Consider the following 859,378-nt stretch of genomic DNA (forward strand, 5'->3'; position numbering starts at 1 on the left):
AAACAGATATATTTTGCATTTATTTTTAGTGGTTTTGGTTGATATGGTTTGAGCCTTGCTACAATGACCTTGTGTTCACTAATCCCTGTATCTGTCATGACAATCTTTATTAGATCAGGATTATTTGTGGCTAAAAGGTCAAGTGTGTTTACGCAACCATTTACAATTTGTGTGCTCTCATGAACTAATTGGTCAAAATAATTCTCAGAGAAAGCATTTAGTACAATTTTGGAAGGTGTTTTCTGTTACAATACCGAATGTTGCTTGGTCAATTCTTGTTGTTTCTTTGCCCTGTACCCTTTGAGACTGGAGCCCTTTTTGATCTTTCCCGAGACTGTCTAACCTAAGAAACCGCCCAGCCCATGCCACACAGTCCGTGATACCCATGTAGCTGCCTCCTTTGTGTAGTGAACACCTGACCTATTTAACAGAACCTGAAACCCCAGCACCCTGTAGAGCAAGTCAAGGAATCTGCAGCCTACACGATTGCAGAACCGTCTGAGCCTCTGATTCAGACCCTCCACTCGGCTCTGTACCAAAGGTCCTCAGTCAGTCCTTTTGACGATGCTGCAGATGTTGAGCTCTGCCTTCATCTCACTAGCAAGACTGGCAGTCCTCACCAACTCAGATAGCCACCAGAAACCAGAGAGAATATCTTTCGATTCATAGTGACACACGTCATTAGTGCTGACATGAGCCACTAGCTGCAATTGGCTGCACCCTGTACCCTTCATGGCATCCGGAAGGACCCTTTCCACATCTTGGATGACTTCCCCCGGTATGCACATGGAGAGCACATTGGCTTTCTTCCCGTCCTTACCTGCCATATCCTTAAGGGGCCCCATCAGGTGCCTAACATTGGCACTCCCAATGACAAGCAATCCCACCCTCTACACTTGTCCGGATCTCTCAGGAAGACCGGCCACTGCCGCAACAGGCGAGGCTGCCCTTGCTGGCTCAGAAGTACTTTTAGCAGTGGGCAGTACCTCATACCTGCTATGCAGGGTACCAGTAAGGGTACAGCCTTGTGGCCAGCACCAACTTTCGGCTTCCGCCTAGGGATTCACAGCCCCGTCACGGATCGCCAATCACCGTCAGGAAAGTGTCGACCAGCAGGGGCATCCGAGTCTGAGGGTGCAGTGGCATCAGAGATCCCAGGCGATGCTACAGGTTCCAGAGGTGCCAAAGTGCTCACTTCGGGTGTCCCAATGTCACTATGGCCCAGGGCAACAGCCTGGAGCCTGTTGACCAAGGCCAACACAGCTTCCAGCTGTTTACGGACGGTGGCCAATTCCCACTGGATCCATACACAACAGGCGCAGTCCATATACATCCCTAACAATTTTTTTCCTCTCTTTTATCTCATCATCATCATCATCATCATTAATGCCAGCGCACTGTTCATGAGCCCATTCACTACACTTATAACACTTCACCCAGCCTTCTTCAGACTTAGAATTGGAGAAAAGTTCATTCCAAAAAATGCAAGCTGTATTATCATCTTCTCCTTCCTCTTCTGACGATGTGCTGTACTCCTGTACTTTTCCAATTTTCTTTGCTTTCTTCTGTCCAACATTTCTGACTTAAGTAGGCCTAGAACTGTCAGAATGTGGTCCCATTTGAAGTTTCCTTTTGGGAGTCTTCCCCTTTTTCATAGCTACCTTATAAGGTGAACTTGTAAGGCCAGCTGTCTATGCTCTTCTTGTATCAGATTTTTGTTACTTTCTTTCAGCTATCAGCACTGCTTTTATGTCTTTCCGAGAGACGTGGAAAGCTGAAGTTGAATGCTTAGGCCTAGCCTACTGGGAAGACCGTGTGGTTGGAAAAGCTGTTTCTCTGTTTAATGACTCTGAAGTAGGCTCCAAAGGTGGGGCATCACCATTCTTCAACGGTGGGTCAGTGTCTGTTGTTTCAACAGGCTATTACATCCACTCAGGGAAAATATCTGCATCCAGTGGGAAAAGCCAGTTTTACGGAATGCATTTACAGCAGTCTCCATAGAAGCAGCTTTCATGAATGCTGTCCCATACACCCCTGCAACCTGATTGATGGTTATCACTCATCCAGGATGACACTGAAGCCACCTTTGAAGCTCTTGAGAGTAATAATTAGTCAATGGGCCTGTGAATGCAACATCCAGTGGCTGCATTCGGTGGGTGCAGTGTGGGGGGAAGCTTAAGAGGTGAATAATGTTTTCTGTAGCCATAGCAATAAGTTCAATAATCTTTGTGTGTGTTGAGTGACCATCCAAGAGCAGAAGAACAGGTTTCTCTGTAGTTCAGAAAATTCAACAAATTGCTGAAACCATTTCAGGAAAATTTCTTTGTGCATCCATCTGCTAGGGTGATACTCCACAGTAGATCCTGGCAGAGCATTATCCAACAGCTCAGGCTTGGCTCTTTATCTTGGGAACACAAACACTGTGGGCATATAAAATCCAGAAGTGCTCATACAGGCTACAGCAGTCTCTAAGATGTCTCTCTCTGTAGAAACCAAACCACCAACTTGACTTTTCCCCTCAAGGCAAGCACCTTTGATTGCTTATTACAGACTGTTGTTATTCCTGCTTCATCCACATTATAGACTCTATCAGCTGTGAAGTTGTATGTATTATAAAGAACTGCTTCACCCCTGCATGGTTAAAGCCCACTGCTCTGGCAGGAGATGTTGGCTCAGCAGAACGCAGGCTTATTTCCAGATTCCTATTCAAAAACGAGTAGAACCAGCATTTACCTGCCATCTTCTCAGTCTTGCTGAAGTTATGCGACAAGTTATTTTTCTCTGCCACTTCAAAAGCAAGACTCCGCACCTCCTTGATGGTCAATCCAAACAATCTACTTTCCATTGACAGGATATGTACAGCAGTTCATTTTCCTGCTCCTGATTAAATACAGGTTTGTAGCAGCCCAGACCTTAAACAGCAACAGCAGCAGCAGCAGCAGCAGCAGCAGCAGCAACAACAACAACAACAACAACTGCAAAAGCTTAATTAATTTCTTCTATAATAGTAAATAGGCCTACCTATCTTTGTAGCATCCGAGCCTTTATTGCAAGTGCTTCCTGAGTACTCTGAGCAACCCCGAAGAACTTTGATGCTTTCAAATAGCCCATTGTTTGGACCAAAACTGCTGTTATAGCTTCTTTCATACTCTCTTGAATCCATGAGTGTCTGTCAGTTTTCATTTTATAAGGCACCATAATTATGGCATAATTTAAGTTAGATCTTGTGAATAATAGTAATAATAATAATAATAATAAATTTTAATAAACAATTTGAAAATCTCAAATGGCAATTTTAAAATCAGTTCGATAAAACGGGGGACTATCCTGTTTTATCAAACTTAGTGGCACCCTGTTTTATCTGACAATGCCATGTTAAGAACAAGTTGATTTCAACAGCCCTTAAGTGGGACAAACATTTTGATACACTCAACAATGAACCATGGACCTTGCCGTTGGTGGGGAGGCTTGCGTGCCTCAGCAATACAGATGGCTGAAATGGAGGGGTATCTATTGAGAGGCCAGACAAATGTGTGGCCCCTGAAGAGAGGAAACAACTTTTTCAGTAGTTGCAGGGGCAACAGTCTGGATGATTGACTGATCTGTAACACTAACCAAAACGGACTTGCTGTGCTGGTACTGTGAACGGCTGAAAGCAAGGGAAAACTACAGCCGTAATTTTTTCCGAGGGCATGCAGCTCTACTGTATGGTTAAATGATGATGGCATCCTGTTGGGTAAAATATTCTGGAGGTAAAATAGACCACCATTCAGATCCCTGGTTGGGGACTACTCAAGAGGACGTCATTATCAGGAAAAAGAAAACTGGCATTCTACGGATCGGAGAGTGGAATGTCAGATCCCTTAATCGGGCAGGTAGGTTAGAAAATTTAAAAAGGGAAATAGATAGGCTAAAGTTAGATATAGTGGGAATTAGTGAAGTGTGGTGGCAGCAGGAACAAGACTTTTGGTCAGATGAATACAGGGTTATAAATACAAAAGCAAATAGGGGTAATGCAGAAGGAGGTTTAATAGTGAATAAAAAAAAATAGGAGTACGGGTAAGCTACTACAAACAGCATAGTGAACGCATTATTATGGCCAAGATAGACACAAAGCCCGTGCCTACTACTGTAGTACAAGTTTATATGACAACTAGCTCTGCAGGTGATGAAGAAATTGATGAAATGTGTGATGAGATAAAAGAAATTGTTCAGGTAGTGAAGGGAGACGAAAATATAATAGTCATGGGTGGCTGGAATTCTAGAGTAGGAAAAGGGAGAGAAAGAAACATAGCAGGTGAATATGGATTGGGGGTAAGAAATGAAAGAGGAAGCCGTCTGGTTGAATTTTGCACAGAGCATAATGATAGCTAACACTTGGTTCAAGAATCACGAAAGAAGGTTGTATACTTGGAAGAATCCTGGAGATACCAGAAGGTATCAGACAAATTATAAAATGGTAAGACAGAGATTGAGGATCTAGGTCTTAAATTGTAAGACATTTCCAGGGGCAGATGTGAACTCTGACCACAATCTATTGCTTATGAACTGTAGATTAAAACTGAAGAAACTGCAAAAAGGTGGGAATTTAAGGAGATGTGACCAGAATAAACTGACTAAACCAGAGGTTGTATAGAGTTCCATGGAGAGCATAAGGGAACAACTGACAGGAATGGGGGAAAGAAATACAGTAGAAGCAGAATGAGTAGCTCTGAGGGAAAAAATAGTGAAGGCAGCAGAGGATGAAGTAGGTAAAAAGACGAGGCCTAGTAGAAATCCTTGGGTAACAGAAGAAATATTGAATTTAATTGATGAAAGGAGAAAATATAAAAATGCAGTAAATGAACCAGACAAAAAGGAGTACAAACGTCTCAAAAACGAGATCTACAGGAAGTGCAAAATGGCGAAGCAGGGAAGGCTAGAGGACAAATGTAAGGATGTAGAGGCTTATCTCACTAGGGGTAAGATAGATACTGCCTACAGGAAAATTAAAGAGACCTTTGGAGAAAAGAGAAAAACTTGTATGAATATCAAGAGCTCAGATGGAAACCCATTTCTAGGTGAAGAAGGGAAAGCAGAAAGGTCGAAGGAGTATATAGAGGGGCTATACAAGGGCAATGTACTTGAGGACAATATTATGGAAATGGAAGAGGTTGTAAATGAAGATGAAATGGGAGATACAATACTGCATGAACAGTTTGACAGAGCACTAAAAGACCTGAGCCAAAACAAGGGCCTGGGAGTAGACAACATTTCATTAGAACTACTGACAGCCTTGGGAGAGCCAGTCCTGACAAAACTCTATGATGTATGAGACAGGTGAAATACCCTCACACTTCAAAAAGAATATAATAATTCCAATCCCAAAGAAAGCAGGTGTTGACAGATGTGAAAATTACCAGACTATCAGTTTAATAAGTCACAGCTGCAAAATACTAATGTGAATTCTTTACAGATGAATGGAAAAACTGGTAGAAGCCAACCTCGGGGAAGATCAATTTGGATTCCGTAGAAATGTTGGAACACGTGAAGCAATCGTGACCTTACGACTTATCTTAGAAGAAAGGTTAAGGAAAGGCAAACCTACATTTCTAACATTTATAGATTTAGAGAAAGCTTTTGACAATGTTGACTGGAATACTCTCTTTCAAATTCTAAAGGTGGCAGGGGTAAAATACAGGGAGTGAAAGGCTATTTACAATTTGTACAGAAACCAGATGGCAGTTATAGGAGTCGAGGGGCATGAAAGGGAAGCAGTGGATGGAAAGGGAGTGAGGCAGGGTTGTAGCCTCTCCATGATGTTATTCAATCTGTATATTGAGCAAGCAGTAAAGGAAACAAAAGAAAAATTCGGAATAGGTATTAAAATCTGGGGAGAAAAAATAACATTGAGATGACATTGTGATTCTGTCAGAAACTGCAAAGGACTTGGAAGAGCAGTTGAATGGAATGGATAGTGTCTTGAAAGGAGGATATAAAATGAACATCAACAAAAGCAAAACGAGGATAATGGAATGTAGTTGAATTAAGTCGGGTGATGCTGAGGGAATTAGATTAGGAAATAAGACACTTAAAGTAGTAAAGGAGTTTTGCTATTTGGGGAGCAAACTAACTGATGATGGTGGAAGTAGAGAGGATATAAAATATAGACTGGCAATGGCAAGGAAAGCGTTTCTGAAGTAGTGAAATTTGTTAACATCGAGTATAGATTTAAGTGTCAGGAAGTTATTTCTGAAAGTATTTGTAGAGAGTGGAGCCATGTATGGAAGTGAAACATGGACAATAAATAGTTTAGACAAGAAGAGTATAGAAGCTTTTGAAATGTGGTGCTGCAGAAGAATGCTGAAGATTAGATGGATAGATCACACAACTAATGGGGACGTATTGAATAGAATTAGGGAGAAGTGGAGTTTGTGGCACAACTTGACGAGAAGAAGGAACCGGTTGGTAGAACATGTTCTGAGACATCAGGGGATCACCAATTTAGCATTGGAGGGCAGTGTGGACAGTAAAAAATGTAGAGTGAGACCAATAGATGAATACGCTAAGCAGGTTCAGAAGGATGTAGGATGCAGTAAGTACTGGGAGATGAAGAAGCTTGCACAGGGTAGAGTAGTATGGAGAGCTGCATCAAACCAGTCTCAGGACTGAAGACCACAACAACGACAACAACAACAATGATCTGTAGTGCAGACAATGTTTAAGTTATATCTTACGTAATTTACAGTCTTTAAAATAGTGGCTTGCTAATATAAATGCACAATTCACAGTCAAAAATTACAACACAACGCTGTAAAAATATATTTTTCCACCAAGAGAACTCATGGTCACTTTCAATGGACTGCAGCTATTCTAAGAATGAAAGTCATCAAGAGGGAAAGAGGTTACTCTGTTTACCTAGAGATGGCAGCACATATCAGATGAGAAAAGTATGATACCCGGTTTCATCAGACTATCTACCCTGTTTTATCAGACTCTACCCTGCTGTCATTTGACCATCAAAGAGTCCCATATGGATGCTGTGGTAATAAGCATTCCTGGCATAGAGAAACAACTGAAAGAATTAAAAACAAATAAGTTACCAGATGAAGATGGAATCCCAATTTGGTTTTACAAAGAGTACTCCATGTCACTGGCCTCTTACTTAGCTTACATTTATCATGAATCTCTTGACCAGCCTGAGTTCAAATATAATATGTTTCCTAGAGACCAAAGGCCACATGTCCACAAATCATTATGGCTATAGAAAGCATTGCTCATGTCAGACCCAGCTTGCTCTTTTCTCACATGATATGCTGTGAATTACAGATGAAGGCAACAGGCAGATTCAATATTTCTAGATTTATGAAGAGCATTTGACATGGTACCCCATTGCAGACCATTAACGAAGGTACATACATATGGAATAGGCTCCCAGATATGTGACTGGCTCAAAGATTTCTTCAGTAATAGCACCCAGTATGTTGTCCTCATTGGTGAGTGTTCATCAGATACAGGGGTAACATCAAGAGTGCCCCAGGGAAGCGTCATAGGATTGTTGTTATTTTCTTTGTACATAAATGATCTGGTGAACAGGGTGGACAACAATCTGTGGTTGTTCACTGATGATGCTGTGGTGCACAGGAAAGAGTGAAAGATAAGTGATTGTATGTTGATACAAGATGACTTAGACAAAATTTCTGGTTGATATATGAATGTAAAATATGTTAAAACAAGTTAATGGAGATGAGTAGGAAAAAGAAACTCATAATGTTCAGATACAGCATTAGTAGAGTCCTTCTTAACACAGTCACATTGTTTAAATATCTGGGCATAACATAAAGGAGATCACATATAGGACGCTAATATGACCTATTCTTGAGTACTGCTCAAGTGTTTGGGATCCACACCAGGTCAGATTGATAGAAGCTGTTGAAGCAATTCGAAGGCAAGCTGCTAGAGAAAGTTTAGAGAACTGGAATTTGAAGCTGACTGTAGAATAATTCTACTGCTGCCAACATACATTTTACTTATGGGCCACAAAGATAAGAGAAATTAGGTCTCATACAGAGGCATATAGACAGTCATTTTTCCCTCGCTGTATCTGTGATTGGAACAGGAAATGAAACAATTAGTTGTGGTACAGGGTACCCTCCGCCATGCTCCATTTGGTGACTTGCGTAGTATGTATGTGGATGTAGATGTAGATGTAGAAACTGAACTAACAGTTGAAACTAACGGAAAGTGTGTAATGAAACATTTTATTCCAAGTAAATTGACTGCCTCTGAGAAAACAATTTAGAAAAGCCAAATTTCTGTAGCAAAATAACATAATGTGGAAATGTCGAAATAAAATAAAATGAGAAACTGAAAATAAAAATGTATTTTTGTCTTCCATGACTATGTGAACGTATTCTAATTCAATTGATAGCTCCGAGCCACGAAAATTCGTTTTGTTTTCATTTGATATGAGAAAAGTAAATGAAGAGAAAACAGTAAAATCATGAAATGTAAAGACAGGCCATGTGGAGACTATCCTCCACTACCTCTCAGACTGCTCTGCACATGCACAAATCTGACCGCTTGGGTGCGTGAGAAAAATTCTTCTGGATAGTATCTGGTTGGTTGCTGCTACTGATCATACATGACTTCAGCTATGTGCATGTATGTGAGCCCACTGGCAACAGCTCAAATGAACCTTCGGTTTCCCATTGCAGATGTATGACGTCAACCATTTCTGAGAATTTCCAATGACAGAATTATATTCTAGTTTAATTGGAAGGATGTATTGATTTATGTCATCAAATGCCTTGAACAGATCAGAATATAGTGATAGTAATTTAATATCTAATGAATGTAGTGGCCCTACCTGTGGTTCCTCCATCACTGTATTCCACATTGTCTTTATTTAATTGCCTGATTTGACTACCCACATCTCATAATTCACGAGTTCTCATTTATGAATTACCTTCTTTGGTATTTTGCCATATGCCATGTAATCGCATAAGAAACTGCTGTTTCCATTAAAATGTTATTTTCAGAAGGTAGTAGCACAACCCAAAAATGAGTCTACCTTGCTTATTTTCATTTTCCTGTGATACACAGCATTACATTTTTGGGTTAACTCATGCCACTGACTAAGGGTAATTTTGAATGAAATATTCTCGGATTTATTGCCATGTCAATTTTGGTATTACCTCGAGAGTGTTTTAACAGTGCCATCGCAAAGACTTCATTCTCGTAATGGGTTCTTTTGGCTCAGAAATGGACAATTCAAGCAATATGTGGTTTTAAGTTCACAAAACTGATGCCAACCCCCAGTCTGGAGTTGGGGAATTCTGACATTGTCTCCTAAATATATATTTCCTTCAATTTGATTTGTTGTTGACAATATGAGCTTATTCCCAAGAATTAGCAGCCTTTACTTAGTTAATACAAGGCAGTCTGCATCCATTTCCAATAAGCTGTCATAAGAATTAAAAAGTCTTAGCAGTAAACTCGCATTTACAAGGTTAAATTGAAGAATTTACTCATCATTCACTCTTATTCTATTGGATAGTTCATGGAATATAATTAAACAAAACTTCCCCATTATATTGTTGATTATACTAATATACACTCAGCGTCTTGTTGTCATAAAATTGGTAAAAAATTTATTTTATCTATTATGGAATTTTCTGGTGTTTATTTCATGTACTGACTCATTTCTTGGCCACAGAGATTTGCTCCTCAGTTGAGTCCTATGGGGGAGGGGAGGGGGGGGGGAGGAGGAGGAGGGGCTATAGCTTTAATGCCAGAGCCATCTCTGACTGCCAAGTGTCAGATATAGTTTCATTTTTGTCCTAGAAGATACCATTATTCTTTGAGTAGCTTTTTTTGTGCACTTGGCCAAATGAGTTACTTTTGACAGAAAGCAGTTTTCAGATAAGGTGAAGATTTTATTGATAAAAATTCTATTTTACTTTTCATTCATGTTCTGAGCACTGTGTACATTGCTCCATGCCATATATTTCAGTAATTTCCTAAATTAATCAGTTTTTTGCTTATTGACTATCCTCTTGAACATTTAGTCACTAGATTTTATTTCCTAATCAGAATCTGCTTGAGACTGATTGGTAACCCATTGACTGTTGGTTCTGTAGTGTGAATCCATTCAGTAGACCTGACGGTAAAGAGATTATCAATGGCTGGTTTTGATCCAGTAGGTACTGTAAACAGGAAGTTTACTGTATGAATTAATTTGAATGATGCAAGAAATTCTTATGAAAGGGCTTTTTTAAAAATCTATACTGAAATCTTCAGAAAATACTATTTCATTGTATTTTACTGTTAAAACAGGTCAGTACCATTTCAGGTCGATTTACAAATGGGTTAAAATGTCTTGCAAGTTCTCTATAAACAATTATTATTATAGAGGATTTGCTTTGAAATCCTTCTTTTATTGCCCATTTATTGATATTATTGTTCTAAGTGAAGCAATTATTGATGATAAAGAATAAAGGAAAAGAAGGTTGCTACTCACTGTAAATATGACAGTTAAGTTGCAGACAGGCACAACTAAAAGACACTAACACATTAGGTTTTGGCCAAAGCCTCCATCAGAAAAGAAACCCACTCACATTCATTCACACAAGCAAGCATACCTCATGCACACATGATCACCAACTCCAATGGATCAGACCAGAATGTAACTGTCACATAGAACAGAAGCAGCAATCTGCAGCGCGTGGGGAAGAGGAAGGTATAGCAGAATGCGGTTGTGTGTGTGTGTGTGTGTGTGTGTGTGTGTGTGTGTGTGTATGTGTGGGGGGGGGGGGGGGAGAAGAGTGCTGTTGATGGAATGTGCAGGGACTACACTGCTGACAGGTGCAATGTCAGGAGGCTATGGGGTGAGGAGGGAGCAAGGGGAAAGATGGGTAGGTGACATGTCCGAGGGTGGCACTCAGAGAGTGGGACACGAGAACAGAGAGAAGGTGATAGGCAAGAGTGGTGGAGGGTGTGGGGGTTATCGTAGATTGAGGCTGGGACAATTTTGGGAGTAAAGAATGCATTATAAAGATAACTATCAGCTGTGCAATTCAGAAAAGCTGGTGGTGAAGGGGAGGATCCAGATGAGTCAGGTAGTGAAGCAGTCAATGAAATCTAGTGTGTTATGTTCAGCTGCATGTTGTGCTACAGGGTGGTGGTCTCTGTACTTGGCCACAGGTTGGTGATGGCTATTCACCCTGATGGATTGCTGGTTGGTACTCATACCAACATAAAAAGCTATGCAATGATTACAGCAGAGCTGATATGTGACGTGGCTGCTTTCACAGGTGGCACACCTCTCTGATGATGTAGGATAAGAGGTGATAGGACTGGAATAGGAAGTGCTGCATGGGTGGATTGGGCAGGTCTTGCACCTGCGTCTTCCAATGGGGTATGATCCTTGTGGCAAGGGGTTGGGTTTGGGCGTGGCATAGGGATGGACTAGGACATTGCGGAGATTGGATGGACAATGGAACACTACGTTGAAGGGATGGGAAGGATCTTGGTTAGTTGATTAACTTTTTATACCTGGGACTCACAGTCATGTAGAACTTTATAAAAAATACCATATTTACGCCAGTGACTGTAACACTTTCTTTATTTCACGATTGCCGTTTCGACCTTAGGCCATTATCAAGTGCAGATTTTATTGGCTTTATGCCATGTCAACTCATTTTATGTTCACATAGTGTAAAGCCAAAAAAAAAAAAAAAAAAAATCTGCACTTGATAATGGCATAAGGCCGAAATTGCAATTGTGAAATAAAGGAAGTGTTACAGTCACTGGTGTAAATATGATGTCTTTTGTAAAGATCTTGGGTAGGATGTCCATCATTTTATGGCATGATGAAAGACAGATAAAGCACTGATCAAGGATGTGGTTCAGTTATTCCAGTCCTGGGTGGTACTGGGTGACAAAGGCAGCACTCCTTTCTAGCTGCTTCTTGGTTGTGGTTGATGGATTGTTTGAGAACAAGGTCTGGGGGATAGTGCATGTCTGTGAAGGTCTTGGTAAAACCCTCAGCATACTAGGCAAGGAATTGCTGTCACTGCAGATGCACTACCTCTGGGTGAGCAGGCTGCATGAAAGGGATTTTTTGCTGTGGAAGAAATGACAGCTGTCGAAATGCATACTGTTGGTGGTTGATGGGTTTAATGTGGACAGAGATGTGAATAGAGTCATCAGGGAAGAGTAGTTCAATTTGCAGGAAGGCGGCAAACTTGTCTGATAAACAGCTAAATCTGAAGATGTAAGGCTGTGAAGGAATGAAGATAGGGTGTCCTGGCCCTGAGTCAGCATCATGAAGATATCACCAATGAACCTAAACCAGACTAGGGGTTTGATGCTTTGAGGGGATAGGAAGGGGCTAGATGGCTCATAAACAGTTTGACATAATGCCATGTGGGTGTCCATGGCTGTGCCGCATATTTTTGCTTGTACATCTTCCCTCCAAAGAAGCAGTAATTGTGAATTAGGACAGAGTTAATAAAATGTATGATGAATAAAATAGTGTGTTTGGAGTCTGAAAAACAGTGGGAAACATAATGTTAGGAAATGGTAAGTTCATGGGCACGAGGGCTGTTAGTATATAGGGAAGACAAAGGGGTGGTGGTAGTGGTGGTGGAGAGTCAGTGAAGATAGTGGTTGGTATTTTTGATGTGAGAGGCTACATTGCAGGCAGTAGGTTGGAGGTGTTGATCAGTGAACACTGAAATATTTTCAGTGGGGCACAATAATTAGCTACAATCGGGCATCCAGAATTTTTGGGGAGGATGTAGAATATCAGTGTGTAGGGTGTCATAGGGGTGAGGACAGACATGGATTCAAGGGAGAGGTTCTGGGGTGGGCCTAAGGCCACTGTGATTTGAGGTTAAGTTGGACTTCTGGGATAGGATCACTCTGGCTGAGTTTATAGGTGGATGACTGCAATAACTGCCAGAAGCCTTCAGCCAGTTAGGCACTATGATTCATAACAACAGTGGTGAAAACTTTGTCTTCAGGTAGGATGATTAGGAAAGGATTCATTTTTAGTTTCTCTATGACAGTTCTTTCTTGTGCTGAAAGGTTGGTGTTCTGAGAGAGAGACCTGGGGAAGGCCAGTGAGGGCAAGATGTAGTTAAGGATTTCCTGGATGGTGACCAGGGGGTGTTAGGTGGAAGAGGTTAGTATCATAGTTGGATTCTGGTGAACTGGGAGAGGCAGGGTTCAAGGTTGGGATTAGGTTGGCTTCAGTTGGAGGACTTGGTGGCAAAGTAATATTTTCATTGCATGGATCAGGAGAAGGAGAATGGGTCTCCAACAAGTTCAACAAGGTTAAATTTGGTTGCAGGTGAAGTCTTTGAATTGACTGCAATTTCTGTTGGGCTGAAGGTTTTGGTGGAAGGTAAATAACAGTGTGCAGGAATGTTTTAACTCTGTATTTGGTGGAGTGTTGATAAGATGATTTGGGGGATGTGGCAAGCTGAAAAGGTCAGTTAGGAAGGGTCTGGGAGCTATGAGGGGTTGATGAGGAGGAATACTGTGCTTAGGACAGGGGTTAAGTAGTATTCCCTGAGGTGGAAGTGAGATAACAGCATTGAATAACTTATGGAGGTGGTGTCTTGAGTGCCCCTCCAGGTGCTGGAGAGTAAGGGGTTCAGTTTCAGTGATGTGTTGTATGGAGTAGAGATTGTACAGTAGTAATATCTTGTGGAGGGAGCAGTCATGGTTCTGAGATGCCTGAGTCATAGAGATGTGTTTTTGCAGTTCTAGGTTTGTGAGGGCCAGGGACTGGCTGAATCTGAAAAGGTGAAGGTCACTGTGTGGAAAGAGCGATGGGATCCATGAAAGAAATATTTATGGTTAGGCCATTGTGGGGGATTTCATGGTCTAGGCAGCATTCAAGAGACAGGCTGAGGGGCTGGGTTTTAGCCAGGGAAAGAAAGATGGACCAGGGGTCCATTGTGGAAGGGATGGCATAGGGGAAATGAGAATGTCAAGGAAATGGGCAAACAAAGGTGCTAGATGGTTGTGAGGTGAGGTGAATAACAGAAAAGATGTATGCAAAATACGCAACGAAAAGCAAAAACTTGCAAACATACACAATAATATGTATAAATACATATAATACACCATTCTGTCACCCAAACAAGCTCCACAACATTCTCCTCCATCCCCATGCCACTCCTAATCCCATCCCCTTGCCACAGGGGTCATATCCCTGTGAAAGATCCAGGTGCAAGACATACCCAACCCATCCACCCAACACTTCCTATTCCCATACTGACATGCCTTATCCTAACCACTCAGAGGTTGGACCACCTGTGAAGGCAGCCATGTCATATATCAACTCTACTGCAATCATCACACACATCTCTATATTGTTCACCAGAGTGAAGGCTGACCACCAAACTGTGGCCAAGAGCAAAGTAGACAGCCCTATGATACAACAAGTGGCTGAACATAACATGCTTGGTTTCAATGGTTGCTTCACTACCTAAGCCATCTGGATCCACCTCTTCACCACCAACTTTTCTGAACTGCATAGATGGCAGTTATACTCACAGCACATTCTTCACTCCAGAAATTATCCCAGCCTTAACCTACGATAACTGGTTGGGCCAACCTCCCACCCGACAATTTCCACCCTGTCTGTCCTATCACCTTATCTCCATTCTCTTCTCCAACCCTCTTTGTGTGCTACACTCATCATATTTCCCCTTCCTTGCTCCTCTGCTTTTTTGCTCACCATTCCCTTCCCCTTGTCCTCCTCCTCCCTGCCACACAGCCTTCCAACATTGTGCCTGTTGACAGTCTAGTCACTATATGCTACTCCAGACTGTCCTCTTCTCTACTCCTGCCCATACTGTGCTGTCCTTTCCCCTTCCCCACTACCTAGACTGCTGCTTTCACTCTACTTGTCAGTTGCAGATTGCTCTGATCTTCCAGAGACAGTTATCATGTGTGCTTGAGGCGTGCTTGCTTGTGTGAATGAATGTGTGTGTGTGTGTGTGTGTGTGTGTGTGTGTGTGTGTGTGTGTGTGTGTGTGTGTGTATTTTCTTTTCCGACAAAGGCTTCGGCTAAAATCTAATGTGTAATTGTCTTTTTGTTGTGCCTGTCTGCAGTTCAACATATCACCTTTATGGTGAGTAGCAATCTAATTTTTCGTTAACAGTTGATATTACAACCTGTAGTTTCCACTACCTGATTGCCTAGCAGTTACGTGTCATCCCATAACCCTGTGATGTTTTCCTTTGTTACTATTCTCTGTAGCATTACTCTTCCCACTGTCCATTCTTTCTCTTCTTTCCTGTGTTCATTCACCATCTTCCAAACTACACACACTTCTGTCCCACACTGTATCAAAGATCTCATCCATGCAGAACACATGGCTATATGAACAACTGTGGAGACTGTTGATACAACATCTGATGCACTGAATTCTTCACATAGATAATTTTATTTATTCCTATTGGTCTCACGTCCTCTCTCTTTCTCATGTATTGGTGGCATATTTTGCATTTTGTTTTCTACACCCACCTGTGCCACACAAACTTGTAATCCTCAACTTAACTGATCCACTTATCCCCTCTCTTACCTTATCCCAGCACCTACATACTCTTATACCTTATCCATTCCTTTTCTCCTAAGTTTCTGTATGTTTTTAATGTATTTGGGCATATTGTTATGTGATTTCACTTGGTTTCACACTTTTTGCATATTTTTGTGTATTTATTCATATTTTTATATATTAAAAACAAAGATTCCAAGACTTACCAAGCGGGAAAGTGCCAGTAGACAGGCACAATAAATAAAACACACAAACACACATACAAAATTTCTAGCTTTCGTCACCGACGGTTGCTTCTTCAGTAAAGAGGTAAGGAGGGGGAAAGACGAAAGGATGTGGGTTTTAAGGGAGAGGGTAAGGAGTCATTCCAATCCCGGGAGCAGAAAGACTTACCTTAGGGGCAAAAAAGGACAGATGTACACTCGCACACACACACACATATCCATCCGCACATACACGGACACAAGCAGGCACAAGGAATGTCTGCTTGTGTCTGTGTATGTGCGGATGGATATGTGTGTGTGTGTGTGTGCGCGAGTGTACACCTGTCCTTTTTTCCCCCTAAGGTAAGTCTTTCCGCTCCCGGGATTGGAATGACTCCTTAACCTCTCCCTTAAAACCCACATCATTTCGTCTTTCTCCTCTCCTTCCCTCTTTCCTGAAGAAGCAACCGTCGGTTACGAAAGCTAGAAATTTTGTGTGTGTGTTTTATTTATTGTGCCTGTCTACCGGTGCTTTCCCGCTTGTTAAGTCTTGGTATCTTTTTTTTTAATATATTTTTCCCATGTGGAAGTTTCTTTCATTTTATTTTATTTTATATTCATATTTTAATGTATTTATACATATTTTAGTGCTTCTATGAGGGTTTTTAAATGTCATTATCAATTTTTTTACACACAAATATATCTGCAGTTGTGGCTTTGGACAACTATCAGCTATGTTATGGAATTGTGACAATGAAAATCTGCGGACTTGAACATGGATTTTCTGCTTATCGTGAGTGGTTGCCTCATCGGTTAGCTATCTGAGCACAAGTCATGGCCAGACCCAAACTTCCATATGCCATCAAGCATGTGTCTACAATCTGTACTCATGCATCCATTATGTATATTCCCATATGGGGAGAAATTTTACTTGAAAGTCACTTGCTGGGTGTTGGTGGATAAATATGATATAGTGCCTGTGTTATTACGAAGTACGATGCAACCTACCTGATTGGGCACTATGACAACTATAACCATTATAAAGTATATGAAATGTGTTTGCAATTGTGAATGTGGACAATCATCAGCTATATGCTGTAAATGTTATGTGACCAGAGCCTCCTGTCGGGCAGACCATTTGCTGGGTGCAAGTCTTTTGATTTGACGCATTTCGGCGAGTTGCGCGTCGATGGGTATGAAATGATGATGAGAAAGACAACACAACACGCAGTCCCTGAGTGGAGAAAATCTCTGACCGCAGGCGGGAACTGAACCCAGGCCCTTACGATTGACATTCTGTCTTTCTGACCACTCAGCTACCTGGGGCGGACAGCTCTATAATGGAAGGATGACAATGAAAATCTGTCCCAGACTGGGACTCAAACTCAGATTTCCTGAATATCAAGAAGGGTTTCCTTACCATTTTGCTATCTGAGCACTACTCAAGGCCAGACCAAGCTTCCTTATGTCATCAACAATGTGTCTTGCACAAACATTACGCATATCTGAAGCTACATTATGTCATAATTTGGAGTAACACAGGCATGGCAGTATTGTATTTATCCACCGACATGGGACAAGTGACTTTCAACTAAAATGGCACCCCTGTATGGGAATATATGTACTGGATGTATGAGTACACATGGTTGATGACATTGGAAGTTTTACTCTGGCCATGAGTCATGTTCAGGTAGCCAACTAGTAAGGTGACCATTTGTGATAAGTGAGAAATCCGAGTTCAAGTCCTGGTCAGGCACAGATTTACATTGTCATCATTCCATTATACAGCTGATGGTCATTTATCTTCGCATTGTGAATATATTTCATAGTGGCTGTGTAATTCAGAATAACACAGGCACTGCAATATCATATTTATCCTCCAACAACGGGCTAGGTGATTTCCAGGTAAAATGCCTCCCCTCTATGGGAATATACATATGGATGTACAAGTACAGGTTGTAGACAAATGGTTGACAACATATGGAAGTTTGGGTCTGGCCTTGAATTGTGCCCGGATAGCCAATGGGTAAGGGAACCACACATGATATGAGGGAAATACGGGTTCGAGTCCCAGTTTTCTAGCACAGATTTTCATTGTCATCATTCCATTATACAGCTGACAGGTGTCTATATTTACAACTGTGAATATATTTCATAATCACTGAACTGATGGATATTCATATTTGCAACTGCGAATACATTTAATGTATTTCATAATGGCTGTAGTCCTGCAGTGCCCGTTCCTTCAGAATGTATGCAGTATCATATTTATCCACCAACACCATGAGTGACTTTCCAGTAAAATGTCTCCAATGTATGGGAATATACATAATGGATGTCTGAGTACAAATTTTAGGCATGTGGTTGAGGGCATAATGGAAGTTTGAGTCTAGCTGTGAGTCATGCTTGGATAGGCAAACAGTAAGGCGACCACTTGTGACAAGCATGAAATCCAAGTTCAAGTCCATGTTCAGCACAGATTTTCATTGTTGTCATTCCTTTATACAGCTGATGCATGCATTTCAGAAGGTATGATGCATAGTAATTTTTAATAACACAGGAACTGCAATATTGAATTTTTTATACATCTTTTCTGCTATCCGTCTTCCCTCACTACCATCTAACACCTTCATTTGCCAATATCTGCATCATTCCATTTGTGCCACAAATTCCTCTTCTCCACAATTCTGCTCAGTACCTCCTCACTCGTTATATGATCTACCCATATCATTTTCAGCATTCTTCTGTAGCACCACATTTCAAAAGCTTCTATTCTATTCTTGTCTAAACTGTTTATCATCCATGTTTCACTGCCAAACATGGCTACAATTCATACAGATACTTTCAGAAAAGACTTCCTGACACTTACATCTATACTCCCCGTTAACAAATTTTTCTTCTTCAGAAATCATTTCCTTGCCATCACCAGTTAACATTTTATATCCTCTCTACTTTGACCATCATCAGCTATTTTGCTGCCCAAATAGCAAAACCTGTCTACTGCTTTAAGTGTCTCATTTCCTAATCTAATTCCCTTAGCATCACCTGATTTAATTCAATTACATTCCATTGTCCTCATTTTGTTTTTGTTGATGTTCATTTATGTGGTCCTTTCAAGACACTGTCCATTCCATTGAACTGTTCTGTCAAGTCCATTGCTGTCTCTGACAGAATTACAATGTCATCAGCAAACCTCAAGGTTTTTTGTTTTTTCTCCCTGGATTTTAATTCCTAATTCAGTTTTTTTGTTCCCTTTACTGCTTGTTCAATGTACAGATTGAATAACATTGGGAATAAGCTACAACCATGTCTCACTCCCCTCTCAGTCACTGTTTACCTTTCATGCCCTTCAGTTCCTGTAACTGCCATGTGATTTATGTATAGATTGTAAATAGCCTTTCACCCACTGTAGTTTACCCCTGTCATCTTCAGAATTTGAAAGAGAGTATTCCAGTCAACACAATCAAAAGCATTCTTTAAGTCTACAAATGCTATGAACATAGGTTTACTTTTCCTTAATGTAGCGTCTAAGATAAGGAGGATGTCGTTATCAGGAGAAAGAAAACTGGTGTTCTACGGATCGGAACGTGGAATGTCAGATCCCTTAATCGGGCAGGTGGGTTAGAAAATTAAAAAAGGGAAATGGATAGGTTAAAGTTAGATATAGTGGGAGTTAATGAAATTCAGTGGCAGGAGGAACTAGACTTTTGATCAGGTGAATACAGGGCTATAAATACAAAATCAAATAGGGGTAATGCAGGAGTAGGTTTAATAATGAATAAAAAAATAGGAGTATGGGTAAGCTACTACAAACAGCTTAGTGAACGCATTATTGTGGCCAAGATGGACACAAAGCCCATGCCTACTACTGTAGTACATGTTTATATGACAACTAGCTCTGCAGATGATGAAGAAATTGATTAAATGTATGATGAGATAAAAAAAATTATTCAGGTAGTGAAGGGGGATGAAAATTTAATAGTCATGGGTGACTGGAATTCTAGAGTAGGAAAAGGGAGAGAAGGAAACATAGTAGGTGAATATGGATTGGGGGTAAGAAATGAAAGAGGAAGCTGCCTGGTAGGATTTTGCACAGAGCATAACTTAATCATAGCTAACACTTGGTTCAAGAATCATGAAAGAAGGTTGTATACAGGGAAGAACCCTGGAGATACTGACAGATTTCAGATAGATTATATAATGGTAAGACAGAGATTTAGGAACCAGGTATTAAATTGTAAGACATTTCCAGGGGCGGATGTGGGCTCTGACCACAATCTATTGGTTATGAACTGTAGATTAAAACTGAAGAAACTGCAAAAAGGTGGGAATTTAAGGAGATGGGGCCTGGATAAACTGAAAGAACCAGAGGTTGTACAGAGTTTCAGGGAGAGCATAAGGGAACAATTGACAGGAATGGGGGAAAGAAATACAGTAGAAGAAGAATGGATAGCTTTGATGGATGAAATATTGAAGGCAGCAGAGGATCAAATAGGTAAAAAGGTGAGGGTTGGTAGAAACCCTTGGGTAAGAGAAGAAATATTGAATTTAAATGATGAAAGGCGAAAATATAAAAATGCAGTAAATGAACCAGGCAAAATGAAATACAAACATCTCAAAAACGAGATCAATAGTAAGTGCAAAATGGCTAGGCAGGGATGGCTAGAGGAAAAATGTAAGGATGTAGAGGCTTATCTCACTAGGGGTAAGATAGATACTGCCTACAGGAAAATTAAAGAGACCTTTGGAGAAAAGAGAACCACTTGTACGAATATCAAGAGCTCAGATGGAAACCCAGTTCTAGGCAAAGAAGGGAAGGCAGAAAGGTGGAAGGAGTATATGGTGGGTCTATGCAAGGGTGATGTACTTGACAATATTATGGAGCTGGAAGAGGATGTAGACAAGGAAGAAATGGGAGATGTGATACTGTGTGAGGAGTTTGACAGAGCACTGAGAGACCTGAGTCGAGACAAGGCCCCCGGAGTGGACAACATTCCATTAGAACTACTGACAACCTTGGGAGAGCCAGTCCTGACAAAACTCTACCATCTGGTGAGCAAGATGTATGAGACAGGCGAAATACTCTCAGACTTCAAGAAGAATATAATAATTCCAATCCCAAAGAAAGCAGGTGTTGACAGATGTGAAAATTACCAAACTATCAGTTTAATAAGTCACAGCTGCGAAATACTAATGCGAATTCTTTACAGACGAATGGAAAGACTGATAGAAGGCAACCTCGGGGAAGATCAATTTGGATCCCGTAGAAATCAGTGAAGATCAATTTGGATTCCGTAGAAATGTTGGAACACGTGAGAGAATACTGACCCTACAGCTTATCTTAGAAGAAAGATTAAGGAAAGGCAAACAAACATTTCTAGCATTTGCAGACTTAGAGAAAGCTTTTCACAATGTTGACTGGAATACTCTCTTTCAAATTCTAAAGGTGGCAGGGGTAAAATACAGGGAGCGAAAGGCTATTTACAATTAGTACAGGAAGCCGAGGGCAGTTATAAGAGCATAAGGGAAGCAGCAGTTGGGAAGGGAGTGAGACAGGGTTGTAGCCTCTTGCCGATATTATTCAATCTGTATATTGAACAAGCAATAAAGGAAACAAAAGGAAAGTTCGGAGTAGGTATTACAATCCATGGAGAAGAAATAAAAATTTTGAGGTGCGACGATGACATTGTAATTCTGTCAGAGACGGCAAAGGACTTGGAAGAGCAGCTGAACAGAATGGACAGTGTCTTGAAAAAAGGGTGTAAGATGAACATAAACAAAATCAAAACAAGGATAAAGGAATGTAGTTGAATGAAGTCAGGTGATGCTAAGGGAATTAGATTAGGAAATGAGGTATTTAAAGTAGTAAAGGAGTTTTGCTATTTGGGGAGAAAAATTACTAATGATGATCAAAGTAGTGAGGATATAAAATGCAGACTGGCAATGGCAAGGAAAGCGTTTCTGAAGAAGAGAAATTTGTTAACATTGCGTATAGATTTAAGTGTCAGGAAGTCGTTTATGAAAGTGTTTATATGGAGTGTGGCCATGTATGGAAGTGAAACGTGGACGATAAATAGTTTAGACAAGAAGAGAATAGAAGCTTTCGAAATGTGGTTTTACAGAAGAATGCTGAAGATTAGATGGGTAGATAACATAAATAATGAGGAGGTATTGAATAGGATTGGGGAGAAGAGGAGCCTGTGGCACAACTTGACTAGAAGAGGGGATCAGAGACATCAAGGGATCACCACTTCAGTATTGGAGGGCAGTGTGGAGGGTAAAATTTGTAGAGGGAGCTCAAGAGATGAATACAGTCAGCAGATTCAGAAGGATGTAGGCTGCAATAGGTACTGGGAGATGAAGAAGCTTGCACAGGATAGAGTAGCATGGAGAGCTGCATGAAACCAGTCTCAGGACTGAAGACCACAACAACAACAACAACAACAACAACAACAACAAGATAAGTTGTAGGGTCAGTTCCTATGTTTCTAAGGAATCCAAACTTATCCTCCCCAATGTCGGCTTCTATCAATTTTTCCATTTGTCTGTAAAGAATTCGAGTTAGTATTTGGCAGCCGTGACTTATTAAACTGATAGTTTGGTAATTTTCTCACCTGTCAGCACCTACTTTCTTTGGAACTAGAAATTATTATATTCTTCTTGAAGTCTGAGGGTATTTTACCTGTCTCAAACATATTGCTCACCAGAGGAAAGAGTTTGTCATTGCTGGCTCTCCCAAGGCTATGAGTAGTTCTAAGGGAATGTTGTCTAATTCTTGAACCTCATTGCTACTTAGGTTTTTCAGTGCTCTGTCAAATTGTTCATGCAGTATCATATCTCCCATCTCATCTTCATCTTTATCCTCTTCCATTTCCATAATGCTGCCCTCAAGTACATCATCCTTGTGTAGGCCCTCTACATACTACTACCAAATTTCTGCTTTCCCTTATTTGATTGGGACTGGTTTACCATATGAGCTGTTGATATTCATACAGGTAGTTCTTTTTTCTCTAAAGGGCTCTAATTTTTCTGTAGGTGGCATCTATCTTACCCTTAGTGATCTATGCTTCTACATCCTTATGTTTGTCCTCTAGTCATTCTGCTTAGCCATTTTGCGCTTCCTGTTGATCTCATTTTTGAGACAATTGTATTCCTTTCGGCCTGCTTCATTTACTGAATTTTATATTTTATCCTTCCATCAATTAAATTCGATATCTGTTGTATTACCCAGGGATTTCTACTAGCCCTCATCTTTTTACCTACTTGATCCTACAGTTCTTTCACTATTTCATCTCTCAAAGCTACACATTTTTCTTTCCCGTGTTCTTGTCAATCGTTCCCTAATGCACTCTCTGAACCTCTCTACAACCTCTGGTTCTTTCAGTTTATCCAGGTCTTATCTTCTTAATTTCCTACCTTTTTGCACTTTATTCAGTTTTACTCTACAGTTCATAACTAATACATTGTGGTGAGAATCCACACCTGCCCCTGGAAACATCTTGCAATATAAAACCTGGCTCCTAAATCTTTGTCTTACCATTATATAACATTCCAGTGTATACAGGCCTCTTCCATGTATACAACCTTCTTTCATAATTCTTAGACCAAGTGTTAGCTGTGATTAAGTTGTGCTCCGTGTAAAATTCTACCAGGTAGCTTTCTCTTTCATTCCTTATCCCCAGTCCATATCCATCTACTACTTTTCCTTCTCTTCCTTTTCTTACTGTCAAATCCAGTCTCACATGACTATTAAATTTTCGTCTCCCTTAACTATTTGAATAATTTCTTTTATCTTATCATACATTTCTTCAATCTCTTCGTCATCTGTGGAGTTAGTTAGCATATAAACTTGTACTAGTGTGGTTGGTGGGAGGGGGGTTGTGTCTATCTTGGCTACAATAATGCATTCACTATGCTGTTCATAGTAGGTTATCCACATTCCTATTTTCTTATTCATTATTAAACCTACTCCTCCATTGCACCTATTTTATTTTGTATTTATAGCTCTGTATTAACCTGACCAGAAGTGCTGTTCATTCTGATTCTGAACTTCACTAATTCCCACTATATCTAGTTTTAACTTATCCATTTCCCTTTTCAAATTTTCTAACCTATCTGCCCAATTAAGGAATCTGACATTCCGCACTCTGGTCTGTAGAATGCCAGTTATGTTTCTTCTGACAACGGTGTCCTCCTGAGTAGTCCCCACTCGGATATCCAAATGGGGGACTATTTTACCTGCAGAATATTTTACCCAAGAGGGCAACCATACAGTACAGCTGCATGCCCTTGGGAAAAATTAGGGCTGTATTTTCCCATTGCTTTCAGTCATTCACAGTATGAGCATAGCAATGCTGTTTTGGTTTATGTTACAAGGCCAGTTCAGTCAATCATCCAGACTGTTGCCCCTGCAACTACTGAAAAGGCTGCTGCCCCTCTTCAGGAACCACACTTTCGTCTGGACTCTGAAGAGATAACCCTACATTGGGGTTGCTGTTACAGTTCGGCTATCTGCATCGCTGAGGCACACAAGCCACCCTACCAATGGCGAGGTCCACACTTTGGGCGGGGTGTGGGAGGTGGAGGGGGGGGGGGGGGGGGAGGGGGCAAGGGCAAACTATCTATATAAATTTTCTTTAGTCACATGGTAATACACCAACAATTAAGATTGTCTTATCTGCAAGGGGTCAGCATTGTTATTCCTGGCCTTCCTAACTTTTCCTACCTTAGTATGAATAATGATTTACTTCTTTACAAAACACAGTTGACTACATTATCATAAAGTTACACAAATACTCATGTTACCATTTATTGCCGAACTATTTATACTATCTTGAGATGAAGTGTATAAATCTGCAGATGAATAACTAACACATCATTGTGTGTTAAGGATTTTGTGAAGGCTTTTCTCTTATTAGTTCTTGTTGAAATTCACTAATTCCTCCATCAAACAAATTAAGGAAATTTGAAGTACTTTAGAAATGGATTATTTATTACACTTGTGAAGGTATACAGGGGAGAGGAAGGAATGTTTGATATGACAAATGAACTACATCTTTGTGAATGAAGAACTAACATAAGTTTATACATGATGAAATATGTTTGAATTTTGCTATGACTTACATGCATACATCTTTTACTGTATGTATAAAAATGCTATGTATCTTACCTGTATATGATAAATTAAACACCCTACTAATGATGATTATGCCACAAGACTATTCTGAGTGGCCTATTAAACTTATAGAGACACTTGTTTGTACGAAATGCCATTTTCGAAAATACTGCCTAACACTGAAGCTGACTACATATTATAAAAAGTAAATAAAATTCTCACAACTTCTCAAGATGATGAAATGGTTATGAGTAGATGATTTCCTGATAATGGTTTTGATGTGGAAGATGTTACAATGTCACAGATTTGAAAATTAGTTGACGCAGAAAATACTGGTATAAGCTTACCCATCATAACATAATGTACTTACTATTGGTTAAGTTTATAAAACACCAGAATTGGATTTACTATTACATTTCACGATTACCTAATTTTTTAATCTTTGGCTTCACATTCCTAGAACAAAATATTATAGTTGTTAAAAATGTATGTATGTTACCATTTTGCTTAATGCCTGAATTAGTAGATTAAACAATGGAAGATCTGGGATGGAATTTAGCAATATTATGAAAAGGGTTGTTGCTACTCACCATATAGTGGAGATGCTGCATCTCAAATAGGCACAACAAAGAGACTGTCACACAATAAGCTTTTGACCAACAAGGCTTTTGCCAAAAAATATACAATGCACATACACACACCCTGAGGGAAGCTCTGATTCCATGGATCAGCATTTTCAGCTTATTACTCTTAAGATACCCTCCCATATAAAAGAGACTAACCATTTCCTCCATCAATCTCTGCAGTTCCTGTTCACACCGTGCTAATTGCAGTTGATTCTACCTGTCTCTACAATAACACCACAACGTCCATGACCTTGCCACTATTGATCACTACATTTCATAACACCAACTGACTCCAAACCTACAACTTCATTCCTGCCTACCAGGACCAACTATGTCCTCACCCACAACTATTTTTCCTTTGAAGCCATCACCCACAAACAAATCCATGATACAGCAATGGGCATCCACGTAGCACCATTCTTTGTTAAACTGCTCTTAGGCCACCTGCCCATCTGCAGGTGATCGCTCATGTTGGCACCAATGATGTGTGTCGCTATGGATTGGAGGAAATCCTCTTCCGGCGGCTATCTCATTTGGTGAAGACTGCCAGTCTCGCTAGTGGGATGAAAGCAGAGCTCACCATCTGCAGCATCATCGACAGGACTGACTGCCGACCTTTGGTACAGAGCCGAGTGGAGGGTCTGAATCAGAGGCTGAGATGGTTCTGCGACCGTGCGGGCTGCAGATTCCATAGGGTGGTGGGGTTTCAAGTTCCGCTGGATAGGTCAGGAGTCCACTACACACAACAAGCGGCTACATGGGTAGCAGGGGTTGTGTGGCGTGGGCTGGGTGGTTTTTTAGGTTAGATGGCCTCGGGCAAGTACAGAAAGGGGGCAACAGCCTCAACTGATGCGGGGCAAAGTCAGGACATGCGGGGACCAAGCATCATTCAGTATTGTAATTGTAAACTGTCAAAGCTGCATTGGTAAAGTACCGGAACTTCAAGTGCTGATAGAAAGCACTGAAGCTGAAATTGTTATAGGTACAGAAAGCTGGCTGAAGCCAGAGATAAATTCTGCCAAAATTTTTACAAAGGTACAGATGGTGTTTAGAAAGGATAGATTGCATGCAACTGGTGGTGGAGTGTTCGTCGCTGTTAGTAGTAGTTTATCCTGTAGTGAAGTAGAAGTGGATAGTTCCTGTGAATTATTATGGGTGAAGGTTACACTCAACAACAGAGCTAGGTTAATAATTGGCTCCTTTTACCAACCTCCCAACTCAGCAGCATTAGTGGCAGAACAACTGAGAGAAAATTTGGAATACATTTCACATAAATTTTCTCTTAGGTGCAGATTTCAATTTACCAGATATAGACTGGGACACTCAGATGTTTAGGACGGTGGTAGGGACAGAGCATCGAGTGACATTATACTGAGTGCACTATCCGAAAATTACCTCGAGCAATTAAACAGAGAACTGACTTGTGGAGATAACATCTTGGACCTACTGATAACAAACAGACCCGAACTTTTCGACTCTGTATGTGCAGAACAGGGAATCAGTGATCATAAGGCCATTGCCGCATCCCTGAATATTGAAATTAATAGGAATATAAAAAAAGGGAGGAAGGTTTATCTGTTTAGCAAGAGTAATAGAAGGCAGTTTTCAGACTACCTAACAGATCAAAACGAAAATTTCTGTTCTCACACTGACAATGTTGAGTGTTAATCGAAAAAGTTCAAGGCAATCATAAAATGCGTTTTAGACAGGTACGTGCCAAGTAAAACTGTGAGGGATGGGAAAAACCCACCCTGGTACAAAAAGTTAGGAAACTACTGCGAAAGCAAAGAGAACTTCACTCCAAGTTTAAACGCAGCCAAAACCTCTCAATCAGAAGCTAAACGATGTCAAAGTTAGCGTAAGGAGGGCCATGCATGAAGCATTCAGTGAATTCGAAAGTAAAATTCTATGTACCGACTTGACAGAAAATCTTAGGAAGTTCTGGTCTTACGTTAAATCAGTATGTGGCTCGAAACAGCATATCCAGACATTCCGGGATGATGATGGCATTGAAACAGAGGATGACACGTGTAAAGCGGAAATACTAAACACCTTTTTCCAAAGCTGTTTCACAGAGGAAGACCGCACTGCAGTTCCTTCTCTAAATACTCGCACAAACGAAAAAATGGCTGACATTGAAATAGGTGTCCAAGGAATAGAAAAGCAACTGGAATCACTCAACAGAGGAAAGTCCACTGGACCTGACGGGATACCAATTTGATTCTACACAGAGTACGTGAAAGAACTTGCCCCCCTTCTAACAGCCATGTACCGCAAGTCTCTAGAGGAATGGAAGGTTCCAAATGATTGGAAAAGAGCACAGGTAGTCCAAGTATTCAAGAAGGGTCCCCGAGCAGATGCGCAAAACTATAGACCTATATCTCTGATATCAATCTGTTGCAGAATTTTAGAACATGTTTTTGGTCGAGTATCATGTCGTTTTTGGAAATCCAGAATCTACTCTGTAGGAATCAACATGGATTCCGGAAACAGCGATCGTGTGAGACCCAACTTGCTTTATTTGTTCATGAGACCCAGAAAATATTAGATACAGGCTCCCAGGTAGATGCTATTTTTCTTGACTTCTGGAAGGCGTTCGATACAGTTCCGCACTGTCGCCTGATAAACAAAGTAATAGCCTATGGAATATTAGACCAGCTGTGTGGCTGGATTGAAGAGTTTTTAGCAAACAGAACACAGCATGTTGTTATCAATGGAGAGACGTCTACAGACGTTATAGTAACCTCTGGCGTGCCACAGGGGAGTGTTATGGGACCATTGTTTTTCACAAGATATATAAATGACCTAGTAGATCGTGTCGGAAGTTCCATGCGGCTTTTAGTGGATGATGCCGTAGTATACAGAGAAGTTGCAGCATTAGAAAATTGTAGCAAAATGCAGGAAGATCTGCAGCAGATAGGCACTTGGTGCAGGGAGTAGCAACTGACCCTTAACATAGACAAATGTAATGTATTGCGAATACATAGAAAGAAGGATCCTTTATTGTATGATTATATGATAGCGGAACAAACACTGGTAGCAGTTACTTCTGTAAAATATCTGGGAGTATGCGTGCGGAACGATTTGAAGTGGAATGATCATATAAAATTAATTGTTGGTAAGGTGGGTACCAGGTTGAGGTTCATTGGGAGAGTCCTTAGAAAATGTAGTCCACCAACAAAGGAGGTGGCTTACAAAACACTCGTTCGACCTATACTTGAGTATTGCTCATCAGTCTGGGATCCGTACCAGATCAGGTTGACGAAGGAGATAGAGAAGATCCAAAGAAGAGCGGCGCATTTCATCACAGGGATATTTGGAAACTGATAGCGTTATGGAGATGTTTAACAAACTCAAGTGGCAGACTCTGCAAGAGAGGCGCTCTGCATCGCGGTGTAGCTTGCTCGCCAGGTTTCGAGAGGGTGCGTTTCTGGATGAGGTATCGAATATATTGCTTCCCCCTACTTATACCTCCCGAGGAGATCACAAATGTAAAATTAGAGAGATTAGAGCACGCACGGAGGCTTTCAGACAGTCGTTCTTCCCGCGAACCATATGCAACTGGAACAGGAAAGGGAGGTAGTGACAGTGGCACATAAAGTGTCCACCGCCACACACCGTTGGGTGGCTTGCGGAGTATAAATGTAGATGTAGATAAGAATCTTTCTCAACAACCCAGAATCCTAAACCCCTCACCCAGTTCAGATTCATTGATGACAACTTCATGATCCCAACCAAGGGTGAGGACAGACTATCCATACTCCTCCAGAACCTCAACACCTGCTCAGCCATTTGCTTCACCTGGTTCTCCTCAACCCAACACGCCATCTTCCTCAACGTTGGCCTCCATCTGTATTAAACCTACCAACTGCCAGCAATATGTCCACTTCAACAGCTGCCAGCCACACCACCCAATCTTCTTCAGAAACAGAACTCCCTTCCATATCCTTACTCCAGTCACCTGCACCTTCCACATGTGCACCAGTAGGTCAAAAATGAGCTCTCCCTTCATGTCTGAGCACTACCCAGGAGTGAAGAAACTGAATCACATTCTCCAATAGAATCTCTCATTGTACCCTGAACCAAAGAATATCTACATCTACCTCTACATCTACACAGATACTCCTCAAGCCACCATATGGTTCCTTTCCTGTTCCTCTGGTAAATAGACGACGGAGAAATGATTATCTATGTGCCTCTGTATGAGCCCTAATTTCTTGTATCTTATCTTTAGGGTCCTAATGCACACTGTATATTGGTGCAAGTAGAATTGTTTGGCAGTCAGCTTCAAATGCCAGTACTCAAAATTTTTTCAGTAGAGTTTCTCAAAAAGAAAGTCACCTCCCCTCTGGGAATTCCCATTTGAGATCCTGAAGCATCTCCTTAACACTTATGTGTTGTTCGAACCTACCGGTAGTAAATCTAGCTGACCCATGCTGTGGCTCACTTTGGTGCTGTTTGTAGGTTTCCGCCCTCTGCTGGAAGTCAGATGTTATAGTTTAGTTGGCATGGTTGCAGTTGTATCTCTTCTCATGTTGACTGGCACTACTCAGTTTTGCAAGCATTGCCTGTCCACTAGTGGCAGCAGTGGCAGTTATCAATATGTAGTAACTGTTGCTCTATCTTTGGAGCAATGTTGTTGTCTTTCCGGGTCATGTGAGTGGGCCAGTATGGTTGGGGTCTCAGGAGGAGCCAGGTCCGGGAAGTGCCAGAACATGCCAGGACCACTGGCAGCATGCATGAACTGCTGGATGGAAGGGCTGTGGTCATGAGGGTGCGTGGCCTTGTCATTAACCAGATCCAGCAAGCTTTAAGATGAGTGCATTTCATCCCAAGTAGAGAAACCTCCACCATTGTGATATCTCACGATTCTCCAGTGATATGGGTTTGTGTTCGTGCTCGTAGTCGTAGTGTCGCCAAGGTGAAGAGCAGGGAGTGGAGTGCTTGGGGAAGGCAGATCTGATTAGCTTTCCTCAACTTCTTATTACTATTTACTGCCTTCAACTTGTTACAACTTGTTCAGTTCAACCTGCAGTTATTTTTCGTGCCTGGTGGCCACTAACACCCCATTTACCTGTCCTAGGGGTTAGTCTATGTAACGTATGTGTACGTTTCCTCACCTTGCCACTGCTGTCTGGTAAGGCATGTAGTTTTGACAGCTTTCTTCATTGTAGGCCTGTTGGCGATTCTTCTACTCTGGTGATAGTGATTCCTTTCTTGTTCCGGGTGCTCTAAACACAGTATTCTGGGGACATAGTACAGACTGCTGGTTCCGGCTTTGGTGTATTTTTCCATTGTTGCATTTGGTTTACCAGACATCAGGTAGCTTCGGCAAGATGATAATTAGACATTTGTTAGACTGCCACTAGTCTGAGCTACCATCTTGTGAAATTAATTCAACTCTTGGCTGCCTATCTCAATGCTCAAGAAAGTGTTTGTTGCCGGATCTTCTCAGAGGTCAATTTCTGGAGCACCGTGTGCAGCACCTTAGTTCTTGTAAGACAGTGTGTTCTAAAAGGAGGTCAGTGTGACTCCTTCAGCTCACACTTTCTGCAGGTATAATCTGCCTCAATACCCTTTAAGGAACTTATGTACTGGTCCTTATGTTTTATTATTGTATTTTTTATTACAATACCTTGTAATGCCTACATTAAAGGTTATATATGCCTAGTTAATAGTTCTGGTCACCTTCTGGAATACATCTAGCAGGTCAGTGTTCAGTGAATGTTCAGGGTTGTGTTACAAAGTTTACCATCATCTTATTTCACCCATTTGGTGATCAGTTGCTTGTTTTTTCAGTTAACCTTTGCTATCGAATTGCTGTTCCTGGTGTGTAAGGATTTCAGCTGTGATTGTGGTGATTTGCCTTAAAATTCTAATTTGGTATTTGTATTTTAGCAGTAAGCAGTAACCTTATTTCCTGCCATTCCTGTCATCTGATGCCTTCTGTTGTTTGTGGCCACTTGCCTTTAATATTTCAATACCTGTAATTTGTAAGTTGTGGCAAGTTTTAAACAATTCTTGGTTTATTGCCATTCTTGGCGTGCAAGGCCTTCTGCCCAGATTACAGTGACTTGCTTTTAAAACATTATTTGCTGTATCTGTATTTAATAGTAATTTTTTAAATTGTAACTCACTGAAAACAGTAGTATTTACACAGTTGTTTATTCCTTCATTAATAACATGTGGTATTTTTATTTATTGCTGAGTCTGTAATACTGGGTTAAAATAAATTGTGTGTAACTGTAGAAGGCAACCAATTGTAACTGATTACGGCCCCATCCACAGTTGTCACCGAATCCTTCCTTCCCTTGACTACCAGGTATCAAAAGGCAACCAATAGAAACTGATTACGGCCCCATCCACAATTGTAAGCAAATCCTGCCTTCCCTTGACTACCAGGATTCAACTGGTAGCAGAGTGTGGTTACAATTGTAATATCGTATTTCAGTTACTGTTGGTTTGATTTGTTAAACTCCGTTAGTGTTGTATGATTTCTGCCTTTGGTATTGTGTTCTGTTTTATGTGATCAACTCTGTAATGGTGATATGGCAGTGCCCCAGGATCAGCCTATTGAGGAACGACCACCTCACTTATGAGGTGGTGATAAGATGCCAGTCTATTGAGGGTAGCCTGTTGCCGCCATGCCAGATGTTGTGCGTGAGACAAAGGCAGCTCTTGAGGTTTTGTTTAAAGCTGTTAGGAGTCTTGAGGACAACATTGGCTTTTTAGATGGCACTCAACCTAGTGGCAGTCAGACAGGGTGTGGATACAGTTGATACAGTTAACCAACCGGATATCTGATTTAAGAGCATTAAAGTTAGAGGATCATGATAAGGAATCAAACACTGAATTGGGGTCCTTGGTTAATAAATTGCAGTTTAAGTTCACATGTTTAGAGCTTGATGGGAAGAGGACGGGGGAGCAGGATTTGTTATCTTCTGGTTGGTGTGCTGGCGAGCCTGAGAATAACGCTCTTATGTCCTCCGAGGGGTTAGCCGGGGCATTTTCTAAACTGCCTATTCCCCTGGTGCAACTGATTTGAGACATTACAGAATTAGCTATAGACCAACTCAAGCAAATGGAAAGGGTGTTATGGTTGTTGGTTTGCTTTGAGCAATACACTGGTGCATTTGGTGTTTCGCATCAGGTAATTTTGTCTCTATTGTGTCTTTTAATTAAAGGCGAATTGAGGACTCTGGTATCCAGGCCCATGTCAGAAGGGTTTTCATTGCAGCATTTGAGGGAGCTCATGATCAGCAAAAGATGGACTATGGGAGTTTGTAAACAGCTCGAGTGTCATTATATTTGGCAGAAGCAGCAAGATAGGGAGCAGTTGGATCAATATGTGGAAAGAGTTATGACAGCCTGTTTGGCCTTGTTAGTTGATTTGTCAGAACAGGAGATAGTTTCAATTGTCCTGATGGGAATGTGAGCAGCAGATAAGTCACATTTTGTTGTTCATGGTTGTACCTCCACTTGGGAAGAACTTCGTGCTGCCGTTGTAGCGATATCTGCGTTGCCGCTCTCGGATGATAGACACTGTGAAGTTAAAGTTCTGCCTGTGGGTGTCACCGAGGGGAACTCCGGATTACCAACCTCAGCTGAGTCTGCTAAAGGTGAATCACGGCATTGTTTTAGGTGTGGTTGTAAAGGGCATTTAGCTTGTACTTGCATTCAGCCGTGGACAATGTCTAGCTGGACAGCAACCCTGGGGTCAAGCCTTTAAACCCTGGTGTGCCCGTGTTGCTACTCGATCATCACCCCCACAGTCTTATATTTGTTCTTGAGTAGGTGGCAAACATATTTGTGCCCTTTTGGATTCTGGTAGTTCCTCTTCATTGTTGAGCTTGGAATGGTTTCTTGTATTTGGTCATCTTGCGCGACTTAGGCCGGTCCCTTCTTCGGTGCAGAGATGTTGAGTTGCCAACGGGTGGGTGTTGCCTCTGCGTGATTGGGTCCAAGGGAGTATCTCAGCTGGGGATTTCTCATGGCCCTTGTCTTTGGCCTTGGTTAAGGAGCTGCTGGTTCATTTGATTTTGGGATGTGATTTTATTAGTAAAACTGACCTTATCTTGGATTATTCAGAGTACACTTTTTTCTTTAAGTTCGCTTCTGGTCAGAAATTTGGGTTCTTTGAGTATACTAAACATAAGATACATTGAGATGCAGGAAGTGGTTCCTTTACCTGATCTTCATAACTCTTCTACTTGGTTTGCCAGGGCTAATTGGTTTACTGTGCTTGACCTGAATCAAGCCTATTATAAGATTTCCTTAGCCGAAGAATGTAAACACGTTATGGCATTTTGTACTGATTGGAATCTGTTTGAGTTTAATACGGTCTCCTTTGGTTTGGCTACTGGTGCAGCCATCCTTATTCGTTTGCTGGATAATATTCTTGGAGACTTGAAATTAGTCTGTGTTTAGAATTACCTGCATGATTTGGTAATTTATAGTTGTTCGTTTCAAGAGCATTTGGAACATGTCCAGCAAGTTTTTGCTACGTTGCAGGATGCCGGTTTGATTGTTAAACGCAATGAGGTGACATTAGCCAGGCAGTAGGTATCCTTTTTACGTCACCTAGTGTCAGGTGAAAGTATTCACATTGATCAGGAGCGGACTAAGGCCTCGAGAGCCCTTCCACCGCCCACTGATAAGTGGGGGATTGCCAAGTTCATAGGGATGGCGAATTATTTTAGGCATTTTGTTCCTAATTTTGCTCAGTTGGCGGCTCCTTTAAATGAACTGTGCTGAAAAGAGATGCATTTTGAGTGGGGATCTGCTCAAGAGGTCGCATTTGAGAACATTAAGGCAGCTATAGCCAATCCTCCAGTTCTTGGAGTGCCTGATTTTAATAAGAAAGTTAATGTCCAAACTGATGGATCTAATGCAGGAATTTTAGCAGTCCTCCTCCAAGAGTTTGAGGGTAAAAGGCAGCAATTAGCACATGCGTCTCGTCGGTTACCCAGCGCCAAGCTTAAATGTTCTGTTTACAAATGTGAGGCATTGACCATCTTGTTCGCACTGGATAAGTAACAGTTTTATCTCAAACAGAGTATTTCAGCTAGAGACTGACAATCAAGCCTTAAGCTGGATGCTAGCCAGGCCACGTAAGACTAGCCATATCACGAGTTGGGCGGTATGCATTTTGGTGTTTCAATTTGAGGTTAAGCTCATTAGAGGCACTGAGAATGTGCTCATAGACATCCTCAGCCATATGTTTACTGAACAACCATCTAGTGAGGGCGCCCAAGAAGCTTGGGAAGGCAATCTTAGTTGTGTCGTGTTAGGCGGTATTCCTCATTTTTTTAGTGACATAAAAGGGTGGGGCGTACCAAGGAGATTAAGATCCATCTACCAGGCACCCTAGTATGCCTAGTTTTCCATTATTTTCACAACTCATTGATTCGTGGTCATTTAGGAACCTATAAGACCTTGCAGGAGATTAAGGAGCATCTGACTTGGCCATCTATTGACCAAGACGAGAAATGGTTTCTCGGTGTCGGTTGTGTCGTGTGGCCAAACCGAAAAACGCTCTTCAACAGGGGTTCCTTAGTTCTGAACGTGAATCTTGCCCCATGGACAAACTCTATATCAATTATGTGGGGCCCTTACCTTGCACCAAGGGAGGCCATTGGTATGTATTACTTATTATTGACACGTTTTTGTGGTTTACCTGTATTCTTTCGAGTTGTAATGTGACTGCTGCCACCAGCATTGTGCATTTAACTAACGTATTTAGTGTTTCTGCTGTGTTTGTGGTCACTTGCCTTTAATATTTCAATACCTGTAATTTGTAAGTTGCAGTGAGTTTTAAACAATTCTTGATTTATTGCCATTCTTGGCGTGCAAGGCCTTCTGCCCAGATCACAGTGACTTGCTTTTAAAACATTATTTGCTGTATCTGTATTTAATAGTGATTTTTTAAATTGTAACTCACTGAAAACAGTAGTATTTACACAGTTGTTTATTCCTTCATTAATAACATGTGGTATTTTTATTTATTGTTGAGTCTGTAATACTGGTTTAAAATAAGTTGTGTGTAACTGTAAAAGACAACCAATAGTAACTGATTACGGAGCCTCCGACAATTGTAACCGAATCCTTCCTTCCCTTGACTACCAGGTATCACTAGCAACCCACCTATGAATTGCTTTGAGTCTTCCTTCAATCCAAACTGTTATGGATTGCAAACACTTTAACAGTACTCAAGAATAGGTCATGCCAGCATCCTATATGTGGTCTCCTTTACAGGTGAACCAGTCTTCCCTAAAATTCTCGCAATAAACTGAAATTGAACATTCGCTTTCCGTACCACAGTTCTCATATGCTCATTTAATCTCATATTGCTTTTGCGACATAATGCCCTGTTATTTAAATGACTTGACTGTGTCAAACAGGGCACTGGTAATACTGTATCCAAACTTTAGAGGTTTGATCTTCCTACTCATCTGCATTAACCTAAATTTTTCCACATTTAGGGCTAGCTGCCATTCATCACATCAACTGGAAATTCTGTCTAAGTCATCCTGTATCCTCCTACAGTCACTCAGCTTCAACACCTTACCATACGCTATGGCACCACCAGCAAACAACTGCAGATTGCTCCGTCTGCCAAATCATTTATGTGTATAGAGAATGATGTGGTCTTATTGCACTTCCCTGGGGCTTTCCTGATAACATCCTTTACTCTGATGAACACTCGCTGTCAAAGACAATGTACTGAGTTCTATTATTTAAGAAGTCTTTGAGCTACTCACATATCTGTGAACTTATGCCATATGTTCGTACCTCCATTAACAGCCTGCAATGGAGCACCCCGTCAAATGCTTTCTGGAAATCTAGAAATGTGGACTCTGCTTGTTGCCCTTCATCCATAGTCATAGTATATCATGTGACAAAAGGGCAAGCTGAGTTTTGCATGAGTGGTGTTTTCTAAAACCATGCTGATTTGTGGACAGAAGCTTCTCAGGCTCAAGAAAATTTATTATATAAGGGTTCAAACTTAAATGGTGGCAACTATTTATTCACAACCGATACGAAATATCACAGGCACTTACTCCATGGGGCCTGAGGGGGCACAAGCCCACTCAAAAATTCGTTTGTTTTTAAGAAAATTATTGGTAATATTATGCTTTGTAAAATCACAAAATTATGTTGGAATTTTTTATTTTCATTGGTTGGCAGCAGTTACCTTTTAAAATATATTCAGAAATGAGTTAAAACAAATAAATATGATGGTAGTAAGCAGGTGAACTGAAAAAGAGTGGTGTGAATCATGATAGTGTTACGGAACTGCAGGCACACTTAGAATTTGTCCCAGTGCGCGAACCTTTGGGTAAAGTCTGGCACCAGTGGGCCAGCACTGCAGCCACAGTGACACCAAAAGGACTGGAGCAGAAGTGCCTGGAACCCTCCGCCTCATGTCACCTTGACACTTTGAGACATTACGGCGCCACGGCTATATGAAGTCCACCCTGCTGTCACAGTCATTCAGTGTGGATGGTTTCGTTCAGTGCATGGCAGATGGGTTTAGTGTGCTGACTTTAGGGTCTAGTGAACTATTTTATATGACTATATTTTATTCATTTAATTTAGTCTCTTAGTGTATTGTGAATTAAATTTGCAATGGATAAATTTGTTAGCAAAGAGGTGTGCTTGGAAGTTGTTGATACTGCAAGTCAACCTCTAACAGTTATTGTGTCATTAATTGCTCCATCGTCTTCAGGCAAGAACTGTTCACAGCCAAAACCTGGACAATGTGGTAAAGGAAGATCATTTCAGAAGTCTTGGTTGATCACATATACATGGCTAGAATATGAAGCATCTACCGAAAAGGTTTTTGCAAAACCTGCAAAGAGGCAGATGCTAAAAATCTATTACAATTTTCTTCAATAAAAAACAAGATGCATTTACTTCTGTAGGATTTTCTAACTGAAAAAAGGCTTTGGAAAAAATTTTCTTCATGAAAATATGTTTACGCATAAAGGAGGTGTCCTGAAACTAAATTCTATCACTAACCGAAGTGTGGCCTCCCAACTGAATAAACAGATAGTGATATGAAGAAAGGCCATTTAGCTCTTGAGACAATTTTTACTACCGTGCAATTTCTATACCAACAAGGACTAGCAATTAGAGGGCATGAAGATGTAAACTCAAATTTATTTCAATTGTTGGAAAGAATGATGTACCGGAGTTTAAAGATTGGTTAGGACATTCGAGGTATAAGTGGACATCTCACAATATTCCAAATGAGATCATTGATCTACTAGGAAAGTCTGTGTTGAGAAAGGTATTGGATTCAATCAAGAAGACTGAACATTTTTCTGTTATGGTTGATGAAACAAGTGATTCTTCAATTCACAAACAAGTGTCATTTTGTATTTGTACTGTTGATGATTCCTTAATCATCAATGAAGCCTTTATTGATGATTCCTTAATCATCAATGAAGCCTTTACTGACTTATACGAGACCCCCAACACTGAATCACAAACTCTTAAGTATTTTAAAAGACATTTTTTGCTCATCTTGATTTGTCAATGGATAATTTAAGAGGACAGTGCTATGATGATGCCTCAAATATGAGAGGTAAGTTCAGAGGAGTAAAAAAAAGTTAGTTTTGGATATACAACCAAAAGCTCATTATGTGCACTGCACTGCTCACAGTTTAGACTTGGCAGTTGTAGACAGTCTCTACCATCTTACATCTATGAGGGATATTATCACTTTAGCCAAAGACTTAATAAACACTGTAAGGAAATCCAACAAAAGGATGGGACTTTCCAGAAGCTTACACTGTGAGAGTGCCAACAACCAAGCTGGTCTATGACCACTTTGCCCAACTTGATGGACTATGTGAGCTTCTAATATCTTGATAATATTGAAAAGCTTCAAAGAATGTCTAGAGGTTTTTGAAACATTTTCTGAAGAGGACAAAACAGATGCAGGTTACAAATGTGAAGGCTATCTTGAGTCAATGTTACAATTCCAGACGTATTTCTTTTTACGTCTTTATTGCCATGCGAAGAACCCAGTAGAGGATGTCAATGAAAAAATTCAGTGCCCTCATTTAAGTGTTGCTGATCTGGAAAAAATATATGAGGGCTTCATTTGCATATTGAATGGAAGGTATGATAGTTTTGAATGCTTTGAGATTGTGTTTAAAAGAAAACCTCCACAAGTTGATGATCCTTCGCTTCCTCAGAATCAAAGTATGTCAAAGAAGTATGAAAACAATGAAGCCAGCTCACCACACACTTACGAAACCCCAAAGGAATACTGCAAAGCTATTTACATTGAAATTTGTGGAATGGTGCAATCTTGCATTACTGAGCAGTTTGCTTCAACTGGACTCACACAGGTCATTTTAGTTGAACAAGAGTGTTTGCTTTTAGTAAAAAGAGGTGAAACAAATTTGGAAAAATCAATTGAGTTTTTCAAAAATGACCTAGACTTTGAGAGACTGTGCTTACACTTGAATATGTTAGCCGATATTGCTAATAAAAAACAACTGGTCTTAAAAACATGCATGATGTAAGAAAGTACATTACACAACAGCCTGCAGCTGGAGAAATGTTATGTGAAGTAGTGAAGTGCATTAAGTGTCTCCAAGTAGTTCAAATCACGACAGCAATGGTAGAACGGTCATTTAGTGCCCTTAGACTTCTGAAGTCATATCTCTGATCAACAATGGGACAGAAGTGATTGAACAGCTTGGCTGTTCCTCATGCCCACTGAGGTGTTTTGGATGAATTGGATATCTGACCAGTCATCAACAACTTCTTTTCAGTAATCGTGTCAGACGGTCGACATTTGCACCTTTCTAAAGACTCTTTCCGTAATAATGGCATTTAGAGCAATATTAAAAACCTCTATAAATAAAAACATAATGTTAAATTTTTAGTTTTGAAATGTTAGTACTAGTTTAGTACTGTATTACTATATTACATACATTACTATATATATATATATATATATATATATATATATATATATATATATATATATATATATATATATTAAAAACAAAGATTCCAAGACTTACCAAGCGGGAAAGCGCCGGCAGACAGGCACATGAACAAAAAAAACACACACACACACACACACACACACACACACACACACACACACACACACTTCCTAAAATTCACAAACCCAAACATCCTGGCCGCCCCATTGTAGCTGGTTACCAAGCCCCCACAGAAACTGTGTGTGTGTGTGTGTGTGTGTGTGTGTTTGTGTGTTTTGTTCATGTGCCTGTCTGCCGGCGCTTTCCCGCTTGGTAAGTCTTGGAATCTTTGTTTTTAATATATTTTTCCCATGTGGAAGTTTGTTTATATATATATATATATATATATATATATATATATATATATATATATATATATATACCAGGACAATTAAATGTTCCAAATGGTATTCTCAGGACAATGGGACATTTATGTGGAAACCAGGACAGTCCCAACAAAACTGCAACATCTGGTCAGCCCATCATAACCAAATATACCACTTCCAGAATGAGATTTTCACTCTGCAGCGGAGTGTGCGCTGATATGAAACTTCCTGGCACTCAGGAACTTTGCCTTTCGCCGGCAAGTGCTTTACCATCTGAGCCACTGAAGCACGACTCAGGGCCGGTCCTCACAACTTCACTCAGAGCTTCTGTAAAGTTAGGAAGGTAGGAGATGAGATACTGGCAGAACTGAAGCTGTGAGGACTGGCCGTGAGTCGTGCTTCGGTGGCTCAGATAGTAGAGCACTTGCCCGCGAAAGGCAAAGGTCCCGAGTTCGAGTCTCGGTTGGGCACACAGATTTAATCTGCTAGGAAGTTTCGTTAAATATACCACTTATTTATAACCAAATAATGGAAAATACAGGGTGGAATGTGACAATACTATGAAAAGGGTAGTTGCTGTTCAACATGCAGCGGAGATGTTGAGCTGCAGAAAGGCACAAAAAATGATGGTCGGAAAGTTATCTTTCATCCACCAAGGCCTTTAAGGTCTTTGTCAAAAATAGACAACACACACACACACACACACACACACACACACTCTCACAAACACATGACCACAGTCTCTGACAGCTGAAGGCAGATTGCAAGCAACAGTACATTAGGGGAGACACAGCCAGTTGGGGGTAAGGAGGAGGCTGGGGCAGGGAGAGGGAGGGATAGCTGGGCAGGGCTGGGAGAGGGTAAAGTGCTGCTGAGAGCATGTAGGAACCCTTAACCTGCTTTCCCTTCCCCTCCCCACCCCAGCTTCCTCTTTGCCCCCACCCAGTTGCCTCTCCCTTAATGTGTTGTTGCTTGCAGTCTGGCTCCAGCTGCCAGAGATAGTGGGCATATGTGTGTGAGTTGCGTTTACATGAGTGTGTGTGTATGTTGACAAAGGCCTTGTTGGCTAAAAGCTAACTTTTTGACAATCTTTTTGTTGTGCCTTTCTGCAACTCAGCATATCCGCTATATGATGAGTAGCAACTATCCTTTTCATAATATTGTTAATTATTTCTAACCTTAAAAATTGTATATAATTTTAAGATTATTTTTGCTAGAGATCTGCAAAGAACATCTCACAACTAAATTGACAGTGACACACACATTTTCATGACAACATTAGTATGAGAACAAAATATACAAGTATTAGTGCTTTAATAATGGCAACTATTTATTTACAACCAATAAAAATATTTATATGTTTTAAAGTTACGTTCTGAGGCATCGTGGGATCACCAATTTAGTATTGGAGGGCAGTGTGGAGAGAGAGAATCATAAGGAGAGACCAAGAGATGAATGCACTAAGCAGATTCAGTAGGCTGTAAGTTGCAGTAGTTACTTGGAGATGAAGATGCTTGCACAGGATAGAGTCGCATGGAGAGCTGCATTAAACCAGTCTCTAGACTGAAGACCCTGCCAACAAACAAAGAATAGTCACTGGCCTTGTGTACAACCTGTTGCAAGTGATGTGGTGTTGTAGGATACCTTTAGCAGTGACAGTTGTATTGACAGTATGAAATGAGTGTTTGATTGACTGACAAATCTCCATAAGTCATGAATCAAATGTCATAAAGTGCTTCTTTCATCTTAGAAATCAAGTCACAGTCATAAGGGCCTAAGTTAGGCGAGTGTGGTGGGTCGTACAGCACTTCCCAGCCCCACTGATCAGATAAAGTCAGTCACTCATGGTGCTGTATGCAACTGAACTTCATCCTGCATAGTAATGGGTGGGTTCTGCAGAAAGTGTTAGCACTTCTTTCTCCTAGCTGGTCACAGGTTCTGTTCCAAAAATGAACAGTAATACAGTACATAGGCAGTTATCACTGTAGAACAGTACTCATTAGGATATCACGAATACAATTGTAAATGAGAATCATATATACTGTAACTTGAATTGCCCCTTCTGTTTATTGATTGGATAGCCACTGAATTGCTATTTATTTATTTAATGGGATAATAATAATTATAAAAAGGTGGCAATTTTATTTAATCATTGATTTTACTCTTTTGATTGTTGCAAGTTAGCGATAATGCAATGCTGCTCGCTTTGGAGAATACACATTTTATAAGAATTATTTGGTCCAGGAAACACTTTTGCGATCACAGTTGCGATTTACATGGTATTCACATAATTGTACTGATTAAAAGCTATCATTTCCAAAAGATGCAGGTTCGATTAAAGCTGTATGCACTTATGTGCGTATAATGAAAATATTCCAAACACGTCGCGCAACAAAAGAAACATGCGAATCACAACCGTGATCAAACGAAGAAAATATATGATAACATAAATGTTCTTTGCTGTTATTCAGGACAGGCTCAGATTAGACCTTGCAATTTTTAGTTATAGGAAATCACAAAGGGTTACACCTTCAAGATATTTGTTTTGAATAAATTGTATTTACCTTCTCTCTCTGCTTTTTACAGCCGTTATACCTTCACATCGATTAAGGAACTTTTCCTTCTCTACTGACCAGTACGAGAAAAAAATTCAGACTCAACAAAATGTCTTACATCGAATTATTACATGCTTAACCCTTAACAATCATATATAGTTTTGTAGTACAAACAATGCTAATGTCTTCTGTGCAATGGAAAGTCTTTGATACACTGCGCATAAAAATGAAAATAATAAAATTATAATTACATTTTTAATATCTTGAATACTCCTTTAAATCATGAAAATAAGGTCTGATATCATCGTAATATTAATTTTCATCATTGTAGCACTACAAACTTACATATTGAGGGGTTCTAATGAACTTTTAGTTTTTGTGGTGATGCACAGTTATACCATTCATTTGAGTAGCAATTCAGACATGATCCTTGTCTCATTCAGCACAATGGTGTGGTGTAATACAGCCTATTCTTTGCATTCATAGCATTCCAAGTAAGTGTGAGCAGTGTTATACTGAAGCTGTTTCAGCATTTCTATCAAATCATACAAAACCCATTGTAAAGCAGTTTTTAACATGCCTCAGCATTCCTTGAGAATTTGAATCACAGTCATGTGCACTAATCCTGTCTCTCATACCAACTTACAAATTGCTTGCATCGATCACTATGGACTAAAAGTAAACATTTCTACTCCATTGACACAGTGAAAACCTGGCCAATAACTGACTGGCACATTCTGGTGTCCTTCATTGCATGCATTCACCCACACTGTCAATGTTCTGTAAGGCAGTGCAGATTGTCTACAAGCCTCCTGAGGACTTCGAATTTTCTTGTTCCAAAAACACCATGGTATCACTACACTGGAATCCACTATATAAGACTCTTGTTCTTCTTGGAACTGTGCATATATATATATTGGGGCTAGGGTGATTCTACTTGCACTGAGGTAACATAGGTGCATGAAACTAATGTTGTAACATCAAGTTGAACAAATATATTTCAAGGGCGACACAATACATGTAAGTCACAGATCAAGTAAACAAAGTAAGACGTGTGCACACTTGTTGTTTGACTGACCATAAAGTCTCGATAAGGAGGCTTCCCATACAGACAGAAGCGTCCCCGATAACGGGTCGAGATGACAGGAGATGTGGGGTTCACATCTGCTGGGGCCCCATGCACCAGTCTGCCCATTGTGGCAAGTCTGGTTACTATAACAGGAGACATGGGCGATGTGTCTGCGTCCATAGGAGAAGAAGGAGAGTAGAGTCGTTCCGACAGATGGTGGTCGTCTGGTTCCTGCATGGACAGGTCTCCTGTTGGTGTCAGTTCTTGTGCTGGCACCAAGATGATGGTGAGAGGACTGTGTTGTGACTAGTGAGAGATTCCAGGATGCTGAGCGTCAGCTAGAGCTGAAGGTGGGGTAGCGGCATCCGGAACAGGCGTTGCCGGCACACGAGGCTGAAGCTGGTCCGAATGACGCACTGCAACACCCGTGTCCATCTGGATTTCATACAGGTGTCGGCCACAATGTCATAAGATGCAGCCAAGACTCCAGTTTGGCTGCCTGCCATATCCCCATACCCATACATGGTCGTCGGAGGTGAACCGGCCAAGCGAAGGCACCTGCGGCCGTGAGGTGGAAGGCCGCAGAAGATGAAGTAGCATGCGGGGCTGTTGGCCTTGTAAGAGCTACGCCGGGATGTGGTCACCCATGGGGGTGAAATGGTAAGAAGCCAGAAATTGGAGAAGCGCATCATCATTGCAGAAGAATTCAGGAGTTTCCTCATCTGAGCCTTAAATGTGCCGACCAGACGTTCAGCTTCACCATTTGACTGTGGATGGAACGGAGGGGCCGTGACATGCATGACACCATGACGGACACAAAAATTTGCAAAATCGAAAGAGGCAAATTGCAGACCATTATCAGTAACAAGAGTAGAGGGAAGGCCTTCCAAAGAGAAAATGCGAGCTAGAGCATTGGTGGTTGTCGCAGTGGTAGGCGACGTGCAATGGACAATGAAAGGAAAGTTAGAGTAGGTGCCAATAACAAGAAGCCAATAAGTACCTAAAAAGATCCCGTGAAGTCAGCATGAATATGCTCCCAGGGCTTCTCAGGCAAAGGCCACGGTGACAAAGATGACTTTGCGGCAGCAGCCTGTGACGCACAAGGGCCGCAGGCAGCGACCATGTGTGTGATTTTAGAGTCGATGCCGGGCCAGTACCCATGACGGCGCACCAGAGATTTTGTGCGAGAGACACCCCAGTGCCCTTGGTGAAGGAGGCACAAGACCGAAGCATGCAAAGACGCAGGTACCACAACATGTGGCAAAGCGTTTTTGGTGGAAAGAAGAATGACACCATCCCTAGCCGTGAGGCGCTAACGCAAATCATAGTAGTTCCATAATGGATAAGAAGTCTTAGCGGATGGACAATCTGGCCAACCCTTCTGAATACAGCATAAAACCTGGGAGAGGGTAGGATCAGAACCCGTAGCAGCTGCCAACCAGTCCATGGTGATGTGGAACCCGTCTACAACCCGCTGCTTGGCAACATCCAGGTAGAAACAAAAAAGTTCGTCCCTATCGAATGCCAGATCGGGACCCATGGGAAGGCAAGACAGTGCATCAGCACTCGCATGTTGAGCTGTCAGCCGGAAATGAATCTCATAATTGAAACGAGACAAGTAAAGAGTCCAACGCTGGAGGCAGTGTGCAGCCTTGTCAGGAAGTGACGTTGATGGATGAAACAAGGAAACAAGTGGTTTGTCATCCATAACAAGATGAAATTTGGATCTATAGAGAAAAACACCAAACTTATGAAGAGCATAAATAATGGCCAAAGCTTCTTTTTCAATTTGAGAATACTTTTGTTGGGCATCCGTGAGTATTTTGGAGGCATAAGCAATGGGTTGTTCAGAACTGTCAGAAAAACGGTGCGCAAGGACTGCACCGACCCTGTATTGAGAGGCGTCTGTGGCAAGAACAAGATGTTGGCCAGCTCGATAAGTATCCAAGCATGGGGCCTGTTTTAGCATAGCCTTCAATTTCTGGAGAGCTGCATTGTATGACGCGGACCAGTGAAAAGGCACGTTTTTACGCAACAGGCGATGCAATGGCTGAGCCACCGAAGCAGCAGATGGTAAAAACCTGTGATAGTATGCTATTTTCCCCAAGAATGCCTGCAGTTCCTTAACAGATGTAGGGCGAGGAAGGGCATCAATTGCAGCAACAGTTTGCTGAAGCGGACGAATACCATCCTGAGAGAGTTGAAACCCCAAGTACATGATAGATGCCTGAAAAAATTTTGATTTCTGAAGATTACACTTAAGACCGGCAGTCTGTAAGTCATGAAAAAGTGTGCAGAGATTCTGAAGATGTTCTTCAGTGGTGGAGCCAGTGACAACAATGCCGTCCATGTAATTTATACACCCAGGGACAGTGAGCAATAATTGTTCCAAGAATTGCTGAAAGAAAGCAGGGGCGCTGGCAACCCCAAATGGCAATCGTTGGTATTGATAGAGGCCAAAATGTGCATTAAGGACCAGAAACTGCCGGGAAGCAGCGTCAAGAGGCAGTTGATGATAAGCTTCTGACAGGTCAAGTTTAGAAAAATACTGGCCTCCAGCAAGTTTAGTAAACAGTTCTTTAGGTCGAGGCATACGGGTAAGTGTCGATGAGGCATTGAGCATGTACAGTGGCTTTGAAATCGCCACAGAGATGATCATCATCATTGGGCTTAGCAACAGCTATGACAGGAGAGGAACACTCACTGGAAGTGACAGGAAGCAAGACCCCTGAAGCAGTGAGATGATCCAGCTCCCATTTGACCTGATCACGAAGGGCCACAGTAATGGGATGAGCCCAAAAAAACTTATGCCGTGCAGTGGGTTTGAGCGTGATATGAGCTTCAAAGTCGTTTGCACGGCCTAACCCAGGAGAAAAAAGGGACAAAAATGTTGTCAACAAGGAATCCAATTGAGCATAAGGAATAGCATCAGAGACAATATTGACAGAGTTATCTATGGAGAACCCAAAAACGCGAAAGGCTTTGAAACCAAAAAGATTCTCTGCGTTACTATGGTTGACCACAAATATGGGAACAGTGTGAATGACAGATTTGTAAGATACCTCAGCATCAAATTGTCCCAAGACAGAAATCTTCTGTTTATTGTAAGTCCACAATTGCCTAGTGACAGGTGACAGGATTGGAGAACCCAACTGAAGATATGTCTGAGAATTGATGATAGTGGCAGCAGAACCAGTATCCACTTGCATGCGAACATCATGACCAAGTATTTGGACAGTGAAGAATAACTTCCCTGAAAGGGAAGAAGTACAATTGACAGACAACACAAAAGCAGAATCAGCGTCATGTGCATGAACATCAGGTATGCAGTTGGGTTTGCAAACGGATGACACATGACCCTTCTTTTTGCATTTGTGACACACGGCCCAACGTTGGGGACAATCCTCTCGTGAATTCTTTGTAAAACACCACGGACATGAAGGAAGTTACCGTGGGGTTTGCTGCAGTTTCTTAGAGGTTTGTTTACGGTTAGGCTGAGGCTGCGCTTGGGAATGTACTGCGGCCACATCGGCCGGCGGGGACACGCCGCACGCTTTGTCAACAGCGCACAAAGGTTGTTCGTCCCCAACGTCACCCCCTGCCTCTATTTGCGCTCCAACAGCATGAGAAATTTCAAAAGACTGAGCAATCGATAGGGCTTCATCTAGAGTCAGATTTGCCAACTGAAGGGCACGTTGCCCAACTTCTTTGTCGGGCGCTGATCGGATAATAGCATCCCGTACCATGGAATCAGCATAGGATTCTTTGTGAACTTCAGTAACAAAGTGACACTTTCTACTGAGGACGTGAAGTTCAGCAGTGCAAGCCTGATAGGATTGATTTGGTTGTTTTTGACAACGATAAAAGGCAACACGAGAGGCTACCACATGCATATGCTTTTGAAAATATACAGACAGAAGTGAGCACATTTCAGCAAAGGACAAAGATGCAGGATCTTTCAAAGGAGCCCATTGCAACAACAACCAATACATTTGAGGTGAAATCCATGAAAGGAACAGAGACTTACATGTTTGGTAGTCCGCGACATGAAATGCCAAGAAGTGCTGTTGAAGACGTTTTTCGTAATCAGACCAGTCTTTCGCCATCTTGTTGTAAGGAGGAATAGGAGGGATAGAGACAATGATGAGAGATGGCCCGCATTTGATGTCGTGACAAAATCACTGATTGCATTTTTGAGAAGCGTTTGCTGCTCAATGAGACCTTGCAATAGTTGCTCTGAAGTAGCCATGGAAACCTGTGGGTCAACAATGAAAAAGAAAAGTTCACTACCTCATCGCCAATTTGTTGTAACGTCAAGCTGAACAAATATATTTCAAGGATGACAATATACATGTAAGTCACAGATCAAGTAATCAAAGTTAGACGTGTGTACATTTTGACAGTCAAATCAGGACTGAGTCCGAGTCTAGCGGCCGCTGGCTGGCTGGTCGCTTAGGTGGCACTGTTGCTGCATGGCTGGCAAACAGTGCCACATGTAGAGGATGTGCGTAACTGCGCGGCAGCGCTTTGAAAGATCAGCGAGTCACAACAACTAATGTGTGATATAAGCAGCATTATTTGATTCTGTTGCATTATGTCTGTCAAGCTATGTTTCCAATGATAAAGTTTCAACCTTTGTATTTGGTTGTCTTTGTGAAATTATGTATCATATTAGGCCAATTAAGTAAGTCATTATGTGCCCTCTACTATCAAGGTGGTGCTTGGTGCGACTGCTGCGAAATTCGAGTTTGTGCGGCTGGTAGCTGCAGAACAGTGCCGTGTCAATTGTGGAACATTGTTCCACCACCAAAACATCTTCATGGGGTAGCAGCTTCCTGGTTAAGGGACTCAGAAGGACAATATTAGAGCTGTCACTCCACTGCTGGTTATAGTCAAATTGCTTAGGGTCCTCCTTTCTTATATTCTCCAATAGAGAATTAAACTGAAAATGATCTGTGTAGAAATCTTCCTCAAAAGTGCAAAATTTAATGTACATATGTAGACAAACATGCATTGACCATAACTGTACCCTAATTTTTAACAATAAGTTACCAACATTTCACCACCCCCATTGTTTCACAGGGTTAAAGGAACATAATTAATTGATTAATTAATTAATTAAAATTTTATCACTAATATAATTTTCACTTGAGATAAATGCATATGAAACATTCTTTTACATCATGTTTTTTTTGCCATCAGGGTGACTGGAGTCACAAGCCATAGGATTTGTACCAGCCCCATGAACTTGGGCAGCAGCTTCCACATTAATTTATCTTTAACTTCCCTGGCTGACTGAAAGTTTTGCGCCCTGACCCTGTCACTCATTTTGAGGCGAGTAGGAGGTCTAGTCTTGATACCCCTCTGGGCTTCTCTGCCATGAGCATATTTCATATTGGCTCTTGCAGTCTTTCAGTTGTCTTGGGTCTACATTGCATCAGTTTTCTCTGGTAATAGTTGGTTGATTGACCACAGTTCACTATTGGCAGGTTGGGCTTATGTGCAAACATGAGGCTAGTGGGGATCTGTTCGTGAGATTCATGTACCACCATATTGAAGGCAAAAGCTGACCAATGAAGTGAATGGTCACACACAGAATCATCTTCAAGATAGCATGCAATGAGGGCAGAACACAAATTGCAATTGACCCATTCGACAAATAAAGAGTTAGTATAGCAGGGCACTGTGATAGAAGACTATCTCCCTCTCAAATCAGAAATCCCAAAACTATCTCAATGTGAATGCTGCAGCAATAACAGAGACTAAATAATGACAGTGCCTGAAGGTACCAGACAAGGACTGTAAATAATGTATAGTGCCTTTTCATATCATTGGTTGGAAACAAGCAGCAAAAGTGAGTAAAGGCATCCACACAAACTTGAATGAACCTGTTGCCGGCTTGCAAGTATGGAAGATGGCCTAAATAATCCATGTATTACCTCTCCACGACAATATTATGAAAACCAAAGATTGCTACTCACCATATAGTGGAGTAGCAATCTTTGCTTTTCATAATATAATCTTTGTTCCATTTTGGTTTTTCCACTGTTTGATAGAATCTCTCCATAGCCGTAATCATTGTTCCAGTAGCCGAAAATCTCTGCTGTGTACTTGTAATTGGCTTACTCATTGAACAGACGTTGTAAGACTGTACCCACTCCTTAATTTCTTTGTCCATGGCATGCCAAATAAAATTTTCATGAAATTTCAGAATATCAAAAGCTCAGATGGAAACCCAGTTCTAAGCAAAGAAGGGAAAGCAGAAAGGTGGAGGGAGTATATAGAGGGGCTATACAAGGGCAATGTACTTGAGAACAATATTATGGAAATGGAAGGGGATGTAGATGAAGATGAAATGGGAGATACGATACTGTGTGAAGAGCTTGACAGAGCACAGAAAGGCTTGAGCCAAAACAAGGCCCCAGGAATAGACAACATTCCATTAGAACTACTGATGGCCTTGGGAGAGCCAGTCCTGACAAAACTCTACCATCTGGTGAGCAAGATGTATGACATAGGCAAATACCTCAGACTTCAAGAATAATATAATAATTCCAATCCCAAAGGAAGCAGGTGTTGACATATGTGAAAATTACTGAACAATCAGTTTAATAAGTCACGGATGCAAAATACTAATGTGAATTCTTGACAGACGAATGGAAAAACTGGTAGAGGCTGACCTCTGGGAAGATCAGTTTGGATTCCATAGAAATATTGGAACACATGGGGCAATACTGACCCTACGACTTATCTTAGGAGCTAGATTAAGGAAGGGCAAACCTACATTTCTAGCATTTGTAGACTTAGAGAAAGCTTTTGACAATGTTGACTGGAATACTCTCTTTCACATTCTGAAGGTGACAGGGGTAAAATATAGGGAGCGAAAGGCTATTTCCAATTTGTACAGAAACAAGATGGCAGTTATAAGAGTCGAGGGGCATGAAAGGGAAGCAGTGGTTGGGAAGGGAGTGAGACAGGGTTGTAGCCTCTCCCTGATGTTATTCAATCTGTATATTGAGCAAGCATTAAAGGAAACAAAAGAAAAATTTGGAGTAGGTATTAAAATCCAGGGAGAAGAAACAACACTGAGATGACATTGTGATTCTGTCAGAGACAGCAAAGGACTTGGAAGAGCAGTTGAACGGAATGGACAGTGTCATGAAAGGAGGGTACAAGGTGAACATCAACAAAAGCAAAACGAGGATAACGGAATGTAGTTGAATTAAATCAGGTGATGCTGAGGGAATTAGATTAGGAAATGAGACACTTAAAGTAGTAAAGGAGTTTTGCTATTTGGGGAGCAAAATAACTGATGATGGTCGAAGTAGAGAGGATATAAAATGTAGACTGGTAATGGCAAGGAAGGCGTTTCTGAAGAAGAGAAATTTGTTAACATCGAGTATTGATTTAAGTGTCAGGAAGTTGTTTTTGAAAGTATTTGTATGGAGCGTAGCCATGCATGGAAGTGAAACATGGACAATAACTAGTTTGGACAAGACGACAATAGAACCTTTCGAAATGTGGTGCTACAGAAGAATGCTGAAGATTAGATGGGTAGATCATATAACTAAGGAGGAGGTATTGAAGAGGATTGGGGAGAAGAGAACTTTGTGGCACAACTTAGCTAGTAGAAGGGATCAGTTGGTAGGACATGTTCTGAGGCATCAAGGGATCACCAATTTAGTATTGGAGGGCAGGGCGGAGGGTAAAAAATCATAGAGGGAGACCAAGAGACGAATTCACTAAACAGATTCAGAAGGATGTAGGTTGCAGTAGGTACTGAGAGATGAAGCTTGCACGGGACAGAGTAGCATGGAGAGCTGCATCCAACCACTGAAGATCACAACAACATCTTCTCCTTCATTTCTTTTCATCTAACATCAACAAGATCTCACTGACATTAATTAAGCATTGTAATGAAATATATTACAATTTAATTTTTATGGCAGTATGTTAAGGGGTGATTTTTCCAATATTTTTCAAATGATGGTAAGTGCTTATAACTACTGCTGGTATCATGTATGTCCTCCATAAAAAAAATTTATGTGCTGTAGTGTTTATTTTATGCCTACAGTGTTGTGAAATGTGTATTTTTGTATACATAAAGCAATTTTAATTTAAAGTTTTTGATTTTGTTGAGAATAAAAACTATAATAACAGGAATACACTGGCATAATACAATAATGGCAATGATAACTATTTTACCATAATAGTTTAGCTTAATTCATTATTGTCGGTACTACATAAAATACAAAATGAATAACACAAAAAGTATTTCATGTTACAATCACATTGTTATTGCCATGTTTTCACTCTTACATCTATACATTATTCATCTGGGTCATCTATGTAAAACTCCTTTGCATCATCTGGGATTTCAAAATACTTAAGCAAGGCAGACAAATCATTGTTCTTTTCTTTGGTTACCATATTTTGTTTTGGTAAAAGGGTTGATGTTAGTAATGTTGGAAGGCATAATTTCTTTCATCTCAGGATGTCAACTTGTTCTAGATGTCCAGAATATATATCACTTACTTACACACTTACAGTTTTCTTTGCTTTCTTGTATGAGCTGACACATTAGCTGTTCATTTTGAATGGTTGCTTGGGTTTTAGTACTTTTTCTGCACTATCTTGACAGTTCAGTCTGTGTTTAGAACTCTGAGAGTACCATGCCCTTGTAAAAAATTGTAATACTCTTTAGGAGAAAAGATGCTTTCTTTTTTTCTGTAAGACATCTCAGTTCTACGAAACACTTGGCCTGGAGGCTAATAGTTGTGGCTACAAGAAGGGAAGAAGTGATGAATATTATTTAATTTTGTGTTCTTTTACAAGAACATTATAAGCCTTGCCATCATACAACTGTTTTTCATTTTGCTACAAGAATCTGAGAGTAGATGTGCTGTATTGGTGCCATCATTTGACCTTTTTTTATTTGTTTTTATATAAATGTAAGTCAGAAAGAAAGTCTAGCAAAGCTGAAGCAACTTGATTGTGTCCTCTTGAAGATTCTGTCTCCAACCAGGTGTGGAAAATGATGATTTCCCTATTTTGCTCCTTAGTACTGGTAATAATAAACATACTTATGTAGCTTAGGAAATCTCACTGACTGATGGTTTTGGAATAGGCTGATTCTTCCACACGTCAAATCCAATTCAGGATTATCTTCCTCCATTATATCATAAAATTGCTTTGAACAAATGTTATGTAATCTCTGTGTAGTTCATAGTCCATTCTCCTGCTGACATGTTTCTGCATTTATTTCCATTAATCCAACCTTACAAGTGGAGCATATATTGGTATGAGGTGTCCTGAATGATAGATTGAAATGTCTGAAAAATATATGCTTGTATTTTGCTAAGGGGCATAGCTTCAGTCCTAAATTTTTTCTTTCTCCACAGAATCTCTTTAATATTTTATTGCATGTGAAACCTGAAGGCAAGTGTGTGTGTGTGTGTGTGTGTGTGTGTGTGTGTGTGTGTATACTTGTCCTTTTTTCCCCCTAAGGTAAGTCTTTCCGCTCCCGGAATTGGAATGACTCTTTACCCACTCCCTTAAAACCCACATCCTTTCATCCTTTCATCTTTTCCTCTCCTTCCCTTTTTCCTGACGAAGCAACCATGGGTTGTGAAAGCTTGAATTTTGTGTGTACGTTTGTGTGTCTATGGACATGATAGCGCTTTTGTTGGGTAAATCACATCATCTTTGTTATTAGATATATTTTTCCCACGTGGAATCTTGCCCTCTGTGTGTGTCTAATGAAAGAAACTACCACATGGGAAAAATAAATATATTAAAAACAAAGATTCCAAGAATTACCAAGTGGGAAAGCGCCGGTAGACAGGCACAATAAATAAAACACACCAACACACACACAGAATTTCTAGCTTTCGCAACCAATGGTTGCTTCTTCAGGAAAGAGGGAAGGAGAGGGAAAGACGAAAGGATGTGGGTTTTAAGGGAGAGGGTAAGGAGTCATTCCAATCCCGGGAGTGCAAAGATTTACCTTAGAGGGAGAAAAGGACAGGTGTACACTCGCACACACGCACATATTCATCCACACATGTACAAGGAGATTGGATAGTTTTTTGAGGTGGAGGGTGCCATGCTGTTCTAATTTGCAGTTGGCCTGTAGGAGGATGCTCTGAACAGCTGGTGTGGATGTGGGAGAGGAAAGATTGAGGACTTTTATTAAGGATAGGAGTTGACGGGTGTGTTCATTGGCCAAGTTGATGTGTAGGCCAAGGATTAGGTGGGTGAGGGCAATGGATTGTTCAGTTTGGAACTAGTATATGGACTGATGGAAAGAAGGGTTGCAGCCAGAGATGGGAACTTTAAGTGTGAGGCCTTTGGGGGTAATGCCAAATGTCAGACAAGCCTGAGAAAATAAAATATGGGAGCGTAATCTGGCTAGGGCGAAAGCATGTTTGCGGAGGGAATGTAAATAAAACTTAATGGGGTCATTATGGGGGTGTTGTGAGGGTGACATGGTATTAGAAGGTGGAAAGTGTAACATGAGGCTGAAATGAAATTAAATATATATGGGGGGAGATAAAAGTGAACTAGAAAGCAACTGGAGATTTGGTGTGAAAAAAAGGCGAAAAAGTGTTGGCTAAAGCTGGGTTATGTTGATCCTGTGGTGAACTTGGGTTGGTAGACAATGATGTGCATAAAGGTTAGGTGGTTGTGTTACCTCCAGAACACGTTAAAGGGTGGAGAAATATGGGAAAATTTCGAAAAAACTACTTGTAAATGTATTAAAAGGAGTGGTTTTGTGGTGGCAGATTATGAAAATGAGGTTAACAATTGTCTGACGAAGAAATAATGTCATGAAACCTGTGGGAAGCGGCTAAAAATGATCAGTGATGTGGGAGAAACGGAAATGGAAATAAAGCGAAAGTTATTACAACTAGCCAAAATGGTTGTTTAATAGGTAAAGAGAACTGTTTGTGAACTAGAAAAGTGGATTTTATAACAGCAGTAGTGTTGAAAGCAGGGGGAAAAAAACCAACTTAATTCGGCTATGGTTTGGAAGGGGGTTACGTATTATTGAGTATATATAGGCAGGATAAAATTGTATAGTAGATTACAGTAAAAAGGAGAAGGTGAATACAAAGTGTAGTGTTGAAAGCAGGGGAAAAAAAACCAACTTAATTCGGCTATGGTTTGGAAGTGGGTTACGTATTATTGAGTATATATAGGCAGGATAAAATTGTATAGTAGATTACAGTAAAAAGGAGAAGGTGAATACAAAGTGAAACTACTGGCAAAAACAGAAAGAGAAAATAAGACGACAGAAAAGATTTCGAAATGCAACAGTGACACTAACAAACGTAATTGTTGGGTTCAAATTATTGATAAGAATATAATAGAGGGAAACATTCCACGTGGGAAAAATATATCTAAAAACAAAGATGATGTGACAAGCCCAACAAAAGCGCTGGCAGGTCGATAGACACACAAACACACACACAAAATTCAAGCTTTCGCAACCCATGGTTGCTTCGTCAGGAAAGAGGGAAGGAGAGGGAATGATGAAAGGATGTGGGTTTTAAGGGAGAGTGTGCCACCCATCCCACATCAAATGGTCCCTCCCCTACAGCCTAGGTGTTTGTGGCAAACGAATCTGCTCCAGTCTGGAATCCCTGAACCATTACACCAACAACCTGCAAACAGCTTTTGCATACCGCAACTACCCTCCCGACCTGGTGCACAAGAAAATAACCAGAGCCACTTCCTCATCCGCTCAAACCCAGAACCTCCCACAGAAGAACCACAGAAGTGACCCACTTGTGACAGGATACTTTCCGGGACTGGATCAGACTCTGAATGTGGCTCTCCAGCAGGAATACGACTTCCTCAAATCCTGCCCTGAAATGAGATCCATCCTTCACGTAATCCTCCCCATTCCACCAAGAGTGTCTTTCTGCCACCCACGTAACCTTCGTAACCTCGAAGTTCATCTCTATGAAATCCCCAAACCACCTTCCCTACTCTCTGGCTCCTACCCTTGTAACCACCCCCCGGTGCAAAACCTGTCCCATGCACCCTCCCACCACCACCTTCTCCAGTCCTGTAACCTGAAAGGTGTACACAATCAAAGGCAGAGACACGTTTGAAAGCACCCACATCATCCATGCTGCTTCCGCTTGCAACACTTCTTTTTAGTTGTACACGTTAGCACCAAGTGCATACTTGTAAAAAGTAAGCTGCGGGAGTTTCAACAACAATGAAGCTAGTCCCACCAGTAAATATTGTTACAACAATGAGTAACATCACTTAAAGCAACCAGTATACTTAATTGCTGTTAACTGCTTGCTGCGGGAAAGAGAGATGAGACATAAGACAGTTGTTATATTGCATTTGTTGGTTTTTGCCGTGACTGTAAGAATGCTTAGGATGAATATATCATTTTGCTAAAATCTAGTAATTGGTGTGTTCATACACACAGCAGTACTTGGCTTTGGTAAAATAGATTCATGGGTTGATGTAAAAGGCCAACATTATGCCATTGCCACAACTAACTCAATTTAGAAATGTTTTGCATATATTGAATTTTGAAAAAAATGCTCCTCAATTTTCACCTTGTTCCTGCAACTCAATCACAATAGGTAATTAATCTGGGCTGAGATGTTGACTGACAATTTTCCATTCTCTTAACAACCCAAGTAAAGGATTAGAAAACAATTCACAGCAGTCTTGATCTGTTGTGGCTTCTTGCTGTCTGTCAACAACTCTTCTATTAATCTGGCTACCATACTCAACTTCCTCTGCAGTAGCTTCCATCTGCTTCACTTCTAATTTCTCTCCTAGATTTGGAGCAGAAAATTCCTCAATACATTCTGTGAGGGCAGAAGCTTGTTACTGTGACTGGTCTATCTGTTTACCCAACTGTTTGCTCCGTTCAATGCAATGTAAATCATGTGATGTACTCCAATAATGCATTATTCAGGCCTTAAAACATCTTAATTGCATGTAGGAAGGCTCACGTACTTCAAAAAATGATACAACTGATGCTATTTCAGCTAAAGTGGGCTGCACAGAGCCTCACTCAACACTTTTGGTTGCATCGATGTTATGACAATAGGGCAGTGCAGCATTCCTTTCAGCATTTGTATTTGGTCAGTTAGCCTCACAGGAGGTATACAGGTCCTCACTCTATGTTCTTTTTGTAATTCTTCTTTCCTCAGCTCACCAACTCTAGGCACCTCTCTATCACCCATTCTGAAATAAACAAATTTGTAAAAGTGAGAGAGGTAAGCTGTCTGGGCGAGGGCTGTGTTCTCTGTCAAAGATGGGGGATGTGAACAGCAGCAGAGGCAGGTCCTGGTGAAAATACAACTCTTTATTAGTTCTTTACTAATTCGTACAGTGCAGACACATTCATCTGATTGTGCTCCATTCTCTGGTGCGGTCTGAATTTCTCTTATAATATTCCGTTGTCATAGCTGGAGAACTTGACGTACAGCAGATGTCATGTACACACTGTTCAGGAGACAGAGTGCTTGCTGTGTTGGCATCCCCAGTATGCAAGGCGAGCTGTGACAGTAGGATGCTGACATGCTATGGTCACCGACTGCCACCAGGTCATCTCTAATATGGCAGGTTGTGGTGCTCCAGTGGTACAACAATAGTGTTGCCAGGAGTTGAATTCTGGATCAATGGTGAAGCAGGGGCAGGCAGAAGGCATGGTATTGCCTGCCTGGATTGGGCAGAAAGGCAGAGGTCCCTCCTTTACCATTTGGTGCAGCAGAATTCAAAGTGAGCATTCCTGGCTGACACTCACCAGGTGCCAGACACGGCCATGCCATGCCTGAACATCAGGCACTTGGCTGTGACAGCATTTAAATGCTGGTTCCCGGTGCTGAATTTATGGAAGGGCTGCATTTGTGAGCCACTCCAAACCATATGGAACACAGCAGTGAACAGAGTCTGGCATAATCGATGACAAGGAAGTCAATTGAGATGAAGTGGCTTCTCAAAGGCTGGACCCAGAACATTGACACCTGGGACAGTGTCAGAGACGTCTTGCTGCTGCTGAGGGATGCTGATCAAGCAGGTGTGATGGCTGGCTGTGGCTGATGTCTGTGGCTTGTGGCCCAATTTAGGCTCTTGTGGTCTGACAATGTGGCAGTCAATAGTGCAATGACTAGAATGTGCTACCTGGCTGGGGTCTCGTTGCAGTTATGGACTCTGATTTCTGTTCTAAATTCTCCTATAATTGTGTGCCATTACAAATCTCTAACACTACATGTGTTAAAATATTATCAAAAGAAAATAATCTGCTAATTAACAATACCCCACGTAATCAAGGTGACTAGCTCCACTACCACTGTGTAACAGAATGACAGGCTAGTGGAAGGGCTGGTTAATCAAATGGGGTATTCTTAACATCTTTTATTAAAGCAAAAATTAGAATCACACTTAATGACCCCTGATGGGCTCAGTTGTAAGGCTTCGAGAATTTTGGGGTAAATTCTAGAAACATTTGGCTCTCCTCCATCTCAAACACTGACATTTTAATGAAAAGGGTGAGAGAGCTTTTTTACTGTGCCACATATGTCTGTGTGTGCAGGAAGAACAGAAGGACAGCTGTCATACGGAGCCAGGAACTGTGTCAGACGAGCGACCTCGACAAGTGGTTACAAAGCAGCGCCACAGAAGTTATATCAAAAAGTCAAAGAATATTTGGATAATGTTTCATGGTGTGTGGTGTCATAAGGGTTGTTACAGAGACAGATGAAGCGTGTGTTACATAGAGACTTTTACTTCATGTCTTGGCTCTGCATGAGCAGAACATATGTAACTGTATGAATGTTTAGTAGAGTCTGACATTTATCTTGGAACCAGTTGGCTTGCTGGAGTTTGTACAGAATAATTGTTGACATCTTGGGTTGTTGGGTGTTCTGCCGGATATCAGCGTCATACTTGCACGATATTTCGGTCACGTAGCTCGTAACCTTCATCACGTGCGACCTGAGACTGCTCCGAGTGGACCTGGTCCAGTATTTATGCCTATGGCCTTCCCCCTCCACCAACGGCTGCAGGCGCTTCCTCCGTGGTCCGCGCCCATTCCCTGAAACCTGCTGGAGCGTTGCTGCTCCGTTTTCCATCCGCTGCGGTTCTAGGTGTTCCCTCTGAGGCCCGCGCCCACAAAACCTGCTCCTGGGGGTTTCATCTGCGGTCTGGCGTACCAAGCATTCCCCCTGCGGTCTGTGCCTGTTCACCACTACCTGTTGCCACTCCGTTTTTTGTCCGCTGTGGCTCTGGATGTTCCCTCTGCGGTCCGCGCCCACCAGTCCCACTTCTGGGTGTTCCATCTTCGGTCTGGTGCGCCTGGCAGTCCGTCAGGGGCTCGTTTTTCATCTCCATGTCTCTGGTTCTTCTGTTAGTGTAGTGTTGCAGCTGGCCCCATTGCTCCTTTAACAATTCCAGAGCCGGATCCCAGGCTCTGCTTAGCTGGTACCCTGTGTCACGGTTCATAAGATCGTCAGCCATTTTTATTTCTATCGATTCTCTTATAACACTGTCCCAAAATCTGGGTGTTTGTGCTAGAATCTTGGTATCCTCATACTTCATGGCATGATCTAGTTCTAGACAGTGTTAAGCAATTGCTGACTTAGTCACCTGTCTTAATCTAGTGTGCCTCTGATGTTCTTTGCACCTGATCTCCACAGTTCTTGTCATCTGGCCAATGTAGGACATGTCACATTGACAATGTATATTGTAAATCCCTGGTTTTAGTAACCCCAGGTCATCTTTGACACTCCCCAGCAGTCCCCCGATCTTGTTGGATGGACAGAAGACACACTTGATACTGTGTTTACGGAGGATCCTACTGATTTTGGCAGAAATAGAGCCAGCATAGGGCAGATATACCACCTTCTTTGCTCCATCTGGGTCTTCTTCAGGAACCTGTGGTATAGTGGCTGGTTGGAGTGCCCTCTCAATTTGTCTGTCCGTGTATCCATTCTTGGAGAAAACTGTTTTGAGACATTCTATCTCTTTAGGTAGATTCTCTTGGTCTGACAGGGCACGTGCTCTGTGGACCAAAGTCTTCAGAACCCCATTCTTCTGTGCAGGGTGGTGACAGCTGCTGGCCTGCAGATATAAATCAGTGTGTGTTTGTTTTCAGTACACACTGTGGCCAATTGATCCATCTGCTTTCCTCTGGACTAGAACATCCAGAAATGGCAGCTGGCCATTCTTCTCCAGTTCCATGGTGAACTTGATATTAGGGTGGCATGAGTTAAGATGTTCAAGAAACTCATTGAGCCTGTCCATCCCGTGTGACCAGATCACGAAGGTGTCATCTACATACCTAAAGAAGCATGTGGATTTAAATGTGGCTGTCTCCAATGCCCTCTCCTCAAAACTCTCCATAAACATGTTGGCAACCAAAGGGGACAGTGGGCTGCCCATAGCTATGCCTTCAGTTTGTTCGTAATATTGGTTTCTCTACAGGAAATACATGGATGTCACTGTATGACTGAACAGGTCCAACAGAGCACCGTCAAATTTCTCTGCAATCAGTTCTAGTGAGTCCTTCAGTGGGACCCTGGTGAACAGCGATACCACATCAAAACTAACCATGATGTCCGAATCTGTGATGTGCAGTTGCTTGAGGCGTTGCAGGAAATCTTCCTATTTCCCCACATACGGAGACAGGAGACCTTTCAAGTACTTGGCTGTTGTGTACGTAAGTGCCCCAATATTACTGACAATTGAACTTAGGGGCACGCCCTCCTTGTGTATTTTGGGCAGACCATACAGTCTAGGTGGCACTGGCGCTTTTTCCCGTAGTTGTCTGATGATATTATCGGGCATCCCTGTTTCCTTCAAGAGAGCTCTAGTCTTCTTGGCCACCTTGTTTATGGAGTCACACTCCAGAATTCTGTATGCAGGGTCCTCCAGAAGTTGGCGTACTTTCTCATCATAATCCACCTGCTGCAAGATGACAGTGGAGTTCCTTTTGTCTGCTGGCAATACCACAATGCTGTTGTCTTCGCGGAGTTTCTTGAGTGCAAGCCTCTCCTCGGTTGTGATGTTCGATTTTGGTGGCCTGGCCTTGGTAAGAGCCCTGCAGGTCTCTCGGCGGACTTCCTCTGCCACATTAGGTGGAAGTGTGGCTGCAGCTTGCTCTACTGCACTGACGAAACCTGAAATGGGTACGTTTCTAGGGGTCGTAGCAATGTTGAGACCCTTGCTGAGTAACTTTAAGGTTGTATCATCTAACTGTATGCCACTCAGATTCGTCACAATGTGTGTCTCTTCCATCTGCTGTGCTTTCTTACTCATGCGGTCAAACTTTGCAGATTGGCAAGATGAGGCATTCCTTCTAGTACACTTGTTACTTTGGGAAGAGAGTCGAAAATATATTGTTTTTTAACAGACAAGAGCCTGTGAGTATATAATTTATTTTAAGAATATAGAGCTGGTTAATAATATTTCCCTTAACCCGATACAGTCTTTGGAGATGAATTAAACAGTGAGAGCAACGTAGCTGATAACCCAAAGAAGAGGATCAGCTGCACGCCCAATGTGTAAGTCAACTAGAAGAGAAATTGGCAACCCAAGTATCAGGACCTGAATAAAGTGGGAATTTTATGACATAAATCGAGATCAGAAGATATTGAGTTGCCAAAGCAACTGAGAGTAACAAGACAAGGAAACTGTTACACAGAACTGGATTCTGCCTAAAAGAAAAAAAAGGGTGAAAAAGTTAACAAGCACTGAACAAAGGAAGACGCAGAGGATAGTTTGACTAAGAAGATTTGGTGCGGGCAAGTAAGCAGTCCTCACTCATATGTTGACCCAGAAGACATATAAGCAGTAACCAGATGACGCCGACGTAGTATCAGCTGACGCCGATGCAGTAACCATCCCCGTCTGCAACTTCCGTTCACCATTGCTGACTTCACATCCACTCACTGACGCTGACACCGCAACCACCGTTTGACACTGCCGGCGCCTGTGCTGTTCACCGGTGCTGATTCTACACCTGCTCACTGACACAGCTTAGACCTCTACAACAGGTGAGCGAAAACCAATAACTGTTTGTTAAAGGTGAAAGAACTGCAGGACAATAAACCGTGGGTGTAATTATTGTACCCAATATTGTAGTTTAGTTAGATGATTACTAGGTCGAAGAAAAATAGAGAAATATATAATATTCAGAAAGTTGGGGGAACTTCAGAGCCAGCCATGACAATGACTATAACAAAGGAAATGCCAGACTGGACTGAGTTAGCAAATCTAATTAAAGCACTAAGCTTTAACTTAGATAACCAGAGACAAGAAGAGAGAGCACATTTAGCTTCTTTAAGACAAGAACTACATGTTAGATTAGATGACCAAAGTGCTAAATTGGATGCTCAAAGCGAGATTTTGAAAAAACCTAGACTTACTAAATTCAATGAATTGTAAATTAAAGGCCCAAAATAAAACTTTAAATTGTCAGAAGACAAGTATAGGTTTGTTATACATCAAAATAGATGCTCAAAGCAAAGCATCTAATAATCAGTGCGAAGACATAGTTACTTTGGGGACTGAATGTGACGTCAAAAATAATAGTAATAAAATAGAATCAAAACCTATTGAAAACTTAGAATCTCTAAAAGACATCCAGAATAATAAATACAATAATGTAAGACAAGGTTTAAGTACTTTGAAAAAGAGTGTAAACCAGCCTAAGGAATTAATGTCAAATATTCAATTGAAAATTTCTGTGTTAGTACACGGTTGATTATTCATTTCCAAATGCCAGAGGTTAATACACGAGTTGTTAATGCAGAAACTGTCACTTTGTGAGTAAATAATGTGAAGCAAAGTTTCAAAGAAAAAATAATCAACTTTGACATGATAACTGTTAGTAGTCTGGTGGAACCTTTTGAGCTAATTGTAGGCCGAGAAATTACTGGGTGTATAATCTCCAGAAACGATTTGTCTGTTGCTTTTTCCAAACCTAATGACGCTAACAAGGTTATGGACAAAGAATTCAAACTTGTCCATGACAAAGTAAAAAATAGAAAAACTTTACCTGATGTTGTGTTACCTAGTAAAGTGGTGATTGTTTTGTTGTGGTTAGGCTTCCACACAAAATTGAAGGAGAGGTACTGGTATGCACTTGCACAAGTGAGGTTAATATCAGATCGATGGGATCCTGGTGCAGTCACATCTGTTCCCCAGGGATGTTAACATTCTGTGTTAATAGACGGAGTGACGACGATCGGTTCCTGAGCTGTTTTCAGTGTTAATTCCACATTAGTTTTCCTACACTGAATTCCCTTCAAATCTTCAACTATTCTGTTGTGTGTTCATAACCTCTTATACTATCCTATCATGTTAGTATTTAAGTGACTGAACATGACTACAAGATAATGATTAATTTAAGAGAACCACGAATGAACAATGATCTCTAAAAATGGAATGAAATGAACAGAAAATAGTACTAGTATAAAGGTAATATCATGGTACTATTCAAGCAAAGTAATATCTAGACATCAAAAACTGAATGAAGTGTGTATGAAAAATAGTATAAACTGAATGACTAATCAATTATGTTATCATAGTGTATAATTTTCTATTTTTATAGAATAATTTTATACCTTTTATGAGATTTAAGATATATGGAAGGGTTTGTATAACTTTTGGAAAGGGTGGGTAGTGTAGGTACAAACATGATGAATACTAAACACACACATCTCTCCTTTCAGACAACCCTCACAGACAAGTCTAACTGATTTTTCACCATTTGCAGTTCCATAGGAGTTGCTAAGATCGTCCTTCGGGGACTTCAAAGGTGAAGGTGAGAAGGTCCATTCTGTAGGAGATGTTTAACATCATACCTCCTCTGGCTTCTTACTCAAGTACTGGTGAAGTAGGGATCTTGGGAAAGGGGGGTGGGAAGGGTATCCTGTCTTTGGCACTATCCCCTTTCACTTCTTCGATCTTAGCAAATGTTTCTATTTTTTCCTATCTTACTTCTCATCTGAGTACCGGTCTATATTTCCCTCTTTCCATATGCATACACTTCTGTTGCTTAAGTCCTTCTCATTCACCATGGTTTCCTATAACCTTTAACTTATTTCAAATAAGTAGGCCGAAGAATCCGGCTGCACGAACACACATCAATATACACACAAAATTACACTTAGACACAAACATGAAAATTACATATTAGAAACCTAAAGTGAAGTCAGAACCGCCAAGAGATTAGGGGAATAAAGACCTATGTACATCGGGGTACGAAGGGTTGATATACGACGGTTCTGCATCACCCCCTTTTTTTACTTTTGTCACTTCTTTTATATTTATACGTAGGCATAAGAACAGAGACAGTTCTATATCACGAAAGGAAGTGTGAGAAATGAAGGCCTAAAGAGCATAAGCCAGGGAGGAACTAATGGTGATAATTATGTAGGGATATCAGTCGAATATTTGTTCTGATGATTTGTAGGATAGTGGGACAAGTCTAGAATAAGGAAAGATATGATATAGTGAATTCTATATAAATATGATGTCTTCTGAAAGTGTGGAAGTTGAAAAGTAGTGGAGGACTCTAGCGGATCAAATAAGGTACCAAGGAGTAATAGAGGAGTGTGAAGTGGAATGTTTAGTGACAGTATACATAAAGATATATACTAGGGCAGTGAACTATGAAGCCTACTCAGGAAGGAGAAGGAGGGTGCACCCAGCATTTATTGGATGAAAAGGGCAGATAGGCAGACCCAAGAGAGGCTGGCCTATACTGTGAGGGCAGGCGCAACAAGAAGGGGATTGTCCTGTACCATAATAGATCCGTAAGTTTAAAGGGGCATATCTACCAAAACAGAAGGAGGGAGTGCATTCATAGCATCAACCCGTATGTAATGGTTGTTTGAAGGTTAATTGAAATATAAATTAGTGTTGAGATAGATAGTAATGTACATGATGAATATGTGGAAAATATCGCACACTCAAGCTAAGGGGGAGGGGGGGGGAGATATGTAGTGCTTCGAGAATTTCGGTGTAAATTCTAGAAACACTTGGCTCTCCCCCATCTCGAACACCTGACATTTTAATGAAAAGGGTGAGAGAGCCTTTTTACTGTGCCACACATGTCTGTGTATGCAGGAAGGACAACTGTCATGAGGAGCCAGGAACTGTGCCAGACGAGCGACCTCGACAAGTAGTTACAAGCAGCGCCCTAGAAGATGTATCAAAAAGTCAAAGAGTAGTTGGATAGTGTTCCATGGTGTGTGGCCTCATGTGGATCATTACAGAGACAGATGAAGCATGTGTTACATAGAGACTTTTACTTCATGTCTTGGCTCTGCATGAGGCAGAACATATGTAACTGTATGAATGTTTAGTAGAGTCTGACATTTATCTTGGAACCAGTTGGCTGGCTGGAGTTTGTACAGAATAATTGTTACTTTGGGAAGAGAGTCGAAAATATATTGTTTTTTAACTGCAAGAGCCTGTGAGTATATAATTTATTTCAAGAATATAGAGCTGGTTAATAATATTCCTCTTAACCTAATACAGTCTTTGAAGATGAATTAAACAGTGAGAGAAACATAGCTGATAACCCAAAGAAGAGGATTGGCTGCACGCACAATGTGTAAGTCATCTAAAAGAGACATGCGAATCATGCAACCCAACACTGCACTGTCTCTTGCCATCCAAGAAAGTGTTAGATAGTTAAGAGAAACACATCTGAAACAGGTGGGACAGTTGCCAGCTTACCAAAATATCTTAAAATTTGTATTTAATGATTATGCCAGATGGTCACTAGATCAGTATTTTAAAATTTGAATTTGATTGAGACACAACAGGTCCTATCATAAGAACAACAATTTGGATTCAGTGATTAGGCATGATGGGCACTTCAACAACAACAAAAGAATTTAAAAATTGAAGTTAACTAAGCCAGCACACTAGCTATCCAGAGGCAAGAGATACAACATCTAGTTCCAGTAACATAAATCTTCACAGGCTGAAATTTAATTGATACAATTAGAGTTTTAAAATTATCTGTACGTACATAGAGATTTCCTTCAGCAGCTGTTTGAAGGAAAAATGCAATATTCACGTACATTCAGAGTTACTGAGAGTTGTCTCAGCAGCCCTGTTGACATGCTGTGCTGTAGGACCCTGCCACACTGGTAAGACTTGCAAGTGTTGTCAGAGATGAAGTCGTACTCTCTGCAGCAGCAGTAATAGTGGGCCACCTATGCAACGTTGACCATTTCGCTCAACACTAAGAAACATTACGTCTTGAATGCCTCACTGCTGCACAGTGCACAGTCATCATGCACCCTCTAGTGCCAAGGTTGTGCTTGGTGTGATAGTGCTACAAAATTCAAGTTTGAGCTGCAGGACAATGCCATATTGACAGTTAACATGTTTTTAAAAGATGATAAATGTTGTAGAAATAGTTATAATAACAATTGTAAAAATAATAAGAATGGTAGTAGTAGTAGTAGTAGTAGTAGTAGTAGTAGCAGGAGTAGTAGTAATATCAGTACTATTGTTTCTCGAAATTACAAAAATGTGAGTAGTACATCTTTCAGTATTTATATCTTCAGTCTAAAATATGTTTTCATTACATATTTTTAATTTGAATATGAACATATTATACTTTATTATCATTTTAAATGTAAATGAAAATCAGAATTTTGTTCTAATATTATCCAACTTGAGGATTGTGAAAGCACTTGTGAAGATAATCGTTAATGTTATTTTGCATACAACACACAAATGTGAGGAACATAGTCCCCAGCTAAGCATTTCAGGAGTGTGTTGTAAGTCCTTCATATACACCCACATAAAAAAGCATAAAGTAGTCATAAAATAAAATAAAATAAAATGTAATAAAATATTTAGACATGAAATTCACATCTTAGTTTAAAAATGGTGACAAGTGATTGTCTGCTTAACTTCTCCTGAGTGCTCCTTTCTTGTAATGGAAACAAGCCACATATGCTTCAAGTCACAATAGCAGCCCAACTCATCCTGCAAACAAGTATCGGTATATAGCTCCAACTGACTGCATGGAGCAGTTAACCATTCCAGAGTTGGTCTTTTCCAAAGATGTTACAGGGGACATGAAGAAACAACAGACCTATAGTATGCATGCAAATTTATAATGCATTACTGCTAACTGCAAAATACAAATGGTTCAAATGGCTCTGAACACTATGGGACTTAACATCTGTGGCCATCAGTCCCCTAGAATTTAGAACTACTTAAACCTGACTAACCTAAGGACATCACACACATCCATGTCCGAGGCAGGATTCGAACCTGTGACCGTAGCAGTCGCGCGGTTCCGGACTGAGCGCCTATAACCGCTAGTCCACCACGGCCGGCTGATAACTGCAAAAAGGATGCATAAACTTGGGGAAGAATGTGTTACTGCCCTCTCCCATTTGTTTATTAAGCACATTATCGAATTTGTTTTCGTGAATTGCTATGTTCAGTTATTTAAGAAGATCAAGCTGGCTTCCTTTCTTTAGCATAACCTATAAATCCTCTTCAGTGCCTTTTAGTGAGTGATTTTTTTCTTATATATGCTTGGCTACCATCAGTTTATCATAACTGCCCCATGTAAAAGTGTCTGTGTACTCTTTATAGCTTGTCAAATTTTTCTCGCTGTTTGTCCTACATATTTCGTGTCACGTATTGCACATTGTGTCTTATGCAGTGTGTCCCTGGAGGAATGGTCAATATTCAGGGATATGGCAGGAATGAACATTCAAAACAAAAATGTCCAGTGAATATGGGATCTGAAGTGCATACCGTACAAGCTATGAGCATTCCATCTTTGATACAATGAAACTAATCTTTTCTACTGCATGCTCCTTGCTTTCATATTTTGAGAGGTGGTAGTATGGACCAAAAGAGAAAAAACAGCAGTAAACATGGACTCTGAAGTGCATACCTTAAGAGCTAAGAGCACTTGTTCTTCATCTTTGTTTCACTGAAACACACCTCCTCCTCATAGCTCTTAATGTATTCATTTTAGGACCCTTATTTAGTGCACTTTTTTTCTTGTTTTGGTTCATACTACCTTCTCTCAAAATATGGAAAGCGAAGAGCACACTGTAAAAAAGATTTGTTTTATAGTACTGAAGATGGAGCGTTCATAGCTTGGAAGGTATGGATTTTGGAGCATGTTTACTAGAATTTTTTGCTTTAAATTATTAGTCCTGTCTTACTTACAAATCTTAACCATTCCTCCACTGTCACCCTGTATACAACCATTTGCTTCATTTTATTCATCCTGTTGCCACCCTCATGTTTTAAACTGTATCTCACTTGGTTTTTGCTTTTAATACCTTTTAATGCCAACCTGAAATTTTATGGCCTAAATATATTCAACAGTTGCTCTGATATTTCTCAAAACTATGGTACAGTATCCTTAGCTATGTTCTCTTTCTTTTTCCTTTTCCCCAATGTGGATAAGATGATTCATCATGTGTACTGTTCATTGCAATTCACTTTAGAATGTTTAATTCATTTAAGTCACAGACAAGCATTGTTGTGGTTGGCAGGAGAGCCAACACCGTGTTACTAAAGGAGGCCGAAATGCACACGTTTTAGCTCACGCAGGCTGGCGTGAGGCCTAGAACATGGTAAGGGAATTAGAATTGAAAAAAAACGGACATAGCTGGTGGAATACTTAACTTTAATCCATTAATGACGAACATTGCTCTTGACATTACATGATTCACAGTATCAATAGTAACAGATAATGGCACCTTGCTAGGCTGTAGCAAATCAAGTAGCTGAAGGCTATGTTAACTATCGTCTCGGCAAATGAGAGCGTATTTTGTCAGTGAACCATCGCTAGCAAAGTCTGCTGTACAACTGCGGCGAGTGCTAGGAAGTCTCTCTAGACCTGCCGTATGGTGGCGCTCGGTCTGCAATCACTGATAGTGGCGACACGCGGGTCCGACGTATACTACCGGACTGCTGCCGATTTAAAAGCTACCACCTAGCAAGTGTGGTGTCTGGCGGTGACACCACATTCCTCCCCCACAAATCGGCGTACGGTTGTGGCATAAGGCTTCCGCCCGCCGTGGGGAGGACCACATGTTGACGTATGCGACGAGGTGGGGAGCCTAACAATAGGCGAGGCTGTGCCACTTGCATCCTGCCATTCGGACTGCGGGGAGCTAGGAAACGCCTGAAAACCTGCTCCAGGATGCACGTCAACATGCAGTGTATGCACCCGTAGAGAGACAGGAGGGCAGTGTATGTGCCCGTAGAGAGACAGGAGGGGCCGAAGGGTCGACCTGCATCGGGCCGGGGCACCCGACGGGCGAAGACGACATATGGTCCGGAGTGGGCAAGAGTTCCATGCCGGAGGACAACTGGTCATGGGAAGCGATTGGCGGCACGTGACCCAGGGAGGCACCCGGCGGTTGCAGCGACACGTCCACTGCGGGCGTCGCCGGCAGGAGAACAGGCGGTGGTGGCGGCGGCGGCGTGTCGCCATGGGGTAACATGGAGGGCAGCGTCGGTAACACCTGGGGCTGAGGCGAGCCAGTAGATGGATCCCGGGGCACTGACCGGATGGCACCATCGCTGAAAGCAGACGGCGAGCAGCAGATCCAGTGTGACCACAGAGGCGCAGCTGATTGAGATGCCGACACACCTCAGCAGAGGCCCCCAAAACCAGATACATAGCGAGTCCGAGGCAGCGAAGAATGCGCCCTTCGAGCCAACGCCGTGAATCTCGATAGTGGCTATAGTAGATAACGTCGCCTGGAGCAAAAACAGGTGTCTGCCGCTGCACAGGAACCTGATGCGGCGGATGTAGCAAAGACATCAAGGTTCGATGATGCCGACCGTGGAGCAGCTCAGCCGGCGAGCGACCATCTCGGGGCTGAGAGCGATACGAGGACAAAAAGAGCAATAACGCGTCCTCCCGAGAATGCGACTCTCGCAACTTCAACATCTGTGACTTGAAAGTCCTTACCAATCATTCGGCGGCACCATTTGACTGTGGCGAAAACGGCGCGGACGTCAGATGTTGAATACCATTGGCCTTGCAGAATGACTGAAATTCTGCAGACCTGAATTGTGGGCCATTGTCGGAAACAATAGTCTGTGTAAGACCTTCGATGCAAAAGATGGCGGATAACGCTTGGATGGTGGCAGATGACGTCGTGGAAGACATCCGGACACAAAAGGAAAATTAATGAATGAATCTACCACAACCAACCATTGAGCATTCCAGAATGGACCAGCAAAATCTATGTGTAAGCGTTGCCAAGGGGAAGTGGCTTTTGGCCATGCAAAGAATTTCCGCGGTGGTGCTAATTGTTGTTCGGCACACACCATGCAAGAAGAGCACATATTCGTAATCACGGCATCGATTCCGAACCAAGTACAGTGCTGACGAGCAAGTTGTTTCGTTCTCACTATACCCCAATGGAGAAGCTGTAAGACAGAGGACTGTAACGAACGTGGTACCACGACCCTGGACTGATCATTATCAGAACGCAACAGCAAAACACCACGTCGTACAAAAAGTCTCTCCTTGTGAGCAAAAAATCGGCGAATCAACGAGTCCCCGATCCGTGACTGACAAGGGCCATTGCGTAGCAACAAAACTCAGAACTGGAGCAAGGACAGGGTCGGCAGCTGTGGCTGTAGCTACACGACGAAAATCAATCGGAAAAGATTCGACCACGTCATCAGTTTCTGGATCAATGAACATGCAAGCAAGTTCGGAGGAATCAAATGCCCTATCCTCAGCAACTGCCAAGCGGGACAACGCATCGGCGTTTCCGTGCTTAGCAGATATCGTAGCGGTACTGCGAGAGGAAAATAGACCAGTGAATGAATTTCTACGCTGCACGTGGACGTACAGGCTTGGTCGGATGAAAAAGCGATGTCAAAGGTTTGTGGTCTGCGATTATGGTAAAGTGACGACCATACAAGAAATCATGAAACTTTTTAACACCAAATACGAGAGTCAATGCTTCTTTCTCGATCTGTGAATAATTTCTTTGAGCAGACGAGAGCAATTTGGACGCAAAGGCAATAGGGCGATCGTGCGATCCATCTTTGTGCTCAAGCACAGCACCGATCCCGAAATCCGATTCATCCACCATCAACAAAAGGGGCTTCTGGGGATCGAATGGCGTAAGGCAAGTATTGGAAAGCAACGCCGATTTCAACTGACGAAAGACGCGGTCGCATTCCGTCGTCCAGACGAACGGAACACCTTTACGGCGTAAGCGATGAAGCGGAACTGAAATGGAAGTGGCGTGTGGTATATAACGGCGATAATAATTAATTTTTCCCAGCACACTCGGTAGCTGCTTCAAATTCTGCGGCGACGGCAAGTCTTGTATGGCACGGAGGTGCGTTGAATTGGGATGTATGTCTTGGGCATTGAGTACATGTCCCAAGTATGGCAAGTCCCGAGCAAAAAACACACATTTGTCCTTCCGCAAGCGAAGACCATTTTTTCGCAAGACCTGAAATAATGTTCTGAGATTGGCCAAATGTTCTTCTTCCGTCTTTCCGGAGATCACAATATCGTCCAGATAATTTGCTGCAGTTGGGACCGACGCACAAACAGTTTGTAGATATTGCTGAAACAATGCAGAGGCGGATGCAACACCCGAATGGCAGTCGTTTGCCACCCGAATGGCAGTCGTTAGAATCGATACAAACCAAGATGTGTGTTAACCACCAAAACGCGCTGGGATTCTTCGTCCACCAGTATTTGCAAGTACGCATCTGCGAGGTCCAACTTCGAAAAATATTTACTCGGGCACAGTTTGCCAAAAAGATCTTCCGGTCGGGGTAAAGGAAAAGTTGCAATCACTAGTTGTGGATTCACTGTTGCCTTGAAGTCCACACAAAGTCTCAATTTGCCGGAAGGTTTTGGCAAAATTACTAAGGGTGATGCCCAGAGAGAAGCCTGCACACACTCAATTACACCTTGTGATTCAATATCGTGTAATGTTTTTGCAACCTCATTACGCAATGCGTGGGGAACATTGCGCGCTCTGAAAAATTTCGGCTGCGCGTTTACTTTCAGTTCCAAATGTGCTTTATAGTTCTTATCGCAACCGAGGCCCGGTGTAAAAATGTCTGCAAATTCTTCACATAGACGAGAAACACTGTCTGAAGGCACAGTCTGGTTCACTGATAGGACCTGATTTACTATAGACAAGTTAAACAACTGAAATAAATCGAAACCAAACAAGTTCACAGCAAAAGAAGAACGTAAAATGACAAGTTTTGTTTGTCCTTTGTATGTTGCAAGAAGGCTACACTGTCCTAGCACAGGGATCTCTTGACCCGAATAGCTAGTTAACATTACGGCACGCAACGGAGGTGCGCCCAGCTGTTTGTACGTGTCTTGATTGATCAGTGGAACTGCAGCTCCGGTATCGAGCTGGAATGGTATCACTGTGCCGTTAATGTCCAAGTCTACAAAAAGTTTATTGTCCTGCTGACGACAAGAGCGACTGTCTCGTGCAACGTGAACTGACACTGGTAAATAATCACTTGCGACTTGACGGGAGTCCCGGCGATGTCGACGCACACTTTGTTTGGAACGAACACAGTCACTGTTGGAGAGAGTCTCACTGGGCAGAGTGGAATGAACTACATGAATTTCCATGGGCGAAGTTTCGCGAGCCTGAGTATCCTTGGTTTGATTCCGATTCCGGCGCGAAACAAAGGGCCTGGAACGGTTTTGAGCTTCCGATCTGAGTCGTTTCTGGCAAACACTCTGAACATGTCCTTTTTTATTACAATAAAAGCAAATAGCTGGGCGTGACGGGCAATTCTCACGCGAATGTTTAGTAGCACACCGCGGGCATGATTTGATCACTGCATTTGCTTGCCGGCGCGGCACACGTGGCTGAGAACCTGGCGGCAGCAGCGCGGCCGGGCGCGAGGACTGTTTACTCCTCCGTGCAGCTCGCCCGGCGGGCCGGTTAATCTGACACACTGCTGGCGAAGTTTCAAATGATTCCTGAGCAAAGTCAAGTGTGTCCTGCCGATCCAATATGTCCATCACTTGTTTCAGGGAGGGATTGACTAGTTTCAAAATCTGTTCCCGTATACGAATATCAGAAACGTTCTGTGCAATTGTATCACGTACCATAGTATCTGAATAAGGGAGTCCACATTGACAATTAAAAGCACAATCTCTAGTAAGTCCTTGCAAGGTTGCAACCCACTCCCGATTAGTCTGACCTGCCGTACGTTTTGTACGAAAGAAGGTATACCTTTTCGCAACTACATTGACTGATTCTTTGAAATATGCATCTAATGCAGACAAAATTTCTTCGTAGGACAGAGTTGCTACGTCGCGTCGGGGAAATAATTTGACTGTCACACGGTACCTTTGTACCCCGACGGAGGAAAGGAGAAAAGGCTGCCGCTCGTTACCTTGAATTCTGTAGGCGGCGAGATGGAATCCAAATTTGTGTGACCACTCCGTCCAGCTTTCCATTGCAGCATCAAAGGGTCGAAAAGTTAGTGCAACAGCGTGTTGTGGCTGCGTGAGCGATGAAGCGGCTGCTGCCGCATCGTTTGGCATCGCACGTTGACCCTGGACGAGCTGTCCAAGGGCATCCAGTAAGGCCTGCGTCTGCTGATTCTGTAAGCGATAAAATTCGGACAGTACATCTGGAGATTGTGGCAAAGCCATTACACAAGTAAATCAGGGAAATTTAGATAAGAACACTTTTAGTCTCGTCGCCAATGTTGTGGTTGGCAGGAGAGCCAACACCGTGTTACTAAATGAGGCCGAAATGAATGCTTTTTAGCTCACGCAGGCTGGCGTGAGGCCTGGAACATGGCAAGGGAATTAGAACTGAGAAAAACGGACGTAGCTGGTGGAATACTTAACTTTAATCCATTAATGACGAACGTCGCTCTTGACGGTACATATATATCAATAGTAACTGATAATGGTGCCTTGCTAGGTCGTAGAAAATGACGTAGCTGAAGGCTATGCTAAACTATCGTCTCGGCAAATGAAAGCGTATTTTGTCAGTGAACCATCGCTAGCAAAGTCGGCTGTACAACTGGAGCGAGTGTTAGGAAGTCTCTCTAGACCCGCCGTGTGGCGGCGCTTGGTCTGCTATCACTGATAGTGGCGACACGCGGGTCCGACGTATACTACCAGACCGTGGCCGATTTAAAGGCTACCACCTAGCAAGTGTGGTGTCTGGCGGTGACACCACAAGCATAACAAAATAAATAAGCTTTCAGCCAAATGGATTTTATCTGAATTAGACAACATACACGTACAAATTCATGCAAATGCAACTCACACACATGTGACCACTGTCTCTGGCTGCCTGTCTGTCTGTGGCTCAATATCTCCACTAATGGTGTGTAGTATTCTATCTGGGTCATTATTCCATCCTGGATTTTCCATTGCTAGCAACTGTTGTTCTTCGATTCTTAAAGATCTTAATGCCATGTGAGCTGTCTTGCTCATTACCTGAAGGACCAGAAATGGAATATGATTATCACTTTTGAGCTCTACAGTCAATTCAGTTTTCTTATAGAACCCATTAAATTAAGCAACAGTTTTATTGGCCGTTACAACCGGACAACCCATTGACGTGGTTTACCTTGGCGGACAACATGTTGGACATACACAGTATTGCAGATGACAACACTCGTTTTGTGTGTTTAGTGAACCACCTGCACGACTACCCTGATCTCATCAGTGACTTATTGCTGTATCCACCCAAGAGCAACAAATATGCCTCTGCTTGTGCATTACTTATTGAATGCCTCTCTCGTCCGCCAGCCGATACGATCCACAACATAATTTATGACGAGACTTTAGGTGACAGACCACCCTCACAGCTGTGGCGACGCTTGTGTGGGCAGGTCAGTACCGAGATCTTGCTGAACTTAGCGCTCTGGGCATTGTGGTTGGTGAAGCTGCCACAAGAACAACAGTTACATTTGCTTCCACATACCGCAGCGCCACTCGAGGATAAACTCCAGCTGGCAGACCAGGCATACGCCATTATTCGACACAGCCACCTCCCTCCGTGCAGCACAGTGCCTAATACCATCGAGGTTGGTAATCCTGTAATTATACTTCCACCACTGGGCGGTAGAGGCATATGCTGGTTCCATTACACTTTCAGGGACGTCACTCGCAACTGTCATCTGCCGTGCATGTTCCCAAACGCTGTGCGCGAGCCGCAGTAAGCGCCACGGCCCGCGGATACATGCAGGGGCACCCACAGATGATGCATTCTGTCAGATCCCCCAACTCATGAGGATGCCTGTACGCCTTGGATTTAGGTTCGCGCCGGTATTTTCTCATTGATACCGGAGCAGACGTTAGTGTCATACCTCCCACATTTTCTGTAAAGGACACGACACCAACCAAACTAAACTGTCCCTTTGAGCAGCAAATAAGTAGCCACTTCGTGTCGTTGGTTTGAACTCATAACTGGCAAACAGTTCACTTGGTCCTTCTACGTGTCTTCCCGACGACTTTGACACAGCTCCCATCGAGTGCTCTTCACTGGTGGACAGCCTCACAACTTCCATTGCCCAGCTCCAGCCCGAACGCCCTGTAGTTGATGATCTCCGAGATCACAACCCTGAACTGAACCTTGCCATATCGTCAGCTACCCAAGCCCTCACCGAGGCATGATGCCTCGTACAGTGCCTGTCAACGCCGCCACCATCTGACACTGGAGATGCACCTTGTGGAACGTTGTCACCACCGATGCAGACAGCTTCCCCGGCACATCAGGTTAGTGACTCTTGTGTGCTACTGATTCCCATTCACGACGGCTCCCAAGTGAGTTTGCCAGACAAGCTGAACGCTATCACAAATGGCACGACACACAAAATTGTCATGACAGATGGGCCACCAGTGCGTCATAAAGCGCGCCGACTGCCACCACATAAACTACGCCTTGCTACAGCCGCAGTGGAGGAACTTCTATGGGCAGGTATTGCTCGCCCATCGGACAGTAATTCGTCCTTGCCCATACATTTAGTCCCCAAAAAGGACAGCACAGTGCACCTCTGTGGCGACTATCGTCACCTCACCGTGTGTACGGTATTAGACAATTATCTGATACCTCGCATACAAGACTTTGCACAAGTACTTAGCAGAGCATGCATCTTCAGTGTCTTGGACTGCCGCAAGGCATATATACAGATACCAATGGAACAGAGTGACATACCAAAGACAGCAGTGATCATACCTTTCGGCCTATACGAATTTTGTTACATGTCTCATGGTCTCAACAATGCGGCCCAAACTTGGCGGCGTTTTATAGACTCACTTCTGTTTAACTAAACCTTGACGACATACTAATTTTCTCTCCCTCCGACAGGGAACATGAACTCCATCTGGCCACGATACAGGACTTATTGACACATAACGGAATCAAGATCAATAATGACAAGCCACAACTCCGATGCATCGCTGTCACTTTTCTGGGGTACACCGTCTCCTCGGATGGTATATGCCCCCTGCAGGAGCGGGTTGACTGCATTTGCAATCTACCTCTCCCAGTGTCGTTTTGTGAATTACACTGGTTTTTAGGAACTGTCAATTTCTACCAACGAAACCTGCCGATGGCGGCAGAAATTCAAGCCTCTTTGGCTGATGCATTGGCCAGGAAACAAACCTCTGGCAGTCGCTGAGTACAGTGGTCTGACAACATGGTGAGAGCTTTTTGAAGACCTTAAATCAGCGTTAGCACGTGGTGTCACTCTCGTCACCCTTTGTCAGATGCCTGAATGTCTACTAAAGCAGCTGCAAGTGATTTTGCAATTGGGTGCAGTCCTCCAACAGCATGTCAATGACACGACATAACCACTCTGGTTTTTTTCTAAAAAAATATCTACAGCTCAACGTAAATGGTCAGCATTTGACAGAGAATTGCTTGGAGTTTATGAAGCTGTGAAATATTTCTGCACCGACATTGAAGGAAGGAATATAACAATTTTCACAGACCATCAACTCCTCACGGAGGCTATCCATAACCCCGCTGCTGACCTTCCCCCAAGTAGGTTTCAGCAAATGGACTGAATTTGCCAGTACACAACAGACATCTCTGTGGCAACAGTCGACTGCCAGTAACTTCATCGGTGAAGTGCAGAATAAACAGTCTTTGGAGACTGGAGATTCTTTGGGTAGCCCCATCTACAACTTGACTGAGTGATACGTGTGTCGTGAATTTCTGCATTGTTTTTCTTGTGTTTTTTGTAATTATACAAACCTTAATAAAAGTGTCTTATTGTAGTAAGTTGGAGTTTTCTGTGCATGGTCCGTCACTATAGCCAAAAAACCCACAAACCACTTGAAGCTATGCATGCAGATCTCTGTAGACCAATGGAAGTTAGAACATTCAGTGGTGTGAAGTATTTTCTCATTTTGGAGGATGATTATACTCAAATGGGATTTGTATGTTTTCTAAAAGCAAAGGATGACACTTATGAAAAATTTAATGAATTAAAAAAATCAGCAAGAAATAAAGATCAAAATAGTGAGAATAGGTAATGGCAAAGAATTCTGTTGTGAGAATTTTAACAATGTGTTAAAATATCAAGAGATAAGTTTTAGCGTTTTTCTCCGACAAATTTTGAGACCTCAAGAGTAAGTTACGACATAAGTTGACAATCTGTCTTTGCAGCTATGATACAAGAAACAGTAGTGTAAATGGGAAAATACCTAAAAAACTTGCAAGCAGATAGTGTTTCCTGTTGTAAGCAAAAATCTTAAATACTAACATCAACATCTTTTGTAATGAACTATTTTTAGATGGAGAACACAAGCCAAATGGTATGTAGGTTTCATTAAGACCACTGATGTTATTTTATTTCAATAAAACGAAGCACATTTATGACAAAATACACATTTCCTTGTAGCTGCAAGACAGATTTAAAATACCTTCACTGATTTCAGAAATAACCTAGAAAAATGTAAGCCTCTTGAAAGAAGTGTGTAAGGTGTTGAAGAATTGTGTAAACCAACACTGCATGTGACTGCCAATAAAATGTTGGTTCTACCATGTTCATTATTATTGGATATTACCCCTGTGTTAGATATATTATTTTACAGGTATTGTGTGATTTTTCTTTCAAGAAATATGAGGTTCAACCACAGACTAAGTTCTATTTCTATCCACAGCAGTGCTATGATCGCAGTTCTGAACATGCGCAGCAGTTACTCTGACTCAAGGAGAAGACATGTATGCCATTTTCAGATCACTGTTGCCAATGTCTGCTTTGTAGTGCCTCTTTATGTCAGCCATAATTGAAAATGCCACCGTATGTGAAATCAGATATGTGATTCATTTTCTAAATGTAAAGAAAGATAAACCAAAAGATATTCATTGACAAATCTGCGGGGTTTCTGGACGAAATGCTACAAGTGATTCAATGGTTAGAAGATGAATCAGACTTGTTCAATACAGGACGTGATCAAGTGCATGATGAAGAATGAAGTGGATGCCCGTCTGTGGTTACTGACGAAATGGTTCACACAATTGAAGAGAAGATTAAGCACAATCGTAAGTTTACACTTAGTGCCCCTACTATTGAAGTTGCGCAAATCTCATGATCACTAATTCATGAAATTGTTACAGACAAACTGAAATTTTGAAAACTTTGCTCAAGTTTGGTACTGGTACTGGACAACACATAAAACAACAGATGGGCAGTGCACTTCTGTTTTTGACACACTACAATGAAGAAGACGATGGTTTTCTTTCTCGGATAGTCATGAGGGATGAAACTTGGGTCTCGTATGACACCCCTGAAACAAAATAGCAAACGATTGAATGGAAGCACACTTCATCCCCAATGAAGGCTAAGCCTAAGCAAATCTTGACACCTGCAAAAGTCATGTGCACCGTTTTTTGGGACAGAAAAGCCATTTTGCTGATTGATTTCTTACCACGAGGCCAAACAATCAATGCACATGGTTACTGTGAGACCATTAAGAAATTGTGCCGCACAATATAGAACAAGCACCGAGGATTACTGTCAAACGGTGTTGTTTTTTCCCACGATAATACCCAACCTCATGCGGCGAATGTGACCAAACGACTCTTACGGGAATTTCACTGGGACTCGTTGGATCATGCTCCGTAAAGCTCGGACCTTGCTCCTAGTGACTTTCATCTCTTCTTACACCTTAAATCTGTCCTTGGTAGTCAACACTTCAATGATGATGATAAGCAGAAACAACATGTTACTATATGGTTGAATACACAGGCAGCAACCTTCTATGAAGAAGGCATACAAAAACTTGTGCCACACTATGACAAGTGTCTACAAAATTTCGGAAGCTATGTAGAAAAGTAGTTTAACAGTTGTAGATTTTTGTACAATAAATATTTTTTCTGCATCTGTGCACATTCCTTTTATATAAACAAATGGAACTTACTTTGTAGACATACCTCGTATATGATTACATGGCCCACACACTACCAGCGACTGGCACAGTTTTCTTCTTCTCATTGTCCATACTTTTGAACATATAAACAACTTTTAAAGTGCCAAAATGTACTAGAACAAATAAAATATCTATAAAACCCCACACTGTACAGCGTACTTGTGGTGAGACAGTCGCAGTTCCTGAAATCCATCACCCATGGCCTCTGGCCTGCTGAGCAGCACTGTAATCCTGGGTCCATGGATAAACCATGAAAATCCAATGCATTACACCACACACATACCTGTGGGCAGATTAGATCCAATGGCCAGGGCCTGCACATTAATGGGAACGGAATGGCTTTAGATCAGCAGGCCCGATCTATTACAGATACTCGCAGAGACAGCCTCTGGTTTTGGCCCGTCATGGAAATCCACTCATGTGACCAGCTATTCATGAGCCACAGACAGCTTGTTGATGAAATGAGACCATGCTAATCAATCCATGCAACAGATAACTTGTTCAAATACTCTGAGATCAATAATAATGAGGATAGGTAGCAACTAACCGTAAAGATGATTGCTGAGCACCTGACAGGCAAGTAGAAAAGAAAATCACACTCTCACAACTAAATTTTCAGGCATAGCTTTTGTCAGAAAACAAGAGCACATGCACATTCACACAATCACTCCGACACAACTCGGGCACACATGACCACCATATCTGGCTACTGCATCAACAGTCTCTGAGAATCAAATCCAAACAAACCACTCCTCATGCCTCCCTGCCTCGCGTCAGCAGCTGCTTGGCTAGCGGCAAGAAGTGGTGGCAGCCATGCTGCAAGCTGACAGGAGTGGTAGAAAGAGGACAAGCAGTAGGAATGAGGGAGTAGGGAAGTGGCGCATTTACTCAGGTGCACCCAGCCAGCAATGATGCATGGCACCTCTGTAAACAAGCCATTTCACCAACTGAGACAAGAGAGAGATTTTTCCAGTGCTTCTTTTTCAAATTTCCCTGAAATGCTTGAAATTCCCTGATATTTCCTTATTTCCAGAACCTGTGGCAACCCTGGAACTGTAGTAGAAAAGACGAGATGCATACTATTAGAAGGTAAACTTGATAAGTTGGGCTGATACTGTTAATAGCACAGTATATTTGTGCAATAGATCAGTAAGATAAAGTTTAGGGAATACATTGCCACATGAACCATTAACTGGCAACAAACCAAACATTAATCATCTCAGGATAAGTGGAAGCAAGGTCATGATGCATTTCCCTATATTTAAGAGAGTAAATTGGGATAAAATGGCAAAAGAAGTGATCATAGGGGGTATAGCAATGCCCCAAAAGATTAGAGGCTTGATGATTCTGAAGCAAGTGATGTAGTGGTAAATAGAGATGTGACTAAGATTAAAAATGGTATCCACTTATGTGCCCTGCACAGTTCCACTTTCTGAGGTTTGGCATGAGCCCATTTACTTAAGAAATTTATTGCGTCAGTTGATAAGACTATGGCAAGCCTTTAACTTTATCTAATGATAGTCAGAGAGCATTAACTTTGTCTGTTGATCCTTCAAACCATAAAAGTTCAAAGCATGCTTATGTTAGACATCATTGTATAATGGAAGTTGTGTCTGGCTATGCCAGCAGATACAATGACAGAAGGATTAAGTAAAGAAATACATTGTGAAGTTCTAAATAGTGTGAGTTAAGGCACCGGGTGCTTTGAAGTGGAGGTGTTGAATTTAGTCAAAAGCATTCAAATAAATATCTGTAGACTCATGTGAACCATGGTCTTCGTATTTTGTTGCTTCTATGTACCAGTGTCTTACTTTGCTTTGCCTTGGTACATGTCCATCTGTCTACATGCCAGTGTGTACCTACTATTGTGTCATATCTTCTTGTGCCTCACACTTTGTTTATGTTTTAGTACACCATGCATCACTCAGTGTAGTATAATGTGCAAGCTTCCTTTTAACCTGAAGTGTGACGTATTTACCAGCATTGTCAATAGTAGTAGTTTACAGGCAGTATCCTCATGTGTAGAACTCTCTATAATATATTCTTTATACTTTTTCCAATTTGTTACATTTTTATGAGTCAACCAATGGAAGTTACTTAGTGCACAGATGTACGTGATCACAACAACAGGATGAAATATATCTATTTCCAGACAAGAACAACATTAAAAATGACAGAGTGAAACTCGTGCATCGTTAAATTGCTTCAGTTTAACAAACTACCAAACTCTCTAATGACACATAAGAAGAATCCAGGATGGAACAATGACAATACTATGAGAAAAATGGTTGCTTACTCATCATATAGCAGAGATGCTGAGTCACAGATAGGCACAAAAGAAAGACTGTCAAACAGGCATCAGAATTAGACAAAACACGCACACGCACACACACACACGCACGCACACACACACACACACACACACACACACACACACACACACACACAGAGTCTCTGGCAGCTGAGGCCAGACTGCGAGCAGCAAAACATGATAGGAGAAGCAAACTGGGTGGTGGGGATAAGGAGGTGGCTGGGGCTGGAAGGGGGAGGGATAGCAGGTTATGGGTGGGAGACAGTAAAGCGCTGCTTGTGGGAGCATGCAGGGATGAGGTGGGGAGAGGATAGGGCACCTAGGTACTGTTGGAAGGTTAGATGGAGGGAAGGGAGGAGGGGGAGGGGAAAGGGGTAGCAGAAAAGGAGAAAAGTAAAAAGACTGTGGGTGCACTGATGGAACAGAAGGCAGTGTAGTGCTGGGATGGGAACAGGGAAGGGGATAGGTGGGTTAGTCATTGTCCTTTACCCAGTTATCTCCTTCCCTGTTCCCATTCTAGCACAACTTTGTTCCACCAATGCACCCATTGTCTTTTTACTTCTCTGTTTTCCCCTGTCGCCTCCCTCCCCTCCACTATATGATGAGTAGCAGCCAACCTTTTCATAATATTAGCATATAAAGACAGTGATCTTAACATGAAATTGAAACCTTTTCTGATTGAAAAATGTTAATATTCATTTAATAAATTTTAAGACATTGCTTGTAATATGAACCAGTAGCTTATCATCTGTAAAGAAATGAATAGTAAGTTGCAACAGTTGTAGTTTTGTAAGTGTAATTACAACAATACTATTATCTCAGACCTTTGCAAAAGCCATCATTATGATAGCTCCATGGAAACAAAATGTAAATAAATAAATTTTCTTGGAGATTTAATGTGCATTGTCAAATTTTTCTTCTCTCCATTCATGACTGCTAAACAAGGAATTCTTTTTCTTCTTGCTTGTGAACACCTGAAAACTGGAAATACAGTAGAAAAAAGCAAAAACTATATACTGTTTTGTTTGTTTACTTTGTCACAGCCACAGTCATGAGATTACACTGGGTTCCAAGTAAAGCAAATGTCCAGTGTAGGTATAAAGTGACAAGAAACAATGTATAAAACTCACTTTTTTATTTTAAATGACATTCAAAGAGAGATATACAATGTGTGTTAATGATTCACACAGGTAGTCCACTATCTTTCCATATTTTTACCATAAAGAAACCCAGTGAGCTAAAAATTTAAATGCACTAATAAATATTTGGAAGTTGTTATGAAGTGTTGAAAGCACTTGGTGCTTTACAGCAATTAGTTCTAATGTTTTAAGAACATAAAACAATATCTGCATAGCAGTATGCATTCACAAGAAATTTTACCAACTGAATCGGACATAATGTTGTGCAACACACAGAAAGGAAAAAAAGAACTCTTCTCTGCACATGTGGATTTCCAAAGAACAGTACTAGCATGTATGCTTTACATTCTGACATGATACAGGTAGAGCAGCTGCTCCATTTTACAATATCTGATATCAAAACATGATGTCAACTGCCTAAGAATTACTCTCTATTCTTTATAAAATATGAAATGTACACATATCTGCATTAATTAAATTGTATATACATTGAGATAAATGACCTAGCCGTATGATCCCATTTAATGAGTTATATAAAAATAATTGTATATTCACACTTTTATTAAATTTATTTGTAAACTCTATTGCCACCAGGGGACAATACAGACCAGTAAATAACTTTCTTTCTGTTTAAAAAAAGTCTCAAAAGCACTATGTGTTTTGTAAGTATAAAAGGTGAGCATGATTGAAGCAATGTATATTAAGGCCTTTGTGTTAGCTGAGCTACTTTGCTATTCCTTAGTTTCAAGATTACCTAATATTCTCAACAAAACTGAATCACAAGACATCTTAAAACATATTAAAACTATATGTACTGAATGAAGTGAGTTCACAGCCTCACATACACACTACTAATAAAAATCACTGAACATCAGCACTGACATCATCAATGAACATAACGTACTATGGGTTTTTGTAAACTTTTTAAATTTCTAAATAGCACAGAGTAACAAACTGAAAATCAGTATGTTTCATCATGAATCTTTATTATTTAAATAGTATTTCACTAAATTGCACTGTGATATTCTTCAAATAAACTGTATAGTATAAGAAACTAGTCTCAAGAAAAATTTAAATTTTAAAGAAGGCACAATATTTTATTCGCTAGCTCTGTCCTCCACAATTTTCTGTACACTCACTTCAGTTGTTTTAGAAGACAATATTTGCCCAGATGCTTTTCTCTTATTCAGAATTCATTTCAAAATTGTTCTTAAAAGTATAGCTTATCGAAGAATATTAATGAAAATTGTACATAAAAATATAGTAAAATACTTAATGCTAAGTTTCTAACAGAAATGTTAAATGCCATTATAAAAAGAGCAATAATGGATGTCAACAAGCACTATAATTCTCGCATATCATACAGTAAAATTCACTCCTATTTAAAAAGGTATTAGTTTTAATTCCCACTTTTGGTTTAAAAAAAAAACATGTAGTTTTAGTTACCAATAATTTACCTTTTTACACATGCACACTTAATTTTTCACAATCTAGGCTTGTAACATTTTCCACTGATTGCAATCCCATATTCATATTGTCACTATATTTGTATGTAACCATCAATAACATTGGGGACTCACTCTTCGCGATGTCTGATATATTTGTACAGGCACAACCTTCAATATACAACTCTATTTGTATAGTACAGTCCGATTTGAAATGTCTCTATTTTTTCCAATAACACCACTTGTCATGTGAGATCTCAATTACAGTTACAGATTTACTTTCAGAAACACAATGAATCACAAGATAAACAGGCATCTGTGAATTTGCACCTGCTCCAGTGTCCAATTTTGAAGTTGTCACGCTTCTGATCTGAGCAGGTTTGAGTTTGCAGCAACATGACGTCACTCCTTTTCTTCCTCACGCTTCCTGCACGAAGCAGCAGCAGTGGTAGCTTCAGGGTCCAGGAAGGCAGTTGCATTTGCTCGAGGCACTAACAGTACTGTGCCGTCTGCAGACTGCTGAAGGCTGTATTCACACATTGAATACTGGTTGCCATCAGGATCCCGCAGTTGCTACAATCAGAGCAAGCAGATTTTATTTAGAAACACCTAAAAATATTCAGCTGGGATGAATAATTCAAGCAAAAACTGTATGTATAATGGTTTCAAGATTTTTTTCCATATTAGGCAAAAAGATTTCTTAAGAGTTAGAACTTTTTTCTCATGGGTGCAAGGAAACTAAGTTTATGATATAGCAAGGAGCTGCAAATTAAACAAGGAGAAAAGGGAATTCACAGTTGTATTGTTTTACCTGAAAGATGTGCCTGTACAGTTGGCTGAACTTCTCCTTGACACGCTGACGTTCTGCCAACATGTAATCTCTCTCCTGCATCAGGCGGTTCTTCCGATCACGCATTTCGTTGACCTCATCTTCAAGACTGAGAATCTGGTCTAGCTTCCGTTTACGGCAATTCTGTGCTGCAACCTACAAGAGCAAAACGTACCAAATAAATACTTACTGTAGTAGAAACCCAATTTGTGAACACATGTGTATAGAGAAGGTTTAAATTTCAGTGTTTACTAACATAAATGAAACTAGTACAAATATCACTGAGCAAGACTTCAAATTTGTTTGCAGTTGACAGTGAAATATATTCTCCACAGTAACTGACACTGAACTTCTTTTATTACCTTGTTCTTTCCTCTCCTCCTGATGTCCCTTATGAGTGATAACTGTGCCTCACTAAGGTCGTATTTTGACAATCGCTCATTAAATTCGTCCATTGGCAAATTGATGATGTCACTCACAGGCAATGGAATGTTCATTGCTCGTGCTCGTTTCTCATCTCTGTTCAGATGTTCCTCGTCAGATTTACGACCTGATGGAAAAGACAAATGTTAATAAGATGCTCCTTTCATGTAAGTAGTGCATATGTGTTTTGGAAAGGGAATAGAGAAATACTATTTTGAAGCCAGTTATTGTTCATACCTTTTTGTTTGTCTCTTGAAACAGGTCTTTGCATGGCTCCTGTGCTTTCTGCAGGAAGATGGTATGAATGATTGTGCTGTATGTGGTCAATAGATGGTCTTACATCTGCAACAAAGCCAGCAACTTAGCAGTAAGATACACTAGTTATCACAAGTGGAGATGTGTGAGAGGCAAAAATTTCATGTGTGTGTGCTGTGTAGTGTGCTTTGCTCTACCTGGGTGATGCCTTGCAAATTCAACACTGCAGCTATATTTCATCTCTGGTGCCTTGGCAGCAGCAACTCCAGCTTCCAATGGGGTGCCAAATGCATTTCCACCAGCAGGTACTGCCTCGCTGAACTCATACTTTACAGGCGCTGGTGGCAGACTCGGTGTTGTTCCATGGCTACCCAAGGAAGAAGCTGCTCCTGCAATCCAAGTTTTGTCATTGAGTTTTTTCGTGCTATTTTTCACATTGATCAGTAATGACCAGAAAACAATAAGAAACAATTTGTTTGCAACATTATACAAAGTGTAAGCATTCAGACTTTCAGATTAAGGAAACTAATGGTGCTCACTTTAACAACAGCTTCTGCAAAAAGCCCACTGATTTATCTGGTATATTGAAGGCAGTGGTTTCTCAGACAATGGCAGCATTGACAAATTGTGGAAGAGGGTTTTCATATGAGATGAACAGTGGTTTGAAAATGAATGCAAACAGCAGAGAGCTACTGCAGTGATATTAGTGCCTTAATCTCATGATAACAAGGAAGATAGTGTCCATCTGTCATGCTTTTAAACCTCATATTAAATAATGCAAGAGTGAAAAATATTGTGTTTAAGGTAAACCCATGCCTCTAATAACAGGAAAAATCTAACATAGACCCAAAATGTAACTAAGTGGGACTGAATATTATGCAGAATAATACACATTGCCACAATGTAAATGATGGCCCGATATAAAAACTGAAATAAATAAACTGACTTTTCATGAGCGTAGCAAAGTTTACTCCCTTTATTTTGCATTGAAGGAGGAATGGGGTTAGTCTCGATTAAATTTGTATTCAGGAATAACAGTAGTATCTTGCACTACGACAAATATGAACATAGAACAAATTTTTGGCAAAAGCTTCGAATACATTTGCATTTTTTGTACGTAATGTACCAAAATCAACCTTTGAGTGTATGTAAAATGAGATGTCAAACCATAATGAGAATTCCTTAATGAGCTTTATCTCCCTCCCAAGAGAGGATGCACTGGTCTTGGCAGGTGTACCATTTGGCCTAGCAAAACAATATGGTGTAAGGGAATGTCTATAGGTTTCTAATAAGCATCACATTTTCATATTTATGATGTACATTTGTTTTGAAACCATGAAAGCCAAAACTTTATGAGTGTTTAATTTGTATATTGCATCTTCAGTTGCAGAACCTAAACAAGAACTCACCTGCACCCTGCTCCTGGAAGCATCGCTTTCCAAACATCTGATGTTTCTTTTGAGCCATGGGCGGCACACGGTGCTGTGTCTCGGCAGTGCTGACAGAACTGGAGTGCTGGCGACCAGAGTAGCTGTAGTCGTAAGGTCTGTACTTGCTACAAACAAATGAGATCTGTGTCACCATACTGTTACAGCCTTAAAATGATAAAGACTGTGTCTTCTAATATTGTCCGAGTACTGTGTAGTCTCATTTAATTAATACTGCTCATGTTTTAGTGTGGCTATCAGTTTTTTTATTCTGCTATTACAGAGTAACATCAAATAACTATAGTAATTATGAAGTATGAGTATGTAACAATTAAGTGAAAAATTTGAGCAAGTGTCACAATAGCTAGGCTGCACGGCATGCGACTACTCAGTGAACAACACCTTTCCTCTATAAAACGTTATAAATGAAAATGTGTGTTCTGAAAGAATCACAGGTCCTAAATAAGACAAGAATCACTGGCAAAACAGCTTCTTAGGCATAGCAATCAAACTTTATTACATTAAGACAAAATATTATTTGGCTGCTGTAGCAGCTCTTAGTTGACAGCTGCAAACTGCAAGATAATTACATTTAAAATGACTGAGGGATCTCAATGAGCAGATAGAGATGTTTGGAGATGTCCTACTAAACTGAAATTTCATTGCTGCATTTATACTGTAAGTGATGTTTGAAAGGTAGGAGTGTATTGTTATTGGGGACTAGCAAAATTTCTTCTGTATGGTTTCTTTGTTATGGTGAACCACACATCGTTTAAAAGTCGAGAAAACTAATTTGTTATTATTTCCTGATTCATGTTCCTCTCAGGGATTTCTTATAACTACAGATGAGTTCCACGAGATATAATGCTAACCAGAGCTGATGAAGCCTTTATAGAGTGTTTTCCCACTGTCTCTTTCAGTTCCACTGTGTTGTAATTATTATCTGGTCATTGCAATACTCAAAACTGTACCTAGGACTAAAAAATGATTACCATATCTATTCTACATGATGTTGGACACACTTGATGGAAAAACATTGTGGGACTGTAATCTGCAAGTGGATGGACTCATTCAGTATATGCACAATTTTCTATTGCGGTTTTCTGATGTGTGAATGCAGAACATGGCAAGTTCAAAACACAGAATGAAATTCACAGACAACAGTGAGGTACCTTTGTTTATGTACTTATGCCACCATGAGGAACACAAACCATATTTCTTACTTTTAATTGAACACCTATTCTGATTAAATCCGACACTCAAGTACCTCATGTAAAGTTACTTCTTTCAGGGAAAAAAACAGGATAAGGTCCTATAACGACAAGGTGGGAAATATTTTCTAACTCATTACCTGAGCAACAAATGAAGCACAGCATTTAAGACCAACATTATGGTGGTTACTGTAGTTGACAGAATCTACATCTATATCTACATGGATACCCTGCAAATCATACTTAAATGCCTGGCAGGGCGTTCATTGAACCACCTTCACAATAATTCTCTATTATTCCACTCTCGAATAGCAAGCAGAAAAAACGAACACCTATGATCTTGCTGTGCGAGATCTGATTTATCTTATTTTATTATGATGATCGTTTCTCCCTATGTAGGTGGGCGTGAACAAAATATTTTCGCATTCTGGGGAGAAAGTCGGTGATTGAAAAACCTGAAAGAAAACACGCTATTGGTCCGAAAATTCAGATTTTTGCTGATTGGGGGAGCACAGATCCAATGAATATGAGAGCAAACTACGTGGCATTGTTTCCTGCTAGTTGATGATTGTATTTTCTGTAGAACCATTCTGAGAAAGGTGCTGCGAGAGCGCGCATGTTGAAACTCTTTCTTCTGCAGTACATGCTACGTTTGTTTACTATGCACCTTCTTACACCGTGAGGAGCGCTTATCTCAGACGTCGGGGCGCTTAAAATCAGCACCGCAGCACGTTTGATAAATGTTGCCGGTGGAATAACTGGACCTACGAGCGGGCGCCTGCCTTTTGGGTTACATATCATCGCTCGAAAAAAACACAGTCACGGGAAGCAATTTTAATGAACGTTCATCTGGTGACCCGAGCGCCGGCAATACATATAGTCAGTGTACCACGTAAATTACATCAGAGTAATGCGATGGGGAGAGATGACGGCCTGCCTTATTAGAGAATTTGAATCTGTTGTATTATTTCGTACAGGGAGAACGGAAAGCTTCGTACAGGGAGAACGGAAAGCCGTCATTTATACGAGTATTTCTCATCTTAGATAGTAACACATTGTGAAACAAATGCTTCGCACCAACTGAGCGAAACTATCACAACCGACCATTTCTCAACGTTACTTAAAGTACGTATTTTTATGTTCATTACGTTCTCTAAATGATAAAATTTATCGTGACTCAGTGTCTGCAGTCTCTCTAAGTCAAGTACCTGCCGATAAAAATGAAAGTGATGCTGGTGATTCACGCAATTAATGAAAGGGAACGAGATTACAGAGACGTTCATCTATCCGTAAGTTTCGAACTACGTCTAGATGATTACAACAGTTGATAACTGCAGGCTATCAAAGGCAAGTTATCGTACAACACTCCTGATCGGTCGCATTATTATTAGAATTGGCATACGTCGACTATGAACAGAAATGACTTTCAAGGATGTTAGGGGAGAGAACTACTGGCAGGGCAATGGCTCCATCGACTGCGTCACATTTATAACTTAGAACTAGAACTGACTAAATGACTGATAACGAAGACCTCTGTAATTTGTCGCATACTGTTAAATAATATTACATATTCAATAGCCACTGAAAATTCTGCCAACAAACTTTTGGAAACAGGGTTGTGAAATAATCGGGCACAACACACGCAATTAAGTGTCGCCTGAGGATCGCTGTGGACAGTTCTTCCGCTGTTACGAGGCGAATCGAAAGCAACATGTTAAACCGAGTGGTACTGGCAGACTGGCGTCGCTGTACTAAGTGATACAGTACAAGCTCAACAACAATATCAGCCAACCACATCCAAAATTCGATATATCCATTTCCTGCGAGAAGAGATTCGGATACATCAACCGTATTATTACACGGAATTAACAGCAGGTATTTCGAAACAAATCGTGCGCTCACGCAATTAATGCACGTCCTTTCAGCACGCTATTGTCGGCTCTTCCTGCACTCGGTTAAATGCAGCAGATTGCATGTGTACTGTTCCGGAAAGATCCTCCACATTCCTGCAGGGATGGGCCATTAAAATTCAGCCAACATCATATAAAAATACGATAAAGGTTGTCGCGTCCATAGACTCAAACGCTGGTACATCAAACGACGTACTCATCTGTCAAGAAGTGGAAGCACAATTCTAAAAGTGCCATTAAATGTTGGTGCCTTGCCTGTGATGTACAACACTTTGGGTAGGTGTAGTAGACACCTGTCTGCTTCAGCCTGTATAGTGTGTTATGCAACTCCATATGAATGCTACAGTATTTTGCTTCCCATCTCCGTTTTTTAATACTACACACACACACACTTCAGTGTGTTTGGATATATTCTGATAAAGTTTTTCATTATTTTAACTACGGTAAACAGTACTAGTTTTGCAATATTTCTGAACGGCGTCTCAAGCGTCCCGAAAATACATGAATATATTTTTAGCGTTTGGCAGCAACAAACTGAAAAACAGAAAAGAGTTACTTATATCGTGGCAGCCATGAATGCTTAAAAAGTAGAATGGCTCAAGGATCCTATACTGAGCTATTCCCCTAGCGAGGGCATCGCAACACTTCTGCATCTGTCTGAGGTTTGTTGCATTACACTGGGTTTTGTGCATTTTGATAACTGCATATTACAAGCTTCGAAATTTTTGTGAAGGTATGCGCCACACAATAGCAACATGCTGGCTGCATCTGTTGCAGGCGTTCAGTACTCGCGTCGATAGGAAGACGACCTCTCGGAAACTAAATCATCATAATCTACGTATCTGGTGCACACGATACCCTCACGCGGCTTCTCACAAAAATTCGTGTTTGCTCTGGAATACACGTGTTTCGCATTATGTCCTCTTCCAAAAATATGCGCAGTTTTTCTTTGTTGGGAGAATTGTTCTGTTACTGGTCTCTGAACAAGCTGCAATAGTGACTGATGCACCACTTACGGGAAGACAGTGGTTAACTCTGCTTTGTAACCTGATGACCCACTTGTTTTCCACTCGCGCGTCAATGAGCATTGTAATTTCGAACTTTGGCAACGCTTGACTGGACGAGCTCGTTACATTACGGGATCAAGTACGGAAGAAGACCACACGCAAAACTCTAAACATGTTTACCATAAAGGAAGATATCAAAGAAAATTGGAAGAAATTTACAAATTAAGGATGACCAAAGACATGGAAAGCGTAAGATGACAGATCTGCCATGTATGCTTAGAAAGCAGAGTGGGTCGATGACTCTACGCTGAGTTGTTCCGGTGGCGAGGGCAACCAAATCACAGTATTTTCGCATCTGTCTGAGGCTTGTTGCATTAATCTGTGTTTTGTGCTTTTTGGTGACTGCGTATTACATGACTGCATATTACAGGCTTTGAAATTTTTGTGAAGGTATTTTCACAGAACCAGAGGTAACAAATCGAATAAATAATAATTACATTTTTATCCGTAACGATCTATTGGAGACCGTGTTTCCCTCATATCAAAATACTCAAAAAATATTGCTGAAAAACCTCCCAAATTTTGATGGTGGTGTTCGGGTTCAGTCTGTAGACTGCTCCTGTCGAACGGCAGTCAGGGGGCTATCAAGCTTAAAGCTCCCTATACGAAGAACGGATCACCATGGAGGTGTGCACGCCTTCACTCCATGAGACATTGCGGAGGGGACTGAAATTTAGCCTGGGATATTGATACACAGTCTAGTGATCGAGAACTGTAACCCACCACTCCTGCTCCCCAAGTCGGACAGACATTCACGAAGAAAAGTTGTTTCACCTCCAGTTTTTGAAACGACTTACCTTCGAGTTGACCGTCACCGTAAAAATGGACTTTGCCGCTTCGGATATGGAGGCAGTCATGTTTAAGAATGTTACTGTAAATAAACGGAAGAGTTCGTGCACGTATTTCCTTGAGTTACTCCCTTCAGTACCCACCCCGGCCTAAGTGCCTTGACCATCCAATAGCAGAGTCTTTATGGCACCCACAGAGACCACTACAGATACGTACAATAACCTTCTTCCTCAAGAACGCGCATTATGCTTATACGCAATCCACGAACGAATGGCTCTGTCCTCCATCACGCTCAGTCACAAAACTGGACACTTACTTTTCTCGTGACCAGTCTTTTGACTGGTTTGATATGGCTGCCACGACTTATTCTCCCGTGCTAACTTCTTCACCTCACAGTAGCACTTGCATCCAACGTCCTCGATTGTTTGTTATATCTCTGTCTTTCCCTATATTTTTCACACTCTTCAGCTCCCTCAGCTATCACGCAGTTATTGGTTGATAGCTTAACACGTGTCCTATCACTCCGTCTCTTATTCTTGTCAGTGGTTTCGACATACTTCTTTCCTCGCCGATTCTGCGAAGTACCTTATTTGTTAGCTTAATTGCCCCCCCCCCCCCTCCCTAATTTTCAACATCTTTCCATAGCGCCACATTGCAAACGCTTCGATTCTCTTCTTCTCCAATTTTCCCACAGTCCAATATTCCCTTCCGTAGACTGCCGTGCTCCAGACGAACATTATCACAAATTTCTTCCTCAAATATCATTAAGACCCATGTTTTATATTAGCAGACTTCTGTTGGTCAAGAATGCCCGTTTGGATAATCTCATTTCTCCTACTCGTCATTACTTTCCCCTTCCTTCGGTCTAATCTCGGTACCTGGTGTATGCTCATTGAGCTGTTTATTACATTCTCACTTCGCTGATGACAGTAATGTCAGCATCAGTTAATCGTATCATTGATATCCATTCACTGTGATTTCCTTTCACCCTGGGCTTACTTTGACCCTGAATTTTAGTCTCACGCCTGAATCTTTATTTCACTTCGTTACTGCTTCTTCGATGTAGATAGAAAGACAACATACCTGTCATACACCCTTTCCAAGGCATAGTTGTCATACATATAAATAAGACGACTGTTTTTCACGGTCCGGTCGCTTGGGAAATGGAAAACTCAGTGAAAATTTATTATTTTTTATTTCCAAAATTTAACTACACCTTCCAGCTAATTCTCTACACAGTCGCCGCTCTGACTTAGAAATTTGTTGTGGCGTTGTACCAAATTTCCAATACCCTCGTCGTAGAATGCAGCCGCCTGCGCTTTCCGGCAATTATCTACGCCGGTCTGCAGCTCGCTGTCTGTGCCAAAATGCTGTCCTCATAGGCAACGGTTCATCTAAGCAAAGAAATGAAAATCGGAGGGAGCAAAGTCCGGACTGTATGTGGATGGTCAAACACTTCCTATCGAAAACGCTACAGGGGCGCCTTTGTTGCAGCTGCAGTGTGCGACCGAGCATTGCCATGAAGAAGGATCATGTCTGCACCGGTTGAGACACACTGCCTTTCCTGACCGCCTGCTTCATGAACGTCTGTACGTGCTGCTTCAAAGTTCTTGCACCATTACCGCACTCTGGTGCCATCTGCCTGAAATCTGGCGGAACCTCTCAGCACGAAGAAATAGAACGACAGCACCCATTTCACACTTGATAGGAGAGTTGCTCTAGCCATCTTTACGTGCTCACTGTGCGCTCAGACGCGATCGACAGGCATACTAGAGACACTGGTCAACAAGCCTGCGCAAAGTTTCATGAGATTCCCTCCTACATCGGCTGCGGACACGGATCTGGAGTCAGAGAGAGCAACTGTAGGATGTGGAGAGATTGCCTACCGGCTGGAGGAGAATACGGTGAGCTGAAGCAGCACCCACCTGGCGTGGTAGTCGGCGGCTCCGTAGTGGTCGCCGGCCGTGTGTCCCGAGTCGGAGCCAGTCTCCATCCACTCGCCGTCAGACAGCGAGGGCACCCGCTCGGAGCCCATGGAGCTGACGGCGCTGTCGCTGGACGCGTCCATGCGCTCGTCCGCCGCCGCCGCAGCCGCCGCCGCAGCCGCAGCCGCAGCAGCAGCAGCTGACGCCGCCGTCGCCGCCCCCGGGCCGGAAGCGGCCACAGCCGTCGCTCCGCCAGCCGCCGCCCCTGCGTGGGCGGCGCTCGGCGCAGAAGTCGGGCTGCCCGTCGAGTCCAGCATGCGCATCGTGTACATACCTGCGCAACACAAAACAACTCACTCACTAAGAGCGCGAGGTATACTACAATGGTATCATTTTCTCAAAATCCCCATCATTTCTTGTTATAGGGACACACCTATTCTACATCTCAACTGCCGGTATGATATGCAAACATTTGCTTTCTCAATATGATACGATTTATTGCACCATTAACTATTACTCGAGCCACTACAGGTTCATCGTCAGATGGTGGTGTTACAGGAACATTATTCTCGCGAATATGTGCAACTTGACGCTCGCGAAAAAAAAAGAAAAAAAGAAATTTTAGTCATATGTTAACGGAATGTATAAGAACGAACGTTACGTTTTACGATTTCATTGCATCTTAGTATCCGTGACAAATTCATTCCGAAAATGTACATTTTTCCCTACTAAAGCTGGCTGGACACGTCCGCTCATTGTATCCCAATGACTGTACCTTGCTCTTCACTAACCGACAGACGCACCTATGCTGTAGGTACGAAACAGAGTGCCGTTCGCTAGCAAGTTTTTACTCCAACCAAATACGTACTCTATTTTTGATTAGCAGTATGTGGCGTCTAAAATGTGGCTCTGGTGATATGGATCAGTCGAATAAAAAGAAGAAACCAAAACATTGGATCAATGCATGTTGCTTCAACTCGTGATACAGTAAATAACTGTTCTACATATGCCCGCTGCCCGAAGGGTGTCTGTGTATTGCTAAAGCTGAACCAATAGCTCCAACTCGCACAAAGAGGAAACAGTTAGTGAATAACGGGCCTACATTTAAAACGTTAGTTATAATGCCTTTGTTAGTGACGATGTACCTCCACAGATAACGAACATTATATTCAATACATAAAGGTCAACAGTCATTATTTTTAGCTCAAATTTCGTTAACTATGGAATAACAAGAAGGGAACGAGAACAAGAATTTTATGGAATGGCATTCTTTGGACCATCTCAGATCAGTAAACTCCTTGATGCTATCGCTCTACAGAACATCGGACAGCCAAGCTACCACTACAATACCTGCATGGGGCACAACTGGATAGCAATACTAGAGGTCCATGTAACTAGAATGCCTTTCTTCTGACTCCTGAAGCTGACTACGTAAACAGGTGCTTCTACGTCCCCGTTAGAATCCTCATCAGATTTCGTCGCGACACATTTCTCCAGCCACAGAAAAGTCATTGTGGTATTAGAGATCCAGCATGCATTATTTCCTATGACAGTCAAGTAGAAACCGCTTGGGCTGGACCCGGGTTTACGGAGAGAACAAATTATAAGTAAATAAAAGTAGGCTGGTAGGAACTTGAATAAGTTCGTAAGGAACTATACAAATGATTGCATTATTTACCACTCTAAACCCTCCAGAGCCACACTATCGACCCACAAAGTACAGGGCTTCGACAAAAATATGGAAATGTCGCGAGAAACGGATAACTGAACATAAATGTAGATGCTCGCTAAGCAAACAGGTTGCGCTTTTGTACTAGAGCACGAACGGCTCCTGTGCGATGTCCTCTATACGTTGCAACTGCCAGTCATGGTCAACACAATGTTCTATGTACTTGAGAGACATTATGTCGGTGCTAAGTCAATTCGAAAATGGGCAAATTGTTGAGGCTTGTATGGTGGGTTCTTCCGTAACCAAAGTACCCGAAGTGTTTGGTGTATCAAGAGGCACCGTATCGAAGATTTATACCGCATACGTGGAAAACGGAAAAAAACATGACTGCTCAGTTATAACGCGAGCGAAAATTATGTTGAGTGATCACGAAAATAAGAGGACGACAGCTCCGTATGTCTCTACAGAACAGAATGTCACATTTACGAACCTTGTCAGCACTGTAAAGGAACTGAAAATATTGTGATTTAATCGCAGAGGTGCTGAAAAATTGTTCCAGTGACACACCAGAGAAATATCTGGTAAACTTTTTATCTTTGAGAGACATAGGAACAATTTCGCCCTTCGTTTTTTATTTCTTGTATGAACGACTACTTTTTGTTCTGATGGGCTGGTGGGATGTCGTACTGTCTAATTACTAGTGTGTGTGTGTGTGTGTGTGTGGTAAATGAATGAGTTAAAAGACGCAAGATGTGTTTTATATTATTTTCATCGCACAACAAGCCTTATTCCCATGCCTATGGAGTATTTATGTTAAGCAGAGAAGGCGAGTTTTAGATGGAACCGAAGATCTTCAAAACGGCGCTGCTCAACAATAGAGGTACGTGATTGTGCTCTCTACTTTCCTTTCGTGGCCGCTAAAATTACTTCCGATTCGTTTTGCCGAGACATTCAGAACCTGCAATCTTCTTTTTCTTATAAAAATACTAGTCCGATGCAAAAGATATACTCTTAGATTTAAATAATTGCCATTCTTTTACCCAGGCCACGGGGAATGATAAAACGTACGTGCCTCTACTCTGAATGTACTTTCGCAATCTCCGAGTGTGTTACGACGAAATTATTTCACAATGAAAATTTCTCATCAGACCGCAACCACTCGCACGCGAATGTACGTACCCTCTGAATGTATCTAGTCAGTCACGCGCGTTGTTCAAAAGCTTTACTTTTAATATTCAGTGGATTACATTTCCGAAATTAATTTTTGTTTATGCTGCAAATCGTACTTCACGCGAAGTATTTATTACGTAAGTTTCAGGCTCAATTTAATAATAAAAAAAAAAAGATTCCGAATAATAGAAATAAAGAATAACAATCAAACAAATCAAACCTAAATAAACAGAAAGAGGGAACGTTACAGCACCAAAACACCGCGAAGGGGGCTCCATTAGTAGGGAATAGCAGAACGAGCTGGAATTCCAAAACCGCTCATCCGTGATGCAAATGTCCGTAACAAGAAAACGAAGCCATTTGATCGGACGAGTCTTGATGTACACTGTTTCCAATGTCTGGATGAGTTTACATTTCAAGAACGAAATATGGCGGGGATTCGGTGAAGCTCTGGCTAGCCACATCGTGACATTCCATGTGTGCCATGTTTACTATGCAAGGTCGCGTTACTGTCAAGGATTACCTGACTCTTTCGGCTGTTCAAGTCCATCCCATGGTAGATCTGTTCCCAAATGGAGATGCTCTATTCCAAGAGGTGAAGATCCCTACCCACATAGTTCCCATCGTCCTAGACTGATTTTAAGAGCACGAGGATGAACTGTCGAGTGTCCCCTGGCCGCCACACTCACTGGACTTCAATATTATTGAGCGTTTATGGTCTACTTTGGAGAGAAGGGTGCGTGATCGGTATCGCCCTCCATCTTTGTTATCTTGACTTATCATTATTTTGCACAAAGAAGGGTATAATATTTCCCTAAAAACCATTCACGACCTGTATTTGTCCATTTCGAGACGACTGGAAGCTCTTCTGTGCGCCAAAGGGTTTCCGACATTGTATTACATACGATAATGGTAATGTGTTGTGGTTTTGATGTTTCTGTATTTTTGTCCAGCCCCTGCAGTTACATTCTAGAGAATGCGAACCGCTGACATGCTTTCTCTCTGTGGTGTAGTTCTGCTTAGTGAAATATGAAAGATGCAGGCAATAATTTGTAAAACAGGGTTGGTAAAGCTTGTTAAAAGAAAAGGAGCCAAAAGAAATAGACCATGCACGCGGGAAGCGGAAGAATGTTTCTGCAGAACGAATCCTCCGTTCAGTTTCTTAATACCACTGTTTCTAACGGGGCAAAGTCCGCTGCGTAGTCCTCGCATGATATGGATTTCCCTTCACAAGGTCTATCTGATTGCCTTATCTGCTATAACTCTCATTACGTGAAAGCTGTAGCAGCATCTCCGGTGATACGCTCAGGTAATGATCTTCGCCTTCGCCTTGTCCTCCATCTCTCACAGACGTCAGGTGAGAGAAAACGTATTATTTTAGATGCTGACATAATCAAGGAAGAGTTACATCGTAAGATGCCACCAATGTGCAATGCATAGCTACAACGAAATGGTTGAACATGATCTATACAAACAGCGCCGCTCTGGATGCAGAAGCGCTACTCAGTCGTTGCTGAAATACCGATTATTCTTCGTGTTTTACTGTTTCTGTTTATACATGTCAATAAAAACAATAACACACCAGACTATAATGGGACTGCCTTCTCGAATACGATTTAAAAATAATTTTGTGTGTAAAGGGAAACAAACTGACGCTTTCCGTGGACGATGGGCGTCGTATGTGAGACGTGATGAGCAGTGTGTGTTTAGGCTGACTCCAGCTACACGTTGATAGAAAGGAACCTAAAATTACCTGCTGCAGCCCCAGAGAAAATGCCACTGACTACCATTACGAGAGACACCCAGTATGGTGTACTACACAAGTTTGTCAAGTTGGAATTTTTTTCCCTCTTGTTTTCTCCACACTTTCGGCTACATTTCGTGACGTACTGAGGAATGTATTGCATTGAAACTATCCTCAATAATCAAAACATCGTGTGCTCTAAAATACTTCAAATCCTCACAATTCCTTACCGCTATTTAATGGTTCAGTTACATTTTGCAGCTTAAGCTATTTTGCAGTGCAGGTTACATACAAAGTGTCCTGCAGCATACGACCAGATAAAAATAAGTTTTTTTTTTTTTTGGTCGCAGAAAATTCTTTTTTCAGAAGCTTTTATGTTCGATGCAGCCATCGCATGTTATATGACAACACGGATCCTGATATTTACTTTCCAACTTAACGCAACTCCTACATTGCGATGAAAGACCAACGGATATGTGGACGTTTGTGTACTTATTTTGCGAATCCTCTTTCCTTTTCTGACCAAACGAGATTCTTCCACTGCTATGGTGATGTTGTAAGCTTCACTGTCTTAACTAACTTTTCCCAGAAACACCCAGCTCTATAATGTACTCTGTGGCGCACCACACTATCTAGGTGGAAAAAGAATTTCAGCTCAAGGAGTGTTTTTCCATTCAAAGTCTTCTAATTGTCGATTTGAGCTATTCAGATGCACGCAGAGTTTCGTGTGCCACCTGTTTTTCGGTATCTGCACAAAACGAAGCAACCGCGCCTGCTCAGTGATGGCCTTCTGGTAATAGCCGCGTGTGACACAGCAAGGTTCGCTTAGCGCTATTCAGCCGCGCACCGCCGTTCGCTGTTGGAAACTGGCTTGCGCCAGTCACGTTCAACTGTTTGTTTAGGTAATCTGGAATGAGTGTGCGTACTTCGGCCGAAAGCGCAGCGTCACTGAACGCGGCGGACGCGCCTGCTGCATCACCGTACACAGCTGAAAGCTGTGCCTTGTTAATTACTTCGTCATCTCCCTTCCCCTACTTCATTGCGCTCACGTGTCAGTGAGTGTCCGGTTTTAGACCAGAATCAGAATCATCCATACACAGCGTCTGGCCGCGAATGGATATCGTTGAAGACTTTTGCGTCATTCACAGATAATTCAGAGTTTTCAAATGCTTGTTGCATCGTAGATAGGTAGCTCGCCTTCTTTATCTTTCGTAAGCAGCAATGGCACGAAACGAAACGCGTTGTTCGTCTCGTACATCTTGAACTTAATTTCTGTATTTTGCTGGCAATGACCTTGTTTTCATTACTTACACGTTCTGCAAATGATTCTCCTTCGCACATAGTTAGTGTTTGTGACGCTGTGTTCTGCCAACAGCTGACAAAACCGATGGTGTTAACAAAGGGGGCATCCTATCCGAACGCTGGGTCCAGGAAGCGCAGAGATCGGTCAGTAAAATTGAATGATCAGCTACACCGACGGAAAAGAATTGCAACACCAAGAAGGAGTTGTGCGACATAAACCAAGTTGGTAGGCGTGTTTCTACACCTGAAAGGTGATGTATATTCAAATTTCGCGCCAGTTGCATATGAACATGCAAATCAAGTTTGCTTTAAATACTTACTTAACGGTCGTGAGCGTTAATTACCTTTGAGATTGAACGTGGTGAGCTGATACTAGAAAGAATGCTTTAAGGCAACAAAGACGCCATTATCAAAACCTCACCGAGTTTGAATGAGGTCGTGTAAAAGGGCTACGAGAAAACTAACACGACGAACTGTTACAAATCGGTTACTTCAACGACAACTCCGAGCCAGACGCCCTGTAGCGTGCATTCCACTAACCCCAAACCACCGCCATTTGCAGCTTTAGTGGTGTCAAGACAAAAGCTCACGGGGGGGGGGGGGGGGGGGGGGGAGGAGAGGGGGCAGGGTGAAAGTCACTTGTACTTTCTGAAGAAAGCTGGTTCTGCGTCGGTGGCAGTGACGACCGTGTGTTGGTTAGCAAAAGGCCAGTTGAGGGCTCGCAACCAACCTGTCTGTGGAAGACACGCTGGATCTACACCTGGAAGGAGTTGTGGTTTGGGGTGCTATTTCGAATGACAGCAGGAACACTCTCGTAGTTATTTCGCACACCTAGACGCAAACTCACTCTGGTGATTCGACCTATTGTTATGCGATTCATGATCAGCATTCCAAGGGGGTGCTTTCCAACAGGATAACGCTCGACCACAAACTGCTGTTGTAACCCAACATGCTCTACAGCGTGTCGATATGTTGTGTTGGCCTGCTCGATCATCATATCTGCCTCCAATCAAGCACATATGGGACATCATCGGACGACATCCACAAACAGCATTAACCATCCCTATATTGACCGACCAAGTGCAACAGGCACGGAACTCCATCCCCCAGACTGACATCCGGCACCTGTACAACACAATGCATGCACGTTCGTGTGCTTGCATTAATTCTGGCAGTTATACCGGTTATCAATGTACCAACATTTCACGTTTGCAATGGTTTATCTCCCGCTAATATGTTATCTAGGCAAATGTATTCCCGAATTTCATTACTCTACATTTTTTCGGTGTTGCGATATTTTTCCCGTCAGTTTATATGTTTTAGTGTTGTTTCTATGATAATAAATGAAGATTATACAAACTTTTTGTATAAATTCTAAAACCAGTTTAATAATCCAATAAATTTTTGAATATTAATCGTCGATCGAAGATCTTGAATTTTCCGTGATTAATTCAATGCAGATAGAACGAATGCTGTCACTTTCCTAAACACTTTCTTGTCCATTCACGCTTGCTATTCCATCTCCAATGATCTCAATAACGACGAGACATTAAACAACGGTTACTCTTCCTTAACAAATCAAAGGTACCGTGTTACTTGCATTATCACGTCCACCTTTGGTAGAATCATTATAGTCGCTATCCAGTGACTACTGACTGTATTCGGAGAACATAAAATGGAGGCGACATTCAAAGGTTTCCTTGAAAAATTCGACAAAGAGTCAACGAGTGACTCACATTTAGTATATTAGCGTACGTCAGACTTGTAGGCGATGACCTAATCCGACGCTGCGTTATGAGCGTGCTGTAGCCTCTCAAGCTGAAGGCATCCCACGTGACTTATGATTCATCCCAAGCGCGCTCCGACTTCGAGGAAGTCTTATAACACGCAACGAAATGAAATACGCGCTTAGTGTCACTAACGGTCGAAGACGAGCGAACGAAACATGTCGACTCTCCGGCGCAAAACTGGAGCAAAGACGCAGGACACAGTAAAGAACGACTCACCACCGTATGAGAATGTCAGTTTTAGCATTGGAAACATTTGAGAAGATGTTCTTATCCTGTTTGAGGACGCTGTTTACAATGACAAATTTGGGACATTCCGCAGAAAGCCAGCAGCCATAAGCCTAGTCTCTGCTTACGTCCCGAGTCACTGCACCTCTGCGAGTAATAATTTATTTTCAAATAATCATTTCTGAATATGTTGAAGTGAAATAAGAATGAGAAAACGAGTAACTTTTCCACTGAGCAAAATATTTTTTTCCTTCAGCGATTGAGGTGTCTGTCGTCTCAATAGTTATAAATAGTTCACAAGAATCGTTTTACGAAAATACCTATTTGGTAGTCATCCTCATACTTATCAATTTTTTCCCTGTGAATTACAAAATGGATGCTTTAACAATGACTGCTCTAATCCCGTGTCGTTAGGTCTTCAACTCACTGTTCTTTAAGAGTTTCTCGTTCTTTGCTGATGTCAAACTACAATGCTCAATAAAAACACAATAGCATCACAATGTTAACTAACTTGGAAAACCTGCAAATTTGACGGGAAGAGCGACCTTCTAGCTATCAGTGAGTGATCACGTGTCGTCCGCGAGATAAGCGACAAGGTAGCAGCGACAAAGAATTGGTTTCTGTTGTCGACTAGAGCAAAGATTCATGCGAAACAAGGTGGGAAAAAAAAAACAGCTCAGTGGTAACGATGCAAACAACTATTCCGGTTCCCGTTCATCACACATAATTACTCTCCCTCGCTGTATTGCCCTTTCAGCGCGAAAGATTCTAATGTGTTTAAACACAAGTCGTAACAAATATTCTTAATTCGCGGCAAACTCAAGGATATCGCATCATGACGTGTGGGTTCATTTTAGCGTGTCGCAAAAGGCGAAGTTCGATGCGGAAACCACATTGAGGCTCGCTGAAGACAACGCGGCATAGAATACACAGTGGATGGTGGTTGTTCGAAGACTGAAACACTTCATTAAGTTCTGTGTGACGGTGTATCTGTATTGTTTGTAAAAAATTTGGAAATTTGCGGTAAAGTCTTGCGCGGACCGTGATAAGACGCCTTAGACCGCGTGGCTGTATTGTTTGTAAACAACAGTGAAATGACGAAATGATTAATACTTTAAATTAAGAAGCAGTCATAATGACTTTTTACTTATTTATCGTTTATTTGTCTACATTCGGGTTTGTTTTTCTGCAGTACAGGCAGCATTAGTGTACAGAATTTTAACGATATTGGGAGTTAACGCATAACATGTTACGGCCTCTTTATAAATTTTCGCTGGACACTGCATACGTTGTAGTATACTACGCAATAACGCTCGATACGTTCCATTTATTTAAAAGAAACAAGGAAACAGGAAAGTTGATTACGTCACTGCAGTTACGAAATATGTCTGGATCGTTGTAAAAAAAATTACAGAATGTCTGGATAGTATTTAAAAAAATGTTGCGTTTTGCAGAAGCCGTCCACGACGCTAATATGTTCAGTTAAATTAAAACACCGCGTCGGCTATCAGCTTTGTGTCTGACAGGGTTGGTTACAGTTAAGTAGTACGTTTCAGCAGTTACATATCGCACTGGTTTCTTAGAATACCGGTAGTTGAATGTGGCCAGTGCAGGTAATCAAACCTGTGGTTTTCTATTTCTGTTTTAAGTATTTTCAAGTTTGGTGTTGGAAGCATGTCGGCAACACATTATTTGTCTGTTTACATATTTTATCTACGTTCTATTCCTACAGCTCTTGCAGCACCCCATACTAGCCTCTGTTTGCTTTTGCGCTTTTATGATCTACGAACTGCACTATCTTACTGTTGTGTTTTTCTTTTCTTTTTGTCGATCCTTTGCATTTTTCTCTGGTATTTGATGGTACACTGGGGAAAACTGAATGCGTAAGGAGCGACAATCACTGGGGAAAGCTGAATGTGTAAAGAGTGCAATCCGACAATCTGTCGACGAGTATTTGCTAAGCAATAGCAGGATGGCGATCACAATCTAAATACAGTCGAACTTGCGATAGATGTCTGATGATTACAAACATGCTTTAATTTGGTCACAGCTTTGAGTATACGACGCGTCACTGATTTGATATACCATCAGTTTTGCACTGTCAATTATTTCCATGACGGTCAGGTGCAATTTAAATGTATTTATTAGTATGATGCGTGCATAAAAAACTGGTTTAGTCTACTAGTTAAAAAACATCGCATTAACTAATAATTTAAAACACGATGTTCTTGTGGAATAAAAAGGAAGCGCGTGCGTTGCAAGACGCAGTGTTATTCATACGCTATTACATGAGCTGCACACTGGTTGTCCTTTCGTCTCTGCCGGTTAAATTTTTATAAATTACACAGAGCAGCCTAAAAATATTTTATAATCACGGTTGTTAAGCTGGAAGAATACGTGAACAGATTATAATCGACCGTGTTGCTAAAGCAATATACAAGACCGCTGCTCTGCAGAGTGCAAAATGAGGACACGTGACAAAGAGAATAGTCGGCAGCTTTCATCAAAGAAATATACCCGCCGGAAACAATTGTTTCGTTAAGAAACAGTGCCGAGACCCAGCCTACTCCCGTCGGAACATCCCATCAGACGGCAGATCGTCTCTGGAAGTGTCACAAGCACTCGTGACCTAACAGTGGACATCAGTGGTTATCCTAATGATCAAGAAATATACGCCATTGTCTTCATCCCATTATCGGCCACACTGATCACGTAGAGCAGTCTTCGCCGTCAAATCCCACAGACAAGCCGCTGGAATCATGGAGAAAGAATGAAGTAGGCATGTCATTACTTTAAAATCTTTTGATATCCTCGTACTGTGTGTGTATATTCCAGTTCTCTTTACGTTAGCTGCCCTGGGTGGCCGAGCGGTTATAGGCGCGACAGTCTGGAACCGCGCGACCGCTACGGTCGCAGGTTCGAATCCTGCCTCGGGCATGGACGTGTGTGATGTCCTTAGGTTAGTTAGGCTTAAGTAGTTCTAAGTTCTAGGGTACTGATGACCTCAGAAGTTAAGCCCATAGTGCTCAGAGCCATTTGAACCATTTTTTTACGTTAAATTATTTTCCTAGGATATGCCCACTGCTTTGAGAAAAATGAGTGAGAGCGGCAAATTATTTCCAAAACGCCTTTTGCCGGATGATCAGCCCCACACATACCATGAAACACCGTTCATACATCAGCTCGCACAAGTTTTATTTACAGTGAGAAAGTAGAGCTTCATTTGGCCTGTCACGCGCGCAAAATTAATTTGCGATAAGCCCAAATGACTTCGTAAGCTCACACAATTCGCTGCTTAGTAGCTTTAACAGTGGTTAGCTGGTGGAGCTTGGGTTCCAACTTCCCATTCACAGCAACGCTTTGTCGGATACACAAGTTGTGGCTATAGCTCTAAATTCTGATATATATGGCGACAGGTCCGTCAAGTCCAGCTAGTCATTGCTGGACATTGCTTGTTTTAGAAGGTAATGTACGCAGTTCTATCTAATCCGTTTTGTATCGACTACCATGTCCTTTTAAACTGACATTATCTTATAATAAGCAGTGTGCCTTCGCTTAACATATTCGGCAACCGAAACAAGTTTGTGGATTTGTACGCCATCCAACTGTGTGCATTATCTGAGACATACCACGATTCTTAAGTCTGTCAGCGGAACGTAATCCGTGAACTCTGCCATCTGACTCCTGCCACGATAGCTGGTGCTTGACGCGGGAAGCAATGGAACAAGTTATAAATCAAAGCAAACAAACGCAAGCCCTTTCCTGAGTCTCTCTCCTATACGCTATTAGAGGTGCAGTTTCAGGGCAGTAATTAATTCTGACCTACCACCGCAATCGCCTCTACCGTATGAGTTTAATATGGTGTCAGTGGTGAGGCCTGCAACTTGAAATCGCCTGAAGGCGTCGTTCAGATCATAGCTGCGCGCTCTCCCGTACATGTTATTCACCAACGAGTTCACGGACTGCGAGGTCCCTCCCGCCGGAGGTTCGTGTCCTCCCTCGGGCGTTGGCGTGTGTGTGTGTATTGCTCTTAGCATAAGTTAGTTTACATAGTGTTTAAGTCTAGGGACTGATGACCTACGCTGTTTGGTCCCTTATAAATTCACACACATTTGAACATTTGAACCAACGAGTTGGAGGCGTGGTTACGACATCACTCATCGAGAAAACGTATGGGGTTTTCAGAATTTTTGACAGGTGTTGACGGCTGTAAATTTCAGAGACGCCCTTTCGCGTTTCGCGAGTATACGAAAACATTTTTCCGTACTACACAAATTATCTGCACAGTTCTCCTTTCTGAGAAAATTTTCTATATTAGACAAGGAAACAGCACACTTTACAAACACAAAGTGCTTAATAAGCTCCTTCCCTGGTAAATTTTTCCGTTGTTCATTCGACAATGGCACCAGTGGCCAAACTTTATTGAAAAGGACTCGACAGAGTGCCGATATTATTGTTGGCGAAATTGTCGCCTTCCTAAAGCCAAGGCGACACTATCAAGAGCTGAGAGCATTCTGCCTGAGAACAAGTTTTGATAGCACCAGTAATGGAAATTACGATATCACTGTGAAGAATACAGTCAAGAGATGATTTTCTAGACTGAACATCTGGAACGGTATTAACAGAGCCTACGTACAGTTGGTGGGCAAAAACATGGAAACGCCAACAGCGCAACAGTTGCAAAGCGATTTAGAAAAGATTGCTGTATGGTGTGTCAGGTGGCAGTTGACGCTAAATAACGAAAAGTGTGAGATGATCCACATGAGTTCCAAAAGAAATCCGTTGGAATTCGATTACTCGATAAATAGTACAATTCTCAAGGCTGTCAATTCCACTAAGTACCTAGGTCTTAAAATTACGAACAACTTCAGTTGGAAGGACCACGTGGATAATATTGTCGGGAAGGCGAGCCAAAGGTTGCGTTTCATTGGCAGGACACTTAGAAGATGCAACAAGTCCACTAAAGAGACAGATTACACTACACTCGTTCGTCCTCTGTTAGAATATTGCTGCGCGGTGTAGGATCCGTACCAGGTGGGATTGACGGAGGACATCGAAAGGGTGCAAAAAAGGGCAGCTCGTTTTGTATTATCACGTTATAGGGGAGAGAGTGTGGCAGATATGATACACGAGTTGGGATGGAACTCATTACAGCATAGACGTATTTCGTCGCGGCGAGACCTTTTTACGAAATTTCAGTCACCAACTTTCTCTTCCGAATGCGAAAATATTTTGTTGAGCCCAACCTACATAGGTAGGAATGATCATCAAAATAAAATAAGAGAAATCAGAGCTCGAACAGAAAGGTTTAGGTGTTCGTTTTTCCCGCTCGCTGTTCGGTAGTGGAATAGTAGTTCGATGAACCCTCTGCCAAGCACTTAAATGTGAATTGCAGAGTAGTCATGTAGATGTAGATGTCACCATGCCTAATACTGCGTAAGAAAACCGTTGGCATTCAAAACGCCTTCCAGTCGTCTTTGAATGGATAAATACAGGTCTGTATGGTTTTCAAGGAAATATTATCCATCATCCCTGCAAAATAGTGGTAAGTTCAGTTACCAGTGATGGAGGTGCATAGCAATCGTGCACCCCTCTCTTCAAAGGAGACTACAAAGGCTCAATATTTAGATCCGGTGACTGTGGTGGCCATGGAAGGTCCGACAATTCACGCCTGTGATGGCAGAACCACTTCTGGGCAATGAGAGCTGTCGGAACAAGGGTCCTGTCGTCTTGGAGTACAGCATCACCACTGGGGAATCAACATTGTACCATGGGATGGATCTGATCAGTCAAAATTGCCACATAATCCTTGGCAGTAATATCATATTGCTAAGTAAGAGTGGGGCTCATGGAATACCACGGTATGGCTGCCCAAACCATAACCCGCCATGTTTCACTCTTGGGACGTAAACTCGACCGGAAGTTGGAAACGGTGTGAAACAAGACCCATCCAACCCAATGACTATTTCATTTCCCCACTGTCCAAAGTGTCTCGTTTCGGCACCGCGTTTTCCTGTCTCGGACATTTGTATCAGTGACGAGCGGTTTTTGGAATTCCAGCACGCCCCACAATTCCCCCCTTGTAGCGCTCCCTTCCTACTATTTTGATGCTAACAGGATTCGCGAGTACGACATTCGGTTCTGCAGGGACTCTTGCAGCTGTCACCCTCTTATGTTTCGTTACAATCCTTTTCAATGACCGCCTGTCAATATCACCGACCACACGCTTTCCCGGCATTGTGAGTTGGAGGAGAATGTTTTTTTTCGTTTTTTCCTGTGACTTTTGCGGTAATAAAGCCAAAAGTGAATCTGGATAGAAGAAAGCAGTGCAGTTGTCTGTCTACTCGTACTCACGTTACATGGCGGTCGTCTGCCCCTAGCGACGCCCCAGAGCACTTGCAGAACGCGACAGTGCTTTCTCAATTCCACAGCAGGCGCGCATTGTTGTGAATCCTCTCGTGCCGCACGACCCACTACGACAGAAGCCACAGCGGCCGTGACTCACGCAGCGCAGAGCCCGCCTGGCATGACTGGCGGTGATGCATCCTTTGCCTCCTCACTTCGTCACCAATTACGATGCTGACCTTAGGAGCACGCTTTCTGCCCTGCTCGACAAATACGTAATATCGGCGACACTTTTCCCTTTGACCAACTGCTGAGTCACCGGAGAGGACTCTTCAGTCGAAAAAAAGGATGCAACAGCTACATAGCATATACGGTGCTTCACAAAGAACTCTGTCTTCGTACTGAAAACCGATATACAAGAAAGCAACCTGCCTGAAGGACTGTACGCAGACGATGGCTGTTGGAAGATCTGAAAGCGGAAAATGAAAAAAAGTCACGGTGCCAGCTCGTCAAAGCGATCTTTTCAGACCTGAGAACTGGTGAGAGCAATAACTTGCGACTATGATACGCATTGTCACGTCCTGCGTTGTGTACTGAACGACAATATGTTATATTCTCTCTCTGTCTCTCTTCCCCCCCCCCCCACCCCGCCCCTCCTCCCCACACGGCACACTGTGCGTGTGACGCCTTCTCCTCCTCCTCCTAAGGCCACGTTCTCTGCACCTTCTATCACCGTGTGGCCACTGCTGTGACGTACTCTCGCATATCGGTCAGCGAATGAATCAGCCAAATACCAGAACGGACAGCTGGCGCGAAGGTTGACGTAAGACAAGCAGACCTTTTTCTGCTGACAAGTGCTCTGTTTCGTCAAAAGCTCTACTGGAAAGAGCACTTTATGCACGAACTACAATTGGTCCTCGGCTTAATTTCTCGCGGTTAGCAATTTTTTTCCATGAACTTCAAGTACATTTTTATCAGAAGTTAGTGAAAGGCGCTTTATGCTTTCTCACTAATATATGAAAATAGTTCGTTCGATCAGTTATACTGAACGTTCCATTGATATTGCTCCTTGTGCATGTAGTAGTAACATCTCCCCCTACATCGCGGACGCGGTGGAGGAATATGAAAATACCAGTAAATTTCCCAGTTCACCGCATTTTTGTTGGAAATGCAAGACAGAGGAGGAGGCTCCAATATACTGAATAACAGCGGTGAGAGTACACATACACGCAACGACTGTGCAGATCGCTGCAAATATAACACTTCGTCATAGCAGAAGAAGCGCTGCAAACAGGCAGTTCGCATATCAGATACAAGTGACAGGAAACAAGAAAGCTGAAACAAATGCGTTGTACAGCAGCACGCGCAGGCAGCCACGCAGCTTATATGTAAACATAGAGGGCAAAGCGTGAGAGCCCTTACATGCGCAGCGGCTCTTGAGGTAGCGCAGACACCCCATGATGTGCCGGTAGCTTAATCGCGTGTGAGCAGCTCACTCGTCGCTCGTCCTCTTCTTCACTCTCCCAGAGACCGACTGACTGCTGCAGGCGATAAGAGAGTCCGCAGTACACGCCACCACACACACACACACACACACAGAGAGAGATAAGGGAGCGAACGCGGCAACGCGCAGCCGCACGCGAAACAGAAGAAGCCAGCTCGCTGTAGGAAGAGCTGCAGGTCGAGGAGGGGAGGATGGGTGGGGGGGAGGGGGCAGAACGCCGACTCAGCGTTAACGAGGCGCGCCTCCCAAGGACACCCGACAAACGGCACACATTGCCAATCACTTCCTCCCGCTCTTAACTGGTGCCAGAGCGGATGGATGCGCTCGCTGCTCGTGGAACGGTGGCGTACCTGTGACACGTTTGGGTCACGGTCGACGGCTACTGTGGGGGACCCGGCTGCCGAGCGAGAAGGCAATCTGAGGGGTTCAGCAGCCACTGTATTTCAAGGTCAAACACAGCTTGTAAAGGGTGACAAAATCATGGAATACCTTCTAATTTCGAGTCGGATCTCCTTTTGCGAGGCATAGTGCAGAAACTCGACGCACAATGAACTCAAATAAGTCTTTGGAAGTCACCTGCAGAAATAATGAGCTATGCTACCTCTATAGCCGTCCATGAATGGGAAAGTGTTGCCGGTGCAGGTTTTGGGAACGAACTGACCTGCCGATTATGTTCCATAAATGTTCCAGGGGATTCATAACAGGCGATCTGGGTGGCCAGATCACTCGCTCGAATTCTCCAAAATGTTCATCAAAGCAGTCGCGAACGATTGTGGCTTGGTGACATAGCGCATTGTCATCCATAGAAATTTCTTCGCTGTATGGGAACACGAATTTCATGAATGGCTGCAAATGGTCTCCAAGTAGCCGAACACAGCTGTTTCCAGTCCGTGGTCGGTTCAGTTGGAGCAGAGGACCCAGTCCATTCGAAGTAAACACAGCTCACACCATTATGGAGCCACCACCAGCTTGTATAATACCTTGTTGACAACTTAGGCCCTTAGCTGTGTGGGGTCTGCGCCACACTCTAATCCTGCCATCACGTCTTAACAACTGAAATCGGGACTTATCTGACCAAGCCACGGTTTTCCAATGTTTAGGGTCGAAACGATATGGTCACGAGTCCAGGAGAGCCGCTGTAGGCTATGTCTTGCTGATAGTAAAGGCACTCGAGTCGGTCATCTACTGCCATAGCACGTTAACTACACTTTTCGCCACACTGTCCTAATAGATACGTTCGCCTTACGACCCCCACTGATTTATGCGATTATTCCACACACTGTTGCGAGTCAGTTAGTACCGAAAATTCTACGCAAACGCCTCTACTCTCGATCGTTGAGTGAAGACCATTGGCCACTGCGTTCTCCGTTGTGAGAGGTAATTCTGAAATGTGGTATTTTTGACACACTGTTGATCTCGGAATATTGAATTCACTAACGATTTCCGAAATGTAATGTCCCATGCGTCTAGCTCCCACTACCATTCGGCGTTCAAAGTCTGCTAATTACAGTCGTGCGGCCATTATTACGTCGGAAAACTTTTCACGTGAATCATCCGAGTACAAATGACATCTCCGCCAGCGCACTGCCCCCTTAATACCTTGTGTACGCGATACTACCGACATATACTCGAACATGTGTGCATATCGCTATCCTATGACGTGTACATCTCATTCCTAGCATCAGAGTTTTGGGGGGGGGGGGGGGGCAAATGCTTATACAGCATTTGGTTCGAGATATTTTTGAAACTGAATTGGTGATTGAGTATCAGTCGGTGAATATTGTTACTGGGATTCAGTGGGATGTTACGTATGCGTTGGGCAAGATGGTATGGCGGAAATTCAGTATTGGTGTAAAAGTTATGGGATTGCTGTTCAACGACTTCGGCAATTGTATGGATCTGAAATTCCGTGTTTCAAAATGAATTTGGTAGATAACGGGATAATGTAAGAACGTGTCCTGGATCATCTTGAATTTAGTATCTGCAGCTAATATTAAATTTCGGAACCATATCTGGTCTTTCGAAGATAAAGTACTGAATTTAGTCTTGTTTTAATGCATACTGTTAATCTATAAAGACATTTGATAAAGTAGGGCATTTCTTTTGTTGCGGGCTATTTCAACAGCCTTATGAATGTTAACTTTGAATCTATAAATAAGACTAAATAAATTACGCTGGTTTTCCATGGTAGGGCATTTTAATTTGTAATTATTTCTACAACTTAATTAATTCTTTGATTGTTGAATGGGACAACCAGAGTTTTACCGAAGTTTTTGCTAATATTCCACAACATGGCCAATTTCTCTAAATGCTCAGCATGTTCTTGCGATATGCGAACGATGTACTTTAGATGCGAGTTGCTTCTATAGACATCTGTGTCGCCAGTAAACAACGAGAGGTGATAATTTGTTGTTGTGGAATGTCTATGTAAAGGGATACAGTTGGACCCAACGATCCCGTACCAGCAGGCTTTTATATGGCAAGCCATTCGCAGCAACTCAGTCCACCAGCGCTCCATCACACCACCTCATGTCCAGATGTTTCTCAGCATCATTAACCAAAGCTTGTCGGATCTGGTGCTCTAGCGATAAGATAAGTACCTGGAAGCCGGGAGGTCGTGGGATCGAGCCTGGTCGGACCATGGAAATTGCAGTCTGCCTTTAATCTCGTCTTCCCCTATCAAAACTGTACGGAGTCGCCAGGAAAGACTCGTGTTTCGGATTCCAGTTAAACTCTAGATCCACTTTCCGCTGTTTGATAACGGGGGTGATTCAGGGATGCGCTAGTAACTGAATTGGCGTCCCACAGAGCCAGGCGCAATTATTATATTAGCATGAGAACTGAACTACTATGCAGACCACTAACACTGCATCTCATAAAACATGGGGAAAATGTCGAAAATAATGGAAATGATGTTCTGAATGCAATCGTTGGTTGGTTGGTTTGAGGGAGGGGACAAAACAGCGAGGTCATTGCTCCCATTGGATTAGGGAAGGATGGGGAAGGAAATCGGCCTTGCCCTTTCAAACGAAACATCCCTGCATTTGCCTGATCCTATTTAGGGAAAGTTGTTAAAATGTAATTCAGGACGGCCGGTCGCGGATTTCAACCGTCGACCTCCTTAAACCGTCGTCTTCCCGAATGCGAGTCCAGTGTGCTAGCAACTGCGCCACCTCGCTCGCTGTAAGAATGCAATGAATCCTGGTCAGAGTGTAGATCACATGACGCAGCATAAAAACCATGAGTTAAATGTATCACTTTGGTATAGCACAGAGAAACATTAATGAGGAATCATATTACTCGGGGCTGCAAAAAGCACTTGCACCAGCGTTTAATGATAATAATAAAGATGTGAATGAAGTGAACGTTAAGTGCAAGTCATCATTCTTCCAAAGCTGTTCTCTGTGTGGCGAGTGTTCGCGAAGAAAAACGGAAAAACGGAGAGCAGCAAATCGCCGCACTCTGAAACGTTCCACGTTTGCGCATCGTTTCGGCGGATTTCGCATCCGCGCATACATATAAACTGAATGCTTTAATTTTCGTAATTTATCAGTTCCTTTAAGAAGGAAGATTAATTCAATGAGAAGAAAACGCGGCTTGTTAAAATATTTAATGTGTGTCCATCATAGCACTGCTATGACGGAACAGAACGCGTCCGCAAAGACAATGCAGTTGCTACATCATGGTGCCATCTGGTAGCAACGACGGGAAATAATTGGTCTCTGCTTCTATTCCGAAGTAAAGCGGACAGGCGTTGAAACTGAAAAACACAGTCGATCAAAATCGCGAGCCACCGATGTTTTATAACGAGATTAACCCTCCTGCGTTTATTTACTGCATCGTTCCTACCTAGTTAGACAACAGATGCCAAATTTTTGTTCGCAATAGAGGATAGCATTTCAAACTTGGCAAACCACTACTTCGTCCGGGTAAGCTGTAGAGTACACTAAATGGACAAGTGAAAACGTTATTTATACATGGCGAACAGTTTCGAGTAGGTACAAATTTTCTATGAGATGGGATCTGACTAAATGCTGAGCCTGAAACAGGCAATAGCATTGTTTTTGCATGATAGAGTAGGCGGCATACGCGTGCTGTCTTTTTTTTTCTTTTATTCCCTTTTGCGAGATAGGCCAGAAAGAGAAATAGTTTATTGTACGGCTGAGGTTTCATTGCTAACGCGATATCTGCCACTGTAGTTAAAGGGTAAAATAACTGTTTTATCTAACGTGAAAACTAATTAAAAAACCCATCATGTAGTAGTATTGAGACCACTCATCTATTCATTTAATTTTGAGCGTATTATAAAGAATTGTTAGCACAACATTTGTGTATTATCTCAGGGTTCACAGATTGTTCCGTTTATTTCTAAATCGAAGTAGTAATTATCCGCAGCTGTTACCGAGCATGGCACTAATATTCCGAATATCTATGGAGTGACAACTGCGTACTGCAGATGTCAACAACGTCAAACGGGAATTCTCCCTAATTTTTGTTTAATGCTATTTGTTTACATTTTGCGCCGAGACTGAAACTTTAACATTGCATGTATTAACCGTGATTTTACACATTTATTTACTAGTTTCAGATTCATTATATAATGGTGAGACAGTTTTCGTAATTGGATTTTAAATTGTACGACATTTCCAGGAGCAGATATGCTCTCTGACCACAATTTATTGGTTATGAACTGTAAATTAAAACTGAAGAAATTGCAAAAAAAAAAAAAAAAAAAAATGAAAATTAAGTAGTTGGGTAAGTTGAAAGAACCAAAGGTTCCTGAGAGTTTATGAAGAAGAACTGGGCATCAACTCAGCGAAACAGGGGAAAGGTATACATTATAAGACAAACGGGCTGCCTGAGAGATGAAATATTGAAGGCAGTTGAGGATCAAATAGGTAAAAACACAAGGCCTAGTTGAAATCCTTGGATATCTCAGGAGATACTGAATTTAACTGATGAAAGGATAAATTCTAAAAATTCAGCTAATGAAGTGTCAAAAGGGAATACAAACGCCTAAAAAATTAAGACTCTCAGAAAGTGCAAAATGGCAGAGCAGTAATGGCGGGAGAACAAATGTGAGGATACAGAAGCATATTTCACTTGGTGAAAAATAAGCGACGATGGCCGAAGTAGAGAGAACATAGATTCGTAATGCAAGAAAAGCGTTTCTGATGAACATACATTTGTGAACATCGAACATTAAACGAAAAGAAGTGTTTTCTGAAGGTGTTTGTCAGGAGTGTGGCATTGTATGAAAGTGAAACGTGAATGACAAACATTTCAGACAAGAATAGAATAAAAGCTTTTGAAATGTGATGCTATAGAAGAATGCTGAAGATTACATGGATAGATCGCGTAACTAATGAGCACGTCCTGAATAGAATTGGGGAAAAGAGAATAGAAATCTGTGGCCCAAGTTGACTAAAAGAAGGGATCAGTTGATACGGCTCATTTTGAGACATCAAGGGCTGTCCAGTTCAGTACTGGAGGGAAGCGTGGAGCATAAAAATGGCAAGGGAGACCAAGAGATGAACACAGTAAGCAGGTTCGAAAGGATCTCGGTTGCAGAGCTATCCGGATTCTAAATCCTGTTTTGTACAAAGCTATTATATGTCGTTCTATGCCTTTGTGACGATTCTGAATTCATTAATTAAAGAGGAATTCAAGGAAAAAACGGAGATGCAACGTCTGGCAGAAAGATTATGGGAAGTCTATGAAGTATGTTTAATAAGGAACAAGAATGAAAAAAAATCATTCATTATATGTTTGAAACGGAATAGCAATTTTATACATTTAAAAACCACGGAGATTAACATTTTAGTTGGTAGGGCGAAACAAAGTACCACTTCGTTTTAACAAAAAGTCAAAGTTGACAGGCAAAGACAGCACCCTAATATCAGCATACAGAAGTTTTTGATGTCCTTAAAACAGTACAAGAAAAACAATTACACCCTGCTCGTCACATTTACAGTGTAAACGAAACCGTTGGCAATTCAGTCCAAGAACAGCAGAGTGTTCGCAGTGTTGAAAAAAGACGCCAAGCCGGTGGCGTTAATTCAGCTGAAAGAGGGCTTGCTGTCCACTTTCGGAGTATGTAAATCTCTACTAGCATGTCCCGATAAGCTGTAAAAGTGGTCACTATGTAAGCCTTCAGAAAAATGTAGACATTTCCTATTAATAATACATTTTTATATATATTCCCTTAGATTATGGTACATGCAGAAAAACGCTAGATAAATTATTCAAATGAGTGAACAGTTTCTGCTGCAATTAACAAAACAGTTATATAATTGCAACAGATTGTTCATTCGTTTGAATCACTTTTTTTTTCCTTGGGAAATATTTAGTGTGCTACTTTAAAATGTGTAGATCCAAGCTGCAAGCTTCTCTCATTAACTATGGTTTGATGAAAATTCAGTTTCCCTTTGAATGGCCATTCTACCCCATCTTGCCCTAAACTGTATTTAAAAAATGAGGTCTCGTTACGTACAGGACGCTCGTCCGTTAGCATTGTTCGGTTTTCCTGAGCAGTCATAAGGGAAGCACAGCTACCGAGAAATATAACAATCTTATTCACAGCAACGTGGTCACCATTCAAGAAAATCCCAGGTCAACTGAATATCTGGATGGAGGTCTTACAAGTAGTTTTGACACGCAGGACACTTTTCTGTGCTCTTATGTTAGTGTTAGCATTATACCGTTGACTCCTAAATCGAATGATAAATCATGTAACAACGAAACAAAACTGTGAAACAACGCAACAAACACATCCGTGGAAAATTTGTTTTTGGAAGCCTGGATTCTGACAGAAGTACATAGCGTCGTGTAAGAACATAGCTGGTTTTCATCAGCTTGTTTGTCACTGTAGGAGAACTTTCCTGTATTAACTAGAATGAACGTTAAAAACCTGTACAAGAAGTGTCTGTTAATTAGTCTACGACGCCAGCAGGTATGATACTGTAATACCTTCACAGCGTTTTCTTGTCTCACTGTGTTGGCCACGTTCGTCGTTTTGCGTGACAAGGATGACTTCTGTTAAAGTCGTTTACTTTACAGCAAGACTGAAAAGTGCTGAAGAAAGCAGTGATGGAGCTTTGCAGAATCACGCATACTCCGGTGCATCCTGCTTACGAGCATGATGTTAACGTAGCCGCTTTTAAATTTTGAAAACTCAGCAAAATAAACTGACGTCAAGACGGAAAAAAACTGAAGTGGCGAGGCACTTATCGGCTACTGTGCTGTAGATAACGGGAATACCAGATCGGCGCTCGCCCATGTTATCTTAGGTAAATGCTGTGTCACAAGAAGCCTGCAACAACAGCGTCCGGTGCGAGACGTACGATTTGTTCCGGTCCCCGCGATACGCACTGAAACCCTTTAAGATGGCGCGTCTTGTAAATAACCAACGAAAATTACTGCTTATGGACATAATATCGGATGCCCCGAGTAGGTAAAAGGTCGGAGCCGACATGTGTCGTGCAGGAGGAAAACACATTAACAATTTTCCCGTGCAGACCGCTACCGTCTCGGGATAGCGTTTCTGCCTCATAGAGAAAAGGTTTCAGGTATTTCGTGCAGCCACTAACCTTTTCTTTCGTCTTTGACAACCATTAGTTAAGTGAAAAATGATCCTCATTATACCTGCACTGTGGGTTCTGCTAGAACTGTCTGGGAAAGACAGCTCTAAGGTCGGAAGAAAGGCCACGGCATACTATTTCCAAAAGGACCGATCCTACTACAGCACTGCGGAGTTCAAACCAAACTTCGGTTTGAGGACAGATTGACATTTATTATGAGTGTACTTTGTAACTGTTCTTAATGGCTGTTCAATTTTATTAGTCTAGTTCGCCATTCATGTTCCATTTGTAACATACTTAACAGAATTATTACTAAGGGAAAAATGTCTCCTACATCTTCGAACGTTATGAGAGGATCGGAGAATTACTAAACGTCGTTAAGTCCCTTTAAAACCATAGTCATCAACGCCATCATCATCGTACATATGAGCTGGATGTGTAGAATAGGAGGAGATGATGATACATAGGGTGCCCAAACCCTGTGAGTAAAAATAAAGCAGCCGGCAGGGAATCCTGAACTAAGTGTTCAGAGAACAAATGGTCAGAAAATAAATTATTAATCGACAAGATCGATGATTTTGAACCAAAGGTTCAGTTCTGTCTGCAGTACCGAACTTTCTACACTTCGTATTGTTCACGAATGAAGCCTATTTCAACTATGGTGACGTTTTCCACTGCCACAATATGCATTCTTAGGGACTAAGACCCATATGCTACGCTCGTACCGATCACCAGCAGCGACTGAATTGTGAACGTTACTGGGCGTTCGTTCGAGATGTACTGACACAGTTGTTGGGGACTAATAGTTACTGTCCGTGAGAGGATGTGCTCTCAACACGACAGTGCAGCATCTCACATAGATATTAATGTCCATGAGACATGGGCAACAAAATACTTACTTTGCATTGGAGGAGAAGCATGGACAGCGCAATCGCCGGATCTCATGCACATGGATCTTTTTGCTTGTGGAGTTACATGAAGTCACCGATGTGCGAAACCCCTGTGGAAACTGAAGGGGAACTGTGGTTTGTGTGGTCCGAGCTGCCTGACTCACTATACAGTACACAACACGAATATTTGGTAAAGCGCGGGATAAAATTATGAGCTGTTGATATCCTCCAATGGATATTGTTGGTCGTTATTTTGTAATGTTGCCATGAACTTACATCGTTGTTACAAGATGTTACATGTTCGTGTCAGTAAAAACTAAAATGTGTTCTGATCAATAGTTACTATCTCAAAGTAGGCAGTTTAGAATGATCTACAAGCTTATAATTCTGATTATAACAGGTTTGGTACACGTCGAGTAAATTTATTTTTATTTATTTAACCTGATCACGTTAGGGTCTTCACGCCTTCTCTTACACATAATCGGGGGTTTACATATACAGTACTTGCTACATCACCGCCCCGTAACATCGTAACTGGTTGTTTATCGTCTCATCTGTCAATGACCGAGTCGTTTTTTTCGGATAAATTAGGGTTCGTGCGATGATTACCTGCGAAATATGTACCCGCAAATAGGTTTATGAAACCAGAGCTTAGTCTACGTATTATTCTCTTGCTGCGTTTGAGGCGATCGTCGTCATTTACGAAATGAAGAAAAACGTCTTCCAGATTTATGTTACAGACTTTATAGAAAAAAGGCAAGATGTAAGGAGAACTTAGGTTTCGCATAATAATGCTCACATCTAGCTTTTCTGTGAACTAGCACGATATATAATGGCAAATAAAAAATACCTTTGAGAGGTCTACTAGAATATTCAATTAATAGTCAGCGTGTACGTTTGAGTGATTTGCATATTTACTGCAATACGTGGCACCCTTATGAACTGATTTAAATTCTGACTGTGTGAACGCATTTCTTTAGTTTCCCCAACGTTTTCGCTGTATTGTGCGAACAGCACGAACACGGCTGTCACCGAACTGGTCGTTTCTTGCGATACTGTCAAGCGTAAGGGCACACTTCGAGGCTGAAAAACATTCGGCACCAATACGCCTTAGGTTTCGAAAATATGAGAAGTAATTTGTGTGAAGAAATTATATCAAAAATTACCTTTACACCCGAGAGAGGTCGGCTTTTAATGGACTAAGAGACATGCGCAGCAAAGAGGGAATCCGAACGCGTCTTGAATGAGGACAATGCAAGTCTTGGCGGGACTGAGTACGTGGCCAGAGTCAGAGCAGCGGAACACAGACAGCGCCTAGCGACAGACGTTCCAACGATTGTTTGCGCTGTGTGTGCCTTATCTGGCGGTGGATCTAGATAAAAATTCACAATGAAAAACGGAGGCTGTTATCAGGCACCGTCGCCTCTTGGCACATCGCGACCCCGGATGACGCTGTCCACACTGTAAACCCCCGCCATGTTTTCCTGCGCTGACACTGCAAATGAGCAACCAAAAACGACACGTCACCGTCGCCAACGTGTTGTCTGTTGTCAGTGTTGCTGTGCGAATAAGCGAGCCTGATTAGCAGCGGCGAGATTACATTGCGAAAAGGGGACACCGTAGTCTCAATGAACGAATATTGCTTTGCCCGTTCCTTGTAGCTGCTTTTCTCCGTGGACGACAGCTGCAACGTAACCTGTTTCAGTTATTCATCGGATACCCAGTAGGTGAGTAAGTTACGTGTTCACTCTTTGAAAACATCAGAACTGCTCGTAAAGGAAGTCTCTCTGGTAAACGCAAACGTCACAGTTGTCCGCAAATATGCCGCCATCCTGTAACCCGACGAGTATCTCAGGCCAACAAACACGATTTGTTGGTGCGTTAGTAACGCTGAACCACTGCTGACCACATTTCTCTCTTCTGTACAAGGTTATTAAGGAATGTAACCGGGGCAGTTTAAGATACTGAAGCCCTCTTTGGGCGCTTTGGCATAGGATGTCATATTTCACTACAGCGTTTCAGGGCATAAAGACGTAAGAGCACACAGTTTTAAGACGACAAAAATCTGTATCTGCCGAAGTACGGACTGGTAATAGATGTCCTAGGAACGTGTCCAATCTGTCATACAGTGTAGTTTTTACTGTTCCATAGATGGTCAGCACCCCAATTCTTCAAAGAATGGAACTTCTCATTACTTTACAAATAAGGAGACTGCTCAAGGCGTACTCCTTACGGGAGAATTATTGTGTTTGGTACGCTAATATAAACAACAAGAACAACTTTATTTTTTAAGTTAATGTATAAATGTTTTCTCAAAATGAGTTTTTAATCTTTTTCGAATCTGTATCTTCGGTACGATTAAGGTGCCTTAAGTCCTAATCCATACCTAAGTCTTACGTCCCTAGGGTAAAAAGTCGGTGATGAAATGCTTAATTCTGGAATAAAGTAACAAAACGGCAGAATAACGAATTACAAACTATAAACGTAACATTACTACCACAGGAAACAAAATTTAAATTCTTAACAAATTAAATTGCTTAAATTGGCATAACGAAAATCAGTTGGTTTGGACACACATATCAAAAATATCTTAATTTTTCAGCTGAGCTGCCTTTAAATTTTTGATACATGTGCTATGTCCATCCAGTGAAAGGAAAATTCGTTTCACGTCCCTTTTTTCTACTTCTGTACAATTTATGAAATGTTCTAGCCATCGGACAAACAGTTCCGATGTTATCTATCCACGTGGCGAGCATCCAAATAGTGTATTTGTTGGAGCTTCCCTTTTTAAGACATCTTGCATTCTGCTCCACTTGAATATTGACATCGGAGATATGAATTTGCCTGCTGCATTCATTGCACATACACATGACGTTGTAAGACCTCTTCCTCAGCTTGTGAGTACGCCCACCTAGTATTTGCCTTTTCGGGCAATTCCTTTAGGCGCTTTGTTAACTGTATATTTGGTTAGCAGTAAACTTATGTTCATCTAGTATTTCCTCATATTTATCAGAGAACTCATTAATATACTCTTTATTAAATCCCTTCCTCCTCGATGTTGCTTCGGGAACTCGCAAGGAGTTTTTACGGCTATCTTTTTTCTTTTTTGAAAATAAAGATATTTCTCAGCAAGTTTCCTTACTTTAGCAATAGTTAGTCCGAAAAAATTAGACTCTAGATTAATAATATGCTGTGCTAATTCTTCTGTCATATCATCAGGCCACCCAAATTTTGATGTTTTGTTTGAACCCTTCGAATGACGACGCAGGGTTGGCTTTGGTATATTATATCTTCTACTTGTGTCATTAAATCAAGTTTCACCATTCCGATGTTTCAGTAAAGCTTCGTCCATATCCTCCTCCTTCCACTTCTTGTAAGCTCTGTTCTTCATACTGATCTGCTGAAACAAATAATTTTTAGTTGTATGTAATGGCCATCAACGTCTAAGTCGATCCGGTACGATTAACGAATTCTTCACAAGTACGACTTAGGCAGTAAGACCTCTACCGTTTCAGACCAGATGTGCAGGCATAACCTCAAAGTTCTTTACCGTTTGCTTATGCTTAAATGAATAGAAGAATACCACGAAAAATTGATGTGATACGAAACAGCCACTTTATTATCATTTTTCTCTGAAATCTCTTATAAATGTGCGAGAGAATGTAATAAAAACAGCCAGACAAACTAACTTCTTAATTATTTTTCTGTCGCGGCAGGCAGCGGTCGGTAGACTTTTTTTTCTAACTCGCAAGATTTTTATTTCAATTTTACACCACTTACTGTCGCATTTTGTAAACGTGGGATCAGACATTGAGTAAGAATTAAGCTCTGCTACAACTAACGCACACAACTTTACCCTAAATATTTGACGCTAAGCAAGTTAACTAAAGTAAATAATGAACAAATGAAACATTACCATCATTTAATTAGTGCTAATGAGTGCAGATCAATGCAACTGGATAGTCTACATTTCATGTCTTACAGTATCTTTACTACACCTTAATTCTGTATTGGTGATTCGGTGATGAACCCTAAGTTTGATTATGACGCCTGTCTGTCTGCCCTTTGGCAGCTATCCTCTTCATTTCAGTGTAACAGCTGCAGCCTTATATACTCATATCTACTTGTCCATGCAGTTCTCATTTTCCACAATCCGTTCTACTACAGTTTTCGGCAATGACTCATATCGTAATATTTGCTAAACTATTCTCTCTCTTCAGCATTTTTCTCTTTGCCTCGCTGCAAGATCTCTTCATTCTCTACAATCTATCTCATGATAAAGGGTAGCACCACACTTCAAAAGCATCTCCTCGTTTCATTTCCGTCATCCCTGTTGACACACCCATACATACCTATGTTCCAAACACACTTTTTGTTTCTCATTAGTCTTTTTCTGGTTTCAGGGTTTATAATTATAAACGTCAGTAGCCCACTCGTCTTACTAATAAGCTTCTTGCGTGTTCTTTTGTTATGTATTTTACTTCCGAGTTCTTACAAGCAATCAACCTGTTCAGCAGTCTCTGGTCCAAATTCAACGTGTAGGCATCCAGCGAACACACCTGCTTCGTGTACCTGATTAACTAAGTTTTCTTTTTGATAATATGCTCGTAGGTCTTCAGAAACAAAGAAACTGAGAACGGCGAATCTTTTTTAACCCTGTACTAAATGAACGTAGCTCCGTATTTCAAAAGAGGGTAATCGTCTGTAAACTCATTTGGAGTACAAATGACTTGTGCAGTTGTCATCAGTATTCATTGTTTCTTCTCAGCATTAAGTACTCCGCTTGCATGAATCGTAAATAAGACCTGGACGCTTCTGTTGGCACTGAACAAGGTGTTCATAATCAGTCGGAAAAATAATTAGTTTATTGTATACAGGTGCAAAGGTAACGAGAAAGAGGTGCACCTATTACACAATCATCGTTTTCAAATCAGCCATTTCCGTAGTTTCAGCATAAATTCCGTAGGGAAGATTGTTGTATGTGGATGTGTAAATTATATTAGCGCCACCTTATTCGTTTGTTGTACCTTAAAGTACCGAATATGTCGTGCACTTCAGAGTTGTTATTTGATCTCAGCTACACCGAAAGCCATTCACGTCCCGCGACGACGCGCCTATTTCACGAACTCTTCTGATGTGCTGGTAAATGCACCCAAAAACGCGATTACCTGTATAGGAGACTGTTGTGTGCTGAACACCATATTCCACGACGCGAACTACAGCTACAGCCTGTTGGGCGTAGGAACTAAAGTCCCAGTACTATTTTCAAAAGAGTGTCCTACGGCTCAAGTTTAGCGTATGTCAGGGAATCCTGGGACCAACTTAATTTTACGCAAAAGTAGTTGGCTTTGCGTGTGGCAGATACTAAAATGAATTTTGAAAGAAACTAGATGAATTGCTGTTTTACAGAGATATTTATCCACCTACCAAAGCACAATCTCAAATGCCTCATGTATTGTATAGTCTGATAAAGATGTTTCCTAAACACTTTTTTACTTCAGTCCCAAATTCATGTTTCTTCACTCTTGAGTACGAGGATCCAAATATATGTTCAACGTGCGGAAGGACTAGCCACACCAGTTGCTCCACTATCCTCGTGTCCAGAGTGAGGGCAAATATTATCTTCTTTCTTATGGCGGCTACCGTACAATGGACAATAGGTGCTGTGTAATATTTTGGCACAGCGGTCAATAATACCTTGGTAGCCTTTATCAAACTGAGCCGCAATGATCTGTTATGCATCACGAAAGGCCCTGGTCATACGTTTTCCAGGTAACTCGAGTGTTTGTGTATTAGCTTTTCTTGTCGAAATGAAATGGGAAAGAATGTAGACAAAGATGAAGCAGAGAGTATGTCTTCTTCGAAGATTTTTAATCAGAAAAAAGTACTGCTTTTTGGATTCTATATACACTCTATCTTATCCGAATGGGACGGAAATCGGTGGATGTGATGTAAATGTACAGACAAACAAATGCTTACAATTTCAGGAAAACTGAATAATTTATTCAAGAGAAGAGGCTGCACAAATTTAGCAATCCAATAATGCGTTCCTCCACCTTTGGTCTTTTTGCGAGCAATTATCGGCTTGGCGTTGATTTTTAGAGTTGTTGGATGACCTCCTGAAGGATGGCGTGCCAAATTCTGTACAACTGGCGCGTTAGATCATCAAAATCCCGAGCTGGTTGGAAGACTCTGCCCATCAAGCTCCAAAAATTCTGAATTGGGGAGTGATCCGGCGTCCTTGCTGGCGAAGTTAGGGTTTGGCGAGAACGAAGACAAACAGTAGAAACTCTCGCCTTGTGCGGGAGGTCATTATCTTGTTGAAATGTAAGCTAGGGATGGCTTGCCATGAAGGGAAACTAATCGGAGCGCAGAATATCGCCGAATTACCGCTGTGCTGTAAGGTTGCCACGGATGACAAACAAAGGGCCGTACCGCTCTGGGACACCACAGTAGGTTTGCTGACCACTCAGATGGCAGCGCACAGGTCTATCAATGCGACACCAGCTGAGACGCCAGCGGAACGCCCTCAGTCTGGGCTCGGTAGAAGAGTTAGAAGCTTTGTGCGCAAGTCTGAAGTTCTGGGTACCTACCTTCATTACTGATCGTGACATAGACAGGTTATTTCACACGCTGTTTAATGATTTAAGAAATTAAAGTCCTAAATTTTTCAGTTTCGTGAGAATGTCGGTACAATTTGACAAGTCAGTGAAGTTCTACCGAAATTAACTGACGAAAAAGGGCACTGTTTTAAGTAAAGTAATCTCAGCAGAAGGAAAGATTTTCACAATCTGTCTAAACGGTAGCTAATTATTTGTTGTCTGCAGTTTTAGTTGTAACTGTTACGTACAGATAGAAGTATTGTTTCAGTTTTATTTTGGAAGTATGTTATTACAAACTGAAATTCAATTTACGAATGTTTTAGACGAAACCTGCCTCATTTGTTTACATTCCTTATTTTTAAACTAATTCTAGCGTGTTTGATGTATCGGGCACACAATAGCATCACTTCCTGCAGCAGGAGATGTAGCTGTGCTATTTCGGTCTGGTAGTGGGTTTGCAAAAAATTTCTATATACCGGATACTAAAATGCGCTTTGTCGTGGTGTAAAGTTCTTGTGATTGGAATGAAACACCTGGAACAGGGTATGAGGAAATCGATGATCGTTAATTTCCTTGATCTGCAAGTTAGACTGATTCAAATGGCTCTGAGCACTATGGGACTACTGTGGTCATCAGTCCCCTAGAACTTAGAACTACTTAAACCTAACTAACCTAAAGACATCACACACATCCATACCCGAGGCAGGATTCGAACCTGCGACTGTAGCAGTCGCGCGGTTCCGGACTGCGCGCCTAGAACCGCTAGACCACCGCGGCCGGCTGCAAGTTAGAGTCCAGAAGTGTGTTATTAAAAGTTGTCTGAAAGTGATTGTAATGTGGATGAGCTTATTCTTCGAACTGGGCTTCATTTATGACACTCATAATCCCTAACTTTTCTTCTCCAGTTTGCATTTTGATTAGTCTTGAGTATTCCAAGTAGCTGATCTGACGTAACTCTCCAAGATAAAAGATTCGGTGTCAAAACTATCCGTAGCGCTCACGTGGGCGAGAAGAACTACCTAGGGTGAACGGCAGGTAGCGCTGGGTGGTGGTGCGCGGGCGCCGTAAGCCGCCGTGTGTTTCCCAGCCAGGCCTGATGGCACAACACGAGGCGGCCGCTCTGTCGGCGGGACACCACACACAGGAAGGGATCACGTGCGGGCAGGTTCCATTACGTCCCATGTTTCTGTCTGACGTCTCTGTCAGCAGACCTGCCGTGGCATCTCAGTGCGATAGAGCCTGTTATGAAAAAAAAATGGCACTCCAGAACATCATTCCTGGTTGTCGGGCTACATTCCATCGACAATCAGGTTGCTATCCCACCGCCTCCGGATTCATCTCTAATTGTCATCAGTCAGCACTGAAGATATGTGTACGCCAGACAATGAAATTCCAGGCCCAAGACGTGTCTGGAGACGTCGTGGAAAACAGTGGTATACCAACCTGACTGTCGGCCGACAATCGGAAATGATGGTCTGCGGTGCCATTTATTTCCACATGAGGACCCCTTTGGTTGACGATATTCGATGCCTTGTTTTGTTGTCCTTCGTGGCAAAACATCCTGCGCTTACATTTCAGCAACATAATGCCCGCCCGCCCTAGGCGAGAGTCTCTATTGCTTATCTTCGTGTCTGCTAAACTCATCACGGTCGCTGGATCTCTACCCAATTGAGAACGTTTGGAGCATTATGGAGGGGACCCTCCAACAAGCTAGGGATTTTGACAATCTAAAGCGTCAATTGGACGGAATTTGGCACGATATCCACAAGACCACATAAGTACTGAGTTTGGGTCAAGCTCGGTCAGAGTAGTCCTATGATCACTTCAAAACAAGCCGTATATACTGCACTGAAGCGCGAAAGAAACTGGTATAGCCATGCGTATCCAAATACAGAGATATGTAAACAGGCAGAATACAGCGCTGCGGTCGGAACGCCTACATAAGACAAGTGTCTGGCACAGTTGTTAGATCGGTTACTGCTGCTACAATGGTTACAAGGTTATAAGGTTTAAGTGAGATTGAACGTGGTGTTATAGTCGGCGCACGAGCAATGGGACACAGCATCTCCGAGGTGGCGATGAAGTGGGGTTTGCCAGTACGACCATTTCACGAGTGTGCCGTGAATATCAGTAATCCGGTAAAATATCAAATCTCCGACATCGGTGTGGCCGGAAAAAGATCCTGCAAGAACGGAACCAATGATGAGCGAAGAGAATCATTCAACGTAACAGAAGTGCAGCCCTTCCGCAAATTGCTTCAGATTTCAATTCTTGGCCACCAACAAGTGTCAGCGTGCGAATTATTCAACGAAACGACATCGATATGGGTTTCCGAAGCCGAAGGCTCACTCGGTGTACCCTTGATGACTGCATAACACAAAGCTTTACACCTCTCCTGCTCCGTCAACACCGACATTGGATTATTGATAACTGGAAACATATTGTCTGATCGAACGAGTCTCGTTTCAAATTGTATCGAGCGGATAGACGTGTACGGGCATGGAGACAACCTCATGAATCCATGGACCTTGCATGTCAGCAGGGGACTGTTCAAGCTTGTGGAGGCTCTGTAATGCTATGGGGCGAGTGAAATTGGAGTGATATGGGGCCCCTGATACGTCTAGATACGACTCTGACAGGTGACACTTACGTAAGCATCCTCTCTGATCACCTGCATCCATTCATGTCCGTTGTGCATTCCGGCAGACTTAAGAAATTCCAGCAGGACAATGCGGCACCCCACATGTACAGAATTTCTACAGAACGGCTCCAGTAACACTCTGCCGAGGTTAAACACTTACGCTGGCCACCAGTCTCCCCAGACATAAACATTATGAAGCATATCTGCGATGTCTAGCAACGTGCTGTTCAGAAGTGATCTTAAACCCCCTCGTACTGTTTATGGACAGCCCTGCAGGATTAATGGTGTCAATTCCCTCCAACACCACTTCAGACATTAGTCGAGTCCATGCCACGTCGTGTTGACGCACTTCTGCGTGACCACGGGGACTGTACACAATATTAAGCTGGTTTACCAGTTCTTTGGCTCTTCAGTGTATTATTTGCTGTTTACCGCCTGCTAGGACACTGGCACTCATACCAAGAGAAACCACGCAATTGCTATGAAAAAAAAATGAACCACCTACTAAATTCTCTAACACGCATGCACTAGCAGGAATTACAGAAGCTGCTACGCGCCGTTCTCTAGACACATTCCAAAAACTCGCGCTGCCAGTTGGATACCGGACAGTCTGGTTCAAATTTCTTTCCACTGTTTCGCGATCCCATGACGTCACCCGTCCCAGCACCTCACTCGGCACATATGAGCTGATATTTGGGCATGAAACACGTATTGCGAACCTCGTTCCGAACTCTCACTGAGCTTCGAGTAGCTCCAGTGCGTCTGCAGCCAAAACATGGAAAGGAAATTCTTAAGCGACCTAGGTGAAAATTATTACTTTCAAAGAGAAAATTTTATGACTTTGCACAAAGACGTTAATATCAATGAAATTTTGTTAGTTTATGTTGTCGTATGCTACACAATAACGTACGAAAAGCGTCAACTTAATCTGCATAATAGTTTTGTCTATACAGTGTTTTAAAATTGTCGTATTCTGTGTGTTTCGTTTTTGAAACTAATTTCTTTTTACACAACTGCTAAATTTGACCAGACTTTCTGCAGAATAATGGAGCTTTACTAAACCAAGACTACCGTATATTTGCAAAATATCGTATTAATATGAGATACTATTTTGAAAAGCGGAGCTTTGAAGTTAGCGTCGGTAATAGTGACATCTAATAAGTGACATGTTACGATGGTTCGTCTTGGTATGGATCCAAATTAACTGCTGACATATGTTCTGCCACTTCTACTGATAACTGCCTCAGACTAATACTTACGAAGTCGCAGTACTTCCTTCACAATTGCCACTCCATCCTGCCCGAAATCCATTAGGCGGCCCGAGTGGACACTAGGAATTCACCACTATCTACGAAATTGTCTTCTTCATCGCATAAGAACAACTGATAATTCTCCGACTGGAGGTGGAATAGTTGGTGGGGGGGTATGGAAGCAAGTGTAGGAGAGTGAGGGTGTAAATGGCGTTTACTGTGACACAGCGTGTAGATTCATTTCTGTAGGCAGGCGAGGGGCTCATAGGACGGGCATTAATTCGATAAATTTGTCACCACTCTGCCAAATGGCAACTCATCACCAGGTGTGATAACGATTTGCCGAGTAATGCTGCACATTCAGTTCCGGGAAGATACGGCTTTTGATGAGTCACGGTGTTATGGTCCTTTTTCACTTGCACGAGAGACTGTCGAGTCGCGGCGAATGGGCCTATTTGGCTGAGTCATAGACGTCAGCGAAACTGATGTTTCCGAAAGCAGAGCAACGTACAAATCACTTACGACTGCTGTTCAATCTTCAGCGTCAAGGGCAATTACTTGCAGAAACCGTCAGCAAATACTGGTGCGAATGTGAGTCGAATATAAGTACCAATTACTTGTAAGAAGTCACAGAGGCAAAATCAGGCAGAAAATACGAAGTAAATAAGGTGAAATTTTGTGACTTCCGAAAAGGATATTTGTTTCGACAAGTAGCACCAACATCACAATCAAACATAAAACATCACAGACTAGCACGCCACCCTGCTTATAATTTGCTCTCTCTCTTCTAAGCATGTTTTCAAATTTATATGACTAATGCCATTTTATAATTATGGGAGTAAACAAACAAATTACATACCTATTACGCTTTATTCAATTTAATGTAACCTGTAACAGGAAAACAAACAAATCGAGATGGACAAGACAAGCAGCAAGGTGACGGAGAGAGATTTTTGGGTTTAATGCCTTGATGAGAACGTCATTAGAGACAGACCACACACTCCCACTGGTGCGAGGAATCATTCCAGAAATTGCCTATACCATATTACGAGAAATCATGCAAAACCTTGATCTGAAAGGTCAGACAGGGAATTTAACATTGGGCTTGATGAAGGTGAGATCAGTAGGTTAACCAAAGCGTCACTTGTGAAGCCATACGAAAATATGACAGACTGACGAAGGTAAAGAATGTAGACTAAGATGAAACACAGAGTATGTCTACTTTGGAGATTTTTAATTTGAAAAAAGCGATGTTTTTTGATTCTTTATACAATCAAAGATAAAAAAAATACGCACCACGAAGGAATTATCCGAATGGCATGGAAATCGGTGGATGTGATGTACATGTGCAGACGAACTATTACAATTTCAGATAAACTAGGCGATTCATTCAAGAAAAGAGCTTTACAAACTGAGCAAGTCAGTAACGCGTTGGTCCACCTCTGGCCCTTATGCAAGCAGTTATTCGGCTTGACATGGATTGATACCGAGGGATAACGTGGCAAAGTCTGTCAAATTACGCGTTAGATCGCCAAAATCCCGAGCTGTTTGGAGGGCCCAGCCCATAATTCTCGAAACATTTTCAATTGGGAAGAGATCCGGTGAACTCGCTGACCAAGGTTGGGTTGGTGAGCAGGAATACAAACAGTAGAGGCTCTTGACTTATGCAGGAGGGCATTATCTTGTTGAAACGTAAACCCAGGATGGCTTGTCACAAAGGGCAACAAAACGTAGCGTAGAATATCGTCGATGTACCGCTGTGTTAAGGGTGCCATGCATGACAATCAAAGTGGTCCTGCTATGAAATGATATTGCACCCTGGACCATCACTTCTGGCTGTCGGGCCGTACGACGGACGAAAGTCAGATTGGTAGTCCATTGCTGTCCGGAGAGTCTCCAGACCGTCTTCGCTGGATATAGAAACTCAGTTCGTAGCGGGTCTCTTCACTGAAAACAATTCTACGGCAGTCAATGAGATTTTAGGCCGAAAACGTGTCTAGAGCAATGTGGACGACGGTGTGATACCGACTTTATGGCCCGACAACCAGGTTTGGTGGTCTGCAATGGCATTTCTTTTTATTGTAGGATCCCCTTGGTTGTCATACACGGCACTCTTACAGCACAGCGGCAGGTCGACGATATTCTGCGCTCCGTTTTGTTGCCCTTCGTGATAAGCCATCCATTTCAACACCTTAATGCCCTCCCGCCCTCACAAGCAAAGAGTTTCTACTGCTTGTCTTCGTGCTTGCCAAATCGTACCTTGCCTAGCAAAGTCGCCAAATCTCTCCCCAATCGACAAAGTTTGGAGCATTATGGACAGGGCTCTCCAACCAGCTCGATATTTTCACGATCTAACGCATCAATTGGACAGAATTTGGCACGAGATCCCAAGGGAGGACATCCAACAACTCTATCGGTCAACGTCAAGCCGAATAACTGCTCGCATAAGAGCAAGATGTGGACCAACGTGTTATTGACTTGATCAATTTGCGAAACTCTTTCATTTGAATAAATCATCCAATTTCCCTGAAATAGTAATCACTTGTTTGCCTGTAAATCTATATCATATCTACCAATTTCCATCCCACTAGAATCATTCCTTCGTGGAGTGTCTTTTCTTTGTCGTATGTTGTCTCGTCGCAACAACAGCCAAATCCAAATCCGAAAGTAGGGTCGTCAATGACACAAAACCGAAACTAAAAGCACTTTTATTACAAACATCAACTTACAGCCAGGACGGAACTGTACTCCTGGAGGTGAGTTCAACTATTTACACAAATACTGAATATCCAAGATTGCTAGTAGTTATTCAAATATCGAATATTACAGAATATACAAACGTAAGATGTTTCAAGAAGCTTGTAGAAATCATGAATACTACATATATACGAACAGCAGGTGGTCAGGCGGTTACTGGCGCCCCACGGCACACTACCCAGTGATGCTAATCAGTATGCCATACTGCATACACCAGAGCTCGCATAATATGATCATCAATTTGGTCTTCAATTCTCTTGAACCTCCTATCGTCGATGTGTGCCTGTGGACTGTAGCAGGACTTCATACAAAGGACACGCACGATGTCTCTAGTGACGAAGGATACGATACACCCCAAAGTAGCACTCTAATTAACTTTTCTGATGGTCCCACTTTACGCACAGGTGTAACAATCCATACCCCGTCTCCTGGGCCGTATCTTACTGACCGGTGTTTGGCGTTAGAGCGTTCCCACTCTTTCTCCTAGGCGTCTTGTCTGCATGCGAGCCAGCTGCCTTACGTCTTCAGTCCTAGTGATGATGTGTCTCATGCAGTGATCCTGAGTATAGACCCGTTGAAACGGGAACGGCGAAGCCGTCGTCCTGAGCTTGGAGCAGAAAGAACGCTGTGAAGCATGTAAAGTCTTGCTTCCCTGTGTTGTACGTATATGTCATGATGGACAGTACTGTATCTCCATCTCTCTGTATGACATCATTGTATATCAAGGGCATATCTGCTAACGTATTACTGAAGCGTTCTGTGAGGCCATTCGTCTCTGGATAGCAGGCAGTTGTGATCCTGTAGGTGATATCGTAATGTGAAACTACCTCTGATATCAGTCTCGAATGGAAAATTTTTCCACGATCAGAGATCATCACATGCACTACTCCGTGCTTCAAAATGATGTTTTCTACAATGAACTTTGCAATTTCCGAACCTTCGGCAGTCGTCACAGCTTTAGTGACAGCACAACAGATGAGGTAGTCAGTGCAGACTATTATCCACAGCTTCCCGTTTGTCAACTTTGGGAACTTCCTCATCAGGTCGATTTAAAGTTGGTGGAATAACACTGCTGCAGGTGGAATTGGTACCAACTGTCCTAGAAGTAACTGCGCCACATGTTTCCCTCGATGGCGTTCCTTTCAGCGATTCAAGTGGTGTCTAATGGAGTGGTAAAGACCTGGCCAGTGGTATCTGTGTCCAGAGCATCATGGAACTACTTCAAGATAGCTGGCTGTAAATGAGCTGAAATGGCAAGCAACTATTTCTGCCCCACTGGATGATGTTCCTCTTATACAATTCTCTGTTTATTAACTGCAATTTTCCTTTGGCGGGATCCCCCTCCTTCAACGCTTCTACCGTTCTCAGCAGTGCTACATCTTCCTTTTGTTCAGCAGCAATCTCATTTAATACATCGATTATTGACATTTCTCCCATGGTAACCACCAAACGATTCCTTGAAAGACAGCCGGCGTCCTTATGTTGCGTCCATTTTTGTATACCACTGTGACGTCGTTCTTCGGAAGCCTCAGGGTTCATCTCGCCAGTTGATACGATGAATCCTTCAGGCTAGTCAGCCAGCATAGATAATGGTGGTCCGCCACAACGGTGAATGGTTTACCAAATAAATACGGCTGGAAGCTCTTGATGGTCCAAACAACTGTAAAGTGCTTTTCCTCGGTTGTAGAGTAGTTCATCTTGGACTTGGTAGTACTATGGAAACGTAAGCAATCACCTTTGCAACATGTTCTGAATTTGCACTAGAATTGCACTTATCGCATAACCGCTAATTCTGTCTCATTATTCTCGTCATACAATGATAGAACTGGAGATGATGATAAAGCCACTGTAAGGACACGGAAAGGTCTTTCCTACGCCTCGTTCCAGGGAAATTTGTCGTCTCTTTGCGGTAGTTATTCCAAGAGACGTGCCTTGGTACAGAAGTTCTTTATGAATCATCAGTAGTACGAGCGCATTCTGGGAAAACTTTTCACATAAATAATATGCTGAGGAGTAGGAAAATCTTTGATTGTGCTTGCTTTCTCTAGATTTGGGCGGACTCAACCGCCATTCACTAGATAACCCAAGGTTTTATTTGTTGGACAGAGAACAGGCAATTTTTTGATTCAGGCGGAAGCCTGCAGTCTCAACACACTTCAGCACGGTTACCAGTTATCTTAGATGTTCTTAAAACGTTTTCGAAGAAACGAAAATGTCATCTAAAGAGTAAAGACAAGTCGTCCATTTAAAATGTCGAAGCAGGTGGTCCATCATATGTTCGAAAGTGGCTGGAGCGTTACATAGTCCAAACGGGATAATTTTAAACTCATAAGTGATATCAGGAGTTATGAAGGCAGCCTTGTCAACCTTGATTTGCCAGTACTCAGCCTGCTTCTCCAAGTTTAGAAATATTTGGCTCCTTCAAACCAGTATAAGTTGTCACTAATGCGCGGCAATGAAGACATGCAGACTCTTTCTTCGTCTTATATTCAGTCATCAGTAGTCGATGGAGAAACGCCATGTGCCGTCTTCTTTCACATGGATCACAGAAGAAGACTAAGGGCACTCTGAAGGTTATATGATGTCGTACTGCAGTATCTTCTCCACTTGCTCTTGGATTATCCGTCGATCGCCTGGCGACTTGATCACTGTCTAATGACGAGTGATCCCCAGCGTTGATACGCTGTTCTACATGGGCCACTTGGTCTCTCTTTTCTCCACTTCGGATTGGAAGGCACCAGAACAATGACGCAGAACGGTTATCACTCGGAGATATTGTTCCTCAGTCAGGCCAGATCCTGTTGGCAGTTCGACAGCAGCTTCCTCCACTGCGCTGACTGTAGTAGCAACGGAGCACGATTCTTTGTCGATGACGCTAAGCTGCCCTTCCTTGACTGGTTCAGCTGTCCCTACGCACATCCCTTTAGGACTAAGTTGTGCCTGTTGTGGCTGCTCGTAATGATACTGGCCAACAGAAAAAATATTTTAAAATGTTTACTCCACTTCATAGGACAAATCTCACAAATTTTCGGTTAAAAAAGCCACGGATACAGCAAAGAAAATATTTTATTAACTCTAGATTTTGTGATGCACAATAGGTGGAAATACGATGACAGGAAACAATTGCAACACAAAAAAATTAACCCACAGTAACGATGCGAGATCGAGATCACAGGTTAACGTAAGCGCGATATTAAGCCATTTCAAATGTGGAATGCCGGTACATTAACAACTGATGTAACCGCTAGAATGTTGAACGCATTGTGTTGTACAGGTGCCGAACAGTTTGTAGGATGGATTTCCATGCCTGTTGCACTTGGTCGGTCAATACAGGGACCACTTAAAGCTGTTTGTAGATTACGCTGTAGTTGTCGTCCGATTATGTCCCATATGTGCTCGATTGGAGACAGATCTGGTGATCGAGCAGGCCAAGCCGACATGTCGACACTCTGTAGAGCATGTTGGGTTACAACATCGGTATGTGGACGAGCTTTATCCTGTTCGAAAACACCTCCTGGAATGCTGTTCATGACTGGCAGCACAACAGGTCGAATCACCAGACTAACGAACAATTCTGCATTTATGTGCGAGGGATAACCACAAGAGTGCTCCTGTTGGCATACGAAATTGCACCCTACACTGTAACTCCAGGAGTCGGTCCACTGTGTCTACCATGCGCACAGGTTTGGTGCAGGTCCTCAACTGGCCTTCGCCTAACCAACACACTGCCATCACTGGTACCGAGGCACAACCAGTTTCCATCGGAAAACACAACAGACCTCAACCATCCCTTTCAAGGAGCTCTTGCTGGACACCACTGAAGTCGCAAAAGATAGTGGTTTGGGGTCAATGGAATGCGCGCTGGATCGGAGCTGTCCTTGAAGTAACCGACTTGTAAAAGTTTGTTGCGTCACTGTGGTGCCAACTGCTGCTCAAATTGCTGCTGCAGATGCTGTACGAAGCGACAGAGCCATATGCCGACCACAATACTCTTCCCTCTCGGCAGCGCCACAGTCGTCCGGAGCCCGTTCTTCTTGTGACCGTGTATTGGTGACCGCCGCTGCCAGCAATCACGTACAGCGGTTACATTCCTGCCAAGTCTTTCTGCAATGCCGCAAAATGAACATGCAGCCTCTCGTAGCCCTATTACACGACCTCGTTCAAATTCAGTGAGGTGCTGATCCTGATAATGGCGTCTTTGCAGCCTTAACAATGCCTTGACTAAAGTAAACTCACCATGTTCAGTCTCAAAAAATAACTAATGCTCACAGCCGTTACAACGCATATTTAAAGCAAATCTGATTTGCGTCGGCGTAATGCTGCTACTAGCGACACTTTTATGCGACTGGCGCGGGATCTGAACAGACATCGTGTTTCAGATGTAGAAACACATCTGCGAACTTTCGTTTATGCCACACAACTCCTTCTGGCAGTTCGGTATTTTATTTTAGCGGGTTATGAGAAAGCGATATATTTCAATTAAAACATCAACAACACTGAAAATCTAATTGACTTTTTTTTATTGAGCGTTACATTCAAAGAGTTCTAAACTGATGAAGAACCCCTGGTAGTTGGTTGGGTCTGAAGAATATCATGTGGTGACTTCAGGAGCTCGTTGCCTTTTGGCTTTCTTGTTGTGAGCTCTTAAGCACCCCTATACAGAGACCAGCTGTAATCTGCATGCATTGCTTCATTCCAATGGCTTTACAGTAACTCCCTCATGGAGCCTTTCCCGTGTTCATCACTGACAGCTCCACAACGAGAAAAAGTCTAAGTTGGAGTGGAGAAGACGCACCTCACATGTTGCATCCTAGTTGATGGTATTTTTTTCAGAAGTACTGCCACCAACTGAGAATAGTTATCGCCTCTTTTTGCCTAAAAATTCAGGAATAGTTCCGTTGAAAGCTTCGCAATCTTCGTATGTTTCCCCTCCAAAACTCGATCAAACTCAGGATGCTTCACATGCTGATGAATTTGTAGTCCCAAAAAATATCTTGCTTAATATTTGGATTACTTAATGCAGGACATTTGCCTCTTAAGTACTTAAAGACCTGTCCTCCTTGGTTTATTGCTTTGATAAAATTTTTCATCGACCCCAGCTTTATATGAAGGGGTGGATGAATAAAATCTTGAGGGTCCATGGGAGGCTCAGCAATGTCATTTTTTCGCCAGGGTTTAAATTTCGTGCAGCCAATATGCTTGAATATAATGGGGATCGCCACATTTTCCTTAAGTATTCAACATATTTTGATGTGTCAAGAAGGGCTTTCATGTATGCATAAGCCTCTTTCATGTGAACTCCATGACGAACAGGAATAGAATGAAGGTGGTTCCCTTTGTGAAGTAATACAACTTCCAAACTTAGCCTGGGGAAGTCTCCAATACATAAGCTCGTGATTCAGATTCAAAGCTTTCATCAAAGCATTAATATTGCAGCAATTGACAATATTGTTTTTGTTCTCAAAATATGGAAGCAGATTCCTCTGACATTGTCTATAATGTGAGACACTTACGTCTCGTTGGAGAAGATCCAATTGCTGTAATCTTGGCCCTTAAATTTCTGCTTTTTCTTTTGACAAACCAAGGTCTTGAACAAGACCACTCAATACTGACTGACTCAACTGGTGTGGTTTATTATCTTTTTCCTCAAAATCAGGTTCATGATGCATAAAACTCCTTGGATACTTCTTCCATACTGTCTCCATCTTTATCTTCTACGTTCACTGCAAAGTTTGGGGGTGGAGTAAGAACTGGTAAAATAGGTGGAATAGCAGATGGAAGGTTTCGGTACTGAACTATTGTTCTTTTTTCCATCGACAATTCTGCCTTTGTAGGTGGAGTCAAGCAGAAACAGCAATCATCTATATGGCTTTAGGCTCTTGCCAAAACACAAGTACAGCACCCCCCCCCCCCCCCCCCCCCTCTTCCAGCCATTCTTGTAGTATAACAGAGCAAGAGTTGCTACATGTGTGGAGCACATGATATATCCTGGTCTTCTAAGTCCATACCAAAACAGTGCCAATAGGCAGTCTTCACATGAGGTGTCAATTCCGTTCCTGTGACGCAAAGGTCACGTCACCACAAATATAACAAATGTTATACTCTGAATTTGCACATTTTTTGTGGCATTTTAATAAAGTTTAGACCTTAAAGGACGCAAACACCAGAATTTCTGCACTAATTATAACAAACATCATTAAACTACACTCATGGCAACAATGTGTATGTTTATAAACTACAATCAATTGAAGAACATTGTGTTTTGTCAGTTGACAGGTGCGCCAATTTCAAAAATAAAGTTTTCCCCCAAACAGAAAATGTAGACTCTAAAAAAATGACTTGTTACTTTATCACCAATCAGTCATTTTTATCGTTATTTATGAATTCAACAAGTGGAAATACACAAGACTAGCTATTTCTGAGCTCAAAAAATTTTCTTTGTTGGCCAGTATAATTAGTGGTCCAAAGTTCTCCTTTACCACTCACAATGATTATGAGTGTCGTTAACAGGTAGATTACTTTTTTTGAGCCTGACTAGCTTTTTGCAGTTAACAAAAGCTTTGCAGTTTAAATTAACATCTCGATTGACAACTGGAACTCATCTCATTGTTGATGGAGGAATAATGTCATCTTCAATGGTAAACAATTGCCCAGAGCAATATTTATTATCTGTGCTTGTTGGAATAGCTTTGTCAGTCTGGAGCTCTGATCTTCCACAGTTTATGACTGCTTGCGATGCCAGAAAAAGTTCCAAACGTTCTGTTAAAATGACAAATTCAAAGGGCTGTGTCCTGTCATTGGTAGTTATTCTTACAGCACATGTTCCCATAGGCTGAACATACTTCATATTTGCAACTTCCAGAACAACTGCTTGTGTGTCAAGTCAAGTAACATAGTCTTCTTTAGCTGGCGACAATAAGCATCTGACAGTACAGAAAAGAAAGTCCATTGGTCAACTTGTACCTCAACAGCTTGGCTGTCAATGGTGAGGGCGAGGAGATTTCCTGACATCATTGTCACTGTCACCCATAGAGGATTTGCAGCTGTGATGGCCTTACCTCCACAGAAGTTCACTTCACTTAGTCCTCCTGGAGTCAGTGGCTAGGCGAGCTAGTGGTACCCCTGCATGGTGATGGAAAATGGCTATAGTGTCTTAGGGAGTGACCTCATCCATCATACAGTGACAGGGTTCATCATCTGCAGTTGACTGGTGTGAATAGAGCTTTTTGTGATGGTTGAGATCTGGCAGCACAGTAGTCTTACAAAACCAACCCCCTTTCTCTGCAGTAACATACGTGTCCCGCGGGTGTCCACAGTGGAAACACACCAGTAGGTTGTCCTCTGTCCTCCAAATTTCTTTTCATCTGTGGGATGTCATACTTGGTGGAGGAGAGAGGGATCTATCTGCAGTGGCGAGGTGCTGGTCTGTCATTTGAAAGCTGTGCTACAGGATCAAGTTGGCAGAGTTCAATCTTCCTGGCACATTTGGCGGAGATTTTCCACTACCTCCTGATACATCAGATTGAGGTTCTTGGCTGTTATATCTTGCTTACTCAGTCTGACAGTTCTAGCTGCCATAAAATGCTGTGTCTCTTCCTTCATCATCTGGCATACGAGACGGGTGAAGACACGGTGGTCTTCCAGAACCACCTAAGAAACCAAATTTGGAAGTACAATTCTTTTCTGATACATTTCCTCAGTGTGCTTAGTTGTTACAACATCTTTTACCAGAAGAGCTTGGGACACATCTTTTACAACCTCTTTCATCAACTGTGAGATTTGGCACTTTGTATCATTTTGAATGTTTAACCAACCAATGCAATGATGATTCCAATTCAAGTATCCGTTTCAAGAAATGGTGGGATAGGAGCAGTCTTTTGGTGTTCCCAGCAATTCTAAACTTTTTAGGAAGCAACTACTAGACCTGAGATGCGACACGTATGTGAGGAGTCCCAGATTGCCTTGATCATCTTTTAGTTGTAATATGACTGGAATATTTTTTTCTGCTGGTGACCCAAAAGTTACATGGGTATTTAGAACAACGTCACATGGAAGAGACCCTTGCCCACTTTTGAGTAGAGTGGACGGAGAGGTATCAACAGTAGCTACTGCAGGATTGTAAATGACATTTGATCAGATAAACTGTGCATATACCTTTGTGATAATGATATACAGTGTCATGTTCATCATTTAATCTGCAAGCCTTCTAGCAAGACTGCATGCAAGGACTCGTGTTAACTCCATCTAATAACCATGCTGTCGAAGGATGGGTCTTTTAGTTGATGTGACATAACAGCATGAGTCAGAAAGAATTACTGAACACAATGAACAACAAGGTTTTCCATTTGCTCAAAGCCCATAAACTTGCTAGCTTTGCCTTCCAAGATGACAATTTTGTGACTGGTGGGCTAAAGCATGACTTCATGGCACAAGAAATGTGCAGGAGCATTCACATATCTTGACTAAACTCCGAACTATGCAAACCACTTTGACCATTATGAGGACATCATTGACAGTATCTAGGGAATCTGGCTGAACTTCTTGGAATGCTACGGGAACTGATGAATACTGATATTCCTACATTAATAACTTGCTGCAATTCAAGCTACAATAATTTTCAGCTGTTATCAATGCATGCAGAAATTTCACATGCTATACACAAGAAATTTTGCATGTGTTACACACTATCAGAAGTAAAATTCTTTCTGAATAAAATTACTGAGTTGTCAAAGAAATCTTTGAATAGTAACTCTCAGCTTGTCACAACTACTCTTTGGTGTCTCTCTTGCTGCCATGATGACTCTGCATTTAATGACACTTGTAATCCTGTCAGACATATCAAGTGATCAGTCAATATAATGTCCAGCAATCAGTCAATATGATGTCCAGCAAAGTCACTAGGTGTGATGTTAAAGGTATGTCAGTGCCAAGTCATGTGGCAAAATACCTGTCATAGATTTAAGGGCTGCCACAGACTTCCAAGGTCTCACTTCTCAACCAGGCAAAGCTCTCCAGTGTATGTAATGTTGATGACCCTATACTGTGTGGTTTTTCCAGATTGTTTTTTGGACTTTGTTGTTACCTACCTTTTTTAGTGAATGCACTGGTAGTTTACAGGTGCACCAAGAGTGTGGTTCATATATGAGCGTGCTTCCCATTTGAACCTACAAATAGAATTATTTCTGAGTGAGTTATTCAGCAAACATTCAGAGAACTGTACTGGCCATGAAGTATTTACCTCCAGAAATCTTTTCTTCTGCATGTTTTCAGTTGGATCAGGAACTATTACGTTCTGTGATTTAATTCTATATGAGTTGCACTTAAATATAATCAGTGTTGTTGAAGAATCAGAACAGCAGTGATGAGGACCTTTTTGGAACTGTAACGCACCCTATACCAGAATAGATATTGTCAGGCCATTTTGCCGTGCATTTCAACCATGATGAATCAGCAGTTTCTCGAGCTCACAAATGACAGCCTGAGCATTCACAAGCTATTACGGAAGTCAACAGATCCAGCACAGCTTCTGGTAATCCCATGTTTCCATCCATTCCATGAAGCTCAGAAGAACCGGGAAGTGTATTAAAAGCTTTTAACTCTTAATTTCCAGGCAACTGACATTATGTACACTGAGTAACAGTGAGCCTTCCTATTATCAACAAATGCACAGCTTTATTATCTTGTGCAAAATTTAGTCCCTTTATCACCCATTTTTCAGTGAACATTTTGCTACAAAACTGAATATGGTGCCATTCATTTAGACTTGCTCCAACATCGTTATTTGTCAAGGATTGAAGTCTAAAAGGCCTGACTAGAAAATAATGGTTTGTGTGTTCTTGTGGATTATCATATTCAGATTGGATATTATATGAGATTAGCACCAGACAGTGAAGAGCATGCTGAAGCATTAAGGCAGTCAGATCCATCTTTAGCGGAAATTTTATGGATTACTAGGGCATTCAGATATCTCGTGCATGTATGGCTACCAGCTAGACAGACTGAAGTATCAGAAATTCATCTATGTTGGCAAATGTGTCATGCCTTAGCCTGTCTGATGATTAAATTGTAAAAATTTCACTTAATACAGGTGGCAGGTGAATGGACAAAAATCAAACACAGCACCATACAGTTTTTTTACTCAGCCTCGACAAAATTTTTGCATGGTGCCCTGTTGTCCTGACTGTTATTCTAGGCATGCTAGCTGCAGTTGGCCACATCATAATGATGTCAGCTCACAATGTTTTCGCCACTGTCACATAGCTGATGTTTGTCAGAACTAGCCAAGCTGTCAGCAGTCACGTGCACCAATGCACATAAATGACATCACAGAGACAAGGATGGAGCCATTTCATTTTATGCTGTCAGCAACTGCTCATGGTGCTCCCATTTTATTCCTTTTTGATGCCAGGACTTTGGTCTTGATTATCAATCAGCCATGCCTCTTAAGTGGGGTCTGCACCTTTAAAATCGTTAGCTGCTATGAAGTGGACTTGGGCTCAACATGGTATTCCAATTCTAGACCAGGTAGTTCTGCAATTAATGTATAAGCAAGTAACCAGGCCCCTTCCTTTCTTTATAGCAGCAAGACCCTCAGTGAAAAATATTTTTGGTCTGGATGCATATATAGTCTTTTGGTTATCCATCCAACACTCTGTCGTCCGAGCAGTCCAGGACATTGATCCATGGGGAGAAATGTATTCCGTGTGTCACCAATGTGCCCCACATTATATTAAAAAGAGTCAGCAGTACTGAAATTTTTCAAAGCTTGCCCACTACCTTCATACTTCTAGAATGAAACCGAAGTGGAAATGGATAACCAGTACCCACTGTACGCAAATCATGTGATGTTTTATGCCTTTATGGGGATGTCAGAAGTGTGGTAAACACACAGTTGATTGTGGTCTCACGCTCTGTTCTATATCCTGATGAAGTGTTTTCAAAACTAGCAGGGGTTAGTATTCCCTTAAAATGAATCTTTTCAACTTATTTCCAGCTTCCTTTGAACAGGGTTCCAGAGCCATATTTGTAATAAATACTCCTTCTGGCCTCTTATCAATATAACAAGTCATGCTTGGGGATTGGTAGTGGTTCAGCAGTCTTTCAGAAATTTTTACAACAAACTACTCTCAGTATTTCCTCAATGTGTCATTTAGCTGGACGATGTAGTGATCATAGGATTGGTTCAGGAGGAGCATATGTTGTATCTCTGGGAGTATTTTCCATCCTTTTGCAAGACAGGTTAAAGTGTAATTTGTCAAAGTGCTCCTTTTTCAGCCTTTCATTAAGCATATAGGATATATCCTTAGCTGGGATGACCTTAAAACAACATCAGAAAATTTGACTGCAATTTTCCATATTCCTATACCACAGAATCTGGAGGACCTATAGGTTTTATGGACGAGATTACATATTATGGCTGTTGTATCACCCAAACTGCAGCTATAGCCCAAATGTTGAATCAATTATCGAGAAAAGAGGTCCCTTTCAAGTGCTTCACAGATTGTCACCAAGCATTTTTTAAGCTGAAGAAATGTCTGCAAACTGCTCCATGCCTGACCTTGTATCAGCTTCATTTGTCTCTAGTATTGGTCACAGATGTATCAGTTTATGGCATCAGGGCCCTTCTACATGTAAGTATCCAAATGGTTCAGGATGACCCATCACATTCACACCTCTAAGGTACTAACCAAATTACAAGAAAATTATTCCCTGATAGAGACGAAGATACTGGTAGTCAGAGATTATAAGCTGTTGTCGTCTATGTTTGATGAATGGTCATCCCACAGGTTACTATCCTGGGTTCTTTTCTTTTCAGATTATCAGTATTCCATCCGATACTGTGCATCAGCCCTGCATACAATATTGTCTGCTTCAACATTGGTTAACGATTGGAACAGCCAGTGAAAGCATTTACTGACACTTCCACAGACATAGTAGCAGCCACAAGTAAGGATCCACTTTATTGGCGGGTTTGCCAGTTCATACAAACTGGCTGGCTGGCTGCAGGCCATTCCATTGGTAATTGTCCCAGATCTTTGTTGTTTCTTTTCAGAGTCCTGTATCCTTCATCTGTGTCCTGTTCTTGAATTAAAATGACTGTTAGTATTAAGTGGTGATTCAGGAGCTTTTGCACTCCCGTATATTGTGACTCCTGCATTAGTCCCACTGGGCATTTCCTGAATGAAAAATAAGGCTTGGTGGCCTATGTATTGACCAGATGACATTTATAGCAAGATTCCTGCTGTGCCTATTGACATTGACCCTGCACTGTGATGTTTTCTCCTGGACTGTTTTTTTTTTTAACTTTTTTGTTACTAACTGATGATGGTTGGACAGTGCATGGACTTACCTGGCTGCCAAATGCAGGGCTGTTTTCACTCATGGTTCAAGTGATAGTTAAGCTGACAGGGAATGAAACAACAACCAACAGCCTACAGGTGCACCAAAAGCTATGTTTGTATGCAAGTGTTTCCCAGCTGAACCTACAAACTTTGTTTTCTAGCACTGATGTGTGAGTTATTCAGCAAACTCTAAGACTACAGTTTTGACAATGAAATGTTTACCTCCAGAAGTCTTTTTTTTGTGTGTGTTTCTACAAGTCAGGTACTATTACTATCTGTGATTTAACTGTAAAGAAGTTGTACTTAATAAAATCTGTATTGTTGAAAACACAGAATTACATCAATGACGAGGAAAATTATATCCACTTGTCTGCAATTTGCAGATATCAGATTTAGATAATTATCAATAAGATTTTTATTTTGAGTTCCAGAGTGTACCAAAACTGAGTGCACTATTTTTATGCCCCTCTGCTTAATAAGTATGACTGGATGTTAATTTTTTGGTCATACATACATCTAAAGCCCAAAGAAAGACAATTTACATCCATATATGATCTTCTCCATACTCATATACCCTGCTTTCTTCTTGTGATGTAAGCTCTTTTTGTGACCTGACATACCTTAGTGGTTACCATTTCTTCTTCAAGATGGAATTACATAATTATTATAACAGTATATATCATCAGTTGTTCTCATGTAAGCAAGAGAGGCACTGCACATGTAACCTGAACATAGTACTTGCAAGAGCTAATCAGAAAGCTAAAAAAGTGAAATTTCCACAGCACAACCTTCACACCTTCACATTCAAGCATAATTGCTTGACATACACGTTATATCCATTGCTGAACAAACACACACACACACACACACACACACACACACACACACACACACACACACACACACTCTCTCTCTCTCTCTCTCTCTCTCTCTCTCTCTCTCTGCATAAATCAATACTTTCAAAGCAACAACTGTGATTAGATGTCTTCAATGGCCTGAACAGATAATGACAGACCTTGGCAATAAAGTAGACTGGGCAATTCTTCCATCTAATTTATGGTATCCCAGCAATGATTTGAGCACATGTGTCTGGCTTCTAGGGTATACATATAACTAAATTAATGTCTCTCACCACATTTTTCTGTCTGTATGTGAAAGTCAATCTCAGGAAATACTGCAGGGAATTTGGTACAGTTTTCACCAATATGTAGAGTGATTCATGATGTAGGTTTGTGTTTGTAACTTATTACCGTTACGCCAAGCAAGGCATCCGCCACATGTACATAGTGATACCCATGCAAAGCTGGGATATGTCTTTAGTTTTCATGTCACCTCTGAGGGCTTTTGCTCAAAGACTTTTGTGAAGGATTAGTTTAACTTTCTTCAGGTTGTTGATGTGTTGCATGGAATTGATTTCTGCCCTTTTACAAAAAAGGAAAGAGGCAAAAAAATGTGTACACAGCAGATTTCACAATGTGTGACATCATTCCACTGACAATTTATTTATTTCATGTTCAAAGAAATCAACCTAAGTCTCATTCCCTTCCAAATGTTAGAGAAGAACTCTTTTCTCCATTTTTAACCAGGGCAACAAGTCATCAGTTACTTATATTTTTATTTTTGTCACTCACAATTTGTGTTAGTGTCATGTACAAATGCTTGAGTAACCAAGTTTACCAGTAATAATACATACATCAACAAACATTTTGCATCACCCCAGTTCCCAGAACGCCTGAAGATAGACGTTGACTGTGGATATTGTATCACAGACACAGTCCCTTTGACTGCTCAGAGATGCCACTAAACCTGCCCAAAGATGTAAGCAACCATGCATGAGCAGCATCTATTAGATGGAGGGGGTCCGACAGCCAATTAGTTCCACTCATTCCACCAGGAAGGAGCTACACAGCTCATGTTATCTGTGGTTCAACAATGTCTAGGCAGTCAGTACTGCAGTTCAATCATGTCTACATTGTTTCTTTGTGCCATGAAGGGCTCTCAACAAGGAAATGTCCAGGCATCTCGGAGTCAACTGGAGCAATGTTGTTCGGACATGGATAAGATACAGAGACACAGGAACTATCAATGACATGCCTCACTCAGGCTGCCCAAGGGTTTCTACTGCAGTGAATGACTGCTACCTACAGATTATGGCTCGGAGGAACCCTGACAGCAATGCCACCATGTTGAATACTGCTTTTTGTGCAGCTGCAGGACATCGTGTTATGACTCAAACTGTGTGCAATAGGCTGCATGATGCGCAACTTCACTCCCAACATCCATGGCAAGGTCCATTTTTGCAACCAAGACACCATGCAGCACAATACAGATGGGCCCAACAACATGCTGAATCGACCACTCAGTATTGGAATCATGAGTGTTGCATATGCCTCCAACCAGACAATCGTCGGAATGTGTTTGGAGGCAACCCGGTCAGGCTGAAAGCCTTAGACACACTGTCCAGCAAGTGCAGGAAGGTGGATGTTCCCTGCTGTTTTGGGGTGGCATTATGTGAGGCCAACATATGCTGGTGGTGGTCATGGAAGTCGCTGTGAGAGCTGAACGATACATGAATGCCATTCTTCAACCGTAGTTGTATTTAAACCATAGTTTTATTTCTAGAAAGCAAATGATAATACTTAACTTCGGAGAATTACAAATAGTAGTCACAAACAAGGGGTGTCTTGCAGTATAATTTATTGTCCTTGATATGTGAACTGTTCAGGCAAGTTGACACATGGTACTGATAACTAACGTCCATGGTCCGGTGCCGATCTGCATACCCGAGACTAGCAGGAGCATCGCTTACATTCCCTTCTGACAGGTGTCGCTCATGGCACAGCGCAGTCCAACTCTGTGCACCATTGGCCACCGTTTCCTCATTTCCTTTTCTGCCCTTGGGTTCGGCATATTTGTTCCACCGCCTGGGTTACATCGTAACAGTTTTGCATGGCTCTATCACAGCACAGGCCTACAATGATATTTTATGCATCTTCTTGCTTCCCACTATTGAAGAGCAATATGGAGATGGTGACTCCATCTTTCAACATGATTGAGCACCTGTTCATAATGCACAATGTGTGGCGGAGTGGTTACATGACAATAACATCCCTGTAAAGGATTGGCCTGTGCAGAGTCCTGCCCTGAATACTATAGAACATTTTTGGGATGTTTTGGAATGCTGACTTCATGCCAGGCCTCACCGACCGACATCAATATCTCTCCGCAGAGAGCAAGAATGGGCTGCCATTCCCCAAGAAACCTTCCAGCACTTGATTGAAAATATGCCTGAGAGAGTGGAAACTGTCATCAAGGCTAAGGGTGGGCCAACACCATACTGAATTCCAGAATTACTGATGGAGGGTGCCACGAACTTTTAAGTCATTCTCAGCTAGGTGTCCGGATACTTTTGATCACATAGTGTATGTAGAAGCCATTTACAATGTTGGTATCAAAATGACTTTTGTTAAACTATTACACTATTTTGCCAATTCATACCCTCCCAAATGTAAACTTTCAACACATGCTGCCCTCCATTACAACCACTTACCTGATTGGGACTATGCTGCCAGAATATCAAATTCTTTCTACTGTTCAGCATTACAAGCCACCTGAGAAAGCAGTTAAAAATTTCCTAATGGATGGAAAAACAAGGAAAAAAATACAGTGTTTACTTTCCTTCCCTGCTCTACACACTCCATCACCTGCTCATTTTGTTTTTACACGTGCTGTTTGATTCTCTTCACTTTCCCTTTTTTCATGTTCTTTATTCTCATAATGATGATTTTACCATTTGCTTTAATTATGGGTCTTCAAATGAAAACTACTACCTCAAGCCTGATTAAGTTAGAAACTGGCAAAGAAGTAATGATACCTACAAATATTTCCATACTTATATCCTTAAAATAAAATAAATAATAACGTTACATATAAACATGACCGCCCCTCTGACATTTATTAAGCATGACTGCTATCTTTCGCAGCTGATTTAAGCACCACTATAAAGTTTATCTGTGGCACACCAACAGCTTGGACAGTAAATGATATCTTACCTAAAGACCCTGTTTGTTCCACTGAAAATAAGCTAGCATTTAACATCACAAAACACAATCAATTAAATTCTATAACACAGGACTTGTAAAAAATGCAAGGTAAAAGAGGGAAGTAAATATCTAAAGCATATCTAAATTTTGTCTACATCACTGCTCATATCTTAAACTAAGCACATATATCAAGGAGATCTTTACACAATTAGACAGGCATTGCTTAGTACTTTATGAGGCATATCACTAGGCCAGCAACTCATGCTCAATAACTGGCACTGTACCTTCAACAAAAATGTGTTGATAATCAGGATTCATAACTGATAAGAGTTCAATTGTGTTGATGTTTTACAGTAGTTGTTGTCATCTTTCAGTCTGAAGACTGGTTTGATGCAGCTCTCCATGCTGCTCTATTCTGTGTAAGCTGTTTTAGCTCCAATTAACTACTGTAACCTATGTTTTTCTTATTCTGACAACTTTATTCATGTCTTGGTCTCCCCCTATGATTTTAAACCCCCTCCCCCCTCCACACACACACACACACACACACACACACACACACACACACACACACACACACACACACACACACACACACTCCTTCCAGACTATGCTGTTGATCCCTTCATATCTCAGAATGTGTCTCATCAACCAAACCATTTCCTTAGTCAACTCATGTCACAAATTTCTTGCCTCCCCAATTCCATTCAGTACCACTTTATTAGTCACATGATCTACTGATATAATCTTGAGCAGTCTACTGAAGCACCACATAAAAGCTTCTATTCTCTTCTTGTCTTAACTGTTTATCATTCACATTTCACTTTCATACTAGGGCACATTACAGGCAAATACCTTCAGAAAAAGACATTCTCACATTTAAATTGATGTTCTGTGTTAACAAATGTTCTCCAGAAATGTTTTCCTTACCATTGCTAATCACAATTTATATCCTCTGTATTTCAGTCATCATCAGTTGTTTTGCTGCCCAAATAGCAAAATTCATCTACTTCTTTTATTGTCTCACTTCCTAATGTAATTCCCTCAGCCTCACCTGAATTAATTCAACTATATTACTTAGCCTTGTTTTGCTTTTGATGATGTTCATCTTATATCCTCCTTTTAAGATACTGTCCATTCTGTTTAACTGGTGTTCTAATTACAATGTCATCAACAAACCTCAAAGTTTTTATTTCTTCTTCCTGAACTTTAATTCCTACTCTAAATTTTTCATTGGTTTCCTTTACTGCTTGCTCATTTTTACAAGATTGTAGCATATCTCACTCTCTTCTCAACCAATGATCTCCTTTCATGCCCTTTGACTTGTATTACTTTCATTAACCTAGTTTCTAAGAGAAGTTATAGGGCCAGTACTGCTTTGCCCTTTCCTACATTCCTCCAGAATCCAAACTGGTCTTCCCTGAAGTCAGCTTCTACCAGTTTTTCCATTCTTCTATGCAGAATTCGTGTTAGTATTTTGCAACCACAACTTATTAAACTCATAGTTCAGTAATATACACACCTGTTTTCCTTGTAAGTGGAATTACTACATTCTTCTCGAAGCCTGAGGGTATTTCACTCTCTTGTAGATCTTGCACACCTGATGGAATAGTTTTCTCCTGGCTGGCTCTATCAAGACTGTCAATAGTTCTGCCAAATGTCATCTACTGCAGCTCTTCTCTCTATATGCTACTTCTACCTTTCACCTTTCTCTTCTTTGCTTAGTACTGGTTTTCCATCTGAACTCTTGATATTCATGCAGCTCCTTTTCTTTTCTCCAGAGGCCTCTTTAATTTTCTTATGAGTGGTATCTGTCTCTCCCCTACTAAAATATACTTCTAAATCCTTACACTGGTACTCCAGCCATTCCTGCTTAGTCATTTTGCTCTTATTGTCAGCTTCATTTTCAAGTAATTTTTATGCCCTCCTTTCAAGTGCTATATTTGCTGCATTTTTATATTTTTCCTTTCCTCAATTATATTCAATATATCCTGTGATATCCAAGGATTTCTGCTAGGCTTTGTATTTTTACTTATTTGATCCTCTACTGCCTCCACTATTACAGCACTCAAAGCTGCTCATTTGTGTGCTACTGCAGTCCTTTAAGCTGATGTAGTCAATAACTGCCTAAAGCTCCTTTTGAACTTCTGAAACTCTCAACAATCTCTGGTTGTTTAACTTACTCATGTGCCATCTTTTTAATTTCCTGCCATTTTGCAATTTCTTTAGTGCTACTCAACAGACCAACAAATTGTAGTCACAGCTCACATCTGTCTCTGGAAATTTCTTACAATTTAAAATCTGGTTTCAAAATATATGTCTTACTATTAAATAATCAGTCTCCATCATTTCAGTACCTCCAGGTTTCTTCCATGATTCACGAACCAAGTATTAGCGACGATTAAACTATGTTCTGTACAAAACTCTATCAGGCAGCTCTTGCTTTCATTCTGTTTCCCCAGTCCATATTCACTTACTATTACTCCTTCTCTTCCTTTTCCTACTACTGAATTCCAGCCCCCCATCATAATTAAATTTTTGTCTCCCTTAACTATTTGGATACCTTCTTTTATCTTGTCATACATTTTTTCAATCTTTTCATCATCTGTGGAGCTAGTTGGCACATAAACCAGTACTACTGTAGTGGCTGTGAACTTAGTGTCTATCACTATGATAATACATTCATGATGCTCTTCATAGTACCTTACCCCCATTCTTATCTGCTTATTCACTATTAAACCTACTCCTGCATTACCCTATTTGATTTTGTATTTATATCCCTGTACTCACCTGACCTGAAGTTCTGTTCCTCTTGCCACTAAACTTCACTAATTCCCACTATATCTAACTTCAATCTATCCATTTCACTTTTTAAATTTTGTAACCTACCTGCCTGATTAAGGGATCTAACATTCCCCACTCCAATATGTAGAATGCCAGTTTTGTATCTACTAATGACAACATCCCCATTAGTAATCCCCACTGGACTTCTGAATGGGGGATTATTTTACCTCCAGAATATTTTACCCAAGAGGATGCCATCATCATTTAACCCTATAGTAGAGCTGTATGCCCTTGGGAAAGATTATGGCTGTAGTTCCCCCTCACTTTCAGCCATTTGCAGTACCAGCACAGTGAGACCATTTTGGTTGATGTTATAGGGTAGATCAGTCAATCATCCAGAATGTTACCAGTGCAGCTACTGAAAAGGCTGCTGCTCCTCTTCAGGAATCACACAATTGTCTGGCCTCTCAACAGATACCCCTCCGTTGTGGTTGCATCTATTGCTCAGCTATCTCTATTGCATGCAAGCCACCCCACCAATGGCAAGGTCCACAATTCGCTAGGGGATAGGGGAGGGGAGAGATGGGTGATCTACATTTATACATAATCAAAACAAGTGCTGAGATGATTTTTTCTGTGGTAAACTGATGTCATTCCACAAAATTCGGAATGAGTGAGATGAGCCCAGACTAGACAGTACAGCATTGGCCCATTGTAAAAGTGAAAGGTGGCTAATGAGATCTGCATATGTACTGGAGATTCCACAGACAGGGATTATCTTGCAGTGTGTTGCTGGAAGCAAGTGGATACTGGATCATCTCTCATATAGCCCTCTTGAGACATCAATATATCCAGTCCATGAGATTTATTATTTACATTTATCCACTACTTTACAGAAACAATTTTACAATAATGATACACTGCAGCAAAAATGGATACATGAAGAGTAGAGCATACAACTTACATATTTGGACAATTAAACACTGCTGATAAGGCAAATTTGTAATTTTTCTCTTCCATCACACAGTTATTTTATTCAGTAATCATTGTAATTCACAGACCTTCACTGATGCATCATGCAGCTATGACTTTAATAAAAATTCACATTCAGAGAGCCCTATACATATTCGCCAACCAACCAACCAAACTCATGTTCATGGTCAGTCATTTAATGTGATCAAATTTTAGAGTTTTTAAATGAACAATATTTCACTGATTTTTCTTGGTGGTTACGTCTTACTCAATCTTGACCAGCTACCATGAGTGTCACATACTTCAGTTCACTAACTGCACTGCATTTGAATATCTTTTCCCCACTTTCCAGTTTTGTTTTTCTTACTTCTGAAAGGTAGATGTAAATCACTGACATTTTTATGGTGCTATGAATCTGTTTCCAGTATCTTCATTATTGATGTATCTTACATCTGAGAGAGATTTACTTTCATTTTTAATATTTTTTAAAGGAATGAACCTATGTATTAACAACTCTTTCTTTTTGCATGCTGATTTACAAAATGCTGCAAGCATAATTCCTCTGATGGAAAGTTATTCAAAACATATTTTTTTTTTAATGTACAGACACTAGTGCTGTCTTCATAAGATCAGATGGGAATTAGTAGGACAATAATTAACTGGATCAGTATTTTGAACAAAAGCTTTTTCTTGAGTGAGATAACATTTGGTGTGTACACAATTTTAAGTGTGCGCCTTTTAAACTACAGCTGCATCTTTTTATAACATTAATGCAGTCAGGACATAGGTGTTGATATTTTAGATACAAATGATATACAATGTCATGTTTGAAAAACAACTGTTTTACTTTAATAGCAGTATAGTGGGTTTGTTTTTCACTTCCTATCAGCAGAGCTACTCAATTAAGCTGAACTTTGCCTGTTGAGCTTTATTCATTTCTTACATTCTATAGAAATTATAAATCATAAGCCAAATATGTAATTTAATTGCAGATCTGAAGTATTTCATGTATTTCATGTTATTGTAACAGCTAGTTTTATCCACCAAAAATATAAAGTGGATGATGCACACAGAATAATGACAAATTGCACATTAATAAAAGGACATCAGCTTTGCAGTCAATAGCTAGGACCTCTATTATCTATAAAATGTGCTGAAATGACATTGGCTAATTTCAAAATTGCTTAAGATCCAGCATGACCAACAGAATTTTTATTCTTATTCTTTCTTGTCTTCCCTAAAGATGTGAGTAATACAAATTTTTATATTTGGTGTTCCATTTTTAATTTTCCATGAGTGAATGAAGAGTTGCGCCTGTTTCCCTCAGAAACAAAATGGGGCAGTGCTGCTCTCATTGCCAGGGAATTATATCATTTGATCAACCAATACATGAGATGTTAAATTGTACCACCACTTGGAGCAGAAAAGAATAGGGATTAGGAACTAGTATCAGAGAGGAATGACATATAACTTCATTGAGTTTGAAAATCTTTTCATCACTTTCCAATTTTCTTTTGGAAAACATGAGCAGTGCCAGAATAGAATGAAACTGGTACAATGATTCACATGAGTGAGAAAGAATTAAGACCCATAAAAAGAGAATTGATGACTAGCAAGAAGATATGCTGAAAGACAACAGTAGAGAAAGAACTCCATCACATCCACAAACTGTGGCACGGGCAGAGAAATGAATTGGGAACTGTTCCAAACACACCAGTTACAGTCATGGAATAAATATATGGCAAAATAAAGAAAAATGAAGAATTGATATGAAAATGATCATACAATATTATTTGTTCAGCTGGCTCCAGCAAACCTTTGTATTTGATGCCACTTTGGTGACTTAAACACCTTTGTGACAAAGATGAGATGAAATGAAATTATATCATTAGGTCAACACAAATAACCAGCCCCAAATATAGAAAATCTGACCCAGCCAGGGATCGAACCCCGGAGACCCCAATCTAGAGGAAGTGGCACCAACCACTAGACGATGAGCTACAGACAAGTTAAGAACAAATTCAATGGAAAAGTGCATTAAGTCCACAAGGAAACCTATATTCACGGTAAAAAAAAAAAAAAAAAATGTTTGGGGGGAAACAAAATTCACTGAACAAGCTGAAGAAGACATGGAAGTTAGGAACATTCCAAGGACAAACATAACAGCTGCTCATCCGTTTCATTATTTCTTGTGTCACATGGGGCTTGTAGATAGGGCTTAAAAATTATTCCCTCATCACATCAAAAGATATTAAACCTCCAGTTGGTATACTGCATAGCAAAACCATAACAAAAATTATGAATACCTTTTTTTCCCTTTAGAACAGTGTATGATTCAAAACATAAGTAGTGTTTAACATCCATATGTGCAAAAACATAACAACTGCTATGTTTTTCCTTTCAGGACAGGGTGTGATTCATAATGTAAATAGTGTTTAATATCCAGATGTGTTCTTATTACAGCATAAATCATGCAATACCACATTGCAAGATGGATATGAGAAATAAATTTTAAAAAATAGTCTTTTTCAAGTTGCTAATTTTGGCCTTCAGGTCCAAAGCACACAAAATACATTCCATCCAACTGCTAAGATTTTCATCAAATCATACTGTTAATTAGTTGAGGGACAGAAAGTAATGGAATTAAGTTGTTGACAGGAAAGTGAATCATTTGTTGGGTAATTTTTTTCAACCAAACATTATGGATAGATTTAATTACAAAACAAATTCACCTGGGGAATGAGAAGAGCAACATGAATTATGGCCTTAATAAGTAATCCATTCCACAAATTACTAAAGTGGTGAACGGGTGACACAATAATACTGTGTAGAACTAAGTTTGCTACTAAATTCGACAGTATAAACTTCTTTTAAGCATTATGTGGTTATGTTTTTATAATATAAAGTAACTACATACAACCTGCAAAACAATGCTTTCTGTGTTTCATTCTTATGTAATTAAAGAGTTGGCAGCAACTGCCAGGTCAAATGATTTATTTATTTATTTTATATTATGGTTTCATCCATTTACTCATTAAGAAAGTTCAAACATTCAAAAGAACTGGTTCATATCTTATAAAGAGAAGCTATTGCTTATTTTATGTATGAGGTCTGTTCAAAAACTTCCAGAACATTCATAATTTTGAGCCTATGGTGTGTTGGAGCAAAATGAATTATTCTTTCGAATGGGCCAGTTAAGGACTTCAATATTCTACTTTCAAGCCTGGAGAGGGACTTGATGTTTGCCCAGTTATCCAGCATTCTCTAGCTATGTTTCTCCTTTCTCTCCTTTGTCCAAAGGGCACTTATCTTTCTATGGGGTGATCTGTCCTGAGACTTCTTTTCTTTTAGTATCCTTCTGAGAAGTGCTCAGTTTCTAATGTAACTTTCAGTTATGTTCAGTTCCTGGATGTCTTTCTTGACTTCTATCAGCCATGGTGTCATGGTCTTCCTGCTCTTCCAGTAGTTGAGAAGTCAGTTGGTCAGTCTTGTTTGATCCATCCTTGTGATATGTCCGTAGAAAGCGAGACGCCTCTTCCTGGCTACATCTGTGATTTTCTCAGTATGATTGTATAGCTCCTGCTTTGACTGTCTTCTGTATTCACCATCTGTTTTGATCAGCTTTCATTGTTGTATGTCTGTTAGTTACTGTTCAGTGCTGTATTCAGTAGGATGTTGTGTCGCATAGTTTGCAAAATATTTAGATGGGAGAGTTAGAGGAGCAATGCGTCTGCATTAAATTTTCTGTGAAATTCAAGAAAACCTTTAGAGTTTAAAAAGGGTTGGACAGAAGTAAAAGGTGGCCCTCGTTCAGGATGCTCTATGAGATGTACTGACAACACTCACGTCGGGAACATAAACAAAATTGTGCATGCCAATCAAAGACTGACTGTCTGAGAGATTGCAGAAGAATGTAACATTTCAGGTGGACTATGTCATGAAAACCTGGTGCAGCATCTTGGAATGCATCATGCTTCTTCCAAGTTCATACCATGGATCATGCGTCAAGACCAGAAAGACCTTTGCCTCACAGTCTGTGAAGAGCTTCTGGATCGCTCAAACAAGAACAAGATGTTCCTTAAGTGAACCGTAACTGGTTATGAGATGTGGGTCTGTGGTTATGATGTTGAAACCAAGGTTCAAATTTCACAATGTGTCGGGAAAAATTCTCCAAGACCAAAATAGTTTGTCAGGTCAGGCCAAATGTTGAAGCCATGCTCATAGCTTTCTTTGACTTTGAAGGATTACTTTATCACGAATTCGTGCCACAAGGATAAACTGTTAACTGATGGTAGTATTGGGACATGCTGGGATGCTTGCAAGAAAATGTGAGATGGAAATGACCTGAAATGTAGTGAGACAATTCATGGCAATAAGGCACCCACACCTTCATCCCTGATGGCGCATGACTATTGCACAAAAAATGAAATCACTGTGCTGCCTCATCCTCTGTCCTCTCCAGACCTGGCCCCTCTGGACTTTATTTATTTCCCAAGTTGAAAACCCCATTGAAGGGACAAAGATCTGCAATGTCAAACGAGATTAATAAAAATTTGCAGATGGTGCTTCACATGATCCAACAAAAGGTGTATGAAGATTGCTTCCAGAAGTGGAAACAACATTGGGAGTGGTGCATCAGTTATGGAGGAGAGTATTTCGAAGGAGACCATACTCAATAAGGAAAGGGTAAGCATAGAAAAATGTTGTGGACAAAGTTGAGGAATTTTTTGAACAGACCTCATATTTATTGATCACTGGTGAAAGTAACTAAATTATGGCATGAAATTCAAAAGTTTTATTTAACTGTTAGAATAAAATGGTACTTACTGTCATTCATTGCCATGTCCATCAACTGCAAATCTTCATCATTTAGTATGGATGACAAAAATCCCTCTGTTGTCTGACTTATTTCAGTGGTGGTATTCTGAAATGGATAACAGATATTATTGAAGCACTAACCACTGTCTCAAAAATTACTGATTGCCTTTATATTATTACAAAATTATTTGAGTATTTCTTGGTCTGCAGAACTCGCTGACAATTTTCTGCTCATTAACAGCCACAGGAATCAATTTTACAAATAAAAACAAGTTTGCAGGTACTGAAGTAATTATTATTACTGACACTGAACTATCAAGTATGAATAGGGAACATGTTATATGCACTTTTCCATATACACAGGAAATAGCACATAGTGCTCATGATGGTTTGAAAAAGGGGAATGAAGCAGCGAATGTTGTACTCAGGTTTCTGGTAGAACCACAATCATATAACATCTTGTTAGGATAGTCATCTTTATTTACATTTTCAGAAGAGAGTTGATGGTTCTCAGTTACAACACAATGAGGATATCTCAAGTATATCGTTCCTATTCTACACTATGTAGAAGAGTGTCTCATAGGTTGGTTGGTCGATTGAGGGGTAGGGAACCAGACAGCAAGGTTGTTGGTCCCATCGGTTTAAGGAACAATGGCGAAGGAAGTTGGCCGTGCCGTCTCAGAGGACCATCCCAGCATTCTGGACAAGTCCTGTGTACTAACCACTGCATCACCTCACTCGGTTTTTGTCCCATAGCAGTAAACAGTATACAGTTTGAAAATAATCACAAAAAGTCACTAAAACTGTCTATTAACATATATATTGCTGTAATGCCAGAAGCTACAAACAGCCTGCTAATATATGGGTTGTATCAGGAATAATGTAAATATTTTGATGAACTATAAAAATGTAATGGAACAGGGAACTGTGAACATTATTTCATTTATGATAAATACATGAAATATTCAAGTGCCAATTCTATATGACACACTGTTGAAACAATTCACATAAATTGTCCACGAGTTTCAAATTACTGCATGCAGTATCATTACAACACTTTGTTGGAATGCTTCCCTCAGTAGATCCAAGTGCGTAGGCTTTAAATAACGGAAAGGGTATACTTTAAGTCAGCCAATATCATCACACAAGGAGAAAAATATTTTTTTTTAACAAAATTGTGAGCAAATGAAACTACCCATTCTTCCAGTTCCATCCAATCTGAAATGAAGAAAGTAATGCACAAGGGTCACTCCAAAAGAAATGCACTCTATTTTTGTAAAAATACAGTTTTCATTTTGCTTGTGTGAAAGTTTTACAGTGTGTAGATACATCCTTCTCGCTTGTTTTCAAATTTAGTTCAACCTGTTCCCGTGAGTGGCGCTGTCACAGCTTGTCTTTAAGACGGCTGCTACATTTGACGTTCGTCAGAAGCAAAGCGCTATCATAGAATTCCTGTGCTGTGAAAATGAGACAGTGGGAAACATTCACAAGAGGTTGAAAAAGGTGTATGGAGATGCTACTGTCGATCGCAGTACAGTTAGTTGGTGGGCAAGCAGGTTACGTGATGAAAGCAGGCACAGCAATATTGAGGATTGTCCTCGCAGCAGCAGGCCTCGTACTGCACACATTCCAGACAATGTGCAGAGAGTTAACGAATTGGTGACTGCTGACAGATGCATCACAGTCAATGAATTGTCACGCTATGTTGGGATAGGGGAAGGAAGTGTTTGCAGAATACTGAAAGTGTTGGCGTTAGAAAAGGTTTGTGCCAGGTAGGTTCCCAGGATGTTGACAGTGGCTCACAAAGAAACAAAACTCAGATGAACAACACTGAAACACCCGACATACAGTCCTGACCTGGCTCCATGTGACTATCATCTCTTTGAGAAACTGAAAGACTCTCTTCGTGGAACAAGGTTTGAAGATGATGACTCCCTTGTGCACGCTGCCAAACAGTGGCTCCATCAGGTTGGTCCAGAATTTTACCGTGTGAGTATACAGGTGCTGGTTCCAAGATGGCCTAAGTCAGTTGAGAGAGATGGAAATTATGTGGAGAAATGAAAATGTTGTTCCTAAAGGATGTATTTACACACTGCAATACTTTCATACATGTAGAATAAAAGATAGATTTAAAAAAAAATGTGTGCATTTGTTTTGGAGTGACCCTTGTAGCATGTCGCAATAATGACTAAATCAAAAAACAACTTTTAATGGCGTTTTTTGTTCATAATGTCACTACTTTTTTATGGATTGGTATTAATAACTTTTGGAAGTCACCAAAGCATCAGAATATTCTTTCCTATGAACCACTTAGTAACATATATTGCCTGAAGTATTAAAAATTAATATTCCATGTCATTCTCACTTACAATCCAAGCAGTTAAAGGTGCTTATTTATTTGCAAGAAGTGTCCTGAGGTTTTGGGTATAACTTTTGAACTAGATATTTTTGTAACTCAAGTAACCCTTTACATCTCTACTCCCCAATAATTTGTCTTGCACATAAGTTAACAAAGCCATATTTTTGTGGCTTGGAATTTGTCAACTTTGGCTTCATATGCAAAGCACATTTATTAAAATCCCTCACTTGCAATCATCAAAATACAGTATATTAGTCAATAGCCAAATTTAACAAAAATTCTGTTCCTAGGAAATTTTTATTACATGGGTACTAGGTTGCAGGCTAAGGCATGTTACTGTGCCTAACGCTGGAGACACCATCAGAGGGTATTAAGACTCAGTAGCTTAAAAATTAAAAAAGCTCAGCAAGCAGGTCTGTTTATGCTTATGTTCACAACAGTCAGGTCATGACATCATCAGACCATTTCCTAAGATTTTAGAGTAGCGATGGAGTGTGTTATGGACCTTGTAGTGTGGAAGAGTTGGCACTGTTTCTTCAGTTCTTCCTTTCGGTCAAAGTTGTTTTAGTGCTTTTGAATTTCTATGTGCTCTCTGTACATCACAGCATAGTAATTATTGTAGAACTATATTATCGGTACATCAAATTCAGTGGTTTCCTTCTACAAGTGCATGACCTGCTACTGCCAATTTATCAGTGTGCCTTTGTGTCCTTTAACCTTTGCAAGGTGTCTGGGACATCTTTTAGATCCCAAGGCTCGTTTAGCTACAAAGGAACAGTTTTGATGTGGATGCACACTTCTTGACCTCCAGGTACGCTTTTTAGGATTTTTTATAAAACTGGGTACAATACAATTATAGCGCGATTCATAGTATGATAATTCAAAATTTTTGCAATTGGGTCAGAATATACCCCAAATAAATAATATGTGATTTTCAATGTTATATTTCAGTTTTATCATGAAAAGAAAAACTTGGCAACAATGCATCTTCTGAGCTGATGTTTATATGTCCATTGCTGTCAACAATTTGTAAAAGATACATACATATCAATGGGTATGAGAAATTCACAGTGAGAAATGGCGTTTCCTTTTTTTTTCCTTTTTCTTTTTTTAAAGTAAGACATGATGTTATATTTTATTTGTCATGGATGATGATATACTTTTTGCAAGGGGCTACAGTCTTGAACAGGCTTCAGCAGATTTACAGAAGAGTGACAGCGGTAATGAATCAATATTTGGAAATGAGAATGCAAGTGATGCTATTGTAGATATGATAGAGGAAGATATACAGGTAGAGATGCAGTGGACATGTGTTAATGCAAAAAGATGATGATGATGATCATCATGATGATAATAACATTCATGAAACTAGTGCACGAGCTCTTGTATCTAGAAGTGGGTGGATAATGTATGATGTAGTACCACCTGACGTGTACAAGCAGGTTTCAAGAAATGTAATATGTGAAACTGCAGGTATTCCACTTAACCTTAGATCAAAATTAAAGACAAGGGCAGTCTCAGACTTTTTATTACCAATCAGATGCAGAGTGTAATAGTGCTGCATACCAATGATCATGCAGATGACAGTAAAATTCTACACTCCTATCTTGAGACGTGGACTGCACTTTACTCTACAGAACTGCATGTATTCTTTGGTCTGCTAATAATAGATGGCTTACCTAAGGCACATGGGAAACCGTTAAATGAATTTTGCACAGATGAGTAAGGATTATCTATTTTTCAAGCCATGAAGAGCTTTTCAAGATTAATTAATTACAGTATTGTTACATAGTAAGCACTATATTAATATTTTGCTTTACAGTTTTTTTTTTTTTTTTTGGGGGGGGGGGGGGGGGGGAAACTGAACAATATGTGTTTTCATATTTCGAACAAAGCTAGTACACAATTACAACTTATATACAAATTAGTTATAGCAAGAAACTATAGAGTTATAATGTCAACATTGTGCAAGAGTCTCTCAAATAAATAATAATTATTTTTTAAAAATATTTTACATTTCATTGCACTAAAGGTAATAGAATCACTTTTGGGGTTAAAAAAAGCTCTCAGACATATAATACATTTTTCCAGAGCTGGCACCATGTGAGGTATAAACCAGGTATTATTCCTCCTTTTAGTAGTTCTTATGTACCATTGACTGCACGTTGAAGAGATTTTGTATACAACAAGACTTTTCGGTTTTAGCATTGTGTCAATAATGCATCATCTTAACATTCTGCTGAAGTGATCTTTGACTGTTTTTATCAATGGGATGGAAGCTTTCCTCTAAACTGGTTGTTTTTTGTTAGAAGCTCTAAATCTTTTAGAATATATGCTCTATTTTTCTTTGGTCTTTGTGGTGATAATGTCCAGTAGATGAGACTTTATGTTACTTCAACTTATTAATACAGTTTTTTTACCACTAGATGAATTTTTGGCATCACCTCTCAGAAGCATTTGACTACTTCATACAATGCAAAAACTGCACCACCTATAAGGAGCAACAAGTTATAATTTTCATTTATTTCACTCACTCGTCATTTGTACCCAAATCTAAACAACAATGTGATTTAACACATGTATAGTTCGTAAATGACTTCTTACAGTCAATTTCAGCCAAGGTAAATATTTTAACAAGTGTGTCACTTGATTACTTCAGTATAAAGTCATGGCAGCTGGTTAATTGATGAAAATAAGATGCTCTGAATCACCCACGATATTTGAAACTTGAACAATAAAAATACCAATTGCTGCAATAAGAACATTGGTTTTTTTGAGAGTTTGCCAAATTTTAGAGATGATTTCAAAGAGGACATGATGGCAGAACACCCCAATGGAATATGAATAAAGCATGTAGTTTTTTTTCCTCGTTGAGGAAAATGTTTAGCCTACTTCTGAAAAAACATAAACACATGGTGACTAGCATTTGTCTCATGAGGTAAGGTATCTGTTCAGCAAAAGTCTGTGTATTAAAATAATACCAGATCATTAGTATAAAATTAGTCTCTTAATTACTGCTATAGAAATCTTCCTGTAAAGTAATATCTGAACTAAACAGTGTATAATGTATCTATAACATGTGATACATTCTACATCTGAGAGATATACTCACAACTTGAATGCACAGGACACTGAACCAATAAATTAAAGAAAAGTACAGTCACAAGATAAAGTAGTTTCTGGGTTATATAATAAGAAAAGGTAACTGAAATTAAAGTATGTATCAGAAAACACCCTCAATAAGGACATCTACATACTCCACAAGCCAAAACACAGTACATGGCAGAGGGTACCTTGTCCAGTTGCTAGTCATTCTCTGTCCAGTTCCACTTGCATATTGAATATGGGAAAAACAGCTGTCTAAATACCTCCATATAAGCACTAATTCCTCTTATCTGATCTTCACAGTCCTGGCACAAAATGTGCATTGGTGGCAGTGGAATCATTCTGCAGTCTGTTGCAAATTCTGGTTCTCTGAGCTTTCTCAATACAATATTTTATGGATAGGACATCATCTTACCTTCGAGGATTCCTATTTGAGTTCACTGATCATTTTGATACCACTTTTGATATCTTCCTTTAATCTGACATGGTGGGGACACTCAAGCAGTATTCAACAATGGGTCACACAAGTGTTCTACATGCTGTCTCCTTTATAAATTAGCTACAGTTTCCTATAATTATGTCAATAAACTGACCTTATTTCCATTTATAATTCTTTTCATCAATTTTATGCCTAGATATGTAATTGCTATAACAGTGGCAAGCAGCACACGATTAATACTGTGTTTTATAGCAAGCTTCCATTTAACACAAAATAGAAATTCTGTCTAAGTCATCCCGTATCTTCCTACAGTAACTTGGAAATGGCTTTTAGCAACGTATAGCTTGAAATCCAGCCACAGCACGTGACTGAAGCATGTGCTGATGTTACGGGCCGTAAACATGCTTTATTTGGAGTGGACTTTATTTGAAGTGGACTGAACACCACTTATATTACAACCAGTAGTGAGATTATATATGGAAAAGGGTTTGGTCACAGGCACAAGTTGTTGGCTAGCAACTCATGGAAATATAACCACTAGATGTTGCTGGACACTCATTATTTTGAAATTACTCGTTTGTTCCTTCAGAGATAACAAAAATTATGGAAAGTTGATGATTTCTGAAAGGGACAAATGAAGAGGGGGACGTTTATTCAAAGTTAATAGTTCAGAGAAATTTTCCAACACTAGGGAATTGACCTGTTGTATTAAAGCCATTAACTAAGATTCATTATATTATTATTTTTTGATCCTCCAACATATTTTTCCTGGTTTTTCTCTTGCCATTTTCTAAACTGTCACCTGCCTTTTCTAGATGTTTTCTTATTACTTTTAATTGATTTTATTGTCCTTATGGCATCTGGTTTCTTCTTTCTTCATCAACACTATCTATTTACGTTCTTTCTCTTTAGGTTTGTCACTCCACCTATTTTTCTAACCATCAGTTTGCCTCTACCTGATAATGTATTTTATTCAAATTCATTCCAGCATCAGGATTCACTCCATTCCATAACATTTCTCACACTCAGTTCTTCAGTTTATAACTTGTACTCTTGTCACATTCATGCCTTCTGGCAGTCTCTGTCCTGGACATATTACCCAAACTTTAATATTGTTTACACAGTGAAACAAATAGCTTGTATATAATCACAGTCATTCATTGCACCAATTCTGTCTGTTTGGCATGTGACAACTATTTCTACAGTTTTTAAATATGGAACACATTCATACATGTTTTCTTTGTTGCTTGAAGAACTGAACAGCTTTCTGCCTTTAGTTCAATCAGTATGCAGCAAACAATCTTATGGTATGGACAAAGTGCAGCCACCACTCATATGTGCAAGTGCTCTCTACCTACTCTAAATGAATCTCACTTATATTAGTCCTGTCTTTCAACACAGAATAGAATTCACTCAACTCTGACTAAGATACTTATTGTCTCTTCAATTGTAATTCCACATGGGCTGCAGATTCTATCGGTTTCATTTGCCAGTTACAAACATCATTATTATATCAATAAAAATAAGTAGAAACAATGTTATTGTTTTATCCTGGTGGAATTTTCACTGCTCTACATTCTTACTTGATAATTCCATTTTTAAATGATCTGTATCTTAGATTTCATAAACTAATGCAAGAGGGGATAAATGATCAAACTCTGCAAAAACTGGAACTAAAACCAATTAAACTAACAGCAGTAACGAAGAAAGTTTCTAAATCTTCACTTCCACTTCAATATGTTTCTCTCTTCACATATATTCTGAGTGGCCAATCAGTAGTTTTCCCAGCTCTGTCACTCCACTCCCCTTTTTCTGAGCTACTACTGAAGAAACATTTTAATTCCATTATTAAACATGTCCATTGTTCATGGTTCAGTCAGTATTTGCAATTTCCAGGTTTCTGAATCTTATCTATATTTGTCTACTAGGTAGCCTTTTGATTTTCTTAAGTCAAAATTTAAACTCTGGTATACAAAATCACATTTTGCACACAATCTTCTCCAAGTTTCTTTGAAGTGGACTGTTTACATTATGTTAACTCACAAAAATGTAGATCTGACATTTTTATTGAATTACTCACAAATAATAACACGGTCAAGGCTGAGAGCATAGCTAGCATTGTCATATACAAAGATTTTTAGAATTATCCTCTAAGACTCTTACCTGATAGTACATCATGTCATGTGATGACTCCATTTTGTATGATGCAGTAGAGCCTGTATCTCCCATTGGCTCACTGCTGTTTGTCAGGTTCATTGAAGCAGCCACGGCAGTTCCAAGGTTTGAATTGCTTCCTGTGCATAAAAGAAAACCATTAACGAACATCACATACACTCAGTGACTTGAAGTGTCATAGACATTGCTGTTTGACGTCACAGAAAGAAGGAAGGGTGTCAATCAACTATTTATAGTTCTTATGGCTGCATGAGTATGTGAATCAAGTATTTAACCCTCGAATGGGTGTGACTACATATAAAGTGCACCAACCACAAACAACACTGTCTTGTACCATTCCATTGTTGTTTTACAATTATGAGCCCATATCTAATCCTTCATTACTGCTTCATCTAACACAGTGATAAGTTGTACTGTTGTACATCCAAGTGAGCAGCAGGAACATAAAATAAATAATGAGTCAGGTGAGAAAAAATTTATGATCCTTGCAAGAAAAGAGACCCAGATTACAAGCTGGAAGCAAAATTATGTAATGAAGAAGCTGCCTATGAGATAATTAGTAACTGAATAAGCATTTGACAGAGATCTGATGGAATTATGCTGATTAATACTCTGAGGGAGTCATTACTGTGGAGTAACACTTGTATGTGGCAACAGAACGATACAATGAAAGTTTATCTTATTACTGTTTAGTTAAACAGTGATTTAGCTTGTATAATCTAAGTTTATTTCCCCATTGTTTAATTTAATGAAGATTAAACTGTGATTTTACTTGTACTGGTTTACCCTGGTAACATAAAGACAATTATTCCTTACATGTGTACAAAGTACACCACACACCCACTTGTGTTGCAAGAATCGGCTCACCTGCTCCAGAGAAGTGAAATCCCAATTTAAAGAACATGAATAAATTTCATTACGGCAGACAACAACCACAAAAGCCCTTCTTCATAACAGAAACATGTAATTATTAGATTTTGTTATATAAAAACTGGGTAGTTTCATCATATAGTGAAGGTTTTCAAGGATGGTGTTTACTTTGTTGGTGTCTTAGGCATCATTATATGCCTAAACTTATTTCCTGTCCAGGGAACACTTTCAGAGTCTACCCACATAGGCAATTAAATTCTCTCAGATTTACTGTTTTGAGAATTCAGACCTATACTTCGACTGTGTTGTGGTGTCACTTCCAAAGCACACTTAGTCCAAATTAACAGGTGTGCACAAGGCTGCAATTACACTACTTTACAACTAACACAAAGAGTGTAGCAATATTATCAGGCAACAGAAGCTACCTTTTGTAGCGGAACACTTCTTTGCCAAATTATCAGCTCCAGAGAAAAATATACTGCTTTGCACATATTAAATTATCCATTCATTTATTTATGATATGGTATAAATGTATCATAAAACTCTGGAGCAAGTAAGAAAAATTCCTGCACAGTTAATGATTGTCAGTTGACCGTTTTTCATTATGTTTGCAGCCACTAACACTCAGCGTTTTATGTCTTGTTTCTGGGTAAGTCCAGAATGAAATTTTCACTGAATGAAATTTTCACTTTACAGTAGAGTGTACACTACAGTAAAAATTCTTGATAGTAAAATAAGTAAAACTATGAACCTGGTTGTTTTCTTTCACAGGAGATCTTCATTTGAATCCAAATTTGACACACAAGTTTAACAGCATTTTTATCAAAAACCATCAATCAGTTGGTGTGTATAAAGATAAAACCTTATTGCACACTGTGCTTCATTATTTCTTGTTTCTTTTTAACTACACAGAATTTTTTTTATACCGGTTGCTTAGCACTGTGTGCCAATCCAGGACTTTTTCATGAACAGGTATTTTGAGACAGCAACTGCCAATGATAAGTGACAGTAATATGCACTTTTTTCACTGCAATGTTCTAATCTTAATCACATGTGACATCACATGAGATGTGTGCATGCTGCTTGTGAACACAGGACGAGCTGGCTGCAGTTCACGGAAGAGCTGAATCTGCTTTTGTCTATGGTCAGTCATCTTCAGGCTGCTGCCTCATGGTGTAGCAATGGCAGATCATCTGGCACAGCACAAGGGGCCTTTCAGGTGATGTTTGATTTGCCCATGGGCTCTGCTGCAGAGGCATCTCCTAGTATACATGACACAGAGGACCCACACACTCACACAGCTGCATGATTGGTGGGTGGTAACATTTTTGCACCCATTGAAATGGAAGGCTCATGTGGAGACTGGCCATAAGTCCTTATCTACTTGCCCTGCAAGTGGACAGGTGGCTGTTTGTTCAGCAGGGTCCAAGAAGGCACACAAGGATTGGGGTTTGACAGTTATCAGGAGCTCCAAAGTAAGGAATGTTGTGGATCCCCTAAGGAAATGGCATTCAGGCTAAAAAGGAAGCTAATGTGCATCCATTATGTCTGCTGGTGGGCTTCATCCAAAATGTTGAGAAGGCTTTGCCTGTCATTATCTAGCGTGCAGAGTGCAGTAGTGTACAGGTTATGATTCATGTTGGAACCAACAATGTCTTTCACTTGGATTCTGAGGCAACCTTAGTTCAGTTCACATAGACAGCTGGCAGAAGTGTTGAAGGTGCTGGTCTCACATGCAAGGTTCAAGCACAGCTCAGAATTTGCAGCATGCTTTCCAGAGTTGATTAGGGTCGTTTGGTTTGGAGCCAACTGTACGGTCTCAAGATTTTGCTTTAGAACTTACCACTAAAGACAGACCTGATCTTATCAATGGTGTCAGTAGCGTGACAGGGCTTCATCACAGTGACTATGGTTACTAAAGCTAATAAATCAATCAAGAAGGTTAGGACATTATTTTTGCTAGAAAGAGCAGATAAGTAGTTGTTAGCATGCCATTCAGGCAATGAATTGACATCATTCAGTTCCAGTTTGATGGGCATAGAGGAATTAGGGGCATAATGCTCTGCAGATGTATGTGCCGAGTAAGTGGATTAAGGAAGGGCAGAACCCACTGTGGTTTAACAATAAAATTCAGAACATTCTGAGGAAGCAAAGATTGCTGTACTCTTGGTTCAAACGTGAGTACACAAATGATTTCAGGCAAACGTTGGTAGAAAGTCATGCAACTAAAAAACTGACACAAAAAGCATGCAGCAAGTATCACTATCATACCTTAGCAAAAGATCTTGTCAAGACCCCAAGAAAATTCTGGTCCTATATAAAATTACTACACGGGTCAAAGGCTTCTATCTAGTCACTGGATCAGTCTCACGTGGAAGTCGAAGATTGCAAAAGTAAAGACGAAGTTTTAAACTTCTCATTTAAGAAATCATTCATGCAGGACAAGCCTACTAATGTACTGTTGTTTGAACATAGCACCAATTCCCAAATAGTGGATAAAGTAATAAGCACCCCTGCCATAGAGAAACAACTGGAATAGTTGAAAGCAAACAAGTCATTTTGACTGGATGGAGTTCCAATTGGTTTTACAAAGAGCACTCTATGACAATTGCTCCTTATTTAGCTTGCATTTATTGTGAATCTATCACCCAGTGCAAAGTCCCAAGCAACTGGAAAAAAGCACAAATGACTCCTACATACAAGAAAGGTAAAAAAATGGACATGCAAAAATACAGACCAATATCTTTAACATTGGTTTACAATTCTTCGACTTATTCTCAGTTTAAATATAATAAATTTCCTGAAGACAGAAAAGCTTGACCACAAATAAGCAGGGCTGTATAAAGCATCGCTCATGCGAAACTAGCTTGCCCTTTTCTCGTGTGGTATACTGTGATCCATGGACAAAGGGCAACAGGTAGATTCTATATCCCTAGATTTGCGGAAAGTATTTGACATGGTGCCCCACTGCAGATTGTTATTGAAGGTAAGAGTACACAGAATAGGTTCAATATATGCAAGTGGCTTGAAGGCTTCTTAAATAACACAACCCACTATATTGTTCATGATGACAATCATTCATCACAGACAAGGATACTGTCAGAGTGCCCCAGGGAAGTGTGATAGGACTGCTATTATTTTCTATATACATCAGTGATCTAGCAGACAGGATGCACAACAATCTGTGGTTGTTTGCTGATAACACTGTGGTGTACGGGACGGTGTCATTATTGAGTGACTGTAGGAGGATACAAGGCGACAGACAAAATTTCTAGTTGACAGCTAGCTCTAAATGTGAAAAAATCTAAGCTAATGCAGGTGAGTAGGAAAAACAAATCTGTAGTGCTCAAATACAGCATGGTTTGTCTGCTGCTTTTTTGTTTTTGTTTTAGGGTGCAAAAACAAACTGGGGTCATACGCGCAAATGTCAAAACTGTTTTGAACATTAGTTTGACCCATTCTTGAGTACTGCTCGAGTGTTTGGGAGACACAACAGGTCAGGTTGAAGGAAAACATCAAAACAATTCGGAGTTTGGCTACTAGATTTATTACCAAAAGGTTAGAACAATATGCAAGTATTGTGGAGATTCCTTGGGAATTGAAATGGGAATCCCTGGAGGGAAGGCACCATTCTTTCCAAGAAACATTACTGAGAAAATTTAGAGAACCAGCATTTGAAGCTGGCTGCAGAACAATTCTATTGCTACCAAAATACTTTTTGCCTATGGATTACAAAGGCAAGATAAGAGAAATTAGGGCTCATATTAAGGCATATAAAGTCATTTTGTCTCACTCTACTTGCAAGTAGAACAGGAAAGGAAACAAGCAGTGGTAGTACAGGGTTCCCTCCACCACATACTGTATGGTGGCTTCTGGAGTATGTATTTAGTTGTAGATGTAGGTACATGGCATCTTCCAAAGATATAAAGGTAGTTAAAAACATCATATTAACAATAACATCCAATGAAATATTATTAATACCTATTTAAAATATGTATTTGGCACATAACATTTAGTGGTCAATGATAGATCCCTATGGACATACTAAATAAGGGCAATAGAAATAAATACTGGCTTAAAAGAACTTTGTAAAATGCCTTCAATAGGAAAATATGACATTACTTCTGAAAATTCTAAATGTTTCACAGACAAAAGTTTCCAAAGATTTTATCAGTATCAGATTCTGAAGAATAATATGGGTGTGGTATCAATAAATTAATAAGCATGCTCTATAAAAGTAACTGTATTGTTACAATGTATTTATCAGTACTAAACAGAAAAAGAGAACATAATTAAAACCGTGTGCCGGACTGAGACTGTAACTCAGGACCTTTGCCCTTCATGGGAAGAGCTCTACCAATTGAGCTACCCAAACATGACTCACGACCTGTTCTCTCAGATTTACTTCTACCAGTACCTTGTCTTCTAACTTCCAAACTTCACAGAAGTTCTCCTGCGAACCTTGCAGGACTAAAGTCTGGGAAGAAAGGACATTGTGGAGACATGGCTTGTCCATAGCCAGGGGGATGTTTCCAGAATGAAATTTTGACTCTGCAGCAGATCGTGCACCGATATGAAACTTCCTGGCAGAGTAAAACTGTGTACTGGGCTGGACTTCTCATTCCAGAAACATCTCCCAGATTGTGGCTAAGCAATGTCTCCGCAATGTCCTATCTCTCCAGAAGTGCTAGTCCTGCATGGTTCACAGGAAAACTTCTGTGGTATTTGGAAGGTAGTAGACATGGTATTGGCAGAAGTAAAGCTATGAGGACGGGTCGGAAGTCTTGTTTGGATACCTCTGTTGGTAGCGCACTTGCCCACAAAAGGCAAGGGTCCTGACTTTGAGTCTCAGTCCGGCACACAGTTTTACTATGCCAGAAAGTTCCATATCAGCACACACTCTGCTGAACAGTAAAAATTTCATTCTTTAAACATCACCCAGGCAGTAGCTGAACCATGCCTCTGCAATGTCCTTTCTTCCAGGGGCACTAATCCTGCAAGGCTCACAGGAGAACTTTTGTGGAGTTTGGGAGGTAGGAGATGAGGTACTGGTGAAAGTAAAGCTATGAGGACAGGTTGTGAGTTGTAATTGGGTAGCTCTGTCAGTAGAGCACTTGCCTGCGAAGGGCAATGGTCCTGTGTTCGTATCTTGGTCTGGCACACAGTTTTAATTTGCCAGGAAGTTTCACGTCAGCACAAACTCTGCTGCAGAGTGAAAATTTCATTCTGGAAACATCCTCTGGGCTGTGGTTAAGCCATGTCTCCACAAAATCCTTTCTTCCAGGAGCGCTAGTCCTGCAAGGTTCACAGGAGAATTTCTGTGGAGTTTGGAAGGTAGGAGGTGCGGTACTGGTGGAAGTAATGCTATGAGGATGAGTCTTGAGTCATGCTTGGGTAGCTCTGTCAGTAAAGTACGAGTATTGGTCCAGCAAACAGTTTTAATCTGCCAGGGAGTTTCATATCAGCACACACTCCACTGCAGAGTGTAAAATTTCATTCTAGAGAACATAGTGCTAAGAACTTAGTAATCCATGAGCAAGACATTCATACAAGAAAAATGAATTTGTATGAGTAAATTGTTGTGAGTGCTCACCAACAGAATGACCATGGTATGGACTTGTGGCGTTCATGTCCCCAACAGGTGGAGCAAGCGTGGCATTGTGCAGCAGGACTCCCCTCGCAGTATCTCCATAACCACCAACAGCACCTCCAGCTGTACTGCTGCCATAGCCAATATGTGGATGGTGTGCATGTGGGTGATGAGGATGATGATGCGGGTAGTTTGTGTGACCAGGAACACCTTCTCCAGGTAGGCTCAGCAGGTTTGCCAAGTCTTGCCAGCGCTGTTCAACACTAGCTGTGCGCACTACCGGCACACGACCCTGGAACAAATTGCAAATTTCCATTTATTATAATCTAGTATTATCTGCTGCTCAGGACCACATGGGTCAACATGTGCAAATATTAAATCTAATATAAATTAATATGCTCATTTTCATTTCCAATTTCACATTAACTCAACTTTTTATCTACAAATAGTGCACTGTTTTATTATCACAAATGTTAAAAAGAAAAGACTTGAGGCCCCCAGCCTGGTGCAAATCTTTTGATCATTGGCTGAGAGGATCCCATCCCAGACATTTTCACAATAGAAAAAAACGAGATGGTTGCTATGATTCAACTGCAGGACCATGTTGGGAGCCAACAGGGTCAGATCAATATACTATGGAGGCAGCCAACACAAATATTTACACTCATCATCTTGCATTCATCCAATTTGATTTTACAATTAAATGAATACCCTTAGCTTAGTCAATGAGGACAGTGGAAAATGTATGCCTCAACCAGGACTCAAACACGGCATCTCCTGCTAACATGGCACACACTCTATCCATCTGGGCCAGTGAGAACCACATTCCCAACTTATTGTCCCGCACTATATTTGTAGTGCCCCTGCCCATTATACTCATTACTCATGGCTTTATCGCCGATTACCATAAGAGTTCGGGCACTGTTTGTGCATCTGCATGGAAGATGGTCAAATGGCCGGTGAGCCTTAACTATATATGTATATGAAGATGGTATCTGTTCTTTTGGACATGTCCAAAAGAATAGATACCATCTTCATACAAAATTTGATTTTACCTACTGATTGAACTAAATGTGTAGTCTGCTCATTACAAAATGAGAAAATTTTTGACAGTGTTAAGCAGATGACAGTTATTTTTGAACAGATATAAAATTTTTCAGAATTTATGTACCTAAAACCACTGTTCCACTTGTTTTGTTTCCCAGCAAACAAAATTGACTACTTCCAACTTTCATAGTATTTGCATTATAACACAGAGTACATTATGTCCTATTCAGATTGATGAAGTCTGTCATGATTTACAGAGTTATCTGTTCCAACTTATTCTCAAAATCTAGCACTGTTATACTGGTTTCCGCCTAAATCAAGTAAGAGTAAAATAGATTAACATACCCTTCTAAGAAATCTACTCCAAGGATTGCATTACGTGTAGGAATCATTGTTGCAGCGTTAAGAAAGTGTTGTTGGCTCAGATTCACAATACCATCTGAGCTTTACAAAAAATTAGTGAACTACTCCATGATAATGATTTCATAGAAACACTTATGAATCACTGGAAAAATGTCTCAACACAAATAACTGACTGATACGGGATACTGGGGGTAGAATTATAAACTTATGACAAACAATATAATACAAACAACTGCATCTCCTGCAAAAAAAATATATACCTCCTGCAAAAAATATATACTATCTGCATAAATGAAATTTCTGACAGACATTACCACACTGGACTCGCAATCAGGAAGACGACAGCTCAAACCCGCATCCGTCCATCCTGATTTAGATTTTCCGTGATTTCCCTAAATCACTTCAGGCAAATGCCGGGATGGTTCCTTTGAAAGGGCATGGCTGACTGCCTTCCCCATCCTTCCCTAATCCGATGGGACCGATGACCTTGCTATTTGGTCCCCCTCCCAAATCAACCAACCGATCAACCAACCTGACAGACAAAAGTTAGTACTTGCTCTAACTGCAAGTTAAAGTCATTCCTCCTAAACAATTCCTATTTAAACAACAGAGGCATTCTCAATTAGAAGTGGCCAATCTGTATATTTCTAGAAATGGGCAGCATGTCACTACATTTTTTATACAAGAAAAGCGTATTTGGGAAGGAGCTTCTAATGGTAATCATGCTGTTACTGCTTGATGTCTGTAGACTGGTTTGGGATAGCTCTTTATACTAGTAGATTGTGTACAAGCCTTTTTAATTTTGATTAACTCCTACAACATACATGGTACCCTCTACAATTTTTACCAGACACACATCCCCACCCTCGAGAAGTGTCCTATTAACTTATCCACTCTTTTCATCAAGGTTGCCACAAGAGTCTTCCCCTTAATGTGATCCAATGCCTTTCTTATCTGATCCACTCATCTAATATTCAACTTTTTTCTGTAACATCACATTTCAGAAGTTTCTGTTTCCTTCTTGTCTGCATCATTTGTCACTCACATTTTCATTAATGTCGATTGATACACTTCAGACAAAATGCTCTCAGGAAATACTTCCTAACACTTAAATTTATATTTAATATTACCTCATTTCTCTTTTTCAGATCCTCTGTATTTACAATTACTTTGGTTGTTGACTCTGCCTATGTGTTGCATATTGACAAAATGGTGATTTGTTGCTTTTTCAGCGAGTAATTGTGAGGATTACACCAAGAGATATAATGACATTAGTCCAGAAATCTGTTAAATATTAATTTAAATAACCATCACAGTTTACCACAAAGTATAAGAAATGTTGAGTACACATTAGTCATGAATTTAAGTGAGGACGGTTCCTTGGGAAACAGCTAAAAGCTCTTTGACAAAACTAAAACGATGGATCATAAATAAGTGACGAATTTCACACTAAACATCATTATAAGACAGCTGCCTTTATATCAATCTAAAGATGAATGATACTGTTGTAGACAAAAATGAAACAAATGGCAAACTAATTGTACAGCAGACCCTGCTGGCAAAAAATGTAACATTTACAGAATGTGTCAGGCAGCAGTAATGTGATTAAGTATACAGTTTCATTTGCTTTTTTTAGTCATCAATTATTCATCCCTGGCAATGGAAGATTGCTTGGAGCCATTAATCTACCAGGACAGTTAAGTTAACCAGCTCTGTATTCACTACTGTGATCGAACATAATTTCACACACACACACACACACACACACACACACACCACAACCACCAAACAAAAAAAAAGAACATTTCTGAGTTGTTGAGTAGTTAATGGCTTGATACCTGCCTAAATCTGCAATGCTACTGCAACATTAAACAGCTTTTTTTCTTTTTTATCAGTTGAGAGAAATCAAGTTCCTCTACCTTTATGTGATTTGCGAATGATATAACAAGGGACGCAAGAATGATACTATGTATCCTCTACCAGACATCATATGGTTTCTAATAGTGTACATGTGTCAGTGATGTAGATATAGATGAAATTAAAAGAACAAGCTTTTTATTCTTGATGAATTGCAATTACACAGAACAAAACTCAAATGCTACAATATTTCAGAGCACATTCAGTTTCAGAAGAAATGCCTCTATCTGTATCAGTTTCTTATGTTCAAGTGCAAGGCAAACAGAATAGCTATTGATTCAATGCACAACACCCATGACATAACAATCATAATTCATTGTTTGTGTAGTTTAACTACATGTCTGACAACTCAGTGAAACACTTCGATCATAACCATAAGGAAAATACTGGAAACACTTAACATTAAGCAATATAATGAATCTTCACTGTAGAAGACACTGGTATGTACATCACATTACACACTGTAAGACAGCTACCATTTAATTCCAGACATAAGGATTTCTTCTGCCTGAACAACACTTTGGAGTCCCTTTGAATTTTGAGATATATAAGTAAAACATCCTGACTTTACATGAAGTATTTTTATGTCCTTTCACCCTTATCTTTAACAGACTGTTTTAGCATTAATAAATATCAATTCAGAATTCATGTTAGTTAAATTTCCTATTGATGTTATGCACAGGCTTTCACAGTTAGTGATTGGTGGGCAGAGAAAATGTTTTATCCAGGATAGGTCCACAGCTTTTACATCCTTTTTGAGGATGGTTATTTCCACTTATGGTTGTTAACAAATGTTACTGGTTGCAATTGTAATTTTGAATCACTGGAAGTGTCAAGCATACTTACTGTGTGGCAAAGCACACACTGATAATGCTATAAGTGAACTTCATGGACTGGACTCCAATGATTGGTGAAAAAGATATGAATAACAATGAAGAGAACATAATGCTGGAATACTGACATGCCTACTACCTCTTTAATGAGTGATTACAAATTCTGCATTACAAGTGTGTGTTATAGAACCAATGCTTGATACAGTCAATTAGTCAAAAATGCAATTCCAACCAATACAGTGTTGACAGACATAAGTTGAAATAATCATGTTCGAAAGCAATCAAATTGTTATAGTATCTGACGTGTGTTCAAACTTGGTTGTGACACTGTTACTTATTTTCATTGATCTCATACTGCATATTAGCCATCAGTGAAAGGAAATTTGTCTCTCCTCCTCAAAGGAGTTGGTTCAGCATTTGTGATATTTGATTTATGGAGACCACAGAAAACTTAAATCTGAGTGACTGGATGGGGATTTGAGCACACTCCTCTCAAATGTGAGTGCAGTGTCTTACCTACTGGGCACATCACATAGTCTTTTATATGATCTTTAATTCAGCTATTCCAAATGACACAATGAATCATTTCCCAATTCAAACATGTAAAGTGTACTAACTGTAATTCTGCTCAATTTAATAAATTATTCCCTCTGTTCTAGTGGGATAGAGGAAGAGTGAAGTTGTGTTTCCAAATGGAGATATAAGGCGTGATCAAAAAGTTTCTCTCTGAGAGCACTGTTGCAGTGTGTATGCAACATAGCACGACTGCAATGCAGTTATATTAGCACCGACAAGTAGGCAAGGGATTAGAGTGTCATTTATGTCTTTCCAATGTGCATGGGGTAAATGTAGAATTGTGAACTATGGTGACATTATTACAGTGCATCCAAACAGGAACAACATGCTGGTATTCTTTCTCGGCTGCCCAAGGACAAACACCAACAGACATCAAACAGAGAATGAAAAATGTGTACGGGGCAGCACATCTATCAAAAACCATTATTGTGGAATGTTGAGCAAAGGGGTGCTGCTGCTTCATGGTAATGCATGTTCACATATTGAAAATGTCATAACGTACAAGTTATACGAACTCAAATGGGAGACAGTTGGGCACTTGCCCTATAGTCCTGATTTCTCCCCATGTAGTTACAATGTCTTTCATCCCTTGAAAAGGCCTTGAAGGGTCAATGATCTCTGTCAGATGAAGATATGCAGAGGCAGTTACAGGCTTGTTCATGCAACAGGACATGTTTTACAAAAAGGGTGTCTTCAACCTGGTGCACTGATGAAATGACTGCCTCATTGCTCACAGTGATTCTGACTGATTGGCATACCTATTCTGGACTGTACAGCCTTCAAAAGGTAACTTGTTGACTACCTCATATTTTTACATTTCCCTGGTGAGGCTAGATAAGTAGGTCCAAGTAACAGTCTTATAGAAAGATCTCATCATCTAAGAAGATTAGAGTGTTAGTTAATTTCTCAGGCATACAAGACTTGTGGAGAAATTCAGCTGAATATATCAGGTTCTGTGGTACTTTTTCAGTACAGGCTAGGAAAATAATAGGGTACAATGATAGGGTTTCATTGTCAAGAGTGTGGATGTTGACGTATAATAGTCACAAACCCACCAACACATATGTTTTTTCAGACAGTCACTTGGAATTAGAAATGAGTACTCTAGAAGTCACATGTAGAGCATAGGTTACAATGCCCTCATACACCTATGTATCAGAAACTTAGGAAAAGGTACTGCAAAGAATAGTTTAATCAGAAAGCGAAATGCTGACACATTATCAAAGTTAATTCCATGCCCATCAACAAAGTCCAGGAACATAGCAGAAACCTCTCATTGCCATCCAAAAGGACAAAGTCCTAGTGGGAGGTGGTTCACTGTGGCCTTGCACAAATCTTATGACGCATCATGTGTGTATGTGTATCTTGTGAATGAATTATGATTTTTGTATTGTTGGTGTTAAGTAAGGCTTGGCATGGATCACATGGCACCACAAAAGTGCAATAGTACTAAGTGGTCCACTGAATTAAACGCCCACAGTTAAGACATCAAAAGTTACAATGTCATGTGCCCTCACTCCACAAGATAGTGGAAAGAGATTTTGAGCTTAATCCAGAAGATTGTCTTACAGTCTGGTAATTAGGAAATGTACTCTACTATCTGTTCTCTCTTGCTGATCAGACACTGCTAACAAATAATTAATAGAAAACACACAAGCACAAGCAAACTAGAACAAGAAATAACTGACATGACTCGTGTTAAACAGAGGAGAAGGAAGGTTATGGTTTTACATATCCATTGAATATGGACTCATTAAACACAGGACGAGCTTGGATAGCCTAAGGATGGGGAATGACATTGGCCACATTATTTTCAAAGAAGCCATCTCAGTGTTCACCTTAACTGAATGAGAGGGAACAAGGGATAACCTAAACCTAGGTAATCAGGCATGTTTTAGAATTTCATGTATTCCAACTGCAAGTCCAGTTCCTTAAGCACTGCAATATGTCACTCGGTTACATAAAGTAATAGTAAAGTGTAAGTGAAAGGTTCTAGGTCTTTTCCTTTCAAATTGCCATGGCTTTATTTTGCGTATTTCAGAAATAAAAAGGGTTATACTGGAAACATACGTCTTCTCATACATCCGAGTATCTGGTTCTTAGATCAGCGTGTGGTGAAGGTGAACCATTGCCAATAGGCTTGAGCCTAACAAAAGTAATGTAGTCTTCCAAATAACCATTATGTTGTAGTTTATGTTACATTTCCATTTAACAGTTCTGTACCAACAGGAAGTGGAGGAATTTCAGAACGAGCGAGAGGTTCCTCTGCAACATCTGACTCCATTCATCTGTTGCACAGGTGGACGAACCGGGCTACAAGAAAAGTAAAGCTGTACCTGAGGAAATCATCTATCTCCCATCTTCCGGCTTGTGGCAGAGAAACGTGGGCGCATACAGGACGTCACCGGGAAAGTCCTTCGGATCAATCAAGAGGCTGTCGAGACTGGGCGCCTGTCCTAATATAGCACTGACATCAATTTGCCTTGTGCGGCTGCCGCCGGCGGCGCAATCAAGGTGTCATTAATTACGACTGTCAGCCAGCAAGGCCAGCGCTGGGTAAGCCCGTTTTAATGGCCGCGGGCCGGAGCACTAAATGTGAGGTAATCACGGGACGCCGCACCAAAAACTGCCTAACGCGAGATTCATCGTCGCGAGACAGCGGCCGCGTGAGAATGGCGACGAGCCTCCGGGCACGAGACGTCAGTGCAGCACTCACGAGTTCCGACGGCAACAAACAATACGGCCAATTTACCTCCATAAGAATCCGTTTCCGTCAGGGGAAAAAAGACAGTACGAGACTCAAAGCGCAATTATGCTTTCATGTCTGATTACGGGAGAAAACATCATGCTCAGATTGGCATCAGTGTGTTCAGCGTTAGGGAAAACACGGCAACAGTTACTACTGTCCGCGCAAAAGTTGACAACGCGCGGTGGCTGACGGAAACGAGCGTAAACGGGAAATGACTTTAGGTCGATCCCAGCAACCACCGCGCCGAATGTCAACTTGGTTGGCGCGGACAGTAAGGATATATTGATACAGGAAAATGAGGAGCTAAAGACTGTCGTGGCAGACGCCAACCGGCCACAACTACTTCTAAAAAAGCTTTTACTGACGGTCTGAGAGACACATGTGATGTTTGAGAACCATGCCTGACGCAGAGTACAAGTATGGTGTTAGCGTCTAGGATTTTGCTCTACCTCTCAAAAATTCATATTGACATAGGAGGACTAAACACTGCAGGAGAAGAACATATGTTCCTGAAGACACCGACAAATACTACGAAAGAAGTGTAGCTATCTGAAGAAGCGGGTACTGGAAACAGCAGTGAAATAAAAGTTTTTATTAAAAAGGACGAGTATTTACAGATGGTTGTGGTCTCAGTGTGGTATCTTCAATTGAACAACGTCCACAGAGTTTAGCAAGAGCCATCATGGATAACATAAACGATGAGTTATGCATATCTTCAGTTATCTAACGATAATTATTAACACGTCAATTGGCAATTCGAGCGCTGTAAACTGCGACGGTATCAATCTCAAACAGCAACGCAATTGTCGACAGCTAAGGGAAAATACAACAAAACACAGTCTTAAGAACTTAGAACAAACACAGTGGTGCTCAAACTGAACATAAAACACGACAATGGGGGCCTGCAATTCGAAGCTGGACAGACTATTGCTCAACCGCTTAAATGGAATAAAACTGTGTCAGAGGCTTCAAACGTAAACGTCTTCCCCGGCATTATCACCTCGTTTAACCCAAGTTTCATCTCAGCTGGTGAGGCGAGAGCCAGCAGAATTAGTGGAGAGAATAGCAATTTCGTATCTGCACAAAAAGTAAACTTTGAGTGTGTCTGCCTATCTCCTTGGCGTGTCATGTTATTTATCTACACGGGTTGCGTCGTACATGTCGACTAATTCAGCTTAACGTGGAATTTGAACCATGCTGCGCCTTTTTTTCTGTGCACTCAGCACAGTTATGGTTCACCCTAAATGCAAGGAAGGATTACCTGAGAACTAAATCTAGAACCTACGTCTTTATAGTAGATCAGAGAACTGTCACCGTTCTGAGGATCTGACTGACGTTGACAATTATGGATGTCTGCAACTCACGTATTTGATAACGTGACGTAGTTTTCGGAATGTTCACTGAGCGATACCTTAATAATACATATCCTAATAATGCGATTCTTTTATCTCTGAAAATGGGGCTAAAATGACGATAACAGACAATTAATATGACAGGAATAGAGCGGGAGAAAAGGAAGATATTAAAACAATAATTCCAATTATACAAAAGTGACAGCAGAAAGTGTGACTTGTGAATAAAATAATAACCATGTAGCCAAATATTACTGTGGTGAAGAAACGATTGGAATATGATATGATGCTATCTCTGTTCAAATAAAATTGACACTGACAGATCTCTCAATTAACATATTCAGCTTCCAAGTCTTTACTGACTAACTCAAGTTGTTCGCCACCACTTAATTAACAAAACAAGGACTGCACACCTCTACTACATATACCTCAGCTCTCTGAAGTCAAGGTTATGCAAAGAGTTGTTATACTTCCAAGCACAAAACAAAATATATACCCTCCCCCATATGCAGGAGGGCGATGCTGAACTGTTTGTGATTAGTTAACCATCTTAAGTCTCATACCCTTATGCCCACCAAAAATGTCCTGTCCTACACTAAATTAACACAGCTGTGACTTGCAAGATTTTCTATGACACTGTAATGGCATTCTTACAGATTTTTTTTACAGCAAAATATTACTGAAACAACATAGTTTTGCCTACTTACCTGCAGGAGAGCCTCCTTATCCCACAGGAACCTCCAACATGCAGAGGCCTCAGGAATGTGCTCTACTTTCCCTGTCATCCCTGCTTTTATACCAACAGTTCTTCAAGGCACTACACAGCACCACAACAATGGGAACTCAATACCAGCACCAGAAAATACACTGCTTTTATCAAGGCACTCATTTTCTCAACACAAAAAAATGGAAACCATTTTAGAAGCACATCACTGCACAGCTTTCAGCCCCAGCACACTCAGAACTTCAGACTGCTGATCCAAAATGGACACACAACATCCATATGCCAGAGGAATAATGTAGCATTTTACAATGACAAGTCATACAAAATATAGTGTGTTTCTATCCTTTCAGAAGTGACACTGTTGAACTTCACAGAAGAACTTGGAGGACAGGTTGCCTGTCACATTCAGACTTGTACGCCAACACCAATTAGCACAAATTCACTCATACTGTACTTGACAACAAACAGTAGCAATATTTTCCAGAAGCTGTGATTCCTATAAACATTGTATTTTGTGACTAATGATAGGTTCCAAACAGTATTTAGTTATGACAACAGTTTGATGACATCACTAACAGCACACGTTGCAGGCACTCACATTTGCACACTAATCACTCTCCAAAGCTGTGTAGAAAATGTGGAAGTAACAGACAGCAGTCCCTCTGGGCAGAGAGGTGCCCCGTCCAGCAGATGCTGCTGGAGGCTGCAGGGGCAAGGCCAGCACACACACTACTGTTTACCTTCTGTGCTCACTATTAGCACCTCCAGCCCAGCTCTTCCTCCCCTCCCCTCTGCTCCTCTCCTCTCCTCCCACTGGCTGTGGTCCACCCACTCTCCTCCTCCTCCTGCTCCTCTCCTTCCTCGATACCTACTTCCTTTGCCTTTCGGCTGTCTTTTTACCCCTACACCTCTGCTCGCCTCGTACAATAGTCTATTCAAAGTTGAGGCCCCGGTAAAAAATGGCCACTCCGACATCTGACGGCCGTCGGGTCGTTTCGACACTGCGTCCTTTTTCTGTACGGGACGTGCTCCTCTCCCCCCACCGCGTGGCCGTACTGCCACCTGACGGGGCCTCTGGCCACGGTCACAGTCATTTGTATATTACAAACCCATTTTAGCACTTCTGTTAATTAAACCCCATCAAGAGGAAACTAACAGGCTCACAAGGACAGAGAATGACATTTATCATCTGTCACTCACAAAAAACATGCCACATACTTACAGACCACATTACGCGGAGTGGAAGCTGTGATAATGTACAACCGTAATACATCTTTGTGAGGCTGCAAAACACCCCTTCAAATTAAGGACAGAGATTGCTTCCTGTGCAGATGTGGTCTGAAATTTGCTACACTGCAGAGAGAACTGAGCCACACCACAGGACAGGAGGAGAAGTAGTAAAGATGAATGCAGTAAACATAGGACATTTGAATAGTTGTAACAATGGCTAAAACACAACAACATTGAATTATCTTGTCAGTGTTGTTCTTCAACAGAACATCTAGTGGTGCTTTTTACTGTATTCCTTGAGGATTAAATCAATATGAAGAAAATGCATGACTACATCTGCACAACAGGTTTAAGCTCTTTCAGAGTACACTCAACATTGTATGGGTTGATTATTTGAATATCACTAAGCTAAAAGTACTCTAGAATGATTAGGTTTCATTTATTCAGGTACAGCACCTAAGGCCTTCTCATTTTACATTTGTGTGACAACCGCAATAAACAAACACATCTGCTAGATGATATGCACATAGATTATGTACTGGCAATATGAAAGTACATGAGAACATATTGTAAGATGTATGACTGCGTGGCACTAGAACTGGTTTTTGGACTGATCATGAGGACATTTCTGCTAAGATGATAGTTCTGTTTTGAAATGGGAAGAACTAGTGGTCAGAAGAGGAAGATGAGATGGGTGAAAGTCAGACTGGTCATAACCTTCTGAGGTACAGTCTTGGATTTTTAGCCACAACTGACATATGAGAGTCTATTTGGTCTAGCAGCCCTGAAGAAATATTAACGATTCTGCTGCTGCTGCTGCTGCTAACTGTACCATTAAACTGAAGGAATTTCAATGTGTGATGCAACAACTCAGAAAAGTAAATGTTGGATTTCAAACAGTTTCTATGAAAAAATGTTATTTACAGGCTCCTATAATGAGCTATCCAATGAACTAGCTTTGTAATTTCTTAAAGTTCTCAGAATTGTGGGTGGTAGCACAATAAACAGATAAACAGTGCAGTAAAATCTAAGAAGAGCAAGGAGTTTCTCACGTGCAGTCTGTAAGGACACATTTGTGTGCAAATAAAATGTATATGTGTGGTACAGTCTCTGAAGAGTAGTTGTAAAATTCTGGTGACTCTTGAGTGCCATGTTTTGTTGTGTTTATGATGAGGAAAGAAATGACATGATGCAATTATATGTGGGTATATAAAGTAGTGATTTGAAGTGGAAGGGGAGGGACTAAATTTAATACTTGCACCTAATAGATCAGTGGTGCCACACTACCTACACTCTGAAATACACTGTGGCGAGATACTGAGTATTCAACCAGGGCAATCTGTCGATCAAAAACAGTGCGCCATCGCCACTTCTTTTTTGTTTGCTGGTCAAATACGCGCGATGAAAATTTGTTCTATCACCTGGATTCGAACTGTCTGTCATCAGATCGAGCGCTGTTGCTCTAGGATGAGCTACTGAGATCTTTTACGGAATTGGATGTCTTAAGCAAAATGTTCCCGTATTTTTTCAGTCGCCACTGGCTGGTAGCCTAGGAATATAAAGAGTGGAGTCTCTTTCCAAATGGTTGGTTTTAACGATAGGCGCACTCACGAACAACCAGACGTCAAGAACTCCCCCCCCCTCCTCCCCCCCCCTTCCCCTCCTCGCCATATGAACACCGCGTTTCAGGGGAGGTTGCGCTTCCAAGTGCGTCCTCTTGGTGGGAGGCCAGCAAACACGGGCAGGATTCCTGAAGGATCTGCGGAGAGGAGGTAGGGGCCAGGTACGGAATTACCGGTTGAGTAGTGCGAGGGGCGGCCAGAGTAAATGTTTGCTTTACGGTGCTGGTGCAGCCCTCGGCCGCTGGCCGCAGCAGTCGGCACAGACCCTTTTCCGTGCTGGTCGACTGGACGGCACGGGCATTAGTAATCTGCAAAGGCGACGCGCTTGCTAAAAGAACAGCACCGCTTCGAAACCCGGTAAACAACGGTAGTCTGTGGCACACCTAGGGTTAAATGGACAGCTGCGGCTATGGAAGCGATATCAAAAGAGATATAGTTCGAGTGTGCGGTCTGGAAATCGTCATTCCCAACTATCCTCAAATCACTGAATGATAATGCCAAGCTGGGACGTTAAAAAAAGCCACATTACTTTGCATCCCATAGATAACGTGGAGAGAGAGAGAGTTCTCTGATGCGGAAATAAGTCAAAAATGTACGTTTTATAATCTCCATACTTGCCAAATTTCAAAAACTAAAAGTTGACAGATTCAGTTTTAAAATTCGGGAAGTACAAATGACCAAAAACCGCGGCTCATTTTCAATGGCATCTCGAGACACCTGATGGGAGTCTCTTCCTATGACGTCACAATACTATATAACAGCTATAAAAATCAAATGAAGACACTAGAATTGCCCTAAACGTCGATTCATAAAAATTGATGCCTTTCCTTAAAGGCAACCACTTACATATGGTGGACTGATGCGTGGTGCACAGAAACGCGCAATAAGAAACAGTTGACCTACCGTTTATTTCCGTTATAACACTTCGACCTTAAGTTTTTATCTTCTTATTTTCAACTTTCTTGACACTGAATTTGACTAATAAGAAACAACCGCTTACAAAAGATAACGGGTTACAGGGATCCAGGTAACAAAATAGCGATTTACACTCTAATAATTTATACCGACAATAAAGATGTTGAATAATAGCAACTTCCCATAAGCACAATGACAACACATACATACAAGTTCAAACAGAGCACAACACTGACCAACATGAGTTTACAGTCTACAAAATGCGGGGGAATGAAGAAAAACAACCATCGACGTACAGCTTGCGTGCGACTTCCAGATTCCTATAAACCTCGATAGATTACATCTAATAGTATAGTATATCTACATTCATGCTCTGCAAAACAACGCGAAGTGCATGGCAGAGGGTGCATTCTGTTGTACCGGTTATTAGGGTTTATTCCCGTTCCATTCACGTATGGAGCGCGGACAGAATGATTGTTTGAATGCCTCTGTGCGTAAGTATTTTAATGAAATTAAATTAAAAACGACTGATGAGAAATAGACTTTCTACCACTGTCCCAAAAAATACTGAAATGGCGGCTTTTCGAAACAAATATATTACTGTTGACAATAATAAGTTAAGAACTGGCAGAAATAATCAAATAATCGGGAAGCAGGAGAAAAAGTGAATAATCTGGAATCTCTTGCCAAATCAGGAGAGTGGCAGGTATGAATCTCTTTCATATTTTCGGCATGGCTGATTAACGGTGTACACTTCGATATACTTTTTTTCAGTGCAATACAATGAAATGACTTGTCATTATGAAACACTACTGCAGTGCCAATGTTAATTATAAGAAAAATTAAAAACAAATTAAGAATTTATATGAAGATACCGTTCAATGAGATAGAAGTCGTTGACCAACCATGTTCTTTAAGTTTAATAAACTCGGCCACATTACGAACAAGACATGTTATATGCTCTGTCAGTTTGCTGAGTAAATGTGTACCTTCCTGTGCTGAGGTTAACCACTTTAAGTCTTTGTACATGTCGCTTTTTGACTCTAGTGTTATTTTCACGATTTGCCATATTTTTCTGAGAAAAGAGACGTTGGCAACGACAAAGGATCTATAATGCTTTCGATTACCATGTAACGTGATGAGTCAAAACATTATTGGTTTGCTGGTCCATTTTTGGAACGCAGTAGAGCAGCCATTCTGCGTGGCATGATTCGACAAGTCCTTGCTAGGTATCTGCAGGTGTTTGGCACCAGATGGCTTACACCGACATCACTTGATTCCCGTAAATCGAGGACCGGCGGTTTATGGGAGCGGAGATGGCGCATGGCAGCGTCCCATGTGTGTTCTATCGGGTTCGGAACAGCTGAATTCGGTGTTGGTCATGTGAAACTGACAGTTGTCCTGCTGGAAGATGCCGTCGCCATTCGGGAAGACATTAAGTATGAACGACTACAGGTGGTCTGCAATAATGTTCACCGAGTCTACAGCTGCCACCGTGCCTACGATTATTACGACAGTACAATGGGAGCCTAGGTGAATGTTCGAGATACCCGCTTCCAAGCGCCAAACCATAACAATCTGTCCTTTGCTAAAGTCGCTTATGTAAGCGGATTTTCGCATTTACAGCCCGCATCATCGCTAGAATGATACTCCTTTTGTCTCTGCTCCGCTTATATGCTATCCTTACCGTAACACGGTCCTGCAACGCCATCAGGCGTCATTCAGGCCCACGGTGGGCAATGGTCGTAATGTTTTGGTTAATCACTGTACGTACCCGCCTGGTAACGTGCTTGCCTCTCATGCACTACGCCCGGGTTCGATTCCTGGCCGGGTTGGAGGTTTTCTCCGCTCGGGGACTGGGTGTTGTGTTATCCTCTTGAAATAAGACTTGCACTTGGCGGCCGAACCCGAATGGGACCTCCCGGCCAACAATGCCATACGATCATTTCATTTCATACCGCACGTACGTAAATACGTACTGCGAAACGGTTGTCGCAATACCACGTTTTTTAAAAGGTCCCTGTAGGATGTTTTACAGTCAACACCAAGTATAATTCTTATTTCACGATTCAGTTTTCTGAAAAATTTTGCCCCTCTACCTTAAATTTCCCCCCCTATGAACCATGGACCTTGCCGTTGGTGGGGAGGCTTGCGTGCCTCAGCGATACAGATGGCCGTACCGTAGGTGCAACCACAACGGAGGGGTATCTGTTGAGAGGCCAGACAAACGTGTGGTTCCTGAAGAGGGGCAGCAGCCTTTTCAGTAGTTGCAGGGGCAACAGTCTGGATGATTGACTGATCTGGCCTTGCAACATTAACCAAAACGGCCTTGCTGTGCTGGTACTGCGAACGGCTGAAAGCAAGGGGAAACTACAGCCGTAATTTTTCCCGAGGACATGCAGCTTTACTGTATGATTAAATGATGATGGCATCCTCTTGGGTAAAATATTCCGGAGGTAAAATAGTCCCCCATTCGGATCTCCGGGCGGGGACTACTCAGGAGGATGTCGTTATCAGGAGAAAGAAAACTGGCGTTCTATGGATCGGAGCGTGGAATGTCAGATCCCTTAATCGGGCAGGTAGGTTAGAAAATTTAAAAAGGGAAATGGATAGGTTAAAGTTAGATATAGTGGGAATTAGTGAAGTTCGGTGGCAGGAGGAACAAGACTTCTGGTCAGGTGATTACAGGGTTATAAACACAAAATCAAATAGGGGTAATGCAGGAGTAGGTTTAATAATGAATAGGGAAATAGGAATGCGGGTAAGCTACTACAAACAGCATAGTGAACGCATTATTGTGGCCAAGATAGATACGAAGCCCACACCTACTACAGTAGTACAAGTTTATATGCCAACTAGCTCTGCAGATGACGAAGAAATTGAAGAAATGTACCATGAAATAAAAGAAATTATTCAGATAGTGAAGGGAGACGAAAATTTAATAGTAATGGGTGACTGGAATTCGAGTGAAGGAAAAGGGAGAGAAGGAAACATAGTAGGTGAATATGGATTGGGGCTAAGAAATGAAAGAGGAAGCCGCCTAGTAGAATTTTGTACAGAGCACAACTTAGTCATAGGTAACACTTGGTTTAAGAATCATGAAAGAAGGTTGTATACGTGGAAGAACCCTGGAGATACTAAAAGGTATCAGATAGATTATATAATGGTAAGACAGAGATTTAGGAACCAGGTTTTAAGTTGTAAGACATTTCCAGGGGCAGATGTGGACTCTGACCACAATCTATTGGTTATGACCTGTAGATTAAAACTGAAGAAACTGCAAAAATGTGGGAAATTAAGGAGATGGGACCTGGATAAACTGAAAGAACCAGAGGTTGTACAGAGTTTCAGGGAGAGCATAAGGGAACAATTGACAGGAATAGGGGAAAGAAATACAGTAGAAGAAGAATGGGTAGCTCTGAGGGATGAAGTAGTGAAGGCAGCAGAGGATAAAGTAGGTAAAAAGACGAGGGCTGCTAGAAATCCTTGGGTAACAGAAGAAATATTGAATTTAATTGATGAAAGGAGAAAATATAAAAATGCAGTAAATGAAGCAGGCAAAAAGGAATACAAACGTCTCAAAAATGAGATCGAGGGGAAGTGCAAAATGGCTAAACAGGGATGGCTAGAGGATAAATGTAAGGATGTAGAGGCTTATCTCACTAGGGGTAAGATAGATACTGCCTACAGGAAAATTAAAGAGACCTTTGGAGAGAAGAGAACCACGTGTATGAATATCAAGAGCTCAGATGGCAACCCAGTTCTAAGCAAAGAAGGGAAGGCAGAAAGGTGGAAGGAGTATATAGAAGGTTTATACAAGGGTGATGTACTTGAGGACAATATTATGGAAATGGAAGAGGATGTAGATGAAGACGAAATGGGTGATACGATATTGCGTGAAGAGTTTGACAGAGCACTGAAAGACCTGAGTCGGAACAAGGCCCCCGGAGTAGACAACATTCCATTAGAACTACTGACGGCCTTGGGAGAGCCAGTCATGACAAAACTCTACCAGCTGGTGAGCAAGATGTATGAGACAGGCCAAATACCCTCAGACTTCAAGAAGAATATAATAATTCCAATCCCAAAGAAAGCAGGTGCTGACAGATGTGAAAATTACCGAACTATCAGTTTAATAAGTCACAGCTGCAAAATACTAACGCGAATTCTTTACAGACGAATGGAAAAACTGATATATGCGGACCTCGGGGAGGATCAGTTTGGATTCCGTCGAAATGTTGGAACACGTGAGGCAATACTGACCTTACGACTTATCTTAGAAGAAAGATTAAGAAAAGGCAAACCTACGTTTCTAGCATTTGTAGACTTAGAGAAAGCTTTTGACAATGTTGAGTGGAATACTCTTTTTCATATTCTAAAGGTGGCAGGGGTAAAATACAGGGAGCGAAAGGCTATTTACAATTTGTACAGAAACCAGATGGCAGTCATAAGAGTCGAGGGGCATGAAAGGGAAGCAGTGGTTGGGAAAGGAGTGAGACAGGGTTGTAGCCTCTCCCCGATGTTATTCAATCTGTATATTGAGCAAGCAGTAAAGGAAACAAAAGAAAAATTTGGAGTAGGTATTAAAATTCACGGAGACGAAGTAAAAACTTTGAGGTTCGCCGATGACATTGTAATTCTGTCACAGACGGCAAAGGACTTGGAAGAGCAGTTGAACAGTATGGACAGTGTCTTGAAAGGAGGATATAAGATGAACATCAACAAAAGCAAAACGAGGATAATGGAATGTAGTCCAATTAAATCGGGTGATGCTGAGGGAATTAGATTAGGGAATGAGACACTTAAAGTAGTAAAGGAGTTTTGCTATTTAGGAAGCAAAATAACTGATGATGGTCGAAGTAGAGAGGATATAAAATGTAGACTGGCAATGGCAAGGAAAGCGTTTCTGAAGAAGAGAAATTTGTTAACATCGAATATAGATTTAAGTGTCAGGAAGTCATTTCTGAAAATATTTGTTTGGAGTGTAGCCATGTATGGAAGTGAAACATGGACGATAACTAGTTTGGACAAGAAGAGAATAGAAGCTTTCGAAATGTGGTGCTACAGAAGAATACTGAAGATAAGGTGGATAGATCACGTAACTAATGAGGAGGTATTGAATAGGATTGGGGAGAAGAGAAGTTTGTGGCACAACTTGACTAGAAGAAGGGATCGGTTGGTAGGACATGTTTTGAGGCATCAAGGGATCACAAATTTAGCATTGGAGGCAGTGTGGAGGGTAAAAATCGTAGAGGGAGACCGAGAGATGAGTACACTAAGCAGATTCAGAAGGATGTAGGTTGCAGTAGGTACTGGGAGATGAAGAAGCTTGCACAGGATAGAGTAGCATGGAGAGCTGCATCAAACCAGTCTCAGGACTGAAGACCACAACAACAACAACCACCTTAAATTTCAAATACTAATAATAATAATCATCCGTAACTGACTATAGATTGATCTCGTTCCCTTTGTTTACTCCGAGGAAGTGGTCTGTCCCTAACGACTCTGCTACCGACGGGCAGTTAGTAATTGAAACTTAACATGGCAGCTCACAGTCATCTCCCGGTAATTTGTAAATCGCATCGCAATACACACTGACACAGCTGCTGTCTTGCTGGTTACATATTCAGGATCACGCATAACTTCTGTCGATAAGCATCACAAATTATCAAATAACCAGTAACTCATCATGACGTCTTCGATTACTGTATACTTGTTTGACAGGCATTACTGAAAGGACAGCAGAATTAAAAACTTTTCTATATTAACGAAAAATCTTCAGTGTAGACTGCTACTGATTATGGGTTTAAGGAGAATAAATGTCTTAACACCATCAGTCTCTTAATCACCCCACCCCCCCCCCAAAAAAAATCTGTCTGCGACTAACATAAATTCTACGTGCAAGTGTGAGAAAGTATTCTAAAAGTTTGTGTAGCGTGTATCTGAAGTGGAACGTGGCTAGCAGAGCGGTATTCAGCTAACACCTAAAAATCACATGCACGCTGGCCGACACACCGGCTCTCGTCGTCAATCCGTCGGGCGGATTCGAACCGGGACCTGCGCACCTTCTCGTGCCGAAACCAGGCGCTCAATACCTTGAGGAATATACACAAAATGCGTCACACAGGGCAACAAAAAATACAGGACGCATGCCTCCAGAAGAAGAAGACGAAGAAAAAGATGGCCTCCAGAAGAAGAAGAAGAAGAAGAAGAAGAGGAAGACGTATAAAAAGATGGCTTAAGATAAATGTAAAAGAAAGTCAAGCTTGTGATCAGCATTATGCCTTATTTTAACTGATAGTGTGCATTATATTTGGAAAATAATTGACAGGCTCCATACCAAAACGTGAGATGGCAATTACTGTCCGTGGAACATGCAAAGGCCTAACTAAATTTACGATTCTGAACATGTATCATTCGGAAAGCGAATATAATTAGAAAGTGCTTTACTTTACTGTCAAAAATTAAAACCAGACTACAATTATAGCAAGGATTAGAGGTTCATACCAACACATGATCGAAAATTGCGTATAGATAAAACTGTTGCCCTCATCTAGACATTACGTATTGTGGGACACTAAGGAGAGAGAGAGAGAGAGAGAGAGAGAGAGAGAGAGAGAGAGAGAGAGAGACAGATCCAGAATCATCCCGTGCGAAACTTACGCCTCAAGCAACAACCTTGCATAATGATAAATGACTCTCTTCATCAGAAAATATCGTTTCTTTCACAGTATTCAAGAGGAACATTTTACGATACTTCTTGGATTCGATGCACGTACATAAACTTTACACGAGGCATGGCAAGCTATGGCGAGATACATTGTACCTATATGTTCGATATTTCATCGTTATTGGTTTAATGATGGAATTGCTGGCATGCTTAGTAAGGAGATCTGGACAAAAATTCTGTGTGTAAGTGTGAAACATCATCGCTGAGCTCTTTAAGTATTTTAAACCCTATATTGTCATACAGTTAGCAGATTCAGTAGTTGTCTAGTCATCTTCCGGTGGTGTAACTAAGAAGCCTTGTAACATATTCGCGAGCGTTGTTCTTCCTTATTACTAGAACTGCCTGATATGAAGACAATGTGCTAAACATGCATATCTTTAAACATACATACTTACCATTTTGCAAAATAAATACGCATTTTATGGTAGTTGCAAGGACGGATTTGAATTACCCGTAACACGAGGGTAATCCCAAAAGTAAGGTCTCCTATTTTTTATCAGGAGACCTGTTTATCAAGAAAACGCACAATACCAGTGAAGAGGATAGTATTCGCTACGGGGCCGAAGGTCACAGCAGTTTGGTCCCTTAGGAATTCACACATTTGAACATTTTTGAGAATACGGTAGGTCCTTCTTCTTGCAGCAATTTAAGAGAGCCTTCCTACACAGGTAACGCGAGAACAAGAATTCCGTATGTGATTTCCAATTTCTGGAAAACTGTTTGCACTTCTCATTACGTACACAATAATTATTTTTGCAAACTGCCAAAGCGATATTTATTTTGCTAAATCATCGCAAGCATAATATGTGAAACAATAGCAACGACCAGCACATCAATACTATCTCGTTTGGCCGGCCGGAGTGGCCGAGAGGTTCTAGGCGCTACAGTCTGGAACCGCGCGACCGCTACGGTCGCAGGTTCGAATCCTGCCTCGGACATGGATGTGTGGGATGTCCTCAGGTTAGTTAGGTTTAAGTAGTTCTAAGTTCTAGGGGACTGATGACAACAGAAGTTACGTCCCATAGTGCTCAGAGCCATTTGAACTATTTATCCCGTTTGTTTGGAACAAATAAACAATGTTCATTCACGCATAAGCGATTTCAACAGTTCTCTGCAACTTGAAGAGTACCACTATGCAGATGTCTGCTCTGGAGCGTATCGTCCAGTGGTGTTCCGAAGAAGATACTTTGCGAAATAAAGCGATGTCCTAGACGCTTCAGTTCAAGTTATTAGCTGGAAATCAAATATTGACACACATACAAAATACGATCAAAAGTAACTGGACGCCTATTAGTGGACATTAATGTGGGTTGTGTCAACAGATCGCTTTTATGACGGGTGCAACCTGCTGGGCACTGTTTCAGTTACGTATGTCTGTGGAAGAGAAATTTGTTAACATCGAGTACAGATTTAAGTGTCAGGAAGTCATTTCTGAAAGTATTTGTATGGAGTGTAGCCATGTATGGAAGTGAAACGTGGACGATAAATAGTTTGGACAGGAAGAGAATAGAAGCTTTCGAAATTTGGTGCTACAGAGGAATGCTGACGATTAGGTGGGTAGATCACATAACTAATGAGGAGGTATTGAATAGACTCGGGGAGAAGAGAAATTTGTGGCACAACTTGACTAGAAGAAGGTTTCGGTTGGTAGGACATGTTCTGAGGCATCAAGGGATCACCAATTTAGTATTGGAGGGCAGCGTGGAGGGTAAAAATCGTAGAGGGAGACCAAGAGATGACTACACTAAGCAGATTCAGAAGGATGTAGGTTGCAGTAGGTACTGGGAGATGAAGAAGCTTGCACAAGATACGAGTAGCATGGAGAACTGCATCAAACCAGTCTCAGGACTGAAGACCACAACAACAACAACAATGTCTGTGGAGAAATTGAAGCCCATTCTTTCTCAAAATCCAAAACCAAAGAGGATACTGATGTTGGATGCTAGGGTTGGAACGAAGTCGAAGTTCTAACTCATCCTAAAGATGTTCCACTGTTTTCAAGTCGGGACTCTGTGCACGCCAATCCGTTTCAGGAATGTTATTGTGCGCAGTCCATTGACTCACAGATGCTGGTCCATGACAGGGTGCATTGTCTTGCTGATACAATCTGTCACTGTCTCCGAAATGTTTCAGGTATTGTACTCAGCACACTACGCTGTAAAATGCGTTCACATCCTTTCGCATTTACCGTTCTCTTAAGCGCTATAAGCAGACCACATCCGAACCACGAAAAACACCCCCCTTGTCGAAACACCACCAATTCTGTGCTTGACCATTGTACTGCTCATGATGACGGATGACGTTCTGAAGGCACTCGTCAGACCTAAACCCTTCCATTTGATGGCTGAGCGGTTCTAGGCGCTACAGTCGGGAACCGCGCGACCGCTACGGCCGCAGTTCGAATCCTGCCTCGGGCATGGATGTGTGTGATGTCCTTAGGTTACTTAGGTTTAAGTAGTTCTAAGTTCTAGGGGACTGATGACCTCAGATGTTAAGTCGCATAGTGCTCAGAGCCATTTGAACCCTCCATTGGATTGCCACGGCGTCATTTGTTTCATGTCATTCAGTGTCACTCTTTACGCCGCCTCAAGCGTCGCTTAACACTGACTTCAGAAGTTTATGGCGCATGAGAAGCTGCTCGACCCTTTTTTTAACTCCCTACGAACAGTGACTGCTGGTAGCAGTCTGGAGCTCACGATCGATTTCACGCGCTTTTTTTACGACTACCCTCCGCAATGCTCTACCAGCCCTGTCCGTCAGTACGCTAGGTCTTTCTCGTCTTGCTTTAGCTGCGTGTGTTCCTTCGCGTTTCATCTCATAACCACGTCACCAGGAGCCGCTTTTAGAAGGGTTGAAATGCCGCTGATGGATTCGTTACTCAGGTGGCACCCAATAAACAGTCCACGTTCAGTCACTGGTCTTTATTGGCCGACCCATTCTGTTGTTGCTGCTTCTCTATTGACAATAATATATACCCCGACCTCCTTTTATGCTGACGGGTCTGCTTCTCGTTTGCTAATACCGCATTACGTAGGGGTATCCGAATGCTTTTGATCAGATAGTGTACATCTGTAAAGGTGAAATGCTGTGTCAAAGCGGCTTTTTTAAAATTTTGATTCGTAATATTTTTTGTTTGAATTGTGATTCTTAAATTTTCTTTGTAAAATTTTTTGTCTGCACTTAAGACGGAAGTTTACCATACGACAAATTAATAAATAACCTGATGAAACATCTTGTTTGGAAATGTTGGAGCATTATAGACGGTGTGGCCGCTACCGAAATACAGCAGCGGCAGGAGATACGCGCTCGAGAAAGCTGGGGCCGCTCGTTGTCTGTGCGGAAAAAAAAGACTGCGGAGGGCGCCGGCAGCTGGCGAGGGGCCACGCGCCGCTGTGGCCGCTTCCAGGAGGCTAGAGGCAGCGCGATGGCACACATCGGCCTGGCAGGGCGCGGCGCAGATCAGCCGATGCGGACCTGCCCGCGCTGTCGCACGGAAGGGTGAAAGAAGATAAGGGACTGCCGTCACTGGAGACGGGGCTCCAGATCGGGTGGCGGGCACTTCCGAAGGAAGCAACCAACATTTCCTTAAATGATTTACAGGAACCACGGAAAACCTCAATCTGTATGACCGGACGGGGTATTGAACGGGCGTTTCTCCGGGTGCAATACCAGTGTTTTACCACTGCGTCATCTCGCTCGTTAGTATACCGCACAGGGTCAGCGGATATTGCTAGTCTATAGGAAGGCAGGGTCCACAGCATTCAAACCATTAGAAAAATTCTCCCTCACATGTATATTCTTTCTCCTTATATATAATTTTAAACAAAAATCGTATATAAAACTATGTGCTGTTTTGTTTTCATCCTCGCAGTCCGTTTAAACAGAAAGCGGGAAAGTTGTGCGGCTTATGATTAGAACATTATTACAGACTCTGAATCGTCGAGTCTTATCCTACTCATTTGCGTATTAAAATTACAAAATACTGTCATTGAAGCTACCGTCCTCAAAGGTCTAGCAGCAGGCTAGGTGTCTCATACCCCGAATACCAATGATCCCAACCGATTTACTCATTCATTTTAAACGACTTCAGTCCCCAATCAACGTTTCGTTGACAATAACAATAAACAAGGCTCAAGGTCAGAAAAGGGGGATTGGGAAAAGGAGATTGACAGAGTCAGCGGTGGATATGGATTTAGAGATGGAGGAAGGGCTGATGGACAGAGAGAGATGGAAGGCGGACATGGAGAGAGATAGAGAGAGGGGACGAGATGCACACAGAGGGGGAAAGGAGGTGATGGACAGTGAGAGGGGAAGGAGGAGGAGATGGACAGAGAGAGGGGGGAGAAAAACATGAAGAGAGACGGGGGGGGGGGGGGGGGGGAGATTATGGCGTATTTGCAATTCCCATACATATTTAGCAATTGCCAAGCATTGCTTGGCTCGCTAGTTGTCTCATAACTTACCTTCACTCATGTCAGTTTTCACTCTTAATTATGATACATGCTGTATACGCAGATGTAATACCACCACGATAGCAATAACCACCACAACCACTAGTTGTGTTGTTCGGTGTACTGAAAATAAGAAAGCTAGACGTGGTGCGAGGATGTTCTTTCTAGTTTATGACGATAGACAGGTTAGGCGATAGCGAAATCATTAGACAGGAAACTCTGAGGGCACGGATGGGGCAGAAAGATGGCCAGTGTTCTTCAAGAAACAATCCTAACATTAATAAAAACACGGAAAAACTGAATATAAATGGCCGAACAGAGATTTGAACACTGTTTCTGAATGGAGTTCTGGTTCAACACCAACATAACATCATAGTTGTCTTTCTTTAATTTCCTTAGGGCCCTGGGTGGTGTGAAAAGCAGATTACAGTACTGTTTATTTATTATTCTCTTGTAGTCTACAAACATTTACTGAAGGATGTCGTTTCCTTTAAGAACAAGAAAGTAAATAGCAAAAAGCAGACTACCTGGTCTTTCGCAAAAAATGTCGTTTATCTACCCAACTACGTAAAGTTTTCTTCAGTACACTTCCAGACAAATTAGTGAATGCGGAACGTAGGAAACTCATGAAAGTACCACATTAGCCACTACAGCTGTAGCTGAAGGGAAAACCAAGTACACGAGATAAGAAAACATCAAAAGCAATAAAACTGTTTTCCAAGACAGAACGAACCAGCTTTACAACCGTCACAATATCTGAGCCACAAACGTCAAGAATCCTCACCACATTCGCTTTTGAAGTAAAAGTAATTGCATTTACAGAAATATTCGGTACTGAAAAGCATATTGGAGTGTAAGTATGTGCGAATCCGTAGACTCCATCCAAATTTCTACGAATCAAGGAAAACGTCTATCACAATAAAAACAGAAAACGGAGATATATGCTTCTCATGCATGAAATGTGTGTTCATATTTTATTGCTTTCAGTGGAGCAAGCTGCAGTAGTACATACGTTGGAAAGTATTTCTTCATGAATAAGTTGCAGCTTGTGTCACTGAATCACTAATATTCGGATATTTTTACACTTACTTCACGATCATTCATGTGTCTAAATAATGTAGAATGCTTGGAACTCAAAAGCAGAATAACTATTTCGTTAATTAAGTAGAAAAATAATTAAAAACTATATTACGGCTGGACTTCTCGCTGCTAGGTGCGCTATTGTCGTTCCAACCGCTAGATGGTCATAATTTTCACAACAGCGAGTCTCGCGGCATTATAAGTTAGACTGTGGTTAAACATTAACAGTGATACACGACACTACAGATAGTTGTACTGGTATTCAGTAAATACAATGGAAGACTGGCACAATGGCGCTATGGTGTGCTGTTCCCACAGCGATGCCAATCACATCGCAGTACTATTTTGTCTGTCTGAGGATTGTTGCACTATTCTGTGGTGTGAGTCGTACATTTTGGTGATGATGCGTTCAGAGAAACGAAGGTAACGTACCAAAATACTCTGAAAATATACTTGAACCAAAACTGGAGTTAAAGGAAAAGAGTGGTAACTCATATCACTCTAGCTCGTTTGCCGAAAAATCTCAATGGCGCCTAGAAAAGTGGTTGGCAGAGACAATTTGGAGTCGACTGTTGGTGCTATGCGTTTTTGAAGGTAGTGGGCTATACGAAAGGCGCTTGTCTTACTGTTTTATAGCTCCTCGATCCATGCGCTAAAATCACGAGTGGAGTACAAAAATTGTGATAGGAATGAAGTACATTCAGAATGAAGTAGGCCTACATCTACTTGTCTCTCGTGTATGGTAGTCATCTCACTGTTTCTGTTTCATTCTGTACAAGAGCAAGTCACATCATTTCTCGGTACGTTTGTCGTTTGTTAATGGCACACTTTAACTGCACTCTTTCAAGTCTCGCAGGATGGCAGACCGAAATGTGATATGAATCTCTGCCTCTTACTAAAAAAAAGAATATGCATAATTATACCAGCGTCTGAAATTAACGAGCAAGTAAAGCAAGCGTAGCTGTGAAATAAAAACACATTAAGACGGTTCTTTCCTGTTCAAATACCGTTATACATATTTAGTGGCCTTTAAATTCAGTCAAAAAGATTATCTTTTAAGCAATTACAATTGTGTTGCCCTCCTCACAATTCAAAAGCGTAATGGACGAAAATTAAAGTTTAACGGACAAGGTGATTAGAGACGGACCACGAGCTCAAACTGAGGAAGGGATGTGGCCGTGTCCTTTTCAAAGAACCATAGCGCTACTTGCCGTAAGCGACATACGAAAACTAAGGAAATTGTGAATCTGGCTGGCTGGACGGGGATTGGAATCACTGTGCTAACTTGCTAGGTAGATCGACTGCTTGTGAGACAGGTAAGTGAATTACATAGCGATCGAAATGTGAGTACGTTTGATTAAGCACATTACAGAAGCTACACGACTCTTTTACGTATGTTTCGACTTCTTTTAGGCAAAGGCTGGCCAGGTTCCTCTGTTCTGCCTTATACGTCCAACACGCAGTCCGGGTCATCTGGATGCATAAGTAAAATATCAGATTTCGGATGAGGGAACACTTACAAATTGCGGATCCGCGGATCCTAAAACACGGTCTCAGAGTGAAAAACAACAATTATTCCGGGGGAACAAAATCCTGGGATGAACATTACTACAACGCGTAAATTCTAGTTGCGATAGGCTTAAAAAAAAAAGTTCAAATGGCTCTGAGCCCTATGGGACTTAACATCTATGGTCATCAGTCCCCTAGAGCTTAGAACTACTTAAACCTAACTAATCTAAGGACAGAACACAACACCTAGTCATCACGAGGCAGAGAAAATCCCTGACCCCTCCGGGAATCGAAACCGGGCGTGCGAAGCGAGAACACTACCACACGACCCGAGCTGCGGACAGTTGCGATAGGAGTCTGATTTTAATTGGAGTAGGGAAATGAATACACATAATTTAATTCGTAAAAGCTAAGTAATTGGAATAATGCTCCATATAACAAACACTGAAGTCTTCATTTCGAGGTCTGCCGAAAAGTAAAAACAGAGGGTTTATTATTGGCGATTTACTTAATCAGTACTAATGTGTCTCTCTAGACAGATGAGAAATTGTTTAGAACGGAAACGGAGCAGCGTATCAATCAGCACGGAGGCATTTAAGCAGTCATTCTTTCGGTAAAGTACCCTCTGTCTTGTGCTTCACAGTGGTTTTAAGCGTATGTATGTAGCTGTAGATTTAGTTGCAAATGTAAAAAGTAAGCTTTCTGAATTTGTAATGTGGTGGAAGGATCCTATGTCGCGTTCTGCACGCCGTGTTTAAACGTCGTGTCGTAAAGAGTTACAGCCTGAAACTCCGCTTCCAGTGCTTCTGGTGAGCCAGCTAGCGTTTTTGCAAGCCGAGGTACGGGTACAGACACACAGTCCATCAAAACTAGCGCCTCCTTCGAGCCTTGTGCAATTAGTGTTCGGCGGGCTACTCCACACAGCGCCTGAAGCATTCCTGAGTCCTCAACGCAGTCGTATATTTGTATACGCGTATCTTACATTAGGGGACTTCAAAAAGTAAATTACACATGACGTCCGAAGCTACGACTACTGCGCAGCAAGGGTAGTGCATTGTAAGAAGAGAGTACATGTTCTGGCTTCCTGTAGAGGCAGTCCTGCTGCGGTACGGATAATGGGCCCATTACAGAATGGGACTACAATGGCGCGGCAAATGGAAACGTACTCCAAAGCTGAAATACACAGGACAGTACTATTCTTATAGGTAAAACGTCTAAAATGCTCACAGTTTCTCTGCGAAACTCTGACGGTTACGGACCGATTGCACGTCGCGTCCGACCGTAGAAAATGGTGGCAATAATTTGATCAAGGTCGCACAGGCGGGAGTGATGCTGATCGAGAAGGAAGGCCGTCGACATCAACCACAGACAATGTCAAGGCAACTGAGCAACCGATTCACAAAAAAAAATGGTTCAAATGGCTCTGAGCACTATGGGACTTAACTTCTGAGGTCATCAGTCCCCTAGAACTTAGAACTACTTGAACCTAACTAACCTAAGTACATCACACACATCCATGCGCGAGACAGAATTCGAACCTGCGACCGTAGCGGTCGCGCGGTTCCAGACTGTAGGGCCTAGAACCGCTCGGCCACCTCGGCCGGCAACTGATTCACAGATTTTTCGACTATGAGGACATTCATATAGCGGTGGTCGAATGGCTCGGTGACCAAGGTACGGATTTCTATAGCCAAGGAACTGAAAGATCGGTAGAGCGTTTCGACTGTAATTTACAGACTTGCCGGATACGTTGAAAAATAGTGTAATGTAACTAGGTCACTACGAAGTGTATTACACAAGTAAATAAAAGTCACTTGTCCGGGAGCCACAGTATTTCTCGCTGCGGCCGTTTATGTTACGCTATAACTGCCTAGATCTACAGTTTACTAGCATCATAATCACTTTTAGAAGTGTATGAGTATTTTGTAATGAATAAAAATCTTTTATTCTAGAATTCGAGAAGGGACGGAGACGAGTATCCCTCTTCCTCCGCGTTGTGGACACCCATCTCGCAGGTGTTCTAGAAGCGCACTCCAGGGATGGAATAAACCCTTTGGGGAATGTTGGACAGTGCGCTGATCTAAAAGGGATAAATAAGTATACTTTTACGCAAAAAAGTATTTCTTTGTCAAGTTATGAAATTTTTAGCTCTCCCTCTTACGGTTATGAGCCATGGGCGATCCGTCAACCTGGCCGTGAGGTGTTGCGACGAAGGTGGGAGAAGTCGTATGAGCGTAATTCGTTCCGGGAGGCGCAAATCGGAGGCAGGGAGGGACGTGGAGGCCCGGCGCGGGAACGGACACACTCTTGATAATAATTACAATAACAATGGCGGTAATGGCGGGCAGGCCTTGAGCGCGGCGCGGCGTTACGAAAGCTTCTCGCGCAAACAGCGTGGCCAGCGAGCGCGCCGCGGCGCGGACGCTAATGGCTTTCTGGGAAGCGTCGAGTGGCCGCTGTCCAAACAGTGCGCGACGCCCACGCCATCTAGTCCTGTTCTGCGAAAGGTGCCGTGAGGACGCGACACTGCCTACCGACCATTCCTCTCCTGCTGTTACTTTCGATCCAGGAGTAGATCCATGCGGGTGGCAACGGGGGAGGGGGGTGAAGGGAGATGTAGGTGGACGGTGTTCACTGGGAGTCTGGCTCCGCCACCCCCAAAACGTCTTTGTAAAAACGTTTATACACAGTAGCCCTCGCCAAATAACACACTCATAAAATGCCGACGTTCTCGCGCTATCTACTGTTTCTGATCGAAGCTACATACACTCATGTGACAAAAGTCGCGGGATACCTCCCAATCTCATGTAGGATCTTCAGTTTTCCCAGAGTAGTGCAGAAACTCGACATGGCATGGACTTAATAAGTCATTGGAAATTCGCTGCAGAAATGTTGAGCCATGCTTCCTCTATAGCTGTCCATAAATGCGAAAGGGTTACCAGTGCAGGAAGTTCTGCATGAGCTGACTTCTCGATTATGCACATAAATTTACGTTTGGATTCATGTCGCGCGATCTGGGTGGCTAAATCATTTGCTCGAACTCTCCAGAATGTTCTTGAAATCAATCGCGAAGAATTGTGGCCCGATGACAAGAGGCATTGTCATTCCAAAAATTTCATCGTTGTTTGGGAACATTAAGTCTATGAATGGCTGCAAATGGTCACCAAGTAGCCGACCATAGCCATTTTCACTCAATGATCGGTCCAGTTTGACAAGAGGAGCCAGTCAATTCCATGTAAACACAGCCCACTCTTTATGGAGCCACCACAAACTTGCACAGTGCTTTGTTGACAACTTTGGTCCATTACTTCGTGGGGTCTCCGTCACACTCGAACCCTGCCGTCAGCTCTTACCAACTGAAATCGGGACTCACCTGACCAATCCACGATTTTCCAGTGGCCTAGGGTCCAACCGATATGCACGAGCCTACGAGAGGCACTGCCGGTGATATCGAGCTCTTAGGAAAGGCACTTGCTGCCACATCCCGTTAACGCCACATTTCGTCGTATGTCCTAAAGGATAAGTTCGTCGTACATACTGAGTTCACGTAGGGACTCTGGACAAGCCAACTCATTTCAGGAATGTTATTGTCCACAATCCATTGCCTCACAGATGCTAATTTATGACTGGGTGCATTGCCAGGCTGACACACTCCTCGTCTCCGAATTGCTCCTCTGTTGCATGCAGTACATAATGTTGTAAAATCCTTCTGCATTTAGTGTTTTCTTAAGCGCAATAGGGGTACCACACACTAATCACGCAAATACCCTCCGCCCCACAGCGTAATAACACCGCCTCTGTACTTCACTGTTGGCACTACACGTGATGGCAGGTAACGTTTTCCACGCATTCCCCAAACCTATACCCTTCCACCAAATTGCCACAGCGTACTGCTTGATACATCACTCTAAGTAACACGTTCTCGGTCGTCCACTGTCCCGTGGCTCTTGTTTGCACTACCTCACGCGTCGCTTAGCGCTGACTACAGATACGTGTGGATTATAATGAACTATTCTACCATTGTACTCCATTTTTTAACATCCTATGCACCGTCATTGTGCTAGCCGGACTTCTGGTAGGACTTTGGAACTCACAAGTGATTTCCTTCCACTGATTTCGACCTATTTTTTACAACCATCGTCTGCAATGCTTGACGGTCCCTTTCCGTCAGTACACGAGATCTGCCTTGTGTTGGTTTAACTGGGGGTTTCCCTTCGCCTTTCCGCTTCGCAATCAAATCACCAACAGTCGACTGGGGCAGCTTTAGAAGGGTGAAATGTCCCTGACGTATTCGTTACTCTAGCCTACGTTCGAAGCCATTAACCTCTTCTGGCCGACCTATTCTGCTCTTACTACTTCTCTACTGGCAATACAACACTCGTCACCTTTTATTACACTGGCGGGAGCGCCTGCCGTGACATCTAGTGGCCAGCCACACTACACAGGGTTGTCCGGATACTTTTGATGATATAGTGTAAATATAGACAAACAGGCTTCAGCAAAGCTACGCGCAGCTCTTGGTCCACAATAAGAAGAGTGTCTCGATTAGCCAACGTGAAATAGAAGAATTCAGTCAGGAAAATCTGTATTGACCTCATCACCTTGCAAACAGCATCACCACCAATGGAGTATCGCATACACTGACCCACCCACGTCAGTCTGAAGATCGCGACACATTCGGATATCATGTCGTCCTCTCACATAATTAGTATTTTTTGGCGTTCTCTCTTCTGTCTCAAGGGAGATGCAGAGAAACACTGTCTTAGTGATAACGCCGTCGGAGCACCTGTGAAGCAGAGGTTACATTCGGCTGATACTAATTTTCAGACGTAAGAATAAATTTAAAACAAGAACTCTGTAGCTAACAGTAAGTACTAAGAAACAGCTTCCTATGCCATCTCATACATGCTTTCATACACCTAAAAATATACGGAACACTTCAATTTTCAAAAGACTGCAGTATCTTGAATGACACAATGTTCATTTGCAAGTAGGTCCAGAGCAAACGAGATATGCAAGGCCAACATTTTCACAAGAGGAAAATCTTGTAACCGTGCTTCGTCAGCATAGTAATCTTTTCAAATGATCATTTATTCTATTCTCATATCACAAAAGATGCTGAGGAAAGATGGCCGTGACCTTTCTTGAGGAAAGACGACGACAGGAAGGAAATCCCGCTCCCTTTGTGAACGAAAACGAGTGGCTGTTTGTTCAGAAATATCCTAGCGTTAGATACAAATGAAGTGGCTGGAGTGACGCGCGGCAAATACCGCGAACGATTCTTAACGTCAGACAACTGAAGGGCATGTGGAGAAACTTAATACGTCTGCACCCTCACTCGCAACTAAATGGCAAAGTACCACTATAAGAAAGCCACATGCATATCGACGCTGCGCGCAGTTGTAGCTGAGTTGCCTCGGGTTTAAAATGTTAAAATCACAATGTTTGTAGTTCGAGAAAAGACGGCGCGTAGAGCATAAATGATTACTGGTAAAGGAGGAGAAAAAACACAAGTTCAGCGCTTATAAACGTTCAATGTGTTGGAAGAGAACAAACTACGCAACCAAGATTTTGAAAAAGGAAGAATATACAGTGATGCCTAAACCACGTGCACTGCAGTAACATTATTTTCTGTAATAGCGTCTTGTCGCGTTGCTATCCGTTGAGTGTTGTACGGACATGGCATTTCCGATTACTAAGTCAGTTCGACTTTAACGATTCTGATAGAAACAGGCTGCCATTTCCTCATCCATCCCCAACCCCACAAAAAAGCAAATACGGTCGCATACGCCCCACGTGCGTGCAACAGTTCTGATTTACTTCTTAGTGCCTATAACTTGTTTGCGCTTGGAGACGAGCATCTAGCAGACAGAAGACAAGCAAGTCAGATGGGTACGTCAATATTCTGTGAGTTACTTTAAACTGCGTGTCAAAGGGTACTGCCTTTACCATCTCAGGGATAGATAATGCGGAGACGGACTGCTTCTGCGGCCCTTTGATAACTGTTATTTGCTTAATTTTGTCCGTATGATCTAAACGGAATATACAGGGTGAGTCACCTAACGTTACCGCTGGATATATTTCGTAAACCACATCGAATAATGACGAACCGATTCCACAGACCGAACGTGAGGAGAGGGGCTAGTGTAACTGTTTAATACAAACCATACAAAAATGCACGGAAGTATGTTTTTTTATACAAACCTACTTTTTTTTAAATGGAACCCCGTTAGTTTTGTTACCACATCTGAACATATAAACAAATACGTAACCAGTGCCGTTTGTTGCATTGTAAAATGTTAATTACATTCGGAAATTTGGTAACCTAAATTTGACGCTTGAGTACCACTCCTCCTGTTCGATCGTGTGTATCGGAGAGTACTGCAACATACATCGCGTTTCTACAGAATGATCTGCCAATGTTGCTCGAAAATGTCCCACTGGAAACGCGTCGACGTATTTGGTATCAGCATGATGGTGCACCTGCACATTCCGCAATTAACACTAGGCTGACCCTTGACAGGATGTTCGACGGGCGTTTCATAGGGCGTGCAGGACACATAAATTGGCCAGCCCGTTCTCCTGATCTCACACCTCTGGACTTCTTTCAGTGGGGTACGTTAAAGAAGAATGTGTACCGTGATGTGCTTACAACCTAGAGGATATGAAACAACGTATTGTGGCAGCCTGCGGCGACATTACACCAGGTGTACTGCGGCGTGTACGACATTCATTGAACATCTATTGGCCTGACATGTCGGGACACACTCTATTCCACTCCGTAATTGAAAACGGAAACCACGTGTGTACCTCACCCCTCATGGGAATGTACATGTGCGTCAGTGAAAAAGACCAATAAAAAGGTGTTAGCATGTGGACGTAATGTGCTGTTCCAGTCTCTTCTGTACCTGAGGTCCATCACCGTTCCCTTTGGATCCCTACGTAATTCGGTACTCTCCAATACACACGATCGAATAGAGGAGGAGTGGTACTAAAGCGCCAACTTAAGGTTACAATATCTCCGGATATAATTAACATTTTACAATGCAACAAACGGCACTGATTACGTATTTGTTTATATGTTCAGATGTGCTAATAAAACTAACGGGGTTCCATTTATAAAAACTCAGATTTGTGTTAAAAAAAATACTTCCGTGCATTTTTGTATGGTTTGTATTAAACAATTACACTAGCCCCTCTCCTCACGTTCGGTCTGTGGAATCGGTTCGTCAGTATTTGATGTGGTTTACGAAATATATCCAGCGGTAACGTTAGGTGACTCACCCTGTATACTCGGGTGGCTGAAGAATAATGGAAATTTCTGCCTTGAAAGAAAGTTCTTGAATTTTTCTACGTAGATTCTAGACAGCTGTACTAAGTCTTTCTTCGAGCGTATTTCAGTCAAGATTTCCCACCTTTGCTACACAATCCCTGCCCTCAAACAAGAATGTGACAATTTGTATCGCCCTTATAGCATATGTCCGCTGTTAGTATGACCCGACTTAGTTACCGTATACTTGAGCAATATTCAAGTATGGGCTGTATGTGTATTTTGTACGCGATCTCTTTTGCAGAAAAGTTGCTGTTTCCTAGTACATCGCCAATGAATCGTTGTCCACCATTTATCTACAAATCAGCTCAGTCTAAGTGGTTGCTCCACTCAAAATCACCACACAAAGCTAAACTCTAAAATTTGTAGGGCACCACATTCTTCGAGGTAGTGTAGAAAAGTAGTGATTCCGAATTTTTTATGCGAAAGCACTTAATGCTTTTTTTTGATAAAACAAACGTCACTAACATTCTACATCTTTATTCTTCAAGTCTAAGTATTTATTTTTCAACATAGTCACGCTGGTGACGAATACATTTGTTCCAACGAGTGACCAATTTACTGATTCCGTCACTGTAGAATGTTTGACTTTGGTTACAGAGCGACAACCTCATCTTTGCTTGCACCGTGTCAGTACTCTCAAAGTGACATCCTCGATGATGTTCCTTAAGTTTTGGAAACAGACGAAAATCTTATGAGGTCAAGTCGGGACTGTATGGAAGATGATCGATGACAATGAGTCGAGGCGTCGGACTGTCGCAGATGGCACAGTGCCCATGTGTGGTCCTGCATTGTCACGATGAAGGAGAGGGTGCTCCATGTGTGAACGAACTCTTCGAATCCCAAACTCGATTACAGCACGCTGTTTCTCACACACAGACATAGTTACGTCACCTATCGTCTTGTTACACGCTACAATTCGGAGCCCTCTGACGGCAGCGGGCTGCAGATATGTAGATATGAAGAACAAAATATGTAGAATGTTAATAACGTGAGTTATATTTATAAAGCTTTAAGAGTTTTTACAAAAAATTCCAAGGCATTACTATTTAGCACACTCTCATAGTTATGACTCATTAACACTGTAGTCAAAGAATAACACGCTCTCATATTTTGCGAACTCGACAATTTTGGCTTTTCCTGCATTAACAAATAGCCGACAGTCCTTGCACGAAGCTAACACTTCAGAGGACTTTACTGCTGTTTTTATCGGATAGCATTTATTTGCAGACAACACTTACGGTAACTCTTCTAGATGAACCATTACGACTGTCTCACTCTCTACTGAAAGATTATTATTAAGTTGTTATTATTATTATTATTATTATTATTATTATTATTATTAAGTTCAGGGCGCACGACGACTTTGTTAGTCGGAAAAAACGAGAGGGCATCTAAGACAATATGACATTCTCAACACGAAACTACGAGCACAGTTAAAAAGGAAAATCAAAGACTACAAAATTATGAGAATTAAAAATTGGACGAAGCGACGGGACGCTGTAACAAACTTGAACGGTGTCATAAATCGGATGAAAAACGAAAATCGGGATGTTCGCGCAGAGGTCGAGCTCAAAGGACATTACACGTTCACGACTTGGATGAAGCAAGAGGCGTGAACGCACTCGAGACACGCTACCCCAGTGTGTACCCCAGCGCAGGCAGAGAGCAAATTTGGACAGCAGGAGAGGCCAGGTGTTCTCCAGTGCTTTGCAGAGGCAGACCGTGGGCACAAGAGTGCTTCAGGGCGACCGTATCAAACTAAAGACACGTGCAGGAGAGTAAAGAATACTGCGACAGGCAGCCCTTACAAGAAATGTCTTTTCGGTCCCAGGATTCAGGTGCTTTTCTTTCTTTTTACGTAAATGTGATAGTCAAGCGACAAAAGCAAAGGTACAGTCAGCTTCGCAATTTGTGCTCATTCACATAATAGCAACATGATGTAATCGTCCTCAGGGCGACAAGAGGCTGATTCGCAGAGGCTTCTTTGATCTACGTGTAATTAACGCGACGTAAGTAGCTGGTCGAAATGTACCGCTACTATTCACCGTATATGTACCTCTCACTAGGTACGTAGCGTCGGAAGCTTCATAAGGTGGTTGTACATACCGCGGAAAGAGCCAGTTGTTTAATTATAAAGTTACCGATCAGTTACTGCATGCAGTTAAGTCCATAAAATACCTATGAGCGTGCGTCCGGAGCAATTTAGGTAGAGCAACCGCAAAAATTTAGTAGTAGGTAAGGTCTGTACCAGACCTGATAAAAAGTGCACTAACGAAACGTAATTCATCCACGACGGAAGTAACTTACAAGATCATAGTTTGACCAGTTCTTAAGTGCCGGCCGCGGTGGTCTAGCGGTTCTAGGCCCTCAGTCCGGAACCGCGCGACTGCTACGGTCGCAGGTTCGAATCCTGCCTCGGGTATGGATGTGTGTGATATCCTTAGGTTAGTTAGGTTTAAGTAGTTCTAAGTTCTAGGGGACTGATGACCATAGATGTTAAGTCCCACAGTGCTCAGAGCCATTTGAACCAAGTTCTTAAGTCAGTCATGATGGTTCCCATTCGTGGAATTCGACAGAAGTACCGAACAAAGAGTAGTGGTTAAGGCACTAGATCCACATTCAAGACGAAACTTTGAATCTACTTTCGCCCATCCAGATTAAGGTTTTACGTGAATTTTCCGTAAACTGCTGAAAGCAAGCAGCAGAATTATTCTTCTGGAAAGGGAGTAGCCAATTTCTTTCCCCTTCGTCGTCCACTCTGAGTTTGTACTCTGCCTCTATAGACTCTGTCCTCAATGGGACTTAAAAACATTTCTCCCTTTTTCGAGGTTAACAAAATCTGTGTTGGCACTGTATTTCATTCTTTCCCTTGCTCCTGAGGAACACACACAAACACTGAGGTGATAGAATTCATGGGCTAGCGATATGCACTTATACATATGGCGCCAGTAACGCATACAAAAGGTGTAAAAGGGCAGTGCATTGGGGAAGCTGTCACCTGTAATTAGGTGATTCTTGTGAAACCGTTGTCGACGTCATTATGGCCGAACGACGGGAATTAGCGGACTTTCAACGCGTAATGATACTTGGAGCTAGACGTATAAGAAATCGTTAGGCAATTCATTATTGCGAAATCCACAGTGTGCCGAGAATACGAAATTTCAGACATTACCTCCCTTCATGGACAATACAGTAGCTGACGGCCTACACTCAAAGGCCGACAGCAGCGCCGTTTGCGTGGAGTTGTCAGTGCCAACAGACAAGCAACACTGTATGAAATAACCCCAGAAATCAATGTGTGAAGTTTCCTATTTCAGTAAGTAAAAGTTAATGGTAGGTTTCGAATGTGGCGCAGACCCCAAAGCCATGGACCCAAGCTGTTATCAACAAGGAACTGTGGAGGCTGCAGGTGGCTACGTAATGGTGTGGACTGTTTTTACATGGAATGGACTGGATCCTTTGGTCGAACTGAACCTATCATTTATTGGAAACGACTGTCTTCAGCAACTTAGAGGCTTTTTGCTGGGGGGGGGGGGGGATTACCACGACTTTTGTTAACTCATTGTAAAGTTATACAGAGTACGTAATATGGGAAATGCAAATGTACGCCAAGGGAATTATATGGCTTTCGAGTTAGACTGCTGATTTTACAGCAATTTCAGAACAGGTTAATGTGTTTGTGATATTTTTTACCTTCTTCCGGATCAGTATTCAAAAAGAACTATTTTGCAGTTACCATGGCTTCCTATTATGATCTGTTGTGAGCTGTTATCTATTCTGTGTGTCCTTAAACAAATTTTAATCGTCATATGCACGAAGTATGCAATAATATGCTGACTGCATGCTATGAACGCCAATGAGATCTAACTCCTTGCAGTAACCCAGCCGAAAACGCAACACAATTATTTCTGAAATTCCCAAAAAAGTGTGAAAATGGTACCAATCAACGCTGCCTCGTTGGAAAAACTTCATGTGCTTGCGAATATTTAATTGAAGTCCTTTCCACACAACAGCAATTGTTGCAAAGTTCACTAACAAACTATACATTTCGTTGACAGTAGTATGAGAACCTTCGCAATCGAATCATCCACAGTCAGGCAGCTCATCATTTTTATGTTCCAAAGGTAACTTTTGTAAGCAAAATCAGTGTGTGGTATACCTGATAGTACAGCAGTCGTACGTATAGGTATGTAGGCTCACATGGCCCATATACAGTATAAAGGCCAGCCTCTAACGATCTGGTTCCCATCGGTGGACGCTGAATTCTATTCGTCTTCCACTTTATGGTTTAGAATCAAGTATCAGTGAAAGCCATCCTTAATTAGTTTTTAACATCTCTCTTCTATATGCCACAAATTTCCTATCCGCGCGTACGTTATCTCAGCGAAGTCAATAGTTTAGGAGCGTGTTTATGAATACCACTGTTGTGGATGGGTAGTTGTCTTCCACAGTTTTGCACGGCGCACTGAGTCCACAGACAGGGAAACATAAACATCACGCTTACGCCACAGCGTACTGCTCATCATTTACGGCATTCACAGTCTGCGCATACACAGACGATGGGCAGCAGGTGCTAAACAGACAGCAGCAACGGAATCGAAGAGCAACTCTGTTGTGTGCAGAAACCGCAGTCTGCTGATCATCGAGGGATAAAAAAGGAAAAGGGGGAAAAGAAAACATTATCTTCTTCAACCTGTTGTGTAACTACTGACTTTTCTTACACTGAAGAAGAACACAAAATTTAAGTGATCGACACCACACACTGGAGGATAAGACGACAACTATCCGCAGACAGCGACTACTCAACATTACGCAACAGCGGTGTCCGTTCACAGCTAAACGGCATGACTTGAGCATAAAGGGTGAGAGAAAAGTGACAGGCAGTTGTCACCAACGCGAAACCTACGCGAGATCAAAACAAATCAGCAGCGCCGAGTTCTGTTCTGCTACCGCCTGTCAGATAAGACTGTGCGCCTATACACGTCTATCTCGCAGGTCGGGGATTCCCGATACGAGTCCCCCGTAGGCTGAGGTCGCAAACAGACGCCACACTCCGCGGAGCTGTGAACTTCAGTAACTACGGCCGCAAACAGCGTCCCAGTGTAAGAAAATTCCTGTGAAAAATTTAATTACAGAGAAGCATTCTACGCTCTTAACTCTTTACAAAATCTCGGACGTATCTAAAATAAAGCACACGTTAATAATTTTAAAAAAACTTGTACAGGAACTGGATTTATAATGCACAATATTTAAGGACGCCAAACATTCCGAAACAATATGGAGCATTACGGACATGACAATGCGCCCCTATCAGAACGATTTCGGGTGCCCACTGCCCGCATACAGGAACGAGGTCACCCATTCATTGGTGTTATCTACAACATTGAAATATACCACTGAATAAACCATGCTCTTGCAGTGCAACTAGCGTGGCAATGGTGAAAGGAAATATTTACCAATAACATAAATCCTGACAAGAAAAGTAAAAGACATATCACTGACCGATACATCTGACGCATTTAAGTTTTTCAATTTAGTGTACCTACTCTGCGACACAGAATGAAATTCTTCTGTATTTACCATACTTCAGTTATGAGGTACAAATTTTCTATTGTCATTTTTACAAAGCGTGATTCGTACAGTTGAACTGGAAACATAGCAGAAGATCCCAAAAACTTGCCTCTTTATGAAAATCAACATGAATTTTAAACTGCGTTCCCCAGCTCGCATGAAACGCTGATTAGCAATTTACGCCTTCTTGCGACGGGAAATTTCTCTTAGATTCTGCAAAAATATGGTTGGTTGGTTGATTTGCGGGAGGGCACCAAACAGCGAGGTCATCGGTTCCATCGGATTAGGAAAGTACGGAGAAGGAAATCGGCCGTGTCCTTTCAAAGAAATCATCCCAGCATTTGCCCGAAACGATTTAGGGAAGTACAAAAATGTTTCATCACAGTTGTAACATCATCATTTTGCATTTAAACGTTTCTTCGGAAAATTTGTGAATTTTGTACACTTAAATTTTTCAGAATGAAAAAAGGACAGGGATATGTGCCACAACTGTGGTGACAGATGTCTGTCAGAGAACAACAAGACTCATATTCTTGCAAGATGACGGATTCTGTCCTTCAAACGCAAAGTCATCACGTCTCCGTCCTGGAAAGCCATTTGTTGCTTTCATACCGAATAAACACGCAGCACAGTTTAGTTAATCGATAATAAAACAAGCCAAGCCTTTCATGTTTTCTATTTCTCATGACCCCACAAATGCATATATTAGTGTTAATATGCTTTTTTATTGTTCTATTGATCTTTTTCTTGTAACGCAACGTCTTTTGACATTTCTGGAATGCAAATTACTGCCTGTCTTGCGAACACGCGCCCTTGCCGTTGGATGTTTGTGACTGAAAAATACCGCAACTAAATACAGACTAAAGAACATTAGTGAATGACAGCAGATATTACACTGGCAACACATGTGGCTCATACGTGATAAAAAAAAAGTGTGAAAATACGACTTGGAAGGATCACTGAAAAACTGGTTGGACTTAGATATTCGACGACGGCGATGTCGTTAGAGAGCACTAGCTCAGGACCATGAAGACAGGGAAGAAAATGGACCATAGATTTACTGATTGTGAGATATCCACCACAATATTCGGCTGACGTAATTGAAGGACATCACAGAAAACTTAACGTATTGTATTGCCAGGTCGCTCCTCCCGAAGATAAGCCTAGATTCGTAATCATTGTTCCATTTCACTCGTAACATGGGTACATCGCCGTCGTCGGATATCTAAGTCCAACCAGTTACAGGTACAGAAATTATCGAGTAGGAATTAAGTTTGAATGAAATAGCGTTTTAATACGCATGTTTCTATAGCCATGTTATGCGATAGAACTGACCTAACGAGTGAGCTATATAGTTATGGCTTAACATAAATTCTAATCTCGGTGTAATTGGGTACACGCTTCCCATCCATTTGAATATCTATCACGATGAATGATTGTATGCTCCTGTTCACTCATCAAATCCGTTTTTTGTGAATCCCCTTTTACAGTAACAAGGCTTATATGAAAGTGCTAACACAACGAATATAAATATTTTTAAAGTCAATTTTAGAAGCTAATATTTTTATTTCAAAGGTTTTGGTAACAGGTTAACCCTACAATTCATATAGCTGTTTTCAGATACGAGAAATATTGGGTAATGTGATCTTTACATTACCGCCCGCATCTCGTGGTTGTGCGGTAGCGTTCTCGCTTCCCACGCCCGGGTTCCCGGGTTCGATTCCCGGCGGGGTCATGGATTTTCTCTGCCTCGTGATGGCTGGGTGTTGCGTGATGTCCTTAGGTTAGTTAGATTTAAGTAGTTCTAAGTTCTAGGGGACTGATGACCTAAGATGTTAAGTCCCATAATGTTCATAGCCATTTTCTTTTCATTACCGACATCTGTGTCTGTCTGAAAACAACGAACCACAACCTCTCTTTTCTGATTTTGGTCCGTTTCCTCGGTCGCATCATATCTGGCGGTGTTGGTGACATCAAGTCACCTAATAGCGCAGTTTTGCTACAAGAAATGAAGATTTTAACGAGAAACAATTTCTGATATTTATCAACGAAATTTCATTTTTGCTGGTGCTCTCTTTGCTGATGCTCTTTTTGTTTTCATAGCTGTTTGATAACATGACTGTTAATGACGGCGAATCTTCCCATCCTTCACACCTAACTCAGCATAAGTAAATCTAAACCTTGGTTTTTCAGTTTCAACGTTTTGTTGACTCAGGAGTGGCAACCTTTTCTGTCTTTCATGAAGTGCCTATTAACAATGTCACAATTGCAGTACATATGTTTGGCTACTAGTTTCGAACCAGCTGGTTCCTTCACAAGCCCGGCCAACTGAGGTTGCACTGAAAACGCCTGATCTAAATAGCAAACTTCAAAGTGGCAATAAATGCTTTATAAAATGTTCGCAGATGAATGTCACAATCACAACATATGCCTACTCAGACTTTGACTTGCTAAGAAGGCACATGTTGTCTGTGACAGTCACCTGCGAACATTTTATAACGCACGTATTGACATTTTGATGTTTATTATTAAGATCAGGCACTTTCAGTGCAGTCTCAGTAGGCCAGGCTTGAGAATGAACCAACTGGTTCGAAACTAGTCGCCAAACGTGTACTACATCTATGACAGACTGTTAATAAACGCTTAGTGATATAAACCTTATTGTACAATACTCCTGAATCTTTAACATTGATACCTCACGTTTTCATCCTAAGAGACAAACATGCGATACTGACTACTCGGATAGTCGGCAGTCTGTTTCCTGTCACTCTTGGTAATCAGAAACGTTGTCCTACCTGTCTTATCACTCCTTTTTAACAGTTGTATTCACTGACACTGTAGCGTCCTCTTAGTCACTAATTCTCCCAGCTTCATTCTTCCATCACCTGCCAGTTCACATTTTTTCAGCGCTCTGCTGAGAGGCAAACAACAGGCCTGTGGCTACCCCTGCTGCCCTTCTTTGAACACGCTCGATCTTGGATACTAATAACACAGCCCGTCTTACTGCTGGCGGACACAAATTGGGCTTACTCTACAACATTACCTTCCGTTCTACGGAAATTAAGTGCTCGATGTATGTCAACGGTGCAAAAGACGAGTTAAATAATATGTGTAACTGATGACTGCCTCAGTGGTCTACTACTTGGCATTACCGGGAACAGATGCTGAAGTCCAATGTTCGATTCAAAGTACCATCTTGGATTTTTGCTAGGTGTGGAATTCTGGAACGGCTTTCACTCAGCCTCGTGAAGTCTAATGAAAAGTTACTGGAAGGTACTGGATAAAGCAGTGGTTGGTGGTATCGTGTAGATGTCATGGCCTGACTGTCGTGTTGTTGTTGTTGTTGCTGTTGCTGTTGTTACCAATAGGAAGTTTAAAATAACAACGAAGTAGCGTTGCTTATAATATACGAAAGACATCATAGCGACGTCCAAAGGTATAGTACGTATGAACCAAAGGGTATACTTGGATTCTGGGTAATAAGGAAAGCGATCAATTAGTTCAAATAGCTCTGAGCACTATGGGACTTAACTGCTGCGGTCATCAGTCCCTTAGAACTTAGAACTAATTAAACCTAACTAAGCTAAGGACATCTCACACATCCATGCCCGAGGCAGGATTCGAACCTGCGACCGTAGCGATCGCGCGGTTCCAGACTGTAGCGCCTGGAACGGCTCGGCCACTCCGGCCGGCCGATCAATTGGCAACGAACTCTACCAACCAAGAGGGATGCATTCCAGCGGTTGATCTTATTGCTGTACTCAGAGACAACGGAAAATACGAAAGAAACCAGATGTGGGAGACCGAAGATCTGCTACAGAGCACCTGGTACAAAGAAATCCAACCACATTTATCGAAGGCCCAATGGTACGTGAAAAGTAGGACACGAAAAGTAACTCATCTGGCGTAGGGAACATGAGGCAGTTTGTAAGGAGCATTTCCAGGTTGAAATTCAACCATAGTCGCCACCGAAAATACCTCTATGAAATTCACGTCATCCACACATAATTTGGTTGCCCTAGACACAGAAGACGGCCACATGAATTAAGAACTTCCCGCGAAAGTGTTAATACTCTGGACAACAATCAATGTAGGCATTTATAAACTGTTTGTGGAATCTGTGTTAAAAGTTGGAATTAAATTGTGCTACTAACGACGACGATGAAATTTCTCTGTTTTAAATTCCTCGGGCGAGGTAGTAAAGATAGACTGATACATTCAAAGGATGGGCAGCCCTGTAAGAGTAAACTGGCTGTATAGGTGGTCCAAGGGAGAAATAAAGTCATGGTGTAGAAGGACTCTACGCTTACTTATCACGATCGTCTATACTAAATACAATCCGACGATATAACGGTCCCATGTGGACAAGATAAAGTGTCGATTTCAGATGGCAACTGAGCCCTTTGGGATCTCCCGGCAAACAACAGCACACAATTGTCTTGTCCTTTCTGTAGGAGGGCGGCCCGTGTGCTGGTCCGGAGCTGTGGACACGAAAGGCAGCGGAGGCGGGAAGTGTGCCAGACGCCGTGGCGAATCGGCCCGCTCACGCCACCACGCTACGCTGCGCTGGCCTGGGCCCATTCTTTTAACACGGAGAGGTCACCCTGCGATCGCCACTTCCACGTCAGCACTGTCCTTATAGTGCGATTGCCTCTGCGTCACCAGTGACGTACACGGCTCAAGTACTACAAACGTGACGATATGCTTTATTCTCAGAACGAATTTGACGTTATCGGCATTTTTACCTCCAACGTGTTCAAGGACTACCGACTGTAAGGAGCAAACCATTCTGGTCATGCAGATGCTGTGAGAGCGTCATTGTATGGCAAGTATCAGTAACATGGAAAAAGGACGAGAGAGCTACGCCTAATAATAACTACATAGAAATTTTACATCATTCTGTCACTTGGTGTGCTTTGTGAATCTCGACAAAAATTGTCGGAACGGCGGATTTATATGGTTTTGGGATCAATACGACATATCCCCAGCACAAGACAACGCTTTCCTTCGACCTGTTGGGGGCACAATATTTCATCAACGATATTTGTGTGGAAAGGTGCTGGCGTACAATATCTGATAACCAGACTGTGTCAATGACACGTGCCATATCCCAAACTTCTCTGTACTACCTCGTGGCGTGGAGGCAAGAGACACTTATGTTCAGCCGACTGGGGAAATAAAGCTCGGAGGCTCAGAATTTTCCAATTCAAGAGACTGTGGTTATGTGCCTATGTACCACTCCTCTTCCTATATTTTCGATAATTATGCATCGTAACAGACGCTGAACACTACGCTGACGAAACAGTCACAAGAACACACACGCGCACTTGACAATACACTGAGCAAAAGGTAAAATGTGTTTTATTACCTTGCAAAAGGATTCGTACAGAGCACGCTGGCACACTGTTTAAAGACACTGGGCCCACATTCACGAGAAAGGAATCTAAACCAGCGTCTAGTCGGCCAGACACAAGTTCCTTGTTTCGATTAAAAATTTCAGGCGAATTCTGCGGCTAAATTCCTCCACGATATTTGCCAAAATGGGTTAGTTTTACACCCCTCGTGACGCCGACATAACATGATCATCATCGTCATCACGATCCATTTGACACCCACTGGTGGATAAAGGTTTTCTCCATACTTCTCATGTCTTACAGCCATCAGCTATACGGAGCCATGTCAATCTTGCATCCGTACTGGAATCTAACAAAGCAGTTTCTAAGTCCACTTATCATGTATTCACGCGGATACGAGTCGGAGTCACTGATATTTAATCTTAGTTGTCATAATTATGTCTTCCTCCCGACTTTATTTCCTGTCCCATTCATTAGTTTCCCTGACTTTCTCACGTACATCCTAATATGGTTGGTTGGTTGATTTGGGGAAGGGGACCAAAAGGCGGGGTTATCGGTCCATCGGATTAGGGAAGGACGGGGAAGGAAGTCGGCCGTGCCCTTTCAAAGGAACCATCCCGGCATTTGCCTGCAGCGATTTAGGGAAATCTCGGGAAACCTAAATCAGGACGGCCGGACGCAGATGACACTAACATGCTTCTCTCCACTGCTCGCTGAGGAACCCTAAGTTTCTGAATGATTTTCCGTACTGAAAGTCCATGTCTTACTGCTGTAAATGAAACTGAAAATGCAAAAAACTAAACTTTTATACATTATTATTAGTTTATACTACTTTTAAATTTTCTCTTTTACGCTCTTCCAATAACTGTTGAAGTTCGTCTATACCTTTAAGTCAGTATTTTCTACATGTTATAAGCTAATTTATCAAATTTCTTATCTCCAATCTATAAACACCCATTGCGCACGGACTGGAATGAATGGTTAAGCAGAATTTTTAACGTTTGGTGGGACGTCCCTCTGTACTATGATGGAAGCAACTGTTACGAAAATCTCGTTTATTTATTACAAGAAGAACATTTCAGGCCACACAGGAAACGAAGACTCACAATGTTCCATACAACATTTCTACAGCACTGTTAGTAACATTGCCACCCAGAAGGACAGCCGGGTGGTCGTAATGGTGGCAGCTTCCTGAAGACTCCGCACTCCCGCTGGCCGACACAACCTCCCAGCTAATGACGTCCGGCCAAACTGTCAGGTGCTCCGCTTTCCCGTTCATCGTAATGAGACGGGCGACCTTTCGTCGCAACTAGCGCGCAATACCCCGGAGAAGAATGGTTTGCGGGAGAAAGCCCATAAAGCGGATCCTAATGGTCTTACCACCTGCTGCGTTAGTTGCGTGCGCTGTGGCATAAGCTGTTTGGTCCAGGAAGTGTGAAGGAACGTCCGCTTCGTACATATGGATACCTGGGAGTTCGCTTCGGCGTACAAACGTGGACTCCTGCGCTGATATGAACTTTTTGGCATTCATTATTGTGCATGCCTTTGTATTTTGTTTCAACTAGTCTGTGTATAAGTTGCTGCTGTTGCGGTCTTCACTCGGAAGAATGGTTTGATACGTCTCCACGCTAGTCTATGCTGTGCTAACCCCTTCACCTATGAGTAACTACTGCAATCTACGTCAATTTTAACCTGCTTACTTTATTCGTGCCTACGCCTTCCTCTCCAATTTTTACCCTTTCATACGACCCCCCCCCCCCCCCCCATTAGCAAAGTGATTGTTCCTTGACGCCTCAGGATGTGTACTAACAAGGTGATCTCTTCCTATAGCCACAGTATGCCATAAATTTCTTCCCCCCCCCCCCCCAATCCCATTCAGTGCCCCCCTCCCCCCACCCTATTTGTTAATCGATAAACCTATTTAATGCTCAGTATTATTCTACAGCACACTATTTCAAAGGCTTCTATTCACTTCTTGTCTGAACTGACTATTGTCTACGTTCACTTCCACACAAGCCCACACGCCAGACAAATATCTTCGGAAAAAGGCTCCTAACACTTAAATTGATTCAGATGTTAACAAATTCCTCTTTTTCAGAAATGCTTTTCTTGCTGTCGGCACCCTGCATTTTCTATTATTCCTACTCCGGCCATTACTAGTTATTTTGCTGCCCAAATAGCAAAACTCATCTACTACTTTTAGTGGCTCATTTTCTAATTAAATTTTTTCAACGTCCGCTGATTTAATTCGACTACATCCATTACCCTTATTTTATTTTTATTGATGTTCGAGCTATAATCTATTTTCAAGACACTACCAATTTCGTTCAACTGCTCTTGCAAGTCCTTTGCAGTCTCTTATAGCATTACAATGTCATCGACAAATATCAAAGCTTTTGTTTCTTCTACCTGAAATTTAATTCCTTTTCGAAATTTCTCCTTGGTTTCCTTCGCAGCTTGCTCACTGTACAGACCGAACAACGTCAGGAATAGGCTAGAAACCTATCTAACTCCTTTCTCAACTACAGCTTCCTTTCACGTCCTTTGGATCTTCTAGCCACTATCTTCTATCTAAACAAGTTTCGCTCACTGTATTTTATCTCTGCTATCTTCAAAATTTCTGTGAGGAGCTGTTGTTGTTGTTGTTGTTGTTGTTTTAGTTGTGGTCTTCAGTCCAGAGACTGGTTTGATGCAACTCTCCATGCTACTCTATCCTGTGCAAGCTTCTTCATCTCCCAGTACTTACTGCAACCTACATCCTTCTCAATCTGTTTAGTGTATTCATCTCTTGGTCTCCCTCTACGATTTTTAGCCTCCACGCTGCCCTCCAATGCTAAATTCGTGATCCCTTGAAGCCTCAAAACATGTCCTACTAACCGGTCCCTTCTTTTTTTCACGTTGTGCCACATACTCCTCTTCTCCCGAATTCTATTCAATACTTCATCATTAGTTATGTGATCTACCCATCTAATCTTCAGCATTCTTCTGTGGCACCACATTTCGAAAGCTTCTATTCTCTTCCTGCCCAAACTATTTATCATCCACGTTTCACTTCCATACATGGCTACACTCCATTCCAATACTTTCAGAAACGACTTCCTGACACTTAAATCTATACTCGATGTTAACAAATTTCTCTTCTTCAGAAACGCTTTCCTTGCCATTGCCAGTCTACGTTTTATATCCTCTCTACTTCGACCATCATCAGTTATTTTGCTCCCCAAATAGCAAAACTCCTTTACTACTTCAAGTGTCTCATTTCCTAATCTAATTCCCTCAGCATCACCCGACTTAATTCGACTACATTCCATTATCCTCGTTTTGCTTTTGTTGATGTTCATCTTATATCCTCCTTTCAAGACACTGTCCATTCCGTTCAACTGCTCTTCCAAGTCCTTTGCTGTCTCTGATAGAATTACAATGTCATCGTCGAACCTCAAAGTTTTTATTTCTTCTCCATGGATTTCCTTTACTGCTTGCTCAATATACAGATTGAATAACATCGGGGAGAGGCTATAACCCTGTCTCACTCCCTTCCCAACCATTGCTTCCCTTTCGTGTCACTCGACTCTTATAACTGCCATCTGGTTTCTGTACAAATTGTAAATAGCCTTTCGCTCCCTGTATTTTACCCCTGTCACCTTGAAAATTTGAAGGAGAGTATTCCAGTCAACATTGCCAAAAGCTTTCTCTAAGTCTACAAATGCTAGAAACGTAGGTTTGCCTTTCCTTAATCTTTCTTCTAAGATAAGTCGTAAGGTCAGTATTGCCTCACGTGTTCAAGTATTTATACGGAATCCAAACTGATCTTCCCCGAGGTCGGCTTCTACTAGTTTTTCCATTCGTCTGTAAAGAATTCGTGTTAGTATTTTGCGGCTGTGACTTATTAAACTGATAGTTCACATCTGTCAACACCTGCTTTCTTTGGGATTGGAATTATTATATTCTTCTTGAAGTCTGAGGGTATTTTGCCTGTCTCATACATCTTGCTCACCAGATGGCAGACTTTTGTCAGGACTGGCTCTCCCAAGGCCATCAGTAGTTCTAATGGAATGTTGTCTACTCCCGGGGCCTTGTTTCGACTCAGGTCTTTCAGTGCTCTGTCAAACTCTTCACGCAGTATCGTATCTCCCATTTCATCTTCATCTACATTCTCTTCCATTTCCATAATATTGTCCTCAAGTACATCGCCCTTTTTATAGACCCTCTATATACTCCTTCCACCTTTCTGCTTTCCCTTCTTTGCTTAGAACTGGATTTCCATCTGAGCTCTTGATATTCTTACAAGTGGTTCTCTTTTCTCCAAAGGCCGGCCGCGGTGGTCTCGCGCTTCTAGGCGCGCAGTCCGGAACCGTGCGACTGCTACGGTCGCAGGTTCGAATCCTGCCTCGGGCATGGATGTGTGTGATGTCCTTAGGTTAGTTAGGTTTAAGTAGTTCTAAGTTCTAGGGGACTAATGACCACAGCAGTTGAGTCCCATAGTGCTCAGAGCCATTTGAACCATTTTTTTTCTCCAAAGGTCTCTTTAATTTTCCTGTAGGCAGTACCTATCTTACCCATAGTGAGATAAGCCTCTACATCCTTACATTTATCCTCTAGCCATCCCTGTTTAGCCATTTTGCACTTCCTGTCGATCTCATTTATGAGACGTTTGTATTCCTTTTTGCCTGCTTCATTTACTGCATTTTTATATTTTCTCCTTTCGTCAATTAAGTTCAATATTTCTTCTATTTCCCAAGGAGTTCTAATAGGTCTTGCCTTTTTACCTACTTGATCCCCTGCTGCCTTCACTACTTCATCCCTCAAAGCTACTCGTTCTTCTTCCACCGTATTTCTTTCCCCCATTCCTTATGCTCTCCCTGAAACTCTGTACAACCTCTCGTTCTTTTAGTTTATCCATGTCCCATCTCCATAAATTAGCACCTTTTTGTAGTTTCTTCAGTTTTAATCTATAGGTCATAACCAATAGATTGTGGTCAGAGTCCACATCTGCCCCTGGAAATGTCTTACAATTTAGAATCTGGTTCCTAAATCTCTGTCTTACTATTATATAATCTATCTGAAACCTTCTAGTATCTCCAGGGTTCTTCCATGTATACAACCTTCTTTCATGATTTTTGAACCAAGTGTTAACTATGATGAAGTTACGCTCTGTGTAAAATTCTACCAGGCGGCTTCCTCTTTCATTTCTTAGCCCCAATCCATATTCACCTACTATGTTTCCTCTTCTTCCTTTACCTACTCTCGAATTCCAGTCACCTATGACTATTAAATTTTCGTCTCCCTTCACTACCTGAATAATATCTTTTATCTCATTTCTTTTAGTTGGTACTACTGTGGTTGGTGGTCGTTTCCAGCTATTTGGCATTAAAACTTGTACTAGTGGGGTGGGTGATCGTTTCCTGTGTATCTTGGCCACGGTCTTGCCTTCACTACGCTGTCCAAAGCAATTTACTCACTTACTCCTAAATTACTTCTGCTTGTTCTTTTGTTGATAAGGCTTTCAGAAGTCCTGTTCTTTCTGCCACTGCGCTTCACTAACCCTAAATACATCAAACTTTAACGTATCCATACCCCTTTTTAAGTTTTCTAACCTATCTAACCAATTAAGGTATCTAATAAACATAATAAAAATCTGTGTGCACCGACCTTCAAGATACACCGTGATACGATCTGTAGGGCTCCTTATATCCGGCTTGGTGACCAGGTAAACAGGTTGAAAGAATTCAAGAGTGTAACACGATTAGTAAAGCAATGTGATGTTCTAGGCAAAAGTACTAACTGAAATATTGATATTAGGTAACTAACGAAGTTAGAGAAGAACTTACAGTTTAATGTTAACTCGATTTAGAAAGAACTATGGAACTTTTTCACGAACATAAATCACAGCAGGAAACTACAGCCAGTGAAGAAAAAGATCTCGGCCGGGTATCTTTCTTTGTTAAATTACACAGCCTACAATTTGACGATCTATCTCAATGGAAAAGTTTAAATTTCTAAAAGTTCCGTGTTTTTTGTGGTTAACGACGTGGACGTGCGGAAATACATTTTCAATACGAAAACATAAAGCCCTAACACGTTTCACCTACCACGTAATCATTAGTGATCCGCCGTAAGTGGCTAGATGGACCAAGCGAAATGAGCGTGGCAAAGGCACTCCATATCAAACCAAACTTCGCGGTGACCACCTGTTTTCTTTCCAAAAGCGCTTACCTCACAGTGTTTCTGTTACAAAGACTTTAATTTTTGTGAGATAGATATCTTTACCAATTAGATGTTTGTATGTATCTTCAGTTGCGTCGCATAAATTTAATGACTGCTACACTTTGGATTAGAACAATGTGTACCATGTTCTCCAACTTTATTGTGGGTTGGCTGTTACAGTCGTGGATGCTCTGCTGTCCCACCAATGCGTGTAATATATTTATTTACTCGCCTTAGGACTAACTTCCAACGCGTGCAAACAATTAAATAAGAAATATTTTTCTAAACACATCTCCTCTGACATTCGATGGTCTGTGTGCTCAGTGCCCTCTACCTGGTGTGGTGCTTGTTGAGCTGTCGTCCGTAATTCTGTCCTGAATACGAAAATTATGGGGCACATCTGCCACTGGTAGTGTTGGAATATAGTTCACATTGTCTTTCTTGGAAAGTCTTTAGAGCGATAACTTGCAGCGCCTAGTGCTCAACTATACAGGCTAGTACAAGTGTTCAGTTGGACTGAATTAGTTATACTTTTTGTCCTATAGTTTCACAGTGAGAATATCCTCAAGGATGCAGAACATGCCAGACAGCAAGGAAAAATAAAGTGTGTTACAAAAGATGCTGTATTCATTTCACATATCATAAATTTAATGGCGCTCTTGGATGAAGAGCGAGTCAAAAAATCATTACCTATTTTCATTTAAAAGGTAACAACAAACTTTTCGCAAAACAAGTAAATGTACAATTCACTGAGGTGCATATGACAATTCTTAGGTTACTGTAGCCATCAATCATCGAACACAAACACAGCTTGAGACACTTATTAATATTGATCACTTTACAACAGTGAAGATGTACAGAAATCAGATTTTCCGTAACACTCACGTATTTTGATGTTGTTGATTGTGTAGGAGTCAAGTGGTATTACTGTGAATATTAATAAATGAAATAACGTGATTGTTAAGTAAAACCTGATTTCTGAACATCTTCAAAGCAGGCACTTCTGTGATGAAAGATATGGTCTGCCCTGTGAACAGAGCATCAGAGCAATCAGCAAAATTTTTCCATCATATTGTCACAGCGTTTACGGTTTCTGAGACCACCATTAGATGACACCACAAACGAGGTGACGCAGTGTTAATTTATTGGACTGCTGTTCTGGGGAATGGCGCTTCAAATCTTCGTCGAAATGATTTTTCTAAGTCGCTCAATACAAATGCCGGTATTTTTCTTTTGAAGGGACAGGACTTCCTTGCCTAATTGGATCTCGTGCACAGTCCACAACGATCTCGTACGCAGTGGGATGTTAAACCCTAATCTTTCTTTCTTTTTAATATAATGCCGTTGTGAAACATTTTCGAATTTTATGACAAATATACCCAGTTTACCATAGACAGACAAAAATTTCATTGTTAGTTAGACGTGGGTCTGCACGGATAACTGAATAAATGCATACTGTAATCGATTCAAGGGAAATCTGTAGTCCAGAATGAGATTTTCACTCTGCAGCGGAGTGTGCGCTGATATGAAACTTCCTGGCAGATTAAAACTGTGTGCCGGGTCGAGACTCGAACTCTGGACTTTGCCTTTCGTAGGCAAGTTCTCTACCAACTGAGCTACCCATGCGCGACTCACACCCCTTCCTCACAGCCTTACTTCTGCCAATACCTCGTCTCCTAGCTTCCAAACTTTACAGAAGATCTCCTGCGAGCCTCGCAGAACTAGCACTCCTGAAAGAAAGGATATTGCGGAGACATGGCTTAAACACAACCTGGGGGATGTTTCCAGAATGAGAGCACTTGCCCGCGAAAGGCAAAGGTCTCGAGTTCGAGTCTCGGCCCGACACACAGTTTTAATCTGCCAGGAAGTTTGAAATTTGTAGTAATCGTATATCTCTCATATAATGAATTTGTCCCTAATCAGGAGCTCTTAGAGTGACACGATGAGTCTTGATCACGTATGCTGCGTTCAAACCTCATTCTCGACATCCCGACTGAAGTGAGGCCTATCGATATTCAAAGATGTCGGAGCCGTGTCTCTCTGTAACGCCTTCCACGGCGTCCTGTCAGGCGGCGGCGGGCTCATGCAATGAGGCATTAAAGCGTTCTATGCGTGTCGTGCACGACATAGCCACCTCCAGCAAATGCAAGAGCCAGTAAGTCTTGTCGGATAGCGGGAGGGCCGATGCTACGGGGTTGAACGGAAGTTCGGTGGTAGCATTTATAGTAGATATTCGCTGGGCTATCTGCATGTGAAGTGTAGCTAGGGTTATTCTTCGAGTTCAAATTGAGCCTTGGTAAGAAGGTGTTACACTTGCCGGCCCGGCACATTCACCGTCGGGATTACGAGTGTGTTCGTTCTTGAATGGGCTGCCAGGTTTAGTTAAAGGACAACAGGCGCAACGAATACGGCGCGTGTAATCTGGCAATTTGGCCGAATGTCGCCTTGTTGCCTGTGAATTTTCATCGTGGCATAGGAAGGGCAAAGCAATCCAATAAACAGTGAGTGTTACACTTTGACACGCGAACATTTGTCAGCTTTGATATTAATGCACACCACCGATTAAGATCGTTTAACAGTCTCATGACGTTTGAAGGTATTCTGTTCAAGTCTATACTGTGAGTGGTACATGCTACAACCAGACGATTCTCCGATTTTTTTCTTCTTCTTTTGCATTTTGGTTTCGACAGAGTGCCATAAGGTTCTGTGTACTGATGGTGATGCTTACTGGTCTAGACATGTATGAGCAGGTTCCTTGCTTTCCTGAGAGTTTCTTCTTTCAATTGTTTCAAAGTAAATATACTCTACAGCTCTGCTCTTCGTTACGATTAACGACCTGTTGAGAGAGAATTTGGCTAAACAACGTAATTTATGTCAAGCAAAGTACTTTGAAATCATGCGATACAGTTAGTCTTTTAATGCCCCATGTTTGCCCTAGAATTGATAAAATCGTGCTATTTAAGTCATTGTTAAGAGCAGAATTTTGTTCAGCGCGTCCCCTGAGTTAAGATTGGTGTCAGTCCGTCACTTCGTTTTCAGTTCACACTACGCAAGAGCGTACTTTCCTTCTTTCGTTTTAAGAAATGTGTTGTCATTGTGTGTTTTAGATCACTAAAGACAGTGACTCCCTGTGTATCAAAATTAATCTGTTTGGGACAGCCCAACGCAATTTGGTAGGCCTGACCCGTTGTTATTTGAAGCTGTTATGAGTAGTTGGATTCCACAAAGGATTGCATCTATTCAATGTTTATATTCTACGTCTCTGAAACGAAAATGATTGTTTCCTTTGGTGGGCTTTATTATTTCCCACTTTTTAAAGCGGCATTTTTAATTAGACTTATTCGATAAAATTTTCTAAAAGATGGTACATGTTTGTTTCTCAGTGTATACGTCCAGCTCCTTCCGCTACTGATCAGAATATTCTATCTTGTGGTAATTTTGAGTCTCATTGTTTACAAATATTGGAATCCTTTGTCTCGTCACTCACAACGAACACACAGACCAATACTGTCACCATTGTATGTATTATAAATTTTACTTCTTTTTACAGTATTATTGGAAAAGATATCCGCAAATTTATATAAACTTCAACGTAGCTGCTTGCATATATTATCTTTTACCTGCGGTGGATTCTACTCTCCTGATAGCATTGCGTATGTAAAGACTAAAGTCATCCTCAAGTCGCTCAAGTAGTGCTGCCGACAAGAAATTGCACCTTCCATATTATAGGAATTTTTTTTTAATCCTCAAGCCTCCCTTATTGACCCTCTGCTTCTCCCGTCTATTTCGTCAGTGATCAATGTTATAAATATTAATCCTGCGAAGTACTATAGATAGTTCAAATTCCAGACCGACATATGTCGAAACCTTTTTCTATAATAATAGATACTATTATAGATATATAGTCTTTTTTCCTTCTTGCTTCTACGGAAAGAAGACGGTTTGGCTATAGGGAAAGTGAGGAGTGGAGATAGAATGACATAGCCTACTCGTCTACAGTGGTTGTGGAGGACGTATGTTTAATGGTTCTCGGCCCGTAGTGGCAACCCACGGATGCGCCCACCTTATGTACTTGACATTTATTACGAGTACATCTCCCTTAAACTTCCTTTAAAATGGTGTCACAAATTGTTCATTTGCCTTAAAACCGTCACCAAATGTTGGGCGCCCTATCGGGAAAAGTGGGAGAAAAATAGAAAGAGTGGCTCCTCACTGATCTGATCACGCAGTCCGACTAGTGCCCCATGGCATAAAAATCACGTACTGCCTCTGAGGTCTGAAGGAGTCTTTTAACCGAAGTGTGTGCAAAAGGAACATTTACGAGAGGTAATTGTGAAGAAAGGTGACGCCTGAAAGAAGATACGCCATTACTGGTTGGCTGGCGACCCGAGGGTCAGTATGGGAGAGGCTAACGACTCGGCCGCTGGCGCGGCGCTAATTCAGAGGTAAAGTGAGAGGTGGGAGTAATTTGAGGAGGACGCGGGCCGCTGGAAGACCTAGTTGCGTGCGAGGCGCGTCACTCGGCGTGGGTCGCGCTGATTAATGGCCGCGGGAAGAAATCGCCAGCGCCGGCCGCGCCGCCAGTCACCTCTTTTGAGACGGGAGGCACTGCTTTCTACTGCTGGCGCGCTTTGTCCGGCACTGCTGCTGCTGCCGCCGTCCCGTTACTACGTGCCTTTCATCGGTGCGGTCAGAGTGGCAAGCCTGCGAGAGGGGAAAACCCGGAAACTGCCACTGCCGGTGCGGTTCTTCAGCTAAAGCACTTTTCGCTTTACTGCGATTAACGCACCTGGATTGCTACTGTTTGATTGAATCATCATCATAATTTAAGACTGATTATGCCTTTCAGCGTTCAGTCTGGAGCATAGTCCCCCTTATAAAATTCCTCCATGATCCCCTATTCAGTGCTAACATTGGTGCGTCTTCTGATGTTAAGCCTATTACTTCAAAATCGTTCTTAACCGAATCCAGGTACCTTCTCCTTGGTCTACCCCGACTCCTCCTACCCTCTACTGCTGAGCCCATGAGTCTCTTGGGTAACCTTGCTTCTCCCATGCGTGTAACATGACCCCACCATCTAAGCCTGTTCGCCCTGACTGCTACATCTATACAGTTCATTCCCAGTTTTTCTTTGATTTCCTCTGCCAATGTTCCCATCTACTAGTACCTGCAATCATCCTAGCTACTTTCATATCCGTAACCTCAACCTTACTGATAAGGTAACCTGCATCCACCCAGCTTTCGCTCCCATACAACAAAGTTGGTCGAAAGATTGAACGGTGCACAGATAACTTAGTCTTGGTACTGACTTCCTTCTTGCAGAAGACAGTAGATCGTAGCTGAGCGCTCACTGCATTAGCTTTGCTACACCTCGCTTCCAGTTCTTTCACTATGTTGCCATCCAGTGAGAATATGCATCCAAGTACTTGAAACTGTCCACCTGTTGTAACTTTGTTCCTCCTATTTGGCACTCAATCCGTTTGTATCTCTTTCCCACTGACATTACTTTCGTTTTGGAAATGCTAATCTTCATACCATAGTCCTTACATTTCTGATCTGGCTCTGAAATAGTACTTTGCAAACTTTCAATCTAATCTCCCATCACAACTAAGACATCCGCAGATGCGAGACTGCTTATTTTGTGTTCACGTATCTTAATCTCACCCAGCCAGTCTATTGGTTTCAACATATGATCCGTAAATAATATGAACAACAGTGGAGATAGGTTGCAGCCTTGTCTTACCCCTGATACTACTCTGAACCATGAACTCAATTTACCGTCAACTCTAACTGCTGCCTGACTATCTATGTAAAGACCTTTAATTGGTTGCAAAAGTTTGCCTCCTATTCCATAATCTCGTAGTACAGACAATAACTTCCTCCTAGGAAGCCGGTCATATGCTTTTTCTAGATCTATAAAGCATAGATACAATTCCCCGTTCCACTCTTAACACTTCTCCATTATTTGCCACGAGCTAAAGATCTGGTCCTGACAACCTGTAAGAGGCCTAAACCCACACTGATTTTCATCCAATTGATTGAAGAGGAAAAAAAAAATTAAAAGAAAAAGGGACGTAGTAAAATCGTCCGGAATCGGGATGTGAGCCCGAACGTGGAGATGAACGAGCACTTTGTCTTCAACGATGTTCGAAACCGCTCCGAAACCATCACATGCCACGTACTAGGCTTGTAAAGCCCCAGTCACATGCGACGTGGCCGCCTGATGTGGCCTCCAATTCTCCACCATACTGCTGAACGCTCAGAAACAACCCGCCTTGTTCACGCGACGTAATCACACATCCCACCGCACGTGACGCGTGCAAACAACACACGGGTTCGATAAACGGCGAGCGTAAAATACACTAATGTGTCAAGAGTCCTGGGACAGCGATATACAGATGGCGGTAGTATCGAATACACCAGGGATAAAAGGGCAGTGAATTGGCGAAGCTGTCATTGGTACTGAAGCGATTCGTGTGAAAAGGTGTCCGACGTGATTATGGCCGCACGACGGGAGTTAGCATACGTTGAACGTGGTAGTTTGAGCTAGACGCATGGGACATTACATTTCGGAAATCGTTAGTGAATTCAATATTCCGAGATCCACAGTGTCAAGTGTGTGTCGAAAACACCAAATTTCAGACATTACCTCTCACCACGGACAACGCAGTGCCCGACGGCCTTCACTTAACGACCGAGAGCAGCGCCGTTTGCACCTAGGTGTCAGTGCTAAAAGACAAGCACACGCCTGATCTGCGCAATGATTTAAACTAAGCTATAAATACTATTATAATAACGAGAGCCCAAAATAACGCAAGGGAGCGTTGAAGTAGGACAAAGAAAGCATGTATCTGGAAGAAAGGACATTTTATAGTGGATGTAGCGACAGACTTTTTCATTGAGCACATAAAGTTTCATTGACGCAATCACAGTAAATGTTTTACATCGTTGGTCATTATAAGAAAGGTTGAAAGGAATACCAGAAGTCACCGAATAATGCTCGGTCAAACAACCATTCTGATGGGTGCCAATGGTGGCAGGACTAGTTAACGGTATAAAAAATTTTCTTTGGTTAAGCGCACATATGGAAGAGACGTATGCGAAAATTTTCGATAATAATTGTAAGTAAACGTTTTGGAAATATGTAACACGGTATCTGGCTTTGTGCCTATTCGTAATTTAGCGATGTAACTATTTCGTAGGTCTGGGAAGAAACTGTATTGCAAAAATGTACTTAAAATGAGGATTTCCTAGTGTTCTTGTAGTGTGGTGAATACGCAGCACCATGGATTTTTTGTTTCTCTCATCAGTAAAGTGCTTCGGGGACTGAGGAAGTTCACGATTAATTTTGTGTTACCCTTTTGAAGATTTGCATTAAGTTAGCATCTGTGTAGCTCTGGAATGCTGAGACGTTGGCGAATTATTTTAATTTATGCTGCTCGTAAAATATTTAGTGTCGTATCACTATCTGTACTCCTTTTTAAGTGTACAATATTTTTAGTATTTATGAATTAGCTGAAATAGTACCAACTAGTGTGAATGCATAAACACAGCAGAACTCATCTAGAACTATTCTGAAGAATACATACACAGTTTCATCTGATAAAAAGTATTTGATACATGTATCTCGGTGATTATCGAGGTAACCGTAACTGCCTGCTTGCGGTTTAATGGGCGCATAGTGATTATTGGTCAAAGTGAAAATAGATTACGGATATCTTTAACACGTTGAAGGGTACCTAAAGTGATACGCAAAATAAAGGAAATCACTCACATATAGCTGACTGAAGTTAGTGCGTGCGCGCGCATGCCCCCATGCGTGCATGCATACACTTTTGCTACGGAAAGGCCAAGAGTTAGAACGCTAGTAGCTAGTGTGAATACTGTTTTCTGTTGCGCGTTTCTATGCGCCACACATCAGTCAGCTATAGATGAGTGGTTACGCTTATTTATTTTACGTGTTAGTCCATCCTGGAATTTCCATTCTTAGTATGTGAAGTGAAACTGATGCCGCGCCCTATATTTGGGATTCGACAAAATGAAGCTACTCGAGACAACCGAGATACTCGTTCCCTATTCAAACGGAGCAACTCGGAGGCTTCGATCGAAACGGGGCGAAGTTGTGTATGCGGAAAAACCGCTCCGTAAGCGGCTCTCCGTCGCACAAACATTTTGCTCCCGAAAATTGAAACGCATGGGACAGCTGTGTTAACATCATTAGCATTTCCAAAGACGCGAGGCGAAAATCCCGAAGAACATTGTGGAGTTATCAGTGGATTCAAAGATGCTTAACATTAAAAATGAGAACTTCAAATATTTTCTCTGAGATTAAATATTATTCAAAAGATATTGAAATACAAAAAGAAAGTTTCAATACTTCTGAGGAATTAAAATGTTATGTCTTGGTGGAAACCGAAGATAAATCTCCAACTTCTGGAACAAAATTCTACCTACGGTAAGTGGGCACACAACCTGAATTTCAACCAAGTTTGTTTACCTCCACTTTTGGAGCCCGCTGCAAACATATTTTGCATTTGTGTACTATCAGTGCAAAATTCAAATGGCTCTGAGCACTATGGGACTTAACATCTGAGGTCATCAGTCCCCTAGAACTTAGAACTACTTAAACCTAACCAACCTGAGGACATCACACACAGCCATGCCCGAGGCAGGATTCGAACCTGCGACCGTTGCGGTCGCGCGGTTCCAGACTGTAGCGCCTAGAACCACTCGGCCATTCCGGCCGGCACTATCAGTGCAGATGTACATTATTTGACTAAAACATCTGGAGAGAGTTACATTCCCATCACAGAACTTTACACTTACCGGGATGATGGCACTTTTCTACACCGACGTACCGTTGCCCGACATGTTATTGGTTCAATCGTACCGAAAAGCACATACCTGAAGTGCTGGTACCTTCAAACAGCTTATTTTTCATAGTTCGCTAGGTGTAATAGAAAAACCAACAAATACGGCACTATATCTGTAGTAACTCGTATTTTAATACGGCGTCTGCTCGGTGAAAGCAGTGACGTCGGAAGCTATCTTACATCGTATTAATTTGCTAATAAGGAACCAATGGGACAAATATTTCAGGCGGTATGATGTCTAGAAGAGAAAGGCATGTGAGGAAAGCGTGTCTAAACCACATACTCGTATGTTTTATACTCTACAACTGTTCCCCGCTTGCACCACGACCAGTGGGAGCGCCGAAGCCCACGACTAAGAATGTTTTCGTATTGGGTTACATGAAGTAAGTGATGTATGTAACCCCAGCAGAAACTGAAAGGGAAATGGTTTGTAGAGTCGCTACTGGCTGTCTCGTTTGAAACATACTACAGCAATGTTTGAGGGCACTTTTTTTTTAATGCATTTGTTGAGACTGGTGCGCGTCGTTTTTTAGTGTTGCCAATGAGCTTACGTTCTTCGTGGTGCAAGTTGTTTACGCCAAAAAGTAGATAAATATTTATTTCCGATTGCTAGTTCCTGCTCAGAATAGGATCGTCAACTATACGTATAATTTTGACACCACAAGTTTGGGACAGTATGTGCATTGAAATGATCTGCCGGATAACGGCTGAAGCTCATTGAAGCTGTTCGCAAGTGACGCTGTTGTGTACAGGAAAGTCGAAATGCCAGAAAATTGTAGCGAAATGCAGGAAGAACTGCAGAGGATTAAAACCTGCTGCAGCGACTAGCAGAATGCTCCAAAACGTGTAATGAAAGATACGAGGGCATGTTGAAAAGTAATGCCTCCAAATTAATGTGAAAACTCTTTCACCTTTTGAATTAAAAAAAAGCGTTATAAACATTCTACATCTTTATTCTTCATTCTTAATTATTTACTTCTCAACATAATAACCCTGGCGACGAACACATTTCTCCCAGCAAGAGATCAGTTTGTTGATACCATACTGAAGAATATAACACTTTTTTGACGCTGCCACAATCTCATCATTATCAAAGTGAAGCCCTCGAAGGTGTTCAAGTTTTGGAAGCAGATGAAAATCAGATGGTACCGAGACCGAACTGTATGGACGATGGCCGTTGACAGTAAACCCAAGGTGTCGGATTGTTGCAGATGTCGCACCGCTCGTGTGTTGCCTTGTATTATCATGCTGAAGGAGAGGTGTGGTCGAACTCTTCTGCGGTTAGAAACTCGATTACAGCGCACGGTTTCTCACGCACCGACGTAGTTACGCTACACTCCGCCATGTTACACGCTACAATTCAGAGCCCTGTAGCGGCAGAGGGTATCAAGCTGTGTCAGCGAAGATGGTGGTGTGGTGGTGGTGGTGGTGGTGGTGGTGTGGTGGTGGTTAGTGTTTAACGTCCCGTCGACAACGAGGTCATTAGAGACGGAGCGCAAGCGCGGGTTAGGGAAGGATTGGGAAGGAAATCGGCCGTGCCCTTTCAGAGGAACCATCCCGGCATTTGCCTGAAACGATTTAGGGAAATCACGGAAAACCTAAATCAGGATGGCTGGAGACGGGATGCGAGTCCAGTGTGCTAACCACTGTGCCACCTCGCTCGGTCGTCAGCGAAGAGGGAGCGAAAATCGGCCGAGTAATATGTATGACATGCAATACCTCAAAATGGTTCAAATGGCTCTGAGCACTATGGGACTTAACAGCTGAGGTCATCAGTCCCCTAGACTTAGAACTAATTAAACCTAACTAACCTAAGGACATCACACACATCCATGCCCAAGGCAGGATTCGAACCTGTGACCGTAGAAGCAGCGCGGTTCCGGACTTAAGCGCCTAGAACCACTCGGCCACGACGACCGGCTGTAATACCTCAACCGATATTGACAACAGAATTTAAAAAATCGGAGGCTAACTTTTCAGCATGCCCCGTAATACCACTTTATCTTGCATTTTGTCAACCTAATTCTAAACGCTATAGCTACGCACTGGGGGGTGTACTAAAGTGCAGAAAATAAATCAGTTTCATACAGTTATATATTATGAAGGATAAATAGTACACAGTTCTAATTGATTGGTATGTTTCTACTGCCGGCCGCGGTGGTCTAGCGGTTCTAGGCGCTCAGTCCGGAACCGCGCGACTGCTACGGTCGCAGGTTCGAATCCTGCCTCGAGCATGGATGTGTGTGATGTCCTTAGGTTAGTTAGGTTTAAGTAGTTCTAAGTTCTAGGGGACTGATGACCACAGCTGTTAAGTCCTATAGTGCTCAGAGCCATTTGAACCATTTGTTTCTACTGACACTGATTTGTGCTAGGTATGAAGTGTTATCCACAATACAGTTCAGCAATGAGAGGATTCTCCCGCGGCGCATGTATCATGAACGATAGAGTTTATGGTCTCGAAACGTGAGAACCCGGCGACTAATTTTTCTGGAAGCACATTCATGTAGTTTCTCCGGAGCCAAGGTCGTTGTTTTGAATGAACCTCTGGTTCAATGATGGAGTAATTGAAAAGTTTGCATGCGATATGCTACGTCCTCACTTCTTGCGGGGACATTTCGAAAGTTATTGTTCACGTTGTTTTTGTTCCGTTACTAGCATGGGCGTCCGCAGAAATTTATACAAGAGGGGGCAACATACTAAAATCACTACTTTTATATAAGGGATTCTGGGTGTCTGAAAACGCACTGTGCCGTAAGAACTATTTTTGAGAGAAAGTAAACAAAACTTGTTGTATCTGAAATTTTTGAAGAGTTATCCACTCAGTATGTCATACCTAAAAGGTAAGCGTATTTCATTGATTTATGCGAAGTAATTTTCTTAAATATTGCACTCGTCGAGTTATGAAATAAAGATCGAAAATGATTTTGAAAATATACCTATTTTTATTCGTTCGTAAATGATGTTAGGTTCATACTGAAATTTAAAAATCTAAAATAGAACAGAATAGAAAAATCAGATTCATTGAAGAAAATCTGTTGGATATCAGCAAAAATAACCAGCAAAAAGACCCCCTTTTGTACTCTCCTAAATGGAGAAACAGGAAATGAACTTACAGCAAAATGCTTATTCACTTTGAAACCATCTTCTTTTGCTTACAAATTGCCACATTTGATCATGTGAGCGGATTTATTTCGTTTTTTCATGAATTCTACTTTCTAACGTTGATTTTTATATTAAACGCTCAACAAAGTTTGTTTCTATAGCTTTTTTAAGGGGGGGTGGGGGTGCGGAAGGTGAAACGCAGGGACAGTAATCGGAAAAATCTTCGAAAACTACTCTCAAAGTGATCGGTAGCACCGGCTCTTTAACAACAGAGAAGATAACCAATACAATCGTCGCCTTCGTGTTTGATACGTGTTTGTGCAGTCATGTCAAATGGACTGCACATTTGCTAACACCGTATTGAAAACATTTGGGACTGTATTATGGCAATGCTCTCTACCTCCGGATTGCATTGCCTGGAAAACGGCGTCCGAAACCACTGCTGCACCAAGAAAACGCTGTATTTTAGAACTGGCAAATATGTTTCTTTAATTAAATGTAACGATAACGATTGGTGAAACGATTTATGGCTTTAGTGAGCTTGGAAGTAACATGCACTTGCTTTCTTCCGACTTTTGAACTGCCTACACCCATCCAGTTATACGGAACCCTACAGTTTAATGCAGACATCGAAATAAGAGACAACTTGATATTTTTCGAACATACAAATCACCGCCACATATCGTGTACAGATTGAAGCCCGAACCTATAGAACTGTAGTCCGACATTAACTCACTTAGATCGGAGCCACGCTAATAAAATGGAAATGTCTAGAATCGTGTATGGGCAACTGAAGGAGGCAGCTTGTAGTTGAACGTCTCGTTGACGTCAAGTTAATTACTGACAGGGTGCTGACCCTTCAAAAAATGGTTCAAATGGCTCTAAGCACTATGGGACTCAACATCTGCGGTCATCAGTCCCCTTGAACTTAGAACTACTTAAACCTAACTAACCTAAGGACATCACACACACCCATGCCCGAGGCAGGATTCGAACCTGCGACCGTAGCGGTCACGCGGTTCCAGACTGAAGCGCCTAGAACCACACGCCCAGCCCGGCCGGCCGGCGCTAACCCTTATTAGACAACTACAGAGAGAGGAGACGGCTGTCCTATACTTGAAGAAACTATCATTGCACTCCTCACTCCACTTCAAGTGATTTGAAGAAACCAATTTAGAAATTGAATTAGGGTTGCCGGGAAGAAGCTCGAAGACTTCCTCCAGATGCAAGTGTATTGAAGTTAACCGCTACGCCACCTGGCTCGATATGTCAGTGAAGATGAATACACAAAACATGCTTACCTGCAACACGCTGGTGATGCTAATGCCGACAGAGGATGGCTGCTTAAATGTACGATAAAAGTATTAGAATACTTTTCGTGGTGCTAGAAACTTTAATCTTAATTCGTGTGCCTATTTAAGGGGGAGGAAAATACGAAAACGAAATAAATAAAATTTTCTATAACATTTCTTACAATTTTGCTTTTGTGTCAGACTTATCAGGTGATGCAAAGTGACAATAGAGAAAACAGAAAACAACACGTGGAAAAATATTGGTATTAGAGCGACAGGGTTTTCACAGAAATGCACAGGAAGACATGTATTATTTGTCTGTATTTATAGTTCAAAGAAAAACAGTATTGTAAGATTAATTATATGTTTGGTTGACATGTAGCGCTGTGGCTATCTCAAACTTACAGTCCTTCACTGTTTAAACAGATTTGCTGCCTGATAAGGCTGAAAATAGTGCGCTTGGATGTTAAGCACTCTGTCAACAGCCGAGGCCAATTTTTCAGATAAAAGAAGGAAAAATAAACTCAACTGGGCGTTTTCTACGCCATACTACGAACCAGTCACTCGACTTACGCACCAACTGGAGTTGGAAAATGTAACTACTCTAGATTTAAATTTTCATTATTTAAAAAAAAAATCATATGGGTCTTTTGATTAATGTGAAAAAAGAACCGCGCTGAATGCAATACTGTCAAACTGTAGAGTTGTTTTTGGGTGATGATGTATATTCAAAACATGGCTTCACCATGAACACAATAGCCTATTACTTTTCAATTAATAACTATATTCCGTAGTACACAAGATAAATATTGACAAATACGCATCTGTAGAGCATATTAACTTCCATTGTAATTATCTCACGCACTTAGCTGAAACTTGCTTCGTAGATACACTATCGAATACACTGCGTAAATGCTAACTACAAACACGCGAGAAATTATAATAAGGTGAACTGATAAAGTATTTCCTAACACATTACGAAATACTATAATCATTTCTTCCAACAATCAAACGAGGCTACGGTAAAAACAATGGCTGAAATAAAATCTGCACTTAGACAACCGACAGAATCACGTTTCTCGTTGTTTGCGGTCCCATGGTTACTATCATATATGCAAGGGGTTTTGTGTTCGACTCGCGATGACCACTTCAGTTTTTCTTTGAAGTAGCCTGACAGCAAACAAGCAGGGAAAGTGACACGGAAGCCGCCAGATATGCCAAGTCAAAAGATTTCTCTCCCAATTTCGTCGCCGAAATACAGAGATCGCAGTGTTTTCGGTTGTTCGTAGAGTTATTTCGTTGTAACGTTAACCGATGGAAAGGAGCTGGCGGCGACAACCTGGTAGCTCATTGCGCGCTTCATTGATAGTAATGTCAGTCTGTTTCACAACATATCTAATAGCACCCAGACTCGTGAAAGAGGTTGTGAGCCAGACTGAAGCTGGGGATGTATTCATTTCGCTATTCTGTGTTGGGGAGAATTTCATGAACACGGAACGGTTTTGCGTTAGAGCTGGGACAACGAGTATGAAGGCGTTATCGCTTTTGATAAGAGAAGGGAATAGCGTAACGCTGAATGCCAGCGTCACATCTTACGATCGTCGCATGCTCAGTTCGTCGAATTAGATACGCCTTCACTTCCTCCTTTATCGACTCTGAATTAAATTATATATACATATTTACATAGAACTATCGAAAACGTGAAATGGTGAGTTAAATATGGAGCACGCATAAATCAAAAGCTCTGCTCAACAAGCTGGAAGACGTATTCCTCGGGAGAAAAAAAAGGGAATCGCCATAGTACACGTTATTGTAGGAGAATACCATGTGTGACACATTTTGATGTAAAAGACGAAAGACCACTCAACGTACGCTGCGAATACGAGATGAAGCTCAGTATGACTACATTAATCGTTTTAAATGTGCTGCCTCTATAGTTACTGATGGTAGCAAATACGATTTTTCTTGGGCTAAAGTCTTCAAAGATGCAATTTGTCTTCATTACTGTTGCAGCTATTAGCGGTTTTGTACGATGCAAGCAAAAAGTCGTTAACTTGAAAACTGGTTTAAATACCATTAGATACGTCATATTGGAGCTGGTGTAATTCTGATTTTCTCCGAGCTGTGTACTGGCTCATCTACGTAACTGAAGGAGACATTCAGGTTAATTCGGCAAGCGAGACACAGTCCAGCTTCGCATTTTTCATGTACACACGCCCTTGTCCCCTTAGCAAGAGTAACGTCACAAAAGCCCTACGGGTGAAATCCAGACCTCCGAGTTTATCATCTGAGGGCCACTCTGTCATTAAGACACATTTCGACCGTACTTAAACTTCAAAAATACAAATAAAAACTGTAAAATCAGATTGCAAAGGCATAAACGTTGGCAGTTCAGGATATTACTGCTGATTAGTGTAAGAAGGTGTGTTCTCTCCAAAGGATGGTAGTAAGAGGCGTATGTTTTGTCGAAATTTAAATATTTTTAATTTAAAAATTCACAAATTAGTTTTAGTTGTCAAGCCTGTAGCTGTGTTACGTTTAATGACAAACTATAAAAGCTGCTTACAGTTTCCTTTAGCTTTTATTTGACCCTTTTGTTTCAGACGGAATCTGTGATCGTGTTCTATTTGTTTTTCAAAACTTTAACCACATTACCCTCAGGACTTGACTAAATTGCTACGTAGCCATACTAGCACACATTTAAAAAATCATCATGGGTAAAATAAATAATGCAAGCGAATTTACATGTATCGAGTTGGATGGGGCCTGGGCCTGAATGAAGAGACCATTTGATGCAGTCTAGCAGAGCAGCGGTGACAACCATAGTCGAGCTGATCAAGGCATCAGCGATTTCGTGGCAGCATAAATTGCAATGTAAGGCAAACATGGTTAGTGCAACGCGTCCTGCGACCATGATTCAAATAACCTTCGTCAAGACCCAAACAACATCTCGACGAGTGTGTCACTCACATACACAGACGCTGATGGAAAGTGGGTAATTTTGATCTATTCAGTGCACACAGCGTGTTTATCTGATTCAGACGTAAGCCTCTCTGATGCTACACACAATCTCGGCAGCTGCCCAAAATCGGGAATTCACCCTACAATCGTGATAATACGGCAGGAGTCTGAAAGGCTCGTCAAACGCAAACCGGTAAACACGCTGTAGGTCTGAAAAGGTTAATGAGATAGCTAAGCTTACGGTGTTCACAAGTTCCCAGGCAGGTGAAAGTTGTTGCTAGTATCTACATCTGTACTTCGCGAGTCAACTACTAGGTGGGGCGGAGGATATTTCGGATGCCACGAGCTTGCCACTCCCTCTCCCCTTTTTTTTCTGTTCGAATCATGAATGGTGCTCCGGAAGAAAGACTGCTGTCGATAAGTCTCCAAATGAGTTCAACATTCTCTGATTTATATGTCCACGGTCATTTCGCGAGTACCAGGAGTGGACAAAAATATGGAAACACCACAATAAATGCATGTTTGAACAATGCTAGGCTAAATTACGCTGTTGTATGGGAACACGAACAGCCCCTGTGCAATGTCGTGAATACGTTTCAAGTGTCGCTCGCGGTCGCAACAGTGCTACGCGCATCTGTGCCTGCGTTATCTCAGAGCTGTGTGACTTCGAAGACGGGCAAATTGTTGTTCCTCATATGCTTGATGCTTCTGCAACCAAATAGTTCTGATTACACTAGCAACTACCGAAGTGGGGAAGCGTCTTGTCTATGACACCACAAAATAAGTGTCCCGAATGCAACGCACACACAGCTCAGCTTCCTCGACGCAAGACAAGCCTGACCTCTATTCAGCTGTACGTTTCCAGACGTACTGTCTGTATTCCCTGTAGAGAGCTGTGAGCAAGCAACTTGTACCAGAACGCAAGTACCTCCCATCTCCTCACTTCCTTGAGTTCGAGTCTTACTCGGCGAAACTGTACCCGTCAAGGCTTAGAGATCTCTGTTTGCTAAGCAATCACAAATCTGACTGAAGGTCAAGAACGCATACCTTCACCAAAGTGCGAGTATGCAAGACTCTTTCCTAGAGACTGGTCTCCTGTTGTTAACCTTTATTCCGAATACACCAGCAACATCTGGGAAAACTACGATCAATTTAGTGTACGAGGTGCAATATCTTTCTTTAACATTTAGTTTAGCTCGAAACAAACACATAATGTGTTAAAAGTTACGGCCGTGCGGCATTTCTGACTTCATTCATCACTTGTTCAGCTACCTTTTTTTATTTTTTGGGTGGGAGGTGAAGGGGTGTCTGTTGTATTTTTATCTGTGTCGCTGGCACCGGTCTTATGCAGGATGTGAGTGACGAGTATACAGTGTGTATAAAAAAATCATCAGATTTTTTAAAAAATCGTAACTATTACGTTATTTGAGACATGTGCGTGTAGAACGTACTGTTGGAAAGAGTTAACTCTCGAGTTTTACATCGTACCCGCTGGATAGCAGCAGTGTCGCCCACTTCAATTCTAGTAAAAATGGTGTCGGGACAACAGAAGGCGTTTTGTATTCTACGTTTTGCGCAATGCGGGTCAGTAATAGCTGTTCTGCGTGACTTTCGTACTAGGTATGGAGTAGATTTTAGACGATGGCATGAAAATTCCGAGAAACAGGTTGTTTGTGTGAAGGCAAATCGCCGAGCCGTCCTAGAGTGTCCGACACAGACGTCGAACGCATCCGCCATAGTTTCACAAGGAGTCCGCAGAAATGCTTTCGCCGTGCAGCTTAGCAGCTCAACATACCCCCGATGCTGCGTCCACGTTACACATGAAACCATACAAAATTCAGTTACTGCAAGCTCTTCGTAAACTCGACATACAACAACGTGTGGTGTTCTGTAATTCCGTTCTTGGCAATATGGAGGATATCAGTTTTTTCCACCCTTAGTGTTTAGTAACGAGGCAATATCCCATTTAAAAGGAAAAGTGGGCCCTCACAATATGAGAATATGAGGTACGGAACAACCACATGAAATTGTGCGACAAGAGAGGGATTCTCCGTAAATTAATGCCGCGCGGGATTAGCCGAGCGGTCTCAGGCGCTGCAGTCATGGACTGTGAGGCCGGTCTCGGCGGAAGTTCGAGTCCTCCCTCGGGCATGGGTGTATGTGTTTGTCCTTAGGATAACTTAGGTTAAGTCGTGTGTAAGCTTAGGGACTGATGACCTTAGCAGTTAAGTCCCATAGCATTTCACACACATTTGAACATTTATTAGTGTGTTTTGTCAAGTTTCACGGGAAAAGGTGTATGGTCCATCTTTCTTCGCCGAGAACACTGTTACAGGAAGCACATATGTCGATATGCTTCAGAACTTTCTTTTCCCACAAAATGGTTCAAATGGCTCTGAGCACTATGGGACTCAACTGCTGAGGTCATAAGTCCCCTAGATCTTAGAACTACTTAAACCTAACTAACCTAAGGACACCACACACATCCATGCCCGAGGCAGGATTCGAACCTGCGACCGTAGCAGCAGCGCGGCTCCGGACTGAAGCGCCTAGAACCGCTCGCCCACAGCGGCCGGCCCTTTCCCACAATTGGAAACTGATTCGAACGACTGCATTTACCAACAGGATGGGGCACCGACGTACTGGCATCTGGAAGTGCGGGAATTTTTAAATCGAAGGATTACTGAACGATGGATCGGTCGCACTGGACCATATGATTCAGCCTTGCATTACTGACCTCCAAGGTCACCAGTCCTGACTGTGTGTGTTTATTTCTTGTGGGTGTTTAAACAAGACTGTTTATGCGCCTCCCGTTCCCAACAACAATGAATGAACTGAGACATAGCATAACAGCAGATGTGGAAGCTGTAACTCAAGACGTGCTCGCTGCAGTGAGGGAACAATCTGACGGCATTGACATATGCCGTTCATCTCAAGGGGGCCATACTGAACAACTATGAAAACATATAAAGAAAACTTTTTGAGTTTCCTGTTCATCAAAAAACAAAATTAGTGGTATATGTTCATTAGTTCAGAAATATAAGATATGCCTTATCGGATGATTTTTTTATACACCCTGTATTTATCAGCGTTCATAGTAGAAACCTATGAACCTTCCACCGTACACATCTTACCCTAAGGTCTCAGATCAAAACAAGAAACGCGATCGAATGTTACATTGAGGATAAGGAGACTATAGCAAAGCCCAGACACATTTAATTCAAGCGCGTTGCGATCGGGAATACGGGGCAATTTTAGAAATGTGTCAAACAATGCTTTCCTGTCAGGAAGGTCGCAGTTCGTAGTAATAGACGGCAAATCATCGAGTAAAACTGAAGTGATATCAGGTGTTCCCCAGGGAAGCGTCCTGGGACCTCTACTGTTCCTGATCTATATAAATGACCTGGGTGACAATCTGAGCAGTTCTCTTAGGTTGTTCGCAGATGATGCTGTAATTTACCGTCTAGTAAGGTCATCCGAAGACCAGTATCAGCTGCAAAGCGATTTAGAAAAGATTGCTGTATGGTGTGTCAGGTGGCAGTTGACGCTAAATAACGAAAAGTGTGAGATGATCCACATGAGTTCCAAAAGAAATCCGTTGGAATTCGATTACTCGATAAATAGTACAATTCTCAAGGCTGTCAATTCAACTAAGTACCTGGGTGTTAAAATTACAAACAACTTCAGTTGGAAGGACCACATAGATAATATTGTCGGGAAGGCGAGCCAAAGGTTGCGTTTCATTGGCAGGACACTTAGAAGATGCAACAAGTCCACTAAAGAGACAGCTTACACTACACTCGTTCGTCCTCTGTTAGAATATTGCTGCGCGGTGTGGGATCCTTACCAGGTGGGATTGACGGAGGACATCGAGAGGGTGCAAAGAAGGGCAGCTCGTTTTGTATTATCGCGTTATAGGGGAGAGAGTGTGGCAGATATGATACACGAGTTGGGATGGAAGTCATTACAGCATAGACGTTTTTCGTCGCGGCGAGACCTTTTTACGAAATTTCAGTCACCAACTTTCTCTTCCGAATGCGAAAATATTTTGTTGAGCCCAACCTACATAGGTAGGAATGATCATCAAAATAAAATAAGAGAAATCAGAGCTCGAACAGAAAGGTTTAGGTGTTCGTTTTTCCCGCTCGCTGTTCGGGAGTGGAATAGTAGAGAGATAGTATGATTGTGGTTCGATGAGCCCTCTGCCAAGCACTTAAATGTGAATTGCAGAGTAGTCATGTAGATGTAGATGTAGATGTAGATGTAGATGAACTTTTACGTAAGGGGCAACAAACTGCAGCTTGACAAAATAAAAAATGCATTGCGTCTACAAACTGCGATCCATGTAAAGTCAGCACCTCCGTCTGCTAGTCGAACTTTGAACGTTACTCGCAACATATGCTGTCAGACAAGCATTTAAGATCCAAACAACAGCATATATTAACCAGAGAAAAAAAAATGGTCAAATGTGTGTGAAATCTTATGGGACTTAACTGCTAAGGTCATCAGTCCCTAAGCTTACACACTACTTAACCTAAATTGTCCTAAGGACAAGCACACTCACCCATGCCCGAGGGAGGACTCGAACCTCCGCCGGGACCAGCCGCACAGTTTATGACTGCAGCGCCCTAGACCACTCGGCTAATCCCGCGCGGCTGAACAGAGAATCCGAAATGTTGTATAAAGAGAAGTTTCGTATCGGATGTCACCCGAATAGGAAGGAATTTTTCGCTAATACTAAGAATGTTAAAAAACATCGGACGATAAGTACGCTTGACGGTGAATTGTTCACACAGCAGAGATAGAGGAGAGGGTACAGGATTGTGTGGAACAATCACAACAGGGAAAGCATTTTTTTTATCATTAGCGTAGGAGACACGCTGAGGTGGCTGCAGTATTCTGCCACACTGCTCTAAAATCGACTCCGCTACGTCTGAATCAGATACATCTGTACTTCAGTTCCCTAACTCATAAGTGTTCTGTTAGGTCTGTATGAACTGTCTCGTTCTGGAACAAAATATCAGATGCAGACTATAGTTTGCGCGTGTCTGCTTTATAATGAATGTGGGAGAAGGGGATTATGAAACTAGTCAGTCAGTCACGTAAACACTCGACCCACCACGCTTAAATTTCAATCCTGAATGACGAATTACCCTCAAATGTCTCATTGTACTTGACAAAACACAATGATGATTTCAGTTCCACGTTTTCCTGGAGTACCGTGTAATCTGTTACACTTACGTCGTGCAAACGAATGTATACCAACACTGTTCCCACCCTTTAAAATATATCAGGTCCCCTGAGATCATTGGAGCTGTGAAAATATGGCTGGAGAGCCGTTTTACCAGCAGTGATGAGGGTTTCAGCCTCCATAAATACCTGAACTTGGCCATTTTTCTAATTAGCTAGCAAAAGACGACTTCGTAATTTAGGAATCAATAATATGACGTCTAATTATGCAAAAAGGTAGACTATTTTGTATAACAAAACGCCTACTTTCGATACCATTGAAACTCGTTAGTAACATGAACGAGTTTCATTTTCTGTCGTGGAGGATGACTACTCGCTGAGGGCGAAGACTAAAATGTCAATATACAGGTTAATTATTACGTTACCAAAAACAGCAAACAGCCACTGTAATTAGAAATCTTTATTGACACCAAATACCGCACCGACGCGCTCATCACCAGGCGGCTGTTTGGATTTAAAATTACATATGATATACGATGTACACAGGATAATAATGGCTAATGTACGTCGTGGCAAAAGTTCCTCGAAGTGATGGTAAATTTTAGCAAAAGAACGACGCAAGAAAGAGGACTGTTTTACTGTAGCAGGAATGAATCAAAACAACTTTCGGATATGATACATTCGCGTATGAAATACATATTTCACACTTTTTATTGTAAATTTATATACATATATTTTACTGTAAATTTCTATGTTACTTTTTTCTCACATCATTTCAGAAAATGCTGGACGATGACTAACAGTTCTCATCAGATGTTCGGAACATGGAGCCAAAAATGTTTAAAGTATGTAAACGCGATAGGATTTCACAGCTAAATTGCAAAAGAAACTAGTTCATAAAAAGGATACATGAGCCTTAATATTATTTCCCGAACTACTTCTGGTACTTGCTCTGGCAGCAACAACTCAATGGGAATTTTTTCCTTTTAATTTTGACTGATGACCTCAGGAGTTAAGTCCCGTAGTGTTCAGAGCCATAAACAAATTTTGGGGATTACATCACGAAAATTTGTGAGCTGTTTTGCAGATCTCGTCGTATAAAAGATAAGCTTCAGTCACTGTGAGTGTAGTTGTTGGATAAATTTTTTTTGGGATGTGTACTTTGTTGTAGTGCTCATTCCAAGTTCGCCAGGAACTCTGTTATCGCTTTACAAGGCGATTTGTGAAAAAGTGTCTCCGAATGTGGCACCAGGTAATTTCAACGACTGCCTAACAAGAATGATGGAAATTATGAACGTGCTCGAACTTCATATCGAGCCGGCCTGTGAGAACTTGTGCACAAAAGCGTACGAAAAGCGTCTGGAATTATTGGTGCATAGCCTAGCGATCTCTCAGTAGAGGTATGTTTAACTTAAAAACAAAAAATGTCATCCAAAACTTTAAACGTCTTTTTTCTCAAAACCATATTTTTTTAAATAGGTACATATGATTTTGATCGGAATTAAAAGCCGGCATTCTAAATTTCATTCTCTGTCAGCATACGAAGCTGTTTTGCGGTATCTTCAAAGTGCTATTTTCAATCTACGCCTCTGCCTCGAAGTTTTGGGCGAAATAAATGTTTGGAAATTTGTGGCAAGTTCTATGAGACCAAACTGCTGAGGTCATCGATCCCTACGCTTACATACTCCTTCAAGTTCCGCTAAGGACCACACACACACACACACACACACACACACACACACACACACACACACACACACACACACACGCCCGAGGGAGGACTCGAACCGCCGACGGGGGAAAGACGCGCGAACCGTGACAAGGCGCCTTGACAGTGCGGCTACTACGCTCGGCGCGAAATAAATGTTAACACGTCACGATTTTATTACAATTTAATATTTTTCAATTATCCTATGTATGGTGATAGAAAATACATTGAAAATGACATACACTAAATTATTTTGTTACAGGCCTAATTGCAGGGCTTCAGAATCCCCACCGATGACCAATGCTCCAGGTGGAAGTGGGTCCTTCCACATGGTGCAGCGGTAGTGTAAGAATTAAAAGTATGTCATCAGATTTGACATTACTTTTTATTTTATTTGAAAAAAATCCCGAAAATCACTACTTTTCATGCGTTCAAAGAAGATTACCACCTTCAACGAAGCATTTTCTGTCTTTATTGAAATGTGTGACCACAACGGTGAACAGTGTGGTTAACCGTAAATTTATGAAGAAGAATGACTAACACAACAGTATATTTCCCCTTTCCCTGAAAAATAACGCGGATACATAAACATACGATCAGAGAGACACGATAAATTCAACGAACGTACCAGTTGATCCGTTTTTTAAGTTTATACAAGCGACATATAGACAGTGCATTTGGGAGTTGACATAATGACATTAATATTGCGTTAAAATTTGTTGTAGTTGTTGAGACAATGGAGCTAAGGATTTGTTGGATGCGTTTTTACGATTTTTGTTGAGCTCTGACTCAACATCAATGGCTCGAATCGCTTCATCCAACTTTTTGTTAACTAATCACCTCCAGCAAAAGACTTTACAATTGATTTGGAGGGTTTCGTTGTGGTCGTGTTTCCGTCAGCGACGAATTTCGTGTACGTTGATCAAAATCAGTTGTTCAAAAAACATGGAAGCAGTATGCAACATAACTGAAGAGAGTCGGCAGTGTGACTTTATCTTGAGATATAGGCATCGAAAATGTAAACACAACTCAGAGATTTTTTACTCACGAATATTTTATTGTTTCTCCTTCCATGAAAACAAAATCTTCATACAATTTTTCTTGAAATAAAACGAAAATAATAAATTATTCTTTGTTTCTGTCCATAACTATTGTAGATTTTTCTCATAATAAATTTAGTTCAGTTAATTTCTTTTTTTCCAAGAAGTTTTCAGTTACCCATTTGTTTGTTACGTGATCGTAAGTTTTAAGAAGTTTGCAAACTTTTTCATAAATTATTTTGGTTTAAGTTATGTGCTGTGTTGTGACATACACCAAAAGTCTTTCTTGCTTTTATTTTCCTCTGTCACTATATAGCTAGTCTAACGTCTACAGTCGGGACACACAGCTGTGGAAATTGAACCTTCTTAAGTGGCGAAATAGTTATTATATTTTTGCGTTCCAAGAATAATTAAATATTGAAGAGATATTGCACGATCTTGAAAAAAAATGTAAAAGCACGATTCTCAGCGATTCAGAGACAATAAGCTAGAACTCATTATGAAGAAATACTTTCGAATTTGTGTATAATTGCAGCTTACTCTGCTGAAAGCAAGAGAATATTGATACACATTTCATGCACGAGAGTCAAATATTTCTGTTGCCCATTCTTATTATGATAAATATTATCCTTGACTCGTAACAGTTTTGCATGCAATCTAAATATTCGCACGTTCTTACACTTCACTCGACTTTATAATACTCTAATATTTTTGTAAATGTAATTACTTTTACTCAAATAGCGATTGTGTTTAAGATTCTTGCCGTTTGTGGCTCAGATGTAGAGACAGTTGTATCATTGGTTCCTTCTGTGTTGGGAAACATTTTATTGCTTTTGACGTTTTATTATCATGTCTCCTTGGTTTTCCCTTCAGCTACAGCTGTGGTTGCTTATTTGGGACGTTAATAGTGTAGATATTGCGTTCCACACGAGTCTCCCATGTTCCACATTCACTAATTTCACTGCCAAGTGTATTGAAGAAAGTTTCACGTTGTTGAGTAGATGTACGACGTCTTTCCGCAGAAGAGCAAGACGTTCGCTGTTTACTAGCCACTTTTGTTCTTAAAATAAAACGACATTCTTCACTAAATATCTGTACGTAAATAAACTGCCCTCTAATATACCTCTCACGGACCTTACGAAACTAAAGAAAGATAAATGCAGTGTAAATTTAAGTTATTGCCAATTTTTGTGGCACTGCATGCGTTTCCTATTGTAAAAAGTATATTGCATATATACTTGATACTATTCCCACTCATTCGAAATAATATTCAGAAGTGTAGTGTAGATTTCTGTCCGCTTGGAGAGCTGCTCTCATTGTGTTTACGAGCAGGAATGTCGTGACGCTGTGGTACTCGTGTGCTGTCTGTGCGTTAATCCGGTTGACAGCACTGCATTTTTTATACTCGCAGTCTTCCCCCTGACGCTTTGCCAAATTTCAGTTATGTTTATACACAAAACTAAGTTCATCGTTGTTGATTAAGTTACAAGTTAGACATATGGGTTAATGTGCTAGGTGGATATCACTTCAGTTGTCAAGAATTTTCATGTTCACTGCTCGTCCCAGGTCGCGGATTCCGGCAACATATTTTTCCACATCGTAAGTTGGGAAATTTAGTTCGGTCTCATTTGTACTTTTATTTTCCACCAGTTTAAGATATCTGGTACTGAGGCGGTCGAGATACAGGAATCCTCACAAATATCGACGATTGCAGTACATTTTATTCTGCGTGAACATTTAGCTGTGAGAAAAATATTTTTCCGATGGACTGTGCATAATACGACCGAACCTCAAAAGGAGGCTTGTTTCAATCTGTGTAAGGAAATAACTCATAAAATTCGACCGTAAAAGTGCAAAATCCATACACAACATCGTGACAGGAGACTACTAGCTGGAAACTTGGCAGTAATCAACCGTATGGATGTTCCAAAATGAACCAGAACCAACAAAAGTGATTGTTCACGAAGTACTTTCATGGAAACGACCACTTGTTACATGAAATTTGAAGCGAACGGTCGGATATTCGCCGCAGACTCTTCTGGCCATCTTCTGGTGTATACTGGCGGAAGTACACTGAACTCCCCAGTTTAAAACCGCACCGGTGCATTGCGAGGTGTACCCAGTTCTTAATGCGCATGCGTCGCTTTAACGCATGCGCGACTGTTGCAAGTTTGTGCGCTGCTGTGAGAGCCCTCTCGTGATGATAGCTCGCCTCATCGATCGTCTTCAGCCGATAAAATCACCGAACGACGCCGGTTACACATTGAACGAAGTTTTTCTATAACATAACTCCGTACAAAGGACCACTTTTTCCTCTGGGTTACATTAGACATGACGGGGTCATTCCTTTACGGGATCGAAGAACAGGTAATTCTGAATGGCATTCAACAATTAGCTGGACGTAAGCCATCGATGAAATCACGAAAAAACAACCGGAAACCTTTCATCGGGCTTCACGATGACAATGCTAGCTTCACAAAGCACGTCAAACTATTGATTAGCTTAGGGCCTACGTAATGCGCGTTTACAGGTAGACTTTTCTCAGGAGTCGTGGCCGAAGAGAAAACAGCGTGCGGTTTTGCGCGAGGTCGCCCGCTCCCTGCAGAAAGGCGGCGTGCTCGGGAATGCAGTACAGGAGCCAACTGTTACTTTGCTGGCGACGTCTTCATCGCGTGAGCCCCTGGGTAGGGCTGCCGAGAACTAGTCAAGGGCCCTTGAGCTCTCGTCCCCGTCTTCAACATAGCACGTCTCCGGCGTCGGGAAAAAAAAAAGAAGAAACAAATTGTGCAGCCGTCGCAGAGATGTCCGGGGGAACTCCGCGGCGCGAGACGGCAGAAATGACAACTAAAATTCGGGAAACGACGCGACCTTGTACCCATCACCGAAAATATAGCTGTATGGTACTTGTGAATGTCTGTCAAGCACATGCCGAAATCTAGGGTCCAAGTTCCAGTAACACGTTGTTGATGGTTCGTGAGCAAGCTGTTCATCAACAATACCGAGTGCAAGCTTTACTCGTTCTGTGTTAGTCTGCTTTATTATTTATATTATTTTTAAACATGCTTTGGACCTGCATGTTAATACTTTCTCACATTGTGTATATTCCACTTACTTCAGAACTTTGACACATTATTCCAGGAAAATGTTGATTAATCATTAGCCATAGTTTTAAAATAGTGGGTTTCTCTCACCTAAAGCTTACCTGTTCCCTTTCATACTTAACTGTGAATGCCTGTGTGTCTACCATCATAATGAGCAAAATAATTGTAGTCTGATACAGATCCCCACAACTGTGTCACATGACTGCATAAGTGCAAAAAATGTCATGTTTCAGACAGCATAATAATCCTTGTGAGGATGTGCACAGTGTCACAAACAGTTGTTATACGTAACACATTTGCATACTGCATGGGGCATGAAAGAAGTGTTTCCCTGTCAATTTCTGAGCATAAACGAAATCAATACAAAGAAAAATGTGAAGTACACTGTCATCAACCCAATGGTATATTGTGCACCACAGTGGTTTGCTACACATGGTGCTATTAGAGGTGTATGCCTTGCTTTCATACAGCCTTTGGCTAACTTAGCACGTCAGTTTTGGGTGGACCTATAGTTCAAGCCAACACCCACCATAGTAGTAACGTTTGCATTGCAAATAGCTCTGTGATGATGAAAAAACTGAAAGAATGTGTGATGAGACAAAAGAAATTATTCAGAGATAAAGACAGATGAAAATTCAATTGTGATGGATGATGGAATTCAGTAGTAGGAAAAGGAAGAGAAGGAAAAGCAGTAGGTAAACATGGGTAAGGAGGAAGGAATGGAAAAGGAGGTTTCCTGGTAGACTTTCAAACACAGCATAATTTAATTATTGCTAGCACGTGGTTTAAGAATCACGTTAGAAGGTTGTACCCTTGGAGGAGACCTGGGGACGCTAGAAAGTTTCAGATAGATTTCAATAATAGCACGAAAGAGATTTTTAACTACCAAGCATTTCCTTGTATAGATGTGTATTCTGATGGTAATTTATTGGTTATGAGCAGCAGATTAAAATTGAAGAAATTGCAAAAAGGAAGGAAATTCGGGTGATTTGTCCTGGATAAAGTGAAGGAACTAGAGTTGGTTGTGAGTTTCAGGAGGAGAATTAAACAACTATAGAAGACAAATGAGTAGCTATTAGAGATGAAATAGGGAAGGCAGCAGATGATCACATAAGCAGAAAGACAAGGTCATGTAGAAATCGATGGGTAATACAGGAGATGATGAATTTAATTGATGAAAAGAGGAAATATAAAAATGCAACAATGCACTCAGCAGAAGGAATACAGATGTCTAAAAAAATGAGGTTGACAGAAGTGCAAAATGGATAAGTAGGAATGGTTAGAGGACAAACGCAAGTCTCTAAATGAATAGATGCAATCTATAAAAAAAAATTAAAGAGACCTTTGGAGAAAAGAGAGGCAGCAGTGTGAATATCAGGAGCTCAATAGCCAGTACTAAGTAAAGAAGGAAAATCTGGAAGGTGGAAGGAATATTTAAAAGGTCTATATAGGGGTAATGAACTTGACAATATCATAGAAACAGAGAAGGAAGTACGTGAAGATGAGATAAGAGTTGTGATACTGCGCGAAGAATTTGTCAGAGCACTGAAGGACCTAAGTGGAAACAAGGACCCTGCAGTACATTACATTCCCTCAGAATAAAATTAATGAGATCCTTGGGAGAGCCAGCCATGACAAAATTATTACACCTGGAGTGCAAGATATATGAGACAGGAGGAATATCCTCTGACTTCAGGAAGAAATTAATAATTCCAGTTCCGAAGAAGACATGTGCTGATAGGTGTGAATATTAACAAACTATCAGCTTAGTAAGTCATTGTTGCAAAATACTGACACTAACTATATACAGAACAATGGAAAACCTGGTGGAAGCCTGCCTCAGGGAAGATCAGTTCGGGTCCTAGAGGAATGTAGGAACATGAGAGGCAACAGTGACCTCACAACTTATTCTTGAAGATAGATTGAAGAAAGGCAAATCTATGTTTACAGCTTTTGCTCATGCAAAGAAAGCTTTCAACGATGCTGATTGTCCAAACCCTTGGGCAAGATGCACTGAACTGAAAGTTTTTACAACTTGAACAGAAACCAGACTCCAACTGTAAGAGTCGAAAGACACGAAAGAGAAACTGTAGTTGCAAATATAGTGAGACAGAGTTGTAGCTCATTCCTGCTGTTATCCAATCTGTACATTGAGCATGATGTGAATGAAACAGAGGAGAAATTTGAACTGAGAATTGAAGTTAAGGGAGAAGAAATTGAAAGGTTTGCTGGTGACATTTTATCAGAGATCACAAATGGCTAGAAAGATCAGTTGAATGGAATGTATAATGTCTTGCAAAGAGATTATAAAATGAACATCAACGAAATTAAAACAAGGCTAATGGAAGGCAGTGAAATTAAATCAGACAATACTGAGGGCATGAGACATTAAAAGTTGTAGTTTAGCTCTTTGGGCAGCAAAATAACTAATGATGGCTAAGGCAAAGAGGGTATAAAATGCAGACTGATTACAGCAAAGAAAGCATTGCTGAAAAAGAGTAATTCTGTTAACATGTAATATAAATTTATTTGTTAGAAGCCTTTTCTGAAAGTATGTGTTTGGAGTGTAGCCTAAGTATGGAAATGAAATGTCTACAATAAGAAATCCAGACAACACGAGGACAGAAGCTTTGAAACTGTTGTGTTCTTAACTGCCAAAAACCAAAAATTAGGAGAGCCAGTTTTAAAAAACAGAAGGTACAAATAATGAAAACTGTGGCTTGTTTTCAGTACGGTCCCAGGACAACTGATGCATGTAATTCCCTATGGTGTCACAAAGCTATATAACCACAAACGAAAACACTAGAACTAATTGATTTGAACCCCTTATCTGCAACGTAGGTCAAATAATCAGCACTAGATTGGGCTGCTTTTTCGTTTTAAATTTAAAAAAAGTAGGATTGCTGTCCAACAGTGTCTGCCATATTGCTTTGTGACACATACATGAAAACCATAGACACAGACCCACCAACTGGCTCTCATGTGTATCCTCAAATTCTACCAAAATCGATTATTTCTCAAGTGTCAGGGATAGTGTCTATCACATATTATATATGTACCTATCACACATTATATGTCAGCATGTTCAAAGTTAGCTGTTACACGTACTGTTAGGGAAACTATGCCTTTAAAGAAATCTGTAAAATTCTCATAATGTTTTCCTGAACAGGTGACTCACCTGGTTAGCACAATTGATTGGCATTTTGCATTCTAAAATAAATGATGTAAATAGATCATTCAGAATTATCACTCTGTCACTTCCAGTTTTAACGCCGAATTCCAGTCTTTGACTGTTATTCACACACTTAACATTTTCTCAGCCCTTTTTTGCTAACACATGTTTTGAAACACAGCTTCGTCCACCATATAATATACAAATGTCACAACAGCAAAGAGTACAAAATGCTAACAATGGTCTTTTCCTAGACCTGACAATGAATGGAAACTATTCCACATATTGCTTGAAGAAGATAGAGTTATTTGTTTCTGGCATAATGGAAAAAAAAACACTAAATCAAAATACTATGAACATGACAAAAGAAGATATACATAAATATGCAGATCTAAAATAAGCACTTACACAGAAGTAAAGCCTTTTAGGGAATCACATAACATAATAACCCACTCTAAAGACTTAGACTGATTGACAAAAAAAACAATGAATAGTAAGTGCCTTCTCTTACGCACAGTGACAACACACAAACCCAAGTCCAAATAGAGCACATTACTGAGCAGTATGAATATAGAGCCTACAAAATGTCTGAGAAAGAGGAAAACCAACAACTGATGCATAGGCTGTGTGCGGCTTCCTGATTTTTGTGAACTTCAATATGCACACATCTAAAGTGAATGACTTCCAAGCATTTGCAATAAACACTAAAATGGTGATTATTCAAAACAAATGTCTGTCATTTGACAATAATTAGCAAAACATTGGGAGAAATAATGGAATAATCGGGAACCAGGAGGAAAGGTGGAAAATCAGTAGGCTACCACCTAAATCAGGAGACTCTGTACGTCCATCTTTTCAAAGGTGGTTTGGGACCTTGACTGTTCAGTACAGAATTTAAAATCAAATACCTATCAGTTGTCTAAATTTCCAAATTGTTATTTTATTGGGATACCAGTTTTGGCAATATATTACATTATCTTCAGGCCTCCTGACCAACATGTATGAAGCTTACAAACTTGGTTCTGGTCAGAATAGAGGCCAGCGTTCAAAGACTGGTATCTGTAGATATTTGAGACAGCGTTGTTTGAAGTAATTGCTGTCTTAAAAATCTCAAGATACCAGTCTTTAAATGCTGGCCCCAATTCTGAATTGGGAATTTCCCTACACGTTGATCAAGGGGCCTGAAGGTGGCATAATATATCGCCGAAACTGGTAGCCCAATAAATTAACAATTTGAATATATAGATGGCTGAAAGGTGTTTGGTTTGACATTCTAAATCAAGAGATCTGGCAGGTATGTGTATCATAGACCAATGTTGATGATTAGATGGTTAGATAAAATAACAAATGAAGAGGTACTGAACCAGATTGGAGAGAAAAGAAATTTACGGCACAACCTGACTAGAAGAAGGGATCAATTCATATGACACATCCTGAAACATTGAGGTCTCACCAATTTAGTACTGTAGGGAAGTGTGGACGGGTAAAAATTTCAGAGGGAGACCTAACCATGAATACAATACACAGGTTCAGATGGATGCAGACTGCAGTAGTATTCAGAGACGAAGAATCTTGTGCAGGATAGACTACTACAGAGTTGTGTCAAACCACTATTTGGACTGAAGAGCACAACAACAGCAACACAGTGTAATGCGGATTACAAACAATGGTGCAACATGGCTTTTGTACGTTATATGAGCCACTACCAATAGAAAGAACTTTTAATTTTCAGAGCATTAAAACAGGTTCCAGCATTATGACGAAGGGGGAACCTGGAAATATGGAGAAATGAATTCAGTTCAAGGGTAATGAGAGATATAAGAAGAAAAGTATTACACACAATACATGCTTGCACAGTTTGGATTTTAGCCCCATCATTCTGGAGATTCTAGGCGAGTCTTTTGCACTGCAGATACAGATTTGTGTCTTAGGAAGAACTGCTTTAAAAGAAATAAAGGAAGTGAAATAATATCAATTTTGAGATTGAGTACCCAGTAAATGGTAATCTATCTTCATCATTTTTGTTTTCTCGAAACCAAACAGTTAATGATGTACCTCAAAGAATTATGCTTTTAATGAGATGGAAAGTATTGCCTCATTAGTTACCTATTCTTGCAAGGAAAAAAACCGCTGTTTAGTAGTGAAATATACCTGTCCTCACCCTAATGTTCACATTACACGGCACACAGAGTAATTCTCAACCTATTCATTTTCAGCTTGCAGTTAACAAGAGTGACAGTACAAAACTAATCTCCTTACAGGGTTACAATAGTAATACAGTAAATGTATCAGGGTGTGTTACTTCTAATTTGGTACTGTATTTCATGTCTCTACTTGGCTGATATGAACAATTTTGTTGTTTTGACTATTGTATCTTGGGAGTAGTGTTTGCACATGGGATGTGCCTGTATTCCTAGATATTGTACTTTTACTGATAAGATTAAGTTGCACATAGTTCTCAGAGTGGGATGCATAAATTTTAATTTTGTTGTTGTTTTACAGCATAAAATTAAAATATCTGCTAAGATAATGTGTTAAATAAGAATTCTTTGTTTGCTGCATTACTCATGTAGTGGCATTACACAAACAATTAAATATTTCTGTGACATTCTGTTCCATTTTAAACACTACAATAACAAAAATAATCAATGTTTGACAATAGAATGCAGTAGGTTAGATAAAAAGATCTACTCACCAAGTGGCAACAGGAGAAAACACATATAAAAAAGGTTTCACCTAATCAAGCTTTTTTTTACATGTGTGTTCTCCTACCATGGCTTGGTCAGTAGATTTCTTATCTATAGAACTGGTGTGAAAGTAATTTCACATAACAAAAATAATGGAACAAATATGCACTTGTTGTCAGAAATAGGAGTAGTCTCTAAGAATTAATTAGTTTAAGTTCTGAGAGAACTTAGTACGTTAATAGGAAAATGGAAGATAATTTAATGGCATTTTGATGAGGGAGGAAAATCTGACTGAGCCCAAACATGTCTAAGTGGCATGAATGATAGTTTTATTTTTAGATCTACAGCTACAGATTTATGTCAAAATGCAGCAGTGCTGTACAAATATCACTACATTGAGAGGAATTCAAATGAGGCTGTGTGTACACTCATAACAGAACATGGCTCTTTTGCACCTTCAGTGTTTGTGTTAAACAACATTGGTCGCAGAAAAGAGAGGTATTCGAGAAGATTGCAAATATAAATTATAGTGTACAGTAAAACACAAAAGCTAATTATAGCCTATAGTACTGTCCCCAGTGGACTGATGTGGAGTAAAACAATAGCTAGCAAGAAAGGTACCAGTGCATCATCTCACCACAATGTCAGTAAAGATGATTTGCTCGACACTAGGTGTTATACTTCATGATAACAACACTAACAAAATGAGGAAGCATGTAAGTGGTACGTACTTATGGAAAGCCATAGGAAATGACAAACACCAATGAAAAAGTGGAATACAAGGAAAGTAGAGGTAGGAGGAGTTTTACACGAATTAAGCATGCATGCTGAGAAGAAAGAGTTGGCAGTTTCAGATTCCAAAACATCATCCTCATTTTTCACTACAAATCCATCACAAGAATAAATTTAGGCTATGGGAGCAGATTTCCAGATATGTACAGCAATTTTTGTCATTTGTCAAACATCTTGCTTTAAAGAAAATGACTACAGAAACCTGCTTTAATACCCAAACATGAATAGGCTAGGATGGAGTTTGCTGAAAACCGTATGTCGTGGACTTGAGAATGGGATTAAGTGGTTTAATGTGATGAGAAGAAGTTTAATTCAATTGGGCCAGATGGACTATGGGCATGACCGGAGAAAAGAGCAGCAGGTAAGAATGCGTAGAAATTTTGTTGGTGGAAATGTTACGATTTGAGCAGCCTTCTGCACTAAAGGTAAATCACGCATTGTTCTGCTGAACAGTACAATGAACTCTAACATGTACACTGAGATGCCGAAGACAGAATTGATCAAAGTGTATGAGGGGCTAGGGAACATAAATCTAATGTTTCAACAAGATAAAGCATCTGTGCATCTTTCTGCTACAACCAAAAGTGGCTTGAATATGAAGTTATCAATGTCTTGCCCCGGTGTGCACGCAGCCAAGATACGCACCCCATGAAAAATCACTGGGGAATACTTGCAAGGCATTTTTATCACAATGGAAGGCTATCTGAGACCACATGTGAGCTGGAAAATGTGATACAAGAAGAATAGGTGCACAATTTCACTGCAAGAACTACAAACACTAACAAAGTCAATGCTGAAGAGAATTTCTGAGATCATTATGAAGAACGGAGGTTGGACAAAGTAGTAACAACACAATAATACAACAGGACAATGAGTGACATGTTTTTTACTCAGATTATGAAAAAAGCTATGTAATCCTGTCATGATTGTTTATGTCTCATATGTATCTACTACTTTCATAATAAATTTGATACAGTATCCGACAGATATTGTTCTATTATTTTCGAAGGAATCCTTCCTTTATACTGACTTCCACTACTGTATATTACTGAGGACAGTAGGAGACATATTGAAAACATAAGATTCTACCTACTGGGTACACATCAATAAAAAGCAGCTTGATGAGAAAAAGAGTGAAAGGAGAAGCTCAAATGAATTTAGAAAAGGAAACTTAAATTTCACTCATCAAGAACTAGTTATTTTGGGAGAATTAACAAAAACCTGGCTCCTACTGTTCGAGTCTTCCATTCAGATGTGTAAATTTACGTAAGAAAAAATTATTTTACAGCAAACTAATGATACAATTAATACTGTTTACTACCAACTAAATCTTTTTTGATGATCGAAAATAATGCACACTAATTACATAAGAGTTAATGACAGACTGTCAGTACTGAAATTAGAATATTACTGCCACAACATAATGAAATGTACACTATGTGTGTACTTGCAACATACATAGTTGCTGGCCATATGACCTTTCTGGTAAGTAGGTCTTTACAAGTAGGGAACAAAACTAGCAAAATGGTAGAAACACAAATAAATTTATTAAATAGATGAGATTGTTGACAGTGAACGAAACACAAAATGTAAAAAATAAGAAGCAGAACTTTTCTTCTACCTTATGAGTGAATTTGATCATGAAATCTTCTTCATGATATCTTCCTTGCTGTTCGGGTCAATCAGTACAAAATACATCAGTCACCTAGGAGACAAACAATAATAGTTGATTTACTATGTGTTAACATATACCTGGAAGGATCGTGGATGGGGGTGTGGGTGATGGAACTGCGCTGTTTGTATCATGTCGCCCAACTCCTCGTCTGATGTTGAGGGTGTTGAGGCGGTTTCCAATGGATCTTTCTCAGCAGCGTCCTTCTTCACATCTCCATCAGTGCCAGTCTTTGCAGGTGGCGCTGGTATTACTGGCTCTGAGAGTGGACTTTCCTCCTTTGTCGGCTGTTTGATGAAAAGATATAAAAGTTCCATTTCAAGCAGTTTTTTTTTTCTTTTTAAATAACTGTGTGGGTGAAATTTATTCACTAAGACAGCTATGCCTTGCTAAAAGTGAGGAATCAAACAAAGTACTTTTTGAACCTTTGAGCTGTTGCGCACTACATGAACTGGAACTGAAGATTGCAGACACAAATGAAACAACCATAAATAGGAAGATATTAAGGTAAATGGTTTTGGTGAAAACTGCAGTTTTGTTGATCAAATGATAGTCTTAATTATATATGAAAAAATTACTTGGGTACTGTTATAATAACATAAAATCATCCAAGAACAATTCAAAGATAACTCAGACATCTAAGGACGTAAGATTTAAAAAAAAAAAAAAAAAAAAAAAAAAAAAAAAAAAAAAAAAAAAAAAAAACATAAGTTACGTAAAATAGGTTTCCTGGTTACGTCCTTGGTATATTTTAAGTTCAGATTCAATAAACAAGGTATTGCACATGAAAATGCCTCTTCTTTTAGTCAACACACAGTAATTATAAGCAGATATAGGCCACTGCTGCCATGAAGTACACAATTGTCGGATGGCTGTTGCCAATTTATCAAAATTCAGGTAACTGTATGAATGATTCTGGCAGAAAACTACATCAAAATGAAACATAAACACACAGAGAGGAATTATTAGGTGTTGTGGGGCAACAAAGTACAAGAAGAAAAGATGAAACTGTCACAGGTGTGAGGGCAAAAATAGTGGGAGAAAGGAGTCAGAAGAGGAAAGGAACAGCAAGGAATTGTCCATATAGATGGTTTGCTTATGAGCATTTTATTTGACATTTAAGCACTTCCTTTAAAATGTGAATCTCGTGATGCATAATGTCTGAGTCAGCTAGTACTGATTATACAATTTCTTAATGTGAGATTTGTAACAAGAAACAACATTGAGAAAGTAAATGAAACTGTAAAACAGCAATATGGTGAGCTGACAGCCCAAAGGAGACAATATTCAAATCAACAATATGCAGATATCATAAATTAATTACTCTGTTGTTATTATTTAACAGCTTACTTTTATGAAATAATAATCAGTGTCATCAATCACAACCTCGACACTGCGCACATGCACATGCGAAACTCAGTCTGATATTTGTGGGTTTGTAAAAATTAACAAATATGTAGGGTTCTTAGACATTAACTATTTAACAAAACAAGTATGCTGATTGACAATATATATATTCTCCCGTGACCACAGAACATATACAGGATGGTCCATCTGAAGTTTCGGATGAGATTATCTAGAAAACTATACATCGGGTACAAAAAGTGGGTAAGTCAAGATCATAAGCTCAAAGGGGGACATCAAATGCTACTACACATGACCCCCAGCACCTGCCCTCTTGGGTGGGGCGGGGTGGGTGGGAACTTTTAAATCTTAAATGGAAACCCCTATTTTTTTATTGCAGAGTCGGATTCTCCATAAAAAAGGAATCATGTTTGGTCTGAAACATTTTTTAAAACCATTGACAGGTGGCGCTGAAATCGAGAAAAAAGTAAAATTGGGGAAGAACTTTGATTTATTTATAATGATCCGAGAAGGACGCATCAAACTGATACAAAATGTGCACCAATTCTTTCATTACACCAAATTGAGCTATTTGTTTACAAAATGTATCCTACCTGCCAGTTTTTGATGGAGGGAGGTGGAATGGTATTAAAATCTCGTTAGGGAACTCTTCACAAATGATTTACTCCTTCGACTGTGGTGCTACAATGACCAAACTGCAAACTATGGCTCAGTATAAAGGTCGGTGCATGTGATCAGATGTCACTTCACTTTCAGATTGTGAACCGTAAACATCAACTGACGAAAATAAATTATTCTTTAGCGAAACATGGCTCACTATCCGCCTACAGAGACTGTTGATATGATGTTAATTTTAGATGACTGCCATAACAATTTGCTGCAGCTGTGTAATTGTATGCGGATCATTTCCCAAGCAAACGACATCCAAGCAAAAACATTATTCAAAATCGCACTCAATGAGCTCAAAATGAATACATGCACTGTCCACGTCGCAATTGTGAATACAGTGAAAATGACACTCGTACCCTTACTGTTCTCGATTGTGTTCAACTGGATCCCGAAATTAGTAGTTGTGCGATTCAGAGACAAACTGGAATACTGAAATCAACTGTTTTGAGGATTCTGACGTAAATATAATGCATATCATATCATACTGACACAGGCATTAACGCCAAAAGATATGCAAATACACGTGCATTTACACCAATGGGTCTTGGAAATGATAAAGAGGTGACAATGATTTTTTTGATACGTTATGTTCACCGATGAAGCCACATTCAAAAACAATGGCGAATTAAATAGTCAGGATTGTCATTATTAGTCCCCTGTCAATCCACATTGGCACAAACCTGTCAACAATCAACACAAATGGTCGTTAATGGCCTGGTGTGAAATTTTAAATGGTTATTTGATAGGACCAAATTTTTTTGACCGAAATGATACTGGGGAATCTTATTTACAACTTCTCCACGATGATTTGTCGGAGCTAATGGAAGATGTTGATTTAGATACTAGGCAACAAATGTGTTTCCAACAGGGTGGAGTAGCTCCCCATTATGGTAAAAATGTGTGGAATGTTTTAAATTTATGGTACTCTGGTCAGTGGATAGGACGCGGCAGACACATTCAGTAGTCTCCACATTCACCAGACCTAATATCTCCTGATTTTTTTCTTGTGTCGTTATTTAAAACATATTGTTAATGAAAGACAGCTCATAACCAGAAATGATATGGAGCAGCACATTCAAAGAGCATGTGCAGCCATACCATGGGTTGAGCTGCTCAAAAATGTGGACAACTTTTGCAGACGATTGACTTTATGTGTCGAAGCAAATGGGGATAATTCTAAACAATTTCTTCATGGCCAATTTAATTAATTAAGCACCTCACATTGTGAGAGGTGAGGGGACTCACATTAATGATGCACCCCAACATGTGAGAGGCAAGGGGACTCTCACTAACGAAGCACTCTAAAGAACATCATTCTACTACGTCCATGTCGTTGTTCTGGGTAATGCATAAAAAGTAGGATACAGTACATTTTGTACAAAAATAGCTTAATTTGGTGTAATGAAAGAATTGGTGCACATTTTTTATCAGTTTGATGTGCCTTTCTCAGATAATTCTAAATAAATCAAAGTTCTTCCCCAATTTTACTTTTTTCTTGATTTCAGCGCCATCTGTCAATGGTTTAAAAAAATGTTTTGGACAAAACTTGATTACTTTTTTATGGAGAATCTGAATCTGCAATAAAAAATGGGTGTTTCCCACTCAAGGGGGCTGGAGGTCACACATAGTATCATTTGCTGTCTCCCTTTGAGCTTATGAACTTGTATTACCCACTATTTTTACCTGATTTATAATTTTTGAGATACTCTAATCCGAAACTTCAGATGGACCACCCTGTATATGCTCAAGACTGCTGGTACCACATACATTCTCATTAACTGGAATATCTCTGCCAAAAAAGAAGTCCTCTTAAATTACAGTGGCAAATGAAAATATGCCAACTACCACAGTGTACTTCTCATTAAAAGTAACATAATGATCACCATGTGTATATTTATTTGTGCTATCTTCTAGATAACTGAAGCATTATGGAAGATAAGCAGTTAAGATATGTAACACTACATCCACAGGCTCTGACACAGCACACTCTAACAGTGTTTGCAGGACAGTTATCCCCAGATAATAAATGCAATTAAAAAAAGGTTTAATGGTAAATTAATATTTGAAAAAACATGTGACTCTCTTTAGATATATGTGACAGTTAAAATTACAGTTTAACTGGTAATTAGGATGTAGAGGAATCATATGTGTAATAAATCAAGAGCAGAATGGAAGCTTCACCAGAATCTTACAGCAACCAATAAGCAGTAGAATATTACACTTTCATTGCTTAGCTAAACAGATTAGATGCATAATTCACCATTTTAATAGCAAAAAATAACACGAGGAAAAAAAAAGAAGAGAAAAAAACCGCTTAAATGATTTTTAAACAGTTAGCAGTGAAATACTACTACACCTCAAACAACAAATATTTTAAAAAGAAAAAAGTTGTTATCTGGTTAATTTTTTCATTAAAACTTCAAAATTGTCTTTTGTGCAACAGTATACATTACAGTAGATAATGTTTTATCATTAGTGTAACACTACACATGAATATGGGGAGTAGAATATGTAAATATCCCTAAAAAAAAGTACATATTTAACACATTGGAAAAACAGACTCGTAGCAGGGCAATAAGCATAAAACTTATGGCTGTGTTCTGTCTCAGTCATGATACATTACCTCTGTGGAACTTTCATTCAGTCCCACGAGCTGTAATGCCTCTTCAAGTGAGAATTCCTGAAGATCAAGCAGTGAAGATGGTGCTTCATCAACTAAGATGGTTGCGGGTGTGTTACTGAGTTCTTCACATAGACTATCCTTAAGCACATACTCTCCTGTGGAAACAAGAAAACAATGCTGGTTAAAAAAAATTAAAAAATAAATAAAAAAGGGCGACAATTATTTCAGAAAATTATCATCCTAACTGCAATGCTTTGCAATGACACACTTACAAAATTATCGTTTTCTTGTATACCAGACAACCATTACTTGAGGAGAACCATTTTAGCCCAACATACCACATGAGAAACAAAAGAGAATTTTGTGCTTCACACATCAACTGAAATTATATACATAGTGTTAATAATATAAAGGGGTGAAGACATACACTATTAATAGGCAAAAATATACTTCATATGCAGCAAGACCCTCTAAAAATAAATCTGTGGAAGGGAGGGGGGGGGGGGGATTCTTTATGAGAAATGCTACTATTCGGTAGAAAAATTCATGGAAGACGAACTGATAATTTGAGCAACATGTTACTTAACATTAATTTTTTGGTATAATAAATATAATAATCTTATTATTAGGACACTGATATTGATGCCAGTTATGTTATGTTTGCTGTGAATTTGTTCTAAATGTCTGATACATCTCCTGCATCCAAATTAATCACAATTAACAATCCAATTAGTACTAATTTAGTAAATATTGTTGAAACTTATGGCAACAAAAATTAATTCTGTTCGTACACATACTCTTGTACTTCAAACACTTTTAGGATAGTGGATATAAAAACATGACTGTTTTCATTACCTGCTATTCACTGATTAAAATCGTAAGTTTGTTGCATAAATTATGTAAAAATAGCAGCCATACTCGTACCCACATCCTCATTAAGTGAGCTTTAAAGAAACAGAAAGGAACCTTTACTCCAAACTTTTAACTGAAGTAACATTGCTATATAATTTGAATAATGAAATGAAGAAAGTTTTTAGAACAGGAAAGCAATGTGTACAATGTAGAGGAGTACAATAGTTTGATTGAAAACAGCAGCAAAATATAAAATAATTCATATCTGCAAAAGGAAGCTGGATTAGTGAACTTCATGTTCCAGTACAACTAAAAGGAAAAAAAGTATGTAGATTTATGGATGCATAACATTAAAATTAAAGCAAATACTTTGTCACATGAGAAAGTGCAACCTGACACTCTGACTACAAGGAAAAGGTCAATAACATGAAGTAGTGAGAAATGTATTTACCTGCATATGTAACTTTAAAAAATATGACAGGATAACTATGGTAGAAAATATGCAAAACAGTTAAGTTCTTATGTCTTGTGACACAGACACTCAAGCACCTTTGTTGAATGCAGGTAGTAGCTCTTAACATTCAAAACCACTGCTGTCTATTAAGTGTGATATGGACATGCTGACGAAATTTTTGTTCATAGCCTCTGACAGCATTGTTCTCCCTTCGCTGCCTGTTGAGGCCTCCACAAAAGCAGTCCAATTCACAAGACTGTCATTTCTTATTGGAGGTGGGGATGACACATTCCTGTTATTGTGAGGTAACACCCTAGAGTTAGCACAAAAAAAGAGAAGGAATGGGGAAGAAGGATAAGGGCATCCTTTTGTGTGTAGGTGCCAGACAAAAACTTCCAAAAATGAAGAAAGAACCCTGCTGCATAGCTTTTAAGTTTCTGTGGTTTACAAGTAAAAATTAATGAGGGACACCATACAAAGTAGTTAAGCAACAGATTTTCTATCTCAAAGTCACAGAAAAGATCTATAAATGACAAACAGCCCAAAATACACACCATATTATTCTCATGAGCCGAAGTTAATTTTTGGGCACAAATAAATTGCTTAAGCCCAATTTAACAGCCAGTTTATGTGAACTCATTATAGACATTACTCAAATTTATGTAAAGAATTTATTTTTAAATATCCATTTCCAATTTAAATTGTAATTTCTATGTAAGCTAACCATGCAATAATGTAAAAAAAAAAACTGTTTAAGCTGTTATTTTTCTGCATGAATGCTGAAGACCAGTTCTTCACATTAATTGGCATGTACTATCTTACTTAAGCCTGTCATTAAACAACAGAAAATCCAGGATGGATTTGTCATTATGCCTATCATTAATAGAAATGATGTACATGATAAAACTAGAAACAGGAACAAAATATCTCCAAAACATGAGTACAGTTCCTGGTGATATGGCTTGCCTTAAGTATAAATTGAGATATCATGAAGTTCATATTTTCCCATACTGTAGTTTAAGTAAATGCAGTGTAGAATGTAATGGGGTAACACAGCTACACATAGAGTGTCTTATGAAGATTATTAGAAAAAATGGTTGCTAACAAATAACTGTCTTGCACAAATACTTCATTTATACTCTTACATGGATGAACACAACAGGCAAGACTTTCCTATTTCATTTGCTCTCAATGAAAATATATACTCTACATACAGAAATCATAAAGATGAAACTATGTAACACACTAGAAATTGCAATTCACTGTGGAACATTTATTAATAAATCAAATTGCATTTCACATCCATAAATGATGATCAGAAGACAAAAATGTGAAGACTTTTCATAGAAGAAAAGCTGTATATTTTCACTACGGATAAGTACAGTTATGCTTCTTACCTGTTATATGAAGCCCTTCTTTCAGAATAATTCAGCTTGGTGTTATATGCTGATCAGAGTCGGTGCTACCAGTGCAACACACAGAAATTTCCAATGCAAACTGCTGTACACTTTTCAATTACTCACTGCCTCACACAATACACAAAATTCACATAATATTTTCAAAACTGGAAGCACTAAACATATAATATGGCACACTACCCTACATCAAGATACACAGCGAGGAACATATAAACACTACCACACATGTACTGCCAGCCAATGGTAGGCCACCGTACTAGTCTCGATCTACAGTCGAGAATATGGCTGCCAGCCTGCCACGACGCCACAGACAATGGCCGAGGGTAGCAGCGAGGCAATCCCCACTGCGTGAATGCAACGGGCAGACAGCCTGCCCAAGGACTTCCCCCAACCGGCACCATGAGAGTAGCGATGTTGCCAGATACTGCCCTAGCCTGCCTCCCCCCACTTCACAGCCCCCCCTCGGTGCCAGCACCAAGCGGTAAGCAATCAACGTGAAGTCCCAACTAGACATGGCAACTGTGGCCGCAGGAGAGTGGCCTCCGGATTCCGACTACACCACCTCCTCCTCCTCCTCCTCCTCCTCCACCTCCTCTTCCTCCTCCTCCACCACCACTACTACCACCTCCACCACCACCTCCTGCTGCTGCTGCTGCTGGGAGCCGTCCCTGCAACCAATACCTGAAACTCCTGACAGCTACAATAAATGGTGCCAATTTTAATGGCACGGCTGCATCTGTAAGCTCCAGAAGATGCAGGCAGATTTTACCTGAGCTCCCACTCAGGAGAAATCCATTAGTTGCTATTACTATAATTTGGTCTCCGGTTTCAAGACTGTTGCAGGGAACTATGGAATATCTCAAAATAAAGTGAAGAATGTGTGGGTAAAGTAACTTGCTGCAGCCAATAATTGTCTCAAAGAAAAAAAAGACAGATATTGTTTTGAGTAAAAACAAAAAAGAAAAATGAAGGTCAGATCAATCAGCAATACTAATGTTGCCAGCAAAGTATGGTTAAATAATTTTTGTTCACACAGTGATGAATCAGCTGAGTACAGGAATTTTCATAGAAGAAAACCTCCTTAGCAGCTTTCAGCAGCAGAAAATTGGTACAGGTGAGTATCCTTCAAGTAAAAACATAACCACAATATTCCTGCCAAAACTTGCTCCTTTCATTGGTGAATCTGAGATAATGAAGTTAATTTCAACATATACAAGACTGGTATAACATTAAAAAAGAAAAATAATATTTTGCCTCTGATGAAAAACAGAAAGAAAGCACACAACAACATAATAAGAGAATACATAACAGAAATGCTGCTATTAAACAAGAATGCCATAGGAGTTTACAAAGATCTTATTGATGGGTATGAGAATAAATACAGAAATGTAGGTCAGAGTTGGTGCATGATGTGGCTAAATAGCTTCAGCATGGCTGCCAAGGTCGTAGGAGTCCAGTGTACTACAGATTTATTTAGTGGATGAATGAGAAACTGTGGTGTCATGGTGGCTGCTACCCAGAAGCGTAGTAGTGCCAGGGTGGGCCAAGTCATGACAACTTGCAGGCGCCTTCCTCCGATCGGCAGCTCGCGACCCTCCGAGTCATTCTGACAACTGCACCGTAAGCAACCAAACAGACACACTCACCTTCAGGCCACGCCTCTGAGCTGACTACAAGCCTGTGACTGACCTACTCAATGTGAAGCATTTCTTGATTGATCAAGTGGAACAAAGCAACAGGAAGCCTTACAATGATGAAACAAATGTGAATGGCAGCCTAAACTAAGTATTTTTCATTGTATTGTGACAAAATATTTCATAGGAAGTTATAAAGCATCCAGTTATGAATTTTGTTAGAAAGTCTGTGAGAATAACTGAAACAGTTTTCACCCCTGGAAGGGTCAATAGGCAGGCAGGTCCAGGTAGCTGGATTCACCCATAAGCCACTTGAAAATGCCTGTGTGAGAGGCACTCAAGAGTGTCGGTGACAAAGCTATTGTCCCTCCTCCAGAATCCCAAGCATCTGTTATTTTAGGTAGAAGCTACTGTGACAATCAAAAAGGACAGCTGACAGGAAGTCTGGTAAAAATTTTTCAGCCTCTTTTTTATATCTGCTAGGAGTGTACAAGTACATACCATTTCCCCAGCACTAAATCACTTTGCCAATTAATCAGTATAATGTTTGTGGGCATTACTGAAACACTATACTTTAACTTACAGGTATTAAGAAAATAACACTCAGACAAATGTTCTTCATACAAGAAAAATAAGTTTAAGAAACTCCTAACATGAGAGGAATAAGAAATATTTTATAAAATTCACAGAATTTATGCATGCTACATACATGTGCAATGTAAATGGTCTTAATCAGACATACATCTGTGACTGCATGTGTATATCAGTGCCTGTATCACTGTACACCAGGGAGCAGGTAAAATGTTTACAAGAAGCCCCAGACAGCAGGTCGGGAGGTCTGCTGTGGCCTATTGCATTCCATCTGTCATATCTTGACAGCTCTGCCATTAGTCAACTGACCCGAGGGACCTGGGGATACTTTACTTGGCTGGATTCTGCCTTCTGCTCTATGCACACTGTTTCTTCCAGGTAGCAAGAGCTCCCCAAGGAGATATTTTCTGTAACACAGAGCTACAGAAATAGATTTTTCAGACTTTAGTGAAAAATTATATGAAAACAGTCACTACAGTCACACCTTTTGTGCCTTCTCCTTTGCTCATTCAGTAGTAGTATTTTAGTGAAGCTACCCCTCTGTTCTTTGATAGATTCCTTTTAGCATTTCTGCAGCTTGAAATAATTCTTGCCAACATTGTTCACCAATGCAACTTTTTGATAAAGTCATCTCTAGCTAAGAGTAGTTCTTTCCTACTTATAAAATATGTATACTTCATACTTTCAAATCCTTATAAATTTTACAAACAGAGAACAGTTTATCTCTAATTAAGAATAGTTTTCCTACTCAAGAAATATATATATTTCAGACTTTTACTTCTTTATAAGTTTTACAAATAGAGAACAGTAAGTGTAGTTCACAAAGCTATTTCACATATAAAAACTGTGTATAATCTCCATTGAGAGATTGATGGTTCCTCCGAGGGTTTTACTTAATAAGAACACAGCAGGAAAATGGATTCTCCAGTTTATGACTAATGGTACTTCGCTGTCAGGAAGCGAGGAGAGGACAGGGCTTGTGAAGGTACACACAGGCAGGGTGTAGAGCAGCTGGGGAAGCCGACCACCACACACAAAAGATACGCAGTATTGCCAACGCTGCAGCTGCAAACTCACTCCAGCAGGCATATAATCATACTGTACCCTCTCATACGCTTGAAATTGATTAACATGAAGCACCAGTAGAAAATGCCATGAATGAACCAGACAATGCTGCCTTTCTAACAGAACATTAACAGCTTCATGTGAGCTGTTATTCTTCTTGCATCTTATTTCTGCAGAATGGTTCTTTAATTTTACAAGTCTATATTTTTTTTCTAATATTACTTGTGTCAGGTGACAGACTTTGTTGACAAAGCAAGTAGTGTTCTTACAGACTGGCAAAATGTGGGGAATTAAATGAAAATAAATCATATATTACCAGAAACTAAACATTTAAAAAAAAAGTTATCCATAATGTAGTGCTCTAGGAAATCATCTTACTTTTTTTTAAATAATTGACTCAAAATGTGCTCTTTAGGATCATTATGAGCTTTTCAGAGTGTAAATGTAGATGCAGTTGACCGATATTTGCCTGAAACTGGTCATGACGTGACCTAAACATTTTATAGAATTTGCTTAAGATTTGTTGAATTTAGGTTCTCATGAATACTTTTGTCAAAATCTCTTGCAGGATTCACTGATATCCAAGAAGTAGGAGAATAATATTTATCTACACTACTGTTCTTCATAACTATTAAGATGATAAATCCAGGACCGTATGTAACAATATTACGAGAAGGGAAGTTGCTACTCATAATACTATTAAGATGACAGGTATGTTAAAGAACTAAACAGATCTTGAAAATTAAAGCAGAATGTTTTTAGGGTTCGTGTGAAGCACAAGGTTTTGGGAAATACCCCACATAGGTAGATTCCAGAATAGAGTATTTAACTGACAAATAAATTCTGTAATCCGTACTGGTCATATGGTAGTCTTCATCCAATAATCCTGCCTATGTATTCCAGACTGGCTAGTAAGGGCACATAAACTGGTGAACTCTTAGCTTAAGATGCTTCATTTAGAACATATTCTGCTCTTTTATAGCTTTCGTAAAGTAACATACAATTTCCAATTCCTTGTGTAACATTATTTATTCATTCATTCATGTCTTTGAAGTTCCTTTTTTTTTACAACTAAACAGCAACATTAACAATTTAGCACAATTTAGACTCCCATAGTTCAAATGGTGGGACAAGTGAAAAGTGAAGGTGAAAGCCAAAGTTATTACACAGTGGCATAAGTACAACAGATGATAAAGATGAAAAGAACAGTGAATGAGCAATAATGAAGGGAGGTGGTCCGAACTGGTTTACAGTGTTTCATAGAGCAGATACAGACCTGTCTCCAAGTCGATTGTGTATGATAGGCCAGCCCATGGGTCATCCGGGTTAGAAGTTCGTTCATCCTCACTGTCGTCATCTTTCTGCAAACAAAGAGAACTTTGTTATTTCCTTTTGTAATCGAAATATAATTTGAAAAAAAAAATCCGAATAAAAATTACATTACTGAGGCACACTGTGGGTGTAGACCACAAAAGTTGTATGAATACAAAATCTTACTTTATAGTAACTTATTATTTTAGTTGAACAGAGTCACATTGTTTGGAAGAATTAATTTCATGTCCACACATTTTCTCACCCATAATTTTGAACTTCTGTTTGTTGACTGGCTGGTTTTACCAAGGAATTGTATACAATTTTATCTGTCCATGTAGGTTTAGCCATTCATCTGTTATAGAACAACTTTCTTTTTCTGCCTCCTAACTTCTCTTTTTCTGTTATTCTGCTACAAACATAATACTACTGAGAATTTTTTTCTCTCTCTTCATCTCTGAAAGACACCTCTTAATTGTTACTCTTATGACTCCACCTAGTTGAGTGTACATTCTTTGTAGCATCTAAAGAAAGTATATTCCCACACAATTAAGTATCTAGCTCAGTTGAAAAACAAACTTCAGATTGCCACCCAACACACACACACACACACACACACACACACACACACACACACACACACACACACACACATTTTGTTGTACTTAATGGTTTCTCTTAGCTGTTGTTTTAAGGGTTTCGGATCTAGAAACTTGTGAACCCATTTCACTGTCTTCAGAATGTACATAAGACATGAAAGCTTCTGTTCTTACACTGATGATGTACAACAAACAGTGTTCTCTACTAGATCTTTAGTTCTTATCGCAATTAATATCAAATGTATCTTTGTAACTCTACCAATTTACCTGAGCAGTAATACTTTTCAGATTTCGGAAAACGGTTAAAGGTAAAGAATTATCTGTGCTTTCGAGCTGTGAAATTAGTTTCTTTAAATGTCTGTGTTGTGCCTATAAAAATATACTAGAGCTTCAAACTTTCGTTTGCAACTTCAACATAAATGCCAGAAACAAGACGACATTAAATAACATTTTTAAACGTGCGATTATGCATTTCCCCTTTTCTGTTTTACATGCGACTGAAAAATGATTATCGCTTTAGGAGTAATCACTGCAAAACACGCTAAAAAGGTATAACATCTCCCCTTTTCCGCTATTAAAATACTGAAATGAGAACATATGTTCGATTTCCTGCATTGTTACAACACTGCACCAGCAACTCTGTCACTAATTACATAGTGAATTGTTCAAAAATTTTTGCTCTGGTTTCAAGCTGAAGCACTGTCTGCGGTACCCTTTCTCCCTTTTTTTGTCTTTTTTACTATTATTAGCCGATCTGGCTGCAATGTAATCAACGATTTTTGGAAATAGTTGCGACACGTTCAACAGGTGCGATCCCAAAGGATCAAAAGAATATGCACAGGTGGGTCGATACAAGATACATTTTTGATTCTGAACCGATTAACCACCATAGAAGTAAGTAAGGTTTCGTGTAATGGTAGCTCATCACTTAGAGACCCCTAATAAACGATAGCTCGTTGTAGAAACAATACATTTTTTATACGAATGTGATCAAAAACTTAATTTTTTGGCGATTCTTTCTGTTTAGAATGCAACCAGAAAAGCATTCTAGAGGGTTTGCATTCCGAGCATGCACGCACGTTGAAGTTGTGCTGCACGAATCACTGGAGGCTGCACCAGGCAAACTCTTGTTTTTTCACAGTTGCCATATGACATACATAAAAAATTTTCTATTGACGTCACAGAAGCACCGACGAACAGAAAGAACGGACCGGTGTTGGACGGTTCTAACTCCCACTACACTCCGATGGCAGAAAGAGATGTCGCACACCTGTTGGCTGGCACCGTTAGTGGCGACTGCTTAAGGAGCCAACGCTTCATGTGCGCATGAAGGACGGCTTCGTGGTTTGTCAACGGCGTGCAACGTAAAAGATTCGAATGATTCGTGACGTTCTGTGGTACTTATCACCCGTAAACTTGCCGGGTAGCACTGCCGTAAATACTGGTCAACTGCTTGTCTGGTTCAAATGGCTCTGAGCACTATAGGACTTAACATCTATGGTCATCAGTCCCCTAGAACTTAGACTACTTAAACCTAACTAACCTAAGGACATCACACGCATCCATGCCCGATGCAGGATTCGAACCTGCGTCCGTAGCGGTCACGCGGTTCCAGACTGAAGCGCCTCGAACCGCACAGCCACACAGGCCGGCCCTGTTTTTATGACTCTACTACTATTTTATTTCCGATATGTCGGTTACATATTATTTTACTCTTTCTATAGTTGATTTCAAAGGTTCGAACTTTGTTATTAATTTGTTCCAGTCATCGGCATTAGTGACAAACAGTACAAAATCTTCAGAAAACCAAGGTAGTTCAGTTACTTCCTCGTTTTCCCAATTTATGAACCTGGATACATCCTCTAAGACGGCCGAAAATAGTTTTGGTGACATGGAAACTCCTAGCCCCAGTCCTCTTCCATGGGTATTTACATACACTTATAAGTCTTTAGCAACTCTTTGTAAATGTTTGAAGTCTCATGGAGGTATAATTACAAAGTAATCGCATTAGCTCACATTAACTTGCAATAATACAAATAAATGGTGAAACGTACAAAGCGATAAAACAATATTACAACTCCAACATTAGAACTGATGAAATCGCTACGTTTTGCAGTAACAGCCTCCACACGTCGTGATATAAAGCAAAACATATTTCGACTGTGTTACTGAAAAACGAGATTTCAGACAGCTTTGACATAAAACCATTGTTTATTAGTTAAGGCTGCCGGTCAAGCCTTACAACCATATTGCCGCTCGATATAATTCTACAATTATTTAGTTGTAGACCATGGAATACGAGGTATGTGTTCCGTACATTATGTCATCGACGGTCCTGGCAACATCTGAACGAGAACCGTTCTTTTGTGTAAGGATTCACGATTGCCTTGAAGGATGTATATCACTTCTAGACGTATAGTAAGCGTTCCGTACCTCAATCGGTAAAAACGGAACCCTTATATAACCACTTTTTTGTCCGTCTGTCTGTCTGTCTATCTGTACGACTGTTAAAAACCCTTTTTCTCAGGAACGGGTAGACGTATAAAGTTGAAATTTGTATCACGTATTGCAGTCTACGGCCCCTTGGCAACGTAAAACAGTGAAGCTTCTAATCCAATGCAATGAAAAGAAACGACCATTTATATCACATATTTTGATACTCACTCATCAAAACCTATAGGGTACACCCCCTCGCCGTAGAATCATGAATTTTGCAATAAGAAAGGTTTCACAGTACAAATAAAGGAAAAGTATAAGAAAATTGTGAATATGTAATTATACCTCATGAAAAAAATATTTCTTTTGTCATTTGTTATCCGACATTAAACTTGAAATTAAAACATGTTCGAAATCCGTGGAATCCCTCGGACAGACATCTTACCAGTATGAATGTTGACAACAGGCGAGTCAAGTGATTTAAGCCCCGTTCGGTTTGAAAATCGTACGGTATTAGAGGCTTAAATATGTTGGAAGGATTCTGAGACTGTGCACTGCATCTGTAAACCAAGAAAGTAACAGGAATTTTTGTTTTCCTGAAGGAATCTATATTTATTGATCAATATCAACTTTGTCCCCTTCAAAATAATCCCCCCTCAGATAGAATAGACTTATACCAGTGCTTTTTCCAATCTTGAAAGCACTTCTGGAATTCACTATTTCTTTATGGCGTTGAGATCCTTCAACGATTCTGTTTTTTACATTTTTTATCTAATCATTAGTGACAAAATGACGTTCTTTCATGGTTCTCTTCAGCCTCAGGAATAGAAAGAAGTCGCAGAAGGCAATATCAGGCGAACAGGGTGGATGAGGAAAAACACCGGTTTTGTTTTTTTTTGCAAAAAAAAAAATCTTGAACGATCATCGAGGTGTGATTGGGAGTATTATCGTCATGCAATTTCCACGAGTGATTTTGCCATCATTCTGGGCGTTTTCTTCGAATTTCTTCAAGCAAATGGTGCGTAACTTACAGTCACATTCCTTATTCACCGTGCGATCATGTTGCATTAACCCACTGTAATGGAAGAAAACAATGAGAAGAACCTTAACATGTGATCGAACTATCGTTTTTTTTTTCGGTCTTGGCTCGTCAGGCAATTTTCACTGAGCCGAGTGGGCGTTGGTTTCGACATCATAACCATACACCCATGTTTCGTCACCTGTTATAACCTAAAACCAGAAGTTATGGATCGTCGTCAACTTCATTCAGCAATTCCTGGGCGATATCTACGCGACGTCGTTTTTGGTCGAAATTCAACAATTTTAGAACAAACTTTGTTGCTACATTTCTCATGACCAAAACATCCGAAATAATTGCTTGGCACGAGCCAAAGTATATGCCGACATCATCAGCAACCTATCTGATAGTTATCCGGCGATTTTCCAGAGTAATTTTCTTTAATTCCTCCGCATTGTCGTCATTAATTCATGTTCTAGAGCGTCCAAGGCGGTCGTCGTCTTCAACGTCTTCTCAACCCTCCTAGAAAAGTTTATACAACTCGTGAACTCATAGTAGGTTCGCCAAAAGCCAGAGTCAACATTTCGAATGCGGTGCCGCACTTTATTCCATTTTTCAAGCAAAATTTAATGTAAATTCTTTGATCCATCGTTTTTGCAAAAGTTCACCGAGCACTCGAAAACACGTATAATCTTTTCGACTGCCAACAGTAAACTAAATACTCAAAACAGTTGAATACACAAACATAGATCAGGTACATATATACCAATATGAACGAAAAAATTGAAAATCGGGTATAAAACTCGCAAAATTAAAAAAAATATCCGTTCATTTTTTATCACGCCCCGTATATACACCTCGTGCCAACTTGATCTGCGCAAGTTCTTGGGTCGGTTTATGGTGGGGCCCGAGGTGGTGCAACGCTACCGCTATGGTGTCATATGCCAGTGCGATAAAAAGTCTAGAGTATTGCTCCAGCGTTAGAATTCATCGACTAGTCATGACAGGGCAAATCAAACGAATTTAGAGACGCTTTGCTAGGACCATAACATGCAATAGAGATGCTTGGAGGACTTTTAAGGAGACAAAGTTGTTTTCGTATATCTTTTGCGTACATTTAGAGGGTATGAATTCGTGGAAGACTGTCACTTTTGCATTGCTTCCCACGCTGACGGAATAGGGCACAAAATCGCTAATATTGTTACGAAGAAACAGCCGTCATACACTTACAGTTCCTTGAGCAGTATGTATAGATTTCGACGTAGATGTTATTCTGCTGGTTATAAACAAGTGAGCTAGCAAAGCACGATGTCTGTGTTTTTACTGGTCGCGGACTGCTACTGAGGACTTTAATTCCAGTTACAGCGTTCCGAAAGTATTCCTTTTTAATTGCGTGTTCGCTATGACGTTGCCATGCCGATTTGTGGATCACATTACCGCAGTCGTGCTTCCACTGGGCAAGGCTCAGAAAGACTCACCCGAAATGTACCAGAGGTAAATGCTGACGGGCTCTGTGAATAGTCAAGCTTCCGGTCTGGTGCGTCGTATGCAGGTAGCGGCAAAGGGAAACCCGCCATCGTTCAGTTCTGCTCAAAAGGTTTCTCACATTCCTAAGAAACGCTCGCTACGCTTGACAGTGTCATTACACCTTGCTTTCTCAGGCGATCACCAGAATTCAGATCCTTTGACGCTGTTGCCTCTTCACTGAAGGTCTCCGAGTATGTCATCTAGTTTCCTTCTTAGCCCTCAGGTACAACAACGTACGTAGGATCACAGCAATAGACCATTTACGAATGCGATTTACTACAAGCAATAGTGTCAAACGCTGGAATAATCCACAAAAGCAAACAGGGAGTAACACATCTAACTACTTTTGTGTAGGAAACAAATCCAGATAAATCTTCAAGTACGTCTTCTTTTTAAAAAAAAAATAAGAGAAAAACGAAGAAAGCAAGACTCATATTTTTCGTATTGAAAACAAAGTACATAACTGACATTTTGAATATTCTCTAACCACTAAAAACTGATTTCATAAAAATCATTTTCAGACTAACTTCTAACATTTTGGATAAACCATTGTGAGCATCGTTAAAAAAACTGAAACGAGAGACAAAGAATGTGAGGGATGCCGACTTTCCACGGATACCAACAATAAATAATCGATTTCTATAAAGTTAAAAATGGACCACTAAAATTCTGTAACGCAACCACAAGCAGGCTATTATATTCCACAAATCTGAGACAGAAAGAGTGGTAAAAGAAGACAGCAAAAACCTACCAAAATTTCTAGGCCCAAAAACAGAAGAAAAGATAAACTCTGTTTTACACTTTCTTGAAGCTATTTATAGACGTGCGCCAGAATTATCGAATGCAATTCGAAAAGGACTTACCATGTTCTTTTGGTGTGTTAAGAGGTTCTGAGAAAGCAGAGTAACTAACTAAATCTTTCAATATATCGGCGACAGAAGATCCACAGTTTATCTGGGAAAAATAAGACCATCGTGTACTGAAATAGGCGTTTATCTTCTAATAATTCCAGGACAATACATTCAACTATTCTCGCAACGGAAACCAAACCATGATGTCTATTTACAGGAATGATGAATATCACAGAATAACATCGAAGAGACAGCATCGTCCGCAAGGATACCGAGGCAATGGAGACTTAAGGACGAGTCTTCTGGTAAAAGAATCAGGTACCTCCTGTATGCAGGATAGAGAACAACGCCGCAAACGAATGTGCTGCTGTGTGTCGGACTGATGAATTAGAAGAAGAATAAAGGATCACTGAAACTCTGTAAGGTTTAAATGGACTGAGCATACATGAAGATATTCATAAGAGAAACAATATAACATAAAGATTTCCCATATTTTCAATGTAGAAGAATATTCAGCAAGGAACAGGTAAAATTACGGAGTGAGATACTGAAAAGATACGAGTAAGAAAAAAAGGAATAACATCCTCGGGTGTCCTCACGCAGGTGAGTGGACACCATTCCCTTTATACGCACTTAGGGCTCCGCAGCCAATGCCAATTTCATTAAAATCCTTTCGGGTGTACTGTCGTGGATTCCCACTCAATTACAGTTTCCAAATAAAATAAGACAATAAGAAATAAAATAAAATAAAAATAAATAAGGATAATTTTGAGGGATATTTCAGTCAGGAATAGACAGTAAAATTTTTTAAAAATATAGAGTGAATCGGAGGGGAGATGCCGATAGGGGCGAGATGCAGAAAGCTGCCATCAACGACAGCTGGTGACAGATGTTAACACCATCATGTAGGAAGTCGCTAACTGTAATGTGACGAGAAAGCAGTTGCGTATGTCGCTGTATTTATTGTTTCTCCGCCTTTCAACAAACAAAGACAAGGTAAGAGCTAAAGCGCACGTTCTTCATGGTGCACAGATATTTTCAAGTACTTAAGAGCGTATGAATAAAGTGGAAGAGGCAAATGTTAGACATGTAGAACATTATGGCTACTTTGTAGTGTGCGGTATCATCCCCAATTTCCATGCGGCGGGCATATTGCGCTAGTCACGGAACGTGGCTTCTCACCCTGATCTTCGGGAAAGACGCCGCTGTTTTGTTGGTGTAAGACAATGAATTTTATTCCTCAGTTATACAGATGATGTTTTCATAGGAAATGCTTCGAACGTACGTAAGAACTTCAAACAAGGGCCAGCGGTCTGAAGAATCCTTACAAATGGCTTTGGAGCACGTAAGGACTGGCGGGATGAATTGTTTTACAGCTTCTCTACATTATAACGTCTCTTACAGAATTCTGGAACGACGTCTGGTGAAGAACGATGAAAAGAAGCATGCTATGGGCCCACAAGTAAGTTGTATTATAATAATTATAATGTTTTCCTTGATTAGGGGGCAAAATGGGTACATATTTTAACCGTAATATTTTATAAAATTAAAAATTAATGGTTCAAAGGCAAAGTTGTTCGACGTTAACTATGGTGCTCGACCTGCACATTTCCAATTTCTGCAAATATTTCTTAGTGTCGAACAAATATCACGTTGAAGAGAACGAGAAGCTGTTGGTCACTACATAAAGAAGCTGCAGATGTGTGGGTTTACACCAAACTGATAAACTCCGAGGAGGCTGGTATTACAGTTTGCGGAAAGAAATGGAATTGGTCATAGATTTTTTTAACGAAAATTAAATCGCCCGTTTGGATTGGTCACAGTCGTTTCTGAAACTTGCCCACATGAGAAAGTCGCAAGGTTTCTTTATTGACAGGGCTATAGCAATGATCAGGGGAGCAATTGCAGCTTTTTTTCTTTAGTTGGGGCGGTTGGTTGGGTTGTTTGGAGGAAGAGACCAAACAGCGAGGTCATCGGTCTCATCGGATTAGGGAAGGATTGGGAAGGAAGTCGGCATGCCCTTTCAAAGGAACCATCCCGGCATTTACCTGGAGCGATCTAGGGAAATCACGGAAAATCTAAATCAGGATGGCTGGATGCAGGATTGAACCGTCGTCCTCCCGAATACGAGTATCTTTAGTTTTGGATGTACTTACTAAATACGTCTGGGCACCTATAAAATTTATACGCCTGGCACCTGAATCCTAGGCCAGACAAAGTCATAGCATTAAGACATTTTCAATAGTGTGTCAAGTAACTTCTGGAGAAAAAGGAGGAGCCATATCAGTTATCACCTGTTCATTCCAACTGCGTGCGTTTTTAATGGTAAAAGAAAGAAGCCTGAATTGAAGGACAAGGAAAAGTGGTTCTGGTTTTCGATTGCCATACCTCAACGCTTCTATCCTGATGTACTACAGCTTGCTAGGATATTGGTGTGATTTTGAAACGTTTACCTCCTCATTCAACGCACTATTTTCAGCCTCTCGTTAGATGTTTTTTCAGGTCAGTGAAACACGCTTTTTACAGGACAATGCGCAGCTGGACAATGTCTAACTCCACATGTATAGTCTCAAGAGCACCGCTCTTCCTCATTGAAGTGTGGAAGAAAGCTGCAGTTCCATCCAATGCTCAGTCTCGGTTTGAAACTTGTGACTTGTATCCTTTCAACACACAAAGGATTCCAGAGGAGGCATTTCAAATTTCTGACACGGTTGTTACTGTTGCGGCTGGCAGTAATGATGGAGGTAAGCTCGACAGCAGAGGATGTGCTCGAGCTCTTCCCCCATTAGTCAGATAGCAGCACACTTGAAGTACAGATTGAGAATGACCCGATGTCAGGTACATTCTTTGAAGGCATTACTCTTTTGCCTATCTTGGATCCGTTATCATCCAAGTGCAGAAAGAAAATAGCGAAAGTTCTCACAGGACACAGTCGAATTAAAGTGGCAGTAACGAGTTCACAGCGAATTACGTGTCTAAAACTAAAAAATCCACTGCAGGACAGTCTAGAATTAAGCGAACCAGGTGGGTCACAAAATGACATTGATTATTACGCTTGACAGCGATTATTGTGCTCAGTGTGCCACGAAAAATGAATAAAAATGGATCATAGGTAGACTGGATTTTTTCTCTCGTGTGCAAAAACTGGTTGCATGGAACCTTTACAGAAAAAGAAAACGTGTGCAATAATTGTGTTTCAAGTAGAAGTAATCACGTTATTTGTCGTCTTTGTAATCTATTAGACTTTCTTCCCGAATTATGAATTTTGCTACACTGCACCATAAATTCACAAAACTAGGTCTGGAGTCTGGTTCCGATATAATTACACTACTCTTAAAAAACACTGAAATCGCATACAACCAGTAACGGTAGCATAATACCAACTGACCTGTACGCACAGCTGGCTCCTCAGTGAACACTAATTTAGTGTCGAATCTAAACTCCCAATTCTAACCAACGTTTTGATTCTTCAAACCTTAACCGATCTACTCTACAATTCTTTTATACGACGTATTGTTTTGTACCCTGTAGACCACGTGATTAGCCGGCCGGAGTGGCCGTGCGGTTCTAGGCGCTACAGTCTGGAGCCGAGGGACCGCTACGGTTGCAGGTTCGAATCCTGCCTCGGGCATGGATGTGTGTGATGTCCTTAGGTTAGTTAGGTTTAATTAGTTCTAAGTTCTAGGCGACTGATGACCTCAGAAGTTAAGTGCCATTGGAACCATTTGAAACACGTGATTACCGAGTACAAGCCAAACCTACTTTAGGTATGTGCAGAATTGTGTCTTAAGTACTGCAGTTGAATGTGTGAATGGATGATGCGAAATAGTGGTTAAAATGTTGGACCCACATTCAGGAGAGGAAGTCAGATGCTTGGCCATTGTATTTGCAACTTTTGACACGGATTCACTTAAGGCTAGGATGTAATCAAGTTAAAGAATACAGGGGAGCCTTTGATACCAGTGTGTGTCTATAACTTCATTTATAAATTGATTCCTACGTAAGCAGTATCCTTCGTTAACCGATTTAACTACTGCTTACATCTGATATGAATTGAATTTCGTAGGAAATTAACAAAAACATAAATGTGTTAATTTTAGAGTTATTTACAATGACGTTTCCACTACATTTTATAATATTTACGCAAAAACTAGTGTGAAGTAAATATGAATACTTTTGTCACCAGATACAGGGTGAGTCAGGGGGAAAGATACATGCTACATGCTTTGAAGGGTGATAGTATTAGTGACTCTGTACAAAAACATATGTCCTATTCTGAATACTTTCCGAGGCAGAACACATTTAATGTACATTTGTATATTTTCTGTATTATTCAAACATTGATATTGTTTACAGCGTCTCCCTGTAGCGTAGAATAAATTGAGGCGAACAGTTTGATACAAGAAACTACTTCAAACTAGCCTAAAAAAAATACCTAAGCTACAGCGCATGTGGATCGCGCGATATTTTCAATATAGTGCGCGCACTCATCGCACAAACTATTAATTCTAGATAAAAAACGGTTAAGACTTTTTTTTAGGAAATTTGATGCAGTTTAATTTTGTATTGCGACACGTTTTCGCTGGAGGATGCAGTTTTCGAGATATTCAAGAAAAACGTACAAACGCGACATTAAACGTATTTATGTAGCAAACCAGTCGTAATAGGGCACATGTCCGTATCAGAATCACAAATACTATCACCCCTCAAAACATGTACCTTTCCTCCTGACTCTACCTGTATGTACATGCTTAGACTCTTTGCTTACAATTGTAGTATCTCTGTTCTCCCACCTCGTGCTTGGAGGGAAGAGAGATTAGTTGTGGGAGCCATGAGGAATCTGTTGTAGTAGAAAAGACTGCTTGTGCAGTCATAAGAATTGTGTTTCTGTGAAATAAGAAAAGTTTGCTTGTTTGCTATAAAAATACAGAAAACTAAACTTATTGGAACTCTTTACTTTCTGGGTAATTATTCGAACAGAAAAAAACTGGAGGAAACAGTTGTAATCTGAAGTAGACAACGAAGCCAACAACAAACTAGCTAAGTAACCGATTTATAATTTATCAGTTTTGCGAAATTGACAAATACGTGTAAAAATTGATATCTCACTGGAAATACAGTTCTTAATAAAAAAAAAAAGTACGTCACAGAGCCACGATGGCTCACTGAGTAGGCCACAATCGATTCATTCCTTTATTCATGTGTAGTTAAATCTCCAGATTCCTCTATATCGATGGGGAGTTCTTGAGTATAGAATGAAAGGAAACAAAAAGGCAACACACGGCTACGATTCGTATACCCTATTCTTCTGGAAACACGCGGCCTGAGAGCCGAAGTCAACGCCCCCCATTGGAGGGACGGATCTTGGAGGGACGGATCACCAAAAATTAGATCGACTAACCCCCCTCCCCCTCAAAGAAGTTGGCATTTAAATCAGGAAACCGATCGATTTCCGTCGGCCTAATTTCAATTGCATCGCTAGAATTCGAAGAGCCTAATGGGTAAAGTGCGAACAAAGTTATCGCTGGAATTATTTTGTTTGGAGCCCTTCTAATGCCTACTCAAGAGCAGCAGCAAATGGTGGGGGCATTAGGTATAAACGCATCCGTGCCAATCAAGACCGAGGACGTGTTTTCCCCTTAAGCCTCGGTTCTTACAAGCCCAGTAATCTTCCAAAACGTTCGCCGGATACCGTCACGACAGAGACATTTCTATCCTTCCGCCTCACGCCTACGTTCGCATCTTTATTCTTTATTTGTTAGCAGACACAAGAAATGAAATTCCAGTCCGATGAGACGGGGCAAAAGTGACGGGTCGAAAGGGCCGAGAGCGGCTTGTCCGAGAGGGGCACAATGCGTGTTAACGAGGCGGGCGCTGAATGTGAATGCGCGCTGATCAGCCCCTGGCTCGGCCAGGCGTCACGTCTTCATCGCGCCGGTACACCACGGGCGCACACGACCCCAGCGGTGAAGTCCACAACTTCACTTAGGGCGGGCGCAGGCAGAAACGCTGCAGCAAGTCCACCCGGAACACGCCCAGCGGAAGGAAGATCAGGGTTCAGCGTCCCGTCGACGACATGGTTATTAGAGACGACGTACAAGCCCGGATTGGGAAAGCAAACCGACAGTCTCCTTTTCATAATTTGAGTGGCCATGTAGAGACTTAAATCAATAACCTTCCGAATGAGAGTCCAGTGTCTTAACCACGCGCCGCTTTGCTAACTGCTTAGAACGCCGGAAATGCCATATTCGTGTGCGGCGAAATTCGATAAACGTGATACAAAAGGTGTTGATATTATTTACTTTTCAGTGTCCTTCCCGCTACATCTCAGCCTGTAAGTAAGTAAACAGTGACGAATCACGCCAAACAGTAGCTCATATTGGCAGTGAAGCCCTTTTCTACGCGACGAAGTCCTTTTCTGTACTGCGTTTTCCTAAACCACGTCTTCTCACTGGTGAAAGACGAACTGGGGAAAACCTTGAGATCAGAGTGGACGAGGTGATAATTCGTATCCCACTGGTACAGTTTCGTGACTGCTACATTGTGTGAGCAGCTGCTTCGTTATAGTCAAACGTCACTTTCTGCTATAAACTTTGACATTTTCTACTCGTTTCAGTATATTTTGGATGTAAAAATTTGTTTTATGTCGTAATCTGTCCTTTGTCAAGCCTCTGTATCTCCGTACCAGGGTGCGACCTAAATAATGTGTGCTCTGCATTGTCAAGGCAAACTGTAGAATTATGTTACCTGTGTTGAGATGGCTATATTGGCACGTACCGAAAGCCAAAATAACTCTGACGTTTCGAATGTTATTCTTCATCTAGTTCGTATATAGAGGTTAATAATAATCTGTTTATTCCATTGCTTTTCAGACTTGCATCAGGGTCGTCATTGTTCCCTACTACATATTTCGATTGGGAGCCCTTCAAGGCGTGTCGGTAGCTGACTGAGTAGAGGAAGAGTGTCTGTTTATACGCTGAGCCGCTCGAGAAGCTGCGAATCCATAATGAATGTGAGTCAGGTGGTTCATATTATAGTTCACGGCAGATGTTAGGATACTGGCAGAGTAGGCCCAAACATAAGTTTTTTCTCTCATAACAGTAAAATTCTATTTGTGGCTGGCGCTGCATATGAGTTGCATGCATGAGCTTCGAGTCACAAGGTTTTGGTATCTCAACGAATAGACATGCACGTTTTCATTCTCGGACTCCAGTCACCGACTCTCCTTGACAATGGCTGGAAGATTCTCACCCGAAATATCAGAAGAGAAAGTAATGATGTCCCATATTCACGCCAGAAAAATATGGAATACTCTGTGTGTCGAGAAAATTGCAAGAATGTATTCCCTTGTTTCTCTAAGAGGTTAATGGAAGTAATTCCTTGACCATTCCAAAATACACAGACTTAACCGTCACGACAGACAGAACAGATCCAATATACTAGTCACACTGTTCGGACTGAAGACAAAAATATTGCATCATTGTTTTATCTACGATTACGGTTAGAAGACACACACTCATGAGATTTCGAGGTATACAAAGGAGGTCGCTTAATGCGAGTTACAAATGCATAAAAGATCATCGTTCGGTACGAAGACTGGAATCTGAATGTCAAGTGTCATGCTCAAATTCAGACACAGAGTCGGATGTTACTATAGTAGGGACAGCTCTTTACAGCTTCTTCAGCATATGGAGACCACCAGTATCAGAGTCGTAAAAATATTCAGTTATTGCACCATCAGCGTAATATCCCAGAGCCAGTTGAGCCATTATTATGGCGGGAAAACCACAAACTTATACAAATATAATTTAATGTGGGTAAAAAAGGAAAGATAACGAAGTGCCCAGTAGTGCTACAAGGTACCCTCCGCCACGTACCATACGATGGCATGCGGTGTCTGTGCATGTACAACAGACTGATTACACTAATAACGAGCGGTCACTGGAACAGCCAGGTATCTAGAGGCTATAATGAAGCATTTAAGGCAGAAAGGCCACATAAATCAAGATGGCGAAGTATGCAACTTACTGAATCCAATCGGAGTATAATCCAACCAAGAGGGATACCGCTTACAAAACTCTTCTACGATTGATTTGTGAGTATTGTTCTTGAGTTAAAAAAAACTTAAAAAATTTAGTTTTAAAGGAAGAGTGGGAGGGGGGGGGGGGGGGGGAGAGTGAGTAAGAGAAACGAAGAAGGAAGGAGCGAGGGGAGGGTTGTGAAGCACAGGGATAGGGAGGGGGTGGGGGGAAGGGCAGATTCCGAGAGTAAACGCTATAATGGAAGCATAGCTGATGACTGAATACGTAGTTCTTAAAATTCGGAGAGTTTGTATTTCAAGAAGAGTTAAGCAGTATATTATTTCCTCTCATGTGTATCCTGAGTACTGATCGTCATAGTAATATCAGACAAATTCGAAGTTGGGGAGATCTGTGGAAGGCATTTCTTCCCACGCACCATCAGGGAAAAAGGAATAGGAGTGCCAGGGGCGTTAAGCACGACCAAGTGGCCGCCTAGGGCGGCCAAATTTAAGGAGCGAAAAAGGGTGGAAAAATTAATTTCAAATCAGCGAAAAAACTGGGCAATGAGGAGAAAAATGAAAATAAGGAAAAATTAAGGCATCGAATTGTTTTAAAAAGCATACGGAACATTTACTTAAGAAGTCTTTACATACTTTGACTAAAGTAAGAATGAGAGATTTACTAATCACTCACAAAATATTTCAATTACAACAGAAACTAAACACCACCACGATTATTCAGATGCCCTTGTTCATTCTTCACACGCCTCTCAGTAATATAGCATAATTTTTAAATTCAAGAAAAAATTAATTCGTAAATAGTTCTACACCTTAAGTAGCCCATTTTTTGCAATTAAATAAAATAAGTAATTGGTGCCAAATTTGGTTGCATAAGTATATTTAGCTGAGTTCTAGAATGTTCAGAACATTCTTCCTATTTCAATTATTTTGCGAAATATCAAAAATTAAGGACAAAAAATAAGAAATCCGGCATATCTGTTGTCCTCAACAAGTTTACGAGCAATTGAGGACAAAGCGTGAAAACTGAGGACTGTCCCCGTCTGCTCACCTTAGTTCAGTGACTAAAAGGATAACAAGAGATTTTCATTTTCGTGCCGTTGGACGGGGTTGAGGTGGTGGAGCGGGCGGGGGATATCGGGAGACTGATGATGGTAAACAAAAGAGTGTCTCATTCTTCAATTCTCGCCTAGAGCGGTCAAACAGCTACGAACGGGCCTGAAGAAGAGGGTGACTTGCTGAGTACACACGTGGTAAAAGAGCGACGTACCTTTTCGTAATGAGATGTTGCGAGCGTACCGCACAGATAAGAGACGCAGATTTGCTCGCTCATAAACTTATGTGATGTCTTGCATACAGCTATGCGCCACGGTTCTAATCTGAACAAGTTCGACAAACATACCAGGCGTAGTCATACAGTTATAATTGCGACGTAGAGAATAAAGTTACGTAATTATCTGTCAGTTTGTTTCATAGGTGCATGGCTGCAATTCTGATACACTCTGAAACAGCCACTCCAAAGTATCGTAGCACGCCACCCACACTTTATGAATGAGGAGAACCACTTCGTTTTGGTTCCTCTAGCAGCGTGCTACGGTCTTTGGCGTGGAGATTTTCTTGCGTATCAGGACTGCAGGCACGTACCAGTTCAATAAACAAAAAAATATTACGAAACTTTATTTTTCTGGGATGGTAATTAAAACTAACCCTCACATCAACATCAAAATCTGACAGCAACCGCGTAGAGTACAGCAGAAAGTACATTCAACCAGTTTTAACCCTCGCCTCCTTTTTATCCATTCACAGTATGCGGAACAGTCTGCCTGTTCGCTTCTGATCGTATCCAAATACACTTAGTTCTGTCACTGTGGTTTCAAGAATGCAGTAGCACGTGCTTGAACTACTCTGTGCCTGTGCACGTTCTGCGATTCTTAAAAACATCATTCCGGTTACGTAGGGCGTCTCCTCAACAACTCGCGAATTATATGCTCTACTGTGAGTCGAATAAACACTTCACAAATAGCGCAACTCTTCTCAGAAATCTGAGCAAGGGAGCTGACAGCGTGCCGGTTAGTCATCTAGACTGAAAGGAGCTCGGCCACTATACCTTACTATCGAATCTGATGTTTACCGTCTCCCCTGTGTATACAGTCGTATCCTGTCAAGCGTTAAACGCACTACCTCTCATATTTTGTGTATGTGATCTCTGGGGTCTTACTGACGAATCATGAGATTCACGTGGAGTCATCTTTCGTTCAATTTTTTCTGCAAATGGAAATCAATTGCGTACTTTTCAGTCTGTACTGTAAGCAAAACACTGAAACTGGTATCAGTTGTCAGCCAAACACTGCATGAAAAGGCAGTTTTGCCTAGTCCCTGGCTGAACCGTATCTTCCACATTTCATTCTCGTTCAGGACGACGGACGCCATTCTGAGAACCGTGGCTTTCTTCGAGTCCTTCGGTCGTTCAGAACTATTTGCTTTGGTAAAACCAGACCTATGTTTAAAATTAAATTTGTTGAAATATGGCGAAAACTTCAACCATTATGGAAGAAGGTAGCAGAGCAAGCTCGTCAGTAGACCTGAAAATCAATTTTAATAAGACTGAAGTAAAATATGACCCGAAAGAAAATTGTACAAATTAACAATGACGCTATAGAACTATAATATGAGATTTTGTAATTAGCGCAGTTGATCAGAAAGACGACTGAATAGATCGGAAATGAAATAAACCAAAAGAGATAAAATGTCCGGCAGTGGCTTTGGTATCCTGGAGTGCTTTTGGCAAACCAAATAGTTTTCATAATGGAGCTTCGTATGTGCCTGAAACGGAGAGTTTACTACCCGTTCCGAATTATAGTAGCAAGAGGTGGACAGTCAAAGCGAAAACCATTTAAAAACTGAGAATTTTTCAAATTACTAGGAGATACAAGGAGGCCAGAAAATAGATCAGGGAACAGAATGGAGAGGAAGACGTAATTTGGAACGAAAAAAATTACATTAATAAGTGGAATGGTGGTGGGCATTACATGTAGGGACATGACTGGATGATAGAGGGACCAAAAAAGTTCTTAACTTCAGTACAGCAAATAAGGAAAGACTGAGAAGGCTATCCAATGACAGGTTGTAGACGGCATACGAGAACGTACAGTATCAACAAGAATGCGTATAACAGAAGAGCAGTGTAGGGAAAAGTCTGCGTAAAGTGTGCTTCTGGCCGTTCAAGTAATTTGGAGTTACTTCTTTTGTATGATACGCAACTGGTTTCACTAACACAATTCCGGCTACAATACAATCGCCATTATCATGTTATGCTACAGACCTATGACGAACTGCTCCCACGTGGAAAACATTCTCATAGAAGGTCAGTGCCGGTGACGCTGTATTCCGTTCTAATTCTCATATCTGACTAACAGCCATCAAATTTTCGATTACCTACAAGCAGCCTTAGCGATGAAAATGAGTGACCGCACAGTTCGTTCGGCGGGAGAGGCCGGCTGGCGAAGTTTCCTCAGACAGCCTTGACCGGAACAAATGATTTCAATTTCCTGCAAGGGCAACCGCCACGTCAGTGAACATCAGTTCCGTGCCTTCACCTCGCGCCCTCTCAATTTCCGGTTTTGCCCCACAGCTAAGTGCTGTTACTTCCACTAAGTACACACGTCCTCTCTGACTATCTTTATGGTTTGCTGCCTTCTACCTCTTTCTGCAGTTACCTTGATTTTTTTCCCCCCGTCGGAGGTTCGAGTCCTCCCTCGGGCATGGGTGTGTATGTTGTGCTTAGCTCAACTTAGTTTAAGTTAGATTAAGTAGTGCGGAAGCTTAGGGACCGGTAACCTCAGCAGTTTGGTTCCATAAGACCTTGCCATAAATTTCCATTCCCTGGTTTTTATTGCAAGGCCTGCAACTGATATAAAACTTCCCTAACTGCGGGTTTCGCGCCTGTTTCTGTAAACGGATCATCATCACACGTGAATGTCACCATCATGTAAACAGGCAAAAAGTATGTACCTATTTGTATAGATCACTCAAACTGTACAGTCGTTTCCGTATTCTGAATGAGTGTAGTGTTTCTCGTTTAACTTCTCATATTGCAAGACAAAGCTACAAGTGTTGTGGACTACCAGCATATACCTCTTGTATTTTTTAATATAGTAATCTGGTATACCATGAAAAAGTCAGACCAGCTGAACAATACCAACAAAGGATTTTAAACGAGTGTAATCGTTTTGAATTTAAACTAGTAAATCCTATCGAATTATCCTTGCTTACGAGAGTTATTCTGAAAGTAAAGACACGAATTATAGATACAAATTATAGATATCTCGTTGGTATCTAATATTTCTGTATTATCTAGATGTATTTTTAATACATATTAGTTACGTAATTCCAACACTGTGCTGGTATCAGGATCAGCAACTCAATATACCTGTAATTTATTAATTAAGATATTTATTAGTGACTAGTTTCGAACATGTAGATGCGTTCTCAAACCATTATCTACATTACCCAGACAACAGCAGTGCAATAAATGTATTATAAATGCAGGTATGCCACAACACATACACTGCACTGACGTTATCTGTGCACACAAAATGTTTTGTTAATAACATACTTTCCAATGCACGTAATGGTTTGAGAATAATGAAAATGTGCGAAACTAGTCACTAATAAAAATTTTATTTGCAACTCTGACGGTTACCTTCATCAATAAATTACATACGTTTAGTTACGCTTTTCTCTATGAACTTCATCGATGTCCATATATTTTTATTCCATCTATGTGAAAATGTTTCCGTGTTCTACGAAACACTTTATGATAGCTTCTTCAATCTCATCGTCGTCTGAAAAACTTTTCCAGCCAGTCAGCCTTTGAACTTTAGAAACAAGACAGGAATTTGATAAGGAGATATGCACTAAATAGCCTTCATAGATCGCATATTTGTTTGAAAATTATATTTTGTAGCTATATTTGGGATATTTACAAATCATGAAAACTTATACCTTGCAGTAGCGTACTACTTCTTGAATCAAAAAGAAAAATGCGCAAATTCGAAACGTAGAATTTAATAAATAACAGTAATAATTTTAAACGAGTAATAGAATCCTAACTGCGACGCTACTGCAATGACAAACCATTGGTGGGCATACACAAAACTGGTTTTTGCACAGCGCAAAAACAACATCAACAATATTCTTACATTCAAATTTTTGTATCAGCTGAATACGACTGGACTATATCGATGCGCTGGCATATTTTGTGTATTCCCACTTCTTAATGTCTTACAGCTTAACATTCCGAGAACACCCAGCTACAAGACTGAATCTTTACCGTATAAAAACGAATACAACGTGTAATCGTGCAATGTTCATCCTGTAAGGTGGACGGTACCTTTTACAACATACTAATTTAACAGCACCTTAACACCCGTTTTTGAAATACAAACAACCACATAGAATAATTACAATGAATTAATGTCCAAAGATACGTCGAACTGCGAAATAACCACAAAGAATAATGGGAATGAATAGAATATCATGTCGAACTGCGTACCAGTAAAATGTGATCAAGACTGCAGTGCAAGACGTAATAGGAGACCAATCGACCTCCTCTCATGTGCAACAGGAAATGTAAATACGGATCCGTATGATTCTCAAGGGAATCTTATGCCATTCTCTTTGCAGAAGAGTGACAAGGTGAGATAGCGATTATAGAGACGGATAGCGATCGCTCACTCTTTTCTCCAAAGTAGGCCACAAAGGCTGAATAATACTGGGATATTGTGATATCGGTGTCTAGGGGAGATGTGACAATTCATCCTCATGCTCACAAAACCAGTCCTAGACCATTGGGGGACACACACTTTACTATGGGATGGACCCGATCAGCCAAAACGGTCACATAATCCTTGGTAGTAAGGCGACCTTGCACAGCAACCATGGGGCCTATGGAACACCACAACATGGCTGCCCGAATAATGAAGATCCCTGCCATGTTTCGCTCTCCAAACGTACGGCTAGAAGTGCGAAACAGGTTTTAAAGTTTCGGCACCATGTGTTACCGTTAGGCTTCCCGGGTTCGATTCCCGGCGGCGTCAGGGATTTTCTCTGCCTCGTGATGGCTAGGTGTTGTGTGATGTCCTTAGGTTAGTTAGGTTTAAGCAGTTCTAAGTTCTAGGGGACTGATGACCTCAGAAGTTACGTCCCATAGTGCTCAGAGCCATGTGGACCATTTTTGTTCCCGTTAGGCATTTGTATCAATGATTTGTGGTTTTGGAATTCCAGCTCGGACTGCAATTCTCTGCTTATGGAGCACTCCTCGTGTTGTTTTGGTGCTGACAAGGTTCGGCCGGCCGGAGTGGCCGAGCGGTTCTAGGCGCTACAGTCTGGAACCGCGCGACCGCTACGGTCGCAGGTTCGAATCCTGCCTCGAGAATGGATGTGTGTGATGTCCATAGGTTAGTTAGGTTTAAGAAGTTCTAAGTTCTAGGGGACTGATGACCTCAGAAGTAAAGTCCCATAGTGCTCAGAGCCATTTGAATCATTTGACTAGGTTCGCGATGCGACATCCACCGTTGCAGTGACTTTTGCAGCTGTCGTCCTCTTTATTTGCTGTCCAATCATCTTGAATGATCGTTCGTCACGATCACTCGACATATAATTTCGTTCGTGTTGTCACTTAGTTGATGATGATGATGCTGCTTTCCCTGGATGTACACTACTGGCCATTACAGTTGCTACACCAAGAAGAAATGCAGATGATAAACGGGCATTCATTGGACAAATATAACATACTGGAACTGACATGTGATTACATTTTCACGCAATTTGGGTGCATAGATCCTGAGAAATCAGTACCCAGGATAACCACCTCTGGCCGTAATAACGGCCTTGATACGCCTGGGCATTGAGTCAAACAGAGCTTGGGCAGCGTGTACAGGAACAGCTGACAATGCAACTTCAACACGATACCACAGTTCATCAAGAGTAGAGACTGGCGTATTGTGACGAGCCAGTTGCTCGGCCACCATTGACCAGACGTTTTCAATTGGCGAGAGATCTGGAGAATGTGCTGGTTAGGGCAGCAGTCGAACATATTCTGTATCCACAAAGGCCCGTACAGGACCTGCAACATGCGGTCGTGCATTATCCTGTTGAAATGTAGGGTTACGCAGGGATCGAATGAAGGGTAGAGCCACGAGTCGTAACACATCTGAAATGTAACATCCACTGTTCAAAGTCCGTCAATGCGAACAAGAGGTGACCGAGACGTGTAACAAATGGCACCCCATACCATCACGCCTGGTGATACGCCAGTATGGCGATGACGAATACACGCTTCCAATGTGCGTTCACCGCGATGTCGCCAAACACGGATGCGACCATCATGATGCTGTAAACAGAACCTGGATCCATCCGAAAAAATAACGTTTTGCCATTCGTGCACCCAGGTTCGTCGCTGAGTACACCATCTCAGGCGCTCCTATCTGTGATGCAGCGTCAAGGGTAACCGCAGCCATGGTCTCCGAGCTGATAGTCGCTGCTGATGCAAACGTCGTCGAACTGTTCGTGGAGATTGTTGTTGTTTTGCAAACGTCCCCATCTGTTGACTCAGGGGTCGAGACGTGGCTGCACGATCCGTTACAGCCATGCGGATAAGACGCCTGTTATCTCGACTGCTAGTGATACGAGGCCGTTGGGATCCAGCACGGCGTCCTGAACCCACCGATTCCATATTCTGCTAACAGTCATTGGATCTCGACCAATGCGAGCAGCAATGTCGCGATACGATAAACCGTAATCGCGATAGGCTACAATCCGACCTTTATCAAAGTCGGAAACGTGATGGTACGCATTTCTCCTCCTTACACGAGGCATCACAACAACGTTTCACCAGGCAACGCCGGTCAACTGCTGTTTGTGTAAGAGAAATAGGTTGGAAACTTTCCTCATGTCAGTACATTGTAGGTGTCGCCACCGGCACCAACGTTGTTTGAATGCTCTGAAAAGCTAATCATTTGCATATCACAGCATCTACTCCCTGTCGGTTAAATTTCGCATCTGTAGCACGTCATCTTCGTGGTGTAGCGATTTTAATGGCCAGTAGTGTACTATAAATCTTCGATACGGTACCTCTTGAAACACTAAAAATTTCTTCTCTCTTCGTTCCGGAAGCAACCACCTTACGAGCACCTATAATTTGCTCATGTTCGAATCCACTTAGCTCCGACATAAAGCACAGAGAGATACACAGGTCATAGTTCTGACCACGACTGACACTTGGAACGTATTGTCGACATTGCAATGGTTCCGTTCGTGGTCATACACAACAACTCAACTTGAAGGCTTAACTAGTATCTACTTTTACTTCCAAGTTCTATTTGATCGCATTGAGCGAGGGAAAATGACTGTCTCAGCGTCTCCTTACGCCCCCTAACCTACCTTATATTAAGTGTCGTGATCCATATCTGAGATATACGATTATGTAAGCATAATTGTCGCTGTATCCCACAAGAAAGCGCTTCTGTAAATTTACCCAACAGGTTTTGGGAGAACAAAGTTGCCTTTCTTCCAATGGTTCCCATTTAGGTGCCCCGAGAATCTGTGTTTTACTTTCGACCTGTTACGATCCTAGCCGTCGCTAAATCGTGCCGTCGCACCTTCTTGATGACGGCGGCAAATGCTGTAGCACTACTCTAAAGCAATGCGTTTTCCGGCTACTTAAATTTTTAATCATTTGTCCGATAAGAGAAAATGTCGTAAAGATAGCAAACGCTGATTGAGGAAGTTAACTGAAAGCGTTTTTTGTGGATTGCTTCTATTTCGAAAACTCATTTTTATCACCAACTAGTAGCATGTGTAGTGAATAAAACCACGTTTACTGTAATTGTTAACTTTGAATGTATAGTGTTCAACTGTTTACTTTTATAGTTACATTTATGTATACAATGGTATTTGGTAATGTGGGAATGGTAATAATATGAGTACAGCCACTTCCAGCAAATACATGCCGAATACGTAGCCCAGCTTTAGATCCTACCGTACAGAACGTACACGGCGAGCCATACTGCACGCGAGCACAATGTGCTGCACGTGTGCCGGCCGAGGCTTAACTTGTCTCGGCTTTCTTGGATGCTTCTCGGAAGTACATTTCACGTAGCACCGCGGAGCGTTATTTTTCCGCCGGCACATTCTTCACTCCAGCAGTGGCGTCAGTGCTGTTTACCCTTCGCTATTTCTTCACGGTACAAATACAAAGGGAGTTTAGAGGTACAGTGGCTGTCTACACAAAAAGAGGCAATCTAGCTATCTAGCGTCACAAACCTTTAAAAATGAATTGGAATGACAAACGATAAGGATTCTCAATATCTATCATGCAGCCGCATAAGTGGGGTGGGTACTGTAAATTTGCTACGAAGTGGTGTTACATTACCATGCAGAAAGAATTTAAAGATTTAGTTGACACTGAAAGAGTAAAAAATTACAACTATCGACAGACTGAATTCATTGCTCCGTACATTAAGAAGCACTTTGTGCTAAACTTGCAGGCATGGAGCTAGATGAAATTCGTGGTAAGAATACAGTACTAAATTTTCTTACGTTGTGCTCATTGTTACACTGTTGGCTGCAACAGTTTTCGATGGATTGACTGAAGAGACTATAGAAACCTTATAAACTCGTACAGTTATTACTCAAAAGTACCTTGGTTACCTCAACGGGCATGCGTGGAACAATTTTTTTATTTGAAGCCCGCTATTGTTGAATTTGTGAAGGAAAAAGGAGAGCACGAAAGGAAATCAGAACATCCGGGAGGGATTGCACACCTTTCACTTTAAATGGACTTCACTCCACACTGTCCACAGTAAGACGCTGCAAAGTGAGAAAAAACTTTCTGATTTGCTTGGGATGCATTGAAAAAAAAAAAAAAAAAAAAAAACGTACTGTGGAAGGGACAAACTCTGACAAAAAAAACATCGCCCATTTCCCCAGCTCACAAGCCTAAAACAACAAAACGCGAGTTTTGAAGAATTCATTGTGGCCTCGAAAGAATTACAAACACAGTTTTCTAAACCTTTTCAGGACACTGTCAGTTTTACATCGAACTATTTTCGAGATTGTTACTATTTCATCTGAAAGTGCTCGTGTGCATGACCAGATGGAACTGACTGATCTCCAGGGCAATTCCCGTTTAAAACACAAATTCTTTTACGTTAAAACTGACCATGAGATCTACGTTGTTTTTCTTGGGAAGAGTTTCCACATCTCCATAATGAGGTTGCAAACGTGATAAAATTTTTCGATCCACATATGTGTGTGAAACTCCGCTAGGACCCCGCCGTGAGCGGAGATGCAGGATTCCTGCATCTGCTCTCCTACGTTCATTCCTTGACTAATAATCTGTTTATTAATTTAGCATGTGTGTGAAAGGCTTGTATCGATTATGAAACTAAACGAATCACGATTACGTAGCAACCAGAGTGTGAAAATACGCGTAATACCCTGCATCTGTGCGTACGTCGACAATTTGTACCGGATAAAAATATTGTCTTCCGTGCACCAAAAATAATTAAAAAATACTGAAAATTTGTGTTGAGAAATAAGAAATATTGAACCAAGTTGTATGAAGTGCGAGTGCACTGCCATCACAATGCACTGTCTTCACCCCCCAACCCCCCACCCCCTTCCCCTCCTCACACTCAGTGTGGTGTGGTGTGGTGATGGTGGAAGTGTGCCGCCAGATCATTGCAAGGGCAGTGTTCGCGTGCCGAATTTTCAGCTGTCCCTGATCTACGTAATGAGGAACTAACAAATTTTGACCTAAATTTTTAAATGCTCTCTTGTGTTGTGCCTCGTGCACAACAGAAGAGAGCAGAGCACAGAGAGAGACGAGATGTGGGTGGTACTGACCTTAGAGCGCGGTTTGGGGTCGCTAGCGGCGATGGCCTTCAGGGTGGCGACGTCATCGTCTGCAGGGCTCTTGCCGGGCTTGTCTGCGGGCTGCAGCTCCTCCAGGGAGAACCCCAGGTCCACGTCCTGCTTCCACAGCACCTCTATCAGGTCCATGTCCTGTAACACCATCAACAGTCTCCGTAAGGCACTGTCAGCTCATGACACATAAGCGCTGCAATAAAAGATCACAAAGACACAGCTCCGTTTTGAACGTCTCAGTCCACATTACTGTTCGTTCAGTATGCACTGAATCTTATAAGCTACCATTTCAAATATAAAAACTGGCGCTTAGTGTACCTCTGGCTGAAGGGACATTTCTAGTAAACTGATGTCTTCATATAAATTTAAACAACAAAATATTTGGCTACACTAGGGTCTACTGTCGAGGAGGTAACGACAGACTATCGAAAAGAAAGTCTCAATAAATTCCCAGCATCATCCGAAACACCACGTCACCAATGCAGTTTATTTCTAAATTCGACACAAATCAGAGTTTACTCATATATGTTTGAACAACTCAATGTATTAAATGTATTTAAGTTACAAGCAACCGGAGATTTCCTCAACTATGAAAACCCATGGAACTTTCAGTGTAACGCTCGGTTGCTTGCTTTACACAAACATGTTCATATTACCACACAGTCATCCGTGGAATCTGATTTTCACTCCCTACAATTCTATGGTTCAAATGGCTCTTAGCACTATGGGACTTAACATCTATGGTCATCAGTCCCCTAGAACTCAGAACTACTTAAACCTAACTAACCTAAGGACATCACACAACACCCAGCCATCACGAGGCAGAGAAAATCCCTGACCCCGCCGGGAATCGAACCCGGGAACCCGGGCGTGGGAAGCGACAACGCTACCGCACGACCACGAGATGTGGGCTACAATTCTATGGTTTGTAGAATGTTGTATTAGCAGTAATCTTCACTACATTTACAATGAAACAAACATAAGATTCATTCTCAAATGCAAAAACATTGCTCTTAAGCAGAATGAAAAAGTATCCTTTACTTGTCGAAAGAGGTGTACTGAAGCCAACGTCGTCTTCTGGGCAGAACATTCCTTAACTCCAACTATCATAAACACGATTAAATGACAGTAAAACACAGCAACTAACAATTAAATGACAATAAAACACAGCAACTTACAAACTATTCATTTAATTGTCAATTGCAAATAGATGTATCAATGGGGGTAGAGCGTTTGTTTATACAATGTTTTTCTAACAGAATAATCGGTATCATGGATAAGTTAGCTAGCTTCCTTCAAGAACACCGTATTTCTATAGGAAGCTTGTAAATTCCCAATGCATACTTTGATGGATTTTAGCCAGGAGTAGTTACCGATCCTGAACCAATAGGTTTTGTACTGCACACATTATTTTTGATCTGATGTACTTCACTTCTTGACGAAAACATTTGCTTTGGTGATATAAACAGCAATCAGCTAATGACAACAATACAAAGAGACTGGTTTCATTTATATTATGACTATAAAAACTTGGTGTATGAGTGTATACTAGTACGTATAATGTTACATTATGATGGCACAATGTCCTGCGTACGTAACTTGAGTATGCAGGATATCCCAAAGTCTCGGCGTCAACTACACAGACGACGGGAGATCCTTAAAAAAAAAAAAAATGGTTCAAATGGCTCTGAGCACTATGGGACTTAACATTTGAGGTCATCAGTCCCTTAGAACTCTTAACTACTTAAACATAACTAACCTAAGGACATCAGACACATCCATGCCCGAGGCAGGATTCGAACCTGCGACCGTAGCAGCAGCACGGTTCCGAACTGAAGCGCCTACAACCGCTTTGTCATAGCGTCCGGCTGGGAGATCCTGAACTGAGTATTTTGAGATAAGCAATCGTCGGAGAAAAATATTTCGGGCTGGTGACGTTTTATATAAGCCATGGACCTGAGGGACGTTTTTGTAAACAGCTTATATCTGTGCACAGATGTGGGTAGCGCTACTACGACGAACGACAGGGAATCGTCTGGGGCGTGTGCGCAGGAGGATTTTTTTACTATAGGGCTACGTGAGTTCATTGTACGAAACACTGACAGAAACTGTACAGACAGTAGTTGGTATAATTCTAGTTATCAATCTACATCTGCAGCAGACGACAGGGATATTTGAGACGAATGTCAAAATCTTATTCGCTGTTTTAATCCATGCACTGAGACTGGAGGTCATCGCTTATGTCATTACAAACCTAATCACTCTTAGTATCACATCTCTGTTAGCAACCAGTTTAGAATCCTTTACAATTTGTCACAAAGCGTAAGGCGGTTCTCAAAGTATAGACGTAGATATGAATAATTTTGGCCGGAACCGTCTAGGATATCCCGTATGATGAATGAGATAATACTGCCCAGCATTAAAGGATACACGAAATTTACGCAAGAGTGCACGCAGGATCAGAGCTACAGGGAACGAGGACCTTGCATTAGTTTTTTGAGAGTGGGTGGTTTGGAGGAAACGAACTAAAAACAAGTTATTACAAAATAAAGAACAAAACTATTGAAAAACTGTGTTTACTAATTGCCAAATATACGGATGCTACCACTTTATAATATATACCTATGACATACAATGTACTTAAACTGAGAGATTCTGCACGAGGTTCGAAAATGTTATTTTGCTGTCAGGAAGGTAATGGTCAGATAAATGTGATACGTTTCCTATTCACGTTTTAAGTAGTTTGCACGTTAGCTGATAACACGAGAAAAACCGACTCTAACTGAAGGTAAAGGGTTAAACGAAGCTTTTAGAATTCAGACCTGCAAGGAGGACAGACGCAAATGGCGAAACCGTTTTGAGAATCCACAAGAAATGGTTCTGGACACACATGCTACTGCTCAGTATCCATAGCACGTTGCGGCTTTCTTCAAAGTGATACTGAAGCCTGTGTAAGGTGGGCAGGTAAGCGAAGATCCTATTTTTACTTTTTTTATTTTATTTCTTTTCCCCTGGACTGAAACTGCCTCTTCCCCCTTTGGCCGTAGCTGTGGACGCCCTTGATTGTAGTTTTCACGCGTAACTTCTTACACCCTCTCTTTGCTTCACTTACTGACCACTCGTTATTGCACGACAATAGCTATTAGCACCTGCTATAGGTATAGGTCAGTTATGCATTTGTTCCGCGTTTTCTGGACAGCAGTTCGCATTGAATATGACAAGAATTCCATCTTCATTGTAAGTCCTCAAAGCGTGTAATAGGGACGGGGCCTGGAATTACTTTGCAGATATACGTAAACTGTAGTCAGTTACTGTTTCTAAAAGCGTTTCAACGATGTAGCAAGTGCCTCCTACAAAAGTGGTATTTCAAATTACTATTGAACCATAACAGCGTCGTGTGAAAGGGAAGACATGTTTTTCTACAATACGGAAGTAGTGTGCGTGTGGCGTGTGTAAAACTTAAGACGGGTAACCGGGTTGTAAGTGCCAAGACAGAACTAGGGGCAACGTTTGCGACTCTAGCTGTTTTAACGCAGTGCTAGATGAATGAGAAACAGCGGTCGCCACGTCGGGCAATAGCGCAACAGACCAACCTGCGGCGCTATATACTTGTGTTGGGGCGCGCGCGGAGATTGCTGGCGTGGGCTTCACGTGTGGCCAGCGAGCAGAGGCGTGAACGAGGTCGCCTCCACCAGGCCGCCATCTTGCCGACAGCGGTCTTCAGCACCATGGAGGGGAGGGGAGCCGGAAAAAATTGTCCCTCAGTTCTCCCGGAAATACGGGATCCTACTTGCACCGTGACCAGCCATACGAAAACTTTGCACCTGGCGCCAAGCAGTTTTAAACTCGACAGTTCATTCGTAAAATACGTCTCGACGCACTCATTGTCATTCGACTTCATATAGGATAAACATCAGATGTAAGAGAATCGTTTGTAACCGTTTGTGTTTTTTTTATGGGGTAGAATTCGTTCTACGAGTAGCACGTAAGATGCTGTTTCATAATGGTGAGACCTGAACTCCACTGACAAAACTTCCGCCTTTGTTGAGGAATATTTTGGTATCAGGGACCCATGGTCTTCGGAGGCCCAACAGAGTACTAACGCAATAATAGTTTACTCGTTTTTTAACTCTAATTACCTTCGTTTCCGTGAAAATACCTTTACAACAGTGAAAAAGCCTATAACGTGCAATGAAAATCACACTGTACTACACAAAACACGAAGTAAAACACTAACTGTCAGGCAGGTGTGACGTAGTCCCCGTCGTCGCGGGAACACCTCAGCATCGCGTCTTTGTGCTGTTCTTCCATTGCATTCATTGAACCTATACACGAGTTGCGTATCGGCCGAGTCTCCGTTAGCCACACCATTCACCCTGTTGTGCATCAGTGGCAGCATAAAATCAATGCTCCCGGAGGAACAAATGCGAGACACAGCCGCGTAATACTAAATGCAGGCTTGAGGGATAAGAGTAAAGTGGACATTTCTGCTGTTATGCAAATATTTTCAGTGCAATACAAACGCAAAGGTAAATGGGGACAGGTAATCAACCACAACGCAGTTACTTCAAATGGTTCAAATGGCTCTGAGCACTATGCGACTTAACAACTGAGGTCATCAGTCGCCTAGAACTTAGAACTAATTAAACCTAACTAACCTTAGGACATCACACACATCCATGCCCGAGGCAGGATTCGAACCTGAAACGCAGTTACTCTGTAACGAGCCATCGGAGACCACAAATAGTTTGTACGGAAATATTCAGAAAATATCCTGAGCGAACGCCGAAATTTTTTCGGTGGAGTTCCCATTCACCGTGTATAGGGAAATCACAATCATAAAAAATTGTAGAGAAATGCAGGAAAATCTGCAGGGTTTTCAGACTTAGTACAGGGATTGGCAGTTGAAACTCAACATAAACAAATGTAATTTACTGTGCATAACCAGTAGGAAAGAACTGTCACTGTTCGATTTTAGAACTGTCAAACACACACTCAAAACACATCCGACAAACATATCGCTGCAAGCGTACGGAGTGAGGAGGAGGAGGATATTGTTGTTTAACTTCCCGTCGACTACGAGGTCATTAGAGACGGAGCGCAAGCTCGGATTAGGGAAGGATCGGGAAGGAAGGCGGCCGTGCCCTTTCAAAGGAACCATCCCAGCATTTGCCTGTAGTGATCTAGGGAAATCACGGAAAACCTAAATCAGGATGGCCGGACGCGGGATTGAACCGTCGTCCTCCCGAATGCGAGTCCAGTGTGCTAACCCCTGCGCCACCTCGCTCGGTTGTAGGGAGTGATTTACGAGGGAACGATCGCGGAAAAATATTCGTATAAACACATATGCGAAGTAGATTTATTAGATGTATCCTCAAGAACTGTACCATACCCACGAAGGGTTGTTATTGTTGTGGTCTTCAGTCCGAAGACTAGTTTGGTGCAGTTCTCCATGTTAGTCTATCCTGTGCAAGTCTCTTTATCTCTGCATAATACCCCAACTTACGTTTATTTGCACTTGCTTACCGTATTGAAACCTTGATCTCCCTCTACAATTTTTAAACACTCCCTCCAATATTTCCTTCCATTATCAAACTGATGATTCGTTGATGCCTCAGGTTATATCCTATCAGCTGATCCCCTCTTTTAGTCAAGTTATGACATAAATTCCTTTTTCCCCAATTCGATTCAGTACGCATGTCCGAAAGAACATTGCACCTCTCTTCTTAACAACGCAGGCGCAATAGTATCGTATTTATCCTCCGGTACCAATCAGCGACTTTAAATGTGTGTACGATTACAGGTTGTGACGCAGGAACGACATATGGAAGTTTGGGTGTGGCAGTGAGTCGTGTACGGACAGCCACAGCGGTTAAGGCGACTTCTCGTGTAAAGCGAGAAATCGTGTTTCGAGTCCCGAGTCGACACAAATTTTTAATCTCATCGTTCCCTTGTCAACGGATGGTTGTTCGTATCAGCAGCTGCCAATACATTTCATGCAACATAATTTTGGGATATCTAGACACATAGGAGACTTCGACGCTTCTAACACAACGCTGATCTACAAGGTAGCATTTCAGCGTAGCAGACTAGAAGTACATTTCTGAGCAGTGGGACATCTTGTTTAATGTGTGTGTATTGTATTGATTTTCATCGCGAGTTTAACCATCGATAAGAAACCGCAGAAAATAATCCGGTGAGTCCAGATTAGCAATGAAAATAGCAGTGTTCTTTGTAGACGTGTGATAATGAATGATTTCTAACTGTTAGGTTGTTGAAAGCATCCTATTAGCTTTGTTGTTGTGGGAGGGAAAAGTTCTGTGACTCATAGGCTGACAACAGTGCCATCTCTTCTTCAGTCGTACAGATCGGGTAGATTTCGATACTCTCGCATGGAATAGTTCCGACAAGCCGACTTCTCCCAAAATTTCGGATTTCCTGCTTTGAAGTAACGTGTAAAATTATTTATTTATTTACCAAGTACCTATAACGCCTCGCAAGTATAAAAACAAAGAAAAAATTTTGTCAATGGAGGTCGGAGGGTATGGCCGCCAATATTCAAGAAGTGAGAGACAGCAAAATCCCCTTTGCAAATGCCGCCAAACTATTCTCGATACCGAGAAACACGTTGTGTTTAAGAGTTCTGAATGGCAACATGTCTAATAGACAAAATGGCAAAGGAGCCACCCTAACTGCTGCTGTAGAGGATGAACACGTAATGCATTTGTTACTGCTGGATGCCAAAGGATTTGGATTAACAGTGATTTATGTTAGAGAGCTCGCTTTCAAATTTGCAGACAGGAATAGCATTAGTCGTATATCAAACTGTTCGAGACAAACGGCAGGATATGATTGGGTTTATTCCTTCTTAGAAATAAATCCAAATTTACGTGTGAGAAATCTAGGTGACTATCTTATGCTCGCTCAAGGGAATTCAATAAAGAAGAAATGGGATTTTTTTTTTTTTTACAAATCTCCGAGAAATGTAAAATACGCTAGGATTATGGGAAGATCTGGGAAGAATTATCAGTGCGGACGATACTGCATTTGAACTCATTTTCAAAACCGGAAGGTCATTTCTCCGAGAGGAAAGAAGCACTTTTTTCATGCTATTACAGGAGAAAGTGGTTCTACTGTGACCGTAATGGTTTGCAGCAGAGGGCGGGGACTTTGATTCCACCTTTAGTAATCATGAAGGACGTTTAAGACAAAAGGGTTGCCAAATGGATAATCTATTCACATATCCGAATCTACCATGATGTATCATCTTTCAAAAGCCTGAAACACTTCTATAACGAGGTGTGCCGAAGCTTCGTCTTCCATCACCCAGGAAAGGGCATCACAAAGGGAGATTCAAACAACAGGCAATGTAACGAGTGAAAAGTGTGATCCACCCATATAAACCAGATGTATTGACTGAAGATGTCTTTGAATATGAATTGGTCACTACGCCACATGATATCCCACAAGTTAGAGTAAGCGATGACATCGCTGTGGATAATGACTCGGTCCGGCCACCACCTACACAGTCCTCATTTGAGGAAATATCGCCAACGCCAATTGCTCAAAGTAAGGTTTCTGGAAGGAAGGTGTCTAGAAAACAAGAATCTGTCGTTCTCGCACCAGAAAATTACCGAAGACAACTTCGGGAGAAAGCGGCCACACAGCAATCAAAGCGACGTTCAGGGAAGGATGTAGTATGCTCGGTTGGGAATATCAAGGATAAAGATAACTACGGTGGTGAATGTGGTGGTTTTCACTATGATGAGACTGTAGCCAAATATGGATGGAGTGTGCTGGCCAGTGCAACAGATGGTTCCACGAGATGTGTTTTGAAAAAGGCGACGAGCTCAGTTTTACATGCGAAAATTGTTCATAATCACTTTGTATGATTTGTACAGATTTTTTAATTTAGCTTGGTAAATACAGTCTCTTCCCGTTGGCAAAAGTTCGTTTTCTTAAGTATTATTGTTATTTATTTTTGTTTCCCCTTTTTGTCTGTCACCAACAATCATCTCTCAAGCAAGATCTCCAGAACTTTAAAGAAGTGGACATTTTGCGTTATACTCTACAAATTAAACAATTAGACGACCTGTGCTAATTAAATTTTTCGTTCTATGAAAATGAATAACTTGAAGTTTAACAAATATGTGAAGAAGTGTGTGGTACAATTTTTTTAGCAGTTGTCCTACAATTTCAATTTCCCTCGTAGAGTGTCGAGTTATCCCAAAATACTTTACTTTATAACGGCTGTAATCGCAGCAGTGCTTGTTCATCCGGACAGGCACAAAAGTCCGACCATTGCAAACAACAGAGGAACTCCAGTGCCGTACGCATAATAAGTAGTGCTAACTTGATAAATATTGACTCACGTGACATCTTAGATGACAGGGATTGCGAGGAACATAACTTGGTGTCCACGATGGTTCTAGAGAACTCTGGAGCAGGAACCGCTACGACGCCAGTAGTGCATGGGTGCCTCCGTTCCCGGAGCCGGAGGAATTGTCGCGCGCCGGCCATGGACAAAAAGCGGCCTTAATACTAGCTGGCACCGCCGGCGGCGCCGCAGAACCGTGGCTCCGTCTGGCCACTGGTGCTCGTGAAAGGCGCCCAGCGGCGTACGCCCACGCCGGAGACTTTTTACAGCCGCTGCTGGCTGCCGGCCTGCACATTCTAGGCCCACACACTAGAAAGGGGTGCCGAGAGCGCGCTCATACTTTCTCCTATGCTGGGGGCGGCGGCTCTCTACTGCAAATACTGACACAGACGAGTACACGCGAAACTTCGACAACAGGGGCATATGAGGTGGTTTCCACCATTACAGAAAAGGTAACCACAACAAAAAATTTATAGAACCTTCAGAAGTGTAAGATAAATTACATGGCATAAATAAAAAAAAAAACGAAAAAATCCAACAATTTATCGTTTCCCTACTGAATCAAAAAACTGCTGCTGAATAGTACTCGCAGTTTAGCAGGAATGCTTCCAGAATACCCACCTTCACCTGCGGAACAACCACTACGACACTAACTTTCTGTATACATGCAGACTAAAGCGATGAATGAAACTTTGTACCAAGGCCGGGATTCGAAGCCGGGTCTCGTGCTCACTAGGGAGAGGCGCTAAGCACTGCGCCACCCTGGCACTGTGGCCTTGCGCAACTGCACCGACTACCGTAACACGTCTTCCTTCTCAATTCTAATTCTCATTCACGCCTCAGCCCACTTGGTATTCCCCTTAAACTGGAGCAGCATTGCAGAGGCTCTCCCATTGCACTGGAATAGTGCCTAGTATCGAACAAAAAGGGGGATCCTGTCTGAGACACAGTCATAGTTGCTTTAATCAGATGAAACTATCATCATTAACCTCGCATCAGGAAATTTATAATTTATATAATAACCATGGACATTTTAACAGACTGTAACCACCACACGTGTAATTGTCTATTCCCACGGGATGCAGTGAGGTAATGCGGTGTACAGCAAGTTCGACCCACATTTGGCTGGACGACAGTTCAAATCCTTGACCGGTCATTCTGATTTAGATTTCCGATCATTCCGTAAATACTTAATGTTAATACTGGGATATTTAATCGGTCGATTTAGTTCCTCGTCCAGGCTTAATCCAAGTATGTGCTCCCTAATGACCACGTAGTCGGCTAGACATTGAAAAACCTGATCTTTCTTCCTCTTTTTTCCTCGTGGAGACCTATGCCATCCGATGGAATGTCTGCCACGCGGTAGTGTCATATACAGATCAGAAGCCGTCTGAAGAGCTTTTACCAGTACTGCAGGGTAGGTTGTGCTGAGAAACTATAGTCAGGAAAAATTCTGATACGTTCCGGAGTTAATTAGCGTTGATGTTAACCAATCAGGCTGTAGCGCGTATGTCCAAGAAGCCCAGCAGATAAATTAATGCCAGTTGTTCTCATAGCACAGATGACAGCGCGCAGGACTGCTCAGCCTTGCGCTCGGGTTCTATCTCTTCTACCGTCCAATGCCCAATATTCGTATCGCCCCCATGTTTGGTTTTAGGAAACCAAAAGAAGAATACATTTGGCGACACAGTCTCTGGCGGGCCGCTTTTTTAAAATACTGTGTAACCTCTGCCTTATAGGATACATCGAATAACCGCAAATTTATGTAGTAATTTCATTTCCGAACACATTAATGAAGGCTTATTGTACCATGCTTCACCCTTTTCTCCCTCAATACTTATTAAAAATTATATTTGTTGCCACTTACGAAGATGTGTCAGTAAGATCTTTTATCAAGTTACTTCTGTTCTGTTTATATTAACGTAAAATTTTAATCGTCAGATGTCGACAGTGCAGCAAAAAATCTATTGCTACTTATCGTAAAGAAGACACGTTAAGTTGCACATGGGCACAATTAAAAGACTCTTACAATAAAGCTTTCGGCCACAGCCTTGATCATACACAAAACATACACACAAGTAAGCACACCTCATGCACACATGACCGCCAACTGCTTGCTTGCTTGTGGGTATGAACTGTGTGTGTGTGTGTGTGTGTGTGTGTGTTACTGATCACGGCTGTGGCCTAATGCTTCATGTAAGTGTCTTTTTCTTGCGTCTGTCTGCAACTTAACGTGTCTTCTTTACGGTAAGTAGCAATCTGTCTTTTCCTACATTGCTGATATTCCTTCCTGCAGCTTCCATTGCTTAATCATCAGGTGTATTATTTTCGTCATAAGTTGCTGAATATATGGTATGTTTGGCGGAATTTTATCGTCTTTCAGAATGGTATGTGCACCTATCTCAAGGGGACAAAGCCGTCCATTAACATCTGTAGATCTCAAAGACGCAGGTAGGAAAACATGAAGGTGTTTGTGTGCACCTAGAGGTATACTACACCACACGCAGATGTTGGCTCAACTGCATTCCTTCCTTCCACGCTATCACTTCCAATGTTGTACTGCGACTCAACCGTGAAAAGACGAGTAAGTTACAAAGAGGCATGTTCGCTGAAAATACTTCTCCCTGTGATTGATGGTTACCTTGGAACATATCATCTACAAGAAACCTTTAACACATAGTATTGATACCTCACTTCGGTCGGCTGCAGTTGGAATGAAGTTCTGGTCACATTCACATGGATGTGTTGCAGAAAATGCTTTATTTACAAACTGGATGTTCCCGACAAATATTTCTAGAAGCCAGATGTGTGCTGCAGTCTAAGGATGGCATTAGCACTATGCACAGCCACTTTTCCCAGAATTAGACCTGCCAGTGGCTTTCTTATTCGACGCAAGTCGGTCTGATAAATGGTGCCGCGAAGCTATTCCTCTGAAATAACTTCCGTGTTTATTGTATAAGGTTTTCCCTAGTTCCTATAGGGGTAGCGATATTTCCCTAAATAACGCAGATCATTGCAGGCTGTTTCAAAACAGCTATGTAAGTACAAACAAAGTAGACCGAACGATGAATAATTTATTACATAATGCAGTCCATCATCACAGGTGACCAACGCAGTGGTTTATAAGCCAATTAGTGAACTACCTTTTCTTTTAGAAACATTAAACTCCCATGTGTAAAACATCCTCAAACTTCTGATTACTTTACAAATAAGTTAATGTGTTTATTGTCTGGGTAATTTGTCCGCCGTTTTAAGGAACGAGTACTTTTTTCACGCTTCTTAATGTTTATGAAGTCGCATCTCCTGAACGAGGGTCCACGGGAAATACGGGCCCCGCAACAAACTCGTGACATCACACTAGTTTCCTCTGCCGACATGCACCGAGAACGATCGGCTACGTGCGTGGGCAGACGCGAAATCAATGTCAGTGAAGACATTGTCACACGTTATCGAAAGCGCGAGTCTAAGCAAGCAGCTACAAATTGTTAAAGTGACCTCAAATAGCAACTTTAGCAACTTTTTCCCGCTGGAGACGGTCGCTACAATTCGTAAGGCCTGCAATGTCATGTAAAGTGATGTATGCCACAGGACCCATATATCTCGTTGGCCCTGTCCCGAATTGTGAGTTGTATATTGGTATAATTTTGCAGGTACATTCAGTGCTATATGCGTATACCGTCTGCAAAACGTGTTGCTCAAATGGTTCAAATGGCTCTGGGCACTAAGGGACTCAACTGCTGTGGTCATTAGTCCCCTAGATCTTAGAACTACTTAAACCTAACTAACCTAAGGACATCACACACATCCATGCCCGAGGCAGGATTCGAACCTGCGACCGTAGCAGTCGCACGGTTCAGGATTGCGCGCCTAGAACCGCGAGACCACCGCGGCCGGTGCAAAACGTGTTGCTAAGAGAGTTAATAATATAGAAGTAATAAATTAGAACGCCACGCCTGACGATAAAGTTTTACTGCTTGAGGGCCAGAAATGTAGTAACTGGTGAACTTCTTTGTTTTCATCATTGTGTGGGGCGGGGGGAGGGTATCACCGAGGAACAGTTTCATAAAGGTTTGAAATTATGTATAAAGTTTGTTGGAAATCCCTAAATGCTCTCATTCTTAAATACTGAAGGAATGCAGTCCGGAGAAATTGCGCAACGTGAGTTACGATGCCTCAATACATTCACACATTTTTTAACTGTGATACTTGTCTTACAGGTTAAACCATTGACAAAAGATCACATCCCTCAATGAGTCGCCGGCCGTGGTGGACGAGCGGTTCTAGGCGCTGCAGTCCGGAACCGAGCGACTGCCTCGGGCATGGATGTGTGTGATGTCCTTAGGTTAGTTAGCTTTAAGTAGTTCGAAGTTCTAGGGGACTGATAGCCTCAGATATTAAGTCCCATGGTGCTTGGAGCCATTTGAATCTATATGAGCCGATTATACATTTTTAAATTCGGTCAGCAATTGAGGCTTTCTCTGCAATAAAGACGCAAGTGAAATGCAATGAAATTAAGATACAGAATATCAAATGTTTTGAATAGCTTTTTTTATTCAATTCAAACTCCCGGGCACGGACTAAATTTCCGTCAAATATAAACGAAATATTTTGGTTTCAGAATATATGACGTGACAGTGTAATATGTATGAATTACTGACTGATTTGGATTTCAATTAAGCTACTGTTCCGGAGAACGCCTCGTTATACAAAATACAGAGAATCAGATTTTTGGTGCTCTGAAAGCCGCTAGATATGCAGCAGCATGCAAGCTGAAACTGGAACCAGGTGATTGTGCAACCAAGTTAATAATTTAGTAGGCGTATACAGACATAGCTTCGTGATAAGTTTGCTATTGCTTTCTTCAGTGAACTAGCATTGTCACAATCTGGTGTGTTATAGTGTGGTGTGAAATTTCAGTTGCATTGCCACATGGAATCTTTTTACCACCGAAGAATTTCCAGAGGTGACAATCGCTTTGAGTGGCAGGGGAAAAAACGAGGCAGCTTGTGGAAGTGGACTCTGTACTCTTTAGAGTTCTTCAGTCAGTCTCTAAACAACACTGACGTAATCTTTCACATAAGCTGTTGATGGCTGAACGGAACATTCTAACATAGGAGACCTAAACGAGATGAAGAATGATAGACTTATATAAATATACGTCGGTCGTTTATGGGAATCTCTTGTTCGTCATGATGTCGACTGCATGTGTGGCGTCGAGAAAACAAACATGGAGCGAAATAATGTGTACGTATGGTCGTGAAACATGGGGGCTTAACATGAATTTCTTGTGTGGAACAACACACAGCCGGCTGAAATTCAGATATGGGCAGCGTTGTAGTATGCGTTCAGATTCTGTCATCGGTAAACACTTCGTGAGGGCTAAAATGCGTTGACAAAGGAATCACATCGGGACGTTCTGCAACCTATGCCACCCCAGTGAATTTAGATGCTGCCCAACAATCAACATGTAACAATGCGTGAAATCTTGCTGCCGTGGTGAAAATTAGCGTTGGAAATCTCTAGAAAAATGGAAAAAAAACTGTTTAGCTCCATTTTTCTCCTCCGAGATGGCGTGAAGTTGAGTGCGTTATGAGACTATAATGAGTTCGTGTTTTTAGGTTACGGTACGATGCACACAAGGCGCTAGTGAGTATTCAACAAGTGGGCTTGGGTGACCGGCTTGTATCTTGCGGGCAGTTAGGTTTACAATCAGGCCGCAACGAGGCTGGCGTTGGTCGTGCCCGCATGGCAGGGCGGAGGATGAGGGGGAGGGGGGAAGCGCGAGAGGAATGCAGGGGGTGGGGCGCCCCGCACGGAATTAACGAAGCCTGGCGCGCAGCCGCCTCCATTAGGGAGGGGGGAGGCGGCAAAAAGGCCGCGAGGAGGAGGACAGGAGAGGGGAAGGAAGAGAAGAGAAGAGGCGCGCCGTGACGGGGGGTGGGCCCGCGGCTCACGACTCGTCGACAGCCGGGTCATTACGACCTTCCTTTTTTAGGCGGCATAGGGTCGGCAGGGAGCCGTCCCTGCATTCGCCAGCCCCAGCACCGGCACCGAATCGCCGCTGCCGCAGCCGCCCCATCCACTCATGTCGCTGTTGCCGTGGAAACAACAGAGCGCCCTTCTAGCAGTTCTCACTCTGCTTCTTATATCCCGAAACGAGACTACACTACGCGCTAGGTTCATCGTGTGCTTTGGAGAGCACCTACTGTTTTTATTTTTAATTCTTTTTACGCATAAAATACGATTACGATTAAATGAAACAACATGAATGTATATATATATATATATATATATATATATATATATATATATATATATATATATATATATATATACTTGGAGTCAGTCATGAATAAAAAAACAGTCGAGGCATGTCCAAATCACTACAAACAGCATTGCGAAACATGACGGGCTGGTCATTCTGCTTACACCAACAGAAAAGCTGATTATACGATGCAAACACATTGGCCAGTAACACCTTTAACTTTTGCAGCCCTGTCGTCCTCAGTTGTGTGTAATATTACGGTATGCTGATAATTTTTACTTTCGGACCCTCTAATTACAACTGAATGAAACACAATTTCCGTGCTATACCCGTCTCGCCTTTATTCTCTGCAGGGCATCTTCAACGGGAGGTTTGGTGGACATTGTTCTACACGTTGTGTTTTTGTTCCATTTTTGGTACTCTTCTTCTTTTTATAAATTACATTTGAAATGTTTTTCAGACTTCACAGAAAAACAAGTGTTCAGTTCCTAGTGTTGTGAAGCCTGAAAAATAAAATTTCAAACGTCAATTACAAGAAGAAGAACAGCGCCAAAAATGGAGCAAAAACGCAACGTATAGAACAACGTTCACGAAACCTGCCACTGAAGATGCCTTGCAGAGGATAAAGGCGAAGCGGGTACGGCACGGAAATTGTGTTTCATTCAGTTGTAATTAGAGGGCCCAAAAGAAAAAATTATCAACATACCGTAGACTTATGTCAGGTTGTTAGGTTGTCTTTTCAAACAACAGACAGCCTCAACGGAAGCTTGCCTTTTCAATCGATGTTTGGTAACTGTGGTTTCAAACATAAGGGAAAAAGATGATTAACATTACTATCGGTTTCGTCCAGACATTGAGCAACTTCGGAATCTATTATAAGAGAAGAGAAAAAGCTTACCTTAAAATCTTAAAGACATTAAAACTTTTGCCAGTTCTATTTGCAAGTTTCGTAAAGTAAAAATCAAAATACATGTCGTTCTTATTCATATATTGAAAGCAACACACACACACGGTGAATGAAGTATAAGCGCTCACGACATACGTTTTCATATTCTACCAGTAGAGAGAAAGATAGAGACAGAGAGAGAGAGAGAGAGAGAGAGAGAGAGAGAGAGAGAGAGAGAGAGAGAGAGTTATACATTATACAGGAAAAGCAATTCTGCTTCCACTTTCCCTCTTACGACTTGCACCAGATGCGCGCCACATCAGAGAAGCAGCTGCCAAACTTATAATGCAAATAACATGAAAATATATAAAAGTTGGAACGACACAGATATTTAAAAAATATTCTTTGATTATATTCCCCATATTTATACCTTATTTTTCAGTCTTCAAACACTGTACAATTTTTAGTAACTGTAACTCATAAGTTCTAACAATAAGTAGATTCTGAAACCGACAAATATATGGCCAAAACCAGTAATGAATGTAATTATGTTCAGTGAATGCCTCTAAAACAAATAAAAAGGGCATTTTAGGTTACGTTTCTCCGTACACAGATATCGGATCTTTTTTTAAAAAAATTATATTCTCTTATTATAAAGCACCACCGAAAGCTAACTCATTAGTCACAGCAGGCAATATCGACTAGAAAATACAAGAAACTGAAATCGGCAATAATCTCATAGAAAAGAACACCTCAACATTTCTTTTAATGGTCATGTACGTCTCGAGTAGCAAACAATAGGAAAATTCAGGGCTAGGCCCAATCATCTCGTAAAAAGAGCTCCAGCGATTAAATAAAGCTACTCAGGAGACAAGATAAAGTGTGTGACCCACCGCAGGATATGTGTTGGAGGGTACATGATTTAACAGTGCTAACAGCCCCCTTTGTATTACATTCGCTGATGGGGTGACGGAGGGACTCATGCCTGTTTACACAGAATCTATAAAATTTTATGGTCATTACACAAATATATGGGAGAAAAGTAATATATCCCATCTTTAAGGTTATGCTCTCGGAACTTTAAAAGTATTTCTTTCCGGGATTTATACAATGCCCAACTTGTAAATATCACTGATCTTTTATCCGTTAATTTTCGTCCGCGCTACATCTAACGAAGAAACTGTGGTACGACCTTCGTCAGTGAAACTGGATGACTTTTATAATGAGGATGTCATTGAGACGACATTACGGAGTAGCGCACTGTGGTTTGCTTTTTTGTTTGTATGTGTGTGTGTGTGTGTGTGTGTGTGTGTGTGTGTGTGTGTGTGTGTCATTACGTCAGCTAGACAAAAATTTGACATGAATTCATTGATAAGACATGTAGATACTGCCTTGAATGGCACGCGCGGAAATTACGAGAGCACAAGTCAGGGACATAATTCTGCTAATACTGCCAAATCCGTAACAATATTCAGCGAATTCTCAGAATGAATTAGACTTTACATCACGACGATGATGATAATGTAGACGCATCCATGTTGCTCCTGCAAGTTTTGTAACGTCAAGATTGTAGCGTACTATATCCTGTTACATCAAGTGTTGCTTATTTTCAGATCAGTAAACATTACAGGCAAAGGAATACGGGTACGACCGCCAGAAACCGGCAATGAGAGAGAAGATTCTGTACAGCGACGGTTGGCGGCAAGAATGAAAAATAGCTTGCCAGGTTGGAGATATGCATCAGGTTGCCCGTCGGCATCGTACCGCTGACCAGCTGGGTTTCAAAGTATTTGAGAGAAGGTACGATAAGCAGCGTAGCGTACACTTTCAGACTAAAAGACTCGTTCTTGACAAGCTACGTAGTTAATAGTTGTTATAGATTCGAAGGAAAACAGATATTTGAGTAATGGAAGTTTCTTCTGCCTACGACATCAAAGATCAATTATGACCTAACCACTCTTTACAAAGCATATTGCGAAGATGTTTCATTTATTAATATAACACTTACCGCAAGTCGGTCCAGTATATCCTTTTGCGATTTCCAAATTTTCGTGATGCATGCTGTTTAACAACACAATATTTATCAAGATGCAAACATGAATTGTCGACTTGTGTTTGTTTTCCAATGTTTAAAAATCTCTTTGAAACAAGGTGTGGAGTAACAAATAAACAGCCTCACTGATACCCTTAAAAATGCACAACTACGCTTCTCAGGGTGCACGTATGCTAGCACTTGCCACGTAGCAGCGTAAAACACTCGTTTCTTAAGCAGCAACGACGGACTCTTAACTTCTCACCGGTTTACGTAAATTTCTGTCCGCAGATACCTACTACTTATTTACGGAGGCATGCTCCACTCCTTCCGTCATACTTGTACAATTTGATTAATTCTTTCGTCTTTCATGTAGTCTCTGTTGACACCCTTTTCGCTACGAAATAACCAGATGATGAATGCATCATCAGTATCTTATCGTATCTGAATTCCCTATTCACGCCGAGTTTTATATACCAAGGCAAAAACAAAACTCGACAGAAAGTGTTTTCATCATTTCGTGCCGCATGTGCAACAACAGCGGCGGCCATTTCCACTGTATTCCGTAAAGAGCGTTTTTCTTGCTCATTAACTAGGGTAACGTATTTAGTTTTAGTTTTACGACCAATTTTTCAGCATTTTTATAAAATTTACGAATAAAAAAAGATGGATATGTTAGATGTGACGTACACGTACACAAACAAATGAAAACAAAAGAGATACTGGCAGAAATAAAGCTGTGAGTACCAGGCGTGAGTCGTGCTTCGGTAGCTCAGATGGTAGAGCACTTGCCCGCGAAAGGCAAAGGTCCCGAGTTCGAGTCTCGGTCGGGCACACAGTTTTAATCTGCCAGGAAGTTTCATATCAGCGCACACTCCGCTGCAGTGTGAAAAACTCATTCTGGAAATGAAAACAATTTCAGAAAAATTCAATGAGTTAGTCATGAGAATGAGCTTCACAAATTCATCAAGTCAACAGCGCGTTAGTCCACCTTTGAGCAGTCTCTTGAGGGATATCGTGCCAAATACTGTCGAACTGGCGCGTCTTATCGTCAAAATCCCGAGCTGGTTGGAGGGCCCCGCCCATAACGCTCCAAACATTCTCAGTTTGTGAGACGTCTGGCAACCATGCTGAGCAAGGTAGGGTCTGGCAAACACGAAGACGAGCAATAGAAACCCTCGCGTGTGCGGGCGGGTATTATCTTGCTAAAACATAAGGCCACGATGTCTTGCCATGAAGGGCAGCTAAACGGGGCGTACAATATCGCCGCCGTACCACTGTGCTGTAAGGGGCCGCGGATGAAAACCTAAGGGACCCTGCGAAATGGTTACCTGGCCAGCGAAGACGTGTCTGGAGACGCCACGACAGCTGTGGAATACCAACCTGACTGTCGCCCGTCATACTGTTCGACAACTTGGAATCTTGATCTGGGAAGCCGAATAACTCCTTGCATTACAGCCAGACGTGCACCAACGCGTTACTGTGTTGCTCAGATTGCGAAGCTCTTCCTGATGAACCACGTTTTTCCATTGTTTGTCAGTACATAAACCTCATATTTACCGATTTCTGCCCCATTCGGATAATTCCTTCGTGGTGCCACTTTTTTGTTTTTTTTTTTGGTTTTTCGTTACTGTTAGTGACTTTGACTTCCTGTACCAAGATACGGCGGCATGGCAAGCAGATGAACAAGAGAGCACGGAGGCTGCGGCAGAACGGCGTGTGTGGCGGGCTGGCCGCCCCGCAGGAGCAGAAGCACAAATCGTGACGTCGGAAACAAAGAGGCCCGCCGCTTCGGGCCGCCCAGCGCGCAAGATGGCATCGTCCGGATCGGATCGGATCGGATCGCCGCCGCACGAAATTGAGCGCCGGAGAAGGCCGGGGCGAAGAGTTATCGGGGCCGCCGCTTTCGGCTCCTGTCTGTGGCTGAGCCGCAAAGCACTCCACCCGTCAGCCGAAGAACTCGCTATGCGCCCATCTTCTCGCAACGAGCGAGGCGGTGCAATGTTTAACACACTGGACTTGCACTCGGGAGGGCGGCACTTAAAATCCCCCTCCGACTGTCCAAAGTTGTGTTTTCTCGGGATTCTTCAAGTCTCATAAGGCACCTGCCGGGCATGCTCCTTTGGAAACGACATTGGCGACGTCCTTCCCAAAACGAAGCTGGGTCATCCGTCTATAAAGAATCGTCGCCGACGGAACGTACATCTTAATCTGCCTTCTTCACCACGCGCTATCACCGCGAATCATTTGGAATAGATGTGTATCAAGACGAAAGTAATCCTAGCGTGTCCTTGTCAGCAAAATCGCCACTTGATGGGACCTGTGCCAGGTTTCAGCGTTCTTTTCTGTTTACTTGCGTTCACGGTCCTGCAGTATTTAGAAACACTATCATTAATAACAATAGGCCTGGCGGAAAATGTCACTTCTAAATTTACGGCATTCAGCTGTTATGCAGTAAAATCATTGTGTATGAATAGTTTCTTGTAATGACCACTTTACGCAGCAACTATATAAATATTTGTTTTAAAGCTAAACTCCTTCTTGTTGCTACGATACTGGTATTTAATTATTCAGGCGCGTTTTGTCTTTCTTATGAAAGGTGTTTGTACAAAACTTTATTTTTTCACATTAACGTCCTGTGATTCTTTAGCTTCTCCCAGACCGGTTCAAGAGTGTTCTGTTCTATCAATGTTGTTTCTACGTAAATAAAATTGTAATTACAGTAATTTCGTCTATCCTGTGAATTTCTGTGTATACCTTACATAAAACACATAAACTGTTAGGACAGGCACAAAATATTTAAGTACCAATACTGCAGCAAGAAAAAGGCGTTTTGTTTGTAAAAGAATATTTACATACGACGTGTTCAGTTATCCGACTTCAGGTCTACATGCTTCAGCAAGGGGAACTGCCTTTGCTTCGTTTCTATCATGCATAGGTTTTATTACGAGACAATGTGGGAATACTGGGATTTCTGCACTCAGGCTATCACATGTCGAAAAGCGCAATGGACTAATCTTTTGTGAACCCTTAAAAATTTTATCGTTATGGTACGATAGTATTGTGTTTTAGTCTATACGTCAAACATCCCAAGTGGATGTTTGTATATTTTTCTCATTATCTCCCTAATAGTCTTTCTCACTGTCTTGGTATTGACTACGATGCAGTGTGTTATGTGTAAGGGGAGAGACACGGCAGGAGGGAGATAAGCGCCAGGGTATCTTACATTAATCTCGTAGCACAATAATACTTTTGGTGAGATATAGGTTGCATTTGGATTCATCTGACGTTGCTCAAAGAACGTTGCTCATTGTTGACAGGATTCTCCGCTGTCACATGGTTAAATACCGAGTAATTTGGTGCAGATGCGTTAAACGATACTGTCACTGGTGCGTGACACATTAATTTCGATATGACACTATATCATTCAGCTGCCCACTATGTTATGGCGGATGTAATGCTGTGCTCATGAACAAGCAATCAAAACTTACAAAACAAATTACACGACGACTCCAAGAAACTTTTAAGAAACACGTACTGTCAGCGGTAATACGCTTCTGCGGCGGTAAAGTGGAGAAACACTTGTAGTTTCTTTGGTGACGCACAGTAAGCGGCTTCTTGTATACGGTGTCTGTGTCTTTCTAACACCTTTACCGGTGTTATTGTTCCAGTCAAATCAACGAGATAAAAGTAATGTGTGTGAGGCAAAGAGAACGCTATTATCTTGGTTTCAGATTTCACATATTGCTGTTCTCGTTACGAATAGGGGCAGTAAACACTGTCGAAGTCTCTGGCCAGTTATACGTAGAAACTGCAACACCTTTGCGTCGCAGACTTGGATTGCACGCAGAGTATTTACATCTGATTTTTATTTCTCTTCTATATTGTATCTGCAACCAACAGAATCGTTAACGATGCAAGTAAGAGGAGAAGGATCACTATGTTTAGTACGCCGTATGTGCTTTAAAAGCAAGAAATAAGTGAATCACCTCCTGTGCCTCTTCGCGGCAGAGGCGCACGCGGAAACAAAAATGTAGTGACAACCCACAACAACAGCAATAAGAGCGGAACGGAAGAGATACATGTGGTGGGGCGAGAGAAGTGCCATGCATGCAAACCAGGGGAGGAGTGTGCGCTCGCTGCAGGGGTCCCCCCACTGTCTGCCCCCTCCCCCTCCACCCCGCTCTCGGTGACTCAGAGTAGCTCACTCTGATCGCCAGCCGACTTAATCTCCAATGCATTATTCAGAGAGCAGCCACGCATAATGCACACCGGTGCATCCCGACCATGACTCCCCTCATCCCCGCACTGCTCGAAGCACCAACGCCATTCTTTGTGGCTCTGTGGCTGTTCTACTTCTGCTCTCTTCCGTCAGCTTCTCAAAGAAGTTTTATGGCAAATGTGTTGTGTTCGGAGCAGTGAAACTATGCATCTGCAAACAAACAAATCTTAGGTTTAAATTCTTTTCCATGTAATATTACTTGTTTCTTTATTAATTTAAATTTTGTTGCATCGTTACTTAAGATGCAACAGGTAACCTGCGCACCAAGTTTTTCGGTCACATAATTCCTATTAGTACTACAAATAGTTCTACATGTCTCCATAGAAGGACATCACTGAGCCTTTGACTATAAACGGTGATTTAGCTAAGCTGCTCACATTAAATATTTCCAGAATTGTTAAACGATTCTAAATTTAGTATATTCCCAGATTTAATGCAAAAAGTTCTCACTAAACGAAATATAGGCCATAGATACATTTATTATGAAACTATTGGTATCAAGCTTAATTTTTGTAGTAACATGCGCCACAAGTGTCGTAAATCTCAAAGAGGCGTATTCAACGGCGTTTAAAACTGAGAAATCCGGTAGGTATTATTTTAAAAATTGCAGTGTTTAAAATTTAGCAGTTATCTGCTTTGAAGACCAAACCGATTGCTATTTTATGTAGAAGCTTGTGATTTAATATCCAAAAGAGGAAATACGTTACGTTCGATATGAAAGAAGCAGTGTTTCATCACAAATGTTCCAGTCCGGATGGGGTACAGAAGAATTGTAGCTTTCTACTCTCGTTGTTAGTTGACGAATATCGAGTGCATGTTCCTTTAAAAAAGTCTTGATACCGACGTATCTGAAAGTAATATAGCAGTGACAAGAGACTGTAAGCCTTTTGATAAGGATCTTCTTAAAAGACATCTGTGTGGAAACAGATTACGATATCTCAAGCGGTTCCGAAAATTTCACCTGACTCACCATGTAGATTCTCAAATATTTGATGTCTTGAACACATCCGTAGAATGGGTAGGCTAAGAAGCCTGTCATGTATAGGTATCTCTGTACATCAGATTGCTTTAAACATTAGTATTACACTCTTACTAACACATTGGGATAATTCTGTTTACCTTCTTACTAACGTATCGCGAGAGAATTCTGTCGCTTCTTTAAAACCTTGCTGTTGGAGCGAAACCTAATGAAGTTTACTCAGCACAAATCTATGTTCATCGGCAAGTGGCACTATAGAAATTAGAGGTAACAGGTGTTATTTCAACTGTTTCCCGCGGGGAGATAATGTGTCGGTTGTGATTTTATTAGGTTGACGTCAAACAGACCAGAATTAAATTGTCGTTACTGGTAGATGCTTGCTCACACTCCAATTGTAAGGCTAAACAATTCATAAACAATTCGGTACAACACCACCCAAAGATTCAGATTTAACTTACCGACACCCTTTAGGCCTCAGAAACGAAGACAGAAGAAAACCTACTTCGAATTGCCTCATTTTATTCAGAAAATTTCCCTTGAAGTAGGATATGTGGGTACGATACATATTATTGCTGTAGATACTGAGGATTATAAGTCTTCATCTCCAATCCGTGGCTGTACTTTACAAGGGCACAATATATGTAGCTCCAGAACCAGAAGAACTTCCGAATAATAAAGAAATCCAGAACAGATTGCGTGAATGAATTATCCTGCCTCCTTCACATAGTAGACTACAACCTGTTTCTTCTTCACTGAAGCTATCTACTTCTCAATCGGGAGGAATCCAGAACCAGAGTAGTGTTCCTTGTGTTCTGCATTGCCATAAATATCATCCTTACCATATCAGTCTCCACCAAGAATTAATTGGTACGGATCCTATGCGTCGCATTGACTTCTGTCGACGGGTTCAACTTCAGATTTAGAGCGATGACACATTTATTAATTTGATTTTATTTACTGACGAGGCTGCAATTACGAACCATGGAAATGTTAATTTGCACAATATGCATTATTGGGCAACTGAAATCCATGCTGGCTGCGGCAAGTTGCACACCAAAAACCGTGGTTGGTGAATGTATGGCGTGGGATTCTGGAGGACAAAATTATAGGTCTCTATTTCATGGAAGGAAATCTTAATGGTAGAAAGTACACGACATACCTGCAAGAAACATTAAGTATGTTATTGGAAGAAATACCTTTGGGAACAAGGAACAGAATGTGATATGAACACGATGGGTGTCCGGCACATTTTTCGCTGATGGCTAGAAATGAGTTTCAGAGACGATTCCCAAATCGTTGGATTGGACACGGAGAAGATGTGTCGGGGCTGGCTCGTTCGCCAGACTTGACGCCTCTGGATTTTTTTCTTGTGGGGACTAGTAAAAGTGCCGATGTGATAAGGAATACCACTCAATCCATGATCAGAAGATTGCGGCACTGCACTGATACCAATGGTCATCACTTCGAACTGCTTCTGTAAATGGACGTTCATGCCACCTTTGTGACCTTCGTTTACCTTCAAAGACCTTACTGTTACACATCACTAGGTCCGTCTCGAAAGCCGCTATCAGAAAATAAGTACCATACTACAGCATCCCATTAAAAAAAAGTGGACCTTCTTATCTCTAAAGCGACCCCATCTCCCTGCAAAAAGCCAGCATCATATTATGCCCCCCGTTGTCCCTTGCAACTTTTGTCCCACGAACTTTTTCCACTCCTATTACTTTCGGAGAAATTCTTGGTGGCAATTGTTAGTGACTCACCCTGTATTGTTGCCTTTTTATACGTTCTTGCTCTGCTTTTCGATTCATACATATCATATTAAGTTCTTCCCTTATAATATCTTTGTGTATTTGATCTTTGAGGTACATCGTTCCTTAAGAACTTCATTTTAGCCCACGTATTCATGTTTTGTCATTCTTAGTTGATTTCTACGGTTCACTTCCAAATGTTATTATAGGATCAGCGATTACTTTATAAAATTTTAACCTTGAATTCTTCCTTCTCTTACTACCAGAATTCTATCTGTAGTGTCGCTTATTTGAAACTTATTCATGGTTTTAGCGACGTCGTTTTTTTCTGTAGTAACTTCAGCTGTGAAATGTACTTACGACCAGACGATTTTGATTAGGGACTGCTCTTACGTATCGAAAGATCACACAGAGAACACAGCAGCAGCCTAATGTGATTACTACTCGCTGTAATAGCAGCAACGTCGTTTTTTTTCCTCTCCTCTCCATTTCTGTTTGCCGGGAATGAAAAGGATCAGACGCATAACGAGTTTCCAGAGAGCCGGCCCGATAACAAACGAATCTGCTACCCTGCGGCATCGCCGGTGATTAATGAAGTGCTCGCCTTCGTACAGAATTAACAGCACGTATGCGCCATGAAAAATCAATTAACTTTTTAAGTTACTTTCCGTTATGTAAGTTATCGCAGAGGTGGAGAGGGGGTAGTCTCCAACTATTATTAAGTCCACATGCACCATGGAATTCAAAAACACGCTTTTAGATAAGAATACTGTAACGCCAAAAGGAACAGCATCCAGTGCATGCAAGTGCCTAGGAGTAACATAAGTACACTAACACACTTTCAGCCACATAAGTCACAATCAGTGCTTAAGGATTGTAATTCGTGAAGCTACCGCAATTTGAATTATCTGCCTGATACGGTTTTTAAGTACTGCCTGCCAGAGTTCACAGTCGCCAAGCCGACGAATCTGGGAAATGAAAGAAAAGAATAAATGTTGCTCTACCTAAACATACACTCAAAGAGTCACAATAGAGCGCATGGAGGTGGGTATTTTGCACTTTGCACCAATTTCCGTGTACGTAACAAGGGAAAATGAATATATTTGTCTGTACGAGCAAGATCCCTATGTCCGATACCCCAGAATTGTTACACATACCACTTCGAGCACTGGATTTCTAAATTCACTAATGAATCGCGGGGACATAGTCACCTTCTGCCAACAAATTACGTTTACTTTCACTGAATATCCTTTTACACTTTCGGGTAATATCCTACTGCACTTTCGTATCAGCTATAACGACCTGTTTCCATCCTGGCAGCGCGAATTTCTATGACGTGTCCCTTAAGAGCAACTTGGTAAGAACTCCAAACAATACAGCGGTACTCTAGAACAGATTGAACTAGCGTGTTGTGTATTGTTTTCTTAAAGGTACATTTGGACGGGCTATAGAAATTGCATATTGCCGAGAATACAGCCCAGCAATTTGTCGGGCAACAACGCCGACCAAACTAATTGCAACCACATGTCGGCAACATTGTCGCCTAATTATGCCCGGCAACGGTTGTGCCAATACATTTCCGGGCCATAAATGTTTACAAGGGCCACAGTATTGCCGAGAAATAAATAAAGCGAGCTCCTGGAAGTGAGTACAGCTCTCCTGCATTTGCATTCTGCAAGAGAAAACAGCGAGATAAATTGGGCTTTGTGGATTCGTGACTATTTTTTTTTTTTTTTAAGTAAGCGAACTGCTACCGAAATTTTAACACTACAACTGATGATGGATACACACATCTCCCATAATACTGAAACGGTATTTAAATTTATTGTAAAAGCTATTGGTCCATGAATCGATAAGTCCAAAAACCAGTGTGAAAGATTGTATACCACTTGACAACCTGACAGCTGTAACTCTATCGTTTTTGACTGTTGATGGTTCAGACACAAGTGTGATGTGCCTCTTTAAAGTACACTTTTCTCTGATATGCATCTTTGTACCAAACTTTGCAACGCTTTCGAGGTATCAAATGTTTGTGTTAATATTTTATTGTCGGTCGTTAGTACAAAAGGAGGACCATAAATTTCATAAATGTGATACATCTCCGACTGTTTTGGGACGTGAAAGTAATGTATACTAAAACAGTAATAAAAAAAGACAGAATGCAGTTTACTGTCCACGAACACGAAAACCATGTGATGAAGCTTAAAAAAGTTTGAGAGACTTAGCATATATAAAACAAAATGAAAACTCAGTGATGCAGATCTTCTATTGCGACGGTAGCAATGACATCGTCCTTTTTCAGACTGCTACCTTAGTTTTCATTAACTTCCACGTTCCATAGGCCTGGTCATAGATGTGCGAATCAAACTGATCTTCCCGCCTCTACATTCTTGCGAACAAACAAACAAATCGAGTGTCTACGTACGCGCCCCAACTTTTCGAAGTGAAGCGAAACATTTTTCCATCGCTCAGATTACGTGACTTGCCACTGCAGCACTGTCGGCGTGAGAAAGAGGAAGCGAGGCTGACAGTGAGAGGGAAGCATTTACAGACAAGGACAGAGACACATATAACCCAGCCATACGAAATATTGTCCAGCCTTGGTGGATAACACTGGCAACACCTCAGCCATACCTCGGCAAGTACTCGTAACAGTTGTTCTACCAACAATATTGCCGCCGCAAAGCTGTCGAGACATACAGCAACAGTGCAGCAACGCTATCGTGGCCGCACACTGCCATAATATATCGCCCGTATAAATGCACCTTAATATACGCACTGCTCTTTCCTAGAATCGTCCTAAGAGCTGTTAACATTTCTGTCCTACTGAATTCATAAATTGATTCCATTTCACATCGTCTGGTATTGTATTTAAACTATGCTACCTATTCCCGGAGTTCACTACTAATGCTGTACTCTGGTATTATCCAGCGCTGATGAAAAATTGGACAGATTAAGCATCATTTGGCGAGCGTCGTGCTGCTTTCGAAAGTGTGTTGAAGGAAGGGAGCATTTGGACCACTACATCTCCCCTGAGGTACTCACTGTCGTTTGGATTACTTGTAGTGCATAGGAATGGCGATCACTGTTGGGATGACATGGTTCCACATATCATACTGTCAGTTTGTTCCTAAAGGTACGGTACGATATGAAGACATGATCCAAATCTGTCTCTTTTAGGACTCAAAGATGCACAACTGCAACTAATGTCGCAAGGCTGGAAGACAGGTAGAGATTTAGAAACGGCATCGACTGCTTCGATTTCGAATATTAACACTATATATATTATGTGAACTTTACATTCAGTCAAATATTTCATATGATGGTAGTGAACGAATGGTAGACAGATTTATCAGGGTTGAAATAGCAAATATTCTCTTACTGGCAGCTGCGTCAGGTCATGTGTAGTCAGTGGCGTCGTAATATTTCTCTACCTTGCTACGGAGCCTGATTACGACATACTCCCGCCACAGGTTGCTTGGAATGTGGACTCTTTGTCTTTACAGAGGGCATTACCGCTTCTTTTATAAGCTGTCTGTCACCGCTGACAAGGAAATATACTGTCATTCATCAAATGGGCCTCTATGAATCACTACAGTTGATACTATAGTCCGAAAAATTGTCTATGGTCGACGTATTTCAGAGGGAGGGGCAGTATTACCGGAGTGCTGCCGGTCACGGTTATCAAGACTCTTCGTGTACCCACAAAACAAGATAGCGAGCAAATGGCGCTCTAAAATCAACTACCTTTCGCTGTCGGCGATCATCAGTCACTCAACTCGCTAAAACGTTAAAGCTATTTTAATCAAAGTGTAATCGAAATTTCTCGGCAAGTAATATTTTACACACAAATCGAATGCTTGAGGTGCTCCCACAAACTACCTATTTAATTGGCAGTTATATGCCCGTATTTGTACCATATGTAAAACACAATTCTTTTCTTATTCTGTTACTTCTTATTCTGTTCTTTTCTTACTCTGTTATTTAACCACGGGAACTATCACTTCTTTCGGCTGAGCACCCTGTTATATCAACATCATCATCTACATACAGACTCCAAGGAGGGTACCCTGTACCACTACTGCTCATTCCTCCTCCTGCTTCTGTCGCAAATGGAGCGAGGGAAAACGAAACATCTTCATTCTTCCGTACGAACACTAATTTCTCTTATCTTCGTCTCGGTGGTCCTTACGCGAAATGTACGTTGGCAGCAGAAGAATCGTTTTGCTGTCAGCCGCAAATGTCATTCATCTATTTTTTTTAACAGTGTCACGCGAAAAGAACGGCATTTTCCACCCACGGATTCCCATTTAAGTTCACGAAGCATCTCCCTACTACTCGCACGTGTCGAACCTACCGGTAACAAATCTAGCAACACGCCACTGAATTGTTTCGATGTCTTTATTTAATCCGACCTGGTTGGATCCCAAACACCCGATCAGTAACCAAAAATTGGTCGTATTAGTGTTCCACACGCGGTCTCCTTTCTAGATGAGCCACGGTTTCATATAATTCTCCCAATAAACCGAAGTCGACCATTCGCCTTCCCTATTACCGACCCTGGCGCCAAGTCCTTTTAAGACTGTCGTATGAATCATTTACCTGGGAATGGTCCGAAATCTGTTGCTTTGAGGAATATGTTTCTAAGACGGACACGGGAATTCATCACAGATTTTGCCTAACCGGGAGTGGGGAAGCGTCTAAGAATCGTACTGACACAGAGACTAGTAGCACCAGATGAGAATTCGATCCGCATTAGTCTCGCGAGCTACTGCTCTAGAGGAGCACGCTCGTACCACACATTTAATGCTGTCTACATACTATTTCAATGTGAAGACTAGTAGAGCTGGACCGAGCTTCGAACTTGGACCTTTGCTCTTCCAAGCAATGATCTTAAGACCTGGCGATTCAACGAAGATTCTATCTCGCAGTGACAGTCTACTACTCTCTCAAAGCCACAGAAGTTCTGTCAGAAAGATGCATTATGGTGGACACCAATCTGAATATGGATTGATTCATTCAAGTTCCTTAAATGTTTTTATTTTCTCGCTTTTTTCCAGCAGAGTGTAAAAAAGGAACATAAGCCATCCCAATAAGAAAAAAACGATAAAATAAAAAATATATGTATTTATTGAGAGAAAAACTTGCCAACATCAAGTATTAAAGACTGTACATTTGTTCACATTTGGAAAACATGTCAATAGCAACACGGGTGTTCGTCTACAGTAAACTAGGCAACCACACGACATAAATCCAAGAAGGAGGACAACGCAGTGTCCTGGACATTAGTCCCTCGTTTCACCACCGCAAAAGGTCTGCGCAGAACACTTATTTTATTACGGTGCCCAGTAGCGGTCAACAGAGTCCTCGGAAGGACTGGACCGTCTTCGTGGAAAGCTGTGACGCGAGCGCCGCCTGGCGCGGGGACCGAAAGGTCACCGGAGACAAACACTTGGTGCCGGCGAGCCTTTCGCCGAGTCCGGAGCTAAGTGTGCTCTCGGCGGCCGCGGAAATCCCACAATCTGCCGGCTGCGCACGGCTCCCGTCTCCTGCCTCTCGTCCTTCGTTCCTTTTTTACTCCTGAGGGGAGAAAAAAGACGAAGGTCCAGCGGCACTCACGATTGACGCTGAAAAATGAAGAGCTACCTCATACGACCACAGGCCTATGTGGGAAATGTCGAACGATTTACGTATACCCTAATTACACTCATTTAGTACCACATAGTTCCAGCAATTGCACCTCCTATTGTCTCGTGAGCCATATTCTTCGTCGGTGTTCCAGAACCCTCAGTGTGTCAGTGAGCAGAAATTAAAGCTACACACATCTCACGAAGAGTACAGCGAAACATCGATCTGCAAGAAGTCTGCCTACCACTTCGGGATACTCGACCCTTTACCTCTTAGTTTCAGCTCAGAATCTGGTGGTAATGCGAAATAGAGCAATGTGGCTCATTAGAGCCCATACAGAGGAAGTCGCTGTAGAATTATAATACAAGAAACTACAAAGTTTGCGACTACATTTCTATGCCCACACACATTCACCCACCTCCGCTAAGGCGGGACCATGCTCTTGTCAGGAGATACACAAATACACAAAATTTCATCGACTTTCCGACGGTGTGGAAATCGACAGACTGCGCTCTCGATCCCCTTCGTCGTTCAAAGGTAGGAAATTACTTGCCAACAATTTTCATATCACCGTGGCAAAAATGGTGGGGAGCGTCCTCGCCAGTACGTGCCTTTGACCTTCCCCCAGTCAGTTACAAACCTGGGCTTCAACTTACACCGTAAAAAAATGGGGTCAGCCTCAACAGAACTGCCGATTCGATAGCGAAAAGTGGCTTCATCAGAACAGTCCATCTACCACATTGTAGCATAACTCCTTTCATGCGAAAAGACAACAATGGGAAGATGACCTATTACTTGGATTCGAGAGGCTGAGTCGTTAATGAGGGAGAAGAATATTATTGAAGCGTTATGAAAGAATACATAAGACTGGAGGAAAAAATTATACGCAATGTAATCATATGCGCTGGTAACATGTGAAAACATCGTTAAATCAGAAGAATATCCTTTACGGTCATACTATTACCAGTCATCCGACTTCTTCATTGTTATCTAAGATGCCCCTCTTGAAGAGGGGCAGAAGCCCTTTCAGTAGTTGCAGGGGCAACAGTCTGGATGATTGACTGATCTGGCCTTGTAACAATAACAAAAACGGCCTTGCTGTGCTGGTACTGCGAACGACTGAAAGCAAGGGGAAACTACGGCCGTAATTTTTCCCGAGGTCATGCAGCTTTATTGTATGGTTAAATGATTATGGCGTCCTCTTGGGTAAAATTTTCCGGAGGTAAAATAGTCCCCCATTCGGATCTCCGGGCGGGGACTACTCAAGAGGACGTCGTTATCAGGAGAAAGAAAACTGGCGTTCTACGGATCGGAGCGTGGAATGTCAGATCCCTCAATCGGGCAGGTAGATTAGAAAATTTAAAAAGGGAAATGGATAGGTTGAAGTTAGATATAGTGTTAATTAGTGAAGTTCGGTGGCAGGAGGAACAAGACTCTTGGTCAGGTGACTACAGGGTTATAAACACAAAATCAAATAGGGGTAATGCAGGACTAGGATTAAAAAAGAATAGAAAAATAGGAATGCGGGTAAGCTACTACAAACAGCATTGTGAACGCATTATTGTGGCCAAGATAGATACGAAGCCCACACCTACTACAGTAGTACAAGTTTATATGCCAACTAGCTCTGCAGATGACGAAGAAATGTATGATCAAATAAAAGAAATTATTCAGATAGTGAAGGGAGATGAAAATTTAATAGTCATGGGTGACTGGAATTCGTGTGTGGTAAAAGGGAGAGAACGAAACGTAGTAGGTGAATATGGACTGGAGCAAAGAAATGAAAGAGGAAGCCGCCTTGTAGAATTTTGCACAGAGCACAACTTAATCATAGGTAACACTTGGTTCAAGAATCATACACTCCTGGAAATTGAAATGAGAACACCGTGAATTCATTGTCCCAGGAAGGGGAAACTTTATTGACACATTCCCGCGGTCAGATACATCACATGATCACACTGACAGAACCACAGGCACATAGACACAGGCAACAGAGCATGCACAACGTCGGCACTAGTACAGTGTACATCCACCTTTCGCAGCAATGCAGGCTGCTATTCTCCCATGGAGACGATCGTAGAAATGCTGGATGTAGTCCTGTGGAACGGCTTGCCATGCCATTTCCACCTGGCGCCTCAGTCGGACCAGCGTTCGTGCTGGACGTGCAGACCGCGTGAGACGACGCTTCATCCAGTCCCAAACATGCTCAAAGGGGTCAGATCCGGAGATCTTGCTGGCCAGGGTAGTTGACTTACATCTTCTAGAGGACGTTGGGTGGCACGGGATACATGCGGACGTGCATTGTCCTGTTGGAACAGCAAATTCCCTTGCCGGTATAGGAATGGTAGAACGATGGGTTTATGACGGTTTGGATGTACCGTGCACTATTCAGTGTCCCCTCGACGATCACCAGAGGTGTATGGCCAGTGTAGGAGATCGCTCCCCACACCATGATGCCGGGTGTAGGCCCTGTGTGCCTCGGTCATATGCAGTCCTGATTGTGGCGCTCACCTGCACGGCGCCAAACACGCATACGACCATCATTGGCACCAAGGCAGAAGCGATTCTCATCGCTGAAGACGACACGTCTCCATTCGTCCCTCCATTCACGCCTATCGCGACAGCACTGGAGGCGGGCTGCACGATGTTGGGGCGTGAGCGGAAGACGGCCTAACGGTGTGCGGGACCGTAGCCCAGCTTCATGGAGACGGTTGCGAATGTTCCTCGCCGATACCCCAGGAGCAACAGTGTCCCTAATTTGCTGTGAAGTGGCGGTTCGGTCCCCTACGGCACTGCGTAGGATCCTACGGTCTTGGCGTGCATCCGTGCGTCGCTGCGGTCCGGTCTCAGGTCGACGGGCACGTGCACCTTCCGCCGACCACTGGCGACAACATCGATGTACTGTGGAGACCTCACGCCCCACGTGTTGAGCAATTCGGCGGTACGTCCACCCGGCCTTCCGCATGCCCACTATACACCCCCGCTCAAAGTCCGTCAACTGCACATACGGTTCACGTCCACGCTGTCGCGGCATGCTACCAGTGTTAAAGACTGCGATGGAGCTCCGTATGCAACGGCAAACTGGCTGACACTGAAGGCGGCGGTGCACAAATGCTCCGCAGCTAGCGCCATTCGACGGCCAACACCACGGTTCCTGGTGTGTCCGCTGTGCCGTGCGTGTGATCATTGCTTGTACAGCCCTCTCGCAGTGTTCGGAGCAAGTATGGTGGGTCTGACACACCGGTGTCAATGTGTTCTTTTTTCCATTTTCAGGAGTGTAAAAGAAGGCTGTATACATGGAAGAAGCCTGGAGATACTAAAAGGTATCAGATAGATTATATAATGGTAAGACAGAGATTTAGGAACCAGGTTTTAAATTGTAAGACATTTCCAGGGGCAGATGTGGACTCTGACCACAATCTATTGGTTATGACCTGTAGATTAAAACTGAAGAAACTGCAAAAAGGTGGGAATTTAAGGAGATGGGACTTGGATAAACTGAAAGAACCAGAGATTGTACAGAGTTTCAGGGAGAGTATAAGGCAGCCTTCTTTTACACTCCTGAAAATGGAAAAAAGAACACATTGACACCGGTGTGTCAGACCCACCATACTTGCTCCGGACACTGCGAGAGGGCTGTACAAGCAATGATCACACGCACGGCACAGCGGACACACCAGGAACCGCGGTGTTGGTCGTCGAATGGCGCTAGCTGCGCAGCACTTGTGGACCGCCGCCTTCAGTGTCAGCCAGTTTGCCGTGGCATACGGAGCTCCATCGCAGTCTTTAACACTGGTAGCATGCCGCGACAGCGTGGACGTGAACCGTATGTGCAGCTGACGGACTTTGAGCGAGGGCGTATAGTGGGCATGCGGAAGGCCGGGTGGACGTACCGCCGAATTGCTCAACACGTGGGGCGTGAGGTCTCCACAGTACATCGATGTTGTCGCCAGTTGTCGGCGGAAGGTGCACGTGCCCGTCGACCTGGGACCGGACCGCAGCGACGCACGGATGCACGCCAAGACCGTAGGATCCTACGCAGTGCCGTAGGGGACCGCACCGCCACTTCCCAGCAAATTAGGGACACTGTTGCTCCTGGGGTATCGGCGAGGACCATTCGCAACCGTCTCCATGAAGCTGGGCTACGGTCCCGCACACCGTTAGGCCGTCTTCCGCTCACGCCCCAACATCGTGCAGCCCGCCTCCAGTGGTGTCGCGACAGGCGTGAATGGTGGGACGAATGGAGACGTGTCGTCTTCAGCGATGAGAGTCGCTTCTGCCTTGGTGCCAATGACAGGAATGGGGAAAAGAAATACAGTATAAGAACAATGGGTGGCTTTGAGGGATGAAGTAGCGAAGGCAGCAGAGGATCAAGTAGGTAAAAAGACGAGGGCTAGTAGAAATCCTTGCGTAACTGAAAAAATATTGAATTTAATTGATGAAAGGAGAAAATATAAAAATGCAGTAAATGAAGCAGGCAAAAGGGAATACAAACGTCTCAAAAATGAGATCGACAGGAAGTGCAAAATGGCTAAGCAGGGATGGCTAGAGGACAAATGTAAGGATGTAGAGGCTTATCTCACTATGGGTAAGATAGATACTGCCTACAGGAAAATTAAAGAGACCTTTGGAGAAAAGAGAACCACTTGTATGAACATCAAGAGCTCAGATGGAAATCCAGATCTAAGCAAATAAGGGAAAGCAGAAACGTGGAAGGAGTATATAGAGGGTCTATACAAGGGCGATGTAATTGAGGACAATATTATGGAAATGGAAGAGAATGTAGATGAATATGAAGTGGGAGATACGATACTGCGTGAAGAGTTTGACAGACCACTGAAAGACCTCAGTCGAAACAAGGCCCCGGGAGTAGACAACATTCCATTAGAACTACAGATGGCCTTGGGAGAGCCAATCCTGACAAAAGTCTACCATCTGGTGAGCAAGATGTATGAGACAGGCGAAATACCCTCAGACTTCAAGAAAAATATAATAATTCCAATCCCAAAGAAAGCAGGTGTTGACAGATGTGAACTATCAGTGTAATAAGTCACAGCTGCAAAATACTAACTCGAGCTCTTTACAGACGAATGGAAAATCTAGTAGAAGCCGACCTCGGGGAAGATCAGTTTGGATTCCGTAGAAATGTTGGAACATGTGAGGCAATACTGACGCTACGACTTATCTTAGAAGCTAGATTAAGGAAGAGCAAACCTACGTTTCTAGCATTTGTAGACTTAGAGAAAGCTATTGACAATGTTGACTGGAATACTCTCTTTCACATTCTGAAGGTGACAGGGGTAGAATATAGGGAGCAAAAGGCTATTTACAATTTGTACAGAAACCAGATGGCAGTTATAAGAGTCGAGGGGCATGAAAGGGAAGCAGTGGTTGGGAAGGGAGTGAGACAGGGTTGTTGTCTATCCCCGATGTTATTCAATCTGTATATTGAGCAAGCAGTAAATGAAACAAAAGAAAAATTTGGAGTAGGTATTAAAATCCATGGAGAAGAAATAAAAACTTTGCGGTTCGCCGATGTCATCGTAATTCTGTCAGAGACGGCAAAGGACTTGGAAGAGCAGTTGAATGGAATGGATATTGTCTTGAAAGGAGGATATAAGATGAACATCAACAAAAGCAAAACGAGAATAATGGAATGTAGTCGAATTAAGTCGGGTGATGCTGAGGGAAATCGATTAGGAAATGAGACACTTAAAGTAGTAAAGGAGTTTTGCTGTTTGGGGAGCAAAATAACTGATGATGGTCGAAGTAGAGAGGATATAAAATGTAGACTGGCAATGGCAAGGAAAGCGTTTCTGAAGAAGAGAAATTTGTTAACATCGAGTATAGATTTACGTGTCACGAAGTCATTTCTGAAAGTATTTGTATGGAGTGTAGCCATGTATGGAAGTGAAGCATGCACGATAAATAGTTTGGACAAGAAGAGAATAGAAGCTTTAGAAATGTGGTGCTACAGAAAAATGCTGAAGGTTAGATGGGTAGATCACATAACTAATGAGGAAGTATTGAATATGATTGGGGAGAAGAGAAGTTTGTGGCACAACTTGACCAGAAGAAGGGATCGGTTGGTAGGACATGTTCTGAGGCATCAAGGGATCATCAATTTAGTATTGGAGGGCAGCGTGGAGGGTAAAAATCGTAGAGGGCGACCAAGAGATGAATACACTAAGCAGATTCAGAAGGATGTAGGTTGTAGTAGGTACTGGGAGATGAAGAAGCTTGCACAGGATAGAGTAGCATGGAGAGCTGCATCAAACCAGTCTCAGGACTGAAGACCACAACAACAACAACAACATCTAAGATGCAGTCGAATACATTGAAAACTATGTTTGTAGCAATTAAGATTTATGTTCATTTGTCTTTTATGTTAACTTCTGAGACCTTTTTATAACTACAATGACATTCACTATATAAATAAAATTAATAATTACTAATTATCCGCTACTTATGTGTGCTCTTTCCGATAACATTAACAAAAATCGCTACTAATTCAAACCATTATCATCTCATCCTTACATAGAGTAAAGCTGTTACAAGCCGACAATTCATTTGCACACTACAGGGCTTCACGAAGGACGTCCTGCAAGAGATGGTACTTGTATGCCCTTACCTTTCTGCGAACTTTGAACTCACTTGCCCACCAGCCAGTTACAGGCTACGGAAATGATTGGCATGATGTAACCTAGGACACACTAACGAACACTCTGCTTCAAAAACTGTACAACAAGAAATATCCTGCCATTGTTAGCGAACGACATTTTCATCGTCAGAACTATGAAAATGTCGTTTGCTAATTAGATCGAAACGGCAACTTCGCGATCACGTTTCAAAGCAGTAGAGTCCGCCAACAATCCCGGTGACTGAAACAAGTTAGTTTTCGTTGTTGGAGAAGATCTGATCGTTTTAGTTTGTGTTGTTGTTGTTGATCACGACGACGAGGTGGTGGCGGTGACAATAGCAAAGAGAAGGGTGGGGCCTGGTGCCACTATGTATCATAGATCTCAGAGAGCTTAAAGCAGATTGCAGTTATCGTTATTATTCTAAGGACAGGTGCCATTTACAAATTATTATGCCTTCTGTCAGTAACTGACTGCTTCAGAAAAATATCGTACGATATATCGCAACACAGTAAATGCTGCGAACCATATACAGAATGTCGTGGAACATCCACTAGCTGATTTTAGATTACAGGTCCTTTCAAGAAACTTCTAAAAATGAAATCACCGTCAGGGGACAAAGCAGTATGGGAGTATTATAGCTCTGCTTTAGACGTATGGCGACGTTGTGTTAACTTCTTCCTTTGCATAAAGTGATGGAAGGCAATGCCACTTAAGGAGTTGTCGACAAAAAAATGATTACAGACATTTTAAGGAATAATAGTGGCAAGAACCTGCACAAAAAATTAACGGTAAAGCACATGCGACACGAGAGAATGAGAAACTACCGGTGGGCATACTAAACAACCAATAAAATCTTAACCATGAATTATCGACAGCCGTAATGGAAAAAATAAAATATATTCTTTCCCTAATGAAATTGTTACGCTCTTTGCTGGTAGAGCTATCACAAAGTCCTAATTCCACCCTCGGTGGGCATCAAATGGTTGTGAAGATGGCGTCAGGTATGTAGTTCAAAGTGTGGCACCTGTTTGAATTTTTCTATACATGTTAAAAAATAGGCGTAAGAGAGACAGGAGGGTAGCCCGAACGTTGGAAAAATAGATGCGTTACGTAACTGTACACATGTTTCACACCGTGTTATCTCTCTCGTTATCTCAAGCGAGAGATAGGTATCCTCTGGAAGGTCGCAACACCATCTGCCATTAATACGAGCGTACACGCATCCTCATATTTTTAATTACTTTCCTAAAAGGTAAAGTTTTTCAACTTCCCAGCTTAATATGCTGCATGTTTTAGTGCAAACTGATGTTTCGTTCAAAAACTTTTACTAGAACATAGTATACCTGCAGTCCTATAATGCTTCCGCGAGCGTCTGATTCCTCAGAAACTGATCAAACATACGTCATATACGTTGTATACGAACCGTTCAGCCTGGGAAACGATTCTTCTGGAGCATTTTCTTTAATACTGATGCGGTCTAAAGGAAAATCTACATATACTGCGTAAAGCTTTTCAGTTATGTATGGATAACAGCGTACTTTTCAGACCATCGGCATTGCTTTTGTACATCTATGTGTATCACGTGGAAAATATAAGCTTTATGTATTACTTCCTGGAAGCATCTTTACATCCGAACAAACGACGATTTGTCTTGCTTCTTGTAGGCCACGCTCACTAAAAAATTTACGGACCCCCCAAAATGCCCACACGACTGTGAAATATCGAGCGAGACGGAACACTAGTTAGCACAATGGTCTCGCCCTCGGGAAGAGATCGATTAAAGCTCTATTTGCCTCTCCAATTTCAGGTTTTCAGTGGTTTCCCATGAATCGATTAAGCAAATTTATGAATGGTTGCTTTGAAAAGGACAAAGTCGATAACCTTTCACAACCCGACAACGGGCCCCGACTTTACCAAACTCGTAGTCATCGGCATCACAATTATTAGTGCTCCGGGCTATTATGCCTTGGTCGAATAGATTTTACTTCAAAACTCAACGTTTCGTCCCCATCTGCGGAGGACATTTTCAAGGGTGATCGTAGCTTCTTCGAATGTCCGATTCATATCCCCGCTCGGACATTCAAAGAAGCTACAATCCCCCCTGAAAATGTCCTGATGGGGACGAAACGTGGGGTTTTAAGGTGAAATCTATTTGACCACGGCATAATAGCCCGAAGATTTTATTAATTGTGACATTTCAGGCCGTCAAAGTCTACCTTTTACTATCATCGATACGTTAAATTTAAATCTACGATCCGTCTTTTTTTTGGGCCGCAGCTATGTACTTAACGAAAATTCGTTATCGATACGTACCACCCATGAACCATGGACCTTGCCGTTGGTGGGGAGGCTTGCGTGCATCAGCGATACAGATGGCCGTACCGTAGGTGCAACCACAACGGAGAGGTATTTGTTGAGAGGCCAGGCAAACGTGTGGTTCCTGAAGAGGGGCAGCAGCCTTTTCAGTAGTTGCAGGGGCAACAGTCTGGATGATTGACTGATCTGGCCTTGTAACACTAACCAAAACGGCCTTGCTGTGCTAGTACTGCGAACGGTTGAAAGCCGTAATTTTTCCCGAGGGCATGCAGCTTTACTGTATGGTTAATGATGATGGCGTCCTCTTAGGTAAAATATTCCGGAGGTAAAATAGTCCCCCATTCGGATCTCCGGGCGGGGAGTACTCAAAAGGACGTCGTTAACAGGAGAAAGAAAACTGGCGTTATACAAATCGGAGCGCGGAATGTCAGATCCCTTAATCGGGCAGGTACGTTAGAAAATTTAAAAAGGGAAGTGGATAGGTTAAAGTTAGATATAGTGGGAATTAGTGAAATCGGTGGCAGGAGGAACAAGACTTTTGGTCAGGCGAATACAGGGTTATAAATACAAAGTCAAATAGGGGTCATGCAGGAGTAGGAATGCGGTTAAGCTACTACAAACAGCTTAGTGAACGCATTATTGTGGCCAAGATAGATACGAAGCCCACGCCTACTACTGTAGTACAAGTTTATATGTCAACTAGCTCTACAGATGACGAAGAAATTGAAAAAATGTATGATGAAATAAAAGAAATTATTCAGATAGTGAAGGAAGACGAAAATTTAATAGTCATCTGTGACTGGAATTCGGTAGTAGGAATAGGGAGAGAAAGAAACGTAGTAGGTGAATATGGATTGGGGCTCAGAAATGAAAGAGGAAGCCGCCTGGTAGAATTTTGCACAGAGCACAACTTAATCATAGGTAACACTTGGTTCAAGAATCATAAAAGAAGGTTGTATACATGGAAGAAGCCTGACAGATTTCAGATAGATTATATAATGGTAAGACAGAGACTTAGGAACCAGGTTTTAAATTGTAAGACATTTCCAGGGGCAAATGTGGACTCTGACCACAATCTATTGGTTATGAACTGTATATTAAAACTGAAGAAACTGCAAAAAGGTGGGGATTTAAGGAGATGGGACCTGGATAAACTGACTAAACCAGAGGATGTACAGAGTTTCAGGGAGAGCGTAAGTAAATGAAGCAGGCAAAAAGGAATACAAAGGTCTCAAAATTGAGATCGACAGGAAGTGCAAAATGGCTAAGCACGGATGGCTAGAGGAAAAATGTAAGGACGTAGAGGCTTATCTCACTAGGGGTAAGATAGATACAGCCTACAGGAAAATTAAAGAGACCTTTGGAAATAAGAGAACCACTTGTATGAACATCAAGAGCTCAGATGGAAACCCAGTTCTAAGCAAAGAAGGGAAAGCACAAAGGTGGAAGGAGTATATATAGGGTCTATACAAGGGCGACGTACTTGAGGACAATATTATGGAAATGGAAGAGGATGTAGATGAAGATGAAATGGGAGATATGATATTGCGTGAAGAGTTTGACAGAGCACTGAAAGAGCTGAGTCGAAGGAAGGCCCCGGGAATAGACAAAATTCCATTAGAACTACTGACGGCCTTGGGAGAGCCAGTCCTGACAAAACTCTACCATCTGGTGATCAAGATGTATGAGACAGGCGAAATACCCTCAGACTTCAGGAAGAATATAATAATTCCAATCCTAAAGAAAGCAGGTGTTGTCAGATGTGAAAATTACCGAACTATCAGTTTAATAAGTCACAGCTGCAAAATACTAACGCGAATTCTTTACAGACGAATGGAAAAACTAGTAGAAGCCGACCTCGGGGAAGATCAGTTTGGATTCCGAAGAAATATTGGAACGCGTGAGGCAATACTGACCCTACGGCTTATCTTGGAAGCTAGATTAAGGAAAGGCAAACTACGTTTCTTGCATTTGTAGACTTAGAGAAAGCTTTTGACAATGTTGACTGGAATACTCTCTTTCACATTCTGAAGGTGGCAGGGGTAAAATACAGGGAGTGAAAAGCTATTTACAATTTGTGTAGAAACCGAATGGCAGTTATAAGAGTTGAGGGGCATGAAAGGAAAGCAGTGGTTGGGAAGGGAGTGAGACAGTGTTGTAGGCTCTCCCCGATGTTATTCAATCTGTATATTGAGCACGCAGTGAAGGAAACAAAAGAAAAGTTCGTGGTAGGTATTAAAATACATGGAGAAGAAATAAAAACTTTGAGGTTCGCCGATGACATTGTAATTCTGTCAGAGACAGCAAAGGACTTGGAAGAGCAGTTGAACGGAATGGATAGTGTCTTGAAGGAAGGATATAAGATGAACATCAACAAAAGCAAAACGAGGAATGTAGTCGAATTAAGTCGGGCGATACTGAGGGTATTAGATTAGGAAATGAGACACTTGAAGTAGTAAAGGAGTTTTGCTATTTGGGGAGCAAAATAACTGATGATGGTCGAAGTAATAACGAGTTGGTCCACCTCTGACATGTATGCAAGCAGTTATTCGGTTTGGCATTGATTGATACACTTGTTGGATATCCTCTTGAGGGATATCGTACCAAATTCGGCGCGTTAGATCGTCAAAATCCTGAGATGGTTGGAGGGCCCACCCCATAATGCTCCAAACATTGTCAACTGTGGATAGACCCGCCGACCTTGCTCGCCAAGACAGGATTTGGCAAGCACGAGCCAAGAAGTAGAAACTCTCCCCATGTGCGGGCTGGAATTACTTTGATGAAATGTAGACCAGGATGGCTTGCAATGAGGGGCAACCAAACGGGGCGTAGAATATCGTTGACGTACCGCTGTGCTGTAAGGGGGGCGCGGATGACAACCGAGGGGTCCTGCTGGCAAATGAACTGGCTCCTCGGACACCCACTACTGGTAGTCGGTCTGAATGGCGGGCGACAGTCAGGTCAGTATCCCACCCTTACCCGGGAAGTCTCCAAACAAGTCTTCACTGGTCCTCGTGGCTCAATAAATTCGTAGCGGATCTAATCATTGAAGACCATTCTACTCCAGTCAGTGAAGTTCCAGGCCAGGACTACGATTTTACTCATCCTCAATGAAATCGTGAATGAGCATCTCACTCAGATGCCTCAACCGAATTAATTTCAGTGACATGAAATCGAAGGAGGCAGTAAGTATGAAATACGTGAACAATATCAATGCGTCGTGAATAGCTGAAAGACCCGGATCTGCTGATATTTGCGAGCAGTCGCCTTAAACAGTAGGCTACCTGTGCTCACCTATAGGATCCACTCAAAATTCATCATTATTGAAGTTTCCTCTTACGATTTCCAAACAATACAGCCAGAGAATCTCTCTTCGAGAATAGCACCAACACTGGAACGGTTATGGAGAATAGCACCCCCAGAAGAACGGCTATGGCGGAGAGCCGTGGTTCTCACTGTATGCATCTCCATTGATTCGGTTCACCATATTTCAATGAATTTAAATCAGCTGTTATATATAACCCCGCAGAGAGCATCCATCACCTCCGCTGCTCTGAAGATCCCATTTTGGAATGGGGAAATAACAATTCTTCTTCGACTGTAATTGAACGACACAACTGTAACAACAAAAGTTCGAGTCCGGCCTGAAGATTTGACAGTCTAATGATTAAGGCGACTACTTGGTTTGTTTCCATTTAAGATACTCAAACAGGTTAAGGAACTGTGCACTAGTAATAACAAGCTATAAAGTTTAGTTGAGGATGGCCGTCTGGTCGTCAGAAATATCGAGGGATAAATCGATACCACCCTTCTGCAATCCTGAAAAATGACGGAGAGGAGACTTCTTTCAAAAGAAATGGGGCTAATTTTTTTCTCTAAACTCAGAGCAGCTTTCCCGTGGGTGTCTGCAACCAATTTCAGGTTTGATTGTTGCTCTTGGTAAGCAGTCCTGCTACTGTGATTTAATGGAAATTTACAGACACGCTGAAACGATACAGGCTGTCCGGCGAAAATCACAAGCGATTTCCACGAGGAAACGTTACCTTTACAGCAGTCGACAAGTAAGGGCTTTACTTTCGGATCGAGAGCTGAGCCTCCGGAAGGGAGGGCGGGATCATGTCCGGCCGCACACGCGGTGGGCAGGTGCGGGAGAAAAGTTAATTTACACAGGTTCCGGCGGCGCGGCGGCAGCTGCTCGGGGGAAGCCGGCAAAAACTCCGGTCCTCACGCCGGAGAAAATGATGACAATACAAGCGAGCGCTTCCTCCGACAATTTCACGGGTGGCCGGCAGTGGGCAACAATACTCAGCACGCACTCAGCCACCTTGTTAGGAGGAGAACGATTAGTCACACGTGCGACTTCGCGATATCTGAAGATGAGCGACCTCTCTCTTCGGCAAGTAAGGACTTATTAAACTGGTTTCTTCTACAGTAACAATGCAGCTCCTAAGTGCTGTGCGTGAGTGACAGGTTTTTTGACACAAGTTGAAGAAGGAAGCAAGATAATGTATTAACTTCCCGTCGGCGACAAGATCTTAAGAGACGAAGGTTATGCTCCGACAGCCAAGCTTCCGAAGGAACCACCAAGGCATTCGTCTGAAAAAGGCCAGTCTGGATTAGGGGACGGTGGCTTCAACCCTATCCTCTTGAATGCGACTCTTAGTGCTTAAACTACCGCGCAACCTCGCAATTTAAAGCGCAACGTGTTTTGAGCCTGTAGTAACAACTGAAAATTTGTGCCTCGATCATTAGGATTTAAGAAAAAATTGTTCAAATGTGTGTGTGAAATCTTATGGGACTTAACTAGTAATGTCATCAGTCCCTAAGCTTACACACTACTTAACCTAAATTATTCTAAGGACAAACACACACACACACACACATGCCCGAGGCAGGACTCGAACCTCCGCCGGGATCAGTTGCACAGTCCATGACTGCAGCGCCCTAGACCGCTCGGCTAATCTCCGTGCGGCAGCCTTTAAGAGCCAGACTAAAATTTTCAGGCCAGACTCAAATTTTCATTGACCACCTTCGATTTCTGGACAATAAGATCAGAGGTTAACCCAAGCAGTACGTGGAAATAACATCACTGCTGGAATGGAGTCCGTGGTGTGCCCTTACACAACCGATATACACTGGCTAAAAGCAACCAGACACCTATTAGCGGACAGTAATATGAGCTGTGTCCACCCTTCGCCTTTATGACGCCTTGAGCTCTGCTGGGGGGACTTTCAACGAGGTTTATGAATGTCTGTAGAGCCCATTCTTCCTCAAGAGCCGAAAACTTAGAAGGTAGTGATGTTGGGTGCTGGAATCTGGGGCAAAGTCGACGTTCAGCGAACTGTTCCTCTATTGTACGCAAGACATAATTCTATAAATGTGTTCATATCCTTCTCCATTAAGCGTTTTCTTAAGCATAATACGGGGACCATATCGTAACCACGAAAACACCCCCCCCCCCCCCACCTTTCCGTAACTGTTGGCACTACGCACGATGACAGGTAACATTCTCACGCATTCGCAAGATCCAAACCTTTCCACCGGATTGTCAAAGGGTACAGTGTGATAAGTCACTCCAAATCACTCGTTTCCAGTCATCCCTTGTCCAGTCTTTGCACCAGCTAAAGCGTCGCTTAGCACTGCCTACAAAAATTTGTAGCTTATGAGGAGCAGCTCCGTCATTTTACCTGATTGTTGTTAACTCCCGGCGGACAGTAATGGGCTAGCTGGACTGCTGATAGCACTTTTGCTCTCAAAAATCATTCCTTCCGCTGATTTCATGCGATTTTTTACAACCATCGCCTGCAATGTTCGACGGTCCCTGTCCGTCAGAATATGAGCTCTGCCTAATCTTGGTTTAGCTGTGCTGATTCCTTCGCTTTTTCACTTCACACTCACGTCACCAACCATCGACCCGGGCAGTTTTAGAACGGTTGAAATGTCCCTGGTGGACTTGATACTCAGGTGACATTCAATGACCAGTTCACGTTTGAAGTCACTGAGCTCTCCTGACCAACCCATTCTGCGCTACTGCTTCTCTGCTAACTATACAGTACTCCCCGCCAGTTTTTATAATGCGGGGTGCGCCTGTCGTGATATCTAGTGGTCAACCGCGCATTACATAGACGTGTCCTCATACTTTCCAACACATAGCGTATATTAAACGAATTAAATGCGATAAAATGAAACCAACAGAGGATAAAACTGCATTTACTTCATTTCATAATGACTCCTTGCGGTACCGCACGGTACGGTACGGTTCTCCAGACTCCATTTCCCTGGCGATGCTATTCCCGAGCATACCGCGCGTGATCTGCTGTTAGTAGTGTTCGGACGTCGTAAGTGGAAACATCAGTGAGAATGAAAGTTAAAGTTCGAGTTACATCTGAAGGTGTGGTCAGACAGTCTAATGGTTAAGGCGATTGCTCACTATACGCAGGAAATACGGGTTCGAGTTTCGGTCTGGTACAAATTTTCAATGATCATCGCAGAGTCCAAATTCTTTACGGTGTTCAAACGAGATTGTGCGTTAGTTAAAACACTCGAATAACATTCCAGAAGAGCTGAGCTAATACTGCCGTCCGCTAAGGTTTCCCAACAACGATTCGGCGAATGCAGGCTTTGACCCTTAGTGAGGAATTTGACCTCCCCCTTTTCCAATTCTTGTACTATCACAGCACACGCTGTATCTATAACGACCATTTCATCGACGGGAAAAAATCCATTTAGTTTAATGAATGACATATATAATCAAATAGAGTAACTTTACCAATGTTTGCGCTATAAAAGTGCTTCCCCAATGATTGTACTGTAAAAGCACATGCTCCATTTCTAACGATCTTTTCATCGACGGGACAAAATTTCCATTTGGTGTAATGAATGACAAAATGGCTCTAAGCAATATGAGGCTTAACATCTGAGGTCATAAGTCCCCTTGACTTAGAACTACTTAAACCTAACTAACCTAAGGACATCGCACACATCCATGCCCGAGCCAGGATTCGAACCTGCGACCGTAGCGTTCACGCGGTTCCAAACTGAAGCGCCTAGAACCGCACAGCCACACCTGCCGGCAAACAGAAGAAGATGATGCGCATAGCTAAAGAGAAAGAATCCGATGATATCCGAACGTACTATCAGTGATGTACTATAGGAGCATGACACAGCGCATAATATCAACGGGTAGCCGTAAGTAGCTTTATGAAACGAACGAGTAAAATCTGTATTAGGGGCGGAGAATGGAAGATTTATGCGCTAGTAGGATCGAAACAGTACGTATAGACCATGCGAAATTGTAACAAATGTGCTCGGAGATCTCAAACGGAATCTGGTAAGAGAGGCGACTTTTCCCTGTAAATCCTAACTGGGTGAGATCCAATAGTACTGCCGCCGTAGTATATCTTGCGTAAGGGCCATGAAAATAAGATGACTGAAATTAAGGCGCGTACAGAGGTTTCTAGCGACATTTTTCTTTTGCTCACTATGCAATGGGACTAAGTCAGAAATCCGCTAACATTGATAGGGAGTACCGTCGTCACGCACAGTCGACAAGTGTTTCCACTCTAGTCTTCCTTTTCATGACTTTTGCAGTAGTCCCTGGAAATCTATGCTAGGGATCAATACAAGAAATTAAACTACCTTCTCAAAACGCGCCGTTAACAGAATAAACACATTTCATTTTGGAGTCAATGACAGTTTTGTAATACAATACGAGAGTATGGGGTTTCATTTTATCGCATCCCTTATTTTCAGATGGAACATTTTCTGCTGCACGAATGAAGGCAACTGACATCGCCAACGAAGATATGTTGCGATTGACAGTTTTTACATGTCGTCTTCTCAGTGCGTAACGCGGTAGGATATAGTGACATGAAATGACATTGCAACATTAAAATCTTCCACATGCCAGTGAATATACGTGTAATGCATAAATCGGGTATTACTACCATAACTATTCTCACCTTGTCCTCATAAATTCAGATAATGACGTTCCACCTGAAGTACATGTTGAGAAACGTTGACTTGTGTCGTAGGCCCTAATATAAACTTTGACAGCCAACAGAGGAAAATAAGTTTACATTTCTGTTATTGGAGTCATGAACTTAGGAAGTCCAGGTTAACGAAACGGCTGTATTGCATGCTATCGCCTGCACAGACGGCAAATAACCCAATCAACTTACATTCCATTAGCTACACTAATTAGGAGTTTGATTGATTAACATGATTATTTATGCTACAAGCATCATGCTGAGTGACCTACATAATCTTCAATCCATATTTCTCTTCCTCTACATCTACATCTAATACACAATCCTCAAGCTACAGTACAGTGCGTGGTTGAGTGTACTTCTTACCAATATTATCCATATTCTGTCTTCTTCCATTCGCGCATTGAGCGGGAGAAAATGACTATGTCTCGTTACGAGCCCCAATCCGTCTTATTCTCTTTACCGCTCCGCTAAATGTGCGGTGGTAGCAGCAGAATTGACGCTGCGTTCTCCCAACGCCATCTTTCTACATTTACCTAAGGATTTCACGAGCACAGTGTTGATTTTCTTCCCAGTTTCCCGCTTAATTTCACCGTGCATCTCTCCTCTTTCGTCTGAGATATGCCGACCAATAACGAGACTATTATATGGCACCTGAATTTCGTTCTATGCCTGCTATCTTGCCTACTTGGTAATAGTTCCAGAACTGGAAGCTGTAGGTCCAACTCTGGAATTGGTCTCACTAGCACTTTATAGGCTATGTTACTTCCTTCATAAACACATCAAAAAAAGTTTTGCATCACCTCGGTTCAGAGAGTTCCGGAGCCAGTACAGAAAGTTGCACCAGAGATCAACATAAACGTCATTTCCGCCCTTTTTAATGCTCATGACAACTACATTTTGCATGTTGTACCACCATACAGCGAGACCTTCAGAGATGGTGACCCCGTACCTCTAAGACCCAGTAGCATGTCCTCTTGCATTGCTGCATGCCTGTATTCGTCGTGGCGTACTATCCGCAAGTTCATCAATGCACTCTTTGTCCAGATTGCTCCACTCTTCAACGGCGATTCGGCGTCGACCCCTCAGAGTTGTTGGTGGCTCACGCCGTCCATAAACAACCCTTTTCTATCCATCCCAGGCGTGTTCGATAGGGTTCATGTCTGGAGAACATGCTGGCCACTCTAGTCGAGCGATGCCGTTATCCTGAAAGAAGTCATTCACAAGATGTGCACGATGGGGGCGCGAATATTCGTCCATGAAGACGAATGCCTCGCCAATAAGCTGTCGATATGGTTGCACTGTCGGTGGGAGGATGGCATACACGTATCGTGCAGCCGTTACGGCGCCTATCGTGACCACCGGCGGTGAACGTCGGCCCCACATAACGCCACCACAAAACAGCAGGGAAAATCCACCTTGCTGCATTCGCTGGACAGTGTGTTTAAGGCGTTCACCCCTCGCCGGGCTGCATCCAAACACGTCTCCGACGACTGTCTGGTTGAAGGCATATGCGACACTCATCGGTGAAGAGAACACGCATGTTGTTGGGCCCATCTGTCAACGTCTATCTTCGGGAGTTCTGGGAACCAAGGTGATGCAAAACATTTTTTGTGTGTTTAGTTGCACTGAACTTTCAGAGCACCCTCCCAACCTTACCTAGTACATATTTTATGTGCTCGTCTCGTTTCATACAGCTTCTTGGTATTGCACTATCTGTTTAAAGGATGTGATAAGCTGGAGTTGTTCGCTACTATCCTTGTCATGGTGTACTATTGGGTTCTTTCTCACTTAACCGCATTTAAAGAGAGCTACCGACTGAAAGCATGCTGGCAAATAAGTAGCTCTTTTCACCGTGGTAGCTTTAAAACACTTTTTCCCCTAAGCGTCTAACTGCAGATTGACAGGATCTGAAACTTACATAATGCATGTATAAGAGTTTGTTAGTTTTTTTATAATATATTCTCTAATTGTATAGCATACATTTGGTTCAAAAAATGGCTCTGAACACTATGGGACTTACCATCGGAGGTCATCAGTCCCCTAGAACTTAGAACTACTTAAACCTAGCTAACCTAAGAACATCACACACATCCATGCCCGAGGCAGGATTCGAACCTGCGACCGTAGCGGTCGCGCTGCTCCGGACTAAAGCGCCTAGAACCGCTCGGCCACTCCGGCCGGCTTAGCACACATTTGCATCGAAAACGGTGTACTAACGCGAGTACCGCCCGAAGCAATGCTGAAAACCACGTAAAAACCAACCACCGCTTGGTGATCCCATTTCCTCTGAAGCGCGAAATCTAACGGCACACTCCGCAATTCGTTTGTCATTTCTTAAGCGTTTTCTTCTTTCGGGTCTCTAAGTTCCGAACTCTCAAGAAAGAGCCCGGAAAAAAATTGTAAGCCTCGTCTTTGTTTCAGTGTTCAAAAGCGGTGACACTACGTCGGTCGGGGATTTCCTCGCCTTTGCTGGCTAGGTGCACGAGGATTTCTAAAAGTAAGTTACACATTATTACAGCAGGGCAAGTAACTTTTATTGAATGCTGAACTACACTTCAAAGTGACATACATTTTTCACCATAGCCGCCAAGAAAATCTGAACAACGGTCAGATCGTTGTTCAGTTCTTCAGCGATAGAAACGTGCTCCTTAATCCCGGAGCCATTCGAGAACCCCTGAGTGAAATTCCTCACAGCTGGAAAATCTCTTTCCCCTACATGTCCTGGAAATTGCTTGGTCCATGATTTGGGCTTCCCAACCAGCATCACCAACGTCTGTGCGGCCTTGGACAAATTGTTCGCTTCAGATTTTTCTTGCCAAAGAATCGTTGTGCCCCGCATACTTCAGCTTCAGAGTACGCATTCAGTTACTGCGGTATTTCATTTTTACACTGTGATGCAACTGTTATCGGTATGGCAGCAGAACGTATACTCTCTTCTTGCGCAATGATCTTAGCGTGGGACAGCATGTGTAACTTACTAACCGTAGTTTCTACGTATTGATGCTTACTTTCTTTGTTATCTGTCCACTCCATTAAAAATTTCTGGGCCTCTTAGTTTATAATTACAATTAAGTGTCAAACTTGGCCTGATACCTAACATTATGTAGTATATGTTATGTTTAACACGCTGATTTTCAGCAACCCAGCCGGTGAAAGATATGTTCTGCCACAGTATCCGTATCTGCCCCAACTGTGTGACTGACGCAGGATAGGCCTTTGAGAGCGACTGGAGCGTTGCCTCTTAGATTTTTAACATGGATGGCCAAATAACTCTTGAAAACTACTCATAATTTTCTTCGAAACTAACTGCGGACGTTCTCGGTACTGCTGAGATGCTGATTTGTTTTCTGGGAGAAATGAGTACGAACCTTGGAAACTGCTCCTAAATTTAGAGAAACGTAAAGTGCGCACTTTACAAAACCTACAAAACTATGAATGAAAAATGAAACAGTCATATCTAACAAATATCTCGGGGTGCGTAATGTACATAGGAGGTTAAGATTCCTTGATAGGATACCGAAAAGCCCTACTTGATTACAAACATTAGCTATAAAAAGCTTTGTCGCATTTCGAATTAAATTACGTATGGCTCAGGAATTTGGAGACTGCGGAAAAAGGAGGAGAAATATTGGGAAAAATGGAGAAGACTGAATGAGTACACAGGATAAGGACCTATGAAGTGGTCGAAAGAGATAAGCAAACATGCATTCTCCTGAAGTCTATCAGAAAGTGGAAAGCAGACTAAGTCGGACACATTCTCATTTAAAAAAATTGTAAATTAAATTATCACTGGAAGAAAATACAAAGGGAACCGAATCAGAGGCAGAAGATGTGGCATGTGGACAAATTTGAGGGAAGAAATATCCTTTCAATAACTACAGAAAGTAGCAAAAATAAGGACTCGTGGAGCACGAAGTTAGGCTGATATGATACCTTTCCCCTGAGAGAGTTAAATATATGGTGAAAATTATTATGGCTTTCCGTACCAGGGTAGACTCTCTGGGGACATTGAGCGTAAAAGGAGAACTGCGCGGATGGTCACACTTTATTAGATTCGCGGTAAAGCGCTTATAAAACTAGCGAGAACGTCGAGTTGCTGGACAGTCAACGACGGCATCCATCTCGCAAAATCATACCTCTGAACGCTCGAAATGTGGTATCTATGAAGTGGCAGTCTTCAACCCTCCTACATGACAGGACATCAAGATCAAATTCAAGTAATTACAATTCGCACAGAGTTGTATAAGTAGCCATTTTCACCTGCTCCATTCTTGAATTGTACAGCAAGAAACTTTAACAAATTTCAACGCTTGCGACAAAGGCAACCCATGCAACTGTTCTCATTCGCAGGTTATAAAAGCATTGAGCTGTCTGCAACCGTTACTGAAGTTCTCAACTACCGTCTTTCTGAGACTGCAGTTCCTGTTTGAGAGTGAGAGCGCATAGTTTTGTCCGGTGATTCGAGATTTCACCAGCATCTGTAATGTACAACTCTCAATGTGATGTTATTCTTTCCCCATACAACGAAAGCGTATGTACTTGCGATCAAGCATCAAAATACTAAAATTACAAGATAAATGCCCTAAGTAAATTTAGTTGAACAAATTTTCGAATAATATTTTGGAAGACAGAAAAAATATGTATCTAGCTCATTCAGAGATTTCTTCTTCTTTTTAAATGCATAGTTCCTCATTTAAGAAAGGAAAACTGTTCGTAACACAGAAGAGACTGCGTGTATGTGTGCGACAGATGACGTACATACCTCAGATGGTTTTCGGGCCTAGTGTAATACTGGTAAAGTGCTTGCGTGGAAAGTGAAAGGTCTAGGGATCGAATTCTGGTCGGACCAGGGAATTTTCTGCCTATCGTCAACCTGGCTTTCACCTCTCAAAGATGGGAAGTTTCGCCAAGAACGACAGGTGGTTCAGATTCCACGTTTTCCCATTTCCTCGCAGGATTAGGGGTAGGTTAGGAACACGCAAGCTGCCGAAGTGGAGTCCTGTTGACAGTCTTGCGCCAGGCCGTTGAGCTACATGCAAGTGTTGTTATTTTTTCAGATGAAGTTCGGCCTTAGTCAAGTGCTTTGAAATTTTCCACCTTCTAAATGTTTCCATTACGTAGTTTCTTTTATCAGGTGCTAACAAAAATGATCTTATAATAGTGTGTGTGTGTGTGTGTGTGTGTGTGTGTGCGTGCATGTGTGCGTGCGTGCGTGCGTGTGCGCGCGCGCGTGTGTGTGTGTGTAATATCAGATACAAATAGTTTACTGTGAACAGTAGAAGTTTTCCTTACCAGAACTACAACGTAAAATAGCTCCGGAAACACAGATAATTCAGTAATTAGTACAATGAAACATCGTTCCAAATCGCAGTACTTTACGACGCTGCACGATATAAACATTCCATACACGTCGACGATAGATGCAAGTGTTCATCAAAGGCGTTACCACAGAGCTGCTCGTTCTATTTAAAGATATGAAACTAAGTTGTTGTGTATTAATATAAAGTTGTCCCCAACCCGTCGGTTGGTTTGAACAATGCAGTGCTGTACTTAGTGTAGCCCTGTTGAAAGTTAGGTTGTATTCGCTTGCCTTCCTCCATCTGAGCTGAATTACGCAACCAGTTATTACGGGCGCCTACCATTTTACACTGACTTCAGAAAAAAAATTGCAGATTTTAACATTGCGCACACGTGCAAACCTTTGTCGGACGAGAAAACCGCGAGAAGAGACAGGAAAAGACCATATGCACTGTTGAAGACTGGACCGCGGATCATATTACGAGCATATTGTAGTGTGACACTGAACAGCGTACTCATATTAACGGACAGAAACGACTGAAGGCGAAACTGACCTATATATTCACCTGAAGGACCACGGTTATGGCCGGCCGCGGTGGCCGTGCGGTTCTAGGCGCTGCAGTCCGGAACCGCGGGACTGCTACGATCGCAGGTTCGAATCCTGCCTCGGGCATGGATGTGTGTGATGTCCTTAGGTTAGTTAGGTTTAAGTAGTTCTAAGTTCTAGGGGACTGATGACCTAAGATGTTATGTCCCATAGTGCTCAGAGCCATTTGAACCATTCTTAACCACGGTTATGTAGAACATAAAGAGTAAGATTTAATATTTTCGAATTTGCAGTTATCAATGAGACCACATACAACGTAGAACAAGTGACAGCAAATATCAAAAATGCTACATTAACGCATTTTTATACACGCACACAAACACGTAACAAGATGAGTCGAGATAATATATCCTCTTAGCAAATGGTAGAGTACACTTTGAGTGACTACTATAGTGTATAGGAGCTGTTAAACCGTTTCAGTGTCAGTTAATGCACAGGGTGTCAATAAAAACAATCGCTCACAAAAAGTAAAGTAGGTTCCATCAATGTATGCTTTTTACTGGTTGTTGAGCTCCGTGAGTGTGGATTATAGTATTTTAAGAAACACAAAAACGAGCAACTACTTTATGTATTTTTGTTTATTGCAACATGCGCTTAGAGTTTTCGTCCATCTTCGGTTGGTGTAATACCTATTCAATTTTCTGCTATTCCAGATCTCGGACGGATGCCTACAGAGGTCTACACGCACTCCCCGACAACGTTACCGATCAATCTGATAACGCGATGCATCTCTATTTTTTTGCCAATGTAGGAATTCACCAATAAATTCTTTTATCAAACTGTACAACGCATCGGACAATTTTATGAAATTGCGTGCAAGTCTTTCTACATGACAGCATTTCGACACCTAGCGTGTCATTGTCGCTGCTTTTTTGATTGATGTTGAAACTACTTCTGGTGATTAATGTGAATGACATTCAACAGAACGGAAAAACTGCGTCTATAGTAAAACTAGAGTAAGAAAAATTTTACGTAGCGACCTAGTCCGTGTTAGAATTTACGCACTGAGCGACTATCGTCAACGAAACGGAACAGTCACTCTTAGTAATGTGCTGCCGAGTCCTGTATTACGTAACCAACACCCAGCTGACTTGGTAATCACTGTTAATGAGACGCATAAGTATAGCTGTCTTTACACACAATGAAATCTGTAATGTGTGACACGACATGAAGGCGTTAACTGGATGACGGAGAGATAAAGGCAATGATTCGGTAACACGCCTACTGATATCTCGTAATGAACCCACTAGAAGTGAAGCACTACACGTTGAAGGATCTTACACACTTCAAGGCGAGTCGGCGGATTGTGAAGACGACGGATCGAGTACTCTGCACAGACATGTGTTGGACATATATAGTATACGGCACCAAGAATATTGCGCTCACGAGCAACTCAAGAGCTCACAATCGGGTTTCTAATAAGAAACAGCGTGCAGTGTCTTTCCTGTTGATGATAGCTCGAGTCAAGATTCCACAGCCAATTACCGCGTGTTAAAGTTTAGCATCTACAATACTGAATGGCAGAAATGGTCTTGAAATTCATGGCGCGCAAATTACCCAGACTATATTCCTCCATAATGTAAAAATGAGAGACTTTCGACTTCTTACAAACGTTAATATCATTTCAAATATTTTTCAAAATTTTTCTCTCTGAAATTCCCCACAAAATAATGGAAGGGGAAAAGTTTATCGCTTACATTTTCGTTGTTCATGCAGTAAAACTATCGTATTCAGGACATGACGTTTTAATTTATTTCTTTTTTATAACTAACTCTATTCGCAACACATGTTGCAGGCAATATCCACAATACCACTGAATGTAACTTGACAATTATATTATTGTTCGAGACATAGTTCGGATAAAAATTAGCTTTTCAGAAAATTGTACAAAGTTCTCAGTATCAGTTGTATTAATGTATACTGAATTAAGTTTTTTTTTTTTTCATGGCAGTTAGATTCTTTAAAGAGTCGAGGGGGGATTGGGGGATTTAGTAGTGTGAAGTTAGCCTACCAACCCACATACAGAGCCTTTAACTGACGAGCAACTGTTCACTGTATTTGAGGAGGAAATCTGCCCTGTCTTCTCAAACGAATCATCTCGGCAATCGCCTTCGCGATCTACAGAAATCACGGAAAATCTCAGTCTGAATAATCAGGGGGAGATGTGAATTATGCGAGTCCGGTGCCATAAAATCTGAGCCACCTAGTTAAATACCAATGAAGCATAACTTGTATGAGTCATCCGACTGTTACAAAGCGCATCATTTACCACCTACGCTACTAACTTCTACAAATAGTTTCGGCAAAATGATGTTATTTGGAAGCATGCGCCTGACGACATAATAACTTGTACGTTGTCCTGAGGTGCTTATGCTTCATGTCCGCGATGTGATGGCGTTTAACTGAAGTAGTTGCAGAAATGAAGATTTAATCGTAAGTCACGTTTCATGCCAGATACGTTGTCATTAAACTTTATACAAGCTCTAGAATGCAACTTAATGAATTCTTCTGAAATATTTGTCACACGAGGTAAACGAACTATGTTCGCGACTTTGCTCAACATATTTGCAAAATAGATAAATAATTCACTTTTCCGCAGTGCAATTATTATACTGGTATTAAATATTAATGTCAGGCAACAAAAAGGCATAAAATGACAGTCGCTTACTTGTGAAACACATTGTGTAAGCAGATAATTAAGTAAATACGGTTAACACTGTGTTATCTGCGACGATGTTCTTTCTCTGAGGATTTCCCAGATTTGCCACACGCATTTAATCGAGCTGTTTCCCTAACTGCACATACAGAGAAGACCTACTTAAGAGACAATGAAACTGACACTAAAATATGTAAAACTGACACGGAAATAGGCAGAAGAAACTATACAAGATGTGAAATCTTTCATATTCCGACTGCACTATGTACAATTTACAGGACCACTGTCATTATCAAGGAAGAGTCGGGACCATATTTATTAGTTATATCATTTTATAGCTTTTAGTCAACCAATATGGCCCATTATTGGCTGTCTTAAAGACCACTTATACCGTATTGCTGACATCACTCCCAAGCAATGAACTATTTTCTTTTTCGTACCCTTTTTTAGCATGAGATTATATGTTTAACACAGCTGTCTTGTAACAAATGTCGTAGGAAAAGTAACTTTGCTGCTGCACCGTCAACCAAACTAATGAAAAGAGCTCGAAATCGGTACGAAAACAAAGTTTTTTAAAAATTGTTGTACATAAAATTTTGAAGCACGTGGCACTGCAATACTGCCACTGACAGAAGTGTGTGCTTCATCCCTCATACGCGATTCGATATTTCACTGACGAAATGACGTTGCAGTAATCTCCTCGACAAACCGTGACGTTTCCATCTGTTACGAGCTGTGTATGTGTAATCGCGACGATAACTTGTAAATACGGCCGTAGCTGCTGCAGACCGTGCCTAGCAGCCCTGTACTGCAGACACCCGCGCGCCGGGAGAAGCGGTCGCCGGCGGGAGCACGGCTCTTTGCCGGGAACAGTCAACTGCCGCTGGCCCCTCGCCACACCACTGCCGGCGCAACGTCTTCACCATCAGCGCAACAGCCATCAATCCTCAATTAAAAGCAAAATAACAGCAACCGCGCACATCTCCTTCGATGTGCCACACTTATTTCATGCTGAGAAAGTACTACTTCATTACATCAAACGAATTCGCTAGCGTAACACAGTAAGTGCGTTACTATCTCAACACGGGGTCTTGGTCTAAAGAATTCACGGCAACATAAGTTTGCAAAACATAAGAAATATGAGAGATCTTATCCGTTTCCTCATAACGTCCCTACAGAAACCATTACTGAGTCTTCTATCTGCCCGGAATAACATTCTAGATTTCAGGACCTCGCATGCCAGCAATTCAAATGTAGTTATTAAATAGTCACCCATCGCGACGCCAAGGGCTATGGATTGCTGCGTAATTTGTTCGCTCATACTTCACCAAAATTATGAATAATTATATAAAAATTTTTGTATATTCACACGTTTAAACTAAGCGACCGTTTGTTAATTTAATGGGCGTTGTGTAATTTTCCAGCGAAAATACGTTCGTCTTCCTATTTAAACTAGCTGAAATACACATAAACTCAATTATCAGCGATAATGCATTGATAAATTTCCTTCAGATACTAAGATAACTGGTTCAGAATGCAGAGTAAATCGTTTTCTTTCATATGTGAAATTTAAACATTAAACTCCTCTCTCTCTCTCTCTCTCTCTCTCTCTCTCTCTCTCTCTCTCCCCCTCCACTGGCAAATCCCGTCGATTTTTGAAAAAAAAAGACTCTAGTGCGGAATTCGTGTCCGGCCCATAATTTCAAAATTAAGTATGAAACTGGTTGTAAGTATCTTACACTGAAAGATACTTTCTTTACGTGTATCTCACAAAACTACTTTTTTCACAGGACGTTTACACCAAAAAACGGACGCACAGTCTGGTTCTTAACTTTAATATGACCTCATAACTTGAAACAACAGTCGTGAGAATACAAATGTTTTTGTGAGATACCGGCAAATGAGTTAAGTGTTATGGTTTAATAATAAAGTATCTGCACAAAAATCACCTAAATCAATAGAATATTCGGCATCCCTCTATATGTAAACTAAGAAAATTTCAGATGTTACAATCTCGTTACAATTGGAAGTTTATTGGTGCATGATAAAAGTTTGGTACTGTGCAAATGAAAACATTTTGCTTGGTTCAAATGGCTCTGAGCACTATGGGACTTAACTGCTGTGGTCATCAGTCCTCTAGAACTTAGAACTACTTAAACCTAACTAACCTAAGAACATCACACACATCCATGCCCGAAGCAGGATTCGAACCTGCGACCGCAGCAGTCGCGCGGTTCCGGACTGAGCGCCTTAACCGCTAGACCACCGCGGCCGGCCGTTTTGCTTGATTATTCATAATATCGACGGGGAATACTTCATAATTTTCAAGGAGGCACAATGATATTTCTTCTGCTTAATTTTTCCCCATTTTAGATGTTTATAATTACAACACTATATATTAACTGAATGTGTTATAGATGAAATGGCGTAATTCATTTTGCGGTGATACACAGAACTGACAACAACAACAACAGTAACAAATGACATGTAGAACAGATAAGAAAACCATAAATTAATCAGGTGATACCTGTAATACGTTTAATTATAGAGGCCTGATAATAGCAATGCTATGCCAAGTAGGAAATAACTATTCTTGATTGAGGTGTAAGAGGAAGTTAGATTGGTCTCAGATAATGAAAGACTATATGATAAATGTTACGTCCTCTGACGCTGTATATATTTACAGTAGATGGCAGTTAATCGAAAATATTATGTCCGTTAATATACAATGGGCGAATAATCTAATCTTGTCCCCCACGCTTCAGAAAAAAAATACAGTACCCAGAAATACAGATTCTTTCCACGCACTGCTTGTGTCTTATTCGGAACTGATTCCGTCGCGAACTACGATATCCTTTAAGGTAAAAATTTCATCCTTGTGTCATAGAAACAAGAAAAAGAGAAGAAATGCAGGTAGGATAGACGAATGAAAGATAAGGAATTGGTAACATAATTCCAGCAAAGAGCAAATTACGTCGTCGTATTCATTAATTTTTTCAGTTCTATTTCTATCATTATCGCGTCACAATATTGCCCCATTAAACATATTCCGCAGTGTCAGAATATTAACGGATGATCATAATATTACAGAATAACTCGAAATCGGCATCATGGGGAGGCATTGTTATTTGAGCCGATGTCATATCCTCAGATGAGCACACACTCCATCTGCCGATAACACGCTACACACCGCGAGCTGCCATCAGGTGTTCCTCTTTGACTGCGATAATACCTCCTGCTATCGTGTGCGTTACCGAACACGACTGGACCTAGAGCCCGGTTAGCAAAGGGTCGCTGTTTATAAAGGACGATTGTGTGCTTTGTCCCAAAACGCGATGTGTAACTATTTGAGTAGAACGGCGTTAACAAACAGCGACACTACTTCTTGTTGGCCCGTAGATCACTGAATATCTTCATAAAATTTGTCTAGGGAAATGACCTCAAAGCGAATCTGTGTCCAACGGAATCAGTTATAAGACGTCAATGAAAAGATTTGACCCTACAGCCACGTTCTGTTTTGGTTGTTTTTCTTATTTTTTTTAATAAAAAAGGGGAAGATTAAAGATAAAGTGGCGGAGAGACAGTCACAGATCCTCCTGGTCTCGAAAGGCGACGTAATGATTCCCTCGTATGTCGAACAACCGTGCAATTCTCATGAAAAAATAATACGAGTAAAGAACTGGGATATTTGCATGTATATCCACAGTACTGCTCTCTTCGTCCATCAGTGAAACAGATACTGTAGCAATAAACGATCTAAAGGCCTTTAGAGGGAGTGCCCAAGTCCAACAAAGGAGAGATCGCCCGTAAGAGATTTGTAACATCGCCGTCCAGCATCTTATCCTTACCTTTTGTAACAAAAAAAGTAACGCTTATGGGTAGAAATAGTGTGCTGAGAACATGATAGGCCACGTAACTGCGTCATAAGTATGCCAATCACTTACGCGCGGCACAGTATTCATAGAGGAGAAGAATGGCGTTAAAACCATGCAAATATTCTGATACTGCGGAATATGTTTAATGGGGCAATATTGTGACTCGATAATGATACAAATAGACTTGAAAAATTAATGAATACGACGACGTAAGGTGCTCTTTGCTGGAATTATGCTAACAATTCCTTATTTTTTATTCGTCTATCCTCACTGCGTTTCTTCCCTTTCTTCTTGTTTCTATAACACGAGGATGAAATTTTTAGCTTAAAGGAAATCGTAGTTCGCGACGGAATCACTTTCGAATTTAATTAACCTCACAATATACATGCCGAATATCGTAAATTTGTGATAACCTAGCAAACATACTGAATAGAAAAAATAGTATATTACAAAGACAGGGGCATAGTGGTTTATATTGTACAACCCACTGTCGGTCAAACGAACAGAAACGTCAGTGACCCTTCACTCCGATGAGAAGCAAGGTATATACTTTTTCCGCAGATGGCGTTACCTACCATTGCCCTTTTTGTTACCTGCTGTGGCATGTTACAATATCGGTCATCAACCCCAAAGCTTGTTTGGCATAGCTCTGCAATTGCATCGCTTTTCAGCTAGCCCGTTCATTTCAGCACACCTGCTGAATCCTACGTCATCAATAATCAATCTTATGCAATCTGTTCTTGAGGGTCTTTGCTTCCACTATTTCCCCAAATACAATTTCCAGCAACTGCTCGCGTCATAACATACATCTAACCATTCTCACTTCGATTCGTTATGCTTTTTATTTGGTATTTTCTCTCATTACCTCGTTGCAAGACATCATCTGTATCATGAGCCACACTGCAACCGTCCATTAGCCAATCACGACTTCCTCAATGGTTATCTTGGTAGCAGTCTCCAGTGACCGTTTCTATGATCTTGGCGACTACTGTAAACTTGCCATCTCCCTGAGTTCGCCGTAATAGTGTTCAAGCATGGCATTACTTAATATATAAAGTGAATATATCATATCCCAATATGACAACAGGGATTTTGTTCATGGCACAAAGGTGCCACTCGTAACCGCATATAGAACATCCATCAACTTTTGTATACAAGTGTACCAAATCTGAGTGCTGAATAGCGCATGCCAACCACCAGTATGAAATCAGCTAACAGTATTGTAACCGATACCTGCAATTAGTGGTCGCGGTTAAAATATTTCATTCCATAGCTCGTTGCAATCCATTTCTTGAACATCTATAGAGTGCGCACACACAAAACTTCCACTTTAGTTACTAAAGCGTCATATGGAGCAACAGAAAATGTTTCACAGTAGCAAGATACACAATACTTCCACCATGGTAAACAGTATTCATTACTTTATTGTTTTGCTGAGGATCCAAGTGTATTTACTTATTGTAGCAATTCATAACAAGGCTTCTCATGGTTACCTTATATTTGAACCTCTAGTCACTGCAATGCAAACGGCCTTGCCGCAGTGGTAACACCGGTTCCCGTCAGATCACCGAAGTTAAGAGCTTTCAGGATGGGCTAGCACTTGGATGGGTGACCATTCGGTCTGCCGAACGCTGTTGGCAAACGGGGTGCACTCAGCCCTTGTGAGGCAAACTGAGGAGCTACTTGACTGAGAAGTGGCGGCTTCGGTCTCGGAGCGGTGTGCTGAACACATGCCCTCTCCATATCCGCACCCAGTGATGCCTGTGGGGTGAGGATGACACGACGGTCGATCGGTGATTTGGGTCTTCCAAGGCCCGTTCGGACGGAGTTTAGCTTAGTCACTGCAATGTGGATGCCGGATTCAGTTGGGTTTATATGTAATACCAGCAGCCAAGTATGTAACAAATACCCCTAAACACGTTTTGAGACAACACTTAACTCATTTGTGAGGCCTGTTCCTTCCACTAGTAGAGCAAATAGAAATACGAAGCTGCCGTAAGGGATAATTAGTCCATTACGATACCGAATGAAATGACACAGAAAAAACGACAGCAGATGAGTTCTTATCTGTTCGTCAACTGATTACTTCTTCGTTCTTGCTTAAATTTTTAGAAACTGTGTTTGCTGTATCGAAGCACTGCGAGTTAACCACAGCACTACGTCCCCCGACGCTTGAGTTCCTACGATAACTTTTTAGAATGTGTTCAGTGAGCTTACCTGGGAATCGTTGAAATAAAGACATTTCCTTATGGTAAACTTTAGTAAGCAGTATTAGTATTTCATGTATCTGCGGACAGAAATACATTTCTCCTGTCTGGATCGCGTTTTTCGCGATCTTAATCAAGACTTGAGAGACCAGAGAGCGTGATGAAGTACACACTCATTTCACTACTAAATGAAATAGGAAAGAGAGCGATTAAATATGTTACAAAGTATCCTCCGCTACCAATTATACAGCAGCATGGGGCTTAGTGCGATCATAGGTCAATGTACGAAAGGCTCAAACAATATCAGTCGTTGCGCACTTAGATAAACGCTTGCACAGATATACCTTAACACAAGTCCATGGACGGAGACAAACTGCGGGCGAGATAAGACGTCGGCAGCAGCGGAAGAGAAGACTTGAAAAGCAGGCTGACAAACGGGGGGAAAAAATTGTGGTGGCGTACAGAAAACACGGGGCACTTGCGAGGTGTACAGCCAGCGAAGGCAAGTTTGTCCGGGTGGACGCTAGAAGAATGCCCCAGGAAGGCCGCTCTCTCTCTGCTGCAGGTGCTGTAATAAAAAAACGGCGCGACGCAAGGCTGGCCCAAGAAGCAATGAATGTCACTGCGCTAACCGCCTCTCCGTCCGTCTGGAGAGAGCTGGCGCTGCGGTTAGGACACTCGACACACAGTATTGGGGAGGACGACACCTCAATATTCAGGGAAATTCTTTCCAGTTGTGGCCGCATTAGGGTATGGAACTTAATCAGTGACGTAAATTAAAAATTTGTGTCAGACTGGGACTCGAACTCAGATATTCCGCTTCTCTAGAATGCTTGCTTTAACCGCCTCGGCCGGACACGATTCTCACCCGACCCAAATTCCCAATCATCATACACCAACGTAGCGTCCCTGACCATGCATCACTCGCTCGCAACGCGACCTGTATTCCCGCGATAGGGAACGCAACCTGATGTGCATCCGCGCTGAAGGAATCATGCTTGGCCGTTGTGTGGGAGGGGAGGGGAGAGGAGGGGCTGTTTGCCAGTTCACGTCTGACAGAAAAGACGCTGCACACATATACGTGTAGGCACTTCACATCTCCGTCCGGAAATCCATATTCACATTTTCCGTGGCTTTCCTATAGCGCTAAAGGTAAATGTCACGGTCGTTTCTTTGAAAAGCACACACCTAATGGCCTACCCATTCATTTCCAAAACGCAGCTTGTACTCCGTCTTTAACAACCCCTTTGTCGCCAAGATGTTGAAATTTCATATCCATTGCCGTCCACAGTCTCCAAAACACTCTTACTTCCCACTTTAGCAAATACGAGGTTCTCTTCAGGTTCCATTCGCATATGAAGTAGGAGGAGAATGACTGCTTAAATGGGTCTGTACGTTCTGTATTATTCCTTCCGTCCGAAGGTAGCACTAGACTACACTGCTTTATTGAACGAATTGGAGCAAATAGTTCAAAACGCGATCGACTAATTTGATTTTGACTATAATATTTCACGCGAATGCATAGATGATTACTCCAACAAGGCTAAGCCGGTATCCTGGCCTACTCTCATCCAGCTGCGCTAAGTTTCTAAACGTCTCAAAAAGTCGACGTTGCCGGCCGGTATGGCCGAGCGGTTCTGGGCGCTACAGTCTGCAACCGAGCGACCGTTACGGTCGCAGGTTCGAATCCTGCCTCGGGCATGGATGTGTGTGATGTCCTTAGGTTAGTTGGGTTTAATTAGTTCTAAGTTCTAGGGGACTGATGACCTCAGATTTTAAGTCCCATAGTGCTCAGAGCCATTTGAACCAGTTTTGAAGTCGACGTTACGTTAACGTATACCCTTCATTTCTACAGCACTGCACGGCATTGTGAACAAATACGATTTCCATTATCTCCATGCCAAACTTTCCTCAAACTTTGTCTGGGTTATTCGTTAACTGTGGTATCAAAGATGGCGATGGAAGACGTGAATATATCCTTCTTCCTACGGTGTATCATAAAATTTCACCTAAAGTACGTATTTAGCAAAGATAAAGGAATAAAACAGTGGAAAAACCAGATGTGATTAGAAAACATTTCAGCTGCGTACGCTACAGTCACACTGGGCGCTAAAGGCTATTAAACACTATTATTTACTGTTTAATTTATCAAATCCGCTACCTCATTATCTAAAATGGGTTGTAGCGTATATAATGTTGCTTCATTACTTTCACAACTGACAGCTAACAGTAACTTAAAAACTTTAATACGTTACATAATAACAAAAACAAAATTAAAAAAAATACTGACAGTAAAAAAATTATCTACACCACAGAAAGGGAACAGAAGGTCAATATGACCTACAGATTCCCACCCACGTGTTGTGGAAAAGACTTCAGATCAGCGCAGACGTCAAAAGACCCTACCCCTATATTTAGTAACAGTACTGTATCCGTTGTTACTAGCGCGTAATGGAAAGTAATGCGTCCGGTTTTTTATGTGAAAACTATTAAAAACTTCTTTAAATAAAAAGAATGTTATTAACATTCTACATCTTTATTCTTCATGCCTGCACATTTATTTCTCAAAACAGTCACTCTGGGAATGAACTCAGATCTCCTAACGAGAAAGCAGATTGTTGATACCGACACTGTAGAATGTTTGACTTCGTCGACGGAGCCACAGGCTCACCTCTGCTTGCATCGCTTCATCACTCTGAAAGTCAAGTGCTCGATGGTGTTATTTACGTTTTGGAAACAGGTGGAGATCAGATGGGGTCAAGTCGGGACTGTATGGAGGATAATCGACGACAGTGAACCCAAGGCGTCGGATTGTTGTGATTGTCGCAGCGCTTGTGCGTGGTCTGGCATTGTCATGCTGAAAGACAGGGTGCTCCATGTGTGGACAAATTCTTCGAATTCGAATCTCGATTACAGCATTATGTTTCTCATGCACCGACATAAGAACGTTATACACAGCCACGTTACACTCTACTATTCGAAGCCCTTAAGTGGCAGAGGGATCTGAATATGTAGACATGAAGAAAAAAGATGTAAAATGTAACAACGTTTGTGTTATTCAGAAACTTGTAAGAGTTTTCACATAAAAAAGTCGGAGGCACGCCCTCTTAGTACCAGCTACGTATACCACCACCAGTTTATTCCATCAAATCGGTGGGATTCCCGAGAGGTTACTGTAGCAAACTAAGATTTCTAAATGGCGCATACTCTACGCGAAACACTGTTTGCCTCTGGGAAAATAGTTTTCTTCATATGCTAACATCAGCGGATTACGAACCATATTCTGAGCATGAAGCGGTGGTCACTTGTCACATGCGGCTGAATAAAATGCGCAAATTATATTAATGTGAGAAGGCCGGCTGAAGGATAGCGAGACGGTTGGATAAGTGACAAAGACAGGGTGCTGCCCCTTCAACACTTTGTCGTCTCATTCCGTGTGCACACGCTCGGCATTAGTGCAACGTAGCCCACATGCGGGGAGCGGTCCTTTGCTGGCTTTCAAGAGCCACGCCCCGTGTCTCCACGGCCACCTGCGGGGGCACAGACACTTCGCCGCGAGTTGCGCGTCCAGTATAGCTAATGTGTGCGCTGTCGACACGCCGCAGGGCACTCTTGCCCCTGAACTAAGACCGCCGCAGGGCATGTCAACACTGCCGTCCCCTACTGCGACAGGCCAGCCAGTTTCTCCGTGACCGGAAATCCGCCCACTGCGGCGCACGGGAGAAAATGTTGCTATCTGTAGATGGTTATCAGAATAACAGGGACCCTACGTTACAGAACGGATCAATTATAAGGCGTGGTAACACTGCTCAGTCGAGCGTGGAGACTGTCGTTAGTTTATTTCGTCACGAGTAGCTAGTTTCGCCTTGTCGTCATTTTCAAGAAAGAGAATTGTCAAGTCTACGAGTCACTTTGGTAACATAAGATGCTATGGCCTGTTACAGGAATGAGTCCTGCACGTGACACCTGTCTTACTTGAAAATAGCCTTAAGGCCGAAACCGTGCACTTGTGACGAAATAACAGACTGTTTTACTCAAGTATAAAGCTGCCTATGTGGAAATAAGAGTCATGTCCGGAAAGGAAGTACAGTTTTGGAAAAAACTCATGAAAACAGTTTTTTAAACAAAATTTATTTTTACAAGAAAAAGTATTTCTTAAACTGTTTTTCTACATAGTTGCCACCATTGTTCACAGATATGTCATAGCGGGAAACCAACTTTTCTACGCCGTCCTCATGGAGATCCAGTGAAGACAGACACTACTAAACACCGCTTTTTACGTCTGCTTCGCTGTCTTCGTTCAAAATCAAGCTATAAGTTCAAGAACAACGGGTAGTCAGAAGGTGCGAGATCGGGAACGTACAGCGGCTGATAGAACTGGTCCCAACCGAATTGCTGGACAATGTTTTGAGTGACACCAGCAAAACGGGGACGTGCGTTGTCATAAAGCAACACAATGCCTTCACTGAACAGTCCATGCCTTTTTTTTTAATAGCGCGCCGAATTTTTATTTGTGTTTCACAGTATCGTACTGCACTGACGGTGTCACCTCTGAGAAAGAACTCAACAAGCACAAAACTAAGTAAAAAACGCTGTTCAGCAGCGGCTTGTCTTCCCTGGCGCACCTTTCTATAAATAGGACATGGAAAAGTTGATTTCCCGCTGAACAATGTTGCCAACTATGTAGAAAATTAGGTCAAGAAATGCTCTTCCTTGTAAAAATAAATTTTAGGTTTGAAACAAATGTTTTTATGAGTTTTTCCTAAACAGTGCTTGCTTTCCGGATGTCTCGTAAACGAGGTTTTATTATTTGCAACATTTTTGGATGCTGGGAATCTCGGTAGGCAGCAGCTAACACCCCTGTGGTTTCCAGCGAAAACACGCGAAATGAGATTTGGTGGCCGTGTTATCGATTGTTTTGTTTTCGTGACGTATTGCGATTGTTAGATGAGGATTTGACATTTTACGTTAATAGTTCTCTCCCACAAAAGAGACCTACCATCTAAAAACTAAAAACATCCGTCCTTTACAATTCGTAAACTGCTCACTAACAAGAACATCAGGTAAAACACTGTTATTAAATAAAAACTGAAACAGTAAGTTCTAATGAAGGAGAAAAAACACAGTATATGCAATTACAAAGAAAAAACAAGCAAGGGTAAAGTAAAACATATTTTTAGGTGTGCAAGTCATAATGAGGAAACCAGCCGCCAGCTGCGATAATATTTTCTCGAGCATATGCTACGTCGAAGTTTTGAAATATCTTTACGATACTTTTCCTGTCCTTTCACATCCCAGTAGTCGGTAGAATTTACGACAGGGCTTTTGTCAAGACCATCAGTTATGAATTTTTCTACATCAAGTAATAAACTTTACTGCCCTTACAATCTGAGTAAGACAGGCGGTTTCTTACAGCCTGACTTCCATTGTTCAGTACTGGGCTGAGCGACGCGACGTTATGTTGACGTTGCACGTATCTTGACGAACGACATTCAGTCATTGAACGCAGCCGTCCCTTTATAATGTCCTGTGCGAAAAACGAAGTTTGTGCGTAATTTATTTGAATCGAAGGCTGCTTCCTCATTTGATGCATCGAGAGCGACTGTGTGCAAAGCTTGACAGCACACTCCATTCGTGGCAAGACATCAGAAAAAGGTAACACCGTGCGAAAGCTCTATAACTGCATACACACACTCCAAGAAACAGCAAGCATTGCGGCACGTGGAATTCGTACCAATATCAGCGCTTTTCTGTGTCATTCCAAAGCAACTCACTGTGATCGCAATCATCGTACATAGTCTTTAGAAACGACTAATCGTTGAACAAATCACTGCTGATATCAATATTAACCGACCTGAAGCCTGTTCAAACAACTACATTATTTCATTAAAGTTATTCGTAGAAAGTCAGTAAGAGCGTGGACTAGATCAGATAATTTAAACTGATTTAAAAAGTCTCAGCACATACTAAGGACTCCTGACACGATTCTTAAATTGTGGCGTCATCTTTATGTCATGTGGTGGTCTGCAGGGCACAGCTCCAGATTCCAAGCGTCAAGTAATGCCATGTTTCTATAGTACTGTTATTGGGAAAGTGTCTGGCTCAATAAGATAAGCTTGTGGACGGAGGAATGGTGGGAATCAGTTGTGGCCGTGTAGATTGTGCAGTCTCATCGCTCATTTGAAGTGATGATATGGAAACCAACCTAATCACTAATAAGGTTGGCCGATCGGCGATTTCAGTCACGATCTTTAGTACGTGAGTACAGGACTTAATCGGTGTATATTCATAGGAGATGAATGTGTAGATAGCATTATATTAGTTTCGTTTCCGGAAGAAGAAGGGTGAAAACCTGTGCTGGTAAATTAACTACTCAAAAAAAGAAAAAAAAGGCAATTGGTTAACCGAACTACACGTACTCATCTACCGAGTAATGTACTAAGTTTCGATTTAATACGGGGCAATAGCACATAACAGATCCAGCACACCGTCAAAATTATTCCCACTATTAGACATCGAATCAGATACCTCTGAACCGAGCATCATCGCAGCAGAGTGAATTAAAAAATCTGAGCAAGCCTCGAGCATAATAAGGAAAGAGCGTTAATATGTTCCGTAGCAAAAGTTACATACAGGAGCTACAAACACGGAAATATAGCTAAAATTTCATAGTGATGGTAACAGACAATGTTATACACCTATGATGGACGTCAGCTGCACACAGTGCACCAGATTTGTACGCTTAATGATGTTTCATTACATCACTGTACCACTCAGAGTGCACAAGGAGAGAGCTGTATATATGGTAACCTCCAGAAAACAACAGCTAGTAACAGCAAACTAAACAAATACCTAAGTTACGAGTATGTCGCGTGGGTTGAAATTGTTAGCCAGTTTGCAATTCTTACTAAGACGAGTGCCTCCAAACGGAGTCACGCGGGTGTAGATAGCGCGAAGGAACACGCAGACGCTCGTTACGTTATCTCCGCTTGCGGCGCGGAACTTATCTCACAAGGTAGTATCTGACGGTTCAGCTCAAGACTACCAGCACTAAGGTCTACTGGTAGGGATCTACGGACTACTATAAAGCGTCCCTTTAGAAACAAAATCTTCGCCTCGCGCTCTTGCGATATTCCTGCTGAAGTGTAACAGACACGTTGCAGCTTGCGTTCTAGGACTGAACTACGAGCACAACACTCTACGGCTCCTAGAAGCAGTTTATCGTAGATCACTGGAGCAACGAAGCATTCTACGCGAATGGAAAAAGGCGCAGGTCATTCCCGTTATCAAAAAGGGTTGTTGGATAGATGCCCATAATTACAGGCCTATATCCCTGCGTCCTACTGATGTAGAATTATGGAATGTATATGAGGAATGCACATTACACACTTTCTTGTGAAGGAAAAATCTCCGCTACACGAGTAGACATGGAATCTGTCGACAGTGATCTCGCAAGGCTCAGCTCCCCTGTCAGTCTGTGAGATCCAGAAATCAATAGAAAAGACCGCGCAGGTTGATGCCATGTTAGGTGAATTCCGGGAGATATTCGGCACTGTTCTGCAATGCCGCCTAAAAAACAGTGTAAGAACTTGCGTAATATCGGATCGCTTTGTGACTAGATTCAAGACGTCTTAGTACAAATAAGAGGTCTGGCTAAATCACGTGACGTATAATAACTAAGTGTTATAGGGGTGCTACTGTTCATGAAGCATATAAACGATCTGGTGGATGACACTGTATGCACTGTGAAGTTGTTCGCGAATGTGTTTATGTACATATGGAAGTCGAAACACCAGGAAATTGTAGCGAAATGCAGGAAGACCTGCAGAGGACTGACGTTTGGTACTGCTAATTCTCACCATCATCAATAACTGCAACGTATCGCGCGTTAATAGTTGGAAGGCCGCATCACTATAACATTACACGAATAGTGACTGGTCACAGGAAATAACAACAGCCGTTCAATATTTGGCTTGACCGGTATGCTTCCGAAGCGATGTTACGAGGAACGACCGCACAGAGCTATTTGCAGGAAAGGCACATCACAGATTAAGATTCGTTTCAAGAATACAGAAGAAATTTAGTTCATCTGGAAAGAGGTAACTTATGGGGAAACTCTTTCGATAGATTCTTGAGTCCTGCTCGTCTTTCTGAAAGCCTTGCTCGATAAGATTTATAGAAGAGATAAGAGAACATCCTAGAAAGAGCGGCGCGCTTCGTTACCAGTTCATCTGAATGCACGAGAGCGTCACGGGTGACGTTCAGCAAAAGATGCGCAGACTACAGGGAGGCGTTACGCATCCTAGAGGCTAGCTGTTGCAGAAAGAGTCAAGCACCACATTATTTACTCCCAGACACCTCTTGAAGTGATCATGACTGGTAGATCAGAGAAAATCGAGCTCAAAGGAGCATTCGCACACCATGTGTGAATGAAACACGAAAGGGGGGAAATCACAAAGGTACGATATGTACACACTGCCGGACAGACTTGCCAGATGGCTCGCGGCGTATGAATGTAAATATATCCTCTCCTATACCCTCCAACCATAGCTAGGAGGACAGTTTACATGCCAGATATAGTAATCACTAACGATTTCATCATTATGATAACGTTGACATTTTTCGCAAAACAACAAGAATGTTCAGCATACCGCCCTGAATAATCAATACGGGCATCAGTTTGATGTGCTCGGCTGCATGTGGAGGGGTAACAAGGCAGTACACACAAAAAAGCTCCATATTGGCTCCCCCTCCCTTTTCCCCTACCTACCTACCTACACACACACACACACACACACACACACACACACACACACGGAACACTCACCCATTAGAGCGCGAGCCGGCGGCAGCGGCTGCCGCTAACGCGACCACGCAGGGACACATTCGCGGTAACACTGGCGCGCCCTGGCGAATACCTGAGACTGGCCCTTGAGGGCCGAGCATCGTCAAGGGTCCGCGGAAGGGCGGTCGGCCAGGTAGGCGGGCGCGCCTGTCGCGCCCTGTGACACCTCGCTATCTTAAGCCGTCCCTCGCTGACACTCACCAAATTCGACAGGTCTTGGTAAGGGGCTCTCTCAAAGGGGAACAAATTCGACAGATTAGCTGGACAATGCCTGAAGACTCTGCAAGATGCTTGTGGCCTTTAAAATACTGTCGTCGTGTGCGTTATTAAGCTGACGTCTATTATCGACAACTGGAGAATCAGGTGCCGCGTCGTCACCCTGTTTTAGAGAAGGACTTAGTCGTACCGCGTCGGGCCTGTTCCACGTAGATGCTACAAGATCAGTTCGCGTAAAAATGCTAAATCCTTATTTTATGTCATTTTTCAGAAATATCAGCATCAAGATGTTTCTGGAAGTGCTCAGAAGACTATTAACTTAATTCATCGCGAGTGCCGGCGAACTCAGCTATTTCATTGGTATTAAATTTTATATTTCCAACTATCTTTAGAACTTTGCGTCTTAGATTTTTATACTTTTACGCAAATTCCAATGTCTTGGCTGGTACTAGCAGTTTCACGTCATCCATTGTTCGCATTGAGGTAGTGGTTGAGTATTTTATCAGTATAAATAACTTACAACAATCGTTACATAACATTCGGACAGACGGTGTAAGTCTGCCATGGTATTCGTGGAAAGTACTTCTGAGAGAAACCACAAACAATAACATATTTCGTGAGGTTTTTATTTCAAATCATTGTCGATCTCCCGATGAGGTAGTGTTCACACGAAGCCTGTACATGAACAGGATTTCAAATATTTAGCCTAAGAACAAAAAAGTATGCCAGTACACTCGTAGACTCCTAGTTGCGAAATTTTCCCGCTTTGCACGAAGCCGCTATCTCTTGAAAAGTGATTGTATACAGTCGTCTATGAGGCACGTCGGCTTGATCACGTCTTCAAACGATATTAAAATTCAATCTATTTGTAACGTGTCGAATAATAACCGCTGCCAGTCACATTAAAAAGTGATTTTTCGGCTCATCTTCAGGGTGTTTACATTCAGTCACATGTGTCAATGCTCAGTGTTGGCGATCAAAACAGCTGAAGTATCTATGTCGTTCTCACATTACATTCATCACATACGCTTGCAACATTTAACGTGTTTGCATAGGATAACATACGTAGCTCTAATTTTTTTTCTATGTAAACACGTCAGAAGTTGCAAGTGTATGTGCTTCTGAACTTATTGACGCCGCTGCATCACAGGCGTAACGTGGAAGTACCAATATTTACCATCATGTATAATATACAGTTAATGTGCAAAAAATCGAGATATTTTTTATAAAAGATGCGATGAATCTAATGTGGAAACGACATGGATACTCGTGCTGTATTGATCTCAAACATTGAGCACTGAAACATATAACTGAACGTAAAACCATCTGAAGATAGGCACAAGGCCGAAAACGGCCGTGCGTTAAATAGAATCACCTTTTTTTGTGACTGGTAGCTATTATTATTCCACACCCTACAACGGAACGGTCACTGAGTTCAATTGCATCCATTACTTATCTGTAAGTTTCTTTGTCCATTGGGAAGTCCTTAAATCATGTGTAATCCTCCAGAAGAGTCTAATGGTTCTAAAGAAAAGACGGAAAGTAAGAACGGTTAGTGAGTCAGGAAGCTTATTCATAAATAGTAAACATTATCGAACCTCTTTTTATATAAGATGTAGTTAACGTACGTTACTGACGCGGTTGTCCTCATGGAAGAAGCTGCTCCGATTTATGTTGGTGGAAGAAATTTGTATTGGCAGAATTTAGTCAGCAAGGAGTAGAAAAGAGGTGGTCAGCACTTGAAAGATCACCAGGATAGGTGGCAATGGTCCGGATTAAACCCCTACACTCTGTGCACTGTCTCGTTGAGTGAGGTCCGTATTGATCCGTCTGTCAGAGGTTGCGTCAAGCACCGAGGCTATCATGGCTTTATTTGCGAGGAGTAGGCTGTGTGTTAACGCTGAGTTTCATTCTCTTCCTTTGCCTCATTTCGATACCCACAAGTACTGAAATAGAAACTACAGCGAACTGTACATTCGTTAATCTCTCTCCAGAGGTCACAGCTGTATATCAATATAAAGGAGACGCCACGTTCTGGTTAGAACTTAAGCATTACTACACTGCACAAAGAGCTATTGGCATCTTTAGCTTGGCACAAAATACGATAGTTCTGTAAGATGACGCATGCAACGTGATCACTATCTTCGAAACTTGCTGAGGCACACAATTTACCACATCATAATATTATTTTTACCGAAATTGTCCATAATATTTCCCCTATCATTCGAGGGATTAAATCGGGAATTTCGGAACATATCAAGCAAAAGGGAAGTATGCTGCTGCAGGTTAACAACTTTGATCTGCCGAGATACGGAATTAACTAAGACTTCTTCTAACGGCATCACAGAGGTCGTGGACAGAAGACTTAACAGCAATATATCACGTGTCAACGTACGCAATTACTTTTACAAAAACAGTCGAAAAATGTCCTAAATTGGAGGTCGAAATACTTGCATGCAGAGTTTCTGCTCCATTTCTAGATGAACTGTCCTGTGCGAACACGTTCAGCCTCACAATTAGCCAGTATTAAAGTTATTTTTTAAGAAGTGTATCACTATGGACGTTGAAATGTGTTTTAAAATTGTACCCACCTTTCCTCGAGCTACAAAGCGCCGTCAAGACAGTGCGTGTAGTTCCACTTCGAAACACTTCATTATTTCGGAAGATAAGCACTCAAGAGTTTAATCGAAGAGAAAAATACTTACCCTTTTGTGCTTTAACATTGCTGAAAATCTTTTTCCTGTAGCTTAGCAGTTAATGAATTATTACTTTACGATTGTTCCCTTTACTCAAAACATCGTAGAGGCTTACTACGATGCTAATAATAATACCGAGATGTGCTTCGGAAAGCCCAGGTACAAATGTGTGACCGGAATCGGCGTAGTGTTTCGATAAAGTCTGCCACTCACGAACTATTGCTAATAACAGTAGACGTGTGACGCGTGAGATTGACGAACTTTGAAAGTGAGAGAAGGCTACAGCGGACTGAAGGGAAGGAAACAAATCCTCAGTAACCACAGACACTACCGTCTTTTCACGGCTTCTACGGGTCTCTTTCTTTACACGATCACACACGGCTGGCTGCCTCTTGTAAAGAAATGAAGAAAAATCACTTCCGCATTTCTCGCGAGGACAAACAATAGTGTCCACTACAAGAAGCTCGACAACGACGCTACATCGTGCAGAATCACCACAGGGCAGCATTCTTTGCAACAGCGTAATTTAAAGCAGCATACCTGTTTTCGATCTTTTACACGGATCTAGAGCTACGACGACAAGGTGTTGCCTACATGACAGACCGAACCGAACGGACTCGAACGACGCAATACAGCTAGAGCTTCCACTCTCTACGCAGATCAAGGTGTGACTATATTTGGCGCAGAGGGAAAATGAAAGTGAAAAAGAAGTAGGAACTAGGCTAATGTTTCCAGCCCGGTTCAATGTTACCACGTTCACCGACAATTGCCTTAGCAGTGGAAGGCCATAGTATCGCATGCGGAATAAGTTCCTCTAACACTTTGCGTATATTGTTCTACGTCTTAGTCGGCGCCTCAATATTGAATCCACAGTTACTAATCACCGGCAGAGAGCATATACCTGAGCTTCATGTTAGCTATCTTTCAGCCAACGGAATCCTAAGTTAGAATACACAGAACAAAGGTTACAGGGACGAGGAAAGATAATTAAGAACAGTAAGATTAGCCTTTAAGGTGTCCTCAACGTCAAGGTCGTTAAGGACGAAGTGCTATCTCAGAAGAAAAGTGGCGGAAGGATGCGACCGAGGGCTGTTTAAAAAATCATCCCCGCATTCACCTGAAATTATTTAAGAAAATTTCGGAAAATCTGAATGGCTGGATAGCTTTGAAACCCCCTCCCCTCAAATAAGAGCTCAGTGCCTTAACCACTGCACGACGTCGCTCGGTAGGAGATTGTAATCGAGCAGTATATTCCGTAGCACAGAAAGTTTACTTGTAAGACAATAGTTCACTTTTGGTAGCCTGCAAATGTGCGGTTCAAGAACAGATATTCGAAGGTGAAATAGTTGCAGTTTAATGGCAGAACTTCGATTAACCTTAGAGATATATTCGTCTGATTAGCCGATATACGGATCATGCACTAGAAGGAGATAATTTGTCAGAGGATAGCTGCGTATCAAAACATGATTCACTTACCTCACAACGACACGAAGACTGACTAATCCTGGATTCGCATCATCAGTTCTACAGAAAATGATTATGCGACTGCCTTTCTACTGAGATTATAGTCAAACGTACTGTTTCTTTGTCCAATGGATAACCTTAAATTCAATAATAATGCAGTAGAGACACTGCGCTATAATTTTTGTTCGACTCCCGATTGTGGAGGAATGATTTATGACAACGAAAGAGACTTATTATTGAATGAATCACTGGTTAAGAAGCTACGTCAGTTTAGCAAAATTTTTGCACAAGGTGCCAAGACAGCAAACTGTATCCCCATTCTAGCAATAGTAACAGAAGTAGAAGTAGCAGTAGCAGCTGAAGAAGAAGGAGGAGAACAACAACAACAAAATGGAGAAAACCGAGAAGAGAATAGTACATTAAAAGGAGAAAAGAAAAAAAGAAACAATTTGACGTCAAAGTCGCAGATCAACATTAGGAAACATTCAGCAACTTCATTGCGACAGACGTAATCGCACGATGGTCTAACAGCTTCGCTGGCACCATGCCACAAATTCAGTGATTCAGGATTCGATTCATGGTTAGCACAAACACATTTTCTGACAATAATCAAGTAATGGCAACTCCTTATGTGAGTGAATAATGCCAAGTTGCGAGGTGATTAACATTACATCTTAAACTAGAGCACCCTATGAATTGCTGAATCAGCTCGGATAAATGCAAGAAAATGCCACTTCCAACAGAAAAAATAGTAGTGAAGTACTGCGGTATTCAAACCTGCTTCCAGTTTGATGACTACTTTTATTTTGTACCGTACAGTTGAACGGAGCAGATGATTTAAAATGGAATAAGAACGGGAAGCAAATGATGAGTGCGCATTGGGAATTACTAGAAGAGAGAAGGAAACAAATGGATCTGGAAAAAAACTGGAGTGGGAGACGTAATCATGGCTGAAATGCCTTAAGCCATGGTAAAGTCTAAAAGAGACCTTTACTTAACAGTAGACTCGTATTGGCTGAAGATGATGTTCGTCATGATGATGAACAACGCTATAATTAGTTTCCAATGTTAGTGAAGCTTATTACAAGCATAACTGAGAATGCCCTACACACTTCAAGAAAGTACTCCGAGATTAAAAGCTCATGTCTAGCATAACCGTGTTATGTTACTGGCAGCCGTTTATCTGCGCGTATGTACCACGCGATTCGCTTCCACCAATAGACGCTCTCTCTGCTGCAAAACATCTGTTTCCTATCTTCTCAGATGCTTTTCGCGCTCAAGTGAATAACTACCTGCCCTACGATACAGCCATCCAGATCAGGCTAGAGATGAGAAAGACATAGACAACACGTGGATACTGTGTCATTTTCTTGGTTAGCGGGAGGTTTGGAATTACCTTCTTCCGATATTTTCTAAGTGCCATACGTTTAATAGTGTCTGGTTTTGCGCTGCAATGACGCTTTGCAGAATGTTAGATCGTGATCATGTTCCTATGAAGTAGTAGTGAATGACAACATAAGAAGGGGTAATGAGCTGTGTTACGGCATAGTCTCCTCGGAAAGTGCGAAAGGGCCCAGGCAGTTTAATAGATCAATCCGACAGATGGATCCTCCAAGCACACGAATGCATGATTTATACGACGTTACAAACGGCACTGGAGCGCAGTGTGATAATTAAATACTGTAATCTGCCAATTCTTTCCCTCATGTCAACCATATTTTTCATGTGACGGTAATTTACACCTCAGGCTGTCCAAACGGCTACCCCTCTTGCTAAGCAGGCTGAACAGAACAAATCTGGAACAGTACAGTAGTACAGCTGCCACGTTTAATAGCAATAAAATTTCGAAGTGCACAACGGCCAAATTAGTACAGTAATCTGCCGTACATTATCGTCGATTAGATAGCAATCGAGCCCCTTCCCACTTGATTTCATACATCTACGATCGACAACAACCGCACTGACTGAAGTACTCAAATGAAACATGAGGCAAAACAGCAGAGTGGCATACAGTTTTTGTTGCTCCAGTTTTCCGTGAAATATCGCAGAATACAATGTAGCAAATATATAAATGAACGCGAAGACTGGTGTGATCATTACAGTGCTTACAATATGCATGTGTTCATACCACTTTTAAGTTGTTTTTTTTTTTTACCATTATCCATCTTATGAACTCATTTACTTCGCGAGATCAGGAGTATAATTTGAAATTCCAACAAAACTGTACTGTGCTTTTTTTATAGTTTAAGCTTTGTTAGGACTAATAGTCACAGATGAGACTGCGGGTAAAAATAAACGGTGGATGGAGAATAGAGGCATGGGTTGGGGACGTGTGCCTCGTGTTGCAGTGGTACTCACTGTTCGTGCCGGCCTCTTGGGGCGGCGGCTGCGACCGCGGTTCCAGCTGGACGCCCTCGCCACCCGTGGCATGCCCATGGCGCCTCGCCTCCCTTTCACATCAAACACTGCCGTGGGCGCCACTCAAGTACATCTCTGAGGCCGCTTATCTCGCGAGGGCGGCCTCGCTGATAACCAGTGGACAAGGTACACAGCATGTATGCGCGAGAGTGCGTACATATGTGTGTGCGTGTGCGTGTGCGTGTGCGTGTGTGTGTGTGTAAAAGAGAGAGAAAGAGAGAGAGAGAGAGAGAGAGAGAGAGAGAGAGAGAGAGAGAGGGGCGGGAAGATATCAAAGACTATGCAGAACAAGCAAATGAAGGGAAACCACGACGAAAGCAGAGAAACAGAAGCAAATGAGCGAAACAGGAGCGAACGCGGGGAAAGAGAAGCGAACGCAGGAAGGTGGGGCAGAACAGAACAGAAAAAATGGTTCAAATGGCTCTGAACACTATGGGACTTAACTTTTGAGGTCAGCAGTCCCATAGAATTTAGAACTACTTAAACCTAACTGACCTAAGGACCTCACACATCGGTGCCCGAGACACGATTCGAACCTGCGACTGTAGCGGTCGAGCGGTTCCAGACTGAAACGCCTGGAATCGCTCGGCCGGCAAAACAACAGAAACAGATAGATTTAGTAGACGATACAGAGAAGCAAGATAGGACACAGGGAAGCTAGAGAGGACACAGGGAAGCAAGAGAGGACGCAGGGAAGCAAGAGAGGACGCTTGTAAGCAAGAGAGGACACAGGGAAGCAAGAGAGGACGCAGGGAAGCAAGAGAGGACGCAGGAAAGCAAGAGAGGACGCAGGGAAGCAAGAGAGGACGCAGGGAAGCAAGAGAGAACACAGGGGTGCAAGAGAGAACACAGGGATGCAAGAGAGGGCACAGGGATGCAAGAGAGGGCACAGGGATGCAAGAGAGGGCACAGGGACGCAAGACAGGATGCAGGGAAGCAAAAGAGAATGCAGGGAAGCAAAAGAGAACGGAAGAGAGCACAAGAGGGCCAGGGAAGCGCGAGAGGACGCTGAGAAGCAAATGTAGAGAGATAATGACGCATATGACAGCAAAAGAGAAGAGAACAGGATGCAGAGAGCTATGAGGGAATGCAGAAAAGCACAGGAGGGAACAGAGAAGCAGAAGAGAACGCAGAGAAACCTTTGTGCATGGAGGAAAATATAGGAGAAAATAGACACATGGCGAGAAAAACAGCACTTGCAGTAGAAACCATGAAAGCAGAAGGGAGGAATAGGGATTGTTGAACAGAGCGAGAGAGAGAGAGAGAGATTAAAGAAAATGCAATGGAAAGAAGAGAGAATGGAAGAAGAAAATTGTGCAATGACAGACAAAAGGCAGCTGGATAAAGATAGCGTCGTGTGCATGAATGGCTGTGGATTCATCTCCAGCAGCGACATTTCACTGCATATGGTCCGAATGTCCATACCTCCACAAAAGAGACAAGTTATTAAGGTCAAATCCGTGTCACAATGCTGGATGTATGTAAGGTAAATTTGCTGAAACTGCTGTGCCCCTATAATCTCACAACCGTCACAGGAACACTACGCTGTTCTCTTCGCACCCACATTAATTTGTTTAATCCACGTTCAACCACCTCGCCACTAACTTTTCGTCTGTAATGAACCCGACGTTGACGGAATGTTAACCCCTAATCTTCCTTCCTTTCACCAGTTACGTACGACTGAGCAAGCGGTTTCACAGTTTCACATACTATTAGTTTGGGGCAAGTGTCATGAGTGTGCCTGTTCCAATACCTAAGCCAAATCTTTTGTATATCTGGGAACTACTGTTCGATTTTGTATTGAGGCTGTAAGGTATCCACTGATGGGTACGGAGGAAGTTAATCAACTCTCATTCTTGCACTGCATATACTCTCAGACATGAACCTGAAGAAGCAGCGAATGAGAGAAACCCACTCACTCACATCTGTCAATCGAAAAATATTGCAACTGCATTACATGTAAGATCCTCTAAATGGACAGAGTAAAAATTCTCTGGAAATTACCAATGTATGTGGGATGGATGGGAACTGACTAGGATAAATAAAATAATTATGTGTAAGTATTTTTCCTTTAATTTGATTTGTTAAATTCGATCCGTCTCTGTAGCCATGGCTACTAATTTGGCAGTCGGTGTCACTCTATTCCGAGGTATCCGGTTCAAATCCTGGTGGTAGAAGACAATTTTATAGTCGGTATTTGGCCGACTTAACGAGGGAGGTGGTGGCGTATAGTTTCTCACGACCAGAGGTGGGTTAAATTTCATCCTCCTCAGCATATCTCTTGGAGCCACGGCGTGTGATGCGTCATCGCTTCGTCGAGTAGTAACATTAATTTCGGTAAGGCCCTTCGTGCTTTTCGACAGGACCACGCTATACGGCAGCACAGGATTTGACTCTCTCCCGTGTTTGCGTCTCATAGTGGTCAACAACACAAACATGACATTAAACGCTAAACCTCCACTGAAAAGACATAATTAAAAGCCGACTCACACACTTCGCAAAGGAAATGTGCCACTGCGCACGAGGACAGTCGTTCTTTTTAGGTGGCTGTACAACCGTTCCAGGGTCGCCCAACCAACAATGCCATACAACCTTATCAGTTAATCATTTTTTAAGGTTAAAGCCACACACTGTGATCGAGCGGTTCTAAGCACTTCAGTGCGGAACTGCGCTGCTGCTACGGTCGCAGGTTCGAATCCTGCCTCGGGCATGGATGTGTGTGATGTCCTTAGGTTAGTTAGGTTTAAGTAGTTCTAAGTCTAGGGGACTGATGACCTCCGCTGTTAAGTCCCATTGCGCTTAGAGCCATTTGAACCATTTTCGAGTGTAGCGAGTCGACTTTGCATGGACTCAACAAGTCTTTGGAAATCCCCTTACGAAATACTGAATCATGCTGCCTCTATAGACACCCATAATTGAGAAAGTGTTGCCGGTTAGGATTTTGTGCACGAATTGACTTCTCGATTATGACATGTAAGTGCTCTATGGGATCATGCCGGCGATCTGGGTGGCCAAATCATTCGTTCGAACTGTCCAGCATGTGCTACCAACCAATCGCGGATAACAATGGCCCTGTGACATGGCGCAAAGTCATCCATAAAAATTCCATCTTTGTTTGGGAACTTGACGTCCACAAATGGCTGCAAATGGCCTCCAAGCAGATGAACATCTACAGGACCCCGTCCATTCCACGTAAACACGGCCAACACCATTACTGAGTCACCGTCAGCTTGCACAGTTCCTTGTCGATAACTTCGTTCCATAGCTTCTCGGCGTCTGCGCCACACTCGAAACCTTCCGTCAGCTCTCAACAACTGAAATTGGGACTCATCTGACCAGGCCAGGCCCAGTCGTTTAGGGTGCAACCGATATGGGCACGAGCTCAGGATCTCTGCGGGCGACGTCGTCCAATTAGCAAAGGCACTCGCGTTCGTCTTCTGCTGTCATAGCCCATTAACGCCAAATTTCGCCGCACTGTCCTAAAGGCTACGTGCTTTGCACGTCCAACATTGATTTCAGCGCTTATTTCAAGCAGTGTCCCTTGCTTGTTAGCACTGACTACTCTAAGCAAACACGGCTGCTCTTGGCCGTTAAGTGAAGGCCATCGGCCGCTGCGCTGTCTGTGTGAGAGGTAACGCCTGAAATTTGGTATCCTCGGCACACGCTTTACACTGCGGACGTCGTTCCCTATCGATGTTCCATGCGTTTATATAGCTTCAACGGCTACGCCGCGTTCAAACTCTGTTAATGCTTGTGATGCGGCGGCAATCACGTCGGACATCTTTTCACATTAATCACCTGAGAACGAATGACAGCTGCGCCAAAGCATTTCCCTTTTATATCTTGTGTAGGCGATACTGCCGCCGTGAGTATACGTGCATGACTTTTGTCACCGCAGTGTAGATGGTTTCTTGGGGATAGAGGTGGTTTTCTGCTTCAATTTAAGTGCTTGAGATGGAGTCATAGGATTCTGAAATCGATAGCACGTAAATTTGTCACAAATAGATATAACCGATTCGATAAACAAATGGGAAAAGGAGAATAAATAGTTATTTAATTTTTTCTCCGTGAATTCTTAATCAGCTGCAATCTCAAGTGTCTTTCAACACCGTGGAAACCACAAAATGTCACTTCAGCCTTTTGACAGTACGGCGTGCTGGACCATGCAATTAGTTCCATTTTAGCCGGATTTAAGCCTACGGCGGAGGTTGTGAAATTGAGGCTCAGCGGGGAGGCTGGTTTCTCACGGGAGTGTGAAGGGTGCGCTTAGAAAGCGTCGCCGCCATTAAATATCGTGAATCTGGCGCGCGCACAATACTGACGGCTTTCTCCCGGCGCATACATCGCGCGCTGCCTGCTGGACAACGCTCAGGGAGAAATGTTTGACCAGTCTGCGACTGTGCAGTAAAGGAAACATTAGTCGTGGTGGAACTACAACAACGCCGTGACCATGACAGGTATAACATAGGCGTAGCAAAAATGTGTCCAATAGGCGGCGAAATTCTCAAACTGCCATTTTTCCGTAACTGATACGATAAATTTGAAGAAGTACAGAAAAAAGATAATTTGACTTGAGGTACACGAAATGTATTTATTCTAAACGTGAGATAATTATCCATTACATTTGTGGTACCAAAAACGTATCGAATTATTTCATTAGTACATGCCAACTTCATCTTTTTAGATCATTAATATCAATACAGCTATAAAAGTTTTACAGTTAATGATCTGAAATAACATAACGAACGAGTGAGGAAATAAATTAGAAAATATTCATATATGTATTTTTTAACACATCAATAAGCCTGCGTTGCGCTAAAATATGTATGTGTTATATAAAGAAAGGACAGGAGAAATGCTAATGAATATTAACTAAATGGAAGTGGTAAGGAACTTGAAGAGGCGCTTGTACAACTATGACGACATCTAAGTCTCTCTGCTCGCAAAACCCTCACATCTGGTTATGTTAATAGACGTACTGTGTTACTTCAGTGTCTAGCTAGAGCACAACAAAAAGGGTTTCGAAAGCTAAATTTCTGAGGTTGTTTGCGTGAAGGGTAAATCGAGCTAACATTTCAATACATGAATGTGTGAACTAACATTATCCAATTGTCTAGTTTAGGTTGAAATGTTGCATGTTGATGTCATGAGAATAATTATAATTCTTGTTATGGCACGTTTTAAATTTAGGTTAGCACTTTGTGTCCGCCATTTTGATGGTGTCATGGGTCAAAGCAGACGGTTAGTATCGGCAAGGTCAATGTTTCCCGTAACAGCAGTTAATCGCGAAATAGACATAGACCTATTACGGTTTACGAATACAGAGTTGAAACCACCAGCTAACACAAGACTTCTCAAAGAAATGTGGTTTACGGTACTACCTTCATGAGGCTGTTTAACGTTAGATTAAAAACCTATTAGAACTGCAAAAGTCGATGCCAACGACAAATGCTACACAAATCAAGAAATACAAAAACAGTAACCTCGAAAGAGTCAATGACAAAGATATATAACAAACTAAACAAAATAATAAATAAGTTGTTACACATCACAGGCAAAGGTACTATAGCGACAAGTCCTTAGTTTGAATATATTGGATGAAATAAATTAATTTTCAGAATGGTGCAAATGACATTTCCTCCTTTTAAAGCGCAGCTTTCCGTAGAGAAAAACTTCCGAACATTTTTCCCCATCAGTTCACGACTCACCAAGTGACCGTCTTTTCAAATTATCAGCTATATCAGGAAAAAAAGCACGTTTTTCTGTCATCACATAATACTTCACTTGGTAACTAATCACACCAAGAATGAAAACAATGGGATTCTGTTTCCAAAAGTCGATAAAAGAAAAATTATACAGGCCGGCCGCTGTGACCGCGCGGTTCTAGGCGTTTCAGTCTGGAACCACGCGGCTGCTCCAGTCGCTGGTTCGAATTCTGCCTCGGGCATGGTTGTGTGTGATGTCCTTAGGTTAGTTAGGTTTACGTAGTTCTAAGTCTAGGGGACTAATGACCTCAGACGTTAAGTCCCACAGTGCTTGGAGCAATTTGAACCATTTTGAAAATTATACAGGCCGGTCAGAAACAGCCTGAAGAGCTTGTAAGTATGTTAAAGCGTAAGTTGGACAGAGAAAGAATTGTTAAGAAAAAAATTCGATACTTTGCGCAGTTTCCGAGTTAATTGTCATTGATGTTAGCCAATCAGGTCATTGCGCGCGCAAATTCAAGCGGCCCGCCAGAGACGGTGTCGTCAAACGACATCTTCGTTTGGATTCCAAAAATTGAACAAAAGAGCGCTACAAAAATTGGACATGAGACGGTAGTACGGATCGAACCCGAGCCAAAGGCTGAGCAGTCTCGTGCGATATCATCTACGCTATGATAACAACTGACACTTAGTGAATCTGGTGGGCAGCTTGAATTAGCGCGCGCAAAGGCCTGATTGGCTAACTTCGATGGTAATTAACTCGAATACGACGCAAGGTATCAAATTTTTTTCTTAAGACTATTTCTCACCACAACTTACCGTTTAACCTACGCTGTACACACTGTTTCTGACCCACTGTATATCCATATCGTTACTCATTAGGTTACAAATACTGCGGTGCCAAAAACGTTAATACATTACCAAATCGTTTGTCTTTCGTGCAAGCTATAAGAATTATCTTTACAGATACTAATAAGAATCGTGGAAACCTGCTTACAAAATTACAGGTTGTAGTAATATAGGAGCATCCTACAACTCGCCACAACTGTTGTATCAGCAACCTCTACTGCCACGCTTCATCCTTTAGTGTCAAGAAAAGAAAGCCTCGGGCGTATCACAATAAGAAGCCTCAGGCATGTACCTTACAGTGAGTGATACGTAACGCATGTATGTAGCAAGCATGTCAAGTTGCAAATGACCTGCTCTGAATAGCTTACGGCGTTGGAAACAGCCGAAATGCTCTGCCCTTTCACTTTTGACATTTCTTCCTTACGTCCTACAGGCATGCCCTACACAATACTTGCAGTTATAAATTATGTCGTGCACCCAACTCAAGCCACTACTTAGAGACAATAATGTTTCTACTACGAATGCGACATTTACCCTGAGTCATGCGAAAGTCCGTACGACAGACATCTTCTTGAGTAGAATGTCGTCTATTACGCATCACATTATTCCCAGTATTTCAGGTTTCTTCAGCGCCAATGTTCTTTGGTCCTTCTGCTTGCTGTTTCTTCCTCGTATTTCGAATGAAAGTGGTTGTCCGTGTGCGCTGCTTCTGGTTCCCGTATCCAATTAAATAAATGTATCATTTTCTTTCTAAAAACGTTCCTCTCATTTACGTTTCGTCTATAATTCCTGTATTCTGCAAATCCTCCTCTATGTTGATAAATCGTTTTTACACACCAATTGCCCCTTCCTCTGGTCTTGCTCAAAGGGTTCTAAGCACTATGGGACTTAACATCGGAGGTCATCAGTTCCCTAGACTACTTAAATCTACCTAACCTAAGGACATCCCTGCCCGAAGCAGGATTCGAACCTGCGGTTCCGGACTGAAGCGCCTAGAACCGCTCGTCCACAACGGCTGGCTCTGGTTTTGTTAACATGCGGTGTAGTTTGGTATGCATCTAGTGAGTCTAGCGTTTCCCATTCGAGAGATACATACAAATAAACTGAATCGACTTCCGTAGAACGTCTAAAGTCATTAAGTACAGCCGGATTTTCTAGGGCCAAGGTTTTTTCGTTCTTTCTTCTCTACCACTATTGTTGTCGCTAATAACAGGCATTCTGGATCAATAACAGCGACTGTGTGTCTTGGTGTTTTTCTTTTGTGACAACACCAGTTTCATTTTGCAGTTCGACGGTTTGAAACTTTATCTAACGGGTGTCCGGGAAGTAAGGACAAACTTGAATTTTGCAGCATTTTGTCCCATAGGATGGTTGGCACCAGTGGCTTTTTCATGTTTGTTATTGCGATCCTTCCCATTATTAGCCTTATAGCTTTTGAGTGATAAGCATTATGTTTATTTTCGTCATTGACCAGATGACAACTGAGAAACGTGTCCAAGTGATAAGAAGTTATTACAAAAAGAGTAAAAGGCCCAAGGCAACCATTCGTGAATCGCGTGTGACATTCGGACGTAATGCAGTGCCAACCGAATCATCAGTTCGAAAGGTGATCAATCAGGAAGTCTGAAACCACGGGTTCAGTTTCAAACGTAAGGAAGCAGGACGACCGTGCACAAGAAAACATTGCTGCCGTGCGTGACAATGTGATCGTATGCCCCATGAAATCGGTTCCCTGACGAGCTCAACAATTTATCACCAAGTTCACTGCGTGACATCCTTTGATAAGATTTGAAAATGCATGCACACAAGATGCAACTTATACAAGAGTGAAGCCTGCAGGTCGTGGAAAGAGACATCGATTTGCTCAATGGGCCTTGGCTCGACAAGCAGAGAACGAGAGCTTGACAAAAAGAAAAATTTTCTCAGATGAGGGGCACTCCCATCTCAGTGGGTAGGTGAACAAGAAGAAGTGCAAAATCCGCGAAAGACTGCAACATGAGGTGCATTCACAACGCACGACCGTGTGGTGTGGGTTCAAGGCACGAGGAGTGATCGGCCCGTACTTTTTTGAAAATGATGAGCGCCGGCCGCTACCGAATCATTCTTCCTGAGTGGTTTTTCCTTCTTATTGATGAACATGACATTTTTACTTTCAAAATATGGCGCGACGTGTCACACATCCCGTGAAACGATTTCTCTGCTGAACGAAAAGTTTGCTCAAAAATTTCTCTCTTCGCGCGGCAACCAGGAATTGCCTGCCAATCATGCAATCTTACGCCTTGTGACTTTTTTGTGGGGATTTGTGAAATCTAAGGTGTACGTGATCAAATCTTAAACAACACACCAACTGAATGATGAAATTAAAAGGGTTATTAACGGCATCCACAAGATGTTTGTGAACGCGTCATCTAGAACTTCAATGAACGCATTGCTTGTTGCCGTGCGGTATTGGATGGTCATATGGAGGATATAATTTTTCACACATAAATAGGAAACGTTACTTAAAATGTTTGTTAAATAATATTACGTTTTCAATAAATTGTGTATGTTCTATGGCACTTTAAAATTCCCCCCTACATACCGAACACCATGTAGTTCAATCGGTTCTGTGGTATACCGAGATGCTTGAGCTGGCCGACTTCGTCTATTCTATCGTTCTTTGCAGGGATTAATTCCAGCCTTTCCCCTAAACCGAGTGACGCACTCTGCCTTCCAAACGATATCTGTTGCCCAATTTTGACTCCATTTCTGCTTGTGTGAAAGACCTCCGGTGACAGATCATCATCACCAACGAATGCTAAGCAGCGGGCAGCAATGTTCTCGTGTCCTGATAACTACTCCAATTTGGTTCATAACGACTTCTTCTGCAAGTAGGTTTCCCATTCTTTGACGACTTTATTCTACGCGTAGTTCAAAACTAATGGCGATTAGATCGTGCCCCTACCTTACACTTGTCTCCACTTAAAACAAGCACCAAATCTCATCCAAGAGTGTAACTTCGCTGGTCGATTTCGTTATTGTTTCTGAAACAGCAGTGTCGTGCTGCCGGTGTCCAATTCTACGGGAAAATTACAGTGTGTGAGTTTGTTGATACAGTGACACTTTCCTAAAGTCTGCCGGCCGCGGTGGTCTCGCGGTTCTAGGCGCGCAGTCTGGAACCGTGCGACTGCTACGGTCGCAGGTTCGAATCCTGCCTCGGGCATGGATGTGTGTGATGTCCTTAGGTTAGTTAGGTTTAAGTAGTTCTAGAGGACTAATGACCACAGCAGTTGAGTCCCATAGTGCTCAGAGCCATTCCTAAAGTCTACAAAGCCTGTTGCGAATTTCTTGCTTCTGGCACCTTTGCCCATCAAAAAATGTTTTCAAATTCCATATCTGCTCTACAAATAACCGTCTGTCGTTAACGATTAAATATTCAGTATGCCACCTGCGGCTCTCTGTTGGTTACTACAACAAGACTGGGTTAAGGTAACATTAAAGAAGGCCTAAGCTACATTTACAACAGACTCATAGATACAGCACATTTACAGCACTGTTATTCAACCATCCGAGGCAACCATCATATTATGTATGCCCTGTTCTGTGATTTTCTCATATCAAATATCGGTCACAGCATGGTTAATTTTAATTTAGGTCGATGTTGTGAAACTGCCACTTGATGTCGTAGTAGGATGAGACATGTGATGAATAATTCGTTTTTAAGTGCCTCTGTTGAGCTCAGTGGTATCCTGGACAGAATATACAACCACTGCAGTCGAACCGTAAAAACTGGTGCAAGCTGACCTCGGAAAAGATCAGTTTTTGTTTTGGAGAAAGGAACACACTAGGCAATACCGCCGTATTTGGTAGACAGGCTAAAGAAAGCAAACCGTAAGTTTATAACGTTTGTTCATTCAGAGAAAGTTTTCGTCAATAAAGACTGGAACAAAGTCTTCGAAAATTTTGGCAGGTATAAAACACAAAGAGCGAAAAGTTGTATGCAACTTGCGCACAAACGAGACTGCAGTTTTAAGAAGTGAAAGACGTAAAAAGAAATCAACAGTTGAAAAGGTACGGGACTGTAGCCTGTCAAATGGTTCAAATGGCTCTGAGCACTATGGGACTTAACATCTTAGGTCATCAGTCCCCTAGAACTTAGAACTACTTAAACCTAACTAACCTAAGGACATCACATAACACCCAGGCATCACGAGGCAGAGAAAATCCCTGACCCCGCCGGGAATCGAACCCGGGAACCCGGGCGTGGGAAGCGAGAAGGCTACCGCACGACCACGAGATGCGGGCTGTAGCCTATCCCCGGTGTTATTTGCTCTGTACATTGTCCAAACTGTGAAGGAAACCAAGGAGAAATTTGGGAACTAAATTATAGCCGAGGAAGAAGTAATAAAAACTTTGAGGTTTGCTGGTAATATTGTGGTTCGTTCAGAGATGGCAAAGTATTTTGAAGAGCTGTTGGACGAAATGGATAGAGCACCGGAAATAGTTTATAAGATGCCATCAACAAAAATAAAACTATAGTGACAGACTATAATAGAAATTAAATTAGGCCATGCTGTGGGAATTAGATTAATAAATGAAATACTAAGAGTAGTAGATGAGTTTTGCTGTTTGGGCAGCAAAATAAATAACAGTGGCCGAACCACAGAAGGATGAAACATGCACTAGTAAGAGCAAGGAAAGCATTTCTTAAAAAGGGAAATTAAGATCGAAAAGACAGTTAAATATTAAGAAGTCTTTTCTGAAGGTAAACGTAACCTTTAAGGAGATGAAACGTCGATGATAAACAGTTCAGGCAAGAAGAAAACAAAAACTTTTGAAACGTGGTGCTAAAAAAAAATATACTGCTGAAGATGGGATAACTAATGAGGAGATACAGAATTTAATGGAAGACAAAAGAAAATTTACGGTTAAACGTAATTAAAAGGAGGATTTGTTGATGAGGCACATCCTGAGACATCAAGGAATCATAAATTTTGTAATGGAGGGATCTTCTTTTTTAGAGAGGGTGGGGGAGTATGAAGGAGGAGAATGTGAAGAAGAGGAAGACAAAGACACACACTAAAGTATAATAAAAAGGCTCAAGTGAATGCAGGTTACAGTAGCTACACAAAAATTCTAATCTATCCCCAGAGGACAACGTAAATGCAGTAAAATGTGCTTGTGGAGTTAGTAAATAACTTTGTTTCCTCGGAGGAGAACGCGTACGATAGGCCGGTCAAGATTATGCTACTCCTTTCATCGCTGACGCAGCTGTTGGCGTTCAAAACCCTCAGGCGCTGCTCACACACGACCGCAGATCTCTAGAAGAACTGCGGCCGCTATGGCGGAGCTTTACCGCCTTCATGGCCGCTAGCGCTCGCCGGGCACTGCGGCCGCCATAGTGGAGCCCCGCTGCGCGGTCCGCAGAGCAGCCAGTGCGCGTGCGCCGCCGCACAGGCCACGCCCCTCCCTGCGCCTGCAGCGCCGCGGGTGGCCGCCGGCCTCAACAGCCGCTATCGCCAGCCCTTTTGACCGGCATCAGCCGTTCGGCGGAGCTTTTATATTACGCGCCCCTGTTATTAAATACAGTATTGAGCAATCTCTCGGCGCAACCGGTGATCGCTTACAGAACGGCTGCCTCGAGTTCCTGCCGTGACAATTAATCAGTCGCTACTGGGACAAGTTTGAAATGACGCCCGAATGCGATCTCGAATTCTCGATCGTAAAGCGCGGACTGCTACGTGATGCAGCACATTTGATTGTTCGCTTGCAGCTAGCAGCATTTGATATAGTTTGGCTACCTCTAAAGCCGCGGCTGCAGTTGAGGTGATGGTGTGAGCGTTTTTATGGTTTAACGGATGTTAACTGAAGAAGGGATGAACGGAATCGCTCCACGATGAAGATGAATGAATCATGGAAAAGGTGAAACATTTTCCGCCTAGCAGACGGAAGTTAGTTCTATTTCTCCTATGGCAGAGATTTAATTGCGGATATTCTATACCATATTTCTGTTTATACTGACAGCTTACCGCCTAGCTTCATAGTAACAAGAGCATGCGCAGAAGATTCTTATTTGCCACTCGCATAGGCTCTAACACTTGCAAGTATAACAACAGGTCTCGCTTATTTCTCTGTCTGAACGTTTGCTCAGTCATTTACAGAGAAGGGTATGTTGTTAAGGGCTTGACGTAACTCTGATATCATTGTGAACAAAGACGGATGCCCAGTAACTGAAAGCGTATCAGCGGCGTACTTTAAAGACTTCATCTTGCATTAGGATGAAGTAACTCGGGAAATTTGTGAAAAACTTAGGACGGCCGCAGGTACTGGAATTTACTGGATTAAAAAAAAAATTATTAAAACCTGCTACACTAAAAAGGGAAAAACTGGAGCAGAAAAAGCTTGGGAAAATTGGAACAGAAAACCGTGAAATATCCCTAGATTGTCGAAGATATCTTTCTTATACACTAAGCCTGCTACAACTAACTGTATGATGCTGAGTCAGATAATCTATCATATGGTACAACATGATCTGAGGTGTTTCTTGCATGAATGAAACATCTATATTTATGCAACATCTTGTAACGTTCTTGCCACACTTTTTGCTACATTTATCAGCATGTGTTCGTCATATGGAACAACTGTACTGATACGTGAAGTTACTAAGTTGTATATCTGGATGAATAAATAAATTTCCCTTATTTTTACATCTATATCCGAAAAATTAATGTAAAGTGCGTGGGCAGAGTACTATTAATTGTACCACGTACTGAGGTTTTCTCCCGTTCATCCACGGATGCAAAGCGCAAAGAACGCGAAATTTACTTCAACCTTCACTGTCTCTCCTAGGGCTGTAGTTTGGGGAATTAAGCAGGTTAACAGATTAAACCCTGAAAACTTTGTCTTAAGATTTTATACATAAATTTTCAAGGAATAACAAGTGTTTTTCGGGCCTCTGGCAGTCCAGTCATTTTTTACATTTGTATTAGACTTTATCACAAGGTAGACTCGTGCCACCCGTCTTTGAATATGCTCCAACCGTATATGGATTCCAACTAGTTGACCAATATCATTCATGGATAGAGCGCAGTTTCCCAGTATCCTACCACGAATGGAGTGTCGATTTCCTTCACTTCCCACATGCTTATGGGATTTTTCACTGCATATTAGCCTACTGCGCTCTGGTGTCTGTATCACGTGACTCTCACCAGCTCTGAGTGATTTATCGCGACGTTTTGAAATTGTGCACTACTCTACGTAAGAGACTATATAAAGCTTTCTCTCTTAGAATTATTTCAAATACGTTCTCTACCATCATCATCGCACCCCAAAGCAAGATAAAAAATGACGCTATTTCTACATACTTTACTTTGATAAATCACTGACGAATATGTTATTTCGCATGCTTGCCTCTGCAGCCAGATAACTTCTGAGTTAACGATTATTCAGTTGTCTATAGCCATAAGCTATACCCCATCTGGCTTGGAGTGATCCTGTAAGAATGGCATAACGCACAAAAGAGCATACATACTGGTATTATCTTGGGGATGGCTCCTTTACGCCACACAGATTTGATTGGTGTAACATTTACCCATTATTAATTTGTATAATTTCTTACGAGAAGCTACGGAGCCGATTACACACTATTTTACAAACTATGCACAGCTTCTACAAAACTAAAGAATACAGGAAGGATGAGTAAAAATCCAATGACATCTGTTCACCGTTCACTATACGGTATGTGCCACGTAGTTACGATCGTCATAAGAATGATATAAGAACAACGGAGAAGCCGGTCTATTCCTGGGTTTAGCTTTCCCGTCCGATGGCTTGTTAGATGAAGGATTTGGCTTTCGAATTGTTGTTGTTGTTGTTGTCGACCGTCGTCGTCTAATTCATTCTGAAAACTGGTTTTACGCAGCTTTCCACGCTACTATATTCTGTGCAAGCCTCTTTATCTCTGTATAGCTACTGCAACCTACATCACAGCACGAAAACAAAACACACATAGAACGAAGAGAGTAAGTGCTACTCTCAAATAAAGAGGCCCACACGGAGAGGGGATCATGGCGGGCCGAATCAAACCAGTGACATGACTGGTATAAAAAAAAAGTGAAAGCTCCACCAGAATTTACTTACCAACTAGAAGAACATTAATGAGTTGCCTTGCGACACTACATAGAGGGTAAAATTTGGCAGCATGGAGCTTCAGTAGTTTAGATGTCAGTAAAATATGAATACTCATGGTAGAGCTCAACGTAATTAATTCCTTTTGTAACATTATATTCGTGGCAAGCTTGGTTTTAAACTGTCAGTGTTAATAGAATAAAGAGAAAATTAGCGTGGAACAAGAAATCAGGGTTGCTGTATCCTAGTTTGTTTCCGAGATTTGAGGGTTGTGTGCTGAACAAAAAACTGATTCAGCTCTTAAATTCGTTCAATTGATTGTTTTTATTTACAGCTGGTGTTTCTTTTAGTAATATATTTTCAGGATAACCTGATCACATTAACTGCACACTTCAATTACTCTTTTTTCCCCGCATCTGTTTTCTGACTGGTTTGATTAGGCACATTAACCTCTTCTTCATCTTAGAGAAGCACTTGCAACCTACGTCCTCAGTCATTAGTTGGATGTATTCAAACCTCTGTCTTCCCCTACAATTTTTGCCCTCTACAGCTCCCTCTAGTACCATGTAAGTTATACCTCAACACATGTCCTAACATCCTGCGCCTTCTTCTTGTCAGTGTTTTCCGTATATTTCTCTCCTCGCCGATTCTGCGGAGTACCACTTCACTCTTTATCTAGTCGGTCCATCTAACTTTCAACATCCTTCTGAAGTACCACATGCCAAACACTTCGATTCTCTTCTTCTTCTTCGGTTTTCCCAGAGTCCATGATTCAATTCCACACAATATTGGATTCCAAGAGTACAGTCAGAAATTTCTTCCTCGAATTAAGGCCTACTTTTGACACTAGTAATCTTCGTATGGCCTGACATGCCCTCTACCCTGTGCTGGTCTACTTTTTATGTCCTCCTTGATGCTTCCGTCTAGCGTTATTTTCCTTCCAAGGTAGCAGAATTTCTTCACCTCGTGTAATTCGCCGACGGTAAGTTTATCTCTAATCTCATTTTTGTTACTCTTCATACTTTCGTCTTCCTTCAAATGGTTCAAATGGCTCTGATCACTATGGGACTTAACATCTTAGGGCACAAGTCCCCTCGAACTTAGAACTGCTTAAAGCTAAATATCCTAAGGACATCACACACACCCATGCCCGAGGCAGGATTCGAACCTGCGACCGTAGTGGTCGCGCGGTTCCAAACTGAAGCGCCTAGAACCGCTCGGCCACACCGGCCGCCCCGCCTTTTTCGGATAACTCTCAATCCATGATGTGTGCTCATTAGACCATTCCATTCAGCAGGTCCTTTAATTCTTTCTTACCTTTCATCCTGAATTTAGTTCCTTTAGAAAGACCAATGTTTTTACTTCGGGGGCCTCCGAAAAATTTACATATATTACTGTGCTGGGAACTAAAACAGTATGAGGATCCCTGGTATCGTACCTGATCTAGATCCATCTTCGCGTCGCTCGAGAAACGCACATAATCTCTACCCACGAAGCAGTTCTTCACAAATACACAAAATTTTTCTTCATGGCTAGTTTGGAGGTGACATGCTGTCAAAAAACGACGAAAAATTGCACAAAAACCGATGTATAATAGTGCAGTTCATTCAGCGATGTAATCTTGCAATTCTTATACCTACAATAGATAAATTATTATAAATTTGATACTGTACTTTACACACAAAAAAGATTTGACCCACAAAAGATGGCACATGGGTGTCGAAATATGTCTGGGTAAACAAAAAAATGAAAAATAAATTAATTGTGTTTGCATAAGGCTGATTTTCAAAACAATCCAATTTTTAAATCGCAAGCACGAAAAAATATCAAGAGGAGCTTCAAACTTTAGTAAAGTGAGCATCTTTACTACTTGATTATCCAACCTACTAGCACTTTTTCCAATGTTTTCGGCGTGGGGAAATAGGGATGTTTAGTACTATTTAGTAACTATCAGGTAGTTTCCTATAACCATCACATGAGATAACGCGAGTGATTGATAAAGCACTGACGTGCAATTGATCGCTGAAAGCTTGATACGAGCAGAGAAAATGCACTATATTGTACGAGAGCGTGCTGCAAACCAATGGCTCCGAATTTTTAGGTGAAGACTCTTAAAGCCTTTTTAAAAAATAAACGTTATTAACATTGTACTTCTTTGTTCTCCATGTCTACATATTTACAGCCCTAAGCTGTTAGAGGGATCCGAATACTAACACGAAAATTGACTGTGTCTAATGTAACTACGTCGGTGCGGGAAAAACACCGTGCTGTGATCAAGTTTCGAATTCGAAGAGTTCCTCCATCCATGGAGCAGCGTCTTCTTGAGCGTGATACAACCAGACCACAGAAGAGCGCCGCGACATCTGCAGCAACCTGACGTCTTGGCTTCACTGTCATCAGTCAACCTCGACTCAGTCCCGACTCGGCCCCATCCGGGTTTCATCTATATCCACAACTTAAAGAACACCTTTCGTAGCTTCACTTTGTTAGTGGTGAAGTGACGCAATCACAGGTGACTCGGGACGCCGTCGACAAAGTCACACATTCTACAATGACAGTATCAACAAAGGGGTCTCTCGTTGGGAGAAATGTGTTCGTCGCCAGGGTGACTACGTTGTAAAATAAATATGTACACACGAAGAATGAGGATGTAGAATGTTGACGCCATTTGTTGTAGTGACAAAGCTTTAATAAGAGTCTTCACATGCAAATTCGGAGGCAGTACTTTTCAGCACGTCCTCGTAGAAATTGTACACGTCTCAGAAGAAAGCGTAGCGATGCTTGTCAGACCTGCTGCAGCGACCGCCACGGCATTATTCCCCCAGCCAACGACTGCGTTCCTCAACTCACCTGCAACACACAAATACAATTTACTGAAAACGGTTATGTACAAAATAATAAAAACTTTTACAACTACACTATCTGATACAAAGAATCCCGACAGACCACCGTATGTCACGAGAAGCGGACCTGCCAGTACAAAAGGTGACGGGGACTGTCTTGGTCTCTTTGCAGGAGCAATAACACCAGAGTGGGTTGGTCAGGAGAACTCAGCGTCGTCGAACGTGGACCACTGGATGCCACCTCAGCAACAAATCCATCAGGGACATTTCACCTCTTGAAAAACTATCCAGGTCGACTGTTGGTGATATAATTGTAAGGCGGAAATGCGAAGGAACAACCACAGCTGAACCAAGGCCAGGCAGACGTTATCAACTGACGGACAACGACCGTGGAGCATTTCGGAAATCGCACGAAATCAGTGGAAGGAATCACCCTACAGTTCCGAAGTGCTATTAACAGTCCAGCTATCACAATGACTGTGTTTAAGGAATTACAAAGGAGTGATGAATCATTTTGTACCATGCGGCAAACCTACGAAAGGGTGTGGGTTTGCCAAATGCCCAGAGAAACCTATCTGCTACCGTGTGCAGTGACAACAGTGAAATACGGAATAGGTGATGTTACGGCATAGGGTTGCTTTTCGAGCTTACGGTGTGGTCCTCTTACTGAGTGTAAGAAAACGCTAAATGCGGGAAGATATGAACCCATTTTACAGCATTGCGTACTGTGTACATCAGAGGAACAATTCGGAGACAATGGCTGTTTGTATTAGCATGATAATGCATCCAGTCATAAGACTACATCTGTGAGGCAATGGTTTCTGGACTATATTCTTGAAATGGAATGGCCTGCCCGGAGTCCTAACCTGAACCCAGCGGAACACCTTTGGACCCGTTACAACTTCGACCTCGCTCCAGACCCCAGTGTCAAACATCACTACTTTCACTAGTTTCGGCTCTTTGGGAAGAATCGTTGTCATTCCTAGCAGAGTTCAAGCCGAAGGATGGACATACCCTATATTAAATGTCCATTAACAGGTGTTCCGATACTTTTGATCAGATATAATGCCACTTCAGTATAATTACTGAAATGTTGAGTAAATTTTGAAAATCAATTTACGAAACATACACAATTCCAGCTGAAAGTAATCGCCTTCGATTAATATTTATTTATGTCATATATTCACACTTAATTGCAAGAAACCTGTGATCATTAAATAATGAACTTAAATTTGTGATTTATGTAGGAGTCCAGTAGAGGTGTGGCTATCTCTGATGCTTGTTTGAGTATTAGTTAAATTTATGATGTTATCTGCTTGTAAATGAATTTTGTATATTTCGACATGGATCACGGCTAACGGTAGGAGTAACAAAAAAGTATCTAGAGGAAAGTAATTCTGCTAACTCACGTCCCTCGAAAGTCATTGTGACAGCCAGGATGGCTGTATATAAGTAATTAAAACCGAGATTTGAACCCAGAGCTCTGACTTTCACGGCCAGAGATCGGTTCGGGGAGTGTGGCCCAAGGGCGTAATTGGTAGCGCACTACCCGCCAAAGGCAAAGACAAGGCATAGTATCTCTGTTCGGTAAAACAGTCTTGACGTGTCATATACAACCGTTGCAGGCAATATCCTGATTAAAGAATGTAATTAATTCTTACGCACTAACACTGGCAAACGACATCTATGGTGCCGCGAAAAGCAGTAGACACTAAATCTTAAATAAATATGACGTAATTCGCGTTAAAAATGTTACAGCGTCAGCACGGTTCAAACCACATCGCGTGGCTCTTCACAAGACAGCAGATGGAACGACAATGTAAAATTTTGTTTCGGCAGTAGATTGCGCAGAGATGTTATTTATCGGCGGAACAGTATTTACAAGTGAATCAAGTGACCTATTCTGGGGTATGTATTCTCTATTTGTGATATTCGTCTTGTTGGAATAGCAACTATCGCAGAAGGAAGGCTACGGAATTTTATGACGAGATTGTTACCATCCAAACACGTTTGAAACCTGCAGAAGGAAGTTCTACACCGTGCTTATGACTACAAACACTTCAAAGTCATCTCAAGTACTGTAGCTTTCCTAGTCACTATGGATAAAATGTGGATCGTTTTCTGCTTGCACAGAAGCACCTTGCTCCAAACGTATCGCGCACGAACTGTCTTTATGAGATGCTTCTTGTTATGAGCTAATATCTACAATGAACGAATGTACAATGTTTTAAGTTTTACACAACAGTAATATATCCGCTTTCAGTATAGATCTTATCGCATATTTAAGAATGAAATTGCAGACACACACCGGCGGCGTAGAAATTACTGCGCACAGAACATGGCCCTCCCCCTTCCCTTTTCCCTTCCCAGACGTTATATCAACATAACTGCAGCACATATGACGTTTACGGATGCATGAATGGTGTCGGCTGTGTGTGGTCGGGTATTAGTGTGCACTACCATGACATCGTTGTTGAAGGCGCACAACAGGCCCTCGCTGCAACAAGAAAATGTACGCAGTAGTTGTACTTTGGAAACGACCGGAAACCAGTTCAACTGGTGCAGACATTTTCTTCAAAACCATCACCACAGTTGCTGCAGAATCGTCACCAAGATATTCCACAAGCTGGACACGAAATTAAACGAAATGACGCCATAGGGAAAATCTATAGCAAAACTTATTTTATTAATAGCAGGAAGGAAATCAAAATGTTGAAACATGAAAAATTATATAAAAGAATTGTGTACTCATACAGAAGTTGAGAAAAGACCTGCCACCTTCCATATCGTCACTCAGAATAGGTGGCAAGCCTCCATGCCCAGGCAAGCCCTGAGTAGCTGTCTCGTCGACTTACAGAGTGTGTTACGAGTACCAGTAAGTGCACACCATCTCCAAGCACACTGATAGGCAGTGTTCACTAACGTTACCCGACAGGCAAGTTAAGCTGAAATGGTCTTTTGCATGTACAGCCCATAGCCATACTGAACTCCCTGAAGAACTCATTTTTCTGCCTAAGCCGCTGTTTTACATTGATGTAAGCACGTCGTTTCATAACTAGCCATTTCCCTGTGGCTCCACCAGCGAAAGTGTTCGACATGATATTGAACACAGCATTCCTGCCCCCCCTCTGTGTCTACTCTTCCTCCCTCTGCCTGTTCAGCTTCTCACCTCTATCTGTCTATCTCCTTCACCTACCTCTCTATTTGTGCATTCCCTCCGCCTCCTCTCTCTGACCCCTTAACCCACTCTTTTTCCTTCCCTGTCACCCTCTGTTTCTTTTCCATCTGCCCACTACCCCTCTACACTTTCCACCTGCTTCATGCATCTTTCCCTCCTCCCCTTTCTCTGTCCATGTCCTCCTCCCCCTCGATCTGTTGCCTGTCCCCGTGCATGTAGCCCCTGCAGTACAGTTCCATAAAGCAGGTCGATACTACTCCCACAACACACCTGTCATGCATGGTAGCCTACATGTCATGGCTAGGAAAACAGTTACCCCTGGCATGTATGCTGGCCTGTCATGCACGTTGATTTCGTAGGCTGACACTCTAGTCACAAAACATACCGGTCATGCAGTGCAGCTTATATGCCAGGGACTGGAAAAACATCTTTGCCTATATATCCACTCCCATTGAAGCTAGGAGTTTAGAAACACCCCAATATTGATAATCATGAGGCCTGCTGCTTGTGTGCCAAATTTGCTTGAAATCAAATGATGGTTTTGTGACGAGATCTGAGACATGCACTCATAAGTACACTCTGCTGTTATATGTATGACATTATCACAGTAAGAACATTGTTATGCATGTAGCATGATATATTCCATACAACCTTGCAGAGAAGAACTATGTGATGGCATTCCTAAGAACAGTTTTGTGCAACCATAGTGAATACGGGCACAACTATCTCAGATGTATAGGCCACAATTAATGTGGCAACACCACAACCGTTATGCGAATTTTGTCAATTTAATACAAAGGGTACTAGGAATGTTTTCTAATACAACGCAACAATAAGTCACCGGAGGCTGATTTTTGTTGAGTTCTGAGAATATATCATACTTGCATTGTCGACGCTGTGTGAAGTCTGTGGGCGCAGTCGTTCACTAGCAGGGTTAGTCTGAAGTGCTTTCTATGGCATCGTGGTCACGGAGTGAGATTCGCGCCGTTTTGTGGCACAACTTTGTGTGTGGTTTAAACATAGACCAGTGCTTTGAAGAAATGTCTCTCACATCCTGTGACATGTCATACAACTATATTCAGGTGCTAAAATGAATTCCAAAGAGGAAATTTTCAGACTGCAGGATGCTGAGAGAACGGGAAGGATATGATCATCAGTTACTGAGGAAAACATTGATGCTTTGAGGACGACACTAGACGAAGACAGGTGAGTAACCTAAAAGTAGATAGAGGATATAGGACTTCATGCACATGACGTGATGTGTTAATTTGTACTGGGCGACGTTAAAGTAGTTTTGTAATGGACAATCTCAGTATGTGAACAACATCGTGACAGGTGATGAGACTTGGCTGTACTACTATGACGTGACTACTAAGACTCAGAACCAAGTTTGGCTCTTTGAAGAAGACGACACACCTATAGCTATCAGAAAATTCCGATCAGTAAGGAAGAATATGAAAGCTGTTTCTTGTTTTTTTTTTTTTCCTTTTCCAAATGAAATGGAATGTGCTGATTTGGATACACCGAAGATAGTCACAACTAAGTGGCACACTGGGCAGTGTCTGCCCAAAGACATCCAATCTTTGAAGAATGGACACTTGGTTCCTCCATCATGACACCGCTCCAGCTTACCACGCCAAAGCATGCACCGGATATTTGCAAGGTACAAGACTGAAACTTCTTCAGCACCTTCCTTACAGTCTAGACCTTGCTTCTTGTGACTTTGTACCGTTCCCACGTGTGAAAATGAAGCTGAAGAGAGTGCAGTTTTCAACTGATGAGGACCTCCTGAGGGCTCGGGATAATGAGTGTGCGTTACTCCCAACGGAAACTTGGGAGAACTGGTTTAGGGATTGGCATTGGAGGATGGCGAGGTGTGTTCAACTTGGCGGAAATTACTTCGATAAAATTAAATAAATAAAGCTGTATTGCAAAACTTTCCTAGTACCCTTTGTAGTTATGGTAACTCATTTTAATGTGCTGTAAGTTAATACAGTGATACAGCCTGCATAAGGGTTGCGTGTTACCCTTTTTACATGTGGACTTCACAATATGAGATACTTGGGCCTGAACCTGCATGGTTGAGCAAAATATTAAGGATGCCATCACATGGTTCTCCCCAACATGGATGTGTGAAATACATTATGCTATATTCATAACAATTCTTACTGTGATGTAGTTTGATAATGCATAAAGGGGAAAAAGTGGCTTATTGTTAAATTGTGAATTATCTTCGGGTATGGGAGCTCTACTGAATTTCTTTGACACAAAAAGGAAGGAAGATTAAACCATGCTAGCAATTGCCTGGAGCGGTTTAGGGAAGACACGGAAAATCTAAATCTGGATTGCTAGGCATGAACTTGACATTCGTCCTCCAGATGCGAATCCAGTGTATTAACCATTGCATCACTTCGTTCGGTTTCATGGAAAGTGGAATTAGCACGTAATCCACATGACGTTTGATTCTTTTGACCCATCTGACCACAAATAACAGCGTGCACAGGCCCAGACAGACGCAGCTGATCACAAATAACAGCGCGCACAGGTCCAGACAGATATTTAGTGCTCTAGCAATATTGTTAGCGAACTAGACCTTTATATGTTATCATGTATAGTGGGTAAGCTTGACAGACCACACTGTTGCTCATCATACACATCTGTACTGCCACTATTGATTTCTTTCAGTCACGCCCCCAAATGTCCCTGCACGTTACCTCTCAAGAAGTTGCGGCTCGTTTCTGATATTTAATAGCCTTTAAAAGCCAAAATATGATCATACCAACTTGTTTTCGTATCTGCAAGTTTTTGAAAGCGAAGAACCTTACAACTGGTACCGCCACGATGTGTGACACCATAAAAGCGATCCACATCGTCCAGAAATTTGAGAGACTTATTTATTCTGACATATACGTTGTAAGGGACGACAGCGCAGTAACTACAGTGGCAATTTGAACTAACAACTACAAATTACATATTGGCATTCGACCAATCAGATGTGAGCAAGCAAAGTTAAGCTGTGGACATGTGGCCGTACTGTGTCAACGTTGTTGTGGGACAAATCGCAATGGATCAACCTCTCTAAATCAAGCGTTCAAGACATTCTGCAGAATGATTCGAAGAAGAGAAAAGCGTGTGCAAGATTTGTCCCGGACACCCTGACTATCGAACAAAAACAACGAGGAGTGTATGCCTGCCGGAATTTCATTGAAATGCAAAACGCGCGCAATTTTTGCAAGAAAAAATCCTCAAGGGTGACGAGACTTGATGTTATCAATGCGGACGTAACACAAAACGACACAATGCAGAAATTCACATGAATGATCAACGCTTTGATGACATAACCATCGTTTAAGCCAATGTGAAGCGTGAGTTACAAAACATCCCAAAGAAGGACTTTCTGACAGTTTCACGTGGTTATACCAACGTCTGTGCGCTGTACTCAAGTACTACCGAAAACACCTGAAGCATTAAAACAACCATATTAACTTTTCTCTATTTTTTACTAATACGCTCCCGAAACCTTTTTGGGCCGAATACAGCTGTGTGGTAGCACTAATCTCATTTACTGCTGCCCTAGCGGAAAATCCAGAGCATCCGGGAGAACCTGACAGTCGTGGGAGCCACTGTTATTTTAATTTTTGAAACGTCTTCCCCAAAGTCACATGGCGAACGAGAAGACGGGCACGTGGGCAGCGTGCACACGGCAGCACAGAGCCACACACAGAGTCCGTCAGCGCGCAACTCAGACAAATGGCGCTTTAAACGCACGCGCGCCGATCCATCTTCATCTGGCGGACAGCTATCTGCCGCAGCACGCCTAATTACCAGATGCACCTCCTGCCGTCACAGGCACACGCCCCCGTCAACACTCCTGTGCCCTGTACCTACGAGAAGAAATGCTTCGTCTCTACAATTTTCCGGTGGCCATTGGAAAACCCAACTGATGTTCATACGTCTCCCACAAGTAGATCTTGTGAGGAGCACGTACCGACAACTACAATCATTGCGAAGTCCACTTTACCTGTGGTCTGATTAGAGTTTACCGTCTTGTAGGTTCTTCCTCCAATTTCTTCGCATTTGTATAAAAGGCATTGTTCTCTTGGCATGTATCTTTCATTGTTAGTTCCTTAGCTTCTCGTTGCTGGCGTACTTGCTTCGCTACCCAGCAGGTCTGCCCATCTTGCTGGAGCACTGACATACTAACAGCACCTTCCTGTTCTTGGACACAAAGACGTTAAGTCGCAGATCTGTACAATGTGAAGCAGGTGCGTTGCCGAACATTGCCCCTATGATGGCAGCGTATGCAGAAAGCAAAACAGCATTATACACTGTGTAACGCCTAGCTGGTGGCAAAAAGAGGTGAAACTGGATTGATGGTAGTAATTCCTTGACATCAGGAAGGCGATCAGTTCAGTATCAATCCAGAATGGTGACCAATTACGAGAATGCTTAATATCGGACCAGCATTCTGACCGGATTCCGAAACGTAAAGTTCATCGGTTGTGAAAATAACTTCGTGCGTATTCCAAAGGACTGTTAAAAACTTGCCATATAAATGACATTGTCGGTAACAAAATCAATTCAGCGAGACTGCCTGCAGGTGTAAAGTGAAGTAAATCTGTCAACAATTCGGTCGTTTCCAGAACGAGATTTTCGCTCTGCAGCGGAGAGTGCGCTGATATGAAATTTCCTGGCAGATTAAAACTGTGTGCTGGACCGAGACTCGAACTCGGGACCTTTGCCTTTCGCGGGCAAGTGTTCCACCAGCTGTGCTACTCAATCACGACTCACGCCCCGTCCTTACAGCTTTACTTCTGCCAGTACTTCGTCTCCTACCTTCCAAGCTTTACAGAAGCTCTCCTGGTGGAGCACTTGCCCGCGACTGTCCGGCACACAGTTTTAATCTGCCAGTAAGTTTCAATTCGGTCGTTTGTTTACACACCGCGGTGCTTTACTTAATATAGTTTTGTTGGAGGTGGTATGCCTTCGCCTTCTTCCGATCTTTGACTCGACTTACTCACTCAGTTACAGAGAGACCTACAATTTAACATACAGTCGGAACAACGGTGCAGTTTGGCATTTTTCACAGCCCCAAATTATTGCCAGAGGTGAAACAAGCCACAGGTGACAAAAAAAGCACCTAGGAATTGAAGCTTGGGCCTTTCAGGTTGTAGTTTGGCACTCATTCACTGATCCACTAATTCATAAAATTAATTTGTATGGTCCTATGGTTTGGATGATATAGACACCTTAAAAGAACCAGTAAATCATACATTGTTGTAGTCTATATTCCATTTCTGGCACACTGAAGTCGAAAACATCGCTTCACAATTATTTTTTACAAATATTTTCAGCCTAATGCAACTGCAGCGGGTCAAAGACTATTAGCCTGTGTAGATACTATAACTACTACGGCTAGACTTAAACATTCACGTTATGAAAAATGTTATATGGAGTTAGTAATAATATTTTTCAAGTAGTACACGTTATTATAAAGTACCTTTCTCCTACTAAAGAATCAAATATTTGTTTGTGGAGAATTTTTTGAAGAATCGTCCTACTTCGTCAACAGACTAGTTGTTTCTGAGCAGAGGCACGATTTTGCCACCAAGCGGACACGTTGTTGTTGTTGTCTTCTGTACTGAGACTGGTTTGATGCAGCTCTCCATGCTACTCTACCCTGTGCAACCTTCTTCATCTCCCAGTACCTACTGCAGCCTACATCCTTCTGAATCTGCTTAGTGTATTCATCTCTTGGTCTCCCTCTACGATTTTTACCATTCACGCTGCCCTCCAGTACTAAATTGGTGATCCCTTGACGCCTCAGAACATGTCCTACCAACCGATCCCTTCTTCTATTCAAGTAGTGCCACAAACTTCTCTTCTCCCCAATCCTATTCAATACTTCCTCATTAGTTATGTGATTTACCCATTTGATCTTCAGCATTCTTCTGTAGCACCACATTTCAAAAGCTTCTATTCTCTTCCTGTCCAAACTATTTATCGTCCATGTTTCACTTCCACACATGGCTACACTCCATACAAATATTTTCAGAAATAACTTCCTGATATTTAAATCTATACTCGATGTTAACAAATTTCTCTTCTTCAGAAACGCTTTCCTTGCCATTGCAGTCTACATTTTATATCCTCTCTACTCCGGCCATAATCAGTTATTCTGCTCCACAAATAGAAAAAATCTTTTACTACTTTAAGTGTTTCATTTCCTGATCTAATTCCCTCACCATCACCCAACTTAATTCGACTCTATTCCGTTATCCTCGTTTTGCTTTTGTTGATGTTCATCTTATATCCTCCTTTCAAGACACTATCCATTCCGTTCAACTGCTCTTCCAAGTCATTTGCTGTCTCTGACAGAATTACAATGTCATCGGCGAACCTCAAAGTTTTTATTTATTCCTCATGGATTTTAATACCTACTCCGAATTTTTCTTTTGTTTTCTTTACTGCTTGCTCAATATACAGATTGAATAACATAGGGGAGAGGCTACAACCCTTTCTCACTCCCTTCCCAACCACTGCTTCCCTTTCTCGCCCCTCGACTCTTATAACTGCTATCTGGTTTCTGTACAAATTGTAAATAGCCTTTCGCTCCCTGTATTTTACTCCTGCCACCTTCAGAATTTGAAAGAGAGTATTCCAGTCAACATTGTCAAAAGCTTTGTATAAGTCTACGTAGGTTTGCCCTTCCTTAATCTAGTTTCTAAGGTAAGTCGTAGGGTCGGTATTGCCTCACGTGTTCCAACATTTCTAGGGAAACCAAACTGATCTTCCCCGAGGTCGGCTTCTATCAGTTTTTCCATTCGTCTGTAAAGAATTCGAGTTAGTATTTTGCAGCTGTGACTTATTAAACTGATAGTTCGGTAATTTTCACATCTGTCAACACCTGCTTTCTTTGGGATTGGAATTAATCTATTCTTCTTGAAGTCTGAGGGTATTTCGCCTGTTTCATACATGTTGCTCACCAGATGGCAGAGTTTTGTCAGGACTGGCTCTCCCAATGCCGTCAGTAGTTCCAATGGAATGTTGTCTACTCCGGGGGCCTTGTTTCGACTCAGGTCTTTCAGTGCTCTGTCAAAATCTTCACGCAGTATCGTATGTCCCATTTCATCTTCATCTACATCCTCTTCCATTTCCATAATATTGTCCTCAAGTACATCACCCTTGTATAAACCGTCTGTATACTCCTTCCACCTTTCCGCTTTCCCTTCTTTGCTTAGAACTGGGTTTCCATCTGAGCTCTTGATGTTCATGCAAGTGGTTCACTTATCTCCAAAGGTCTCTTTAATTTTCCTGTAGGCAGTATCTATCTTACTCCTAGTGAGATAAGCCTCTACATCCTTACATTTGTCCTCTAGCGGACACAGCCAGAGGAAATTACGCATTTATAGCCGGGCGCGGTGGTCGAGCGGTTCTATGAACTTCTGTAAACGATAGGACATTGTTGGGAACGCGCTACTATTTATAACAAAGTTCGATTGGCGGCGCCAGTCATTACCTTGAATCCTTACAACACCGGCTTCCTTTTAAACATACATTTCATGGGGTCTGGCGGCTCGTATGATAACCGAAATCTTAATTAATTGTGTGCCTAATCCGAAGCCTTGCTCAAACGGAAGCCACCGCAGTGTGCAGAAAGTTAAAGCAGACAGGAGACCCGGAAACAAGCGTATTCTGGCCGAACGCAGCGTCCACACCGTTTCATTCCCGGTAACGCCTCATGCTTTGCAGGTAGAGTAGTCCCGAATACTTGTCGTGAAATTGCCCGCGTGCTTCCAGAGGTCTATGACCACGGTGCAGTCGCAGCAGGACTTTCTAATGGCCACTGCATCGGGTCAACGTTTAGCGGAGGGTAGAGCAGACTGCTGCTTTCTCCACTCGGCGCGGCAACGCTGCAGTGCGCCGGGCAGACTGAGTCCCGCGGGGGAAGGCGGCGCGGGCACCCTCCGCTTCCGCTGATCAGACCTAGCTAGGGGTCCTAACTTGTCAACTCACTTTTATGTCCCAAACGCACAAAGAAAGCAAATATTAGATTGAGATGCAGGTGATTAATCCATCGGCAGTGTAATGCATCCACGAAAGAAGTAGCCGACAGAATACTGGTTCGAACGATTCTTATGGATCGTCAGTCTAGGAGCTATACAATGTAGGATTTATAGAGGATGTAGAGACGACCCACACAAGAGCGGCGCGATTTCTTCTTTTTTCGTTTAGTAAGAGCGAAAGCGTCGCAGGGTGAAAAACAAGACTAGAGAGACATTGTACATCACCTGATGATTTACTGTTAAAATTGCAAGAAATGTATTCCATAAGTTGCGTGGGTCTGTGGTTCAGTGGTAAACGGCGGGGCTGAAAGTCCAAGTGTCTCGGATTCGACCTCCAATCAGTCCTAGAGCTTTTCGTCTGTCACTTATCACTTCTTTCATGCCTCGAAATATTTGTTAATGTGAAAAAGGTCGAGCAGCATCGTGGTTGTCGGAATCCACGCTAAACTGTAGGACTCGCTACAACTTTGGAAAGTCAATTCAAAGAGCGGCATACCACCTCCAACAGCACCGTGCCTAGTAAAGCATTGTGGTGTTCAAAATAGTCTTCGGATTAATGACTGCTTTACTTACTACCGCACCAAGACGAGCCAGTCAACACTGTTTCATACTGCGCAGCTACATATTATGACATGAGCGCGACTAGAAAATTCAGAGAAATTAGAGCTCAAACGGAGACATACTGACAGTCGATATCCTTACGTACCACTCGCAAATGGAACTAGAAACGCAGAAAATGATAGTGGCACCAGACATACCCTCCAAAATATACCGCATGGTGGCTTGTTTAGCAAAGAAGTCCTAACTTTTAAAAAACGAACGTGTTATATTCAGTACGCATCTAGCGATTTACAATCTGCTAAGTGACTTGCGTCACAAAGTCAAACGGAAACTACGCAACACAAAAATTAGCTTCTCTTTGCAGGAAACTAGGTTAAATTCTTCAAATCGCGGCTAAGCATTATATCGCTGTACCGTATCGCTCGGAGATTCAAGCAATCGTTAAGCGCAACCAACAGCGGAATCGTACAACCTCCTGATGAGAACAGGAATCTTCTTCAAACTGCGGAACTTTTCTGCTGTGGAATACCACTAGAAGATTGTAACAACTAACAATACATTGGATACAATTTTGTTTCCGCCCCAATCAACCACGGGGCCTCAAGAAGGAAGCAGTCAACAAATTCTGCAATGAAACCGCACGCACCAATAACAAGTGTGGCACCACAGGAATTTTCTGACAGTCTGCCAAGGTTATGGAGCACTTACACCACAGATTTCGTCTTCGAATCATTTATAATTTCTGTACGAGGACTGTTTGAACGAAAATCTTCGAAGTGCCCTGAAAAACTGAAGAGTGCTACAAGAATGCTGACAGCTGGTGAACGTGACGTCTGTGGTCTGAAAACTGACAGACAAACGGCAATATGATCCAGTACCACAACGCGAAAAGCAAAGGCTGTGCAGACTCTGAAAGGTTGTTGTCAAGTCAAATGACTAAATAATTGATGTATGCAACAAAGATGTAAGGTAATGGATTCTTACTAGAATAGGAAACCAATCTTGACTGCACTGAAGCCAACCTAATACCAAAAAACCAAGCTAGAAATAGGACAATCATTCATAACCATTTTCGCAAGTAGCCATCGGCGGAAAACTTAATTATTTAATTCATAGTAGGGGTAGATTAAAACTTTGCAAGAAACATGGCAGTCAGCCAATTTTTAACTTGATTTAGGCAAAGAAGCCATATCCAATAAGCTTAATATATATAATATTTAATAACAATATGATACTCAAATGTCGACAGCATTTTGAACAGACACCTGCAGCACTCGAAATGCAGTCAACCTACTGGTTTGGTGAATAAGTTCGTACTGTTTTTCATAAATTTAATCACAACTGATACATCTAACAGAGACTTCAGTGATCTATAATATCTTCTCCTTCACTACTTACAACGGTCGGCCAATACTGGGGTAACTTGTCGATTCCGTGGCTGTAGAAATCAGGCGGTTTAGAGGCGAATAACTCGTAGAACCATGTTCAGAACGCATTTCGCCCGGAAAGCTAATTCCCCGAAGATTATTCGATAGAGGGTGGAAAAGATAAAAATCTGAAGTAGCAAAATCAGGTGAATCAGGTAGATGCGGAATGACTTCCCAACCCAACTCCTGTATAGTGTTTTTTGTCAGTCTAGCAAAATGCAAGCGGTCGTTATCGTGGAGTAGCATCACGCAGTCTTCCTGATTTGTATTCTTGGATTGTGTCTGCAAGACGTTTCAGTTGTTGACAATAAATGTCAGCAGTTATGGTTAAACTCAAATAACAACAATGGGCTACAAAAAAATGAAAATCGATAAATAAACCCGTAACAACTGGAATACCAAACTGCAAAAGAAAAACGCTACGAACTTATGTACCAACCAAATATTGACGATAAATACGAAACTGTACAAAACCAACTGATGATAGACGAAAGTCCGAAATGTGTCTTGACTTAAATAAATACAGCAACCAGGCACTTCTTTTAAAATTTAAATAACGAAAAGTTATGCTCTCTCTGCGTAGGGCTGAGGTAGAGATAATTCTGAAACATTACGTAGGCAACAGAGAAACATTGGCTCTGCTACATACGGAGTATACTACTTAGCCTTAGCGATCATCCTTTGCCCTGCAAACGTGAGAAAACAAAAACACCTCGTTCCATATGGCCTCGATTTCATATCTGAATGTCTTCCACATTGACGCCGGTCATTTCCGGTGATTTTTACGCTTTCTCATCACTGAAAGAGGCGCTGAATGGGAAGTATACTATGAAGAGGCAAAAAAAATATTTTTTCACAAGGCGTTCATGAAATTCCAAACCAATGGAATTTATGAATTAAACATCACAGGCATATCATCCAGAAGTGATGTAATTATATTACTTTTGTAGGTGTTAAATTATCTGATAAAGGGTAACAGGGTTTACATTTAACTAGTCGTCGTAAATTACAGCAATGCGTCTTGGTATCATGCCCAGGAACGCTATTACAGCGCTGCAAATCTCTATGTTGAGAGCCTTAAATCCATCAACACACGCTAGGAAGGCTATGCTCGAAAATATTCATGAGAAACTTGAAAGAAGCGCTACTCTCATCTTCGATCTATGTCGATGCTTATTATACTCTGAAAAGATAACTTACATTTTGAAATGGGTAATGATGTTGGGACAAACGCGAGCGAAACTTCGCGAATGCGTTGGCATGTTGCCACCGCGAGTAGTGGAGGCTCTTTCGTTACTTGATACGTCTTAGTCACGAGCGTGACAAGCAAGTTATTGATGCTATAATTTTAATTACCTGTCCATTAAGAGGAGGCTTCTAGCTTCTCTTTGAGTAACTGCTATAGCAGTAACGCCTTATGACATGAAATCACTGTGTATACTAATAAGAGAACCTTTTGTTCTGATGTTAGACTTTTTGCAGCTGCTGTTGTTATTGTTGCTGGAAGTAATTACACGCATACGAACGCCTCGTAGCGTATCGAGCCACGTTATGCTCTGGTCTCGTGCAATCCTTTTATGTCTGTGGTGATGCTGTTAAATCACATTTTTTTATTATTTATTTGCAGAGTAGTCATTTCTTTATTTCTATTTTCCACGCACGCAATATTATACAGCCTCACTGATTGGAAACTTACATCTTCTCGGACCTCATATGTGAAACGACACACAATCTTTTCGCTTCGTAGTACACTAACAACAGTTCGTTGTCAGTATGTGCTCTTAAATTTTTATTCTATTTTCATCTGATAAAAAACAAATCGTTATGATTTGTTTGGGATGATGTTTACACTCAATCAAACTTAAAAGAGACATGGATTTCATTTAACGGATATTGAAAGGATCTACTGCTTTCAGCTAACGAACCCTCGGAAGAGGAGAGAGCTCTTCATAATGAACAAGGAACAACAGGCTCGCGGAAAGCACTGGAAAAAAAATCAGCTCAAGTGCGTATCGTATACTTCACAATCACGGACGTCGGAGTGCAACGAAAAAATGTATGTCAATGTGTTAACGGTGCATGACGATCCTTATATAGGAGACAGAAATTGAAAATTTTAATGAAATAACTAACTGGCATTGAGGGTCAATGAAATAATAACAGTGCTACAGTTTCTCTTTTTGTGAAGCGATGATCCTTCATGTGTCATGATCAGAGAACACTGGCAAGGTAAGGAAAGTATGCAGTCATAATTATTTTCCGTAGTGATCAAAAGAATAAGAGCAAGGAGAAGGAGCCAACCAGATAGCATCCGTATTTTATTCTGTATCGAAACAACTGCACACATAGCCCACAGAATTTCTCTTAATCTCGCTGTCACCATCTGCTCGTGTCCACTTCACATCCCCTACAAAATTATCGGAGTAGAAGGAACAGTAACTGTTTATTCATTAACAAGGGTTCCATTATTTCAGTCGAGTCGACGTGTGTGAATGATGTCATATTTAAAGGCCACGTCCCGCCGTTCACGTATTTATTCATTCATTCACATTACCCTGGAACTACAGAAGGTCGTTTGCTACTACAAACTAGACGATTTTCAATTTTTTAGTACTCTTATTTTTTACATATAATTAAATAGTTAATTTAAGAAAGAAAAAAGAAAACAAGATACATAAAAAACAATTGGAAAATAATTGCTGTTCTTAACAAAAAAAAAGGAGACTACTCATACAAAGGAGTATCGAATGATTACCATAATCCCCCCCCCCAAATAATATAATTTCCCACTCTCCCGATTTGTCTGTGGTACCTTCCAGTTATCGTCACTGGCGTAATTCATATATCAGAACATCAAAAGACTGGTTATCAGTTCAAATACTTTCATTTTTTCGCCAGCCTTTCAGCTGATCTGACGCTTTGCTCGACTTCTCCCGACGCTCATCTAATCTTTACGTAACCGGATGCATACTGGACCCAACGTTCTCACTAGCCTTTGTGAAAAATGGTTGCCATCGAGTTCACCATATCTGCGATTCTTAAGGTACTCTGAAATTGTATCCAACTTAGTCCAGTGTACTGACACACACAATCTACATAGCGACAAAAATTTGTTCCATCAACACAGTTCATAGCTGAGTGGAAACAGCGCGACTGTGTTGTTGGGACAAGCTATGTGGGTGGTACGGTGCGCCCTCAACACCACGGCCGCAGGAATTCCAACGGGCGTGTCGTGCGGTCCATTACAGCCTCCCACCGACGCAGCTGGGTGACTAATGGACGGCGTGTCTACCTGTGTCGCTGTCCTGTCCTGTCCTGTCCTGCTACCCGCGTCACAAGATACCGGGCCCGGCGCCACACCGCCAACATACACGCCGCCTTTGCGAGGATGCAGCCCTAAAATCATCCTCGCAAAAGTCGTAAACATGGTTTCCAGCGAGGTTGCTGAGCGGTCAGAAGCCATCACACAGGGTGCGTTGAAATGTCTGGCGCCACAATCACAAAAACCTCCACAAACGACTCGGACACAGCAGTACGCACAAACATGTAGTAAACTTATAATGTGTCGTAAGAAGTGGCACAGTTTCCCACACACACTGAATAGCAAATAGAATGAAGAACAAGGATTACACATATCACACAGAACAAGAAACACACACCACTCACATTTACGAACACCAACAGCGAAACAGACAAATTCCAAAGAGCTGGTATGTAACAGTTAAAATTTACAGACTGCAAATCTATGTTTCTGGGAATGACAAACATAAATTTCAAAACTGGATAAGAACCTGGAAGTATGAAAGTAGTCATTCTATCCTCGCTGAATACCTAATAGAACATGGGCATGAACCTTATAATATGAAACAGAACTTGAAAATTATTAAAATGTACAATTACAACGAAACAACAGAGAACTAGTAGTGGTGGTGGTGGTGGTGGTGGTGGTGGTGGTGGTGGTGGTGGTGGTGGTACTTGCTGCGGGGGTTGTATTCATCCGTAGATCATTTTTACAAGGATATTCAGCATGTCATGGCACTACAATTAAAGAACAAGAAAAATAATATAATTCATATGTACAGGCATTTAAATACTTAGAAGTGTTGTTTGATAGAGTTAGGACAAATAATAGGCTTAACATCACAAGAAAACAATCACAAAGTTTGCAATGAACAAGGAAGTGACAAACGACCAAATCAATGAAGGTAACAACTCCAAATCATACGATACAAGAAACAGAAGAGAGATGTAAAACATAATCAGACTAAATAATAACTTAATCTCCCACCACAAAACACACACACACACATATATATATATATATATATATATATATATATATATATATATATATATATATATATATATATATAAAACGAACGACTGTCAAGCTACGTACGGTGACATCACCAAAACAAGGACGAACGAAAAAACACGCCATGACTTGGGAACACTATTTGCAAAAATAATAATGCTTCAAATGGCTCTGAGCACTATGGGAATTAACATCTGAGATAATCAGTCTCCTAGAACTTAGAACTACTTAAACCTAACTAACCTGAGGACATCACACACATCCACGCCCGAGGCAGGATTCGAACCTGCGACCGTAGCGGTCGCTCGCCAGTTCTCAAAATTTAGCCTTTTTGGTCTATTTTGGAGAGAAAGAGGAGTGATCACTGTCACCTCCATCATCGTTACTTACCACTCTTTTGCAGAAAGAATGGTGTTAAGATTCCCTGGAAAGCCATACAGGACCTTTATTTCTCCATTCTGAGATGACAGGAAGCTGTTTTGAAAGACAACGGGTTTCCTATCCCTTACTTCGCACAATAATGTGTTGTGTTTTGGGTGCGCCTATATATCGGTCCAACCTCTGTATCTGTAATCATCATATAACACGATTATTATAGACCTAAGCCACTGAAGAAGCTTCACAAATAAAACGAAGGCGCAGAGCAAGTATCCTTTCCATTTACACTACTGGCCATTAAAATTGCTACACCGAGAAACAATGCAGATGATAAACGGGTATTCATTGGGCACATATCTACATCTACATCTACATGACTACTCTGCAATTCACATTTAAGTGCTTGGCAGCGGGTTCATCGAACCACAATCATACTATCTCTCTACTATTCCACTCCCGAACAGCGAGCGGGAAAAACGAACACCTAAACCTTTCTGTTCGAGCTCTGATTTCTCTTATTTTATTTTGATGATCATTCCTACCTATGTAGGTTGGGCTCAACAAAATATTTTCGCATTCCGAAGAGAAAGTTGGTGACTGAAATTTCGTAAGAAGGTCTCGCCGCGACGAAAAACGTCTATGCTGTAATGACTTCCATCCCAACTCGCTTACCATATCTGCCACACTCTCTCCCCTATAACGCGATAATACAAAACGAGCTGCCCTTTTTTGCACCCTTTCGATGTCCTCCGTCAATCCCACCTGGTAAGGATCCCACACCGCGCAGCCAAATTCTAACAGAGGACGAGCGAGTGTAGTGTAAGCTGTCTCTTTAGTAGACTTGTTGCATCTGCTAAGTGTCCTGCCAATGAAACGCAACCTTTGGCTCGCCTTCCCGACAATATTATCTATGTGGTCCTTCCAACTGAAGTTGTTCGTAATTTTAACACCCAGGTACTTAGTTGAATTGACAGCCTTGAGAATTGTACTATTTATCGAGTAATCGAATTCCAACGGATTTCTTTTGGAACTCATGTGGATCATCTCACACTTTTCGTTATTTAGCGTCAACTGCCACCTGACACACCATACAGCAATCTTTTCTAAATCGCTTTGCAGCTGATACTGGTCTTCGGATGACCTTACTAGACGGTAAATTACAGCATCATCTGCGAACAGTCTAAGAGAACTGCTCAGATTGTCACCCAGGTCATTTATATAGATCAGGAACAGTAGAGGTCCCAGGACGCTTCCCTGGGGAACACCTGATATCACTTCAGTTTTACTCGATGATTTGCCGTCTATTACTACGAACTGCGACCTTCCTGACAGGAAATCACGAATCCAGTCGCACAACTGAGACGATACCCCATAGCTCCGCAGCTTGATTAGAAGTCGCTTGTGAGGAACGGTGTCAAAAGCTTTCCGGAAATCTAGAAATACGGAATCAACTTGAGATCCCCTGTCGATAGCGGCCATTACTTCGTGCGAATAAAGAGCTAGCTGCGTTGCACAAGAGCGATGTTTTCTGAAGCCATGCTGATTACGTGTCAATAGATCGTTCCCTTCGAGGTGGTTCATAATGTTTGAATACAGTATATGCTCCAAAACCCTACTGCAAACCGACGTCAATGATATAGGTCTGTAGTTAAATGGATTACTCCTACTACCCTTCTTAAACACTGGTGCCACCTGCGCAATTTTCCAATCTGTAGGTTCAGATCTATCGGTGAGCGAGCGGTTGTATATGAGTGCTAAGTAGGGAGCTATAGTATCAGCGTAATCTGAAAGGAACCTAATCGGTATACAATCTGGACCTGAAGACTTGCCCGTATTAAGCGATTTGAGTTGCTTCGCAACCCCTAAGGTATCTACTTCTAAGAAACTCATGCTAGCAGATGTTCGTGTTTCAAATTCTGGAATATTCCATTCGTCTTCCCTGGTGAAGGAATTTCGGAAAACTGCGTTCAATAACTCCGCTTTAGCGGCACAGTCGTCGATAACAGTACCATCGGCACTGCGCAGCGAAGGTATTGACTGCGTCTTGCCGCTTGTGTATTTTACATACGACCAGAATTTCTTCGGATTTTCTACCAAATTTCGAGACAATGTTTCGTTGTGGAACCTATTAAAGGCATCTCGCATCGAAGTACGTGCCAAATTTCGCGCGTCTGTAAATTTTAGCCCATCTTCGGGATTTCGCGTTCTTCTGAACTTCGCATGCTTTTTCCGTTGCCTCTGCAACAGCGTTCGGACCTTTTTTGTGTACCATATATTATACTATAACTGGCATGTGATTACATTTTCATGCAATTTGGATGCATAGATCCTGAGAAATCAGTAACCAGAAAAACCACCTCTGGCCATAATAACGGCCTTGATACGCCTGGGCATTCAGTCAAACAGAGCTTGGATAGCGTGTACAGGTACAGCTGCACATGCAGCTTCAACACGATACCACACTTCATCAAGAGTAGTGACTGGCGTATTGTGACGAGCCAGCTGCTCGGCCACCATCGAACAGACGTTTTCAGTTGGTGAGAAATCTGGAGAATGTGCTGGCCAGGGCAGCAGTCGAACGTTTTCTGTATCCAGAAAGGTCCGTACAGGACCTGCAACATGCGGTTGTGCATTACCCTGCTGAAATGTAGGGTTTCGCAGGGATCGAATGAAGAGTAAAGCCGCGGGTCGTAACACATCTGAAATGTAACGTCCACTGTTCAAAGTGCCGTCAATGTGAACAAGAGGTGACCGAGACGTGTAACCAATGGTACCCCATACCATCACGCTGGGTAATACGCCAGTATGGCGATGACAAATACACGCTTCCAATGTGCGTTCACCGCGATGTAGCCAACGAGGGGTGCGACCATCATGATGGTGTAAACACAACCTGGATTCATCCGAAAAAATGACGTTTTACCATTCGTGAACCCAGGTTCGTCGTTGAGTACATCATCGCAGGCGCTCCTGTCTGTGATGCAGCGTCAAGGGTAACCGCAGCCATGGTCTCCGGGCTGATAGTCCATGGTGCTGAAAACGTCGTCGAACTGTTCGTGCAGATGGTGGTTGTCTTGCAAACGTCCCCATCTGTTACTCAGGGATCGAGACGTGGCTGCACGATCCGTTACGGCAATGCGGATAAGATGCCTGTCATCTACACTGCTAGTGATACGAGGCCGTTGGGATCCAGCACGGCGTTCCGCATTACCCTCCTGAACCTACCGATTCCATATTCTGCTAACAGTCATCGGATCTCGACCAACGCAAGCAGCAATGTCGCAATACGATAAACCGCAATCGCTACATGCTACAATCCGAGGTGGTAGTGGTGGTGGTGGTTTGTGTTTAACGTCCCGTCGACAACGAGGTTATTAGAGTCGGAGCGCAAGCTCGGGTTAGGGAAGGATTGGGAAGGAAATCGGCCGTGTCCTTTCAAAGGAACCATCCCGGCATTTGCCTGAAACGATTTAGGGAAATCACGGAAAACCTAACTCAGGATGGCTGGAGACGGGATTGAACCGTCGTCCTCCCGAATGCGAGTCCAGTGCGCTAACCACTGCGCCACCTCGCTCGGTCTATAATCCGACCTTTATCAAAGTCGGAAACGTGATGGTACGATTTTCTCCTCCTTACACGAGGCATCACAACAACGTTTCACCAGGCAACGCCGGTCAACTGCTGTTTGTGTATGAGAAATCGGTTGGAAACTTTCCTCGTGTCAGCACGTTGTAGGTGTCGCCACCGGCGCCAACGTTGTGTGAATGCTCTGAGAAGCTAATCATTTGCATATCACAGCATCTTCTTTCTGTCGGTTAAGTTCCGCGTCTGTAGCACGTCATCTTCGTGGTGTAACAATTTTAATGGCCAGTAATGTATTTGTACTGACGGACCACAGATTTTGTTTCACATAAACGTACATGCGTGAAATAGCTGCGCCAGCTTCATTTCTGGAGAAAATTCCGATTACATCGTATAGGCGTCAGTGGATTGAAAGCACCTTAACACGTCGGAAAGGATGTGTCAGAAACGTTTCATTTGTTCGCAGGTTAAACGCCGATGACCAGAGGGGGCGCTACCAATCGGGGTAAGGAGTGCACCCGGGAGACAAGAAACTGAGGAAAAACATGTTGCGACCCGACTACCTAAAAGATTACTAAGCTAGTTATTAATTTGTTCTCAGAACTATTACAGTATTAATTTTATTTTACATACAAGTATTGACAACAGATCCGTAATGTATTCACTTCTGTACACTTGTGACTTGCATTTTTATTTGCGGCATCCTTTAAGCAATGTTTGTGCTGGAAATACTCATATTCTGTACAGGGTATAGCATCGAGTTTTGTGCGGCGAGTACTGTACGTGTGATAGCAAATGAAGATTCTATAAAATGTGTAAATGCTAAAACAAGATTAATATGCCAATGAATTTCTGAATTATAGGGTCGGATCTGTTAATCAACTTCAATCCAACTTCACCTGGGGGGTGCTTAGGTAGTAATTTCACCCGAATGGCAGATAGGAAAGGGCTTCGCTGTAGTTGAATATTCTAACGAAGTTTCGAACGTTTGTGGTAAGTTAAAGTTGTGTTTTAAGTCTTAAGTTTGCCATGGCCGTTGACAGTGAAGATGAAGATGTTCTTACATTTTATATTTCTATAAAAACAATGGGAAGGATTAGTTTAGAAAGATAATTTAGAACATAAAGTTATGGTAGCACTTTTTATCACCAACGTACCTTTCCCCCACAATTTTGTTACAACAAAAGGTGCTAAAAAGGTTTTTTATTAATATCTTTAATGCTTTAGTGCTTTGAAAAAGCATATTTTTATAGCACACAGGTTCTATCAAAAAGTATGAAATACGCCATTTTAGCTTCAGAAAACAGTATTCCACTATGGCGATTGTTCGGATCGAACTGCGATCTTGGTTTACATTTCGTAGCATGTAGTGGAAATATGACAGGAACCATTTTGCAGTTTACTTCCTGCAATACTTCACTAGCTGCAATTCGACGTTATGACGTCACATATAGTGTCCCGTCACTCGTGTTGCCGTTCAGGACGTGTGTAAGGAAAACGTAATGCGCAAACCAATTACAAATGCATTGCTGTGGCCGTGAATAGAAAAGAGCACATATTACAAGTTAACCTTTACGTGACAAACTTTAATCTTGAAAGCTAGCGGCGATGTGGACCAATGAACACCCAAATGGGCATCTAGAGCCTTAGCAATCGCGGGATCTCACTCTATTAGAATATGACCTGTATTGACGAAAACTTCAGTCCCAAAACTGTTTATACCAAAGATTTTTTTAAATAAAAGCGGAAAGAGCATAGCTACAAAACAGCTAACGTATACAGCTGTACTATGATGGCGTATATTTGTACGTACCGACAAAACACGTCTAATATATGTGGCTGTTCTTCACTGTTGTTATAAAAAGAATGGAGACAGATTTTAAAAAAAATAAGTGCAGTGTGCAACAGAATTATATTTGGATCAGAATAACAAAGTGGGTGACAGCTAGTCATTATCTACAAACAGAAACTAATACAGCAAGAAATAATCGGATATGAGCATTATTGCACTTTTTTAATTTACTGGCTTTCGGGCTTGCCTTTTCAGCCATATCAATAGTGTAAGGTCAATTATGACGATACGATCGTAAGAACAACACAACAAGTCCCAGAGCGGAGAAAATCTCCGATCGGGAATCGAAACCAGGTCTCTTCTCTTAGCAATCCGCCACGCTACCGCCGCAGCTACCGAGGCGGACTTTATTTTCCCTTCTTTTCTGCTCTGTTCAGTTTCGTCATGCCACTTAGACACTTAGAAACGTCGGGTGCTGGTCGCCACAGTCATTTGACGCTAATTGTGGACGGCAATGTAACTACTTAGCTTCTTTCAGTGTGTTTCTCTGTGCCTTGTGTTCAGTTCATGCAACAGAACGTCTGAAGCTAGCGACGAAAGTATGCAGGCGAGTGATAACTCTAATACAACCTGACAAAGCAATTTCAATACTGAATTTTCGTGAGGAACTTGTAGTGAACTTATTGAATACATCATAGCTGTTACCACACGTTCATATAATAGGACAAACAGCATCGGTCCCTTTAATACTCAGCTGTATTCGACTCGCCATCACTTAGTTATTTTGATTTAGCTGTGACTCATTCATTTGAAGGATGACTGCCTAATTATTAAGGATAACAAAAACCGCACTAAAGAAGGAACATCGAAAAATCTTTCATTTATGAGAAGAGCATACTTGCACATTTTTACAGTATTCACATCGTTCATTCATGATGAAACCCTTAAAACACGATAACATGATTCAGTCAAACCAACCACTATTACTGCTCGCACAGTAATTGTGCTCATTTGAGCGACGTTTTCGGTAAAAAGGTCTAAAAAACTGTGATCCTTGTTTCGCCTCATTTGGTCCCCGATCAAAAGAGAATTATCCCTCTAAATGTGGATTTATTTCTGTGGTTCCCTATGTGAATTACGGAACAGATCTCTCTCACATTTGTAGTAAATCAACTTAGAAGACGCGAGGGCTGTAGCCACATCCTACTCAAATTACATATCCTCTTAACTTAATTCAGTTACATCGCAGAATGTTCTGTTCGATACCACAAAATATCGATCAAACGATTCAGTTACTACATACAATATCTAATTCTATAAAGCTTCGAACCACACACTGTTATCTTCTATAGCGAACCAGATCGTTATAATCGTTGCGTAGTCTCACAGTGCGCGAAATTCTCAGGTGGTAACAACATCCATTGAATGTGATATCACACATTTGAAAATACGGCCTCTCGTTGCAAAACACAACTTGTCATTTATGAGGGCATCACTTGAGCGACGTTTTCGGTAAAAAGGTCTAAAAAAATGTGATCCTTGTTTCGCCTCATTTGGTCCCCGATCAAAAGAGAATTATCCCTCTAAATGTGGATTTATTTCTGTGGTTCCCTATGTGAATTACGTACAGTCTACCATAGTAATATGTAAAAATTCTAGTACAGCAGACTGTCCAAAAATTGTCTTAATTAAAGACAAAAGTTTGTCAACAAATCTCAAAAGGGGGAACTTCGATCAGACATGTACTAAAACGTAGAAGACGACGAAGATAAAACTTGAGACGTTGGTATTAGTAACACATCGTTACAACTAATATATATCTTAAACTCGCCCATAAGTGGGAGACACGAAGATCTGGAATAAACCTAACGCTGGGTTCAGCGTGTTTACACAAATGGGAGACCTCGCCACCGCCCTGCAGAGGGCAAGGTATATTTGCTCGGAACACACAAACACATACACACACTTCCTATCTTGAAGAGCGCTCAGGCGGCTACACGCTGAGGGAGTTGCGTAAGATTAATGGGCGGAGCATAGAAGACAGATGCGCCTTCCCTGTTCTCCTCTTACACGCGCAGGTCTCTCCTAACACGTGAGAATGCTGCACTGAGAGAGGTGGTGCGTGGATCAGACGGGAGACTCGCGACAGGAAAGTCCGACCGCTAGTCCAAGTCCCCCGCACAGTATTTAGATGGCGCACAACTGTTCTGCTTGCATTTCCGAATCTCTACTGCACAAGCAGTTTCATCCATGCTCGCGTCGACAGCCTGCTTAATACAACAGGTACGAGTCACTATGCGATCGCACTTCATGCGATACACATACTCACTACCAAAGGACAATAGTGGCAAACAAGAAAACAGTGTCTTAGCTTCCAGTCACTACCACTAGGAAAGATGGTTCTTGCACTACTGACTTCTACATGTATGCGCAGAATTCGTCGATCGACTTGGGAGAAACGTGTTGGAATAGTGTAGTCAGTAACAACCTTGTTCCCGTATCTGGAGACTGTTGCAATCTAGCAGCAACTTTTACGTAATTTGCTATACCTGTGCCGTTCTTCTTCCTCACAATTTCAAATAGCTGCACCCCGTGTTGTTGCTGTCGCTTTCGTTTGTTTGTTTATTTTTCCAGGCATGCGTCAGCCAAAAGACTTGTTTAACACACATCTCCTTTCCTGTCGTTTGCCGTTTATCTCTTCAGTATCACTTGCCCATCGCACTTTACCAACGCTTCGCCTTATGTTCATATACGAGGCAGACCTGTCATCGATTCTCTCTCACTGTACCACCGATTAAACTACTGATAACACAGTTAACGCCGTAATACGTAACCATTCCATATGTTCTTTTCGTTGTGATCTTTATTAGGTATTTTTACCTTTTAATCAATCCTTCAGATCTAAAGGTTTATATTTTTTATGTTAGAAGCCGTTTCTTCTGATAAAAAATCCTTTTTACTTTGTGCAATTCGTGCTACCATGCCTTTTTTGTATCTTCCTTCTTCATTTATTATACTTAAGAGGGATCAGACTTCGTCAACTCCTTCAAGAGTCTCTTTTTCCTATTTCAACAGTTAGCCACGTAACATGCCCACCAACGGTGCATGCCGATGTGTCAGTTTTCTTCTTCTTTTTTTAAAAATTTTTATTTGAATGGATGTTCTAGACATCAGCTAGCACACTTGCCATTTCAGAAAGCATTCGACTCAGCTCTTGTTCACTTTCGGTGTGGTTAGCACACTGGATTTTGATTCGGGAGGACGACAGTTCAAATCCCCGTAAAGCATTAACAGCGTTAGGTTATCCCGATTTCCGTAAGTCGCTTAAAGCGAATGTTGGTACGGTTCCTATAAAAAGAGCATGATCGATTTTCTTTCCATGTTTCCCCAATTCGAGCTTGTGCACCGTCTCTACTGGCCTCGTTGTCGACGGGATATTAAACGCTAATCCTTCTTCCATCCTTCTTTCCTTCCTTCCTGTTTCGTTTCGGCGACTACTGCTGTGTCATCAGTAAATCGTGTCATGCTAAGCGAATGTTGGTACGGTTCCTATAAAAAGAGCATGATCGATTTTCTTTCCATGTTTCCCCAATTCGAGCTTGTGCACCGTCTCTACTGGCCTCGTTGTCGACGGGATATTAAACGCTAATCCTTCTTCCATCCTTCTTTCCTTCCTTCCTGTTTCGTTTCGGCGACTACTGCTGTGTCATCAGTAAATCGTGTCATGCTGATTCTTTGTCCGTGACCAATAACTCCCACACCGAGATGATCCTCTGCTTGCTTCATTGTCTCTGCGACATCTGTATAAATAAAAACGTAAATGTTCGTCTGTCCACAATCGTATCTCTCCGAAGTTTCTTCATCGATTCCTCTGAAATTCTGACACAATGCTACGTTCTACTGCGCGTGTGTTTTTATACACCTACTGGACTGACACATTATATATATAATGTATGTATATTCACACCCCTTATGGCGCTCCTAGAGGTATATAAAAATATGCACATATTCGAATGCAACGTTGTCTCAAAATTTCATATGAATAAGAGAACTTTCGGAGATATAAGATTTTGAACAAACGAACATGACTTTTTGCTAACAATGCATCCACTTTGAATACAAATATATCTAAAACACGTGAATATTCGAACGCAAAACTATGTCAAAATTTCAAAGAAATCGGTGACGAAATTTCGGAGATTTACAAGTTTGTACAGACAAACATTTACATCTGTGTAAATAAAGATGTAAATGTTTGTTTCTTCAAAGTCTTATCTCTGAAAGTTCTTCACAGATTGCTGCTAAATTTTGACACAATGGTGCATTCAAATACGCGCGAATGTTTATATACAGTTTTTTAAAATATATGTAATACATAAGGAGGAGAAGGAGGAAATTAGTGTTCAACGTCCTGTCGACGTAGGGGTCATTGGAGACGGAGAAAAGTCGGGTTCAAAGGAACCATCCCGACATTTTCCTGAAGCGATTTAGGGAATCACGGAAAACCTAAATCATGATGGCCGGACGCGGGTTTGAACCGTCGTCCTCTCGGATGCGATTCCAGTATGCTAACCACTGCGCCACCTCTCTCGGTATATAATATATAAAGGGGAAAAGTTACTGACCAGTTTATTTCAAGTATTTCAGTATTATACAAAATACTCTAATGAATATTCGGACATCAGCTGTATTATTAATACATATAACATATAAATACATATAATATATAATGGTGAATCGTTCTTGCATTTCTGGCTTATCAGATTATGGTTTGAAAACTAATATAGGATCTGAATTTAGAATAACAATAAAGAAGGTGCATGGTAAGAGAGAGGGGGAAGAAGATATGGACAAAATGATGGGTGGAAACGGACATAGAGAGCAGGAAGGAGGAGATGCACAGAGAGTGGAGGAGAGAGGGGACAAGAGGAGATGGACAGAGAGTGGGGGAGAGAGGGGGCAAGAGGAGATGGAGCGAGACTGGAGAGAAGATAGACAGAGAAAGAGTGGAGGAAATAATGCCGAGGGAAGGGGAGGGGCAGGAGGAGAGAGAGAGAGAGAGAGAGAGAGAGAGAGAGAGAGAGAAGAGGGTAGGATAAGATGGACATAGAGAGGGAGGAGATGGTGATGGACAGAGAGAAGGGAAGAAGGAGGGCCGGCCGCTGTACCGAGCGGTTCTAGGCGCTTCAGTCCGGAACCGCGCTGCTGCTACGGTCGCAGGTTCGAGTCCTGCCTTGGGCATGGATGTGTTGGATGTGTGTGGTGTCCTTAGGTTAGTTAGGTACACGGGCTTTATCTTTCTTTCTTTTCCATTTAACAAGGCTGAGTCACAGCAACGCATGGTCGGGGACAGTTAGTAGCTACTCTTTCACGATACTCCACACTGTCACTTCTTGACGAACGCCCGAGTCCGCGTGGAAGACGCGGCGTACTTGGAATGCGTATGACTTGCTGCCAGCGGTTCTTTGGGCGCAGGAGATCTCCACACGAGCAGAGCAGCCGCCTCGGCTGGCTGTTGTTTATAGCGCGGCGCGGCTGTGACGTGGCAGCCCGGCTGTCGGCACGCCGTCAGCGGCTCGACGCTGCGCTATCTACTGTCGGCTATCTGCTGCCGCTGCCCAATGAAGCCCGGCTGTGACTGACGCGCCCGACGCTGTTCCCTCTTTACTAGCTGTTACTGGCCTCTGCGCCAGCGGGGTGCCCGCACCTACCAACCCATCTGTTGATCCACTGCGCAGGCGCTCTCTCACTGCCCATCATAACGAGTACTGTGTTTAATACTGAACAGTAATGGACTCAAAGAAAAATAAATCATTATAGCAAAACGAGCACGTCACAATTTCCGTGTACGTTGTTTTTTGAATGACAATAATCTGGCGCAGTTGCTGTCGCAACTTCGTTTACAATATCCTTTTATTTTGCTCTTTTTCATTATCGCACAGTTCGCTATGCAGCTTTTTTCATATGTATGTTATAACCAGTCAAATGGACACATTTGGGTTTAATGGGTTCTATCATACACTTGAGAATGTCTACGTTGGCGAAATGGGAAATAAAGATGAAATCACAAGATATCGCAATACAAGTTACGACGGCTAGTGCAGCATATTATTGTAATTCAAAAAATTTATTTCGGCTGTGAACCCCATTGCAGCTAAAGTAGAACTTCATCACTGTTGTTATTGAAATATAATATTACACATTCATATACTAAATGGAATACGCCCTATAGACAGAACTAATAAGACGTGTTTGAATACAGAATTGAAAAAGAAACGCACTTTTTCAAAAAATGGTTCAAATGGCTCTGAGCGCTATGGGACTTAACAAAAAATGGTTCAAATGGCTCTGAGCACTATGGGACTTAACATCTATAGTCATCAGTCGCCTAGAACTTAGAACTACTTAAACCTAACTAACCTAAGGACATCACACACATCCATGACCGAGACAGGATTCGAACCTGCGACCGTAGCGGTCGCGCGGTTCCAGACTGTAGCGCCTAAAACCGTTCGGCCACCCCGGCCGGCGCACTTTTTTTCGAAAACGGGATGAACCCATTCCTATTACACTTCGAGTAGCAATGCTGACATGAAGATTTGTCACGATGTATCAGTATGATAAAAGTTTCTCGGTGATATTGCAGCATCAACTCATAGTGTGTCACTACAGCGAGCCGCAAGAAAGCCGGCAAGATTCATTTTACCGACGTTTTACAGTTCTCGACTTGCAACGTGAAGAATGAAGACGTGGTACTTTATAATACTGGCTGGTTAATCAAGTTACAGTTCATCCATTGCGTTATCCGTGATTTTCCAATATCGCTCCATGCAAATGTCAGGACGGCTTCTACACCAACACCACGGCAGAGTCTTTACTGCCTTGACTCAGGGACGTCTTTCGCTAATGATCTTATTCTCAACGAAGTATTTATATCTTTAAGACTTCGCTGTGTGGCTGCAACGAAATCTAAACCCGCCCCTTTCCGGATACAACTAAAATGTGTTATGCATTGTGCTCGGCACGAATCTGCCCGTTAATTATAGGACAATTTTGGTACATGCGCTGCCATGTAAAAGAAATGAAGCACCCAGAAGACATGGTTGGCTGTCAATCTGACTTGGTATACGTACACACACTACCGGCTGTTTTGTAAATGATTACAGTTGCAGCTCTCTGTGACGAGACAAAACAGCCACCGCAGCGTATTATTGTTGTTCGTGTTGTTACGAGGCTTATTAGGGTAAATAAGGGTGTGGAAAATGCCACAGGTTGGGTGCTCACTGAAGGACACGGAGATGCTGCGTACTAGTGGGAAACAGCGTATCGGCACCTCACAGAAATGGACATTTTGGGTCTCTATTTGGCCGGCTGATCGAATCGTGCAACATGGTGAACATTGGAGCAGTCCGGTCAACAATGTGTTACCACCGGAAGGGAGGATCGCCTTATTATGCACCAAGCACATCGTAACACCTTGACATCTGCGCCCGCTATCCCCGAACAAGTAATGGACTGCCTGAAACATTCTGCACCATTGGTGAGGGACTAGTACCAACAGCACTAGAGAATTACCGTCACATGTGTAGGCTGCCATTAACACAGCATGGCCTGCTCATGAATGGCGCCGCACTGTCTTCAAGGCTCATCGCGGTTGTGTTTCCCCCCCTGTGACCATCGTCGCCGAATGTCGTAGCGACGTGGGCAGATCCCATTCTTGTAATGTTTTGGAGAGACACAGCGGTGTTACTCTTGGCTTCAAGGTGTGAGGAGTCATCGGGTATAGTTTCAGATCACGGCTGGTAGTGACTGAAGAAATACTTACGCACAATGGTACGGAACGGACACCTTGCATCCTCATCTGTTACTCCTCATGGGATAGCATCGTGGTTCCACTATTCAAGCGGACAGTCCTCGACCACACATGGCGCGTGTCTCTATGAACTGTCTAAGCGATGTTTGAAGTATTCCTGTGGTCAGAAAGATCCCCAGATCTGTACCCGATAGAACATGTACGGGACGAGGATGGACGTCAACTCTGTCCCAGTGCCAGCGTCCAGTATATGAAGGACCAGTTATGACAGTTGTGAGCCAGCTTGCCTCACGAGAGGATACAACGGCTGTATGCTGCCCTTCTCAAACGAAACAGTGCTTGCATCCACGCCAAAGGATGCGCAACGTCATATTAATAAGTGGGCTCATGTTTCTAAGTTGTCTGTAAATTTCATTCGACTTCGTAATCAATGAAATAACATTACATACACTCTCAACATGTAAAGTCTTTTTTAGTTTCCTCCGCCGTTCGTGGGTGCTCTACTTTTTTGTTTGGTAGTGCGTTTTTTTGGATTTTGGGGTAAAAAGAGAAAAAACCGAAATGGGGAGTCTTTGGCTTTCTTTAAGCCCTACTGATGCGCACAATCCATCCTTCCCAGTAATCCAGTTAAAATGGCTAGCAGTGTCTTCTGGTTTTGACATTTAGAAAATTTTGTTTTACGAAAAGGAGCAATCATCGCCAGGTTGTGAACCAGCGATGAGCGCCTTTCTTCGGTTGGCTCCCTCGGGAACGTTGCGCGGCGGCTGCAGGTACAGTTAGGCCCGCGCGTGGGTGGGCGCGCGACTGACCGGTGGTTGACCTCGCGAACAGCCCGCCGCTGGCCATCTGGCCGCGAGGCGACGAGACGAGAAGAGAAGCGACGCGACAGATGCGCCTGCGCCGGCGCCGGCCGCCTTCCGGGAGTGCGCATCTCTCCGGAGCCGTGGGAGCGCGTCCCGGCTGCCGTCCCAGTCCCACTGCTCGTTACCACTCGCTCCTGTGTCGAGCTGTGACGCGAGAAAATTGCCGAACGCCGTACTTCGGGGCCGAATAACCCCGACGCGGAAGGACATCACTGTGCCATTACCTCGTTAAACATTTCGCTCGCTTTTATGGCTTTTTTAAAATTATTTTTTTTTTAACAACGAAACCCGACTTTAGGAAGGAGCACACGATTCTTCCTCGTCTACTGTCATTTACCTCTGCTGCTGCTGCAGACTATTCTCCTTGCTGGATAGCCGCGCACGTTAGCACGTCGCTTCCGGGAGGCGCACAACGCGTCTCTTGTAACGTCCGCCAATGGACTTTGTTGAGAATCCCCGTAACGCTCTCGTGCCGGCTAAACGATCCCATGACGAAACTTGCTGCTCTTCGTTGGCATTTCTCAACGTCTTCAATCTACGTGTACATCTACATCTATCTACATCATACTCCACAAGCCACCTAATGGTGTGTGGCGGAGGTTACTTTCGGTACCACTATCTGACCTCTCCAACCAACCGCGAATAGTGCGTGGGAAGAATGATTGTCGGTAAGCCTCTGTATTGGTTCTAATTTCTCGAATTTTCTCCCCGTGGTCAACACGTGTGATGCATGTGGATGGAAGTAATATATTGTCCGACTCGTCCTGACAACTGCAGACCCGAAATTTCAATAGTAAACCTCTCCGTGATGCACAACTCCTCACTTGTAACGTCTGCCAGTGGAGTTTCACATACATTCCGGAAAGAGTCGGACAGCATATCACTTCACCCCACACACGTCTCGCGCAATGTCCAGGAGGAGAAAATTCGAGAAATTGGAGTCAATACAGTCATTCTTCCGACATTCTATTCGCGAGTGGAACAGGGTTGGAGATCTCAGTTAGTGGTTCAAAAATAGTTCAAATGGCTCTGAGCACTATGGGACTTGACTGCTGCGGTAATCAGTCGCCTAGAACTACTTAAACCTAACTAACCTAAGGACATCACACACATCCATGCCCGAGGCAGGATACGAACCTGCGCGTTTCCAGACTGTGGCGCCTAGAACCGCTCGGCCACTTCGGCCGGCTCAGTTAGTGATACAAAAATCCTCACCATTAGGTGACTTGCGGAGTATAACATAGATTATACGTACAGAGTTCACAAATCCTTCCCTTAGCTTCAACGGCATACACTATATCCTGTAATTATTTTACACCTGTTATTTGCCGGACCATGTCATCTGCAAAACGCCAGATTTATCTTCCTGCAATTTTTCTCTCCTTATCAAGTAGTCATATATTCCACATTCAAATTTAAAAGCGTGGGAGACAGATAACGCTTTTTGGTATAGAACTCAAAATAACAAGGCAAATGGCGTATTTATTCATGATGTTACATGTTTATTTTCTTAGAGGTAATTATTCTCATATGCGTTTTTAACTCTTTGTTTCAAGCAAACACGACGCCCATAGTAGGTGGACAATCGGGAGAAACGGCGTTGGCCTCTCCCACTGGATGCTTACTGGGGTCACCAGCCCAGCTCGATTCCTATGGAGCCCATATATCACCCGCTTTCAAAGACTCCATAAACTGGCTATTGTTCCAGGGTAAATGTCTTGCTTAGAGCATAATGGATTAAAAATGGAACAGTCCCGAAAGAGAGCGTGTAAGGCTTAGCCGTTAACAGATCTTCAGACAGAGAACAATTTGTACAGAAATAAGATACTTTGATATAATAATAACTATGTATGCAATTCGCAATAATACAGCATATTATTAAACGCAGTGTGTAGATTATTATTTCAAGACATACACTGAGGTGACAAAAGTCATGGAATACTTCTTAATATCGTGTCGAACTTCCTTTTACCCGGCGTGATGCAACAACTCGACGTGGCATGGACAAACAAGCCGCTGGAAGTTCCTTGCAGAAAAATTCAGCCATGTTACTGCTAAGCCGTTCATACTTGCGAAAGCGTTGCCGGTGCAGGACTTTGTGAAGGGACCGACATTTGGGTTGTGTCCCATAAATGTTCGATGGGATTCATGTCGGACAATCTGGGTGGCTAAATCATTCACTCGACTTGTTCAGAATATTCTTCAAACCAATCGCGAGCTACTGTGGCCCAGTGACAATGCACTGTCAGCTATAAAAATTCCATCGTTGTTTGGAACGTAACCATTTCCGATCAATAATCGCTTTGCTTGGATCAGTGGACATAGTCCATTCCACGTACACACAGCCCACACCATTATGGAGCTAACACCAATTTGCACAGTCCCTTGTTGACAATTAGCGTTCAAAATGGTTCAAATGGCTCTGAGCACTATGGGACTTAACATCTATGGTCATCAGTCCCCTAGAACTTAGAACTACTTAAACCTAACTAACCTAAGGACAACACACAACACCCAACCATCACGAGGCCGAGAAAATCCCTGACCCCGCCGGGAATCGAACCCGGGAACCCGGGCGCGGGAAGCGAGAACGCTACCGCACGACCACGAGATGCGGGCGACAATTAGGGTCCCTGGCTTCGTGGGGTCTGCGCAACACTCTAACCCCACCACAAACTCTTACAAACTGAAATCGGGACCCATTCTGACCAGGCCCCGGTTTTCCAGTGGTCTAGGGTCCAAACGATATGGAAGATGTGCAGACGATGTCGTGCTGTCAGCAAAGGCATTGGCTTCGGTCGTCTGCTGCCAGAGTCCATTAACGCCAAATTTCGCCGCACTATCTAAACGATACGTTCTCGTACGTACCACATACATTTCTGCGAGCACTGACAACTCCACGCAAACTCCGCTGCTCTCGGTCGTTAAGTGAAGGCCGCCGACCACAGCGTTTTCCGTGGTGAGAGGTAATGCCTGAATTGTGGCACTGTCGGCATACTTTTGACACGGTGGATCTCGGAATATTGTATTCCTTAACGATTTCCGAAACGTAATGTCCAATGCGTCTAGCTCCAGCTGCCAGCTTGCTCATGCAGATATAACATGGGAAAAGGAGGAGTTGTTACATACATTAAGACAGCAAGTTCAAAAACATCTGGACAAATAGATTTTGTAGTGATCATTGCAAAGAAGTGTGTGTCGGTGAATTAATGCTTAACAATAGTTCACTTTTAATTCTAACGATATATCGATCCCCACTGGGAAATTTTGAACTATTATGAGGAATCTGGATTCATTACTGTGCAGCAGCAAGTAGTTGATAGCCCATGGTGACTTCAGTAAAGATTTTCTAAAGGATTCTGACAGGAAAAATGACATGGAAACATTATTTGGAGCCTACAATTTGGTCTCATTAATTATCTTTCCAACACGGGTGGATAAAGACAGCAGGATCGTAATTTATGTTTTCTTTGATTAAGCTCAAAGAAATAAAATAACTGCTTACCCAGTAAAACATTCTCTCTCTCTCTGGTCATGATGTACAGTTGATTACGATAAAAAAACATAGCGCTTAAAGTATGGATACTCTTCCGAAGTGGAAATCTGAATAATTAGAGACTCCAGAACAAATGATTTGAGAATAGTTTACAGGAGATGACATGACATGTAATTTATAACAAACCAAATGCTAACATAACATTTAATCTATTCCATGATTATTTCATATCATTATTTGAAAATAGCTTTCCGCATAAGCTAGTCAGAAAGGACACTAAACAGCCACATAAAAAACCATGGACCATTTGAGGAACTAAAGTATCTTGTGAAAGGAAAAGGATAATGTGTCTTTGGCAAGAAAAAGTATGGATCCTGTAGTAATTGCACAATACAAAAATACTCAAAAACGCCAAGATAGGTTATTAAAAAATCAAAAATCATTCACATAGTGTCAGAAATCAGGCAATATGGAATGTAGTGAAGCGAGAGACAGGGACATCCAACCACAGAACAATACAACAACAATGTTGAACTGAATGGTAGGGCTATTAATGATGAGTCACAGATAGCAAATGCATTTAATAATCATTTCTTAAATATAGTAGAAAGCATAGAGACAAGCAGTTCAAGAGCAAAATATGTTGTATGTTGAAAATGTAACTTTCACAAAATTCAGTCATGTGACTGTATCACCAACTTCTCCTTCTGAAATTAAGAAAATTATACATTATCTCAAAAACAAAAGTTCAAATGGTTTTGATGATGTCTCCAATGGAGTACTAAAAATATATTCCCACGTAATAAGTCTTATTTGAAATATGTAACGCATCATTAACTCAAGGCATTTTTCCACAGAGATTGAAATATGCCGTTGTTAAAACCCTCTTTAAGAAAGGTGACAAGAGAGACGTCAATAAACACCGACCTATATCACTGTTGACATCGTTCTCCAAAATTTCTGAGAAGGTGATGTATTCTAGAATAACATCTCACGTAACAACATTACTACTCGTAGGAAATCGCAGTGTGGGTTTAAGAAGTGATGCTCTACTGAGAATGCTATTTACATGTTCACATACAGATTTTACAAGTATTAAATGATAAAATAGGCCCGGCTTATATTTTTTGCTACCTCTCTAAGGCATTTGACGGTGTGAATCACAGCTTTAGCTTTCTTCCAGATAAATAAACATTTTATGGGTTTGATCATAGAGCCAACCAATGGATAACGTCATATCTAACCACAAGAATGCAGAAAGTTGTAGTTAGTGATTCAAGCTATATAGTCCAAGGACATAATTCTGACTGGGGAAAAGTCACACATGGGGTTTCCGAAGGTTCAATCTTAGGTACACTACTGTTCCTCATATATGTAAACGATCTTCCGTTTAGTATACAACAAGCAGAATTAGTTCTTTTTGCAGACGACACTAGTATTGTAATCAATTCAAGCACACATAGAGAAACAGAAGAAATGATAAATAAAGTTCTTAAAAGTATCATTGAGTAGTTTTCTGCGAAAAAAGTCCCAGCATATTCATATCTGCACATCTAGAGGTACTACACCGATAATAACTGTAACAGATGGTGAGGAAATAATAAATATTGTGAAACTTCAAAATTCTTGGGGGTCCCTATTGATGAGAATTTAAATTGGAGAAAAAACATTTTGGAGCTCCTAAAACAACTTAGTTCATCCACATTTGCACTTAGAATCATTGAAAGTCTTGGGGAGAGAGAAATCAGTAAGTTGACATATTTTGCATATTTTGATTCAATAATGTCACATGGACAACTGCGGTAACTCTTCTTTAAGAGAGAAAGTCTTCATTGCGCAAAAACGTGCTGTGAGAATAATATATGATGCTCACCCACGAACATCTTGGAGACACTTGTTTAAGGAGTTGGACGTTCTGACTAGTGCTTCACAGTATATTTATTCCCTCACGAAGTTTGTTATAAATAATCCACTATTGTTCAAGAGGAACAATGAGGTACATAATTACAATACCACGAACAAAAGTGGCATTCATTACTCCACATTAAGGTTGTCTTTAGCACAAAAAGGGGTGCACAATGCTGCAACCAAAATTTTTGATCATTTGCCCAATGATAGAAAATTTCTGACAGACAGCAAAGTAAAATCTCACAACAAATTGAGAATGTTTCTCCTTCACAACTCCTTCTATTCCTTAGAAGAATTTCTATTATTGTAATGTGTAAAAGGTTGTATGTAGGAATTACTAACTTACTTCTGTATTTCTTCTTGTAAAAAAATTAGAAATGTTCGGAATGTAACCGTATTTACACATTAATTTGCGATCTGGATGTGTAATGACTCTTTCCACACGGTTACGATCTATGGTGCAAAATGATCCATGGAACATGTTACTACCTAACTAACCAACCAACCAAACAACCAACCAACCAACCTATCACTTCACGTTCAAAGTTTGCTAATTCCCGTCAGGCTGCCATAGTCCCGTCGAATACATTTTCACATGAATCACCAGAGTACAAATGACGCCTCCGCCAATGCATTGCCCTTTTATACCTTGTGTACGCGATACAGCCACCATCGTTATAAGTGCATATCGCTATCCAATGACTTTTGCCACCTCAGTGTACATTTCTTTCGGAAGCTATGGTATTGTTACCGAAACAGAAAGCATGGCTGCCGGATCGAGTGTCCGAACCAAAAAGGCACCGCGACGAAAGGTAACGCCTGATTAGTTGCACGACTCGTCTTTGAGCGCATGGTCTTGGAACTTCAACCGCAAACGTCTTGTGATGCACAGTATCTCTCTTGTACTTTCTAACACAACAGTTTGTTGAGTCTCTCTGTAAAGCTCTCGCGCTTGCTACGCGAACCTGTTGCAAAACGTATCGCTCTTCTTGGGGTTATGAACACGGTAAGGACTCCACACTATCGTGTGACACCCAAGATTCAGATGCAGGAGTGTTCGTAAGGACCCCACAGTATCGTGTGACACTCAATACTTAGTTGCACGAGTGTTTTGTAAGTCACTTCTTTCTTGGATGATTTACATTTCCTTAGGATTATTCGAATGAAACTCAGGCCATCCGTACAAATACTTTCATGATGTCGTTCCATTTAAAATCATTTCAGAGAATCTCTCCTAAATAATTTACAGTCGTCACTGTTATTTAGTCGTAACTTTAAAGAGCTGGATTGACATAATGTTAATGCCGCGAAGTTATGTACCCCTAGGATTCAAACACACTACAGAAGTAATATCAAGTAGGACGAACACACAGATTCGGACGACCGGCTTGGATTTTATAAGCGCGTTCTGAAAATCACTACAGTACCAACTGATTTAAATTCACTGCAATGGCATCAGAGAAATCCTTTCACAAACGATTAACCTGCAGTGGTTTGGATACAGGTTGCAAACGATAATTTGTACCAGACCAGGATTTATAAACAGATCTCCTGTTAACCGCGAACAGTTGCTTCTAGCAATTTTTTGCTTTTCACGTAAATATTTAATAGTAGTCCTGCTATACAAATCCGAGCGAGGTGGCACAGTGGTTAGCACACTGAACTCGCATGCAGGAGGACGACGGTTCAATCCCGCGTCCGGTCATGCTGGTTTAGATTTCCTGTGATTTCCTTAAATCGCTCCAGGCAAAGGCCAGGATGGTTCCTTTGGAAGGGCACTGCCGACTTCCTTCCCCATCCTTCCCTAACCCGATGAGACTGATGACCTCGCTGTCTGGTCTCCTCCCCCTAACAACCCAACGCTCCGCCCCCCCCCCCCCCCCCCCGCCCTCCGCTATACAAATGGCGAACTCTATACACTGAATAACGTAAATTTAATTCTCAGTTAAGCCTTCCTAGCTACTTCAGTTGATTATTTCCAAAATCTGGAACCAGTATACCACCTAAGCATGCCACCAGGCCCAACTCAAATTTTCAATGTCACCGAAAGCTCCTCTTATCAGTTTCGAATTCTACAACCGTGCGTTCTCCATTGTAGGAAAGCACCACCAGGGAAACGGTTCTGATGAAGAAGCGCTTTCATTAATTCCACTCCCTTCCATTCGACTGAATTTAATTCAGTTAGAAAATATATCCTTATGATACAGAAATCACTTTCTGACTAATATGTTAGCTGGTGGCGGTCGCGGTCTTGCGACCCTCGCATGATTGGGGACTTGATTGCAACTGTGCTCTCGAATTCGAATACTGGCTGCCTGCAGGATGTATACCAGTATGGAATTGAGGTACCCTGAAGGCAGCTGCATGTGAGTTAAATTTTTAAATACGACAGGTGTATGAGCAAGCGATTTAGGTAAACAGAAGTCAAACTTCTACTGTTATTAACGTTTCCTTCTAATTATTTCTGAACATTACAATCAGAGGTCCTCGCAAAAGGTTGTTAGGGATAACACCATGGGAAAGAACAGATATGGAAGAGGACCTCGACTTTACCGTAGGAATATATTTACCAAGTGAACTAAATTCACATAAACGAATGAAATTAGTGGAGATCAATTGAATGAAAGCCAAAGTCCTCAGCCATTCCCATTCCTCTGGTTTTCTATTTCAAATGTCTACCCATATATATCACACCTCTCTAACCTAATGTCAATACTAACTAAATCCTTGTAGAGGATGTTTTCGGTTCTAGTATTGCAACTAGGCTTTGCATTATTTTTCAGTCTTCGTTTATTTTATCATTTTTTGAAAAATGAGAAATATAGGCGAACGACAATGGACTTACTGGTGTGGCATTGGTCTTTTATGATTTAGAGAAACCACTGACTTACGACAGTTTGACAGTAACAGCTCTGAAGCGAAAGTTGTGTTTGTATATTCCTGACAGACTGTTTTTGTTGACACTGTTTTGACTAGACGCATACTAAGCTCGCCAACAGTTTTGTAGACATTGTCTTATCAGAAATAGCAAACGTCTTTAATTCTCTACTGTTTCTAACACTAAGCTTATTTTTCTTCCGCTGTAGTTTTTAAGCACCGACATTTTACCCTAGTTTGAATTCTGCAGGGGCCTACGTGACAGTGGATGAATACGCCACTTTGTTCACAGATGGGCTAGTAGCTCATTACGTCATAAATATACCTGAATCAAAATAACGAAGTTATTGACAGTCGAGCATGAAAGGGGGCGATGTTGTCCGTTCACATTTCGTTGCGCACACAATATGGCTGCGGTGGCAACAACTGGGCTTTCCATTTCAGGTAATTCACACGCTGCTCTTTTTTAAATGCAGCATTGGTTTGCTTAGCAGCGTAGTAATAATCTTATCACCTTTTTGCACACTTTCGCGGCAAGTTGAGGGCATTCTGTAACGTAAAATAAACGCGCCCTATCGATAAACAATGCAAACAACGAAAACGAATCGCTATCGTTCCCTTACCGTCCGTAAGCGTCGCCTGCAACCGCCTGTGGCAATTGTCACTACAGATAATAGAGCAATATGACAACCGAGAGCAAGTTCATGCTATGGTAGCTGTTCTACAAACAACTATCTGCCAGACAGTTTGTTTCTTATTACGATTTAGGTACAGATGTTACAAACAGTAATTCAAGAAGTAAAGGCCGTTCGTCTTAAGTAAAATAAACAATTTTACTAACAAAACTATGTTATATAGAAAACACAGTTTGCTTCATTTCTCTAAATAGCCACCTCTTTATTCAAGTAAATGTTCTATCTGTGCACGAGCTTCAGAAATCCCTCGTCGCACTCGGGCGCCGACAGTCCATTAAGCGAGTTATTATTCACAGTCTTGACATCAGTATCACTTCCAAAATGTTTCTCGTCCGAGTTTTAGGGTGTACTATCAGACATTCCCTTCCAAACTGGTTCAGCAAGCCTTTTGTTTCAGCTGTAGTTTGAGACCACCAGAAGGCTTTCCGCACCAACGATTTTGGGGAGGCATACAACAGTTTTCTTAGGGCACCACAATATCAAACTGCATTGATATCAGTGCTTTTCGGTATGAAATCCATCAAGATAGCCTCCAGAAACCACCGTCACGAGTTGCGCACTGACAGAGTTTATTCAAATTTTCGCTGTTTTCTTGATTGATGTGGAATGATAAAACTCGAACCACTGGCGCTTGGGCTCTGGGATAAATTGAGGCACCTGCGTCTCATCATCAGTAACAATTTTACCAAGAAAGCCATTTCCAATTGCGTGATACTTTGCCACAAATGTCAGTACTGCAGCCAATATCTATTTTTCTGCGAGTTTCTCAGTTGCAAAGGAGTCCATCAGGCACAAATTCGGTTACAACCAAGATGTCCCGACACAATTTCACCAAACAAAAAAAAACAAAAAACAAAAGAATGACAAATATTTTTAAGACGTGTGTAACTCGTGTAAGGCTACGTGTCTATCTTGCAGCAGTTCAAGTTTCACTTGATTCTTCAAATAGTGTCATGAATGATGGACTTGTAAGTTCAGTTACGTCATATACATTTAATCGCCATTGTAGAACATTGCTCACCAATTCTCCACATTTCTTTCGTTCATTACAGTATCACCATACACTTCCAAATTTCTGCAGATTTCAGCTACCCAGCATTCGAAAGTCTGTCCATCTTCGACTTCACAATCATTTCAGTTTAAAGAATCACAGATGGCATAATAACAACTTGCTTTGACTGGGGCTCTCGCAAGACTCAGACATGATCTCGAAAGACCATATTACCTCAAATAGAAGTCCGACATTTGCTTGCACAGAAAAAATGCGCACTAGGTCGTAACGTTCTGGAATAGCCTCTCAATACACCTAGTCAACAGAAGTCAGAACCTACATGAATAAAGAGTTCATATTATTATGTTAAGTCTAACTGCTCTAGATCTTAAGAAAGCAGTATAGAATGCTCCCTGTCTTGTTAGTACACTACCTGACAAAAAAAAGTGAAGGGGAGGGGTTCAAATGGCTCCGAGCACTATGGGACTTAACTTCCGAGGTAATCAGTCGCCTAGCACTTAGAACTACTTAAACCTATCTAACCTACGGACATCACACACATCCATGCCCGAGGCAGGATTCGAAATTGCGACCGTAGCGGTCGCGCACTTCCAGACTGTAGCGTCTAGAACCACTCGGCCACCCCGGCCGGCGAAAGGGAGGGGAAATGAAACTTCACGGGTTGGGAGGATGTGTGATATCATTTCAGTGATAAATGCCAGTCAAATTTACAAAGAACTTTGTAGTAGCATTCTGACGTTAAACCCCCCTGCGGATTCGGAAGAATGTCATAAGGCCGTTGTATCCTCTAGCCGCAAGGTGGCCCCCAATTGGTGTAACTAGTCCTCGATATCCTTGGCACTGGCACGGAGTTGATATCGAGCTAGTCTCACACACGTTTTATCGGTGACAGATACTGAGATCTTCCTGGTTATACGTATACCTCTACATAACGCAGGCAGTTCACAGAGAGACGTGTGGATGAGCGTTGTCCGATTGAAAAGTAGCACCACGATACTGTCGCATGAGAGAGGATGCAGGAAGCTCGTGACGAGAACTGTTTCGCCGTCATAGTTCCCTCAGTCATTACCACCCGCGATCTCATGCTCGATGGCCCCACAGAGCTTGACGCCCCGAGTAACATCGCTGCCCCTCTCCAAAACACTGCAGGAATGGACCTCTCCCGAGTCGCCACCATACTCGTCGACGATGGTCATCCTGGGTAGCGCATGACCGCAGTTCATCGCTCAGCACAATGCGGTGCCATTCGTCAATAGCCTATGCTTCCCGGTCGCGGTGCCACTCCAAACGCAGTCGTTTGTGTTGTGATGTTAACGGCAGCCTACACATGGGACAATCACCCCTCCTAGTGCGACTGCCGGAAGTCTATGACCAATGGTGCGAGATAACACAGAATGTGCAAGGAGTCCATTGCTAAGTTCTTGGACGGCAGGTGCAGATGTGAAGGGGTTACAATGTGCTTGTTGCACAGTATGGCAATCATCTGCTGGTGGTAGTCAGACGTGATCGACAAGAACTTTGATATCGAGTATGCCTGTCCTTATGTTGCAATCCAATGCAACATTGAGCGCCCTACAAATTTGGATACTGCACGGTTCGACAAGCTGTACAAATGGAGAACCACAATGAGCCCCCTTTGAAATTCCATCCGATGCTGATAACACTGTCTCAGACGACTACGAGGTATATCTGTGTCCTTCACAGTGATCAATCTACATCTGACGCTGTTCACGCCCCTTATATACCCTAACTGATCTCATAATAACACTAACCACGAAAAACATGCACTCTGATGGTTCTCCTAAGTTGTCACAGACAACTGCAGTTCGAATAGTTCACATAGCAGCCGAGGGATTGTGCATATTCGAAGTTACATAGACATCCGACAACGTGTTCTGGGTGCTTCACTTTTTTTGCCAGGCAGTGTATTACCTATAAAGGTACACGGGGTAGCCTAGTAATGATGGCTCCCAGTGTGGGTGGGAACAGCTTAGCTAATTAGTGCTGGCTACAAGGCAGCGGAAAGCAGCAGCTGGCGCGGCCTGACAAAGGTCTCCCCGGCCGGCTTAGCCGCTGTGGGCTGGTGGCGACAGCGGCGGCGGCCAGATACGCATCTGGGAGCGCGCTCGCACCTCCACACGCAATTAACGCCACAAGCCACACGTCAACGCCAGCGCAGGCGCAGGCGTAGGCGCGCTCTGCCGAGCGCAACTGCCGCACGCATACACCGAGCAAGGCCCATTAATGGCGCACTCGTGAATCCGAGTCTTTTCAGTGCTCTCCCTGAGAAATGGATTTATATTCGTCTTGAGATTAAAGCTTTCTTTGCAACACAATTTTTTTTTTTCATTCATAAAAGTTTTGCGGAAGTCTCACCATCATCAGTGGGTTTCTTTTAGGAGGAGATTTCAATCAACAATGCGACTAATTTTTTTCTCTCTCAGTTTCGGTCAAAAAAATGCAGAATGTGTTGTGGGACACCGTTCAATGTTCTCGCTTCAGCCTCTTTAGTTTCATAAAGTTCCGATAGGTGGCAGCGCTATAAGTAACCTTCAAACTGGCGCCTGTAACGGAGGTGCGTTCCAAGCAGAGCTGGCAGAAAAAAAGAGCATCGCAGATATTCATAGGCACTTGCAGAATGTGTACGGATATCTGGTAATGAACAACAGCATGGTGAGTCATTGGGCGACGCGTCTGTCACATCGCAACACGGTAACGCAAACCTGTCCGATCTTCCTGCCTGCCAGCCGGGGGGCCGCACTCAGCTGTGACGCCTGCGATGTTGGAACGTGCAGACATTGTTATTCGAGGAGACTGATTTATCACAATCAAAGGCCTCACTGTTCAAGTGGACCCACCCGGCTTCGCTCGAGTAGAACTAACGATACCTGTCTACGGTCAGGTTACGTACTTACGATATGCACTGACATACATAAACCTTCCTCATTAATCTATATTTACATGATTAGTACCCTGGAAGAGGGCTTTAGCCTATCTAATACTGAAAATTTATCATAATCCTTAATGTATTGTCTGAGCTTAGTCTTCATATACGAAGCAGAAAAACGCGATGGGGGCTTTAATTTATAACATCTATAGGATTTTGTGAAGTTCAACTGCTCTCCAGATTTGCGGCGACTAAGAATTTACTGCTTTTCCCGCAACATACCGCCTCCTCTCTAGTTGACCAGCTCCTAACTCCCATCGCCGCCACGAAATGCCACTCCACAGGCCAATTACGTAAGGAACAGAAAAAGATGCATACGTTTCACAGTCATCAATATTTAGCGGTATATGTTATACATACAACCTTCCCTGCGAATCATCTTATAAACATTCCTTGTCAATCAGCCTATCTATTAAAGAAGCCCTCATCAATATCCGTACAGAAATTCTGAGATTAACCCGAACATAGAGACAGACACTGTAGCGGGGGACTTTCATTTATAATATTGATTGATAGATATAGGTTTATTACCTCCTCCTGAATACGAGTTCATTGTTTTAAACGCTGCATCACTGTAGTAGCTGTAAATTCAGTAATCGACAAATAATAAAGTTCAAAAAAGTGGTGTCTATTGTGGACAGACCTGAGCACTCAATACTGCGGAAATTTATATCTTCTGTCGATCTTGATTAAACAATCAAGTACCGAGCTCAGTAAGGGGCGTCTGGAAATACCTCATTACTGTCCTGGGCGAAAGTCAATGGTTTATCTTTACCACGTGGATGAGCGTGACGAGGGTTCCTGCCGTGCAGGGTCGTGTTGAAGAGCGTACAACCCATTTATCCTATCCAATACCATGTAACGGCTTCCTTTTTTTTTATGTGATCACACACTGTAGAGGTGAGAAGGGAGGGGGGTGGGGGGCGCGGAGTCAGCAATAAAAACTAATTCCATATGCGAAAAATGATTCAAAATACAAACTATTTCAATTTTAAAAGGATGTAAAATTAGAAGTTTTTCGCAAATTAAAATAAAGATCACTTACTATATTTTTAATAGATATAAGAATGCAGAAGGGTTCTGTTAGATCTGGAAGAGCGGGTAGATCTCTGAACGGATTTCATAGTCCCGCAGAGTAACTGATACAGAGTCACACTGAAATTGATTGCTGAGGGTGCTTGGGTGTAAGGTATACGAGCACGGAGTGCTGCGATTTTAAATTAGAGATGAAACGATTAGGTGGTTAGTGTCAAACCTGCAGGAGTGTAGGAGAATCGAAGATGGCGAGAGTTTGGGAGGAGAGGTGGTGGGAGGGGTTTATGGGTGGATATGGTTCGCGTGGGGGAAGGCACGTAGAAGAGGAAAGTAAGGCGGAGTGCGCGGCGTTCCAGAATTTGAGGGAAGTCACAGTTTTGATGGAATGCATAGGAAACGGTACGTCCGATCAACGCTGTGAGGACGAATGGATCATCGTCGACAGTGTTCTATGCTTCCACTCTGTAAGGTACTTAAGATATATTTGGATTACAACTCAGCTCACTGAAACATAGTATGGTGATCAAGAAGTGTTCGTTGGCATCTCCTACCCCCTTTGTTCCCAAATTCAGACGATGAATAATTTCTTCAGCCACCAGAATTCCAACCACCTGCCTCCGGATCGAGTGCTGGCACGATGTAGCGACCTGCGCTGACAGGCAGACCGAGCGAGGTGCCACAGTGGTTAGCACACTACACACGCATTCGGGAGAACGACGCTTCAAACCCGCGTGCAAATGCCGGGATGGTTCCGTTGAAAGGGCACGGCCGACTTCCTTTCCCATCCTTCCCTAATCCGATGGGACCGATGACCTCACTGTTTGGTCCCCTCCCCAAATCAACTAACCAACCAAGCTCTGAGGCGGGTGTCTTCTGCCAACGTTAACGTCGAACACGTCCGTAACCGGCAGTTGCGCGGCGCTATCGGCCGCCGCGAGGTGTAAATAGAACGAGGACGCGCCGTTATGTGCGGGCAATACATCACCCGCGCCATGACGGATGCGCCCATTCTCCGGGCGCCGGTATGAAGACGACTCCACGCGCCCCGCGGCGCACAAAATCCCACCAGCTCGCTATGCCATTACTTCTGATGCCATCATCTCCGCAACTGAACAACCGATTCGACTACAACGACCAAAAAGATCCAATCTTTTGTAGTACGTCACCTGATTTGTCACGTGTTAAAGCAAAGCATTCACATTCGTGAGAAGCGACATAATGTTGTCCGGGTAGTGCGTTTACGCTATCGTGACTTTGTGACCAACTTAAGGAGAATGCCGGAATGGTTCATTCTAAAAGGCCACACCCGATTTCTACCACAATTCATTTTCACGTGTATTTGTCCTCTACCTCTATGACCTCGATCTCAATCGGAAATCAGACACTAACGAAGAACAATTTTGCGCTCTACTGATACGTTTACACCTCTCCTCAGATGCGATACAAATGCGACACTGTACTTTGCATGTAAGTATTTCAATAACCAGCCATCTCCTGCAACGAAAATAGCTAGTGCGACTGCCCAACAAGCAGAAACACTCACCTGATGTTCCACTTACATTTTTCGCTTCATCTTCAGAAATCTTTTCTTTCTTTCTGCCTTTTTTTTGTCTCATCAGTCTTCTGACTGGTTAGATATACCCAGCCAATAATACCTCTCCTGTGCCAACCTTTTCATCTCAGAGTACTGCTCGCAATCTATATCTTCAATTACTAGCTGTATGTATTCGAATCTCTGTCTTCCTCTACAGTTTTTACTCTCTGCAGCATCCTCTAGTACCACGGAAGTTATTCACTGATGTCTTAATAGAGGTCCCTTCTTCTTGTCATATTTTCCATATAGATCTATTCCTTTCCTCGAAGACTCTGAGGAGAACCTTTTTGCTCCTTACCTTATCAGTCCATCTAAGTTTCAACACTCTTCTGTAGCACCACGTCTCAGGTGCTTCTATTCTGTTCTGTTTCAGTTTTTCCACAGTCTATGGTTCACTACCATACAATGCTATGCTACATACGTACTTCACAGAAATTTCTTCCTCAAATTAAGGCCTTGATTTGATAGTAGTCGACTTCTCTTGACCAGAGATGTCTTTTTTGCCTGTACCTGTCTGCTCTTATGTCCTCCTTGCTCGGTCCATCATGGGTCATTTTGCTGCCTAATAAGCAGAATTTCTGAAATTTGTCTACTTAGTGATCCTCAGTTCTAATGTCAAGTTTCTCGCTGTTCTCATTTCTCCTACTTCTCATTACTGTAGTCTTTCCTCGATTTATTCTCAATCGATATTCTGTATTCAGTAGATTGTCCATTCCGTTCAACAAATCCTGTAATTGTTCTTCACTTTCAGCGAGGTTAGCAGTGTCATCAGCGAGCATTATCACTGATATCCTTTCATTTGAATTTCAGTCCCATCCTTGAACTTCTTTTTTATTTTCGTCATTGCTTCTTCAACGTACAGATTGAACAATAGGGGCAGAGACTACAACCCTGTCTAATGGATGTAATTATACACGAAAAATATGAATATGCTTATAGGACAAAATATTGTATTGTATGTTAACCGGGGGCCTAGAAACAACGGAGAGGCTCCGTCCCTGCCGCATCCGCAGTGGTCCACAACCCCACGACGACTACCGCAGTCCACTTCACCTCTCCGCCGCCCCACACCGAATCACTCTTTCAGGGTACTGTGCGGTTCGGACCCCCCCCCCCCCCCCTCCCCGAGAACGTCGCACACCAGACGAGTGTAACCCCTATGTTTGTGTGGTAGAGTAATGGTAGTGTACGCGTACGTGGAGAACTTGTTTGCGTAGCAATCAGCAATCGCCGACATAGTGAAGCTGAGGAGGAATAATGGGAACAGGCCGCATTCACCGAGGCAGACGGAAAACCGCCTAAAAACCATTCACAGACTAGCCGGCTTAACGGACCTCGACAAAATTCCGCCGGGCGGCTATGTGCCGTGGACCAGGCGCTACTTCCCAATCCGGAGCCGCGCGTTAGACCGCACGGCTAACCGGGCAAGCGGACAAAACATTGGTCGCTTTGGATGGTGCAGAACTGGTGCTAGGATGCCTTATTACCCTACATCGCAGGCGTAAGTCATGGCAGTGAGGCGGTGTGTATACGCCAATCGGTTGTATTTAATCAGCGCAATAAGATGAGACTACCTAGAGAGCGAATGACAGGAAAAAGCTACGCTGTGTGGCCGTTTTTATGATCACGCCGTAAATAACGCAGACCCATTTGTTGGTGTATCGGTGCGAAGTGTCCAACGCGTACACGAGGAATGGTGAACCACTCGCAGCCATATACCAAGCTGTAAGAACAGTAGCGTAAAAGGATCCTAATACAGAAAGACCGGAGACGAGTGCCACGCGCTGTCAATAACAATCGGTTTCTAACGCGACAGGTATTGCTGCTGTCAGTGAATGCAAGTCCGTCTCAACAGTTTGCAAGCGAACGTCACTAAGGGAACTACAAGCAATGGACATTTGAAGTCCGGTACCTCTCTCAACGCCCAAAGGGCCAAACAACACAGAAACTTGACACCAGCTGCCGTGTGGTCCGACGAGTCGTGGTATTGCCTCTTTTCAAATAATGCAAATTGTAGAGCACACCGACGGGTCAATAATGCGCTTAACCCTCAGCGCGTGGGGTGTTTAGTTTAGGCAGAGGTTCTGCGATTCTTTTGGGGGTATTTTCGTATAGTGTCTCGGGTGCACTATTTCAGGTCACAGAAAACATGAACAGGGTGATGAAACTCCCAGACAGGTTAAAACTGTGTGCCAGACTGGCATAAGAACCTGCGACCACTGCCTTTCGCAGGTGAGCGAGTAACGGAATGGTGTAACTGTCTATGTACGTAGCATGTTGCTGAGATCTGGCGTGCTTATTTAACAAATTTTGTAAAGTCTCAATTACAATGAGAAATACATAAACTTTTGTTCTAAATTGGGAACGTTCGCCTATAACGTCGTTTCTGATTCATTGGCATTTTTGTTGAAATAACCACGATAGCTACAACTATTACTGAGACCTGTACGAGCTAACGGTGCGGTGAAATTTCGGGAATGCTGATATGTTGGTAAATATGCTGCAGAAGTATCATTTGTAAAAACTACGCTGCCTTGGCTGAACTGTGGATCGATGAACTAGCCCCCAAAGGCCCGATCAGCGACAGCACCTACGCGATACCACTATGGAGTCCCGAACGGAATGTCGCTGATGAAATTAACACGGATAACTGGATTGACTGTAATGTTGTCTTTTGTTTTCATGTTGAAGACATGTTTACGGTGTGGACAAAAGACCAGATTTTATTACTGGTATATAGACGAACTTAACAACCATTCACGGATATGAAACTTCCTGGCAGATTAAAACTGTGTGTCCGACCGGATCATTCACAGATATTCAGGAAAAAGCTGTGAACTGGATGTACTACTTAGTTGCAATCTGCTATGAAGTGTTCTTACCGCTGTAACACTGAAAAAACTGCGAGCTAGGTGTTTTATTCATTGGAATTTATATAGGCTCCTTAGAGTTTCTTACTTTCGAAGGTAGCAGAAAGATGATCACGAACTTTTTTCTAGCTGGGAAAAATAAAATGGCTCTGAGCACTATGGGACTTAAATTCTGAGGTCATCAGTCCCCTAGAACTTAGAACTACTTAAACCTAACTAACCTAAGGATAGCACACACATCCATGCCCGAGGCAGGATTCGAACCTGCGTCCCTAGCGGTCGCGCGGTTCTAGACTGTAGCGCCTAGAACCGCTCGGCCACACCGGCCGGCACACAAATTCAATGTTCTTTTCAATGGTGCATTGATCGAAGAACGTCCCCTAACTATATGGGAAAGCCGACTGATAGGTCATCCGTCACAAGATTTAAGAAGATAAATGAAATCGTTTATGTACGGTCTGATCTGATCCTTAAATTAATATTATTAATTTCTGCAAAAAGCAGCAAAACAGGCATAAGATAGAAGGAAGCCATTAGGCTTGTAGGAGGCCAAGCTTTTCTCCTTAGCCGGCCGTGGTGGCCGAGCGATTCTAGGCGCTTCAGTTCGCAACCGCGGGACTGCTATGGTCGCAGGTTCGAATCCTGCCTCGGGTATGGATGTGCCTAATGTTCTTAGGTTAGTTAGGTTTAAGTAGTTCTAGGGGACTGATGACCTTTAAGATGTTAAGTCCCATAGGGTTCAGAGCCATTTGAACCATTTTTTTTCTCCTTATCGTTTCCTTTCCACGAATGTCTTTTCTATACGAGAAAATGCGATATAGACAGACCCGGTGGATAGTGGTGGGACAGGGGTAATAGATGGCCTTATCGCGTTCCGTTTTGGAAACACTTTTTAAATGTGCAGGCAGACTTAGCAGAGCAGAAGTAGCCAGGCAACAGTGACAGAGAAAGGTCATGCTTTTTGGTGCGATCCGTGAAATTGTACACTTTGTGCTAACTTCTTCACAAAATATCGGAAGATGACATTTATTAATAATTCTGGAAATTATAAGCCGTGTTCGCAAGAATTACCAGAATCAGTTAAGGGTTTGCAGCGGTTGCACAGCTTTGCTTCAAGTGCGCTGGATACGTGCAACTTTTGTAATGCGATTGACATCTGATTTCAACCTGAGATGGAACCCCTTGAGTGTGAGGTCGCGAAAGGCCAATTATGTTTACGGCATTCTACGCCCCACATCTTTCCTAATACACAGCCACAATATTGGCTGCTAATCGCACTTGAATTACGCAATTGACGAGTAACTAGCAACAGTGTTAGTGCTGTTATTAAAAAAGCATATCAAAGCAACGATAAACAAATCAAACATTGCATTATATCTGCAAAAACAGTTGCGAAGATCATATTTCGTCTGAAAGGAAACCAGGCAATTTCGCAGTGAGAAAAAATTGGCGGATGAAATATTCAGCGTTTCTGCAAGACGAATCACTGGAACGTTCGGCGTCGTATTCGCTCGACTGTGCGGACAAGGTACCTGAAGGGTGCAATGATGCCGATGCGTGCTTAACGAGTAAAAGTGACTTTCAAACAGGTGTCAAACCATATACACTACTGGCCATTAAAACTGCTACACCGAGAAGAAATGCAGATGATAAACGGGAATTCACTGGACAAATATATTATACTAAAACTGACATGTGATTACATGTTCACGCAATTTGGGTGCATACATCCTGAGAAATCAGTAACCAGAGCAATCACCTCTGGCCGTAATAACGGCCTTGATACCCCTGGGCATTGAGGCAAACACAGCTTGGATAGCGTGTACAGGTACAGATGCCCATGCAGCTTCAACACGATACCACAGTTCATCAAGAGTAGTGACTTGCGTATTGTGACGAGCCAGTTGCTCGGCCACCATTGACCTGACGTTTTCAGTTAGTGAGAAATCTGGAGAATGTGCTGGCCAGGGCAACAGTCGAACTTTTTCTGCATCCAGAAAGGCCCGTACAGGACCTGCAACATGTAGTCGTACATTATCCTGCTGAAATGTAGGGTTTCGCAGGGATCCAATGAAGGGTAGAGCCACGGGTCGTAACACATCTGAAATGTAACATTCACTGTTCAAAGTGCCGTAAATGCGAACAAGAGGTGACCGAGACGTGTAACTAATGGCGCCCCATACCATCACGCCGGATGATACGCCAGTATGGCGATGACGAATACACGCTTCCAATGTGCGTTCACCGTGATGTCGCCAAACACGGACGCGACCATCATGATGCTGTGAACAGATTCTGGATTCATCCGAAAAAATGACGTTTTGCGATTCGTGCACCAAGTTTCGTCGTTGAGTACACCATCGCCGGCGCTCCTGTTCGTGATGCAGTGTCAAGAGTAACTGCAGCGATGGTATCCGAGCTGCTAGTCCCTGCTGCTGCAAACGTCGTCGAACTGTTCGTGCAGATGGTGGTTGTCTTGCAAACGTCCCCATCTGTTGACTCAAGGACCGAGACGTGGCTGCACGATCCGTTACAGCCATGCGGATAAGATACCTGTCATTTCGACTGCTAGTGATACGAGGCCGTTGGGATTCAGCACGGTGATTCGTATCACCCTCCTGAATCCACCTATTCCATATTCTGCTAACAGTCATTGGATCTCGACCAACACGAGCAGGAATGTCACGATTTGTGTATGAGAAATCGGTTGGAAACTTTCCTCGTGTCATCACGTTGTAGGTGTCGCTACCGGCGTCAACCTTGTGTGAATGCTCTGAAAAGCTAATCATTTGCATATCACAGCATCTACTTCCTGTCGGTTAAATTTCGCGTCTGTAGCACGTCATCTTCGTGGTGTAGCAATTTTAATGGCCAGTAGTGAAGTTCATCATTCTTGTCTCTAGTGGAACATAATAAACGAAAATCGTTGTCAAATGGTTCAAATGGCTCTGAGCACTATGGGACTCAACTGCTGTGGTCATCAGTCCCCTAGAACTTAGAACTACTTAAACCTAACCAACCTACGGACATCACACACACCCATGCCCCAGGCAGGATTCGAACCTGCGACCGTAGCAGTCGCACGGTTCCGGACTGCGCGCCTAGAACCGCGAGACCACCGCGGCCGGCAAAATCGTTGTCCAAAGAGCGGGTACTAAACAGAATTACGCACATTGTAGATCATCCACAGCCCAGTAAAAAAAAAAAAAAAAAAAAAAAAAACCTATTATGAGCAGATTTTGAATAAGTCCGCAGCAATATGAGAACAAGGCGCACTTGTTACACACACACGTTGCAAGGATTGTTGTTGTTGTTGTTGTGGTGGTCTTCGGTCCTGAGACTGGTTTGATGCAGCTCTCCATGCTACTCTATCCTGTGCAAGCTTCTTCATCTCCCAGTTCCTACTGCAACCTACATCCTTCTGAATCTGCTTAGTGTATTCATCTCTTGGTATCCCTCTACGATTTTTACTCTCCACGCTGCCCTCCAATGCTAAATTGGTGATCCCTTGATGCCTCAGAACATGTCCTACATACCGATCCCTTATTCTGGTCAAGTTGTGCCACAAACTTCTCCCCAATCCTATTCAATACTTCCTCATTAGTTACGTGATCTACCCATCTAATCTTCAGCGTTCTTCTGTAGCGCCACATTTCGAAAGCTTCTATTCTCTTCTTGCAAGGATTATCGATACAATTTACAGGATATGCACGATAGTAACTTAACTGCGTTATGCACATCAAACTGCGTGAGACATATATTGTGCTAAAGAATTGGAAGACACAAGATAACGCAATTTCAAGCAAAGGGTCAGCCTGACGATGTACACCTTACTGCGGAATCGGCCCGAAAATGAGATAAACAAACTTATCGCATCGTTCAGTAAGGTATTTATTTTCAGCACCATCAAATCGGGATTTGAAGAGGACGTACGTAGGAAAGGAACCCTAGAAATTAAACGTACCAAGAGAGATGTCTCAAGATCAGCACACATCAATGCCTTAACGCAGAGCTTCCCAACCTTTTCAGCTGGCGGACCCTAGTCAGTCAAGAGCACAGTAACTTTAAATTTCAGAGCGAAACCCATGAGAACTGAAAGCTCCTTAATGCAAGTACCATGTTCCCAATGAGAACCTAACCCCCCCCCCCCCCCGGAGTATCAATAGTCTTTGGTTTATAGATGAATGAAAACAACTTGAATTTAACGATCCAATTTCAATTCCCACTGTGTAAAGACACTTACTAGTGGATTTACTCCCTTTGTTCAACACACTATAGCCTGATTAAAACTACTTGGCAATTGACATTTCACACGTTGGAGCTGCCTTCTTCCAAGAGCAGTTAACGTCATGTCCAAACTGTTTTCTGTTGACAAGCTGCCGCTTATGGTCTGTTCACTTCCACTGTTTGGCTGCTGTTGTGTAAGGAGCATGCATATTTCGTAACTCGATAACTAGCCAAGAAAGAAGATTTTAATGAATTTTCATTAATTGTTTTTGCATAAGCTTTCATGCAATGCTGAGAAGCAGCTAGTTCAGCACTCTACCTTTTGAAAAAATCGATGTCTTTAGTCTGGAAATGCGGGTGAGTACCTTCAAAATGACGGCGCAATTTAACTGGAACCATTGAACTGTTCGGAAGGACTTTCGTACAAATTACACACTGAGCTTTACCTTCATTTGTCTCCATAAAGGCCATTTCTAAATAACTTTCGTTGTAGTTACACTTCTTGGTTGTTCCACTTCCACAGGATATTACAACCAATGGAGTACTTGCAGCGTTTTCACATAATAAATCCGGCTGCGGAGCTTCTTGTGATTGTTCTTCCTTTGGTCGTCCTCCCTCCTCATTCATTTCAGCTGGAAAGTTCCCTTGTTGTGAAGGCGATCGAGAAACTGCACCCTTCTTCAATGATCCTTACTTCAGCCAATGTTAGAAGTAATAAACTGGTCAAAATCGACTTATGAAATAGGTAGTGCACTGACAAAGCAAATTTAACATTTAATGATACCTGAGGCCGCATACGTGCCAGCGAGCACTTTGATTGGTCGACACAGCTCGGCCGGCCGCGGTGGTCTCGCGGTTCTAGGAGCGCAGTCCGGAACCTTGCGACTGCTACGGTCGCAGGTTCGAATCCTGCCTAGGGGACTGATGACCACAGCTGTTGAGTCCCATAGTGCTTAGAGCCATTTGAACCATTTTTGACACAGCTCGCTCCACTCATGCGTAAAAAGTTTCAGCGCATCTAGTGCCGTAAGCCCCCGTATTTTGCGAAACAGTCGGTCATAGAAGCCGCATTTACTGCACTAAACTGTGTATGCGTTCTCACTTAGGAACCGCAAAGGCTGCTTCGTAATACGACCTGAAGTAAAAATGCACATGTTTTTCACACGAAAAAAAAGTGATAAATTTGATTTTCACATTTCTATTCCATAATTTTACTCATTATTTTACACGATTTGGTGAAAGTTGGCGGCGGACCCCTAGAAAAAGCCGGCGGACCCCTAAGGGGTCACCGAGCGGGGTGGCGCAGTGGTTAGACACTGGACTCGCATTCGGGAGGACGACGGTTCAATCCCGCGTCCGACCATCCTGATTTAGGTTTTCCGTGATTTCCCTAAATCACTCCAGGCAAATGCCGGGATGGTTCCTCTGAAAGGGCACGGCCGAATTCCTTCCCTCATTCGATGAGACCGATGACCACGCTGTCTGGTCTCCTTCCACGGACAACCAACCAACCCTAAGGGGTCCGCGGACCACACGTTGGGAAGCCCTGCCTTAACGCATTCGTATACGATTATAGCAACTGTTAATCTGGATGGCATATTTGCTGGAAAGTTATTTGCTGTACTGCGAGAACTTGGACGTTCTCTGTCGCCTGCGATTCTTTCTCGTGAGCGTGATCTTGCAAGGTCAGTAGAGAATATTTACGTCACAGCAAGCAAGAGTGGAAAAATGGGGGTAAGAGAAAAGCAACTATGGTATGTGCACTGCTTTTGGGCAATAGCTGATCAAAATAACTTGCTTTGGCTTGATTCTTGGTCTGCGTATAAAAATCATACTCCTTTAAAGCAAACTATACTAGCCGGCCGGTGCGGCCGAGCGGTTCTAGGCGCTTCATTTTGGAACCGCGCGACCGCTACGGTCGTAGGTTCGAATCCTGCCTCGGACATGGATGTGTGTGATATCCTTAGGTTAGTTAGGTTTAAGTAGTCCTAAGTTCTAGGGGACTGATGACCTCAGATGTTAAGTCCCATAGTGCTCAGAGCCAAACTTTACTCCCTGATCAGTGTGTGACACTGCAAGTCATACCACCTGGAACCATTGGACACATTCAGCCTCTGGATGTTTTTTTACCATGCCTATAAAACATGTTATCGCACGTTGTGCACTTATGCCTTAAAGAATAGCCAATTTCATGATGTGCTCCATGCCAGACCTTTTAACATTCGGTTGCATGCCACTACATTCCATCAGTTTCCATTATCCCGTTATGCCAACATGATTCTACATGCATTCTTTAAGAGTGAATACCTGTCTCAACGTACTGCATTGTTTGTAACTCCCAAGGAGTTCCCCTGCGGTCTTGGTGGTGTGTACCTTTATGATCACTGTGGCGAGCAATGTTTCATTCTGTGTCCTGGTGCTAGTTAATGACTTGTTTTGAACATTTCTTAAATGTCAGGGATGTCTATTTTGTGAAGTCTAATACATACATCCCATAGGTCACACTTATTTTCTGTTACCCTCCTGATGCACATGGGTACATGATGACTATGCTCTGGACCCTCCTGTCTTCATAGATGACAGCACCTTAGTTCACAGGACGAAACGCACCCTTCCTGGCTTGATGGAAACTCTGGCACCGTATCGCACCTTGACCGGTCCGTTTGATCCCCTGATTTTAATCTCACAGGAGAAACGTAGCAGTCAACATCCTCACACTGCAGCAGTTCTACAGGGTCCAATCATCAATGTGTGGCTTTAGCTGGATATGGCGAACCTGAGGAGACCTATAGAAGTCTTCCTCGCCGAACTGAAGCCGTTTTCAGAGCTAGAGGCGCTCTTATACGGCATTAGCGTATGTCTTCTGGAGGTGACTCATTTTTTGTCCAGGGCGCTTTTTTTTTTAAATTGACTTCACAACTAGGAACAAAAAGAAATCCGACAATGTACAGTTTACCTCGGAATTGTTATGGAAACGCACGGAAAAGATCTTAATGGCAGCTAACGCGCATTTGTTCATACTCGAGGTGTCTCAGAATGACGTTTTAAAAATTTGAGGAGAGGTTCTTTAAAACGAAAAAAGAATAAGATGTCTAGTATACATGGTCTCTACAATGTATACCTTAAGTGGTATAAGCACTTGTTCAGTATACGAGATTTGTTTCGCTGTAGCGAAGATGAACGTGTGCAAGGTACACATTTTAGAGGACATGCTTATTGGACATCTTTCTCTATTTTAGGTCCATACTACCTTCTCGAAAAACATGGAAAACAAAGAGCCTGCAGTAGAAGAGCTGTGGTTCACAGAATGGAGAGTTAATAAGTGCTTATTTTAGAGCCCGTGTTTACTGGACTTTTTTTCTTGTTTTGGTTTAAGGAATTTGTGCTCAATTTTTTAAAACGCTCGTTAAACGCCCTGTATATATGGTGCCTGCTCTTTCGGGAATGTCCGAAAGAACAACACCGCACATCTACAACATTTTTCACATCGAGTAACTCCCACGACAACACAGAATACAAAAAAAGAAAGAAGAAAACTGACGCACTACGTGACTTATAGCATTGTTCCAGCACGTTCATAACAACATGTATCAAAAGGGAACTGACCTCTCCCAAAGAAACTACCAATAACGAAAAAAGTCACTAATTAATACACTGATTCGCCGCAACCGCGCATTATCAACAAAGCCTGGATATACGTATAACGCACAGATAAGAGAATGACGTTAAATGTTGTGAGATAACGTGTCTGGTATCGATCCCATAGAAGATAAGAACTAAATGAAGTACAATAAAGCAATCATCAACCTGAGTTTAGGTTTTAATACAGCTGGGTCGTACAAATTAGTATTCTCCTGACCTGCAGAAAGGGTAACACAAAACGTCTCTGAGAAACAAAATTCTTAGTTTCCGTCAGTGGTCCTGAGATTCACAAGATGTCTTCGTCACAGATCCATAATGCACCAATCAGTTTAGCAAAACATATTTAATGGTTTCCAGTTTCTGCTTCCCCCAACTCAGGAGGAATCTGTTCGACGGGATAAGACCTAACATCACTCCTACACATTTCTGTAGTTTCTGCTCCTCATTTGATTCCGTTCATAGATTTTTCTGGTTTCTTATTTGCTCCACTGCGCGTTGTCTTAATTGGATTACCAGGCATGGGTCACATGGTGTAATACTTATAGAACATATTAAGTTCTCATTATCTGTTAGTAAACCTGAGTGGCGTTTAACAATCACTTCCCCTCTTTCTCCTGCATTCGCCGCAGGCTCCTCTCTGTGAGGTCCAGATTCTCCATCTTACCTTTATTATCATTACTCATGAACTGTGTTGGAGGAAGTACTGTTACGTTTCTTGATTCACACGGAAGGGGTAATTGATGCACAACATCTTTCATGTAGCGTCTACCACTGCAATTTGTTGAACGCGTTTATCGCACTACCGAAACGAACTCGTAGCGAGTAACGTAGACTTCCTTTCCCTCCCCTCCTTTTTTTAACAGCTTTGTATGGGCTCTCGGCCCACCAACAATATTCAAGAATAGTTCGAACGAGGGTTTTTAAACGGTTATGTACGAATACGCATTTTCTTAGGATGTTCCAATGGATTTCATTCTGAAACCTACCTTCCCTACGAGTACATTCACGCGACAGACATATACTCCTAGATATCCTACGTCACCGTTGTCACTGATTCCAGTGAATGATCGTCGATCATGAAGTCAAACAACAGTTCCTACTTTCATATTTTTTGCGCTCATCACGTTACGTTTATATTCGTTGATCAGACTCCAGTGTTATAAAGAAGCGTTGATCATCTTCAGCCCTTGCTGCATTTTCCGGCAATTACCTTCACGTCATTAGTGAACAGTATACCTCATGTCGACCGCGAACAGTCTTAGAGAGTTACGCTATTTGCTGAGTCGTTGATACTGGTACACATTGGGTATAGTGATTGTATTAACCTTAAGATAAATTGGATGCCACTTTAACTTCTTATGAAGTTAATCAAGAAAGATTGCCTAGCAATTCCCGTACATTCATCTCTTAATGGATAATGTCACAGCAACTGTTTTAATTCAGGCACAGCTGTTTGTATTAGTTTACTTATTTATTTATTTATTTAAATAAAATAAAATAGAACTAGTACACATAGCTGGTGGTATTATTGTTACTACACGCAGTCTACAAGGCGGCTTTCGCATTCAGATATGCATTTCATCCGCATGGATAGCTGTGCGGTCAGAGCTACCCTAAGAAGCCCGGTTCGATTTCCAACCGTGTCGGAGATTTTTTCCGCTAGGGGACTGGGTGTTGTGTTGTTCTCACGTTCATATCGTCATAACTGACATTACACAGCTGAGATGACTGTGAGTGCACTTTCTGATTGCCAATACAAATAAAAAAAATAAAAAATATCGTATTTCAGTGCTAGCTGTTTGTAAGAAGGTTCTGTTATACCTTATGTTGTAAGAAGAAACATGTAGTGATGCGTGTTGGAAATCGACAGAGGTAGATCGTGAGCTATCGAGACTGCGTTTTATGGTTCCGCAATATTGTCATTCGCGTTGGCCGATGTCCCACGACGAATAGACGAATATTGAATCTATGGGACATGAGCGATATACAACATGATTTAAACGGCCTCATGTGACTAGCGCACAAGAAAACAGACACACTGTTGGCTCTGCAGTGCAGGATCGTGGGTTGCGGTAACAGGGAGAGGCGCGCCGACAGTGTAGCTCCCAGCGACAGCACTTTACGCGAGGGTGGTACTACGTCACCTTTTAAGACAGAGTCCCTGTTATGCGCACAGCACGAAGATGGACATATCCGTGTGTGGAGGCTCCGAGGAGAACAAACGTTGCCAGACAGCATCCGTTATCGCCAAATGTGCCCAAACCAAGCGTCACGCATTCGTAAGGACGACGGTGCAATCCAGCGTCCGGCAATTCTGATTTAGGTTTTCCGTGATTTTCCTAAATCGCTTTAGGCAACTCTCGGGATGGTTCCTCTGGCAGGGCACGGCCGACTTCCTTCCCCATCCTTCCCGAGACCGATGACCTCTCTGTTTGGTCTCTTCTCCCAAATCAACCCCCCAACCCAACCAAGCGTCGTGGTATGAACTGCCATTGATTGGACAACACGATCATTTCTGGTTCGCATATCCGGTAATTTGGACAGCAGACCTTTCATTTTGACGTGTTAAGGCCCGTGGCTGTACCGTATCCTCGAGTACTCTCTTTCAACAAAATAACACAGGACAACATAGCGTCCGCTCTGTCTTGATCCTAATACAGATTGAGTTCAATTTTACCCTGGTCAGCATGTTCACCACATCTCCCGTTCTTTGAATCTGGATATGAGCTGACGAAAGACTGGCACAGTACAATCGCCAGCTGTTGTGTTTGATAGAATCTGAAGGAAGAGGGAATGATTTGCCCGCATCTCTCTCTTGTCTGGTCAGTTCGACTCGATAACCACCCAGGTTAGACCCGTCGTTGCTGCCAAAGGTGGTAGCTTTGTATACTAAATTTCGCAGCCCATATTCCCCAACCGCCTGAAATTTTAAGTATGTAGTCTTCCTACTACACAGTATTCGTACAACATGTACTACTCGTATTTTATTATTTGCTACACTTCCTAGTGTTGCAGTTTTAATGTCGAGCTGCGTAGGTAGCTCCCCGGAAACCAAACAACACGGCATGATCCTGGGCTGCATGGTCCCGTTGGACGGTAGCAGAGCCGAGATTATGGCCCCGCGGGACTGCAGTGTGAAGTCCCAAGCGGCCGGCAGAGAACGCGCCTAACGAGGCCTGCGGCACCATTAGCGCTGCCTTCAAAGGGGTCTCCGGCCGCGCAGAATCCGCACTGACTAATGGACCGCACCGCAGCGCCCCAGAGGTAGACCGCATCTGTCACACGCCCTCGCTTCGTCTCCCGCAGCTCCGCCCACGCCGCCTACACACAAGACGCGCCGACATTGCGGCACGCGGTAGTGTCTCGCTTCATTTCTTTCACAGGCCAAGTACACGAGGAAATCTGTAGTACTACCGACGTACTGCACTGAGCGTTTAATTAAAACCGACAACAACTAAGATTAGAATCCATTTCCACGTAACACTCCGCAACCAAGAGGTTGGCGCTGGGTACCACTGTCACTTTCTCGCTATCGATACCGTTCGGAGGGAACGTCCTGGAAGAACAATTGTTGCTACGCCCCTATATAATCCCCAAATTTCTTTGATTTTGCCATGCTGATGTTTACACGATCAGCCTGACACTATTCTTATCTCCTGACGGCTAAATTCACGCGTTGTAGGTATAATAATGAACAGGGGTAGTTGTTAGTTGCTACACCAGCGGAAAACAGTACGATTCCACATGAGATTAATGCTCTCTTTAAACTGAACATAAACTGATTTGTAAACTTCGGATGACTACCTTCTTTCATCAAAATCTCACTGGACTGATAGTGCGCCATAAAGTTTTTGGAGGTGCTTACTTGTTTGCTTTGCAATCAAGGGAAACCTTACGAAAACCCTGGTCTGAACTAAGTTTTCGAGCTACTTCACTTTTATTTTGAGGAGATAGGTCCCAGGCAAAAATATGAGCGTATAGTGTGTTACAAGTTAATAATTAAAAGTTGAAGTTAATGTGCACCTACTCACAGAGGTCAAGCGTGGGCTGAAATTATTGAATGGCTGCGAAACTTGGAAGATATTCTAATGCGTTAACGCGGAACCGATTTAAGCTGAAAAAAAAGTTCCAATTTTGGCCTCCAGGTGAAAATCTGGCGCTGCAGACTGTATCACCCGGTACCAGAAAAACACCTATGACTTGCCCCACGTGTCTCAGTACAACTCAACTTTGTGGGCACTGAAAGAGACACCAGCGGTATATACATAACGCTGTAAATTATGAAACTAGTAGTAGCGGTAGAATTAGTACTCTGAAAGAATAAAAGTTTGGGCATAAAGTCTCGTCGACAGCGATATCATCAGCGGAGGAGCTATAGTTTAGGTGGACTAAAAGGGATAATTGGTAGGGCACTAAGAAATTATAAACCTTCCGCAAACGGATCTGTACATTACTCTGCACCTACATGGAAATTCCGTAAGTCACTGTGCAGTGCTTGGCGGATGGTACTTTGTATCAATTTCAGTGATTTTATACTCTATATCTTTCGCATACTGAGAGCGGGGATAATGACTGTTACATGCTTTTGCATGGGCCCGAATGTATAGTTTCATCACACCTACGCAAGATTACGGCACCAAAGATGTTAACGAGTCTTTTCTAAATCTGCCCAACAGGGATTCCTGAGATCAATCGCCTTTTGCAAATACTCCCGTTAAAGTTCCCCGAACATTTCTGTTACCCTATGTATGAGCTATATGGACCTGTTACGATCCTGGCAACACGACTGTTAATTTTTTCGATGTCTGCTGTCACGACCGTTTCATACGGACTCCAAATGCTGGGGCAGTACTGTGGAACAGATCGCACTAGCATCTCGTATGCTCTTTCCTTCGCACATGCACTGCATTTTCCTAAGACATTTCCAACTAATCTGTGTCTTCCGCTTTTCATACTAAATTTACGTCTTCGTTCCATTTCAAATCGCTTCCTAGTATTACCTCTAAATAGTTAAACGATATGACGCGCTCCAGATGTTCGCCACTTAACTAATTACTGTATATCACCATATTCTTTCTCTGTGTTATAAGCGTTAATTTGTACTTACGCAGATTAGCCAGAACATTATGACATTATGACCATCGACCTACGATCAATATAAACCGGTCCAGGCGATAGCAGCGTCACTTGGCGAAGAATGAGTGCTAGTCAGATTACACGCACGGTGGATGTAGTATCAGCGAGCGTGCTGCCCGTAGGGAAGGCTCACGATCTATCTAAGTTTGACTGAGGGCAGATTTTGATGGCCCGAAGGTTGGGCACCAACTGCACGACTTTTTAGGTGTTCGAGGAGTGCTGTGGTGAGTGTCTTCAACACGTGGGGAAACCAAGGTTATTATACCACGTCCAGACATCGTGGGGTGGGCTGCCACAATTCATAAGAGACGTCGGACGTCGTAGGCTGGGCAGATTGGTAAAACAGGACAGGCGGTGAACAGTGGCGAAAATAACATCAGACTTTAATGCTGGGCATGGTACAAGTATGTCTGAACACGCGGAGCACCGAACACTCCGCAGCTGACGACCCATAAAAGGGACAATGTTAGCACCACAACATCGCCAACTACGACTGAAATGGGCACGTGACCATTGGCAGTGGACGTTAGCGCAGTGGCTGAGCGTGGCATGGTCTGATGAATCCCAATACCTTCTTCATCGTGCCGATATGAGCGCGAATCCACCGTCTTCCAGGGGAACAGCTCCTTGACGCCTGTACTGCGGGCGCCTTCATTATGCTCTGGCGAACATTCACCTGGGCGTCCACGGGTTCAATGGAGCTCGTGGAAGGTACCATGACGGCCGAGGAATATCGTACACTGGTTGCAGACCACGTACATCTCCTCAAGACGATCACGTTTCCTGACAGCAGTGGCATTTTTCAACATGATAATGCGCCATATCACAAGACCAGGAGTGTGATGGAGTGGTTCGAAGAAGGCAGTGGTGAGTTCCAATTGATAAACTGGCTCCCCAGCTCGTAAGATCTGAACCAGATCGAACACGTCCGGGATTTAATTGAACGTAGCGTCCGAACTCATCGCCCACCCTCCCCAGAATTTACTGAGAGGTGACTTAAGTGTGCAGATGTGGTGCCAACTCCCCCAAGCGACCTACCAAAAACTCATTGTTTCCATGCCACGACGCGGTGCCGCTGTTACCTGTGCCATATGTAAACATACCGGCTATTAGATAGCGGTCATAAAGTTCTGCCTGATCAGTAAATTCACATTTGAAGAGGGTGCCACTCTTAACACCAAGCGGAAATTTTGTCCACATCTTTTCGCAAACTTATGACTTGAGAATGGGCATACGGTTTACAGTAGCAACAATAACCACGATTTTCAGGAATGTAGACAAATCTATGCCTAAGAGGCTAGACAGATAGAATTCCTCTCTCCCCCAATCCTAGTCTTACTTGCTCCGTACTAGTCTGTTCAAAGCTCTGGAACCGCAGCGCTCTCCATTCTGTTAAGTACTCACGCTTCTCATGAAAGGATTAAAGGCACGTCCAACTTCCAGGCAATTATCATCTATTCGCCGACAACCGCTATGAGAAGTACCCGGAAATTTGATGTCAGTTATGTTGCTAGGGTCCGCTGTTGTTCTGTATTCCATTTCCTCGACAGTATAGTATTTTATATATGAGGACTCAGTCTCAAGGTACGGTTACAATATGATACATGTATCGCAACTTGTATGAACGTCATATCAACATACAAAAGTTCACCCAACTTGCATGCGGAACTTCCCATGTATACACGTCGCGTATACATCTGTATATAATTTTTCAACATTATACTCGACAACCGCAGAAGTTAAGCATGCGCAGAACCATCCTTGATTGTTTAAAAATGCCTATTTGATCCTGAGAGCACTGTTAGTCCATTGTTGAATTCGTTGCGTTTTGTGAGTTTTCCTTTTTTCTTCCAAAAGAAGAATAACTTGCACCAGCCCATGTAGCGCGTCCTACAAGTCACAACACATCTCCCGGAGACGCGTATACATGTCGCGCATACTGTGCCGATACAAATCCCAGCTGTAAGAATAGCTTTACATGCACTCTTTCCATTGTGCCTATCAATGATGGTGTGCCGTACGCCCTCGCCCCTCTGGACATATTCCATTCAAATGGATCTTCTTCTTGCTCTTCCTCCTCAATTTTCTACTTTTGGCTCTACGTGGAGTTTCTTGACTTCTAATGCCGTTTAGCCACGATGTGTTCAGCATATCAGCAGTTATATCATGCAAACTGCCTCGATACAGCTTTATTTTCAATTCTCTCCCACAGTCCTTGTTTTCCTCACATGTGTCTTCGATGCTTGCGTTGTGTTGTTATAGGCAAGAACCTTGCCGCGTGGAAAGTCTACATTACGGATACTGAATCTGCTTGTTTCGTTTAATGAGAGAATGTGATAGGTGATGGTGATCCGTCCGTCCTGGCAGACTATGTGCCGTTACCACCTTTCACCGTCTCTCTTCTCTCCATCCACAACAACACAAACACAATAAAAAATGTTCAAGTGTGTGTGTGAATTCCTAAGGGACCAAACTGCTGAGGTCATCGGTCCCTAGACTTACACACAACTTAAACTAACTTATGCTAAGAACACCACACAGACACCCATGCCCGAGGGTGGACTCGAACCTCCAGCGGGAGCGGCCGCGCAGCCCAAACACAACACTACACCGTACAAACTCTTACGAGTCATCCACATGACACAGATACACATCAGACAGTTCATGAAAGATTGGAGAAAGTTAAACATACGACAGTGATTCGGATCCCCCGCCTAGCCAGAGTACCGCTGTCGAGGAAAGTTCAGAAATAGTCGATCTTGATACCACGACAGCGGCTTGCTTGCTACCGCGGATGGCGCCACCGCAGCAACGGGCATGTCATGTGGGGCCGTTCACTGATGCGAGAGTACCAGTACATATCGCAGACCCCATTTGTCCGGCATTTCTCGCTATTGTCTGATGTCTTCGATACGCGGCACTGATAGTAGCTTGGTTGACCTTGCCTGTATTAACGTTTTTCGATTTGGATTACTCACTGGACTGTCTACGCACACTTAGGACAACTTTCGCTAACTGTGGACTTCATGAACTCCGCCGTAGTCGACCACAGGAACGTCACTGCCTGTGCGACTGATCATCAGCTGTGTTACGCCGAATGGGATAGAAAAGAAAGGCAACAGCAAACCACCTCCGGAAGGACCTTGCCCAGGATGGCAATGCTGTTTTCCCGAATCTGCTCCCGACGCTTATTTCATGAATACGGGACTTCATGGGTGCATATCAAAGATATCTGGTCAAACAGTATTAGACTGCAGGCAATTCCTCGATACAACGAGTAAGATACTTAACACGTTAAAGCAAGGTCAAGTGGGTCATCGCCTGTAAGATTCAAACAGCTGATGACTAGTATACTGCAAAACTATCAAATAGCCTAAGATGTAGAGTGAGGTGACACTGTGCTTAAGACTCAAATCGTACTTTGGAGGATGAGGAGGGTTCAAATGTTGGAGTGTTCATCAACCCGGCGTTTTGCAATCACAGTGCTTCACTAGACATGCACCTATATGACGTGATATGTCTCTGCCTTCCTCCGAAGGCGGGACTGACAGACTCAGCTAATTACGAGGAACCTAGAGTTTAACGTGGACTCAAAACCGTTTTGCACATCAGCAAGTCATTGGCAGGAACGAAAGAAACAATTACTCTAGGGCACTGCGGATTTAAAAACTGGGCCTTTGGATTTGTAGCTTGAAACTTAGCCGCCAAGCTACTTAGATGTGATTTTCTATTATTCACTAATAAACTGAGGTGGATATATGGATGTTTCCTTCTACTACATAGCGACGTATTCCTCCGGACGCTGTTGATGTCCGACTACGCTAGTGGCATGTCTAGTCGAGTGTTGGCTGGACGTTGAATTTTAACCCACGTTCTTTCCTGTAAGTACGATAAAAGTAAATACTTGCTTCTGGAAGAAGAGATACAGGCGTTCACTAGAATCAGATGCCCGAGAGGCGGATCACTGCTAGGTCTGTAAAGCGGCATTCAAGTTTTGAAAAAGGAAAGAAAACTGTTATGGTTCATTGTTTATTGTAGACACCATGCTTTGTTTATTGATCTGCGGCGAGTACTGAAGTATAAGAAACATTTGTCATGATACAAACGGGCAATCGCCTATGGTGTTATCAGAACAGCTCCGTACCTGTCCTGTTTACCTTTATTAAAGATAGCTTTTATCACTGATTTGCTATAAGCAGATCGTATTCGCGCTACCACAGTCCAAGGTTCTTACACTGGAATTTTCCTAACATTCAATACTCTCACCGGAGCACGAAATGTTTTTACATGATGATTAATTCACTGTAAGAACCGCGGTAAACTGAGGCGACTTCTTCATAATATGGGTTCTCTAAGGGCAGATTACATCAGTTAAGTCCAATCTCGTAATTATTCCTTCAGGATAACCGCAGTCAGGTCCACGACTGCAAGGATCTCGCTGTAAACGAGCTTTCAACCCCAACAACAGCAGAGCTACGGGCGTACCACTGCCGTCATTATAGTAAACACCTCTGCTAGAGGAATGAGAGAGCTTTGTAGCATCACCGCTAATACGTGGTAAATGCAGACGCGGGTGGGACAGTTGTTACGAGGATGGAATGCGGGCTCCCGCTGTAAATAAAAAAAATGTACGTGTCCTTGTCGGATCTGGCACTGTCGAACAATGACTGCCGAGAGCTATGGGAAAACATTCCATTTAACGGTACAGTGGGAGCGAAATGGCATTCATACCATTGGTAATACAGCAGTTGTAGCTAAAACGAGAAAAATAGTGCGGATAACAGTCGACAATCCTATATGAAGCAGTAACTGTGAGTTTCACTCTTTTCCGTGCTAATTAAAAACAGGCCTTTTATAAAAACCACATCCCCGCATATAGCTTATATCTATACTGAAAACAATTGCAATCCCTGCGTAATATAAACATTGGGGAAGACCTAAATTTTTTAGATTTATCACTCAAACAAAGAACATGAGAATGAATGAGTGTAGAAAAAGAGGATAGAAGTGGCATAGTGCTGTCAAGCCTTCGAAGTACACACAGGACGAGATTCACGGAATCCAGGTGTTGATGGTTCCGGCTACGCAAGTATCGATGTAATATTCCCTGTAAATGGAGTGCTTAGGGGCCTGAAGATGGTAATGAGATGGTGAAACTAGTCGTGTAAATAAAATGACAGCTTCTGAAAACATACGAATGTTTGGTAATTTATCTTTGGTAAAAATTAGTTACAATTGAGGCGGTGAAGTCTATCACCATATTATGTCGAATGCCACTCTACAATAACCACCTCCATAATTTACATCTACGGTGAAACTAGTAAACCGCAATAGCCCGTCTTTGAGGAACCTCATTGCATCTTCATCCAAAGGAAATATACACTGTTGAGTCACATTAATGTGACCACCTGCCGGAGGCCTGAATAACCAAGTTTTACACCGCGGACCGCTGCGAGACGTGCACAAAGAGAGTCGATGAGGTTCTGGAAGATACCGACAGGGATGTGGAGCAATGACGATTCCAGTGCCTAGGCCAGTTGCACAACGTTTCTCGGTTGAAGATCCAAGGCGCGAAGAGCCCAGTCGAGGCGGTACTACAAATCCTCGATTGGGGTTTAATCCGGGGAATTTGGCGGTCAGAGGAGTACTGCAAACTCATCCTGGTGCTATTCGAACCACGCACGTACACTGCGAACTGTGTGACAGATTGCATTGTCTTGCTGAAAGATACAATCCTGCTACTTGTGTTGACCCACTGTACCTTCCAGAATGATGAGATCACCCAGGGAATGCAACGAAAACATTTCCCAGACCATAACGCTCCTTTCTCCAGCCTGGACCCTTCCGAGGATTGTTCAAAATGGTTCTGAGCAACACAAGACTTAACTGCTGTGGTCATCAGTCCCCTACAACTTAGAACTATTTAAACCTAACTAACCTAAGGACATCACACACATCCATGCCCGAAGCAGTATTCGAACCTGCGACCGTAGCGGTCACGCGGCTCCAGACTGTAGCGCCTGGAACCGCACGGCCACACCGGCCGGCTCCGAAGATTGTCGCAGGGTGTTTGCTTTCATACGATTCAGGCCGTACATGCCAACGAACATCTGTCTGATGCAGCATAAAACGTCATTCTTTTGAATAGGTTACTTGCCGCCACCCAGTGGACGTCCAGTTGCAGTAACTGACGTGCTAATTCCAGCCTTCGTCGCTGACGACGAGCAGTCAGCGTGGTCGCATGAACCGGGCGCCTGTTGTAGAGGCCCATTCGCGGCAACGTTCGCTCATCGCTCGTTCAGGAGACAATGTTTGAAGTCCCTTGGTTTATCTGGACAGGTTGTCGTTCAACAGTCGATATACTTTAACCACGGGGCCACGCGAACAGTTTACAAATTTACATGTTTCGGGAATGCTTCCACCCTTGACCCGAAAGCCTATGACCATGTCATTTTGGACGTCAGATAAGATACATAGTATCCGCATTACGATAACGACTGCACTGTTTTCCGCGTCCCCCACTCCCCACCCCACCACCACCACCGCCTACACGCTTTATATACCCTCCACTGCTAGTGCTACCACCTGCCTTCTGTGAGCGGTTATCGCATGTTGACGTCGAACAAAGGGAGTAGTTACATTATTGTGACTGCTTCGTGTAATATGTTGGTTTTAGAAGAAACATTAGTGTCACTGTTCCGTTAAAATGACATCATTAGACAGGAACTCTATCTGGGATTGGACGAGGGTGTGGAAAGAAATAAAACGCTCTCTCTCTCTCTCTCTCTCTCTCTCTCTCTCTCTCTCTCTCTCTCTCTGTCTTTCTGTAACTTAGGCTGTTCTCGATTTCTTCCCACCTTGTGCTCTACTTTTCATTTCGATGTAACAACATACTAAGTCACTTTTTTTTACGATTTCCTTGAACAACTCGAAAACCGCAGCTTCTGGCACAAAAGTATTCTATTACAAAATTCCTACAAAATGGTGTTTTCATTTTAAACTTTAGGACTACTAGTTTGCACGATTCAAGGGATACAAGCAACTCAAACTGAAAACAGTGTTTTAATGGTATAAAATTAATGCTTCCAGTTAAGTGGGCTAAGAACAAATATTAAATGTGTGTACCAAATCTAATTGCAGAAGAGGCGTACTGAGAAATAAATTGAGACTGAGAAAATAGAGGACAGCCTGAGGGCGAAGGAATTTCTGCATCAGTGGAAGAGATATTCAGTTACACAGGGGAAATGATGACTGCCAATTCATCTTAGACGAGCTTTTTCAAATGGCTCTGAGCACTATGGGACTTAACTTCTGAGGTCATCAGTCCCTTAGAACTTAGAACTACTTAAACCTAACTAACCTATGGACATCACACACATCCATGCCCGAGGCAGGATTCGAACCTGCGACCGTAGCGGTCGTGCGGTTCCACATTGTAGCGCCTAGAACCGCTCGGCCACATCGGTCGGCTGCCTTATAAGAGCTGTTGGGGCTATGTTCGGGTTACAGTACCTCTTACAAAGATAGTCAAGAACAAAATGAGAGATAATTAAGTGGACTGCAAAGTTTTCAGCACAACTTGCATTAGAAACACTGTTGTGTTCTTAGGTCAAGTGGAAACTTTTTGAATTATGTGTAACATTCATCAAACTGCAGAGACAAACAAGCAGAAGGGAGAGAATCAAAAAAGCATCTGCCACGGTAATCTTTGAAGATAATGAGTCAATGATTATGACAATTCTGTTTTCCCACACTGTGACAAATTCTGCATTTTTACAACTCTGCATTGGAGGTGAGGAAATATTATTCCTTGTGCTCTGTGTCGTCATGGACTGCATTCCAGAAAAAAAGGGGCAAAACAGAGAACTGAAAAGAAGCTGATATCTATATCCCATTCGCCCTCGATCATCCGAAAGTTCTGTGGTACGTGTTGGCACACTCTTCATTCATATGAAGTTCGGATCAAAATATTTGATTAATCTATTTGCTGATTTGGGATTCAGTGGAACTTACGAGAAACTCAACAACTAGAGCTATCGGCCGTCTACCGCAATGAAGAGCCTGCTCCAAGTATAACATTGTTTCAATACGTATTCAACAACGTCGATTTCATTGTCTCCACAATCGTTGGGTGCAATACTTTCCACACCACGGCGAGTATCAAGTGCATTACACCAGCTTCAGCTCTCCCGCCATCTGAAGGTGTCTAGAGGCTTCAACAACAGGTCTCCTAGGTGTTATGAAACTTTATATATCTGAACATGGGCACGCAGTGCATTGTGGCAGATTAGTGTTCTAGACGTGAACGTGGTAAGTCTCGCTTCGTGTCAGGCATACTGTGGATGCACGGCAAGTGGCTCCACTCAGTGCAGCTCACTTTATAAGTGCCAGCTGTTCCTGTAAGGTAGAAAGTTATGCAGTCTACCAATAACACGATTAAAGCCTCACTTACCAACTATCATTGTCCATCAACATCAATTAGGCCATTCACATCACACGTACAATAAAATTCAATAACTGCAAACAAGTACACGCTTAATGAACTGAATATATAGATGAGCACAGTGAAATTATTTAAGTTATTTTGTCTGCTCACATGAAAAAATGGGACGGGAAATGCCGGAGTTGTACAGTCTGTCTATAAACTGAACAGCAAGCAGCCCTAATGGTGTGGAAAGTCGTCTTTCCCGGAAGAATGCTACAATTACCGTACAGGATGAGTAAGAATCAATTCCCCGTTTAGCAGCGTAGAGCAGTGCGCGGTGACTTATGTAGTTTCTGCCCTTGTGAGTTTTTTTACATTAGTATTATTAGTAACTCATATCTGTATTCCATAAAGCGTTAATACATTTTTTTGGGAGATAAAAACCCCAGGGCGTGTCTATGCACTGCGTCGCCCCTGATTTAGACCGAGGTGATAAAAGTCATGGGATAGCGATATGCACGTATACAGCTGGCGGTATTATTGCATACAAAAGTTTACAAATAGACAGTGAATTAATGGAACTTATTTGTCCTCTGGTGATTCAGGTGAAAAGGTTTCCGATGTTATTATGGCTGCATGACGGGAATTGAAAGGATTTGAACGCGGAATGGTAGCTGGAGCTAGATGCATGAGACATTCCATTTAGGAAATCGTTAGAGAATTCAATATTCCGAGATCCACAATCTCAAGAGTGTGCTAAGAATAGCAAATTTCAGACGTTACCTCTCACCACGGAAAACGCAGTGGCGATGATCTTCACTTAACGACCGAGAGCAGCGGCGTTTGTGTAGAGCTGTCAGTGCTAACAGACAAGCAACACTGCGTGAAATAACCGCAGAAATCAATGTGGGGCGTACAACGAACGTACCCTATGCCACAACACTGGGCCACAATTGTTTGCAATCGGCTTGAAGAACATTCTGGACAGTTCGAATTATTTGGCCACCTAGATCGCCTGACATGAACCGTATCGAACATAAATGGGACATAATCGAGAGGTCAGTTCGTGCGCAAAATCCTGCACCAGCAACAGATTTGCAGTTATGGACAGCTATAAAGTCAGCATGGCTCAATATTCCTGAGAGGACATCCAGCGACGTTCCAGTCCATGCCCCATCGCGTTGTTGCATTACGCCGGGCAGGAGGAGGTCCGACACGATATTAGGAGGCTCCCATGACTTTTGCCACCTCACTTCAGTGCATAAGTCACCCTGCAAAGTGTTGGTGTAAATTCTGTGAAACACCCTGTACCTGTTAATTGTGACGTAGTGGGGTAGAGTAATCTTGGGCTCGCCTGAGGGGAGAAGTGCAAGACCACATTTCGGCGACCTGTCCTCACTCTTTTACGTCCACCTTTCTCCCCCCTCCCCTCTCAACTCCTACCCGTCATACAACTTATCCTTTAATACGACTCTACTGCACGGTACACGTATTTAATACTTGTTCTAAACCCAATTCATTTTACGATAAACATTAACTTTACTCCAGTAAACTACTTTTCAATAATTCGCGTTTTTCAGTCCTCTGAATCGCACACGCTATAAGTTCTAGAGAACAATAAATAGGACCGCTTTTGTAGGAAATTTCACGTATGTTAATTTTATACTGGGATACGCTTGTGCTGGAAGCCGTGGTTGTCGAGTTATTCAAGGAAAATATAAAAAAGTTATCTTCAAACGCACCCCTTCCCCACGCTCACCATCCACCGGCCAAGATTTTAAGCATGTCGTTCACGGCACTCCCTCCTATCTGCGACTACACGAATTATTTCCTTTATTTTTCTTCCCCTGACTTGGCTAGTACCAGATGAACCTTCCTCCGGCAAGATTATTTGAAGTCTTCTACCCTCGTGTAATTTTTTTGTCTCCACTTCACCCCTTACCTGGCCCAAAACTTTTAAAATTCATCAATAGGATTACATTCCAAATGCTTCAAGTTTCTCCTCCAGATTTTCACAGGGTTTATGCTTCGAAGTTCAGATGCCAGGTAATGTATATAACCAGCAGGTAAGCGATACAAACAGTAATGAAGTGTCTGCAGAATAAAACAATCGATTTCTTGTACAAAAAATACGGTCTACTCGAATAGAGTATTGATTTATAACAGTAGAAATTTTCTTAACCCAAGTGGATATTTGAATGCTCAGTGCCGTATATTAATGCTTCAATAAACAAGCAATAACAAAAATTAAATTCTACTATTTTCGTTACCTGCCATGCTCGAAACAAACCAGCAAAACAAGCGTGCCAATACGCAAAGCAATGGATAGGCACATAGGTTAGTGCAACAATATTTAATATCCTGATATATTTGTAAACAGAAAAATCGAACATTCGAGTACTGGTTTCATTGTGAAACCATTGGATATGCTTCTTCATTTGCATTGAGCCTTAAGGAAATAAGAAAGTAATTTAAAAAAAAAAATAGTAGCCCACACGTTGGTTACCCTTCTCCGCACGTACCAGTTCTACTGCTGCTGTATGTATCGTTACGAAATCTCTCTAATGATTTTTCACTTTTTATAACATCTCTTTTCTAAATTGATTATCCTTCTCTATCCAAAACGGGAGTGTCTTCTCCAAGATGTGCCGTTGTTATTGCTACCGTAGCAAGCTGAAATGTCATAAATACATAGGTTAGTTTGCACATCAGTATCCATGACCCTTTGAAAGGCGGTGTGTATTTGCCTTTGCCAACCTTTGAATTGACTTATGCGGGCATTTAGAGGGGATTCACAGCTGAACGCGGACTCCAAACCACTGTGCAACATAACATTTTTCAGATGCATAAACCACTGCCAAAGGGGAAAGAAGCGACAATCGATACGACAAGTGCAACTTGACACAGTTTCCAATTCATTTATTTTTCTTGTGACTTATTTTTTGGCACAAGGCAAAAAAATCGCAACGCAAGCTGCCATTAAGTGCGACATAAACAATTATATTAATGAAATAAAACTGAATAAAAAATACAGCATAGTTTTTGAAAAACGAATTTTCGGAGAATCTAATTCGGCTTGGTCCCGGGTAGGTACTTTGCAATAAGGTCGCTGGAAACTGTAAGGTAAGTGATTGTTTTTGCCGCCCAGAGTGGCCGAGCGGTTCTAGGCGCTTCAGTCTGGAACCGCGCGACCGCTGCGGTCGCAGGTTCGAATCCTGCTTCGGGCATGGATGTGAATGATGTCCTTAGGTTAGTTAGGTTTAAGTAGTTCTAAGTTCTAGGGGACTGATGACCTCAGAAGTTAAGTCCCATAGTGCTCAGAGCCATTTGAACCACTTTCATTAACTAGTTTTAGAGGACGACTACTACTACTTCAATGATGTAACAAGAACACATAAGTACCCTCCGGGATAAATAGGAGCCAACGCACTTGCTGTTTTCTATCAGTGTAATATTAGATCAACTACATTCCCACGGAGGACAAAAGGGAGAATAAAAATATACTGTGTCGGAGAATATAATGAAAACAATATTCATCGCAAAAGAAAATGAGCTGTGATAGGCACACAGTAAACGATCTCAAAGCAAAACAGAATAGTGCAAATTAAGTTCTTAACAAAGGAACGAATGGTGGCAGCTTGATAACGAAGGTAATGGGGCAACTTAGCAAACTGCAAAAGGGTCTACCTGTAACTAGACATCTGCGGATATTCGAAGGAATCATTACCTTATGCTTTTAAAGCCCTGCGCTGATTCGGATATCCACGGGCATATCTGCGGTATCTACAATAATAACTACTTTCTGGTTAAATATTAAAGAACAATGTAAATTTTACAATTATCTTCTACTACCATTACATTCACAAAAATAATGTTCGGTATATCAGTGAACATACCAATGTTTCTATTAATTATGTTTACCACTACACAACGCAATAATTTTCACACTGAGGAGCCACGTACGGTAGCCGCGCGGTCTTAGGCGCCTTGCCACGGTTCGAGTGGCTCCCCCCTACGGAGGTTCGAGTCCTCATTCGGGTGTGTGTGTGTGTGTGTGTGTGTGTGTGTGTGTGTGTGTGTGTGTGTGTGTTGTTCTTAGCGTAAGTTAGTTTAAGTTAGATTAAGTAGTGTGTAAGCCGAGGTTTTGAGTGGGGTTGAAGGGACCAAACAGCAAGATCATCAGTCTGTAAGCCTAGGGACTGATGGCCTCAGCAGTTTGGTCCCACAGGAATTTACCTTACATCTACCTCTTCACACTGAGGAACGTAGCACGTTATAACGTTTTAACATTATGGTAAATCAATATAGATTTTATAAACAACTAACATTTAACAGTGAACAAGTGTGAAAACTAGTAAACCTCTTCATTTGACTACCCACTGATGACGGAAATATTCCAAGAAAATATCACAAAACCATTCCGCGATAACGACGTTAAATTGTAACTTATGGAAGTTACCAAGAATTTGGCAGTCCGTGTTATGCTAAAATGTGGTTTAGTCTGTTGCCGTCGTTGTTGCTGTTGTTGTTGTTGTTGTTTTCAGTACGAAGACTGGTTTGATGATGCAGGTCTCTCCATGCTAATCTATCCTGTACAAGCCTCTTCATCTCCGAATAATTACTGCAACTTATATCCTTCACAAGCTGTTTACTGTATTCATCTCTTTGTCTCCCTCTACAATTTTTACCACCACCCCACATATCCCTCAAATAGTGAATTGGTGATCCCTTGATTTCTCAAAATGTGTTATATTAACCGATCGCTTCTTCTAGTCAGAGTGTGCCACAAGTTTCTTTTCTCCAGATATTCTATTTAGTGCCCATTTAATCTTCAGCAATTTTCTGTACCACCACATTTCAAAAGCTTCTATTCTCTTCTCGTCTAACATTTTTCTTGTCTATGTTTCACTTCCTTACATGGCTACACTCCAGAAAAATACCTTCAGAAAGGACTTCCTAGCACCCAAGGCTATATTCGATGTTAACAAATTTTTCTTCTTCTGAAACGTTTTCCTTACCATTTTCGCGCTACATTTAACAGGCTGTTTACTTCGGCCGTCATCCGTTATTTTGCAAAAAAAAAAAAAAAAAAAAAAAAAAAAAAAAAAAAAAAAAAAAAAAAAAAAAAAACTCATCTACTACTTGAAGTGTCTCGTTTCGTAATCTAAATCGCTCAGCACCACCTGATCTAACTCGGTAACATTCCATTAGCCTCTTTTTGCTTTGGTTGATGTTCATCTTATATCCTCCTTTCAAGACGCTGTTCATTCTGTTCAACTGCTATTCCTAGGCCTTTGCTATCTCTGACAGAATTAAAATACCATCTACAAACCTCGAAGTTTGTATTTCTTCTCCTGGACTTTAATTCCTACTTAAAAATTTTCCTCTGGTTTCCATTCGCCCTTGTCCATTGTACAGACTTACCAACATGGGAAAAGGCTACAATCCTGCCGTTCCCTTCTCGTCCACTCCTCCCTTTCATGCCCCTTGACTCTTAAAACTGCCGTTTGGTTTCTGTAAAACTTGTAAATAGCCTTTCGCTCCCTGTATTTCACACGTGCTTCCTTCAAAATTTCAAAGAGAGTTTTCCAGTCAACATAGAAAAAACTGTTTAAAAGTCTAAAAATGTTATGAACGTGCGTTTGGCTTTCCTTAGCCTATATTCTAACATAGGCCGTTGGGTCAATATTACTTCGCGTGTTCCTGCATTTCTCCGGGATCCAAAATGATCTTTCCCCGATGTCACCTACCTTTTGATTTTTCTGTGAAGGATACGTGTTAGTATTTTGCAACTTACTGACTTATTAAACTAATAGTTCGGTAACATTCACATCTATCAGCAACTGCTTTCTTTGGAATTGGAAGTATTTCAGTCTATGGAACGTTAATTAAGAGATCCAGCTACAGCAGACGAAAAGTCAAGCCAGGCGCAAGATTACCGACAGAGCTCTGGCGTACTTAACTGAACTGAGTGGGTTTACATTTTTATATCCGGAGAAGCGAACAAAGGCTTGCCAATGCGGATTGATTTCTCGTATCCGGGCAGACCCCAATCTATAACCCACACCGTCGAATAGGGTACCTAGTAAACGGACGGGATCGGTGCTTACGCAAATGCTTTCACGGAAACCATCTACCATAGCTGGTTACAAAGCAGAACATCGGAGTTCCATGAAATTCTGATGCGGTTCAGCAGAAAAGAAACCAACAAATAAAAACGAACCTCATAGCTCAGATGTCAGTATAGGTTCCCTCACAGAAATGATCGACGTAACAAAAAAAAGAGTAACACCAAGAAAATAAATGTATTACATTTCAGTGCTGTAATACCGCCTCATTAACGTTTCAACGAAGTTGCCGGAAGATTTCTCCAAAACTGTGACGTTATCTAACTCTCTCAACGAATATTCCAGTTAATCCATTGAAAAGGCTTTAACTGGTGAAAATTTTACTGAACAAGACGCGGCAGTGCGGTATAGAAACAAAAGCTGACTATCTGGTAGTGAATAATGACACTATATTAGAAGCACACATCAATGGCGGATCAGATATGAGACAGGTAGAAAAATTTAAGTATGACAAAAGTGAACTGGCCAATACAGATGCAAAACACAGAATACAAAAAGGCAGAAAAGAAACACTAAGAAAAGAGTGGGTAGGTAATGGTTGAATCTGTCCTACGCTAAAGATCAGCACTTTTAAATACTGACTGGTAGCTGCGGGAATCGATTATTTACGAAGGAGCGCCAGAAATCAAGAACCGGGAAAAAGCTACTGAAGTATGAGCTTCAATAAGGACGAATTAACAGTGATAGATTGGTTTGAAAGAAAATAATAAAATTGGTGTGGACATATATTGAGAAAGCCAGATCACGAAGGCTAGAGAAAATTTTTTAATGGGAACAAACCTTAGCAGTTCACGAGTTCATGAAAACAGTGTATCAACGAAATAATGGAGAATCGTGATGTACGCACGGAAGATGCCCTTACTAGAGATAGAGAAGTAGCGAGGCTTGGTAGAAGGTAACAGAAATACACCAAAACGTTGTTATTAACTGATCATGTTATTATTACTCCTGTACAACAACAAAAAACAAAATTTTACTCCATTAAATGATCAGACATCGATTGATAGAAAACATTAGACAATTTACAGAATCTGAGATTTTCATGGTCACTTGTGGACGAATTGCCTGTTGGCTTCCGTCTCGGGTCCTTCGGTTAATGTTTGTCTGACGGTCTTTGTGACTTTACTTTGGTGTGGAGCCACAGTCATGTGAAACATTTTAAAAGATATAACCGCCATTTCACTGTGCAACAGGTTTTTAAGTGGTACAATTATCAAAAATCATTGGACTTTGGTAGAACGGAAGTCACAGTACATGCACATACGTATTCTAACGGTGGCTTGTGCTCTACTCAAGTCTAATGATTTTTGATACTTGTTAACTCTTAAAAGGGCCTAAGGCAGAAATCTAGATTGCCGAATAAAACCTGCTGTACAGTCAAATGCGGTTACATCTTTCAAAAATATCTTTGTGACGTTTCGCCAGCATGAATGGCAGGCATTGTCAAAGCTTCATCAGAAATTGACGGTAAAGCTTTGATAATGCCACACAGTTGTGCAGGAGAAACGTCACAAAAATCGACACACATACATCAGCCAACGAACCAAAAACAGATGCCAATCGGCAATACGTCACACTATTTGTAACAACTTTTCGGCGAACACTGACTTAAGAGATAGAGATAGAGAGAGAGAGAGAGAGAGAGAGAGAGAGAGAGAGCTTCGTTTCTAGAAGCCCGAGATCTTTCCGATGGCGATGGCGATAATACCTGTCTTACACCTTTCGTAACGGAAAAAAAGTTAGAGATTGTTGATGTAAACAACGTCTGTACCGCTGTGCTCAATAAACTAGAACTATTTTACTTCTGACTTTACAAATAGTACGTTGTACCGAGGGTGTGATAGGTAAGTGGTTTATACGACTACAACCTAACTTTTTAGGACTGTCGAAGTGGCACGGTTGGATTATTAGCAATTTTGACAAGGCGACGAACAAATATATTTTTTCCAATCAGAAAAGAAAAAGTAACAAAACCTCGCTATAGCACAATGCAGAACAAGTGTTATTTTGTTGGGCCTATTGTAACCCATCTATTCCATAAAATAATAAAAAAATACTGTCGACCAACAGCTCGTTTCGTCCAGAGAGCCAGAAATTCTGAGAGCCTGTTTATGAAGCTATCGAGAAGTACGATAAGCCTGCTGTAACATCGACAAACAAATCCGTACCAAAAGCGTCCCATTACGCAACTGTTCTCCCGCCAGGCACAACCCTGCCATCTAGCGGTTAGAAGGTGCAGCGTGGTGCGCCAGTCGCTATGCAACTGCCATCTACCAGATTCTCTCGTCACTAAATGCCGCCAGCCATTCCATTTGCGTCGTTCCGCGATACGATCATATAAGCTATCGCTGACGACCCTTTCATATGGGTGACGCGTTGACAGACAAGGTCACCGATTCTTCAAACATCACAGAGCAAAATAACAATCATGTATCACAGATGCAGACGGAAATACACCATTTTTTAGATACAATAATGGAAGTTTACTTATCGACCGCCTTGGCTCTCGCCGTCGATAATAAGGCTCTGTTATATTAGAAACTTTAATTTTTAATAATGAATTATGTAGGCAGTTTGTTCATTATTACGTCCCACGACGATGAGGCGAAGTGGCAGATGGGTCCACTGCTAATCAAAGCAAAAAATGAGACTTGAGCTACAAATCACAATTTTCTGTGAGCGGTTTGCGGGGAACAAAAGCGATTTCATTTCAGTAGAACAGACGGAATAAAAATTTGCCTTACGAGCAGTTTCACACTTTCTATTTTCCCTACACAGTGGTAGTCTAGTTTAATTTTAGCTTCTTTTATCGAATGTCAACAGAAGTTGTTTTGGGAATTTCCAGCATGCTGGAGTAGTTAGGGTTTCTGTTTTAACTGTAAATGTTCATTGCACATTTTTGACCCTGTTGCGATTATTTGAAAATGGTTCTTGGTCAGAAACTAGTCAACGAGTGAATAAAAAATAAAAATTTACAACTCTGGACTGGTTTTTCGTCCTACAGAGGTTGTTTTGGTTTGGCTACACTTGTAAAATTAAAGAAACCGACAACTGGATATTGTCTATTTTCAATTTTTTCTTGCTCTAGGCTGTAATCCCTGGTGTTCATTTGCGTACTTAATGGATTGTTAGAGCTTTGCAGTGAAGCTCATTGTCCCTTGAAGACAGGATGTTCAATGAAAGGTCTAACGCACCATGGAATGAAAGTTTATAATTTTTGCCACACATGTTTGGCATTGTTTATTGTAAAGCTTCTTCAATTTTCTGAAATGTATTGGTAAATAGATCGGTATTAGCCCGTGGAATAGTCAACTGTTTCCGTGTGTCCTCCCATTACACGACGGCAAAAGTTTGAAAAGTTTCAACCAGTTACTGAAACTATCTTTATATTAGGTTCTCCCTGCCGCCATATGTGTCATCACCCCATTAATAAGTACGTTGGCACAGTAGTTACCATACTGGGGGTGGATCCCGAGTTTACTCGTGTTTCGTGCGCCATTCTTTTCGGACAGATCTCGAGATAACTCGTGTTTTCTACACGCTGTTTGCAGTTGCCGTCTGCTGTGATACATTTTAATTACCTCGTCATTTTAGGTGTTTACGCTAATGGCCAATATAACAAACTTTACTGCCTTCTTTTTTTGCTGTGTAGCCTTTTTGATTGTATTTTGAAATTTAAAATGGTTACTACTTTCGTCTTGGAGTTCCTCCTGCTTTTAGAGATGGCCCTATTCAGAAAACTGAAGGAAATGAACGAATCTGAAAAAAAACTTTGAAGGTTTCTAACGACGATCATTCAGATGTTCCTAGTGGGACTGGAGATCCGGATGAGTGGGTGTATGAATGTTTTTAGAGTTCCGAGGACGATTCCGGTGACATCATTATAAGGCGGCACTGTTTATAAGTGATTCCGACAGTAAGGGGGATGGAGGCGATTCTGTTCTTGTGAATGATTCGTTCTGTCTTGTTGTTAAGACGCCTGATTTCTCGTGATGCGCGGTGGTTTTCGGAAATCAGTGTAGGCGTATGATTTATTACGCAAGGTCATGGTTGAGACTCTAACCACTCGCGCAAGGAACAAGGCTGGAGAGGCGTCAATAATGACCCACTTTTCATCGGCGAGATGGTCCAGAATCTTCCTCCTTCCGTCACACAATGGCCCCGATAAGAGCACAAGATCAAATACAAAAAGAAGAAGATAAATTTGATTTACATGCAGTTACCTGACGAAGCAGTTCCATTGAATTCATCAGTAATTACGTGACACAAAATTCTTGTGTCTTACCTTTTCCATAAGATTACGGCAAGAAACGAAAAATGTTTCCATTGTTCTGTATGTATCTATGGGCCTTGTGACCTATGAACTAAGATTAAAACAGGGCGATAAGGACAGTGTGGTAGGGAAGAAACTGGACCTTCCGACAAACAGCTGAGTACATACACAGAAAGAAAAACTGCTACGTCGTGCTTGAATGTTAATGTTTTATGAAATGCTTCAAGGCAGACCGCATAAAAAAATTAACTCTGAGGAAGAAGAATGGGACAAATGATATGTTGTCTCCGATGGTCACTATGTCTTTTTTCGTGCACAAATTTACATCACGGGGCCTCATTATTGCATACATAAAAAAATGAAGAAACAGGAATCAAAACGGAAGATGTTTTAGCATTGTAAAAAACAAAACAAGTGTGTTGTTCGTAGCGGTAACTTGAATGAATCATTATGGGCTGATGTAGATCAATATCTGGTATGTTTTCAACACAGTAGTGATATTTCAGAAATCCTTCCAATGCTTTTATTTATGGCATGCCTCCGATTCCATATTTAGAAACAGAGCAATGTATAGCAGTGGTCTAGGCACTGAACACGCATCTGGAGACCAACGCGGAGCAGATTCCGTTCGGCCACCCATATTTTTACATTTTCTTTGTTTCTCCATATTGCTATTGGTGAATTCCGGAATGGTTTCTTTCAATAGGCTTATCCTGTGCATCGTCATCGACAGGACGTAAAATTTTGGTTTACCTTCCATATGTACGTAGATTAGGTGTTGACATGGAATACCTCAATACCAATACAGTTGAATGTCGTCTGTCAGCGATAATGTTTCAGACGCTAAGTGCCCATTTGCCAATTATGACGCTTAGCGTGTATTATATAAAACGTCACAAAGACGTAGTTCTGAAATTGGATACGAACATCTCTCAAGAAGGCGACACAGAAATATCACGATGAGGAAAACATTTCTCTGGTAAAAACCCTGAAATGCACCTTCATTGTAAATGAACGCAAACGCGTTATATTCGGAACGCAGGAAAGGGAAATAACTAAGGTATATCTAAAACCTATTGAACATCATTATAGTAATTTTTAATGTTAATATTGTCATATACTTTTCTTTAGTATTCCGTTTTCTTGCAGTATAAATTTCGCACCTAAGTAAAATTTTACTGAGTCTTCTATGACCTCCATAAGTGGTATTAACAGTGTACTCAACCTCTGGTCGATTACGTTAGTCTTTATCTGTAGTCGATTTGCCAAGTTACTTACTCTGGGCATAGATTTCAACCCATCCTCCATGTCCTTTAGAGTCGACAAGGATGGATTCCATAGTGCCGACTAAAAGTCTCGTTAGACGATCATGATAAAGTACTTCAAACTACTATAAGGATTCCCACATAACCACATTCAGGATCAGAACGAAGATAAAATTCAACAGGCGCGCTGGGAGGCAGAATGGGAAGTGACAGGAAGTAAGAACAAAGTTGCTAAGTAATCTGTAGCCACCTACGTGAACAAAGGCAACAAAATTCATACTTATACTGCGTAACTTCTTGTCACTTTGTGTCAAGTTATGTAGAATATTCTTAAAACATTTTGCAAGGCCTGCAATCAGCTATAATATTTAACGGTAGTAGGAACCGCATGCAGGATCATTCAGCTCCCAAATGACACCGAAATGTGTAATCTTATGAAAATAATTTATATTAATAGTGTCAGCGAATGGATCAGATGTAAGGCCTGTCTTGTTCACTACGGCGAGAATTGAAGAAAAGTAATAGAATGTTAAGCCCTCTTTACGCCGAAGCGTACGTGCAACAGTGAAGGAGAATTTTCTCTGGCGTAAACGCTTGGCGGGCGTGAACAAACGGTATGCGGGCGTGTTCGGTTTGCACTCGCTCGTGTTCCTCTGGTTGTCGTTCTTTTAGCGAACCGTCATAAGTTCACGTACCTCCCGCTTCGGCGCTAGCAGAGCAGAAAGCTTTCGCCTGCGGTCTTTCTATACTTCTGTACTTTGTAGCTGTTGACATGAGTTGCGTGAGCGATGGAGTTCGCCTAAGAATGTAGATATCATATATGCTTCCGGGATCGAAGATATCCACAGCACGAACACCGAAGCAAAAGAAATATAACTCGCAGAAATTGCCTATGCACTCATATCCCCTACTGGGGACGCGAGAAGGCGATAAATTCATTAGATATTTGCATCAGAGGGGAATAAGAACAGTCTTTGTAATTCTTTTTATTAAAAAGGAAAAGCACAGTTATTTTTCTTGAAAGTCAGTAAATGCAAATATGTATACTATGCTGACCAAAATTAAAGACACACGAATGACATCATTGCTAACGTTCATGCTATCTCAAATTAAATGGCTGATGTGTCATGGTTACGTTAGATATTTTTTATGTTAAATATAAATGTTTACTCAGGATCACAAATCTGTCCTCTAGCAAACCATGTGGCAGATCTTAAAAAAGTAGCCTGTATGACAGGTCGTATGTATACAGGGTGCTCAGAAATTGCCGTAACGGACTTGTAAGACTTGTAGAGGGGAGTGACAACATAATATTTGGAATAGGAATCCATGTCCATAAAAGTCACCCAACGACGCTACAGAGTGTCAAAGTTATAAGCGCCGACGCCTGTAAATGTATGTGCAAACACGATGGTGCCGTGTTGATGTTACAAACTTTCTAGGAAGATGGGGGAAGGATAAATGTGTAAATCTGAAGTAAGGATCGCTGTATCGGAAACGAACGAGTCGAAAGTTAAACGCCAAAACCGTTCTGATGCCTCTGACAGTGGAATACATATACTGGTACTGTTGCTGCTAAGCTTGTAAGGTAGGCAACTTCCAGCGGTGGTAGCATGGACCAAAACAAGAACAAATGCCTAATAAACATGGCTCTAGAATACATACCTTAAGAGCTATGAGCACTTGTTCACTAGAGAACATGTGTTTCACAGTATCGAAGATGAAGAAGTGACCATAGCTCTTCAGGTATGATTTTAGAACCCATGTTTACTGCACTTTTTTTTTCTTGGAACGTTCGTTCCCGTGGTATCCCTGAATGTTGGCCATTCATTCTGGGATACTCTGTGCACTGTTGGTATCCCGTGTACCGATTACTAGCAAAAAAGAAGAAGAAGAAATAATGACGCAATGTCCATAGATTATGATCGTTACGTCGTGTTCTCTTCCCTTTCCTCTAGTGTAAAAGCGTTTCCACGTATAGAAGCACCGCGCGAGGTGGCACAGTGGTTAGCACACTGGACTCACATTCGGGAGGAAGACGGTTCAAATCCGCGTCCAGGCCGTCCTGATTTATGTTCTCCCTGAGTTCCCTAAATAGCTTCAGGCAAATTCCGGGATGGTTCCTCTAAAAGGACACGGCCGACTTCCTTCCCCGTCCTTCCCTAATCCGATGGGACTGATGACATCGCTGATTCCCCCCCTCCCCCCCAGTCAACAAACCAACAAATACAAGCGAATGTTAGTGAACACTGGTAAATTGTCTGCGAATGCGCATTCGCTTCCATTCGCTCCGGTGTACAGAGGAGCTGAATGGCAAGCTACTGCTGCCATCCATCGTATACGTTAATGAGTTACGAACGTAGCTAAAAATGTTAATTTTCTTAGGTTTCTTCTTGAGTAAATAAAAAGAAATTTTAACAAATTCAGTCCATAAAAGTGTTAAACATAATATTGCTTTGAATATTCTTGTAGACCCACCAAGAAGCAAGGCTGCTGAAAGGCAATGAACCTGTCGTGAACTGCACATCGGTTACACAGAAATCTAAAGACTGTAAATCCAACTAAATATTTAAATATTTAGGAATTACAAATTACGAATAATTTAGGTTGGAATAAATCACATAGATCATTCTGCGGGTAAAGCAAACCAAAGACTACGATTTACAAACAGAACACAGAGAGAAACGCCCTCTCCTGGGACCGAGCGAGGTGGCACAGTGGTTAGCACACTGGACTCGCATTCGGGAAAACGACGGCTCAGACCCGCGTCCGGCCATCCAGATTTAGGTTTTCCCTAAATCGCCCCAGGCAAATGTCGGGAGCACAGCCGACTTCCTTTCCCATCCTCGACAAAATCCGAGCTTGTACTCTGTGTCTGATGACCTTGATGTCGACGGGACGTTAAAGCCAACCTTCCTTCCTTTCTTCTTCCTCTTCTTGGGTATTGCTCCGCGGTGTGGAATCCGGATCAGATAGTACTGACGGACGACACTGAAAAAGCTCAAACAAGGGCAGCTGGTTTTGAACTATCACGAAAGAGAGGAGAGACGCCACTGATGTGATACAGGGATGGGAGTGCCAGTCACTAAAACAAAGACTTTTTCGCTGGAAAAGGATCTTCAGTTGAAACTTCAGTCATCAACTTTCTCCTCTGAACGTGAAAATATTTTGTTGGTGCCCGTCGACATTGGGTGGAATGATCACATAATAAAATTAGATCTCGCAAGTGTTCGCTTTTCCCGGCTCTGTTCGAGGGTGGACCGGTAGAGAAATAGCTTGAAGGTGGTTCGAAAAATCCTCAGCCAGTCACTTAATTGTGATTGCAAAGTAATCATGTAGACGTAGATACATCGGCATTTGTCTTCCAAAATATTAAAAATTCTCCAAACCCTCTCTTCAAACTGTCGGATGGCCGCTCTTGGGTTGTTCAAAATGGTTCAAATGGCTCTGAGCTCTATGCGACTTAACTTCTGAGGTCATCAGTCGCCTAGAACTTAGAACTAATTAAACATAAATAACCTAAGGACATCACACACATCCATGCCCGAGGCAGGATTCGAACCTGCGACCGCAGCAGTCGCGCGGTTCCGGACTGAAGCACCTACAACCACTCGGCCACAATGGCCGGATCTTGTGTTGTAGCGATTAGACTAAATAGTTCAAGAAGTATAGGAACAAGGCTGGATTCTCGAAAATGTCCTCGGATTGTCTGGACTGAAAATATTCACTCAGCGTAGTGAAGCTCAACGGGAAGCAGTTTTAATTAATAAGCAGTGCAGTGACAAGTCGGCGAAGTGGCGCAAACCGAAGATCTTTTATCAGGTTTTAAGTCATATTGATTATCAGCTAATCGATAGTGTGTGTATGTATGTGAAGTTCAGCGCTGTTCTACTTGTCGGTACTGTGAGTCTCATGCCAAAACAGATCACTGAACGAATCTGACGTGAGTACAGGTGCGCGCAGCACCAGATGCAGCAGCCGCTGCGCGCACCTGGCGAATGGCGACCCGATGTTTGAAGGCCGCGCGTCTCCCTCCCCAACCCCCTCCAGGAGCGGCCGGCACGTGGCGCAGCCGGCGTACTCACCACGACCATGTCGGGGCGCGGCGCCGTGCGGCTACTGCGTGGCGGCTGGCGACGCTTCCCGCGTGCGACTGACGCGCCGCGCCGCGGCCGGCCGCGAGGCAGCCCCAGCCGTGACGCCCACGCTAGTCACGCGGCGACGCGCTCCCGGCAAGTCAGCCGACAGCCGTACACATTGTTGCGCGTCGCTCTTTACACTGGCCCGTACCCGTGTGCTTACCGAGTGTCCGGCATCGTTAATCGCATAAACCGCCCAATGATTCGGCAGCACCGGTGTGCAAAACGTCACGACGAAAACAACTTTCGCATGATGTGTCACAGACAAGTAACATAGCTCAATGAAATTTCGACCATACACGGAAGAACTACTACAGTATACACAGTAGGAAACCCAAGTAAGTCGGCCGGAGTGGCCGAGCGGTTCTAGGTGCTTCAGTCTGGAACCGCTACGGTCGCAGGTTCGAATCCTGCCTCGGGCATGGATGTGTGTGATGTCCTTAGGTTAGTGAGGTTCAAGTAGTTCTAACAAGGGAACCTCCCCATCGCACCCCCCTCAGATTTAGTTATAAGTTGCCATAGTGCATAGGCCTTGAAAAACTGAACACAGACCAACCGAGAAAACTGGAAGAAGTTGTGTGGAACTATGAAAAAAATAAGCAAAATATACAAACTGAGTAGTCCATGCGCAAGATAGGCAACATCAAGGATAATGTGAGCTCAGGAGCGCCGCCGTGGTCCTGTGGTTAGCGCGAGCAGCTCAGCTGCGCAAGGAGAGGTCCTTGGCTCAAGTCTTCCCTCGAGTGAGAAGTTTACTTTCTTTATTTTCGCAAAGTTATAATCTGTCCGTTCGTTCACTGACGTCTCTGTTCACTGTAATAAGTTTAGTGTCTGTGTTTTGCGACCGCACCGCAAAACCGTGCGATTAGTAGACGAAAGGACGTGCCTCTCCAATGGGAACCGAAAACATTCGATCGCTAAGTCATAGGTCAACCGATTCCTCCATAGGAAAACACGTCTCATATATTCTATACGACACTGGTGACGGCGTGTGCGTCACATGACAGGAATATATTGTCGACCCAACTAACTTGTACACTTGGCGAATGGATAAAAATATTCTTCTTCCTTGCTCGATTTAGGTTTTCTTGCAGATGTGATAATCACTCCCAAAAAAGTGATGGAAACATAAGAGTTTGTCACATAAACTGCAACAAATGAATGCAAGTTTCACAGTCGCACAGTTTCCCCTGTGCTCCGTCAAAACATATGTTTTTAACGTTTCCAAATTTTTGCGTGTGTAGACCCTCAAATCCAGCATATGTTCAAGCAAATCTGAACATGTCATGGAATTTTGGAGAGCGAAGTTGATTATGTGTGAGAGCCTGAAATTTGATAATTGTCTGAAAATAAAAAATTAAACTTTTCACTCCAAGGAAGACTTGAACCAAGGACCCCTCACATTCCTCAGCAGCTAACGCTAACCACAGGACCATGGCGCTCCTGAGCTCACATTATCCTTGATGTTGCCTATCTTGCACATGAACTACTCAGTTTGTATATTTTGCTTATTTTTTTCATAGTTCCACACAACTTCTTCCTGTTTTCTCGGTTGATCTGTGTTCAGTTTGTCAAGTCCTATCCACTGCGCCAACTTATAACTAAATCTGAGGGGGGTGAGATGGGGAGGTTCCCTTGTTAGTAGGATGTGTGATCACCGCGGACGGCAATCCATGATCTTCAACGTTTCCCATGCTAGTCGCAAGGCTGATAAGAGTTCTTGTGGTAAGGCGTTACATTCCTTCACCAGCGTGGATGACAACTGCTCGTGCACGTGGACGTCCTACAACAAGTCCCCCCCCCCCCTCCCCCCCCATAACGCATCCCACACCTGCTTGAAGGGAATGAAGTGGCAGGAACGAGCAGGCCAGTCCACTCGCCATGTATCCGTTTGCTCCAACATTCCTTCACCTGCGCAGATCGACGTGGTCGCGCATCGTCATCCATAAAAATAAATCACGGAAAGATGCACATGGGGAAGGGGTACAGTGTCATAAGAACGTTGACTGGTGAGTGTACCGTGTTCAAAGATTTGGAGTTTAGCACGTCCTTGCAACAATATTATGCCATTCCAAACCATAACACCTCGACCACCAAATCGATCATTTTCCACAGTACTGGACGTACCCACATGTGGCTCGAAGTGCAAACACGCAATACCACATTGTCGAAAACGATCGTTTTGGCAGCCCAGGTATTACGGTGTGGGGAGGCATAATGTTGCATGGACATGATGGCATCCAAATATTTAAACACCGTGCACTCAACTGCCAACGTTACCGTCACAGTATCAGCGATACTGTGACACAGTACTACTTTCCCTCTTTTCAGCAGTGCATTCGGCCGTAACTTCACGTCTATGGATGACATGTGCGACCGCATCGAACAGCGCAGGCGCAGGTGCTCTTGCAACGAGAAGATATTCCGTGAATGACCTGGACTTAGTGTTCCACCGACTTAAGTCCTATCGAGCACGTGTGGGATGTGATGGTGAGACGTAATTCAGGACGTTCACATGCACATTTGAACATCCAGCAGTCGTCAGTTGTGCTGATGGAGCAATGGGACGCCCTATCACAAGAAGTCCTTACCAATCTTGTTGTCGGGTATTGCTGTCCGTAGTGATCACACACCGTACTAAGAACTATGTTCCGCTTCGTGTAATGTCCAAGGGGACCATCATAAAGCGCGGTGACGTCATTGCAATTATTGTCTTTGAATAAAAGTGTCATTTCTGTTCGTCTCATTGCATATTTCTTTGCATTACCTTCTCTACTACACTATAGCAGCTTTTCTACGAATGTTCCACGTTTTATCGAGTTATGTTACTTGGCAGTGACACACCATGCGAAAGTTACTTTCGTCCTCGAGTTTTTCACTCCAGCGTATAATCGCCTTCTTCATATGATCTGAGGCAACAATCACCAAATCACAGACCGACGCCAGTTTTAAAAATAATAAAAAACTGTTTTGATGCATTGATCTCTTAGCTTGGGCGCAACTAAGTATTCTATTTCACCCCAGAAATGAGACAGCAAAGAAAGCAGAGGGTAGAAGCGAGGAGTCCTGGGCCTTGTACCGAAATGGGTGAAGTTGGTTTCACCTGTCGGATGGATTACGCTTTCTTTTCACTGATTTTCTTGCAATGGGCTGAAAAAATAGTCTCAGAATGCAACCAAAAACTTTTGGACCGCACACGGAAGTTATTTCAACAACCGGATGATTCTTTGCCTCTCTGTCAGGGTCAGTGGCAAATACAAGGCGCGCAGAGAGAGCGGTGCGTATACCTGCTGAAGTATTAGAACGCATTAAAACTGCTTATCTCAGCCACCCTCTGCACTTTTGATCCACTAGATGTAATAAGCGTTCAAGGCTGTTATAAGTGACCACCACCGCCACCACCACCACCAACAACAAACAACACCGAGCTGATGTTTCCAGCTGGGACTACCTTCGCACTGTCGACATCACGCCTAACGCTCCCCCACCATGCCCTACACAGTGGCTTGCGGAGTATATAGGATGCAGTAGCACAGGACTTGGCATTCTGCAAGACAACAAAACCGCGCACTTCCCGAAATACGAGTCTCGTCTGGGACCAGTGTTTGTAGCTTGTGACTCTCAACATTTGCAGAGGATTATATAGATTTTGTTATGTCCAAGCATTACGTGCGCTATAGTTACTAAAGAATTTAACACGGCTCAACTAGTTGAGGGTCGCACACTCATCAGGTCGTATTCCACAGAAGAGGTATTAACAGTTCGATCAAGCGAAGCAACGATTTTAGTTTCCAATACATCCTGTAGAGTCTACGGAACATAGCTGCAGATCACTTCCACTGCAGTCCAACACAAGACGATGAAGTAGTAACACTTATTTAAGGCTATCTGCCCATTTCTAGACACATGTTGACATTACCTTGCTTGTTCCTTTTAACTTGTTTGTTCCTTTTCAGCCCGCCGGCGTGGCCGAGCGGTTCTAGGCGCTACAGTCTGGAACCGCGCGACCGCTACGGGCGCAGGTTCGAATCCTGCCTCGGGCATGGATGTGTGTGATGTCCTTAGGTTAGTTAGGTTTAAGTAGTTCTAAGTTCTAGGGGACTGATGACCTCAGAAGTTAAGTCCCATAGTGCTCAGAGCCATTTGAACCATATTTTTGTTCCTTTTCCTGTCAATACCACCTGTAGTTTATCCCCTTGCTTAATGTTTACCTCCATATTTAGGCTGCTATGTTTCCTAAAGAGAAGTCGACTGTTTCCTCTAATCACATTACATGGTACAACTTGGCTCTTATAAAAACTGAGCTACAGATCTACTCATCTGGAATAGCGACATCTGAACGAGCAATCATTATAAAAAAGTAAAGAACATTAATACCCGATTAAAAATGATTAGCAGGAACGCCGACAGCTTCATTTTTGTTATAATGGCAGTGGACTACCAAGAGCTCGATACTTGACTGTAATGTTAATAGCTTTTTCTCTGTTCCACTCACCAATGGAGGATTGCTTGCAATACGAGCAGTTGCTGCAACTTTTAGCATTTATTTAGTGTTAGTTGCCTTAAACTCATCACGAAATTCATTATCCGATGCGGAATTTTCTAGGAGAGCGGTCTTGCTTTTTACAAATATTGATAAGCAATCTCTCGCATGAGGAGCGACATCAGTCCATTGCTGATACAGCAGATTTGTACCGAATCGAGTAGGGTGTCTCTAAACTGACTTTATCACTTCCAATAACCTGACCTGTTTCCCAGATCTCCCTCTCTTCCCCTCCCCCCTCTCTTTCTCTCTCTCCTCCCTCCCCTCCTCCCCCCGCCCCACACTAGCAAAAGTTCGCTCACACATATGCACTTTCTTCCAGTGAGGTTACCGCAGTTAAGCGCTGTTGGGCGTGGCCGGCACTTGGATGGGTGACCATCCCACGCCATGCGCTGTTGCCATTTTTCGGGGTGCACGCAGCCTCATGATGCCAAATGAGGAGCTACTCGACCGAATAGTAGCGGCTTCGGTCAAGAATACCATCATAGCGACCGGGAGAGTGGTGTGATGACCCCACGCCCCTCCTATCCGCATCCTCCTCTGAGGATGATACTGCGGTCGGATAGTCCCGGTAAGCCGCTCGTGGCCTGAAGACGTAATGCTACATGCACTTTCACAGATTTTCCTATTTGATAGAGATGGATGGAGTCGAAAATGGTACCACTGACTCAGTAGTATATATTGTATCTGATTCCCTTTGTTATTACATTAATACCACTTCGTTGAAACGTACAAAATGCTAACTGCAACAACTCTTATTATTTCTTGGAAAGAACGTGATTCATTAAAAGTAGCATCTTTCAGTTTTCATCGTGACTGTTATTACATAAGGATTTGTAGCTTGTCGCGATTCCACGAACAACTTGACAGATCGCCTTACGGCTACCTTTCATTTCTCGATACGTCCACTGCAATGCTCCTTGTTCTGGCGTCCAACGATTGCAGCGCGGCATTTCGTAAGCTTGCTACGTATTGCGTCAGACTCGCAGTGATGCTTCTCCACGCTGACTAGTTTTAGCAAATCCTCAGCTCTCTGGAATACGGAGTCTATATTTGCGTTGCGATAGAATTAAGTTCAGCCGTTTTCATCTGCACCCGACAAGCACGTCCATACTGCAAGATAACGAAGTTACTTCTTATTACCAGAATTACTTACTGCAAGAATCATTCTAATACATAAAATTCCCAATTTGTCTAGATTAAATTCAAGGCAGTCCGTAACATTGGCATATAGAATTACAGTATTGAAAAGTCGCCAAGAATTTCTTTCTTCGCTCAGCAGTTTTAATATCATATCATTGCTTCGTTTACAGCATTAAAAACGCTCTGCTTTCGTTTTCTAGAGAAACTAACTCTTTTGCAGCCAGTGTCTTCCGTCGTACCGTTAAGTTTCAAAGACAATACTTCTGCATCAGTTTGGTGGTGATGAAATTATGAGCCTAAATTTTCGCCTTAAATAATCACCCTTTTCTTTCTGCTGGTAGAATGATTTCACGTACACATACTTGTTACTGTGATACCTCCAGGTGGTCCTTCAAACTACATGCTATTTGGGCAGCTTCTATCACAGGTAAATGACGGGAATAGGGTGAATATGCAGTTCACCTCATTTCCGTCTTTTAACTATATTGGAAACTCCCCTCATTGTTCCCTGTATCTTTTTCATAAACTATCCAGTTCTAAGATGCAGTTTGCTAATTAAGTATTTTTTTCCATTTCAGTATCTCAATCTTTTTTTTAGAACTCTACAAATAAATAACAAAACAATTTCTTGATTTCATTTTATTCTCACCATCCTGGAACTGCTGTGGTCCAAACTCGCAGGACAAATTACCTATCCTCGGAAGCAACACGACAACATCGATAGAACTAGTTATGGGACCAAAACATGTTTGTATTTACCATGGAACATTTTCTTGATTTGACCCCGATAATAACTGACAAAATTGTAATACCTAAGTACAGAGGAGTGATACATAGTACATACGCACTGATGAGCCAAAATACGAGGGGCGTTCGATAAGTAATGCAGCACATTTTTTTTCTCGGTCAATTTCTGTTGAATAAATGCGGAATTTGTTGCGAGAGACCGTGGGATGTTTCAGCTTCAGCTCCTATAGTTTCTTGAAGTTCGGATATGTGGCAGCGCTATACACAGCCTTCAAAAAGGCGTCTCTAACGGAAGGCGAGAGTTGTCATTGAATTTCTTTTGGCGGAAAACCCGAGCATAACAGACATTCAGAGGTGCTTGCACAATGTCTACGGTGACCTGACAGTGAAACAACCCGTGAGAAGCTTACAAAACGTCAGAGTGTCCCTCCTCATCCACGCTACTCCCGGGAGCAGTACGTGAATAATGGGGAGGCTATTGATGCAGCAAGACATTGGCTCCGACGTCGATCAGTAGTGTTACCACGTGGGCATACAGCCCACCACCCCCATCATCATCCCGTTAAGATGGCGTAAGGCTGTCTCATTGAACGGAGATTATGTTGAAAAACAGGATTCTGTAGCCAAAAACGTGGGGAATAATAAGGTGATAAGGTGTATTGGAATTGTGCCCAGACAATGCGACGGGGGGGGGGGGGGGGGGTCGGTCATCTGCGTTTTTGATAACGCTATCGTTCAGTCCACCTACCTCGATAGGATTCTTGCCGATGTCCCTTCACTCTGTGATAGCAGATACATGCTAGGCAGTGTAAAGCAACGTTGATGAATCACTACCTACCTACCACACAGAGGCCGTGTAACTCAAGTTGAAAGTCTGTTCCTGAAAGTGCATGATCAAAAGATCGGGCGTTCGGGATCTTCAGTCTACTTGCAGAAAAGCGTTTAAAATTAGATTAACTCTCCTTTTTATTCATACTGAAACACACGAAATGGCTATCAAGTCCGTATTTAATATGGTAAAACGTTAACATTCAAAGTTCACTGTCTGTATGACAAGTATTCACTCGAAAAGCAGCCAGAATTTTAGTAAGTCCGACCTGACTAATTTTCACGTTCTATCAGTCACAGACCCACAACTATTCGCGAGTTAAACATTCGGTCGTTTCAGTGGTCTTCTTCGTAAGAGGCGCTCGCCAAAATATTCCGTACAGGTCACGAGACACGCCACGCAGAGTTGTTACTACGACCATAAGGTTCACACGCTCATATCTCTCAAACTATTTAATTTAGAAACACCAAATTATCATTAAAATGTTTGTAACTCCAGTCGCTTCGGTCACGATATGTTCGAACCGAAATTAGCTCACTATTTCCTCATCTTACAGAGTATTTTTAAGGAGCGATCTGACATCGTGTTATCCGTAGAACGGCTAGCAAACGACTCTTCTCGAGCTACTCTCCTATATGCCCGCTCCTCTTTTCGCGCGTGAACAGCTTAATTCTGATTGGCTGTTGATCTAAACGACCAATCATAACGTTCCTTCCAGATCATTCTCGCGGCAAATCTTGACTTATCCAATCACTAATTGGATAGTAATTCATGTCAGCAAAACTTCAAATTCTTGTATTTTGTTTAATCAAAATAAACGAAGTGCAAAATATTCTTCCAATTGATGAGTAAACTTATTCCGCCTCCAACTTCCATTTGGAAATTTGGAAATTTATGGTAAGGCCATATGGGACCAAACTTCAGAGGTCATCGGTCCCTAAGTTTACACACTACTTAGTTTAACCTTAAACTAATTTACGCTAAGGACAACACACACACCCATGCCCAAGGGAGGTAACTTCCATTATGGCTACTTTTGTACAAAAGCAAGCACATACCGACATACGGCACCTAAATCGTGTTTGCAACATAATTTTCCCACGGTTCGTTTGTACAAGGCTTTACGAAAAATGAAACATTAAATTTTAACGTATGTCCCACATACACCCTCTCAATCAGTTTCATGCACTCACACGGCAAAATATAATAAAATAATAATGTTGACAGATTTTTGTATAATGTAATGCACAGTGACTAAAGTTCTAAAAAGAAAATTCTAATTAATTGATTTTTATGCGCTGATAACTTTGGAATGGTTCGAATGATAATGAAAGCCAATCTGTTATTGTTCCTAACTTGGTTTTAAAAAACAAGCGTAGGTTTTAGGACTTTTAGGTAATTCTCTTTATCTCCAGAACTATAATAAATAAATTCTGAAATTCTGACAGAATCGTTCCATTAAAAACAAAATGCTGTGTACCAAATTTGAATAAAATTGGATAATAATTAATATGGATTATTTAGATTCGTAGAGGGTATGAACCTTCGTATCGACTGAATGTTACGCTATGCAGTTCTCATGGCAGGCTGTGCTGTGAGCAATGCGAAAAAAATATAGCCAGCCTTCAGCCACTGCAGTGGAAGGCAGCGTGCCTTATTGCAACGAATGTCATCTCGTAACAACTTGCTGCGTTACAACCACGTGACCGCCTACAGGTAGAATGCAGCTCATATGTGATCTAGGCTACACCCTTTCTTCGCCGTGACACCAGTAGGGGGAGGATGGCAGTCCCTTCACCCTGGCTGCCTTTTACACCCCCTGGAAAGATCCTTGGTAATCTTTTGATAGCAAGCTAAATGGACCTGTCACCGTCCTGGAGGGACTGGAACGAGGAAAAATCCCCGCCCACTAATTGCAACTGATACCGGATCCTCCGGGAACACGGTCCAGTGCCCTACCCTCTAGACTACCGCGGTTACTCTAGCGACAACAATATAAACCGCCAATTGGAAAATCCACTGACATAAGCGACTTTGACAATGAGCAGACCGTTACGGCCAAGCGCCAGCGAACGAGCATCTCGGAAACGGCGAAGCTGGTCGGCTGTTCGCGTGCAACTGCTGTCAGCTTCTATGGTGTCTATGGTGAAACCACGAGGAGGGCACAAGGTGTTGGACATTCGTGCCCCGTCACAGAATGTGGAGATCATAGGCTTACCCGCTCTGTAACGCAGGATTGATAGCTATCTGTGGCAAATCTGACGACAGAGTACAACGCTGGTGTAGACACAAGTCTTTCGGAGTACGCCGTTCAGTGCATATGGTTGAACTTAAGACTCTGCAGCAGACGACTCCTATGTTCATTCCCACGTTGAACCATTGACACGTCGATTGCGAGTCCAGTGGGTTCATGATCATCGACGCTCTAACGTGGGTCTGGTCGGATGAATGTTTCTTGTTGCACCAGGTTGGTGATAAGTGTCCGAACGGACCGTCATCCAGGTGAACATTCACTCGAAACATGCGCCACGCCATGGACGTATACTGGTAGGCGCAGTATTATACTATTAGGGACATTCACCAGGGCTTCCATGTTACCTACGGGTGATAATTAAAGGCAATGTGACCGCAGCTGACTATGTGAATATTACTGCGGACCACCTGCGTCCCTTTGCGCTTATTTTCCTTTTCGACGGCGATGGAATCTTCCAGCAGGTTAACTGTCGGCGTCACACGGCAAGAATGTGTTATAGTGGTTTGTAGACAACCATGGTGAATTCAAGTTGATGTCCTGGCCACCAGACTCGCCTGATCTGAAGCCAACATAACGCATCTGGGACGCTATCGAGCGCCAGCCAGCCCACAAACCACTAGTCCGTAATTTAGTGGAACAGCGTGACCTGCTGGCAAACATTTGGTGCCACATAGCTTCGGAAACCTACCAACGTCTTATGAAAATCACGGCACGCAGAGCCGCTGCTGCATTTCGGTGCCAAGGTAGATCAACTCGCTATTATGCAGGTGGTCATAATGTTTTTGCTCTTCAGTGTATATTGCTTCGGGAATTATAATTGGAGTTGGTAATGATAGGAGAAGATAGCTGTAGGGCGTTCCACGCGGTTGTTAACTCTAACGACGTATTGACTCTCCAATAATATTACTGTGACGCAATCCTTCGCACTACATGGTGTCTATGCATTAGTGGATCGTTTAGCATCTCAGACTAAGCCATATGAATCAATATACAAAATACCTAAATTTGAGAACCTACATTAACCAATAAAGGTCCGCATTCTGGCCCTTATGGACCAATCGGGACCGACCGACCGCCTTGTCACCCTTGCCAATGGTGTCATTGGATGCGGTATGGAGACGTGTGATCACCACACTGCTCTTCCAGCTGTTGTCAATTTCCTTGAGCTTAGAGCCGCTACTTTTGACTCAAGTAACTCCTCAATTGGCATCACGACGCCGAGTGTACCCTGCTCCAACCCTACTACCAACGAAAAATCCCTAGTAGTGCCGGGAATCGAACTCAGGTCCTTCGCACAGGTACCAGACACGCTGATCACTGAAGCAAGAGTGTCATTAATGAAATCATCCACAGAACGCGCTACTATACCAAATGGTCAAAAAAATGGCTCTGAGCACTATGGGACTCAACTGCTGTGGTCATTAGTCCCCTAGAACTTAGGACTACTTAAACCTAACTAACCTAAGGACATCACACACATCCATGCCCGAGGCAGGATTCGAACCTGCGACCGTAGCAGTCGCACGGTTCCGGACCGCGCGCCTAGAACCGCGCGACCACCGCGGCCGGCCCAAATGGTCAGTAATCGGACAGATCATACTTGCCGGCAGCAGTGAGGGTTTCTAATATTGTACCCATCGTGTGAAAATTTTGGCATTACAAGCGAATGCTAGGGGAAAAACTCAATGGCCATGGAACAGTCAATCACATCTCTATGGGAATCGTCACAGGGATATGATCTCAGTCGAGCGCAGGATTGGCGTCGTTCAAGACATTTCCAGCCTGAGCTGTTGGCTCACTTGAAGGAAATAGGAATTGATTTCGCCTGTTCCTTCAAAAAAACATATTTATTTCTTTAAAAAACAATCAGAGACCGTTCCCATAATGCTTGTCGCGAACACGGCTACGTTAGAGCATCAAAAACTGAAGGTTAATCGAACATGCAGATAGTTGTAATACAAAATAGTTTGTGAAGCGTCACGTTTCCCTGGTAGAATAGCTACGAATCAGTCCTCGAGCATACAGCAGGGCGCAAGTGTTTTGCTGGCACCATATTTCGGTTACGCAGACCGTCGCTACTATCAGGCGATACTGATGCTACTTCAGCAGTTTCTTTGCTCTGAAGCATGATTTCGAAATCTGGCCTACACAACGGTTCACATCTAGACCTATTTTTTGCTTGGTAGCTCGCAAAATACTAATTTAGTTCGAAAATCTAGAATCCGCTGGAACACTTGCAACATTTTGTTTTGTTGTATGATGTCAAAGAAACATGGTCCTTCGTTTCTAAGATTCTTGTAGCCGTCAATATAAGGTGCTGTATTATTTGTGCGAATGCGTTAGTATTTCACTTTATGAACAAAACAACCTGTGCATATTTTTTGTCACGTTTTTATTTCCATATAACACGTACCATCGCACACGCGCTGAGCAAAATACGAAATTTCAATACAGGAAAGTAATAAGAGATACAAACTTGCTAAAACTGCACATTAAAATCATTCTTGCGACAGTTTGAAGTTAATAGACTTCCGTCTTGTAGCGTACTACACGCCTCTTTCTTTTCCTACTTATCGCCTATCCCATGTCATCCACGTACCAAAGACACGACGCCAAGGCTATGTTTTGAGCTACCGAGAAAAACTACGCACTCGGTGTTTTCCTGGCACTGTCAGTGTGTATACAGCAGGAGGGCGGGACTTGTGCCAACACTTCTCTTTAGTGGAGCCAACTACCCCTTCAAGTTTATACAGCTATGACGTAAAGTAAGATGCTAATTTGGTAAAGGCGTTACATTGACTACATCTATAAAGTGCAGGCGATGTAATGTGCAAAGTATGATAGCAGCCTTCCATCACTTCCGTTACGAACATCAATTATACTGGAACTATCATGGTCCTCGTACAAGAGAGATTCTTCATATTCACGTGGCAGAACTGTCATGTTGTAATAAAAAAGTACAGACAAATCAGAATAGCTCTTTTCACATAGGATCTTTTAGCTTTTCCCGAATTCTTCGTTTCTGTTGATCCACCTTAGATATGATGGTGCGCCATTCTAGCCTAGATCTTTGCCTGTCTACTGAGCAATCAAGGTGTGATAATCCACAGTTTCTGTCTACCTCCTCCTTTGTCCTCCAGCTAAAGGAATCTTTGGTTGCCGGCCGAAGTGGCCGAGCGGTTCTAGGTGCTACAGTCTGGAACCGCACGACCGCTACGGTCGCAGGTTTGAATCTTGCCTCGGGCATGGATGTGTGTGATGTCCTTAGGTTAGTTAGGTTTAAGTAGTTCTAAGTTCTAGGGGACTGATGACCACAGCAGTTAAGTCCCATAGTGCTCAGAGCCATTTGAACCATTTTTGATCTTTGGTTAGAGCATCGTATCCTATCTGCTAGAGCTGGTCACCTAGAAGGGTGACAGGACCTGCGATGACTTATGTACTTTGGGAGAATATTCGCAGCTACAATGAAGTACTTCGCGTGAAACGTAGTCTTATAGCTTATGTAGAGGTTTGCGCAGATGCAAATATCCGCACTAAAAATTACTTTATGGTTAAAAGTTAAAGGACAGAATCGCTATTACAACTCCATAGCAAAAATTATTATTGTTGTTGTAAGCCACTGATGGTGCTTGGCATTTGGGACAAAGTACCACATATTGGCTTCCAATGCACAGTAAGCTCCATGCGTTATTGATACCTCCCATCTTCCTGGTTTTCTGTCAATTTTACATGTGCATCCTGTTCCCGTCGTATCAGAGGTAACACCGTCAATTACCGAAAGCTGCTACAAATGTACCTAAATGTTCGTCTACGATACTGCATCAATTTGAATCTTCACTTCATGGCCTAACTCCTGTTCGTGTATCACATACGTCACAAATTATGTTCGGTACAGAAGGCAAATACTGTAGAGGAAGACAGAGATTGGAATACATCCAGCAAATAATTGAGGACGTAGGTTTCAAGTGTTTATCTGAGATGAACAGGTTGGCACAGCAGAGGAATTCGTGGCGGGCCGCATCGAGCCAGTCAGAAGACTCATAACTCAAAAAATCGATGAGTTTATCAAAATAAAGAGTGAACGCCGAATAACTGTACACTTTCAAAAACTCATACAAACTAAATAGTACAACGTATTCGCTTCAAATGTTAATCTATTTATAAACTATCTTTGGAGCCTTTTTTTTTTTTTTTTTTTTTTTTTAACGGAGTTCTCTTGTTCCAGGCTGGGACCGCCCCACAGAGTTGGTGCAGGAAATGGCAACTACACCACAACAGAAAAGCTGTGTCCTTAAGTTAGCGAAAAGAGGAAAAGGGAGTTGGTAACTGCTATTCAAGAAACATTTTGCACACACTTTCACCAGGAGCCACCGAGCAGAGTCTCCACTCATGCCTGATAGAAACAGTTCGAAGAGAAGCGCTGAATTTGCAAAAGCTTAAGTCCTCGTCGGCCAACTGTGTCGCAGCAAAATGTTGATCGCGATCCGGCAGCATTCCTGCAAAGCCTGTATAAATCGATACGTTGAGCAAGTTCTGAACCTAGAATCCCATAACCAAACGTTTCCAAAGCCCAGTGTAAACGCTTGTGCATGAAATTGTACAGACCGCAGTTGGCCCACTTACTCCAGGAGATTATGCTGTACGATCTGACTTCTGCATTGAACTTCTGGTAAGGATGCGCAATGACGGCAACATTTCACTGAGATTAATTTTTAGTTAGAAAGCAACGTTTCACACTAATGGTAAATTAACGGCACAATGTTCGTATTTGGTAAACGGAAAGTCCCATCGAACAAGAACGAGATTCGCCAAAGGTCATGTGTTCTGCGCAATGTCGAGGGACATTAACGGCCCCATCTTTTTCATGAAGACTTGCTTCCTATGTGGCTTCTGCCTCAATTGAAAGACGAGTGCAACAGCTTCATTTTGCAATAAGGTGTTGCACTGCCTCAATCGCACTGATCTTCGCGGAAACATCTGTACACACATCTGCATGGACGATGTAAATGCGGGATCTGATGATGACATGTGGTGCTGATGGTCACTCACGATCCCAAGACTTAATCTCTCGTGAAGTTTTTATTCGGTCGTTTTAAAGAAAGTGTTTGCTCCACCACTGCAACAAACCTTGCCGGAGCTACGGCAGCGAATCATAATGCGGTAGAGGCCATCAATACCGTCATGTCCCACGTCTTGACGGTTGCTGTGTGACTCGAGAAGCACATATCGAGTCCCTATAGCACATAAAAACACATACAGATATTCTCTATTAACAGGATAAGATTTGAAGCGAATAAGTTTCACCGTTCCCTTTGTATGAATTTTTGGAAATATGAAGTTCTTTTGGGCTCATTCTATACATTTGCAGGTACACAATACACCGCTTATTACTGAGAAGTGTAGAAGATAGCATGATTTAACACTGTGGTGAATTAACGTAATTTGCATGAATTAAATATATGGCTGCTTTAAATGCGACGACATCTTTTAAAGCGACTCCTTTTCACTTTGTAATGTTACAGAACTGTTTGTCAGAATATTTCACAAAACCCGTTTCATTAATAACGACACTATGTTTTAACTTACCGAACGCATCAAAAATCGGCTATGTTGTATTAATGTGTGTTCTAATCAGCCTTACGTTCTTAGAAAATCATTTTGCGATGTGAAGAAATGCACGAACACGCAAAGCAATTACGAGATCCCACCTCTGCAGACGCAAATTTACACCATAACCAGTCCTGCCTTCATAGCTTCGGCGTAACGAACGGATTAAAGTGATTCAGAAACTTTTAATATCTGCGGGTGGAGGCAGTGCTCTTGTATGGCACGCAAACATGCTGAAATACATTTTCCAATCCGAGCACCTGAGAGCCAGTTAAGCTGTCTCTTTCAAAGGAAGGACAATTAAAACTTTTTCTGCCTGACCATTTAACTACTTTATAAGACAGAGGTGACAATAATTATTGTTACTAACATGACAGAAGATCTTGGTGGCTGGGTAACTGCCACGCCACGTGAAAAGCGTGTACGGTTCCGTAGCTAGCGGTCAGCGTCAATATTTTTAAGCAGCAGAAAATATTTATAACGAACTTCGAAACTGTAGGCTCTATTACGATTGACCACAAAGTGGAAACGGAAACCATATCACACAAGTCGTCTCAGTTGTCAGAAAAGGGATTACTATACTAACCCACAGAAAACTAATAATTACCTGAAACTGGCTTACCGTATTTATTATCTTCGATGTGTATTAAGAACCAACATGTCAATTTTAAAAGTGCATATGAATCGCATAAATTTGAACAAAATGGCTGATTCTGGCCATATCATTTGGTACTTCCATATGTCTCTCTAATGACAAAGACAGGGCGAATCTGGAACCTCTTTCTTTTTTGCTAAGAAATTGTGGAACAGCTGAAGTGTAGCAGCGATAACAATACGCGCAAAGCGCTCTAACCGCAACCACTGACGTGCATTTTCCTAAAATTCTTTTGAGGCATTACATTTGACATAGCAAAAATATGAGACACAGCATTTAGAAGCCTCAGAAATGTTCTCTCGCAGAAGAGCTAAAGGTGTGAATCTGAAAAGTTTAATAGAGAAAGTAATAGAAAGGTGGAGAAAGAGACGAAGTTTCTAAAGGCAAAAATATCCTAGCTTCACGATCAGGCCCAGATCACCGCGCCATGCCGACCGCCCGGCGTCAATCGGATGCGTCAATGGGAGGGCATGGCGTCAGCACACCGCTCTCCTGACATTCCTAAACTTGGAGCCCTTACTTCTCTTTTAGCCAGCGTCTTAACAGGCATCACAAAGTTGAGTGGCTCCCTTGCAGTCCTCCCACCATGGAATAATCCCTGTCAGCGCCGGTAATTGAACCAGGGTCCTTTGCATGGCCGTCAGCCACACTGACCGTTCAACTACAGAGCTTGAGCGTTTCTAAAGACAAAGGCTATGCAAATACCTTTCACAGACCATTCGATAAAAACAATCTCTATAGTATGGATGCTTTAGAAAGAACCATTAAATGGTCGATAGGTGTAAGGACGGAAATTATACCATTTTAATAATAACATTACGATAAATTCGTCATACTACTAAAACAAAAGGAGTTTAGGTTGGGCGACATACGCGTTGCCATCATTTTAATAATCAGATGGCGTGCTTGCGAGGAAATTCTGAATAATCCAACGAAAACGAAGGTTAGAAATTAGCGAGCCGTCGATGTCGAGATCTTAAGAGGCAAAGTTGTTGCTCGAAGTGATTAATGGGAAGAGAAGTAATAAAACCGTAGTTTCATTGAAGGAACCGTGGGGCCTGGTCGTCTAAAACGTTTGCCTGGAAACAGACCAGTCGCGTGATCGAAACCGGTCAGACCACGAATTTTTCAATCTGCGTTTTAACCTAGTCTTCACCTCTCAGCGACGTGAGAAGTCGCCAGAAACGACATTGTAGGTCCCCTCTCTCCGTTAGGACAACTGGGGTAGCTTAGGGACACGCGAGTTGCCGAAGAAGTGTCCAATTGAAAGAATTGCACCAAAGTCAACGACGCACAAGAAATTATTATTAAAAGGAATCAGCACTACAAGTACATCAAGCGATTTGCGGAAACTACGGGAAACGAAAATTAGAATTTCCCGATGGGATGTGAACCCTAATCCGATCTACTAAGCGTGGCTCGGCGGTAAGCGCCAAACAACAAAATCCAAAGTTGCAGGACTCGATGCCTGGTCCGTCCTAGATTTCTTTCTGCCACCTACTGCTTCTTTCACATGAATCAATGACCTGTAGCTTGTTCACGTGAAAACAGCTAACTCGCAATGTCATTCGGAGTCCACATTAAGTTCCATATTCTCCTATAACTGTCTGAGTAAGTCAGGACCAAGCATCATAAAGCATTTTGGTATTCAGCCTTCATGTAGAGTACAGTGATACTTTGTCCATCTCTTTATTACGAGTCCCGAGTCAGCTATCTAGCGTGCCGCCTAGCTCGGCAACCTCTGCAGTGTGTATGGTGCGTCGCTGGCAGTACGGCGGAAGCAGAACGTGAGCACAGTCAAAGATATGTTACTCTGTGGCGTGAGTCAAGCTGCCGGGTTTTTCCGGTACCTGTGACTCGAGCAACGAGCAGCGCTCGCTGTCCACAACTGACGGCAACGCCAACACCATATAGCCGTTTTCATTGATACAGTATAAAAATTTGATTGATTTGTTACAGACCATCACTTTTACGGTATCGGGCGACTCATAGAAAATGATCTGGCAGACAATCAGTTTGAATTCCGGAGAATTACTGCCTATATCACTTATAGAAGTCAGGCAAGCCCAAACGTACAGCAGTGTTATAAAAAATCTTTTGACAATTTTAACGGAAAACATTATTTCAAATTCTGACGAAAGAGAAATTTGGAATAGAAATTATGATTCAAGCGGAAGATAACTTTAAGGTTTTCTTATGATACTGTAATCCGTCAGCGAGAGGCTATAAGACGAACGTTCATAAAACGTAAAATATGGGTAATGGAGTGCAGCCGAATTAAATCTGGTGATGCTATGGGAATTGATTAGGGAATGAGAGACTGATAGTACTAGAGCTGTTTTGCTATTTGGATAGAAAAATAACTGAGGCAGGACGATAAAAAGAGCGTGTACGGAGAGTCGATAAATAAGTCACAAACGCCAGAATACGGCATAATGCTGTCACGTGGAATGTAGCTTATACACAGTATTCCGAAGCCATTTTTTAAAGATCTGCAGTCAGAATAAGATGGCAAGTGTGCCATGAGAGTGTACCCGACTAGGGCAACGCGATTTTTATGAGCCGAGGTACTATCTGCAGAGCACGCCCACAGCGAAATTCGTTCTGTATGTGGTTAAAACGGCAATCAATATTTTTTCTCAATTGGATAAAGGAATTTCGCAAAGGATAAAAAAAATCACAAGGAGCTTCCTATCGGCGATAGTCAGCCAGTGACAGTACATTGTTTGCATGTCTAGGGGTATTTCGCTACCCTCAGGACACATCGGGCATGTGGGGTGCAGCAGTTTAAGGCACCAAATATTCTGGTTACAAGGGCTATTCGGAAAGTACGGAACGATCGGTCGCGAAATGGAAACCACAGTGCAAATCAAAACTAGTAGCAGTTAGCTACAACTTCCAGTTATCTCTGTACACAGCTCCCCGTCCGACTTAAGACATCTGTCGTAGCGTTGTACCAACTTTCCAGTACCCTTGTCATAGAAGGCAGCCTCCTGTGCTTTCCGACAATTTTCTATGCTGGACTGCAGTTCGTTGTCTTTGTCAAAATGTTGTCTTTGTAGTCAGAGGTTTATTTGAGCAAGGATGAAAATCAGAGGGAACCAAGTCCGAGCTGTATGGTGGGCGATCAAACATTTCCCATTGACAACGTTGCAGAAGCGTCCTACTTGCCCCTTCAGGGTGCGGCCGAGAACTGTCATGAAGAAGGAACTGCATGACAGTTATGTTATGTGGGGTTGCATGAAGTCAGGCGAAATGTCTCGGCAGGCACGCATGTTTGGCGAGAGACATTATTTTCTAGGAATCTTTACGCGCTCACTGTGCCCTCGGAACTGAGAAGAGCGGTGTGCAGCTATATATGGGCACATTAAAGACACTGCCCAAAACATCTGAGCTGAGCTTGATCGGATTTACACTGTGGTTCCCATTCCACGACCGATCGTTCCTTATTTTGTGCATAACTCTGGTATATCCCAAAAGGTCACTTGTTATATGTCAGATAGACGAATTCTATGGTGCAGGCTGTTAACGCATGTCGAGCCATGGGATAAGTGTTTAAGTTTACCAGGGGAGTAATGTTAAAAAGGAAAATAAATTCCAGGCTGGTAGCGCGGCTTTGATGTCCCAGTCCCTGACGTGATTTATTTATTGACTCTTCCGCGCAGACTAGCAATGCCAAGAAAAGAGTTTCTGAAGAAGAAAAATATTTTAACACCTAATACAAATTTAACGGTTAGGAAATACTTTGTGGAAGTGTTTGTGAGAAATGTAACGGTATATGAACGTCAAAGGTGGACGACGGCAGAGCGGAAGAAACTTTTCTGTAACTCCACATTTGTAATTTTGGGGTTACAGAAGTCGGTTGAGAATTAGATGGAAAGATCAAGTATCTAACGAAGAGGAAGTGAACCGAATTGGGGAGGAAAGAAGTGAGTGGCCAACGGGCCACATTCTGAGGCATCAAGGAACAAACGGCTCATGAGGGAAAAGAGTGTGTGTGTGTGTGTGTGTGTGTGTGTGTGTGTGTGTGTGTGTAAAGCAGGGGACCAAGGATTGACGAAAGTAAGAAAAAGTCGTAGCAGCTTACAGGAATGCAAGTTGGCGCTGACGCTACAGCCTGAACTACCAACATCGGCCTATTTAATTTACTAACAATGAATCGGATGATGTTTGCCGCAATAAATTGATTGCTCGTGCTACGTACTTGCTCAGAGAACTTTCTTCTTACTGTGCCCTTCAACCTTAAGACAGTGGACATCTCATGCCGCTACAGTAGTAATCATACCACACTTACCCCACGATGAATATACCTATCACGCCAGTGACCCATAGACAGTGAAGTGTATACGCTCTTCCTCTCTATCCGGAAGACTCATGTCATTCTTTGTTCGATACTCTTTGGTTCAAGGTAGTAGATGTTACTGCGAGGCAATGCACTTGCGTTGTGAACTTGCATTGCCGAGTTTTCAGAAATTTCATTTTGCATTATTTGTCACGATTATCCAGGAAGCTTCACACAAGACATAAATTCTGAGAATCACAGCGAACCTTTACCGATCGTTGCAGAGATGTTTATCAATTCTGCACGTGTCTTAAATCACATTTTTTGGCTATATGTTTCATTCATGCTACGTAAGATATTGTTTTTCTGGTGGGCTGGGAGTAGTATCAACTGCAGGGTAATAAAATTCAAGAATAGCAAGAATGGTGTACGTTTTCTACGCCACGGCTGCGTGATTACACTATTTGATTAAAATTTCCATCTTTGTTTCGGTTTCATATTTCAGAAATGATGAACACAGCGAAATTTACGGACGCTCAAGTCTCATATTTATGTAGAGCTAAGGAAACGCGATGAGTCCCGTAAGCAGCTGCAACATGTAACACTTCCACTGAAATTCAGCGGACACAATGGCTTAAAATACATCTTTTCCGTTCAAGCGAGGTAATTACAATCGTTTGTTAGAAGAATGTACTTAAGTTCGACAGTTAACCTGTCTCTCGTAAGAAAGTCGATCTCATTTAAGACACGTAACCGTTTCATGAAATTCCATATATCATCTGTATTATTCCACTCAAAAAGTACTTTCTGCCTAGTATGAAGCGTGTAAGTGTATAAAACCGAGAAGTTCAGTAAAAAACGGCGTCGAAATGCACAGTTCTTACAATGAACTGAATTTCCGGGTTCTCCCACTCTTCCCGTATTATCCAACACGCTCTCCACGCTTTTCGTCCACTCCTCTGGGCAGCATCACCATATTTGTCAAACACTGACTTCAACCGGTTAGCGTTTGATCTAGTGTAACAACAACATCCCTTGATCAACTGTGCAGTAGATGAAAGTCTTGTGGAAAGTGACTTGTCAGTCTGGGTTCCTTAACAGGTACTATAGAGGAGAGAGTAACATCCAAAGAAGAGCAACAGGTTCGTCACGTGTTCGTCCAGAAACAACGAGAACGACAAAGAGATGGCAATCCGAACATCACTGACAGATATAGTACTTCCTCTGACACCCATCTAGCGAAATGATCTTGACGATAAGAGGTGAGTGGGACCAGCATGTACCACCGCCTATGCATCGTAAGATGGCTATGCAGTATAGATGACACCCGACAAGTCTGCGATGTTCTGTACGCACGACTTCATTGTAATTAGAGAAGGCTGCACGAAATGCTGATATTGTTGCAGAACATTTCATGCCATTGGTTCTTTGCATGTGATCGTAAACAGTGTACCTACTGTATAATGCGTAAATAAAACTTCCAGTGGGGCCATTCCTTTGGGTAATTGTTCTCCATTTTTCGCTAAGCAACAAACCCAACACTCAGTCATTTACGCGGTGAAACGTAGGTTAATGTGATTTGCCAATTCACTGATCTACCAAGCCATACTACTGGTGACAATACGTACTGTGTAAACTGGCTGCGTACACAAGTATGTAGCACTACCGACAATTACTTACCCGAGAACCACGTCCTTCCATTCAACATCATGCGCCACTCACCTGAAACAAAGAAAATTGGATACTTCAGTTAGACCCACAGTAATATTGTATACTATGGCACTGAAATAAGTCAGTTATTAGCTATGTAACAATGAAAGCGGATTGATGAAATATGAGCCGGAACCAATACAGCATAAAAACTGAAAATATCATCAATTTCATGGTTGCGTACAAATTTCTCGTGAGTATAGTTGTAAGAATGTACCGTACTGTTAAAAATGTTAGGACTTAATCAGATCCAGTGGAAATACGCCGAAGTAGCTGATACTGAATTTTCCTTTTGGTAACCGCTTAACTTACTTTCCTTACATATATCAAATGCTCGTTCCTTGACAAGGGTAACAGCAGTCATTGAAAATGGAAGGCAGTTTAGGATATACCATGTCGTCGACGACGTGCTCGCTGGAGAGTATAGTTAGGCCAGGTAGCGGTACAACGGATCATACGCCATAATAAGTATGAGCACTTTGGGATAGTGGTGAAATGTTATGATACGACGACTGAATAGCTTCATTATATGGGAAAAAGTTTACATTCATCATTCCGAACGCATTCTGTATGATGTTTGAATATATATTCGAGAGCATACAACTTAATAAGTCAACATCATAGACCTTCTTTCTGTTTGCATGACTCGAATACAGATGAATGCGATCGAAAGGGCATCACTGTATGAAATCGAGAAGTTCGAGCGTTCCACAGGTGTTGTGTGCGTCCAGGACTTTGGAAGCGCTTTAGATGGTAAGTATAGGAAGCACTTAACATAATCGCAGCTTGATAAAAAAAATTAAAAATCCTGGAACTAACTCTGCGATCACGTCCTGAAGACCACCTGGTGCTGACAGGGAGCCTTGTCAGCTTCTGTCAGCGTTGTCATTGGATGCGCTATGGAGAGGCGTGAGGCCAGCACACCGCTGTTCCCAGGTTTCTGGCCTTGGATCCTCTACTTCTCACTCAAGTAGCGCTTCAATTGGCTTCACGGAGCTCACTGCAACCCTTTCCAGCCCCCTCACCAAGAAAAAATCAATGATAATATGCAATCATACAAAGAATGGAGGAAGAAAAGACAGTGGTATGCGGCATTAAAACATTTAATCGCAGCTGCGGACCCAGTCTCAGTGAAGACATTTCGAAGAACACCGAAAAAATCTGACACACCTGATACAACTGTTGTCACTCGCAAATACTTAGCAGGCATAATATACTGCGTTATTACTTCACCAAACTCATCACAAATCTCGTTCGTCTCCTATAGCGAGACACCTTTTGGGCAATTGATATCTGTGGCAATAGGAACAGACATTCGTCCACGGAATAAAAATAAAACCAATGTCCCAAATTCTGAGAAATAAAAGGTGCAGGACAATCTCTTTATGCTCTTTATCTGAGGTTTTTGAAATAAATAGTAATTAATAGCTGAAAAGTTTCTGGTCACATAAAGTGTATCAGACGTAATAGCAGTGGATTTCGTTGACCGTAGAGGGGAGCTGTTCACAACGGTATAGATTCGAGCAGCACACATTTGAGATCGGCAGATGTAATGTACGCTGATAGTGAAAAATAAAATCCTACGATCCTCAAAACGTCGTGATTTTTTTTCTGCCGAAAAATCTGCCGTGAATTATCTAATTTGACGATTGGAGAATGTTACAGCACCGCTAAGCAGCACCCTTACGCCTTATCTTAAAACGCAGTTGCTTCTTCTTCCGTACATCACATCTGTTAAGTAATCCCAAGTGACCACCGGAAGTTCCAAATAAACACAGGTAGTTCTAAATAACAAAAGGCGGTCGCTGACTCATTCAGAACCATGTTTAACCTTCTCGCGTGTTTACTCTGCAAGTAAAAATGGACAGAAAATATACCTGCGACATTTTTAACAAATACAACTGTCTAAAGAATTGAACCAATACTAGAAACAAAGACATCGTGTAACTTGGTACTCTGAACAGCAGTGCAAGCAGAGCAGTACTCAAACCTTCTCACTTCATCAACATTCTTCTTCATTCAATTCAGCGACAACTCGCTTGAAAAAAGAAGAAAAGAAAAAGAAAAGCGAAAAATGGAGGAAATATAAACAAAGGCCAGCCGAGAACTGTAATCTCGTCCAGCTGTCACTCCTGCCATTTTATCACAAATGAGAAGCTGGCGTCATGACCAGCAGATTTGTAAAGGGCACGAAAGGCCTCCATGCCGCAGAATCGTCAGCGAACATCCGTTGCAATGCAAACTTTTAGCTCCACAGCCTGCTAGCAAACGCGATCCGATAAAAGAGCTCGTTCGGTTTTACGGCTGCCAGAGATAAAGACGCTTTGGTAGATACAGATGTGTTTGCTATCATAACACGTGTTTGGCTCATGTTGATTTCTTACGAGTAAGCTTATCTATCCGGAGTACTACAGATGGTTCAAATGGCTCTAGGCACTAAGCGACTTAACGTCTGAGATCATCAGTGCCCTAGACTTAGAGCTACTTAAACCTAACTAACCTAAGGACATCATACACATCCATGTCGGGGCAGGATTCGTACCTGCGACCGTAGCAGCAGCGCGGTTCCGAATTGAGGCGCCTAGAACCGCTCTGCCACAGCGGAGCCAAAGTTGTAATTATCAACTACAAAAAATGTAGTTGCTGAAGTATTTGATTGTTTCTTTGCAGGTACGCCAATCCTGGCACACAATGAAACCCCGTGCCACAGTACTGCAGCATGACGCTAGAAAAACTAAAACAAAATGGCGCGGCCCACTCGTTATGTTGACTCCAGTGATGGGTTGCAAATAATTTAAAAAAAACATCTGTTGTTCCAATAAGCAATACTCTTCGGAATGTTCGGAAGAACAGACACCACGCATTAATATAATTGATTCGCATCGATGGGCAATGAATGCACCACCTTCAGTGCGAATGCACATTTCGTTCGAGCTCCAGCGGGAATCTAAACTTAGCAAGCATGGAGGACACGGACGGGGACTGCAGATAGATGGTGCTAGGTAGGATATGAGTCGTCCAGGGAGCGTGCCCAGACAGTCCGCACATTTTCGATAAACACTACGTCCGGATGGCGCAGTAGTTAACACAACACGTAGGAAGTAGGAGAAGCAGGGTTCGCGTCCAGGTCCGGCACAGATTTTCACTCGTTGCGGCTCATTCCGCACAAAGCCCAATTGCAGCTGATGTCTCAGTTGCTTCCGTTTCCTTTCTTCCCCACTCCCCCTTCCCCACCACTTTCAATTACATAATAATCAATCCTTTTTTGCACCCTTAACAGAACGGTTATACTCAGCTTTCTATTAGTATGCAGTGGCAAAATGAATGACTCTCTGGAATAGGATATGTTGCACGAAGCTTACAACTTTATCAAAAAAATAACTAACGGCGCAATTTGGTCGTAAAATAACACTCGAGTCGCTTTCCTGATTTCCGTGGCGCAGCGCCGTATTTCAAATTAGGAATGAAATAAAGTAATCAAAAATCGATAACGGATGTTAACGTCTCCCGATGATAACGTCGATGTTGCCAGATAGCGGTGTGTGTATGTGTATGTGTGTGTGTGTGTGTGTGTGTGTGTGTGTGTGTGTGTGTGTGTGCGCGCGCGCGCGCGCGCGCGCGTCATCATTTCACGTGGTTAGCTCATGCCGGTTTCATTTGATATAGTGTCAGACTAATTACAAACTTACTTTTCCTACTACGTCACTAATTTCCATATTTTGCGTGCCTGAGTCAGAACTATATTTTTTCAACTTCTACAAGTCATCCATCGGACCTCACAACTTTATCAGTGGCTCTCGAACCAAAACCGGAGAGCTTAGCCTCAACGCAACCCAGAAAATACTGCCATTTTCTTTAATAAAGCGCAAAAAAGTATGTGTACACCGAACTAGTCAATTTCCTTCGCAACCCGACAGAATTACCAACATCAAGTGGGCATACACTTTTCGATAAAGAAATTGGGCTGTTACTGTCGCAGGAAGAACAGTGTTTGATATCAATGGGTATACTTATTAAAGTTCATTGACAGTTCACCTGTCGGTTGGGAGCTTTTCTTCTTTCTTGCGGGCTCTTTCACCAGGCCCTACCGAGCACAGATTACAGTAACTGACGTCTAGTAAATCTACACTCACGCATGCAGACAACACAAGAAATAGTAGTACTGACAATAAGGATGAACCAACTTGTCTACCACTGTTATCGGATTTATAGCTTAACATTGTGGTTAAGCCTCGTACCTTGTCTATTTGGAGCATCAACGAGATCAGTTCACAAGCGTCGATGGTGTTTTAAGAGCAATGGTTTCCAGAAAGCTAATCTCATTTGCCCCAGTGACAGGCAAAATCATCATTGCTTCCCACATAATCTTGTCTCGAACGCATTATTCGGTTGCCATGTACTTAGCAGGTGCAAGAGAAACAAACACAGCACTTTCCTTAAAGAATAACGTTTTTCACACGGCAACATTATAAAGTATTTTCATGATGTGTTCTGCATAACGGAGTGCTGACTGATTCTATATTGCTTATGACAGAGGTGGACTGTTCACATATGACACAGATTAAAAACAAGAGAAAATTTTCTCTGCAATGATGTGCAGTTTGTAGTCACATTTTTGCGCAGATGAGATGTCCCTGAAAACGCTAATTAAAAATAGAATGAGACATTAAGTAATGTTTTTTTTTTTTTTTTTTTTTACTCAAACTTAGTCAGCTTACATTCAGGTGTCTCAGTATATAACAGCCTCGGGTTTTTTGCCGCGTCATGGGTAACAATCTCGAGCTTTCGAGAAATCCTTCATCATTTTCCTCTTGTTTGAACCCGTTTGCAACTACTGATATACGAAGATTTTTAAAAATGGATACGTTTTCATTTAAAGTCTCCGTACATGTAATCTTACTGCCTTGTGCGTTAGGTTGCAATTTGCGTAGTTTACCCCTACTTTCATGACACCTTGAGATGTATATCATACGATACAATGTTTCTTCGGACATGATGCATGTTTGAAATAGCACTGCACCATACTTCTTACAAACACAGGCACAGCAATATCGCATTTATTCGCCGATACAAGGCTACAGACTTCAGATTAAATGTCTCCCTTGTACTGGAATTATAGAAATGGCACATGGACGAGCAAGTATGCAAGTTTGGCGTCTGTCTGCGAAGCGTACACGGATAGCCGAAACTGTTAAGACGACCGCTCCCAAAAATCGGGAAACTGGGTTCGCTTCCCGGTCTGACACAAAATTTCAATGTCGTCATTCCATTTTACAGTGGAAGGCTGCCTATATTCTAAACTGGGAATATATTTTGTGTATTTCTTAACGGCATGCATACATGTCCGAAGAAACATTGCATCACATTTCTTACAAAACCAGGCACAGCGGTATCGTAAATTTTGGCAAGACCAAGGTCTAGTGTCCATGGGGAGGGGGAGAGGGCCCCCCATATGCTAGCCAATGACGCTGGTCATGCAGGCATCTGAAGATCAATAATAGCGGCAAAATAAAAGCTTTTTACAACAGACACACATACCAGCGATTTTAATCATCAATAATGTATTCTCCTTCACTAACAGTCTGCCAATGCTGGGGTAACTTTTCGATTCCGAGACTGTAGAAAGCACGTTGGTTATCAGGCGGGGGAACTGGTTGGGCGATGTTCAGAGCGCATTTTCATCCATGGAAAAGAAGTTATTTGGAGGTCGTTCGATAGAGAGCGTAAAAGATGAAAGTCTAAGGGTGCAAAACCTGTTGAATAAGGTGGGTGCGGAATGACTTCCCAACCCTAATCCCATGTGGTGCTTTTGTCACTCTAGCACAACGAGGGCGAGCGTTATCGTGGAGCAGCATCACTTCAGTCTACCTGGTCGTTCTTCTTGGACTGCGCCAGCACGACGTCTCAGTTGATAGTAAATACCAGCAGTGACGGTTCCGCCTCGGCGAAACAATTCGCAGTACACCACACCGTCGCTGCTTCACAGATGCATAATATTATCTTTCGCAGTTGCTGCTTTTTTTTTTAGGTCAATTGTTCCTTATGTTAGCATAAAGAAACGATACTGGATACGAATGGTCGGCGTTGTTGACGAGCCAATTGATAAAAATGTAGATGTCGTGTGACTAGGGCCTCCCGTCGGGTAGACCGTTCGCCGGATGCAAGGCTTTCGATTGGACGCCACTTCGGCGACTTGCGCGTCGATGGGATTGAAATGATGATGATTAGGACAACACAACACCCAGTCTCAGAGCGGAGAAAATCTCTGACCCAGCCGGGAATCGAACCCGAGCCCTTAGGATTGACAATTTAACGCGCTGATCACTTTTTTTTATTTTCGATATAGTTCATTGCGTTTGGTCTGGGCGGTCGACATAACATATCCGTTCAAGTTGATCGTTGATTCCTTGACTCATTTTTTTTTTATATTACAGAGAGCACGCAGCCCTCTGACCAAACACGCTGAGCTACCGTGCCGGCATGCTCAGCTACCGGGAGCGGACAGCCAATTGATGACGAGCAAGCAGAGATGCACACATGGCCACTAACTGATTTTTGTGATTTTGGCTTGGAGGATGCGGTACCCCTGTACCCGATTTTCGAGCCTTCTTCGTTGCTTGCAAATGTCGCACGATGGTGGAATGATCACAGTTCATCACATTTGCCAGTTCTCGAGTACATTGGCGTTATCATTCCGGGTTAATGCATTTAAACGATCTTCATCAAACTCCGAAGTACCGAGCGAGGTGGCGCAGTGGTAGCACGCTGAAACTCGCATTCGGAAGGACGACGGTTCAAACCCGCATGTGGGTTTTAGGTTTTCCGTGATTTCGCTAAATCGCTTCAGATAAATGCCGTGATAGTTCCTTTGAAAGGGCACGACCGACTTCCTTCCCCATCCTTTCCTAGTCCGACGGGACCGATCACCTCGCTGTTCGGTCCCCTCCCCTCGAATCAACCAACCAAATCCTATCTGAACGTCGAAATTCACTAATAGCAAAACGATCCTCTTCTAAACGAAAAAAATTTCTAGTCGTGCTCTGTGCAATGGTATTATCCTCATACTCACAGCAAATGTTTCTCGTTGCCTCCACTGCTGTCACCCCTCTACAGAACTCAAACAGAAGAATATGTCGGAAATGTTCCACAGCTCCACTCACTATCTCCATATGACAAAATGCAATACGTAAACTCAAATACAATAGCAACAGTGAACTACAAATAAAATAAAAAAATTACAGTCAATTCCGGAATACCAATATGAAAAACAAAAGCGCTACGAACTTCTGCACCAACGTAATATTTGAGGCCGGTTGCAGTCTCCTTCAACAGTATTTTAGTAATGGCCTCTGTGTTAAACAACAGACATCATGGGTAAAATAACATTGTAAGTACTTTGTTTACGGCCAGCTGCCTGACTCCTTTAACCTGATTTGCAGGACGAGTTTGAGCCCAGATGTCCTGCGTCGCAGTCTGACTCGCGTGCTACGCAGGCGACACTGTAGACCCCTTGTCGGCTGAGAATGCAGCGCGCAACGGCGCGACGGGCCGGCTGTAATTCGTTTGATTGTGGCGAGTGGCTGATGGGCGTCGAGCGGGCAGCAGGAGCGTGGCGCGCGTGCGCAGAATACTGCAGACGACCTTGCATGGCACGGCTGCCACAAGGCGATGCTTGGCTATGCTTGTAAACATACCGGCCGCGCTCCTTAAACAACTGACGGCGCAGGTCTCTCCGCGAAAATAAGCACTGCTTTTAGTCGAATGTTTCTGAAATGCGACCTACGTTCGTGGACACCTTTCTACAAATCAGTGCTTTTCAGCAACAGTACAGCGACTGCAGTCAATAACTATGTCTTTTGTTAAAAGATAGATAGCGACACAAGGCGCCACTACTATAAGATTTCTATATCGGACAATTAGTAAAGTGCGCTTCGGATGCCAAGCTCAGAGGGGCGCCCAAGTACAAAAAAATGGTACAAATGGCTCTGAGCACTATGGGACTCAACTGCTGTGGTCATCAGTCCCCTAGAACTTAGAACTACTTAAACCTAACTAACCTAAGGACATCACACACATCCATGCCCGAGGCAGGATTCGAACCTGCGACCGTAGCAGTCGCACGGTTCAAGACTGCGCGCCTAGAACCGCGAGACCACCGCGGCCGGCGCCCAAGTACAAGACTTGCATACTGTGTGTAACATAACAGTACGAGGGGCGTTCAACAGTAATGCAACACACTTTCTTCTGAAACCAGATTGGTTTTATTCAGGATTACAATACACCATATTATTCTCCATTCTTCTGGCTACAAAACTCTTATCTTTCAACATAATCTACGTTCAATTTGACGACCTTACGCCACCTTACTGCGAGGGCCCATTTGCCCGCACGGTACCACTCTACTCGTCGACGTCGGCGCCAACGTCTTGCTGCATCAATAACCTCCCCATCATCCATGTACTGTTTCCTGTGGAAAGCATTCTACATTGGGCCAAACAGATGGAAGTCGGAAGGTGCGAGATACGGGGGAAGCACTCCAATGAAGTTTTGTAAGCTCCTCTAGGGCGCATAGAATTGTTTGAGATCTTGCCTTGTCATGGAGAAGGAGAAATTCGTTTGCATTTTTGTGGAGCCGAACACGCTGAAATCGTTTCTTCAATTTCCTGGGGGTAGCACAATACACTCCCGAGTTGATCTTGCACCAGGAGGGATGACATAAAACAGAATACTCCCTGCAGAGTGGCAGAAGATCGTCGCCATGACTTTCCCGGCTGAGAATGGAGCTTTGAACATTTACTTCGAAGGAGAGATGGTTCGGCGCCGCTCCACGGATTGCCGTTTTGTTTCTAGTTCGAGGTGATGAACCCATGTTTCATCGCCTGTGACGAAGTTCAACAAAAAATTATCACTATCAGCCTCGTAACGCGCAAGCAGTTCCGCACAGGCGGTCCTTCGTTGCTCTTTACGGTATTCTGTCGGGCGTAGAGTAACCCAGCGGCACATACCAATCAGTACCCTAACCGGTGGGCAAGTGTGTCAGCACTACCAACAGGGATTTCTAGCACTGTAGTGAGGTGTTTGTTTGTGATCAATCGATCGTCTCGAACGAGTGTGTCCGCAAATTCCAACATTACAAGGGTCACTGCTGTATGCGGCCGGTCGGCACCAGGGAGATGGGACAGGTTTGCGCGACATTGTTGCGATGACGACAGCCGCCTCGCCCGTGCTTTTGTTCACCACTAGGTCTCCGTAGGCAATCCGCAAGCACCTATGAATATCTGCGATGCTCCGGTTTTCCGCCAAATGAAACTCAATGACAGCTCTCTGCTTGGAACGCACCTCCGTTACAGACGCCATTTGAAGGCTACGTATAGCGCAGCCAACTATTGGAACTTCATGGCACTATAGGGGCTTCATTGGGAATATTACACGATGTCCCACAACACATTTTGCATTTTTTTCGACCCAAAATGGCCGAGAAAAAAGTGTTCAGTGCCTACTGAACGTCCCTCGTAGTTTCGCACGATTTTCTGTCTGAATATATTTGATCTAGGACGTATATCATGTCTCGGGTCGCATACCTGGCGCAGTCTCTTCGTGATGCCACGGCATAAATAAATGAAGACTGGTAACTCACTCTGTGCTACGGATATCCGCTGTAATGACTTCACTGCGGATAAAAATCTGCACCAATGCGATTATCTACAGGTGCATTTGTGGACATTAACAATAACAATTACTTTCTTGTAGAAAGTTCACATTGTCAGTATTACTACGTTCGTCTATCCGCATTAAATGCTATCGATAATAATATCTTATGTTTTTAGCTCTAAGGGTCACTGTGCCGTTATACTAGCTTTCTGTTTTTCAGCTTATTCTGTTGCCGTGGTAGGAGCAGTTGTTCTTCTCAGATAGTATATCCACTGCAGAAATAGTTTCATTGTCTAACGCCTGCTTGCGTGTCATGTACGTCTCAAATAATGTTGGATGGAATATCACTAATTCACTGTCTCACACCTGCTTGTGTATCATATACGTCCCAAATAATGTTCGGTGGAACATCAATAAAACTATTAACGTCCCTTTTTAATATATTTATAAATATACAATGCAACGCTTATCAAAAGTGAAGTTTAGGAAGTTAACATTATTTTGAATTAATGTATATTCGATTAACTATATTACTAACATCAAACAATATGCAAAGCGTAGATTGAAGGAAAAAGAAGACTAGAGCGAAGAAGAACATCCTGGTTGGACAATATAAAGCAATGGACATGACTACGAAGTGTAGACCAGCTATTACATATTGCGGTTCAGAGACGAAAGATAACATGTGGTCGCCAACATCCATTAATGGATCAGTAGAAGAAGAAGAAGAAGAAGAATGCGTAGAAACTGGAAATATGATTTCACTTGACTTCCCCAACGTTGCAGAAATGATTCGCAGAAAATATTATTAAGTCGGTTTCATTATTTACGACAATAAGTTACAACGTACGGAACGTATCAAGAATATGACAAAATATGTTGTTTAACTGTGGTAATGATCGGACTCTTCGTTCCTAGGCAAAATAATGTACATTATGAGGTTCAGCTTCAGCAGACGAAAATTTAGGCCAGGGCCAATCCCAACATCATACCGTACTGAACGCGTTAAAACGGTTCACAAAATATTAATATCTGCAATTGGTAATAAAAGAATTACAGACGCAGGTAAGGCTCTTGTACATGCGATTCAGATAGGCGCCTCATTTTTGTTATCCGCGAACACCTCAGGCCATGAGGTTATAATTATAAAAAGTCAGATTCCTGAAGATAGAGCATTCCGCTTCCATAACTGTTAGGAGATTGTGACAGATGCTAATTAAATTCACTTCCAGTATAACCAGCCACGGACAAGTCACAAACTTAAAAAAAAAACACCCAGAATTGAAGGTAGTCTTTGTTCTCTATAAATAACTTTGGAATCCTAGGTTTTGGAGCCTTTCTTTTGCACATAGGAGTAATTCGGGATGAAGAAGCACAGAAACCGTGTAAAGAGCGTTCTTAGTCTACGACTCAGTTTTGCTAGTTCTTTTGTTTTTCAGCTCTTTAAGGTAACCTTCACTCCGTGGAAGTAGTTCAACAACACAGTGACAACTTCAGAATTGAGAGAGAAGTCAGGCAAGGAGAATCCACCAAAACTACTCTTAGCTGTCCTACGATTTCACATCTTTGAATTGAAAAAATTAGAAAGGGACAGTTGTTAATGGAACGGTGCTAATCCACCTTCGTTTTGCTAACAGCATCCATTGCCTCTAATGCAGGTGATCTGTCACTTAGTGGGTTAAGTTTAAAAGTATGTACGAAAATAAATTATAATACGAATAAAATAATGTAGAATGAGCACATCAAAAATGAAACAGTACAAATTAACAGTCTAGTGCCGTATAACCAACTGAGGAGTGCATTTCACACTGAAGGGCCAAAAAAACTAGTGTAGGCATGCTTATTCAAATACGCCACAGCAATGTCGGAGATTTGATGTTTTACCGGATTCCTGATATTCACGATACACTTGTGAAATGGTAGTACGGGAAACTACCCACTTCATCGCTACCTCGGAGATGTGTTTCCCATCGATCGTGCGCCGACTATACCACCATGTGCGAACCACCTAAATCTTTATAACCTGCCATGCTCAGTACTGTGACTTGCGGAGCATGTACGTAGATATATGGTAATTAATGCCAAGTTAGCCAAGTTACTGTAGGCATATATGCACCGCCGCAATGAATCAAAGACACAGGCAGTGTATTATGGCTGTGAAAGAGCTGCGAGCGCAGCCCAGCGTGGCTCTCACGTCACGGAGGACAATAAGAGCTGTGAGGTTTGAGACAAATTGTAAGGCGGGGAGCGGTCTGCCGGATGTGAGAAGCACAGCACGGTCTTTCAAGGCCACGTCGCTCATCTCTTCTACACCGCCCAATGTTTTTCCAGGAGTCTAGAGATCGTCCGCTGTTGCTATGCAGTTTTCTCTCTCCTACTTTTTGACACAACATGTAGCGTTGAAAGCGTAACATGAGGAGTTTCTCTACCTTAATACATTTCACAAAACAAAATTCTCTGGCAGACCAAGACTGTATTCCATCTAAGGCTAGACCCCGGAATCTTGATTTTAGTAAAGCTGCTCTTAGCGGCTGAGCTATCCAGGCACTCTCAAAGTACGTCTCTCCTACTTTCCAAACTTCTCGTATGTTCTCCTAGATGGACTGTTAAACTAGCATACCTGGAAAAAGGGATACAACGAATAAATAACGTAGGCACAACGTTAGTGTTGCTTCCCACCTGACAATTCTACAACATATACTTCGACGATACATGTTTTCGCACAAAAAAGTTTGCTTCTGAAGGTAGTAGTGCTAAGATACAGCGAGCGACAGGTTATCTACGACTTGTATAAAAACCAGAGTGCAGTTCACATGAAAAGGAGGTAGTAATTGAGAAGGGAGTGAGATAGGATTCTAGTCTATCAGACATGATAAACTATACTTTGAGAAACCAACGAGAAATTTTGAAAGGAATTAAAGTTCAGGGAGAAGAAATGAAAACTCTGATGTATGCCGACGACATTGTAATTGTCTCGAAGAGGCAAAGGGATAGTGTCTTGGATTATAAGGTGAATATCGACAAAGGTAAAACGAGGGGAATGGAGTGTAGAAATAACTGGAGAAATCAATGTGGGACGTAAAACGAACATTTCCGTTAGGACAGCGAGGCGAAATTTGGCGTCAGTGAGCTACGGCGGCAAACGACCGACGCAATTGCCTTTGCTAACAGCACGACATTGTTTGCAGCACCTCTCCTGGGCTCGTGACTACATCGACTGAACTCTAGCCTGGTGGCCTGGTCAGATGAGTTCCGATTTCAGTTGGTAAGAGCTGATGGTAGCGTTCGAATGTGGAGCAGACCCGACGAAGCCATGGACCCAAGTTGTCAACAAGGCACTGGTCAAGCTGGTGGTAGCTCCGTAATGGAGTGGACTGTGTTTACATGTAATGGACTGGATCCTCTGGTTCAACTGAACCAATTGGTGACAGGAAATAGTTATGTTCGGCTACTTGGAGAACATTTGTAGCCATTTCTGGACGCCATGTCCAAACGAAGATGGAATTTTTATTGATGACAATAAGTCTCGTCACAGTGCCACAAAACTTTCTGGATAATCCGAGCGAAGGAATTGGCCAGCAAGATCGCCCGAAATAAATCGCATTGAACATTTATGGGACAGAATCGAAAGGTCAGTTCGTGCAGAAAATCCTGCAAAGGCAACACTTACGCAATTATGGACGGCTACAGAGACAGCATGGCGCAAAGTTTCTGCCGTCTACCAACGACTAGCTGCGTCCATGTCACGTCTGGTTGCTAAAATACGCGAGGCAAGCGGAGGTCATACACGATATTAGGAGGCATCCCATGACTTCTGTCGCTTCAGTGTATGTCCACATAACATATTCTGCTTATATGTACGGTTCTGTTGCGGCCTTCAGTCCAGATACTGTTTTGATGCAGTTCTCTATGCTACTCTATCCTGTGCAAGCTTCTTCATCTCCCAGAACCTACTGCAACCTATATCATTCTGAATCTGATTAGTGTATTCATCTCTTGGTCTCCTTCTACCATTTTTACCCTCCACGCTGCCCTCCATTACTAAATTGGTGATCCCTTGATGTCTCAGAATACGTCCTACCAACCGAAACCTTCTTCTAGTCAAGTTGTGCCACAATTCTATTCAATACCTCCTCATTAGTTATGTGAGCTACCCATCTAATCTTCAGCATTCTTCTGTAGCACCACATTTCGAAAGCTTCTATTCACTTCTTGTCCAAACTATTTATCGTCCACGTTTCACTTCCATACATGGCTACATCCCATACAAATACTTTCAGAAACAACTTCCTGACACTTAAATCTATACTCGATGTCAACAAATTTCTCTTCTTCAGCAACGCATTCCTTGCCATTGCCAGTCTACATTTTATATCTTCTCAACTTCCACCATCATCAGTTATTTTGCTCCCCAAATAGCAATACTCATTTACTACTTTAACCATCTCATTTCCTCAACATCACCCGACTCAATTCAACTACATTCCATTATTCTCGTTTTGCTTTTGTTGATGTTCATCTTATATCCTCCTTTCAAGACACTATCCATTGCGTTCAACTACTCTTCCAAGTCCTTTGCTGTCTCTGACAGAATTACAATGTCATCGGCGAACCTCAAAGTTTTTATTTCTTCTCCATGGATTTTAATACCTACTCCGAATTTTTCTTTTGTTTCCTTTACTGCTTGCTCATTATACAGATTGAATAACATCGGGGAGAGGCTACAACCCTGTCTCACTCCCTTCCCGACCACTGCTTCATTTTCTTGCCCCTCTACTCTTATAATTGCCATCTGGTTTCTGTACAAATTGGAAATAGGCTTTCGCTCCATGTATTTCATCACTGCCACCTTCAGAATTTGAAAGAGAGTATTCCAGTCAACATTGTCAAAAGCTTTTTCCAAGTCTACAAATGCTAGAAACGTAGGTTTGCCTTTCCTTAATCTGTTTACAAGATAAGTCGTAGGGTCAGTGCCGGCCGGTTTGGCTGAGTTGTTCTAGGCGCTTCAGTCTGGACTCCGCGCGACCGCTACGGTCGCAGGTTCGAATCCTGCGTCGGGCATGGATGTGTGTGATGTCCTTAGGTTAGTTAGGTTTAAGTAGTTCTAAGTTCTAGGGGACTGATGACCTCAGATGTGAAGTCCCATAGTGCTCAGAGCCATTTGAACCATTTTTTCTTAGGATCAGTATTGCCTCACGTGTTCCAACATTTCATTTCTACAGAATCGAACCTCATCTTCCCTGACGTCGACTTCTACCAGTTTTTCCACTCGTCTGTACAGAATTCGTGTTAGTACTTTGCAGCCGTCTCTTATTAAACTGATAGTTCGGTAATTTTCACATCTGTCAACACCTGCTTTCTTTGAGATTGGAGTTGTTATATTCTTCTTGAAGTCTCAGGGTATTTTGCCTGCCTCATAGACCTTGCTCACCGGATGGTAGAGTTTTGTCAGTACTGGCTCTCCCAAGGCTATCAATAGTTCTAATGAAATGATGTCTACTCCCGGAACCTTGCTTCGACTTGGGTCGTTCAGTGCTCTGTCAAACTCTTCACGCAGTATCGTATCTCACATTTTATCTTCATCTACATCCTCTTCCATTTCCATAATACTGTCCTCGAGAAACTCGCCCTTGTATAGACCCTCTATACACTCCTACCACCTTTCTGCTTTCCCTTCTTTGGTTATAACTGGGTTTCCATCTGAGCTCTTGATATTCATACAAGTGGTTCTCTTTTCTCCAAAGGTCTCTTTAACTTTCCTGTAGGCAGTATCTGTCTTACCCCTAATGAGATAAGCCTCTACGTCCTTACATTTGTCCTCTAGCCATCCCTGCTTAGCCATTTTGCACTTCCTGTCGATCTCATTTTTGAGACGTTTGTACTCCTTTTTGCCTGCTTCATGTACTGCATTTTTGCATTTTCTCCTTTCATCAATTAAATTCAATATCTCTTCTGTTACCCAACGATTTCTATTAGCCCTCGTCGTTTTACCTACTTGATCCTCTGCTGCCTTCAATATTTCATCTCTCAAAGCTAGCCATTCTTCTTCCACTGTATTTCTTTCACCTATGTATATGGAACTGATATACCCACTATTATAACATAGATATAAAGGTTTATACGGCAGGTGTAGTGTTCAACGATGGGCAATGTAAATGTTAAAAAAAAAGCGGAAAACAAGACATCATTATAGATGAGTAAATGCTTGTATTGGGGAAAGATGAGTGAGGAAATGAGACGTGTTCTTTTCGATGGTACCATTCTGTAATTTACCTTAAGCGATTAAGGCGAAGCTCGCAATGGAAATGCTAATTCTGGATGGAGATTTGAACCGCTGACATCCCGAATACGAATTCAGCGCCTCGCCGCTGCACCAAATCTTTCCGTGACAACTGCCAAAGATATCATTCATCTTAGGTAGACGTGCCGTGTTGTGAGGCGTGTCCTGTGTACACGAGTGGGCCTCGTGTTCTGGGCTGGCAGCCTTGACCAGGGTTGCGCCACGGGGCGGCGGTAATCAGCCCGTCAAGGCCGCAGCCGCAAATGACGGCGGTAAAAAGAACACTCAGGCCCAGCTACCGGAAGGTTAGTACCAGCCACGCACCACCTGAGCGATAATACATGGCAGACGAACAGCCGGCGTTATAGTAACGTGGCTGGTTAAAATGGCTCTGAGCACTATGGGACTTAACTGCTGAGGTCATCAGTCCCCTAGAACTTAGAACTACTTAAACCTAACTAACCTAAGGACATCACACACATCCATGCCCGAGGCAGGATGTGAACCTGCGACCGTAGCGGTCGCGCGGTTCCGGACGGAAGCGCCTAGAACCGCTCGGTCACAGCGGCCGGCCAGTGACGTGGCCTTTTTCAGCTACCTACTAAGGGCAGTTAAAGCACAACACCCGAAGAACATAACTGGTTAATATGTTTCACCAGAAAAGAACAATACTTCGGGTAGTATAGAACATCCTAACGAACTAGTAACAATGGTAGCCAACTGTTGCATCGCGTTTTTGAGGGATTTTTATTTTTACACTCCATGGCAAAAAAGCACCACGTGTCGACGGAAAACACAAAATTGTCAACTTTGGTGACTGAGGGGTAAATCTGTGACGCTGCACAGCAATTTCACCATGCAACCGACAAGGATAGCACCACCAGAGCATAACGTCTCTGCGAATTTCATTGGACATTAGCTGTGCTGCGTGAACAATATATGCGGATGTCCGCAATTGAGAGAGGAAGTGTAGTTGGGCTCAAAGAAGCCGGTTTTAGTAATCGACGATTCGCTCGAATTTTGAAATAGGAGCAACTATACAACAGGATTGGTAGGAATGAGTGAACCGCGCCCGAACACTGCGTCAAGAAGGAAGCGGAAAATCTATAGAGACGACAGAACGTGAGGAACGAGCAATCGTCAGCGGCGGATTCATTATTATCATTGTTTCAGTAGTGGGCGGCTCACAGAAAGGAGGCTGAGTCAGGCGCCCCTTGCGCCGACTAACATTGACCTCTGTACACCAAAACGCCTGTTTGTAGCAATGTCGGCATATTCTGTCTGGAACCTCATTGACTGGAGCACAATTGTCTGCACTGATGAGTCTAGCTTCGAACTGAACCCCGATGACTAGCGAAACCTTGTCTTTATATGCTCTAGACAGCACGTTGGGATATCAACCGTCATACGGCCCGACAACCAGGAGTGATGGTGTAGAGTACCATTTCATTTCATGGCACGACCTCTTTAGTCGCTATCCGCGGCATTCTTAATAGCACAGCGTTCAGTCGACGATATTCTACGTCCCGTTTTGTTTTTGTTTTGCCCTTCATTGGCAAGTCATATTCGGCTTTTGTTTCAGCACGCTAATGCCCGTTTGCACATGCACAGGGGTGATAGATCACGTCTCGAGGAACAACGATTTTAAGAGACAAAATGTTCGCCGATTTTTCCCTGCGTTGTTGTGCGTGTTTAATAATTGATTTTGCCTCTGAGAGGCGTCACGTCGTAGGCATTCTGCGGCGTCCGAATGCAGTGTGAGTTGCCTATATGCCAGTCATATGCTCTGCGTGAAAGACAGTAGGCCGAACTTTTATAATACTGTATCTCCGTCCTCTCTGACTATTTTCAATAACAAAACCTTGAGAATGAGTGTGTCTATCAACTTACTGAAGTATGTAGCACGCAGATGCAGCACATTGGGTTAGTAGACGCTTCTTGTTCTGTGCAGTATCGTCGCTCCAGTGTCGGCGAATTCAATAGGACACCTGACGGCGGCGAGAAGTGCCAGCGAACATTTTGTGCCCAACAAAAGTTGTTCCCCGTGACTTGATCGCCCTATATGTCATCGAAAAGGCTTTGAGAGTGAACCAGAACTCCACCCTGCAACGTACTATATCCCCTGCAACGTACTATATTGATATTAGCTACAGAACATTGCAAACGGCGACGGCATGCGCTGCGTGTCTCGTTTCAAACAAAGTCGTTGCATTAACTCACAGTGCTGGTGTCGACTACAGTAAGGCCTATTTTACTCTACGTCCTCAAGCTTGCATTCAATACCGATGCACCAGAGGGGTTTGGATTTAAAACTTACAATGACGAACATTTGGTGCCCAGAGTGTGAAAGGCAATCGTTATGTTAACCTTGAAGGGCCGTTAATAATGATGGATGTTCTTCCATATTCAGGATTAGATTACATACAGAAGGTTGACAAAGATATAGAAACACCTAAACCACAACAGATTACCATGCTTAATACGATGTAGGAAAATGGTTGGCATTCAAAACAGCTTCCATTTATCTCGGAATTGTTTTCAAGGCAATCTTACCCCGTTCTTCCTGTAAAATAGCGCCAAGTCTAGATAACGATGACGGATGTGCATAGCGATTACGCACACTCCAAAATAGAGAGCAAAGCCTCAATAATATTGAGATCAGGTGACTGTTGGGCAGGGGGGGGGGGGGAGATACGATACTTCATCCCCGTACTCACCACACCACTCCTGGACAATGCGAACTGTGTGAACAGGAGTCCTGTCGTCTTGGAATACAGCGACATCTCTGAGGAGCAAACACTGTACCATGCATCAACCCGATCAGCGGAAATGGTCACATAATCCGTGGTAGTAATGCGACCTTGCTGAGTAGTCACGCTAACCATGGAATTCGGCGATACGGCTTCCCAAACCATTACTGAGTTCCTGCTATCTTTCACTCTTGGGACATAACCTGGGCTAGATGTTGGAAACGGTGTGCAACGAGACACATCCCACCAAATGACTTTCTTCCATTGCTCCGTAGCCCAGGTTTTATGGCTTCGGCACCACTTTTCCTGTTACGAGCATTTGCATTACTGATGACTGGCTTTGGAATCCCAGCTCGTCCTGCAGGTCCCTGCTTATGGAGCTACCTACGTGTTGCTTTTGTTGTGATATGGGTCGCGAGCGTGACATTGAGCGCTGCGGTGACTTTTTAGTTTTCGTCTTGTTACTCTTCGTCACAATCCTCTTCAGTGACTGTCTTTCACAATCACTCAACACACACTTTCGTCCCCGTTGTGACCCAGAGCAGATGATTTCCGCTTTCCCTGTGTGCGATATAAATCTTGGACACGGAGCCTCTTCAAAAACTTCGGCTCCCTTGGTTACGGAAGCTACAATCCTAGGAGCACCAACAATTTGGCTACGTTCGAATGCACTGAGCTTCGACCTAAGGCACTCTCAACTGTGCAGTGCACTGTTCTGACCACGACTGACACTTGCATCGTAATGAGGACATTACACAGGTACCGTCGTGGTCAAATATAACAGCCAACTGCAGGCTTGGCTATCACCTGCATTAACGTTCGAGCATGCATTTCTCGCGGTGTTCCCATATTTTGTCCCAACCCTGTAATTGGCAATCAATAACTGGAAACAGTACTAACATTAAAATATCTGGGAGTATGCTTCCGGAGCTATCTTCAGTGGAACGACCACAAATAACTAGTTGGAGGAAATGAGCGATCCCAGACTGATACTCGGGTGGAATAATTCAATGTAGTGTAATGTAATCAAACCACACAAAACCTGATGAAATTTGGTTTTATCAAAGTAAACAAAATGATTAGGAAAAAAACCAGAAAAATAGCTTCTTGTGTCATCAAGCCTCCTTACATTTGTCACAATGAGTGCAGATAGAACACTGCTGATATTTGATGGCGCCGCAGCAACAAACCCTGCAGGACAAGTACTGTGAGCTTTCTGTTCTTAAGGACAGGGGTAGAGGCAAATACAGTGGAGTGTTGTGGCGGCAAAAAGAAGATGATGAAGTTTTCCAACGAGTCACGGTGTTACGTCGCTACAGTGTCCTTGCATCTCCGTATGGAAGACGTCCCGAGACGCGCCAAAAGGCGGCTAATCAGACGAGGTCGCTCATAGGGCTTTCGCTGTAACAAACAGACCGGCAAATAGGTAATCACTGCTTTTGTATACTTCCTCGAATGACGCTGACCTCGAGTATGCAGACGTATAAATTTTCCATCAGCTTCCACACTCGCAGCTTGCGGAACCACGGTCTCCGCTACAGAATGGGTTCAATGGGGTTACAAGGATTTTTCAAACATTAGGTGCTGCCTCATGTGGATTATGGAGAGAAGTCAAAGTGCAATGGGCCACAAAGGTCCTTTTCTTAGTGCAATTAATCACAATATTTCATAAAGTATTCTGATGGAAGAATATGGAGTGTATCTAGTGAATAGCTCCTTTGCTATGTAGCGGCTAAGATGAAATTGGAAATGGGTAATGGTGGAGTGTGATCTTGAGCCCTCGTGGAGAGTGTTTGGACCTCCACTGCTGTTTGTGTCGATGGATAATTTGTTGGTTAATATGCTGGGTAACTAAGGGATTTCTTAATGTAGCAAGAGTTGCTAAGCCTCTTGGAGCTCAGTGTCAGTAGACCTTCAAATTATTTCGACGTAAAACTTGTTCATCATCCTTGGGTGGTGAAGTTGATCGTTTATGGAAGTCACCAGCTTATATTCGCAATGTTTCTAAAGCACATATCGGAAAGAGTGCTCGTATCAAAAAGAACTGGTTGCGGAACAGCATCCGGAATCCTGATTTGGAAACAGCCCAATACATGCCACATGGCCGTACCGTCCTAGATTCATTTTGTCACCATTTAATACCAGGCGTTTGAGCGAACTGGTTTTCAAAGCATAACGCTCTACTCACACATTCGACAAACCAGTGAACAGTGCATGGTGAAGGCTACTAAGCACCGACATTGTCGCCTTTGTCTTATTCCATTAGCGCGTTAAGAGAGAGAAAAATAACACTGCTCTCGATATGCCGTTTATGATCCCTAAGAGAGATATACAATAAACGGAACACAGCTGTCTCACACTCACCTTCGGTATGGGCTATATCGACTCGTTACGATCCCAGCAGCGTGAATCTGAAACCCATTCATGTCTGCTGTCATATCTTCGGTATCGACGGTGCCGCGCGCTGCTGTCATCTCCTCAGAAGTAACAATTAATTCGGCCGCCGCGACCTACAGTTAGAGGGGGCTCGTAGGACGCCGCCAAGGGGCGCTGCTCACGCCGCTAGTGGACCGCGAATTTGCAACACTTCACTATTTACTATTGTGAACGGTCCTGTAAGCGCTACTCGATACATGCTTACAGTCCGCGCGCCTTTTAAATCTCCGCATCACAACTCCGCATGAGATTACCTTGGTGACTACTAGACTACTCTCCGATCACAACGTGCATACGGACAACAGTGCAGTGAAAACACTATGAACGTAGCTCGACGCTTTTGCCACTCAGCCTGTTAATGAATATTGTAAATCCAGTACTACTGGAACAGAGAGAGACTGACTGCAGAGAGACTACAGGATGCAAAACTATGTATTCCTTACATCGAATATGGTGTAAATACATTTATGTCCTAAGCCTTCTATAGTGTTTGATGCATTCTGTATTGTTAATCCACATCTGTACACCGACTGACACAATAATACCTTACTTCCAAAGGACTCAAAGGCTGAAGTAGTTCTCTAAGAATTGGTCGCACTCTCCCAAGACCTTTCCAACAAATCAAGGTCTTCCACACGCCTTCACTAATACTTACTCATTTTACGGTTTCGTATCTCTTCTGAGTATTAACTATAAATATTGTAGCGGATTCCAAAAGTATTTTTTATTTTTTATTTACTGGTTTCCGGAACGAGCCCACAGAGCCATCTCAACACCGGAAATGTTATATTACAGATTACAGTTTGTTTTTAAAATTCAAAGCGAATGGACTGATTCAGATATACAACTAGTTTTATAACCACATCATACTGAAACGAGTAAACAAGATGAAAATGTAACACAGGATACTCAAAGGTAGCAAGCTATAGAAATCTTGTTGGTAACACAATAAGAAATGACAAATCGCCGCTGGTACATATCTGAGATATTCCCAATTCAATCCAGAACCCAGAAGTTTATCACTCATCTTGATAATCGAATACTGTCAGTCTCGCTCTCGTTGCATTATCTTACATTCAAGTACAATTTTTAACACTTCTTCAGGGCATAGTCGATATTACTTTCGTTTTTTGAACATTTGCCGTAAAGTAAAAAGTAATGTGTTCTAATAGCGAAATATTTTTCCAGTTAGTCACATATTTTGGGACTACCTCACACGATCTTCTGTTGGTCATCAGTTAGCAATGTGGTGCAGTGCCGAGCGCGTTTTGTAAAACCAGGAAGACTGCTTCTATTGGCGCTTGCATCTGCTATTAATATTTCGTGTCTCAATAAAGCGAGCTGTGGTTGAAAAGAGTGTTTCTTTCTTGAATCCATGCAGATTCTTTGAAAGACGTTTCTTTTTTTGCAGGAACGTCGTAATGTTCGATCCAGAACAGTCCAGATTCCTGCAACTGAGGATCATTAGCGATACTGACATGAAATCCTGCGCGTACGTTCTTTTCCTCTTTCTGTGAGCACCATTCTTTTTCGGCCACGCCGTACCATTCGTGTACGGCAGATTTTCGACAAATACAGTGTCCAGTCGCATTAATGTGGCCACCTGTCAAAAGCCTGCATATCCACTTCTGAAGCGCGGACCGATGAGAGACGTACAGAACGAGAGTCAGTGAGGTTCTGGAAGGTATCAACAGGGATGTAGTCATGCTAATTCCATTTCTGTGGCCAGCTAGCTAGGTTTCGCAGTTGAGCAAGCATGGCGCGCACAGCCCGATAAAGGTGGTCCACAGATTCTCGGTTGGGTTTAATTCCTGGGAATTAGGTAGCTAGGGGAGTACGGTAAAGTCATCTTGGTGCTCTGCGAACCACGCACGTACACTGCGAGCAGTTTGACACGCTACAGTGTCCTGCTGCAGATGCCATCCTGCCGAGAAAAAACAAACTGCATGTAGTAGTGTACATAGTCTCCTGGATAGATGCATACTTTCGCTAATCCATTGTGCCATCCATAACGACGAAAACATTTCCTAGACCATAACGCTGCTTCATCCGGCCTAGACCCTTCCGACGAATGTTGCAAGGTGTTTGCTTTCAGACGTTTCAAATTGAACTTCTGTCTAATGGTGCACAAAATGTGGTTCACATCAAAAGCCTACCTGTAGCCACTCACTGAAGGTCCAGTTGTGGTTTTGGCGAGCAAATTGCTGCCTCCACCGTAGGGATGCATGAACAAGGCGCCTGCTGCAGACACCCATACACAACAACGTTCGCTGAACGATCGTTGAGGAGACTGTCGGCAATTCCTTGGTTCATTTGGGCGGTCAGCTGCTCAACAGTTGCACGTCTACTCGCACAAAGACATCGCCGCAGCAGTCGTTCATCCCTGTCACCTACGGCCCGCAGTACACCACAGTTGCCTCGGCGCCAGTGTCGGATAGTGCCATTTTGCCATGTACTGCATACTGTAACCACTGCAGCATTCAAACAGTTTACAAACTTACCCGTTTCGGAAATGCTTCCACCCTTGGTCCGAAAGCCAATGATCAAGCCATTTTGGACGTCAGGTAAATCGCTTCTTTTTCGTAATACTGTACTGTTTTTCGCAGCCCCCCAAACATGCTTTACATACCCTCCACTGCTACTGCTGCCACCTGCCGTCTGTGTCGAACGAAGGCGTTGGTCACATCAATGTGAGTGAACCGTGCACGAGACAGCAAGTTCCGCAGCGTATTCAGTGCAAAATCTTCGTCAGGACCTGGTGCCTTCTTCGCTCTGAAAAGTTCCTAAGTGTTTTCCACCACTGAGAAAACTTATTGCCCGTTGGCTTTCGTTTCGGGATCGTCCGCCAGCGTTTGTTTAATGATTTTTCTGACAGTCCGCCAGCCCGAGGGGACAGCCACTTGGCAGTACGCCAACGGTTAGCTACGAAAGTCTAAACTATTTTGTACATTGACAGAATTGTCATCAAAAACTTTAGTCAAACAAATGCACATCACCAGTGAATGATATATGGAATGAATTTCGGTAAATTCCATAAACTATTCTTGTGATTTGCATTTAGAAATAGAAAGTGACGCAGAGAACGGGAAATTTTGAATTAACATTTTTTTTTATTCACAGAAGTACATGTATACAATATGCCACTTGCGTTTTTATTACAAAATGTCATAAACTGTGTCTTTATTTCCTTAAGGATGACATCCGAAAGCGCTCTGTTCTGACGTGTAAATTCTAATAGCCTGTTATGGAACCTCCAGATTGCTCGGTGTGGCATGCGTCGGGGAACGGCAGTAATTTCGTCTTCAGTTTTAGCTGAGGGCGTGTGCGGTACACCATTGCTTTTAAGATGTCTAGGAAGAAATCGCGTACATTAAGATCAGAGGATCTCGCGGCTGTGGAATGTAACCTTTATGTGAAATGACGCACCTTACAGTTGGCGAACGGCTTCCATCGAATTTCCTGTATCCAGTAAAGGAAATTCTATCTGCTAACGTATCCGTTAAGGTGGAAGTGAGCATCATCTGACATCCATTTTTGTTAAGAACATTGGCGTGTATTTGATTTTACAAAACATCCGTTCTCTAAACTACCTACGCGACGCAGGATCTTGTGGATTTAATTGCTGCAAATCTGTAGCTTACATGTGTTGTACTTTAATTCGCGCAATATTTTTTGCACGCTTCGTCGCCCAATATCTAGCGCGCATGCATATTGTCGGAGCAGTAACACTATCTCACAGCGATAGCACGTTCCGCACGACTCCAAAGCTGCATGATTACTAAACGGCAACTCGTTCACTACATTTTCACCCATTCCAACAACTGCCGGCACTAAAGTGTTGACAACATTAACGTTCAAAATTTCCCGTTTCCCTGTACCACCCTGTACCTGAAGGAATGTTTCCAAGCATGTCTCATTCTTTCGAAAGCTACAGACAGTCGTGTGTGGAGACCTCACACAGGCTCGTGTGGACTGTAAGCTCGCTTCATCTGTCAATTGAGTGGCTCTTATTTACATCTCTGACGCAAGTGACAGCGCTCCTGCTGCGTCTATGACGTCCTCCACAGAATTCCACCGGGAGACCACTCAGTCCCGTTAACCAAATTTAAACCCATTGCTGGCTGTAAGGAGTGAAGTATGGCTGTTAATTAAAATATAACTTTTTTCCGGCTTGTGTGAATCAAATTGCAACAGACACGCATCAGTGTAGTACTGGAAAAACGCTTAAACGTTAGGGAGCGCATACGGCAAGGCAGTATGGGCTTCAGAAAGTACGTTACACATTTCGTCCCACGCTGAGACGCCTGCACAGTAAGAATGTCGCATTTACAGAAGAGAGTACATGTTCTGGGTTTTCTGTAGATACAGTTCTGCTGCCGTACGGATAACAGGTGCATCACTGGTGCAAGTGAAATGGTGAGATAACTGAAAACATACTCCAAAGTTGAAGTCGCAATCTGCTTTGTCGATATGAGCTCTTGAAAACAATTACGCTGTTATCCGTGGGACAGTATGATTCTTGTGGGTAAAACGCAACGGACAAGGGGCGTGGAAAGTTAAGCAAAGCCGTTGTTCTCCTGCACAATAATGCAACAACCCACACGGAGCATACAACACAAGCTTTGCTTCAAGATTTTCGATGGGAGGTTTGGAAGTACCTGCCGTGCAGTCAAGATCTTGCATGGATCTTTTTGGCAAGATGGAAGAACATCTGGGGGAAAAGAAATTTACCCTCAATCAGGACGCTCCCGTAGCGGTTCTCGAAAGACTACGTAACCCAGGATAGGATTTCTAACGTCGACGAGCCTTGCAATTGACAGATAGTTTCGCTCGTTGTTTAGAGAGATTTGGCTACTATTGAGAAACAGTGTCATGTATACACGTCATTTTTATGTGTAGTGCAGCATTCAATAGAAGTTACTTGACCTGCTATAATAATTTGTAACTTACTTTCTGAAGTTCCCTCGTATGCGCACGTTCTGTAAGAAATGTTACGATATTTCAGTGCCTGTGTTGTTGATAACGATAGTGTGTTCCTTCGGACATGCCCGAAGGAACACTGCATCGTTCTTAAGAGCACAGGCACTGTAATACCGTCCGCAGCTCGTGGTCGCGCGGTAGCGTTCTCGCTTCCCGCGGCCGGGTTCGATTCCCGGTGGGGTCAAGGATTTTCTCTGCCTCGTGATGACTGAGTGTTGTGTGATGTCCGTAGGTTAGTTAGGTTTAAGTAGTTCTAAGTTCTAGGGGACTGATGACCATAGATGCTAAGTCCCATAGTGCTCAGAGCCATTTGAACCATTTGAACTGTAATACCGTATTTATCTGCCGATACCAGGCAGCGACTTCCAATTAAAATGTCCTCCCCTGTACGGAAGGTACATAATCTGTGTACGAGTACGGATTGTGAAGGAGGAACGACGAGATATGTAAGTTTCAGTCTGGCCGTGAGTCGTGCACGGGTAACCAAAACGGTTAAGGCGACAGGTCGAAAAGCGGGAAATCTGGGTTCGAGTCCCGAACCGGCACAAATTTTCAATGCGTCCATTCCTTTATACAGCCGGCATTTCATGTATATCACAAGAGGTGCTGCGTTCTGCCAGCCAACTGAGCACCATTAAGGGAGGTGATGAAAGCATTCTTGTGTGGGAGATGTCTACGTAGAACGAAATGTCAGCAAGACAATATCGCTCACAAACTGTGTCAACCCCCCCTCCCCTCAAGTTGCTAGACGTCAAACCTTTAGAACATATGAGGGAGTTCCATTGAGCGAGATATGAATGTACTGGACCCAGTATCAACCAATCTCCATGATTTCTCGGCGGCAATCGAGTGTTCAGGATCAGGTAGATCCCCGACAAATTTGAGTATCTCGTGGAGAGCACTCTATGGATGCGTTCCCACTACTAGGTACACGTGTCTGTAAGTGAGCTGCTCATGAAAGTGATGTTAAAATACCACCACTTTACTTCCTAAACTACTACGAATCAAATTATTGCCGACCAACGAGAACACGATAACGCTGAAAATAAGGAAACTACATTCAACGATATGCATGTTGGAGGATGGCAGTCCAAATATCCATTTCCTTCAGCTCTCCGAGCTGGTGCAGCATCTCAAATGACCTCGCCATCGACAGGATGTTAAACTCTAATCTTCTTTTTTAAAACGATATGAACAGTAAATATTCTTCCTATCTAGGAGAACTTGACAACTTTGAACTTCTACGCTGAGGAAAGGAAGGTAATAAGTACTGTAATTACTGGAGGGTGATGCAGTTGCTCATACCTATGGGTTTTATGCAACCAGCAACGCCAGCAAAAACCACACGTGACATTTTCTTATTCTTTCACTCGGTACATATACACTACAGAAAAAATGAACACGGTCTTTTTTAGGTAATTTAATGTAGTTAGATTTTGTACTGGTATACGTTTTCGCGAGAGGTCACGATTTTAGAGTTATTCAAGAAAAACGCGTCTGAAGGCCAGTTTTGTCCGTTTTTATTGAGTTACTCGAAAATTACGGCCTCTGGCTAAAACGAATCCCTATACAAAATTTAACTACATTAAATTTCCGAAACGATCCTTTTCATTTTATGTGTAAGACTAATAGTTCGCATGTAGTATTTGAGAGTTGCAGGTTGCACAAAACCAATAGGTTGACTCACCCTGTATACAGAGGACAGCTGCCTAAATTTTACCATTTTAGACATTTTACTTATCACAGTCTAAACAGCAAGTTACAGAAATTATTTAAACAATGCCACCTTCAACACCAGGTTGTTGTTCTTGGTAACTGATTTAAAGAATGGATGTTCTGAGAAAAATAAACACAAAACTATTTTCTAAGCGTCTGCAAGTGGTACAAATTAGAAAGCTGGTCTCCTAACTTGTACCAGTGAGTGCATAAATTGTACTAGTTTTATAAATTATGTCCCTGAGTTTAAGAGCATGTAATAGTCTAAGTTTGGGAAAAGTCAATATTTTAGTTCTTACATCAATAATGCTATCATTGCAATATAACTTTTCCACTCCTTTCCCACCTATGCACACGTAGCATTAATGCGCTTTTTGCATTTAATGCATCTGATCATTCCTTCTACTCATCTTCCTCGCGCAACTCGTTGTACCGTTCTCCTGCTTTCGGAATGAGTTCTGTGGCAAGTTCCCTGTAGAGTCTCCAAAACACTTCCTTATCACAACGTGCGCAGCTCGTGGTCGTGCGGTAGCGTTCTCGCTTCCCGCGCCCGGGTTCCCGGGTTCCATTCCCGGCGGGGTCAGGGATTTTCTCTGCCTCGTGATGACTGGGGGTTATGTGATGTCCTTAGGTTAGTTTTGCAGGAGCTGTTCGCAGCTCAAGAGTCCTCGACTGGCTTTAAAGATTTGCTTGTAGCTTTGATCATTTCCCTCAGATTCGGCTTTTGGCCTGCCACGGTTTCTTCTGAATGGAAATTATGAAGCAATCCGTTTCATTCTGCAGTATCGAACTTTTCTTACGTTAGAAAGCTTAAACCGAACATCATCTCTTCAAATGTAAAAATGTGCTTTACCAAATTGTTTTCAGCTGTGCTGGAAAATACTTCACTGATGCCAAAAAAATTTTTATCCAGATTTAAATTTTTGCTGTATATTTTCAACATGCCTAACTGTTGGCTTAGGCACATTCATATACGTGGACATTTATTTAATCCATGATCCCCACTTAGATATACTGTTACAGATAAACACAAAATAATTATTTAATTAATAACATATAATAAAGGAAGTATTAGAAAACTTACCACTGTATTTCTAAACGATTTGTTACACTAATAATACTAAATTCATGTAAAATATCAATGGACGAGCAAGTTTCTTAAACTGTAGCCCTACAATATCATAAAGTTATAGTGGTACATTACAGTCAATATTGCTATTTTCTTTTTGTCAGTTTCCTACAGGCGAATCATAACGAATACAGATTCGTGACTGTCTCAAAAATTAAGGTTATTTCATGCACACTCCGATTCCTGGTCGAAGACGTGTCTGGAGACAACCCGGACAGCGGTGGAACGCCAGCCTGTCTGTCTCCCGCCATATGGTCCGACAACCAGGAGTGACTGTCTTGGGTTCCATTTTTTTCCACAGCTGGACCCCTTTGCTTGTCATCCCCGGCATCGTTACAGCATAGCGGTACGACGACGATGTTCTACAACCCGTTTAGTTGTCCGTCATGGTAAGCCAATCTGAGCTTATTACATCTCGGCAAAATAATGCTCGCCCGCACGGCGGCGAGAGTTTCTACTGCTTGTTTTCGTGCTTTCCAAACCGTACCTTGGCCAGCAAGGGCGCCGGATCTCCCACCAATTGAGAACGTTTGGAGCATTATGGACAGGGCCCACCAACTATCTAGAGATTTTGAAGATATAACACACCAACCGGCCAGAATTTGGCACCGTGTCCCTCAAGAGGACATCCAACAACTATCAATCAATGACAATACGAATAATTGCTTGCATAACGAGGTGTGCCAAAGCCTTTTTGACTTCCTCAGTTTCTCAAGATCTTCTTCTTGAGTAAATCATGTAATTTCTCTGGAATTGTAATCTACTGTTTGTCTACCGATTTCCATCCCATTCGGATAATTCCTTCGCGGTGTGTATTTTTTTGTCATAGAGTGTATACTCACCATTAAATAAAACATTATGATGCCACTTATCTCATAACAGTAGCACTCTTCTCCACATACGCAAAAGGTTAGATGAAAACCAGTGCAAAATTAACGTTCTTTTCAGACTATCTGTTCCCTAGCAAACAGAGCTAATAGCTGACAATATGGGTCCAACAAGCACGTAATACATGCTCACTTCGCTAAAAGTAGTGCAGTAAAGAGGTGCTAATTTTATAGTAGTGCCACAAATGTGGAGTTGCTACAATACAGGAAACCCTCCACCGTGCCGTAGCCTAGCTCCGATGTTGTGCATAAGAAAAATAAAAACCGGTCTAAGGAAAAATGAGACATTCTTTGACAAGAGGGATCCTACGTGTTTCTGCACCTACAGCGGTGCGGAATTGTTCATTAGTAAGTTCACTGCTTCGCGTCAAGAAATTTGATGCCCATGCCATCATGAATGGACGTGCTGGCATAATGCCTAAAACGGCAACATCTCGTGCAAATCAAATGGTAACATCATGCACGTACAAGCTGTGCACTACGTTTCCAGCATTTGGACTTAAGTTGCTTAAAGAGAAAAGAAACAGGCGACATAATTCCGACTCTTAACATGTTTGTTAGCTCTCCTGTCTGCTAACTTCAGAGGCGTACACCTGACGTCAGCAAGTGCAGCTAAGTGGACAAGCAAACAGCTTGTACTGAGGCTCTGCGTTAGAGAAGAAGTCAACGTTAACATTGTGATTGTACAAAACACAAGAAACGTAGAAGCTATCATCTCATAAAAGACAACAAAATCACTTTACCGACAACTTATCAAATTTTCCAGTTATCCTTAAGATATATTTCACCTCTGGTGTACGTACGTTTATATTCACGTGTAAACAAAAGTATAGCGTCCGCTGAAGTGTACAACTGCAAAGTATACAATGTTCCCATCGCATGTATCTGAGCTAAAGCGCGATTACTCGTGATCTGGATGTAAACGAAAACCAGATTTTTACATTTTATAGCTTCTGCAAAGTTCCTCCCACATTCATATCAGCTTAAAATTAGTTTTATTTTTTGTTAAGCTGTGGCGTATTACACTGGAAACTGATAATTCAGGTACTTCAATTGGATCATTAACATTTAGCATTAACATTTAGCGATTAGCGCGTGATCAGAATTTTAGTCAGTATGTGAACGATACCTGTGAGGTGATTAGTTCGTTCGCTGCTGTTCGCAATCATGCGTGTGCTGATCACAGGTCTATACAGACCACTCTTTTTGGCAACAATCCAGAGGTTTTTGCGTGGTATTAAATGTATATCGAGAGAAGTGGCCAAAATGTTAACACTCTGTAAATCTACTGTAAGCACCAACATCTCAAGACTCGCCCGTCGGAGACAGTTAAATAACTGAGTGAGTATCTGTAACTTCGATAACATGTCCGACTTGAAGTGGGTCATGCCGAGCTGCGGTACTTCAACGATCAACGAGAAATGAAAACGCTGAAGGAATCGAGTAATCCCGTACTGATGAAAGTTCAAATACAATGACGAGAAACAATTGCACCATCAAAAACTAATTAATGCTGAGTAATGTCTAGGTAATATATTTAAGTGATTAACACTGCAAGATCACAGGTTAATATAATCGCAAGATAAGCCATTGAAAATGTAACATGCTGACACATTAATAACCAACGTAACCGCCAGAGTGTTGAATGTAAGCATGCAAACGTGTATGCATTATGTTGCACAGGCACCAGGTGTCAGTTTGTTGCGCTTCGTAGGAAGGTGCAAGGCGTGAAATTTGAATACACCATCCTTCAGATGTAGAAAAACGCCTACCAACTTCGGTTTATGTCGTACAACTCCTTCTTCGTGACTTTGGAAAATTAGCCACGCAACCGCTGGGATAGTATTTCCGTAGGAGTACGGCTTAACAGTAATGGCACTTACGCTCTCATTCTACAAGATACCATAAACCTTAACATTGTCAGATACCTCCACAGCACGGAACAACACTTTGTACCATTCTCTTTGTAGAATATCAGTTTCACAATAATTAGATTCACAGTACGATGCACGTTTTAATAATTTGATCCTAACATTTTCCCTCGGTTTACGATTGGGTTGAGTTAGTGAAAAGAATGACATCTGTATCACGATAGCTAGAGTGATATTGAAATCAATCTTCTCAATCGAATACCTTGTCATTATGCTGCGCCGTTAACTAAAAGTAATGTATAGTCTCTCGTAACAGCAACAGCAGTCTTAAACCGAGCTTTTCCTTCAGTATTCTCTGGACTGGATTGCCTTTCTTCCTGGAAAGGTCATGTTCAGTGAACAAACACGTCCTCGTCATAATATGTTCGCACTAACACGAACATCGAATCAAACAATTCTGTACTCGTTCCATACTCATAAAGGTCCTGCTGATCGTCAATCTGTCAAACGTTCACGAGTTCCTGGAAGCTTATTTTCCTGTTCTATAAGTAGCATACTAATTATACACTGAAGAGCCAAAGAAACTGGAACACCTGCCTAATATCGTATAGGGCTCCCACGAGCACGCAGAAGTGCCGCAACATGACGTGGCATGGAATCGAATAATGTCTGAAGTAGTGCTGGCGGGAAATGACACCATGAATCCTGCAGGGCTGTTCATAAATCCACAAGAGTGGGAGGGGTGGAACAGCACCCTGCAAGGTATATCAGATATGCTCAATAATGTTCATGTCTGGGGAGTCTGGTCACCAACGGAAGTGTTTAAACTCAGAAGAGTGTTCCAAGAGCCACTCTGTAACAATTCTGGGCGTGTGGTGTATCGCAATGTCCTGCTGGAATTTCCCAAGTCCATCGGAATGCACAATGGACATGAAAGGATGCAGGTGAAATACAGGATGCTTACGTACATGTCACCTGTCAGAGTCATGTCTAGAGGTATCAGAGGTGCCTTATCACTCCAGCTGCACACGCCCCACACCATTACAGAGCATCCACCAGCTTGAACAATCCCCTGCTGACATGCGGGGTTCATGGATTCCTGAGGCTGTCTCCATAGCCGTACACGTCCATCCGCTCGATACAAATTGAAATGAGACTCGTCCGAATAGGCAACATGTTTCCAGTCACCAACAGTCCAATGTCGATGCTGACTGGCCCAGGCGAGGCGTAAAGCTTTGTGTCGTGCAGTCATCAAGGGTACACGAGTGGGCCTTTGGCTCCGAAAGCCTACATCGATGATGTTTCGTTGATGGGTTCGCACGCTGACACTTGTCGATGGCCAAGCATTGAAATCTGCAGCAATTTGCGGAAGGGTTGCACCACTGTCACGTTGAACCGTTCTCTTCAGTCGTCGTTAGTCCCCTTCTAGAGGGAGCTTCTTCCGGCCGCAGCGATGTCAGAGACTAGATGTTTTACCGGATTCCTGATATTCACGATACACTCGTGAAATGGTCGTACTGAAAAATCCCCACTTCATCGCTACCTCGCAGACGCTGAGTCCCATCGCTCGTGCGCCGACTATAACACCACGTTCAAACTCACTTAAATCATGATAATATGACATTTTAGCAGCAGTAACCTATCTAACAACAGCGCCACACACTTGTTGTCTTATATAGGCATTGTCGACTGCTGCGCCGTATTCTTCCTGTTTATATAACTGTGTAATTGAATACGCATGCCTATACGAGTTTCTTTGGCACTTCATTGTATATACCTGTATAACTAATATCAATATCAGATAAGTATTCCGCCTATGTTCTTCCATCTCATACAATTCTGCTCTCCCATAACATCGCCTTTACCACAGTTTCCAAATTTTCGCTATGTTTCATTGTTTTCCGAGACTTTATTAGCACTCTATCTGTCATCGACTGCTGTAAGGCTTGAGCTGACATGCATGTTTCAGTTTCAAAGAATATGCGTATATTTTTATATAACGTACCGCAGATGAAAACGGGTATGAATATGCGAAGGAAGGAACCTTCGTAACATTTATGGGGAAATGGTCCAAAGAGATAGTACCATGGAATCATCTAAAACTTAGAAAGAAAACAGTGAAAATTAGTACATAGTCAGTTGCTTAACCCATTACTGGCCATTGTCTCTTTTTTGGGACGCGTATATTTTACTTATTTCTACGTAAGCAATGGAGCTTTTAGCCTTTATTGTTGCACCTAAAGGTTCAACTAACTGCTATAATGCCAGTAAATGTAAAATAAATAAATTTTTTCTAAGTACTTTTTGTCAGGAAAATTATAAAATTGCCGATTTTTTGTTCTCGTACTTGGCAGCACTGTATGTCTGCTGGTAGTTCCTGGACGACAATGAGCTGTGATTTAGTTATCTGGGCGTGTTTGTTATGAACATATGGATGTCCGTGTAAGGTTAAGTATACTTCAGATTTTTTCAAGTAAGTGCAATATTGATATATTTTAGGCGTCCCAATAATGGGACAATGGCATGTTACACTATCATTTATTGTTGATGTGCCCTATTCTTGTATGCACGTATTATACAGAGAAGATTTGCATTTTACGTTCTTTATACCAGCTTTTTTCATATTCTATTCCAATTTTACGATTCCAACAGGAAAAAAAACATGCCGCGTGGACTTACACTTGAAGAAATTCTAGCAGAACTAGAGAACCACCAAGAGAGTGACGATGAAGATGATGACATAGAATTGGCGATTATTCCACTCGATGCAGATGTAATAACAGATGAAGAAGACATTGACGAAAATGTAGTGAACAGTGAGTCTGTTGTACAAGGTGTAGCCGGTACTTTAGAGCTCATAACCGGCAGAGATGAAGCTAATGCTACAGTTGTACCTCCAGAAGCCAAAAGAAGGAAAGCATTACGAGATGGAGCGGAAAGTGGTACGTTATCTACAAAAAATATAAATGTAAGTGGTATATATGTCAACCAACACACACAAACACTAGTGAACCAGGGAAGAGCAACGAACATTATGTTGCGGAATGTCTAGCAAATAAGACAGTGCCCCAGGTGTTTGAGGAATTTTGCCTGAGAAACTAATGGATACTATTACTGAACAAAGCGAAATCTATGCTTGCCAACAAAGAAAATAAATTTTCTGCTAACAAAAAGAACTAAAATTATCTATTGGCATATTAATTTTGACTGATTATCATAAGCTCCCCCATGAGAATATGCACTGGGAACAGGCTCCTGATGTCGGTGTTCCTTTAGTTTTCAACTCCATGTCAAGAATTAGGTTTCGGGAAATAAAGAGGTTCATTCATCTCAATGACAACTCCAAAATAGACAGGAACGACAAGATGTACAAACTGAGGTTGTACTTTGAAATGCTCGAAAAGGAATTTGGTAAATTTGGCGTATTTCATTCAGAACTCTCAACTGATGAAATGATGGTACGTTATTATGTCAAACATTCAGTCAAAATGTTTCTGAGGCGAAAACCTATCAAATTTGGATATAAAACTTGGTGTCTTACAAGTTCCAATGGCTTTCTTTATAATTTTTTGCCATACTGTGGCAAGACTGATAACAAACAGGAGCCTTTAGGTGCAAGGGTAATAAATGAACTAACCAGCATGATTCCAGAATCGAGAGTATCAGAATTATAAGCTTTTCTATGACAACTTTTTCACCAGTGTTGAAACACTGATCACAATTGGAAAGAGTAAAATGAAAGCTACAGGAACAATAAGAGAGATACGAACTAATGCATGTTCTTTGACTGACTCGAAAAGAATGGCAAAAGAAAAGGAACGAGGATTCTATGACTACATGTTCAACAAAGAGAACGAAGTTCTGCTTGTGTAACGGAATAATAATAAACCAGTATGTGTAGCGACAAATTACAGTAGTATTACTCCTCAGAGTTCTACTAAAAGATACTCACGGACAGAGAAAAAGGAAATATCTGCTACAATGCCACATCTCATTGAAGAATACAATGTCCATATGGGTGGCGTAGATCTACTGGACAAGCAGATATCACTTTATAGGGCGAGGATAATGTCAAAGAAATGGTGGTGGCCATTATTCACACAGATGATAGATATCTGCGTAGTAAAAACATGGCGTGCGTACCAAATTGCTAACTCTAATGAGAAGCTCTCACTTTTGGATATCCAACGGAGAATAATGATGTTTTACTTATCAAAGAAAACAGGATCAGTATCAAAACGCAGAGGACCACAAGGGAGCAAATTGATGGGAGAACGGGTGAGCACAGATGTACGACTATATCCAGGAAATCATTTCTTTGTGCCAAGTAAAACACAGAAGAAATGTGCTTACTGCAAGGAAAAAAACAACAAAAATTTGTGATAGGTGCAATGTTGGTGTACACGACAAGTGTTTTGCTTCATTTCATACTCAATAGACATTCAATAATATTAAAACATTCTTTATTTATTGTTTGTGTTGTTTCTTACAATATTATGCATGGAGAACACGGTTGTGAATTTGGATAGCGCATTTGGCCAATGTCCCAAAAATGGGACGGTCTGTAGTTTTTGATCTAATAAACTGAAAATTTTCAAAACAACTTTTTATTCAATTAATCACTCAATGTAACGTATTTATGTATGAAAGTTTGCAAAAAATAATCTGATAGAGTTTTGGCCAGTAATGGGTTAAGAACAACAGATATGTTTAAGACTTATTCAAAATAAGTCAGTCTTTTGCCATTTTTAAATAACAAATCCTCAAAAACTGTTTCTAAAATGCCACTTCTGAAAATCTAATTCATACGGAAACCTATGTTAATCGAATGGTTATATTTCCCGCGAAAGGATTAAACGTCAAAATATGTACTCGTCACAGGAATAAAGTACGAGAACAGCCAACCAGGTTACTGTAAGGTAGAGTCAATGTTATCATTCTTTTCACGGTGTCTCGTTTAGATGACGAGCACGCGGTACTGGTTTTTTACAAACCGGTGAAGTATGCTGCCAAGAGACGCGTCAGTCTTGGAAGTCGGTGACCACATCCTGGCAACAAGCTCTTCCTACACCGGGAATCTCCTAGGCTGCGTCATCGTTGTGAAACAATACAAGCAATGAGGGATCTGTCGAGCAGTTTTTCTGCGAACTGAGCCCTCCTGACAAATGATATCCGTGAGCCGGATCACAATCGAACTCGTATCTTTGACCTTCTCAGGCTATACCAACCGTGCCACTCAACGCTTCGCGGACCGACTCAAAATTTCCATTTGCCGACATTTCTCTCACAATTTTCCTAAATTCTGTAGTGACCCCTGACTGGAACGTTAGTGTTTTGTAAAGGAAGGGCTTCAGTCTGAATTAAAGCCCGACTTTTATTAAATAACACAGTGGCGCTAAACGTTTGTTGACCCGCAGCGCGCTACTATCTTGTTTTTGTGCATTTTTTCGACGTGATGTGACTGTGGAACTGCATCATTATTGTATACTGATGTATTTTATTATTTTTCCTTATACAGAATCTATAAAAGTATATATGTTTTAACATGTCTGACATTCACAATGTGACAGTAACGAATGGGGATTGTGTTGAAGGCGAAAAATCAAAAGGAAGATGTAAGTCTGGTCTGTCTGGAAGCAAAATATGACAAAAGAACGACAGACCAAAGGGTTGGATTACATCAGTGCAAAGGGGCAATTATACCAGCAAAAACTGTTGGGCCTGACTGCAGAGAGACTATATTAAATGTTAATTTACCCAGTCTAGTATACTATACAGGGTGTTACAAAAAGGTACGGCCAAACTTTCAGGAAACATTCCTCACACACAAAGAAAGACAATATGTTATGTGGACATGTGTCCGGAAACGCTTACTTTCCATGTTAGAGCTCATTTTATTACTTCTCTTCAAATCACATTAATCATGGAATGGAAACACACAGCAACAGAACGTACCAGCGTGACTTCAAACACTTTGTTACAGGAAATGGTCAAAATGTCCTCCGTTAGCGAGGATACATGCATCCACCCTCCGTCGCATGGAATTCCTGATGCCCTGGAGAATGGCTTATTGTATCACAGCCGCCCACAATACGAGCACGAAGAGTCTCTACATTTGGTACCAGGGTTGCGTAGACAAGAGCTTTCAAATGCCCCCATAAATGAAAGTCAAGAGGGTTGAGGTCAGGAGAGCGTGGAGGCCATGGAATTGGTCCGCCTCGACCAATGCATCGGTCACCGAATCTGTTGTTGAGAAGCATACGAACACTTCGACTGAACTGTGCAGGAGCTCCATCGTGCATGAACCACATGTTGTGTCGTACTTGTAAAGGCACATGTTCTAGCAGCACAGGTAGAGTATCCCGTATGAAATCATGGCGATGAATCGAGGAAGTACAGTACATACTGACGAAACTAAAATGAGGTCTAACATGGAAATTAAGCGTTTCCGGACACATGTGCACATAACATCTTTTCTTTATTTGTGTGTGAGGAATGTTTCCTGAAAGTTTGGCCGTATCTTTGTAACACCCTGTAGAAATATTTGAAAATTTGTAAACCAAATGAAATGTTGGCGATCACAGTTAGTTTGGTATATTAACACTCGGGACATCTTTGCATGCAAATATAATGAAAATTATTTGTTTATTCCGAATATTGCCATTTTAATTACTTTTTTATGCTGGACACATGAGCGATACAGTCTCTGGCGTTCAGATGTTGCGTTATTAAGAAAAGCGCGGGCAAGCTATTAGATAACAGCCGAGTCGAGTTGCAGCCATCCGCAATAGTGGAGTAAAGTCGTGAAAAAATGGTTCAAATGGCTCTAAGAACTATGCGCCTTAACTTCTGAGGTCATCAGTCGCCTAGAACTTAGAACTAATTAAACCTAACTAACCTAAGGACATCACACACATCCATGCACGAGGCAGGATTCGAACCTGAGACCGTAGCGTGTAAAGTCGTGAAAAGAGGATGTAGAATCATGGTGAAATATGCAGCTTGGATAGAGGAAGTATTGCACAGACGTTTTTGTTTGAAATGTTCCATGATGTGTAATCTGAAGGTGACCGATGATTATTAGGATGATAAATAAAAACGTAAATGTCTTGTGACTAGGGCTTCCCGTCCGGTGGACTGTTCGCCGGGTGCTAGTCTTCCGATTTGACGCCACTTCGTCGATTTGCGCGTCGATGGGGATGAAATGATGATGATTAGGACAACACAACACCCAGTCCCTGAGCGGAGAAAATCGACCGAGCCGGGACTCGAACCCGGGCCCTTAGGATTGACATTCTGTCGCGCTGACTACTCAGCTATCAGGGGCGGACATTAGGATGATAGAATACACAGACAACTTATTCATTTGTTTAGTATTCGAATTAGCCCTCTCCCATTTACATTAGTTAAATAAGTCAGAAAAACAAATTTTTGAAAACGGAAATATTTTGTACAGGTAGAAGCAAACATTATCGAGTAGGACATTGCGGACGGAGAGAGTGTGATTACGAGTGTTTACATTAGCTGGAATTTACTGTTGTGTCATTAAGACGACTGAATTTTAAAGTACACTCCAGGGAGAGAGAAAAACGATGCACCACGAGGGAATCATCCGAATAGTACGGAAATCGGTACAGCTGAATTATAGACAAACGAATGATTACAATGTCATAAAAATTGGACGATTTATTCAAGAGAAGCACAGGGTGACAATTATTGAACTACATGAAATGAAGTCGTCATTATTTCTTAACAGTTTGAGTTAGGACGTTCGAACTGCACGTTGGCCGAGGAGCGTGACGGGAATTAGTATGTGCATGCCTGGCTTGGTTTAGCGACGAAGCCTACCTTCATTTGGATGGGTTCGTCAATAAGCAAAATTGGTGCATTTGGGGGACTGAGAATCCGCATTTCGAGATCGAACAATCTGTCCACCCTCAACGGATGACAGTGTAGTGTGCAATGTCCAGTTACGGAACAATCGGTGCAATATTCCTCGACGGCACGGTGACTACCGAAAGGTATGTAAAGGTTTTGGAAGATGATTTCATTCACATTACCCAAAGTACCCCTGATTTCGACAAGATGTGGTTCACGCAAGACGGAGTTCGACCCCATCGAAGCAGGAGTGTGTTTGTTGTCCTGGAGGAGCACTTTGGGGACCGCATTCTAGCTCTGGGGTATGCAGAGTCCGTCGGCATGGGCCTTGATTCGCCGCCATATTCTCCGTATCTGTACACATGGGACTCCATTTTGTGTGCCTGTCTTACAAACAAGTTATACAGCAGTAACCCCAAAGAGAATACTGAGCTGAAAATAGCTATTCAGGAGGTCATCGGCATCGATACTCCGAGACTTCAGCGGGTCATGCAGAATTTCGCTATTCGTCTGCGCCACATCATCGCCAATGATGGCAGGCACAAAAAAATGGTTCAAATTGTTCTGAGCACTATGGGACTTAACATCTGAGGTCATCAGTCCCCTAGAACTTAGAACTACTTAAACCTAACTAACCTAAGGACATCACACACATCCATGCCCGAGGCAGGATTCGAACCTGCGACCGTAGCAGTTCCGGACTGAAGCGCCTAGAACCGCTCGGATGGAAGGCACATCGAACATGTCATAACCTAAATCCGAATATCTGTAGTGACGTGTACATGAAAATAAAACGTGTGCATGCCGTAGTTCGTAACTAATCTACGTTTTTTTCTAATATACTTCAATAACTGTCACCCTGTATCTTCACAAACTGAGCAAGTCAATAACGCTTTGATCCAGCTTTGGCCCTTATGCAAGCAGTTGTTCGCTTGGCAACGATTGACAGAGTTGCTGGATGTCCTTTCGAGGGACATCGTGCAACATTCTGTCCAACTGGTCCGTTATCGTCAAAATTCCGAGCTGGTGGCACGCACGACGATAGCAGTAGGAACTTTCGATGTGTGTGCGCGGGCATTATCTTGCTGAAATGTAGTAAGCTCAGGATGTCTTCTCACGAGGGGCAGCAAAACGGTTCTCAGTCCTAGTTGTCGGGCCATATGCCGGGCAAGCCCTCCTGGGCTTACGTTTCAGCAAGATAATGGCCGCCTGCACACGGCGAGAGTTTCTACTGCTTGTGTTCGTCCTTGCCAAACCCCCAATCATCTCGACATTTTGACGATCCAATTGGCCAGCATTTGGCACAATATCCCTCAGGACGACATCAAACAACTATCAATCTATAAAAGCCGAATAACTGCTTGCATAAGGGCTTGCGATGGCCCAACGCATTATCGACTCGCTCAATATGTGAAATTCTCTCTCTTGAATAAACCGACCAATTTTTCTGAAATTGTAATCATTTGTTTGTCTGAATAAGCACATCACATCTAGCGATATCTTCCCCATTCGGATAATCGGATAATTCCTTCGCGGTGCGGGGCGTCGTTTGTATTTATTTATTTATTTATTTATTTATTTTTGTGTCTCAGAGTATACTTCCTTTTGTCATTTATAAATATTCCACAAAGCATAGCCCTACTGTTCAATTAAAAATGTTTAGTAGAAATTACATTATCACTGCTCGCACTTTTGTGTGAACAATAACTGATAATTCTGAAAAGAGAACCAAAACTAATATGCTAAAACATCAGCTTAAAAGAAAAAAAGGATGAGATGGCGCACTGTCGCATCATTTGTAGTGCAGCCAGAGAAAAATCAAGTTCGGCTGAAAGGTAAGTATTAGTTGTAGGGCTTAAATGAAAATTTTTGACAGAATATTAGGAACAGTTTTTAATTAGTGAAATTTCATGTACATTCAACAAATGTGTTTACGTAATAAAGCACAATTAAATTACTTCACAGTTATCCATTCTGAGAATTCTTGGGAATTATTGTTCTCTCCAATCTTATTTACAGACACTCGGATACATTTTAGACCAATTAAAATCACATTCATAAAAAATAATTTGCACAAGTGAGGTCATGTTCAAAAGTAGGGTGGCTACTACGACCTGAATCTGTAATCGGAAGTTTAGAAGTCAGACAGTCCCCACAGTTACATGACACGCATTCGCTGCTGCGAAAAGGAACAAGCACCAGCTGTATAAGGGAACAACGACAATGAAAATTTGTGCCGGACCGGGGCTCGTACCCGGATTTCCCGCGATCGCCTTAACCTATTTGGCTATCCGTATACGACTCACGGCACACCCAAACTTCCATACGTTGATGTTCCTGCGTCACAACCTGTCACATTATGTAATTCCTTTACAGGGGACGCCCGCAGCTCGTGGTCGTGCGGCAGCGTTCTCGCTTCCCACGCCCGGGTTCCCGGGTTCGATTCCCAGCGGGGTCAGGGATTTTCTCTGCCTCGTCATGGCTGGGTGTTGTGTGCTGTCCTTAGGTTAGTTAGGTTTAAGTAGTTCTAAGTTCTAGGGGACTGATGACCATAGATGTTCAGTACCATGGCGGTCAGAGCCATTTGAGCCTTACAGGGGACGACATTTTAATTGTAAGTCGCTGTCTGGTGTCGGCGGATAAATACCGTTGTGTGCATGTCCGAATGAACGTTGCACCGTTCTTCTTAATAACACAGGCATTGAAATATCGTACTTTTATGATTATTGGCTGGAAATTCTGTTAAACACAATTTCACCATACAGCTTACAAATGTACAGGAAACTTTGAGAAGTCTTCAGAAGAGATTAAATATATGCCCTCGCTGGTTTCCGGAACAGAGGTAAACGTAATGATATTAATGAATACAATACGTGGCGACAACTGAGATCAATGCTAAGACGACTTCTAGCCTCTGGCCATGCAAGCAGAATGTCTGTGGAACGCGGGGCGGAAAGCCTGCGGATGGGGAAAGTCGCCCTTGCCAGCCGCATTGCCCATAGCGAAACGAAAATCACACGGTGACAAGACAAGGCCACGTGAAGTAACTGCGCAATTTACACGGTGCGGTGCGACAGTTTGTGCGGCGACATGCCAACTGGCAGCATGCACTGTTGGGCGTTCCATTCTTCGAAGCGGACTGTTTACTTCCGAGAGTAGCTTCAAATCCTATACAGTGTTTAAATTAAAGTTCCGCCATTTGACTGTACAGATTGTTTATTCCACTGAACAATCATGACTTCGGCCTATGGCCATTATCAAGTACCACCCTCAAATGTCCGTTTTGCTGGTCTTGTAGTAGATTTAATCTTTAGCTGAATACAGTTCGGGATTATTTCATTTGTACTGTATTTTTTACTAAACCTGATTCATTCAATCGTTTTAATTAGCCTGATCTTCGTGCGCTGGAAACGAAGAACTTCCCCAAGTGCCTGTCTATGTAAACTGCTGATATTCTTTCCGTAGCTTCGGACCACTTGTGGAAGCTCTTCGTTTCTAGCGTACGAAGATTAATGAAAACGATTGAATGCATCACGTTCAATGAAAAGTGCAAAACCAGTAAATCATACCGTACTTCGAGATGTGCTCAATAAATAACTCAACACTTTTTTTCTGAAAGCAGGTTGGTTTTATTCAGGATTCCAATACAGCATATTATTCGCCAATCTTTTGGCTACAAAAACCTATTTTTCATAATAATCTCCGTTCAAAATCTATGGACTTACGCCACTTTATTGGGAGGCCCTGTACGCCCGCATGGTACCACTCATCTGGTCGACGTCGGAGCCAACGTCTTGCTGCACCAATAGCCTCCCCATTATCAAAATGGTTTGTTCAAATGGCTCTGAGCACTATGGGACTCAACATCTGTGGTCATCAGTCCCCTAGGACTACTTAAACCTAACTAACCTAAGGACATCACACATATCTATGCCCGAGGCAGGATTCGAACCTGCGACCGACACACAATCAAATAGGGGTAATGCAAGAGTAGGTTTAATAATGAATAGGAAAATAGGAATGCGGGTAAGCTACTACAAACAGCATAGTGAACGCATTATTGTGGCCAAGATAGATACGAAGCCCACACCTACTACAGTAGTACAAGTTTACATGACAACTAGCTCCGCAGATGACGAAGAAATTGAATAAATGTATGATGAGATAAAAGAAATTATTCAGATAGTGAAGGGTGATGAAAATTTAATAGTCATGGGTGACTGGAATTCGGTAGTAGGAAAAGGGAGAGAAGGAAATGTAGTAGGTGAATATGGATTGGGGGAGAGAAATGAAAAAGAAAGGCGCCTGGTAGAATTTTGCACAGAGCGAACCTTAATCATAGCTAACACTTGGTTTAAGAATCACGAAAGAAGGTTGTATACATGGAAGAAACCTGGAGATACTAAAAGGTATCAGATAGATTATATAATGGTAAGACAGAGATTTAGGAACCAGGTTTTTAGCTGTAGTACACTTCCAGGGGCAGATGTGGACTCTGGCCACAATCTATTGGTTATGACCTGTAGATTAAAACTGAAGAAACTGCAAAAAGGTGGGAATTTAAGGAGATGGGACCTGGATAAACTGAAAGAACCAGAGGTTGTACAGAGTTTGAGGGAGATCGTAAGGGAGCAATTGACAGTAATGGGGGAAAGAAATACAGTAGAAGAAGAATGGGTAGCTTTGAGGGATGAAGTAGTGAAGGCAGCAGAGGATCAAGTAGGTAAAAAGACGAGGGCTAGTAGAAATCCTTGGGTAACAGAAGAAATATTGAATTTAATTGATGAAAGTAGAAAATATAAAAATGCAGTAAATGAAGCAGGCAAAAAAGAATACAAACGTCTCAAAAATGAGATCGACAGGAAGTGCAAAATGGCTAAGCAGGGATGGCTAGAGGACAAATGTAATAATGTAGAGGCTTATCTCACTAGGGGTAAGATACATACTGCCTACAGGAAAATTAAAGAGACCTCTGGAGAAAAGAGAGCTACTTGTATGAATATCAAGAGCTCAGATGGGAACCCAGTTCTAAGCAAAGAGGGAAAGCAGAAAGGTGGAAGGAGTATATAGAGGGTCTATACCATGGCGATGTACTTGAGGACAATATTATGGAAATGGAAGAGGATGTAGATGAAGATAAAATGGGAGATACGATACTGCGTGAAGAGTTTGACAGAGCACTGAAAGACCTGAGTCGAAACAAGGCCCCCGGGGTAGACAACATTCCATTAGAACTACTGACGGCGTTGGGAGAGCCAGTCCTGACAAAACTCTACCATCTGGTGAGCAAGATGTATGAAACAGGCGAAATACCTTCAGACTTCAAGAAGAATATAATAATTCCAATCCCAAAGAAAGCAGGTGTTGACAGATGTGAAAATTACCGAACAATCAGTTTAATAAGCCACAGCTGCAAAATACTAACACGAATTCTTTACAGACGAATGGAAAAACTAGTAGAAGCCGACCTCGGGGAAGATCAGTTTGGATTCCGTATAAATACTGGAACACGTGAGGCAATATTGACCTTACGACTTATCTTACAAGAAAGATTAAGGAAAGGCAAACCTACGTTTCTAGCATTTGTAGACTTCGAGAAAGCTTTTGACAATGTTGACTGGAATACTCTCTTTCAAATTCTAAAGGTGGCAGGGGTAAAATACAGGGAGCGAAAGGCTATTTACAATTTGTACAGAAACCAGATGGCAGTTATAAGAGTCGAGGGACATGAAAGGGAAGCAGTTGTTGGGAAGGGAGTAAGACAGGGTTGTAGCCTCTCCCCGATATTATTCAATCTGTATATTATGCAAGCAGTAAAGGAAACAAAAGAAAAATTCGGAGTAGGTATTAAAATCCATGGAGAAGAAATAAAAACTTTGAGGTTCGCCGATGACATTGTAATTCTGTCAGAGACAGCAAAGGACTTGGAAGAGCAGTTGAATGGAATGGATAGCGTCTTGAAAGGAGGATATAAGATGAACATCAACAAAAGCAAAACGAGGATAATGGAATGTAGTCGAATTAAGTCGGGTGATGCTGAGGGAATTAGATTAGGAAATGAGACACTTAAAGTAGTAAAGGAGTTTTGGTGTTTGGGGAGCAAAATAACTGATGATGGTCGAAGTAGAGAGGATATAAAATGGACTGGCAATGGCAAGGAAAGCGTTTCTGAAGAAAAGAAATTTGTTAACATAGAGTATAGATTTAAGTGTCAGGAAGTCATTTCTGAAAGTATTCGTATGGACTGTAGCCATGTATGGAAGTGAAACATGGACGATAAATAGTTTGCACAAGAAGAGAATAGAAGCTTTCGAAATGTGGTGCTACGGAAGAATGCTGAAGATTAGATGGGTAGATCACATAACTAATGAGGAGGTACTGAATAGGATTGGGGAGAAGAGAAGTTTGTGGCACAACTTGACCAGAATAAGGGATCGGTTGGTAGGCCATGTTGTGAGGCATCAAGGGATCACCAATTTAGGGCAGCGTGGAGGGTAAAAATCGTAGAGGGAGACCAAGAGATGAATACACTAAGCAGATTCAAAAGGATGTAGGTTGCAGCAGGTACTGGGAGATGAAGAGGCTTGCACAGGATAGAGTGACATGGAGAACTGCATCAAACCAGTCTCAGGACTGAAGACCGCAACAACAACAACACCGTAGCGGTCACGCGGTTCCAGACTAGCGCGCCTAGAACCGCACGGCCACAGCGGCCGGCGCATCCCCATTATCCACGTATTGCTTCCCGCGAGGTGCAGCTTGCGTTGGGCCAAACGTAAGGAAGTCATATGGTGCGAGATCCGGACTCTAGGGAAGGTAAAGAAGAATAGTCTACTGAAAGTTTGTCAGCTCCTCTCGGGTGTGCAAATTTGAGTGAGGCCTTCCGTTAGCATGGAGAAGTTCGTTTGCATTTTTGTGATTACGAAATCGCTGAAGTTGTTTCTTCAATTTCCTGAGGGTAGCACAATATATTTCAGAGTTGATCGTTGCATCATCAGGGAGGACGTCAAACAGAATAACCCCTTCAGAGTCCCAGAAGAACGTCGCCATGACTTTACCGGCTGAGAGCGCGGCTTTGAACTTTTCCTTCGGAAGGGAGGTGTTGTGGCTCCACTCCATGGATTGCCGTTTTGTTTCCGGTTCGAAGCGATGAACCCTTGTTCCATCGCATGTGACGATGTTCGACAGAAAATTGTCGCATCAGCGTCGCAACGCGCTAGCAATTCTACACAGATGATCCTTTAAAGGTGTTCCGTTAGGTGGCGAAAAACACAGCAGCCATACTGTTTTGAGTACCCCAACTGTTGAACGAGTGTTGCAGCACTAACAACAGAGACATCAAACTGTGCAGGGAGGCGTTTGATTGTGATCCGTGGATCACTTCAAATGGGAGTGTTCTCACGTTCAAGCATGGCAGGAATCATAGCTGCGCAGCCAGCTGGAATACGGCAGATCAGAGTTTGCGCAACCTTGTTGGCGATGATAACAGAAGCCTAGCCCAACGACACACCGTGCTTTTGTCCACTGCCAGGTCTCTGGAGACATCCTGCAAACGCATATGAATATCTGCGATGCTCTGGTTTTCCGCCAAAAGAAACTAGATGACAGCTCTCAGCTTGGAACTCACCCCCGCTTCAGACGCTATTTTGAACGGTACGTTTAGCGCCGCCACGAATCGGAACGTCATGAAACTATAGGGGCTGAATCGGGAATATTCCACCATGTCCCACAACAAATTCACCATTTTTTCAACCGAAACTTGCCGAGAAATAAAATATGTTGCATTACTTATTGAACGTCCCTCGCATATTCTGCTGAAGATTAAATCTGCTACAAAAACAGCAAAACGGACATTTGAACGAGGTACTTGGAAATGGCCAAAGGCCGAAATCATGACTTTACAACAGAATAAACTGTCTATACAGTCAAATGGCGGAACATTAGTTCAAACAGCACTACACGACTGTGTCTCCAAGCTACGGAAAGGTTACGTACACAGCGTTTCACCTGGATATTAAGAAAAATGACAATGGAGTCTTAATAATGAAGGTACAGAAAATTTCGTTCATAAGGATCTTGAAACAAGAGGATAGAAATAAGGAAGATTTAGGATGATACTTCACTTGCTGCGAATTATTTGTAGATGTCAAAAAATATTGAAGTGCAGATAACAAATTCCCTTCGCAATTGTCCATTAGTCATACACAGGATTCCATCGAAACAGAGGCATAATTAGCGATTTATTTTCCTCGGACAGTGGCACTCTTAAAACACATACTGTACACTCCAGTAATTAAACTGGTTCAGATGGGAAAAGATAAGAAATTAAATTGAGCGTAACCTTTTGAAAGGACCGCTACCAGCATTCTCTTTGATTGATCTATGAGGAGCACAGAAAACATGTATTTGAACAGAAGGCATGGGGTTACTGGTCCTGACGAGAGGTAGCCAAATGCAATTGGCGGAAGCTTTGTACTTCAAGCATGCACATATGTCCTCTTTGACCAGAAACAGTGAAGATAAATCTTGACTCACGGCTTGTCAGAAAAGTTTCCATGCAGGCAGGTAAGTGATAAGCTTCCCAATTCGGCATCAACGTACAACCTATCCTTTTCATGAGCATGATATTGTTGCATGCAAATTAATATCCTGTATTTAGAATTTTACTTAATTTTTTTTTGCGTATGCGTTGAAGAATTTGCCTTATAAAACCGCGAGGAAGACGAATTGTTCAGCAAGACTAAATAAGAAATCGCTGCATTGTATGCATTATCATGCTTTTTTAACAATGGCATTGTGTGAATAGCATATGTCTGCAATCATTATGTCTTAAAGGACTACAGCATCTACGTAGTTGCCTCCAACAAATCATCACAGCGCAGTAGCAGGCATTAAAGATCGCTAACAACAGATTTAGACACGGGACAACACTTTACTGATTCTTTATTATTGTTATTGTTGCAGGGTCATTTACCCTAAATCCGGGACTACAATCGAAAAATTAGGATTTCAATACAAACTTTTGGTACATAGGTCTCCCATCTAGTTGATTAGGTAAATAGGTTCATAGGTCTACGCACATGCCAGTTCCAACAAAACAATACAATGTTACCGGGAAGGCAATGCTGCTCTCAGACAATATGACTACTTATTTTAACCTATTAAAAAATCATTAATAATAATAACAAGAATATAAATGATGTGAGGAACAAATTTCAGCACAAAATAATTATTGTTTGACGCGAATGGAACATTCGTGTTAGTAATCCTGATTATCTAGCAATCTCTGGCCTTTTAATATGTACAGTGTGTGCAAGTCAATTTTGCTTGAGGAGGAGGAAAGCGCAACCAGTGCCTACAATGTGTGTACTGTTAAAATCATTATTTACATGTATTTGCGTGTTACGTAACCTAATAAATGCTTCGTCAGTCGGTTTTTCGCTTCCATCATCATACAAAACGGCTGCGCACGCGGAGATTGTATCACCGGGTGCCGCCAGAGTACTCTGCCTGCCGACTTGGCCTTCCGCCTCTCGAGCGACATCTATCCGCAAAACGTATTAACTGCATTGCCGGCAGAGACCTCAACATTTCTGGCTGCGGCGATGGTCTCGTAGCGCCAAATGTTTAAATGAAATTCTAAACTGAAATGAAACTCTGTGCCTGGAGCTCGAGAACAATTTAGTGAATATCGGCTTATTAGCCCAATTGTCATTCATCAGGAAACATAATCAGAAACTTAAAAAGAAGAAGGGAGAAAGCTGCTACATGCAAAAAACAACTATCGAAATTCAGACAGTTTGTCTTAAAACAATTGCAATAGCACGTGAATAAGTTTGAGAGAGCTATTCGTAGAGAGAGTATCTATGTCGCCCCATAACGGCACAGATCAGTTAGTATTGAAATATTTTCTATAAACAGCGCTACGCACCTTCACAATATTTAAATAAAGGTTGTTGTAACTTACATATCTTCACAGAATACGAGTTTCGGCCAAGTGACCGTTTTACAGTCACGGATTAACACTACATCACGTTAAACTAAGATTCCTCGACGTCAAATACACAAATGTTTCAATTTGTATCATCTGCCCACGTAAGTGTATAATATTACCTTGTACATTCTACCACCATTCATTTAGAGCAAACGTCGGCAGTACGTTGCAGTGTTCAGGACACTGACCGGCCATAATCGTAGCATGATGAAAAAATGCCTGAAGTCATAGAATCCCGTGTACGTGTATGTAATACAGACACGCAGTTAAAAACCAGTTGTATACTGATAAGCCAAAACTTCATGACAACTGCCCAACGCGACGTTGGATGCCGCTCGATCGTGTTACGCGCACGTGAAGCGTTAACGAAAGTATGCGAGATGAGTAGACACGTACGGGGGATCACCCTACCTAAGATATGGGCTGCAAATGGGGAAGTCCAATAAGATAAGTGACTTTGAAAAGGGAAGATTATTATTACGCAGAGCCTGTGAAGGAGTATCTCGAAAACTGCGCAGCTGGTCGAATGTCACGTGCTACTGTCGTGAGCATCTACTGAAAGAGGTACGAGGACAGTAAAACTACCACTAAGCGCTAAATGTTTGGACGTCCACGACTCTTCACAGGACGTGGGATTCGGAGGTTTGTTTTCTCTGTAAAGTAGGATACATGGTGATCTGTGGCACCTCTAACGAAAAAGCACAATGCTGGAGCACGCACTAGTGTTTCGGAGCACACCGTTCATCGTACATTGTCGAACATAGAGCTCTGCAGCAGACCACCCCGAGGTGTTCCCATCTGGCCCAAACGACATCGTCAGTTACGATTGCAGTGGACACGGGACCATCGGGATTTGACTGTCGATCAGTAAAAACGTAGCGGCTTTTCGAGTGAATCACATTTTTGCTATACTAGATCGATGGTAGTCTCCACAAACGCCATCATCGAGCTGAACGGCTGCTCGAATAGTGCAGCTTGCCGCGGACGCAGACTGGTGGGAGCAGTATTGTGTTACGAGAGACATTCTCCTGCGCTTGCATGGGACCTGTGGCAGTAACCGAAGACACGATGACACAGCGAACCACCTGCATCCCTTCATGCTTGTTGTCTTCCCCGACGGCGATGTCATATTTCAGTAGTATAATTGTCCGTGTCTCGGAGCCATGGAACGCATCTAGGTCGCAATCTGGCGCCTGTGTCGCTATCGGGCGCTATCACCGCGTACGCAAATCAGCAGCCCATTATTTAAGCGAATTTCATGAACTGTACGTAGAAATCTAATGCCACATACCTCCACAAACCCACCAACGAACTGTCGGATTCCTGGAACGCTGAACCAGAGATATTTCGTTCCAAAGACGGACAAACAAGCAATTAAGCAGGTGGTTATAATGTTTTGGCTGCTCAGGGTACATATGACGTCAGGAGACCTTCCTTTGACTTGATGCACTGCCGATCGTGACTTGAAGATGTCTTGTTGTCCGTGAATAAATATACATTACGACATTTGGTGGTTGGAGCTGCACTAACCAGGGAACGCATGTAATCAAATACGTCCCATCTCATTAACATTTAAATCTACACGATGATTCAGAAGCCCCTACCGATGTCGTTTTATGCAACCTGCAATGTTATACTTGGCCTTCAAAAATAATGCAGGAAATTTTCATATTCTCTCACTCGCAACGCGCAAACTATTAGCCCTACAGAAAAAATTAACATGATTATTTTGTACGAAATTTTATTTTGTCAAATTCTGTACTGGGATAAGTTTTCGCTGACGACCTCAGTTTTCGAATTACTCAATAAAAACGTACAAAACTGACCTTCAAACGCACTCCGCCCCACATACGTACCTCATCAGTCAGGATTTCTGGTATGTCGTTCGTGGCACTCTCTCCTACCACTGTATTAAAACTTCCGACTACATGAACTATTCCCGACATTCGATGGTTTTTGGCCTGTATTGATGGGCTATTACGTCATCAGCAAAGTCGGCTATTTCGTTAACATTATTAATTTAAACGTAAGCATGGGGATAATGCAAGAAACGTGAACGTTACGCTAAAACTAATGACTCTGAAATAGGAATGTGAAGTGGAGAGAAAGGAAAGTAAAAGGACGGAATTATTAATGTCAGCTCCATCGGGACTTGATGCGGAATCAGCGGTGACGAGTGGCAGTGTGTGCCAGATCGGATCTCGACCCCGGGATCTCCCGCTTACTAGGCTGTTGCGTTAACAATTGTGCCATCCGGACACTGTTTATCTCAACTGCGCAGACCATCTCGGCACACTTCTAGGCCGACACAAAAATGGCTCAAATGGCTCTGAGCACTATGGGACTTAACATCTGAGGTCACCCTAGAACTTAGAACTACTTAAACCTAACTAACCTAAGGACATTAAACACATCCATGCCCGAGGCAGGATTCGAACCTGCGACCGCAGCGGTCGCGCGGTTCCAGACCGAAGTGCCTAGAACCGCTCGGCCACACTCGGCCGACACACATTTCCACCAAGCACCATCAATCTACAGTCCCCGTCCAGGTCCTCCATGCACGCTAATTTTAAGATTCCCGCTCAATGTCGAACTTAATTGTGAATCCGCAACGAAGGTGATGCATTCATGGCTGACTGGCGTGGATCGGTTATATGAATGCATGGCGACTGAACTTTCGGATATGTCCGAAAGAATAGACACTACGAATTCGTATAAAACTAATTGTGTTAACAGTTCGATCCGAACTTAACCCTTACAAACACACTAGTTTCTTAGTCAGAAGTCTTGACGAATACAACAATGTAAGTTTTTATCTGACGATGTTAATATTCACAAAACTATAAGGTAAAATTTACGCAAGGGTCAGCTTTACAATTTGTTAGTACTCGACTAAGCCAGTGGTGTAATAAGGCCAGTCAACAAAGATCGAAAAAGGACGAATGAGAGAAATAACTTGTGCAGTCGCAAATTTTTGTACACTGGTAGGAAGGAGCGGTATGAACAACACACTAGAAATCACCACCAGTGACGGTTAAGTATGAAAGTGGGGTGTGCATTAGAAGGTCACTTTTGTACGTTTTTCTTGAGTAACTCGAAAATGTATCCCAGCAGAAAATTTAATTACACTATATTTTCTACAGAAATGTCCGCTTTTCTCCCCAGGACTAATAGTTTGCGCGAAGAGAGCGAGAGGAAGTGAAAATCTCTCGCGTGGTTTTTAAAGGCCAGATATAACACTGTGGGTTGCACAAAACGGCGTCAATAGGGACAGCTGAAACCCCCTGAGCTCTGTGAATCGAAAGATTAGAGAAATTAACACACTTCTTAGGTGTACATGTAATGACTTACACGTGTAACAGGTTACATGTAACAAATGACGAAATGGGAAGGAAGGTCGCCCATATATTCATGTTCCTCTCCGGTTTTCTTCGTTTAATTCAGTCGAATTCTGGGAGGATTCATTTAAAAACGTCATGACTGATTTCCTCTACCAGACTGTTTGCACTCAGTATCTAATGATCTCGATGCTGACGAGAGCTTTCTCTCTAAAACATTGATTTCTTCCTTCGAGTTAAGGTTAATGTAATGCAGAGATGTGGGATATGTGGAGAGAGGCGCAACTGCTGATCAAAGATAATTTTGACTGAAAAGCATAGAATATCTTCGTTTTTGGCCAGACCTAACGGAACAGCTCGTGCCATGCAGCCGACGGTTAATTGGAAGGTGGAGCGATGCTGCGAAAGGAATTCTATTGGCCAAGCGCGACATCAGATAATAAATAATTTTTCCATCAAAGAGTTGTCCTCCATATGACATACGAAGCCTTTATTTAAAAAAAATAAAAGACGGCTTCAATAGCACTTCGCGCGTTCCTGCGCAACACGGAAGCTGATGTTAGTTTTGGCACAACTTTGTTATTGGGTGCGGGTGGGCGAGCAAAACGATAAAACGCCTTTCTGATGATGGAGTCAATAACTCGAGAGCTGACGATATGGAAATGGATACGTCTGTGAAATCAAAATGTCTGAGTCCTTCCATTCAAAGTGAACTTCACTGAAAAAGTTCTGATCCACAAACATAAATGTACGATAGGACCTCGGAATGGCTAAACGACAGATAATATGCTGCTTATTGCAGAGGTATACGAAGATTACATGCATGGTATACTATGTTTTGCGTGCATCCTCAGAATCGTTAGATGCAACAGATATTACGAATTTTATACTCCCTTTTTAACAGACACCGGATAGAAAAACAAATTTCTCAAACATAACGCGCGAAAATTCACCCATGTTGTGACTAACATTTCACGTAAATGGATACAGAGCTCATGAACAAAATGTTAATATCATGAAGTTGGCCACCTTACACCACACATTTTACAACCCCTCAATGTTTTATTTCTACGAACACCTATCTTTAATACATCTCTTCTGAAAATGGTAATAATGGAATTATTGGAGTAAGTGCGATATTTCTCTGTAACTTAAGTAATCGTCAGCAGGAACAGATACCCCAAATCAGACTTCCACGGCTTATTTGAATTGCACAAATCTTGAGGTAAGTCGGCCTACATGAAGAGAATTTTTCTGTTCTAATTTTTCTTGAACTCAGACTTTCAGAGAGCTTTACGGATGGAGCATTTCTATGAGAAAGATCCTTTTCCACAACAAACGATTACTTTAAAGATTATCTTGCATAAAACAATAAAAACAAAAGGCTTTAAAGTGAAATGGATTAAGTTCATGTTTAAAATCGTGGCCGCGTTACCCCATACTGCCTTAACTGATATTGAATTTTAGGTGTAGCATCTGATGCTCCCATAGTACTACATCAGACAACATTTGCAAATTAAATGATGAAATGTGCCAGAAAAAAATTTCCTGAAGTCCCATGTCTATATGCACACACTCGTTCTTGAAGTGTAGTCACTGATTGAAATTTACATTATGAACAACGCCACTACATGGAAAAAAATGAAAACCTTTGTCAACGTATTACGTAATAATACGGAGTTGAAAAGATGCCCGGAGAGTTTGTTATCTTGGTACCCATTTGTTGTGAAACCGTAGTACGTCACACGCGTACGTTGCTAGGAGACGCTTCTTAAACGCCGCTGGAAACATGTCTGCTGGCGCCATCCAGCGGCTCACTGGTGAACTACGTTCCTGCCACGAGGTGCAGCCCTCTCGCGACGCCTGTGGCAACCACGAGAAAGGTTTCACGGCGTCCACTGTTATTTTGTCAACCCACAACGCACGGCAACTGTTTCCCCTCTCTTTCTCCAGCACTTCAAGGTCGAGACCTGAAGAGGCCGCATCAAGTTCATCACCCGGAATTGAAATAAGAGGGAAATTCTGCGCAGTGCGGAACGACAAGATGGGCGTGCGGCCCCCGCAAAACAAAGCAAGGGCAATGCACACGAAGCTAGGACGTTGTCCCGAAATGCCGGAACGTCCGCGTTACGAAACAGACATCAGTGAGTTCCATTTCGCTGCCAAAACATAATTCTGTCGCGAATTTGGGTCCCTTGCTCAACGCAGCCTGAAGGCTTAACGCAATCAGAAACGTATGTTTTCGCATCTACAAATTCTCGTGCGGTGACAGACTGTTCGTTTGCGAAGTGGGGTAGTCTTTTGGGAACGACAGATAAATATGTTTATTTTGGTCTCGTGAGGTCGGCCTAGATGCATCTAGTTGCCCCTTCGCAATACAGTTTGCGAAACACTACATGCCATCGTGTACAAGGTCGCATAGAAAACATTCATACCCCAGCAGCAAGGTGATTATCAAGTATAATCACGTAGTACAATATATGATATAACTTAATCTTTCTACATCGTCCAATCATAGTTAAAAGCAAAGGAAGTAAAGTGGTATGGAATGGTTGGCTGGAAGACGCGAAGGGCATTTTTCACCCGCCTAATTGGCAAGATCTTAACTATCCTTCCCGTATACTGGCACCTTCTCTTCGCGATGTGTGAGAGCTGTGTGTTTAAGTGTAACTGGTAAGTCTAGGTGACTAGTGGGTGTGTGGTATAGTGTCATATTTGTGTTGGATTATAATGGTGGTGATGATGATTATGATTATGATGATGGGAAGGAGAAGGCGAAACCAGGTGTCGGCACATAGCCTACTCCTACAAGGAAGCCTCCGAGATTGTCTCATCCGACGGACGAATCACCACAAACTTGGTCGCATACCCTCGCTTCATGAGAGGTTTGGAATTGAATCCAGGACATGGCTGCAGAGATGGGTAATCAGAGACTTTATGTCATCACCCCTCCACTCCTTTGCCGTAAAGCTGCCGTAAAGGGAAAGCTGCCAACGCACATGGTGTACCAGGGCGGTTAGCCATCCAAGCACTGGCCACGCATGACGTGATTCGACGAAAGCTGGTGTATTCAACGAGGCAAGGTATGTATTATTCTTTTAGAATAAAGTTAGCATAATCATCTTCCAGATTTGAATGCTACTTCCAATGTAATATTTTTTTAACCACATGTAATAAGAAGTTGCAGTCAATTCTGTACCACGGCGATTAATGCTTTCCTAAATAGTGAATTGGCCCCTTCAACAAGGACGTGGGCTATTTCATTTCTCGTCCTTGTTCAGCTAAGATAAGTCTTTTATATATAGGACAGTCGAGGTCGCAAGTGTACGATCGTGGTATCACGAACAATCTGAGGAGCCGCCAGCACCGGCCATAGGTGGCCAAAAAAATTTGAAGATGACTTGTACATAAGCCGAAACCGATTAATAAAGAAATATTTTTGCGATGTCGACTGTTCATTTTTGAATATAGAATCAGGTGCTCTCCGTGGACTGTGTTTTCAAAATTTATAAGGTAAGGTTTTGTTCCATCAGTCTGTTGGATACGACACAAAGAAATGACAGAGCCGCTGTGGCCGAGCGGTTCTAGGGGCTTCAATCTGGAACCACGTTGCTGCTACGATCGCTGGTTCGAATCCTGCCTCGGGCATGGATATGTGTGATGTCCTTAGGTTAGTTACGTTTAAATAGTTCTAAGTCTAGGGGACTGATGACCTCAGATGTTAAGTCCCATAGTGCCTAGAGCCCTTTGAACCATTTGAATTTGAAATGACAGACATTGGCTGCAAGTTGGCATTGACTGAGATCAATGGGAAAGTTGAAAATTTCTGTCAGACTGTGATTCTAAACAGGGTCTTTGTTTTCTAGGCAGATGCTCTGACAGTTTACTACGGTGCCCAACAAACGAGCATATTTGGTGTCACGTAAAAGACTGTGTGTCTTTTAGTGATGTTCTCCATCCCCTTCTACTACAAGAACAGCGGTTAGCGCTGAGGATGCTACTGCTGTAGTTAGTTGGTCACAAATGTCCTAATTATCCAATAATAGAGAATTACTAACGCTCTTTCACAAAACAGACGCGAGGAGGTGTAATATATTGTTCTACACGTTCGTTTTTGAAAAATACAAGAGGTAAGGCTATTATTACATAAAATGGTTCAAATGGCTCTGAGCACTATGGGACTTAACTTCTGAGGTCATCAGTCCCCTCGAAGTTAAAACTACTTAAACATAACTAACGTAAGGACATCACACACATCCATGCTCGAGGCAGGATTCGAACCTGCGACCGTAGCGGTCGCGCGGTTCCAGACTGTAGCGCCTAGAACCGCTTGGCCACCCAGCCGGCTATTATTACACAAATCTGATTTGATCACAGTACTGCTTTACTTGGCTGGTCCTACTGTAGATGGTAGGCTCTCGACCTCCTCCAACCTTTGAACTGCCTTACGCAGCAGTTACTTGAGGACCTATTGTTGAAGACGGATTCCTACAACGTAAGAGGTTTTTATGCATACAAAGCATTGCCAGAAATGAAAGAAGTAATATCTGCCAGAACAAACTCTTTGGGCTGACTGCGGATGGGTTCCCTGCCTTTGAGATCCATAGTGTAAGACTTACCGTTTCGGGTACTGAGCCACATCTAAATGGAAAAGCAGATTGCACAGTGGTTTTGAAAAGACCTTGTATAATAAGATGTAATCGGCTTTCGTACAAAAAGCTGAGTTGGCCGCTCATTACACATTTGTACCATGACTGTTCCGCACTATCTACTTAGAGAGAACGTTAGTTGAAACATTCGCTTGCATCTTTTTACAACCACCGTGTGAGGTAAGAGCGCAAATAGACGCGTCACGAGTGTGAAGTGTACAATGGCATACGTCACTTCGCGTTACCTGTTTCACAAGCACGTCAATGTACACGGAAACCAGTTTTGCGAGCTATAGGTAGGCTAAGATACGCTTATCTATCTGCAAAGGGGCACATCTACTGCACCACTTTATACTTTCACTTTAGGTAACAGGTTGAGTGCGACCTTCTCCATGTCTCGGCACTCCATTTGCCTTATTCATTAATACTGCCCCCTTCTTCTCGCTGATCCCTGCCCAACAGGAATACTGCATCAAGGTCAAAGGGAGAGGTACGAAAACAAAAAGGTTCAAATGGCTCTGAGCACTATGCGACTTAACTTCTGAGGTCATCAGTCGCCTAGAACTTAGAACTAATTAAACCTACCTAACCTAAGGACATCACACACATCCATGCCCGAGGCAGGATTGGAACCTGCGACCGTAGCGGTCGCTCGGCCCGAGACTGTAGCGCCTAGAACCGCACGGCCACTCTGGCCGGCGGAGAGGTAGAACCCTTCCCCTCTTTCGCGCTCCTGTTCAAATTCGTTGGATGACCACAAACGCTTTCGAGAAGATTATCCTATTGGTGCTCTAGGGAAGCTGTTTAGAAATTCCCTACAAAGCTTTTGTTGGTTTTAAAATGATACCAATCAGTACTGGAGCTTGACAAAACAACTAATCACTATTTGGCAACAGTTGTCTCTCAGAGCGTACGAATTAAAATGCATTTGTCGTGCTTAAAGTACTGTCGGCGGGCAGAATAATATGAAATCCTATGTAGCAGGGTGCAGTCCCGCCTTAAGCAAGCAAAACGGCGCGAAGCGTCCAAGACATGGTGTATATATTGCCGGAAAAACATTGCAGCACCCTCGAGGACGAGGTCATTTTATTGGCAATTCAGATGACAAGTACTTCTTATTTGACACGAAATTCAAATCGAATGAAACAATTCGTAGTAATTGATGCCCAAATAGTCGCATCGGTATACAATGTAACCTCCAGTCCCCCTCTCGCGTTAATGCAGATGTGTATTCTAGCCTGCAAACGATCATAAAGATGCCGAATACCATCCTGCGACAGATTGTCCCAAGAAGCTCTGCGCCTTCAGTTGCAATTCGGCAATGGTTTTTGCAGGCCGTGGAGAACGAGTGATTTCCCGCTTCTTCATGTCCTATATGTGTTGAATTGGCGAGAAGCTGGTGCTCTTATTGCCCAGGGCAGTATTTGTACACCCCGAAGAGCGCAGCTGTGCACTGTCCTGCTGAAATAGCACACCCCTTTCTGTCAAAGAAATGACAGTAGTACGGGGATAACAGCCTCTGCGAGGTAGCAGGCACTGGTTACTTCATTCTGCAGAAGGAGCACATGTGATGATCTCCTGTTGTAATTGTTGTAACTGATGTATCGATACCCCCCGTAGAGTGCGATTCCACTCTCCAGTTGACTCTTTAATGGCACCAGAGTAGCCATACTTGGCGGTGTCGTGGTACAAGCAGCTGGTTCCCAATGGTCCCTGATGACACAGTAGTGCCCGGATTTCATCCCTGGGTAATGTTCGGTAGTCAGCGTTGCTCGCAAAATGCGTCGATCGTGAAATGTGTGTGTGCTGCGCGGATGTCCTACATGTGTGGGAATGTTACACAGACACAGATACATTATGCCCCAAACGTGCAACAATGTGAAACTTTCCGCAGGTCCACAATGCGAACCCGTTCACGTGGCTGAAGTTGTTCAAAGGGAGTACGTACTCGCCGGTGGAGCATGGTTGTACCCTAGAATGAACGTTGCTAACACCGCTCACCTGTGAACTGAGCACAGTTACTGCCTGCATAACCGAAACAGAGTGAGCACAGATTGCCTCCTGAGCGTCACCGGCAGTGACAAATGAATCACTAACACCACAACCCCTCAGTATGCACATATTACACCCTAAGAAACACTGAACACAGTCCTTGAAGGTGGTGCAACTTTTTTTCCGGCAGTGTAGAAAAAAAGTGTTGCGCACTGGAATTTTACCATTACTCGCAAACAAACGGCTGTCGTTAACTGAAGAATTCACGACGAGGATATTGAAACTTAATAATTTTCCTCTACGAAGCACAACTGATTTATGGTGGTCTTATCCGCAAAGTTTCGCGTTTAGCCTCGCAGCTGATATCCAACAGCAGGAAATAAATTCACTGTGCGGCAGCGACAACCAAACGTGTTACATGATGCAGCAGATAGCTATCGCTGTCCACACCGCAGTATAAATGCAAAGGAAACAAGACGGGGAGGCCATCAGCCGGTCACAGGTGGGTGCCCCGCGACGCGGCGCAGCTGACCTCTTGAGGCAGGTGGGCGACACGCAGCCAGCTCTTCCCGCGGACCACAACGTGACTTTCGCTGCCCACTGACAGAAGGCGGAAAGCGAAGACGCCAGAATGGGATGGCTTACTCAACGAGTGATCACAGCTCTCAGAAACGTCCAGGGTTTCCACGAGCGTCTAATGTTTCGTCTCTACGACCACGACCAGAGCAGCACTTGGCTACGACAAGTTGCACACCAAAAACTTTGGTCAGTGAATGTATGGTGTGAGATTCTGGAGGACAGAATTATAGGCCCCTATTTCGTCGAAGGAAATCTTAATGGTAGGAAGTACACCACATTCCTGGAAGAAACATTAGGTCTGTTATTGGAAGAAATGCTTTTAGGAAAAAGGAACAGAATTTGGTAACAACACGATGGGTGTCCGGCACATTTTTCGCTGATGGCTAGAAATAAGTTGCAGAGATAATTCCCAAATCGTTGGATTGGACGCGAAGGCGATAAGTCTTGGCCGGCTCGTTCGTCAGACTTGACGTCCCTGGGCTTTTTCTTGTGGAGATTCGTAAAAGACATTGTTTATAAAGACGTTTCAACTACACCTGAAGACATGCGAGAGAGAATTGTCAGAGCATGTGCTTCGATAAGTGCCGACGTGATAAGGAATAGCCAGAGTGGCCGAGCGGTTCTAGGCGCTACAGTCTGGAACCGCACGACCTCTACGGTCGCAGGTTCGAATCCTGCCTCGGGCATGGATGTGTGTGATGTCCTTAGGTTATTTAGGTTTAAGTAGTTATAAGTTCTAGGGGACTGATGACCTCAGAAGTTTAGTCCCATAGTGCTCAGTGCCATTTGAACCATTTGATAAGGAATAACACTCAATCCATGATAAGAAGATTGCAGCATTGCATTGATACCAATGGCCATCACTTCGAACACCTTCTGTAAATGGATGTTCATGCTACCTTTTTGACCTTCGTTGACCTTCAAAGAAATTACTCTAACACATCATTGGATTCGTCTCGATAGCCGCTATCCGAAAATAAGTACCAGACTATAGTATCCCATTTAAAGAAACAAGGTTGACCTTCATATCTCTGAAGTGACCCTACCAAGCAACTAAAAACCAACGTCATATTATGGCCCACGTTGTCCCATGCAACAATTGTCCCACAAACGTTTTAGCATATTTTCGGAGTTATTCTTGGTGGCAATAGTTAGAGACTCAGCCTGTATAGTGAAATGGGCGAGAATTACACAATGTTATCTTCGCGAGTGGTTAAGACAATGGACTCGCATTCGAGAAGACGGCACTTCAAATCTTTAATCCGTCATACCGATTTACGTCTTCCATGGTTTCTCTAAATCACTCAGCCCTGCATTAGGCGCGTACGTCTAGGGTGACATATCACCTATCTATTAAAATATATACACAAACAAATCATTTTTTATTTGACAGGCTATACTTTCGACTAAATATTGCATTCTACCGAATGTAACAGAGTTTTTCATGGCCACTGCACTAATTAAAGGCATGTTACACAAATGTCTTTGAGATGTTCTCCACACATTCATCTCTGACATTTCATGCACCACTTCCTTCTAATTTTCTCTCTTCTTCTTCTTCTACGGGCATGAAAACGTCCTCTGGAGCCTGACGGCTTTTCAAGGTCGATCGTTCCCTCTTTCTCAGCACCAAGTAACACAGCGGAAGTCAAACTTTTTTTGTTAAAGAATCAATACTAACACTGTAGGGCAGCATCTCAGGCCGCATACGCACCGGTCTTAGGCCGCAGCTCCTGGTCTAGTGGCAAGCGTTGTTGGGTAACGGGGTTCCGTGTTCGATTCCCGGCCGGCTTGGGGATTTTCTCTGCCCAGGGACTGCGTATTCGTGTCATCATCATCATCATTCGTGACAGTGGCTGGATTGGATTGGGTAAAAAAATGGACTGTGTACAAATTGGGACTTGTACGGGCGCTGATGACCGTGCAGTTTAGCGTCCCCAAAACCAAACATCACCATCAGCACTGATCTTTTTATTAAATGGTCACTTGCATAAATTGGTATGTTATGAGCCCCCAATAGAATTAACTGTGGTAACGACGTGATAAGTTAGTCGCCACTTCCAAGTTGTGACCGTCAGAAGTCGCCACCATTCGGAATACTACGTGCCGTCTGTTCTGTTTCGTTTCGGATCCCAGCCGATCTGAGCGACCCCAAAGTTGGACAGTATATTGGCCCAACGAAGTGTTGTATTTTCTGTGTGAGTGGATGATTTAATGATCAATTACAGTAATTATATTTAAATACAATATAAGACATGGTCACAAATGTTTCCTACATGTTTTGAATGATAATTTTCTTCTACTCATTACGTTGTATTACGACAGCCTTAATTTTATAATCCTTGTTGCAAATACAGTGAGAGTCGATGATGACGTTACAAACTTTGAAGGATTTTGGAGGAGGGTACATATATCAATTTGAGGTAAGAGATCCTGATCCTTGAAAGAAGGAGTCGGAAGGTATAAGCGAAAATACTTCTTACACCTCTGACAGTGGAATACATGCACAGGTATTTTTGTTGCTATGACTGTAAGGTATGGTACTTTCAGAGGAGGTAGTATCGACAAAACATGGAAAAAAAGTCGACTAACATGACTCTAAAATGTATACCTGTTCATCTTCGCTACTGCGAAAGACGTCTCTTCTACTGAACATTTGCCCATTACTCTGGTATGCATTTTAGAGCCCATATTTACTGGAAATTTTGTTTTTGTTTTGGTCCGCACTATCACCTCTGAAAGTCGCGTACCCTACAACCTTACAAGGAACCCCTTGAGTGCGATGTCGCAAAAAGCGAGTGATGTATACGACATTCGACGCCCCAGATATTTCCTACTACGCAGCCACAATATTGGCTGCTAATAGCAATAGGGGGCAGGGCATCTACATCTACATCTACATACATACTCCGCAATCCACCATATGGTGCATGGCGGAGGGTACCTCGTACCACAACTATCATCTTCTCTCCCTGTTCCACTCCCAAACAGAATGAACGAAAAATGACTGCCTATAAGCCTCTGTACGAGCCCTAATCTCTCTTATCTTATCTTTGTGGTCTTTCTGCGAAATATAAGTTGGCGGCAGTAAAACTGTACAGCAGTCAGCCTCAAATGCTGGTTCTCTAAATTTCCTCAGTAGCGATTCACGAAAAGAATGCCTGATTTATTCCAGAGATTCCCACCAGAGTTCCTGAAGCATTTCCGTAACACTCGCGTGATGATCAAACCTAGCAAACCTAGCAAATCTAGCAGCCCACCTCTGAATTGCTTCTATGCCCTCCCTCAATCCAACCTGATAGGGATCCCAAACGCTCGAGCAGTACTCAAGAATAGGTCGTATTAGTGTTTTATAAGCGGTCTCCTTTACAGATGAACCACATCTTCCCAAAATTCTACCAATGACCCGAAGACGACTATCCGCCTTCCCCACAACTGCCATTACATGCTAGTCCCACTTAATATCACTCTGCAATGTTACGCCCAAATATTTAATCAACGTGACTGTGTCAAGCACTACACTACTAATGGAGTATTCGAACATTACAGGATTCTTTTTCCTATTCATCTGCATTAATTTACATTTATCTATATTTAGAGTTAGCTGCCATTCTTTACACCAATCACAAATCCTGTCCAAGTCATCTTGTGTCCTCCTACAGTCACTCAACGACGACACCTTCCCGTACACCACAGCATCATCAGCAAACAGCCACACATTGCTATCCATCCCATCCAAAAGATCATTTATGTAAATAGAAAACAACAGCGGAACCCAATGGTGAGCACAGCATGAGGCAGCGAATCGTAGGTGAACTGCTTAGTCGACGAAAAACTCACGACAGTGCTAGTGGTGTTGATACAAAGTAGAGCAATTGCACCTATAAACAAAGCAAGCATTGCATTATATCTACAACAACAGTTGCCGAAGTTGACATTCGTCTAGAAGGACACCAAGCAACTTCGCAAAGTGAGAAAGAAGTGGCAGATGAAATATTATCGCTTCTGCAAGACGAGTCAGTAGAAAGTGTGGTGTCGTATATGCTCGACCGTGCGTACAGTGCACAACAGGAGTGCAACGTGCAACGATAGCGATACGTGCTTGACAAGTGAAAGTGATACTGAAACAGGTGTCGTGCCATGTAGTACATCATCCTTGTCTGTCTCCAGTGAAACGCAGCAAAGGACAACAGTTGTCCAAGGAGCGTACATGGAAAATAGTCCGCGGAACAGTAACAAAACAATTACGAACTGATTTCGAAGACATCCGCAGAAGTATGACCGTGTGGTGCATAAGAAAAACTACGGATATTCAAAGGAGGACACGGCGCACTTGTTACAAAAACTGGTGTTTCCACATTTCAAGGATGTTCAAAGCAGTTTACAGGATGTGCATGATAGCGACTTACTACGTTATTCACATCAAATTGAGCGCGGTATAGATTAGAGTTATTTGAAGGGAAGCAGTGGGTAGCTGCATAACTTCAAACAGTGTTATGGAATTGGAAGATATAAGATAACGAAGTTTCAAACAAAGCGTTAGCTTGACGATGCCTACCAAACTGCGGAATCGGCCCAAAAATTTTTAGACGAGATAAACAAACTTATCCCATTGTTCAGTAAGGAATTTGTTTTCAACTCCAACCAATCGTGATTTGAAGAGGAAATTCATATGAAAGAAATTGTGGAAATTAAAGGTACCAAGGGAGTTGTGTCAAGGTCAGCACATGTCAATGCCACAACGCATTCGTATACAATTATGCCGACTGTTAATCTAGATGACAAATTGGCTGGAAAGTTATTAATTGTCCTGCGAGAAGTTGGAGGTGCTTTGAACCCCAACGATTATTTCTCATGTGAGTGAGCTTCCAAGGGCAGTAGGGAAGAGTAACATCACAGAAAGCAAAGTGGGAACACGGGAGTAAGAGAGACACAACTATGGTATGAGCACTGCTTTTACCAACAGATGGTCAAAGTAACTTGCCTTTGCTTGAATCTGTGTATAATTATCATACTCCTTTAGAGCAAACTATCCTTCCTGAAAAGTGTTTCACATTGCATTTCGTTCCATCTGGACCCACTGGAAAAATTCAACCTCTGGATGTTTGTTTCTTCCGTGCCTACTAACTGTTTGATCGCACTATCTGCAGCTACGCCATACAGGATAGGCAGTTTCACGATAATCTCCACACCAGACCTTTTCGTATTCGGCTGCTTGCTATCACGTCGCGTCAGTTCTAATCACCTTGTTACGCCAATATGATTCTATACGCGTTCCTTAAGAGTGAATACCTGGCCGAACGTCCTGCACGGATTTAACTCCCAAGGAGTTCGCCTTCGATCTTGATGGAGGCGCGCCATATTTCATTTAGTGTTCATGGTGCAAGCTAATGGTTTGTTTTGAATATTTCTTGATTGTCTACGATATCCAGTTGGTGAAGTGTAATACTTATATCCCATAGAAGGTTGAGCCCTGAACCTATGGACACTCATTTTCTGTAGCTCCCCTGATGCACATGGTGAGACATTAGCAGCTAATATTTTTCCTCTCATAATTGTTAACACTACACTTTCAAATGAGTCTTACTAAAGACTGAACTTGTGACCTTGCAATCGAGGGGTTCCTTGTTAGCAACAACTGTACCGGCGCTCGTATTCCACTGTAAGAAGCAACAGAACGATTTTCGCTTAAAACTTTCGACTCGGTCTTTCTCTGGCTACAGTCCCTTACTTTAAATTGGTACATTTACCCTTCTGCAATTTCCCCTCACAGTTCATAACGTTATCACGAAATCACCCAGTAAGTACCGATTTGATGACCGTGTCTGCCATTGTGCATTCACGAATCCATGTTACTTCAGTTTGAGATGTAAACCACAGCACCTGATCGGTACGAGTCGCGCACACCTGTAAGCTTCCAGTACCCCTCTCACATCCTCCAACCACGCAGTTCCCGCGCTACGTACCACCATGCCCCTAAGGTAAACAGCCGAATTCACCAACGTCAATTAAAATTAAGCACATCTTAATATACCCGTGTCTACTTTTTTTGTTATTGAACAGAAAAAACTACACTAGTAAGAAGCTCGTAAACATAGTTGACTATGCGGTGCGTGATTGACGCTACTACAGAGAGAATTTATTTCTTACAAACTGAAAACGGGAAATAGAAGTGTGCTACTGCCGCCACAACCAACTCCGACAATAGACGATGCGACTCCGAAAAACAACACACAGCGTTGAAACCTTGAGACAGATATCAATGGAGAAACTTGTCACCTGCGCGCTTAATCAGGGTTACGGTGGATGATTCGTCTGAAGAGAACTATGCCGTATTCGTTTCCCATCCTTCGCCAGTCCAAGCTTGTGCTCCGTTAAGAACTTCGTCGACGACTGGACGTTTAGCTGTTATCTTCCGTCTTTTCTAGAGTTCTGAACCTCTGTTGGTAAAAACCAAACCCTTGTAGGATCACTTTTTCGCGAATCTGTCTGTCTGTGCGAGTTTTCAAAACCATTTATCTCAGGAACGCGGAGATGTATCAAGTTGAAATTTGGATCACATACTAAGGTTTATGATCCCTTGGCTATATAATGAACATCGTCTTTTAAGTCAAAGGAATCAAAAGATACTCGCAAACTCACTCATTAAAACATACAGGGTACCACCGCTTGACACAAAATCACGAAATCTGGCAAAAGAAAGGTTTCACAGTACAAGTGAAGGAATCAGAAAATTGTTTATTTGTAATTATATCGCGTGGAAAAATATTCTTTGTCATTTGTTATCCGACTTCAACCTGAAAGTAAAACATTTTCTTAAGTTTTGGAACCCTTGGGATCAAAATCTTGCTAATATCGATGTTGATAACAGGTAAAAATGGCAGAGATTCTCATCCCGGAATGGACGAACCGTCTATGCACATAATCAAGTTTGTACGGGACTCCCAGTGCGCGAATCCTACTAGCTCCCGGCCAATTTCACGTATTTTTAATACTAATTCTTCGGTACATAGGGAACTACAAAAATTATGATAATGTCTAGAAATTAGTTCTTCGATTTAGTGTAAACCATAAAAATATTATTATAATGTCTAGATCGCTACACTTTGTTTCTATACGAGAGGCGGCCGGTTTCCCCGTCATCAAAGTCTTTAACTTATCGTGCATCTCTCACTGACGTGAACATTCGTTAGGGACGACACGTAGTACGGATTCTAAGTGAAATTGTAGGTCCCCTTTCACCGGGAGGATTAAGTCTACTGGTGTACGTACCGCAGGGACACGCAAATAGCCGAAGTGGCGTGCAATGAAATACTGGTTCCAGGCGGTTCAGCCACACGAAATCATCGTTATTAGCAGTTCACTAAATTGCAGCTTGCCATACTCAGTGCCGAAGGATCTGGTCGTCTCGTACAAAAAGGTGTGGCGATCTCGATATTATAACAAAAAGTTTCACATATTACAGAGACCGGGTTTACCACAGTTCAATCACGTCAAATTTTGTGTAATCGGAAACTATTAAGTTGCGAACTAGATCCTGCGTCATGACCTTCGACCTTCATTTTTTTCCCCAAAAACTGAAGTGTAGTCACTGTAACATAAATTTTACATAGGGTACTTTTTGCTTTCTTTGATTGGTAGTTTGAATTCGTCGAAATCTGAGAGACGCAGAGTCTGGTATCTCATCGGACTCCCATCGGTGCCTTTGTGAGATACGCGGCGCGTCAGAATAAATATGAAAGTTAGAGGCAACATCTGCTACGAACAGTGAGCGTTAACATACTATTTTGGACTGCGACTATACGGACTCCGCGATGGTTAGCAATCAAGGATGCGTATATGCGCAGCAATTTCGTCCCTCTACGTGTGTGGCACACTGGGCCTCTGGCCGCCAAAAGTAGTGCGTGTGAGGTGGATGGCACGGAGCCTGCGGTGGAGTTCTTGACCTAGACACCCGCCAGAGCAGGCGGGCAGCCGTGGCGCAGGTGCGCTAAAAATACGGGTCGCGGCGCGGGGACGTGCGGCGGCTCTCGGCGCTGCACCGCACTGCACTGCGGTACTGACTGGCGTTTCTCTCTTGTCCGCAGCAGACGTCGGCTGGCAGCCACTCTGTTGTGTTTGGACGAGGCCACTCACTTCTTCACGTGTATGAACACCAATGTAGCACGCTGCCAAGCTACCTTCAGCACCCAAAACTGCCTGGATCGTCCACTACAGATCTATGCATAATTTTAACGATGCCATCAACTTGAAGGTTCTTTTGAACACCACAGTGCTGTACAAAGAATAGTCTTACCGGATACGGATGCATTTCAACTGAATTACCCGGACAATCATAGGAGGACTCACCACTTAACGTCGACTCAGTACCACTATGCAACGTGCCAGTTTTTGACTTTGACACTTACCGTGTTGCTGAAGTAACATTACGGCATTTGCGGCGAAATGTGAATGTGCGGCAGATATAATGTTACGTCATGCCACTTATGATGATCTTCCACGGTTTCAAATGTATTTTTACGGCTCCCAGAATCATGTGTGAGGTCCTCAGGCTTCGCAGATGACAGTAGCAGTTATCACTTGAACAATTCAGCCCTTTTGAAACATAACATTATTTTCCGCGCTTCGTAGGCATTAGATGCAGTTCGAATTCTTGTTTCCTCCGTTTTGGGTGTTTTTCTGTCGGTATTGTGTTCCAAACGTGCAGTAAGGAGGAAAACGTTTGGGCAAAATGATTTACAAAGCCCTTGACGAATCTACAGACGATGAAAATACCTTTTTTTAATATGGCTGTGTATATCTTCATGTGCATTTAAAGTAAAAACAACAGCTACATATTTGTACATACGAATTATAACCAAAAGCTATATCTTCTAGCCAGTCCACAGGTGATGGCACCTATCTACGAGACCAGTAACGTAAGTGTTAGAAACTGATTCCACAAATGAAAGAAACGTCAAGTGACAGGAAAAAAAATCATTGGCTCGACTGGAGATCGAAACCCAGACATTTGTATACCTAGTCTGACACTCATCCACTGTGTCACACTGGATCGATTCACATAGTTAATTATAGTCGGTACGATTTTACACTATTCTTCACTTAGTGTTACTCAGGAGGGTTGCAAGGGGCGCAAGTCTGGCTAGTTCGGAAGCAAAGTTGTTTTGTTTCCCAATGGTCATCAAATCAACCTTAAGACATTACAGCCGTATGTGCTGTGCCATTACCCTCTCAGAAGGTGAATCCCTTGTTGGGAACAATGCCTACGCCAGTGAATGTATATGATCACCTAAAATGGTACCTGCCTCCGAGTCCGAGGTTGCTAACGTACGCTCGTGCGGTAGCGCGTCACTGGGTAGCCGGATCCAGTTTTTGTGGTGGAAGAAGTTTTCATCACCTGTATTTGGTCGTGGCTACAATGTCTCAAGGAGTGAGATCATGTGCCATTGCTGGTGGTGATCCGTACGTCGGATGAAGGCGTTATACTCGGCTGCTCTCTGTGGTGATATTCGCGAGGAGGCGACTACGTGCCACCAGTGTTCAACCTTCCCTTTCTCTCCTTCACAAACACTACAAATATAACAAAACTTTACACGCACTTAACGCAGTCGCACATACGGTATTTAAGACAATTGACTGACTGAACCCACCCCTCGGAACACCCCACCCAACAGTGCCACACAAGTTTTACTTCACTTACCCAAAATGGTTGCATTCACTTTAACAGCTATCTTGTCTTTTTCTGGGTCACAGTGCATACTTACAACTATGAAATCGTCCATAACACACACAATCTCCAAGATGTTTCTCAGTTAGAAGAATACGGTCTGAACTTTACGCTTTACATGTCGCTCTCCATGCGTAAACAGTGTAAATTGGACTTGTCTCATTCGCGTTCATCACTCGCTAACTTTCCGTACACCTCAATCACTGAACACCCTCCTTCGAACTCTTCAGAGTTTCGGAAATAGCTGTTCCCCAGTGAATACTGTACTACAGATTTCACAAAGGACTATTTTCCTTAAGTATGCGTTCCGCCTCTGTAGGTGAGTGGTCAGCGTAGACGGTTGCCATACGGAAGATCTTGGTTCGATTCCCGGTACTGCCAAGGATTTTTCCGTGACAGAAGAACTAGTACGGGGTGAACTCGGCCTCGTGATGCCATCTACGGAACTACTTGACCGAGCAGTAGTGGCTCTATGGTCTGGAAAGTTTACAAAACGGCTGGGAGAGCGGTGTGCTGAACACATGTCCCTCCATACCGCATCCGCATGGCACAGCAAGGTGGTATGGAGACGGGTGGTAGACATCCCTTGAGCCTTAACGGCCTGGAAAGGAGCTCGTTTAAAAGATAAATGGCACGAAATTGTTTGACTTAATATGCACAATCCTATAACTGCTATCTCGCCTCGCATCTCTTCTCAGTAGATACTGCCATAACATTAGATACAGGAGCTCTAATACAACACAGCAGTGAGCACCAAGGCCATTTTGCCTTTGTTACAAATATGTTTATGTCCAACATAAAGACCACAGGTGTAGTTTCCACTAAAACGCTTCCAAAAGCGTTGTGTTACAACGCGAAAAAGCTACGTCACTTTGTTACATATATCACAAAACAAGATGAGGAAATAGGGCGTGTATACACCAGGATTTTCATCATATTCCGTCCGACCCTTGTAAACCGTAAAACCCGCAACACATTGCAGTGGCAGAAGGTACTTCATGCCGTAATCAGTCACTTGTTCTGTTACGGGCAACGACTTTTGAACTATTGTCGATAGAGAAAGTGATTATGGTTTAAAGGTAATAAAAAGTTTAGAATACCAACAGTCAATTTTATTCACTGGTAACCTAGTTCTCAATACATTAAAAGTGTGATGCAGTACTACGGTTGTAAGACCACTACATTCATATGGTAGAGTCTTAGCATCAGTGTGCTACCAAAATAGACTGAAGATAAACAGGTGGCTTTACGACGCTTGCCAGGAAGCACTTCGTAACAGATTTTTCACCTGGCTAATAGCAAATTAGTCCAGCTTTGGGACGCAGTACAGCAGCGCTTTCGGTGTGGTTTGGACTCGACAACACTTGGCAGGTTTTCGTAAGTATGTGGTACCAGGTATCTAGGTGTAGGTCACACAATTCCCATAAATTGCGTGCCGGTGCTTAGTGTGCGTGGAGCTGGCGAACAATTGCATCCGTGACGTGTTCTATCGGGCTCAGATCCGGTGAATTTGGTGGTCAATGTACCAAAATGAGTTCACTACCATGCTCCTCAAATCACTGTAACAGGATTCCTAGTGACATGGACAGGTTATCCAGATAGAAGATGCCATCACCGTCGGGAAAGACATCAATTACGAAGGGATGTACGCTATCCACAATAATGTTCACGCAATCAACAACCATCACTGTGGCGACCATTACTACCACAGATCCCCCGAAAGCCCAGGTGAATGTCCGCCACAGCTTAACACTGCCCCCACAGCCCTGCTTGCATCGCGCCGTTCATTTTTTCGAGAGCCGTATGTATGGATACCGCGTATTCGAACACGACCTGATGCAACAAAGAGACTTGAATCATCCGACCAGAAGATACGTTTCCATTGATGGTTAAAGGAGCCATGTCGCGGATTTCGCGGCCCCTCCCGCCGGAGGTTCGAGTCCTCCCTCGGGCATGGGTCGGGGTGTTGTTCTTGGCATAAGTTTAAGTAGTGTGTAATTCTAGGGACCGATGACCTCACAGTTTGGTCCCTTAGGAATTCACACACATTTTGACAACCCTGTCCCCTCTACAATCGTAATTGACGATGTCACTGGGTCAGCATAGAAACACATAGGAGTCATTGGCTGCGGAGCTCCATGTTCAACAACGTGCGATTTAAGGGTGCTCCCCAAAAATGCTTGGGCCTGCACCAACACTGTAGTCTGTCATCAGACCAGCTATATATCATCGCCCACCGTGCTTTACAAAGCAAGCAAGCTTCTGCCCTCCACGTTCTGTGATTACGCATGGACGCCCAACATCTTGTCGTCTACTCACGGTTTCGCCGTACTTCAGCCGCTTTCCATAGATGTTCACAACAGTTGCACACAAACAGATGACCAGCTGTTTCCGAAATGTTCGTTCCCAAGTGCCAGGTAATAACAATTTGTTCTCTCTTTGTCAAAGTCTTTTATATCAACAGATTTCCCAACTGGCAGCCCGTATCATTACTATATTGATTCGCCATTATTTCTAAACTTTTCTGTTATTTCAATTTTTTACAACGGAGTGGCCTGTAGCAAACAAAAACAGTCTTCAATCAGAGGTTTAACGATTTAAAATATGTAAAAGGCGATGAAAATTAATGACTTTTTAAAATACACTTTGGAGGACACTAGTAATTATTTTTAAAACTTTAGACGATTTTACGGTACCGTTAAAATATAATCACTAATGATGATGATGATGATGATGATGATGATGATGGTAATGCTGCTATGCTATAATGGTGATGCTGATGGTGCACTGAAATTACGACGTTCATGATGGAGATGGAATGATGATTATGACCATTGGAACTAGTGGAACTGCAGGTAGCTATCAAAAATCAGTGACGGGGAAGAGGAGGAAGGGAGGACAGTGAAAGGATGGTGTGAAGTGGAGCTATGTGATTAGGGCTGGAAAGAGGGGTTTATGTTGGGACGTATTTCATAGGTGGGTTGCAGTACCGTCAGCAGTACAGTGCTGATAAAGCTTGAAGTTGCGGGACAGGTGGGATATGGCTGTAGTGGCGCACCTGAGTACCTGGACTGATGAGTAGAGGATAAGATATTGGGTACTGGGGTTGGGTTTTGTGGTTAATTAATTAGATCAGAAGATGCTTCGAGAAGTTGTGGAAGTGGATGAGTTGGTACAGGAAACAGTTGGGGAAGACAAGCGGATTCGGCCGAGAGCATATCTTTCCAAGATTTCAAGGTGTTTATAAAACTTACGACAGTTCCAGAAAATGTTGGTACATGTTAGGATGGAGCGGATGAGTTGACTGTTATGTAATGATAGACCCTAGCTGCGGTCTGCTAGTAGTTTAAATAGTTTTACGACTTTGTGTTGGATGATGAGCGTCCGTGCACTCGATGTTAGTTTCCTGTCGAAGGTTAGTCCTAAATACTTCACTGTTTTAGTGAAAGGAATGAGTTGGATACAGATGGAGTAGTGGAAATCTGGACGACGGAAACGCCGAGCGGTGTGACCAAAGATGGTGCCTTCGCTTTTCTTACTTGAAGTTTCCATACATTAGACCACTCAACCAGGAGACTGAAATGGCGTTGGAGGGGTTATTACAGAGTTGGAGGATGTAGTGGGTAGCTAAGCAGGCGGTGCCTTCAGCATGTGAGGGGGGGGGGGGGGGGGGGATGGTTCAAAAGGCCCTGAGCACTATGGGACTTAACATCTTAGGTCATCAGTCCCCTAGAACTTATAACTACTTAAACCAAACTAACCTAAGGACATCACACACATTCATGCCCAAGACAGGATTCGAACCTGCGACCGTAGCAGTCCCGCGGTTCCGGACTGCAGCGCCTAGAACCGCACGGCCACCGCAGCCGGCCGAGATGTGTGGATACTTGCAGAGTACAACATGTAATGGAGGGGATTCCACACTCGTCTCTGGGGTTCGCTTACATACTTTCGTTACTGCGTCACGCGCCCGCATCGCCACCAGCTGACATTCACTTTCGGGTGGGCAGTGGTCATGATGTTTTGGCTCATCGGTGTATGGCGTTGTATAGCCCTTTGCCATATAACGCCAAGCTATCCGGTGAAAAATCTGTCACGAGATACCTTCTGGAAAGCGACGTGTTCCTACCAAGACACTAATTACCTTCAGTTCATAGTGGTAGGACACTCATGATAAGAACTGGCCATAACAACTTAGTAGTATTGTATTTTTAGAGTATTTAGAATATTTCCATTTCTTTTAGATCCGATAATGGTTAATAAACGAATCGATTACTCGTCAATAAAACTGACAACTGCGACTCTATACTTTTAATTATCTCGTACTATGAACACAGAATAGAGTTGGGAAAAGTGAATTATTCCGCCATACTCGCTTAAATTCCCCTTGAGTTGCACTTACAAAATTCAACGAGAAATACAGAACTGAGTCAGTTCATCTCTTTCGGAATAATAGTAAAGCATTATCAACCAGAAGGTTGAAAATAACTCATTTCCGCTACATGGGAGGAGAAGGTAATGGTACCTCAGGAAACGTACACGAGGTATTGTGGATATTTTCTGGAAGTGGTCGCCATTGTGACAGTGTCCATGGAAACCAGCATACAAGCTGTGAAAGAGAGCTTCTGGCTGTTCTAGCCGTCTTACAATGGCTTAGCGAGTTCTGGGACCTCTTACGCAGTAACGGCATTTGGGACAGCACGTTTGCTGCAGTTCGTAACTAGTCCCGCTACTTCGAATCTCCAATGATCGTGAAACCTAAACAAGGAAATGGCCACGGCGTATCCCAAAGATGGTGCCCTCAAAGTTTTAAGAGAAGGAGATGCTGGGGCAAGTGTGGGCCCAAGTGACCAAGTGGTGAACTGAATGCAATGACCAACCATCCAACTAACACAACCGTAAAATGCCGAACAATTTTATCAGTGTTAGACCAGTAGGGTTGAGGCAAAATACTTACACATTCTAGCGTAGGAAAGGACATAGTAAGGAAAGGTAAATAGCAGTTTTCGGTCGCAGACTGGAGAGACGGGCGCTGCAACATAAATAAGTTTCCAGGGTTGTCGTGGCGTCCGTCAGCGTGGCAAAAACTTCATTTCGACAAGGATCAAAGGTGTTAAACGAAATATCGGTGCTTTTGCAGCCTATTTTTATGTCTATGTTTTCATGGCTGCAGATAAACTATCCTTTTGGTTTCCGGAAGAGTATTTAGATGTTTTACTGTGGCCCAGTTCGCTTATAGATAATCTCCCTGAGTTTCTTCGAACTAATGAGAGAGCCGCAGAACTGTCAGAGGGCCTACGGGAGTTTAGAATGTTGACATTTCCCGGGTTTCGGAGCTCTGAAGGTCAAAAGAGGCTGGTGACTCTAAAATACAACCACGAGATATGCGAAGAGTCAAATAGCGGTATGATGATTCACTAGTTTAGTGAGGCATGTGAGTACTTTCTCAAGGGAAGATGGTATTGTCCAAACATAATACGAAATGGGACGTAAAATGCAGATTACAGGTTATTTTGACTACTAACCTGTTTCCCCAGGTGAGGCCCTATTTGGATGTTTCGTCCTCGTCGGCAAAAATGGAGCTTTGATTTCTAGTACAATAATAAGAACCAGTTCATTTAGTTCACCACGCATCACGTGGTTACAAACTTTGCGTCTTTACACTTTCAGGCCAAATTATGAAGAAATGGTTTCTATGAGCAGGATTCAAACCGCTTATCTTTGGGTCCGCGCCGCAGTTGCGTAGGGATAACAATAGTTAACAGCAGGTTTTACGCAATGTCGCAGTGATATTAGGAACCGGTCGAAACAGGTGAAGGCATCCAAATTCATAAAAAAGTGCAATGTCACATGGATTAATCAGCAAGTCATGCTGACACACCATGTAAACACTCTTACAGAAGTAGCAGATCCTGCTGGTTCATCGACAAAATAAAATTCTGTGTCATAAGCAATTAACAGTTTCAAAACCTCACAAGACAGTACGAAATATTAACCCAGATAGAAATTCTCCCAGTTTTGTAAAATTTTGTTAGGGTTTTACGTTCCAATTACAGTGAGGTCGTCAGATAGGACTTATGAAAGGGAGATGACGAGCAGGATTTGCCATCAGCAGAGGTATAATCTTAGCGTTAGTCCGACGAGGTTTAGATAAACTGTAAAGACAGACTTCTCTTTAATAGATCGAGGGAGATAACGCAACCGCCAGGAGCGGAGTTCCGATCCCTGTCCAACTATACGAATTTAAGCTTTCTGTGGTTTCTCTAAATCTCATTAGACAAATGAAGCGATGTTTTTTTAGAAAATGATGCGGTCGATTTCTCTTAGCATCAACGTTCATTGTTCTTCCTCTAACTAAAATTTCCTGTGTATTTGATATCCACCTAAGAAAGAAATTTTCACTCTGCAGCGGAGGGTGCGCTGATATGAAACTTCCTGGCAGGTTAAAACTATGCGGCGGACCAAGACTCAAACTCGGGACCTTAGTCTTTCGTGGGCAGGTGCTCTACCAACTGAGCTACACAAACACCCGCCCTCACAGCTTTACTTTCTCCAGTACTTCGTCTCCTATCTTCCAAACTTCACAAAAGTTATCGTGCGAAACTTGTAGGATTAGCACTTCTGGAAGAAAGGATGCTGCAGAGACATGGCTTAGCCGCAGTATGCTGGTATACACATTTGAAGCTATTTTTTTGTTTTACAGCTATGTGCTGATACATCAAATCGCTTGGTGCACACAGCGAAACTCATCAGAAACACGAGAAAACAACAATCCGAAGCTCTAAACTTGTATCATTGCAAATGAAGCATGAGTCGGCCGGCCGCTGTGACCGAACGGTTCTAGGCGCTTCAGTCCGGAACCGCGCTGCTGCTATGGTCGCAGGTTCGAATCCTGCCTCGGGCATGGATGTGTATGATGTCCTTAGGTTAGTTAGGTTTAAGTAGTTCTAAGTTCTAGGGGACTGATGACCTCACATGTGAAGTCCTATAGTGCTTAGAGCCATTTGAAGCATGAGTCACGAAAATCTTAATGATTAATTTCAGACCTTTAAGCCACACTGAAGTCTATAGTATGCTAACAGTGAATAATAATCTTTTTTATCTTCCAAACTAATGAATTATAGGAAGCAACTGGTACTAATTTGATTTTAATGACTACAAATTAATAATTCTGTAAATTCTTTATTCTCTAGACACACTGATCTGGAACAGATTTGTCCTTCAAAACTATATTTTCAGCAAAATTGTCATTGTCGAGGTTCGGAAGAGTGAGGTGGCGCAACGTTTTAGATACTGGTCTCACTCACAGGAGAGCTAACATTCAGATACTCATACAGCCGTCAAGATGTATTTTTCCCGTGAGTTCTCTAAATCTCTAAAACAAATACAGGGATGGTTACTTAGAAAAGGACAAGGTTGATTTTCTTCCCCAATCCGTGTTTCTCCGCTAAATGCACCACATGCTTTGAGATGTGCACCACATGACGAGGATTTGGACCGCTGTTTACCCGATTGCGAGTCCACTGTACCAAGCACTGTGCCTCTTTGCTGGGTACGGTTCTACAGTGTAGGATACACAAACTATGACATAGTAGTACAGACTATAGGCGGCCGCCGGAATGTCGAACAACACCCGCACCGTATTTGATTATCTGGTACTCTGCTCGAGAAGCAAATCCAGCAACCATCAAAAATGGAACGTTCGACCGAATAGTAATCAGCTCATAAGTTGCAGGCGCTACCAAATACGGCCGGGACCACCGCGCCATAGTCAGTCGCAGAACCGCGCGGAGCTTCTGGCTTCGACGACTTATTCCCAAGCCTTCTGGGTGGACACTGCATCTTCCGAACTACCTCCAACACGGGTACTAGTCGGAAACCTCAGAATGCCCGATCTCACTGTGCCCTGGGTCGAAAAAGCATCACGAAGTTGGGGAGCCCCCAATCCTACTTGTGGTGCAATCCTCGGAGTAAGTTTGCTACCACCAGTCCTTGCGACTATTGAACATCAAATGTCCTTTCGCCACGTCGTAATATCTAGTCACACTGGTGTGCGAAACTTTCGCATTTTCTGTCACTGCCAAGGAACATAATTCGATGAAACTTGGGTCGTATGTAGAAAGAACTGTAGAGCATCGTATAGAAGGTGGATGAAAGAAACATGCATTGAGACGAATGGAAATGACACTTGACACTTTTATTCGAAGACAATAATTATACTACGTCACCGCGATTCACGATGGTCCCCTGGACATAACCAAATGTGGGGCAAACTGTTGGATGTTTGTTGGTGCACGTGGATGAGTTGCAACACGTCTCCCCAACACACCCCACATGTGCTCGATAGCATTTAAGGCTGCAGAATGGGCAGGCCAGTCCATCTGCCAAGAATCCTATCGCTCCAAGACTCTCACTTGCGCTGTTCGGTGCGGTCGTGCACTGTCACTCATAAAAAAGGAGGAACGGCTGAATTCACTCCACAAAAGACGCACGTGCGGACGGAGTAAAGTGTCACAATAATGTTGACCAGTGAGTGTAAAAATGGTTCAAATGGCTCTGGGCACTATGGGACTTAACATGTGAGGTCATCAGTCCCCTAGAACTACTTAAACCTAACTAACCTAAGGACAGCACACACATCCATATCCAAGGCAAGATTCGAACCTGCGACCGTAGCGGTCGCGCGGTTCCAGGCTGAAGCGCTTAGAACCGCTCAGCCACAGCGTCCGGCCACTAGTGAGTGCAAAGATATGGAGGTCAGTACGCTTACACAACATTATGCCGCGCCATCCTGTAACAGCTGGGCCACCAAAATGGCCAAGTTTGACAATATTGGACGTAAACCCGTTTAGCGAGAGGTGGGAACAACTAATGCACCCAGGAAAACTGTCAAACAAGATCGTTTCGCTCGTCTAAATATTTGTGTGTGTGTGGGGGGGGGGGGGGGGGGGCATAATGTTGTATATGCTTACTGATGTCCAAAACTTTGAACACCGTAATCTTACCAGTCAACGTTTTGCCACACGGTACTCCTTCCCCAAGTGTGTCTTTTCAGGGATGCACTCGACCGTTACTTCATTGATGACAGTTCGCGATTGCATCATACTGCACAAGGGGACGAGCTCTTTGAACGAGTGGACATTCGCCGTATGGACTGGTCTCCTCGTTCCATCTGACTTAAATCCCATCGAGCATGTGTGGGATGCGTTGCCGAGACGAGTTGCAGAATACCCACATGCCCCATGGCCAGCCAGCAGTTGTCAATCGCGCTGATGGAAGAATTAAACGCCCTACGACAATTCCTTACCAACTTTGTGGCCAGCATGGGACCACGTTGCACAGCTGGCATTGCCGTCCATAGTAATCACATATTCTATTAAGAGCCATGTCCCACCTTTTATGAATTTGGAGGCCTTCACCTATTTCGACCGGTTCCTAATATCACTGCGCCATTGCGTAAATCCTGCTGTTAACTATTGATGACCCAGAGATAAGCGGTTTGAATCCTGCTCATAGAAACCATTTCTTCAGAATTTGGCCGGAAAGTGTAAAGACGCAAAGTTTGTAACCACGTGATGCGTGGTGAACTAAGTGAACTGGTCCTTATTATTGTACTAGAAATCGAAGCTCCATTTTTGCCGACGAGGACGAAACATCCAATCACGGTGATTTCAGTGTAATTACTGTCGTTTAACAAAAGTGTCATTTCTGTTCTTTTGCCTGCGTATTTCTTTCGGTTACTTTATGTATTATACAGTTACAATTCTTTTTATGTATGGTCCAAGTTTCATCGAACTATGTTACTTGGGAGTGACAGATCATGTGAAAGTTTCTTTCGTCCTTAAGTTTTGCACATCAGTTTAGTTCCAGTAGAGGCACCGTCCTTCCGCTATCACGCATGCACCGGGAAGGCGACACTTTCTTATCTTCATGGACCAGGCCGACCGACTACGGCCGCTGGATATTCCGGCGCCGCATTTTCCTTGTACGAGGACTCTAAAACGCCACACCATGTGAATCCCGTTTATGAGTGCCTGCGAACATTTGTTAGTCTGGTGTGTGAACTGTTTTGTGTTTTAGCAGGTCCCTTCTCGGCCAGAAGACTTATTACTAATATCTTTAATTTTATACTTGTGCGATGCTGAATAAACTTGGTAACAAAACAGAGACCTCGAAGTTACTGCCACAACCAGTCGTCTTTGTGAAGTAATCTTAGCATACCACGGTGACCACAATGAAGAAACATCAGAATGTCGTTCAATTGATTCCGTGATTTCCTGTCAGGAAGGTCACAGTACGTAGTAATCGATAGGAAGTCATCGATTGAAATAAAAGCGATATCTTGCGTTGCTCAGCGAAGTGTTATAGGTCCCCTGGTGTTCTTAATCTGTACAAACGATATAGGAGACCTAAACAATGAAAAATGTGAAGTTCTCCACAAGAGTGCTAAAAAAAACACTCTTGTTACTCGGTTCCACGATACATCACACAAATCTAAAAGTTAAAACTAAATACAACTTTAATTGGAACAATCACATAAAAAATACTGTGGGGAAGACGACCGAAAGACTGCGTGTTATTGGCAGAACACTTAGAAGACGCAAAAAATCTACATCTGGACGGACAACTACTGCGCGGTATGACAAACTTACCAGATAGGACTGACAGACAACATCGATAACGTCCAACGAAGATCAGTTAGTTTTCTACTACCTCGAAATAGGGGATAAAGGGACACGGCTGTGATAAGTGAGACAATCATTAAAAAACAAAGGCTTTTTCGTTGCGACGAGGTCTCTTCACAAAATTGTAATCAACTTTCTCCTCCTAATTGCGAACATATTTTATTGACTCCAGCCTGCATAGGGATAAATGATAACCGTAATAAAATAAGAGAAACAAGAGCTTGCACGGAAAGATTTAGCTGTTCACTATTCCGCGTGCTACACTCCTGGAAAATGAAATAAGAACACCGTGAATTCATTGTCCCAGGAAGGGGAAACTTTATTGACACATTCCTGGGGTCAGATACATCACATGATCACACTGACAGAACCACAGGCGCATAGACACAGGCAACAGAGCATGCACAATGTCGGGACTAGTACAGTGTATATCCACCTTTCGCAGCAATGCAGGCTGCTATTCTCCCATGGAGACGATCGTAGAGATGCTGGATGTAGTCTTGTGGAACGGCTTGCCATGCCATTTCCACCTGGCGCCTCAGTTGGACCAGCGATCGTGCTGGACGTGCAGACCGCGCGAGACGACGCTTCCTCCAGTCCCAAACATGCTCAATGGGGACAGATCCGGAGATCTTGCTGGCCAGGGTAGTTGACTTACACCTTCTAGAGCACGTTGGGTGGCACGGGATACATGCGGACGTGCATTGTCCTGTTGGAACAGCAAGTTCCCTTGCCGGTCTAGGAATGGTAGAACGATGGGTTCGATGACGGTTTGGATGTACCGTGCACTATTCAGTGTCCCCTCGACGATCACCAGAGGTGTACGGCCAGTGTAGGAGGTCGCTCCCCAAACCATGATGCCGGGTGTTGGCCCTGTGTGCCTCGGTCGTATGCAGTCCTGATTGTGGCGCTCACCTGCATGGCGCCAAACACGCATACGACCATCATTGGCACCAAGGCAGAAGCAACTCTCATCGCTGAAGACGACACGTCTCCATTCGTCCCTCCATTCACGCCTGTCGCGACACCACTGGAGGCGGGCTGCACGATGTTGGGGCGTGAGCGGAAGACGGCCTAACGGTGTGCGGGACCGTAGCCCAGCTTCATGGAGACGGTTGCGAATGGTCCTCGCCGATACCCCAGGAGCAACAGTGTCCCTAATTTGCTGGGAAGTGGCGGTGCGGTCCCCTACGGCACTGCGTAGGATCCTACGGTCTTGGCGTGCATCCGTGCGTCGCTGCGGTCCGGTCCCAGGTCGACGGGCACGTGCACCTTCCGCCGACCACTGGCGACAACATCGATGTACTGTGGAGACCTCACGCCCCACGTGTTGAGCAATTCGGCGGTACGTCCACCCGGCCTCCCGCATGCCCACTATACGCCCTCGCTCAAAGTCCGTCAACTGCACATACGGTCCACGTCCACGCTGTCGCGGCATGCTACCAGTGTTAAAGACTGCGATGGAGCTCCGTATGCCACGGCAAACTGGCTGACACTGACGGCGGCGGTGCACAAATGCTGCGCAGCTAGCGCCATTCGATGGCCAACACCGCGGTTCCTGGTGTGTCCGCTGTGCCGTGCGTGTGATCATTGCTTGTACAGCCCTCTCGAAGTGTCCGGAGCAAGTATGGTGGGTCTGACACACCAGTGTCAATGTGTTCTTTTTTCCATTTCCAGGAGTGTATTTGAGATTAGTAAGGTCGGAAAATAATCAAAGTGTATCTATGAACCCTCCGTTAGGCAGTTAATTGTGAATTGCACAGTAGTCGTGTAGATGTGTAAGTAGACCACGACCTATATTTGAACTTACTAGCGTGCGGCGGTGGAAGTACGTCAGTTGCAGCCAACTGTTAAGACGAGTTCATACGGTGTGTGACAATTCATTGACTTTCATGACGTAAACTGCGATTCGTCTCGACTGAACTAATAAGTATTATCAAAGAGCTTCATCATAGGGAGTGGTAGGACACCTGAAAAAGCGCAGTTTAAGAACTGTTCGCCACTGTTGAGTGGAAAATGTACCGCCAGTGGGTAAATAACTACAGTGCCGAAAACTCAGCAATACGTAGCACTGATAAGGGAATTGAAAACCGCCCGAAAATTTTTACGAGGTGTGGTAAATTACACTGAAGAAGTTCTCGTAACGATGGAAACGGTAGCCTCTAGACATCTGTGAATTCTGCTGTGTAAGGGGCCCCGAAAAGAATTGATAAACGCTGACACTAACCTTTCGGAGCTGTATTGGCCAAATGCGTTTTCCGACTTCCGCAGCGGACTCGTCGGGACCGAGTTATCTGTCGCATATTCCACTGTATTCTCTGTTTTCTTCGTGGATGGCATGGGCGTTACCATGTCGTGCGAGTAATAGCGAAAACCGAACACCAACAAACAATTACTGGATAAGATATCCTGATGATGGTAATGCTACGGTCTAAGACATAGCGAAAACCGAACACCAACAAACAATTACCGGATAAGATATCCTGATGATGGTAATGCTATGGTCTAAGACATTTTCGTGACACTCTTGAGGCGCCCTCGTTAATGTTGAGGTCTCTCTGGATATACATCGCATACGAGATTCATGGTCTCCTTGGACAATGATGGTATGTTCACACAACGTAATGTTGTTGTATATAAGGCTTGACACGTCAACGACTTCAGTGCACTTGCCTGGGCCACTACACCGTTTTGTTTTAATACAGCTGCACTTCTGAGGCAACATGTAGATCCTCGAGCATTCTTCGCCATGCACTTAGTAACAGTTTTGGTATTCTCAGTGACTGTACGGCTACAATATCTGTAGCGTCTGTGTAAACCATCTATCAATACAAAAGTTGATCTGAACACTGCAATGCCTGCTGCCAGTGGTTCCGTCTGTCGGCCACCTCTAACTTCAGAACAGATCCAGCCAGCCAGGCAATGAGGGACTGTATTACGGATAATTTGAGTTATGGTGAAACTAGAGATTTCACACATACACAAAGCACTGCTGCCGATGGAGGTCACGTATCCCGCACCGCTGATGTGTAATTAGGCGTATACCCAGTAAAACAACAAGCAACAATACTAGGACCACTTTTAGGCCATCTGGCCGATGTCAGTGCTCTACCTATGGCATTGGTGTATGACTTTACAGATTAACAATAAGAAAAAAAAACTGTGCCAGCGAAGATTCGGCACCAGAGATCGTACTTACGCGATATTGACTTCTCTGCTTCCATCGTTGTTCTCCACTCACCTGCAACAAGTGATAGAAATATATTAGTAGAGTCCCTTAATTAACGTCTAAAAGCAACGATTTATAAAACGTCATTCGCAATGTGATTTGCAGTAGCATAAAAAGAAAGAGACTTTTCTTTTAATTTTTATGATGGGTGCATTTCGATTTTCTTTTTAACTGGTAGGCTTCCATTCCTTGCTTTCTTTTCTTTTTTTTTACCTCTGGCTCAAAATAGTGAACCTAAGTTAAATGTTCATGTTAAAATCTTATTTAGATGTGGGTCACCTTACTTTTCAAAGAGATCTTTCAAAACCGTACACTTTGTGTCTTGTATCCTACTGTTATTGCATTAACTCTTTATGGACCCACCTCGCACTTTTTCGCTGTACTTGAGCTTGTTACTGGTAAGTTATGAACTGCGCCAACGCTTACTGTAACAGTTTTTGCTATACGTTCAACTAAAGGACGTCGGTCGTCAGAAATAATGCAATCAATGCGGGCTGCAAGCGAGGGGGATGACATTTCAACTAGCCGGCCAGCGCGCTGCTCATCAGCCACCGAGGTTCGACAGTTTCTGAACTGTTCTACCCACTCATGAAAATTTCAACGATTCATGGAAGTTTCACAATACAGCAAAATCATCCGAGGAATGATTTTATCCGGTTTTTCACCTTCACAAAGCAGAAGCCGGATCACTGAATGTTGTTCAACTAATGTGGAAACTTCAAGTGTACACGCAATCGTTAAAATCAAAACTGAAGTAAGAAACAAAACTATTTCTATCCGTTAGCTGTTTTCATCCCAATGATGCCAACCCAAAGTCATGGAAGTAGAAAACTACTCCTATAAACTTGCTCATTTCTACATCATCTTGTCTCTTTACTTATTGAACGTCCCTCATAAATGTACATGAACATCTGTAAGCTGCAATCCACCTTACGGTGTCTGGCGGAACGTACACATTGTACCAGTATAATGGCCTCATCCTGTTCTATCCGTGTTTGCCAAGCGACAAGAAAGACTGTCGGTATTCTCTGACTGCGCTCTACTTCGACTAATTTTCGGGGCTTGTTCATTATTTGTGTTGCATTGTAGAGGAAGTAGTATGCGTGGTGTCGCCTGAAGATCGCAGGGTTACAACAAAACTGGTAATTCGCATCAATACCACAGAAGATAGCGATGTCTCACTGTATACTGCAACGACGAATGGAAAGCGCTGGCGCAACCACTCTCTTCCCCAGCTCCGCGGCGCAACACGGAGGCCTACACACAGCCAAGCAGAGGAAGGTTCAGGCCCAGTTCGCTACCTCCGATCAAGCAGACAACATCGTCTACGTAGGACACGTGTGTTATTCATGTCTTACACTGAACTGTCATTCTTAACTTCGTTGTTCAAGAGAATAGTTTAGTAAATAGCATCAAGTGTTGCTTTAATATTGAAAAATAATTTTAAATATTCGACACATTACTCTGGCAGTGGATTGTATAAAGTGAAGTACGTCTTTTTTATCGTTCTTGTAATAAAGTGGACTAATATTTCATATGTTGTAGTTCCAACCCAACATCTCCTAGAGCAATCGAAGAACCCACAGTTATACCGGACGACTATAGTTTCGTCAGGACGTAACAGTACGTTCCTCGCCTCGTTTCGGAACGAGCTGTTCCTCAATGGACAACGCCTTCCTAGTAGCGCAGTTCGCCGAGAATTTGTGACATTCTGACGCTGATTGAAACACCCCCGTGAAGAATCGTGCAGCTCTTCTTGAACCTTCTTTTCCATTTCCATCACCCAAAATTGGTAAGGACACCAGAGCGACGAACAGTACACAATAACTGGTCGAATCACGGTCTCACAAGCGACCTCTTTCGTGGGCGTATTGCTCTACCCCTCGACTCAATTTATGTCATTCCTCCATTGTATGTCACTTCGGACCGAAACATCTCGCATTGTTAAGCGAACTGAATATTATATCACTAGAGCTTGAACCGCTAAGTTAGGCATAGAAGAAACTGGTTCGCGTTATGCGATAGAGCGACTTTGATGTTAGGGAGTGAAGAACACACGAACACGAACACACACACACACACACACACACACACACACACACACACACACACACTCGCGCGCGCGCGTGTGTATGCGCGAGTGCGCGAAATAAACAGCATGAGGCTCTGCAGCAGCCTTAGTGACTCAGGGTACGTTTCAGGCACGAGCGACACGTCAGTCTTCTCATGCCATTAGAAAGGTTCTCCCACGCGGTTTGCGCGACATACAGTGCAACTGGCACTGGTAACCAGTCTCCGTCGGATACATAAAACTTTTTACAGCTCCATAAACGCTCTCTTACGAAGGAACTGTGAGTATTACAGGCCAACAGTGAATACTAGCGCGAAACAGTGCACCGAATAAATATTACTCACTTTGTGCAATAGTTCGTCCATAAGACGCACTTGTCGGCACACCAATATGAAGATAATGTAAATTTATAGCATGCTAGTAACTTGTTAGGAGTGCGTTGTTTACAACGCACGAAGTACATGGCGTCATATAATCCAACATTTTCAGGGTTCTTTCTGCTTAATTTTTTACACTACTTAAGTGTGACTATCATACCAATGAATTGTGATTCCAGATGGAAGGTTAGACTTATTACTGCACAAAACCCATTTTAAATTTCCAGCTTGTGTAGTAGACGATTTCCAGAGTTTCCATTTAAATCAAGCATCATTTTTTGTAAGAGTGAGAATTGTATTTACTTTGGTAACTTAGAAAACTTTAAAAGGAAAATTTGAAAGTGTAGATCTTAAACTGGAGTGCATACTGGAGAGAAAAAAAAGGAGAAAATAAAGAACGCGTCGCTGCCTCACATCGCCAAATTTAGCAGATAGTCCTTTTGGATTATCATAAGCACAAGTACATAGTACTGTAACGCTCACAGTTTTCTAGATGCTTTCCATTATGTAGGGCAAGGCTGCTATCGGCGGGCCACAGAATAAAATGTGTAATAAAATTCTCGGATATTGTAATAAATGTTTTATTTTCAGTATAACTTGAACATTTTCATTTGCATCGCACTACGGCACACACAGAAGTCATAAATATACACTATTAATATTTGACAAATAAAAATGTGTGTCATCAGCTGAAACAAGGGGGCTGAATTTCAGGCAGTGTCCGGCAGTGGGCTATAGTTTAACAGCTGTTAAATAGTACACACACGTAAATAAGTATCAATATGTTACATATTTTTTATTTTTAAGAGTTTTTGTTGGCATCTGAAATCGAATAACATGAATTCAGAATCACGAAGGGTAAAATTACACACGTCTACTTTGAAGGTAAAAAATGCACATCTGACTATCAAAACACAATCTATTAGAAAACTTATAATGAAAAACGTTACTTAAATTCTGTTCACAGTGGTCCACTTAGGCCTACCATTAGACAACATTCGAGAAGGCTCATTCAAGGAAACTCGCACTGCATTGCGTAACAACACCAAGTCTGCGACAACAGCGTGTACCATCCTGCGTTTAACTTCCTTTACTGATCAGCCGAAACATTAGGACCATCTACTTAATAACCGGAACGTTCACCTAAGGCACGGTTAACAGCGGCGACGCGTCGTGGCATGGAAGCAATGAGGCCTTGATGGTTCAAATGGCTCTGAGCACTATGGGACTCAACATCTGAGGTTATGAGTCCCCTAGAACTTACAACTACTTAAACCTAACTAACCTAAGGACATCACACACATCCATGCTAGAGGCAAGATTCGAACCTGCGACCGTAGCGGTCTCGCGGTTCCAGACTGTAGCGCCTAGAACCGCACGGCCACTCCGACCGGCAATGAGGCGTTGGTAGATCGCTGGAGGGACAGGCACCTCATCTGTTCACACAGAAGTCACATAATCCCCGTAAATTCCGGGGAGAAGGGGGAGGCAATGAGTTTTGACGCCACGTTCAACAACTCCCCAGATGTGTTCCACCGGATTCAGATCTGGCGACTTGGGGTGCCATCACGTCAATTGCAGCTCGCCATTATGTTCGTCGAACCACTCAATCGGGAAACATTATCGTCATGAAGGGATGTACGTAGTCTGCAAACCGTGCGCGATGCTCCTTGGCTGTCATGGTGCTTTGCAGGAGCTCCGTTGGACCTACGGATGCCCACGTGAAAGTTCGCCAGAGCATAACAGAGCCGCTGCCAGCTTATTTCCGTGCCGCAGCACAGGTGTCAAGGAGCTGTTTCCCTGGAAGACGACGGATTCGCACACTCCCGTTGGCATAATGAAGAAGGTATCGGGATTCATCAGACCGTGCAACGCTCTGCCACTGCGCCAACATCCAATACCGATGGTCACGTGCCCATTTCAATCGTAGTTGGCGATGTCCTGGTGTCACCATTGGCACTGTATCGGTCGTCGGCTACGGAGGCCCATCGTTAGGAGTGTTCGGTGCACTGTGCACTGAAGGCTAATGTTAGTTCCGTCACAGTTCGCCGCTTGTATTATTTTATCAGTGCGCCCAGCATACAACGTCCTACATCTATAATGAGGGGTGGCCACCCAAGACGTCTGGACCTTGGTTTCACCACATGTTGAAGACACTCACTACAGCATTCCTCGAACACTCGACAAGTGGTGTACTTTTCGAAATGCTCGCGCCAAGCCTCTGGGCCATCACAATCTGCCCTCGATCAAACTCAGATAGATCGCGCGCCTTCCCTATTCTACACATGGACAGCATGCTCACTAATACCATATGCACCGTACGTGTGTCCGACTAGCAGTCATTTTTCGTCAGGGGACGCTGTTATCGCATGGAAGGATTTATATCGATAGTAGATGGTTGGTCATAATGTTCTGGTTGATGAATGTATTATGAACATGACAAAATGGTGTGAATTGCTCCTACTTTCCAATGATGGCTACAGAAATTTAATCACTATTACCTTTCTAACAATGACGTTTTAATCATTAATACTAGGCAATTACAAGAACATTGTGCAAATCATTCCGTTTTTCGCTGTTACTTTGTGTCATCGTGGAACAACTCACCACTAAGAGGGCGAGCCTTTGGCAACGACGGCTAGTATGCGTCTACTGTCAATATCCACGGAGAAATCGAGCCGGCTCAACGATAGAGCCGGCCCATCGATAGCAACCTCCCCTACTGTGCACTCTGCTTTGGAATAAAGATACACCAAAGAATCGAGATTGGAATCAGCCGTCACATTCGGCAGCTGTGTGTTATTGTGCAACTGTGTGTCACATTTTGTACACATCTCCGAAGTGTTCCAGTGTACGTGCTTAAGTTTCCGTACAGTCACTCTGTAAGTCCGTCGACGCAATTCTGAATCGAGCCGCCAGGAACGAACACGCCATAGCCGAAGCGCCTCACAGTCAGTCCACCCGCACAGCAAAGACAAACATCCGTGACAAAATATTTTCAAGCATTCCTAGAAGACCACAGGTCAAGAAACAAACCCGACTGGCGTCAACAGCATGCACGTTTCTCGTGTCCGTTCGCGGCTTATAATATGGCAGACTGCTATAAATGTCTTCTGCTGTATAACTGTACCGAGCAATATGAGGTACCATAATATTACTGTGCGCAGAGGTACATAAACAGTGCTCCGCAACAGCAGAAAGTACCCAGTACTACCTGCTTAAGACATTTATGAAATAAAAAGCGAGGAGCTCTAAACGGCAGCGAAAGTAGAAGTATAGTCTCGCTTATAAGGTTGTACTAATGAATGGGCACTTCTATTCGCTTTCACTTCATACGAAAATAACGCTCAGTACACAATTTTTACGGCTGATGAGCTGAATCGAATCCACGACCGCCTTTAAGATGTTCCGCGCAGACTGGAACGAAACATTGGATTAATCAAGAATATTCAGTTGATCACGGTACAACCACCCAGAAAAATTTTAATAGTTGATATGTTTCCGGCCGTGAGAGTTTACAATTTACGAAAGAATAATATGCCACCTCTTAGATGTTGGTTCAAATGGTTCAAATGGCACTAAGCACTATGGCACTTAACATCTATGGTCATCAGTCCCCTAGAACTTAGAACTGCTTAAACCTAACTAACCTAAGGACAACACACAACACCCAGCCATCTTAGATGTTGTCTGTGATATTGTTTTCCCTTTTTCTCTCACTAACCTGAAGCGCTTTCCCTTCCGGTCAACAGGAGCTGTCAGTTACCGAAACGTAAGTTTCGTTTCATTTGTGGCACTTACACTTATCAAAATTAATTAAATAACAACTTTTAAGCTGAGATTTAAGCATCTAACAAACGAAGTTTCTGAAGCATAGTAGCTGAAAATATGCAACGCTTTTGATACAAATAACGACCTGACATTAACGACGCAATTTTGATCAATTTTATTACTTTTTGCAAAAATTCGGACCGGAACTAAGCCACACCAAAAGCGGATGATATTGCAAAAATCATGTCGTTCCTGGCGGAAATAATGAACACTGGTTGCAATTCGCTAAACATGACACGCTACGTACTACCCTACACAAATTAAATGTGCCTTGGCAGAAGACCTACTTAGAGAGGTAAGCTCCAACACTAAGTACTGGCGTCCTGCTTTGTTCTGAGCCGGCAGGTAACATCTCAGACGGCTTCATATCTTTCGCGAGTCTCTTTTGTGGAGGCTTTGTGACCATGTAGCGAGTATTGCACAACCTAATTCAATCTGTGATATCCACTTTAGCTCCAACATCCCTTCGCTTTAACAGCTGGTTATTCTCAACTTATAACCACGCAGAGACTTTTCTCTTTTGCTCGTCGTCCACTGAAAAAATAATAGCTACAACATTAATAACGCGTAAACAATGGTTGAGCCCTCAACGGATAGTTTCTATCTGCCTGTGATTGTCGTGTGTTATTTGTTTTCCCTGCGATATTGTACCAACGTACGCGCAAGAGCGCAATTTTTGCGAATTTGCTTTATGTAAAGTTATAATTGGTGTAGCGTGGAAACATGTCTCGCTCGGACACTGATTCGACTGTCATTGCGAAGAGTTTGCAGAGGTCTGAAATGAGAGCAAAAATATTCGCAGGAATGTAAGCGAAAATCGATATTTAATTGAAAATTTCAAAAAATGACGTATTTGTCATATGGCTTATAAATATGCTCAGAATTATAGGAGACCTAATTCAGATAAGAGATCGCGTTGGAAAGTTTCAAAAGGCCTAAAAAGTCCACTGCCGAGCGAATTCGAGAGATACTGTAGCATGGAAAGGAAGAAAGAACAGTGCAAAGCGATTCGTTGCTGCTCCATCGGGCATACGGCGGCCAGCGAGAGTCCAAATTTATGATTTATATATTGTACAACCATTACACTACTCTAACCATAGTATTTAAGAGATTGATAATTAAGCTGCATGTAATAAGAAACACTTGTTATGGTTTTATGACGATCTACAGCACGGACCCGTATTGAAGAAAACTTCTCAAAGCCAAATCTTAGCTCTCTGCAGCGAGTTCATAAAGTGTTTTCTTAAGTTTTGGATGCAGATGAAAATCGAATGAGCCCAAGTCGGGACTGTATGGAGGATGATCGATGGCAGTGAACTCAAGAGGCCGGGCTGTTGCAGATATCGCAACGCCCCTGGGTGATCTGGCTTTGCCATGCTCACGAACTCTTAGAATTCGTGTTTCCAGTTTTCTGAGGGTCTCGTAGTACCTTGTACAATTGATCGTGGTGTCTCTGAGCATGAATTATAAATGCACCACACCTTGAACTTCCCAAAACACTTGCCTGCTGATGGCATGGTCTTGAACTTTTTTTGACGTCGGTAGTGGCGGAACTCCATTGCTGTTCCTTGTTTTCAGGGTCAAAATGGTGAACCCAGCTTTCATCACATGCCAGATTGCTGATGTCGAGACCATCATCACCACACATAGCTTTCATTTTGCTATGGATTTCAATTGGAATCACGCTTTCTGCAGTTAGAAACTGGCTTACAGCACCCTGTTTCTCACTCATCGACAGAGTCACATTACACGCCGCCATTACACGCTACTATTTGGAGCCCTCTAGCTGCAGTGGGTTGGAATTACTTCAGCGAGTGTTATGCGTGACATGTAACATCAACTGATGGTGAGAACAAAATAAAACATTTGGGGGCATTACTTTTCAGCACGCCCTCGTAGACTCTGCCTCGGCCTCACTACACTCCAGGGACGCTATTTACTACAGCCGTGTTTTAAAATATTCAGCTCTTGTATGCTAGGGCGTTGCTCCTTTGATCTGAACACAAATAGTCTTGTTACACTTTTGGTGTTCATTACAATATAACTGAACGCGTGAGTTCGTTCTTTTGTGGGACATAGTCACGAAAGGAATTTCTTATTTCAGATAAATATAGCCGCTTTTTCGATATGCTACAACAGCGAGAAAATACAAGGCGCCCTACACTGAAGACAAGGAGAATTTGTAAAGATAGATTGCATAACAGGGAGATCGTTGAACACGAGACGTCGTGTGTTATCAACGTAGGAGTCTGTGTCTGTGCTGTGGCGACCACTGTCAGCAGAAGCAAAACATGTTATGTAACTCAGGGCGGTCGCGCGACTACGGAAAAGACAGAAATCCTGGGTTAACTCATGATGCACCACAAAGAGCATGACTGGCAACTCGCCAAGTGACTCAGCGCCAGAGGATGCGTCTTGCACGCTTACAGTGCACCAGGTCAGTCGCCGAAGCGATGTTCTATGTAAGACGAGGACCTTAAGGACAAGTGAAACAGCAGATAACCTAAACTATAACAATTCGAACCCCATTAGCATAATCACTGCGGATCCTTATGCAGGTCTGACACGCGTGCGAAACAGCACACATATCAATGCAAGCAGGCCTAGGGACGTCCCAGTACCACATTCGTTACGATATTTTCTATCGGCAGCAGAACTTGAAACTATATTGATACCGCGATACTATGAGACTAAAAAAAAGACACAAATAACATCGCAAAGTATTCATTGCTTATGTATTCTTAGGCTTTTCTCGAACGGACAAATATTTCAATCGCACTAAAAATATAGCCATTTACATGATTTTTATGCTACCTATACGTACCATTATTACGGCGCATCATTGAAAGCTTTTTCTTGTGACAAGATGACTCATTTTGAATACACAGTAAAATATGGAAATAAAGTGATGCTTACATGGGCCATCTGGAATTTAAGATCAATACCATTATCATTTTTGTGAAGCACTGGAGAACGCTGATTGAGTAATATTTCCTGAAAATATCTCGCCACAACGATAAATGTTTTTGCTTTTAATGATTTCCATCCTAGAAACTGAGGAATGAAGCGTGACTACCGTGGTCGCTAGCGTTTGTAGCAGCAAAAATGTGAAAACACTGCCGAGCTTTAATCAATTAATATAGGGCGTAGTGAGGATACCCCTATTATTTAGTAAACAGTTCACCACATCGAAATGTTTATGAGTAATAACTGCAAGTAAAGGGATGAGTGTTTCACAAGATTGGTGTAAATTAGGCTAAATGCGAAGACCAAAGCTGCTGCATATGACTTCGCGTATTGAAGTCTTTACTTGGAAATACCCGAAGTCTTACATCTAGTTGATGATTATTCGTATGTATGTCAGTTTGACAGAACGTCTTGACATCAGAGGAAATAATTAGAAGAGGAAGAATGGTCCGGAATACAATTTTTTCAACTTGCAAACTTCCATTAATATTAACAAATTAAAACACTTTCACACAAGCACGTCAGATAACAGAAAACGAACACAAGTTATAAATAATTATGTGCACTGCAACACAGTCATACTTCAGTCTTCAATAGGTAAATTTTGTAGGATTATTTGAGTAATTTCTTTACTGGCAGTTTTTTAGACTTCACATTACTGGTCTTTTGAAGAAGGTAGCGTCCTCTCATAAAACTGTTAATTTGTTGTTATTTGTGGTGCTGCGCAGTTATGTACATCCAGAAATATCTTCTATCCTGAAACTTCCTGGCAGATTAAAACTGTGTGCCGGACCGAGATTATCAGATACGAAGCAGTGAATAGGGGTCGTGAGGTTGTTCTTAGATAGTCGGTTGAACACTTGCCCACGAAAGGCAAAGGGCCCCCCGAGTTCGAGTCTCGGTCCGGCACACAGTTTTAATCTGCCAGGTAGTTCCATATCCGAGCACACTCCGCTGCACAGTGAAAATTTCATTCTGGAGCTTCTATCCTGTCCCTTTTTGATAATATACAAATTACCGTGTGAACCTTCAACCAGCTGACGGACTTTTTCTTCATGTTCGGGTAAGGTGCCTCATCTGGGTGTAGAAAGTTCGTCGGTTTTATCATGTCGAGCGATATTCTTTGGGTACCAGCTAATTTTTTTTCCTGATGGACTGCTATACGTTGTTTGCATTCACACATACAAAATGGAATTCTTCAGTGTCAATGACAGTCTGCTAGATGAATGGAAAAGCCTTGAGATTGTCGGTAGTTTTCTGTTGGAAGCGTAGTACCACTTTGCTCTATGTTGAAGCGTAAAGGCGGATTGTGGTAATATTCCAGATTTTGTGCAGTTAAAGTTTTTATACTTTTATTCTCTGACTTTCTTGCTTTTACTTCCCGTCAGGTTTTGTACACTTCTTTTACGTTGGTCATATGTTTTTCTAGAGTTCTCATGCTATTGTAACTGTATTCTATGAGAAAATGTTTCAATATTGTTTCAAATGAAAATGAAAATATTTAAATGTCCACCATTTCGAAGGAATAGTGGACATCTACTGGAGGTTAAATGATGTGAGGTACTATTTCATTTAACAGAGACGTCGCCATGTTGTTAGGCGACTTCTTCCATTGTTTGGACGCTTCACAGATGTACAGCGATTTCGCTTTATTGTGCACATCTGTAAGGCTTAATCCGCCACCGCCCATCGTTAATGTTAGCGTTTCATATTTCATCTAAAACGATGAAGGACGTGGGATTTTTAAAACCACGTTTATGATGTGCCTCAAAACGGTGTGTATTATCAGTGTCCACATTTAGCATTTAGCTGCCGGATTTTAACGCAAAAATCGTTCAGATAAAAGAGGGATCTTCAGTGAGCATTGGAGAAGTGCTTGGTGGGAATTATTAGGAAATAAAGGAAAACAAATAAATTGATCGGAGGACAGACTGGAGTGGAAGGAGTATTTATGAAAGTAATGAAAATGAAATGGAGATGAGCGGGATTGTTGTCAGGCGAATGCATGACAACTAGGCCATGCAAGCGTTTTGCTGAGATAAGAAAATACCGAGATGACAACCTGACGGAAGATGCGCAAAACATTAGAAAAAATACAGGAGAGAAGAGTCTATAAGGGGCCTTTATCCAGCAGTAAATGTTAAATGAATGACGGTAAGGTCAGCGAAAACGACAGCTGAACAGCGGTTAGTCATCAGTCTTGGCCAACACAGTTACAGCACACCCCTTACATCTTTATGTGGTAAGCTCGCACAAATAATTAACAAGCATCACACTTAATGTTATCAAATCCTATTGAAGTCCACAATTCTATGTTAATAATAAATTTAGTAGCTTCACTATCTCGCCAGAGAAAGGTTTCATAATTAATAATTTAACAAAATATGTTCCCCTTTGTTTAGAATAATTTTTCAGTAATTTCGTGTCAGTATTCTACCTACCTAGGCGAGGTCGTTAACGCAAGGTACTTCGGCGGCATTAGTTTCTGAGCCAGCCAAGTGGAATCCAGGAGGTGAAAGAAATTTTTATCACCAGTATTAGAGCAGAGGAAGAGATTTTAGCAGTGTCTTGCTATAAATTCAAAAATGTTCCGCGGTGTCTCATGGACTAACTGATGATGGCAAACCTTTCACCAAAATTGAACACTAGGCTTGATGGTACCCTTAGAGACATTCGAGAAGCGTACTTATGCATCTGCCTTCTTTTCTCTCATCGCCATGAACAATAAGACGATTCTCATCATAGTCAGTCACAGCACAAGAAGTTGCACTTACGATACAAAATTCGCATTCGAGAGATATCACTGAGGCCAAAGAAAACAATTTTTTACGATTAGGCGATTAAATTTACAGTGTGTTTACATGTGACACTTTTCTTCATAAATACATCTCGAATATCGGACACAAAATTGTGTAACTGTTTACATACTGACAAATCACTAGAAATTTATATCCTGGATATGTATCTGATACTTCCCGAAATACTATAATTTGTAATAAATGTACGGCACGCTTAGATACGTTTACATCTGACGGTTACATACAAATGCGTCCTTTGTTGTAGCCCTACATCTGTTTTATTCTGCTTGCCACGTAAAAAAAGATCGAAAGAAAAATTCGTGGTCTTTGTAATTATTCTAAAAATGTAAGAGAAGAAAAGAACGTCCTGCATATTTTCCAGACTGGATTTTGAGACATGAAAATTTCGGTGCCTACATTCACGTAAGTTTGAAATCCGTATTAAGCATTCACTGCACTTTTCGAATTTTTTTAAGAGTAAACTACCTAATTTCGAAAATCTTGCTTGTAAAATCGGTCAACTTATATCAAAGCAAGACAGCAAAATCAGAAAAGCTACTAGTGTAACAGAAGGACTTGCTATAAGCCTGCGAGTCTGCAGTTTTGGCAGTTCCATTTTTCATAATTAGTTATTGTCTGAAAAGTATTCTGAAAATGTATACGCTCCCGAAGGCACATTCGACCGAGAAAATTTAGAAACAGAGGAAATAACACAAGGAAACTGATGAAATAAAAATCTGCCAGTTGAGTGCTTGCTACCACTGTCACAAGGCAGTAACAATTTTGGAAAGGATGCCAAAGGAGTACGCGAAGAGTATTGGGAATTTTGATGTATGCAGTTCTTCAGTGCCCTGGCCGGATTTTTTCTTGTGCTTTTCTTAAATTCACCGTTAAATTGATTTCTTACGTTATACATTTTTCTTTGAATCTCTTCTACGGCCGTACTATATTCTTCCGCTAGTTATATCAATGCAGTTTGTTTCTTCACTGTGTCTTTGTATCTTTTGCATGTAACGTCCCAAAGTACAGGTTTATTTTCTAAATATTAATTAATTCTCCAACTTCAAGTTTAAATAACTTTTTTCCGTCACACAGGTTTACTCAACATTTATTTCTCAGTGCCGGAAAAGTAGACGACCAGCCAATTTCTGTGATATCTGTCGGACGAGTTTGAACTTACAAATAATCCGTTTACGCCTGTTGATACAGAGATGTTGGCACATATACCTGGTAGTGAAAACAAATATATGTGGCATAAATTCTTTGATGTTTACATTAGACATGTTTTCCGTCTGACATAATCATCATGCAATAACTGTCAGATTTAAACGGACCTTCAGACATGAGCTGTCTCCTAGCTAATAATGACGTATACTTTAAACATTTTACTTCTATTACCTCGAACTACTTACGAAATACAAGTACGTCCTCGTTACAAGAGACATTATGCGCGCACGCACGCCCTTGTGCACGCTGGATAAAAATCAAGTAACGTTGATCTGCATAGGTTCAGATCCAGCTTCTGTCTAATGTCAGACTGGACTCCTGTCAAGGTGAACAACTTCTTACGGAAGAAAACCTGTGTTTATAGTGCGGTGGAACTAACTTCGCCAGCATACAGTACGCTAGTCATTCTGTAATACAGTCCGTGAGTAATCCTTATACTAATACTGGGCACAATTCGATAACAGTTTATAAGCTAAAATACCTTTCTAAGCGGTTTTCATATCCTAAATTAGCAAGAATTTTGAGTACTGAAATAGAACTTCGTTGCTACCATTAAAGCGAACACTACTCCATAGTAATTTTAATGTGACCTACTGTGAACCTCTAATTTCGCGGGGCAGAATACTGAACAAAAGAGGTTGTTGGGAGCACGACAACGCTGGAATGTTCAACTGGCAAAGTATCTCAGCAATGATCAGCTTCATTTTTCATGCGCTCTGAGGAAATAAATCAGGGCAGTTGAGGATGGCAATTTTATTTGTCGCTTAAATGTTGCGGTCCCTAAATACCACATTGGGATATACTATGTGTATAAAACACGTGAGAGACTTTAGGGATTTATTCTTGACATCAAAACATTACAAAAAGTTCCTTTGAATGTGGGTCCGAAAATGATTCATTAAACAGATCTGAAAGGACTTACTATTCATAGTGACAACTTCATGCTTTCACATCGACAGTGGATATGCTAGTTGAATACACCAAGGCCGTACAATGGATCGCCTTCGGCCAATCCATGTGCTCGGAAAGTGATTACCGAGATATTGGCGAACTATACCTGTAAAATGAGTGGGAGCACCATCGTACATAAATCACATTCGTTGGATGAGGTCTAGACGTAAATCACCAAGTAAATGAAGCAACTTGTGTCAGAATCAGTAGAAAGAGGTAAGAGCCAGTGGGATGATTCCATCCCACACCTTGAGGCTGAACCTCTATTGCTGTCTGTCCTGTTGCCCTTCTTGAGGATTTTCATACGCCCATACGTGATTGTTACAACAGTTAAAGATCCTTTCACGTGGAACGTCGTCCTCCCTAGTGAACATAGTAGGTGTTAAGAATTGCAGATACACAGCACACTGCTCTAACGTTCGCTGACAAAAAGTTGTCCTTGGTTGAAAGTCTGCCTCATTCAAGCCTTGCATCCGTCGAAGGTGATACGGGTACAGAATATTTTCATACAGAGTGTTCCAGATCTTCAGCTGGTTAACGCCTTCCCGTGTTGCAATTCCCGTTGTACTTGTTGATGGAGGTTCATCCACAATACGAAGATCCCGTGTTTGAAGTTTAGGTGAGCCTACATCGCGTGATCTCCCATGAACTGCAACTCTCTTCTCAAATGAGTCTGTCTCTCGCAAGCATGGGCGGAGTCGTACAAACGTTGTTGCACGAAGCAAATGCCTCGCAGGGTAAATTTCAGCATAAAGTTGTGCTGCGCCCGCATTCCTATCCGTTAAGCCGTACATGTAGTACATATCCTTCATTTTATTCCAGGCACTGAATAGATCGTGTGATGTGTTGTGACGACAGTCACTGTAAAACAGAACAAACGGTAATCAGACAAAAAGAAAAAAAGCACGTTTGGGGTAAATGGAGCAACCAGTTGACACTACAGGGAATTCCTTTCACATCTGCCTAACGAAGGAGTTTACTTTTTGTAACGTTTTGATGCTGAGAATAAAGCCCTAAAGGTCTAATAATTTTTACACACCCTGTTTCAAGATTGTCTTCTCCATTCGACCACGCCGATTTTGGCACTGTTTCTTCAATAGTTTGTTCTGCCCTCTAAGTGAGGCAGGAAAAAGTTGCTGGCTTCGTCTATGATAATATAGTTTCGAATATGGTGATCTACCAGGCCCGTACTTGCAACTACAGAAAGAAATTCAATTTTCCAAGTGCGAAAAATCTGGTGCTCGATAGAAGTAGTGTGAAATACGAATGCGCTGTGTTAACGAGGCGAAAGACGTAGGAGCGTTACAACGACAGTTGAGTAGATACTTACGTTACAAATAGTGACATACAAGCAAATATCAGGTACAATTATAAAAAAAACTGTGTTTTAAATGCATTGTAATGTTGAAAATGTGGTGTACTTCAGTGGCTGTTTCAGCTGAGATCGTTAAAATTGGACAAAGTTCGAGGGCCCGATGGAATATCTATCAGATTCTATACCCAATTATGCATTCAGTTGTACAGCAAACATTCGTCTCTGTGGAAGGACTCTAACAATATTCTAAACAAGCAGCACTACATCTGAAGCGAATCTCACGAATTTAGCGAATATATTTTCTTTTATACACAGGGATAGATTCCCGATAACGTGCTTCATTGTTGTCTCGTTACCTTCGACATACTATCATGTATCTACCCGCCGCCACCCCCTTCCCCTTTGCACTTTGCAACCGTTCGCCACCAGCCGGACAAAAGCAACACCGGTACTGGGTGAATCATCATGGATATGTCTTTAATAACAGTATTCGTCACCTGGGGAACTCCGTGGAACAAGGTCGATCTCGTATGTCCGATCATATTCACATATCTGAGCTTCAGTTCGTGTAGGTCGATTCAAACGAATCGAACCAATTTTGGTAGGCGACTGAGTTCCCCAACCAGACGTTTCAAATACGTTTAAGAAAATTTTTGCATTGTAATTTGAAAACGTTGGAAATATCGTGTTCCTCAGTGGCTGCTTCAGCTGATATCGTTAAAACGGAACAAAACCACAGAACACATTACGAACTCAAACTTAATGTGTTATTTCGAACAGACTAACCTCCTTCATCGTAACTCCCATGGATTTCGAAAACACTGATTATGTGAAACCCAACTCGCCCTTTTCTCACTTGACTTACTGAAAGTCATGGATCAACGCACTCAGGTGCATGCACTATTTATCGATTCCCGAAAATCGTTTGACGCAGTACCACACCTATGCATAATCAAAAGCAGAATGGTGTGCGGTATCAAGCAACATTGGTGGATGGATTGAAGATTTTGTTAGTAAGGAGAACGCAGCAATGTATCTTGGATAATGTGGCATCGACTGTAGAAGTAACTTTGGGTGTACTTCAGGGAAGTGTGGTGAATCCCTTGCTGTTCATGCTGTATATTAATGACTTTACAGACAATATTAATAGTATCCTCAACTTTTCACAGCTGCAGTTATCTATGGTGAAGTACTACCTGAAGTAAGGTGCACAAATATTCAGCCACATCGGGATAAAATTTCAAAGTGGTGCAATGACTGGCAACTTCGTTTAAACGTTCAGAAACGTAAAATGTGCATTTTACAAAAAGAGAAACCATGGTATCCTATGACTGTAATATCAATGAGTCGCAGATAGAACCAGTCAACTCATACGAACACTTGTATAGATATGAAATGGAATAATCGCAAATGCATAGTCGTGGGTAAAGCGGGTAGCAGACGTCAGTTTATTGGTAGAATACTACGGAAATGCAATCATTCTACAACAGAGATTGTTTACAGATCGTTCCTGCGACGCATCCTACTACATTTCTGACATGTATGGGATTCTTTCTTCATGGGACTAACAGGGGATGGTGAACTCGTTTAGGAAAGAGCAACACGAATGTGTTCAAATGTGTCTGAAATCGTATGGGACTTAACTGCTAAGGTCATCAGTCCCTAAGCTTACACACTACTTAACCTAAATTGCCTTAAGGACAAACACACACACCCATGCCCGAGGGAGGACTCGAACCTCCGCCGCGACCAGGCCCACAGTCCATGACTACAGCGCCTTAGACCGCTCGGCTACAACACGAATGGTCACAAGTTTGTTTGACGCGCAGACAAATGTCACACTGATGTTAAAAGAACTGAACTGGCAGACTGTTGAAGAGAGACGTAAACTGTCCCGAGAAAGCCTTCTTACAAGTTTCATGAACCGGTTTTAAATGCCTACTATAGGAATGTACTAGAACACCCTACATATCGCTCCTATAAAGAGAGTTAGTGCAAGATCAGATTAATTGCAACAAGCATGGAGTCATTTGAAACACCCATTCTTCCCGCGCTCCATATGTGAATGGAACGAGACCTAGCCATAATAAATGGTACGATGGGGCGTGGCCCTTGCCATGCACTTCACAGTTGTTTGCAGAGTACCGATGTAGGTACAGATTTGTTGAGAGTCGTGGCGATAACGTGCGAAGTATATTTGATGTATCTACGGCAAATGGAAATAGAGCATTAAAACGCCATATGAAATCCAACACCCTCCCCAATCTCGTTTGTGCAGTACAGTAAGGAGGAAAAAAATATTTTGGGTCTTTCCTATGATATTCTCTGTTAAAGATGGTAAAGGACATGAAAGATTAATTTAACACAATGTAAAGAGTATTGGCGACGTTTTAAGATTAACACCAACAAAAGTAACATGAGGGGAACGGGATGCAACTGAAATAAATTAGACCATGCTGAGGAAATTAGATTATGAAAAACGACACTTGAAGTGGTATGAGCTTTACATTTTGGGCAGAAAAAATTATGATGATAGCGTCAGTAGAGAGAATATAAAATGGGGACTGGCAGCAGCAAGTAAAGCATTTATAAAAAAGAAGAGGAATTTATTAATCTGAAAGTATTTGTCTAGAGCGCTGTCTCACAAAGAAGTGAAACGTGGACAGTGAGGAGAAGAAGAGAATAGAAACCATTTGAAATGTGATAGTACTGAAGAACGCTGAAGACTGGATGGGTAGATTGGACCGAGGAACTTATTACTGGGTAGTAAATGGTACTTGAGACGAAAGAGCTTTGTGGTGGCACAACTTGACTGAAAGAAGAGATACCTTGATAGTACACAATCTGAGCCATCAAGGAATATTTACTTTAGTAATGGAGGTGTGTGTGTATGTGTGTGTGTGTGTATGTGTGTGTGTGTGTGTGTGTGTGTGTAAGTGAGTGAGTAAGAGAGAGAGAGAGAGAGAGAGAGAGAGAGAGAGAGAAGAGCAGCCTTCCGGGGTCACAAAAGTGTTAGTACAAGATCGTAGATGTAGGTCGGCAAAATTTCAAACACGAAACTGAGTATATTGTCCATAACTAACATGTTCATTCTCCAGTACTCTGAGCTGAAAAGTACAGAAAGCAGCAAGGAGATGAAAATGGTATTCATAAAATATTTACATTAATAATATCAAATAGTTCTGGAGGTATGGAGCAACCATCACAGCAACTAGGCAGGTAAACCAGTTGCTAATTGTGATGCAAGAGATTACAAAAGGAAAAGTTTCCCACGGGACGTCAATAGTGGAGCATGTGGGAACCATTCGGCAGCAGTCAGGTGTGCGAGTTCTGCCAGCGCAGGGGCGTGGGTTACGGACGCAGGAAGTTGGGCTGTGTCTTTGACTTGCTAATCCAGATGACCTGCACCCGCGTCCATTGTCCTGACATGTCCTGTCCGGCCGAGGACATTGGCTCTTCCTGTGACGGACGCCTAGCTGCGTTGATCTCCTTAAAACTCAGGCACGAAAACGCCCACACACCGAAACGTACGTTATGTTCCTCCTTTCGCCATCCCACCCAAGGCGACCAGTCCTTTCTGTTTCCATTACAAGATCCAGTTAAGTCAGTATGACAAAGTTCCGCATTAGACGGGAAGGCGCGTAGCGATATCATGCAGTGTCAGATGGCATTTTAAAGCAACAGGGTGTCTTTTCGATGTGTGCAGGAATATCGCCTGCAGAAAAAGTACGGAAAACTTGCAGACGAAAATTCATCTTCCATATTACTCGTTTGGTCGACGGTATAGTTAATCATGAACGCCAAAGTCTTTTGCTTAAAGGAACGACCTTCCAAAACTGGCTGTAGTTCGAACAGACAGCCGCATGTGGATGTCCGAAGAGACACGCGGGGAGCTCATATAGTAGGGGCGTTCAATAATTAATGCAGCACTTTTTCTTTCTCGACCAATTTAGATTGGAAAAATGTGGAATTTAAGGTGGGAAATCGTGGAATATTCCCTCTTCAGCCGGTGTAGTTTCATGCCCCTATAGTTTCATGAAGTTCCGACAGGTGGCGGCGCGATAGGTAGCCTTCAAGATGGCATCTGTAACGGAGGTGTGTTCCATGTAGAGGCCTGTCATTGAGTTTCTTTTGGCGGAAAACCAGAGCATCGCAGATATTCGTAGGCGCTTGTAGAATTTCTACGGAGACCTGTCAGTAAACAAACCCGAGAGGAGCTCACAAAACGACATTGCACTGTTCTTCCTCATCCACCCTGCAGCCGGATTTCGCACCTTCCGCTGGTAGGTGTGACGAGCCCTCCAAATTCTAGGGAGTGAACCTCTGAGAAAATCTCGCCTTTTAGAATTCAAAAGGTTTTAAGGGGCATTGCACGGACCTTAAAATAAATAAAGAAGTTACGCTATGGGGACGCTATTAGTCGAAACCTCTACAGAAAGCGAAATGGCTGGGGCAATATGCAATTGGAACTGAGAACCACACCACGGTGAATTACAGCAAAGGTGTTGTGACAATCAGAGACCTGGTGAACATTCCAGAGAAAAACTGGAAGTTGAGTAGGTCCAAGAAGGAATAGCTGTTTCAGCAACACGAAACTTACGAAGCATGCTAAGGCAGGTTTCCTTCAATCAGCATGTGGCATCATGACCCCATCCCTATGACTTATTTTACATGCCAGAGCTATGGGCACACCACCTTAGGTTGTAAGGGAGAACCCACTTGTAGCAAATGTGGTAAGGTCGCCCACGAAGGAGTTGGTTGTTCTCCTTCTCCGAAGTGTTATCTATTCTGGGGATCACCCTCTCTGGAGTAGGGACTGCAGTCTCCTCCTTGAAGAAAGGAAGATACAGAGATCAAACCAATTAGGAGAATTTTGTCTGGTGGGGCCAAAACGATCTGTATCTCATATGGTGAGGCCAAACAGATCTATAAGGCCTTGCAGCTCCCGACATTCACCACCTCCTTTGCATCTGTTCTTAAACAGCCAGTTCAGAAGATCGATGCTGCTACACAAGTGGTGGCCGTTAGTGTTATCACCAGTACCTATGTTAGTCACTGCAGCTGTGCTGCTGCACTTACTTTGAAGCCCGAACCTCCACCCAGAAGATTCAGACAATGGCGTTGTTGCCAATGTTGCGGAGCTCTCTGCTCCTCCAAACGTTCAGACTGATCCGTCATCCATCACTGCCACTACTGCCACCACAATTGTGGCTCCAAAACCTCCCCAGGAAAAAAAAAATTGAAGCTTCCCCAGAAAGCTGGAAACCTGGTCGTTTCTTCCAAAGCAAGCGTGAGCGATATTCCTTAATGGAAACCCAATATTATGCCACTGGAAGCGGTCCACCTTTGATATACATGGTGGTTCATTGATCGTGATCGGGCCAAATATCTCACGAAACGAGCGTCAAACGAAAAAACTACAAAGAAAGAAACTTGTCTAGCTTGAAAGGGGAAACCGGATGGCGCTACGGTAGATCTGCTAGATGGTGCTGCCATAGGTCAGACGGATATCAACTACGCTTTTAAAAAAATAGAAACCCCCATTTTTTATTACATATTCGTGTAGCACGTAAAGAAATATGAATGTTTTAGTTGGACCACTTTTTCGCTTTGTGATAGATGGCACTGTTAATAGTCACAAACATATGGCTCACAATTTTAGTCGAATATTTGGTAACAGGCAGGTTTTTTAAATTAATATACAGATCGTAGGTACGTCTGAACATTTTATTTCGGTTGTTCCAACGTGATACATGTACCTTTGTGAACTTAATTTCTGAGAACGCATGATGTTACAGCGTGTTTCCTGTTCATACCACATTAATGCAATAGACGCTCAAAATGATGTCCGTCAGCCTCAATGCATTTAGCAATACGTGTACGACATTCCTCTCAACAGCGAGTAGTTCGCCTTCCGTAATGTTCGCACATCCATTGAAAATGCGCTACCGCATGTTGTCAAGCGTTGTCGATGGATCACGATACTAAATATCCTTCAACTTTCCCCACAGAAAGAAATCCGGGGCCATGGTATGGTGCTTCGACGACCAATCCACCTGTCATGAAAAATGCTATTCAGTACCTCTTCAACCGCACGCGAGCTATGTGCCGGACATCCATCATGTTGAAAGTACATCGCCATTCTGTCATGCAGTGAAACATCTTGTAGTAACATCGGTAGAACATTACGTAGAAAATCATGTGCATTGCACCATTTAGATTGCCATCAATAAAATGGGGGCCAATTATCCTTCCTCCCATAATGCCGCACCATACACTAACCGCCAAGGTCGCTGATGTTACACTTGTCCCAGCCACTGTGGGTCGTCGCCATGCAATTCCTGGCGCATAGAAATATGGAACGGATGCAATCGATGTTGATGTAGCATTCTCAACACTGACGTTTTTGAGATTCCCGATTCTCGCGCAATTTGTCTGTTACTGATGTGCGGATTAGCCGCGACAGCAGCTAAAACACCTACTTGGGCATCATCATTTGTTGCAGGTCGTGGTTGACGTTTCACATGTGGCCGAATACTTCCTGTTTCCTTAAATAACGTAACTACCCGGCGAACGGTCCGGACACTTGGATGATGTCGCCCAGGATACCGACCAGCATACATAGCACACGCCCGTTGGGTATTTTGATCACAATAGTCATATATCAACACGATATCGACCGTTCCGCAATTGGTAAACAGTCAATTTTAACACGGGTAATGTATCAGGAAGCAAATACCGTCCTCACTGGCGGAATGTTACGTGATACCACGTACTTATACGTTTGTGACTATTACAGCGCCATCTAGCACAAAGAGAAAAAAGTTGTCCAACTATAAAACATTCATATTTCTTTACGTACTACAGGAATATGTAATTAAAAAAGGGGGTTCCTATTTTAAAAAAACCTAGTTGTTAGCCGTTTGACCTATGGCAGCGCCATCTAACGGGCTAACCATAGCGCCATCTAGTTTCCCCCTTCAAGCTAGACGAGTTTCGTTCTTTGTAGTTTTTTCGTTTGACGCTTATTTCGTGAGATATTTGGCCCGTTCACTATCAATGGACCACCCTGTATATGCTGTGTAAACACATTCACCCATTCGTCGGAATGCCGCATAGTCTCTCGCCAGTGAAGCAAGATGAAAACTGTCTGTTCAATATATATATATATATATATATATATATATATATATATATATATATATATATATATATATATATATATATATAAGGTATGAAACAGTGACCAAGCCGACAACGAGACTGCCTACGACTAAAATATCTGTTCTTGAATTAATGTGTGTTATCCCTACCGCAGAATCAGAGAGCGAGTTCTCACTCCAAAATTAGTTTCGGAACGCGTTCCGTTTCGTCACTGCATTTCCATTTCGAAAGTGAAGTTACTACATTAGCACATCAGATTTGAGTGTTGCAATCTACACAGAGTAGGAACCTTCTTCCTGGGAAAAAAGGCTACAACAAGACAACTTTTTTGGTATCAATAAATGAATTGTTAAATAAGAGTAACATAAACGTTTACTCAGAACATCGTACTAATGATTTAAAGCAGCGGCAGCCAAGGATCTTTTACCACCTGCATAACTTTGGGACATCCTTTCCAAGAAATACCCCAAGGTTTTGTCAACATGGTGACATCATTCACCTGCAGTGGCGTATTTCTTTTATTAGACATAGTGTATTATGTAAGTTCTCTGTATAAAGACGATACTCTCAAAAATAATGTTATATAAAATTTAACGTCACAACATTTGGACATCTTTGTCAAAGAACTGAATGTGCTATTCCTTGCAAATGAAATAATGGCAGTTTTACTCCACGCTTTGTAATTCGTCGACTCTATTACCATGTGTATGTTTTAACAGTTGTTCGTACAAGCAAACACAGTGTAAGAATGAAAAAAGGAAAAACTATTTTTGTTCATAATTCAGCGCTTGGCATTCACGATGATTCCATAAGATGCAGATAAAACTATCACGCTGTTGTGGTTGTTGCGAAGAATTTATCCACTACCACCACCGCCAAAACATCAACAACAACAACAACAACAACAAGAACTACTACTACTACTACTACTACTACTACTACTACTATTATTTTTTACTACTACTACTACTACTACTACAATAGAACGTAAAAAAAATTGACCCAGCAGGTGTAGAGATTAATGACTGACTACATAAGAAGTATTAATGTCTGTGTGCAAATTCCTTTTCAGACCGTTTACAAACGTGTCTACATCTCAAACAAGTGATTTTTATGTTCAGCAATAATGTAAGCATACCGATGGTGTCAATATTACGCTACGAGGACGCTCGCATTGGAATCCCTGGTACCTGAAACGGTAACAGAAGGCAGCAAGATAAACACCAAGGTTTATATCTTCCTCAAAATATACGAGGTTTTTCGTAGCCTCAATTATTTTATTTTGTTAGCACCATGCTCTTGAGTCACTTTCTCGAAATGTACAAAAATTGCGTCATTTGTATTCGTGCATCTGGTGCCATCTATCGCCAGTATCCAGAAAAAAACAGTTTACGTTGATGTTACAGCTATCATGTGAGTTTCGCAGCATTGTCGTAAACATTAACACATAACAAACTCTCATTACTCAGAAAAGTCATAAGTAATTATCAAAATTGTAACTGGCTGATTATTTCGTGTTAAGTACTTCAACGCTATGAGCTACTGAGCAGCTTCTGTTTGAGTAGTTGCTTCGCTAAGCAGAGAGCAACTGACAATAAACAGCCCAGAAAGGCTTTTACCAAGCCTGATTGATCACAAGTTGTAGTGGCTTTACAGCCGTGCTGTTTGAAGAGCTCTAGAGTGGCCCAGTGCATTATGCTCTACTTTATTAACCTCGCTTTCAGGTCAGAAGGATTTGCTTGTCTTTGGTATTGGACCCAAGCCAGTAGTTAATCCATTCCACGAATACGTTCCTCTTGTCGAAATGTATCTTAAGGGTACGCAAGGACTGTGTACAACGTTGACATTTCCTTTCCTGAGCGAAGGTAACATAAGATGCCTCTCAAAGCACAAAAAAGAAATTTAGTTTTTCTGCCAATTCGTTGGCATGATTTTCAAAAGACGCCTTTTTCACGTGGAAAGACAAACTGCGCGCGCGCGCGCGTGCGTGTGCGTGTGTGTGTGTGTGTGTGTGTGTGTGTGTGTGTGTGTTGAGGTAATTGCTCGCGTGGCTAAATGTGATTTCCCACGCCCGGGTTCCCGGGTTCGATTACCGGCGGGGTCAGGGATTTTCTCTGCCTCGTGATGGCTGGGTGTTGTGTGATGTCCTTAGGTTAGTTCGGTTTAAGTAGTTCTAAGTTCTAGGGGACTGATGACCTAAGATGTTAAGTCCCATAGTCCTCAGAGCCATTTGAACCATTGTTAGTTCATGCTCTTCTTTGGTAGACTCAGAACATACAGTCTACTACGTACAAATGCGTGCAAAGAGAAGCGATGGCGACACTCTGCCGTTTTTCCCCTTTTTACGGATGCATTTAATTCCAATACTTAATGTACAATGTGCCATAACTTAATTTGACCACGACTTTTGATACCACTTTGTCGGGTTTGCTAGCATACTATAAAGTCTTGTCGCATTTGAAACTCTTTATTTGGAAAACCTTTGCTTTCATACGTTTAGGGGTAAGTTTATTTTCTGAGTTAAGCCTTGTGCAATATTTTCAGTCATGCCTGCATCTAAAATTACTCGCTGTCATGAGCGGATTTGTCTTCAGCTCTTTAATCACACAGAGGCCTGCATAATGATTCATCAGAAATCAGTTCAAAGCGCAGAATAAGGGTTGCCTACAGCAGGGTTCAGGACAGTGCATGCAACCAGCATTACGAAGTCTAAGTGTTCCAGAACGTAGAAGGTTCAGAACAATGAACCAAGAAACAAATAGGCGATTAAAATTAACAGCCCCTCGAGGTCGCTCCGTCGGACGAGTGTGGTTTTAAATAAATTACATCGAGCCTAGCATTCACAGGAAAACACTTGATTAAACTATTGAAAACATAATGAACGTTGTTTTTGAGCTCTTGCCTTCCGTGATGGCCTGTAGTTATAATGTAACAGTTGAATTTCATAAATATCTTATGGAAGATAATCTTACATAGATTTACAGCTCTTAAATTTGTTAAAAGAACCTTGTCGGGAATTCCTGTTATTGCGCTGAAAAAAAAATTCTTGCACTAGTTATTTCTTTTCTCTTGTATGGTACATAATACTGCATAATGTTGTAGAGAACCTAAAACCATACAGAGACTAACTGGTTTCTGAACGCTCACAAATGAATTTATGAGATGTAATGATGAAACATAAACCACTTACTATGTAAAACGAATTTTACATATTCTGCCACCTCACACGTTTCCAAAACGAAACAAAATGTGAAAAATGCACCTGGCCAGGGATCTACCGAAGTCAGGGACCCACATAATAGGCAGGAATACACAATCCATAACTGTAAACAAACATCACTTTCAACGGAAAGATACTTTTTTTAATGGCACATTTTTTTTTTTTTTTTTCTACAAATAAAAACTAGAGGTTCAATTAGTGTCGGTAGCCTTGTTTTCACTATTCTAAATCTCATACCAATTTTTAGAATGTTAACCATATAAATGTTCAGTACAGTACTTTATAAGGTGAAAGACAAATAGAAAAACGCTTATAACCATAGAAGGATGTTTGTTAAGATTTTTTTGATAAAAAAATGTAAGGGGAATTTTTGCTCGTGCTTGGTGGTTATAATGTTTCAGACTCTACATTTCGAAAGTTGTTTTGGTTCAACCGCAACTGTATTTTACAATGTATTCAAGATGTGAAGAGGTATCCGTACTGCTTAAATTCTCTTTTCTTCCACTGTCACATAAATATACAAGTATTTGGTAGTGGCGCGTTGCATAAGAAATTACAGGTGATGCATCACTATCCTTTTGGATTAGAGTGCATGAAGTAAATCGTTGTGGTGAATTGTAGACAGAAGATACAGATGTTAACACAAATTACGCTGGTGAAACCGTTTCGTACGAGTGCTTGTTGATGAAGCTAGCTATTCCGCAAATGTGCTAATAAATTATTTGGCAGATAACAGACATTTTCAGAGCGATTGCGTAAACTGTGACTTGCTCTTCGCAACTGAGCCAGAGTATTGGCACGTGGCCCAAGAGGCGCCAGGAGAAGACTCAATACTAGGGGCCAGTGGACAGATCTGCTGGGCGATTATGTCATGGCAGGACGACCTGAGAAAACACTTTTACTCACATTCAGCTGGATGCCGTCCATCGTAGTATTTGGCTTACCATCTATATTACTAGCCGACTTGTTCTCGCGAAAGACAAGATGTAATTTTGAACCAGCAGCCAGTATGAATTAAGACACAAAGGAATTGCAGACATTGGCTGCAAGTGGGCATTGAGTTAAATCAGTGGCGAAAGCTGAAAATCTGTGCCGGACCTGGATTCGAACCACGTCTCCTGTTTACTAGGCAGGTGCTTTGATCACTGGGCCAGGAATCGGCGCAATGCCGTGACTAATGAAGCTAATGTGTCCCGATGGAACAGTGGTCAGAGATCTGCCTAGTAAGCAGTGCGGCACAAATTTTCAAATTTCCTCATTGATTTAAATTAGTGCCCACTCGCAACCAATGTCTGCAATTCCTTTGTGTCTTGAATTTCAATATTTCATGTAATTATTGACAGCATTTAAAAATTCAAAATGCTCTCATAATCTACTCATTGTGAGTTAAATCTTATGTTGAAAGTTTTACACAACAAGACAAGTACTATAGTTAAATATTGTGTGTTTGTGTTCAGGCAGTATAACTGACGGCGCGCACGTACCCGGATTTTATTAATCCAGGTTTTGAGAAGAGTACTTTAAACATTCTTTACACATAATTTGAAACCTTTACGACGCTTTTCTCTCACTGACATCACCCTCGAAAAATGCTCTACGAGAGAGAGGTGCTTTGAACACAACTGTTTTCATGCACGATGGAGCTCCTTCTCACATCCATCGTGAGGTCACTCGATCACTCCGTAAAACATTTGGAGAAAACCGAACCATTGGCCGATCGTTTCAAACTGCGCGGCCACCAAGGTCGCGTGTCATTTCCGGCTGTGAGGTTACCTGAAGGGCAGGGTTTATCAAAGGGACGCCAACACACGTCGGAGGTTGAAGATGAGCATAGCGAGGGAGGTAGCCAACTGAGATGTTTTAGACAGCAGTAGTACAATCTCTATTGAGATTCCACGTTGTCGTCGAAGCAAATGGACAGCACAATGAGCAACTTTTGTAAACTGGAACGTAAACATGGTCCGCAATTAACAAATGTTTACCTCTCAGGTGGAAATTAAAATGTGTTTCCTTAAGTGGTTCATTCGTTATTTTTCTTCCGCGTGCCCTTAGAAATGCTTCTACAACGTTTCTTTGTCCTACGATCGCTCGTTTTTCTGGGGCTCTCTAAAGTAGCGAAAGTTTAATTATAATCACCGTGTAAATTATCCAGGCAATGGCTCACACGTTCGACCATCGTTTAAGCTGCCAGAAGTGGGTCTTAAAAGTATAATGTATACTATGTACCAGAACTGTGGCCATCTGGCTCCTATCGTAGTCTCGACAGCTGCATTATAATGATCAGGCGAGACAAAATCTCGTTCTCACGCCTCAAAATGAGCTTTGGTTGCAGTGTGGGGGAGATGATTAGGGTTTAGTTCCTGTCTCCGGCGATGCCGTTAGGGACGGAACATACGCTCTGACTGGCATTCACCGTAAGTGATTTAGGAAAACCGCGGAAAATCAAAATCGGATGGCCTCCTTCCGAAGGTAACCTCCTCTCCCCGCTCTCCCACACCCCGAGCACCTTCTCACCCCCGCGACGCTCTTCCTATAGTTATTTGTATATCGTTGGCAAGAAAAGTGATACAGGTCGAAAGTCGACAGTTTTAGCTTATAGCTGACAAGTATGTGTGAAACGCCTCAACGTGCACAAAGAATATAATGGAATTTACTTCCAAAAATACTTCCTTGAAATTTAAAGGAAGATGATAATATTTCATAGTTTTATGGAATTAATTTCTTATGTCGAGTTTTCTCAAATATTGCATTTTTAAATTATGTCACTGTTCTTGCCGGGGGTGCAATATAAACAGTCAAGTCAGTCCAAATGTCTGAAGAAGACTATGGTATACCACTTCCGGTAAGACTATGCTCAGTAAATCACAGTAGTGTGCAATGTTCAAATCAATCTGGAGTTAAAGGACAAATACAGGCACCCTCGAATATAAGCCAAACAATTATTTCCTTAACTTCTTGGCAGATTAAAACTATGTACTGCACTCTTACTCGAAGCAGGACCCTTGCATTTCGTCGCAGCTTTACCTAAAATTTTCAATCTGCCAGAACTGTCGCCTGCTTCACAAATTCCAACGACTCAATCTGAGAACAATCTATACGTTGTAAGCCACTTTCTATCTGATCATTTCGCACAGGGGTGCAAAGCCTGCAGGGTATGCGTGACAGCATCGTAGCGTCTGTGGAATAGGAAAGCCGTCCAGTGTTATTGAAGCTTTGGATGGGCCCAGGAAGTCTTCTCAGACAGTTCAGTTTGTAGCTGCCCAAGCGAGGCAAGGCCCGAGCTCGGTTTCCAATTTGACAAACAGATTTAGTGTGTTTGGAATTTGATACAATGATGCAGAGCGAAAGAATCAAAGTTTGTCCCAGTTTTCTAAAAGAGACCGATACATTTAGTTACAGGAATGTCACAGCTGGTTATTTCTTGTGCCGTTTATATCTGACTATCGCAAATCATTAACGGTAATTTCCAAGAATACTTGCAAACTATATACATCGAACGCGGGACGGTCACTGTGCCAGATATCGATTTTGTCTTTGCATTGGTAACTACAACGACAAAGTGTGAACGACAAAAATTTTGCTTACAGCGTTGGCAACTACAACGACAAGAAATCAAAATCATCTAACGATAACATTACATATAATTTAACTTACCGTATATCCGTTCTATTTAGTTCTTAAAAATTCGTCTTTCCGGTATTTTAGAGTTGTGATGTGAGATTCATCTACCTCCCTAACCTTATTTTTCACCACCTATTGGAGCACTATCATTAGTCACAATTACATAAAATATCTCAAGGCAAAAACTATGATGATGGCAGACACTATTGCCGGATAATTCAGTGTCTGAAGCTGTGTTTTCCGCTGTATATTCTTTAAACCCAGCGAGCAACCAAAATGATACTCTGCTGAAAGGTTACTTTACAATAATCGAGCCAAGCCTTTTTTTCCATCGTCGTTGTTCTCTTGCGACATTTTGTGCGGTGTAACTGGAATGGAAAGTCAAGATCGCTCGTTGTTGAACTCAGTTTGACACACGTCTCGCAGCCCCCTAACAATCGACGCAATTCCTAATGTCATCAGTGGGCAGCATATGGCATTACCATCAGAATTGTTCAGAATTTTGCAGTGCTCAGTCGTGTAATTAACTCGCTCCATGTGAGAGTAACACAAGACGAAATGGTATCGGCTTCAGTAATCTCTATACAACTACTGAAATTAGACGTTCAGCTGTCAACGAGTCGTAAAGCTCACGAATTTATTTATTTTATTTTATTATTTTTTTCTTTTTCTTTGCAATCGCCACTGCAACGCTCCCAAGCACCTGGCATCTATAAACAAAATCGATATATGGAGCAGTGAAAGGTCACACGTTCAAAACATGTCGCTGGCAAATGTTCTTGGAAATAACCCATTGAACAATTTTCACTCCTCACGTTCCTAATATCAAAACTATTATACTAATCTTATAAATATATGAACAGGTAACAGAACTTAAAATAATTAGTAGTATAATTTTTTAAAGCTAATGTGGTAGAGGAACTACCTACATAAATGGTTCAAATAGCTCTGAGCACTATGGGACTTAACATCTGAGGTCATCAGTCCCCTAGAACTTAGTACTACTTAAACTTAACTAACCTGAGAACATCATACACATCCATGCCAGAGGCAGGATTCGAACCTGCGACCATTGCGGTCGCGCGGTTCCGGACTGAAGCGCCTACAACCGCTTAGCCACACCGTCTGGCACCTACATAAATGTTCGTTGCGCAAAAGCAGTACAGAATTCTAATATATTCCCATGGAAGCATTCTCCGGAACTCAAACTATAATTTTTATATGTATGTTCTTATCTTACAATAAGCTATACCGTTTTTTGGAGTCCCAAGTGAACTACTTGCTGCGATCTTATGCTTAACGATCAACGGCTTCCTGTCTGCATTCAACAAAAATGTTGTACCCCGTAAATCGTTTTACGAAGAGACTGCTGAACCGAGCGATGAATTAACATTGTTATAAAAAATCGCAACGCCATTTTCAAACAAAAGCACAGAAATTACTACTCTTCGGGCGACACCACAGAAGCTGTTATAACTGTGGTCTTCAATACAAATACTGGTTTGATACAGCTCTCCAGCGCTAGTCTATCCTGTTCAAGTCACTTCATCTATGCGTAGCTACTACAATCAACATTCACTTGAACGTGCTTTACTGTATCCCAGTCTAGATCTCCATCTACGATTTTTATCCCTCCACATTTACCTCCATTACCAAACTAACTATTCCTTGATGCCTCAGCGTGTGTGCTGTTAACTGATCCGTTCTTTTAGGTAATTTATGCGGCAAAGCTTTGTTTTTCCCAGTTCGATTTAGTGCATCCTTATTCACTGTTTTATCTGCGCATCCAACGTTCAGCATTATTCTGCAGCATGAAATTTCGAAAGCTCCTGTTATTTTCTAGTTTATGTTATTTGTCCTCTAAGTTCACTTCCATGTAGGAGAAGGAATTAAAGTACACTTTGAGGTTTATCGATGACATTGTAATTCTGTGAGAGGCAGCAATAGGACTTCGAAGTGCAATTGAACGGAATTGACAGTGTTTCGAAAGCGGATTATAACGTATCAATAAAAGTAAAACAAGGATAATGGAATGTTATCAAATTAAACCATTAAATTCTGTCAATAATTACATGAAATATTGAAATTCAAGATCCAAAGGAATTGCAGACATTGGTTGCAAGTGTCTCGTTTCTCAGTTCCTCCCACTAGGAATATTCGTTCGTATCGAAGACGCCTTCTCCTTAAAAACACTGTGGTTTAGGCTGACGATTAAGAATACAGAACCGTCTGTAATACTCACAGTGAAGAGTGTTAAGAAAGAACAGTCGTGCAGTATTTCTAACAGCGGATATGAGGACCATGGTGCAGCTCAATGGCCGGAAGCACGTGGGAATATACAGCGCAGCTCGCACAATAGTACACGCAGACGCACACGCAGTAACGACGGTGCTTGTGTTGAAGGAAAATACTCTATTATGGATATGCAGGATTTCTGGTCTTACTGTCTTTCTCCTACCGTTTGATGACAATTACTATGGAATTGGTGTTCCAGAAAACTACGCAGTCAGTACTTTTCTACTGTTACAAAAGATACGCTCAGTTTTAGCGGCTCACAATGCCAAACTTCTTATGCAAACAGATGTACAAAACGGAAGTTGGTAGCAATAACAAGGGCTCTGATAGCGCCTCTTCCGGATAGTGTACGAACTAGTTTCGCATCGTTGCAGCTGCAGCGCCTCTTGCGGAGACGTAAGAGAACTATATGGGCCTTGCAATTTAATAACACTGTTCTGTAACGAGTACCATGCGGAATACGTCACGATATCCGAGGTACGAAGATAGGTTGAGACCTGATAATAAAATTGAAATTTAACTGCACTTTACACTCCATAATCATGTCCTACTGAATTATATTTCATTTTGTCGAACGAGACGCACCATTTATTAATAATGATAACGTCATGATGACGTATATAGAATGTGATTCACTTATTGGTTTCGCCATCTTATATAAATAACACAACATCACTCGTTGCCAACAGCTATCCCCTGTTTCGCGTAGTTGAAGCGCGTGGTATGATTCTGGTTACACATATATTACGTATCTACACTTCAGTGTCGTGTTTGTGTGATACACCCACATCTTTTACTCCTATTCGGCTTCAACAACAACATAAGTGGCAGCGATCTGGAACGGCATCTTTTTATAAATAAATATAAGAAGTTCCATTCACCGAGGATGCTCTCAAAATATGAGGTAACTTTAAAGGTACTTACTTGTACGTATGGTGAAAATTCACCACGTAAATTATTTCTTATCCAAAAAACACCAAAAGCTTAATGCAGGCATAGATCCGCTGTTTCTTTCTAACGGAAATCGACCAACAACGGTGCAAAGATATCTGTAAGAGCAAATATATTTTACGCGAAACCACAGAAAGCAGCAGTTACACAAATTGTATTGGCTTTTTTCAGGAAACAACACAGCCAGGAAAACCGTACAGAATAAAATCGAAATATTTTTGTTGCAAAAGCTATGAAGCTGAGCAGTTGTTGCAATATTTAAGTTACAAATTCAATAGTCTTAGAAATAGAATTTAAAAACTGCTATTAGCTGGAAGGAAGATATTTCCAGAAATTTAGTTATGCACAAAAAACTATCTCTGACGTCCTCATCACATTTTGTTTATGAACTGTGCAAAGAGCGTACACTGTTTCATTAGATTCAGACAACGTGTATCTATGTTTATGATAACACTGAGAAAAGATATCTTGATATCAATCAAATCTGTTATTGACATAATTTCATTTATTCCACAACTACTTCAGACCTTATAATCATTTCTTTTTTCGCGTAATACGTCAACTTTTATTTTATGTTGTAGGTATGTGGTAGTCTGCCACACAGCTAAATTTGAAACAACTACTAAAATAACTGTAATATTTGGGATTTCAATACTACTGAACAAGCGCTGCCCCATCCTTTTTATACATATCGTTTAACCGAATATCGCAGTCGAGTATGAAACTTCCTGGCAGCTTAAAACTGCGCTCCGGACCGAGAACGAACCTGGGACTTTCGTCTTTCGCAGGCATCCGATCTACCAACTGAGCTACCGAGACTCACGACGGTTCCTCATAGCTTCACGTCCGCCAGCACCTCGTCTCATGCCCTCCAAATTTCAAGCAGTTTCAGTCCTGCAAGTTTCGTAGCGGAACTTATGTACCGGAATTACATAATATGTGTACGAGTACAGGCTGTGACGCAGGACCGACGACATGAGAGTTTGGGTCTGGTTGTGAGTCGAGCACTGCTAACCAAGGCGGTTAAGGCGACCGCTCGCGTAAAGCGAGAAATCCCGGTTCGAGTCCTTGTCCGGCACAGGTTTTCATAGTCGTCGTTCCCTATCACAGCTGATGGTTATCCGTATTCGTAACTGAAAATACATTTCATGAAAAACAATGTTTTATGTTTTACATTCCATCTTCGGGATTGTATAAGTAATGACATCTTTCTATGGATCTCCATCGCGCGTTGCGTCTCGCTCCCTACAGCATGCGCAACCATTTGTACCAGAGCGCAATTTGACTCGCGTTATACGCTGACGTAACGGATCGATGCGCGTCAGACGATAAAACGCTCCTGACGAGCCGTGTTAGTTCGACAAGGAGAAATGGATAGGAGAGTATCGCGCTTGTCCGTCGATATGAAGTGTTTATTTTAACGGTGAAGACGTGAAAACACTCTCACTCTCTCTCTCTCTCTCTCTCTCTCTCTCTCTCTCTCTCTCTCTCTCTCTCTCTCACACACACACACACACACACACACACACACGCGCGCACACAATGTATAAATCGCCGAATCTGAGATCACAATAAGAGCTAAAATTCTGTATCTGTTCTATGTGCAGCGAAAGGTTTTTCATCTATAGTGTTAATGTTATTTAGTCACTTAAATCGACTCCTCTGTTATTGTGGTATATAATGTATATCGTTGCCATGACACAGTGATTGATAATTCCGATACCTGATCTGTTTTAGGGTATTTTTTGTATAAGTTGTTGTCTACTTTTATTCAAATTCCATGTTGTATTGTCGGTCCCCTGTCTCCGGTTAGGTAAATCTATTCTCAGGTGTCAGGAATGTAAAAGAATATCACTTTTAACAGTGCCGCTCCAAGTAAATACTGATGTGTTCACCAACCCGGCGCTGACAAACGCTTCATGTTGTCAAAGACAAAAGAAAGCATTTCATGATTACGAAAATATGTGTGAAAATAACAGTAGAAAGAAATTTAACTGAAACTGTAACAAGAAATCTATATAATTACTTTTTAATTTTATCCATATTTTGTAGCGTAAAACGTGACTGTATTCTGAACACTGGACGTATGAATTAAACGTATTCAGTCACAAATTTTTCGTGTTTTATTAACTACATGATGCATTTCGGACCCTGTGGGTCCATCGTCAGGTGTAATTTGTCTTAATACATGTTTTATTTCTTCTCCTGAATGAGGTGAAACACATATTCCTGTCACGAAAAGGTTTAACGTTAGTTTATGAACTTTGTTAAGTCGAGCGCGGAAAATATGTGTAAAATAGTCGAAACTGAATAGTGTAAACTTACCACATCATCCAAGGAAAGCATTTTTAACGTTTTAATACCGGCAAACATTCTTTTATCCGTCGTTTTAGTACACGTCACTTCATTCAAGATGCACATTTGCACACACATGTTTAAAAACACTTCAGAGATGTTTTTGTACATTGTGTTGTCAAAGATGAATTTATTCGTAATGCTAAACATATAACAATTAAACATTTGACATACGCAAGAAATAACTTTAGAATAGGTCTTTAAAATTACTGAAATAACTATGGCTTACGAAATCAGTTTGTTCATTTAACACAGATTCTGTTGTTTTTTTTTTTTTTATTTTGTGGAGGTATATTTCCAGTTAACAGACTTAGGGTCTTTCCATTGGCTTCGTTACGTTGTATTACCAAATTGTTTTCTAGACTGTTGATGACATGTTTCGTTTCCAACATATGCTGTGCAACGACTGATTTTTCGAAATTCTTGAGCCTGAAAGGGTTTACATGTTCTTGAAAACGGATCTTGAAGTTTCTGCCTGTTTTCCCTAAATAGTAGGCAGGACAACTGGGGCATGATACTTTGTACACTCCGCTGTTCCTGTATATTTGTGTGTTTGATTTTACGTTATGGATTGAGTAGGTTTCCTAACTTATTATTGGCTGAGAATGCAACTGTTACATTTGTTTTTCTGAAAAGGTTGGCGACTTTTTGTGATATGGGACCCAGGTATGGGTACTGGCGAATATTTTCTCTTCTTTCACAGTGTGTTCATTCGTTATCTTGCTTTTGTGTATTTGTCTGCTTAAATTGTCAATTCATACCTCCAATATATAATTACCGCTTTTATAAACGAACATTTCTTTTTTACACTGTCTGCAGGCAAGAGGATTAAAACATTCTGTGGGAACTAGATGCGGCAGATGTAACTCCCACTTTGTTGGTTGATTTAGAACTACTTAAACCTAACTAACCTAAGGACATCACACACATCCATGCCCGAGGCAGGATTCGAACCTGCGCCTAGAACCCCGAGACCACCGCGGCCTGCGATTAAGGAAGGAAGTCGGCCGTGTCTTTTCAATGGAACCATGCCGGCATTTGTTTGAAGCGATTTAGGGAGATGACGGAAAACCTAAATCAGGATGGTCGGACGCGGGTTTGAACCGTCGTCCTCCCGAATGCGAGTTCAGCGTGCTCACCACTGCGCCACCTCGCTCGGTCCCACTTTGTGTTGGAAGTCGTCTCATTTATTATATGCGGCTTTCCAATTCTGAATATACGCAAGATTTTGGTCGGGCATGCATCTTTGTTTTAATATAGAAACGCTGTCTATCGAAAATGGGTACTTAGTCTCTTCACAAAAAGCGTATCACAGGCACTTCAGATGTGCTCCATTTCCGATGGATCTAACTGCGGTCTTCGAAAATGGGACTCACTCTGAGAACATGAAAAGAAAAACCAACCTGGCCGACCTCGACTGCTGAAGGGGCTGGAAATGTTCAGGCGGTGCAGGCATCAGCCGCTATCCTTGGGACGTCTGAAACCTGCATCACATCCTTGGAATGCTTTCCCACTAAATATTATACCAAAGCGAGTAAGGCTGGGAAACCAACCGAGACTTTCGTCTCCAACTTTAACTAGCCGTTGCGCAGGTGTTACATTGTATATCATCGAGAGGTATTCCATTGCGATGGAACTCTATGAACACACAAATTTTTCTGTGCTGGGTGGTGAGCACAGTCTTTGCCGGTTATAAAGTCTTTGGTTTTCTCTCTGGTGGAAGGAGAAAGTGTGTAGTGCGAAAGGATGCGGGCAGTCGGAACGGGGTTGTTATTGTAGATGCTGTGAGCGTTGGAATGTAGAGGCTTCCTGGAGAGCAGCTGATCAACATTGCCAGCGTGCTATTTTTCTTCCCCGAGCAGGCCGGTGCAGCTGTTTACGTGTTGTGCTGGACCAGCCTAGTCCTGCCTTGGCTGTATTTGCTCGCGCAGTACCCGGTTCCTCCCGGACAATTTGGCGTGATTCGATGAAGCTCACCTGTCGTGTTGCCTTCTGCAGTAAATGACCCAGACGCCTTCGTCACAGGATTTTGCCGGGCACCGAGTCAACGCTTTCTTCGAGTTCCTTGGTCGAGCATAGAGCCCAGTCTCGCTTCCTTGTATTACAGTGAGCGTGATTTGTGTTTTCTAGCGACTTTTCTCCTTTGCCTGCTGTTGGTTGTGTTTGAAGCAGCTTGGCGATTGATTTCCGCTTGGTTTTTCAATTTTTTTGTTGTGCTCCGCTCCCCCATTTTCATTTAATGTGATTTTGAAAGAACCTGCAGGACGTGCTCAAGTCTCTCCCGGGGGATAATTGGCTTATGTTTAGAGTAAAAGTTTTTAAAAATTTTTGGGCGCCAGTTTAAAGTAAAGTGCAGACTGTTGTTTCGGCGAGTTAATTTTTACGGCCTAGAGCAGGGGTCTCCAAACTACGGCTCGCGAGGGCCAGCAAACCGGCCCGCGTTAGCCGGAAGTATTTGAGGTGATACCTATACTGACAAGTTTCGAGGCCTATCGCGACCAATACACCGTGACATTGTCGGAACTCTGTGTTTAGGTCATGCTTAAACTTGTGACTATCCACAATAATCCGTGCGATATCGAAAAAAAGAAACGATTAACAGACTAGTTTGGCAAAAACATTTTAAGTGAAAAAATTCTTTGCATTTTATTCTACTCACGAGTCTGGTGCAAATGGACGCCACTTCGGTGACTACCCTTAGTAATCAATCATTATGGAAGATGCTTCTTAAACGAGGTTTCACTTTCGTTTGATTACGTTGTAAAATACACATAACAAGTAAATCGTATAAAATATTTTTATTTAAAGGCAATTTAAAGAAAATACAATACCTGGTGTACATGATGACATTAGATATTTTAGTTGCAACTGATGTATAAAAATAACTGTAATTAATTTATATCTTGAAAACTCACAATGTTATTCACGTAAAGAAATTTAACATCTTAGTGATAATTAGTGACTTTTATGTAGCTGTAACTTTCCTTTCATAATTACCTCCAGTTGTGGATCAACTTTACTGGTAGAGAAAATCATCAGCGACTTCAAATGCTCATCACTTAATTTTGATCTGTAAATACTTTTTGCATGTTTCATTTTGGAGAAAAGGTACGTTCACCAAACAAAATTATGTAATTAAATAAAAATCGTAATTCGTTTCAGTGCTAGCGATTCCCACAACCTTAGATTTTTGCGATTTCATCTTTCCTTTAGTCTTACATTACGGTGATCATGGAGTGCTAGGGTGCTTTAATCCCACTAGGTAGATCATGGCCCTCATGACTTCGTGGAGGAGTCAATGTGGCCCGCGGATTAAAAAGTTTGGAGACCCCTGGCCTAGAGGCCTGTGCCTTAGGCTAAGTCCTATCTTGTCATTATGTTGACCTTTAGAAAAGAGATGCGTTTTATTTAGTGACAATAACTTTTTTCGTGCAGGCAGTAACTTTTTTTATTTCCAAATAGACACCATAACAACCTTTAAGAAAAATAAGGGGAATTTTTTACACGGTGCTTAAATGACTATTGCCTCTGTTAAATCATATGTAAATCATGCTAAAACCAATTCCATGAGGAAAACAGAAGTTCGCAAGAACCTTCGATATGATCATTAAGCTAATAACAGGCCATTGGTATATCTTGGGTTTCAGATGCTAGTTTGAAGGCTGCTTCTGCATTTATTAAGAGTGTGGTCATACTGGTTCTACATTTAAGATACTAGTAATTTTGATCCTTGGCCGGAAACAATTCCAGCTTTAATTGTGTATCTCGCTCCAACCTGTTAACTTTAACTAGTGTCACGAGGCGAGTTAACACTAAGTGGCACTTTAAACTTAACTTCATATTAGTACTTGGATTTCTTTTAGAGCCGGGGCAAAGTGCTTGGTTTTATTTAACCTTTTCACTGATTAAGAGAGCTTTGCTATGTATCTTTTAGTACACTACCTATCCTCTCTCAGCTTGTCGTCGCCGGGGGCCTGAGTCCTGTTGTCTAAGTCTGTGATCTGTTGTGTCGTCAGCGGATTTGTGCTCGAACCTGGTGTGGGGCCGCTCTATTACTTTATTATAATTTTCACGTTTTGGTGTGCTTTTATTAATATTTATTGTTTGATGAATTGTAATTCCGTGTGAAAAAACTTCAAAGAATATCTAAATTGTTTCGCTTCCGGTCTTTCACATTTAATGCTTCTTTCAAAAGGACGGAAGCTCAAGCTTTAACGTGTTTTTTTATCTGAGCCTTGTACCGTTGGTTAATAAATTGCTTAGTAATATTCAACAGTTTTTCCCCGTCCTCTAGAACCTGTTGGTTGGTGTCATCCTAAGATACAAGCTCTTGCTGCCTGTTTTATGAACGTTAAACTTTTGTCTTCCTATAAGCGGCTACATAAACTAGTCAAATCATGGGAGGTAGGAGCATACTACTTCTAGTATTACTACGCCTAGTAAAACACTGTGTTATTCAAATTAACGGTTGGCGGATTTACTTATAGCAATGAAGGCGTCGACATTCCACACGCAAAGACCCGCATAACCACAGACATCTCCTGTCAATAGCATCTGCAGTGCCTTACCAGCACCACAAATGTGACAGTCACTTGCGCAACGTTGTCTATAAGAGGGAGTGAAAAATAATTGTGTATCATATGTGGATTTTTTATAAACAATTTTTTGTTTTCAGTTTACGTAAGATATTTATTATCTTCCAGGGCATGGCAAGCCACCAGTATACGACCTCGTAAAGAGGATTAGACAGAAACCAACATTCTAGAAAAAAAGGCAATAATCGCAACAGACAAACTGGTTTTTGGCCTAATTTCATTAGAGTAATTTTGAAGGTCCAGGGGAAAGGAAAGGAAAGGAAAGGAAAGGAAAGGAAAGGAAAGGCAGAGGAAGTGAAGGAACTATAGATATCACCTGCGTCGAGACTTATGCGGAATCTTCGGCGACGAGTGAAAATGTGTGCCGCAACAGCATCGCACGCAACATCTCTTGCTTATTAGGCAGTCGCGTTACCCACTTCGCCACCCAGACACAGTGTTCGTCACAGTTGCAAGGACTATCTGGGCACAGTTCCTGGTCCATCCACATTCCCACCAAGTGTCATCCGCAGAAGGTCGAACGTAGTTATGCATCAGCATTGAAGATGGTGGACCCATTGCCAATCGAGATGAATCAGTAGTATGAATGCATACTGTCTGTTCTTTCGGACATGTTCGAAAAAACAGACACCACGAATTCATATAATTATGGCTTTCATTTCCGGACATTTAAAAACAAGTCGTTTGTATAGTAGGCAAACATGAATTTGCTTTACATGGGAGCTATTTTTGTAGCATACTAGCTTTTCTTCCAGCCTCCGTAGCCTAATGGTTAGTGTCAAGCGCTTTGGTGTGGAAAGACACGGTTTCGATTCCCGGTACCTCTCCACATTTTTTGTACGTTGTGGGAAGCCTAGTACGGGATCTATTCAGCCCTTATGAGGTTAACTGAGGACCTCTTGAATAAAGAAGCAGCGGCATCATCGGTATTCATCTGCTGCCAATAGCGGCAGGATGGATTGGTGACGTGCTGACCACTTGTCTCACGATCACAGATCGGTCCTCGTGCTGCCTTCTAGGCAACAGTCGGCCATTTTTTATGCAGTGGGGAGGTCTAGTAGAGGATATACCCAGCCCATGTGAGGTTAAATGGGGAACTGCTTGAATAACGGAGCAGTGGCATCATCAGGATTCATCTGCTGGCAATCACTACTGAGGGAGTGGTGACTGCTGATCACATGTTCCACGATCACCGATCACTCCATGCACTGCCTTCTAGGCAGCAGTCAGCCAATCAGAGCACGCCTAACGCCTAATCCATGAGTAGCATTTTCTTTACTTTACTGTTGATGTTTGTATTGATCACTTTCCTTCAGGCAGGTACCATATAAGCACAAAATTTCCGAACTGACAACATTTTCGCCTTCGACTGTAATCATTATCATATTTTATTTTTCATTATTGGCCAATTTTTGCTATTATTCAAGCAGTGACTCACTTGCTGGTGCACAAGCCACCAAGCTGTCCAACTACTAGAACAAAAGTTGTAACCTCTCCATTATTGTGAAGATCTCCGCTCAGATCTGAAGGCCCCCGTAGACAATCAGACAATCTGTCTAACTTCACATGCTTGTCAAACTACTTGGCAGTGTGCTGCATTTTTTTTTATTAAACACAGATGGTGTCTGACGACTTTGAGAGAAACTCTGAGGGCCGATTTGACAAACGAGGTTGAGCGATTGTACATGCATTTGTCGGACAATAGCCAATTGCTTGACGAAGTCATATGTATAGCTTTGACATATTTATTTATTTATTTCGTTACATTGTAGCCTGTTACCTACAATTTAAAAACAAGCTATATTGATTCTTACATAAATTATGCAATAGACATTAATACCTACTTTTTATCCTCCACAACACTAACTCCCATCACCGTAACTATTTCTGCTGTTAATAATAATAATAACAATAATAATAATAATAGTAAATAAAACTATTTATATTATGAATAAAAAGCTACACAACTACCAAATCTATGTGTACTACTATTGTTATAAGTTTTTGGCTATCACATTCCACAATGCATTCCATCGCTCTCCGGTCCATAGTTATGCCGTGCCGGTTCCTTGGGCGCTTGGAGTACGCTGTGGTTGCATCTGCCTTTTCCGCTGTTTGTTGGCTACCTGGTTGCAGGGAAGGATTCCTCTTTCCAACGGAACATCGTTGTTGCCGGTGGCGAGCGCAGCCGCACGCTGGCCCACGTCACCCCGTTTCTGGTTCCTTGGGTGACGAGAGGCGGCCCACGTCGGCGTTTCTCTCTGGTTTCGTTGCGATGGCTGCGCTTACGGTGTTTTCAGCTCTTCTGCCGCAACCGTTGACCTCAGTGGCTTTCGCTTCGCTGCTCCTCGATCTTCTGTCGCAACCTCGCGTAGTGTAGAACTCGGGGGTTGGTTGATAAGATAACGTGCTAAACAAGCTTTTCTTGAAAAAGCATCAGCAGTGTTGTCCAAGATGTGCCATTCTGTTTCGCAACGCAGAATCTCCTTGATATCTAGTCTTCCGTTCCGATTTAGTAGCTGCCAATTAGTATCAGGAACATCAGACATCCCCACATAGACGTTCTGGAGTACCTTCTTCATCACAGGCACATTCGAAGGTCTGTCTTCTCCCAATTCGATTTCAGTAGGCGGCGAACGGCCCATGACCAGTCAAGAAATGGTCAGGTCTCTTGAGGGATTCAGGTGCTCCATTCTCAGTCTCTGCTTTATATTTGGCAGGAAACCGCAGGTGCGCCTCGCTGTTTGGGCATCATCCCATCGTTTCAGCCATAGGTGGATAATCTGATTTTGAATTTGCTGCTTGCTTGTGGCCCGTAATATTATCAAATTTACACTTCATTCTACGTTCTTTCTTCAGTCAATACATCGTCGCTTTTTTCCGTACCTGGAGGTTGAGTGGACACATTCCAAGTATAACTTGCAACGCCTCAACTGAGACAGTGCCAAAACGTTGCATTTTGTGACATCTCGCAACTGGAGCAGATTCGAAGATTTAAAGCTGTCGTCCTGCATTACAACTTGGCCACGCATATCTAAACACTTCGCGACACGATACGCAGAGCGTGGCAGCTGCATCGAAACTTGACTGTTGGTACGCCCGCACTGTCGTTTGACAAACCCGTGGATGGAAAACAGCGAATCCGAAAAACAAGATCCATCGTTTACAGTCGCTTTAAATCACCTACTGCTCGGCTTTTCCAGCTACGCGTCTGCAAACCAAACTCTAAAAAGCAACATACAAACCGGGAATTCACCTAAGCACAAGTGTCAGGAACCTTGTCCGACAGCGAAAAATCCATGTCCGCATCGCAAAGTCTGCTAACTTCAAAATATGAAGACACCCAGCCACAGCAATTGCAGTAGTGTCTTCACATCTGCATACCATAAGGAGAAAAGGCTGCGGTCATTTTATAGTTGGTTATTTGTGTAAGCCTACAGTGATAATACGCTGTCCAATCAGTTATTCATTTCCATTGACGAGTCCTATAAAACTTAATCATGTGAAATGTAATTACCAATTATAAGCATGTAATTGTAAATATATTACATAACAATGTAACTGTCTAATCAGGTGGGCAGCTACAGTTTAAATGAATACAATGGATAAAAAAAGTCTCAAATCTGCAACAAGCTATGCCAATCGTGTGGTCGAAAAGATGTGTAAGCGAGTACCGTCGAAACAGTTTCTTCACTAATGCAAAAACAGACACCACAAGAGGCCGAAGGAGTTTCTCGTAACCAGCGGATGGAAACCGTAAGTTCCTGATATAATAGCATTCTTCAAACAACTCTGATGATCCTTTGAAAGTTTGCCGATAGAGGTTGGACTAATCCTCTGCTTCCGACTTCATCTCCTTTGCGAGTAAAACAAGAAACAACACTGTACTTTTAATAGGTCCAAACTGACCAATGTCAGTTTCGCTTGCTTGAACTTTAAGTTCATGCAAACCACAAACTGATGTTGGCTCTAGGCAAATAAGAATGCTGTTTTATAAAAACGAATCACGTGGCGTAGGATGCAACCAAGTATACATGGAATTGCTGTGTGCGGCATTCACACACATATCTTGCAAGCTTCTCTTTAAGGAACCGAGAATATTAAACACTGGTTCAAAATGGTTTAAATGGCTCTGAGCACTATGAGACTTAACATGTTAGTTCATCAGTCCCCTAGAACTTAGAACTACTTAAACCTAACTAACCTAAGGACATCACACACATCCATGCCCGAGGCAGGATCCGAACCTGCGACCGTAGCAGTTGCGCGGTTCCGCGCTGGAGCGCCTAGAACCGCTCGGCCACAACGGCCGGCATTAAACACTGCCTCGCACTTTTATTCAACTGAGAAATCTCTTATAATCAATCTGTTTGAGTACTGAGAGTAACAGATATATTCGCAAAAAGGAAAAAATGATCTTCATTACACTTTACAGTAAACTTTGGCTCACAAAGTAGTGAAACACGCAGTTATAAAATTGTTTGGCAATATGTTTGACAGATAGAAAAAGTTTTGTTTACTTTTACAGAGCCGCTTTTTATGACACAATAATAACCGGCTTCCGCCCACAATGACCAATATTTGGTATTATGAGCGTTTGTGCACCGAATTCCGCCAATGACCCACTGGTATTTTCCACAAGTCTTAACTGTATATTGCTTAACTCACAGGTAGATTATTAAAATTATTTTTCCTTGTCTGAAGATTCTAATATGCGCTTTTTTCCCTACTGTAGACGACTAGTGTGGACCGAAGCCACTTATGATTGGGTCATAGAAAGTCACTGTGTCACAAATAAAATTTCATAGAAGTCAATCACCGATCTCCTTATACAGAATGTCTGTTCCTTTTTCCGAAAGATAGGAATTTAGATTAAAGATGTTTCTCCTTCACAACTCCTCCTGTACCGCAAAGGAATTCTTGAACAGTAATAGTTATTTCCAGAGAAAAGCTGTAAATGGCCAGCGCGCAGCTACACATTTTTTTTGTCAATTTTTAAAAATATTTGTTCTATTTCTGTTCCGTTTTTACATTTCATACCATAACGTCTTCTGTGAATATGAAACATGGTACACGGAACTAACTGTCGCAACTGCTGAGTTTCTGCTATAGCGGGTGGTTATTATGAAAGTTCAGCTACTCACAGAGATCCAGTGTGGCTGTAATTATTGTAACGCAGCGAAACTTGGTAGATATTCTAACGCGTCAATGCGGAACCGATTTGCTCTGTAAAAAATTAGGTCAATTTTTGGTCACCAGGTGTAAATCTGGTGCTGTTAAAGCAAGAATGAGGTATACAAATCTTTCCATATGTAACGAAGTTTAAACAAGTGAGTAAGGCATAATGTTGATATTATTAACCGCCGATTACACAATTTGCTCAATATGAGCACCAGACACGTCGACGAGATGCTATACAGCGACAGATTTGCACCTGGTGGCCAAAATTGGAATTAATCTTTTTCCAGTATAAACGGTTCTGCATTAACGCATTAGCATATCTACCAAATTTCGCGATCATACCATAGTTACAGTCCAAACTGGATCTTCGACAGTAGCTGCACTTTAATTACACTATTAGCCATTAAAATTGCTACACCAAGAAGAAATGCAGATGATAAACGGGTATTCATTGGACAAATATATTATACTACAACAGACAAGTGATTACATTTTCACGCAATTTGGGTGGATAGATCCTGAGAAATCAGTACCAAGAACAACCACCTCTGGCCGTAATAACGGCCTTGATACGCCTGGGCATTTAGTCAAACAGAGCTTGGAAGGCGTGTACAGGTACAGTTGCCAATGCAGCTTCAACATGATACCACAGTTCATCAAGAAGAGTGACTGGCGTATTGTGACGAGTCAGTTGCTCGGTCACCATTGACCAGTCGTTTTCAATTGGTGAGAGACCTGGAGAATGTGCTGGCCAGGGCAGCAGTTGAACGGTTTTTGTATCCAGAAAGGTCCATACAGGACCTGCAACATGCGGTCGTGCATTATCCTGCTGAAATGTAGGGTTTCGCAGGGATCGAATGAAGGGTAGAGCCACGGGTCGTAACACATCTGAAATGTAACGTCCACTGTTCAAAGTGCCGTCAATGCACACAAGAGGTGACCGAGACGTGCAACCAATGGCACCCGATAGCATCACGCCGGATGATACACCAGTATGGCGATGACGAATACACACTTCCAATGTCCGTTCACCGCGATGTCGCCAAACACGGATGCGAGCATCATGATGCTGTAAACAGAACCTGGATTCATCCGAAAAAATGACATTTTGCCATCTGTGCTCCCAGGTTCGTCGTTGAGTACACTATCGCAGGCGCTCCTCTCTGTGATGCAGCGTCATGGGTAACCGCAGCCATGGTCTCCGGGCTAATAGTCCATGATGCTGCAAACGTCGTCGACCTGTTAGTGCAGATGGCTGTTGTCTTGCAAACGTCCCCATCTATTGACTCAGGGATCGAGACGTGGCTGCACGATCCGTTACAGTCATGCGGATAAGATGCCTGTCATCTCGACTGCTAGTGATACGAGGCCGTTGGGATCCAGCACGGCGTTCCGTATTACCCTCCTGAACACACCGATTCCATATTCTGCTAACAGTCACTGGGTCTCGACCAACGCGAGCAGCAATGTCGCGATACGATAAACCGCATTTCTCCTCCTCTCACTATCACACTAGGCATGACTACAACGTTTCACCAGGCAACGCCGATCAACTGCTGTTTGTGTATGAGAAATCGGTTGGAAACTTTCCTCATGTCAGCACGTTGTAGGTGTCGCCACAGGCGTCAACCTTGTGTGAATGCTCTGAAAAGCTAATGATTTGAATATCGCAGCATCTTCTTCCTGTCGGTTAAATTTCGCGTTCTAGCACGTCATCTTCGTGCTATAACAATTTTAATGGCCAGTAGTGTATAACAACTCGGTATAAGATGACAGAAAGGGTCAACGGACGCGCGCCAGTTTCAACAGCAAGCAGCTGCCCAGTGCACCGGGCGCAGCACGTGCATTGGCGCGTGCAGTGATCCCCGCAACAGCAGAAAGCCGCATATACATCGGCAGCAGTGGCCGCGGCGCTTCCCCAGCAGAGCGCGGCGTCACGCACGCAGCACAGCACACTCCGTCACGCTGAGTCGCCACCGTCCGTCCTCGGACTTCCGACCCGGGCAGCTGCCCGCCAAACACAAAGGCGAGCTGCCCCTCTGCCTACACCAGTCACCAGACGCCTTTTCAGTGCCTGCACTTCTAAACTACCGCCAGAATTCGAGAAGAACGTAATAATTCCAATCCCAAAGAAAGCAGTTGCTGACAGGTGTGAAAATTACCGAACTATTAGTTTGGTAAGTCAAGGTTGCAAAATACTAATACGAATTCTTTACAGAAAAACGGAGAAACTGATAGAAGCCGACCTCAAGGTAGATCAGTTTGGATTCCGGAGAAAAGAAGGAACACTCGAGGCAGTACGAACCCTACGACATATCTTAGAAGATACATTAAGGGGGGTAGGAAGTCAAACGGGCAGACTTGGAGCAGGAGAGGCACTACAGGACATTTTAATTTCCACTGTCTATACTTTTACAAATAAATTCATAAAACTTTATCAGCAAGACCAGGAAGGATTCAGAATTCACACTCATAGCACTGGAAGTTCGAAAACATAAGGAAGTAATTTTTTTTACATGTGAAATTTCATCATTTTTTCCCTTACTAATGGCAGCATTTGTTGCTATAGGTACACTTTTATTCATAAGTAAGAGAGATTCTTCGATGAATTTTGCACAGCATACAAACCATACTTAAAGGTGTATGAAACTCCAGAATTTTCCAAATCAGAATTTTCCTTATCTATTAAAAACTGTGGTAAAAATTTAGGTAATTAACCATAAAATTTGTGTTTTTCCTAAACATGAAGTTTAAAATATAACAGCTCATTCGTTTTTTCATAAATCAAATAAATTCTAGAGTTTCATACACCTGTAAGTATGGTATGTATGCTGTGCAAAATTCATCGATGAATTTCTCTAACTTATCAAGAAAAGTGTACCTATAGCAACAAATGCAACCATTTGTAAGTGAAAAAATAATGAAATTTCGCACGTAAAAAAGAAAATTATTTTGTTTTGTTTTCGAACTTCCACTGCAATGAGTGTGAATCATGAATCCTTCCTGGTAATGCTGACAAAATTTTATGAACTTATTTGTAAAAGTATAGACTCTGGAAATAAAAATGTCGTGTGATGCCTCTCCTGCTCCAAGCCGGCCCATTTGATGTCCTACCCCCCTTAAGGAAAGACAAACCTACGTTTATAGCGTTGTAAGCTTGGGGAGAGCTTTTGACAATGTTGACTGTAATACTCTTTCAAAGTCTGAAGGTGGCAGGGGTAAAATACAGGGAGCGGAAGGCTTTTTACAATTTGTAAGGAAACCAGACAGCAGTTGTAACAGTCGAGGGGCATGAAAGGGAAGCAGTGGTTGAGAAGGGAGTGAGATAGGCTACAATACTATTCCCAATTTTATGCAGTCTGTACACTGACCAAGCAGTAACGGAAACGGTAGAAACCTTTTTGAGTAGCGACTGAAGTTAAGGAAGAAATAAAAGCTTTGATATTTGCCGATGACATTGTAATTGGAAGAGCAGTTGAACAAAATCGACACTAACTTCGAAGGAGCATATAAGACGAACATCAACAAAACCAAAACGAGAATAATGGAGTGCAGTCGAGATAAATCAGCTGAGGTTGAGAGTCTTGCATTAAGAAATGAGACACTTAAAGTAGTAGATGGATTTTGCTATTTGGGCAGCAAAATAACTGACGATGGGCGAAGTAGAAAGGATATAAAATGTAGACTGGCAATGGCAAGGAAAGCATCTTTTCTGAAGGTGTTTGTCAGGAGTGTAGCCAAATGGTATAATAGCTCTGAGCACTGTGGGACTTACCTGCTGAGCTCATCAGTCCCCTAGAACTTACAAGGGAACCTCCCCATCGACCCTCCTCAGATTTAGTTATAAGTTGGCACAGTGGATAGGCCTTGAAAAACTGAACACAGATCAATCGAGAAAACAGGAAGAAGTTGTGTGGAACTATGAAAAAAATAAACAAAATATACAAACTAAGTAATCCGTGCGCAAGATAAGCATTACCAAAGACAATGCGAGCTTAGGACTGCCGTGGTCCCGTGGTTAGCGTGAGCAACTGCGGAACGAGAGGTCTTTGGTTCAAGTCTTCCCTCGAATGAAAAGTTTGCTTTTTTTATTTTCGCAAAGTTATGATCTGTCCGTTCGTTCACTGACGTCTCTGTTCACTGTAATACGTTTAGTGTCTGTGTTTTGCGACCGCACCGCAAAACCGTACGATTAGTAGACGAAAGAACGTGTTCTCCAACGGGAACCGAAAACATTTGATCGCGAGGTCATAGGTCAACCGATTCCACCACAGGAAAACACGTCTGATCTATTCTATACGACACTGGTGACGGAATGTGCGTCGCATGACAGGAATAAGTTGTCGACCCACCTAACTTGTACACTTGGCGAATGGGTAAAAAGATTCTTCTACCTTGCCCGAATTAGGTTTTCTTGTGGATGTGATAATCACTCCCAAAAAAATGACGGACTGTTAATAATTGTCTGGAAATAAATAATGAAACTTTTCACTCGAGGGAAGACTTGAACCAAGGACAGCTCGTTCCGCAGATGCTCGCGCTAACTACGGGACCACGGCACTCCTAAGCTCGCATTGTCTTTGATGTTGCTTATCTTGCGCACGGACTACTCAGTTTGTATATTTTGCTTATTTTTTTCATAGTTCCACACAACGTCTCCCTGTTTTCTCGATTGATCTGTGTTCATCTTTTCAAGGGCTATCCACTGTGCCAACTTGTAACTAAATCTAAGGGAGGTGCAATGGGGAGGTTCCCTTGTTAGAACTACTTAAACCTAACTAAGCTAAGGACATCACACACATCCATGCCCGAGGCAGGATTCGAACCTGCGACCGTAGCGGTCGCGCGGTTACAGACTGTAGCGCCTAGAACCGCTCGGCCACTCCGGCCGGCGGAGTGTAGCCATATAGATTAAAAGGGTATCTCACGTAAATAGTGAGGAGGTACTGAAAAGAATTGGGGAGAGAACGAATTTGTGGCACAACTTGACCAAAATAAGGGACCGGTTGATAGGACTCATTATGAGACATGTTCAAATGTGTGGGAAATCTTATGGGACTTAACTGCTAAGGTCATCAGTCCCTAAGCTTACACACTACTTACCCTTAATTATCCTAAGGACAAACACACACCCATACCCGAGGGAGGACTCGAACCTCCGCCGGGTTCTGAGACATCAAATGGTTCTTAGCACTATGAGACTTAACATCCGAGGACATCAATGCCCTAGACTTAGAACTACTTAAACCTAATTAACCTAAGAACATCACACAAATCCATGCGCGAGGCAGGATTCGAACCTGCGACCGTAGCAGCAGCGCTGCTTCAGACTGAAGCGCCTAGAACCGCTCGGCCACAGCGGCCGGCTTCTGAGACTTCAAGGGATCAGCAGTTTAGTACCGAAGGGAAATGTGGGGCGGGGTAAATATCGTAGAGAGAGCCCAAGAGATGAATACAATAAGCCGACTCAGAAGGATGTAGGTTGCAGTCATTCTACGGAGATAAAGAGGCTCGCACAAGATAGAGTAGCATGGAGAGCTGCATCACATCGGTCTTAGGACTGAAGACAAAAATAACAACAATAACTACTACTACTACTACTACTAATACTAATAATAATAATAATAATAATAACAGCAACTTCGTCGCGCACTCTCCAGGTTAAAGGAAGCCTACATGCCTACCTCACGGCTTCCAAGTGCAACAAAAATTCGACATTTCGCACAGTTTATCGCCGAATGTAAAAATTTAAAACTCTGTCACAATCTACTCATTTAGAGGTACGGTCTTACGTTAGAAGTAAAACACACTATCTCAAGTATTACAGTTAGAAACGGTGTATATGTCTTGAGGCAGAGTAACTGACGAGAGCGCAGATTATGCACACTACATTCATCCATAATTTGAGCATGAGAGCATCTACATACTTCCTACAAACTTTTCACAGAAGTTCATACCTTTTCGGAACTTTTTCTCGCTAACTCCTCCCAGAAAATAATGTGAGAAAATTTTTTACCGATTGCTACATTTTTGCTGTTGATGCAGCAAACCTTCAGCATCAGGTATGTGCTTTACGCTCTGGTGACAAAAGTCACGGTATATCTCCCAGTACCGTCTCCAGCTACTTATGCCCGCCGTAGTGTAGCAGCTCGATGTGGCATCGAGTCAACAAGTCGTTGCAATTCCCCTGCAGAAATACTGAGCAATGCTGCCTCTATAATCGTCCATAATTGCGAAAGTGTCGCCCATGCAGGATTTTGTAGACTAACTGTACTCCTCTCGGATGTGTCCCATAAATGTTCGATGTCTTTCATGTCGGGCGATTGGGTGGCGAAATAATGTACTCAAATTATCCAGAAATTACTTCAAACCAATCTTGAACAACTGAGGCCCGATGACATGGTGCATTATCATCCAAAAAAATCCCATCGTTGTTTGGGTACATGAAGTATATGAACGGGAGCAAATAGTCTCCAAGTAGCCGAACATAATCATTTCCAATCAATGATTTGGAAATTTGTGGTAAGCTTCTACGGGACCAGATTGCTAAGGTCATCGGTCCCTAGACTTGCACACTACTTAATCTAACTTAAACTAACTTACGCTTAGGACAACACTCGCAGCCATGCGCGAGGGAGGACTCGAACCTCCGAAAGGAGACCGCGCGGCCACCAAACGCGGCCAATCAATGATCTGTTCTGTCGGACCAGAGGACCCATCTATTCCATGTGAACACATCCCACACCGTTATGCAGCTACCACCAGATCGCAGATTGCCTTGTTAGCAGTGGGATCTGCGCCACACTCGAATCCTACCACCAGCTTTTACCAACTGAAATCAGGACTCATGTGACCAGGCCACGTTTTCCAGTCGTCTAGGGTCCAAGCGACATGGTCATGAGACCAGGAGAGGCGCTGCAGGCGATGTCGTGCTCTTGTCAAAGGCTGTAGCCAATTACCGCCAAATTTGGCCGCATTATGCTAACTGACACGTACGTCGTGCGTCCCACGTTGATTTCTGCGGTTCCTTCAGGCAATGTTGCTTGTCTGTTAGAACTGACGATTCTACGCAAACGGCCTTCCTGTCGGTCGTTAAGTGAACGCCATCGGCCATTGCGTTTCCGTGGTGAGTGGTAATGCCTGAAATGTGATATTCTAAGTACATTCTTGACACTGTCGGAATACTGAACTCCCTAACGATTTCGGAAACGGAATGTCCCATTCGTCTAGCTCCAACTACCATTCCACGTTCATAATTCCCTTGGTGCGGGCAGAACCACATCGGGCACCTTTTCACTTGAATCACCTGAGTACAAATGACAGCTCCGCTAGTGGACTGCCCTTTTACACTGAAGCGCCAGAGAAACTGGTATAGGCATGCGTAATCAAAAACAGAGATACGCTAAAAGGCAAAAGACGGTACTGCGATTGGCAACGCCTATAAGACAACAAATGTCTGGTGCAGTTGTTATGTCGGTTACTGCTGATACAATGGGGAGTTATCAAGATTTAAGTGAGTTTCAACATGGTGATATAGTCGGCGTACGAGCGATGGGACATAGCATCTCCGAGGTAGCGATGAAGTGGGGTTTTTCCCGTACGACTATTTCACGAGTGTACTGTGAATATCCGGTAAAACATCAAATCTCCGACATCATTGCGGCCGGAAAAAGATTCTGCAAGAACGGGACCAACGACAACTGTAGACAATCGTTCAACGTGACAGGAGTGCAACACTTCCGTAAATTGTTGCAGATTTCAAAGCTGGGCCATCAACAAGTGTCAGCGTGCGAACCATTCAACGAAACATCATCGATATTGGCTTTCGGAACCGAATCCCACTCGTGTACCCTTGATGACTGCGTATCACTACGCTTTACGCCTCGCCTGGACCCGTCAACAACGACATTGGATTGTTGAAGACTGGAAACATGTTGTCGGACGAGTCTCGTTTCAAACTGTATCTAGCGGATGGACGTGTACCGGTATGGAGACAACCTCATGAATCCACGGACCTTGCAGGTCAGCAGGGGACAGTTCAAGCTGATGGAGGCTCTGTAATGGTTTGGGGCGTGTGCAGTTGCAGTGATATGGGATCCCTGATACGTCTATATATGACTGACAAGTGACACGTACGTAAGCACCCTGAATCAGCTGTACCCAATGTACATTCCGATGGGGTTGGATAATTCCAGCAGGACAATGCGACACCTGACATACGTCCAGAATTGCTACAGAGTGGCTCCAGGAACCATCTTAGTTTAAACAGTTCCGCTGGCCACCAAACCAAAAAGACATGAACATTATTGAGCACATCTGGGATGCCTTGCAACGTACTGTTCGTAAGGAACCTCTATCCCCTCGTATTCTTACGGGTTTTTGCACAGTCCTGCATGATTCATGGTGTCCGTTCCCTCCCGCTCTACTTCAGACTTTAGTCGAGTTCATGCCACGTCGGTTGCAACACTTCTGCGTGCTCGCGGGGGTCCTAGATGATATTAGACAGGTGCACCAGTTTCTGTGATACTATCACTATCTGTAGATTTGTATGTCGATATCGCTTGACTTTTGTCATAACTGCATTTGCAACACATTTTGCAGACTATATCCACATATACCACTGAATGTACTGCAAAATTATATCATTATGACTTCGTTCTGGGGGGTGTGACGTCATAAACAATGTGATACTTGGAGAAGCTAGAGTTTGCTTAAAACGGAGCGCAAATTCCCAGACTGCATTCATACTGTTTTGAAATTATGTTTAATGCTTATTGAAAGTCGCTAAGTGCTCTCATGAACTTTTTCTCGCTTACGTGCTTAACGTCAAATATTTAACAGATTCATACGGTAATCAGATGCTTGAAGCCGTGTTATACATGGGAGTTCGTTTCTTTAAACAAGTAGGGGTGGAGGGGTTACTGGTTACAACTAACCACTAATCAGAACTAGTGACATGTGACGCTACTTTTGCTTTGTTGAAACAAATTGTCCGAGTACTTAGTTTAGTGGGTGTTTAATGAAACAGCGTTGGAAAGAAAAAACACACATATACACACTAAAGCCACCACTTGGAAATTTCACCTCGGCCGTATACGGTCGGCGATTGGTTTCAATTCGACGCGCGGAAGAAATTTCTGGTGAACATAAAAAGATGTTTGGGACATAAGCAACTGTTTTAATGCATAATTTGCTGGCGTGACGTGTCGCGAAAGAGGTGCCATTCACATTTGAATGTTATTGCATTAACATGAACGGACGCTATAGTTCGACTTTATGAGCTAGAAACGTTGATGTCGCGCTGTGACGAAGCGGCCCGCGATCTTTAGTAAGAATGTGAATCAAGCCCGCGGGACGCAAAAGGTTGCCCATACCTGCTTTCAGCATCGAATATCAACTACTGTTAAATAGCCTACAACAGTTACTCTATGGAATCAGAAAAACAACCGAAAACGTCGCATCACTCTTGATCTTGACAATGGCTGTCACGCAACAAATTAAACACCTGATTATTTGACGGAGAGAACATCGATACACTGTTTCATTACCGTCTGCTTCTGTTTTACCGCCTAACGGCTACTTTTTGCTCCCTTATGTTAAACCAAAGCTTCGATAACAATTTACAACACCACAAGAAACTGCTGTATGTTATGTAAGCCATCTTTTTACGATATCAACATCTATGTGGAAAACATTATGTCCAGCTTTTGTTCGAAATAATGGATAAGTGTATAAATTTTAAAGGCGAGAACTTCGAGAAACAGTAAAACGATAGGTACCAAGAATGTTTTTTTCTTAGACGACGGCCCTAGTAATTGTCGAAAGATAAATTTTATGTGGCGGTTCGATCTTTCACTTTCATGAAGACAGAACGCTGTGTGTACATATGCCGATATGTACGAAAGAACTGTCATCGAGTTCAGCTGTGTTGAACAGGTGAACAATTTCGAGCACGGAAGCTTCGGCTTCGAGATGAATCATCTGACGAGTGTGTTCCGGAGAAACGTGGCATTAAGCCAGCTCCGTCAAGGAAACCAAGATGCGATGCTGTCCAGAAGGGCCAACACGTAGCGCGGCTTCCATTGTATAACAACAAGTAAGATCGGCAGTGTTTTAAAAAGAAAAGGAGTCAGGACTGTCTTCCACCCACACCGGAGAATTAAAGAAATGTTGCGACCTGTAGAAGATAACATCTGGCTTAGACTCCCAGTTATTTATAATATTCCAATCGAGTGAGGCAGCAATTACCTAAACAGGTTTTACAGACTGCTGCAGATTGCTGTGCTGACTCCCAGTATCATAACAAGTACAAATATTTTGAAAACTCGGCGGCTGCCGAACACTGTCTAACGAATAAACACAAGGTTATGTTACAACAGACAAGGAGTCTTGCTCAAGCTTCGAACCAATGAAAGTCAGTCATTAAGGAGCCCACTGGAATTGAACTCGATAAAAACAATTTCCCTTTGTTATGAGCGCAAACATAATCTCTGGGTGAAGCCGGCGTCACCGCAGCATTCGCCAACTCCGTGACGTCATGATGACATAATGCAACCAATAGAATGCCGTCCTCTGGCTATGAAAGTGGGAGGCTCGGCAGTTCTACGACAGTCAGACTAAGCCCCTCATGACGATGAGGGAGGCTGATTGAAAGCTTGCGAATTCATCAAAGTTAACTGAGAACTTTTTAGTCTAGTAGTCGGTCGCGTAGGACTTTCTAGCCATGAGAAAGAGGGACAATACAAAAGTACTGAGGCTGCCCAGCAGATTGTCGTCCCCTGACTGTGTACAGCATGTTTCGGTGATGTCTTTCAGCGCCTTGGAGCATATGGATACCGTTCTTACAACGCGACTATCACAAAATATATCTGTCCTGCAACTACATCCTGCTCAGAACCATGTAGGCGTCTTCTCTGTCGAGCTATAGGGTCAGGACGGAAGGGAGAGTTGGGCTTTTAGTTCGCCTGTTCTGCTGAAAGCGTTGGATTGTGAGGACGCGGCGAAGTACTGACAGACGGGTGGTAAGAGGAGGAAGCCAGGCCGTTATGTCCGAGGACACGCCCGAGACTGGGTGTAGATAAAGGCCACGGGGTAGCGTTAGCTGAGGGCAGTTGCATAGAGCGGCGAAAATCAGGCAGTCTGCTGAGGAACCTTGCCAGGAGGGAAGGACGTAAAATGAGATAACGCCGTTGGCGTCGTCGTCTTAAGCCTGGGAGTGGCAACCGATTCTACTATCGTTCTAAACCATATCAAAGTTGAGCCAATAATAACAATTTTCTCAGCCTTCTGAATGTCTCATCATGACACATATCTTAATAGCCAGTTACAAATACCTGTACCGTCGTTGACCGTCGTCAAAGATGTGTCGTAAATGATAACTCGGAAACAATCTCCTATAACTGAAGAATGGATCTTAATTCGCAAGATTACAGGGTGTAATAGTCATATCTGTACAGATCACGGACTACTGCATACCACTGATGTCACTGGTGTTGTTTTGAATATTCCTGAAAGCAGGTAAAATAATTATTTCATATTATACAAAGAAATATAGGAGTAAACCCCGAAAAAATCAAGTAACACTTGAGACATTGAGCTGGGTCTCTCACCATTTTACTAACCTAGAGACACGCAAGCGTTCTCTTCTGATAGAACCAACACAAACTCTCCAGTTTTATGAAGTGAAGCCGAAGGTTCAAGAAAAAGACGGCAGAGTACGGAGAAAAATAACGCCCTAAGAGGAAGGGAGATGCAAGTAGACCACGTACGCAATGCAGAGACACAAGAAACAGGAAAAAAGGTGGAAGTTTAATCCTTGACGGAAGTTGAGGATGTTCTCAAAAAATGTAATGCTTTTGGAAATTTGACAATTGAAGGAATCAGGCTGATGGCGTATTGTAACCACTGGAAACTATCCACGGCCAAAAATTTCGTTCTGACAAGTCTTCACTCTTCCATACCTATCTTCACAGGATAATATAGCACTCACTAATAAATTAAGATTTTCTGTTACTTCTATTAAAGTCTAGCAGTTTAGAGGCAGTGGTCAATGTATAAAACTATGTTTTAACGCTTCCTCCACATCTGCGGAAGACGTCTTTAGTGATAAACCTGGCCACAGAATCGAAACCACAAGGTGTACTATATTCGTCTGACAATCAATGCCCACGTATAAGCCTTCTTGCCATCAATATGTGTTGTGTTAAACTATATCTGTAGCAAAGCACTCCTGTCTTCATCTACATGGATACTCTGCAAATCACATTTAAGTGCCAGGCGGAGGGTTTATCGAACCACCATTACGATAATTGTCTATTATTCCAACCTTGAAGAGTGCACAGAAAAAACGAACACCTGTATCTTTCTGTGAGAGCTCTGATTTTCCTTATTTTATTGTGACGATCGTTTCTCCCTATGTAAGTCGCGGTAACAAAATATTTTAGCATTCGGAGGAGAAAGTTGGTGATTGCAATTCCGTGATAAGATTCCGCCATATCGAAAGATGCCTTTGTTTTAATGATGTCCACCCCAAATCCTGTTTCATGTCAGTGACACTATTTAGTGATAATACAAAACGTGCTGTTCTTCTTTGAACTTTCTCGATGTACTCCGTTAATCCTGTCCAGTAAGAATCCCAGACAGGGCAGCAGTACTCCAAAAGAGGACGGACAAGCGTAGTGTAGGCAGTCTCTTTAGTAGATCTGTTACATTTTCTAAGTGTTCTGCAAATAAGACGCAGTCTTTGGTGTGCTTTTCCCATAACATTTCCTGTGTGTTCTTTCCAATTTAAATATTCCGTTATCCGTTATTGTAATTCCTAGGTATTTAGTTGAATTTACGGCCTTTAGATTAGGCTGATTTATCGTGTAACCGAAGTTTAACGAATTCCTTTTAGCACTCATGTGGATGACCTCACACTTTTCATTATTTAATGCCAACTGCCAATTTTTGCACCATACAGATATTTTTACTAAATTGTTTTGCAGGTAAGATGATTGGTCAGATTGTCTCCTAATTCGTTCATACAGATAAGGAACAGCAGAGGGCCTATAAAACTACCTTGGGAACGCCAGAAATCATTTCTGTTTTACTCGATGACTTTCTGTCAATTACTACGAACTTTGACTTCTCTGAAAGGGAATCAAGAGTCCAGTCACATAAATGAGACGATACTCCATAAGCAAGCAATTTCACTACATGCCGCTTGTGTGGTACAGTGTCAAAAGTATTCTGGAAACGTAGAAATACGGAATCAATTTGAAATCTCTTGTCAAAAGCACTCAACACTCCGTATGTGTAATGAGCTATTTGTGCTTCACAAGAACGAGGTTTCCTAAATCCGTGTTCACGGTGGATTAATAGACCATTCTGTTAGAGGTAATTCACAACGCTCGAACAAAATATATGTTCCAAAATTCTGCTGCATTTTGACGTTAATGATACGAAATTTAATGGGTTACTCCTACTACCTTCCTTGAATATTGGTGTGAGATGTGCAGTCTTTGGCTACGGATCTTTCGTCGAGCGACCGTTTGTATATGATTGTTAAGTATGGAGTTATTAGATCAGCAAAGTATGGAGTTATTAGATCAGCATACTCCGAAAGGAACCTAATTGGTATGCCGCCTGGACCGGAAGGCCTTCTTTTATTAAGTGATTTAAGTTGCTTCACTACTCCGAGGATATCTTTACTTCAGTAATCCGAGGATATCTACTTCTAAGTTACTCATGTTGGCAGCTGTTCTTGATTCTAATTCTGTACTATTTACTTCGCCTTCTGTGGTTAAGGACTCTCGACAGGCTGTGTTTAGTAACTCTGTCGTCGATATCATTTCCATTACTATCGCGCAGAGAAGTCATAACTAAAGAACTATTACAATTAGATAATGAGGATTGGTTTTAGCCCATCATTTGCATTTTCTGGATTTATTTTAGTATTTGTATCTTGGATTTTCAAGAATTGTCGGATAGTAAAGAATGGCTCCACTGTGACGAGTTCGTGCGTTTCCTTGCAGTAAATTTAAAAAAAAATTTTACTAAACAGTCATCCATCTGAAAAGCTTGGTCTTAAATAACTAAGCAACGCCTGTGATTCTTACTGTAGTAAGCACACAAAAATCTAACGAAACGAGCTAGCGTTCTTATTAAGCATCCTATACGACTACGATGAGGGCCACAGCTGATTATATTCCCCATCTTTGAAAAAACACCACAGTTGTGTCTTCTCTGGCGCGAAGCACTTAGTATGAGTGACAATTTCCCTCGAATATGAAATCGTTTGACCTAGAAAGGCGTCCCACACTTCTTTATTTCTCGAAAGAGAGATTATTCGTTTAGGTTATTAAAGAGTAATACTAGTGGAAATGGAAGGTAAAGTTTTTCCATTTAAATTCGTCCTTGCCTCGTGGTTTCCCTTGACACCTCCTGTTCCCTTTCTTTTGAGTTTTTTTTAGCTTCTCATTAACAGTTGCATCACCAGAGTCTAAACTGCTCATATCTGACAAGAACGTGGCAAGCAGTTGTTAGTGTCCTTGCGTAAGCAATGGCCCTGAAACTCGCTTGGTGAGACGTAAAACCAGTAAAAATTAAGAAAAAAGAGGAGAAACCTTTATCTGGGTAACAAGCTCTCATTTTTAACTGATATAGTCCTAACACCAATCCTGATAGCTTCTCTCTCTCTCTCTCTCTCTCTCTCTCTCTCTCTCACTCTCTCCAGTACCTATGTTCTTCTTAGAAACTGTGGTTTCATAAGGTTTAAGCTTTTATTGTGTGTACCCAAAATCAATTCGGGCAAATACCAAGTTAGTTCAGTCAAAGTAAGGTCATGGCAGTTTTCGTGTTCCATAATGTTCCACTGAGACAAAACTGAGTCTCTAGTAATTCGTATATCGAGGGAAGTAAACTTTTTACTTCTCTCTTATTTTCTCGCTATTGTGTGTGACAAAGTTACATAAGCACAAAGGATTTTAGTTAGAGGCTGCATTTTCTTCCTTAATTGCTGTAAAAAGTGTGAGGAAGCTAGGAAGACTTAAGAAAATATTTCAGGGAAAATTTGGAAAACGTCGATTTGTATTGTGTGTTCATCTGCCGAGCCGTTTTAAATTTCGCCGTTGCTCTTGAAGAAATATTATGAAAGTGAAAAACTGCACGGTTGTTCCTGCTATCACTTCTTGAGTAGTTTTTATGGTATCACGTCGATTTAATGAGCGAATTTCCATTCTAAACAGTTTGCTGTGACTTTACGGAATACCGAATGTCTTGTGTCTATGCGACTCACAATATCTGAACTGACGTGGAGCGTGCGAAACGCCAGCTGCAGTACGCTGAGGCAATAACTCGCCGTTATGTTGTTCTAATAGTCCACACTCTGGCTTCTAAAGACACAAATTCAAAAAGGTTCAAATGGCTCTGAGCATTATGGGACTTAACATCTGAGGTCATCAGTCCCCTAGAACTTAGAACTACTTAAACCTAACTAACCTAAGGACATCACAAACATCCATGCCCGAGGCAGAATTCGAACCTGGGACCGTAGCGGTCGCGCGGTTCCAGACTGAAGCGCCTAGAACCGCTCGGCCACAGGGCCGGCACACAAATTCAATGTTCTTTTCAATGGTGCATTTTCCTCTGTGCAAAACACTTTTTCCATCCATTCTTGAGTACTGTTAATGAGTGTGCACGCTTACGAAGTATGATTAATAGAAGGCACGAGATCGTTTATTCGGCGCGAGCGATGCTCACGAACTCCACTTGGTAAACGTTACAAGAGCATCGTTTGTCATCACGGAGGGGTTTACTTTCGAAATTTCGAGAGAGTACTTTCCGGGAAGAGACAAAATACTAATTCTTCTCACATACGTCTCGCGGACTGACTACGATGAGAAAATCACAGAAATTAGACATAATATGGAGCTATACCGACAATCATTCTTCCCAGGCGCTATTAGTGACTGGAACAGGAAAAGTGGCGGAAGATATTCGTACGAGAAGTGCTCTCCGCTACACACCGTAAAGCTCATTGCGGAATGTGGATATAGACGTAAAAGCAAAACGATAATCAAAGTGAAGACACTCTAAAACGGAAGATTCGTGAAATAGTAATCTGCTACTGGGTAGCATTCAATACCGTGCTGCTCCAAGGAGTAACATACAGGGATTCTCCTTTGCACGCTGTCCACAAGGTGACGGCAAGAAAGCGGTACGGCGGAAATCGAAAGGTCGCGGGATCGAATCCCAAACAATCCATGGTTTTTTTTTCTTGTCCTCTTTTATGGTAGCCCTCACCTCTCAACGATATAAAATTCGCCAGGGCGACTCGTGATTCGGGTTCGAGATTAAACTGTAGGTCCCCTTTCCCCTGTAGGATTAGTGGCGTAGTTTAGGAACACACAAATCGCCGAAGTTTTCCGATTGAAATATTTGCACCAGGGCGTTGAGCCAGACAAAATTATCATCATCGTCACTTGGGTTGGTGTCAGCAGATACCTGAACCCATTGCGTTCGGCTGATTCCCGCTGCCTGGAGGCCGGAGTTAACGCGATGGGACTGTGTATTCGTGTGAAAATAGCGATATACACATATACAAATGGTGATGGTACCGAGTACACAAGGTATAAAAGGGCAAACCACTGGCGGAACTGCCATTTGCACTCAGGTGATTCACGGGGAAAGATTTACGATGTCATTGTGGCCGCACGACGGCAATCAACAGCTGGAGCTAGACGCATGGGCCTTTCCATTTCGTAAATTATAAGGGAATTCAATATTCCGAGATTCACTGTCTCAAGAGTACGCCTAGAATACAAAATTTCAGGCATTACCTTTCATCACGTACAACTAAGTGGCCGACGGCCTTCACTTAACGACATGAGCAGCAGTTTGCGTAACGTTGACAATGTCAACAAATAAGCAAAACTGCGAGAAATAATCGCAAAATCAATGTGGGACGTATGACGAACGTATCCGTTAGGACAATCGGGCGAAATTTGGCGTTAATGGACTACGGCCTTTGGCAAACAGCACGACATCGCCTGCAGCGCCTCTGCTGGGCTCGTAACCATATCGGTTGGACCCTAGACGATTGGAAAACCGCGACCTGGTCACGTGAGTCCCGATTCCAGTTGGTAAGAGCTGATGGTAGGGTTCGAGTGTGGCGCAGACCCCACGAAGACAAGTTGTCAACAAGGGACTGCGCACGATGGTGGTGGATCCTTCACGATGTGGGCTGTGTCTACACGGAATGGACTCGGTTCTATGGTCCAACTCAACCGATAACTGACTGCAAGTGGTCATGTTTGGCTACTTGGAGACCACCTGCAGCTATTCATGGACTACATGTTCCCAAACAACGATGCGCCATGTCAGCGGACCACAATTGTTCGCGACTGGTTTGATGAACATTTTGGACAATTCGAACGAATGACTTGGCATCCCAGATCGCCCAACATGAAACCCATCGAACATTTACAGGACATAATCGAGAGGTCAGTTCGTGCACAAAATCATGCGTCGGCAACACTTTCGCAGTTATAGACGGCTAAAGAGGTAGCTTGGGTCAATATTTCTTCAGAGGACTTCCGACGACTTGTTGAGCCCACGTCGAGTTGCTGCACTACGTCGGGCAAAAGGAGGTCCGACAAAACATTAGGAGGTATCCCATGACCTTTGACCCCTTAGTGCACATCAGTAAGCTGGTTGCCAAATTACTTTATTCTCAGCCTCGGTTACACACCGTAACATGTCTCGTAAAATGCTATCGCAAGAGGTCAATCCAGAGCTTCAGGCACGTCACTTCCTAAAAATATATCGAAGGAGGATATTATCTTCCTCTTCACTGCTCGTTTTAGGTTCATGGAATCTTGCGACTGTCGTATTCTTTGAAGCTCTGGTTGGCGATGACGTCTCTCTGCTGCACTTGCTCTGACGTCATAACATCGCCTGCTGCGCCCCAACGCCGCGTGTGGCCAAACGAATACCTCAAACAGAAGGAGCACAAAACCAAGCTACGACATATGTTGTTCACAAAAGAACATCTTGCCTAACATTTGTCAAGACAAGAGCAACTATATAACCTGTTCACTCATTCGCACCCGACAACGAGGGAGAAATTTTAGCCTGGTAACATGTGCACGTATTTCATGGTATCTTTAGGCAAAAAAATTTCTGCGCTCTTGCAACCCATCGCCAAATATCGACTGTGGGGCCGTACAGTAGGTTGGAGTAACCTCTCTAGATACTGCACAGCCCTCAAATATCTTCGGTAGGGGCGAGCCAACACACGTTCGTGCACGATACTGGCCGAAAACCTGAATGTACCACATTCCTTCTGAGCCCTTGGGACGACATGACTGAGAAGTAAGGTGGTACTTGGCCGCCTCACACTGTTCCAGCTACTATTATGAAGCGACCGACAAATCTGCACTCGTCGACGAAGAAAATCAGACGCCATCGATCCATGTTCAAATAGAGTTGTTCCCTGGTCCACTTTCTCCGTGCGCTACATTTAAAAAAAATGGTTCAAATGGCTCTAAGCACTACGGGACTAAACATCCGAGGTCATCAGTCCCCTAGACTTAGAACCAGTTAAACATAACTAACCTAAGGACATCACACACATCCATGCCCGAGGCAGGATTCGAACCTGCGACCGTAGCAGCGCGCGGTTCGGGACTGTAGCGCCTAGAACCGCTCGGCTACATGGGCCGGCTGCGCTACATTGTTGGGGGATTTGTACGAGGGTCATTCAATAAGTAATCAAACACTTTTTTCTGTAAGTAGGTTGGTTTTGTTCAGGATTCCAAGGCACCATATTATTCCCCACTCTTTTTGCTACTTTTCAACATAATTTGCTTTTAATGCGACGATCTTATGCCACTGCACTACAAAGGCTTGTATGGCGGCATGGTCCCACTCTACCGCTCGACGTCGGAGCCAATGTCTTGCAGCATCAATAGCCTCTCCATCATACACATTCTGCTATCCGCGGAATGCATACTTATTGGGCCAAAGAGATGGAATTCGGAATATGCGAGAATCAGGATATAGGGTAGATAAGGAAGAGCAATCCAATGAAGTTGTGTGAGCTCCTATGGGGTGCGCAGACTTGCGTGATGCTTTGTGTTGTCATGCACAAGGAGAAGTTGTTTGCACTTTTGTGGCGACGAACATTCTGGAGTACTTCCTTCAATTTCCAGAGGGTAGCACAATACACTTCGGAGTTGATCGTTACACCATGAGTACCCTAACTGTTGGACGAGAGTATCAGACTAGTACAGTTGTACAACAAGGTGTTTGATTGTGATACGTCGACCACCTAGAATCAGTGTCTGCACGTTCCAACACGGCAGGAGTCAGAACTGTGTGCTGTGGCCGGCATGCGGGAGATTGGGCAGCTTTGAGCGACGTTTCTGTGATGATGATAGACGCCTCGCCCAACGACTTACCGTGCTTTTGTTCACTGCCAGGTATACATAGACATTCTGCAAGCGCCTATGAATATCTGCTTGGAACGGATCTTCGTTACAGACGCCATTTTGAAGGATACGTTGAGCGCCGCCACCTGTCGGAACTTCATGAAGTTATAGGGACTGAAACAGGAAGATTCCTCGATGTCCCAAAAAAAAATTCCGCATTTTTTTCAACCGAAACTGGCCGAAGAAAAATACGTGTTGCATTACTTATTTAACGCCTCTCGTACTACTGTCCGTAACTGACACCTGAGGCCAAACTGACCGTGCGGAGTCGGACGCGTGCTGTCTGTGTCGACACAGCCCTCCCAGCTTACTCCGAAAGGCCGCAGATATCTCTGCTGCATCGTCTTTGGGGTGTCTACGAGTCGCAATTTCTAGATAGCAACAGTCAGCTGACTTCGACCGTGGACGTCCGCAGCGAGACACATCTTTAATGTCTGGTGTCTTTACCATAGACGCATACGTCTGTTTAGCTGGCTCCATCCCGTACTGACAACCCTTCTTACCCTAAAATGACAACTCGCGCGCAATCTATGCTAGAAAAAGCTCCAGCGCTATCTATCGGCCCAACTGTCATCAATGTCCTCAGCTTTTAATGATCAGCCCAGCTATTAAACCGAGTGACATGGTGCTGTGGTGAAACGCTGGGCTCATATTCAGGAGAAAATCGTTTAAATCCCCTCCGACCACCCAGGATTTGGTTGTCTTCGGGATGGTTCCTTGGAAATAGCAGGGCCGATTTCCTCCCCCATTCATCTCGTATTTGAATTCGTTTGTCACAGAAATACCTGACTGTAGCAGTTTGTTTGGATATGAAATGGAATGGTCACACAAGCTCTATCGTAGGTAAAGCAAGTGACAGATTTCGATTTATTGGCAGGATGCTGTCAAAATGAGGTGAGTCTAGAAACGGGACTGCTTACAAAAGACTTGTGCGATCCTCCTCAGAATATTTCTCAAGTGTGTGGTATCCATACGAAACAGGACTAACAGGACTAACAGAAAATATCGAACATATACTAATAAGGGCTGCACCACTGGTGACAGGTTTTATCTGGCTCACGGAAGAGCGTCACGTAAATACTGAACAGGCAGATGTTTGAAAACAGACGCCAACTATCCCGAGACATCCTGTTTACAAAGTTCAAGAACCAGATTAAACTAAAGAATTTAGGAATATGTAACAGTCCGCTACATATCGCTTGCACAGAGTCAGTTAAGCATTCTTCCCTCTTCTTTGCGGAAATGTGACAGGCAAGGAATGTGACAAGTCAGACAACGGTAGTTTTTCGTTTTTGTCACTGAAAAATATGTGTGAAGTCCCCCAAAGTGCACGAGAAACGCCTATCTCTACTTCGCTATTTGTTTACTTCGGTTGTGTCGGTTTTGTTGTACGCTACTTCACGACACGCCACGGCAAGAAGAGTACACTTGAGCTTTGCTACTGGCAGACGTGAATGGGTCATTCAAGAAGAGCGGCACATTCTGAGTTGCGAACCTCTTCGTGTATAAGGTATGTTGAAAGTAATTTTTAATATAAGTGATTGTTACAATGTCTGTGATAATACAGTATCTGTACGTTACATTACAATGTCCTTCAGATATGCATGCATGTCTGAAAGAACAGACACTGTTTGGCGATTACAGCTGTTGTAAATACTACGAAATCTGGCACGCAGCAGTGCACAAGGACAAAATAAATAAAAGATAAAATTTCTGCTATAAAGAAAGTTCATACTGAATCCTTTTCACGGCGAAAAGTATTTCTACATTACAAAAGCCCATTTATGATCCTATGTTTAAGAAAGTTATGTTCCTTAAATTATACCTAACTGATGTTCTTTATTCAATTGTATTAATTATCATAAATTACAATTTCTCCTTTTTGTATTTTTCTAATACAACAATTTCAACTTATTTCCCATTTTTTAATGTTAACTTACGTACTAGTTTTAGCTGATAGAAGTTCTAATGTCGTAATAATACTCATGCTTACAAATTAAGGATAATTGCAGACTGTGGTGCCACACAACGTGGCACTACACAAAACAGGCACTAATAGCATAGGCACATAGGGAACACACACGACTCAGATCTGTAAGTCCACGGTATTGGTGATAAGTTGAGAAAACCGTCCCGAAACACACGTGCTACAAAAGGCCACTGTTTCCTGCGCATGTATCCCGACATCAATATGGGATATGATCATCATGCACACGCACACAGGCCGCACAACGCGTTGGCATACTCTGGATCTGGTGGTCGAGCAGCTGCTGGGGTATAACCTCCCATTCTTACACCAGTGCCTGTCGGAGCTCCTGAAGTGTCCTAGGGGTTTGAAGACGTGCACCAATACGTCGACCGAGATCATCCCAGACGTGCTCGATGGGGTTTAGGTCTGGAGAACATACAGGCCACTCCATTCGCCTGATATCTTCTGTTTCAAGGTACTCCTCCACGATGGCAGCTCGGTGGAGCCGTGCGTTATCATCCATCAGGACGGAGGTGGGACCCACTGCACTCCTGAAAAGGCGGACATGCTGGTGCGAAATCACGTCTGAATACATCTGTCCTGTTACAGTACGTGCACCAATCACAATCCCACCCCAACCATCAAAACACGACCTCCATACAGGTCCCTTTCAAGAACATTAAGGGGTTGGGATCTGATTCTTGGTTCACGTCAGATGAAAACCCGGCGAGAACCACTGTTCAGACTCGTCCGTGAACATAACCTGGGACCGCTGTTCCAATGATCATGTACTGTGTTCTTGACACCAGGCTTTACGGGCTCTCCTGTGACCAGGGGTCAGTGGAATGCACCTCGCAGGTCTCTGGGTGAATAAACCACGTCTCTTCAGTCATCTGTAGACTGTGTGTCGGGAGACAACTGTTCCAGTGGCTGCTGTAGGATCCCGAGCAAGGCTACCTGCAGTACTCCGTAGCCGTCTGCGGGCACTGATGGTGAGATATCGGTCTTCTTGTGGTGTTGTACACTGTGGACGTCCCGTACTGTACCGCCTGGACACGTTTCCTGTCTGCTGGAATCGTTGCCATAATCTTGAGATCACACTTTGTGGTCCACGGAGGGCTCGTGCTACGACCTGCTGTCTTTGACCAGCCTCCAGTCGCCCTAGTATACTACCCCTCATAACGACATCAATATGTGTTCTTTGAGCCATTTTCAACACACAGTCACCATTAGCACGTCTGAAAACGTATGCACACTTACTCGCTGCACCGTACTCAAGTTCGACAAGTACAGAACTGCATGTCCATATTACTGTTGTAGAGACTACAACGGGATTTACCACAACAATTACTGACTTGAAATTTAAAGGACGTTTATACTACTTAAATGTAAGTTTTATAGAATTCTTTAAATCGATTTTTCTCAAATATTGTATTTTTGAGTTGATACTGTTCTTTCCGGGGTGCGATATGGTGCAATGGGAAGTTCTTCTCTGCCATGCACTTCACAGGGGTTTATAGAGTATATATGTACATGATGATATGGACCACGTCGTCAGACGGACAGTAAACCCTAATATTCCTCCTTACTTTCTGCTGTCAAGATAATGTAGCAGCTGCGGAAGTCGTTGCAGGTATGCACGATACTTTAAAACGAACTGTTGCGTGTTACCCCAGAATATCGTGTTTATTATAATTAACACTTGTACGAGTGGCTCACCAGTAAATACGCAACTTCAAAGACCGACAGGGTTAATCGTAAAAGGCAATGGCCGAGAATCAGTTGCGCCATTCCGCGTCCACAGCGGAGGAATGATTTCCATTTAAGGTGAAGGCCCGTGGCCCGTGTGCTCGCTCTAAGCATGCGTCACTGGCCAAGTTAACGACACGAAGCAATACTGGTGGTCACATCACTCACAGCCTGTGCTGATTTTGCTGTAACATACCTGTCTCATAGTAAGCTTAGGGCGAGTTGACAAAGTCAGTCATCGCCTATCTATTTGTGTCAAACTGAGAGGGTAACAGACTAGTGAATTCTTTTTCAGAACACACACCATTTATCTTCCAAGTACGCCGATGAATGTGTATTTCATTGTTTACTACTACTTCTGTTGTAAATCGCGGGGAATGAGCGAAAGGAATCACTCCGAGTTAAAAAGTCTCTACAGAAGTATAGCTGGTAAAATGACAGCGTAAGGGCGTTAAAAAGAATGTACAATGGTCGAGCATCGCTTAATAAGACACACATTTCTGCAGTCAGTGGTAAGCGACGCTTGAGTTGGTGTAAAGAGCGACGGCACGGGACAGTGAATGCCTGGAAAAAAGTGATTTGGAGTAACGAATCACGCTACATCCTGTAGGAATTCGATGGATAGGTTTGGGTTTGGCGAACACCTGGGACCTGCCATCATGTGTAGTACCAACAGTGAAGCACGGAGGGGGTGGCGTTACAGTGAGGAGGTTAGGGTGTTGTTCCCGCACTGTGCTTAAGAAAACGCTAAATGCGATGGGACATGTACACATTTTGTACCAATGTGCACCGCATACGGTAGAAGGAGCCTCATAACGAAATTAGAGTGTTCCAGTTTCTCTATCGCATACACCTTGTCCTAACGACGCACACTGTCTTTTTATCAGTTACACTTCTTACCCCCCTCTGAAGCTGAAGCTTTTCCTGAGTCGTCGGTTTGCTGCGGCCTGTCACACTGTGTCCCCCGCCTTTTCATCTCAAAGTAACGCTTTCATCCTACGTCCTCAATTATTTGTTGGGTATAATCAAATCTCTGGCTTCTTCTACAGCTGCACCTTGGTACCAAGGAATTATTCCTTGACGTCTTAACAGATCTCCTACCATCCCGCCACTTATTCTTGTCAGTGTTTTCCGTATATTCCTTCCATCGCTGATTCAGCGGAGAACCTCCCCATTCCTTACCCTATAAGTCCACCTCATTTTCAACCGTCTTCTGTATCACCGCATGTCAAATGCTTCGATCCTCCTCCTCTTTTCTGGTTTTCGCGTAGTGCATGATTCATTACCATACAATTCAGTGGTCCAAATGTACATTCTCAGAAATGTCCTCCTCAAATTAAGGCCGATGTTTAATAATATTGGGTAGGACTGCCCTCTTTGTTGGGATAGTCTAATTTTTATATCCTCCTTGCTCCGTTCGTCACGTGTTATTTTGGTTCCAAAGCAGCAGAATTATTTAATTTCGTCTACTTCCTGGTCTCAAATTTTATGTTAAGTTTTCAGCAATCTCATTTCGGCAACTCCTGATTACCTTCGTCATCAGTGAATCTTATCAACGATAGCCTTTCACCATGAATTTTAATCCCACTCTTGAACCTTTCTTTTATTTTTGTTATTGCTTTTGTAGGTGTACCGGTAGATTGAACAGTAGCAGCGAAAGACTGCATCCCTCTCTTACACTCTTTTTATTTCAAGCACTTCGTTCATGGTGTTCCAACTTTATACTGATGAAAACCAAATTGTTACTCGTTCTTTAAATTACAGGACGCTGTCCCCAAGTGTGATATCACTCGCAATACTCAAAAACTACAATGCGAAGTCGTAGACAGAAAACAGTTGCTGTCAAAGTTTCGAGTTTGATTTTCCGCCACAGTCAACACTTTTACCTCAGTTAGGTGGCAGTGGTGAGGAGAAACGGGGGGGGGGGGGGGGGGGGGGGTGGACGAACAATGAGAAGCTACTTGAAAAAAAAAGTAAATGCTTCGGTTCGAAACCTGACATTAACAGCTGGGAGAGCAGTGTTCTAACTACTTATCCACACCGATATCAAACTACACTGCCTGATAAAAAAAGTGAAGCACCCAGAAGACATTATAGAAGACATCGTAACTTACAACACGCTCACGCCATCGGCGGGTAAGAAAAATATTAGAGAAGCATTTCTCAGTACAGAAGGACCACCGCAGAGCATTAGTCTTGTTCGTGTTCAGTCGACGTCACTGTCTAGTAGGGTGTAAAACGGGCGTGAACAGTGTCATATATTGAGTGTTCACTGTGAAGTAGACTGAGATGCCGCGTTCTCGCGTGAGAAAGCATCAGCAGCACCTGATAGAGTTTGAAAGGGGCCTCACTGTGGGTCTCCATTTGGCTGGCTGCTCGAATTGATAATTTCCACACCTGCGGGGCATTCGGATGTGACAGTCTACATATGAATGTGAGTGAAGGCATATTCGTCGTCTCGGTTCCGGTGTATCATGTCTAACCCCTACAAGGGAGCATTGCCGTACTAGGTTGGGTTGATGTGGTGGAGAAGACCAATCAGCGATGTCATCGGTGTCATCGCATTAGGGAACGATGGGGAAGGAAGTCGGCCTTACACTTTCAAAGGAACCATCCCGGCATTTGATTGAACCGATTTAGGGAGATCACGGAAAACCTCAATCAGGATGGCTGGACGCGGGATTGAACCGTCGGCCGTACTGGGCACCAAGCACATCGCAACGCTTTCACATCTGCGCCTGCCACCCGAGGGCAAGAAATGGAGTCCCTGCACCGTCTGTGTCACCCAGCACCGTTGGTCGGAGGCTAGCAGAAGCTGCTAAGAAATTACCGTCCAATGCGGCGGCTGCCCTCTTGGAGTGGTGCGGTGGTCTACTGACGAACGGCGTCGCATGGTGTTCAGCGATGAATCATATTTCTGAACTCCCCAGGTACCCATCGTCGGCGAGAATGATGCCGATCTGGGGAGAGGTCCCATCTTCCAATGTTTTATAAGCCGAATGTTTTAACTTGTGGCATCGTGGTGTAGGACTTCAGATCACGGATAGTAATTATTGAGGGAACTCTGATAACAAAACGGTACGTCAACGGTGCATCTTCACGTGTTACCTCGTAGTGCTGTTTTTCAACAGAACAACGGTGGTTCACACGTGGGACGAGTGCGTGTTGCTGAGGTACTCCCGTGGTTTTCTAGATCCTCAGACCCCTCCCCGATGAAATATGTGAGGGGCCAGCTCCGTTTCAGTCCTATACCCACGATATCAAGAACCAGTGACAACAGCTGTGGGCCATCTTGGCTCAGGAGAGGATACAACGTCTCTGTGACAGACTTGCCAACAGAACCTGTGGATGCACCCAGGCCGGAGGGGTCAACGTTGTACTGATGTGTGCGCTCATAGTGCCAAGTTCTTTGTAAGTTTAATTCGATTTTGTAGTCAATGCATTACCACCACATACCATCTCAACTCGCAGTTTCATTTCGTTTCCTCCTCACTTTCTGGTTGCTTTACAAATTTTTTTTTGGTCAGGCAATGTAGTCTGCTGGCAAGAGACGACGTGGAGGTTGGTCGGCAACTCGTGATCCCCTGTGGCTGACTGTGCAGTTACGATTATTTATCAGTAGAATCTTGTGATTTGTACTGGTGTGATGGTCTTAATAAAACAGAGCTTCAAGAAAAGTATTTGTGCGTACTGAATAACTCTGCGTAACTGTGCAACGTGTGCCGTCTTCCACAGGAGCCGTGTTCTCGTTCGGTCGCGTCTGCAGCGTTCTCGACGTGTCTTTGTTGCCGGGTGCGGCGGTCATGTGGCGGCTGCGACCCGCGGCAGTCGGCGGCCATGTAGGGAAGGCGTCCCAGTTACCAGGCGCACACCTCACCAGCAAAGGAGCCACGCTTGCGAAAGCGGGAGTCCACCAGGCCGCGGGACCCGTTCGTAACGTGGGCTGAAACCGCGGAAGCTCGTCAGCGGCTCCTGTACGAAATACTACACATCTGTACCGTGCGCCACGTGTTATTCCTAAAAGACGCGCGACTACACGCTATGTTTATCTCCGGGCAGAGTGCAGCTCTCTAGCGTTTGGGTATCCCTGATCTTATCAAGGTGTGACTATCGTACCGATGCCATCTGTTTCAAAATATGAGCTAAACCTGATGATGCAGTTAAAAAGGCTGCTGTGACACCTACGTCCTAGTTACCGGCAGAATCATCTGATTCTGAAAACAGTAAAGAGCTTATACCTCTTTTATTAAACAGATGACGTATATCTTTCGTTTGCCTCAAATGGTTCACATGGGACTTAACATCTGAGGTCATCAGTCCCCTAGAACTCACAACTACTTAAACCTAACTAACCTAAGGACATCACACACATCCATGCTCGAGGCAGGATTCGAACCTGCGACCGTAGCAGTCGCGCCTAGAACCACTCGGACACCGCGGGCGGCTAGTTTGCCGCACGCCGCTAGTAAAAAGATATGGCTGACGCTTGAAAATGCCGGCCGCGGTGGCCGTGCGGTTCTGGCGCTGCAGTCCGGAACCGCGGGACTGCTACGGTCGCAGGTTCGAATCCTGCCTCAGGCATGGGTGTGTGTGATGTCCTTAGGTTAGTTGGGTTTAAGTAGTTCTAAGTTCTAGGGGACTTATAACCTAAGATGTTGAGTCCCATAGTGCTCAGAGACATTTGAACCATTTTGAACGCTTGAAAATGTGGAGTACTTTTCCTTACTATACCAATGCGTCGTTATGCCATTGTTTAGAGGCATTCTGAAATTTTGTGATTCATATATCTCGATTCATGTTGTAACGATGTTCTTGTTGCTTTTGCAGTCTTCAGTCCGAAGACTGCTCGTCTACTACTTTTGGTGTCTCAGTCCGTGATCAAGTCCGTGATCAAATTCACTCAGCATCACTTGACTTAACTTTAACACACGCCATCACCCCGGTTTTACATTTGTAGTCGTTCGTCCTACATCATCTTCTCAACAAACTATCTATTCTCTTCAACGTTTCTTCCAAGTCCTTTGCTATCTCTTACAGAATTACTCTGTCATCAGTGAACCACAAATACCCTCAATAATTGTAAAGCAACTACGGAAAATACGGCCACACAAATGAAGAATTTAATAACGACTTGTCGAGCAATTCCAGTTGGTCTCCGTTACCAGTTTAAGAATATTCATTTTAATCTGTGTAAAACAGTTGAAATCATCAGATTCAATAACCACTGTAAACATAATGATCTTATACCAAAGTACATAAATGTAAAGATCAAAGAAAGTTCGAAAGCAGTAAAAGTTGCTAGACAAACCGCTAAAACTGCATGGCTGAAACACGAAATTAAATTACTACGTACACAGAAACAGACACTAAATCAAGAATTATACGAAATTCAACTTCAGCTATCACAAAATAAGCCTCCGATTTTTGCTTTCATTGTGAAAAAAGCCGAAGGCTGGATATGCAAAGCTATAAACAACATGCAACTAAAGCATAGTAAGAAGATCGAAAGTCTTAAATTGCTCCACAAAAACCCCATAATAACAGACACATTCACACACACCGTTTCTATCCTAGGGTGGTCAGTCTTACAGCTATAACGATGAAAACGAAAAACAGCTCTTAGAAAAAGGTCTAAAACACAATGTTGACTCGCCAGCAAATGAGCAACAGATAGAAGATCTCGTTATAGACTCTTACTGGATTCTCAATGACAAGAGTAATGGAAACACAGGGCTAACTAGGGAGTTAATAAAACATGAAATTAAAAACATAGCAATGCAGATTAAAAAAGAAAACACTAGATTCAAAAAGAATTGTGATGAAACAAACTTAAACATCTAAAGAAAAAACTGCAAGCAGAAAACATCATTATAACAAAATATGACAAAGGTAACAGAGTCGGCCTCATGAAAACAAAAGAATACATAGAAAACACAGAATAATTCATCAGCACAAACAACATAAAAAGTTAAAGTAAAACATAAGTAACAGATTTCAAACACATGTTAAAAACATACTCAAAAACAGAGCATACATTTACAGACAAAGAGAAACAGAGACTTGTACAAAAAATCCTCAAGGCCCCAATATGAGATGTCAACCAAAGGTCCATAAAGAAAGTTATCCAAGCGGTTCAACAGTGAATTTCAGAGCAGCTCCTACGTAGCTACCAGCAAAACAAATGCGTAGCTACCAGCAAAACAAATGCAATCACAGCTCATCCAGTACGATAAGCTGGAAAATGATAGAACAATCAGAAATACCTCTCAACTGGTAGAACATACAAGAGACACTAAAATCTCTGGCACACCGACACTGCTCTCCTTTGATGTAGAAAATATGTACAGTAGCATCCCTGTTAACGAAATCATAAAAGTAGTTGAAGAAAACCTGAAAACACACAACCAGCTACCACATGAACATACAGATGAAACAATAACAGCATTACATTTAATAAAAGAACAAAATTATTTTGAATCCAATCAAGAATACTACATACAACACGAAGGTTTACCTGTAGGTTCACCTATTTCAGGAACATTAGCCAACATTTTCATTAATCATATAGAAACATTAATATTTGAAAACATAATAACAAAGAAAAGGTACATCATCATCTATTGGTACAGATACATGGATGATATAATATGCATGGTAGATGAACCTAAAAACAGAATACAGTAACTACACAAAGACATAAATACTGCCCAAAAAAACATAAAGTTCACAACAGAAAAAGAACAAGAAAACCTATTCAACATTCTAAACATAACCATGACAAAAGACAATAATAAACACACATGTGACTTATACAGAAAACCCACAACAAATGACATTTCTTAAATGCAACCAAAGACCACCTGCAGATTCAAAAACTGGCAGCAATTAGATACATGTTAAACAAACTGAACAGGATCCTTCTAAACACTTCTCTTTACTAGAAAGAGCTAGCCACTATAAAGCAAATAGCTTTAAAAATAGACACAAAGAAACAATGGTAGAAAACTAAACAGAAAAATAAAGAAACAAATAATGGAAAAAACTAACCAAACTACACCAACACATACAATCTGCACTACTACAAATAATGGCAAACAATGACCTACCAAATTCACAAATAAAATAGGTTGTTGTTGTTGTTGTCTTCAGTCCTGAGACTGGTTTGATGCAGCTCTCCATGCTACTCTATCCTGTGCAAGCTGCTTCATCTCCCAGTACCTACTGCAACCTACATCCTTCTGAATCTACTTAGTGTACTCATCTCTCGGTCTCCCTCTACGATTTTTACCCTCCACGCTGCCCTCCAATGCAATAAAATAGGTAACATAATCAAAAAACAAGGTACAGACATAGCTTGCTAAACAAACAACTCAATACAAAAGCAATCACAATCAGATAGATATCATCATAAGGTATCTATCAGCTCAGTTTCAAAAATTGAGAAAAGATATAGATTCAAATGACTGGCAGAACGTTCAACACATGACATAAAGAATACGTCGGAGCATTTAAGTACAGTACAAACCATTCAACATTTGCAGATCATTTAAAACAAGAATGCCACACACCAAGCAATATTGAAAAAGAAATGAATATCATAAGAATTAGTAAAGACAGGCACCTCCTTCCTTTCCAGGAAAATTCCAACATACACAAGGAAGTAACACAAAATAAACAGTTGTTCAATGAGCAAATAAATATTGGAAACCAGGCTCTACATAAAACAATTGATGAACTTACATGAAAAAGGAGAGAGCCTTTTCCACCCTTCAACTCCTTCCACTCTCCCACCTAACCCCCTCTTCCGAATTTCATTTCACTTCTTGCTCCTCACCTTCTCCTCTAACTCACACTACTGTACACTTATGTCCACTCATCATAGCTTCTCCCTCCGGACCCACAAACTACACAGCAACATAATAAAGTAGAATTACACACACACAATAATCTAATAAAAAAACGAAAGGGTGTAGGTCAAAGACAGACTAGAGGCATGGTTATGTTCGCAACACTACAAAACACAAACCAAAACACACACTCAAAAGCATAAAAAAATACATAAAACAGTGGTGTGCGACAATGTGCTGTGAAAAACGTAAGAAATGCATAGTGCTGCAGAACAACTAAAAATTAGACCACAACTATCAGAGTCTAAACAAGAAAAAACATCAACGACGTGGTAGCAGATAGCATTTCCCGATGAAAGCGAGAAATCAAGCGAAAATCACCGTACGTACAAACCGACATATTGTTAACAAACTGTTTTTCGATCTTAAAGCAAATCAAAATGTAAATAATTTTATTTCAGACAACTGATAATGCATTACCTCAATAAAGCGAAACGCGTCTGGTGAAAAAAAAAAAAAAAAAAAGAAACACGTACTTTTGTAGTGGCAACGACAGAATAAAAATACTCTCAAGTGTTAGGAAGTTTTCATTTCTTCTCCTTGAGCTTCAGTTCCGTTTCCAAATTTCTCTTATGCGTCCTTCACAGCTTGCTCAGTGTAAATATTGTAGTAAACGTATCTCACCCATACACTGCTGCCACAGATACACAATCTAATATTGTTGTAACCTTGACTCTGTCCTCGGTGTTCGTATCTGAAACGATATTGCAATTTCCCTCGGCTCGGTTGCCACTTAACAGTGAATTACTGTTAGTCATTGTCACTCGTCAAACGCAGCACATTCTTCTAGCATACGAAATTTTCATACGGTCTTTTTGTACATGAATAGGTTCAACGACCTACACAGTTAGCAACTGAAACAATGTATTCCTCGAAACCACTGTACATAAATCCAAGAAGCACTTACCTTCACAAAAGTGAAAAAAGCCTGTACTGAAAAGAAGAGGCGATCCGTAGAGTGGGTATTAGCGTTGTCAACAGCAACCACCGTGATTTAATGGAATATGTTTGTTTCCAAGCAGGAGACACTGCGCCCATGCCATTGATACTTGCACTGTTCTGTAGATATTATCGGCACAATACAGTTAGGAAGATAAACAGGGATAAGAAATCAAACGATGTGCAATTACTCTGCCACGAACCAGAGAACCAAGGGTCCCTCATACCATATTACTCAGAAAATATCCCCGAGCAACTTCCGAAATTTTCTTGGTGGAGCTTGGTTTCGGCCTGGAGATTCCATTGGTTATACTTCCTGCAACCATCTTTGTTTCCACGCCTGTAAAATATTGAGATTAGCGAGGCAACTATTTTCGTACAGAGTCGAAAGGCTCTTCGTTGAAAACTCTCGCTCAGTTCAGCCACACTACAGTTCACAGTTGCTAGGTCAGCACACTGTACTATTGTTGCATCCAGCCCCATCCCAGTACGAGTAATATTGTGCAGTGTCATACAGTGTGACGCATTATTGCCAGCAATATTACGATCTCCGCCAGTAAATATGGCCCCTCATCTTATTGGGCACGCTTAGCTTCGACATAACATCAGCATTTCATAATGGTCAACCTTGGTCAATTTAAGTGTATATCTCGCCACGAAGGAACGTAGGATTGAGAGATAAGTTATCAAGGAAGTGGTGTGTTACAGAGGTTCCCGCTTAGGAGCCACATCAGAAGGAGGTTGGGCAGTTTGAGAAAATTTCTGGTCGAGTGCGACAAACTACAGTCACAAAGGTATCTTACTAGTATATACTTTTGCAAAAACCAGACGAAGAAGGCACACAAACAACAAGGTCTCATAAGAAAATGTACGAAGAATCTATGTTATTATTCCCTTCGCGCAAATTAGAGAATGATCTAGCATCGAATGCAAATAAAATTGGAACAAATACGTCCCTCCAAATGATCACACGAGAGCCACATAAGGGAAAGTCGTGCAGTATCGGTGGGCTTAAGGAACCGGGCACTACTAAGATTTCCCTTTCCGCCTCCAAACGACGAAGTGTACAGTGAGCAGACGCAAGCTTGTGTATTCGTGTGCACTGGAGCCGGATATCTGAGTACTAGATGGTGTTGCTGTAACTCTGAGTGCAGGGAAAAGTTATGAAGTCTGTGTTACCCCTTTATAAGGGGTGAGGAATGACATATAATAAATGCTTCATGATAATTACTGCAGAAGAACGTATCAAATGATTAGGTGCTACTGCTTGTTTGTCATACAGTATGTCTTTCACTATTACCGAGAAGTAATTTCGAATTTTAGCTTTTCTTCTTCTTCCTTTTTTCAGACTGAAATGGAGTGTGCATGAAATGGACTGTGGGCAAGATTATGTCTAAAGAACGATCGCAAGGGAGGCAGCCGAAACGTCTTAAACAATAAGTGGTTAAAGGAGAAAAAATAAAGTCTAAAAAGGAGTTGAAGAAAGGTGAACTTAAGTTGGGTGTTCTAAAATAAAATGAACACACATAGGGTGACCGTGGAAAGCCAATTACAAAGCGGCGAAGAAAACTAAAATTTGCTGGCAATAACAGGTCAACAGAAGAGACTGAAAGATGCCTTCTGTGTTTGGAGTCATTTGAAGACGATTGGGTACTGTGTACTACCTGCAGATCAGAAGAATACTTTGTATTTTATTTGCGATCTCTATAAAACTGTTAGCTAAACGTTGGTGAGCTGAGCTGAAATAGTAACGATAAGTTCCCATGCTTCTGTATTCTATTTTTATTCAATAAGTATCAGTACAGTAGGTCATTAAAAACCGATAATATCACAGAAAAGGCAATGACAGATACTGTCAGACAGTTTCTACAAACCTTGCAATTGCAGCTGCTTTACTTTGGATGTAACTAAGTATTATAAATAAAAAATAAAAATCCGTATATTCTGCTACTAATAGAACATGTCTTGGCGTAAGACAATTGTGTATTATACTCCATTTAACCACCGTGGGTACACCATAAAGTCAAAAAAATTAAGCCGGCCGGTACTGCACGACTCTCCCCTTTAGCGCAAATATGTAATTGTACAAGTGATAATCAGGTTTGACGCAGCAATTATTCTGAGAATACTACATATTTGCAAAGCCGGTGCTTTGTCAGGACCGAGGGTGAACAATAATGCAAGACAACTATAAACTTATTTATCATTGTCTATGTATGGCAACTGCCGCATAACGCTCAACAAAGATTTTTTCCAATTCTGCCATCTAAAGGCGAAGATGCCTGCTAGTATCAGAATAGCTTCTACATTTATTCGTGCTAATGAAACTCTCTCTTTCATTATTTTCTGAAAGAGATGTTTTGCCTGCAGCTTGTCTCCTTGCGAATAGCGTCATTAGTGCACGGAGAAGAATATTGTGCATTTCCTTCTGTCCTGAACTGGACTACAGCGCCAAACAAACTGGTACAGGCATGTGTATTCAAATACAAAGATACGTAAACAGGTAGATTACGGCGCTGTGGTCGGCAACACCTATTTAAGACAATAAGTATCTCGCGCAGTTGTTAGATCGGCTACTGCTGCTACAATGGCAGGTCATCAAGATTTTTAAGTGAGTTTGAACGTGGTGTTACAGTCGGCGCACGAGCGGTGGGACACAGCATCTCAGAAGCAGCGATGGAGATTTTCCCGTACGACCACTTCATGAGTGTACCGTGAATATCAGGAATCCGGTAAGCACAACACAAAACTTTACGCGTAGCCTGGGTCCGTCAACACTGATACTGGACTGTTGATGACTGGAAATAAGTTGCGTGGTCGGACGAGTCTCGTTTCAAGCTGTATCGAGCGGATGGTCGTGTAAGGGTATGGAGACAATCTCATGAATCCAAGGCCCATGCATGTCAGCAGGGTACTGTTCAAGCTGATGGAGGCTATGTAATGGCGTGGGACGTGTGCAGTTGGAGTGATATGGGACTGCTGATACGTCTAGATACAGCTCTGGCAAGTGACACGTATGTAAGCATCCTGTTTGATCATCTGCATCCATTCATGTCCATTGCACATTCCGACGGACTTGGGCAATTCCAGTAGGGCAATGCGACACCCCAAACGTCCAGAATTACTACAAGATGGCTCCAGGAACACCCTTCTGAGTTTAAACACTTTCGTTGGCTTCCAAACTCCCCAGACATGAACATTATAGCGTGCCTGGGATGCCTTGCTACGTGCTGTTCTGAAGAGATCTCCACCCCCTCGTACTCTTACGAATTTATTGACAGCCCTGCAGGATTCATGGTGTCAGTTCCCTCCAGCACTACTTCAGACATTAGTTGAGTCCATGCCACGTCGTGTTGCGGCACTTCTGCGTGCTCGCGGGGGCCCTACACGATATTAGGCAGGCGTACCAGTTTCTTTGGCTCTTCAGTGTATATTGTACTTGTACGAGCTTCATAGTGTGGGCTCCTTGACAAAGCATTGAAAAAAGCTTACCGTTGCCCTGTAACACGTCTCGACTCTACAATCATTTTTCATTAGAGCTGTTGGGGCGAAACGTGACTAAAAAAAGGACTAAAGCGTTCGTGTTACTTTTTATGTGATGAAATGTGAGATCTATAAATGCTTTTATGAACGGACAGAATGTACACCTGACCGCCGGCCCGTAATGGCCACCTGGAGCGCCTGGCTACAACAGCGGGCGCGAAGCAGCAACGAAGCCGCGTGGCTACGCTTCGCTGTGCCCCACTCGAGGTCACCAGGAACAATCCAGGCGACGATGGCAGGCCGAGATGTCTCCCGAGGGAGACACGGTCCGATTGCCACTCCCCGTGTATTTATAAACCAGAGTTAGAAATAAACTTGTATAGAATTTCCGGCAGCACGCGATCTCTGCTACTCCCCCCTTCCCCTCATTCCCCCTCCACACACACACACACACACACACAAGAGAGAGAGAGAGGTGGGGAGAGGTGGTTATGAGTCTGGAAGAGAACGACGCTACCTTATTGGAACACTATGGCGTCCATCACAAAAAATATCATAAGTTATAATTTATACTTCATAGAAGCACACCTTTCTCTCTGACACTTGTAATATTTCGGGTTTTGCAGCTATTATTTTCAGGTATAACAAGCTCTTCTTAGAGCAGTTGAGAGGCAGAAGTGGCAAGATGACGTAATGTGGTGTGACGCACCGATGACAGATTTTTTTTTTTTTTTTTGTACTGGTATCGTGAGAAAGACCGCCTAAATTGTAAATTGTGGTCCTTCTCGGAGATTGGCTGTTTCATTCGGAAGTTGCGCGCCAAAGTGATAATCTTCTCTTATTAATATTAGACAAATCAAACAGCGTATTCACACGCATTTGAAGCATCTCTCAACAGCGTGCTATCATTCCATTATTTCTCAAGTATTAATAACGAGCAGAATTATAAACAACTGCTAAACGAAAAGGCAGACGAAGCACTTCGGAGATCTTCGGATCGCGCCTAAATTGATGGGCGAAGTGGTTCGGCTGTAAGATCAGAACTGGACTGACCCCGTGGAGTGCGGACATATTGTCTGCCGCGGTCAGTATCAGTTACGACTTTGTTAGAGATACATGAGTTGTAAATGCCAGAGCTGCTTCGGCAGTTTCGGAGTACGGTCATGTTGTCTCCTGCGGTATCAGTTAAGACTTCGTTTGTAAATATGAAGGCTGATTCGGCAGCCTCAGAGGACAGTCGGTGTCAAGATTTTTTTTTTTTTTTTTTTTTTTTGCAGTGTATGGTCTTTGGACATGTTGTTGAGAATAGTGTGGTAGAAATTACGGAAATACACACTTCATTATTTCGTTGAAGAATGGAAATTATATGGGACTCTTTAGTGGAATGCAATTGTGCAGGTTCTCGTGTTCTGCTAATAAAAAGCGACCGGAATTATTCACATAATATCAGTTCCTCGCTAAGAGTTTCTTACAGCCTCAAGATAACGGACTGACGACCTACGTGCAGTTTTCTGCGCAGGAGACAACCACAGATGACGGCAGGTTGGTGAACATTCATTAGAACTTATGTATTCCACTCAGGGCAGTGGAAGGAAATAGGCACATCGTGTGTACTGCAATCTTAGTACAAATGAGATCAGTGGCACGTAATCTGTGGTACACAGAGGAGGTATGAAGGAGATAAATTGTCGAGGGAAGGGGTTTATCATACGCACCTGCATATATCACCCTCTCTCTAACTCTCCCTTTCTCAACTTGCCGTACACTGCTCAAGATTATAAACTGAGTGGAATGGTTAAATCACTTGACTCTCATTCGGCAGGAGAGACCGACGCTTAGGAAAAGCAGTACCTTGTAAACCACTCCATCCAATGAAATAAAGGATTTGTGGTAAACACCACGTTGTAAACGATTGGGGTCGGCCATCTGAATCTCCTTGCTGGACACTAAGAGAAGTGAAGAAGTGAACTACGCTCTGTAGTCGGAACATAAAGCCGTGTGATGTAATCTCCAAAAATGAGGGCTTCTAGTTGTCACTACTAAAGGCGACAGTGAAGAACATTTGCTCTGTTGCCGGCTCTCTTTGCTTGAGGCAGCTGCAAATGGTCTTGAGATTTCCCACTTTTGGTCACCCTCCGTTGTTAAAGTGCGGAAGCGTTGTAACAAACATGTACAAGAAATCCAGGCACAAAGTCGCGGATCTGGGGGAGGGGGAGTGTCTTGGATTCATCTAGGGACTTGGTAACAAGTTTCTGATTTAGTCTAGCCATTCGAACATCTGTCTTAGTGTAGCTGTGTCACAGTATATTAATCAATGTTTGAGCGACGAACTGGAGTTGGCGCCAAGGCAAATAATGCGACTCGATTAATTACTTTTCCAAAAGATTTTCATTGGGCTGAAATTAATACTCAGGTATGTGCAGCATTCGGATTTTACGAGCAAGAACAGTCATCCTACACTGAAGCGAGATCGAGGATTCCACTGGTGTATCGGCCTTAAGTCAAAGGTAAGTTAAAATAAGTCAACGATAAGTTTAAATAAGTCAAAGATAGGTTTTTAAAAATATTGCTTCGTTCGGATTACACGTGGAAAAATGTTTTTGGGAGGTTTTTAAGTGTCTCTCTTCTATACTTTAACCTTGTACGAGTCGGTTCAAATTTTCCACGAATGTAGATAAACAGATAAAGTCAAAACGAAATTTTTGTATACAATTATCTTTATTCGTAGTCGAGATATGATAGTTTAAAGTTGAGATAGCTGTAGCAGGTAAAATTCGTTCTTACGTGATCTGAATGTGCGGAAACAGTTTAAAGTGAATCATATAAATAAAAATGCTCGTACTCTTACGGATAGCCCTACAGGATTCACGGTGCCAATTCCCTCCAGCACTACTTCAGATATTAGTCGAGTCTATGCCACGTCGTGTTACGGCAGTTCTGCGTGCTCGCGGGAGCCCTACAAGATGTTAGGCAGATGCACCAGTTTCTCTGGCTCTTCAGTATATCTTCAAGGACGGTTTTCTCGCGGTATTTCCTTATTTGTGTCCAACCCTGCAACACTGTTCCATGGAAATCATCTCATATAGAGTGCATGTCGATAGTCGCGTAATTTTTAGAACCACTGTTACAGTAATAAGTGAATGGGATAAAATATTGGCGACAACAATTTCTTCCACCACGAGGTTTACAAAAAGGTCTACATTGGACCTTGTAGTAGCGATTTCGGCCATCGTTCAAAGCATCGTGTCAACGCTCGTCTCACCTGAGTCATACATACTACAAAGACACACTTCAGTGAGGTATGAGAATGAATAACGCGCCTCAACATTTCAGTACATGCAAAACACCAACGAATGTGAGTCATGACATTAGAATTCGGACTAATGACGTAATAGAATAACGAGTCTTCCAGTTCCACGCTCAGTTCCGGCAGTCATATTTTCTATGACGGCGTGCTATAAGATAAAGTCTCCCAATATTTTATGTGAAGACTCTTAACATTCAATATCTTATACTTAATGCCTACATATTTATTCGTCAACAGTCACGCTGGCGACGAACAAATTTCTGCGAACGGGAGACCAATATCTTGATAACGTCACAATAGTATGTTTGTTGATGAAGCCATAGCCTCACTTCTGCTTGCACCGCATCATCATTATCAAAGTGAAAATCAGATGAGGTCAAGTCGGGACTGTATGGAGGATGATTGATGACAGTGCACTCAACGCTTCGTATTGATGCAGATGTGGCATCGCTTGTTATTGGTTGGCATTGTCATGCTGAAGGAGCAGCTGCTCCACGTGTAGACGAACTATTCGAATTAGAACACGCTGTTTCTCACACACCGCCGTGTTACACGCTACAGTTAGGTGCCCTCTAGCGGCAGAGGGCTGCAAATATGCATACATTAATAAAGAAGATGTAGAATGTTAACAACCTTTGTTTTGTTTTAAAAGGTTCAAATGTTTTCACATAAAAATTCGTAGGCATTACTTTTCTTGCACCTCCGCCACCCATCGTCATTTGGTTACTCACTCGGGAAGAAGGACCCAATTACAGCCTTCGGCCTCGTCACCTCACTCCCATTACAATATCAGCACTACTCTCATGCCAGCTGCACAAGTTGGAACTCTACGAGGCTGTTTCACGAATGGAGCTCATGCCACTTGAGGGACGAAAAAACAAAGTAGCTTTGTACATTTATCTTATCAGCTATTGTCTGTCGTGCTCTTGTAAATGTTATCTGCATACTCATGGTTTTATAGAGATCCTATGTCTGGTGCATATTTGTCACATTGAATTCGAGTTCGGTAGGACGACGATTCAAATCGCCGTAAGGCTATCCATATTTAGTTTTACAGTGATTGCCCTAGAGACAAATTCCGACATTGCCCAACCTTTACCCAAGACGGGCTTTTACTCCGTCTCTAATGATTTTCTCCGTCTCTAATGACCATCATTAACCTGAAGTTTTCTTCCACCTACATCCATATCTGTGCTCAGCAAACCATTTTAAAGAACGTGATGCAGGACAGCAATCTCGAATATATATAAACTCCTCCATTTCAATTAATAATGTACTTTATCAGACAGTTGTGTGTCCTCTTTTAATAGCCTGCAGGAGAAGGAATCAACATCTTTTGCCAGAGAGTCTGTGTGGCAACCATAAAAGATGCGCACGGCACTGGAGAAACGCAGTAAATCCTTCGGCACTAATTCTATTGTTTCTGACGCGCCCCGGTCGTCGTAGCCTCTCGTATTGCAAATTTAGGAACACACAATCGGACTGCCCGTAGTTATTTATAAAACCACCAACGCGGAAAGCATTCTTGATGATACAGTGGCGACACAGTATATCAGCGCCCGAGGAGTCGCGAGCAGCTATTTCTGCATCTGTGGCGGTTGGTGACCCCTCCGCTTCGATTCCTCAGAGCGAAGAGGAGCACGCAAGGGCAAGTGATATTGACAAATGATTACAGCAAGTAATGATTGTGCTGTTCGCGGATAATTGATTGCAGGACATATGTAACTGCCTAAAACCGTAACCCACATAGGATGGCAAAGATAGTGACCAGTCTTGTGCAAGTTTCACATTTGCATACGAACTGTTACTTACTGCTTATATTTAAATCTCACATTTGCATACGAACAGTCATTTACGTCGTAGGTATTGTCACTAATCACCCAAGTAATTCTCCGACAAACATTGCTGTTGTGGTCTTCAGTCCAAAGACTGACTTGTTACAACTCCGCACGATAGTCTATCCTGAGGACACCTCTTCACTTCTGCATAATTGTCGCAAACTACATGCATTTGAATCTGCTTGCTGTTTTAAAGACTTCCAGTCAACGTATCAAGCACCAAATACAGAGGACGTTCTTTAAGTGTCCCTTTGAACTGAACGTTTGATCCGTTTATAAGCATATAACACACAATAAAACTTATTGAACCACTAATACCGAAAGTCATCCAAAGAAAGGAAAAAACAGGACATGCGTACTTAATATCATATCGAGGCGCCTTCAGTTTATATACACTACTAGCAACTGAAATTGCTACACCAAGAAGAAATGCAGATGATAAACGGGTATTCATTGGACAAACATATTATACAAGAACTGACATGTGATTACATTTTCACGCAGTTTGGGTGCATAGATACAGAGAAATAAGTACGCAGAACAACAACCTCTGGCTGTAATAACGGCCTTGATACGCCTGGGCATTGAGTCAAACAGAGCTTGGATGGCGTGTACAGGTACAGCTGCCTATGCAGCTTCAACACGATACCACAGTTCATCAAGACTATGACTGGCGTATTGTGACGAGCCAGTTGCTCGGCCACCATTGACCAGACGTTTACAGTTGGTGAGAGATCTGGAGCATGTGCTGGCCAGGGCAGCAGTCGAACATTTTCTGTATCCAGAAAGGCGCATACAAGACCTGCAACATGCGGGCATGCATTATCCTGCTGAAATGTAGGGTTTCGCAGGGATCGAATGAAGGGTAGAGCCACGGGTCGTAACACATCCGATATGTAACGTCCGCTGTTCAAAGTACCGTCAATGCGAACAAGAGGTGGCCGAGACGTGTAACCAATGGCACCCCATACCAACACGCCGGGTGATACGCCAGTATGGCGATGTCGCCAAACACGGATGCGACCATCATGATGCTGTAAACAGAACCTGGATTCATCCGAAAAAATGACGTTTTGGCATTCGTGCACCCAGGTTCGTCGATGACTACACTATCGCAGGCGCTCCTGTCTGTGATGCAGCGTCAAGGGTAACCGCAGCCTGCTAGAGATACGAGGCCGTTGGGCTCTAGCACGGCGTTCCGTATTACCCTCCTGAACCCACCGATTCCATATTCCTCTAACAGTCATTGGATCTCAACCAACGCGAGCAGCAATATCGCGATACGATAAACCGCAATCGCGATAGGCTACAATCCGACCTTTATCAAAGTCGGAAACGTTATTGTACGCATTTCTCCTCCTTACACGAGGCATCACGACATTTCACCAAGCAACGCCGGTCAACTGCTGTTTGTGTATGAGAAATCGGTTGGAAACTTTCCTCATGTGAGCACGTTGTAGGTGTCGCCAACGGCGCCAACCTTTTGTGAATGCTCTGAAAAGCTAATCATTTGCATATCACAGCAGCTTCTTCCTGTCGGTTAAATTTCGCGTCTGTAGCACGTCATCTTCGTGGTGTAGCAGTATTAATGGCCAGTAGTGTAGCTGCAATTCGCTCCAGAAGAGATATAACTATTGAATCATTTCTTCAGGAATTTTGTACCATCCGCCAAGCTTTGAAGCATACGACAGCATTTAAGTTGAAGTGGAGGATATACGCAGTAAATACGAGAAAACAAGTAACTTTCACAACTTTTAAGCCATAGGCTTATTTCGTGAGCGGAGAAGACTAGCTTCTCCCGTACACTTCTCACAGTGAAATGGCGCCCAGGAAAGCTCCACTAATTCCAACGTCCGAATTTCGCAACTTGTCCGGCAGGTAGGAGAGCCGAGTGCGTAGTCGACAGATGAAGAGGACTGCAGATGTTAGAAGAAGAACGACAATGCCAAAATGTTTGCAATCGCACGTCGTCACAACTTATTTCATTTTCTGCTGGACGCTATAAAAATTTTCTTATAATGGTAGCCTCAGAAACTGCAATGGAAAACGTAAGCGCATAGTAAGAAACACGATATTTAAAAAACGTTCCTGTTCAACTTGATGAAGCATACTTTAAAATAAATACAAAATAATATATGGCCCATATACTTTAATCAGCATATGATGTGTTGTCACGCTAACTGAAAGGCATGGAGTATGCACTAGGAGGGGCGTTCAGTAAGTAGTGCAACACATGTTTTTTTTTTTTTCTTTCTCTTCTCGGGCAGTTTCGGTTGAACAAAGGAGGAATTTGTTGTGAGACACTGCGGAACATTCCCGCTTCAGCTCCTATCGCTTCATGAAGTTCCGATAGGTGGCGGCGCTATATCGCAATACTCCAATACGGTATCTCTACCGGAGGTGCGGTCCATGCAGAGAACTGTCATTGAATTTGTTTTGGCGGAAAACCAGAGCGTCGCAGATATTCTTAGGTGCTTGCAGAATGTGTACGGAAACCTGGCAATGAACAAAAACACGGTGAGTCGTCGGGCGAAGCGTCTGTCAACATCGCAACATGGTCACAAACAGTACTGACTCTTGCGATGTTGGAATGTGTCGACACTCGAGGCGATCGACTGATCGCAATGAAACACCTCGCCGCACAATTCTGTTGGTAGTGTTGACATACTTGTCCATTAGTCGTGGTACTGCAAAGTGTGCGCCCTGCTCGCTCGGGTCCTCACCGTCTAACAGAAGACCATAAAGAGCAAAGAAGGACCATTTTTGCGGAATTCCTTGTGCGTTACAAAGCAGATCGCGACAATTTCTTGTCACAGACGACGAAGCATGGGTTCGTCACTTCGAACCGGAAACCAAACGCAATCCAAGGAGTGGCGCCACAACACCACTCCTCCCTCACTCAGCCTGCAGTCATGGCGACAGTCTCCTGAAACTCTGAAGGGGTTATTCTGTTTGATACCCTCCCTCAAGGTGCAGAGATCATCTCTGAAGTCTGTTATACAACCCTCAGGAATCTTTTGTAGCCAAAAGAGTGGGAAATCATATAGTGTACTGGAAAGCTGAATAAAACCGAACTGCTTTTAAAAAAAATTGTTGCATTACTTATTGATCGCCCCTCATATAGGTGGCATAAGTTCTAAATAGTTTCTCCTCTCAGACCTTGCGCTATATGCGCTCCTCCTTTGTATGTGACTTCAAGTCATGAAAGCAACTTTAGTTTTACTTGTAATGCTGTATATCACTGCCATTGCAGATCGAAAGGTATATGAGAATTAGGAAATTGTATATTAAGTACGACATATTCAAATACACAGAGATGTAATCAGGCGGAATACGGTGGCGCAGCGGTCGGCAACGCCTATGTAAGACAACTGAATGGCGCATTTATTAGACCGGTTACTGCAGCTACAATGGCAAGTTATCAGGACTGAAGTAAGTTTGAACGTGGTGTTATGGTAGGCGCACGGGCGATGAGACACATCATCTCCGAGGTAGCGATGAAGTGGAGACTTTGCCTTACGACCATTTCACGAGTGTGGCGTGAATATCAGGAATCCGGTAAAACATCAAATCTCCGACATCATTGCGGCCGGAAAAAGATCCTACGACAACGGGACCGACGACGACTGAAGAGAATCGTTCCCCGTGATAGAAGTGCGACCTTCCGCAAAACACTGCAGATTTCAGTACTGGGCTGTCAACAAGTGTCAGCGTGCGAACCATTCAGCGAAACATCATCGATGTGGGCTTGCGGAGCCCAAGGCCCACTTGTGTATCCTTGAAGACTGCACGACACAAAGCTCTACGCCTCGCCTGGGCCCTCAACACCGATATTGGACTGTTGATGACTGGAAACATGTTGCCTCGCCCATCGAGTCTCTTTTCAAATTGTATCCAGCAGATGGACGTGTACCGGTATGGAGACAACCTCATGAGCCCACGGACCCTGCATGTCAGCAGGGGACATTTCAAGCTGACGGAGGCTCTATAATTGTTTGGGGCGTGTGCAGTTGGAGTGATATGGGGTCCCTGATACGTCTAGATACGACTCTGACAGGTGACACACACGTAAGCATCCTGTCTGATCGCCTGCATCCATTCATGTCCATTGGCCATTTCGACGGAGTTGAGCAACTCCAGCAGGACAATGCGACACCCTATACGTCCATAACGGCTAAAGAGTGGCTCCAGGACCACTCTTCTGAGTTTAAACAGTTCCGCTGTCCACCAAACTCCACATACATGAGCATTTTTGAGCATATATCAGATGCAACGTGCTGTTCAGAAGAGATTTCCACTCCCTCGCATTCTTACGGATTTATGGATAGCCCTGCGTGATTAATGATGTTAATTCCTTCCAGAACTACTTCAAACATTAGTTGAGGCCATGCCGCGTCGTGCTGCTTCACTTCTGCGTGCCTTTTGGGGGAGGGGGCTACACGGTATTAGGCAGATGTACCAGTTTCTTTGGCTATTCAGTGTATTAGGAGAGAAGGAAAACAGGATTTAAGCGTTAAAACAATTAGGAACATTAGAATACGTCCAAGAAGAAGGCACACTCTAGAACATTATGACGACAATTGGTGGCGCTCTTGCTCTTTCTGCGGCAGAAGGATGTTCACGTTCCTGGTCATTTGCAAGGCGGCTTCGACGTGGCTCGAACAGGGCGGCACGGCCCCCCGCTGCGGCCATACGAAGCATTCCCTGTGGACGAGGACTCTCAGGACGCACGCAGGCCGTGGCCTACTGTGCAGGTGGTTTAAATAAGTACTGGGCGCAAATTTTACAGATTTTTCGTATTGGTGTAAATTTCAAATTTCATGGGGTCAGTTTTCACTTATCCTTACCCGCAAGCGAACGATAACAGTAGTATCAGTTGGGACAGACATAAGAGGGCATCCTTTGGACTAAGGCGTCCTTAGAATTAGAGAAAAACATCTAGGCTATTGGTTGTACAGAGTGCTTCACTTCTTAAGCAACAAATACGCAGGCGTTACGTGATCCTAAGCTGAGTATTTGTCAGCTGCGTCAGCAGTGGTCAGAAGTTAATATTTCAGGTTGTGCGAGGTCGCCAATGAGCATTGCGTGTGAGGCACGTGTTTGTATACGGCTTGTGTTTCGTAACAGACAACTGCTTGCCGCATCAGCCTTGGTGCACTCCCATTTTCCATGCATGTATTATAAGACTATGCATTCACTAAAAGCACTAATGGTGGTTCAAAAATGGCTCTGAGCACTATGGGACTTAACTGCTGACGTCATGAGTCACCTACAACTTGGAATTACTTAAACCTAACTTAACGTCACACAGGTTCTATTTACAGCATCACGATGGTCGCATCCTTGTTTGGCGACATCGTGGTGAACGCACATTGGAAACGTGTATTCGTCATCGCCATACTGGCGTATCACCCGGCGTGATGGTATAGGGTGCCATTGGTTACACGTCTCGGTCAGCTCTTGTTCGCATAGACGGCACTTCGAGCAGTAGACGTTACATTTCAGATGTGTTACGACCCGTGGCTCCACCCTTCATTCGCTCCCTGCGAAACCCTACATTTCAGCAGGATAATGCACGACCACATGTTGCAGGTCCTGTACGGATCTTTCTGGATACAGAAAATGTTCGACTGCTGCCCTGGCCAGCACATTCTCCAGGTCTCTCACCTACTGAAAACGTCTGGTCAATGGTGGCCGAGCAACTGGGACGTCACAACACGCCAGTCACTACTCTTGATGAACTGTGGTATCGTGTTGAAGCTGCATGGGCAGCTGTACCTGTACACGCCATCCAAGCTCTGTTTAACTCAATGCCCAGGCGCATCAAGGCCGTTATTAAGGCCAGAGGTGGATGTTCTGGGTACTGATTTCTCGGGATCTGTGCATCCAAATTGCGTGAAAATGTAATCAAATGTTAGTTCTAGTATAATATAATTGTCCAAAGAATATCCGTTTATCATCTGCATTTCTTCTTGGTGTAGCAATTTCAGTGGTCAGAAGTGTAAGAACATGAGTGAATCTGAAACGCCCGTTCGCAAAGAAAATGAAATACCGTTCCTTTAACAAATCCTAGTGAAATAACAGGTTACGAGTCCGTCGCCCCTGGCTCTCACCCAACTTCGTCCCAGGCGGAACAAGTATGCACACAGTCCACTTATAGTCCACTAAATTATGAAGCAGATCCCAGATTTGACCGCTGGGCCAGCAGCCTTTCAACAATCTGACAACCGCAAGCGAGGCACCATCCTGGACATTCTGTCTCTCTAAAATTGAGAAACTGTGTGAACCATCGACGATAGTGCGTTGCAGGATCCGTACGTCGTGCATCATACGACTACGTAAAATGTTTTCCGGGTGATGTGGTAAAAACTGCAATGCAGGCAGTCGCATAGCTAACCCCCCTCCCCCCGAACTAAGGACAAGCGCAGAACTTTCGTGCAATCATGTGAAACTATTAGGTTGTTTTTTAACTCGCGCTTCACAATGGCTTGAACGTGGGTTACGTCGTCAAAGCGTTGTGCTTCACGTGAATTTCTACACCTTGTCATTTTGTGGTATATTGATAACACCAAGTCTCATCAACCGTGATGATGTTTTGCAGAAAACAATCGTCCGTGTCTTGCATTTCAATCAAGTCGCGACAGGTGTCCACGTGTCGTTTTTGTTCGGAAGTCAAGGTGTGCAGGAGAAACTTTTCACGCACTTTCCTTTTCTTCAAAAGATTTTGGAGTATGACTTGAACGCTTGATTTACAGATGTTGTTCCATTGTCATTGGTGACAACTTAAACGCTGACACACCAAGGTTGCACATCCACTAGTCAACCCCGCCTAGTCACAACTGACTGGTCGAATGCACATTGTCGTTTACTTTTGTTAGTTGAAAAAATCTGCCACCGTAGTCACTTGCCTGACGTTGCACACACGCGAGGAATAGAAATAGTCTCGGAACTTTTTGGACGGTCGGTGAAGTCCAACGACGATCAAAGATGACCTAAGATACTCTTCGATACTCGAAACAGATTCACTTTTCAAGTTAAGGAGATCTGCATCAGTGATTCTTTGATTTCTCGGAAAGGATTAGGTTGCCAGCCTGATAATAAATAAATTTCTCTATTTTAGGCTGTTTTACGAACTCATGGATCTTACATACGACCATTGACTTGTACTTTTTGAAAAGATAATACGAGAACCACTTTCAAAGGAGCTACTTTCGGTTGGTCCCCGACTAGTATGCTGAAGTTCATCGACTTTTCCTTGTATGGTGCAGAGAAACAACAGCAGAGAATAACTATCCGCTTGGGACTATGAGATTGTTTTTGTGACAACTAGTGTAGGGATTTAACGCTCCCGTATCTTTGTCCAGTCTGGAAATTTATCTTATGCCGCACAATAACAGTCAATATATTCGTTATAGAACATAATAACAGCGTCTGGTTTTGGTTACAATAACCTGCGAAATAGACATGTTAACGGTGAAGGAAATACTATACAAGGGAAGGAATCAGACTGATGATAAAGACTGTGCCCTGAGTTACATGTAAATGCATTTAGTTCATCTCCGTTAAATTGTTTCATATTTTGACAAGCAGTTACGGTTTATATGAAACCCACATATTGTTCATCGCGTTTAAGATACACAGTAACTGCGCTACGTGTAGTAGAATATGCATGTTTGTCAGCGTCTAATTTGGCGGAGTCAGTACTTGTGGAAGTTGGCAGGCGGAACGAAAACTAACGATGCCAAGGCCGACCAGGCCAGCGCGGTTCCCACGCCAGGCCCTACGTCACCGAGAAGGACAATCTATGCGACATCGCCAATCGAACAGAAAACAATCGCCTCTTCCACCAGAGCTCTTCCTCTCCCCCCGTCTCCGGAACAATACGTCGCATAAGGACGTGAAGTTACAGTTATTTGAGTACTGCAAGCCGGCCGCTGGTGGCTGAGCGGTTCTAGGCGCTTCAGTCTGGAACCGTGCGACCGCTACGGTCGCAGGTTCGAATCCTGCCTCGGGCATGGATGTGTGTGATGTCCTTAGGTTGGTTAGGTTTAAGTAGTTCTAAGTTCTAGGGTTCTAGGGGACTGATGGCCTGAGATGATAAGTCCCATAGTGCTCAGAGCCATTTTTTTTTAATACTGCAGTGAGTGTGTGTCTGTGTGAAAGATATATACGACAGAAAGAGAGAGAGAGAGAGAGGGGGGGGGGGTTATGGGAGAGTAACAGAGAGGAGGAGGGGGGGAGATACACTGCCCTGGCAAGCTTAAGGACAAGATAGTATAAATGTAATGTAACGCATCAACAACTCGATGGAAATGAACTAAAGTGCAGGAGATTGTTCCCAGAGGACTCCCCGTCGACGGCCGGGGTGGCCGAGCGGTTCTAGGCGCTACAGTCTGGAAGCGCGCGACCACTACGGTCGCAGGTTCGAATTCTGCCTTGGACATGGATGTGTGTGATGTCCTTAGGTTAGTTAGGTTTACGTAGTTCTAAGTTCTAGGGGATTGATGACCTCAGATGTTAAGTCCCATAATGTTCAGAGCCATTTGAACCATTTTTTGAACTCACCGTCTTGTGCAGAAAGCTGGACGTGGTTTGGCGTCCCGTCAGCGTGACTATAGCGCCAACTGGGGCTGGCGCAGCACCTATTTTCAGGTGGCGCTGGCTGGCCCTCAGACATGAGGCATCTAACGGAATAGGAGAAGACGGGGTACGTCAATTAACGAGCATTTACGGCATATTGTGGTGGTATCCTTTATTACAACGAAGCCCAGCGACCACATTCCGATGACTTCCCACGAAGAAGAAGGACGAAGTGTAACGGGTGTAGCCCATGAGTTTGGTATTGTTCAAAGCACAGTTTCCCGTGCATCGGGAACGGTAAGAAGATGAGCGCTAAATCATGCAACAGGCAAGAAGTTACCCGCGCCAAAAATTGGGTGTAGTTGCACCCACATTCAACAGCACTGTAAGGCACAGCGACTGCATGCGGCTGGTCTCTTTGCCCGATGAACTGTACACATGTTCCGCTGCAACCCGCACATCGGCTGCGCCGTCTGCAATGGTGCCACGAGGATAGGGAGTGGACCAGCGAGGATTGGAGCAGATTCTGGACGTTCCATCACATGGCGAGATGTGGGAATACGTAACGCACCCACGAACATTGTCGAATGTGATTGTTTTGTCGGAGTTGGGTTGCGTTGTTTTAGGGAAGGAGACCAGACAGCGACGTCATCGGTCTAATCGGATTAGGGACGGACGGGGCAGGAAGTCGGTCGTGTCCTTTCAAAGGAACCATCCCGGCATTTGCCTGGAGCGATGTAGGAAAATCACGGAAAACCAAAATCAGGATGGCCGGACGTGGGATTGATTGTTTTGTTGGTCCAGGTGTTACGTTACGGGGAATCACAATGTTGCATATTTTTGAAAACGGCATACTTACAGGTCAACGCCATTGTGAGACTACACTCGTTCCCCAGAGGCGCCTTCAGGTGCGCATTCGGCGCTGACTTCATATTTGTGGACGACAGTGCACGACCACGCCGAAAAGCACTGGTCGAGGAGCTCTTCTAACGAGGTGATGTTCGACGAATGAGCCGACTTAGCCGCTCCCACAACTAAAATCCCACCGTGAAAAACGTTTGGGAGACGTATGCACCACGTCCGGAGACACCACCGACTACCCAGCAGTGATCAGTTGCGGTGGGGGAAGAACGTCACACCCCACCATAAGCGCTCATTACCAATCTCGTGGCCAGCGTGGGAGCAAGTTGCAGGTCATTCACTGCCATTTATGATCACAGACCTTATTAAGAAGCATGCCCCGCTTTTTGCAATGTCCAGAAGATTATCATAAATCGCGGTGACTTCTGTTTAATTATTGTCTTTGAATAAAAGTGTGTTTTCTGTTGGTCTCACATCGTATTTTTTTCAGTTATCGTCCGTACTGTACTGTAGTAAATCTTTCTATGTATAGTCCCAGTTTCATAGAGCTATGCTACTTGGCGGCGACACATTTGTTCAAATGTTCAAATGTGTGTGGAATATTAAAGGGACTTAACTGTTAAGATCATCAATCCCTAAGCTTACACACTACATAACCTAAATTACCGTAAGGAAAAACGCACGCACCCATGCTCTAGTGAGAACTCGAGCCTCCACCGCGACAAATTTCAAGTGGCTCTAAGCACTATGGGACTTAACATCTGAGGTCATCAGTCCCCTAGACTTAGAACTACTTAAACCTAAGTAACCTAATGACGTCACACACATCCATGCCCGAGGCAAGATTCGAACCTGCCACCGTAGCAGCAGCGCGGTACCGGACTGACGCGCCTAGAACCGCTCGGCCACAGCGGCTGGCGGCGACACATTATGCGAAGTTACTTTCGTCAACAAGTTTAGCATACCAGTGTATAATTAAGAATCAAGTTTTTCTTTTTTCTACTGTTTTGTCACAGATCGGGACTGAACGTTTAAGACCATGTGTTGCGTGAAGAACAGCACGTCAAATCAGACTATGTGGTTCCAGCGAAAATTTAAAGTGGCGCAGTAGTAGTCAACATTTAATTCTGCTCTAATCAGAGGCCTACGCGAGATGGCTCAACGGTAAAACACTGGCCTCCAGTCCGGGAGTACGATGGTTGACATCGTCTATCGGAAGATATATAATTAGGTTGTCAATTTTTTCACTAAATCGATTAAGGCAAATGCCGAGAGCGTTTCTTCCCCATCCTTGCCCCCCAATTCGAGGTTTTGCTCTGTTCGTGATTAGCTCTAATCAGATGCAAATCAGTATTGAAGAGAAATATTAGTTTCTAGTCCTTGATGGCGGAGCAAACTCTCAAATTTTACTAGCTAAGAAAGATCGATGCCTTTAATATAAAGGCAGTACCGTTTTCGTCCTTTAATTACACACTGTCATTGGTTGTAAGCATGTCATTTTTGTTTTGGATCCACAACATCTGACAGTACCAGTGCCGACGAAAAAAAAAAGAGAGAGAAGAAGAAGAAGCCGTTTGCTGCTCTTAAGGTGATTGCGTTACATAATTAGATGTACTATATTATCATTAGTGTGAACCCATGTTTATAGTATAAAAAATTGTTTGACCTCGTGTGTATAGTACGGCGAATCGCTGTAAAATACAACAACCATCTCTCCTCTCAGTGGAAAAAAAAACACACTGTCGAAGTAATTGATGTCGGAGGCGCACAGTTCCTGCATTACTCATCCATGGCATCTATTTTTCGTATACAGGACTAATGAAACGTATCTGGCAGTAACGAATTGGAGGCTTACGAATACTATCGACTCTCCCCGAGACGAACATTACCTGCCGGCCGGAGTGGCCGAGCGGTTCTAGGCGCTACAGTCTGGAACCGCGCGACCGCTACGGTCACAGGTTCGAATCCTGCCTCGGGCATGGATGTGTCTGATGTTAGGTTAGTTAGGTTTAAGTAGTTCTAAGTTCTGGGGGACTGATGACCTCAGAAGTTAAGTCCCATGGTGCTCAGAGCCATTTGAACCATTCGAACATTTCCTGCATTTGAGAACTTCGAGTGAGAAACTGTCACTACCCACTTGGCCTGCTGAGAATAAGAAATTGGAACCAGCCGAAAGAGGTGGCGCAGAGGTTATCCCACTGGATTCGTTTTCAGGAGGACGACGGTTCAAACCCGCGTCTCGCCATCCCGATTTATGTTTTCTGTGATTTCCCTAAATCGCTTCACACAAATGCCGGGTTGGTTCCTTTCAAAGGGCATGGCCGCCTTCATTAACCCGATGGTACCGATGACCTCGCTGTTTGGTCCCCTGCCCGAATCAACTAATCAACGAAACTGGAGGAATTTGAAAACAACAGAATCTACGTGCACTGGGTACGAGGAGTAAGACGTGTGACTAAACAAAATGTTTCCTTTAAGCCGGCCGGCCGTTGTGGCCGAGCAGTTCTAGGCGCTTCAGTCCGGAACCGCGCTGTTGCTACGGTCGCAGGTTCGAATCCTGCCTCGGGAATGGATGTGTGTGATGTCCTTAGGTTAGTTAGGTTTAAGTAGTTCTAAGTCTAGGGGACTGATGACCTCCAATGTTAAGTGCCATAGTGCTCAAAGCCATTTGAAGCTTTAAGCCGTGGGTACACGATCCGTGATTTCGAACGTCAACGCAGAACCTACCGAGTTCAACGTGCTGTTGCACGCTCAGAAACGATGTGACATGTGTATACCGTACGTGTGCCTCAATGTGGTATGTGCGATCGTAGAGCGTTCCAACGGCAGCTGGCTTTAACTGGCTCGCAAATCACACTATTTACGAATCGGACCGGCGTAAAATTCCTACGTTAGCTCTATTAAAACGCACATTTCCTCCTTTGTCCATATGCTAGTCATGTTGTACTGTCTGTGGTACAGATAAGTAAAAATTTCGATGTCCATGTACATGGTATACGGCTAAAAGACTAATACCATGTCCAGTCAATAAGGACATCGGATTATAAAAGTTCCATTCCAAATAGCGCGGTGCAAATTTGCATTAGTAACCCACATAAGATAAAAATGACTTCATCATTCTCACTTTATAGTAAAATCCTCACTTCATTCTTCCTTGATCACTGTTCCTATTCAACAGCAGAATCTTTACAATATGTGAGATACAATACTTGGAACAAGAAAGTGCAAAACATGCACTGAAAGTAGGGCAAATGGTCTTGTACATAAAGCCAAGCGAACAAACTCGCTCCTCAGGAAGAGTGTACTTATAATTACATAACATCGATTATTATAGAAGACTCTTCAATTAAACAAGTAAATAGTATCAGAACCTGCTACACAGACTAAATACTATTTCTGACTCGTAGCATCCTACCATCTCCTGAAAGCTTTAATCAGATATACACTCCTGGAAATGGAAAAAAGAACACATTGACACCGGTGTGTCAGACCCACCATACTTGCTCCGGACACTGCGAGAGGGCTGTACAAGCAATGATCACACGCACGGCACAACGGACACACCAGGAACCGCGGTGTTGGCCGTCGAATGGCGCTAGCTGCGTAGCATTTGTGCACCGCCGCCGTCAGTGTCAGCCAGTTTGCCGTGCCATACGGAGCTCCATCGCAGTCTTTAACACTGGTAGCATGCCGCGACAGCGTGGACGTGAACCGTATGTGCAGTTGACGGACTTTGAGCGAGGGCGTATAGTGGGCATGCGGGAGGCCGGGTGGACGTACCGCCGAATTGCTCAACACGTGGGGCGTGAGGTCTCCACACTACATCGATGTCGTCGCCAGTGGTCGGCGGAAGGTGCACGTGCCCGTCGACTTGGGACCGGACCGCAGCGAAGCACGGATGCACGCCAAGACCGTAGGATCCTACGCAGTGCCGTAGGGGACCGCACCGCCACTTCCCAGCAAATTAGGGACACTGTTGCTCCTGGGGTATCGGCGAGGACCATTCGCAACCGTCTCCATGAAGCTGGGCTACGGTCCCGCACACCGTTAGGCCGTCTTCCTCTCACGCCCCAACATCGTGCAGCCCACCTCCAGTGGTGTCGCGACAGGCGTGAATGGAGGGACGAATGGAGACGTGCCGTCTTCAGCGATGAGAGTCGCTTCTGCCTTGGTGCCAATGACGGTCGTATGAGTGTTTGGCGCGGTGCAGGTGAGCACCACAATCAGGACTGCATACGACCGAGGCACACAGGGCCAGCACCCGGCATCATGGTGTGGGGAGCGATCTCCTACACTGGCCGTACACCTCTGGTGATCGTCGAGGGGACACTGAATAGTGCACGGTACATCCAAACCGTCATCGAACCCATCGTTGTACCATTCCTAGACCGGCAAGGGAACTTGCTGTTCCAACAGGACAATGCACGTCCGCATGTATCCCGTGCCACCCAACGTGCTCTAGAAGGTGTAAGTCAACTACCCTGGCCAGCAAGATCTCCGGATCTGTCCCCCATTGAGCATGTTTGGGACTGGATGAAGCGTCGTCTCACGCGGTCTTCACGTCCAGCACGAACGCTGGTCCAACTGAGGCGCCAGGTGGAAATGGCATGGCAAGCCGTTCCACAGGACTACATCCAGCATCTCTACGATCGTCTCCATGGGAGAATAGCAGCCTGCATTGCAGCGAAAGGTGGATATACACTGTACTAGTGCCGACATTGTGCATGCTCTATTGCCTGTGTCTATGTGCCTGTGGTTCTGTCAGTGTGATCATGTGATGTATCTGACCCCAGGAATGTGTCAATAAAGTTTCCCCTTCCTGGGACAATGAATTCACGGTGTTCTTATTTCAATTTCCAGGAGTGTATGTTATTAACCGATAATTAGTTATAACAAACTGTACCAAGAGCAATATGTTTTTGATGGTTCCTCAATATTTCGTTGCCTTGAAACGACATACTTTCATAACGCAGAGGTCACAATAATTTTTTAACCGCGAATATGACGTGTTTCGTCAGCTTATTGAAGCAAATCGTACAATTAACGACGTGTTTTCGACAGATGCACAAATTGCATATTGGCTTCAACTGAATGCCAAAATCGTTTCTCGCGACTCTGTACTGAAGAGCATGACGTCGACCATCCCACTGATCTACATTCAAACGCACGCTCAGAATATCCGACAAGCTGGATACTGCCCTACACGTTCGGAAAGACTACCCAACGTCCTTTTTCTGCACGACAATGTTAGACATCGGCACGCTCAACGTTCGAAGGCACGGTACGCGTGCCACGGCTTTACTCAGAGTCCGCCGAGGGTAACGAATTGGAAGAATACGTAAGCTACCCGTCAGGCCCGAATCGGTCACGAAATGCATGCGGGGAAGAAAGCGTGAGGGTACTGAATCGTTTCAAGCAGTAACGAAACGGCATTTCGAGTCTCCAGGCATACTCGTTACTCAGTAACGCAACAGATTTAGGAAGGACTGCGTATACAACAGGAAACCACAAAAGATTGTTAACCTACATCACAGCATTTTACAAGCATGTCACGACATTTCAGTCCGTCCCCGGTAGTTGAGTGGTCAGCGCGACAGAATGTCAATACTAAGGGCCCGGGTTCGATTCGCGGCTGGGTTGGAGATTTTTTCCGCACAGGGACTAGGTGTTGTGTTGCCTTAATCATCATCATTTCATCTCCATCGAGGCGCAAGTCACCGAAGTGTCGTCAAATGGAAAGACTAGGACACGTCGAACGGTCTACTCGACGGGGCGCCCTAGTCACACAACATTTATTTATTTATAATGACATTTCTGTGAATTTTGCGTCATAAAATGTGCTTCTCTGTTACCTACATGCTCGCTAAATGACTGGAAAGCAATGGGACGAGACTAAAGACTTGCACGATAACCTCGCCTGATTCTACTGATCACAATCGTGAGACTTCTTCCAATTATTTTGCGGTTCCCAGAATGAGATTTTCACTCTGCAGCGGAGTGTGCGCTGATGTGAAACTTCCTGGCAGATTAAAACTGTGTGCCGGACGAGACTCGAACTCGGGACCTTTGCCTTTCGCGGGCAAGTGCTCTACCATAAAGCTGTGAGGACGGGGCGTGAGTCGTGCCTGGGTAGCTCTATTGGTAGAGCACTTGCCCACGAAAGGCAAAGGTCCCAAGTTCGAGTCTCGGTCCGGCACACAGTTTTAATCTGCCAGGAAGTTTCATATTTTGCGGTTGTCCTCCGACATGGAAACACCGTGTATTTTCAGCGACACCACCTACGTACTCATCTATCAGCGCTGCTAGCTATCAGCAGGGACGCGCGCCAGCTGGTATTGCGTAGCGACCTAGCTCTGTGGCCGTCCCAGAGTCGGTGGACATCGCTGCAACACAGGGGGCGATGAGAAACACAGAGCCCTCCTCCTGCCCCTCCTACAGCGGGAAGTTTGCTGGCCAGCGTTCCTCACCCGTCTTACTGCGTCACTGGGAATATTCCCTGCACTTCGCACAAAAACATACCACTACCAAGGCCGCAAACACTCCGACAGCCAGCGCGTACCAAACAAAGCTGATGCCTTTGTAAGAGGCTGTCTACTTTACAGCATTGCCGTAATAAGTCTACATCGAGATTGTTCATCTAATGCAGTTTTGGCTTAATAATTTTTGACTCCGAAGGACGTGCCATTTCTTTCACTTTATGTAACTGCATGCCTGCGCACAAGACGAACCAATTTTCGAGTTAACAGGGTGCTCGTCATTCAACAACAGCAGACATCCTGCTCTGTGACACAAAACAGGAGTAATGAGCACCCGATTTTTCCATTTCCTCTTATTAAGCCACAAATTCTGTGCAGTTAGTAATATCTTCAGTTTTCAAGGTTTGCTTTCGTGTACACTGCAGCGAGGTGACAAAAGACATGGGATAGCGATACACTACACTACTGGCCATTAAAATTGCTACATCACGAAGAAGACGTGCTACACACGCAAAATTTAACCGACAGTAAGAAGATGCTGTGATATCCAAATGATTAGCATTTCAGAGCATACACACAAGATGGCGCCGGTGGCGACACCTAAAACGTGCTGACTGGAGGAAAATTTCCAACCGATTTCTCATACACAAACAGCAGTTGACCGTCGTTGCCTGGTGAAACGGTGTTGTGATGTCTCGTGTAAGGAGGAGAAATGCGTACGATCACGTTTCCGACTTTGATAAAGGTCGGATTGTAGCCTATCGCGATTGCGGTTTATCGTATCGCGACATTGCTGCTCGCGTTGGTCGAGATCCAATGACTGTTAGCAGAATAAGGAATCGGTGGGTTCAGGAGGGTAATACGGAACGCCGTGCAGGATCCCAACGTCCTCGTATCACGAGCAGTCGAGATGACAGGCATCTTACCCCCATGGCTGTAACGGATCGTGCATCCACGTCTCGATCCCTGAGTCCACAGATGGAGACTTTTGCAAGACAACAACCATGTGCACGAACAGTTCGATGACGTTTGCAGCAGCAGCGACTATCAGCTCGGAGACCAGGGCTGCGGTTACCCTTGACGCTGCATCACAGACAGAAGTGCCTGCGATGGTGTACTCAACGACGAACCTGGGTGCAAGAATGGCAAAACGTCATTTTTTCGGATGAATACAGGTTCTGTTTACAACATCATGAGGGTCGCATCCGTGTTTGGCGACATCGCGGTGAACGCATATTGGAAGCGTGTATTCGTCATCGCCATACTGGCGTACCACCCGGCGTGATGGTATGGGGTGCCATTGGTTACACGTCTCGGTCACCTCTTGTTCGCATTGACGGCACTTTGAACAGTAGACGTTACATTTCAGATGTGTTACGACCCGTGGCTCTACCCTTCATTCGATCCCCGCGAAACCCTACATTTCAGCAGGATAATGCACGACCACATGTTGCAGGTCCTGTACGGGCCTTTCTGGAGACAGATAAAGTTCGACTGCTGCCCTGACCAGCACATTCTCCAGATCACTCACCAATTGAAAACGTCTGGTCAATGGTGGCCGAGCAACTGGCTCGTCTCAATACGCTAGTCACTACTCTTGATGAACTGTGGTATCGTGTTGAAGCTGCATGGACAGCTGTACCTGTACACGCCATCCAATCTCTATTTGACTCAATGCCCAGGCGCATCAAGGCCGTTATTACGGCCAGAGGTGGTTGTTCTTGGTACTGATTTCTCAGGATCTATGCACCCAAAGTGCGTGAGAATGTAATGACATGTCAGTTCTAGTATAATATATTTGTCCAATGAATACTCGTTTATCATCTGCATTTCTTCTTGGTGTAGCAGTTTTAATGGCCAGTAGTGTATATACAGATGGCAGCAGTATCGCGTACACAAGGTATAAAAGAGCAGTGCATTGGCGGAGTTGTCGTTTGTACTCACTTCATTCGCGTGAAACGGTGATTATGCACGCATGACGGGAATTAACAGTCTTTGAACGCGGAATAATAGACGCATGGGGCATATCGTTAGAGAATGGAATATTCCGAGAGCCACGATGTCAAGATCGCGCGGAGAACAACAAATTTCAGCGGTGTTTGCGTAAAGTAGTCAGTGCTAACAGGTAAGGAGCACTGCGTAAAATAACTCAGAAATCAATGTGAGACGCACGACGAATCAGGACAGTATGGCGAAATTTGTTGTCAGTGGGCTGTGGTAGCAGACTATCGACGCGAATGCCTTTGGTAACAGGACGACGTGGCCTGCAGCACCTCTCCTGGATTCGTTACCATATCGGTTGGTCCCTCGACTAGTAGAAAAACGTGGCCCGGTCACATGAGTCCCGATTTCAGTTGGTAAGAACTGATGGTATGATTCGAGTGTCAAGTTGTCAACCAGGTATTGTAAAAGCTGATAGAACGGACTGGATCTTCCAGTCCAACTGAACCTATCATTGATTGATATTCGGCTTCTTGGAGATCATTTCCAGCCATTCGTGGACTTCACGTTCCCAAACAAAGTTGGAATTTTTATAGATGACAGTGGACCATGTCACCAGTAAGAAAAACATTCTGGACAGTTCCAGCGAAAGAACTGCCACCCAAAGCGCCTGGCATCAATCCCATTGAACATATATAGGATATAATCTAGAAGTCAGTTCGTTCACAAATTCTAGAGTCTTTATGCAACAATGAACGTCACGTGGCTGGTCCTGTTGCTTGTTTTGAAGAACCAAATTATTCAAACCACAGTTTTTAACACAGAGGAAGGCTAGAGTATAAAATCTCACCGATATCGATTCGTTAGAAATGGAGATTGAGGATTACACTTCGTGCTCAACCAGGCGGTAACCAGCTAGAGTCTTTTCATAAATGCACAGCAAGGTAGTAGGCAACACATACAGTTCTTTTAGATTATGGAGAGGGGGGAAATTAAAGAATAGTACAGGCATAGTATTTTGTTGTGAAGTTGTATTACCACCTAATGGATTCCATAAAGTGAAGTTTAGTACAGAGACTCGCACTATAGTCTGAGAGAGTCGATGGGATGGCATAAAAAGCTCTTCCTAGGAATGGCACTCAACAACATGTATGCGTTACCGTTTCTTAACAGTGAATACCTATGCCATAAGTTGTATTTTCTGGTACGATGATCATGGTGATACTGGTGGGCAATTTGTGATTCAACTTGCTTGGCCTATTGTTGAAAGTGACTTGGTGGTTGCGATACCACCCACATGATAGGAACAGGGTATTTTATTCACAGTGTGATATTGATACCCATGAACAAACTGTTGAGTCTTCTAACTCGTTTGTCTTTGAGGTGACTAGGGAAGCTGCCATGATGGAAATATAGCCTTATTGCAATAGCAGGTTAGTCCCCTCAAGTCCAATCCGTAAGCTACGTTGGAGATTAAAGCACCGGTGATTTCTGGACAGACGTCTTTCTCTCTTCTCGAATTCTTGAGGTGCAGGAACTTTTCACCATAACCATGTGGTTTCGTAGATCCGAGTATAAGCGCCAGACTCACACCTAAAGATATACATTTCAATTCCAAGTTGAACCTAGAATTTTTCCACCACAGCTCAAAGCTATGCAACCCTCCAAATGCCAGAAGACGTAAACATAGTTCAGAATGGGGTATGTATGAGCTTCTGCTTAAAAGGAAAATAGAAGGCACGGATTATGGATAGTTACCGGTCGAATCGCTGAAGAGAGTAATACCACGCAGTAAGGATATCAGGAAAGAACGAGATATCTGGTACTGATAACATACTTCCCTTATCCAAGCCGGCCGTTGTGGCCGAGCGGTTCTAGACGCTTCAGTCCGAAACTGTGCGATTGCTACGGTCGCAGGTTCGAATCCTGCCTCGGGCATAGATGTGTGTGATGTCTTCGGGTTAGTTAGATTTACGTAGTTCTATATTCTAGGGGACTGATGACTTCAGCTGGTAAGTCTCATAGTGCTCAGAGCCATTTGAACCCTTACGCAAACTGCCGGGCCCCTGTAGCTAGACTACATGTAGTACACCCCTACTATACGAGGAACTTTTACCTCAGATACTGAAGATATGACGCATGCATACTTAGTAATAAACCACGTGAACCACAACGAAGATAAACGTAGGCAAAATTCTGGAGAGGTTGGTGAAGTACAAGTACTGTCGTAATTAGCATAAATGAAGTAGCCCCACGCAATAGCTGCTGGCCTACGACACATACAGGCATGGTCATTCTGAAGGCCCATATTGCAGAAGTGAGAGATAACACCTCTAACATGCAAGTAACGCTTCTTTTGTTGTGGAAGATTCCTAATAACTACTTCGGGAAATTGTCGTATGAAAAAAGGGGGACTCAATTTGGGTCATGTTTACAGTGCTCTGACGGGGAGAAGCGTTTTATGTAGTGAGCGGCCGTTTTCGAGGGAACATTTTAAAGTTACGCACCCACGATAGAGCGCGCAGTGGTGCAAACAAAAGATGGAGATGATGCCTTGTGATAACACGGAACTGAAGGTTACTGAAAACTTAGGGGTTGAAGTGGTCTGCCTACTGGCGCTGTAAACGAAGGGTGGTATTTACAGTAGAAACTTGATGGTGGTCACTCATGCTCTATTCAAGAGCATTTCTGCGACAAAAATGAAATGTGAGAAATGAGCTTATGTAGAAGTTATTACATTACCACCAAAATATTTGTTGACGAACATTTACTTGCAATATGGATAAGGAATTGACAAATACGCTGCTTGAAAAAAAAAATCTGAAGCAAACAGTAGATATGGCTCGATGACAATATAACTTCGTACACGTATACACCATCGGCGATAGCGTAAACGATTAGAATCGCAATCCTCTGTAATAGAACGACCACCAGAGTGCATTCGTGTTGTTACCAGGCCTAGTAGGGTACATAAGGGGCGTGAACAGACTCAGACGTTGAGCGATCACTGTGAACAACAAACGGAGACGCCACGTACATGAGTGAGACAGCGTCATCAGCACCTGACTGAGTTTGGTTCAAATGGCTCTGAGCACTATGGGACTTAACATCTGAGATCATCAGTCCCCTGGAACTTAGAAATAGTTAAACCTAACTAATCTAAGGACATCACACACATCCATGCCCGAGGCAGGATTCGAACCTGCGACCGTAGCGGTCGCGCGGTTCCAGAGTGAAGTGCCTAGAAGCGCTCGGCCACACCGGCCGGCGACTGAGTTTGGAAATGGTTCAAATGGCTCTAAGCACTATGGGATTAAACATCTGAGGTCATCAATCCCCTAGACTTAAAACTACTTATACCTAACTAACCTAAGGACAGCACACACATCCATGCCCGACGCAGGATTCGAACCTGCGACCGTAGCAGCAGCACAGTTCCGGACTGAAGCGGCTAGAACCGCTCGACCACAGAGGCCGGTGATTGAGTTTGAAACAGGCCTCATTCGGATACAATTGGCTAGCTGTATGAACCGTCCAATATACAGATTTGTGGGGTATTTGAGCAACAGTGGCCCAATGTTAAGACTGCATAGTAACGTGAGGGCAGCATGCTCGAAGTTAAGATTACAGTCGATCACGTCTGGCTACCGCAAGAGAGGAACGCTTTATTGTGCACCAAACCCATTGACTGCCCTTCACATCTGCGCTTTACACCCGACAACAAGTAACGGCCTCCCAGCAGCATTCTGTGTCATCCTGGGACTAGCATGACCCAGACTAGGGAATCACACACACAACACAAACTGCTGCATTTGGAGTGCCGCCGTGACCAATAGACACGTAGTGCTGATGAATGTTGTCGCAGTATGTTCAGCGAAGAATCGTGTTTCTGCACCAGCCCGGATGACCATCGTCGGCGAGTATGGCCATGACCTGGCGAGAGGTCCCATTTTTCCAAAATTTTGGAAAGTCACTAACGTGTTACTTATGGTGTCATGGTGGGGAAGAGCCATCGGGTATGGTTTCAGGTCACGGCTAAAACTGATTGAAGGAAGTCTATATAGCACAACCGATCGTTGCGTCCATCCTGCGTCGTCATCTCTCTCGTGAGATAGTATCCCTGTGCCATTTCTCAACAGTATAATGCACTTCCACACATGACACGTCTGTCAGTGAACTACCTACGTGATGCTGAGGTTGGGTTGGGTTGTTTGGGGAAGGAGACCAGACAGCGAGGTCATCTGTCTTATAGGATTAGGGAAGGACGGGGAAGGAAGTCGGCCGTACCCTTTCAAAGGAACCATCCCGGCATTTGCCTGGAGCGATTTAGGGACGGACGCGGGATTGAACTGTCGTCCCCCCGAATGCGAGTCCAGTGTCTAACCACTGCGCCACCTCGCTCGTTGATGCTGAGGTACTGCCGTGGCTAACAAGATCCCCACATCTGTCCCTGATACGTCATGTGTGGGACCAGATCGGACGTCAACTTCGTCCTAGCGCCAGTATCCAAGAAATCAAGCGCATGTTACAACAGTTGTGGGGCAGCTTCCCACAGAAGAGGATACGACTGCTTTACCACACCTGTCCGCACAGAATAAGTGCGTGCATCCAGGCCAGAGGGGTTCAACGTCATCCTGGTAGGTGGGTTCCTAATGCCAAAAACTGACCATTTTGTAATCATTGGAGTAACATCAAATGCCCTGCCAACCTGTGAAGTTTCATTTCATTTACACCTCCCTTTCTGGTTACTTCACTTTCTTTATCAGGTAATGTACTTACATTGTTTAGAGGCTGTCATCGCGGTCAGGCATTTACGCTAGGCTACAGAGACCAGTTTGTACTCTACCGCTGAAATTATGAGTTCCGGACTTGGGAATTTTGTGAAATATTCTTTCAGTAATAAGTAAAAAAGGAAAATGTCCGGATATGCGTTTTATGTGGTCTTTTTTTTTCTTGTGCTGGTGTGATGAATCATAGTTGGCGACACATCATATTTCAATCGTGAACAATAACGGGCCTATCACAATTCTGTGAGGTACGCCCCCACACACTACTTTCGCTTCTGACAAAGAATTCCCATTAAGAACAACTTACAGGAGCCTTTGTACATCTGAAGGTTTTTTTGACCGTTGCCACTGAAGGCAATGTATTCTAGGTTAAGCAGCTTCATATGTCTTTTTTATACGATCGTCGTTTCGGGGGATCTTCTTGAGAATCTTGTGGTGTTAACTGAACACCACAGTACCGGTGTGGTGCGCAGCAGAGGGATCAAAACGCGACAGCCGGCCGCTGTGACCGAGCGGTTGTAGGCGCTTCAGTCCGGAACCACGCTGCTGCTACGGTCGCAGGTTCGAATCCTGCCTCGGGCATGAATGTGTATGATTCCTTTAGGTCGGTTAGGTTTAAGTAGTTCTAAGTCTAGGGGACTAATGACCTCAGATGTTAAGTCCCAAAGTGCTCAGAGCCATTTCAGCCATTTGAAAACGCGACCTAACAACCTTGAAGAGTTTAACTCCACTGGACTCTGTTTGGTAATCCGTAGTCCAAACGCGTACGTGTCTCCATATTTCGGAAGTACGGGTTTTGTTCACCGAACTACGGCGCTGAAGAGGCGTCTGAGGCCTTGTAGAAGTGAAGAAACACGGTGTCTACTGCGCTTCGCTATTTACAGCTTACTCATACTCATGCAGCAAAAGTTTGTACCAATGATGTCGTTAAAACAATTAATTTTATTACGTCGAAGAAGTATGACGTGTTACATGTAGCCTGCTTACACCGCTCATGATAAATTACGAAAAGGAAGTAATTTCGTGCTTCAGTTGTTGTTTATCACGAGGTATCAGTTCCCACTCAAATCTACTGGCATCTCAGTTATTACAGAACCGTGGGAATGAACGCGATTCCTTGACCGATATAATTACAGACGGAAATTTTTTTAATGGATGCTGTAAATACGCGGATGTAGGACTGAAGGCGTGGATGTATGGAAGGAGATGTTAATTACACTCACCTGAGTGCTTGATGTTACTTCACTTAGTATCGAGAAAATATCGCGGACACAGGTCGTTAAAAGTAAATAACAACAATTAGGCCTTCCTAGAGTCACTATCGGTGCTCTTGCGTTCAAGGCTGCCAACTCCTAGCCTCGTCTCGCAGCGACGACAGGTCGTGAACCACACCGAAACCGGCTTCTCCCCCCCCCCCCCCCCCCCCACACACACACACACCTCGGGCCGGCCGAAACTACAAGCCTGTGCCGTGTCGTGGTGTACAATTTAAGCAATCGGCATCAGAGATAATGGTTGATAATGGATTGGAGAACAAATGCTGAATGTGTCATTAGCTATCCTTGTTGAAAAAAAAAAAAATGTTCAAATGGCTCATAACACTATGGGAGTACGGCAGCCTATTGATCATTAGGTCTATATTAGAAAGATACTCAACAAAATGTACTGGAAGCAGCTTAGACGATATAGAATTTTTTCATCATAGGCAGGAAACTGTGGAAATTCAAACATGCTTTAATAAAGCTGTGGCTGCATGTGCGTTGCTGCAAGACAGCTTCTGCAAAACATTCAACTTCTTCCACGGAGCGCATTATGAAGTCACACTAAACACGGAACAAAATTATTTAATAGTAGCGAAACCTTTTTTTACTAAGTACAAGGAGCGTACACTTTATAACATAAAAATCGGCTTTGATATCAGTTCAGATTCTGTTCACGGGCACCACCTTCGTGGGAGCATACGAAAATTACGTATCTTCCCAGAAAATCTGCAGATACACTGACGCCTTCATCGTAGTCAGCGAACACACATTGAGCTGAACGCGTTAAGACCGTTTTCAGTATTGAGCAAACGCATGACTTATTATGTTTCAACGCTATTCGCTATATACTGTTGTGTTCAGAAAATGTACCTCCACGTGTTTTAGAATTCGATCGTTAAAACAGCACAAATCAACATTTTCATGGTCTCTAGTCGAAAAACAAGGTTGACCGACAAAAGAGAGACATAGTAATATGTCCAAGGAACAGAATGACTTAACTATGGCCGAAATGAAAATAGAATGGATGTCCGGATAAGGGTGTATACACGCAGCTGGAGGAATGTATAGCAGATGGACCAAGTAATTTTTTTACCGGAATCGCTGACGTGAGGAACGACTGAGTCGGCAAATTAATAGAATGTGAGTGTATGACATTAGAAAACGTAGAAGAGCAAGATGGATACGTATATTTGAAGACAATCCACGGAAAAGTCAAGGAGTGTCCTTTACTCAGCAGTAGATGTCAAGCGGTTAATGATTTTATAGCGCTTATGCAGGTAAAGCTAAAGCGCTGAACGCAGTCATTCCGCTTGTAGTTGTTGAAAATATTTATTGCGATTGTAGTATTGACATTTTCAAGCAAAGTGGAATACTAGAGGCCACCCTAAATCGTGACATGCTGGAACACAGTTATTGGCTGTCTGGATGCAAACGGAAGGTACTTCAAAAAGTAACTTACGTATTATTATAACCGGCCAATCAACTTTTACAGAATGCTGCACTACATTTCAAAGTGACACAGACACAGGCCATTATTTTGCAGCAAGTCTCTGAAAACAACGGAGGAACGTTCTACCGATCGTACAACTGCACGGTGACAGAAACCCGCTCCTCGGTCACGGAGACGCCGTAGTTGGAAAATACGCGACTGCTGCGAATCAGTCCCTCGTCTGACTGGACTTCGTCGTCTCTGGTTGGTCTCGGCGGCCTTCCCTCCCGATCAGCATCACCCACTCCTGTGTGGCCTCGCGCAAACTGCTGGCGTTTCATAACGGCTGGAGGCGACATTGTATTTTTTCCATATGTCTCCATAGTTTCTCCGCGGATCTGCGTGAAACTTTTACGTTTTGCACACAAAAATCGTACTGTTCAGCGTACTTCAACTGTGGAGTAGGTTTGCGGTTGCCCCGCCATTCCACTCTTGCCCTGTGTTGTACGAGTTATCCGTATCGCAGCAGAACTGCCTACGGGAAACACAGAACACATGTAAACGAGGCAACCGATAAAGCGGCCAAGGCTGCAGTCTCTCTTCCTTGGCAAGCTGTCCGCATGGTTCCCTTAGTCGATCTACGGAGCGTTTTATGTAGTCGTGTTCCTCTTTTGTGGCACACACATTGGTCTACACTTCCCGATAGTAAATTGCAGTTCGTAAAACCTCTTCCCTGCGCCTGGAGCCCGAGCGGTTCTAGGCGCTACAGTCTGGAACCGCGCGACCGCTGCGGTCGCAGATTCGAATCCTGCCTCGGACATGGATGTGTGTGATATCCTTAGGTTAGTTAGGTTTAAGTAGTTCTAAGTTCTAGGGGTTTGATGACCTCAGAAGTTAAGTCCCATAGTGTTCAGAGCCATTTGAACCATTTGAAACTGCGCTTTGACCTCTTCCTCCCGGCCTCGTCGTCGGGAGGATGTAATATTAACTAGACTCTGGATAGGGCACTGTCTTTTTAGCCATCGACATTTTTTAAGTGGTGATCCTCCCCCGCTTTGTCCCCACCGCTCTCAACTGTGGACGGTGAGACACCTTGTACTTCAGTGCCCCTATTTTAATCCGCTACGCGCCCGGTTAAAGCTGTCGCCTGATATATCTTCCCTTTTAGCAGATGACACGCTCTCGACGATCGCGTCCTTGAGTTTAACAGTGTCAGTGAGATGACATCGGTCATTTGAAGCTCTTTTTTGGGGACAACAACCCCCCCCCCCCCCCCTTCAATTGTAGTTTTCTCATATTTCCTTCCGTTTTTAGTTTCCCTCCCTTTTGAGTTTCGCTCCCATTGCTGCTGATTTAACATTCGGTTTTTTACCCTTCCCGAAGCCACAGGATGGGTGTTTATGACCGTAGCAGTTTTGCGTCCCAAAACCATAACAAAAAAAAAAACCTTCTGACTGCGTCAATCTTCTTGCGCAGCCGCGTGGTGTAATCGTTCGGTCTCAGGCGCCTTGCCGTGGTTCGCGCGGCTCCCTCCGTCGGAGGTTCGAGTCCTCCCTCCGGCATAGGTGTGTGTGTGTGTGTGTGTGTGTGTGTGTGTGTGTGTGTGTGTGTGTGTGTGTGTGTGTGGTCTTAAGCGTAAGTTAAAGTTAGATTAAGTAGTGCGTAAGCCTAGGGACTAATGATCTCAGCAGTTCGGTTGCAAAGGAACTTACCACAAATTTACAATTTTCCTTCTTGCTGAGTGGTCTTAGCATGTAACGACATTTATTACTTCCTCTTTGAAGCACCCTCGTAATTATGGTACTATGAGCAAACCCGCGCTCGACACATCTGAGCACAAACCATGTGGCGAGCGCAAAAACAGCTTTCTACTTGCATACACAGAAAGGAACCGCTCGTTGGCCAACGCACTGGCTGGATTACAAAAGTGGCAAAACAATCATTTACGTAAATTCGATAGTAATTGTAAAACGAAGTGCTACGATTTTTTACACTGACGACGGAGAATCTTTTTTGTTCTTATGCAATAACAAGAAATATGGTCGACACAAGGAGCATGTCCTTCTAACAGCAAAGAATGTGAACTGACGCATTTATAGTGAGTCATCATACGAGAATCACATACAAGCCGAAATCTCGATCGCAAAAGAAATAAATACATTCAGTAACATAATGATTTGTCCGACGCTTCTTGTCAGAACGACGTAATTATAAATGAAGAGGACAGCACTATGAGTGTTCTACAGAATTAAATTATTTAGTTAACTGGTCCTTATCAGACTGACTGACTATCATCGCCAAAGAAGTCACAATAGTGGAGAATAACAACGAAAAAGAAAAACAGCAGGGTACTTTCAGTAGTAAAGATACGACCCGGTCATTAGCCAACCGTGGGGTATACAGAATTACTTGCCCTGATTGTGGTAAGTTTTATGTTGATGAATCAGGCAGAGAGAGAGAAACTAGGTTGGCTGAATAAGGACGAGCTAGAGCTTGCACAGTTATGATTCCATATCTGCTGAGCATGTACCGAAAGAGGCCAATAGTTATTAGCCATATCAGGCTCACAGTCCTGCTTTAATATTAAATGACCAAAAACAGCTTAATGCCCCCCCCCCCCCCCCCACCTCTCCTTAAGTTCCCTTAATCCTCACAGTTTATGTTTATTTACTGTTTAACTTTCAAGTTTTTAATTGCATTATTACTGCACTGCCAAAGATAACGTTCACTCTGCGTTCGTGCCTCACTGCTGGTGAATACCATCTCTTTCAATGCTGTCCACCGATAAGGTGAAAACCGGATAACTAAGGAAATTCATCCTGTAGAACACACACAATATTGCGCTTTTCGTTTATAAATACGCCGTTTACAAGAACACGTGTATCAACGTATAGTATGTTGGATCTTTTTTAGTATGACCCCATGTGAAGACCGATGTACCGCCGTCTCTGCGTTGCGGCGCCGTATGGATACCCCGAAGCACTGCAAGACGATCTCAGAAGGGCGCTGAAGCCGTGTGACATAAGAATGTAATGAACAGGTTACGTGAAAGAACCTTACGACCCACACTTCCCGTTCAGTACCGCGCTTGGCACGACATCTTGCAGGTAGCCTTCAGTTCTGCCGTTCCCATGCCAACTGGTAACGTCGTCGCTGGTGAAACTTGTTATTCACAGAGGAGTTCAGATATCCTCCGTCGCACGGTGCTGACCGTGTTCGTGTGCGGTGATCGCCGGCGAGCGGTACCTGCCAAATGTTTTCCAGGAAGTCGACGGGTTTCCAAGGTTCTGTGATACTGTGGGGAGGCTAAGTGTTGACAGCCGTAAAGATCCTGTCGTTGTCCATCGTCGCATTACCGCCAGGTTTTACATCGAACAGCGGACCATGTGGCGGCTGTCGCATGCGGTGGTGGCTATGTATTCCTTCTAATGCCGGGGTCTATGTTGTGAGCGTGACCAGGGCTTTAGTCCCGACCTAAACCCCATCGAGCACATGTGCGACACACTTGACAGACGTGTTCGCGATTGTCCTGTTCCACTACAGCCTCTCCAAGAGCTGAAGAATGGGAACGGATAAGACAGGGTGACTTCTGTAGACTTATACGGAGCATGCCACGTAGGTGTCAAGCAGTGATAAACGCTCACGGAGGGCATAAATGTTAAAGAGTCTGTGAAAGTCCACTGAAAATCACTCAAGATGACGGGACGAATGAAGTTTTGTTTTCGACACCTTTAGGACAAATGGGCTCCAAGCACTATGGGACTTAACATCAGTCCCCTAGACTTAGAACTACTTAAACCTCACTAACCTAAGGACATCACACACATCCATGCCCGATGCAGGATTCGAAACTACGACCGTAGCAGCAGCGCGGTTCCGGACCCAGTCGCGCTTTTCAGTTTTTTGGTAAACCATAGAGGATGTAATGATGATTTGCTGTATACTTACTCTGTGAAATATATACTGAAGCGGCAAAGAAACTGGTATTGATAAGCGTATTCAAATACAGAGATATGTAAACAGGCAGAATACAGCGCTGCGGTCGGCAACGCCTATTTAAGACAACTAGTGGCAAGCGCAGTTTTTAGATCGGTTACTGCTGCTACAGTGGAAGGTTATCAAGATTTAAGTGAGTTTGAACTTTGTGTTATAGTCGGCGCACGAGCAATGGGACACAGCATCTCCGAGGTGGCGATGAAGTGGAGATTTTCCGGTACGACCATTTCACGAGAGTACCGTGAATATCAGGAGCCCGGTAAAACATCAAATCTCCGACATCCCGCAAGAACGGGACCAACGACGACTGAAGAGAATCGATCAACGAGACAGAAGTGCGACCCTTCCGTAAATTGCTCCAAATTTCAATACTGAGACGTCAACAACTGTCAGCGTGCGAACCATTCAGCGAAACATCATCGATATGGGCCTTAGGAGCCGAAGGCCCACTCGTGTACCCTTGATGACTGCACGACACAAAACTTAACGCTTCGCCTGCACTAGTTAACACAGACATTACACGGTTTATGACGGGAAATATATTGCCTGGTCGGACGACTCTCGTTTCATATTGTATCTAGCGGATGGACGTGTACGGGTATGGAGACAACCTCATGAATCCATGGACCCTGCATGTCAGCAGAGAACTGTTCAAGGTGGTGGAGGCACTATAATGGTTTGGAGCGTGTGCAGTTGGAGTGATATAGGACCCCTGATACGTGTAGATACGCCTCTGACAGGTGACATGTACGTAGGCATCCTGTCTGATCACCTGCATCCATTCATGTCCACTGTGCATTCCGACGGATTCGGGAAATTCCTGTAGGACAATGCGACACCCCTTATGTCCAGATTTGCAACAGTGTGGTTCCAGGAAAACTCTTCTGAGTTTAAACACTTGCGCTGGCCACCAAACTCCCCAGACATGAACATTACTGAGCATATTCGGGATGCCTTGCAACGTGCTGTTCAGAAGATATCTCCACTCACTCGTACTCTTACGGTTTTATGGACAGCCCTGCGGGATTCAAGGTGTCAAATGCCTCCAGCACTTACTTCAGACGCAAGTCGAGTACATGCCTCGTCGTGTTGCGGCACTTCTGCGTGCTTGTGGGGGTTCTGCACGATATTAGGCTGGTGTGCAGTTTCTTTGGCTCTTCAGTGAATGATCTGCAAACATACTCAGTCTTCAGTTATTGCTCAATGGTGTATGGCAGACGCCTAAAGTCACGTTCCCCTAATTCTTTTGAGCAGTGTGCAATAACAGTGCAGGCGGAAAATAAATGTGTCTGATATAATGTAGGACTGTGGGTGCTAGCAAACAGGAAATAACGTATTAGTGTGTTTCTTTTTACAAATTGTACTCTTATCGTCCAGAAAACAGTTAGGTGCTTCAGTTATTGTTGGTACGTGGTGTATGTTTTCTACTCGTCTCAAGTAACAAATGCGAATGGCTCTCTCACTGCTGCATCTAATGGAAACTCTACTACTGCGACGATACCGCAGCTACGCCGGCGTGAACTCTCGCCACGACGTGATTACTGACCTGGTCGGTCGCAGCTCGTGTTTTATTCAGGAGGCGAGGGGTGTTTAATTCATTGCTCCGCTCCTGCTGCAGCGGCTAACGCTCCTTCAGTACGGAGTGCTGCCTGAAGGTCTGTTAAGTTGCGCACTTTTTGGCTGAGGTCTATCAGCTGAGGGATCGAGCTGGGAAGCCTGCACTCTAATTCCAGCCCATACCTGCTACAAAGGGCGTCAGAAACGGTCGACTACTTTAAGAATATGCAATACAAATACAATAACCATAGCTTCTGTAAGACGTACATAATATAAACACTTGTTAGCAGGAGGGGGCTCAAAGAAGATTGGTTGCAAGTATGAAAACAGTGTAACTGTTGGGTGGTGCACAGGTTCGTAGCGTTTTCATAAACACAACAGACAAACGTAACGGAGATTTTTGTCATTAATAATATATTGTCCTTCACCACTTACATCGGTCTGCCAACGCTGGGGTAAATTTTCGATTCTGCGACTGTATAGAAATCACGTGCTAGTGCGCTCAAGAACTCATCGAGACATGTTCGGACCGCATTTTCACCTGAAAAAGAAGTTTCTTGAAGTTTTTTCCATATATAGCGGGAAAGGTCAACATCTGAGGGCGCAACATCAGGTGAATAAGTTGGTTGCAGAATGACTTCCCACCACAACTCCTGTACAGTGGTTTTCGTCAGTGTACCAGAATGCAGGCGGGCGTTATCGTGCAATAGCATTACTTCACGCAGTCTTCCTGGTCGTTGTTGGATTGCGTTTGTAAGACGTCTCAACTGTTGACAATAAACGTCAGCGGTGATTGTTAAATCTCGGCGAAGCAATTTGCAGTACACCATATCGTCGCTGTTCCATCAGATGCGTAACGTTATCTTTTGTGCATGCGCGCAGGTCTTTGTACGGGGAGTTGGAGCTTTATCTGGGCTCAACCATTCATTTCATTTCCTTATGTTAGCATAAAGACACAATTTGTCGTCACCATTAACGACAGAGGATAGGAGTGGGTGTTGTTGTTCACGAGCCAATTGATGAGGAGCAATCAGAGATGGACATATGGCCACTCGCTGATTTTGGCTTAAGAGCATGCGGTACCCAGACACACGATTTTTGAAGCTTCCCCAACTGCATGCAAATGTCGCACGGTGATCGAATGATCACATTTCATCACATTTGCCAGTTCTCGAGTACGCTGACGTGGATCGTTGAGGCAGCGATCTAACCCCGAACATCTCCCTGAAAGTGGGGAGTCACTAGTGTGAAAACAATCCTCCTTCGAACGAGAAAACCATTTTCTAGTCGTCGTCAGTCCAATGACATTATCCAACACACGGCCCAAATGTTTCCCAAATGTTTCTGACTGGCTCCACTACTATTATTAAATCCTCCCCTGAACTCAAGCAGAAGGAAATGTTGCGATTTCTCCACTTGGCAGTCCACTTTCTAGCGTCCACAGCTCCACTCACTACGGCATAGTGACAATATACAAGTTGAAATAGCAACAGTGAACTACCAATAAATAATGACTATAGATAAATAGGCCAACAGCAACCGGAATACCAACACACCTAGCCGGCCGTCTTGACCGAGTGGTTCTAGGCGCTACAGGCTGGAACAGCGCGACCGCTGCGGTCGCAGGTTCGAATCCTGCCTCGGGCATGGATGTGTGTGATGTCCTTAGGTTAGTTAGGTTAAATAGTTCTACGTTCTAGGGGACTGATGACCTCAGAAGTTAAGTCCCATAGTTCTCAGAGCCGTTTGAACCAACACGCAAAACAAATACGCTACCAACGTATGTACCAGCTTAACTCCCAACCACAATTCTTGTTGACTTTATTAGGCTTTACGCGTTTCGGTGTTCCGCCATTTTCAAAGGATCTGCAGCAAAATGGGTACACACGAAAAACGTGATGACGTCGAATAATAGTATATACATCGTGACAAGCGAATGGAAATTAAATCTAACACAATAAATCACACAAACATTTTATGGACCAACAAACAAAAAAATGAATCTGTCCAACATATAGATACACAGTATCACGTGAGTCTTACGTGGTGAGATGCAAGTGAAAAGTGGCAGTGTACTCAACGAAAGCCTTTTGGAAATAAGTCCGTGAGATGGCACTTGCATATGGCGATTATGACATATAATATTTTAGCATTACAAAAGTAATTAAAACTAAAACAGTAAAACTTTAGGTCTGCTGTTCCAAATTAGATGGTGCTGGTCTCCCTATACAGTGTTTCAAAAGTTTAGAATCGGCATATTGGCTGAATTATAAATCGAACCTATGTAGCCAGTATTTTTATTCTTCTTATGGCAATAAACATCCGTTCTCTATAATGGGCGAAGGGGTACAGTGAAGAATGTTTTACGAGACTTCAGGCTGTGAACACGGTTAAGCTCATAGTCGTCGTAAACATTACACAGATGATCTAAACTAAAAAATAGACGGCAATTTTTTAAATTAATTTGTTTACAGTCTCCTGACAAAGCGTTTATGCAACATATTTCTGTAGAAACAGTCGTTGCATTGGTGCTTGGTAAACATTGTGTTCTTATGTCTTCCTGTCACAGCCTCGTGATAGTCGTGGTGATGGTCATCATCAGTTTGTTTCCTTATTTCCTGCAAACGATGAACGAAAAAGGAAGTAGGAAGCACAAAAACCTGAACTGCCAGAATCACATCTCGCAACCAACAACCGTGGTAGAACCTTTGACAAGAATGTGAATGTATTTTTTCCGAGGCTGTGTCTTCATACTGCAGAAAAAGTAAATGTCATACAAACACTGTTCATGTAACGTGGAGATCACGACACTATGTTTAAGAACCACGCATTTCTGAGTCCCGAGATAAAAGTGGCAAAAGAACAGCTCTCTCTGTGCTCAGTGAGATAAGAAACCTCGACCTGATACCGCAGACAAGGCAAACCGACAACGTAACGCTCGACGCAACTTACTTCCGCCCTCACAGCGGCAAGTAGAAAGAAACAAAAGCAAAGCGCGGGGGCAATCACTGGTGGTTTAGCAGGTAACGTGGAATAAGGGAAAGAACGAAAGAGATTCAAAAACATGCGCTCACTGCTAACTGTTGTTCCTTGAGTCATCAGTCTTCGGGCTCGTTTGATTCGGCCCGTCACGAAATCCTCTCCTGTGCCAACCTTTAAACCAGTGCAGCACTTGTTTTCAAGTAATAGAAAGACGTCCCAGTGCGTCTGAGATCTTTCAAAGATCAAACCATAAGTAACGGATTGGCAGCGACCAACATCGTTTGGTAAAAATACTAAAGTGACTGGGAGAGTGTCATTAGACACTGAAGTCAAATTCACGTATGTGGACATTGGGGAAGGAAATCAACAATGTCCTATTCAATGTACCTTGGAGCTGCTCTCAACATCTTATAGTTTTTCGCTAGTAAAGTTATTCATTCTTAACCGGTCAATAATTCACTACAATTTTTTCCGGGTTTCTGTCGTAGAAGCGTGTTACGCTGATTGCCTAACGTTTCCCTCGCGCCAGTGATCAGTCACGTCAGATGCTACTAACCTACGGTATTAGTACTTTGCTTTGCACTGATGTTGGCATAAAGTAACTAGTTGTACATCGAAACTATTCATAACGTAATGCTTAAGTTAATTCTCATTTCTTGTTCAGTCTCAGTCGCACATTATTAATTACATGACATGTTTAGATTATTCAGGGTCATATCCACATCTAAATCGAAGTAAGGGTAAAGACATACCGTCTAATATTTCACAATAAGTAGGAAAAATGTACATAAATGTAACATTTACCTAAGTATTTGCGTCAGTAACCTGATTTACCTATTCAGGACGTCATATCAGAGTGTTTTGCAACTGTGGTCAGTGTTTTAAATGGGTACCACTTGGAGGTAGGGGAGAGGGTGAGAGAATGGCAAAAGCAGGGGGAAGTGAGGGTGAATGGGGGAGAGGGAGCAGACCATGGAGGAGGCGGTGGGAATGTCAAGAGGCTAACACGAGCAGTCATGTTAAATTTATAAAAAGTATAATTATATTAAAATTCTCATTAAAATACTAATTTGTGGAACAATGTCTACGTGAAATGTACTTAGCATAAAATAGTAAAACTATAAAATGGAGCGAGAGGGACTTAGAGCGGGAAGAGGAGGCTAGGAAAGGGGGGAGAGAGAGGTAGCGACAGAGATGCTATGCGTTGAACAAGGGAGAATCTTATACTAAAATTACAAAAAGTCAGTTACGTAAAAAAACCTTCTTATTTACATGTCATCTGCAAGAACCCGCCAACACACTAAATCAACAGAACGAATTTATTTACAGCGCATTTTTAAGACACTTTAAGGCCTCCACCAAACGCCCACCTAGTCGCTGCGCACGAATTATCAACAGCCCCACTCACGAGAAGAGAGAGCGCCAGCTAACACACCGTCCTAGCAGGAGGCCGGCGTGCCGACAGGCTTCTGAACATACTGGAAAACTGCGCACCGTGCAACGCCACCAAGCAGAAGCAAATGCAGTTAACCATAACTGTCACACTCTGTTCCTTGTCACTATAGTTGCTGCACATAGCTTCACTTTTATAATTTACTGCTTTACACTTATTATGGTTTTATAGTACTGACTGTTCAAGCTGGTGGAGGCTCTGTAATGGTTTGAGGCGTGTGCAGTTGGAGTGGTATGGGACCCCTGATACCTATAGATACGACTCTGACAGATGACACAGACGTAAGTATCCTGTCTGGTCACCTACATCCATTCATGTTCATTGTGCATTCCCATGGACTTGGGCAATTCCATCATGACAATGCGACACCCCATATGTCTAGGAATACAGAGTGGCTCCAAGACAACTCTTCTGAGTTTAATAACTTCCGCTGGTCATCAAACTCCCCAGGAATGAATATTTTTGAGTATATCTGGGATGCCTTGTAGCGTGCTGTTCAGAAGAGATCTCCACACCCTCGTACTCTTACAGATTTATGGACAGCCCTGCAGGATTCATGATGTCTATTCCCTCCAGCACTACTTCAGACATTAGTCGAGTCCATGTCACTCGTGCTGCGCCACTTCTGCGCGCTCACGAGGCCCTACAGGATATTAGGCAGGTGAACCAGTTTCTTTGGCTCCTCGGTGTACTACAATCGTCTCAGATGCTCTTTTGTTCCCATTGTTGACAATTTCCACCCTTCGCTAATCACTGCTGGCGCCGATGCACATATCTCCATATGTTGTTGACCATTTTGGAAACACAGCTTGTGATCACGTTTACGACATCCCAACATATCAGCGCTCATCGTGAGATCGGTATATTACGAGGCTTCAGTCGTTTCTACTGCTATCATACTCTTTGAAGTGCTGTTATAACGAAATGTTTCTCACTACTTTCTGTATAACCTAGTGTGTTACAATTTAGCACTTGTCCACACTTGTTGCGGATGCAGCTCTGAGCACAGTGTTATCGTCTGCACCAATACTCACGAACGCCCATCACTCTGAACGAATCGGCAATTATAAGAAATTGGCATCTACTTAATGGGTACGCGACCAGTGTTTGCTCCTTTCGATGAATACATGTTTCCGTGCCATTATTCAACATCCCTACACATACTGTTAACGGAACACTGTCGAGAAGTACAACCACTGTCGTCTCTAAATTTCTCAAGGTAATTCTATGAATTTTGATCGATGAAGATAATCGAATGATTTCGTTTTAAGTCCGTCCTTACAAGTTATTGCAGCTTGTGAACATCGATACCTGCAGCATGTGATTCCTGATGAGACGCTAGTACAATGTCTTTCACGACCAGAAATATCCAACATGTTACGGAGCATAGAGAGGATTAACACGTACGCAAACTTCGCCGAACTCGTACCTAAATGAGCAGCAGTGGCCCCGCCTTCTCGTATATCATCTTCGTCACAACTCCTCCAACAATTGTGGGATGCGATGGAGGCAGCAGTGAGATGCCACAAGGAACCAATCCCAGCCCATACAGCAGAGAGAGCTAGATTATAGCTCGTGGCTCCAAAGATATTTTGTGGTCAGCTTCTATGGAACCAAACTGCTGAGGTCATCGGTGCCTAGGCTTACACACTACTTAATCTGAAACTAACTTACGCTAACGAGAACACACACACACACACACACACACACACACACATATATATATATATATATATATATATATATATATATATATATATATATATATATATATATGCCCGAAGGAGGACTCGAACCTTCGACGGGGAAGCCGTGCGAATCGTGACAAGGCGCCCTTAGATCGTGGGGCTACCCCGCGCGGCCCATAGATATTAATCCATCGTAGCAACAAGACAGCGCCGGCAATATTTCGAAAAAAGAACGGTCGTACTTACCTAAAAACTGTTTCTTCAAGTATATCAGCATTTGCGAACTCACCTGCAACAAGCAAAGAAGAAATATCAGTTTAGCAATAAAGATAGTGCATGTAGCACTATACAGTAGGTCGTCCAGAAAGAAATGAAACTCCTTGGCAGATTAAAAATGTGCCGGATCGAAACTCGGACTCTGGACCTTTGCCTTTGACGGGCAAGCGCTCTGCCAACTGATCTACCCAAGCACAAGTCACGACCCGTCGTCACAGGTTCACTTCCGCCGGTACCTCGTTTCCTACATTCTCCCACCTAACAAGGGCAATGGTCCTGGGTTCGTGTCTCGTGTTTTAATCTGGCAGTAAATTTCGAAGTTGACAGTATTCGTAATGATGCGGATTAACTATGTTGCCTTTGTGAAAAGCAGTAAGCTCTCTACCCACCATTAAGAGCAGCAGTGAGAGAAGCATAAGGAAGGTGAAGCCCACCTTGTGAAATCCCCGCAAAATACGTGACACGCGACTTGCGGTCTTGGCTCAATATTAAGTACATGTGAACGTTAAATTTGATGTATAGAACTGAAAGGCACACAGATGTAATCAATGTTGTTATAAAATCTAACTACTACGTAAGCCGGCCGCTGTGGCCGAGCGGTTCTTAGGCGCTTCAGTCCGGAACCACGCAACTGCTACGGTCGCAGGTCCGAATCCTGGCTCGGACATGGATGTGTGTGATGTCCTTAGGTTAGTTAGGATTAAGTAGTTCGAAGTCTAGGCAACTGATGACCTCAGATGTTAAGTCCCTTTGAACTAATACGTGTAAGTGGTATATATGGCTAAAATCTGCATAAGGCTACAAATTCTATGGGCAATTGCAGATCACAAAGTAGATAAAGGTTTTAATATGAACAAGTTCAAAAATTGTTCATATGGGGCCGGCCGAAGTGGCCGAGCGGTTCTAGGCGCTAGCGGTCGCGAGGTTCCAGACTGTAGCGCCTAGAACCGCTTGGCCACTCTTGCCGGCATATGAACAGGTAATTTATCTTCTGTTTGCTTGTGCCCGCAATCCAGTATCATTTTACGAATGACAACACATTACATTGACGGAATAAAAGACGTAGCACCAAAAAATAAATAATATAGAGTAATGAATTTTCGGGAATATATTTGTCTACGTAACATATTTAAGTGATTAATATTGCAAGATCACAGGTTAAGGTAAGCACGAAATAAGTCATTGAAACTGTGAAACACTGTTACATTAATAACGGTTGCAACCGCCTACATTTTGATAGCAAGCATGAAAACTTGCATGCATTGTGCTGTACAGGTGCCGGATGTCAGTCTTTGGAATGGAGTTCCATGCCTGTAACACTTGGTGGGGCAATAAAGGGACCGTTAACGCTCTTTTTGGATGACGCTGGAGTTGTCGGCCGATAATGTTCCTACGTGCTCGACTGGAGACAGGTCCGGTGGTTGAGCAGGTGAAGGCAACAGGTCGACACTCTGCAGTGCATGTTGGGTTACACCAGCGGACTGTTGGAAGACACCTCCTGGAAGACTGTCCATGAATGGCAGCACAACAGGTCGAATCGCCAGACTGGCATACAATTTTGTAGTCCGTCGAACACGATGGCCATCCGATCAGTAGTGACACATGGCCGTCCGGAGCAAAGTCTTCTTGCAACTGTACATTCTCGTGACCATCGCTGTCGGCAATCATAGTACAGTGGCTACATTTCTGACAAGTTCAAATGTGTGTGAAATGTTATGGGACTTAACTGCTAAGGTCATCAGTCCCTATGCTTACACACTGCTTAACCTAAATTACCCTAAGGACAAACACACGCTCCCATGCCCGAGGGAGGACTCGAACCTCCGCCGCGACCAGCCGCGTAGTTGATGACTGCAGCGCCTTAGATCGCACGGCTAATCGCGCGCGGCCCTTCACAAGTCTTTCTGGAGTATTGCGGAACGAACATCCAGCTTCTCGTAGCCCTATTACACCACGTCCTTCAACTCAGTAAGGTGTTGAGAATGACGTCTTTGTTGCCTGAAAGGTATTCTTGACTGATGTCGGCTAACTAGGTCCAATCTCAAAAGCTAACGCTCACTAAAGTTACAGCGTGTATGTAAAGCAAACCTGATTTGCATTGTCGTAGTGGCGCTACTCGCGCCACTGTTAAGCGACTGGCGCGAAATTTGAAGAGACATCATCTTTCAGATGTAGAAACACGCCTACCAACTTTCGTTGACGTCGCGCAACTATTTCTTGGTGTTGCGATATTTTCCCGTCAGTCTATTATAAAATGCATTGACGTACTTTATAGTGAAGAATTGCACAGAAACCGCAATTCCAATCGTATACAAATACATTTCACAGCAGTCATGGTGGAAAACATCGTCGTTTCTGTAACAGCAATTTACTGTTGATTTACTAACTCTTCATCTCCAACCAACAAATTAACTTGAGAACAATATAGAGGGCTAGTGTATATACGATGTACGGTATTCACATGCCGCCTTACAGGAAACAGTGCGTCGTCCTCTACTGACAGTTCGCATCCCGTTACGCTCCAACAATGAAAAAATAAGCTTCATGTTAGAAATTACAGTTTATTTACTTCCACGAAGGGTGTCAGAGGTTTAAATCTCCATCATCTGCTGGATTAATACGACATGTAGCCTATGTGTTGTGTTACGATTTTGGAGTGATCTGTGGAATCTATGTTAATGGTGACTGAGCGCCGTGGCAGTCGAGTACATTACTTTAAAAAATACAGCAACCAGTCACTTTCTATATAGCCGCATTTACGCCAAGACGCGTTGTAGGGTTTCATCTAACTTCAAGTGGCGTAATAAACCTTCGTCAACACAACTTTTCTGTTGACTACATCCTAGATTTCCAAATACCTTTTTACCCTAAAAATTTGTGGCTCCTTTCTTTCACTTTTAGCTTGACTGACGCAGCGCAGCATTAGTCATGTGGCCACATGCGCCTGTTGTCGCAATAATGATTCGGTGTACTTTGTGCTCGCCGAAACTGCGGCAATTCTGCTTGTTGCTAGCTGCTGGTTCGGAACGGCGCAGTCAGTCGCGCCACCCAGTACTTGATTGCAAAGCAAGCGCAACTAGGCCATTTCAGGGTGGGTAATAACGGCATCGGAGATGGTATGCGCGCCCTGCGCCAATGTACTACTACAGGCGGGAGCAGCCGGAATCGATAGCCGCATGCTGCACGTCAAGGCGCGCCCAATTCCGCACGCTGTACGTACATACCAACAGCCTCCAGACCAGTCACGCAGATGCGAATGCGGAATGCCTGGTGATTTAATCAGTATTCTATTTTTTTTCAATATGGTAATTTTTTTTATTCCACAAAACACTATCAAAAATGGCTAGCTTACAATGAAATGACATAAATAAGGTGGCAGATAATTGCAGTCATAAATTACAGCATTCAGTTGAGAAATGATATGCAGTCTTTAGCAGCAGCACACATTTAGCACCTCCACTGTCACTTTCAACTGGTGGCAGTCCAGCAGCACATTTTCTTCTTCTGCAGCCTGAGCCTCCTCATCATCATTTCCCAGACGCAAATTAATCATTCAATAAATCCTTGATTGTGTTCCTTCCAGGGTAAATTACGTAGACAGAAGAGCAGTCCCCGAACAACGATATGGCAAAGTCCTTCACTGCCTTGTTATTTTTGTCAGTTCCAGCCTTCTAAACGCATCCTTGGGGAGTTCAATGTCTTCCTTTATAAAAGACACTAGATGTTTGCCGTCATATTCTTGTACCTGCTGTACTACTGATTTATTTTTCATGTGTTACTTGCAGATGAGGTTAGGGTCGGGAACGTCACACAACCCATCCCCTAACCACGAGGAGTACAGTTCCTAACCTATACCCATTCTGTTCAAGACAATTCGGAGCATGTTACCATATTTCTTATTGTAATTCTGATACTTAGGTGTTTTCTCGGTTCCATTTTCGATATACATGTTGTATTCAATATGTTCATCGCTCCCAATATTGTTAAAAATGTAACTTGTATATTTGCCCATTAACCAAATCACTACGTTATTTTTTGTCTGAGGGTAGTAACTTTCTTGTGGTCTGAAGAAAATGTTAATCGGTACATTGTTTGCTGAAGTTCTTGTTATTTGAGCAATTTTCTCCCTGGTCCACCTCCAGTTGATAATCTGATCTTCGCATGTATAACGATGAGGCATAGTATCAACGAGGTTGCATTTGCTGCAGAGGTTAGTATCACTTAAACCGATGGCAAATAGGGCGCTCATTAGTTCAAATGGCTCTGAGCACTATGGGACTTAACAGCTGTCGTCATCAGTCCCATAGAACTTAGAACTACTTAAACCTAACTAACCTAAGGTCATCACACACATCCATGCCCGAGGCAGGATTCGAACCTGCGACCGTAGCAGTCGCGCGGTTCCGGACTGCGCGCCTAGAAGCGCTAGACCACCGTTGCCGGCTGCGAGATCTAAGCTATAGGGTGAGTGGGGAAGGACAGTCCAATGAAATGCGTCAGTACTACCAACAGAGGCTTACAGTTGTGCAGCGAGGTGTTTGTGGGCCGTCAATCTACTTGAGTGAGTGTGTCTGCATGTTCCAACATTGAGGAGTCACAGTTTCGTGCGGCCGACCGGCACGCTCGGAGATCCGACAGGTTTGCATGATCTTTTTGCGATTATGACAGACGCCTCCCCCAACGAGTCACCGCATTTTATTATTATTATTATTATTATTATTATTATTATTACTATCATGTTACGAGAGGCGTTCAATAAATAAAGCAACATTTTGTTTCTGGGCCACTTTCGGTTGAAAAAAGAATGCTGAATTTGTCAGGGGACGTCGTGGGATATTCCCACTTTAGCCACTATTGTTTCCTGAATTTTCGAAGGGTGAACGCGTTATACGTAGCCTTCAAAATTGTGTCCGTAATGGAGGTGCGTTCCAAGCAGAGAGCTGTCAGTTAGTGTGCGTCCGCCTGCTTAGCTGGGTGGTAACGTGCTTGCCTCCCATGCACTGGACCCGGGTTAGATGCCCGGCCGGGTTGGAGATTTTCTCCGCTCGTGGAATGGGAGTTGTGTTATCCTCAACATCATTTCATCATCATCATCGGTCACAAATGGCCCACAGTGGCGCTGACTGAAATAACACTTGCACTTAGCGGCCGAACCCACATGGGACCTCCCGGCCAACAACCCCATACGGTCATTTAATTTTTATAGTGTTTCTCTTGGCGGAAACCAGAGCATCGCAGATATTCATAGATACTTGCAGAATGTCTACAGAGACCTGGCAGTGAACGGAAATACGGGTGACTCGTCGAGCGAGGCGTCTGTCGTTACCGCAACAAGGTCGCGTAAACCTATCCGACCTCCGAATGCCGGCCGGCCGCACACAGCTGTGACGCCTGAAATGTTGGAACGTGCGGACACTCTCACACAAGGTGATTGACAATTCACAAACACCTCGCTGCATTACTGTACGTTTCTGTTGGTAGTACTGACGCACTTCATTGGACTGTTCTTCCTCATCCACCCTACAGCTTAGATCTCGCACGATCCATTTGTTTGGTCTTATGAAGATTGCATCCGCGGGAAGCAGTAAGTAGACGATCGGGAGGTTATTGATGCAGCAAGACGTTGGCTCCGATGTCGACCAGTAGAGTGGTACCAAGCGGGCATACAGGCCCTCTCGGTAACATGGCATAAGGCCATTGCGCCAAATGGGGATTATGCGGAAAAGTAGGATTTTGCATGAAAGAGATTGGGAAATAATATGGCGTGTTGGAATCTTGAGTAAAACCAACCTGCTTTCAGAAAAAAAGTGTTGCATTACTTATGAACGCCCCTCTTATTATTATTAGTGGCAGCGATCAGGCACAAAGTCTGCAATATCTGTCAGTTCGGATTTAAGAAATTCTGCAGTCAGGTGATTTAGAAACAGTAGATCCAAGTATAGTGCACACACATTAGTTTGGTTGATTTTAAATGGAGGTGCAGTGTGAGGGTGAAGCATGTGGCTGGATGCAGTGGAGTGTTGCAAAGAGCATATTTTGAAACGAGTATCTACCGCAGTGTGGATAGTTTATTTTCTTTTCTGAGAAGAAGTTGTAGGTAGCACTCATTCTTATGTGATGCATGTGTCTCCATTTTACTATCGTAAATACATTCTAAAAAGTATGTCTATAGCGGGTCCACTATGTGAGCAAGATTATTATTATTATTATTATTATTATTATTATTATTATTATTAGTCTCGTGTCAGAAACATACAGGTACATGTACATAAATTTCACACAGTTATGATCAAATTACTTTTGATCAAAACTTGGCCACTTCCAGTGCATTTTCTGAGACTGGGCGCAATCGACACCGAAGCATGTACCGAACTGTCTGTTCTTCTCCACAGTCACACCGAATATCATTTGGATCAGTGTAACCCCATCTTGCTAAGCTAACTTTTGATCTTCCAACTCCGGATCTCAGTCTATTCAGGGACTTTTAAGATGTCCATTCCCCGTCATGGCCTGGAGGCAAAGCTGGAACTTTTTTCCAATCAGGGAGAAGGTAGGTCATGGCCCTCCATTGTTGTAATCTAGCTTTTTCAGCAGTGGTTCCAAGTTCCTTTGATCTCCTAAGGAAACTCTTTCTTGCCTCCAGTCGTTGCGGAATGTTAGCAATATGATGTACATATTTTCCTTCCACGGCATATTATCTCCATCACACTGTATCACACATTAATGACAGCATTTAAAACATAATAAGTTGTAAATTATGTAATCATTATTATAGTCTATAGAAATAGTGATAACAGTAACGCTCTTTTCAAAGTAATTTCGTTTCCTGACTGAAACACAATTAAATTCTTTTCTTTACTTCTAAGAAAATTGCGTTTTACCCCTCAGGAAGTAATTACCCTTAGGCCGGGAACGGCTGTATTAGAGAGTTCTCTGACAAAGATATCAGGCGAAACATCTCTGCAGATGCGGACCTTGGACTTGCATTAAAAAACCCTGATTCCTGGGCAGCTATGATAAACAATAAAAACCAAATATACCACAGGGAACTTCTAAGGTTCAGGGCACAAAAGCATCAAGCTCATCAGTGGCTATTGATCCTGTTTACAGGTAACAGTAACAACAATTATTGTTGTCTAAAATATTACAAACACATACGAACACACAGTATACTTCATATCTAGTAGTATGGTTTGTAATTTGATTAGATATTTCTTGCTGCTGTAGACAGACACTGTTGGTACGTAGGAGGTCGAGTGTCCTTCATGCTGCTGAGCATATAACTGAATACCTAGCAACCCAACGAGACGCGGAAACTCTAGTTTCACCAAGTACAACAAAATCAGAGGGATTTCTCGAGACTTCAGTCCAAGTTAACTCATCTGCCACAACTTCTTCTACGGCTTTGCAGGCATCTAGCCACGTGTGGGTCATGTAAAATTATACAGCGGAAACAGTGACTAGCGCGTGTGCTTGGCAAAAATTGCAGCATAACGCGCAAGTGCCGGGTGTAGAGTCGCGAATGCGTTGGCGTAGCTTAGAGAGATAAAATGCAGGCTGGTGGCTATATCAGAGCTGCCGCAACAGACGGCGGTGATAAAGGAGTGTGGCTTTCACTGCACGACGTGCTGCATAAACAGCATGTGGAAGACTTTTTTGCAAAACCTCTATCGCACACCGTTTTTAATCAGTGGGGCCAAACGGCGCTTACTCGCAGTCTCAGTTCCGACCTGTTGTAAGTTAAATTTGTTCTTTAACAGGGAACAGGTTTTCAACCACACACTAATTTACAAAATTCCCCTGTTTGAGGCAGAATAAGCTTAAATTCACCTTTTCTCAGTTCAATGTAAATGTCGTGTGACTAGGCCTCCCGTCGGGTGCAAGTCTCTCGATTTGACGCCACTTTGGCGGCTTGCGCGTCGATGGGGATGAAATGACGATGATTAGGAGAACACAACACCCAGTCCCTGAGCGGAGAAAATCTCCGACCCATCCACGAATCGAACCCGGGTCCTTAGGATTAACATTCTGTCGCGCTGACCACCCAGCTACCGGGGGCGTACTTTTCTCAGTTTATAACACTGCTCTATTTTCTAGCAGTTTTCGGCACACTTTTTCTGTATTCCTTTTGTTTAATGCACTGGCATCGTTACAGTTTAATCATATTTTGGAGCATCCTATATCTACGGTTGCTGATATTTTTCCTCGTTTCTAATTTCACCATGGTCGCATTAGGAGTAATAACCGTAAAGCTGGAGTAGCGCTTCCGTATAGTGTATGCTGTAAGCCGTGTTGTCGCATTGTTTTAGCGCTCGGGTATCGGGGCTGCCCGGGGTAATTGTGTTCGTTCACGTGCATACAGGGTATTTAGAAATCGTCTGAAAATATTGTAAGGGCGCTGCAGGTTACGCTGTGCTGAGAAATAACTGTTAAGAAAAAAAATTCGACACTAGCGCCGTTTCCGAGTTCATTAGCATTGAAGATGACCAATCAGGCCGTTGTACACTCAAATTCAGTCGGCCAGCCAGACATGGTGTCGTCAAACGTGTTTTTCGCTTGGTTTCCTAAAACCGAATAACAGAGCGATACTAAAAATTGGACACGGGACGGTAGTATTGATCGAACCCGAACCAAAGGCTGAGCAGTCTCTTGAGCTATCATCTACGCTATGAGAACAACTGACACTAATTGTATCTGGCAGGCCGCTTGAATTTGCGCACGCAGCGGCCTGATTGGCTAACTTCAACGCTAATTAACTCGGGGACGGCGCACCGTATGGCCTTTTTCTCCTAATAATTACCTCTTGGCACAACGTATCCTGCAACACCCTTACAAGCTCTTCAGAATGCTTCTGACCATCCTATACAATTTGGGTTAGTTTATTCTATAGTCGCAAAGTTTGCGACGCAGATACACTGTCCGTCCAAAAAGTCCCGGAACTGATTTTATTCCTGACGAATAAGCGAAGTCAGCGCAGTAACTACAGTGGCACCTTGAACTACCAACTGTAAACAAGAGATGCGCACTCAACCAGTCAGTAGGGAGTAGGCAGTGTTAAGTACGGAACCTGCGATCACAGTGTGTCACTGTTGTGTCGACAAATCCTAGTGGAGCAACATCTCTAAATCAAGTGTTCAAGACATTCTGCAGATTTATTTATTTATTTATTTTAAGAAAAATGTCTGCAAAGCTTGTTCCGCAGCCTTTGACTCCCGAACAAGAACAGCCATGTGTTGCTGCCTGTCGCGAAATAAGTTACGGAAATGTCATTCGTCCAAAAATGATACAATCGGTGTAGCAGCAGTCATATGCGGTACACTATCAGTGATTTACTGTATGCTATTGCTCGTTGTCCGATGTCCCGTGTAAAAACAAGGAGTCCATAATTGATTTGTAACATTATGAAGAATAATAAAACGTCTACGTCGCACTAGGTGAGACAGATCAACGTATTTTGGGTCTTCCGAGTTTTTTTTTAAGTATCGGAACATTTTCTTTAATTGATTCTGGTAATTATTAATGGTTCGTAGTAAGTCGTTACAGAATCTGCGTACGGAGACGATCAGGTACATCAGCCTAACTGACTATCGGCTACACAGTAGAGAGTGCATTACAAAATTTGCTGATTACCAACAAAGAAATACTATTTATTAAAAGTTCAATTAACTTCAATTATAATTAAAAATTGTAGGAATACCATTAGCTATTGATTCAAAGAAATATCCCAGAGGAAAGTTCAAGTAGCTATTAACTGTATAATAGCCAACTTAAATCTTCATTTTTATTAATCCAGGCTAAAAACACTTTGGACTGACAGGGTAATACTTTCGGAATTTACATGCAGATGTATGTTGTGTCGTTTTCTGTGTTGCAGAAAATTAATACACTACTGGCCATTAAACTTGCTACACCACGAAAATGACGTGCTACGGACGCTAAATTTAATCGACAGGAAGAAGATGCTGTGATATGCAAATGATTAGCTTTTCAGAGCATTCACAGAAGCTTGGCGCCGGTGGAGACACCTACAACGTGCTGACATGAGGAAAGTTTCCAACCGATTTCTCATACACAAACATCAGTTGACCGGCGTTGCCTGGTGAAACGTTGTGATGCCTCATCTAAGGAGCAGAAATGCGTATCATCACGTTTCCGACTTTGATAAAGGTGGTATTGTAGCCTATCGCGATTGCGGTTTATCGTAGCGCGACATTGCTGCTCGCTTTGGTCGAGATTCAATGACTGTTAGCAGAATATGGAATCAGGAGGGTAATACGGAACGCCGTGCTGGATCCCAACGGCCTCGTATCACTAGCAGTCGAGATGACAGGCATCTTATCCGCATGGCTGTAACGGACCGTGCAACCACATCTCGATCCCTGAGTCAACAGATGGGGATGTTTGCAAGACAACAACCATGTGCACGAACAGTTCGACGACGTTTGCAGCAGCATGGACTATCAGCTCGGAGACCATGGCTGCATTTACCCTTGACGCTGCATCACGCACAGGAGCGCCTGCGATATGTAGTCAACGACGAACGTAAGTGCACGAATGGCAAAACGTCATTTTTTCGAATGAATCCAGTTTCTGTTCACAGCAACATGATGGTCGTATCCTTGTTTGGCGAAATCGCGGTGAACGCACATTGGAAGCGTGTATTCGTCATCGCCATACTGGTGTATCACCCGCCGTGATGGTATGGGGTGTCACTGGTTACACGTCTCGGTCACCTCTTGTTCGCATTGACGGCATTTTGAACAGTGGACGTTACATTTCAGATGTGTTATGACCCGTGGCGCTACCCTCCATTCGATCCCTGCGAAACCCTACATTTTAGCAGGATAATGCACGACCGCATGTTGCAGGTCCTGTACGGACCTTTCTGGATACCGAAAATGTTCGACTGATGACCAGGCCAGCACATTCTCCAGATTTGTCACCAACTGAAAACGTCTGGTCAATGGTGGCCGAGCAACTGGCTCGTCTCAATACGCCAGTCACTACTCTTGACGAACTGTGGTATAATGTTGAAGCTGCATGGGCAGCCTGTACACGCCATCCAAGCTCTGTTTGATTCAATGCCCAGGCGTATCAATGCCGTTATTACGGAAGAGTTGGTTGTTCTGGGTACTGATTTCTCAGGATCTATGCAGCCAAATTGCGTGAAAATATAATCACATGTCAGTTGTAGTATAATATATTTATCGAATGAATACCCGTTCATCTGCATTTCTTCTTGGTGTAGCAGTTTTAATGGCTAGTAGTGTATAAGCAAGTGGATGAGGCCTGCTATTCAGCCTGCGTAGCATAGCGGAGCAGCGAAAGGGGCAAGGACGCCGCGGCTACGTCAACGCGCCGCCCCCGCAGTGGGGAGTGCCGCTGGACCGGTGCCAGGCGCAGAGGTACAGGCGGTCAGCTGCGCTCCTGACTCACTGGCCGCGATTTAGCGCCGACGTCCGAGGGAGAGGGAAAGTGGGGGGCGGGGGTTGGCGGAGTGGGAGGGGGGGGGGGGGAGGCGTATGAGCTGAGGTGGCGCAGTCGCACACGAGCAACTCACACTACCGCTCTGGCCTCTGGGTCTCCTGCACCACCAGTTGCCTCGTCTGCCAGTGTCACCAGCAGCCACGGGCTGGGTTGTAAACACAAAGATACGAACAAGTTCGTTCACGTCACCATTTTCCGCATCAAGTATATACGTATTAGTTTTATATATTCAAACGCCTTTATCTTTCTCGCAACGTATTTATTTACCAGACTCGTTTCGCCTTTTCTACGGCATCTTTACAAAGTCTTTTTACTGGAATAATATACAGTTCTGTTTCCAATTCGTTCAGTCATACAGTGCGATTGCGTGATGATGTTACAAACATTCAGGATAGATGGAGAAGACTAAATGTATCAATTTCACGTGACGGATCCTGGTCAAGAAACGAAAGAGTCTAAAATTAAAAGCAAAAATCGTTCTGATACCTCTGACTGTGCATAACATGTATCAGCACTGTCGTATCTACGACTTTTAAGCTGGCTTCCACTTGCGCTCACTAAGTAAATACCGAAGTAGTGGATTAACGTTTGTTGTAGTTATCCTAGATAGCTGTTGGAAGCAGCATAACTAAAGACGTAGATCAATGGAATTTTTGAAAATGCCAATAACACGATCTGATAACCACTCTATGCTGTGTAATTAGTTATAATTCTCCGACTTATTCAAACGACTGCAGGTTCAGGTTGTATGAAAAGAGAAAAAAGATACTGGAAATAGTAACAAAGTCTCGCCAATGGAGGATCGGTGTCACATCGAAATGTTGCGTCTTTCCCACAAAAGGGTAAAAAATGGAACTAGCAGCACAATAATTATCATCATAAATATGTGGATTGGTACTGTAGGCGTTACCTACCTGAAAACATTTCGAATAAAAGTTCACTATGTTAGAAACTATTCAGGGATACACAGAGAACGATGCTTACATGACAAGATCGGATGGCAGAAGACAAAAGCGAACAGCCAGGCATCTCCTAGCTGCCCTCGAAAAAACAGAAGGCTGCGCCCTTGTTTATTTGTTCCGGTAGTATATATATTGACACATGAACTCTTTGTTCTTCAATCGAAATATCAATTACATGTTCACTTTTAGATGCATGCACAAAATTTGGCACACAAAAAATAATTTTCTGTACAAGCGGTCTTAGATACTGTAGTGTAGGCAACTTTCACAGATGGTAGTGTGAACCAAAAGAGGAAATAATGTCTAGTACACATGCGCTCAAAAATATGAGCTATGAGCACTTTTTCATCTTCGTTAGAGTGAAAAACATCTCTTCTTCTGAAGAACATACTCATAGCACATTGCCAATAACCCTGGATACGCTCAATTACGAAGACAGCATTCAAACAAATTACAGCTTAAATTATTTCATTAGTACATATTTATTGCGTTTTCATTACGTGGGACTTTACTTCGTATGTATCATATGCAACAGAGTACTTTGTTTTGGGTTTACAACACAAATTTCAGATTTTAAAGTAAGCAGTGCGTCTATTTTCGCCGCATCGATTTCTTTATGCGCTAGCTTAAACAAAAATCTTTATATTATATTTTATGGCATTGATTCAATTACGCAAAATTCTGAAAGTATTTTCTGAGTAAATTTCATTACTAACTTATTAATCAAATATTTTATTGTACATTGACCAACGTATGTGATGAAGCAGATGCCTGTATTTTTAGTATGTATGCAATGCTGTAGTTCTTTGACCAGCATCTTAGATTGTCACGTTTGTAGATTATTCGTTTTTCTGCCGCACGGAGTATACGTAAATAAAAAAAAACGTGAGAGTGGATGTGTGATTACTTACGTTCAAACACCCCCCGCCATAGAGATTCCGAAAAATAGAAACTGAAAATTAAGTCTAGCTACCATGTAACATACTTTATCGAAGTGAAGAAACATTTGGTGCATATGAGGTGGTCTTACAAAATTCCTGATAACAATGGGATGCAAATATCTATATTATTAACTTGAAGTCTGGAGCTGGGGACATCTGATATCGTCAGGTTTAATTCTGGTACATACATCTCCTTCGGTTTCAGAGGGGTTGTATATCGAAATAGCACATGGAAGTAAGAGTTTTGCAAAGTTGCTTTGAAACGTAAAGAAATAACCTATGACAAGAAGCAGAGCAAGGATTTCTCATCAGTAAAGAGAGACAGGTCTCCAGCACAAATATATGAGAATCGTGCCCAGTGAGATTCGCGCCCAACCAGAAATGTGTGAGATTCGCGCCCAATCCGGCTCCCTTTGTGTCGGGCTTATCCGCGCCCGGGCCGTCTTAACCACCCTAAACTACCTACCTGTTCCTCGGACACAGCCGCCCCCGGTACTAGGCACAGCCGCCGACTGTCTGATACACAAACAAAGCCTTCGTGCTACTCTGGCTGTCGAAGAGCTCACATTGCGCGATTCCTGTAATTTTGGCACAGTAGTTCAGATATGGAATTTTCAACCACTAATCACGGTAAGCCTTGTTGCCACTACGAAGGTTATTCTTACATAGTGAAGAGAACTAAAGAAGATGGAACAGTAACGTGGCGCTGTTCAAGACAGAGAGCAAACCACTGCCGAGGAATGCTGAAAAGAAGGATTCGACAGTGCTTTTTTTTCATTCGAGCATCAATGTGGACCTTCGGATGTCGCTCGGTTGGAAGTAAGGAAGACTCTGAACCAAGCAAAGAACAGGGCAAGAGACGAAGAGACATCAAGAGTGCAAGAGACGAAGATACATCTATTTCAAAAATATATTCAGAAGAGCTGGGTTGCCTGCGTAACCGAGGCTGTTATTTTGTCACTGAAATTCCAGAGCAGCAAAAAACGAAGAGAGCTTTGTACTACCAGCGGGCAAAATCATAGGGAAATGAGAGAGATCCACCGACAAGAGAAGAAATTGACTTAAAGGCAGATTTACTAGCTCTGAACGATGGCAGCAGTTTTCTGTTAAGTGACGACAAACTGGGAGAGAGGATAATAGTTTTTAGCGGAAGGGCAGGAAGAGAGGCTCTAAGGAGTAAACAAGACATTTTTATGGATGGTGCGTTCAAGTACTGCAGCACACAGTTTTCGCAAATATACACCACTCACGCCGACTTTGGGAGTACAAATAATGAGACAAACATCTATCCAGTTGCCTTTGCACTACTGCCAAACAACAGAAAAGAGACATACGTTCGTCTTTTCCGAAGTTTGATGGAAAAAATTCCAGAATGGTAACCTACAAACGTGACCGTAGACTTAGAATCAGTTACTATTTCAGCATTTAAAGTTGTATTCCCGACAGCTGAAGTGCATGGATGTTATTTCCATATGAAAAAGTGTCCCTGGAGAAAAATTTCAAGAGCTAGGACTTACTCGTGAATACAAAGAAAACGAAGAAGTCAGACAACATGTTCGCATGTGTGCTGCGCTGGAGTTTCTACGGCCTGAAGGTGTATGTGATGGTTGGCTGCAGATACATTCATATGCACCGGACATCCCCAAACTTTCTGAATTTTTTGACTACTTCGTAGATAGATGGTTGGAAAATGAAGAAACCCCTATCAACCTTTGGAGTTGCTACAAACGGCGCTACCGAACAACCAACGCTGTAGAAGGTTGGCACCACAAAATTAATAACATGCTTGCTAAACCAAACCCGAAAATTAATGGCGTTATTAGTTGTTTGAAAAGAGAAGCAGAAAATTCAGCGTGCGCCTTAATGAGGGAAGAACTGAGTATGGAAGATAAACGAAAAAAATAGTCTACATGAAACGTGATGAAAGGTTGGGAAAAATAGTAAAAAAATACGATGAGGATGGTGAGATTAAGGATTGCTTGAAAGCCATATCCTACCTACAGAAACCTGAATGAATTTATCAGAAGATGTATATAGATACAATAGTGTTCAAATGTAAATAGCAACTAATATCAAAAATTTAAAAAAAATATTGACGATGCTTATAAGCTGATTTTAAACACGCCTAAATGAATTTTGCTCTTTAGTGTGATGGAAATCAGATTATTTTTAAAATACGTATATGTGTTTTACAGTACACCAAAACAAAAGCGAACCCTTTTCAGAGTCAACCTTTTACAATTATACTTCTCATTCAAGAGTCACCACCCCAATTCCTCGCTAGTTTTTATAGATTAAGAGTTATAATTAAGTGACATTACTAATCGTTAAGTACAGAGTCACTTGATGTTTCTGAGTATTTATAAAGTGTAGTTGTTATAATGAAAATGATATTGATAATGACTGCCGAATGGTTCTGCAAGTGAAGCAAAAGAATGTAATCTCTTGTATTTACTGCAGGTTGAAGTGGTGTGTGGTAGCAACTTAATTCATTCTCTCTCTCTGTCTGACGACTGAAAACTCCAGCTCGGAAACCTCCAGGTAGCGTCCCTCAACTCTTTTGTATGCCGGACAAGGGGATTAGCGGACCCGTCCTCGACCCTTTCTGGGCACGAATCTCACTGGGCCCGTTTTTCACTGGACGCGTTTTTCAGTACACCCTCCAGCACGCCTCTAAACTCTCCCTGAAGACTTCAGATATGTAGCAATTCAGCTGTCAGCGTTTGAAAGTGTCCGACCTAGTGTTGAGGGTACTGCTGAGCTGCTAATGCGTTTAATATCTCTTGTGAAACAAACAACGTTAAAGTGGTGCTGATTTACGAGTATGGCAGAATTAGCTTTCATGAGATACGAAAATTCCGTAAACATCGACTTCCTCGTTGGCAGGTATAGTAGTATTATCTTTAGAATAAGGCTACACATTGAGGCCGAGACAGGCTAAAACATTTGAGACGTGTGGTTACGCTCGCTGCTTGTCCCGCCTTCGTTCAAACAACCATTCAAGTCTTCCTCGAAAAAACGTGACGAAATTTCCGACCGTTATCGCTAACGCTCAACTTCCTTGAGCGCGGTACTTACGTAACAACTCTTTAAAGAAAGAGGAGAGCGGAAGCTAAACAGGTAACTTTATTATACTGCTCGCTCCACTCAAGCGGTATCAGTCCTTGTGGATACCAACTCCCCAATGCCGCATCATACTACGATGAATTCATTTCCGAGAATGCCGTCAACAGAAATAGCACTTGCCGCTGGGCTTCCCTGGAATGATGGAAATACAATCGCTCTTGCAGATATTCATTCACAGTGCATACAGTTTTGACAGGTGGTACTAATGGATTTCTGACAGTTCTCAAGACTCGTATTTCTCTTCTCGGTAACGCGTTTTAATCTTCTAATACAGCCGGACGCGGTGGCCGAGCGGTTCTAAGCGCTTAAGTCCGGAACCGCGCAACTGCAGCGGTCGCAGGTTCAAATCCTGCCTCGGGCATGGATGTGTGTGATGTCCTTAGGTTAGTTAGGTTTAAGTAGTTCTAAGTTCTAGGGGACTGATGACCTCAGAAGTTAGGTCCCATAGTGCTCAGAGCCATTTGGACCATTTTTGACATCCTCAACTTGTTTAGAAATTCATTGTCATTGTTTATTTCTGTTATCATTTGTTGACAGATTCTTAATCGTAACAGGTAATCGTTGTCCTTCAATTGTTGCACCATCTATAGTTTGTACGGATGGAATTTTAAATCAAGATGAAGAATTCTGCGAACACACTCCCGGAACATTCAAACCACTGCTGCTTGCTTACGAATTGAACGCCGTGGGCTCCGTAAGACAGACAAGCGTACAGCATCAATGTTCGCTGGAGAACGCACATTCTTGGTCGTCCTGTTGGTTTTCTTCTTGAGGGCAGATCCAGTTTCTTCAAAGTCATCAATCCAACATTTTATCGCGTGTTTGGACGGAACAGCATCAAGGCGTCCTAAACTATAAAAACGTCGATACTCCCTCTGCGCCGCTACCAAACCATCATTGTTTCTATAAAACATTTTTGTGGCCAACGCACGCTGTTGTACGTCCCACTGATCCATGATTACTGAAATGGCGGACTGTTTACCCGCTGTCACGAACCTGCAGTGCTGCCACCTGCCCATGTCTGCCACTACTCATTTCAAACGTTCCCATTATTCTGTGTCACCCAGTATTTTAAATTATGGCAAAGATGAGCACTGTGCTTAGCCAGTCACTGTGCTTACTATGATAATATGTAAAAGATGACCTCTTTCTCACTCTTTGTCTTTATATGAAATAGCCTAGAGTGCTCCCGCACTGCCTTTCGATTCGTGTAGGAACGATGTATTCGTTGGCACATCACTTGTGTCGTCATGAATATCACACCACTTCAGACAATCTACACTACTGGCCATTAAAATTGCTACACCAAGAAGAAATGCAGATGATAAACGAGTATTTATTGGACAAATATATTATACTAGAACTGACATGTCATTACATTTTCACGCAATTTGGGTGCATAGATCCTGAGAAATCAGTACCCAGAACCACTGGCCGTAATAACGGCTCTGATATGCCTGGGCATTGAGTCAAACAGAGCTTGCATGGTGTGTACATGTACAGCTGCCCATGCAGCTTCAACACTATACCACAGTTCATCAAGAGTAGTGACTGGCGTATTGTGACGAGTCAGTTGCTCGGCCACCATTGACCAGACGTTTTCAGTTGGTGAGAGATCTGGAGAATGTGCTAGCCAGGGCAGCAGTCGAACATTTTCTGTGTCCAGAAACTCCTTACAGGACATGCAACACGCTGTCGTGCATTATCCTGCTGATATGTAGGCTTTCGCAGGGATCGAATTAAGGGTAGCGCCGCGGGTCGTAACACATCTGAAATGTAACGTCCACTGTTCAAAGTGCCGTCAATGCCAACAAGAGGTGACCGAGACGTGTAACCAATGGCACCCCATAACATCACGCCGGGTGGTACGCCAGTATAGTGATTACGAATACACGCTTCCAGTGTGCGTTCATCGCGATGTCGCCAAACACGGATGCGACCATCATGATGCTGTGAACAGATTCTGGATTCATCCGAAAAAGAGACGTTTTGCCATACGTGCACCCAGGTTCGTCGTTGAGTACATCATCGCAGGCGCTCCTGTCTGTGATGGAGCGTCAAGGGTAACCGCAGCCATTGTCTCCGAACTGATAATCCACGCTACTGCAAACGTCCTCGAACTGTTCGTGCAGATGGTCTTTGTCTTGCAAACGTCCCTATCTGTTGACTCAGGGATCGAGACGTGGCTGCACGGTCCGTTACAGCCATGTGGATAAGATGCTTGTCATCTCGACTGCTAGTGATACGAGGCCGTTGGGATCCAGCACGGCGTTCCGTATTACCCTCCTGAACCCACCGATTCCATATTCTGCTAACAGTCATTGGATCTCGACCAACGAGAGCATCAATGTCGCGATACGATAAATCGCAATCGGGATAAGCGACAATCCGACCTTTATCAAAGTCGGAAACGTGATGTTACGCATTTCTCCTCCTTACACGAGGCATCACAACAACGTTTCACAAGGCAACGCCGTTCAACTGCTGTTTGTGTATGAGAAGTTGGTTGGAAACTTTCCTCATGGCAGCACGTTGTAGATGTCGCCACCGGTGCCAAGCTTCTGTGAATGCTCTGAAAAGCTAATGATTTGCATATCGCAGCATATTCTTCCTGTCGGTTAAATTTCGTGTCTATAGCACGTCATCTTCGTGGTGTAGCAATTTTAATGGCCAGTAGTGTATTATCTTAAGCAGCAAACTGGAATTTGTACAGAAGTATCCGGCATCCCTATGTAATGCGGAATTTAGCACTAGATTTCGCGAGAGGCGGACCGCCAATATAAAAGTAGGCGAGGAGTGTTTTGTAGCACTACCTTTGTATCAGCAGAAAAATGCACCCTGTCACAAAGCAGCATTTGTAAAGCAGTGGTCTCTGGACAATAATAGTCCTAAAATGGAGCGGCCTGCCCAGAGCTCCTTCCTGAAAGCAACGGAGCAGCTCTGTGATTAGTTAAAGACGCCAGCGTAAAATAAAACTGCCTTCTCTGGTTTCGGCTCTTGAGGAAGATCTGGCTATCATTTCATCGCATATACATGATGTACATAAAGTCCGGGAACACTTTCAATTATTTACTGCAGAAGACCAAACATTGTACAGATATCGTACATATGTCATTTTGAAGAGAAATCCTGAAAGGTTTTTTTTTTCTTCGTGTATACCGCCCTATCGTAGTTTGGTAATTTGCCGATAGTCAGCGCTAGTCGCAAACATGGCGAGTTAAGGTGCTACAGCTGTTCAACGGATGTTTAGAGTCAAGTTACGGTAAGAAGCCACCAACAAAGAGAAGCGGACGTCCCAGTCTGTGTCAGGTGAATGTGGAGCGCCTACGAGAGACATTCATAAGGAGTCCAAACAAATCGGTGTGTCGTGCATCTCGTGAACTCAAAATGGATCCAATGACTGTTGAAGCCCTGAGACAGAAATTGTCTATGAAACCATTCAAATTGGAGCTAGTGCAGAAGCTCAATGACAAAGACAAGCGTTTTGAGTTTTGTTCGCAGTTGCAACAATGAATGAGGATGGGGATGGTATTGTCGATAGCTTAATTTTTAGCGACGAAGCCACTTTTCACACTAATGGGAAAGTGAACAGGTATAATAGTTGAATCTGGGGTGCAAAGCACCCACAAGAGTGCTCGGGCCGGCAGCGGTGGCCGAGCGGTTTTAGACGCTTCTGTCGGTCGCAGGTTCGATTCCTGCCTCGGGCATGGATGTGTGTGATGTCCTTAGGTTAGTTAGGTTTAAGTAGTTCTAAGTTCTAGGGGACTGATGACCTCAGATGTTAAGTCCCATAGCGCTCAGAGCCATTTGAACCTCGCTCGGTGCTACAGAAGGGGACAGCTGTTTCGTGAAATGGTCTCCCCGATCACCAGATCTCACTCCGTGTGACTTTTTTCTGTGGGAACACATTAAAGATCTGGTGTATGTACCGCCTCTACCACGTGATGTAGCAGAGCTTCGGGAGAGAATACGGCAAGCGACTGCTATAGGTGACGATGCCGTACTGGGACGGGTATGGCAAGAATTCGATTACCGTATTGACGTCTGCCGGGTCACTTATCGTTCGCATATCGAATATATATATATATATATATATATATATATATATATATATATATATATATATATATATATACCTTTCAAAGTTTCTCTTCAAAATGCAATATGTATGACATCTGTACAATGTTTAGTTCTTGTGCAATAAATAATTGAAAGTGTTCCCGGACTTAATGTACACCCTGTATTTAGGCACCTCACTGGAAGTGTCACCAGCAGAGCTCAAACCGTGATGAAGGCGAAGGGTGGCCTCACGGCATTTCAATACTCACTAATAGGTGCTCAGATATTTTTGATCAGATAGTGTAATTTTACTGTGATTGTTCACTTCCAAGAGCATCATCTGATACTTGGATTTAACAAGGTGGCACGCCGCTACACATTTTAGGCCCTAATAATAATGTAACAAATCAGATCTTAACTACAGTCACAAAAAAAAAGCATTTCGTATTTCGCAGAAGCCGGTGCTATAAATCGCTATTGCGTAAAGTCGACACAGTTTTCCAAGGAAGTTGACTAGTCTTGGGGAAGGCTTTCTTCCGATTTTCAGTAAATTATTCAGACGTGAATACTGAATAATGCGCACGACGATATCACTTACGTACAAGAATGTAGCCGGAGCGGCTTTACATTTTCTAATCTCGACTGTTTCGGTGCATCGGCGACGCAGATTAATGTATTCAGTTGACGATTGCCAACTTATTACTGCACAGCGCGGGGAAAGTAGAGAGAAGAAGAAATGCGAACGCGTTGCTGATGAAGGACGAGGAGCTGTCAGACAAATAAGACCTGCGGCCCGTGAGCGTGACGAGGGCCGATAACCGCTACGTGTCGTGACTGGCGAGTCCGCGCAACCCCCTTGTCTCTCCCTCCGCGCAAACAAGGATCTTGTTCCGCAGGCTATCAAATCAAGCCTTTCGGTTAACTTCCTAAAACGACAGTAAAACTCCGCTGCATTCAGTCACGCGTGCGTTACATTAAAACCTCCACAAGTGGGTACTTCAGGAAACAGCTCCGACGACTGAGTGCCCAATGCTAAGTCACGGCTGGTACGTAAATGCATACGCAACAGCTAGACACACAAGAACTACAATGTCTTTCCAACTAGTTGTGCACGACAGGGGTTATCACTACATATTACGAACTCCCCATCTCTCTGTAAGTGAAGGTTAACCTCAGGAACCACTGTAGGGGCCGGCCGCGGTGGTCTCGCGGTTCTAGGCGCTCAGTCTGGAACCGCGTGACTGCTACGGTCGCAGGTTCGAATCCTGCCTCGGGCATGGATGTGTGTGATGTCGTTAGGTTTAAGTAGTTCTAAGTTCTAGGGGACTGATGACCACAGATGTTAAGTCCCATAGTGCTCAGAGCCATCTGAACCATTGAACCACTGTAGGGATTTTGATTGGCTTTCTCTAATAGGTAGACTGATTCACGAGGGAAGTTGTGTGTATACGGTGTTCCAGGAGGAATGGTCAATGTTCAGGAATATGACAGGAACGATCACTCGAAGCACAAAAGTAAAGTCAACATGAGCTAGAAATTCCATCCTTAAAAACTACGAACACTTCATAGTGCGAAACAAATATCGTCTATTGCAAACTCTTTGCCTACAATATTTTTGGATATACACTTCTGGAAATTGAAATAATAACACCGTGAATTCATTGTCCCAGGAAGGGGAAACTTTATTGACACATTCCTGGGGTCAGATATATCACATGATCACACTGACAGAACCACAGGCGCATAGACACAGGCAACAGAGCATGCACAATGTCGGCACTAGTACAGTGTATATCCACCTTTCGCAGCAATGCAGGCTGCTATTCTCCCATGGAGACGAGCGTAGAGATGCTGGATGTAGTCCTGTGGAACGGCTTGCCATGCCATTTCCACCTGGCGCCTCAGTTGGACCAGCGTTCGTGCTGGACGTGCAGACCGCGTGAGACGACGCTTCATCCAGTCCCAAACATGCTCAATGGGGGACAGATCCGGAGATCTTGCTGGCCAGCGTAGTTGACTTACACCTTCTAGAGCACGTTGGCTGGCACGGGATACATGCGGACGTGCATTGTCCTGTTGGAACAGCAAGTTCCCTTGCCGGTCTAGGAATGGTAGAACGATGGGTTTATGACGGTTTGGATGTACCGTGCACTATTCAGTGTCCCCTCGACGATCACCAGAGGTGTACGGCCAGTGTAGGAGATCGCTCCCCACACCATGATGCCGGGTGTTGGCCCTGTGTGCCTCGGTCGTATGCAGTCCTGATTGTGGCGCTCACCTGCACGGCGCCAAACACGCATACGACCATCATTGGTACCAAGCCAGAAGCGACTCTCATCGCTGAAGACGACACGTCTCCATTCGTCACTCCATTCACGCCTGTCGCGACACCACTGGAGGCGGGCTGCACGATGTTGGGGCGTGAGCGGAAGACGGCCTAACGGTGTGCGGGACCGTAGCCCAGCTTCATGGAGACGGTTGCGAATGGTCCTCGCCGATACCCCAGGAGCAACAGTGTCCCTAATTTGCTGGGAAGTGGCGGTTCGGTCCCCTACGGCACTGCGTAGGATCTTACGGTCTTGGCGTGCATCCGTGCGTCGCTGCGGTCCGGTCCCTGGTCGACGGGCACGTGCACCTTCCGCTGACCACTGGCGACAACATCGATGTACTGTGGAGACCTCACGCCCCACGTGTTGAGCAATTCGGCGGTACGTCCACCCGGCCTCCCGCATGCCCACTATACGCCCTCGCTCAAAAGTCCGTCAACTGCACATACGGTTCACGTCCACGCTGTCGCGGCATGCTACCAGTGTTAAAGACTGCGATGGAGCTCCGTATGCCACGGCAAACTGGCTGACACTGACGGCGGCGGTGCACAAATGCTGCGCAGCTAGCGCCATTCGACGGCCAACACCGCGGTTCCTGGTGTGTCCGCTGTGCCGTGCGTGTGATCATTGCTTGTACAGCCCTCTCGCAGTGTCCGGAGCAAGTATGGTGGGTCTGACACACCGGTGTCAATGTGTTCTTTTTTCGATTTCCAGGAGTGTAGTAACATGGACCAAAACAAGAAAATTTTTTTCAGTAAACATGGAATCTAACGTACATAGCTTAAGCGCTCTGAGCACTTGTTCAGTAGAAGTGACGTGAGAGTAGGGAAGATGAACTCGCGCTCAGAGCTCTTTAGATATGCATTTTAGAGCCAATGTTTACAGCAACTTTTTGTTTCTATTGATCGTTCCTGTCATACCCCTGAAAACTGACGATTCCTACCAAGTATAATTTATCAATACTTCGTGCAAATTAGTTGAACTACATTACGTTTTTCGAGTAAGTTTTGCCTCGTGACAGCTTTCCGTTTATTTGCTCCTTAAATCATTATACTAAAATTTGGAGTAAAAATTCAGTTTCCTGACGTTGTTTCGCGAATTTTCATCATAACTATGCAATAGCCTGTGAATAAAATAACCGCTACGCCAGACAAGTCGTCCGGCCGTTTATACTTGCGAAGAGGCGGCGGGTTGCTAGTTCTGGTATGAAACCATTTACTTTCAAACATGAAAACGTCCCTATAGCCACAGACCAGGACTGCTCAGTCTCAGGTATTCCAGCGTATCAATAAGACACGCAACGCATATTTGCCACACCAATCAGAAACCTTTCTCCTGAAGTCTTTTCTTTGCACGGCGCGTATGAGACTGCCAAAGCTACACTGTGTTATTAATGTCAAAAACACAGTTGCACCATTGGGATTTCAATCTGAAGTTTCCCTACGAAAGAGATAGCTGTACGAGAACAGTAATAGTTCTCGAGAACTAGAGCTACAAGAGACGAATAGCAGCAGGGCTATCGCGCTCGTAGCAGGTTGTTACAGACATACTGAAGAATCAGAAATGACAGACAGTCAAAGAAAATTGCGCAACAGATCTCAAGAATTTATTTAAAAAACGTTAAGTACCAGCTTTTTTGTTATAACATACGATCTTTATGATGTATGTATGCAGACTGAAAATTTGTACCAACACTAGGATTCGAACCCGGGTCTCCTGCTCACTAGGCAGATGGGATAACCACTACATCATCCTGGCACAATGGCTTTGCACAAATGTACGGACTTCCAAAGCACACCTCCCTCCTCAGTCCAAATTCCCATTTACATTCCAGCCCATTTCGCATTCCCTTTATACTCAAAAAAACATTGCAGATGCTCTCCAACTGTTGTGGAATAACATCTCAGCTACGAATGAAACGGAGTCCTATCTTAAACCCAGGCATGGATGCTTTAATCAAGTTTAACTACATGGCTCCAGAGGTCTTTTCACATCTCAAACAACTAGGATGTGTATATGCAAAATGAAGTGACAAACGAAAGTTTATGCCTAGGCTGGGATCCGAACCCAGGTCTCCAGCTCACTACGCAGATGCGCTAACCACTGTGCCACCCTGGCTCAGTGACTTCGCACTACTGCACGGGCTACCCTAGCACGCCTCTCTCCTCGAAGCCCGGCCTTGGTACAAATTTTTATTCGTCGTTTCAGTCTGCATGTAAACAGCATAGATGTGTGAGACTAGAAAACGCCTCTGGAACCATTTAGTTTCATACGATTTTTACTTCCTTCACATAGTGATCAGAGACGAATCAGTGAGTTTATATTATGGCTAATAATATATCTCAGAAAGACATATAGGCAGTCATCCGTACTATTGAGAATTTATGACTGGAACAGGTACTACAAAAGATACCATCTTTTAGAGAGGATGTATGAGTACCGAGTCAGATGCAGACTTCGGTCACAGAGACGGCGGTATCGCACTCTGCCTGCAGCGGCCTTTCTTGAACTTCGCTCGACCTCTACCGGATAAACACCGCGGTTCACCTGCGCGGGAAAGTCCATCGAGCGCGTGTTTGCTCTAATAATCTCTCTTATCTCTGTCTCTGAACTCAGCGCCTCAAGCGTCAGTCACCGATATGTCCACATGGCTCGGGTGACAAGAGTTCCGGATTTCATGTTGCTGTAACAGAAGAGCTGTCGCAGATCAGCTACCTAAAAATTACTTTGAAATAAATTCACGAAAAAACTTAATCATTGCTAGTACAAGTTTTCGAGTTCAACTAAGATCTAAACGTTCACGACAGACCAACTATGTACTACCAGATGACTGAGCCAGTCGATATAATTTGTAGAACATCTATTACTCTAGGCTCTTCAAGGTGTCCCATTGATCCTGACCGCCCCAAATAACTTCTTGCCCAGAAGGAAAACAAGACATATCTGGAAACTAGGTCGTGAGAGTAGCCTTGGATCGCAGCGAAACACTGGCAATGAAATAAAATGTATGGCTTTATCGGCCGCGGTACAGATGAGAAAGAAATTGCTTTTCAAATAAGGTGCTACAGGAGAATGCTGAACAATACAGTGATTGATCGGAGAACTAATGAACAAGACTTGGAGAAAAAAGAAGTTGTTGGTAGGACAATGATCAAGCATGTTCAAATGGTGTAGTATGTAGTAGTGTAGACATGAAGAGACTTGATCAGGGTAAACTAGCGCGGACAGTTGCGTCAAAACTTTAGGAATGATAACAACAACGACGACAACGACATGGACACAGTTACACATTCAAAGCCAACAGCCGAACACGAGACGGGCCTTGAACCAGCAACATTCGCTTTATGATCTGGTAACGGCGCCCGAAGGTGACGAAGTTATCTATCACATAAATGACACATGCACAAATTTATGCTTCGCATAGAATTTGGCCGTGGTCGAAATATAAAACTCTCTCCTGACGTTTCGTCTCCGACTGCGGGAGACATCCTCGGAGTTTTATACTTTGACCACGGCCTATCAGCCCGGAAGTTTTAAGTGAAGACAATACCGGCCGTGAAAGCTTACATTATATGATCAAAGTTTTTTTTGCTTTGTTTTTGTTTTTTGACCCGTCAGTCTTATGACTTGTTGATGGGGGCCGCGACGAATTTCTCTTCTGTGCCAGCATTTTCATCTCAGGGCAGCAAATGTAACCTACGTCCCCATTTATCTGCTGCATGTATTAAATCTCTGTCGTCTTCTACAGTTCTCTCTAATACCATGGAAATTACTCACTGATGTCTTAGCAAATGTCCTCCCATCCTGTCCCTTCTCCTCAGTGTTTACCATATATTTTGTTCCTCGACGATTTTGCGGAGAACCTCCTCATTCCTTACCTTATCAGTCCACCTAATTTTCAACATTCTTCTGCAGCACCACATCGTACATAATTCGATTCTCTTCTGTTCCAGTTTTCTCACAGTCTATGTTTATACGTAAAATACTCATGACACAGGATCAGAAGCACAACCAGATTACTCGCAAACGAAATTTTCTTGTAGAGAGAAGCATGGCCGCACGGAAATGTAGAAATATTTGTACAAAATTTTCACTTGGTGAAATAAAAGCAACATAATGCCCGTAACAGAAAGAAGAAACTCGATGGTATCCGATTATAACACTATTCGTGAATTTAGCAATATCTGCAAGTAACAGTAAAATGTGAAAAACGTATAATCTACATAAAGAAAGACACATAGGAGATTTAGGTTTATTCAAAGAGTAGAGCGAAACTGCAGTGCATCTGTAAAGAAACTGCATGCAAGACACCAGTGCTCACAGTTCTAGAGCGCTACTCCTGTGTCTAGAATCCTTCCAAGTAGGCACAGCAGCAGACATTGAACGAATTCAGAGGTGCCCATCACCAACGTCAACAGTTAAGTCCAGCCGACACGAATATGCAACAGTAACATCCAAGGAACTTAAATTCGAACAATAATACGCAGGGCATAACCTTAGGAGACTGGGCAGAGAGAAATAAACTACAACTTGTTTTTTATTCTGAGCAGAAACTCACTTTCGAATCCGCAAGCTAGAGCGAAGGATATAGTTCAGATTTAACGTGTTTAACCACAGGCACACAAATGAGCCACGCTATTAGAAAATTATATAAAATGTAATAGTACAAGACAACTTTCCTAAATCTCAACAACGACCAATCGTTATCACACTATCCCACGAACTGTTCTCTTCCCCTACTTAGATGGAATTTTAGAAAGACTGTTGTTGTTGTTGTTGTTGTTGTTGTTGTTGTTGTGGTCTTCAGTCCTGAGACTGGTTTGATGCAGCTCTCCATGCTACTCTATCCTGTGCAAGCTTCTTCATCTCCCAGTACCTACTGCAACCTACATCCTTCTGAATCTGCTTAGTTTATTCATCTCTTGGTCTCCCTCTACGATTTTTACCCTCCACGCTGCCCTCCACTACTAAATTGGTGATCCCTCGAAGTCACAGAACATGTCCTACCAACCGATCCCTTCTTCTAGTCAAGTTGTGCCACAAACCTCTCCTCTCCCCAACCCTATTCAATACTTTCCCATTAGCTATGTGATCTACCCATCTAATCTTCAGCATTCTTCTGTAGCACCACATTTCGAAAGCTTCTATTCTCTTCTTGTCCAAACTATTTATCGTCCATGTTTCACTACCATGCATGGCTACACTCCATACAAATACTTTCAGAAATGACTTCCTGACACTTAAATCTATACTCGATGTTAACAAATTTCTGTTCTTCAGAAACGCTTTCCTTTCCATTGCCAGTCTACATTTTATATCCTCTCTACTTCGACCATCATGAGTTATTTTGCTCCCCAAATAGCAAAACTCCTTTCCTACTTTAAGTGTCTCAGTTCCTAATCTAAGACTAACTGGAACAATTTTAGCGAACACCTGGAAAATTACATCAGATTAATTCCAACAAAAGTACAGAGCTAAGGAAGATTTGCCGCCTTAGTAATTAGCTCTGCTAAAAAAATGTCTACCGAAGAGCAACAAACTCTTATATTCCTCGTTGAAAAGTGACTATTGGTTACACAGATTGTTTCTCTACATTTTAGACGGGATTGCAGTTTCTGTTCATTTTTTCATGAACTGGTAAGTGTGTGGATGTTTTAAGTTTCGTCCATTCACGTCTCACTGCTTGTTGTCGTCGCCGTCGGAGATTAAGTTGGGCAATACTGGGAAGTGCTGAAGCCAAGGTACTGGCGTGGATTTAAAACTTCCTGTCACGATGCTTATTGAGCCGTTTGGATGGTTATCTATTTTATTGAGACACACACTTCTACTCCGAACAGGAGACGAGTATTCGGCGATGGTGAACGCAAGTTATTGTACTTTACGTCTTACGGTGTTTGCTTTAGATCACCAGCTAGCACCATCCAGGTATCCTTAATATATTATTTCTTGACTTTAGCTCTTATTCTTTTAGTTCTAAGTGTTTTCTAAATGTCAAGGATCTGTCGAGATCCACACGAAAATGTTTGGAGTGTCGATTATACCGTAATTTTTCGTTGCTTTTCTGTTGGTTAGGTGAAATGAGCTGACTGCTGTTTTATTAGGATATGGTTAAAGTCTCCACTTACTGTAATAATGGTCATACTTTTCTGGACCGTTAGTAGGCTAAGTGTTTATTCACCTTTATCGAATGTGTTGCTTTGGTTGCTATCGCCGTAGCTGAACTCTACAGAATCACTGGTGCCTATGTGGTTGGCGTACAAATTAAATAAGAGTGGGGCCAAAATAGAGCCCTGTGGGAATCCTTTCTTTATGGTAAAGGGTTTACTAGTAATTTAATCAGAGGTGGTGAATTTGTGGTCAGCAGACAGCTTGAACCAAGTATTTGTGTTTTCTGCTACTAGTTACATTTGCTTAACACACTGAAAAGCTTTTCAAATATGTTTTGCTCATTATCAGGCGTTTGTGCACACACACGTCACTTAGAGATAACATGTCTTAGTCTAAACCAGCCAAGAACTACGTTGTTCACCGTTCACCTTTTGGAATGTTTGGGAGGAGGGGTGGTCAGTGAGTGGTGAGAAATATATTTCGGGCCGGTAGTTGTGACCGAGCGGTTCTAGGCGCTTCAGTCTGGAACCGCGAGACCGATACAGTCGCAGTTTCGAATCCTGCCTCGGGCATGGATGTGTGTCATGTCCATAGATTAGTTAGGTTTAGGTAGTTCTAAGTTCTAAGGGACTGATGACCGCAGATACTAAGTCCCATAGTACTCAGAGCCATCTGAACGATTTTCTGAAATATATATCCAGTGTAAATTTTATTTTTATTTTTTTAATTTATTTATTTCACTTGCTCTGATTAGGACTATCTGGCGGACTCTTCCATCGGAACAGAGTCTGACACATACGATATCTTTTTACGTCATAGCTGCATAAGAACTAACAATTTTAATACGACACATAGTATTAAAATGATTTAAGTGTCTATAGTGACAATGTAAGTTATAATTTTTATAAACTAATAAAGATAACACTGGCAGTACTTGTACTACTGCTGCTGCTATTTCCACTAAGGGTGATAATAGTATGACTAAGAATAATGGAATGTAGTCGAATTAAGTCGGGTGATGCTGAGGGAATTACATTAGGAAATGAGACACTTAAAGTAATAAAGGGGTTTTTCTATTTGGGGACCAAATTACTGATGATGGTCGAAGTACAGAGGATATAAAATGTAGACTGGCAATGGAAAGGAAAGCGTTTCTGAAGAACAGAAATTTGTTAACATCGAGTATAGATTTAAGTGTCAGGAAGTCTTTTCTGAAAGAATTTGTATGGAGTGTAGCCATGTATGGAAGTGAAACATGGACGATAAATAGTGTGGACAAGAAGAGAATAGAAGCTTTCGAAATGTGGTGCTACAGAAGAATGCTGAGGATTAGATGGGTAGATCACATAACTAATGAGGAGGTATTGAATAGGATGGGGGAGAAGTTTGTGGCACAATTTGACCAGAAGAAGGGATCGGTTGGTAGGACATGTTCTGAGGCATCAATGGACCACCAATTTAGTAGTGGAGGGCAGCGAGGAGGGTAAAAATCGTAGAGGGAGACCAAGAGATCAATACACTAAGCAGATTCAGAAGGATGTAGGTTGCAGTAGGTACTGGGAGATGAAGAAGCTTGCAGGGGATAGAGTATCATGGAGAGCTGCATCAAACCAATCTCAGGACTGAAGACCACAACAACAACAACAAGAATAATAACAACAATAATGATAGTGGCAGACACGAAAAAGAATTCAGCGTACAAAACAGATGTTTTCTGATACAGCAAGTTCTGGGGAAAGGGAACTATGGAGACTGTACCAGCAAAGATTATGGGAAATGAAGAAGATATGGTTGGCTAAAAGGTTGTACAAGGGTATCGAGTGCATACAGGGACAAAAGTAATCAATATTGCTTTAGTAGATATGTTGTTCACTGTCTTCTGACGGTGGAGACGTTATTCAATTATGTAATATCTGGACGATAGAGTAGGACAGAAAAGATTTCGCTCTGATGGGAACGGGTCATGCGGTGTTTCTGTCACGTTGTTCAGACTGGAGCGTTAAGTTCGAGGAGAGATACGGGGGACTGTGTACGCTGATAAGAGGGTATGGAAATATCTGCGCTTGTCAGCACGCAGCCAGGAAAACTGTACATATGATGGTTAAACATGATCAAAGAGCCGAACGTCACAGATATAACGAATACAGGCGTTCATAGCCTGTTACAAACGCCGTGAGCTCTCCTGGGAAAGGCCTTTGACAATAACGTTTTGCGCTACAGCTGGCGTAGAGTTGTACTTCTTTGTTTGTGATTGATAACACTGCCTGTGCGGGATGCAGATAGTTTTGCATCGGTTGTTGTGGTGCGATAATCCTGTGATACAGTTTTTGTTATAGTTTTTATATGCCAGTTCTTCAGTTACGATTCTGAGGGCCCACAGTAATCAACCAAAATATAAAAAGTATAACCCACGCAATAAATGATGCAAAATTATCTGCATCCCGCACAGGCTGTGCTATCTATAACAGCATCGAGCAACGAGGCACAACTCCAGGCCAGCACAAGATAACACTGCCCCCCCCCCCCCCTACACACACACACACACCAGCACCAGAACTGTGAACTAAACAGTTCCAGATTAATTAGACATGTTATCTTTAACTAACATGTGTTTGCTTACACTTCTGATGATGAGCAATGTGTTAAACTGCAAGTAAAATAAATAAATATACGTGACTGACAGAAGAAAAATACAAATAATTTTCCACACAGTCACTATTGCTATACTGAGCCAGGATGGCCACAATTAATAAGGCTTAAACTAAGCCGCTGGATTCTGCACAGAGACCTCTGAAAGAAGCAAGCACTATTCGAGCGGGTCAGTAGTGACGGAGAACAAATTCGGACTGGGCAACGGTAAGAGCAAAATTGGCTGTGGGTATGTTCAAGGTTAAACTTTGCAACTCAAAAACGCAAAAACGTCCATCAGGATGGGCAGCTCGCGATTTTTAGTGTCGCACTTCCAGAATAATTGATGAGCGATCTGATACATGTACATCCGCATCGATACTCTGCAAATCACATTTTACTGCCTGGCAGAGGGTTTATCGAACCACTTTCACATAATATGCTTATTATCCCAACCCCGAACAGCGCGCAGAAAAAAACGAACATTATATCTTTCCGTGCGAGCTCTGATTTCCCTTATTTTATTAAGATAATCGTTTGTCCCTATGTAGGTCGGTGTCAACGAAATATTTTCGTATTGGGAGGATAAAGCTGGTGATCGAAATTTCGTGGGAAGATTCCGCAGCAATGAAAAACCCTTTTTTTCAATGATGTCCACCCCAAATCCTGTATCATTCCAGTGACACTCTCTCTCCCATTTTGGGGTAATACATACCGTGCTGCCCTTCTTTGAACTTTCTCTATGTACTCCCTCAATCCTGTCTGGTAAGGATCCCGGATGCGCAGCCGTACTCCAAAAGAGGAGGGACAAGTATAGTGTAGGCAGTCTCTTTTGTACATCTGTTACATTTTCCAGGTGTCCGGCCAATAAAACGCAATCTCTGGTTAACCTTCACCACAACATTCTTTGTGTGTCCTTTCCAATATAACCTGTTGGTAATTGTTATTCCTAGGTATTTAGTTGAATTTACGGCCTTTGTATTTGACTGATTTTTCGTGTAACCGAAGTTTTACGAATTCCTTTTAGCACTCATGTGTTACTTAGGGTCATCTGCAAACAACCTAAGATGGCTGGTCAGACTGTCTCGCAAATTGTTTATATAGATGAGGAACAGCAATGACAGCCGGCCGCGGTGGCCGTGCGGCTATAGGCTCTGCAGTCCGGAACCGCGGGACTGCTACTTTCGCAGGTTCGAATCTTGCGTCGGGCACGGATGTGTGTGACGTCCTTAGGTTAGTTAGGTTTAAGTAGTTCTAAGTTCTAGGGAACTGATGATCTAAGATGTTAAGTCTCATAGTGCTCAGAGCCATTTGAAACATTTGAACAGCAATGAGCCTTTAACAACTACCTTGGGGAACGCCAAAAATCACATCTGTTTTACTCAATGAATTCCCGTCAGTTACTACGAACTGTGACTTCTCTGATAGGTTCAAATGGTTCTGAGCACTATGGGACTTAACATCTGAGGTCATCAGTCCTCTAGAACTCAGAACTACGTAAACCTAACTAACCTAAGGACATCACACATATCCATGCCCGAGGCAGGATTCGAACCTGCGACCGTAGCGGTCGCGCGGTTCCAGAGTGAAGCGCCTAGAACACTCGGCCACTGCGGCCGGCTCTCTGACAGGAAACCACGAATCCAGTCAGATAACTGAGACGATGTTCCTTAAGCACGCAATTTCACTACAAGCCGCTTGGGTGGTACAGTGTCAAAAGCCTTTCGGAAATCCAGAAATACGGAATCAATCTGAAATCCCTTGTCAATAGCACTCAACACTTCACGTGAATAAAAAGCTACTTGTGTTTCACAGGAACGATGTTTTCTAAATCCAAGTTGACTGTGTGTCAATAGTCCGTTTTCTTCGAGGCAATTCATAATGTTCGAAGACAATATATGTTGCAAAATACTGCTGCATATCGACGTTAATGATATTAGCCTGGCCGGCTGGAGTGGCCAAGCGGTTCTAGGCGCTACAGTCTGGAACCGCGCGACCGCTACGGTCGCAGGTTCGAATCCTGCCTCGGGCATGGATGTGTGTGATGTCCTTAGGTTAGTTAGGTTTAAGTAGTTCTAAGTTCTAGGAGACTGATGACCTCAGATGTTAAGTCCCATAGTGCTCAGAGCCATTTGAGCCATTTTTGATATGGGCCTGTAATTTAGTGGATTACTCCTACTACATTTCTTGAATATTGGTGTGACCTGTTCAACTTTCTAGTCAGTTAAAGATTCGACTTGCAGCTGAACGTGCTGCACTCCAGACAAGTCGCGTGTGGGATTTGTTCACTCGGCAAGAGCGTAGTAGCTGCGCTGCGGCAGTGCCCGGACAGGCCGCGGCCAGCCCGCGCGTGTCGCAAGACGCAGTGCGTGAGCTCACAGCGCCGCTATCCCGGATTCTGTGCCGCCCGCTTAAGGAAGCCCGCGCTCTCCAGGCTCTGCAGGTGTGCCATTAAAATACCTCGCGGTGAACTTCATTACAAATCGGTAAAGGCAAGTGAGCACGGAAACTTCCAATAGGAATTTCGAAAATGGGAATAGACCAATATGAGTGGCCACAATTTTTGCTGGCCTCAATAGCTGACAAGATACTGGCCGTACCGAGGAACACAGTCTCGACTGAGAACGTTGTGATCACGGAGGCACGATGCTATGTAGGTCGAGCGAATCATCGACTGTACTCTGTTACGCGCACTGATAACAATTCTACTGAGCTGCAGCTCGTTTCATAAACGAGTCCCAAGCGACTGGAAGTAAGTGCAAGTGACTCCTGTATGTAAGAAGCGTAAAAGAACGGACTGGTAAAATTACAGACCAATATCCCTAACATCGGTTCCCTCAGTTCAGATATACACTATTGGCCTTAAAATTGCTACATCACGAAGATGACGTGCTACAGACTTCTGAGGTCATCAGTCTCCTAGAACTTAGAACTACTTAACCCTAACTAACCTAAGTACATCACACACATCCATGCCCGAGGCAGGTCTCGAACCTGAGACCGTAGCGGTCGCACGGTTCCAGACTGTAGCGCCTAGAATCGCTCTGCCACTTCGGCCAGCATTAGCTTTTCAGAGCATTCACACAAAATTGGCCCCGGAGTCGACACCTACAACATGCTGACATCAGGAAAGTTTCCAACCGATTTCTCATACACAAACGGCAGTTGACCGGCGTTGCCTGGTGAAACGTTGTTGTGATGCATCGAGTAAGGAAGAGAAATGCGTACCATCACGTTTCCGACTATGATAAAGGTCGGATTGTAGCCTACCACGATTGAGGTTTATCGTATCGCGACATTGCTGTTAGTGTTGGTTAGTCGAGATCCAATGACTGTCAGCAGAATATGCAATCGGTGGGTTCAGGAGGGTAATACGGAAAGCAGTGTTGCATCCCAACGGCCTCGTATCACTAGCAGTCGAGATGACAGAGATCTTATCCGCATGGCTGTAACGGATCGTGCAGCCACGTCTCTATCCCTGAGTCAACAGATGGGGAGGTTTGCAAGACAACAACCATCTGCACGAACAGTTCGACGACGTTTGCAGCAGGATGGACTATCAGCTCGGAGACCATGGCTGCATTTACCCTTGACGCTGCATCACTGTCAGGAGCGCCTGCGATGGTGTACTCATCCAGGAACCTGGGTGCACAAATGACAAATCGTCATTTTTTCGGATAAATCCAGGTTCTGTTTACAGCATAATGATGGTTGCATCCGTGTTTGGCGACATCGTGGTGAACGCACATTGGAAGCGTGTATTCGTCATCGCCATACTGGCGTATCACCCGCCGTGATGGTATGGGGTGCCATTGGTTACACGTCTCGGTCACCTCTTGTTGGCATTGACGGCACTTTGAACAGTGGACGTTACATTTCAGATGTGTTACGACCCGCGGCCCTAACCTTAATTCGATCCCTGCGAAACCCTACATATCAGCAGGATAATGCACGACAGCGTGTTGCATGTCCTGTAAGGAGCTTTCTGGATACAGAAAATGTTCGACTGCTGCCCTGGCCAGCACATTCTCCAGATCTCTCACCAACTGAAAACGTCTGGTCAATGGTGGCCGAGCAACTGACTCGTCACAATACGCCAGTCACTACTCTTGATGAAGTGTGGTATCGTGTTTAAGCTGCATGGGCAGCTGTACTGTACACGCCACCCGAGCTCTGTTTGACTCAATGCCCAGGCGTAATGAAGCCCGTTATTACGGCCAGAGGTGGTTGTTCAACATACTGAGTTGCATATGATAATTCTTAGGCTACTGTAGCCGTGAAACATGAGACAGAAAAATAGTTTTATAACACTGGTTTACACTGATCGCATTATTGCACTGAATTTGTCCTGAAGTCAGGATTAGGTAATGCTCGCCTTATTTCATTCTATTAGTAACAGATACTCATCAGTAGGTTCTGTTAAGAAATTCAACAGTCAAGAAGTTGGCCACAAATAAATCATTTAGGCTCATGCTAAACTGAACTTTATTAGCAGTTAAACATTCTACGGCTGCTGGCAAGTTATTTAGAACTAGTTCCTGAATGGAGACCGTTCTGGACCACAGCAGATGATTTTAAATCTTTGTCTGGTATTTCTCATCTGAACAGGCCACGGTTTTCACGATACGGTCACGAGACCAGGAGAGGCGCTGCAGGCGATGTCCTGCAGTTAGCAAAGGCACTCGCGTCGGTCGTCTGCTGCCATAGTCCAGTAATGCCAAATTTTGCAGTACGACTCACATTGATTTCTGTGTTATTTCACTCGGTGTTGCTTGTCTGTTAGCAGTGACAATTCTACGCAAAACGCCGCTGCTTTCTTTCGTGAAGTGAAGGCCGTCAGCCACTGCGTTGACGGTGGTGAGAAGTAATGCCTGAAATTTGGTATTATCGATACAATCTTGACACTTCGAATTTCGGAATATTGAATTCTCTTGCGATTTCCGAAATGGAATGTCCCAAACATCTAGCTCCAACTACCATTCCGCGTTCAGAGTATGTTAATTCCCATCGTGCTGCCATAATTACTTGGGTTACCAATTAGATGGCAGTGTTGAGATATAGCGACGTTTCGATGTGTGTCATTATCAGGCTAAGATTCAAACAAATGTGTTTAATACACACAGGATTTGTGACAAGTACTGGAAGTACATCATTCGGAAATTGGTGCAAACTGTTACTGCTAAAACTGAGATTCCTGTTGAGATACATCGTCACAGGTACGTTATTGTCGGAACAGCCTTTGTCGGAGATGAATGCCCAACTGGAACGATTTCCGGCAAGCTGTATAATTGTTTTAGCGGCTTTAAAGAAAATGAATCTCACTCAAAAGACTGGTAATCAGACGAATCCCCTCCCGCCGGAGGTTCGAGTCCTCCCTCGGGCATGGGTGTGTGTATGTGTGTGTTGTTCTTAACATAAGTTAGTTTAACTAGTGTGAAAGTCTAGGGATCGATGACCTCAGCAGTTTGGTCCCTTACGAACTCACACACATCTCAACATTCAGACTACTCATTAGAGATGGGCCATTGATTAAGGAGAGCAGAAAGCGGGAGTGAATCGCCTGTGTACTCATTCAAAGATCAGTGTCGACAATCGACAATTTCGGGAAACAACGGAAAATTACATATGGGATGCCGTGACTTGCCTCCTCCCGAGCATAAGTCAGTCGTCTTAAAGGCTGCACCGTGTCATTTGGCGTACTATTTAAGTGGCGATAAGTCTACCATCAACAGCTGGGGTGCTGATCACTTATTTTGAGAAAATTTTATGCGGTTATCAAGAACAATGGAAGTACGGAATAATCAATACACTAAGAGTAATTAAACAGGGAGAAAGAGCTCTTAAGTAGCTCCATACTTTCACGAATCACTCGATATTTATTATCTCTATACGAAAACGCCAAGAATCAACTTTCAGTGTTTCAGTATCGTTTTATTCTCCGTACTGTCATTTGTAATTCCATGTAAATTGCTGACTGTTCTTTATTTCCGAAGATTTTCTTATATCTAACAATAATCACCACTAATTCATACGTATTAATTAATTCGTCTAATTAAAAGTTAAAAAATTAAAAAAAATGACGTTTGGGACTCAGTCTTCAAGCCAACACCGACACTAGCGCGTTGATGTCATTTCGCCTCCAGGTGATCTCCCCTAACTGAGCAGACAAACAAACAATTTCGTCACGTAACCCCGAGATGGTTTTCAGGAATCGGAGAGGGGAGCCACGCATTATTAGTCAACAATGTTAGTCAATAGACCAAGGACTTAAGAAATGGAATTTCGTATTCGAAGGCTGTAACAGTGCTATTATGGACGCCATAAAAAATACATGAAAGTCAGATACTTTCTTTAATTACGCGTTTCAATTTATAAATCATCATCAGATTAATCAAGGTTTGGGTGAACACGTCTTACGTAAGTCCTTAGCATCATATGTGACGTAAGACAATGCAATGTAGTTTTGCATTGTCTTATGGATATGACAGATGACTCCATACCTATGTATGGCGGTTCACCCAAACCTTGATTAATCATATGATTATGTATGATTCGAAACGCGTAATTAAAGAAAATAGTCGCTACACAACATGTAACTTCCATGCAGTTTTTATAGCGTTCATAGTAGCACTGGTACAACCTTCAAATAACGTAAAAGAGGGCGCATACCTCTTATGTGACTTCGCGTCACACCTGTTGTCTCGTATACGTTAGTAAGTGAATGCGAGAAATCACAGTAAATCGTAATTATACTTCTCTTCAGGACGACACTCTTTCCTCTGATCAGGAATTCCTCAACTGAACTATGCGTCACTCTTTAGTTTCTGTATACGAGTGTATTTTATTTACAATGATACGAGGCGAATTATATCTAACACGTGTGAAAGATTTAGATTTATGAAATGTATTTCAACTAATTCATATGTGATTTCGAGACGAGTTTCACATGCTGGGTGTACGAGTAGTCGATGGTAATTACTACTAAGAAGGCCATAATGAGCACACACACTGAATGTATTGCGGACCTGTAAGCAGACGAGTGACAGCAACCTGGGCCAGCAGTGTCGTGGCCTTGCTGAGGTAAGTTTCCCGGTTAACAACGGTCAAGGGTGCTCTTTTCTCGCTCCTTGTGAAGAAGATTACGAGAACAATCCAATAGCGATAGTATTTAGTGGGGTCTAGAGCTAATGTAGAAACATACATGAGTAGGAATGTAAACTGATGCATAATTTGCGTTTATTTTCTATTGTTGTTCATTGCCTTTGAAACTGTCATCGGGACCACTCACCTATCCGCTGGAGATGATGATGTTAATGCCACTTTCGGAGAGACATAATTTTACCATTGATTCAATAATTACAAAGATAATACTACTAACTAACTAAGCGTATGTACACATCACATTAACTACTTATAATCTCGGCTCTTTATTTTGCTATCAAAGGAAGGAAGGAAGGAAAGGACGCTTTTGGTTTAACGTTCCGTTTCTGGAATCCGGAAGAACTTGGACAGGCTTACGAGCAAAATCTCCGAATTTCTACATTGCCTTAACAGTTTCTACTGATCTGCAATGACTTTACATTTATTCTACACTTTCCCATAATCGCCAAAACGTCGCACGGACAATGGAAACTATGGGAAGTTTTGTGATTTAGCCCAGCACACTGGCACTCAGTCTAGTGATCTCTGCTCACACTGGCAAAAGTACGCCGAGGATTTTTTTTATTGTTAAAAAAAGTGGAATACCCCCCTTTCTATCTCTCTCTCTCATTCTCTCTCTCTCTCTCTCTCTCCCTCCAGCGTGCCGCATTAAAGTTCCTAGCAATCTCCGATAAGAAAGTGAGTGTGGCAGAGATTGACGGATCAAATTCTGTTCCCGCAAAATTTTCCACTATGAGGTTTTCCTTCCAGGCACAGAAGCGTTTGGCACGTGAGGATTCTATCTCTGATCTTAGCGCTTCGCAGACTACGCCATCCTCCTGAGAATCCGACCGCGCTTTATTTGTCACATCTGTCAGTTTCTCGCTGCTGTTTTCTTATCTCCGAAGGAGCACTTCTGAAGCCCTGAGGCACACGACTTTACCATTGTTTAACTGTCACTTGAACACAGTTAGCCGATGTTAACAAAGACAAACAATTAAATTAGATGTCATATGGCACTGCTGGCTTGGGAATCCCACGAGGTGGGTTTAGGCTTCTAGTCCGAAGGGTGTCCTTCCTTTGCGCTGATTTGTCCAGTTCCGTGTGAATATGTGAGAGCTGTATCGTAGGTGATAATGAATGGATGTACAGTGTAGTGTTACGTTTGTGTTGTATGACGATGCTGATGACGATGACGACGATGATGAGAGGATGAGAAACTTGATGCTGGCACAAAGCCTACTCCTCTCGAATAGCACCACCAGGCATAAGGCTTATCCGACGACCGGAACAGTATGCTCTCAGTTCATGAGACACTCCGGAGAAATTTGGATTTTAATCCAGGACATTTGCGCAAAGGCTAATGATCAAGAACTTCATGCCACCACCTCTCCTCCCCTTGACGGTCAAATACTGGCAGACATTTCATCAGCCATCATTCGAAGCGGCTTACCCCAAAGTCAGGCGCGTGCGTTAGACGCATCGGCTACGGAAGCGGGTAAATCGTACAACGAGCAACTGAATTAGAGATATCTACTATGATGTGGAGAGAGTACTCCTGCCGTCACGGCGAATGGAATAGTTGAGGCTATTACGTGGCTGAGACGTTGCCAGACTCTGAACTCGTCGCCAGCGCAACTATAAAGAACAAGCGCATATCTTGGTTCCTAGGCTCTTGGAGCAGTTCTGAGGTCGCGCAGACACCGAGCTTCTCACGTACCTACGGTTCAAGGGTACATCGCCGGTATATAGGAGTATAGCCGTGAAATACCACCGCCAGAGTCAGCCGCCGTGAACAACTAAGAGTTGATAACAGGAGTTGTCGTCTTCTTTTTTATGCCACCCGCCACGACTTCCTGTACGTGCCAATCTCTTCATATTAGAGTAGCTGTTGCACTCGGCGTCTTCAATATTTGTTGGATATATTCAAGTCTCTGTCTGCCCCTGCAGCTTTTACACTCTACAGCTGCCTCTAGTACCACAGTAGTTACTCCCTGGGCCATTACCACATGTGCTATCATGCTATCTCTTCTTCTTCTTCTTCTTCTTCTTCTTCTTCTTGGAGTTTTCCGTATGTTCCTTTCTTCGCCGGCTCTGAGGAGAATCTGTTCATACCTTACCTTATCAGTCCACCTAATTTTCAACATCCTTCTGTAGCACAATGTCGCAAACGCTTCGATTCTCTTCTGTTCCGGTTTTCCCACAGTCCATGATTCATTATTATACAATGCTTTGCTCCAAACGTAATTCCTCGTAAATTTATTCCTCAATTTAAGGTCTATGTCTGAAACCAACCGACTTATTTTGGCCAAGAATGCCCCCTGGCTACACTAGTCTACTTTTTATGTCCACCTTGCTTCACCCATCACGCGTTATTTCGCTTCCAAGGTAGAAGAATTCCTTCTTCGTCTACTGCGTGGTCCCCAATTTTGACTTTAAGTTTATCGCTGTTCCCATTTTTTTTTACTTCTCACTAGTTTGTATTGTATTGTATTATGTTAACCGGGGGCCTAGAAACGACGGAGAGGCTCCGTCCCCGCCGCAGCCGCAGTGGTCCACAACCCTACGACGACTATCGCAGTCCACTTCAACCCTCGGCCGCCCCACACCGAACCCAGGGTTTTTGTGCGGTTCAGCCCCCAGTGGACACCCCAGGGAACGTCTCACACCAGACGAGTGTAACCCCTATGTTTGCGTGGTAGAGTAATGGTGGTGTACGCGTCCGTTGAGAACTTGTTTGCGCAGCAATTGCCGACATAGTGTAACTGAGGCGGAATACGGGGAACCAGCCCGCATTCGCCGAGGCAGATGGAAAACCGCCTAAAAACCACCCGCAAACTGGCCGGTTCACGGGACTTCGACACAAATCCGCCGGGCGGATTCGTGTCGGGGACCAAGCGCTCCTTCCCGCCCGGAAAGCCGTGCGTTAGACCGCACGGTCAACCGGGCGGGCCTCTCACTAGTTTAATCTTTCTTCGTTTGACTCTCAATCCATATTGTACTCATCGGATTGTTTATTTCATTCAAGAGAGCCTGTAATTCTTTTTCACTTTTACTAAGGATAGCAATGACATCAGCGAATCTGATCACCCTTTCGCCCAGAATTTTAAGCTTTTTCTTTAACCGCCGGCCGGGGTGGCCGAGCGGTTCTAGGCGCTACAGTCTGGAAACGCGAGACCGCTACGGTCGCAGGTTCGAATCTTGCCTCGGGCATGGATGTGTGTGATGTCCTCAGGTTAGTTCGGTTTAAGTAGTTCTAAGTTCCAGGGTACTGGTGACTTCAGAAGTTAAGTCCGGTAGTGCTCAGAGCCATTTATTCTTTAACCTTCTTTTTATTTCTCTCATTGTTTCTTCAATGAAGCGTAGACTGAAGACGGAATACTTCATCCCTGTCTTACACACATTTTAATCCGAGCTCTTCGTTCTTTGTCTTACATTCGAACTGACGCCTCTCGGTTCTTGCATATCATATTATCCGTTTTTCCCTACAGCCTTCCTATTTTTCTAATAATGTAGAACATGTTGCACCATTTTACACCGCTGAACGCATTTTCTCGGTCGCAAAATGTTATGAACGCGTAGTGACCTTCCTGAGGTCTTGTTTCCACTATCAAGCGCAACTCCAGAAATGCCTTTCTGGAGCTGTTCCAAATTCAAACTGATTCTCAATTAAGAGCTTCTCAGTTTTCTTTAACATTCTTATGCATGTTATACTGTTGTGTATAACTTGGATGCAGGAGATCTTAAGCTGACTGTGTGACAATTCTCGAAATTATCTGCTCTTTGTATTCTGTTAACTATATCAGTGACGCATATCGAATGAGATCAGACGCTGTTGAGTAATAAGAGATAGTCGGACGCCTTGCATCAGGGTATTAATGACCTAGCAGACTGTATTAACAGTAACCTCAGAACTTTTGCAACTGCTGCAGTTATCTATAATGAAGAACGGTCAGAAAAATACTACATAAATATTCAACAAGAGCTGCAGTTATTGGGAATTAGGTTTATATACTGACAAATGTAAAATTGTGCACTTGAAAAAGGAAAAACAATTGGAATCAATCAATTAATACCCGGGCGTAACAATTTGAAGAGATAGCGAGATATGAAATGGAATGATCACATGGGTTCAAGGGAAAGTAAATCATGCGGCAGGCATCAATTCATTGGCAGGTTACTTGTAAAATAAAGTCTGCAAAGAAGATTGCTGACAAAACACTCGTGCTCAATTGTGTGGGACCCACACCACATAGGAGTAACGCAGAATACTGAACATGCTCAAAGCAGGGCAGCGTATATGGTCATAAGTTTGACGCACGAGACAGTGTCATTGCGAGGATGAGAAAACTAGATTGGCAGACGCTTGAAGACAGACCAGCTAGCCGAGAAGTCTACTTACAAAGTTACAGGAACGGCTTTGAATGACGACTCTAGGAACATACTATACAGTCCAGTCACGTTAACGTGACCCCCGCCAATGTTCGATGTTAACGTGGAATAATCACTCACAGACGGCAGGTGGAAGTACTAGCAGTGAAGGATATATAAAGCGTGTCGGAGGAACGCGGAAGATAGGGCAGTCGTTGTTGTAATGTGGAAACAGCGATTTATCTGACGTCGAAAACGGCATGATCATTGTTTTACGAGCAGAGATTGGCAGCATTTCGGAAATGGCTAACTTTGTAAACTGTCCGCATGCCTCGATAGTTAAAGTATACCGTGCGCAGCAAAATGGCGGTCTCCACAACCGACGCCTAGGTAAATGTAGTTCACCACCGCCCATAGATGACAGGGAATAATAACGGATGTGGAGATGTGTACTGGCGAAGAGACGTATAACGAATAAAACCTTCTCGGTTTTTCAAGCCGCGTCAATTAGACAGAAAGCAAAGACAGATGCGCGACGCGTGAGCGGCAGTTTCAAACGTGGCGCCTGCCCACTGGCGTCACCGGAGCTGCCACGGGCTTCGCTAGCTGCCCGGGTCGACTTATGCGCGCGCGCCACATTGGGTCTATTTGATTGGCTGTTGATGATGTCATCATGCCTATATAAGAGAGAAACCGTAGCAGCCCCGGCAGTGAGTGAACTCCTGACGACGATGGCGGAGATATTCGAACTGACGCGTCTTGAAAACCGAGAACGTTATATTCATGTATGCCGTCGCGAAAGACTCTGGGGACAGACGTATAAGGGTTGAGCAACTGAACGCCCATGTGAACCAAGCGACTAGCAACTGTCTCTTCTCAAAGAACGTTCAGTGAACGATGCTACATATGGGCTTCCGCAGCAGGCGTCTGATTCATGCACCCGTGCTGACTGCTGGTCATCATTGACGAAGGCCGGAACTTGCATGCGAATACCGCAGCTGGACGTCCACTAAGTGGCGACAAGTGGCGTTAACAGATGGCAAATGGCCGTTGGCGTGTACGGCGTCAAACGTCTGAAAGCAAACACTCTGCAAAAACCGTCGGAAGGGTCCAGACCGGAGGAGGAAGCGTTAGGGTCGGGAATGATTTCGTGTGTGGTCTTGTCAATATGGAAGTCAAAATGGATCAACAAAGTGTACATCTGTCGTTGGGGCCCTTGTCCGCCACTACATGGAGTTTGTTTTCCTTGGGCAAGATGACATCTATCAGCAGGCCACTGGAACGTCTCACACAGCTCGCATTGTACGTGCGTGGTTCGCAGAGCACCAGGATGAGTTTATCGCACTCGCCTCTCAGCAAATTCTCATGATTTAAACGCAATCGAGAATCTGTGGGACAACCTCAATCGAGCTGTTTGCGCCATGGATCCGCAACAGAGAAACCTAGCTAGCTGGAGTCCGCGTGGCTGCACATCTATGTCGGTACCTTCCAGAACCTCACTGACACTCTGCCTGCACGTCCCACAGCGGCCTGCGCCGCAAAAGTTGGTTGTTCAAGCTTCTGGCAAGCGGACACACTAATGTGACTGGGGAATGTACAGTCCCCTACATATTACTGCCATAGGGGTCGTGAGGACGAAATTACATGGCGCACAAAGGCATATATACAGTTATACTTCCCGTCCTCCATAAATGAATTGAATAAGAAAAAGACCTAATAAGTGGTACAGTGGAAAGCACTCTCTGCCATGTACTTCATAGTGGTTTGCGGAATATGGATGGAGATGTACACTCATGCTCATAAATTAAGGATAATAGCAGAATGTGGTGCCACACAACGTGGCACTACACAAAACTGGCGCTAATTTCATAGGCACGTAGGAAACACACACGACACACATCTGTAAGTCCACGGTATTGGTGATAAGTTGAGAAAACCGTCCCGAAACACACGTGCTACAAAATGCCACTGTTTCCCGCGCATCTACCCTGACATTAATATGGGATATGATCACCATGCACACGTACACAGGCCGCACAATGGGTTGGCATACTCTGGATCAGATGGTCGAGTAGCTGCTGGGCTATCCTCCCATTCTTGCATTAGTGCCTGGCGGAGCTCCTGAAGTGTCCTAGGGGTTTGAAGACATGCAGCGATACGTCGATCGAGAACATCCCAGACGTGGTCGATGGAGTTTAGGTCTGGAGAACAGGCAGGAGACTATATTCACCTGTTATCTACTGTTTCAAGGTACTTCTCCACGATGGCAGCTCGGTGGGGCCGTGCGTTATCATCCATCAGGAGGAAGGTGGGACCCACTGCACCCCTGAAAAGGCGGACATACTGGTGCAAAATGACGTTCCGATAAACCTGACCTGTTACAGCATCTCTGTCAAAGACATGCAGGGGTGCACGTGCACCAATCATAATCCTACCCCACACCATCAGACCACGACCTCCATACAGGTCCCTTTCAAGGACATTATGGGGTTGTTATCTGGTTCCTGGTCTACGGCAGATGAAAACCCAGCGAGAATCACTGTTCAGACTATACCTGGACTCGTCCGTTAAACATAAGCTGGGACTACTGTTCCAATGACCTCGTACTGTGTTCTTGACGCCAGGCTTTACGGGCTCTCCTGTGACCAGGGTTCAGTGGAATGCACCTTGCAGTCTCCGGGCGAATAAACCACGTCTCTTCAGTCATCTGTAGACTGTGTGTCGGGAGACAACTGTTCCAGTGGCTGCGGTAGGGTCCCGAGCAAGGCTACCTGCAGTACTCCGTTGCCGTCTGCGGGCACTGAAGGTGAGATATTGGTCTTCTTGTGGTGTTGTACACTGTGGACGCCCCGTATTGTAGGGCCGGGACACATTTCCTGTGTGCTGGAATCGTTGCCATAATCTTGAGATTACACTTTGTGGCACCCGGAGGGCCCGTGCTACGACCTGCTGTGTTTTACGATCCTCCAGTCGTCCTAGTATTCTACCCCTCATAACGGCATCAATATGTGTATTTCTTCTTTGAGCCATTTTCAACACACAGGCACCATCAGCACGTCTGGAAACATCTGCACACTTACTCGCTGCATCGCACTCTGACATGCACCAGCACGCCTCTGCGTATGTGGACTGCTGCCAGCGCCACCGTGCGACGACCGCAGGTCAAATTCACCGCATGGTCATACGCCGAGGTGATTTAAACTCGCAAAGCGCCCGCCAGAGCGTTGTTTCACAATGTATCAGCATTATCCTTAATTTGCGAACATGAGTGTACAAGGCTATCCAACGCTTTCGGCTTGTCAAGGAGTCCTCGCTACGACGCACTGATGGCATCTTCGGTTCGAAAAAGAGAGCTGCTTTACTCTGTTCATCTCTGACCCATGTATTCATCAGAGCTAATTTATTCGCTTATTTAGAAGAGCACAGGCGAAGATAGTACTTAGAGCTCTATTACGAAAAGTAGTTTGGCTGTTGGATGAGTGATTTCAACGGACTCTCTACTGCAGCAAGAGATTTCAGTCTGACTTTTGAGACTACAGACAAGGTGAGAAGCAGCAGAAAGGAACACGCGGGCGTTTGCAAGGGCGGCAAGCGCAGCCTGGCGACGCGAGCTGGGGGGCAACGGCGGAAAACAGCGACGGAAACCGGACAGCTGCCACCGCTCAGCGTGGAGACCGGTTGTTGCCGAGCGTGCTGCGGCCCATCAAGGACGGGAGCCCTGCCAAAGCACCTGTCAGAAGCGGCTGCAGCTGATCCCATACTAAGGTTGCAGTACACTACGGTGCAAAACGTACAGTCAAAAGCAACTTTCGCGTGACGTGTCACTCAGCAGGAACACAGATCGACAAAACTTGGACCGTACAAAGGATGTACATAATGTAACTGAAAGAAATGCACAATGAGACGAATGGAAGTTACGCTTTTATTCAAAGATAGTAACAATACTGCATCGCTGGTCAATACAAAAGGCAAGACATGGTTATTAAAGTGTGCGATCACCACGGAGAGCAATGCATGTCCTGCAACGTGCTCCTATCCTGGCTACAAGGTGGGTACGGAGTTCTAGTGGCAGCGCGTTCTATTCCTCCATCCTGCGAGGTTGACAACAGCGGGATGGTCGTTGGTGCGCGTGAAGGTTCTACGATTCCTCTCCCAAATGGTTCAAATGACTCTGAGCACTATGGGACGTGGTCATAAGTCCCCTAGAACTTAGAACTACTTAAACGTAACTAACCTAAGGACATCACAGACATCCATGCCCGAGGCAGGATTCGAACCTGTGACCGTAGCGGTCGCGCGGTTCCAGACTGTAGCGCCTAAAACCGCAAGGCCACAACGGCCGGTCTCTCCCAAATGCGTTCCAAGCGTGCTCGATGAGATTTCAGCCAGTGTAACAGACAGCACAATCCATTCGCCGAATATCCTGTCGTTACAGGAGCTCCACCTGCGCTGTTCGATGCTTTTACGAAATGGTCACACATAAAAATGAAGACAGCTCCAATAGCACCCCTCAAAAGAGGCTCATAATGAAGGAGTACCGTGTCACAATAACGGCGATAGGCCAGCGTACCGTGTTCAAAGATCTGGACGTCAGTACGCCTATACAACATTATGACTCCCTTCACATTATTTGGACAACCAAAACAATCATGAAACCTCCTGGCAGATTAAAACTGTGTGTCAGGCCGAGACTCGAACTATGGATCTTTGCATTTCGTGGGCACGTGCTCTACCGACTGAGCTACGCAAGCACGACTCACGCCCCATCCCCAGAGCTTTAATTCCGCCAGTACCTCGTCTCCTACCTTCCAAACTTAACAGAAGCTCTCCTGCGAACCTTGCAGAACTAACACTCCTGGAAGAAAGGATATTGCCAGGAAGTTTCAAATCAGCGCACACTCCGCTGTAGAGTGAAAATTTCATTCTTAAAACCATCATGTTCGACAATGTGCCTGGGTGTGTCCCCACCTCTTACCATATGGCGGTACGTCCGGAATCATTACTCTGACTGGATCTGCCCTCACTCGAGAGGAGCACGCGACCCCACTCCCCGTTCGTGCAGTCCGTCAGCTCTCAGCACCATCGCAGGCGGCGCCGCCGATGTGCGGGTGTCGACGGAACACAACGTACTGGTCGTCGATCGAAAAGATCATCCCTACGCACTTGCCGTGCCACCGTGGAGCGTGAAATTGCGTGCCTTGCAGTCCTATTAAATGAGGTCGCAAGTGGACCCGTGACGTAGGTCGCTTCTTGCCTGTTGCACACTGTGGCGGTCACCTGTAGTTGACCGTAGTCGACCTCCTCGTCTCTCTCGAGCAGCAATGCACGTCGCTCGGAACGCTTCCCAAGCATGAGAATCAATGCTGTGAGCAACACTTCTGCGCTACACTCGTCACCTGCAGGCAATACAAACGAGGCAGGACGAGTATGAAGTTGCGATCTTAATTTTAATAGTCGGCACGTTTGACCACCTCCGGTGGCCTATACTATTTGCAATATTTAGGGAAATGCGGCTACCGACGTCGTTATACTACAGTCTGCTAGACTTTGCAACAGTAGAGTTATCGAATGGCGTAAATGCCATCAGAGGGTTGACGAAAGAATGTAAAACTAAATAACAGAACAATGAAAAAATACAAGTATATGTAGAACATATATATACTTTTATAGAGATTGGAATACATCCAACAAATGATTGAGGACGTAGGTTGCACGTGCTACTCTGAGATGAAAAATTTGCCACAGGACAGGAATTTCTAGTGGACCGCATCAAATCAGTCAGAAGAGTGATAACGTCGGCCAACGATAGAAAATGTGTAAGGGTCGTAACTATCATATAAATAACACTTTAATAATTTCTAAGTTTAATTTCCTAATGGCTTACATTACAGAAATATACCGAGCTAAAACTTCCAGGGGACATTAGACTCGCCGAACTCCTGAGGCTCCCCTCCCACAGGAAATGCCAGGTCATTGCCAGTAATTATTCAAGAGTGTCACACTACTGTCAAATGCCATCTAAGCTGCAAATTTACCATAATATATTATTTTCCATAATGCATTACTAGAAACTGCACAATAACAGTAAAATTAATATGAGAAATGTATACTTATTTATTATATATAATGAAAAATTATAAAAAACATAATTCAATAAATTGCTGCACCATCTGGGATTGGCTCAAAGTTGTGCCGATGCCGTCCAAAGTGGTACAGTCAGGCAGTGGGACACCTTCTTCCACTAAAAATCTCTCCATTATCTGTTACGTGTTTCAGTTTTCTTTTCCTAAAATTATGTTCAGTTTTTACCAGTAAAACTCATTATTATGATTCTGTTTTATTGCTTAAAACCAGTTTTGTTAGAAATATAAAGACTCTACAGTAAACTGATTGCTTAGGATGGATAGGATGTGTGACTGCTGTATATGGACGCAGGAGGAGCTGCCCACTGTTCGCGAACAGCTGAGCGTGTTGATGACCGCGGTCAGCCGTCTACAGGCTGCTGCCTCGGAGTGTAACGGCAGTGGGGAGTCTGGTGCGTCGCGAGGTACACCCCAGGTGTTACATGCTTCACCCACTGTCCCTGCTGTCGAGACATCTTCGCGGGTACCGGGCGCGGTTGGGCCACCCTCTCCCCAAGGGGAGTGACGGGTTCAGCGGCGTTCGCGGCGCACGAGGAGGCGGTTGGCGGAGTTGGTGAAGGCGCAAAGCCTCGCTCGCGGGGTGGAATCTGAGCTAACTATTTACAGTGTTGTTCCCAGAACCGATCGCGCCGAGTGGAAGGCTTAAACCAGAGGCTCAGACGATTCTGTGGAGATCTGGGTTGCAAATTTCTCGACCTCCGCTATCGGGTGGAGAAATGAAGGGTCCCCCTGAATAGGTCAGGCATGCACTACACGCAGGAAGCGGCTACAAGGGTAGCGGAGTAGGTGTGGAGTGCACATGTGGGTTTTTTAGGTTAGAGAATTCCCTCCCTAGTCCCGACAAGACACCTCCTGAGACGCGGCAAGGTAGGAGTAGGCAAAATGCAACAAGGAATAACAATATTAATGTGCTAATAGTAAACTGCAGGAGCGTCTATAGAAAGGTCCCAGAACTGCTCTCATTAATAAACGGTCACAACGCCCATATAGTACTAGGAACAGAAAGTTGGCTGAAACCAGACGTAAACAGTAATGAAATCCTAAACTTTGATTGGAATGTATACCGCAGAGATAGGCTGGACAGTGAAGGGGGAGGCGTGTTTATAGCGATAAGAAGTGCAATAGTATCGAAGGAAATTGACGGAGATTCGAATTGTGAAATGATTTGGGTGAAGGTCACGGTTAAAGCAGGCTCAGACATGGTAATTGGATGTCTCTATAGGCCCCCGGGCTCAGCATTGTGGCTGAGCACCTGAAGGATAACTTGAAAAATATTTCCAGTAGATTACCGCACCATGTTATAGTTCTGGGTGGAGATTTTAATTTGCCCTATATAGACTGGGAGACTCAAACGTTCATAACGGGTGGCAGGGACAAAGAATCCAGTTAAATTTTTAAAAGTGCTTTATCTGAAAACTACCTTGAGCAGTTAAACAGAGAAACGACTCGTGGCGATAACATATTAGACCTTCTGGTGACAAACAGACTCGAACTATTTGAAACATTTAACACAGAACAGGGAATCGGCGATCATAAAGCGGTTACTGCATCCATGATTTCAGCCGTAAATAGAAATATTAAAAAAGGTAGGAAGATTTTTCTGTTTAGCAAAAGTGACAAAAAGCAGATTAGAGAGTACCACGCGGCTCAACATAACAGTTTTGTCTCAAGTACAGATAGTGTTGAGGATCAGTGGACAAAGTTCAAAACCATCGTACAATATGCGTTAGATATTGTATGTGCCAAGCAAGATCCTAACAGATGGAAAAGAGCCACGTGGCACAACAACCGAGTTAGAAAACTGCTGCGGAAGCAAAGGGAACTTCACAGCAAACATAAAATAGTCAAAGCCTTGCAGACAAACAAAAATTACGCGAAGCGAAATCTAGTGTGAGGAGGGCTATGTGAGAGGCGTTCAATGAATTCGAAAGTAAAGTTCTGTGTACTGACTTGGCAGAAAATCCTAACAAATTTTGGTCTTATGTCAAAGAGGTAGGTGGATCAAAACAAAATGTCCAGACACTCTGTGACCAAAATGGTACTGAAACAGAGGATGACACACTAAAGGCTGAAATACTAAATGTCTTCTTCCAAAGCTGTTTCACAGATGAAGAATGCACTGCAGTTCCTTCTCTAGATTGTCGCACAGATGACAAAATGGTAGATATCGAAATAGACGACAGAGGGATAGAGAAACAATTAAAATCGCTCAAAAGAGGAAAGGCCGCTGGACCTGATGGGATACCAGTTCGATTTTACACAGAGTACGCGAAGGAACTTGCCCCCCTTTTTGCAGCGGTGTACCGTAGGTCTCTAGAAGAGCGTAGCGTTCCAGAGGATTGGAAAAGGGCACAGGTCATCCCCGTTTCCAAGAAGGGACGTCGAACAGATGTGCAGAACTATAGACCTATATCTCTAACGTCGATCAGTTATATTGTTCGGGTATAATGACTTTTCTGGAGACTAGAAATCTACTCTGCAGGAATCAGCATGGGTTTCGAAAAAGACGATCGTGTGAAACCCAGCTCGCGCTATTCGTCCACGAGACTCAGAGGGCCACAGGTAGATGCCGTGTTTCTTGACTTCCGCAAGGCGTTCGATACAGTTCCCTACAGTCGTTTAATGAACAAAGTAAGAGCATTTGGACTATCAGACCAATTGTGTGATTGGATTGAAGAGTTCCTAGATAACAGAACGCAGCATGTCATTCTCAATGGAGAGAAGTCTTCCGAAGTAAGAGTGATTTCAGGTGTGCCGCAGGGGAGTGTCATAGGACCGTTGCTATTCACAATATACATAAATGACCTGGTGGATGACATCGGAAGTTCACTGAGGCTTTTTGCAGATGATGCTGTGGTGTATCGAGAGGTTGCAACAATGAAAAATTGTACTGAAATGCAGGAGGATCTGCAGCGAATAGACGCATGGTGCAGGGAATGGCAATTGAATCTTAATGTAGACAAGTGTAATGCGCTGCGAATACATAGAAAGATAGATCCCTCATCACTTAGCTACAAAATAGCAGGTCAGCAACTAGAAGCAGTTAATTCCATAAATTATCTGGGAGTACGCATTAGGAGTGATTTAAAATGGAATGATCATATAAAATTGATCGTCGGTAAAGCAGATCCCAGACTGAGATTCATTGGAAGAATCCTAAGGAAATGCAATCCGAAAACAAAGGAAGTAGGTTACAGTACGCTTGTTCGCCCACTGCTTGAATACTGCTCACCAGTTTGGGATCCGTACCAGATAGGGTTGATAGAAGAGATAGAGAAAATCCAACAGAGAGCAGCGCGCTTCGTTAGAGGATCATTTAGTAATCGCGAGAGCGTTACGGAGATGATAGATAAACTCCAGTGAAGGACTCTGCAGGAGAGACGCTCAGTAGCTCGGTATGGGGTTTTGTTAAAGTTTCGAGAACATACCTTCACCGATGAGTCAAGCAGTATATTGCTCCCCCCTACGTATATCTTGCGAAGAGACCATGGGGATAAAATCAGAGAGATTAGAGCCCACACAGAAGCATACCGACAATCCTTCTTTCCACGAACAATAAGAGACTGGAACAGAAGGGAGAACAGATAGAGGTACTCAAGGTACCCTCCGCCGCTTGCGGAGTATGTACGTAGATGTAGATGTAGGCTGTAGTGTAATATGTAAAAAAAAAAATAGGCCGCAGGTTTTGAAATATGCAATAAATGACATGGAATTAAAATTTCGTCCTTCTTCCAGTTTCCCGATGATTCTTCCCCGTCTAAAGTCATCGAAATATTGTCTTCTGGATTTGTTGTAATGAATACCACCAACCACAGTGCACCGTAAGTGCTCCCTAACTCACGCGCGCTGGCTTTTCGTGTTGCTCTGGGGCCAGCCCCCATTTGGCGCTACCTTCACGCCTTGTTATGTCCGAATTCCTGTACACAACCGGGAGACCCCTGGCGACGTGCTTCCGAAGTTTCATTCATTTCGACCGGCTAGTCAATATCTTACGATACTTTATCTATTTCATCCTCAAGATTTGCGGGCAGTGTATATACTTCACAACCTTCTACGGAATGAAGCTAACATCCCAGAAACAGATTTCAGTAATGACGCTGAAACGTTGGCAAGTTGTCATATATCGAAGTATGTATGATCTGACTCAAAATGAAGAGAGGTAGCTAAGGAGACTTTGAAACCGGAGAACTTGTGGAGTCTGTCCATTGCTAGAGCGTTATGTTCACAATCAGATTGGTTTCCTCGTATGTCACAATTTATGTCAGACCTGGACTGCAACCAAGACTTTCTGCTCTGCTTGATGGTATCTGAGAGTGCCTAGGGTCAAACTCAAAATTTCATTCTCTCAGGTTTCTTCTCATTTTATTTCCGAGCACTATAGCTAAAGATGATTCTTTCGAGAATAGCACCACTAAAGAAACAGGTATGCCAAACGATTACTGTCATTGATTTCATTCTAACTGATCTGATTCATCATATCTCAGTGGATTTAATGCAGTTGGTGTACACATAACTACGGCAGTGTCAACCGAGATACTCCGTCATATCCTTTGTTCTTCAGGTCCTGTTCCAGCTGTGTCGCATGAAATAGCAGGAAGGACTAGAGATAGCAAAGTTTGAATTGGACTTGAAACCGTGCTCAGCTGGTCTAATGATGACTGTTCACGAGAAGTAGAAAATCCGTGCTTGAGGCCTGCTACAAGGCGCACTTTCATTAGTCACGCCATCTTCATTACATTATAGGTTATTTCATGTCACTGTATCTTCACTGATTTCATCCCCATGTTCAGTCACTTTATTTCAGCAGAGTTAATCCAACGAAATGATCAAATAATTTAAATATTATTAAAACATGGAAATGATTGGTTAAGAAATTCTTTGTCACAAAACAAAACGGAAAAAGCTTTCAAGCTTACAAGAGACATTTATGCAAAAAATGCACCTCAAAACACACAATAATGAGACACTACAACACAGTTATCAAACCACAGCGTCTTTATGGGACGAAGACACACACTTCAACAAGAAAGAGAGACACCGAAGAAATAGAAAAGAGATGAGTAATCAGGAAAATGTTAGGTATCGTAAAAATTATACTGAAGAAGGAACGAACAGACGGGGAGCAAATGAAGAAATTAAAAAGTATGTATACATATATTTCGATATGAAAAAATACAGGCTAAAATTCTTTGGCCATTTTAAAAGAATGGAACCCAACACATTAACTAGACGGGGTGTGGAATTCTACAAAATTCAGTTAAAAACAAAAGCTAATACAGTGAAATGGATCGGTGGAATAAAAGAAGACCTGGAGGAAGCAGGAATAAGAACTTGACATAAAAAAAAACCACGTCCGCATAGACCCTGGAGGCCCAACTGTACCGGCCAACCGCCGTTTCATTTTTTATATACAAGCCAGTAGAGTATTTAGACAAAAAATTCAGGACTGGATAGTTGGGCAGGCAGAGAAACCCACGAAGGCCAGAATAACTTGGTCTGACAAGTGGAAGAGAGTCCATTTAGAGACAATAGAAATAATATGGCCACAAAGTAAAACTGGAACAAAGCGATGAAAAGGCATGTTGTACATCGCGTGGTATAATAGGGCCAAAATGTGAATATTAATGTTATTAAAACATTACTTAAACATTCCCAAAGTTGGAACTGTAGAAAGGTACTACATTGTAAACGCACTACACAAACGAAATTCTAACTCATTTCACATTTACACAATAAAAAAAACTTTAAAAAACCTTTACATACTAACTTATTTCCTTCTCAGCTGCCATGCTGATTAAATGCGGCGTCGACATTTTAAAAGCTCCGTGATATAATGCTGATTCATCTGTCTTACATGTTAGTTTCTGGAAGTTTATAAAAACCAAAAAAGATTTTAGAAGTAAAACCTTTTAAAGCAAATATTTGAAAATACGATACGTATTAGTGGTATAGACACCAGATGTACTATAAACTACGCCAAAAACTTAATAGAAGTTGCTGTTTCACCATTCGCCAACGAGCACACTTTTCGAAGACAAACAAAAAGGAACGTTCATTTGTGAAACTTGAGTTTCTCCCGTAGCATAAAATTCCCAAACAACTTACGGGAATACGACCGAGTGACTCCTTCGATGTTCTCCTATGCAGGGTGTTATGAAACCAGTCATTCGAATTAATACAGGCGGTAGAGAACATCAAAATAAAATATATTTCGATAAGGGACATGCGGTCTCTAAAGTCAATTTGTAATGTTGGTGAACATTTTGTTAGTGGTGCTGAAGTAAGCTGTTGTGTGCGTGTCGCTGACTGGAATTGTGTACTGACATTCATAGCTACTATGTTTATGGATGATTCGCGCTGAGGTCTGCTTCGAAATACCTAGTCAAAGGATGCACTTCCAGGACTGCTGTGGGGAATCCGGCATAATACTCCACGAATGAAGACATTTTCCAGCTGTAAAGGGAACTGAGTGAAAGCTATTTCATCGACTTGTGCACCTCTGAACTGACGATGACAGCGGTGGGAAGTCTACAGTTATCTTGCGCCCGTCGCCGTCTGTTCGAGTGTGTGGGATAGTGACATTACTTTTACATTCTAAATACTGCTTCTTTGGCTGCAATGCTACCTATTGTTCAAGAGACACAATGGTGAGCACGTGTCGGAATGACTCGTATTATACTACCAGAAGTCGAGATCGGCAAGAGCTTAGAGCACTCAGTATCAGAGGTCGCTCAGCACGTCCCTATAGAAGTGCGTGTGGCTGCTCTCATTCATTCTGCAGGTGACGTGAATGTACATCGGTTGCTACAAAAAATACACAAATAACCAAGACGAGTAATGCTATTGTGGACCGTCAAAATTAATTCAGCGGAGATGAAAGACCAGCTGAATGAACGAAATGCGATACAGGATAGGAGAGACGCAGCAGCTGTTGGACAAAAGAAAAGAATCTGCTGTTGCAGTTGACTGGGCGATTACTAAGGAACTCGGGTGTGAGGCTGCGCTTGCGGCGGTATCGGCGACAAACATCAGAGGCAAATGGGAACGTGTAACTACCAAGGCAGCAAAGGTTGCGCTCGAACGTGAGTCCTTGGCAGAGCTAAGTGAACGAGTTTTGCTCACTCCTGTATTTTATTTTACGCTTGCACGTGTATCGGCGGGGGGAGGGGAGATGGTTGGGGAGTGAAAGGGGATGGGGAGGGGAGAGATAGATAGATAGATACATAGATAGATAGATAGAGAGTTTTGTAGACACGAAGGGTGTCAAGTTGCACATTAATTCGGGGTCAACGTTACAGTTTACATCCAGTATAATTTGAGAACATATTCTAAGCTCAAACGTAATCAGGTATCTCGAACAGAATGATCTGCTCCGTGCCAATCAGCATGGATTCCTATAACAACGATCATGTTACGTCAAGTTCGCTCTTTTCTTACACGACATTCTGGATCAAGGCAGTGATGTAGACGCTGTATTTCTCGATTTCCGAAAAGGATTTATCCCAGTACCTCATTTGTGATGATTACCTAAAGTACAACTGTGCACTTCAAAAACATAACAGTAACAGCGAGTCACACTTGGAATCTGCGAACTCATACAAACATCAGGCTGTATCACTTTGCAGGGGTATGAAATAGAACCATCACAAAGACTCAGCCGTTGGTAAAGCAGGTAGGACATTTCGGTTTGTTGATAGACTATGAGGAAAATCGAGAGAAATTTGTGACTGGGTTGAGGATGGTTTGGTAGAGAGGACGCACTACCTTATCTTGGATAGAGACATCTCGACAGATATAGCAGTAACTTAGGATGTGCTCCAGTGAAGAGTGTTGGGAGCCTCGGTCTTCATCTTGTAGAATGCAGACAATATTAAACATTGCAGACAACATTAATAGTATCGTCAGACTTTCCGCAGTTAATACACTTATCTATAGTGAAGTAATGTCAGGAAAAAGCTACACAATTGTTCATTCATACCTGGATAAGATTTGAAAGTGGTGCAAAGATAGGAAACTTGCTTTAAATGTTCAAAAATGTAGATCCGTGAACTTCAAAAAACTATAAAACGTAATATTCCGAGACTACAGGATCAACTAGTCACAGCTGGAATGGCTCACCTAATCCAAATACATGAGTACAACACTTTTAGCTATACGAAGTGGGACGGCAACATAGGCTCAGTCGCAGATAAAACAGCTGGAAGAAAATAGGAAGAAACATTGGGTTTGGCTTCCCGTCAACATAGAGGTCGCTAGAGACGGAACACAAGCTCGGATGTGTCAAGAATGGGGAAGGAAATCGGTCATGCCCTTCAAAGGAACTATCACAGCATTTACGGTATACTGATAATTTTTACTTATGGATCGTCTGACAGCAACTGAATAAAACACCATTTTAGTGCCATACGCGTTTCGCCTTTATTTTCTGCAAGGCATCATCAGTGGCAGGTTGCGTAGACAATTTCTTACGTTATATGCTCCTATTGCATTTTTGGTGTTGTTCTTCTTCTTATGAACGCCAATTTGCGGTTTTTTCCACATTCCACAGCACTATGCACTGAACGCTTGTTTTAATGCTATGTTTTGGTTTCTGTTGCCGACTGTCCATAAGTAAAAATTATCAGTATACCGCAACATTATACGCAACTGAGGAAGACAGGACTACAAAAGTTGAAGATCACAGCATCTGTCTGGAGTGATTTAGGTAGATCGTGCATCTTAACCGTCTTCCTCCCAAATGCGAGCCAGGTGGAAGACTTCGGTTTTTTGGCAGAATACCGGGAAAATGGAATCCGTCTACATACGAGATTTCTTAGAAATCACTCGTGAGACTCATTCCATAATACTGCTCAAGTCTGCGAGATCCATACCAAATATGGCTAACACAAAATACAGAAAGTTTTCAGAGTTTAACTTTTTTGCACAGTTAGGGCACCATAATCCCAAGAATCTTTCGCCACTTGGCGGAAGAAAGAGAGGAAATATTACGTAAACTTTAAAAGATATATATCTAGATGTGAACGGCCGTTTGAAGATGAATCTGACCGTTTGAAACCGGTAATGGCGCTATTTAATTAAATAAACAGTATTATAAAAAAATGGCTGATTGCTGCCGACCGAGCGTGGCATCGCAGTGGTTAGCACACTGGTCTAGCATTCGCGAGGACGACGCTTCAAACCCGTGCGCCTGTGATTTCCCTCAATCGCTTAAGGCAAGTGCCGGGGTGGATCCTTCGAAAGGGCACGCACACTTTCCTTCTCCATCTTTCCCTAACCCGAGCCTGTGCTCCGTAATTAATGACCTCGTTGTCGATAGGTCCTCCTCCGGTTCCTGTTGTCTTCGTTGTAAGGATCAACCTGAATCTTATCTGGTTCTCTTTCTTATTTTCTCCGACGCTTCATATTTCTCTTCGCTTCTGTCTCTTATTTCTAACTCTCGGAAAGTTACGTAAACAGCAGTAACCCACGCGTCAAGGACATTTCTAGGACACAGATGTTACTCTTTCACTACGTTGCGGATCATTTCTATCTGCAGCCTACTTCTTACTCTGGGAGCAGTATAATCGCCAAGCATTGTCAAAGTAGTGCTCTCCAGTGTAATTGCACTACATTTAGCCATTACGCAGAAGTATTGTATATTTATTTATTTCTGCACTCTAAGAGGTTTCCATTACAAGTTGTTTTACGTGGTTGTCTAGTACAGGTAATATGACTTTCCTTGGAAAGCACTTTTTAAAGAGAAGACCCCCTTACACTATGGAGCAGGAAGGAACACCGAGTGAATTTGCAATTACCATTTGACAACAAGGACACTCATGCTTTTCTCAAACGGTTAGCGTTAAACAGAAGAATATGGATTAATCAAGAATCACACGTAACATTAAACGAGAAAACGACAAAAGGGAAACAAGGCTGCAAGCATTACGCAGGAGCTGTTTGTGTTGGTCGCTTTAGTAAGCAACTGTTTTCGACTTCGAACTGTAAGCGTAATCTCGGAAAAGTTTAATCGAGAGCTGGTAGCCTAGTGATAGTGGACGAGCAGTTTACTACAGATGTGTTCTTGAGGCGGAATTCCGCATAGCCTCGCGAGAAAAGACCCGCAGAAGTGTCATGTATGAGCAATGGAAGAAACCAATTCCAGTGTATGCGGACTTACCTGGGCTCACTCCGAAGGCGACCACCGCTAACTGAACACATCTGCTAAGTAGACAAATTTACAGAATCAGTCTAGTTTCTTTTATGTCAGCGGTTGTGTTCGCGGCAAGATGTTCGAACACTGCCAATGGGTTGATCGTTTCTGATGAGAATTATCATAGCGCAAGGACAGTCTTTCTTCTGTTTTCTGCCCTTATTCTGTATGCTGACGGGGGTTGGCTGACAAAATGGTTCAAATGGCTCTGAACACTATGGAACTAAATATCTGAGGTCATCAGTCCTCTAGAACTTAGATCTACTTAAACCTAACTAACGTAAGGACATCACACACATCCATGCCCGAAACAGGATTCGAACCTGCGACCATAGCAGTCGCGCGGTTCCGGCCTGAAGGGCCTAGAACCGCTCGGCCACCGCGGCCGGCTCGGCATGACAATCTGGAAGGATGCCCTTCTTGTCGCCAACCCTTCACAGAATTAGAGTATACGATATTCACCTACTCGGGCACTGGTAATCGCGTAAAAACCACATCTAGGCAAGACCGGCACACCGACCCTCGTCATTAATCCGCCGGGCAGATTAGATCCGCGACCTGCACGTCACCCCGAACCCCGGAAGCTGTGGCCTAAAGCGTGCGGCTACCCTCTGGGTCGTCAAAGACACATTTTATCGTCGAGAAATATTGGCACATTAATATGCCAAGCCCAATAATTGCACGGTATTCTTCTTTCTTATGTCGAGACATTACACACATTGAATTCGTATAACAGAAGTAAATTAATTGTTTAAGACAGAACGAAGTTTGCAAGAGAACGCCCATGGAGCAAAAGAGATCTTCAATCACGGCATACAGTCAATAAGGCCAAAATAAAATGCTCTATCTTCTGACTACGTAATATCCGTAAATTTGTCACTAACAGCAGTCGAATATTTAACCGTAAGCCTGGAAGGCTTCTTACAAAGAAGAACTCGAGTACAAGGCTTTCTTACAAAATTATTTTCCGAGCCACCTGGTGGCATTGTTTATCTCTCTGTGGGCCGCACCAAACACGGAAGAAGCTCGCAGTATTAATCACGCACACGTATTCTCGCAGCAAGATTATGACATACGCTAAACTACCCCAGCGGAATGAACTAAAAATGCCATTAAGCACATCGAGAAAGATTACGAATAACATTCATAGAACCCATAGTCCTAAAAAAGTGGATGAATGGAACTTTACCTTCCACGCGCATAGCGTGTGAGGGCAATGGGCACAAAGATCTGATAGAAGCAATCGTTTTTCTGCTACATTTTGGCGAGTGAAAGGGATGTTAGTGTACTTTATAGCTACGGCAAGGTACTCTGCGAAATACAGGTGCAGAGCACAAACGATAATTACCTCACATCACACGAATACGCCACTGCCTCGCATATATATTTACTGTGAAATGTGTGAAAGGAGAAGATTCTCAGTTCACGCTAAGCTAGAGAAACCGCAGTTACTCGCTTGAAAGCACGTACGACGATTACCAGTATTACATCTTTAAAGCGGGCCGACAGATGTGGACAGCTGTAGATGCTACAAGTACGTGTGCTATCTTTATTTTCTGTTACACATCGATAATGTCGGCACCTTTTATCAAAAATTCCAGAACACAGCAAGTGTAAACGCTGCCACGCTGATATTATATCTGTATCGACCTCAAAGCTGTTGCGTTAACAGCTAAGACTTTCAAATATTAACAGTTGCCCACTTTCATACACAAAACTTGTTTTCCGATTTTAATTCATGTAAGTATTAGTGACTACTATATGCGGTAAGGAATGTTTTCTGTAAATATGCCCTTATAAACATCCGAGAAAATCTAAAAACATGGGTAAATATCTTATGGCATGTACGAGAAACTGATTGTCGTTTTCCTTAGTGGGGAGTTCTGAGTCAGCATTGTTAATACAGTTTACTCTTGTTGGCTCAGAAGTTGTCGAATGAGGACTGAGTTCAGCGCATCATTATTTTCATCACATTCTGAGATTACCCTAAGTAGCGAAATTCTTTTACGTCGGACTTCATAATTGATACCACAAAAACAATATTTCTAGGAGCCTCAATGTTTATAAAGATTTAAAATAAAGTGACCGATACGGCAAACAGTTTTTGTCGACCTCTTACTTAGCGCTTTATGCAACATTTCATTATGCTGCTATACAGCTATTTTCCAACGCCGTTTCTGTGCAACTTCTTAGCCGTAGTCTCTATACTTTTCTAATGGTGATGCTTAATCCATCGAATTTCATTAACTGGATAATTTATGCTCAGTGGTAGAGTTACTGCCCTGGTCTCGTTGTGCAATGGTCGAATCGGTGGACTTTTGTTGGTTTTCTCGATACTGCTTATGCTTTGTCATGTAAATACACTACCAGAAATTCTGCAAATGCGGGTGTGGCTACTGGATTTCAGATTCCCCAATCGGTATTCGTATCAAGTAAACACACTATCGATTTATGAGTTGTGATTGTATTATCTGGTTGCTATTTTCTGTATGAAGAATTGGTTAATGTGGACAAAACGATTTTGTGTGAAGTGAAGGAAGAAAACAGCATTATACTTAATATGGAGTTATTAGTTTCCTTCATTTCACTGAAGACAACCAAATATCTTCACAAAAATGATGGTAAATTTGTTAAATTAGCAAATCGAACTGACTGGCAACAAATCTGTATTTTACATAGGTTGGTAATTTTTACACTACTATGGCTGGTGACAGAGCTCGTTCCAATTCTGTGCACAAAAGTTTTCTAGCCAATCCCAGTCTCCAAAATGGAGTACAATAATGTTCCCGCAGCGATGCGTAGTTTGGGTGGGTTTACTGAAACAGTTTCACATGTGTTGATTGAGGCGGATAAATTTTTTATGCATCATTTCTTCAACAATTTCCTTCTTCTTACGCGTTCCAGGACAATTTAATGTAGATATACTCTCTTTACACATAGTATTACGGATGTGCACTAAAACTAACTTCATACAGCTGATTTGCGGACACTATTCATGTACGAGAGGACTTCAATAAGTAAGTTATTCATTATCATGGCAGGCGAAGCAACTTTTAAAGAATGCTACACTCCACTTAAACGTGGCACCGATATACTGCACTATTTTTCATCGTAGTCATCAAGTCTCTCTAAATAGCGTGGACTGTCCTAAGTGATCTTGCGACAGGATCCATAAACCGCGGGAATTTCACAGTGGATCTTTGTGCAGTTTGGATGTTTTGCCTACGAGAACAATACTGTCTTTCTGTCTCGCGCCGCGCCGTCTGAATCCCCTTGTCACGGTTCGCGCAGCTCCCCGTGTCGGAGGTTTGAGTCTTACCTCGGGTATGGGTGTGTGCGTTGTCCTTAGCGTAAGTTAGTTTGAGTTAGATTAAGTAATGAGTAAGCTTAGGGACCGATGACCTCAGTAGTTTGGTCCCATAGGAACTTACCTCAAATTTCTGTCTCGCGTACTTCAACTCTGGATCACGTTTCCAGTTGCCGCGCCATTTCACTTCCACACTGTAATGCACATGTTAACGAACCGCAGCAGAACCGTGACTGCAGCAAACCTAGATCATGTACTCTTTTCTGACGATGTGCCACTCTCGTTTCGCAATGGTCTTCGATTGGAATCACATGTATAACATACTTTTTTTAAGTTCCCTCGTGAAACATTTGACCCTCCGGGGAAATATCGATTTGATAGTCAAGTCTTGTTAATTCGAATCTCGATAAATCAAATTTATCCGTAAATAAACTTGTGCTACAATCCCTGAAAAAAAATCTCGAAGAAACCTTGTGGCTTTAGGTACACTCGATAAACCGAAGACATTGTCGTGACCGATTGCTCTACAAACGCTCTATAATTCACTCATGGCGGCTGTAATGTAAATACATCAGATCAGTAGATCTCCTACAACTGAATTTGTGGAGAAAATGAGAACGTTGAAGACACACTTTCTTCAGCACAGAAAAATGAATGAAAGCGTCTGGAAATTAGCACATGGTTTTTGGCTGAAATTTTAAAATAAACCAGAAATAATAAAGTAGGTTAAAAACCTACTTTCCTGTACTTTGAGTTACACACTATGTGATCAAAAACATCCGGACACCCCCTAAAACATACGTCTTTCATATTAGGTGGATTGTGCTGCCACCTACTGCCAGGTACTCTATATCAGTGACCTCAGTAGTCATTAGACATCGTGAGAGAGCAAAATGGGGCGCTCCGGTCTTCGAACGTGGTCAGATGACTGGGTGTCACTACTGCAGTACGTCTATACGCGAGATTTCCACACTCCTAAACTTCCCTAGGTCCACTGTTTCCCATGTGATAGTTAAGTAGAAACGTGAAGGGACACGTACAGCACAAAAGCGTGTAGGCCGACCTCGTCTGTTGACTGACAGAGACCGCCGACAGTTGAAGAGGGTCGTAATGTGTAATAGGCAGACGTCTATCCAGACCATCACATAGGAATTCCAAACTGCATGAGGTTCCACTGCAAGTACTATGACAGTTAGGCGGGACGTGAGAAAACTTACATTTCATGGTCGATCGGCTGCTCATAAGCCGGTAAATGCCAAACGACGTGTCGCTTGGTGTAAGAGCGTAAACACTGAACGACTGAACAGTCGAAAAATGTTGTGTGGAGTGACGAATCACGGTACAGAATGTGGCGATCGGATGGCAGGGCGTGGGTGTGGCGAATGCCCCTGGACGTCATCTGTCAGCGTTAGTAGTGCCAACAGTTAAATTCGGAGGCGGTGGTGTTATGGGGTGATCGTGTTTTTCATGGATTGGGCTTGCACCGCTTCTTGTTTTGCGTGGCAGTATCACAGCACAGGCCTATTTTGATATTTTAAATATCTTGTCTCTTCCCACTGTTGAACAGCAATTCGGGGATGGCGATTGCATGTTTCAACACGGTCGAGCATCTGTTCATAATGCACGGCCTGTGGCGGATGGTTACACAATAACATCCCTGTAATGGACTGGCTTGCGCAGAGTCCTCACCTGAACCCTGTAGAACACTTTTGGGATGTTTTGGAACGTCGACTTCGTGCCAGGTCTAACCGACCGATATCGATACCTCTTCTCAGTGCAGCACTTCGTGAAGAATGGGCTGCCATTCCCCAAGAAAACCTCCAGCACCTGACTGAACATCTGCCTGCAAGAGTGGAAGCTGTCATCAAGGCTAAGGGTGGGCCAACACCATATTGAATTCCAGCATTACCGATGGAAGGGGCCACGAACTTGTAAGTCATTTTCAGCCAGATGTCCGGATACTTTTGATCACATAGTGTACCTCTTATTTTCTGCTCCCTCTGTAAAGGAATAACTATGCTGAAATTAGAATGAAATGAACACCCTTAGCTGCTTACAGGCATTGACATACGTCAACGGGGACAGATCAAAATGTGTGCCCCGACCGGGACTCGAACCCGGGATCTCCTGCTTACATGGCAGACGCTCTATCCATCTTTTTTTTTTCCCTCATATTCCTCGTTTTCGTTCGTTGTATCTGCTCTGGGCGGACGTCGAAAGACACCTGTTTCAGTTCGTTGTTGATCGATTAACTCAGTTTTTTTATTACAGAGGGCAGCTACCCCTCTGACCGAACACGCTGAGCTACCGTGCCGGCTATTCCATCTGAGCCACCGAGGACACAGAGGACAGCGCGACTGCATGGACTTACCTCTGGCACGCCTACCGCGAAACCCACATTCTCAACGTAATGTCCCACACTACATTCGTAGTGCCCCCGCCCATTATACTCATTACTCGCGACGCGTTCCCGATTCCCGTAAGAAAAAAATAGTTTAAATGGCTGTGAGGACTATGCGACTTAACTTCTGAGGTCATCAGTCGCCTAGAACTTAGAACTAATTAAACCTAACTAACCGGAGGACATCACACACATCCATGCCCGAGGCAGGATTCGAACCTGCGATCGTAGCGGTCGCTCGGCTCCAGACTGTAGCGCCTAGAACCGCACGGCCACTCCGGCTGGCGATTCCCGTAAGAGTTCGGGCACTGTTTGTGCATTCGCACAGAAGAAGAAGATGGTCAAGTAGCCGGTGAGCCTTAACTATATACATACTATGCTGTTGAAACCATAGTACTATTTTTAGTTTACAATCTTATTTCGACTTTTTACACATTCCATCTTGAATTGTTAAATCGAACTTTTAGTTAGCTGAACATCTAATTGTCGATAGTCGACTGCAGCAATATCTGTTCGAGAGAAATGGGCTTCCTATATTCAATTTCCGTTTTCCGCAAATTACACTGCGTGCCAAAGTGGCGACGGAATGTCCTGCGGCGTGCGGGGTGGAGGGGCAGTTAAGTACGACAGGCATCCTTTCTGCGAGGCCTGTGAAAGTCCCGGCCAGCACGCCACGCCGCCTCGGTCAACACGCAGCAGGCTGTGCGTAGCGGGACGGAACGCCGTTCCGAGCAGGCTGCCCCCAAAACGTAGCGGTTCCCTCGGCACAGCCGCAGCCAACTGCCGCGGCTTCTCTGTACGGACGCGTACACAGGGGAGTAACAAGTGACGCACTGCGACCCAGGAAGTGCGTGTTTGGCAGTGACCCCAGAAGAAAAAAAAGCTGTGTCCTTGCGAGGGATTACAGAATTTCAATGACGAAACTCTCACTAAGCGGATCTGCATTTAACGTGGACAATTTTAACATCAAACATAGAGACTTCACAGACTGGAACCGCGCGACCGCTACGGTTGCAGGTTCGAATCCTGCCTCAGACATGGATGTGTGTGATGTCCTTAGGTTAGTTAGATTTAAGTAGATCTAAGTCTAGGTGGCAGATGACCTCAAAAGTTAAGTCCCATAGTGCTCAGAGCTATTTGAACCATTTTTATAGAGACGTCAATGGCGACATTTTTAAATTACGCCTCTAAATCACTTATAATAAGACTAAATAATGTATAACACATCTAAGACTAAGTGAAATGAAATGTCGTGTGGCTAGGGCCTCCAGTCGGGTAGACCGTTCGCCTGGTGCAGGTCTTTCGATTTGACGCCACTTCGGCGACCTGCCCGTCGATAAGACTAAGTAATATAAATTAATAGTGATATTTAGTACGAGTTGACAAGGATTCATATTTAGGCCAGTTAAATACAATGATTGAACAGGGAGGAAAATAAACAGAAGATTTAAAATGACCTGGACTGCATAAAGGGCATTAAACAGGATTTTCAAACCAAATTTCCGATACGTTATTAACGCCAAGTTTACAATCAGTGTCGACTTTTGGCACTGAGATGCAACGAGAAAGGGAACACCTAGCCTTGCATAATACTGTGGCTTGCGAAGTGTACAAGGCGAACCACAGCTCCACCAACAAACTTTCCGAGTGGTAGTATCGAGCAATACAAAAAAAGTTTGGTAGATATGGGCTTTAAAGTGCACACCTTAAGAGGTATGAGCCCTTGTTCTTTTTCGATATTGTGAAACAGATGTCTTTCTTGCAAGCTCCTTGTTTCCCGTATTTTGGGAGGATGTAGTATGGACCAACACGAGGAAAAATGCCCAGTAACCGTGGGTTCTAAAATGCGTACTTTACGAATTATCAATCAGTCTCACAGTAGCGAAGCTGAACAAGCGCTTATCAACTCTCTTTAAGTTATGCATTTTAGAGACCAAGTTTTTTGGCGTTCTGGTTCACCCTGTGTATGCAGATGTAGATGTACAAATTGGAAAGTGCGATACAAAAGTTCCATCAAAATTAATTCAGAAATCATCAACAGAAATGAACACGTGAAAGTTGGCCGACGAGGTTTAACACTCGCGGATCACATAATTTGTAGGTCTAAATATGAAGGTCCGTTCTGGTAATGTTTTGATACGACGATCTTTTGATTCCCATTTGCGCAGCAAACGACACTGCGATTTTGTAGGACTCTTCTACACGCTTTCTTTTGTCTCGGGCAAAGTTTTTTGAAAAAATGTTCAAATGTGCGTGAAATCTTATGGGACTTAACTGCTAAGGCCATCGGTCCCTAAGCTTACACACTACCTAGCCTAAATTACCCTAAGGACAAACACACACACCCATGCCCGAGGGAGGACTCGAACCTCCGCCGGGACCAGACGTACAGTCCATGACTGCAGCGCCCAGACCGCTCGGCTAATTTATTTATTTATTTTAATTTTTTTTTAGGGTCCAGATTTTTTTCTGATGATTTTCTAACGATATCTTTGCCGTTCACATCACGTTCTCCAGAACAGTTCAAATTTTTTTTGACCTAGTTTTATTTTGGCAACTCCGTACATATCTTATCCAAACTGTTAGAAAGATTGACATACTGCAATGTTTAAAAAGCATACATTGGTCGGTCGTGTAAAAATAATGCAGTATTAATTCATTCCTAATCCTGTACCAACACTGAACCTAACTGTAATTTGTTAAACGCTAATAATCCCAAATATCAGGGTCCTATCTAGTCCGGACGTTTAGCATCTTATACCTGTATGTACTAGAGATCCTAAAAATAAATAAAACAACTGGAGCAGTTGAGAAGGTGTATTTGTAAGAGATTACACCTTCACTCATTAGACTGACAGCTAGTTGCCTACGTTGTTTTAAGCGAATGGTTAGTTGATTCACAAACAAGAAGAGGCACGTGCTTGTCGAACTGACTAGTGCTCGACAATTAATAGCCTGGCAGCCGCTGTAACGTAAAACACAGCGTTATCTTGTTCGGAACCTCGCAAGGAAGCAAGCAAGCACACCCGTCACGCATCGAATTCGTTAGAAACAGATCAGCATTAGGAACACAGGAAGAAGTGGCATTCACGCAAGCTCATTCTGTAGAACTAAGAAAATACAAATTATGGTCGAACGAACGGCTATTTAAAGGAAGCTCCTTCCGTATACCACAGCGCCATCCCGCTCCGCTCAAGATACCACCTATGTCTTGCAAGGCAACATTAGTATTTCACAACATTCACATTTTTTCCCGGGAAAATCTCGGTTATGTAACTTGAGCACGTTCTTGGGCGTCCTCGTCTGATTGGAGGCATACATCCTTTCTTGCAGGATATCGTACAGCTCATAAACAGGAGTAGTTCTTGTAACTGCATCCACTACTTATTGTCTGTGCCAAAGGGACAGTATTCGCATAAACAGTAGTGGAAATCAGTACAAAGGCATGGTTATTTCCATGAATGTAACACTGTCAGATGGAATAGCTAAGCACAAATGTACATGCAATAGCATCAAATCCAGTATACCGACAAATAAAGGTTCAAATGGCTCTGAGCACTATGGGACTTAACATCTGAGGTCGTCAGCCCCCTAGAACTTAGAATTACTTACACCTAACTAACCTAAGGACATCACACACATGCATGTCCGAGGAAGGATTCGAACCTGCGACTGTAGCGGTGCTACAACTGTAATGTGCTACGAATACATAGAAAGATAGATCCCTTATCATTTAGATACAAAATAGCAGGTCAGCAACTGCAAGCAGTTAATTCCATAAATTATCTGGGAGTACGCATTAGGAGTGATTTAAAATGGAATGATCATATAAAGTTGATCGTCGGTAAAGCAGATCCCAGACTGAGATTCATTGGAAGAATCCTAAGGAAATGCAATCCGAAAACAAAGGAAGTAGGTTACAGTAGGCTTGTTCGCCCACTGCTTGAATACTGTTCACCAGTTTGGGATCCGTACCAGATAGGGTTGATAGAAGAGATAGAGAAGATCCAACGGAGAGCAGCGCGCTTCGTTAGAGGATCATTTAGTAATCGCGAGAGCGTTACGGAGATGATAGATAAACTCCAGTGGACGACTCTGCAGGAGAGACGCTCAGTAGCTCGGTATGGGGTTTTGTTAAAGTTTCGAGAACATACCTTCACCGAAGAGTCAAGCAGTATATTGCTCCCTCCTACGTATATCTCGCGAAGAGACCATGGGGATAAAATCAGAGAGATTAGAGCCCACACAGAAGCATACCGACAATCCTTCTTTCCACGAACAATACGAGACTGGAATAGAAGGGAGAACCGATAGAGGTACTCAGGGTACCCTCCGCCACACACCGTCATGTGGCTTGCGGAGAATGGATGTAGATGTAGATACACAAAAGGAAATGTGACACTAACAGTTAAATTACCAAGACGAAGAACCGTTCAAGAACAGTAACTGATAATTTCGTTAGACTGGGGGTGCGATACGGGCAGAACGATGATATGGGCAAAGTAGAAAAATATCGGACGGACGGAATGGATTACTTTTGCGTAAAGCAAGAGCTACAAACCATTATTCGTCTCAACCTGTTGTTGATTTACAGCTGCCGGTAACTGCGTGACTTGTACGACGAATTTTGTCACATGACAAACATCTTGTATTCCAGAAACGACTGCAGAAACCCGGTCTAACACACGAACATAAACAGGCTAGATTTGAGTTTGCTGAAAAATATGTGTCATAGACTTAGAAGAATGCGATAAAGTGGTCTTTTGTGATGAGCCGAAGTTTAATTTAGGCGGGGAGGATGGATTTCACTAGTACTGGTATGTTTTGAGAACAAAGAAGCATGTAAGAATGAGTAGAAATTTCTATGGTGGAAGTTTCATGATTTCGGCAGCCTTTTGCGATAAAGATAGTCACGCCATGCTTGGTTCAACATTAGAACGAACTCTAACATGTAAATTCACATGCTAGAGACAGAACTGAGTACACTGTATGAGGATCTAGGGGACGAAAGTGTAATATTTCGGCGAGATAATTCGTCTGTGTATGTTTCTGTTACGATCCAAAAGTGGTTTCAAGATAAAAGATATCGATGTCTTGCCCTGGCCTGCAAATAGTCAGGATCTGAACCTTTGAGGAATACTTGCAATGGAAGGTAATTTGAGGTCATATGTGAACTGGAAAGAGCGGGAGAAGAGTGGGCGACAATTTCACTGTGAGAACTAATAAACCTAACAAATCAATGGCAAAGAGAGTTTTTTAGGTAATTAGGAAGGACAGAGGTTGGACAGTTTAGTAACATTGTAATAACACAACAGGACAGTGAGTGCCTTTATACCAATTTATATCCAGGAAATGAAACCGTCTTATTTTGTTACTCGTATTAAGAAAAAGCTACGTAATGTCATCAGGACTGTGTATATCACATGTATCTACTAGTTTCATAATAAATTCGTTACATGTATCCTTCAGACACTGTACTATTACTTTCATGGAAGATTTCTATCACTATAGTATGCGGTGCGAAAGAATCGGTACCAGTAAGTTTCGTATCTGGTGGCGCGTGCAACTTATACAGGGAACGGAAGCCGTGCAAGTTTCGATGTTACGATTACTGTTAAACACATTATCGCAGTTGACGCTACCTCATGTAGCTGTCTGGTTCTACTTATTCCGCATCGGTAGTGGAGTAGGCCTACGAAGATATGCACATAAGTTTGGGACACGAAAATGAGAAAGCATTTGTTCTTTCATACGTGGTCCGATGATGTTAATGAAAACTAAGCATAAGCTCAGCTTGGTATTCACTCCTTTTTGGATAGACACTAATCTGGCGCGAGTATTACGAAAACTGTAGAACGCACAATCGAAATTTGGTGCTCAGGGCAAAGAAGGCTACGCCACTGAAATATTGGGGGGAGAAGGGTTTGCTATTCGCAAAGTGCGTGTCAAAGTTGTAAAACACCCGAGAGTGAATGCGCAATTCGCTGTTCCATATTTGTCCCTGCAGGATGTGTATCAGTGGTGCAAAAAAACTTACGAATGGTATAACAGTGCGACTAGTCCTGGCAAATCGAATGAGGATTATGATTTAATGTCCAGTCGACGACGGGGTTATTACAGATGAGCACAAGTGCTGACTGAAGAAAGAAATCGGCTGTGTCCTTTCCCAAGCAAGCACCCGGTATTTGCATTTAGCGGATTCGGGTAACCACGTAAGAGCAAAATCTCGATATCCGGAGGGAGATTTGAGCAGCCTTCCTCCCGAACGGGAGTCCGAAGCCTTACCACTGTGCCACTCAGCTCGGACATAAAAATCGAGCAGTGACGTGTAATGCAAGAACCTGCAATTTAAACGGGTAGTCGTGTTCGTTCCGCACACCACGCCATCAATGAAGTTCTGCACATCCATAAAATACCTTCAAATTTGCATGACGCCTGTCCTGTCAAATCGCGATAGTACGAAAACGTCTACGACTGAGTAGGACTTTTTGCATATTTTTAGGGCGAAAATAATTCCTAGTAAAGATACTTCCACCAGCGAGAAAACTTATGGCCAACTTTTTCTGGGGCAAAAGACAGGGTTTGTTTGGAACATTAGCGGCATTTGTTTTTTGTTTTGTTTTGTTTTGTAAAATGTAAAGTAATGGCCCATACTACATTAACGGTTCAGCTACTCCAGAAACCCACAGTATGAAATTAGTTAATCACTAGTTCAACCTTTTTCTTCCGGATTCGCACTACTCTTTGAAGCTTTTGATGAAAAAGCCACCAAAAAAGTCTTCATAAATACAGTTCGTTGTCTTGCAGCCCGTCCAAGTTGGATTAACGGAAGAATTTATTCAAAGATCAAAATTCCTAATGTGCTTTTAGCCACAGTGAAAGTGTCAGAGAGACATCCAACTAACTGTAGTGGGAGACGCAACAAGAATGACGGTGCGTTGCGGGGAATCTTACTTATAAAATTTTGAGAGTCCAAGCTCCTAAAGCAGTCAGGAAACATAAGTCTCCTTCCAACATACACGGTGTCTGACTTTTATAGGTAAAAACGAAAGGGGGGAGTGAAAGACAACGAAGCAAACACATAATCCCAAAAACACAGATCGGGAAACCAACGGTTTCCCCAGTGCGACATTTTCGAGTACATTAACACCTTGTAACACAGTCGCCGTGGATCCAAACAGCAGGTACACAAATCGAGAGCACTTCTTGTATCACTCATGACTGGGTCGCTTGAACTGAACAGACAATGTGTTGTTCAAAAAATTATGTTTGACGCCTTTCGGACGCAGCCCAACCTCCGTTACAATATGTTGAACAACGAGTGATCTGTTTATTTCAAGCGACCCATTCAGCAGTGATATTCTAAGTTCACTCTATTCACAGTATGGTCCCAAGCCTCCTACGCGACTTCACGTCGCTACTTCAGAGAAGAAGATATGCACTTGACGACAAACACGTTGCGACAAGTGTTCCACATGGCCACCGTTCATGTAAAGGCAGGCTCAGGCACGTGTCCTCATCAATGAGTCTGCACGTCTAAAAATCCTATCCATATTCCGATACGACTAATAGGTATCCACGATGCGTTGGCGGAGGTCTTCGACACTCCGAAATGATAATAAAAATGGTTCAAATGGCTCTGAGCACTATGGGACAACATCTGAGGTCATCAGTCTCCTAGAACTTAGAACTACTTAAACCTAACTAACCAAAGGATAACACACATCCATGTCCGAGGCAGGATTAGAACCTGCGACCGTAGCGGTCACGCGGTTCCAGACTGAAGCGCCTAGAACCTCACGGCCACACCGGCCGGCCAAATGATGATACAGTCAAACGAGGGCAGTTTATCACTTTGTAATTTACGTCTCATTTGGGGTGTTCGACAGTAATAGCGCTGTAAGATTGGCACGATTGCACTTGCGCATATGTCGTAGTGGTGAAACCATTGGTTTCAGGACCGATGTTTATCAGAATCATTTGCTTTTCTCAGAACCCTCTATTCTCCCCACTCGTTACTACCTCGCAGATGTTAGCTTGACTGGGCTTGCATTCGGGAGGACGACGTTTCAATCCCAAGTTCAGCCATCCAGATTTAGGTTTGCCGTGATTTCCCTAACTCGTTCCACGCAAATGCTGGGATGGTTCCTCTGAAAGGCCACGCCTGATTTCATTCTCAGTCCGTCCCTACACCGACCTCACGCTCCGTCTCTAATGACCACGTTTTCAACGAGACGTTCAACACTAATCTCCTCTTAGTCTGTACCTGTAATAATCAAACGTCGAATATATTCCGCGTAATGCTGAAATTAAATAAGTTCGAGCTTATACATATGGGTCCTGGCAGCCTTCTTCACGCGTACCACCAGCGAATGCAATACGAAGTGGGACATGAAGAGAAGAAGAAGAAACTGGTACACCAAGAACCATCCCTCATACACCGTACGGCGGCTTGCGGAGTAGGGATATATGAGGGGCGTTTGAAAAGTCCGTGCAAAAATAAGAACTACTTGCGTGTTTGGGGTAAGCCATTTTCATTATTCGACATAGTCTTCTTTTAGACTTATACACTTTGTTCAACGCTGTTCTAATTTGTTGATCCCTATCGAACATTAGGAACTGTCCAAGTCTGCAAAATAGCTATTAGTTGCTGCAATCACCGCCTCGTTTGAATAAAACAGTAGTCCGAGGGAGCCAAGTCTGGAGAATAGGGGGGGGGGGGGGATGTGTAACTAGTTGGAATCCTATTTCTATTAATTTTGAGACCACAACTGCTGAGGTGTGTGCTGGTGCACTGTGGTGATGGAAAAGGAAATTTTTGCGGTCCAATCGCCGGCGTTTTTCTTGCAGCTCGGTTTTCAAACGGTCCAATAACGATGAATAATATGCACCTGTAATAGTTTCACCCTTTTCCAGATAATTCGATGAGGGTTATCCCTTGCGAATCCCAAAAGACAGTCACCATAACCTTTCCGGCCGAAGGAATGATCTTCGCCTTTTTTGGTGCAGATTCTCCCTTGGTAACCCATTGTTTAGATTGTTGTTTGGTCTCAGGAGTACAGTAATTTATCCTTGTTTCATCCACAGTAGCGAAACGACGCTTAAAGTCCTGCGGATTCTTCCTAAACAGCTGCAAACCATCCTTGCAACACTTCACACGATTCCGGTTTTGGTCAAGCGTGAGCAATCGCGGAACCCATCTTGCGGATAGCTTTCTCATGTCCAAATGTTTATGCAAAATATTATGTACCCATTCATTCGAGATGCCCACAGCACTAGCAATCTCAAGCACCTTAACTCTTCTGCCAGAATGGATTTGATCAATGATTTCTGGAGTCGTAACCTCCACAGGGCGTCCAGACGTTCAGCATCACTTGTGCCCATATGGACACACCGAAAATTTTGAAACCACTTATAAACTGTTCTAATCGAAGGTGCAGAGTCACCGTAATGTTTATCAAGCTTCTCTTTAGTCTCCTGAGGCGTTTTGCCTTTCATAAAGAAATGTTTAATCGCCATACGAAATTTTTATTGTCCATAATTTGACAATCACTCGACTTCCTTGATTCACACAAATGCCGAACACAACAAAATAGACCAATATGGCTGAAAATTGGTGTGTGTTCTTTCCAAAGATGCTACTAACTAAACACGACCTCGATACATGCCGGTTGGTGCCATTTCTCGGACTTTGCACGGACTTTTCAAACGTCTCTCGTAGATGCCCGAGTAGAAAGTGGCACTGTTCTTGCGAAAAACCTGTTGGGCAAATTTAGAGAACCCATATTCGAGAAAGGCCGTGCAATAATTCCACTGCCTCAATCTCGCCCACGAAGCTTGGGAATTCGATGAGAGAGATTATGCCGCGTACCGATTAATGCATACAATCTTTTTCCCTCGCTCCAAACACGAATGAGATGCGACACGAAAAAGAAGGACCTCCCACCATCCATTGCATAATGGCTTGCGTAATATAAATGTAGATATACTCCACAGATTTCAATCCCAGTGATTGCGACACCTCAAACGCCCTAGAAGGACAGTATTTATGATCTGATGAAGAGATGGAAAAATATGAAGAACGAATGTCCGAAGTTGCATTCAAAACACTAATTTCCAAATGAAATGTGTGTGTGTCATGTGTATCAACATTGTGAAAATTGGTTATGCTCCTAGTCGTACTAACGAGAAAGGCACATTAATGTTAAGTAAATCGTATGTTTCATAAGTTACACGTAATACGAAGGATGCCCTGATGATTTTCCTCATCTTCATGCACACGTTGAAACAAGAGGCATAGCTTGCTCTATGAAATTTGCTTCCCATGACACAATCCGAAACAATCGTTTCTCAGGAAAATGAACTACAATAAACTGAAGAAATGACCAACTAGCTACGTGAAGACTTCAACTCTGTTGTTTATTTGGTTCCTACATTAAATATACCATAAGATTTACTTCAGTACTTCTTTTCTTTGTGGAAATTACATGCCGGCCGTTGTGGCCGAGCGGTTCTAGGTACTTCAGTCCGGAACCGCGCTGCTGCTACGGTCGCAGGTTAGAATCCTGCCTCGGGCATGGATGTGTGTGATGTCCTTAGGTTAGTTAGGTTTGAAGTAGATCTAAGTCTAGGGGACGGATGACCTAAGATGTTAAGTCCCATACTGCTCAGAGCCATTTGAACCGTTTTAAATTACAATATTGACTACATGAATGTTATTAAAAAGAGATTCATTTTCTGTAGGCTTTAGGTTTTGTATCTTGTCTGACCTCTTTCGTAAAGTATTTGGAGTGCTATTTCAGTGTGTTGCAAAATCGGTAGGCCATTCACTATTACTAAATGATCCCTCAGCAAGTTGGACCTTTCTGAAATGTTTTTATCCCACTATTTTATAATGAATTCCATCAACTGTTGTTCTACGTTGTTTTTATCAAAGTTTCGTATTATTGTTTTTATGATTACCTCTTTGTCAGGGTAGCATTTTAAAACCTTTTCAGCTTTCGTGTCTGATTTGCGGCCTTATCGTTGTTTTAATGTACTTTTACCACATTCGTCTCTATGCGGTTTATGTAAGGACGCTGGTGGCTCTTTCAGCACCCTAAATAATAATAATAATAATAATAATAATAATAATAATAAACGGGCGGCTGAACCTCCTGAAATAATATTATGTGTGCTACTCGTAGTTACGGCATTGCTGACGAACAACAATTTCATTACAACAATCACGGATCTTAAATATTGGGGTTTGTGTTTAGCTTTATTTATTTAGTCAGAGATGCAATGTGTCTTACATTGAAATCTGGAAGTAAGAAACAATTATCATACTCGAGGGTATAACCATCTTTGACAATTAAAGAGTAGCACACTTTGAGGGGATGTAGTTAACATGAAAAGGTATTACCACTGCTGTACTCTTGACTGTTTCAGGAGTTTATACAGTGACTGGCTGTTTAAACTGAAATTCAGTGTTAGATACTTGTTGCCTTAAGAATCTAAGGCTGCGCAATTTTCTGGAACGGTGTCTACTCAATCTTACATTGCCAAAGGAGTGTGTTGACTAATGCTGATATCGACACGCAAGACATAGAAGTGGGGCTAAATTGAAAGGCTTCGAAAGTACGGCGTGACGCACAAGGCAGCGGGCGCTGCACTGGCAAGCGAATTACAACTGCAGCCCGTTACACTTGACGCCCAGAATACACAGGGCGAGCTCTCTACATCCGGGCCATTACAACCGCACTGCTTTTAGCAGTTGCCAGTCTTTCCCCTAGATGCATCAGTTCCCCAACTGCAGCCATATAAGTGACTCATTTGGACAAACGGTGCCCCACATCTTTAAGAATCATGTTATACACTGCTGGCCACTGAAATTTCAATATTGTTGAGACGGCATTCAAGAAACATGGAACTCACATGATGCGTACCGCATGCTTGGATATGCAAATGACTAGTTCAGAAATGGTTCAAATGGCTCTGAGCACTATGCGACTTAACTGCTGAGGTCATCAGTCGCCTAGAACTAATTAAACCTAACTAACCTAAGGACATCACACACATCCATGCCCGAGGCAGGATTCGAACCTGTGACCGTAGTGATCGCCCGGTGCCAGACTGTAGCGCCTAGAACCGCACGGCTACACCGGCCTGCTAAATGACTAGTATTTCGGCGGAACCGCACAAGGTAAATAGAAGTAACAACGTCTACATTCTTTATACATTAATCAGTCACACCAATGTGATCAACTGTCAAAAGTCTGAATAGCCAACTTTAGCAACGCGGACCGCAGCGAGACGTGCAAGAAGACAAGTCAGTGAGGTTCTGGAAGATACCGACAGGGATGTGCAACCACATTGACTCCGGTGCCGTGACCAGCTTCATTAGAGCTCTCGATTGAGGATTCACGACGCGAGTAGCCCCATCGAGGAAGTCTCATAGATTCTCGATAGGTTTTTTATCTAGGGAGTTTGGTGGCCATGAGAGTGCTCTTCGAACCATGCACGTACACTGAGAGCTGTGTGACACGCTGCACTGTCCTGCTGGTACACGTCATCGTGTCCAGGAAAAATGAACTGCACGTAGGCATGGTCCCCAAGGGCGGATGCAAACTTGTGTTTATCCACTGTGCCTCCAAGAACGACGAAATCACTCTGGAAGTGCCAGGAAAAAATTCCCCAGACCATAACGCTCCCTCCCCCGGTCTGGACCCTTCCGATGATTGTTGCAGGATATTTGCTTTGGTCCGATGGGGCACAAAATATGATGCACTTGAAAAGAATGGAATTTGCTCTCCAATGCCGGAACTGGATGTCCGCTCAATGGCTACTCAATGGGCATCCAGCTGCGTTATTGAGAGCAAATTCCAGCTTTCGTCGCCGACGAACAGCATGGGTGCATGCATTAGGTGCCTGCTGCAGACGGCCATATGTAGTAGCAATTTGTCCATTTTATTTGGATTTTTGAGCTCCGTGGCCGTGGATAATGACATTTTACTATAAAATTACAGTGACCCGCCATTTTTAGCGCGTTTTATTTATGACTATATGCATTTCGGGTCAGCACCCATCTTCAGCTGGCAAATTACATGTGTCTTCAGTTTCTACAGTGGTACAATATCGACAGTAGTTTGGATGCCGCAGCTGGCCTGTGAAAAAGCAACGATTCCAATCATTTACTTCAATTTCGCGAGTTTAAAGTTACGCACTATCAGTTGTTCATTTTACTTACAGCACAAACACTTTTTGTGACGTATTTTACACAGGCGCACTGCGTTATCCGCAATGTTGTCGACTGACAGTTTTGTTTACATACAAGCAGTTTATCTATGGACAGAGTTATATTTTACGAAAATTTTGAGCTTCAAGCGAAGTTACTGTTTACTAAACATTGACTTGGGTGATAGAAGTACAATAAGTACGATGTGTACTAAGTTTTTTTTGTTACGTAGGCAGTATTGAAGATCATAAACTAACATAACACATTTATACAAAGCAGTAATTCATACATTTACGATATAATTAAGATAGAATTAAGATTTTTATGTTGTATGTTATTACATGCATTTGTTGGGTTCATATTAGATTATGTTATTTCTTGATTGTGCTTAGTAAAAGGTTTCATAAGTAGAGTGTGAAAGTTTTTCAGAAATATTCGGTTTGATAACTCTGTTTGGTCGTTAAGTATGTCAGAAGGGGTTGTATGTTTATGTGAATAAATTTCGGTGTCTTCTAGGAGGTTCATTCTTTTTCCTTTGTTGGCTAGGTGGAGAACTTGTAGGTTATGGGATATGTCTGTTACTTGATGTTCTTCGTCTGCTACATGTTGGGCAAATGGGGGTTTATTTAAGTTTTTTAAACGAAGAGCGTCCATGTGTTCTCGAAAACGTGTATTGAAGTTTCTACCTGTTTGGCCGGTGTATGTTTTTGGACATGAGTTGCAGTAAAGCTTGTATATTCCTGATTGATTGTACGGTTTGGTATTATTTTTAATGTTATAGATAGCTTTGTCCTTTATTTTGTTATTTGTATAGTAGCTGATTCTGATATCTGTTCCTCGGAACAGGTTTGCTACTTTATATGACAGTTTTCCTACAAATCGCTAGCTTACATATTTTTCTTTTGGCTTTGCTGTGGTATTTTTTAATGCTGTTTTGTTATTGTACTTGGTTTTGTAGGGATTTATCTTAGAGTTTACTTCATATATTAATTTTGGATTGTAACCATTATTATAAGCAATTGCTTTGATGGTGTTTAGTTCTTCTATTTGGTCAGCTGGTTCTAGTGGTATTTTGTGCATTCTGTTTAGCATTGCTCTGTATGAAGCCATCTTATGTTTATCTGGGTGGCGGGATGATTTATTAATTGTGTTATCCGTGTATGTTAGTTTCCTGAATACTTGAAATTTGTGTTTGTTGTTGGAGCTACGTATGCACAGATCCAGAAAATTTAAACCTACTTCTGTTTGGTGTTCTACAGTGAAGACGACGTTCTGATACATTTTATACATATCTTTTGCAAGGTTATCAATTTCTTATGCTGTGCCATCAAATAAGATTATTATATCATCAACATACCTTTTGTCTTCCCGACACGCTTTACATATATACCCTCCACTGCTAATGCTGCCACCTACCTTCTGTTAGTGATTACTGCACGTTGACGTCGAACTCTAATGTGACTCGATTGTGTATAAGAAAGGGTTTGAAGAACGGTATACCATCTTCTGTGATATCTCCATGGTGGATTTTCACGTATGCAGCTATACAGAGAAGTTGCTGTGTGAAACCTCATCAGAAAGGAAGACGTACCCGTTCGGGGAATCCTAGCAGCCTGTTATTTAAAAGTACAATACTTGTATCCGTTTTCTTAATTGAGGCGTTGAGATCAGAAACTGGACCTGTAATCATTTTTGGGGTGTATGAGTTATTACTGTAGTTAGTATTTTCACACGATTCCGAACCAGTTGGTTCTAAAATGGGACATTTTCACTGATTTTTCCCTGTCAAAATCAGTGCTGAAATTACGTTTCGTGCAGAAAGAGGACCTGTCACTGAGACAGGTCCCCATATTGCACGAAAGAACGTGAGGGCAGCACTTGTAGCAGTTTGCAGTAATCAGCTGTGAGATTTCCAAATGGCTCCGAAGACGATTTACATGAATTTTGAAGAAAGAAAAAACGCCCCGAATTGTGGAAGAGGAATGTGATTAAACAAAAGAAGGTCAAGGGTTTGGAGCATGCCAACACGAAAAGGAACATTGTTCCTAGGAGGGAAACAGGTGCAGATTGCAGGTAAATAGTCATACAATGTTCATTGTTTGAATTCTCTGTACATAATGTAATATTCTGTAGCAGAGTCAAGTTGTGTAGAAACATTGTACTAAAAAGTGAATATAAATTCCTTTCGTGGACGCAAAGCTTAAATTTATGTTTTAGTTGTAATACAGGAAATCGGTAAGAATATGTTATTCGCCGAGTACATAGGTTAATAATACATTAATATCTGTTTTGAGAAGTTCTCATTTGCTGAAAAGGAGCTATTGTTGACAGAATTCAACAATATGCCCAACGAAGATGGACAGGATGGGTACTTGAGCGCTCACATTCTTCCCTTCCTTCACACCGAGATTCCATTACCAATCGCGGAAGGACAGCAAATTATTATTACAAGGTAACTTGCATGACAACTGTAATATTATTTTATTAACCATTTCGTTCCAGAATTATGCACATCTTTGATCCACGTTCAGTAAAATCTTTAAGGCAAATAGTTAAGGCATATATTTAATAGGGTTACAGTATTACGATTATGTAGAATTTTGTTTTATGATGCTAATTCACTTGTATTTGGAGTTAAAGCTGGCTTCAAGGAAACTATGGTATGCAAGAAAGCTTAATTATGGCATATAAAAACGCCGAGTGGAGAGACTGTGCCACTTAGTCAATATTTCAGTACAGTGACTGTTGTTTAAATCAATGGGCGATATGTCAGTCATTTTCTATTGCCATTTTCTATTAGTTGCCTTCATCTTATGATTGCAGATTTTTGGTGTAACATTGCACTCTTTCTTACGAGTCTGTTGGACTAACTATAAGGTTTGGGAATAACGCTATTCAGAATTATAAAGTTTTTTCAATATATCTTAGAACATCAATTGAGTGACATATCCCGTTTTTGATCTCAATGCCTCAATTATTAAGGAACGCTGTTGCTCACTGACGATACTGCGGACAGGCAGGCGGAATGGACACCGCAGGACGTGTGTGGGAGCATGGCTTTGTAAGTGTGGAGAATGATTTAATGTTCTGTACTTCATGTTTGGCCGGCTAGTATTTTCAGTCTAATGCGGGATTTTCGTTGTACAGTTTGCTGGCAGTATTTCCACTTAGTTTACAGTCATAAATGGTTAGTCTTGGGCCTACGTCTTCGAGAAAGAAGCTGCAAGTTCATCCAACAATGTATATCTGCGTGAAGCAACAGAGAGAGTCTTCTTAAGTTTTCCTGTAACTTTCTAACACACTGCGATAATCGCTGCTGCCTGTCCATTCTAGAAGAGTGTCAAAAGGTAGTAAGACTCTTCAGGGGAAAGGAATAATTTTTTTTTTTGAGGAATAATGAACGAAATAAAAAATAACGAATGAAATAAACTCTTTGCGTGTGCTAAAATAAAGAGTTCAACATCTAGGGGACAGACGGTTTGGTGGAAGGCTACAAGTGAACGAACTGCTGGAACAGATATTGCCTGCAGGACCACGGTAAGCAGCGACTCTTGGTATAATGGACATCGTCTACCACGTGGCTGGACGTTCGCTTTCCCGTCCTGCAGCAGCTATTTCCGGTTCAGATAATGGAATTCTTAAGCAGCAAGGGAGCATTGTTCGCAGCTGCATACTTGTCAAGTTTTATCTGTCCTTATCTAGCACAGGAGGCGGAGCACTGAAACTGTTGGCAATCACAAACATAATGGAGAGTGTACCTTCTCGGGGTTAATGTGAGAGGGGAAGGTAAAAACGGTGCATTGTCCTACAAAGTGGTGGCTGTTTAATTAGTACTTAATACGAAGCTAAATATAACGCGAAACTGCAAAAAAAAAAAAAAAAGTATCACGTTGCTATATTCCTACGGCGAGAGAAGATCCCTGGCATTCGACTGCGCTATTGTCAAAATTCAGCAGCGAAGTGTCAAAGGCTGCCGTCAGTAGTAAGTAAACACATTAGTCCCCTAGAACTGCGAAAATACTAGAAACGCACACAAAATCTACACTGATCAGCCATAACATTATGACCACCTACCCAAAAACCGTTATGTCCACTTTTGGTATGGGTAAAAGCGGTGACGCGTCGTGCCATGGAAGCAATGAGGCCTTGGTAGGTAATTGGCTCCACGGCTACACACACGTCACATAATTTCCATAAATTCTGGGAAGGGAGGTGATGAGCTCTGACGCCACGTTCAATCATATTCCACATGTGTTCGCTCGTGTTCAGATCTGGCGAGCTGGGAGACCAGCACATCAACGCCAACTCGCCATTGTATTCCTTTAGTCACTCCATCACACTCTTGGCCTAGTGACATGGCGCATGGCCCCCAATTGATGAAGAAGGTATCTGGATTCATCAGGCTGTGCAACGCTCTGCCACTAAGCTAACGTCCGGTGCCGATGGTCACGTGCCCATTTCAGTCGTAGCTGCCGATGTCGTGGTGTTAACATTGGCACATGCCTGCAGGTGAGGTGAACCCCTCTAAAACCCACCTGGGAATATTTCACATATAGATTGGACAGCTATTTCCTAGTTTGTCTTTCGTGGCTTGACATTGCTGTCTCATCCTGTTTGCAGTTCTGTTTCATTGCATTCATCCATTTTTTTTTATGCACTGGACTACTGCATGTGGCGGGGAACTGCACTGATACTGTGTAATACTGAACATTGCTATTTTATCTTTAAGTAGTTCCGTCGTCTGTGTACTGGTGCTTAGTCTATTAATCCGACATTAATATTTATTTAGATGAGTTGTTGTTATCGTTTTCTATTGGCTACTTCGTATGTGACGTTGTAGGCGTTTCCGTGTTAGACCTTGTAAGCTAATCTTAACATTTTTCCTTCTGTGCTGAATAATCTTTTGGTTTGATTTCCGTTGCTATCCAGATAGGCACAACGTATTTGAATACTAGTCTAACGGAACTGTGATGTGTATGTGCTAATGTTTCGTTTGAAGCACCGTTTGTGCGTCCTTTAGTTAGTTTTAAGAGTCCTAGTCGACCTCTTGCTTTTGTTATGGTGTCTATGTGAGCCTTCCATGGTAATGTAACAGTCATTGCTAGTCCAAAATATTTACCGTTCGTTTATCGTGTTAATCCTTGTCCTCACAATTTTAGTGTTAGGTCTACCAGTGTACGTTTTTTATTGCGAGACTGCACAGAAGCACGTCGTGTCTTGTCCATAGTGATCGAAATACAGACTCTGTGAGTGACGTTTCATCGTCGTTGTTGTTGTTGTTGTGGTCTTCAGTCCCGAGACTGGTTTGAAGCAACTGTCCATACTACTCTATCCTATGCAAGCTTCATCATCTTCCAGTACTTACTGCAACCTACATCCTTCTGAATCTGCTTAGTGTATACATCTCTTGGTCTGCCCCTACGATTTTTTACCGTCCACGCTGCCCTCCAATACTAAATTGGTGATCCCTTGATGCCTCAGAACATGCCCTACCAACCGATCCCTTCTTTTAGTCAAGTTGTGCCACAAATTTCTCTTCTGCCCGAGTCTATTCAATACCTCCTCATTAGTTATGTGATCTACCCACCTAATCGTCAGCATTCCTCTGTAGCACCAAATTTCGAAAGCTTCTATTCTCTTCCTGTCCAAACTATTTATCGTCCATGTTTCACTTCCATACATGGCTACACTACATACAAATACTTTCAGAAACAACTTCTGACACTTAAATCTATACTCGATGTCAATCAATTACTCTTCTTCAGAAACGCTTTCCTTGCCATTGCCAGTCTACATTTTATATCCTCTCTACTTTGACCATCATCAGTTATTTTACTTCCTAAATAGCAAAACTCCTTTACTATTTTAAGTGTCTCATTTTCTGATCTAATTCCCTCAGCATCATCCGATTTAATTTGACTACATTCCATTATTCGCGTTTTGCTTTTGTTGATGTTCACCTTGTATCCTTCTTTCAAGACACTGTCCATTCCGTTCGGCCGGCCGAAGTGGCCGAGCGGTTCTAGGCGCTCCAGTCTGGAACTGCGCCACCGCTACGGTCGCAGGTTCGAATCCTGCCTCGGGCATGGATGTGTGTGATGTCCTTAGGTTAGTTAGGTTTAAGTAGTTATAAGTTCTAGATCTAGGGGACTGATGACCTCAGACGTTAAGTCCCATAGCGCTCAGAGCCATTAGAACCATTTTTTGTACCATTCCGTTCAACTGCTCTTCCAGGTCCTTTGCTGTCTCTGACAGGATTACAATGTCATCAGCGAACTTTGAGGTTTTTATTTCTTCTCCATGGATTTTAATACCTACTCCGAATTTTCTTTTGTTTCCTTTACTGCTTGCTCAATATACAGATTGAATAACATCAGGGAGAGGCTACAACCCTGCCTCACTCCCTTTGCATCCACTGCTTCCCTTTCATGCCCCTCGACTCCTATAACTGCCATCTGGTTTCTGTAAAAATTGTAAATAGCCTTTTGTTCCCTGTATTTTACCCCTGCCACCTTCAGAATTAGAAAGAGAATATTCCAGTCAAGACTGTCAAAAGCTTTCTTTAAGTCTACAAATGCTAGAAATGAAGGTTTGTCTTTCCCTAAGATAAGTCGTAGGGTCAGTATGGCCTCACGTGTTCCAACATTTACACGGAATCCAAACTGATCTTCCCCGAGGTCGGCTTCTACCAGTTTTTCCATTCGTCTCTAAAGAATTCGTGTTAGTATTTTGCAGCCGTGACTTATTAATCTGATAGTTCGGTAATTATCAAATCTGTCAACACCTGCTTTCTTTGGGATTGGAATTATTATATTCTTCTTGAGGTTGGCGCCGAATATTATCTGTCGTCGCAGAGGACACTATTATATCCATAATTACATCCAGTGATCTCTATACTATCTGGATGTCGAACTGTGGCTGTCTGTACGTGCCGGGCAAAGATGATCATATTTCGTTTCTTGTCTAATTACAACGTGCCTGCCAAGAAATGTCACGACAACGCAAAATGAACACCTTTTTCGATCCTTTTCCAACATCAGCCCATTACATCGCATATGGGTATAAAGTTCAAAGACAGAAACAAGTAACGTATTCTTTACTTGAACAGACCAGTGGAAATATTTTTGCCAAACTGCACCGTGGCGGACTATGCAGATGACAAGAACGTACAGGCACGCCGAAATTCCAAGCTCTGGAATCAGAATTTTACATCCACGTAGTATAGAGATCACCGATTACATCTCATAGAGTATATATATCTATGGGGTAAGCATAGCCTAATGCGCATGTTCTCAGCGTCAAACCAGACAGATCACGTGATTCTGGGACGACGCTGCTTGTTTACAATTTGCAGTAATGGCCAAACTTGAATATTACACCTAGCCATCTTGTTTTATATTGGTTTCTTCATGTCTGAGTCTCAGTAACAGCTATAGTGGTGCACTGTCGTTGCTACGGATAAAAAGAGAATTATGTCAAAGGAGGGCCAATTACTTTTCGTATACACGACGAAGGTGTAATTGAAAATGTCGTATTGATATAAGGCAGTTTATACACTGAAAAATATCGACACACGGTATAATAGTATTGCATTGTATTGATAATTTCTGTGATTTTTAAGATCATTGTTCACGAGACAAGTTCTAGATAAATTTGAAAGTGTGTCTGAGTAAACTATCAGCCAACGTGCACATACCGGCGCTATGTTCATATGCAGATAAAATTTATACATGACAGTCTGATTAATTTCCTACATTTTATGCAGATTCTGAACTGTATCTAAGTACTTCTGCATGAGACAGTTTCCAATACAGATAAATTAGAACAGATTTGACAAAATGATTTAGTGTGATAGAAAAAGTAAAAAAAAACTATTGATGACAGTCACTTCTTTTATTACTACAAAATTCGAGCACAGATCTTTTATTTTGTATTTTTTGTGCGTAATGTATGGTTTTAATTTTCTGATGAGATGACGAAAAAATGTTATACCGTAATTTTTCCCGAGGGCATGCAGCTTTACTGTATGATTAAATGATGATGGCGTCCTCTTGGGTAAAATATTCCGGAGGTAAAATAGTCCCCCATTCGGATCTCCGGGCGGGGACTACTCAAGAGGATGTCGTTATCAGGAGAAAGAAAACTGGCGTTCTACGGATCGGAGAGAGGAATGTCGGATCCCTTAATCGGGCAGGTAGGTTAGTAAACTTAAGAAGGGAGATGGATAGGTTAAAGTTAGATATAGTGGGAATTAGTGAAGTTCGGTGGCAGGAGGAACAAGACTTCTGGTCAGATGACTACAGGGTTATAAACACAAAATCAAATAGGGGTAATGCAGGAGTAGGTTTAATAATGAATAGGAATGCGGGTAAGCTACTACAAACAGCATAGTGAACGCATTATTGTGGCCAAGATAGATACGAAGCCCACACCTACTACAGTAGTACAAGTTTATATGCCAACTAGTTCTGCAGATGATGAAGAAATTGAAGAAATGTATGATGAAATAAAAGAAATTATTCAGATAGTGAAGGGAGACGAAAATTTAATAGTCATGGGTGACTGGAATTCGAGTGTGAGAAAAGGGAGAGAAGGAAACGTAGTAGGTGAATATGGATTGGGGCTAAGAAATGAAAGAGGAAGCCGCCTGGTAGAATTTTGCACAGAGTACAACTTAATCATAGCTAACACTTGGTTCAAGAATCATAAAAGAAGGTTGTATATATGGAAGAAGCCTGGAGATACTGACAGATTTCAGATAGATTATATAATGGTAAGACAGAGACTTAGGAACCAGGTTTTAAATTGTAAGACATTTCCAGGGGCAGATGTGGACTCTGACCACAATCTATTGGTTATGACCTGTAGATTAAAACTGAAGAAACTGCAAAAAGGTGGGAATTTAAGGAGATGGGACCTGGATAAACTGAAAGAACCAGAGGTTGTACAGAGTTTCAGGGAGAGCATAAGGGAACAATTGACAGGAATGGGGGAAAGAAATGCAGTAGAAGAAGAATGGGTAGTTTTGAGGGATGAAGTAGTGAAGGCAGCAGAGGATCAAGTAGGTAAATAGACGAGGGCTAGTAGAAATACTTGGGTAACAGAAGAAATATTGAATTTAATTGATGAAAGGAGAAAACATAAAGATGCAGTAAATGAAGCAGGCAAAAAGGAATACAAACGTCTCAAAAATGAGATCGACAGGAAGTGCAAAATGGCTAAGCTGGGATGGCTAGACGACAAATGTAAGGATGTAGAGGCTTATCTCACTAGGGGTAAAATAGATACTGCTTACAGAAAAATTAAAGAGACCTTTGGAGAAAAGAGAACCACTTGAAAGAGTATCAAGAGCTCAGATGGAAACCCAGTTCTAAGCAAAGAAGGGAAAGCAGAAAAGTGGAAGGAGTATATAGAGGGTCTATACAAGGGCGATGTACTTGACGACAATATTATGGAAATGGAAGAGGATGTAGATGAAATGGGAGATACGATACTGCTTGAAGAGTTTGACAGAGCACTGAAAGTCCTGAGTCGAAACAAGGTCCCCGGAGTAGACAACATTCCATTGGAACTACTGACGGCCTTGGGAGAGCCAGTCCTGACAAAACTTTACCATCTGGTGAGCAAGATGTATGAAACAGGCGAAATACATTCAGACTTCAAGAATAATATAATAATTCCAATCCCAAAGAAAGCAGGTGTTGACAGATGTGAAAATTACAGAACAATCAGTTTAATAAGCCACAGCTGCAAAATACTAACACGAATTCTTTATAGACGAATGGAAAAACTAGTTGAAGCCGAACTCGGGGAAGATCAGTTTGGATTCCGTAGAAATACTGGAACACGTGAGGCAACACTGACCTTACGACTTATCTTAGAGCCGGCCGCTGGTGGCCGAGCGGTTCTGGCGCTACAGTCTGGAACCGCGCGACCGCTACGGTCGCAGGTTCGAATTCTGCCTCGGGCATGGATGTGTGTGTTGTCCTTAGGTTAGTTAGGTTTAAGTAGTTCTAAGTTCTAGGAGACTTATGACCTCAGCAGTTGAGTCCCATAGTGCTCAGAGCCATTCGAACCGTTTGAACTTATCTTAGAAGAAAGATTAAGGAAAGACAAACCTACGTTTCTAGTATTTGTAGACTTAGAGAAAGCTTTTGACAATGTTGACTGGAATACTCACTTTCAAATTCTAAAGGTGGCAGGGGTAAAATACGGGGAGCGAAAGGGTATTTACAATTTGTACAGAAACCAGATGGCAGTCATAAGAGTCGAGGGACATGAAAGGGAAGCAGTGGTTGGGAAGGGAGTGAGACAGGGTTGTAGCCTCTCTCCGATGTTATTCAATCTGTATATTGAGCAAGCAGTGAAGGAAACAAAAGAAAAATTCGGAGTAGGTATTAAAATCCATGGAGAAGAAATAAAAACTTTGAGGTTCGTCGATGACATTGTAATTCTGTCAGAGACAGCAAAGGACTTGGAAGAGCAGTTGAATGGAATGGATAGCGTCTTGAAAGGAGGATATAAGATGAACATCAACAAAAGCAAAACGAGGATAATGGAATGTAGTCAAATTAAATCGGGTGATGCTGAGGGAATTAGATTAGTAAATGAGGCACTTGAAGTAGTAAAGGAGTTTTGCTATTTGGGGAGCAAAATAACCGATGATGGTCGAAGTAGAGAGGATATAAAATGTAGACTGGCAATGGTAAGGAAAGCATTTCTGAAGAAGAGGAATTTGATAACATCAAGTATAGATTTAAGTTTCAGGAAGTCATTTCTTGTGGGTAGATCACATAACTAATGAGGGAGTATTGAATAGGATTGGGGAGAAGAGAAGTTTGTGGCACAACTTGACCAGAGGAAGGGATCGGTTGGTAGGACATGTTCTGTGACTTCGAGGGATCACCAATTTAGTAGTGGAGGGCAGCGTGGAGGGTAAAAATCGTAGAGGGAGACCAAGAGATCAATACACTAAGCAGATTCAGAAGGATGTAGGTTGCAGTAGGTACTGGGAGATGAAGAAGCTTGCACATGATAGAGTAGCATGGAGAGCTGCATCAAACCAGTCTCAGGACCGAAGACCAAAACAACAACAACAACAACATATTTTACTTGCCTATAAAAAGCAGAAGGATAAATAAAGAAAAATTGAAAGTAACAATGGACAAGCAGTTGCTGGAAATCGCGTACCGCGTTTACTGTAACAATTTCATAGTTGCAAATGCGCTGTTTTTTCGTGTCGCTTCGGCGCCATCTACAGTGTTATTGTAACGTAATAAGTCAGAACAGAGGTTCGGCAATGTGCTGTTATTTCTTATTCCGTTACTGACAAATCGTAAATAAACTGTAATATGAACTATGATACTGTTGCGAAAGAAACAATACCATTGCTGTTCACATTTTCAAGCCAACTTCCGTTCTTAGTGTCAAATTGTTAAAATATCTATAAAAATATATAGAAAGTTTCACGATGCTTCTGAAGGTGATCTATCTGTAGCAGAGAAGTAATAACGCCCGAATGTGGTAACTGCTGTATTGGCTAAAATGCGCCGTTCAAACATTAAGTGACTTGAACTGCAGGAGTGCTGCAGATAGTATTCTCATCCTACGCATCCGAATGCGAACTCCATAGATACTAATAGTCTAAGCTATACACGTGTAGTTGCGGTACTTCTTCGACAGTTAATTGTTTTCCTGGCGAAGATAATGGTAGTTATTGCTTGTGGTCTTGCGGTAGCGTTCTCGTTTCCTGCGCACGGGGTCCCGGGTTCGATTGCCGGGTGGTCAGGGATTTTCCTTGCCTCGAGATGACTGGCTGCTGTTGTGTTGTCTTCATCATCATCATTCATCCCCAATGGCCAACGACCTCCGCTACGACGTTGCCTAGTCGGCGGTGCGGGTCTCCCGCATCGTTCCCTACGCACCTCGGAGTATGGGACCTCAACATCATCACTACCTAAGACTCGAATTTTCAGTTCGAATTAACGCAAGCATTAGGACCAAGAACATCTGGCTTCGTAAACAATCAAAAGACGGCGCTGCATCCGTGCATCTTCGACCTGGGATCTTTCTTTCACTGGTGCCATGTCACGCGCTGACGCAGGGTCGGCATTGTTAGGAACGGCCCGTACCGGGACGGAATTAGTGTGCCCCTGCTGTCTGCGTCTAGTGTAATTCAGGGAATAGTGCGAACGTGTTCAGATGTCTGCGAGGCGTGTAACTGAGGCGGAACGTGGGGAGCAGCCCGGCATTGACCTAGCAGGATGTGGAAAACCGCCTAAAAACCACATCCAGGCTGGCCAGCACACCGACCGTCGTCGGGGCCGGTGCGAGTCCACGAGCAGCGCATTAGCGCTCTCGGCTAACCTGGCGGGTCATCTTCGACCTGGGATGCCAGCAGTTAAATACAAATATAAGCGACGGCCCTTACTTTTCAACACGCCTCGTATAATTTGTATGGATATTCTATATGGCGATTTTGACTCAAAGTAAGGAAATAGATCTATAAATTGTGCGAGACAGCCAACGGAAGTATGAAAAACTTGCACGTTATCTGCCCGCTGTCACAACTCGTCCAGAGTGCTCCAATGTGGGTATCTGGGGCGAAGAGGATTGAGAAACGGGAATGTCCCCCCGCGGCTGGACTAATAGCGACGGCCCCACGCGCCGTTTCCCAATAGCGTGACGGGCGGTCGGGGCCACTCGCGAATAATAGACAGGCTTTGCGACATTCTAGTGTGCATGGTAGAGGCGAGGAGCGAGAAACAACAGCACCTGGGGGAGGCACTGGTCGCTTTTTTGGGGGCGCACGCGCTACTGTTAATTGCTGCGGGCGTCCTTGACTCCTGCTCTGAGCTGTTCGCTGCCAGCGTTACGGCAGCAGGCTTCTACTGGAAATCAGAGGAAAACCCGCACGCGTTCATAATACACCGTTGTTCTATACGGAATGGTTCAACGCGATATGAAATGGAACGAGCATATGAAAAACGTGGTAGCGAAGGCGAATGGTCGACTTCGATTTATTGGGAGAATTTTTGGAAAGTGTGGTTCATCTGTGAAGGGGGTCGCATACAGGATGCCTGTGCGACCTGCTCTTAAGAACTGCTCGAATGTTTGGGATTAAAGGAAGACAGCGAAATAATTCATTGGCAGGCTTCTAGACGTTTTACCGGTAGGTTCGAACAATAGTGTTACGAAGACACTTCAGGAACTTAAACGGAAATCTTGGAGGGAAAATGACGTTCTTTTCAAGGAACACAGGGTATGTAAAAATATGGAATCACCAAAAACACATTATCATGGCTAATACGTGGAGGGAAACCGTTGTCGTTCAAAACAGGTTCCAATCGACTCAGATAAATACAGGTCCTGCATAGTTTTTAAGGGAACCTCATGTCATACTTCCTGCAGAATAGTGCACAGGTTCATGTAATGACGATGGGCGTGGATACCGATCACACCCCCTCTCTCTAAAGTACACCACAAAGGCTCAGTAATGTTGAGATCTAGTGAGTGATGGCCAGAGGAGACGCGGCAATTCATCCTCGTGCTCACAAACCTAATTCTGGAGGACGAGTTCTGCGTGAACAGGGACCTTTCGTCAAAGAACACAGCTTCAGCACTGGGGAAAACACACTGTACTATGCGATGGACGTGGCCAGTCAATATGGTCAAATATTCTTTGGTGGGAAAGTGGTCTTCCAGAGTAGCCACGGGGCCCATGGACTACAAATCATCACAATAGAAATTATCACCGAATCCCCGCCATGTTTCACGCTCGGCAATAAGCAGTCTGCATCAGAGGCTTGGAACAGTGTACTCTACAAGTAAAAAAATTGGAAACAGTGTGGCCCAAGAATCATCCGACCAAATGACTTTCTTCCATTGCTCCACAGTCACAGTCTTTACAGCGTCGGCACCTTGTTTCCCTGATACGAAAATCGCTTAAGTGATGAGTGGTTTTCGAATTACAGCTCGTCGTGCAATTCCGTGCGCAACAGAGCTCTCTTCGTGTTATTGTTTTATTTTGGTAGTGATAGGGTTCGAGAGCGCCATATTCAGTTCTGCAGCCATCGTCTCCTTATTTTTGGTCACAGTCTTCTTAGATGACCGTCTGCCACGATAAGTCAACATACACTTTCGTCCGCTTTGTGACTTACCGGATGATGTTTCTCCGCTTTCCCTGTATACGATATGAATCTTCGATACGGCGCCTCTTGAAACAGCAAACACTTCAGCTACCTTGATCACGGAACCGCCCACCACAGGAGCATCAACAACTTCTCCACACAACTGCCCCCCCCCCCCCCCCCCCCGAACACTGTTCTGACTACAACTGATACTTGCAACGTATTGAGGTCACTGTATACATGATACTCGTGGTCAAATACAATAGCACCATCTGCAGCATTGCATAGCATCTGCATTATATGTTCAAGCATGCACTTCTAGCGGTGTTTCATATTTTTGTTCAACCCTTGTTACAGACCATTTAAAAAAGTGTAATATTGTACAGGTAGGAGGAAGTATTGGTCAAAACTAGGAGGAAAGTTGCTGTATAAATCCGGAAAACAATGTAAGTTATGATATGGGCTGTTTTACTTGTGTCGAGTAATATGGCGTATTCGGTGATGTTGGCGTCTCACCATTGCAGCATAATGAGATTTGCACTCCGCAGCGGAGTGTGCGCTGTTATGAAACTTCCTGGCAGATTAAAACTGTGTGCCGGAACGAGACTTGAACTCGGGACCTTTGCCTTTCGCGGACAAGTGCTCTACCATCTGAGCTACGACTCACGACCCGCCCTCACAGCTTCAATTCTGCCAATACCTCGTGTCTTACCTTCCCGCGTTCGTGTCTCGGTCCGGCACACAGTTTTAATTTGCCAGGAATTTTCACTGCAACATAGTAAATAACCACAATTAGCACGGTGGGAATAGTCATGTAGGTAAGGCACTTCACTATCAATGTATAGGCAGGAACTGTCGGTGACACATAGGCGCGTACACTTTATCAAACAGGTGAACGGGTGCCGTGTATCACCGATTTCTGCGCGATGCAGAAAGTTAGGCTCCCAGGAAGGCAACGATTGTGGTTTGTGCTCGACAGGATAGCACCCAATTGTTTACGGAACATGCGACACTGCAACGTTTCATGAGACCAGAATTCGATTGATTTCTGGCCACGGGGACAATGAAAGGCATTGGTGTTTGGTGCAGATGTTAAAGGAGCGTGTGCCTGACGCACGTGTTCAATCTGAAGAGTGCGTGATTCACGACGAAGAAAGCCTGAACGATGAACGATATGTCAGGATGCGTGGTAACCTCATACAGCACTGCCTGTAGTGTCTACTTCTCTGCGTGATAAACAGATGGGAATTGTTCATATCTGAACAGATACTCATTCCCGAACACATGATTAGACGAACTTCTCTTCTAGTTTTTATCATACCTATCTCCTGTAGGAATAAATGGCTCTTTTAAAAAAAAAACGCTATATGTATCAAATCGAAGGACAGATGAATGATACTTGCCCTTGTTGCAGCGTGGACATTCCGCAACACACGCAGTGGAACTGTACGATCTACGAAGATGCCGTAGGTCTTGGTTGGGAGGCAAAAGGAAGTTAGAGCCGAAAGCCTTACGCATCTTTGACTAGACTGCATCGGGTATATCCAAGAGGCCAGGGTGGACTCCGCGAGATATTCAGTCTCACGACAGCCTGCCGCTCAATATTAATGTACAGATGAAGGGAAGACAACTGCGTCCAGCTACCATTGAAGGAAACCGGCTCACGAATATCAACTACGTTAGTGGGAGCGATTACAAAAATATATATCTGAGATGGTACCCTGAATAGTGCAGTACGTTGTCGCATTGGAAACACTACTGACGTTCAGTTCTTTGTCAAAGAAATCCAGCAGCCAATGGCTGTTGGCTCTTGTAGTTTTAGTATCGATCCAGTAGTGGAAAACAACCTTCAGTAGCTTAGGAACACTAGATACGCGCGGAAAGTGTAATTAACGAACGACCAAATGAAAATGGCATGGCAATAGTAATCACAGAATTATTAGTACAAACATTATTACTAGTGATTGGCTAATTTATTATCAGTTTTAGTAGTATCAGCATACACAGAACAATTACATAGATGTCTTCTTGATAGAACAATTTCATAATTATAAATGAAAAACACAAAATTCTGCATGTTCTATAGTGTTCATTTATTCGTTAAGGGTCCATTCTCCTCAGTCAATCTATACAAAAAGAGATTTTCTGATTTTTTTCAAGAAATTCAATCATAATTAAGTCTCCCCCCCCCCTTCAAGGAGTTAAAGTTGCTCTGTCCAAATTGAGATGCCCGTGACGAAAGTCTGCAAATCTTATCTCAAACCAGTCAATTCCGCATGGGAAAAGAGAACAGTTTCCTGAAATTTGAAAAAAATAATTATAAAATGGCATGTGTTTGAAATAAATATGTCATTTTGTCATGTGTTTTTGGTCGCGTTTCTTGCAATAAGTAATGAATTAGCCTGTTACTCATTGCGGACATGCCCGAGGAGTAATTCAGCAAAATTTCAGAAAGATGTCTTTATTAGTGTGCCCGTAATCCATTCCGTCAGCTTGAGATATAGTGATTTTCAAGCTGTGCTTAGCCAGGTGCATGTCATGATGAACACAGCATAGTGGAGTACATCAATGTGTAATAGCGCCCCATATTGCCATCAAATGGCGTTATCCCGTACGTCCACTCATAATGATGATGAAGTCCCATACTCGTCGACAGAGCGTAGGGGACGATGCGGGAGACCCGCACCGCTGTACTAGGCAAGGTCCTAGCGGAGGTGGTTTGCCATTGCCTTCCTCCGACCGTAATGGGGATCAATGATGATGATGAAGATGACACAACAACACCCAGTCATCTCGAGGCAGGTGAAAATCCCTGACCACGCCGGGAATCGACCCGGGACCCCGTGCTCGGGAAGCAAGAACGCTACCGCGAGACCACGAGCTGCAGACCCACAGATAATAGGCTCTACAATTAGACGGAAAAAGTGAAACCCACAGTCGGACCTTTTAACACAAACAGCACATACAGTAGAACGCAGTACAAGAGATCACTACATGGCTCAAGATTTATTCTGCTTCCCAATCACCAAAATGTTTCTCTCTCTCTCTCTCTCTCTCTCTCTCTCTGTGTGTGTGTGTGTGTGTGTGTGTGTGTGTGTGTGACACACACACACGAGTAAATACATTCACGAATCCCTCAAGATTTATGGGACTGAAAAGGAACACAATCTCAAAAACAATATTTACTCGTTCCTGGCGTACTGGCTAGAAAAGAATTATCGCAGGCAGCGGCATTCGAGGAACACAGAGGAGCGGAAATTCAAATGCACGTACCAAAACGGACCACGCAGCACTTCCACGAAGTCTCTAGGGAACCCTCGGCCCGCAGCTTTCCTTGTTGCATGCAAGCACGGACTTGTAGAGGACAATGCGATTACAAGATCTCAGACGCCGAGCACAGGCAACAACGTCATGCAGTGAAGAGTTACAGCCCTTTTCTTTCAAAGGGCACGGCCGTCTTACTATCCCATCCTTCCCCAAGCTGATGGGACCGATCACCTCGCTTCTAAGGGATTTCTGGATACTTTAGATCAGGTGGTCTACATGAATTTGCACACCTGCAACCTTGGATAGATGAACGACCGCAAAATTAGTATATCTAAGGGGTACTGGAATTGACGAAGGGGACTCGTCTCTTATGATAAAAAAGTAAACTGTACCGATAAACTTCGCAAGATTTTAGGGTGTGTCATAAGGAACAACTCTTGTCCGTGAACTTCATCCAACGACGCTACAAAGAGAAAGTGAAAGGCCGTAGAATACTTTCATTTAAAGTCATGACCCGTTTCGCGTTAAACACGCATCCTCAGATCCGATGATGCGTCTCCAGTTGATGCAAAATCGGTGGTGACTGAGTAAAAGTATTTTACGGCCACTGCGGGTCATTTCACTGAAAATGTGGAAATTTGGCTGCGATTGTCTGCCGTTTAAAACAACGAACAAAGGGATTAACGTGTGCTATTAGACCATCATTTGGGCAGGTAACGTGAGTTCGCAGCCTGTCCGTTATTTCTTGGAGATGTTCGACACTAGTTAACATGATGAAGGCCCACTGCCAAGAGTCCCGCTTATGATCCGTACAACGTACCAACTCACTTTTGCTGTCGCAATGGTGGCCTAACTGCCAGCAAATTTTTGGTAAGATCCTATGGGACCAAACTGCTGCGGTCATCAGGGCCTAGGCTTACACACTACTTAATCTAACTTAAACTAACTTACGACAAGGACAATACACACACCCATGCTCGAGGGATGAGTCGAACATCCGACGGGCGGAGCCGCGCGAACCGTAATAAGGCGCCCAAGACCGCGTGGCTCAACTGCCGGCACATTTATTTTCACCCCCATCACTTCATCGCTATGTAGCATTGTTTGACATTTCCGGACAGGGAGGCTTCTATTCTCGTTTTGTTCCTGAAGTCCCGTTATACAACCTCTCGAAATCTGTCCGGCGTATTGTTGTTATATTCTATTCATGATTGACATAGTTACTTCAAAATACTGTGTGATATTCCAAAGCTGATGTTCAACTGATGTCGATGCCAGTGCCTGCTTCAAATTAAGAAACATTTGCAGAAACAAATGTTGCTGCTAACGTAGTTTCCACATCAAAAGGAACAGCCATCAACATGACTTTAAAAGTCACTTACACTATAATGCTGAAGCTCAGCGTCTTCAAATCACTGTCTTCTGTGAAACTGCCGCGCAAAAATGGTAAACCTGTGTTCTATCTCAAGATTTCAATGAATGACTGATATACTACGGAGAAACTAACCAACGGCTGAATCGAAATCACGTAAAAACGTTAACGAAAATAAAAAAGGACATATATTCGCGGAACACTAATTTAGAAGTAATCCTCGCCTCAAGGAATTTCTACCGCAAAATTCACGTACCTCCGTAGCGATTTTCACAGAGAGACTTAAGAGGCAAAGGAATGGAAAGCCAGTTACTATTTGTGTATCTTATTTTCTTTTCCGCACGTTAATGTTACTATTAGATGTCGGATGTGCAGCTGGGGAAACTACAACGTATCCACTGATACTTCTGCGTCCACCTTCAGTAATGCAGACTCGCCTCGTAACCGTGACGTGTTAAAACGCAAAGAGGCATGAGTTGGCACGATACCAAAGTTACAAGCGTAGAGAACAGACAAGCAGATAATCCAAATACGACAGCTAAAAGCTGTATCGTAATGGACGCTTGTCCAGTGTTACTCTGATGCCGTGACAGCTTCAATTGGTGCGGTTGATTTCAATTCTACATTCGCCTGACGATAGGTCTGAATCTCAACGAAGCTTCTCATATTCTGAGCGCATGACCCCGGCCAGAAGATAATAGTTTGTGAATGCGGCTCGGAACATTAGATAGAGGCTGGAAGATTTCTCGCTATAATTCTTCCTCAGTATCAACTTGTATAAACACACGTTTACATACAAAATTAAAGGCTGTCTACATCTTGGATAAAATTTATATTTTCAAAATCGAGAAAGAATTGACATTGATTAGAATTAATTAAAAAACTATGGCAATTCGTTCATCTCCCAGAACTCGCAGAGAGGAGCTTTGGCGAGACTCCCTAGCTGAAGACAATCACATAACGGTCAAGGAGGAAACAGCCGAAGATTCACACCTGTCTTTTGTGATCTGGAAGACTTTGCACAGACTGCGAGTTGGTGTGTCAAGATGCAAAGCCAACCTCAGGAAGTGGGGCTTCAGTAATGTGGAGGAAACTTGTCAGTGTGGTGACGTACAGGACGAACTACATCTGCTGGTCTGCAGGAACCTACCAAATGTTCAAATGTGTGTGAAATCTTATGAGACTTAACTGCTAAGGTCATCAGTCCCTAAGCTTACACACTACATAACCTAAATTATCCTAAGGACAAACACACACACCAATGCCCGAGGGACGACTCGAACCTCCGCCGGGATCAGCCGCACAGTCCATGACTGCAGCGCCTAAGACCGCTCGGCTAATCCCGCGCGGCGAGGACCCTACCGGCTGCATGCACTATCTGTGATTTTGCTGCAACCAGCAGCCGAATACTGGGCGCGACAAAAAAATATAATCATCTTGCTGCTTGTTTATCTGCTGCTTGTTTGTATATATTATTGAATCTGTGTCAAAAATACTACTGTACAATTATTAGTTTTTTGTAATTATCTTATGTCCTGGACTCGGAAAAAATTAAAATAATAAAACAGAAGAAGATGGCCGGCTGATAACATTTAAAAACAAAGGATGACGCGGCCGTTAATCAGTTCATGGTACACGCTGTGACCCAATGGGTCGCGTTCGCTATCGCAAAGAGATATGACCATTATGATGGAAACAGAAAGAGCTTTTTTCTTTTGTCGACTGACAGCTAAAAACCCATTTACTGGCAAGACAGAAGTATGGCTGGCGTCAACCAGAAGATAATGTCGAACACCGTGTTGATTTAGAAGTGTTTTGTTGCTTTCCTTAGCTCACTTCGAAAAGAGAATAGTATCGGCGTTTAGCGTCCCGCAAATGACTAGGTCAGCTGAAACGGAGCACTAGGCCGGACATGGCAAGAATAGGGAAGGAAAACCCTCATGTCCTTTTGAAAGGAACTAACCTTAAACGATATCAGGAAGAAGGCAGAAAACCTACATATCGGTGGCTGGACGGGAAACAGAACACAAACCTCACAAAGGCGAGATCAGTGGGCTAGCCACTGTGCCATATGGCTCCTTACAAACACTGCAGAAGTTATTACGAGCGTAGGGTTGGGGTGAGGTACTTCTAGTTCAACATGGAGCTCAAACAACTGTGTAGTCTCGTTTTCATGTGAGTATACTTTCTCTCCCATTGCGAGAGTGTTGATTTAAGTGTGTGTGTTTAATATAATTGACTGTGGCATGGTAAGTGTGTAGCGTAGTGTTGGGTTTGAGTTGTTGATGGTGCTGGTGGTAGGTTGAAACTCTGAGTCGGCAAATGTCTCCAAGAGTCGCCGAGCCTAACGACCTCAACGGACAGCGTCACGTAACAAAATGGTTCAAATGGCTCTGAGCACTATGGGACTTAGCATCTGAGGTCATCAGTCCCCTAGAACTTAGAACTACTTAAACCTAACTAACCTAAGACATCACTCACATCCATGCCCGAGGCAGGATTCGAACCTGCGACCGTAGCAGTCGCGCAGTTCCAAACTGAAGCGCCTAGAAACGCTCGGCCACAAAAACCGGCCGTCAAGTAACAGCCGATCAAGAGGCACTGTCGTGAGGATATGGACTGAATCGAGGACATAACAGAGAGTCTGACTATTAGAAACTTTGAACCACCACCTCCGTACTCTGAGGTCAAAATTTCATTTATCTCCATGATTTCAACTGGCTACCTCCAAATCGATCGTCACCACACTGATACTGAATACCTCGCTCACAGAAATTGTACTTTTACAGAGCAATTTAGCTGTTTCAGGCGAAAAAGATAAATCACATGGACACTGAAAATCATTTATTTTTGCATTATAAGCGGTTGAAATGAAAACTTAACAATTTATGTGGAAAACTTTCCATCTTTTAACTGGTGTAACACGGAGAGAGAACAGTTAAGCATAATGAGCAAAAAATGTGATAGATATCGAAACCTCATAATGAATCAATGGGTCACTGTAATATTAGCGTACGATCTATTTCCGCAGCAGACCAACTTTTGCCGCTACCGGCACCTTCCCGAGCATGATGGAAAGTTTTCCTTATGTCTCTTTAACGAGGCCGTTAGAAGAGAAATCTACTACGTACAGTCTAGACAGAAACGAAGATGAGGGGGCAGGAATTACCAAGTTCGTAATGGCATAACGGCAGCATTATACTCTTTACAATAAATAAATCGCTGTTCAAAAGTATATTCTGATGAAGGTTCTATGAGCGACAAGGAAAAATAGTTCAGAAAGCATGTATGTAGTACGATAGTAAATTTGTGGGCTATCGAATATCAGACTGCACATCACCCGTTTAATGCGCACACTGAGCTCATTTAGAGATAAATAACTAGTAACTGAGAAGATGTTTCAGTTGGAATATGGAAAGCTAGTACTCTGACAGGTGCTGTTATTATCATATCATTCACACATGCGAAACACAAAACAGAAAAGGAAAATGGAGAAGAAGGGAGGAGGGCAGACTTCAGTAACAACAGACGACAGCACCTCTTCAAGCTAAAAAAGTAACTTATATTTTTAGTAACACAAGTCTATATACAAAGGTACGAAAGGAAGAACATACGCATCACGAAAAATAATTACTGGATTACGTTTCAATTTGGAAAAGCATTGCGAGGACTTACAAAACAGAAGGGACGTTCTTAATAGCCACAAAAATCACTTAAAGCTGAAGATATACCTACTTTTGCGGACAATAACTGTTGTCTCTATTATTTACTGACACAATTCGTTAAATATTCAGGACCAGTAAATGTGAGAGCTGTATATGGATTCTCTACCAGCTGCTTTTGTGCCTCTGACAGGCAAAGCTCATATCGACTTATCAGATCAAGTCCCGTGGTTCGAAACCTGACTCTGCTTACAGATTACGTATCGAGTAGTTTCATTATGTCTCACATGCCCCACGGAGTGGCAGCTTTACTCCGTTAGTTAAAAATGACTACTACAAAGCATAATGCAAAAATCCGTACTGTAGCAACATCATACTGAAACTACTTTGCTTATTAAGAAATAACCAGTCTGCTTGCCATATCCTCTAAAGGTCTCCAAAAGACTAAATGACCGAAAAAAGTAATTACAGTATGCAAGAAGAGAAAGATAGTGATACCTATGGAAGAACCAGTCGCTCACTCACAGTACACAGATTGTATGAAGGAAACCTAACAGTTCAAGGCGGAAAAGAATAAAAAACAACGCTAAAACTTATAATTACCAGTTTCATGGAACTAAATCTCTTCTAACTGGACTGCGTCTTTTTTTTAATGGTATTCGAGATTTTTAATAAGAAACTTACATTTAGGTAACTCATATTAAATGTTGCCAGTAAAACTTGTCTCCAAAAGTGGTAGAAAAAATGTGAAATGTGCGATCCCATTCTACGTAAACACTGTTTTGACATATTGTTAGTATTAACACACCGCAAAGATGCTTTTGAAATCCACACCGATGTGAGTCTGGAAAGCGAAACTTTCCTTTTGGGAGGTAGTGCACCTACCGTAACACTACAGACACCAACTTAAAAGTCCTGACTGTTAAAACAGGAGATAATTTTTTAAAAAAAGTTGCTTCAATACCTCAGCAGACATCACTAATATTAGTTATTTACTAGACATACAAGATAGCAGGGTAGGCAACTTTCACAGGTGGTAAAATGGAACAAAACACGACAAAATGTCCAGTACATATGGGCTTAAAATGCATGTTGTTGTTGTGGTCTTCAGTCCTGAGACTGGTTTGATGCAGCTCTCCATGCTACTCTATCCTGTGCAAGCTGCTTCATCTCCCAGTACCTACTGCAACCTACATTCTTCTGAATCTGCTTAGTGTAATCATCTCTTGGTCTCCCTCTACGATTTTTACCCTCTACGCTGCCCTCCAATACTAAATTGGTGATCCCTTGATGCCTCAGAACAAGTCCTACCAACCGATCCCTTCTTCTGGTCAAGTTGTGCCACAAACTTCTCCCTAATCCTATTCAATACTTCCTCATTAGTTATGTGATCTACCCATCTAATCTTCAGCATTCTTCTGTAGCCACCCACCTCCTTCTAGTTACGCGGAGTATAGAAAGGGAGCATACTACCTGCCGTGAAGCCAGTAGTCCGATAATGGGCTTAAAATGCATAACGGAACCTTAAGAGTCAGGTGGACTTGTTCAGTGTAAGAAGTGTGTCAGAGTAGCGAAAAAGAACAAGTGCTCATAGCTTTTAAGGTACTCATTTTAGAGCCCATGTTTGCTCTACATTTATTTCTTGTTTTGGTCCACTGTGCCAGCCCTGAAAGTTGTCTATCCCAAGATAAAAGCGACAACAGTACCAGTACATGTATTCCATCGTCAGAAGTATGAAAACGATTTTCGATTATAACTGTCGACTCTGTCATTTCCGGTTCCGGGCACCGTACTTCAGATCGATACACTTACTATTCTCATTCATCCCTGGAAGTTTTAACACCATCACGCAATCGTTACGTGTAACGAATGAATGCCCACTGTATGAGGCTGAAGTATATACCAGTGAACACTTTGAAAAATTACCTACATGTAACGTTAACTCGATTTGAAACTTGCTGATTGATTAAAACTGTAGAACTGTTAACCGAATCTGGACTCGAACCGGGTACCACGGTTTTTGCGGGCAATGCAGTTACCAGCTAAGCTACCAGACTCGGCTTACGATATATAATCACGGCTTCAGTTATGTCAGTATCTCTCTTCCTTGTAGCCGTGGTGGCCTAGAGGGAACAGCACGAGACTTCTTCCTTGCAGGTAGCGGGTTTAATCCCGGTTCGGTGGCCGGAATTTTTCCTCGTTCAATTTCCTCCAGTATGGCCCCAGATCCACTTAGTCCGTTGGCAAAATTTTCTGGAGGTACAAGGCGGCCGGAGCGAGTGGCTCGCCACCCCACACCTAGTTACGCGGAGTATAGAAAGGGAGCCACTACCTGCAGCGAAGCCAGTAGTCCGATAATGGGCTTCCGCCACAGACTTTTAACTCTTCTACCTGTCTCCCTACTTTCCAAACTTCACAAAAGCTCTCCCGCATATCTCTCGGAAATACAGTGAGGATACAAATGTCATGGGGTAGCTCTTAATATCGCGTCGGACCTCCTTTTCCTTGGCGTAATGCAGCAACTCGACGTGGCAAGCATTCAACAACTCGTTGGAAGCTCCCTGCAGAAATACTGGGTCATGCCGTCTCTACAGGGCCCATAATTGCGAAAGGGTTGCCGGTGCAGGATTCTGTGCACAAACTCGATTATGTCCCATAAATGTTCGATGGGATTTATATCAGGCGATCTGGGTGGCCAAATCTTACATCGTTGTTTTGGGCCGTGAAGTTTATGAATGGCTGTAAATGGTCTCCATTTCCAGTCAATGATCGGTTGAGTTGGATCAGTGGACCCACTCCATTCCATGTAAACACAGCCCACAGCATTATGAAGCTACTACCAGCTTGCACGGTGCCTTGTTGACACTTGGGTCCATGGCTTCGTCGAGTCTGCGCCACACTAACCCTACCATCAGCTCTTACAACTGACCAGGCCACGGTTTTCCAGTCGTCTAGGTCCAAGAGAAATGATCACGAGCGTAGGAGAGGCGCCGCAGGTGACGTCGTGCTGTTAGAATAGGAATTCGCGTCGGCCGTCTGTTATCATATCTCATAAACGCCTAATTTCGCCACACTGTCTTCACAGATACGTTCGTCGTACGTCCCACGTTGATTTCTGCGGTTACTTCAAGCAGTGTTGCTTGTCTGTTAGCACTGACAATAGAAATGTAAATGGCGCTACTCTCGCCGGTTAAGTGGAGGCTGTCAGTCACTGCGTCATCCGTGTCGACACGCTATCTGGTATTCTCGGCGCACTCTTGACACTGTGAATCTCGAAATATTGAATTCCCTAACGATTTCTGAAACGGAATGTCTCATGTGTGTGGCTCCAACCGCCAATCCGCTTTCAAAGTCTGTTAATTCCCGTCGTGCGGGCATAATCACGTCGGAAACCCTTTCACAGGAATCAAATGAGTATAAGTGTCAGCTCTGCCAATGAACTGCCGTTTTATACCTCGTGTACGCAATATTATCTCCATCTGTACATGAGCGTATCGCTCGGCCTAAGAACATTTACTCTATTATCTCTGAACAGGTCAACAAGGACACACTGATTTATGCATCACGGACATAGCAATCCTGCCCGTAGGACGACGCTGAGCACAGAGGCCGGGCCGTAATGCGCAGAAAATCCAAAACGGATTTCGGTTACTTCGATGCCCTTCGTGCCGGCAAGTTCGGACAGGATCGATGAACACGCGAGCTGCTGCATTATGCGTACAAGTTACGATCACACGGGTATCGAGCGAGCGCGCAGGTCGTACACAGCGAGACAAGTTCAGAGGTGGGCGGAGCACGCTGGCCGCTGTTGGCAGATAACTGGCGCCTGGGGCACGTGGAGGCCGCGAGGGGACGGGAAGCGACCAGATGTGGCGGATAACGGCACACGTACCACGACATAGACCACGGCGCGCTGCAAGCCGAAGGCGACTTCACAGAACTTTCCCGGTACATACAGGCTCTTTGTCATTATTATGACGCATGCAGTTGAGACACAGCGTTGTGGCCACCTACTACTCTTGGAATACTGCGATTTACGGCATGCACAGTAAGAGGCAGGGCCTGCTATCGCAGTTACGTCGCCCCGGACAAAGGATAACTTGCCACCCTTTGAAAAAAACTGGTATAGGCATGCGTATTCAAATATAGAGGTTACATACCAACAGGCAGAATACGGCGCTGCGGTCGGCAACACCTATATAACACAAGTATCTGGCGTAGTTGTCAGACCGATTACTGCTGCTACAATGGCAGCATATCAAGATTTAAGTGAGTTAGGACATCGTGATGGAATACAGCATTTCCGAGGGAGCGATGAAGTGGGGATTTTTCCGAATGACCATTTCACGAGTGTATCGTGAATAAACAGGAATCCGGTAAAACATCAAATCTTCGACATCTCTGAGGCCGGAACAAGATCCTGCATTAACGGGACCAACGACGATTGAAGAGAATGGTTCAACGTGACCGAAGAGCAACCCTTCCGCAGATTACTGCAGATGTCAATGCTGGGCCATCAACAACTGTTAGCGTGCAAGCCATTTAACGAAACATCATCGATACGGGCTTTCGAAACCGAAGGCCCACTCGTGTACCCTTGATGACTGTACGATACTGAGCCTTACGCCTCGCCTCGTCCTGTCAGTGCCGACACTGGACTGTTGATGACTGGAAACATGTTGCTTGGTCGGACGAATCTCGTTTCAAATTGTATCGGACTGTTGACGACTGGAAACATGTTGCTTGGTCGGACGAATCTCGTTTCAAATTATATCGAGCGGATGGAAGTGTAAAGGTATGGACCCAACCTCATGAATCCATGGACACTGTATGTCAGCAGCCGACTGTTCAAGCTGGTGGAGGCTATGTAATGGTGTGGGGTGCGTGCAGTTGGAGTGATATGGGAGCCCTGATAGTCCAGATTCGACAGTGATAGGTGATACGTACGTAAGCATTCTGTCAGATTACTTGCATCCATTCATGTCCATTGTGCTTTCCGATGGATTTGGACGATTCCAGCAGGACAATGCGACACCCCGCACGTCCGGAATTGCTACGGAGTGGCTCCAGGAGCACTCTTCTGGGTTTAAACACTTCCGCTGGCCACCAAACTCCCCAGACATGAACATTGTTGAGCATATCATGGATCGCCTTGCAATGTGCTGTTCAGAAGAGATCGCCCCCCCCCCTCCCCAGTACTCTTACGGATTTATGGACAGCCCTGTAGGATTCTTGGTCTCAGTTTCTCTCCAGACTACTTCGGACATTAGTCGAGTCCACGCCACGTCGTGTTGCGGCACTTCTGCGTGCTCGCAGGTGCCCTACATGATCTTGGGCAGTGTAACAGTTTCTTTGGCTCTTCAGTGTATATATTTACTACGATTACTAAGTTGTTCAGATCTATCATCAAGTTCTTTTATTGCTTGATCGGCCATAACAATTTAAAAACAAAAAAAAATTGTATTGTTCTTTTGGATGTTTGATGGGTTCATCTCGCACTTCGTATGAGAAGTTTATTTTCATTATTGTGGCGAATTCTTATGCAAATGACACACGGCGTGCCACTCCACTCACAACCTGCCACGTGACAGTAGGTCACACAATCGCGACAGTGCTGTCTCGGAGCGAGCGCAGAACCTTCGCCACCGCAGGGAGCGATGTCATCAAAATAATAAAAATAAAGGTACGGAAACCACTCGCATGACTACAGCTTACATTTTATATTTGCCTGCAGTAATCTTGTTCTATTACTGAATATTTAACGCACCAATATTTTTCTCACGCTTACAGCCAAATTGGCGCCCCGGAAGTTTGGTGGCACGGAAAAATGTCCAGGTAGCCCGTCCCTGGAGCGGGCCCCGCAACTGGAACAGTTGAACATGGATCGTTCTGATAACTTAAAGGTGTCCACCTAAAAGCTGTCTCCGCCTCCTTATATAGTCCGTGCAATGCTTTCAGAACGCTTCTCGCTACACACGACGATGTCCATTCGTGATGTTCATACGTGGTCGTCAGTCTGAAGAATGGTTTCATACAAGTCTCCACGTTAGCGTCCGCCACGTAACTCTTTTCCACTCTGCGTAAACAGTCCAAATTACACCCACCTGCATCTGTTTGCTTTGGGCGAGACGGCGTTTTACCAGAGCGCCGATGTGGAAACACTGTACGAGATGCTGAGGACACTGCACAAACCGGCAATCATTAGTCTCGAATTACAGGATGTCCATCCGACGTCACAAAAGTGTATCATCTACGCACCGAAAATAAAAGTTTACTTTGCCGCCAGGAACTTGCCATTTCGTTTGGTTGCCGGTAGGTGTCTCCCTATTGAAGACAGCTCGCTCTTTTATTATCCAGCGTGTGTCGATTCGAGGTGATGATACCACAACAACAAAAGGCGATTTCCGTTTTGCGTTGCAACATTTGTAATTCGGTTACAAAACAGTGCAGAGTGATATCTGCCTCGTCGTACAGTGAAAGGAGCTTACACATCACGCAAGACACCACTGGCCTCCAATCCAGCCTAATTTCATGGTGTGTGATTTCTTTTGTGGGGTCTGTGAAAGACTCTGTTTATGAGTCACAAGCCTTCCAAGTCTGGGAACTAAGAGGCAGCATAGCGACATCAGTGAATGCCCGGACTCCAGGCAAACCAGCAAAACTATACGACGAGTTTGACACACTGAATATTTGCGAAAAATAGGTGAAAACTTTGATCCTAAGGGCAACTGAAAAAAAAACACCCCAACTTCGTGTGTCCATGCTCTTGTAAAATCGAGTAATTCTTTTGACCGTAAAAACTTGTTAATTCTGCGCGTAAGTTCAAGTTCACCTCAAGTTTGTATCATCATTCATGTGGAAGATACAGTCTTTCGAAATCGATTTGTTTTTGAAACACAATGTATAATGTTTGATAATCTGGACAGAGACAAACCAAGACACTTGCCTTTCGTAGGCGACGTTCTCATCAGCTAAAGCAGGCAAGCGTACCTCACCAACCACGGCGAAGCCTTATTTTGCCAGTAGGTTACCTACCTTCTACTGCACAAACAAGTCCTCATGGGTCAACGATGTGCTCAGAAGCTCCTACATTGTACATATTAACGATATTTAGCCCTCACGATACTTGTTTTTGTTAATGTCGTCGCCTTGGGGGATTCCAACTGGAGACGGTTTTGATGAAGCTATCCATGATAGTCTATCTTTGCCAGTTTTCGTCGTCTTTGTATGACTACCGAAACCTACGTCCTTGTTGGATCTGCTTGCTACAGTCAGGCTCTGGCGTCCCTTTACTACGTTTACTCCCCCCCCCCCCCCCCCCCTCCCCGCTCGTGCGCCGACTATTACGCCTTGTTCAAACTCACTTAAGTATTGATAACTTATCATTACAGCAGCAGTAACCGATCTCCGGACACTTGTCTTATATAGGCGTTGCTGACCTCAGCGTCGTATCTGCCTGTTTACACATCTCTGTATTTGAATACGCATGCCTATAGCAGTTTCTTTGACGCGCCTGCATAGTCGGGTATTTGAACCCTGTTCTCCCTGACAAGAGTCTAGATCCGTAGCGGCCGTGACAACTTTCGCGGTGTCACAAAAACAGGTTCTTCATTTCGTACATAGGAAGAGGCAGGCACGGACGCCGAAGGCCGCAGTAGGAGGAACGATAATGACAGTCCGCTGCTGGAGAGGAGACGAAACGCTAGTAGCAGCTTGCGGCCGTCACGTGAGCGCGGATTGGGCAAGACCCTGGCTGGCTGGACTCCGGACCGGCGTCGCGCGAGCGTTCGCTTCTGTCGGCCGCGGCGCCTGGCCTGATTACGCAAGTCCGATCTCATTCCACGCATCGGAGGCGAAATGCACGCCTCCAGCACCGTCGTTCTGGCCTTGAATCGGGGCCGCGATGCATCCTCGCCCGACCTCGACTAGTCTCACGTCGTACCTGCAGCATCTGCCGGTATGTGTAGGGGGTACTGGATCCAAACAGTAAGTTCTCGTTTTGGACTTAAAGATAGGAACGAAAATGCTGGGTTTACTTTACTTGTGGACCGTGGCCTGTAGCAAGCATTTCAGATGGAAGTCATCTGGACAGTATGTGTGCTCACAGTATCGGCAGCGTTTTAGAACAATAGCTATCACGTACGTTCAGATAAGCCCCAATTCTACACCAACATAGTTACTCGACAAGTCACTGTACAGTGTAGGGTGAAGGTTACTCTCTACCAATGCCAGTCATTTTCTTCGAAAAGGAGCCTCTACGCCTCTTTACGAGCCCTAATCTCACTATAGTGACGAGTCAAATCATTATGACACTGTCCCCTGCCATGTTTAATCCCGTCTGGTGATGTTGCCGGCACGTGATGCGGTATTGGAAATGTACACTGAGGTGACAAAAGCCATGGGATATCTCCTCGTATCGTGTCTCAACTGCTTATGCGCGGCGTAATGCAGCAACTGGACACAGCACGGACTCAACAGGTCTTTGGAAGTCCTCTGCAAAAATATTGAGCCATGCTGCCTCTATAGCCGTCCACGATTACGAAAGAGTTGCCAGTGCAGGATTTTGTGCGTGAAATGATCTCTCGATTATGTCCCACAAATGTTTAACGTGATTCGTGTCGGGCGATCTGGGTGGCCAAATCATTCGCTCAAATTGTCCAGAACGTTCTTCATATCTGTCGAGAACAGTTGTGACCCAGTGGCATGGGACATTCTCATCCATAAAATTTCCATCTTTGTATGGGAACACAAAGTCCATGAATGACTGCAAAGCCTCCAAGTAGCCGAACACAACAATTTCCAGCCAATGATCGGTTCAGTTGGATCAGAGGACCCATTCCACTCCATGCAAACACAGTCAACATCATTACGGAACCACCACCAACTTGCACAGTGTCTTGTTGAGCAACTAAGATCCATGGCTTTGTGGTATTTGCGCCACACTCTAACCCTAACATTACCTGTTACTAACTGAAATCAAGACTCTTCTGATCAGGCCACGGTTTCCAGTTGCTAACGGTCCAACCAATATGGTCACGAGCCCAGGAGAGGCGCTGCAGACGATATCGTGCTGTCAGCATAGGCACTCGCGTCGGTCGTCTGTTGCCATAGCCCATTAACGTCAAATTTCGCTGCACTCTCCAAACGGATACGTTCGTCGCGCGGACCACATTAATCTCTGCGGTTATTTCACGCAGTGTTGCTTTTCTGTTAGAACTGACGCCTCTACTCGAACGCCGCTGCTCTCGGTCGTTAAGTCAAGGCTATCGGCCACTGCGTTGTCCCTCGTAAGAAGAAATGTCAGAAATTTGGTATTCTCGGAACACTCTTGACACTCTGGTTATCGGAACACTGAATTCCCTAAAGATTTCCGAAATGGAATGTTGCATGCATTTTTTAGCTCCAACTACCATTCCGCGTTCAAAGTGTGTTAATTCCTGTTATGCGGCCATAATATCGTCAGAAAACCCTTTAACATGAATCAACTGAGTACAAATGACAGCTCCGGAAATGCACTGCCCTTTTATACCTCGTGTACGCGATACTACCACGATCTGTATATGTGTGTATCGCTATCCCATGACTACTGAGTATAGGCGGAACAGAGATGGAAGGGCTAGCGACGATACAGGCCGCAAATAGGGATATCCACTGGCATATCGAATTTGACAAAGGGTAGCTTCTTATGGTCCATTAACCGGGAACGAGCATATCGGAAACTGGTGTTCACGTGCTTCTGTAGTCAGCATCTATGAAGGACGGTGAAACCACGAGTAGGTGACAATGTGTTGGACGTCCACGTCTACTCTCAAAATGAGGAGAACGGAGGCTTGCCCGTTCTGTAAAGCAGATTAGGAGGCGATTTATGAGAGATCTTGGACAGGATAAACTGCTGGTACAGCACAAGTTTCGGATAACAGCTCGGCACACACAGCTGGTCGTGCAGTTCCGCAGCAGACGATCCTTACGTGTTCCCATGTTGACCCAACGACATCGTCAATTATGATTGCAGTGGGACGGGGTCATCCACATTTGACAGTAGATCAATAGAAACGTGTCGCCTAGTGGATGAATAAAGTTTCTTGTTACAGCAGGTCCACCGTCCGGATACGCAGTCATCCAGCAAACGGATGCTCTAAACGTGCACTGTGCCATGAATACAGGCTATTGAGAGGAGTATTACGGTTTCAGAACATTCATCTGTGCCTCCATGGTACCTGTGACAGTAATCTAAGGCATCCTTATAGCTGTAGACTGCGTGAAGGTGATTAGGACCACCCGCATCCCTTTGTGCTCGGCATCTTCCGCGAAGGAGATAGCATTTTCCTGTAGAATAATTGTCCATGTCCCAGGGCCAGAATAGCTTTACAATGGTTCGAGGAGCACTTACCGACTACAAGCCATGTAAAATCGCTGTCGCACTACATTCATAAGGCGGATCAACATAGTATAATGGAGGCTCGCCAGTATACTCCGTTCTTACGCGAGGTGATTGTTTGATGAAGTAGAATATTTCTTGTCTGTCGCAAATGCTGGCTGTCGTTAGCTTTCAGAACACCGATTCGGGAAAAGATCTTCTACTCTCCATGGGCTCCCACCTACCCTCACGTAGAATTACCGGAGCACTCTCGTACAAATCGAACCGACCAGTAACAAATCTTGCAGCCGCCTCCTCATTCATTCGATGCCTCCCTTTAATCCAACTTTGTAGCGACCCCAAACACTCGAACAATAAAAACGGATCATATAAGAGTTCTGTTCGTGGCCTCTCCGGGCGCTACACTTCCCCCAAAACACCCAATGTACAACTATAGTTAGCCATTCGATTTTCCGACAATTGACCTAATGTACTTGTTCCAGATCATGTTGTTTCGCAAAGTTATATTTCATCAACGTGACTGAATCAACCGGCGTACAATTAATGTGTGAATTCCCCTCTGTTTTCCTCTACAGTTTTTACCTCTCTACAGCTCCTTCTAGTAACGTGGATGTTATTTCGTGATGCCGCAACAGATGTCCTACCATCCTGTCCCATCTTCTTGTCAGTATTTTCCATATATTCCTTTCCTCGCCGATTCTTCAGAGAACCTCCGCATTTCTTACCTTACTCGTCTACCTAATTTTCAACGTTCTTCCGTAGCACCACATCTCAAATGCTTCGATTCTCTTCTTTTCCGGTTGTCCAACAGTCCAATTTCACTACCAAACAATGTTGTGCTCCAAACGTATATTCTCAGAAATTTCTTCCTCAAATTAAGGCCTATGTTTCATACTAGTAGACTTCTCCTGGTCAGAAATGCCCTTTTTGCCAGTGCTAGTCTACTTCTTATCTCCTCCTCGCTCCGTCCGTCATGTGTTATTTTATTACCTGTTGTTGTTGTTGTTGTCTTCAGTCCTGAGACTGGTTTGATGCAGCTCTCCATGCTACTCTATCCCGTGCAAGCTGCTTCATCTCCTAGTACCTACTGCAACCTACATCCTTTTGAATCTGCTTAGTGTACTCATCTCTCGGTCTCCCTCTACGATTTTTACCCTCCACGCTGCCCTCCAACGCTAAGTTTGTGATCCCTTGATGCCTCAAAACATGTCCTACCAACCGATCCCTTCTTCTAGTCAAGTTGTGCCACAAACTTCTCTTCTCCCCAATCCTATTCAATACCTCCTCATTAGTTACGTGATCTATCCACCTTATCTTCAGTATTCTTCTGTAGCACCACATTTCGAAAGCTTCTATTCTCTTCTTGTCCAAACTATTTATCGTCCATGTTTCACTTCCATACATGGCTACACTCCAAACAAATACTTTCAGAAACGACTTCCTGATACATAAATCTATATTCGATGTTAACAAATTTCTCTTCTTCAGAAACGCTTTCCTTGCCATTGCCAGTCTACATTTTATATCCTCTCTACTTCGACCATCATCAGTTATTTTACTTCCTAAATAACAAAACTCCTTTACTACTTTAAGTGTCTCATTTCCTAATCTAATTCCCTCAGCATCACCCGATTTAATTTGACTACATTCCATTATCCTCGTTTTGCTTTTGTTGATGCTTATCTTATATCCTCCTTTCAAGACACTGTCCATTCCGTTCAACTGCTCTTCCAAGTCCTTTGCCGTCTCTGACAGAATTACAATGTCATCGGCGAACCTCAAAGTTTTTACTTCTTCTCCATGAATTTTAATACCTACTCCAAATTTTTCTTTTGTTTCCTTTACTGCTTGCTCAATATACAGATTGAATAACATCGGGGAGAGGCTACAACCCTGTCTCACTCCTTTCCCAACCACTGCTTCCCTTTCATGCCCCTCGACTTTTATGACTGCCATCTGGTTTCTGTACAAATTGTAAATAGCCTTTCGCTCCCTGTATTGTACCCCTGCCACCTTTAGAATTTGAAAAAGAGTATTCCAGTCAACATTGTCAAAAGCTTTCTCTAAGTCTACAAATGCTAGAAACGTAGGTTTGCCTTTTCTTAATCTTTCTTCTAAGATAAGTCGTAAGGTCAGTATTGCCTCACGTGTTCCAACATTTCGACGGAATCCAAACTGATCCTCCCCGAGGTCCGCATCTACCAGTTTTTCCATTCGTCTGTAAAGAATTCGCGTTAGTATTTTGCAGCTGTGACTTATTAAACTGATAGTTCGGTAATTTTCACATCTGTCAGCACCTGCTTTCTTTGGGATTGTAATTATTATATTCTTCTTGAAGTCTGAGGGTATTTCGCCTGTCTCATACATCTTGCTCACCAGCTGGTAGAGTTTTGTCATGACTGGCTCTCCCAAGGCCGTCAGTAGTTCCAATGGAATGTTGTCTACTCCGGGGGCCTTGTTTCGACTCAGGTCTTTCAGTGCTCTGTCAAACTCTTCACGCAGTATCGTATCTCCCATTTCGTCTTCATCTACATCCTCTTCCATTTCCATAATATTGTCCTCAGGTACATCACCCTTGTATAAACCTTCTATATACTCCTTCCACCTTTCTGCCTTCCCTTCTTTGCTTAGAACTGGGTTGCCATCTGAGCTCTTGATATTCATACACGTGGTTCTCTTCTCTCCAAAGGTCTCTTTAATTTTCCTGTAGGCAGTATCTATCTTACCCCTAGTGAGATAAGCTTCTACATCCTTACATTTGTCCTCTAGCCATCCCTGTTTAGCCATTTTGCACTTCCTGTCGATCTCATTTTTGAGACGTCTGTATTCTTTTTTGCCTGCTTCATTTACTGCATTTTTATATTTTCTCCTTTCATCAATTAAATTCAATATTTCTTCTGTTACCCAAGGATTTCTAGCAGCCCTCGTCTTTTTACCTACTTTATCCTCTGCTGCCTTCACTACTTCATCCCTCAGAGCTACCCATTCTTCTTCTACTGTATTTCTTTCCCCTATTCCTGTCAATTGTCCCCTTTTATTGCCTAGGTAGCTGAATTCCTTAACTTCATCTACTTCGTAACCATCAATTCTGATGTTGAATTTCTCGCTGTTCTCATTTCTGCTACTTCTCATTACTTTCGTCTTTCTTCGATTTACTTTTAATCCACTTTTTGAACTCTTTAGACTTCATTCCATTCAGCAGATCACGCAATTCTTCTGCACTTTCACTGAGGATAGTAATGTCATTAGCGAATCGTATCATTGATATCCTTTTACCTCGAATTTAATTCCCCTCTTGAACCTTTTTTTTTTTTTTTTTTGTTTATTCCCGTCATTGCTTCTTCAATGTATAAACAGTAGCGGCGAAAGACTATATCCCTTTCTTACACTCTTAATCCGAATGAATTTACTGTTTTCACATTTAACAAACTCCCTTTCATCGCATCACACAGAAATTCTGTACAAGTTATCACAAATCAGTACCACAGTCACTCTACGCCGGCTCTTCGTTGTACACAACAACGTTATCACCGAAGAATTTCAAATTGCTGAGAATCCGATACGATACATAGTTCACGTGCACGCTTCGCTGCAGGTATCCTGGTGTTGTTATTGTCTCCGATGAACACTCGCCGTGTAGGACAGCGCACTGGGACCTACTGCATTACTCTAAATATGTACGAGCCAGCCACACATTTGACATCCTTTTCCAAATGCTCGGACGTTTGTTACCAGTACAGAGCGTTGTTCAGTGTCAAACGCTTTCCGGATATCTAGAGTTGTATACTGTGGCTGTTGGCCTGAAGCCACAGTTTGAAGGATATTGCGAGTGAAAATGTTCAAAGAAGTGGGCCGTGCTTCCGCTCAGAGCACGTAGGGAAGTGTTCACGCAAATGCTCTTTGCGGGCTGACAGCTCGGTACTGACGGCGTTAAACGTACAGGCGAACAGAAACTGAAAAGAGTGACATTATAGGACATTAGGTCCCTGAATTATCAGTCGGTGAGGCGATGCCAGAGGCAACATGGGAGCCACTTAATCACATGTATCCATCACCGCTATGAGAACGCCTTGACCACTAGCCTAACCGAAGCTTTCTAGGCTAGTGGTATCCACCGCTTCTTATGGCTTTCTACGTATTCACACCTTGGCACTGGATTGTGTACCTACGGCAGAAGACCTTTTCATGCTCCGACCGTCAAAAGGCCGTGTTTCTGCTACCGTGCTAAAATCTGTGATTTGGAACAAGAGGCAAGCAATGGTAAACGTGTGAGCCGGTGGCTTCTCCACCTACCTATTAGTGAACTCTAATATGGGGTGTGCCCACTTTTCGCTTTTATGACAGCTTGAACTCCCCTGGCGACATTTTCAGTGAGGTGCCTGAATACCTGTGGAGAAAAAGCAGCCCATTCTTCCTCAAGAGCTGAAATCAGAGAAAACAGTGATGTTGGACACTGAGATCTGGAGCGCAGTCGACACAAGGGCGTTCCATTGATGTGAGGTTGGCACTCTTGGCAGGCCAGTCTGTTTCAGGAACATTATTGACCACAGACCGTTCACTCAGAGATGCTGCTGTACAACAGTGTGCAGATATAACGCTGTACAGAATGCTTTAAAATGTCGTCATACACTCGCACGTATAGCGTTTCCGGAAGTGCAAAAGAAAAGCACTCCCATACTGTAACACCACCTCCTCCGTACTTCACTGTCGGCACAACACATGGCAGGCAACGTTCTCCAGTCATTCGCAAAAGCTAACCCTCCCACGGGATTCCTACAAGGTATAGCGTGATTCATTACTCCAAATAACTCGTTCGTTTCCAGTCATCCACTTGTCAGTAGTGTCGCTCTTTACACTACCTCAAGCGTCGTTTAACACTGGTTTGAGAAATGAGTAAATATGTGGCTTATGAGAAGCTGCTCGACTATGTAACAGTGACATTATTGACGGCACTGACTTTCGAACAGTTGACGTTCAGCGAACGAACATATCTAACCAGTTGGTGCTGAGAGTATTGGTGTGCCCGCTTTGTGCAAGAGAGATCAGGGGCAAACATCTAAAAGCAAGCGACGTAAAAGCCGCCAGTTACGTAGCACTCACTTCAACAGGTTCCGCGTGTCTGCGTTCTCGTATTTTGATCTGACGCGCGTCCTTGAAACCACTGCTTCTAGCCGCCCAACTCTCATTCGACCGCATCTTTGCTGGGCGCTGGGACTACCGGTGTTGCACGTGAATGGCTTGACCTTCTACTGAGAAATCGCTTCGAATGAATTTATCGTAACAAAAATGAAATGAAACAGTAGCTTGGCACTACTGGCTGCCGGGTGCAAGTCTGCTTTATACCACTTCGGCGACTTAGACGTTTTTTGATAGCCTGCCGATGTGGCCGAGCTGTTCTAGGCGCTACAGTCTGGAACCACGCGACCGCTGCGGTCGCAGGCTCGAATCTTGCTTCGGGCATGGATGTGTGTGATGTCCTTTAAGTAGTTCTAAGTTCTAGGGGACTGATGGCCTCAGAAGTTAAGTCCCATAGCGCTCAGAGCCACTTGAAGCACCAATCACCCCAGGGTGAGCTACTTACCAAACATTTAAAAATCACTAATGGCAATTAGTCTTATGACAATGTGACTGCCACTTCCTTGAAACACTGGCTACAAGAATTAACTGTTGATCACAGCAATTTAAATATCCACTCGATTTCAGCCAGGCTTCGGGAGTGTTAGCTAGAAGTTGAATTCTAGTGCGTGTTCAGTGAAAGTACTTAACCAGATTTAAATTAACGTGATACAAGCTCCGCCCTGATTCGCAATGGTAGGGCTGCCGTATCTAGCTGGGACTTCGTCGGGGCATTCTGAAATGGGGTACAGACATGAAGTAAAAAGTTGATTTAATATACTTACTTTTTATTTAGCGCACAATTACATGGTACTTGTTGCGGCAGAAGTAGTTGGCGCACTACTTTTTCAGTAAGTCTTCTTCCACTTTTGCGTACTTGCAAGACTTCTAGCAAGTCAGCCTGTAGTTAAACTGGGCACTGCAAGATTGATTCCACAGTCGATTTCTTTCATCAGTCCAATGGACCGACAACGACGAAAATACTATTTCCGCAGTGGCGGTGTGTGCGGGAACAGAAAACAAATACTCGCATAATTTTAGCAGTTGGCATTTGCGTTCAGGATTTTCGGTCTCCTTAAGAAAACAAATCCGCCTGTCTTCCTTGGAGTGTTTAGACTTCTATTCTTCCGAGAGGGCTCTTCAGATACATATAGATTTCCGAAACCAGCAGTCGCCTGAAATCTTCACACCATTTTTAGTTGTGTATATAATAGTGTTTCCAATCGTTGCCTGGGGTTTCAGATAGCATCATCCCATCAAATACTTGATATTTATTTTAAAAATAACATATTTCTCTAAGTATTCAAATGTTACAGAACAGAAAGCCGCTGCTCTTCTACAAATTTCGATATAAAATTAATTAGTTCTTGGTTAGTGTTTTCATTCTTTAATTTCTTCAAATTCATCTAGTTTGCGTGCCAATAAAATTAGCAGTCTTCCTTTCATTCGGACATCTCTGAGTGTTGATTAATGTATTTCTTATTTCAATTATCGAGACTTATTTTTTCTTTTTTTTCAAACAGAGCCAAGTTTGACTGCAGAAGCATGAAGTAAATTTCACTGATCGGACTACTGAAAAAAATCTGAAATTTTAGGAGGCTTCAGTGTCAAAAAGTTGTTTCAATGGAATCCAAAGCTTAAGAATTCTCTCAATTACGGGCATGAACGGGAGCCATCTTGTTTTTGAGCACGGTAGAAGAGTCTGATGATTGATATCAAAGTCTAAGCAGAACTGTTTTAGCTTCTCTGTCCTTACGTGTATACTGAAAAATAATCAAATATCTTCATGACGATTATTCAATGTCGACAGGTAAGACCCCAACAGCCCTTGATACAGTACTGAGGAGAATATGGGCAGGGCACCCAATTCCTTCTACATGTTTTCCCAGTTCTTCTTTAATTTGTTGAAAAACATTCCGCAGAACGCGTTGATGAAGCCCTCCGCAATTGGTACTGGAATTTTCTTCATAAAAAACGATTAATTTATTCAGACACGGAGTGTGGTGCGAAAATATTTTTAACAATCGCTATAGCTTTGGTCCTGGTTGTAGAATGCTTTGCGGCGACTTTGGAGCTAGGATACATTGCGGCATTCAGTTTTACGCTACAGTCAAGAGAACGGAAGGATTGACGATGTTGACAAATTTATAAGCTGTTGATAGTTCTGCAGCAGTAACGAGCAATTCTTCCTAGCTATTTTCTCTGGTCAGGAATGTAGAAACACGCTTTGATGTCCATGCTGCCGCGAATCTATTTTTATGATTCTTCGCATAAATGTGATGCCTCACTTCTGCCTTACCTCCATCACTAACTGAGGCGAAACACCTACAAATCTCACACACCGCTTCCTGAGCACTACGTCCTTTCTTGAAAAAAGGATCAGTGTTCTATGTAATCAACCGAAAAGTGACACTTCTCTTTCCATCATTATGAATTTTCGTAAGCTATGAAAACAGAAGTATATTAGACGGTAAACAGTCGACAGTAACACTTCAGTCATCCAAGTACACGTCACTATACACTTCATGCCCCATATACCCGCATTAAACACTTCAAACCATTACTAACTTGCACTCACTGTTCGTATTACGTTTAGAAAGAATCGTCTTATAAGATCCCTATTCAAATCGGAACTGTCCGATTCTTCCGCATGGCGCTGCTTAAATTATTACAGCTCCGTCCGACTGGAGAAGTCTGGTATTTTCTCCAATGATGGCGATAGACCTAGAAGATGATGGCATCGTCAATATAGAATACGTAGTGGTAACAAGAGATCCCGTGAAAGTGATTCGCCGAATGTCTCTTCACCTTCGAAAAATTTAAGCAAAGTGCGTTCTTCTTGAGCGTCTTCCGCAGTTCCTAACACTAGTTCTAAACGCAAAACCATAGTGCGTAAATATCAAGTTGAATATGTGCTATTAGGCTTTACCAGCACTCTTCTGAAAAATGAGGTACGGCCTAAATGTGTTCTTTGGTTGGAGATTTTAGCCAGTGATGACCTGATGCCTATAAAATTAAAGAGACGCCTGCAGACAAAACACTCAAGCCATGTAAATATACCCATCGAATTTTTTAAGTGTCATGAGCAACAATTGAAATAAATGTCAGATTCCTCAAGAAACAGGTACCAATTTCTTAGGAAAACCTACGAGCACCCCTAGAGGTATCCTACTTAACTGCAAAATCCAAATCAACACACATTGTTGGTGAGAAAGTACTTCTTCCCGCAGCCGTCAAAAATTTGCTAAATAATACACCGAGAAGGAGGGATTTGGCAAGAGTCTCAAGTCGATACCACTCTCAAATGATACTGTGACTCGTGTTGATGCGATAGCCACTGACACGAAAAAGCAGTCGTTGCCACGTCTTCATGATGGCCCTAAATTCGCCCTGCACCTTGATGACAGTACTGATATCGGAAATCTTTTCCGGCTTCTTGTTTTTGTGCGCTACTGTAATGAACACGAAATGCACGAGGACTTTCTACTTTGCAAAATTCTGGCAGGGAGGACTACAGGCAAAGATATTCTTTTTATTCTTGTACATTCCTTTGTTGTTGACAATAATCTGTCATGGACAAATTGTGTTGGTATGTGTACTGATGGAGCGGCAGCATTTACTGGAACTAAAAAGGGGTTCATGGTAAGAGTGTGTGCTGTATCTCCTGCAAAATTCACACACCGGAAGGCTTTGGCTTCTGAGGTAATACAACCGGAAGTCAATAAAATGCTGAACTATCCAACCAGTGTTGCAAATTTTGTGAAAGCAAGAGCTTTAAACAGTAGTCTATTTTCTATTCTTTGCGAGGAGATGGATTCTAAACATGATTCGCTTCTATAGCACAAGGAGGTGCGTTGGTTGCCTCACAGGCGGCTCTGTTTCTGAATGAAGGAGGAGGAGGAGATTAGTGTTTAACGTCCTGTCGACAACGAGGTCATTAGAGACGGAGCGCAAGCTCGGGTGAGGGAAGGATGGGGAAGGAAATCGGCCGTACCCTTTCAAAGGAACCATCCCGGCATTTGCCTGAAGCGATTTAGGGAAATCACGGAAAACCTAAATCAGGATGGCCGGAGACGGGATTCTGAATGAAAACTGGCTTGTAACATTGTACGACCAAACGTATAGGCATGCGTATTCAAATACAGGGATATGCAAACAGACAGAATACGGCGCCGAAGTCGGCAACGCCTATACAAGACAACATGTATCTGCGCAACAGTTAGATCGGTTACTGAGGCTACAATGGCAGGTTATCAAGATAAGTGAGTTTGGACGTGTTGTTACAGTCGGCGCACGAGCGATGGGACACAGCATTCCGAGGCAGAGATGAAGTGGGGATTTTCCCGTACGACCGTTCACGAGTGTACCGTGAATATCAGGAATTCGGAAAAACATCAAATCTCCGCCATCGCTGCGGCCGGAAAAACATCCTGCAAGAATGGGATCAACGACGATTGAAATAAATCGTTCAACGTGACAGAAGTGCAACGTTCCGCAAAACACTGCAGATTTCAATGCTGGGCGATCAACAAGTGTCAGCGTGCGAACCGTTCAACGAAACATCAGCGATGTGGGCTTTCGGAGCCGAAGGCCCACTTGTATACCCATGATGACTGCACGACACAAAGCTCTACGCCTCGCCTGGGCCCTTAACACCGATATTGGACTGTTGATGGCTGGAAGCATGTTGCATGGTCGAACGAGTCTCGTTTTAAATTGCGTCGAGCGGATGGACGAGTACGGGTATGGGGACACCCTCATGAATCCATGGAGCCTGCATGTCAGGAGGGGACTGTTCAAGCTGGTGGAGTCTCTGTAATGGTGTGCGGCGTGTGCAGTTGGAATGATATGGGGCCCCTGATACGTCTAGGTACAACTCTGACAAGTAACATGTATGTAAGCATCCTATCTGATCACCTGCATCCATTCATGTCCATTGTGCATTTCGACGGACTTGGGCAATTCCAGCAGGACAATGTGACACCCTACACGAGCAGAAAATTGCTGCAGAGTGGCTCCATAAACACTCTTCTGAGTTTGGACACTTCCGCTGGCCACCAAAGTCCCCACACACGAACATTATCGAGCATATCTAGGATGTCTTTCAACTTGCTGTTCAGAAGAGCTCTACACCCCCTCGTATTCTTGCGGATTTATGGACAGCCCTGCAGGATTCATGGTGTCAGTTTCCTCCAGCACTACTTCAGACATTAGTCGAGTCCATGCCAGGTCGTGTTTGCTCTACTTCTGCGTGCTCGCGGGGGCTCTACACGATATTGGGCAGGTGTACCAGTTTCTTTGGCTCTTCAGTGTAGCACGCTTTATCAATGCGACCACAGCCCTTAGCAAGAAGCTTTACAAGTGATGCAGTTTCTCTGTCACGGTGTGCCCTTTTACTGTAGTCCAGCATGACACATGGCCATTGGATACGTCTAGTGTCGCGCTTCTTATACAATGATTGTCTTCCTTGAAGCGGTTTTGTTTTGATACTGACGCTTGTTATGGCTGCGTTTTCCTGAGATTAGTGCCTCTGCTCTTCAGCCAGTTGGTGCATGTCACTAACTCTGAATGGGCATATTTACGCTCTATAGGACCTCATGCCATATTTTATATTTAAATGTCAGTTTTACACAAATCTTTCATGACAAGGCCCTACTGTAGACAGCTAGTACTTTTACAGAATGTATTTTAAATGACGACTAAGTGGATGACATGTACTAGACAGATTCAACGACTCCCAGTGGACGATAGATAATGTGGTTTTTATATGAGTATGCTTCGCTAAAATTTTTTGTGAACATTTCCTGTAATTTTGCTTATTGTAATGTTACCATCTTTGTTCCATACACAACGTCGTAATCTTCTGAAGAAGGCGATGGTAAAAAAATTGCAACTAGCTGGCTGTTAATTCTAACCCACTAAAGCTCTTGCATGCACAGTTCCGGAAGCACAGCCATGTTCAAAATCTTGAAACACGGAGTTGTCATACTTCTCTTATTCTGTTAAACTTTTAACGTAAGATTACACCTATTAATAAGTAGATTACAATTGTGTTCAAAATTTTAAGTCGGTCAATATTATTACGCTAAATTAAATTTTTGTTGCTCTTGTAGCGTTTAGGAAGGCAGCCGGTAACTGATATCGGGATAGTCGCTTACTAATATAAATTGTTTTATTCCATACAGTGTTGTCTCTCATTTTTTTGGAGTCATCACTCTTATGACGGTACATTTTGTACATTATCCGCTTTTCCCTGTAGTTTACTGCTATTCCTTTAAGAATTTCCAACATCTTGTACCATTTTACATTGCCGAGAGCTTTTTCCAGGTCCACAAAACTTATGAACGTGTCTTGATTTTGTTAAGTCTTGCTTCCACTATCAATCGCAGAACTGCATCTTTAGTGTCCATACCGTCCCGAAAGCCAGACTCATCGACCTCAACAGATCCTCATTATTTTTCTAATCTTCCGTACACCATTCTTGTTAGCAACTTTGGTGCATGAACTGTCAAGCTGATAGTTCTCGCATTTATCTGCCATTGCAATCTTAGGGACTGCGTGAACAATATTTTTCCGGAAGTCTGAGGGCACGTTTCTCACCTCATGGACCCTACACACTGTCTAGAATAATCGCTTGGTTGCAACTCCTCCCTATTATTTTTAGCGGTTCTTAAGGAAATTAAGCGTTCCCCGAGAGTGTCCGCGTACAGTGTCGCCACCGATTCAAAAGGCTCGCTGTGGAAGCGTCGGCACAATCGCATATAACCTTGCGATAGAGCCCCGAGGTGCTTCTTGTGACGTAGCTGAGTAGTCAGAGTGGCGAGTCGCCTGATCACACTTCAGTCTGCAGACAGGCAACACTCCGGCCGTCACAGTGAGAGTCGCGCACTATAGAGAGCGAGGTGTCAGCTCATTTGTTCGCGGCGTTACCCGTGGCCACCCGACGCACAGTACAGTCCACGTCCATCCTACTTTACACGTACCGCCGCCTCAATGCTGCATTGTTCTGGAGAACAATGTGATGATGCCTGACAGATTAGATGGAAGAATTCTGAGGAAATGTAGACTAATCGCAAAGGAAGTAGAGAAGATCCAAATAAATGCAGCGCATTTCGCTACAGGTTCACGTAGTAAGCTCGAAAGCGGCGCGGAGATGCTCAGTCCATTCCAGTGGGAGACCCTGCTTGAGAAGCATTCTCCTTCACGACGTGTTATGACAGCGTCAACCAACACTTTGCTTCCTTCTACGTACACAATGTGATCAAAAGTATCCGTACACCTGGCTGGAACGACTTACAATTTCGTGGCGCCCTCCATCGGTAATGCTGGAATTTAATATGGTGTTGGCCCACCTTCAGCCTTAATGACAGCTTCCACTCTCGCAGGCTTACGTTAGGTGCTGGAATGCTTCTTGGGGAATGGCAGCCCATTCTTCACGGAGTGCTGCATTGAGGAGAGGTATCTATGTCGGTCGGTGAGGCCTGGCATGAAGTCGGCGTTCCAAAACATCCCAAAGGTGTTCAACAGGATTCAGGACAGGATTCTGTGCAGGCCAGTCCATTACAGGGATGTTATTATCGTGTAACCACTCCGACACAGGCCGTGCATTATGAACGGGTGCTTGACCGTGTTGAAAGATGCAATCGCCATCCCCGAATTACTCTTCAACAGTGGGAAGAGAGAAGATACTTAAAATATCAATATAGGCATGTGCTGCGATAGTGCCACGCAAAACAACAAACGGTGCAAGCCCCCCCCCCCCCCCTCCATGAAAAACACCACCGCCTCCGAAATTTACTGTTGGCACTACACACAATGGCAGATGACGTTCACTGGGCATTCGCCATACCCACATCCTGCCATCGGATCGCCACATTGTGTACTATAATTAGTCACTACACATAGTGTTTTCCCACTGCTCACTCGTCCAATGTTGAGGCTCCTTACATCAAGCGAGGCGTGATGTGTGGCTTATGAGCAGCCACTCGACCATGAAATCCAAGTTTTCTCACCTCCCGCCTAACTGTCTTAGTACTTGCATTGGATTCTGATGCAGTTTGGACGTCCTGTATGATGGTCTGTATAGATGTCTTCCATTACGATCCTCTTCAAGTGTCGGCAGTCTCTGTCACTCACTAGACGAGGTCTGCCTGTACGCTTTTGTGCTCTACGTGTCCCTTCACGTTTCCACTTCACTATCGCATCGGTAACAGTGGATCTAAGGATGTTTAGGAGTGTGGAAATCTCGCGTACAGACGTATGACACAAGTGACACCCAGTCACCTGCTTGACACCGAAGCAGCGAGGCACTTAGAAACGAAGAATTATTTCGGTTACAAATGTAATGGAAAAGTGCTTCCACTTCGCCTACAGGAAAGGAATGACATAACGTCCCATTGACGTAGACACACTTTGTGCCAATAGCATGTTCTCTGAATGTAATGTAGTACTCGTTTATGCATAATTATTTCACGATTTTTCAAATTTATTGTAGTAATCTGGAGAGGGAATTAAACACAAAATCGATTACAGTGAAATATCTCGTTTCATCAAATGAACTAGTTTTTTCTCGATAAAATATTGTCGATTGCAGCAGGAATTATGCTGCTTGTATGCACAGGTTGTTTAAAACCAGCAATCTGTAACTTTGCTCTCCCTTTTTCCCCCGGTAGTTGTCTTCCATTATGTGGTAATTGGCTCGGCTTGATACTGCCTAATTTAGAAACAACAGCGGAAACAAACAGTTGCGGCAACAGAAGAGAGAGCATGTTACGCGCACTGTGTCGTGCTCACAGATAACAAAACTACGACGACCAGCAGAGACCCACTCCAGAGAAAGGTGAAGGATAGAATGCACAGCGTTCGGCGAAATGCCCAAACAGGACAGCGCAACGAACACGGAAAGTACGAAGGACGACAGTAGTAAGATATTTGGGGAAAACATAAGCTTTGTAGCCACCTCAGTGGGCAGCATATGACTGATCAGAAGGTACTAGTAAACTCCTGAGTCTTCAAAGAATCGAATTTCCATGTATAAGATGGCTTCACAGGTCTGATTACTTTACAGATTAGTTAATGTGTTAAATATCTGACGTTAAGGCGACGCTCCACCCTAAAACTCAATTTAAAAAAAATATATGGCTGTATCATATCATTGAACTGTTCACGCGTAGATTCCTTAACGATTTGGATGTATTAGAATTACAAGTACTTCTAAGAAATATCTGAAATGCGGACTGCGCGACTGGCCATCATACACTGACAGCTGCCAAAGTCGTCGAGACAGTACCCGTCTATTAGACACTTGCGTCTGATGCACTGCTGGCACGACATAAAATGCGAGTGGAAGTCCTCACGGTGTTATTTGGTCCAAGCAGCTCAAAGGGAAAAAAAAGAAAGATTCTTTTGGGTCTTTTAGAAGCTGTTTCTCAGTTCAATACTGAATATTTGACGACAGAAGAAAGCGGGAGTCCCAGCACTCCTTTATCACCCTCCCAGAACATCTGCTTTTCTAAGAGATCAACGACGGATAAAGCAGTCCACAACTATTAATTAGTAGATTATGACAGCATTTTAAATTTTCAAATTCGCTCGACAGTTACATGAAATACTGAAAATAAAATTTTTTATTGCCCCTGGAAGCCGTTCGGTAGGCAACCCGGAACTGATAATGGATGACAGTGTGCCGGTTTAGCTGTTCGGTACTACGGACGACATTGATGCGCAATAATTCATTCTTCTATTGATACCTTATCTACTGGGCGGTACGAGCTACAGCAGAACTAGGAAACGTTGGGACGGATTTCTGAGTCATTATTGATGTGATAATGGCCAGTCACGACAAGAATGCGTTCATACGGATAATCAACTCGCAGCTTCGAAGAGATGTCTAACATCCCTACAAATTCGCAGCATTCATCCTGCTGTCGATATCAGGGTTGTTAGAGACGACGCGCTAGCTCAGCAGGGCACGGACGAATAGTAAATCGGAGACGGTCTCGATTAACGACCTGTTCATGTGTTTGCCTGAAGTGTTTTTAGTAAAACACTGGAAAATTAAACACGTGCATAGGAAAGCGGATTTAAATCCCGTTTCTACGCAATAAGGCACTCGTCTTCACGTACTGCGCCACTTTACTGGATGTCAATGGAGTTATGAAGCCGTTCCCCATTCCGAGAGACAGAAATTGTCAAGAAACTGTATATATTCCACCGCTCGGCACTGTATGGCCAAAAGTCATGAAAAGACGTGGACGTGAATCGATCGTCGGTTACTGAAGCGATGTAATGCATTTGTCTCTACACAGTCTACGTACAAACCGGTTCCTGGCGTCCCACATTCGAATCGCCAGTGATTTGACTCAAAGAAGGTCGGCGGTTCACGTGTGCTGAACCTTGCCTTTCCGGCATTAGAAGTGCAACCTAGGCAATGCTGCATAGGAAACCCGAATCCTCGTGTAATCACCGATATGCTACCGACCTACATGTCTTTGACCTATTATCATCCCACATTCAATGTCGTTAAACTCTGTGACCTCAGCACACTAGTCTCCGTAACAGACTACTCAGATACCGTATATACACTTGCTCTGTATGCCGCATCAAGCCACAACACACCACATCTTCATACGAGACAACCATTTCTACGACTTTTAGCCTCTCAACTGAATCTATGTGCCAGGTCGAGCATTTCTCGGATGCAAATCTGATTTTCAGTCTACAAAAATACGGCCTTTTAGCAGTTTAGTCGGGCCCATTTGAAAACAAAAATGGCCGTAAAGTTGTAATTTTCTTAGTTCTGTTTCTCCATGTTGAGAACTCGGGCACTATGTCAGCAAATGAGCATTTCTGTCCGGCAGAATGTAGGTATGCGACTAAAAGTGAAGGTTTACTTCTCCAGGTAACGAGCATTTCGAAATGTCTCCAAAGAATTTCTGATGGTTGTTTTTAAGGATCAATAGGTGCTCCCATCACCGAAATGAGTCGTTAAATATGGAAGAGAAATTAACTGCGGAGATCCTCGAAAATAGGCGTGCCTTTGAGTAGACAGTCTGCCTCCGTAGCAGAGTGGCGAACATGCATGGTTGCTATGCGGATAACACGGGTGCGACTCCCGATACTGCTAAGGATTTTTCCTAGGTGGGATGACTGGTACGGGATGTACTCAGCTCGTGCTGCCAATCGAGGAAATACTTGACCACCATGTCAAATACGGTGTAACAAACCCGTTGGCATTAAAAACACCTTCCGGGCTTCTCGGAATGGTTAAATACAGGTCCTGTATGCTTATCAGGAGGATCTCATACCATTCTTCCTGCAAAATAGTGAAAAATTCCGATAACGATGATGGAGATGGATAGCAATCACGAACCCTTCTCTCATAAGCAGATCACAAGGACTCAATACTATAGAGATCTGGTGACTTTGGTGGCCATCGGAAATTCAAAAATTCATCCTCGTCCTCACAAAAACAATCCCATACGATGCGAGCTGTGTGCACAGGGGCTATGTCGTATCGGAACACAAGCAGCATCACAACTGTGTAACAAACACTGTAGCATGGGATGGACATGATCTGCCGAAATTGTCACAAATCCTTGGCAGTAATATGACCTTGCAGGCTACCCATGAAGCCCGTGGAATACCACGGTGTGGTTGCTCAAATCATCACCGAACCAACGCCATGTTTCTCTCTTGGGGCGTAAACTCGGGCAGAAGTTGGGAACAGTGTGAAACAAGACCATCCGACCAAATGACATCTTTCCAATTAAGTAATGGTCTACCACAGGGCTCCATCTTAGCCCCCTCCCCTATTATTCAAACTAGCGTATCTCCGATCTCCACAATACATGGTTAACAAACTTCTGATAAGCGAATGATATCGCTCTTGCTTGTAGAACCAAGGACCCAGTACAAGTAAAACTCAAGTATGTACATTCCATCTGACAAACAAGCAAACACGGAGCTCAGAGTGAAACTTACCGGAAACTTTCTTTGCCATAACAAGAACCCTAAGTATCTTGGTGTCTGCCTTGACTGCTACCTTTCATATAGAAAACATCTTGAAAATACTGCTGCCACGATAGAAACTCGTAACAATATTCTTCAAAAATTAAGTGGAATGACACGGGGAACCTTTGGCACATCATCCGTTGTGCTGGTTTTCGCAGCAGCTGAGTATTGTGCTCCGGTGTGGCTCAACAGCCGCCACATCAAGTTGATCGACGTCCAGTTGAACCACACTATGCGGTTAATAACTAGGGCAATCCGACCAACACCGATTTATTGGGTTCCTCTGCTGAGCAACAAGTATCCACCCGCAATCCGCAGAAGCGAGGCCTTGCGTAGGGAATACCGCAAGCTACAGGAGAACTTGCAATTACCCATACAGGAAGACTTATCAAGTTTGCGACGAAATAGACTCCGTTCAAGAAACTCACCATTACGGCAAGCAAAAGAGCAAGATGCCAGTAATACTAGTGTGAGAGATCTGTGGAACCAAAGCTGTCAACTTACTGAAAATCCTGAAGAGCGTGTGTGGTTCCGAAAGTGATACTGCTGGCACAGAACTCGATAGGAAACTGTGGGCCAAATTGAACAGAGCTCGCAATGAGCATGGACGATGCGCACACTTTCTTTACAAACAGGGTACTACAGAGTCTCCGGTTTGTGACTGTGGGGCTCCGAAGCAGACAATCAAGCACATTAGAGATGAATGCCCCTTGCTTTCCTACCAGGGGAGTTGGAGGGACCTCATGAAAGCTGATGATATGGCTCTTATATGGATCAGGAACCCAAATATTGACATTAAGTCACTTTTATATGTAGTTTTGTATTTTCATATTCCTGTTTTATATAGTATTACTAATGTTATATACTTGTAATTTTGAACTGCATGTGAGCCATACGAATAAGTAAATAATAAAATTGCTCCATAGTCCAGTTTTTATGGCTTCGACGCCACGTTTTCCTGTTTCGACATTTGCATCACAGATGTGTGGGTTTGCAATTCCAACTCGCCCTACGATTCCTTGCTTATGGAGCTCTCCGCGCTGTTTTGGTGCTGACAGGGTACGCGAGTGCGACATTCACATCTGCAGTGACTTTTGCAGCTGTCATCCTCTACGTTCTCGTTTCAATCCTGTTCAGTGATTGTCTGTCACGATCACTTAAACACACGCTTTCGTCAGTGTCGTGACTTAGCGGGTGATGTTTCTCCGATTTGCCTGTATGCGGTAGAAATCTTCGATGTAGTGCCTCTTGAAATACAAAACACTTTTGCCACTTCGGTTACAGACTCACCATACACACGAACACCAACAAATAATTCAAATGGCTCTGAGCACTATGGGACTTAACATTTGAGGTCATCAGTCCCCTAGAACTTAGAACTTCTTAAACCTAACGAAATTAAGGACATCACACACATCCATGCCCGAGGCAGGATTCGAACCTGCGACCGTAGCGGTCGCGCGGTTCCAGACTGAAACATCTAGAACACCAACAATTTGTGCATTTTCAAAACCACTAAGTTCCGACATCATGTACTCACAATTACCTATGACACTGGCCTGACCACGATTTATACTTTAACGACACTGCACACGTGCCGTTCTGTCCAAATACAACAGCGCAACCTCCACGCTCGGCAGCATCTGCATTTATGTTCAGGCATGCATTTTTTTTGCGATATTTTTGTCAAGTCCCCTAAATGCGGAATATCATACATTAGTTTATGTCGAAGTTTAATTCCCAGTCCCTACACAACACGTCGATTCTCTGCTTACGTCTTTTTACATCTCGCTAGAATTTTTTTGGCGTTGCGATTTTCGTATATACTGCAGTATCAAGTGCTTCTTACGTTATCCACTAGTTAATGCACGTATATTGTTACCAGTACAGGCCCTACAACAATGGCACTATGACGATCCCTCTTTACTTCCGACGATTTAGCCTCATCAAGAAGGGCATCTCTGATTCTGTACGTTCGGAAATCCTGAATACAGTCGCAAAGTAGGTCCGATGTTCTGCAAACTCGAACTTCGTTCACAAATGGACGACGTGGAACTGTATCGGGTGCCTTCCGCAAGTCAAGGTACGCTCCATGAACATGGGCGCCATAGTGCTCCCTCTTTGGATTCCATAGACGAACTAACTTAGCAGTCTTCCACATTATCACAGTCTGCGAACCTATGTTGATTTTTATAGATTATATTTTTGTTCTTCTAAGTTATAGGCTAATAATACGCAAGCAAAACACATGTTCCATAGTTCTACAACAAACTGACGTCAGCGATATAGGTAGTAATTATGCACATCTTTCAAAAGAGCCTTTTTGAAAATGATGATAACCTGCGTCTTTCTTTGATCGTAAGCTCGGGTCACTATAATTTTACCATCTACATCTACATCCATACTCCGCAAGCCACCTGACGGTGTGTGGCGGAGGGTACCTTGAGTACGTCTATCGGTTCTCCTTCTATTCCAGTCTCGTATTGTTCGTGGAAAGGAGGATTGTCGGTATACCTCTGTGTGGGCTCTAATCTCTCTGATTTTATCCTCATGGTCTCTTCGCGAGATATACGTACGTGGAAGCAATATACTGCTTGACTCCTCGGTGAAGGTATGTTCTCGAAAGTTCAACAAAAGCCCGTACCGAGCTACTAAGCGTCTCTCCTGCAGAGTCTTCCACTGGAGTTTATCCATCATCTCCGTAACGCTTTCGCGATTACTAAATGATCCTGTAACGAAGCGCGCTGCTCTCCGTTGGATATTCTCTATCTCTATCTCTTCTATCAATCCTATCTGGTACAGATCCCACACTGGTGAGCAGTATTCAAGCACTGGGTGAACAAGCGTACTGTAACCTACTTCCTTTGTCTTCGAATTGCATTTCCTTAGGATTCTTCCAATGAATCTCAATCTGGCATCTGCTTTACCAACGATCAACTTTATCTGATCAATCCATTTTGAATCGCTCCTAAAGCGTACTCCCAGATAATTTATGGAATTAACTGCTTCCAGTTGCTGACCTGCTATATTGTAGCTAAACGATCTTATCGGGAGATATACGTGAGGGGAAGCAATATATTTATTCATTCTTAAAGGAACGTGCACTCTCGGAACATTAACAGTAGACCATATCGTGTTAGAGAACGCCTCTCTTGCAGCGTCAGCCACTTGCGTTATCTTAGAATTTCCGTGGCGCTTTCGCGCTTACTAAAAGAGCCTATAAACAAATGTGCTACTCTTCTTTGGACCTTTTCTATTTCCTCTATCAATCGTATCAGGTACGAATAACAGACCGAAGTGCAATATTCAAGTACTGGTAGAACTATGGCTTTTTAAGTTAACTCGTTTGGGGGGGGGGGGGGGGAGGCCTACATTTCATGAGCGCTCTTCCAATAAATCTCAGTGTGGCTTCTGCCTTATTTGCGAGTAGTTTTGTGGTCGTTCAACTTTAAATTACTCCGTAACCATACTCCTAGATATTTTACAGTAGTAGTTCTGCAATCGTGTAATTATATAATAATAGACGTTTCTGTCTATTTATGCGTAATATGTTACATTTGTCTATGTTAAGGGTCAGCTGACAATCCCTGCACCAAGCGTCGATCATCTACACGTCTTCCTGTATTACTCTACAATTTTTTCAGCATCGTAGCTAATCCGTGTACAACGCAACAGCTGCGAAAAGGCTCATGGAACTTCAACAATTATCCACTGGGTCATTTAAATAGACTGTGAAAAGAAGTTGTCTTATGACAACCGTGGAGTACGCTCGAAGTAACTTTTACGTCCGGAGATTTCTCTCCTTTGAGAATGACATGCTGTGTTCTGTTTCCTACAAACTCTTCAAACCAGTCACACAGCTGGTCTGATATTCCAAACGTTCGTATTTTGTTCATAAGGGCCATTGAGCTTTCCTCTGTTGAGCAATGTCAGTTGATTTTCTACTCCGCAGTCACATATGTCAGTATCTGGTGATTATCTGATACCTTCGTTTGTTGCCAAGTCTTGAATCAACATACACAAAAAGAGGCAGTATCTTGAGAACGGCAGAGAAGAATGAGTTCGCAGGACCACAAGAAACTCTACTCGTGCAGGTAGGCCAGCAATTTGAACGCTGACCCTACTGATTCCTTATTTCAAGTATAAGCGCGCGCGCTTGTGTGTGTGTGTGTGTGTGTGTGTGTGTGTGTGTGTGTGTGTGTGTGTGTGTGTGTGTGTGTGTGTGTTTTTTTTTTTTTTAATGAAAAGACACCCTGTTTATATTCTTTCAGCACCAACACAGCTTTTACCTACGCTCCTGCACCTGCAAACACGGATGTAGAAGCGACAGACTAATGAGATGATAAGGCGCAGGCCCAAAACAGTTGGAGAAAGTCTGCCAAAGACTCCTCAAACACAAATTGTTCTCAAACAAATTAGGGATGCTTGAGGTGGTCTAAACAGCTACGCTACAGCGCGATTCATCAGTTCAAATCACTCGATTCAGCCATCCACTGCCCAGTGGCTTCGCTCTGCACACCATCAGGTGCTGCATCAGCACTGCAACCCGTTTGTTTTATCTCCCTACCCACAGTTATTCTGCTAACTGGGATGGACTGTTTACAGGGTTTTGGAACTCACCAGGGATTCCCTCCGCTGTTTCAAGAGATTTTTTATAAATACCCTCCGCAATGCTCGGCGGTCCCTCCCCGTCAGTAGTAGAGGTTTTGGTTTAGCTGTGGTTATTCCTTCGCGTATCCACTTGAAATCTCCCTGATGAATTTGTGTCCAAAAACTAGTACATGTTCTCTGATCGATCCATTGTGCTGTTATTGCTTCTCTACTGATAAAACAGTATTTCCACATCCTTTTACACTGTCGTGTCGCCTCCCGTGACATCCAGTGTCCAATCCCGTGTTACGTCGGGGGTTGGTTGATTGACTTTGGGGGAGGGGACCAAACGACAATGTCATCGGTCCCATCGGGTTAGGGAAGGAAGTCGGCCGTGCCCTTTCAAAGGAACCATCCCGGAATTTGCATGAAGCGATTTCGGGAAATGACGGAAAACCTAAATCAAGATGACCGGACGAGGATTTGAACCGTCGTCCTCCCAAATTCAAGTCCAGTGTGCTAACCACCGCACCATCTTGTTCTTTCGTGGGGTGTCCGGATACTTTTCATCAGATTGTGTATATGTATTTCCCATGGGGAACATGTACTACCGGTACTGAGGACAGATAGTGGGGAGTGAGAGGCGCGTTTTGAAGGTAAAGGAGCGAGAATGGTGAAACTCGTCGTGCTTATAGGATAGGCAAATGTGGCAACCGAGTCTAATGCCCCAGTCGACGATAGGTGACCATTAATGGCGTCATATCCTATCGCCCCGTCAGGCAATCTCAACATTACAGAATTTAACACAGGGCACTAGCGCACAATCTATTGACAACTATAGCAATTACAGTCTTGAAATTTGAGGAAAATTCCGTATGTGGTGGTACATAACGAAGGGGGGAGGCGGTGTTGTTGTTGTTGTTGTTGTTGTTGTTAATTCGGCAGTTCACCAGCACTTATGAATACCTAATATCACTAACTAAAGACTTACTATATTACCTGAAGAACCAACCACAGGACGCTGCTTTTTTTAAGTAATTCAATCCAGAGCCATGGAGCACAACCAGCATTAACACGAAAAAAACTAAATTACTCACGATATCTTTCTACAAACAAACGCTGTATTTCTTTATGTGGATTCCTACAACATAATGTGAAAAACTAGAAACACACAAGCTATATAAACAGGTTTCTAGCAGGCACCGACGCGTCGAGGCTAAAGGGCGAATTCCTCCGCCAGAGAGATAGCAGAACAGAGAGGAGAGTTGTGTGTTGAGAAATCGTACGTGCCGTTTAAGTTAAGGTGCTCCATCAAAGCATAAACTTACGTCTGCTGAGAAGGCGGCGCTAGGGGTTTCAAGAAGATGTGACCCTCGTGAGGGAACTCAGTTCAAAAGGACGTAAAAAAAAATCTCGAAATGAGTTTGCTTAAAGAGGAGGTTTGAAGATGTTTGAGTGTGTGCACCAACAATTTCTTGAGAAACACATGCAAATCGTATGTTCCAAGACGATAAGAGTGAGATGAATTGAGTAAAGCGTTTGTTGTGATAATCTGTTGGCAAATAGTGCCAAGAAATTTCGGGCGAAATGGCTGTGATTTCGTGCCACGCTATTTCGGCACAGAGTCTTGTGGCGATCTTCAGGTCCGAGCGGTCTAGGCGCTGCAGTCATGGACTGAGCGGCTGGTCCCGGCGGAGGTTCGAGTCCTCCCTCGGGCATGGGTGTGTGTGTTTGTCCTTAGGATAATTTAGGTTAAGTAGTGTGTAAGCTTAGGCACTGAGGCCCTTAGCAGTTAAGTCCCATAAGATTTCACACACATTTTTTTGATCTTCAGGTGAAAACGCGAAAATAAGCTGAGTGAGCCAATATTCATCTGAATATCGCTGCAAGACTCTGCGCCGAATTATAGAGGCAGCAAATCACACGCAACCGGCAGTTTGCTCGAAATTTCATGGAACGATCCATACGACGGTAAAGTTTTAAATTTCACGTTTTATCAAATCTACTGTCAGATGCTAACTTAAGTTCACGTCACGAAGATGCAAGCAAGTAGTTTTCTGTCACATTCGCATACTTCACAAGAATTCACTGATGTAAAATTTCGAAGAAATGCTACAGCAGAGAAAAGTTTAGTAATATAGAGCTAATGCTGGATTGAGGGTCTGCGTCGGCGGATGAATCCTGTTCATGTAGCTGCACACAACGTTAATTGGGGATGCAACGTCTGAATGCAAGATTTATGACTCGTCACTAACACTAAAGATAGAGGTGTCTCCATTTTTAGATTAGGCTACAAATAACGTATGAACAGTTTGGTTGTCAAACACGCAGATGGAGGTATGGAACGACCCACCAAAGGAACTTCTTGCCAACCTTGTGGATAGCAAGAGAGCACGTTGCACTACTCCCGCATTGCCCTATGATTACAAGAACGCCATCATCAGGAAATGCGCGACTGGAACGTTTAGCAGCTTATAGTCCTCCCTCAGAGCTCTCTACTTTCTCTTAAAAGTGTAAAACATTTTCATTCCTCCTAAGAACGGACGAACTTGTCGCACTTCCTTCTGATATTACATCACAGTGCGTTGTAATAAACAAAATTATCGTGTCTATGGCCATCAAACAAATGTAATGGAATTCAGATAGCGTGTGAATATGCACAAAATTCATTATATCTACGGTATTTCATAATCGGTTCAACATATCGAAATGAGGTTTTGGAAAATGGTATGACACATAGAGGACATAATTTTTCTGTACAATTACCATTTTAAATTTTTACCTACCGAGATATAAACACTACAGCGTCTTTACCTCAACTGTTTACTTTTTAAACGATATTTCGATATCATCAAAACAAAACTTCAGTAACGTGTTCAGTAATAAGAAACTGCTACTAATGGAAACCTAGGTGACAACGCTTACTGATTTTGCATGTTACGGTGTCTGTGTGTGAAAATGTCAGTGCAAAATATTATGGACTTTAAAGGACTAACTTTTAGTTCCTTATCCATCTGCTGTGAAGACGTTAATGGTGTTTATAGGGAGACGTAATTCATTGGACTCTGTGCGCATTATACTTGAAGATAATGAGATAACAACAGAGACTTAGCTTTTCTTCCGCAGATTATCTTCATTTTTAAAAAGTGCGATTTATATCATTCACGAAGAATGTAGACACGTAGTAATGAACGTAAATCGAAAAGAACGGCTGATTTATGCTGCTATTCCAGCTTTTTATGGCTATAACTATTCGCTCGGTAGTCGGTGAAGCGGTAGTAAATAGTTGTTTATAAATTTTACAAAACGGTTAACCGTACTGCCGAATAGTCGTTGTCTGAGGCGGATCATTAAGAAAAAGACAAAGGTCATCCAGTAATGTTGCCAATAACATCGAGGGGAAGAATTTGTCACTCGCTGGACTGCTTATGACAGTGTATTTTCAAGTGTCATCTCTCTTTTACTTTCCACAAGACAATGAAGCAATCGGTAATCCCGCTCACTTCTAACTCGTTTGCGAATGCCGCATCTCTACACCACAGAATTAACCGCGTCAGATGCAATACCGAAAACACTGTGGGTTAACGAAGGCATCAGCGATCAGATTCGTTACTACGTGCTGTACTTGGGACACGAACGGCCCAGCGTACACATTTGCGATAAACACTGCATTTTTATCTGTTTCTTGCATTATCCTACTTGGAAACTGCGGTAAACCCCGGCCACATGGGGATTTTAATCCTGGACACAAATCGAGTGTCGTGATCACGGATTCATTTCCCACGGTGGCTGTAGCGGGAAGACGAAGCTCTGAGTCGGCGTTAAAAGTTTCCGGTTTCGAGAGTCAGTATAGCGAATGGTCTAAAACTTTGAAAGCAGTTTTGAACCATTATTCAATAAGAAACCATTTGTGGAAGACTTCACAAGGCAGATTAAAATTGTGTGCCAGGCCGGTACAATGAACTACAGCACTGGACATATGTTTATGCAAAGGTTAAGCACTATCAACACACTCTTGAATTATTATTATTTTTTAAACAAGACAATACCAATGTGCACATATTCTGAATCCACAAGAAAATAATTATTTTTTACCTACCCAAGCACTACTCATGACCCGACCTGAGATCTGGTTTCCTCCCGCCATAACCCTCTTCTGCCCTCCTGCACTCCTTGGAAGAAAAACTACGAGAAATGTCTGTGACTATGCCAAGGTGCGCAGAAGAACTGTGAAGTGTGGCGGGTAGGAGATGATGTACTGGTGAAATCAAAGCTGATGACAGATCGTATGTTGTGGTTAGAGTGCTCATTCGGTAGAGCACACGCCCACGAAAGGCGAAGGTACAAGGTTCGAATCCCAGTCCGGCACACACTTTTAATCCTCCAGATAGTTTCAAATTGGCGCACGCCCTGCTGTAAACTGAAAACTCTTTCTGGCGAATTTACAACATGTAAATTCAAGGTGGAGGAGAAAGAAAAGGGATTTTTTATGCGAGCTACATCGGAACTGTATGCAGAATCAGCGGCGACGAGTGAAAATGTGTGCTTGACCAGAACTCACGACCTCCTGCTTACTACGCAATTGCGTTAACCACTGCGCCACCCGTACACATTGTTTATCGCAACTACGCGGACTATCTCGGTAAGCCTCCCGGCCACCTACATCCCTACCTACTGCCACTTATCCACAGTCCCCTGTCTATGTCTTCCACGCTCGTTAAATTGAGATTCCCAGAGGAGGCCGAACGTAACTGAGCATCCGCACTGAAGGAGTGGATTATTACCCACAGAGGCGAATCTATTATATGAATTCGGAAACCAGCTATTTACGTAATGTGTATAACAGCTACAGATTCGCGCGGTGTCTGTTTCTCGGGCACGCCCAAAATGACAGACATATAAAAACTACTAATCGTAAACACATAAAGAATAATTTAGGACACTATTTCATTATAGTAGCCTAATACCCACACAATTTTTTTCCATAATCTTGGAGGAGCAAATAAACGCAATGAAGCAAGCGAATGAAATGCACCCACAGTTAACAACGAGCACTAAAACTTAGCCTGCAATTTTTTTTCTTCAGTGTGATTTCTTGACAGGTATGCAGTATTTTATTTCGTTTATTAACTGGGCACTCCACCATGGGGAAAAAGCATCATTTCAATAAATTCGAAGTAGTTCACTATAACTGTGAGATGCCCTCACCCTAAAAACAAAATGACGCGACACTTCACAACATCGAAAAGTTAATTTCTCACTACTGACTACCTCACCACAGTGTGTCCGTCGTAGTGCTGTTGCTGAAGAGAATGTAACTCGTGTCAAGCGTTCATCAATTAATAGCTACTGGTTTCCATCTTAGGAACAGATTTATGAGTAATGACTGCACCTTTCCCGTGAGAAAACAGCTTGTGACCGACGGACCGTAAAAATGTACAGCAATACGCCGTTGTATATTTTCAATCGTTTTCACTATGGAGTTTGAAATTTTGAATGTGTAAGATGCTATAGAAATCGGATTTTGCGCTGCTAACATGAATGAATTCGCACTGTTGAGAATTGCGTTTCGCATGCGACTGTAATTTCTTCGAAAAATTCGTAATTGAAACGCGACGTGGAATTCGGCAACCTGTGCAACTGATTTTTTGATGACAGCATCAAATCTCGCGAATGAGCTGCTGTGTGAAGGATGAGTGCGAATGCGTTTATACATGATTCACAGTTGTATAAATGGTAGATATACGGCAGTTACCCACGATATACGCTGCTTCCAAGCAACTACAGTTGCTTAGTAATTACATTAAATTAACCCAGCCAGTGTTCTAGGCACCATAAGGAATTACTTTATTTACCGGCGGGCAACCTCTGAATGCAACTTGCCCATTTGTAGAAATGTGCATGTATGGCTTTAACTTTTTGTGTAAGTTTCGTTGTCGGCAAGTTCTGATGTAACCCAAGAGAAGATATTGCAGATGAACAATTCAATGGCAGTTTAAATACGCAATTGACGAAAAAAAACCTTGTTTATAATATGTCTTGCGAAAGTTGAAGCACTTTTTATGAAATCCTTAGATGGACTCTTCAGACCTTTTATAGGCGATAGTCAAGCTGTTTCTGATGGGACACAAAACAGACAATTACAGCATACGGTTTAAGCGACAACGTAATTTTAATAGGTAAGACTGCATTTTTAAACCAATTCATTTTTCATCACCATTTTTAGATTGGCATGATTCTATTTTCGCAGATATTGAGTTAAAGCAACTTGCGAACACAAACAAAAGTTAAAAGCTGTTAAGTAAACATTTTAATGAATTCTAAGATGGAATAAATGACTACAGGGTGACGGCGCAGCAACATACATAGGCAAAAAGGGTGTGTGATGATTGTTTTCACGTTTCATTTGTGGAACTCCTATCAAATGATAAATAGACAGAAAAGGGGATGCTCTTAATACGAAAAGAGAAATATTTAGTTTCTTTTTACCTCCTGAGTCAGGTCTGCAGTATCCGCCAAGCTCGGATCACTCTCGTCGTCATCGAACAGGAAAGGAAATCCGGATAGTCCAGAAGATGACGCCTCCGCATAATCCTCGTTGGCAGATACCGTTGGTCTTTCGTTGTCCACAAGCAACCCAGAGCTCGATGCATTGTCCGCTCCGAAATCATCATCAGGACTGTTTCCATCCACATTTAGAAGATATGCGGTAACATTATATATTCCCGCATTTATCCTGTTGTAGCGGCCTAGGGCGTTGAGCTCCTCGAAGACCTCCCGTTCGTAATTAATGAGTTCAGAGTCGAGGCTTTTAGGGTGGATGTAGGGTCTGCGATTATCGAAGTTAGGACCCCTAGGACCGGTCAGGGCCCACGCCTGGCCAGTCTCCACGCGGACGCCCACGATTTCCGGAGCCTCCCGACGTAAGTAAGTGTCTGGATCTGCACGCAACAAGCTGAGCAACAACGCCAGTTGCAGCAACTCGTCGCACTTCGATTTCTTCAAACAAACCATGATGCTGCTGTTGATAACACGCCACTGCAGTTATTAATCTTACCTTACCGGCTGCTGCAGGTAACGAGTGCAAGAAACAATCGTTTATTTGTGCCCACGAGGGCTCAGTGTGAGTTTTTGTACTCGTAACAATAAGGACACATTCGAAATAACTCAATATTTATTGTTATCACCAATCAAAAGTACGGTAATTTTTGAAGGTACACATGTAAACAATAGTTCACGGAGCCTGTCTACGAAACCGGAATATCTGTTTCCTCGAAATTTACACTTTCGTGAAAAGATATAAAACAACAAGTGGCACGCTTAACCGCTGCCTTCGCACAGAACTTTACATTAGTAATATTTTACTATCACACATAATCAAATGAAGTAAGGAAAGTTTGATACGTGTTTCACACATGCCAGGCGGTATTCGTTTCTCTTTAAGCAAAACACAACATAAATTGTAGATTCTGTTATCAAGAACACGCACAATATCAATGAAGAGGTTAGGATTCCTTTGGTCCTTCTTCTTGCGGCTATTTGAGAGAGACTTCCTACACAGATAACACGAGTACAAGAGGTATGTGATTTCCAATTTCTTGAAAACAGTTTGCACTTCTCGTTACACACACAACAATTACTTCTGCGAACTGTCAAACCGGCATTTATTTTACTGTATCATTGCAAGCATAACTCTCTTCCAGAAATACGTGAAAAACAATAGCAACGACCACCACATCAATAATATAACGTTTGTTTACAACAAATAAACAATATTTATTCACGCACACGCAATGTCAACATTTCTCCGCAACTTAAACACTACCACTACGGAGTCGTCTGCTGATGTGAGTCAGCAGCAGGTTAGGCATTGTGATCACGTGGAACGCCGAGCATCACGGGAGTATGACGACATCGAAACACCGTGCGTATTTTGTTTATTTCTGTGGAAATACGCACCCTTAAGATGTAATTGTATTAGTATTGGCACAACTAAGCTTGCACATTGCTACGAAGTTTCCATGACAAAGACAACTTAATACAAAGAGCTTAAATAATCGTGTTATTCGAATATTGTTTCGAAATATATGCTTGCCGCGTAGTTGCCATATCGACACAAAACATTTTCTGAGCAAAAATGTATGAAGATAATTTCTTACCTTTGATGTGTCTGTCTTCGGTGTAGGGGATGGCAACCCTGGAGAGAGACTTCTCATCTGTGGTAGTTCTTCCACCCCAAGCATCATGTTAGAGCCTAAAACATCGTTAAGGTTATGGAAACAACAGTTTGTGCTGTACGTATTTAACACTAAACTTTGATGATTTGTCGAAAATCTGACGTACAATGTATTCTGAGGCACTGATATAATCGTTTACAAACTGTCACAGGAAACTATTGTTTAGAAGCCACTAAAAAAATGAAAAATATTCGGACGTCAGCTTCCGTGTACCAGCTTGCTTAGTAGCAGTCAAGGTTATAATGACGTCATTGAATTCTCGAACTGAGCCAGCTGATAGCATGATCTTAGTATTCGTCCGCCATGAAATATGTTTACATGAATGCTGTGAATGTAATGGACCCAACAACAAGAAACACCACTGTGTAATAAAGGATGTACGTGCATTTCTGCATTATTCGGGTAGAATTTTCACCTTGTGAAGAATTTTATAGGCCTGAAATTTCGATATGCTTTGACTGTAAAGCTTTTGTAGAATACTGTGTCGCTTGTAGTTCAATGATTGGCAAGGTTAATTTTTAGGTAGATATTTGACAATAAATGGTTTTGTATTTTGCCAGACAGTATAGCATTTATGGACGTGTGTACATGAATCCTATATTTTTCAGGGAATATTCTACACAAATTACATTTTGTTGCTATTGAGGTAACGTTCATTTTTAAAACCGCATCAGGACCCATACATCTTTGTCATTTCATTAATATCTTCGCCAGATGAGGGTGGAGTATTGCTTTTACTATTGTAGCACTGTTGTACAAAGTTTCTATCTCTAATAAGTATGTCATTACTGATAATGGAATGGATTTATTTCTCCATTTTTATATTAATTGTATGGTACATTGGATACTTAGTCCTCAGTCTTCAGCAAATTCTCCAATGTATTGTGAGGTTAAGGTCGCTTAATGATGTCGCATTGGAACCAAATTTCACCACAGTTCTTCCTGATGACATCATGGCATGTCAGATGATGAGATGGTTGACACACCCTCATTCTTTTGGCATCTCTGCAGTGGAGCAGTCTTTAACAATTTTTTCTAGTTTATTGTAGCACTTTGGTATTGTGGAATGGATGAAAAAGGATTATGTATCTCATGGCATGACCAGTTTATTTCATCACAGATAATTAATTTCATTCAGAGACAAACATTTTCACATCTGTGTAACATCATGTTGAAACCATAAATACATGGACACCTGCTTATGTATACTGTATGAGTTAATCTACAAATTTTCAGTGTCACTTTGATCGTCTTGGTAGTAGATCATTCTTTATCAGAGTGCACATAACTCATCAGTGAATGACTGTTTGTTGCTAGTATTACTTTGTAACTCAGCTGCTTAGGTAACCTGCAGTTTCTCCTCCTCTCTATCGATTTTTTTTTTTTTTTTTTTTTTTTTTTTTTTTTTTTTTTTTTTTTTTTTTTGAGTGGGACCACAAGAGATAGGAATCTGAAAAGAAAATTTTGCAGTTTAAATTTTTATTGATATTTATTCCTTAAACTGTAGACTTCTTTATCTACTGTTCCATGCTTGCTTCTTCCCTTATAGACTTAGTGATTCTCCATTGTTTCTTAATGCTAAATTCATATATATTTGGTTTGACAAACTTTCACTTCTTTGCATAGTGCTGTCGTCATTGTCTTCAGTCTCCATTACGTTAATGGATTTCTGCAGCTTACTATTCAAAACTACTCAAGTCTGTGCTGTACAAGTCTCTTCATCCCTGCATAACTACTAGAGACTACAACTGTTTGAAACTGAGTACTGCAGTCAGTCTTGGCCACCCTCTACTGTTTTCAGTCCACTATTTTCCTCCAAAACCAAGTTAACTGTTCCTTCTTTTAGTCAAATTATGGCAAAATTTCTTTGCTCCCCAGTTTGACTTGGTACCTCATCATTACTTATCAAATCTACTAATTTGATGTTCAGCATTCTTCTGTAGCAGCTCATTTAAAAAACTTACTTTCTCTTCTTGTTTTTATTGTTTTATCCTCCATTTACAATGGTATATTGCAGACAAATATTTTCATAAACAATAGTTCTGAACAAAGTTTATTTTCTATGAATGCGGCAACAGCGTTTTTTGGGGAGTCACTAGTAGTGGACTTACATATAGTGTATTGTTTTCTTTTGACATTTGTTTTTGCACTCTGTATGCATATCTACTGAAGATGAGTTGGTTTCAAGTATCTTTAACAAGGCTGCAATGTCAGCCTCAGCAGAAGCCTATTTACATGCCTCCCCATGAAACTATCTTTCCTGTCTTGTCTTCATCAATTTCAGTTAGTGAAAACAAATAAATAGGCCTAACCTAAAAAATTGGGATTAATGATGTAAAAATAATTTTCATTTTCTGTTGGATAATAGAGTTTTTCATTAATTCATTCACATATTGCGTTGTGATAATCCAATCATGAAGGGGTGTCTTCAGGGCTGTGGAATGATTCAGTTTCTATGTTATCGGTCTACGTTAATAGGCAAAAGCACCCACTGCAGGCAATTTCTATATGGTATACCAAAAATAAATTGAAGACCAGAATGGAAAAATCATCCAAAGTCCTCCTTTGGTCAATTTGCACTTTAATATAAAGTGAATGTACATCCCTGCCAAGAAGAACTTTTCAAGTCCAGCCCATTCCCCTTAAAATGCCACAATACATTTTCAAATGAATGAAATAACATCCCAAATCCATGGACTTGGGCAGTTTTTCCATTCAGTAACATCTTGGAAGCCACATGCAGTTTTCAGTAGCTCATGGCAGCTGCAACAATCAATAAAAAGTATTTTTCTCAACAATGGACTGGCTTTCTACATACTGAGTTGATGATCTTTTATATATTTTATCACCCACTCAGTTTCCATGAAGCATGTGTAGTGGACACATCATTTGTGAAAGTTGGTATTTTTTTCCGTTCTAATATGGAGGTGGTTTTAAGTGATGGCAATTCAGATGTTTGTGGTAAAAAACATAAAATGCCTGACAATTGGGGGGAAAAATATAGTGAAGCGAAAATGTGTTGCAGGAGTAGAATATACCACAGATACAGGAGAAAAACATCCGGGTCGAAGAACAGGCTGTAACAGCAAGTGCAGAAGAAAATGTTGTGACGTGTTCATGAAGAAGAAAAGGCAGCTGTTTTATGTAATTTCAATGGTTTAGCTGTGAAAAATAAGCAAGATTTTCATGTCTGTGGTCTGATGTCTCCTACGGTTGTTTTTCGTCAAAGACTCCACATGGACAAATGTTCCCAGAAAACCTTTACAATGAAATATAGTGTAAGTAAAATGTTAGTGCTTTTTTATATATCTGTCCATGAGCAAACATGGTTCTCGGTTTCTGAATTTCTGAACTCTTATATAAAATACTCTTAATAATTTCTCTCTCTTCCCCTTTTTGCCTCTCTCTCTCTCTCTCTCTCTCTCTCTCTCTCTCTCTCTCTCTCTCTCTCTCTCTCTCTCTCTCTCTCTCCCTCCCTCCCTCCATCCTCAGGAATAGGAAAAAGTCCGAGGGTACTAAATCCGGCGAATAGGGTGTGTGGGTCAATGTAGTCGTCTTTGTTGAGGTCAAAAGCTGGCGAACGCTGAGAGCTGTGTGCACAGGAGTGTTGTGTTGCAGGGACCACACACCAGAATCTCACAAAGCCGGATGTTTTTGCGACAAACTTCTGCGCAGCCGTTTCATAACCTCCAAATAGAATTGTTGGTTTACTGTCTGGTTTTCAGGGACAAATACAGAGTGTACTGTCCCTTTGATGTCAAAAAAACAGATCAACACCGTTTTCACATTTGATTTCACTTGTCAAGCTTTTTTTGCTCTAGGTGAGCCAGGTGACTTCCATTGTGATGACTGTTTACTTTCTGGATCGTACCCATAGCACTATGACACATCACCTGTAATGATTTTGCTGAAAAAATGTGAATCATATTTGAATGCGTCCTTCATTTCGAGACAGGCTTGAACGCGACAATCCCTTTGATCTCTGGTAAGAAGCTTCAGCACGAATTATGCTGCCACTCTTCGCATCCCCAAATCGATGGTCAAGCTGCCCTGAATTGAGCTCCAGGACAACCTGGACAGGTTCTCGAGTTGGTCCATTGTCCTGCGTTGATCTTCACTGATGAAATCATGGATTTTGTCGATGTTGTCTTCGCTTAGAGCAGTTGAAGGTCGACCGGAATGGGGCTGATCTTCAACCACCATTTCTCTCTTTTTAAACTCAGAAGACCATTCATACACTTGCGTTTTACTAAGAGCATGGTCTTTGTAGGCTGTCTGAATCATCGCAACGGTTTCTGCTGCATTCCTGCCGAGCAAGAAACAAAACTTGCTGCCCCATGATGTTCATAAGAAGTAACCATTTCCTCGTGTCACGTCTGTACTGTACGCACACTGCCAAAGAAACCACACTTCTCACTGTTGGGTGACACAGCGTGGCGGAATGACTCACCATAGCTCCTACTACAACCCTCTGGCAGCGCAACTTGCTACTACAAGTACACAATGTGCAGCATTATGATTCTGGTTACTTTTGGGTCCTCCCTCATACACCAAAACATGCCCAGCCCATAAAATCCGAAAAGCTGAAAAATCTGAAATGTGTGGTATAGTACTTATCATCAGAGGGTGCAACCTTTTATTCATCCCTCACAGAATATTCCACACCTGAAGTAACAGTGATGGGATTGGGAGGAGGAGAAGAAGTGAAAGAAAAATAAGTTCTTTTTCATTGTAGAAAAAACAATTGTATACATTATATTTTTTATTTCCAAAGATTATGATGTTTTGTTTATATATTCAGTGCCATAAATCATGTTATGATGTCAAAAAATATAATTAAAAATAATATTTATTTCTTTCACCAATGTCTATTTTTTACCATGCATTAAAAACATCCCAAGTCCATGTGACTATTTATTAATAATTTTCTCCACTCCAACTGTCTGAAACTTGCAGGAAATATAAAAGTGAGCAATTCATAAGTGACTAAAAATTACATTGATACAACAAAACCATCTCCAGTTATAATGTTTTTTGTTTCTCCTCAGATATTTTGTTAATGGACTTACAATGTTTTTTCCATTTGGGTTTTCTATTGTGACTACTGCTAATAAACTTATACTGGCAATTATAGGACTCTCTCTCTCTCTCTCTCTCTCTCTCTCTCTCTCTCTCTCTCTCTCTCTCTCTCTCTCTCTCTCTTGACTCCACCCCTTTTTCATTCTGTTTTTAATTATGCAAGGTATGGTGTACATTGAGGGAACAATGCCAGGTTTAATCAAATGTGGGTGTAGTTCAGGCCAACAAGAAATGAGTCTGTGAGTTTAGGGACTGTGTTTCGTACCATTACTTAAGTGGCTCATTCAGATTATCATTGACATGAATCAGGATGTTAATTTCAACATTCTGTGTAACACCAAGTATAACTCTTTGTTTTATAAATTCATGTTGAGTTTACTGTGGCCTCTCACATCTTTCAGAGTGACAAAAGCTGTGTTTTCAGGGTTGTGCATACATTCGTTTCTGGTTTTATGAACCCTCAGGCAGACTATTACATCTAATTGGTGTAACAAATCAACTGATCTTAATCCCACAGCAAATATTTGACACTATTTGGAACAGAGGGTGAAATGTACCGAACAAAGTTTCTGCAGTTTGATAGCCATACAGGATCTAATAAGCAATTAGTGACTTCATCTGGATATGGCATACCCAAAGAAACTTATGGGTCGTTTTTCTTGCCACACTGATGCCATTATCAATACTAGAAATGGTATCACATGGTATCTGCATAGTCTCTCTTTGAGGGTGAATAAGGCAAATATCTAGAGAAAGTCAATACTAAGAATTCTGTGTTGAAATGTTTGGCAGCCCAGTTTTAATTTTTTTGATAAAGATAATTGAAAGATTCAATTTAAGTGAACAGCCTCAATGAAAAGAAGGAAGATCAGTGTTTAACAGTCTGTTGACAATGAGGTCATTAGATGTAGAGCACTAGTTGGAATGGGGAAAGCCATGTCCTTTTGAAAGGAACCATCTCAGAATGAACAACCATAGATCACAGATAATTGTAAAGGAGACAAAGATTTATAATATATCCAGCAAACATGGTAATGTTGAGCTGCAGATGATGGTTGCTTCAATCTTGGAAAAAAGCCCCACTGTTAGGAACTCAGAACTCTAGTACTTGAAATGTACCATAGGTAATGAAATAACAGCCACTCTACGTGAAGAAAGTGATATAAGGAAGGATAGGAACACAACAGTCAGTCACAATCCCATTAGTTTTTTTTTTTTTATTATTATTCTTGCATATCCAGATTGTTCAGCTATAAACAACCAACTTCATTGCTGAAATATAAGAAAATTACAGAATCAGTTTTGATTTATCTAAACCAATAAGTAAAACATCATGTTATCTAATAACAATGACTCATTATAGTCAACAAACCATTTGAGTGCGTTACAATCTAATAAACTGGCAGCAGTATATGTCACCCTATGATTTTACTTGTGTATGGACAAAGGAAGCTGAGATGGTTGTTTACACCAATTACAGCAGCCTCAGTTTGTGACATGTAATATAATTTACACCCTCTATATTATGAGATAACTGACTGTTTCTTTCAAATGTAGTAGTTCGAAACACTTTTTTTAATAAAGTGAAATAGTTGCATATAACCTTTAAAATACATCAAGAAATACAAACTTACAATGTTTTTCTTCATATATGAATGGCATAGCAATCCCCCAGCTCTTATAAAAAAAGATCATTAATAGGCTCATACAACTGTCCTACAAAGAATTGTCACTATATTAAAAAAAATGAAGACCATCTTAATAAAATATTGTTGTATACCAGTCTGAGAATTGTCAAGAAACTAAAATCACCATAGTCACCTGTACCATAGTGGTTACGTGATTTACTAAATAATTAATTCAGCATGTTTGCAAATTCTCATAACAAATTTCTAAGACTTGAAGAGGTGGCTGAGTAAACAATATTTTGAATTGGAACAACATGTTTGCTAGGGAGGTATGCAACATGGTAGTTGTGGTAAGGGGTTCTTATGTCAGATTGTCTGATGTCATTTGGTTTCTGTCCTCCCTCTCCAACCTTGTTTGAGCCTCATTCACATGTCTTTGAGAGTTAGAGCAAGTTGGCCGAGTACACATTTGCAGAATACAGTGACATGATCCTTCAGTATGGCGAAGCTCACAGTAATGGTGGAACTGCTCATTGCCTTTGTCAATATCTTTATTCACAACATGTGACTCCATCAAAATACCCTTTTTGTCCTCAGCAGGCATGACTTGATGCTCCCAGGCGATGCTGAACACACAAAGTGGAAGAGGCTGTACTGTAGAGAATCCGTCAACAGGTACACAAGTGAGTTCTTTGGTTATTAATGAGTGGAATTCTAAAACAAGTGATGTAATGGGTATTGCTTAATAAATCACTTGTAAAAGTGTTCACATTATCAATATGTTCTCAAATGGTTGTAGCATGGAAGCAGTACATTTCCAGAGATGGGTTTCTACTCAAAATTTTATGTACCCACTACCTTTTACAAGTCCTAGAACTTTGTAACTGAAGTTTCTGAACACCCTGCAGAAAAGATATAAAAATCAAACATACTGTTTTATAGTAAAATACTGAAGATCGACATGAACAGGCTAATTTAACCTGGTACAATTAATAAAAATTTATTGATGTCCTCTATTGACGTAAATTTCTTATGTAATATATGGTGTAGGTCCAGTTGTCATATACTGTTTACAAAGAACGGAATAACAAATTGCCTTATACCTATCCTCTAAGGCTATCAGTTGAATAGCATTCTATTTGTTTGATGGGAAAACTGATGTAGCCTTGGATAGTAACAACAAAATGGGTGACAGATAGATCCACCTGTATAATAGGAGGGTGGTTTGAAAAGTTCTCGGAATGGATTAGAAAAAAAAGTACTTATATCACTGAAATCACTATGTAGTCTCCTTGTAGATTAATGCACTTGGTCCAACAGTATTTCAGTGCTTACAGTACTCCAGTACTTATATCACTGAAATCACTATGTAGTCTCCTTGTAGATTAATGCACTTGGTCCAACAGTATTCCAGTGCCTTGATCCCATCTTGAAAATGAGTTTCCTCCAGGCCTGCAAAATAGTTGTCAACTCTGGCTATCAGTTTTTCATCCACGAAGAAAAATTTTCAGTTTTGGGGAGAGATGGAAGTCTAACAGAGCCATATCAGGTGAATAAGGTGGGAGTGGCCACAATTCATACCTTAATTTGTGTAATTTTGCATGGTAACAGCACTTGTGTGCATTTTCTTGATGGAAGATGACTTTCTTTCTTGCTAAACCCGGCCTTTTTTTTTTGCATATCTTGTTGCAATTTGTCCAGGAGGTTAACATAGTATTCTCCAGTGATAGTGTGCCCAGTGGGGAGATAATCTATAAACAGAATCCCCTTCACATCCCAGAAAACTGATGCCATGACATTTTCCTCAGAAGGAATTGTCTTTGCTTCCTTTGGTGGTGGAGAATCAGCATGTTTCCTCTGCTTTGAATGTTGTTTTGGCCCTGGGGCATAGTAGTGCACCCAAGTTTCATCTGTGGTCACAAACTGGCACAGAAAATCTTGTTTGTTTCTCCTAAAGTGGGCCAAATTATTGATCCGATATGTCCATTCTCATGCATTTTTGATCCAGTGTCAAGAGCCACGGCACCCATCTTGCAGATAATTTTTTGTATTTACAATTCTTCAGTTAAAATGTGATATACCCTTTCAGATCACATCTGGGAAGTGTGAGCAATTTCATGCACTTTCAATCGTGGTCCTCCATGACCATTTTGTGCACTTTTACAATGATTTCTGGAGTAGTGACACATCTTGGCTGACAAATGCCCGGATATCGTCTAAGGTCTCCTGGCCAAATTTAAATTCATTTGTCCTCTTGGCAACAGCTGAATATGAAGGAGCAGAGTCCCCCAGTGTATTCTGGAAATCGGCTTGAAATGTCCTTTGCTTTCATACCTTTCTTTACGAAGTGCTTAATCACTGCTCGAATCTCAGTTTTTTCCATCTTCACAAATCACTATGGGGGAATAACAACAGAGCCATGTAACTGCCACAGCTCTCTTCCAAGAGCATTGACGTGGCATGAGTTTACAGGAAACATCCAATGAATATCACATGACTGATTCATTGTGCTAGCACTGACCTCTCATGGTGATTCTGAGAACTTTTCAAACCATCCTCGTCACTTATGTTCTCACATACCTTGTGTTATTATGTTAAAGGTAGGCAAAAATTTCATATTAGTTCCCTCCAGGGTCATAACATCTCCTGTCCCAAAGCAGGAGACTGCCAGAGAACTCCCAAAACTGGCTATTCTGCACCAGCAACCACTCATTAAGTGGGCAAATGTCAGATGACCTCAGATGGCAGTATATCTCCACCTCCTCGAAGAGGTCCATGAATCTGCCCTTCTCAGCATTGTGCAACAACATGACAGCTTACCACAAAGAGGGGAAGATGTGCCCACTCTCAGCCAGGTGAGAAGCAAAATTGGATCTTTCAACTATATCCCATGTATCCAAAGCTGCATGCTCACCAAATCTGATCTCAAGTGTTCTACCTGTCTGTCCCATGTAACATGCATTACAGTTTGGACATTCCATCCTGCAGGTGCCAGGTTGTTGAACAAGATTCATGGATCTCCTGGGGGAGATGGAGATACACTGCCACAAGAGGTCACTGAGCAGGTGTTAGTTAAGAGCAGCCACCTTTTGGAACTCTCTGACAGTCTCCTGCTTCAGGACAGGAAATGTCATGACCCTGGAGGAAACTGATCTGAACTTTTGGTCTGCCTTTAATTTGGCAACACTAGGTATGATAGTATGTCAAACATAAGTTACTGTTATCAGTGGATCAATTTATCTCCCATTTTGGTGGTACTATCACATGCTACATCAGTTTTACCAACAAACAAATAAAACACTATTCAACCAGTAGCCGTAGGGAAGTTTTTTATATCATTCTTTGTAAGCAGCACATTATCAGTAGAAGACGTTAGTATGTTTTTAGTAATTGTACATGGTTAAATTAGCTTTGTCATGTTGATATTGAGTATTTTACTGTGATATTAATAGGTCTTCATAAAAACAATCTGTACAAAGTTTTAAATTTCTTTTATATTAATCATTTACTTGATCACTTATCCATTCTGGGTATGAGTGACTATGCTAGATTTTAGCTTCTTGACAGTTTTAAAATGGGTATGTAACTATATTTTATCAAGATTATCTAAAAAAAATTACTTTTATTGTGAGTAACAATTCTGTATAGGACATTTGTATGATCCTATTATGACCTTTTTGATAAGATTTGGGGAATCATTTCACCACTAATATGAGAATGAACACTTTGTAAGTTAGCATTTGTTGATGTATTTTTAAATGTGATACATAACTAGATTTACTGAGTTCATTAAAAACAAGAGAGATTTAAACTATTTGTTTGCAAATAAACAAATTTAGTTAGTTTGTAATACATCAAATATAACTTACACTACATGACACAACCTGAGGCTGCTATATTTGTGGTAAACCACCCCAGTTTCTTTCCACCTGTACTATAGTAGTCATATGGTGACATGTATAACTGTGAGTTCATAGGATTATATCGCCCCCAAATGGTATTTTGACTATAAAGGATCACTGCTGTTGAATAATGTGGTGTTTTACTTATTGTTATTATTTTATAAATCCATTCTGATTTTGTAATTTCTTACTATTTTAGTGATTGATATGTGTAGCTGAAAATGGAACCAAAGTTGACAAGCAGAGAGATACATGGAGAAGGCATTGAATACTGAAGTTTGGCTTTCAAACGTTTATCCCATGTCAGATCTGCTTTCAGACTTGTATTCTTTGCCACAATAAATGTGTAGAAGAAATGAGTGAAATATTGGGAACTACTCTTTACTCCTGTGTAACAAACACCAGTAAATTGTTTTATTTTCCATTTCTGTACTGATTCTTACTGCCTACTGGTTGTCTAGTCATGTAGTTAGCTCTATGGACTGCATAATGCTTTGTTATGGAAACTGTTGGGTTTTGTGCCCAAGTTAACAAGTTGGCAAGACATTTTACTGACACCATTAAGGTACACTTATTCTCTAAATCTTGGGGAAAAAAAATCATCCATGCTTTACTGCTTGACAGCTGGATAGATACAGTTCTACAGTGAAAGATTTGGATGTCTGTATTACTGATTCTTACGAAGACACTACCTTACCAAAAGATATGTCAAGGTTTATAACAGGTTCTGGTTTCTCATAAGATCAGAACATATCTACAATTTATAATTCCTGTAATTCTGTTATCTGCATTACATCACATCTTTATTATCATTGTGTGAATCATTGTGCAGTATGTAGCAGAGGCTACATTGTGTTGTAGCAGGATTACAAGTGTTAGTTCTCTCTCAAAAGATCAGTACTCAACACTAGAGAGCACCATCACATACTACTCCCCTCAAATGTTTTGTGTTTTAAGTAGACCACCCAGCCTTGACATCACATAACACAACATTGTTACGCTACAGGAACCTACAGTCAGTACTGCATGTTTCAAGTAACATATAGTGTTTGATAGATGACCAAATTACTCTTGCCTCTTTGTAGTTAACATTCTATCTCAGTTGTGTACAGCCCTTGATCTGCAGCCATATACCATTCCTTTCTTTTGCTTGACATTGTCTGTGTTTCTGTATGTGCAGCACACTTCTTGACACTGCTGTCTTAGTAGTCCATTGAATATCCTGCCCTAAGTAGCACCTATTGCTGTTAATCCAATGATTTTGTATCTTAAAATGTGTCCATGTCATGTGTTTGTCTCTTCTTTATGTTATTGAAAGCTTTCAATACACCCACAATTGCCTGAGGGTATCATGGGTTTCTGAATTCTTCCTTCCATCTCAAAATAATTTTTTCTTGACCTTTAGAAAAGGTGTTTGTAATTTTCTAGTATCTCATAACTTTTTCTTTTTTAACTTCTGCTCATTATTCTGGTCACCAATTTCATTCTGTGACCAGTTACCCTTA

The 859,378-nt window shown here is 42.6% G+C and overlaps 1 protein-coding gene and 1 non-coding gene across 5 annotated transcripts; both read right to left on the reverse strand.

Annotated features, from left to right (window-relative positions):
- Positions 1-82,311: 82,311 nt before the first annotated feature.
- LOC126365779 (segmentation protein cap'n'collar) lies at positions 82,312-847,505 on the reverse strand. Of its 4 annotated transcripts, XM_050008342.1 has the most exons (16): positions 847,371-847,505; positions 847,187-847,281; positions 295,088-295,246; positions 269,676-269,760; positions 262,386-262,540; positions 257,809-258,015; positions 170,582-170,870; positions 164,107-164,237; positions 156,050-156,146; positions 93,614-93,947; positions 86,694-86,839; positions 85,482-85,673; positions 85,267-85,371; positions 84,969-85,156; positions 84,589-84,762; positions 82,312-84,350 (listed from the first exon to the last, which is right to left on the reverse strand). In XM_050008342.1, the coding sequence occupies exons 2-16, from the start codon at positions 847,271-847,273 to the stop codon at positions 84,180-84,182; spliced, it is 2,520 nt and encodes an 839-aa protein (XP_049864299.1). In that variant the 5' UTR covers positions 847,274-847,281; positions 847,371-847,505; the 3' UTR covers positions 82,312-84,179. The 4 variants fall into 4 exon arrangements, with proteins under 4 accessions (XP_049864299.1, XP_049864298.1, XP_049864301.1 ...); XM_050008341.1 differs by lacking the exons at positions 847,187-847,281; positions 847,371-847,505 and adding an exon at positions 845,517-846,876; XM_050008344.1 differs by lacking the exons at positions 847,187-847,281; positions 847,371-847,505 and adding an exon at positions 477,632-477,765.
- Positions 411,468-411,540, reverse strand: Trnaa-cgc (transfer RNA alanine (anticodon CGC)). The gene has a single exon. It is a non-coding gene; the product is annotated as a tRNA-Ala (tRNA).
- Positions 847,506-859,378: the final 11,873 nt, after the last annotated feature.

Source organism: Schistocerca gregaria, chromosome 4 (assembly GCF_023897955.1).
Source record: "Schistocerca gregaria isolate iqSchGreg1 chromosome 4, iqSchGreg1.2, whole genome shotgun sequence".
In the NCBI taxonomy this organism is placed as follows: Eukaryota; Metazoa; Arthropoda; class Insecta; order Orthoptera; family Acrididae; genus Schistocerca; species Schistocerca gregaria.

Excerpts from the sequence above, each read along its gene's own strand:
- LOC126365779 (XM_050008341.1), bottom strand. The coding sequence starts at position 846,041 with ATGGTTTGTTTGAAGAAATCGAAGTGCGACGAGTTGCTGCAACTGGCG. Across the intron at positions 85,372-85,481 it reads ATTTGCAAGGCATCACCCAG|ATGTAAGACCATCTATTGAC; the intron begins GTAGAGCAAAGC and ends GCTTTGTTGCAG. Across the intron at positions 84,351-84,588 it reads TGTACAGGCACATCTTTCAG|CAACTGCGGGATCCTGATGG; the intron begins GTAAAACAATAC and ends CTCTGATTGTAG.